The 933,934-nt window shown below is 44.7% G+C and overlaps 4 protein-coding genes and 1 long non-coding RNA gene across 13 annotated transcripts; 2 read left to right on the top strand and 3 right to left on the bottom strand.

Annotated features, from left to right (window-relative positions):
- Nucleotides 1-15,290: 15,290 nt before the first annotated feature.
- On the bottom strand, nucleotides 15,291-56,668 carry LOC126109694 (uncharacterized). The gene is made up of 4 exons (XM_049914750.1): nucleotides 56,634-56,668; nucleotides 40,596-40,726; nucleotides 17,449-17,570; nucleotides 15,291-15,487 (listed from the first exon to the last, which is right to left on the bottom strand). The coding sequence occupies exons 2-4, from the start codon at nucleotides 40,724-40,726 to the stop codon at nucleotides 15,399-15,401; spliced, it is 342 nt and encodes a 113-aa protein (XP_049770707.1). The 5' UTR covers nucleotides 56,634-56,668; the 3' UTR covers nucleotides 15,291-15,398.
- Nucleotides 56,669-56,904: 236 nt separating this feature from the next.
- Nucleotides 56,905-57,519, top strand: LOC126109696 (uncharacterized). Its single transcript, XR_007523712.1, has 2 exons — nucleotides 56,905-56,942; nucleotides 57,032-57,519. It is a non-coding gene; the product is annotated as an uncharacterized LOC126109696 (long non-coding RNA).
- A 1,104-nt stretch (nucleotides 57,520-58,623) lies between these two features.
- LOC126109693 (protein D3-like) lies at nucleotides 58,624-59,886 on the bottom strand. Its single transcript, XM_049914749.1, has one exon. The coding sequence runs from the start codon at nucleotides 59,832-59,834 to the stop codon at nucleotides 59,244-59,246; it is 591 nt and encodes a 196-aa protein (XP_049770706.1). The 5' UTR covers nucleotides 59,835-59,886; the 3' UTR covers nucleotides 58,624-59,243.
- A 284-nt stretch (nucleotides 59,887-60,170) lies between these two features.
- Nucleotides 60,171-237,281, top strand: LOC126109690 (protein disulfide-isomerase A5). Of its 2 annotated transcripts, none has more exons than XM_049914747.1 (10): nucleotides 60,171-60,296; nucleotides 83,474-83,709; nucleotides 130,152-130,356; nucleotides 150,498-150,724; nucleotides 160,598-160,766; nucleotides 163,062-163,166; nucleotides 165,071-165,377; nucleotides 177,137-177,339; nucleotides 187,432-187,645; nucleotides 237,222-237,281. In XM_049914747.1, exons 1-10 carry the CDS (start codon nucleotides 60,249-60,251, stop codon nucleotides 237,272-237,274), a joined length of 1,767 nt encoding a protein of 588 aa, XP_049770704.1. In that variant the 5' UTR covers nucleotides 60,171-60,248; the 3' UTR covers nucleotides 237,275-237,281. The 2 variants fall into 2 exon arrangements, with proteins under 2 accessions (XP_049770704.1, XP_049770703.1); XM_049914746.1 differs by lacking the exon at nucleotides 237,222-237,281 and adding an exon at nucleotides 192,963-200,044.
- Nucleotides 237,282-241,847: 4,566 nt separating this feature from the next.
- On the bottom strand, nucleotides 241,848-912,142 carry LOC126109689 (fasciclin-1). Of its 8 annotated transcripts, none has more exons than XM_049914739.1 (14): nucleotides 911,890-912,142; nucleotides 385,489-385,630; nucleotides 357,177-357,471; nucleotides 344,780-344,876; nucleotides 341,460-341,637; nucleotides 337,498-337,658; nucleotides 294,681-294,923; nucleotides 288,388-288,405; nucleotides 280,464-280,678; nucleotides 275,229-275,391; nucleotides 274,191-274,335; nucleotides 270,463-270,492; nucleotides 259,319-259,551; nucleotides 241,848-245,420 (listed from the first exon to the last, which is right to left on the bottom strand). In XM_049914739.1, the coding sequence occupies exons 1-13, from the start codon at nucleotides 912,013-912,015 to the stop codon at nucleotides 259,334-259,336; spliced, it is 2,031 nt and encodes a 676-aa protein (XP_049770696.1). In that variant the 5' UTR covers nucleotides 912,016-912,142; the 3' UTR covers nucleotides 241,848-245,420; nucleotides 259,319-259,333. The 8 variants fall into 8 exon arrangements, with proteins under 8 accessions (XP_049770696.1, XP_049770695.1, XP_049770697.1 ...); XM_049914738.1 differs by having other exon boundaries at nucleotides 241,848-245,407; XM_049914740.1 differs by having other exon boundaries at nucleotides 241,848-245,370.
- Between the last annotated feature and the right edge of the window lie 21,792 nt (nucleotides 912,143-933,934).

Here is a 933,934-nt window from a genome sequence, read left to right as displayed (position 1 = left end):
GAGCTAACACTTGTCCATGGCAACAAGCTATATAATGATAGTTTATTTCATTATTGTTTAATTAAACAGTGCTTTAGCATGTATTATGTAAGTTAATTTTATTGTTGTTTAATTAACCTGATTTTACTCTTGCATGTTTACCTTCGTAACATAAAAACAGCTATTGTTTGTGTACAAAGTATACCATGCACCTGCTCTTGTTATGAAAAACAGCACACCTGTTCGCAAGGACTTGCTAAAATCAGTCTTTTTTTAAGTCCACCATAGTGCATGGCTAATACCAGTTACTAGGGTGTCTTCTCTTTCCATTCAAGTATGAGACCACCATAGTGCATGGCTAATACCAGTTACTAGGGTGTCTTCTCTTTCCATTCAAGTATGGAGCATGAGGAAAATATTGTTTGTATGCCTCTGTGGGTGCAGTAATTACTCTGATTTTGTGCTCACAATCCCTATGTGAGCGATTCGTAGGTGATTGTAGTATATTCCTAGTCATCACTTAAAGCCGGTTCTTGAAACTGTTAGTAGACCTTCTCAGGAAAGTTCATATCTGTATTAAAGAATCTGCCTGTTCAGTTTCCTCAGCATCAAGGTAACACTATCCTATGGGTTAAACAAGCTTGTGACAGTTTGTACTGCCATTCTCTGCATACATTCAATATCATCTGTTAGTCCTATCTAGAATGGGTCCCACGCTCATGGGCAATATTCTAGAACCAATCACACGAGTGATTTTAGACTTATTGCACTTCCTAAGTAGTCTACCAATGAACTGAAATGTGCCATCTGCTATAACCACGACTTGAGCCTTTATGAAACTTCCTGGCAGATTTTCACTCTGCAGCGGAATGTGCACTGATATGAAACTTCCTGGCAGATTAAAACGGTGTGCCCGACCGAGACTCGAACTCGGGACGTTTGCCTTTCGCGGGCAAGTGCTCTACCATTCTCATTCTGGAAACATCCCCCAGGCTGTGGCTAAGCCATGTCTCCGCAATATCCTTTCTTTCAGGAGTGCTAGTTCTGCATGGTTCGTAGGAGAGCTTCTGTAAAGTTTGGAAGGTAGGAGACGAGGTACTGGCAGAAGTAAAGCTGCAAGTACCAGGCGTGAGTCATGCTTCGGTAGCTCAGATGGTAGAGCACTTGCCCACGAAAGGCAAAGGTCCCGAGTTAGTCTCGATCGGGCACACAGTTTTAATCTGCCAGGAAGTTTCATATCAGCGCAGCCGGCCGTGGTGGCCAAGCGGTTAAAGGCGCTACAGTCTGGAACCGCGCGGCCGCTACGGTCGCAGGTTCGAATCCTGCCTCGGGCATGGATGTGTGTGATGTCCTTAGGTTAGTTAGGTTTAATTAGTTCTAAGTTCTAGGGGACTGATGACCTTAGAAGTTAAGTCCCATAGTGCTCAGAGCCATTTGAACCATATCAGCGCACACTCCGCTGCAGAGTGAAAATCTCATTCTGGAGACTGAGCCTTTATGATCATTCCATTTTGTATCCCAGACAGTTTTACACAGGTATTTGAGTCAGCAGATTCAGATGACTCATTGATATTATAGTCATAGGATACTATGTTTTTTTCGTTTTGTGAAGTGCACAGTTTTACATTTCTTAGCATTAAAAGCAAGTTGCCAATCTCTGCACAAGTTTGAAACCTTATCAAGATCTGCCTGAACATTTATGCTGTTACTTTTGCATGGTATTTATAGATACTGCATCATCTGCAAAAGTCTGAGGTTAGTATTAATATTGTATGCAGTGGCATTAATATGAATCTTGATCAGCAAGGGTCCCAACTCACTTCCCTGTGGCACACCTAAAGTTACTTCAACATCTGACAACGACTCTCCATTCCAGGTAACAAGCTGTGTGCTCCCTATCAGAAGGTCCTCACTCCAGTCACGAATCTCACTTGATACCACGTATGATTGTACTTTTGACAGAAAGTGTACGTGTGGTATTGAGTCAAATGCTTTCAGGAAGTGAAGAAAAGCTGCACCTACCTCCCTGTCTTGATCCAAAGCTTTCAGTATGTCATGTGAGAAAAGTGAGAGTTCGGTTTCACAAGATTGATGTTTTCGGAATCCATGTTCGTGTGCATTGAGGTCATTCTGTTCAAGATACCTCATTTGTTTGAGCTCAGAATATATTCATCGATTCTACAACAAATCTATGTCAAGGATATTGGACGGTACTTTATGGATCACTACTTGTAGATGGGTGTGACCTTTGTCTTTTCTAAAAACTGGGCACAGTTTTTAGTTTGAGGGATCTACGTTAGACTGTAGTTAGAAGAGGGGTAACTTGGCCACATATTCAATACAGAATCTGACAGGATTCAGTCAGGCACTGGAACTTCATTCAATTCTAATGATTGCAGTTGTTTCTCAGTAATACTTTTTTTCATTCATCTTTTTGTGGTGCAAGGATTAAACTGAGGCAATTCTCCTGGGTTTTCCCTTGTAAATGAACATTTTAAATGGATTTAAGCATTTCAGCTTTGGCTTTATCTTCAGTTCCTGTCTCATTCACTAGGCTAACTAACTTCAGTGCCACTAACAGCCTTTACATATGACCAGAATTTCTTTGGATTTTGTGGAATGTTAACTGACAATAGTCTGCTACAGTAGTCACTGAAGGCATCACACATTGCTCTCCTGATAGCCAAGTGTATTTCATTCAGCATATCTACATCCCTGTTCTTTGTTTTACATCTGTTATACAGTAGTCTGTTTCTTTAGAAGTTTTAAAAACTTTGATCATAGTGTAATGGTACTTTGACTACCGCACCTCCGCCAATACAAAGATATAATTTACGATCGCGTATGCAGAAGAGTGCTGCGCCAGCGACCGATTTTTATATATATATATAGGGGGAAACATTCCACGTGGGAAAAATATATCTAAAAAGAAAGATGAGACTTACCAAACAAAAGCGCTGGCAGGTCGATAGACACACAAACATACACACAAAATTCTAGCTTTCGCAACCAACGGTTGCCTCGTCAGGAAAGAGGGAAAGACAAAAGGATTTGGGTTTTAAAGGAGAGGGTAAGGAGTCCTTCCAATCCCGGGAGCGGAAAGACTTACCTTAGGGGAAAAAAGGACAGGTATACACGCGCGCGCACGCACACACATATCCATCCGCATATACACAGACACAAGCTTGTGTCTGTGTATATGCGGATGGATGTGTGTGTGTGTGTGTGTGTGTGTGTGTGTGTGTGTGTGTGTGTGTGTGTGTGTGTGTGTGTGTGTGTGTGTGTGTGCGCGGGCGCGTGCGCGCGCGCCTGCGTGCGCGTATACCTGTCCTTTTTTTTCCCCTAAGGTAAGTATTTCCGCTCCCGGGATTGGAATGACTCCTTACCCTCTCCCTTAAAACCCAAATCCTTTTGTCTCCCTCTCCTTCCCTCTTTGCCGACAAGGCAACCGTTGGTTGCGAAAGCTAGAATTTTGTGTGTTTGTTTGTGTGTCTATCGACCTGCCAGCGCTTTTGTTTGGTAAGTCTCATCATCTTTCTTTTTAGATATATTTTTCCCACGTGGAATGTTTCCCTCAGACTTACCCAACAAAAATATTTTTCCCACGTGGAATGTTATATATATATATATATATATATATATATATATATATATATATAAACAAAGATGATGTGACTTACCAAATGAAAGTGCTGGCAGGTCGACAGACACAAACGAACACAAACATACACACAAAATTCAAGCTTTCGCAACAAACTGTTGCCTCATCAGGAAAGAGGGAAGGAGAGGGAAAGACGAAAGGATGTGGGTTTTAAGGGAGAGGGTAAGGAGTCATTCCAGTCCCGGGAGCGGAAAGACTTACCTTAGGGGGAAAAAAGGACGGGTACACACTCGCATACACACACAAATCCATCCACACATATACAGACACAAGCAGACATATTTAAATATGTCTGCTTGTGTCTGTTATGTGTGGATGGATATGTGTGTGTGTGTGCGCGAGTGTGTACCCGTCCTTTTTTCCCCCTAAGGTAAGTCTTTCCGCTCCCGGAACTGGAATGACTCCTTACCCTCTCCCTTAAAACCCACATCCTTCCGTCTTTCCCTCTGCTTCCCTCTTTCCTGATGAGGCAACAGTTTGTTGCGAAAGCTTGAATTTTGTGTGACTGAAACCACCAAAATTCAAAACCCAATCAGATTTTATATTTTCACGGCAGAACCCCGAGTAAAGGAAACGCTACAATAGCTGCTAAGGTTCAGTGACCGTGTCAGAATTATATTAGAACAAATAAGTCTTAGGTCAGCCCCTTACAGTGACTGTACGCCATGGAGGTTGCCTCCCGTTACGAGCTGCTCTACTGGATACATACCTATCCAGTGTGTGGTCAGCTATACTTTTAAACTTGGAGCCATAGTTCCTCTACATGCTCTTGACCTGTACTGAAAGTTTCAAGTTCCTGATTGAGATATAACACTGCTGATTTATTAAATCTAGTTTATTGAACCTATATATCATTCTGCTTGTTTTAGTTGTACTTGAGCAATCATTGTTGCCACAGCCATTTCATGTTAACTATACCAGTTTCGATGTGGACGTCCTCGAAGAAGTCAGGTCTATTTGTTGCCGTGAGATCCAGTATATTTCCATCATTAGTGTGGTTCCTAACCATCAGTTGTAAGTAGTTTTCAGAGAGGACATCTAGTGGTGTTACACAGAATGTCTTTTCATGTCCAACACTAAAAAAACTGTAATTTTCTGCAGTTAGACCCTGTCAGGTTGTCAAATACATGTGCCCGACTTGTTTCTGTAATAATGTTCGCCCCCTTAAGTTTTAGTCTACACGCACAGTCCTAGTCTTACATTTGTGCATTTCACTGTTTCTCAGAAAAGGAGTAATACTGGTAGTGACCACGGGTATTAATGATAAATATGTGGTGGTGGTGGTTACAACATGCTTTTGTTTTCTAAAAGTACAGGGTGCTTATAATCAAATTTGAACCAGTGTAAATAATAATCCTGACGAGGGCACTCGGTTACTCCATAACACATTAGGGGAAGAGTCAGCTGGTCATTACAAGAATGTGAGATCACCAGATTTGAACCAGTGTAATTTCTGTCTGCGAAGTTACCTGAAGGACAGAGTTTATCACTAGTTGACTGACACATCTCGGAAGCTGAGAGAAGCAACTGAGATGTTTTGGGCAGCAGAAGAGTAATATCTAAAGCAGTTCCAGACTGTCATGGATGCAGATGTTTGTCATACTGAGCAATGTTTGCAACGTGGTACGCAATTGAAAAGTGTTACTTTTTCTTGTGGAAACTAAAACGTTTCTTTCAATGGTTTGTTCAGTTTTTCTGTTCCACATGTTCCTACAAGTGTCTCCACGAAGTTGGGTTTTCTACCACGACACTTGAGCAGTGAAAGTTTAAGATCAACCGCCCTGTAATATACTTGTAAGTTGTGTTTCTGCTGAAAATGATTAATTTTTTAGTGAATGGTTATATGCATAGTTCATTAATTTTCAAATTGCCTGCAACAGTAGCTACGTACACTGATAATATAGCTGCACTAATATGCTTCATTAATTCTAGGTGGTGAGTTTTCCAATTAAGGATGTGCTCAATCTGCAGTCCTAAAACTGTACCTCTATAGCTTGGGGAGTTACGTAAGCATTGTCAAAATTCAGTGGTAATGCATCTGCCGTGAACCATCAGTTGTTTCTGGATACATTGTTAGGTGCCTTTTCTGAAAGGTGACTGATGATTTTTGTTTCTATTCTTGTTTTGCCTGGAAAGACAACAAAATCTGCTACAAGTAGATCATATATGTACTTCATAAATGACAGACACAATAGTTTTGGTGCACTCAAATTCTGTCTGGTTTTTGCTGCATGATCAACACCGAACTGACACACACTGCTCTCTGTTGTTAAGATAAGATTAAGAATTGAGTGCCTGCTGTGTTAGCTGTTCCATAGTGTGGAACTTCTGCTCAAGATACCGTGTTTCACACGGTCAAAAGCTTTAGCCTAGTCACAAAATTCTGCCAATGGTAATATCTTATTAATTGATACTAGTATATCATGGTCAGGTAAATATACAGGGTTGCCACAAGTTTGGAAGTCAGGGAATTTCAAACATGTCAGGGAAATTTGAATAAATAAATGAACGCTGTAAAGTCACACTTTCGTCTCAGTAGGTGAAATGGTTTGTTTACTGAGATGTCGTGCATTGCCACTGGCTGGGCACAGCTATGTGGGCTGCTTCCCTACTCCCTCATTCTTACTGCTTCTCCCTTCTCTACCACTCCCCTCAGCTTGCAATCTGTGCTGCCACCACTTCTTGCTGCTAGCCTAGCAGCTGCCAACGAGAGGCAGGGAGGCATTAGTAGTAATTCATTTGGATCGGATTCCCAGAGACTGTCGATGCAGTGCCCGATACAGTGGTCACGTGTGCACGATTTGTCAGAGTGAATGTGTGTGTGCTGTCATGTTCTGACAGAGGCTATTGCCAAAAAATTAGTTGAGAGTGTGATTGTCTTTTCTGTGTGCTGGTCTGTGGCTCAGCAGTCATCTTCACAGTGAGCTCTTACCTATCCTCATTAGTACTGATCCGCACAAGTTATCTGTTGCACGGATCGATCGCTGCAGTCTCATATCAGGAAGAAAAACCGCACAATACGTGTAAAAATAATATACGTAACAAAGTGGGTAGTAAGTGACAATAACGAACATAGTAGACCCAACATTTTATTGGCGCTCAGCTGTAGTGTTGGTTCATGCAAAACTTCCCAGCCTTCTACACTTCTTTCAAGAGGCCTACTTTTTTCTGCGATTATTTCCGAAATCTGTGAAGATATTTTACATTCATCTTGCAACCCCATCGAAATGCATATTTTTGTCATCAAACGTATTTTGTTTTATTGAAATAAAATATCAGTGTTCTTAATGAGACATAATATACCATTTGGCATGCTTTCTCTGTCTAAAAACAATTTATTGCAAAGGATTTTTGTTCACACATTTAGAAATACAGAAGTCTTCACATTTTTTGTCAACTGAAGTCTTTACTTATCCTTGAGATCTCAAAATTTGTCAGGGGAATATGCTAAAACTTGTCTGGAAATCGGGGAGTTTCACTTGAGGAAACTTCTGGCAACCATGATATTCCCTGCTCAGGTGACAGTCCTTTTAGAAGTCCATACTGCTACTGACTAATACATGTATATAAAGTACTGAAGCCTAACATTATGCGATTGATTGGTTATGGTGTGATACATTCCATGTACAGTCTTTCACCCTTATGTACGTGCATGTGAATGTCTTGTGTCCTGTCAGTCACTGCTTTGGAAGTTGATTACTTTGATGGTCTTACCGTGCCGTGTCAAGAGACAGTGAAGTGCGACTTCTCAATGTTCTGCAGTTGGGGAGAGTGTTCAAATCTGCCCAAGCTACCAAATGACATAAACCAGTTTTCAGTAACTCTTCTGTATTGTAACAGCAATATTTTTACAATTGCAAGCGATGCAGATTGCTTGTAAGTTGTAGCTTATATATAATAGAGGGAAACATTCCATGTGGGAAAAATATATCTAAAAACAAAGATGTTTGGCCCAAACTCTTTGCCTTTACAAATGTCTGCTTGTGTATGTGCAGATGGATATGTGTGTGTATGCGAGTGTATACCTGTCCTTTTTTCCCCCTAAGGTAAGTCTTTCCGCTCCCGGGATTGGAATGACTCTCCTTACCCTCTGCCTTAAAACCCACGTCCTTTCGTCTTTCCCTCTCCTTCCCTCTTTCCTGATGAAGCAATCGCTGGTTGCGAAAGCTTGAATATGTGTGTGTATGTTTGTGTTTGTTTGTGTGTCTATCAACCTGCCAGCGCTTTTGTTTGGTAAGTCTCATCATCTTTCTTTTTAGATATATTTTTCCCACGTGGAATATTTCCCTCTATTATATTCATATCATGAATTAGAACCCAACAATTACGTTTGTTATGTCACTGTTACATTTCGAAGTCTTCTCTGTCGTCTTATTTCCTCCTTCTGTTTCTAAAGGGATGTGTGTGTGTGTGTGTGTGTGTGTGTGTGTGTGTGTGTGTGTGTGTGTGTGTGTGTGTGTGTGTGTGCGCGCGCGCGAGTATATACCTGTCCTTTTTTCCCCCCTAAGGTAAGTCTTTCCGCTCCCGGGACTGGAATGACTCCTTACCCTCTCCCTTAAAACCCACATCCTTCCGTCTTTCCCTCTCCTTCCCTCTTTCTACATCTACATCTACATTTATACTCCGCAAGCCACCCAACGGTGTGTGGCGGAGGGCACTTGACGTGCCACTGTCATTACCTCCCTTTCCTGTTCCAGTCGCGTATGGTTCGCGGGAAGAACGACTGTCTGAAAGCCTCTGTGCGCGCTCTAATCTCTCTAATTTTACATTCGTGATCTCCTCGGGAGGTATAAGTAGGGGGAAGTAATATATTCGATACCTCATCCAGAAACGCACCCTCTCGAAACCTGGCGAGCAAGCTACACCGCGATGCAGAGCGCCTCTCTTGCAGAGTCTGCCACTTGAGTTTGCTAAACATCTCCATAACGCTATCACGGTTACCAAATAACCCTGTGACGAAACGCGCCGCTCTTCTTTGGATCTTCTCTATCTCCTCCGTCAACCCGATCTGGTACGGATCCCACACTGATGAGCAATACTCAAGTATAGGTCGAACGAGTGTTTTGTAAGCCACCTCCTTTGTTGATGGACTACATTTTCTAAGGACTCTCCCAATGAATCTCAACCTGGTACCCGCCTTACCAACAATTAATTTTATATGATCATTCCACTTCAAATCGTTCCGCACGCATACTCCCAGAAATTTTACAGAAGTAACTGCTACCAGTGTTTGTTCCGCAATCTTATAATCATACAATAAAGGATCCTTCTTTCTATGTATTCGCAATACATTACATTTGTCTATGTTAAGGGTCAGTTGCCACTCCCTGCACCAAGTGCCTATCCGCTGCAGATCTTCCTGCATTTCGCTACAATTTTCTAATGCTGCAACTTCTCTGTATACTACAGCATCATCCGCGAAAAGCCGCATGGAACTTCCGACACTATCTACTAGGTCATTTATATATATTGTGAAAAGCAATGGTCCCATAACACTCCCCTGTGGCACGCCAGAGGTTACTTTAATGTCTGTAGACGTCTCTCCGTTGATAACAACATGCTGTGTTCTGTTTGCTAAAAACTCTTCAATCCAGCCACACAGCTGGTCTGATATTCCGTAGGCTCTTACTTTGTTTATCAGGCGACAGTGCGGAACTGTATCGAACGCCTTCCGGAAGTCAAGAAAAATAGCATCTACCTGGGAGCCTGTATCTAATATTTTCTGGGTCTCATGAACAAATAAAGCGAGTTGGGTTTCACACGATCGCTGTTTCCGGAATCCATGTTGATTCCTACATAGTAGATTCTGAGTTTCCAAAAACGACATGACACTCGAGCAAAACACATGTTCTAAAATTCTACAACAGATCGACGTCAGAGATATAGGTCTATAGTTTTGCGCATCTGCTCGACGACCCTTCTTGAAGACTGGGACTACCTGTGCTCTTTTCCAATCATTTGGAACCTTCCGTTCCTCTAGAGACTTGCGGTACACGGCTGTTAGAAGGGGCGCAAGTTCTTTCGCGTACTCTTTGTAGACTCGAATTGGTATCCCGTCAGGTCCAGTGGACTTTCCTCTGTTGAGTGATTCCAGTTGCTTTTCTATTCCTTGGACACTTATTTCGATGTCAGCCATTTTTTTCGTTGGTGCGAGGATTTAGAGAAGGAACTGCAGTGCGGTCTTCCTCTGTGAAACAGCTTTGGAAAAAGGTGTTTAGTATTTCAGCTTTACGCGTGTCATCCTCTGTTTCAATGCCTTCATCATCCCGGAGTGTCTGGATGTGCTGTTTCGAGCCACTTACTGATTTAATGTAAGACCAGAACTTCCTAGGATTTTCTGTCAAGTCGGTACCTAGTATTTTACTTTTGAATTCACTGAACGCCTCACGCATAGCCCTCCTTACGCTAACTTTGACATCGTTTAGCTTCTGTTTGTCTGAGAGGTTTGGGCTGCGTTTAAACTTGGAGTGAAGCTCTCTTTGCTTTCGCAGTAGTTTCCTAACTTTGTTGTTGTACCACGGTGGGTTTTTCCCGTTCCTCACAGTTTTACTCGCCACGTACCTGTCTAAAACGCATTTTACGATTGCCTTGAACTTTTTCCATAAACACTCAACATTGTCAGTGTCGGAACAGAAATTTTCGTTTTGATCTGTTAGGTAGTCTGAAATCTGCCTTCTATTACTCTTGCTAAACAGATAAACCTTCCTCCCTTTTTTTATATTTCTATTAACTTCCATATACAGGGATGCTGCAACAGCCTTATGATCACTGATTCCCTGTTCTGCACTTACAGAGTCGAAAAGTTCGGGTCTGTTTGTTATCAGTAGGTCCAAGATGTTATCTCCACGAGTTGGTTCTCTGTTTAATTGCTCGAGGTAATTTTCGGATAGTGCACTCAGTATAATGTCACTCGATGCTCTGTCCCTACCACCCGCCCTAAACATCTGAGTGTCCCAGTCTATATCTGGTAAATTGAAATCTCCACCTAAGACCATAACATGCTGAGAAAATTTATGTGAAATGTATTCCAAATTTTCTCTCAGTTGTTCTGCCACTAATGCTGCTGAGTCGGGGGGTCGGTAAAAGGAGCCAATTATTAACCTAGCTCGGTTGTTGAGTGTAACCTCCACCCATAATAATTCACAGGAACTATCCACTTCTACTTCACTACAGGATAAACTACTACTAACAGCGACGAACACTCCACCACCGGTTGCATGCAATCTATTCTTTCTAAACACCGTCTGTGCCTTTGTAAACATTTCGGCAGAATTTATCTCTGGCTTCAGCCAGCTTTCTGTACCTATAACGATTTCAGCTTCGGTGCTTTCTATCAGCGCTTGAAGTTCCGGTACTTTACCAACGCAGCTTCGACAGTTTACAATTACAATACCGATTGCTGCTTGGTCCCCGCATGTCGTGACTTTGCCCCGCACCCGTTGAGGCTGTTGCCCTTTCTGCACTTGCCCAAGGCCATCTAACCTAAAAAACTGCCCAGCCCACACCACACAACCCCTGCTACCCGTGTAGCCGCTTGTTGCGTGTAGTGGACTCCTGACCTATCCAGCGGAACCCGAAACCCCACCACCCTATGGCGCAAGTCGAGGAATCTGCAGCCCACACGGTCGCAGAACCGTCTCAGCCTCTGATTCAGACCCTCCACTCGGCTCTGTACCAAAGGTCCGCAGTCAGTCCTGTCGACGATGCTGCAGATGGTGAGCTCTGCTTTCATCCCGCTAGCGAGACTGGCAGTCTTCATCAAATCAGATAGCTGCCGGAAGCCAGAGAGGATTTCCTCCGATCCATAGCGACACACATCATTGGTGCCGACATGAGCGACCACCTGCAGATGGGTGCACCCTGTACCCTTCATGGCATCTGGAAGGACCCTTTCCACATCTGGAATGACTCCCCCCGGTATGCACACGGAGTGCACTTTGGTTTTCTTCCCCTCCCTTGCTGCCATATCCCTAAGGGGCCCCATTACACGCCTCTTTCCTGATGAGGCAACAGTTTGTTGCAAAAACTTGAATTTTGTGTGTGTGTTTGTGTTCGTTTGTGTGTGTGTCGACCTGCCAGCACTTTCATTTGGTAAGTCACATCATCTTTGTTTTTAGGTATATTTTTCCTACGTGGAATGTTTCCACACACAGGGTTATTACAAATGATTGAAGCGATTTCACAGCTCTACAATAACTTTATTATTTGAGATATTTTCACAATGCTTTGCACACACATACAAAAACTCAAAAAGCTCTTTTAGGCATTCACAAATGTTCGATATGTGCCCCTTTAGTGATTCGGCAGACATCAAGCCGATAATCAAGTTCCTCTCACACTCGGCGCAGCATGTCCCCATCAATGAGTTCGAAAGCATTGTTGATGCGAGCTCGCAGTTCTGGCACGTTCCTTGGTAAAGGAGGTTTAAACACTGAATCTTTCACATCACTATGCGTGAAACTTGCCCGCACGCGTTCAACCGTTTCTTCGCTCACTGCAGACCGACCCGTGGATTTCTCCTTACAGAGGCATCCAGAAGCTTTAAACTGCGCATACCATCGCCGAATGGAGTTAGCAGTTGGTGGATCTTTGTTGAACTTCATCCTGAAGTGTCGTTGCACTGTTATGACTGACTGATGTGAGTGCATTTCAAGCACGACATACGCTTTCTCGGCTCCTGTCGCCATTTTGTCTCACTGTGCTCTCGAGCGCTCTAGCGGCAGAAACCTGAAGTGCGGCTTCAGTCAAACAAAACTTTGAGTTTTTCTACGTATCTGTAGTGTCTCGTGACCATATGTCAATGAATGGAGCTACAGCGAATTTATGAAATCGCTTCAATCATTTGTAATAGTTTAAGGGAGAGGGTAAGGAGTCATTCCAATCCCGGGAGCGGAAAGACTTACCTTTATATATATATATATGTCTGCTTGTGTCTGTATATGTGTGGATGGATATGTGTGTGTGTGTGCGAGTGTATACCCGTCCTTTTTTCCCCTTAAGGTAAGTCTTTCCGCTCCCGGGACTGGAATGACTCCTTACCCTCTCCCTTAAAACCCACATCCTTTCGTCTTTCCCTCTCCTTCCCTCTTTCCTGATGAGGCAACAGTTTGTTGCGAAAGCTTGAATTTTGTGTGTATGTTTGTGTTCGTTTGTGTGTCTGTCGACCTGCCAGCACTTTCATTTGGTAAGTCACATCGTCTTTGTTTTTAGGTATATATATATATATATATATAAAATCTGATGCCTGGATATTTGATAGCTGAGTCAGAATGACTGTTTACAAGTCTGATTTCCAACTGGTCAGTCATTTACACTCTTGCCAGTGCCTCCTTTTCTCCAAGCATTAAGTGAAAAAGTAAGTGAGCCTCCCCAACAGGGGCTAGACGCGCGATCACTGCTGTGCCTCGACATCTGGACCTGGTATCTTCTGCAGCCCATCTGCACATATGTTAAACTGAAGTTCCCAGTGGGATGTTCCACACTTAAACATTACCCAAACTATGTTTTCACTTTCCATGACTCTTGTCCATTGGCCTAAAAGGGTAAAGGTGTTACGTGAATCCTATGATGCGCCACAAGAGGCTTCTAGTTAGCCAAGTTGTATTGTGTAACCCAACTTCCTTAACTACTTACATAATAAAAATTTAAATAATAATTTGCTTTTCTTCATATCTGTCATTATTTCCAGTGTTAGAACGGAAAAAGAATTTTTTTCAATTTTCGGATTTTTCTCTCAATAAAATTTGCAATTTTCCTAATAATATATATCACCTATAATCTACACCGGTTGAATATGTTGAAAATGTTTACGTACATTACTTTATGACAGACAAAATGATTGAAGAACTACAGCAGTCTTACGGGATGGCCATTAGAAATCATACTGAGGATTTGTTGAAAATGAAGCAGGTAGTATGGGCTACCTTCTTCCACAGACAGTCAACTGTTGAGAAACCAGTGCACCACCTTTGCCCTCCTGGACGTGATTCATGCTGCTATTACCACAGTGTCCATTACTCATACAGCCATAAACACTCCATCCCAGCAGCAGTCACGGATATCAAGGAGCCTATATACAGAGACCTGGCAAATCCTGAATCACTGAAGAAGTGTCTGCATGGTCAGACAAAATCCCAATGAGTCCTTCAGTAATCTTACATGAACTCACTTACCAAAAAATGTTTTTGTTGGAATTAAGACACTAAAGTGGAGGGGGATCAGTGATACTGTTACTACTTTTAATGATGGCAACATTGGTAGGGTGAAAGTGCTACAGTACATGGGAATTAATCCTGGAGCAAACTGTATCAGAGAACTTGGACATATGGACAAGATTTGCATTGATAAAGCAGAGTAGGCAGCACGGTTGGCCACTAAGGAGTCCAGAAAGAAGAAAAAACTTTGAGAAAGATCAAGAGGATGATATACAGTATGGTGTAGGGTGCTTCTAAGTGACTAAAAATAAAAAATTGAGTTAGTCTTACGAAACTTTAGAAGCCATTCCTGAAAATTTATATTTTCTGTTGCATTTGTCCCTAAATCTCAGAAACCACTTTGAGTCGAGTATTCTAATTTTCACAGAGTAATAACATACATATACTGAGTCTACTGAACTAAAAAAAAGAACATAATGTTATGTATAATTAAAATTATTTAGGATAATATACAAAAAAGTACACAAAATTTTAACCACATAATTAAAAAAATTGTATTTCCAAAAGCAGTGGCTGAAATGCAAGTATTGAAGTTCAATAGACTCGGAACATACAGGTTAATACCTGTAAAAGTTTCATGTCAGTGGCCAGTGGTTCCTGAAATACAGGGAAGCAAAGTCACTAAATTTAATATTGTCAGGATAGGGCTTTCCAACTCAATTAAGGACCCTTAAGTCAGAATCCAATCTTATCTTTGAATGTAAATCTTAATCGAGTGATCTAGCTTATTTAGACAAGGAATACAGTTAACCCACTAAGGGCCAAAGTAGTGCTAATGCAAAAGTTCATTTGTAATTTTTTTTATATATAAAATGAGTTGCGCATATTTCGAATTTATTACAACATTCAGAGGACATCTGAAAAAAAAAAACAGTTTAGGCATTTTAATTAGGTAACTGACCATAATGTTGACCACTATGAATTTTCAAACATCCAGATAAATTTGTGTATTTTATTGCAGAAGTTTTCATTTTCTTTCCTAATTAGAACGTGATTCTTACACGAATTTTATATAGGGATTTGTTTCAAACTTCTGTTATCATACTACATTACTATTTAGCCATATCAGTTAGAATTCTAACTATATTTTTGATATTTACAATAAACTTGCGTTTACACAACTTTGGGGCCGCCGAGTGTATTTGTGAAACACAGCTGCTTCATTCTACCGTAATAATATATTGGTATTCCATTGTTGACCAGTTTATTAGTGTTAGCCTTTTTTGAAATATATTCATTCAGTTTGGTTACAGTTTGTGTGTGTACAGATGGAACATAACTCCAAACAAATATTCACGACCGGTAAGTCAGTTTTATTGAAGTTTTGCATTTTATTTACTTTTGCGTATTACAAATTGAAACTTACCACAGCTTTGCTGTAAATGAATGCAGACAATAGATACTGGGGTTTCTCCTTATTTAGGAATGCCTGATTATTACACAAAAGGCCTATCTACTGCAGAACTTATGGCCATACTGAATGAAGATGAAGAACTTGAGGTTGCAGATGGCATTGATTGAACTTACACTCCACCAGGTGTTGATCAGATCACAGATGAAGACAGGAAGAGGAAGCAACTGATATTGCTGGTACATTTGAATTCAACTGTACGGTCAAATCCCAGTGAACCTGCTAAAAAAGAAAATGAATTAGTGTGAATGTAACAAAAAGATAATGATCTGAACTGGAAGAAGTTTTAATGAACTTACACTTATTCACCAATAACAGAGGAGCTAACCAAGACAGAAGACATAAAGAATAGAGTACAGGGTCTATCACCTTTACTTTGACTCTGAAGTGTTTCCAGAAGTTACTGTAAACACAAATATGCACAAGATGATAATCACTATTCATTTCAAATAACTGTTCAATTGCTGAAGCAATTTATAGGAATAATGATTCTTTCAGGATATCACACATTACCTGCAGTGAAACTGCAAAAGATGAAGGCTAAGGATTACCAATTGTAAGAATTTGCTTGAGTTGTTGTAAATTCTTGTCAGTCAAACAAAACATCCATTTGTCTGATAATGGCAGACTGGGATAAAAACAAGTTTTCTGAAGCGAGACCAATCTCTGATATAGTCAATGAAAAATATCTTCAATTTGGAATATTTTCATATAATTTGTCTGTTGACGAGGAAATGGTCCATTATTTTTCGTCAGAGGAAAACCTGTCAGATTTAGCTTCAAAGTGTGGTGTTTATGCAGTTCAAATGGCTACTTGTGCAAATTCTTTCCTTATGGTGGGAAGATGGCAGGATGTGAAACATCTAAATTTTCTTTCAGTTATTGAAGACCCGTCTTGTCATTTTATATATTTTGATGATTTCTTTTCCTCTTGTTCTTTATTTTGCATTTTAAACCAAAAGGGATTTTTTGTCACTGGCACTATTTAGCAGAACTGCACTGCAAAGTGCCATTTGGAATCCACCTCGAGCGTGAAGAAAAAAGGCAAGGGTATGTTTGACTTTCTCTTTGACGATAAAGCTGATGTCGTGATGGTAAATTGGAATGACAGTTCAACTGTGACAGTACTTACCAACATCGGCACAATCCAGCCTTCAGCAGATGCAAAAAGGTACAGTTGGAAAGAAAAGTAAAGTATTTCTCTGCTCCAACTCGGGCTAATAGCTCAGTACGATCAACATATAGGTGGTGTCAATTTACATAATAATGCTATCGCCAATTATAGAATTTGAATAAGAGGTAAAAAATGGTGGTGGCATCTCTTCACCAACTTGATAGACAGTGTAATTGTGAATTCGTGGAAAATATACACTCTTGCAAATGAAGAAAATATGTCACAACTTGAATTTCGGTCATACTTACGTGTGACCCTAATGAAATCGGAAGTTACTGTAACTGAGATTGAAGGAAGCAGAGAAACTGCAACTCCTCAGGACACAGGAAAATGTGCTTAGAAATATCCCTCCAAATCCTCTTCCGAAAGAAATACGGTGTGATGATGTAGACCACATAATAATAGAGGAGGAAAATAAAGCAAGAAAATTATGTATGGTGTTTAAAGGCATAACAATTTATAAATGTAATGTGCATCTTCTTTCAAACATTTAAGACTCCCTACAGTTCCAAAGTTGCGTAAAAGCAACATTTTGCTGTACTTTATTTAGGACCTGTATATTTATGTCTATATTAGTGCACAATTAGATCAAATAAACATTATTTTCAAAACGATTGTTATTTTAATACTGGGTCTGTAATGGGTTTAATGTAATGTTATTTGCTCAAAATTTTTGTATATATTCTATCAGTCATTGCCACTTAAAACAAATTTAAAAATGGCTCGCAAATAAAATTTCTGCTCATAATGTCTAAGAGTGATAAAAGCAGTAGACACATATAGTGCTTCATTCAAAATAGTCTGGAACACAGGTATACAATAAACCCGTACTTGTTAGAACAGTAGGCTATACCGAGATGTCCAGTCTCCTTTTTTTACCCATGCGCAAGGGTTAGGGTTAGACTGTAGGTGATACTTTGAAATAGCTACATGCTTTACGCATTCCCATGCAAAAAATTCTTTTGAATTTATATCTTGTAAATTGTGCTCCATTATCTGTGAGGCTTACCTACATCTTTAAAATAATCTCTTAACCCTCTGGCAGGAGCACCTTCTGATTTCACGTGAGTTGGTGCACCATGGCGTTTACACCACAATTTCGTCTTCACGTTGTCATCATTTTTAGGCAAACTGAAATAAAACAGAATGTCATTGCATTAATTATTTATTTCGGAAAATCAGTCGACTCGATTAGAATAGGTTACATAAACATCTTCAGTCAGAACAAATTTCCATCTGCTGGTCATCAGCATCACAAGAGAAATACACAACGTTCTGACAAGAATGCTTCTTGCAGACATTGTTTCCGCAATTGTTGCATGATGTCTTCCTCCTGACAATTTTGTGTCGTCCACATATGTGACATATTCCAGGTTTAGGTTCGTCATGAATTGGAAATTTTTCAAGAAGTATTTGTATATCTTTTGAAGTTTCGTTAGTTTCGCTCTTCGCCCTAGGTGAGCGTTCATAATACTTGACAATAGGTTTTTTTAGAAAAGGCTGTTGTCTCTCTTCATTGTCTGGGTATTTGTGGCTAAAGATGACATTCAAATTTATTCCTGCAATATCAAGATGTTGACAGAATAGTGCCAGCAACCATCTCCTGGTTATTCTGGCTGTCGTATATGGTCCACAGTATCCACTTATCCCTCGGTTCTGTTATAGTCCAAATTTACAGCTGATTTCTCAGATTCCACATAAGTTTCATTTGTACCATGCATCGTAGACAGGAGATCACAGCTTTGTTTCTTTTAGTGACAGTTGAAGATAAACAGAAAACTTACTGAAAGCCATTGAGTGTCGATTTGCTTTCCGTAGTGTTACTAGCCTGAAATTCAGGTGGAACTTTGTGTTTTCTAAAGTGCCAATCGTGGTCACCTTTTTATCTAGTAGATTCTGAGCTAGACTATGACTGGTGTGATCGTTATCAGTTGTAACATTCCTGTTCGTGCTCTCTGTGAGAGTTACCAGTCTTTCGACAACATCTTCAGGTTTATTTGATTTTAGATATGGCCCAGCAAACTGTTTACCACAATACACTTCGAAATTGAGGATATAAAATGGTTTTGCATCACTAAGGGCATATATTTTCATACCGTACTTCACAGGCTTATTTGGAATGCACCGTACAAACCCACAATGGCCTCTAAAACCCTGCAGCATTTCATCAATCGTCACAAATTTGCTGACATTATAATGAGCTATACTGTTATTTACAAATTCTTGGTGAAACTCACGAAGAGGTGCCGGTTTATCTGTAGACCTTTGTTCAACTCTTGTTTCTATATTGTCAAATCTAATTGCTCTAAGAAGAAAACAGAAATGTTTATAACTGATAAGCGATCATAAGATAGTCATACCAGAACCATCAGATGCCTACAGTTCACTGCAGTTGGCATGATATCCTTTCTTTATGCCAATCAAACAATGTGCACTGAAAAGAGCATGAATTTCTTCTGCTGAAGTGTCTTTGCAATCACAAGATCTAGGATGGTTGGTATCACTACATTTTTTTTCCAATCCATCTTTTGGTATGAGGTACGATGTCTTTCTCATATTTATACTGATAAAATGCATCTAAAGGTGTAAGTGCATTTCTGGCTGTCCCTTTCGGGCCCGGTTAAGTTCTAATAATGTTTTTAGCACTTGTTTTCTCTGCAGTTAGAGGCTGACTAATCCAAAGAGTTTCACCATATTTTCTAATATAAAATCCGTAACATAGGTGCCACTGTTTCCTGAGTGTCATCTTCTTCCTGTGACTGTTCGGATTCACCACTGTCAGCTTCAATAATTTCCTCTTCCATATCAAAATTGTCTTCAGATTCATCACATGTCAACTCATCTTCTGAAATTTCTGCTACAATTCGTACGGTCTCTTCAGGAAATAAATATAGCATACCCATTAACACTAAACAAGAATAAATGATGAAAACGTGTGTAACAAATCGTAAGCGTATATTGTTGAACAAATACTTACACGACTAGGCACGTGGCGGCAATCGCACTTCAGAGGCAGAACTGAAATTAAGAATGCTGTTGCAACAGAACAGTGGCCAGGTCTGGTTTCAAACAGGGTTGCACACACTCCATCTATGATGAAGATTGCATACTAGATTCCATGGAAACCGACAACTAGCACCAGCCAGTGGACCCGCACAAAACTAACATTGTGGTGTGTATGCCACGGCGCGCCCACTGGAGGATTAAATATGTTGTTACTGCATCTGCATTGGCTTCTTTGATAGGATAGAGTTTTATGAACTTGACCTGTAGATAACTGTCCAAAAAAAATTAGCAGCAGTTAAATCGTGTAATTCTTCAGGTATTATTTATTATAACTTAACATTGTAGATAGCTGTTATAATCTTTAACGTTCTGGCATAATTAATAGGATTACAGTAGTTTTATTATTTTCCTACCTAAATTCTTAAACTAATAAAATTTAGTCAGGTGTCCAATGCATGTGGAAATACCAGTCTGTCTTTATTCCCTGCTTTCTTTTTAAGGCCAGAGTCATTATCTCATTATTGATATAATTTAAAAATTTGATATGATTAAAAAAATTAATCACATAAGTGACTCCAGGTCCCTCACAAGAAATCCCTTGAGTGCAAGGTCGTAAATTCATTCTTTAGTGAGGCTCATTTGAAAGTGTTGTGTTAACTATTATGACAGGAAAAAAATTAGCTGCTAATTATGCTCCTTGTGGATCAGGAAGGCGACAGAAAATGAGTGTCAAGGAGTTGCAGAGATCAACCTTCTATGGGACTTCTATGGGATGTATGCGTTAAACTTCACAAAATGGATGTTGTCGACATTCAAGAAATGTTCAAAACAAGCATCATGAAGACAGAATGGAAAAATGGCGCACCTCAGTAATCACAGAGGTTCACGCAATAAAGATTGAATGCAGTCTCTGTGGGAATTAAAAACTGTGCAAGACGTTCAAGGTATCCACTTTTTTTAAAAAAAAGCATATAGAGTAATATTGGTGTGATAGTGTGATGGCATGCAACTGAATGCGAAACAGTCTGTTGCGAAGCTTATAGTAAAACTGGCTATCCTTTAAGGCATAGCTGGAAGCAGGCACAGTAAAACATCCAGGGCTGAATTTGTATACTGGTTCCAGGTGATATAAACTGCAATGTCAAACTTTATTTCTGCTTGGAATTTTTGTAAAAACAAGGCACACCTCATTGTGTAGTTATGCAATAGCCTGCTTTCCACAAGGATGCTAATGCTTCATGGTCAGTATATATTATTATTATTATTATTATTATTATTGTTGATTCTCAAATCAACATGTGGAATTTTTGTACATTCGGAACTATAGCTAGCAACTCCTCTGTGCAGTTCATGCTTGTTAAAGCTTCTGCTGCGAAAGTGATAGTCTTATGTTCAACCTTCCACTCTCCTCAAAATAATTTCGAAGCAACACCATAGGTGATTCAATATAGACACATTCACTAATACTTCTTTAATGTTCTTAAAAGCTTCTGATGCCCCTTCTCCTCATATTCATTTAGGTCTCCATTTTAATAATAACGAAAGTTTAGGATCATTCATTACCTGGTCCTGCACATGTCAGTGACAAAATCCTGCTAGTCCAAGGAAAAAACATAATTGTTTCACATTCTGGACAACCATTCGTGGCTATTATCTTTTTCAGGATCTGACTTAATGCCATGTCTCCCTATCAGATGTCCTAAGAACCTTAGTTCCTTCCTGCTAAAATGAGATTTGGATAGTTTAATAGTAACAAGTTTTTCAGAGAATGACTGTGGAGTGTTTGTTAGTAGAGTACAAGCTCTTCCCGTGTTTTAGAAACGAATAAACTGTCATTTATGTAAACAATTAGTTCTTGTGATAATGCTTTCTCCAAGGCTTCGTCTAAGGTATGGATTAATACTGAACAGGCCGTGAGTCGTGCTTAGGTAGTTCAGTCGGTAGAGCACTTGCCCGTGACAGGCAAAGGTCCAGAGTTTGAGCCTTAGTTCGGCACACAGTTTTAATCTGCCAGAAAGTTTCACATCAGTGCACAATCTGCTGCAGAGTGAAAATTTCGTTCTGAATTCAAAGTAGCAGCAAGTGTTGTTGTTGCAGTCTTCAGTTCAGAGACTGGTTTGATGCAGCTCTCCATGCTACTCTATCGTGTGCAAGCTTCTTCATCTCCCAGTACCTACTGCAACCTACATCCTTCTATATCTGCTTAGTGTATTCACCTCTTGGTCTCCCTCTACGATTTTTACCCTCAACACTGCCCTCCAATACTAAATTGGTGATCCCTTGATGCATCAGAATATGCCCTACCAACCGATCCCTTCTTCTAGTGCCACAAATTTCTCTTCACTCCAATTCTATTCAATACCTCTTCATTAGTTAGGTGATCTACTTCTTCTGTAGCACCACATTTCGAAAAAAGCCTCTATTCTCTTCATGTCTAAACTATTTATCGTCCACATTTCACTTCCATACATGGCTACACTCCATACAAATACTTTCAAAAACGACTTCCTGGAAATGTCTTACAATTTCAAACCTGGTTCCTGAATCTCTGTCTTACCATTATATAATCTATCTGAAACCTTCCAGTATTTCCAGGCCTCTTCCATGTATACAACCTTCTTTCATGATTCTTGAAGCAGGTGTTAGGTATCCTTAAGTTATGCTCTGTACAAAATTCTACCAGGCAGCTTCCTCTTTCATTTCTTACCCGCATTCCATGTTCACCTACTACAGTTCCTTCTCTTCCTTTTCCTACTATTGAATTCCAGTCACCCATGACTATTAAATTTTCATCTCCCTTCAATATCTGAATAATTTCTTTTATCTCATCATAAATGTCATCAATCTCTCTGTAATCTACAGAGCTAGGTGGCATATAAAGTAGTACTACTGTGGTAGACGTGAGCTTCGTGTCTACCTCGGCCACAATAATGTGTTCATTATGCTGTTGGTAGTAGCTTACCCGCACTCCTATTTTTTATTCATTCTCAAACCTACTCCTGCATTACCTCTATTTGATTTTGCATTTATAACCCTGTATTCACCTGACCAGAAGTCTTGTTCCTCCTGCCACCGAACTTCACTAATTCCCACTATATCTAATTTTAATGTATCCATTTCCCTTTTTAAATTTTCTAACCTGCCTGCCCGATTAAGGGATCTGATATTCCACGCTCAGATCCGTAGAACGCCAGTTTTCTCCCTCCTGATAACAACGTCCTGCTGATAGTCCCCGCCCGGAGATCTGAATGGGGGACTATTTTACCTCCAGCATATTTACCCGAGAGGACGCCATCATCAGTTAACCGCACGGTAAAGCTGCATGCCCTCGGGAAAAATTACGGCTGTAGTTTCCCCTTGCTTTCAGCCATTCGCAGTGCCAGTACAGCAAGGCTGTTTTGGTTAGTGTTACAAGGCCAGATCAGTCAATCGTCCAGACTTCTGCCCCTGCAACTGCTGGAAAGGCTGCTGCCCTCGTCAGGAGCCACACATTTGTCTGGCCTCTCAACAGATACCCCTCCGTTGTGGCTGCACCTACGGTACGGCTATCTGTATCGCTGAGGCACGCAAGCCTCCTCACCAACGGCAAGGTCCGTGGTTCATGGGAGGGTAGCAGCAACTATGATGTGCAATTGTAGTTTATAAAAAGGACTAATAGAAGCCAGGATCAAGATAATGTGACACTCTTTACAGGAATTGTGCTAGATTTAAAATTCAGTAAAAAGGATGGAAAACTCTTTAACAAGATAAGGTAATTGAAAGAATTTTTTCTTTCCATTTCAGTATCTCGTGTTTCCGCCGCTGCCTCGATGCACCATCTATTAGACCAAAATTCAGTGTGCATGCTTGCTGTGAGAAAGTTCAGCCTCTTGTGACCTGGCTTCACAGTGCATTGCTTTCTGCCAATTGAGCTTTTCAGGTACGACACGATGTTCAGTCCTGTTTCACTTCGTGTCAGTTTTGTGCTAAGCTTTGAATAATTTGTTACAGGATTTATTTATTTATTTTTGGTGGTGATGGTGGTGGTGGGGGGGACTAACAATAATTTCAGATTGAATAGCTGGGCCTTTACCAGTATGTTTTTCAATCCATTTTAGGAAAATGAGGGATGGTTAGCTGCTCAAATTTCACATTACCCCTCGATGATCACATGCTGTCTGTGCTTTAATCGTGACCTCTGTACATGTGTTCCTACTAGCCCATCAGATAGTCTTGTCGTAAGTGGAATTTGTCAGTATTTTAGATGCCCAGAAATTTCTTTTGATGAGCTTTTTTTATTTCTGGGTATCACGGGAGTGTTCTATGCTATTTTATCAAAGAACGTCCTTTCAGCAGAGGAAAGAACAGCCATATACAGTTTAAAAACAGATGCTGACCTAATCATCCTCCTTGCAGACAAAGGCTCGACCACTGTCACAAAGAGTAGCAGCGACTGCTGGTCAAAAGGCTAATTGGCTGACTCCTCCACTTAATAAACCCTGCCAGAGTGAGCCCATCCCCTCTTAATAAACTGTGCCAGAGTGATTCCAAGAGTTAGTCCAACATAACCTCCAATCCGTGCTTAAAGCCTTAAGACCCTTCGTAGAACCTCTGCCCTGAAGCCATTTCCTTGCTCACCCGTACGGCAACCCAAAATTGACAGATCCGACATTCCTGGATGCCCTATTGTAAGTGGTTACTGTGTCCCCACTTAAAGGATTTCAGCCCTCACAGACCAATTCCTGCAACCATTTCCCCATAATCTGCCCTTTCACATCAAAGATAACTACCACTTCCTTCACTGACTCTCCACCACCCGTGCCGCTTTACCTCGTCGATCCCTTCTCGTCACTGTCGGTGCCGTATCCCCGTACGCCGATATCCCTCGTGCTCGCGATCTCCCTTCTACTGTTGCCGTCGTCCTCCAGTCTCCGAACCTACTATCTCATTTGTCATACAAATAACTAACTTTATCTTAACATATAATTACCTCTCCTTCGAAAGGAAGTTGTACAAAAAAATCCACGGCACAGGCACCCTTTCGGGTACCGCCGTATGCCGACCTGTTTACGGTCGAACTAGAGGAGACTTTCCCAGTCTCCCGAAACGCCAACCCCCTAGTCCGGTTCAGGTTCTCAGACGACACCGTCACGATTTAGACTCGGCACCGAGACGACTTGCCCGCATTCCTTCACGACCCGAATGCGTTCTCTCTAGTCTGCTTCATCCGGTCCTGCCCAATCCAATATGCCACCTTCTTGGATGTCGGCCTCCTCCATTCCGACGGCTCCATCCGTACCTCTGTCCACATTAAACACACCACGCGTCGACAGTACCTGCAGTTTGCCAGCTGCCGTCGTTCGTACACAAAAAAATGCCTCCCTTACAGCCTGGCCACCTGGGCACGGCATATCTGCAGTAACGAGAACTCTCTTCCCTAGTGTGTCGAAAGTCTCGACACAGCCTTCACGGATGGGCACTGTCCTCCAAACCTAGTCGCCAAACAGATTTCCCGTGCCATTTCCCTCCTTACCTCCGATCGCCCCACCGCCCCCTAGAGTTGGCTGCAAAGCACTGCCCCGTTCGTCGACCGATACTGTCCCCGATCGGAACGACCGAACCGCGTCCTCCGTCAGGGTTTCGATTACCTGTCGTCGTGCCCCGAAATGGCGGACTTCATGCCTGAGGTCCTTCGCATTCTCCTACAGTGGTTTTCTGTCACCCGTGCGACCTCTGTAACCTCCTCATCCACCCGCACCCTACGCCACTCTAAATCGTGACCCCTCTGCACGGAGATCGTATCCCTGGGGCAGACCGAGGTGCGAGACCTGCCCGATCCGCCCACCCGGCAGTCGTCAGTCCGGTCCCGTCACGGGCTCGTCCCACCTCGTCGGAGCCCGGCCGCCGGTGACGGCCGTGTCATACGCCGGCTCTGCTGCGACAGTTTCGCACAGCTTTTCGTATTAATGTGACTACCGGCCGGCTGCCCACCGGGACGAACTGTCACCACCGAATTACGGCCGAGAGCAAAGTAGACCACCCGGTCGCGCGACACGCGTCCGAACGCGACGGGCTCAGTTTCGGCAACTGCTTCAAATCCCGAGCAGTCCGGATCCTCCCCTCCACCGCCATCTTTTCTGAACTGTGCGTAGGGGAGTCATCCTCAAAACGCACTCTACGCTCCCAAAACTATCCCGGCCTCGGTGCACGGTAACCTACTGCCCCACGACAGTTGCCTCGCCTTCTGTCCTATCACTCTCATTCCCCACTGCCCTCTGCCAGTGCACCCCCATCCTTTCCCCTTCCTTGCTCCTCTCCCTGTTTCCCCCCCACATCCCACCTCCTGATGACACTGCTGCTGGTAGTCTCCAGTCCCTGCATGCCCTGCCAGACAGTGTTCTTTCTCCTGCCGTCTGTGCCCTGCTAACCCTCCCGCTTCCCCAGCCCACTCCAGATTGCTATTCAATGTGACAACTGCATTCCACTCGGAGCTTCCAGTGTTGGCCGTCTCTCTCTCTCTCTCTCTCTCTCTCTCTCTCTCTCTCTCTCTGTGTGTGTGTGTGTGTGTGTGTGTGTGTGTGTGTGAAAGCTGTAATGTGTAACAACCTTTTTGTTGAGCTGTCTGCAACTCACTATGTCATCTTCACGGTGCTTAGCAATCTGTCCTTTTCCTAATTACGTTATTTTATATGTGTCACGTTTGCTGCTTAGTGAAAAATTACTTATGATGAAAGCTGGGTGCTCCCATTCTTTTTTTTTTTTCAGTTGGAATGTTGTTCCGTGTGCTCACTTTTCATATCGATTATGTTTTCTTGCCTTACGGGAGTCTCTCAATTTGTATAGATTGCACCTGATGATGTAGCTAAAATGCTGCAAAATGGATTGTGTCCTTAAATAAAGGCCTTGCAGCCAAACCCGATCTTACGTTTTCAAAATGGCACCGTGCATCCACAAAGTCTTTCCGGGACGGCGAGCATCGCGTGTCTAACTTGCGGAACGGGTAAGGTCGGCAGAACGTTAGAACCTCACCTGCACGTCCGTGGATCTGCAATAGTAGTTGCGGGGTAGTAGTGTTGGCTGTGTGTTTTTGCTGTTTGTTGTCTTATTGTCTAGTTATTATGTAAGCTAAGATAGTGAGAATGCTTACTATTGGAGACAGCATTTTTAGTGAAAGGGTTTTCTGTGCAGGAGGAATTTTTCCATCTTTACGGTGTCCACATCGCGACACTGTACGTGATGTAAAACGCCAGTTCGAGCCGACAGGTTCAGTTTGTTATGCACCGCAAACTGGTAGGCGTACAATTCTAATGGAACAGAACCTCGACAACATTTTGGACGTCGTGTTGCGGACTTGGACAGAATTGATGAGGAGATTATTGCGAGAGGCTAAAGTCTCTTCTACGACAGCACAAAAGGCTATAACCAAAGATCTGGGGATGTAGCCTTTAAAATTACTGCTGTGCACAATTACATTGTGCTAATGGTTTCAGCAATATGTAAAGCGACCCTTTTTCACGGGTGTGTCTCGGTTTCACCTATCTGGTTACATTGATTCCCAAAATTAACTAATTTGGTCATAAAAAAATCCACATGCTTTAAGAGAAATGTCATAGCATGCAGAGAAAATTGCACTGTGGGTTGCCATAATGGGAGCACAGATCTTTTTCGGTACTACTGTCACTTCCGATGTCTGTTGTTCCCAGATGATTTATCCATTTATTGCCCTGCTGAATAATAATGAGATCAATCAATCATTTTTCTAACTAGACAGAGCAACTGTTCATACGACACACCAGTCCGTGTGACTTTTATATGAAAGCTTTGGAGACAGAGTAATTATGAAATGTCTCTGGATATTGCACTCACCCACGGAGGTAAGAATACCTGCGTGCACTCACCGGATCTCTCTCTGGCTAACTATTTCCTTTGAGGTGTGGCTAAAAATTTTGTGTATCAAAATAAAGCAACGATGACAGAAGACAGAGTACCGATTATGTGCATTCGGCTACACGTGAAACACTGGTAAAGGTGTTTGCAAATAAATGTAAAATGTTGAACTGTGCCTACAAGAAATAGGAAAGCATTTCCAGCACCTTCTTTGATGTTGGTGAGTACAGTATAACCAACTGTAATTAGTATAATTAGTAACTTCATTGTTTTAATTATAATAATGTCGAAACCCATGTCCCAACACAACTGCAGTCGCTAGCAGTGAATCCCAGCTCCTAGCTTACACAGTGACACGAACGAGCTGCCAACATCACGTGTCCCGCAAGACGAAACCTCAGAGTTCACTTCTGTGGAGAGACTTGGTGGACGTGTGTTAATAAAGGCTGTGGCTGTACTCACTTCAAAGTCTGCTGAAAAATTTTTTGTTTGAAATTATAAATGTGGAACTGGAAACTATGTGTTTACATACCTTAAAAAATGTTTGTTATAAAATGTGTTCCATTGTGAGTTAGTACCTCATGTCATTACGCTGATAAAATACAGCAAATTATACACAGGTTTGTCAATAATAAAAGCATTTACAGTTAAAGAGTACCTTTTGCACACGGGCAAGTTCACATGTGTAACGCTCACAGAGGCTTGTCAGTTCTTAAAACACACACTGTACAGTAAAATACACATTTGTACGTCTCCTTATGTTTGCGTGACACGTTACACTGATCGTAGATCCACCTTGTACGACTATACAGTGCAACTATTCGAGAGTGAGGCAAAGGTGCGCCGATCAGGCAGTACATTATGGCCGCCGACCTGCTGTCGACAGAGACCCGTCCGGGCAGCAGCAGCATCGCCTGTCAGTCAGACACACATACGGTACACGTAGTAATGTCGAGCGTGCTGTCCCTGTGTAGAATGGGGAAGGTGGACGATCTGTGTGACTTTGACTGAGGGCAGATTGCGACGACCCGATAGGTCGGCACCAAAGTTCGGGAACTGCACACGACTTGTCGGGTGTTTGAGCAGTGTGGCAAACCTGAGGTGAAACCACTTCCAGACATCCTGGGGATGAGCGGCCACCCCCTCGTTACGGGTGTGACGGTACAACGAGGCAGGTGGCGAACTGTGTCGGAACTAACGTCAGACAAATTATTATTCTGACTGGAAAAAAATATCTCGCGGTGTTCCACGAGGCCCGTACTAGGCCCGGCCCTGTTTCTTGTTTCTCGAGTATGCTCTGTTTGCAGAGAATACTTCTGTGGTAGTCGAAATTTTGGATTCGGAAAAAAAATCGCAAATTTTTGATCGGTATCATTAGTACCTTACAAATTTGGTTTCAGCTAAATAGGTTGAATCTAAACACACCTAAGACTCGCACGACACAATTCGAAACCAAACAGTCAAAATACGAGCAGATTAAGATTATTAATGCCCATGGACCTCAATACATTAGGCCTATATGGGAAAGTAAATTTAAATAAATTCAAAGGAAACAAGTTAATGCAGCTGAATTAGGTTCACTTACGAGAAAACTGAATGAGGCACTGACACTGAATTCCTATAGAACGCTCTGGAAATTTGAGCTGGATACAGCGTGTTACATATCCCAAGAAATGTCATTCTAGTGTAATTATTTATTTTAGTACTATTATTTGTTAGTGTAAAAATCATTGTAACAGTATTATAAACTTTTGACACGTCTCCTGCGTGCAAACCAAATGGATTGCAGGTGTATGTCACGAGACTAATACAGCACAGTTCCACTCTCTTGCAGGTGTTCCGTGGATAAGAGTTGTGAACTTTTCTATCTGTGTGGCTACGACTGCATTTTTACATCCTGGATACTGGTCCCTGTCTCAGGACTTTCCACATTTACTATCATAATACTAGGTAATTCCCTTTGAGTACCCAATTATTTGCCACAGATGTATTTATAGGTATTGATTACCTGTACCATTCTCGGTTGTGTTTGGTGCAAACACTTTGAGTGTGTGTTGCTCCTTCCCAGATTTTTTGTGAATGACTTTGATTGTTACCTTGGCTACTAACATAACTTAAAGACCAGTATTTTCTCTCGAATTTTTCTTGAAAATCATCCCAGGATCAAAAATCTTCTGAATGAGCTGTTCTTTATTCTGCTGTGCCCCTACCAAATAACCAAGTGCAAAATTGGTTTTCTATGATCATCCTAATTCTTATTTAATGATCTAGATACAAGTAATAAGTTTGCTATACTTCTACATCTGGTTTAAATTTTGGAAAATATTTAGATAAATTCATTTCACTTCTAAACTCAAGTCCGTGTACTACACATCACTTACACCAGTATTATTGACAGCTGCTTTCTTACTGTGTTCGTACTCGATATTTCCTAATTTTTTGCACAACTTTTGAATTTCCTCCTGATATTCTACCTTATTGCCCAAAGAATTAGTTGTAGCATTAGTGGATTCAGGTTCCTCATTTGCCTTCTGTTCAACCAACTCTTGTAGATATTCCTACAAACTAATCAAAGCCGTTGGAGCACTAATTAATTCGCCAAAATCTCTACTCTGTTCTAATGCCTCTACTCGGCCTCGGGTATCTGAGAATTGACTGAGTATATCTTCAAACTCCTGGGTGGATATCTCCTCTATGTGTTTCATCTTATCAACTATATATTTAACCTGTTGTCGAACCACCTTCCTAATACACATTGTTTTTCTATTTCAGTCTGTAACTTTCCTAAGATCATTTCTTTATTAGAAACTTTATATGTTTTCTCAGATACTCGATCTTGCTTCTGCTTGGCTTGTAATACCGTTGAACAACTCATCTAATTTCTCTCCACGGGTTTTTAATACTATTAGTCACCTCGTCTGTGGTGGATGTAATATTCCTAGGTAACGCTTCGAATTTCCCTAATGTTTTCTATGGATTTTAATACTATTTACTAATTCATATAATCCTTTAATTTCTCTGCTTGCTCCCTCGTGTGGGCCATTTATGCTTCCACCTTGCCTGTGGTAACAAATGTATAGTATGGCTAACAGTATGTTAAATTAATAACACTGAAATATTGTGACTGTTTTGACATTGACATACAAAATCAATAAAAGACTTCACTGACTGAATTTTGTAACTGCCAGCACGGGGCTTCTTAATTGGGTGCACAACAAGCTGCTGCACGGTGACGCAGACACGGGCCGCCGCGCGCTGCGTCGTCTGCCTCGGGGACCGCTGCTCGTCTGTCAGAGTCTTCTCGACACACGTGCTCGAGCACTAAAATATCTATCACTGTAAACCCCGCTGCTGTGGTCCACTATTATTAGTTTTTCAACTTTTGTTACTACTCAACACTTCCTCAGTTTTAACACTAAATAAATTTATTTCTTCTGAATTAATCAAATCAATTAGGGCAACACTATTACATCTGCCCACTTATATCTTCTCAGTTGTTGACTTGGCTCACTCTGGGCAACATTGTATCTTCTTGCATGTTCTCTTAAAATTTTCTAAATCATGAACATAGTCTCCCTTTTGCTCTCCTAATTCGTGCCCTGCACCGAGGCACGAAAATAAAGAGCAGCCCGGTGGTCAGTCGGTTGCAGTGGGATACACTTTTTCCTCGAGGCTCGTGCCTAAGCATTCCAGTTGTAGTGGTTAATAAAAAAAGAAAAGAGAGAAGAAAAGAAAAAGAAAAAAAAGGTTGAAAATGTGGGAAGAAATCGTAAGTGAAAATGTTTTTTTTTTAAAAATCGTTAATGACCGTCAAAAAGGGAAAGAAAGAAAGAAATGCAGATCGGACTTCGTATTACAGAAAAGCTATAGTTGGGGTGGTCCTTGTGGCGTTTTTGAGCAAAAGTTAAACCAATTTCCACTACAAAAATTATTGAAAAGAAACAGAGAATAACAAAATGTAACTGACAGGGGGAAGTGGCGTAGATAAGAGTTCATCCTTTACCAGGTTAACTTGTCTTCTTTCGTGCGGCGTCCAGGTCTTCAAAAATCTCCTTCATCTCGGCGTGAAAATTCTGCTCCGAAATCTTGCAATAGTCCACGAATCACTAATTTATACCAATTAAAATCATCGTGATACTGTATGCAATTTAATTTACTTTGCTACTTCCATCCTCCGAATTTCTTAACAACTTCCACAATATGTCTACACATTAAAATCAGATCAACACTAGCTAATAAGTTTTTTTAGCGTCTTCATCAGATCACGTCTGCCTTAAGCTTCGGCTATCAAGAGACAATCAAGAAACGGATAGAAAACAAAAAGGAGTTACAATTTTAGTATTTTCTCTGCCGTCGAGCGCTCATACCGCTGCGACGGGATATTTTTTATCTGAGGGAACGAGTGTAGCGCGGCGAAATTCAAAGTCCCGCTACACAGTCACCGTTCTGGATGTCGATTACTTTCGTGGTCCCACTGTGCGATGCGTGAGACAGTTGCAGATGACGTGATGTAAGCTGAGAAAAAATGGAGACAGAAAAAAGCACAGAAAATATGCCGCAACAGTGAGAATAATTCTTAAAAACATGCCATAACATACAATAAATAAGGTAACACGAAGCAGGCGAAAAGGAATACAAGCGTCTCAAAAATGAGATCGACAGGAAGTACAAAATAGCTAAGCAGGGAGGCTAGAGGACAAATGTAAGGATTTAGAGGCTTATCTCACTAGAGGTAAGATAGATACTGCCTACAGGGAAATTAAAGAGACCTTTGGAGATAAGAGAACCACTTGTATGAACATCAAGAGCTCAGATGGAAACCCAGTTCTAAGCAAAGAAGGGAAAGCAGAAAGGTGGAAGGAGTATATAGAGGGTCTATACAAGGGCGATGTAATTGAGGACAATATTATGGAAATGGAAGAGGATGTAGATGAAGATGAAATGGGAGATACGATACTCTGTAAAGAGTTTGACAGAGCACTGAAAGACCTGGGTCGAAACAAGGCCCCGGGAGTAGACAACATTCCATTGGAACTTCTGACGGCCTTGGGAGAGCCAGTCCTGACAAAACTCTACCATCTGGTGAGCAAGATGCATGAGACAGGTGAAATACCCTCAGACTTCAAGAAGAACATAATAATTCACATCCCAAAGAAAGCAGGTGTTGACAGATGTGAAAATTACCGAACTATCAGTTTAATAATTCACAGCTGCAAAATACTAACACGAATTCTTTACAGACGAATAGAAAAACTGGTAGAAGCCGACCTCTGCGAAGATCAGTTTGGATTCCGCAGATATGTTGGAAAACGTGAGGCAATACTGACCCTACAACTTATCTTAGAAAATAGATTAAGGAAAGGCAAACCTACGTTTCTAGCATTTGTAGACTTAGAGAAAGCTTTTGACAATGTTGACTGGAATACTCTCTTTCAAATTGTAAAGGTGGCAGGGGTAAAATACAGGGAGCGAAAGGCTATTTACAATTTGTACAGAAACCAGATGGCAGTTATAAGAGCCGAGGGGCATGAAATGGAAGCAGCGGTTGGGAAGGGAGTGAGACAGGGGTGTAGCCTCTCCCCGATGTTATTCAATCTATATATTGAGCAAGCTGTAAAGAAAACAAAATAACAGTTCGGAGTAGTTATTAAAGTCCATGGAGAAGAAATAAAAACATTGAGGTTTGCCGATGACATTGTAATTCTGTCAGAGACAGCAAAGGACTTGGAAGAGCAGTTGAACGGAATGGACAGTGTCTTGAAAGGAGGATATAAGATGAACATCAACAAAAGCAAAACGAGGATAATGGAATGTAGTCGAATTAAGTCGGGTGATGCTGAGGGAATTAGATTAGGAAATGAGACACTTAAAGTAGTAAAGGAGTTTTGCTATTTGGGGAGCAAAATAACTGATGATGGTCGAAGTAGAGAGGATATAAAATGTAGACTGGCAATGGCAAGGAAAGCGTTTCTGAAGAAGAGGAATTCGTTAACATAGAGTATAGATTTAAGTGTCAGGAAGTCATTTCTGAAAGTATTTGTATGGAGTGTAGCTATGTATGGAAGTGAAACATGGTCGATAAATAGTTTGGACAAGAAGAGAATAGAGGCTTTCGAAACGTGGTGCTACAGAAGAATGCTGAAGATTAGATGGGTAGATCACATAACTAATGAGGTACTGAATAGAATTGGGGAGAAGAGGAGTTTGTGGCACAACTTGACTAGAAGAAGGGATCGTTTGGTAGGACATGCTCTGAGGTATCAAGGGATCACAAACTTAGCATTGGAGGGCAGCACGGAGAGTAAAAATCGTAGAGGGAGACCAAGAGATGAATACACTAAGCAGCTTCAGAAGAATGTAGGTTGCAGTAGGTACTGGGAGGTGAAGAAGCTTGCACAGGATAGAGTAGCATGGAGAGCTGCATCAAACCAATCTCAGGACGGAAGACGACAACAACAACATGAAAGTATCCTTATAAAATTGTATTTCAAAAAATGAACAGTAAAATTGTAATATTGTGTTACTGTGTTAGTATAACTATGCTATTTTCTGCACGTTTTAGATTTAAATAAAACCCACTGATGACGGGGATATTCGTCGCCGATACTAGTTTGGGAAAATAAATAAGTAAACAAATAACGACGTGATTTGCATTGAGGTGGACTCTTGTTTCTGGTATTGCTGTTACTATGGCTCATGCTTAAAAGAATACTTGGCCACACACTGGATAGGTATGTAACCAGTAAAACCAGTTGTAATGGCACAGAACCTCCGTGGTATACAGTCACTTAAAGAAGCACAGACTACTGCGTAACAGATGTAAAATAAAGAATATGGATGTAGATAGAAGGCTGCCAAATGAAATGTATTTGGCTGTCGAGAGAGCAACGTGTGATGCCTTCGATAACTACTGTAGCAGAATATTGTCAAATGACATTCCACTAAATCCAAAGAACTTCTGGTCGTATTCAAAGGCTGTTAGTGTCCAGTCCCAAGCAAATGACACCGGAACTGGAATTGAAGACAGCAAAGCAAAAGCTGAAATGCTTAACTCTGTTTTCAAATGTTGTTTACAAAGGAAAACCCAGGAGAATTGCCCAAGTTTAATTCTCTTACCACGAAAAGATGAATGAGATAAGTTGTGTTGAGAAATAACTGCAATCGTTGGAACTGAATGAAGTTCCAGTGCCTGACTGAATGCCTGTCAGGTTCTGTGCTGAATGTATGGCTGAGTTACCACTCTTCTAAATGTAATCCATCGTAGATCCCTCTAACCAAAAACCGTGCCCAGTTCTTAGAAAAAGCGAAGGTCACATCCCTCTACAATAGTTTAGTAGAAGTGATCCAAAAAGTACCGTCCAATATCCTTGACATCAATTTGTTGTGGAATCTTAGAAGATATTCTGGGCTCAAACAAATGAGGTATCTCAAATAGATTGACCCCAATGCCAACCGACACGCATTCTGGAAACATGAGTCGTTTGAAACCCAACTCGCCACTTTCCTCACGTGACGTACTGAAAGCTTTGGATCGAGGCAGCCTGGCAGGTGCAGCTTTTCTCGATTTCCAAAAAGTATCCGACTCAATACTACCTGTACGCTTTTTGTCAAAAGTACTCTCATATGGAGTATCAAGTGAGATTCGTGATTGGAGTGAGAACTTTTTGGTAGGGAGGATACAGCACGTTATTTTGTGTGGTGTATCATTGTCAGACACAGAAGTAATTTCAGGTGTGCCCCGGGGAAGTAAGTAGTGACCCTTGCTGTTCGTGTTACCTATTAATGCCTTGCATACAATGTTAATAGTGACCTCAACACACAACCGCTCTCTCTCTCTCTCTCTCTCTCTCTCTCTCTCTCTCTCTGCTCATGAAGGATGTGGCCGAAAGCTGCACGTGAGTGTCTTTTAATCATGCCTGTCTGCAACTTGACGTGTCTTCTCTACGGTAAGTAGCAATCACTCTTTTCCTCCATTGCTGATATTCCTACCTGGAGTTTCCCTTGTTTAATAGCAACCTCAGACTTTTTGTGAATGATGCAGCTATCTATAATGGAAAAACTGCTCATGTCTGAAAGGAGCTGCATATTCAGTTAGATCTTGATAATACACTCCTGGAAATTGAAATAAGAACACCGTGAATTCATTGTCCCAGGAAGGGGAAACTTTATTGACACATTCCTGGGGTCAGATACATCACATGATCACACTGACAGAACCACAGGCACATAGACACAGGCAACAGAGCATGCACAATGTCGGCACTAGTACAGTGTATATCCACCTTTCGCAGCAATGCAGGCTGCTATTCTCCCATGGAGACGATCGTAGAGATGCTGGATGTAGTCCTGTGGAACGGCTTGCCATGCCATTTCCACCTGGCGCCTCAGTTGGACCAGCGTTCGTGCTGGACGTGCAGACCGCGTGAGACGACGCTTCATCCAGTCCCAAACATGCTCAATGGGGGACAGACCCGGAGATCTTGCTGGCCAGGGTAGTTGACTTACACCTTCTAGAGCACGTTGGGTGGCACGGGATACATGGGGACGTGCATTGTCCTGTTGGAACAGCAAGTTCCCTTGCCGGTCTGGGAATGGTAGAACGATGGGTTCGATGACGGTTTGGATGTACCGTGCACTATTCAGTGTCCCCTCGACGATCACCAGTGGTGTACGGCCAGTGTAGGAGATCGCTCCCCACACCATGATGCCGGGTGTTGGCCCTGTGTGCCTCGGTCGTATGCAGTCCTGATTGTGGCGCTCACCTGCACGGCGCCAAACACGCATACGACCATCATTGGCACCAAGGCAGAAGCGACTCTCATCGCTGAAGACGACACGTCTCCATTCGTCCCTCCATTCACGCCTGTCGCGACACCACTGGAGGCGGGCTGCACGATGTTGGGGCGTGAGCGGAAGACGGCCTAACGGTGTGCGGGACCGTAGCCCAGCTTAATGGAGACGGTTGCGAATGGTCCTCGCCGATACCCCAGGAGCAACAGTGTCCCTAATTTGCTGGGAAGTGGCGGTGCGGTCCCCTACGGCACTGCGTAGGATCCTACGGTCTTGGCGTGCATCCGTGCGTCGCTGCGGTCCGGTCCCAGGTCGACGGGCACGTGCACCTTCCGCCGACCACTGGCGACAACACCGATGTACTGTGGAGACCTCACGCCCCACGTGTTGAGCAATTCGGCGGTACGTCCACCCGGCCTCCCGCATGCCCACTATACGCCCTCGCTCAAAGTCACGTCCACGCTGTCGCGGCGTGCTACCAGTGTTAAAGACTGCGATGGAGCTCCGTGTGCCACGGCAAACTGGCTGACACTGACGGCGGCGGTGCACAAATGCTGCGCAGCTAGCGCCATTCGACGGCCAACACCGCGGTTCCTGGTGTGTCCGCTGTGCCGTGCGTGTGATCATTGCTTGTACAGCCCTCTCGCAGTGTCCGGAGCAAGTATGGTGGGTCCGACACACCGGTGTCAATGTGTTCTTTTTTCCATTTCCAGGAGTGTACTTCAATGTTGTGTAGAGATTGGCATCTTGCTCTAAATGTTCAGATACGTAAAATTTTGCAATTAACAAAACAAAAAAAAAAAAAACGTACTATGCTATGACTCTAATATCAATGAGTCATTGTTGGAACTGGCCAACTCGCATAAATACGTGGGTGTAACACTTCATAGGGATATGAAATGGAATGACAGCATAGACTCAATTGTGGGCGAAGCAGGTGGTAGATATTGGTTTATTTGTGGAATACTGGTTTCAGATTATTACTCGTGTGTTTGGATCCGCATCTGATAGAACTAACAGGGGACATTGAATGTATACAGAGAAATGCAGCACAAATGATCACAGGTTTGTTTGACCAGTGAGAAAGTGTTAAAGTAATGCTGAGGAAACTGAACTGGCAGATTCTTGAATATAGATGTAAACTATTCCGAAAAGGTCTGCTGCAAGAGTTTCAAGAACTCACATTGGGATGGTGAGGGTAAGATTAGAATAATTACTGCACTCACAGAGGCATTCAAAAAGTCGTTTTTCCTGTGCTCTGTACACGAACGAAACGGGAAGGAACCCTAATAACTGGTACAACGGGATGAACCCTCCGCTGTGCATTTCGTGGTGGTTTGCGGAGAACGGATGTAGATCTGGATATAGAAATTTTAAGTGCGTTTCCTGATATTACGATTTGACGAAAGGTTTTTTTTTTTTTGTTTTTGTGGAAAATTTGGAAGTGGGCCCTCGTATTAATTGCGAGTGACTTCAAAATTAAGGCAGATGCGGAGGAAATGTACTGCAACCATTTGCAGCTGTGCAATCCAGTCAGCCGAATGAAAGGAGAGACGGAAGCAAAACGTAACTCTGGGTAAATGACATTCGAGGCCCGCAGTCCTGCAGGTTTCACGCAGGGAGCCGACCCACCACTGCCGGGTTTTGTTCCTCGACCGTGTGCCTGCGGTCACTGTCTTTACTGTGAAAATTTCCTTCTCGAGGTATATATTGCCGAGAGGCGGCACTCTCTCTACTCGTCAGTCCTCGCACTTGGCAGTTACTACGAGACCTGGCAGTTAAATGCTGAACTGCACAGAGAATGTTTGATAGATGTGTGTGAAGTTGCCCAAAATATTTTGTTCGTGACTTTCAGAAAAGTCTCTACAAGTAGTACGAATCTCAATGAGTACAGTTATCAATTTGTGAAACGTACTGGTGAGAGCTCGTTCGGCAATAAAGCTGTGACTGACAGGGGATCTTACAATTATTTCACACTGGGAGGTGTGTGAAAGTTTTTAAATACTTTCCTCAGCTTTTTCTTTTAAGGAAAATAAGTAAATAATGGCTCTTAAAGTTGTCTTAAACCATCATTGTTAGCTGCAGGAAAAAAAATTAATACACCTGCAAAGATGACATCGATTTTGATCCTACGGTGACGAATGCCATCTCGGGGACTGTAGACGTACTGAGAGTGGTTTCAACATAGCCTGCCAACGTATAGTGTGGCATAGCTACCAGAAGGCCATCTGCGTCTATCCATTAATACGGAATGCTCACAGCCACAAGTCGAGCAAGCAGACGACCTTGCCACGGACACACATTTGTGCTTTCTTCAGCCGACTGAGTGAGTTTGAAGGGCCTTCTGAGTGGCCGGACAGTCCCTTCTGAGAACCGCCACACGAGTTGGACGTGCAACTACACCAGTTGTAGCAGTGGTCACGTGAACATTCCTACACGTGTAGACGATGTTTTGGATGTCCGGGCAACACAGCTACCCTTCAGGATTGTCACATTTAAGTGCAGCAGCGGAAGCACCTGTATTGCTGCCGGTGGAGGCTGCACCGTATACTAACTAGTACGCGTGTTTCGGTAGGGTTCGATGCCTGGTACTTCGCAACTACTTGTTCTATTGATATGTAAATGTAATGGTTTCGTGCAGCCCATATGCACTGTTGCAACAATAAATCTCGTGTGAACTGAGAATCTCTAAATGGATGTACTGTTTTTCGTTCGTCAGTGTATGTAGTTAAAAGAGAAATGGTGTCACGGAAATGAAACCCAGTTTGCTATTTTCTACAAAGTGCTTAGTGAGTTCTGTTGTATGTCTCCATCTCAACTCTGCAAACCACTGTGGAATGCACGGCAGTACAGGGCGAGGGAAGAATGGTTCGTTAACTCTTCGATTGACTGGTAAATGACCAATTGTATCAGTATTAATATACACACAGTAGTTTCTCTGATAAGTACGGATACCATTTTTATGTTTCTAAGTCAATAGGCTCGAGGTATCGGAGACTGAGTGAGTCACTGTACCGATGGCCTTTTAGGGCACTCGCTTTCGGAGCTGGCTTTGTGTTCAGCTGTGGATTTCCTCCTCTGGTGCTAGCAACATTACATCCAATTCACAGTAACTCTCCCTGCGTTACAAAGTATAAAATCAATATCGGGTTTTCTGTAAGCACATTTACAGCTAGTTTTGTTCTGCACTGTACACATAATCGAATAGATTGTCGTGAGTTTCCTTCCTAGCTACATCCAATTTTAATAATGATATGCTGTGAAATGTTACTTCTAATGAAGAATGAGCATTGTAGATAATAATATTTCATAAATTATCTCTAATATTATTATTTCAGTAGATAATAATTTTATTATTTCCTCTGGCAGTGCAGATGTAGGACTATTGCTGAAAGTTCACAACTTTTCGAAAACAGTTTATGCACACGCTCCAATGTAACAGGCACAGTATTTATTAATTCTGAGTTTGTTTTTATAATTAGAAGCATTGTACTTACATTAAATAATATTTATTTCAGCTCTATAAAAACGACTTCGTGGAGGCAGCATAGTTCGGTGGCATATGAAGTTCTGGCTGACAGTGCAATGAATTGCTGGGAAAAGGTTAGAGAACGGAGTGCTGAAGACTCAGTGTTTGGAGGAAGTTCTGATACAGAAGATGTAGCTAATGAAACACTGCTGCAGTAACTGATATGATAGTCTTGGTAACCCAGTGTCAAGAGGATCCACGGGTGAAACATAAAGTACAGATGAAGCACGTGGGATCGGCTCTTTGGCTGTGCTCGAAGAAGCATTTTGTGAAAGTCGTGAAACTGATTCTTATACTGAAGTTCCAGCAAATGTGGTTTTACTTGCGTGATCTAAAGTTGATTGTGGGCCACAGTCCTGTGGGAATGTTTTTCTCCGGAGACCGTATGTTTACTAACTGAAGCTGACATTGCTAATTTCTTGCCAATTTCTCAGCACATCTTCATTGTTATGAATATTTTCCACCCTATAACTTAGGGTTGACTTAGGAATGCATAATAAATTGACCAATCTTAATCATCACTATTCTCAAAGAACACTTACTGACATGTTTAAATCAAACACTGGAAAATCCAGGATGGAATGTAACAATACGAGAGAAGGAAAGTTGCTACTCACCATATAGCGGAGATGTTGAGCCGCGATAGGCACAATAAAAAGATGGCAGATGTATACGTGTGTGCAAGTTGCGCTTGTGTGTGTGTGTGTGTGTGTGTGTGGGTGGGTGTGTGTGCGCGCGCGCGCATGTATGTATGTGTGTCTACTGCTCACAAAGGCCTTAATGGCCGAAAGCTATGATTGTGTGAATCTTTTTATTGTGCCTATCGCGGCTGAGCATCTCCGCTATATGGTGAGTACCGACTCTCCTTCTCTCGTATTGTTACTGACATGTTTCAGTGTTATGCTGGTTAAAATATCATGTCACAAAGGTATCAACTGTGCGAGGTGTGACTGGTCTAATCTCACCTTGCTGCTCCCTGCAGGAGTGATACGTGCAGCGGTCGGGGAGACCATCCACGGCTGTCATGTTGCAGCGAGCCGCTGCTGCTGTCATTCGCGAGGACTGACGCGTTACGACTCGGCAGTTGGAGCTGCATCTGTCAGTCGGCAAAGGAAGCGTCGATGCAATTATCCACACTCACGGATATTCAAAAGTGTGTGCAAGATGGGTCCCGCAGTGTCTAACGGTGGATACAAATCGCACAGAAAAACATTTGTCTCGATCTGTTGCAAAGTACTGAAGCTGAGGGGAAGGGTATGTCGACACATTAACAAAACTCGAGACGCGCTTCCGGCGACTCGGGTAGCACATCAACCGAGGAGGTGTTTTGCTGCAACACAACAACTGTCAGCCCCACGCAAGTCAGAGGGCTGGGGAAAACGGGGTCGTACAGTGTTACCCCATCCACTCTACAGCCTGACCTATCCCCTCTCGGACTTCCACTTGTTTGGGCCATTAAAGGATGCCATTCCCGGAAGACATTTTGAGGACGATGAGGAGGTGAAGCTCTGGCCCCGCCAACAGGACGAGGATTGGTAACGTCGTGGCATGCACGCCCTAGTTTGGTGCTGGAGGAATGGCGTAGAATGGGATGGAGATTATGTGGAAAAATATAGTGTGTGGATAAAACACCATTCTTTCACATGTGTAATTCTCATTACGACCGATAAGGAATTGTTGAAGGAAAAAAACGCGATGCATTACTTTCTGAGTAACCCTCGTACGAGTGGGTACCCAAGAGAAATCGAACTAATTTTTTAACTTATTCATTCACATTTTAAGCACAAATCAGTCCCATTCAAAGTCCTCTCCACTTTCACTAATACGCATTTCTAACTTTTTATTCCATTTTTTAAAACATTTATATTTTGTGACACTTGACAGCGCCTATGTCGTTCTTAATTCACCACAGAAACATCAGCTAAACGCTTTCCATTCGTCTCTCGTTCCATTCCAGCAAACGAAACAATCAAAAAATCCCACTGGGCAAGGTCGGTTGAGTATGGGAAGGTGGGGGGGGGGGGCTGAGGAACAGCTTCGGTCAAGAACTGTCGTACAGACAGCGCTGTGTGAGCACAGGCGTTGTCGCGGAGGAAAAACCAGTTACCTGGCTGCCACAAATCAGGTCGCACACCGCTGCACAATCTTTAAATGGAATGGTGCTTTACTTTAACCTCGTACAGTTTTGCGATTACTTCATATTAGCGAAGTAGCTAAATTTAGGGCAAAAATCTTTTACTAGCCATAATTCCGTAACTAAACATTTGCGGACCTATGTTTATATGAACCTTTACTTTTAGCTTTAGAATAGCATATTAAAATATTTGCATATCTTCGTGAATCGCCTTGTATAAATGTCTTTATAATACTTGTGCAGATTTTTTCAGAGAGTTTTGCATTACAGATAACTGTGTCATTTGAGACAGCTCTGAAGTTGCCATTGATATTGCGTCCCACGTCATTAAGATACAACGTCAACAGCAGGTGTCCGTCACACTTCCCCGAATAAGCCCGGATTCACTTCTTGTTCAGTCGACGATTCTCCACCCTCGATAACATTCAGCGACCTCCCTACCAAGAAATGCTGAGTCCAGTAATAAATTTCGCTCGCTACGTCTGCTGCCCTGTACTGGTACGTATTGTCGTCGTGTCGCTGCCCCCAACCGTCACACGTGCGCACTCCGTACTCGGAGTTCCCTTCCGAGTTTCGCCCCCTACCGCAGCAGCCTCTCTGGCGAGGTGGCCAACAACCGCATCAGGCGGCTGTAACAGACTCACGTTCCTGTACTATTAGATCCTGCGCGCAACAGGATTTTCTGCATCTCTGAAGCTACAGTTTTTTCAGAATAGTTAGTCCAGATAAGAACCACTGAAGTGACGTCACCACCAGCGGGCAGGAAACGTAGAAATCGCATTGCGGCTGCGAGTTCCGCTGCTGTGGCGCTCACCACTGTCGGTAATCGAATAGACCAGAGGTTCAGGAACCGTGTGTGCGTAAAGTGACTGCTTCGGAATTCTGCATTGAAAACTGAGCCGTATTACTGTTGTTTGCGCGGGAATAATGGTGTAAAGAATCAGTTTAGTGACTATAGCGGATAAACCTGTCAAGTCGAAGTGGCCTTAAAATGCTCCAGAAAATATCGAGAACGAGTACACGAACATTTACACTGACGGAAAAAAATCGCAACAGCAAAAAATAATTAATGTAGGGTAACGAAACTTCGGGAATACGTTAGTCTGGGTAACGCATTCGAGTGATTGACGTCGTGAGCTCACGAGTTAATGTAAACGCGACGTAAGCCACTGCAAGTCTGAAATTGTTAGTTTTACAGGTGCCGGATGTGAGTCTGTGGGACGGAGTTCCGAGCCAGCTGCACCCGATCGGTCGATACGGGGACGGTCGGTGGTGTCTGTCGGTGGCGCTGGAGTTGTGGTCCGCGTGTGGCCGACTGGAGACAGACGTGGCGGTTCGACAGGCCGCGCCAACACGTCGACACTGTGGAGCACTCTGGCACGCCGGGTTACGACAGCGGTGGACGGGCGAGCGTCAACTTGTTGGAAAACAGCCCCTGGAATGGCAACGCGACGGCTCCAATCACGAGACTGGCAGTGAGGGTGGGTGCGACAACCGCAACGAGGCTGCCTCCCGTGTTCCACCGAGTCGCAGCGCACACCGCGACTCCAGTGTGCCTAGCGCTCAGGCAGGTCGGTTGCAGGCCCCGAACACAAACGTACGGCCGTCACTGGCACCGACGCAGAACCGACTTTCGTCAGAAAATACGACCGAAGTCCACCCTGGCCTCCAGTGGCCTCTCGCCTAGTACCACCCGAGTCGCAAATGGCGGTTGTTTGAGGTCACGGGAATGCACGCTATAGGGCGTCTGGCTCAGAGCTGTCGTCGAAGTAAACGATTTGTTACAGCTGGCTGTGTGCGGCTGATGGCATGGCAGCTGCTGCTCAAATTGTTGCTGTAGACGCGTTACGGCGACGTGGGCGTCCGGAGGCCGGCCTTCTCGCGGCCGCAGCCGTGTGCAGGGGCCGCACTGCCGCCGAGTCTTTCTGCAGCCCTGCTACACGACCTAGGTCGAACTCGGTGACGTGTCGATAATGGCGTCTCTGTCGCCTGAGGTAACTAACGCTCACGACCGTTACCTCGAGTATTTGAAACAAACCTGATTCCCGCCCTGATACTAGCATCACACTCATGTGACTGGCACAGAATTTGAATAGGCATCATCCTTCAGATGTAGAAACACGCCTGCCTTCTCGGTGTCGCGATTTCTTTTTTCTGTTAGCGTAGTTTCCAAGATTCTTCTAGGAAATTTGAATTGTAAACCTCTCCGTGATAGCCAGTGCTTGTCTCGTATTGTCTGCTATCGCAGTCTGTAGAGCATCCACGTAACGCCGTCGTGCCGACTAAACGGTTCGCTGAAGAAACGCACCGCTCTTCCTCGGTGTTGTCTACCTTTTCGATTAATCCGACCTGCTAAATCTCACATCAACGAACAATACTCGAGAATCGCTTGCGCTAATGTTTCGTAAACCATTTCTTTCCTGGATGGCTTACATTTCCTCGAGATTCTGCCAGCGAAACGTTGTCTGTCATCTACTTATCGTACAGCTAGTTTTACGTCCTCATTCCACTCTAGGCGGCCAACGGCCTCGCCGGTTGCCGTCAGATCGCCGAAGTTGAGCGCTGTCGGGCTGGGCTGGGCTGTGAGTGAGGAGCGCTCAGCCCTCGAGAGGCAGGCTGAGCAGCTGAAGTAGCGGCTCGGGTCTCGTGAACTGGCGTACGGCCGGCAGAGCGGCGTCCTGACCACCTGCATCCAGTGATGCCTGTGTGGGCTGAGGGTGACACGGCGAGCGGTCGGTACCGTTGGGACTCGGACGCCTGTTCAGTTTAGTTTATTGCACTTTAGGTCAGTGTGGTCCCTCCGGCCGTTCACACCTCAGGGTGCGCTGCCAGGCCTTCCTGTGGACAACGGCGTCGTGTAGCTTCCGACGTTCACCGCTAAATCATTTATACGGGGTGTCACAAAAAGGTACGGCCAGACTTTCGGGAAACATTCCTCACACACAAATAAAGAAAAGATGTTATGTGGACATGTGTCCGAAAACAGTTAATTTCAATGTTAGAGCTCATTTTAGTTTCATTCTTCCACCTACGCTCAATGGAGCACGTTATTGTGATTTCATACGGGATACTCTACCTGTGCTGCTAGAACGTGTGCCTTTACAAGTACGACACAATATGTGGTTCGTGCACGATGCAGCTCCTGCACATTTCAGTCCGAGTGTTCGTACGCTTCTCGACAATAGATTCGGTGACCGATGCATCGGTAGAGGCGGACCAATTCCGTGGCCTCCACGCTCTCCTGACCTCAACCCTCTTCACTTTCGTTTATGGCGGCATTTGAAAGCCTCAGTACCAAATGTAGAGACTCTTCGTGCTCGTGTATTGTGGACGGCTGTGATACAATACGCCATTCTCCAGGGCTGCATCAGCGCATCAGGGATTCCGTTTGACGGAGGGTGGATGCGTGTATCCTCGCTAACGGAGGACATTTTGAACATGCTGTGTGTTTCCATTCCGTGATTAATATGATTTGAAGAGAAGCAATAAAATGAGCTCTAACATGGTAAGCGTTTCCGGACACATGTCCACATAACATATTTTCTTTCTTTGTATGTGAGGAATGTTTCCTGAAAGTTTGGCCGTACCTTTTTGTAACACCCTGTATATGTGATGCAAACAGTCCTTACTGTGTAACACTCTCTTGGGGTACACCCTAAATTGCATCTGTCGATTTCGTTCCATTTAGAGTGATAAGTTCGCTTGTTTGATTGAGTTTTGTTTGGTCCGGTATGACTATATTATCCGCTTAGTCTAAGGACTAAAAGTGTTTAGTTTACGTATTACGCCTTTTTAAAAAAATTGCCAAATAGTATACAGTAGTAATCATCTCAGTTGTGGGACTGGATTCGCGATTTTCTGTCACAGAGATCACAGTTCGTAGCAACTGGCAGAATGTCGTCAGGTAAGACAGAAGTGATATCTGGCATTTCCATGAGGATGTGTTGAACCGCCATCACCTACAGAGGAGGCTGCGGTGTGACGTCGTGAAGAGCGAGCTGACCTCCCTGCTGTCGTCCCCAAGCGATTTTACACAATCTATTTGCTAAAAAGAATTGATTTCCATTTTGCTTGTACATTTATCTGTTATCTTCTTGGTGAAGTGTCCATCATTTCTTTAGCGCTCATAGTTATTGTGATATTTCACATACAAGTAACAGATTCCATAACGTTGCAATGAAAAATAATGGTTGCTATGAATTTGCGTTTGGTGGATATTAGACCATATGTTGCAAAGTATGAAATGTAGCTAACATTTTGAATTTTTCTTTAAACTTAGGAGAGACTCAAAATCTGCCTCTGGTCTCAAGAAAAGAAATTTAGTGTTTTTCACCCTAGGAAATTTTCACTAGCTGCTTATGAGTCCTAAAAAACTGCAGTACTGATTTGGAAAAATAAAATGAAAACTGTAGTTTCCGCTGTATGGCTATAGACAAAGTTCCATATGTTAAACAGACGGAAAAGTACTCAGTACTCTGCTCCTTACATGCTATCATTTGCCAAAATCTCGTTTCGATATCTCCAACAGTTAACGAAATATCATTTTATGAATATCTCATACCTGTGCGCAAGCGTTCGGAAGTAAACGTGCCACGTAAAATCCTTTTTCTCGAGACTGGAGGCATACCGGGTGGTTATAATTAAACATTCCCTATTTAACATGTTATAATACCGAAATTAATTACTGTACGGGTACCAAACTTGGTAGCATTAATGTCGAGGACATGGAGAAGAGAAATAATGTCGAATTAATTCAACTGAAACACTTTTGACGTGTTGCTGCGATCAGTCGTACCATTCCATACCGGTATCATTACTTCTACAAAAGGCTCTCGATATAGTGCCCACCAGTGTCCAGAAGAGTCTGAAAGCGCAGGACTGCATTCTGCACACCGGAACGAAGCAGGACCGTAGGTATGCTGGCTACGTCTCTCGATGTGCTGCACTTCAGATCAGCACATGTGTGATTGTTCCCCTGGTAAAGCCCGTCCCTCAGGTAGCGCCACAGCCAGAAATCAGAGGGAGTGAGATCAGGTGATCGTACCGGCCAAGCATCTGCAAACGATCGGCTGACAGTTTGATCGTTTCCAAATGTGTTTTGGAGAAGCAGGTGAACTTCACGGACGTCGGACCCCATCTTGCACGAAAACTGTTGAATTGAATGCTTCTCTCTCCTGTAGGGCGGGTATGACACGCTGGTCAACCGTATCGCAGTAACGCTGGTCAGTTACGCTGCACGTCTTTGATCCTCGAGCGCCAACTCGCTCAAAAAGGAATAGACCAATGATGGACATAGCCGTGAAGCCACACCGTATGGTGACACGTTCGTCATACTGAGGAACTTCGTGCACAGTCACTGGAGGTGAAGATACCTACACTCGGCAGTTCTGTGTGTTCGCCTCACCCGTCAGAGAATATAATGAGCTTCGTCTGTCCGTAGGATGGTCCGAGGCCAGTCCTCGTAAGATTCAGTCCTTGTGAGAAGGTGAAGAGGGACGTCAACACGTCGTTGTGCATCCTGTGGTGCAAGTTACTGTACCGTACGGATTTTGTACGAATACCGTTTGAGAATGGTTCGAAGTACATTCTGCGATAACAGAGCTTCACCAGTAGTACCCTGCTCCTCTTGCCCAGGCTCGTGTTGACACGCCAACAAATTCACTGCGCCTGTTCGAGTGTGTGTGACACTACGAACCACGATGACCGACTACGGCACCTGGTGGCCACGGCTGGAACTGGATCGAGGTGGAAGTCGTGCACCCCATACTCTGGACATTGTTGCTATCAAGTTTGGTACTGGTACGGCAATTAGTTTCTGTGTTGTAATGTGTGAAGTAGGGATAGTTTAATTATAACCACTGGGTATATTGACCCTCGTCCAAGTTTAAAGAAAAACTCAAAATGTTATCTACGTTTCATACACAGCAACACAAGGTCTAATACGCACCAAACGCAAATACGTAGCGACTCTGTTTTTCATTGCAACGTTTTCGAATACATTACTTATATGTGAAATATCACAGTAACGAAGACCACTAACGAAACGATGGGAACTTCACCTTTAAGCTGAAATATAAAACTACAAGTAACGTAAAAATCAATTTTTTTTACCGAAAAGATTTTGTAAGATCGCTTGAGAAACATAGCTGGCCGTGCGTCTCGATTCTGTGGGCGCAGCACGCTGCCGCGCATGGCCCACTCTGCGTGACGTCACGCTGAGCGCAGCGCCAGCGGCGATGGCGGGGGTCAGACGGCCTTCGCGCTTCCCGGTCTTCTCAGCGGCGCTCTTAGATTCTTTGCAGGTGATGCTGTCATTTTCCATGTTGTAAAGTGACCAGAAAATCAAAACCAATTGCATAATGATTTGGACAAGATATCCGTATGGCTCGAAAAGTGGCAGCTGACACTAAGTAATGAAAAACGTGAAGTTGTCCGTGTGAATAGTACTATAACCGATCCCCTAAATTTAGGCTACACTATAAATCACGCAAATCTAAAGCCTGTCAATTCAACTAAATTCTTAGGAGTTACAATCGTAACTTACTTTGGAACAATCGTATAGATAGTGTTATCGGGACAGCCGACCAAAGGCCGCACTTCATTGGCAGAGCACTTACAAAATGAAGCAGATCTACTGAAGAGATTGCCTACACTACGCTTGTCCGCCCTCTTCTGCGCAGTATGGGATTCGTGTCAGACAGGATTGATAGAAGATATCGAAGAAATCCAAAGAAGGGCGGCTCATTTTGTGTAACTGCGAGCTGCGGAAGAGTGAGTCACGAATCTAATAGACGAGGCGTGTTGGCAATCGTTAAAACGACTTTTTAGTTCCGGCGAGATCGTTTCAAGAAATTGCGATCACCAACTTTTTCCTCCGAACGCGAAATTTGTTGTCCACCCCAGACATAGGCAGAAATGACCGTCGTAATAAAATAAGGCTACCCGTTCACAGAACGACTGAAAAGGAATGCAACAGATAGGCGGTCTGCATCGGCAATTGGTTGCCACCTAGCCTGAAACGTTATTCCGAACACGACACAACTCTAAAACGCAGTTGCCGTGTGCGTGCTTAAAGTAGACGGGAGGTCCAAAGGTACCGACCGACCGCCGTGTCATCCTCAATCGTAAGCTAATTAGGCGATTTTCTTCCTTCGGTAATAATCACGGCTGAAATAGTCGCCTAGGATGTCACACTTGCAAACAATTATAATCGCGGCGGATGAAGTCGCGCAGACTAAACTGGGTGACGCACTAGCGACAAAAATCGGTGGCTTCTGCAGTTGTGTTGCAACCAGCCACGAGAGTTACCGTCCGTGATGACCTGTCATCAGAGATGAAATATTTAGCTGCAGTAGCATTATAGTAGTTCGACGTCGCAGGAGGCGTAACCGCCAACAAAAATGGTGGATTCATCCAATTATTATGAATCGTCCAAGTGAAGGAAACTTTGTGTTGTCATACAAGAAACTTAGGAGTTATCGGGAGAAATTCTTTGATTACTACCGCATGTCCGTAGCATCTTCCGACTTACTGCTCTCGAATATAGAAACTAACTTACAAAAGGAGGATACCAAATTAACTGACTTGATACGGAAGAAAAACTTGCAGTAACATTGAGGTGCGTTTTTTAACGAATGGACATGAACATACACTTAACATAACGTTAACACAAACTAGGTTACAAAGAAAGAATTTACAAGTACATGTCAGCTGCCTAATCGCCGGGCTATGTGGCCGAGCGGTTCTAGGCGCTTCAGTCCGGAACCGCGCTGCTACTACAGTCGCAGGTTCGAATCCTGCCTCGGGCATGGATGTGTGTGATGTCCTTAGGCTAGTTAGGTTAAGGTAGTTCTAAGTCTATGGGACTGCTGGCCTCAGACGTGAAGTCCCATAGTGCTTAGAGCCATTTGAACCATTTTGAGCTGTCTAATCGCTTGTAATATTCTTCAAATGACAAGATCGAGTCGTCATCCGACAGTCCAGTAACTGGTGAAAAATAAGTGAATGGGCTCTCAGGTGTGGTTGTAGATGTCAACGTACCTGACGGCTCTCTGCAGTCCTTCGGCTGCAAGATGTGAAAGTCTAGTTTATCGTCGGTAGTCATTTCTTTTAAGTAATGCAAAAGATATTCAAACACAACTAATCACTATCCTTTTCTGGTACGGCACAAGTTGAACTGTGTGTTAAAACTCTTATCAACTCAATTTCAAATAGGCCCTGAAGTTTCCTTTTATTTGCTCTAGCAGTGGACGGCTTAGCAGCAGTGTTAGGTGGCGGTGCACTGTATTAAAGGTGCTTTTCCGTTTTGTCATCTTCAAGAACACAGGCATCATTCGTATTTCCTGAGCTCCTGAAATTAAAAGAAACATTACTAGAAATCCTACATGCCACTTTGTACTGTGCAAATTGTGTGATGAGATAAGTAGATAGTAAGTCGGTACTGAGTAGGTAATTAACTACCATATTCATTAGAAATACATTTAAATGTTACAAAATTGCAGAAGAAAGCTTTTACTTACTGCCTCAATTCCATGGCTTCTTGCAGGAAAGACATCTGTCTATAGTAGATATGTTTTTTTTTTTGTTTTAGTCGTTGCGCTGCCACTATTTTTTTGTAATTCTTTCAGGCTGCGACTGTATGCATCACGCATATTTTTCCACCGTTTTTGTACTTCTTTCCTTGACGGGACGTAAAAATAATTATTCTTACACCTGCTAATGGAAATTAATTAATTTCCATCAACCTGATATTGTGTTTTATACTCTATTTATTTATAACAGGTGTCTTGGAATGGGATGCTCCATGAAGTCCCTGCACTTTGAGTTTTTACTAGGACGCTCAACTATTGCATCTATAATTGAAGACACATGCAGAGAAATTTGTAACTGCTTACAACCAATGCCAAGGAAAAAGGACTTATAAGAAATAGCTCTGAAATTTGAGAAAATCACAAATTTTCCTCACTGTATAGGTGCCATTGACAGTAAGTACGTGCGGTTGGTGAGGCCCTGAAATAGTGGAAGTGAATTTTTTTGTCATACACAGTATCATTCCGTAGCTCTTATGGCAGTTGCAGGTAGTAACTATTGCTTCTGACTCGTTGATATAGGCGGTTATGGACGCGATGGTGATTCAAATATTTTAAAACGAACTAACTTCCAAAGAGCACTTATATTGGAAGGTTACCTTTATCAGACGCCTAACCTTTGACTAATGAACCAAACAATGAAAATGTACCTTACGTATTTATAAGTGACGAATGTTTTGCTCTTGAAAAACTCTTGATGCGGCCTTTTGCAAGAAAATCACTCACATTCTCGAGGAGAGTGTTCAATTATAGGCTGAGTAGAGCAAGGTGTGTAGTAGAATGTTCGTTTGGCGTCCTTGCTTACAGATGGCGAATTTTCCACGGGGCCATATTGGCTGAAAGTATTATAAAAACCTGTTGCGTTCTGCATAACTTTGTGCGGAAGCATGATGGCTATCGGTTTGAAGATACTTTAACATGTTCTCTGGAATATATGGAAAACGTAGGACTATTGAGGATATCATTGTTGTCATAAGCTGTACTTAGTTGTATTAATAGTTTATACATTTCATGTTCACATTGTCGTGTTACACTATTTGGTTTAGCCAGCCGCAGTGGCCGTGCGGTTCTAGGCGTTGCAGTCCGGAATCGCGGGACTGCTACGGTCGCAGGTTCGAATCCTGCCTCGGGCATGGATGTGTGTGATGTCCTTAGGTTAGTTAGGTTTAAGTAGTTCTAAGTTCTAGGGGACTGATGACCTAAGATGTTAAGTCCCATAGTGCTCAGAGCCATTTGAACTATTTGGTTTATGACTTAAATACATAATGCTACGAATGTGCTCACAAGAATACCGTTCTTTCAAACAACCCTTTGTAGTTTCCCTTTCAACCTTTGAAATAACTTCTTCCATAAAACCTTAAGTTTTCGATTTTTTTTCAACTGTATCCTCATAACAGTTACTTTTTTACTTTAGGTAATTTGGATTGAGATATTAGTAAGAAATATTTGTACAAATTCAACTTTTTTCAAATATTGAAAACAGTCTGAAAAAACACCTAAAAACATTAAATTAAATAAGGCAAAGTTTCAACACAATTAGTTAAATTGTTTTTGCGCAACAAGTTTGTATGCAAGTCAAATTATTAGAGGGAGAAGGAAAAATAGAAATTACTTTTTTAATCTAGGCGAAAGTTACGCCGATTCTCATGAAACTTTGCGTGGACCTGTATACAAGTGTGTACGTGTATCATCTTGTTGTTGTGGTCTTCAGTCCTGAGACTGGTTTGATGCAGCTCTATCCTGTGCAAGCTTCTTCATCTCCCAGTACCTACTGCAACCTACATCCTTCTGAATCTGCTTAGTGTATTCATCTCTTGGTCTCCCTCTACGATTTTTAACCTCCACGCTGCCCTCCAATGCTAAATTTGTGATCCCTTGATGCCTCAGAACACGTCCTACCAACCGATCCCTTCTTCTTGTCAAGTTGTACCACAAACTCCTCTTCTTCCCAATTCTATTCAATACCTCCTCATCAGTTATGTAATCTACCCATCTAATCTTCATCATTCTTCTGTAGCACCACAGACAAAAGCTTCTATTCTCTTCTTGTCCAAACTATTTATCGTCCATGTTTCACTTCCATACATGGCTACGCTCCATACAAATACTTTCAGAAATGACTTCCTGACACTTAAATCTATACTCGATGTTAACAAATTTCTCTTCTTCAGAAACGGTTTCCTTGCCATTGCCAGTCTACAGTGTATCATCTTACGAACTGCATTTTGTGCATCCAGTGATAACGAGTTCCACTTCTCAGCCCCAACAACATCTGCACACACCTTCTTCCATGCTTCTGTTTTCAGCAGACGATCTTTATAATCTTGCGATTTTATGTTGTAGAGACGGGGATATTCCTCCAACTCAGTTCACTGTCCAAATGATCCATTGGAATGAGAAAACAGAAGTGTGTGCAGTATCCGTGTGGCTGCTGCGCGACTGGTGATAACAACAGTCTATAGTGCGGCAGGGATGCCGAAGATTATTGCCGCGACGAAAATAGGCCCGGGCCCATTCAGCTACGACAGTCCCGCACGGAAACTTAAGGGAGCGACAATTACAGCTCAATGTGGCACCTTCCGTTTGCACTGAGGAGTTCCATTTACGGCGCGACAAAAATCGTTGACCTTCCGTGGAGCAAATCGCCTAGTGTGGCATTTGGATGCGGATGTGGAGGGGCTTGTCAGTCGAGTAGCTCCCCGATTGGCCACACGAGGGCCGAGTGCAGCCCGCTTGCCGGCAGCGCTCGGCGGTCACCCAGCCCAGCTCGACAGCGCTAACTTCGGCGATGCGGAGGGACCCGGTTTTTGCCACTGCAGCAAGGCCGTTGGTGGCAAACTCGATGAGTGCTATTAAATCTCAGAGTTAACAGACAGCTTCGGCCAGATCAAATTGAGATATGCTAGGGGCGATAAAGTGCTGTCCACACTAGCGGCTCTGAAGCCTAAACATGCTCTGTCACAGAACAAGACCGTTTGTGGCCTCGATGGAACTTTAGCCACGTATTTTTGCTCCCACAGATGTTGATTTAACACAGACTATAGATGACCAGTGGACTCGTCTCCCCCTGGTTTTCAATTGACTCGCAGACTAACTGCCTGCTAACTCCGAAGTTGTGCGTTCAATTAATGACCCGACAATTAGAAATTTCAGGGAAAATCTTCAGCAGTTAGACTGGGATGATGTCTACAAGGAACCCGATGCTAATTTAAAATATAACTTATTTCATGATACGCTTGTAAGAGAATTTGAAAACTGTTTCCTCAAGAAAGTAGTTAAATCTAATTATAAGAAACCATGCAAAAAACCTTGGCTTACTAAACGAATAAAAATATCTTGTAACCACAAAGGCGAACTGTGTCTAACAACAAGAAAGGTTAATGACCCAGAAACAGCCAAATATTATAAAAACTACTGTGCTACATTAAGAAAGGTTATTAAAAAGTCCAGAAGCATGTGCATCATGTCTGAGATTAATACCTCTGATAACAAAATCAAAACAATTTGGAATATTATTACAAGGGAGACAGGGAAACCGAGAGTACAGGATAACGGCATTACCATCAGAGCGAATGGAAACTTGACAAACGACAAGCCGGAAGTCGATAACATTTTGAATAATCATTTTTTAAATGTTGTAGAGAAAATAGGATCTAAATGTTCATTAGAAGAAGCAAGGCAGTTAATGGAAGAGGCCTTACCCACACCATTTGAAATTCCACCCACCTCTCCTTCTGAAATTAGGAAGATAATAAACTCTATCAAGAATAAAAGCTCACATGGAATTGATGGCATTTCCAGCAAGACAATAAAAGCTTGTTCCCAAGAGATAAGTGGGATTCTTAGCCACATATGTAATAGCTCTCTCAAGCAGGGTATTTTCCCAGATAGACTGACGTATGCCATTGTTAAACCACTGCATAAAAAGGGGATACATCTGATGTCAACAACTACCACCCAATCTCTCTTCTGAGTGCCTTACCCAAATTCTTGAAAAAAGTAATGTATTGTAGAGTAGCTCCACACCTTTGAAAAATAAAGTTTTAACAAAATGTCAGTTTGGTTTCCAGAATGGAAAATGATATATATACTTTCACTAATGAAATATTAAATGCTCTGAGTAGTCAGAAGTCATCCGTTGGGATATTTTGTGATCTCTCAAAGGCTGTTGATTATGTAAATCATGGAATACTTCTAGATAAGCTCAAGTAGTATGGTATGAATGGGACAGCACTCAAATGGTTAAAATCATACCTAACTGGAAGAGTGCAGAAAGCTGAAATAAGCAGTTCACATAATAATGCAAAAAATTTGTGATTTCTCAAACTGGGAAACAATCAAGAATGAGGTGCCACAAGGTTTGGTCGTGGGTCCTCTGCTGTTCTTAATACATATTAATGACTTGCTATTCTATATTCACAAAGATGCAAAGCTGGCACTTTTTGCCGATGATACAAATGTATCTATCACACCCAACAGACAAGAATTAACTGGTGAAATTGTAAATGATGATTTTTTGAAAACCATTAAGTGGTTCTCTGCAAATGAGCTCTCATTAAAGTTTGACAAAACACAGTACATGCAGTTCCACACAGTAAATGGAATGACACCATTAATAAATATAGACTTCGATCAGAAATCGGTAGCTAAGGTAGAATATGCAAAATTCCTAGGTGTATGCATTGATGAGGGGTTGAACTGGAAAAAACACACTGAAGATCCACTGAAACGTTTGAGTTCAGCTACTTATGCTATTAGGGTCATTGCAAATTTTAGCGATATACATCTCAGTAAATTAGCTTACCACACTTATTTTCATTCTCTGCTTTCTTATGGCATCATATTCTGGGGTAATTCATCATTGAGTAAAAGAGTGTTCATTGCACTAAAGTGTGTAATCAGAATAATTGCTGGAGCCCATACAAGATCATCCTGCAGACACTTATTTAAAGAGCTAGGGATCTTCACTGTAGCCTCACTATATATATATATTCACTTATGAAATTTGTTATTAACAATACGAACGAATTCAAAAGTAATAGCAGTGTACATGGCTACAACACTAGGAGAACGGATGATCTTCACTACTCAATGTTAATTCTAACTTTGGCTCAGAAGGGGGTATATTATGCTGCCACAAAAGTCTTTGGTCATCTAACAGCGTCTGACAGATAGCCATATAGCATTTAAAAGGAAATTAGAAGAATTTCTTAATGGCAACTCCTTCTACTCATTAGATGAATTTTTGGGCATAGTAAGTGGGTAATTTCCCCAACCCCTACAAAAAATTGAAAATATTAAGTGTCATATAGTTTTGTCTAATTACATTTTGTGTAGACACATACATTTTGTATAAACACCGTTTATTAACCTGACACGTTCCACATCATTACGAAGTGTCGCATTCATGATGTATGGAAGAAATAGTAATCTAATCTACAAAAGGAGCAATCACCAGATATAATGTGGAATATATTAAATAATTAATCTGAAGTATTCAAGGAATTGAGCTATTTTGCCCTCTCAGTTTTGAGTTTAACTCATTTAAGTGCTGACTGTGAAAGATTTTTTTTTCTGAGTTATGTAAATCGTTAAAGCTTATAAACTGGTTATTAACATGTAATCATGCTTTTTACGTTAACATTTTATGTTAAATTTCAGCTAAACCTGCTGAAAACCAAAATCAGAAACCAACTGCAAACCAACACACTAAATGATGGGACACTTCTTGCCTCCGAATGTATTACGAGGATACAGAAAACGTCGCTTGTCTAACTTTTCAACCAATACATGAAATGTACCAGAAAATGACTTAGGGTACTCTGTATAAAACGAGAAGACAAGAATATGAAGAAGAAATGGACTATCAATTTGAATCAAAGGTACAAAATCTTGTTATATTTTTATTCTAGGTCTCTTGGAAATCAAGTTGTGTTGCCACTACGTGTAGTCTATAATATATCACGAATACAGTATTATTCAGAACATACGAGAATGTTTGTTTACTGTTATCAGTAATTTCATGAGAATGATGCGAGAACGCGCGCCCTGGTTATCACAACCATAATCATTACAACCAAAAACAAACTTCTACTGTTTCCGTGATATGGAGCTGATCGGCCAATTTACCATTAACACACTATAAATGTGATATGTCTTCGGCCAGTTACAGGATGTGAAAAGTAATGTAAACGAACACCGCAATATGAAATCGGAGTTTGCAAGTTGCTGCCCATGAACACGGAACACACGTAATGAAGTTTGAAAAAAGTTTTAGCTACCTAAAACTCACTAATGTAGACCTTTTACTACGCTTGTGCAGCAACAATGTCCTCTTTCAGACTGCGGTTTTTGTAGATAGTGTTACTTTCTGTGTTCCACAGCACTGGTCGTTGATGTACGCATCATACTTATGAAATTCATAGTTATCCCGTTTACGCAGTTCTACACTCCTGTCGATAACAAACAAGCATTCACATGTTCGCGCGCCGTCTTCCGAACTCAAGCGAAATAATGCGGAAAAACAATCCTTTAACCTCTCATTCCCTCCCCGCTGTGTTATTGGCCGTCCGAAACATGTTACCCTACAAGTAAACTTCATTGTCAACCTTGCTGTGTTGTGTTGCTTTTCGTTGTCCGCTATTTAAGTCTCACTATTTTTTTTCTTTTCTATTCACAGCATCTGTGCCAAAGGTGAAAATTCTTGTGAAACGTGAAAGAAAATATCGGGACCTCGTTGTAAGCAAGACACAGATGAGAAAACCGATCACTACGTTTCAAGTGAATAAAATAAAGCGTTTATAGCGGCGAAATAACGCATTTCAATAGTTGCATGCACAATACCAACTTTAGTAAAGTGTTTATCCAGCCACTTGAGATCCATAGCCACACAAATGAAGAATTTGACCGTTATTATACAGGAAGTAGGGCCTACCAGCACGCTGAAAACATGTGACCTTTTCACATTTGTAGAACAAACCATTCCCACAACGTTGGCACAGTTGCATAACGACAATGTTTTCTGAATTTGCATACTATTCTGCTCAGGAGTATAGAATCTAGTACGTCATAATGCAAAACCGACACCTGCTGCATTCCTGTCGTATGCGTTCTTCTTTGCAGTGGACACTGACTTGGCCTCAGGTCACACCACCTCAGCAAGGCATCTATTCAACAGGAATATTGCTCGGCTATGCCACAGTGTTGCTGCACAGCAGCAATGCTGATGGCCACACTTTTGCAATTAAACATTAAAAAAACATGACCCCTGTAAAATAAATATTTTTTAAAACTAATTTGTCGTATGCATCATACATACATAACCTCAACTCTGTGATTTAAATCACAGTGATTTGTTACATTGTCTGTTGTACTCAAATGAATAACAAGATCAGGGATGCCATTTAGCCAATCTGGATATCATTGTATTTGGTTATAGTCAATTATTTTATACTCTTAATTGATAATCTGCTAAGCTTAGCTACTCTGGTTGTAGCATTCGCAACTGCTATTAAATTAATAGTTGAATATAAATCTAATTATTTATGTTCATTTCTCTCTCTCTCTCTCTCTCTCTACCTCTACCTCTACCTCTACAAGCAGGCACTATGTGTGTGTGTATACATTCAAAATCATGTCCATTTTTCACTTACGTGGCAAATTTTCCATTCACAATATTACTTCCAAAGTATATACCTGTGTATTATAATCAAATAAACACAAAATTCATGTAATAAGTAATTACACTAATGTTTTATGTGGGAGACATACTAGGCAGCAGTGTGTATTAACTAAAAAGGAATGAAATTCTGAAGTGCAGCACAAACCATTTAGCATTGCCCATTTGGCTCTGGCGATCACATTGAAACAAACGCCTAAGTAAAGTGCATAGAAAAGGTCTAACTACTTTAAATTTATGTTGGTAAAAAGCAACGCAAATCCAAATTAAACATTTCTGTCTGTGGTGAAGTAAACTAACAGAGCAAAAGCTGACAAAATATTATTGGACAGAGGTTGGAATGTTTTTGTTTGAAATCTTTATCACTTGTTTATAAATATGGTTAAAGCATGGGCAGACACCAAGCAGAAAAGTTACACACACACACACACACACACACACACACACACACACTACAGTAACATCCTGAAAGTAAGTTTAGATACATATTAAACTCTTACACAACAGTAAAGCCAACCATACACCACTTCAAATTTTTTAAAGTAGTCTTTCATTGATGTAGACAGAAATTACATAAAAATAGAGACTGGAAATGAAGAAAGTTTGTTTTAATTTTTTCATTTAATATTGATATTCATAGAATGATTTTTTTTTAATCACCAGATCATAAAAAGGTACAAAAAGTAGTAAATTATTACTATGAGCAAAATAAAAATTATGTAGCACCATGTTACCCTATTAGTTAGGAAGTAATATTTAAAATACAACCACCATTATTAAATGGCACAAAAGCTCAATGTTTTATCAATACTATAAACAATATAATCCATAAAGGGCACATAAAATTGGCTAGTACTACCCTAGGCTTCAAGCTAACAGAAGAAAGAAAACATTTAACTATAACCGTAACATACTAAAGTATTAGACTTTAAAAACAATATATAACTGATGGATCTGTAAGAAGAAAGGAAAGCATAGGAACTGGCACAATAACGAAATACTTTGATTTCTGTATCTTCCACAGCGACATTTTTAGAAAAATTTGCGAAGTAATTATCTTACATGGCACAAAGTAAGCGTTAAATATCATTTAATCTGGAAATTAACATTCTATTCTGACCAACAACTAAAAAGAAATAATGAGATTCCAAGAATTAGACTAGCAAATGTCATGGATTTTTCGGTTAAGTAATTATTGTTGGAAGCGAGAAATTTAGCCGCTTAGCTGCCGTTGAATAACAGGTACATAATCATCATATTGTGCCTGATAATAATTTCCACCTACTGCTGGTTCTTCCATGTCATATTTTTGTACAAATTTGTGAATGGAAAATCGGGGTCTGCCGATACGAGAGGTTCTGCTTGTAGGTTCTTCGTCGAAATCGAGCTTTCCTGGTTGTTTGAACAAGAGAAATACATAGCGATGTAGACCAGTTCCACGAGGCGGCCCAGATCCAACATATTCTGCCAGTGTCTCCCCCTTGGCAATGTCGTTTCCAGGAATATTTACCACGAGCCAGTGAAGAAATTCCCGAAACTTTGGATCTTTTCTGCTCGGCGCATCTGGATCCGTCATCGCAAGAGTATAATAGGTATCTTTCTCTGCGTCCCACGTCACTGACGGCTGGTCTTTTACATCAGTAGGCGTCAACTGATTGCCGTTTTCTACAGCATGTTTTCCGTAGTGAACATTTAAAACCGATGATGGTTCTTGAGGAACAACATCCGGCACATAATCCAATGTGTCAGCAGAACACGAGACGCATAGAAATAGTGAAAATGCACCAAATACGACGCCCCTCATCTTCCCAGCTGTTGCTCAAAATTTACAACTCACAGAGTCACAGACTATACGAACGTGTACGTAAATTCAGGGTGGGCAAATCTGAAACAAAATACGAAGTAGTGTAATAATTTTTCCCTGAGATAAGAGTGTATGTATTTATTCTATTACATTTTGCCACGATACATATTTTCCTCATATTCTAAAAATTGATTAGAGGAGTCAAAACACTCGATACTTCAGTGTGATGTAGTTCTGACTATGTTGGCGAAAGTGTGTAATAAGTACTAAAACATGTCTTTGCCATAACGAGTGTTTTGAATAAGTTAGCGGCAACTGTTTACATACGTCACATCCGGTTGAAGTTGTCAAAGTAGAGTAGGCAATGTGTATATGACGCGTATCGTGAATTGAAAGTAAAGTAACTGTGCAATTATGAATCCAAATAGAAACGTCGTGTGTTTACTGTTGCTCTTTCTAGGAGTAAGTTTTATCCATATTTGGTTATTATAATATTAGTCCTGAAACTAGTTAACACCACGACCAGCCGGCTTTAAGAAGCATGATATACCAGGACCCCTGGCAACTTAATAAATATTCTTTGTTACGTAAGACTTTGAAATGAATTGCAAGCAGTGTTCAGTCGTTTGATAAAATGTATTCATACGGATTACTAGCTGATGGTTCTTATCCAAGAACCCTTCTGCCCACGTCCTCTAGTTATGTCAGGGGAAACCTTCTCATGAAAGGTGTGTGTGTTAATTAGTAACGCGTTGAATTGATGCAAAAATTTTTTTTGTTAAGAACTCCATCACATCGATGTTTTGTTACTCTAGAACGTTGCTTGCAACTTTTGAAGAGGGAAGGATATTTTAGCGTTCCGCGCATTCATTTCGCTACATCCGAACTATAAATAAAATGAGAACAATATTACCGAAAACAGTTATAGTGTCTTAGCAAATAATTCTTTTGCGCGTTTAAATAACGACAAAATACCTCCAGTTGCAGTGTGATTATTTATTCTTCCAGGGATCATCATACAGTGATACAGTATTTGCCATCATAATACTATGAAAATAAGTTTATCCAAAATACACGTACACACTGAATGTGTAAGTATGATTTATGAGGCTAGATAATGCGATTGGCTGTGGCCTCTGAGGGAATCATCGTATCATTTACCTGAAATAATTGAGAGAAACATTAGTCAGGATGCCCGAACAGAACAAACTCCATCGCCCTAAATTTGAGATCAGTGTCTTGATAACTGCACTTTCTCATTCAGTTTGTTCCTATTGTACAATATTGTTAGATATGCAAACAATTTCCAGATAACTTATAATATAAAATATAGATTTGCTCTTCGTTAGTGCACACACCCAGGACACTTGCTAGTGACTCCTGAACCATAAACATGCTGCTATACCCATTGCACAAATTCCAGTCAGTTTGGAAAACTGATTCCATGCCTGTGAACGTACAACTATGCTCCAAGGATGTGTTCGTGTCCTATCCTCAGTCCGCTTGAATAACTGAGTCAGCATCTCCCCATGATGAGTGAGATGTATTCAAGAGTAGCTTCACATATTTGTAACAATGAAGTACTAACAAAATGTCAGTTTGGTTTCCAGAAAGGTTTTTCAACAGAAAATGCCATATATGCTTTCACCAATCAAATTTTGAATGATCTGAATAACCGAACACCACCCATTGGGATTTTTTGTGATCTCTCAAAGGCTTTTGATTGTGTAAATCATGAAATTCTGCTAGACAAGCTCAAGTATTGTGGCATGAGTGGGACAGTGTGCAAATGGTTTAATTCGTACCTAACTGGAAGAGTGCAGAAAGTTGAAATAAGTTGTTCTCATAATATGCAAAGATCAGCACATTCCTCAAACTGGGGAAATATCAAGAATGGGGTTCCACAAGGGTCAGTCTTGGGTCCTTTGTTGTTCTTAATATATATTGATGACTTGCCATTCTATATTCATGAAGAGGCAAAGTTAGTTCTCTTTGCTGATGATACAAGTATAGTAATCACACCTGACAAACAAGAATTAACTGATGAAATTGTCAATACTGTCTTTCAGAAAATTACTAAGTGGTTCCTTGTAAACGGACTCTCACTGAATTTTGATAAGACACAGTACATACAGTTCCATACAGTGAATGGTATGACACCTTTAATAAATATAGACCTTAATCAGAAGCGTATAGCTAAGGTAGAATATTCCAAATTTTTAGGTGTGTCCATTGATGAGAGATTAAATTGGAAGAAACACTTTGATGATCTGCTGAAACGTTTGAGTTCGGCTACTTATGCAATAAGGGTCATTGCAAATTTTGGTGATAAACATCTTAGTAAATTAGCTTACTACGCCTATTTTCACTCGTTGCTTTCATACGGCATCATATTTTGGGGTAATTCATCACTGAGGAATAAAGTATTTATTGCACAAAAGCGTGTAATCAGAATAATAGCTGGAGTCCACCCAAGATCATCCTGCAGACATTTATTTAAGGATCTAGGGATATTCACACTAGCTTCTCAGTATATATACTCTCTTATGAAATTTGTTATTAACAACCAAACCCAATTCAAAAGTAATAGCAGTGTGCATAACTACAATACTAGGAGAAAGGATGATCTTCACTATTTAAGATTAAATCTAACTTTGGCACAGAAAGGGGTGAATTATACTGGCACTAAAGTCTTTGGTCACTTACCAAATAGTATCAAAAGTCTGACAGATAACCAACAAGTATTTAAGAAGAAATTAAAAGAATTTCTGAATGACAACTCCTTCTACTCCATAGAGGAATTTTTAGATATAAATTTAAAAAAATTAAAAAAATAAAAAATAAAAAAACACCAAAAATGAAAAAGTTGTTATATTAACTTAAGTATGTTGTTAAATTAACTTAATTATGTCATGTATTGAAAAATTTGACTCGTTCCACATCATTACGAAATATCGTATTCATGATCCATGGAACTAGTATTAATCTAATCTAATCAGGAGAATGACTGCAGTGTAGATATTGTCATGGGATATTTTTATAAAAGTGTTACAGTGTGATCATGTAATGTGTATTTTAATGTGACAGGGCACTATTGTTATCCAGTTTCACTATAACCACTAATCTGAGTCGTCTAAAGTTATCTATGGTTGTATAATATAAATTACTTATGGATAACATTTTAACTACTTCTTTAAACAGATATATTTTAATAATCTTTTTCATCTTGTTGGGCAATTCAGTATAAAGTTTTATTCCCTGATAGAAAGGGCGGTTTTGAATTTTTTCTGTTTCTCCACGGTAATCCCAAACTGGCTCTTGTTCTATAGCTATGTGTAGACCAATTAGTGAAACACTTAGGATTCTTTTCCCTGATATGCACAACAGATTCGTAGATGTGCTCACTTGGTGCAGTAAAGATGTACCGTTTTTAACAGTTCTTTATAGTAAGCCAGGCAACTTTTTCTAGTTGTTATTCTTACAGACCTTTTCTGCAGTTTAAAAGCGATCCCCATGTTTTGGGTCTTTGACAACTAGGAAAGAATCCAATAGCTGAGAACTGAGTGTATGTGAGAATAATATGTCACAACAAGACATTAGCTGTCACAAACTGATGATAGAACCCAAGAGAAAAATATCCTCATAACTTTCTTTTTGCCAGTATCTTATTGTGTCATTCCATGCTAATTGGCAATCAGGATTGATCCCTTAAAATTTTGTGTTTGTTACAGTCTTGTACAGTGTTGTAATTCTGTCAGAGACAGCAAAGGACTTGGAAGAGCAGTTGAACGGAATGGATGGTGTCTTGAAGGGAGGATATAAGATGAACATCAACAAAAGCAAAACGAGGATAATGGAATGTAGTCGAATTAAGTCGGGTGATGTTGAGGGTATTAGATTAGGAAATGAGACACTTAAAGTAGTAAAGGAGTTTTGCTATTTGGGGAGCAAAATAACTGATGATGGTCGAAGTAGAGAGGATATGAAATGTAGACTGGCAATGGCAAGGAAAGCATTTCTGAAGAAGAGAAATTTGTTAACATCGAGTATAGATTTAAGTGTCAGGAAGTCATTTCTGAAAGTATTTGTATGGAGTGTAGCCATGTATGGAAGTGAAACATGGACGATAAATAGTTTGGACAAGAAGAGAATAGAAGCTTTCGAAATGTGGTGCTACAGAAGAATGCTGAAGATTAGATGGGTAGATCGCATAACTAATGAGGAGGTACTGAATAGGATTGGGGAGAAGAGGAGTTTGTGGCACAACTTGACCAGAAGAAGGGATCGTTTGGTAGGGCATGTTCTGAGGCATCAAGGGATCACCAATTTAGTATTGGAGGGCAGCGTGGAGGGTAAAAATCGTAGGGGGAGACCAAGAGATGAATACACTAAGCAGATTCAGAAGGATGTAGGTTGCAGTAGGTACTGGGAGATGAAGAAGCTTGCACAGGATAGAGTAGCATGGAGAGCTGCATCAAACCAGTCTCAGGACTGAAGACCACAACAACAACAGTCTACAGATTTTCATGTGTACATAATGTGACAGAATTGTTATCCCTCTTAGTGCTAGAGCGCACACTGTTTGTTTTCTTCATTTTCAATGTTAATTTATTGCATACTGCATAACTGTAAACAGCCATAAGAGTTTCATTTGCTTCCTGTAATAGAGGTTATGGTATTTTATCAGTGAGTGTGATGCTGTTGCCATCACAAAAGAGAACTTCATTGCCATCACAAAAGAGAACTTCGTTGCCATCACAAAAGAGAACTTTTTTCCATGTCTTGTATTGTCTGTAAAGTCTTTGATTTATATGGAAAATAGAATTGGGTTAATGTTATATATAGACCCCCCCCCCCCCTTGCATTTTTTAGTGTGGCACAGCTGTAAACATTAGCCTACACTACTGGTCAATTTGTTACCACAATCTTCATTTGGCTTTCATATTTTTTGGGTTTTACCAGCTCTCGAACAAATGCCAACCCTTTAACCTTAACTAGATCTCGAGGTGTTGGGGAAGGGGGCTGTCCAATCTCGCACCTTAACTGTGAATTGAACCCAAATCACTACCTTGAGGAACACCTGTGTTATTCATGTCTGTCACTTGCTGTACTAGAAAAATTGTCTTCAGAAGATATGTGAACTAGCTCTCCCTTTTGCACCCTGCTTTCGAGGTAACATTGGAACCACTCATTTGCTATTCCTCGTAGCCTACATCTAATGGTAACTTGATTAGTAGTATCAGCATCATAAGCTGTAAACAAGGCTAAGAATATGCACGTAACAGTCATCCTTGCCATGAGCTTCAAGTATCATTGTTGTGAGCACTATAAATGCAGGTATTGTACTTCTCCTACTTAGTAAGCCAAACTGTACGTTATTAAGAATGTTGTATCTATTCGTGTAACTCATTAGTCTAGTGTTCGTGATTGATTCAATTGTCTTTAATTAGTAAGGATACCTTGGGTGTGCTTTAGGTACAGTACTCTAGGTAAATAACTGAACTAAAGGACTCATTTATTAATGGGGCTTGTACGCTTTTTGTGCATACCTTCAGAACAGAGACTGGAATGTTATCTATGTAGTGCACTCCTTATACTTTTTTTTATATGTGGGATAGTAACCAAAGACCTATATATTGGGTTAGTGCTTATGCAAAGAACTAAAAATTTTAGTGTGTGGAAGGACCTTCTAATACTGACAGTTACCCATCCATTTTCCTTAGCTGCTGCTGCTGCTGCTGCTGCTGCTGCTGATGATGATGAAATGGATACTTTCAGAAATGCCTCCTCAAGGCAGCAAATTCATTTTAAGTTTTAAATAGTAATGAAACAGTAAATTGTGTGAAATTACCATATTGAAAATTTAGCTGTTATCATCGTGGGGATAAGCAAACTTTAAATGTTGTGAATTCCGAAGACTGTACTTAAAATGTTGTGCTAAACTTGGATTATGTTATTAGTATAAGTATATGGAAAATTTATCTAATGCAGTTCACTCATCATTGAATCACATTAATGAAACTCTGCAGTGTCATACTTTGGGATAAGAAGCCTTTTGGTCACTAAGTTGGTAAGCAAGAAACCTGAGTTTTCTGAGAAAATCCTGGCATTTGGCTTTCATCTGGCCTTCTTAGGTGCCAATGTCTCAGGACTAAGAGGATGAGAACACAAATGACAGTGCTTTTTTTCAAAATACTGCACATACCAGTGTGTTTGTGATGTGTGCTTATTTCTTTGATGGAAATTTGGGGGTTACAGATGCATCAGATTCCACCTGTCTGCTTTGACCCGTGACGTCACCAATGTGGTGGAAGTGACCATTCTCAACATCCCCAGTATGGCACCAATGACGTCATTACATAAACATATAGATATAAAAACAACAAACACATGTCCCTCTAAAAATATAATCAAACTAACGGGATCAGTGTGGGAAACTGGGGGTTTTTGGTTGGGGACAAACTAAATATAAACATATAAAAGCACACACCACGATCCCATACCACACAAAACGACGACAGAAACACAACACAAAATTCCCACGTTCTGCTACACTCACAATGTCCGTAGGAATCGGCCACCTTCCTCTACCTACATAGCTCAACCGCAGTTGTCGATATCACAAAATAAAAAACGACAACACCCAAAAATTATAATCAGACGGCAACTATCGATACCATGAAACCAACACAAAAAAACAACAAAAGCTGGAATCCGACACTTCCCTTGACCTATATAGGTCAACTACAACCGATGATACCAAAACACACAGGGCTACGACAACTTGGAATTGGACACTTCACTCGGACCTATATAGGTCAACAACAGCTCACGATACCAAAACGCACCTACAACTACAAAAATTGGAATCGGATACTTCCCTTAAGTTACATAAATCAACCACAGGTGACAGTACCAAAGCGTCAAACACCTACACTTGTGATAAATAACACGAAACCGACAACACATGAAAAACCCCACAAAACATCAAAACAGACGAACAATAGACCCAAAAATAGACTACTTAACATGAAAACATTCCAGTGCTACATACTAGGTCAGCTACCCCAATCAGACTCAGCCACAGCCTCAAACCCAGCCCCCTCCCCTTTCCACACCCACACACAAACAAATAAACCACAACCAAAAAAAACTCCCAGCACACACACGAGCTACCAACCACAACCCCTCTCCTCCTCCTCCCCAATCTTCACCCCCCCCCCAAAGAAAAAAAACAAACGCAGCCAACAAATAAAAACCAGAAAATAAATGTAACTCAATCACACACTACAACTCAAAAACAACTGCAACAAAACGGATCCTCGGCAACATAATCATAAGGCAACCCACCCGACCCACCTAAATCCACAAACATTGCCAACAACCTGCACACCCCTGACCACATACAAAAACCCCCAGTTAACCATCCTTTGCCTATACATTTTACCAACAGCCCTAAAAAAAAAAAAAAAAAAAAAACCACGCGAGAAAAGAAATACTGCCCAGGGACGCTCTTCCGCCAGCAATAATCATCTATATGAGATTGCAGGTCGGAAGACTGTTTCTTCCCCTCCCTGCGACTGAGTTAACTGCCCTGAAAAAGCCGTCTATCGTATTAGTACATGCTGCAGTTTTGTAATTCTTGAACTGTAAACTATGATTTACAACTAAATGATCATAATCCCTCTTTCCCAACCCCTTACATGACAAAAAAGCATCTGACACTACCGTACGCTCCTCCTCTATATACACTTCAATTAACCCCACCAATTCTCTCTTCGTACGCCCCTCCAAAATCCTGAAAACACAATCTGCGTATCCACCTCCCGAAATTAAAAACCTGCCCACACCCATAAACCGACCAAAGACTTACCCCTCCCATATTTTCTCTTCCCAAACTGCGATTCATCTGTCTCGGCCACCACACCCGGCCCACCCAACTTACCCGTATACTTCACATATTCTGAACACACTTCCCTACAGAAAGAAAACTAATCTAAAATTGTCCTCTCACTCTCACCAGCCTCATGCACGGATGGGGGATCAATAACAAAAATAATAAGTCCTCAAAACAATTTCTCTCATGGCCAACCTGGATTTCTCGAACCAGGTATCGCGTCTAATGGAGCGCCACAGGTTATGCCTTCGGCACCACCACGTTTAACAGTCCCCGGTCCGAGACGCCGGAATTTTCACTGACCACATATTCTCTTTACGGGCACTGCATTTGACTATTTCAGGCAGCAGTCCAAACGTCTGCAAAAATTTTATGAGGGATATCACGTCCTCCCTCATCTCAGCACACAACCGTGAAATGTTAAATTCCATTCTCATATCCACATCTAACAAAAAAAGCCACAAAATAAACACCTTACTGCACGACAAACGGCAAACCGATAACACCAATTGACACTGCAATTACATAAACGAACAAACAAAAATTGATAACTTACTGAAACTAAATTCTGTTCTTCAATCACAGGCAATACAAATTACTTCATACTGCTACAGACAACGCTCAAAGGAATCCGGTACACCACGTAATATTCGGACTGTACATACACCACCACAGGACACCACCGACTGCGACGAGACGAAATCTACAAACACGACCGACTCGTTAACTAAACTCTGCGCCGTCATGACATCGCACACCTCGACACCCGTATGTCACGGGTCAAAGCCGACGGGTAGGATCAGACGCGTCTGTTGACCCGAAATTTGCATATTGTATTAAAAGTATGTGCATTGATCTCGGATTTGCCTTTGTGATGTTCTCACATTTTTTGTTATTTTATTATTTATTGAGATTTTCCCCTATACTAAGGTTTTTCTCCAAGATAACAAATACCCGGAAATTATTACATCTGTCACATAAAATATTAATTTATCTCCTTAGGATATCCGATCTTGCATATCTTCTTCCTGTGCACCAGATCTTCTTGTTGTTAACTGTACATTCTGGAGCCAGGTGGTCATAGGGCGTCCTCTTCTCTTCTTTCCCTCCGGTTCCCATTCCGGGATCATTTTTGGAATTCTGTCTTCCTCCATTCTTCTTACATGCCTGTACCCTTGTAACTTCCTTCTATCCACCACATCACGTATTCTTTCTCTTACTTCCGTTTTCTTTATTTTTTGTCGTTTCTCACTTTTCTCTTTCCTAGCAATTCTTGCTGAACTTCTCCAGAAGTCCATTTCTACTGCTTGCAGTTTTTCTTTCTTTCTTTCTTTCTTTCTTTCTTTCTTTCTTTCTTTCTTTCTTTCTTTCTTTCTTTTTTTTTTTTTTTTTTTTTCCCCTCCAGATTAGTAGTTCACGTCTTCACCCCATACATATCTATTATCTATAGTATCAATTTATACATGATGTCTTTGGTTCAGTTTATTATATTTCTGCCCCACAAGACGGAATCGAGCATCACCGTGACCTTCCTTCCACCGCTAATTCTTTTACAAATTTCTGCCTCTGATTTTCCCATCATCCTTTAAATGTATCCCAAATAACAGAAAGTATTGACCACCTTAATTTTCTTTCCCACTGTGTATGTCATCTGAATCATTAGTGAGGTATTCTGTTTTCTGGTAATTAATCTTCAATCCCCAGTTTCTGCATTCCATTGTGAATTGGTTACATATACAATTGGCATTCTCCCTGTCTTGTGTTGTCAGTACTTGATCCATCAGCAAATAGTAGGTGATGTAAATAAACTCCACCTTTAATTTCTAGCCCCATCTCATTGCGTTTACGAGACCGTGTCTTGAGACTAATGTCTGTATAGATTTTAAATAATGTTAATGACATGGGGCAGCCTTGTAACAGACTCTTGCTTGTTCTTAAATTTCTGTGAAAGTGTACTACCAATTTTCACTTGATATATGTTATCTTTATGTATTTCTTGTATTATTTTAATTGAAGGACCCTTTTTTTGCCATATGTAATGTTTTGTTTACAACATAATCAGATTTGTTGTTTCCTCAAACATCCACAGTATGTACCTGGTCTATCTCTCTGAGATCAGTTTGTAGCAGTATGCCGTATCCCTCTTCTGTCTGACCCCCTCTCCATTTCTGCGTATATAGTCACTGCACATCCTCAGTCGTTCCCACGATTCCTTCCCTCAGTAGATACTTTTGTAAAGGGAACTTCACAGCAAACATAAACATAGCCAAAGCCTTGCAGACAAACAAAAATTACGCGAAGCGAAATGTAGTGTGAAGAGAGCTATGCGAGAGGCGTTCAATGAATTCGAAAGTAGAGTTCTATGTACTGACTTGGCAGAAAATCCTAAGAAATTTTGGTCTTATGTCAAAGCGGTAGGTGGATCAAAACAAAATGTCCAGACACTCTGTGACCAAAATGGTACTGAAACAGAGGATGACAGACTAAAGGCCGAGATACTAAATGTCTTTTTCCAAAGTTGTTTCATAGAGGAAGATTGCACTGTAGTTCCTTTTCTAGATTGTCGCACAGATGACAAAATGGTAGATATCGAAATAGACGACAGAGGAATAGAGAAACAATTAAAATCGCTCAAAAGAGGAAAGGCCTCTGGACCTGATGGGATACCAGTTCAATTTTACACAGAGTACACGAAGGAACTTGCCCCCCTTCTTGCAGCGGTGTACCGTAGGTCTCTAGAAGAGCGTAGCGTTCCAAAGGATTGGAAAAGGGCACAGGTCATCCCCGTTTTCAAGAAGGGACGTCAAACAGATGTGCAGAACTATAGACCTATATCTCTAACGTCGATCAGTTGTAGAATTTTGGAACACGTATTGTGTTCGAGTATAATGAATTTTCTGGAGACTAGAAATCTACTCTGTAGGAATCAGCATGGGTTTCGAAAAAGACGGTCATGTGAAACCAAGCTCGCGCTATTCGTCCACGAGACTCAGAGGGCCATAGACATGGGTTCACAGGTAGATGCCGTGTTTCTTGACTTCCGCAAGGCGTTCGATACAGTTCCCCACAGTCGTTTAATGAACAAAGTAAGAGCATATGGACTATCAGACCAATTGTGTGATTGGATTGAGGAGTTCCTAGATAACAGGACGCAGCATGTTATTCTCAATGGAGAGAAGTCTTCCAAAGTAAGAGTAATTTCAGGTGTGCCGCAGGGGAGTGTCATAGGACCGTTGCTATTCACAATATACATAAATGACCTGGTGGATGACATCGGAAGTTCACTGAGGCTTTTTGCAGATGATGCTGTGGTGTATCGAGAGGTTGTAACAATGGAAAATTGTACTGAAATGCAGGAGGATCTGCAGCGAATTGACGCATGGTGCAGGGAATGGCAACTGAATCTCAATGTAGACAAGTGTAATGTGCTGCGAATGCACAGAAAGATAGATCCTTTATCATTTAGCTACAAAATAGCAGGTCAGCAACTGTAAGCAGTTAATACCATAAATTATCTGGGAGTACGCATTAGGAGTGATTTAAAATGGAATGATCATATAATGTTGATTGTCGGTAAAGCAGATGCCAGACTGAGATTCATTGGAAGAATCCTAAGGAAATGCAATCCGAAAACAAAGGAAGTAGGTTACAGTACGCTTGTTCGCCCACTGCTTGAATACTGCTCAGCAGTGTGGGATCCGTACCAGATAGGGTTGATACAAGACATAGAGAAGATCCAACGGAGAGCAGCGCGCTTCGTTACAGGATCATTTAGTAATCGCGAAAGCGTTACGGAGATGATAGATAAACTCCAGTGGAAGACTCTGCAGGAGAGACGCTCAGTAGCTCGGTACGGGCTTTTGTCAAAGTTTCGAGAACATACCTTCACCGAAGAGTCAAGCAGTATATTGCTCCCTCCTACGTATATCTCGCGAAGAGACCATGAGGATAAAATCAGAGAGATTAGAGCCCACACAGAGGCATACCGACAATCCTTCTTTCCACGAACAATACGAGACTGGAATAGAAGGGAGAACCGATAGAGGTACTGAAGGTACCCTCCGCCACACACCGTCAGGTGGCTTGCGGAGTATGGATGTAGATGTAGATGTAGATGTAGATGTAGATGTAGATTGTTCCAGTGATGATGTAATGTATTAAAATGTGCACTACGAGATTGTCTCATCTTGTTCAGATGTGCCTCCACAGAGATGTGTTTTCTTGTACTCCTATCAACACTTCTTAATGTCAGCTATCTCTCCAGCTGGTCTATGTTAGCCTTCTGTAGCACCACATCTCCTGGGCTTCCCTCTCGTTTTCGTACTGTCCGAGTTTCGCATCCGTATAGGGCGACGCTCTGAGGAGCACTTTCGTGATATGCATCGTTATTTCCAGACTAATATAACAACAAAAACAATCAATTAATGATAAAATCATTTAATTGGATAGATGAAAAATCTACTCGACGAGCAGCGGCAGAACTCGCGCGTAAGACTGTTGCGATTGGCGAGCTTTCGGAGCCAGTGGCTCCTTCTTCGGGCAGAAGTGTTGAAGGGGAAGGAAGAAGGGTGAAGGAAAAGGGGTAAATTTTGGGAAAGTCACCCAGAACTGCGGGTGAGGGGAGACTTACGGTACAAGATGAGAAGGAAAGATTGATTGTTGGCGACTGCATTGTTTATTCTTGCGAGTGAGTAACTTCTTTCTCATATTGAATGCAGTTTTGGCTGCTGTATTGCACTTACCATTTCTTTCTGCTTTCTGCCGTCCCTTGTGATCTTTCATCCCAAACAGGCAAATTTCTTTATCACTTCTAGTTCCTGTCTACCAGTTATTATTCTTACAGGTTTGTACTCTTCTTCAGCACTGCATGCAGTCACCTCGTCTTTCGCTCACGTATTCTCGTACCGTACTTATTGGGCCTGACAAAAATGCACTCACCAGTACAGAGGTGAGGAGTAGATTGAGTGAAACTGTAACACATACAATATTAGTTCACTTTATCACAATATAGGTATGCACACGTATTTAACTTTGAACTATCCATTTCCACAATGATGTTCAGAGTATTTAACACTGTCTCTGAATATTAAAGTATCACTCGATACGTGTGAATTCGCGAGACTCTTCACTCGAGGTGTGAGTGACGTAATGTTCTCGTTAAACTTCTGCCGAAGGCATTTACTACACTGCTGGGCTATCTGAGACGACACTGTGATCTCAATTGGTGGCTGTGAACTGGGGTGAGAATTCCTCTGCTCGGCTTTAGCTAGATCTCCGATCGTGTTAGCGTTGCGGAGCTCTGGGAGGCAACTGTTGCCCATTCGTCAGTGCAGCCTCCGATGACTAAACTCTGCTGTCATTTTGTTGTGAGTTGCCGAGCTCATTTTCTTCTCGGAATTATCGTTAAGACGATTGTCGATGCGTGTGATATTAGGCTTGAGGTTCGGTGCTGCTGACATTTTATAGCAGTATAGGAACCGTTGTGCATTTCCAGAAGTCATTTGGTATCTCCCTTGTTTTACAGATAGACCTAATCAGTTTCAGTATAACCATTATCGTGCCGCTACCAACATTCTCAGTTAGTTCTGCAGGAATTTCCTCAGTATCCATTATTTTGTTCTCCCGAAGACCTTTAGGAGCTTTCTCAAATTCTTCTTGCAGAATGTCATCTCCTTTGTCATCTTCATATACTTCCTTTCCTATTACATCCTCTGATAAAGGCATTCTGTCATGCAATTCCTAGTTTTATTCTTTCCTTCCCTTCACCGTGTCCTCACTGACAGTATTTTTCCCTCTTTGTCTTCTGCTGTATCTGAGATTGATGTTATCTGTTTGTTACAAAATTTATTTCTGATGTGCCGAGGATATCTATTTCCGGTCATTCCATTTCAAGTTTTAAGTCTTATAGTTTGCTGCACTGCAGCAGTCTTCTCACATTTCAGGTGATTATTTTAAAATTGGGATCATTTTCCTTCACTTCGTCTGTATCTTTTGTAGTACCCACCGAGAGCTCCGACTGGTGAATTATTTAATCTCTGGAAAATTTTACAAAATATACTAACACAGTTTACTGCCAATGTGTGGAATACGTGTGGATCCTTAATGTGCTAATTTCCCTTTGCCTTACACGTTCTATATAATTGGTTATCAATCGGTTCTTCTACTTTCGGAAATTGTTTCCCGTTCCCTGGGCAAGAGGATGTCCTGCCCAGCAAATGCCGGAGTGCGACTTATCTCCATCGTCCTTCAGTCCCTGTCTGCCTCAGCTGTCACACACAGTCGCGTTGCCCCCGTCTACCTCGGGGAGACGTAGATAAGGAATTTCCCTCCGTCCGCTCTAGGCCCTTAAAGGGTTTTCCTAGATCCCTCGAGTACTGTAGAGCAGTATCCGGTATAAATAAATAAAATATATTGCAACAATTTTGTGAAGAGTACAGACCAGCTACTCACCATGCAAAGGAGATGATGTGTCTCAGACAGGCACAACATAATGACTGCTATATATTTTAGCTTTTGGACTTTAATTCTGAATAGATTGGATAATTTCTAACATTATTCTTACCTACCCAACTATTACTATTATAGTAATGGAAATTTCTGGGTGGAACAATAAGTAAAATAAGGAAAAGGCAACCACCCACCTACAGCAAACTGATGTGTGGTGCATAAACCCATGTAACAGAAAACAGCCTCTTCTACTATCTGCTCTAACCCCACGGAACTACTTTTGTGTTGTGTATATGATGAGTACTTCATTCTGTTTCGTATGTCTGTGCTGCATCTATTATTATTATCATTATTACTTCTCGGTGTTACAAAAATTAAATATTATATCAGAATGGGCAGAATGTCAGTATTTGGTTCTTCACATCTGCCTCGCTCTTGTAGCTTGTGTGATTTCTGAGGTTAATCGTTTAAAAGAAAGTGATAAATAATGAGCAGGTGACGCTTTAAGTTTGATAAATGGCAGGATGTCACTTACAGTTCTGTTTTTGCCAATGTTCCTGTAATGTTGGTAGTGTTAGTGAAGCAGGAAACACTAGATTTATGGGACTGAAGGTAAATGGGAAAAAAATTGTCAAAGACACACATCTGTGAACTCCTGCAGAAGCTAAATGCAGCCAACTTTCCTCAGCGGTGGAGTACCCGTCAGTCGGCACCGTGCCACTGCTGTTGCGGTCTTCAGCTCCCTGCACCAGTTGCTTTGTCTCTGCTCATTCCCAGGTCCACAGATTCTGTTGTCAAGCTGTGGCATCCGTGTACAGTTTTTACCCCCCCCCCCCCCCCCCCCCCCCCACTTCCCTCCGTTACCAAGTTATCTACTACTACATACTTCAGGTTTGTCAACTCTCAGCCGAGTTGTATTGTAGAGCTCTTATCTACCTGCTTCGATTCGCTGCTCTTCGTAAGTTGTGCGATATACCCGTCTAGTCTCCGGCATTCTTCTGTAGCGCCTCATTTCGAAAGGTTCTCGGCTGTCCCATTTATTGTGCACATTTAGTTTTCGTACGAGGCTGCACTCTGGACGATTACTTTTGGAAAAGACTGCTTAACTCTTAAAGGAGTATTTGTTGTTAGTACATCTCTCTTTTTCAGGTTGTTTTGTTGCTTGTATTTTATATGGCAACAGATTAGTCCATTACAGACTACATTCTGAGGGCAGTGGCTGATAATTAAGATAGTAAAGGTTCTATCCATCCGGTATCTGTTTTGGTGGTTAAACCGTCACCACGTGGAAGGCCCCATTTTATGTAGCTATTTTTAATGGCAGCCATTGGTAATTTGTTGCAGTTGCATATGGCTGGCCACGAACGTAGGTTGCAACTTGCAGGTAGAAGGAGAACCGTACACATTCTGCATTCTGACATCGAAATTTACGTAGGCTTCGTACTGTCGAGTCGGGCAGACGGTTTCCTTTGGACACGACTGCAACATTATGTGATTGATTCGCAATAAGAAGCTTACGTGATGTTCTACCACTTAATGCAGAGCATTTACTGTCCTCCTTACACTTACAAGTTGTAACATAAACTCGCATGCCACTAAAAGAAATTATCACCCGTTGCCACTAAAAACGGCTATATAAAAGAGACCTTCCTCCCGACAGTGATAGTTTAACTGTCAAAGTGAATAATGGATGAAATAAACATTTTGGAAGTGGAGCAGAATAATATGTTTCCCCATTTTTCCAGTTTTAATATGAAACAGTAGTCCTAACAGAGTGCATGACAGATGGCACTGTTATATAGAATACAAGTGGTTGTAGTGTGAAAAGCTTTCCTGAGAAGGAGAATGTGCGACACGGAGGTCGTGCTCACTCCCTTCGTAACTACTGCATTCTCTTAACTACTGCATTCTTTTCACATCTTTCGATGCTTTGTAACTGCAGTCTGGTTACTATACAACTTGTGGACAACTTTTTGCTCGCAATATTTTATCTCCCCTACCTTCGGAATTTCCGAGTGTGTATTCCGGTCGAAGTTGTCAAAAGCATTCCTCTAAATCTAGAAATGCTATAAATGTGGTTTCCCTTTCTTCGGCATATCTTGTAAGAGAAGCTGTGGAGTCAGTATCGTACATTCTGACATTTCTTCAAAGTCCGGATTGATCTTTGCTGAGACTGTATTCTACCAGTCTTGTAACTTTTCTGTAAATAATTTGTGTCAGTATTTTGCAACTGTGACTTATTAAATTGACAGTTCAATGGCAAACATGTGCCAGCATACACCTACCTCGGAACTGGAATTCTTAAATTCTTCCCAAAGTGAGAGAATATCTGGTACATCTCCTGAGGGAATGTTCTCTGGTCCAGGAGTCTTGCTTTCACTTAGGACTTTGTGTCGAATTATATTGCATAGGTTAATACATTGGAAATTTCAGTTCAGGGACAAGGAATACTCATCACTCGGATGGAAGCAGTAGGAATCCCACACGTTGTCGACTTCGTGTAGATCTGTAAAAAGGCAATTCCAGCATCCCGAGACTGTCGTCGCAGTATGTCTGCTCGATTATTAAATTTGTTGTCGGCACCGCAAATGAAACTCCGGCATCTGTCTGCTAAATGGGAGACACATCCTCTCGTATTGTAAAAAAAAAAAAAAAAAAGACTGTCGCACTATGCGGTGCCCATTTTCGCTAAGCTTCAGCTAGAGTGCTGGCAGTCAGTGCCAAAGTGCAGTTTTACAAAGAGTTTTTTCTCGGATAAATCCTATTTTCTGTGGAATAAGTCCATTTCATTCTGTTCCTAATAATTTTAAGTCCACTCGATTATTCGTAATCGGCAGCCACTGCACGAAGATCTCGTCTAGACTTTTCCGTAGATTGCAGCCTTCCGATGTGCCCGTATACATTACTCTGATGTCAACCACAAGTTCTGTTATTCCGTCCTCACGGTCGTTCATCATCTCGGTCAATCTGCCGTATATTCTCTCGCCTGTGTGGGGGGTGGTCATTCATTTTTAATTATGATCTCGAAAAAACAAAGTTACGGAATCGATTTTTTTATTTGCAGGTAGACGTGTCGAGTCCCGGTAATTCTCGTGACACGGTATTGTAGTTCACCTCTAGAGGAGTCGGTGTACCGGTAGCGCGGAGTATCGTGCAATAATTCTTTTCCGGTTGCGGTGGAAATGCAGCTGCCGTGCCCGAATTGGCTGCAACTGCACGATACATGACCGCGTCAGCAGGCTACACTGTGTGTGCCAAACTACAAAATTAATTATATAATTTTATCTTTTTGAGATGACAATTAAAACTTGAGAAATACCCCTAATATGGATCTCCACCTTCCAGTTAATTTTTGTCGCAGTCATATTTATGTCTGCATTCCAGTTCGATCACTGACACATTTACACGTTTTCCAATCTTTCCCGTTAATCTCTGTCGTTCACCCTGCCTGCACTGGTGGGTACCCCATTAGAAGTCCTCGTCTCGAATCTGCTGACACGCACATTTCAAATGTAGAAACTCGATTTTCAGATCTCTTATTTAGCGTACCAGTAGTACTCTGGGCCTCGTTTCACTCTTTTACCTATTTAGTTTGCTGTCCACTTCATTGTACTCGTATGCCCTACATGATAAAAGTCATCGGCCAGTTTTGTTATTTTAGTTTTTGTATATGAAGTTGGTCTGTGGGTATTCTAAAATTGATTTGTTCACCTGCTCTAGAGAAAAACAGCAAAAAGACATAAGCAAAATAACGGGGTCCCAGTACGTTCCTCAGAGGTGTATTTCTTCTCTATTGACACACTCGAAAGTCTTCTCTAGAGCTGTCAAGAAGAGTTTTGACAGTGTAGAATTTCCTCGCCCGACTCTTCTATCGATTCCGAATCTCTCGCTTTCCTGACGAAAGCTATAACACTGTCGTCACATTTCTCTGTCGTCGAGGGTTCCGACTACAGATTGCGTCGGAAACTGACTTGCAGTCTGTGGATTTCAGGCAAAAGGGTAATCCGTACTCGTCGTTTCATTATATACTGTCGTATGCGGCCATCGGTTTGTATTCACATTTGGTGCCTGCTCGTTCCTTCAAAGCATTAAAAGCATTTTCTTTCTGCACTGTCAGTGGTAATATTGGTGAATACTTTTTAGATCGTAGAGACGAGACTATTTTGTTATAGTACCTTTTTTTTTCCAAAATAGAATACCGACACTGTTCCAGTACTGGAAAACAGTTTTCAGTAACAAAAGTGTAGCTATATATTTGCGTCTGCAGCAAGTCGTCAGGTTCAGAGTGTGGGTTGTGCCGGGGACCGAGTGACGGGAGTTCGTGTTCGAGGAAATTCGGTCATCGAGGCGGATGAAGGTGAGTGGAGGACGGCGAGGAGGATTTGCACTCGAAACGTGAAATTGATGTTTAAGTTTATTCCGTATCTCGATTTACAGAGCGACTTTCTCGACTGAGGTGCTTCCGAGCTGAAGTTGAGTCTTTGCAGAGATACAGTGACTGCTTATCGCCGGTCTGTCTGCGAACTGAAATCGTCGCACAATCTGAGATCGGCAGAGCCTCGCGTCTGTCTCGACCCCGGCCCGTAGCTCCGACTCCGATCGCCTCACTTCCACCAACTTCTCTACTGATCGACTTCTCTCTCTCTCTCTCTCTCTCTCTCTCTCTCTCTCTCTCTCTCTCTCTCTCTCTCTCTCTCTCTCCGCACACTAGGCCTACGAGTTTTGTTTTGATTTCTCCTCCGATCCTGCCCGTTCTCGATACGGTACGATGTCGGAGACATTCGCGTCACCTTATCGGCGAACTCGGTTAGTTATTCTTCAGAAATCTTTCGGTGTGTGAGTGGAGGGGATAGGAAGCCTCTCTCTCCCTGTACAACTACAGAGTACATCCTAAACCTCTCGTCGGTTATTCGCGACGTAGCTCAGTTCCCACCGTGAGCCCGTCTCTCTTTCTCTGTTATGGCATTTGCTCTGTCTTACAATTGTTCCCTATATGTTAACTGAGCACCTCACTTCACTTATCGATCCTTTACTGTCTCCAGACTTCACGTCATAAATGTTGTCGGGTAACTTATTTTTAAAAGCCGCCCACGCCTCTCTCTTGCACTCCCGTGGACTGATACTTGTGGCTTCTCCTGCCACACTCGTCCTTTGTCTTTACTTTAGCTAACTTTCACTACTTTTTACAGGACTTGTCTTTTAGCTATGGACGTGACACAGTCACAGACATTATTAATTAAAATGTTTTTTTGCTTATACGGACATAACACTACGTCTTTCAGAATATCGTCTGTCGTAGGGTACAACTTGTGCTGCAAATTTGAGATAACAGTGGAGTCCTATTATACAGCAATGTATGTAAATGTTGTCACAAAAAGTCCGTGCAACCACAACCGCAGACACTTTTTTAAAAATTTGACTTCGGCATCATCTTGTCGAACGTGCAGCACCAGTTGTATCTACCCAGCTGTTATTAAACAGCAGCGACAGCAACCAGGTTGTTACAAAAAGTCAAGATACGGTTTATTTTGTAGCATGTAATTTTTGTTAACACAATTGGAAATCAACAATCCTAAATCAATTTTATTAAAGTAATCACTTACGATCGCAAAATATTTTATTTGGAGTACCTGGTTTCAATCTTTGAGAATATATATATCAAATGCGCTTCATTCACTAGAGCGTATATATGCTCTAGTGAACGAAGCGCATTTGACGGATGATAGTGTGAAATGCGATAGTGGTAGGCCCTTATAAACAATAAAGTCATTTGAATTAATTTTGGATTTGGACTTAAGATTTAAAGCTTTTCTTGCTAACAACACAATTGTTGCATCAGAGAAACCGAATAGAGCCGAGTAGTTTTTGTGCCTTTGTGGAGAAAAGCTATGTTCACAGAGAAAATGCAAATAGCGTCAAAATATTCTTTCATTTCTTTTCTTCTGTTTATTGTTAGTGTCTGTAATTGTGAAAGTAATAAATAGTTTACAGTGAAGTTTAACTGTTTTTTCCTATATTAATAATTCTGTGAGATGGGCTACACCCAGAAACGTACAGGCCCAAAAGTTCCATCTCCATTTCATCTGATGAATTTTTTTCTGTTGCTTATCAGTTGTTTCACCTCTGGCAGTTGCTCAGGTATGTGATAAGTGCCAAGCAGCATTCGAATGTAAAGTCTACATTGAACTGTAGGTCTCCTTACAGCTCATTCCGAAGGCGAGAGGAAGGCGACGGTACGCCGTCCCGGTAATACTGCGCCCAGCACAGCAGCGCCTCGTTCGAATTGATTTTTGGGCTGGGGACAGTTTTACTTTTACCTTTATCGAAGCATATTGTCCACAGGTGCATTTCATTATATTTTTGTATCTGGAATGATTTTGTAAACCTCATTTGCCCATTATTTACGGAAAGTCTTTACAGCTGAAAATCTTTTGCTGTTTGCGTGAACACTGATGCTAAATAACTGCCTCTTATGTCTCTATCGGCATCTTAAATTTTTACGGTGCCGAACATTGTGATCGATTTCATCTAGTATACCTCCACGTTCGAAGCTAACATATTGAACTGTGTATTTATAATCTTCCACTCGCCAATTTTTGTTTCTCACTAGCTCCGTACCTAATTTTACTCCGCTCCCTATCGGTCTCGGTAACGGAGATATCGGTGCGTGTCGAGGACCGGGGTTAGATTCCCGGCAAGGCCGGGGAATTGTCTGTCTGTTTTTTGTCCGGTGGAAAGAGCGGGACGAGACGCACTCGGATTTGTGAGGCTGACTGAGGAGCTACTCGGGCGGTAAGTGGTGGCTCTGAGCTCGACAACAGTGACCCCGTGACCTCCCGTCCCCATCCTAATGACGCTCCGAGGCGGGGTTGCCATTAGGAGTTCTGACATATCGTATTTTGAGGGCAGATTCCCTCCTGTTATTGTTTGGTGAAATATAATCGATCTCATTTTCTGTTTTTCATTTGGGACCCCGTGTTAAATCCTGCGTTTATCAGCTCACTGTGAAATTTGCTTTTGTTTAGCACTTAATAGAAATCTTCTTCCAGTGTGTGGGCCCCTGCTACATAGTCTCGAATTTTCTCACGAAATATCGTACGTTTATTTTTAAAACATTCCGAGTCAATTTAACGGGTAGAATAGCAAACAGTGCTGTGTGTGAATACTTTAAATCCACTAAGTTGCGTTACAGTAGTTATTGCATTAACGAAATGTAAAATATTCTGCACAGTGGAGTGTAAGATACGTGTGAGCTGTAGCTGCAGTAAGAACCTACAGGTAATTGAGATATACGAGGTCTGTTCAAAAAAAATTCCAGAACTCTGGCCACAAAATTTTCCTGCACTCGCCTTTTACTTATTGTGCACGGTCTCCTTCGAAATACTCTCCTCCACAATCGACAGACTGCTCCCCGCAAGCAGTCTCGGTACGCCTCTTGCCGGGTTGTGCGAAATGCCGTCTACGAATTTTCTTTTATCTCGTCTGTTGTTGCAAATCCTCATCCTTTTAACGGGGTTTTCAACTTTCAAAATAAATAATAATAATAAAAAAAATTCCACAGGGGCCAGGTCTGGAGAGTATGGAAGATGAGGCAGCACATCGATTTCCTTTTTTGTGCAGTAGTCACACACCGACAGAGACGAATGTGCAAGTGCGTTATCACGATTCGAGAGCCACAAATTGTCTCGCCACATTTCGGGCAGTTTCCTTCTCACATTTTCGCGCGACACTTCCCGGTAGTACCGACTGTGAACAGTTAGTCCCTGCGTCACAAATTTGTGACGAACTGATCCTCCAAAGTCGAAGAAAACTATCGGCACGGCTTTGACGTCTGACCCGATCTGACGAGCTTCTTTCGGTCTCGGAGAACCTTTTCCGACCCGGTGTCCAGGTTGAACGTAGGTCTCGACATTGTAACCGTATACCCACGTCTCGTTGTCAATTACAGCTCTCTTAAGGAACACCTGGTTCTCATTTGCACGATCCAAAAGCCCTTCACAGATTGTGAAGAAAAGGTCTTTCTGGTCTCGACTCGTGAGGTGTGGGGTGAACTCGGTGGCAACACGGTGTATTCTGAGATGCTGTCTCAGGATTTCGTGACACGATCCAATTGAAATGTTACACACTTCTGCAATCTCTCGGGCAGTCAGTCTTCGGTCGGTACACGGAGAGTCGTCGACTTCCCCGACGTGAGCGTCGTCAGTAGACGTCGGAGGATGAGGAATGAGGATCGTCTTTAACTTCCGTCTGGCCATTTTTAAACCGTGTAAACCATTCGTAACACAGAGTATGGCTTAAGTACTTGTTACTGTAGGCTTCCTGCATCATGTGATGTGTCTCTGTACAGATTTTTTTAGTTTCACACAAAAGTTAATGGAGACGCGTTTCTCCTCCGACTCTGCCGTCTGGAAATTCGCGAACTGTGCGACACGACATTCTACTCGATACGGCGCTGAACGATAACTGACACACGTACAAGAATGAAACTTCCGGCAGTTACGCACTAAACACAGATGTGTGCAGGGATGCCTACACTCCGACACACTGTTGGCACGAAATTACGGATGTTCCAGAATTTTTTGAACAGACCTTGTACATTATTTGTGATGATTAAATGTATTCTGAATTGTTGTATGTACTCTTCAGTAAATGTAGCTAACATTCGTGTCACAATATAACATACATTGGCTTTGCCAACTCTCAACCAAATTATTGTATTTCAACCTAACCGAGACTTTGGACTATGCTAGAGACCAGTCTGTCACCTCAGACGGTGATTCCGAGAGACTGCTTCTTTGTACCTGACTTGTTCTTTGGCTTTGCCAACTCACAACCAAAAGTTAGAACAAAACCACCAATCAAAAGCAAAGAACAGAACGGTGTCAGTTTTAGCAGCAGAGAAACACTGCCGTGTCTGGCCCTTGCACTAGTTTGTACTTTAGCCCGATTTCTTTCCACAATCTGACTTTGTGCTCCGTATCTAACTGTCTCGTTTCTGACTATCTGTATCAGATCGTTTCTGATCTATGTCAGATTCTAAACTGTTTTCCTTCACCCAAAAAAGAAAAAAAGATCACACTCTGTTTCTTTGTAATGCCAAGAAATCTCTTGTACCTTCAGTGTATTGCAGTCATTCTAACCTGAGATCAAATTCTTACACAAATTTATTACTCCTAATTTATTTGTTCCATTATTTCTCAAAATTAATATATTGTGTAAAGGATGATTTATTTAGCTCTTTAGTGGATTTAAGAACCTAGAGATCAATATTGCAAATGTTTCTGGACCTTTACAGATTTTATCGTATTTAGATCAAAAATGTGTCGAAGCAAAATCGAATCGGCAGAAGGCTCCCCTGGTCGAGGAAGTTTCTGACGTCAAGGAGCTGAAGAAACTGCTGCGCACAAAGAACAACGTGCTGGTGTGCTTCGTGAGCTCGTTAAAGCGAGCTGTTCCGACCGTCAAGGTGTTCCGCGAGGCCGCGGGCGCCATCCGCGGGCAGGGCACGATGGTGCTGGTCGACTGTTCGGGGTGAGTAGTCGGTTTATTTTTTACTGTTTTCTGTGTACAGAATTATCAGTGAGCTAGTACTCTGAAACCACTGAACTGTATTACTAACACCCGACTTCAGTTCTGGCAGTGTTAACTGACTTTTCTGTAACACGTTGGAATTACTCGTGATCTTCTCCATAATTTTGTAAGAAAAATTGTTTTGTGTGAACCCATAGCTGACAAAGTATAACAGATCCACAGCCATGCTTTTTTATTTTTTCTTTCTTTATTTGTTTGCTACTTGTTTCATTACTGTAGCCCCATCCTCGAGTGCTCTCGTATAAAAATAAAATGTAAAGAGTGACTCTCACACGAGATAGAATTTTTTGGTGAATTACATTAATATTGCTATATACTATCATTAATTTATGTAATACATGGTAGGACACTAACACTTACAAACCACAAAATGTAATTAATGTTAGAAAACTGGTAAGGTGTTGTTAAAGGAGATAAAACTGCCAAAACAAAGTAATGGTAATAAATAATATGACGTAAATAAAATCCGTAGTTGACGTGGTGTTCAGAACAGAGATTATCCCACAGATATATACCCGATGTAACCGCATAAATCGTAGAGTGCATTTTATACCCGAGCTGAACACCGAGAATAAGACGGGGTGTCCGGGAAGTCGTGCGGTCGACACGGTACGAGGTGCAGCGGGCCGGTGTGTGCAGTAGTGAGAGTGAGATGTTCGTGCAGAGAAACTCTTCCAAATGTCGAAATGCACACAGTCGTCTATCGATTGCAAAACTGAAAAGATTAATTTTTGTCACAACTGGCGGACGTGTAACGTGACACGGGCTGTGGGGTGTGCCTCAACTGTTTGGTTAGCGAGGGGATTGCCGACGAAAGCTAGAGGTCAGAGCTCCACTCTATTTTTCGAGGTTTAAATTCCGGTACTCAGTTTCCCGACTTCACTACAGTCGATCGCCTCCGTTATTCCTTCCGGGAAGGTCGCCGATTGATACCCGATAAGAACTCGAGCTCCACCTCCGGTGACTTTTTACTGTGTGATGTTAAACTGTAAACTTCTTTTGAACTGGTGTAGAAATGCAGTACTTATCTCTGTAGAGCTTTGCAATAACAGCTTCAAAACGAAATGAGCTGTGCTCCCAAATTACATAATTCCACTCGAGGTGGAAATAAAATAGATTACTGTCACAGTCGGCAGTCGTGAGATATTCGGTGCTGCTGTCCGTACTATTTTACTCTGTGCTCGGCTCTCATCTTCTGCGACCTGCCTTCTGTAACGGAGCCTCGTCTGCCCTACATTACCTGTCTGGTTATTCCTTGATGCCCCAGCAAGAAAGGCTCCCGAAGAAGAAGAAGAAGGGTGATGATGATGATGATGATGATGACGATGATGGGACATCCTGGTGGTAGAAGGAGGTGTATGAGATGGCTGGAAGATGTGGAAGCCGACTTGAGAGCAGTGGTGCATGAGTGCTGAAGACTGGAAATCTGTGATTGAGGAGTCCGAGGTCCTCAGAGGACCCTTGGAGTCAGTCAGTCAGTAGATGTATCAGGAGACAGCCACAAATTCCTCTTTGCCCTGTCCGTCAGATCTTTTGTGTACATAGAGAATGAGCAGTCCTATCGTGTCTTCCGGGGGCAATCGTGACAGACGGTCACTGTCTCAGACGGTGTGCCGCGCCGTATTACTTGAGAAGTATTAGAGCCTCTCGCGTATCGGGTAACGTGTACTGTACGCTCGTGCCTCTCTTGACAGTCTGTAGTGGGGCACTGTGTTGTACACTTCCTGGAAATCTACCAATACGGAATCTACCTGTTGTCCGTCATCTGCAGTTTGTGGGATAACATTTGCGAAAAAGGACGAGTGGAATTGGAACTCCTCGCGTGTGCCGACCCTCTTCGTCTGCGAGTAGCATTTGCGACCTACGTCCTCAGTTATTTGCCGGATATAGTTCGGTCTCTGTTGTCCTCTACAGTGTTTGCTTCTACAGCTCCCTCTAGTATCGTCGAAGTCATTCCCCGGTGTCTCGACAGGTGTCCTGTCGTCCTGTCCCTTCTTCTTGTCGGTGTTTTCCACGTATTCCTTTCCTCTTTGATTCCGTGCAGAACCTGCTCGTTCCTTAACCTTATCTGTCCACCTAATACTCGACATTTGTCTGTAGTACACCTTCTCGAATGCTTCGATTCTCTTCTGTTCCGGTTTTCCCACAGCCCGTGTTTCACTACCCGTACAGTGCTCTGCTCCGAACGTACATTCTTACAAATTTCTTCCTCAAATTAAGTTCTGTGTTTGATACTAGTTCACTTCTCTCGGTCAGGAATGACCTTTTTTGCCAGTATTAGTCTGCTTTTGATGTCCTCCTTGCTCCGTCACTGGTTATTTTGCTGCATAGGTGGCAAAATTCCTTAACTTCGTCTGCTTCGTGACCCTCGACCCTGGTGTCAAGTTGCTCACTTTTCTCATTTCTGCGATGCACTTTCAATCCTTATTCCGTACTCGTTAGACTATTCGTTCTGTTCGGCAGATCGTGTAATTCTTCTTCGCTTTCACCCGGGATAGCAGTGTCGTCAGTGAATTGTATCATTGATTTCCTTTCACCTTGAATGTGAATTCCACTCCTGAACCTTTCTTTCATTACCACCATTGTTTCTTCGATGCACAGACTGAAGAGTAGGGGCAAAAGAGTACATCCCTGTCTCACACCCGTTTTAATCCGAGCACTTCATTCTCAGTCAGCCACTCTTATCAGCCCTCTTGGCTCTTGTGTATGTTGTATATTACCTGTCTCTCTCTGTAGCTTACGCCTATTTTCCTCAGAATTTCAAACATCTTGCACCATTTTACATTGTCGAACGTTTTTTCGGGTCGACAAATTGTACGAATGTATCTTGCGTCCTTTATCGACTGCAATGTCAAAATTTATTATTTGGTGCCTTTACATTTCTTAAAGCCAAACTGGCATCATCTAATGCCTCCTCAGTTTTTTTTCCATTCTTCTGTATATTATTCTTGTAGGCAACTTAGATGCACGAGCTGTTAAACTGATTGTGTGATAATTCTCGCACTTGTCAGCTCTTGCAGTCTTCAGAATTGTACGGATGGTATTTTTCCGAAAGTCAGATGGTATGCCGGCAGTTCGTACATTCTGCACACCGACGGGAATAGTTGTTTTGTTGCCACTTCCCCCAATCATTTTAGATATCCATTCTCCCTTATTTGATCTTAAGTCCTTCAAAGCTGTCTTAAGTCCTTCAAAGCTGTCTTAAGTTCTGATTCTAATACTGGATCCTCTCTCTAAAATGGACTCCTATTTCTTCTTCTACCACATCAGACAAATCTTCCCCCTCATAGAGGCCCTCAGTGTACTCTTTCCACCTATCTGCTCTCTCCTCTGCACATAACAGCGGTATACCTGTTGCACTTTTAATGTTACCACCCTCGCTTTTAATTTCACTGAAGGTTATTTTGACTTTTCTGTACACTGAATCGATCCTTCCCACAATCATTTCTTTTTAGATTTCTTCATATTTTTCATGCAGCCATTTTGTCTTCAGTTCCTTGCACTTACTATTTATTTAATTCCTCAGTGATTTGTATTTCTGTATTCCCAAATTTCCCTGAACATTTTTGTACTTCCATCTTTCATCGATCAGCTGAAGTACGGTTTGTTCGCAGTTACCTTCTTTGTACCTATGTTTCTCTTTCCGACTTCTGTGGTTGCCCTTTTTAGAGATGTTCACTCTTCTTCAACTGTCTTGCCTACTGAGTTATTCCTTACTGCTGTATCTATAGCCTTAGAGAACTTCAAGCATATCTCATCATACCTCAGTACTTCTGTATCCTATTTCTTTGCGTATTGCTTCTCCCTCGCTAATCTCTTAAACTCCATCCTACTCTTCAACACTACTACATTGTGATCTGTGTCAATATCTGCTCCTGGGTATGCCTTACAATCCGGGATCTGATTTCGGAATCTCTGCCTGACAAGTGATGTAATCTAACTGAGATCTTCCCGTAACACCCAGCCCGTTCCGAGGATACCTCCTCCTCTCGTGATTTTCCGACTAGTAGTGTGTTAAATAATTTCACGAGAGCACTTACCTGGATGCAGCACGCTGCAGAGAGTTGCTGTTAGTGAAAGAGGTGTCAGAACCGACAGCTTTACCTGTGACCGAGGCAAAAGCCATTCGGTCAGTAGTTACAGTGCAGACCGACTAGTGAATCGAAATTTTTAACAATTTCTCGTATTAACATTGCTCTGGCTTTCAGAAGGAGTCGACTGCAGGTTTGCCGAGAACGGAGTGTGTTACACTGGCGTACTGTGTGGTGCGGAGCAGTTGTGCAGTTTTTTGAGGGTGTGACTTGGAGGGACTGACTGACAATTGCAGTGCATAGAAAGATAGTGAGGTTACAGCTCCGATTCTTTTTGTTTGTGGCTGACGAACGAGAGCATCTGGGGAGACTGGCATTTAATAACGCGTTATTTCCCATCTCAGTTGTACGACAAATCTAAGATTGCCAGGTTCGGTCTGTACGAACATCTTCATATTTGTGATTGTCGTGAAGTGATCGGTTACATTAGAAGCTCTGGTGTACCGGTAGAAGTTCGTAAATGGTACCACACTGTACTTATCGAGTACAAATTCTTCGGTAGAGAGACACTGCGGGGTTATTCTTTTGTGCGTACCCTTCCGTTTTGTCGTCGTCAGCGAGTCGAGTCGTTTTGAGTGACTGTGTGTTGAGATGTTCAGAGTTCGGCGAGTGGCCTTACGCGAGTGCTGAAGTGTTTCAGGTCGGCTCGGGCTGCACGGCGGTTTGTTATACTTCACCTCGTGCACCAAACACTTAAAGAAGTTGCCGCCACACACTCTTTCGTATACCGTGAATGTCGCTTACTGAATATTTGGTCACTGTTAAGTATTATTAGTTAGGGTCCAGATAGTCTCTGCCCTGATCCGCGTGCCTTCTTCCTCCAGCTGACTTTGCCTCTTTACAGGTTGCATATAAAGCTGCTAAAAATTAACTTCTAGTTCTCAGTCACTCCACCACATAAATAAGAAGTGAGCTGCAATTCGCCTTCTTATATTATCTTCGAAATTACAGTTCAGTACACGATAGGTGAGGATGGGTACCAACTCGTATACTGCCTCTCTGTACTACAGACGTAACTGATCTGATACTCGACTTGATAATTAACAATTACAATACATTTATTATCTCTGACATTTTGCGTGCTTAGATTTTGTGTAGCTCATTCTTCTGCACCGCCCGCTCCGTGGAACTCCTATCTCCACCTCCGCAGGTACAGTCGTCTGACTGCTGCCCACTTCCGTGCAGTCACTGGATCGTCAGCTCTGGTATTGGCATCTACAATTTGAAACACCTCTCGACAGTGGGGTGGCCGCCACTTATCGACTACTCTGTCCCGGACATCTTTCCTCTGACACGTGTATTTAAGGATGTGATGCTTCTCGTGAAAGGAATGGGATTTATCACTGCAGTGTGAAATGTGAGATTAATGTAAACAATGAGCAAAATAGTGGAAATATGAAGAGAAGGTGAATGTTAATCAGTAATACAAATGAAAGCCGTCAATAAGGAGTTATTAAGAAGTAATATTTTGATTAAAAGTGGATCAAGTGAATTAAGTTAAGTCTCTTGTGAGTGATAAGAAATGTTAACTGTCACAGACTGTGTTCCAAAAAAATGTTCACAGTTTTCATGAGGAACAAAACGTACCACAGTGAAATTGGTATTGTCAGTCGAGACTGGAGTGAAGTGGAAGTGTTCGAGTTGAGGTGTCTGTCTGGTAAACAGTGACTTTGCGTACATATTTTAAATATTTTGAACATTGAATATTGACTCTTCTGATACTATAGCCCATTTGAATTTAAAGTAATAATAATCGAACTATATTTACATCGAAATAGGAACCGTGGACCTCGCTGTCGACGGAGTGGCTTGTGTGTCTCTGTGTACTGTACGTATGACCACAGTAGATGGGTATATGTTGAGAGGCCAGACAAACCTGTGGTTCCTGAAGAGGAGCAGTAGTTGCGTGGGCAACGGTCTAGATGATTGACTGATCTGGTCTTGTAAAATCAACCAAAACGGCCTCGCTATGTGGGTACTGCGAATCGCTGAAAGCGAGGGGAAACTACAGCTGTAATTTTTCCCGAGGACATGCAGCTCTACTGTATAGTTAAGTGATGATGGCGTCCTCTTGGGTAAAATATTCTAGAGTTAATAATTGTCCCTCATTTCGATCTCCAGGTGGGATACTTATGAGGATGTCATTATAAGGAAGAACAAACTGGCATTCTACAGATCGGAGTGTGGATGTTAGATCCATTAATCGGACATGTAGAGTAGAAATTTGAAAAGGAAATGGATCGGTTGAAGTTAGATACAGTAGGAACTAGTGAAGTTCGATGGCGGGAGGAACAGGACTTCTGGTCAGGCGAATACAGGTTTCTGAATACAAAATAGAGAGGATATAAAATGTAGACTGGTAATGGCAAGAAAAGCATTTCTGAGTATAAGAAATCTGTTAACATCAAATATAGACGTAAGCATAGTCAGTCTTTTCTGAAGATATTTGTCTGGGGTGTAGCCATGTATGGAAGAGAAACGTGTACAATAAACAGTTTACATGGGGGGGGGGGGGGGGGGCGGCAGAGCTTTCAAAATGTGTTGCTACAGAAGAATGCTGAAGATTAGATAGGTTGGTCATGTAACTGGTGAGGAGTTATGGAATGGAATTGGGATGACAAGGAATTTCTGGCACAACATGACCAAAAGAAGGGATTGGTTGGTAGGACACATTCAGAGACATCAAGAGATCGCCAATTTAGTATTGAAGGCTGAGTGTGGGTGGTAAAATCTGTAGAGGGAGACCAAGAGATGAATACAGTAAGCAGATTCAGAAAGATGTAGATTGCAGTAGTTACTTGGAGACAGAGACTCACATGGAGAGCTGCATGAAACCAGTCTCCAGACTGAAGACCACAACAACGAATTTGGAATTTCCAAAAACCGTTTTTGTTTATGACTTCTTTTTGACTGCCTGCTTGCGTAGCTCGGGGCATTAAAATGATACATTATATTTCTGCTCCAGTTATCTGGTAAACGTGTTAAAAGCGTTTGCTTTTTCCATCGTACTTGTGCAAATGGAAAACTGATTTCTCTTATTCTTTACAACTTCACATTTCTCGACATCACTGTTGCTTTCTCATGACAAACTTTCAACAGAAACAGAAAAAAGTTTGTTTTGTAGTTGTGGAAATTTTTCTTACTTTTGATACGCAGTAAGTCTTGTATTTCATGTTTCTGTTAGTAATGGAAGACTCGCCCTACTGTTCGAGAGATATGTTAAGTGACTGAACAACCTATGAAGTAGTTATACATTCTGAATATTGCTGCAATAATGTTTCTAAGTGACATTGTTTGTGTTCAACATTTTTGTCACTTAGGGGCTGTACATTTTTAACATAGCAATTTCCTTCCTACATTTATCACAGATTTTTGAACTGCTGACTATTTGCAGATAGAGTTCAGGCATCCGTGATGTTACATTTCTGAGCTTTCTCCTGTCTCTAACAAAGTGGTTTGTATCTGTAATCTTAGGGGCAGTGTGTCTGTTTCCATCATAGGAATAATGTGTGTTTCCATCTTGAGGGGCGGGGGACGCTCAAACACACTTAATGTTCAAGTGGAAAATCACCTGTTAAAAATTAGCCAGTAACTTTTACATTTTCATGATTGATTTAAATCACTTTATAGCTTCCAGTAACAGCTTGTTTTTGCTGAAGCACTAAATATTTGGCCAAAACAATAAGTAATCCTGAATACCAGTTCACAAGTAACTGATCTGCTACATACAACCCATGAGAATTGTAGCAATTAGCATGAGTACACAGTCAAATTGTGGAAATAGAGCTTCAGTATTTTTTTTACTAATGAAGAAGTTGATATCCCAGATGTATATTTTGGACTGGGATATACAACAATACTATCTACTCGTGGAAGAAATTTGCAAATTTTAAAATATGTACTTTTGAAAAAGTAAATTAACATTTTAAATGTTGTTTTGAAAAGAATTTTCATATATTAACCTACATATTATAAATGTACCATATGTAAGGGCATGAAAAATGTAAAATGGGCATGTAAAATAGTTTATATCCCAGGTCTGTAGCTCAATTGGGAAAGCTTCTAGAGCAATTCTAAAAACTGCCGGCCAGGGTGCCGAGCGGTTCTAGGCGCTACAGTCTGGAACCGCGCGACCGCTACGGTCGCAGGTTCGAATCCTGCCTCGGGCACGGATGTGTGTGATGTCCTTAGGTTAGTTAGGTTTAAGTAGTAGGGGACTGATGACCACAGCAGTTAAGTCCCATTGTGCTCAGAACCATTTGAACCATTTTTTTGAATTCTAAAAACTGCCATTCCCCGTTTGGTCCCATTTATGATAACTTTACAGCTCTGTAATTTAGAAACAAGTTGACATATCTCAGTAAAATTTCATAGTTTTCTGAGTCTTTACCAGTGCCAAATTTCAAGGAAATCTGAGATGGTGAGGTTTGGACCCAGTGTTGATTGGAGATGGAATAACCTGCTCACCTTTGTCCAGTATGTCTTCTGAAATACAGCAGTTTACAACCAGAAGTGTATTGGATACTAATTGCTCTTCGTAGCCTCACACATTTTGAAAGTTTGCAATTCTCCAACAGTTTAAACTGATAGCTGATGATGTTCTAAATCGTGGTTTCGCATAAGCTTCACATTTACTGAAGGTTAATATAAAACAAAAACGAAACAGTATGCAGCTCACTAATTTATTTGTGCTTTCTCATCAACGGTCAGTTTTGGAGTTTTGAATTATTAAGTTCCTCCTTGAGCCGGACTCAGGTCTCAGCATTTCCCTGTGTTAAAGCGGTCTCTTAATCATATGTAGAGGCACCTATTTGTGATAAAAAAAATTGCCTGATGTTGTCATTTTTAAAAAGCAATTTTGGGATATTTTTTTCTATGTCATTTTGTGTATAACTTTGCTAACTTTTATCATCACTTTCCAGTGATAAAAGCTAAAGAAAAAGCCATTGATATCATATTTGCAGTAAAACAATTTTTTATTTTTACATATATTCAAAAATCATGAAAATTTACACACCTGATAAAAACACATACATGAAAGCATAAATGTTTGAAAAATATCTACCCTGTTACTTTAATAACCAGCCTATGTACATAATCTACAAGTGAGCCTGAGAAAGACAGGGATACCTTGACTTCCATATTACTGGGCATATTACTGGGAGTCAGAACTGTTCTCCTGTTAGACATTATGTTACATTATATTGAAAATGACCTCTCACTATCAACATTACTGACTGGGATCTACAGAGCCTTCACTGCAGCTTCCACAAATGCCCATACTCTAATTTCAGGAATGAAGGATAGCAATCACATCAGCTTCTTTACAGTCTGTACAAGAAATAGCTACTAAATCCCTAAACAATGTGTACGAGTCAAGATATTCTGATGTTGAAAGTTCCTGCAGAATGGGAATTTGCTACATTAGCTGAGAGTTTTCAACACTATCTAAATCACTTTTTGTTAGCTTTTTTGGATTAAGCAGTTTACCGATAGAAGAAATGACAACCTTTCCTGTGTCACATTCCATTAAGGAATTCAGTTTTATCAGGATTTCTCTACCTTCAGATTGGAACAGGGATGTTAGATGTACTTTCATGTGCTTCAGCAGTTAATGAATTTTATCTGATTTTTTTCCTAGGGAAAATAAGGAAAAAAGTGCCTCCTCTAGTAATTTAAAACTGTTTGAAAAGTCATTAAGTTTATATTATAGAACATGAATTAACAGTATCTTGGAGCTCTCCAATGTTAGCAGCAAATTGCAACCTTTTGAGCGATACTTGACAATAAAAATAGCTAGGCACTGATTTTTATTTATTTATTTATTTATTTATTTACTGCATTAGAGATCAAGGCTTTAAAATGGTTCCCAGCAGCTCTCTCCTCTTCAACAGTTCCATTGGATTCTACTATATCATTGAGATATTCTCCAAAGTACATGGACACTTTCAAACGATGAGTTTCACCTGGTGATGACAGAAATAGGGAAAAGGTTTAGTTTCTGTGGATTCGCATTCATATTTCAGATTTAAGAATTGAATGGAAGCATACTTCCTGTTTCGGGTATTAATGAAGATGCAGCCACAGGGGGATCACAGCTCTTTTCCAGGTTCCAGTTACGAAGTACTGCCATTGACTTAAGGTTTCCATTTATCCATTGACTAATGCTGTTGCCGAAAACATCATAATATTTACTCTAGTTTGAATTTTCTTTTGGACTTCGCATATCGCTTAATCACCACTTGTGCTTATAAGTCCAAAAATTTCCTGACACATTTTCTGTCAATGATTTACTCTTCGTAATTTAAAGGATTCGTGCAACTTGCAGTAGATTTTGGATTTAAATCGTCGAATAATGGAAGGTGTGGTTCATTTTATACGAAGACATAATCCATCATTTCCTTGAAAAGTCATATCATTTATCTATACTCATAAAAATTTTATCCTAAATACATATATTTCTCCAATTGATTGCTGTAATGTAAAAGTTATTAGTGGCGAGGAATGTGGATTCACTTCTTTCATTTATTCTCTGATTCATCCGGCATTCATACTTGCACATATATGGAAATGGATTTTCAAACAAAATTCGAAAGTGAACAAGACCCATTAAATAACTACTAATTCTATGAATATTAACTTATTTTGACATTCAACAATAAATCAAGAACTCTTAACCTCTAATTATGACACTTTTCTGAAGTTGAACATCAATGTTTCCCCTCGCATTTGATGTGAGTCTCTTACAAAGCATATCTGTGTCGTCTATATCGTTTCTAACTCTCACGCCGACGTCAATTGTTTTTTGTGGGAAAGTTATCTTTGCGGCGTTAAGCGTTACTCGTGATTCACTACCTAAATGCATCGCTTCACTTCACACGTTTACACATCTAAGCGTGCAATTGAAATTATATATGAACATTCACTGGGAACCCTCTTTTGATTATGCAGCATCATTTTCGGGGAAATTTTTCTTTCTTCTTGAAGGTCATTCAGATCCTTTATAATTCTTGATGACATTAGCAATGCTAAAGTTCTATGTTTACCCAAACACAGGTGAAGCCTATCTCCACTATCTTCTTTACAGCACTCGATAGTTATAGTTATTCACTATTTCTACAATCTGTGTCACTGATTAGTTATTTCAGTTTAAAGTTTTCTAACACTAAACACACACAGTTTATTGTTATGTTTTTACGAGCGTTCATCTCTGTCAGTCGCAACACCATTCATCCCTATCTTCTAATCTTCATTAAATTTTTTCAAGTCGTTATGGGGAAATAACCCTTTAATTTTGTTAGATCCCGGGTATGCTAACAGATAAGCCCCAGGGTTCGGAATTTGTAGAATGACGTATGGGCCCAGTATATAACAACTCCCATTTCTTTATACTCTTCTTTATTAAGGATGATTTGGTATGTCTTTTGACTAGTACCTTCCCCTCCGATGTGGTACGCCTGTACCCTCTTGATTAATTTGTCATATTGTTGTTTTCTCTGATCAGCCTTTTGCGTCATATTTATGATGGCTTGTCTTATTTTTTTCTTTCCAAGGCATCTCAGTTTCCTGAGTTTTGGGCATACGTTCTGTCCAGAAGTTTTCTTCTTTTGCCTCGAACATCAGTTCGTGAGGTGTATAACCAGTGGAGGAGTGGGGGCATGTTCTTTTATATCTGCTCAAATTCTTCCACAGAATTTGCCCATGCAGTCTGCTTATTATGGCAATAGCTCCTCATAAAAGCGATTGAACTCCCTAAAAATTCTCTCAACCAAATTGCCTTGTGGATGGTAAAGTGATGTTAGTATGCGTTTCACACCCGACTTGAGACAAAGCCTGTTTCCATCGGAGTCCCGTGAATACATTGTCTGTTATTATCGCCTTAGGTATACCAACATGTGGAAGATAATCCCATGTCAATCTTATTACAATTACTTTGGCTGTAGCCGCCTTTATCACGTGTAGCTTTACGTATTTCGTACACACGTCAAGAAATGCCAACACATATCTAACACCTCCTCTTAAAGTAGGTAACGGTCCACACAGATCGCACGAAATTAATTCTTTTGGTTCTCGGACTAATATGGAGCATAATGGGTGCTTACTCCCTTTTGAATCCAGCTTTGCTTTTTGACAGATTATGCAGTTCTTCAAGACCTCGTGCACTCTGCGCTTTATGTTGGGAAAATAACAGTACACACTTATCTTGTCTGCACATTTTGCCACACCGAAATGTGCCTAGGTTAAATGGGTGAACTGTACGAGTTTCTCTATTTGCGCCTCAGGTATACATACACACCAACGGACTTTGTTTGGCCTTCCACAGCGGAAAAATAATACACCATTTACCAGCTTGTAATAATTTGTCATCTGATCCGAAGGTTGCTGTTGTAACCTTTGAATGACACTTCCCCATTGAGCATCTCTTTTCTGTAACTGTGCCATATGCGCACACAAATTGACGTAGTATGTCTTATATGGATTTTCCTGCAGCAGCAATACACCGAATTCTGAGTTGTCATTTACTTCAATCTCTGTAGTCAAACCCTGTGGTGACCTTGATAGAGTGTCAGCAATAATGTTTTGCTGTCCTGAGACATGCACGATTTTAAATTGGTATTGTTTCAGAGTGAGGGTCCATCTAGCCAGTCTGGGGTGTAACAGTTTACACATTCGTAAAAACGTTAATGATTGATGATCGCAATATACGACAGTCTTTGACCCGTATAGATAATAATTTTTTAAGTCCCCAGGTGACCGCAAGAGCCTCTAATTCTGTCGTCGTGTAAGTTCGTTCACAGTTGGACAAAACACGACTAGCATACGCAATAGGACAGAAGGTGAGTTGTCCATTTATCTTGCGTACTTGGAAAAGGCACGCTCCAATACCCACATTTGAAGAATCTGTTGACAAGTAAAATTCTTCTTGCATGTCCGGATGGTACAAAAGTGGTGCATTTACCAATTGCTTCTTTATCTCTTCTAATGCTTCTTGACACTCTAATGTCCAGAGCCAGGGCACATCCTTCTCCAACAGACTATTTAGAGCTGCTGCGTTCATCACCTGATTTGTTATGAATCTTCTAAAAAATGAGGCAAGGCCCATAAATCCTTTTAATTGCCTCCTATTCTTGGGTGTCGGAAACTTACTAATTGCAATTAGCTTCTCCTTGGTAGGTAAAATTCCCTTTGCGTCAATTATATGCCCCAGGAACTTGATTCTGTTTACTGCAAAATGGGATTTCTGTAGATTAGCAGTTATTCCTGTGGTTTTGAACACGCCCGACACTCGGTTCAGTAAAGTAATATGCTCCTCCCAAGTTTTTGATGCAATAAGCAAATCATCAACAAACACTGTTATCCTGCTTCTGAGTTCTGGGCCTAGTGCATAATCTAGTGCTGCTATAAAGATTCCAGCACTAATGTTGAGTCCGAAAAGAACTATGGTGACTTGGTAACTTCTTCCAGAATAAATGAAAGCTGTATACTTCCTTGATGACTCATCCAGCTTGACTTGCCAATAAGAGCTCTGCAAATCAATGCTCGTCAAATATTTGACATCCTGGAGCCGTTGTATAAGTTCGTCTATGTTTTACGGATGTGTTCTCACTGGAATTACGATTTTATTTATTTCTCTGGCTTCGAGTACCAGTCCGACAGTCCCATTTGCTTTTGGCACGACTAACAATGGGGAGCAGTATGGGCTTGTAGTGGGTTCGATCAAACCTCATTTCAACATGCGATCTATTTCCTTTTGAACTTGAGCCTTTAACTTCCAGGGAACAGGATAGAAAGTTCTACAATACGTTTCGTGCGGCTTAACTTAGAGATGGCGTATGTATCCCTTAATAACTCCTGGCCTTTCATGAAAAATGTTTTCATACTTTTCAAACACTAATTGACCGAAATCTTCTTTGACTTGGAACTCATTAATTACATGCTGTTTAGAATTTTGGGCCATCCTGATTATGTGCACACTGATCCCGCAATTATATTTTCTCGTAAGGCCTTTTTTTTCCAACAACTCCAACTCAATTTATTGTTTATTAACATTCAACCAAATTTTTCCTGTTTTGAAATGCATCCGCATTGACGTAGGCTGTCGACTCCGATAATGCAATCTACCACCAAATTTTTCACAACAAGGAATGTGCTTAATATTGCTACATTTCCGAATTCCACACCAAGTAGTGATTCCACCTTTACATTAGCCGATTGAGCCCCAACAGTGCTTATTATTCTGCAATTTTGAACTGGAAAAACTGGTACTCGTCTTATATTTCTGATCCTGTTGAACAGTGCCTCCTAAATAACATTTGTGGTTGCAGCTGTGTCTAAAACCGCCACTATAGGTACGGTCTCCATAATGACTTGCACTTCGGCTACTGCCACCTGTTCCTTATCCTCATCTTGTGGTTCTAAGTCCTCGATCAGTTCATCTGCCAGTAATCGTCCATCATTATACGTTAGCATGGGTACACACATCCTGTTGCCCCTCAACCAATTGTTGACCGCTCCTCCAGGGCACGAGTGGGTCCTTAAGAGTTTGTTGGATTTTGATTTGTCTGCTGGTTGGCATCATCCATCATTTCGGTAATTACCGGTTGATCCGGAGGTGTCCGTCCCCACTGATGGTGGCTATTTGAATTCATTCCTCCCGGTTGATTCCAATTTCTATTATTGTTATTATTCCAGGCTTGGGGTCTGAAATTTCTTTCGTTCCCCTACATGGTGGGGTTGTATCTTTTCCCATTCCTGTTGTTCCTTGAATATCCCCTCGCAAGACCATTGCCGGGATTACTATTGAGATTTTGAGGGGTTCCTCCATTATTTAACGATCTCTGTTCATTCCTTCTTAGTGTCGATTGATCACCATTGGTATGACCCATACTTCCACCGTGCCTATCATTTGGTGGAGGCTCTATCGCCCTGTATTGAAATCTGTCTTTCTGATTGTTCTCTTTGATAATATCTATATGGTCCAACGTCATGAGGAACAACTCCAAGTCTTTGTTGTTGCCGTATATCAATTGATTCCGGATGCTAGTTGGTAGTCTTGCCTTAAGTATGTTTATTATTTCTGGCAAGGGCATAGGTCTGTCCCAGTATCTCGTTTTATTTATATATTTTTTGAAATACCTTCTAAGGCTTCCTTTCGTAAAGGAGAAAGGCTCTGGGTACAGCACCTCCTGTCTTAGGCGTTCCTGTACCCCTTCTGACAAGAACTTTGCTAAAAACGCCTTCTCAAAATAGTCATATGTCGGGCAAACAGAAGTCGTGTGTGAGGCCCAGATCGCCCCCGAACCTTGTATATATCCTGTAACAAAACTGATCTTCTGCCACTCCGACCAATTTCTGGGTAGCACTCCTCTGAAACTTTGAATAAAAACCATTGGATGGACCCCCTTTTGTCAGGGTTAAAAATCTGGAATTGCCGATGCTTTATCATTTTTTCTTCGGCATGGCAAAGGCTTTCGTAATCTCCGGTAGATAAGAATTCGTGCGAACAACCAGCTTGTGGCAATTTAATGTTTGAATTACTTGCACAAGTCGGTATTGTGTGCGACTGGCTCTATAGTCGTTGCCAACTTCTGCTGCTGCCCTGTATTCATTTGTTCTGAGCTTTGTTGTGAAGCGCACATCGACTCTTCTATCGTTTGTTTCCAATGCTCAAAATCGGCACCTAACTGCTGTCAGACCTCCTCAAGTCCTTTCGCAAACAAATTCTTTTCCTGTTTGCCAGATAAATTCTGGAATGCTGCCTTAACATTTTGCTCAACGTTTTCACACATTAGCCTTTTGTTTTCTAATGTGATTTCGGATAATTTACCTGTTAGTACATTAATTTGGTGGTCCATAACGTCTTGATGCTCTGTCAGATGTTCAATGCTTTCCTTTAGATTAGTCTGTGTACGTGCCAATTCAGGAAGTTGCGCAGTTGCACATGCCATGGCGTCTTGCTTTTGTACTAATTGTGGAACCATTTCCACTTATTCCCGTACGGTATCTATCTTAATAGCCACATACTCCTTCATTTCGACATGTACGCGCTGAGTAGATTCCTCACATTGTGCTTTTACCAATTCTATTTGTGCAGTTAATTTTCGTTCCGTCTCTTCGGCCTGATCTTTGAGTTCCTCGGTCTTCGCCTGTATCCGCTGCTCTAAGTCAGAAAAACTGTCTTGTAACTGCTGCTTAATCTCAGTCTGGACTAATTTCATCTTGTGGTGTTTCCTTTTTATTTTATTATCTCTTCTTCTCATTAATTATTGAAACAACATCACTTTGACATGTAATTTTAATTTTCACCAAAAGCACATTCAACACAGCGGGAAAATACACGTCTTTCGTCTCAAGACAAGAGAGAGAGAGAGTCCTCCATTAGTTCTTAAAAACAAACAACTACGCTAAAGTAAAAAAAAAAGAACAAAATTATTTATAAAATCGGTCGCTGGCGCAGCGCTCTTCGGCGTGCGCGATCGTAAATTATAACTTTGCGGAAGTCAAAGTACCATTACAATGCCTCCTCTACTGACACGCTCCGCAAGCGAGCGTGGCAGTATAGAAAATTTACATAGATACATACATATATGAGAAAATAAGAAATTTACATATTACAAAAAAAATATTTCTGAGCACAATGCGCTTTGCATATCAGTCTTTGTATACAGTCTTTTTGGTGTGTATCTTCTTTAGGAGTCGTAACATTAATGTCTTTGAATTGCAGCGTAGTATCGTTGCTTAGCACAGCTTTTGAATTCAGTCCACATGATTCATGTTTACAATGGAATTCATTCTAACAATAAATGTTTCTATTATATTGCTCCAATGTCTTTAAACGTAGTATCGGATTCTGAGTGTGTGTGTACTGCCTGGATCTCTTACGTGTGACTTGAAGAAAATCCAAAGTTTGTTCAATGTGTCAACACGAAATTGTGATCTCCAGCAGTCGAATTCTGGTGGCGTCTACCGGGGTATAAATGGTCAATGAGGGCACAGGAAACACCTCACTGCCTACGACAGGTGATGAGCTTGTCTTTTACACCAACCTGAAGACCTGCCGGCTTCCACAACACCATACACTTCAAAGCATATTGACACTACGTAAATATTTCTTGACCAGTGTTCCATCACGTTGGTTTCTTCTTTGCATTTTCAGTTCCATTTATATGAATCATGTGCTACATGCACAAGTCCTTTGCAGTTCATTAACATCTCCTTAAAATACATCTCTCGATACAATAAGTACATGAATATACAAATATTTACAATTAATCATTACATGAGATACATTGTTGTCATATAGTATATATACAGAATTAAATGAAAAATATAGCATTTTTTTTTTTTTTACATTCAATATCATTGTGCTGACATGTGAATTACATTACATTCAGATTGAAATATACATTTTATTTGTTAGCTCATTCTTTTTCCGTTACACTTGCAACATTTGAAGATAATTGTGGCAACTCGCTAGAATATTCAACTTAAAATTCATCTTGCCTCATGGAATAAAATTTACACATATTTCAAGCTTCAAGACAGCCCTCTGTAGGAGGATAGGTTCATGGGATGGTTGCTGACTACTTCATAAATACTAGTAAAGTCATCTCCTACAGTGGACTACACAAAATAAAATATGATAAATAAAATACATGTTAACTTAATATAATGTAAAAGTTCCTATACCTAATACCGTTTCTAAGTGTGGTGTCCCCACTATTGCTGTTTCTAAGAGTGGTACCCCTCTATTACCGTTTCTAAGAGTGGTGCCCCTCTAAATATCTTAGGATCCTACAAGTATGTACATCAGTGTGGTAAGTGAATATATATATATATATATATCTAGTTCAAGTCAATCATGTTCCTATAAAGTTTGTGTAGTTCATCTCCTTCCTTTCATGAGTGTCAAGCAATATAAATAAATGTTTTACTTAATAAATAAATAAATAAATCTTCTTAGATAATTGCTGCTGCGTTCCATGCTGTATATCCATTCTGTATTTACCTTGTGGTACCTGTAAAATTCTATTCATAAATAAATATTTGTGTATGTCTCTCCATACTGTCAGATAATCACGAATTATATAATGTCAAATATTTCATCAACATGTATAAATTTTTCTAAGGAAGGGATGAGAGTATGAGCCACAACAGAGGACTGACGTTTTGTTTTCTCCTTATTCTCCTTTCTATTTAATGGTGCATCAGTTCAGTTCAGTAGATGAGCTTTAATTATGTCATTAGATGACTGCTAAATATGTTCTCTTAAATAATTCTTCCAGTATGAAGTGTCAAGCCTACATAACTCCAAAAATTTCATTACAAGTTCCCATTAGATTAGTGTTAAAGTGTTATAGATTTAAATCTTCTGGTATATTTCCAACAGTGGCTGCTGTAAATAATTCTTTCCACATAAATCTATACTTTCACCTTTAGTTATAAGAATATATAAGACACCACATAAGTTATTATCTCAGGCATACCAATCTTTCAATAAATAATAATCTTTCCACTACTTTCATTCTGTATTCCATGAGTACATGTGATATAGCGTTCAAATCTAGTTTCTCTCCTCTCAACATATTCTCAATTACTCATAACATTCTCACCTACCCATTATTCATTCTTCACAAAATAACATATACTTATTCCTCAGCATTATATATATATATATATATTTTCCTCTTATTCATTACCACTTACTTTTTACTTCAACAACAACAACAATAATAATTCCCTTTTCTCATCTTATATTCCATTTACCTCTCTCCATATTACTATTTATCCTCTTATTAGACTAAAATTACATTCACTCATCTCATTCAGTCACTCACATCACTCATATCAACATTACTATTATCACATGCCTCCTAAAGAAAATAATTCTGTTCAGTTCTCTGCCTCCTCTAATGTGTATATGCCTCGTCTAATGTGTATATGCCTCAATAGCAACTCCTCTTATAACCAAATATCTTATTAGCTATTGGATGGTTCACATTGCTTTCTAGACTTACCTGCATTCATTAGATTGTAAGTATCTGTATAACTTAAATGTAGGCTCATCATAACTGTATATCATATTCATTATCTTCTCCTCAGTAGCTAACATTTTACTGTATGTATTTTTTCAAATGTCTGTGTGGGTGTAGACCTCTAGGTTTGTGTGTTAATGGATATTCTAATGAATAACAGCCAGGGTGTGGAATATTTGCAATTCGGTATGGTCCAGAGTATAAGATCTGCCATTTCCTGTTTAAATGTTTCAGTTTTGTGGGTTTAGGATGTGGTCTTAGTAAAACTAACTCATCAACTTGAAATGTTTGTGCTTTCCTGACACCTCTGTCATATTTCTGCTTTCTCTCCTTAGCTTTGTCACATAATGTTGTGTAAGCTTGTCTTACCTTTTCTTCTAAACTAACATGATTTGTTGTTGCTGTAAATTTAGGTAGAGGGTCTGTCCATTCATTTCTTTCTGTTTTATCCATAATTAATTCAGTTGGTGTGTACCCAGTAGAAATGTGAGTTAAATTGTTCACTATTTGTTCAAATGGTGCTAGGTATTCTACCCATTTTGTGTGCTTCTCTGGTGTGTGTGTTCTCATAAACTGTCCAAATTCTCGAAATGTTCTTTCTACTGGGTTACCTGCTGCATGAAATCTTGAAATTAAAATATGTTTAACATTCTGTTCTTCAATAAATGTCTTCCATTTTAAACTGGTAAAATATGCTGCATTATCCGTGATCATAACTTCAGGTTTTCCTATTCTTACAAAATAATCTGTTAATAGACGTCTGGTAATAGCAGTGGTAGAAACTGAACGTAAAGCATATAATTTTAAATACTTTGTGAAAACATCTAACACAGCAAGGATGTATTTCATTCCGCCACGTGCTTGTGGATAGGGTCCTGCAATATCTAAAGAAATTAGCTGTAATGGCCTCTTAGGTATGATTGGGTGCAATTCATTCATGCTTGTGCGATTAGAATATTTGGCTTTCTGACATATGATGCATTTCCTAATATTACTCAATACTCTTTGCCTTAAATTTGGAAAATAGCAATATTGTATAATCTTATCTGTACATTTGGTTACACCATAGTGTCCCCAAGTTCTGTGTGTAAATAAAATAAAATCATCAACATGAGCTTCAGGTAAGCAAACACACCAATGCTGTGATTCAGGGTTTCGTCGGTGAAATAATACTTCTTTGTGTAACGTGTAATATTTTTCAAGATGTGGGTCTGCTCCTGCACGTAACTTATTCTTTATCTGGATCCACCTGGGATCATTGTCCTGCAATATGGCTAACTTCCTGCACATGTTTTTGTAGTAAGGTGCAAATGTACCATCATACATGAGTAAAATTTTGAAATCTGATGTTTGTTCTGTCACATCTGAAAATTCTTGTAGGCCTTGTGGCAAACGAGATAGAGCATCGGCTATAATGTTGGATTCTCCTTTTATATATATAATATCAAAATCATATCCTTGTAGTGATGCACACCAGCGTGCAAGACGTGGATGTAATAACTTGCATGATAGCAGGAAAGAAAGAGCTTGATGATCAGTATAAAGCTTAGTACGTTTTCCCCATAGAAAGTAGCGAAACTTGCGAAACGCCCATACTATGGCAAGTGTTTCGCGCTCGGTCACTGAATATGACTTTTCGCATTCAGTGAGAGTGCGGCTAGCAAAACTTATAGGTTTGATGACTGTTTGTTCATCTTCTACATGAATTTGGACTAAAAATGCTCCGAGCCCATAGGAACTTGCATCTGTTACTAGGCAAAAGTCTGACGTCATGTCAGGATGACATAACAACGGTGCATTAACTAAAGCATCCTTAATCGCTTCAAAATCTGTCTGACAGAACTCTGTCCATTTCCAAATATTATTTCTTTTGAGTAAAGATAGAAGATGTGGGCTGTTAAAGATAGAAGATGTGGGCTGTTAAGAAGGTGGTAGGGTACAAATTTCCTGAAGAATGAAGATAGACCAAGAAAGGCTTTGAGTTGTTTACGATTCTGTGGGGATGGAAAATTCTTTATTGCATCAATTTTTCTTGAGTCTGGATAAATGCCTTCAGTTGATATGATGTGACCAAGGAATTTGATTTCTCTCCTCCCTAATTTCGTCTTTGATAAATTGATAGTGACACCTGCGTCAGAAAATTTAGTCAGAAGTTGCTTCAAAAGATTTACATGTTCTTCCCAAGTAGTGGTGGCAATGACAATGTCGTCAACATAAACTGTGATTTGCGATAACAATTGTGGTCCAAGAACGGCATCTAAGGCTTCAATAAATACTCCAGCACTCACTCGTAGACCAAAGGGTAGAACACAAAATTGATAACTACGTCCCTCACATAGAAATGCAGTGTATTTACGACTATTTTTATGGAGGTTCACCTGCCAAAATGATGAGCGGAGGTCGATATCGGTTAAATACTGTACATTATAAAATTTTAAAAGTTGTTCTTCCAAATTAATAGGTCGTGTGTTGATTGGGATTATAACTTTGTTAATTTCTCGTGCATCCAGCACTAATCTTACACTACCATCCTCTTTATTAACTGCTAGGATTGGACTGCAATATGGTGAATGTGACCTTTCAATGATACCCCAAGCTTGCATTTTTTCAATTTCTTTCAAAACTGCGGGTTTCTTTGACCAAGGAATATTATAATATGTTCTACAGTATGTTTTGTGTGGTTTAACATCCATCTCATAAGTATAGCCTCTAATAATTCCAGGTTTCTCCACAAATACCTCAGCAAATTGCTGCAAAACTTCAAGTAATTCAAGTTGTTGTTCCTTAGTCAGATATTCAGATTCTGTGCATTTCTCATATAAATTATTAGGTTTAATTCCCTGATATACAGCTTCATTAAAAGTTAAATCACATATGTTTATTGCTGGTGGATACACAAAATGTAACTGTTCAAATTTACCTTGTTTACTGTTTAAGTTTTTACCCTGTGTTAACTCTATTGTCAGTTGTTGTTGGTTTACGGTTAAATGACATTTCCCTTTTCCTAAATCTATGATTGCTTGATATTCATTCAAAAAGTCAATTCCTAATATGCAATGCATAACTAATTTGTCTACTACTAGAAAACTGTAATTGAGTGGTATATTTGAAAACGTGAAGTTAATTAGCACTTGAAATTTCACATTCTTTGATTTGTTACCGGTGGCACTTATAATGTGACAATTCTGTACTGGCAATGTTTGTATGTTCATTATTTGTTTGAGTTCATTATATAAGGACATTGAAATTACACTTGCTGCTGCTCCTGTATCTAACATTACTTCCACTTCATAGCTACCAATCATAACTCGTGTTATAGCCTGAATAATCTTCTTTGTTTTACTGGTACTATTAAAATCTACATCCTGATATAATTCCTTTTCTATTTTCTTACTGTCATCATATCGGAAAAAACAAATCGTCGGTTCCGTTGCGCTCTGCTCCCTACTGACCGTAACTCGAGCGCTTAGCTCGGTCGTCGTTCGTTTTCCGACAAATTCGGTTGTTGCTGCGGGTTGGGTTCATTGCCCAACTCAATAATATTTACATTTCTGTCGCGCGTCACCCAAGTGTCAGCTGTTTGGTTGTTGACATTACCCCGCGTCGCATTGGGAGTTCCGTTAGGTACAAATTGAGGGTTGCTGTATTGCATGTGTCGTGGCGGTTGTCCATTGTGATTTCCCCATACATTATTTCGCCCATGACTGTAACTGGTGTTGTCATTACTGTTATTCCTGCAATACATGTTTGGATGTTGTTGGATGTTGTTTCTCTGAAAATATCCTGGATGGTACCTGTTATCCTCTCTTTGATCTCTATAATTTCGGTTCCTCCTTCTGTTGTTGTTATTTTGGATATAACTGTTATTGTTCTGATTGTAATTATTGTTCGGATAACCATTATAGTAATAATTACTGTTTCCTTGCCAATGCTGCGAGTTGTTTCTCCTAATATTGAATGGATTTGTCCCAGTGTAGTGTGAAGTGTTTCTTTGAGTGTTTTGTTGTGGTGTCGGAGGCGGATTCCAATAGCCTCTGTCATTTCTGTTGTGCGTACGCGAATTGCTTGGATGGATCGGATACAATTGATTGAAATTCCTGATCTCATCTCTGTAAACAACATCTATCTCATCAACATAACTGAAAAAATTCTTTATGTTGTCCTCGGACACTCCTATTAATTTATCACGGTAAGGAAATGGTAAGTGGCTTTTAAGTGTTCTAATTACATCTGGTAAATCTGCTGGTTTTGTCCAATATAATGTTTTGTCTAGGTAGCGTTCAAAATATTGTCGTAAAGTCTCTTTCTTCGGGTTGTAAATTTCTGGATTGTATACTTCTCGTTTTAAACTTTGCTGTTCTGTGATCGACCAGAATTCCTCAAGAAATGCTTGTTCAAACTGTTCAAATGTTAAACATCGCCTTTTAATTGCTGCTCCCCACTTAGCTGCTCTTCCACGTAACAAATTTGTAACATATCGAATTTTGTCGGCTTCTAACCAATGTCTCGGGAAAATACCATCAAAAGAGCGGATGAAAACAATCGGATGCACTTTGTCTTTCTCATCACATGAAAATGTCTGAAAGTATCCATGTCGTACTAATGTTTCATCAGCTACTCCCGATGGTATTATGGGTCCTGTATTTTGTGTCAAACTGTGCATAATATGTGGTGATGTCTGATAGTAATTTTGATCTTGTGGTAGCATTGAAAATGGTTCATTGGGATTTGTATCACTCATTGGTAATTCTACTTCCGGCTGTGTGCTGGGTCTAGCATTATTATGATTCTCATTTATGTTTTGGTTGTCTGTTATGGGTTTTGGTATCACTGACGAACTTGGTATTACATTCTCTTTAAGTTTATGTACCTCTTTCTGAATATTATCTGTTTCTCCCTTTACTTGTTCCTTTGTCTTATCTAAAATGATCTGTGTCATTGTCTCAAACTTCTCATCTAAATAATCATCACATAATTTGCATTCATGTACAAGTTTTTCTGCTAGAGTAGTGTCATTCTTTAAAGATGCTACATCTGCTCTGTCTTCAAGCTTTTCTAACTTTTCCTGTAAGGATTTCTGCTCCAATGTTACATCATTTAATCTGTCTGAAAGGTCTGTAATCGTCAGGTCTAAGTGTTCTTGGTTTATTTTTACAGAATTGTGTGACTGTCGTAATTCGTCAACTTGGGTACTGGTTTTCTGTTGTTCAAAAACTACTGTTAACAATTTCTCATTACATCGTTGTAAGTCAGTTTTTGTCTCGTCACTGAATTCCACAAATACCTTTTCTTGTCTCGTAACCTTGTCTGATAAGTCAGTAAATTTCCTTCCAAGACTACTGGTGGTTTCTGTCAAGTCGGCAATTTGTCTCGATTGTTTTTCAAAATTTTGTTTTATGTCCCGTGTCAGTTCATCGAATTTAGTGTCAAATTTCCCAATGTCACGTTTTAAATTGTCATTTTTCTCGTCTAAAGCGTCAAATCTTTTGTCTAAAGTGTCAAATTTTCTGTTTTGGTCACCAAGTAACTTCAGAATCTGGTTGAGCATGTCAGAGTCCTGTGTCTTAGTTTCGTCATTTTTTCGTGTCTGATTGATGTCTGGTTCTGAAGTTGACGTTGTCAATGTCACGTTTTGTCGCGTAGTACTCACTCTCCATTCGCCTGTATATCTGTTTAAATATAGGGGTTGTTGTCTTAATCGATCTGGTAAAATTATGTCTTGAACATCCTCCCTATTAAGTTCAATATTCATTTGACTGTCGGACATGTTTTGCAATGTGTCACTTTCACTAAGCTCGTCCGCGGAAACAATTTCTACGCGTCTAGCGTCCATCTTGCGATTTTCATAATTAATTGCAAATAAAATTTTCCAATGGTAAAAAAAATTTTTTTTAAATATGATATGTTGAAATCTGAAATTTCTCTTATGGAAATGGATATTTCTATATGATTTCTAATTAGAAATTGACTTATTAAATTGGCACTGAAATTTCCCTCGCACAAATAAATGACTGCGAATATGCTCTTCACTTATCATTTGCAATAATAGTAGTAAATCAATTTTAACTACAATTTGAAAAAAATAATTTCGAAATAAATGGATCGGAATAAAGGAAGTACAGATGGCTGCTTGAAACTGGAAAAAATGCAAATTGCTGTACTCACCATTTTTTCTTTGTCAGTCTTATGTTGCAAATGTAGCGTCAAATATACAGTTTTCAATCCAAAATTTTTCTTTCGCGTCCGTGCAAATTATTTTATGGAACGTTATTCTTTTCCATTTTTTTTTTACCAAATTAATTTCCTCAACATGAAAATGAAAATTAACACAAATTAATAACAGGAAAACAATATTGTTGTAAATTTCATGAACGTAACATTACAATTTAAATGAATGAGACTTAGTCCAAATTCATTTTCTGATGCTATTAAGTGGTTAAAATTAGATAAAATGTCCAAAATTTATAGTAACTGCACTTGTATCAAATCCGAAGATTGCACTTGTATCAAATCCGAAGATTGCACTTGTATCAAATCCGAAGATTGCACGTCCTGTCACTAGGACGCCAATTGTGGTGTTTCCTTTTTATTTTATTATCTCTTCTTCTCATTAATTATTGAAACAACATCACTTTGACATGTAATTTTAATTTTCACCAAAAGCACATTCAACACAGCGGGAAAATACACGTCTTTCGTCTCAAGACAAGAGAGAGAGAGTCCTCCATTAGTTCTTAAAAACAAACAACTACGCTAAAGTAAAAAAAAAGAACAAAATTATTTATAAAATCGGTCGCTGGCGCAGCGCTCTTCGGCGTGCGCGATCGTAAATTATAACTTTGCGGAAGTCAAAGTACCATTACAATCTCTTCTTGAGTTTGAGTGACTGTCACTAATTGTGCTTTAATATCGGTTTTCAGATTTTCCTGCCCTTCAATAACTGAGGCTAATTTCGTATTCAAATCATTTTGCCCTTCAGTAGTGTCGGTTTTCAAAGTATTCGTGCTCTCGGTTATCATCTGCATCTGTCTCACGATAATTACCAATGGATCTAATCCCTGCTACGTACTCGCTGTTACACCCGCAGCCGTGTCTACAGGGCGTTCTGTTGCGCTATCTGTAGCCATCGGTCCTACAACACATCTTACTGCTTCGTTATTATCAGTGCTAACAGCTGAAGGCTGATGCGTGCTGCTTTGCTCTGCTTGACTCATCCTAAACATTGCCCTAGTTATAACCATATAAATGTTCTACTGTCACTATATGTAACTTCCTTCACATGACAGTACTTCTGTGTCTAATTTCTTAATGTACACATACAGATAAATGCAACTGGGACAGGTCAATCAAAACACTTCCTATATCTAGCATGAACACAAATAATCAATGTTCAAATATCAAATAACACTAAATAAAAAAGCGTATACTTCAACTTCAACTGTACTAGCAAGCTTTAATAAAAAAATATAGATCTGGCCTTTTCCGCCCAGCGTGCTGTCTTTCGGCTTTATTTGTGGATCGAATTATATCGCCTATGAGTCTTTCCTCTCTTTTCCAAGCGTCAGTTAGGTTAGCTCGTCGTAGTTGACACGAAACAGAGAACAAAATTATTTTAGCAACATCCAAAAATGTGTCCTGTCACGGTCGCCATTTTAACATTTTAATGTTCGGATAATAAGTTGCCGTCTCTTTAATCTAAGAATAGATGATCAGTGCAGCTAGCCGCTATATCTATGTAATGTCTCGTCTGTATAGACATGTATCTGTTGTCTTTAAGATCCCTTCACCTTCACGCAAGTCTATACAGTAAAGTAAGGCCCACTCAGTTCTTGGCTGATCCGTGATAAGACAGGTGAAAAATGGAGGATTATAAGTATTATCTCTATTTTCATTTGCTCTCTCTCTTTCTCTCCTTTATCTATGTATAGTTTTTAATATAAGATTTCATTACGTGATATAGTGATAAAAAGAATCAGCGAAATAGAATCTCTGGTGGAGTCCTTCGTCGTGGTAATCAGTGGCTGGCTTGCTGTAAGAGATCTTTACATTTATTATTACTGTTAAACACTGCAGTCAGTCGGGACAATCAATTGTTTGGGCAATTTGTTCCTTTTACGAAAGATTGCGCATTCCAGATGTGTACGAAGCCTTTATGGACGATTTAACACGGACTCGGTGATTGCAGGCTCTCTTCGACACAGCTGAAACTTCCCCACTAATTACAGGGCCGACGTGATCAACAAATGATTCAGAAAAAATTCATTCGTTCACTCACTCCTGAACAAAAAAGTCACAAACCTTATTTATGGAGGAAATCGTGTATTAAATCCATCTCCATTACATGTCCAGATCTTCCGTGATTCCACGCCTTAATTATTTTCCTTTTACAGTCTCTTTCTCTTCAGAACAAACTGCTAGCAGCACAAATGTTAATTGGCTCACTTTAGTGAGAAGAAAAGCAGAATATTTATCTCTCAGAAACACATCAATCCCCCAACAGATACTCCAGAAGCTGTCCTCGTTACCACTCTAACAACCGTGGAGAACGCATATATGCATCTCTGTTATTTCAAAGAATAAACGCACTAGAAAATACTTTGGCGTTGACGAGCTGTCGCCGCATATATTACGAGAAAATCGGATCGGATAACTTTTCCAAAGTGAATGAATGTGGATGGTTTGATTGAAAATGATTAATTGGTGTGTGGTAGAGGGTATTTGCTGTGGGCACGGGGGACATTACGCGAGCCCCAGCCTCTTTTCCCTCTTGTGCTGCACGAGTATCATCTTGCTATTCTTTTTCCCCTCCCTGGGGAAGCACGACAGAGATGTTTTTGGAAATGTGTTCTCCATTTTGAGTAGCCGATATCAGAACAGTCTCTTCACTGTTTTCCGTTCCTTTTCTTTGTACGTTTCTGATCTCTTACGCTTCCTTTGCTTCGGCGTTCGGGGTTTCTCTTTTCCTTTCTTCCTCACTGTGTGCTCCTGAAGACCAGCCCACACGTATGGCGCATAACGGGTGACTGGGTAACGCATAATTTCCGGCCCTAGGTCGGCAGGTGACAGGTATGGAATGGGGGGGAGGGGGAGGGGGGAGGGGGGAGATTGCCTGTGCTGCCACCTCCCCACATTGCCAATTGGTCTATCTGTCAGGTGTTTCAGGAGGTGTGACCTGAGGTGTGAACAATCATTTGAGGTGGGTGCTCCGCCCTCTGAGGGGGGGCTCCCAGTCAGAAGAAGCGCACCGTCGGAGACGCAGGCAGTCGTGAGGGATTTTCTTGCAATGAGCCAGTCGTCTTCTTCACAGTCGACATCTACTTAATGTAGACGTAATGAGGGTAACTATACAAAGACCCTCCCAGCTGCACCACAGTTCCTCACGGTTTCACATACTGAAGACGGACAGTCCTTTGCTGTGTTAGATCTGTTTATGCAATAGCTGGCCCTGTGAAATCTTGCTCTCGTTTACACAGTGATACTCAGCTTTGTGTGACTGTCCGATTCTCGAGCACATCTGCTTGCAGCTTTGCTCCTCCACAGCTATCTTCTTTGCGTCGAGGCCCGTCGAACGCCGAATTCTTCTCGCGGTGTCATTTACACTATGTAGCTCGACGGTGTAATCGAGGAACAAATCCGAACGTCTCTGATCGGGGTGTCATTGCAGTCCGTCAGGTGACGAAAAAGAGAGATGCGGCCTTAGTGTCTACACACACACTCTTTCTCACTTTTCGTAGATTGGAGCTTTCATCCGAGATCAGAGCGGGCTACAAAGTTATCACAGTCCGACCGTACGTTCCGAACCCGATGTGCCGCCACCGGTGTCTTCATTATGACACACTCGAATGTCGTTTTTACACCTGGCCAAATGTGTAACTTGTCGCTCACGAGGACAACGGTCCGCCTCCTCCCCGTCGTATCGACTGCAATGGCGACCGTGCTACCACCTCTCGAGATTGTCCCGTATACCTCGACGAGCGGGCCGTCTGGGAGAACCGGGTGAAGGAAAAGGTGCCTTATCCGGTCGCTCGCAAGTTGTCAGATTTGTCAGAAACTCCGCGTTCTACCTTCCGGCACTTAAAGTACTGTTCTCGCTACGTTTCTCTCCACAAAGGACACGGCCGTGCAGGCAGGCGATCTCAAATTCGGCACTGCGGTTGTAAAATTGCCCAGTGTTACGGTAGTGTCCCCGTCTCCTCCGGCTGTGCGACGAGCCACCGAACTTTTGCCTCAGGGGGTGAAGTCACCTGCTACACGACTGGCAGGCCAGAAAGGACAGAAGGAATACTCGTAGATCCTCTCTGACGGTGTCGTCACGTGATACCCTCGCCCAGCCGATCTCCGTGGTGCCAGTGCGCACTTCCGACTGTTTCTTTTGCCCCGGACTCTGCAGACCGACAGACGAGGAATACTGACGCCTCTGTAGATCTCACGGAGCAGGGTGTTCCGACCACTGCGCCCTGTAGCAGTGAGTCTCCGAATTCTGGCACTCGGCAGCTGCCTTTATTTTTTCCCTTGCCCCCCTTTCGTTACGACTCTCCTCCGACTGAATGTTTGCAGTCTCCGATCCGACAGAGGACTTACGGCTGCTCTCGGAATCGTGCCATCCGCTCGTTCTCTGCCTCTGGGAAACAAAATTACGTCCTCACGACTGCATCGAGCTCTCCCTTTTCTTCCCTGTCCCCTCTGACCTTCTCCTCGAGGATGGCATGCCACTTCGTGGGGAAGTCGTGCTGCTCGTACGGCACGACGATCGTAGTCAGACCGTCTCCTCGACTACCTGGCTTTAATCTGTGGTAGTCCGCATTTTCCTTCTTCACTCGACCTTTTTCCTTTGGGCAACTCCCTCACCCTCTTCTGCTGCTTCGTGTCTTAAATGCGCACCGTCCCCGTCGGGATTCTCCCGGAACCTGCCCGAAATGTGCCCTCTCGGCCGAACTCCTCATTCGACGTAACCTCGTCTGCCTTAACGCTGGAGCACTGACGTTCCTTTAAGACTCCGTGCACATCTATTCCCATTTGGACTCTCCTTCTGCCCTGTCTAGATTGCCCACCGTCTCGAGTGGTCCGTTCTTTCCGATGCCTACTCGAGCGACCGTTTCCCGTGTACTACCCGTTTGCTGACACCTGACCCACCTACGTGCACACCCACATGGGAGCTTTCCGAGGCAGATCGGAGGCTCTATTCCTCCCTCGCGACCTCTGTCGAACGGCATTTCCACAGTCGCGATAAACGGATAGAATATCTTGCGAACGTTATCCTTACTGCCGCAGGAAGTTCCGTTTCTCGCACTTCCTCTTTACTGCACCGTGTCGCAGTCCCTCGACGGACCGAGGTGTGCCGCGACGCAATTTCTGCACGGAGACGTGCTCTCCGCGTGTTTGACCGTCATCCTGTGGTGGCAAACTGTGTTCGTCGTATACTGTCGCGTGCACAGTGTCGTCGCTTTCTTTGGAATAACAAAAAAGCTAGCCGGATTTCTTTTACTAGTTCTTTTAACAGTTGAACTCCCTCTTCTGTCACCCAGGCCGACCTCCGATAGCTCTCCGGAACCAATTTCAGGCCCGACAGTAGGAGGTGACGACAGAGTGGACCTCATTGCCTTCCCGCGTCGGAAACGAGTGGAGGAGGCCCGGGCGATACCTGCTCCCCCGGGCTGGGCAGTGTTAACATTCGGATATTGCAGAACCTGTCTGTCGCGGACGAGCATTTTCTCCTCCGTACGTAAAACCGCATCTGGGCAGGCGTCACGTTTGCCAGACGCCGGTGCGGAGCCACTATTGTACCTGTACCCGAGTGTGGTAAGCATGAGCACCTCCCCTCTGACTGCCAGCCCGCCTCTCTCGCCGACTGTGTTTGCAAGTTGACGGAACGTACGATTCGTGCCCAGCTCGTACGGTGGCTCGAGTCTCTCAATTTACCGACCGCTTCATGTTGCAGCTTTCGTGTGTGCCGTTCTACAGTTGACCGTCTTGTCACTTTGTCGACCCCTATTGAGCACAGTTTTCAGCGGAAATACCAGACTGTGGCCGTGTTTTCCAATTTGGAGAAAGCTTGTGACACCTGCTGGAGAACTGGTATCCTCTGTACTATCTACAGGTGGGGCATCAGAGGCCGCCTGCCCCGCTTCCTTCTGGAACTTTTAAAAGACGGGGTTTTCGAGGTACCTGTCAGTTCTGCCTTGTCGGAAACTTTCGTCTGGGATGACGGTGTGCCTCAGTGTTCCGCCTCGACGTCATCCTGCTTGCTGTCGCCGTTAACCGTATCGTGACCCGTGTCTCGACAAGTGTCCCTGACTCCCTTTTCGTTGACGATTTTGCGATCCGTTGCAGTTCGTCACGGACTCGTCTTCTCGAACGGTGTCCTCGGCGATGCCCCGATCGTCTTTTCTCGTGGCGTGTCGACAGTGGTTTTCAGTTTCCCCCGAACAGAGCTGTTTGTATGAATTTCTGGTGGCGCAATTAGGTTCTTCTGGCATCTTTACATCTCGGGCCCGTCGCTCTTCCGTTTGTCGAAACTACAAAATTCCTAGGGCTCGTGGTCGATAGGAAACTTTCTCGGTCCTGTCACGTATCTTACCTGGCCACCCACTGCACGGGGTCCCTCGATGTCCTTCACGCCCTCGGCCGTACTTCCTGGGGAGCAAATCGGGCCACCCCCTCCGTGTGTACCTGTCTGTCGGAAACTAAACTACGAGTGTTTCATTTACGCATCTGCACGACCGTCCCTCTTACGTCGTCTCGATACTTTCCACCGTCGTGGCGTCTGTTTTACCACAGGCACTTTTTACAATAGTACGGCTGAGAGTCCGTACGCAGAAGCTGCCGAACTACTGCTGTAATAGCACCACGACTTTCCCCTCGGCAGATACGTGTGCAGTTTGTCTGGCACGGCTGGCCACACGACTGGTGCCTCCTTTTTTGGTGTCTCCTTTGACCGCCCTGCGTGCTGCGTGCTTGTGACCGTCTCCGTGACATCCCAGTCTCCGTGGCACACCACCAATCTTTGAACTCGGCAGAGGGTGTCATTTTCCACCGGGTTCTTCTTCTCCAAACTGACGAGGAGCTCCGTGCAAACCTTTATCCCGGCCTTCGTGGGGGATACCCTCCCAGAGAAGGTCCAGGTGACGGTGTATCAGTGTGATGTAAAACCTTACATTCTACCACCGATGAGACGATTTAAATGCTTACGGTGCGGGCCGCGTCCCACCGCTGACCCGTGATCCCCTCTGCGGTGGCTGTGGATGCCCCCTCCACGTGGGGGGTGCCTGTGCTCCCCTGCCAGTGTGCGTAAACGGTGATGCTCGCCAGCGTGCCCAGTGTATGTGAAAGGACGACAGATTCGAGAGTACGAGACCTTACATTGACTTACCTACACCGAGGCTTGTCGAAAGTACGACCGGCTCCGTCCCGTGCCTGTAACTTCTACTTTTGCTTCAGTTACGTCCATTCCCCCTCCTGCCTCTTCCTCTTCCCAGCACCGCCCCATCGCCCCACACCTTTCCCCTCACCCTCCCTCCCCCACTCCCCTTCCGACTACCCACCAGTCCCCGTACCCACCCCTCCGGTTGCCGCTCCTCCTCCCCTGCCAGAGAAGCGCTCCCCTTCTTCGGCAGCTGCCGGTGCCGGATTTCCCTCCCGGGACTCCTCTTCCCGGCACCCCCCTGAAAGGCAATCTGCAGCACCGCGTCGGTCACGCGATCCACTGCCGGTGGGTGCCGAGATTGCCGGTGTAATTCTGTGCCCGACCTCGCTGCAGTCTGCCCTTCTCTCCCTTCACGAGAGAAGGAGCAGAAACACGAGAACGAGGGCAGTGCGCCTCCGGTACCCGCGAGGTGCCGCCTTCCCCTCCTCCGGCCAATGAATCGACATCTGACCCACCTGTATGGACATTACCCCGTCCTTATCGGTGACGGATGGCGACTGAGGAGCATGACCGGCTCCGGTCCGTTCGCCTCCCGTTTGGACTCCGGCTCGAGAATCCTCCGGTGGAATTGTAATGGTTATTTTTGTCACCTCCCGGAGTTGCAGTCCCTTCTTTCCTCCTACTCTGCTACTTGCATTGCTCTTCGGGAGACCCATTTTGTCAATCCTTACTCACCCACCCTTCGTGGGTTCCACACTTCCTGTCGAAACCGAATTGGCCCCTCGTGGGCTTCTGCCGGTGTTTGCACCTCGGTCCGTAAGGACATTGTTAGTAAACGGGTTCCCCTCCGTACCACTCGGGAAGCGATTGCTGTCGCGGTCCGTCTGGCCACTCCGATCGCAATCTGTAATCTCTACCTCCCACCTTACAGGCTGCCCACATCCCTTGCCCTAACCACCCTTCTTCGACAACTCCGTTCTGGCTTCTAAGGGACATTAATGCCCGTAACCCTCTTTGGGGTAGTCGTACAACTACTGCCCTGGGCTGGACAGTTGAAGCTGTTCTGACAGGGCTGGACCTCTGTCGACTAAACTCCGCCACTCCCCCATACTTTAGTATTCAGTGGGGTGTCCACGATAACTTATGTGATGGTGATCATTACCTGATTGTTTAGACCTTTCTTCAGTGTGTCTCACTCTGTAACCCTCCCAGGTGGCCTTCTCTAAAGGGGTTTGGGGTGCCTTCACCTCTGCTACCATCCCCCTGTACTATCACACGGCAGTATTGATGAGTCTACACAGACTTTGAATGCTGCCATTTTTTTCTGCAGCTGTTTCAGCCATCCCTTCTTCCTTGCCCTTGCCCCCCCCCCCCCCACCCCCTCCCCTGTCAGATGATGTTCCCTTGGTGGACAAATTGCCATAAAAGACCGCCACCGTGCTCTTCAACACTTCGAGCCGCACCCTTCTGCTGCTCTCCTTCTGGTCTTTAAACGATTCTGCACCCGGGTCCGTTACCGAATCGAATTTCACAAACAGATTTGTTGGGAACAATGTGTAGCTGCCATAGGACCACACATGCCCTCTTCACAAGTCTGGGCAAAACTCAGGCATTTCCGTGCGCGGTGTTGTCCTTACTCGTCCGGACTTTGTTGCAGAGCATTTCGCACGACACTTTGCCCGAGCCTCTGCATCGACTCAGTATCCTCCTCCTGAAAGAGCACTCTGAACTACTGCCTTTCTCTTTCGTTTCTCGCAGCTTGGAGCCTTATTATGCCCCATTTAACGAGTGGGAATTTGCCAGCGCCCTCGCCCTTTGTCCTGACATGGCTCCTGGACCGGATCTGATACGTAACCTTTTATCGGTGGCTAACCACCGTCGTATACTGACTGTTTTCACTGTCTGTGGAGTGAGGGGGTATTTCCTACTCAGTGGCAGGAAAGCATTGTTATTCTGGTGTCAAAGCCTGGGAAGCTACCTCTTCAGTTGGATAGCTACTGTCCAATTAGCCTTACCAACACCCTCTGTAAGCTCCTCAAACGCCTGGTGAGTCAGCGGTTGTTTTGGATCCTCGAATCCCGCGACCTTTCGTCATCGACTCGAGGTGGTTTGCGTCATGCTCGCTCTACAGTGGTTAACTTGGTCCACCTCGAGTCCGATATCCGGTCGGCTTTTGCCCGTCGGCAACAACTCGTTGCAGTCTTCTTTGACCTGCATAATGCCTACAATACCACTTGGCACCGCCACATCCTCGCCACCCTTCACAAATGGGACCTTCGTGGCACTCTGCTCGTTTTTTTCCGTAACTTTGTTTCTGGTCGCTCTTTCCGGGTCCGAGTCGGTTCCTCGTACAGCACTTCCCATTGGCAGGAAAATGGGGTTCCACAGGGTTCCGTGCTGAGTGTCCCTCTCTTTCTCGTAGCCATTAATGGAGTGGCGGCAGCTGCTGGGCAGAAGTGTCCCCTTCTTTGTATGCTGACGATTTTTGTATCTACGTCGCTTCCTCTGTCGTGGGCGGTGCAGAACGCCGTCTACAGGGGGCAAGCTACCGGGCGCAATCTTGGGCTCACTCCCACGGTTTTCAGTTTTCGGTGGCCGAGTCGTGTGTCGTGCATTTCTGCCGTCGCCGTACAGTCCATCCCCATTCTGATCTGTTCCTCGACAGCCGATCCCTTGACGTGGGGGACGTCCATCGTTTCTCGGGTCTGGTCTTCGATGCCGGTTTGACATGGCTCCCTCATCTTCGCCAGCTGAAGAAAACGTGCTGGTTACATCTGAGTGTCATGTCTATGCAATACCACATGGGGTGCAGACCTCTGTATTTTCTTGCGATTGTACAAAGTGCTGGTCCAGTCTTGTTTAGACTACGGGACTCCTGTCAACGGTTCACCTTTGACATTGCAGATACTAGTCTCCATCCACCATTGTGGGGTACGACTTGTGACCGGTGCCTTCCGGACTAGTCTCGTGATTAGCCTTCTTGCAGAGGCAGGGATTCAACCGCTGCAAGTTTTTCGCCAACAACAGCTGATATCTTACGTGCTCTACATTCGCTGTGCCCCAAAGCACCCTAATTATGGTGTCCTTTATCCAGACACGGAGATCAACCTCCCGTGGCGGAGGCCGTGATGTAGGCTTACCACGGCTGCCCGTATTCAGTCGCTCTTTTCTGAACTCCCTTTACCGCCTCTCTTCTCCACACGCACACGCACGCGCGTACCCCTCCGTGGTGCATCTCTCGGCCACAACTCTGTCTTGATCTCTCCATCAGTTCAAAGGATTCTGTCCCTCTGGAGGCCCTTCACCACCAATTCTACTGCCTCCTCAGTTCATTCCAGGGTTGAGAAGTGATGTATACTGATGGCTTCACGATTGCTGGTCACACTAGTTATGCTTACACCTATGCAAGACACACGGAACTTCATTCCTGGCCAGATGGCTGTAGTGTTTTTACTGCAGAAATGGTAGCCATCTGGGGCAGACTGGACCGTGTCCGCTTCTGCTCGGGACTGTCCTTCACTATCTGTAGTGAGTCCTCGAGCAGTTTGCAAGCTACGAGCCAGTGCTTCCGTCGTCACCCGTCGGTCATAGCTATCCGGAACTCCCTTTTTCTCCTCGATCGAGGTGGTCGCTCAGTGGTTTTCATTTGGACCCCGGGCCGTGTCGGGATCCCCGGTAACGAACTTGTCGATCGACTTACTAAATTGGCTACTAACAGGCCGTCTCCTGCTATTGGCATTCTGGAAATAGACCTTCGCTCGGCATTATGTCATCAGGTTTTGGGACTTTGGAATGCAGAATGGCACACTCTTTCTTAGCCAAACGAGCTCAGAACAATAAAGGATTCTACAACTGTGTGCCAGTCCTCCTCACTGGCCTCTCGTAAAGCCTCTGTCGTCCTTTGCCGGGTCCGCATCGGCCGCACTTGGCTGACTCGCGGTTACCTCCTCCGTCGTGAGGATCCCCCCCCCCCCCCCCCCCCCCCCCCCCCCCCCCCCCCCCCCCCCCCCGTGTCATTGTGGATCGGTGTTGACTGTTGTTCACCTTTTAGCTTTCCTGCCTCGCTACCCCTGGTGTTAGCTGACAGTGCCTCAGTGGATGATCTCGTTTTACGGTGGGACCTTCAACCTTATCGGTGGGTGGAGGGGTTGGCAGGCCATCTCGCTCCCCCCTTCGTCCCGATCGGACTGGCTTCGACTGGGCTCGGTGGTTCACCCCGCCCTCTGCCTTCCCGTTCGTTTCCTTATAGGGTCTGTTTTATCTCGAGTGTCTATCTTGTCTACCTGTGCTTATTCCTCCGTGCTCCTGTCATTTGTCCTTTTCTTTCCCTCTGCTCTTCTTCTGCCTTCTTCCTTCCTTCTCTGTCAATTGTTTGTAATTTTATGGCCGTTGTAGTTCCCTCTTATAGTGTAGTTTGGTCTCTTCTCCAATCCGACCGACCAAATTTGGTATCACCACTGGTCCTGCCTTCACGGGAACAGGCTTCGGGGAACTGAGCCTCTCCCAGCAGTTAGGACAACCTCTCGGCCCTCTTGCCGTGTGGAGATCGTTTTACCTAGGTTGTGTATTGGTCACTGTCTTTTTAGCCATAACCGTTTGTTAAGTGGTGCTCCTCCCATTTTGTGCTCATTGCCCTCAGCTTTTGACGTTTTGCTATTTCCTGACAGAATCCCTTCTTTTAACTACTTACGTTCTGATTATTGGCCATTTTAGCAAACGAGGGCAGTCGACCGCATTTACTTTTATCCGTTGTAGCAATATGGTGAAGAACATTTAATCTTTAGTTTGGGACCTTAATTTCTTTATGGTGTATTTTATGGACCTTTCTCCAAGTCCCTGTTTTTAGCTGTCTTTCTATTCGTCATTTGGGCTTCGTGTGTAGTCGTTTTTCTTTCTCTTCGTGTTCTATGGTTCTGCATATGACCTCAGTTATTTTTGCACCCTTGCACCCTAAAACAGAACAAATAAAAAATGAAGATACATTTTGCCTGCACAACGCAATGGTTCAAATCACTGAGCTGTACAGCCCACACAGTGCCAACCGAGTTTAATTCGTGTACATGTAGTAAGCCTTCTGAACCAAAAACCCAAATTGCTTTTATACACTTGCCCATATAATGGGCTTAATCTGAAGTTATAGGCATTACATTTTGGCAATCAATTTCAAATCTCTGAATTACACTCATAATTGTTCTTGAACATTTTGTGGCATTATCAATTGCAAACTTTCTTTCACACCCCCACCAAACAGCTTCTGAACTGTACAGTCACTACAACTAAGTATTTATATTAGGACTGTGAACATACACTGTCCTTTTCTGTCTCGTTTCATCACAAAGAATTGAAACTGTCATCTTTCACAGCTTCTTTTAACTTTTCTCCTCCTCTTTGATGATTTAAACTACAGAACCTTCCCACAGTCTTCCAGTTGAGGGCAAGTCTCCAGCATCTTGAAAATGTCAGTAGATCCCATATTAGAGTACTATTTAACACTTTTTAAGGAATTAAATTATTAATTTCATTGCCTTTGAAATGAATGAGGGATACAGCATGCATTACCTGAGCCTAAATATCATTGAACGAAAATAAGATCTTAACCACACCACGGGGTACTGAAATGTATTGGATTGTTCGATCATCATTTGTGCTGCTTGAATTGTGCCTGCAATTATATTTGTGTTCAATGGTTGCAGCTCACTAGTCTTCCTATCTTGCTATCTCTAATATCAAAATAATAATTAATGTACTGAGTACGAAAAGTGTATTCAGTTTGATTCCCATCTCCACATTAACATAGTAATTGATATTATGAAAAAATATGGATATTAGTTTGATTTTAGGGCTTCCAATTGCCAATATAGCGACCACGCAGCAATCGCGTGTCACAGTGGCCAACTCACGCACTTTTAAATAGAGGGTTGTCAACTTTGATACATTGTCCCATACTTTGTGCAGTTAATGTTAAGCTGATGTGTGGCAGTTAGTTAGGTTGAGGAGGTCCTATATTTCTACAATTTGAAATTCTTGCCGCACAAAAGTGGCCAGCAGAGGAAAGTTCGAATATTGCTGATTCACGAGGTCTCGGTCTCATTCTTGCTTTTACAGTAAGAGTAAGTTTTTAGTGCAGGATGGTGGGTTCTAAGAAAGTGTGGAGGTGTTATCTTCCCTCCCAGGTACATCTCATTATGTAAAACATCATCTGTCTACTTTTAATGAAACTAGGAAAATTGCTGCCCCGAAGCCCCACAGCCGAACTGTGCACCAATATAAGTTAAACTCAAAATTCTTCCCTTTCAAAAATGTGTAATGTTACACAATCCGGGTACTTATTTGTTCATCCACTCTCTCAACTTTGGACAAACAAATTTTTCCAGTGGAATATTAGTCTCAACAAAATCTCGAGTAGTCGATACAAATTCTTCTTTCTCAGTTTTTGTTTGTTTTGCCACTGCACTGATGTCAGTGAGAGTAACTCACCTTTTGACACCAGTTGTCATTGGTGCCTCTTACTTATTCTTTGTTTGGGAAGAACTGTTACTGATATGTTTTAGGCACATGTCCTTTTCCTGCCACTCAGTTAACACATTGCAGTATTTGCATATAGGTATCTTTATAATTTTTCCAAACACATAAATTCCTTCTGACGAAATTCTTTTTCTCAGGTGAAAGTTGTCACTAGCCTATTAACAAACTGCAGCACAAAAACGAATCACAAAGTGTAAGACTGAATGCTTCGACCAGTGTTGTTACAAGTCATTGCAAATGGATTACACAAATCACTACAAAACATTTTGCTGAAAAATATAATACATTTGTCGCTGCTAAAAACTGTTTGCACCTCTCTAGATGAATCTGCTCACTGTCGCTGATTTCAGTACAGTCATTTGATATACACTCCTGGAAATTGAAATAAGAACACCGTGAATTCATTGTCCCAGGAAGGGGAAACTTTATTGACACATTCCTGGGGTCAGATACATCACATGATCACACTGACAGAACCACAGGCACATAGACACAGGCAACAGAGCATGCACAATGTCGGCACTAGTACAGTGTATATCCACCTTTTGCAGCAATGCAGGCTGCTATTCTCCCATGGAGACGATCGTAGAGATGCTGGATGTAGTCCTGTGGAACGGCTTGCCATGCCATTTCCACCTGGCGCCTCAGTTGGACCAGCGTTCGTGCTGGACGTGCAGACCGCGTGAGACGACGCTTCATCCAGTCCCAAACATGCTCAATGGGGGACAGATCCGGAGATCTTGCTGGCCAGGGTAGTTGACTTAAACCTTCTAGAGCACGTTGGGTGGCATGGGATACATGCGGACGTGCATTGTCCTGTTGGAACAGCAAGTTCCCTTGCCGGTCTAGGAATGGTAGAACGATGGGTTCGATGACGGTCTGGATGTACCGTGCACTATTCAGTGTCCCCTCGACGATCACCAGTGGTGTACGGCCAGTGTAGGAGATCGCTCCCCACACCATGATGCCGGGTGTTGGCCCTGTGTGCCTCGGTCGTATGCAGTCCTGATTGTGGCGCTCACCTGCACGGCGCCAAACACGCATACGACCACCATTGGCACCAAGGCAGAAGCGACTCTCATCGCTGAAGACGACACGTCTCCGTTCGTCCCTCCATTCACGCCTGTCGCGACACCACTGGAGGCGGGCTGCACGATGTTGGGGCGTGAGCGGAAGACGGCCTAACGGTGTGCGGGACCGTAGCCCAGCTTCATGGAGACGGTTGCGAATGGTCCTCGCCTATACCCCAGGAGCATCAGTGTCCCTAATTTGCTGGGAAGTGGCGGTGCGGTCCCCTACGGCACTGCGTAGGATCCTATGGTCTTGGCGTGCATCCGTGCGTCGCTGCGGTCCGGTCCCAGGTCGACGGGCACGTGCACCTTCCGCCGACCACTGGCGACAACATCGATGTACTGTGGAGACCTCACGCCCCACGTGTTGAGCAATTCGGCGGTACGTCCACCCGGCCTCCCGCATGCCCACTATACGCCCTCGCTCAAAGTCCGTCAACTGCACGTACAGTTCACGTCCACGCTGTCGCGGCATGCTACCAGTGTTAAAGACTGCGATGGAGCTCCGTATGCCACGGCAAACTGGCTGACACTGACGGCGGCGGTGCACAAATGCTGCGCAGCTAGCGCCATTCGACGGCCAACACCGCGGTTCCTGGTGTGTCCGCTGTGCCGTGCGTGTGATCATTGCTTGTACAGCCCTCTCGCAGTGTCCGGAGCAAGTATGGTGGGTCTGACACACCGGTGTCAATGTGTGCTTTTTTCCATTTCCAGGAGTGTAGTTGGAAATTAATCAACTTCATGTACATCCTCCAATGGGTAAAGATGGGCTTGTAGTCATTCTTTCAATCGTAGACTCCGTTGGCTGGAATGTAGCGGAGCAGCAGCCAAACTGCTTGACACAATGTGATGCTGGGGGAGTTCCATTCACTGTAAGCACACACAGGCAGCTTCAAATTTTCATTCTGAATATCTGGTTGAAAACAAACATTTAAAAAGGAAATTAATTTTAGAAAATGATAATGAAAATTTTGAAATTGGGGTGTCCCATCTCTAACTTTTCCTCATTCATTAAGTAATCTCGCCAGTTGTAACAGTAACAACCAAACCGTTTATATATCTTCTGGCAATGTTGATTTTTATCTTACCGGAATACTCACTCACGCTCTGCTGTGGAATGCGGAACTGATAGCACTTGTTGTTGTTGTTGTGGTCTTCAGTCCTGAGACTGGTTTGATGCAGCTCTCCATGCTACTCTATCCTGTGCAAGCTTCTTCATCTCCCAGTACCTACTGCAACCTACATCCTTCTGAATCTGCTTAGTGTATTGATCTCTTGGTCTCCCTCTACGATTTTTACCCTCCACGCTGCCCTCCAATGCTAAATTTGTGATCCCTCGATGCCTCAGAACATGTCCTACCAACCGATCCCTTCTTCTAGTCAAGTTGTGCCACAAACTTCTCTTCTCCCCAATCCTACTCAATACCTCCTCATTAGTTACGTGATCTACCCACCTTATCTTCAGCATTCTTCTGTAGCACCACATTTCGAAAGCTTCTATTCTCTTCTTGTCCAAACTAGTTATCGTCCATGTCTCACTTCCATACATGGCTACACTCCATACAAATACTTTCAGAAACGACTTCCTGACACCTAAATCTATATTTGATGTTAACAAATTTCTCTTCTTGAGAAACGCTTTCCTTGCCATTGCCAGTCTACATTTTATATCCTCTCTACTTCGACCATCATCGGTTATTTTACTCCCTAAATAGCAAAACTCCTTTACTACTTTAAGTGTCTCATTTCCTAATCTAATTCCCTCAGCATCACCCGACTTAATTTGACTACATTCCATTATCCTCGTTTTGCTTTTGTTGATGTTCATCTTATATCCTCCTTTCAAGACACTGTCCATTCCGTTCAACTGCTCTTCCAAGTCCTTTGCTGTCTCTGACAGAATTACAATGTCATCGGCGAACCTCAAAGTTTTTACTTTTTCTCCATGAATTTTAATACCTACTCCGAATTTTTCTTTTGTTTCCTTTACTGCTTGCTCAATATACAGATTGAATAACATCGGGGAGAGGCTACAACCCTGTCTCACTCCTTTCCCAACCACTGCTTCCCTTTCATGCCCCTCGACTCTTATAACTGCCATCTGGTTTCTGTACAAATTGAAAATAGCCTTTCGCTCCCTGTATTTTACCCCTGCCACCTTCAGAATTTGAAAGAGAGTATTCCAGTCAACATTGTCAAAAGCTTTCTGTAAGTCAACAAATGCTAGAAACGTAGGTTTGCCTTTTCTTAATCTTTCTTCCAAGATAAGTCGTAAGGTCAGTATTGCCTCACGTGTTCCAACATTTCTACGGAATCCAAACTGATCTTCCCCGAGGTCGGCTTCTACCAGTTTTTCCATTCGTCTGTAAAGAATTCGCGTTAGTATTTTGCAGCTGTGACTTATTAAACTGATAGTTCGGTAACTTTCACATCTAACACCTGCTTTCTTTGGGATTGGAATTATTATATTCTTCTTAAAGTCTGAGGGTATTTCGCCTGTCTCATACATCGTGCTCACCAGATGGTAGAGTTTTGTCATGACTGGCTCTCCTGAGGCCATCAGTAGTTCTAATGGAATGTTGTCTACTCCCGGGGCCTTGTGATAGCACTTAAGTGCCATATAAATGCGCACAGTCGTTGGATGAGATTTGTGCAGTATGTAAAAGGTATACACTGTCCTTTAATTAGGCCAGTATTTAATACATTTAAAGTGTGGCATATCTCTTTTCCCTTCATATAGGGATTCAAATAAAAATTACCTGACAGTGTTGTTAATGTAGGTGCAACTTCTCTCTCCGTACGAGACGAGGCTGTTCTCGGAGATAATACAGATAAATGTTCTAGCAGAGGGTCATTAAATTTTGACCACATTTGAATTTCTTTATATCCACGAATTAAGAAGTTGCAGCATCTTTCCCTAACTTCCTTTATAGGATGAGGCACAACCGAAACGTCCTTTGACTTCATTGCTTCCAGCAGCTCTACACCAACATACATGCTAATGTCCATAAAACTGGTCTCGTCTGCAACCTCTACAGGATCTACAATAATTGTATCAAGAGGTTCTTTCTGAACGTAATTCTGTTTTGTGTAGGTTAACAAAATGTGTTTAGTAGATTTTTCCATTTGTTTAAATTTAGCACTGCAGCTTTTGAAGACTGAAAGTAAGCATTCATTATATTAAATTTGGGCAAAATCCACTTCATAAATTGGAAATACCATTTAATAAATGGCTCGGGGAGCAAGTTGAGGATCTCTTTCCACTTACTCAACTTTTCTGTTGCCCATTGAGCAACAAAAAATAAAATTAATGTAATGCCCACTGAGCAACAAAAAATAAAATTAATGTATCCGACTGCTTCAATATTCGTTCCAGAAAAGAAAGTAGTGAAAGCCAATGAGTCTGCATTGGATGTGGTATTTTATGTTCTTTAGAATGCATTCGTTTTTGAAATTGTGCTAGCTGACATTGCAACTTAGTTTTCAGAATTACGTACACCTGTTGCAAATTCCTCACTGTGACTAGGAAGTCTCTTGCCTCCATTATTAGCACAGAAGTGAATCGAATGACAAATGCCTCGTGTTCGTACATTTCCAAGAAGAAACTCTTTTAGTCGACTGGATACTGAATTGTGCTTCTCCACCGTAGCATTTGTGCCTTCCTTCTGAGCCAATTACGTTTTCTAATGGAAAAGTATATTGTACTAAGGCACGAGTGAGTTTCTCATACGAGTTAGCCCCAGGTGCCCCACTTACAGGCACTGTAATTATTTCAGTCAAACTGAAGAATTTGCTCAATATTTTGCTTTCCGTTCTCGCATAATAGCACGCAAAAATGCAAGCAGAACTGTCTGAAGCAATATTGTTACTTTCATCTGTCAAAATGGAGAATTTTACCCTGTGAGACTTGGAAATTTTATCATTTTTATGAAAAGATGCAATAGAATTTCTTATAATAGCCGCAATTTCACTCCTTTTCATAACAACGTTTTGTGTTATGTTAGGATGAGAAAACACACCTTTTAACACAGCTGTCAAGTGGTCAGTTGTATAAAAAGAATATCATGAGCAGCTAGGAACACAGTAATTTTAAGCTCGGGTTCACAGTTCGTTTGTCGGGCGTGATTTCTTTGGCATAGAAACACTTCACACACATCCCTCACTTCTTGACATTACACGTGCGTAATAAATGACACAAAATGTTAATGTTATATGTTCTTTGACAAGCGGTGCTACGTACCGAAGAACTGAGAATGATTGTTGAACAGCTCTCAGAATAGCTGCTGGTGTAATGAGAAATCATAAACCATGGGAAGCACCTAGCCAAAATCCATTGTTGGTTAAATACGTAAGTATTAAGCCAAACCATAGTGGACAGACAGCCTTACTGAGCGACGGGGTCGTTGTCAGGCTCGTGCGTCGAATGGCGTTCTTACGCTCAACTAAATAATGTAAGCAAAGTCCATTGTCTTGTGCGTAGTTCGTAATCTCTTGACTGTAACCTAATAATGTATGCAGAGTTGATTTGTTCTGCAATGGTTCTCACTCAGAAAGTGAGAATTTCAAAATTATCATATTTTCACTTATAATGCTCCACTTAGAATTGTATATCGTACGGGACTTGAAATACACCTAACAACCCTGGTACCGACGATCGTCTACAATTTCCGACGTGCAATACACATCAAAGAATGTGCCGGACATAGTTGATTGCTTTCCTTGTGCTAAAAGGGAAGTTTATCTAATATACGAGGAAGTGGTGTAGAATCGATTCGACTCGATGTTCGGATTTCATTGCCGTAAGTTGAATCGCATTTTCACAGTTAACTTCAAATGATGTGATTCTACACAATTTCTTTGATCATTTTGCGATTTTGCTTAAAGGTAATTAGTTTTGCATTTTGAGAAAAAATTGTAAAATTTTGTAAAAGTTTCTCGATTTCGCATTTTGGGAAAAGGGGATGCTTCTACTCGCGTGCCAGTTAAGAGCACTAAACGGAACAGTTGGCAATTTAATCGTGGAAGTACTCTCTCGACTGAATTACTCGAACGTTGACAAGTAATTTTAAAGAGGACAGAAAGAAGTCACCATTAAGTTTAAACATCCCGCACGATGTTCACTTTGATATAAGTGAAAATGGAATTTGAAATTGTTATTTTTAATCCGAGTAAGAAGCTCAGGAAGAGATTTTTCGGTGCAACCGATAACTTCCTCACAGGTTTCACCAATGGACAATACCGTCAAATCACGGCTGTGCACCGTAGTGACTGTTTTACTCCACAGCAAGTACATATGACCGTAACTCTCGAGGTTGTCTTCAGTCTGTAACACGTAACGGATGATAATTCTGCAAGAATGCCTGCCACACGTGTTTGCAGAAAGTCAGATAATCAGTAAAGCAGCCATAGACTGAAAGAACCAAAACGGAGAGCTCCAGGCTGTTCGCATGTTCGTCACTTAATACGAGCTCTCACAGTAGCAGTAATATAATGTTCGCTTCTGTGAATCACGTTTTGTTTCCTCTTGCGTGAGACAAATGTGGAGGCTCTGAAGGTGTAATTTGTTTATTTTGAAATGCAAATTCGTTTAGCAAGTTACCGAATTTTTTATCAGTAAGGGCACACTCGTCTAGTTGTGACGTCGCCCTACTGCCGTCGAGGATCGCAGAATCTGACCGAAGTATGCCGTCGGGAGGAGTTGGTGCTGTGTGCTATATTTTGCACTATATCCTAGAAGTTGTCTAATTTTAGTGCTGTGTATTTTCTGTTACTTCTTTTATTTTATCTATTTATTCTATTTTTTTTTTTTTTTTAATTTATGTGACCTCTCTGTACATCCTAACACGATAACAATCAGACCTCGATTCTTTTCTCGAACAAACTCTGACGCACCCTGTGAAACTCCACTATACAGAGCAGCAGTCCGATTACGTCTCAACTTGACCGTATTGTGGTTATCGACGAACAATTCAGCAGTTTCACCTCGCAAAATAATTTACGTTTGAAAATTACCACAGCACGTCTTTGTGAGTTCTGATGATGGATCCTGTAGGAGGAGATGACACACGTATACGTGCCTTAGACCACAGCACGATGAAAAACTGACACACCAGTGCCGTCTGTGTGTTGTCGCGCACCTAAACTCTTCAGTTCGGTCCCGTACGCCTTTCTCGGTTAGTAATTTTCACGAGAGTTAGTGCACTTCGAAGTAGGTTTCCTACAATTTTTCCACACGTTCGTCTGTCCAGAGAGCGCAGCAATTTTGTCCGTGTTAACCAGTTTCGGAAATGTGTCACAGGGAGGCCCGCAAGATGTGCCGCAAGCTGAAGGTGGACCCCGAGCCGGTGGTGCTGCGCCACTACAAGGACGGCGAGTTCCACAAGAACTATGACCGCCCGCTGACCGCGCAGTCCATCGTCAGCTTCATGCGGGACCCTGCCGGCGACGCGCCCTGGGAGGAGGACCCGGCGGCCGCCGACGTCGCGCACCTGCCCGATGCCGCGGTCGGTAACCGAGTAACGTTCAGTCACCGGTATACCTGATCCAAAATACGACGAGCTTGCTGCTAGAAAGTATAAAGTCTGACCTCAAACGATCGATGAAGCTGACACCTTTTCTGATACTCGTTTCACGAGAAACACACTGGTGTGCAAAACTTAAAGACAAAAGTAACTTCTGCATCACTGCCGAGTAACGTAGTTCGGTCAAACTCGGTCTGTCCGTAGAAAGAATTACTGCAATGTAACACAGATGACGACTGAAAGGAATATACGGTGAGACGAACAGAAATGACGCTCTTATTCGAGGGTAATAATTACTCTGAAATGACAGTGATTTATGATGGCCCGTAAGCATTATACGAGGCACAGTTTGGTTCTTAATAGGGTGAGTTATCGTCACAGACGACAGTGCGTGCTCTGCGACGGGCTTCCGCGGTGGGCGTGACCTCGGTAAGGAATTGTCGTGGTAGGGCATTCCGTTCCTCCGGCAGCAGTCGATAACTGTGGACGGTCGTACCCTACGCCGAGAAGTGGATATACGTACGGCACCCGTCAACGTCGTCGAACGCGATCGTTTTGCCATTCCGGGTGATACGGTGTGGGTAGGTGTAATGTTCCGCGGTGCACTGATCTCCAAATCTTTGAACACGTTACACTCACGGGTCGACATTATTGTGACACTGGACCCATTCCGCACGTGCGTTTGGCTCCGGCTTCATTTTTCTGGTCAACAGTGTGTCAGACAGTCCAGGTGGAGGGGCTCATTACACGAGAGAGGATATTCGGTAACGGGCTGCCCGGTGAGAATGTCTGGGAAGTGTCGGCAAGGTGTGTCGCGGGACATCCGTATGCCGATGACAGTTCGACACTTATCGGCCACTGGTGGAGTAACGGAACGCTCTACTGTGAGAACTTATTAGTGACCTTTTTTGGCCAGCACAGGAGCTCACGGTAGGACGTGCACTGTCGTCTGTGGTGATTTCGCACCACGTTAAAAACTGTGTCGTCCTCCCCCTCCTCCTCTCTTCGCCACCTCCCGCCCCCTTCAGTAAAAGTGTCATTTCTGTCCATCTCATTGTGTATTGCTTTCGGTTACCTACAGTACTGTAGTGTAACAGTTATATCTACCTACGGATGAAGTTTCGTCGAACTCTGACACTCGGCAGTGACACGTCGTGCAAATGTAACTTTCGTTCTTAAGTTTTTTTCCTTGTAGCGTGTATATAGTGGCTTTAAAGATAAAAAGATCTGCTCTCTGTGGATTGCAAAAAATGTATTCTAGTTCAAAGTTAATTATACCACCAGAATCACACATTAAGTGGCACCTTTTTCCACAGATATTCAGATTATAGGAAAGAATGTGGATGTCTGTTTCAACAGAAAGCAGTTGGCTGACTCAATCTTTACTATGACTTCACAAGAATGTTGTACCATCACTGCCACAAAATAGGTTATATTTCCAGCACAAATCTTGTGAAGCTGGTTTTTGCTTTACTTATGTGAAAGCTACACCAGTATCGGAGAAAAAAGTCGAAGTCAGCCCCGTGTAAGCGCAGTATTGTGCCCGAACTGGAAACCCAAAATCCTGTAAATGAATTTTTTCGCAATATCAACCTGCAATCTGGAAAGCAAATAGATGTGGTTCTTCCAACAGCATACACTACATTATAGTCTCCAAAAAAATAAAATATCCCTCTCTCTTTGCAGCCTTGAACTCCATTTTGATGCCTGTCTCTCCCCTCTCCTTTCCCCCTCCCCCCCCCCCCCCCCCCCCCAATCACAAAGTTTTAAATCATTGTTATAGTGCTAAAACGGCTATGTTTTTAGCAGCATGAGAAAAGAATTAACTTCCACACCCTTAATTCTTTTTATAAAATAAAAAGTTAATTTAATTGAATTTTTTGTCTGTTTGCTGATGACACATGCCTTATTCATGGAAAATACCCACAGATTGCAAATCCTCAGCAGAAAAACAGCTACACGTGAAAGTGTTAACCTGACAGGTGGTGGTGCGTTTGAGCCTGGCCTGTAGCTGACGGATCCCAGTCCCAAACATATTGCGTATTTTCCCTATTATTACGAGGTATTCGATGACTCCATACTGTTAGGATGTGCAGTGCTCATTTTTCATTTTGGTAATTATTATTATTAGCTTATGCTGCTATGTAAAATTTTGCAGGAGGCATTTCAAAATTATGTGATTAGTGAGCACACTTTCTTTTTCACAGCTTTATTTGGTTACTAACAACAACAGTTCACTTGTTAAAAATATTTGTTTGTTTATGCATTTTGGGCAAAGCCCAGCATCAGAACATCATTTGAAAGGACTTTATATATAGTACATTGTATACATACAAGTCAGATAAAAGAACTTACATTATGTATACTGTGTATTAAGTCCTTTTATGGGATGATATAGTTATGAGCCGAAACACGTAAACAATGGTTTTTAACATGTGAACTGTTGTTATTAGTTACCAAATAAACCTAAAAAAAAAGTTGTGCTCAGTATATTTTGAGTGTTAATTCACTCGAATGCGGTGTCTCACAATGATTTTTACAACAGTGGTTTCATACTTCTTTACCTGCTGTGCCCCCTTACATGCAGTGTAACAACACATGTGTTTAATATTCCACCTTTTAATTATTTGGGGGGGGGGGGGGAAACGTTTTTGTCCCAACAGCTGTACAATTTTATTTATTCTCTACTGGTTTTGGTATGGGCTAGTATCTTCCTAGGAGATACTGAAAGATACAAGACATGATACAAGTTTGTGATTTTCTACAGTTTTACACATGAAGGCAGGTGCAAAAAAAGTTGAAGCATCGGATACACATAATGCACATCAATTGGTCAAAAATACTTATATGCCAAATATAGCAACAAGTATGAAAAGTGACAAATTATCACAATAATTGTTTCATTGAATTTCTACTGTTGTAGTGTGGTAATATCAAACAGTGCAAAAGCTGGTATGGAATGTAGCAATAATACAGAAAGGATAGTTGTTACTCACCATATAGTGGAGATGCTGAGTTACAGGTAGCCACAACAAAAAGACTGTCGCACAATAAACAATGGCCGAAAGCTTATTGTGTGACAGTCTTTTTGTTTTGCCTATCAGCGACTCGGCATCTCCACTATTTAATGAAGTCTGGTAGTATGTACTCATAAACACTTAACCGTAACATCAAACAACCGTCACAAGCCCAGTCCGAACAGGATCCGTATGAGAAGATACTATTTCATCTATATGTAGTACACGTGCCAAAAACAGTCCAAAGATAAACTTATAATACTAAAAGAAGAAAATATTACACATTCATCAAAGGACATCAGGTTATAGTTGTGCGTTGCCACCATATCTACTGTTTTGTTTCTTTGATCACATATGAAATGGGTAAACATTTAAATTAAGATGCATCTATTAGTTGTGGTGACAAGGACACATTATACCCAAAAATTTGTGTCACTTTTGCATACAAAACTAAATAAACTCTCAATGTAATTACTTTTCACCATCAAACTGAAGGAACACACAGTAATCAAATACTACAAAAGTATTGTGTGTTTACTATGTTATTCAGCATTGTGCAAAAATAGTTTTAATTGTATTTGGAAGAACATTTATTCAAAAAAATGCCATTAAACTAACATAACTAGGTTGTGTGGACTGTAGTATATGAGAACACACAACTTTCATGAAAGTGGTATATAAATATCTTCTAGTGTGCTGGAGCATATTGTGATTATAACAAGTTTTACGTGTAATAGCAGTATTAGCAAATATCGTGTTTGTAAAATTTATGTACGTTGAACTCACATAAATTATTTAATTTCAGATTTTACAGTCAAACCATCCCCCCTCCTCCCGCTCCACGGCTCTATTCTCTCTGTCTCATCAAATTCTCTTTGTGACTTGGTAATCCAAGAAGTTTTTATATAAGAACATGTACTGTCCATGCAGCACTTTACTTGCTCACAAACCTAGACCTCGGCCAACCCATGGCACCGTTAGTGTTCTAGTAGGTGAGGCTTCATTTCAGGAAAACAAATACAGTAACTGAGGAATGATAGTCTAGTGCAATGCTATTGTTGATGCACACTGAGATTATTAGCCTAACCTAACATAGTCATCAGATGTATGAGATACAACTTCCTAATTATGTTTTGCTAATTTATGGAGAGAAGCATATACTTTCAGGTGTATGTGATGTTTGCCGTAGAAAATTATTAAGTATAGGAGTCCCGATTATCTGCACGCTATGGAACTAGGTGAAAGTATGTAATGTACTGCAATCTTAGTTATGTACATTGCTGTAAAAACTAGTCTCATTACTACTACTAACTACTTAGAGAGAGAACTTCCCAATTACTCTTTTGCTAATCAAAGGAGACATACATTTGCTTTCATGTGTATGTAGTTTTTGCTCAAATAGATTATCAAACATAGATGCACAAATACCCTGCGCACTATGGAACTAGTTTAAAAATACATTATGTGTTGCAATATAGTAGAAGCTGAATTTCATTACACTACTAATGACTTGATTAACTTTAGAAAGTGATGTACGAGAAATCGGTGTAACCTTTTACATAAATTGTACAGTTGTCAGTACTAGATAACATATTATATTTTTAATTCTCTTATTAGTTTTTAAAAATGCTAGTATTGCATTGTTAAATGCAGTTAAAAATTTTCAATTTAAAATGCCCTAATTAATTTCTGTAATTACTCATCAGAAGAAATAAACTGAAAATATAAATTGGTGTGTATACCACATTCATCTTAATGATACAACTTTTACAAAGGCCAGTTCCCAACATGTATACAGACATAGTACAGTACAATATCATTCAATAGATTTATAAACTATCCTTAGTACAGGTCAGTCATGTAAAGAGATACGTTCTAGGGAGGGTCCACATATAGTCAAGCATTCTTTATATTACCAGAAAAACCATCTTAGCCAATTTAGGTGGTCACGTTGAGTTGTAGAACATCTATGAATTTCTCCAGAAAACTTTTATTTTGTAACCCTTTCTGCTCATTTAAGATGACTTTTTGGTGTAAGTTGCAGGTGGAAAAATACTTCTGTTCCTTCTGACAGGTCCACGTAATTTCTTTTATTAAGTTTGTGCAGTTATCTTAAATTCCTATCGGGTCGACCTATAGGGTACTTTTATGCTCAGCGTGCTTAGAACAGAGATACTGGACTGCCGCACGTATTCTCGACTGCCTACCAGTTTGACCTGTGTAGAATTTTTCACATTGGTCACAAGCAATTCTGTACGCCCTGGCATCTCGAATTAGTGGTTTTCTATCTGACATGTTCTTTAATAAAGTATTAATATTGTTTTCTATCTGAAATACGATGGAAACATTAGCTCCCTTCAAGATTTAGCATATTTTATCTGAAATGTTTCCAGCGTATGGAAAATTGACACACGTCTTTTTCTTTGGCTGTAATTTTTGAAAGTGTAATTTCATCATTGTTTTTTGACTTTTTACTGAATAATCTCTCTACTAGAGTGGACCTACAATCTTTCCTTGTAGCCACATATTTCAGTGTGTAACTGTTCATCTGACATTGGTATTGTCAGTGCTCATCAGTCATTGAATGAAAGTATGCTTTGTTACTGCAGTGCACATCAGAGGAAAATGCTTTCATCAGTGAGTTTGGTACTGCTTCTCATAAGAAGTAATTTATTTTAAATTTCCTCTGTGCCTTGGTTTAAAGACATTAATTCTGTCTGTATTTGTCTATTTATTAGGCACATTTAGTGTTTATTTACTGTCTAAAATATATTTTTGCCATATTTAGTAGACAGGTACTGTAATGGCCGCGGCGTTCGGACGCGAGCCGAGTCGGTGACCCTCCGCTCGCAGCTGCAGGCGGTGTCGGCTTTGACGTCACCGAGGGAGGCCGGACGTGGAAGTGGGAGGGACATCCGGCACGTCCCACGTATTCCCCGGTCGGTCCACTACTGTGGCCGCCCGGGTACGATCCCCCACCCGGAGTCGAGCCGGAGGTCGTCCCGTGGTGTGGTGGGCAGTGAAATACTTTCCGAGGGGCCGATCGGACAGGTTTGGAGTACTGTCTGTGGCCGACAAAGTCCCCGAGCCAGGTACAGCCGCTTATCCCGTTCTGGAGGGAGGCTCTCGGCCCGCAAGATCTCGGCTTTGACGGGGGTTTGGTTTACTGGTAGATGAGAGTTCTGACATTAGGTGCACAGTACGGTACAGATGGTGGAAGTTCTGCCACCTCGTAGACTGCAGATTCCTAGACCGGCACCGTCGGGTGACGGGTTTCCGGGTCCTGCTTAGTAGGTCAGGAGACCACTACACAAAGGAAGTGGCTAGATGGGTAGTGAGGGCGGTATGGAGGGGACTGGGTGGTTTTTAAGTTAGAGGATTTCAGGAAACCACAGAATGGAATTCAGTCTAAAAGGGTGCACAAACACAGGAAAGTAGACCTAGCAACAGTTGGTATTGTAGTTGAAAATTGTTGTAATTATGTCAAGAAAGAACCGGAGCTCAAAGTGCTAATAGAAAGCAGTGAAGCTCAAATAGTTATAGGTACAGAGAGCTGGCTAAAGCTGGAAATAAGTTCAGCTGACATTTTTATGAAGGCCTTATCTGTGTTCGGGAAAGATAGATTAAATACAGTTGGTGGTAGAGTGTTGCCGTCAGAAATAGTTTACCTTGTAGTGAAATTGAAGTAGACGATTCCTACGATTTAGCACGGGTAGAGGCTGTTGACAACTACAGTATATTAATAATTGATTCCTTTTACCAAACCCCTGACTCAGATGATACAGTTGTGGAACACTTCAAAGAAAACTTGAGTCTTATTTCAAATAGATACCCCACTCCAACAATTGAAGTTGGAGGTGATTTCAATCTATCCTCAATATGTTGTCAAAAATACACGTTTAAAACTGGCCGTTTTATCCAAAATTTACTTGAATGCTTTCTCAGAAAAACATTTTGAACAATTCTATGTACCGACTTAACACAAAATCCTAGGAAGTTCTGGTCTTACGTTAAATCAGTAAGTGGATCGAAACAGCATATCCAGACACTCTGGGATGAAAATGACATTCAAACAGAGGATGACACGCGTAAAGCTGAAATACTAAACACCTTTTTCCAAAGCTGTTTCACAGAGGAAGACCGCACTGCAGTTCCTTCTCTAAATCGTCATACGAACAAAAAAATGGCTGACATCGAAATAAGTGTCCAAGGAATAGGAAAGCAACTGAAATCACTCAACAGAGGAAAGTCCACTGGACCTGACGGGATACCAATTTGATTCTACACGGAGTACGCGAAAGAACTTGCCCCCCTTCTAACAGCCGTGTACCGCAGGTCTCTAGAGGAACGGAAGGTTCCAAATGATTGGAAAAGAGCACTGGTAGTCCCAGTTTTCAAGAAGGGTCATCGAGCAGATGCGCAAAACTATAGGCCTATATCTCTGACGTCGATCTGTTGTAGAATTTTATAACATGATTATTGCTCGCGTATCGTGTCATTTCTAGAAACCCAGAATCTACTCTGTAGGAATCAACACGGATTCCGGAAACAGCGATCGTGTGAGACGAGACTCGCTTTATTTGTTTGTGAGACCCAGAAAATATTAGATACAGGCTCCCAGGTAGATGCCATTTTCCTCGACTTCCGGAAGGTGTTCGATACAGTTCCGCACTGTCGCCTGATAAACAAAGTAAGACCCTACGGAATATCAGACCAGCTGTGTGGCTGGATCAAAGAGGTTTTAGCAAACAGAACACAGCATGTTGTTCTCAATGGAGAGACATCTACAGACATTAAAGTAACCTCTGGCGTGCCACAGGGGAGTGTTATGGGACCATTGCTTTTTGCAATATATATAAATGACCTAGTAGATAGTGTCAGAAGTTCCATGTGGCTTTTCGCGGATGAAGCTGTGGTATACAGAGAAGTTTCAGCATTAGCAAATTGCAGCGAATTGCAGGAAGATCTGCAGTGGATAGGCACTCGGTGCAGGGAGTGGCAACTGACCCTTAACGCAGACAAATGTAATGTATTGCGAATACATAGAAAGAAGGATCCTTTATTGTACGATTATATGATAGGGGGAAAAACACTGGTAGCAGTTACTTCTGTAAAATATCTGGGAGTATGCGTGCGGAACGATTTGAAGTGGAATGATCATATAAAATTAATTGTTGGTAAGGCGGGTGCCAGGTTGAGATTCATTGGGAGAGTTCTTAGAAAATGTATTCCATTAACAAAGGAGGTGGCTTACAAAACAGTCGTTCGACCTATACTTGTGTATTGCTCATCAGTGTGGGATCCGCACCAGGTCGGGTTGACGGAAGGAGATAGAGAAGATCCAAAGAAGAGCGGAGCGTTTCGTCACAGGGTTATTTGGTAAGCGTGATAGCGTTACAGAGATGTTTAGCAAACTCCAGTGGCAGACTCTGCAAGAGAGGTGCTCTGCATCGCGGTGTAGCTTGCTGTCCAGGTTTCGAGAGGGTGCGTTTATGGATGAGGTATCGAATATATTGCTTCCCCCTACTTATACTTCCTGAGGAGATCACGAATGTAAAATTAGAGAAATTCGAGCACGCACGGAGGCTTTCTGGCAGTCATTCTTCCCGTGAACCGTACGTGACTGGAACAGGAAAGGGAGGTAATGACAGTGGCACGTAAAGTGCCCTCCGCCATACACCGTCGGGTGGCTTGCGGAGTATAAATGTAGATGAAGATGTAGTTCAGGAGTCCACTCAAAGTGTGAATGACTGCATACTGGACCTCTTAGCAATAAATAATCCTGAGCAAGTAGGGAGAATCGTGACAGATACATTGCTTAGTGACCCGAGGTTTTTGAAGTGAGACCAAATACCGTAACACCGAAACACACCAAAAATAAACAGAAAGTAAGTCTGTTTAATAAAATCAGATAAAAATTTGTCTGAAGAGTTCACTTGACACCTTTCTAAGAGACATTCTTAACTCCATCCAGGCCGACTGTGTAATCGAAGAGCAGATGTCGATTGTATTCGAAGGTAGTATTGACGGCAGTCTATATGCCAAATAAATTTATTAAGAGATGGTACTGATACCCCGTGCTATGCAAAACTGGTCAGAACATTGTTGCAGAAACAGTGAAGGAGCGTGTGAAATTTAAAACTACGCAAAATCCTTGAGATTGTGGAAGTTTTACAAAATTTCAAAATTTAGTGCAAACTTCAATGTGAATTGCTTTTAAAAGCTTCCACAATGAAACTCTATTAGAAAATCTGGCAGAAGACTAAAAAGATTCTGGTCGTACAAAGAGTACGTGAGTGGCAGGATGCACTCGATACCTTCACTGTGGAGTAGTGGTGGTGATGTCACTGATGACAGCGCCACTGAAGCAGGGTTACTAAGCACAGGTTTCCAAAATCCTTCACCAAAGAAGACAGAGTCAGTATTCCAGAATTCAAATCTAGAGCAACTGCCAGCCTTAGAGACATAGAACTAGATATCCTCAGGGTAGCAAAGCAGCTTAAATCACGTAACAAACACAAGGAGTCCGGTCCAGATTGTATACCCGACAGGTTCTTTCCGATACAGTTACTCCGTGCTTAGTAGTCGTATACAAACACTCGCTTGACAAAAGGCCCGCACCTAAAGACCGGAAAATTGCACGAGTCACACCAGTAACCGAGAAAGGATACACTGAGTTACAGGCTCTTATCACTATCTTCTATTTGCAGTAGGGTTTTGGAACATATGATGTGTTCAAACATTATGAATTACCTCAAAGGAAACAGATTTAGAAAATAGCATTCCTGTGAAACGCGACTAGCTCTTTATTATTTTGCAGTAACGAGAGCTATTGATGGGGGAATTCAGACTGATTCCATATTTTTAGATTTCCAGAAGACTTTTGACACTGTTCCTCACAAGTGACTTCTAATCAAATTGTGTGCGTATGGAGTATTACCTCAGTCGAGAGACTAGATTCACGTTTTCCTGGCAGAAAGGCCTCAGTTCATAGTAACTGATGTAATGTCAATCTAGTAAACCAAAAGTAACGTCTGACACTCCTCGTGGAAAGTGTTACAGGCCCTCTGCTGTTCCTGATGTACATGAATGACATAGAAGACAATCTGAACAGTCCTCACAGGTTTGCAGATGATCCTGTCATTTACTGTATTGTAAAGTCATCAGATGATAAAGACCAATTGCCTGTACACAACAAATTTCACTGAATGGTTGTCTTTCTTTTCTTTGGACACATTATCTTTCATATGTACTGGTGTTTCAACTGAAGACACAGGTGGAAAAATAGGCTAACACTCAAGTGTAAAAACTTAAGAGATAAGTATTGCTATAAGTTGCTGGGTATGGGAACTATCAAAATTGACATTGGTCTCACCCCTAAATATCACATTAGGATATTTAGGGATGAGACCAATGTCAATTCTGATAGTTCCCATACCCAGCAACAGATGGCAACACTTATTTGTAAGTTTTTGCATTTGAGGGTTAGCCCTTTTTTTCTGCACGTCTTCAGTTCTGTCATCTGTTTTCTTCTGAATCACACAAATTCCGAATCCTGCACACATTCTCCTTTTCTTTTACTAAACTGACAAAATTAACCTCCAATTAATCATCTCCGTCACAGATACTTATATACCTTCTTCCGTAATCAATCTTACATCTCCTCTCTGCCAGCCAATCGTTGCCAAAAATCCGTCCACAGTCAGAGTGTCAGGAATCGATACCACCACGTCAAAACGTTTGTGTAAAATCTTGCATCTAATGAGTGCCCGTACAGTAACAGTGCGACTTCTGTGCCCAGTTTCAGTAATGATATGCACATTATTGACAGGGCAAACGGGTACCTGTCCTATTTCATGAAGCTACTTTCGGATATCACTACCAGAATCTAAAATTGCTGTGATTTTCCGACCACGTACACCGAGTTCGGTCACCGGATTCGACACTTCGTCTACGTGTGTGTATCTTCTGTCAGTCATTCGGCACTAATATATTGAGTTTCGTGTTTAATTGTTTGTATTCTCCTGTTTGACCCACAAGACTGTGTGGGTCTCGAATCTGAAACTACTTCTAGTTTACCGGACATTGCACGTATCTCCGAGTGGTGAACGGTGCCGATCTCTTCTGTCGTCTACTGTCTGCCGGTTACACCTACTGAAACCGTTTCCTCTCCTCTCCCTCTTTCAAATTTGGTCACCATTATGCCAGTAATTTCTCCGCACGAGTCACTTTGTCACTGTCGATTGTCACGTTATTGGTCTCACAATTCACATTTGTAATTATATTGCCCGATTTCTTGGAAACTGTTGATTATGACGAGTCAAATTTTGCTCTGATCCCCTCAGCATTCATTCGAAATATATCATCAAAACCGTCAAACGTTCACAATGCTGACTGTTTATTTACTTTCCACAGCAAATACTTCATCAAAATTATAATCAAATTGCCATCACCAGTACGATCATCCCAATAGTGATTGCACCGCCAGTATTTTTGAAGAAAGTCACACACATTGACCCCTCCCTCTTGGCAAATAATTTCTCTATTATACTTCGTTGTTTCTAATGTGACCAGTATTTGCAGAGAAATGCTCTTTCAGAGTCTGCAAATGTAGTATACTCATTAGACACACGGTTTCGCCGTATGTCTTACACAGATTCGTTTGTATGTCTTACACACATTCATTTTTTTTCTGATTAATTTTGAATTTGTGCAAATACAACTTAAAATTGTTTTATGAAATCCACAGGATTTAAATTTTTATGTGGGTCAGATTCTTTAAACTGTCCTTAGCCGAGCACTCTGTTAACAAGGTTTTTACAACAACCTATAGCACAATTTTTTAGATTAACATTTCTATTTCTTGTCGGATAATGTTTGTACGTAATTCGGTACGGTGTATTCTTACATTCTTCATCGTGTCTTCCGGTGTCTATATTTTTGATTGTAGATAGGAACATTATTGTTGTATACCTGATACTACTTTAATGACTGATTTCTTATTTTCCTCACACACAGTTTGAGCTCGAACTGCTTCATTATTTGTAATAGCACTGCACAGTAAAGCTCGTTTTACTACTTCTGTCTGTGAGTTGACTTGTTTCTGTTTCTCAGTTACATCTGCTTCGATCTTTCAACACTGTGGTGTAACCTTGTGCGTGAACTCTGATTATTTCTCATTAAGTGATTTCCTACATTCCTGAGTAAAATTATTAAACCAACTCTGAAACTCATTACAAAAATTCACTTTCCTTTGCTCCAATATTTTGCCCTACTTTTTATTTTCTCGTTCAAATTTTTTTGTTCAGATTTCATCGACGATCGTAGTTTTTTTGTTGAAATCGATGTTTATTTTTTGTCAAAACTGCATCAGTACATCCGGTCTTCCTACATCTTCCACCCTATTGTTATCTGCTACTACCTCACGTGGTTCGACGTTTACATTTGAGGTCGAATTTTCACTTTCTGGGGAATCTACATTTTGCATTCTACCTCAGTTCTGATTCGTTAACAAGATCCGTATTACCACTGTTCTCATAAACACTATCCTCTCCGTCAGTTACGTTACCGTCCTCTGTGCAATTACACATTGTCTTTCTGTCGTATTCTACTCACGCAGATTATAATTAAAATGAGATTATTCGCAGCCTATTATTCTTTTCCTGTCCGACGGTGCCGGGAAGTTGAAGCACCACTAAAAATGTCTAATTTGACCACCGTATGTCGACACTGACAGTCGGGCTCCGGATGCGAAGGTTGTCGCAGAACGCGTCGTCTGTGTCGTCCGTCACCAAATGTAATGATCCTGTCGGTATTCTTCCAGACCCGGTTTATTAAGTCAGTCGCTCTTTACTTTTCCGACAAACTTCCCGTACAGCTACTCTCATTAAGTACCCTCCAATGTAGGAGAGATGAGTTTCACAGTCTTGAAGATTTACGCATTTTAGAGCCCATATTTACTAGACCTTTTCTTGTTCTGGTCTGTACTACCACCTCTAAAAGTTGATCAGGGTCTCTTACCTCAAACTGATACATTATTCTTCTCCATCGTACCTGAAAGTTTGCTACGCAATCACCGACTCACCCTGTATACGAGGTTTAATCCAGAAGTAAGGTTCCCAAAGAGCTCCAGCCGCACCGGAAGGTGCTAGTCGAAATCCGTCAAAACTGCTGTGCGCACCTATCCCCGACTTGCGATTCCGCTCGGCCGTGCTTCGCTGCACTGCTCGGTACTGGCCGGGCAGCTGTCCGCAGTGGAGGGAGGTGCCCACTGTTCATCACGTCGAGTGCGAGATTTGTTCCGTAATTCGGTTTTTGCACGTGAAAGTGACTCCACCGGTGGATATTCGTCCGTCAGAACAATTGTATGGCGAAGAGTGTACGTCTGTTTGACACGTCTGAAAACGGTGCAGGGAGTTTAGTGACAGCCGGAAGGTGGTCCACAATTGAGTACGGAGAAGAAGAACTTCATTTTTGGAGGCGCTTATCGAGGTGGTCCGACACGGAGTGCTTCGAAATGGGTGGATCGCTGTCTGCGAACTTGTCGTTAGGATTCCCGGAGTTCTTACAGTACGGGTGAAAGAAGTTTGACGGGAAAGTTGTTGCACTCGGTGGGTACTGCACGTGCTGACTGAAGAACGCTAGGAGAAATGTCTCTCTTCGAAAGTGTCGAGGAAATTAGGAAAGACTGTCGGACTCCACTGTAACGGGATACGGTACGTGGGTGTTTCGTTTCACTCCCGAATCGAAGGAAAAGTTCAGACGGTGGCGTCACTCGGGATCACCAGTTGCAGAGAAGTTCGGACGATCTCCTTCTTCTGGCAAAGTCGTGGCCACTGTGTTGTGGGACTGTAAGGGGATACGAGTGATATGATTACGTGCAACCCGAGACATCGACCGAATCGGACACTTACTGTGAAATACTACGAAAACGCGTGCGAGCTGCCCGGAACTGTCGGAGAGGACGACTGACAGAAGGTTTAATGCCAATTTGCGAAATGCCCGTCCTCACGTTTCCTGTCGACCCGGGAGCTTTGACAAATTTTGGTCGGACTGTCGTGCTCCGAGCACCTTACACTCTGGAGCTCGTGCTCTGTGATTATCACTCGTTCCCAAAGTAAAGGCGCACTCAAGTGACTAATTCGTTCGGAGCGACGATCGAGTCGGAGAAGTGGCGAAACACTTCCTTGGCGAGTTGGCAGCAGAGTTCTGTGACCTGGGGATACAGAAAATAGAGCATCGTCTACAAAAATGTGTAGGAAAACGTGTGAGTTAGGAAGAAAAAATAAGGCTCAGTTTCTTCTTTCCAGTGATGTAAATTTCTGAGAGAATAAACAGTGTTCTCTCTTTGTAAAAATGAGGGGAACGTTACTTCTGGATCGACCCTCGTAACTTACGTACAGTGACACGTTAACTTGAAAATAATTCATTTAGAGAATTCGAGTTTGCAGGAAATGGTGGGTTTTGTAATACACAGTGCACTTTGAAACTTCTTTCTCATAAAAATAGTACCTAAGTACTACAGAGTACAGAGTCAGAGCTCCTCAGTGCCCTCGAACATTGCCCCGACACAGCTCTCGGGCCAGACCGGATCCACAGTAAGATCGTTAAAAGTCTCTCATCTGACTACGAGCGACATCTCCTCGTCGTCTGTAACCGGATCTGGTGCGACGGCACCTTTCCGTCGCAATGGCGGAAGAGCCCCACCGTTACGGTGCTCGAACCCGGTAAGAACCCGCTCGACGCGGATAGCTGTCGGCCCGTCAGCCTCGCCAATGTTCTCTGTAAGCCGCCGGAATGTGCGGTGTGCCGGCAGTCGGGTCGGGTCCTCGAGTCACGTGGCCTACCGGCTCCACGTCGGGGCGGTTTCGGCCGGCGTCACTCTACCACCGATAATCTCGTCTCCCTCGAGTCTGCCGTCCGGACGGCCCGTTCCGGAAGCCGACATCTGGTTGCCGTCTTTTTCGATTTACTAAAAGCTTACGACACGACCCGGTAACGTACCGTCGCCACGTTATACGAGTGGGGTCCCCGAGGCCCACTCCCGATTTTTATCCAAAATTTCCTGTTACTTCGTACTTTCTGTGTCCGAGTTGGTGCCTTCCGTAGTTCCCCCCCCCCGTATCCAGGAGAATGGGGCCCCGCAGGGCTGTGTATTGGGTGTGTCTATTTTAGGTGGCCATTAACGGTCTGTCAGCAGCTGTAGAGTCGTCAGTCTCACCTTCACTGTATGCAGACGACTTCTGCAGTTCTTAGTGCTCCACCAGTACCGGTGTTGCTGAGCGGCGCCTACAGGGACCTGTCCACGAGGCGCAGTCCTGGGTCTAGCCCACAGTTTCCAGTTTTCAGCTGCGAAGTTGTGTGTCGTGCACTTCTGTGGGCTTTACCTTAGTGATGATCCACTCACTGTACTGGAGACACGTCGATTCTTAGGACTGATTTTTGACGCCCGATTGGCTCGGATTCCTCGCCTTTGTCAGCTTAAGCGGAAGTGATGGCAGCACCTCGGTGCCCTCCGCTGCCTGAGCGACACCGACTGGTGTGCAGATCTTCTCGCTGCCGCAGCTCTACAGAGCCCTCGTCCGATCCCGCCTCGACTGTGGGAGTGTGGTTTACGGTTTGGCAGCACCCTCTGCATTGTGTTTACTCGACCCGGTGCACCACTGTGGCGTTCGCGTAGCGACGGGAGCTTTTAGGACGAGTCCGGTGACCGGCGTCCGGGTGGAGGCCGGAGTTCCTCCGTTGCAGGTTAGGCGTGCACGACTGCCGGCAAGCTACGTCGCACACGTTTGTAGTTCTCCTGCTCATCTGAATTACCGTCTCTTTATTCCCACCCGTGACAGTTCATCTCCCGCACCGTCGGCCCAGATCGGGGCTTCCGATTGCAGTCGTATCCGATTCGTACTTTCCGAGCTGTAGTCCTTTCCTTTAGTACCTATACTCGAGGTCCGTTCGAGTACACCTCTGTCGTGTACACCTAGGCTGTGGTTTTGCCCGGACCTTTCGCGTGGCCCTGAGGACTCGGTTAACCCCGCGGCTCTCTGCTGCCACTTCCTCTCGATTCTCGACGGGTACCGAGGCCGTGAAGAAGTGGTTTACACGGACAGCTCGACGGCCGACACTTGCGTCGGCTTTGCGTATTTTCGTGGTGGACGTATCGAACGGCATTCTTTGCTCGGTGGCTGCAGTGTTTTCACTGCCGTGTCGGTGGCTGTATCTCGTGCGATCGAGCACACCTGTTCGTGCCCCGGGGGAGTCATTTCTTCCGCGTACCGACACCTCGGGTGGCCTACGGGCTATCGACCGGTGCTACCCTCGTCACTCTTCGGTAGTGACCGTCCGGGAGTCCGTCTGTGCCGTATAACGGTCCGGTGGTTCGGTGGCGTCCGTCTGGGCCCCGGGTCACGTCATGATCCCGGGCGACGAAGTTTCCGAACGGCTGGCCGAAAAGGCTACACGGAAACTGCTTACGGAGATCGGCTTCTGTACGACTGACCTGCGTTCGGTACTACGCCGCAAGGTTTTTCAGCTTCGGGAGACGGAATGCCGTAACCTCTTCACACACGACAAACTGCGTGCCGTTAAGGAGACTACAAATGTGTGGCAGTCCTCCGTGCGGGCCTCTCGGAAGGACTCCGCGGTTCCCTGTCGGCTCCGCATTGGCCACGTCTGGGTGACACGTGGCTGCCTCCTGCGCCGCGATGACCCACACCGGTGTCGGTGCGGCGTTCAGCCGACAGTGGCCCGTGTCTTGGTGAGCTGCTCTGTGACAGACTCTTCAGTTTCTGGACACTCTCTTCAGTTTCTGTACTTGACGCCATTAACGACACCTCGTTGAATAATTTAGCGTTACGTTTTATACGTGACAGTGGTTTTTATCGTTCTGTATAAGTTTTAGCACCTGTCCTTTGTCCTTCTGTGTTCTCCACTCGAATGGTTTTAGAGTGGTGGACGTTTTAATGTGTCGCGGACTGGGTGGCCTTTCCTTTTTATTCTCGTGGTCGGCCGGCCACGGTCGTCTGCTCTCTCTTGTTTTTACCCCTTCTACCTGATTCTTGCTTCTCTCTGTGGTTTTCTTTTCCTGTTTTGTCCACGGTAGTGCCGGTTGTCCTTCTGTCATTCTTCCGGTTCTTCCTTTCTCCTGTTAATGTGCTGTACGACTCCTTTCTTTTCTCCTTTCCCTCGTGTAATTATTTTATCGGGAACGAGAGACCGGTGACCTTGCAGTTTGGTCCCTTCCCCTCCCTCTTTTAAACCGACTAGGTGACCTAAGTTTGTTACCATTTCTTGATTGTACTGCTTATAAATTAAACCGAATTACTTCATTGTATAAGGTGTATATGTACTACTTAATTTTCTGTTTTTTATGTTATTATTATTGAAGATCTATTTACCTTGTATTTTACCATTTTGTTATTTCTAAATTACGCACATCTTTATATAGATTTCGTGCACGAAGCCACAACTACTGTGTAGTTGAGATTTGATGTGTGCTGCTCCGAATCGGTCTGTGGCAAGTATTCGATACGGGCACTGTGTCGTTTAGTTGGTTCGTTCGGTGAGTCGTTCGTTGTAGAGCTGTTAAGCTATATAGTTCTTAGGTCTTAATCTGTACTGAGTACTCGACATGTAAGGATCTAGAGTCACTTGTGGTTTTGCAGTTAAGCTGTAGAGTTGTTATTCTCGCACCCAGTAATCGATGCATAAACTTCTGTGCAGTTGCACTTCAGTCAGTATTTTTCAGTTGTCTTCTAGCTTTGAAAGAACAGAGTTAATATGTTAACTATCAGCACTGTCATTTGTGAAACGTTATTAGAGCACTTGTAGACTATTTAAGTTGCTGAAGACTATTTAAGTTGTGATTTAGGTTTGTGGATGAAAAATCTCTAATTGTTCAAGAAGATCCATCATTATTCCCTCGACTACAGTGTGTAGGACGCAGAGGTTGGTTTTTATGTCTGTAGCGGAATGTTTATTTTCTGTAAGATGGGTGGCAAACTTTGATCTATTTAAGTTGTTTAAATGGAGTGCGTCAGTGTGCTCTTTGTATCGTATTTGCCCTATGTAGTAGCAGGAGCAGCTATCACACCTTAATTTATGTAGGCCAGATTTTTGGAAGGGTGTGATGGCTCTCGGAGTATTGTGGACTATTTTGTTTTGTATTCTGTTGTTCATGTGAAAACTTATTTTAACATTGTGTGGTTCGAACAGCTTAGAGAGTTTGTACGACATGTTACTGAGAAAGGACATACAGACTTATTTGGTTTCTTCTGCTGCTGAGGGCTGGCTGGCTTGTTCATATTGTTTTATGGGATTTCATTTTGACATCAAGTGTATCAATTATGGTTGGATCATAAGTATTGTTTGATACTATTGTTTTTAAAATAGTTATTTCATTTATTTTTATAGTAGGTTCAGCTTGAATTTTGTTTATTTGGTTGAGTGCTGATTTAAATAATGCTAGCTTATGCTGATCTGACATGGTGGGTGTCCTATATATTTGAAATTTATGTTTATTGTTGTGGTGTACTATATTTAGGTCAAGAAAGTTGATTCCATGTTGAGTTTGATGTTGTACTGTAAACTGTATTTTTGGATGAACATTATTAAGTTATCAGCTAAGGTGTCAACATCAGTGGCTGTCTCATCATATATCGACTTAGTGTTTATAATAAATGAGTTTGTTCTTTACTATTTGGTCTGCTTTAAAGAATTTGATTTCTAAGTCATTGATGTACACGTCAGCAAGAAGGCTAACTGCCCATTGCTAGACCAACGTTTGAATACATTGTTGTCGAAGATAAAGTAATCGTGTGATAGCACTAACTCGAGCAACCCCGTTAGCTCATAGGTTTCTACGTTACTTAGCTTTTTAGGATGATTTAAGGTATTTTTTATTATTCGGAGCGTGTGTGTTATAGATACGTCGGTGGACGTGCCGACTATGTTGAAGCGTGCAAAGTTTACTGAATTGGGTACGGTGATGTCTCTGATGGTGTCGATCGATTAGTAAGTGTTCTCACACGAAAAAGAAGTACAAAAGAGAAATTATTTGCCGTGAGGGAGGGGTCGACGTGTGACTTTCTTCAAAAATACTGGAGGGCGCAATCGTTAGGGGGATGATAGTGTCGGTGATGACAATTTGATCGTAATTTTGATAAAGCATTTGCTGTGCAAAGTAAATAAACAGTTAACATTGTGAACATTTGATGGTTTCCGTGACTTATTATGAATGAATGCTGAGGGGATCAGAGTGAAATTTGACTCATCGTAATCAACAATTTCTAAGAAACCGGGCAAGATAATTACGAATATCAGTTGTGGGACCGATAACACGGCAATCACCAGCAACACAGTGACCCACGTGGAGGAATTACCGGCATAATGGTGACCAAATTTGAAACAGTGAGAGGAGAGAGAATAGTTTCGGTAGGCGTAACCGGCAGACAGTAGACGACGGAAAAGTTTGGGATCGTTCACCACTCAGAAATATGTGCAGTGCCCAGTAAACTAGTAGTAGTTTTGGACGAGACCCGCACAATCTAATGGGTCAAACAGTAGAATACAAACAATTAAACATGAAACTCAAGATATTAGTGCTGAACTACTGACAGAAGATACACATGTGTAGACAAAGTGTCGAATCTGGTGACTGAACTTAGTGTAAGTCAGAAAATGACAGCAATTTCAGATTCTGGTAGTGATACTGCAGTGATCTCCAAAAGTTTGTACGAACAGCTTCACGAAATAGGAGAGGTACCTATTTTCCCTGTCAGTAGTTTACAGCAGCTGGGCACGGGAGTTACGCCGTTACTGTACGGGCACTCATTAGGTGCAAGATTTTAAACAGACGTTTTGACGTGTCGGTTTTAATTCCTGACTCTTTGACTGTGGACTGGATTTTTGGCAACGATTGGCTGGCAGAAATAGAGGTAAGGTTGAGTACGGAAGATGATAATTTCGTTTTTGTAATTGGGACGATCGATATTTAAATATTAGTAGGTGACAGTTACTTTTCGAATACCCCTCGTGACAATATTTTGACGCACCTTTTATTCGAGCTGTTACGTCGCCTGCAGACTGCGAGAACTGTGCCGTGTCTCGCAGGCTCTCCAGAAGGTGCTGCAGCGCAGGGACGGCCCGCGGCAGGTGCTGGTGCTGTTCTACGCCCCCTGGTGCGGTTTCTGCAAGCAGCTGAAGCCGGACTACGCGGCGGCCGCGTCGGAGCTCAGGGGCGTCGCCACGCTGGCAGCCGTGGACGTCAACCGCCCGGAGAACGCGGTCCTCCGGCAGAAGTACAACATCACCGGCTTCCCCACTGTCATCTATTTCGAGTGAGTCGGTAACGCACGTCGCAATTCTCGGGACGCTCGCGTCCGTTTCTCCCCTGCCGCCCTCGTTTTTTCTCCTTTTGTAACTGTGCCATTACAGTGAGACGGTACGGCTGGCCGACGCTCACTTCTGAGAGAAAGAATATTTACCTCGTGTTGCTCAGGTGGCGAAGGTGACGTGTGATCGAAAATTCTGTCACATTATACGTTTCAGGGAGTCTTCAGTTTCAGCATTGCCTCTCGATCCTTCCCAAAAAGTACCGAAGAATCTAAAAATTGTACTGACCGAGGTAGGTGGTGCAGTGATTATCACACCGGAGGTACATTCGGGAGGGCGACAGTTCGAATTACGTTCTGCCTGTCCCGACTTAAGTTTTCCCCGAATTCCGTAAATTGCTTTAGGCAGGTGCCTAGTCAGTTACTCTGAAAGAGCACAGTCACTCGTCCTCGCATTTCCCCCTCTCGAAAATAAATGAAATTTAATTTACCTACCGGTCTCTCCCGACGTGAAATCTTCCTGCTGTGACACGTTAAACGTAAACACCACTCGCAGATTAGGACTCGGGCACGTTCCGACTGGCGGATTGCAGCTTACGGGGTGAGAGCGGTAGACGACTGTGGGATGTGTGGCGAGTGTGTCGCCAATCTCTCTGCCGGCAGACGAGTCCCGACAGTGGCGCGGCTTCTCTACTTGAGCAACTCCTCGTCTGACTTCACGAGGCCGAGTGGACTCCATTTGAGACTTTTGTACCTCCTAAAAGAATCTGTGGTGACACTGTGAAATGAACCCGAATTCTTTCACTCACCGGGCAATGACGCCAACTGTTCGGCTAGGTTACCGCATCTAAATATGCGACACCGTAAGTTTCCCCTTATGTGAAGTTTGATGTGGAGAGCTGTGTCAGGTAAACTGTTTGAGTAAATCCTAGTACTCTACACTCAGTGTGTCACCTGTTGCTCGATAGGGGCCCTCTTACCTCCTTCGTCCTGTAACGGTTTTGTTGTCTCTGTTAGATTTCTTTTCCGAAAGTCACAGCTTCTAATGTACTATTTTGATCATTAAAACTCAGTGTGCCTTTTGGGATTGCTACTGTGCACTGCAGTAATATTCTGAGTCATTAAGAAAACGTGATGCCACTGTATTTATTCTTCTGAGTAAAATAAGGAAAAACTGATCAATATAATGCAACCGATCCTGTGTGTGAGCCAGTCTAAACCCATAAATCACTGTGACAATTGTGGAGTACAGTTATAATACCTCGAGCACCACAGATATTAAATATTAATCTGCTAAAATTGCTTTCTCGTCTCTTAAGTCAAAACTAACATTTCCTAGACAAAATTGTACTATAAATCACTCAAATTAAATGAAAATAAACGTTCGCAATCGGTACGTGTTGACACTGCGGAGGTCGTCCGGTGACTTCTCCAAGATGTGTATGCGACTGTGACCGACTACTCTCCACCTGCCAGTTCGGGACACACTTCCTCCACAGTTCAGTTCGTCCGCCGGTATTTGTAATGGAGGTCTGATTGTTCTGTTAACTTTTGTGAGTCAGTGCTTAATAAATGATACTGTAATGATTAACACGTCATTACAGGTATTGTCAGATTAGTGTTTTAATCGATCGTACATTAAATATTAATGTGGACTGTTACACATCTCGGGGCCAAATCTGATACGGGACTCCTTCCGATCCGATTGGCTGTCACACGAGGGCAGAGGTTGCCTGCTGTCAGAGCTTTACCTCACTCCGGGTCCAGTCGGCGTGACGGTCTGCCGGGAGCTATAACCTGTCTCTTTACTGGCTCACGTGACTGCAGCAGCAGATACGTTACGTACAGTACGACACATAGTAAACTGCAATGTGGCCCGAGTGCCGCAACCTCGACGTACGAAACTCTTCCTTCCCTCTGGACTCTCGGAAAATGCTCGGAGCACTGGGGCCCTCGAGATGCTCGAGGACTCGCGGCTGCTTCCGTAGAACTCCTTACTCCCCCCTGATGTGACCCACTCTACCTCCCAAAATACACTAAAACAGCTGTCTGTGCTGTTTCACATAAAAGATAATGTTTATTTTTATTATCGATCTTTTGTCACCCTCGGTCCCGACGTAAGGTGTGCCGCTCTCATCTCTGGGTCTGAGTGACCTACCCTTTCCTTTCTAGCCTGTCCCTCTTTCTTCCCGGGGAAAGAAACTAATAGACCTCAAAGATGTGCTTTCAAATGTATGTGCCAACTTTACTGAGCACTTTGCCTCTTGTAGGTAAGTACTGGGCAGAAATTCTGCCTCAGTATTTAATTGTTTTCTTCTTCTTTTCTTGCGTTACAGCCTCTGTTTGTTTATTGTTTTCTTGTGTGAATTTTTCTTTCGATTTAATTAACCGTCTTCCTTCTACTACAACTACTGATTAGACATGCTTCACTCATTCTTTGACAATAAGCACTTTCTCACTGTCACAGTTTTGTTCCTGACACAACAGTTGTGTGATTACAATTGTAGTGAACCAATTATACAGTGATCAGTCATCTTTTGCTGACGTGTTACGAAACTGAATTTTAAAAGATTTTCCGATATAGTAACTGCTTCGTCAGTTCCGTGATTACCACAGTAGTACAAGTTTACGTGTCAGCCAGCTCCACATAAGATGAGGAGATTGAACATAAAAGAAATTATGTAGATAGTTAAAGAAGATGAAAATTTTATCGTGATGGGTGACTGGAATTTGATAGTAAGAGAAGGAAAAATAGTAGGTCAATATGGACTAGGAGAAAGGAATGCAAGAGGAAGCCGCCTGGTAGGATTTTGCACAGAGCATAATTTAATCATTGCTAGCGCTTAGTTTAAGAATCATCAAAGAAGGTTGTATACGTGCAAGAGACCTACAGACACCGGAAGGTTTCAGGATGATTATATAAAGATTAGATGGAGATTTAGGAACCAGATTTTAAATTGTAAGGCTTTTCCAGGAACAAATGTGGACTCTGACCACAATTTAGTGGTTATGAATTACAGATTAAAATTGAAGAAATTGGAAAAAAGTAGGAAATTAAGGAGATGGGACCTGGATAAGATAAAAGAACCAGAGGTTGTTGAGGGCTTCAGAGGGAGCATTAGATAACGGTTGACTAGAACCGGTGAAAGAAATACAGTAGAAGAGGAATGGGTACCTTTAGGAGATGAAATAATCAAGGCAGCAGTGGATCAAATAGGTAAAATCCTTGGATAACACAAGAGATATTGAATTTAATTGACGAAAGGAGAAAATTTAAAAATCCAGCAAATGAAACAGGCAGAAGGGAATGTAAACGTTTAAAAATAGAGATTGATAGGAAGTGCAAAATTGCTAAGCAGGAATGGCTAGAGGACAAAGGTAAGGCTTTAGAAGCATATTTCACTCTGGGAAAGATACATACTGCCTACAGGAAAATTAAAGAGGTCGTCGGGGAAAAGAGAAGCAGCCGTATGAACGTCAAGACCACAGACGGTAAACCAGTCCTAAGCAAAGGAGGGAAAGCTGAAAGGTAGGAGGAGTCTATACAAGGGAGATGAATGTGAAAGAAAAGGAAAGTGGACACAGATGAAGCATCATCATCATCATCATCATCATCATCATAATCATCATCATCATTTAAGACTGATTATGCCTTTCAGCGTTCAGTCTGGAGCATAGCCCCCCTTATACAGTTCCTCCATGATCCCCTATTCAGTGCTAACATTGGTGCCTCTTCTGATGTTAAACCTATAACTTCAAAATCATTCTTAACCGAATCCAGGTACCTTCTCCTCAGTCTGCCCCGACTCCTCCTACCATCTACTGCTGAATCCATGAGTCTCTTGGGTAACCTTGCTTCTCCCATGCGTGTAACATGACCCCACCATCTAAGCCTGTTCGCCCTGACTGCTACATCTATAGAGTTCATTTACAGTTTTTCTTTGATTTCCTCATTGTGCACACCCTCCTGCCATTGTTCCTATCTACTAGTACCTGCAATCATCCTAGCTACTTTCATATCCGTAACCTCAACCTTGTTGATAAGGTAACCTGAATCCACCCAGCTTTCGCTCCCATACAACAAAGTTGGTCGAAAGATTGAACGGTGCACAGATAACTTAGTCTTGGTACTGACTTCCTTCTTGCAGAAGAGAGTAGATCGTAGCTGAGCGCTCACTGCATTAGCTTTGCTACACCTTGCTTCCAGTTCTTTCACTATGTTGCCATCCTGTGAGAATATGCATCCTAAGTACTTGAAACCGTCCACCTGTTCTAACTTTGTTCCTCCTATTTGGCACTCAATCCGTTTATATTTCTTTCCCACTGACATTACTTTCGTTTTGGAGATGCTAATCTTCATACCATAGTCCTTACATTTCTGATCTAGCTCTGAAATATTACTTTGCAAACTTTCAATCGAATCTGCCATCACAACTAAGTCATCCGCATATGCAAGACTGCTTATTTTGTGTTCACATATCTTAATCTCACCCAGCCAGTCTATTGTTTTCAACATATGATCCGTAAATAATATGAACAACAGTGGAGACAGGTTGCAGCCTTGTCTTACCCCTGAAACTACTCTGAACCATGAACTCAATTTACCGTCAACTCTAACTGCTGCCTGACTATCCATGTAAAGACCTTTAATTGCTTGCAAAAGTTTGCCTCCTATTCCATAATCTTGTAGAACAGACAATAACTTCCTCCTAGGAACCCGGTCATATGCCTTTTCTAGATCTATAAAGCATAGATACAATTCCCTGTTCCACTCATAACACTTCTCCATTATTTGCCGCAAGCTAAAGATCTGGTCCTGACAACCTCTAAGAGGCCTAAACCCACACTGATTTTCATCCAATTGGTCCTCAACTAATACTCGCACTTTCCTTTCAACAATACCTGAGAAGATTTTACCCACAATGCTGATTAAAGAGATACCTCTGTAGTTGTTACAATCTTTTCTGTTTCCATTTTTAAAGATTGGTGTGATTACTGCTTTTGTCCAGTCTGATGGAACCTGTCCCGACTCCCAGGCCATTTCAATTATCCTGTGTAGCCATTTAAGACCTGACATTCCACTGTATTTGATGAGTTCCGACTTAATTTCATCCACCCCAGCCGCTTTATTGCACTGCAATCTATTGACCATTTTTTCCACTTCCTCAAATGTGATCCTATTTCCATAATCATTCCTATCCCATTCTACCTCGAAATCTGAAACATTACTGATCGCATTTTCACCTACATTGAGCAACTCTTCAAAATATTCCCTCCATCTGCCCAAGGCATCCACAGAATTCACCAGCAGTTTTCCTGACCTGTCCAAAATACTTGTCATTTCCTTCTTACCTCCCTTTCGAAGACTGCTAATTACATTCCAGCATAGATGAAGATGAGAAGAATTTGACAAAGCTCTGAAAGATGTAGGTCGAAACGAGGCCCCAGGAGTGGACGATATTTCACCATATCTACTGATAGCCTCGAGAGAACCAGCCACGACAAAACTCTTATTCGGTGTGCGCGATGTACGAGACAGGTGGAATAGCCTCGTACTTCAAGAAGAATGTAATAATTACAATTCCAAAGAAACCAGGTGCTGACAGGTGTGAAAATTACCAATCAATCAGTTCGATAAGTCACGGCCGCAAATACTAACACAAATTCTCTACAGAAGAATGAAAAAACTGGTAGAAGCCGACCTCGGGGAAATGCAGGAACATGTGAGGCAGTACTTACCCTACGACTTATGTCAGAAGATATGTTAAGGAAAGGTAAACGTATGTTCGTAGCATTTGTGGACTTGGAGAAAGCTTTGAAATTCTGAAGGTAGCACAGCTAAAATACGAGGAGCAAAAGACTATTTACAACTTGTACAGAAACCAAATGGCAGTTATACGAGTTTGAGGGGCATGAAAGAAAGGGAAGCAGTAGTTGAGAAGGGAATGAGACAGGATTGTAGCCTATCCCCAGTGTTATTCAATAAGTATACTGAAAAAGCAATAAAGGAAACAAAAGAAAAAATGGGATTAGGAATTAAAGTCCAGGGAGCAGAAATAAAAACTTTGAGGTTTGCCGACGTTATTGTAATTCTGTTAGAGACGGCAAAGTACTCGGAAGAGCAGTCGAATGGCACGGACAGTGTCTCGAAGGGCAGATGTAAGAAAAAATTTGACCGAAGCAAAACGAGGGTAATGGAATGTAGTGGAATAAAATCGGGTGATGCTAAGGGTATTAGACTAGGAAGTGAGACACTTAAAAGTAGTTGGTGTTTTTTGCTATTCGGGGAGCAGAGTAACTGGTAATGGCCGAAGTAGAGAGGATATAAAATGTAGACTGGCAATGGCAAGAAAATAGTTTCTAAAGAAGAGACATTTGTTAATATCAAATATAGATTTAAGTACTTGGAGGTCTTTTCTGAAGGTATTTGGCTGTAATGTAGCCACATGTGGAAGTGAAACGTGGACAATAAACAGTTTAGACAAAAAGAGAATTGAAGCTTTTGAAATGTGGTGCCACAGAAGAGTACTGAAGATTAAACGGGTCGATCGTGCAACTAATGAGAGGTACCGAATGGAATTGGGAAGAAGAGGAATTTGTCGGGGAGACGAGGAATTTGTGGCACACTAGGAGAATGGATCGGTCGATAGGACACTTTCCGAGACGTCGAGGGATCGTCAATTTAGTATTGGAAGGAAGTGTGGGAGGTAAAAACCGTAGAGAGACCGAGAGCCGAATATGGCAAATAGGTCGAGAAAGATATAGGTCCCAGTAGTTTTTCGGAGATGGGGAAGCTCGCACGAGCTAGAGGAGCACGGGGAGCTGCGGCTGCAACATACGACCACTCGATTTGCGTCGTGCAGGGACAGAAGTGGACACATCGCGCTACCTTCTGTTGCACTCGAGAACAAAATGAAATATAATTCTGTTCTCAGTTGAAATAAAATTTTGGTATCTTAATTACATTTCATAAATAGCAGTGCTGGGGCTAAAACGAACTGTACGAAAAGTTTTCGCACTGCATTTTTACCTCTTCAAACTCTTTAAAATCTTGTGCACTGTTTTACTTAACTGAATGTGGCCCAATAACTATGACAAATAACAAAAAGAAATACAATTTTCTATCAAGTGAAGATATCGGACTGTAAGATATGCAAAAGTCAATTTTTTTCACGTAATAGTCTTCTTAAAATTGTACGATAAGTATTTTATAGTGGCTGGAATGCAGCTCCCAGCTTAGGAAGCAGCAGTTGACGAGCATTACGGCCACAACGAAGCTGGGCTCAGCACGGAATGCAGAGAGCACTTCTGTAGTAGCAAAACGGTTAAGATTGAGCGTGTTCGTGTGACCCTACAAATACTGATGAATTTTCACACTATATGTACATCAATTGTAATTTCCTTAGTTCAGTATGGAGCAGCTATATGTTTGAAAATTAGTCGTATATTTAGTAAAAATTTAATTGTCTTCTATTGTACACTTCTCATTTAGACAGTGACTATTATCTCGCTCTCAGTAATCTACAGGTGTGGCACAGTTCTTGCTAAGTAAAAGGCAAATTTAATGTACACCACCGAGTGGTAACTGTGAAAGACAGCTGTCGACAAACTTCGGAACCGAGTGCAGTTACGCCAAAAATTTTGGCACAAGAGTATTTTATTAGGAACGACTAGACGTGGAAAAACAAAAAAATTACTTCTTGTCGACACTTACTGAGGTGTAGAAGTTTCCCAAAGAAAGTACCCACAAGGGGTTAGTGATTTGGTGTGCTGCTGAATAAATTAGAAACCTGTCTCTGGAAACGTTGTTCCTCGGCTTTTAGAAGGGTACGAGGTACTCATTTTATTGGGCACGATCAAAATTCCGTAAGTCGTCCTCGTGTGAGTGTATTCCCTCTTCACAAAAAATTGTATACGCGACAGTGCCGTGCTGTCGAGCAGAATCATTTACGATAACGTAGAGAGAGAAAAGTCCATCTATTCCATTCTTTATATAAACTCACTGGACAAAATGTTAGTCACCTCTTAAAAGGGCACACTACCCTCTCTTGAGTGCTACAGATTGCTGAGGACCACTATAATAATTATTTTGTGTTGCTCGATGGCTGGATGCTAGTCTTCCATTAGTATACTTTGTGAATTGCTCGCCCCTGACCTACCCCAGTTAACTGGTCAGGAAGGAGATCTACAGTTTAATGTGAAATCCGAACCGCACGTTATTTCTAGTAGACCTCCACACTGTCGAGAGGTGAATGCTAGGTTAAAAGGCAGAGTAAAAAACTCTGATCGTGATTCGGTTGTTTGAACTTTCCGTTTCTGAGCACACGCTTCACCACGGGGCTCGACTGTAGAACTGCTGCCGTCGGTCGTGTGGTGTTAAGTCGTGGCAAGCAAAGTGGTTCCGGTCGGTTGTGTAGAATAGGTACTGGAGACGTGACAGAATGACAGAAAGATGCTACGGTGTTTGGAAGTGGTCACGAGTGTACCTCGAATTGAGTTGTCCGATTTGTCGGTCTGTCGACACGGGAGTCCACGGGGATACACTCACAGCCACGTAATGCGGCATACTGGTGGCAGTTGTAAAAAGATCCAAACCGGAGACGACTGTCACACTCTGCCAGAGACAATTTGTTTCTGACTTGACAGAAATGGTTGTCGTTAGCGACCACAGGTCCGTCTCTGTCATTTCCGGAGTGAAGATTGCAAACGGAACTGCACGTGCAGACATTCGAAGTTCAGTACCTCACAAAAGGTCACGGTCCAGTGCCGTGTAAAACTTCACGTCTTCGGTGAGCCAAATTATACAGGAACGAGGCCGTTGCTGCACGGACATAGCGGTATGACTAAATGAGTCACAGTTTTGGCCCTTATCGAACGGTGCGAGGCATCAAACGCACCATCAGTTGGATGAGGCATTTAATCTTCAATGTGTGGAGTATATAATACTTGTGGGCGGTTTTTGTACCGCGGCTCAGACCCACTCGTTTGGGTTACCGGTTACTGTTAGCGTGAGCCCGGACATTCCTTACCAAATTGCAGTCACGGTGAAGGCTGAAGGTGGCACTGAACGGTATTACTGTATTGTCTTCCGTAGGTGAGTAATGTTTAGTCTGGCATGCATAAGATAAACGCTGCCATTTACATGTGTAACGGATTTGCACCTCGTTAGATGCTCAGTTTGAGAGCTCTCCGTTACTGAGCAATTGTTCCAGAACCTGGTGCAAGTTTCAGTTTGCCTATCCAACAGCGTCGAGGCGCAACACAAATTTGATTTTCAAAATTTTGCGTGTTTATCGACCAAATTGAGAAGGCTGCCATTATCTTACATTTAAAGTTTTAAACGATAAGATGAATATTACAGTTAGAAGCTGTGTGTCTGTCTCGAGGCTGAGTGAGGTGGCGCAGTGGTTAGCACACTGGACTCGTATTCGGGAGGACAACTGTTCAAACCCACGTGTGGCCGTCCCGATTTAGGTTTTCCGCGATTTCCCTAAATTGCTTCGGGCCAGTGCCGGGACGGTTCCTTTGAAAGGGCACGGCCGATTTCCTTCCCCGCCCTTCCCTAATCTGATGGAACCCGTGACCTAGCCGTTTGGTCCCCTCCCCCAAAGCCAACACATCTGTCTTGAGGCAGCGTAACTCACGGTGTGCTAATACCTACACTTTAATCGTGCAGCATTTGAGAATCAGACCACTTAGTCACTTCCGACAAAACATTTTTGACTGCTGGCTCACTCTCGTCACAAATTGACTAATAATTCTAGAAGTTGGAAATTTTGTGTGTGTCATTGCATTTCTTGTCGATTCATAGTAGCTTATTGCAATAATAGTGCAGCAGTGCTTCAGTCACATTGTTGCATCATTTTCGTTTTTCCACAGAAATGGAAGCCAGAAGATGGTGTACGAGGGAGAGAACAAGAAGGATGCACTTGTAAGGTTCATCCGGAACCCGGAGAAACCTCCAGAAAAGCCGAAGGAGATTCCCTGGGCCGAAACTGATACCTCTGTCACTCACCTCACCACCGAGACATTTGATTCTTTCCTCGAGGTTAGTGTTCTGTCAGATTAGCTCGTCTTGTATGTTGTCGTGTATCAAAATACACAGAAACACTTACAGCCCATTAATTCTCAATATAAGAGAGTGGTCGCAAACAATAATTGTTCTGTTTCCCAGTTAGAGGTGTTACTTTCTGATGTGTGTGTATCGGTCATTAATACTTAAAAGGTCATTTCAATAATTCTATCACTGTCCGTTTATGAGTTGGTAAGCAACGTATCAATAAGCTGACTACGCAATGATCAATATTTGTCATATCCCGACAGTAAATTGCTTCTCGCTTGCTTTAAGCATCGAGACGGTTACTATGCCGCTCATATAAGTCTTTGATAGTAATTATCAAGCTAAGTGAATTGAGGTTAATGTTACTGAATCACACACGCGACGATAATGCCCGATATCCAGCCGCGTATCATAAACTCCGCGCCGATATTTGAGAATTTGGGTGACATTTGTTTCCACCAAAGTCGGGCCGTGGTTACCTAGAATAATTTTTAAATCAACTGCGGGTTGTAAATTAACAATTCTATGCCCATTCAGGAAAGTTACGGCAGATCCGCACTCGACGACTACTTGATCGCGCACTCGAGCAACACGGAAGTTTTTGTTCTTACAAAGAGAAAACATATTGTGCATAATACAATGAGGTGATTTGCTATGTCAAAACATATTTATATCTATCTCATTAAAACTCATTATCTATTAAATGTTGTACATAATTGAATTCTTTTCTCTGTAAATAATCAGTAAAATTTAGAAATGAATGACATGCATTAAAAAAAAAATCTCAAGTTGATACGACATGACGGGTCACTACTGGTTTCGACCCCCCTACACTCACGTGACGTAAAGTAGATCTGACTGAATAGGACATACTTGTGTAATGTTACAAGGGATGGTGGTTTCATCGGCTAACATTGGATGTTACTCTATTATCACTGCATTCACTTGTACTACAGTAGGGGATTTTGTACTTTTATCTCCCGGTAGTATTTATTTTATTACTCGTTTCATTTTCGTGATACATCGCAATGGTTCTGTCGAGACTTGGATATTTTTGCTGCGAGTGTTCTTCCAGAAAAGAGGTCACTTATCTGAAAGCAATAAATCAGTTACGTTTTACTGTACTTGCACGAAACTAAAAGCCTTCACTGCACGTAAATGAGAATATATTGCATATTGAGCTACAGACGTAAAACCTTTTTTCCCTTGTTCCTCTGTGTATAAATGGCTATACAACCAAATTTTATAAATTTGAGAAATACAAACTGAAGACCAGAATGTATCTTGCACTCTGCAGTGGAATGTGCTCCGATTTGAAGCTTTCTGGGAGATTAAAACTGTGCACCAGACTGGAACTCGAACCCGGAAATTTTGCTTTTTTGTTTGCGAGTGCACTACCGACTGAGGTATCTCGGCAGAACTCGGTACCCGCCCTCGTAGCTCCATTTCTGACAGGACCTCTCCACTACTGTCCGCCAGCTCCACGTATCTCGTGGCACTAGTAAACCTGGAAAAACGGTACTGCAGAGAAATGGTTTAACCGCAGCCCGAGGAAAGGTAGGGCCGGAAGGGAAGCTGCGGGCCGTGCTCGGATAACTCGTCTGTTACGAGCGTTGCCCAGGAAAGGCGAAATTTTTGGTCCGAGTCCCAGTAAGAAGTTTTGTGAATCGAACTTTTAAGTAACCTCGTGTCGTGTGGCATCGAAACTTGTGAAGAGAGAGTGCAAAACACTGCCCGAGGCTCTCACACTCTGGAGTAGTCTGCGTCTGTCGAGCTTCCCGTTAACGTTTCAGACTCGTAGTGACGCGGCCCGTACTGTCGGAATGTGCGTTTCACGAGTTCTTGTACGATACTTCACAGTCTGCGGCGAGCAGAGTTGTGACTCGCGTCTTCTCGGCGTCGGCCGACGGAAATCGTAACTTCGGTGTGTCGTGTAATGTGGCAGAGTAATGTGCCCAGACTGCTAGGGTCTTCAGTATTTCATTAAGTGGCTAACGTTTTTCCCCAGTTTTTTAAACGGCAGAAAAAGCCCGGCAATTCTCGACGTGTGCACGTAGCGGCGTCTGCTCCTCGGAATATTTTTTCCTCGTTTGTGACTCGCCTCGTATTCTCCATTAGTTGTATATCACGTGTGTGTGAAGGTAAAACTAGTGGAATTAAAATGCGGTCGATCGTGTTCCATTTTTTCGTGTGTGGGATACGCTCTTGACGAGAAATGTATGTAACCGTACGAACTGAGACGGTGGGTGGGACAGTAAAAGTGAACGTTACGGTATTTTGCAGGAAGAGCCGTCTGTGTTGGTGATGTTCTACGCACCGTGGTGTGGGCACTGCAAGAAAATGAAGCCCGAGTACGAGAAAGCTGCCGAGACGCTGAAGGCGCACAAGGTAATACTGGAGGAAAGTATTTTTTTACTGCAGTCGGAGTGTGATTAAAACTTCCTCATAGTACCAGACGTGCTGTAGAATGTTGTTTGCATATGACACTGGTGGACATCAGCCCTGAGAGTTTTATGTGACACTTCTGTTGTAACTGTATGCTCAGTTTTTGTATACATGTGGTTCTTTTATTGACCTTTTGATGTTTTTCCGTGGTTACGTATGGTGCAGATTTATTTAAATTGAATTCTCGAAATGCCATTTAATATGCTAATAGAAGGTCCTTGGCGGAACATAAATAATGTGCGGGTAAAGGCAACAAGTAGGACACTCGGGTAGTGGAGGAGCTGCGTCCTCGCTAGGTATCAGAATGAGATGGAGATTTTGGACTAGTTGTCTTTCAGAGTCGTGTAGGTGCGTGCAACCGCACATGCACCCGTCCACCCTCCCCCTCCCTCACTAACCCGCCCACCCCGTCGTAGACGTAGAGAGAGAGGAATCCGGGTTTCTGCAGGGAGCAACTAAGTCGGTTTGTACACTGCGTGACAAAATGAAGCACCTGGAAGACGTGTCGGGATGTCAGTGTACCTCTGTACACGTATGCACAACGGCAGGCACTTAAATGATTATACTTGCAGGTAGGATTTATAAGGGGCACCGACAGTGTCAGATGTCGATCGATCACTGCGAAGGACACGGAGGTGCCGCTTACTTGTCTGACACAGTGTTATCGCCACGTGACATTTTGAAGTGATTTCATTGAGGGTCTGCTTTTTGCAACTGGTGGAATTGTGAAATATCCAGATTTGTGGGGCATTCGAATGGGACACTGGCCCAGTCTCGGGGAGTGCGAGGAAATGTCGGAGCGGACACAGTCGTCATCGAGGTTCCTGTCGACCGCGTCCGACCGCCACGAGTGGGGATTGCCTTACCGTGCTCCGGTCGCAACCCGTTCGGACGTGCACCTGCCGGTCGAAAGTGGACTCCTCACGACACGACACGAATACACTCTAGCGTTCATTCTGGAATGGAAATAAATGTGATTGCCGGTGGGGGGTGACAGACGAGGGGACTGGGGAGACCGGTCGACGATCCTTACATTCGTCAGTGTGTTTACAGAGTGGAGGCTTGCAGTACCGTATTGGGATACGAGATTTGCTACCCTCGTTACTAAAGGTACGACAGTGGGACGTATCGTAATTCTCTCATACTATTGGGCGTTCAGCTTCGACCGTGCGAGTCTCTCTCGTCTGCGGTACAGTATCTGTGACACTTCGCCTGTAACTTCCACCCGGATTTCGGCAATTCTGATCTGTCTACTCTTCGGAACTGGTCGAACGGTCCTACGATCCTCGGGTGGTGTGCTGCTTCGGGAAGGACCTGTGCCTACCCTTCTCGTCACACTGTCATCCCGAGCCCGTCACGCACTCTGCAGTCGTCGCACTACGTCCGACCGATTGTGCACCCTCCCTCTGTGACTCTCCCGTTCCGTCGTGCCGACAGTTTGACCTTTCTCGGAGGCAGAAAGGGGACAGTTAGCCGGACGCTCCGGTCCTCGAGCGGTGCCATCTCGGCATCTCTGCCTGAAAAGTTGCACTAATGTGACACACACCCGGTCACCATTGTTCACTCACACTGTTCCTCATATGTAGAGCTGACTTTTCTCTGTACTGAAAATAAGCTTGCTTAAGGATGAAATTGTAACGGACGTATCGCACGGGCACGGAAAGACTGGAGAATAAGATCGGTAGTGTTCCGCCGAGGCGTCGTGTCGCGGTGCTTTCCGTTTCCTTCACTGCAGTAGAGGTGTTCGCGTTATATAATTTTTTTCACCATTTTGTTACGTAACCGAGTCTGTGAGCCCACATACAGTACCTCACGGCGAGTCGTCGTCATCGTTTCTGCCGTTTCAGATTCCGGGAGTGCTGGCAGCTCTAGATGCCACGAAGGAACAGGCAATAGCGACGCGTTACGACGTCAGGGGCTACCCGACGCTCAAGTACTTCCGCGACGGTGCACTGGCGTATGACGTCGGGACACTGCGGGACGCCGACCGTCTGACGGAGTTCATGCGGGACCCGAAGGAACCTCCACCGCCGCCGCCCCCGGAGAAGCCGTGGAGTGAGGAGGAGGGTCAGGACGTGGTGCACCTAACGGAGGAGACCTTCAAGCCCTTCCTGCGCAAGAAGAAGCACGTCCTCGTCATGTTCTACGCACCCTGTGAGTATCCTCGTCTGCCCGTGGTGTCATGAGGAATCTGCCCGCCGTGGCGGCAGTGTCTGACACTCAGATTTGTCACAGCCATGTCAGGAAGCAGTGACAACATCCACATTTACGTCCTACGAGGCACCGTGCAGTGCACAGCAGAGAATACTTCCTACCGAATTCAGTTTTCTGCCTCGTTCGTTCACACATTGAGTGAGGGAGAAATGATTGCATATCTGCCCCAGTATGTGCCCTAATCTCTCTCGGCTCATTCTCGCGATTCTCGTGTGAGATATATAACGGTGAGCAGAATTGTCACGTCATCTCAGAATATGTATTCTCTAAATTTCATGATACCTGTTCCAACATTCTTCCGCAGATTTCCGTTTCAGTTCGCCAAGCATTTACGTTACACTTCCGGGTGGGCTGTACCGATCAGTTACGGTCCTAGCGGCACATCTCTGAATTCGTTCGATTTCTGTTGTCTGAGAGGCCAGCTGGTGTGGCAGTTCCACAGTGACGAAAGTACTTTTCGGATGATTATCTTCATCAGATGTTACAAGTAAATAAATTTGTCATTTATATCTTGCGCAGAAAAATGAAATCTCAGATATAAACAAGATAATGTATGTTTGAATACATTATTGGTTATATTTTTTATACAGGAACAGATTGTTGTTGTTGTTGTTGTTGTTGTTGTTGTCTCAGTAGTTGCTGTTGTCTTCAATCTGAAGACTGGTTTGATGCAGCTCTCGGCAGAACTCTGTTCTGTGCAAGCCTCTTCATCTCATAACTGCTTGCTGTATTCAAGCCTAAAGCTCCCTCTACAGGTTTTACACCCTACTTAACAAATTGGTGACTCATCAGTTCATCAGGCCGTGTCCAACAATCGTACAACGTTTTCTGGTGGGAGATACAATGACGGTGACGACGATACGATGACTGTTGAACAGTGGATCAGAACACAGAGAAAAGAGTGGGCTAATATGTCAATAAAAATAGTCAAGTTTTGAAAATGTAATGTAGCTGGATAAATAAACAATCTACTCTGCAAGTGGCAGCAGAACACACTCGTATAAAGGTACTGAAGTTTGCAAGCTTTGAGAGCTAATGGCTCCTCCTCCTGGCAAAAGGATTCGAGGTGAAGGAAGACGGGTGAAGGAAGAGAACTGGTGAGATTTAGAAAAAGAGGTAGAGTTCAAAAAAAAGAGACACAATGCAAGTGTTGAGAATGACCGAACTGGACAAGATTTGAATAATGGCAACTTAAAGGTGGAAGATACGGTGATTCGCAGGACAGATTACTGCCGAAACATTGTGCACAAGTTAATAAGAGCTGAAAACTAAGTGCTTTTAATGTTACAAGGTCGATAGGGGGGTAACGAAAAATAGTCAGGTTGGGAAATGAGATATACAGAAAACTAAAAGGGGGTGAAGAAAGTTGTGAGTAAATGCTGACACCAAAGAAATTAGCGTAAATTAAGGCTAGGTGGCTCGTGAGAACTGAGGACGTGTTCCCCCCGAGTACCGAGAAAATGACGTCGGGGGGAAGAACCCAGATGCTACGTGTGGTGAAACAGGCACGACATCATGTTGTAGTGCGTGCTCTGCAGCAGGATATTGTGTGTTGCCAGTGTACGCCAAGTGCCCCTCTCCATTCATCTCAATTCGTAACTCGGTGGTAGTCGTGCCAATGTACGAGGCCAAACAGTGTTTAGGTAACAGCTGGTATGTGACTTGTCGTTTCACACGTGGCTCTCCCTATGGTAGTACGTGTTTTGCCAGTTACAAGTCTACTATATGGGTGGTGGTAGGAGGGTGCACAGGACAAATCTCAGAGTGGGAACAGTGACACGGGTAGGAGCCACCCAGGGAATTGCAGAGATTGGGAGGGTGACAAAAAGCTATTTCGAAGTGTGGCGGACAAAATGTCAGACAGAATGGACCTCGTTTCAGGACACGATTTTTGGAAGTCAGTGCCTAGTCAGAGTAGCTGATTAATACATTTGAGACCAGAGTAATTCTGAGTGACAGGTGGTGTAGACCTTAGTTGTTTTTTTTGGACGGATCAGCAGTACCGGGATTAGATGTGACTGCCCAGAAAATCTGCTCCCAAACTACGCCGGTGGGGTAATTATGTCCAGCAAAGACTGAGGTGCGAATACTGGTGAGACGAAAGACTGCATTTCATTGGCAAAACACTTAGAAGAGGTAACAGATCTACTAGAGAGACTGCCTACACTGTGCTTGTCTGTCCTCTTTTGGGATACTGCTGCATCGTGTGGGATGTTTACCAAGTACGATTAGTGGAGTACATATAGAGAAAGTTCAAAGGAGGGCAGCACATTTTGTATTATCGAGAAATAGGGGAGAGTGTGTCACGTACGTGATACAGTATTTGGGGTGGACAGCATTAAAACGAAGGCAATATTTGCTGTGGTGAAATCTTCTCACCAAATATCAGTCACCAATTTTCTCCTCCGAATGCGAATATATTTTGTTAATGCCGACCTACGTAGGGAAAAACTATCGCCGTAATAAAATGAAGGAAATCGGACCTCACATAGGAAGACACCGGCATTCAATTTTGAACTATTGTGAAGGTGGTTCGACGAATCCTCTGTCAGGCACTTAACCGTGATTTGCGACGTAACCCTGCAGGTGTAGATGTTTTGCTGTAAAGAGTCTACATCTGGACAGATACTTTTGCCTCAAATGTCGAGGCCGTACGGGAGGGAATGTTGACTTGGAAAGGTAGTAAATATTATTGTTTGTTATTAAGAATAATGTGAACAGAAGTGTGTGTAGCTGACCTTCAGTGAGGATGAGCTAAATGTCGAGGAAAGTGGCACTGAATTCAGAATAGGACCGTGTGAAATTTAATTGGAAGAATGTATTTAGAGAGTCCAAGAATTTTACCTGGTAAAGATTTCCTCAGTGTATCTAAAACAAGGTAGGAGCTGATGGGACCCGGTCCCCAGAAAACCCCATCCGAGTGACCCGAGGAAAGGTTGACGTAGGAAAGAGCCATCCTGGTCTCTATGGCTGTGCCCCTGATTGGTTTGTATGTCTGCCCCTCAAAAGTAAAGTAGTTGTCGGTAAGTGTAAAGTTGATTAAGGTGAATGCCACAGGTGTGGAATCGGGTAGGTGCCGACTGAAAAAAATGTCGAGCGACGAACGGACCGCGTACGAGGGTGGTGTCGGTATAGAGGTAGGTGGTGTAAGTGGTGACGAGCGAGCTTTGTGGTGGGAGTGGAACCGACAAGTATTTCAGCTGATTTAAGTAGTGGTCGGTTTCTTTAATATAGGGAGGAAATCTTTGTACTGTGGGTTGCACGTGTTAATCGACTAAGGCAGATATGTTTGATGGGTTATTTGAAGCCAGCAAGTATGGGACGGCCTGGGTGACTGGGTTTGTGGATCGTGGAACCACACTTCGTATACCGGCTGTTACGTAAACACTGTTCGGCCTCTTACGTCAGCACGACAACTACCGAGTTATCAGTTAGGAGGAATGGGCGTGGGGGCGCGGCTTACACTGGCAGCACACAACATCCTGACGGAGAGCGTGCTCCGCAACACGACAGTCATGACCTCGGTGCCTGCTTCACCACATGTGGCATCTGTATTCATCCCCCGTACATCATTTTCTCAGTACTCTGGGGGAATATGTCTTCAGTTCTCACCCTGCCACCTAGTCTTAATTTACGTTAATTTCTTAGACCTCAATATTTATTCTCACAAGGGAACCTCCCCATCGCACCCCCCTCAGATTTAGTTATAAGTTGGCACAGTGGATAGGCCTTGAAAAACTGAACACAGATCAGTCGAGAGAACAGGAAGAAGTTGTGTGGAACTATGAAAAATTAAGCAAAATATACAAACTGAGTAGTCCATGTGCAAGATAGGCAACATCAAGGATAGTCTGATCGAAGGAGCGCCGTGGTCCCGTGGTTAGCGTGAGCAGCTGCGGAACGAGAGGTCCTCGGTTCGAGTCTTCCCTCGAGTGAAAAGTTTAATTCTTAATTTTCAGTCTATGTGACAAACTCTTATGTTTTCATCACTTTTTGGGAGTGATTATCACATCCACAAGAAAACCTAAATCGGGCAAGGTAGAAGAATCTTTTTACCCATTTGACAAGTGTACAAGTTAGGTGGGTCGACAACATATACCTGTCATGTGGAGCACATGCTGTCACCAGTGTCGTATAGAATGTATCAGACGTGCTTTCCTGTGGAGGAATCGGTTGACATATGACCTTGCGATCAAATGTTTTCGATTCCCAATGGAGAGGCACGTCCTTTTGTCTACTAATCGGTCGCACGCTTTTGCGGTGCGGTCGCAAAGCACGGACACTAAACTTATTACAGTGAACAGAGACGTCAATGAACGAATGGACAGATCATAACTTTGCGAAAATAAATAAAGTAAAATTTTCACTCGAGGAAAGACTTGAACCGAGGACCTCTCGTTCCGCAGCTGCTCACGCTAACCACGGGACCACGGCGCTCCTTCGCTCGTACTCTCCTTGATGTTGCCTATATTGCACATGGACTACTCAGTTTGTATATTTTGCTTATTTTTTCATAGTTCCACACAACTTCTTCCTGTTTTCTCGATCGATCTGTGTTCAGTTTTTCGAGGCCTATCCACTGTGCCAATTTATAACTAAATCTGAGGGGGGTGCGATGGGGAGGTTCCCTTGTCAGTAACTATTCCTTTCTTCACCCCGTTCTAGTTTCTGTATCTCCCATTTTCCGACCTGACTGTTTTTTGTTAACCCCCTACCACATTCGTGACATACAAAGCACGTAGCTTTCTACTCTTAATAACTCGTGCAAGATGTTTTGGTAGTAATCGCTGTCTAGCAAATTACCCCATCTTGCACCTTTAAGTTCCCATTTTTAAAATCTTGTCCAGTTCAGTCCCCAACAATCAGTATTTACTTCCCATCCCATCCATTATGTCTCCCCTTGTTTTGTGGCGAGTAAAATTTACTGATACCGTCTTACTCACAAGAGCCTGGCAACTAATTTAGTGGTCAGTCAAAAAGCGAAGGAAAACATACTGGCCTTAGTTTCCAGTCTACACAGCCACATTCTGGTCCAGCCCACTGAAAGAAAAGTTTCTATTCTCCTATTTCTTTGCAGGACCAGGGCTGTGATTTAAATAAAGGTATATAGTTTCAGTTAAAAATTATATTGCATAAAGTTTCTCACATAAAACACCAGGAAATTCACTATGTTCAATTGAAAACGAGTCTTTCTATTCTAAAAGCACATTTAGCAGTTCAGAGGCGACCTCTACGGTACATTCCTACGAGATGGTCTGTCGCCCTGACTAAAATTATTCAATGAAAGTTTGCAATAAATGTTCAAAATTAATGCTCGCCATAAAAGTGGAAATAAAGTCACCACTTGCCACGTAGAATTGTAATTCACACGGACGGCACACTGACAGTTGCTTTGGCGAATTTGAAGCAATCCGGGACAGTGTTACAGTCCTCGCAAGTTCACTATCCGTTTTTACCGCAAAATACGCCCTTTGTCACAGTTTGGCTCTGACATCATCCGAGGCAGAGCGCGATCTGATGTTTAACAGACGTGGATCGTAGAGTAGCTGAATCCGAAGTGAAGTCCTCTACTGCCTCTCGAGCTGTACTTATATAGGTGCCGGAGCAGATGACTGAGGGAACATCTGTTGTCTACAGCTATCTGCATACTGCAGCAGCATGCGAATGATCGCTATCTTGGGCACATAATCTTTAATAATAATATATTTACAAATTACTTCAGAAAGTTCTTAATTTTTATTTGTATTCAGTTAAGTTGTTCGAAATCACCAAAAAAGTATCAGCTCGCTAGAATGAAAACTTTGCCTTCTAGAATTTTTATAGTGGACTTAATGGTAGATCGTCACCTCTGAACCGTATCTTCACTAGCGCTTATGTCAGCAGTTGTTAATACTACAACTCTCAAATTTGATTAACTCTATCATTTACTATGTTTTATCGTCCACTTATTTGTGAGCTCTAACTGCACCTTCTGACCAAATTCTGGCTTTCTAGCTTCGTTATTTAGTGCCACTTATTTTTCTCTTAAAACTGCATTTTTATGTAAAGTGTTAAGTCTAGAACATAAAGACTTGATATTTGGAACATTATTACTCTGAACTATATTTAAACAAAGTTTTAAACATAAATTTTTATTTTTAATTTCATACTTAATTGCGGTGCAATAGTTGCTCGCTATGCGCAGACACGTTAAGGTGCTTGGCGCTACTAGCAGTGAACTGGGGTAAGTCCCGGCACACTCGCTCGCCTCCGTCTCACACACACGATACACTGCTCGCTTTGCTTCACCCTGACCCGTGGGTGCAGGTGTCTGTTTTGAATGCTATCTCTTTTCCTAAATCTCACCAGTTCTCTTCCTTCACCCGTCTTCCTCTCCCTTCAACCCTTGCCGAGAAGAAGGAGCCATTAGTTCTGAAAGCTTGCAAATTTTAGTACCTTTATACGCGTGCGTTTTCTTGCCGTCCTCTAAATTGTGTCGAGCATCCTCAAACTGTGCAAATACCAGTTTTTATAACAAGTGTGCCTCGTCCTCCTCTGAATATTCGTAGTTTTTCTTATGCACTACACGGTCATATTGCTGCAAACGTAAGTGAAATCTGAGAAGGATGACAAACTACGTGGCTCGACACCAGTTTCGTTACCACTTTCACTTGTTAAGCACATATTGTCATAATTGTATTCCTCATACATATTGTCTGCACAATAGAGTGTAAACGACACGCTCCACGTTCCACGGACTTACCTTGCAGAAATGCTAATATTTCATCTGCCCCTTCCGTCTCCTCTGTGAAGTTCCTCGGGTTCCTTTCCGACCGAGTGTCAACTTCGGCAACTGTTTTTGTAGATACAATGCACCGTTTGCTTCGTTTCGTCGACTGAGCAGTTTGACTACGCTGCACAGCTGTTGTCACAGTCAGATAGCTCCAGTCCTGTCCCCTGTCGACATTAACGACCGACATTGTGGCTGTGTGGTAGACAGTACGTGGGGCACCGAATGCTGACCTTTCGGGACCTCACACTCGAGGTATTCCTCGTGAGTCGATCTGGAGAAAGAAGCACTTTACGGCACTACTCGATCGAAAAAAGGAATCGGCCGATCGGACACACCTCGAGGCATCGAGGAGTCGTCATTTTGGAAATGGAAGGACGTGTGGGGTGTAAAAATTATAGAGACTCGAAGGCACAAATGCACTGAGAAGTTCCGAATGGGTGTAGGTTGCAGTAGTTAAGGCAACCTACATAAGACCATTTTTCAGACTGAAGGCCAAATTGCCGAGTACATATTTTTTTCTCCCGGAGGTAACACAAATGAAATGAGACTGAAGCTGCAAATTTGTGTGCTTACCAACTATATTCTGCCAGTATATATTTTGAAAGTGGTGCCCCACAGCTAGCATATATTTGAAAAAAAAGTCATATTCCAAAACTGCCGAGTGCTAGTGATGAAATAAATCGTTATTAAGTACTAGTTTCAGTCATCCGGTCGCACGGCATCCGATTGTGACTGCGTGACAGAAGCCTGTAATTTATAAGGATTTATTTCATCGGTAGTTCTGAAATATGACTTTGCTTCAGACATTCAGTTAGTGTCGGCCGGTTTGATCCCCCGCTGTCCGTCGCACGTCAGAGCGTCACAGAGTGTGGGGCCGTGTGAGAGCTGCAGCTTTCTCGCCTCCGGCAGAGTGTGGCGAAACGGCTGCAGTAGGCTGCTCGTGCTCCCTCACCACAACCGAGCTGATTGCGCGAGTTGAAAAGGGGGCGGGGGGAGGAGGGCGGGGGGGGGGGGGGGGGGGGGGGTGCACGCAGATAGAGATCAAAAACCAGTTGCACACTAATCCGATACCAAATAGTTCTGTAGTGGCCACTGTGATGATCACCAGCCACAGAGAAATAGGGAAGCTTTGTTTATCGAGGCACTGCTTCGGTCGTATGCAGTCTGAACTGTGTTTGCAGTGAAGTCGATTTAGTGTATTCTTCTTCTATCGAAGGAATTCTATCTTTTAATACGAGAACAGATGTTGACGAGCATGTCCGTAGTGTGTAAGGGTAATGAATATTCCTCGAGTTTCGACGTGTTTGCTATTCGGTCTGTCTGGCAAAGTAGTACCAGTAATAGATTAAGCACTTCGTTCAGAGGAGCAGACAGTTATAGGAAGGCCAGTCCGAGACAACTGACAGGAAAAAGAATAGAGCGTAATAATTAATTAAACCCCGTACAGCAGTTATACACTCTACTGTGGTGTTTGTTTGGATAGATAGGCTAATTTTCTGGAGCATAAAAAAGATAATATACCCTAGCCATAGCACAGACAATAAAAGTAAAAATTGGCTCAAAAATATCCCATAAAGTCCACGTAAATTGGAGCATTAAATGAGGGTTAGTCTGTCACCACATTAATGTTTAAATTGGTAACCTCTTGAGTAACTGTAAATTGTCGGTTCACCCTCGTGCAAAAGTGTCGCATAAAGCACACACGCACACTCGTGTAGTCTTTAATTTTTGTTAACTTGCTTTTGACACATAAATTATACATAAAGATTAATGAAGTAAACTGCAAACCACTGTCTACAAGCTGAGATCACTTTGAAAGGAACAGGGTATGAAAATCTTTTCTGGTAAAACAAAAATAATGGCATTTAGTGTTACGAAACATAAATCCACTACCTAAAAACTAATACCGACCTAATAATCCTACCTACTGACAAACGATCCACCACTGTTGTTTCGAGCCACAGGAATTACCTGACAAAATTACTCCACCGGCTGTCAGATTTGTCGATCTACAAACTCTGTCTCAGTGGCCCCATTCCAGAAATCCGACAGGATCTGCAGTCCTCGGGCCCGTGCCAGAAGCTCTCTCCAGAGTCTCTCTCCACTCCCCTATCACTCCCCTCAATCCTGCCTTCTACATGCTTACTTAAGTCCATAAATCCAACCACGCAGGATGCCTCATTACGGTCGGTTACTGTGCCTTTACCGAGAGAATCTCTACTCTCGTAGACCAGTACCTACATCCTATTACCTACAACCTTCCCTCCTATATAAGACACAGACCGTTACCGCCACCGACCCTCCACACTTCCCGTTCCTTTGCCGTACGGTGTCCTGCTCACGACTAGGGATGCCACATCACTTTACACCAACATCCCTAATGCTTGTGGCCTTGACACTATTGAACACTACCTTGACCGATGCCCAATAGATTACAAACCTACTACCTCCTTCCCGGTCACCACGACCGACTATATCCGCACCCACAGTTACTTTTCCCGTGAAGGCACTACCTACAAACAAACCCGAGGTACGGCAGTGGGCACCGACACGGCACCGTCTCGAGCCGGGCTATTTGTGGGCCGTCTAGTGGAACCCTTCCTAACGACCCAGAATCCCAAACCTCTCACCCAGTTCAGATTCGTCAGTGTCACCTACGCGATCTGGATCGAGGGTGAGGACACCCCGTACACATTCCTCCAGAACCTCGACACCTTCTCCCCATTCCTCGACCGAACGAGGCACCTTCCTCGACGTCGACATCCACCTCGCTGACAGCTACGTCAGTACCTCCGTCCGTATCGAACCTGCCGACCGAAAGCGAGACCTCCACTTCGACAGCTGCCACCCACTCCGTCTCTTCCGTACGGCCCAGCCACTCGTAGCTGCTGCATCTGCGGTGACGAGCAGCGAGCAGTCCCTCTGGAAATGTGTGGAGGTTCTCACTGAGGTCTTCACAGACCTACCTCGTACAAAACAGCTCTCCCGTGCCTTATCTCTTCGGTCACCCACTGCCTACCAAAGTCTAGCCGTCTGCCCACAGAGGAGTATTCCCCTCCCAAATCGGTACCACCCGGGCCCGGAGCAGCCGAATCCCATTCTCCGCCGGGGGTTTCGACTCTCTCTCTTCGTGCCTCGAAATGAGGAACGTCCCACCCGCTATCCTTCCCACCCCTCGCACAGTGTATTCTGCCACCCACCGAACTTACACGGTATCCTCCACGACAGTCCCTACTCGACCCTCGCTCCCTCGCTTCGCGGTCCGTATCCCTCCGACAGATCGAGATGCTAGACCTCTGCCGTATATTCTCCAGTCACCACCTACTCGCCCGTCCCGTCAGAGCCGGCGATAACTGTGAAACCGGTCACGCGATCTACGAGCCGAGCTGCGACCACTGTGCCGCGTTCTGTGCGGTCACGACAGCTGACGAGCTGCCGGTCCGCGCGAATGCCCACCGACAGACTGCGGCCGAGAAACAGCCTGACAGCTCGGTCGTCGAGCGCGCCGCCCGAAACGACGTTCTCTATTTCGGTGACCGCTTCACAGCTCGTACCGCCCGCATCCTTCCTGCCGACGGCAGCTTTTCGGAATTGCACGGGTGGGAACTCTCCCTGCAATATATCCTACATTCCCGTAACCCCTCTGGCCTCTATCTCTGTCAGGTCACTATCCTCGATCTACCTATCCCCTTTCCTGTTCCCCCTCTAGCACTACACAGTCTTCTGTTCCACCAGTGCACCCGAAGTCATTTTACTTCTCTCGTCCGTTGTCGTCCCCTCCTGCACGCGCGTCTGACCTCGCGACTGTTCCTGGCTGCCCGCCCTCTCCCCACTCCGTCTCTGTGTGCTCTTTACTGTCCCCTACCCTGCTATCCGTCCCCCTCCCCCTCCTCCCGCTTACCTTCACCACCCTGATTGCATCTCTAGTCGTGCGCAGTTGCTAGTAGGTAGGCAGAGGCAGTGGTCACGTGTGTGTGTGTGTGTGTGTGTGTGTGTGTGTGTGTGTGTGTGTGTGGGTGTATATTGTCTATTCAGGAGGAGGCCATTTGGTTGAAAGCGCTCTTGTTTAACAGTCTTATCACTGTGCTCGTCTGCGACTCATCGTCTTCACTGTATGCCGAGTAACAATCTATCCTTTTCATAATATTGTCATTATTCCATCCTGAATTTTCCATTATTTGAAAGATAAAACGTTGTCATTAATCACAAGATATTAAAACAAGTTTTACCTGTATTAGAAATCGCATAAGTTATCTAGAAGATAAAGATTCAGATTAAAAACCTTGTGCGCTACAGTCGCAGGTTCGAATCCCGCCTCGGGTGCGGATGTGTCTGATATCCTTACGTTAGCTAGGTTTACGTAGTTTAAGTTCTATGGGACTGATGACCTCAGAAGTTAAGTCCCATAGTGCTCAGAGCCATTTGAACCAAAAACCTTGTGTAATTCCAATGTATTTTTGGAACTGTAAACAGAACATTAATAGCTAAGGTGATGAAAATACTAAAATTATATTTCGTAAAACTGTAGCAGTTCCATTTCCTACTTCTGTTTACACGGCAGTTCGGCCTAAAAGGTGAACCGATAAAACGTCAGATTGGTGAATACAGAGAGAAATTGTAGGAGCAAATGAAAGAATTCTAAAACAGCAATTCTCAGTACAACCCGTGAAATATGTACAATGTAGAGAAATATGATGAAACTTTCTGACATACTGGAAGTGCATCGGTTTCTCAGTATACACCGTGTAAGTTCCGGTCGGGCAGAAAAACATTTACTCCGTTCCTCGGGTCTCGCTCTAGTCGACCGGCTTCTAGTCGGTCGGGGTCTACAGTTCGAGATTTTGGATACGACGAGTTCGAATTTCCTTCGAAATGCTGCTCGGACAGTCGAGAGTGACCGGTACGTGTGCATTTCTCCCGCATGCAGGGTGCGGCCACTGCAAGAGGGCGAAGCCGGAGTTCGTCCGGGCCGCAGCCCGGTTCCGCGACGACCCCAAGGTGGAGTTCGCAGCCGTCGACTGCACGAAGTTCGGGGCAGTGTGCGGCGCCTTTGAGGTGAAGGGCTACCCCACCGTCAAGTACTTCCACTACTTCAACAAGGAGACCAAGGACTACGGGGGCGAGCGGACGGTACGTCAAATTTTTCTTTCACGATATTCTCTCGTAATGTTAGAGTGGCCTACATGCAGAATAAGATAGTTGCCTCAGAACACACCATTTCACCTAGACCTCCTTAAAATCGTAATCACACACTCGAAACCACCGAGACATATTTTCCACTTTTTCCCTGTGTACCCTGATCGGCCAGAACGTGATGACCGCCTCCCTAATAGCCAGTACGTTCACCTTTTACAGAGATAAAAGCAGCAACTCACTGTGACGTGGAGGGTGTGAGACCTCAGTAGGTCACTGGAGGGAGTTGGCACAATACGAGTCACGTAATTCTCGTAAATTCCCAGGACGGGGGTGACGAGCTCTGACGCCACATTCGATTACGTCCCAGACGTGTTTGATCGGGTTCTGATCTGACGAGTTGGGGAGCCAGCGCACCGGTTGGGATTTGACACAGAGTTCTCGAACCGTTCTGTCACACTCTCGGCCTCGTGATGCGGGGAATTATTAGGAGTGTTCGGCACAGTGTGTTTTCGGACACACTTGTACTCTGCCCTGCATTAACGTCTGATGTTAGGTCTGGCACAGTTTGCTGCCTCTTCTGCTTTACCGGTCTGTCCGTCCTACGATTTCAGACGTGCGTAACGAGGTGTGGCAACCCTAACCCGTGACATCTGGATACGGTTTCAGTTTACGGGATCTCTGATGAGATGGACGTGCAGTGGTTTCACTTTGGTTTCGCCACGCGTCAAAGACATTCACCACAGCACTCGTCAAACACCTGACGAGTTGTGAAGTTTTTGAAATGCTCGTACCGAGCCTCCTAGCCGTCTCATTTTGCCCTCGGTTGAACTCGGACGGATCGTGCGCTTTCCCCATCCTATCCTACACGTGGACAACACGGCCAGTGATACTATGTACTAAAAATCGTTCAAAAGCCAACAGCGCACAAAATATTTTTTATTCGAGACTACTGGTTTCTACAGTGTTAGCTTTCATCTTCGACACTTTTTTTATTTTATTTTATTATTATTTTTTTTTTTTTAATAAAGCGTGTTCATTTTATGCTGAACCTCGTGCGCAAGATGTCAGTGGGTAAAACTCAGCACATTAGAAACGTTTGTCGTTGCTAAATGTGCCGAGTTTTCATCCACTTGACATCTTGCGCATGAGGTTCAGCATAAAATGAACATGTTTTACTACAAAAAAATCAAAAGACCTGAAGACGACTGTCGAAACCGGCTGACTTGAATAAAAAGTATTTCGTACAATCGTGGCTTTTGAATGGTTTTTAACAATTAAAACAGATCGCCCTTCAGTACTCTCGTAATGAGAAAATTCGATACCACACGCACTGTGCGTATGTGTGACCAGCAGTCATTCCTGTCCAGATGATGCTGCTGTCGCCTGGGCTGGTAGGTCTGTGGTCGTCACGTTCTGGCTCGTCGGCGTATAGGGTTGTACTACTGTCTCCTTTTTTTCTACAGAAAGAAATACAATGTCCGAGACTTTGTTGAGGCAAATTTAGCATCAGATTTCTATTTGAAACGTATTGAAATTTAGACACAAAAAAGATCATAGACACTAATTGCAAAGAGGCAAGAGGTAAAGAGCAGGCCGACACTTGGCCTAAGTTTCACAGCAGAATCGTAACAGAGATCAAAGATTTGATGCCCTCAAGTGGGATTCAGAATGTGAGAAAGCACTGCATGAATGAAAACATACCTTTCTGAAGTTAAAAAAATCTTCTAGAGAATGAGAAGATAAGTAGCAAAAACCTTCAGGCAAATCAAGATTTCATTTAAGAAAAGTTTCACATTACAACTTGAGGCACTTCTATAGGACTTCCACAGGAAAGATCCATGAAGTGATGGCCCAAAATTAGTGCTTCAGAAAACCAAATAAAAAAAAATTCCCTCTCACCAGTTAGGAAAACAGTTGAGGAATTGTTAACGTACTTCTCTGACACTCTCAACTGCTCTGAACACCGTTCTAAATTCTCTCGAGAAAATCTCACCTTCATTCACCGAGACACGAGAAAAAATCCAGAGACACATTTTTAGACTCGAAAACAATACAGCATCGGGAGGAGACAATATCATCGCAGTGTTAAGGAAGAAGCTCAGAGCGAATTCCCTCGAAGAAACCAGAAACGTCTCTGCAGAAGTCTGGCAGTCAGTTATCTTGCTGCCTAAATAAGAGAACTACTATTATTGTCTAATTTAATTCCTTCGGTATCATCTTATTTAATTCAGCTACATTACATTATGCTTAGTCCACTTTTGTTTGTGTTCATTTTATGACACTCTACATTCCATTCAACGTGTGTCCAAAATTTGTTTCCATCTCCAACAGAATTACGGTGTCATAATTGAACTTCAAAGTTTTTATCCCTTCGACTGCTGAAACAAGAGTGTGGTTCTTGTAAAAGTTACAGACAACCTTTCACTCTTCTATTTTATCCCTGCTACCTTCAGAATTTTGATTTCTCTGTATCTACAGTTGCTGTAAACGTAAGTATGGCTTCTTCATTCCATAATCTAAGATAAATTGTACGTCTGTATTGCATCCTGTGTTCCTACATATTTCCAGAATGCAAACTGACTTGCCGTGTGATTAGCTTCTACCAGTTTTTCCATTTGTCTGTAAATTATACGTGTCAGTGTCTCGGAACTGTGACTTATTAATCTGAGTAACTGCGTAATATTCAGAATGTAAAATTTACTGTCTATAAAAGTAGGTTGTTGTGGTAAGACATACATAGCACCATTAGAGATTTTTAGGGGGACGTGTGATGAGAGTTACATTTAGAAATTACCAAAAATGACTAACATCAATGTCAAATCCACCATTTCTGGTAACAACGTGCCGATTATCGATCGTTCCGACATTGCTTCGCACTCGGGTGTCTTTCGGGAGTAGGGTGGGACAGAGCCAACTTAAAAATGATCGAAAACAACAATGTATCCACATTCTTGAGGATTTTCTCACCGACTGGGTCTCTGCTGATGACATTTCACCACACTCTGACGGGGGAGGGGGGGGGGGGGGGGGGGGCAGTGGGTCGAGATGAGGACACGTAACTGGCCTACTGTCTGCCCTGTACAGTCAAGTTGTTCTTCATTCTATATTTTAATATAGTTTATGGCAGTATCTCTTTCCTTTCACAACTGTTGTGAGGGTCGATGAACCGTGGATTTAATTTCAAAGAATATTCTTAAACATTTATTTTATTTACTTGCGATTCATCAAGAACTTTAACACATTTAATCACACTATGCGAGTGTGGAAGTAGTTGCCAGGGAGTAACTGATGAAATCAAAATGAAATTGTTTTTAACAAATGGGAATTTTATTCCTAAAAGCCACTTTTTTTTAAGAAACAGATTTAAAATTATAAGCAGAAAGCACCCTTTAAATATCACATTACAATTTATTCAGAGGCAAAAAGAAACAAATTTTTGAGTGTGTGAGCTTTCGGACTGAGAACCTTGCCACTCCCTTTTGACACGGCCGTAGTCACGACCGCTCACAACAACCTCTGAAAGAGTACACTGGTGCAAATCTGCAACACACCAGATTACTTTAAACTAAAAGTTTTAACAACTCGCACAAGCGCACAAACTATTCACCCCGTAGGAGGGATGGAAATGGTACAAAACATTAAAATTAGAACATCAACTTGCCACCGAAGGTGCAACTCGATTTTAACTTCTAAGAAAAGTCTTACGGTGGAAGAGTGGCAACTTTATACACTAAAATGACCATTTAAATAAAAGCCCACGAAATGCAATCTTATATAAAATTATATAAGGTTGGCCAAACGAGTTAACATGATCTACAGTACACATATACCGCCTCTCAAGATGATAGGCAAGATAAGAACATATTTCAGGAATTAGGCCGTTACACTCCGAGCAATAAATTCGTTAACACACCGAATCCGTCAAACGTGACAGACAGAGCTACTAACATTCGGCAGATAGACAGACAGACACTAACTGCCTAACAAATGCGAACGAGGGACAGACGAGCGAGCTGGGGATGAGAGACTGACCAAAAATACAAGTAGAATTTAAAAAGTAAATGCAACAACATATCACCGGTCACTTAACTTCTAATAGACTGCGATTTCTGGAGAAGACCTGGCGCAGCACTCCCAAATCACTCTCCCAAACCGTCCGCTGCCGGCCGCTTCAGCGGTCGCAGGAAGGCGCGCGCCGATCTCCCGTCTTTCCCGGTCCGCACCGACCGACCGACTGCCCGCTGCTCCGTCCGCGACCGCTGCTACGTCGCGACGGCACTGCTGGTGCGTCTCCCACTCACTACCGGACACACGACGGCGGAAATACTGGCCCGGACCCGACCGTGCGGAGGAAACACGCCCACCGGCAGAACGACGTCCCTGCACCGGTAAAGGACCTAGCCGAGCTCCACGAGACGGTAACTGAAGGGGCCCAGAAGCGCTCGGAGAACCAGTTACACCACCAAGTCACTACCCCTCACTGTACGTAGCGGCCTACTGGACTGACGTGGTGACTTCACGTGCGCCGACACTCGAGACCGACAAGTCATCTCGTGTCTCAGTGCGCGACCGACCGACCGATCGATCCGACCACTGGGCGACCACTCGCCGAGTTCTCTTACTGGAGGAGTGGAAAGACTCTCATTTTGCCGGCTTTAAAGGTTGATCCGAACGACAAACGTACCGGCATTCTGACCGACAGACAGACAGACACTAACTGCCTCACAAATGTGGACGAGAGACAGACCCGGACTGACTCCAGACTCACCACTGGCGAGCTCGTAGCGCCCCTTAAATACACTCGAACAGGCAACCTTTCCCCTTTCCCACCAGAGGGAGACACCGAAGCTGCGATTGCCACAGCGGCGCCACCGCCAGAAATGGAGGGCGACTGCTTCACACTACGCACTGCGGCGCGCTCTTCGAAACGGCAATTTTTACCACGGGTCAGTCGACACGAGTAAACGACTTGCGAATGAAGCACTATTTAATCTTAACTTTTTAGATACGGGAGTTTCCAATCGGTCCACTAACTTTAATCAGAATTATTACTGGTAAAACTGCGGAATATCTCGTTCCGTCTCACTGTTACACGCTCCTTTCTACATACACAACTACTAGTGTACAGAAGTTAAGCATAATTGGCCAAAGTGGAAAATAGGAAGACAAATGCCAAGAAGTCAGTGTAAATAACCTTCAGTATTTCACCAGAACCTGGAATTTTATGGCCTGTGTAGGAAAAGAGTGTATCGAGCTCACACTATTCGGTGATAACGAAAAGCAGTGCACGGACCCAGTAACGTATAACTCGTGATCGCACTTAGATTGCGAACGGTGTGTAGTATTCGACACGGTGTAGTGTTCCCTTCTCCTCGTGGCTCTGCCGGGAAAAATATAAAATATAAAATCTGATTGGGTTTGGAATTTTGGTGGTTTCAGTTACGGATAAGGCGGACTTCGTATTATTGATTGAGATCGTGCTGTAATTTGACCGTGCCTGACAGACCGGGTCGGCAACACTACAAAAAGCGACTGTACGGAAATAGCATCAGAAACTAATTGAAATTTACCTTATAATCTTGTTAGATACGCAGTACTAATTACAATATAGTCTTCATGGCTGTCTTCCTAATTTCTCTTGTAGGACGACCCGTCTTTCACTTTTTTCCGTCTGTTGAAAACTTCTTCAAGTTGTCACTGTCATGATCAATTTACAAATTTGATGATAATCACCTCGAATCACTATTGAAACAACCTCGCTTTGTAATGTAATTTTAATTTCCACCCAAAAGCACATTCAACACATCGCCGAAAATACACGTCTTTCGTATGAAGACAAGAGAGAGAGTCACATCAATTAGTTGTTCAAAACAAAAAACCTACGCAAAAGTAAAAAGACGAACAAAATTATTTATAAAAATCGGGTGCTGGCGCAGCGCTCTTCTGCGTGCGCGATCGTAAATTATATCTTTGTATTGGCGGAGGCGCGGAAGTCAAAGTACCATTACAATGCCTCCTCTACTGACACGCTCCGCAAGCGAGCGTGGCAGTATAGAAAATTTACATAGATACATATATATATGAGAAAATAAGAAATTTACATATTACAAAAAATATTTCTGAGCACAATGCTCTTTGCATATCAGTCTTTGTATACAGTCTTTTTGGTGTGTATCTTCTTTTGGAGTCGTAATATGAATGTCTCTGAATTGCAGCGTATTATCGTTGCTCAGCACAGCGTTTGAATTCAGTTCACATGATTCATGTTTACAATGGAATTAATTCGAACAATAAATGTTTCTGTTATATTGCTCCAATGTCTTTAAACGTAGTATCGGATTCTGAGTGTGTGTGTGTACTGCCTGGATCTCTTGCGTGTGACATGAAGAAAATCCAAAGTTTGTTCAATGTGTCAACACGAAATTGTGATCTCCAGCAGTCGAATTTTGGTGGCGTCTACCGGGGTATAAATGGTCAATGAGGGCACAGGAAACACCTCACTGCCTACGACAGGTGATGAGCTTGTCTTTTACACCAACCTGAAGACCTGCCGGCTTCCACTACCTGCTGGCATCAGGTGCACATACGCCTGCCCAGACGGGCTCTGAACGAGGCGGCCCGGGGAACTTTCACCTCTGCTGTCACCGCCGAGTCTCCCCCACACGGTAACATCGATGTGACGGTCGAGCAGGTGACTAGCACAATTGTTTCTGCAGCAGAAAAAGCGATCCTTCGCTCTTTAGGGTGCCCGAGGTGTAAGGCAGTCCCTCGGTGATCGCCGGAAGTCACTGAAGCGATCACGGAGTGTCTGCGAGCTCTACGGTGACGTAAGTGGCACCCTTCCCTGGAGCACTTCGTAGCCTTTAAAACGGTTCCGTGCCTGCGTTCACTACCTTATCGAACGACGAAAGGAGGAGTGCTGGGAGAGATACGTCTCCACCATTGGGTGCCACATGTCACCTTCCCAAGTCTGGGCAAATATCAAACGTCTTTTCGGGTACCGGGCCCCAGTAGCTGTCCCCGGTGTTACTGTAAATGGTGAGTTATGTACTGACACAAACTCAATTCCTTCAGTCAAAACTTCCGGGTTGAGAGGCCGTGGTCGACGTGTAAAATTTCCACCTGACGTTTCGTCTCCATCTGCGGGAGACATCTTCTGAGGTCGTAGCCGGACGACCTCAGAAGATGTCTCCCGCAGATGGAGACGAAACGTCAGGTGGAAATTTTGTACGTCGACCACGGCCTCTCGGCCCGGAAGTTTTAACTGAAGACAACACCAGTCATGAAAGCCTACATTGTATGAACAAACTCAATTGCCGAGCACTTTGCTCGTGCCTCTGTGCATCGGAGAATTACCCCCGCAGTCTTTCGCACTCTCGTATGGCAGCTGGAAGGGAACGTCCTCTCAGTCACTACACACTGCAGTGAATCCTGTAATGTCCCGTTTACAGAGTGGGAGGTCCTCAGTGCCCTCGTACATTGCCCCGACACAGCTCCTGGGCCTGATCGCATCCACAGCCAGATTATTAAACATCTCTCATCTGACTACAAGCGACATCTTCTCGCCGTCTTCAACCGGATCTAGTGCGAAGGCGTCTTCCTGTCGCAATGACGAATGACGGGAGAGCACCATCGTTTCCGTTCTCAAACCCGGTAAAAACGTGCTCGATGTGGATATGTACCGGCCCATCGGCCTCACCAATGTTCAACGTATGGCTGCTGGAACGTACGGTATGTCGGTGATTGGGTCGGGTCCTGGAGTCACGTGGCTTACTGGCTTCATGTCAGGGCGACTTCTGCAAGGGTCACTCTACCACTGATAATCTTGTGTCCGTAGAGTCTGCCATCCAAACAGCCTTTCCCAGATGGTAACACCCGGTTGCCGTCTTTTTTGACTCGGGTAAAGCTTAAGACACGACTTGGCGACATCATATTGTTGCCACATTGTACGAGTGGGGTCTCCGGGGACCACTCCCGATTTTTATCCAAAACTTCCTGTCGTTTCGTAATTTCCGTGTCCGTGTTGGTGACTCCCGTAGTTCCATCCGTATCCAGGAGAATGGAGTCCTGCGGTGCTCTGTATTGAGGTGTATGCAGATGACTTCTGCAATTCGTACTGCTGCTCCAGTACTGTTGTTGCTGAGCGGCGCCACCAGGGAGCCGTCCACAAGGCTAGAGCCCACGGCTTCCAATTTTCAGCCGCAAAGTTGTGCGTCGTACCGTTCGTCCGGAACCCGCACGTTACCTTAATGACGATCCACTCACTGTAGTGGAGACGTATCAGTTCCTAGGACTGTTTTTGACGCTCGATTGATTTAGCTCCCTCATCTTCGTCATCTTCAGCAGAAGTACTGGCAGCACCTCGATGCCCTCCGTTGCCCGAGCAACACCGATTGGGGTGCAGATAGCTGTACGCTGCTGCAGCTCTACAGAGCCCTCGTCCGATCCCAAATTGACTACGGGAGTGTGGTTTATGGTTCGGCAGCGCCTTAAGCGTTGCATTTACTCGATCCTGTGCACCACTGTGGGGTTAGATTAACGACAGGAGCTTTTAGGACGAGTCTGGTAACCAGTGTACTGGTGGAGGCTTGTGTCCCGCCACTACTGATCGGACGTGCGCAACTGCTCGCCAGTTATGCAGCACACATTCATATTTACCCTGAGCATCCGAATTACTGTCTCATTTTCGTGCCCGTGGCATTCCATCTCCCGCATCGCGGCCCAGATCTGGGCTAACGATTGCAGGCCGCGGTCGTCCCTTCTCTCCGAACTGGAGTCCTTCCCTTTACCACTTCTACTTGCGGTCCATTGACGTACGCTTCCACAGTATACACCTCGTCCGCATCTTCGTCTGGACCTTTTGCACGGCCCTAGGGACACGTTAACCCTGCCACTCTCCGCTGTCACTTCCTCTCAATTCTTGACGTGTTCCGGGGCTCTGAAGTGGTTTACACTGATGGCTCCGTGGCTGACTGTCACGTAGGCTTCGCATATGTTCGTGGAGGACATACTGAGCAGCACACCTCGCCAGTCGGCTGCAGTGTTTTCACTCCAGAGCTGGCGGCCGTATCTCGTGCTCTCGAGTACGTCTGCTCGTACCCTGGCGTGTCATTTCTCCCGTGTACCGACTCGTCGAGCGGCCTACGAGCTATCGACCGGTGCTACTCTCGCCACCCTACGGTAGAGTCCGTTCGGGAGTCCGTCTGTGCCCTGGAACAGTCCCGCCGTTCTGTGGTGTCTGTGTGGACCGCAGGAAACGTCAGAATCCCCGGCAACGAACTTGCCGACAGGTTGGCCGAACGGGTGAGGCAGAAACCACTTCTGGAGATAGGCATCTCCGAAGCTGACCTGCGCTCTGTCTTACACTGCAGGGTTTACGGCTTCGTGAGACGGAATGGCATAACAGCACGCGCAACAAACTGCGTGTCATTAAGGTGACTACGAATGTGTGGAATTCTTCCGTGTAGGCCTCTCGCAGGGAATCGGTTGTCCTCTGCCGGCTCCGCATTGACCGTACGTGGCTAATGCACAGTTACCTACTCGATCGTGAGGACCCACCTCAGTGTCACTGTGGCTCCCAAATGACACCTCTTGCCGGACTGCCCACTTTTAGCCACTCTGCGACAGACTTTTAACTTTACGTTTTATCCGTGAGAGTGAGTTTTATACTTCTATGTAGGTTTTAACACGTGTCCTTTGTCCCTGTGTCCTCCACCCTAGTGCTTTTAGGGTGGAGGTTTTAATGTGTTGCAGAGTGGCTGGCTTTCCCTTTTTATTCTCGTGGTTGGCCAGCCACTGTAATCTGCTTTCACATTTTACTCTCTTCTGTTTCTAGCGTCTCTCTGTTGTTTTCTTGTCCTCTTTTGTTCCTCGTAGTGTCCGTTGCCTTCCCTTCGTTCTTCTCGTGGCTTTTCCTTTCTTTCAGTTTTGTGTTGTACGTTTCTTCCGTTTTATTCTCACACTTGCGGCACTGTTCTATTAGGAACGAGGGCCGACAATCTTGTAGTTCGGTCCCTTCTCCCACCTGTAAACCGACCGACCGGCTCGGTACGCCGCAGGTTTTAACCGGTGAGTCCCGTGTTGCAGGAGGAGTACTTCGTGCGGTTCATGCGCGACCCCCTGGGTGCCGGCGCAGATTCTCCGGCGGACGCCGGCGCTTCTGCGAGAGCGAAGGCGGTGGCGGAGGCGGAGGGGTGGTCCACGCTGCCGGGCGGCGACCGCGTCAGGCTGCTGACCGAGGCGGACTTCGACGCTGCCGTCGCCTCGCCTGCGCCCACACTCGTGCTGTTCTACGCCCCGTGTGAGTACGAATGGCTCTGCTAGCCAAAGCTCGGGTGCTTACTCCTCCTCCTCCTCCTCCTCCTCCTCCTCGTCGCCCCCCCCCCCCCCCCTCCTCCTTCATTTCCTATCACTGTTGCTGTTGCTGTTATCGGGCCAGAGACTCATTTGATGCAGTTCCCCGTGCTAGTCCGACTCGTGCGTAACCTGCTAACTGTAATCGGCATATTAGTAAATCGAATACAGCCTCAGAAAGATCAGCTGACAAAATTTTTGTGGACATAGTAAATGGTTTGTAGCCAATTTTCTGTCGCTAAACCTTGAAAAAATATACTATATGTAGGTCAGAACTTGTAAAAGGTCTGCTGCGGACAGGTGCCTAAATTCTGATGACGAGTATATAGAAGAAGTTGATAGCGTAAAATTCTCGGGATTACAGCTCGATAATAAATTTAACTGGGAGGCGTGTACCACAGGTGGACTGGGTTTTTGCTCTCAATTTCACCAACTAGGCGGAAGTGTGATGTCAGATGTAGACGACATAAAAATAAGAAACCTAGTGTACTGTGCTTACTTTATTCCACAATGTCGTACGGGATTATTTTCTTAGGAAACTCGTCGAGTCGAGCTAAACTTTTCTGAGCCCCAAAATGTGCAGTACGAATTATTTGTGGTGTGAACTCGAGAACATCCTGCAGAGGGCTCTATAAGGGACTGGGGGTACTAACTACTGCTTCTGAATATATTTATTCCTTAATGAAATTTAGCATTAAAAATATATCTTTTTTGTAAACTGACAGCTCAGCCCGTGGAATTGTTATTAAAAATAAGAACAACTCTCAGTAAGATTTAGAAAGTCATTTACTTCAGTTTAGAAAGATGTCCACTACTCGACAATACACGTTGTCGAAGAATCTCGTTTTCTGACGTGTTCCACACCCCAGAGGATCTCCTCACTGTGGATCGAGTGGAACAAAATGTACGTCTGATCTAATTGGGCCTCGATCCCCACCTACACACCCATATTTTTGACTCCTCGATGCCCCTGGGTGTATCCTACCACTGATCCCTTCTTTTAGACAGATAATGTCATAAATTTCTTAACTCGGATCAATAACTTGTCCTTAATTATCTGATCAATCTGTCTTATCTCCAGCATCCTTCTGCAGCACCACTTTCAGAAACTTCTGTTCCATTGTCTCTGTAGTGTTTATAGTCCGCTTAGATGTCCATACGAGGCTATACTCCAAACAAAAAGCACTTTCTAACTCGTAAACTTGTATTATTTAAGTGGCCTTTTCTCTAAGTGTTAGCGTCTTCTGTAGCTGAACTAGCGATTGTAATAAAGCGACAGAATTTTGCTCCTTACACATCTGCATCTCCAGGTACAACTGCACTCTGAAAACCAGTGTGAAGTACATGGCAGAGGGTATGTACCACATTAGTGGTTCTTCCTCCCTCTCCCACCCTCAGCCCCCAACCAGATACAGAGTATGGAAAGAATGACCAGTCGAGCACCTTTGTGCGCGCTGTGGTTAGTCTGATCTTGTCTTCGCAGTCCCTATGGGAGCGATGTGTATCAGGCGGAAAAATATCTCTAGATTCTGCATTTAATACAGGTACTGGAGTGTCTTCCTCTGAGTGTGTGCCACTTTCAGCATTTCTGTGATGTTCTCCCACGGTTCCGACAAACTTCTGGCCATTCTTTCTGCCCTTCTTTTTATCCAGGGCTAGCCGAGTTGAAAATACTGTTTATTTGCAAGTATGTGACATACAAAGACAGGTGGTACGTGAAATGACAGATACTGAAACGAAGGCTCTGCTGCATTCTACAAATGTTCAGCGCGTGCGACCACGGTCACCTGGTACACGTCCGATCGGTAATCCGGTACCGTCTGTACATTCGGTAGCACGATTCTGTCGGTGTCTGCCACAGCAGCAGTGATGCACCTCTGCAGTTCTCGCAGCCTTGTCGGCGTCGGGGGGGTACGTGAACTTTTTCCTTAACGTAACCCCATGGGAAGAAATCGCACGGCACGAGACCTGGCGACCTCGGCGGCCGTGGCGACTGCAACATTTTCGTCTCGTGTACACAGAACCTTTCACCATCTGCTTTGGCGAAGAAAAATAGGCTGTACACCTTTGTCTCAGATATTGCGCAGAAGAGACTCACTTTGTATTCCACAGTCTCAAACGGTAAAGATTCACACTTCCCAACACGTAGAAAGACAGCTCGCCACTGAATATCGTTGTCCCCACGTAGTTGTTATAGTCTTCTGTAACTTGCTGCATTCGGGTACCAAACTGCAGTCAGCAAGTGTAATCCTCTGGACTTAAGTATTGTAGCAGTTGCAAACTGTAGGGTTCGAAATGCAAATGCCCCTGCAAAACATTTCACAGTGTTTTCTGCAGAATGTCCCATTCACAGTTTTTACGAGTTGTTGATTTTTGTGGCCCGTGCGAGCACGTGCCGATCGCTTGTAACCAACAAACACTTTGCATATTCCGACACACTAAACTCTTCTTCTCCATTGCCACCATCTTGTAGAGTACAGTGACAAGCCTGCCATCTAGTGTGTGTGTGTGTGTGTGTGAGAGAGCCACGAGGCGGGCTTTTTAAAATGGCGAGTGTATCACTCATCTTTCCACATTTTATACTTGTCAATAAACAGTGCTTTGAAACTTGATCATTTAGACTGAGCCTGTATATTCAGTGTCTCCTGTCACTCGTATTTGGTACCGGTCTCTCACTCTCGAGCCGTGCTTTTGTGTCGCGACGACGATTGAGTCCAAATCCGAAACTGGTGGCGTTAGTGAAGTGACACACTTAGATTGAAAGCACATTTATTGCAGACACTGACATATATGCGGAATAGTACTGCTTTGTGGACAGTGTCTGCTGCTATTTGTACAGATGTCAAATATTCCAGTGTATGCAAACATTATGAACACGAGAAAAGTTGAGAACCTTTTAAAAATGATAAATACTAAATAACAGATATCTGCTACTGATCAGATTTGAACCGGCGACCTGCAGCACAGCAGCCAGTGACACTACGGCTACTTCTACCTACGTGCCTACTCTGCAAATCCCAGTTAAGTGCCTGGCAGAGGGATCGTAAAACCACCTTCCCAAAAATTCTCTATTATTCCACTATCGAACAGTGCACAGAAAAAACAAACACCTATATCTTCCCGTGTGAGCTATGATTTCCTTAGTTCTATTACGACGATCGTTTCTTCCTACGTAGGTTGGTGTCGACAAACTATTTTTGCATTCGGAGGAGAAAGCTAACCCTCTACTCCACATTGCCTGCAGCACAGCTCGCAGCAGTATTCTGAGGGAAGGTTTACGACTGTTTTGTAACCGGTCTCTTTTGCGGCAGACTTCATTCTTTCGGCATTCTGCGTTACCTACGGCTAAGACTGTGTGATCGTTCCATTCTGTACCCTCACAAATTGCTTTACACAGCCACTTGCACGAAGTCATCGAATCGATTTGTAACTCACTGATATTGTAGCCTTAAGTTGATACATTTGAGTGCGTAATTTTACATTTCTGCACTTTTAAAATAAGTTACCAGTCTTTGCACCACTTTTAAATCTTATCCAGATCTGATTGAATACTTCTGCAGCACTTCTCAGATGATAGTTCGTTATTGATTATTACGTCACCTGCAAAAAGTCTGAGGTTACTGTGAGGGGACTTCAAAATGCAAGCTATAAATCATAAGGGCAGGCCAAGTAACTTATGTCGAATGCCGTGTTACACATCAAAGTGACACAGACATCTGACACTGGTTTTCAGTGAAGTCACCGAGTCTCTCTAAACATCAGTCAGAACTTTCTGCCAACCATTTATTTTCAGCAGCTGCAGAATTCCACTCCTCGGTCACGGAGCTAATCGAGAATCTCTGCGCAAATGCATCGTCTGTGGAAAATCTCTTCGGCCTGGCGTGTTCTTCCTCGGTACCCGGACTCGGTCCTCTGCGGTCGATGTCGACGGCCTCCCTTCCGGACCGTCATCGGCCCCCATCTGCGCGACCTCTGTCAAATTGGTGACACCGTCGCACTACTTCTGGATGCAAAACTGCATTCAGTTGATACGCTGCCAGGATTTCACGGTGAATCTGCGTGCAATTTAGACGAGTTGCACGCAATAATTGTACTGTCCCGCATACTTCAACTCTGGAGTAAATTTTCAGTAGCTGTGCCGTTCTGCCCTCCTGCTGTGACGCACCTGTTACCCACACTACGTCACAACCGCGTCTGCAGGAAACTCAGAACGTGTACTGCCTCCTGACAGTGCACCACGCTTGTCGCGCAGTGGTCTGAGTGTGTGACTTATTTTCTGAAGTCCTCGCGTACTAGTACTGTCTGCCAGGTCGTCAATATACGACACGAAAACTGAGGGTTCCCTGAGTTTTGACTGCTCGGGCTTTCCTCACGTACTAATTTTTGTCAGTCTCCTCGGGTAATAAAGTCGACATTTGGCAATCTGTCTGGTCGCCCGCATCGCGAAAATGCCGCCGTGGCCGAGTCCGACCGAAAACCGACGTCGACACTGCGAGCCGTCGTCCCCCGTAGGCCTACGTGGTGTACGTGATGCGTGCGTCACCCTCCGCAGCTCCCGCTGCCGAGACTAGTTCGGAGGCGCAGCCACTATTGCGACACCGGTGTCGACGGTATATCGTTCTCGAAGATTGGAGAACGTTGTGTTTTGATGCGAGACAGATTGGGGAATGGTCCAAACTCTGTAGCCTGACAAATCTGCTTCTCTTAGTCTCCACTGTGCTCGAGCACAGCCTTCAAATGAGCCAGTTCCTGGATTGAAGTGCCAAACACCACAAATAAATCATATTACGTGCTTTTAGTCTGAAAACTTCAGCTTTTTTTAATGATGTACTCCCGAGAATGATATTACGGACTGAAAGTAAGTGGAAGTGTGCTAGCCGTTTTATTTGCATCTTAGAATATCAGAACTGCAAATAAAGATTTATTTATGTGCACGAATAGTTCTGTAGAATGCTTCTCCCAGTTCAATTTATTGTGCAATTTTGTGAGCGGCATCTGACATTGAATTTTTAAGGTAGTGATTAAATCTGAATATTTTTTCGTACCGTACTTGTGGTCGGTTGCTGCGGCAGAGCCACAAATTCGCATAAAATGGCAGTCACCGTTATCTCCTGTCGTTCCGCCTCTCGGACCCGGTCCAGTGGACTCACACTCTGCTTCCGTTGCCCGTAGGTCATTTTTACGCGTCGAGTGTCGCCCGTACCTCGGTGGACTAGAGGTTTAGCCGCCAGGTTTCTCTGACCGCAACTTTCTCCTTCCCGCAGGGTGCGGTCACTGTCGCAGCATGAAGGCGGACTACGCGCTGGCGGCAAAGCGCGCGCACGACGAGATGCTGGGCGCGACGGTGGCGGCGATCGACGCCTCGGCGGCGGCGACAGTGCGCGGCCGCTTCGACGTCCCGGGATTCCCTACGCTGAAGCTCTTCCGCTCGGGTTCCGTAATCGGGGACTACCGGGGTGCCAGAACCGCGGACGGGTTCGTGTCGTTCTTGAGGACCGCCGTACATGACGAGCTCTGAGCCGACTGAGAAGGGAGAGGAAAGACCCGAGCTCTGCAGAGATTTCTCTCGCGCGGTGCCGACGTCTGTCTGTCGGAGGTGTATTTATTGGCGTTGTCACTAATTTATTTGCACAATTCGATCTGTAACGGTAGTCTCACTTAGGTATAACGGGACTGTTCCTCAGGTACGGAGCTCTCCACTCTGCCAATCTTGTCATGTCAGAGTGTGAAGAGTCAGCTTTTGTTTCTTGATTTTAGGTGATGGGATTTGTAACAGTTGCACTTTGTATTATCTGTAACATTTTCCCACTTCTGTCTGCCCTCGTCAGTGTGGGTGTACATACTGAATGAATGTCTCACTCTTAGGTTTTCCTACTGCCACAAAGTGTCACCGTCCTTCTCACTGTAATAGATCTGACAATTTATTATTTTTATGTTCGAATTGCAAGCACAAGTTATTGATACCGTGTTCATTTATTATTCTCCCATTGCGCCTTTCTGAGGATTACACAGCTGTCATCTGGTGGACCTGTTTCAATTGGGAAGCACGGACAATTTGTATGTTTAGCTTTTATGCAATCTGGAACATCAACTTCCTGTCACGAAAGGCTTCTTTTCCAGTTGTATTTATACTAGATACTCTCTCTATAAAGTATATTTATAGAATACGTTTGTCCGCATGACCACCTTCTGCAGCAGCTGTTAAAATCCGTCATACAGGTTATCTGTCTGGAGTTGACTGCAACCTAATTAAAAAGAATTACACCAGACGTGTTTCGCTTTTATTTACGAAGCATCTTCCACTGTTATTGGTATTTCTCTAAATATTCTGTTCCTTCCCTCCTCGCTAGCAGCGGTCGGTGTCGAAAGCCTTCATTTCACATCTGCACTAGGCAGTTTTTGGCATTGTGCTGTATTTTCTGCACTGCCTTATTTACACTTCACTTTCTTAAAGTGCTTCTCATTCCGCACTGCCACTGTGGCGGTGAAGTGTAAATAATGCGGCACAGAAAATATTGTAGAATGCCAAAGACTGCCAAGTGCAAATGTGAAATGAAGTCTTTTGACACCGACCGCTGCTAGCAAGGAGGGTAGGAGCAGAATATTTAAAGAAACACCAATAACAGTGGAAGATGCTTTACAAATAAAAGCAAAATGCATCTGATGTAATTCTTTTTAATCAGATTGCAGTCAGCTCAAGGCGGATGACCTATTTATAAGAGATTTTCGTAGGAAGTACACGCCACGTGAATACGACTGGAAAAACAGCCTGTCACCGATTAAAGGTGGGGCCACAGATAATTCAAAATTTGCACATACAAATCATCCACATCCGATCGATATAAATCCACCTGGTGGTGGCAGTGTCCGTCATCACCGTCATCGTCGTCATCAGTCAGTTTACTTAATGCAGAATGTCAGGACCTTATTTCTCGTGTAACTGTATCTTTGACTAGACATCTTCTTCGCTTGTTATTCTTCTTTGTGGTATTCTACCTTCAATATTACCTTGCTATATGGTCTTTCAAAATTATTCCCTTCCTTCCTAAAATGTGTCCGAGGAGCACGAAGTAGCTTTAACTGGCACAGGAAGATACATTTCTTGTGATGCTAAATTCTTCTGTAACGAAAGCGTCGGTTTTCCTTTCTGTCTGCAGTATTCGTAACATCTTTCTCCGCCACCACATCTCGTGGCACCCCGCTCTAGCCTCCGCAGTCCCCGTCTCGCAGCCGTGCGAGAACGTGGGGAGCACCGCTGATTCCACTGAGCGCTGTCTTTTTCATTATGTTGTTACAAATAATAGCTTAGCTATCTGGCTGGTGTGAAAAACTTTTGTTGAACAATTATTTGCAAATGCCATTTGTATCAGAATTACTGAGTTACTTTGTGAGCTGTTTTGTACTTCTCTCAACTTCTATAATGAATTCTATCATTTTCTTATTGCATGCACTACTGTGAATGTTTGTTCCAGAAATCAGAAAGTGTTGGTCTTTCATAACTCACCCAGCTTTACAATTTTTATATTTCTGAATACGGTTCTTGTTCTCCAAATGTACTGAAAAAAAGTATTTTCTCTAAAATAGTATTTCTTCTTTGAGAGAAATATGTGTTCAGCCAGAAGTAGTAATCTGTAGAGCACCGAGTGGATTGCAAAATGCTTGCCTTTACACTCGACCAGTAAAGAATGTCATTTTCAGTGCTAACCGTGAAGAATTATGGGTTCCTCGAGATATTCGACTTCAGATTATATTACACTTGTGGTTAGAGATAGTCACGTATCAGATGTCGGGCACTATGGGGAAACACAATGTCTCTCAGCCTGTGACAATCTCTCTGCGAACTCACAAGGTTATTGAGCATTTTATGGGCATTCTGGCTTCTTGTTTCATATAACTGCTGTATTATATATTTACAGAATGCAGTTCAGTAGAAAATATATGGATCGTGTTTTCTTCCTGTAAAGGCACAGCATTTTAAATTAGCAAGTGTCGTCCAGGCAGAATCTTCCACAGAAGATAGGATACCTATGTCCTGCCTTTCCCCTATGCACGTAACAAAATCGTGCTATAGGAAGTGTGTACGTTGTTCAAATGAAACATCAGAAGTTGTTTTGTGTGTTCCGTATAAGCGGAGAGTGGATCTGCAATCGGCAGTGACATTAACAGTGCTGTATGTGTTAAGAGTATTATTTTGGTGTGTAATTTACATTTTACTTTTTAGTAGAACATTGGTGCTACCTATTCTGTATTGCTGATTAATTATATTATTATTCACTCTGTGCTAAAGGATAAGCGTCTGAGTATTAATTAACATGTGCATTATTATATTTCTGATACTCTCTTCTGTTGTTGTAGTGAAACACTGCAAGTTTGCATAATTTATATGTAGGCCTACACAAGGAGTTTGATACTTATATATTGTTGCTGAGCTTTCTCTTGGAACAATTTTTTATTGGTTCTGGGGAGAGGACGTAATTTTCAAGGTTGCATACATAAGAACATAAATTTAGTATGAAAATGGAATGTTTTCATATCTTTTTGTGAGTCAAATATTTCTCAGTATTTAAGAGAAGCTTGCAGCATATCACTTAAATGTGCCTAAAATCTGAATGTAATGAATATTCAAATAACTTACGGGACCTTTCAAGAGTGTGAAAGATGTTCCTCAGCTGCATTTTCAGTGGTTATTTGAATATGTCTAAAATTGTGTAAGCACACTGCACCTGCTTTGGAAATGCACAAAGAGTTATTTATAATCTTTTGAGTTATTTTAATAGTTAAATTTGTACTTTCACAATGTACATCCACACGGACACTCTGCTAATCACATTTAAGTGCCCGGCAGAGGGTTCATCGAACCACCTTCGAGATAATTCTCTATTATTCCAATCTTGAACAGCACACGGAAAAAAACAAACACCAGTATTTTTCTGTGTAAACTCTGGTTTCCCTTATTTTATGACGATGATCTTTTATCCCTGCGTAGGTCATATTTTCGCACAGTTACCAGATATCTTTCATCTTTTGTAGAGCTTAGTTATTTCTCAAATTTACTTTCAAGCATCTAATGTTGAAGTTGCTTTGATGTGATAACGGGTAAGGAGCTAAGTGCTCGTGTGGTGTTTGGCATTGATCGTGGCAGTGGAAACACTGTCAGGAAATAAAAACAGTATCAGAGGTGAGACTGAGTACTGTGAATGTAATTAGAAACTATATTTTTAAGTTTTTCCGTTGTAAGGGACCACAGTCATGTAGAACATTTTGAAAGAAACTTCTACTATTTGATTGTAAATTACTATTGATTTATTTCACATAAGCACGATTTTGGCTTTATAGCCGTTCTCGAGTGTAAGTTTAAATGTCACAAAATGTCCAACTCGGTCTTATAAACTGGTCGTGTCGCTCGTATCCCGTAATACGACGACACGATTGTGAGACCGGATACGAGCTATTTCGATGGCAATGTGTCATTTAGGTGTCTCGGACATTTTGTGACATTTCAGCTTGCCCTCTAGCACTGCTATAAAGCTGAAATCGTGATGTGTGAAATAAATTAATAGTAATTTACAGCCAGATAGTGGAAATTTCTTTCAAAAACATATTTGTGAATGCAGGGCACTTTTGGAAAGAAAATAGATATTGTGAAATTATTGAGTGATAGCTTAATAAATGACCAGTAAGGGCTGTTTAGGAAACTGAGACTAAATACGAATACTATTACAAATGATCAGGTTACTTTCCATTCGGAAAGCTGTCGCACTCCACGACTGTTATATTAACTTGTAGATTGCAGCGATCAGTCGTCCTTCTTAAATTTGATTGTGCAGATCTAGATTTCGGCTACAAGCTAACCATTCTCGATGCACTATTATTTTTGCTCAGTGCACGTAATGCCTGTCGGCCGGGCTTCATCCACAGATACAAATCAGTCCGATGCCAGGTCAGGGTATTTGACCTCAGTATGTGCCGTTCCTCTGGAGAAAGAGCACGTCGATTCCGACGAGACAGACCCGGTACAGACTGAAATACAGTCATTAATGTGAAATTCTGAAAGTAGAACGAGGGCGTGTGGTGACTGATAGATCTGCTTTGTACTTGGGAAAAGTGGGTGTGCTGCTTGAGGTTGTGAGTCATTTCTCTGTCTGAGTTTCACGAATGTTGAAGTGAGGTGTTTTTTGACACAGGTAATAAATGTCGGTGTCCCATCTCTAATGAGCTTGAAATTGGTGGCACAGCTGTACCTTCCTCCTTCAGTTTCCTCAGCATAACAGTGCCTCCGTACAGCTCGCCACATAATGACGACCCCCCCCCCCCCCCCCTCCTCCTCCTCCATTTTCCATTGGAGCTGATGCGTCTTCATATAAATCCTGTATCCAACAATGTCTGTCAGTAAATAATGTAGCGTGCAAAACACCGAGCGACTGCTTCGTGGTTGTGTTTTCTGAAGTGGAAGACCACGTGATAAACACTGAGCAATATAAAAATCCTGTATGGTATTCATTTGTTGCAAAACAACAAAAATAACAACTCTACACATATTTATGTGACATTTAGTACAAATCTGACTCGTATAAGATACTCTCGGTATTCTTGCTGTGTCGAACTAGAATAAGAGCTCACCTTTCGGTGTGAGTTTCAGTCGTCACCGACTGTCGACATACTGCGAGACGTGTCAGTGTCTGCGTTCCCATTCCATCGTTGCCGACCCGGCAAATTTCTCTGTAGTCTCCAGACACTGAAAGCTCGCTTCCGTGCAAAAGTAAAATGACAGACGACGTCCGAGTTATTCCCGATGTCGGACACCAGTCTCATAAGTGTAGAAGATATTTTATATCAAATCAAACATATTTCTAACACTGTGTTCGGCAACAGTCGATTTTTCTGAATTGGGAATTTTAATACGACATCGATGCTCGGACACTGTACGGGTCGAATGGCCGTTACAGTTCCTATAAATCTCGTTCGTTTTAAATATTTTTTAAGTGTGGTGCACAAATTTAAATATCTGTATAGTTATAACTAATTTTTGAATAATGAAATTGTTTGTTCTCAGTAAACTTAGACAAAAAGATCCAAAAATTTGCTGCAGCATTACGTAAAATTGTGCAAAATTCCCAAACCTAGATTATTTATGTAACTATTTAGCAAATGGTGAATTGATTCTTACGTGCACAATCGTATTAGTTAACTGTGTTTGTGCAGTAGGCAGACACTCTGTGCTCACGTGAACCACTAGAATGACTTTTGCTTCAGCTAGTCAGGTGCCAATTGCAGATGTTGAGTTTTGCTAACCTGCCTGATTTGTCCTCCACTGTTTCACTGATAATTATGACATAAACAAAACTGTAGCAGCCACATTCACTCAATTTTTAAGCAACTTCTAAAAATAATTGTGTTGCTGTACCATTTGTAGCAGCGCCATACAGTTTATATGCAAAACTCTGCAGGTTGTTGTAGTTTGAATTCTCCCTGTAATCGTTCTCAGAATTTTAGCTTATGTCATTGTATTAACTGTACTGTTTAATTGTGGACTCCAACTGCTCTTTTGTCGATCTCACGTTCACCGTCACGTACATAATTCAGTATCGGACAAGTATCGGAATCTCTTCTGTTCGGCTGACGTGCTGTGGCGCGTCTCCGAATGCTTCTCACTTGACCTGTAGAATATAGAGTGTGAAAGTTTTAAGAGGACCGATATCATTTTTGACGTAAGATGTGATTTTGATAGTAGTGTGTATAAAGTTAGATTAAAGCTGTCATATATTTTTCTAAAAGGAACTATCAAAATGTTATGAAACTAAACTGTTTTTATATTGTGTGCTACTGACATACATATTTATGTGTACAAGTATTGTAAGAACTAAATGGTAAAATCAGGGTAATTTTTGACGTATCTTTATGTGAACTATCTGTGTGAAGTGTCTGTGCTGTCACTGACAGAACTTTATATTCTTGTAGTAAGCTTTCTGTCCGCTTCTTCACGTGTGTCTATTATTTCGTACTGTGGATGTAAATGAAACAAAAATTACAAAAGGCATTTAATGTTGCTGTAGCCTTTGATAAGCACAGATTGTGTGTCATTGTTCAATGTTTGGTGTCTGTAACCTTGTCGGTGTGTTTTGATAAATAATATATCTATTTACAGACCTGTATTTTGTTTTTTACGAGTTCCGATAGCCGCACATTGCGGACGGGTCAAAATTGTCGAGATTGAGAGGTAGCGTTCGGACCCGTCCGTACCGACGGAACGGCGGCGGCTCTGCCGGTGGGATCTCACTTTCTAAATGTTTACCAGATTTTGTGTCTTATTAAATACTTGGTGGAAAAATAAATGAATAAACAAAGATTGTGAGCTTTCAAATTTTCTCTTGACACCCCCTCTGCTTTGCTCGAGTGTGTTCTAGATTCTGAAAGATACTGAATTCCATTAAAGTACAGGTTGTCTTTTATAATATTTTTTGCATCCAGTCTCTTCACTGGCTCTGTCTGACCCCGTAGCATTCTGGAAACATTCTTCGTGTAATTCTGAACTCGGAAGTAAATGAATCAGCTTGCTGACATATTTTGCATTTTTCTATCGAATAATATCTTACAGAATAGTTTTTTGGGGTAACTCGTCACTCGGAAAGAATGCGCCGATTGCACAGAAGCGAGCAGTAAGAATAATGTGGGGCATTCACACCCACGGACACTGTGTAGGTACGTCTTTAAGGGAATAGGCATTTTAACTGTGCTGTCACAGTATATTATTCACTTCTTTGTCACGAATAATCTAGCAGCAGCTCTTTTCACTAGGTTGTAGAATGTGTCAAACTATTTACAAGTTTACACCAATTTAAAATATGCTAAATCGTAATCATATAAGCATACATTTACAGACTTCTAGTTAGAGACAATCATTAGATTTCCTCCTGGTATACAATACTTTTTTTACAAATAACTTCTTAAATAATGTAATGCCACACTGTTCACTTATATCTGTCACTGTCACACACTGCAAACACTACATACACATTGTTTCATAACACTTCACACACACACACACACACACACGCCGCACACTGGTGATCTGTGGGCCATTTTCTGTACAGCAACCTCCCATTTGCTGCTATCCTGAAAAACTGAGTCGCCATCCCTCTATAATGAGTGAGATGTTGAACTCAGAAAGAGGAAGAGGTATTAGTATTGTGCTATCACAGCTTGGGGGTAAGTATTTCTAGAAAAGGAAAAAAAGAAGGATAAAAACATAGTGTGAACGTGTTATGTTGGATGTTTTATAATCATTATTATTATTATTATTTATTTGTATAACATTTTTTTTACCAAACCCCAACTCTGTTTTATCTAAGTAATCCTTCAATATAGAAAATGTATTGCATAACAGGTACTTTTTAGCTGCCTTTTTAAATAAGGGTATTTTTGCAATTTCTTTAATCTCTTTTGGTAATTTATTGCACATGTTTATTTCTTGGCAAAAAATGGTGTTTTGAGTTTTATGTTTATATTTTCTTGGTAAATGTAAGTTGAGTCAAACTCTTGTTCCACGGTCACGGACAGAACTGTTTGCGCAGTGATTAACAATGTTATTTTTGATGTGTGCAACTGACTGGTAAATGTATTCACACGGAGCAGTTAAAATCCCCAGTGTTTTGAACAGATCTTTACAATGAGCTCGTCTACTATTTTTGGTTATTATTCTTATGGCTCTTTTCTGGAGTTTGGAAATTGTGTTCGTGTTTTGTGCATTTGTTCCCCAAAACAGAATGCCGTAGCTGAGAATTGAGTGTACATATGTATAGTATGTAACTAAAAGACACTGTATGTTACACACTGATGATACGACTCTAAGTGCATAACATGCTGATGATATTCTGTTTGCAAGTACCTTTGTGTGTTCACAACACTTCAACTGAGAATCAATATTCATTCCTAGAAATTTTGCATATGTTACACAGTCTATAAAGGTGCCATCTACATTTAATTTATCAATGTCATTTCCCTCTTCAGACTAAAATTCATGGCATTAGTTTTCTTTATGTTCAATGTCACTATATTGCTTATTGACCAATAGTAAACTTCCTCGAGAGTTTCATTTGCTTTCTCTGCAATGAGTTCTCTCATTTTCTCAATGACTATAATATTGCTGCCATCAGCAAAGAGAATTTTTTCACCACGAGTGACACTACTGGGAAAGTTGTTGATGTATTTCAGGAATAGTATTAGTCCTAATATGCTACCGTGCAAAACCCCTACATTAATGTATTTTGGTCCTGATCAGTGTTTTACTGAATGTTTAGATCTATTTGAAGTATGTGTTATCTCTACTCTTTGTACCCTATCTGCTAGGTATGATCGAAACCAGTCATTAGCTACCACTCTTATTCCAAATACTTTTAATAGAATCTTGTGGTCGACTATATCATAGGCCTTAGAATGATCCAAAAATATGCCTGTGACACACACACCTTTATCGAGAGCATCGAGCACAATTTTTGTGAATTCTACTATGGCTGACTCTGTATTTTTATCACTTCAAGAAACCAAGCTGTGATTCACTTAAAAGATTGTATTTATTCAGAGAAGTCATTAATCTGTCTTTCGTAATTGCTTCTATTATTTTTGAGAATGGTGACAGCAGGGAAATGGACCGGTAATTTTCTATGTCTTTTGCATTACCTTTTTTAAGCAAAGGTACAACTCTCACTTTTTTAACTGCTCTGGAAACGTCCCTGATGTGAAGGATTTAATTACTATATTTGTTAAGGGGCCTTGTATAATCTCTATGCATTGTTTCAGTACACACATTGGTACTCCATCTAAGCTTTTTTTTTTTTAAAAAAAATACACTAGAGGGGAAAATGACCTTTCTTATGCAGCGTCACAGCCGTCAGTGGTTCCCAGAGCAGTTCAGTATGCAGCAACAACAATTGTTAATCATTTGGTCAATAACATAAAATTTCTGACATGTAGTAAAACAAATTCGAAACCTAATTGAAAAATAATTTCTCCTGGACAATGCCTTCTATTCCATTGACAATTTTCTACTTAAAAACTGGCAGCCGGGAAAGAATTTTAAGTGCAGTTGTACAAGCAGCACTAAAAGGATGTCTGTTCATTAATGTTAACACTAATTCTGTATAGATATCGTGGAAACTGACTCGCTCCACACAATTCTGATAAGAGACTCATTCATTTGATCTACAGAATGTATAACTTACTTGTTACAATGAAATAGGTTTGTCAAGGAGTTGAAATGCTTCTGCCTTTCTAAGCAGGTGGGTCCATTTCTTACATATGAGGTGCCTGTGTGGACGTCAAACACAGAAACGGATGATAAATTGTGTGAATGTTTTCTTCGTCACCCAGTTGCCAGGCACTCGACCTGAAGCTGTACGCTAATTTGACCGGATCGATGTTCCATTTGTAGTGCTCGAGCGTGAAGAGTGTACGGCAGAGGGCTAGCGTCAGCTCTCGGGCATCTCGACGTTTGCAGATGTTCCTGACGATCCCGTTACCTGCGAAAAAACCTGAAAACCTCGTGGCCTCCCCTTTTGGGTCACTTCTTTTGTTTTCTCATTCGGTGTCGTTCTCGGATATTTTTATGCCATTTTTATTTTCCCAGATCCTTTCGGGAGCCGACGGTCTTGCGTCAGTGGTGATGCCGGTCACAGTCGAATCACCGAAGTTAAGTGCTGTCAGTCCGGGCTAGCACTTCGACGGGCGACAGTCCGGTCTGTCGAGCAGTGTCGTCCGGTGGGGTGGACTCGGGCCTCGTGAGGCAAACTGAGGAGCTACTCGATCGAGAAGTAGTGGCTCTCCCGTAAACTGACGTATGACTGGGAGAGCGGTGCGCTGACCGCGTGCCTTCCGTACCCACGTCCAGGAACGCTTGGCTGAGGACGACACGGCGGCCGGTCGGTACTGTCGGCCTTCGTAGCCTGTTCCGGCAAAGATTTTTTAGATAATTTTAGGGAATGGTTTTAATACGAGACCCGCTCGAAAGAGAAAAGGGACTGATGACCCTGTAGTTTAGTCCCTTTCTCTCCAAACCGACCGACCAGGGTTTGCTACTTCTTTTGCAACAGCCATTCACCAAGTGTGATGCCTTGGCCCACAGATTCTAGTACGAGCTCGTACACTTGTTGGTGTACCCGTGGGGGAAAACACTACACTCGAACCGGAAATCGTTCGAAAGTCGTCGGTGACAGGTTTACAACCTGAGCCACGTATCACTGCCCACCGTCGGAAGCCTACTGAACCGTCCCCTCCACCCGAGCAACCGACTCCTCCCAAAAGTAAGGAAAAAGTCTTTCAAAAAGTGGTTCAGAGTCGAAGAAAGTGGCACTTAAACCTTCGGATCGGTGAGCTTTCTCCCTCTCATGTGGGGACTTCACTCTCGAGAATATGGATTTCCAGTTGCAGCAACCGGAGAGCAAGGTGCCGGCTAATATTGCCCCCGACTTCCCGAGTACGTCGCCACCTCCGAGGGAGAAAGACGAGGCCGACCGTCGCTAATCGACAACTCCCAGAAAGACTTCTGTATTGCTGTGGAATTTAAATGGGTACCGAACACATTTGGAAAAATTACAGCTCCTGCTCCAGGAGAAACCGTTCTGCATCTGCACCTGCTGACACACCTGTATTAAGGGGTTACCACCCCTACAGGAAGGACAATATTACTGGACACAGGGCTGAAGGTGGAGTGGCCATTTCCATCGATGACAGATGCCGCTCCTCTCCCGTTCCTCTTACCGAGGCCGTACAAGCAGTTGCCGTAAAAGTTCTAGCACTATTTAACATCACAGTGTGTTCTTTATATCTCCCACCTACTGATCCTTTGGATGCAGACACAGTGACGGAACTCCCGTGGTCGCTCCCACGGCCATTCCTCGTCGTGGAGGAATTCGGTGCACTCGACCTGCTCCGGAGTCGAATTATCGAGCGACTCGTCCGTTCTGAAAATATTTGTCTTTCGAACTCGGGTCAGACGACACACTTTTTCGTAGCTACAAGGTCTTTTTCAGCCATTACCTTTGTTCTTGCTCCCCAGATATTACAGACGTCAGTGGGAAGTGGCAAAAGCTTTACATTCTAGTGACCAGTTCCAAGTGTCGGTCCGTCTGCTGACTCGGACAGTGACCTACAGGAGACCACGAAGATGGACGATTCGAAGGGAAAATTGGTTGCAGTACAGTCGACTGTATTTTGAACGAGGGGATTGTGTACAGGGTGGTGGCCGGTATCGCTTGTGAGATCCGATGGGCTGCTGCAGAGTCCGTCCCCCAGTGAAGCGACCACCTCAGACGACGGCCTGTACGTCGGTGGAATGCAGACTGTCGCCTGACGATCGCAACTGGACAAATGGCTCGGTGGAATTTCAAACACTGTCAAACTACAGTAAACCGTTGTGCTTTCAGATCTGAGAGCAGCTGCAAGGCGAGTGGTAAAAGAACAGAAGAAATTTGTGTCTTCCATTAACCGGTCCACTTCCACCGCACAAGTTCGGGAATCCGTAAGGCAGATTTCGGGCAGGGGCAGTACACGTTCCCTTTTGGCATTGTCGAGAAATGGAGTCTCGGTGGATGTGCCTAAAGACGTGGCTCAGTTTTAGCTGAACACATTTCGGGAGTGCCCTAGAAATACAGCCGTGTGGAAGCACCGTTTCTTCTCGCATAAGGAGGAAGTCTACAACCTTCCGTTCTCCGTGCGGGAACTGAATGCTGCGAGACCTGACGAGATTCGTTGTGCCGTGCTCCGTCATCTGTGCTCTGAAGCGAAAGGACAGCTCCTCTCTCGTTTCGTCCACACCTGGCTCGACGGTCGGTACGTCACGAATCGGAAGGAGGCGGCGACATTAATTCCCTTACGGTAACCGAGCGAGGACCGTAGCACCCCTAACAGTTACCAGAGTGTAGCCCTTACCAGTTGTACGGGTAAGACTCCCGAATGCGTAGTCGACTTCCACCTCGTCCGGCCGTTCGGATACCGAGGTCACCCGAGCCGCTCCCAGTGCAGTTTCGGGCGCTACCGTTCCACCCTCAACAACTTAATTCTACTGGAAATGACAATACGGGAGCACCCCTTACGCCAAAACGATTCGGTTTGCGTGTTTTTTGATGTCAAAAAAGCGTACGACAGTACTCGGAGGTACGACGTCCTTCACCGACTTCACAAAGGTGGACGTCTGCCGTTTCTTATCCGGTGCTTTCTCGAGGACCCGCACTTTCGATATCGAGACGGCGATGCCTCGTCCGACTCCTGTGTTCGAGAGACTGGGGTCCCCGAAGGCAGTGTATCCAGTGTCACATTGTTGCCATTGCTGTCAATGGCAGTCAGGAGCCCCGTCGAGTACTCTTCGTTTGTGGATGACTTTGCAGTCTTCTTCTATTCCTGCAATGAGACAGCTACACCTGACCGTCAGTAGGACGGAAACCTGGGCCGAGACCTGGTTTTTGGTTATCACCGGAGAAGACTACACCTATCAGTTTTAACCGACCAGTGTTCAAAAAGGTGGATGATATTTTACATTTCCTGGAAATTGTACATGTTTTGGGTTTTTTATTTGATTCAAAATTAACTGGGATCCCACTCCTGAAAGACCTACAAACAGAGGGCTTCCAGTCGTCGAATATTTTGAAATGCCTTTGCGGAAAAGTGTGGGGAGCTGACGGGTCTCACGTGCTGCAGTCTTATAGGGTACTCGATCACATTTAAATTGTGGCAGTGTGGCCTAGCATCGGTCCGTATTTCCTACCTCGAGATGTCAGATGCCGTCCACCGTGAGGGCACTCGGGTATCGACTGGAGCCTTTCGGACCGGCCCAGTCGAGAGTGCGTCTGCAGATGTCGGTGATCCACCACTCTGGTTTTGGCGACATATCCTCTTAGCTCGACAGGCACTAAAATTCTCAGTGTCGCCTCAGTGGTCGGCGTATAGTGCTGAGGTCCTACCCGACATTAAACCTTTAAACAGCTGGTCAGGAATCGGCCCCGCGACTCAGCCATTCCGGGTGCGTGCTACTGTCTGTCTCGAGGATCTGGGTCTGTCGGACCTCCGGATACGCAGTCGGGGTCGGGATGCGTTGCCGCCCGGGTGTCTTCGGGGACCCGAAGCGATTTTAAGCTCGATGCGGTAGAGAGAACGTGTAATCCGGAGTACATTTTTACAACTTTGTTTTCTTTCATTTTTAGTATGTACCGTAGTTGTATCATTGTTTGTACAGATGAATCCCAGCAAGAGAATGTCCTCAGTTGTTCTGCTGTTTTCCTCGACAGGGTTTTCAAAGTGCACCTTACCGGAACAATTTACAAATTACGATGCGGAGTTACACGGCATTATCACGGCACCGGAGACGATTCGCAGATACCTCCGTATACGCAGTTTCTCGTATATTCCGCCTCGCACGGTGCACTGCGAGTGCTTCACCGAATGTAGACCAGTCGATTCGGCTCGCGCACGACTCCTTACTGTGGCTCCGACACGGTGGCGAGGAGGTCGTCTCATTTTCTGACGCGTATCACGCACCGGTGGGGGACCGAACAGTCGAAGGTGACAGAAAACGAACTGCGGTCACTCAAATTGGTCACACGTGCTTGGCGCACTTCGCGTAAGCCTCACTGCCGGAAGGAGGTTCTGCTTACCGGGCTGTGCCCCTTTAACACGTGGCTTCCTCCTCCCGTGAGAGGATCCACCACTCTGTGAGGTCCGTGGCGTGCCACTTTCAGTTCGGCACATTTTGGCAAAGTGTATCCTATATACCGATGTCGGGGCAGCCCTCAGTCCCGACGGAGATCTGTCCGCCGTCCTCGCCAATACTGGTTCTCACGATACGAGAGTGGTGAAATTATGTCGACTGTCGGACTTCGACGCAAAATTGGTGGGAAAGGGAGGCAGACTTCAGTGCATTATTATAAACTGCTCGACATGTGGGGACGACCTTCTTCCCCACCCGTGAAATTGGCACGCTGACTTTTCGTCAGGGTGCTAACGAGCTCGATGTCGAGGGCCTTTCACCTAAAATAATATCGTCGTCATCGACAACAACAACAGCCACCCACTCTGTTCCACCAGTGGTAAATCCTGTAATATCAAAGGCAGAACAACTAGCAAAACTGTGCATGTTGTCAATGACTAACTCGTAATGACATCGTACTGTTTTATGTCGGTGTGACTACCACTAAAGTGCACGACTGGACACGGCAGGGTAGTGCGCCTGTGGACAGCCGCCAGTCACCGCTCTACTAGGAGTGGAGTACCCGCTACTGCTGCTGCTGTGCCTCGTGGGGCATTTGATCTCCATAACCGTCACTAGTTCTGAACTCTCACATCTCGCTATTTAAAGATTTATTGTGTATCATTTATTTTCTTTATCAATTTTATTTTTTCGTGACAAAATACATTCGCATATTGCGGCGGTACGTCGACATCCACTATTTGCGACACACGGAAATTTTTGCCCGACTGAGACTCGAACCTGCATTTCCTGCTTATTGTGAGCAGTCACGTCGACCACTTCGGTTACCTGAGCAGACGTCCAGGATCTGTCGAAATTTCCGTACGTTACGTAGTCACGACCCTGAGGTTCACACAATTCGCGATCCCTGCATAGCGAGACAAATGCTATATTGTCATTTTTGCCTGTCGAGAGAAACAGCTGACGTTAGTGTACAGTTGCAGAATGCGAATCTATTTTGTGATGTTAACCACTGCCGTAATCGTGAATGACAGTGTCTGCCTACATATGTGGGTGAGGTATATTGTATTGTAAAGATACAGACACCGTATAAACGGAGACATTGTTACTGTCAGTGTTTTATTTTACTGTCACTGTCTTCTCCCTTGCCTCTTTCTCTTTATTCTGTCTCAGATCTTACTTGCAGTAATCTATCCTTAGTTCTCATTGTGCCCTTCTATCATCTTTGGACACAGTTTGTTTGTACTTTCTCCAGTGCCTCCCCTTCATCTGTGTCAATTACATCCTCACTACCCATGAGTCCGTCTTGTGCTGGAGTCGAGACTGAGCTGCTGTTTCTTCCCTCACTCCCCCACAATCTGAGAGCATTTTAGAGCCTAGTTTCATCAACTGTAAAGTTATAAAAGAGGAAAAAAAAGAAATCTTAACCACAACTTTCTATTATTGAGATAAAATTTTACATAAAAATAAACTACCATTTGTCATATAACTAAGACGTTGGGCAATATATGTAGGAGTGCAAACAAAATTTGCAACAGACTTGTTAAGTTTGAGTGTGTTCGTCAACAAAGTTACAAGTGGTCATCAAACTATTGAAATATAGTAAAGCATATGAAGAGTTAGGAAAGAAAAGTAATTGGTAAGAAGTGAGGCTTGTAAATGTAAATCCGTAGAAAATGTTACATAAAATTGCACTTTACATCTAATTCACATCTGTAAGAAAAAATTCTTCCAGCCTTTGTATGTTAAAAAGACAACATTATCATTCAACATTTTCAACAAAATAATTAAAAAAATTTTAACATTTACTAGAAATGTAACGAGACTGTAGCTACTTGTAAGACATATCCAATACCGGACATTTATTCACACGCTTAATATTTCTCACCACTTTTAATTTGTGATAAAATTGTAATCTTATGTCTTCAAGAATGAAGTATTCGTAATTAGTTTTCCACTTCACAGTGGAGTTGATGTCTGAAAAATCAGTTTCCAAATGTGAATTCAAAAGCTTACTTCTCGCAGATTATTCTGATGCTTCAAGTCATTTCTGATTCCCTGTGACACAGCTAACGGTATCCTTCCATTCGTCCCCAAATGCCGTGTCCTCAGAGGATGACACGTCAGATCTCTGATGCCATCCACCCAGCTTCTCCGCGATTTTCCTCTTCGCCCTTGACTCATTGTTCTGAGCATTTTACTCTACAGTAAGACTTCTGCTTTCATTACATGTTGTTGTTGTGGTCTTCAGTCCTGGGACTGGTTTGATGCAGCTCTCCATGCTACTCTATCCTGCGCAAGCTTCTTCATCTCCCAGTACTTACTGCAGCCTACATCCTCCTGAATCTGGTTAGTGTATTCATCTCTGTCTCCCTCTACAATTTTTACCCTCCACGCTGCCCTCCAGTACTAAATTGGTGATCCCTTGATGCCTCCGAACATGTCCTACCAACCGATCCCTTCTTCTAGTCAAGTTGTGCCACAAACTCCTCTTCTCCCCAATTCTATTCAATACCTCCTCATTAATTATGTAATCTACCCATCTAATCTTCAGCATTCGTCTGTAGCACCACATTTCGAAAGCTTCTATTCTCTTCTTGTCTAAACTATGTATCGACCATGTTTCACTTCCATACATGGCCACACTCCATACGAATACTTTCAGAAACGACTTCCTGACACTTAAATCAATACTCGATGTTAACAAATTTCTATTCTTCAGAAACACTTTCCTTGCCATTGCCAGACTACATTTTATATCCTCTCTACTAAGACCATCATCAGTTATTTTGCTCTCCAAATAGCAAAACTCCTTCACTACTTTAAGTGTCTCATTTCCTAATCTCATTCCCTCAGCATGACCCGACTTAATTTGACTACATTCCATTATCCTCATTTTGCTTTTGTAGATGTTCATCTTATACCCTCCTTTCGAGACACTGTCCATTCCATTCAACTACTCTTCCAAGTCCTTTGCTGTCTCTGACAGAATTACAATGTCATCGGCGAACCTCAAAGTTTTTATTTCTTCCCCATGGATTTTAATACCTACTCCGAACTTTTCTTTTGTTTCCTTTACTGCTTGCTCAATATACAGATTGAATAACATCAGGGAGAGGCTACAGCCCTGTCTCACTCCCTTCCTAACCACTGCTTCCCTTTCGTGTCCCTCGACTCTTACAACTGCCATCTGGTTTCTGTACAAATTGTAAATAGCCTTTCGCTCCCTGTATTTTACCCCTGCCACCTTTAGAATTTGAAAGAGAGTATTCCAGTCAACATTGTCAAAAGCTTTCTCTAAGTCTACAAATGCTAGAAATGTAGGTTTGGCTTTCCTTAATCTTTCTTCTAAGATAAATCGTAGGGTCAGTATTGCCACACGTGTTCCAACATTCCTACGGAATCCAAACTGATCTTCCCCGAGATCGGCTTCTACCAGTTTTTCCATTCGTCTGTAAAGAATTTGCGTTAGTATTTTGCAGCTGTGACTTATTAAACTGATAGTTCAGTAATTTTCACATCTGTCAACACCTGCTTTCTTTGGGATTGGAATTACTATATTCTTCTTGAAGTCTGAGGGAATTTCGCCTGTCTCATACATTTTGCTCACCAGATGGTAGAGTTTTGTCAGGACTGGCTCTCCCAAGGCTGTCAGTAGTTCTAATGGAATGTTGTCTACTCCCGGGGCCTTGTTTCAACCTGTGTCTTTCAGTGCTCTGTCAAACTCTTCACGCAGTATCGTATCCCCCATTTCATCTTCATCTACATCCTCTTCCATTTCCATAATATTGTCCTCAAGAACATTGCCCCTGTATAGACCCTCTATATACTCCTACCACCTTTCTGATTTTCTTTCTTTACTTAGAACTGGGTTCCCATCTGAGCTCTTGATATTCATACAAGTTGATCTCTTTTCTCCAAAGGTCTGTTTAATTTTTCTGTAGGCAGCATCTATCTTACCCCTAGTGACACGTGCCTTTACATCCTTGTACTTGTCCTCTAGCCATCCCTGCTTAGCCATTTTGCATTTCCTCATTTTGGAGACGTTTGTATTCCTTTTTGCCTGCTTCATTTACTGCATTTTTATATTTTCTCTTTTCATCAATTAAATTCAGTATCTCTTCTGTTACCCAAGGATTTCTACTAGCCCTCGTCTTTTTACCTACTTGATCCTCTGCTGCCTTCACTACTTCATCCCTCAAAGCTGCCCATTCTTCTTCTACTGTATTTCTTTCCTCCATCCCTGTCAGTTGTTCCCTTATGCTCTCCCTGAAACCCTGTACAACCTCTGGTTCTTTCAGTTTATCCAGGTCCCATCTCCTTAAATTCCCACCTTTTTGCAGTTTCTTCAGTTTTAATCTACAGTTCATAATCAATAGATTGTGATCAGAGTCCACATCTGCCCCTGGAAATGTCTTACAATTTAAAACCTGGTTTCTAAATCTCTGTCTTACCATTATATAATCTATCTGAAACCTGTCAGTATCTCCAGGGTTCTTCCATGTATACAACCTTCTTTCATGACTCTTGAACCAAGTGTTAGCTATGATTAAGTTATGCTCTGTGCAAAATTCTACCATGCAGCTTCCTCTTTCATTTCTTAGCCCCAATTCATATTCGCCTTCTACGTTTCCTTCACTTTTCTTTTCCTGCCGTCGAATTCCAGTCACCCATGACTATAAAGTTTGTGTCCTCCTTCACTACCTGAATAATTTCTTTTACCTCATCATACATTTCATCAATTTCTTCATCGTCTGCAGAGCTAGTTGACATAAAAACTTTTACTACTGTGTTAGGCGTTGGCTTCGTGTCTGTCTTGGCCACAATAATGCGTTCACTATGCTGTTTATAGTAGCTTACCCGCACTCCCATTTTCCTATTAATTATTAAAGCTACTCCTGCATTACCCCTTTTTGATTTTGTATTTATAACCTGACCAAAAGTCTTGTTCCTCCTGCCACCGAACTTCACTAATTCCCACTATATCTAACTTTAACCTATCCATTTCCCTTTTTAAATTTTCTAACCTACCTGCCCGATTAATGGATCTGACATTCCACGCTTCGATCCGTAGAACGCCAGTTTTCTTTCTCCTGATAACGACGTCCTCTTGAGTAGATCCTGCCCGGAGATCCGAATGGGACTATTTTACCTCCGGAATATTTTACCCAAGAGGACGCATCATCATTTAACCGTACAGTAAAGCTGCATGCCCTCGGGAAAAATTACGGCTGTAGTTTCCCCTCGCTTTCAGCCGTTCGCAGCACCAGCACAGCAAGGGCTGTTTTGGTTAGTGTTACAAGGCCAGCTCAGTCAATCATCCAGACTGTTGCCCCTGCAACTACTGAAAAGGCTGCTGCCCCTCTTCAGGAACCACACGTTTGTCTGGCCTCTCAACAGATACCCCTCCGTTGTGGTTGCACCTACGGTACGGCCATCTGTATCGCTGAGGCACACAAGCCTCCCCACCAACAGCAAGATCCATGGTTCCAGGGGGGTTTCATTACATATTCAGCATTAATTTCTACAATTTCTATTTTGGTTAGTACAGAAAGGTTTTTTTTTCTTTTAACAGTAAGCTTCTTTTTTGTTGCAGCAGTTTTTCTGAACACCAACTTCCTCAGCATTTTGATATAGCTAGAATTTTTGTGTCCTTTAAGTGTGGTGTCAGACCTTTCTTTTCACTTTCTTCTTGTATTTTTCCCAGCACAGTTTTAATCTATTCTTCACACCTGCTGTAAGTGTTGTGGCATCAGGTTGTCTCAAGTTGATGATTGAATACCCTTCAATTCTCTTTGAAGTTTTTGTGTGTTAGGTGCCCAGTTATCATTATATATTCTCCATAAAAACTGAAAAAAAGATATTACGTACCCTTTGAAATGTAGCAAGATGGATTAATTTGCACTCTCTGTATAACCACAGCCAGTATAAATACCTTTTTCTGCCTGTTCTCTTTTTTTTACGTACTCGGTAATTTACCACATATAATTGAAGTACAGTGTTTCTTTTCCAAGCCGTGTTTCACTAGTGTTTATTATTCAGAGTGTAAGTAGTTCATGTAGGAACATTATCTGTAAGAAAATATCAAAAATTTACAATCCAGGGAAACTTCGTGCATTTAAAAATCTGATCTCACTAACAATTGCTTATCTTGGGATTGTCATGTCATTTTTGAAAACCCCTCATTATCATTGTTTTAAAATTTGAGGACCGTATAAAGCTTACAATGTAATCTTCTAAAAAATATAGTGTTACTGTCTTGAACAAAGCCCTAATTTTTCTGTATCCATAAATGTATATTCTCACTTGAATAACGTATTAGTTATGAAAAATTTTGAAATATAAAATTTGAGTTACCAGTAATTTCTTAGCAGTCTTTGCTATTAACGCCCTTTGAAAAATGTATGGTCAATAGTTAAACAAAAACTTGATTTTCCAAAGTGTATAATGTAGTTCCTATTTTTCCAGACATTTATGTTGTAATTGAATATGCACGGTAATATCTTTAAAATGCAAAGTTACTTAAAAGTCTTCCTATGTCAGTTTTTAAATAGAGACTGTGGATTATGTTAAAGTTAGTCACGGTCGAGCCTTTGGTGCATTAGGTTTGTACAGTCAGCGATTTTTGAAGGCAGCGCACGATAAAACGGTCCCGTTTCATTGGCACTGAATAAATCTTTCGGGCCACAATTCACAATTAAGTTGGGCAATATTCTCTTCCATTCTGTTGCTACACTTTCGTGCACACACGCACACTTCCATCCACACGATGGTATGCCTAGCTTTGAAACTGTCCAGCCGTTCTGTGGATGCCTTAAACTCTGTAATTCCAAGATCTACAGTGACTTTCAGAGCCTCTCTCTGCAACACGGGCCCAGACAAATGTAAATTTTTCTACCCGCACACTTACGAACAATTCCCACGCTATTTCGTTAATTTCTTCATTTCCGGTCTCCTTCGCCTTTCTTTTCATCTGCCTGTTCCTTTCATCCATTCGTCCCGAATCTTATACTCGTTTCTTAAGTCTCATAAATTTGTGTTTTACCCCTTAGAAACGCAACATTATTTTGCGCAAAGAGGGTTTTGTCTTTCTCACTCGGCTCGATTACATTAATCTTTTCATAGTGTTAACGACTCGTACTGTTTGTTCGACATCGTGTCACTGTATCTCTTAAAATGCTACTAGTCAATTGAAACTGGCAGAAAATAATGACCTCGGCGGGTAAAACCATTGTTTAGCGGAACAATACCCACCTCTTTCACTGCGCACGTTGCAGCATAGTGTCAGTACATGCAGAGCAATGTTCTTGTACCGCCAGCGTGCGTCCGCAATGAGGAAACCGAGAAAGCTGGCGAACGGACCGTCTCCTTCGACGTAGTGTACTGACACCGAACCTAACTTATTCGTAGCGCAACACCACGCTGCGCTGGACCTCTTTTTCTCGGTTTTGCGCTGCTTAACAGAGGTGTTAAAAGTAATGTCCTTGTAGAGTCGTGAATAACTAATCAACATTAATACAAAAGTACTGTACAGGCTCTTTTCCACGTTATACAATGAATCATTAAGTACGTTCTAAGAGTTGCTTTCCATTTCTGTGTTAGGCACGATCCGCTTAGGCCTAATACAAAAAAATCGGCATATAAAAGTGCACAGAATGCGTCGGGACTGAAATACTTGCACGGTTTGGGCAGATTTCCGAATTATACACTTGCCGATTTGAGCAAGTTTTACTATACTGATGTATCGTCAGGAGTGCCCCGGAGAAGTGTGATACGGCAGCAGCCCGTGGCTGTTTGCTGGTGAGGCCGTGGTGTACGGTGATGACTCAGACAAAATGTCCGGCTGGTCTGATGAAAAATGTAAGTGAATATAGGAAAAACAAACGTTCAATGTTCGGGCACAGAATTAGTAGTTTCCTGCTCGACACAGTCGCATCAGTTAAATATCTGGGCATAACGTGGAACGAGCGTGAGGACTGAGAGAGAGAAGATGAGTAGTCGGTTTCGATTTATTGGGAGAATTTTAGGAATGTGTGTTTCGTCTGTAAAAGAGACCTCATATAGGATCTATTCTCGAGTACGGCTCGAATGTTTGGAATCCGTACCGAGTCGGATAAAAAAAAAAAAAAAAAAAAAGAATTGAAGCAACTCGGAGGTGAACTGCTACATTTGTTACCACCAGGTTCGGTCAACATGCAAGCATTAAGGAGACGACATGAGAATCCCTGGAGTGGAGGCGATGTTCTTTTCGAGAACGCTATTGACAAAGTTTGAGAACTTGCATTTAGTGGATAGCGGTCGCTCATTTGCCGAGGTCGAGTGGAGTGACCTCAAGTACAGTAACTGTAGTTAATTTACAACTCGTAAATGATTCCCTAAGCAGATGAAAAACATTTAGAACCGTCTGTTGTTAATTTAATTTAGAGTAAAAATTTAGAGCAAAATCCCAGATTTGTGTTATACACGGTTTCCCTAACTTGCCCAGTAACACGTTCATTAAAGAGCATGCAGAAGTGAATGGGAAAAGTTGCCTGTGTTTAATGCAAGCATTTGTGTGCAAATCTAGAGGCTCGTGTAAAGCTCTATTTAAGTTTTCTGGTGTTTCTCTTTTACCGTGTATCTAAGTTACTGATACCATTATATTCCTCGATATAAATGCAATAGGTAAGGACTGCAAACCGCAAAAAAAACCTCTGATATTCGTGGTCAGTTCACCAGGCATAACAAAAACTTACTTGTGACCCAAATCAATGCATCCTTGTGCCAAAACTGTAGTTTCTACATGGGAATTAAGCTATATCATAAATTCCTGAAAATATAAAAGCGAGATAAGAACCTTTTGAAAATCTTCAAAGTCATGTTAACAGCATCACTTTCACTGCATACTTACAAATTAAGTTTCCCAATCTCTTATGCTTACACTCCTTTGCAGACAATAGGATCATAACATCATTTCCCCTTTACATCTTATATTTATATATTATAAAATTATACAAGGGTGATTCACGAAGGTATGCAAATATTTTAATATGTTATTCTACAAGTACAACTAAAGAAAAAAGTTCATATAAACATAGGTCCGCAAATGCTAAGTTACGGCTAATATCAGATTTTGCCTGAAATTTAGCAACTTCGCTATTAGGAAGCCATCGCAAAACTGTACAAGGTTAAAGTGACGTACGATTTTCATTTATTTTACTGTTATTGGTCTGGTGAATTTAATAAAACGTGTCCCAGACATGTATCTGCAGTAGTTTTGCAGAACATCCAGAGAAACAAAGAAGTAATTTCGTAAAATTTTTAATTTATTAACTACTTAGTCCAGTTTGTTTTTTAAATTCCAGGCAATTGCAGAAAGTTTTCAACAGAAGTTGTAGAGAATTTAATTTTGGAAAAATGATGGTAATAACGTTAACGGAAACTGTTTGAATGTGTCAGATAATCTACTTTTATTAATACCGTAGCACACGTGAATTGAAGTTAAACCGAAAAGAAAAACAAGGCTCAGTGTTAAGGAAGTTGTACAGTTTCACAATACGTTCACAGTAAATGTTCACAAATGTCTCCACCGAGTTCGATGCATTTAGCTGCACTTGTACGAACAGATTTTGTTGCTCGTTTCAGCATCACAGGGTTGTTCTTAATTTCGTCTGTTGCATTCGTAATGCGGGCAAGTAATGTCTCGCGTGTGTATTGACTTTGCCCTCGTAAACTGTGTCTTTCACCCATCCCCATGCACAAAAATCCACTGGTTTTCAATAGGGCGATCTGGTTGGCCACAGATGTGTAGCACTACGACCATTCCATTTCGTGTTAATTTAAATGTGGAGGCGTGCCATCGTGTTGAAAATACATATGCATTCGTGTAGCAAGTGGAACATTTTTTGAGCAAGCGGCGCATTTTTTCTTGAAGGAATTGCAAGTACGCCCTGACAGTTAGACGTCGTGGGAAAATGGATGGTCCAATAAAGTGTGTGTTGATTATATCACACCACACATTGATACTAAATCACTGCTGGAAACTGCGTTGCACTGTTGCGTGTGGGTTTGCTTCAGACCGTACGAGCTCGTTATGTAAATTGAGCCCCATCAGTAAATAAAATGTACACTCCTGGAAATTGAAATAAGAACACCGTGAATTCATTGTCCCAGGAAGGGGAAACTTTATTGACACATTCCTGGGGTCAGATACATCACATGATCACACTGACAGAACCACAGGCACATAGACATAGGCAACAGAGCATGCACAATGTCGGCACTAGTACAGTGTATATCCACCTTTAGCAGCAATGCAGGCTGCTATTCTCCCATGGAGACGATAGTAGAGATGCTGGATGTAGTCCTGTGGAACAGCTTGCCATGCCATTTCCACCTGGCGCCTCAGTTGGACCAGCGTTCGTGCTGGACGTGCAGACCGCGTAGTTGACTTACACCTTCTAGAGCACGTTGGGTGGCACGGGATACATGCGGACGTGCATTGTCCTGTTGGAACAGCAAGTTCCCTTGCCGATCTAGGAATGGTAGAACGATGGGTTCGATGACGTTTTGGATGTACCGTGCACTATTCAGTGTCCCCTCGACGACCACCAGTGGTGTACGGCCAGTGTAGGAGATCGCTCCCCACACCATGATGCCGGGTGTTGGCCCTGTGTGCCTCGGTCGTATGCAGTCCTGATTGTGGCGCTCACCTGCACGGCGCCAAACACGCATACGACCATCATTGGCATCAAGGCAGAAGCGACTCTCATCGCTGAAGACGACACGTCTCCATTCGTCCCTCCATTCACGCCTGTCGCGACACCACTGGAGGCGGGCTGCACAATGTTGGGGCGTGAGCGGAAGACGGCCTAACGGTGTGCGGGACCGTAGCCCAGCATGATGGACACGGTTGCGAATGGTCCTCGCCGATACCCCAGGAGCAACAGTGTCCCTAATTTGCTGGGAAGTGGCGGTGCGGTCCCCTACGGCACTTCGTAGGATCCTACGGTCTTGGCGTGCATCCGTGCGTCGCTGCGGTCCGGTCCCAGGTCGACGGGCACGTGCACCTTCCGCCGACCACTGGCGACAACATCGATGTACTGTGAAGACCTCACGCCCCACGTGTTGAGCAATTCGGCGGTACGTCCACCCGGCCTCACGCATGCCCACTATACGCCCTCGCTCAAAGTCCGTCAACTGCACATACGGTTCACGTCCACGCTGTCGCGGCATGCTACCAGTGTTAAAGACTGCGATGGAGCTCCGTATGCCACGGCAAACTGGCTGACACTGACGGCGGCGGTGCACAAATGCTGCGCAGCTAGCGCCATTCGACGGCCAACACCGCGGTTCCTGGTGTGTCCGCTGTGCCGTGCGTGTGATCATTGCTTGTACAGCCCTCTCGCAGTGTCCGGAGCAAGTATGGTGGGTCTGACACACCGGTGTCAATGTGTTCTTTTTTCCATTTCCAGGAGTGTATTTGTGTAACTGCCGATTAGTATTCAACCAGCTGCACAACTCCAAGCGAAGGGCGGGATCTGCCAGTTGTAAATGATGCACTTTTTGTTTATGGTAAGGACACAGATTATTGTACTTCAGTGTACGCCATACCTTAGATTGTGAAATGCCTAATCGTTGAGAGGTACATGGTGTATTGGTACCAGGGCTACGTTGAACAGCATCAGTAGTGTCCTCATCATCGTCTTAACGTATGGAGCGTTCGTACTGGTAATTAGCGTTAGGTAGAGAACCTGTCTCCTGCAACTTTGAAAGGCATCCCTGTTTCATAAATAATCTACAAACTACAACATTTACTATGTCGTTTCACTTAAATACGCTGTTGTTATGTTCTTTCACTGAACAATATAGAAAACGAAGTTGTTTCAAGGATAGGAAACAACTGAAACAACTCACTAACGGTTGCATACAATGACATAAGTTTCTACTTTCTCAATGGAAAGTAAACAAATTTACTTGTATAATAATCTTTGCTTCTCTGGGTGTTCTGGAAAACTACTGCAAACACACGCTGGGACATGTTTTATTAGATTCAACAGACCAGTAACAACAAAATAAATGGAAATTGTGCTTTACTTTAACCTCGTACAGTTTTGCAATGGCTTCATATTAGTGAAGTTTCTAAATTTCAAGCAAAATCTGATATTAGCCGTAACTTAACATTTGTGAACGTTCGTTATATGAACTTTTTTCTTTGGTTTTACTTGCAGAATAACATATTAAGATATCTGCATATCTTCGTAACTCACCCTGTATAACCTATGTCTGTGAATGTTTGTGAGAGCACTGAGTAAAAATTTGAAGTAATTCGGTCAAGAACTTTCCAGGAATTTTGGCAATACACACAGAGGTGACAAAAGTCACGGGAACACGAATGTCCACGAACGATTGTGAGTAGTCTCGAAGCCGCCGAACAGACCGGAGGACCCAGTCTTTTCAAACAGAGACCAGACCTTTATAGAGCCGCCACCACCTTGCACAGTGCCTTGTTGACAACTGGAATCCACGGCTTCGTGAGATCTACGCTACACTCGAATCTGACCAGGCCATTAGGGTTACGAGCCCTGGAGAGGCACTGCAGCCGATGCCGTGCTGCCAGCAAAAGCTCACGCATCGGTCTTCTGCTGCGGTAGCCCATTAACACAAAATTTCACCGAATTGTCCTAACGGATACTTAGAGGCTTGTGTGCCTCAGCGATACAGATGGCTGTACCGTAGGTGCAACCACAACGGAAGTGTATCTGTTGAGAGGCCAGACAAACGTGTGGTTCCTGAAGAGGGGCAGCAGCCTTTTCAGTAGTTGCAGGGGCAACAGTCTGGATGACTGACTGATCTGGCCTTGTAACACTAACCAAAACGGCCTTGCTGTGCTGGTACTGCGAACGGCTGAAAGCAAGGGGAAACTACAGCCGTAATTTTTCCCGAGGGCATGCAGCTTTACTGTATGATTAAATGATCATGGCGTCCTCTTGGGTAAAATATTCCGAAGGTAAAATAGTCCCCCATTCGGATCTCCGGGCGGGGACTACTCAAGAGAATGTCGTTATCAGGAGAAAGAAAACTGGCGTTCTACGGATCGGAGCGTGGAATGTCAGATCCCTTAATCGGGCAGGTAGGTTAGAAAATTTAAAAACGGAAATGGATAGATTAAAGTTAGATATAGTGGGAATTAGTGAAGTTCGGTGGCAGGAGGAACAAGACTTCTGGTCAGGTGACTACAGGGTTATAAACACAAAATCAAATAGGGTTAATGCAGGAGTAGGTTTAATAATGAATAGGAAAATAGGAATGCGGGTAAGCTACTACAAACAGCACAGCGAACGCATTGTTGTGGCCAAGATAGATACGAAGCCCACACCTACTACAATAGTACAAGTTTATATGCCAACTAGCTCTGCAGATGACGAAGAAATTGAAGAAATGTATGATGAAATAAAAGAAATTATTCTGATAGTGAAGGGAGACCAAAATTTAATAGTCATGGGTGACTGGAATTTGAGTGTAGGAAAAAGGAGAGAAGGAAATGTAGTAGGTGAATATGGATTGGGGGTAAGAAATGAAAGAGGAAGCCGCCTGGTAGAATTTTGCACAGAGCATAACTTTATCATAGCTAACACTTGGTTTAAGAATCATGAAAGAAGGTTGTATACAGGGAAGAAGCCTGGAGATACTAAAAGGTACCAGATAGATTATATGATGGTAAGACAGAGATTTAGGAACCAGGTTTTAAATTGTAAGACATTTCCAGGGGTAGATGTGGACTCTGACCACAATCTATTGGTTATGACCTGCAGATTAAAACTGAAGAAACTGCAAAAAGGTGGGAATTAAGGAGATGGGACCTGGATAAACTGAAAGAACCAGAGGTTGTACAGGGTTTCAGGGAGAGCATAAGGGAACAACTGACAGGAATGGGGGAAAGAAATACAGTAGAAGAAAAATGGGCAGCTTTGAGGGATGAAGTAGTGAAGGCAGCAGAGGATCAAGTAGGTAAAAAGACGAGGGCTAGTAGAAATCCTTGGGTAACAGAAGAATTATTGAATTTAATTGATGAAAGGAGAAAATATAAAAATGCAATAAATGAAGCAGGCAAAAAGGAATACAAACGTCTCAAAAATGAGATCGACAGGAAGTGCAAAATGGCTAAGCAGGGATGGCTGGAGGACAAATGTAAGGATGTAGAGGCTTATCTCACTAGGACAGGAAAATTAGAGAGACCTTTGGAGATAAGAGAACCACTTGTATGAACATCAAGAGCTCAGATGGCAACCCAGTTCTAAGCAAAGAAGGGAAAGCAGAAAGGTGGAAGGAGTATATAGAGGGTCTACACAAGGGCGATGTACTTGAGGACAATATTATGGAAATGGGAGAGGATGTAGATGAAGATCAAATGGGAGATACGATACTGCGTGAAGAGTTTCACAGAGCACTGAAAGACCTGAGTCGGAACAAGGCCCCCGGAGTAGACAACATTCCATTGGAACTACTGACGGCCTTGGGAGACCCAGTCCTGTCAAAACTCTACCATCTGGTGAGCAAGATGTATGAAACAGGCGAAATACCCTCAGACTTCAAGAAGAATATAATAATTCCAATCCCAAAGAAAGCAGGTGTTGACAAATGTCAAAATTACCGAACTATCAGTTTAATAAGCAAGATACTAACACAAATTCTTTACAGACGAATGGAAAAACTAGTAGAAGCCGACCGCGGGGAAGATCAGTTTGGATTCCGTAGAAACACTGGAACACGTGAGGCAATACTGACCCTACGACTTATCTTAGAAGAAATATTAAGGAAAGGCAAACCTACGTTTCTAGCATTTGTAGACTTTAGAAAGCTTTTGACAATGTTGACTGGAATACTCTGTTTCAAATTCTAAAGGTGGCAGGGGTAAAATACAGGGAGCGAAAGGCTATTTACAATTTGTACAGAAACCATATGGCAGTTACAAGAATCGAGGGACATCAAAGGGAAGCAGTGGTTGGGAAGGGAGTGAGACAGGGTTGTAGCCTCTCCCCGATGTTATTCAATCTGTATATTGAGCAAGCAGTAAAGGAAACAAAAGAAAAATTCGGAGTAGGTATTAAAAGCCATGGAGAAGAAATAAAAACTTTGAGGTTTGCCGATGACATTGTAATTCTGTCAGAGACAGCAAAGGACTTGGAAGAGCAGTTGAATGGAATGGACAGTGTCTTGAAAGGAGGATATAAGATGAACATCAACATAAGCAAAATGAGGATAATGGAATGTAGTCGAATTAAATCGGGTGATGCTGAGGGAATTAGATTAGGAAATGAGACACGTAAAGTAGTAAAAGAGTTTTGCTATTTGGGGAGCAAAATAACTGATGATTGTCGAAGTAGAGAGGATATAAAATGTAGACTGGCAATGGCAAGGAAAGCGTTTCTGAAGAAGAGAAATTTGTTAACATCGAGTATAGATTTAAATGTCAGGAAGTCATTTCTGAAAGTATTTGTATGGAGTGTAGCAATGTATGGAAGTGAAACATGGACGATAAATAGTTTGGACAAGAAGAGAATAGAAGCTTTCGAAATGTGGTGCTACAGAAGAATGCTGAAGATTAGATGGGTAGACCACATAACTAATGAGGAAGTATTGAATAGGATTGGGGAGAAGAGGAGTTTGTGGCACAACTTGACCAGAAGAAGGGATCGGTTGGTAGGACATGATCTGAGACGTCAAGGGGTCATCAATTTAGTATTGGAGGGCAGCGTGGAGGGTAAAAATCGTAGAGGGAGACCAAGAGATGAATACACGAAGCAGATTCAGAAGGATGTAGGTTGCAGTAGGTACTGGGAGATGAAGAAGCTTGCACAGGATAGAGTAGCATGGAGAGCTGCATCAAACCAGTCTCAGGACTGAAGACAATAACAACTACTACTGTATACACAAGTGCCACTGATTTCAGTCATTAAGTGAAGGCCGTTGGCCACTGCGTTGTCTGTGGTGAGAGGTGACGCCTGAAATGTATTCACTGCGCGTTCTTGACACTGTGGATATTGGAATAATGATTCCCTAGTAACATCCAAAATGGAATTTCCCGTGCGTCTAACTCCAAATACATTCTGCGTTCAGAGAGTGTGGATTCTCATTGTGTGGCCATAATCGTGTCGAAATCTTTTTACACGAATCACCCTAGTACAAATGACAGCTTCACCAATGCACTGCCCTCGTGTTCATGATACTACCGCCATCTCTATATATGCAGATGGCTGTCCTGCGACTTTTGTCTTCCATTGTATATATTTATGTACCATGTCCGTCTGTATGTTTATTAGAATGTTATGTAGAAATTGGAAGTAAATCAGTCAAGAATTTTCCGAGATTTTCGATAATAATATGAAACTCTTCTTGTATTTATATGTTTGTGTGTGTTTATACGTAGTGTTTGTCTGTACAAACATTTATTAGACTATCGTGTAAAAATTTGAAATAAATTCGTTAACTGCTTTTTGAGATTTTTGATGACAGCGTTTCTTTATATAAATGTATACTCTGAGGTGACAAAAGTCGTAGGCTAGCGATATGCAATTATACAGATGGCAGCAGTATCGTACACAACGTATAAAATGGCAGTGCATTGGCGAAGCTGTCATTTGTACTGGAGTGAAAGTAGTGAAAAGGTTTCCGACGTGATTGTGGCCGCGCAACGAGAATTAGCAGACTTGGGGGAACTGGAGTTAGATGTATGGTACGAAATCACTGGGAAATTCAATATTCAGAAATCCACTGTGACCAGAGTGTGTGCCGAGAATACCAAATTTCAGGCATCAGTTCTCACTGCGGACAATGCAGTGACACAGCCTTCCGTTGATGACTGAGAGAGATGGCGTCTGCATAGAGTTGTCGGTACTAACAGACGAGCAACACTACGTAAAATAAGCGCGGAAAAATTTAGTGTTAACAGGCTGTAGCAGCAGATGACCAAATTGAGCGCCTTTGCTAACAGAATGACATCGCCTGCAGCGACCCTGGCACGATCGGACGAGTCCCAATTCCAGTCGCTGGGGGAGCTGAGGGTACGGTTCGAGTGTGGCGCAGGCTCCACGAGTTGTGAATGAGGCACTATGCGAGCTGGAGATTGCTCCGTAATGGTTTGGGCCGTGTTTCTAGGATTAGGTCCTCTTATCGGACTGAACCGATCGTCGACACGAAATGGTTACGTTTGGCTGCTTGGAGACCGTTTGCAGCCATTCCTGAACTTCGTGGTTCCAAACAACAATGGAATTTTTGTGGATAATAATGCGCCACGTCACAGGACTAAAAATGTTTGCGATCGGTTTGAAAACACTCTGGACAATTGGAGTGAATCGTTCAGTGACCGATACGAAAATCCCGTCGAACATTTGTGGGACGCAATCGAGAGGTCAGTTCGTGCGTAAAATCCTGCAGTGGCAACGTTTTTGCAATTGTGGACGGCTGTTGTAGTGGGACTTTGAATTTCGCCGCGCTACACTCGTTCCCTCAGATATAAATTATACCGTCGCAGCTGTACGAGCGCTCGACGGCAGAGAAAATATATAAGAAAATGAAGGTACTAAAATTGTAACTTTTTTATTTTTCTACCCGCTTTTGTCTTTGAGAGCGGAAGCTTAACTTACTTATTAGCTAGTCGTGGTCGGATTAAGACGAAAAAAACTCGTTGATGTGCAGACGTATTGTGGAAGTTGGTATGAAATTCGGAGGATGGAAGTAGCGACGTAAAATAAATTGCATTCAATACCGAGATTGTTTTGATTTGTATAAATTAGTGACGATTGCAAAATTTCGGAGCAGCTACGACTTTTCACGCGGAAGTGAAGCAGGAAATTTTTGGAGAACAAGTCCTGGAGGCCGCACGAGAGAAGACGTGATAACATGGTAAACAATGAACTCCTATTTACGCCATTTCCCCCTGTTAATCACATTTTGTTATTCTCTGTTCTCTTTCAAATAATTTTTGTAGTGGAAATTGGTTTGACTTTTGCTCAGAAACGCCCCAAGGACCACCCCAACAATAGCTTTTCCGAATCACGAAGTCCGACTTGCATTTCATTCTTTCCCTTTTTCACGGTCATTAACGATTTTAAAAACCCCTTTTTATTCACGATTTCTTCCCACATTTTCAACCTTTTCTTTTCTTCCCTTTTTCTTTTTTATTAACCACTACACCGTGGAGACAGCCCGGCTCAGGATTTCCGGCGACGTCGAGTTGCCGAACTGTGCCGGTCGGCAGGAAGTCCGAGGCGTCCTGTCACTTTTGTCACCTAATTATAGATATGTTATGAAAAGAAAAAAGTGGTCATTGTGAGTGAGAAACAGCACGAGAAAGTGGAAGAGAGGAGAAGCTTGACTCTTAAAAAGTACGAGTACCAATTCGTACTGGACCTCGTGCGATGGGATACTGTAATGAGAAAACGTGAAAGTAAAATAACGCTGACTAAACAGTGTGCTGACATAGCCAGCATATACGAGTCACTTGAAGCACCTGTTCTGTGCACTAAGTTGCTGAACTCTTTAACGTTTTCCCTCATGAAATCACTTTTTACCAGAAGTAATTGGCTTCTTCAAGATTCCACATTCTTGGTGAATTTCTTAAACATATTATTTAGTCTGAATTATTTTACTTTCGCATTTATTTATTCCAGATTATTTACTTTCGATAACTCCATTGCTGTGAACATAGCCAGGACTGGGTCAGGGGGAGGTCGTGCGATTCGGCAGTCCAATTTTATTGTTATGTTACAGATTGTTTGATGCAGTTTAAACATACTGGTAACACAATTCTGGAAAAATTCCAGATGTACATTATCCGTGATTTCCCTAACTTGCCCCTTTGCGCGTCTATTTACTGTCGGGCTATGCACGTAAATCTGGTTCACAGAACCCATTGGAATGGTTAGTTACATGTTCCGTAGATCATCTGAATGATTCTTTTATCAAAATGATGTGGAATTAGTCAGTTTACAGAATATGTACACATGATTAGTGTTCACAAATTAATGAAACATTATTTTTTTTGTCCTACTCGTGTAACTACACCTAAAAATGAGATTTCCATTTTGTTTTAGTGACTGTCATTTTTTAAGTAGAAATTCATCAATGGAGTAGGAGGAGTTGTCCAGGAAAAATAGTTTTAAGTTAGACTTAAAACTCGCTTTGCCACCTATCGTATATTTTATGTTATTGGGCAAATGATCAGAGATTTTTTTGCTATATATTGAACTCCTTTCTGAGTGACTGACAGCTTTAGTAATGGGTAATAGAGATCATTTTTCCTCGAGTGTTGTAGGTACGAACATCGCAACTCTTAAATTGTGATGGATTATTTCTGATGAATTTCATTAGCAAATAAATGTATTTTGAAGGCTTAGTTAAAATGTCCAAGTCCTTGAAGAGGTATCTATGTGAATTCTGTGGGTAAGCACTAGAAAAATGTAAATGCAATGAAAAATCTGTGAAAGAGCTAGAGAAAATAAAAAACAAATAGGTTACTGTTTGCCAGAGAGAATTCCTACTTTAATGGTAGCAGAAGCAGAAACTTGTTCTGAGCAAAAATATAAACTAACTGCATCTGATGTAGGTATTTTGCCACCTGACGAATGAAAGGTAACCGAACAAAAGTCTGATTCTGATGGAATCAAAGTGATCCTGGGCAATTGCCATATCCTTTTAATAAATGTGCTTAAGCCAGAATTGTTAGAAAGGGCATTTCAGATATTGACTTTTGAACAGTTCAACAGTTTGTAAAGAAACAAAGTAGAAAATCTGCCAAATGCTCCAACAACAAATCTGAAGAAAAAAGAGATTTCTTAGTGTGAAGGGGACACCAATGGCCCTTGTAGTCTGGTCCCTTCACTCCCAAAAACCGACCTTAGCGTGAAGTGACAGACCCGTCGTCTGGCCGTCACGTTCCTCCCGACGTGACCCGTTGGATTGCTTCTCGTAGGGCTGTGGTATGCGATAGAAACGGACAATGTTCCTACAGAACACAGTACGAAGAATGTGGCGAGAAATTTAATACAGACTCGGTATTCTTCATACTGCAAGTGGTTCACCTGTAAAGGTGCACTGACGATTATGAAATAATTCTTTGAGATGCTGTAACATATGGTGGAATTTTATTATCATATCTACTGTAGTTTTTCCCCCCGTGTGTTTTAAAGGGATGCCCTAGATTATTAATGTCTCTGTGAACAGAAGCAAATTATTTGAAGCTGCTTATTATTTCTACAATGTAACTTTCCAAAATGTCATAACTTGATGGCATGCTACATTTTGTTTTAGTTTCTCTCTTGAATTATTAATTGTCTTTTTATCAATATACTCCTCTTCATTCAAATAATGTTTTATGAAATTTGGCAGGAGATAAACAAAAGAGTAAAGGTAACAACTCTGAATAGTTGAGGCACTTAAATAGTTCACACACACACACACACACACACACACACACACACACACACAAAACTTGCACGTCTACTGCTCCACTGTCTCATCTGGCTACCTTGTACTGGCACTACAACTTGACTAGTGTGAGGGGGTAGAGTGGGTGAGGGGAGGAGAAATGAGGTGGGGAGCCGGGGGGGAGTGTCGGTGGAGGGTGGCACGTGGGCCGACAGTGTGGCTGGCATCTGTGAGCTCGTTCTAAGTGGGATGGGGGAGTTGTGCACGATGATGTGGGGGAGTGGGTCGAGAGGAACAGAGGGAAAGGGAGATTGCAGGGAAGACGGTGTGGTGCAGGGCGAGCGAAGTCAGTATCACGGAGCAGGCAGGAGGTAAGTGTGGGGCAGGGGGTTAGGAGAGGGTGAGGCCGGGAGGATCGAGTGACCGGGGGACGTACTCTGAAGACAACTCCGACCTTACGCGACGAGCTGGTGTCGGGAGTGGAGGGACATTTCGGACAGTACGGGCCACTCGTACGAGTGGACGGCCTGTCGCCTGCCTCGCCCGTGTAAAATGCCATGCGGAAATTGCGGCAGAGCTCGGCACGACCACTTTCGAGGCGGCCTCGTCGGTAACGAGATAGGATAAACCTGTGGTGGGACTGGAGGGGGAGGCACCGAGTGGTTTCATCGGACAGGTCCTGCACCTGGGTCTTCACAGAAAGTAGAGGTCACGAGTGGATGTGGGATAATAAGAATGGACCGGGACGTGTCGTAGATTGAACGGGTACTGGAATACCACTTCGGTAGGGGTGGGAAGTACCGTAAGATGCCTCTCATTTCTGCACACGACGACAAATCTTTGAAGCCCTGCGGAGTATAGTCGTAAGCTGTTCCGGACTGGGTGGTGGTGGGGTGCTTTTATGCTGCCAATTGCTAGGGGTGGGCAGATGATTAGTGATGCGAGTAGGAAATCTGTGTGTCAGCTCTCGTTTGGAGGGGGGGGGGGGGTTTGGGGTAGTGATGTGCGTGTGAACTCCAGAGTTCTGGGTGAGGGACTACTTGTTCCTGCAGGAGATCCACTGCACTCAATTTGTTTGACTGTGTAATGTGGTTTCACGAGGTCCTCTGTTCTTTGACTGTCATTCTTTCAGGAGATGGCACCTTGTGGGCCTGTCAGTTGTACAGTTGTGTCTCCGTTTTGTAAGGATCTCCTCGTGCAGCGTGTGATTCCAGTGCTGGAAGAATATGACTGTGGCGACCACTATTTTCGTGTGAGGTAGGGCAACACAACTCAGTTGCCAGGTGAGAGATCTTCTACAAGAAACTGTCAGTAATTATCGCACCGTCTCTCGGCAATCTCGAGATGTGTGGCTTTCCAGATCCTCTGACCGAAATCCGTGTGACTTCCGGTTACGGGGATATCTGAAAGATTGTGTCTGTCGGGGATGTATCCAGACTCTTTCCGATCTGAAGGACAGCATACAGTGAAATAACACTCCGATGACACTGGATACACTGCGAGCGACTGTCAATCGTGCTGTGTAACAGATGCAGCGTGTTGCCGAATCGGGAGACAGTATTCGACAGATGTTGTAACCGTATCGTAATAAATGTGCCAGAACCACCGTTATCCTGTACTCGATCATTCCTCTCCTTTCCCTTCACCCACATCACATCCCGACTGCTTACGGTACCATATTTTCACCCGGTGGCAGAAAGAGCAACTATTAATGCTTTTGCATACTTCGAGAGCACACTGATCGACGAACGTACTGAGAACGTTTCAGGGTCCCAGCAGTGCGTACAACCCGAACGACAGCACTCGGAACTCTGTCAATTTGTTTGTACCCACTCGGTATATCTTCTTAACAGTGAACGATGTGAGGAACTAAAGTCATTTATTTAATAAAAAATAATTACATAGAATAATACACTCACTATAAACGTACAGATATCGTGCATCGGTTTCACGCACGTGGAGAGCCACTTCGGGGGAGTATGCGAGTTTGCCGCACGGAACGGCCATTTCTGGGACTTTGCAGGAGGAAACACTACACGGATGTGGATATAAGTATCCTGCAGATGGGCGTCTTGCCCTAGGTACGTGCAGACTCATCGGGAATTGTTATATCGACAGTACTGAAATGTTAAAATGGGAGCTAACCTGATAATGATTTTGTCTGCTGAGCATTAACATAAATGATTAGTGCAAATTATTGAAATATCTACGGTACCGTAAACCTCGAGTGTGGCTCTGTGTCACCTGCACTTTCTTCCGAATAAATGTCTATCGACAGTTCGAATTCGCTCCACTACTTCTACTGATGTTCCTAAAAGTGACTGGATGTTGGAACACTGTGGAAGTACTTCGTGCTGGCTGGCCATACATTAAGTGGGATGATGTACAATTATTTCCACGCCACTGGACTGTAGCACCTCTTATACGATGCTCCGTTCCTACTGCTTTAAGACTCCGACAGCTGTCACCGGCGCAGCATCTCCCTCTGTTCTGCAGCAGTCATTTAATGCGGCTATCACTGAGATTCGATCCACGCTACAGTATTCTGCGAAAGGATTTCTCGAAACGCAGTCGGCGTCCTCGTGTCTGTGTACCGCAGTGCCCGTGTCAGTCGATTGACCTTCTGGCTAGTCGGCCGGCACGGAGATTGGTGTCGAGTCACGGTGGTGAATGGTTTGTCAAACAGAGGTGGCCAAAACTTGTCGATGCCCCGAAGAAGTCCGAGGCTCTCTTTCTCAGACTTGGAGAGTACTCCGGAAACATAAGCTATCACCTTTTCGGCACCTTTCTGAATTTTCACTAGTACTGCACCTATCCCAAAACTGCTAGTGTCAGTGTATAAGTCCTGTTTCGGCATTCGCTGCTAGGACTGGAGGTGGTGTGAGGACGAGGAAATATCTTTGTTGCACCTCATTCCAGGAAAATTTGGCACCTCCCTGCAGCATTTCTTGCAAGTGATGTGTCTCAGAACAGAATTCCTTTGTGAATCACCAGTATTACGTGCACATTCCGACAAAAACTACTCGCAACTAGAATTTGCCGAGGAGTCAGAATATCTGTCAGTGCTCTTATTTTCTCTGCATCAGTATGCACTCCATTGTTTTTCACTAGAAGCCACAAGATTTTTATTTCTGACTGCGAGTAGGCACTTCCTTAGACGCCTGCGGTTGTTGTGTGGCTTAAATGCTTTTCTAGTGTCATAAAAAAAATCAAGTGTGTCATCCAGACAGTAAAGACACAGCATCCATTTAAGCTTGAACTGCTACCCTGAAGAAACGTTATTACCGGCTAGTGTTCAACAGAAGATCCCAAAGAGAATGGCAATAGAAAATCACTTTAGAGTACGTCATCAATTCTGATGAAAACAGCACACCACTTCTGAGCTGTGGTTGCCTGACTGACATATCTGAAGATTACGGTGAAGATATCGAGAGAAGATACTGACTGGGTATAACACCATACACGGATGACACTACCCGACTAGCGTATCAAACAGATTTTCAAAGAATAGTGTCAATAGGCAATCATAACATAATACAATCTACCTTCTTAGTTGAGGAATCAGTAGAAACGATTAGCGGTGTTAAAATATATTGATGTACAGTTGTGATCTCTCAAGATCAATATTGTAAATCAATCCACAATATATAAGAAAACTTCTGAGTACACTACAATCTTTAGAGATGGATTCTCTAAACTAATGTATCTTCGTTGGGCCTATACTTTGGTAACAACAACTTCCTTCAGTAATGTAACACCACAGTTTTATTTAGGCCATTAGTGTTGAAAAGAGTATGCAACCTGTACGCGTACGTTATATGCAACAAAATCAATCTGACACCGACACATTGGATAAATAGTTTTTTTCTTTTCAGAAGATTTCCCGCTCCGCCTCAATTCAACACCCAAATAAAAACTCACAATCTTGTAATTCCAACTCGGCAAATCACAAATTACTGCCCTACTTATAACTTCCGCTCAAATAAATGCCAATATAGATACAAGTGGGACTCTCAGTGCATAGATGCACAAAATATTACGTACCCGAGTATTGCAATCTGTAAGTCATGTTTGCTTACAAAAAAAAAAAAAAAAAAAAAAAAAAAAAAAAAAAAAAAAAAAAAAAAAAAAAAAAAAAAAATCCTATATCAGTGCCCTGTATTTGAAGAGGATTAACATAAAAAGGTATTTCTTTAGATACTAAAAGAAATCGTTATTTCCATCAGAATGTTAAAGAAAATAATTAACGACACAAAACGCCTATTTGCGATCAGCTGATCTGATAGACTAATGTCTACTGTTTGCATATTGTATCGATGTGATAAAATATATCTTTCCTACCAGAGGCAGTTAACTTCTCTGACAGCTTAAACTTTATATCGTAACTGTCAAAATTCAATCTTATGCTTTTCTTTTCACTTTAGAGAAAAACGTTACTAAATATTTCTCTTCAGAAGTATTTGTATTATTATTTCTGCATTTAAAATGCTCAGAGACATTGACACAAGAATATAAGTAGTATTAACTAACTACACAATAAGTTCGTACACCAGTGGAACTTTGATTTTAGCCGGCCGGGTGGCCAAGCGGTTCTAGGTGCTACAGTCCAGAATCGCGCGACCACAGGTTCGAATCCTGCCTCAGGCATGGATGTGTGTGATGTCCTTAGGTTAGTTAGGTTTAAGTAATTCTAAGTTCTAGGGGACTGATGACCTTAGAAGTTAAGTCCCATAGTGCTCTGAGTGATTTGATTTTAACTTAACGATGAATGTTAATTTATTGTCCTTGAGGAATGTTACACAATATTTCAGTCTTTTATGTTTCAACAATTTCAGTTGTTATGTAATCTTTTGCTGGAAAAGATTTTTAAAAAATCCCCATTTTCGGTATTGAATAATAAATCAAAAATAAAGAAAAACAAATCACTAAGTTCCATCGCCACTTTTGTCCCTTTATGAAATACTGTACAAGACTCAAACCTCTTCAGGCGTTGGACATTCGCGGTTACTAATCCTTTTTAAAATATCTTTTTCCAGCAATGTAGAATAAGAACTGTTTTTAGTATGTCCGGTAATTGTTCACTTTACTTACTGTCCAATAGTAATGTCATCACTGTAAGTGCTCACAATTATTGAACTCACAATTGCTTATTTCAGTATGAAATGGGAAGAACAACTATTAAAATAGTATAAATTCTTTAGGTGAAATGACCAGGATTTAATCACACAGTCGTATACACTCTCCACAGGGGTTAGCAGTCACAACCACCAACAAATATACCATACATATACCGACTCCTATCATCAAAATAAATCAATATACGACTAGGCTTCACTTACGCTTGTCGTCATTTTCTCATCAATTGATAGGTTCGCGTATTTTACAATATAGAACTACTACCCCGAAGACAACAAAAATTCAACCAAAATCACCTTTGTCACTTTTCAACCCAAACAAAATTTATTTTGAAATTAACTTCAGATACTACACTGAACCTCTGTTTAACTTTCTAGGACAGCCCTTACTTTATAAACCATTTGGAAGCATCTTCACATTTCAATCAACGTAAGAACAATCTCCGACTGAGAATTATTCCCTTTTTTACAACGAACTTTATATGGTTGTTCACTCACCTTAAGTGAAAACAGACTTGTCTTCTTCAGAATTAAAGGAAAACATGAGCCTTACGTAAGTGATGACAAATTTCAAACTTTCCAATCAGGGTAGAATCCAATATTATCTCGGTAATTTTCCTTTCTTTACGTATCAATGTAAATATGTAAGTTAGATCATAAATTCTCCTACTGCAAGATATAATATTAATTAGGTGTCAAACGCCGAATTGGTGTCCTAACCATGAACAAATGACGAACTCTGTCTACTTCAGACATACTACTAAAATTCTTATTCTTTTACATCATTGTTGTTTTAAATGATTAACTCTTCTTTGGCCTTCTGTATTCTTTTTTCTTTAGACGCCAGGACGCTGTTGTACCGCGATCGGCAGCCAAGTCCACCACTTTGTCGTGCGCTCTATAACATATAACAGAATTCCTTTTAACAAATAAAATTTATATATTTATTATCCAACTACCTTGCGTATTTTGAGGCTACGTACATCTTGTGCTGATAAAAGATGAGCGAATTTTTCTCAGGGGCAGCACAAGCTATTGACCATCGTACATCGGTAGGTGGCTAGAGTGTTACGTAGTTCAAAAGCCATAACTTTGAACTCGTGGAGGCCATCAGGAATTATGAAGTCTTTTTTCTCAGCCACCTTCCTCAACTGTGAGTTGCCAGTAGCCTATCTACATGTCCATAGTTAAGAAATACTTTGCTCCTTTCAAACAGTCTAGGGTGTCAATCAGTGCTTGTCAATGGATAATCTTTCTTCATTATTCTGTTCAGTCGTCAGAGGTTGACAGAAAAACACTATGGGCCACTCTTCTTCTTCGAAAGGACTAAATCAGAGGATCAGTGACTCGGAAAGTTCAATGTCATCCTCTTGCAGAGTCTTCTTGACTCCTTCCCAAATTGTCCACCATTCACCTGGCGACATTTTATACGATCAATGACCGACTGGTACATAATCTCCATTGTCGAGAAGGTGTTTTATGAAGAGCCACATGGTATGTCCACTCCAAATCTGGAAGCACCTGGAAATTTATACAGAATAGCTATCACTCACCCACCTCGTTCCTCGGTGAGGCCAGGCTGTATTGGCAGTTCGGTAGTAGCTTCCTGTCTTGCATTGTCTTTATTGGTAACGAGGAACAATTCGTCCCTGACACTGAACTGCCCTTCCCGAACTGGTTTACCTACACCTACGCATATACCTTTAGGGACAAGTTTTGGCCACTCGTGTCAGTTATCGATCCAAAACTCTTCTCGACCACCTACAGTACATACAACCGTCCCCAGCAAGTAGATTTTCTGTGTAACGCAGAGTAGCTTTTTGTAATTGACAATAGCTTCACAGTTCAACTGAGCATTTCGATTGACGACTGGAATTCATCTTGTTGACGATGATGTAATTACGTCACTGATGGCAAACAACCCTGCAGAGCATTCTCTACTGTGTGTGCTCATTGGAATGGCTTCATCGATCTGGTGCTCTGATCTTCTACAGTCTATGACTGCTTGTTGTGCCTGCAAGAAGTCCCATCCGAGAGTATTATTATGACTATATTCTGTTAAGACAGCGAATTCAAAGGGCTGTCTTCTGTCACTGATAGTTCTTCTAGCAATGCAGATTCCTGTCAGGTGGACATAGTTCCCATTTGCAACTTTAAACACAATCACTTTTGCATAGTGGAACATTCCTTAGCTGAACACGGTAACATCTGACATTAAAGAAAAGGAAGCCCTCGATTCGACCGTCAGCAGCTCGTGGTCTCGCGGTCGCGTTTTCGCTTTCCGAGCACGGGGTCCCGGGTTCGATTCCTGGCGGGGTCAGGGATTTTCACCTGCCTCGAGATGACTCGGTGTTTGTGTTGTCCTCATCGTTACATCGTCATTTGTAAAAATGGCGAGATTGGACTGAGCAAAGATTTGGAATTTGTGCGGGTGCTGATAACTGCGCAGTTGAGCGCCCCACAACCCAAACGTCGTCACCGTCTAGTCGATCGTCACCCAGACGGGTCGGCCGTCGACGGTGGCTCTGACGAGATTTGCTGTCGTGTCGGTGACTGTCGTCCGAGGAGGATACGCGTCTGTAGCTGCCTCACGTCCAGAGGCGGTCGCCACACTCTGGTTTCCTGGAGTCGCCAGCTGAGTGAGCAACTGCTATCTCTTTGCAGTGATTGGGAACACCCACGGCGTGTCAGGGAGCGAACTCGTCCAGAATACGGTGACAGGCTTTGCACCGTAGATAAATTGTAACTGTCTGAAGTTGACCATTTTAAATGGACTCATAGTTGTCAAAAACTTTCCATCTTTTTCTGCAGTAGCATACGACCTGTCGAGGGCATCCACAACGGAAACAAGCTGGCGTGCTGGTCTTCGGTGGAGGACTCTGTTTACCTACGTCGGTCAGATGCTAGGATGTCATTTGACAGTTCTCTGTTCTTTGGTGGAGAACTCGGATTACCTATGTCGGTCAGATGCTAGGTTGTCATTTGACAGTTGTGGCATTAGTTCAAGTTGGCAGAGTCCATTCCCCCAGCAATGTTCGACTAGTAATGGAGATTAGTGCTAAAGATTGACACATCTACACCTCTCGCTTGACATTCTGTACCACCTCTCGAGGTATGGCACTGACGTTCACGGCTGCTATTCCTCGTGTCCGACAGTTCTGGCTGCCGTACGGTGCCGTATTTCTTCTCTCACAATCTGGCACACGAGAGAAGCGAACTTACGGTGGTCTTCCGCAACTGCCACCGGAACCACACACCGTCGTATTTCGTCAATTTACTGGCACTACTCCTCTGTTGTCCTGAATCCTTTACTAGAAGAGCTCAGTACGTGTCTCCTTTGACTCCTATCGAGTGTGACTCTCTGCAGTTTCTATCATATTTGGAGTCTCGATGTGGCGCAGGCTCTAAACGTGCCGTCTATCGACCGTGTCGTTTCTCCACGGTGTCAGGCCCTGTTCTCCAGTTGTTCTTTCACTATGTGGACGTGCTGCCAATTATTGCCTTCAGTTGGAATTGTCTCAGATCGAACCTCTCACTCGTCTTGTTTTTCCAAAGCACTGCAGGCTTTGCCGTTCGAGGAAAAGTACACGTTTGACAAACACGTCGCACCTTTCCACCTACTGTACTCAGTGACTCGCCGGAATTCTTTCGGCAGTTTCACTGGGTGGTGATGCGCGTATCCAGGAAACACTGACGTGCGGCCAACTTCTCGCCATCTCGGAACCCGTCGGCCTTCTGAATATATACACCTCAGAAACAATGTACTGCTCGAATTCTGCTTACCGTCCGTGTAGACGGTGACTTTTATATTGCCTAATTGGAGCCAGGGTGATGTAGATGTTTTGAAGTACCGGGCAGCATTGAAACCACAGTCAAGTGCAAGTCTGGAGGCAGAGTTGTCAGTGAAGTAAAACACGCAGAACTGAAAGCGTGTTTTGAACTGAATTGTCACCCGACCCTCTGAGCTTACAATAAATGTATATTTATTGCAGGACACATGAGAAACAGAAAACAGTCCTTGTAAGTTATTTCCTAACCATTTTGCTTATGTTCTAATGTCACTGATTATATACAACTGTATAAGGAAATTAAGTGTGGTAAGTACTCTTTGACACTAAAATTCCTTTTCCACCGGGTGGTCTTTGATTTTCTTTGGGAAGTTAGCACTATCGTGCAGGTGTTTAGGCAGACTACTTAGTAATCTGATATACAAGTAATGAAGTTATTTTTCGAGCACTGTCAGTTGGTCAGACATACTTTGTATACGGTTCTTCCATTGTTCGTTGCAGGTGGGTACACTGAGCTTCTAGGCGGTCTGTGCAGCTACTCGTACGAACACTGAATATTCCAGAATGCTAGTATTTATACACACATCAAATTTCCCATTATATATAAACAAGTGATAAATACTAAATAACTAATAACTGCCATCGGTCGGGTTTGAACGGGCAAACCACAGCACGCCGATCTGCGACGCTAACCCCTGTGCCACGTACCAACCGAGTCAGTGATTGTGAAGATTGTATCTTGTAACTATAGCACATATGTACAATCTTTTTTGATTGCGGAAGTTTGTATTAGAAGGAAAGTGCCTGCAGTCTCGTGCTCTAATAGTTATAAAGTTGTTGTTGAGTTAATTTTCGATTTATACAAGTCCTAAGTCCTAATTAACAAACCAAAGAGATTGCCATAAATGTTTGTTACAAGTCAAGCAATGCTATGTCCATGTGTCAAGTACATTAACCGCAACATACTGTCATTACATTAGAATACTAGCGTCAAATATCTTTGCCAGAAGTAGAATCAGTAATAAACACATAAGGTGGTTGTCGACAAAAGAATCATTATCACACTGTTAAGGTGGTTGTCGACAAAAGAATCATTATCACACTGTTTACGTTACTGGCAAATGTACACTATGTGATCAAACGTATCCGGACACCCGGCTGAAAATGACTTACAAGTTCGTGGCGCCCTCCGTCGGTAATGCAGCAATTCGATATGCCGTCGGCCCTCCCTTAGCCTCGATGACAGCTTCCACTCTCGCAGGCATACATTTCGTCAGGTGCTGGAAGGTTTTTAAGGGAATGGCAGCCCATTCTTCACGGAGTGCCACACTGAGGAGAGGTATCGATGTCGGTCGGTGAGGCCCCGCACGAAGTCGGCGTTCCAAAACGTCCCAAAGGTGTTCTATAGGATTCGGGTCAGGACTCTGTGCAGGCCAGTCCATTACAGGGATGTTATTGTCGTGTAACCACTCCGCAACAGGCCGTGCCTCACGAACAGGTGCTCGATCGTGTCGAAAGGTGCAATTGCCGTCCCCCGAATCATTCTTCGACAGTGGGCAGCAAGAAGGTGTTTAAAACACCATTGTAGGCCTGCACTGTGATAGTGCCGTGCAAAATAACGAGGGATGTGAGCCCCCCTCCATAAAAACACGACCACACCGTAACACCACCACCTCCGAATTCTACTGTTGGCACTACACACATTGGCAGGTGACGTTCACCTGGCATTCGCCACACGCACACCCTGCGATCGGATCACCACACCGTGTACCGGGATTCGTCACTCCGCACAACGTTTTTCCACTGTTCAATCGTACAATGGTTACATTCCTTACACCGAGCGAGGTGTAGTCTGGCATTTACTGGCATGACGCGTGGCTTACAAGCAGCCGCTCGACCGTGAAATCGAAGTTTTCTCACCTCCTACCTAACTGTCATAGTACTTGCAGTGGACCCTGATGCAGTTAGGAGTTCCTGTGTGAGGTCCGGATAGGTGCCTGCCGGTTACACGTTACGACCCTCTTCTACTGTCGGCAGCCTCTGTCAGTCGACAGACGAGGTCGGCCTGTACGCTTTTGGGCAGTATGTGACCCTTCACACTTCCACTCCACAATTACATTGGAAACGGTGGACTTAGGGATACCTAGGAGAGTGGAAATTTCACGTACAGACGTACAACACAAGCGACACCCAACCGCCTGACCACGTTCGAAGTTCGGGAGTTCCGCAGAGCACCCCGTTCTTCTCTCTCACAATGTCCGATGATTACTGAGGTCGCTGATATGGAGTACCTGGCAGTAGGTGGCAGCACAATGCACCTAATATGAAAAATGTATATTTTTGGGGGTGTCCGGATACTTTTGATCACATAATGTATGCAGGGAGAGATATCAGAAAGATTCGTGTGACTTTTTAAGAGTACAAATATTTATATTACGTATAGCACACAGATATGTCTACATTGAGATCGTTCGTCTAAGTTGGGGAGTATGTGGCGATACGTACCGCTTCAGGGGGATTGAGGCGTATCCTTATCTCTTTTCGATACTTGCAACAAAAGTAATTCGTGTAGTAAGAAAATAATACGTAAAATTTTTGTGCACATGACGAGGCATATTGGAGGGTGACACAAATTTTCCGCACGGGATGGCAGTTGCGGTGACTCGGCTGGACAAAATACCTTACACAGAATTGTTATATCGACAATTGGTACGTGTCAAAATGGGAGCTAAATGAACTTTCGGAATTGATATTGAACTCGTTTGTGGAAGCATTAATTACGGGGTTATTACAAATGATTGAAGCGATTTCACAGCTCTACAATAACTTTATTATTTGAGATATTTTCACAATGCTTTGCACACACATACAAAAACTCAAAAAGATTTTTTTAGGCATTTACAAATATTCGATATATGCCCCTTTAGTGATTCGGCAGACATCGAGCCGATAATCCAGTTCCTCCCACACTCGGCACAGCATGTCCACATCGATGAGTTCGAAAGCATCGTTGATGCGAGCTCGCAGTTCTGGCACGTTTCTTGGTAGAGGAGGTTTAAACACTGAATCTTTCACATAACCCCACAGAAAGAAATCGCGTGGGGTTAGGTCGGGAGAGCGTGGAGGCCGTGACATGAATTGCTGATCGTGATCTCCACCACGACCGATCCATCGGTTTTCCAATCTCCTGTTTAAGAAATGCCGAACATCGTGATGGAAGTGCGGTGGAGCACCATCCTGTTGAAAGATGAAGTCGGCGCTGTCGGTCTCCAGTTGTGGCATGAGCCAATTTTCCAGCATGTCCAGATACACGTGTCCTGTAACGTTTTTTTCGCAGAAGAAAAAGGGCCCGTAAACTTTAAACCGTGAGATTGCACAAAACACATTAACTTTTGGTGAATTGCAAATTTGCTGCACGAATGCGTGAGGATTCTCTACCGCCCAGATTCGCACATTGTGTCTGTTCACTTCACCATTAAGAAAAAATGTTGCTTCATCACTGAAAACAAGTTTCGCACTGAATGCATTCTCTTCCATGAGCTGTTGCAACCGCACCGAAAATTCAAAGCATTTGACTTTGTCATCGGGTGTCAGGGCTTGTAGCAGTTGTAAATGGTAAGGCTTCTGCTTCAGCCATTTCCGTAAGATTTTCCAAACCGTCGGCTGTGGTACGTTTAGCTCCCTGCTTGCTTTATTCGTCGACTTCCGCGGGCTACACGTGAAACTTGCCCGCACGCATTCAACCGTTTCTTCGCTCACTGCAGGTCGACCCGCTGATTTTCTCTTACAGAGGCATCCAGAAGCTTTAAACTGCGCATACCATCGCCAAATGGAGTTAGCAGTTGGTGGATCTTTGTTGAACTTCGTCCTGAAGTGTCATTGCACTGTTATGGCTGACTGATGTGAGTGCATATCAAGCACGACATATGCTTTCTCGGCTCCTGTCGCCATTTTGTCTCAGTGCGCTCTCGAGCGCTCTGGCGGCAGAAACCTGAAGTGCGGCTTCAGCCGAACAAAACTTTATGAGTTTTTCTACGTATCTCTAGTGTGTCGTGACCATATGTCAATGAATGGAGCTACAGTGAATTTATAAAATCGCTTCAATCATTTGTAATAGCCCTGTATATCTGATAAGTAGGGGATGTTAATAAAAAGTATAGGTAAATATAGTGTATATTAAGTATAGCGTAAATTCATTCCTAATATGTGGCTGCCAAGAGAGAATCTTGACAGACACCCAGTCCCAAAGTTCAACAAGGGTAAACTATTGTGTGGAGCAACAGCAACATAGCAAAAATGTTGTGACCTGCTGCCTAGAGTCTACAAAAGAGAAGATATGAAATAAACCAAAGATCTGTTTCGTGAAAGATGGAGGTAGATGTGAAGGAAAAATACTGAAACCTGAACAATTTTTCAATCTCCCTTATGTGCCTGTCGACTGGCCAGTGCAGCTCTACCCTGATTATTTGTATTCCACTGAGGGTTGACCGCTATCGTATTAACATTTTTACACTTACAAATTGCTTTCTTCAGTCCTCATATATTACTGTATTAGTACTAATGGGTACTGGAAACTCTTACCTCCACTACCATAGTTGCCTCGTCTCTTTTGAGATTTTCTTTCCTTTTTGTCTCTTTGTATCTAAAACATTGTTTCCTTTTTGCTTAAGTACTTCCAGTAAATTAATGTGCCTTACATAGATTATAGTATAATCCTATTTATTCACTGTATCCTGAACTTAAGTTGATCTGGGATACCTTCGTATTCTCAAATAAATTGTTATAACCTACGTTTCTGATTTCCTACACGAGACCTCCCTTCTCTTATGCAGTTTGCTCCATATTTTTACTTATCGTATAATTAGAGCACGATCTACAAATTTTGGAGTACTTGAGCAGCATTCCATTATAGTAATTGCTGTCTGATGCGCAGGGATCTGAAATCACTCTTTCTTTGACATACCTTGTGATCAATGTTTTGTCTAGTGAGCATACAACCGGAAAGAAGCATAAAATTTATCACAGTGCAAGTTTCACAAGAGCTCAGCCAGTGACGAGTGGGAAGTACGTGGGGATAGAAGGGTCGGGGAGAAGACCCTATCTGCCATAAACATTCCAAAGTCTGGCTTGTGTGTCAAGTTTCACTTTATTTTGGTCCATTAATTTTTAGTTTACACAGTTACAGGTAAAGTTACGTGACCTCAAACTAACCCTCAGCGAAACAGCACAGAGCCCACCGTCACGAGTGTCCGAGTTGGCAGATTAAAAACAGCTCGCATTTCAGTCTGTGGCTTCCATCACCGCAACAGCAGACATCTCTAGGTTACTGGAAAAAAATTAACAGCAGCAAACACTGACCTTACTGTGATCTTATGGTAAGTAGATACATTTGTCGTTGTCTTTCAATAAGCACAACCAAGCTTCGTGAGTACTGAGAGCAGATTTGAAAGCTTAATTACAATTACACTTTTATTGACTTGCACAAAAATGAGGTTCTCTGCCCCTGATACAGAAGAGCAACAGTTTTATGATACAATTTTTCCAAATTTTTATTGACAGTACAGTTTTTTAAAACTGCTAGTAATTAATCAATAATATGAAATAAATATTTCTAAATTTTGTGTCAGAGTTTCTAAGCTGTATTTGGGCATACAATTTGTACTTAATCAGAGCATACAATGAGATTCACAATCAGATCAGAAAACTAATCACTTTGGTGTACAATTATATGTCACACTAACATACATACACAAAGTCCATAAATAAAAACTCCATTATAATCCACTGGGAAACAATATTTATTTAAAGTAACCCACGAGATTTTTCGTAAACCTGACTCTAAAACTTATGAATACATTTTCTGAAGCTGAGCAAACATTTTTGAAGTATCCACATACTCATACTTCAGATGTTGCCTTCCACTTAACACCTGGAGCCATGTTGCTTGGCTATAATTATAGTGATGACAGTCCAGTTCTAATAGCTCTGTTCATTAACTGCCACCCTTATTGCTGACACATTTATCTCGGGCTTATATTTAAATTGTAATGATAATGTGTACAGGAACGGTATTACTAAAAATTAATTGAACCTTTTTATTTTTGAACGCAGCTTACTTACTCGCATTTGTTTAAATAGTTTCTCTCGAACACGTCGAGTACAATCTTGCTTACGGCATTATGTAAAATCCGAGTTTTAATAAATGAACTGTTTGACAAACAGAGTTAGAGAATCTTTACATTCTATACCACGAGAGTGCCTCAGAAATTCTTCTCAAAGAAACAGTCAGAAGGAGACGGAGACAGGTTACCATTTGCTCGCTCGCAAGTAGTCGCGACACACACGGCAGCAGTGTATCGCATCTTACTACCCACAACACAGAGCATTAGAGCGCACGACAGGCTCGGAGAATGCACACGGAGACTGACGTGCTAACGCACCGACATTCTACGCAGCAGCAGTAGCGCCGTAAACACCGAGCAAATTAAACTTTGGGACACAGTACGCATTTACAAATGTACATATACGCATTAGTTCAAAATATATTAATGTGGCTCCAGTGTTGAGATGTAATCCTTTTAAATGATACAGTTATTCACCCGTATCTGTTGTAATCGTGAAAGATAAAACTGTATATTTAACAATTGCAATTCACTTCCTTAAAATAAAGTATTTAGAGTGAGAGTACTTTGTTCTCAAAAATTATTTCTTCTTTCTAAACCTTTCACTATGCATTTTTAAAAGATTTACAATCTGTCAGGGATACAGACTTAACACATATTTTGGCAGATCAGTTTTCTGGTAGGTGAAAATTTCTTCGACTACTTGAGGAAACTTAGCTGTGTGCAGTTTAAAGTAAGTAATCACTAGCTAACCGGCACCTCGAAAGAAAAGGATGCCCGAGCTCGACGTTTGACGAGAAAGAAGTTTCCTGCCAGTACAGAATTGCAGACGGGGCAAATTGTTGCCGCGAGCTCTCGTGACGCGGCTCGAGGAAACCTCTCTTCCCGGTATCCTCCTGTATTGTTATTGGTCTCCAGGAGGATAAGAAAATGAGTTTAAAAACATTTTAGGGCATCCTGCCACTATGATATGTGCACATTCTACAGCAAAACCAGGCCCAAATCTGAAGCTTTCTATGGAAAACGTCTATTACATTCGCGCAGACTACTTCGGTCACCAGAAGCTGCCCGGCTACGTTCTGGCAGGACGCTCTTCCTACGGTCAGAATTTGACGCAATACCCTGCACGTGTTTACTAAATCTATTGCGATAGGGAAACGGTGTGGGTAACAGAGTGGTGTGGGTTAGTGCCGTGCCGTACGTGGAGTGTGTGCTAAGTTGAGGGTGTATTTATTTTCTTCTTATTGTCTCTAGAACAAAATCCAGATTTACGAGATGCACAAATATTGGCTATCACAATACTAACAAAAAGATTCTTTTTCTGCTATTAAAATGTGTTAATGTGTGAATCTCTCAGAACCCGATATTTTGAGCAAGGTGTATCCTGCACAAATATGTTACAGTTATTGCCTAAAATATTCTTTGCATTACATTTAATTCTGCAGCACTAACCCTTGTACTTTTGAGATATGAAAAAGTAATTCCCATCTGATTTATCATCTTTAGCATTACAAAGAGGCAACTATAGTAATCTTACTCACAGCTTTGACAATATCACTTTATTCTTGTCTACATAGCACTGTTTTCTTAGCCTACAATGATAAATAACCTCTGAGACAATAGACTTTATCTTCGAAATAAAATCTAAAGCATACTCTGAACACTTACACCTACAAATCAATTCAAATGACTCTTTGTCAGTTCTTTTTAGGAAATGCACACAAAATCAGTTCATAACTTTAAAACAAAGCCACACGTTTTCACTCAATTCAAAGGTTGCATATACGTATAGGTTTCCTTTACTGATTTTAGGAATCCAGTGGTAGATTTTACGCACTACGTGTCAGACCCGACTTCAAATAAATGGCGTTTCAACTGACCTTACACTGAAGTCTCTTAATGGACTAGATGTACACTGCAACAGAGCCTACTTCAGCATAAGATACCATTATTACACTTTTGAACACACACAGATTAAAAAAAGAAAATAACTCCACAAATAGGTTAGGTTACATCCCCAAACGGAATGCTCGTATGACTGAATATATCTAGTAAGGAATGTGGAATGGAATGCAGAATTGGAAAATATGTTACACCTATAAAATATTGAGGATTACCTAACAAGGAGATTAAAGGAATGACAAAAATTTGAGGTCGCATTAAGAGACGACGGGTCCTCTACTCGAGAGAGCAGCAGACCGGAACTGAGAGTGAACTTCTGTCGGCGTGTCACGCGGGATCGTCTCACAGTCACGACACGACAGGCTAACAGTAGACAGAAACTTTAAGGAGAACACAATACAGTTTACACAAGTCACACATTCAACTGAATTAGACACGTAATAGTCCACAGTGTGCCCGAGAAGCCGGAACGCAGTCCGTCAGTTCGGCACGTGCAGACGACTGCGTCCGCCCGTCTCTGTGGCGGCGGTCCCGTCCCGTCGCACCGACACGGTGACACCGTTCACTTCGCAGTTCTCGGGCAGTCTGCGTCTGGCACAGAGCCGGAAACGGGCGGCGTCTCTACTCTGGAACGAGGCGATCCCAGTTGGCACTACGCGGCCTCTGAAATATAGAACTGATTGTGTAGGGTATTACGGTAATGCATACCTCACATTAAAATAAAATGTTTAAGGCTGAGTCAAAGACTGAGTGGGCTGGTCAGGGTACAGAGTCAAAGAATTACATGATTGTTTTGAGATTTTTCTCATTACAGAGGCTTATCTCCAACACAATAATTTACTTGGAAATTACAATACAAACAATAAATGTTCTTAAACTATATTTTCAAAATATTCCTCCAGGTGTTTCGATCTTGTGTGTCCTCTTCCTCTGCACCCATTCTCCTTATTGTGTGCTGTAGATTTTGGAACCAGGTGGTCGTAGGTCACCCTCTTCTTCTTTTTCTCCGGTTCCCACTCCAGTATCAATTTTGATATTCTCGTTTTCTCCATTCGTCGTACATGCCCGTACCACTGTAATTTCTTCCTATCCGTTGCGTCATATATACTTTTGTTTATTTCCATTCTCCTTATTATTTTGGTGTTCCTTATCTTTTCTTTCCCGGAGATTCTTGCCGATCTTCTCCAAAAGTCCATCTCTAGAGCTTGTAATTTTTTAATGTGCATCGTGTTAATTGTCCAGGTCTCCGTTACATACAGAACCACACTCTCTAATATGGATTTGTATATTAATTTCAAAAAATTAGAAAATTAGAAAAAATTAGAAAATTAGAAAATTTTTTTTGAATAAATCTAGCATTATCTCAAAAACTAAAGCCAAACTGCATAAATGGTTGCCCCCATGAACCATGGACCTTGCCGTTGGTGGGGAGGCTTGCGTGCCTCAGCGATACAGATGGCCGTACCGTAGGTGCAACCACAACGGAGGGGTATCTGTTGAGAGGCCAGACAAACATGTGGTTCCTGAAGAGGGGCAGCAGCCTTTTCAGTAGTTGCAGGGGCAACAGTCTGGATGATTGACTGATCTGGCCTTGTAACATTAGCCAAAACGGCCTTGCTGTGCTGGTACTGCGAATGGCTGAAAGCAAGGGGAAACTACAGCCGTAATTCTTCCCGAGGACATGCAGCTCTACTGTGTGATTAAATGATGATGGCGTCCTCTTGGGTAAAATATTCCGGAGGTAAAATAGTCCCCCATTCGGATCTCCGGGCGGGGACTACTCAGGAGGACGTCGTTATCAGGAGAAAGAAAACTGGCGTTCTACGGATCGGAGCGTGGAATGTCAGATCCCTTAATCGGGCAGGTAGGTTAGAAAATTTAAAAATGGAAATGGATAGGTTAAAGTTAGATATAGTGGGAATTAGTGAAGTTCGGTGGCAGGAGGAACAAGACTTTTGGTCAGGTGATTACAGGGTTATAAATACAAAATCAAATAAGGGTAATGCAGGAGTAGGTTTAATAATGAATAAAAAAATAGGAGTGCGGGTTAGCTACTACAAACAGCATAGTGAACGCATTATTGTGGCCAAGATAGACACAAAGCCCATGCCTACTACAGTAGTTCAAGTTTATATGCCAACTACCTCTGCAGATGATGAAGAAATTGAAGAAATGTATGATGAAATAAAAGAAATTATTCTGATAGTGAAGGGAGACGAAAATTTAATAGTCATGGGTGACTGGAATTCGTCAGTAGGAAAAGGGAGAGAAGGAAACATAGTAGGTGAATATGGATTGGGGGGAAGGAATGAAAGAGGAAGCCGCCTTGTAGAATTTTGCACAGAGCATAACTTAATCATAGCCAACACTTGGTTCAAGAATCATAAAAGAAGGTTGTATACCTGGAAGAATCCTGGAGATACTAAAAGGTATCAGATAGATTATATAATGGTAAGACAGAGATTTAGGAACCAGGTTTTAAATTGTAAGACATTTCCAGGGGCAGATGTGGATTCTGACCACAATCTATTGGTTATGAACTGCAGATTGAAACTGAAGAAACTGCAAAAAGGTGGGAATTTAAGGAGATGGGACCTGGATAAACTGAAAGAACCAGAGGTTGTAGAGAGTTTCAGGGAGAGCATAAGGGAACAATTGACAGGAATGGGGGAAAGAAATACAGTAGAAGAAGAATGGGTAGCTCTGAGGGATGAAGTAGTGAAGGCAGCAGAGGATCAAGTAGGTAAAAAGACGAGGGCTAATAGAAATCCTTGGGTAACAGAAGAATTATTGAATTTAATTGATGAAAGGAGAAAATATAAAAACGCAGTAAATGAAGCAGGCAAAAAGGAATACAAACGTCTCAAAAATGATATCGACAGGAAGTGCAAAATGGCTAAGCAGGGATGGCTAGAGGACAAATGCAAGGATGTAGAGGCTTGTCTCATTAGGGGTAACATAGATACTGCCTACAGGAAAATTAAAGAGACCTTTGGAGAGAAGAGAACCACTTGTATGAATATCAAGAGCTCAGATGGCAACCCAGTTCTAAGCAAAGAAGGGAAGGCAGAAAGGTGGAAGGAGTATATAGAGGGTTTATACAAGGGCGATGTACTTGAGGACAATATTATGGAAATGGAAGAGGATGTAGATGAAGACGAAATGGGAGATAAGATACTGCGTGAAGAGTTTGACAGAGCACTGAAAGACCTGAGTCGAAACAAGGCCCCGGGAGTAGACAACATTCCATTTGAACTACTGATGGCCTCGGGAGAGCCAGTCATGACAAAACTCTACCATCTGGTGAGCACGATGTATGAGACAGGCGAAATACCCTCAGACTTAAAGCAGAATATAATAATTCCAATCCCAAAGAAAGCAGGTGTTGACAGATGTGAAAATTACCGAACTATCAGTTTAATAAGTCACAGCTGCAAAATACTAACGCGAATTCTTTATAGACGAATGGAAAAACTGGTAGAAGCCGACCTCGGGGAAGATCAGTTTGGATTCCGTAGAAATGTTGGAACACGTGAGGCAATACTGACCTTACGACTTATTTTAGAAGAAAGATTAAGAAAAGGCAAACCTACGTTTCTTGCATTTGTAGACTTAGAGAAAGCTTTTGACAACGTTAACTGGAATACTCTGTTTCAAATTCTGAAGGTGGCAGGGGTAAAATACAGGGAGCGAAAGGCTATTTACAGTTTGTACAGAAACCAGATGGCAGTTATAAGAGTCGAGGGGCATGAAAGGGAAGCAGTGGTTGGGAAAGGAGTAAGACAGGGTTGTAGCCTCTCCCCGATGTTATTCAATCTGTATATTGAGCAAGCAGTAAAGGAAACAAAAAAATTCGGAGTAGGTATTAATATTCATGGAGAAGAAGTAAAAACGTTGAGGTTCGCCGATGACATTGTAATTCTGTCAGAGACAGCAAAGGACTTGGAAGAGCAGTTGAATGGAATGGACAGTGTCTTGAAAGGAGGATATAAGATGAACATCAGCAAAAGCAAAACGAGGATAATGGAATGTAGTCGAATTAAGTAGGGTGATGCTGAGGGAATTAGATTAGGAAATGAGACACTTAAAGTAGTAAAGGAGTTTTGCTATTTAGGGAGTAAAATAACCGATGATGGTCGAAGTAGAGAGGATATAAAATGTAGACTGGCAATGGCAAGGAAAGCGTTTCTCAAGAAGAGGAATTTGTTAACATCGAGTATAGATTTAAGTGTCAGGAAGTCGTTTCTGAAAGTATTTGTATGGAGTCTAGCCATGTATGGAAGTGAAACATGGACGATAACTAGTTTGGATAAGAAGAGAATAGAAGCTTTCGAAATGTGGTGCTACAGAAGAATGCTGAAGATTAGATGGGTAGATCACGTAACTAATGAGGAGATATTGAATAGGATTGGGGAGAAGAGAAGTTTGTGGCACAACTTGACTAGAAGAAGGGATCGGTTGGTAGGACATGTTTTGAGGCATCAAGGGATCACAAATCTAGCATTGGAGGGCAGTGTGGAGGGTAAAAATTGTAGAGGGAGACCAAGAGATGAATACACTAAGCAGATTCAGAAGGATGTAGGTTGCAGTAGATACTGGGAGATGAAGAAGCTTGCACAGGATAGAGTAGCATGGAGAGCTGCATCAAACCAGTCTCAGGACTGCCGCCGCCGTTGGATAAGCAGCTGCAGCAGCAAGTCGTATACTCCTAGCTCACTCATTTGTTACATAGTTTAATTCTTAATTTCTTTGCGTGTTTTTGATACTTGCATTGTTTAATTCATAAATTTCGGGCGTATTATAGTATTTGAGAGTTGTAGCATTGCGTTTTAGTACTCGAATAGTGTTAAATCGCGTAGTCTCCTTCCGCCGCCGAGCAGTGTGTCAGCAGTGCACAAGTGACAGCATTACTGCATTTACTAGGCAATCTTGTAGTTTAATAACCGTTTCAATTTTGTGTCGTTTTGTTTGCGCTCTCTGTAGATTAGTTCAGACGTTCTTTGCACAACAGTTTTTAGCATGGATAGGAACTGCAACTGCTGTGTTCGGATGCAGGCTGAGTTGGCATCCCTTCGCTCCCAGCTTCAGGCAGTGTTGGCTTCGGTCACACAGCTTGAGGCTGTTGCCAATGGGCATCACTGTGGGGGTCCGGATGGGGGTTTGTCGGGGACGGCCAGCTCGTCCCACGCATCCCCCGATCGGACTACGACTGTGGTTGCCCGGGATACTGCCCGCATTGAGGCTGATCCCTCACCTGTGGTAGAGTGGGAGGTCATCTCAAGGTGTGGCAGGGGGCGAAAGACATTCCGGAGGGCTGAACGGAAGGCCTCTCCAGTTTGTCTGACGAACCGGTTTCAGGCTCTGTCTCAGGCTGATACTGATCTTCGGCCTGACATGGCTGCTTGTCCTGTTCCAGAGGTTGCCCCTCAGTCTGCAAGATCCGGGCAGTCGCAGAGGGTGGGCTTACTGGTAGTTGGGAGCTCCAACGTCAGGCGTGTAATGGGGCCCCTTAGGGATATGGCAGCAAGGGAGGGGAAGAAAACCAAAGTGCACTCCGTGTGCGTACCGGGGGGAGTCATTCCAGATGTGGAAAGGGTCCTTCCGGATGCCATGAAGGGTGCAGGGTGCACCCATCTGCAGGTGGTCGCTCATGTCGGCACCAATGATGTGTGTCGCTATGGATCGGAGGAAATCCTCTCTGGCTTCCGGCGGCTATCTGATTTGGTGAAGACTGCCAGTCTCGCTAGCGGGATGAAAGCAGAGCTCACCATCTGCAGCATCGTCGACAGGACTGACTGCGGACCTTTGGTACAGAGCCAAGTGGAGGGTCTGAATCAGAGGCTGAGACGGTTCTGCGACCGTGTGGGCTGCAGATTCCTCGACTTGCGCCATAGGGTGGTGGGGTTTCGGGTTCCGCTGGATAGGTCAGGAGTCCACTACACGCAACAAGCGGCTACACGGGTAGCAGGGGTTGTGTGGCGTGGGCTGGGCAGTTTTTTAGGTTAGATGGCCTCGGGCAAGTGCAGAAAGGGCAACAGCCTCAACGGGTGCGGGGCAAAGTCACGACATGCGGGGACCAAGCAGCAATCGGTACTGTAATTGTAAACTGTCGAAGCTGCGTTGGTAAAGTACCGGAACTTCAAGCGCTGATAGAAAGCACCGAAGCTGAAATCGTTATAGGTACAGAAAGCTGGCTGAAGCCAGAGATAAATTCTGCCGAAATTTTTACAAAGGCACAGACGGTGTTTAGAAAGGATAGATTGCATGCAACCGGTGGTGGAGTGTTCGTCGCTGTTAGTAGTAGTTTATCCTGTAGTGAAGTAGAAGTGGATAGTTCCTGTGAATTATTATGGGTGGAGGTTACACTCAACAACCGAGCTAGGTTAATAATTGGCTCCTTTTACCGACCCCCCGACTCAGCAGCATTAGTGGCAGAACAACTGAGAGAAAATTTGGAATACATTTCACATAAATTTTCTCAGCATGTTATGGTCTTAGGTGGAGATTTCAATTTACCAGATATAGACTGGGACACTCAGATGTTTAGGACGGGTGGTAGGGACAGAGCATCGAGTGACATTATACTGAGTGCACTATCCGAAAATTACCTCGAGCAATTAAACAGAGAACCGACTCGTGGAGATAACATCTTGGACCTACTGATAACAAACAGACCCGAACTTTTCGACTCTGTAAGTGCAGAACAGGGAATCAGTGATCATAAGGCCGTTGCAGCATCCCTGAATATGGAAGTTAATAGGAATATAAAAAAAGGGAGGAAGGTTTATCTGTTTAGCAAGAGTAATAGAAGGCAGATTTCAGACTACCTAACAGATCAAAACGAAAATTTCTGTTCCGACACTGACAATGTTGAGTGTTTATGGAAAAAGTTCAAGGCAATCGTAAAATGCGTTTTAGACAGGTACGAGCCGAGTAAAACTGTGAGGGATGGGAAAAACCCACCGTGGTACAACAACAAAGTTAGGAAACTACTGCGAAAGCAAAGAGAGCTTCACTCCAAGTTTAAACGCAGCCAAAACCTCTCAGACAAACAGAAGCTAAACGATGTCAAAGTTAGCGTAAGGAGGGCTATGCATGAAGCGTTCAGTGAATTCGAAAGTAAAATACTAGGTACTGACTTGACAGAAAATCCTAGGAAGTTCTGGTCTTACGTTAAATCAGTAAGTGGCTCGAAACATCATGTCCAGACACTCCGGGTTGATGATGGCATTGAAACAGAGGATGACAAGCGTAAAGCTGAAATACTAAACACCTTTTTCCAAAGCTGTTTCACAGAGGAAGACCGCACTGCAGTTCCTTCTCTAAATCCTCGCACCAACGAAAAAATGGCTGACATCGAAATAAGTGTCCAAGGAATAGGAAAGCAACTGGAATCACTCAACAGAGGAAAGTCCACTGGACCTGACGGGATACCAATTCGAGTCTACAAAGAGTACGCGAAAGAACTTGCGCCCCTTCTAACAGCCATGTACCGCAAGTCTCTAGAGGAACAGAAGGTTCCAAATGATTGGAAAAGAGCACAGGTAGTCCCAGTCTTCAAGAAGGGTCGTCGAGCAGATGCGCAAAACTATAGACCTATATCTCTGACATCGATCTGTTGTAGAATTTTAGAACATGTGTTTTGCTTGAGTATCATGTCGTTTTTGGAAACTCAGAATCTACTATGTAGGAATCAACATGGATTCCGGAAACAGCGATCGTGTGAAACCCAACTCGCTTTATTTGTTCATGAGACCCAGAAAATATTAGATACAGGCTCCCAGGTAGATGCTATTTTTCTTGACTTCCGGAAGGCGTTCGATACAGTTCCGCACTGTCGCCTGATAAACGAAGTAAGAGCCTACGGAATATCAGACCAGCTGTGTGGCTGGATTGAAGAGTTTTTAGCAAACAGAACACAGCATGTTGTTATCAACGGAGAGACGTCTACAGACATTAAATTAACCTTTGGCGTGCCACAGGGGAGTGTTATGGGACCATTGCTTTTCACAATATATATAAATGACCTAGTAGATAGTGTCGGAAGTTCCAAGCGGCTTTTCGCGGATGATGCTGTAGTATACAGAGAAGTTGCAGCATTAGAAAATTGTAGCGAAATGCAGGAAGATCTGCAGCGGATAGGCACTTGGTGCAGGGAGTGGCAACTGACCCTTAACATAGACAAATGTAATGTATTGCGAATACATAGAAAGAAGGATCCTTTATTGTATGATTATAAGATAGCGGAACAAACACTGGTAGCAGTTACTTCTGTAAAATTTCTGGGAGTATGCGTGCGGAACGATTTGAAGTGGAATGATCATATAAAATTAATTGTTGGTAAGGCGGGTACCAGGTTGAGATTCATTGGGAGAGTCCTTAGAAAATGTAGTCCATCAACAAAGGAGGTGGCTTACAAAACACTCGTTCGACCTATACTTGAGTATTGCTCATCAGTGTGGGATCCGTACCAGATCGGGTTGACGGAGGGGATAGAGAAGATCCAAAGGAGAGCGGCGCGTTTCGTCACAGGGTTATTTGGTAACTGCGATAGCGTTACGGAAATGTTTAACAAACTCAAGTGGCAGACTCTGCAAGAGAGGCGCTCTGCATCGCGGTGTAGCTTGCTCGCCAGGTTTCGAGAGGGTGCGTTTCTGGATGAGGTATCGAATATATTGCTTCCCCCTACTTATACCTCCCGAGGAGATCACGAATGTAAAATTAGAGAGATTAGAGCGCGCACAGAGGCTTTCAGACAGTCGTTCTTCCCGCGAACCATACGCGACTGGAACAGGAAAGGGAGATAATGACAGTGGCACGTAAAGTGCCCTCCGCCACACACCGTTGGGTGGCTTGCGGAGTATAAATGTAGATGTAGATGTAGATGTAGATTAATTTTTTAGTTCTGCTCATTACATTCCTGCTCCATAAGACTGAGTTAAGCATCCCAATGACCCTCCGTCTGCTACTAATTCTTTTATCGATTTCTGAAATGGATCCCAAATAACAGAAAGTGTTTATCTTTTTGATTTTCTTTCCTTCAATGTACAGCTCATCTGAATCATTATTCGAGTATTCTGTTTTTTGGTAATTACTCTTCAAACCCCAAGTTTTGTATGCTACTGCTAGTTGATTGCACATATAGTGAGCATCCTCCCCATCTTGTGCTACGACTACTTGATCGTCAGCAAACAATAAATGATGTAGGTAAACTCCATCTCTTATTTCTAATCCCATACTATATTTACGAGACCGTGTACTGAGGCTAATATCTATATAGATTTTAAATAATGATGGTGACATGGGACAGCCCTGTAAAAGGGTCTTTGCTTGTTCAAAATTAGATAACTGACCAAATTGTGACTGGAAATTTGGGATCGAGCCACATTTTCAACTGTCACAACATATTCGTTACTTTTCAGATTCAGCTTATCTGAATAGTTTGCACTGATATCATTTCACTGCATTTGATTTATTTCCTAAATTGAGGAAAATAATCAATTTTTGAAAATAAACATACAGGGTGTCCCACTCGAACCTCCCTGATTTTGAGGACCCAGGAGAGAAAAACCACAGTACCTATGACAATGAAAGATGCACCATGTTGTAGACCATCTCAAAGAATTTATATTCCCACATCAGAAGTGCCAAGTACCGTCGCCAGAGTGCAGCACGGTCGCACGGTCGACTCCACAGCAGTGTGCGCAAGCAACAGTGCGGTTTGCAGAAACAAAATTGCCGATTACTGTGCAAAGAAATTATTGTTGTGAGTATGAATGTGATCCACCTGATGTGAAAACATTTAAGGAATGATATAGGAAGTTTCTGGCAACAACAAGTGTTCTGAAACATTCTAGCGGTGCACATTACGGAGTTTCAGAAGAGACAATGGAGAACATCAGACAAACGTTTTTCAGAAGCCCACGTAAGTCACTTCGTCAAGCATCTAGGCAACTCGATGTACCTAGATCGACATTGTATCGTGTAGTTCACCAGTGTCTTACAAAGTGCAAATTCTGCAACATGTGACGCCCAACGACAAACCACGCTGATGACAAATTGCTGCGGATATGCTGCAGCGTATTGATATGGATGCCAGCTTCCTGGAAAGATGTTTACTCTCAGATGAGGCAACCTGTCATCTATCAGAAAGGGTTCGCAGGCATAATATTCGGATTTGGGGTTCACAAAATCCACACTATGTCACTGAACGTGTTCGTGATAGCCCTAAACTAAACGTCTGGTGCGGGCAAATGCAAGACGTCTTTGCAGAACAAACAGTGAGTGGGTCAGTGTATCCGGACACATCGGTTGACGACTGTTCACAAGTTCCCAGATAGGAAATTTCCCAATCGTCAGATCGGACGCGGAGGAGCCACTGCCCGGCCACCACGTTCACTCGACATTACGCCACTCCATTTCTTTGTGCGGAGATTCGTGAAAGACCGCATGCACGCAACCAAAGTTGACGATATTCCTGCATTGCGACATTGTATCACTAATGCGATTGCAACAATAACAGAGGAAATGTTCCAAACAACTTGGCAAGAAACTGAATATAGACTCGATATTCTTCGTACTACAAATGGTTCACATGTAGAGGTGTATTGTTAATAAATAAATAAATTCTTTGAGATGATCTACAATGTGGTGCACTTTCCATTGTCATATCTACTGTGCTTTTGTGTCCTGGGTCTTTGAAATCAGTGAGGTTTGAGTGGGACACCCTTTATTTGGATAGATAAAAAACGTACTCGCCGAGTTGCAGTAGAAGAACACACGTATAAAAAGTGTTAAACAGGGTAGGAAAAGACAGATTACTACTCACTGTAAAGAAGAAATGTTGAGTCGCGGAAAGGCATACTTAAAAGACACTTATGTAGAGCTTTCAGCCACAGCCTCCATCAGTAACACACACACACACACACACACACACACACACACACACACACACACACACCATTCACATACACAAGCACACCTCATAAGTATGGCTGCCAACTCCAGCATCTCAGGCTGGAATGCGACTATCACGTGGGATGCAAGCAGCAATCTGGAGGGGGCAGAGCAGGGGAAGAGGAACGGATAGTAGTGGTACAGGTGGGCAGAAAGACGACGACTGGTGGAGTGTGTGGGGATTAGAATGCCAAAAAATGCAGCATCGAGAGGTTGTGGGGTAACGGAGCAAAATGGAGAGGAGCGTGGTGACTGCATTGGCAGGAGGGGTGGGAGCCGAGAACCGGGAGAAGGTGACGGGACGGAGGCAGTTGAAACTGTCACGCGGAGGGCGTGGGGACAGTAGGTTACCGTAGGTCGAGGCCGGTACAGCTTCAGGTAACTCCCGTCTGCGCCGTTCAGAAAAGCTGGTGGCGGAGGGGAGGATCCGGGTGGTTCGGGTAGTGAAGCGGCCGCCGAAATCGAGCACATGTGCATTCGTGCCATGGGGCGGTCTACTTCGCTCTCGGCCACAGTCTGACGGCGGCTGTTCGTCCCGGCGGACGGTCGGTCGACAGTCGTACCGGTACCGAAAGCCGTGCGGTGGTCGCAGCGGAACTGCCATAGGGCAGACAGGCCGTCCTCTGATGGGGTAGGATAAGCTCGTGACGGGACCGGAATAAGAAGTGCGGGGCGGACGGATCGGGCAGGTGTCGCACGTGGGTCTCCCACAGGGATACGATTCTCGCGGCGAGAGGGTACGTCCGGAAGCGGCACGGAGACGGAGTACGACACCGTGAAAGTCGGGCGGGTGACAGGACGCCACTTTACGAGAGTTGGGAAGAATCTGGGGTAGGACGTCCCCCGTTTCGGGGTACGGCGACAAGTAACGGGAGCCCCGGCAGAGGGTGCGATTCGGTCGTCCCGGTCCGGGACGGTAGTGGGTGACGGAGGGGGCACTCCGCCGCGGCCGGTTCTCGGGGACAGTGCCCGTACGTGAAGGTCTAGGCGAGAACTTCGGCGTAGTAGGCGAGGGAGTTTTCGTCACCGCGATACGCAATCGCCGGGTGGCCTCGGTGTACGGGAAGGAGTTTTCGGTGCGATAGGGGAGGCGACTGTCGAAGTGTGGGTACTCTCGGCGGTCGGTGCTTTTAATGTGGAGACGGGAGGGAGGTGGCACACAGGAGTGAGGAGGACCAGGTGAAGTGGGTGTGCGGCTGTGAAGGAATGGAGGAACGGTGTCTCGGCCCTGAGTACAGACTGTGAAGATATCGTCAATGAACCTGAACCAGACAAGGGGTCAGGTTTTTTGGGAGGCTAGGAAGGCCGCCTCTAGATGGCCCGTAAACAGGTTGGCACAGGAAGGTGCCCAACTGTTTTAACCCCCTGTCTCCTACACATCTGCCCCATTCTCATCTCCCACCCTCTTTATGTCCTGCCCACACTGCTACCCCTTCTCTGCCCACTCCAAATTGCTGCTTCCGTTCCAAGTGACAGATGCATTCTGCCCAGAGATGTTGGAGTTAGCTGTCATGTGCATAGAGAGAGAGAGAGAGAGAGAGAGAGAGAGAGAGAGTGTGTGTGTGAGTGTGAGTGTGTTTATTTTTTTTTTCTCTCTCTCTTTTTCTGACAAAGTCTGTGGCCGAAAGTTAATGTGTAAGTGTCTAAAACTGTGCCTGTCTGCAACTTAATGTGTCATTCTTACAGTAAATATGCGCCTCTCTTTTCCGTACACTATTGATATTCCAATCTGGAGTTTCCACTGTTTAGATATATAAAACTTCAACAGAAGAGGAGGAGGATTGAAAGCAGACAAATTTTGGGCTTCAGTGCTAACCTCAACAAAAGGTACCAACTCTCTTGTGAGAAAAACTCCATAAAATGCACTGGTGCATTTCGGTGATCTGTGGCAGCAGTCTGATGACGTCACGACCCGACTGACACGCAGTTTTGCTTGCCAATCTCTTTTGATTCTGAAAAGCGTTACGAGATGAAACGTGCCTTACAGCACGGCCTAATGCCCGCGCGTCTAAACCTCAAATGTGGACACTGGCTGAGACAACCTACACTGTACGATTTAAGTATTATAACTGCATATATGCTCGACTATTTTTAAATATGTTGTCTTTTCCACGACTTTTGTGAAGGGAGTAAATACTGAAACGAGCTTACAATTCTCGATATCTATTCTACTCCCTTTCTTAAACGGCACGTACTCTAAACTGTACGAGAAGATACCTCGTGAAAGTGGTGCCTATATATCTTTCTGAATTTAGTATTTACTTAAAAAAAAATATCTCCAATTTATTCCCGATTTTTGGGACATTTTTTTGTTTAAACACAGGTCTCAATTTCTGTTATTTGAGTTAAAGTTAATCCCTTTTTTGTGAAAATACTGGAACTTATGTTTAGCTCTGTACTCACTCGTTCTTCATTTTCTTAGCTTTGCTGTTGGCACCAATTTTTGAGTAGTATAGTAGCCGTATCGGGAGGACGTGCTTTTATATTTTGCTTCAAACATTACAAACCTTGTGAGGATGTTTTCAGTTGAGAGTTAATTAATTTCCCTAATTTTCCGATTTCCCTTGAAGAATTTGGAGTCATTTCGAATTGACTAAATGCTCGCGATACCTACTGTCGCATATATGGCGAGGATTTTCCTTTCGAACTGACTGCATAGAATATTTAGTTACGTTTACAAAGTGATTCTTGAAGAGGCTTACAATCTATTTGGTGTCACGGTCTATTTGGTATTATCTTTAATTACTACATCATCTCGTTCACTGACAGACTTTTGCATTTCCCTTCTGATTTTGCTCCTGACTGTTTCGATTTTATTTTCAGATTTACTAATCTCTGACATTATAAGTGAGCTTTTTGACTATACCATTCTTCTTAATAAAGATTTATATATACTGTAATTTGAAAGCAGTTGCACATCTGTTCTTATCCTTCCATTTTGTATACGCACGTCTTTCTGCTATGTTATCATCTACTGCTTTTACACACAAATGGCACTGTACTTCACATTCACTGGAAGACATCCATTAAAGGTTGAAATGCATTAAATTTGTAATTTACGTTGCCTCGTACACCTAATTCCAGCTGACACTTTGCAGTTTCCTTCGAGGTAACAGTTGCGACTTGATAAATTTTATAATGGTTCCATTAGAGGAATCTTTACAGGGTTTGACGACGATACTTGTCGCAAACTAAAAGGGCTAATTCATCCCGCTTCAAATAAAATGGAAGATCATTAACATAAAGGTCTGCGATTAAAGCCTGCAGAACCTCTCTTCAGTTTCTTTCCGGGACGTCTCGATGTGAATTACTTCGACAGTCTGATGTAGCTTCCTGTATCTGGGTTCTTAAACGAGAACTAAAGTGAGCATACTCGAACACTGAATTTCAAAAAACTACACTCTTTGACTCAGATTTCATTAGTGACTCATTCAGATTCCTCAGAGGGGTCAAGCTGCTGATATTACAACGTTCAACAACTTTGTTACCCGTTCAGTGAAACAGCTGACTCAGCAAAGTGGCAAACTGAATCGAATAAGACAAAATGTAAGTGCCTTTTTTTTTTTTTTTTTTTTTTTTTTTTTTTTTGCCCACTACACTCTCTCGAGTCGTACGTACCTTGCCGAGTGCCCACTAGTGCAGCAACCACCGGACGGTGGCGAGCACGACGAGGTGAGCGGACGCGACGACCGCGAACGACGCGACCTGCTGGCCGGCTCCGTCCGGCCCGCCCACGACAATGTCGCCCTCTTTCATGAAGACGTAATCCATTACGTGTATGATGCCGTTCGTGCACTCCACGTCTGGCCGGAAGATGTGGATCCACTCGCCCTGCCACTCCACGTAGTAACCTGCAGGAAGCACAGAGTAAAGACACGGTGTGCACTCTCGTGACATCGTCTGAACATTTTGAGTTTAAATTCGCACCTGAAGGTATTTCACTTGTAATTATCATCTGTGAAAACAACAGAAAACAAATACGATTCCTGGAGTGAAATTTGACTGACTGTTTTTCTTACGGGTCGTAGGAGCAGCTTTTGTGACGGGGGAGGTCGGGTGGTAGGATACTCGGCCGTACTGAGCAATTTACTAGTGACAGTGACACTGAAGTATGTTTTCATTTGACATACTGTGGCAACGGCTCATCTCGACAAATTCTGTGAAATGCTGCTGCGTTTGCGGTGTCGGCTCCTTGTTTTGCTCTTTTTCCTTCTTCTGTGAACATTGTTTTTGATTTCTTAGCTTTTCAGCATATATATCTTTCTGAATTTAGTATTTACTTAAAAAAAAATATCTCCAATTTATTCCCGATTTTTGGGACATTTTTTTGTTTAAACACAGGTCTCAATTTCTGTTATTTGAGTTAAAGTTAATCCCTTTTTTGTGAAAATACTGGAACTTATGTTTAGCTCTGTACTCACTCGTTCTTCATTTTCTTAGCTTTGCTGTTGGCACCAATTTTTGAGTATATATTGATATATTAAGAATCAGCTGCATATGTCATCTGTATTGCATTAATTGTTTCTCTTGAGATTCTTTTTTCCAGTATTACAGTACAACGTGTTTCAGAGAACGACTGCGATCTTTTGCAGAATGCATATCACTTTAAGGTTGTTTTTTTTCCCTTTCTGTCAATTATTCCCCATCTTTTCACTGTGTTGCTATTTCCTTTTATAGGTCCACTTACAACCTGTTTCCTTTTCCTACCTGGCTAAGAATCCTTTCAGCCATAACATTTTTCCTCTGATGCTGCTTCACTCTGTTGTTCCTTCTCTTGTGCTGCTTCTTTGTAAATCCATCTTGAACTCGGCATCTTAATGACTGAGATCTGTTTGGTTATTCTGTTGTTATCAATTCCATACAAATGACCAAATTTCTTCTAGGTGTTTCTGCTATGCTTCCTATATTCCAAGAGCTTGGCAGTATTTTGATTCCAATTCTTATTTTCTACGAGTACATCACTAGTTCACGGAGCTTATATTTTAATCTCCTCAGGTAGTCGCACCTAGTGATACGTGGCTGGCGACCACGGGGCCCCGAGCTGAGTCCTGGCATTGCTTCCACTTACTTATGCCAGGCTCCTCACTTTTGTCTTTCCTATTTGGCCACCCTCGGCCAGCTCTTGTTCTTTTCCGACCCTGACGCTATTAGGTTTCGAGGGCTAGGGGTCTTTCATTTTCCAACCTATACTTCTCATGCAGCATCTGACCTGGAGCGGGCGGCTGCAAAAGGCGTCTGTATCCCAAGTTAGGGGCAGCCTCCAGAACTGCGGAAGGCAACGGAATACCACCACAGATTATCTTCCCTGCATAATGCAGTCTCCATTTTATGCTCAAAAAATGGCTTCCTCTCATGTTGAATCAGTGTCCGGAGGTAAAATAGTCCCCCATTCGGATCTTCCGGGGGGACAACTTGAAAGGAGGCAAAAAATCAAAACGAGAATTGGTACCTGGAATGTCAGAACTCTGCTACAAGCAGGAAAACTAGAAAACCTTAAAAGAGAGATGGAAAAGAATCATATGGACCTCGTAGGAGTTGCTGAGGTAAGATGGAATGGACATGGAGAGTTGCAGTCAGATGAATATGTATTCTACTACTCGGGAGGAGAAGTAAAAGGAATTAATGGAGTAGGAATGATTATGACAAAGGAATTGGCTAAATGTGTGGAATATGTAGACTATGCAAATGACCGGGTTATTGGTGTAAGACTGAAAGGAGCCCAAAAAGATTTACTGATTGTCCAGGTGTATATGCCAACTTCAGAACATGATGACCAAATTGTAGAGGAAACGTACAATGTAATAGAGAGAATAATGGACGAAAATAAAAAATGCTGCAAAATAGTAACGGGAGACTGGAACGACATTGTGAGAGAAGGGAAAGAGGGAAACATAGTAGGCAGTCATGGTCTTGGAAAGAGAAATGACAGAGGTGAATGGTTAATTGACTTCTGCAGGGAAAGGCAGCTGATAGCGGCAAACACACGGTTCGAGAACCATTAGAGGAGGCTCTACACTTGGAAACCACCAGGGGATAAATACAGAATCCAAATTGATTTTATACTGGTAGAAGAAAGATACAGGAATGGAATCGAGAAGGTGCACACATTACCAGGTGCAGAATGGTGAAGAAGTGGGATCTAGAGAAGATAAGGTCCAACAAAGAACAAATTACAGAAATGCTGTCTCGGGACTTTCTAAACACATTACGAGACAAAGAAGCACCAGATAATGCCAACGAGTACTGGAATATGCCGAAAGAAGGAATCATTAAAGCAGGACAGCAAAATCTAGGATATGTAAAAGGGAAAAGGTCAAAAAAACCATGGGTCATACAAGAAATGATTTCCAAGATGGAGGAGAGAAGAAAATTGAAAAACAAGAACACTGAAGATGCAAGAAAGATATACCGAAGGTTAAGTAATGAACTGCTAAGAGAAACAGAGCAGGCTAGGAAAAAATGGCTAAAAGAGGAATGTGATGAAATTGAAGAACTGGACAGGAAGGGACGATACGACTTACTATACAACAGAGTAAAGACTATGACATGGGAACAAAACAGAGCAGGAAGTGCTACTATGGAAATTTTGAGTAAAGACGAAGAGGTAGTGTGCAAAGATCGTGACGATGTCCTCCAGAGATGGGAAGAATATATTAAAGAGCTATATGACACAAATAGCAAACCAGAAACTCTGGAACTTGAATTACACAACAGTGTAAGTGATGAAGAGAAAGGACTGACCATCGTAATGGAAGAAGTAAAGTCTGCCATTGCTGCAATGAAAAATGGCAAAGCAGTAGGTACAGATACAATACCGGGAGAAATACTAAAATGCTTGAACCACAATGTAATAAGAGAAATATTGAGGTTATGTAATAAAATATATGACAGTCTTGAATGGCCTGAGGACTTTTTAACAACAGTAATGATTCCATTACCGAAAAAACAAGGAACCGAGAAATGCAGCGAGCACAGGACAGTCGGCCTCATTTCACATGCAGCCAAAGTGATGTTAAGAATAATTAATAAAAGACTTGAAAAAGTAATAGAGGAGAATCTCGGCGAGGAGCAGTTTGGCTTTAGACAGAATACGGGCACCAGAGATGCAATAGGGCTCCTACGAATCTTGGGAGAAAGGTTTATTGAAAAAGGAAGAGACCTATATATGTGCTTCATCGATTTAGAAAAGGCATTTGACAATGTGGTTTGGGACAAGCTGGCGACTATTATGAGGGGAAAGAGAGTGGACTGGAAAACCGGAAGACTTATAAACTCATTATACCTTAATCAAAAAGTTTCAGTTAAAGTGAGAGGAGAAAGTACAAACTGGATCAGACTAGGGAAAGGAGTAAGACAAGGATGCTGTTTATCACCTACTCTTTTCAACCTGTGCTTGGAAAATATGATTGACCAATGCTCATTAGATGACAAAGGAGTAGAAATTGGAGGAAGAAGAGTAGGGTGCTTGAGATTTGCTGATGACATGGTCCTTCTAGCCACAGGGGAAAAAGAATTACAGGATTTGGTGGACACCATTGCAACTAACGGAAAAAAATATGGAATGAAAATTAACACAAATAAAACAAAAGTATTGGCAATAGGAGGAAATAAGGAAATAAAAATTGTGCTGAATGGAGAAACACTAGAACAGGTGCAAAATTTTAAGTATCTTGGAAGCAGGATAAACACCGACTGGAAGTGCACCACAGAAATTAAAACAAGGATAGCAATGGCAAAAGAGGCGTTTTATAAGAAAAGGAGAATCTTCTGCAGCATTCTGGAGAGAGAACTCAGAAAGAGACTCATAAAAGTCTTGTATGGAGTGTTCTTCTATATGGACTATGAGGAAAAAAGACAGAGAAAGGCTGGAGGCTTTTGAGATCTGGACATGGTGGAAGATGGAAAGAATAAATTGGATGGACAGAGTAAAAAATGAAGAGGTGCTGAGAAGAGTGGGAGAGAAAAGACAGTTACTAGATGTAATAAAGAGAAGAAAAAGAAATTGGATTGGGCATATATTAAGAAAGAATGACGGACTGATAAAAACAGTTTTAGAAGGTTATGTAGAAGGGAAAAGGAAGCGAGGAAGGAAGAGATTCCAGATACTGGATGACATGATGTACGGTACAACATACAGCAGCCTTAAGAAGGAAGCAATGGATCGCAGAAAATGGAGAGGCAAAGGACCTGCTAATATAGCAGATAACTGATGATGATGATATTTTAATGCTAGCTAACCACTTGCACGAGAGTCACTGATGATTCGCAGTCCCCAAATATTTGACATTTTCCTTTTTAATTAAGTAATATTTCCCACTAAAAATTATGGAGATTTTTTTTAAGCTTTCAGTTAGTTCTATAGAGATTGTTAAAACTGCTTTGCTGCCTAGCACCTCCAGACTTTGCCTTGCACTACCACATTTGTTAAACTTCCTGAAAGTATAGCAGAATTGCCAGCAAATGCCAAGCAAATTACTTTGAAAACTTTGTTTTTTCTTGCCAGTATTACTGCTGATATTTTATGTTCTGATAATTTTCCATTTGCCCCTGATTATAGTGTAAGAGAATTGGAGATGAACTATCCCATTGTGTTACATCTATATTTACATCAAGAAGTTTTGGAACACTTCATTTAACTTTCTTTTCTTCTTCATTATTTTTTTAAGAGCCCTCAGGTAAGGTACAACAAAAACTCTGGCATTGTAGAACAACTCCAAACTAAAACAGGATCTCTTCATTGTAATAGAATAGATAACAATCAACATAGCTGTCAGTACATTCTTCAAAGATGTAAGAAAGGAAACTCCTTTCCTTTTTCCTAGATATCTCGCTCATTTTTATTTTTCTGAGGAAAGAGAAGAAATCACTTATTCGCATAGTTAGGTGGCTGTGAATTTACTTTTTCTTTCAAAATTCAAGAATGTTTTTTTTTTTTTTTTAACTGTAGTTTAGTTCTAAATAATTATTTTTCTCATGTGTTGTTAGCTGGTGCAAAGACACCTCTCCCATTATCCTGTTAAATTTCCAAGTGACATATTAAGAAAATATTTATATAAATAAATTTTAAAAATCTCTAGCGCCTAACCAAATTTTGCTTATTTGATTTTTATAGCAATTTTGATAAGGATATATTAATTTACATCTGGCACGTCGTACACCTCCATAAGTGAGTGGTCGGTTCCCCATAGTGCCGCAGGCTTTCCTCAGTGGGAGGTCTAGGCAGGGCTGCGTTCAGCCTCGTGGAGCTACTCGACTGAGTAGTTGTGGCTCCAGGTGACGAAAACTGGCAATAGCCAGGAGAGCAAGGTGTCGACCCAAGGCCCCCCCCCCCCCCCCCCCCCTTCCCCTTCCACATCCGTACTACGTTTGACGGTGCCACTGTCAGAGGACGACATGCAGATGGAGTTTACTTTTATGTTTACATTTACATTCAATATTAATAGCAGGCATTCTGTTATAAGTAGTAACTACTTACTTGAGAACTAATTACTTTAAAATCAATAACATTAAAAATTAAAGAGAGACAAAGGCACAAATACTTCTTATCAATATAATTTTCTAATGCCACGAAGGTACGACCACAGTGTCTCGTTTGCAGTACTTTGGTCCTGTTTTATCTTTTGTTTAAAGTGTAATAAAAAAAGTAGTTAAAAATAGGTCGTCGGGTTACTTCAGTGGATTCTGTAATGAAAAGTGTTCGTGTGTCGTAACCCTTTGTGTACAGTTACTTGTCGGCATTTATTTTCGGTAATTAGGATACAGTCGTACGAAACACTCTCGGACTTCTCGCACCGTCAGTTCGGGGTAAAACGTCGAGCTTTCGACAGTATTCACAGTCGACTTCATCGGGAGCAACTGACTGTCAAAATTGCTGTCGTGGTGGTGTTATGCACCTCAAAGACAGTTTCCGATCGGCCAGTAGTTACGTCACGCTGTCGCAGGCGGAGTCGGTGTCGGCCCCGGTGGCGCCACCCTTCCCGCCGTAATGGAAACGTTCCGACGAATATCTCTGGCTCTTCTCTGCACCGAAAGCTCACTTCCGTGTTCTGCCGAGATTATATCTGCTGTCACAGATGGAGAGTTTCTCACACGTTGTTCTTATTTCTACAGCCTGTTTAATTAGAGAGTCCCAAAATGTGGAAGACAGGGAAAAAGCTTTTGTTTTTTCAAATAGTATTTTACGATCGTTTGCGGATCTGTGCTCGGCAATCGCAGAGTTCTCCAATTCTCTATTTTTAATATGCCACCGGTGTTCTGCAAAGTGGTCGGAAATGCTGCAGACAGACTAGCCGATGTAACTCCTTCTGCACTCAAACGCGATGTCGCGAAGCCTGGGAATCCTGAGACCGAGACTGTCCTAAACAGACTGTAGCGTCTGCTTTATCTTCTCGGGCAATCGGAAAAAGCGTCCGATGCCTCGTCTTCCCGGGACTCCTCCTATTTTGCCAGATGTAGTGCCGTGAAAGGGGAGGAATGCGTTTGGTGGCTCGTCACCTGAAAGTCTGGCATTTTTACGTTTCCTTTACTCCGAGAGCCCGACTCGATATCGCGTGACTCGTAGCCGTCCTTTCCGAACACGTGCTTCGAATGATTAATTTCGGAATAGAAGTGGTCCTTGTCGGAAACAGTTTTCGTTCTGTGTGTCGACATATGTAAAGCTGCTCTCTTCTCGACACAGACGGTGAAAACTCTGGGCACCGAGACTTAAATCCGTGTGCGTCGGCTCGCGGTACACTGTGTGGCCGAGGTGTCGATTTTCGTCGTACCGGAACATCTGAAAATGGCAGCCTTTCTTCTTTCTCAGTCTTGACGGTTTACAGGATATGTGGGTGTGGGTGGTTTCATTGAACATTTTGACGACTGTGCGATAAATTAGGCTCCTCTCTGTTCATCTTCACCGACACATTTACGGTCTGGCCACAGGGGTCGAAGCTCTCGAGCACTTCCGGGATCGTACGAAAAGCATTCACTCAGATATCCAGTTCACTATCGAGAAAGAGAAAGAAGAAACGCTACCGTTTTTAGATGTCCCGATACGAAGAAAGTCGGGTCGGAAGGACGCCTCGGCCACTCGGTGTACCGCAAGCTGACGCACGCCGATTTACATCTCACTGCCCAGAGTTTTCTCCGTCCGGTCCAGAAGAGGACAGCTTTAAAGACCCTAGTACACAAAGCAGAAACCTTTCCTGACGAGGACCACTTCCATTCCAAAATTAAGTATCTGAAGCACGAATTCTGAGATAACGGCCACGGGTCGCGTGATATCGAGTCGACGTTATCTGAGAAAAGAAAGTGTGAAAATGCTAAACGTTTGCGCGATGAGCCACCGTCGCCATTCCTTCCCTTTTGCACCACTACATCTGGGAAAATACGGAAAGTCCTGGGAAGGCCAGATATCGGATGTATTTTCCGACCTCCTGAGAAGATAAAGCAGATGTTACGTCGTGTTTAGGACAGTCTCGGGCTCAGGATTCCCGGGATCGGTCAGTCCGTCTGCGCCGTTTCCGACCACTGTGCAGAACGTCGGTGACAAATTAAAAATCGAGAACTGGAGAACTCTGCAGTTGCCGCACAGCCTCACAAACCGTCATAAAATAGTGTCGGAAGAAACAAATGTTTTGTCCCGGGCTTCCGTATACTGTGATTGTATAACTGAAGAGGCCATATAAATAAGAATATGTGAGAAAACCTTCAATTGTAACAGCGGATATAATCTTAGGGGACCGAAAGTGAGCTGTCGATGCAGAGAAGATATGAGATATTTGTTGCGATGTTCACACTACGGCAGGATCAGTTGTGCCACTGGCATCAACACTGGTACTGTCTCGGGCAGCACGTTGTAACTACCGAGCGATTGGAAGATGTCTTTGGGCTATATGTGGCCACCACAGCAGATATTTTGACAGTCAGTTGTTGTCAACGAAGAGGACGGTGGTTATCATCCGAAGGTCGAGGTTTTACTCTGAACTGGTGAAGCGAGCAGTCCGAGAATAATTTACACTGCAGTGCCGTCACGAAAGACTTCGTTCTTAATTAGGATATAGCTTGGCAGTGAATTAGTCTTAAAAATTATCATTTAAATTGTCTCTGCGTGCAACTTCAGCACTCTGCAAATAAGCGGGGTCTTTTTTTGTTAAATCAGAGTATGTTACAAATTAAACAATATTTTAAGCACACAGTAACTCAAATTTCAAAATTATTTGCTTCACACCTTACTAGACACTGTGTCCCTTCAGGAGAAATGTCATTACTGTTGACACGTGTGCACAAGCATGCACCCCCCCACCGCCGCATAGTTTTCTAGTGATAATTTCAGACACCACAATGCGCCAACTCTTTAATGGACTGGCGAGTGTATTAATATTAATCACTGATTTTATGTAGAACAAAATGTGACTCTCCATCTCAATACACGATCGTAAGTGCGAGTGACCGACTGACCGGAGAGAGCTTTCAGTCCGTGCAGTGGGTACACTGCCCATTTGGCCAATCCTCGACCGGTGCGGCAAGTGAGCGTCGTCATGGCAATGTCACAGTGGCACGTGGCTGGTGTCGACAGACTCGGTACCTGACGAAATACTGTCAGGGAAGGTGTGCACAGATTTATACTCGTGTAGTTCTAGCCATTTGGGTGCATACTGTGAATTAAATCACTGAAATAGATCACGCATTATCTGCTCGTCTAAAATAAATTCTGTAAGAGTATATAAGATATATTCACAATTTTTTACCTGCTCAGTTCCTGTAATTTGTTCCAGTGGAGAACTCACTTACATATATTTAGACTACACTTCATAATCTAATACAGTGCTGTTTACAAAAACACACATACAACCACAGTACTGTAATGCGTGACATTGTGGAATGAAACAAAAAGCATTTTCTGGACATACCGTCAGCCTAATTGTGACAAGGAAGGGTTGCATGCACTGGGCTAAAGCTGAACAGAAGCACAAGTTCACAACACTTTCAATCTTTATTTGTATTTCTGTGTTCAATGAGGTGTATCAAACCAATTCGTACAATGTCCCGAATAAGAATCCCACGCAAATTCCACACCTGTCAGACATCTCCACAAAATACGCAAGTGACGACGAGGTGTGTGTAGAATAGTATTGTACAGTCGGTAGTTTAATGTCTTGCTGAAGCCTCTTCCAGGGGCCTGGCAATTTTTACACACGTATATATGATGAATAGGAAATAGGGGGGTAGCAGTACAGAACATTTGAAATAAAATATCCTATACAACACGGGTCCAGTTATTATCAGAGAGAAGTTCCCATTTCGCATGTTAGTACTAATCTTGCTGTGGCTTTTTTGTTTTTAATATACTGTCATTTACATTAAGAGGTTGTGACGAGGTGTTCAAATTTACATAATTCAAGTTTTCAGCTGCGATCTGTTTGACCGATTCTACCTATCGTTTAAACACGGCACACGTATTAACAGATGTCGAGTTTTCTGTGTACAGATTTTATAACGGAATTACAGCTGACGAAATAAAAAACTGGATCCAAAAGTCCCGATTCCACTTCACTTGGAAACCACTGGCAGGGCTCAGTATGTGAAAGTTTGTACTGATCCTTTAAGTTGAGCACAACAGTAAATTTTTTAGGACACGAAGATCTCCGAATTCCCTCTCGCGCGTGTGAACGGCACCGAGGTTTTGTCGGACTCCATTTCGGGGCTTTCCTTCACTCGAGCAATGTCTTCATCCCTTTCCGGAGCCCATTTCGTACCATTTTGCCACTAAGCTTTGTGCTGTAGACTTTGCTGGAGGCTCGGATAAAACACCTCCAGTCTCAAGCTGCCTCCCGGCACAAACAGTTCCGTGAACATTTCCCACGAATTGTGCTCCGCGTAACACTCGGCAATGGATAAGTGCCGTTTTATTGCGAGGACCATTTCGCATCACATTCGACCGGTCACAAAACACATCTGCTCCTCTCACCGATTCGGACATAACGAGACGACAAAGTACTCCGGACGGAGCACACGGGAGACGCACGCACTCGGACGTGTGACGGCAGCCATGCGGTGCGTCTTAATTGAGGTTACCGGCATTTTCCGTGATGGGCTGTTCTCCTGTTCACTGACGGGCATCAGTTCTGTGTCAGTCTTATAAACATTTCCTGGGAATGTGTATTTACTTTTACACGCACCTATCAGCAGCACGCAACACTGCTCAAATGTCGTGCACTTCATACAATTTCATTTTCTGACACCTGGGAATTTCTGACGGGTGTAACTCACCAGCAAACTAATCAAATAACAAAGAGGGTGCTCCAAATTTGCAGGGCAGTCACGGAAATGAAACACACTGGCATGCGACACAGGTACAGCAGAGGAAACTGACAGACGGTGCTCACACACGTGCATTAGGGTTAATGTAAGCCAAAAGCTGTGAAATCTTTACACCTGGAAGGAAAAGCTGTGAAATCTGTACACGTGAAAGATGGAGTGGCTCTTCCTTTCTTTAGGCAGTCAGAGAAGGAAGCGATGCAGAGGTGATTTCTCCGAGGGAAGATTTAAAGCAGTACAATAAGCACAAGACACGTCACACACAAACACTACGTCAAACGAGACAGATAAGGCAAATTCGAGTAGTTTCACACTCCACAACTACGACAGTGCAAAGCGGAGCTTTCTGGTGCTAAGTGACCCCCGGCAGTCGGATCTACGAGCGACAACGGCTGCGGGTGCACGTTTTCACACGAGGGGCAGACGCACACAGACAGGCAGCCGGCTTCTCGCCCACTCACCCGACGTGTATCGCGACTGGTTCTGCTTACCTACAAGCCGAAACAAATTCTCTGTCAACTCAGAACAGTCAGGAAACGGCAAAATACACTCACAGCAACATTTCTAGAACTAAAAATTTATATGATCACACATTTGCACTTAATGCTAGGATGTTACAGAGAGAACTGTCCAAGTCTCTGACTGAGAAGAGTACACAATACTGCCGGCAGCCGACCACCTGCGTTCGGTCAAATTATTTCTACGACGAGTTAACGAATTGTTACACAGTAAACGTGCTGCCATTCACTTCTGTGAATATTTATTTCCAGATGCATTTTGACAAGCTTTTTATATTTTTAGTGAAAATTATCTGACGTGTTATATGCACTGGCACACAGTGTTTATGTACGAGAACTTCTCTATTCGCGACTCTGGCAGTCTGGAGCTCTTGCGTTAGAGGTTTTTGCTGACGCGCTCCTAGTAGAGGCCGAGGATTATCGGCACTGTCGGACATCCCGAAAGGTGTCTGGCGTTCGGTTGGACACTACTTCAATTTTCGTACGTCTTATTGCGGAAAGCGTTACCCTCCGTTCTTATGTTTTATACAAAAATAAAAATTGCCAGTAAACTGAATTGTGCACTGACCTTTATTTCAAAAACCACCAAATTTCACATTTATTCCAATGCTGATTCATCTCATTATGTTTGTTTCATTCTTTCAGTACAGAGCATTTAGTTCTTCCAATAAATATCATTAATTTCACGACTTTTGTGCATTGTCCAATTCCAGAGGGGTGGGTGGGGTTGGAGGGTGTTTATAGGACAACTGTGGATAAGTATATGATAAACCTGAGGGTGCACACAATTGAAATGGGTCTTAAGGTTACTTTCCAATATCACACGTCAGACCTCAAGTGCAAAACACATACTTGATAAGCGGCTAGTGAAAATTTTAATCAAATCACTTCTTAATTATTATTGTGAGGAAAATCACATTCAAATTTTTCTGTAGCAATAGTAGGCACAGAATTACTTTCGCATTGCATTTCGTGCCGAGTACACCCTGATCTACCCGTAATGTCGAGCGCCGTATTTTTTCGATTCTCTAGTCCATTTTGTGCGCCACTTTGGTGAATTCTTGTCAACTGTCGCCCTTAAAAGTCGACACCCACTCTCGTGGTCTCTTTCAGAAAAAGTGAACTGCTTTGAAAGGTTTCTGAATCATTTGTCTTGTGCCTTTATCGTAGGTTTGCGCTGCCAGCGACATTGTACCCGTTGTTCTCATCCGCAGTACGACATTATGGAAAACTTCCACCAGCAACCGATAGCACTGTTTATACTGTACTTATTCTACCTCAATATTTCTTTGACAGACTTTGTACCAATATAATAATGAAGAAAATTCTGAGATTCATTAAGTCACACAGTCAAGTTATTCTTGTGCTATTGAGAGAGTTGAAACATGATAAAATTTGTATAAAAATGTTGCTTTTCTAATAGTGTTAATTTTTCTTTGGGAGGGGGGGGGGTTGTGGGGGGGGGGGGGGGAGGAGGAGGGGGTGGCAGGGCAGGGAAGGGCAGCTGAAAACTTTATGCTGGACCAGCACTTTAGCCTGCAACCTCACCATTTGTTGGCAATACAATACTTGTACCGACTGAGCTATCCGAGCACAACTCGTGACTCACCCCTCACTGAGTTACTTCCAACACGACCTCGTCTCATACCTTACCAATTTCACAGAAGTTCTCCACCGTACCTCGACGGACGAGGATTTCTCAGAAAAAAGTATATGTGAATACATGGGTAACCAGTCTAGGGGACTGTTTCCAGAATAAATATTTCCCTCTGTAGCAGTGTCTGTGACATTTAGAAACATCTCGAGGCAATTGAAGCTTCGAAGATGGATTCAGTGTCGCGTCAAATTGGCTCAGTTCGTAATGGCGTATCCTGTGCAAGGCTTACTTTTTGGTTCGTGGCTCGGTCCGGCACACACATCTAACCTGCCAGTAGTTTGAGAATGTGCAGACTTCAGTACGGAGTGAATCATCCTGGAAACAGACCCCTAGGCTATCACTAAGCCGTCACTCCGTAATATCCCATCTCCCAGGAGTGCTTGTCCAGCAAGCTATCTGCGAGGCCTGCTGTGAATTTTGGAAGATAGGAGACAGAGGGGGGAGGGGGGGGGGCTGCACAGCTCATTAGGTAAGAGCACTGCCCAAAACACCCCCGTCAGTCCAAAAAGTTTCGAGACTAGTTTAATAAAAAATATGGAAAGTGATTTTATTGCCTCAAATTTTCTACATAGCCTCCCACACTTGAGTACAATGCACAGAACATTCGTACAATCGTATCGAAATGCCAGAAAAGTCGTTCTTCGGGACTTTTAGTTAGTGCATCACAGTGGTTCTAAATAACAATGAAAACAATCAATTATTGATAAAATTATTTAATTAGATGGATAAAAAATTTACTCGCCAAGTGGCAGCAGAAGACACGCATAAAAGACTGTTGTGATTGGCAAGCTTTTGGTGCCAGTGGCTCCTTGTCAGAACGGTTGAAGGGGAAGGAGGAAGAGTGAAGGAAAAGGACTGTATAGGTCTAGGAAAAGGGGAGATTTTGAGAAAGTTACCCCGAACCACGGGTTAGGGGAGACTTACCGTACGGGACAACAGTCAGTCTTTTCTTCTCATCCCGTACGGTAAGTCTCTCCTAACCCGCGGTTCTGGGTAACTTTCTCAAAATCTCCCCTTTTCCTAGACCTATCCTGTCTTTTTCCTTCATCCTTCTTCCTTCTAGCTTCCCCTTCAACCCTTCTGCCTGAAGGAGGAGTTACTGGCTCCAGAAGCTTGCCAATCACAACAGTCTTTTATGCGCGTGTCCTGCTGCCACTCGGTGAGTAGATTTTTCATCTATCTAATTAAATAATTTTATCGTGCTGGCTCTAATGTCAGTTATGTCGTAATAGTGTCGACCCTTTGTGCGAATTTCAGTACTTTCTCATTTTTTGGCAGGTTCGTATCGATAACGCAGTTTCTCGTCACCTGTGACGATTTTATTCAGAAATAATTGTCCACACTGTGCATTTCGATCACATCGCAGAAGGTGTCCGCACGTCGGCGTCTGCGTTCGAAAGTCGAGGTGTGCTCGTGACGGACTTTGCTCGCACACATTTTTCTTTTTCAAAACATTCTCAAACACTCCATTTAGAGAAGCTGCGACTCCCGACGTGACGACACCGGCGCACTACGGTCGCACGTCGACTACTCGACACCGGCCGCTCGCAAGTCGGTGGCCGAATGGACGTCTGTCGTTTGCGGTATCGAGCTGGCACTGCAGTTACTGTGCCGGTGCGACCGGTAAGCCGGGAACAAAATTGGCCTCGGAACTTCGCGGACAGACGGCGTAGGCCAGGTACCGAGTACGAGACCCCGTCTTAACCTGACGGGAAGTGTCGAAACGCTTCACCGAAGAGGGAAATTTTCACTACAGAACACCGAAAAGATTACGAACGACGGAGGACTGTAGAAAAATGATGATTACAAAGTGAATGAGAAAGGGGGAATTAGTAACGGTACACTAAAAACACAGAGTAGTCACACGTGCACATCGAACCACAAGGAACGTCGAGGGGTGAAAGAGAAAATCGTACGCAGATACTGAGGATCTGTTACAGGAGTGAATGTCGGAAAAAGACACAGAGAATTTTAAGAAAAATGTTAGCCAGCTGAAAGAATCAGTTGTCCTTACTCTTTTCGGTCTCCCTAACCCTGAGCCTGAGGTGGTCCCGCATGGTGGGCAGCACGGACGAAGCGTTGGAGGCGAGCTTCTTGAGTGCAGCCATCGTGTACACCCGGTCTGAGATCACCAGGTGTCTCTCCAGGATCTGCTTCACCTGCAAATACCGGCCAAAATAAATACAAACGGGTGGGAACACACCTCACTACATTTCACAGTGCTGCCACATTAGTTCTGTTTTTAGTACTACAATATTTTTAAAAAGGATAGTAATTCTGAATTTACTATAACTTTTTATATTCACATCTTTTGCGTTTTTATTGAAAGGCGTAAAAATTTGTTTGCAGTTGTTACATATTTGTACATTTTTGTGGTACGAGTTCTTACCAGGTAATTTATTTCTGATTAGTACTGTGTCTTAAGACACAAACGGAAAAACAAACAGAAAAAAATTCATTCTTTTAAAAAAGGTTGTTTGAAACCCGAAGTGTTGACTAAATTCTGTTGTCGTACTATCGAGCCCAGGGTCACACAAACGGTGTCGCAATCAGTTCCGACTTCTCGGCGAGTCGTCGGGTGACACCGACGGAGGCAGTCCACAAACGGAAAACGGCCACCGGCCGTCACGAGTGTACGGCAGACTCCCGGTACAATTTTTCGTACCGGCCGTACCGTGTCCACTCGAGACGTACGAGCTGGTGACTGTGTTCTGTCAGTTTGTGTCGAGCTTAAAGAAAGCTGTCAAATGCCGAAAGAAGGTGCCGTCAGTGCTAACGGTGAACTGGCGACAAAATTGTGTACGTCGAAACACTGCGTAAGGGGGTTTACGTAATGCGACAAAGTTTGGCGAGTTTCCGCCAGTTGTGCCAGACAGAATAACACTGGAATCGTCTGCAGATATGCGAAAACGCGAGTCTCGAAATATTTTCTAGTGCGAATTGTGTTGCCGGGCGTACGTGTCCCGGCACGCCACTCTCGTACTCCTGTCGTATTCCTTCGCAGTCGAAAGATTAAATGTCGTGACGTGCCGCGTGGGACACGGGTACACACCTGGTAGGTAAATTCCTTCATGAAGAGTTTGCGGTGCGCTGACGGGTCGCGGACCTCCATCTTTTTCCAGGCCAAATCTCGGGGGACAAAATATGTGAACTTGGTGTGCTTCTCGTCCAGCATCTTGTTGAAGTCTGACATCTCACCGAGGTGGTACGTCTTACTGAAATACAGTTATCAGTTTTTTAAGACAACCTTACACCAGCTACGAATAAGATTTTAATAGTATGTAAACATTTTTAAATGAAAGGCGAGACTACAAATATAGCTCAATGTTCACTTCTGTTGTTCTAACTATCACACAAGTGTGCTATTTCACCACAAAAACACAATTTTTTTTACCAGCAGTATGCACGTTATTGTAGTTCGATAACACGTGAGTTGATGCCAGAAGCTGTGTTTTTGGGATGAAATGCACACGTAATAGTTAAAGTAACAGTGATGAACTGCCTGTCGACTTCTGTCTCGGATTCTTCGGCTGACGACTGTCTGACGATTTTTCTGACTTTTCGTCAGTACGAGGGGCCGGCTTCGTCGAAGCTTCACCCTCCGTTGTCAGTGGTGGAGTGCAGTCGAGCTCGTGGACTGTAGGTACCCGTATGCCGACACCTGAGGACTTTACCGCAGTCATTTCCGGTGCGGTTCTCCTCTCGCTACCTGCAACGGTCATTCACTGCAGCACAAAATTCCGGGATCCGTTCTCCCTGAGGTTTTCTTCTTTCTTCTCGAGGCTATTCTCACGTTTGTGTATTTCTATAGCTTCGCCGAACGAGTGGGCACGACAGTTCTTCTCTACAGCCAGAACTTCTGTCTCGGCAGATTTCACCAAGTGGTCGGCCTCACACGGTTTCTCCGCCTGCCCCCCACGTAGTGCCGCTTACGTTCTCCGATCCCTGTGTCTAGCTATCGTCCCGTCTTTCTGACACAAAGTCATCTGCACGTGCACGGTATGCAGTATAGTCCCGACATTGCGAGTAGGCCCTTTCTCTCCTGAGACTCTCTTCAATTTTCTGCGTCAGTTTATAAATAGTCTTTACGCCGTGTTTGTGCAAAACGCGATCGATGTCACTCGGGGAACGTACGGCACAGAGGCAGTACGCGACATTCCTTTTTCCGAGTGTTTGACTCTGTTACACTTCTTATACGACTAGTGGAGTACTCATTGCTCCTTATGTCGCATCTCGTGTCCGAGGTGCTACGACTGGACGGTCGGTCGACACTGGGGGCGTAAGCGGAACTGCGGGTTGGGGCAGGTGGAGAAACTGCGTGAGGGCGACCACTCGGTGAAATTTGCAGATGAAAGTTCTTGCTGTAGAGAAGAATTATCACGCATGTCTATTTAGCGAAGCTATAGAAATACGCAAACGTGAGAAAAGCTTTGACGAGAAAGAAGAAAGCCTCGAGGTGGACGGATCTCGAATTCCTGTGCTGTAGCGAACGACCACTGCAGACAGTGAGAGGAGAACCGCACCGGAAATGACTGCGGAAAAGCCCTCGGACGTGCGTGAGAGGTACGTACAGTTGCGACGGCGAACTCGACTCCGGTCCACCGCCGGCAACGGAGGGTGAAGCTTCGACGGTGTCGGCCACTCGTATCGGCAAAATATCAGAAAAATCGTCAGACTGAAGAACCCGAGGCAGGCAGTTTGCCAACAAGTGGCCGAGAAAGACTTAACAATTTTGTAAAGTAACAATACTTAAAATAATAGGTATCTTGCCACATTTAATATGGTGGAAAACGAGATGACAAGAGTAGGATACTATTCCAGATGATAAAAAAAAACATGGTAGTCTATGTGGATTTCGTAGTCACAGCTGGTGAAGAACATTAATCCATTTTCACATCTCTCATCTGTTTCCATTGTCTCTGAAATTTTGAGTTTCTCTTGTCAACAGAATGCCTCACATATATGGAAAGTACCCAATTAATTGAGCGTTTCTTATCTGAAGATTTGAACGGAGTGCACTGAAATGATAATTGACACACATAGAAGTACAGTTAATTTATGCTGTTGATAAAAATATTTGTGTGGGGAAACATGCAAACCTCAGTTAGTGATACAGCAAAGGAAACACTTATGGGAAACAGTGGACAAGATGATCTGGTTTGGAAAGGAATGTGCAGATGCCCTGGAAAGGAGGAAGGAAGCTAGGAGCAAGTGGCGTTAGGGGACAAATCTGGCACAGGACACAGTACAATTTGAGGAGGTCCGAAAGTCTACATGAGCAACTCTGAGAAGAGCAAAGAGGAAGTATACAAGGTGTTACAAAAAGGTACGGCCAAACTTTCAGGAAACATTCCTCACACACAAAGAAAGAATATATGTTATGTGGACATGTGTCCGGAAACGCTTACTTTCCATGTTAGAGCTCATTTTATTACTTCTCTTCAAATCACATTAATCGTGGAATGGAAACACACAGCAACAGAGCGTACCAGCGTGACTTCGAACACTTTGTTACAGGAAATGTTCAAAATGTCCTCCGTTAGCGAGGATACGTGCATTCACCCTCTGTCGCACGGAATCCCTGATGCACTGATGCAGCCCTGGAAAATTGCGTATTGTATCACAGCTGTCCACAATACGAGCACGAAGAGTCTCTACATTTGGTACCGGGGTTGCATAGACAAGAGTTTTCAAATGCCCCCATAAGTGAAAGTCAAGAGGGTTGAGGTCAGGAGAGCGTGGAGGCCACGGAATTGGTCCGCCTCTACCAATCCGTCGGTCACCGAATCTGTTGTCAAGAAGCGTACGAACACTTCGACTGAAATGTGCAGGAGCTCCATCGTGCACGAACCACATGTTGTGTCGTACTTGTAAAGGCACATGTTCTAGCAGCACAGGTAGAGTATCCCGTATGAAATCATGATAACGTGTTCCATTGAGCGTAGGTGGACGAAATTAAAATGAGCTCTAACATTGAAATTAAGCATTTCCGGACACATGTCCACATAACATCTTTTCTTTATTTGTGTGTGAGGAATGTTTCCTGAAAGTTTGGCCGTACCTTTTTGTAACACCCTGTATAAGGTATATCATCATTGCAGCAGAAACAGATTTCAGAGGACAAAAGACTGCGGAAATGTTTCTGAAGATGATGAACCTCTGCAAAGGGCACCAGGCTGAGCAGAAACTTGTTAAAGATTCCCACGATAAGATCCCGACAAATGATAGCGATATAGCTGAGAGGTGGAAAGAGTACTTTCGACAGCTGCTAAATTGTGATGAACCCGAACTGCAGTTTGATTTCCAGTACCCAATTACTGGGGAGAATAAGAGTCCAGGTGAAGATGGAATCTGGAATGATTCTGGCAGGAAGAGAGAAACTTGCAGAAAGAATACACTGACCGATACAGGCAATACGGATCAGCTCAGCTGTTTAAGGGAGTCTGGCTCGGCAGAGAAACTCGTCAATTTGATAAAGACCTGTCTGAGTGAAACACGTGCAAATGTGAAGATGGGAAATCGCATAACTGAGGAATTTGAAATTGTGACGGGACTCGGACAAAGAGACGATTCGCCTGCTATCCCGTTCAACTTTGCACTCACGAAGATCGTACGTGAGACCTTCCGAGAGAACGAAGGGATCGAAATCGAAGGAAAGAGACTGGCACACTTAGCCTATGCAGACGACATCTGTTTACTCTCTAGGTCTGAAGAGGAGTTAGAGCAAATGACCAGAGCACTAACGGAGGCTGATAGCAAATTTGGGCTAAATGTAAACAAAGCCGAGACAGAGTACCTCGTGATGTAGCCTGATCAAAGTCAGACTGCTGGTCGTCTACAAGTGGGACACCAGTCCTACAAAAGAGTGCACCAATTTAAATACCTAGGGGCACGTTCTGTCTGGCTGTGAGACACGAAGCATCCAGAAACAGGACTTCCGTAAGCTCCTAGTTTTTGAGAGAAAAGTGGTTCGGAAGATCTTCGGTCCAGTTCTGGACGAAGACACGGGGGAATGGAGGATAAGACACGACCGAGAGCTCGAGGAACTCTACCGGCAGCTGAACGTAGCGGGAACTGTCAGAGCCTATCAAATGCAGTAGGCCGGCCGTGTGGCCCGGATGGAAGATCACAGACGGCCTCGGAAGCTCCCGGATTTCACAGCTGCGGGAAAGAGACCCCAAAGGGAGACCCGAAAATCGTCGGAGGGATGGCCTCCGTGAAGATTTAAACCGAGCATAAATAGATATGGACGGATGGCGGACAGCAGTAATGGACAGAATACAATGGAGGAGGAAACTTGTAGCAGCTTTTTTATGTCTACAAGATTTATGAGTAATTAAGAATTAACTGACTATATGTGACTTTGTGCAGAATGAATAAGACTCATAACAACTTGTGTAGAAACACTATTCTGAAACCAAAAAATCCATATAGTTTCATTTGAAGAAACAAATTTGATATTGTATCTCTGTGGTTAAAGAATGTTACTGCAATTCAATGTTATCTGTTTCATGAGGTCATAGAGAGAGAGAGTGTGAGTGAGTGAGTGTGTGTGTGTGTGTGTGTGTGTGTGTGTGTGTGTGTGTGTGTGTGTATGTGTGTGTGCACGCACACGCACATGCGCACGCGCAAGTAAAGATACATATTAAAAAGGAAGTGGTAGACCGTGCAGCCTAATCGACCAAACAACCTTTGATTCTGCACCAAATGATTTACTGTGTATGTTCAAAAACAACAAAGGTTACAATTCTTGCAATAAATCACTGATTAACATCTAATAACATTGCACATAAATGGTATGCTGCTATTCGTGTATTTTTTCCAAGATATTCATTATTCTCCTTGCAACATGACACCTTTCTAATGTTTAGAAAGGATTTTGCAGAAGGAACTTTGTAAGCTTCACTGTGTGGAGAGTCAGGACCATACTAGGCAGTACATTGGCTAATTTTCATCCTACATATTGGATCCTTCTTACAAAGTACTCTCCTCTGGCTGCTGATGGAAAATTTTTCTTCATTTTCAATACTGTACTGAAGCATACGAGATATATGTGAGGTGTAGTCTTTTAACGAGAAGTACTACATTTCAAATATACAGGTTTATTACGTCAGCAACCGGGTTTCGGAAACGGGCCACGGCACGATTCCTTATATTTAGTACCGCAGACAATTCTTACACCTCTTACCGAGATTCGCTACGGTTGTCACTCCCCAAATTTCTATTCTTCACTAAGTCGAGAAATGCTACGCCGTACTATGCTTTTACCGTCTCACTAGCTACTTACTTCAGCATCGGGTCCGTCCGGAGCTTCTCCTTGACTGTCGTGTACGGGACACCCAGTATCTTGTTGATGATGTGCACCATACCGTTGGTGGCGGCTATGTTGGGCTGAACGATGGTGGCGTTGACACCGCCGCCCTCGACGGTGACCGTCTTGTTCCCCGCCGGGCCGTGCACGACGTTGAAGTAGAGGTTCTTACGGTCGGCCATCGTCGGAACCTGGAACAGCTGGGGTGAAGTGCCTGACCTCCGCCCTCTACTCTTACGACACCCAGACACCGACCTACACGGTACGTGCAGCGGAAGATGCCGGGAACGTCGGCCAGCTCGTGCCTCCGCCGCCGCGACCGTCCGCAGTATCGCGTCTCCCGTCACCGTACTCGGCAGCGCCTGCGGTGCCGCCGTGACGGGTGCGGAAGCATCAGTATCGCGGCGTCCCGTATACTGTTGGGTCTGTCGAGTGGGTACGTTTCCGCAATCCTGCGGCATTACTTCTACTGCCGAAGCTGCGGCCCGGTGGCGTACCTTTTCCCCTGTAACTCGGACTGTCTGTAGTGCCGACGGGTGACGTTTCTGGACCCGAGTTCGTATCCTCAATTTGTCGAGACACCTCTACTGCCCCTCGAAGTTTGTTACTGTATTTCTGGTACACCTTGTACAGTAATGACATTTAGTGAGTATTACAGTCACAAAGCTTTTGCAAGTGATGCAGTATTCTCACTGAATTTTTATTGGAGAGAGGGGAAATCAAAAATGGGATGGTATCCAGCCAGATTTTGACTAAAATATCAGCCTACTGCGAAGATTTGTAGCCACTTCTCAAAATAATCAAATTGCACTTTGTGAGCAACCAGGTAGTCAAAATGTGTGTCTACAAGGTATAATGAAAATGATTTATACTGAACTGGATAAACGAGAATAACTTGCAAAACAACATCACTGCTATCACCAAATAAATCGTATCTTCAAAGATAAATGTCAGGGACGTGAAAACAAGTGACAAATGTATAAATTTTACTAACTTTACACTGACCATTCAACTGAGTAAAATTGTCCAGACAACTGTAGGTCATCTTACACTGTCTTTCAGCTGCAGTCACAAAATGACACCCGATGTACGACAAATGCACAGAATTTGAAACCCTGTTACAAATTTATTTGAATTTTTAACAGTCAATTGCAAAGTACTAGGAATTTTTGATAGGGTAAGTTAATCATTTCTTCGAGGATCTTAACTTCACGGAGATGTCAGAAGCAGAAATTTGTGAATTAGTGGGAGGCGGTGGCCGGGGGCTGGGAGGAGCGATATATGTAAGAAAATGAGATTATTTAACAATTTATTTCTGTTTTCTATTTTATCAGCCTTTTGGATCACTGTTATGATCGGTATACCTGTTAGAAGAAAAGTTCATTCAAAAATTGAAATATGTTGCCTTAAGATCAGAATTTTTAATCCCATTGTTCCAGACGTGTCAACTACTTAACTGCAATCCTGTTTTTGTTGCGCAAACTTACTATCTTCACAAACCAATTTCATTACAGTATTTCTACAGTCGAGCTTCACTCGGTACTAGTAAAACGGGCTGTAGATAAGGTTTTAAAATTTGGCTAGTTGTGACGTTTCATCTTAAACTATTACCTCTGGCTAGTTCGACGAGTAACTGCGCTCGTTAACGTAACGGGGTGCAGCTGCTGCGAGTCGCATTAAATGCACTTCACATCTGTGGACTCGTCACCGACTGTCTGCCATTTTACGGCCCCAGTCCCTCGGTGGTGCATTTCTGACAGGTACTCGGGTAGTGAAGTCTGCTCTTATTGTCGGCGTGATCTACTAGCTATAGATGCAGAGAGATGATGAAGAGGTGTTGTGAAGAGGAATTAAAAATGTCTGAAAATGAGCTTACTAACTGATACAGCAAAAGCATTGCCGAGACCTGTAAATGAAAACGTAGCCGAGTTCGACGACGGTTTGAAGAAATTATATTAAAAATGCAGTGACGTCTGATGAAACGAGAATTGACAATTTCTCACCAAATACGTTCTGCAATTTTCAACCGACTGCACAAACTCCTCGGTGAAGTGTACGGCCGAATGTAAGTTGCACTCCGTTCGTTCGTTACGATAATTTCCGATTCGAGCAAGTAGACACACACGTACGAGTGAAGTGCACGGCAGGTGACGGAACAGAACGAGCTCTCGCTCTGCACTCGACACTGAGGCACAGTTGTTTTCTCATTCAAATGGACAGAAGGAAGGAACACGAGAAACCACCTGTGCTACTGCACGGACCTGAACCGCCACAGTCCGCACAGTGGGAGATTAGTTCTAGAAAGGGAAGGTTACGAGAAACGTCCCGTCGGTGTCGACTGTGGAGCCACTCGAGATTGAGCGGTAGCTCGTTCGGACTGACCTCGTTACCGAAAGAAACTGTGCCACCGCCCACTCGGGGGAACCGCAGAAGGTGCAAACTGGGAAGTTCAGACGGTGCGCTTCGGAAAACTCGCACCGTTCCGAACACGGAGAAATGTCCGAACGAAACTTTTAGGTGACGGTACGAAGTCACCTTCACAAATAACGAGGAATTATTTGCACACAAAATCCGGTGCCATTACGACAGACACGAACGAGCAGTCGTCCCGACTCTTCTTATTAGACGGCGGAAGTACGAACTGGCCGGGTGCTCCCGTGTAACGCGGAGAGGTGAGAACTGAGAAAAGCCACGTACGTCCCATTCTACAGAACAAATTCAAAAAAAGTAGCTAAGATAAAAGAGGTAGGAAAAAAAGTAGTTAAGTAAAGAGAAGTAGCAACAAACACACAGTATTAAAGTTCCAAAAATCGAAACATACCTGTCGGATCTACATGCATTCGGCAAGTCACAGGTGCAGCATGGAATGTAGGCAGTTTGTTCCAAAAGGCAACAACAGTGATGTGAAACAGAAAGAAAGTTATGCAATTTACTACGTCAGGCAACATCTACACGTCAAGTCGACAGAAGAAACAGTACACACAGCAGCCGCTACAGTTAGCGTCTACGACACGGCACAGGCCTCCGGCCCGGACGTCGACCGGCACAGTCGTGCGAACGAACCGGGAGACAGTATCCCGTCGTGTGCGGATGTCGTTCCCTGACCGGGAGCGAGTTTCGGTCCCTTTAATGCGGACACATTTAAATTAATTGCATTGGACGTCATTTACTTTCACGGTCGATACTGAAACTTAATTCGTCTTTCTGCTACTAGTGCCAGATGCGAATCCTCCAAAAATGAATTCAATTGTACCGTGTCTCGACACAAAGAGGCAGCCTTTCGGACCTACGAGGCACTCGGAGGCTGTACCGATTCACTGCCCGTGGCAGTGGAGGCGTGGACCACTTTCTCGCACCACGACCCACTGTGAGTCTACTGCGTGCCTAACGGTACGAAGCGTGGTCGAGTTTTATCACCTCGAAAAAATTGTTATGTAACTAACTGATTTCTTGTTTGTTTGCAGGAACGGGAAATTCTGGTGTCCTAGAAAAGCCAAACTGCAACAGTGGGGCCTACATAAAAATGAAAATGGCTCCCCCAGCATCACACTACGGTGTGGCACGTGCCCGGGTGCTGACGCAAACCTGCAAATAAACATAAAACTAGTTACTTAATGATAATTTCGGGAGGTGATAATTAAAACTGTATGACTATTCCCCGTAAATAGATTGAGGCTACTAACTTTTACACGCACAGTACCTTTTGTTGCTTTGTAGATATCGGTTATCTGATCGGATCGTCAGATAACGACTGGTGTGTGTGTGTACTGTGTTACTGTGTTAATCCAGTCTTACTATTGAAGACTGTCAAGTCCTACTATTTTGAAGTTCAAATGGCACAGTTCACTTTTAAAAAATAAATTTGATGTTAAAATGGACTGTAGAAACATACTGGGCACTTTTTGATGAGCCCTTAATGAGTATGTGCCAATGTGCAAAATTGTCAATATCTTTAACTCAAAAAGATAATTCACGTGAAATTTAGGTTCCTCAAATATGCAAAAAAAGTATGTCTTTATTTTTCCATCTTTACCAGTACCGTACCATTAGTTTGGATGTGGTCTATTCTTATACTGTCTCTGCAGAGAGAGTAGAGACTCTGTGGTTCTGGAAGCTAGGAGCAGTGTGGTCCATTCCTTCTAGACCTCAGCCACATGACCTCATCTCCCCACTCCCATCCCTCCATTCTCCACCCCCGTCCCTCCGCCTGTCGGTACTGTCCGGGCCGGTGCCTCTCCGCATGCCATTCCCGTACATTCACCATTCTAGGTACATTTCATTAACATTCCAACCACCACCACATTAAAAATCGAAACATAGCTTTGAGCAGCCACAATGAGTTTAGTTTGTAGTAGACATTTCTGTAATTCTTTTATTAAAGGTAAACATTTACTTCAAAACTACATAAAGATAGATGCAAACACTGTACTTCCTAGAATAACACAGAGAATACAGTCTGAGACAATTACACTTCCTTTTTGCCTTTAGAAAACTACTTCGACATCCACCCCCACCCCCCCGCACTGGGCAGAGACTTGTCCTCGACACCAATATCCGAGTCACCAGTCGAGGCGATGTGTCGAGCCTTACAGAAAAACACTACCGAGCAATTTCCCTCTGACTAGCTTCTCTGTTGTGCTTATAATATATTTACCGAAAGTCATCCTTCAAAAAGAGCTGTCACGTTTGTTTTAAAGGAGAAAAGAATCTCCTTATGTGATTGTGCCAGAGGAGGTAGCCCCGACAGTGTGAATTGTGAAATTTTACAATCGTCTGAACCAAACTAAGGAAATACTCAGACAGTGACTGAAAATACTGGGTAGAAAATGGATAATGATGTAAGTAAAGAAAACTACTTGACACACACACACACACACACACACACACACACACACAGTGTCAAGCAGTACACAATGTGTGGAATCAGCTTAGCGCTGTGCTCAGCTACTGACGTAGTTTTCTTTTCCGGGGCATTCACGAGCTGCAGCTGCATTCCCGCAGAGCTTCGGCTCTACCCTCCAAACAGTGTAGGCAACGAAATCTGGATTAAAAGCTAATTTAAGGAAGCTGTTAAACTGATATCAGGTACAGGAGTTCGTGCATTTCACGGTGTAAATCATAAAATTGTCCTGGGGGAGACAAAAATGGTATGGCATTAAAGGCATTGTATTTGCTTAGAGGAAGCCACACAGCATCACATTAGCAAATGACACAACAGGAAAAAGACTGAATTTGAAGTGGGGAAATATTAAATAAAGTGTCCTGCAGGGTCCTGCAAGGTACAATGCTACACCTCCTCCTGTTCTTCCCCTATATAAGTGATTTACCTGACACAATGCAGGAATCTTCTAAAATTCTGACGTTTCCTGATGACACAAGTACACTGGCTCTCGTGCGACAGTACCACGGTGCGATATTCGGACGGGACTGTGCTCGCCCACACGTGGCACGGTCGTCTACGGACCGTCTGCGCGGCGTCGAGGTACTCCCGCAGTGGGCAAAATCCCTGGACCTGTTCCCGAAGGTTCACGCACGGGATCGTCTCGGACGTCAACACTGTTCCGGTGCCGATATCTGGGATACTACGGCACCCTCCCCCGTGAAATTGGCGTTTGCACCCACAACGGAGGGGGGGGGGGGGGAATGTCGTACCGACAGGTGGGCTCGTACTGGCTAGTTCTTCGCAAATTTGACTCGATTTTGTAATTGCTGAAATAACACAATGTACCGCCTCGACCCACGAAGTTTCGTTCAGTTTTCTTCTCCCCTTCCGTTTGCTTCACTTTTTTGTCAGGCAGTGCAGACTGGTGGAGGGTGCACGAGAAAAACAGGACAAGGCATCTACTGGGAACAGAAATCGACTGAAACTCCAAATTTGAAATTTCTAACCGTGCAGCCCGTTAGTGAACCGAGGGGGCACTGGCACGTTAACCCGAAAGCTCAGTTCTGCCCGCTTCGCATTCTGAAACAGCTCTCGCCGGGACTGCCGGCACACGTTTTCTCGGCACTGTCGTATGGCACATCTTATGACTCGGTGCAGCAGTGTTAAATTTTTGCAGTGTACCAATATAAGACGGTAGAACTTCAGAGAACTTAATTACAGTGATTCTGTCACACCAACTGAAACATTCGGTATACTGTCTGCTGTAGAAATTTAAAACACCTTAATGTTCTCAGAACTCATTTTATCAAAATTCTAATCTCTCACCTTGACATCTCGTGCTGATAGGATACGTATGTAACATCTTAAGCTACGTAGATGACAAAATTCTAAAGGGTGTTTATAAATGAACATCAGGGTTTTAACACTTTATAATATTTATTATATTAAACTTACAGTTATATATGATATGTCAAATGAAAGAGCAACTCAGACAGTTTTACCAAGAACCTTGTAAATGTTCAATGTGAGCACCATTGATCACGTGGCACACATCAAGTCTATACCCGAGTTCTTCCCAAATGCTGATAAGTGTGTCTTCAGTGATTGTAGCAACAGCTGTTTCAATCCGGTTTCTTAATTTAGGGAGGTCTGCTGTTAGCAGAGGCACGTACACACGATTCTCGATGAAGCCCCAAAGGAAAAAATCGCGCGGCGTTAGGTCGGGTAAATGTGGAGTCCGTGCAAAGCGAGCCCTGTCATTGGACACCTTGCGGTCTATCCGATGCTCGGGTACAGTGAAGTCTAGCAGATCGTGGCAGAAACACTGCGCACTGCGCACACACACTGCTGCCAAACGTAACTGTTTGACTTGCTCTTTGATTTGACATATCATTTATAACTGTAAGTTTAATGTAATAAATATTATAAATCAATAAAAGCCCAATATTCATTTATAAACACCTTTGTATAACAGCAACATTGACACTGACAGTGGCTGCCTATTTCCGTGTAACCCATCAGAACTGTGTGTCACAATAGTGTGAGGTAGATTTCGTGTACTACTTATTGTTAACAACCACATATAGCTGCCAAAACAAATTCTTAAGTTTCCAAGTAGCTCTAAGTGTGTGCTTTACCAACTTTTTCCACTTTCCAAATCGCCAAAAAAATAATAATAATGTTGTATAGTGTGGGTTCTGAAGTCGTAATATTTCTATGTGTGACTAAAGGATTTGACTTACTCATTCGTCAGTAACCGATTTTAAATTTCATATTGTGTCCATCCCCAGACAAAGTCATACCGTTCACAAATGCTGGTGTTCGGTCACTCCTGATACGACTGTTGGCTGTATTTCTGTGTGTTGCTTTAGGAAGTACAGCTTTATCATTCACCACACTCACTACAATTATCCATTCATAAAAATGCTTATAACATGTGACAAAATTACAGTTTCTCTACATTACATTACATAAGAGTAATTTCATACTTCAAGTAACAACTAAGTCAGCAGTACAACAATTTCTAATTTTTTTGCAAATGTGAGCATATTCTTTGGATTTCTAATTGACAGATATAAATATTATTCAAACCTGAGTACATTTTACATTACTTTTTTTTACTTAGGTGTCAAAAATATTACAAATAATGTAGCATATTAATGTCATTCTACCACTGCACCAAAAGTGAAGAATTTTAGAGATACATAAGTTCTTTTCAAACTCACTTCACCCGGGTAGTCAGAATGGAAAATAATTAAACGCGCCAAGTCGAGCAGCTCCTATTTAAGCGCCAAGCTGCGCTACACTAATGCAGTGGAGCACAGATATTGTGGAAACAGTTTATTGCTATTGTATGCAGAAAGCGGATTTGAGTCGGTCTTTACAAGTCGGGACATAAAGGTGAGAGGTAGCTTTTAAGAAATGTAGAGGAAAAGTAGGTCATCTTAATTAGCACGTGTGAAATACGGGAAGGGTAGGTACGAGGTATGTGAAATAAACAGAAGATAGTATACATACCTGCACGAAACAATCCTTCTGAAAATTAAAGTTATGAAAAGTTTACTGTTAAGAATCAATGGTGAAATATATCTGGAGAACAGGAAATACATGGTAATAGAAAAAATAATCCCTTTTTGTTTTTTAAAAAACAATTTGCTAAAACAGCTCCAATATCATTCCAGGCAAAAGTGATGTGATCTCGTGTGTGTCTTTCAGTGTATCGTAGAACACTCCCCCAGACCCGGTCGAGTCTCGTCGCTGCAGTGCTACTGCCCACCAATGTTAATGCCTATCATTATTTTCCCAATTGTCATTATTATTAATTTTGTTTCCAGGTCACACGTCACTTAATTGACTGTTCATTTTGTTCTATTCATTGTTCGAAGACTATCAGAAATGCCGAGAATACACCTTCGTACGTGTCAACTGCAGTAACTGTAAACGAGTATGTCGAAGTCATTGATGATTTTAATGGTACTGCAGGCTTTAGACAATCGTTAATTTTCACAATAAGAAGATCCCGTTCTTGTCGTGTGATAATGTGGTCTATGTGTTAACACGAGATGCCACCAGTTTTTTCTCCAACCACGTGTGCTACTGCACGCACTGCTTCGTGTTCCGTTTCCTTTCCTTCTACTGCGTTTACTGGTGTGTGCCAGATGGCTCTGGCAGAAATATTAATCTCTCGCACGTGCCTACAATATAATGTTTCCCCACGTGGGGCTCGGTTTGATAATCAAAAATCACACACAGTTGCAGAAAGATTCGTTAGCGATAGACACAGACCACTCGTTACATAAAACGTGTGGTGAGAATGTCGGTAGGAAAGATCCTAAGAAGAAACATATAATTCGTCCAAATATTTGTGTGATTTCACACTAACACAAACCTATTTGAATATGTTCGTAACAAACAAATACGGGAAAGTGTACAATCTTAAATACCTATAACTGCCACTAACACAAACCCTGCATTAAATGCAATTTCAGTTATGAGGTTTCGCCACAATACCAATGTAGAAGGTAGCACAACGAATCTATGACTATTTCATTGTTCCATTCGTAAATCCTTACTCGAGACTAATCCCCCAAAGACAGCTCGACACATCCACGAACATTTAATTATTCTGCTCGTATCCTTAATTGAGACTAGCTTCCCGAGATGTTCGTAAAATAATTTATTTGGATAATCAAACTGTAGACGTTTATTATACCCATAAAAATCTACATACATTTTTAATTAACAACTGCAACGGGCACCCGCACGGTACCATCCCGTGCCAACCTATTCGTGGACCGTCTAGAGGAATTCTTCGTCATCACCCAGAATTCCGAATCCCTCACCCGGTTCAGATTCGCCGACAGCACCTTCGTGATCTGGATCGAGGGTGACGAGACCGTATCTACATTCCCCCAGAACTTCCAACACCTTCTCCCCATTCAGTTCACCAGGTGCTCCTCAAACTGACGAGCCCCATTCCTCGACACGGACCTCCACCTCAGAGACGGCAACACCGTTACCTCCGTACGTGTCGAAACCTACCGACAGCCGGCAATACCTCCACTCGGACAGTCGCCACCTGTCCCTTACCGAGAAGTCTCTCGCAGACAGCCTAGCCGCCGCACGTGTAGTGACGAGCGGTCCCTCTCGAAATCCACCGAGGGCCTTACCGGAGCTCCCGCAGACCAAATTTACCCTCCCGACCTCCCGGAGAAACGGATCTCCAGTGCGTTATCGCTCCAGTCGCCACCACCTACCGAAGTCCCACCCCTCCTCACTCGGTACCACCCGACCACATTTTCCGCCAGGATTGTGACACTCTCTAGTCGGGCCCCGAAGTGAAAAATCTCCTACCCTCTGTTCTTGCCGTCCCTCCCACACCGGTATTCCGCTGCCCACTGCACCTACACAATATCCTCGTCCGTACCTACAGGGCCCCCGTTCCCAACTCCTCGCCTCACGGCTCGTATCCCTGTAATAGATCTAGATGCGAGACCCGTCCCGTACGTCCTCTCGCCACCGGCTACTCCAGTTCGGTCCCGTCGTCACCTATCCCACCGGAGGCGGGGCTACTCGTGAAAGCGGTCACGTGATTTACGAGCCGAGTCGCTACCACTGTGCCGCATTCTACGTGGGCACGGCAACTGACGAGCTGTCTGTCCGCACGGAAGGCCACCTAGGAAATGTGGCCGAGAAACGGCCGGACCGCCCAGTTACCGAGAACGCTGCCCGACACGGTATTCTCGATTTTAATGACCGCTTCACAGCCTGTGCCGCCCGGACTCCTATCCACACCAGGTTTTCCCGATGGCACACGCGGGAATTCCTCCTGCAGTACGGCCTCCGTTCCGTAAACCTCCGTTAAGTCACTGTCCTTTTAGCCACCCGTCCCTATTTGACAGCCTCCTATTCCGCGAGCGGCCTCGCAGTCCCTTCCACTTCCCCGGCACCGAATCTCGTGACTGCACCTAGCTGCCGTATCCTCTCTTCTCCACCTCGTCCCCGTACGCTCCCACCCACGAGTAATAGTTTACCGTCCCCCACGTGTACCCGGCTCTCTCGCCCCGTCCTTCTCCTTACCCCGGCACCCCGATCCCTCCTCTCGCCGTGTGCCGTTCCTCGCGATCCGGTCCCGGCAGCCGGAGACGGCAGCCACGTGCGTGTGAGCTGCATTTGCACGTGTCGTCTGTCTCAAAAGCGTGCCTTCTGGCCAAAAGGCTTACGTATTTAGTACTCTTCTCGTCGTTCCCGTCTGCGACTCGACACCTCCGTCGTACGGTGAGTAGGAACTTATCCTTTTCGTAATACTGTCGTTATTCCGTCTCGGATTTTCGTTGTTATATTTATAATAATATGAAACCTCTTTTGCTATTAAAAAGGCAAGTACGGTAGGAATGTATGTAGTACAGCCTAGTGAACAAAAAATACGAAATAGATATACATTCTGCACGTGCAATACGTATAGAATTAACATTTTAAAAATCCTCAATTCTGATCATTCTGAGCGAGCCTCCCTATTTACGAGCAGGTAAGTCTCACACTTTTTTTCTGGACAGATGTTTGACACTGGTCACTGTCATCTTGAGCTTCAAATTGTTGCAAGGCAGCATCTAAAAGTGAAAATGCTTCAGAAGCAGCTGTTACGTTTTCACCTCCATTTTATAGACCACCGGTCGACGAGGTGCCGGCGGCGTCAGCTTTATCGGTAACGAGCTCGACGCTTCCGCCATCGTACCGCCCGCTGGTGGTCCGGCACCCCCGGATCTGTCCGTGCTTCCACTTCTCCTCCTTTGTCGCATTCGTGGCAAGTATTCTCTTTTAGCACACTGAGCAACTGGGACATATTATTCTGTTACGCACGAGAGAGTAACAGTTCAGTTGAGCAATTGTTCTTGTTGTTGTTGACCGAAGTTTGGATAGCTGACACCCTAATGTAATTTTTTTTTTAAACTGTGTAATATTAATATTTAAAAATAGTAACGCAGTTCTGATTCAGAATTGGCAAATTCGAGTGTGACGGTTTCATGGTCCTATTGTTTTTTTTCCTATTGTTTGTCAGCAATGTAAATTGTGCATCCAAAAATAGTTGTTTTAGGACAGTCTGAAATTTTAAAAATATCAACAAATAGGAAATAGAGTGTTAAGATGTAGCTCCCTGTAAAGAAAGGGGTTCACTGGAATTATTCATTTACGGTTTTCGTGAAGCATTTTCTGCGAAGAATTAAAATAACGTACCCGGCACGTGTCTCGTAATGATACATTTGATATTTTATATCTCACTATGTAAATAACTTTTTTTCAAATATTAATTCATATCAGTAACAAAGCACAGAGCTAAAACTAGTAAAAAGAAGAAAGACCGGATTTATATCCTGTCGACAACAAGGTCATTAGAAATTGAGTAACAGTGCATTGAGGAAGGAAATAATAATAATAACAATAATAATAATAATAATAATTGGCAGAGAAAATAATTAATATCCATAAGACAATCAACACGATTTAAAGTGTGAATCTGATATCATCGTTTGTTGTATTCAAATGTCAGAAACTTAACTATAGAACTCAAAAGTTCTACATTATTTTGGAAACACCCTTATCAAAATGCTAGTTTTAAATCAACTTATCTAATGTATTTGCTAAAATACAAAGACTATCTAGTCATTACCTCTCTTCACAGACACAATTCCCGATAAGGACAATAGACTGAGCTGAAAAAAGTGACGGGTCGCCTCCCAGTATCGCGGCCGACCTCCTTCCACCCGGCGTAGTGCGCCAACTTGACGCTGCAGATACTGGACGATTTGCAGGAAGTCCCCCGTAGCAGTATTGAGCCGTGCTGTCTCTATAGCCATCTACAATTGTGGATGTGTAGTAGTGCAGGATTTTGTGCACGAACTAACCTCTCGATTACGTTCCTCAAACGATCGACGGGTTTCGTTTCGGGTGATACGGGTGGCCGACTTCCCAAATGTCCTACGTACCGATAGAATTTCCAGTCAGTGACCGGACGGTAAGTTCAGTCGGACCAGAAGGTCCAGTCCGTTCCACACGGCTTCTGACATTACCGAGCCACCGACCGAGTGGCTCGTCGACCGCTCGGTCCGCGGATGTGCGCCGCACTCGATCCCTACTGTCGGCCCTTACCTGTGACTCGTCTGACGGGGCCGCCGTCTGGGGTCCGAGCGAGGCGGTTACGAGCCCGGGAGAGGTGCCGCAGGTGACGTCGTGCCACTGGCGGAGGCACTCTCGTCAGTCACCTGCCACCGGAGCCTGTCGGTGCCGAATTTTGCCGCACTGTCCTCCCGGGTACATTTGTCGTACATCTCGAGTCGATTTCTGCGGTCAATTCGCGTAGTGTCGCTCGTCTTTTAGCACTGACAAGTCTACACCGATGCTGCTGCTTGCAGGCATTAAATGGAGGCTTTCGGCCATTGTGTCGTTCGTGGTAATCCGTGAAATCTGGTATGCTTACTCTTGACACTGTAGATCTCAGCGTATTGAATTCCCTAATGATATCCGAAATGCACTCCCACCCGTAACAGCTCCTATTGCAATTCCGCATACGAAGTTTGTTAATTCCTGTTGCGCGGCCGTAATGGTGCCGGAAACCTTCTCACGCAAATCACCTGCATACAAATGACAGCTTTCCAATGTACCGTCCTTTTATGCCGGGTGTACAAAATACTACTGTCGTCTATATATGTGCGTATCACTACCCTCTGAATTTTTGACATCGCTGTACGAAAACACAAAATAGATAAATAGGACTGTTAACTTTTACAAATTGAATTAAACTCGATGAAATGAAATATCGGTAAAAGCGTGCTGAAACTGCATCGTAATGAATGTGTTGTGACACGTGAAAGTCTGTGATAGAACAGATTAGGCCCTAATTTTCATCTGTTCACAACATGTTCTTACAGTTTAGAACCACCAGTCCTTTCTTCGTAGCTATAAAATGAGAAAGTCATTGTGAAGAAAAAATCTCTGCCGTTATTTACTTTTGCGGCCATCTGTCGTACTGGAAGTTACACCGTTCGAAGTAAAGTACTGACCGGAAACTCTGTTTTGTCACTCGAGCCTTTCCCGACGGACCGGTTACAAATACGGTTCTCGGGTGAGACGTCTGATGTCGTCGTGAGAACTCCACAATATTTCGTCACACGACGGGCCGACATCCTCAGGTGTGGCAAATGCGCTGCCAAATGCCGTGTGTTTGCCGAACCCGAAGGTGTCGGTCGGTCGTAACGACAAATCGTTGCGGAGTTTTCACGGTGACATCTGACGCCTCACCCGAGAACCGTATTTACAGTCTGTTTTGTTGCAAATTTAACAAATTTCGGGACGGTATTCTTATTCGAGTGCAAATTTGCTCGATAAATCGACTGGTAAAGTCCTCTGCAATTTCCATCCGGTTAGAGTACCAAAGTGGCAAATATTTTTAAAATTGTGTAACTCTTTACATCCCAGTTTAACTCGCGGACAGAATTTTGGAATGTCAGTTTCCAGCAGGGTAGGTGACCAGACGGCAGACTAGCACCTTACTCGAATAAGAGCACCTTACTCGAATAAGACAGTTCACAACCGACAGCTCTCAAAGACTTCACCAATTTTTCGCTGTGAAATCAGTGGACATACTACAAAAATGTGACAGAGAAATAATTCTCATCTTACAATAAACAGATCACGAACTGTCAAACACTTTCTCCCTTCAAGTTCCCACAAAGACAGAAGTGATATTTAAGGCCAAAAAAGAGTGCCTAATACTTGCTAATTTTTGGAATCGAGGTGCAGCAAGCGGACAGTACCTGTTTGACATTCTGCTCCACGATGCTCTCTATGCTGAGCTTCTCGGCCACGATGTGCAGGTTGAGGATCTCTCGGAACTTCTTGCGGTCGGTGAGGAGGTTATTGGCCGTGGTCTCCGACCAGGCGGCGTTAGACGGCGCGAAGAGTGTGAGGTCCTTCATCTCGGTGATCTGGTCGACGAAGTCGCCGCCCGCGTCTAGTATCACCTGGTAGAACTTGTACAGGGGGCCGTCCTCCTTTTCCTACGGGACAGTCAGAAAGACGAAATGGCACACGTGAGGAGCGGTCCGGACAGCGTCGGCGCCCCGGGGCGGGGTCGTACGCGACTGCCGACAGCCGAGTTCTGTGACTGTGACCGGAGCTGAGCAGTTATTTAGCTTTCGCGGGACGGGAGTCGGGTTTACGAGACTGCCGGAAGGGAAAAGAGGAAAGGCGAGATAACGGTGTCGTGTCGACGGAGAGGACGTCGCAGATCGAGAGTCTGCGTAGGTGGACGGGGACGGGAGAGGAGCTGCTGCGAAGGAACGGTCCCGGTGTTCCTCCTTTACCGGTGCGGGCACACCGGGGAAACAGTTTCGGACAGACAGTTCTTCCCGATAACAGACCGAGTCTCTGAACTGCTGCGCTGCTGTACCTAGTGAGATAGAAAAGCACCGACTCTGCTCTCTGGCCCAGAGGACCGTGCCGTCCTCTGCCACGTGGCGTAGTACGAGGTCGGCACTCCGGTCTACGTTTCCCGGGCCTCCGATCTGCTACTTCTCGGTCGAGCAGCCCACCGACTAGCCTCGCGAGGCAGAGTAGACACCGCTCCGGCCCTTTCACTGGGAGAAAAAAATCTCTGACATTCTGGAAGTCGAATCCGGCTCCTCCGTACGGCAATCGATTGTGTCGACTATTCCGTTACTGAAGAGGACGTTTTAACACAGTATGTCTGAATTTATTTATATAGGCACCGGTTTGTGTCATCAGGTACGACAAAAATATATCGTTCTCTTTCAGGAAATGGAAGTATTGGTGAATAGCAATTTCTTTCTGTTCCATTTGGGTAATGAACTCGGGAAGAACATCTGTTCAAACGGCTCTGTGTGCGCCGTAATTAGTCCGATCTCACCTTCGCAGTGGCTTCGGGTCCGATACGTAGGGGACGGGGGGAATGCGAGCTGGCTTTCACGGCACAGTTAGAATCTGTCTTTCGGTGTCTCTGTCTTGTCCTCCAGTAGGTAAAGCAAACCTGTGTCCATTTGTGCTGCCTTTGTTCCCCAGTTAATCCTATTCGGTACGGGTCTCACAGGCCCGAGCAATATCCTAGGATGGCTCGCACGAGCATTTTGTAAGGTAAATCCTCTGTAGGCCATTTTGCCCAGAATCCTACAATAAACTGAAGTCTGCCACCTGCTTTACCTACAATTGAACTTAATCAATCGTTCCATTTCATATTGTATTCACTTGTTACACCCAGATTTATGTATGCGTTAACTGATTCCATTTATGACTCTCTGACATTGCAGTCGCACTATATTATACTGTTACATTTTGTGAAGTGCAAAATTTTACATTTCTGAACATTTAAAGCAAGTTGCAAATCTTTACACCTCTTCGAGATCTGACTGAATGTGTGTGCATATTTTTTCAGACAGTACTTTATTGCAGATAATTGATTGTCTACAAAAGTCTGGGATCTGTCAGGTCATTAACAGATGGTGAGGGGTCCCGACACACCAGAAGTTGAAACTTCCTGGCAGATTAAAACTGTGTGCCCGACCGAGACTCGAACTCGGGACCTTTACCTTTCGCGGGCAAGTGCTCTCGGTAGAGCACTTGCCCGCGAAAGGCAAAGGTCCCAAGTTCGAGTCTCGGTCGGGCACACAGTTTTAATCTGCCAGGAAGTTTCATATCAGCGCACACTCCGCTGCAGAGTGAAAATCTCATTCTGGAAACACCAGAAGTTACTTCTACGTTTCTCAAGCGACTCTCCACTCGAAATAACATTCCGCGTAAGGGTACGCACAGTGCTGTCGGATGAGAAACACCGCAAGGCGAGTAAGAGACTGGATGCAAAACCTGGCACATCAAATTGATCATCTAAGCTAGATAATAATTTAAATAACATTCTGAAGACTGAGCAAATGGCCAGACAGCAATGTAAACCAGTCCACCCACACGATTCTCTATTTCACTAATTTGGTGTTGTAGCAAATAGACTTTTGCTGGCAGATATGGGAAATTGGTTTATACGAAACAACGGGCCAGTGACTGGAGGAAATCCATTTGTTGTGATCCTCGAGTAAGGTAGTCACTGCAGCGTTCACCTACAGAACACAGAAAATGACAGCAGAGCCGCTGTGAGAGAATTTGAACACGAGGCCTCCCAGGCTCAAATTTAATGTATACTGTGGCATCTCATTCGTCGTGTAAGAAACAACTTGTTACACAATTTCTCTTGCTTTAAGTGGAGATAAATAATTACACATTTTCTGATATCCCAATTTTTGTCTTCCATTTACATATTGGAACTCCCATTACCGCAGTATCTTTGTAACCACATGTTCTTCCAAACACAATCTTGTTCTTTTCACGTCACATCAGTAACTGGGACTTCTAATGGTTGCAGTATGAAAATTTAAATTTTATGATATAGGTTTCAAACACAAAGTTTCATCTCACCTTCAGATCACACATAAATTTAACTTTCCATATCTGCCCGATTCTGCTTTCTGACAATATAACATTCTCACTTTGCTGTCAGTAGTCGGGTACAAGTATTTTGACAGTTTACAGCAACAAAGTTTGTAGCAGCTCTAGCGTTTGTTGCAATAAATAAATATGAGGACCTATCATGTTAGAAGAGGAGCCTATGAGGTTTAACACATACAGTACTACCATTAATTTCTAACCTAGTATACAGGGTGTTTCAGAAATGATAGTCAATAATTCACACATGGAAAGTACAGGCCAAAATTAGCCAAAAAGCTCCAATAAATGTGGGTCCGCCCGCATCTTGTGGTCGTGCGGTAGCGTTCTCGCTTCCCACGCTCGGGTTCCCGGGTTCGATTCCCGACGGGGTCAGGGATTTTCTCTGCCTCGTGATGGCTGGGTGTTGTGTGCTGTCCTTAGGTTAGTTAGGTTTAAGTAGTTCTAAGTTCTAGGGGACTGATGACCATAGATGTTAAGTCCCATAGTGCTCAGAGCCATTTGAACCAAACATGGGTCCACAAATCAACTGTTGCCAAGGTGTACCATTAATTTGAGTTGGGAACCAGCTGTACGTGCCCCCGGGTACTGCCGTATTTATGTCAGTTCTCGAGGTTTGGGATTGACTATCTGTTTGTTTATGCATGCGTAAATCCCCCCCACCTCCGCCTCCGCCACCCCCTGACTGTGCCATACCAGCCTCACAGTCGGTTACGGAAGTGAAGCACCGTGCACAGAGGTTACACCAATGAGGAATACGTCAATTTATGTACGGCAAAGTGAATGGCAGTGCCCTCGAAGCTGCACAATTGTATGAAGGAGTTTTTCTTCTCTGCAGACAGCCCGACAGGCACACATTTAGCCTGTTACGTCAGCACCTTAAATAAACTGGGAGTTTTGTACACCGTGTACGAGAAAGCTGATCCAGATCCGTAATTCCCAATGTTGAGGGAAGGGTGTTAGGCACTGTACACGAACGTTCGAGTAGTTTGACGAGGAGAATTGCTACCCGAGAGTGTGTTCTGAGTCGTAGCAGTGTGTGGCAGATTTTACATCGGTGAGTACTCTATCCGTATCATCTCCGGCGAGTGTGTGCCCTCGACAATGCAGACTTCCTTCCTAGAGAAAATTTATGCCAAAGGGTGCAACAACATTAGCTTTTAACTACTTTTGACCTGTACTTTCCATGTGTGAATTATTGGCCACAACTTCTGGAACATCCTGTATATTTGCCAAGATACGCACTCAGCGTGCTATTCAGTAACAAAAGTTAACTGTCTTGTTGCCATTTTGGTCACTGTAGGTTGAGAACTTTAACATCTGGATAAGGATTGGATTGAGAATTGCTCACTTCTTCAAAGGAGTTACCTCACCATTCATTCTAAATTATCTAGGAAAAGTTAAGAGCACTGTAGCTGGTTCGCTTTTCAAAACTCTTGTTTTACCTCACCTGGCATATCCTTTCGTGAAGTAAATGTTATCGTATTAGAGGAAGGCAAACTCGTACGAGATTAGCTGCCGAAGTCTGTTCTCGAGCTCAGTATCTGAACATTCAATTGCGCAGCAAATGTAATTTGCTGATAACGTCAGTTCCAGAGAGACAGAGTATTTCTGTAGTAATGGGTTACTACTCATTTGTTTTGGAAGTGGAGGTGGTGTAGCTATTGTATTCACACCCTCAGTATTTTGTTTAGTTTCTGTTAGGATTTTGGAGGAATATTTTAGATTACAGTTTTTAATCTTTTAAGATGCTTTACCAAGTCCGTACCTGCTGTCTTAATTTTGTTTTGCTCATACAAAAACATTTGTGGACCTTTTTAATTGTATCTCACTGCAAAAATTAAAATACTCTTTTACTAGTGAGCAAATCATTCCCAGGGTAAAGCCAGCATACGACAAGAAATGTGGATCGACTAACGACGAGCATCAAACAGACTGTCATAACGATACAGACTCGGTGATATTTGCATCTTAAAATCTGAGCAATGTTCTCTTGCTTGCAAAACTAACTTAGATCTGTTGTTAATGAGGTAAGTATCCCTTTGCTATCTACTTTTACATTTCATTTGTTACTTCCAGAACGTCGCACTTTCATATAATGCACTTCTTACTGTTACTTTTTCATTTACATAAGTTATTAAACTTAAAGTAGTGCATTTTGTACAGTTTCTCTATTAAGCAAACATATAAATTCAAATACTGAGTGCCATTCTACACACAACAATGGAAATCTCTCGAGAAACGTAGCATCTTAAGAAGCAAATATTTATTTACAAAAGCTTTTCTGCCTGCATATGTACAGCAATATTTGACTTCTTAACTGGGTACGCAACACGTGCAGTGTTAAAAAAAGATTTGACTGTAAATTATTTTATTAACTGACAGGACAAAGTATTCCAGTTTGAATTAGATGTAGAAAAAATATAAAAGAGACTCAGTGGTAATTTAGGGAGTTGTCTTTTTCTTAACAGTTTAAAACATTGTAAGTGAGGCCGGAGCTACGGCAGATGAGGCACCGGCTTAGAGACGTGACAGGTAAGAGAGCCACCAAACTACCTTCAAATTTAGTACTGTGCAAATAGCATCTGACACAAAGATAACATTTTGAGGCAGTCACAAGACGAGCTCAGCAGGCTGCAGATGCCAGACTTTGCCATTCGGTAGTGTGACGAGCTCTCTCTCTGCCCACTTCACGGAGGAGAGTTTGTCAATTTTCTCCGTTACGAATGTCGCACTAGAGCCGGAAGGAAATGACCGTATACAGAGGTTTCGAGTAACAGAAATGCACGGAACCTCGTAACCTGCCCGCGCTCTTACGGTACCGGCAAAGGCCGCGACAGAGACGGGGACTTAGCCCGTTTCCCACAGTACTAGTCTGTAGGTCGAGCACGCGGCAAACCAAACTGAGGAAAAGTGTGGAAACAGAATAAAGTTCAGGGAGAAGAAATACAAACTTTGAGGTCTGCCACTGACACTGTAACTCTGTCCGAGATGGCAAATTACTCGGAAGATCCGTCCGGTAGAGCAGACGGTGTCCGGAAAAGAGGTTATAAGATGAAATTGACAATAGTAAAATGAGGACAATGGGGTGAAGACGAAACAACTCGGGTGCTATTGTGGAAATTGGGAAACGAGACACTGGGAGTAGTACGCGGGTTTTGTTATGTGGGAAGCAAAATAAGTGGCAATAGCAGAAGTTGGGAAGATAGAAAATGCAGAATGGCAAGAGCAGAAAAGCATTTACGTTACAGAGAAATATGTTAATACTAAAAAGAAATGTATTTGTTGATAAGTCTTATCTGAAAGTATTTGTCTGGAATGTAGCCTCGAATGGAAGTGAGATGAGGGTGACAGACAGCACAGATGAGAAGAGAATAGAAGCTTTTCTAATGTGCTACTAATAAAGAGTGAGGGAGATTAGATGGACAGATCGGATAACTAATGAAGAGGAACAGAACCGAAAAGAAATTTACGGAGCAACCCGACTAAAAGAAGGAATCGGCCAGTGGGGCAGGTCTCGATGCGGCGAGGAATAGTTAATTCGGTAACTGAGGGAAGTGGAGGGATTGTAGAGCTGAAACTAGTCCCGAATACACTAATCGGATCCCGATTCGATCGAGGTCGTAGTAGTTACACGGAGGTCGAGAGATCTGCACAGTGTGGACTAGCGTCAAACTAGTCCACAGACTGAAGAGCACTGATAAAAACAAGCAGAATTGCCAGAAACAGTCGGTAACTGACTGACGGGACATCCCTCGAACCCGTTACGTAGTGTGCCGTACGGCAGTGGATCGGACTGGACCGAGACTGTCACCTCACAGTGTCGGCTTACAACAATACAAACGGTTTATTATAGTGGGTGCATCTAGACTGCATTAAATAGGGTCCAGATTCGACCGGACGGTGTTCTGTGCCAAAGCTGAAGAGAAAATGTGACACTTTTAAAAAAATATTTTTGCGGATGCTGTACTCGGTAGCCGGGGGACGTGTATCGGCTCACCGGACCTTCCACTCTCCGATTATTCTTTACGGACTACCGAAAAGGTCAGTACGACTCTCTCTGAAAAACAGTTAATTATCGTAGTCCTTTAGGAAGCCACAGCTCTCGAGATATTCGGACTCGGAAATTCGGAGGACAATTTTTCCACCTACCTTGGACAATACCCGAACGAGAAGTGCCGTCACTGGAACGGCATCGCACTCGAACTGGAATTACACTGTTTTTACTTGTGCTTTGAGTTTTTTAAACTCTATTATTTTTCTTTAAAAAAGTCAAGAATACGGTTTTTAAAATCCGTGTCGGAGGGTTTTGAAGAACCCTGTACTTCCTTGCCGGATCCGTACTCTTGGTATTAATTTCCTCGTCACCACGACCCTCTCCTTCACTCTCCGCCTGCCTTTATTTCCTTCAGCATCCTCCTAGGGTTTCCACTACTTCCCTCCTCCTCCTCCTCTGCTCACTCCACTCACAGTGCAACATTGTGAACGTGTCTGTAGCTGAACCAGTGGTGTAAAATCCCCGGGACAAATACCTGAGATAAATGCTCCGGCAAATGCCCAAAATTCATAAATACGAGTCTTTCGATTTGACGCCACTTCGATAACTTGCGTGTCGATGGGGATGAAATGGTGATAAGGACGACACGATACCCAGTCCCGGAGTGGAGAAAATCTCCGACCCGATCGGGAATCGAACCCAGGCCCTCGGGATTGACATTCTGTCGTGCTGACCGTTCGTCTACCGTTGATTATACATTGTAATTAATTCGGCAACTTTCATCCGTTCTTTTACACTTTTGTAACAGTATCTATTATTCTGTTGACAAAGGATTTACTGGGCTAGAATTTTACTACTCCACATAAATGTCGATACCATTAAGCGCAGCTGGGCAACTACTGAGGAAGCGACTGGTTGTCACTCTCTGTGCCCTTATCTGGTGAAAGCCTATTCTCCAGTGGCCGGTTGAGGATTTGTTCCGCTCCACAGCTCTGGAAACTTGGAATGACAGGGGGTGATATGAGGATATGAAAGGGAATAACAAAGGAAATGATTTAACTTCTTACAGCAACCAGTTTGTTGCCAATGTCTACTGTGTCAACTACTTTCATAATACACTGAAACTATTAATTCCGTCTGTATTTTTAAAATCTTAAATCTTTTAGCTATGCTGTAGGAATGCTCAATGATATTAATTAATATGCGAGATGACTCAATGATATTAATTAATATGCAAGATGGCAGATTCCTATCCATCTCACAAATCAAAATTCTTTATTCCAGCTGCCTGTGAACGATCACTCCCGTGCCACAAAACTGTATTTTCAGCACTCTGGACGTACTGTCATCAGTGAATTGCATATCAAAATGAAACAGATTTCAAAAAACAAACACAAAAAAATTAACAAGTATTTGTAGAAAAGTAAGCATGCAGTAACTCAAAATAGGGTGCATGCAAAATTATCACAGTAAGTAACTACAATAATTACTGGAAATTATTCAACTGCAACCATATAACCAGATAATGAAAAAAGACAACCACAAAAGTATGTATTACAGTAAAAGACAAAAATATCAAAATTACGCTTGCAGAAAAAAGATCAGTTTAAAAAAATTTTTTCATTAAAAAAATGTTCTGTGTAGAATTCACCAAAAGATAACAGTAATCAGTTATTTCTCAATAAATTTCATTAAACAACTTTATTCGTAGATTTACACGAGGTATAACACTTTATCAATATGTTGTTTTAGTTAAAAAATGTACTAACACATTCAGATAATTTCTCAAAATACACATTTAGGTCAATGCCTGCGAGTGACAGACAGTTGAGTGTCATATTAAAAATACAGCAGGCAGAGGGAGACAGATAAAAACTAATTAATAATGGGCCCAGAAGTCCACACTCTAGGGCCAGAAACAGTTTTAAATAACTCCCACTCACCTTTTTCTCTCCTGGATTTTCAAAAATCTAATTCATAGTAATTTTACAAATATTTTAAATTTTAGGTGACTTCAATGTAAAGACATAAAAATTTGCCACACAAAATGAAACAAAAGATTTTCCAAAACATTACTTACATAAAAAAGAATAATAATGAAAAAGACGCAGGTATCAATTTGTGTAGACACAAGAGTGTGTGTGAATTAAGCGATTGTACGAAGCTTTTTATTTTCAGCTAGCAGATTTCTGAAGCCAATAATAAGTGATCTGGTACCCACACTGTTGGCCGATTCGTATCCGATAACGTTTGAGAAGACAAAGATTTTTGTTTACGTGTACAAAACGAGACCCTCGGGAAAAAAATCTGATGCCAATTCAAGCAGAGTCAGGAGTTCTGGACCCTGTCATAACAAAAAAACTCAGTAATTTTCCTACTGGCAGTGGCTTCAGTGAGGTAAATGTACGAGCATTTCCTGCCCTGCGCGTCTGCTCAGACTCGTGAACCCAGTCAGCCAATACGTGTCAACATACCAGACACTTGTTGACTGATGCCACAATCGCCTCTGTTTACAACTATTACTAGCACTCCAGGCAATGAAATCTGCAGATCATTTACAGACACCAGCTACTAGAAGGATGACTCTCACTCACAATGACAACAAAGTGAGAGTATCACAAATTGTAAGAAAAATTGAATAGCAATAATCTACACATAAAATTTCGTGAGAAAAATTACACATGCAAGTAGATGTGGTGGCAGATAAACTGAAATATCTGATGGTGTTTTGCAGAATATGATGATAATGGCAAAAATAAAACACCTATTCAGTCATTAACTGGTATTCGGAATTTTTAGGGTGCCATCATTAGAGAACTGACAGTATAAGCTTCAAACGAAGTGAGAGTGTGACAAAAGAACAGTCGAGATCACTGACATGTCAGTGAGTGTGTAAAGACCCCCTCCCCCCTTCCCCCAGACTTCACGCTGGCCAGTTTACTGTAGTTTCTTGGCACGTTCCGCAATCAGTTTCCCAACAACACATTATAATGTGTAATGCGTCAGGAGATTTACAAATAAGACTCCGTTTCTTATGTGAAAACGTCGCTACTTGCAGCCCGCTACATAACTAGATTTACGTATCTAAATCTGCAATAAAATGTGATAAACGCAACCCAACTTCGTACAGGAAACTGATCGACAGGGTAGAAGCAGCTGTCGAGCAGAACTGATTTCAGTTTTTTAAAAAATATTTTCATTATCCACTTCTATATGTAATTCACAAGGGAGGTGGGCAAATATTTTTTTTGTCTGTTTACTTTCATCCTTTCCGTTCGAGAGCTATGTTAAGTTGTGGATAGTGGGTGCTGTTTTAGTTCTTAATGTTATTTTGCTTTTACGAATGCTGCCATTATTTTCACGAAAGACTCCGTATAAGAATTAATCTATTTTGAGGTCGGCGATGTGTGTCTAATTGTTTTAAACAGTGACCTACACGAGGTTCGAGAACAGGCACCAGACTATATTCCACTCTGCACGAGATCATCGTACACAAGTACGTAAGGTAAGGCAATTTTGTAATTCATTTCACCGGTGCCGTCGACACTGCCGTCGAGCGGAGGACAGACGAGATGAGCCGTGTTCGACTGCAGGTGCTCTACGTGTGGGACGCTCTCATTTCTGAAATCGCAGAGGGACCGCGCTTTTCGCGTTCTGCCGCACAGAGGGCGAGTGGGGTCGGAGCCGTCTCCTCGGTGTGGTCCTACCGAGCCAACTCTGCTCACCCCGTACCGAGGGGCACAGAGATTAGCACGAGCGTAGTAAGGGTGCACAAAGAACAGAAGAAAGAGTAGTAAAATTTAAATGGGATTTAAAGTTTTATTATCTGTCTGCCATTTGTCGAATTTATTAATTATCTGCAGGTGTTATGTTCATCTGCTTCCAAATGCTCTAATTCAGTATTTTTGTCACAGATAAATTCATAATTCCAGCATTTTCAAATACCTATCTGTGAGAAGGGTTAAATTAAAGCAAATCGAAACATATTAAATGAAACATTATTAACGACCAGTGGTGGAATGTCGATCAGAAACAAATAAGCTTCCACATTATTATCTGCAGCTCTTCACTGCCCATTTTAACGTCCTGCCTGGATTTTAACACACTGCGTCTTGATCTTGGCCTGCCCTGTAGTCTAGATGCCATTTTAGCGGATGACCCACGAGCAGCTGCTCGCGTTCTTCATTTTATCAACTTGACCGACCTCCCTCAGGACCTTTGATTATGCTGTTTTTTTTTTTTTTAATCCTATACCTGTCAGTCTCTTTTATCGTGTTTTCCCTTTTAGTTGCTGTTTTAAACTTGTGCCTGGCGGTGCATTCCTAACGTAGTCTGGGTGCTAATGACCATTGAAGTTTTGCGCCCGTACGTAGGGCAATGTTTACATCGTGACATACGGACTAGTTGTCTTCTTTCGAGAAGGAATGCCGTCTCTGATTTTGTCATTCTGCTCCCTACGTCCTCCTCGTTTCATTCGTCATACAGCCTTTGCTCCCGTGGCAGCAGAATTCAACTACTTTGTGGTCAACAGTTTTGGTTTCTAGTACTCGTCATCAGTATCACCTTTCGTTGGCTTGCTCTGATCCACAGTATGTGCACTCATTATACTGTTCGTCCCATTGGACGGGTCCTGTAATTCTTCTTTACTTTCACTGCAGATAGCAACGGCAACAGTGAAGATCACCAATTTCCTCGCAACTCGAATATTGAACCCACTTCTAAACGTTTTTGTCTTTGCTTCTTCAATGAGCAGGTCAAACAGTAAAGGACCCACCCGGCAGATGGTACAGGGTTGTTTACACCTGATAAAATGGGCTACCTATACCCCTGCCTTCGACTCCCCCTGGCGAACAGTAGGCGAACCTAGTCTCTCGTCAGACGTCAGTGCGTTCGGTTGCGGCACCTCGGGCGTCGTGTAAGTCGGCCGGACAGTGGACCGCCCTACTGCTCCCAAAATTACCAGAATTGTTTGAGGAACATTCCTTATGCACGAGCGGCCGTGTGGCCCCTGTATTTTCACTGACTTCAATCCTACTGAACACATTCGGGTCATCACTCGGTGAGATATCTGTAGCTCACGTGCAGCTCTGACCGATCTCCGTGTGCTGTGGGCACCGGCTGAACAGTCGTCGATCCGGGTGTCTCCAAAATGCTCTCAGTGACTCACAGTGGATCGACGCAGTTCTCAGAGTGAAATAGGGTGCTACGTGTTACGGGGCAAGTGTTTAATAGAATTAATCACGAGAGCAGAATACTGCACCGTGTTGACATAAAAAGGTAAATTTTAGGAACCGAGTTTTTCCTAAAATTTAGTTGTCGGAACACACAATTTAATATTTTCCTTTTTTAAAGTTAAATTTATGTATTATTTGCAACTATAACATGGCATTATTAAGGTATATCTTTCAAACAAATACTCGTTTTCAAAACCCTACTGGGCATACAACGTCAAGAACATCGACATTTACAATAATGTAACTTCTGCAGTGCTGTACAGTATTCCAGTCAGTCCTGCAGCTATTTCTGCTGAAATGCGACTATTATCAGTCTCCTTGTAATCCGAAAAGCCTGAAACTGGTTTGTGTTACAAAGCATTATGAACAGTAGTTTTCCCTGTCAGTTGACAGTGCATTTTGATATGGCTTCACAGGAGGAGATAAGAAATAGCTCAGGAAAAAACACGGTTTCTTCTCGGCTACTCATTTTTCTGTCACAGTAATTTGGATTCGTTTTTCTGTCGCCGATAGTGCTGAGCAGTCAGAATATAACTGACTGTCCGACATCAACTTCAGTTCAATTATTGTTAGAGGATTTATTACATAGTGAAAATGATTTTCCTTGCCGTTTTCCTTCCCGCCTTATTTTTTCAGGTTCGTGGGACAGTCTCAACCCGAGCCACTCGATCACGTAACGGCTAATTGTAAAGCGAGAGGGACATCTAAAGTATCGTGAGGAATTTTTATAGACGGCAAAATGAGTCGAACTCGAGGTAAGCTTTCCATTTATATACAAACATCTGACGCCTATTATTCGTTGCAAGATTATGGACTCGTAGTTCCTTTTAAATGGGGCAACAGTATTAACTGTGAGATGTAGCCATCAAGTCTTAATATCACATTCAAAATATTAATTATTTAGTTAGTGTTTTCCCTCTGTTTGCAGATGCACATTTTCAATCCCACACCCTGACACACCACTAGAGAGGACAAAACAAAACGGTACGGCACAACGATTAGATAGCGTATTGTGCAATAATTTGTTTTCGGCGACACCAGAAATGTTCCGGCCTTGTCGGAGGGGAGGGGGGGGGGGGGGGGGGGGGGGGGGGAAATAGAGCAGTATTTATTACCAAATAAAACTCAAAATTATTGAAAAATTGTGTTTATCAATTACCAAAAATATAGCAATGCTACCACTCTATAAAAGGCACCCACTACCAGTATACTCAGCTGAGTGATTTGTACTTATTACCCCAGAACGAGTTTTCACTCCGCAGTAGAGTGGGCACTGAAGTCCGGTAGGTAGGAGACGAGGTAAAGCTGTGAGGACTGGTCGCGAGTTGTGCTCGGGTAGCCCAATCGGTAGAGCACTCGTCTACCGAAGGCAAAGTTCCCGAGTTCGAGTCTCAGTCCGGCACACAGTTCCAATCTGCCAGGACCTCTGTACATATTATTTTTGTTTTCCGGCAGCTGACATTTGGATTTACGCGAGTATAAATTTCTAGAAGTTTCTGGCAGTGACCGGTATAATGAGAAGTCGGAGTGAATTGAAGGTACGTCACTACTGGATGCTTTTCAATTACTACAAGAATAGTGGATAAAGGTAAAATAGTTTTGAGATTTTGTGACAACCGGCCCCGTGAAGACTCGCTAATAGTCACTATCCATTCCGGCTTCCTCCAAAACGATACAGAACTAGTACGTTTACCTGTGCGGCAGGACACGGTGCGAGGTGGGGTGTCAGAAGGCGCTTCTCCCGTAACCGCGCACGCCCCCACATTTGGACCGCCACTAACCCTCGAGCGGGTGCTGGGAGTCCCAGTGTCTCGTACCGTTCCACTGTCTTTCCACAACTGCGTGCCGTTACCTATCGCTCTGCTGCGATTTCAGCTAACACAGTGATAAGTGGTGTCGTCGTACATCCGAGTGAGCAGTCGTCGTACGAGGTCGGTGAGAAAAGCTTAAAGATCTGTGCGAGGAAATGCCCCAGATTCCGACCTACCGGCACAGTCCCACGACGAGACGGTTGTCTACGAGGTGATGAAGCTGCACTGTTTAATGCTCCCAGTGAGTCATTCTGTTGGGCTAAACTTGTATGCAGTACCAGAGTCAGACAGTGAAAGTTAGTTTTATTAGTGTTTAATTAAATAGTGATTTAGCTCATATAATATAAGTTCATTTTGCCAGATCAGGAGGAGGAGGAGGAGCAGACTGGTGTTTAACGTCCCGTCGACAACGAGGCGCAAGCTCGGGTGAGGGAAGGATGGGGAAGGAAATCGGCCGTGCCCTTTCGAAGGAGCCATCCCGGCATTTGCCTGAAGCGATTTAGGGAAATCACGGAAAAACTAAATCGGGATGGCCGGAGACGGGATTGAACCGTCGTCCTCCCGAATGCGAGTCCAGTGTGCTAACCGCTGCGCCACCTCGCTCGGTCAAACTGAGATCGAACTGTGATTTTGCTGACACACATTTACCCAGGTAACATAAAGACAGGTATTCCTTACAGGTGTACAAATCTTGCCACGTGTCTGATCGTGTTACGAAAATTGGCACGACCGCTCGAGGGTGGACACTATAAATCGAAGCAATAACAGTGCTTTGGTATCGCAAATAAAATGTACAAAACTTATATCCGAGGAGAGTAGCACGGTAGTTATTGTGGCCTGCGTACGCCTGGAGAGCGCAGAGCGGTGGTGTAGGTGCGGGGCACGTGTGCTGACTGTCGGTACAATTTTCGTAGTCGACAGCCGAACACGCGAGAATATTCTCCGAGTTGTGGTGGGCAGTGTAATACCGTTAAACTGTACCTGCATAGACTACAGAATGTGGCACTGGGAAACACGGGAATTGTAAAGTCTACAAAACTGTAACTGCTTCGAAGAAGATTTGTGACGACCGGTTTCTGCTTCGACAGAAAACATTGCCTGGAGCCACACGGAACGTACGCCTCATTTGACCCCCAGTCGGCAGGAAAGTGCCTTCCGAACATCTCTGAAGCGACTGCCACTATTCAATTTTACAAATGAAAAAAAATCGATACTTACAAAACCCTATTTTTTCACACCATGCAGTCCGCAATACGACGTCACATGCAAAGCAAGGGAAGAAGTACATTAATTGACACTGAAAAACAGTGTAAATATAATAATATGCATCAAATAGTAACAATTAAGAAAAAATTAACTGAAATACACAGTTGCTGGAATGTGGTGTTCTAAAAAAAAATTGAGCATTTTATTTTCTTAATCATTGCAGAAATACTTACACAGGAAACATCTTTTTAAGGCAGACATTGATTCTCACCACACAGCACATTACAGCATAAGACAAATTTTTCTCGTATTTTACAAAACAAAGAAGCTGTTCTGAAAAGACTGTGAACATACACTTAAAAGAGAACAGAAATGTAAATTGATAAGCATGGATACTCGTTTGAAGAATATCTGTTTGACAGCAGTTAATTTACAGGGTAGACTATTTCAGATGAAAGTACACAGAAGAGACAAGGGCCATATACAGAGTGCAGCTTCACGAATAAGGATGCCAAACTTCCCTCTCTCTCTCTCATATTGGTGGTGTACTAAGTTATAAAGATTATTCTATACTGCTATCAACTTGGTGGTGTGATTATTTAAGTGTGAAGAAACTGCAATGAGCAGTGAATTTTAATATTCACACCATAACATGGAGTAAGAGACATTTCTTGGGGAAAATCCTTCAAAAGTGTCTAAAGCTAGATAAATGATCTGAATTACCAAAACTATGACAGTTCCTATAGAAGAAATAAACGAAATTCAGTTAAATTCTTTCTTAAATGTAATGTGGAGGGAGGGAGGTAAGGCTGAATGACAGAGTTAGTTACCCCGAGAGAAGCTACTGCTTTTCTAATTAGACAAAGGCTGTTTGCAGAGTGAAGCAAAGGGGGGGTCACAACTTGTTTGAACAATGTATGCCTATTGATAAACTGCACAAGGACTTTTAAATCACGTTAGTACACTAATTACTGCTGAAACGTAACAGTTATTACATCCAGTAGATACAAAATTTTCCTGGGCCCAGAGGGCACAACATTTTTTAATCACTGCCTGCTCATACACATGGGTGCACCTCAAAAACTAAGGAAACTGAGTGGTTGCTAATTTCCACTCAGAACTTACTCATTCTAAACTCTTATACAAAATTTTGTAGCCAGAAGTTTCATAGACATAAATTAAGAGAAATTAGGCACGGTTGTGCACATCTTCAATCAGAATGTACTTTTTGTGATTTGTTTCTTCTTAGCGAGTGAGCACGAGACAGAAATTGCACGAGACATTTTTGATTGAACAATTCTGGTATTAACTGAGTCTACAATGAGGGGAGAGAACAGCTGACAACAATTAAGAGAATTTAATCTGGTAGTAGCACAGTCATATATTCTGATAATCAGCATCGATTATCTAGCTTTAGTAAAAAGTTCTTAATGTTATTTAGAGTTTAGAATTATTACACTGCAACTTTTTGTTTTCAGCCCAATTGTCAATGTGTACGATTGTGTTCTTTTGCGCTAAAATGAAAGAAAATCAGTGACTGGTAATGATTCATTTTTGCAATAAGGGCATTATAGTTTTACACTTCCTTCAGTTTTTTTGAATGGCTGATGAGCATTATCTGCACTGAAAACATAAAGGGCTCTAAGAAATCCCCAGCTCTGGAAAAGGCATTATTAAAATGACAGAGTTAAAAATACATTATAAGCACTTTCTCAAATGAATCCTATGTATTTTTTTTAAATATTTCCCATGAACTGAAGACATTTACACTGTTTAAGAATACACAGAGGTGTACGAATACCATATTTACCTGACTACAAGCCCAAAGTTTTTCCATCTTACATTCACAGGTTGAGGTCATACTCGGATTTAACTTGACAATTTCAGAAAGGCAGTCAGGGAGTGGAGGTAACCGTGTGGCCAGAGGGGAACTCGGTGATGAGTGGCAACAAATTTCATCGTGCTCCCAACCATAATTTATTCCACATACCTCGTTTATGAACATCTACCACATTTGAACTGCAGTTCACACGAATCTGAACGTAGCAGAAACTGTCGACTTTACAATCGGACACGTGTTCGCCGACAATATTCATCTCTACAGAAGACACAATTAATTGTAACATAAATGTGTTCACGTGAGGTTCGACAATGGCGCTAAGTCGGTTTATGGACTCGGCAACAAATGACGAAGTTTATACGTAACCCGAAGTGGTCGGATTTCGAACAAATTGACACCGAGGAGCTGAAAGGATGAAATTACGATTATTCATTTTGCTTCACGGTGTAATAATGACGTATTGTAGTGATCGATAAGACGAAAATCACAGTCGAGAAACGTGGGTCTACAAATTTGCAGTGCACGTCTGGTTCGTAGAGACAATAACTTTAAGTTAATTGTCAGTCACGACAGAGAAGCCACAAATAACAATAGAGCGTGTAGAAAATCGGTGCCACAGAAGTGCACGTCCGTACACGGTGCCACAGGAAGAATAAATTGTAGATCACCACTTCTAAGCACCCAACTTTCAGGGGACCAAATCACGATAGATTTCGTGAACTGAAGCAGCAGGTCATTCAGTGTGTGAGAGAGATACACAAATGAGCCTTCCCAATTACTTGAGAAATTATCCGAATGACTCCACTGGAGATTTAGAGGAATTTTGCAATAGCATCCGTCACAGAATTCAAAGTACTGGTGTGTGTGATGATGAGGTTGGAAATTATGTGACAAAACAGAACACCACCAGCAACCTTTGATGAAAAACGGCTTGCTGTAACTGTGAAATATAATCTATCGCAGAAAATATAACTACTGTCTAGCATAAACAGTGTTAATTTCTTCCAGGCAAACGAAACTATGCGGTTCTAGCGACATTTTCACGGCTCAAACATTTACGACTTACGGTGCGCAGATCGAAGTGGCGAATGAAAATTTGTACGGAGGACGAGATTCGAACCTGCATCTCCTGCTCACCGGACAGATATTCCCCTCGAACTGTAAGAGGAATGCAGAGGCTCTCCGACCGTATCGGAATGACACTTCGACACCAAAATAAATGGGGGATACGGCCCAAAACCCAGGTGTGGGTGCGCCAATCAAACGAAATTATAAGGTTCCGGAGACATTTTCGAGCCCCAAACATCTGTGACGAATACCGAGCAGGCTGACGCGTGAGTGGGAATTTGGACTGAGGAGGGAGTCGTGATAGGGCAGTCTGTGCCGGAGTGGTCAGCACATCAGGGAGATGCTTCAGTCTATAGGAACACACTATTTTTAGGCAGATCTTCTGATACTTTATATCCAAAACCAGTTTGTAAACTTGATTACTCAAAATACATTAAGAATCAAAATTTCTGAAGGTGACTTTTAAAAATAGGACTCGAGAAAAAGATGTCATTTGGTACATACGTGTTTTAAGCAAGTATACAAGCAAAATACTTTTAAATATTAGTGACCGAATTGAGAAAATCTCACACAATCTAAAATACTGTGAGACTCTGTTACGTACGATAACTTCCGTTTAGAATAAATTAGTAGTTGTGAATCAAAACAAAACACACATGTTCATCTGCATTTTCATATAGTGTAAAAGTCTTTGTTTCACAATAAAAGTGCAAAAAAATTTGTGATAAAAATTCCTGTCGATTTCGTGACAGTTCTACCCGGTCTTTTCTAGGGATACGCAACTCCATCGTGTCTTCCGGGTCACAGATTACTATTATAAGTACTCGAGATATAACGACGACAAGTAAAAAGCGTAACAAACCGATGCCTTTAGAAGAAAAAGTAAATCGGGTCTGTATCACCGACTTCAAGTAATAGGAGGATTAACTCGCACAGCACTAGGGCACAGAAGTTTGGCTTAAACAATAAGCTGAAGTTGACATCATCTGGTGAAATAGATTACTTCTACGATATGTCAAGAATACGGTATTTCCTCTTCTCGTGAAATAAATATAAATCTGAGAGTAGCAGTTCACTAATTATATAAACTGATAGCTATTTTATTTCAAAATTTGATCTCGAATTTATTTACAGGACTGACCTCCTTATAACCTTAAAATAACTGATCGCCCAGATGAAACGACAGATGAAAATACCCGACCGTTAACAGTTTTATTCACCGATATCACATTTCCTGGCATTTGTCCACAGCAAATTGTTCCAAAAATTACACATTTCAGAGAGATCTCTTACATAGTGCATCAATTAAACTGTGTATTTTCAAAATACGTAAGTACAAATATGAAAACCACCAATTAAGTCACGGTACCTTTGCAATCGAGTAAATTGACACGGTGTCTGTTCACTTTACTTGCACTTCTAGTTGTATACTACAAGAACACCACATTCGAGATCTCTCCAAAACGTGCCGCTCCCCCCCCCCCCCCCCCTCCCGCCCTCTTATCTTTTTTGCAATGATTTGAAGTTAAAAAGTGTCAGACGACGTGCTGTCGCCAGATAACATTGTTTCCTCTATTCGGAGTTGATACGGATTGAAGACAGCTTCACCGTGTGACAAAAGGAAGTTTTGGTGATGACACCAGAATACCTTGAAAAACGTGAAGAGGCAAAAACATCGAGCAGGAGGAAGCTAGTGCTGAAACATGCTGGGTCAGTTGGCCACCAACTCTTAGCTACAGATCCTTGCAAGTGTGTCTTCGTGGTTATAGGTTCTCTCGTTGTAACCTCGGGATGGTGATAGTGAATTTTGTCTGTGCTGGCATTTCGAAGCCTTTGTTACTAAATAGCTTCAGTGTATAATGGAAAAGCAACTTCCCGTGCCAGCAAGAAATGTGGACATTACTAAGTTCCATTTCCTGCAGAGATTTGACAACCTACAATTTGCTGCTGTTACATTTAATAAGTTCGTTTTCCACATTTCGACTCCGAGTAGCTGTTTTCACATTACAGAGAGGGTGTCGACAGATCGGCTGATAATCCCTCGGAAGAGAACTTGCTACAAATAATAGTAGTTCCTTTGGAAGAATGTTTGACCGTGTTTGGCTTCGGAGCTGTTTCTTCTTTAACCGATCACATTTAATAGGTTTAAAACGACAGTTCAAATACCGCACTGCGTGCTGTATACAGTGTGTGGCTATTTGTACTTCTTCCATTATTTGTATTCCAGGATAATAATGTACTGCCAGTTTACTTCATTTTAGAGCAAAAGTCACCGATCGTATACCAGACCGGCCTCATACGAGTTGGCTCGATGGTGTAATCTGTGTCATTAGCTAGAAGGAGACAGGGCATACCAAACTACATTAAGTGGACTGCATCTATTTCCAGACAGATATACAGTATTTCATTTAGTTGCACAACATTTAATCATTGTACACTGAATCATAACATTATCTCATCTGAGATTACTAACAGGGCTGATTTGTGGTCCCCTACACCACCTCAGTACATCCGTTCTGTTTGGCATCCTTGTAAGCTAAAGTTGAGCCACTGCATGCTACATAGTTCACATAATATACTTCATAAAATAAATAAAAAGTTACACTTTACTTTAGCACACGAGTACGAAATACGTTTCAACAATATTGTGGAGGTACTCTGAAGTTTATTACGTGTAATACAAGAATTATTACAATATGATATCTTACTTCACACAGGTGCCCAGTCTAATGGAGAACACAAAAAATTACAGTCACGGCCATTTCATTACGTTAAACGAGTGTCGTTAAAAACTGTGACTGCCCGATCGATACCTGTGCTACGCCTCGCATGGCAGTGGCCCAAACGAAACTTGACTGGAACTGACAGGAAGAGACAGAAACTTGAGAGTTAGTGAGAAACACAGATGACGCATGCAGGGTGCCCGTGGCTACTTACAAAGCTCTACTGTGAAGTTCCAAAACCAAACTAAGCAACTCATTCTACTGTCTAAGGTCAGCAAATACGAGTCTCTACTCAGAACAGTGCAGCTGTACATTCTGTTCTGAGCAGAGGGATAATTGTTAGAGCATGCAGTCAGTAACCAAAGGTCCAGAATTCCCTCAGACATTGTGCTCAATGTAGCCAGCTACCCCTATTGTACGTATCAGCAAAATGATTACAAAATCCATGTGGAATATTCATTTCTTTTGAAGCAATGATCTACACAGTCATTTTCCTTTTTCTCACACATGTGCGCTCTCTCTCTAACACGCACAAACAAACCATCTTCATATGTTGTGCTCTCTGTAAATCCTGACTGTGCAAGTGAAATATGTTAAAATTACTTTGCCTTTTTTTCTCAATCACATGGACTTTGTCAATCACTGTTAACTTTATATCCAGTCAGTCCTTATTTACACATTCCACATATTAATCTGTGAAAATTGGTCTCTCTTTTTTAATTAAATTTCTTTCCTGTCAAGCAGCAAAAGCACTTTTTTTATTCAATTTCTAATTTCTTTTTATTCGTGCAAAGTTATTATGAAAGTTCACTCAGCTTCAAAAAGAAATGAATTTCCTGTGGGAAAAGTCATGTACAAAAGCCGTCTGCTGGAATCACTTAAAATAACTTTACTGGGCATCTGGTTCTAAAGAAAATATAAGGGAACAATGCAGTCACCTGTACCTTTTTATATCTGTATTACAAGATCAGTACACACATCTTAAATCAATATTTACTTTCTGGCCCAAGCTTTATAGATTATTAAAGCATCGAAAGACTTCAGAAATAAAGTTTGTGAAACATATGCAAATATAGTTGAAACACAAGAACAGAGTTTCGAGTAAACGTTCGCAACACAATGGATTTTGTAGCGGGGTACGGACAGTCGTGGGCTCGCATATCACTAGTTCGCTGCCCTCCCCGAATATCTAGACAGCATGCACAAGACTGTCTGCAGGCATTATTAGATTACAAACCTCTCTAAAAAATTAAGACTGTCACAACTAAGGTTATGGACCTCTGAGCTATCTCAGATAAACACTAGTTAATTCTGTTGTTAATTTCTACTACTGCAGCAAAAAGCAGCAAAATAAAAATAAAATAATAATGATAATATATACAAGTCATCCTGTAGGTGCCATATTAAACCCACACATCTGTACAAGGTCAAAAGATTGGTCCCTTAGCAGTCCAGTGAGATGGACACAGTGTGAGTTAAGCAGGTTACAGGTCACACAAGGTGCAAATTGGGTATCTACAGCTCCTTTGCAAAGGTCGAGTCCTTGCTATTGAAACTGTTACAACTTTAGTTGTAGACGATGCACAGAGCAGGGGGACTGCCAAAAACATCTGAGGTTTTCGTCACACTCGTGTAATTTCAGGATGAACCTTTTGATCTCTTTTTATTTTCTCGTAATAATAATCATAAAACGTTCCAAAATGTAGTTCCCGGTTTCAACCGACCCCTTGACAATGACCACCAGTTGGTCGTAACTGCATTTTGAAAAGTCTTAAGTGATTTTTTGTTAATAAGATAAAAGACAATAATTAGTCAGTCATTTATTCCCCACTGATAATATGTAATTTTTTACAGTGTTTCTCTCTGCAGCCAAGTGTGTGCCATTTTGATATTTCGTAGCAAATTAAAACTGTGACTCAAAATGGTAACCTCACCTTTCACAGCAAGTCATTCACTTACCGACAGAATTTTCTGGATGCGACTCACTTACGCAATTAGCACGTTCTTAAAGATTCTATTCTAAGAATTCTGAGAAACATGAAAGGAGAAATTTCATTTTCTAATTCCCCCTGAAAGATACTTACGACATATTTGTCTCGTATCCATAATCAGTTACCAATGTTGCACTATTTTCAGCACAGGAAATATACTTTTTGCTGCAGAAAATATGTTCTGGGGAAATTACCTACAGCAATGAGAAACTTCTAAGGATATTTCCGAGGACTTTTCTACGGTATCTTTTGCTTACTCCTGCTGAATGCTCTCCATTGAGATTACTGTATTAGAAAACTGCCTCACAGAAAATACGACCACACTACGAGACTGCGAACGAGCTATTTGCAATGGCATATTAATGCACAGTAATCTGAGCCTCTGACTCAGAACTGTGTCATTACAGTGTATCGAAACTCATCGAGGCTGTGGCAATTTAGTACAGGTGTACTATTCGTCACACAAACTCAGTCTGACACAGAAAAGAGTGATGAATTAAGAAATAAAAAATTTTGACCGCCTACCCACTGACGAAAAGAATTTAACCCACGTGTCTCTGTGACTTATGAAATCGTGTAAATGGTCGGAAGATGTATTGTTATATTGTGAAACTGTGTCGTTCCAGATCACAGTGCGAAGTCAGAAGTACGGTCAATGGAATGTGCAACTAATTAACACTGTCGAGGTCTCTGCCGCGAGGCAAATGTGTCCGAGCTCCTGCACGGCCTCGAGGAAAACCGCATCTCCACATCTGAGAACGTGTCGGGCAGTGGAAGGAACTAATGCTGATGTTTAGTCATGGGCATCACAGCTGACAGAATATATACAGTAAGTATAAAATGTTCTCTGATTTCTTGACACACAAAATTAGAATAAAAACTGCAACTTTTGACAATAAAAAAATCTCCACTGTCTTCATCACAAATGACCGACTACTGTCATTCTGCCAGAGATTATATTTTAATTCTAATGCAACATGCCGACAACTTCGGGAATATTTCGTACGAGAATGCTGTCACGAGATACTCGGTTGCCGTAATCGCTATGTCGAGATGTTTGCAGAACTTTCCCCGCTACTTTTGTGGCCGACTTTGTATACGGTGTCTTCTGGGAGTGTGTAAGAGCACAATGCTAACACTGTGTCCACCTGCTTTGGTGAAACTTGTGGTAGCAGAATGACACATTTCCAAATGGAAAAAATAAGGCACTAATACACCACGATGAATATAAACTGATAATCCACTAGGTCACGCCCACACGGTGGCCAGATGACACGGTGGTGAAATATCAGTGGAAGAATAGGAATTCGGACAGATGCTTGCCCAGAATTGAGCAGAATTATGTCGTGAAAAGCTGAAAACATACAGCCCCCGAGTAATACGAGAAGCCACATTTATTTTGTCTCCGTCTTCGTTCCTCCTCTATCTGCCGTCGGGCCGGGTTGGGACACTTCCACGTCTTTCCACCATTCTTTTCCTATAACTGTTTTGTTCCCATCCATATTCCTTCCTAAATTGATATTGACAGAGTCTATCCATCTTGCTTTCAGTCTCCCTCTTGCCCTCAAAGTTGATCAGCATCATTTGTTTCGGTACTCTTCCATTCTCTTTACATGGCATAACCAGTTCTTCTCATTCAGCTTTTCTACTCCAATTCTCTTCACATTATCTCTCTGTGTCTCTCCTCATTTTCGCTGACATACTCCTCTAGCATTTCCTTCCACTGGCTCAGATTCTCCACTCCTCTCTTCTCATTACTGCCCAGGTTTATAAAGCGTACACTGATACGTCTCGTGTGGCACCTCCCTGCCCAGACTAAGCATCTCACACACTGGTGAAACGCCTCGCTCTGCTGTACCCTGTGGCTTATTTCTGCCTCCTTCCTCATACTGCATTATTCCACTTCCTAAATATTTAAAATTGTCCTATGCTATAATATTAATTTGTTCTTTACCTTCTCTGTCTCATCTAGTTACCACCGTAAACCGTTTTTCTTCACACTGCATTTTGTCGCATATTTTTTTCATTTAAAATATTTATTGGTTCTTATACATCCCTACACCAGACCACAACAGCCCAATACAGGCGACAAGTAGCAGTAACTTCGTCTCCCTACCTCCGTTAACTTTTGCGTCGTTCACAATTCCACCCACCACTGTTGTAAATAATAACGGTGATACCAGTCTTTGTCATCTCGATCCTGGAATACTCCTAAACTGATCGGTTCTTCCAACTTGGGATCTGCGCACAGCTGAAGCTTTTGTCATACGGTGCTCAAAGAATTTCCGTTGTTCCGACTCCCTTCTCTCTGGCATTTCCCGTGCCTTTTCTTCGGGGACACTACGACACGCCTCCACTAAGTCGAAAGCCCACTGCTCACTGTCTAGAGGCTGCCTCTATATCGTGGGGTCTCGGACAGGTTTTAAGTTTTCTTCACCTGGAGACTAGGTGTTTGTTTTGTCTTAATCGTTATTTCATCTCACCACCACCATCACTGAAAAGCCATCAAACAGAAAGACCTGCACCAGTCACCTGAAAAACCCCACACTGGGTCTCCCGTACGATCGTTTCCTACTGAGTCAAAAAATCTATTTACCAAATCTTTTCCACATTCCTGATTCCTTTACATCAACTGTCTCATACTAAAGATTGGCTCCACTGTCGGTCCACAATGTCTACAGCAGTTTTATTCTTCTTCTAACTGACCTTCCACTCCCCCGCCCCACCCCGCCCAATCTGGTATCCTCTCCATTATTTCTGGTACTTGTGATACAATTTGATCTCCTGACAGTTATCACGTACGTTTCGGTCTCCCTTCTCGAACACTGCTATCTGCATTCTTCAGGCACACATTTCTGAGTCCATACACATTTTAGCAATCTATATAACCACTGTAGCCCAATAGCACCAGCTGCCTTTCCATTTCCATTCTTCTAACTGCTATGCCACTTCTAACCTTGTAATATTTTTCTCTTCTTCCAGGTCTAGCTCTAAGTCTCTCTGCCATACTTCTATTCCCTTTACATTGTTATTTTGCACATTTGTTCTGCCACAGATGCGCACAGACACCTATCTGAACTTACTTCATTTCTTTTCCACATTCAGTTCTCGGAATTATTATCTTAACTAACTTTCTGAACTTTTCTTGTATCTTCCGTTTTCCACAATTTATTTTCTCCCCCTTTTTGCTTTTATTCCTTCTTTTTCACTCATCCTCATTTTTGCCACAACTACTTAATGGTCTCTATAAAATACTTCTCCTGAGAGGGCAGTTACACCCATTAACTGTATACTGTTTCAATTTTCCACCAGAGAGTGGTTAACAACTGTCTTTGTCATTCTCTATCACTGACCAAATCGTTTTATCTTTTGATTACTTTCCTTCTTAAGTCATGTGTTGCCCATAATGAAACCATTTTCTTCAGAAAAATTGGATAATTTCTCTCCTTTCTCATTTTTTTCTCATATCCGTGCAGACCCATTCTCTCTTCCTTCTCTTGTCTTTCATTTCCTGCCTGTGCATTTAAGTCACCCATCACTATTGCTTCCACATCTGTAATTTCATCCTCTTATTTCTCTGGGAATTGCTCAGTGTTCCCTTATTTCCTTTCTGGGGAGTAAATACTCTGACGAAGCCCCCTATTCTATTACTCGTCCTCGACCACAGATAACAGTGACAGTGCACTGTGGCACGGAAGCAGTGAGGCCTCGGTAAGTCACTAGAGGGAGGTGGCGCTACGTAAGGCACCTAATTCCCGTAAATTCCGGGGAAGGGGGCAAAAACCTGTGACACACATTCAATTGCATCGCATACGTATCACACCAATGGAACTCACCACCGTGTTCCCCTAACCACTCCTTCACACTCCCGGCACATTATCTTGCCGAAAAATGTCAGTCGTTGCGAAACGTGATCGTAATGGAGGTCTGTACGCGGTCTGCAACCATTTTACAGTAGTTGTACTAAACTTAATTTTTGGGCATTCGCCCACCGTGTCAATAAAGTGAGCGTCCTCTTCTCTTCCGCTCGATTTTATGAAAGCCCTAACATTTTTGCACTCTCCTCCTCCATTAAGTCTACCAGCTCTTCGGCCTTCCCAAACGGGGTCGACACACTGACGGTGCCCACCTACGTCGCGTCGGTGACTAGTCTCCCACTTCTGACAGTTCCCGGCACCCTGCAAACTGTGCGTTACCTGCAGGTTACACCCTAATCTCTTCCGAGGTACCATTCTGTATACGGGCTACTGTTACGACGAGAAAGCCACTCCCTGCCAGCACGGGATTGGGCCACCCCCGTCACAGCAACCGACACCTTTTGTAGCCATTATTCCGGAGTATAGGCGCTACAAGTAATAGGACAGAAAGTCCATTTGAACGCTTTGCCACCACTGAGACTTTATCCTTTCTCACTTTCAAAAGTGTAGAACATTTTCCCCCATAACCCCGGCAAGTGGTCGTTACGGTGTGCTGCCGTCCGGAGCCGGAGCGACTCGGGTCTTTTTTAAAGGTGTCGTTAGTCCTCCCCTTCCTCCTTCCTCACAACTTGAGAGATGAGGGCCCGAGCACTGGCAGAGTCCTAGTGACGAGACCCTCGGGGACGGCCCCCCCACGAGGGAGGGGAAAATAAATGATCGGTAGTGGTCTTTTCGAAGGACGTACTCCGGGATTCACTGCAAATATTTTCGAGAAACAGCATTCGGCCTAAAGTGGCCGGGTGAGGACTTAAACGCCACTTCTCTGGAAAGCCGAAGGCCGTCAGTGAGTAGAGATTGAGTCGACAGCATTTCGAGGCTACGTTTTGCAGATTCGGCCGACAGTAACTTCGGCGAGACGGTACGGGTCGCGGTGATGTCGAACGTTCTGTACCTCGTCTCCCCATATAGAGGGAAGTCGTACGTAATCTACAATTTGTCTCGATAAAATCCGAATCTGTCTCAGCCGATTGGGGGCATGTATATTGACAGGTCACCCTGAACATCTGGTGGGGTATGTGCGATCTCTATTTGTGAAGCCGGAGGAGATGAAGGTTTCGAGCTTTCGTATGTCGGCTTATTTACAATAGTGAAATGGATGACAGTGATTGTGGGAGTTATTTAGTGTTCACGCGAATCGAACCGGACTAAATGAGTAACTGGTGGTAGTGGAACGTTTGCCACTATGTGCGAATAAGGTGATTAGAATTTTTTGTGTCAAACTGACATACTACGTCGACATCAACTGACACTCAAAAATAAGCCATCTGCCGATGCACTGGGAAAACTTTAAAGGTAACCTAATTTTAGCAATTTATTCTCTGACGGAAAAAAATGTCGACTTAAAATGAGTGACAGTACGAGACAGTCAGACTTCAAAGTTCAAGTGTTTACCGGATCCTCTTTTAAAATGGCGATCTACATAAAATGAGAACTGAGTATTTTACAAACGCATTGTACCTGCTGGTGGGTTACTGAAATTAGATTTGTTTTAAGGCAATGACAGAATACAAGCTTTTGAAATACTGAAGTGGACAGAAAGGATCTTTAAGACCCAACTCGATTAAAAGAAGACGGACATTAATAGCGTACATCCTGAGCTCTCGAAGATAAGTTAATGTGGCAATGGAGGGCAGCCGAGGCTCGAATCTGGAATGTGGTAACTGGGTTCAGATGCAATTGAGGTGCAGCAGTTATGCAGGTGTGAAAGATAGAAAATACGTAAACAGAAGAGGACACACGGCTCGGAGTGAGCTTCCGACGTGTCTGAGAAAGAAAGACGAGAAGGCCCACATCGAGTGTGCGTAGGCAGGTTTTACTTAAGAAAGTTGGACACAGACTTTTATTGTGAAAAATATTTAAAAAGTTGAAGGTCAAGAATAACTACCAGAAATGTGAAGGCAAACAAATGGGTCACAGAACAGACTGGAGTACAAGAAAAAATAAGAAGGCTAATGAAAATGAGCTGGCATGTGACGATAAGGATGATTAACGGAGGAAAAAAGCTTCCACGTTGTGTGACTGGTCTGTGATTGTGTGACAACATTCTAAAAATGAAAGGAAATGTATAATGATACAATGCACGCTTTCTCGGCGAATCTCGATGATAAAATCTTCTCGGGTTGACAGCCGAGTCAGTGTGTCGTTTTCCAACTGGAAATCTGACTCAGCTGTCAACCCGAGAAGATTTTATCAACAATAGTCAATGTTTGTAGAGTACTATATATGGGAAATCCAACAGACAAACATTACTTATTCACCCAATGGCAGCAGACTGACCTACAAGAACAAAAGCTCTCTTTCTGACAGTGTAAATTCCAGACTTCAGATCTTACTTGTTGCCGTCATTTTGAAATAGTATTCCATCAACTCACGGCCCTGTGTAACTTTTTTGTGTAGTCCTTTGACTACCCCTTTCCCTGTTGCTGACTGGATAAAAGTGCGTTCTGCTGTTGGCTTTTGTTTGTCTCTATCAATCTAATACTCCCAATTCACCCCCTCCCCCATATGACTAGACACGAATTCATTTAATCTTTATTTGGTTCCAGATTCATTTTTACCCATTTTACATACTCTCTGCTCAGAAATTCATACAAAGTCAACATCAGCTGGAAAGAAAATTGTGTAAGTCCATGCACCCATTTTCAATGGTGCACTGAAGTATCGCTATGTAGAATGGAGAGTCTTTAAGACTTTAACTAAAAACAATGGTATAAACTTGTTTGGCAGCATATGCTTCATGTTATTAAAAACAACGGGTGGAGTTATTCTGTGGACATTCTTGGAAATGGGCACAAATAACAATAATAATGATAACAATAATAATATGCTTATTATCGTACATGCACACAGGACTTTTGTAGTATGCATCTTAAAGACTACATACAACATAATGATACCAATAGAGTGCCACTGAAGATGGGCCTGTGGACTTATATCAGTCTGGCACAATAAAATGTTAAAAACAAATTCTATCCAGCTGATGTTAACATTTAGTCATAAAAAATAATGTTTCCCAGTTCATTCTTATACACACTGGCCAAGATACAGTGAGGACAGAGGCATCCGAATTCGCAGTGCTCGCTTGCTCCCTCACACACTTTCTCTCTCTCTCTCTCTCTCTCTCACACTCTCACTCTCTCTCGCAAACAAACAAAATGTGGGCAAGTACCAATTCATTTCTTTTATTGTATGCAGTGAATCTTCTCTAAGCTGGACTTCCATTTTTCATAGGCCAGGATGCTACAAAGAGCTACTTGTACTCAATAATCCCACTCCTTTGTGTCATACATGCACTTTAAGAAGACTTTTAGAGAGGCCGACAGGAATAGCTGGCAATGGCTGCCACGGAGTTAAGCTCACAGACGGCACTGTTTCGTGCATCTAGGTGACCGTTAACACTGCACGTCATTTTCACTTTCAAAGTTGTAGACAGTGTCGTCTGCTACCTAGTGTCGGTAGTGGCCACAATGTAATCCTTACTGATCAATTTTTGATTTTCACGGAGTCTGCTAGCACCGTCAGCCGCTCGGTAGTGTGTCTCGTTAGAATGTGAACTGTAGCTCTCGTGCTGCAGCGCATTAACAGTAAAGCTCCCGTCTCCTTTGGCTCGTTACTCTGCTACTTCGATCTGTTTGCACGACGTGACACCGCCGTCTTTACCTGTAATCACAAAAGTGCAGACTGTGGCACTCGTACTCCTCTCTGTCGCTGTCAGATAACTGATTCCGCCTGTACTGCACTCTGCACCCCCCCTCCACTTTCCGTGTGGAGCAAGTGATTGTCTCGGCTGACTGAAATGTGTCCACTGGTCACTATAGAGCCTGCCACCCCAGCTAAAGATCCTAAGAAGACACGTTTTAGCACATCCCACAGCTACTGCTCTTTGTTTCTTAGCATGTACCGATGTTTGAAAAAATGGCAATGGAAAATTCTCATTGGCTCAGTCTCTCTCGATCCATTGTGGACATGAGACATCAGCTGGCCAAGTAATTATCAATGAAATTTGCTAACAGCTGTATAATTGAGATGTTACTTTATCTTATTTTGACTACCAGTTTCAGCATTCCACTATGCCATCTTCAGGCCCCTGCATAATAAAAAGAGTATACCGGTAGCGTATATCGAGGTGTACAAAGCGAGCTTCACAGAAAGTGACGGGAGAACTTAAAGCCACAAAAACGAAAGCAGCACTGTTAGAACAAATCATTGTATACTTCCAGCACAATAGAATACAACATGTGTACATACCTGTTAGTCATTTAACATCACGGATTTGCAAGAGAATATTAAAAATTTGAACTAGACATTATAGAATCAGAAGCTCCCCGAATATAATTTATGAATTTCTTTTTTTCTACCCAAATATAAAAATCTTATACAATTGTTATAGGTCAAGAAACCCCTATTATATATGAGAACCTATTCTCATTTAAAGTAAAATGTCACTCTGTAATCTTTGAAGTACAATGATGCGCATATTTATGGTCTAGGTACTATGAAAATTACCGATGTAATTAGTTGCCGCGGGCATCAAAAATGCAAAACCCAATGCCAGACAACATATTAAGAGAAAAATGGAATGCACAGTGCATGCGAAGAATAGTCACAAATACCTTACCAGCCTACGTTATACAACAAATCTAAATTAAAAGATATGATTTGGTGTCCTTTATGTTGCTTAACAGGTTGGTACTAACGTGGTGAAACAATTTAACAAGGCTCTCAAATCTGACTGAACTAAGGGCAGTCATCAATGTTTTCAGCCGACAGTGTTGTACTATTTCCCTGAGACTATTAAACATTAACCTAAAAACCTATCTACAAAATGACGAACCCATCTAAACAGTACCAGACGCATAGCAATTTGGGTCACGATAGGTAATTCGTTTATGGTAGAAGCTAAAAAATAGGTGAGCGAGCAATTCCTAGAGAAATAAGAGGATGAAATTACAGATGTGGAAGCAATAGTGATGGGTGACTTAAATGCACAGGCAGGAAATGAAAGACACGAGAAGGAAGAGAGAATGGGTCTGCACGGATATGAGAAAAAGAATGAGAAAGGAGAGAAATTATCCAATTTTTCTGAAGAAAATGGTTTCATTATGGGCAACACAAATGCGCACAGACACCTATCTGAACTTACTTCATTTCTTTTCCACATTCAGTTCTCGGAATTATTATCTTAACTAACTTTCTGAACTTTTCTTGTATCTTCCGTTTTCCACAATTTATTTTCTCCCCCTTTTTGCTTTTATTCCTTCTTTTTCACTCATCCTCATTTTTGCCACAACTACTTAATGGTCTCTATAAAAAACTTCTCCTGAGAGGGCAGTTACACCCATTAACTGTATACTATTTCAATTTTCCACCAGAGAGTGGTTAACAACTGCCTTTGTCATTCTCTATCACTGACCAAATCGTTTTATCTTTTGATTACTTTCCTTCCTAAATCATGTGTTGCTACTCACCATACAGTGGAGATGCCGAGTCGTGATAGGCACAATAAAAAGACTCACACAACTGTAGCTTTCGGCCATTGAGGCCTTTGTCAGCAGTAGACACACACTCGTGCAAGCGCAACTTGCACACACGTCTGCAGTCTCAGAGAACTGAAACCACACTGCGAGCAGCAGCACCAGTCCACGATAGGAGTAGTGACTGGCGGGGAGGGATAGTATGGTGGGAGTGGCAGACAGTGAAGTGTCGCAGTTTAGATGGAGGGCAGGAGAGAAGGTGTGGAGGGGGGAGGGGCTAAGTAGCGGAAAGGAGAGAAATAAACATAACATCAAAGACGAAGCCCGCTAATAAGTAATGTACTTGCGCACCAAAGGGGCACCGATTCTGTCCAAAATAGAGTTTACTAGCTGGAATCGTATTATAAATGGCAGAATTTGTCTGTCTGGGTCTAGAAATGTAACCGGCTAAAAAGTGGTATGCTGACGAACACACCAAATCACACCATAAGGACCGGTAGAAAACTTCATTGTCCTAAGTATAAAAGTAACATACAAGATAACTAAAAAACCAAAAACTTTGTGGCGGACAGTGAAGTGTTGCAGTTTAGACGGAGGGTATACTAACATTCCTAATGCCCGTGACCTTACCGCTATCGAACACTACCTTTCCAGACGCCCTACGGATTCGAAACCGACAACCTCGTTCCTAGTCTCTGTGACCAACTGTATCCTCACCCACAATTACTTCTCCTTTGAAGGCATTACCTACAAACAAATCTGCAGTACGGCTATGGACACCCACGTGGCACCACCCTATGCTAACCTATTCGTGGGCCATCTAGAGGAACCCTTCCTAAAAACCCAGAATCCTAATCCCCTCACCTGGTTCAGATTCACTGATGACATCTTTGCTATCTGGATTGAAGATGAGGACACCTTCTTCACATTCCTCCAGAACCTCAACAACTTCTCCCCCATTTGCTTCACCTGGTCCTACTCAACCCAACAAGCCACCTTCCTAGATGTTGACCTCCACCTCAGAGATGGCTACATCAGTACCTCTGTCCATATCAGACCTACTAACCACCAGCAATACCTCCACTTTGACAGCTGCCACCAATTTCATACCGAGAAGTCCCTTCAGTACAGCCTAGCCACCCGCGGTCGTCACATCTGCAGTGACGAGCAGTCCCTCTCTAAATATACCGAGGGTCTCACTGAAGCCTTCACTGACCGTAATTGTCCTCGTACAAAAACAAATCTGCCGTGCCTTATCTTTCCAGTCTCCCACCACCTCCCAAAGTCTCACAGTCTGGCCACAGAGGAGCATTCTCCTCGTAACTCGGTACCGTCGGACTGGAGCAGCCGAATTACATTCTCCGTCAGGGTTTCGATTACCTCTCGTCGTACCCCGAAATGAGAAGTCATGCCCACTATCCTTCCCACCCCTCCTACTGTGGTATTCCGCCATCCACCGAACCTACACAATATACTCGCCCATCCTTACACGACCCCTGCTTCCGATCCTCGTGGCTCGTACACCTGTAATAGACCTAGATGCGAGACCTGTCTCGTGCATCCTCCCATCACCACCTACTCCAGTCCGGTCACTGACATCACAGATCCCATCAAAGGCAGGGCTACCTGTGAAACCGATCACTGTGCTGCATTCTACGTCGGCACGACAACCGACAAGCTGTGGCCAAAAAACGATCGGACCACCCTGTTGCCGAACACACTGCCAAACACAATACCCCTCATCGCAATGACTGCTTCACGGCCCGTACCGTACGGATCCTTCCCACCGACACCAGCTTTTCTGAATTGTGCAGGTGGGAACTTTCCCTGCAATACATCCTACGTTCCCGTAACCGTCCCGGCCTCGACCTTCGTTAGTCACTGTCCTCACCCATCCGGCCCCCTCCCCGTTCCCATTCCAGCAGTACGCAGCAGTCATTTCACCGCCACACCCAGTCTTTTAATTTATTTTTATTTCTCTCCTTTCCGCTACTTACCCCCTCCCCCCTCCACACCTTCTCTCCTGCCCTCCATCTAAACTGCGACAGTTCACTGTCTGCCACTCCCGCCATACTATCCCTCCCCGCCAGTCACTACTCCTATCGTGGACTGGTGCTGCTGCTCGCAGTGTGGTTTCAGTTCTCTGAGACTGCAGACGTGTGTGCAAGTTGCGCTTGCACGAGTGTGTGTCTACTGCTGACAAAGGCCTCAATGGCCGAAAGCTACAGTTGTGTGAGTCTTTTTATTGTGCCTATCACGACTCGGCGTCTCCAACGTATGGTGAGTAGCGACTTTCCTTCTCTCGTATTGTTACAGTCCGTCCTAGATTTTTCACGTGTTAATACTGTTGTCTTAGCTCCTAGTAAACTGGATTATGTGACAGCTGAGGAGTTAATGCTGTTCTTACTGGTCCTCCTCTAAATTTTTATGTATCAACAGTAGGTGTTACCATAGTCTGAGGATAGTCTGCTTTTTTCACAATTCAATTTCAGTAATAGTGGATCAATTTTGGGTTTCTTTTATTGCACGATTAGCACAAAAAATTTTGGTTTGCTTATAAATATTAGACTTTTCGGTCTGAGTCGAATAGGTTATTGCATTGGATTTTACATATATAGGTCAACATATCACGTCTTTTCAATTTGAAAACAGTTTGTCCTTCAGGTGATAGTCTTTGTCAGTGAGTGATGCGGGACTGTGTGTCGTATAAATGCTTGACGTATCTGAATTTTGATAGGACACGGTGGTTCTACGGTTTTAACTGTGGAAACCTAGCTTGCTGTCACTGTTTAGGCTTCCGTCATGCCTTTGAAGATGCATATTTGCTGATTCTAGGCATTATAGCAGTTTTACTGTGGCACAGCCGGCTCTGTGAGCGAGGTACGTAATTTGTTAGCTACTCGATATGTTACGTATTCCCCTTGGGCGTTCTCTGTCATTATAACTAAATTTCTGATATCATTTATCTTGAATAACCAATTATGAATTTGGCAAGATAGTGTCTACATATTATGTCATTTCTGGGACTGACTTTAGTAAATTTTGTATTGTTACTTTGGTGTTTTCGTTGGTTTATAGGTATTACTTATGTCCACCTATATTTGTATACCTCTGTATTAATGTAAGTTTTTATGTGTACGACCATTGTGTTTTCAACGATCTAAAGTTTTCTTCACCTGCAATTTTGTTGTCTACAATTCTTAGTATGAATATCCTTTCTACTTTACTGTAACACATTGATTTCTTTGGCTGTGGCATACAAGAAGTCAACTTACTGCGAGTACAGGATTAGCTCGTAGATCTCGCTTAACTCTGCAACTCTTCGTATCTCGCTTTATAGCAGTGTAATCTGTTGGTATGCAGCACATTTTCATTACTGACAAAGTTTTCAGTCTCTTTTTGTTATCTTGTACGTTACTTTTATACTTAGGACAATGAAGTTTTCTACTGGTCCTTACGGTGCGATTCGGTGTGTTCATCAGCATACTTTTTAGCCTGTTACATTTTTAGCCCCAAACAGACACTTTCTGCCATTTATAATACGATTCCAGCTAGTAAACTCTACTTTGTGCAGAATCGGTGCCCGTTCGGCACGCAAGTACGTTACTTATTTAGTGGGCTTCGTCTTTGATGTTAAGTTTGCCTCGCTCGCTCACCTGTCTTTCAGCTTTTTCCATACTCGTATTACCTATCGCGACCCAGCTTGCTCTGCATCTGGTACTGTTCAGGTGGGCTTATCATTCTGTAGATAGGTTGTTAGGGTAATGTTTAATAGTCTCAGGGAAATAGTACAACACTGTCGGCTGGAAACTTTGATGACTGCCCTTAGTTAAGTCAGATTTGAGAGCCTTGTTAAATTGTTTCACCACGGTAGTGCCAACCTGTTAAGCAACAGGACACCAAATAATATCTTTTAATTTCGATTTGGTGCATAACGCAGGCCGGAAAGATATTTGTGACTATTCTTCGCGTGCTCTGTACATTCCGTTTTTCTCTTAATATGTTGTCTGGCATTGGGTTTTGCGTCAAGTTGCATTTTTGATGCCCGTGAGAACCAATTATATCAGTAGTTGTCATAGTACCTAGGCCAAATATATGCACATTATTGTACTTTGATTACAGAGTGACATTTTACTTTAAATGAGAATAGTTACTCATATATACTAGGTGTTTTCTCACCTAAAGGGTGATTATAATTAAAGTTACACTTTCAAAATGCTGTAGAAATAACACCAAATTGCAATGGAATATTATCAGAGAAGGGAGAAAACTTACGGCAGAAGAAGAAAAAAACAGTGTGAAAAGTGATCAGTAGATGGTGCTGTAGGTGTCAGAATACATAAATGAAAACACCTGTTGTCGACAGTGCTCAGTCGAGGGAGGAAACGAATTGATTCGATCTGTGTCAGTGGAAGCAGTGGCCACAGCAGTGCGGGAGGAGACGAGTGGTGGTGTGCAAACTTGTAGTGCACGGAGAACTCACCTGAACATTGGACATACTCGTGAGCACGGTGCATAAAATCCTACAAAACATCATTCTTTACTATCCGTTCAAAATTACCCGTGTGCACGAGTTGCTTCTTGTTGACCTGCCAGCAAGAGAGACCCTCGCTTTAGAATTTCTTGCTCGAATTGAAGTGGACAGTGATCGGCCGTGGAAGATTTTGTGAACAGACGAGCCCGCTCCTCTCTGACAAGATATGTCAATACACAGAATTGTCAAATATGGGCAACAGAAAATCTACACGCAAATCGGCCAGTATCACTTCGTCCTGAAAAGGTCACTGTGTGGTGTAGGTTTACGGCACCATTTATCGTAGGGCCATATTTTTTCAGAGAGACAGCTTCCGGTCCCGTTACCCGAACCCTCACTGGTAAGCGCTACGAGTGTCGTTTGCGCGACCGCACCGTTCCGGCTCTCCGACAGTACGGGTGTGTGGACGGGATAATTTTTATGCGAGATGACGCCCTTCCGCACATTGAAAATCCAGTTAAGCAGCTGCTGAAACGCCTTTCTGGAAATGCTAGAATTATCGGCCACCATTTTCCTACAGCCCGGCCGTCCTGCTCACCTGATTTTAATCCGTGTGACTCCTGGCTGTGAGGCTATCTGAAAGATGTCGTGTTCAGTGTTACAATTGTGAACTTACGTGCACCGAAGGCACGCACTGCGCGACACATTCTGAACTTGACCACCGAAACACTTTGATCAGTTGTGGAACGTGCCGTTTCTCGATTTCAACTTTTTCAGAAAACGGTGTACAGCATATTGAACAGTCACACGGAAATTAATAATCCACTTTGATTTTGATTGATGCAGTTTTTGGCCTCAGGACAATTAAAAACTAATTTTTTCCATCCGATGTGGTGGATGGCCTTATGTAACACCTGTGCACCCCTGCACACTGAGTAGTACAGCTTGTTTAGTGTCAAATGCACACGTTAGGCATTGTTGAGAGGTTCACTTGTCATTTGTAGTCTACCACTGTTAAATTATGATGCTTACAGTGCCATCTATTGCCACATTTTGTGACTATTTATTTTTCTTCTGCCATACGTTTTCCCCCTTCTCCGATAATATTCCATTGCAGTTTGACGTTATTCTGAGCGGTGGTGTTATTTCTACAGCAGTTTGAAAGTTTAACTTTAATTATAATCATACAGTATAACAATTATATAGGATTTTTATATTCAAATAAAGAAAAAAATTGACAAGTTTTATTCGGGGGAGCTTCCGATTGTAACAGAGATTCGTTTTGTAGCTTTAGGTACTTTTATGATTACCAATTGCTTTCTGTAAAGCTTGCTTTGTGCACCTCGATATACACTAAAACCGTACTCTTATTACGCAAGGGGCCTGAAGATGGCCTAGTGGAATGCTGAAACTGGTAGTGAAAATAAAATAACATCTCAATTAGACAGCTGTTGGTGAATTTCGTTGATAGATTCATTGGCTCTTTTGAACAAAATACAATATTTTTATTTTCAACAATGTATACAACCAAATAATGTTAACTGCATTTTGAAGCTGCAGTGATGACACATGGGCAAATTTACTTTCTTCCAAATTAACTATTTTTTTTGGGGGGGGGGGGGGGGGTGACCATGCAATTAGAAAAATTGTGAAAGAGGCCCCTTGTCCCCATCCCCTCCTTGTATTGCTGACAGCCCTTACAAATGGTGAGAGACTTTATGCCCACAAACTCTGTGCATCAAAATTTTCAATGGCAAGGAGTCGCCTTCTGGAAGCCACCCTCCGCCAGATTTTACAGGGAGGAGGAAAAATGTCAGCTGGTGTTAAATTACGCACACCACCACAGAAGTTAACCGTTACTTTTCGACATATACAAAATATGTTATTACATTGTTGTAGAATGTTGCAAAAATAAACATCAACAGTAACAGTTATAAGGATATTAGTAATGAAAACTACATCAAGTAAAAACACGTCCATTATTAATTACAAAACTCCAAGCAATAACAGAACACCATGTATTATAGAAAGATGCTGAAAGAAACTAAGAAAACTATTTTACCTTGAATGACTTCAGAAGATAGTCAAGTTACCCAAATATGAAAAGAAAAAGTGAAAAGGAATCATTTAGTTGTTTGTGCATGAAATTGTTACAGTATTTGATGGTACTGTGGTGCTGGAATGGAGAGAAATTTCAGTACAAGTTGGTTTTGCACATTTCAGGTATGGGATTGCATGAGAAAGCTGTTCATTTCCATTGGTCCCAAAGCCACAAAAGGACACCAAATATGACTGATGTTCAGCTAACTCAAAACTCACAGTAAGTAATGCACAAAAAATGTGGTTGCTGCAGAGATAATTTTCCTGGTGTGACATCTTTTATATCTGTAATTCATAATCAATTAGTGTGACAAAGAAATCTACTGCATTTTGTTTCCGTTAGCTTCTAAATACCAAAGAGCACTGAACTGAAACGTTATCTCCACATGTTTGCAAAAAAGCAGCTCCTTATACCTGCTGAACTGAAATCTAAACTGCTTTTTTTTTACTTTCTTTTTCATACAATTTATATCAAGCAATCCCATTCCTGAACTGAAAAATATTGTCATGTATTGCATTCTGTTCTACAGGTTTTTTTTTATGTTATGCACTGATTAGGTTCTGAACAATTCGTGCACACATTAATTCAAATGAACTAGTCTTGTTGTGTGCATTTGAGAGGCATATAAAATAACAGAAAAATTGATTAAACTCAGGAATTCAACTAAAAACAGATATGAGCATTTTCATGCATTGTTTTCCTGTGAACAGTAAATTTCCAATTCCATTATCTGATCACAAATGTTAAAGCTGTAAAACAGAAATGCACACTGTATATTGTACATAAACAAGTGACCAAGTGATTTGGAAAATATTTTTAATGTGAATAGTCACTGTCTTTTGTTCTGTTAAGAGTAGTCTTTTCTTGTACAGGAATAGAAATAGCTCAAATTAAGACTTTGTTATTCTTAGCTGAGAAGGTGAATGCTGAAGCAAATGTGACAGCAGTATTGTATTTTATTGCAGAAATTGGCAACATAATAGAATATTTATGGCTGAAACTTTTCTCAAAATTCAACACAGGCATCCTCTCATTATGCACAATTCACACCCTGATTTCTGATGGATGACTTTAGCCTGTAACCTGATGTCGTGGAGAAGTATGAAGACCACAATGCAATCTTTGCTAGTGCTAATCAGTACTGTTGTAGCTAAGGGTTGACTCCTGGGTGTGCCTATGTATAGAAATTCTTGCAGAGAAATATTTAGATTCGTATCTCCTATAAAAATAAATAGTCTATCATGAGACTATATCCTGTTAGAACTACAGAGTTTTCCTGGCAAAGTTTGTCAACATACTAGGGAACTACACTCCTGGAAATGGAAAAAAGAACACATTGACACCGGTGTGTCAGACCCACCATTCTTGCTCCGGACACTGCGAGAGGGCTGTACAAGCAATGATCACACGCACGGCACAGCGGACACACCAGGAACCGCGGTGTTGGCCGTCGAATGGCGCTAGCTGCGCAGCATTTGTGCACCGCCGCCGTCAGTGTCAGCCAGTTTGCCATGGCGTACGGAGCTCCATCACAGTCTTTAACACTGGTAGCATGCCGCAACAGCGTGGACGTGAACCGTATGTGCAGTTGACGGACTTTGAGCGAGGGCGTATAGTGGGCATGCGGGAGGCCGGGTGGACGTACCGCCGAATTGCTCAACACGTGGGGTGTGAGGTCTCCACAGTACATCGATGTTGTCGCCAGTGGTCGGCGGAAGGTGCACGTGCCCGTCGATCTGGGACCGGACCGCAGCCACGCACGGATGCATGCCAAGACCGTAGGATCCTACGCAGTGCCGTAGGGGACCGCACCGCCACTTCCTAGCAAATTACGGACACTGTTGCTCCTGGGGTATCGGCGAGGACCATTCGCAACCGTCTCCATGAAGCTGGGCTACGGTCCCGCACACCGTTAGGCCGTCTTCCGCTCACGCCCCAACATCGTGCAGCCTGCCTCCAGTGGTGTCGCGACAGGCGTCAATGGAGGGACGAATGGAGACGTGTCGTCTTCAGCGATGAGAGTCGCTCCTGCCTTGGTGCCAATGATGGTCGTATGCGTGTTTGGCGCCGTGCAGGTGAGCGCCACAATCAGGACTGCATACGACCGAGGCACACAGGGCCAACACCCGGCATCATGGTGTGGGGAGCGATCTCCTACACTGGCCGTACACCACTGGTGATCGTCGAGGGGACACTGAATAGTGCACGGTACATCCAAACCGTCATCGAACCCATCGTTCTACCATTCCTAGACCGGCAAGGGAACTTGCTGTTCCAACAGGACAATGCACGTCCGCATGTATCCCGTGCCACCCAACGTGCTCTAGAAGGTGTAAGTCAACTACCCTGGCTAGCAAGATCTCCGGATCTGTCCCCCATTGAGCATGTTTGGGACTGGATGAAGCGTCGTCTCACGCGGTCTGCACGTCCAGCACGAACACTGGTCCAACTGAGGCGCCAGGTGGAAATGGCATGGCAAGCCGTTCCACAGGACTACATCCAGCATCTCTACGATCGTCTCCATGGGAGAATAGCAGCCTGCATTGCTGCGAAAGGTGGATATACACTGTACTAGTGCCGACATTGTGCATGCTCTGTTGCCTGTGTCTATGTGCCTGTGGTTCTGTCAGTGTGATCATGTGATGTATCTGACCCCAGGAATGTGTCAATTAAGTTTCCCCTTCCTGGGACAATGAATTCACGGTGTTCTTATTTCAATTTCCAGGAGTGTATATACACTATATGTTGAAAACAGCATATATTGTATGAGGGTGCCCTTTAAGTCACCAAATTCTATCATAAATATAACACGGTGGATTTAATCTTACGAGAGACTATATTTATAGGAGTTGGGAATCTAAATATTTCTCTGCTAAACTTTGGACTGTAGGTGTTATCTCAAGTTTGCACAATGATTTTAGTGCAGTGGCATTACTGGTGACCACCTTCAGCAGCTGTTAAGTGTAAAATGTAACATTTTATTTAAGTTCAATTACTGTTGTCAAGTGTATGTATTGCTATATCCCTACTGATAATGTGGGAGGCATAAGAGTGATGGGAAATATTAGTGAATGGTATCACATTCTACATCACACTGTGTGCTCTTATGTCTTTGTGATCTTCCCTCCATGTTTTATCCACAATGGAGTTGGGGAAAGAAAGGTCTGTACACAATTTGTACTGTCGGTGGGGTTCTCCCACTACGTACATCACGGAAGAAGCAAAAGCATTTTACAGTTCTTCAGTGCTTCACCCAAACTATGTTTTGAATTGGAGCTTTGGTGTGTTACACGGCCAGTGTTTTTAACACATTTGACTACACTGTGTATGCTGATTTCTGCAATTGTATAAGTTCACTAATGAATGTTTTGCACATAGTAAATTGTTGCTGCCAGTCAGAATTCTGCACTTTAAAAATGAAAATTTATGTTTAGGCAGTGTGTTTCACACTATATGTTTATGAACTAGCACGTATCTGCAACAGGGTGTTAATAATTTAACTATTACACCAGTTTTTGTGTTAGCTTAAGCTATTTTGTCAGTTTATGACACTTTGAGGGTACTGCTGTGTAAGGTAAGATGCACTTTGTTTCTTGCCATTACTAGCTTCAAACATTTTATTCATCACCAGACAGTTGCATTGCACTTACAGGACAAACAATTAATGCACTTACAGGACAAATAATTAACCAGCTGTCTAATGTTGTGAGTGTGGAAGCTTCCCAGTTAATTTCAGAAACTTGTGTTTCTTGTGGAGGGCAAGAATATGACACTCACACACATCTCACCATATTGCACACTTCTGTTAGCACAATTGCGGACATTTTGAGCTAAAATACATTGTGTGTCACAGTTTGTATTTGGACAATGTACAATGTAATCTCGCGTTTGGTATTAATGTTACAATGTGCAGTGGTTATTAGAAAATTTGAAGAAAAGAAACTCACATTCATTAAAGAAAAAACTCTAACTTCACAATTTTGACTGGCAACTTATCACAAACCGTTCATTATTGCTGGTTACAGATGGCAGTTATCAGCTGTCTTTTTGGGACTGAAAAATCCCAGTTGCGTACATTTTCTGGATGTAGCCACACTAATAGAAAAGGAGTGTGTCTATTTCCACAGTGTAATATAGCATCGTCGGCTTAGGAGATTGTGCGAGTGCACATAATGAGAGAATGCCACTGACCGCCTCCACAATTCCCCCCTCCCGCACTGGCTACTCACCTCCAGAAACTGCTTCACCGTATTGTCTACAACCATGAGTGGGCGCTGGATAAGGTGCACCACGCCATTCTTGACGGGGATGTTCGCCTTCACGATTTCGGCCAGGACGGCACCGGTCGCGTGGTTCGCGTCGCCGATAACTGTGTTACTTTTAACGTACGCTGCAGCATCGAAAGGAACATTGTGACATTTGACGATTAGATACTAAAAAAAAGAAGACATATAGTTTATTCCTATCAGACTAGGAAGTAATTGCTAGGTGTATCACACATCACCACTCTTCTGCACAGATACACAAAAATATACAGATGAACGATGGGACGGAGCTGAAGTAAAAAGTGATAAAACCTCAAAACAAACTACTTCCTATTAAAGAGAGAGCAATGTTTGTAGCAAATGTCTTTATTATACACCTCTTGTCAGTAAAATGGAATACATAGAAATTGTACAAGCTATAAAATGATGATAGTGATATAATTATTGCCTGTATCATTTCAATAAGATTTCTGAAAATATTTCAGTGACTGATAGAGGTTATAGAAAGTATTTGTTAATGCTGCACAAATTTTATACATAAGACATTGTACTCCATTGTGCTGTATTGTCTTGTGATTCAATACATGCGCTTAGTCAAAAGAGGTAGCAAAGAATCTATTGTTACCAGTATGATAGGTAATTAAAATTTCCATCACATTTTTGTTTGTTGCTGTGGCCAGTAATGGTTTGATGCATCTCTGTGGAGGTATCTTTGTCCGGCTACTACAACCTAGATCCATTTTAACCTGCTACCTGTACTCTAGCCATAAGCCCCTCCCCACCCACGCACTTACTTACTTCCGTTACCAAAGTGACAGTCTTTTTGAATCCTCAGGATCTGTCCCATCGACCAATATCTTCCTTTTGTCAGGATGTGCCATTTTAACTGTATTTTTTCTACAAAATAGCAAGTAATTGCTACACAAAGATCTTCAGGAGAAACTTCCTAAAATTTAAATTATATGTTAACAAATGTCTCTTTTTTTCCAAAGAAGTTTTACCTGGTATAACCCGTCTGCATTTTACATCCTCTCTACATCAGCTTTCGTCAGGTATTTTGCCATCCAAATAGTAAAACTCGTCTACTGCTTTTATAGTCTCATTTTCTACTCTAATTCCCTCAGCATCACCTTACTTGACTATACTCCATTAACCTCGTATCAGTTTCGCTAATGCTTATCTTTTAACTGTTTTCGAGACTCTGTCCATTTCAATCAACTGCCTTTGCTGTCTCTGACAGTACTCCAATGTCATCAGCAAACCTCCAAGTTTTTATTCTACTTCTTGAACTTTAATGCCTTTTCAAATTTTGTTCCTAAGGCAGAATAACAGGAGGTGCTACAACCCTGTCTCTCTCTCACTCACTCCCTCCCTCCCTCCCTTCTCAACTACTGCTTTCCTTCCATACCCTCTGCCTTAGATGACTGTAGTCTGGTTTCTGTACAACTTGTGAATAAGCTTTTGCTCTCTGCATTTTGTCCCTGCTACTTCCAGAATTTCAAATGTATCTCCAAACAGAGAGAGTAAAGTCAGCATTTCCTTGCATCTCAACATTTCTCCAGAATCCAAATTATTTTGTACAATTAATGTGCGTCAATATTCTGCAAACATGATTAATTAAATTGATACTTTAATCAGTTACAAAGATGAGAACAATGCACTGCAAGAAAGATGCTATGTGTATCACACACCCCATCCTACTGCTCGCCTGCACCAGGCGAGACGTGCGAGTTTTGTGCTGCTGTACAGATACGTGATTTAGAATGTAATAAAACTCAGTTTAGTTCAGGAAACTAGTTTAATACCTGTATTAGTGTGTTTTGCAAGCTTACTATTAAAGGTTTCACTTCTCTTTGCGTATTATTCCAGAAAACACGAAAGGAACATAAAGTAGGGTTACAATCGTATTCTTGAATACATTTTAGCACAGTAAAACTTATAGAATCTCATTTAATTGTTCTGTTCCGTTCCAGGAAGTTAAGAAAAGCGTATCCCTTTGTAGTTTAACTCTTATTTTGTGAAACACAGTGTAAATTTTAAGTTCTGGTATCTGGAAACTTTGCACATATGGTAGTATGCAGAGAACAAAAGGTTATTCACAAGTTGTACAGAAACGAATAGGCCTAATTTTTGTAAACGTGTTTTTCTTCTTTTATTCAGTAATCTAACTTACTGCCACTAAAGTAAGTTTGTTTACATACGATTGAGATTAGACCTAATCTTTCGTAAACGTGTTTCCTTGTTTTTCAGTAATTTAATTTGACTTATTCTCACTAAAGTAAGATTTTTACCATGAGAGAAAAGTGCCTGACGAGCCATAGAATTGTTAGCTCCAGGGTTTGGTGTGATGGCTGCAGTAGTTTTTTTTTTTTTTTTCCATTGGGGTAACTGTAGCGGCTTGGGAAATGGGGAAGTGAATCAGACTCATCAGTGATTCTGTAGGATATGCAGTAGAGATAGGAAAATAGTGGAACTGGAGGGGAAAATTGCTGCCCCTCAGGCATAGTTAGAGCAGGCTAGGGAAGATCTGAACAGGTTAAGGAGGGAGAAGGGTAAAGAGAGGTGGAAAGTGGTAACAGGAGGAACAGCTAAAGCGCCTAAACAAGTCTGCGTTTGCAATGCGAATGATGTCAGACATAGGAGATATAATGGAGTGGGTATAAGCAAAATATGCCAGCTTTTTATATTTATGTCATATGGTATCATATTTTGGGGTAACTCCGCAAACTGAGAAAAAAAAAGTTTTAGAGTACAGATGCGCATAATATGTAAATCCAAGAACATCATGTCGAAACCTATTCAAAGAATTGGGCATGTTAACCACAGCTTCTCAGTGTATTTGTTCCTTAATGAAGTTTGTTGTAAATTATAGATCTCTTTTTCCAACTAACTGCTTAGTACACAGTATCAATACTAGGAATGAGAACAATATACATAAAGATTTAAAATCACTTACTCTTGCCCAGAAAGGAGTCCAGTATTCAGCAACGCATATTTTCAATATTTTACCAGCAACCATTGAGAATTCAGTTTCAGGCAAGGAACAATTTAAACACAATTTAAAAGAATTTTTGGTGGCCACCTCCTATCCCATCCATGAATTTCTCAACAAGTGCAGTAGCCCATTTTAATGAAAATTTATTATATTTTAACTTTTGACTATACTTGGTTGTAACAACCAAGTAACTAGCTACTGTGTGAATGATGGATTTAATGAAAGCAGATGTAAGTATTAAACCTGTAAATATTAGAAGTTTAATTTTAATTCATGTATATAATGTTACTGTTTATTGACTGAGGATCATTAAAATTAATGACACTCAAGTTTTTCTAATTATATTTTTGTAATGTGTTTATCTGACATGTTCCACACCCAGGAGGATCCCCTCTTTTGTGGGTCTATTGATTTGATTAATTATTCATTCCAATCAACAGATACACAAAAATATACAGATGAAAGATGGACAGAGATAAAGTAAAAAGTGATAAAACCTCAAAGCAAACTACTGTACTCTATTTTCTTTATTAAGGACAGCTGAAGATGACAACTGGGTCGACAGCACGAATAAAAATGTTCTCTTCTGCTTTCGGTACAGCAAATAAGCTTTTCAAATCAAAACTTCCGGTTTGTCTGTAATGGAAAATTTACAATATAAGTGTATTAAGTAGTCTGACTTATGGGCTTTTGATGTGAAAACTGAGGGCTGATCAGTCAACTGAGGAGTGAACCACGTTGGAATAAATAGAAGAGACAGAGAAACAAGCAAATGCATCAGAGAGCTAACTGGAACAAAAACACAATTATGTCGGTCACTAAAAAGAAACAGATGTTCGGTGAGTGTACTGCGAGTCATCTGCTGTCCCCAACTGACACGAGGGCAGAAAAGATCAAAATGAGAGCCCAACTGTGTGTAGCCGATACTTACGCTTGTGGGCCTTGCCGTCAGACTCCATGGTGAAGGAGATGACGACGCGCAGCATGTCGGTGAACGCCAAGGTCTCGTACTCTTCGTCGAGTGGAGTAGCACTCGTGAATAGCACGTGGTTGGGAATAATGTGACCGTCGATCACCTTCTGGTCAATTTTTTCAGGCCGAGGAAGTGGCTGGAGAAATTAAAACGTACAATGTAAGGAGCATATCTACAGAGCTACTGGAAGTAGGGCTGTTCCATTATTGGGCCAATAAAGGTGCACAGAAAAAAAATCCCTTGGTGTAAAAGTTTGTATCAATTTTCCATAAGTTTTATAAACACAACAGATACACACAACACAGACTTTATTCATCAACAATTATTCTCCTTCACTCTTTACACTGGTCTGCCAATGCTGGGATAGCTTTTCGATTCTGCGACTTTATAAATTGAGGGTTTTTCAGGCAAAGAACTCACTGAGCCACTTTCAGAGCACATTTTCCTCTGGGAATGTTCTTGGATAGAGAAGTTAAAAAAAAATGGCTCAGAGCACTACGGGACTTAACATCGGAGGTCATCAGTCCCCTAGAACTTAGGTTTAAGTAGTTCTAACTAACTTAAGGACATCACACACATCCGTGTGCGAGGCAGGATTCGAACCTGCAACCGTAGCAGTTGCGTGGTACCGGGCTGAAATGCCGAGAACTGCTCGGCCGCCACGGCCAGCCGGATAGAGAGGGAAGACGTCAAAATCTGAGGGTGTGAGACCAGGTGAATAAGGTGGGTGCAGAATGACTTTCCAACTCCTGTATAGTGTTTTTCATCAGTCTAGCAGAATGCTGGGAGGCGTTATCACAGAGCAGCGTCGCTTCACGCAGTCTCCCCGGTTACTGTTCTCAGATTGTATTTGCAAAGATGTCTCAGTAGCTGTTAATAAATGTCACCATTGCCAGTTACACCTCAAGGAAGCAATTTGTAATAGACCACACCATTGCTGATCCACAAGATGCATAACGTAACCTTTCTCGGATATGTGCAGTTGCTGCTTTGTTTATGCTCGACCATTCCTTTCTTTCTCTTAGGGATTAGCATAAGGACACCATTTCTCATCACCAATAACGATAGGAATGGTCGGTGCTGTTCACTGAGCCAATTCATCACGATAGAGTAGACATGCACACATAGCAAGCTGCTGATTTTTTGTGGTTTTTGGCTTACAGCGTGATATACCTGTACACCCAATTTTTGAACCTTCCCCGCTGCACGCAAATGTTTGCCAGTTGTCGAGTACGCCGATGTGGTTCGGCGTGAATTAATGTGTCTAACCGATCTTCGTTAAACCCCGAAGGCCTTCCTGAATCTCGAGTCACCGACGCTAAAACGATCGTCCTCAAAATGAGAAAGCCATTTCCTTGCCGTGCTCTGTCCAATAGTATTATCCCCGTACACGGCGCAAATGTTTCCTGCTGCGTCTGCTGCTGTAACCCCTCGATTGAACTCTGACAGAAGATGTCAGAAATGTTCAGATATCTCCAATTGGCACTCCATTTTCTAGTGTCCTCAGCTACATTTGTTATCTCCAAATGACTACATGACAATATGTAAACTCAAATAACAACTGATAAATATATGCAGAGCACCATAACACCAGCATGCAAAACAAAAATGTTACAAGTTTTTTCACCAATCTAATAAGCCGTTATGTGTCACAATGATTAAATAAAAAGTGACTATTTGAGAAATACAGTAAAGTTAATTTCTCAGTGGAATATAAATAATAGACAGAGTAAAGGTAGCCACTTGCAACATAATTGAGATGCTGGTCAATCAACAATCTGATTACTGCAGACTACTGTAGGTGGTGTCTGATGCATTTGCTCCTGCATTGCAGACTTTATCCGGCAGATAGTGTAAGAATTATGAAGTTGACTCGGTATTACGAGCAAATTCCTCTTTCTTGTGAGGGTTTTTTCTCTCTCTCCCTCCTCCTACTTGAATGTCAGTAACAGTGATACCGTGATGCACCTTTTGGAAGACTATGGGAATGACAGCTAAGTGGCCAGTGAACTGTGTGTTGCGCTTACCTGCAAGCTTACTCGTGATGCCGGAAGTTCCCGTACTCTTGCAAGGTGACAAGTATTTGCATTCCGGTCTTGAAATGCTTATTAAATAGTGGAACTTTAATATTTGGAGAATTATGACAGGGCGGAATGGCTGTCTGGTACTAGCCTAGTACTGCTGTTACGTGGCATTTAGAGGAAGAAAGTAAGTTTTTTTTCTGCTTCTGAATGTTTCTGTCTGCAGCACTTGAAATCTTGCTCTGGAAGATAAGTACAGTTTTCCTTGTAATTTTACAGTATCTCCAGTCAGTCCTCCTTTCAATACAATTAACACAAGTACCTGCAGCTGTTTTACTTCTGGTGATGTTATGTGCAACAGTTTCTGACAAATGTTTTTGCAATTCGATGTGGTACTTAGAATCGGCTGCTTCATCAGAAGACATGAAAGTGTTTCACGATGTCATACTGAATGTGGATATAAAACTTGAAGGCACTTTACAAACCACTGGTTAGACTGAACCACATTCTAAAAGGATTTTTCTCCTCTCTGCAACTTTTCCTGATACTGTCTATGTTGCTTTTAGCATATTCATTTTGTTCAAAATATGCAAAATAAGTTTATTATTGTTTGTTGTCAAAATAGACAATAAAATCCTCCACCCAAAATTGTGTTGAAATGAGCTAACAATGATTCATTTTGTCTCTGCTTCAAAAGTATAGATTGGGAGGCAGATTTGATAGTGTTTATTTTAGATACATTACACAAACACTATACAAAATAACCATATTTCACCAATGTAAGGAAATATTACATAATATTACCTGAATTGGTTCCCCTAGACATTCACTGCCAGAGTAGAATAAATACTATAGGATGCTAGAACTGTACTTTATTAGTGGGTGAACTTTTTTATGATTTTGTTGGGAAATTGTGGAAAATGTATGTTCGTGAATGATGGAGGCCTTTCTGGAAGTTTGTATTGATATACGTGGCCTGAGCTGTCGGTTTGAACGGAATGAAGCAGTGCTAGCTAGAGTGAACAACTCTCCCATATTACGCCAATCTTTTCTTATCCCTCCAACTCCCTTACTTAGCAACTGTTTCTCCCATTTATTTTGGCAGTGGTAACTTACAAATATTAATTCCACAAAGTATTATTGACAGTTCCAATATCTGACCGACAAATCACGCAAAGTTTTCTTACAATAATTGCTACTACTGTTGACGCGTAGTCTGTTTACCACATTATTTGAAAGATGACAAAGGATACCAACCTTGAAACCCTCATCCACAGGAATGAAGAAAGTGTGCTTGCCCTCCAGCTTGAAATCGTTTTGCTTCTGATTCTGGAAGACTCGTTGCCTGAATGATCTGTAAGGAAATGAATACATTTGTACACAACACAAAGTAAAGGACCATACAATTATCAGCAACATTGCTGTGTCGGTGAAAGTAAGAAAAACTACTGTATTAGATTATCTGTCACACATCTCAACCACAATAACAAAAGAATAGATTGCTACTCATCACACAGAGATGTTGAGTGGCATATAGGAACATTGAGAAAAAGACTGCTAGATTTTATTTTAGCTATTGGTCTAAGTCCTTTGTCAGATATATACAAATGGAGGGAGAGAGAGAGACCATCATGTCTGGGCACTTGGGCCTGAGCAAAGGGGACTACATTGGCCATGTGTTTGAATATGTGAGAGTTTTGTCTGCATATGATGAAGTACTCAGTCCTAGAGCTAAAATAATATCAGGCAGTCTTTTATTAATGTGCCTGTCTTCCACTCAACACCTTACTCATTTTCTTCTGTTTCTTTACTTATTTCCTTTCAAATATAGTTGTGGGGTACAGTATTTCTGTTTAAACAGTTTCATAGTTGGCCGTGATGTGCTGTATATGGCACTATATGGAAATACTCAGCTGCTACTGAATATTCTATAATTGTAATTCATGCTTCTGTTGTACAGTGTTTGTGTATAATGGGTTTTAGTTGTGATAAACGTCCTACTAAATACCCTATAAACGTAATTCTCGTATACCCAGTAGTGTTTATGTATGGTGGTTTTGACATGTTAAAATGACATAATCAAGTCACTTTGTGTCCATTGACATTATATTTTTTTTAACATGCACAATCACTATTTAGATACATTTGAATTTGTCATAGTTGCACATCGAGTCAACTACGATAGTTTTACCTTTCGTCTCCACCCTGATCGCCGTTCTAGAGGCAGGAAACTTGGTCATGTTATTTGTGTGAAGCATCTTATAAGCAACAACTTTAGCTTGGAACTCTTCCATTTGGTCCGTGTTCGCGTAGAAAAACAATAATGTGGGAATTGTGAGTCTGCCTAGATGCAAACAATTTGTTATTTGTTTACTTACTTAGTCCCCAAACTAGTTTCAGCGACAAATATCACCGTCTTCAGTGGGTTCTTTACATCTAAACCATGGACAAAATAGCGTAGTTATTGTGTTTGTATAACAACTTTTTTTTTTTAAAATATAGTTTTCTGTGGACCATCATCAGAACAAACTCTGCTAACGGTATACTACGCGTTCCACATTGCTGGCAACGAGTTCTACAAAACGCTGGTGACTACTTTGAAGGTCAGTAACAGGTGCAAACATGTAACTCTTTTGTATCGGTTGGGAATAAATAGTTGCCACTATTTATGTTCCAACCCTCGTACTTTCAATACTGCCTTATTTATTGTACGTTATGGAATGTTTTTAGGGTTTGTTGTCACTATTTGTGGCATATTTTCTGTTGCCGTTTTTCTCAGCGTACACCATGTCATCTGCAACTGCGTGAGCGGCTGTTAAAACAAATACTAACTGGTTTAGATTAGATTAGTACTTACTGCATAGATCATGAATACGACACTTTGTAATTATGTGGAATGTGTCAGGTTAATAAAAGGTATCTATACAACATATTACATTATACAAAATATTACATGACAATTTTTTTTTTTGGGAGGGGGGGGGGGGGAGGGGGTTGGGGAAATTACCCACTTATTATATCCAAAAAATTCATCTAATGAGTAGAAGGAGTTGCCATTAAGAAATTCTTTTACATGCTATATGGCTATCTGTCAGACTTTTGATGCGATTAGGTAAGTGACCAAAGACTTTCGTGGCAGCATAATTTACCCCCTTCTGAGCCAAAGTTAGATTTAACTCTGAATAGTGAAGATCATCCTTTCTCCCAGTGTTGTAGCCATGTACACTGCTATTACTTTTGAATTCATTTGGATTGTTAATAACAAATTTCATAAGTGAATACATATATTGTGAGGTCACTGTGAAGATCTCTAGATCTTTAAATAAGTGTCTGCAGGATGATCTTGGATGAGCTCCAGCAGTTTTTCTGATTACACGCTTTTGTGCAATGAACACTCTGATCAATGATGAGTTACCCCAGAATATGATGCCATATGAAAGCAGAGAATGAAAATAGGCGTGGTAAGCTAATTTACTGAGATGTATACTGCCAAAATTTGCAATGACCCTAATAGCATAAGTAGCTGAACTCAATCGTTTCAGCAGATCCTCAGTGTGTTTTTTCCGGTTCAACCCCTTATCAATGCAGACACCTAGAAATTTTGAATATTCTACTTTAGCTACCGATTTGTGATCGAAGTCTATATTTATTATTGGTATCATTCCATTTACTGTGTTTTGTCAAAGTTTAATGAGAGCCCATTTGCAGAGAACCACTTAATGATTTTCTGAAAAGCATCATTTACAATTTCACCAGTTAATTCTTGTGTGTTGGGTGTGGTAGCTATACTTGTATCACCGGCAAAAAGTACCAGCTCTGAATCTTCGTGAATATAGAATGGCAAGTCACTAATATATATTAAGAACAGCAGAAGACCCAAGACCGAACCTTGCAGCACCCCATTCTTGATTGTTCCCCAGTTTTAGAAATCACCAGTTTTTTGCATATTATGTGAACTGCTTATTTCAACTTTCTGCACTCTTCCAGTTAGGTAAGATTCAAACCATTTGAGCGCTGACCCATTCATACCACAGTACTTGAGCTTATTTAGAAGTATTCCATGATTTACACAATCAAAAGCCTTTGAGAGATCACAAAAAATCCCAACGGGTGACTTCCGCTTACTCAGAGCATTTAATATTTCATTAGTGAAAGTATATATCGCATTTTCCGTTGAAAAACTCTTCTGGAAACTAAACTGACATTTTGTTAAAACTTTATTTTTACAAAGGTGTGAAGCTACTCTACAATACATTGCTTTTTCAAGAATTTTGAATTTTGGATAAGGCAGTCAGAAGAGAGATTGGGTGGTAGTTGTTGACATCAGACGTATCCCCTTTTTTATGCAATGGTTTAACAATGGCATACTTCAGTCTATCTGGGAAAATACCCTGCTTCAGAGAGCTATTACGTATATGGCTAAGAATCCCACTTATTTCTTGGGAACAAGCTTTTATTATCCTGCTGGAAATGCCATCAATTCCATGTGAGCTTTTATTCTTGAGAGAGTTTATCATCTTCCCAATTTCAGCAGGAGAGGTGGTTGGAATTTCAGTTGTATCAAATGGTGTGGGTAAGGCCTCTTCCATTAACTGCCTTGCTTTTTCTAATGAACATTTAGATTCTATTTCTCTACAACATTTAAAAACTGATTATTCAAAATGTTTTCGACTTCCGGCTTGTTGTTTATCAAGTTTCCATTCGCTTTGATGGTGATGCCGTCATCCTGTACTCTTGGTTGCCCTGTCTCCCTTGTAATAATATTCCAAATTGTCTTGATTTTGTTATCAGAGGTATTAATGTCTAAGATGATGCACATGCTTCTGGACTTTTTAATAACCTTTCTTAATGTAGCATAGTAGTTTTTATACTATTTGGCTGTTTCTGAGTCATTACTCTTTCTTGTTGTTAGATACAGTTCCCTTTTGTGATTACAAGATATTTTTATTCCTTTAGTAAAGCCAAGGTATTTTGCATTGTTTCTTATAATTACATTTAACTACTTTCTTGGGGCAACAGTTTTCAAATTCTCTTGCAAGTGTATCATGAAATAAGTTATATTTTAAATTACACCCCAGTCTAACTGCTGAAGATTTTCCCTGAAATTTCTAATTGTTGAGTCATTAATTGAATGCACAACTTTGGAGGGTAGTTTTGAATTACTGAATGGAGCTATGTCATATACTGTAACTAGCTGAGCATCATGAACAGAAAGCCCATTCTCAACAGGACAAGAATTTATGTTTTTAAATTTATCTTGGTCTATAAAAGTGTTATCTATCAATGTGCTGCTGTCCTTTACTACCCGAGTAGGAAAATTAATGACAGATGTCAAAGTGAAAGAACCGAGCAAGACTTCCAGGTCATTCTTCCTATTACACTCTTTCATTGAATCAACATTGAAGTCCCCACAAATAATAATTTACTTTCCTCTATCTGACAGATAGCACAACAAGGCATCCAAGTTTTCCAGGAATAAATGAAAGTTCCCTGAAGGGTACCTATATGCTGTTACAATTGTAAAGGAGCCCTCCATCAGTTTAAGTCGACAGGCACATGCTTCTATATGTTGCTCTAGACAAAACTCTTTTGTATCTAAGCTCTCTACACAGTGATAACTTTTGACAAATATGGCAACTCCTCCTCTCACCTTATTCTCTCTACTCATATGTGCAGCTAGTTTATAACCACTGATATTTACCTTTTCCATATCAGACAGAATGTGATGCTCAGACAGGCATAGTATATCTATTACATTATCAGATTCAATGTCATCTAAACAAACCAGGAGCTCATCTACTTTATTCTTCAATCCCAGAATATTTTGGTGAAAAATGGGAACATTATTTTTTACTTTACTTTTGTGATAATCTACTTTTTTCTTTAATCCACCAATATTGAAACATCTGTCAGAGTTTGGGGAATAAATACATAAAGAAATAACGAAGTGTTTTGCATCAAGGCGGAATCACAATTCCCAAATATGTTATATGATTCGTGTTATCTGAACACAAGTACTCAATTAGTTTTCTTTCCCATAGCTGTTTCTCTGAACAACTTTAACTGGCCACAATAGTCGGGACTCAACTCACCCACCCCCCCCCCCCCAAGCAGAAAACTGCTGTTATCAGAACTGCCTGTGTTATATGTTTGTAATATTATGAGATATCACCGAAGATACGAAATTAGTCACCTTTTTGTTTCCTTTGTCGCATCTACCACATTGCTGGTCAAAGTTAACTTATCGCAGATCCAACTTTATCAGCATTCTCCCCCCCCCCCCCCCCCCTTTATATAGGGACTTGACGTATATGATAGTTGTATTCCTAACAGCTATGACTGTGCTGAACTCATTACAACGAAATAGTGTTTACTTCAGAATTTAAGAACAACCTACAATGTTTTACCTGAAGTTGCCTGATTGTCAGAGTAGTTTGTGCGGAGCAGAGCAAGTGAGACCTTCCCCGACACAAGTTCCCAAGATCTCAACTGCATTGAAGTGGAAACGAGTGAGTGTTTTTACAATATTTATAAATACGAATTCTTCATAAAATTTACAATAATAGATACGGTAGAGTAAATATGGTAGATTCATGATAATACTCATACCGTGCATGTTATCAGTTTCTTCTGCACAATGATTTTATTATTTCTTTATCGACATGTGACGAGTTACATATAACTATTACGCCATTTTCAAGTTCGTAGATATTACATACAGCATCGTGAAGTTCTTTTCTCAGTTTTTTTGCTCTTGGAGTTTGTTTGAAACAATGTGTGGTGCTCGCTTTTTATTGTGGACTAACTCCAACATCAATTTTTTGGAAATTTGGGATAAGGTCTTATGGGACCAAACTGCTGAGGTCATCGGTCTCTAAGCTTACACTCTACTTAATCGAACTTAAACTAACTAACGCTAAGGACAACACACACAACCATGCCCGAGGGAGGACTCGAACCTCCGACGGGGGGAGCCGCGCGCACCGTGACATAGCGCCTAGACCGATCGGATACCACGCGCGGCTCACTCCATCATCACAAACAGTAAAACACTCAGTTTAAAACGGCACAATAGCCTATGTAAGTGACGAGTTAATAAAATTAGCAGAATGTATAGCATAACGCACAAAAGTAAATAATGAACACAAATCAAGAAATCACAATTAATACTTACCCGAACACCACAAGAAATTCATATTAGTATGGTATTAATATTTGGAAATTAATTTACAGTTTCATAACGTTGTATATAAAATGCCCTATATATGGTCCAGAAAAATGTAGACGCTCTTTATAGGTAATATCTTTGGAAAAAGGACAGATGATCGCAATTTTGCATGGTAGTGTAGTCTACTGTTTTCTGAGCAGATCTCGGCACGCATTTTTCAGCAGAAGACAGTGTAGCAATGAAGAAGTAAGATTGCGTTGCCCAAACAACAAAGCCGTACTGGAATACGAAAACATGATGGAGGTACAACTGCAATGGCGTAGTGTGTACGAAACTCAGGCACTAACAATTGCAACGTCTTATCGTATCTGGGATAAATCTGAAGTCGAGAGTACTGTTCAGGACGTGCGAAAGGGAAGGGAAGGTCCGGCCAAAAACATGGAGTCCAGCTTGCAGCGCTGCTCTGTGGCAACATTTTACTAGGTCACCTCAAAAATCTTTGAAAGCGGGGTAAGCCGACCCAGCACATGACGAATTCTGAAGACTGCAAAGTGGAAAGTGTACATTCCAAGATCGCTGCACGCTACGAACGAGGACGACCCGGATCGAACAGTGGAGTACTGCGAGTGGTTTGAAGGCACATTTTTGCGAGGATGGACGGTTATACGGTCTGCCGAGGCGGAATTCAAACTGAATTTTACAGTAAATCGGCACAACTGTGTGTAATGGGCTCCCGAAAATCCACACGTTAATGTGTGGTGTGGTCTGTCATCGCGCGCTTTGATTGGCCCATTCTTCTTTGGGGGTTCCGTAACTATTGAGGTATAGCTTCGTACACTGCAAACATCGACTTCACCTGCCAATCGAGAGGTGTTTGTAAATGAAAGATTATACCGACAACACGATGGCGCTCTGCCTCGCTACCAGAGAGATGTGAGAGCCTTACCTGCATGAAGGATAAATCGAATGCCCGCCGTGGCAGCTCAGCGGCACCGACGTTGTTTGGCTGCTAATGGGGGTCACTTTGAACCTTCCCCCTGTGCGAGAATTTATTTCTGGATACGCACACACCTCAGCTCTACAACCACATAAATATGCACTCATTTTTGCTACAAAACTGAACGGACTGTACAACAGTTAACTCTTTAATTTAAATGTAGCACCATCACTGGAAACATACATGCCTGAGTAATTCACTCCTTTCTGAAAAAGGGTCAAGGTTGTCTTTCGTTTCAATAAGGTTTCATAAAATATTATCCACTGTTGATCTATTACTTTAGAAATCAGTCCTCGCACAATCCGTAATTCCTTCGAGATACGTTTCTAGTCTCGATAAATAATGTTTGTTAGGCATTTTGTATATACAACGTCGAGTAATGATATCAACTGTATTTGTTGCTGGTAAAGGGATCTTCTCTTTCATATACAGGACGAATTATTTCACTCTTCCGGAATTTTCTCTTGTTTTCAAACACAGACAGTTCGCTTACGGATTTTCTCCAGCATACGTAGATTCCTTATTTTCAGGTATTTGAAGGTATTGAGTCACACGAAGTTGTACATTTTTTCCTTTACATTTAGAGAAAATCCAGGATTTCTAAAACTACTACAGAAAATATGGCAAGGAATGCAATAGAAACACGGGAAATAACTGAAACAATTATAAAGACCTTAACAGACAACGGAGATGGTATCTCGGAGGTGTCGATGTCGGTTGGCACTACTGGATAGATTTAAAAATGAAGACACGTCTACGAGAACGAACAACAGCTCCACTACAATGGATAAGACCGAAGCAAAACGATTGATGTTGTGCGGGCACGTATGCCGTCTGAGAATACACTGGCGGCCTGACATGAAGGAATGGCTTCCAACTAAAGAAGAAGAAGAAGAAGAAGAAGAAAGAGCTGTGTCAGAGAGGACTTTGTGGGTGGAATATTGCAGAGATAAGCGACTTTGGAAGCTATGATGCGAGAGAAACAACTATGTTGTATTACTTCGCAAGAGAGTCGTTTGCTTTTGTTCTAAAGCTCTTTCCATATTTGCTGGCTTTAGCGTGAAGAAAGTGCTGCGTAACGTTACATCCGCATTAAATAATGATGAAAAGCATGTTGTTTCTTGTGTCTTACCAACAGAATCGTGAAGAGTACAGCAGAAAATTTGACTGGTGGAAAAAGAACTAAGCAGCCAGTGAGAGTTTTTGGTGCGATTATTAAAATCTGGCAGGAAGGCTACTGTCACGCACCACACGGCCAACAAACGACAACGGACAGTTTCGTCGGCCGGAATGTGCTTAGTGTGCACGGGCGACGAAGCGTCTGGTGGGGGGGGGGGGGGGGTTCTGGACCCACCTCCACAGTGTGGACCCCGGGTCGGAGGTTCGGTTCGGCGATTTCTTGTGTCTAACAATATTGGCGCATTGAAAGGAATATGGAGACTGAGCTCTGGGCAATAGGTTCATCGTGAACGGCAATGTATATGGGTCCATACCAAACGGGACAGCAAAAACAAACGAAAAAAAGTAGTTGCTCGAGGAGAAATAAGTGAGCTGCTACATTCTAACTTTTTAATGGAGAAACAGCTCTCCTAAAAAAGGTGTCGTCCTTGGAAATTTTGGAGCCTGCACAATTCGAAGTCCTTAGCCTTCATTCTCAAAAAAATTATGAAACAGTCCGTATTCCAATTCAGTTTTAAGGTCAGACATTAATTTTCGTGCACCACATTGCTCGCTACTTTTTAAAAGAGAGATGGTCCACCTTCTTTTCCTGATGATCAGCTTTTTGCAATGAAATAAATGCTACCCATGAGACGACTGCTAAATCCCTTCTTTCTTCGTAATGTCGGCTGGTAGAACTGTTGTTCTAATACGTTGCTTTTTAACAATAACTGATATCTCTGCTCTAATTTTCGTAGTCCTGAACGTTAGACCCTCAGTCTTAGCAGTGCTGTAGCTTGTAATGGTACTTGAATTACGTAACCATTATGGTACCTCACCTGAACCTCTCGATACCAGTAATATTCTACTTCATTTCTGTTAACTACTTAACATATTTCTGAGACAACATTCAGATTTGATTTCATGTGTGATACATCGATATGTCTATATTGCAATGATATTATTCTTATGTGTATTATTTCTTTTGTCACTATGATCTTTGACGTACTTGTAACTCTGATTTTTGGGCACGTAAGCGATAGTTAGTTAGTTAGTTGTTGAGTTGCTAGAGTGTCGGACCTTGAGAAAGTCAAGTGTTGGACGACATGTTGGAAAGACGCGTATTATAGTTGGCTTATAAAATGCGAGGAAGATGTTTTCAAGTATGTTTTGTATTGTGACGTGACGTTTTGTGTGTTACGCGATATTGCAATAAAAGCAATTAAAAGGAAGTGTAACTTACATTCGGAGTGCTGATTACTTTTTTTACATCACTATTGTGCTAAGTTTGAAAGGTTTAATCTCCAATAATGGTTTGTGAAGCGCATCTACATAACTTTTGAATATAGCAGAATAAAACTTAGGCATCTTTGCATCCGAGCTTGGAATCATAATCACCTAGATTTTCAACGGTTGAGCCATGATTTTAGGAGACCAGCGTGCGAAACACAAAAAGATGAGTGCCTAGTTTTTTCATTATTACATGAGATGACTATTAACTGTGATCTAATGACACCTACCATTTAATGTGACTGTTGTTGCCCGAAACTGCAGTATTTAGCAGCGTGAGCAACACCGCAATCGTTATTAAATTCTGACCTTTGTTGTAGTAGGGTTGTTAGAAGCTGCAGTAGTGTTACTAATAAATAATACGTTCAGGACTACGGAAATGTTTCCTTCCACCGGACTTTCAAACGTACAACTGTCGACAGAATTGCTGCTAAACGCATTCGTTCCAACAGCGACACGAAATGGAACTGAAACGCCAAGCTAATATCGGGTAACTATGAAAACCGTCGGGGGACAATTGAAGGTTTAAATGAAATAGTCGGCGGTCACGTCTCCAGTGCAACGGCTACAACAGAAGTCTGTGGTTTCAAAAATAGCCTCCCAGACTTTGACTATCTTCTCTCTGTTTTTCAAAGCACGTTTTCGAAGAGTAAAAGGCATTTCAACTATCTTCAGAAAAAAAACAGTGATGTGGAGTTTTGCAGCTGTGTTGCGTCAGAAGGCCTAGCTTACGCGAAGGACTTAAGAAATGAAGCTAAATTGATCGACTTTTTAAATTCCATAAAACGCTCGACTAATCTGCTGCCTGAAGCTTCCACGAATTGAGATGAAATGAGGGACGAATGCGTTGGGAATCCATTGATGTCACAATACTAACAGGTGTACTTCCAGGTACCGGAAAATATTGTAACACAGCTGGAAATAAGACTTTCACATGTTGATAAACTCCTCTTACATAAATTAGGCGATGCTACCCAGTATTTCACTGTAGACAGTTTGGATTCCTTGTAGTGCGCCGGCCAATAGCTCGCTGTTATGTGTACAACTGGAGACTGTATTTTTCTTTCCAGCGTAAAGCATCATCTGAGTCTGTCAGTTTGGGAGGTGTTATAAGAAGAATGAAACGGACCGAATTCTTCCAGAAGTTTCTGAACTATTTTATGTAATTCCTGACATTTCTGCAACAAATGTTTCAGCTGAAAGGAGTTTTATTTTTTATTTTTTTTTGTCTGAAACGTGTAAAAACGTATCTGAAGAACAGTGTGGCCTAGGATGGCAGGCCGGCCGGAGTGGCCGAGCAGTTCTAGGCGCTTCAGTCTGGAACCGCGCGACCGCTACGGTTGCAGGTTCGAATCCTGCCTCGGGCATGGATGTGTGTGATGTCTTTAGGTTAGTTCTAAGTTCTAGGGGACTGATGACCAAAGATGTTGAGTCCCATAGTGCTCAGAGCCATTTGAACCATATTTTAGGATCGCAGCTCTTGCTTGTACCTCAGTTGAAAAGCCAGTACTTGAAAGCAGACACACATCGTATGATGATATATCGAAAGATTCGGGAAGAAGAATAACCACCGAGTTAGCTTGTTTTACGAGTAACAACGCTCAGACGCCCTATCTAAAATGCCATTATTAATTATTATTATTATTATTAGTAGTAGTAGTAGTAGTGGTGGTGGTGGTGGTGGTAGCGGCGGTAGCGGTCGTTAGGAACGGTAGGTATGTGTACATTAATTGGGAAGGGAAGGCGATTTTCCAGTGTTCAGGCCCATGAGCCGCCACTAATAGACGGTCTCGTAGAAAGTAATGTCTGCCACGGACTGCAAAGCACAGACGAGTCTGATGGCAGCTCTCCGTAAAATCATCACGGACGGAGATTTCAGGCGCCGCCGGACGGTTCCTGGATGGTCGGGAAACCTGCTGCTGGGAGCCGGAGACTCACACGACAGGCTGCCCCACCTTCTTTTACAGTCGTTACTGCTCAAACATACGACGCGTATTCGGAACTGAGGCTAGGCGCGCACGAAATACACCGACGGAACACAAATCGCAACACCACGAAGGTTTTGGAAGTTCGTAGACGTGTTTCTCCATCTGAAAGATGACGCCTATTCAGATTTCGTACGACAGTGGCGCCATTAGCGTCACTATGATGATGCAAATCAGGTTTGATTTGAATACACGCTTTAACGGTAGTGAGCGTGCGCGCGCGCGCTTAGTTGGTGTTGGTCGAGAATGCCTTGAAGACGATAGAGATACCATTACGAATACCGCACCGAGTTTGAATGATGTCGTGTAATGCAGCTACAAGGATCTGCGGTACTACAGAAGGACGTAGCCGCTGGCAGCAGTGGTCACCAGAATACCGGGTCCCGAGCGGCCACTGGCACAACCGAGAGGGAAGACCACCGTGTCCAGCGTACGGCTGCAGCAGCAGTCGGCACCACAGTGACACAACGAACCGTTACAAATCGGTTACTTCGAGGGCAGCTCCGAGCCATGCGTTCCACTCACCCCAAACCACCGACATTTCCGACTTCAGTGGTGTCACGCGAGGGCTCACTGGAGGCCCGCTATGCTTTCTGACGACGGCCATCACGGGCACAGACCCAGGTCACGAGGCGGCCAGCAACCTGTGCGCGTGCTGGACACACTGGATCTAAACCTGGAGCTATAGCCTAGGTTGCGATTTCGTACGACAGCAGGAGCAAGCTAGTGCTTATCCCACGCACCCTGACCGCAAATCTGTAACTCGGTGTGGGTGATGCGCCGTGTCGCGCTGCCACACGTGACCAGCATTTCGTGCGGTGGTTTCCAACAGGATAACGCTCGTCCGTATACCGATGTTGTAACCCAGCAAGCTCTACATGTTGCCTTGTCCCGCTGCATCACCAGATCTGTCTCCAGTCGAGCACATACGGGACTTCGTCGGACAGGTTTGGCATCCAACATTCTGGCGGGTGTTCTGCTTGTTAATACACCAGCATTTCACATTTGCAATGGTTTTTCTCGCGCTTACATTAACCTATGTAGTGAGAGACTCACCGGACGCGGTGCAGGCCCAGGTCGAGGTTCTCGGACTGGTTGAGGAACTGGAAGGCGTCCGGGTTGTAGAGCTGGCCGGACGTGGACCAGACGGGCTCGAGCACCGAGTCGACGACGTGCAGCACCTGCTTCTTGCCGTGCCGGTTCACCGCCTCGTAGTTGGAGCGCTCGGTGAGGACGCGCGCGTTGTTCACGAAGATGGTGTCGCGCCGGCGCGTGATCCACAGCGGCGGGTTGCCGTCCAGCTCGGACAGCACCTTGTGGCCCAGCTGGTCCAGCGAGTGCGCCAGGTTCGCTGCGGGCAGAGGGGCGCGTCAGCGCTCGCCAGGCCGAGTGGCTGCTTTCACTGCCAAAGGTTCGCCTCCACTGCGGATGGCGGAACGTCAGATACGTCACTAAAACAACACACCCACGTCTGCCCGAGATCCCGAGGCGAAAGCCTCGACACTTTTATCCGTCGGAGGGTACAACCACTGCTTAGCACTTTTTATTTATTCTTCGAAAACCACCCACCTTTACCGTACAAGATCCGTGAGCGACACCACTAATCCCGCGCCCGGGTTCAGGGATTTTCTCTGCCTCGCGATGACTGGATGTTGTCTGATGTCCTTAGGTTAGTTAGGTTTAAGTAGTTCTAAGTTCTAGGGGACTGATGACCATAGATGTTAAGTCCCATAGTGCTCATACCCATTTGAACCATTTTTTGACACCACTAATATACAAAATGAGAATGCTGACACATTTAACTAGCAGAAAGCAAAACCTCGTGCTGAATAATTCAAAGAATGTTTGGAGGATACAAAATTTTAGTGACTGGGGAGGAATCTCAAAGGGAGTTCCACACTGTTCAGTTTTGGATCCACCCCTACGCCTTCCACTTAACATTCGACAACCAGAATTGGCACTTTTTGCAGGCAATACTAGTGTTACAAATTCAATTAACAAGAAACCAACAGAACAGATTTTTAATGACGTTTTTCAAAGAATTAACTAGTTGTTCTCTGATACTGGATTATTTCCACATTTTGAGAAGACGCACTATATTTATTCCTGTACAACAAACACAGTCATACCAACAATTAATGTAGCACACGGATGGGAAGACAGTTGTGGAACAATTTTCTGGGGTAACTCGTCACTTGGAAAGAAAGTACTGACTGCACACAAGCGAGTAGTAGCAATTATATGTGGTGTTCAGCCGTAGTCGTAATGTGTTCAAGAAATTAGCCGTTTTAATTGCAAAGCCACAACACATATATTCGCTAACGTAACTCGTCATTAATAATGCATCGATGTTGAGAATAACAGTGACGTCCATACTCAAAACACTACAGTGTAAAATGATCTTTATTACCATTATCAGAGCAGTCAGTGGCTCAGAAAAAGAGTTCAGTAAGCAGCAACAAAAATCTTGGATCGTATATCCAATAACATAAAATGTATGATGGGCAGCAAAGGAAATTTTAAATGTAACCTAAAACCATTTGTCCCGGACAACTCCTCCTATTGCATAGAAGAATTTTTATTTAAACAGTGGTACATTATTTTTTACAAATATTTTTAAATGTAGTTCCACGAGTACGACTAAAAAATGTAAACAATAATCCTGTGGACACATAGTGTAAACTGCCTAGTTCCACACTTCCATAAAAGAATCGTTTAAATGACCTACGGAATATGTAACTAACTAATTGATAAATTTAACATTTAAGGACATTAGTACATCTTGTAGGATGTAGACTACATTGGTATAATTTGTCGAATTCCAGTATCATGGTCACTTACGAACAAATGCTAATTTTGAACCTCAAGAACACATTATAATGTTCTAACAAACGTGGCAATCTAAGCATCTTTATCCCGGTATTTGATAATTGTGGCTTCAGAGCTTGCATACATCTTCGCAGTTTGTTGAACACATTCACTAAGAGTTGATAATGTGGGATAACCTCATTGCTGCAAACTATCTTTTGGTGTCATGACCTCAGTTCTGAGCATTCCACACGAGAAGTTCTTCAGTAAAATCAGCAAATGGTTCTGAGCACTATGGGACTTAACTGCTGTGGTGATCACTCCCCTAGAACTTAGAAGTAGTTAAACCTAACTACTACAACAACTCACACTAATAACAGGCAGGAGTTGACTGGAAACAGAAGTTGCCTATTTGTGTCCTTTGTTGCCCTCGACGACGTGCAATTATTTCATACTTTCCACAACCCTAGTAGCCAACAGTGTCTCCCGCCTCCAGACTGAAGGAGTATGACATTCAACACAACTACTGCCGCACTGCAGGAAAATTGTACTCCTGCATAGGTCAGATGAAGATATCAAAAGGTGCTACTTTCCCAACCGCGCATTCAAGTCACCACGGGCTTCACAGTCTCTTGGGCGTTCTTCAAATTCTGGTGCTTCAGCGCCCAAAGACCATTTCTGAGGCCAATACTTTTGTTTTCAAACAAATCGTATATAATGATTCCCATAAAAAAATGGGGGGTAAATAACAGTAACTTACGATAGCAATATCGATTAACGGCGAAGTAGAAAGCGTTACTACCGGGACAGCGCTATATGGAATCAATGAATCGACAATCGCCATTGTTTTAACAGACTGCCCACGTCGCAAGAAGAAACGATATCACATGGAGATGCTAACTCAAACTTCTAATTTCTCATCTGGTTACAGATTGGAACGAACGACCTCTTATACGACTACATTTAAATATGGGAGTAACTGAAAAAGTCTGCCATAACACATTTATGATGTGTGGCGAAAGGGAGAATTAATGAAAGGTTAGTCTCGTAATACGAAAAAACTATATTTTGTTTACGTTGTTTAAAGGAGACTGGAGCGATTTAAGTTTTCTTTTCTTGTTTAGGGTAGCCATTGTTGAAGTACGCAGTGACTGTTGATGCTGTGGCCTTCAGCTCTGTCCTGTGCGTGACTACTGCAGCCTGCGTCAGTCTGTGTCTAGGCCCTGGTCTCCCTCTACAATGTTTAGCCACATATTTCCCTCCTATCATAGAATGACAGTTCCTTGATGCCTGAGAATGTGTCGCTTCAATCAGTTTCCAGTTTCGGCTACGTTGACAGTTTTAATGTAACATTGTCGCACAACAGCGATCTTATGAGAAAATTATTTAAAAGTAGTCGTGATCGCAGCCGATATTGACTTCCGACCGTTTTCGGTCTTTTAATTATGGCCCATCATCTGTATGATGCCCTATTCATTGAGAGCTCCAAGTTGTAGTGCAGTCAAGTTATTAATTTTCCTGTTATGTCTTTTTTTTCACATTCCCATGTGTAATTAATTTTGTCATCAATAATACTAAGTAAATTGAAAAAGAAAAAACAGGAGGGACATCATGCTGCTCGATACGAGGTGTAATTTATACATTTGAAACTTACAAGCATCTTTCATTCTATAAGCGACTCTAATTTCATGCTTCATACAGAGGTTACTGCTTTTCCATTGTACTTACAACATTGCTAGGCTGAGATTTCGTATTTAACATTGCTGCTGCATATTTTGGAATAACTCTAAAAGCCACACATTGTTTATTAAAAGCAAGTTTTGAAGCTAATTTCATTATATTCAAATGTATAAATTACCCCTCGCATTGAGCAACATTGCCCCCCCCCCCCTGTTTTTTTTCCAAATTAATTACACAAGGCAATGTGCAGAAAAAAGACATAACAGGAAAATTAATAAGTTGGCTGTACTACAACTTGGAGCTCCCAATGAATAGGCGCCATCGCCACCATACAGATGGAGCAAACTCTGATCAAGATGGCCCATAATGAAAAGGCCGACAACGGTCAGAAGATAACATCGGCTACGATCAAGACTGCTTTTAAATAATTTGTGCTACGTTGTGCCACAAAATTGTCTCCACAGTTTGACCCAGTACCATCTCATTTGTTATGTGATCAACCCATTTAGTCTTCAGCACTCTATTATAGCAATATATCTCAGTAGTTCCTGTTCTGTTCTTCTCTGGACTGCTTATAGTGCGCGTTTCACTTCCATACGATGCTACATTCCACAAAAACAGCATTAGAAAATACTCTATATACAGTCTGTAATTTAGGTCATGTTTGATTTGACCAACATCACTTATTTTTCTGTCTGAACAGCAAAAGTCATCTATTGCTTTTAGTGTGTCATTTCCTAATCTAATCCGCAGAGCATCGTCTGATTTAACTAGAATACATGCCACTGCCCTTGTTGATGCTGATCTTATCCTTAATTTCAATTATAAAGAAAGCAGGTGCTGATAGGTAAGAGTTTTACCGAACTATAAGTGTAATAAGTCATTCTATATTCCGACATAATTGTCAAAAGGAGTGCGACCAAAATCCAACCTAAATGTTTACTCGGCACTATGACAGTGAAGCCAGAGTCACAATACATAAATTTCTTCTTTAAAAAGAAGGGGTTACATTACTGGTTTCAACGACCTACATAGTCATTTTCAAATGTAAAACAGCAGTTGAATATTTCCCATTATTTACTGTACAACTGATGTTTTACATTTGAAAATGATGACACAGTTTGTTGAAACTAGTAAAGTAACCCCTACTTGTTACAGAAAATTTTTTATGTACTGTGACAATGGCTTCACTATCGTAGAGTCCAAAAGAACATTTAAATAATAAGCCATTGTTGTAAAATACTGACACAAATTATTTACAGAAGGTTGCGAATGCTAGGTGTTTTCTTTGATTTAACGAAGGCTTTTGACTGTGTTGACCACAAAATATTACTGCAGAAGTTGGACCATTATGGAGTAAGGGGAGTACCTTACAATTGGTTCGCCTCTTACTTTAAGAACAGAAAGCAGAAGGTAATTCTCCGCAATAGTGAGAGTGGTTGTTATGTTCAGTCCCAATGGGGCACTGTTGAGTGGGGCGTTCCCCAAGGGTCGGTGCTGGGGCTGCTGCTGCTGCTTATTTATATAAATGATATGCATTCTAGTATTACAGGTGATTCAATAATATTTCTGTTTGCTGATGACACCAGCTTGGTAGTGAAGGATCTTGTGTGTAATATTGAAACATTATCACATAATGTAGTTCATGAAATAAGTTCGTGGTTTGTGGAAAATAATTTGATGCTAAATCACAGTAAGACTCAGTTTTTACGGTTTCTAACTCACAATTCAACAAGAACCGATATTTGGATCAGACAGAATGGGCATATTATAAGCGAGATGGAACAGTTCAAGTTCCTAGGCATTCGGATAGATAGTAAGCTGTTGTGGAAATCCAATGTTCAGAAACTAAATGCTGCTTTATTTACCATTAGAACGGTATCTGAAATAAGTGACAGTTCAACACTAAAAGTAGTCTACTTCGCATATTTTCATACGCTTATGTCATATGGTATTATTTTTTGGGGTAATTCTTCTGATTCAAAAGGGTATTATTTGGCTCAAAAACGAGCTGTTCGAGGTGTAAGTTCGAGAACCTCTTGTCGACCCCTATTCAATAGTCTGGGAATTCTGACATTGCCCTCACAGTATATATTTTCTTTAATGTCATTTGTTGTTAGCAATATTAGCTTAGTCTCAAGAGTTAGCAGCTTTCAGTCAGAAATCAAAACTGCATTTGGAATACACTTCCTTGACTCTTGTGCAGAAACGAGTGCACTATTCTGCTGCATCCATTTTCAATAACCTACCACAAGAACACAAAAATCTTAGCAGTAGCCCAAACGCTTTTAAGTCTAAACTGAAGAGTTTCCTCATGGCTCACTGCTATTCTGTCGAGAAGCTCCTGGAAGAGCTGAAAAATTAAGCAAATTCCAGTGTTACATTGTTGATTTTCTTTATTGAAACTTACGACTTGTCACCTGAATATGTTTTTTTATATTTCATTTCATCTGTTTCTAATAATCGTGTTATAATTTCATGTATTGACTAGTTCCATGACCATGGAGAATTCTCCTTAATTTGCTCCCATGGAACTATAAATAAATAAATAAAAAGAGTTGAAAAACCAGCCGATTTTGGGGAAGATCAGATTGGATTCCGAAAAAAAGAATCTACAAGTCAATACTGACTCCACGATGTCTCACAATATAGTTTACAGAAAGGCAAACATGCCTTTATATCATCTGCTTTTCAAGACACTATCCATTCTACTTAACTGCTCTTCCAAGTCCTTTACTGTGTCTGATAGACTTGCAACGCTGTTGGCAAACCTGAAAGTTTTAATTTCTTCTCCCTGAAACTGAATTCATTTTCCAAATTTCTTGCACACTTGAGTATTGTGAGGGTAGGGTACAACACTGTCTTACTGTTTCCCTTCCAAGTTCTTCAACTGTGGTAAGTGTGCACCTCAGGTTTCTACTTGAGATATGTAAGACCTTTTACTCCAAAATTTCAATGTGTGTATTGCAGTCAACATCGGCAAAAGCTTTCTCTAAGTCTACAATTCCTATAAAGCCAGGTTTGCTTTTCTTTAAGCTATATTGTGAGACATGTCTTACAATCAGTATTGACTCACATCTTCCTAATTTTTCACCAAACTGACCTTCCCCGAACTGGCTTCTACCCATTTCCCACTCTTCTGTAAATAATTCATGTCCGTATTTTGTAACAATAACTTATTACACTGAATGTTTGGTAATATTCACACCTGTCAGCACCTGCTGTCTTTGAAGTCGGAATTATTACTTTGTTCCTGAAGTCTGAGGATATATACGTTGAGTAGTATACATATGGGGGTTTCTGGACAAAAAGAGAATATTTTTAAAAATTCCTTAATATAAAACAAGATTACACTTCTGTTGACTTCCCATTTGAAAATTTATCTGTATCCACAAATAACATTTTCACTGATTTACAATTTATTTATTCATTCAGTAACATGAATAATTTTCTGTAATGAAAAAAATAATTTTAGTGCAATGATATGGAAGAGTAGTTTTTATATTTATTATCTAAAAGTAATAAAACATTTGTACAACTTTTAGTTATAAAAAGTTCAACATTTGAAATGGAAGATATCCACCTCTGAATAACATATACAACATTTTTTTAATGAAGTTGTTCATGCTCATCTTGTCTTTATCTATATAAATTGAATTCTTTTAAAACCAAAACTTTTGAATTTTTTACTGAAAGTTCATTTATGTAATGAAAAAAGTTTCTATCTACGTTATAATTATGCATGGAAAAAGAATTTAACTTGTGAATCATATTTTCATTGTATTTGAACTAGATAGAATAGCTTTCAATAAAACTAAATGGATTTATATATTACTTTAAAAAAAAATTTTCGCTGAAAGGTGGATGGAGGGGAAATGTAGACTCCACCTTTATTAAGGAAAAAATTCGTTTCTTGCAATTTTGACATAAATTACAAAAATCTAACCTGATTATTTGTTGTTTTCTAACCTAATTTGAAAAAAGAAAGTGAGGTATGCCAAATGTAAACGAAATTAGGTTAATCAGTGTTATCTTGCTACAAGTTATTCCACTGAAACAGAAAATTCGGTAGTTTGTAGTTCAGAGAAAGAAATTGGAAAAAAATTTTCTTTTGGATGTTTCTGTGAAATGAAGTCTGGCTCAAATATAACAAGAACACAATTTTTTTACCTTCTTTTGGAAGTGTGCTATTATCATTAGTCCATCAAAGAACAGTAACTTCTTTCCCAAATTACATCCTTAAAAAATTCTACCAAATAATTGTAATGGATAAATTACTTCATTTTCTTTATAATTAAAGAAGAAAGACCTCCATCATTGCTGAAGACAGTTGATTTTTCATTTCCTTTCAATACCTCCAGTTGAGGGTGGGAGTTACATTAGAAAAGTAAGACTATCTTAATTATGAACATGCTTAAGGCTTTAAACCATGGATTATTATTTTCATCAATAATTATTTAAACTTTTTAAATGCTGTATGTCAGTTTAGATCTGAAGAAGACTCCATTTACATATATGTAATATAATTTAAAAAATGTATCTTTATAAGTGAAAATAAAATGATTTGTCCATTAAGCAAACAAGAAAAGGAAATTCATAAGTAACTAAAAATTATGAATCAGAATACATAAAAAATGGGATGAATGCTTTTCTGGGACATTTCTTTGTAGAGTATATCTGAAAGAAAGAAAAAAAAACCCATATCATGAAGAAATATCCATTATGGTTAATCTTCTATGCAACTTCTCAATTCACATAAGAAGTCATTGTTATCATCTATTTTCTTTAAATTTATAATGAAATGTATTAATTAAGTCATTTTATTAAAAATGTGTATCATTGTCTGCACAATTTGAATACATTCCACTGTATACAATTCCTACATGAACGATTAATTGTTTTACTTTGCTATATATATATATATATATATATATATATATATATATATATAGCAAAGTAAAACAATTAATCGTTCAGGTGTATATATATATATATACATACAATTTTTATAATCAAAACTAATTTCACTTTTTTTACCCCTTTACATTTTGTCTTTTCACTTCTGTATCACCAACTTTATAAGTATACATTTTTTGATATTAAACTGACATAGTGTTTGCACAGGTTTTCTTTTTCATACAACTACCTTGTTTACATGTGGAATTCCATAAATATTATCATTTCAATAATCTCTTTTTGTCAAATTCGTTTAGCATCGATTTCATATCTTCATAAAAAACACCTTCTGTTCTTAATTACAAATAAACTAATCTATGTCAATATTTTTGAGACATCACATTATGTCTAGAATACTCATTCCAATAAATAAATCAATATTATATATGTTTATCTTGCTACTGTTTTTCATATAAACAAACTGTGACTATATTTTCTAAAATACAGTAGTATGTTCATAATTTGATTTCAAAATATATTTTACATGTTGATCTAACTTTCTCAGTATTCTGTCTATTTATATTTAGTATTTTTCAAATACTGAAATATTCATTACCTTATAGAAATCATTTTCTAATTTTTCAGTTGTATTTTGACCAATCTAGGTGTAAAAAATATACTATTTTATGAATTTTCGTTAATTTTTAAACATTGTTCAAGATTTGTATAATAATAACGAAAAATAGGTTTATATTTAATGTTGTTGGTAATTTATGTCCTCCTCCTGGTAAATTCTTACATAAAACATGTATTTTTTTTTTGGAACTAAAATATTTTGGTTCTAACCACTCAAAATGTTTAATGGTAAAAATGAAGACATTGCCCAACCATTATAATTATTTGTATTTAAAAATGCTGTATAATTTGATGGTTTCTCGGTATTTATTATTTGATTTGGCGTATATTTTAATACTTTGAGAAATGCCACCTCAAATTCCTTCTTCAAGACACAAAAATCATGTCATAATCGTCCGATAAATCTAATTAAATTCTTGTGATTTTTAACAGAATTTCAAGATAAACCAAGTGCTGGAAAATACCAAAATATATTGAGTTCGTAAGATTTCATACATATATCTCTAAAATTTTTAAAATGAAATCTTTTCCGAACTAATTTTGCAAGAATATAACCTTTATCACAAATTTTTTTTATTAAGTCTCAAGTAGAAATTTTTTTAACCATTTTTGCTTGTAAGACCTTTTTTATTATTAATTCTAAAAACCTTTAAAATATGCTGCTATTTCCCTAAACTGTTCTTTAGTAAGATTAGAAGATAATTAATGAATACTTCAGGCCATATATTTAAACGTATCAAAAAAAAATGTTAAACCATCCTCAATCTTTTTACTGACAGAAATAAATTTTTGAAATGATGTTGTTGTGGTCTTCAGTCCTGAGACTGGTTTGATTCAGCTCTCCATGCTACTCTATCGTGTGCAAGCTTCATCAGCTCCTAGTACCTACTGCAACCTACATCCTTCTGAATCTGTTTAGTCTATTCATCTCTTGGTCTCCCTCTACGATTTTTACCCTCCACGCTGCCCTCCAATACTAAACTGGTGATCCCTCAATGTCTCAGAACATGTCCTACCAACCGGTCCCTTCTTCTAGCCAAGTTGTGCCACAAGCCCTCTTCTCCCCAATTCTGTGATCAACCCATCTAATCTTCTGTAGCACCACATTTCGAAAGCTTCTATTCTCTTCTTGTCCAAACTAGTTATCGTCCATGTTTCACTTCCATACATGGCTACACTCCATACAAATACTTTCAGAAACGACTTCCTGACAGTTAAATCTATACTCGATGTTAACAAATTTCTCTTCTTCAGAAACGCTTTCCTTGCCATTGCCAGTCTACATTTTATATCCTCTCTACTTCGACCATCATCAGTTATTTTGCTCCCCAAATAACAAAACTCCTCTACTACTGTAAGTGTCTCGTTTCCTAATCTAATTCCCTCAGCATCAGCCGATTTAATTCGACTACATTCCATTATCTTCGTTTTGCTTTTGTTGATGTTCATCTTATATGCTCCTTTCAAGACACTGTTCATTCCATTCAACTGCTCTTCCAAGTCCTTCGCTGTCTCTGACAGAATTACAGAATTACAATGTCATCGGCAAACCTCAAAGTTTTTATTTCTTCTCCCTGAATTTTTAATACCTACTCTGAACTTTTATTTTGTTTCCTTTACTGCTTGCTCAATATACAGATTGAATAACATCAGGGATAGGCTACAACCCTGTCTCACTCTCTTCCCAACCACTGCTTCCCTTTCATGCCCCTCGACTCTTATAACTGCCATCTGGCTTCTGTATAAATTGTAAATAGCCTTTCGCACCCTGTATTTTACCCCTGCCACCTTCAGAATCTGAAAGAGTATTGCTGTCAACATTATCAAAAGCTTTCTCTAAGTGTACAAATGATAGAAACGTAGGTTTGCCTTTCCTTAATCTTTCTTCTAAGATGAGTCGTAAGGTCAGTATTGCCTCACGTGTTCCACATTTCTACGAAATCCAAACTGATCTTCCCCGAGGTCGGCTTCTACCAGTTTTTCCATTCGTCTGTAAAGAATTCGTGTTAGTATTTTGCAGCTGTGACTTATTAAACTGATAGTTCGGTAATTTTCACATCTGTCAACACTTGCTTTCTTTGGGATTAGAATTATTATATTCTTCTTGAAGTCTGAGGGTATTTCGCCTGTCTCATACATCTTTCTCACCAGATGGTAAGAGTTTTGTCAGGACTGGCTCTCCCAAGGCCGTCAGTAGTTCTAATGGAATGTTGTCTACTCCTGGGGCCTTCTTCCGACTCAGGTCTTTCAGTGCTCTGTCAAACTCTTCACGCAGTATCGTATCTCCCATTTCATCTTCATCTACATCCTCTTCCATTTCCATAATATTGTCCTCAAGTACATCGCCCTTGAGTAGACCCTCTATATACTCCTTCCACCTTTCTGCTTTCCCTTCTTTGCTTAGAACTAGGTTTCCATCTGAGCTCTTGATGTTCATACAAGTGGTTCTCCTTTCTCCAAAGGTCTCTTTAATTTTCCTGTAGGCAGTATCTATCTTACCATAGTGAGATAAGCCTTTACATCCATACATTTGTCCTCTAGCCATCTTGCACTTCCTGTCAATATCATTTTTGAGACGTTTGTATTCCTTTTTGCCTGCTTCATTTACTGCATATTTATATTTTCTCCTTTCCTCAATTAAATTCAACATCTCTTCTGTTACCCAAGGATTTCTATTAGCCCTCGTCTTTTTCCCTACTTGATCCTCTGCTACCTTCACTATTTCATCTCTCAAAGCTACCCATTCGTGTTCTACTGTATTTCTTTCCCCCATTCTTGTCAATCGTTCTCTAATGCTCTCCCTGAAGCGCTCTATAACCTCTTGTTCTTTCAGTTTACCCATGTCCCATCTCCTTAAATTCCCACCTTCTTTTAGTTTTGATCTACAGTTCATAACCAACAGATTTTGGTCCCAGTCCACATCTGCCCCTGGAAATGTCTTACAGTTTAAAACCTGGTTCCTAAATCTCTGTCTTACCATTATATAATCTCTCTGAAAGCTTCCAGTATCTCCAGGCGTCTTCCATGTATGCAACCTTCTGTCATGATTCTTGAACCAAGTGTTAGCTATGATTAAGTTATGCTCTGTGCAAACGCTACCAGGCGGCTTCCTCTTTCATTTCTTACCCCCATTCCATATTCAACTACTACTTTTCTGTCTGTTCCTTTTCCTACTATCGAGTTCCAGTCACTCTTGACTGTTAAATTTTCGTCTCCCTTCACTATCTGAATAATTTCTCTTATCTCATCATACTTTTCCTCATCTGTGAAGCTAGTTGGCATATAAACTTGTACTATTGTAGTAGGCGTGAGCTTCATGTCTATCTTGGCCACAATAATGCATTCACTATGCTGTTTGTAGTAGCTTGCCTGTGCACCTACTTTTTTTTATTCATTATTAAACCTACTCCTGCATTACCCCTATTTGATTTTGTATTTATAACTCTGTATTCACCTGACCAAAAGTTTTGTTCCTCCTGCCACCGAACTTCACTAATTCCCACTATATCTAACTTTAACCTATCCATTTCCCTTTTTAAAGTTTCTAAACTATCTGCTCGATTAAGGGACCTGACATTCCACGCTCTGATCCGTAGAACGCCAGTTTTCTTTCTCCTGATAACAATATCCTTTGAAATAACATTAATATATTCTTACTCTACTGCTAATGAACGTTGTAATTTGTTAAATTATGAATATAAAGTGAAATAAAATTAGGGTTTTGATATGTAAAATTCAATCTTTGTGAGGACTTTCACAATATTTTCCTCTCAAATGATGACCATCTCTCTTACTCTTTTTTGCCAATAGTAAATCCTTTTTTCACAGATTTTTTTATCATCATTTGTATGTTTTGAATATATATTTATGCAGTTACTATACAGTTTGGTTTTAATATTTCAACAAATATTTTTGCTGCATCTTTAACTGGATTTGTAACAAGATTTTTATAGTCAGTATTATAATATTTACATAGCTAAATGAAAGTGGTGATTGTTTTTCAATATAACACTTTGACAAGTGTTAACATTTTTTAAAGTCATCCAAAACCTGGATAAATTACAAAAGATACTCATAATGAAATAGTTTAATTTTATTGATCATGTACAAGCTTATCAGTTTGTAGTTCTTTAAAATCGTTTTCGTTATTGCCTTATTTTTCCTGTGAATAAAAAACTTCTTAAACGTCTATCACTAGGATGAATTTGTGTTTGGGAATTATTTCCTTCCCAAATTAAAAGAAGAGTAACATGTTTCTCCTGTTTCTTTTTTGTATGGTAATGAGGTTATGCATAAACATTATTTGACCTTTTCTAATTCTGGAAACTCTGTTAATTAAACATGAAAATTAATTTTCTTTTTTTCCAAGAATTCATCTAATTCTAATCCCATTTGTTAAAATTTTCACACAGAAGAGTTATCATTTCCTCGATATAAAGGTGATTTCTTTATTCAATAAAATCACTTTTGAACTGCATTTTTTTTACATTAATTAAAAATAAAATTCTATAATTTCTTTTGGTGAATCGATATAAGAAGAAATTGAATTGTGTCTGTCAAAACTATTTATATAAAATAAAGGTCAATCAGATTTTTTTCCTTTGCATTTCTTTTAATAGTTCATTCATTGCTTTTTGACATTAATCTTCTAAATTAGTTGTTCTTAATAAAACTTCTTACTTGTTTTAAAATTAAATTCTTGTCTTTTGAAATAAGATTACAAATTCATATTTGATTTGATGGCTCTTAAATTTAGTGATTAGTACTACTTTAATCTCATTAAAAGATTCTTGTGGTTCAACAATATTATTAATTTCGTAAGTAATTATATTAGTTGTAAAAGGAAAAGCTTATCTATTCGATTAGTTGATTTTAAAAAGTCATTGTCTGAAACCAGATAATTTTTTCTGATAATTTGTTTAATTGCATGATGTATCTGTACTAGAAGCTTTTGAAAATTATCCCCATTATCGATGTTATTACTGTTATCCTCAGATCCATCGATTCAGTGTTGTTTATTAAGTTTGTAACATTTTTTTTCTAAATCTTTGATTTACAGATTTCATTGAGTTTCTTTGAAGATTTATTATTGAATTCGTTATTATTAATGTTGTGTAAAGAGCGATTATTTTTCTTTATTTAGAATAATTGAAAAATGATATAAAAGAACTTTTTATCATAGATCTCATTTCTTTCATTAGAATAGTCAATAAATTGCAGTTGAATAACCAATTTCATTACACTAATCTTCTAAATCAGCATAATTTAATCCATGTTTCCCTTTATACTAATTTCCTAGGTTTTGAAACAGCTCAGCTTTGGAGTATGTTTCCTTTTTATTTATATGGAAAACTTAAAACAATTATGATTGAGATATGCTTTAACATTTTAATTAAAAACTCAATCACTGATATATAAAGAGAAACATTTATTACATGAAAAGTTCGTTCACTGATGCAAATAAATTTTTTAATGGGGGTAATAACAAAACTAAAAGATCGTTTTACATTTGGGAATTTTTAAAAAATATTCTCTTTGGTCCAGAAACACAATACGTATGCTACTATCTTGCATGCTAGACTTGACATATGTAAAGCTAAAATGTACAGAGAGCAGACTTATCACTGCACTGTATCATGCATGTTAAATCTAAATAACGTGCTAGCCATGTGCTATGAGTGGACAGCAGTTTTGCATGTGTCAGTACTAACCTTCACAGGAGGTGTTGATGGTACAGTCACCAAATGTGTGCAGGTGCTTGAAAATGGTTTTTAAGACCGAAACCGCATGACGATACAAAGAAAATTTTCATTTCTGTGTGTCTGAAGACTCAATGACTAAGAGTTTTAAAACAGTATTGGCAACAATGGACGAAGGTCAAAATGAAAAAGGCAGAGGGATATGTGAGAAGAAGAAGAATTACATTACATCTGGCTAGTCTGCTTACAGCTATTAACATAACTAAGCCACAGTTGTGCGGCTGCTCTTTAGCATCTTTTCAGCCTGCTGGCTATATTGTCGACAAGTAAAAGGCCTCAGGGGAGGGGTGTGCAAGAGTACGGTGGGAAGTCGAGAAGTTTGCGGCAGGCAGTAAGAAGTGGTGAGCATATCACCTCACAGCCTACAGCGAGTGAGGAACCGTGACCAGCTGCCAATTCCTCACTACTTATTTCATGTGCAGGGCTAGGCCAGAAATGAAAGTGACGGAATTGTGAGCCCCGGGTGGCCGAATATTTAGATAAAAATTCATCCAGGAAGTGCAAGTATGACTCGAACATTGAGCATTTGGATATCATATTGTTCATGTACAAATTTTGATGAGTTTGCAAGTATCAAAATATATGATACAAATGAGTCATTGCATTGACTTAGAACACTGAATTTTTTTTTACACTGCCAACAGACTGTAGATACTACATTTGAACTTGATACTTCTTTTTCTCAGGGAAGTGTAGGAGTCTTCAGACACACTTAACATGACACTAAGATTGTAATATAATTACAAATGAATCATTGCAGGGTTTTTCGCTCTTTACTTGTAATGTTGAAACTTCCTTCTTGCCAAATTACATGACTCAAGGTGAATGCAGCAGTATATTTATTACAGTTTTGGCGCAAAGAGCGCATTTTTACAAAATTCTCAGATAAAATCTTATAATTCAAGTTTCGTCGTTTCTCCCACTCAAAAATTTATCCACGAACAAAACCATAATTTCCTTAAAAAATTCTTATTTATAAATAAGTTCTCCAAGCTTGTGTCCAAGAACACTTTCAATTATTTATTGCACAAGAATCCAACATTATACAAATATCATACATATGTCTTTTTCATGTATACCGCCACAGTGTGATTTGGTGATAGTCATCACTAGTTGCAAACATGGCGAGTTCAAGTGTGGAGAGAGCATTCTGTGTGTTGGAGGCAAAAACATTGGTTTCAATTTTCTATATGATGACGATTTTTTAAAAACGAATTAATAGAAAACCCCTAAATAAACTATTATCTGAAATGGAAGAAATTCAAAGAAAAAGTTGATATTTATATAAAATAAACAACTTGGAATGACATATATTAATATACAAACCCAATTCCTGGTTCTTCTTATATCGATTTACCAAAAGAAGTTAAGATAAAATACTGTATTTAATGAAAAAAACAGATCAAAAATGTAATCTTTATTCAATAGAAACAGTTTTATATCGAGTAGCTTGTGATTCAAAAAGATTTGCAAACATGAAAATATTGGATTAGAATTAGAAAAACATTTTGAAAATGATAAAATTAATTTTTCTTTTACATTCAATTGATACTCCAATATTTGATAATAAGTTAAATATTTCCATTAATGTTTACAATTATGACGAAAAATGTATTGTATATCTTCTTTCCCATATAACAAAATTAACATGTTTTGTTTATCTTTCAACTGAAGCACACAGTAATTCCTATTATTGTTGGATAAAAGATTTATTTGGCTTAATTAACTCACAAACAACGAATCAAAACTTAATGCTTGTGTTACACATAAAAACATTAGACAATCTCTAAAACTATTATAAAGAAGTAAAAAACAGATATGCCTGTTGTACCTTTTCAAATTTTCTGCAGATTGCCAATGTCTTTTCAAAGATGTTAACACGTCTCAAACAAACTATGAAAAACCTTGTACTAATAAATATCAAACACTTTTTAAAAAACCTAATATGTGTACTGGCAAAGATTCTGTAAAGAAAAAAAAAGGGTCACTGAAATGTTAAAAACAAGAATGTGGAATAATTGCTAAAATATATGATCGAAATGTACCAATGACAAATGAAGATAAAAATAAAGTTTAAAAACTCAAAAACTTGTTTTATTTCATAAAAATGTAAGAAATCATTGTCATTTTAACAGGAAAATATCGGAGAAGTACTCACAAAGATTGTAATCTTTATTTCCAAAGTCCTAAATTTATTCCAATTTGTATTCATACTTTAACAAATATGATGTTCATTTGTTTATTCAAAAATTTGTAATAGATCGAAAACATATTAATGTTGTTCCAAATAATGATCAAAAATATAGTTCTTTTAGTAGAGAGGTTGAAGATGGATAAAAATTAAGATTTTGGGATACATTTAAATCTATGACTTCAAGTATTTAAAAACTTGTCTCCTAATCTTACAAAGGAATAATTTGGCGTAACGGCAAAATATGTTAAAGATTAACAAAAATATGGATTCTGCGGAAAAATTGCCTAAAAAAGAAAGTTTTTATTCAAGGCATCATAAAGGAAATATTTCTGATGAAGATTATAACTGTGCATAAACAGTATGGGAAGAATTCAATACTAAAAATTTGGTGGTTACACATGATATATTATGTAACGTTTTGTTTTAATTTTAGAGATTGTAACAGTACTTTGACTACGGCACCTCTGCCAGAGCAAAGATGTGATTAACGATCGTGCATGCAGAAGAGCACTGCACCAGCGACAGATTTCCATAAATAATTTTTATCTTTTTTTTTACGTGCTTGTGTTAAGAACTAGTTCATTACTCTATTGTTATCTTGTCTTCATACGTTTAAGACGTGTATTTTTTGGTGCTGATGCTAAAGAATGATTTTAAGTGAAATTATAACTATATTATGAAACTAACACACAGCGTCTTCAAGTTATTTCAGTAGTGATTCGCAATGGTTATTGCCAAATTTATAAATTAATCCAGACAGTGAGAACTTCAAGAAATTTTCATCAGACGGAGAACAAGATGACCAGCAAATAATAAAAAAGGGCCATCCTACAAGAAAAATCAAGAAGTATTCTAGATGAAGCCACGAAGTCTATATTATAATAGATACTACGTTTCTGACAGAATTCTAAGGTAAATATAAACTTATTTCTGATGGTATTTCCTTACAGTCGCTTTTTGTAGTGTTGCCGACCCAGTCTGCCATTCACGGTCAAATTACAGCACTATCCCAATCAGTAATATGAAGTCCGAACTATCCATAACTTATTCCATTAAAATTCAAAACCCAATCACATTTTGTATTTTCACAGCAGAACCCTGAGGAAAGGAAACACTAAACAGACATGTATTAAATCTTATAAACTCGATGTATCTTGGTATTTTCTAGCACCTGGTGTATCTTGAGGTTTTATGTTCTAAATGACAAAAATTGAATTAGATTTATGAGACGATTATGATATGAATTTTATTTCTTGAAAAAAGAATTCGAGGTGGAATTTCTCAATGCATTAAAAGATATACTAAATCAAATTATTAATACTTTAACAAATATTAACCAGAAAACAATAAAATTATATAGCATATTTAGACACAAATGTTTTATATGTTTTGGCAGTGCCTCAATTTTTACCATTTAGCGATTTCAGATGGTTAGAACCAATATGTTTTCACTCTTAAAATAATACTCAATTCACAGGTCAATGATCCAAGCTGAACACTGTCTCCAAACCGATACAGAAATGACCTTAGCGAAACAAAGGGAGGGGAGGGGGGGAAGCTTCAAGCAATTTTCATAGAATACACCAATGTGTTCGACACGATCAGTAGATCCATTCTAATAAAGATACTGGAAACGGTCCAAGATATTACCTGTTGCCAATCATTACAGATCTTGTCACTAACGACTGGGTGGAACTACATTATGGTATAGTTAGGTCAAGCCTGATACGGCAAACAGTTAGAATGTTGCAAGGTGAGCCACTGACTCGTTACTCTTCATCTTAGGTGATACTATTGAGACAATAATATGCAAGAATGTAAATCTACTCTTGTATGCAGATGACATGGCATTAACATCAGTTTCTGAGAATCATCTACAGAAAACCTTCAACTAGTTAGTGTACTGGGCACGAAAAGACGATCTATCCTTGGATAAAGAGAAGGAAGATCTGGCACTTTCTACGTTGGAGAGACACCGCTAGTGTCAGTCACCAGTTTTACGTACCTAGGCGTAACCTTTCAGTCACAGGGAACACTATTCACACACCACATAAACTATAGAGCCAGCACCACAACGAGAGCCATAAATGATATGAAGTTGATAGGCAGACTCTCCCTGGAAACAGCGCTTTGACTGTTTGAACTTTGAGTTGAACCCGTTGCAATTTACAGATTGGAAAACATATGATTCACCTGAGGAAGACAGATCTCGAAAAATTAGGAAAACTGAAGGATGCCATGTCTGTCCAAATACACACTCTCGTGACTTGTGTATGAATTGGCCAGAGAGCCCTTCTTCACAGAAGAGATGTGACTGAAGCACTTACTATCAGTGACGACAGCCTACCAGGAGTTATTGTTGGAACTACATGACATGGAAGCATTTCTATGTTAGAGACGCCATGACAAACTGTGAATGGATGCAAGGAGGGTACAAAGTGACAAGAGCCTCTGTGCATGGATTTCACCACAAACTGTGCAGCACCCAGAGTTTTCATGAGCCCAGTACGAGCTGTATATGTGTAGTGTGAGAGACATCATGTGTTAATCTGTAAGTTGAGAACAGAATCGCTGGTGACATTCTGTAGAATAATTGTTGTGCTTTATGCACTAAATGGCCAGTTTGGCTGCAACAAATTTATTATTAATAAAGTATATTTTAATGATCCAAAAGAATTACACAGAGATTTATGATTAGCACCAGAAGCAGGAAATTAATTAAAAACAACATGAAATAATAAAGGAAAATGTGTTTAAGATTTCTATAATGTTAAACAATGTTTTAATCTTTGCTTAAAATTGATAGGATCTTATCATTTGAACAATCAGATTACCTTTTTCAACCAAAATGATTTTAATACAGAAAAGAGACCTAAAGCCAAAAAAGGTTTCTAACAATTCTCGAATAATTCAGTATTTGGTAAGACATATTAAAATAATAACAGTTCCAGAAAATACATAAAATCTATTTCTAAACCATATTATGAACATGCTACTGTATTTTCAGAAAATCTATGTGTAGTTCACAAGAAAAAAATTCAACAAACAAATTTACAGTGGAGGGAGTATTCTGGATATTCCGAAAATAAAAATCCACGATTTTCATTATTATGTTACAAAACCAAAACAGGGAGAAAATATTGATTTATATTATATGGAAACAGCTTCGTTTATTTGTGATGTAACAACTGTAGATTTTTTTATAAAGACATGAAAGTGATGAAAAAACGAATTTGACACAAGTGATTATTCAAAAGATAATATTTATGGAATTCCACAAGAAAGTTTTAGGGAAAATCAAAGATGCAAATGGTGGAAAAATTATGTTGGAGCATTTTACTTTATGATCGAAAATATATGCTTATGAAGTTGGTAATAAAGAAGAGAAAAAATCTACAGAACGTAAAAAGTGAAATTAGTTTCATTGATTAGATAATTGTTTAGATAATAATATAAAACAATACAGAAAAATGAAGTTAACTCGGTCATTTAAACAAGAATTTTGTACAGTTGAATGTAATAATATTGTTTTAATTTCTTGTTGTTATTGTGAATATTTTTTTAAATGTTCACCAACTTTTTCATTGAGATTTCGTTCTGAAAAACTAGGAAAACATTCTTCTACAGTTGTATTTGTAAAACAATTATTTTAATTTGGACTATCATAATATACAGCTTCTGAGTCGAGTATAATTCTAGCATAACCATTCTGATGCTAGAATATAATTATCAATCGTTAAGTTGTTTTTTGACAACCACTTGGTTCTATTATTGAACACTGAATCGGATTTGGTAAACATTTACCGTGTTTATCTTTTAATATTTTCAGGCTTTCTTATTTTTGGTTCATAAACTGTCTTGTATTTACATAATTTTTATTAGTATAAATGAGTAGATTATTTCAATTGATTGACAATTCATCTGTTCTGAAAAAAATAAAACTGTTGCAATAAACTTACAAAAATGTTTCACTGGGTGGTGTTTATCCAACGAAAAATAATAAATTACATACTAACAATAGAAATTCCTGTTGGACAATACAGTTTGAGTAAATTTGCAATCGAGAAAATGTAACGTGGACATAAAGGAGATTAAAATTTTAAACAGAGTTACTACTGAAAGTGACATTAAATTATTTGTAGATAAAGAAGATTCTACTGGCTACATTTTAGGCTTTAATAATCAAATTACGGAATCTAATGAAAAAGCAATAACTAATAATATTCTAAAGTTATTCCATTTGAAGTTATAAATATTAATTGTAATTTAGCTGATGGTGTGTTTGTTAAACATGATGATAACTTTCATAGAGAAACTATTATTATTTCGTCATTTAAACCAAATGCTGAATTTGGAGGACCGATAATTTATGGACCAAATTATCCCATAAATATTCTAATTTTTGATACTATTCAAAACTTATGAATTCCTATCATTGATAAAAATGATAATTTGATTGACTTCAGTGGTACTAGTGTAACAATAATTCAAAAATGAATTAATAAATTTTTTCCTTAATAAATCATGAGCAAAGTTGATGTTATTCACACAAATTTTTTCAGAATATTATGTTAAATCTCATTTTATCTAGAGTAGAACATCCATTGATTGCTTCAGCAACTCTCATTCAATTAACTTCATCTCTATAAAATGAATTAACTACGGAAGGAAATGTTCTTAACAATGATAATGTTAAACACAAACACAATGAAGTACTTTATACTTTAGAATTATATTACGATGTACTAATAATAATGATAGCAATATGCTTCCAAAAGAAGGTGAAATTGTTGTTAAATATGATCCAGAATATTCACTTGAACTAGAACAAGAAACACTGAAAAAATTCTTACATTCCGGTTTCTGTCTTTTTACTGCAAACTATTGAATTTGCTGGATTAAATGGAAAAATAAAGTTTGAACTACTAATTACTATAATTCTGTCGAATTTGTTATGCTTTACTTTATTTTTGGATAAATGTGGAAAACAATGAAAATAATCAGTTAAATGATTCTTCTTTATTTGATCATGTTAAATTGCAAAATATCTATGGAAGAAATAAAGTTTCTGTTCAAGAATTGTGGATTCCTTATCTCTGAACAACTTTTTAAAAATCTGAAAAGATCAAATAACAATGTAAATGTAAACCCATTCAATTTTATTGAAAATTATCCTATCTATGCCATGAATCTGACTTGAGGAATGAATATTTTAACTACTCTAAAAACAAAAATGACAGTATGTGCATTTTTTAATGAAATATACCAAATGATACAACTGCATATATAATTATGTATGGTAAAAAGAATTTAACTTAATAATTAACAATACAGATTTGAATTGAAAATCTTTAATTACATAATTGAATAAAAAGTTTCAGAAGGAAACACTTTTATAATATTTTCAGAAAGATAGAGAAGATAAAAACTGAAAAAAATCGATTTTCAAAAATTAGAACATTTGAGACATGTTTTAACTTTTTACAACCAAATTTGAAAATCTAACTTTTTTCTATAAAAATAAAAGCAAAACAAAATGAGCATGAATGTCAGCATTGAAAATCTAGTTACTAAGCAGTTATAATACTGGTTGTACAGAAGTGTTCACTAAATTATTGGAGTTTAAAAGCATGTCTTGCCAAAATTTCGGCTTTAGAAATATTTTAACTAAATATGGAGAAAAAGTTTTATTATTCTTAGATGACATACAAAATTACAATTGCAGATCGTAATATTTAGAATATGATAAATTAGAAAAAACTGTTGAATAATATTTATTTATCGAGGTAAAAAAACAAAATAAGGATAAATTAGTTCCTGTTATTGAATTCCAATAAAATTTTGTATTTTTTAACTTCAGTATTTAATAATAAATTTTAATCAAATGAGAATCATAGATAAATTTTTAAATGGGGATAAGGTACAAGACTAAAGTCGTGTTTTTAAGTCTCTGAAGATGGAAAAATATGCCCTTTGCGGCAGAATTGTCATAAATATACTACCATACACTAAGTACACAACAGGTTTCTGAACATCAAAAAATGTGATATAAATTGCTATGTCTTTTGATTGCACTGTTTTTTTTTTTTATATCGACAGGGCACCATAGATGTTACTGTATGACGTAAATTTCAACTTGATACGCCAACCAGTTGCTGAGAAACAGGGTTTTTTAACAGATGGAGGATGAAGCGATCCTCTAACGTTGAACTGAAGTACGAAACTCTAAAAACAGCGTTTCTGATGCGGGTCTGACGACGCATAAACCATTAATGTTAGCCTAACTGCCAAACCAAGGTTGGCGCAGCGGAAAAAGTACAAACGGTAACGGAGAGCTTAAGGGGATCGAAACGCTGTGAGGAAGCCACTTTTTTATAATCAATTTTTATGTTATTTACACAGCAAATAAACTGAAATAATGGTGAATATATTGCATTTTTTTATATTTGCACAGAAGTCGTCGAAAGGTACGCCAAAGGCAAATGTTTGATTAAAAAAATCCAAGAAAAGATTGTACGAGGGTAGTCCCAAAAGTAAGGTCTCCTATTTTTTTTATACGTACATAGACCCGTTTATTTCTACAATGGTTAACATCAGTTTACGGTTTGAACATTTAGCTATTTTTCGACACAATCACAATTTCTGTCGATGCATTTTTGTAGACGCTGTGGCAGTTTTTGTATGCCCATGCCGCCATGCTGTTCCGAAAGTTATGAACTACTTCTTTCACCTCCTCGTTGGAGCTGAATAGCTTTCCGGCCAAATGTTCTGTTAACCTAGGGAACAAGTGATAGTCACTGGGCGCCAAGTTTAGGGTGAAAGAAGAGGTTCATAACTTTCTGAACAGCATGGCAGTGAGCTGGTATGGCATGGGCATACGAAAACTGCCACAGCGTCTACAAAAATGAATCAACAGGAATGGTGATTATGTCCACAAATAGCTAAATGTTCAAGCTGTAAACCATTGTAGAAATAAACAGGTGTATGTACTTATAAAAAAAATAGGAGACCTTACTTTTGGGATTACCCTCGTACTTACAGCGTCCACAAGGACTTTGCAGCCCCCTCCCCACCCCGGCAGCCGCTCAAAAGGCTCGCAGTGCTAGTAAAATTGGTCCATCGGGTGAGAACACACCCCACATACCAGCTATCCCCGCCAGTTTTTGGCGCCGTGATGTGTAACGCTTATTTTGCTATGCGGTGAGCGAGAACCGTGCATGAATGTAAACCAAGTATGTTTTACTACAGGAACATTAATGCAATCATGTAATCGTTAAATTGCGTCGCTCGTAACGTGAGGAAATTGCCAAGACTATTACTGCTTCCCCTGAACGTGTAAGTCATCAACTGTAAAATAATGAAAGTATCTAATTTTGTACACAAAGTTGTCGTCTGGTCCTTTCAATCCCCTCCTGAAAATTCATACACTATCTCAAATTTTCCTTTTGCCTCTCCTTTTTCTAGCTTTTAAAAATATATTAATAAACACAATATACTGAGCATTATTTCGTAGCATTTGCAGCGTAAATAATGGGAAAACTCAAAATAAAAGAAATACCTATTGCGGACGGTCTCGACGCCACGACCCTCGGATTACCTCTCTGTGCTGTTTCCGCACCCTGCACAATACTTAGCTAATTTTAACGGCTGGTGTCTCTCGCGCCACATACGTTAATTTTGTTTTCTTTTTCTAAATGCCTGGCCACCTGGAGCTGACACTTGTACTACTTTGATCTCCAGCCAGGCCGTGCACGTACCACACATTTGGACGGTGAGGAGTAGGCGGGGTTCATTGTTAGCGCCACACCGTCGCTAACCAGAGAAAATACGGTCGTACGGAGTAACAGACAGGTTTTTCTGTAGGGGGGATGCAGCGAGTTGCGTTCGAGAGGGTGCCGTCGACTGATGTAGGAATAACGTCAGGCGTGCCCCAGGGAAGTGTGTTTGGGTCCTTCGGTGTTCACCTCTGTACTGATGACGTGACAGGCAGTATTCATAGAAACGTCAGACCTTTTGCAGATGATGCAGTTACCTACGATGAAGTATTGTGTGAAGAAAGCTGGACAAATAATCGAGCAGATCTTGAAAACATTTTGAGGTGATGGAAAGATTGGCAAAGTGCTCTAAATGTTCGGAGTATGCGAAAAAAGTGTAGTATCCTGTTACTACTACATCAACGTGTCACAATTGGAGCGGGCCAGTTCATTCACTACTGGCTATTAAAATAGCTACACCAAATGCAGATGATAAACGGGTATTCATTGGACAAATATATAATACTAGAACTGACATGTGATGACATTTTCACGCAGTTTGGGTGCATAGATCCTGAGAAATCGGTACCCAGAACAACCACCTCTCGCCGTAATAACGGCCTTGATACGCCTGGGCATTGAGTCAAACAGAGCTTGGATGGCGTGTACAGGTACAGCTGCCCATGCAGCTTCAACACGATACCACAGCTCATCAAGAGTAGTGACTGGCGTATTGCGACATGCCAATTGCTCGGCCACCATTGACCAGACGTTTTCAATTGGTGAGAGATCTGGAGAATGTGCCGGCCACGGCAGCAGTCGAACATTTTCTGTATCCAGAAAGGCCCGTACAGGACCTGCAACATGCGGTCGTGCATTATCCTGCTGAAATGTGGGGTTTCGCAGGGGTCGAATGAAGGGTAGAGCCATGGGTCGTAACACATCTGAAATGTAACGTCCACTGTTCAAAGTGGCGTCAATGCGAACAAGAGGTGACCGAGACGTGTAACCAATGGCACCTCATACCATCACGCCGGGTGATACGCCAGTATGGCGATGACGAATAAACGCTTCCAATGTGCGTTCACCGCGATGTCGCCAAACACGGATGCGACCATCATGATGCTGTAAACAGAACCTGGATTCATCCGAAAAAATGACGTTTTGCCATTCGTGCACCCAGGTTCGTCGTCGGGTACACCATCGCAGGCGTTCCTGTCTGTGATGCAGCGTCTAGGGTAACCGCAGCCACGGTCTCCGAGCTCATAGTCCGTGCTGCTGCAAACGTCGTCGAACTGTTCGTGCAGATGGTTGTCGTCCTGCAAACGTCCCCACCTGTCGACTGATGGATCCGTTACAGCCGTGCGGATAAGATGCCTGTCATCTCGACTGCTAGTTGGGATCCAGCACGGAGTTCCGTATTACCCTCCTGAACCCACCGATTGCACATTCTGCTAACAGTCACTGGATCTCGACAAATGCGAGCAGCAATGTCGCGACAGGCTACAATCCGACCTTTATCAAAGTCGGAAACGTGATGGTACGCATTTCTCCTCCTTAGACGAGGCATCACAACAACGTTTCACCAGGCAACGCCGGTCAACTACTGTTTGTGTATGAGAAATCGGTTGCAAACTTTGCTCATGTCAGCACGTTGTCGCCACGGGCGCCAACCTTGTGTGAATGCTCTGAAAAGCTAATAATTTGCGTATCACAGCATCTTCTTCCTGTCGATTAAATTTCGCGTCTGTAGCACGTCACCTTCGTGGTGTAGCAATTTTAACAGCCAGTAGTGTAGAAACAGTTACACCTAAGAATTCGTGTGGATCTCACACGGAACGACCGGGTCGCTGACCTCAGTACGAGCACATGTTGCCTGGAAACAGCTTACTGGTGACTCGTGCGACCCATCGAGCACCCAGCAATTCAGACTTAGGGGCCTGGCAGAGGGTTCTCGGAACCACCCTCACACTATTTCTCCGTCGTTCCACACTCTAACAGCACGTGGGAAACACGAACACTTACATCTTTCTGTACGAGCTCTGATTTATTTTATTACGGTCATTATTTCTTCCTACGTAGGTTGGCGAGAACAAAATATTTTCGAATTCAGGGGAGAAAGCTGGTGATTGAAATTTCGTGAAAATATCGGACTAACGAAAAATGCCTTTGTTTTAACGATGGTTTACCATATCCGTGGCACTCTGTCCTCTATTTCCCGAGAGCACAAAATGAGCTGCCCTTCTTTCCGAGTCCTCCGGCAGTCCTGTCTGGTAAGCAGTACTCCAGAAGAGGCGGCGGCCAGGCGTAATGGAAGCAGTCCCTTTAACACGAATGTTGTACGTTCTGCCAACAAATCGCAGTCTTTGGTTCTATTTCCCCACAACACTATCTATGTGATCGTTCCAATTTGAGATGTCCGCAACTCTAATTCCCCAGTCGGGTTGACAGCCTTTAAATTTGTAGTATAACCCAAACTTGACGGACTTCTTTTCGTACTCACGTACACACACTTTCCTTATTCAGAGACAACTGCCACATTTCTTATTATATCGATATCGTGTCTACGTCATTTTGGAACTGTTTTTCATATTCTGATGACTTTACTACACGGTAAAAGACAGCAACATCTGGAAACGATCTAACAGGGCTGCTCACATTGTGTCTTAAATTCTTTATGTAGATCAGGAACAGCAGAGGGCCTGTAAGAACACTTCCTTGGGGGAACGGTGGGCAGCACTTCCGTTTTACTGTAGAATTTTCCGCCGGTTACTGCGTACTGTGACCTTTCTGACGGGAAATGACGAATCCCGTCGGACAAGTGCAGCGGTAGTCCACAAGGAGGCACTTAATCGTAGAATATAGTGGACGGGTAGAAAGAAGAGCAGCGCGGACGGCCACAGGTTTGTTTCGCCCACGCGAAGGCGGCAGGGGAATACTGGAAAGCGTGGAACAGACCCCGACTGCCACGCCGAAGCCTGCGTAAGTGGGAGATGTGGTGACGCACAGCAGGCCGCTACGTATGGCGAAAGCGAGGTCAGGCCGGCGACGACGCAGCACTCGTTCTGCTAGCGCGAACGGAACGGGGAGAAGTCAATACGTGGGACGTCAACGCCATACTCCGGCGGAGGGAACTTCTGGTAACACCAACTGATCCCGCGAATAGCTCGCGGGAAGAACGAATGTCGGTAAGCTGCGGAAGAAATTGCGTTGGCCGCATCAGTCGTAACAAGAGTGAGGACGACAGGAAGGCAGAGAAGAAGAACGCCAGCGGCGGCCGCTGTTCTGGAGGCAGACCCCGCGCACTGGTCGTAAGAGCACGACCACTCGCCACTGTTTCCCGACGTCGAGGGCTGCGGTGCATACGATGCGGCGGGAATCGTGACGAGAAGCAAAACTTTGCCATTCCGAAGGTCAACATCCTACTGCACAGGATGCATCGTCCACAAAAATGACAGCAGATAAAGATGGGGGGGGGGGGGGGGCTGCTGCCGCCGCTAAAAGAAAAAAAAAAAGAAGCTGGCCACAAGGAATGATGTGAAAGAGGGTGAGGCTGCGGTGTACTCCCTCACGTTGTTGAGGATCTTATTGTGGAGGCTGAGGATGTGGTGCGCACGGAGCTGAGCTGCGGCCGTACTCACTCATGTGGTAGAGGATGATGTTCTCGTCGCCGTCGCGCGCCTTGTAGTTCTGGAAGGCGAGGTTGGTGGGCGCGAAGACGGTGACCTGGCGCAGCTGCAGCGTGCTGTTGGCCACCTCGTTGTGCTCCAGCCACGAGTAGAACTGCCGACACACACGTCACTCTCTTCACATTGGCGCAACTTGACGTTACGTGGCGGACGCAGAACTAAGATCTGCCATACAGTTTACAACGATTACATTCTATTGTATTTACGACACCAAAACTTGTCAAGTTAAGTTATAAAAACATTTAACAGTCACTATGAAGGTGTTAGGCAGCACAGTAAAAATGGGTCAGTAGTACCGTAAGTTCTTGTACTCACTGTTAAATTTCCCATTGTTGGGAGCAAGACATGCATTATGCTGTGGAACATCTGAGCACATATATTTCACTCCTCTCTGTATTAATGTTGAACGTCTGAAATCTCTGACTTCACTGTAGTACTGCTGGTGTTATTTTCGAAAAATCACAAATATTGCTAACAACAAAGGACATGCTTGTCAGAACAGCCGTGTGTTTCGTGAGGTTTCCACTGAACATACATTAGCATTCTGAAAATGGTTCTCACTGTAAGTTAGGGTTCTCCAAGGTGTGACCTTCTTCACGATCACCAAAGCACTTAGCAAGCTCCTAGTCGCTTGTGGATATTATTAAGAGGTCACACGATCGCTACGCTACTTCTGTTACATTGTAATAAAGGTAAGGTGACCTAAGGATGACGGTGACTGGTGGTGGAAATTGAAACGGCGGGTGTGGCGGCGTCCCAACCTCACTGCTCGGATGTAAGCTACAAAGCGCACAGGGTTTACCAGGAGGAGTGGCCAGTTGCCAGAGACACGACAGGAACGATCATTCGAAGCAAAAAAAAAAAAAAAAAACGCCCAGAAAACGTCGGCTCTGAAAGGCATACCTTAAGAGCTCTGAACACTTGGTTGCCTCCACTGCTGTGAAACACACTTCTTCCACTGAGAAAGTGCTCATAGCTCGTAACGTACGCATTTCAGAACCCACGTTCCCTGGACAAGATTTCCTTGTTTTCGTGCACGTAGCCTCCTCCCTAGATATGGAAATCAAAGAGCTTCCATTAGAAGACATGTCTCTCACAGTAGCGAAGACGAACAAGTGCTGACAGCTCTTAAGGTATGCGCTACAGAGCCTACATTCATTGGACTTTTTCCTCCGGGGAGCTGCCGTACAGTGCGCGAAGATAACGAGGTCCAACTGCGTCGCTGACAGGCCTAGAAGGGCTGTACGCACTAGCGGCACCGCCAAGAATCCAGTCCTTCCCTCTAACGCTACAAGGGACACGTTCTTTCGAACATAACCATTAGTTGACGCGCGCCATAGTAATACTTAGCCTCGCTGTCTGGGGCGTCACGTCACGTCACGCATTGCGCGGCCCCTGCCGCCGCAGGTTCCAGGCCTCCCGCGGCCATGTGTGTGCGGCGTGCTTAGCGTTAAGTTAGTTTACGATGACTTCAGCAGTTTGGCCCCTTAGGGACTCACACACATTTTAATACTTTTAGGCTGTGACGTCACACAGAGGCTACAGGCGGCAGGGCTGTCCTGTATCTGGCGGCCACGACACGAGGGCGACCTGTCTTGCATTCGACTGATGCCTTCTACTTTTTATAAAGAGTCTAGTATTACTCATACCTTATTCGACATATCGATCATATTTATCAGTTCGAACAGATTTACGAGTTCTCACTTGTAAACTTGTATGAGAACTGGATACAAAATGCAGAAAAACTATTTCCTTTAAAATAAGACGATTCCATTACGAGTTCGCAATTATTTACACTTTTGCTCCACAACCAGTCAACCCACGACTGTCAAAAAAACTGAATTCCAGTTTATAAAACAGCTTCAAACGAATGATTATTTTACAAACGACTTTACGTGTTAAATGTTTGACGTTAAGCCTGAGCGAAGAAAAGGTTCGAAATAATTTTTATAAAGTTTGCTGGAAGTCGCTACCTGCTTTCATTACGGACGAGTACAGTGCCGTTAATCTGCACTCCGCTTTAAGCGAAAGCTGCATTTTCCCGCATCGCCTGACCTGCGTGTCGTCTCTCGCAGCAAGTACATTCAGTGGGACACGTTGCTTCTGTGCAAACTGTGTCGCGAACATAGGCAGTAATGAACTGAAACTTCGTGCCTGATGCTCAAGTTTTACTGGAAGAACAGCAACATATACTGTGTGTGATGTTTTTTGTTGGGGACGCCAGCGAGAAAAAGTTTCGTAAAGGTTTAAAATTAGGTGTACAGTTAGTCAAATGTTGGCAAGTGGACTTGTCCTCAGTCATTGGATGAATACGGCCTGGGCGATTTCCGTGCTCCGAGTTGCGCTGCCTCAAGAGTGTGACTTCCTAACAGTAACATTTGTCTTACTCTGTCAAACTTCTAACGTAAGATTATAGAAATTCGTCATTTACTTTTGACAGCATTTAAAATTCGATCAACAAGTATGCAAAATATTGAAAGTAAACTTTTTGTTGCCCCTGAAAGGCTAGGCAACCTGCAACTAGGACGATGAAGTATGAGGGCCGTTAAATGGTACAGACTGGCATGGAGAACGGAAGTGACGACCTTCGCAAAATATTCCTGTAAACGGAAAAAAACCCTCACAGCAAGGATTTCTGTTACGAATGTTACGAATGTGCCACATTACAGCGTGAGGTCACATTTGCTGTCTCTTATGGAGACTGGATAACGTGTTCTGAAATCCGTCTCCAGAGTGCCTCACAGCCTTGTTATCACACAAACAACAAGGTATTGCTTAGCACAGTTTCTGTTGCGCATGCGTGTATGCGATCTCTCAGTGTCCATTATAATTGGTTCAAATGGCTCTGAGCACTATGGGACTCAACTTCTGAGGTCATCAGTCCCCTAGAACTTAGAACTACTTAAACCTAACCGACCTAAGGACATCACACACATCCGTGCCCGAGGCAGGATTCGAACCTGCGACCGTAGCGGTCGCGCGGTTCCAGACTGTAGCGTCTATAACCGCTCAGCCACCTCGGCCGGCCCATTATAATTATCCGGGCTGTTACACCGTGGTCGGTTGATGAATTCTGTGTCAATTCCCAACGTTTCGTCCCCGTCTGGCTCGCTACAGTAGCGAGCCAGTGGCTGTGTTGCACCTTCCATCGAGCTACAGACTCCCTTGAAGATGTCCTCCGCAGATGGGGACGAAACGTTGGGAATTGACACACAATTTATCAACCGACCACGGCATAACAGCTCGGATAATTATAATGGGCATGGCATTTCCGGCCGTGAGAGTTCAAATGTGTGTGAAATCTTATGGGACTCGACTGCTAAGGTCATCAGTCCCTAAGCTTAAACTCTACTTAACCTAAATTATCTTAAGGACAAAGACACACACCCATGTCCTAGGGAGGACTCGAACCTCCGCAGCCGCACAGTCCGTGACAGCAGCGCCCAAGACCGCTCGGCTAATCCCGCGGCGGGCCGTGAAAGTCTACATTTTAGATCTCTCAGTGTTTGTAAAATTTTGACACTGGTTTCACGGTTTCAAACAACGGAGACTTAGTCGGAAAAAAGAGTTAAGTTTACTGCGAAGTAAGTCCTCGAGCGGAACTAAGAATACACGCAAAAAAAAAAGAAAAAGTTTCGATATTTTTTCAAGTTAAACGTCTCAGCACATTGATTAATTTGTTTACTGCGGAATAGCGACTTAAATTTGGGATAAAAATGAGAAAACAGCTGTGTACATTTGTGAAGCTCCTGCAGAATCAATTAATTTTCACTCACGCAGGCAACAACCCCCGATGCACCTAAGTTGGTGGGTGGATACTCCGCACGCCACCCGATCGTGTGTGGCGGAGGGTACTTGAGGCACAAACAACATTTCGCCCCTTACTTCCTGCATTGGAGAACGGGGCGCAGGTACGACGACTGACCGCAAACATCCGTACCCACCCTGGTTTTCAGTCCTCGGCCGTTTCGGCGCGGAAGCAAGCTGTTGCAAGCCTGTCACTGGAACGTAGACTCTCCGAATGCGAATAGCAGAGCCTTGCGTGGTGCAGCACGCCTCTCTCGTAGCGTCTGTTGAGCACCTCCCGCCGTTCCTACTTGGATCTTGTTTACCTCTTATACTTTAATCGGTGAATTGCATTGTCTGCAGTGACTTGCCGCCCATAGTTCACTGTAATCGAACATTAGGCGATGTCTTGGCCTATTTATGAGCAACTCGTTAGTTTTATTTACGTCCGGCGTCAACTGTCTGTCCCTGCAGCGAGTCTGGAGTGCCCCCTGCAGTGACACACATTCTTCTCCCTCGGTTCTCGCCGATTTGGCGGCCGGTGGCTGCGCGCGGCGGCCGCCAGGCGGCAGCACTGCGCGCTTTCGCCCGCAGGCACTGGCAGCCAGAGTCCCGGGATCGATACCAGGCTGCGGCGGTGACCTACAAACGGCGCCGGGCCGAAACCCACACACAGCCTGCCGTACTCTACTGTACTGTGCTACACAGGCTACTGTACCCACCACACTTCCAAACGGCGCTGGAAACTGTACCACATGCCGAGTGACCACAATGGCCCGAAGAATGTTACACTTACAGAACGCGGTACTTTACACTGGTCGGAACACGTTCGACAAAAGCCAAACTGACATCGGGCGTGTTTCTAGGAAGCACAATAGGACCTCTATCTTCAAAGCGATTACAAAATTAGGTCAAATTTACAAAGGACTTGGAAGATAGCGCCCGCCATATTTTGTATGTGCTTCATTTTTTGGTCAGGCAGCGTAAGTTGAAATGGCTCTGAACGCTATGGGACTTAACATCTGAGGTCATCAGTCCTCTAGAACCTAAGGACATCACACACATCCATGCCCGAGGCAGGATTCGAACCTGCGACCGTAGCTGTCGTGCGGTTCCAGACCGAAGCGCCTAGAACCGCTCGGTCACAGCGGCCCGCAGCGTACATTGAGAATACTAAACGGTTTATCAGTTAGGATCTGCAGCACTGCAACGTTGTTCGACGACGGAAACTATAGATGTTGGGTGACCCTGAGGAGGTGCCCAACATTTCCAGGTAGTGTAATGAATCGACACTCTGATTACATGTGGATAAATGTAAGAAGGAATAGCTGACAGTATGCAGTTACGATATGCAAAGCTGAGAAGCAGCCGTCAGTAATCACACGGGAAATACAGAGACGGGTCCTGGTTTAGGCCTTTCAACTGGCACTTCCCCTCACAAAGAATGTTTTCCTGAAATAAAAACAACTGCAAATTAAAAAAAAAGCAGTTTAAGTGGTAGGTCATCAGACTGATATCTCGATCTCGGAAACGCCAATTCTATTGTTTTTTTCCGTATTGACTCAGAACGGCATGAAATAGTTCAGCTTTGCAACCGATGAAAACAATTTACTTTTCCTAGATCCAATATCTATCTATAACATTTCTTAAGAAGGCATCAGCTATAGGAAGTTTTTCTTTGATGTAACTATATTAGTTGACGAAAAGACTTCTTATGTCTTCATAAGTTTTGCAACAAATTTTCAAATCTGGTATGACGAATATAGGTTCTAGTGCCTACACGAATGACAACATCTTCATCTTCTTTCTGATATTTCTTTTTCACAATTTCAATTCCAGCAGACAACCAGAAGTAAGTACTTCAGAGGGTTTCAGAAATCTGACAAGCAAATCCCTAAATAAGGTACTTACGACGCTATGAAGTTTATGAACCACTGGCTCTTCTTTCTGAAGGAACACACTTGCTATGGTAAGTAGCGAAAGACTACTACGCAAAAAAAGATATAGTTTAGTAACTTGTTCATTTAGAATGTGGTCTACTACACTTAAGTGAGAGTTGTTTTAAGCGTCCCTATTGAAAAGTTTTACCAGACTTTTCCACTGCTCAGTTGTTCTTTTTATAGACTGGAGCAAAAAAGTCATCTTGTACAAACGTACTTCACTATTTTATGGGGTTCAGTGCCTTTTTTGGAAAAAGTAGTAAAGTTCCACTGCAAATTCTTAAGCATAATGATATCTTAGGCTTTTCGCAGAAACAAGTTTGTATTCGTATGCGTGGTTGAACTTTCTTCGAAAAAAGCAGCAGTCTTCTCTTAATGAACTGTTTCGTTTCCCGTGATTTACTCCTCTTTCATTTAAATTTACACATGTAAGTTATACCATGTATGGAAACATTTACGTTTATTCATTATTAGAAAATGTATACCTGTGTTATGGTTAAACCTGATTGGTAATTTACTTTATTTAAGTCTTTGTAAGTAAAATAATGTGATACACGACTGAATACCATTGCAACTGTTCGTGCCACAGCTGAGCTATAATTCTTTTTTCGTAAGCAATGCCACGCAGCTTCGCCAAAACACTACGCCATTACATTCACGTTTAGATGTATGAACAATTGTAATACGGTGTTGCTTATTTTGTTGTTTCACATGTGTAATCATTTTACAGTTCATCACACGCGTTTGTACATATATTTTAAGTGACTGTAAATGAAGGATGTGTTCATTGACTACTGTAAATGTTAGTCATAAGTATATGCCGAATTATTTTTTTTATGGAGGCAACGACATCTCGCTTGCTTTTAAGTATTGCACATATGTCTTTAACAGCGCAATTAGTTGTTTGAACAATTGTAATATTTTAAGTTTAATATTTGTGTAACTCGTCATACATGTCTGTAAAATTACTGTATGTAAATGGTAGACAGGTTGCCTTCTCGTAGTCGAGTACACGCAGTACCGGAAATGAGTTTGCACTTGTCTGTTGCTGACTGCATATGACGTAACCACATGTTTAGTGTATGCGGAGTAATGAAATACGAAGGCTTTTAAATGTGCTAAGACTTCTCCACAGATGTTTTAGTTCTCTTGTAGATTCCATATGACCATTTGTTTTTTCACCGCTACTGTTCAATTACACATTGAAGAAGCGATGACCGAAACGAAAGAGAGAGTCAAGAGTGGAATTAAAATTCAACGTGGTGGTGCATCAGTGATAAGATCTGCTGATGACATTGCTATCCTCAGTAAAAGTGAAGAAGAATTATACGATCTGGCGAATGTGTACACAAATGGCCAGAGCAAATCGAAGAAAGACGAAAGTAATGAGAAGTAGTAGAAATGACAACTAAACTAATGATCGCGAAGGAGAGGAAATTATAGAAGTAAAATAACTGATGACGGACGGAGAACAGAGGACATAAGAAGCAGACCAGCACTGGCAAAAACGGCATTCCTGGCCAAGACACGTCTCGTAGTATCAAACATAAGGCCTAATTCGGAGAAGAAATTTCTGAGAATGTACGTTTGCAGCGCAGCATTGCGCGGTATGGTAGTGAAACATGGAGTGTGGTAAAAACTGGAGCAGAAGAGACTCTAAGAATGTGAAATGTGCTACAGGCGAATGTTGAACATTCGGTGGACTGATAAGGTAAGGAGTGACGAGTTTCCCCGCAGAATGGGCGAGGAAAGCAGTATGAGGAAAACATTGACAAGAAGAAGGGACTGGATAAGATATCAGGGAATAACTTCCACGGTACTAGAGGGAGCTGTAGAGAAAAACAGTGATTGTAATACATCCAGCAAATAACTGAGGACGTAGGTAGCAAGTTTTGAGGTGAAGAAGAGGTTGGCACAGGAGAGCAACTCGTGGCGGGCCGCATCAAACCAATCAGAAGACTGAGGACCGAAAAAAAGAGGCATCTTTTATTATTTTGTTATTTCCAATTCGATCCCGATTCTCACTTATATTGCGTCCAATATTTTTATTTTCTCTCTCTGGGTCGCAGCAATGCTGCGCAACTTCTTCACGATGACACTCGAACCAATATCCTACCTACACGCGTTCCCACGCTACACCAATTTATAACTTCACGCAAAATTAATTTGTTACAGTCACTGAGACGCGCCTACACTCGTACGATGACTTCACAAGCGAAACAAAGGCTGTACGAGCACAGTATAATTGCGTGCGCTTCGGTCGGCTTCTCGTGAGTTTTCATCGTGGTACTTCGCGAGGACGCGGCGTCTATGAATCACTTGCAGTGCGGCGCGTCTTCCTCGGCCACCGCAACACGCGTTTAGCACGCGTCGCGAAGTGCAGCAGTGACGTGGTGGGGTACAGTGCGATACATCCGTTACGGGCTCGACGACTGTTTACGCATTACCAGTATCGCAGTATTAAAATCTGACGGTATTTTGTTACACAAGAAACCGGAGAAACGTTTTCACGTCAAAATAACTGGGCGACTTTCTTCTTTTTTCGAGGTGACGGTCAGAACTAAGGCTAGCCGTCGTACATTTTCGGCGCCGTATAACCTCGTTCATTCCTCCGAGTCACGACAGGAGCGGCTCCTTCCTTTGCGCCGCATCCGCCACGGCGCGCATTCCACGCTAAGGAGGGCCGCCCCGGGTATCGATCCGCGGACCTCGGCGCAGGGCGCCACGGCGGGACGTCGCCACTCTGCTCGAGCACGGCGCAGGGAAACAGAGGGGCCGTTCTGGACGGCGTTCTCCCACACAGCCGGCAGCTACGCGCCCGTTCATTAGAACACGACTCGCTGTCCCGAGGTTGGTTGGTTGGTTTGGGGAAGGAGACCAGACAGCGTGGTCATCGGTCTCATCGGATTAGGGAAGGATTGGGAAGGAAGTCGGCCGTGCCCTTTCAGAGGAACCATCCCGGCATTTGCCTGGAGTGATTTTAGGGAAATCACGGAAAACCTAAATCAGGATGGCCGGACGCGGGATTGAACCGTCGTCCTCCCGAATGCGAGTCCAGTGTCTAACCACTGCGCCACCCCGCTCGGTTGTCCCGAGGTGTTCTACGCGCTCCCGACATAAGACGATTAGCATTTCAGCGCAACTGCACGAAGGAGATGGATGTAGCCCCGTATATATTCTGCATATGTATATGCTCTAAGACCAGAACAAGTGACGCACCGCGAAGCCGTCATCCGAATGGAACTGAGTCCGGTAGGTGTGATGCACATGTACTGACAAACAAATTATCACGACTTCAAAAAAATTCCATCATATATTCGAGAAAAAGCGATTACAAATTGTGCAAGTCAGTGACGCTTTGGTTTACCTCTGGCCCGTATGCAAGCAGTTGTTTCGCTTAGCAGCGATTGATTGTCCTACTGAAGGACACCGTGCCAGATTCTGTCCAATCGGCTCGAGCTGCTTCGACAGCCCTGTCCGTAGTGCTGCAAACGTGCAGCAAACTGTGGCCGACAGAAACTTCGTTAAGGAGGAATGCAAGCAGCAGAAAGTGTCGCCGTGTGCGGGCGGCCGTTATCTTGCTCAAAGGTAAGTCTAGGATGGCTTCCCAAGAAGGGCATCAAAACGGGACGTGAAACACACCGGCCAGATACCGCTCGCTGTAAAGGTGCCGCGGATGGCAACCACACGGGTCGTGCCGTGTAGAGAAACGACGGTCCAGACCGTCACTCGTGTCCGTCGGGACGTATCGCGGGCGACAGTCAGGTTCGTATCTTTGCTGGTCATCAGCAATCAGTTCCAATATGGACGCAGCAGTGGAGCCTATTCTGCTGCAAGCCGGACACGTGCCTGGAGACGCCCCGGACACGGCTGAGAGACCAACGTGACCGTCGCCTGCCACGTCGCCCCACAACCAGGACTGGTGGTCTGTAGTGCCCTTTTCACTACACAGCAGGACGCGTTTGGTTGTCATCCGCGGCACCGTTACAGTACAGCGATATCCTGTGCCCTCTTTTGTTCCCCTTCGTGCAAGCCATCCCGGACTTACGCTGCAGGTAGGTAACACATCCCAATTCGCGCTTCTCCCTGTGAACGTTCGCACTTTTATGGACAGGGCCCCCCCTAGCAGCACGGCATTTTCACGATCTGACGCGTTGATTGGACTGAATTCGACCCGATATCCCTCCGGAGGTCATCCGACAGCTCTGCAGCCAATACCGAGGCCAGAGGTGGACCGACGCGTTATTGACTTGCTCAGTTTGTGAAGTTCTCTCTCTTGAACAGGTCATCCATTTTTTCTGAAATTGTAATCTACGTGTGCGGACAAACAAACGATTGCATCTTCCGATTTCCGCCCCATTCCGATAATTCCTCCGTAGCGCATTTTTGTTTGTCTTAGAGTGTATAAGGAAAGCAGCGGGTGTCTGATTCAGAAATGGCATTAGCATGTTGTTTGTTTACTGCCGCGTGATACAAGCCCAGGTAACCAAGAGGAACAGAATTTTACTACTGACATAGAGACTACACCCCGACGTAAGGTTCTGAGCAGCAACTAGTCAGCCTCTGAATGAATGCAGCCGAAAAACGGCCCCTGATCTGATGAGAAACTGGACTACAAGACAACAGGTCTCGTACGTACAGTTGAGAATGCTGTTTGCTACAGTAAGGGAACACTGCCGCAGGGTGAGTCGGTATCTGCTACACTATCGACGTCTCGCTTCCGACTGGCGCGCGGTGCGCTCTGACGGGTGGCACTCAGTTACTGTCGATGTCAGACTCTCAGAGTGACTGGTCAGCTAGCAGGCAGTGTCGTAAAGCCGTCCGGCGGATGAAGACTGCAAAGTGGTGGGGCGAGCAGGACGAGCTGCGGCCGCCTGGATTGGGCGGCAACCCGCAGCGCTCTGCTGCGCGGCTGGCGGCCGCGGGCGTCGTATAACGAGGAGAAACACACACCAGGACGTGTGGCAACCCTGCAGCGGCGGGACTACAGTTCACCGATGACTTCAGGAGGACGGTGCGCGATGCCGACGGTGGCACGTGCCTAGCGTCCCAGAGACACGCCGTCCTCTCGGCTGTGCAGGATCGTCCAACCACACCACACGCCTCGTGTGAGCTCGTTACCGGCAACACGAGTATCCACGCACGCGGAGGCTGCGACGACGGTCGGCACGGCTTACCGTGACCTGGCAGCGGGGAGGAGCGGACCGACAGCGGTGCTCCCAACGTGTCGGTGTGTCGGAGCCCCGAGGAAAGCTCAAGTCTCCAGACTGCAACCGTCGTTATCACACGGGCTCAACACCTACCGTGATGATGTGGGGGGGGCTGCCTTTCGCTTCTCAGCAACAGCCACATGTGGCTCATATACCCAGTAATTTGGACAGCAGGCGTTACACTACTGGGGAGTTAAAGGCGGTGGCTGTGCCTCACTTCCAACACAATAACGCAAATCCACACGTTTCCCGAATTGCCCTGGCCTACCTAGAGTGTTCCCCTTCCCACCCGCTCTCGCCAGTCACTGCTGCTGGTGAGCGCTGGCACACAGCTGAAGCGTCAATCAACGACATCTGAGCGTAGATCGACTCGATTCTCAGATCGATTACACCTGTTATTGCCACCAGACGTGCCGGATCCGTGTACTGAATTTGTGGCCTGTTCAGTCCCATCCCCGCCATACTGTACACGCACAAGAAAGTAACATTTCGTCACTTGCTATCCTTTGCAGTGTTGTAGTTTTAATGAGCAGCTACTATAAGATAGGCTCTGATCTGAACGGACGACGAATCGGCTACCGGATGTGTCTTAGCAGACACCAGTCTCTCTCTATGACACACCACACGCTATGCACGACTTATAGTCTTCCGCTATACGCATACGATTTCTGTTTGTATCACGTTTCCTCCAGCTGAAATAAAAATCGTAGTATTATGTCACTATAATTTCTCTGAGCAGAAACTGGAATGAGTCAATTCGTACAAATATCTGGTTATAACCAACCCCACAACATTGCTCAACTGCTTCTAACTGATACCAAATACGACAAATGCGGACATATTGAACGCGCACAAAGAATGGTAGCGCTAATGATCACGGGTTTCTTTGGCCCACAGGAGAAAGTCACTGAAACGATAAAAAAAACTGGCAGACGCTTCATGATGGATGTCAACTACCCCACGAAAGCCTGTTTACGAGCGCCGTTTGGAAAGTAAGGTCCGATCGGGCGCGAAATGGAAACCACAGTGAGAATCCGATAAAACTTTGCAGAGAAGAGTCGGGCAGTGCCTCTAGAGCGCCCGACGATCGCGTCCCGTCGCTCTTTCCAGTTCTGACCGCACAGTGAGCACACACAATACTGTCCGCCGCCAAGTACGAATCCCCGCTGAGAGAGATCGCCTGATGTCATGCAGCCCACACAACACAACTGTCATGCAGTTCCTTCTCGGCCGCACTGAAGATGCTCCTGCAGCGTTTTCGATGGGAAGTGTTTGATCACCCGTAACTGGATGCCCCTGAGTTTCATCTCTGAGCACACGAACCCCTGGCTATGACGACGACTTTTTGACACAGCTGACAAGCGTAGAGAACTGGCGGAAAGCAAAGGCGGCTGGTTTCTGTGACGAGAGTACTGGGAATGTGGTACAACGCTGGGACAAATTTGTAAGTCGGAGCGGCGACTTAATAGAGAAGTAGCTGGAAATAAGACATTTTTGATTCTCACAGTGGTTTCCATTTCGCGAGCGGTCGGACCGTACTTTCGGAATGGTCCTCGTACAAACTTTCAGCAACCGGCTCTGAATCACGGATCTAGGAATATACTGCAGCCTTCCCCACAGGGTGTCCCAGAAAGGATGGTCAGTTTTCGAGGATACGGCAGCAACGATCTTCCAAGCAGTAAACGTCGCCTCTAAACGCGTACTTTAAGTGGTACGACCACTTGTTCATCTTCGATATTGTCAAACACATATCTTCTTTTGAAAAAACGTGCATATCTGTTAAGATGTGTATTTTAGAGCCCACATTTCATAGACTTTCGTTCAAATCATCGTTCACGTCATAGGAAGGACATAACTGTGTTCAGGAAGGATAATTAAGAACATTTCGTGGTGGAGCGCTTACTGTTGTCAGAAGCAGTTTACATCATACTGAAATACAAGTGTTTACATAGTTCCCCTGAGTTACTAAGGATAGAGGTTACATTTCACTACCGAATTAAATTACTAATTGGTTCCTTTTACCAATCCCCGACTCAGCTGCTGAACAGTTCAAAGAAAACTTGATCATCATCTCAAATAGATACTCCACTCCTAAAATTATAGTTGGTGCTGACTTCAATCTACCCTCAGTATGTTGGTGATAATACGTGTTTAAATTCAGTGGTGGAGTAAACGTCCGAAATCGTACTGAATGTTTTCTCTGAAAATTATTTTAAACAACTAGTTCAGGAGCCCAATCCATGTGTGAATGGTTGCGAAAATGTATTTCACCTGTTGGCAACAAACAATCCTGAGCAAATAGCGAGCATCATGCAGGCAGGATACAGGGGTTAGTAACCCACGGTTGCTATAATGAGACCGAATATGTTAACATCCAAACCCAAGCAAAATAAATATATTTAAAAAGCAAATAAAAATTCACCTGATGCTTTTCTGAGACACAGTCTTCACTCCTTCCAGTCTGACTATGTACGCACAGGACACGGGAGGGTTTAAATTCAAAGAAACATTATCGAGAGGAATATATAGCAACTACATTAATAAGAGACGGCACACAAAACAGATCACAACACTGCTGCAGAAGCAATGAAGAAAGCATGCCAAATGTGAAAGAACGCGAAACCCCAAAGATTGGCGAAGTTTTACAGAAACTCCAAATTTAGCGCAAACTACAATGCGAGATGCTTTTAATAGTTTCCATGGCGAAACTTTTGAGTCGAAATCTGAGAGAAAACCCGCCGATGTTGTGGACGTACGTGCAGCAGAGCGGCGCCGGGACGCAGCCGGCGCCGCCACTGCGCATCGACAACGGCGGTGCTCTCGATCGCAGTGCCACTAAAACAGAGCTACCAAACAGTTTTCTGAAATTCCTTCACCGACGAGAACGAGGAGAATATTGCAGAATTACAATCAAGAACAGCTGCCAACGTGACTAACTTATAAGTAGATATACTCGATGTAGCGAAGGAGCCAATGGTTCAAATGGGACTTAATATCTGAGGTCATCAGTCCCCTAGAACTTAGAACTACTTAAACCTAACTAACCTAAGGACATCACACACCTCCGTGCCCGAGGCAGGATTCGAACCTGCGACCGTAGCGGTTGCGCGGTTCTGGACTGCGCGCCAAGAACCGCTCGGCCACACCGGCCGGGGAACCAGCGAAGACCGGTATACCAGTCACATTCCTTTCACAATATGCTGATATAATAGGTCTATACCTGGCAATCGTATACAACCGGTCGCTGGTAGAAAGAGCCGTACCCGGAGACTGGAAAGTTGCACAATTCACACCAGTACCCAAGAAAGGAAACAGGAGTAATCCGCTGTATTACAGACGCATATCATTAACGTCGATTTGCAGTGGGACTTTGGAACATATATTGTGTTCGTAACTTATGTATTACCTCGAAGAAAACGAATTATTGACAAACAGCCGACACGGGTTCAGAAAATATCGTTCTTGCGAAACACAAGTAGCTCTTTGTTCTCACGAAGTAATGAGCGCTATTTTTAGATTTCGGGAGGGCTTTTGACGCCTTTCCTCACAAGCTACTCCATATCAAATTGCGTGCCTACGGAGTAATGTCTAAGTTGTGCAACTGGATTCGCAATTTCCTGACACAAAGGTCAGAGTTCATGGTAACTGGCGGAAAGTGATCGAACAAAACGTAACACCTGCCGTTCCCCGACGAAATGTTACAGGCCCTGCGCTGTTCCTGATGTACACAGGCGATGTAGGAGACAACGTGTCCAGCCCTTTTAGACTGCTTGCAGACGGAACTATTATTTACCGCCTAGTAAAATCATCAGGTGATCGAAACCAATAGAAAAATGATCTAAACGAGATGTCTGTATGGTGTGAAAAGCGGCAACTGGTTGTAAACAATGAGAAGTGTGAAGTCGTCCAAACGACTACTAAAAGACATACGCTAAATTTAGTTTACACGATGACACGCACAAATCTAAACGCTGTGAATTCACGTAGACGAAAATCCCCAAATACTGACCATTCCTCTTCGGATGGCGCTGGGACCACGGAGAGGAGGCTGGCCTGAGTGCGCGCAGAGGCGCCTAGGCGGCGATTCTTCTGACGCTCCGTAGGCGTTTGAACGGGAAGCAACGCGGAGCGTCCCCTGCAGTCCCCGTCACGTGCTGCCACTGCACAGCGCCTCGCGGAGTAACCACGTGGGAGAAGAGCAGGTGTTTAGCAAAACAACAGCAACGCTACGGGGCTGCCTCCCCTCCAGAGGTACCGGCAGCTGCTGGCCGAGTGTCCCCCTGGAGCCTCCAGAGCTGGAATGCGCCAGACGGCGGATCAACAGGTGCAGACGGCAGGCGGCGGCTGTTCTGGGCCTCGCCCGTCCCCCAGCTCTTGGGGCCGGTCGGGGATCCATTTGCATTCGCACCACCGACAGCCGGCACCTGCACCTACCGCAGCCTCCCTGCCCACCCGACGCAAGTCAGCGTGCGAGGCTGACCTGCCTCGCGGAGGACTCGGCTTCTATTCCCGGTACTGCCAGCCACGTGTGAGGAGAAAAGTTCCAGCAACGGTCGAAACTTTTCACTGTGGTGCGAGTACCGCTGCCAGGTGGAGAAACAGATTGGTCGACTTTAGGAAGGGGACCAAACAGCGAGCTCGTCGGCCCCAAGGGGTTAGTGATCCCTTGATGCCTCACAACATGTCCTACCAACCGATCCCTTCTTCTAGTCAAGTTGTGCCACAAACTTCTCTTCTCCCCAATCCTATTCAATACTTCCTCATTAGTTATGTGATCTAACCATCTAATCTTCAGCATTCTTCTGTAGCACCACATTTCGAAAGCTTCTATTCTCTTCTTGTCCAAACTATTTATCGTCCATGTGTCACTTCCATACATGGCTACACTCCGTACAAATACTTTCAGAAACGACTTCCTGACACTTAAATCTATACTCGATGTTAACAAATTTCTCTTTTTCAGAAACGCTTTCCTTCCCATTGCCAGTCTACATTTTATATCCTCTCTACTTCGACCATCATCGGTTATTTTACTCCCTAAATAGCAAAACTCCTTTACTGCTTTAAGTGTCTCATTTCCTAATCTAATTCCCTCAGCATCATCCGACTTAATTCAACTACAATCCATTATCTTTGTTTTGTTGATGTTCATCTTATACCCTCCTTTCACGACACTGTCCATTCCGTGCAACTGCTCTTCCAGGTCCTTTCCTGTCTCTGACAGAATTAAAATGTCATCGGCGAACCTCAAACCGCGCGACCGCTACGGTCGCAGATTCGAATCCTGCCTCGGGCATGGATGTGTGTGATGTCCTTAGGTTAGTTAGGTTTAAGTAGTTGTAAGTTCTAGGGGACTGATAACTTCTGAGGTCAAGTCCCACAGCGCTCAGAGGCATTTGAACCAACTGAATTAAAGCCACAAGTGCCGGATGATCCTCATACTAACCTGTTTGAAAAAATAGGGTTTTGTACCCAGTGGAGAAAAATGCTGTTTATTGGAATACTGAATAAAACCAAGCTGCTTTCAGGAACTAAACGTGTTGCATTACTTACCTCTCGTATCCTAAAGATTCATTTGGGACGACACAGTAACAAGATGCCTAATAGAAAAGTTGTGCCAATTTGCAAGAGCGTGACAAGACCACTGTACGTATGCTGCGGGTGCTGACGCATCATCGCGTTTCTCTTTATTCGCATCGGGTTTATCCCCATGACGAACGAAGCACAGCACCAGTTAGTGGTTACGGCCGCGTGCAGACACCTCGTGGTCACCGCCCGCCTGCCTCCCTCCACTTTTCTGCACGTGTGACCGCAGACCGGGGCCGGCGACGCGCGACCGTAATGAAGGCAAGGCAAGGCAAGGCAAGGCAAGGCGGCGGCTCTGGTATTAACTTTTAACGAGTGTCGCAGGGCAAATGTTTGTGCCGCAATTAGGGGAACTAATTAAGCCCGTCTCGGGATGGACGGGGGAGAGGGTGGTGGTGGTGGTGGGCGGCCCTAAAAGGCGCCGGCCACGCCCCCTCGTGGCTCTGCTGGGGCTGGCGCTGAGCTCACTCTGCTGGCGCTGCAGCCACTCGCCGTACCTCGTACCTGTGTCAACTACTTCGTCGAATTTTGTTCTCACGCGCATTGCTGATCCAACGAATTACTCAAGCAGAGATGGTCCACAATGCGCAAACTTTTATAGCATTTGCAGATTACAGTACGGTGGACAGAAGGCACTGTCTTAAGATATGAAGGAAGTAGGGAAAATGCAGACAGAAAGACTGTCCACAGTAGGACGGAAATCACAGTACTGCTATAAGATTCAGAGGACATTGAAAGAAAGCAGTGGTTGAGACGGGAGTGGCACATGGATCTAACCTGTACACTGAGCGTGCAGTAAAGTAAGGCAAGGAGACATTTGGAAATGCAGCCAAACGTCATGGGGAGAGGGGGGAGGGGGGGTTGGAAGTTAAGACATTTGCGAATGACGCTTCATTTCTCTGAGAGTCGGCAAACGACTCGGAAGATCTCTTGAACAGGCTAAATAACGTCTCGAAAACAAAACTAAAACGAAATTAATGGAATTTAGCCAAATTAAAACGGGCGATGCCGACGGAATTACGAAAACTGAACACCTGCAACTACAGGACCACGGAATGCTTCCACTCAAAGGTAATCACGACACGCGTTACGTCTGCGAGACGAGACGATATCTCCGTGTCTCGTAGCACGCGGTCGGTCGCCGCAGCTGCACTCTCTCGTCCCTCTGAGAGCGATGTCCACGTTGCCAAAAGATGCGAAAATCAGACGGTCATAAAGCAAGATATGTAAGGCAGTGCCTTGTGGGCAGTAACATCCCTGAAATACAGTGGCCTGCCCTCAGTTCCGACCACAATGCAATGGACCAGCTTTGTGGTGAGCTGGGATGTCGGCTTCGCTCTAGACCGCAGGATCCAACATTAATACCTTTTCCGGTTTCGGCTCTCGAGGAAGAATGCGCTGCCGTTCCTCCACTGAAGATTCAGACACCTCACTGAAACTGCTCCCAGCACAGTTCAACAGGCGTTCGGATACTTCTGTTCGGGTGGTCTTTCTCTTCCGTTAACGCGGAGCCCCAGTCTGACGAACAAAACTGGAGAGTTGGTCGATCCAGGGTCTCTGAGTGTCACACTGCCGCTTCCAGTAAATGTGAGTCTCGATATGAGTTACCACTAACATATTTTCTATGGCGCGTACGACTGAGTCAGTAACTCTGCGCGGCTGCTCGCCTTCGCACAGCTGTGGACGGAATGCACTCGAGCTTGGAAGACCGTGTCTGGCAGACCGTCACCTGATGAAACGTCTATTCAGGTACACTGTATGCAGAGACAGCCGCAGACTGTGGCGATCGTCGGCATCCACAGCAACGTTAAGGCGGCGTCACATCCGAGTAGTCCCTATGGGACCAAACTGCTGAGGTCATCGCTCCCTAGGCTTATGCTAAGGACGACACTCACACACATATGCCCGAGGGAACACTTGAACCTCCGACGGGGGAAGCCGAGCGGACCGTGACAAGACGCCTCGGACCGCGCGCCTCGTGTAGATGACAGCGCGAGTGTGCTCTAACCGGGACGCATTTTCGAGTATTTCCGCCGATGCTCGGCTCGGGTCGGATTTTTTTTTTTTTTTTTTTTACATTTACTTGCGTGTCGTGAACATTTCTCTACAAGTGGCATCGCAGACTTTTGCAACAGAAATTTTAATACACCTACTTTACACGTCGTAGTAAACAAACAATGATCTAGAAGCGTAACTAGATGTAAATATCTGAATATCGTATAAACATAAAATGACGGAAAAGGGTTGCCCATTATATGAGCGCATTATCCCACGAACGCGGACACTATAGTTCTGACTACGTGCGAGGAGCGCTACTGTAGCGTCACGTGACAAGACGCCACGTGAGTTTAAGTGGGGACGTGAAGCAAACTCGGGGGCAAAAAACCACTGCCCACGTCTGGCATACAGAGTCAGCAGTAGCGGCCCCGCCGCAGTGCCCCGAGGTACATACCGGATGGCCGAGACTGCTAGGGGGGAAGCCGCGACGATGCGGACTCGGCAGTGATCACAGGAGTGCAGCGGTTTTTCTTTTTTCCCTCCCTCGACCTAACCCGCGCTGCAGGTCGTCCCAGTGACGTCACGAGTTGTCCTTTCTGTGGCAGCGCCCGCCCCCGCCTCCGCCACCTCTTACGGGGCTATTAGGGGCAGGGACTCGGTGCGGTTCGTTACGCCCTGTTCAGCGGCGCGAGCGCCAAAACCCCAGCCGGGACTTTGATCTCTGGCGCGCACTCTGGTAACTTTTGTAGCCTTCCTTCTGATATCTCTCTCCCTCTCTTTCTGTGTCTTCTCCTCCTGCTCTCATCCTTCAATCTGTGTCGTGGCAAGCCGCGCGGAAAACGACCCGGCAGAGAGAGCGAGTCGCGCCAGGACGGCCCGTAATCCCGGAATCCTTTCAGCTGCGGCCTTTAAGCCCGCAGCACTCTCCGCCACACTCCCCTCTAGAGTTCACACGGAACGTCTTCCTCTCGCTGCGGGAGGGCAGAAACGGCAACACACAGTCTTTATTTCGTTTCCGTCTCCGACTCGCTGTGCTTTTTAAGCTGCACGACATAAGCAGGTGAACGGAAAAAAACACGCGCATTTGATGTCCCCGGACAAGTGAGCAAAGCGGAAAAATGTGTGGGGAGAGCGAGAAGATATGAACAGTAAACGAGAAAGGAGTAAAACTTTGCATTCGGGTGGGACACAGGGACGCTAGATGTCGTTCAGTACGGGGGGTGTCCCTTTTTAGAGAGATCTGTTGCGGTGAACCCTCGCAGCTGCTCTGTTTATTCCGACGCTACGGAAGCATGGCTACAATAGTGGTATCTGCGCTGTGAGGTGCGGATGGGTGAGCTCTTCTCGAATTTGCCCACCGTTGTAAGCGCGGCCAACTTACCCGACGTTCAACTTACTGCCACCTCGCTGCTCCCCGGCACGGTGCGCCAGTGATGAAACGAACCCCCGGAACGCGCAATCTCAAGGACTGGAGTAGAACTGTCTCCCGTAATGAGTCCCGATTCGAACTGAGCCCCCACGGCTAGCAAGGAAGCGTCTGGAGGTGCCCCGGACAGCAGTGGGATATGTCGCAGACAATGGGGCGTCACGCTCTGACGCGCCATTTCTTTTCGTAGCAGGACCCACTTGGTTTTCATCCGCGGTAGCTTTGCGGCACAGCGGTGCGTCGACGACATTCTATGCCCCGTTTCGTTGCCCTCGAAAGGCAGGCAGCCAGCCTGGGCTTACATTTCAGCAAGATAAAGCCCGTCCTCAGATGACGACAGTTTCTACTGCTTGCCTTCGTGCTTACCAAACCCTACCTCGGTCTCCTTGACTGAGAGCATTTGGAGCGTTATGGGCGGGGCCCTCCAACCAGCTAGGGATGGGCGCAGCCCTGAATCCTCCTGCAGTCAGAAAAATGGTACCGAATCCTCCCAAGCCCGCAAGGGTCTGAAAAACGATGGGACAGAATCCTCCCGTAGCAGTCCTAAATGTTATGAATACTCCAAGCAGGTAAAGGATGTAAAGAAGACGTAAAAAATTTTCGCGTGCATTGTATGTTTAAAAGTTTTATCTATTGAGATAAAGTCCAGCCGGCAATGCGCCAGCGACTAAGTCACGCGCAAAGTGTGCATAAGTGAATCAATCTCTTTCACTTAAAACATGGGAGGGGTAGGGGAAGGAGATAACGAACATGGCAGAGATAATTATAGTATTGTCTATAATACAACATAAGTGTGTGAGTTTGGGAGGATTCGGTCCTGTTACCTGCTTACCTACTTGGTTTCGGGGCTGCATCCCTCGGGATATTGACGATGTAAAGTGGCAGTTGGACACAATTTGGCACTATATGCATCAGGAGGGCATCCAACGATCAGAGCCAGGCCGAGTAACTGCTTGCATAAGAGAAAGAAGCGGACCAGCACGTTACTGACTTGCTCAATTAGTGACGCTCTTTCTCTTGACTAAATCATCCAGTTTTTCTGAAATTGTAACCATTCGTTTGTCTACACAAGCATATCTCATCTACCGATTTCCGTTCCATTGTGATAATTGCTTCGTTGCGTGTCTTCTTTTTGTCTTAAGAGTGTATTTTTTGGCAGTGATCCGGTGAGCAGCGTAATACGCATTGTTTTTCGATTCGCCTGAAAAATTTGAGGTTTAGCACTTACAACGTTTCACTTTGCCACTCTTCATCTGTTCTTCCAACCGCATCAGTTTGTCGAACAAACGGTGCCGCGTGGCCCTGTAACATATCGGGAAGAGGCCAACGTTGCTCTTCCCACACGTACATTTCGTTGGCTACGTAGTGAAAGTTCCGCCTACGGCGCCGCAACCCACATTGCACGTGCGCGCGCAGGGCTGCAGGCGCTTAGGGGTCGCCTGTTTCGCGGTGAGGCGCCCACGCAGCAGCAGCAAATTTGCGCATGCTCCGCGTGACGTCACGCAGCGGCCAGTGACCGGCGACAGGGGAGCGTACGGCCTAAAAAGGTCACGCCACCCACCCGCGTGACCTTTTATCCCTAATTGGTCCTCCCAACTGAGTCTATGCAAATAATGGAGCGTTCGTTTCGAAACTGCGGAACAATCGCGGAGATGCTCAGATGCGCCAAGAGAGGCGTTCTTCGTCGAGCCGTGGTTTACGGTCGTAAGACCTCAAGCCTTACTCCCACCTATATCTACGACAAAGACCGCGAACGAAAAACTAGAGAGATGCGCTTACACGGAGGTTTACCAACCGGCATCTGCGTGTCCGCCTCAGTGCTCACTCGACATCTGACGCTGTCTCACGCGTGGTCAGGTCTGGTAACAACACTACCTACACCAGTGCCCTCCGGTGGCCGCTCCACCTGTCACAGAACTGAAGTTCTAACGATTTTACCGACAGTGTGAGCACGTGTATGAAGTTAGACTGACACCCAGCCGTGTCTCCTCCCGTTAGGCCGTGTTACAGGAAGCTCGCAGGCCTCACACAGCCCCCCCTCCTATGTTAGGAGTCGGAGGTACCGCGAGGAGCGGCAGTGGTGACGTGGGGTGGGGTGGGTGGACACTATCCGCCGGCAGCCGGTGGGCCGTTGTTCCGCGACTGAGCGCTGGGCTGCGGAGCAAGTGAACGCCTGACGCGGCGAGATCTGCTGGAGAAATGGCCTGGAAGGCTCCAGATAGCGGCTGCTGCAAAGGAGCGAGCGCCAGGCTCAGGTACGCTTCGACCTGCCGTTCCTACTGGCACGAAAGGAAAAAAAAATCGAATAAGTGTGAGTGGGACACGCCCACCGGGGGCTCCGTACACACAGTTTACCCATCCCTACAATGGAGAATCTCAGATGTTGTCAATATCGCTACTGACAAAATATCGATCGCGTGAATTCCGAGACTTTCGACAACGACAAAAATTTACTCGTACTCTCACACCTTGCTCCTTACCGAATTTTATGATTCCAGGTGCACGGGAGATACCCTGTTGGTTTTGATGATCGAGTTCACGAGTGTCCAAATGTATGGCGTAAATGGCCGTATCTTTTGGCAGCACGGACTTGAAAGCTTACGTTTTTCACACCGCCAAGGGACCATGTGATATAAATTTCAGTTTGATACCCATACTCGTTTCTGAGGAAAAAGGGGTCCGAACGGACAAACAGTCGTATACCAAACAGCAGGAAAAAAAGTTTTGTCGTATGATAAAAATAAAACTGGACAATTTTCGGATTTTCTTCTTTTATTGTACAAACCTCGTTTCTCGCCGAATATCATCATTCTAGGTCAACGGAAAGTGCCGCGTAGATTGTGACGAGTTAGTTTGTGTGTGACATGAATAGCCGTAGCTTTAGATTGCATTCACTTAGAAGTTTTGTACACCGCGAAGCGACTGTACATCTTGATACGTGAGTTGATGTTTAACTTGACACATCTACCAGAGACAGAGAAATACTATTCCACATCAATGCAAACAGATCGAGCGTCATTTCGTATTAAAACGGACATCATAGCACCATATGCCAAATCATGAAAAACGAAAGTTTCTGAAAATTAACTACAAATGTCAATGTTTACTTATCTTATTTGCAGGTTCTAACGGTCCAAGGCTTGTACGCAAGTAACGTCCATCTAATTCCATGTCTCTTTACAACAGAAAGTGATGTTAACGAAGACGAAGGGACGTATGGTTTCCAATCGCTTCAGTGAACATGTCAATACTGACAGGTGTAAAATTTGACAACAGCGGTTCGACTAGAGGAGTTACCGCAAATTACATTTAAAATCTTTAACACTGGTTGACACCAAGAAAAAGAATGGAAACATTACTACGCCAGGCTACACTGCAGCAGCGCTTCAACAAAGGGGGGCACAACTTCGTAGTAAAATATTGCTGACTATAACGGAAATGGAATACGTGAGAGCCTCAATCAAAGGAAGTTGGGTACAGGACGAAGAGAGCACACATCATAGGAGAACTTGGAGTCAAAAGTTTGAATGACGTGACTGAGGAATACAGGACCAGCTCAAGAAGACCACCACACAAGACAACGCAATACCAAAATTCATGTTGATTCACTCCGCGATGGGCTGGAAAAGGTGGCAAGATCAATAATTTCAACCAAGAGGGCGTAACAGGCAAATAATGAAGACGAAGACTTGTGAACAGATTTTCGTTCACATAAGCAATGTTCTTACATGCGTTAAATACATTCACAAGTACACAATACAACATTTGACATATTAAGAAGTGTAGCACGTCCAACGGATTTAACGTTACGGTCAACTGACGTACTTTGATAGATGAGACACGTAACTATACGGAAAATGCCACGAACCTTTACCTGCCCTCCCAGTGCTGTGAATATGTTCCAAGAAAACTTCACCACACCCGGGGTCCTCGGTGGTCTAGTGGTCAGAGGGTCTGAACGTTCCGGCGCCTCGGCTGGGGCTATTCGCCCCAGCCGGGCCGGGATTCTATCCCCGGCCGGCGCTGGAATTTTCAGATTTCTCTGCACTGGCCTCCACCTCGCCCCTGGCATGTGGAGCATGCCGGGAACCCCCGTGGGGTCCGTGCTTCGGATCCCACGTGGCGTTCACACGCAAACTACAAACCACAGCCTGATTATGCTGTCGCAAATAAGAGGTACATTTTACGGAATCAATGCAGGATACTTTTTCTTTAAATTCTCTGTGTGAAATTTAAATACTTATTATATCAAACATATATTTATTTCTCATCTTACAAGACGAAGATAAAATACCAACACTCGTTTTCTTACAGGTAGCACACAATTTTAAATAAATTATATCAGCTATTTCTCTTCTATTGCTATTAGTTTTCATTGTATTTTTTACAGCAAAACGTTGAAATGTGCGTGGTACACTGATTAAAGTATTTTAATCTCAAACCTGAAATGGAATATGCGATCTTATAAAGGTTCAGACAATATATTAAGTCGAGATCGCCACTAATTAGTATAAACCACCACATTACTGGTTCTGTCTTATTACCTGCCGTCTTTGGATGTGACAATAATCCACAAAAAGCTCCATCATAATTTATGAAGACTAGTTACATGCATATTAAATGTAATGGAAAATGGTACAATGTGTGTCGGTAGAATATGCATACATGTTGGTAAAAGACAATCGCTTTCCATGTCGTTTCAAGTTGTTTTGTAATATTCGTGCAAATTAAGAAATATATACCAGCAACCAGAAAATTAAGTCATGTAGTTTTCCTACCGTGTTGAGTTTCCACCACCTGGCTGCCTGATGTCTCTACTAGTCCCTTAGCTACTCGGGTGTCCGTAGTGCGGGGCTTCTCTGCCAGAGGTCTCTAGCAGCGCTGGCGAGCACGCCTCCTGGTGGTGACGCCCTGTATACGAGGAGTACGCCAAAACGCCGCGCACAAAACTGGGACCCTCTACTCCGGGGCTCATAACTCGAGTTGTACAGTCAAGCGTTTTCAGTAGGCCTTGTGCTAGGGGCCTTTTGTATACCCATCAAAAATGTCGTCTTACTGTAAACGTCCTGAAGCACAATGTCAAAGCTTGAATGTTCACACTTCTACCAGATTAGGCAAATAGTGGAGCAAATCGGTTCGTTCCTTTTTTTTTTAATGAGATGCGTCTACATTGCGCCTTAAATGGCTTATGGTGGCACCACGTAACTCGTGGGACGCGTTTTTCGCTGCCAGCAGCGGGTATCCAAATAACTGCAACAAATTTGAGCAATTTTAACGAGATATATTTGTAGATGTACCATCTTCCCGTTTTCAAAAATCTTTATCCGCCATCGAGAACCCCCCAGGAATATGGTTTTTCAGTACCAAACAATAGCCGCGAACTCCAACCCGACTGTGCACAGAAAAAAGCCTGAAATTTTTAAGGTGTATTCCTAAGATCCCGACTGCGAACAACACTAAAATTTTCTGGATTTCTTTATTCGTTTCCGAGAAACAGAGGTTCAAATTTACACTTCTAATGCGCACGTAAAATACGATGTGAGGCGAAAACGTAGTGTATAAGGTGACGTAATACGGAGAAATATGGTCTTTAGTGTCTCCGTTAGCATCAGAAGGGTTCTGGGAACCTCGTGTAGTACTGTAGAACACGCAAAATTTCTGTGCAGGTAAAAGAGAAATCTTCGGTCTAAAATTAGTTTAGCGCTATTTCAGTTTCACGTAGGTAAACTATCAAAACTATACTGACCCATGGTGATCTTCTCATAGGAGTGACATGGGCTGCTGTAGTAGGGAAAAATCAACTGGAGCTCAAAAAAGGCGAATAAGTTAAAAGGCTCCCGCTGAGAAGTGGGGTACGAGCTGCCTCATTGCGCCTTTCAAAATTCTGGCGTGTGGACGTACTCGAACTCTTTCTAACAAGCCCCTCCCTGCCAAAATCTGCCGTAACTGTAAGTTGATCACACCCAATAGCCCATCGCTGTAAGTCGCTCGTACCCATCCAATGCCAGTCGCCCACTCACACACACTCAGTCAGCCCAACTCATTGTCATTACCTCTTTGTGTCTCCTATGTCACAGACACAGTCTCTTTGTTCTGTAGTACTACTACTCAATATTTTTTTTTCTCTCTCTCTCTTTCTTTTTCTCTCTCTCTCACACACACACACACACACACACACACACACACACACACACACACACACACTGCCACTATCTCATTCATTCATTCCTTCATTCCATCCTGCTGCCTCTTCTCACTACCACTCTACTGTCACTGTTATTGTCATTGACTCGCTCTCTCATGCAGTTCCATTTTCTTCTTCCCTTATTCTTCTCCCACTGGCTCTCACCGACTGCCACTTTCTCCTCCTCTTCATTCCTCTCCCTAACTCTTTCGCTAGTACTGTTCTGTCACTGTCAGCTATGTTCCACCGCCAGTCTTTCTGTCGCACTGCTATTCTCTCCTACCCTTTGTTGTACCACGACCACTATCTTCCAGTATTTACTACCTTTTCGCCTCACTGCCTTCCGTCTCAGCATAAAAAAGCACAAGTATGTTCGCATGCGAAAATTTTTGGAGAAATTTGTAAGAGTACTGAGGAAGGCAGAATGAGGCGGCTGGTGACCCACTTTCCAGTCACACTTTTAAACAGCAGCATATTCGCCTTGTTTGTGCACTCTTTGGCTGGTCCTGTGTACAGGGATCGCCACGACCGCTGTTTCGAGTCAATTGCGCTACAGTAGATCTGTTTCTATGAGGGAAGCGAGGTCTGCTGCTCCTATGAGCACTGGCTTTTGAGTGAACGTGAACAATCGTCAGCAACAAAAAAACTTATACAGTTCCCAGAGTCTATTACGACAGGCAATTCAAATTGTGACTACTGCCGTAAGCAGCTTCAAACTGACCATTTAGAAGCAGGTAACCAATATTAGGTTGCAAAGTATCATTTTAAGAAGAGAGACCAAAGCTTCACTTAAACAGCAAAATTGTGGAACAACTTTAGTTCACAAAAACTAGCAGTAGACAAGCATTGCTATCACCTATTGCTAGGGACTCTAACGCGTAAATTTAGTAGTGTATATATCAAAGCCGATTCTTGACTACTGCTCATCGATCTGGGATCCTTACCAGTGAGGAATGATAGAAGAGACAGACAAGATCCAACAAAGAAAGAGGCGTTTCGTGTCGGTATCGTTTATTTGGCGCGAGAGAGACTCACAGAAGCAGTCTTTGGAACAAAAGTGATGTACGTCACTAAGACGTTAACTATCGGAAGTTCGGGAAGAATCTAATAAACTATACTACTTTCTCTCACATGCATCTCGCGAAATGACCACGACAAGAAAATCCTTGAAATTAGAGCTAATACAGAGGCTTACCTATAATCATTCTTCCTAAGCGCCATTCGCTCACGAAACAGGGAAGTTGACATCAGTTGCTGGTACCAAAACTACTCTCAGCCACACACCGTTCGGTGGCATGCGGAGTACGATGTAGATGACACATACTGCTGACTGCGTCCGAGGCGGACACGAATTGCATGCGGAGGGAGGAAAGGCGGCTACTGTCAAAATGTATTCGGTAATCCGTCTCACTTTACCGACTTGGCCGCCAAGAATAACAAGTTGGAGGGACACGGAAACTGTAGACTCTGCGCGAACAGGCGAGAGGAAGACTGGCTTCCGTGGGACACTCAGTCCTCAGCGTGGAAAACGCAACAGCCGTGTTTATTATCGAGACAGAACTTTCTATACTATGTCTGTAGTGATACTGCGGCATTCTCGTGGTGGAATCTTTTACTAAAGCACATTACTGCGAAAGCTCTATCCTCCTTAAAGATACCGAACGTGAAACGAACAGTATTGCCCGTTCAGGTACCTGATTCAAGGGTAAGCATTGTTTGATAATTAACAGCCCACACACGAATATCTCGACTACAGTATAAATGATGCAGAATCGTGTATTTATTACGGTATTTAAGTTCTGAACTATCAGAAAAATGTACATTATATTGTACTTAATACTTGCATGTCAGTAGCTTAGTCTAGCAGAGAAACGGATGCGAAATACGGAGGACTAAAGACGGAACCGTTCCGATTACATTTGCACGTGCTGATATGCTTTGATATGCGTATTTTATTTCTTCGTTGTAACGATACCGGTATATTAAAGACAAGTAAACGGATCAGGAAAGAACGTAGCTGCACCCATCCTGCTGAGTAATTTACAGATACGCCGCATTTGTCTGAGGGCTTCAAGCATCTTTAGAGAAATAAAAATCATCGACGCGTTTTTTTAATTTAACGTCACAATGTTAGACAACACCTTGATCAAGAATTTGCTCAAGTTGTTATGGCGCATCTCTGTGGTACAGGATATACTGTTTGACGGATCATAAACCTTAAGATGATGTACGTTAATCCGCACAATTCCTTCTTCCTGCTTAGCTCCCTGCAGCAGGAATCCTACGCAACTTCTGCCCGGCACACCACACAACCGCAGCATTCATTGCAGTACTTCAGCGCAAACCTCCGGAAACACGTTATGCAGTGTCACGCGAGTTGAGTCAGTCATTAAGTCGATTTAACGTTAGAATGAATTGAGGTACTTTGATAAATGAACGACGTAACTATACGCAAGATGCCACGACACCTCACACCAAGCCTTTACCTGCCCTCGCAGTGCTGCAAAGATGTCCCAAGAAAACCTCAGCACATACGTTTCAGTAATTTGAGTGGAAAGTTGTACCTTGCCAAACGTATCAAGAATATGACGGGCTATGTTAACACTACTATTACAACGTGGCCACTATCAGCTGCAATTTGTAAATTTCGAGGTGGGACTTGAGCAGACAAACATCGAGTCCTAGCTCTTGCCCGCCGGCCGGTGCAAGCCAGGTAAACAAGCGTTGGTAAACACACGCCTGCTGCCTAGGCCAGACTGCGTCACTCAGCCGGTGTCCCGTGTAAACACAGACGCGGGAAGCGCCACGACCACCGGCTCCAAGCCACACACGGCCGGGGTCCTCGGTGGTCTAGTGGTCAGAGGGTCTGAACGTTCCGGCGCCTCGGCTGGGGCTATTCGCCCCAGCCGGGCCGGGGTTCTATCCCCGGCCGGCGCTGGAATTTTCAGATTTCTCTGCACTGGCCTCCACCTCTCCCCTGGCATGTGGAGCATGCCGGGAACCCCCGTGGGGTCCGTGCTTCGGATCCCACGTGGTGTTCACACGCAAACTACAAACCACAGCCTGATTATGCTGTCGCAAATAAGAGGTACATTTTTACGAAGTCAATGCAGGATACTTTTCCTTTGAATTCGCTTTGTGCCGAAATTTAAATATATATATATATATATATACTCAGTATTATTATAACATAAAATACCATACAATTTTCTTGCAGTTAGCGCTCAATATTAAACAAATCTGTGTCAGCTATTTCCATTCCATATAATATTTGCTTATTATTACTAAGTTTTATTGCTAATTTTTCTAGCAAATTGTCGACATTTCAGTGCCAGTGCTTACATTGGTAATACATCTGAGAAAATATTTTAAGACCTATCCTAAAATGGAATATGCGAACTTATAAAGATTCCGACTATATATCAGGTCGAGATGACCCCTAGCGTAAACCACCACATTACTGGTTCTGTCTTATTACCTGCCATCTTTGGACGTGACAATCCAGAAACAGCTCCACCATGATCTATGAAGACTAGTTATGTGCATACTGAACATAACGGAAAATGGCACAATGTGTGCCGGTACTATATGCATACATGTTGGTAAAAGACACTCGCTTTCCATATCATTTCATGTTGTTCTCTAATATTCGTGTAAATTAAGAAAGAGATAACGGCAACCAGGAAATTGAGGCTTTCAGTTTTCGTACCGTGTTGAGTTTCCACCACCGGGCTGCTAGATGTCTCTACTAGTCCCTTAGCTACTCAGACGTCCGTAGTGCGGGGCCTCTCTGCCAGAGGTCTCTAGCAGCGCTGGCGAGTGGCGAGCACGCCTCCTGGTGGCAAAGCCCTGTGTACGAGGACTATTCCGAAGCGCCGCGCACAAAACCGGGATTTTTTTTTCCTTTCTTCTATCGGGGCTCATACCTTGAGTTGAGACGGCGAAACGGAGGTACGGTCCAGTTTTTTGAATAGCCTTTGGGCGAGGAACGATATCTGTACCCAACAGAAAGGTGATCTTACTGTAACTGTCCTGAAGTACAGGGTCAAACTTTGAATATTATACACTTCTTCCAGTTCAGATAAATAGTGGAGCAAATCGGTTGGTTCATATTGTACGAGATGTGGTCTAATATGCGCGTTAATGCATTTATGGAGGCACCATGTAGCTCATGGGAAGCAGCGGGTATCTCAACAACTAACTGCAACAAATTGCTCAAATTCTGTTGATATATTCTTCTAGATGTTCCATACTCCCATTTTCAAAAATCTTTATCCGCCATCGAGAAACACTCTACGAAAATGGTTTTTCAGTACCAAACAATAGCCGCGGACCCCATTTGCACAGCTAATGACTGAAATTTTTACTGTGAATTCATAAGATCCCGATCGCGAACAACATTGAAAATTTTCTTGATTTCTTTATTCATTTTCGAGCCTCACAGTTTCGAAGTTACTCCTCTTGCACGCACAAAGTACGCACGTAAAACCCATTGTGTGGCGAAAATACAGAGTATGATGGGACGTAATACGGAGAAATGTTCTCCGAAGTGTTTCCGTTGGCATCAGAAGGTTTCTGGGAACCCGTTGTAGTGGTACTGAAGCAGATGGAAAATTTCTCTGCTGGTAAAATCCGGTGTTAAGTGTGAAATTCGTTTTGCGATATTTCAGTTTCACATGAGTAAACTTTCAAGATTTTACTGACCCATCGAGTTCTTTTCATACGAGTGACACGAGGTGCTGTAGCAGGGAAAAAAGTGGAGTCAGCGGAAGAATGATTTCAAAGTTTAGCAAAAATTGAAAAGTTGTTTTAAATGTTCGGAAATGTGAAATTCTACACTTTGAAGAAGTGCAGGAACACAGTTCGGTATATCGGTGAGTCACCTTTGTAATCTTTCACCGAACACAAATACCTCGCTGTAACGATCCGAAATGAAATGTTCACACAGATGCAGTTGCAAAACTTTTGGAAGTTAAGAAGCAATAATGAAATGTATTAGAAGAATTTTAAGTGGCTACACGTTGCACCAAAGATAAAGAACTCTCTACCCGTTATTTATTTCAGTCGAAGCTTCAGTATGTTCTGTACATGCGGCATGTCCCAGACTTATGTTCGTTGGCAGAGTACTGGAAAATGCAGTCAGCTTAGAAAATGGATTGTTTTCAGAACACTCGCGTAACCCACGGAGGAATGCTGCTGAAGCGTGTGGATTCTGGGCAAAACCGGACAAATGTGCGACACCGAAGGCAACCGAAGAAGGGCATCACGAATGGCTAGAGGTTTGTTTGACCCACGGGAGAATACCACTAGGATGCCGAAACAAATCTACTGTAGACACAGACAGCAATTAACCCGCAACAGCCTACGTCCGTAGGTATACAAATACATACCGACAACTGCCAGTGAGTGTGAAGAGCGTGGCAGAGGGTGCTGTTTCTAATAACACACTTTCATTTAAACTGGTTATTGTATAACCTACCACTGTTGTGGGGACTGCGAAGACGAGGTCCCACCAATCACAGGTCGCACAGAGGAATGCGTGCAGTCATCCTTGCCCAAAACCGTAAGCGAATGGGGAGGGACGAATCCGCATTTAGTGTTTCAGTGGGAAGTGCCCTCAGCCACGGATTTCACTGTAGCGCGTATGCAGAAAACCTATGCGGCAGGCGACGAGATTCAACGGTGACTGCTGAATGGAAACTGCGGGACTAATTCGTGCGTGTTTTCACTGGATTCCAGTAACAGGTATGCGCCTGTGTATTCGCGAGGTGCTGTGTCGTGCTTACAGCTGATTAGGTTTCTTCAAGAAGTGTGAAGTGAGTGGTGGTGACCCACGCAGCCGGCCGGTGTGGCCGTGCGGTTCTAGGCGCTTCAGTCTGGAACCGCGTGACCGCTACGGTCGCAGGTTCGAATCCTGCCTCGGTCATGGATGTATGTGATGTCCTTAGGTTAGTTAGGTTTAATTCGTTCTAAGTTCTAGGGGACTGAAGTTAAGTCGCATAGTGCTGAGAGCCATTTGAGCCGTTTCACCCACGCACGCCGGGTGAACGTGCGTAACACAGCTGTGCGTATTCCAGAGCGGTACCTCTCGTAAATAATGGAGGCTGGCTGGCAGACATTAAAAGTGCATGCGCCATTTCGCCTCGTGGCAGAGCTGCGTTAACTAACTCCGCCGTGCTTCCGCCGTCAATAATAATGTGCGCCGTGTGTGTGTGTGTGTGTGTGTGTGTGTGTGTGTGTGTGTGTGGTTCTGGTCGTAATGCGCGAGAATTCGTGGATATGAAACTGCGACATATATCGCTAATAAATGCGAAAGCGCTGTCAAAGGCTCGGTCGGCTATTCAATAATAATCTCACAGTACGAGACGCGCGGATGTAAAAATCCCGCTAAAATTTTATGAAGCTTCTCTTTTTTGTCACGGGCGGACCGAAGTACCGGTAATTTCCTCGCATTTCTCTCTGCACGATAATCCCCTAAATATATATCGGCAACTGCCACTCAATGTGAAGAGCGTGGCAGAGGGTGTTTGTTGCTTCTCGTACCATACTTTTCCGCTTTCATTTAAACTCGCGACTGAAGCTCGGAAAAACTGGTTGTCTGTATACTTTGTGCAAGGAGCGTAATATAAAAAGAAATTACGAGCTCATTTCACGTGAAGTTGAAATATTGTTATTTATAAGTATTTCCTAGAGAGCGGTAACTGAATTTTCCGTTCATCGATCCATTACTTGCAAATATGTGCCGTGATGCCGTGGTGCATCTAAGTGGCCGACGGCCAAAAAGTGGAGCAGCCACCCATAGAACACCGTCGGGTGTCGGCCCGATTCTGTGCACGTACGCGCCGTGCAGTGTGTGTGTGTGTGTGTGCCGGTATGTAAATGATTGAGACTTTTACTTCTGTGTGACGGGCAGAACGGTCACCAGAATGGCTTAGCGTTGTCACCGGGACCGGTGGCAAATACAAGGGGCGAGAACAGCTACAGGTGTCGCGCGATCGCCGTGTAGGGCACTCGTGTGGGGCAGCGTTATCAGCACCTCACAGAGTTTGAAAGAGACTTCACTGTGTGTGTGTGTGTGTGTGTGTGTGTGTGTTTGTCGGTCGAGTGTAACCGCGACAAGGGAGGAGCGACGTAGTGCGCAGCTGCGCGTCACTTCGGAGGACAACGTTCCAGAGACTGGCAACAGCCGGAATAGGGAGTGGGCAGCAGCACGGAACAGGACAACACGCGTGGCTGCGTCTGGAGCAGTACCGTGTCGAGGAGGCACGGACTGCTGGTGAATCGCGTTGCATCGTGTTCGGTGACGAGTGGCGGTTCTGTGAACGCGTGGCAGCGGCCTGAGGGGGGCGGGGAGGGGGGGAGGAGGTGTACAGTCCGTGCAGTGGCGCTCCCAGCGTCACGACAGCTGGTGGTGGCCGAGCGAACTCTGACAGCGCAGCGGCGCGTCACTGACACGCTGGCTCCTCTCGTGCGACAGTACCGCGATGCCGTTTTCCAACAGCACACTGCTCGTCCACACATGGCGCGCGTGACTGTACGAGCTGTGTGGGTGGCGTCGCGGTGCTCCCGTGGTCGGCAGCATCGCCACCTCTGTCCACGGTGGAACAGGAGCAGCAGTAGCCGTGACATCGAGGACCAGAGGGAAGTGTGCGGTACTCGAACTCGGGACGCCTGCCATTCGCGGGCGAGTGCTGTACAGCCTGAGCAACCCGAGCACGACTCACGACCCGTCCTCGCAGCTTCGCTTCCCCCACTGCCTCCTCTCTTACCTTCCAAACTTCACAGAGTGCTACGAAACTTGCAGGTCTCGCACTCCCGGAAGAAAGGATACGGCGGGGCCCGGGGGATGTGCCGGTAAGTTTGTCGGTGCTGTCACTGCTGCTGGACGTGTCGCACTCTGCCCTCACTGGGCCGGCCTGCCTCAGCAGAGGGCAGAGGGCGTGCAGCGTAGGCTCCCGCTGTCACGTTCTTCCTGCATCTGAGCTGATTCCGTAATCGTTGAGACACCATCGCGCGCCCTCTCAACACGCCAAATCTTATTTCATTCGCTCCTGCCCTCGCGCCTGCTTACATCTACATACATACTCCCCAATCACCATACGGTGCGTGGCGGAGGGTACCTCGTACCACAACTAGCTGCTTCTCTCCCTGTTCCACTCCCAAACAGAACGAGCGAAAAATGACTGCCTATATGCCTCTGTACGAGCCCTAATCTCTCTTATCTAATCTTTGCGGTCTTTCCGCGAAATGTAAGTTGGCGGCAGTAAACACTCACCATCCAGGACAACGTACTGGGTTCTATTACTTAATAAGTCTTCGAGCCACTCACATATTTCGGAACCAATCCCATACGCTCGTACCTTAGTTAGGAGTCTGCAGTGGATCACCGAGTCAAACGCTTTCCGGAAGTCAAGGAATATGGCATCCGTCTGATACCTTTCATCCACGGTTCGCAAGATATCGTGCGAAAAAAGGGCGAGTTGCGTTTCGCAGGAGCGATGCTTTCTAAAGCCGTCCGGATGCATGGACAGCAACTTCTCTGTCTCAAGGAAATTCATCATATTCGAACTGAGAATATGTTCGAGAATCCCGCAGCAAACCGATGTTAAGGATATTGGTGTGTAATTTTCAGGATCCGTCCTTCTACCCTTCTTATATACAGGCGTCACCTGCGCTTTTTTCCAGTCGGTCGGTGGTGGTGTACTTGCCGCGCAGTGTAGGCAGGAGGGAAGTGTTAAATTTCGAGACTGAAAAGTGTTTTGCTGAGATGCTCGAAGAAGAGATATGACGAAGTCGTTATTTACTGTGTATTCCAAAAGTAAATCTTCAAATAAACGAACAATTTTTTTGCAATTTGCAACTCAGCCGGTGGCAGTGTTCCATCCTAACGTGGCAGCACGAGCGACACGGATGGCTTCGTGGAAGGGTGTTGCGGTCCTTTTAGTAGCGCGAAGGAAGCGGTTACGGTCAGTCGCTGTCAGACGATGGTAAGTCCAAAGTTCTGTGTCGAGATGCGGGTGTCAGGGAGGCGTGCGACGTGGAGGCTGGACGCGTGGGTGCGGGCGCAGCCGCGTCGCCCCGACAACTGCGCGGCGGTGGCTGCCTTTGACGGCCCAGGTCTGAGGGCTAAGGGCTAAGGGCCAGCCAGGGGGCCCGTTTTTAATCCCGCCTACACAGGGCGGCGCTGAATATTTCAGGCGCGCCGATTACCTGCCGAGCCAGAGTGGAGTGCAGGCGGCGTGGCTGCACTGGGAGGGGGGGGTGGGGGGGGAGGCCGCGCTGAGCTCTCGAGGGCTCCGCCCGGCCCCAAAGCCAGGCGTCCTGCCTGGCAAACACCGGGCGTTATACACACAGGGGCTCGTTTCTTTTGTACTAAGGAATTTATATGTTCTGCCTGTGGGATAAACACTTATCCTCATGTGCAATTAACCGGAACAAACTTTTAATTACTTGTTCTGCCTTGAATGGACATCGTTCGTACTTTTTTTTTTGCGGTATGCGGAATTTGAATACGGGGGACGAAAAGGTATTTACAGTTTGTACAGGAACCAGACGATATTTATAAGAGTCAAAGGGCATAAAAGAACACCAGTAATTAAGAAGGGAGTGAGACAGGGTTGTAGGCTGTAGAAGGTGTTATTCAATTTGTGCATTGAGCAAGCGCTAAAGAAAACGAAAGAAAAATGTGGAGTAGGAATTAAAGTTGAGCGACAACAAATACAAACTTTGACGTTTGCTGATGATATCGTAGGTCTGTCGGAGACTGTAAGGGAGTTGGAAGAGCAGTTGGCTAGAAGGAATGGCGCTGTTGCAGCGGAAAAAGGAATCTTGGTATACGTGTCCCCCTGGTGAGCGGGAAGCAAGAGTCCAGACAGGCGGGGAGTGAGTGGCGCAGCTCTGCTGCACAGTGACGTCACTGACGTCGTAACAGCACTGTGCGACAACTACACCGCACTGGAGGAGACGAGATCACTGTTTAACGACCCGCCGACAACGAGGTCATTAGAGACGGAGCGCAAGCTCGGGTGAGGGAAGGATGGGGAACGAAATCGGCCGTGCCCTTTCAAGGGAACCATCCCGGCATTTGCCTGAAGCGATTTAGGGAAATCACGGAAAACCTAAATCAGGATGGCCGGAGACGGAATTGAACCGTCGTCCTCCCGAATGCGAGTCCAGTGTGCAGGAGACGAGATTACTGTTTAACGACCCGCCGACAACGAGGTCATTAGAGACGGAGCTCAAGCCGGATTAAGGGAAGGATTGGGAACGGAATCGGCCGTGCCCTTCGAAAGGAGCATCCCGGCATTCGCCTGAAACGATTTACGGAAATCACGGAAAACTTGAATTAGGATGGCTGGAGATGGGTCTGAATCGACGTCCTCCCGAATGCGAGTCCACAGTGCCGACCAATGGGCCACCTCGCTCGATAAAATGGCTCTGAGCACTGTGCGACTCAACTTCTGAGGTCATCACTCCCCTACAACTTAGAACTACTTAAACCTAACTAACCTAAGGAAATCACACACATCCATGCCCGAGGCAGGATTCGAACCTGCGACCGTAGCAGTCGCCCGGTTCCGGATTGTAGCGTCTAGAACCACACGGCCACACCGGCCGGCCCTCGCTCAACAGGCCGCGGTGCAGTGTGAGGTGCTGACAGGCTCAGAAAACGGGGCTGATTTCACTCGTCGCCAGAGCTCGATAAAATGAAAATCAAAACACCCGCAGCCGCCTCTTTGGCATTTAATTCATTAACACAACCAGTTCCCATGTTTCATCACACCGTTTCAGGGCTATCGACAACGTAAATCGGCTGCACTCGAAACAGGAGCCGATAGTAAATATTTGATGTGGACAGATCTCCGGCTTACGGGACACTATTACTCCGTTCATCACCCGACAAGTCTGTCGGTTATGAGCGGAGTAATAGTGGCTTGTAAGACGGAGATCTGTCGACACCAGCTATTTAATTTTGGCTCCCGTTACGACCGCACATCAGATTGAAGTCGTCCCAGGTTACGCTGCTCGAGGGGCCTGACGATGGTATAATGCAACGCCGAAACTGGTAGCGTGAATAAATTAAATGCAAAAGAGGACGCTCCCCGTACTTTAATTTTCACCTCATATCTAACAGCCGAAGCTCACCTACAACGAGGACAGACATGCAAAGACAGCTCGATAACGTCATCGCTGCGAGCCGACCAGCGCAAGTGCCAGGCAGGACTTGTGGAGCACACACTCTGTTCCGTTTTATTCGGTAGGCAGCAGTAGTCAGACAGTGTGTAACATTCCTGCGGTGGCTTCAACTGACGCCGGTGCCGTCTACTTCGCTGCCACTGATGTGACGGTGTCAGGGCCTTCGACCAGCATGCCGCTGCGGGTGAGTGGAGGGTGAACCGCGAGCCGCCGGCTGTAGGCACACTCTCGCTACCCTGCTGCACGCTGTACCGCCAGTCGGCGCCCCCCTCCCCGCTGGGCGAACAACGCCTGCTGACCGCCGTGTCGGCATCCCGCACGACGCCGTTCAGGCTGGAGGCAGAGAACGCCAAGCAGAGGCCCTCCCCCGAACCCGCCAGCCGGTCAACGCGGAGGCTGTTTCCATTGCACGAATCCTCAGAATAAACGTATTTACAGGCGGCGCTACATCGCTGACGCCACTGCGCGTACCACCTGACCGCAGTGCCACGTCCCGACCTCGGCATCCTGCACCTACAGAGAGCACGGCTTCCTGCGCCCTCACCGGGTACTGGGAAACAGCGTACGACGCGAATATCGACGAGAATAAGACGAGCGGAAGTAGTCGAATTAAACCGAGCAATGCCGGGGGAATTGCTTAGCTGATCAGACACTGGAAGAAAATGACAAGCTTTCCTATTTGGGGCAGCAAAATAACTGACGATGGCTCAAGTAGAGAGGATATAAATATCACAACGAGAAGACAAGCATTTCTGAGGAAGAGAACCCTTTTAACATCGAATTTAGATTTAAGTCTTAGAAAGATTTCTCTGACGGTATTCATACGGAATGTAGCCCCGTACGGGAGTGAAATGCTAACGATGACCAGTTCATATAAGATGATGATGATGATGATTTGTGTGAAATCTTATGGGACTTAACTGCTAAGATCATCAGTCCCTAAGTTTACACACTACTTAACCTAAATTATCCTAAGGACACACACACACACACACACACACACACACACACACACACACACACACACACACACACGCACATGCCCAAGGGAGGACTTGAACTTCCGCTGGCACCAGCCGCACAGTCCATGACTGCAGCGCCCCAGACCGCTCGGCTAACCCCGCGCGGCCAAGATGATGATGATGATGGTTTGTGGGGCATTCAAGATCGAGGTCATCAGTTCCCCATCTTTCCAGTTCCAATCTCGCCACTTTCCGAATGATGATGATGAGATGATCACAATACAAACACCCTGCCCACGGGCAGAGAAAATCTCCAACCCGTCCGGGAATCGAACCTCGGACCCCATTATCCAGAGGCAGCCAAATAAGAAGAGAATAGAAGCATTTTAGATGTGGTAACACGAGAGACTGGTGAAGATTAAGCGGATAGCCTAGCAACTAATGAAAAGTAGCTGAATCGAACTAGTGAAAACAGGAGTTTCAGGAACAACTTGACTTAAAGGAGGGATATCTTGATAGGAAACGTCCTGAGGCATCAAGGAACAGTCAGTTTGGTAACGGCAGGGAATATGTGTGTGTGTGTGTGTGTGTGTGTGTGTGAGAGAGAGGCAGGGGGGGGGGGGGTTGACTGGAGTGTAGCAGACCACAGCGCTTGATGCCAGTAAGCAGGTCCGGGAGGGCTGCGGTAGTTTGCAGAGGCGAAGAGACTTGCACAGCACAGCACAGCACAGCGCAGGCAGCGTGGGCAGGCGTCCAGGCCAGTCTCCGGACTCGAGACCGCAACGACAGAGAGCGGTAGTGGTGTCTCCACAAGAGACGGGTCAACTTTCTGACACTCTATGCTCAGATGAATACGCCAATATTTTTGTCGTGTAATCTTCCATCTATTTGACATCACAAGGTCCACTTTGCATTTGCACGTTAACAGCTCCACCTGAAATAGCGGCTTCGAAAACGGCCATCACGGTGGTAATGTGGGCAGCTATCTGGTTCTACTGGACTCAGGATTTCTGTTTCTCCAGCTGTTTTTGTTTTGGAAGAGTGGTTCAGTATCAACTTTTATTTCTTTTATACTACACGTCCTTACGACAGACTTGACATGTCTCACGCGTAACAAGATGTTCTAGGGTGGTACAGAATCAATTCTCTCACTTTGCTTACGACGCGCTCAACAATTTTAGTATCGATTTTATCGCTAATCTAGTTGTTTGCTACTGTTAGGTAGCGTGGCTCACAATTGGTGCTAAGCTGCCGCTGCAGCTCAGTTACTTCTTTTCAGTGTTTCCAGAATCGCAGCACAGATGGAATGTCCAGAATCGCAGCACAGATGCAGTGCGTCAGACACAGGAAGTAGAGCGTTTCAAATTATTCCTCGTGCAAACAAGAGGCTTCAGACGACACATTTTGATCCAAAAGGGGCGGGTGTGTATCGACTAGTCCGGACGTTGTCCGTAACCCACGAGTGCATATCTGAATAGAATTGCTTAAGAGTGCAACGACCAATTGTGAGTGTAGCAAAATCGGCACGTGGAATGACGTGGTATGATATCGCCCTCCACCTGAAGATGTAGCATGGACTGCTAGGCACACTTTGAGAGGGAAAACTGTCTACCACACTTCGGACAGAATAATTTTGGGCACTGGGCCATGTCATTGTAACTACTGAAACAGCTAAAGTGCCGACGTTTCCACCGACTTGCTGCGGTCGTCTTCAGAGCAGTTCACCCCGTCCTGAAGAGGACCACAGCAAGTCGGTCTAAAGGTCGGCAATTTAGCTGTTTTAGCAGTTACGATGATACGGCTCAGTATCCAAAACGATTTTCTCCAAAAAGATTTTCTCCAAAAAGATTTTCTCCAAAAAGATTTTCTCCAAAAAGATTTTCTCCAAAAAGATTTTCTTTTCTCCAAAACTACGCCGTCTGTGGAGTCTCACGAATTTACTTTTACCACATAAAAGAGGAGTTTGATACCTCAAATCTTGTAGCTAATGTACCAGAAAACGTAAAGGATAACTATAGTCAATAGACACCACAGCAGTCACGAGCTGAGGCCTCTATACTCCCTAGGGAAGGATGCTGAAGCCCGATAGGTCTATGATCGCTTGGCCCAGTAACGAAAGTGTGGAGGAAGATGACCCAAGAGTAGCCAGGGAGAACGGGAGGAATCTGTGCTGCACAGAGTACTCCGACTCAACAACATACTATTGAACTAGTCTGCAGCGGACAGAGGTCCAAGGTTATGACGTGTGATCGTAGTACAACTACTAGAATAAGCAGCATAACTTTCGGTTGGAGCAGTATTTCCTGAAGGAAAATGAAGGTTGCGGTAGTAAATAAGAGGTTCTACAGTAACACAATTATGTTCTCTGTTATTGTAGCAGCAGCAGCAGCAGCAGCAGCACATGCTGCCGTAGCAGAACTAATAGCAATAGTTATAAAGTTAAGTGTAAAATTAGTACAGATATTTGAAATAACGAAAACCTAATGTTATTTTTGTGCTACAGTAAAGGAAGACCCGAGTGTTGGTGGAGAGAGATGCTATAGGTGAACTGCTCTGTGGTTGTAAGTAAATGCACACACAGTCACAGAGGTCCTCTGTGGGCTGTAGTTATCGTATGGCACTGACAATTTGTAGATATGGGAAAGCGGCAATGCGGAAACGATGTACGCTGGGAAAAAAATTTTAGTTCCAATTTTGGCCATCAGGTGCAAATCTGGCGCCGTACTGGATCTCGTCGACGTGTCCGGTGCTCATACTGAACAACTGTGTAAGCGACGGGTAATAATAAAAGCAACTTTATGCCTTTTCCACTTGTTTCACCTTTTCTGCCGACATCTTGTTCCTATTCCATTCCATATACGGAAACATTTCTACGCGTCTTTCTTGCATTCAGAGCGCCAGATTTGCACGTAGTGGGCAAATTGGAACTAATTTTTTATCCAGCATAAGTTGGTACCGCATTACGACATTAGAATATCTGCAGAGTTTCGCTGCCACACTATCATTATAGCCCAACACTGGACCTGTGTGAGCAGCCGCACTTTAATTATAGCCCCAGCGGTTCATGTAGAGTAACACATAGGTAGGCATCTGGATGTTGTTACAGTTGTAGCAGTAGAAAGAAATGAAGGTAAGAAAAAATAATATTACAGACACAGTAAACATGCCGTTCACAACAGGAGAATAAAATTTAAGGTAAAAAAGGAAAAAGAAATACACTACTGGCCATTAAAATTCCTACACCAAGAAGAAAAGCAGATGATAAACGGGCATTCATTGGACAAATAAACTATAGTAGAACTGACATGTGATTACATTTTCAAGCAATTTGGGTGCATAGATCCTGAGAAATCAGTACCCAGAACAACCACCTCTCGCCGTAATAACGGCCTTGATACGCCTGGGCATTGAGTCAAACAGAGCTTGGATGGCGTGTACAGGTACAGCTGCCCATGCAGCTTCAACACGATACCACAGTTCATCAAGAGTAGCGACTGGCGTATTGTGACGAGCCAGTTGCTCGGCCACCATTGACCAGACGTCTTGATTGGTGAGAGATTTGGAGAATGTGCTGGCGAGGGCAGCGGTCGAACATTTTCTGTATCCAGAAAGGCCGGTACAGGACCTGCAACATCCGGTCGTGCATTATCCTGCTGAAATGTAGGGTTTCGCAGGGATCGAATGAAGGGTAGAGCCACGGGTCGTAAGACATCTGAAATGTAACGTCCTCTGTTCAAAGTGCCGTCAGTGCGAACAAGAGGTAACCGAGACGTGTAACCAGTGGCACCCCATACCATCACGCCGGGTGATAACGCCAGTATGGCGATGACGAATACACGCTTCCAATGTGCGTTCACCGCGATATCGCCAAACACGGATGCGACCATCATGATGCTGTAAATAGAACCTGGATTCACCCGAAAAAATGGCGTTTTGCCATTCGTGCACCCAGGTTCGTCATCGAGTACACCATCTTAGGCACCCCTGTCTGTGATGCAGCGTCAATGGTAACCGCAGCCGTATTCTCCGAGCAGATAGTCCGTGCTCCTGCAAACGTCGTCGAACTGTTGGTGCAGATGGTTGTCGTCTTGCAAACGTCTCCATCTGTTGATTCAGGGATCGAGACGTGGCTGCACGATCCGTTACAGTCGTGCGGATAATATGCCTGTCATCTCGACTGCTAGTGATACGAGGCCGTCGGGATCCAGCACGGCGTTCCGTATTAGCCTCCTGAACCCACCGATTCCATATTCTGCTAACAGTCATTGGATCTCGACCAACGCGAGCAGCAATGTCGCGATACGATAAACCGCAGTCGCGATAGGCTACAATCCGACCTTTATCAAAGTCGGAAACGAGATGGTACGCATTTGTCAGACGAGGCATCACAACAACGTTTCACCAGGCAACGCCGGTCAACTGCTGTTTGTGTATGAGAAATCGGTTGGAAACTTTCCAGATGTCAGCACGTTGTAGGTGTCGCCACCGGCGCCAGCCTTGTGTGAATGCTCTGAAAAGCTAATCATTTGCATATCACAGCATCTTCTTCCTGTCGGTTAAATTTCGCGTCTGTAGCACGTCATCTTCGTGGTGTAGCAATTGTAATGGCCAGTAGTGCAGAGTGTCGTGAAAATTCACGTACATGTAATTCTGTATGTTGCATTGTTGTCATGAAGAAAGTGGATTATGAGGACGAGTAAAATGAAGCTACTCGCGGAGGGAGCGGCAGAGAGTGGAGGGACCGTGTACTGTGGGCGACCCGCGGCTGGCCAGCGGAGGCGGTGTGCGGCGGACGCGGCGGTCGGCTTCCCTTCTGGAGGCCAGGCCAGTCCAGCGCAGCCAGCCAGCCAGCCTGCCAGCCTGCCTGCCTGCCTGCCGGGTCGATATCCAATTCCGCTGCCGGCGATGAGGAGCGTGAAAGGCGCGCCCGTCGCCCGCCGTCTGGCTTTAATTTTGCGAGTATTTAAATCCGCAGCCGCCGCGAGGAGACTGCGCCGTCAGCCAGCCGGGGCGGGGCGGAGCGCCCGCTGCCTCGACTGGCTGGGACTGACTGACTGGCTGGTCGATCGCTGCCGCGTGTGGCTGTCCCACATACGCCGGAGACTGTGGCCTAGCAGCAAGCTGCTCGCGAACGAGTGCTCGGGAACACTGTCCTCCATCTGAGGCGCCGCAAGATTCAGTGAAACTGTTTGCCGCTCTGACTTTTCAGCTCCTCTTACTGCACCCCTGAACAGCCCTGCGACGTACAGATTCCCTTAGGCAGTGGGCCTGACACGAGACACTCACTTCCGAGTGGTGCGACAAAGAGCGCGCGAAGAATGCTTCTGGGTCGGTACTGTCCACTGCATCTGGTGAGCAAGTTTCTCGCTGTGTCGTCCCAACCAGACACACCCAGGGCAAGAGCACCACAGGCACAAAGACGCGAGCTGGTGGCAGTGCCACAGAGAGTCGCCACCAGCGCGAGTTCCAACCAGCGCCACGGGCGGCGCTGAGGATGAAGATGTCGACTTCGTCTCGGCCACATGCCGGCCGAGCACAATCCGCCAATCTAACTTCAATAGTGGGTTACGGATCGGGAGTCTGGGCGCACAGGCTCACAAGGGCAGTGAGAAGAGTACAAAGGAACACGCGGTTACGATCTGTGGGGGCTTACAGAACATCCCCAGGAAGTGCCCTATTAGTGATAATGGGGCTCTGTCCTCTAGACATTAAAACACGGGAACAAGCAGCATGGTACTGGGTCAAGAAAGGGAACGACATGAAAATAGAGAACATACTGGGAGCTTTGGCTAGGGACAAGGGAGAGATACGGAGAAGGGGTGAGGAATCTTGCGAAATGGATGAATCTGGCACAAGAACCTTCGGATTCTTACCAAATGTTAAAAGTAAGGCACGAGGTATTTCGAACCAACCCGGGGTCTAATACATTTTCTCACTGGTCGTGTGCCCTACCCGACATATCTATGTCGGTTTGGGAAAACGGCTACACCTGCGTGTGACTGTGGCGCATCGGAGGGTACTCTCGACCATGTGGTTTACGAGTGCCCCGTTTCCGATGATGTAGCAGCTACATTACGACAGCAGCTACGAAACAACGACACGTACGACTTGCTGAGACACGAGGAGAGTTTCCAAACCTTGAATAATCTGGCTAACGAGGTATCGCGAAAGGTTCCGACAGCATACTTGAGGGACATTCGTCATCAACAGCAAACTACCGAACGTGCCCCAGTACCCTAATCGTGCACCGCCTGTGCGTGGACCCGCAGGGCCAGGGGAAGTGGCGTACAGTAACCTCACAACAGTGACGTAGGTCAGTTAGTAGTTAGTAGGATTTAGAAATAGGAACCGGAATAGGAGCCTGCAGGGACTAGTAATTTTGGCCTGCCTAGTGTCAGGGGCACGCTCATCGGGGTTAGCTCGGTGGGCTAGGCATTGCAGTAGGTTTATACCTAGGCTGCACACCTGTGACGCTGCAGGCAGTTGAGATTAGGTATAAGTAGGTATTAGTGTGTACAGCTTAACACAGAGCTTAAGTCTGCCCATTAACCTGTACTGTCTGTAGTTCACAAGTAAAAATTCAATTAGCAGCAAATAACAACATTGTAACACTTAGGACCCACTAATCATTAAGGTGGTGGCTTACATTTGTATGATTATAATGCATTGTGAATAAAGATTATTATTTTTTTTTTATCCGCCAATGACTCGGAAGGTAGATCAGCTCTCGCCCGCATGGATATACATCATCGTCCAGGGTTGACTTAAACAGGGGACGTCGTTTAGTAAACTCTTAGAAGTGAACAGACAGTAGTTGTAATTGGATTTGCTATGTGCTTTGAAGTTTACCTACGATTACTTACACTTAGGCAATGAGGTCCCTTTAAGATGTATTACATGCAGCGTTGCAGACTTCACTATTTGACAAGTCACGAAGATAAGCGACTGGTAACTGACTCTCAACTTAAATAAATGTAAAGCACTGCGGAAGATATCCTTTAACATTCTAAAATACCTAGCAGTATCAACTGAGAATGACCCACGTACCAACAGGTGTATCAGAAACTGGCACGAGGCTGAGATTCAATCCGGACAATCTTCAGGAAACGTAGTTCACCCAAGGAAGAAGTGAGATCGAAACACTTGTTCGACCAATATCTGAATACTGCTGGTCAGTCTCGCATCCGAACCAGGTTGGATCGATAGAGGAAACAGAAGAGATCCAAAGGAGGGCAGCGCATTTCGTTACGGGTTCATTTAGTAAGCGCGGAAGCTTTACGGAAATGCTCAGTTAACTCCAGTGGCAGACGCCGCATCACGGTACTGCCTGCTGTTAAAATTTCTAGAGCACTGGCTCCTAGAAGACTTCCCTCGTACGAACATCTCGCGGAAAGATCGGCAAGATAACATTAGACAGATCCAGAGCCCACGAGGAGGCTTACCAGCAGTCTTTCTTCCCGCGAACTATGTGCCACTGGAACAGGAAGACGGAGAAGCCACAGTGGTAGAGGAAGTACTCGCCGCCACACACCGCAACGTGCCTTGCGGGATGTAGATGTAGTAGCACGATGCTGAGGACAATGCTGCACCTTAGATGGGCAGGTCGGGTAATTAATGAAGAGGTACGTCATCGAGTTGAGGAGGAAAGAGCTTTAGGGCGAAATATTACGCCCACCTGGCTGCCTTGAGCCACAACGTGAAAAAATTGCGAATTCGGTTTAAGGCGATCGGTGTTTTCGGAATCCATGCCTCTCGCCGTGGGGGACGTCATTCCGTTAGAGATGTGTGTGTGTTGTTCGTTTTAACGCACTTGACGGCCTACGTGGAACGAACTGCACGGGCGCAGTGGCGGCTCGCGGGTATACATTGTGGGTGTTGACAAATTTTTAAAATCAGATAAATATCAGATTCCGAAGAAGGAAGAACCGTTTTTATGGAACTTTGTTGTTCTGTATATAATTAATTACAATTTATGGCAAGAACGAAATAATGTTTAAGCTTCCCCTACTGTTAGTTTCATATTTTTGACTAAGTAGGAGTTTTCGTGTTTTTTTAAATTTTTTTGGACAGATGTACAAAATCATGTATTACCTAACGAATTAACTACTGGGCTGAAAATCAGACATTCTTACGCTGCACCCACATAACAACTTACGCTTATTATTGATTTCTCTGTTAAATGTTCGCTTGTAGACACGCTTATTTGATTTAGCCAGTTTCTCGGAAAGCGGATCTGGTCTGGAGTGCCCTAGTTCCTTTGCGGCTAACTTTTCCTGGTAATTCTCTTTTCTGTTGCCGCTTAATGCAGATTCAAGAGAGTTCATGTTGACACCTCCCACGGGAAAGCCGATTCCTGCACAGTAGACAACCAATTCGAAACACAAACTGCCGTTTGCGGAAATGATTACCTTCAAGTCGTACTATCTACCAACAAGGCGACTTCACTAGAATGCAAATGAGACACCGAGAGCCAAAAGGGCCAGAAGAACACTGTCTTCGACCCCCTCCCCTCCATATTCAATCGAATATCACAGAAATCAGTCACATATTTTTTATTCCAGTCTTTGATCAGAATATGAATTCTTAGACGATGACCGGTTTCAGTCCGTAATGACCATCCTCAGATCTTTTTTACGCCATGTCCGAAAGTGATAAGGCCGTAATGGGATCGCCAGTTGCAATAATGACTGTGTGGACGACGCGGCCTATTCTACACCTTATTTTAGATCTATATGACGACGCTATGCTGATTATATTTGTATGTTTTGACGTTGCCATTATGGTCTTATCACTTTAGGACATGGTGTAAAAAAGATCTGAGGATGGTCATTACAGACTGAAACCGGTCATCGCCTAAGGAATTCATATTGTGATCAAAGACTGGAATAAAAAATATTTGACAGTATTGGATCACTGTTTGTATACACAACCATGTCGCAGTCGGTGAGAGAAATTAGTGACTCAGCTTTTGCTGAATATTCAGATACACGTAAAATGTGGGCCCGCAGTACAAGTAAACCTGACGCACCGTAACATCAACAGACGCCAGAAGCACGAATAAATTCTGTAGACACACAATCGACGATGATATGCTTCATGGTTCTCAGCGCCTCTAATGGATTACTCTGTTATAATATCCGAAACTTATATCTCATTCAGAATCCCACAAAAGAGGTTTTTATGTCAGTATAATTATAACGTATACTGATGTCCCATCTAATTTTAGTATATAGAGTGTAAACTCGCATATCTGTGCAGCGTGCTACCGCCTAGTGGGATTTATGCCAAGCGAATGTAGATAGGAGTTGCTGCAAATGTGCCACCACCTAGTGCCACTGACATGAACTAGTAGTTGAGCTGTAACAGCTAGCAGTGCACACTGTCAGCCGTGCACATCCCTACATATCAGACTCGTAAGGCAATTCCGTCACGCATGCGCAGCTGCTGCTTAGGATGTGCACAAGTGAAAGTGTGCTCACGACCCTGATGCCAAGTTTCGCAGAGTCTAGTGGAGCAATATGTAGCACAGCGCGGAAGGTTTAGTTCCGTGTATGTCAGACTACCGCATGTACGTTACGTTTAACAGCATTCAAAGACAAATAACCATTATATGCGCAAGGTGCCAGAAGTCAGGGTGTTCACGTGCTCTCGGGCTCTCACTTTGTCGCGCTCGAAAAGCCGGCAGCGGCAGCGGCAGCGGCCTCGTGCAGCGGAACAGGTGGGTGGCGGCCGCACCGAGCGGCTCGCCTCTGCGGCCGCAGGGCTGCCAACGTGACGGCGCCAGCCACCTGCCACTGCCGGCACTGGCCCGGGACTCCCCGCGCTGTCGCTTCCGTAGGCAGTTCTGCGGCGACATCCAACTGTGGCCGTAACGGACACCGCTCCACACAGAAGTGTACGCGCAACAGCAAACGAAAATCGTCTCTCATCTGAAAGCTAGTGGAGCGTGCGCCAACGACATTCTGTAACTACATCTCCATACGTCCTGTGCAAGCCACCGTACGGTGCATTTTGCAGGGTACCTTGTTCCACTGCTGTTTATTACCTTATCCGTGCCACTCGCAGATGGAGCGATGCAAGAAACGACTGTTCAAATGGCTCTGAGCACTATGGGACTTAACATATGAGGTTATCAGTCCCCTAGAACTTAGAACTACTTAAACCTAACTAACCTAAGGACATCACACACATCCACGCCCGAGGCAGGATTCGAACCTGCAACATAGCAGCAGAAGGACATCACACACATCCGTGCCTGAGGCTCTCTCACTGGCGCTTGCTCAAATTAAAAATCAAACTTCTATATTAACACATACAAAATACTAAAAAAAAAAAAATGGCGAAATCAGATGTCTTTCCGGGAGCCAGAGTAAAAAGTTGGACGGGTTCCACAAGTAATGTTAGGAACACAATTTAGAAACCACGTAACGTTTATGCACGAATAACATTTCATAATAACTTCCATTACGAATAATACTACTCACTAAAAGAATGCTTGATATTATTCGTGTAAGACGATAGCCAAATCATAAACCATATCTCAACACGTGCGGAAACCCTCGGTTCGGTACAAGAAGGGATTCGTGTCATCAACAGGCACACGCGCATTCATCCCAAAACAAACACACACACACACACACACACACACACACACATTATATATATATAAAAATTTGACTTATTGTAGCGTAAGAATCGATTTGTACACCACATTAGAAACACGTTGCGCCAAAGAAAAGTTAGCGTTACTGATTAAACACGGGGTCGTAAATCACGTAGAATATCTCCATCTCGGAAGTACGAGGAATACCGAAGTATTTACGACAAAAACAAATTTTCATACGATTCCAAATTCGAGTTAAACAAGCAGCTCGAATGAAGAATAACGCTGAGATGAAGGTCTGCTCTAATTCAAATAACCGGCTGCAATTAACGATTTTAGGCCGGTGTAGCAGTTCCTTTGGCTCTTCAGTGTGGAATGGGGTGGAAAAATATAGCATGTATATGAAATAAACATGGTGATAGGAACACAAACTTACGATACCAACAGATGTGTCAATCGTAAAATACGGTGGTAAGTTTAAAAAATACGGTTTCTGTACACTGAAGTGGCTCTGTTTCAAGGATAATAGATTACAGCCTACTTGGACCGTGATTTCATTCTCAAAACTCTCTGAGGATGTGGAGCTCAGCTAAATAAGATTTTCGAGATATTTATAGGGGGTTGACGCGGTGGGGAAGGGGGGGGGGGGTTGGGAGGGAGAGAGAGAATAATACCGCCTTACGGTAAGCACCCTCTGCCACACACTGCTTGCGCGTCGCCGACGTGAGAGGAGCAGAGGAGGCAGGCGGGGGGTGCTGCAACCGTGTGACGTCAGCAGCGGCGGCCGGAAGCGAGCGATGCGAGCCGTCAATGGCGGCTTTGTGCCGACCACTGGAGAGGATGGCGGCGCGCGCCGTGTCGCAACAGCCGGCCGGCTGGAGCTGGAGCTGGAGCAGCCCGGCCGCCAGCGCCTTTATAAAAGGCCGCATCGTCGCGCTGCTCATTCGAGCCTCGTCACTTGTTACAGGCTAAACAGTGGCAACTCAGAAACTGACAGGGCAGTGTCTCTAACGCGAGCGTTCAAAGAAGCAGTGCTATTGTAAATGGAATGACAATTCCTCCATAAATAACGCGCAAGCCGCGGGCCGCCCTGAACCACTACTCGTCTCCTCTGTTTCCTCGCAAACAGAGCGACGGAAAAGTGAGACCGTGTATACGCCTCCATATGACCTCTAATGCCTCGTGTCTTCGTGGTGGTCACACGAAACGTATGTTGAGGGCAGCAGAGTCTTTCTGCAGTCAGTTTCAAACGCCGGTTCTGTAACCTTTATCACTACTCTTCCACAAAAAGACAGTCTTCTTCCCACCAGGGATCTCCATTTCAGTTCCAGAAGCATCTCCACAATGCCGCTAACACTACCGCTAACAGCTTTAGCAGCCCGCCTCTGAATTGCTTCGATATCTTCCTTCAGTCATATCTGGTTCGGATCCCGAATGCTTGAGCAGTACTCAAGAATAGGTCCTATGTGCCGACACTTTTACAGGTGAATTCTCTCACTAAACCGAAGAGTACCGTGTACCGTTCACCTTGCGCACTACAATTCTCACATGTTCGCTCGTATCGTCTTGCAACGTTACGCCCAGATATTTAAATGATGTGACTGTGACAAGCAGGGCTCTACTGATACTGTATCCGAAAATTACGAGTCGCTTTCTCCTACTCATTCGCACTAACGTACATTTTTCTACATTTAGAGCCACCTGTCATCAATCAAGCGGACTAGAAGTTCTGTCCAAGTCACCTCGTATCCTCCTAAAGTCACTCAAGTTCGACACCTTACCGTACACTACAGCGTCATCGGGTAAATAAACGCAGGTTGCCGCCAAATCATTTACGTGTACAGAGAACAGCAGCGGTCCCGTCACGCTTCCCTGGGCTCTTCTGACGAACACTCGCCGTCGGGGACAACGTGCTGGCTTCTGTTACTTAAGAAGTCTTCGAGGCACTCATATATCGGGGAACTTATTCCATATACTTGTACACCGTTTAACAGCCTGCAATGCGGCATCGTGTGAAATGTTTTCCGGAAATCTAGAAATATGGAATCCGCCTGTTAGCCCTTCATCCATAGTTCTCAGTATATCGTGTGAGAAAAGGGCAAGCTGTGTTTCGCAAGAGCGATGCCTTCCACAACCGTGCTTATTCGTGGTCACAAGCTTTTCGGTCTCCAGGAAATTTATTCTGGGGAAATGTTCAACAGCGCTGCAGCAAACCGATGGTGACGACGCTGGTGTGTAATTTTTAACCTTCTCACGCAGACGAGTCGCCTGCGCTTTTCTCCAGTCGCCCGGGACGTCCCGCTGGGCGAGGTATTAGCGATACGTGCAAGCCAGGTAAGGGGTCGGTGCCGTCGAGTACCCTTCCTAAAATGGAACTGCGATTCTATCCGAACCTGGTGATTTATCTGCTTTCAAATATGTCGCTACGTATTTCATACGGGAGTGTGTGCGACAGTTAAACGACGGTATGTTTGTACGATTGTCCTGTGTGAACAATTTCCTAGACGGAAAATTTAAAACCTTGCCTTTCCTTTCGGTATCTCCTTCTGCCACACCAGATTCGTCAACGACTGACTGCATAGAAGCCTTAGACTCGCTTAGCAATTTTACGCCGGCCGAAGTGGCCGTGCGGTTAAAGGCGCTGCAGTCTGGAACCGCAAGACCGCTACGGTCGCAGGTTCGAATCCTGCCTCGGGCATGGATGTTTGTGATGTCCTTAGGTTAGTGAGGTTTAACTAGTTCTAAGTTCTAGGGGACTGATGACCTCAGCAGTTGAGTCCCATAGTGCTCAGAGCCGTTTTGAGCAATTTTACGTAATACCAACATTTTCTCGGCAACATCTTCTGTTGTTGTTGGGGTTGTTTTTTGGGGGAGGAGACCAGACGGGAAGGTCTTATCGGATTAGGAAAGGACGGGGAAGGAAGTCGGCCGTGCCCTTTCGAAGGAACCGACCCGGCATTTGCCTGGAGCGAATTAGGGAAATCACGGAAAACTTTAATCGGGATGGCCGGACGCGGGATTGAACCGTCGTCCTCCCGAATGCGAGTCCAGTGTGCTATCCACTGCGCCACCTCGTTCGGTGGAAACATCTCTTGCTTCGGTATTACGGTGATAGTTTCTGTATGCTTCGCGCATCGATGTTTCTACAGCTGCACGAATATCTACGAAGCTTTGCTTGCCGTCATTTGTGTGTTCCCTTTTGAACCGGCAGTGCAACAGCTTTTGCTTCCTGAGCATTTTCCGAATTTCGTTGTTAAACCACGGCGCATCTTTTCCGTCCTCAATCCAATTACTCGGCAGATAGTTCAGGTGAACGTCTTCGTGCGATGTTTCGTGGTGTTCGTTTCGTCGTCACTCAGTTTCGGTGAAACAAACGTTTGTGGCCGGTTTGCAGAGTATTTGTCGTGGTCTTGCGTCCTTCGGCGGTGGATTTCGTGAAGGTCAACCAGAGCCTAATGTTAACCCGACACCATCGAGACAGTACGGCACGCCATGGAAGGGGACGGGCGAGAGGCTGAGCCGCGGTTCAGGTGGCGTCGCGTGGCCACGGGGGACCGGAAAGGCGTACGGCGCTCCGCCCAGCACTAGAGGCAATTTCGGTAGTGACCTACAACGAAGCAAACAAACTGACCACCGCCTATGTTTTTTCTGTACACTTTTCAAAATATGCTCTGTGTTCTGCTGATCGCTGTGGTACATGTATGTCTCGCTGTACGCGATGGTTGTCTTCCGCCGAATCACCGCGCGTACCGAATTCCCGTAAATTAAGAGTCATTTTATGTGTAAAATATGGGGTTAGGTTCTCGTTTTCTTAGTATTATTACCGAAACATCACCATCTTAATAAAACGCATTTTAACGCAAAATTTACAGACTTAAAAATATAACACAAAGACACACTAACAAAGTAAAACTTCATTAAATTTCCAGTGTGCTATTATAGCAACTGCTCAGTGCCCTGCGGTTTTGAGAATTGTAGATTTTCGTTTCCAATCCCCTGCAGCATTTCTTGCGAAAGGAACCGTACGTCATTCCTTGGGAGCCTTAAATTTAAGCGCTCTTTTTTCTTCAATGGAAATGAACACGCGGCTCGGCATTCTTTTCCAGAACAAGCTCATCGACGTCGGATACGCGCTTCGCAGAGTAGCCTTTGTCACCCACAGTTCTCCGTAGGCCGCAGCTGCCTCCCTCGTCACTCTAATGTCGTGAAAGATCGGAGCCATCTAAGGAGTCCGAGGTGGGCGAGAACGGTCCTCTTCTTTCGTTAAGTCGGCATGCGCTGTCGGTTGTTGCACGAAGTACAACGGCTTAGCACCTTCCCCATTCTTTCCATTGCGTCCGAGCGAGATTTGATCACAAGTCGATTGAACAGTGAGCAGTTTTTCATACGATTCCGCATCGTTACGAAATGTTCTCACGGTGGATTGAAGAATTCTCAACGTATACTGAATGTCAATGTACGCTGACCTTTCTCATACCGATACAAACTTCTCTCTTTGTTTCTAAGAAATACGACCTTCCCCTTCCACCTGACATTTTAAATTCAGCTCTACTCATATGAACCGACGATTCACGTCTGGACTTACGCGACACAAGATCTGCGCGTTAAGCTGCGCTGACGCATTACTGCTACCGTGGACTGTTAACACATGGCAGCACTTCATTAAAAACAAAATCGCGTATACAGGAAAACGCGGATAACGAATCCGCGCACACGGAGCTCTGCCAGTATGTACCACGATAACGGAAACAAAACCAGTTCACAATCGAACTGTGACGTCACACTATAAGACCCTTTGCTTGCGCCAAAGATGAAGCTTTACTGAAAACTAACAGAAGAGACGAACGTAGATTTGCTGCATCTAAAGAAAACAATTTTTCTGACGCACATCAGACTTGAAATTTCCCTCCCCGCGTATCGTACGACGGAACTGCGTGGAGCTGCCATCACACTGCGCTGCACCACGCGATGCGAAATGCATGCAGGTGCCGGTGCCGGTGCCGGTGGCGTCTCTGTGTGCGAAGCAGTGAGGTCACTCTGGCTGGCCACGCCCCCGCGTCCCTTCTGCGTAGGTTCGCGCGTCGCATCGCACATCGTGCTACGCCAGGCTATCGAACACTGACGTAGGGTCTGCTCACACGAAACTTTAGCTGTGGAAAATATCTCCTCCCTACACGTTCCACGTATTTGATCAGAGTGCAAAAATAGGCTCGTGTTTAGTGATTACAAAAAAATTCTCAAGTTTCGCCTGAGGAAATGCGAAATCCGTATGCAACAACCTAACAAGAGGCCGCATTTGTGTATATTCGCACTTTCCGGAAACTACACAGCAGTCATCCGAGTTGCAGAGCCTTTTCAACTGTGTTGAAACAGCACCTCAGCGTCAACCGAAACGGGGGATCCTGCCTGCAACCCAGGCATAAGTGGCTTAATCACAGATGTCTGATATCTGAAAAGATCTGTAGAACCATATAGTTTCATCTAATATCAGATTAATTACAGCGGGCCCAGAGATGCTAATGTAGTCATTCTTTATACATCAGTGAGACTGGAAGCAGTCGTAATACCTGCTAGAATTGCAACTACTTCCAGTCACTGTAGTTTGCAGCCTACGGATAGAAAATGGTACTGCAGTCATAGGCGATCTGCGTTTGATAACGACCAGGATTTTGGTTCAAATGGCTCTGAGCACTATGGGACTCAACATCTTAGCTCATAAGTCCCCTAGAACTTAGAGCTACTTAAACATAACTAACCTAAGGACATGACACACATCCATGCCCGAGGCAGGATTCCAACCTGCGACCGTAGCAGTCCTGCGGTTCCGGACTGCAGCGCCAAAACCGCTAGACCACCGCGGCCGGCAGCAGAATTTTATAGTTCTTAACATTTAAAGAGCGAGACGGCAGTCTTTGTACTGTTTTCAGTTCGAATCGAGATCTGTCTAGATATTTGTGTAGGAGCAGCGAATAATTGTTATTCGTGACAAGAACGATGAAAGTCGGGGGCAATCTTTTCTTCTGATCGTTATGGAGATTTTGTGGAAGGAATATCTGCACGAGAGTGCCAATTTTAAACATTTTTTTTTTTTACGATACAAGCGACGGCGCCGCCTTGTAGGTCTCTGCGTTACCGGGAATGCGGTCAGAGGGAGCGGCGGCCGCTGATAGGATCTGCCCGGGGAATTACTACGGCCGCATAAGCCGGGCCGGCCCCTCGCGTGTAGGCAGCCCACACGCCACGGCGGTTCCGCGGGTCAGTATAGCCGGCAGGCGCCCGCACGCCACGCTCCGCAGCGCACGAAACGGCGGCGGACAAACCCGGCGGGCTTATCGGCAGTTTCCACACCGCGGGATCCGAAGGCGGGCCGCTATCGCGCAGAGCGCATCGCCCGGCGCTCGCACCGAAAAGCGAAAGCGCGCACTAACTCCCGCAGCACATTCGGCCTCGCAGTACGAGGTACAATCGCCGTACTCTACGTTGTTCCATCAGCACGAAATTTAGCCTGTGTGCAGAACAGTTAATTTACGTATCGTTGCGCGTGACGTGGCTTCTCGAGGATCAAACGAGGGCGCTATGAGTAATTACAGCAGTGGAACTGGAAACACACTGTGGCGATTCGAAGCGGCGATGGTAAATTAGACTTCACAATGACCTGCGCGTCCGAAACGAAAGTGCACAATTTCACTGTTTTAGGGCGTCGAAACTTAGCTACTTCTACGAATTATTTTCATACATCGAAGAGATTTTTTTGCATATAATTCTGATAAAAGAAGAGAGAGAGAGAGAGAGAGAGAAAGCAACGAAAACATTAGGACTAAACAACTTGAGAGGATCAAAGACGGACTGCACTGGTAGACCCGGCGCGTTAACCGACTGATTTGTAAAGAATATCGATCAAACGGCCTCGACAGAGCTGTAAATGCAGCAGTAAGGGTACTTGCATTCAAAGAAGTGCAGTAATGAGGCAGCCGTGCATAATGAGATACTGCCCCTCAATGACAAAAATATGGTTCAAATGGCTCTGAGCACTATGGGACTTAACTTCAGAGGTCAGCAGTCCCCTAGAACTTAGAACTACTTAAACCTCACTAACCTAAGGACATCACACACATCCATGCCCGAGGCAGGATTCGAACCTGCGACCGTAGCAGCAGCGCGGTTACGGACTGAAGCGCCTAGAACAGCTCCGCCACAACAGCCGGCAAAGTATAGGGGAAATTCCGCATTTTCGGCCGGTAATAGCTACCAGCAAAGAAAGGTGTTGCATTACTTATTGAAGGCTCTCGTGTATGATTTGGAAAACCTCAATATTCACTATTATATTTCTCTGAGAGATCGCTTTAGCATAATCAATGCAAACTTCAGTGCTTACACTACTATTTATTGGCCGCATTTCGTTCTTTTGTACGCTGGTGACTCTCGACATCGAGAGACTGGAGCTGAGCGATATGCATTTCTGGTGCCGTAGGTGAAATATTCCAAGCAATTACGTCTGGCCCTGTATACTTCAGTTTCACCGCGGAGGCGATAGCGATTCTATACACATTCAAATCTGGTCGTGATATGGGACTCCAGAACTTGATGAGAGTATGAGACTCAAAAAGCGTGCTGCAATCTATTGAAAATCCAAAGTGGAAGAATAAAGTGAACATTCAAACACCGTACAGGAGGTCATTCTAAATAAATGGAGAGTTATGTGTACTGGACTACAGCGACAAGTTCGACCATCTTGTGGAGGCAGCCAGAGTTTCTGGCCGTGTAATCAACGCCAGTCTGCCATTCCCAGACTCCGAGTTATGGATGAGGAAGAATGTGCAGAGGATTGGCGCCTTTCTCTTATGAAGGTCAAGACTAAGCTGCGATCCTACCAGTAACGACACAGGTTCCGAAAACTTCAGGCGAGCAGCAGGCTGGTAACCACATTGGTAGGAATGTGTGTCAACCATGGTGCAGCTCCTTGCCACTTGCGTCGTGTAGGCATTAAGGGTAATACGGTCTGCGACTGTCAGAACAAAGAAGAAGCAGATATCAACCACGTGCTGTTTTCCTGCAGTTTCTTCGAATTGCAGCAAAAACTGCTTACTGGAAAACGTTGTAACATGAAAGTGTCGCTTCCAACAAGTGCTTGTGCTTGCTTACGTCCAAGCGGTCGACAACGACCTCGGTGCGGCCTGACAAGGTCGCCTGGACACAGGCTGAGCCGCACAACACACGTGCTACGCGGGTAGTGCTCGGCATAGGGCAGGTTTCCAGAAATGTGGCAATGCAAAAACTCAGCTAGGGCCACAGCGGCAACAGAGAACGCCCAACTTGCTACTGTAAGAAAACATTTAGTTGAACTTGTTATCCTCATTGCTCAGCTCATAAGAAGATGTGCACTTTGTAAAAACAAAGCTGTCATATAGTGCGCCAAATGTAACGTGTATTTGCATGACGAATTCTTTGCACAGTTTCAAGCATTATTACATTATGATTACGTGTTTATAACTTTTAATAATGAAGCTTGATTATCGAATGATAAGCTTAAAATATGTTTCACTTTGATCTTTCATCTTCCATGGTAGTATAGGACCCTATCTGCCCTAGGGATCATTGTTGGTCCAGTGTAAAAACCTCCCATCAGAACTGACAACTACAAATTACTGTTACGATTATCTGTGGTCACTAATAAGAGATTTGTGTGAAAATCGTACTACTCCGTAACAAAGGAGGTTCTGGTCATATATCGGATAAACACTCTAATCTGTGGCTGTAGGCTTCTCTCGAGTTTTCTTTTTAATATTCTACTTTCTGCTCAATTGGTATGTCAAGATTTATAAGTACTAAACATATATGGAAATTGAATAATAATTTAAAACATTGTTCAAACTATTTGTATTGTGATTTCCCTGTACACATAGCTTTATATTTGTACCGAGTTGTAGACAGTAGGAATCACTGACTCTAAGCCAATTAAAGAAGTTATAGTGTGTATACTTGTCACAGGTCTGGAGCAGGGTCTGATAAAAACACCTGTTAAAACTAAATGAAATCTTTGCTTCTATACGTCATTGTAAAGAGTAAACAAAAAATGAAATAAAATACAAATACGCTCTTGTAAAATGCGATACAAACTTTGAAGATACATTTGTAAGTTAAAATGCAGCCCGAGAGTTAATTTCATTCGTGTGGCAGGTGGAGTGTTGTGAGTCTTTTTGAATCAGCCTGCAGATTAGGAGAGGAAGACTTTTCAGTCGGCAGAAAAATCGGCGGCGTTCCTTAAACCACTTCGGGCACTGCGGTTAACAACAGACAGGGGTGAGACTTGCAGGCACGGCCGCAGCATCTGGAGACGCACCGTACTGTGACAACGTGCAGCATCGACTACAGGGATGAAAGGGTAACGCACATTCTCATTACGCGAAGTAAAGTAAACTGGTGGCAGTGGTGGCGGGAGGGGGGGGGAGAGGGGGGGGAGGGCAGGGCTGCCCATCTTCACAAGCCACGTTTAATGTGGAAGACGCAGCGAGGGGTTTCAGCCGCCTCACGATGTGGCAGCACGGTAAGAGACTCTCGAAGAGGTTGGCATGTTGTCTGCGAAGTAGAAAACATAAAGAAGGAACGTTCAAGAAAGCCTGTAAAGATCAAAAGTGATTTCTCCGAAAGTAAAAACACGTTTACTTTCAAAAATATTAACTCGAACACCGGAATAAGATTACTGGTAAATTACGTTTGCGTTTCTTTAACTTATCTTCCAAGATAAATCGTAGTGTCAGTAATACCTCCAGTGTTCCTACATTTCCCAGAAACCCAAACTGATTCCCGAAATCGGCTTTTACCAGTTTGTCCGTTATTCTGTAAAAATCCCATTCAGTTTTTTTTTTTTTTTACAACCATGCAACCATGACTCATTGAACTGATGGTTCGGTAATATTGACACTTGTCTGGAACTGCTTTCTTTGGAAACGCCATTACTACTTTCTTATTGAAGTCGAGGATATTTCGCCTGTTTCACACTTCTTGCACAGTTCTGTCACGACTTGCTCTCCCGAGGATCTCGAAAGTTCTCAGGAAGCGTCGCCTCCCAGAAGGGAGGTCCAGTTGGTTTCCTTCCTGTGAACTTCTTCCACAGCTCAGCTTTCCCTTCTTCGTTTAGTGTTTGCTTGTCATCTGCGCCCGTAAATCCTCACAGCTACTTCTCTTTTCTCCAAAGGTCCCTCAATTACCCCCCCCCCCCCCCCCCCCCGCCCCCGTCGTGCACGATGTCACAGCCTCGCATTTATCGTGCGTCCATTCCTGGTCTGCCATTTTGCACTTACTGTCAGTCTCGTATTTAGTAGTCTGCATTATCTTTTACGTACTTCAGTTACCGCACTTTTTACATTTTCTCCTTTCCTCAAGTACACCTATAAGGCGTTACCTCGTAACGATCGGTTCCTTTGCGTATGCGATCACCGTCTTACTAGCCCCCCCCCCCCCACCCCCTAAAAACCGGAAGCGGAGAACCGTCTAGAGAGTGAGTGAGGATACATAAAGGGCTGCATCATCTACGGATCACTTCTGTTCTACGTAGTTACCCACCCCCCCACCCCGCCGCCCCCCTGTCTGATACTTTATAGTAAACAGTATTGTAGCAAAATTGTAACTCTCGATGTTTAATTCCGATTTCATTCGAAAAATTTTGATTTGTAGCATGAAACAGAGGGGAGAACAAAACAGATTTATCATACAGCGAGTTCCTCAACAAAAAGTTAAAAAAAGCACAACGAAACTCGCTTGAATACTTAATCGAACTCTTATAAAACATATTTCTGTTAGTCATACACAACTTTCGGACTTATCAGTTGTAATAGGCAGCTCTTGAGCTTGATCGTGATGAAGAACGTTCTATTGAGCACAAATTAATAGTAATTATGCACATACATTATGTTTGTCCATGTAAAGTGTAATTACATCAAAACTAATTGCTTTGTCTGCATAAAAGCACAGAAGTTACAGTTTGACTAATAAATATTGGTTATAAAATACACTTTTTTGTTCCGTAAGGATATAAGATACCCAGTGAGCTAACACTGAATGATGTGCGGCTCTACTTATGTGCAGAACAACAGAAAAAAAGAGAGAATTCTTCGGGTTGGGGTTTCTCCGTCACACAGCCGTTTGTGTTTCTTTCTCTACTACGTCATTTATGTAGTGTACCGGGACTACGGGACCACAGGTCTGGCAGAGCGCAACTCTGTTTCAAACAGATTACGGTATCGTAAGACAGATTTCGAGACCAAATTTTAAACTGCAAAGCAGTTCCGGGTGCAGTGTGTAATGTGACCACAATTTGTCGCTTGTTAAAAGTCGAGGTACGCTACGTACACGTGGCGCGGGAAAGACCTCAGCTGATCAAAGCTGCCAGCTGAAACTGCCTTGTTCTACGCTTTCTAATGAAACATTCCACAGTCTCCAGATCTGTTCCTAGTATGCGACCTCCGTTCGTGGTCCATAAAGCAAATTCTTCCAATGGGTAAATCACGCTCTGTGCGAAAGTCTGCCGGGCGGCTTCGCCACCCATTGCTTCCGCCCAGCCGAGGTCCTCCCATTGTGCTCCCTGTATATTATGGTATGTACGTGGTTTGAAATGCAGTAGTTACTACAGTTATAATATATTACCGTCGCTCTTGTCCGCCCCGGTAGACCGAATGCGACAGAATGTCAATCCTAAGGGCCCGGGTTCGATTCCCGGCTGGGTCGGAGATTTTCTCCGCTCAGGGACTGGGTGTTGCGTTGTCCTAATCATCATCATTTCATCCCCATCGACGCGCAAGTCGCCGAAGTGGCGTCAAATCGAAAGACCAGCACCAGGCGAACGGTCTACCCGACGGGAGGCCCTAGTCACAAGACATTTACATTTACCGTCGCTGTTAACGTAAAATTAAACATTTGTGGAGCCTTCGACTCGTAGCTGACGTGACCGGAAATTAATCGGTCTAGAGAAGGACGGAACAGCGGAAGCTGTCCACGTTGCTCCAGCTCAGTACTCTGTTGCTTTTCATTTTTTAAACTTGCTGCGATTTAAAAATAACCCCGCCCCCACCTTTTTACTAAGAAACTCGTATTCTTACAATATGAAATTATACATGTGTAGAATCTCAAACTTATTTGATATTCCGTATTTTTAAGGAGGTTTAACAATATTGCAGCTTTACATACTAACAGACTTGAAACATTAACGAAACGGAAAATCTTGAAAGTAACGATTGAAGCTTCCCCATGGACCATGCCGTTGGTGGGGAGGCTTACGTGCCTCAGCGATACAGATGGCCCTACCGTAGGTGCAACCACAACGGAGGGGTATCTGTTGAGAGGCCAGACAAACGTGTGGTTCCTGAAGAGGGGCAGCAGCCTTTTCAGTAGTTGCGAGGGCAACAGCCTGGATAATTGACTGTCCTGGCCTTGCAACATTAACCAAAACGGCCTTGCTGTGCTGGTACTGCGAACGGCTGAAACCAAAGGGGAAACTACGGCCGTAATTTTTCCCGAGGGCATGCAGCTTTACTGTATGGTTAAATGATGATGGCGTCCTCTTGTGTAAAATATTTCGGAGGTAAAATAGTCCCCCATTCGGATCTCCAGGCGGGTTTACTCAGGAGGACGTTGTTATCAGGAAGAAGAAAACTGGCGTTCTACGGATCGGAGCGTGGAACGTCAGATCCCTTAACCGGGTAGGTAGATTAGAAAATTTAAAAAGGGAAATGGATAGGTTAAAGTTAGATATAGTGGGAATTAGTGAAGTTCGGTGGCAGGAGGAACAAGACTTTTGGTCAGCTGAACACAGGGTTATAAACACAAAGTCAAATAGCGATAGTGCAGGAGTAGGTTTAATAATGAATAAAAAAAATAGGAGTTCGGTTAAGCTGCTACAAACAGCATAGTGAACGCATTATTGTGGCCAAGATAGAAACGAAGCCCACGCCTACTACAGTAGTACAAGTTTATATGCCAACTAGCTCTGCAGATGATGAAGAAATTGAAGAAATGTATGATGAGATAAAAGAAATTATTCAGGTAGTGAAGGGAAACGATAATTTAATAGTCATGGGTGACGAATTCGAGAGTAGGAAAATGGAGAGAAGGAAACATAGTAGGTGAATATGGATTGGGGCTAAGAAATGAAAGAGGAAGCCGCCTGGTAGAGTTTTGCACAGAGCATAACTTAATCATAGCTAACACTTGGTTCAAGAATCACGAAAGAAAGTTGTATACATGGAAGAATCCTGGAGATACTAGAAGGTATCAGATAGATTATATAATGGTAAGACAGTGATTTAGGAACCAGGTTTTAAATTGTAAGACATTTCCAGCGGCAGATGTGGACTCTGACCACAATCTATTGGTTATGAACTGTAGATTAAAGCTGAAAAAACTGCAAAAAGGTGGGAATTTAAGGAGATGGGACCTGGATAAACTGAAAGAACCAGAGGTTGTACAGAGTTTCAGGGAGAGCATAAGGGAACAATTGACAGGAATGGGGGAAGGAAGTACAGTAGAAGAAGAATGGGTAGCTCTGAGGGATGAAGTAGTGAAGGCAGCAGAGGATCAAGTAGGTAAAAAGACGAGGGCTAATAGAAATCCCTGGGTAACAGAAGAAATATTGAATTTAATTGATGAAAGGAGAAAATGTAAAAATGCAGTAAATGAAGCAGGCAAAAAGGAATACACGCGTCTCAAAAATGAGATCGACAGGAAGTGCAAAATGGCTAAGCAGAGATGGCTAGAGGACAAATCTAAGGATGTAGAGGCTTATCTCACGAGGGGTAAGATAGATACTGCCGACAGGAAAATTAAAGAGCCCTTTGGAGATAAGAGAACCACTTATATGAACATCAGGAGCTCAGATGGGAACCCAGTTGTAAGCAAAGAAGGGAAAGCAGAAAGGTGGAAGGAGTATATAGAGGGTCTATACAAGGGCGATATACTTGAGGACAATATTATGGAAATGGAAGAGGATGTAGATGAAGATGAAATGGGAGATACGATACTGCGTGAAGAGTTTGACAGAGCACTGAAAGACCTGAGTCGAAACAAGGCTCCGGGAGTAGACAACATTCCATTAGAACTACTGACGGCCTTGGGAGAGCCAGTCCTGACAAAAACCTACCATCTGGTGAGAAAGATGTATGAGACAGGCGAAATACCCTCAGACTTCAAGAAGAATATAATAATTCCAATCCCAAAGAAAGCAGGTGTTGACAGATGTGAAAATTACCGAACTATATCAGTTTAATAAGTCACAGCTGCAAAATACTAACGCAAATTCTTTACAGACGAATGGAAAAACTGGTAGAAGCCGACCTCGGGGAAGATCAGTTTGGATTCCGTAGAAATGTTGGAACACGTGAGGCAATACTGACCTTACGACTCATCTTAGAAGAAAGATTAAGGAAAGGCAAACCTACGTTTCTATCATTTGTAGACTTAGAGAAAGCTTTTGACAATGTTGACTGGAATACTCTCTTTCAAATTCTAAAGGTGGCAGGGGTAAAATACAGGGAGCGAAAGACTATTTACAATTTGTACAGAAACCAGATGGCAGTTATAAGAGACGAGGGGCATGAAAGGGAAGCAGTGGTTGGGAAGGGAGTGAGACAGGGTAGTAGTCTCTCCCCGATGTTATTCAATCTGTATATTTAGCAAACAGTAAAGGAAACAAAAGAAAAATTCGGAGTAGGTATTAAAATCCATGGAGAAGAAATAAAAACTTTGAGGTTCGCCGATGACATTGTAATTCTATCAGAGACAGCAAAGGACATGGAAGAGCAGTTGAACGGAAAGGACAGTGTCTTGAAAGGATGATGTAAGATGGACAGCAACAAAAGCAAAACGAGAATAATGGAATGTGGTCGAAATAAGTCGGGTGATGCTCAGGGAATTAGATTAGGAAATGAAACACTTAAAGTAGTAAAGGAGTTTTGCTATTTGGGGAGCAAAATAACTGATGATGGTCGAAGAAGAGAAGATATAAAATGTAGACTAGCAATGACAAGGAAAGCGTTTCTGAAGAAGAGAAATTTGTTAACATCGAGTATAGATTTAAGTGTCAGGAAGTCGTTTCTGAAAGTATTTGTGTGGAGTGTGGCCATATATGGAAGTGAAACATGGACGATAAATAGTTTGGACAAGAAGAGATTAGAAACTCTCGAAATGTGGTGCTACAGAAGAATGCTGAAGATTAGATGGGTAGATCACATAACTAATGAGGTATTGAACAGAATTGGGGAGAAGAGGAGTCTGTGGCACAACTTGACAAAAAGAAGGGACCGGTTAGTAGGACATGTTCTGAGGCATCAAGGGATCACAAATTTAGCATTGGAGGGCAGCGTGGAGGGTAAAAATCTTAGAGGGAGACCAAGAGATGGATACACTAAGCAGATTCAGAAGGATGTGGGTTGCAGTAAATACTGGGAGATGATAAAGCTTGCACAGGATAGGGTAGCATGGAGAGCTGCATCAAACCAGTCTCCGGACTGAAGACCACAACAACAACAACGATTAAAGTATAGAAGACAGGAATTCAAGACGACAGAGAACAGGTTATGACATAACTTTACGACATATTACAAATTCACAATTTTTTTAGAATAACAATATTCTTGCATTTAAGAGGGAGAAATAAAAGATAAGGGGGACTGCGTGTGAGATCGCTCTCTAAGTTTTCATATATTTTTAGGTTTCAGATACATATTTTAACGGTTTTTGTGATAATATTTACTATATAAGTGACGTATTAGTGGTTTCTTCATTCACCTCTGCCTTTCTTGTGTTGTGACCTGATATTTGTGAGTGTTTCGTATCGAGCGACTTAACCTCTTGCCTGTGTTTGCATTCCGCGCTGACCAGTTGCAGCTGTAGCGGCGCATCGAAAGCTAAGTACTAATTAATTGTTTGTGTATAGTGGTTTATTTAGGAACTTTAGTAGTCTTCAACCGGTGTTCTTGGTGTTTTCTGGTGAAATAATTTCAGAAGAACCTTTTGGGAACTGTTTACAGCTTCGTTACTGTGTCATTAGACGTTTGATTCTCTTTCTGTATTAGTCTTTTGTTATATTCACATTTGTTGTTTATTAATACTGTTAATAATAGTAGTACTTCCCTTCTAGAGTAAGTTTGTGATTATTGTAGTCAGGTTTTTAACATCTTCTTATTGTAGTAGCGGAACTTAGAAAAAGCAAAATTTTACCAGGAGTGAGAAGTGTGGGCTTTGCCGTAGGTTCGTGAGTAGTGGATTGCGGCGTGAGACTTGTTCGAAGTATTTTCACTGGGGGGAATGCAGTGGGGAAGCCAGTGGGCATTCTGGTGAGATCCTCTCCTGGAACTGCAGGTTATGTAGCAAGAGTAAATTGATAGAGGAGCAGGAGCGTAAGATCTGTGCCCTTCAGGTGCAGTTGAAAAACGCACAGGAGGAGCTAGATAGGATGAGGAAGGAGAGGGGGGTTGGGGAATGGGAGCTGGCTGTTGGCAAGAGATCTGCTGGGAGAAGAAGATTTTCAGATAGTTTTACTATTGGTGTTTACAATAGATATGACCAACTGTCAGAGTCTAGTGGAGAGGAATCTCTAGTAGCTGTAGTAGGAAGTATGCAGCAGACCTCAGCAGTTACGGTGGCTAGAAGAGTTACAAAGTCAAAGAGGAAGAAGAAGGTTCTGCTGTTAGGTAGTTCTCATGGCAGAGGTGTAGGCCAGCAGTTGCAGGAAGTGCTGGGGAGTGAGTACCAGGTCACCAGCATTGTGAAGCCTAATGCAGGGTTGGCTCAGGTGACTGTTAACATAGGGGGGTTATGTAGGGATTTTACTAAAGAGGATCAGGTAGTGATTGTGGGTGGGGCTGGTAATAGTATTGATAGGGATGGGGAGTATAACATAGATGATGACCTGGAAAAGATAGCCACTCAGACTGGCAACACGAATGTGCATTTCGTGGAACTGTTTCAGCGTCACGATCGGCCTCATCTTAATACAGCCGTCAGGCGTAATAACGTGAGACTTGGGGGTGCGCTGATGACAGAAAGCACGGGTCACATTTCAGTGGTGTCGGTGGAGTCTATCAGCAGGACGGGTTTCACTAGACACGGCCTGCACCTCAACAGGTATGGGAAGGGGAGGTTGGTAAAGCTTATAGGTGACAGCATAGGTGGGGGTGGTGGGATCACTCATGGGAAAATTCCTGCAGTAGTGGGTGTTAGAGCTGCACCTTTTTTAGATTGAAGTCAGCTGATAGGTATTCCTGCTTAAGGGAAGTCTCTCTAACAAGGGAATCACTTTTGACAAAGCTTAGGTATCCGAGTAATGAGTGAATTAGTATATTTCATCAAAATATACAAGGTATTAGAGATAAAGTTAGTGAACTGCTTATAGATGTTGACTCTGAAATTATTGGTATATCTGAACACTTCTTAAATAAGGAGATAATTCAGAGGCTTCCTTTACCAGGATACAGGTTGGCTGGCTGCTTTTCGAGGAGCTCTTTGCGGTGTGGGGGAGTAGCCATGTATGTGAAAAACGGCATCCCATTTGAGTCAATTGATGTTTCAAAGTAGTGCACTGAAAAGGTGTTTGAGTGATGTTCAGGTGTGGTTAAATTTAACGGAGCTAAACTTGTAACTGTTGTTATTTATAGATCCCCAGACTCCGATTTCACAACATTTTTGCTAAAGCTAGAGGAGGTTCTTGGTTCACTTTATAGGTAATACAAAAAGTTAGTTATATGTGGTGACTTCAATATTAATTGTATAAGTGATTGTGCAAGGAAGAGGATGCTGGTAGACCTATTTAATTCATATAATCTTATGCAAACCGTATTCTTTCCAACGAGAGTGCAAGGGAACAGTAGAACAACCATAGACAACATTTTTGTTCATTCCTCATTACTACAAGGGCATTCTGTTAGCAAAAAGGTGAATGGCCTTTCAGATCATGATGCGTAAATTTTAACTTTAAAAGATTTTTATGCTGCAACACGTGTTAAATATAGTCATCAGCTGTTCAGGAAAGCTGATCCAGTTGCTGTAGAGACCTTTGTAAACCTTATAAAGGAACAAGAGTGGTAAGATGTTTATAGCGCTGATACAGTAGACGATAAATATAATGCTTTTCTCAAGACTTTTCTCATGCTCTTTGAAAGTTGCTTTCCGTTAGAACGTTTAAAACAGGGTACTAGCACAAACAGGCAGCCTGGGTGGCTGACTAGAAGGATTAGAATATCTTGTAGAACAAAGTGGCAATTATATCAAAACATTAGAAACAGTCAAAATCTAAATGCAGCAGCCCATTACAAACAGTATTGTAAGGTGCTTAAAAATGTTATTAGGAAGGCAAAAAGTATGTGGTATGCAGATAGAATAGTTAAGTCTCAGGATAAAATTAAAACCGTATGGTCAGTGGTAAATGAAGTGGCTGGTCTGCAGAGACAGGTCGAGGATATAGAATGAGTGCGTAGTGGGAATGTCCGTGTTACTGATAAGTCGCATATACACTCCTGGAAATGGAAAAAAGAACACATTGACACCGGTGTGTCAGACCCACCATACTTGCTCCGGACACTGCGAGAGGGCTGTTCAAGCAATGATCACACGCACGGCACAGCGGACACACCAGGAACCGCGGTGTTGGCCGTCGAATGGCGCTAGCTGCGCAGCATTTGTGCACCGCCGCCGTCAGTGTCAGCCAGTTTGCCGTGGCATACGGAGCTCCATCGCAGTCTTTAACACTGGTAGCATGCCGCGACAGCGTGGACGTGAACCGTATGTGCAGTTGACGGACTTTGAGTGAGGGCGTATAGTGGGCATGCGGGAGGCCGGGTGGACGTACCGCCGAATTGCTCAACACGTGGGGCGTGAGGTCTCCACAGTACATCGATGTTGTCGCCAGTGGTCGGCGGAAGGTGCACGTGCCCGTCGACCTGGGACCGGACCGCAGCCACGCACGGATGCACGCCAAGACCGTAGGATCCTACGCAGTGCCGTAGGGGACCGCACCGCCACTTCCCAGCAAATTAGGGACACTGTTGCTCCTGGGGTATCGGCGAGTACCATTCGCAACCGTCTCCATGAAGCTGGGCTACGGTCCCGCACACCGTTAGGCCGTCTTCCGCTCACGCCCCAACATCGTGCAGCCCGCCTGCAGTGGTGTCGCGACAGGCGTGAATGGAGGGACGAATGGAGACGTGTCGTCTTCAGCGATGAGAGTCGCTTCTGCCTTGGTGCCAATGATGGTCGTATGCGCGTTTGGCGCCGTGCAGGTGAGCGCCACAATCAGGACTGCATACGACCGAGGCACACAGGGCCAACACCCGGCATCATGGTGTGGGGAGCGATCTCCTACACTGGCCGTACACCACTGGTGATCGTCGAGGGGACACTGAATAGTGCACGGTACATCCAAACCGTCATCGAACCCATCGTTCTACCATTCCTAGACCGGCAAGGGAACTTGTTGTTCCAACAGGACAATGCACGTCCGCATGTATCCCGTGCCACCCAACGTGCTCTAGAAGGTGTAAGTCAACTACCCTGGCCAGCAAGATCTCCGGATCTGTCCCCCATTGAGCATGTTTGGGACTGGATGAAGCGTCGTCTCACGCGGTCTGCACGTCCAGCACGAACGCTGGTCCAACTGAGGCGCCAGGTGGAAATGGCATGGCAAGCCGTTCCACAGGACTACATCCAGCATCTCTACGATCGTCTCCATGGGAGAATAGCAGCCAGCATTGCTTGCGAAAGGTGGATATACACTGTACTAGTGCCGACATTGTGCATGCTCTGTTGCCTGTGTCTATGTGCCTGTGGTTCTGTCAGTGTGATCATGTGATGTATCTGACCCCAGGAATGTGTCAATAAAGTTTCCCCTTCCTGGGACAATGAATTCACGGTGTTCTTATTTCAATTTCCAGGAGTGTATGTACAGTATTTAATAATCACTTTCTGAATATAGCAGGTGAACTAAATAGAAACCTAGTCCCAACAGGGAATCATATAGCGCTCTTAGAAAAAAGTGTTCCGTGACTGTTACCTGAAATGCTCCTCCATGATACTGACAAGAGGGAGATTGAGTTAATAATTAAATTACTAAAGACCAAGAACTCTCATGGATATGACGGGGTATCTAGCAGAATACTGAAGTATTGTTCTATGTATGTTAGCCCAGTTCTCAGCCATATCTGTAACTTTTCCTTTAGGAGTGGTCAGTTTCCTGACTGATTAAAGTACTCGGTAGTGAAGCCACTTTATGAAAAGGGAGACATTGATAATGCTGATAATTTTAGACCTATTTCTACGCCATCGGTGTTTGCTAAAGTTATCGAGAAGGTTGTATATACAAGGTTACTGGAGCATTTAAATTTACATAATTTGCTGTCAAATGTTCAGTTTGGTTTTAGAAATGGTTTAAAAACTGAAAATGCTATATTCTCTTTTCTCTGTGAGGTTTTGGACGGATTAAATAAAAGGTTGCGAACGCTAGGTGTTTTCTTTGATTTAACGAAGGCTTTTGACTGTGTTGACCACAAAATATTACTGCAGAAGTTGGACCATTATGGAGTAAGGGGAGTAGCTTACAATTGGTTCGCCTCTTACTTTAAGAACAGAAAGCAGAGGGTAATTCTCCGCAATATTGAGAGTGGTAGTGATGTTCAGTCCCAATGGGGCACTGTTAAGTGGGGCGTTCCCCAAGGGTCGGTGCTGGGGCCACTGCTGTTTCTTATTTATATAAATGATATGCCTTCTAGTATTACAGGTGATTCAAAAATATTTCTGTTTGCTGATGACACCAGCTTGATAGTGAAGGATCTTGTGTGTAATATTGAAACAGTAACATATAATGTAGTTCATGAAATAAGTTCGTGGCTTGTGGAAAATAATTTGATGCTAAATCACAGTTAAGACTCAGTTTTTACAGTTTCTAACTCACAATTCAACAAGAACCGATATTTTGATCAGACAGAATGGGCATATTATAAGCGAGACGGAACAGTTCAAATTCCTAGGCGTTCGGATAGATAGTAAGCTGTTGTGGAAAGCCCATGTCCAGGATCTTGTTCAGAAGCTAAATGCTGCTTTATTTACCATTAGAACAGTATCTGAAATAAGTGACACTTCAACACGAAAAGTAGTCTACTTCGCATATTTTCATACGCTTATGTCGTATGGTATTTTTTTGGGGTAATTCTTCTGATTCAAAAAGGGTATTTTTGGCTCAAAAACGGGCTGTTCGAGCTATATGTGGTGTAAGTTCGAGAACCTCTTGTCGACCCCTATTCAAAAATCTAGGAATTATGACATTGCCCTCACAGTATATATTTTCGTTAATGTCGTTTGTTGTTAGCAATATTAGCCTATTCCCAAGAGTTAGCAGCTTTCACTCAGTTAATACTAGACAGAAATCAAATCTGCATATAGAATGCAGATCCTTGACTCTTGTGCAGAAAGGAGTGCAGTATTCTGCTGCATCCATTTTCAATAAGCTACCACAAGAACTCAAAAATCTTAGCAGTAGCCCAAACTCTTTTAAGTCTAAACTGAAGAGTTTCCTCATGGCTCACTCCTTCTATTCTGTCGAGGAGCTCCTGGAAGAGCTAAAAAATTAAGCAAATTCCAGTGTTACATTGTTGATTATCTTCATTTAAACTTACGACTTGTCACCTGAATATGTTTTTTTTTATATTTCATTTTATCTGTTTCTAATATCGTGTTATAATTTCATGTATTGACTCGTTCCATGACCATGGAGACTTCTCCTTAATTTGGTCCCACGGAACAATAAATAAATTAAAAAAATGAAGTACATAGATTTGTATTAGAGAGCCGGCCATTGTGACCGAGCGGTTCTAGGCGCTTCAGTCTGGAACCGCGTGACCGCTACGGTCGCAGGTTCGAATTCTGCCTCGGGCATGGATGTCCTTAGGTTAGTTAGGTTTAAGTAGTTCTAAGTTCTAGGGGACTGATGACCTCAGATGTTGAGTCTCATAGTGGTCAGAGCCAATTTTTTTGTATTAGAGATTCCACCGCTTAGCTATCTCGGTCGTGACGGCTCGGAAAATAATCGAGTCTGCCACATCCGAGGTAGAGTACAAAATATATCTTTAATAGTATGTGTGTACAGACGTGTATTTGTATCACTCTTGTATTCAATACGTTGTAGGTGATGTGTGCTTAATACAGGGCATAATCGGTACATTATTTGCGCTTCCTTATTTCTGTGTGTTTGTGTTGTCTGCAAGGCAAAAATTTATCTAAGCTTAGTTAGCAATTATATCATTTTCATTACAGCTGTTACTTTGCCTAAGCTTAGTAGAGAATTATTTATGTTACACAAGACGTTTCTACGTATACGAAAATATTGTTGCGCGTTACGCTTAGGTCACTCGTAGCAGCGAAGTGAGAGGATTTGCGTCCAATCAGTCGGGATTTTGGGACGCCTGTCGGCGGGGGTTGCCGAATGAGGGGCGACGGCGACGGCGCGCGCCCGCCTGACCTTTGGTCTGACCCGCGCTGACAACCCGAGGTCTGTACAGACTGGGTCTGCCAGCTACACTCAGTACCTGTCCGAGCTAACGGGGTAGCCGGGATTCTGTCGGACAATCCTTCTGCGAGCTCCAACGTCAGTCAGAGAGAAACGCTTTGCGGCTCTGAGGCCGACACGTGGCGCACAAACCGATAGAGAGCGCTGGAGGCGCCAAACGTCGGTAGTGAGGCAGACGTCCGCTCTGTGTCCACGGAGGGAGGGACAGGAACCGCTGCACACACTGTGGTCGGGCGAGAATTTCGGGCGCTTCTCTCTCTACGCGACACGCCAGTTGATTCTGCGTCGGTTACACACCTCGTGTCAGCGACTGCAACAGTGTCTGTAGAGCGCAGAAAATTTTGTGCTACAGACATATTTCGTCTGACTTTCGCCTTCACCGTGTTCGTATTGAGGGAAACTGAGAAACATCTGCAGCACTATTACGGAAGTCCGTAGCGGAAGGTGTCAGGACCAGATGAGATACCTGTAAGATTCTATAAAGATTATGCGGAAGAATTTGCTCCCCTTCGAGCAGTAATTTATCGTAGATCGCTTGAGCGACGACTGGAAAAAAGCGCAGCTCATTCCCGTTTTTAAGGGGAGAAACCAAATTACGAGGTTCAAAAAAATCGATTTTTATTGCATTAATCGTTAGCTTAACTATCCAAGAATACGCTGTCAAAATCTCAAAGCGAAATTCGTATTCCTTTAGATTTTATGACCATCTGGTTTTAAAAAGAGAATGTATAGGCCACGACCAGAAGAGAGTGGGGACTCGACTCCGAAACATTCGAAAAACTAAAAAGCTTGGTGGAAAAGGCGAACTCACAGAGTCATTAGTGACAAAGCACAGCACTTATTACGGACTAGCGATTCGAAGACACACAGTGTGCAAAACATGAAAAAAGCAATTACGGCGACATACTATCATATGACTACCACAGATCAAAGTCGTCGACAGAGGGGGAAGACAGCTGGTGCGAGCGGCAGAAACGAACAGCCCTTGGAATGGAACATGAACCGCAGCCTACTCCGTTGCACCCCGACGTACACAAGGAAATTCTTCCAATATATGAAGACTTATCAAGGAATGAATTACTGGGGAGATGTTTAGGTGGACACACACAAAATGCGAATGAAAGTTTTAATTCCACTATTTGGCGATTAGTACCTGAACACGTGCACTCCCGACCGAAACTCGTTGAATGGGCATCGTATTTAGCAGCGCGGTTATTCACTGAAGGAAATTCATCCCTTCCGATGGTCATGAACGAGGCACGCAAAGCTTCAATTATGACGAAGAAATGGACAACCAGCGCGTAAGCCGACAGAACAGACGTAGTTCAATGGAATCGAAGGAAGATCGGAAAGCTGGGTACGCATTGCTGCAAGCGCAAAACGAAGCCTATGAGGAAGAGGAAGGATTACTATATGTGGTGCTGGAATCGCTGATTAATCGAAAAGCACTTTACATTATTGTTAACTTCCTTGAATTTCTAGTTTCCGAGAATTTATTTTTCAAGCGCATATACTCGAAATGACTTTTTTCACATTTTTGTGCAGTCTAACCCAAAAAGTATAGAAACTATCATTATGAAAATGAACCAACTTGTCAGATGACAATGATTTTAAGGCTATTTTTCTTTGCATAATTAGAGAAAAATCGTGAAAATCAAAGTAAATTGTTCAAACGACTGCAAAATTTTTAGTTTTCATTATTTTCACCTTTATTGAGGTTCATATTCTTACAAAATAAGTTATTAATGTATAAGCAAAACCTTTTTGATTTCAGATGAAAACCGGAATGGCTACATTGCACGCAATTGGAGAACTATACTCACAACCTTCAGCGGACATCACAGCATAACTTTGTTATTTTTGTCTGAAATCATTCAAAAAAATTCATAGAAACTGTTCGAAATATGAATTAAATTATGTAAAAATTTCATTAAATTCTAATTAATTCTTCCCTCCCAAAAGAATCCCAAAACATCAGTGTGAAACAGCCTTCTGACGTGGTTTCCCCCCTTAAGAAAAACCCTAAGACAGATCCACACAATTATAGACCTACATCGTTGACCTCAATCTGTTCTAGAATTATGGAACACGTTTTATGCTCAAGAATTATGACGCTTCTGGAAAATGAACATCTCGTCTATAAAGATCGACACGGGTTGGGCAAACAGAGATCCTGCGAAACTCGGCTCGCTCTGTTCCTCCAAGAGATCCACAGCGCAGTGGATGCCGTGTTCCGTGATTTCAGCAACGCATCTGACACCGCCCCGCATTGCCGTTTAATGGAAAGAAAAAATACGAGCTTAGCAGTACCGGTGCAGACTTGCGATTGGATTAAAGACTTTCTTGCAGACAAAACTCAACTCTTGGCTCTTAACCGAACAAAATCGTCAGATGTAAAGGTAATACCCGCAGTACCACAGGGAAGTGTGGCAGGACTGTTTACAATATATGTAAATGATCTAGTAGAAAGCGTCGCACGCTCTTTAAGGCTAGTCGGAGACGATGCAGGTGTCTACACCAAAGCAGGAGCGCCAGAAGACAGTAAGAATGGGCAGGCAGAACAACCTGCAGAGGACTGACGAATGGTGCAGACTCCGGCATTTGACCCTGAACGTAAATAAATGTAACGTACTGCGCGTGCACAGGGAAAGAAATCCACCAGCGTGCAGCTGCACTATTGACGACAGACAGCTGCAGACAGCGTCTGCCGTAAAATATCTAGGCGTAACTGTCCAGGTCGACCTTAAGTTAAATGACCACATAAAACAGACAGTGGGAAAAGCAGACACCGGACTCAGATTCATCGGAAGAATCTTAAGGAAATGTAACTCGTCCACGAAAGAAGTGGCTTATAAGGCGCTTGAACGCCCCATTCTTGAGTACTGTTCGTCTGTCTGGGATCCGTAACTGATAGTAAGTAATGTTGGAGGAGACAGAGAAGATCCGAGGAAGAACGGCGCGTTTGGTCACGGGATCGTTTAGCTGGCGAGAGACGCGCTACGGAGACGGTGAACAAACTCCACTGGCAGGCGTTGCAAGAGAGGCGTTGCGCATCACGGGGACGGTTACTACTGGTACTTCGGGACAGCACTTTCCAGGAGTCGGACAACAAACATCTCGCCTATTGACCACGAGGAGAAAATTCGAGGAATTAGAGCAAATACAGAGCCTTACCGACAACCACTGTCCCCACGCGCTATTCGCGAGTGGAACAGGGTTGGAGGGATCACATCGTGCTACCGAAGTACCCTCCGCCACACACTATTGGGTGTACTTACGGAGTATCGTGTGCATGTCTGTGTACGTGTGCCCTCCTAACAAACATCTGCGAGGGGACCAGTAACTCGTACGCTATTGCGGCACACCAACTAACTTTTATTGAACGCTGCACTACAGTTTAAAATGACACAGATACACGATACGCAGTTGCCAAAGCCCGATAGGGGCGTTCCACAAATCGTTCAACTTGTGGACGATACGAGTCGACCAGCTGGTCACGGAGCCGTTGGAGAACAGCTGTCCTGTCCTGTCCTGTCCCGGTCACCACCAGCGACGCCTGCCGGCACCGCCTCAGTACTGCTGTGTTCGGTCCCTACGCCGCCAGAATCCGCCCGCAGTTTGGACGTTCGGCCCAGGAGAACCGCACTGCGACGCGCACCTCAGCTCTGGAGTACGCCTCCAGCGGCCGGCCGCGCTGTGACGCACCACAAGTGTTCCTGCGCACAGCTCACAGCGTGGACTCCCTCGCGAGGACGAGTCACCCCCCACGCCAGGCACCTGCTCTTCCGCTGAGAGAGGTGGACAGCCGTAGCTGCTGCAAGCGTCTGACCGGCACTAAGTGATGTGTCTACCAAGTTTCCTCGAAATCGATCCATTTGTTTAGGAGGAGATGTGGAACACACTCATACATACATCCAAACATACATACACACATACATACGTACAGCTGTTTTATGATATGGATGGATATTAAAGCATGCACCTAGGTTATGTGTGTCCGAATGTCCGTGACAGTATTCTGTAAAAATACTAAGTAAATCGGTCAAGTATATTTCCAGATTTTAAATAACAACGTTAAACAATGACTTGCCTTTATATAGTAGAATTCACTGCTTCGTTTGTGTGTAATTTTGTATTGTTTTAACGGTGTTTTTCAGTGAAGGCAACGAAATGGGACGCCTGACTATTAGTTGACGTGGATTTGTTGCTCGCACATTTATCGATAGCCGCAGCAGTGGAATTTTTCCAGGTCAGGTCGCAACTTATCCAGAGCCGCCACTTCCTCCGCTGCAAGTAGGCTCCAGAAATAGGAAAGCCACACACCGCGTTATATTTTCATTAATAAACAATTACACTCAGTTTTTTTTTTTGCGAGATCAACCTTACGCGTGCTGAGACTGAAAAGAATGAGGTAAACACTCTTGAAATTAGGAAATTATCACGGCAACTAAGTGTTGAGTGTTGTTAATTGCTCACTCTTCTTCCAAAGATCATTTCGTGCGAAAATAAATTGAAAAAATGCAACATTTAGCTTTAGTTCGATTTTCAGAAATGAATGTAAGTGTAAATAAAGCAAATGCAGCGGAAGAAAAAGTCCAGAAAGGCAAAAACTACCGTCTATAAGTGAGACGATGTCTTTAAACGTCAAAATCTGCTAAGAGAGAGGGAAGAAACAGTGTTTTGGAGAATACGTGGAATAGGCAGATATACCGCAAGTGTAGTGCGCAACAGCTTTATGAACAACAGTGCTGTTGGTAACCTAAAACAAAAATGTACGAACATGGTTGTCCAATTCGCAAAATAAGCACAGAAGATGCTCTGTAAATAAAAGGGAAACGCGTCTGCTGTAAAACTCTCTTTAATTACATTGCAGTAAGCGTAACACGGAGAAACCAATTATAAGTGATTCCAAGACTAGCTGCGGAATATGGGCACGCAAATGTTTCTCATCAAACAAATAATTATTATCTATTATGAGGAGGCGTGAAAAAGAAGGATATACAAGACGTTCAAACATCTGAAGTGGGCTCATAAAGAAATAATAATATGTAGTTAGGTATTAGGCTTCCAACCCGCTCCACCAGGAATGTTATTTTCGTTGGAAACCACTTCGTGGAACGCTTGCCGGTATAATTTTCAGCCGCGCGGGATTAGCCGAGCGGTCTGTGGCGCTGCAGTCATGGACTGTGCGACTGGTCCCGGCGGAAGTTCGAGTCCTCACTCAGGCATGGGTGTATGTGTTTGTCCTCAGGATAATTTAGGTTAAGTAGTGTGTAAGCTTAGGGACTGATGACCTTAGCAGTTAAGCCCCATTAGATTTCACACACTTTTTTTTAAATAATTTTTTCCACTGCATGTTTAAGAAAGACAACAGCCTTTCAGCATTGACATTACGACTTGGTGCTGGAAAGTGACGTAACTCCTTGTACAGTTCTTACTTACGCTGTGATTTGAAATATGCTGTCCAGCGTCGGGCGAGCATTGAGAGGGGGTGGGGGTGGGGGTGGGGGGGCCGCACCGCAAACTCTCTGCAGTACTGCTCGCTCGCTCGCTCTGCGCGTACAGTGTCTGCCGCACACCGCGTCTGGCGCTCCGCTCGTTCCGCCAACGAGGGAACACGCGGCACGCAGACACCCCGGACAGCACTGGCTGGTACACGTCTTCACGGCGCGTCCCTCTCTTCCTGCTTACACTCCTCACCGCGAGCGGTTTCGCGGCGTTAGCTGAGAACGCGCCTCAGTTGTGCTGGGAAGCCGGACAAGAGGGGGGGGGGGGGGGGGCGGTCCCCTGCTGTGCTGCTGCCTTTGCCCGGACGCCGCCGTCGGAAGCCCGGCGTGTCCGGCTGAAGCCGCAGTCCCGCCTAATGCAGCTGTGACGGATGAACTGAGCGAGAGCAGCGCGCGCGCACACACAGCGCGTAACAGGGTGTCTTCCGCGTCGATTCGCAGAGTTAATCCAGAAACGGGTTACCCCCCTGTCTGCTGCTGCTGCGGTCTCCAGCGAAGACGCGAGCTCAGAGTGGCAGTACAGCTGCCGCGTCACCGTCTGCACAATCTCGGCAGTTCTGACATAGACACGTTGCGGTTTGGTTCATGGGAGGATGTTTCAACTTGTGTCTACAAGCTGGTCTCATTTTGTAACAATTTATTTGCGTATTGTTTTAGCGCCCCTTCCCTTTCTCCTCGAACATATCATCTGATGACGACTTGGTGAGAAGCACAAGCCGACAAAGACGTCACTTGTCTGATTGGCGCTCAAATGTATAATGTAAAAGAAAAAAAAGGGAAAAAAAATATTTCCCTTTGCATACGAAGAGCCATATTTGCTGCTTTGTAGACCCACGGGCATGAGTTGTAGACATGTGTCATAAGCTTGAAAATGAATCAAACGCCTAGTTCCCTGTGGCAGCAGCATGGGTGTCAAGGGAAAGAGGAGACAGCTACTGGAACACCTTCTCTCTCTCTCTCTCTCTCTCTCTCTCTCTCTCTCTCTCTCTCTCTGTGTGTGTGTGTGTGTGTGTGTGTGTGTGTGTGTGTGTGTGTGCGCGCGCGCGCCCGCCCCCGCTAACGACCCCGCCGCGTAACCCCGCCGGCTGTGGGGGCGGGACCGCGCCCCTTTTTTTTCCGCGGCAGTCAGAGAGCAACGACCCAGGCGGCGGGTCGCGTCAAAGCGCAGAGCGGGCCACGCTACACTACACTGCACTACATAACGTGTGGACCCCCCTCCCCCACAGACACACAGTGCGATTTGCCGGCTGCGCGGGCACATTACGCCGCGCACAAAGGCAGGCCACACACACACACACACTTCACGCGCCACCTGTCTCTCACCTGGCCGCTCGCTCACCGCACTCCTGCCTCCCTGTCGCCGTGGCGTCTCGGCAGCTGTCAGTCTTGCCACTCTAACAGCGCCTGTCCCAGAGTTCGTTCCACGCCGGACCCCAAATACTCCATCAGTACTCTGGTATTGGTCGCGCCGGCGTCTCGTAGGTGATTTTTGTTCAGGGATGCGTCGCTCCTGGGCCGCAACCCTTCGAACAAATCCAGGTCTCCCATTCGCCTTTCCCAGTACTCATTTCAAGTGGCCATCCAACAACCGACCGCTTTCTGTAGTCCGATTACAACAACTCCATAGCTGACACTTCAGCCGTTCCAGCTGGTTTCCTCCAATCAGAGCGCTCGACATCACGCTCGAACCGTTCGCAGACTGTCGCAGCAATTGGTCTAATTCCTTGTACGGTATTATTTCTTGATGTTTATAAAAGACATCATATTTACACTTTCTCTACTTCACGATTGCAATTTCGGCGTTAGGCCATTATCAAGTGAAGATGTTATGGCTATTGGGCCATGAGAACCTAAAATGAGCTAACAAATTGATATTGCAGCTCATTTTCGGTCGACATGGCCTAATAGCCGTAACATCTTCACTTGAGAATGGCCTAGCGCCGAAATTGCAATCGTGAAGTAAAGAAAGTGTTGCAGTCACTGACGTAAATATGTCTTTCATGAAGTTCTAGATGACTGTGAATCCTAGGTATAAAAAGCTTTCTCGATATGTTTGGATATCGAATTGTGAGTATTGGTGGCACTTTTAAATAGTATTTCATCAGACATGATAATCATAGCAAAAACTACAAGCACACACAACGTTGCTACTGAATTATACAAGTTCCCTATACAGCGCCAACCAACCACCACTACTGAACACTCGCCGCGCGGGGCAGCTGCGGGATCTCGGGCGCCCCATCACAGTTCGCGCGGCTTACATCGAAATTATGGAAGGCGGTTTTGTGAATTTTTCTGCACAATTTTTCTTTCGTAACTTGAAACAAACTCAAGTCATCATCAACTGTCCTCACATACTGCAAATAATTCGCGCCGCGCCGATGTTCTGGCTGTAGAGAACTATCACACCCGCTTGTTCAGAGAAGGTATAAAAATAAACAAATACGGGAATAGCTTCAACAAGAAAGGGAAAGCCTCAAGGTAAACGGATCCTGGCTTCCAAAAAAATGGTTCAAATGGCTCTGAGCACTATGCGACTTAACTTCTGAGATCATCAGTCGCCTAGAACTTAGAACTACTTAAACCTAACTAACCTAAGGACATCACACACATCCATGCCCGAGGCAGGATTCGAACCTGCGACCGTAGCGGTCGCTCGGCTCCAGACTGTAGCGCCTAGAACCGCACGGCCACTCCGGCCGGCTCCTGGCTTCCCGTCCTGCAGGTAGCGAGAGGAGAACCGCACCGGAAGTGACCGCGGAGCAGCCCTGGGACGTTGGTGCGCCAGGCCGCGTACTCGGCTGCAGTTCACCACCGGCAATGGAGGCTGGAGCTCTGACAATGCCAGCCACTCGTGCTGCCGAAACGTCAGCAAACTCGTTAGAGGAGCGTAGGCCGAAGAACCCGCGACAGAAGGCAACAGGCACTTTCTCAACAAGTGGTCACGAAAGCCTTAACTATTTTGTAAACAGTCAAATGTTTGTAATTTACTTCTTCCATCAAATATACCTTAATTTCGCATAATACTGAGTCGCATTAACATGTTGCGCTTTTTAAAGTGATAAGCACTGCAATTCGTACGTCTACATATATTCCAGAGAACTGTTTGACATTCTTACGCATTTTGTACTGCGCATTATTTACATCGTACGTGAAACGTAAACGATGGAGTGTCCTAGAACAGACTTCGTGTCGCTTTGTTGCAGCTTTCGGTAGCAGCACAGGTCCAAGGGGAGCAGCAATAAAACTTGCTGCTACATTAAAACCGTGTGCCGGAACGATACTCGAACCTGGGACCACAGCCCTTCGCTGGCAAGTGCTGGAGCGCCTCAGCTGCCCAGACGCGACTCAGAGCTTAGCTTCCGCCAGTGACTCACCTCCACTGAATGTGGAGCCGAGGTACTGGCGGAACTGCAACTGCAGCCTCTTACGTATCTCTCAATACAGCGTATCCAATTGCTCCATATTCCGAGGGCCCGTAGTTACGTGATCGACATGGAAGATATGCGGTTGGTTGGATCTCACAGAGATGAGATGAATGCCACGAACCGTGACACTATCGCCTACTTACACGGCGGGTGTAAACAAACTCTGACGGTCAGAAAGTTCTGCCGCGCGGTGCGCGCGTGTTGGCAGACACTGCAGGTCAGCAGACGGCAGGGCGCCGGGTTTACACAGGGCGCAGGGCCCACACGTGTCGGCGGAAGGGCGGGAAGGGTCGGGACCGGAAGGGTTGGTCGGTGGCGGAGGGTGGTGTGCGCGCAGCTGGAAAATCCGCCGCCGGCGGCCAAAGTGGCGATCCAATTTTCCTAATGGAAATTCACGGCCCTATCTGGCCAATCGCGAGCAGTTGTCCTCCCTCCCTCCCTCTTTACACCTCCCCAGGCGGCCGCCCTCTCGCAACTGCAGTTAACTCGCCCCGGCTGGCGAGGCGCGCCTCATGCATAATGCGCAACACTCCCGTACTGTCGCCAGAACAACTTGTCCGCGTTTAACGACGTACTCTTCCCACTGAGCGAAAGGCTAAGTTAGACACAGAAACACGCAGAAGTGCGTATATTCGCAAATAAAACTTAAAAGATTCGTGTCAATATCATACTGACAGACGACCGAAAGGAGAAACGCATAAACGACTGTAATATTTTTGGTTTTACAGCCATCATATGCGCCTACAACAAGCTCTTCTTAGGAGCAGTTGAGAAGACAGCAGTGGGAAGAGGACGTAATGTGGTGTGAGGTACCGATAACAGGTGGTTTGTTCGGCACGGGTATAGGGAGAATCAAACCTGCGCCTGGCCACCCTGATTTAGGTTCTCCGTGATTTCTCTGATTCTAAATGTCGAGATCGTTGCTTCAAAACGGCACGGCCGATTCCCTTTCCCAACCTTCCCTAACCGAGCACGTGTTCCGTCTCTAATGACGTCGTTATCGATGGTACGTTAAACAATCTCCTCCTACTGCTGCTGAAAGTCCTTTGCTGTTTCCCACAGAGAGGCAATGTCACTGGCAAACCTCAAAGTATATTTACTTCTTCACGCTGAACCTTAACTCCTACTCCAAATTTTTCTTTGGTTTCCTTCACAGCTTGCTCATTGTACAGGCTGAGCAACATCGGGCACAGGCTAGAACCCTGCCTCACTCCCTTCTCACCCGCTGCTTCCCCTCTTGAGCCCGGCACCGTCACAATTGCCCTCTGGGTTCTGTACACGTTGTGAATAAGCTCCGTGTATTTCAGCCCTGCTACCTTCAGAATTTAACAGAGTTCCAGTCAAAATTCTGTAAAGCCATCTCTAAGTTACGTAAGCTATGAAGGTATGCTCGCGTTTTTAACCCATTTTCTAAGGCAAGTCACAGGGTCAATATTGCATCGCGTATCTCTAAATTTCTCCGAAATCCAAACTGATCTTCCATGAGGTTGCCAAGTTTTTCTATTCTTCTGTAAAAAAACTCGTCTCAGTATTTTGCAACCGTGAATAATTAAGGGATGGTAGGCTAATATTCACACCGTCAGTACATTTCTAATTGGAATTATTACATTCTTCTTGAATGTCCGAGGATATTTCGCCTGTCTCATACATCTCACATACAAGATGGAAGAGGTCGTGGCTACTCCTCCCAAGGATGTCAATAGTTGTGACGGAATGTCGCCTACTGCAAGTGGCTCGATCGGACTTGGATCTTTCAGTGCTCTCTCAAATTATTCTCGCAGTATCGTACCTACTTCATCTTCGTGTAGTTCCTCTTCCCTTTCTATTGAAGTTCACTTCTCTCGATTTTCCAATTCGCTGTTACAGGCTGGGTTAACTAGAGTGGGCACAGAAGCGTTTAGGCACATAACTCTTGCCGCGCTGCATACGTGAATGGAACGGGAAGAAGCGCTAATAACTGGTACAATGGGACGAAGAAGGCAGGGCTAGGAAGGGCTGGAACGCAGGAACTGGAGAGAGCGCTGACTGAAGACGACAGGTACTGCACGTCGTATACCCTAGACCTCTGTGTGTACAGTACTAGGGGTGCTTAAGGAGGGCGGATTAACTGAACGACTGCATCTGAATTTATTTTATCTGCAAATGTTGCTAAAAGATGGACGCACACGGTTCCTGTAAGGAGGGCTACACGACAACTGGAGAGGCGGTTTACTCCGCCAGCAAGAGTTCCTAGTAGGTGCAGAGTGTATTTGAGCACGCGATCTGTAACAACCGAAGCGTCCAGTGCAGCTGTCAAACGTATAAATTAAAAAGGGGGGGGCGAGAGAGTTGAGCTCTGTGATTTAGGATCTCTTGTGGTGGACAGGGCAGGGCTAGGTGGAAGGTGGACAACCTCGTCTCGCACAGCACTGCCGGAAACCGCTCCGGGAGGCCAGACAAGTGGCGGCAGGGATCACCACCGAGCGCCTGGCACACTCACCGTGTACTGTGCCTCAACAATTTCAGCAGTTTTTTGTCGTTTACCAGTCTTGATAATGAAGATTTCGGCACTGGAACATAGGAGGTCTTTTGATTAATTACGTAGAAAAAAAGGAAAATGTAATCTTACATTTAAGATTTTATTCATTTTTTTCTGCAATACCGTGCTGAGCACGCATATTATTTTCTAATATACGATCACAATAATGGGTCAAACAGATCGCCAAACTGCAATGGTGTCGCTTATGTGTCGTGTCGGAAAAACCGTTACTGCGTCTTGTCAGTGACGAGGGCTTGGGAGAATTAACTTATATCTCTGGCATCATCTTGTGAAGAGAGGTGAACGTCCCGAGAGCAATAAAACTCTTTCTAACTGTGTCGATCTCGACTTTTCCAACACCGGAGGCGGCGAAATAACGAGACGTTACAAACGCTTCTTCGAGCGAGATTGCGCCCCCAACTACGTCGTCCCAGCCAAGCATCAGACAGGCATAACTACAGTCGTACAGGAACAACTGTAACGATTGTAATTAAAGTTCCCGAGGCGGAAACACAACCCTCAGTTGAGGACAAGGCTGGCGGACGTAGCAAAACAGGGTGTTCATAGGCCCGTAGAGGCTGCCTTCAGAGAAGATATGTTTGGGTTCCTGAGAAACGTAGCAACAAGTGAGGCTTATCTTACAAGATGGGCTGGAGAAAGACAAATATACGTTTATAGAATTTTTAGATTTACAGAACGATTGTGACAATGTTGACTGTAACACACGCTTGGGAATTCCGGAGGCTGCAGGGATAAAGCCGAGTGAACCAAACGTATTTGGAAACCGGACAGCGTTATAAGATTCGAAGGGCACGAAAGGAAAGCAGTCGTTGAGAACGGAGCGACACAGTTTACATATTGCCATTTGCAGACTGTAGATGGAGCAGTGGAGCCAGAGAATGCAGTTCCAAGTGCAGAAATCGGAACATTTCCGACATATTTCGTGTTTGAATTGAGTAGAGGGGTGAGACCAGCAGAGGCAGTCGGAAACATTTGCGCAGTGCACGGGGACGACGCCACAGGGCAGACAGCGTGGCGAGGGAGTGGTTTCCTTGTTTTTTTACGGCGTTACTCGATCCCTACACTGAGCAAGCACTGAAGGAAACTGAATACAAATTTGGAAAGGCAATTAACGTTCAAGGAGACGAAATAAAAACTGAGTTTCGTGGATGACAATGTAACTCTGGCAGACGTGGCGAAAGACTTGAAACAGCAGCTGAACAGAGTGGATACTGTATTGGAAAAAGGTTAAACAATTGGGTCGCTGCAGAAGTTCATAGTGCTTTCCATAAAAAACAACAGTATCAGAAATTGGGTCCGCCCTGATGCAAAACACCTTGTTATTTGTTTGTTTATTTATTTTCCCCAACTAGTCTCGGCGGTGAATATCACCATCATCAGTGGGCTTTTTTTAAATATAAAACATGCAGAAAATAGCACAGTTATACAAACACAGTTTCTATAATTATGCTATTTTCTGCATGATGGTGACATCTGTAGCGGAAACCCGTTTGGGAAAATAAATAAGTAAACAAATAACAAGGTGCTTTGCATCAAGGCGGACTCAATTTCTGATGTTATTGTTTTTCTATGTAAACGCGGACCAAAAGGAAGAATTCCAAGATAAAGTTATTGTGTTTTGCATAATTTTAACGGAAAGTACAGATACACGTAACAGAGACTTTATTCATCAAGAACATATTCTCCTTCACTATTTACAACAGTCTGCCAACGTTGGGGTAACTTTTCGGTTCCGCAACTGTGAAAGTCACGTGGTTCTGAGGTGAAGAACTCGTCGAGCCACGTCCGGAGCGCAGTCTCATCAGGAAAGGAAGTTCCTCGGAGGTTGCTCGATAGAGAGCAGAAAAGATGAAAATGTGAGGGCGCAAGACGAGGCGAATAAGGTGGGGGCGGAATGAGGTCTCAAGCCAACTCCTGTGCAGCGCTTTTCGTCAGCGCAGCAGAATGCGGGCGGGGGCTGTCGTGCAGCAGCACCGCCTCACGCTGCCTCCCTGGTGGCTGTTCTCGGACTGCGTCTGCGAGACGCCTCCGTTGCCGACAGTAAACGCACGCAGTGACGGTCATACCTCCGGGAAGCAATTCGTACTACCACACGCCATCGCTGTACGTAGCGTCATCTTTCGTGGATGCGCGCAGGCCTGTTATTACGGGATGTTGCTGCTCTATTTGGCTTCAACCATTCCTCTCCTTTCATTACGTCAGCATAGGCAGGATTTCTCGTCACCAACGAGCACACAGGATAGGAATGATGCGTGCTGTCCAGCAGCGCGAAGGTGGAATGGTCACAGTTCGTCACACCTGCCAGTTCTCGAGTGCACAAACTGGGATTGTTGTGGATTAATGACTTTAAGCGATACGTATAAACACTGGACGTGGAGAGTCACTAACGTCAAAACCATCCTCCTCAAAACAAGGAAACCACTCCCTCGCCACGCTGTCTGCCCTGTGGCGTCGTCCCCGTGCACTGCGCACATGTTTCCGACTGCCTCTGCTGGTCTCACCCCGCTACTCAATTCAAACACGAAATGTGTCGGAAATGTTCCGATTTCTGCACTTGGAACTGCATTCTCTGGCTCCACTGATCCATCTACTGTCTGCAAATGGCAATATGTAAACTCGTAGCAACCGGGATACCAAACTGCGAAACGTAAACGCTACAAACTGATACACTAACCTAATACGATGAACGTCAACCAAATGTAGTCGAATTAAACGGGGACCTGGTGGGCTGCAGGTGAGGTGAATAAACAGAAGGACTGGCACCGCGTTTCACTGGAACCCGTCTCTGCGCCAACAGTTCGTACTTCAGCTAAACTTGTGACATTATCACAGACGTACCGACTGTGACCGGCTTATGCTACTGAGAGTAACGTAGTGTACGTGCTGATGTTTATGGTACAGTCCCGAAGTCACGCCAAAACCTCTAGTAACGCGTGATTAATCAAAACGAACGCAACAAATTACTGGCTAACTAGAGACAGCGAGTGACTGTCAATGTGACTGCCTCATTCTCGAGGAGCTCGTCGTGTGTGTCGGCTGTTGTGTACGGCACGGGCCGGCGCACACAGACGGATTCGCAGTAGCCGACTCACTCGGGCGTCGGTCTCTCCTGCCAGACCACGCCGCGGCTCCGGGGACTCGCCGAATTGTTTGCGGCGGACCTGCGGTGTCTGCAGAGCACCCCAGCCACCACCCGTCAACCAATCGCACCCCAGCTGTGGGGTGGAGACGCTCGCCCGGCAGCCAATGAGGAGCGAGGACCGCGACCCCGGAGCCCGCTACTGGCCGATCGTCGATTACTCGATCAGGGGAACCCCCCGGACTAGGGGACGCGGAGCGCGTCGGCGGCAGACGGAGACGCCGCCGCTTTCTCTCTCCTCCGTCACGCCTCTGCCCAGTTTCGACCTTTGCGGATGTCTCTTAACTTTCGTGGTCGAGTTCCGACAGGTGAGGACCGGTTGAACGTTGTGGGGCGGCGGGGACGATTACAGTAATAGTTCGCCGTCTTTTTTACGAGAGCCTGGAAATTATTTTTGTGCTCAGCCAGAAAGCGATGGAGAACATACTGACCGTAGTTCCCAGCCTACAAGTCCACATTCTTGTCCACCCTACTAAAAGAAATATTTCTATTCTCTATTTGCCTAAAGGAATCAGGACTATGATTACAAATGAAGATTTAGTGTTTGAATTAACACATATATTTCGTAAAGTTTCACACGCACAATAATGTGAAACTCATTATGTTGATATCGACAGTAAATGAATCTATCCTAAACAGCACTTCGACCAGTTCAGAGGCGACCTCTACGGTAAGTTCCTACCAAATTGTCTTTCGCCCTCACTACTAATACTCAAATTAAATGTTCGCCATAAAAGTGGAAAATAACTGTCACCACTTGCCAAGCGGATTTGTAAATACCACGGACAGCACACTAACAGTTACTTTGGCGAAAAGCTAAGCCATCCGGGACGGTGTACAGCCCTCGCGAGTTCACTATCAACTTACTGAAAGTCAGAGTTTTGCAACACCCCGCCTCTCACGTCATCCGAGGAAACGCGCAATGCGGCGTTTGACAGACGCGGATCTCACAGTGGCCGGGTGCGAAGTGGAGGCTCGACTCGCCCCTCGGGCTGTGTGTGTGTGTGTGTGGCGCAACGGACGGCCAAGGGAACACCTGCTACCATCTACCTTACGTACACGGCAGAAGCCTCTAAACGGCCGCTTTCTAGGACACACACTCTTTAATAACCAAGTTATGAATTAATTTAGAATAATCTTAATTTTTACATGCATTTAGACGGCCGGAGTGGCCGAGCGGTTCTAGACGTTTCACTCTGGAACCGCACGACCGCTACGGTCGCAGGTTCGGATCCTGCCTCGGGCATGGATGTGTGTGATGTCCTTAGGTTGGTTAGGCTTAAGTAGTTGTAAGTTCTAGGGGACTGATGAACTCAGATGTTAAGTCCCATAGTGCTCAGAGCCATTTGAACATGCATGTAGGTAAGTTGGTTGAAATCACAGAAAAATTTTTAGCTCGCTTGCTCGGTTATTAACATTACGGTTCTAAAATTTGCCACAGCTCTATTATTTAATAGGTTTCATCATGTGCTGTAACCAAAATTTCCTAGTATTAAAATTACAGACACTTAATCTACTACAAAAGGGGACGTTTCAGTTCCAAATTTAGTTTTCATTAAATCAGACGAAAACTATTAGGGGCAGCTTAATGTGGGCACGTAGTTATTTTTAGGTTCAACTGAAGCATCATACAAATTTTTACATTTCTAGGTCTAATATTCAGCGCCTTCAATTTTTCTTCTTCCCACAATGCTTATTTTATCATCTTGAGACTTGCACCACTTAATTTTAACATATATTTGCACATTAAGACCAATTTCTGGCTTTCTAGCTTTATTGTTTAGCACCACTTTTTTTTGCTTAAAACGAGGTAGGCCTACTTTGGAAAACTATTAGTTTAGTCACTGTAACACTTGACACTTAAAACATTATTACATTAAAGTATATGTTGACAAAGTTTGAATAAAGAATTTATGGTGAGGAGTCGCTTCTAGCAGTGAACACTCGCTCGCCCCTGTATCTCTCAAACGACACAGCGCTCGTCTCGCCACAACGTCTCCCCTTGAAGGAGAGTTTCGTTCACTTTGCAGTTGGCACCACGATCGTGTTCATACAACACGACTACCTGTGCAACGTTTTTATAACAGTTTACCGACTTGTGCGTAGCATAAGATGAAAGTAGAATGGTTGATAGCGTCTGGTATACTTGCTGCCCCGACTGTTCGAAGATTCTTGGAAAAAATGTGATTCGTCGCTGTTACAGTACCCAAGTACTTTTATGTAAACGTTTTCAGTAGGTCACGTCTGGCAGAGCTCAAATATCGAAGAAAAGGCATTTTTGAACGCAGAATGAGATTTTCACTCTGCAAAGGAATGTGCGCTGCTATGAACCATCCTGGCAGATTAAAACCGTCTTCCAGACCGAGACTCGAACTCGAGACCTTTGTTTTTCGCGGGAAAGTGCTCTACGGACTGAGCTACCGTCCCCACAGCTTCAATTCCGGCAGTAGCTCGTCTCCTAACGCCCAAACTTCACAAAAGTTCTCCTGCGAAACTTGCAAAAGTAGCATTCTTCGAAGGACGGATATTGTGGGGACGTTTCCAGAGGTGCTGGTCTTGCAAGATTCGCAGGAGAACTTCCGTGAAGTTTGGAAACGTACGAGATGAGGTCTGGCGGAAGTAAAGCTGTGAGGACGGGTCGTGAATTGTGCTCTCGAAAAGGAAAGGTTCCGAATTCGAGTCTCCGTCCTGAACTCACTCAATGTACGAGGAATTTGCATTTTTGAATGCTTAACATCAAAGCTGCTGTTTATTTACCGGCCGAGTAATTTGGGGCTTGGTCTGTTTTAGGAAGGCACGTATTTAAGATATGGTTAGGGCGGACGCCGCAACGCAGAGGTGGCCACCAGGTGTGCCTGACGGGTCGGCCACCCCGCCTCGTGTACTGACCTGCCTCCACAGCCTGTGCGTGGCAGACGGAGAGGCACTGCCACCTACACGACCCAAAGTCCATCCTTCCCGACCAAACACACCGCCCCCCCCCCCCCCCCCCTGCAACTTGCACTGCACTGGCGTGTCGCACTGCATGTGCCTGGTTCAACAGAAGGTCCACAGGTGACAACCGCCGTCTGTCTACCTGGGACACCGGCACTCACTCACTCCCTCCTCAGAGCCCCACCTCACACTGCGCCGCACAACACGGCCAACAAATGGCGAATGGTTTTAATTGTTGCCTACGTTGAAAGAGAAGATCTAAATCTGCGCAATAGCCACTACAGGTACCACCCGTTTAAAAATATATTTAACCTATCGCAACAGCGTATAAACAGAAAAGGAACAATCGGACGCGAGAGAACTACGATCGACGCAAGAAAATGAACCACATGTGCTAGGTACAGAAAGGGCAAGACGTACAAACGAGACGCCTTCACTCATTACTCTGAGGAAAGTAGGCGTCAGGTAGAAAATCTGTCTCACCATTGAGACTACTCTTGCTGTTTTTTTTTCGGATTTCTACATTTCCAGCTATCCCGACAAATGTAGAGCAGGGTCCTTTTGCGCATACCATTCTCAGTGCTCCCTGTAACCTGGCCGCTTTGGCCACAGAGCCATCAAATTTGCGATATGCACTTGACGACTTATGTTCCACACGATGTTGTAGGCTGCTGTTAACTTCAACATCACGTGTAACCTTAGGATGTCTGAAACATTTCTCTATTAGCCCTTGAAATGTCGTTGAATAGGTTTTACTCTGTTTGCACTAGTTCTGTTTCCCGGGTGAGTGTGCGTTTGCATGCTCTTTATTCTTTTGTTTCTTCAACATATTGCACAGCTGCATACCATGATTAACGAAAATAAAACGGCTTTTGCAATTCGCTTTAAAATACTGACTTCCTCACGTATTTCACTCTGAACCTAATGTCAACGACAGACGCGGTGACCCGCTGACCTGCACGACACCAGCTGTTGCTGATGGTGATAACTGTACGTCCAGGGTCTCTCACAATCTAAAATGTTTGTTTGTCACTTTCCTTAGTGGCAAGGTCTAGGTAACTAACGAAGTTCCCTTCGCGATGCTGCTCATTGTTTGAGAAAATGCATTAACCTCTTTGAAGGCAGTGTCTATCACTGTACTGACTTAGCTCCTAATGAGTCCAGTATAGACTTTATCGGTTACATTCTTCATTATATTGCATTCTGTTCAATTGCATAGTTGACGAAAATGTGCAGACTTGCAGTAGCAACGTCTAACGACCGTAAGCCACATTCATACGTTGTGGCTATTATAACACAGTACAGCAGTAGACGTGAATCCGCCAGCACCGTGACCTACATGACACCACATTTTAAAAATGTGCGATAATGCTAAGATCATTTTCTGTGTACTTTTTGACCTTGCCTCTATGGGTTAGTTAAACTCAAGAGCCAAAGAAACTGGTACACCTGCTTAATATCGCGTAGGGCCCCGCGAGCACGCAGAAGTCGCGCAACACGACCTGCAATGGACTCGACAAATGTCTGAAACACTCCTGGACGGAACTGACACCTTTAATCCAGCAGCACAGTCCATAAATTCGTAACAATACGAGGGCAGGGAGATCTCTTCTGAACAGCACGTTGCAAGGCATCCCAGATATGCTCAGTAATGTTCATGTCTTGTTCCTGCAGCCACTCTGTAGCAATTCTGGAGGTGTGGAGTGTCGCATTGTCCTGCTGGAATTGCCCAAGTCCATGGGAATGCACAACGGACACGAATGGATGCACGTGATCAGAGAGAATGCTTATGTATGAGACACGTGTCAGACTCGTATCTAGACGTATCAGGCGCCCCATATCATTAAAAAAAAAAAAACCACGTCACACACCATTACAGAGCCTCCACCAGCTTGAACAGTCCCCCGGTGATACGCAGGGTCAATGCATTCATGAGGTTGTCTCCATACCAGTGAACTTCCACCCACTCGATACAATTTGAAACGAGACTCATCCGACCAGGCCACATGTTTCCATTCACAGGCGACGCGTAAACCTTAGTGTAGTGTAGTGCAGTCATCGAGGGTACACGAGTGGGCCTTCGGCTCCGAAAGCCCATATCGATAATTTTTCGCTGAATGGTTCGCATGCTGACGTTTGTTGATGGCCGAGCATTGAAATCTGCAGCAATTTGCGGACGGCTTGCACTTCTCTCACGCTGAACGATTTTCTTCAGTCGTCTTTGGTCCCGTTCTTGCAAGATCTTTCTCTGGCCGCTACAATGTCTGAGATTTGTTTTTTTTAACGGATTCCTGATATTCACGGTACATTCGTGAAAGGATCGTACGGGAAAATCGCCACTTCATCACTACCTCAGAGATGTTGTGTTCCATCACTCGTGCGCGCACTGTAAGAGCACGTTCAGACTCAGTCAACTCTTGATAAGCTGCCACTGTAGCAGCAGTAACCTGTGTAACAACTGCGCCACACACTTCTTGTCTTATACAGGCGTCGCCGACCGCAGCGCCGTATTCTGCTTGTCTACGTATCTCTGTATTTCAATACGCACGCCTACACCGCTTTCTTTGGCGCTTCAGTGTAAACTATGTAATGTTTTAAAACAGGCACGGCTCGTCAAATTATGTTTTCCACACGCACGAAAACAATACTTTTCATTTGGCACATGTTATTGTTTTATGATGTAGGATGTCCTCTAGTTGTTTTCGTGTTCCCACGTTTTGCTGCAGGTCTGGAGATAGTCATTGCTGCCCGAAACTGTTCGTATGGTGACGGAAATAAAATAAACTTATTCTACGTTAAGGTTGGTTTTAGGAAAGGTAAAGCCATCAGAGAGCCAATTCTGACGTTTGGCTTGATACTGGATGCAAGACTTAAGCAAAAATAAGACACCTTCATAGGATCCGCCCACCTGGAAAAAGCATTCCACAATGTAAAATGGTCCGAGACGTTTAAAATTCACGCAGAAATAGGACTAAGCTATATGGAAAAACGGATAATATACAATATGTATTAAGAAAAAGAAGAAACATAAGAATGAAATACCGAGAACGAAGTGTCAGGTAAAGAATGGCTCTAAAATGCAAACCTTAAAAGCTACGGGCAGTCGTTCATGAGAGGAGACGCGATGCACAGCAGGGGTGGGGGGTGGGGGTGGGGGTGAACAAGTGATCGCACCGCCTAGTGCGTGACAGCGGTTACTCGACTTTCTCGCTCCGAACTATCGTGGCTGACACGAATGTTGACCCTGCATAAGACAAGACCCTGCATAAGATAAGGTGTTACCAATTTGATCTACCCACACCCGAGTTCGCCACTAGTCCGGCAATCAATACATACTTAACACGTGTCGTTTACGGCTCCATACGCAATGGCAGCGAGAGATGGCCTACAGAGTGTTGTGGCAGCTGTCGCCACGCCACCGCGCGCGCTCCGCTGGGTCCGCCACACCACACGTCACACCCCTAGCGACGTCCAGTGGAAACTTGCCATTCCATTACCTGTGCAACGCTACCTGTGGGGCAGTATCGACACGTGCTGCCACAACGTACTGTTTGGCAACCATACTGTAATACACGTTAGCCTCATACGCAGGTGGGCGGTGACATCCTTGTCAATCCTCTCGCCATGTTGCACTGGGTTTGAAGCTTACAAGCGCAAGATGTGCACTCATTTAATCATTTAACTCGTATGCAGGTATAAATGTAATCGACATTTTCCACTTTTATTGTATTATTATTATTATTATTATTATTATTGAAGGAAAGGCAAACCTACGTTTCTAGCATTTGTACACTTCGAGAAAGCTTTTGACAATGTTGACTGGAATACTCTCTTTCAAATTCTGAAGGTGGCAGTGGTAAAATACAGGGAGCGAAAGGCTATTTACAATTTGTACAGCAAGCAGTCATAAGAGTCGTGGGATATGAAAGAGAAGCAATGGTTGGGAAGGGAGTGAGACAGGGTTGTAGCCACTCCCCTATGTTATTCAATCTGTATATTGAGCAAGCAGTAAAGGAAACAAAAGAAAAATTCGGAGTAGGTATTAAAATCCATGGAGAAGAAATAAAAGCTTTGAGGTTCGCCGATGACATTGTAATTCTGTCAGAGACAGCAAAGGACTTGGAAGAGCAGTTGAACGGAATGGATAGTGTCTTGAAAGGAGAATATAAGATGAACATCAACAAAAGCAAAACGAGAATAATGGAGTGTACTCGAATTAAGTCGGGTGATGCTGAGGGAATTAGATTAGGAAATGAGACACTTAAAGTAGTAAAGGAGTTTTGCTATTTGGGGAGCAAAATAACTGATGATGGTCGAACTAGAGAGGATATAAAATGTAGACTGGCAATGGCAAAGAAAGCGTTTCTGAAGAGAAATTTGTTAACATCGAGTATATATTTAAGTGCCAGGAACTCGTTAATGAAAGTATTTGTATGGAACTGAAACGTGGACGATAAATAATTTAGGCAAGAAGAGAATAGAAGCTTTCGAAATGTGGTGCTACAGAAGAATGCTGAAGATTAGATGGGTAGATCACATAACTAATGAGGTACTGAATAGAATTGGGGAGAAAAGGACCTTGTGGCACAACTTGACTAGAAGAAGTGGTCGGTTGGTAGGACATCTTCTGAGGCATCAAGGGATCACAAATTTAGCATTGGAGGGCAGCATGGGGGGTAAAAACCGTAGAGTGAGACCAAGTTGAATACACTAAGCAGATTCAGAAGGATGTAGGCTGCAGTAGGTACTGGGAGATGAAGAAGCTTGCACAGGATAGACTAGCTTGGAGAGCGGCATCAAACCAGTCTGAGGACCACAACAACAACATTATAATTATTATTATTATTATTATTATTTCTTTACTTTCTCAGACGTTAAGTCTGGTTAAAAATGGAAAGTGACGCGGACCTTGATCAAGCGTGACTTCCTTTTAACTGTACGGTATATGTTATATTGCATTTAGGAACTTTCGGGTAATTGAACACGTATCAATAATTACGGATTTCTGTAGTTGTATATATAAGTTTGGATGTAGCTGTATTGCGTTGATGTACTGGTGGATAATGTGTGGTATGACTCCTGTAGTGGATAGTATAATTGGTATAATGTCAACTTTATCCTGGTGCCACATGTCCTTGACTTCCTCAGCCAGTTTTTTCTCCTGTTTTCTTCTGTATATTTGTTGTATTGGGTATGGATATTTCGATTAGTTGTGTTAATTTCTTCTTTTTATTGGTGAGTATGATGTCAGGTTTGTTATGTGGTGTTGTTTTATCTGTTATAATGGTTCTGTTCTAGTATAATTTGTATTCATCATTCTCCAGTACATTTTGTGGTGCATACTTGTATGTGGGAACGTGTTGTTTTATAAGTTTATGTTGTAAGGCAAGCTGTTGATGTATTATTTGTGTTACATTGTCATGTCTTCTGGGGTATTCTGTATTTGCTAGTATTGTACATCCACTTGTGATGTATCTACTGTTTCTATTTATTGTTTGCAAAGTTTGCATTTATCTGTTGTGGAGTTGGGATCTTTAATAATATGCTTGCTGTAATATCTGGTGTTTATTGTTTGATCCTGTATTGCAATCACGAATCCTTCCGTCTCACTGTATATATTGCCTTTTCTTAGCCATGTGTTGGATGGGTCTTGATCGATGTGTAGCTGTGTTAGATGATACGGGTGCTTGCCATGTAGTGTTTTCTTTTTGCAATTTACTTTCTTCGTATCTGTTGATGTTATGTGATCTAAAGGGTTGTAGAAGTGGTTATGAAATTGCAATGGTGTAGCTGATGTATTTATATGAGTGATTGCTTTGTGTATTTTGCTAGTTTCTGCTCGTTCTAGATAGAATTTTCTTAAATTGTCTACCTGTCCATAATGTAGGTTTTTTATGTCGATGAATCCCCTTCCTCCTTCCTTTCTGCTTAATGTGAATCTTTCTGTTGCTGGATGTATTCTATATTTGTGGCATTGTGAACGTGTAAGTGTATTGCGTGCTTCTGGGTCTGTGTTACTCCATTTCACTACTCCAAATGAGTAGGTCAATATTGGTATAGCATAAGTATTTATAGTTTTTGTCTTGTTTCTTGCTGTCAATTCTGTTTTCAGTATTTTTGTTAGTCTTTGTCTATATTTTTCTTTTAGTTCTTCTTTAATATTTGTATTTATTCCTATTTTTTGTCTGTATCCTAGATATTTATAGGCATCTGTTTTTTTCCATCGCTTCTATGGAGTCACTGTGGTTATTCAATATGTAATCTTCTTGTTTAGTGTGTTTTCCCTTGACTATGCTATTTTTCTTACATTTGTCTGTTCCAAAAGCCATATTTATATCATTGCTGAATACTTCTGTTATCTTTAGTAATTGGTTGAGTTGTTCATCGGTTGCTGCCAGTAGCTTTAGATCATCCATGTATAGCAAATGTGTGATTTTGTGTGAGTATGTTCCAGTAATATTATATCCATAATTTGTATTATTTAGCACGTTGAATAGTCGGTTCAGAGCAAGGCAGAACCAGAAAGGACTTAATGAGTCTCCTTGTTATATTCCACGCTTAATCTGTATTGGTTGTGATGTGATATTATTTGAATTTGTTTGGATATTAAGTGTGGTTTTCCAATTTTTCATTACTATGTTTAGGAACTGTATCAATTTAGGATCTACTTTGTATATTTCCAATATTTGTAGTAACCATGAGTGAGGTACACTATCAAAAGCTTTTTGATAATCAATGAATGCGTAGTGTAGCGACCTTTGTTTAGTTTTAGCTTGATATGTCACCTCTGCATCTATTATCAGTTGCTCTTTACATCCTCGTGCTCCTTTGCAACAGCCTTTTTGTTCTTCATTTATAATTTTGTTCTGTGTTGTATGTGTCATTAATTTCTGTGTAATGACTGAAGTTCATATTTTGTATATTCTTGGTAGGCATGTTATGGGGCGATATTTTGCTGGGTTTGCTGTGTCTGCTTGATCTTTAGGTTTCAGATAAGTTATTCCATGTGTACGTGTATCAGGGAATGTGTATGGGTCTGCAATGTAACTGTTAAATAATGTAGTTAGATGTGAATGTGTTGAGGTGAACTTCTTTAGCCAGAAATTTGCTATTTTATCATTTCCGGGGGCTTTCCAATTGTGCGTAGAATAAAGTGCTCGGGTGACTTCATGTTGCAAAATTATCACTTCAGGCATTTGTGTTATCATCTTGTATGTGTCTGTTTCTGCTTGTATCCACCGTGCATGCCTGTTATGTTGTACCGGGTTTGACCATATGTTGCTCCAGAAGTGTTCCATGTCTGTTGTGTTTGGTGGATTGTCTATTTTAATGTGTTTGTTATCTATTGTCTGGTAAAATCTCTTTTGGTTTGTGTTGAATGTTTGGTTTTGTTTCCCTCTATTTTCACTTTTTTTGTATCTTCTAAGTCGTTTGGCCAATGCTTGTAATTTCTGCTTCTTTTCATCTAATTGCTCTATTGCTTCTTCTTGTGAGATTTTTACCTAACCTTTTTCGTTTTTTTTCTGATATTTCATTTCTTATACATTGTGTTAGCTGTCCGATGTCTTTTCTCAGTTTTTCTATTCTGATCTGTAGCCTGTGTTGCCATGCTGGTTTTGTGGGTTTCTTCTGTGTGTTGGTTGGTTCTGATCTCTGCCTAGTGTGTATATTTAGTGTAGTGAGTGCTCCTACATAAACCAGTAGTTGTAACTCTTCCATAGTTTCATTTATTTTGTTGTGTATGATTGTGTTGATAGTTGTTGTTGTTGTTGTTTCGACTTGTGGGTTATTTGGTGGTCTACGCAAGAATGGTCTAATGTCTGTATTTGTGTCTTTGTATTCTATATATGTCAGCTGAAATTTTTCTTCTATATCTAACATGTGTGTCACTTCGTGTTCTATTTGTGCTTGTTCTGGTGCCTGTCTTAAGATGTAGTTTTCCTCTGATTGTTTAATTGATGCGTGTTGTTCTTTGTTTGTTTGCTGTGGGATGTTTGAGTCCATTACTGTATTTTCTTCTTCTTCTGATTGCACATTATTTTGTTCTAGTATTTGTTGTACTTGTTGTTTGATGTTTTCTAATTCTGACTGGGGTATCCTGTTATTTTTGATTATTACACGGTTCTGATCAGCTAGTAGTTGTTCTGTTATTATTATTATTATTAATAATATTATTAAGGTTTATGTTAGGCTATTTTTTTCTACGGTCGCTGAACTGCTAGTGTAAAGCATCCAAAGGACTTTAACGTGTTTCACTATTTCGGAAGGCACTGCTTTTATTTTGTGGAGGAAGAGGCTTACGCATGCTTAGACCATATCTGTAGTACGGTGAAATCCCCTGTATTATCATTTCAAACACATTAACTGCATTAAAAGATTTTATTTTTCTATTCTGGAAAGTTAGAACTTTTTTCATTTTTTCAGTTTTTGTCTTTTCTCAGTTTGCTTACTAACACTGCATTTTTTCTTCTTCTTGATAGTTTTCGTTCTGAAGAAAGTGTGTGTCGTTATGAAACACATTACAGCGAAGTTCTGAAAAAAGATAACGTTTTATAAAATAGGCAACATAGACCGCAACCTTTGCAATATTTTCAGATGACCACCTGTTGTTCACAATCAGAAAAAGAGCCCTCAATCACTTTTTCAACATGAAACTTCCTGGCAGATTAAAACTGTGTGCCGGACCGAGACTCGAACTCGGGACCTTTGCCTTTCGCGGCAAAGGTCCCGAGTTCGAGTCTCGGTCCGGCACACAGTTTTAATCTGCCAGGAAGTTTCATATCAGCGCACACTCCGCTGCAGAGTGAAAATCTCATTCTGGACTTTTTCAACATGTTTTAATTTTAGTAACTCAGCAGTACCTCAAGAAAGGCGATATTGTAAGCCAGCAGTCACTAATTTCTATGTTCATAATTTGTAAGTGTTGGCATAACCACGCATTGTCGCACTTTGTTTTCACAGTTCACGTTTTCTCTAGTAGTAATACCTTCATTATTTTCTAATATATTATCTTCTGTTTCTTTGCGATAGCTTCATTTTTGTGCCCGAATATTTCAGTATTAGACTCATTACTACGGCGGAAATCAGCACCGAAGGTTCGTAGGTTCAGAGTTGGAACAGCATCACTCTCAATTTGCGTTTCGGTGGAATATTCAACAGTTCACTTTTCAAATCTCTTTCATAATCGGAAGCAGTAAAATGTATTGAGGATAGACGAGTTTTTCCAATTGAAAACGAATTTGCAAGTTTACAAGCATTTGCAGATTTTCTTTTCGTCCCACTGTTTGTAGGACGCGCAGCAATCCATTATTTTTCACTTACAAACTCGGTCTGAAAGATCTCTGAATACATTCATAGTTATGGCGCAACTCTGTACTCAATCGCCAGTGATGAGTAAAAAATTCACACTGCCATAAGTATCCCCATCTTCAAAACTTCCTTGGAGATTAAAACTGTGTGCCGGACCGAGACTCGAACTCGGGACGTTTGCCTTTCGTGGGCAAGTATTCTACCAACTGAGCTACCCGATCACGACTCACGCTCAGTCCTCACAGCTTTAATTCCGCCAGTACCTCGTCTCCTACCTTGCAAACTTCGCAGAAGCTCTCCTGCGAACCTTGCAGAACTAGCAGTCCTGGAAGAAAGGATATCGGGGAGACATGGCTTAGCCACAGCCTGGGGGATGTTTCTAGAATGAAATTTTCACTCCCCGCTGCAGAGTGAAAATTTCATTCTAGTAACCCCATCTTCGTTCGTTAACACAATGAGCACACAATACGGTATCGGCAATTGGGAGCAACTGAGCGCCTGTGGGTTCACTGTGACGTCAGCAGCGCAGGTTGCTGCTTTCTGTGCACACACCCCAGGATCCACACCGGGTACTCTACTATACGTGCTAGTCGGCAGCCCACGTTCCTACGTAACAACTGACATTTACAACCGGCAGTGTAGCACGTGCACACGACAGTCACACGTATCTTAAGACTGAACCCGTCACATTTGGTTCCGCGGTCCGGTACTTCACCACCGCCACGCCTCCTCCCCCTGCACGCGTGTCTGTGACAAGACGCCGGCCGGCCTGAGGCTGCGGCTGCGGCCGTGGGCGTGTGACGTCAGCGGCGTGTCTGTCACAACACGAGGCGGGCGGCACGTGGGGCCGGCCTTAATCCCGGGCACGGCACGCACAAAGCCGGCGCAGCACGGCCACGGGCGGACGCGGGCCATTAGATTACAGCCCCGGGGTCAGCTCCCCTCCCGCTCCCCCTCCCCCCAGCACTGTACAATGCGCTACGCGACACGGCCGGCCGCGCACGCCGGGGTTTTTATCCGCCTGATTAGCATCACACACGGCCCGGAGGGTAAACACAGCAGCAGCAGCAGAGGAGGTGGAGGAGGAGGAGGATGAAAGGGCAAGTAGCGGCTGTAACACGGCGCTCACAACACGGGGGCGGCGGCGCACGCTCTGGCGTCACGGCCACCGGTTCTGCCGCCGTCCGCGCAGTCGGAAGAGGACAGTAGCTGCCAATACGGAATTCCCACAAGCGCGGAAGACGCCACCAACTCCGGCGTTTCGTACCGACTTCGTATTGGCAACCCTTCAGACGGAACACACGCCCTCACTCACACGCTGAAGTGACTAAAGCTCGGGATAACGATATAAATATGGAGCTAGTATCGCACACACAAGGAATAAACGGCAGTGCATTGGCGTAGCTCTGATTTGTTCTCAAGCGATTCATTTCCGATGCGATCACCATCGCACGACGGGAATTAACGAACTTTGAACGCGGAATAGTACTTGGAGTCAGACGAATGGGAGATCACATTTCCGAGGTCGTTGGGGGATTCACCATTCCGAGATCCACTGTGTGAAGAGCGTGCCGAGAATACGAAATTTCAGGCACTTGCTCTCGCAGGCGGCCTTCACTTAACGACCGATAGCAGCGGCGTTTGCGTAGAGCTACGGCAGCAGACGGCCGACGCAAGTGCCTCCGCTAACGGCGCGACGTCGCCTGCAGCACCTGTCCTGGGTTCGTGACCGTATGGGTTGCAGTCTAGACGACTGAAAAACCGCGGCCTGGTCAGATGAGTCACCGACGCAAGTTGTCAACTAGGCACTGTGCAGGCTGGTGGTCGTTCCATAATGGTGGGGGCTGTGTTTAGTTGGAATGGACTCGGTCATCTCGACCAACCTAACGTATTACTGACCCGAAATGATTATGTTCGGCTACTTGGAGACCATTTGCAGTCATTCACAGATTGCATGTTCCGGAACAACTACATTATAGAAGGCCATAGAGGCAGGAAGGCTCAGTATTCCTGCAGGGGACTTCCAACGACTGGTTGGGTCCACGTCGTGTCGAGTCGCTGCTGCTGTTGGCGGGGCAGGAAGAGGTCCTGCGCCACATTAGCAGCTGCAGCACCACTTTAGTCGCCTCTGTGTACAGCCGGCAGTCTTCCACGAACGCGTTGCTTCACGACCGTTCTGCGCAGTAGCTGTTGCTTCAGTTATGACAGTCGACACACGCGGAGGGAAATCTCTAAACCTTTGCGTAGTGCAGTCATCGAGGGTCCACGACTGGGCCTTTGGCGCCGAAAACCCATATCGATAATTTCTCGCTGAATAGTTCGCACGATGACACTTGTTGACGGCCCTGCACTGAAATCTGCAGCAGTTTGCGGAAGGGTTATACTTCTATCACGTTGAGCGATTCTCTTCAGTCGTTGCTGGTCCCGTTCTTGCAGGATCTCTTTCCGGCCACAGCGACGTCGGAGGTTTCATGTTTTACCGGATTCCTGACATTCACGGTACATTCGTGAAATGGTCGTAAGGGAAAATCCGCACTTCATCGCTACCTCGGAGATGTTCTGTCCCATCACTCGTGCGCCCACAATAAGACCACGTTCAAACTCGGCCAAATCTCGATAACCTGCCATTGGCGCAGCAGTAACCGATCTGACAAATGTGGTTATACAGGCGTTGCCGACCGCGGCGCCGTATTCTGCCTGTCTACGTATCTCTGTATTTGAATATGCATGCCTACACCACTTTCTTTTGCTCTTCAGTGTATATTATGAAATGTCTTAAAACAGGTACGGCTAGTCATATTATGAGCGCATGTTTTCCACATGTACTATGCTCTGTGCATAGTGCAAGTAGTTGATAAAAGCGAGTAGAAATGTGTAAAGGGAATTAAGATTCAACTGTGAGTAATAAAGAACTTTAAGGTCCGCTGCTGACATCGTAGTTCAGTAAAAGGCAGCAAAACAATCTGGAAGATCAGCTGAACGGAATGAATAGTGTCTCGGAAAGAAGTCGTGACAATAATATCAACGAACGTAAAACGTCGCTTATGGATTGGAGTCGAATTAAATCGGGCGATGCTGAGGAAATAGATAAGAAATTAGACACCGAAAGCAGCAAATGCCTCTCGACACACCGGCACTAAACTGACGATGGCAGAAGTAAAGAAGACAGAAAATGCTGAGTGACAACAAGAAAGCTTTCCTGCAAGAGACGAATTTGTAGACGTCAGACGTAAATAAATTTATTAGCAAGTATTTTCGGCAAGTAAATTGAAGGGCTGCGTATTTGTTATAGATTTACATTTACAACATTTTTTTAAGTAATATGGCCGGCCAGTGTGGCCGAGCGGTTCTAGGCGCTTCAGTCTGGAACCGCACGACCGCTACGGTCGCAGGTTAGAATGCTGCCTCGGGCATGGATGTGTGTGATGTACTTAGGTTGCTTAGGTTTAAGTAGTTCTTAGGGGACTGATGACCTGAGAAGTTAAGTCCCATAGTGCTCAGAGCTATTTGAACCATTTTTTAAGTAATATGAAAACACTGCATGCAGCTACTCACATTAGTGGCATGAAGTGCAGATAGCAATGTAGCAATTTTTATGTCGTAAGTATATGTGGAATTTCGATTGACGGTCAAGTAGTGCAGACATTGGTAAGTAATTTCGTGATACGAGTACGCAGTTTCTTGACAAGTGTAACGTCATTTCATGATAGGTGCACCTACGTCAATAACAACGATGTTCCATGAGACTGCATGCCGACGTGTCGTGTTGCCCCTCAACATGTGTGGTCGCAGTGGATTAAGAAAAAAACATCACGAAATTACTTCCTATGGGTGATTTGTTTACAGTGTTCTCATATACGCAAGTCCTACGAAAACTTACAGCAGTTCTGAGAAGCAGAGAGTAGAAGTTTTTGAGATGTGATGCTACTAGAAGAATGCTGAAGACTACATGTGGAGATAGCGTAGCTAGTGAGGTGGTTTGTACTGATTCGGCCTGTGAAGGAGAATCATGTGTGGCACAACTTGACTGAAGGGAGCCGGAAGCTGAGGAGACACGTTCTGAACTACCAAGAGGAACATCTCCTCCCCTGAAGGGGAACCACACGCTGTGTGTGACGGGTGGAGGCTGTGACGGAGCAACGACGCCGTGTCACAGTGTGGCTCTGGCCGTGGGCCGGGCACGGACGGCCGAAGCGGTGTAAGGCGGCGACTCCGGGTTCAGCTCCCGGTCCAGCAGAGATTTTCAGTTTCGTCATTGCCTTATACAGCTCTCGGTTGTTCGTATTTGCAACTGCGTACACATTCTGTGTAAATATTACAGAGACAGACCGAGGTACGACTACAGCAAAGTGGTCCAGTTCGGCGTAGGACGAAGAACGTCTGCCGATTTCAGTACCGGGGTGCGGACACGGGTACAGGGCGCTGGCGCTAGGGGGGCCGAGTGCACAGGTGTCGCGAGTTGCGGCTGGGCAGCTCACAGCTCAGGTTCCGGTCTGTCGCGCAGCCTGGACTCCGCCGCACGCTTCCAGTTCCGCCGGAAGTACCGGAGAGAGACAGGCTGCCTCCGGGTGCGACACGGTGCGCGCGCACTGCGTAAAACCCTAACACACAAGTCTGCCCACTCACCATCTGTGGCGGCACCCACCAGCGCTGGAGCCAGCAGCCTCCAGAACAGCGCAGCTCACCTGGAACAGAGAGGAGAACACCGTCAATTTCACAAGCACACGTCACCATAACACGCCTACACACGTAGTCCGCAGGTCACCGCGCAGCGTACAGCCGAGGTCGCTTTGAACCCCTCTACTACCGATTTCCTGTCCTGTTCCATTTGCACGCGGCTGCCTACGTGCCTCTGTACTTGCCGTAATCTCACTCTCTCGACCTGCTCTCACGTGACGCATACGAGGGCGGCAACCTAACTGACGCCACAGCCCTCTGAGTTGCCTCACACTGCCCAACGGGATTTCGCGAGGAGTACTGAACGCCCTTCTTCCGAGGGTTCCGGCAGAAAGTCAGCCACATCGTTCTGTTACGATCCCAGCAGCGCGCCTGTGAATTCGTTCGACGTCACCTGCGATGCGTACTCCCTAGTAAGGGCCACAAACACTGCAGACTTTGACACTTGCCTCGTCTCGCGCAGACGGAGCCACTTCTGGTGAAAGTTTTGTGTGTACGGTAGCGGCTGAAGTAACGTTCCTGCCACTGTTACAGTTGCCTCCTTCTGCGTCTACTACTGTATTTCGTTATCCGGGTTTTATCAAAAAGAATCATCCGATTTTTAAAAAAAACATCGTAACTATTATGTTGTTTGAGATACGTGCGTGAACAAGGTACTGTGGGTAAGAGCTAACTCACGAGTTTTACGTGGTTCCCGCTAGGTAGTACCAGTGTGCGCCCACTGCAGTTGTGGTAAAAATGGTGTCGGACAACAGAAAGCGTTTTGTGTTCTACATTTTACGCCCTGTTCGGCGTCACTTTCGTACTAGGTAGGGTGTGGACCCTGCTACAGCACAAAGCATTAGACGATGGCACGGACAGTTCCGAGAGACAGGCTAGTGGTGCGAAGGCAGATCGCCGGTCCGTCCCTCACTGCCCGACACGCACCCGCCACAGTTTCACAAGGAGTGCGCGGAAGTCCGGTCGCCGTGCGGCTCGGCAACTCGGCGTGCCCCCCATGTCCGTCTGGCGTTTGTTGCGTCGACGTTTACACGTCCGACGATACAAAATTCTGCTACTGCAAGCTCTTCGTGAAAGTGACAAACAACAACGTGTGGAGTGCTGTAATTTCGTCCTTGGAAAGATGACGCTTGGTGTTTAGTGACCAGGAAACATTCCATTTGAATGGAAAGGCGAACCGTGATAATGAGAGGATATAGGGTACGGAAGAAGCACATGAAGTTGTACAACATGAGAGGTACCCACAAACTGTAATGTGTTTTTGTGCAGTTTCACGGGAAGAAGTGTAATGCTCCATTTTACTTTGCCGAGAACACTGTTACAGGAAGCACATATCTCGATATGGTTGAGAGCTTTCTCTTCCCACAGTTGGAGACTCATTCGAACGACTTCATTTACCAACAGGATGGGACACCGCCACACTGGCATCTGTAAGTACGGGAATTTTTAAATCAAAGGATTACTTAAAGATGGATCGGTCGCAATGGACGAAATGATCCGGCCTTACATTACTGGCCTCCAAGGTCACCTGATGTGTGTGTTTTACTGACACTTTGTCTCCTCTCTCTTCCTCTCCCTCCCACTGCCTGTGTTTCCTCTCTCTGTCTCTCTGCTACTCTCCCTCGGCACAAAAACAAAAGCGCGGACACGATAGTGTGCCAAAATTTTTGGTCACTAAGGCGGAATGAGGGTTGAAGCAGCTGTTGCCCACTGTTCTGTCAGACTCCTTTAAACAGGAACAAACTCGCCTTTCTTGTGTTCCGACAGGAGCATCTTTCAGCTAGCTGCTTTTTTTCTCTGCTGCAGCGGAGTATGCTGCTTGCATAAACTAAATTCTACAGGTCAGTAAGGTTTTGGCAGTTTATTAATATACTTCGTTACATTTATATATTTGGGGACACATAAACAACAAGTAAGTGTGCATAACAGAGGGTTAGCGTAAGGTTATGACGAAAACGCTTATTTGGAAACTTTGCCCATCGATGACAATTCATATTTGATTAGAAATATTTTGCTGAAATTGCACCCTTTGTAGTTTTACATATTTCTGGGTAGTTTTTTGGGAATGTTAAGGTTCTTTTTAGACGATTTCTTCGTTACTGCAGTATGCAGTACAGGCATATCTAATAGGTGTGACAGACCGATTCTATAAAGGGAGACAGCGCACCATAAAGTATTACGGCTGAAGAAATGGTGACTAAAAATACTTTGGGACGCCACAAGTCTTGCGATAACCCTACCCACGTAGTTTACGTTATTTATAAGCACACCTACGACGTCTCATACCGGATAATATGTGCATATTTTACGTGTACAATTACGGTAACTTTGAACCTCTCAGATCTCGGTGACAGATACGGATACGTGAAAAAGTTTGAAACTTCTGCGAGAATATGACCTTCAGGAAACAGTATATACTATAAGTTTCGACAATATGAAATGGACAGGAATGACAGGCGTGGCCGTCCCCACAGCTGGTACTTTTCGTACCACCTTAGGAACCGCTACAAGGACAAATGGTGCTTTTAGAAGCTGCCTAAGGTTCATCCTAGACAACATCCACTGCAGAAGAAACAACCCATTTCCTCAATGTGCCTGGCAGCAGGAAGTGCGTAATGTTTGAATTTTGACCCTGCACTGCAGAATACCACAGTACATTCGTTCTTCAGACGGGTACACAAACCGTCGTTAGGCGAAAGGCTATCCAAAACGATTAACGACTCACTTCTTCGATCAGTGGAACTCGACATACCCGCTGAAAAATCGGATTTTTTCGCGCCTCTTTCTGGAACACATTACAACAGTGCACTCCGCTGAACATCACTTGTTTCACAGACATTCACTTTATTTGAGAGATATGCTTACAACAACGGGTTCTGGAAACAGCCGGCCGGTGTGGTCGAGCGGTCCTAGGCGCTACAGTCTGGAACCGCGCGACCGCTACGGCCGCAGGTTCGAATCCAGCCTCGGGCATGGATTTGTATGATGTCCTTAGGTTAGTTAGGTTTAAGTAGTTCTGTTGTAGGAGACTGATGACCTCAGAAGTTAAGTCGCATAGTGCTCAGAGCCATTTGAACCATTCTGGAAACAACTAAGTTCTGAAAGGACCAGGCCTCTCCTTTCTGGGAAGGAATGAAAAGGAGTGAAGAAGTAAAACAAAATTACAAGAACTGGGGTTACTGCGGGCCGTACGCCCCTGCTATACGCAGTTTTATTTGCAGATGCACAGCTTCTTCCAAACAAATATAAGATGAGGACTCGTTGCAGCAAGTGACGGCTCAGTCCCAGTGCTCCTGCAGTTCGTTACGGTAGTTTCAGCGAGTAACTTGACAGTGCCTCTGATGCTCCCTGCTGAATATTTTAAGATATACACTGCGAACACTAGAGATGCCGGCGTCGGCTTACACGCTAGGGCGCGCCTAGAGCTCCTACTTCCGGCGTTGGAAGCTGATAGCGGCTGTGCGTGTGCGTGGCTGGACAGGTTTGGGACGCAACAGCCGGCAGACGGGCTGGCAGGGGCAGGTAGCTCCACAGGTGCGGCGGGGCCGCGCATTCAGGGCTCAGGTTACAACAAAAGCCGGCTGGGGGGCAGGAAGGGTAGGGAAGGGGGACAAGGAGAAGAGGAGAGAAGTTTCCGGCGCTCTGCAGCCTGGCTCTCCCACACAGACGTCCGGCCACCACTTCAGTCCCTGTGTCACAATCCTACGGTATTTAAGTCTACTCTTTGGTCAAGTGGCGGAGCGAAAGTGAAACGCTAGAAATTGCAAATGGGTCAATCCATTAAAAATCACCCAATACGAATAAAATTTGTTGCTCAACATTTTTGATTTTCTTGATTTTTTTTATCATGAGTTCCCTATAGGCAGGCATTCACAAAACACTGTTTTAAAAATTTTTGTAAGTCATAGTTTTTTTCTGGCAGCTGCTTCTACAATGGCGGTTGGGCAAATTTTAGTGGAAATCGACGTCTGCGGAAAGTTTAATTGCCAAGTTATTTTAAAAGATATCAGAATAATTCAAAAACCAGTGTGCTCAGCATGAAATGAACTTCAGGCATAATTTTTTAAAATTTTTCTATCATGTAAGAGAGTCACTCAAACTCTTTCTCTAAGGACTCTGAAAAAAATGATCAATCTTCACTTTTTAAGGCCTTCAACTTTCATGAAGGAAGAGACACTCACTAATAATATGTTATCTCTGTGTTCTGTACTTACATAACTACCTGCACTAAAAGTTGCAGTCCTGAGAATGCACCCCTGTTTTTTCTAGAGCTTTTTAAAAATGGGCAAAACCTTTCTAACGTCAGTTTTCGCAGGTCAATGTCTAAAAAGGGACTGAATGAAAACAAGTGAAAATTTTACAGAAGGTTCTTTATTTTCATGGGAATATCTGAAAAAAAAAATTATGGCTGAGACTCAACTACATTGAGAGAAACAGAGCAGCAAATTTCAGTAAAAACGCTACCCCTCTACATGCTCGTGCAGTGCCAAGTTAGCAAACAAGAGCTTGAAATTATTACAGTTGACGTTGGGCAAATGATGTTTAAATCATTACATACAATAAATGATCAAGTATTTCTACTTTTAAATAACAATGGGCAGAGATAACAATGGGTAAGAGTTCTAATTCTTAAAATTAACGGTACATTTGTTGTACTACACTTGCGTACAGTATACACGTAATGTTTCTCCATGTACACAGATTTAAAACTTCAGTTGTAACTACTTGCCAGCTGCAATTTTCATTAGGGAGTTAAACAAACACGATATTTCATTGCATAGTTTATCAGTTACGTTGTGTGTTCTACCAGACACTTTGTGAATTCCATTGGAGTTACTTTTCATATTACTTTCTTTGCAGGACCCAAGACAATAAACAAGTGAATAAGAGTTTTGTAAGTGTAGATCTGAAGTCTCCCATCTTCAACTGTTTTCAAGAATAGTAGATTTTTCAAGTATTGAAATGAGTTGTTTTGTGGGTGAACTAATAAGTGAACAGTGCCATAAACAACACTACAAGAAGAAAGTGCATCAAGAATTAATAAGAGTGAGTGACTTGCCAGCTGAAGAACAATGTTCGTTAAAATTAAGAATTTCGAAAGAAATTTCTAATATTTGTTATTACCACAAAGATAAATATTTAGACAAATACAACCACATTTTTGGTAAAAAGTGTTGTGACCCATTTGGTACTCATAAAAAGCCAGTTAAAAATGGTTTGTGTAAAATACTAGTTGAACACCTAAACAAAAAAAATGTGGATATTAACCTAATATCTGGACAAGCTCTATGCTCAACTTGCGCATCAAGAATATTTGTAAATAAACCAGCTGAAAAAGTGGCAATTAGTGTTGAGAATTATCCTGAATTTCTTCCTGGGCCTTTTGAATTGGTTGAGGATGATCGTTTGCATCAAGTAGAATCAATCTGTGAAACTTTGTAGTTATCTCCTTAACGTAAAATAACAAAGCTCAACAAAGACCAGCGACTATCAGTTTTACAAAGAACAACTGATAAAATTAAAAGTGCTGTCAAGTGAAAATTGGAAGAATCTTTCCATAATGACTTAGATGCTCAGAATGGAAATAGTACAGAAAATGTACAATGTGAGTATGATATACATTACTAAAATGAAAGAAAAATTCAAAGTTTCCAGTAAAGATGACAAAATTAAGATAATTAGCCTCTTGCCAAGATCATGGTCAAAGAAAAAAATTAATCGAGGAATTTGGTGCATTTGAATACATGGTGAAGTTAACTAGGCGGCTAGTTATGGATCAAGGTATCTTACCACATCTTTCGAAAAGACAAGCTGCCAACAAAATAAGTGAAGTTGTTATTAATAGTGTTAAAGAATTTTACGAGGATGATGACAATAGTCGCATGTGTCCTGGTAAAAAGGAATGTGTTTCAACTGTGATTGACAATGTTAAGGTGCAGAAGCAGAAAAGGTTAATTCTTCTCTCGCTGAATGAGCTCTACAGCCTCTATAAACAAAAATACCCAGATAACAAAATTCGCTGCTCTATGTTTTGTGTTCTACGACCAAAGTGGTGTGTTCTTCCGGGTTCATCAGGAACTCATACTATATGCGTTTGCAAGCATCATCAAAACACAAAGCTTATGATGGAAGGAGCAAAGCTTAATGCAAATTATAAAGACCTGATAGCTTTCATGGTATGTCATATTGATAATGAAAAATGTATGCTTGACAAATGTGCAGGATGTCCTGGAGCAGATACCCTACTTGATATCTTAAAAAAGAACTTGACATCTTGCCTGATGAAGTAGTTTTCAAGCAATGGGTACAAACTGATAGAGTTGAGCTTATTACACAGGTAATGCCCAGTGAGGAATTTTTACAGTCTCTTGTCGATAAGCTGATGCTTTTAAAATCCCATCACTTTATCTCAAAAGCTCAAGCTCAATATTTTAAGGAAACGAAAGAAAACCTGAAAGAAACCCACTGTTTAGTGGTTGGTGATTTTGCAGAAAACTGTACATTTACAGTACAGGATGAAATTGAAAGTTTTCACTGGACTAATGCACAAGCGACACTGCATCCGTTTGCCATCTACTTTAAAAAAGAAGACAACGTGTGTTGCGAATCTATTTGTGTAATTAGTGACCACCTAGAACATAATACCACGACTATGTATGCATTTCAACACCAACTCATTAGAGAAATTAAGAATATCGTACGTAATGTTGAAAATAAAATCTACTTTAGTGATGGCGCAAGCAGCCAGTACAAAAATAAGAAAAACTTCATTAATATCTGCCAACACAAAAATGATTTTGGTTTACCAGCAGATTTGATTGTTGTTTATCATGGAAAGGAACAAGAAGCTATCACAGATATGTTCCCATAAGTGACAATCAAATAAGATGTTTTGTTACTTCCAAAGGCTCCAACTTTGATGATCATCAAACTTCAATACTTTTTACAAATGTATCATCTTTTACAAATAATGATTTTGTTGTTTGTATGTATGATGAGAAGTGGTGGCTTGGAAAAATTGAAGAGAAAAGTGAAGATAACGATGATGTTTTAGTGCATTTCTTTCACCCTTCTGGTCCAAGAACTGCCTTTCAACTTTCCAAAAATGAGACTGCAAATAAAATAGTACGAAATCTGACTCCACTGGAACTCACAACAGTGTCTGGTAGAACACACAACATAACTGATAAACTATGCAATGAAATATCGTGTTTGTTTAACTCCCTAATGAAAATTGCAGCTGGCAAGTAGTTACAACTGAAGTTTTAAATCTGTATACATGGAGAAACATTATTACGTGTATACTGTACGCAAGTGCAGTACAACAAATGTACCGTTAATTTTAAGAATTAGAATTCTTACCAATTGTTATCTCTGCCCATTGTTATTTAAAAGTAGAAATACTTGATCATTTATTGTATGTAATGATTTAAACACCATTTGAACAATGTCAACTGTAATAATTTCAAGCTCTTGTTTGCTAACTTGGCACTGCACGAGCATGTAGAGGGGTAGCGTTTTTACTGAAATTTGCTGCTCTATTACTCTCAATGTAGTTGAGTCTCAGTCATAATTTTTTTGTCAGATATTCCCATGAGAATAAAGAACCTTCTGTAAAATTTTCACTTGTTTTCATTGGAAGGGTTTTGGCCATTTTTGAAAAGCTCTAGAAAAAACAGGGGATGCATTCTCAGGCCTGCAACTTTTACTGCAGATAGTTATGTAAGTACACAACACAGAGATAACATATTATTAGTGAGTCTCTCTTCCTTCATGAAAATTGAAGGCCATAAAAAGTGAAGATTGATAAATTTTTTCAGAGTCTTTACAGAAAGAGTTTGAGTGACTCTCTTGCATGATAGAAAAATTTACAAAAATTATGCCTGAAGTTCATTTCATGCTGAGCACACTGGTTTTTGAATTATTCTGATATCTTTTAAAATAACTTGGCAATTAAACTTTCCGCAAACGTCGATTTCGACTAAAATTTGCCCAACCGCCATTGTAGAAGCAGCTGCCAGAAAAAAACTATGACTTACAAAAATTTTTAAAACAGTGTTTTGTGAATGCCTGCGTATAGGGAACTCATGATAAAAAAAAATAAAGAAAATAAATAATGTTGAGCAACATCGCCTGGGTGATTTGAAATGGATTGACCCAAATAGAATTTTTGTGCTAATTTTTATATCGAAACGAGGGGGGAGAAATGGGGAAATAGGCAATAAAAGTGACCACTGTGAAGTATATTTTCTCAATAATAATAATAATAATAATAATAACAGTAATAATAGGTTTAAAGAAATAGGGGTATCGAAGATGAATTAGAGGTTTGACAGAAAACTGAAATATTTCACGAACAACTGTTTCTGGCTATGAAAATGAAGTGCCAAAAAGTTGATCTGTTCAAGCCCTAGCTACTGTATGTGTAAATAGACTGGTTTGGTACGTAACTGTGAAAATGGTTTTCTTCGAATCGACTACTAAATCTGCAAAATTTCGGAAACAGGAACGCAAGGAGAACAAATGGCTCTGAGCACTAAGGGACTTAACAAATGGTTCAAATGGCTCTGAGCACTATGGGACCTAACTGCTGAGGTCATCAGTCCCCTACAACTTAGAACTACTTAAACCTAACGAACCTAAGGACATCACACACATCCATGACCGAGGCGACCGTAGGAGTCTCGCGGTTCCGGACTGAAGCGCCTAGAACCGCTCGGCCACCGCGGCCGGCCAAGCAGAACAATTCGTGCTTTCTGAACAGAACCAGAAAATTTCCAAAAAAGAAAAAAAAACTCTGTTTACTGAAATGAAATGATGAAAAGTAAGAAATAAAATAGTTAAGAGAAACATTTAACGCGTGTTTGAGCTTAAATTTGCACGTCAAAACCTCAGTTGCTGATCACGATTTCCAGTATAATTCAAAGGCGCATAAAACGTTTCTCTCTCTACTTTCTCTGTTTTAGACGTCTGACCGCTTTTTCCCGAACTTTTAATCTCTTTGTAAGCTTATTCATTCGCGTGACTGCATGGCGCGAACCGTGACCTAGCGACAGCCTCGCGAGTAACAGCCGCCTCTGCCGCGCCCACCACTCAAAGTAACGGCAGCGTCCAGACCTGCAGAGGGCAGCCCCCTTTCTGCCTCTTCTGCTGGTATTTCGGCCGCGTGTCTCCCGGCCGTCAGCGAAGTTAGACAATAGCAGCCGAAAAATTTTGCAGAAGGTTCTGAATTTGAGCGGCAGAATGACCAAAATGTATTGAACTACTGACTACGCCGCCATAATGTAAATGTGGATGGTCAACGTAATCTTTCCCCGCCGGTATTTCGTGAATTACCGCGTTGTTGTGCCCACGTATTACTTACGCTTTGATTTACTTAGCCTCTGATGTCACAGAGAGATAAAAAATAAACAGGAGACGCCGCGAGTGGCGGTGAAGCGTGGCCGCCGAGGCAGGAACAGGGCGACCGTGTACCAGCCGCAGGGCGCAGCTGGGACACACACGCTGTCATAAAGTAAGGTACCTGCGTACGCGCAATCAGTTGGAAATGTCTGCTATGCGAGGTGAAATGGAGGCATTTACAGGGCGTCCAGTCCTAGATTTCAAAATTAATTATCTCGAAAGCTAATATCAATAGACGACTGCAAGGAAGGGCAAGTTTATTGTGAAAGCTGTGAGAAATTCATACAGAAGTTTCGAAATACTTGGAAGCCTGCTAACAAATGACATTGTACACAGCGATCAGTTTCACCGCTGAGACGCGAATGGAGGTTGGCGTACCGAAGGTGCACCAAACAGCGTGATTCTCCGGTTCTGGAATACCGCAAGTCAGAACACTGTACTAGGGCAACAAGGCGAAGTTTTCAAACGCGGTTTGACGTTGCAAAAGGACCCGATGCCAGAAACGTTCGCAAGCTGTTCGTCAAATTCAAACGGACCGCCAGCGTGGCTGATAATGTAGGCGGGAATGTTGGTCCCAGGCAAACAGTAGTTACTCCTGAAAATGTCGCCAAGGGTTGTGGAATTATTCACCAGAACCCGAGGAAATCCGTCATGGAAATTACATCAGAGACTGTTTTGGAGCGTTCCACCACGGAGGAATACTGAGAAAGAGCCTACACACGTTTCCATTCAAAATCCGAAGCCACTACACCACACCAGTATGAGGTGCGCGACTTTGCGGACCAGAGTCACAGAGTAATTGATAATGCACGGTTTGATAATGGCCTCATCTGCTTCAGAGACGAAGCGCGCTTCCACCTGAATGGAGTCGTGAATAAACAAAAATGGAGATTTTGGGGTTCCGAAAATCCTCACGTGTGCGAAGCGGAGCCACTGCCTTCTCCCAAAGTTACTGTCTGGTCTGCCGTACACAGCAGAGTCAGTACTGGTCCCTTTTTAAGCGACAAATGATCACCACTGAACGCGACACTGCAGTTCTGGAACAAGTTGTCGCCGCACAGCGTTTGAGTACCGACCAAGCACAAGTGGTTCGTACAAGATGGGGGCCAGACCACATCACACCGAACAGCTGTTTCGCTTTCTCGACGAATACCTTGTGAACAGAGCTATAGCGCTGGATTACTGCAAAATACTGACGCACGGATGGAGTGGCCCCCATATTCGGCCCCAAATGACTGCTTGTGACTAGCTGTTGCGGTTACATTGAAAGACACTGTCCCACCATGCTGGACGACCTGTGTGGCGTATGGATCCACCACCGCTGAGACAATACAGGGTGTGAGGGCGAGCTTCGCTCTTCCTTTGCTCTACCTCCGTACTACGAGTAGCGGACATTTCGAAGGGACTGCGATGTGACTGCAGAGGCCGCCTGCACAGGGCGAGTCTGATTACGCACACCGCAGAATGTACGAATTGCATAGCGTACAGCGCCATTTGTTAGCAGCTTTTTGGACTATTTAGAAATTTCTGCAACTTTTGTACAAAGCCGGCCGCGGTGGCCGAGCGGTTCTAGGCGCTACAGTCTGGAACCGCGCGACCGCTACGGTCGCAGGTTCGAATCCTGCCTCGGACATGGATGTGTGTGATGTCCTTAGGTTAGTTAGGTTTAAGTAGTTCTAAGTTGTAGGGGACTGCTGACCTCAGAAGTTAACTCCCATAGTGCTCAGAGCCATTTGAACCATTTTTCGTTTTTTTGTACAAAATACTTACTGCGTTCACCACGAACATATCTTTTGTTGCACTCGGCTGTGAATCTTAGTTTTCGACATATTTAACTTCGAAATCGGAGTTTCCTTCGCTGGACACCCTGTTGAACGAGTGGGAAATACAATGATTACGAAAAGAACAGCTCATTATTTGTATGATTTCGAAGCTGATTCAGATCGCCTGATTAACTGTTATGTCATTAGATAGGATCCATAACATACTTTCCCCATTTGAGTTCTGCGATGTGATTTTCAGCAACTTTTTGTCGAAGTATTCGCTTTTAGTACGAGGTGCATTCAAGTTCTAAGGCCTCCGATATTTTTTTCTCCGGACTGGAAAGAGATAGAAACATGCGCATTGTTTTAAAATGAGGCCGCGTTCATTGTCAATACGTCCCAGAGATGGCAGCACCGTACGGCATATGGAATTTTACCGCCAGCGGCGAGAATGAGAACTGTTTTAAATACTTAAAATGGCGACGTTTTCCTTACTTGAACAGTGTGCAATCATTCGTTTTCTGAATTTGCGTGGTGTGAAACCAATTGAAATTCATCGACAGTTGAAGGAGACATGTGGTGATGGAGTTATGGATGTGTCGAAAGTGCGTTCGTGGCTGCGACAGATTGATGAAGGCAGAACATCCTGTGACGACAAACCGAAACAACCTCGGGCTCGCACAAGCCGGTCTGACGACACGATCGAGAAAGTGGAGAGAATTGCTTTGGGGGATCGCCGAATGACTGTTGAGCAGATCGCCTCCAGAGTTGGCATTTCTGTGGGTTCTGTGCACACAATCCTGCATGACGACCTGAAAATGCGAAAAGTGTCATCCAGGTGTGTGCCACGAATGCTGGCGGACGACCACACGGCTGCCCGTGTGGCACGTTGCCAAGCAATGTTGACGCGCAACGACAGCATGAATGGGACTTTCTTTTCGTCGGTTGTGACAATGGATGAGACGTGGATGCCATTTTTCAATCCAGAAACAAAGCGCCAGTCAGCTCAATGGAAGCACACAGATTCACTGCCATCAAAAAAATTTCGGGTAACCGCCAGTGCTGGAAAAATGATGGTGTCCATGTTCTGCGACAGCGAGGCCGTAATCCTTACCTATTGCGTTCCAAAGGGCACTACAGTAACAGGTGCATCCTACGAAAATGTTTTGAAGAACAAATTCCTTCCTGCACTGCAACAAAAACGTCCGGGAAGGGCTGCGCGTGTGCTGTTTCACCAAGACAACGCACCCGCACATCGAGCTGACGTTACGCAACAGTTTCTTCGTGATAACAACTTTGAAGTGATTCCTCATGCTCCCTACTCACCTGACCTGGCTCCTAGTGACTTTTGGCTTTCTCCAACAATGAAAGACACTCTCCGTGGCCGCACATTCACCAGCCGTGCTGCTATTGCCTCAGCGATTTTCCAGTGGTCAAAACAGACTCCTAAGGAAGCCTTCGCCGCTGCCATGGAATCGTGGCGTCAGCGTTGTGAAAAATGCGTACGTCTGCAGGGCGATTACGTCGAGAAATAATGCCAGTTTCATCGATTTCGGGTGAGTAGTTAATTAGAAAAAAAATCGGAGGCCTTAGAACTTGAATGCACCTCGTACATACATGCGTTGGTAGGAACATGTGTCGTCGACTCGTTTAGTTTCAATTAGCACTGTTCGTTTACAAAACAATTGTATAACTGGATAAAAAGTATACCAATTATAGTCTATATTATAGCGTTGGAAACCTGTAACAACTCTGTCTGTCACACTGTCAACTTCTTGTATTAGTTTTTTCCTGTCTTCTAGTTGCTACATTATTGTTTACCATAACGACACCTAATTACTTCAGAATTGCTGCAGTTCACAACAGGAAACGGAAATGAGAATGTAAACAAAGTGTTTATCCAGTCTATTGTTTATATGCAGAAATTCCTTCTGCACTAAAAATAATGCACTCTTATTTGAAGCAGGAATCAAGGCAGGAATACTTGGGATAACTTAGTTAGAAAAAATGTAATCAACACTGTTTATCTGAATCGTTTAACTTAATTTTTCATCAAAACGACGAATACATATTTGACGTATTTTATTTCGTGTATTTCAATTGCAACTACCGCATGATAACATTTTCTGTAATTTTGAACCACTTGTGTGATTGTAAGTAACGAATCTACTATATGTAGCAATGTTGCAACGGTCAGCGAATGTACAGACTGAAGAGCCAAACCATTACGAGGTCTGCCCGCAGCGAGATTCAATGCCGCCCGGTGGCGTTGTGGGCACGTTACGGGTTAAGGTGAGGCAAACGCGTGCCACCTCATCGCCCACAAACCACCTGTCCGTAGTCTGCGGGCACTGCGTGAGCTGTGCGGAACGCGTGTGGCAGCGGGTGGCGCCTCCAGATAGCCGACCAGGGCCGATGCGTCCCTAGGGTGGACCGTCACGCTACTAAGCAGCTGCTCGCAATGTTTAGCCTCACGAGTGTGTGAGGCCGGCGAGGAGGCTGGCACAGTGTGAGATTCTGAGCTGCGCAGACCGAGTTAACATCGAGTCGAGAAATGAGCGGCACTCAGGGTTCTGAGTACAACCGAATCACTTTTTGACCTTCCACGTTGATGGAGAACTGTGACGTGCTCTCGCCGTCATCAGTTAAGAAATGTACGGAAGAACCAACTGCGGTGGACCAACGGAAAGAAGTTAAGTTCCGGTCAATACACCTTTCTTTTTTAACAATCTGAGATATACCCGTCACACTTCAACAGCTTTTATTTCGGCTAATTTGTTCCAGATTAATATTCGTAAAGACTTGTACTTTGACTGATTAACTTATTTATTATTTGGACACCTCTTACCTCCAGCACGACGGTTACACCGAACAGTGCCACACAAATCTATCGGCCGGAGACGCCCAGGTAACCGGGACAAATGTGGACTGAAGCCGTAGGCCCTAATCCCTGAAATGATGATGCGTACCTAATTTCATTCCCGCAGCATCGCCCGATTTAATTCGACTATATTCCATCACGCTTGTTTTACTTCTGCTGATGTTCACTTCATAAGCTCCGTTCAAGTAGCAACGGAAGACTTATTTATAAATACTACTGCGGTATACGTACTTACGCGTTTGTTTCCATGAACGTGTCCGCAGCTCGCGGTCGCGTTCTCGCTTCTCGAGCACTGGGTCCCGGGTTCGATTCCCGGCGGGGCCATGTATTTCCACTGCCTCGAGATGACTGGGTGTTTGTGTTGTCCTCATCATTTCATCGTCATTCATGCAAGTGGCAAGATTGGACTGAGAAAAGATGGGGAATTTGTACGGCCGCTGATAACCGCGTAGTTGAGCGCCCCACAATACAAACATGATGATGATGATCATCATCATCACCACCACCACCACCATCATCATCCGTGAACGTTTCCGCTAAAGTTCCGCCAATACACGTGGGTGAATGGGGGCTCATCACGGCGACTGGGGACGAGTATTTGCATCCCCGAAACACGTCCATGAAAATGACTGGAAGGCAACTAGAGGCTCCAGATGCTTCCCCTACATCACGCCCTGCGACGCAGCTACGCGAGACTGCGGCGACCACAGGCGCGAGCAGTCGTCATTGCGTCCGGTACACGGCTGGCTGTGCACGGCACAGCCGGCTCGGCACCTCACCTGTCACTGCCGGCCTCTGCGCTCCGGCCGTTGTCTTGCATTCTACCGAGTTCAATACGCCAAGCGCAAGCGGAAAGAACTACAAGTAGCTGTGCTTGCCTGCAAACAATAATACAGTCGACAAACAGAGAGCAGCTGCAGTGAGTGTGAGTGTGTGTGTGTGTGTGTGTGTGTGAGAGACAGAGAGAGAGAGAGAGAGAGAGAGAGAGAGAGAGAGAGAGACCATTCAGTCTGAAGACTGGTCTCATGGCGCCTTCTAGTGTAACATCACTACTGGTATCACGTCTTCCCTACTCTCCAAACATAGCAATCCAAGGATGTTCTTCCGATATCAATGTTTATCTTGTTCCATTTTAGCACTTTTTTAATACATGTTCCTTGTCTCTGTGTGCTGCTGCTACCACACAGATAGCAAAATCCTGCGTCCTCTTGAAGATATTGCTGCGCAAGTTTGACAGTGAGCCATCCATCACGAGTCTTCCTCTCTCCCCCGCCCACCCACGGCTACTCACACACCACTGGGTCAATTTCCTTCTCATTAATGTGCGTATTACGCCAAGCAGCCAGCTCAAGTTGAGTTCCGCATCACTTTCAGCTGACACTGATATGTCGTCAGCAACGGTTGTCACGGGTTTTGTAAAAGGGATGTGTGTCTACATAAACCTATCCGTCAAATAAACTTCGTTGCAAAGTACGTGGCTGTGTTCTTAGTTACTTCTGTGTTCCATAGATAATTTTGCACGGCAAATCGTATCGATGTTGAACCAATCATTTTTCATTAAAATCGCAAATTAATTCGTAAATATGGGTGCATGCCGAGCATTTATAAGCTTTTATTTGTAACTGTACATATGCGAGTCAGTACTCCAAGCCACCACCTCTTACACACTACAATAGTACGACTACGGGATGGGAGCAGTTGTCGAGGAGGAACTTTTTCCAATTTGTTTTCAAAGTTTCTCTGTCACACACGTTATTTCACGGAGAACTCATCTGTGTACCCCTCTCAGTGCTACAACACAACCTTACTGTGGAGCAATCACTCTCATTTCATGTTCTCGTAATTACGTCCGTCACTGTCCCTTTCGGCCAGAATGCAGACATCGCAGTAACGTTTACGTTCGTTACGGTGTCGCCCAACTCTGACCGAGTGAATTCGAACGTGCGCAGACCGTTCGTGCCAGTGTGGTGGTTGGCTCTGCAACCAAGCTAGCCGAAATGTTCGCTGTTTCAAGTGCCTCCTCATCCTCGGCGATTTATAACGCAAACAGGGAAAGCCGTAAACTCCAACCACCAAGTGACAAGGCTGAAAAAAATGTCTGTCGAGAGATCCTGATGAACGGTCACTGAAGAGGATTGTGACGAAAAATATGAGGACATCAGCTGCGAAAACCACTACAGAAATGGATGTCGCACTTCGCAAATCCTGTCCACCAACGCAACAGGGAGGCATCTCCAGAAGCAGGGAATTGCAGGGCCAGCCGGAATTGAAAAGCCACTCAGCGATGCAAACACCAGTACAGGAAAACGTGGTGGCGAAGGCATAAAACCTGGACTATGCACAATGGATAAACGTCATTTCTTGTTTAACACTGCTGCCGGCTGGAGTGAAATATGGCGAGGGTTCGGTCAGGCACTGCACGGCCCCCGCGGTCACCCTGCGAGGTCGCATTACTGCCAAGGATTACGTGACCATTTCTGGCTGATCAGGTTACAGTGTTTGCCCTCGGCCCAGTGGTGATGCTGCATGCCAAGACGACAGGGCCCCCTGGCCGCACAGCTGGTTCTGCGTGCCGCCCCCCCTGGACACCTCAGTCACCAGGTCTCCGTGTTGCTCAGCCTTTGCGGTCTACTTTGGAGAGAAGGGTGACTGATCGGTGCCCACCGCTAACATTGTTAGCTGAACAACATTCCCTCGAGAAGCACACACGATCTGTATTTATCCATTCCAAAACGACTGGAAGCTGTTTCGAATGGCTACGGTTTTCCTACACAGGGATTACGCTTCTTAATGTGTTTATGGCGTCGACGTATTGTTGTTCACTCTTCGTAAGCTTCATGCCTACGGCATTAAAATACGGATGTTATTGTAGCTTCTGGATGAAAACAGTTGCACTCTTTGTACCGGCTCGGGGCTGTGCATTTGTCACCGAAACGAGTTTATACAGACAGGTGAGTCCTCACCGTGGGACGCCGGGACACCCTAGCTCTGTACTCGGTCGAGTTTAATGACGCGCGGACAGGACACACACACACACACACACACACACACACACACACACACACACAAGAGAGAGAGAGAGAGAGAGAGAGAGAGAGAGAGAGGGAGAGAGCGCACACTCTGTCACTCTGAATGCCAACTTCCGGTGGAACGGCGCGCGATGGCAGGCCTCGATAAATCGACCTGGAGGGAAGGAGGGGGAGGCGGACAGGGTGTGTTCATTTGGGCTGCAGAGTAACCTTCCGAAAAAAAGGTGTGTGTGTGTGTGTGTGTGTGTGTGTGTGTGTGTGTGTGTGTGTGACGAGCAGACGGCCGCAGGCTATAAATCATCCCCACGTCCCCCTCCCCCTCCTCCTCCCAGCCAGACGGGAGGTGACGTCAGCCGCCACTGTGCGGCGCTCTGCTGTTTCGTCCGGCGTGACCCCGGCCGTCCAAATTACCCTCCTCCCTCCCTCCAGACAGCAGCTTATACGGAGCGGGGGCGGCCGGCGCTTAAAAGGATAGGCGAGGAGAGGACTGCCGACTAATGCCGGCCTACGCTACGCAGCGGACACGTGGCGCCTCGCCGGCGAACGCGACACGTGTGTGCGGCGGACTGGAGCCGCCAGCGCCGCTGCCACTCCACCAACAACTACCTACTGCGTGGGGCAGCCACTACGTATTTCACAAGGGAAATAAATAAATAAATGAAAATTATCTTGGACGCCAACATATTATATTCCAGAAATAGTAATGAGCAACACTTAATTTAATAAATAAAAGATGATAATTCACTTTTTATATTGATTGTCGAGCTCCGTGGATGTAGATTACATTATTTTAAGAAACACAACAACCAGTCATTTTCTTTGTGAATCTCTGTTCATGCCAATACGTGTTTCGGGCTTTCACCCATCTTCTATTCGCGTAATGCATAACGATGTGCTAAATGGTGATTGATATATATATTACACCAACTGCTCATTCGTGAAAGCTCAAAAGACGCATTAGCATAAATAATATTAGTCTCCGAGAAAGAAACGACGCACCACGAAGCAGATATGCAAAATTGTTCACAAGTTGGTATTCGCACAGGAGGCCTATCGACGGAAAACGCAGAATTGTGAACTTCGGCGGCCGATGGATGCTTGTGTGACGCTGCAGCGCAATTTCGCCGCAGAACTGGCAAGATGTCGATACCAGGGCATAAATTCTTCCGTGCACTAAGTTGGACAGTAACTACGCCTCGCCGAATGGCGCGTTAACTGTATACCCAGATGTCAGCATGTGTAGCCGTGCTGTAAGAAGTCGGTTCAACTAATCGGCGTCCGCCCCCGGTAACTGACGTTGGCAGCGATGTGGGGTACATTCGGTCTCGAATCCCAGTGACTGGAGTAGAATTGTCTCGAATGACGAGTCCCGCTTCGAAGTTAAGTCAGCCCCCACGAGAAGCGAGGACGTGTCTCGAGATGGCCCGGACACTGGAGGGATACAAGACTGACTGCCGCCCGCCACACGCCCCGACAACCAGCACTGATGACCTGGGATGTCATTTCTCTCTGTAGAGGGACCCCTTTGGTTGCCATACGTGGTACCCTTACAGCGGTATTTCGACGATATTCTATGCCCCGTTCTCTTGTCCTGCCGTCTGGGCTTACGTGCCAGCAAGATAACGCCCGCCCGCACACGGCGACACTTTCTACGGCTCGTCTTCGTCCTCACTAAACCCTGCCCTGCCATCAGGTTCACCGGATCTGTCCCCGATTGAGAACGTTTGGAGCATTTCGGGCAGCGCCCTCCAACCAGCTCGGGATTTTCACGATCTGACGCGCCATTTGGAACAGAATTTGACACTATATTCTTCAGGAGGACATCCAACAACTGCGAATAATTGCTTGCATAATAATCAGAGGTGGACCAACGCGCTACTGACTTGCTCAATTTGTAAAGCTCTTTCTCTTGAAATAATCACTCAATTTCCTGAAACTGTGATCATTTCTTTGTTAGTAACGTACGTGACATCTACAGATTTCCATCCCATTGTGACAGTTGATTCCTAGTGCGACTTTTTTGTATCCTGAAGTGTGTGTCGTGTCGTTCCGTTCCTACCTTAATTTTTTATTGTAGTTGATTCAGCAAAATTTAGAAATTATGTCAACACGTACATTTCCAAGTGAAGATTTACCGAACCACAGATTGTATGGAAATTAATTGCGTATATTTGGAACTACGTTTTCTTCTTTATGGAGAAGGAGACAGCGAACACCAAGTTCGCTTCCTGAACTGCTTTATCATGGATTCGACGAGAAACAAGGCCACAGGCGCCATTGTAGTACTCAGGAAGGATTCACATGATGGTAAGAGGACGGACATAAAGTACATTATACAAAGATGATCAAACGAGGAAACGTAACTCGACGAAGATAACATTTGATGCAAGATCTAATCGTTTAGTTCATGTTTTGGGGCTACTGTATCAGTGACACGTCTGGACCTCTGGAGAGCTGCGAGCGCTATTACGGCGCTTCCGAGACTCGGGGATTCAGTCGGCGGATTATCGACGAGGGCTGGTAAGGCGGACAGCCCGGATGCGGTGCTCAGGCGGTTTCCGGCATCAGACTGGGTGAACGCCGGGGTGGCACCCACGTCTCGCCTCACACAGACGCAACACAAACATTTCGAAATCGTTGGCACACTTTCAACTGAGGTAACACCAGACAGAGGTGGATGGGATACACAAATACCGTACTGCAGAAAGAGGAGTGTGAGGGGGGTGGAGGGCGTAGGGGGAGGGTATTTCGCCACCCTCTACCACTAAGACTCACGAATCCAAACATTAACACGTCGACCACATGATTGTGTGTCATAAATGCCAGGGGAAGGAAGAGAAGAAGGGACTAGAGAAGAATGAGCGTATCTTTTGATACTCAAATCTTATGAAGCTCAGTCTCACTAGCAATTACTGATAAAATATTTAACGAGGGGCAACATAAGAGATGAAGTGGGGAAAATAACTACGCAACATATACTGATAAGCGACAAGAATGAAAAATGCATCACAGCGATATCTGATGGAAACAATAGCAATATTTCAAAACGACTTGAACGACGGATCTCCACTTACTCAGCCCCCCCCCCCCCCCCCCCCCAACATGATTGGAAAAGAGTAATGCTGAGGAATTAACTCTGTTGGTTGTGTCCTGAAACAAGAAGAGCCCTGCCGCCTGTCGGGTCGTACCCTACCTCACTTGACCAACGCGCTTCTCCGTCACTCACAAGGAGGGGTCCCCAGCGGTGGGGTCGACATCTTGAAACCATTTATATGGTGACATATAGGTTAAGATTCCTGGTGTCATACACTGCAGCCTTGCGCTCTGGTGGGGCCCTCGTTTGCAACAAAGTAATAATAATAATAATAATAATAATAATAATAATAATAATAATAATAATAAGGCCCGAGAAAAGAATAGGCCTCCGGTATGTTCTGCCAGTCGTAAAAGGCGACGAAAAGAACAAACCACTAATAGGGCTAACCCCCCTTTTAGTGTGATTACTTGGTTCAGGACAGAACTAAAGAAGTACGGACAAGCGCCGTCATGGTCGGGGACGACGCTTGAACCCTATGCCCGCCCACAATGGTAACGACACTGCTAGCCAACTGGAAAATGATTTAAATCCAAATAGAGGTGTTTTGCAGGATATGCTTCCTGCAACCACCCTAGAAGGAAAACAACGACAGAGGATGAGATGGTCAGATGAAGTTAACAGACACCTCATGTTCTGTTATTACCAAGCAACAAACCTAGGAACCAACACAACTGGACACAGATCACAAGTATACACAACATTTATTACCAGATACCCAGAATTAAAAATTTTTAACAGAACAACGACTAGCTGATCGGATCCGTGTAATAATAAAAAATAACAGGATACCCCAGTCAGAATTAGAAGACATCAAACAACGAGTACAACGAATACTGGAACAAAATAATGTGCAATCACAAGAAAATACAGTAATGGACTCAAACATCCCAGAGCAAACAAACAAAGACCAACACGCATCAATTAAACAATCAGAGGAAAACGAAATCTTAAGACAGCCACCAGAACAAGCACAAATAGAACACGAAGTGACACACATGTTAGATATAGAAGAGAAATTTCAGCTGACATATATAGAATACAGAGACTAAATACAGACATCAGACCATTCTTGCATAGACCGCCAAATAACCCACAAGTCGAAACAACAATAAAAACTATCAACACAATCATACACAACAAAATAAATGAAAATACAACTATGGAAGAGTTACAACTACTGATTTATATAGGAGCACTCACTACACTAAATATACACACTAGGCAGAGATCAGAACCAAGCAACACACAGAAGAAACCCACAAAACCAGCATGGCAACACAGGCTAGAGATCAGAATAGAAAAACTGAGAAGAGACATCGGACAGCTAACACAATTTATAAGAAATGAAATATCAGACAAAAAACGAAAAAGGTTACGTAAAATCTCACAACAAGAAGCGATAGAGCAGTTAGATCAAATGAAGCAGAAATTACAAGCATTGGCCAAACGACTTAGAAGATACAAAAAAAGTGAAAATAGAAGGAAACAAAACCAAACATTCAACACCAACCAAAAGAGATTTTACCAAACAATAGATAACACACACATTAAAATAGACAATCCACCAAACATAACCGACATGGAACACTTCTGGAGCAACATATGGTCAAACCCGGTACAACATAACAGGCATGCACGGTGGATACAAGCAGAAACAGACACATACAAGATGATACCACAAATGCCTAAAGTGATAATTTTGCAACATGAAGTCACCCGAGCAATTAACTCTACGCACAATTGGAAAACCCCTGGAAATGATAAAATAGCAAATTTCTGGATAAAGAAGTTCATCTCAACACATTCACATCTAACTAAATTATTTAACAGTTACATTGCAGACCCATACACATTCCCTGATACACGTACACATGGAATAACTTATCTGAAACCTAAAGATCAAGCAGACACAGCAAACCCAGCTAAATATCGCCCCATAACATGCCTACCAACAATATACAAAATATTAACTTCAGTCATTACACAGAAATTAATGACACATACAACACAGAACAAAATTATAAATGAAGAACAAAAAGGCTGTTGCAAAGGAGCACGAGGATGTAAAGAGCAACTGATAATAGATGCAGAGGTGACATATCAAGCTAAAACTAAACAAAGGTCGCTACACTACGCATACATTGATTACCAAAAAGCTTTTGATAGTGTACCCCACTCATGGTTACTACAAATATTGGAAATATACAAAGTAGATCCTAAATTGATACAGTTCCTAAACATAATAATGAAAAATTGGAAAACCACACTTAATATCCACACAAATTCAAATAATATCACATCACAGCCAATACAGATTAAGCGTGGAATATACCAAGGAGACTCATTAAGTCCTTTCTGGTTCTGCCTTGCTCTGAACCCACTATCCAACATGCTAAATAATACAAATTATGGATATAATATTACTGGAACATACCAACACAAAATCACACATTTGCTATACATGGTTGATCTAAAACTACTGGCAGCAACAACTCAACCAATTACTAAAGATAGCAGAAGTATTCAGCAATGATATAAATATGGCTTTTGGAACAGACAAATGTAAGAAAAATAGCATAGTCAAGGGAAAACACACTAAACAAGAAGATTACATATTGGATAACCACAGCGACTGCATAGAAGCGATGGAAAAAACAGATGCCTATAAATATCTAGGATACAAACAAAAAATAGGAATAGATAATACGAATATTAAAGAAGAACTAAAAGAAAAATATAGACAAATACTAACAAAAATACTGAAAACAGAATTGACAGCAAGAAACAAGACAAAAGCTATAAATACTTATGCTATAACAATATTGACCTACTCATTTGGAGTAGTGAAATGGAGTAACACAGACCTAGAAGCACTCAATACATTTACACGATCACAATGCCACAAATATAGAATACATCCAGCAACAGAAAGATTCACATTAAGCAAAAAGGAAGGAGGAAGGGGATTTATCGACATAAAAAACCTACATTATGGACAGGTAGACAATTTAAGAAAATTCTTTCTAGAACGAGCAGAAACTAGCAAAATACACAAAGCAATCACTCATATAAATACATCGGCTACACCACTGCAATTTCATAACCACTTCTACAACCCTTTAGATCACATAACATCAACAGATACAAAGAAAGTAAATTGGAAAAAGAAAACACTACATGGCAAGCACCCGTATCATCTAACACAGCCACACATCGATCAAGACGCATCCAACACATGGCTAAGAAAAGGCAATATATACAGTGAGACGGAAGGATTCATGATTGCAATACATGATCAAACAATAAACACCAGATATTACAGCAAGCATATTATTAAAGATCCCAATACCACAACAGATAAATGCAGACTTTGCAAACAACAAATAGAAACAGTAGATCACATAACAAGCGGATGTACTATACTAGCAAATACAGAATACCCCAGAAGACATGACAATGTAGCAAAAATAATACATCAACATTTGCCATACAACATAAACTAATATAACAACACGTTCCCACGTACAAGTATGCACCAAAAAATGTAATGGAGAATGATGAATACAGATTATACTGGAACAGAACCATTAAAACAGATAAAACACCACCACATAACAAAAATGGCTCTGAGCACTATGGGACTTAACATCTGACACCACATAACAAACCTGACATCATAGTTACCAATAACAAATCAACACAACTAATCGAAATATCCATACCCAAGACAACAAATATACAGAAGAAAACAGGAGAAAAAACTGGCTGAGGAAGTCAAGGACATGTAGCATCAGGATAAAATTGACATTACACCAATTACACTATCAACTACATGAGTCATACCACACAATATCCACCAGTACATCAACGCAATACAGCTACACCCAAACTTATATATACAACTACAGAAATCTGTAATTATTGATACATGTTCAGTTAGCCGAAAGTTCCTAAATGCAATGTAACATGTACCGTACAGTTAAAAGGAAGTCACGCTTGATCAAGGTCCGCGTCACTTTCCATTTTTAACCAGACCTAAGGTCTGAGAAAGGAAAGAAGATAATAATAATAATAATAATAATAATAATAATAATAATAATTCGGAATTTCACGTGATATTCTACAGCTTAATAAACAGTCACATCAATCAGATTGTTGACATAGGCTAAGGGTTATAGTGCGGTCTTTACACGAGAAAGGTTCGGGTTTGAACCTGATATGTGCGTTGAAATTTTTAATTTTTATCAAAATGACATTCATCGTTATTTTCGTTCAGTTAACCGGTTTAAAGTATCTTTCTATTTGTATTCCTTTGTCACGTCATTCTAATCAGGAAATTAATTGTTTCAATTGCTCTAATTTTCTCGTTCTCTCATTCTCTCTCCACTTGGAATCTTCGTACATGTGAATTTAACTACAGTTATTTATTCATTACGATTTAATTTCTTCCCTTTTATAATCTTACATATTCGTCGACGTTATTGCAGTCATTATTTTCGTTCCTCGTTTTGCCGGAATTTCAGTTTACTTATAATCTCTTCCTTCGTTTCGACCTTCGCTATTTTGCAAATAATGGAATAAAAATTTATGCTTTAAATGTTTATATAACTACGATCCAAAAATGTACACCTTGTAACGAAAAATACATTTTGACTCCATTAAACACTTAGTGCGAACGCAGTATTTTGTTTTTTGTTTTTAAACGATAAATCGGCATTTTCAAGTGTTTAAATATTATAATAGATAAATGAAAACAATGAAGTTCATATGCACAAAGTTTCCAGATGGAAAAACAACCACAGGAAGAAGAAATGAGAGCAACTGAAACAATTAACACGCTGATTAAAATGACGTGACAAAGGAACAGAAACAAAAAATTAAATGTAAACCAGTTAATTGAATAAAAACAACGATGAAAGTCTTTCGATAAAGATTAAAAACGAAAAAATTCCACAAAGCTGACGGGATTAGAATGCACGACCTTTCTCGTGTGGAGACCGCGCGGTAACCCTTACTCTACGGCAACAATCCGAATGACGTTACTGTTTTTTAAGCTGTAGAATATGACGCGAAATTCAGAATTGCTTTTCGTCAGTTACTCGCAAACGAGGGCCCACCAGTGTGAACGGCTGCAGGGTGCAGGGTGCGGCACCTCAACCCGCGTCAACCCTACAGTTGGCTTCATAAAACCGGCCCCGCCTTTGGCAGCCTCTCCTTGTTGGTCCAGCTCGCTAACACGCACTTAGTCCGAAAGAATTAGGGGAGCAGGTGTACCAGTATGCGGGTGGTTAAACGTATCTGGATAAGGGCTGTACCTGTGGTGTTGTTGCCTGGCTCGAGGTGTTCGCTTTCAAAGTAGGCAACAATTAAAATCGTTCGCCATTGTGCCAAAAGGCGTCGTCAGTAGTTAAGATATCATCTCCATTTGTACAACATGATTGTGGACACAGGGTCGATGGGGACACAGTTTAGCATCAGTACTTCGCCTATGAACTATCGTTGACGAAGCCGTTTGGCACAATTGTTTTATTAATCTCCATTGCAGAATGTAGTTTCAGATTTCTTACTTCTGATGAAGGTATATTTAAATATACTGAAACCTTGGTCAAGAATTTTAATAAATCTTTATCCTGTAACTGTTTTGGCTGTTATCATTTACCGTGACGAATTTCAAAAGTTGCTGATTCAGCCACATTTAAAATCTTGACACATTGTTAATGTTGTGGGTAGATCAAACCAAAGAGTGCGATTCACTGGCAGAACACTCAGAAGGTGCAACATGTCTACTAAGAGAGTCTGCTCACACCGCGCTTGTCCGCCCCATTCCGGAGTACTGTAGTTCGTTGTGGGGTCCGCATCACGTGGGGCTGAAAAAGTTCAAAGAAGGGCGGCTCGTTTTGTAATATCGCGAAACAGGGGAGACAGTGCCGAGATATGATACCTGAATTGGAGTAGCAATCAGTAAAAGAAAGGCGAATGTCGTTTGCGGAAACATTCTGTTGGCAGGGAGAAATGACCATCGCGATAAAATAAAAGAAATCAGGGCTTGCACAGAAAAATTTAAGGGCTCGTTTTTCCCGTGTGCTGTTGGAGAGTGGAACGGTAGAGAGACAGCTGGAAGGTGTGTCAGTGAACCGTCTGCCAGGCACTTTATTGTGAACAGCAGAGTGATGACGTAGACGTAGAGGTGGAACGGCAGCAAGTGACGGCATACCCGAGACAAAGGCAGTGGCCAGGTGCGGTTACGTCGTCGAGCGACGGGTGGCGGCCAGCCGCGCGTCAGCAGACTGAGCTGAGCCCCAGCCGGTCGGTCAGACAGCAGCGCCTCTCACCCCAAATGAGCACCGAGTCAACGGCCGCCCAGCTGTGCAGTTCTGCGGCAGTCTGCCGCAGAGAGGCCTTCACCAAGTGCGTGGCAGGGGGAACCTGGCGAGGTGCCGCACAGTTCGGCGATTCTTCTCATTCAGGGGACGCACACAGTGTGAGAAGCGTGACTGCAGAAACGTGCCGTCATCTGTCTCAGCTCGCTTTCGAAATCCCTGCTGGGACGACACAGGTCCCATCTTCCTCACCTCTGTGACGACCTTTCGTGGCCGGCCGGTGCGGCCGAGCGGTTCTAGGCGCTTCAGTCTGGAACCGCGCGACCGCTACGGTCGCAGGTTCGAATCCTGCCTCGGGCATGGATGTGTGTGATGTCCTTAGGTTAGTTAGATTTAATTGGTTCTAAGTTGTAGGCGACTGATGACCTCAGACGTTAAGACCCATAGTGCTCAGAGGCATTTGATCTTTCGTAGGTTAGACAAACCGGTGACCATTTGTGGAGAGTTCTTTCTATTACTATTTCCAGTTGGGCCTATTTGGCGCCGGTCCCAGGCACTCCAGCAATATTCTAAGATGTGACGAATTAGACCGATAACATACGCTTCACCTGAGGCTGAGCCTACAGTGGGTAGACAGTGATGTCGAAACACCAGAAACACAACGCTTTACACTGCCTGATACGGCGGCATATGGAAAACCGCTCGCGAGCTTCAAGTTGCCTTACAATGGATAAATACAGGTCCTACTCAGGAGGACGTCGTTATCAGGAGAAAGAAAACTGGCGTTCTACGGATCGGAGCGTGGAATGTCAGATCACTTAATCGGGCAGGTTGGTTAGAAAATTTAAAAAGGGAAATGGATAGGTTAAAGTTAGATATAGTGGGAATTAGTGAAGTTCGGTGGCAGGAGGAACAAGACTTCTGGTCAGGCGAATACAGGGTTATAAATACAAAGTCAAATAGGGGTAATGCAGGAGTAGGTTTAATAATGAATAGGAAAATAGGAATGCGGGTAAGCTACTACAAACAGCATAGTGAACGCATTATTGTGGCCAAGATAGATACGAAGCCCACACCTACTACAGTAGTACAAGTTTATATGCCAACTAGCTCTGCAGATGACGAAGAAATTGAAGAAATGTATGATGAAATAAAAGAAATTATTCAGATAGTGAAGGGAGACGAAAATTTAATAGTCATGGGTGACTGGAATTCGAGTGTAGGAAAAGGGAGAGAAGGAAACGTAGTAGGTGAATATGGATTGGGGCTAAGAAATGAAAGAGGAAGCCGCCTGGTAGAATTTTGCACAGAGCACAACTTAATCATAGCTAACACTTGGTTTAAGAATCACGATAGAAGGTTGTATACATGGAAGAACCCTGGAGATACTAAAAGGTATCAGATAGATTATATAATGGTAAGACAGAGATTTAGGAACCAGGTTTTAAATTGTAAGACATTTCCAGGGGCAGATGTGGACTCTGACCACACTCTATTGGTTATGACCTGTAGATTAAAACTGAAGAAACTGCAAAAAGGTGGGAATTTAAGGAGATGGGACCTGGATAAACTGACTAAACCAGAGGTTGTACAGAGTTTCAGGGAGAGCATAACGGAACAATTGACAGGAATGGGGGAAAGAAATACAGTAGAAGAAGAATGGGTAGCTTTGAGTGATGAAGTAGTGAAGGCAGCAGAGGATCAAGTAGGTAAAAAGACGAGGGCTAGTAGAAATCCTTGGGTAACAGAAGAAATATTGAATTTAATTGATGAAAGGGGAAAATATAAAAATGCAGTAAATGAAGAAGGCAAAAAGGAATACAAACGTCTCAAAAATGAGATCGACAGGAAGTGCAAAATGGCTAAGCAGGGATGGCTAGAGGACAAATGTAAGGATGTAGAGGCTTATCTCAGTAGGGGTAAGATAGATACTGCCTACAGGAAAATTAAAGAGACCTTTGGAGATAAGAGAACCACTTGCATGAACATCAAGAGCTCAGATGGAAACCCAGTTCTAAGCAAAGAAGGGAAAGCAGAAAGGTGGAAGGAGTATATAGAGGGTCTATATAAGGGCGATATACTTGAGGACAATATTATGGAAATGGAAGAGGATGTAGATGAAGATGAAATGGGAGATACGATACTGCGTGAAAGACCTGAGTCGAAACAAGGCCCCCGGAGTAGACAACATTCCATTGGAACTACTGACGGCCTTGGGAGAGCCAGTCCTGACAAAACTCTACCATCTGGTGAGCAAGATGTATGAAACAGGCGAGATACCCTCAGACTTGAGGAAGAATATAATTATTCCAATCCCAAAGAAAGCGGGTGTTGACAGATGTGAAAATTACCGAACAATCAGTTTAATAAGCCACAGCTGCAAAATACTAACACGAATTCTTTACAGACGAATGGAAAAACTAGTAGGAGCCGACCTCGGGGAAGATCAGTTTGGATTCCGTAGAAATATTGGAACACGTGAGGCAATACTGACCTTACGACTTATCTTAGAAGAAAGATTAAGAAAAGGCAAACCTACGTTTCTAGCATTTGTAGACTTGGAGAAGGCTTTTGACAATGTTGACTGGAATACTGTCTTTCAAATTCTAAAGGTGGCAGGGGTAAAATACAGGGAGCGAATGGCTATTTACAATTTGTACAGAAAGCAGACGGCAGTTATAAGAGTCGAGGGACATGAAAGAGAAGCAGTGGTTGGGAAGGGAGTAAGACAGGGTTGTAGCCTCTCCCCGATGTTATTCAATCTGTATACTGAGCAAGCAGTAAAGGAAACAAAAGAAAAATTCGGAGTAGGTATTAAAATCCATGGAGAAGAAGTAAAAACTTTGAGGTTCGCCGATGACATTGTAATTCTGTCAGAGACAGCAAAGGACTTGGAAGAGCAGCTGAACGGAATGGATGGTGTCTTGAAAGGAGGATATAAGATGAACATCAACAAAAGCAAAACGAGGATAATGGAATTTAGTCGAATTAAGTCAGGTGATGTTGAGGGTATTAGATTAGGAAATGAGACACTTAAAGTAGTAAAGGAGTTTTGCTATTTGGGGAGCAAAATAACTGATGATGGTCGAAGTAGAGTGGATATAAAATGTAGACTGGCAATGGCAAGGAAAGCGTTTCTGAAGAAGAGAAATTTGTTAACATCGAGTATAGATTTAAGAGTCAGGAAGTCATTTCTGAAAGTATTTGTATGGAGTGTAGCCATGTATGGAAGTGAAACATGGACGGTAAATAGTTTGGACAAGAAGAGAATAGAAGCTTTCGAAATGTGGTGCTACAGAAGAATGCTGAAGATTAGATGGATAGATCACATAACTAATGAGGAAGTATTGAATAGGATTGGAGAGAAGAGAAGTTTGTGGCACAACTTGACCAGAAGAAGGGATCGGTTGGTAGGACATGTTCTGAGGCATCAAGGGATCACCAATTTAGTATTGGAGGGCAGCGTGGAGGGTAAAAATCGTAGGGTGAGACCAAGAGATGAGTACACTAAGCAGATTCAGAAGGATGTAGGTTGCAGTAGGTACTGGGAGATGAAGAAACTTGCACAGGATAGAGTAGCATGGAGAGCTGCATCAAACCAGTCTCAGGACTGAAGACCACAACAACAACAACAGGTCCTGTATGGTTTGCAAGGGAATCTCATTCCATTCTTCCTCGAAAACAGTGGCAGTACAAAGTAGCCCATACAGGCTCAGTAATACTGGGTTGTGATGATGGTGCTAAGCCAAGGGAGATACCACAATTCAACCCTCGTCCTCACAAAACCAGTCATCGATGATTCGTGCTGTGTGGACAGGGACCGTGCCGTCTTCCAACACAACAACACCACCGGAGACAAACACTGCGCAATCTCATGTTCAGCCAAAATGGTCAGACCGCAGCCTGAAGGTTTTTACCCGGCATCTGTAGTCGTGTTCAAGCGCGCATTTCTCGCCGTTTCTCCATATCCCTGTACGTCGTCGCATCGTTTGCTATCCTTACAAACTGTTACACCCCACGTCTTTGAACTGACTGATTTCCACTGTGACTCATTCATTTCGTAGTCACACCATACTACTGTTCTGCGTTTTGTTCGTTGGTTGGTTTTGGGCTTTGATGGGGGCTAACCATCGAGGTCATCAGTCCCCAGTTCCAAAAAGACGTACTTGTAAAAGGCCTATACAGTAAAAGCGTAACCTCTGCACCCAGAGGGAAGGAATACCAAGGGGTACAGAGCTAAAATGAACACCGGAGTAACACAAAATAGAGGACACTTAAAAGGAGCAGAGCAAATAGTTGACTAGAGTAAAACAGACAACAGTGGTGGATGGATCAGTTAAAAGGTCAACCACTGTATTACAAACGAAGAACCTCCACCTGGCAAGCGTTGATTGAGGTACCAACACAACTTGTTACCATAAAAGACACTATTTTGGTAACCACGTCACAATTAAAAGTCACCGGAGAGGGTGTAGCCTGAGAAATCGTGCGAGAGCGCCCACACTAGAGCGAGTGATAAAACCCAGCTGCACGGATAAAACGTAAAACTGAGTCAGCTATAGAGGCATCTTCACCTTGAATTAAAGGAAGTGCAGCTGGTAAATTCAAGGACCGCCGCAAGGGGGCTAAAAGGGGGCAGTCCATCAGAAGACGGACCACTGTCAGCCCTCCACCACAGTGACACTCGGGCGGGTTCTCACGGCGGAGGAGACAGCTGTGGGTCAACCGCGTGTGTCCAATTCGGAGACGGCAGAGAACAACTGAGTCCCTACGCGTGCCCCTCAAGGACGAGTTCCATGCGACCGTAGACGACCTGACCGTGCGGAGCTTATTTGGCGTGTTCGAGACAGACCGTTCAGAGCTCCAGACATCACGAACCTTGCGCTGTAGGGCTGACCGGAGGTCTGTTTCCACGAGACCGAGCTCCAGGGGTGGCGGTGGCCTGCTTGGCCAACCGATCGACACGTTTGTTTGCTGGAATGCCGATGTGGCCCGCGGTCCACACAAACGTCGCTGAACGACCACACTCGGCGAGAGCAAAAACAGCATCTCGAATGCCGCGCACCAAAGGGTCCCGAGAAAAACACCAGTCGAGTGCTCGCAATCCACTCAGGGAGTCACTGCATATGACAAATGACTCCCCAGGGCAGGAGGAAAGGTGAGCGAGTGCACGATAAAGAGCAACCAGCTCCGCAGTGGAAACACTGCTCCCACAAGGCAGGGAATGCTGCTCAACGTAGTCGTCGTGGATGAAAGCAAACCCAGTGCGTCCGTCGACCACAGAACCATCGGTGCAGACTACATCTGCATCGCGAAACGAGGCAAGGAGAGCCAGGAATTGTTGACGAAGACCGGCAGGTGGAACGGAGGACTTGGAGTCACAGGACAAATCCAAGCAATGCCGCAAACGAGGGAGGGACCAAGGAGGGGTAGAAGGATGGAGGAAGGGGGAAAGGACTCGAGTGACGTGAGAAGGGAACGAACGCGTACCACGATCGGGAGACGCGACCTAGGCCGCCGTCGTGGGGAGGGGAGTGCAGGAGATGGAAAAAGGAGCCTGCAGTTTGGGTGGTCGGGCGACGCACGGACGCGGGCGATGTATGACGCAAGCAACTGTTGTCGGCGGAGTAGTAGGGGAGGGATTCCAGCTCCTACAAGAAGGCTAGTCACCGGACTAGTGCGGAAGGCACCTGTCGCAAGTCTGACGCCACAATGGAGAATCGGGTCGTGGATCTGTAACGTCGAAGGTGCTGCCGAGTCGTACAGCACACTCCCGTAGTCGAGACGGGACTGGACTAAGGCCTTATAGAGCTGTAGGAGGGTTGTTCGTGCAGCCCCCCAAACGGTGTGGCTGAGGCAGCGAAGGATGTTGAGGTGCCGCCGGCACCGTGGTTTAAGCTCGTGAAGATGAGGTGTCCAAGTGAGCTGAGCATCAAACAGCATGCCGAGGAAGCGATGCGTCTCCTCAGTACGAAGGACTTCATTGGCAAGGTAGAGCTCTGGATGGAGGTGGACCGTTCGACGACGACAGAAATGCATCACTCGAGGCTGAGAACTGAAAACCACGGTTGGATGCACAAAACTGTGCCTCACGGACAGCTCCCCGCAGCCGCCGTTCAGCGACACTGATGCTTGGGGAACTGTAACAAAGGCAAAAGCCATCGGCGATGAGCCCACCGCAGCCGCAAGACCATTAATCGCCACCAAAAGGAGGGGAACACTGAGAACTGAACGCTGCGGGACACCGTTCTCCTGAATATGAGAAGAGCTAAAATAAGTGCGAACTCTAACCCGAAAGGAGCGATTGGAGAGAAAATTCCATAGAAAAATTCGTGCAGCGTAGCGAGGACATGATGGCGCCAGGTGGTATCGCACGCCCTCCGGAGATCAAAGAAAACAACAGCAGCCAGGTGTTCTCGCCGAGTAAAAGCTGTACGAATAGCCGACTGTAGCGAGACTAAATCATCGATCGATGAGCGGCCCTGACGGAAGCCCCCCTGCTGCTAGGCCCCGAGCTCCGCGGATCCACACGAGCCGCCGACTCACCATCCGTTCCAGGAGTTTGCACATAACGTTGGTAAGGCTGCTAGGCGTGGAGGGTAAAAATCGTAGAGGGAGACCAAGAGATGAATACACTAAGCAGATTCAGAAGGATGTCGGTTGCAGTAGGTACTGGGAGATGAAGCAGCTTGCACAGGATAGAGTAGCATGGAGAGCTGCATCAAACCAGTCTCCGGACTGAAGACCACAACAACAACAACAACAACAAGGCTGATAGGGCGATAGCTATCAACCACCAGCGGATCTGCAGCGGGTTTCAGCACCGGGACGGCAACGCTATCCTGCCAACGTGTTGGGAAAACGCCCTCCGCCCAGATGCGGTTAAACAGGGCGAGTAATGCACCCTGACAGTGCGCCGACAGTTGGCGAAGAAACTGGTCGTGAATTCGGTCTGGATCTGGAGAGGTATCGGGACAAGCTGTAAGGGCACTTTGGAACTCCCATTCACTAAACGGGGCGTTGTATCGTTCCCAACGGTGCGTGAGAAATAACAACTGCTCTTTAATGGCGCGGAATTCTGCGCTGTAGCCTGCTGTCGCGGAAATAAGAGCGAAGTACTCTGCCAGATGTTTGGCGATGGCGATTGGGTCAGTAAAAAGTGTACCCAGAGGAGAAAGGGAAGGGACAGACGCATGAGGGCGTCTGCGTTTTGTCAAATGCACAATTTTATATTTATGAAGGTTTATGTCACACCGCCAAATTTTGTACGACTGTGAAACAATCTTTTTAACAAGTAACTATGTCTGCACAGGTTCCTCTGAGACAGTACTTCATTACAGAAAACTGTAGAGTCTGGTCTTTTAAAAGAAGAGTAGAGATGTGGTTCATGGTGGCGAAGATGAACATGTAACTCCTCGGGCATGCATTTTAGAGTCCACGTTTACTGCACTTTTTTCTCTTGTTCTGGTCCGTACTACCACCTCTGAAAGCTGCCATGTAGCGGCACATGTATTCCACTGTCTGTCAGAAGTATCAAAACAGTTTTCGCCTGCAACTTTCGACTCGTTCGTTTCCGGTACAGAGACCCTTAACCTGAAGTTGATACATTCATCCTTCTCCATCATCTTATAAAGTTTGTAAGATCATCACGGATAGCCCTCTTTACACATACGAGGGTCATTGAATAATTGGAGAGACAAATTGGTCTGGAGAAAAAAGCAGTTATTTTTTCAAAACAATTTTTCTACTTTTCAACATAATGCCCTTGGACATTTATGCACTTGTTCCCACGATCTACAAGCTTTTTTATTCCGGCTGCAATGAACTCTCGTGACTGGCTTCACCTAGTTTAAAAGCAAATCCGAGTGCTATTGGCTGTTCATTGTACGCTGCTCTTCGAGATAATCAGAATAAACTGGACCTTCAGCATCCCAAAACAACGTCAACCTGACTTTTCCTGCTGATGCTTAGGTTTTGAATTTTTTCTTGATACGCGAGTCTGTCTGCTTCCGCTCCATGCTTTGTCTTTTTGATTTTGGGTCATAATAGTGAAACCATGTTTGATCACAAGTTAAAATTTTGTACAGGAAGTGTTCAGCTTTTCTTTCATAACGTTCCTTTAGCTCTGTGCACACTCTCAACCTTGTTTCCTTGTGTACCCGCGTCAACTCCTTTGGGACCCATCTTGCACATGTTTTGCGGCACTTCAGCTTGTTACAGATAATGTTATGAACTGTACCAGTACTGACTTGAGCCTTATCAACTATTACTCTCACAGTCACACGGCGGTCGGCACGAATAATGTCATCAATTCGACTTCCGAGTGAGGGAGTTGAAACTGCAACTGGTCGGCGAGAACGGTGTTCGTCAGTCACTGAGTCCCGATTCATACAACCTTCGCGATAAACGTCAGGCATTCTACAGTATATATTCACTGGTTTCTCGCGTTCAGGAAGTAAGAAACGAATAACCGAACGTTATTCGAGTAATGTGGACGTTTCAAGCGGACTCGCCACCTTGAAATGTATTTTTGAGGGTATTAACGAAACAATGTTGATACAGCAGCTGATCAGGGCTCATCTCAATGACGCCAATTAAAACCCATAAAAGTACCAAACTTGCCCTACTAAAAGTTTTTCCCCAGATCATTTTGTCTCTTTTATTACTGAATGGCCCTCGTACATGCGAGTATACAGGCGCCGGCGCGTATAGCTTGAATGCTCTGCAGCGCCGTTGAGTAACGTTTCTTGACACGGGTTCCTATTGAGAATATTATGTACTCACTCCCCTGTACAACGGTAATTTCCGAACATCCTGTTTATCGAAAACTGCAACGGAAGCAGAAGGAAATCCGTGGACCTCACCACTTTACATGACCCTCGTCAGATTCAAACCTCTTCATTCTTCGTTGACGTCAGAAAACAATGTCCTGCTTTTTACTTTCCACATATCAGGTGAACCATTGACGGACCTTTCTCCTAATTCCGTAATGTTCCAGTGTGCTTAAGGTACTGCAGGTTCCACACAATCAAATGCTGCTGTCGAATACCTACTGTGCGCATCCTACGGTTTAGCCATGCTAGTGGCTCATTCACGGTCTGTACAAAACGACGCAAACTGCGTGTATCCGTACAGCTGTGGCCAGTTGTGTGCCGTGGCGGGGGCAGCGACGCGACGTTATGATGGGGGCGGGCAGCTACCCATGACGTCACGGGCAGATAGCCATCGCGGCTCCCGGGGGCAGCCGGCGCCACTCTGATCGCCGTAATTCTGAAAAATGGCCTGATTAACGGCGGAATGAAGATGCTATCGCAAGAGTCGAAACAAGTTGTGTGTGTGTGTGTGTGTGTGTGTGTGATGGGGGCGCGGCCTGTCCTAGGGGAGAGACGGCCAGACGATAGACAGGCAGGCAGATAGATAGCTGATAGGCGGCACGACATGGGGCCGCGGGGGAAGCCGCTACCAACACACACACACACACACACAGAGGCTACTGGCGTTCAGAAAAAGACAACATGAAGTAAGGGCTGGAAAACAGTTTAAATGGTAGCACAGCGCGAGTCAAACCAGCCAACAGAAGCGTCACAGAGACGTGGTTCGCCTCCTGTCTGCGGCCACGTTGTGAGAACCGGCCGTGTCAGGCTCACCGAGGGATCACTACGTATTGTCACCTTCGCAGTGAAACGTAACAACTGGCCGCTTCAAAGTGAAGCAGAGCATGATGTGAAAAATTGCTTTAAGGGTGACGCAGTACAGGATAGGAGAGGATTCTGAACACTTCTCAAGAATAACAGATCTGCATACAAAATGAGAACTGGAACCAACACAGCGTATAAGGAAGAACGGGGATAGGCTGAGAAGACTTTGAGGGAACAAGAAAGTAAACTCTTCAGGTGAACAGGTACAGTCCCTGTCCTGAAGTGGACACGAGGAGAAAGTAAAGCTGCCATCGATGGGGAGGTCGGCCTGCCACTGTGGATGCTGCAGATCGTCACTTGACCCAACCACTTATACGAGGAGCAGCAGAGGCTGTGGCGCAATTCGACGCCTGTCACATCAACAAACACTGCACGGATGAGAGAAGTCCGAAGAAACAGGTAAAAATCGTACGAGTGACCGCAGATCGAACCTGGAACCTTTGGGTACATAGTGTGGCACTCCATTACGGACTGTAACATACCGAAACACACACGATTACTTTTAAAAGAAACCACTGTAAGAAAAATACGAAGCAATAAGTAAGAGATGTGATCCTAATGCCGATCGAGGGTCAAACTCTGGATCTTTCCACGTGCAGTCTGACATTTACCAAATAAGGAGATATTTTAGCTTTTGCAATATGGAAAATAATGTAGATAATAAAATTTCGGAAGTCATTAATATTGCTAGTTGACAGGTTAATGTAAGCATGAAATAAGCCATTAGAAATGTCAAATGTTGGCATATTAATAACCGATGTAACTGCCAGAACGTTAAATTCGAGCATGCAGACGTGCACACATTATGTTACACAGGTGCCCGAGGACGCCAGTTTGTGGGACGGAGTTCCGTGTCCGTTGCACTCAGTTGGTTAATACAGGGGCGGTTAATACCGGTCGTCGATGATGCTGCAGTTGTCGTCCATGGGCGCTCCACATGCTCTCGATTGGAAACAGATCTGGTGGCGCAGCAGGCAAAGGTAACATATTGTAGCGGCACACTACCATTTAGGATAGGGAAAGTTTAGTTTTGTGCGATATTCGGAGCACGAGTTACAGCCAGGTGCAGGCCGGATTGCAGAAACTTATGCATACCGGCAGTTGCGTAGGCAAATAGAGACCGCAGGGGCATAGAACTGCTGGAGAGGCCACACACAGCAGTTTTGTGGCGCAAGTCGCAGGCAGAAGATGGCCACTGGCCAATCTAAGTGTTACACGTACATGACGTCAGCCGGCGCACTTCCCAAAACAGAGGTGCACAGCTGAGTATAAATAGGTGCCGTTTTCTAACGAGATTCATTTAAGTGTGGCAGCTCTCGTGGTTGGCAGGTATGTCAGACACAGCAACAGATGGGGCAACAGCGTCCCAGTCCACGGCGGGTCGTCGGTTCGACCCTCCGAGGCTGATGCGGGGTCCGCAGCCAGCCAAAAGGGACCACCCTTCGGCCCGCTACCGCGGGCAGTCGTCTCAGCTCCCGACACACACCGGAGACTTCCAAGGTGAGGGCCGCAAACTCTGACGCCAGATCACGGGCGGACGTTGCCGCTGCATTCTCAGCTACGCCAGTAGGGAAGAAGCGGCAGAGGGACCATCCTATGGCTCCCGGCGGAGCAGTGTGGCTCACACCGAGCAGTGCTGAGGAGGCTGCTGGTGCAGCCATCCTGAAGTAATCGGAACTCTGCAGCTGGCGTACAAGGCCGGCACGACACAGCGCTGCACCGCACGGGCCGCTGGGGTGCTTCCTCAGCATTGCGGGGCCTGTGACGCCGACCGAGGTGAACGGAGCACTGTAGTGGAAGCAAATAAATCATTTGGAAAGTTCTCGCCGAGTTTTAATACGGCACCTCCTGGCACCCACACCACTACATTTGCTGTCTTCAAGCCACATTTGGCGTCTGATACCACAACAATATCTATATTCTATGTAGAGCATGTTGGGTTAAAACAGCAATACGTGGATGTGTGTTATCGTGTTGTAAGACACCCCGTCGACTGCTGCATGTGTATGGCCGCTCAACAGGTCAGATCGCCAGACTGACGTAGAATTTGGAAGTCAGGGTGTGTGGGACAAGCACGGTAGTGTTCCTGCTGTCACACAAAGTCACACACTGGACCGTAACTCCAGGTGAACATCCAGTGTGTGTAGTACGCAGGCCCTCCTAACCGACACAAGGCCATTGCTGGCATTGAGGCAGAACCAACTTTCATCATAAAAAACAACACACCTCCACCCTGCCCTCCAACGAGCTCTCGCTTGATGTGACCGAAGTCACAAGTGGTTGTGGTTTGGGATCAGTGGAATGCACGCTACTCCGTGGCTCGTAGCTGTCCTCGAAGTAATAGATCCGTAACAGTTCGTTGCATCACTGTGCCTCCAAAAATGGCTCTGAGCACTATGGGACTTAACTTCTGAGGTCATCAGTCCCCTTGAACTAACAACTACTTAAACCTAACTAACCTAGGGACAGCACACACATCCATGCCCGAGGCAGGATTCGAACCTGCGACCGTGGTCCAGACTGTAGCGCCTAGAACCGCTCGGCGAATCCGGGCGGCACTGTGGCTACTACAATTGCTGCTCAAGCTGATGCAGTACGATGCACCAGAGCCATACGTCGAACACGATGTTCTTCCCTCTCGGTAGTGACACGTGAGCGTCTGGGGCCCGGTCTTTTTGCGACCGCACATTCTCCCGACCACTGCTGCCAGCTACCGTGTACAGTGGCTACAGTCCTAGAAAGTCTTTCGGCAGTATCGCAGTAGCCCCATTACACGAGCTCGTGAGAACTCTGTGAGCTGTTCTTAATGACTCCTTTGTCGCGTTAAAGGCGTTCTTGACCAACATCGTCTCATCACGTCCAATCTGACAGGTAACGGACCCTCACGACAGTGACGGCGTGTATTTAAAGCAAACCTGATCTGCATCCGCATATTGGTGCTACTAGCACCACTCTTATTTGACTGGCGCTAAATTTGAATAAACGTCACCTTTCAGATGTAGAAATACGTCTACCAGCTTTCTTTTATGTGACACAACTAATTCTAGGTGTTGTGGTTTTTTTCTGTATGAGAAATTCACTTTTATATGAGAAACTCACTTTTATATGAATTTTATTCTGTCATTTACGAACAAATTGAAGAGTCCAGCTTTTTTTACTAATTAATTTCGACTTCTAACACTATGGAAGCATTTGTCAATATTGCTTGTCACGAAAACAGCAACTATGGCGCAATTAAATTATGAACACGTTGGCCTCTTTGCGCATCGCCATTAATGTTTGATACCTGAGCGTCAAATTATCGTAGACAACAAACAGCTGCTCTCTCCGCGGTGCCCTGCAATTACTGTTAACAGCAATAAACAATAGATAACGCAATTACGCTAACAGCAACAAACAAACAGAACGCGGAACGCTGCTATTAGCGTAATTGGCACGTACAGCAACCAGATCTGTGGGTCATGTTTTCTGATCTCGCTGATGACACTGCATACTGGTTATTCAGTGCTTTGTTAAAACACTGACTGCTCGAAAACAGCAATTAGTCTATCAAGTAGGGTACCAACACTTCATTACATACGCCCAATACAGTCTGACATATTCACATGTTTCAATGTTGTCTTAAAATTTGGTATCGCTAAAACAATAGCAGTTCAGAAACTGGCCAAATACGGCGAGTGTTTAAGAAAACTGTATATCGTGTAACAATGGACATAACACCTGAAGATTTTGGGAGTGTGATTTTTTTCGGAAAGGTCTATCTCGCCAACAACACCTCTACTCGATTCTTTCACCTTTTGAAGTCAATCGCCTCCAGAAAGTGACTGCTACCAATTGATCTGCAAAATTTTGTCGTCGTCGTCATGATTTAGTCAGCGACGAATGATCCGGTTGTTGCTGCAATTAAAAATATCGATGGGTGTCAACACGTGAGGTTTGATTTCACTCCCTCTTATCCTGCTAGCCCGTTACTTTTCTGTCAGGGAGTGTACATTCGTATACTCGGCGACACCATACCCTAGTGCAATCTGAATTGATCGGTTGGTTTTGAAACTCCAGCAGTAGTTACGTCTGCAGACAAAATTACTAGATATGAAGTCCACCTGTTATGCAAACAAAAGCCCAAACATATTTTCAGCACCTTTCTGGCATCACAATTTTGTCTGTTGTTTAAATTACACAATTTTGCTACATTTCTGGGCTGTATGCGACCCTCTGTACATTATCGGATACTGGTAGCTTATAATTAACTGTAAATAATCGCAAAATGAAGTTGCGAAATATTTTGGCACAACGAAATCGCGTTTGTAGGTAAAGTGATTCGTTAACTATCCAACCAAGCTCACAGTATCATTATGTAATTGCACAAGACAGGTTACCAATATCCAGTGATGTATAGTGATCCCACGTAACACAATAATGTAGCAAAATTAAGGTAATGACAACAGGGAAAAATTGTTTAGGACTAATTTCGTAAGAATAATTGGTCCTTAGAATACATTCACGTTTTACAGTACTGAAGAAATGGTACCCACTGATGATGACACAGAGGCGTTGAAATTTGTTTGGGTTTAAATGAAGAAAAAACGGCTGCTTGCGTAACATGGGACCCTTAAATCCAGTAACTATGTTAAACGTGTGGCTGACGTAGTAGTAGTAGAGGGCTTCGAACGCCACTTCGTTTGAATCGGTTGTCTGTCGTTTGTCGGAAGTGTAATAGTTTAGTGGTTTTCTTCATTATGAAGTAATTGGGAAGACAGCTGGGCGAGATGACATAGTCACAGAGTTTTGAAAGCGTCTATGTTGAGCCACATTCTAACACACTGCGACAGCAGAGCTCCAAGTGGACAGAAAGCTACACTTCTCAATACGATGTCGCATTGCTTGTATTGATTTGTAACACAACTTCTAGAATAAGCAGCGTATGTAGCGCCTTAAGAATCAACGCGAACTGGAAAATGACAATGCTTCTCTCTCTTCAGTTTCCGAAGTACCGTGGGAGGTATGAAACCGTACAGTACACGGAAGCTTATTTACGATTCTCCTGCAACGTACAAATACCCCGGTGAAAAAAGTTGTCTCTAAAAAATAAAAAAAATTGACCTTTTGTACAAACACGCCGCATGTATCTACTCAAAACGTGAGGTTTTCGTCACTACGTGCACAGTTAAATATGCAGTTGTGGAAAGCACTAGACTTGTACGGAATGCAGTAACCGTATTTTTTAACGTATCAAATAAGCCACCGCAACTGTAGCTGGAAGAAAACCACACTGGCGCGATGATGAAACGCCAAAAGCAATAAAACTTTTTTCCCTACAGTGAAGAAATCAATTCCGCAATTGTTGCCACGTCTGAGCCAGAACGGCAAAATCTTAAACTCATTCGTTTTTGAAGCAAACGCAATTACTATTAAAAAACATTAGTTTATTAGAAAGTGGAGCGAAGGATGTTTACACCGCTAGACTCCATGCAAAATTGTTACGTGTCACGGAATGAGTGTATCATAATAAGGACAGGGGAAAAAAAGCACTCCGTCTTTAGGTCACGAGAGGCCTACCGGGACCATCCGACCGCCGTGTCATCCTCAACGGCGGATGCGGATAGGAGGGGCGTGGGGTCAGCACACCGCTCTCCCGGTCGTTATGACGGTATTGTTGACCGAAGCCGCTACTGTTCGGTCGAGTAGTTCCTCAATTGGCATCACGAGGTTGAGTGCGCCCCGAAAAATGGCAACAGTGCATGGCAGCTTGGATGGTCACCCATCCAAGTGCCGACCACGCCCGACAGCGCTTAACTTCGGTGACCTCGCGGGAACCGGTGAAGGACAAGCAATAACAGAAATAAATGCCTCTCCTCCGTGAAATATGGGTTTATATTCTCTTGCTTTCACCGGAGTAAGTCCCAATTACACATGTATTCGAAAGTTTTTCTTCACGTATAAGTTGTTGCCGATGTCGCTGAAACAGTGAGATACGGCTGTTTTTATTTCACGATGATTCTTATCTTCTGATAATTAACTAATGCCTGGAACGCAAAAATATACTAGCTATTTCGTTAATTAGCTGGAGGAGTGTTAGAGTTGGGCAGGAGCAGACTTAGCGTGGCCCCTGACGGGGTGAGGTCTGTAGGGCAGAGGGGGCGGGCAGCGCAGCCGTGGCGGCTGTGGGTGGAGGCGTGGGACTGGCGTCGCACTGCGAGGCCCAGAGGCGAGACACCAGCAGGCGAGCGACAGTCCGGACTTGTGCTACGAGAAGGGACAACAAACGCTACCCTGGCACTCCGCCAGCTTCAGGTGAAACACTGTGTGAAGAAACAGGAATTACATGTGGTCTTTATAGGCCTACAGAAGACACAGCGCAGGCTGCCACGGTAGGAAAAAATTGAGATGTTCGAGAGAGAAGCTAGTATCATGTAAGTACGAGGTATTTACTAAAATGCAAGTACAAGTTTAGGACGCAGTGTAGGCATGACGAACCAGCAGCCAGGCCCTACCTCTACCGTTACGTTATGGACGCCGCGACGGAAGGAAGCCGCGACCTAGCCCCGCACGGCTGGCGAAGTTGTTTAGTGCAGCGCCAGCAGGCATGGTGTGGAGTGCAGTCTGGAGGGCTGGAGGCTGAAAACCAGCAGAAGGGAGGAGACTGGAGTACTCGTGCCTGGGAAGCGCGGCCGTAATGGATGGGCACAGATCGGTCTAATACGTCGCTTCAGCTGAGGCAAGTAATGGAAGTTCGGATTCCCAAGTAGGCTTCGAAATGTAAGCTGAGAGGAGGAGTTGTAAAAGGACGTCTGGAATCTTCCGCCACAAAAATACAAGGAGAAGGCGCATAAGGCAGTTCCAAGTCCAGAGTTATTGTACGAACCAGAAACCACCAGGGCAACGACTAGGAGCCAGCGCGATAGGCCGGGTGAAGCTGAGATGGAGTTGTTGAGGTGGCTGTTTGGAGTCACCAGAATGGCCACGGCTCCAAACGACGTAACACGGGGATCCGTGAAAGTTCCTGAAGCGCCCAAGACGCTCCAGGAGAAAAGACTCCAGTGGCATCGGCGCATCTTGGGCAGAGGGGGACCAGACTCACGCTGCAAGCAGAGTGGTGGGGGGCGGCAGCGCGATGCTCCAGGGAAACGGGAAGGTCTGGAAACACGTGGCCGGACTGCACTCCGAGAGGACGAGAGCGAGAAACAAGTGACGGTGGGCGTCACGCGCGACCGGGAAAAGTGATGATGATGATGTTTGGTTTGTGGGGCGCTCAACTGCGTGGTTATCAGCGCCCGTACAATTACCCAATCTTTGCTCAGTCCGATTTCGCCACTTTCCTGGATGATGATGAAATGATGAGGACAACACAAACACCCAGTCATCTCGAGGCAGGTGAAAATCCCTGACCCCGCCGGGAATCGAACCCGGGACCCCGTGCTCGGGAAGCGAGAACGCTACCGCGAGACCACGAGCGGCGGACGCCGGGAAAAGTGGACGGAACTTGACAGAAACGTCGAGGCTGCGGAAGGCACAGAGAGACGAGTAACTAGCCAGTAGTTTGTTTCGTAAAACAACATTTGCAGTTGCCAGTACCGGATTCTTCATCTTTCTCTATCATACTATCAGTAACTAAACACCGAAAACTGAAATTCCGATTTTTAATATTATTACTAAAAGGAGGCCAATGAAACATGTGTACCTCGAAGCGTACTTTGCTGTAGAGTTGCATATAAAAATTCGCGTGTGCGAAGCCGTTAAGAAAGATGGATGGAAGTAGGCACACACACATGATGAAAGATTTTCTCTGCCCCGCGCAGTGTGACCAACTTCTGCCCCATGTAAAGATAAGGTGCTATGACAGAAATGGCACATGAAAGTAACATTTCGCGAAACCGCATTCTACAGATGTACGTTTACTGTTAGGACGCGCATACGTGGCAGCTAGAATGTCGGAACTGCTAGGCTGCTGATAATGTCGGCAGTGGAAAACAAAACAGCGCAGTAACGAAGCTTTTGGAGTCAAATCAGATTGTACATAACGTTGTTTACTGGAGTCGTTTGCTTGGTTACTTTTTGGAGCTAGCGTTTTGGTCATGTTCCGCCGTTACCAAAAATTTTTCCCCCCCCCATGAACCACAGACCTTGCCGTTGGTGGGGAGGCTTGCGTGCCTCAGCGATACAGATGGCCGTACCGTAGGTGCAACCACAACGGAGGGGTATCTGTTGAGAGGCCAGACAAACATGTGGTTCCTGAAGAGGGGCAGCAGCCTTTTCAGTAGTTGCAGGGGCAACAGTCTGGATGATTGACTGATCTGGCCTTGTAACATTAACCAAAACGGCCTTGCTGTGCTGGTACTGCGAACGGCTGAAGGCAGGGGGAAACTAAAGCCGTAATTTTTCCCGAGGACATGCAGCTCTACTGTATGATTAAATGATGATGGCGTCCTCTTGGGTAAAATATTCCGGAGGTAAAATAGTCCCCCATTCGGCTCTCCGGGCGGGGACTACTCAGGACGACGTCGTTATCAGGAGAAAGAAAACTGGCGTTCTACGGATCGGAGCGTGGAATGTCAGATCCCTTAATCGGGCAGGTAGGTTAGAAAATTTAAAAAGGGAAATGGATAGGTTAAAGTTAGATATAGTGGGAATTAGTGAAGTTCGGTGGCAGAAGGAACAAGACTTTTGGTCAGGTGATTACAGGGTTATAAATACAAAAGCAAATAGGGGTAATGCAGGAGTAGGTTTAATAATGAATAAAAAAATAGGAGTGCGGGTTAGCTACTACAAACAGCATAGTGAACGCATTATTGTGGCCAAGATAGACACAAAGCCCACGCCTACTACAGTACTACAAGTTTATATGCCAACTAGCTCTGCAGATGATGAAGAAATTGATGAAATGTATGACGAGATAAAAGAAATTATTCAGGTAGTGAAGGGAGACGAAAATTTAATAGTCATGGGTGACTGGAATTCGTCAGTAGGAAAAGGGAGAGAAGGAAACATAGTAGGTGAATATGGATTGGGGGGGAAGGAATGAAAGAGGAAGCCGCCTTGTAGAATTTTGCACAGAGCATAACTTAATCATAGCCAACACTTGGTTCAAGAATCATAAAAGAAGGTTGTATACATGGAAGAATCCTGGAGATACTAAAAGGTATCAGATAGATTATATAATGGTAAGACAGAGATTTAGGAACCAGGTTTTAAATTTTAAGACATTTCCTGGGGCAGATGTGGATTCTGACCACAATCTATTGGTTATGAACTGCAGATTGAAACTGAAGAAACTGCAAAAAGGTGGGAATTTAAGGAGATGGGACCTGGATAAACTGAAAGAACCAGAGGTTGTAGAGAGTTTCAGGGAGAGCATAAGGGAACGATTGACAGGAATTCTTCTTCTACTAGAAGAAGAATGGGTAGCTCTGAGGGATGAAGTAGTGAAGGCAGCAGAGGATCAAGTAGGTAAAAAGATGAGGGCTAATAGAAATCCTTGGGTAACAGAAGAAATATTGAATTTAATTGATGAAAGGAGATAATATAAAAATGCAGTAAATGAAGCAGGCAAAAAGGAATACAAACGTCTCAAAAATGATATCGACAGGAAGTGCAAAATGGCTAAGCAGGGATGGCTAGAGGACAAATGTAAGGATGTAGAGGCTTGTCTCACTAGGGGTAAGATAGATACTGCCTACAGGAAAATTAAAGAGACCTTTGGAGAGAAGAGAACCACTTGTATGAATATCAAGAGCTCAGATGGCAACCCAGTTCTAAGCAAAGAAGGGAAGGCAGAAAGGTGGAAGGAGTATATAGAGGGTTTATACAAGGGCGATGTACTTGAGGACAATATTATGGAAATGGAAGAGGATGTAGATGAAGACGAAATGGGAGATAAGATACTGCGTGAAGAGTTTGACAGAGCACTGAAAGACCTGAGTCGAAACAAGGCCCCGGGAGTAGACAACATTCCATTTGAACTACTGATGGCCTCGGGAGAGCCAGTCATGACAAAACTCTACCATCTGGTGAGCACGATTTATGAGACAGACGAAATACCCTCAGACTTCAAGAAGAATATAATAATTCCAATCCCAAAGAAAGCAGGTGTTGACAGATGTGAAAATTACCGAACTATCAGTTTAATAAGTCACAGCTGCAAAATACTAACGCGAATTCTTTACAGACGAATGGAAAAACTGGTAGAAGCCGACCTAGGGGAAGATCAGTTTGGATTCCGTAGAAATGTTGGAACACGTGAGGCAATACTGACCTTACGACTTATCTTAGAAGAAAGATTAAGAAAAGGCAAACCTACGTTTCTAGCATTTGTAGACTTAGAGAAAGCTTTTGACAATGTTGACTGGAATAATCTCTTTCAAATTCTGAAGGTGGCAGGGGTAAAATACAGGGAGCGAAAGGCTATTTACAATTTGTACAGAAACCAGATGGCAGTTATAAGAGTCGAGGGGCATGAAAGGGAAGCAGTGGTTGGGAAAGGAGTAAGACAGGGTTGTAGCCTCTCCCCGATGTTATTCAATCTGTATATTGAGCAAGCAGTAAAGGAAACAAAAGAAAAATTCGGAGTAGGTATTAAAATTCATGGAGAAGGAGTAAAAACTTTGAGGTTCGGCAATGACATTTTAATTCTGTCAGAGACAGCAAAGGACTTGGAAGAGCAGTTGAACGGAATGGACAGTGTCTTGAAAGGAGGATATAAGATGAACATCAACAAAAGCAAAACGAGGATAATGGAATGTAGTCAAATTAATTCGGGTGATGCTGAGGGAATTAGATTAGGAAATGAGACACTTAAAGTAGTAAAGGAGTTTTGCTATTTAGGGAGTAAAATAACCGATGATGGTCGAAGTAGAGAGGATATAAAATGTAGACTGGCAATGGCAAGGAAAGCGTTTCTCAAGAAGAGGAATTTGTTAACATCGAGTATAGATTTAAGAGTCAGGAAGTCGTTTCTGAAAGTATTTGTATGGAGTGTAGCCATGTATGGAAGTGAAACATGGACGATAACTAGTTTGGATAAGAAGAGAATAGAAGCTTTCGAAATGTGGTGCTACAGAAGAATGCTGAAGATTAGATGGGTAGATCACGTAACTAATGAGGAGATATTGAATAGGATTGGGGAGAAGAGAAGTTTGTGGCACAACTTGACTAGAAGAAGGGATCGGTCTGTAGGACATGTTTTGAGGCATCAAGGGATCACAAATTTAGCATTGGAGGGCAGTGTGGAGGGTAAAAATCGTAGAGGGAGACCAAGAGATGAATACACTAAGCAGATTCAGAAGGATGTAGGTTGCAGTAGATACTGGGAGATGAAGAAGCTTGCACAGGATAGAGAAGCATGGAGAGCTGCATCAAACCAGTCTCAGGACTGAAGACCACAACAACAACAACCAAAAATTTTTAAGCAAGTTCCTAATTTCAGTTCTTGGTTTTCAACAGCTAAGACTTCTCTCATTGCACGGAAACTTTTCTTAGGCTATGCCTCGAAGAAGAACGCTAAGCAGTCGCATTGAAAGACAAAGAGCTAGAGACAGAGAATTCTTGCGTAGACAATAATATTGATACCGATAATGATAACTGTATTGTTTTTTTGAAAGATACATGTAGACGTGCAGTGAACGTAATTCCAAACTACAGAAAATAAACAAAAAAAACCTGACATACATAACTGCAGTTTGATGAATTTCTAATGGAGATTTGGCAATTAAAACCATTTCGCATCTGAGGTTACTTTACGTGATGCAAAGTCGTTCACATTGTGTTTTCCTAATGGAGAAAGTTGTTTTCCGCCATTAACATAAAATTTGTTTCCAGCGCATTTTATCAAAGACTCACTTCAAATGACTGAACTCTTAAAGAGAAATCAAAGAATTATTTCAATGATATTTATAGTTACGACGTAGCATTTGCTACAATGAATGCTGAAGTCGAATTTCAGAAACGCTTTTGCGTGGAGTGTATCACTTTAAATAAGGTACAGACTTTTTTTGTCACAGATCAGTCCAATGACTTCGATGTATCGTCGTCCACCTGGTAATAACATTGACATAGTCGGTCTAATTTCGACGACACGCGTTAGTAGTTTTATTTACTTCACTGAGAGCAATAAACGTTATCAAATGGTTCAAATGGCTCTGAGCACTATGGGACTTAACATCTGTGGTCATCAGTCCCCTAGAACTTGGAGCTACTTAAAACTAACTAACCTAAGTACATCGCACACATCCATGCCCGAGGCAGGATTCGAAGCTGCGACCGTAGCGGTCACGCGGTTCCAGACTGAAGCGCCTAGAACCGCTCGGCCACACCGGCTGGCTTAAACGTTATCGCTATCTATAGAAGGCAACGTTCGGACTGACTGAGTGACTGACTCATTTACTCACCTCACTCACTGATTGCTCATCGCCCAGTGCAAACCGCCAAGGACAGAAACTTTACATTTGTAGAGGACTCGGATCTTACGTCGTAGGCGTCGTTTAAGAAGGGATATTTCGAAATTACACCCTTAAGGTGTGATAAAATTTTTTTGAAAATACGTCGCTGTTAAGGCAATTTTGAATGTAAGACGGTGTAAATTGGTATTTTATTTCTTGCTCAGAATTGAAGAGCGTGATTTAGCATTTTTGGAAATTTAACTCGTTAAGGGGTGAAATAGTCGGTGAATGTTTTTGGAAAATAAATCATTATTAAAGCCGTATTAAAGTATTTTTAAAGCGACTTCTATGAAAACTGGTTACATAAAAGAAAATACTTGTTTCAGTGTTTTGGGAAATTCAACCATTAAGGGGGTGAAATAGAGATGAAATGTTTTATGAAAATACTTCATTATGAAAGAATTTTTAAAGCTAAATCTATAAACTTTTATTTGGCTTCTCGGTTTTGAACAAATGGAATATGTTCAGGTTTTTTTGGTACGAAAATATTTAGTTACATCAAAAAAATGTAAAGCTAAATCTATGAAAGCTGGTCATTGACTTTTAAAGAAATATGTGTTAGAGGATGAAAGTTTTTATGGGAATATCATCACATGGACGCAAAAAGGCAGGACTAATGAAGACGTCGGACTACAACTACCAAATCCTGTTTTTGGTCGCATTTAGTTTGGAAAAAAACCGAGCATGCGTGGCCTTAGTTAGTGTAAAGTAAACAAGGCAGCTGGCGTCCAGTGCGAGCAGCGGCAGGTGTCTTTGAAGTGTGGAGGAGGTCACCGAGGGGGCGTAGACAGACACTCGGTCTGCCAATTTTCCTTCCACCAGGAACAATAATCGGAACCTGCCAGCCTCAGAACGGGCCACCGCTGCTTTCCGGCCCACTGCGTGTCGCTTTAGAGGAACACGGAGTGGCGTACACGTTCCCTGGAGCAGAGGGGGTCATGTTCTGGCGCCGGAAATGGACGCCTCTGGAAGAAGATTGTGCGCCGAATCAGGTTTTGCCTGAAAACAGAGAGGAAGAGGAGCGGCAGGAAAATCAAATAAAGCGCGCGCTTCGTGTGCGCCGCGGGCAAACCGTGCCAGGGCAGGGCCAACCTCTGGGGAGAAACGAGGCCGCGTGTGTGTGTGAGAAACTTGGAGCGCTCGCTCGCTGCAAACTTGCGGGCGAGATAACTTACCCAGCGCCGCCGCAAGAATGTAAGTTACAGCTACTGTGTGTAGCTGCGCTGCGTGCCTACCCGCCTACAGCCTATTACAGGACCAGGTAGGGTGGGTGGGTGGGTGGGTGGGTGGGTGGGTGGGTGGGGTTGTCTTGTGCTCCAACTATTGCGACACACATTGCAAGGAGAGTAGACTCGATTAACTCTCGCTCAAAGTTGTACAGCTGGGTCTGCTACACGTTATTCTCTACACCTGGGACTACGCGAAATGCCGGCTGTTCCGAACAGATGTCCGATTTTGCAGGTGCGTATCTCCTACACGGACGAAGGCGGAAACTTGGGGTGAATTTTAACGTCTAGAAGTTTGCCTCGGCATCAGCCGGTTCGTCACCCCGGTGCAGCGACTCACTCGCCCGTTGACTGCGCGACGTGTGCCCAGAAATACAAAAAGTTTCCACAACGTGTGCAGCTCAGTTCGCGCTGTCTGGCTTCCATAAAGGAGGAATGTCCTCTCCTCACAATGGTGTTAAAGTACTGACAACGTCGCTCCGCGGTGCTGAACAAGGCAAGCTGATTTTTCACACTCGACCTAAGACGTAAATACGAGAGCGGAAAATGATTTACGAATTTCGGTTATCGTCTTCCGGAAGTTCGCTGTACATAAACGTAGTGCGTGAGTCTGCGTGTTTCAAGTACGAAGCACTACTGATGTTAGTGTAGCTGGGAGTCAGCTACGATTCACCGTCATTCGGAGTATTCGCGTTCAATTTCTGCTATTCCTTGAAATTCTTTTTTCCCCTCGGTGGTAGGACTGAACGTATGGACAACTGGGGAGTTGCCTGAGTGAAAAGTAGCAGTTGCGAACCCGACAACGGTGGGCCGATCTATCTGACGGCAGAGTATGACACGGTGGTCGGTCGGCACCTCGTGTTCTCCTAGACGTCATGGGGTTGACGTGACGTCCGCGGTTTCGTGCGCTGTGCGGCTTTGGATGTTTCTGTTAAATGTATAAACGAATACGGAAAATAAGATACCGCCACAGAGTCTGTCACGGGACGGATTTTGGTTCGCTTTCGTTACTGCGCAGTTTCGCCCGTGAAATCATTTTCAAACGAGTGTGCAGTGTGAGCCATCAAAATGGTCCTAAATGGGTTGTCTGTGAAGCGCTTAACCAGTCGTGATGGTACATTGCTGGTCGTGGCCGCACTAAATAGTTGAACACACGACAGCTCGTGCTTGTCGAGCGGCAACTGCGCCTCTACACTGCCCAGCGGGCTCCCAACACTCCCAGCTGGTGTACACTACACTACACTACACTACACTACACTACCACTTTTCCAGTAACTCTGGCCCTGAGCGTTATGTTGTGTAAGAGTTCGACTTTGACGCCTTCCCGTATACGATTTCCTTACAGCAGAATCTCGTCTATATGCACTAGGCGGGACCGTAGGTTAGCCAGTTTCTCGAAAAATCGGAGTAATGCGCAAAGACACAAGATAATCAGAATGACATGTTGAACGCCATAAAAAAACCCACGTTGAATTTATTTAAAAGGCACAAATTATACAGTTTTTACATGACTTTTGTCGAGTTTTGTACACAGAAACAATCTGACTACCCAGTCTATTTTTGCAGCCGCATTAGTGCTTCTTTATGAGCAACGCTACGACGCAGGCCTTTCGCCACATTTGGATGTAGTTCAGCCACCGTTGTGTCCGCCTGGCGTTCCAAACAAGCAGTTGAAAATTGGTTCAAATGGCTCTGAGCACTGTGGGTCTTAACATCTGAGGTCATCAGTGCCCTAGACTTAGAACTACATAAACCTAACCAACCTAAGGACATCACACACATCCATGTCCGAGGCAGGATTCGAACCTGCGAGCGTAGCAGTCCCGCGGCTCCGGACTGAAGCGCCTAGAACCGCTCGGCCACACCGGCCGGCAAACAAGCAGTTATTTGGTCCTAGCCCGCCGCTGCGTCTCCGTATGTCATGATATCTTAACAATAAGCGGCGATTTCCACACATCATGCACAATCACTATCTGCAGACAAACGAGCATTCTGAAAGAAATTGGTTTATTGTCCGAATTTGATACCGTTGACATTGCGACACCAAATTCAGCAGCAATTCTTTCCCCAAACAATTCTCCTTTACTTATGCTGTCCAGTGCAGAGCACTGTATCCAACCTTTTTACCCGCGAAACTTGCTGGCCCCGACGTCATTTTAGCCTCGCCAGATGAACGTGGACGTGCTGACTGACACCGTACCACGATCCGCGTCTGGCAGCTGACTCTATTTAATTTTAACGATTGTCGCCTTCGGTCGCAGCCGCAGTTATTTTCGGAGTATCGAATGCCGTGCGGCCACTGTTCTCAGGTAAACGACGCCCGACAACGAGGGGGCCGGAGTGATGAGGGCGTGGCGGTGGCGGGGTGAACGACCGCCCACCCTGCTGCATTCTGAAGCACCCAGCGGTGTCTGGAAAGATACCGACAACCCGCTGTAAACTAAGAGCCTCCAATGGCGAAACACTGCACCAGATTACATTAAAGCGCAGCCCGTAGTGCGACAACTGCCCTAGCGCCGACACACTGGTACACATCCTAATCTACACACACCGGATCCAAATACGGAACTCGAATAGAAAGAAAAATCTCGTAAGGTTTATTAGGATTACAGAGACTACAGCAAAACAAATATGTACTTTTGGCAGACTCGAATTTTTTCTCTGAAATTGAGAACAGCAGCTAAGGTTAGATTATAGTCCAGTTCGCATACTTTGCAAAGAAGGCATAAAATGTGAGTATAGACGAGTAGGTAAAAATATATAATGGAAGAGCAGCCGAGCTGTTCTAGGCGCTTGAGTCTGGAACCGCGCGACCGCTGCGGTCGCAGGTTCGAATCCTGCCTCGGGCATGGATGTGTGTGGTGTCCTTAGGTTGGTTAGGTTTAAGTAGTTCTAAATTCTAGGGAACTGATGACCTCAGAAGTTAAGTCCCATAATGCTCAGAGCCATTTGCACATTTGGAAGAGCAGCAAAATCTTCGGAGGAGTCCATAATACAAAACATTTCTTCCAAATTTTTCACTTAATTTACCGTTAAGAAGTGATAATTTTTAATTTGTGCCTGTCATTTAAGACAGATGCCAAGAGGAGAGAAATTCTTTTAAATAATTTGGCACCAAAAACTCTGTTTTTGAAAAGTTTAGGAGTTTCACGAGACCACTAATTTCGACACAATTTAAAAAATTTTCCAGAAGTGCTTGATTTTTTTGTCTTGAAGAATTTAGGTAGTTTGTAAAGGTAAAAGGATTCTTTCAATTTATATTTGAAAAATGAAGTATTTAATATTCTCGTTTACGGTTCGCGAGAAGGATATTAAGAGCACCGAAGCCAGGCCGAGAAGGTACAAAATACTTGAGGGCGCAGGCAAGGGCTGAAGCGAACGCTGAAGTGCCGACGCTCCGGAGAGCTGAACGAAATGAATCGAAACGTCGCGCGATGGATTCCCGACCACTTACGACTTGCCTCAGCTCCGGCAGTGTTCGTTAATGCAAACTCCCGCGGCTGGGAGTCGGCGATGAACTGCGAATGCCCTGACAACGGGCTGGGTGCGTGACGTCAGAGATCGGAGGAGTTCGTGGCGCCCTGCAGCGCCATCCCTGGTAAGCGGCTGCCGTGTTCAGACGGTGTCCGGACATTTGCCACGATTTTACCTGCTCCGAAGGGTCGGGTCCCTTGTCTCCCTCCCCCCCCCCCCACCTCATCTTCCTCCTCCTCCTCACCTGCCCGCCCAGTTTGCTTTCGGCCGTTCAGTGTGGCCGAGCGGTTCTAGGCGCTTCAGTCTGGAACCGCGCGACCGCTACGGTCGCAGGTTCGAATCCTGCCTCGGGCATGGTTGTGTGTGATGTCCTTAGGTTAGTTAGGTTTAAGTAGTTCTAAGTTCTAGGGGACTGATGACCTCAGCAGTTGAGTCCCATAGTGCTCAGAGCCATTAGTTTGAAGTTCCTAACGTGGCCATCAGTATGGAAGTTACTACAACGAACAAGGGCAGGCCTCCTGCTCATTACAAAGGTTACGCGTATCTGAAACAGAGGGAATCTAAAGGTGGTGTTGTTACGTGGATGTGCTTACGCCGAAAAGCGCATCATTGCAAGGGAAAGCTGCTTTCGAGGAACGGAGAAGTGTTGAACGTATTAGAACATCTCTGTGGACCACCTGACGATGCGGCTCTGAAAGTGAGAAAGCAAGGGGAAAGAGCGAAGAGAAGGTCCCGGGAAGAAACTACACAGTTATCGGAGATGTACGAGGATGAAATGGGAGATCTACATAATAAAGTTTATGACTTTGTTACAGTGATGCCTAATTCAGAATCTATGAAGAGAACCGTGCGTCGTCGGTGGAGTCAAGAGCGGGTGAACCAACAAGAGCCTCAGAACTCTTATGAAATTGATCTTCGTGAAGATCTATTAAAAATGGGAGATGGCAGTAGTTTTCTTTTGGAAGACGGTATATTAGAGGTGAGAATAATGATTTTCAGTGGAAGCAAAGGAAAAGGAAGTTTAAAAACATGTTCCCATTTTTTTATGGATGGAACATTTAAAGAGATGCAGCAAGCAGTTTGCACAAATCTACACCATACACGTAGACTTAGGAGGCCCGATTAAAGAAACAAACATTCTTCCTACTGTATTTGCACTGCTCTTTAACAAGATGAAAGCCACATATGTTGTTCTGTTTAGTCTGATAAAACAGGCAGTCTCTGAGCGGTGTCCTAAACAAGTAAAGGTGGACTTCGAGGCAGCTGCGATATCGGCCATTCGTCAAGTTTTTCCCACAACTGAAATAAATTGATTCTATTTCCATATGAAGAAGAATATATGGAGAAGAATTCGAATTCTCGGTCTAACTGAGGAGTACCGCTAGAACGAGGATTTACACCTCAGCATGTGTGCAGCGCTGGCAGTTGTAAAACCGGAGGACGTAAGCAATGGATGGATTGAGATTCATGCAGAAGCTCCTGATAACGGAAGGTTCTATCAATTTTTGACCACTTTATGGATAACTGGCTAGAGAATGAGGATATCGCAATAGAAATGTGGGACTGTTACGGAAAAAGGCACCGAACGACGAATGCTGTTGAAGGGTGACACAACAAAATAAATAGTATTATTGGAAACCCTCACCCTAGAATCAACTATTTGGTGGAGTGCTTGAAAAAGGGAGCTCACAAACTGCATGCACATAAAATTGGAAATGAATCTTGGAGGTAAGAAGAGGAAGAAGTAGTACGTGAAGCTGGACGACAGGATAGAGAGAATCGCAAAGAATTATGAAGAGACAGGCAACATTAGGCCTTGCTTGAAAGCCATTGCCCATATTCAGAAACTGGACTAAAATACGTTAAAAATAATGTATTAAAAATTATGAAGCGCAGATTACTGAGATAAAATGATCAAAACATTGAAGCAGCATTATCGGAGCCAATATTAAGTTGTAATTATAAATAGAATGTAGATTAGTTCAGCGTATTTAGGCTGATTTTACACACGAAGAATGGTAAATGGTCATTTATCATTTTGACGGTCCAAAGCCTGTGCAAAGTGTGATGCGAATCAGTCCTTAATTTAAAAATTAAAAAGTGTTTCAAGCCACACAGAAGTACCCTTATTGTTGTCACGTTAACATAACTTTTTTCTACCTTCCAATATTATGACCATACTGTTGAATAATTGTGAGTTCTAAAATAGTTTGCTGAAGCTTCAGAATCTCAACTATCACCTAAAATATCATGGTTTGTTAAACTGATAGTATATGCTTTTGTAAAAGAAAATGGGAACTGAACCTTTGAATTGCACCTAAAATTGACAACCCAAAACTGATCTGATGCTAAGGTTGACAATTTTGGCACCTCCAATATTTTTTATTTACGTTTTGCTGCAAACATTTATAGTAGATAACATTCAGATATAGTCCTTTAAAAATTAAAATTTCTTACTAAATTGTTGATTATCTTTCAATAGGTCAGTAAAAGCAGGGAGATTACTACTGAAAATTAATTGTTACTAAAGAACACCAGAATCAGATGTATTAGACCTACTTTTCTTATACATTAGAGACTTTTTGAAAAGATAATTGATCATTTCCTCTGTCTCTGACAGTGTAATTTCAGTTGCTTTGCAACACCAGGGATATCTACTTCTAAATTATGTTTGCAGCTGTTCTCATTTCGAATTCTGGAATATTTACTTCGTCTTCTTTGGTGAAGGACTTTCGAAAAAATGCATTTACTAACTCCACTTTAGTGGCACTGTCATCGGTAACATTACCGTCGCTGTCGCGCAGTAAAGGTACTTACTGAACCTTTCCGCTCGTTTACTTAACATGGGACCAGTATCTCTATGGATTTTCCGCCACATTTCTAGAGCGAGTTTCGTTGTGGAAACTATTAAATGTATCTCGCATTGAATTCCGCACCAAATTTCGAGCCTCAGTAAAACTTCACCAATCTTGGAAATTTTGCGTTCGTCTAAATTATACGTGCCTTTTGCGGTGCTCCTGCAACAGCTTTCTGTCCTGTTTTGTGTACCAAACACCTCGAGTGCTGTTGATACTACACTCCTGGAAATGGAAAAAAGAACACATTGACACCGGTGTGTCAGACCCACCATACTTGCTCCGGACACTGCGAGAGGGCTGTACAAGCAATGATCACACGCACGGCACAGCGGACACACCAGGAACCACGGTGTTGGCCGTCGAATGGCGCTAGCTGCGCAGCATTTGTGCACCGCCGCCGTCAGTGTCAGCCAGTTTGCCGTGGCATACGGAGCTCCATCGCAGTCTTTAACACTGGTAGCATGCCGCGACAGCGTGGACGTGAACCGTATGTGCAGTTGACGGACTTTGAGCGAGGGCGTATAGTGGGCATGCGGGAGGCCGGGTGGACGTACCGCCGAATTGCTCAACACGTGGGGCGTGAGGTCTCCACAGTACATCGATGTGGTCGCCAGTGGTCGGCGGAAGGTGCACGTGCCCGTCGACCTGGGACCGGACCGCAGCGACGCACGGATGCACGCCAAGACCGTAGGATCCTACGCAGTGCCGTAGGGGACCGCACCGCCACTTCCCAGCAAATTAGGGACACTGTTGCTCCTGGGGTATCGGCGAGGACCATTCGCAACCGTCTCTATGAAGCTGGGCTACGGTCCCGCACACCGTTAGGCCGTCTTCCGCTCACGCCCCAACATCGTGCAGCCCGCCTCCAGTGGTGTCGCGACAGGCGTGAATGGAGGGACGAATGGAGACGTGTCGTCTTCAGCGATGAGAGTCGCTTCTGCCTTGGTGCCAATGATGGTCGTATGCGTGTTTGGCGCCGTGCAGGTGAGCGCCACAATCAGGACTGCATACGACCGAGGCACACAGGGCCAACACCCGGCATCATGGTGTGGGGAGCGATCTCCTACACTGGCCGTACACCACTGGTGATCGTCGAGGGGACACTGAATAGTGCACGGTACATCCAAACCGTCATCGAACCCATCGTTCTACCATTCCTAGACCGACAAGGGAACTTGCTGTTCCAACAGGACAATGCACGCCCGCATGTATCCCGTGCCACCCAACGTGCTCTAGAAGGTGTAAGTCAACTACCCTGGCCAGCAAGATCACCGGATCTGTCCCCCCATTGAGCATGTTTGGGACTGGATGAAGCGTCGTCTCACGCGGTCTGCACGTCCAGCACGAACGCTGGTCCAACTGAGGCGCCAGGTGGAAATGGCATGGCAAGCCGTTCCACAGGACTACATCCAGCATCTCTACGATCGTCTCCATGGGAGAATAGCAGCCTGCATTGCTCCGAAAGGTGGATATACACTGTACTAGTGCCGACATTGTGCATGCTCTGTTGCCTGTGTCTATGTGCCTGTGGTTCTGTCAGTGTGATCATGTGATGTATCTGACCCCAGGAATGTGTCAATAAAGTTTCCCCTTCCTGGGACAATGAATTCACGGTGTTCTTATTTTAATTTCCAGGAGTGTATTTCTTTGAACTTAAGCCACATATGGTATTCATTTACATAGTTTGGAAGTATTGGAGGCTCTCTCTTAGAAAGATGTCACCCGAATTTTTAGTTGCTTTTATAAATAGATATATTTCGCGTTTAGTTTTGGTGAATTGCTTTGTTACGGAAGTGAGCCTCGCTACGACTGCGTGTTCACTAATCCCTGTATCCGTCGTGATGCTCAGGATTATTTGTGTCTAAGAGGTCAAGTGTGTTTTCGTAACCATTTACAATTTGAGTGGCCTCGTCAACTAATTATTAAAAATAATTTTTAAAAATTATTACGGAAGTTGTTTTGTATTTACAATAGGGTATATGAAAATATATTTTTGTCAACATGCGGAAGGTAGATTGAAGTAACTGCCAACTATAATTGTACGAGTAGGGTACCTATTTATGATGAGACTCGAGTTTTCTTTGAACTGTTCAGCAACTGTTTCATCTGAGACACGGGGTCGGTAAAAGGAGGCAGTTATTAATTTATTCCGGTTGTCGAATATAACCTCTGCCCATACTAAGCCACAGGAATTATCTGCTTCAAAGTCGATTGTGAGCTTACATTAATTTTTCGTAAGTTGTCCTACTTGTTTCTGTTGTAGTGCAGGTAATTACAATTACGGCTTTTCCCTCCAGAATCTAAGATGCTTTCCCTGTGACCCTGTAAATACCCGAGCTAAACAATGAAGAACAACAACGTACGTTACAAGCGTAGCATTCTGTATTACTTCATTTCCTTTTTTCTAACATTTTAAAATTGGAAGTCGACTTTAAATGACAACTCAATCATAGATGTTCTTATCTCTATTTAGTGAACGTGTTTTCTGTTATGTTTTGAACATTGCCCCGCTACACTTTATTAACTACTGTTTTTAGAAATTAATATGGAGTACGTCGTTCTTCTTTTCAAACATTCACATACCCATTTATTCTTTCCCTATTGTCTTTTGGGTATGCAGTTGTAGTAGTTAAAGTAGGCACAAATGCAGTGATAAAAAAGAAATGACTAGCGTACATTCGCATTCTCGTTACATCGTTCCTTTCCTGTTACTCCCATGCCGATGGACTGTTTCTATCACAATCAGTAAGCGTGAAAGGAAGCCACCGTACAGACAGAGGAGTCTATATTTATACTTCGCAGATCTAATTACATACTGACATAATCGTCGGTATTGCTTTCGTTTCCCAAAAGTTATAAATGTTTCGATTTCGGAAAAGAATCTGTGTATTTGGCCAAGGTGTCGAAGAAGAAGGTCGCTTACGTAGAGGTTGTATCGAGTGAGATGTGGAGGCGGCGGTTTGAAGGGCGTCCCTTACCTGAGGGATCGCTACTGAGCCACCTGGCGAAGGGGCGGGTGTGTGGCAAATGTCCGGCCTCAGGCTGCACTCGGTTGCGTGTTGGACATCTGCGTTCTTGTATTTCTCCGCTACGGGCGTACTTTCGTCAGGGGCGGAGTAAGACGTTAAACGGTCACAGACTAGAAACGTCAGCTTGCGTTACCATAAATGTTAGACATGCAATTAAATCAAGTAGAGGTAAAGTTTCCAAACTAGTAACCGAAGGATGTAATGCAGAATCAACGCGAAAAGTAGCCACGGCAGCCGCGGTTTGTCCAGCTTCTCGGCCTGCCTTCAGCGCTCTTAACATCCTTCTCGCGAAACCGTAAACTAAAACATTAAATACTTCACCGGCAGTTTGGAGGGCAGGAGACGAGGTACTGGCGGAATTAAAGCTGTGAGGAAGGGGCCACGAGTTGTGCTTAGGTAGCTCAGTCGGTGGAGCACTTGCCCGCGAACGCAAACGTCCCTAGTTCGACTCCCGTTCTGGCACACAGTTTTAATCTACCAGGAAGTTCCAAGGTTTGACCAGCCTGCGCTTCACCACGACTCTATGCAAAATCGATACGGCCGCGCCGCGACACACTGATGGATCACGCAGCGTATCAGTAGTGTCAGCAATATCAACATTCATATTTGCAGTCAGTCCAGTAGACGCTTTGCTACGCAACTCGGCGCTGTCGCTGTTACCCATTCACCGAGATACCTCGACGCCACATACATCATTTGGCATCCCGCTATTTACAAGACTGTTTTACATGCAGAGACTGGCTGCAACATGGATGTTGATGCTGCGAACATTACCGATGTGCTACACGGTACACCACTGTTTCGTGGCGGCCGTATTGATTTCGCACTGACTGATGTTGACGTAAAAGATGGTCAAGCGTGCGTTACTGTAGCTGTTTCTCGTGTTGATCCTGCATTACGTTCATAGGCTACTATTTTAGAAAATTTCCCTGCGGGTGATTGAACTGCATGTGAAAAAATTTATTGTAATGCAAGCAGAAGTTTCTGCAAGTACTCATATATCAGGAATATTTTTCACTGATAAACCTATGTGTGTGCATACTCGTCGCATATCTAAATTATTTAAAGATGAAAGTGCTTGTTTTTACACAAATACTTCGCAGCCCACCGTACAGAGCGTGCCAGAGTGTCCCCCGTATCAGAATGAGCCATTACCTTATCTCGCAAATAGTGAGGGAAAAACGACTATCTACAGTAATCCGCAGCAGCCCTAATTTCTCACACCTTACCTTCGTGGTCCGTAAAGTCATGTACACGGTGACAATTATAAAAGTATATGAAATAAAACCGTCGTAACTTCTGCTCACTTCTTATAGGACCATACTGCTGAGGTCATCGCACGTCCCCGAGAGAGGGACTCGAAATTCCGACGGGCCGGAGGGGGAGGGGGAGGGAGGGGAGGGGGAGGGGAGGGGGCAGCGTTAACCATGGCAAGGCGCCCAGACCGTGCGGCTACCTCGCGCGGCATAACTTGTGAACGGTTTGCTTTAGGACGTACAAAATGCACGATTGGCCGAGGGGCACGATGGGAATTAGTACGCGCTCTGTGGTATGGTTTAGTGGCAAAGCCAACTTTCATTCCGATGGGTTCGTCCATAAGCAAAACTGGCGCATTTGGGGGACAGAGGATCCGCATTTCGCGATTGAGAAATCTGTTCACCCTCAACGGGTGACTGACTGGTGTGCAGTGCCCAGTCACGGAATAACCGGTGCGATATTCCTCGGTGGCACGGTGACTGCCGAACGGTACGTGAAGGTTTCGGAAGATGATTTCATCCCCGTTATCGAAGGTGAACCTGATTTCGACAAGACCTGGTCCATCCAAGACGGAGCTCCACCCCATCGAAGCAGGAAGAGCACTTTGGGGGCCGCACTCTGGCTCTGGGCTACCCAGAGGCCACTGGAGGGGGGCCTCGATTGGCCGCCATATTCTCCCGATCTGAACACATGCGACTCCTTTTTGTGGGGCTGTGTTAGAGACGAGGTGTTCAGTTGAACACCAAAACCATTGCTCAGCTGAAAACAGCCATTCAGGTCATCGACAGCATCGATGTTCCGACACTTTGGCGGAATTTCGCTATTCGCGTGCGCCACATCATCCGCAATTGTGGCAGGCATATCGAACATGTCGTAACCTAAATCCGAATACCTTAGGTGACGTTTAAATGTCGACTTAAGTGTGCGCACACCGTGGTTTGCAACTAATTTGTGTGTTTTTTTTTCATATAGTTCAATAATTGTCACCCAGTACGTTGGCGGCAGTAGAACCGGTCTGTAGTCAGCTTGAAATGCTGGTTCTCTAAATTTTCTCAACAGTGAACCTCGAAAAGAACGTCGCCTTCCCTCCAGGGATTCCCATCCGAGTTCCCGAAGAATCTCCGTAACACTTGCCTTTTGTTCAAACCTACAGGTTAAAAACCTAGCAGCCTGCCTCTTCGAAGCCTTCCTTCAAACCGACCAAGCAAAACCGAAAAATAGGTCGCACCCTCGCCCTACGTGCGGTCTCCTTTACAGGTGAACCACTGTCTCCTCCAATTCCCAGGCAACACTGGTCGTCTGCCTTCGCTACAGTGATCCTCAGCTGCTTGTTCCACCTCACCTCATACCGCTCTGCAACGAAAGGCTCGGCTGTGTCGACGAGCACACTGCTAATACCGTACCCAAGCTCTCATCATGGGTCCCGTAATACACGAGTACATGGTGATTTTAATATGTTATTCTGCAAGTAAAACTAAAGAAAAAAGTTCATTTAAACATAGGTCCGCAAATCTTTACAAAGGAGTTAAGGCTATGAAAGATTTTGCCTGAAATTTAGTAGGTTCGCAAATATGAAGCCATCGCAATACTGAACGAGGTTAAAGTAAAGCACGAGTTCCATTTATTTTGTTGTTATTGGTCTGGTAAATCTAATAAAACATGTCCCAGACGTGTATCTGCAGTAGTTTTCAGGAACATCCAGAGAAGCAAAAATTATTACACAAGTAAATCTGAGAATGCACAAACGTATATGTCATTGTTGGCAACAGTTAGTGAGTTGTTTCAGTGGTTTCCTAATCTTGAAATAAGTTAGTTTTCTGTATTGTTCAGTGAAAGGAGATAACAACAACACTGTATTTAGGTGAGACCACATAATAACTGTTGGAGTTTGTAGATAATTTATGAAATAGGGATGCCTTTAAAGTTCACTTCAGAGGAATATCCCGATATGGTGTTTATTTATGGCAAATGTGATGGAAATGCTACGGCTGCAGTTGACGAATATCGTGTACGTTATCCAGCTCGGAGGATACCGAATGCACGAACCATTAGCGGAATATTTCGAATGTTATGGGAGACAGGTTCTCTACCTAGTGTTCATAATCAAAACGAGCGCTCGACACATGAAGACGATGAGGATATTCTGGAGGCTGTTGAACGTAGCCCGTGTACCAGCGTACGACGTGTCTCTCAACGGTTAGGCTTTTCACAATGTAAGGCATGGCGTACACTGAAGTACAGTAGTCTGTGTCCTTACAATAAACAAAAAGTGCATCATTTACATCTGGGAGATCGTGCCCTTAGCTTCGAGTTGTGCAACTCGTTAAATAATAATCGGCAGTTACACAAATCCATTTCATTTACTGATGAGGCACAGTTTAATCGAGATCGTATAAACAATTTACATAAGGAGCACGTATGATCTGAAGCAAACCCACACGCAACAGTGTAACACAATTTGCAGCAGCCCCACTTGCTGAAAATGCCCCACTTGCTGAAAAATGTTCCACTTGCTACGCGATTGCAAATTTCACCAACGCCGTTACTACAAATTTAAATGAACATTTTCCCCAGAAATCGAATGGTCTTGGTGCTACACGTCTGTGGCCACCCAGATCGCCCAATTGGACAGCATTGGACTTTTGTCTATGGGGATGGATGAAAGACACAGTTTATGAGTAAACACGTGAGGCATTACTTGATCGCATTATGAATGCAGTAGACGAAATTAAGAACATCCCTGTGAAGCTCAAACGAGCAACAAAATCTGTTCATAGAAGTGCAGCTAAATGAATTGAACTCGCTACAGACATTTTTGAACATTTATCGTGAATGTATTGTGAAATTGTATGCACACTGTACAAATTCCTTAACAATGAGCTCTGTTTTTTTCGGTTTAACTCGAATTCACGCGTGCTACAGTATTAATAAAAGCGGGTAATCTGAGACATTCAAACAGTTTCAGTTCACGTTATTACCATCACTTTTGCCGCGCGGGATTAGCCGAGCGGTGTAAGGCGCTGCAGTCATGGACTGTGCCGCTGGTCGACACCTCAGGCATGGGTGTGTGTGTTTGGCCTTAGGATAATTTAGGTTAAGTAGTGTGTAAGCTTAGGGGCTGATGACCTTAGCAGTTAAGTCTCATAAGGTTTCACAATCATTTTGAACCATCATTTTTGCAAAATTAAATTCTGTACAACCTCTGTTGCGCAATTGTCTGGAATTTAAAAAACAAATTGTGCCATGTAGTTAATAAATTAAAAATTTTACCACATTCCTACTTTGCTTCTCTGGATGTTCTGAAAAACTACTGCAGACGCACGTCTGGGACATGCTTTATTAGACTCACCAGACCAATAACAGAATAAATGGAAATCGTGCTTTACTTTAACCTCGTACAGTTTTGCGACAGTTTCTTATAAGCGAAGTTGCTAAATTTCAGGCAAAATCTTTTATTAGCCGTAACTCCGTAACTAAGCATTTGCGGACCTATGTTTGTATGAACTTTTTTCTTTAGTTTTAGCTGAAGAATAACATATTAAAATATTTGCATACCTTCGTGACTCACCCTGGATACGAAACTTAAGTTCGTCGGTGGTATGAGTGTGTAAAATATTACATTATGTAAGACGTGCAGCGTCAGGCAAGAACCGGACAACGCTCCATCGAGAACCTGTAGGAGTTGACAGATGTAGCAAATGGCTTTTTCCGTAAACATTTGGAAGTGACGTCATCCGTGTCGCCGAGGGACAGACAACAGCGCAGACTGCCGCTACGTTTGATTTTCGCTCAGCGTCAGCCGCCGGCCACTGCACGAGTCGCCGGCTGGCTTCCTGCAGGTCTGTCCTACGTATGGCGACTGCAGCGCAGCCGCACGCAGCCTGCGGCGCGAGCACGGCGCGAGCGCTGGCCACACGACGGCAGCACGACATCACGACCGCGCACATTCGTACACCGGCATGTCGAAAACATTCGAACGAAGAAATGCGAAATCGCTATACAATATCGAAACAGGAGAACAAACACACATCGGTACGAATCGGACGATACTCAAAGGTCAACTGTTCCGTGCTGAACCGACACCAACAGAACTGGTTCGTTTGCGAAGCGATTCCAACAAAATATTGGGTCGTTCCTTTTCCTTACACTGAACACATCGCGCCCATTGCTCTAGGGCAGGTGTGGGCAAATAGCGGCCTGCCGAGACAGTCAAAATTGTTATGTAACAATTTATACCTTTTCCGAGATGCAAAGTTGACTAATGTACGAAAGCATTTTAAAAGGTGCGACCCTCCGCTTCCACAAAACTATTGCCCATCCGCGCTCTAGGGGATCGAACAACAGTTAACGCCGAATGGTATACGAAAATTTGTTTGCCACAACTATTCGACGAAATCAGGAGAGACAACCAGAAACGTCACATCGTTCTTCGTCGTGACAGCGTCTGCTGCCGTGTAGCGCGTCCAACAATCGACTGCTGGAGTCGGCCTTCCCTCCCCTCCCGCCGACCACTACCGCCGTGCTTCTGCCACTGCTAGCTGCAACGGCTTCGCTGCAGCAAGGGAAACCGCGATCCGTTTACGCTGAGCCTTTCTTATTTCTCGGTCAATCTGCTGTCGCGTTTGTGAATTTCTATGGATTTCCCGAACAAGTGGGCGTGGCAGCTGCGGTCGCTCCCACCGGGCAGGTTCCCCCCGTCACAGACGACTTCTCCAAACCTCAGAACGTGCAGCTTCGTTTATCTCTGGTGATCATGGTATCGATGCAATGTCTAACTGGACATAATCACCTGGTTTATCGCCTTACGATTTTTTTTGTCGTATTACGCAAAAAAAATGGATGGTTACCGGTTTTCATCACAAGAAGTTATTGAATACTTCCAGAAACACGTTTTGAGAATCCAGTATGAAAATGGGGTGCACGCAAAACTTTAAATTTTAACCATCTCGCTTCTGTCTGACGCATATGGTACAAACGATTTTCGTTTTCTTCCAGTTGAGTGAGTGAAGAAAATTCGCTGATTGTAGCGTACACTTTACAGCACATATGAGCAACTTCTGGTGGCGCCCGGGCCTGATGTAGCACGTTTAATCTGGCGGGCCACTCCGTCGCGTGACGCCACACCAGCGAATTTAAGGCGTGAAGTCGAAACGACAGGAAGCGTGATGTTAACGTTTGTGGGGCAGAGCACCGGTATGAATGGCACCCAACTCCTGAAACGCCACCCCAACAAATTATCTCTCGAAACGCGCGTTTTCGGAAGTAGGCGTACATTCATTTTAAGTTCACCCTACCTTCAGACTCTCTCATTTATTTACCCGTCGCGTGCATTATTTTTTTACTCACGACGTTTGACAACACCTTTCTTAAAAACTCTAGTTGTGAAGTTCTGCACCGCCTCGCTCACTCTCCCACGAATGTCTGCCCGCGGCCCGCCGTTGTTCAGCCGTGCTTTACACCGTATGCTTTCAGTGCGTCACTTTCGTATCTGCCAGTTTCCAATAGCTGCCACCATTTGACTGAAGAAACCTCTTCAACGCAGTCTCAGCCTGTCTTCGAAGACAATTTTTTCTGTGTTTCTAGTAATTTTGGACTGAAGTGTGTTTAGAAGAAGCTGTTATATGCTAACGTACATTACACTACTAGCTAACTCATTGTTTATTTCACGATAACAATACAGTGGTACGTATTTTTTTCTATGTGGCACCGAGACTACGTTGCTATAGTCTGTGACACTAAAGGGAAAGCCATTCCATAACTTTTAGGTGTCTAATATCGAGTTTCCATAACGTTCAACGTATTTGAGTTATTTTCCAACACACGTAGTATTCGTTTTCAACCGGTTCTAAAGTTATGCTGCGGATCGCACCATTTTTAAATTCTATTGTCGCAAAACAGTGCCCGCTGACAACTAATACAAACTTCTCATTCATAAAAACTAATATCCGAAACGAGGAGCTCAAAACCGAGCAATCTGAAAGATAAAAAAACGCGCAGTTGGAAGCCCGCGCAGGCCCCTTAACTGCGCGGCTGGCGGGCGTGTGGGTGACTGGCAGGCCGCGGCCGACCTCGCCGGTGGGCGGCGCCGCCCAGCCCCCTGCTAATGGGCGGCGGTAATTGCGGCCACGCCCGCAGACGCCAATTAGGCCATCGCGTCTCGCCTGGCGCGGCGTTCAGGGCGCCGCGACGCCGTGACGTCATCGCCGCCGACGTCATCGCTACCGATAAGCCTGGCCGGCAGGTCTGCCACGACATGGGAAACAAATAAAAAGAATCAGAAAGGAGCGGCTAACGTCAGCGCGGTCTGCCGTGGTGGTCAGTGTGCAGGCTGCCCAGCTCCCCAAAGTGGCAACACGGAGACCACCTGCAAGCGGTGAAATACAGGGTTATTACAAATGATTGAAGCGATTTCACAGCTCTACAATAACTTTATTATTTGAGATATTTTCACAATGCTTTGCACACACATACAAAAACTCAAATGTTCGATATGTGCCCCTTTAGTGATTCGGCAGACATCAAGCCGATAATCGAGTTCCTCCCACACTCGGCGCTGCATGTCCCCATCGATGAGTTCGAAAGCATCGTTGATGCGAGCTCGCATTTCTGGCACGTTTCTTGGTAGAGGAGGTTTAAACACTGAATCTTTCACATAACCCTACAGGAAGAAATCGCATGGGGTAAGTCGGGAGTGCGTGGAGGCCATGACATGAATTGCTGATCATGATCTCCACCACGACCGATCCATCGGTTTTCCAATCTCCTGTTTAAGAAATGCGGAACATCATGAGGGAAGTGCGGTGGAGCACCATCCTGTTGAAAGATGAAGTCGGCGCTGTCGGTCTCCAGTTGTGACATGAGCCAATTTTCCAGCATGTCCAGATACACGTGTTCAACCGTTTCTTCGCTCACTGCAGGCCGACCCGTTGATTTCCCCTTACAGAGGCATCCAGAAGCTTTAAACTGCCCATACAATCGCCGAATGGAGTTAGCAGTTGGTGGAGCTTTGTTGAACTTCGTCCTGAAGTGTCGTTGCACTGTTATGACTGACTGATGTGAGTGCATTTCAAGCACGACATACGCTTTCTCGGCTCCTGTCGCCATTTTGTTTCACTGCGCTCTCGAGCGCTCTGGCGGCAGAAACCTGAAGTGCGGCTTCAGCCGAACAAAACTTTATGAGTTTTTCTACGTATCTGTAGTGTGTCGTGACCATATGTCAATGAATGGAGCTACAGTGAATTTATGAAATCGCTTCAATCATTTGTAATAGCCCTGTAATTTGTCAAACTTCTATAGTCCACCAGATCATTTGGGAAACTGAACCGTAGTTTTGGTACACTGCATAAATAACGTAAATCCCACCGGTATTACTGGCAGGGGAAGAAACACAAATGAATGTGTAAGAGAGCAACTGGGAGCCGACCACTTCTCTTCCTGTTCATTCTGTCTGTCTGTTTTGCATATGATTAACCCACATATCTTTCAGTATTAGTCAACTGTGTATTTTATATCCTTGCAGAATATAAATTGCACTTTGTAAATAATAAAAATTTTTAGATCGCGTAACTTATGCGCTTCTACATAACCAAAGCAACTACTTTTTACATGCACAAACATAAAATATACGTAATTATTATTATTATTGTTATTTTGTACTGAATGCAACCTCCTCCATCATGATGAAAGGCACGAGTTTCCTGTTTTGCGGTTCTTTGTTTTTTCATCTTTTTTGTTGAGAAAACTGCGTTTTCTAGCGCTGTATGATAAATCTGTACTGTTTTCTTTGCTTATTCTACAACATCGCTCTGTTTCACGTTACAAATCAACAATTTTCCAAATAAAATCTGAATTAAGCACTAAGAGTTTCAGTTTTGCTGTAAATACCGTTTAGTTTTAAATAGCAGATAGGACTATTACTATCTAGAACAAAAATGTTCCCTAAGTTATGCCGCCCTTCATATATTCTCACTCATTTTGTAGCCGGATGACCGTTTCCAATTTTCAGGGGAATCTAATAAAATATTGGTAAAGAAAGCGACTGTTACGGGGTGACGCCTGATACGTATGCAACCCACCTACCGCACAGGTAACGTGCGCAAGACCTTAACCGACGAAAGCTAGCAGGAAAACGACCGTACGAATACGCATCTGTAAGGCGGACAATCTTAGCGACAGGGATGAATGTTTTCAACTATGGGCCGCCTGGAATCCGGCAATGACTGCCATTAAATCAAAACTGGGAAAACAAGAACTTGCGATTCACGGTTCGATGCAGCGCAACGCTGAGATTTAGTTCAGGTTTTAACCAGACGAACGTGCGGCAGCAAAGTGACTGCCCGCAGCGCACGCACGGGAGACTTTTCTGAGGCTCCCGGCGGGGGGCAACGCGAGTGCTGCTTTCTTCCAACTGCGAGCGTCTTCCCTGCTCCTGGCCTGACGAATATCGATGCCGTCCGCCGATTTTCATCAGTCGCGTCCTGCAGTTGAGACTGCAGCAGCTACCACCACCTGCAGACGTCGAGCAGTTGCATCGACGAAATACTGTGGTAATTCCATTCCACAGTACGATCCGGCGGCAAACCCGATAAGTATATTTGCAATACATCTATGATTTTTTAACGAAGAGCGGCAAAAAAAAAATCATCAGATAAAGTTAAACATTGTCTGGAGGAATTTGCATAGGACCGTTCTACCATCCAAGGCCAATGGATAGTTGTACAAGATAGTCCACGAAAAATTGCAACCCGAGAAAAATTGTACAACACTGACCACAGCGCAACTCTTACTTGTCAAACATGTGGTGTCGTTGAATTGTGAATTCATAGTTCCACCTGTAGAACCGCGTCTCAAATCTGGTCTTACATCCGAAGGATACTTGTGATCGAAGGTCGCGCAACCCCGAAATACACTCACATAATGGAAATGACAAGGCCGCAAAAGCTGCGGTACACACGATCCAGAAGCAACGCAGCAATGAAGATGACGGCGATTTACATAATTCTCTGTCGATCACCCGGTTTGAACGATTATTACTCTTACATACAAGTACAGCACGAACAATACGATTCCGTAAGAACATTGGCAGAATAATGGCACCAGGATAACGAAGAAGAAGGGAAAAAGAGTGCCATGCATTTAAAGAAACGGCGATATGTCTTTTGTACAGCCCGCCAAAAGTATTTATCAGTAAAGCTCTCATTTTCTGTACAATCACTGTCTAAAAGACAGCAAAAGCAAAAGTCGTTGAAGAACTAATACCGTGTAATAGAGAACTATGGCCAGCAGGTTCACGACAGTCACAAATGGGGTACTATTTGGCAGAAACGTAACGTTTGCTTCAGTCAGTCAATATATGTTAATACGTGCGGTACTCACAGAGACATATTTCGCATAACAGAAGTTACTGAGTTGTCAACAAAGTGAAAATATGGAGTTTGACTAAAATGACTGGAACACGATGTGCGGACGAATGAAGAAACATTCGAGTTAATCTGATGTTATTTTTTTCACATATGGACTTGTAGTCCGAGGTGATAGGTTACAATACAGCATCACCGGTCTGTTGCGGTCTAACTGTGTTGGTGAGCCAGTAAATTTCCACTGTGCAGTGACTGCGTCACTGCAATTCACTTTGGAGGTGTGGCGGTGGGACTTGTAGTCCCGTACCACCCTCTGACGGTGATAGTACTACATGAGTCAGGCAGAATTTATTGCCTAACATGGGCAGGTGCAGGTGTGGCGGTGGGACTTGTAATCTGATGTACTGGAGTAGTGCATTTAACGTGCATAAAAACAAGTCCAACTGCGAGTAATACTTGTTTCTCGTTGAACAGAGATGGTTCATCTCCAATTATCAAAAGTGGATTTAAAATTAGTTGCCGAAAATTAGATTTTGATTTTATGAAAAGATGTCTAAAATCATCACTAAGTACAACGTTACATATCAGGGTCTTCGAAAAGCGTGTCAGACATTATTATCGCAGCCCATCGTACTTTTACTGAATGCTGGACTACAAACTGACACACACATGAGACTATAATCGTCACGTCCCTGTGAACAATTGCCGGAGCGTTCTGCCTATGGTTCGGTTCCTCCTCGATGTTATAATTCCGCTCCTCGGTGACGGCGCCGCTCGATAACTGATGTGTCAACGGTCTCATCATGGATGGGAAACCTGCCGTTTTTCCTCTCGACTGGCTGGTCGTTACCCTCTGTGGTCGACTTCCGTCACCTTCCTCCCCGATCATCACCACATACGTCGACGCAGCTCTGATCAAACTGTCGACACCATTTCACTACGGTTGGACGCGACACGTAATTAGGTCCACACGTCGCCAGAATTTCACGGTGAATCTATGTTCAATTTGGATGTTTTGCCACAAAGAATCGCACTGCCCCGTGGCTATAGTATTCAGTCCTCTGCAGGGAGGATGCCGGAGTGCAGTCCCATCGCCCTACTGCTATTTTGTCTCATCCCATCTGGTAAAATGTGTTTGTCTTCAAGCAAGCATATACAATTAATAATTTCCCGCTTAGGTCAGTATTTGTTCCTTCTTTAATGAAAAAAAAAGGCGCTTGGCCCAAATTAAACAGCATTTTAAGAAGCACGTAGCAACCTGCCAACCCGATGAAGATTGCACTGCGGCACAACGTTTACAAGGAGCCACAAACGGATTCCTGGAGTTGAGACCCCAGTTCTAGAATCGATATTGGAGTGTTTATCTGACTTGCCAGAGGCCGTGTCAAAAGTCTGCTTACGCGAAAAAAAAAAAAAGTGGCCAAATGCGAGACGACTCGCCCATTGAATGTTTCGAACAAACTTAGTTATGTACACAGACTGTTCGTTCATCCCGAGAATCGGGAATCTTCAATATTTTCACACGTGTCATCGCCACTAACAAGATGTCGATCCTGAGGATTGCAAGACTTTCGACAATGTTTTAATTTTAAGTTCAAATTTGTGTAATTCCGTACTTGTTATTGCAATTTCACATTTATTTTACCAATTCTGGAGTTACATTAACATGCTAAGCTAATTAGCAATACCAATAACTTACACCTTTTTTTTAAAAATAGTTCTCATTAACGTATAACTCAGTTGTATCGAAGCTTAAACATCAGTGAAAAAGTGACAAAAAATATTTTTCATACGATGTAACTACACGTCAACAAGTTCCGGATTTCTTCCTTCACTTGCAGTTGCTAAATTTCCTCATTCCTCAACGGGAAGTACCGTGTAGGTTGTAATGAGTGAGTTAGCCAGTATCAAAATATGTGACATAAAAAGCCGTCTCTCTTGATTGCATTGACCTGAAAGCTTACGTTTTAGACCGGCATGGGACCGCTGGCCTTCATATGTGACAAACCTTTGAAGCTTTCTCCGTTTACCCGGCCGGCCGAGCGGTTCTAGGCGCTACAGTCTGGAACCGGGCGACTGCTGCGGTCGCAGGTTCGAATCCTGCCTCGGGCATGGATGTGTGTGATGTCCTTAGGTTAGTTAGGTTTAAGTAGTTCTACGTCTAGGGGACTGAGAACCTCAGAAGTTAAGTCCCATACTGCTCAGAGCCATTTGAACCATTTTGAACCGTTTACCCATTGTGAAGGAAAAAAAAGGTCTTAACATATGGACGGACGGACGGACGGACGGACAACAAAGTGAAGCTTAAAGGTTTCTGTTTCTACTGACTGCGGTACGGAACCGGAACAACAGGTTGACGTGTCCCATGAAGGTTCAAAATGGCTCTGAGCACTATCGGACTAAACTTCTATGGTCATCAGTCCCCTAGAGCTTAGAACTACTTAACCCTAACTAACTTGAGGACATCACACAACAGCCAGTCATCACAAAGCAGAGAAAATCCCTGACCCCGCCGGGAATCGAACCCGGGAACCCGGGCGCGGGAAGCGAGAACGCTACCGCACGACGACGAGCTGCGGACGAGTGCCGTGATGGACGAACACTGTGTACCATTTACGCCTGTATTCAGTGAGCTACCTCTGGTGTGCAGCGGGGAATATTTGTGATCCTACTCCATTCACGAATGACGTGTCGAAAGACATTTGTTGATGAACTTTCGTATCAGTTCTAATTACTTAAATTTCGTATTTGTGGTCATTTCGCGAACGCGTGTATGGCGAACTGATGTGCTGTGTGACGCTTCCCGAAACGTTTGCTGTCCGAAGCGCAGCACTAAGTCTCTTCGATAAGCACGACGTAGCGTCTGGCACTGCCCTGGATCTTGTTGAGCACGTCCGCAATGCCGACTCGACGATCCCGCGACGAAACGCGCCGCTCTTCGTTGGAGATTCACTTGTATTAATCGTATTTGATGGAAGTTCGCAGACTTGTGAACAATACCCAAGAATCGGTCGGACAAGAGTTTTGCTTGGCTCCTCTTTCGTGGAAGAATTTTCATTTCCTTAAAAATTTTCTCATAAAATCACAGCCGAGCATAGTACTATTTGTTTCACACGGTGATTGCTCTTTAGGTCGGCCCGGACGGTTAAGCCCCACGTATTCTACGGTAGCTGCTGCTCCGAGTGGTGTGCCGCCAATAGTATAATCCATAACGAGTGGATTTGAAGCCCTACTTAGTATGCAGAGCAGAATGCGTCAGAGTTATTTGCGGTCAAGGTCAGGTCGGCAGCCGCTTATCGACCCAGTGCAGGTGTTCGTTCCTGACCCGTGGCGTTGCAGCCTTCCTGCAGACAAAGGCGGCGTCCAGACTGCAACGCTATTCTCTACACGACACAACACGTACTGTAGTGTAACACTCCAGAAAATACGCTTAAGCGCCATGTGTCGACTTCTGTCTGCACGGAAGTCCTGAATGTAGTCGCAAATCTGGTAAGCCGGTAATTTCTTTTTTCCACTAACCGACAGAACGCCGAGAAACACCGAAGTCAAGGAAGCTGTTCGTCTTTGCCCAGGAGTGTGTGTGTTTTTTGGACGATCAGGGCGAACTGTCTTTGGCAAATACTCTCTTTACGAAGTGGACGTTCGTTTTTACAGGGGAGATGTTTGCTCTCGAGAAACGCCATAGTGCGTCGTCACAGAACACGGTGCACAACTGTACGTCAGGCTGACGTCAGCGATGTAGGCCTGCAGTTACGAGAGATTGTTCCGCAGCCTTTCTTGGAAACAGAAATTACCTGTGCTTTTTATTCCATAGCTAGGCACCCTTCTCTGCTTCATTGATAACGAACTAGAAAGGAAGCAAGTGCCTCCGCATAGTTCCCGCAGAATGTTACGGGTACCTCACCTGGTCCAGCAGTCACTGCAGTACTGAGCCGTTTTAGTTGCTTTTCTATTACGCGATCACTTACCTCTGTGTCCGCAATTTCAGCATTCTTGCGACGATTTAGAACGGGAACAGTATTACGAACCTGCACGGTGCGACAATTTAGGAACCTCAGTTCAGTACTTCGGCCTTGTCTCTGCGAGAGTGACCGAACAGATGACTTCTATCCGCTGACTGGCTTTGCGCGGGACGAAAACGTCTCAGCGCTTTTAGTCAGATCGTTTGTCAAAATTTTATTCTCGGACGGGCGGCTCCGCAGCTGCGAATCCTGTTTGGACGCGGCGTCTCCTGGACGAACAACCGTCACATCAAACGGCGCGTCACTGTAATATATCAGCCCGGTAAATCTGCATGACGACCAGCCGGCATAACTTCTCGCCGCGGACGAGCACCGTAAAGAGGGATGTCGAGGAACCGGTCTGGCTACAATGGGGGTGGCACACGTCACGTGATCTCTCAATCTGTGAGCGAGGGGAGGCCCAGGGCGGCGCCCCGACCACAGGGGGGCCGCGATGAGAGCTGGCCAAAGGGCGGCCACGTCGCACAGCGCCACTGACGGCCACCTCACCATCCTTCCTGCTTCCACGCACTGAACTGGCACCCGGCTCCCGTATCCAGCTCTTAGCCTACCGTAAGCTGATTTCCAGTTCCGCTACTAGCTCGTCCCGTGAACACTCCAGCGCCGATGCCGGAAATGCGGCTCTGGCTGCCAGATTTCTGGTTCGACACCCGGTTTTCGGCTCCGTGAAAACACCCAGCAATACTTGCACCGTAACTGTGTTTTTAAGATGTACACGAGTGTGCACGAAGCGATTGTGTGTTGAACGGCCTGTCAAGGAAGTTGTCAATTTTCTTCCTTTCACTCGCCCAGAAACACATTTGTTTTGTTTTATAAAATAAGAAAGACGTACACGAAGGTTGAATTCGCAAAATCTAACTGCTCGGTAACAACGAACCGTATATCTCACTCAGCAGGCTAATTAGTGAACTAAGTATACGTTCCTTCACTTTTGGAGCCGAAGGCTGTCCTACGTAATGAGTGGCCGCTGTCAAAAATACTCCCTATTGCTCCCATTCCCGGCGCAACCTTTACTTCTGTTGAGTACTGGCACATTTCGGTAGCGTTCGTGATATTATATTAAAAAAAAGCGTAAGGAAATGACGTACAGTTCACGTATCCGTCGACTGTCAGACATCGCGTGTAATGGCTTCCTAAAACGTATTTCAGTATCCAAATTCGCAAGTGTGTAGGACCATTCGATGTACGTTGAAAGATGACTAAATGGATGTCGCCGCAGCTGAACCCAAAGTAATGCAAAAGGAAACTTTAAACGGAATGTCACGGATGGAGACAATTTTGACAAGAGGCGGGCAAGATGGCTAATATTCAGTTAAGTTACTAACAACAACAACAACAACAACACAGAAATATAAGTTGCAATTTTGGCGGTCGAAGGAACAAGCTGGCTTCAGATATGGACATGGCGTTTGTAAGTCGTCGAACTAAGTCAGTGAAGGGACCAGTAGCTGTGAGCGATCCACACGTTTTGAGAAGCCGCTGGGCCCTGGACCCCACCAGGACACTGCGCGGCCCGCAACTGGCGGAGAGGTCACGTACGGACATGGCGCCCGTCGCCGACAATCCTCAGCAGCAGTGCAAGTTAGCGGAACGCTCCGAAACACACACATTTTGCAGGGCACACGCGATCAGTGGAACGACAGAGGCGATTCTGGAAGTGATGAAAATGAGGAGGAGGTGGAGAGGACATGTAGCGAGCCGCGAGGGTTACAGGCGGATCGCTCACGTTCTCTACTGGATTGAAAGTGGGGGCGTGACGTCAGCAGAGACGCAGCGGGACAGCGCAGCGCCTGGCAGTTCTGCAGCCAGCAGTGCGCCACAAACGGTCAGGCCGCAGGGTGTTCAGAGGGAGGGTCTGACGACGTACACAGACAGCATTACTCTGTTTGCAGTTATGAGGACACCGCGGATAAAACTCCGCCAGCGAAAGGTAATCCACAGCTTTTACACGACCCAGACGCCAGCTGTAAAATTTTAAGTAGATGAAAAGGAAGCAATGGTCGAGAAGTCAGTGACACGAGATTGTATTCTATGCCCAACGTTATTCACTCTACATCGAGCAAGCAGTAAATGAAACCAAAGACAGATTTGGAATTTGAAGAAAAAAAAATCAGTGAGGGAAAATAATAACTTCGACATCAGCGAATGACATTGTAATTATGTCAGAAACCGTTATCGAGTTAGGGGAGCAGTTGAACGGAATGGATATTGCCTTGGAAAGTAATTATAAGGCGAATATCAACAAAAGTAAAAAAAAAGAATAATGGAATGTGATCAAAGTGAATCGTGAGAGGCCGAGGAATTACGTTAAATAATCAGACATACAAATAGCACACGACTTTTGATGCTTGGGCAGCACAATAACTCACAATGGGAGAAGTGAAGGGAATATAAAATGCAAACAGGTAATAGCAAGAAAAGCATTTCTCAAAACGAGTACTATGTAACACAGAATATGAAATTAATGCTAGGAAAAGTTCTCTGTACGTATTTGTCCGGAGTGTAACCTCGTAGGAAAGTGAAAAGCGGACCACCAACAATTCAGACTTCTACATCATAACTCTGCGACTTTTCGGCAGAGGGTTCACAGAATAACCTTCAGACTATTCGCCCTATGTCGCGATGTTACAAATCAAGCTGCCCTTCTTTTCATTTTTTCGATGACCTCCGTCGATCCTGTCTGACGCGGAACCCACATCGCGCAGCTGTTCTCCAACAGAGGACGGACAGGCGTAGTGTAAGTAGCAGTCTCTTCAGTAGGCCTCTTACATTCTCTTAGTGTTCTGCCAATACATCACAGTCTTTAGTTTGCTTCCCTCCCCCCCCCCCCCCCCCAACATTGTCAAAGTGATCGCTAAGTATTTAAATTTGTGAGATTTATCGAGTAACTGCAATTTAGCAAAGAATGGTTTATTACTCACGCGGGTGACTTCACACTTTTCATATTTAAAGTCACTTGCCATTTTTCGTACCATACAGATATCTTCTCTAAATCAGTTTTCAATTGGTTTTCATATTTTGATAACTTTATGGTAAATGGCAGCATCATCTGCAAACAGTCTAAGAGGGCAGCTCACATCGTCGGCCGTAGAGTTGTAACACCATAGCACCTGTAGCATTTTCTTGGGAAGTCCCAGACAACACTTCTGTTTCCTAGGTGACTTCCCGTAAGCTACTGCAGACTGCGTCGTTTCTGACGCAAAATCACGAACCCAGTCGCGCCACTGAGACGATACTCTGCAGGCAACCAATTTTATTAGAAATCCCATGCAATGAATGCTGTCAAAAGACTTCTTGAAATCTACAAATATGGAATCAATTCGAGATTCCCTGTCAGTACCACTCACTGCTACGCATCAGTAAAGAACTACTTGCGTTTCACGAAAACTGTATTTTCTGAATTCCTGTCGGTTACACACTGAAGAGCCAAAGAAACTGGTACAGCTGCCTGATATCGTGTAGGACCCCGGCGAGCACGCGGAAGTGCCGCAACACGACGTGGCATGGACTCGGTTAATGTCTAAAGTAGTGCTGGAGGGAACTGACACCACGAATCCTGCAGGGCTGTGCATAAATCAGTAAAAGTACGAGATGGTGGAGATCTCTCCTGAACAGCACGTTGCAAGGCATCCCAGATACGCTCAATAATGTTCGTGTCTGTGGAGTTTGGTAGCCAGTGGAAGTCTTTAAACTCTGTAGCAATTCTGGACGTGTGGGGTGTTGCAGTGTCCCGGTGGAATTACCCGAGTCCGTCGGAATGCACAATGGACATGAATGGATGCAGGTGGTTAGACAGAATGCTTACGTACGTGTCACCTGTCAGAGTAGTATCTACATGTACCAGGGGTCCCGTATCACCCCAACTGCACACGCCCCACACCACTACACAGCCTCCACCCGCTTGAACAGTCCCCTGTTGACATGCGGGGCCCACGGATAAATGAGGTTGTCTCGATACCCGTGTACGTCCATCCACTCGATATATTTTGAGACGAGAATCGTCCGACAAGGCAACATGTTTCCTGTCAACAACAGCCCAATGTCGGTGTTGACAGGCCTAGGCAAGGCGTAGTGTCGTGGAGTCATCAACGGTGCACGACTGAGCTGGGGGGGGGGGGGGGGTAAACCCATATCGGTGGTTTCGTTGAATGGTTCGCATGCTGAGTCTTGCTGATGGCCCAGCACTGCAATCTGCAGCTATATGCGGAACAGTTGGACTTCTGTCACGTCGGACGATTCTCTTCGCTCGTCGTTGGTCCCATTACTGCAGGATCTTTTTCCGGCTGCAGCGATGTCAGAGATTTGATGCTTCACCGGATTCTTGATATTCACGGTACACTCGTGAAATGGTCGTACGAGAGAATCCCCACTTCATCATCACTACCTCAGAGATGCTGTGTGCCAATGCTCTTACGCCGAATATAACACCACGTTCAGACTCACTTAAATCCCGATAACCTGCCACTGCAGCATCAGTAAGCGATCTAACAACTTTGCCAGACACTTGTCGTCTCATATAGGCGTTGCCGACCGCAGTGCCGTATTCTGCCTCTTTACGTATATCTGCATTTGAATGCGCATGGCTATGCCAGTTTCTTTGCTGCTTCAGTGTATATCAATAGAGCGGTTTCTTTGTGGTGTTTCAGCATGGTGGAGCACAGTATATGTTCGTGCAACCTGCTACAAATCTATTTCGATCACATGTACGCGTATCTGCGACACCTTGTGACAGTTGCTTCGCACGTAATGGCAGTTGTGGGGACGGTGGACAGTCGTGTTCGGTTCATTGGTAGAATTTTGGGAAGACGTGGTTCATCTGTAAAGGAGACTGCTTATAAAACACTAATACGACCTATTCTTGAGTACTGCTTGAGCGTTTGGGATCCCTATCAGGTCGGATTGAGGGTGGACATACAAGCAATTCAGAGGCGGGCTGCTAGATTTGTTACTGGTAGTTTGATCATCACGCGAGTGTTACGGAAACGCTTCAGGAACTCGGGTGGGAGTCTCTAGAGGAAAGGAGGCGTTCTTTTCGTGAATCGCTACTGAGTAAATTTAGAGAACCAGCATTTGAGGCTGACTGCAGTACAATTCTACTGCCGGCAACTTGTATTTCGCGGAAAGACCACAAAGATAAGATAAGAGAGATTAGGGCTCGTACAGAGGCATAAAGGCAGTCATTTTTCTCTCGTTGTGCTTGGGAGTGGAACAGGGAGAGAAGATGCTAGTTGTGGTACGAGGTACCCTCCGCCACGCGCCGTATGGTGGATTGCGGGGTATGTATGTAGATGTAGCTAGGAACGGGAAATGTCGGCGGTCGGCTACTGGGAGTAATGCCGCCCCGCCGCCCCCACCCCACCTCCAGGGGCCACGAGCCCCGTGTTACACACCAGGCGGTCACGGAGCTGTCGCTATTACTGCTGACGCCTGACGGCCCGGCATACATAACGGTCGCGGTCTAGCTGGCACAGGTCCGGCCTAGTGTACCGGCTCGCCACATCACGCGACGCAACGCGACGCGACACGAGACAAGCCCCCGGCGGCCGCCCTGCGCTGAATCTGCCGCCAGCCAGCGGCGCGCCCGTGTAATTGCCACTAAACGCCGGGCGAGACTAATTGTCGCGGCGGGGGTTCCCCCCTCAGAGCGGGCGCCCCGCCGCGCGCCCTGTAAACAGACAGGGCCGCCAACCCCTCCCCACTGCTGCCATCTGGCGGCGTGATTGGCCCGATGAGCGGCCCCGCCGGCACAGGCAATCAAAACTGGCGCCTCCTCTCACGCCCTGCGCTCCCGTCCCCAGACATCGACGCCCGAGGTCGGCGGCAAATGTTTCCACGGGCGCGCTCGAAACCTGTGATGCCACCGCTTCCGAGATGGCGTCTATTACAAAGTAATCAGCGGGAGACTAAACGTAGTTGTGCGGATCTGAGGTCAACACCACACAGAAACGTTAGCGAAGAGAGAAGGCACGTGGCCAAAATGTTGCATAAGAAAATTTTATTTTTATTTGCTTCACCTGATTAGATTACGGGCTTCAGGCCCTCTGTTACACCGGACCAGCAACTACACAAATAGCATTGTGTACATCAGAATTAGTTAAAAGAACAGAATAACTTGAATAACGTAGTGATGAAATAATAGTAAATATAATTAACATGATATCAGAACGTAGTTTTCCACGGCAGGTGTCATAGTGATTAAAATTCTTCTGCCGCGTCATTGCTAAAAACTAACAACAACAGTAAACTAAAACCGACGCTTCGGCCCAATTGCAACGGCCCTCTTCAGGGCAGGACTGGTTTTGCATGGGTACAGGTGCTTCTATTACTACCAATGTCTAACGTCACTGTTGTAAAATTTTAATCATATTAGAGGGCCAATTACAAGTTTTACAACAGTGACATAGTCTGTAATAAATAGAAGCACTTATCCCCATGCAAAACCAGTCGTGCCCTGATGAAGGCCGTTGCAATTTGGCCGAAACGTCGGTTTTAGTTTATTATTGTCGTTAGTTTTTAGCAATGACGCGGCATAATACCGAGAAGAATTTTAATCACTATAATTAACATGATCTGAGACTGTATTTCAATTATCTACTGTTTGGAACAATGTTACTAACGATGCTACTAGTATTGCCAATTCACAATAATAATGTAAACGCGAAATAACACCGTCTGTTACGCTTTTACGGCTAAACCGCTGAAGCGATTTTGATGAAATTCGGTATGGAGAGAGCTTTAACGCTGATAACACTGGCTGCTTTAGAAAAGGTGTGCAGTAAAGGTACTTATTGATTTGAAGAATATAACGCGAAATATGGAACAATAGTTACTCTTCGAAAAAGCAATTTACTGTTTGATTTTCAAACTGTGTTATATTACTGAAAATACTTTTGTTTGTTTGATATGTTCTGCATAACACGACCCAACTTGATGGCTGCAATGCTCACTTAGCCCTCAATCTGTTTAACGCATAGTTACGCGCTACTATCCAGTCACACGCTCCCCGCATTTAAACCGCTGAGCGTAGCTTCTGAGACATGTGAAGACTTTCAATGGCGGCGTCATTTAAACGCTGTACGACAGACACACACACCGTCTATTTATATGCGGGGCGTGGGAGGGTTTTGGCGCGGCTGCGAGGGTGACAGGAATACACGTGAGGGCAGCTGACGTCATCGAACACACAAATATTATGAATTTTGGGCTACACGCAACTACAAATTATTTATTTTCTTTCTTCGTCAATTTAACGATATTTGATAATTTAGGAAAGTCTGCGTTTTGGTTAAGTACAATCGCCGTTAACGGTCATAAGATAACTGCTACAGGTCAACAGCTCGTGGTCTTGTGGTAAGCACTGCCGAACCACGTTCACAGGATGCTGGGTTCGATTCTCTGCCGGATCAGATGTTCTCCAGTCGGAACTGGGAGAGTGTGCTGTCCTCGTCATCATTTTATCATTATCCACACGCATATTAACGACGGGGTGTCAAATAAAAAGACCTGAACCAAATGTTTGAACATCCCAGCAGGATGTCTCCACTTGCAAGTCAGCTGGTATGCGCGCTTGTCAAGGGGTGCGTCTGCAAGTTTTCCTTGCCCGTGCAAACGCGGCTTTTGTCTTATTCGAAAAATGAGACAATATTCCCTAGGGCCAAGGGAATTATGCTTATATGGCGTGTCTCCCGAAATTTGTAACCGGATACGGATTTCTTAATAGCAAACACACAGCACGTCATCTTGGACGGGGAGCTATCCATACAAGTAGAAGTGCCTTTATTGATACTCAATGGTTTGGGATCCTAGGTGTTCATGTTATATATCAGTAACCTGGAAGACAATATTAACAGCGACCTCAGACTTTTCACATAGGACGAAATGTTGTCGAGCACTTTCTTAAAACAGACGCACAAATGATCAGCCAGAACATGACGAGATTTCAAAAAATGGTTCAAATGGCTCTGAGCACAATGGGACTTTACATCTGTGGTCATCACTCCCCTAGAACTTAGAAGTACTTAAACCTAACTAACATCCATGCCCGAGGCAGGATTCGAACCTGCGACCGTAGCGGTCACGCGGTTCCAGACCGAAGCGTCTAGAACCGCACGGCCACACCGGCCGGCAGACGAGATTTCAAATTCGTGCCATAATTCTGCACATCAGAAACCGAAAATACGTAGTTGCGTATAACTAAGACATCAACTAGTCACAACTGGAATCGGCAGCTCTTACAGAAACCTGCGTCTAACAGTCTGTAGTTGGAACGATGGCAGAGGCTCACGCGTGGGTAAGGCAGCGGCAGATGTGGGTTCATCGGTAAGATACTAGGATAACGCAGTCAGTCCACATACGTGACTGCCAAGAGACTTCTGTGACCAATCCTAGAATACTGATCAAGCATGTGCAACTCATACTTAATGGGACTAACAGGTGATGTTCAACCTATATAAACAATGGTCACAGGTCTTGTTTGAGCGTTACAAAGATGACGGAAAACTGAAGTGGGGATGGTGTGAATACAGACGCCACGAATCATGCGAAAGACTGCTACAGAGAAGCCAGACAGTGGATGGTTGGAGCTGAGCAACATGAAGTTCACCGGGTGAAGACCATCATGTAGAGTACATCTTCGGCTGGTACACAGACTGTGCTGGAGCACCTAGGACACAGATTGAGAACAGTATCATACTTACGGAATTACGATACTGAACTCTTGATGACAGCTGAAACACGAGTGCTTTTAAAGAGAGGTAGCGCGAGGCTGTGACGCGACGCTGGGTTCTTTGTGACCGCATCGTCGTCGTCATTCTGCTGGTCTCTGAGGTGACAGAAGTCGCGGGACACCTCCTGGTATCGTGTCGGGTGGTGGAGCAAGTCGTTGGAAGTGCCCTGCAGAAACTCTCAGCCAAGCTGACTGTGCACCCGCAGTCTAATGGTCAGGAACATTGTTCAGACCGATCGCGAACAACTGTTGCCTGGTAACATGGCACAATGCCATCCATAAAGATTCCATCGTTGTTTGGGAACAAGACGTCCACGGATGGCTCGAAGTGGTCTCCAAAAAGCCGAACATAACCATTTCCCGCCAATGGTCTGTTCAGTTGGACCAGAGGATCCAGTAAACACAGCCCACACCATTATGGAGCCACCACCAGCTTGCGCACCGCCTTGTTGACAGCCTCGGTCCGTGACTTCGAGGGGTCAGCGCCACTTTGCAATCGTACCATCAGCGCTTCCCGACATGAACCAGGACTCCTCTGACGAGGCCACGGTTTTCCAGTCGTGCAGCCCAGGAGGGGCGCTGCAGGCGACGTCGTACATTTGTCATACGTCCCAGATTGATCTCTGCGGCTGTTTCACGCAGTGCTGTTCGTCTATTAGCGCTGACGACTCGAAGCAAACGGTGCTGCTCTCGGTTGTTAAGTGGACGCCGTCGGCCACTGCGTCGTCCGTGGTGAGAGGCAGCGCCTGGAGTCTGGTACCCTCGGCCCACTCTTGACACTGTGCATCTACGAGTAGTGTGTTCCCTAACCATTTTCGAAATGAATGTCCCACGCGTCTAGCTCCAACCGCCATTCCGCGTTCGAAGCCTCAATTCCCGCCGTGCGGCCGCAGTCGCGTCCGAAACCTTCTCACACGAATCACCTGAGTACAGGTCACAGCTCCGCCAGTGCACCGCCATTTTATGCCCTTTGACTAGGCTGCCAACTGCTGTGTCAGTTGCACACAACGTTCTTCTGTAGAGAGAGAGAGAGAGAGAGAGAGAGAGAGAGAGAGAGAGAGAGAGAGAGAGAGAGAGACTAACGGATGTACTAGTCTCGCTCCCTTTGCTTTCCTGCCGCAGTCTCCTCTGATGAATGGACATGCTGCCTCGGCATACTGGATCGTAACGTGTGGAGGGCCTGACCCTCTTGCGATGCACCAGTTCGCTTCCTGTTCCGTCTCTTGTCTCTGGCACGACTGTATTTTGTCTGCAGCACAGTTAATGAATTTTAATAAAAAATATTTCCTACCACTTATTATTCTGTGCCGCAACACTGTTTACAAAGTTTCGAGAACCTGTACCGAGTGAGAAACCTAGGAATATTCTCCAGCCGCCAATATACTGCTCACATAGGATTGCAAAGGGGACTCTAGTATAATTATTTAAACCGCACAAGAGAGGCGTTTAAGCAGTCTCGTTGTTGCCGTGGCCCTGACGTGTGGTAGAAAGGAAAACACAACCTGACGGTGGTTGCAGTGCAGGGATGCGGACGCAGAACTAATGTACCAGGGTGGCGAGGGTCCGGCACGGCGCGCTTTGTGTTCAACGCGTTGTGGCGCCGGCAGAGTGTTGCGCGGGCAGCAGCCGGTGCTGGGGCACCGTTCTTAACTGCGGGCCTAATTAGTCGCACTTACTGACAGAACGGGCCGTCGACCGCATGGCAAATTTCGCAACGCGGAAGGTGGAGAGGAGCGACTACGGCTAGAAACAAAGGTATGACATGGAACCATAATTACACTCACTGAGCTCACACAAATACGGTGACTAACTAACCTGAACTCCTCTATTTTCATAGACACGGAAAATATATCAAAGGTAGTCCTTCAAAGGTAGTCCTTTGCCTATAGCTTGCTGCTGTGTCAGTCTCCGGTAGTAAAATTACGAACAAAGGATGAAAGTAACATATTAGTCAAGTAGGGAAAAAATTGAAATTTTTGGAAATTTGTGATCGGTTCCCTTGGGACCAAACTGCCGAGGTCATCGGTCCACACTACTTATCTAACTTTCACTTACGTTAAGGACAAAACACACACTCTCTCTCTTTCTCACTCTCTCTCTCACTCTCTCTCTCTCTCTCTCTCTCTCTCTCTCTCTCTCTCTCTCTCTCTCTCTCTCTCTAACCTCCGACGGGGTCAGTCGCGCGAACCGTGGCGATGCGCCTCAGACCGCACGCCTACCCCGCGCGGCGGAAAAAATTTGAATTGAGTCAGCATGAAACGAGTGTGATCTGAACCAGACGTGGCCTGCCAGAAGCGACTGCAGAGGTGGCGGTTACCACTGGAACGACCGGTTTACGGTTGATTATATCTCTTTTCCGTGCCACTTTAACCTGACTGATGAAAACGCTCAAAATAATCGGTTTCTGAAATAATCGATTTTCTGTTTTTCATTCCTATTATTTTATGTAATAAACGTAGAAATCGAACAAAAACTGAGAAACTTCAAGTGTCTCACTTTCAAGATACACACAGTCAAAATAATTAAATAGGCAAATGAAAGAGAACCGTTCATTGCGTTTCTCGAGAAGCGATAAGTCGTTGATTGACTAACTTTTTTTAAACTCTGTTCACGAATAACGATGCAGTCGTGGATCACAGCACTCTCTGGGCATTACGAACAGTCAGTGCTGGAGGGTGGAAACTGAGACGGAAGAACTCAATTTTTTTGTTTTAATTTGTCCATTTTCAAGGGTTACAAGCACATAAAGACATGCTACGTATACACAGGCAGCAGTTCGGCTATTTTGTATTTTTATTGTACACTATGACTTATTTGTTGTTAAGTTTTTAGTTTATTGCTGTTACCATAATTTCCTTCCTCTTTTATTATTTGATAGAAATGGCACACAAATCTTCAACCTTTTAAAGCAACTAAGCACTGTACTTCATTGCTACGTGTGGTAGAAGTATTAGCAGACTAGGGTTGGCGTCATTCTGCAACACAGCGGGTGTCCGACAAGGTGAGCGAGGAAGTGGCTACCGTACAGCCGGGGTGGGCAGCGAGTCTCGCACGCAGACGTACCTCAGGCGACAGGGACGCCACTGTCCCAGGAGTGCTGTGCCGGCTCTTACGCCGTGTGTCTGCTCGTCGTTCCCGTCGGCATTATTATTAAAACAGCACTGATCGCTTTTCCCATCTTCTACAATAACCCAACATTTCAAAACCAATGCAAATTTTACGAATAAAAATTACTCCCTTTTAAAAAAAGATTTATTTAAAAACGAAAATCAGTCCCACTGTGGCTGATATTTCGGTTTATTTACTTGCTTATTAGCAAAAAAGTAAGAAATACCTGTTGCAACCTGGGCCAACTAAATAACGAAAAATACCGTTTATTCAGAAAAAAAGTACGTGTACCGGTTTTAAGCGTTCGGTTTTTCGCCATCCCTAGGGCGAGACGGAGGAGGCATTCCGCACACAGGGGTGTCGTATAAAAACTCGGCACACACTGTTGGTCCACGACGTTTCGGAACGTCCCCGCATCTCCTTGACTTTTAACGAACACAGAATACGAGATTGCTGAGAGTCAGAAGAGGTTTGCCACTGGATTCACGACTGCCTTGCGGATACAGCCCAGAACGTCACTATTAAAGGAACAGAATCGACAGATGTCATTTCCGGAGTCCTCGAATGGAGTGTTGCGAGGCGGCTGCTGCGCTGCGAGCTGCACGAGGCGTCTGAGGACGAGTTGAAAATTCCCCTCTGTATGCAAAGAATGACAGTGCTGGAAAAAAAAAATCTTACGTTACTTGATTTTCAAACAGCTGACCAAAACTGAACGTACACAGTTTTCTGTTTACTTATTCTGATCGTCAGTAAACTGACACACAATATTTTTAGCACAACGCAAGCTGACTTTCAAAAATCCCTACAAAAGAATGGCCCTGACTAACAATAACCTATACCTTTCATGAATCACTTACCTCACAAAAATCTTCATTACTCGAACTACTGCAATACAGCGAGCGCCAATACTGCCAGCTAAATAAAAGATTCTAACTACTGAAGGCCCTAACTACTGATAGGCATAGTTAGCAAATGACTGCTGGCGGCTCACCTCCAACTGCGTAACGCTACGAGCTGTTGACATCCAACTGCCCAACACTACACAAGCGAATATTCCAACAATGCCAACCGGCCACAGACTGCACACAGCACAGCCAGCGATTTTCATACAGAGCGCTACGTGGCGTTACCAACATACTACACTACTTACGGAGTGTGTAGCGACGTAACGACACGAGGCCGTGGGGCAACTTCGAGAGGAGGGGCTGCAGGAGGTGGATGACTGTGCAGGTACCAGCGGTGAAATTACTGCATACAAATAGGCTAATAGATCCGCAACCATTACATTGCACTACTGAAGTGGAACCACCGTAACGTAGCTATGAGAAACCATCCGGAGCGACTTAAGGTGCACTGCCTATAAATAAAGCAAACTGAAGGAAAAGCTGAACGCTGATCCGATCGCTGTAAGTATGCGGATAAACAGTCAACCACTAGGGAACGCCTTCCAGTGTTACCATTTTCGAGGTTTCATGTACGAGGATCATTCAAGAAGTAATGAACACATTTCTTTTCTGAAAGCTGGTTTGTTTTATTGCGACTTCCAATACACTATATTATTGCCCAGTCTCTTTGCTACAAAACTCTATTTCTCATCACAATCCCGCCTGAGTGGCAGGGCCCGCACGCCCGCACGGTACCACCCTACCGGTCGACGCCGGGGCCGGCGTGTCGCTGCATGAGTAACCTCCCCATCGTCGACCTACTGCTTCCCGGGGAGTGGATCCTCCCTTAGCCAGAACAGATGCAAGTCGGAAGGTGCCACATCCGTGCCGTAGGGTGGACGAGGAAGAGCAGTCCGACGAAGCCTCGTCAGCTGCTCCCGGGTGCACAGCCTCGTGTCGGGCCTTGGCGCTGTCACGGAGGAGAAGGAGGAGCTGGTCGGCACTTTTGTGGCGACCGACAGTGCCGGACCCACGGCTGTGGCGGCAGGCGGGACAGGTGACAGGCGCCTCGGCCAACGACCCATCGCGCTTTTGTTCACTGCCAGGTCTCCGTAGCGCCTACGGACATCTGCGATGCTCTCGTTTTCCGCCAAAACTAGCTCAATCGCAGCATCTCCGTTACGCACGCCGTACCGAAGACTACGAATAGCGCCGCTACCTGCCGCAGCTTCGTGTAACAGTAGAGGCTCGAGCGGGAATGTTCCACAACCTCCGACAAGAGATTCAGCATTTTCTCGGCCGAAATTGGCCGGACAAAAGGTGTTGCATTATTTATTGAACATCCCTCACAATTATCAACCAAAATTAAAAGTTTGAAAAAGCTTTGATACCCTACTCATTAACCCGTATAATCCTATTTCAGAGGTTAAACACAGGAAGGCAAGTACTAATGTCGGAAACACTGTGTGGCCTGAGACAGCCCACCTCGTGCCGCAGAAATCAGCCAGACAGACTTTGTTGAGTCGGTAGCTGAGAATGAGAGCACTTCGCTACTGCCAAGAAACTTCCCACATTTCGAAACATTTGGAAACTTTTTGTCGCTCACAGTTGCACAAAATAACGAAATCACCAAAAATGACGTTTTAATTTATTACTTCGTTACTAGTACTACAACTACTAGCTCTATTTACTGCTCAGTTTTCACACAGCACCCAGTTACACTCTGCGACGAAACGTAAACGAAGCACCAAAAAACTCTTGTCACAATGTGACGGAAATCGGCAGATCTGACAGAGAACTATATGATTTTGATTTCAGAAAATATTCACGATTTATTGAAGAGAAAGAACTTCATAAATTGACCAAACCAATAACGCGTTGGTGTACGTGTGGCTCTTATGCAAGCAGTTGTTTGGTACTGTTGTGTCGGCAGATTAGCCAACACAACGCACTAATTTAGAGAGGAGGCCGAAATGCACGCGTCAACTCACGCAGGCTTGCTTAGGTCTGAAACAGGATACGTAATGAATGCTATAAAGGAAAGTACGTAGCTGCTGGAATACTTAACTTTAATCCATCATTTGTATACAGCATTCTTGATTATACAAGTGAGACTCTCTCCAGAAATTGTTAATGGCGCATTGCTAGGTCGTAGCCATGGACTTAGCTGAAGGCGATTCTAATTATCTCTCGGCAAATGAGAGAAAGGCTTCGTCAGTGTAGTCGCTAGAAAAGTCGTCCGTACAACTGGGCCGAGTGCTCGTACGTCTCTCTAGACCTGCCGTGTGGTGGCGCTCGGTCTGCGATCACTGACAGTGGCGATACGCGGGTCCGACATGTACTAATGGACCGCGGCCGATTTAAAGCTACCACCTAGCAAGTGTGGCGTCTGGCGGTGACACCACAGGCACGGCTTTGATTAACAGAGTTGTCGGACATCCTCCCGATGGATTTCGTGCCCTGTCCCATGCAACTGCGGCGTAAGATCGTGGAAATCCCGAGCTGGTTGGAGGGCTCTGGCCGCGGTGCTCCGCACGTGCTCAGTTGATCCGGCGACCTTGGTGTCCGAAGTACGGCTTGGCGAGCACGAAGGCAAGCTGCAGAAAATCTCACCACGTGCGGACGGGCAATGTCCAGCCCAGACGTAAGCCCAGGATGCCTTCAAATGAAGGACAACAAGAGGCATCGTAGAATATCTTCGAGGTACCGTTGTGCTTTAAAAATGCCACGGATGACAACTAGAGGGTCCCGCTACGAAATGAAATAACCGGAACAGCAACTCAGAGCATCACTCAGTTCTGGGAGTGTGTGGCAGGCGGCGCTGAGCACCGTACCGCACTGCCCGGAAACGTCTCCAGGCGCGTCTTCGGACTGCAACCTCACTGACTACAATAGACTGCATTATCTGGAGACGCGAGTCCTGCCCCGGGTGACAACGACGTGTCTCCAAACACCGAGGACAGCGATGGGATACCGACGTGGCTGCCGCCCACCATGACTCACGGTGTGGGGTGACATTTCTTTTCACAGTGGGGTCCCTTTGGTTGCCATCCGCTGCGCTTTTACGACACGACGATATTCTACGTCCCATTATGTTGCCCTCGATGGCAACTCACCCTGCGCTTACGTTTAACGAACACAATGCCCACCCGCACACGACGAGAGTTTCTGCTGGTATTGTTCGGACTTTCCGGCCGCTGCCTCGGCCAGCCAGGTAGCCGGATCTTTCCCCAATTGTGAACGCTTGGGGCATTACGGGTAGTGCCCCCCGCGCAGCTCTGGATTTTGACGAACTGACGCGCCAATGGGACGCAATTTGGCACCGTATCCCTCATGAGGACATCCAACAACTCTGTGAATTATGTTAAGGCGAGTAACTGCTTACATAAGGTCCCGGGTGGATCAACGTGTTATTCACTTGCTCAATTTTTGAAGCTATCTTGAATACGATACCTTTTTTTTCTGAAACTGTTATATATTTGTCTGCACAAGTACTTCACATCTAGCGATTTCCGACCTGATAATTGCTTCGTGGTGCGTCTTTTTTCTTGTCTTAGAATGTATACCACTGAATATACGTGCAAAATTAAGTAACTGAACGACATATAGTTGAGGACGTTTTATACATCGCACTACGACAGAATCCGGGATGGGAGGACGGGAGACGGCCTACAAAGCTTCGTTGGGGAATCACAGATACATCACTTGCTGCCAATCGATAGGAACGGTGACCTACAAACGGCATTCCAGGTCGAGGCGCACAGCCGCCAGGCGATGCACAAGTTGCTGGGAAGGCGCTTGTAAGGGACGGTGTCGAAAGCGATTTTGCGGCAGTATTGTCTGGAGAAGTTCGGGCGCCTCTATTTGACACCATTTCGGCGACCCGCGCTCGGATGGAAATGAAATGATGACAGTTACACAGACACGCACTCCCCGAGCAAAGGAAGTCTCCGGCCCGGTGGGAATCAGAACCAGGGACCCCGCGGTGTAGAGGCAGCGGCCGTAACCGCCAGCGCGCGTGCTGAGGACAATACGGGAGCAGAGCGCTCTGTGGGTGGCAGCCGTCACTTCGTGTAAACAAAGGGGCTGCTGCTTTCGATTACGGCCGTACTGACTGTACCACCTCACGGAAAGGTGCTTCTCAGTAACTAGTAGTAGTTCCATCGCGATACACGTCAGGTTATAGCGCACACACGCACAAACGGCCAGTTCTCTCTCTTTGTGGTAATCCGCGCCTCGCCTACACCGCTGCCCGCACGGCTTTGAGCCTGCACTGAGTGGAGCTAGCTCTCTCTCTCTCTCTCTCTCTCTCTCTCTCTCTCTCTCTCTGGCTTCAATTGAAGCAAGGCCGAACCAATTACGCCCCAGGCCGGCCGGCAGCGGCACAGCGCTCCGCACGACACCTCGCCAGTACCACAGCACCACACAGCACCACACCACCACCACAGCACCACACTGTACCACTGCGCTGTCCGCCTCTTCCGCCGCCAGCCACCACGTCACGTCACGTCACGTCACGGCACTTTACCGCCCGTTTCGTTTCCTGTCTGCTTCCGCCGCAGCCAGCGGCTGCTCTCTATGGCGACAGCAACCTGCTCCACGTCGTACATGTGGGACGCTTTGCGAGAGCGGCTCGTCACTTCGGAAAATAAAACTATAATTCCTCGTTAGTCCGGCGGCAGGCGCACATCTGCAGCGGCGGTGCCTGCACGGCCGGTTCGAGAACGTTCCGCAGCACAAGCGGCATAGTTTACCATTCGACGCACGCCGTCCCTCATACGTTAGAGCCTTGTCCTTTTCTCCTGGTAACACTTTTAAAACTAAATCCACACGAGTACTACATACCTATTTCTCTGTAACAGAAAGACATTACTCAATCAAATTCCAGTGGTAAATACTAAAAGAAGAAACGATACGTTTTCACTTAACGTAATTCCAGAGATATTTTTTTACTAAAACTAGAGAAAATGTCAAGTATTTTATTCTCCTAGCTGGAAAATAAATGTGCTAGCTACATAACTCAGTCAGAAGAACGAAAAATAATAAAGCGTAACTTTTGTAGTTTAATAACGGATTATTTTACTATTCTAATTTACAAATCATTTCCCTTGTCATGTGAAGAACTGTGCAAAAACTGAAAAGGCATTATTTAATTTTTTTGTCGACGTGTTAATAACGTCACTATCAAACCGCTGAAGTTGTATATTCTACTTTAAGAAATCCCAGCACTAAGTGGTTGCCTTTTAAATAATGTGTCACGAAAGTACTTGAAAATTGATAAACATGCTAAACATTTTCATTTATTCAATCGAAAAGGAAAATACAATTCTGACAGTCATTCGACTGACATATATTCTATTAGTAACTTGTCTAGTAGCTGTAATTCTTCAGTAAATACACTGACAAATTTTGCTTCGGATAAAGCATTACGCTCAAATTCTTATAGTCTTCGCCTTTTTTCCCCAAAATACGATCTTAACCTAATGACTTCCACATTTCGCTTTCAGTGACAACAGTCGAGACTTCACGACAGTTAAGATACGAGGACGAGCTGAAAAGTAACGCTTCCGAGTCTTTTAACTGAAAACCCTTACAGCTTTTTAAGTAAAGTAAACTTTATTAACATTCTACGTCTTTACTCTTCGTGTTTACTTATTTATTTTCCTACACAGTCACCCCGGCTGCTAACACAGTTCTCCCGACGGGAGACCAGTTCGACGCAGTCACTGCAGAATGTCTGACTTTGTCGAGGGAGCCGAAAGTCTCCTCTGGTTGTACCGCCTCATCAGTATGACAGGGGAGCCCAGGAACGTGCGCATCAAGTTCTGGGAACAGATGACACTCGGTCGGGGCCAAGTCGAGGCGGTGTGGTCGACGATCGATGGCAGCGAACCCGATGCGTAGGATTATTGCGGGTGCCGCAGCGCTCGTGTGTGTGTGTGTGTGTGTGTGTGTGTGTGTGTGTGTGTGTGTGTGTGTGTGTGTGTGTGTGCTTCTGCATTGTCATGCTGAAGAAGAGGCTGTCCGACGTGCGGACGAACGTTTACTGCGGTTACAAACATGAGTGACAGCCACCGTCAATACGTACACACAGGATGAAAGTACCATGCACCATGTATGTCGTCGAACTATTGCCGAGGAACGTCTCGTGTGGCAAATGCCCTATCACATGTAACTATGGGCTATGAGGAGTAAGAATAAGTAACTCATTGTACGTCTCGGTTGGTTCAAATGGCTCTGAGCACTATGGGACTCAACTGCTGAGGTTATAAGTCCCCTAGACCTTAGAACTACTTAAACCTAACTAAACTAAGGACATCACACACATCCATGCCCGAGGCAGGATTCGAACCTGCGACCGTAGCAGTCGGGCGGCTCCGGACTGAGCGCGCAGGATATTCTCTTCCACGACGTTATTTTCGTTACCGCGTGAACGCTCAACCGTTTCTGTTCGGTTTGCCATGTTCCATTATTAAAGATACGAGCTCCTGTCTCCTGGATGGAATGAGTGGGTGTTGCATCGGAGGACCACAAGAAACGTTGTACTGACCGGGACGGTACCTGCCTAAGGCAGCAAGTGCGACCGCTACTTTCCAGAGGTCATGTGTGTAGAACAACATAGATCGTAAAACTAATATTTGACTTGACTAGCAAAATCGTCTCAGGCCTTAAGATGCAAACACGGCGGCAAGAAACGATTAACCGACATTCGGGTTTCGCTTTGCGAAACTTGTGTCGCGCGTAAGAGCAGTTGCAACGGCGCCCACACAGCTTTATGTTCGGCGCGGGTTCCCCGAATCGCTTGGCAGGAATGCGAATACCGGGCTGGTTCCTCTAACTCAGTTTCTCTCCGTACTCCCCCCACCCCCCTCATGTTTAACGACTGCTCGAGAATTAATTTGATCACAAAGATTTTCAGACGTGAACACTGACCGTCTAGTCATTAGTGCGGCATCCAGCGCCCCGTAAATATTCACAACAAGCGCGTGTCGGGAAATGACTTCGTAGGGCCAGAGTCACTCCACAATATCTGTATTTGAGGACATACGATAACTGCTGATTGAAATCTGACGGAAAGCACAGCTGTGTCGGCCAGAGCTGCGTGCACAGAGCAACTACGTACGGTGCTGCACGGTACACGGAGTCGCCTCCTCGTCACACCGACCTCGCAGTACGGCGCCTGCAGACTGGTTGTACTGCACCGAGGCTACACACGTGTGTCAAGAGATAATGCTGCTGCACGCTTCCCGTGCAGAAGAGGGGGCGCAGGTGCTACGAGAGCCAGCTGTGAATACTTACAGCTGGTCTGACCTCTTCTCAGTCGTCATTACCAAACGGCGGAGCGCACGGACTGTTCTTCCTTGCGTCATCACTGTTAGCGCGTAGGCAGCATCCGACACGTCTGTTGTCTGCAACTACATTCCGGCAACAGAAGGATGGCAACATCCTCAGGGACGCGTTGTGACAAACAGCTAGCTCATCACTGCGGCAGTACGTGACAACGCGAAACATACACCGCACAGTACTCGCAAAACGTCCTCAGACAGTCGCTTCAGTACACAGTGGTGTATCTCTCATCTGCCCGCCTCCCCGTGCCTGTCGGCGACGCAGGCGTATATTCTCGTATTTCAACGGTCACAGAGGTGGTGAACACCGTCCCGCGATAGACTGCCCCAGGAATCTCGCACCTTTTATTGCAATTCGAGAATGGTTGGTTGCAGGTTGTATGTCCCACAGGTGTTCAGGTTGCGAGTGATCTGGTGCTCTTGCTGGCTAGCGCAGTGCTTGCACACCACGAAGAGAGCGCTGCGTCCCAGCAGCCGTATGCAGGCGTGCATTGTCCTGTTGGAAAAGCACATCGCCCTCGTGTCGAAGAATTGGCAGTAGCGTGGGCGTAACAGCCTGTGCCGTGTACTTATTTACGCTGCGGAAACAGCAGATGTGACGGCGAGCTGCAACTGGTGGACCCCCACACTGTGCAGGCGCTACACGTGCCGGGGTTTCGCCGGTCGGCCAGCGCTGCTCGCACAACGCGTAGATCCTGACGTGCGTGCGTGTGTGCTGCGCGGGCGTCGAGGCCCTGGCAGACAGTGCCGGAAGCTGCGACACGCCACCGATACACCAACGTGTGCGCGTCGATACGCCCCTGCGACTTCCCGCCAGCCGCACAACGCGACCACGTTCAGATGGCTCGAGGCGTACGCGCTCGCCGGTGCGGCATCGTTCCAGCCCAGAATGCATACTGCCCACCTCTAAACTGACGCTGCCTACAGACTCAAAAAAGGGCGTCTTGAGCGCCATCTGATCGCCGGCTACCGTGACGGACGAATCGCCGACGCTACAGCCCACCAGTACGCACATGTTATACCACGATGCCGCCCAACACGGTCCTTAACAGCGTTGCATTCTTTCCCCGGCGCTGTATATTGCTTAAGGCCGAATGTCTCTTCAATTTTTCTATGCAAGCACAGACATTATTACACGCTACAACAAGCAAAATATGATTACCTTCTAAGCATAAATCAAATAGCCATTGGGACCACTAATCACGATTAAGTTTTAGCGATAATTGACAGTGACGTTCGAAGGTCCAGAAAAGCCAACGTGTTTAGTAATACCGCTCACGAAAAGGTTATTTCATTTCTCTGACATAATCTGTGGAGTCACTTGCTTAAGGGGGTGGACGAGTGGAGTATCTGCACCTCGCGTTCGAGCCAATAGTCGACCGACTTCTTGGAAAACGTGTGCGCGGCAGAGCAGTTGAACGCGCTAGACGCCGCCTCCCTGTTCTGTGTACACACGACAACAATGCCAGCTGCCGAGTTAGCGGCACGTAATGCACACTAGCTGCGAGGGACGCGCCAAAGTACTGTGACAAAAATACTTTTTGTTTGCAAATCATTTTACTGTTTCCCACAATTTTCTCACTAAAATATACACACTTCTGCACGTTTTCGAAGCAGTTCTTGAAAGTACTCTGCTGTACGCCGCTCAATAATAAATGTTCTGGAAAGATTGGGCATGTTCTTTTGAGCTGATGAAAATCGCTGTGCACCCATATTTTGTTTGACGTAGGGGGACAGAGAGAGATCGTTTTGCGATGAATGACGCTAGCGCTGGCAGTGAACTGTTGTAAGCGCTGAGTGACACCTGCCATTGTCACTTCGTTTACGATTCTTCGACCTGATTTCATCCCTGACTCGTCGCAAAGAAACTGCATACCGTTCAATAGTAAATGTTTTCCGGCCTTATAAGCCAATGGTCGGGACATGTCCAGCGTAATTAATGGAACGAGCAATAATTCTGTTGGATGCAGAAGACAACTGACTGCTGCTCAGTTTCTGATTCGTACGAATACAGCCGGCTTTTGTGTCCTGTTGCAATGTTGTACACTCCTGGAAATGGAAAAAAGAACACATTGACACCGGAGTGTCAGACCAACCATACTTGCTCCGGACACTGCGAGAGGGCTGTACAAGCAATGATCACACGCACGGCACAGCGGACACACCAGGAACCGCAGTGTTGGCCGTCGAATGGCGCTAGCTGCGCAGCATTTGTGCACCGCCGCCGTCAGTGTCAGCCACTTTGCCGTGGCATACGGAGCTCCATCGCAGTCTTTAACACTGGTAGCATGCCGCGACAGCGTGGACGTGAACCGTATGTGCAGTTGACGGACTTTGAGCGAGGGCGTATAGTGGGCATGTGGGAGGCCGGGTGGACGTACCGCCGAATTGCTCAACACGTGGGGCGTGAGGTCTCCACAGTACATCGATGTTGTCGCCAGTGGTCGGCGGAAGGTGCACGTGCCCGTCGACCTGGGACCGGACCGCAGCGACGCACGGATGCACGCCAAGACCGTAGGATCCTACGCAGTGCCGTAGGGGACCGCACCGCCACTTCCCAGCAAATTAGGGACACTGTTGCTCCTGGGGTATCGGCGAGGACCATTCGCAACCGTCTCCATGAAGCTGGGCTACGGTCCCGCACACCGTTAGGCCGTCTTCCGCTCACGCCCCAACATCGTGCAGCCCGCCTCCAGTGGTGTCGCGACAGGCGTCAATGGAGGGACGAATGGAGACGTGTCGTCTTCAGCGATGAGAGTCGCTCCTGCCTTGGTGCCAATGATGGTCGTATGCGTGTTTGGCGCCGTGCAGGTGAGCGCCACAATCAGGACTGCATACGACCGAGGCACACAGGGCCAACACCCGGCATCATGGTGTGGGGAGCGATCTCCTACACTGGCCGTACACCACTGGTGATCGTCGAGGGGACACTGAATAGTGCACGGTACATCCAAACCGTCATCGAACCCATCGTTCTACCATTGCTAGACCGGCAAGGGAACTTGCTGTTCCAACAGGACAATGCACGTCCGCATGTATCCCGTGCCACCCAACGTGCTCTAGAAGGTGTAAGTCAACTACCCTGGCCAGCAAGATCTCCGGATCTGTCCCCCATTGAGCATGTTTGGGACTGGATGAAGCGTCGTCTCACGCGGTCTGCACGTCCAGCACGAACGCTGGTCCAACTGAGGCGCCAGGTGGAAATGGCATGGCAAGCCGTTCCACAGGACTATATCCAGCATCTCTACGATCGTCTCCATGGGAGAATAGCAGCCTGCATTGCTGCGAAAGGTGGATATACACTGTACTAGTGCCGACATTGTGCATGCTCTGTTGCCTGTGTCTATGTGCCTGTGGTTCTGTCAGTGTGATCATGTGATGTATCTGACCCCAGGAATGTGTCAATAAAGTTTCCCCTTCCTGGGACAATGAATTCACGGTGTTCTTATTTCAATTTCCAGGAGTGTATTTGGATTTTTTCCATTTCCTCACAAGAGCTTTCTACAGCACTTCCCTACACCGGTAAACACGAGCCTGGTTTTCAGGTTCAGAGAAATGTTCGTACAAAATGGAATGTACTGCAGTATTCGGTATGCCGAAGGATGCGTTTATCTGACCGTAAGTGACTTTGTTGGCGCCCTTCTGAGACGTTCTGCTGTTTCTGATGCACTCGTCCCGCCTCTTACTGACATCTCGTCACATGACGAAGACGATGAAGTTAAAGCACTTAGCTCATAAGGAGCGGCAACAGCGAGACAGTGGCAGCAGTTCCCTCCGCCGCGCACCGCTCCGCTGGTTGTAGAGTTTAGATGTAGACGCTGATACGTTCCCCGCTAAAGGTCACCTTCCGCATAGGGCACTGCGACGGCACCTCCTTACCTGCAAGCAAAAAGAAAACTTCGTCTCACAACATATCTAGGGATAGATGACAAAAGCCTGTTACAATTTACAATCTGATCTTGCACGAAAAGATGAAGTACTAATGGCCTAGAGAAAGAAGGAGAAGAGTTGAAAACAAACAGGTCGCCAGGTCCAAATGGAATCCCAATTGGTTTTACAAAGAGTACGGCATTGGCCACTTAGCTAGCTTGCATTTATCGCGATTCTTTCGCCCAGTGCAAAGTCCCAAGCGACTGGAAATAAGCGCAGGTGAATCCAGTATATGAGAACGTTAAGAGAACGGACCCTCAAAATGACAGACTGGTATCATTACTGTCGGTTTGCCGCAAAATCCCTGAACATGTTCTTAGTCCACTATAATAAATTTCCTTGAGGCCGAAAAGCTTATGTCCACGCATCGGCACAGTTTTAGAAGGCATCGTTCGTGTCAGACTCGGCTTGCCCTTCCCTCACTTCATATACTTCGAACTACGAATGAAGGCCAACAGGCAGAGTCCACATTTTCACATTTCTGGGAAGCATTTGACTTGCTTCCCCGCTGCAGACTACTGACGAAGGTATGAGCGTATGGTTTAGATTCCCAGATATGTGACCAGCTCTGACACTTCTTACGTAGCACAAGCCAGTACGTTGTCCTCGACGGCGAGTACCGTCAGGAGTAGTAAGACCGCTATTATTCTCTATACACACAAATCATTAGGCGGACAAGATGGCCTGAGTAACTGAGGGAGAATACAAGACAACATATTTTCCAGTTGGTCTGATGAATCGAGTATTGATTTAAGTGTTAGAAAGTCGTTTCTGAAAGTATTTGTACGGAGTGTATCCATGTGTGGAAGTGAAACGTGGACGATTAATAGCTTCGACAAGAATAGAATAGGAGCTTTCGAAATGTGGTGCTACAGAAGAATGCTGAAGATTAGATGTGTAGGTCACATTACTAATGAGGAGGTGTTGAATAGGATTGGGGAGAAGAGGAGTTTGTGGCACAACTTGACAAAAAGAAGGCATCGATTGGCAGGACATGTTCTGAGGCACCAAGGGACCACCAATTTAGTATTGGAGGGCAGCGTGGAGGGTAAAAATCGTAGAGGGAGACCAAGAGATGAATACACTAAGCAGATTCAGAAGGATGTAGGATGCAGTCAGTAGGTACTGAGAGATGAAGAAGCTTGCACAAGATAGAGTAACATGGAGAGCTGCATCAAACCAGTCTCAGGACTGAAGACCACAACAACAACAACAACAACAAGTGATGCATGGTATGTTAAAGCGGATGAGAAGGAAAACTGAACGCCTATTGTTCGGATACAGTATTCCTAGTGTCTTGCTTGAGACAGCCACGTCGTTTAACTATCTGCCGGTAACATTACAAAGCGGTATGAAATGGAACGAGCCTGACAGGTTTCTGGTAGGGAAGACGAATGGTCGACTTCGGTTTATTGGAAGAATTTTTCAAATTTGTGTTTCATCTGCAAAGAAGAACGTAGACAGGACGCTACTACGACCTGTTCTAGAGTACCGTACTTCTCGGGTACGACTGTACTGGGCACCACACACTGAAGTTTGAATAGTTTGCCGGCTGGAGTGGCCGAGCGGTTCTAGGCGCTACAGTCTGGAACCGCGCGACTGCTACGGTCACAGGTTCGAATCCTGCCTCGGGCATGGATGTGTGTGGTGTCCTTAGGTGTAGTTATGTTTAAGTAGTTGTAAGTTCTAGGGGACTGATGACCACAGATGTAAAGTCCCATAGTGCTCAGAGCCATTTGAACCATTTTTGAGTAGTTTGGCTCGAGCCCCGACGTGCTGTGGCACGAAAATATATATACTTATTACACTCAGCTTAATTGAGTGGCCCAGAGATGTGGCTGGCCTCAATCTTTCGCTACGTTTTTCGTCATAGGGTGCCACCTCACACCTGTCGTAAACTCAGTTTTTAAGCTGAAATAAAATGTAAAAGGACAATGCAGGCAGGTATTGAGGTGAAACATAAAATACTGAGTCACTAACGTTGATTTATAATTTGAACAAGTAGTTTATTTCTATTTTTCAATATATTCACTAAACACTCAATATGCAGTCTGAGGGGCTTTCACGTAAGGGCGGCCTTTAACGACTGATGCTACAACACTTCACCGTAAAATTCGTATGTCGCGCTCACGGCACTCGACAGCCTGTTCACAGTTAAAGTCCAATTTTTTTTGTATCTACCACAGTTTTTTCACAAATAATGTTCTTGTGGCGTGATTTTGCTATTCCGGATTTTTGATACTAAACATAAATAAACAAATAAAAATTACATACTTTATTACTCATCTACCTCTTTAAACTTTATAATGCTGCCACTAGTTTCGTCTCTTTACATTTATTTATTACCAAAAACACAGTTTCCTCAGTCGAATGCCATATTTCGACCTCTCATTCAAAACTGGTACACATTAAGCTAAATCGGCTACGATTGCTCGATGCAGCTCTACTAGCCGCATCCGTAAACGCTTTGTTCTCCGGCGTTGGCGCAAAAATCTGAACAGAAATCACCTTTCAGATGTAGAAAGAGTCTACCGACTTTCGTTTATGTTGCACCACTCCCGTTTGTTGTTTACGGTTCTTTTTTTTTCATTAGTGTATTTACTTGCTTTCTTTTTTACTTTTTGTATATTTTTTTTCTTTTTACGTATATAAGGTAAGTGTTCCGTCAGGCGAAATAAATTTCTGTGGATTGCGCCATTTAAGCCTTGTCCATCACATTAATATGTTAGCAATATTATCACAATGTAGTAGTAGTACTAATTCAAAATTTAACAATAGAAAGTGGTCGTCTTGTATTTTTTATCTTCATTGATTTGCTCTCACGGTATTAGGATAGTATTCGTGGAATTACAACACTACTACCTCGGATTTATAAATCTTGTCACGCGTTTAGGAGGCATACTCAGATAATTCATTTCTACACCTCTTCACTATATTTACGAAACGTAACATTATAGAACGCTGAATCTGTCTTCCTGAGTTGTTATTCAAACGACCTTTCTTTCGTTTATGAATACTGCGCTACACTTGCTGAAATATCGCGAAATCTGGCGTCCTTACCCTACACAACACATTCCGACGAAATTTGCGCTGCTGTGCAGATCTTTTCAGTGAAATACAGACACAGACATAAATGGGGGCAGGGAAAACAAAAGAAGCGCAACTATCCAGTGACGAGCCGCCGGAGGAAAATATCGACGAAGAACGTCCCAAGTTGTCGGCGAAGTTGGTGTTCGGCCATACTGAGTTATTTGTGCTTCCGCATCGTTACGGAAGATCACAGCACCACTGGAAAACGTCCAAAAGGTGGACTCGTCTCCTGTAGGAAGGACCTGAATGCCCGGCGCTCATTAAAACGTGACGGCCGGTTCGCTCCTTTCTCCCATCCTCAGTATGCCAGCCTCCTCTCCAGCTGTTGCAAAGCCACCTAGTCTCCACTCACACTTCACGTCACACTGCACACTCTTGTCAAAACTCTTGCTTCTTCCTAATTTCATACAAATTAGTTGCGTCATACAGCCAATACGAGGGCGACAGGGAAACATTTTAAAGACCAAACAAAAATTAGTTTCAAAAAATTTTAATGATTTCACTGGTTTTCAAAATATTCTCCTTTAACATCAATACTTTTTCTGTTCGACGAAAACTGTCCTTAAAGCCATGATATCACTCTTCCTGTGTCACTTCACAAACCAAGTTTTTTTAACGTTCCACTTCTTCATCTGATGACTGAAAAGTGATTCCATTTATCTTTAATTTCCTAAACTTAAAAGAAATCGCAAACTGCTAGGTCAGGGCAGTTTTTATAGTGGGGGGGGGGGGGGGGGGGCCCTTGACGCTGACTCTTCTTAGTGCTTATACATGTTCAACTCTTAGTTTTGCGCTATGCGACAATCGGCACTCGTAATGGAAGTTTTTCCCTGAAATTTTCCTAAAATTTGCCGTAAACAAACATTTGTGTAAAAATCGGCAGCAGCGTAATGCTATAGTAACAATATTGCCTGTTTTAGGAAGATTCTAACAACCATCTTCTTACCTGCACAGCGAATTTATTGGGCTCTTCTGGACTCAGCCTCTGATCAAAAGATCCACAGAGACGAACAACTTTTCTTTTCGGGATCTTAACGATAAATCCAAGATTTATCACCGGTGCTGCGATTCCAAAGCAAATTTTAAGTGCCACTTTAGAGCTTTTCTGCACCAGTCAAAGCCTTGCTTTTGATCGAGAGTCGGTTTATAAGAAGTCCACCGACACAAAGTTCTCTCATGTCTGCCTGTTGACGTTAAATGTTTTGCATTTGGGCCATAGCAATGGGCGCCCTTCGCAAAATTCATCACTGTGAAAAAAATCGATGTCTTTTGAATTGCTGTACCGATTATAAATTGTTGCTTTAGATGGGACTACTTCTCCAAATGCATTTCTAAGGTGCTATTCACACCTTTTAGGCGTTAGTTACGATTTAAAATCGTAAAAAACGGTAAATCGAAATTTTGTCTAGTGACATTCATTTTTTAATGCGCATAAAATCTTGAAATAATGATAATTAAAATATTACAGCAAATCGAATAAACTACACGGCATTCAAGTGGCAAAACATAAGGAAGGAGCTCTCGAATATAAACAAATTTCATTTGTTTTTAGAACCATGGTGTTCTAAAAACGTTCAGTATGTCCCTCGTATTTACGAACATACACGTTTAATGGTTTGTGTTGTTACAGTCAAGGATTTTCTTACGAGTGGAATGTAGCGCTGTTAATACGCTCACATGGTGTAAGAATAACAACTGCTCCGTCCCCGTTTATTGGATCTCACATCTGTTGCCAGTACCTATTCTGTACGGCTGTGCCCTGCTACCTAGGTTGCATTTGTGTGTCGCCCAGCACAAAGTCCCAAGCAACTGCGAAAAGTGCGCACGACTCCTGTGTATAAGAAGGGTAAAGGAACGGACGCGCAAAATTACAGTCCAATATCCGTAACGTCGATTTGCTGCGGAATTTTTTATCATATTCTCAGTTCGAATACAGTGAATTTCATTGAGACGGAAAAGCTTTTGTCCACTGATAAGCAGGAAGCGTCACTCGAGCGAAGCTCAGCTCGCCGTCTTGAATCATCATAGACTGCAAACCGTGGATGAAGGGCGACAGATGCACTCAATAGAATCTGAAGCCATTTTTACTAATTTTCGACTGTGACTGTCTCAAGAAATATGTAAAGCTTTTTTTTTTTGTAAATTACCGCTACCAGTCACAGACTTTGTCAACTATTGTATTACTTATTTGTGTGTGTTTGAAATGTTATGGGACTTAACTGCTAAGGTCATCAGTCCCTAAGCTTACACACTACTTAACCTAAATTATCCTAAGGACAAACACACACCACCAATGCCCGAGGCAGGACTCGAACCCCCGCCGGGATCAGCCGCACACAGTCCACGACTGCAGCGCCTTAGACCGCGTATTACTTATTTATTTAGCGACATGTTTCGAGGGTTAAACCTCATCTTCAGGCTAAATGGCATTACAAAAACAACTTTACAATAAGGTCATACAGATATTACATAGTCTTTTCGTAAATTGTGTGGTCCTAGATTTTTCGGAAAGCATTTGACACGGTGGATCGGTGCAGACTTAACAAACGTATGAGCATATGGAATGAATTCCAGCTCTGTGAGTGGCTCCGAGACTTCTTTAAGTAGCAGAACGCAGTGCGTTGTCCACGATGGCGAGTGTTCGTGAAAGAGAAGAGAGTTGTCAGGAGTGCCGCAGGGAGCGCTGTTGTCCTCTGTACACACAAATGATTTGGCGTCAGGGCGGGCAACAATCTGTGGCTGTTTGCTGAGGGTGCCGTGGTGTAGTGACTGTAGGAAGATGCAAGAGGAGTCACACAAAGTTTGTAGTTGGTGTGAGGAATGGCAGCTAGCTCTGCAGGTGCAAAAATGTATGTTATGCGGATTAGTAGCAAGAAGAAACCTGTAATGTTCGGATACAGTATTACTAGTGTCCAAGTGTCAAGTCGTCAAGTGTCAATATCTGGCCGTAAGGTTGGAAAGCGACATGAGGCGGAACGGGCATGTGGAAACTGTGGCACGGAAGGCAGCTGGTCGGCTTCGATTTATTGGGTGAATTTTACGAAAATGTGGTTCGTCTGTAAAGGAGACCGCGGAAGAGACGGTAATGCGACCTATTATTAAGAACTGTTGGAGTGTTTGGGATCCGTACCAGATGGGACTGAAGGGAAACATCGAAAATTCAGAGGCGGGCTGCTAGGTTTGTTACCGGCAGGTTCTACCAACACGTAAGTGTTACGGATCTGCTTCGGGAACTCAAGTGGGACACACTGTTGGGAAGGCGATGTTCTTTTCGTGAAACGCTATTGAGGAAATTTAGAGAAACAGCATTTGAAGCTGACTACTGAGCGACTATACTGCCGCCAACGCAAATTTTACGTGAAGACCATGAAGATACGACACGAGAGCTTAGGGCTCATACGGAGCCATATAGAGGGTGGTCCATTGATAGTGACCGGGCCAAATATCTCACGAAACAAGCATCAAACGAAAAAACTACAAAGAACGAAAATCGTCTAGCTTGAAGGGGGAAACCAGATGGCGCTATGGTTGGCCCGCTAGATGGCACAGCCATAGGTCAAACGGACATAAACTGCGTTTTTTGAAATAGGAACTCCCATTTTTTATTACGTGTTCGTGTAGTATGAATGCTTTAGTTGGACCACTTTTTTCGCTTTGTGATAGATGGCGCTGTAATAGTCACAAACGTATAAGTACGTAGCATCACGTAACATTCCGCCAGTGCGGTCGGTATTTGCTTTGTGATACATTACCCGTGTTGAAATGGACCGTTTACCAATTGCGGAAAAGGTCGATATCGTGTTGACGTATGGCTATTGTGATCAAAATGCCTAACGGGCGTGTGCTATGTAATCTGCCCGGTATCCTGGACGACATCATCCAAGTGTCCGGACCGTTCGCCGGATAGTTACGTTATTTAAGGAAGCATGAAGTGTTCAGCCGCATGTGAAACGTCAACCACGACCTGCAACAAATGATGATGCGCAAGTAGGTGTTTTAGCTGCTGTCGCGGCTAATCCGCTCATCAGTAGCAGACAAATTCCGCGAGAATCGGGAATCTCAAAAACGTCGGTGTTGAGAATGCTACATCAACATCGATTGCACCCGTATCATGTTTCCATGCACCAGGAATTGCTTGGCGACGACTTTGAACGTCGTGTACAGTTCTGCCACTAGGCACAAGAGAAATTACGGGACGATGACAGGTTTTTTTTGCACGCGTTCTATTTAGTGACGAAGCGTCATTCACCAACAGCGATAACGTAAACCGGCACAATATGCACTATTCGGCAACGGAAAATCCACGATGGCTGCGACATGTGGAACATGAGCGACGTTGGCGGGTTAATGTATGGTGGGTGCTGCATTATCGGAATAAGGATCATTATTTTATCGATGGCAATCTGAATGGTGCAATGTATGCCGATTTCCTACGTAATGTTCTACCGCCGTTACCACAAAATGTTTCACTTGCATGACAGAAAGGCGGTGTACTTCCAACACGATGGATGTCTGGCACATAGTTCGCGTGCGGTTGAAGCGGTATCGAATAACACATTTCATGACAGGTGGATTTGTCGTCGAAGCACCATACCGTGGCCCGCACGTTCACCGGAGCTGACGTCCCCGGATTTCTTTCTGTGGGGAAAGTTGTAGGATATTTGCTATCGTGATCCACCGACAACGACTGACAACATGCGTCAGCGCATTGTCAATGCATTTGCGAACATTACGGAAGGCGAACTACTCGCTGTTGAATGTCGTTACACGTATTGCCAAATGCATTGAGGTTGACGGACATCATTTTCAGCATTTATTGCATTAATGTGGTATTTACAGGTAATCATTCTGTAACAGCATGCGTTTTGAGAAATGCAAAGTTCACAAAGGTACATGTATCACATTGGAACAACCGAAATAAAATGTTCAAACGAACCTACGTTCTGTATTTTAATTTAAAAAACCTACCTGTTACCAACTGTTCGTCTAAAATTGTGAGCCATATTTTTGTGACTATTAGAGTGCCATCTATCACAAAGGGAAAAAAGTGGTCCAACTAAAACATTCGTATTTCCTTACGTACTACACGAATATGTAATAAAAAATGGAGGTTCCTATTTTAAAAAACGTGGTTGATATCCATTTGACCTATGGCAGCGCCATCTGGTTCCCCCCTTCAAGGTAGACAAGTTTCGTTGTTTGCAGTCTTTTCGTTTGACGCTTATTTCGTGAGATATTTGGCCCGGTCACGATCAATGGACCGCCCTGTATTCAGTCGTGTTTGCTCACAGTATTTGCGAGTGAACCAGGAAATGTAATGACCAGTAGTGGTACAGAGCACACTTCGCCACGCAGACACGTAGCGAGACGAGTTGGACGTCACTCGTCGCCCTCCGCCGCAGACACAGTACACGGGCGGGCTGCTGCGCCCGCCCTGCTCCTCGTCTCCCAGCCGGCGCCTCCGCCTCCGCCTGTGCCGACGTACCAGCACCTGTCGCGATTTTCTAAACATGCACCAGGACGGCTTTGGGTCCATAAGCAGGTATTCCACCGTACTTGACGCGCAACACGCGTATTATTTACACTTCTCTTCAGCCTCTATACTACTGCTGAAGGAGTTTAATGTTGGTGGCAAACCACAAAACATACACTGCTGGAATCATCGTATCACCAAAAAACAAGTGTATTTCTTCGTCTGACTTTACTGTACGTATATTCAAAACCGAACTAAATGGCCACATCTAAAGGTAATACGCGCAGTACCACAGGGAACTGTGACAGGACCGTTGCTGTTCACAATACACATAAATGATCGAGAAGAAAGCGTGGGATACTCTTTGAGGCTCTTCACAGATGATGCAGTTGGCTGTACAAAAGTAGCAATGCCAGGAGATAAAAAGAATTCGCAGAGTGATCTCCAGAGAATTGATGAATGGTGCAGACTCTGGCAGTTGACCCTGAACGTAAATAAATGTAACATATTGCGCAAACATAGGGAAAAAAATCGGCTAATGTAGAGCTACACTATTGATGACAAACAGCTGGGGACAACGTCTGACGTAATAGGAGAAACCATCCAGACCGACAGTAAGTGGAGTGACCATACAAAATATATAGTGGAAAAAGCAGACACAGGACTCAGATTCATCGTAAGAATCTTACGGAAATGTAACTGATCCACGAAAGAAGTGGCTTATAAGGCGCTTGTTCGCCCGATTCTTGAGTATTGTTCATCTATCTGGGATCACTATCAGGCAAGACTGATAGACGAGATACAGAAGATCCAACGGAGAGCGGCGCGTTTCGTCACGGGATCGTTTAGCCGGCGAGAGAGCGTTACGGAGATGCGAAACAAATTCCACTGGTAGACGTCACAAGAGAGGCTTTTTGCATCATTTAGAGAGTTACTATTGAAATTTGGGGAGAGCATCTTTCAAGACGAGTCGGACAATATATTACTCCCCCTCCCCCCCCCACCCCCCCCCCCCCACACACACACACACAATCAGGGATCAGATAGTGGTAACGAAAGTACCCTCCGCCACACACCATTAGGTGCCTTTCGGAGTGTGCTGTACATGAAGCTGTCGACTCAGAGATTTTACACCTCCTTCCACATCATCTATCCACCGTTTTCCTCGCGTTCCTCTCTGTCTTCTTGCGGTTGACGTCCATTCAGAAATCTTTTTAGTCATTCTTCGAGTACCCATCCTGAGGACATCCAAGCCGGGTTATTCTTCCATTTTTTTTATAATTCTTACGGTGTCGGCAGCTTGTATGAGGCGGTCCAGGTCAGTATTTGTCCTACATCTCCAGAAATAATTATTGTCCTGAACTGCCCACACATCTTGCGCAGCAATCTGCGTTCATCTACCTTTAGCTGCCGCTCATCAACAATCGTTAGCGTCCGTGTTTCGCATCCGTAGGTCACAACCGGCCTGATCATGCTCATTTACAGCCGCATCTTCTGCTACCTTTTTAATAACCTAGGGGCCAGCAATTTCTTGAACGTATTATCACTTAAGACGCGCAGTTTTATTTCAGTTGTTTTCGAGTTACTGTTGTTAAAAAGAAGTACACAAATGACCTTCAAACGCATCACAAACTGCCAACTCAGCCCTAATCGGTCAGGTTTTCTAGTATGTTGCTCATGGCATTCCCTCCTGCCAATGTACAAATATTTGCGACTTCACGAATTATTTCGCACATTCGACCTTTTTTTTGCCTTTATTTACTGGCCTTATTGCGCCACCAGCTTAGTCGAGCACTTACGAAATGTAAAATTGAATTTTGTGAAAATTTTACTCATAATTTTTGTGAATTTGAACAACATGAAATAAAAAATTACGTCGTCGTAGCCGACTATGCTGGTGGCGCAATAGGCGAACCAATAAGGTCGAATATCGCGAATATTACGTGTAGTCGGAGGCAGCGCCACGACCGACACACTGGTACCGGAAATCCTCACTGGTGAGGGATGAGTGAGCTGCGTTACGAGGTCACTTTTGTGTGGTTTTTTTCTGAATGAGTCCAAACCCTGGCCTCCATTGAAAACTTAAGGGGCTCCGGAACGCCCTATACTTGCAATGTTAAAATAACGCTTATAAATTACATCTTTCCTCACAAAGTATTTGAGGTACGAAGTTGAACTCTTTACAGATTATTTATTGGAATATGGGCTACAACTTAACACAGGGATTTTACAAAATTTTAGTTCAGTTATTAAAGATGATTTTTTTTTCAATTGTAATGAAAATTCACAACACTTTTTTGCAATTTTTTATTTATATATTCAAAAATATACAGTTTTTTTTGGAAAAAGGCTGTGTTAAATTATGCAGAAGATATGTGTAACATTTACTGAAAGTTTGAAACAAATATGTTTGGAAGATCCTTAGAAAACATGTAATTAGTATGAGAAAATAAAAGTTTTGGGAATCGAGCGACAAAGATTGGATTAACTTTTTAGTGCATTCCAGGTCCATAGGATGGATTATCTTCATCCTCTGCAAACTCCTCCTCCAGCTTCCTCTTGTTCCTCCTCCTGTTTACTCTTGCTTGTATTTCTAGACTCTTTACAGCCCTGTCTGCAGCCCGAAGGCGTTCCTTGTGTAAAGCAAGCATCGCTCGTACCGTGTTAGAACCTATCTTCATTCCCATATTTCTAAATACCTTGCACCTTACAATGTTGCCATCATTGAAAGTCGCAACAGCATCATACACACCAAAGTGAAGTGTTTCTATTCCAACAAATACAGTCTTGGGGATTCTCGACCATATAACACTATTTACACTTTCATTGGGGTTTTGAGTTTTTCCGTGAATACACTTTTTAAACAGTGTAGGTGCTGCTAAGTCTCTGAAAATAGGTTTTATCACCTCCATTATTGCATCTCACATCACTAAAACGTACCTGATGAACACGGACGTTAATAATAACACAATTTGACAGCAGTTTAACAGCGCCACAGTGGGTCACGCCTATGTAGAACACATTTTTAAATTTTTTTTAAATATAGTTGTAGTCTTCGGAATTGAATAAATTATATATCTAATAAAAGGTAATAGTCTGCAGATTCAGAAAACGCAAAAAAGTAAAAATTGAACTTTCATGATTTTGAGCCTTTCCGGAGCCCCCTTAACCCAGCGCAAAATTTAGCTACATTACATTTCCTACAAAAAGATAGTGCTCATTTTTTTTCTGCCTGAGTAATAGTTTGCCCATAGCGAGTCAGAGAATATGAAACTATCGCGTGTGCTTTATGAAGGCGGACAATAACACTGCGGGTTGCATAAAACTACAGCGGTAGGGGAACATGACGGGCGGACGCTGTACGTCACCAGGGCGCCCTTTCATGATTAACGACGCCCTCGCCGAGCTCAGGGTTTCCAGGCAGCCGACGTTTTCCACAGGCTTACGTTCACGTGGCTGGCTGTCCGGTACTGCACACTACACCACGTTCCACTCCCACGCACAGCAGACGGGTCACGTGCTGCGCCGGCCAGCGCTGTTCTGCTGTATACCGCTACACCGACACCGGCAACGGCATTTTCAAATTACTCGCCTCAACGAATAAACGCAATGAAAATGCTCTGACAGCAACGAGCCGTATCTGATGGAAACGTCACAACGGGCTCTCCAAACCCCTGCGTTCCGATAAACCTGCTTCTCAGAACGGCTCCTGGTCGGTCACGTGAACAGTCCAATAAATCGAAAATTCGGAAACTGCGAGTTCTGCCGCCGGCTCGCAGCTCCCACGACCGATATTCCACCGCAGTTTCAATCCTAACTGGGCTGTAACGCGACTGCCTGCTTTTTGAAACTTTGGGTAACGTTGCCGAAGCGACCGTCTGTGCTCGGGTGTCGGACTGTCTGAGAAGTCACGCATTCGCTTTATTTAACCGAAGAGAAGCAACTTCATATTAATTAGATGAAATGGCACGTATAAAGTCTGAAATGTTTTGGATCGAAGCGCATCCGTTCCATCCTACTCGCAGGGTCGGAGAGCAATTTTGTGACCGGAGTATGTGTACACAGCACAGGAATGGGTATAAAAAAAGTACAGGGTATTCCACAAAGGAGTTTACACTGTTTGAACTTTAATAACTGAGGCGGGTTTGATGATAACGTGAGGAAATCGAGTAATACTTTTTCGTTCAGCTGCGTCAGCGATTCATCGAACGTAAACCAGAATGTGTCTTGGCCTAGCTGAAGCTATACAACAGGTCGCCGCCATCGGCCGCTGTGTTTCTTTAAGTAACTTAAAGACACGATGCGGTACGCAGGCGAAGGTACGATTCTGTTACAACAGTGCCGAACCAGCTGCGTACAGCTTCCGTCACCTGTATACGTGCTCTCTCTCCTGGTCTTTTACGTAGTAGCACTCTGGATGTTACGTCCATTACATCTGCCATACGGTGATGAACACCTAAGGGGCGCATTTTATGTTCACTGTAGAGTATGCTTTGTGAGGTAGAAGAGCGTTTTTAAATTCCATGTCTGTAATTTGGGTTTTACATTTTCCATTGCATATTATGAAGGTCGACTCATAAGTAAAAGTTTTGTGACTGCGACAGACATGTAATATAATAAATCAGAATCACCCCTGACTGTAAAGTTTGGCATTACGGTTGTTGTTGCAGCACCTGCAGTGCTCCTCTCCGGTCTTTATTGTAAAATACAGTACCACACAGGAGCCGCTGACCCAACTGCCGGGAAAATTGCTGAACCTTTTCTGGACACAAATCTCACAGGGCGCAAAACGAAACGATCGTCCCGCATTGCTTGCACGGGTTGTTCGGCCGCCTGTTGCGCGAGTCTCTCTGTTAGCCTCTGTTCCGGTGACTTTGGCGTCTTCGTGATGAAGGCTGGCTGCAGTGACTGCGACAGTACAGGGACGCAATCGACGAGAGCAGGTCTCCGACGCGGCCGGTAATCGAACCTGGGGACCCCACAAACTAGAAGCAGAGACGCTAAAAAGAACCAGTAGGCCACAAGCGGCAGGCGCAAATTTAAGGGGGGGGGGGAGGGGGGGCCGCAAATTTGAGGACCCCGGGCAGCTGTCGCGGTGTCGTGCGTTGTTGAGCTGTGGTAGAGGAGGAAGGGGTCATTGGCGGGGGAGGAAGTGGGCAGAGAGAGAGAGAGAGACAGAGAGAGAGAGAGAGAGAGAGAGAGAGAGTTGGCCAACAGGCACGCGCGTGCCCGCAGCAGACGGCAGTGACAAAAACCGCAGCTCCAGTGCGGCCTGCTCGAGCAAAAACAGCGCCGCGTTGCTCCGTGCGGTATCGCACGCGCCGCTGTAACCAGACGCAGGCCACGTTTTGCTGCCTCCTGATGATGGGTCGGCACGCTACGAAACGCAGCCACTACCGACGTCTCCCTCAGCGCGCCACCCGCACGACAGACTCCAGCTCTCGCACTGTGCACCCAGGACGAAACACTACGGCACGCGCCACTCGTCCCTCTGCACTTACTTAAGCCCCGTACTGGGGGCGGACTGGCAGCGCCAAAGTCGGCGGTCGTCATCCATTCCATCTCGTATGTTTCAATGCTAGTACAAAATATTTTTAAAGGTCTCGCGTACTTTGTTCCCACATCCTGTGGTGTGTGTGTGTGTGTGTGTGTGTGTGTGTGTGTGTGTGTGTGTGTGTGTGTTTTGTGAAGTGAAATGAAATTAAGTAACTAAGACTGAAAGTTAGGGTAGAGGCAGTGAGGAACAATAAGGTACTCTGCATCATGTTCCACTCTGCCAAGAAACTTTGGCATGTCAACCAATGGCCATTTCTTACACCGATCTGGAGACGCAGTTACTTTTCCTTTTTATAGGGTTTTTTGATAGGTACCTTTAGTGTACCTCCATCTTTCAATTATTTATTGCACAAGAACTAAACGTTGTACAGGTGTCATACATGTTGCATTTTGAACTGTGAAACTTTTTTTTTTTTTTTTTTTTTTTTTTTTTTTTTTTTTTTTTTTTTTTTACAAACATACGATATGCGAACCATGAGTGACCCAGCAGACGTCAATACGGTAATCGAATTCTTGCCATAGCCGTCCCAGCATGGCATCGTCGACTGTGGCAGTGTCGCTTCCCGTATTCTCTCCCGGAGTTCTGATCTTTAATGTGTCCCCACAGAAAAAAAGTCACACCGAGTGAGATCTGGCGATCAAGGAGGCCATTTCATGAAACAGCTGTCCGCTTCTCCAGCACGCCACGTTTGCGATTAGCGCTGACTAGCGGCGAATTACCGAACTACACTGTGGCGGTAAACATGAAGAAAAACTTTCAGGGTTTCTCTTGTAAGTGACATATGTGTGATATCTGTACAATGTTCGGTTCTTGTGCAATAAAAAATCTAAAGTGTTCCCGGACTTTATGTACACGCTGCGTATCGTTCTTAAGTTCTACACACATGATTTGATTCACCTTGACCACTTGTCACTCCAAACTAATACATTGTAACAATATTTGTATAAAGAAATATTATAAACATTGTGTCACACAGATAGTTCGTAATAAATAAAGTACACGTTTGACCATAAGTAAATGAGCTAGAATTATTGTGCGAGTGCGCTCGTGATAAATGACACGGGAGCGTCGTTGAATGTGGCTCCGTGCAACTGTGTGGCCGTGCTTCTCACAAGCGTCCTTTGGCACTCTCTCGCAAAATTGGGTTCAGCTAACACACGTGACTGACCACTTCTTAAATTACCATCATTCTGTATTAACAGTTGTAATTAATATTTAATTAAAGTTTGTGGGAAAATAGTAAACTTTTCATTAAATAGATATAAAAGTAGGACAAAAAGTGTAGTTATGTTTCATTGGTTTAGTTTGTAATCGCGGAAGATACGATGTTGCATACTGAAAAGATGTAACGAATTTAACAAATTGAGAAATAAGAGAGATACAGTTGAGTGGCTCTCAGGGATGATAGCTACCGTGCAGTGCAATTATCTGCATACCGCTTGTTGAAATTGCAGAAAGCGTTTAAAAGTTGTCAATTCAGAGGGTCACTGTGAAAATATTTACTGACTGCCAAGCGTCAACTTCTGTAGTTTTAAGGACACTGAAAATATTGTTGAGTCCCTGGATCGCCTCACTTTGGTCTAATACTCTATTGTGTGTTGTTATAGACTCTCGGGCAGTTGTGAGAGGCTGTCTTTCAGCCCGCCTGGCACCGTCCCCTGCGCAGGCGCCGCGCCGCCGGCAGCCGCCCACACCCGCAGCTTCGGTGTTTCTCGCCCCATTACTCCCTGCCTGCGCCCTCAGCCCTCTGCCCGGCTGGTCCCGCTGCCGCCCCGCCTCACCTCACACCAGTACTGGGCGGCAGGTGAGCTCCGCTCAGCACGCGTAACGTTACCAGGCCTCGCCTTGCGACTGACGGACTGGTTACAAAAATCGACGAATAAATTCGTGAAAATCGTCGTTTCACGATTGCCGAACTTTCGTAACATTTTCCCCAAATTTCAAGGAGTTTGATGCTCGAAACTGCGGCGAAAAGCACCGTTACTACAATTTTTGTGCTACTCGTGCTTCCAATATCAAGTCGCAAGAGGCAGATTTCTACAGGGACGGTACTGAAAAGCTTCTGTCATGGTGCGATAAACGCCTGAATTTGTTGACTATGTAGGAAAATAGCTTAAGGGCGCAGGTTTTAAATGTATATAATAATACTTTGTTTTTCTATACTGTTAATTTTTTACGAGAGCGAGTCAAATGAAAACCTTAAATATTTTTTTTAAATATTACTTATTGTGCAGAAGTCGTACAAAGCTGTATAAGTTTTCAACATAATCTCCCCCACGCCCAATGCAAGTCCTCCAGCGCTTACAAAGTGCACGAATTCGTTTAGAAAAAAATTCTTTTGGTAGTCCGCGCAACCACTCGTGCACCGCGTGGTGTACCTCTTCGTCAGAACGGAACTTCTTTCCTCCCATTGCGTCTTTGATTGGCTCACACATATGGAAATCACTTTGGTGATGAGGAATGGCGCCATTCCTTACTCGCTCTCTTCGTTTCCGGTTGGTGGAAGTGAACGCAGGTTTCGTCCACACTAACAATTCTTGCAAGGAAACAATCACCTTCTCGTTGAAAGCGCCGAAGTAGTTCTTCACAAGCATCAACACGTCGTTCTCTCATTGCAGGAGTCAGCTGCCGTCGCATCCATCGTCCAGACACTTTGTGAAACTGGAGCACGTCATCCACAATGTGGTGTGCTGACCCACGACTAATCTGTAAACACGCTGCAATGGCATTCAGTGTGACTCGGCAGGTTTCCTTCACTACGGCTTCAGCTGCTCCAACGTTCTGTGGACTCACAACCCGGTGCGCCTGACCAGGACGAGGAGCATCTTCCACTGAAGTCACGCCATTTGCCAACTTCCCACTCCATTCGTACACTTGCTGCTGTGACAAACATGCATCACCGTACTCAACCCTCATCCCTTGATGAATTTCAATAGGTTTCACACCTTCACTACGCAAAAACCGAAAAACGGAACGCTGTTCTTCCCTGGTGCAAGTCGCAAGTGGGGCGGCAGTATTTATACTGATACTGCGACGGTATGTGTGCATCTGCCCTATGCTGCCACCTACAGGCCATTCTGCACGCTGTTTGTAGCACGCTTACCAACTTACAGGATAACGGCGCGAAATTTCGATTTCTTATTACAAATTTAAGGTTTTCATTTGACTCACCCTCGTGTTTCAAACGTCTGTTATTATGTGGACAGCCCTCGTACCTTTCCACCTCACTGCAGAGTGCCCACTTCTGATATCGTTTTCCCCGGTGTTTTAGCAGGGAATGAGGCATTCCATGTGAGTGCACTCGCCGAATTTTCATAAATATTTCGATGAGAAGTCACTCTCTCCCCTCTTTCTCATAAATATTTTGTTTGAAATGAATGTTCTTGTTCCAATATTTCGCAACCGTTGCGAGACCCCAGAGGTTAACAGCCTCAGCGGACGTCGACGGAGGTAGAATGTTTATGGTGACTGGTTCTTAGAAAGGGCACCTTTGAAGTTGAACGCAAGTGGCGCGCGAGCCGCTCCTTAGCTGACGTTGCCGGACTGTCCCACGGTCGCGAAGGCGCCGACAGGGCACCCCTTAGTCGGGACGGGTTTCCAGCAGGACAATGTCCACTTTACCCGCATCGGCGCCTGACGAAAGCTGCGCTGGGGGCGACGGACTGAAGGGACGCGTCTACACACTGGGGTTGTAAACAGGCCATTGTGGACTGCGCTACGCCTAATAAAAATTTACAAGTTTTCGTCCTCGCCGAAAACTGCAAATGGGTCGCTGACCCACTTCCATCTGCCGCCTCGGTGGTAAAGGCAACGCTGGCGTCTGTGAAACGTTTAGAGATAGAAATCTTTATTACACCAAATAGCTAGGACTAACTTGCTCCAAGGCACAGGTAATCGAGATAAAGATCTGTAAGATTGTATCTGTTCGCTTGCTGCCGTGAGAAGCGACGCGACTTCGGGGGAAAACATCTGCTCCCACCGCGAATCTTAAAAATGCCTGTAATTGGCAGTTTCTTTCTTTCTCTTTTTTTTCCAGAGGCGCAGGTCTTTTAACTCTTGCGCCGGTTCGTCGTGAGATTGTGCTGGCGTGTATGAGGGGAAATTTAGCGCCTCCAAAGCTCTGTGGTTGGCTGAAGTCGAAGTAGAAGGCGTTGTCGTTCGTACACTGTGCCGAGAAACGGGAATTGTTTCTATCTGGTGAGCTGCGAGGCTCCGCGGCTCTGTAATTCGGTCAGGAAGCAATGTCTGCTCGAAGCTCTTCCAGGTGTGGTCGGTACTTGGGACCCGTCCTAAGACTGACTCAACTCGCGACAAGTTAGACTGGGGAGCCTGTGGTGAAGTTCTGTACCGACAGTGTGACTTCAAACGTCTTGGGCTACTCGTTTGCCGAGGGCACACTTATTCGATTTGGTTCACCAGTCTCTACGTTTGGCATCCTTGTGCGCTCTTCCGTATAAGTCAGCCCAGTTGGCCCTCGGTACGACCAGCGAACGGATGTGTCACACACTGAAATCTTCCGTCGTTTCAGGGCTCAGGGAGTAAACTGCGATCCGATCGCCAGAGTTTTCGTTTCCTTGGTGGGCGCGATCGACTGACAGGTGGCGCCTTCCGTCTCGCCACTGCCGCACACGATTCGCCAGCTGCGAGTTGCATCGCTGCAGGAAGCGAGCAGGGTAAAGTACTGCTGCTCCGGCCTTGTCTAGGCGTGCAAACTCCAATCGCCGCTTGCTCTCAGCTCCACCCACACAGCCTAAGGTGGACTGAACCAGTCAAAGTCTGCTCAGCGTCACATTAATGCCGAGAGCGTTATCCACATTTTTAGGGCCAGTGTGTTTGACTTACCTTTGCCACCCAGGATCCTTGTCCATTGTGTTCTTAAACCACCTGTTAGTTGTTTTAAGATATTCGAAAATAATCTGTTTAGGTTTAATTAGACCTGTATCTGTTTCTTTTGTCTTTTGTGTGTTTGGAAATATAAATGTTGCCAGTAAACTAAATCATGTTTGCCTTCTCAATTGAATCATCAGTTTAATATAGTAACACCAAGTGTTAATTTTCATTGCATACAAAATTGACAGGTAGCCTTCCATTGCCAGGATCTCTTATTTCTTATCGTCAAGTTTCATGGTGTTGACAATAAGGAAGCAACTTTGAATTACCATCTGTGCGAAGGTCGTACGAATCTCAAAACGTGTCTGTGTTGTTTCCCACTTTTTGTATGCCGACGCTCTAAAACACGATACGACAGTGGATTTAATCATTCTTAACTTGTCTGCACAATCTACATGAGGATGATATTCTCGTGAGCAGCGACAAATCATATTACGAGACAGACAGAGAACTCAGCCGCCACCCACGAAATATCTCCGCCATTTGCTACGAGGTGGTGGTTCTGTGAGCGTAGGTTCTGCTATGCGATATTCGTACAGGGACCATTTGAAGGGCGTCGCCGGGGCGTGACGAAATAATCAGGTGATCAATACCGGCGGTACCCATTAGAATAGCTATTTCTGTTTGCATAAAATTTTGTGTAAGCACAGCACAGCACGGCACAGCACAGCCCAGCACAGCCCAGCACGGCCCCCGCACGCAGTCGTCGTCAGTTTACGGTGAGCAGCGCGGCAGCAGCCGCTCCTTAAAAAATCCGCGCTCTGCGGCCGAAGGCGTGGGGGGGGGGGAAAAGCGGACGGGACGCCCGCTCCGCGCAGCGAATTCCAACCAAAATTACAGCGCCACGAAATATGTGGCTAACGCGGCATTCCGCGTAGAGGAATTTATTAAAATGCACACGCGGATTCTTTTGGGGGACAGTTGTGTGGGACGACGGAATCTCATTACCCGTTAGCCGAGCGCAGCCAAAACGCGAGCTCCCGTGAGGTACGAGTGTCTCCAGCGAACATACATTCCTTTGCCGCAACTTGTCCACACACAAAAGTACGAGAGAGTAATGGGTATCGGAGTGTTCCACTAGGATGCTGATCGGGCTTCATTCGCGGCGTAAACGCAGACTCCGTTACGCGCGAGCTGAGCGCCGGCGAAGGAGGGAGCTGGAGCTGGTGGGTGGCGCGCCGGTGTGTCAGCCCAGCTGGACGAGTCGGGGGCGTTCGCCCACAGGGCTGTGCAAACACTCCAGGCCGGGACTCCACTGGGTGACACCACTCCACCGGCTAAACATCTCAACTGTCATTCTGCAATGTAGTGTAACGTGGGGTTATTCGTAAGAATGACCTGTGTACCACTCGAAACGTTTATGCTGTCGAAAGACGGTCGTGTCTTTTAAAAACATTTTATGTAGTGTGGAAAACGCACTGTGAGTGACCCGATCTGCGATGTGTCCAGAAACTGAGTAACGTCTTATGTCAAAGCGGTAGGAGGATCAAAACAAAATGTCCAGACACTCTGTGACCAAAATGGTACTGAAACAGAGGATGACAGACTACAGGCCGAAATACTAAATGTCTTTTTCCAAATCTGTTTCACAGAGGAACACTGCACTGCAGTTCCTTCTCTAGATTGTCGCGCAGATGAAAAAAATGTTAGATATCGAAATACATGACAGAGGAAAGAGGAAAGGACACTGGACCTGATGGGATACCAGTTCGACTTTACAGAGAGTACGCGAAGGAACTTGCCCCCTTTCTAGCAGCGGTGTGCCGTACGTCTCTAGAAGAGCGTAGCGTTCCAAAGTATTGGAAAAGGGCACAGGTCATCCCCGTTTTCAAGAAGGGACGTCGAACAGATGTGCAGAACTACAGACCTGTATGTCTAACGTCGATCAGTTGTAGAATTTTGGAACACGTATCATGTTAGAGTATAATGACTTTTCTGGAGACTACAAATCTACTCTGTAGGAATCAGCATGGGTTTCGAAAAAGACGGTCGTGTGAAACCCAGCTCCCGCTATTCGTTCACGAGACTCAGAGGGCCATAGACACGGGTTCCCAGGTAGATGCCGTGTTTCTTGACTTCCGCAAGGCGTTCGATACAGTTCCCCACAGTCGTTTAATGAACAGAGTAAGACAATATGGACTATCAGACCAATTGTGTGCTTGGATTGAAGAGTTCCTAGATAACATAACGCAGCATGTCATTCTCAATGGACAGAAGTCTTCCGAAGTAAGAGTGATTTCAGGTGTGCCACAGGAGAGCGTCGTAGGACCGTTACTATTCACAATATACATAAATGACCTTGTGGATGACATCGGAAGTTCACTGAGGCGTTTTTGCAGATGATGCTGTGGTGTATCGAGAGGTTGTAACAATGGAAAATTGTACCGAAATGCAGGAGGATCTGCAGCGAATTGACGCCTGGTGCAGGGAATGGCAATTGAATCTCAATGTATACAAGTGTAATGTGCTGCGAATACATAGAAAGATAGATCGCTTATCATTTAGCTACAAAATAGCAGGTCAGCAACTGGAAGCAGTTAATTCCATAAATTATCTGGGAGTACGCATTAGGAGTGATTTAAAATGGAATGATCATATAAGATTGATCGTCGGCAAAGCAGATGCCAGACTGAGATTGATTGGAAGAATCCTAAGGAAATGCAATCCGAAAACAAAGGAAGTAGGTTACAGTACGCTTGTTCGCCCACTGCTTGAATACTGCTCAGCAGTGTGGGATCCGTACCAGATAGGGGTGATGCTAGAGAGAGAGAAGATCCAACGGAGAGCAGCGCGCTTCGTTACAGGATCATTTAGTAATCGCGAAAGCGTTACGGAGATGATAGATAAACTCCAGTGAAAGACTCTGCAGGAGAGATGCTCAGTAGCTCGGTACGGGCTTTTGTCGAAGTTTCGAGAACATACGTTCACCGAAGAGTCAAGCAGTATATTGCCCCCTCCTACGTATATCTCGCGAAGAGACCACGACGATAAAATCAGAGAGATTAGAGCTCACACAGAAGCATACCGACAATCCTACTTTCCACGAACAATACGAGACTGGAATAGAAGTGAGAACCGATAGAGGTACCGTCCGCCACACACCGTCAGGTGGCTTGCGGACTATGGATGTAGATGTAGAACGCAGCAGGGGCGAAGCGCCGGTCGTCAACATTTACGGCTTTGTGACGTCCCTTCGAGGTGTCACGAACACCCTAGAGAAAACAGATCATACCGCAGCGTAAACACTCAACGCGGATGGAGAGACTACAGATCTGAGATCGTGAACCGAGTTCGGAGGAGCAGCGGCAGGAGATCAGCGTTCAACGTCCCGTTGACAGCGACATTAGAGAGGGAGAACACAACTCGCATTGCGGAAGGCTTCTGACAGTGTACCACACAAGCGGCTCGTAGTAAAATTGCGTGCTTATGGAATATCGTCTCAGTTATGTGACTGGATTTGTGATTTCCTGTCAGAGAGGTTACAGTTCGTAGTAACTGGCGAAAGTCACCGAGTAAAACTAATTTGTGACGTTTCCCAAGGTACTGCTGTAGGCTCTTTGCTTTTCCTTATCTATATAAACGATTTGGGAGGCAATCTGAGCAGCCGTCTTCGGTTGTTTGCAGATGACGCAGTCGTTTATCGACTGATTAGGTCATCATCAGAAGTTGAAACGAAACTGCAAAACGATTTAGAAAAAATGTCTGAATCGTGCCAAAATTGGCAGTTGACCTTAAATAACGAAAAGTGTGAGGTCATCCACATGAGTGCTAAAAGGAACTCGTTAAACTTCGGTCACACGATAAATCAGTCTAATCTAAAAGCCGTAAATTCAACTAAATACCTAGGTATTACAATTACGAACAATTTAAATTGGAAGGAACACACAGAAAATGTTGTGGGGAAGGCTAACCAAAGACTGCGTTTCATTGGCAGGACACTCAGAAAATGTAACAGATCTACTAAGGAGACTGCCTACACTACGCTTGTCCGCCCTCTTTTGGAATACTGCTGGGCGGTGTCCGATCTTTACCAGGTGTGACTGACGGAGTACATCGAAAAAGTTCAAAGAAGGGCAGCACGGTTTGTATTACCGCGAAATATGGGAGTGTCACAGAAATCATACAGGATTTGGGGTGCACGTCATTAAAAGAAAGGCGTTTTTCGATGCGACGAAATCTTCTCAGGAAAGTCCAATCACCAACTATGTCCTCCAAATGCGAAAATATTTTATTGACACCGACCTACATAGGGAGGAACGATCACCACGACAAAATAAGGGAAATCAGAGCTCGTAAGGAAAGATGTAGGTGTTCATTCTTTCCGCGCGCTGTACGGGATTGGAATAATAGAGAGTCGTAAAGGTAGTTCGATGAACCCTCTGCCAGGCACTGAAATGTGATTTGCAGAGTATCCATGCAGATGTAGAGTACGAAATGGCTCAAATGGCTCTGAGCACTATGGGACTTAACATCTATGGGCATCAGTCCCCTAGAACTTAGAACTACTTAAACCTAACTAACCTAAGGACAGCACACAACACCCAGCCATCACGAGTACGAAATCGGCCGTGCCCTCTCGAAGGAACCATCCCGGCATGTGCCGTAAGCGATTGACTGAAATCACGGAAAACCTAAATCAGGATAATCGCATACGGGTCCTGTGTGCTAGCCAAGTTGAGTTCAGTGTCGTCAGACAAACTGAACGGTGTATTTGAAGTTACGAATTATTCATAATTGGCTCTGTCTTCACAATGGACGTAAATTGCTGAAAGCATACAGCAGATTATAGTTGAAGACGTGTTGGTGGTGAGCAGCTCGAGGTAGTGAGCCTCACTCTCTTACACGATCACCCAGCCAGGAGACGAAGCCAAGAGGAATGAGGTGGCCCACGTTAGTGGTATGGAGTATGCCGACCAGGAGAACAAAAGAAAAAGAAGACCGTACTGAAAGAGGGCCGCATGACAGACAGATCCGCCACGTAGTGTTCCCTACTACACACACACACAGACACACACCTGCCCCTCTCACTCCGGACACGGGAGTCCGGCTCAAGTAACTCTGCCTCCTCTCTGCCGCTCAGGGCTCGCCAGATCGCAGCGTTGTTGAAAAATAAATAGAATTTTCAAGTCAAAGTTTTTCTTTGCACGATTTTCGATGATCATAAACATCTAATGCAACAACCGAGCCTCTAATTGCTCTGTTCTGCTGTGGGTAATCGCCTTCAGAAAGGCCCCGTCTGCTAACAGGTGGAGCGCACAGCATCGTGGCGGCCATGCTGACGCCAGCGACGGATCTCGCGAATGCGATCCACCTGTGTGTGCCAAAGTCCCGCTCCTAGCGACACAGAAGCGGATTCGGCTGGCTCGCAGCTGGTCGGCAGTGCGGAGTGCAGGGCGCGTCCCAGCTGCCGGCCTCCGCCCGCCCGCACCACTCCCGCCGTCTCCTTCCCCCTCAGTGGTGAACCTGCCTGCTGGTGACCACACACGCCGTTATTGCTGTCGTTGCATACGTCTACCCCTGTCCGGCTACAATGGTCCACTCACTCACACCGTCACCAATTACTTCTTTACAATTTTACCTCTCGTCACTGTTTCTTTCAGCTTATACTCGTGCACTTTGTTCTTATTAAATCGCCCGTTACATATTCTTCCCTTTCTCATATCAGTTTTTATCACATTTTTTCCAAGAATTCGCAGCTCCTTGTTGCCATTGTTCTCACCTACACTGACGCAGTGTCCACACAGTCATTATGTGTTAATACTTTGAACTGAAAACATGGACGCGTCACTGGAATTGACTCCAAAGCAGAAACCTGCTACTCTTGCTCGGGCTTCAGTTGGTCTCGCCCCAAGAGAGGCATCCTGTCAGACAGGTGTTTCACAGTCTAGAATTTCCAAGTCACTAAAGAAATACAAGGAGACAGGGAATGTTGATAGTGCTAAAGGAAGAGACAGAAAAAGTACGACTGCCGTCAAACGAAACAGAATATTGGAAACATTCTCTTCCGCGGATCGTCGTCTGTCATCAACTCAAGCGAAGCGAGGCTCGGAAGAAATTTCCGACGTATCCTACGAGGTTTCGGGATAGCGGCCGCATCATCTTCACTCCTTCCCACAAAATTTCGGCTCGCAAACGTCCAGCCAGCTTCAGGTGACTGACTGCTGGCTTACAGTGTCTGCTTTTAGCAGCAATTGGAGCGGAGCGTCCTCTATCGAAATGCGCGTCCTCTCGGAATAGTGTTGCATCTCTGGCCCGCACGCACATGCGTGAAGACGCAACAACGTGTCCGCTCTTTGTCGGGACGCGCTCGCGGCGCTAAAGATAAACGTCACACGTGTCATTATGAATAAAATGTTTCTTCTCAGAAGAAATTAGAGAGAACACCGGGTCACAAGCTTTACCCAGTTGGAACCCATCACGATTTATAAGATGATCTGCTAGACGTAACTGAATAGATTTTTTTAATGGCTCAGTGCGGAAAGGATCTCGCGGGGACAAGAATTTTGTGAGAATAATCCGTAGAGCGTCCCCTGGTAATACAGTACCAGCTACCGCCGATTTACTGGGCTCGCAAAGGCGTGTGTAGCGCCTATGTTCAACGCACCTTTCACGTACTGTGCGTATCGTCTGACCTCTGCAAGCTTTGCCACACTGGAGAGGAACTTTTAAAATTCCGGTTTTCGCAATTCCACATCGCCCTTTACCGAACCGGAAAGAGCGCTAATCTTCGCCGGTGGCCAGAAGATTACTTTAACTTGGCGTTTGCTCGCGATCTTGCCTACTTTACACGAAAGGTTGTCGACGTGTGGAAGAAACGTTTGTCTCACTTCACGTAGACAATGCGGTGTCTCTGAAGTGGCTGACATATCCGTCACCTCTGGACAGCACGGCCGGCTCGCTTCTCCAGCGCACGCGCACGCACGCGCACACACACACACACGCGCACGCGCACGCACGCACACACACACACACACTTGTCCAGCTGCCAAGCGCAGCGCCAGACGCCGCTACAGGTGGGAAAGGGGAGCGGGAGACCGTAGCAGCCGAACTCCGCACAATTCTGCAGCAAGTTTAGCAAGGCGATTAACAAGTTAAGAGTACAATACGGAGGCGGAGCCGCCTGCGCCCGTCTGGGCGAAACGGTGGAAGTGGATCAGGCGTGAAGGCTGTGAGAGACGGGAACACGGCAGAGCAGACAGAATTCCAGAAGCAGGGGCGGGGCCACGCCAGGAGATGAGGAATTCCTGGGTAGGCTCGGCCGGAGGCAGCGCTAAAGGCAGGCAAAGGCAGCTCAAAGCCGGGAGAATCCCCCCACCCCCAGGCAGGGGCGGACTGCCGCGCCGGGAATTTCCCGCAGGACTTTGGAACTCGGAGAGAGATGTAGGGGGGTGCGGCGGCGGCAGCAGAGGAACGCCACCCCAATCTGTGCCCTGCGCTGCCATTAAACACAGGAGCCAGCCACCAGAACAGAAACCGAGCGTCCCGGGCCCAGCTGTTTGTCCCCGGACACTACAGGCCAGTACGGCACGGCACGGCACGGCACGGCACGGCACGGCACGGCACGGCAGCGCCTCGCCTCACGCAGGGGCGCCTCGCCTCACCGTACGGCGCTCGGCAGGGTGCGCCTGGCGGCTGGCTGTACGTCACTTGGCAGCTGTCCGACACACAGCTCCTACACAGCAGGCTGAGTCGTCCGTCACCATCTCTGAGCATTCGCCACTGTTTGCCTTCTTGCCGGCCGCGGTGGTTTCGCGGTTCTAGGCGCTCAGTCCGGAGCCGCGTGACTGCTACGGTCGCAGGTTCGAATCCTGCCGCGGGCATGGATGTGTGTGATGTCCTTAGGTTAGCTAGGTTTAAGTAGTTCTAAGTTCTAGGGGACTGATGACCTAAGATGTTAAGTCCCATAATGCCCAGAGCCATTTGAACCATTTTGCCTTCTTAGCGGTTAACGTATTCACGCAACTTCTTACGATATTTCTAACAAAGTATCTCGTGTGTACCAAGTGTACAGAACACTGTAATGCGTGTAGATATATTTAGGACGCCCTTTTCATCCAACAGAAAAACTGAAATGTAATGTAACACGGCTGAACATATGTAGGCTCAGAACTTGCGTGCTTGTTGACCGACATGAAATAACCACACCGGACTGGACCCTAAAATGCCACAAAAACACATTCTGTTTAGAGTACCTATCGCTATAGTTATAATTTTTCTCTAGTGTCTTTTTCGAAAATGATATTTATACTGGAGTAACACCCTCTATGGGACAGCCATTTTTAAAAAACATTTATTCCTTTCTTCAGAATTTTCTTCACGTAATTTTTCAGTTGTCTTTTCTTTTACGTGTTAAGCAAATAGTTTAGACAAGTTTTTAGCAAACTTCCGGCTAACAGCACATTAGCTAGACAGAAATCATTATTCACACATGCTGATGCAGACAGCGAGTAGGATCTTGACTCACTATCAACGTCCAATATTAATAAGCCACAACAGTGGCACTAACGCAAATTTAATCTTGTGAATTAAGCACCTAAGATCCGCTACTGACAGCGTCAATCTAACCATAGCGAGAACTGAAAGGTCATATCACTCTGAAGCTTCTAGAATTCCAACATGCACGAACTCAACCCTAGAAAATATGTTTCTTGTTGTTGTGGTCTTCAGTCCCGAGACTGGTTTGATGCAGCTCTCCATGCTGCTCTATCCTGTGAGCTGCCCCATCTCCCAGTGCGTACTGCAGCCTACATCCTTCTGAATCTGCTTGGTGTATTCATCTCTTGCTCTCCCTCTACGATTTTTACCCTCCACCGTGCCCTCCAGTACTAAATAGGTGATTCCTTGATGCCTTAGAACATGTCCTACCAACCGATTCCTTCTTCCAGTCAACTTGTGCCACAAACTTCTTTTCTCGCCAATCCTACTCAATACTTCCTCATGTGATCTACCCATCTAATCGTCAGCATTCTTCTGTAGCACCACATTTCGAAAGCTTTAATACGTTTATGTACACTTCTTATTCAAAAATTTGTTCAAAAATGGTTCAAATGGCTCTGAGCACTATGGGACTTAACATCTAAGGTCATCAGTCCCCTACAACTTAGAACTACTTAAACCTAACTAACCTAAGGACATCACACACATCCGTGCCCGAGCCAGGATTGGAACCTGCGACCATAGCAGCAGCGCGTTTCCGGGCTGAAGCGCCTAGTACAGCTCGGCCACAGCGCTCGGCTGCCATTTTTACAACGGCTAGTGCAGTTCACAGCTGAGCAATCATCCACATTTACGTCGAATTCTTCGGTATATGTAACTAGTAATCTCCACACGCTTCATGACACACATGTAAACAAGTACCCTATCGACATGTGGAATAATCGGGTCTACTGGCGGATGTTTGTGTCGCTCTGGCACAATATTTCGGCCACGTAACTCGTTGCCTTCTTCAGGTGCTACCTGTTACGTGGCCGAAATATTGTGCCACAGCGACACAAACATCCGGCAGTAGACCCGATTATTCCACATGTCAAGATCTCGCCGGGAAAGCCTGAGGAGTTGCAAGTACCCTATTGTTTGAGGAATACATTGCGGAGAGTTGAGTTGAGCACAGGTTAGGGAGGAGTCTGCGTACGACACGTCACGTCGCGTCACTACTGGCCACGTGCTTCGGATCGCCTGGACCGGTTTCCGGCTTCCAGCGCCAGTGGACGTTTCTCCGGCCTGGAGACGACTTTGTGGCAGCTGCACGGAGATGGAATGTGTCCACATTTCCACGGAACCTACGGCACTTCACGCACAGTAGTGACTGGGAACAAGGTGTTTCCGAACTGGGACGCTCCGGCCGGTCAGCTGCTACGGCGCGTCAGTTTGCGGGCAGACTGGAGAACGGCTGCGCCGTGGCGCGCGGCTTCCTCCCAGAGCTGAGCACTGCAGCTCTCCTCTGACTGCCGAGTGCAGCGTTCCGCGTCGTCAGCGCTGTCCAGGTGGAGCTCGCCGGGACCACGAGAGGGAAGCCTCCAGGATACTGTGGACTACATGGAAAGAGTAAGTCCAAAACTAGACCACTAAAAATGCCATACTTTTAGGCAATTCTACCTATGTTTGTATTCCAATTGAAGTGGGAAAACATTCTGCAAATGCAAAAGAAACAGATACTACGATTTCATCAGTTTACGCTGAAGTAGTGGCACAGATGTTCAGTCGATGCTACGAGTCAGTAATATCGTTACCGTCACGCAGAAGTGCGAAACAATAACCGCATCGCATTAGGCGAAAACATATGGGACTTACAAGAGGCCCTGTCGACGGTGAAGCAGTATTCTTTCAAGAAAATTGTTTGCCGATGAACGTTGGCAGCAAATTTTTACTCACTTGTCACAAAAGAGGACAGGAGGAGTCAGAATACCGCTGTCTGCCAGCGAAAAGTGAAAACCAAGTTCATTGATCTGTGAATCATTCTTTGCGGACCGCACGTTCGAGAGTCCGAGCAAGCAGTCTGGACACTCGTCTGTACTTCACGGTGATCTTACAAGTGCTTTCCAGAAAACAATCAATATTCCAACTGTCTAAGCTTTGTTATCGAACAAAAAGTAAAAAACATACGATCGTTTTTCTGCAGCTGTTAAATCCAAGGTGCCTGGATGGAACCCTGCGTCCCTCGCAACGAGTTTCGGAACTCGTGTCGTCCTGTCAGCAACAACTTTGTGTCCTGAAACAGAGAGTCCGCGTTGCAGTTGTCTTTTACGGACACAACTTCAGCGGTACGGACTCGTTCCTGTCTGTAAGGCAAATAAAGACATTCGCTGCGACATAAGAATGTCTTCTGCTCCAGCACATTTTCCTCTCGAAATGCCCGATTATATTTGGTTGCTTATTCAGGACACCTCGCATGAAAATGAAAAGCTTCGAGACTTATAGGGCTGTCTTGTGGCCCACTGACTGGATAACGAGCATATTGCAAGATATATGTGGAACTGCGCCATCCCACTAACAACCGAATGGAACCGAATAATAAACAAACCAGAATGAAAAATGTTATCAAAGTACAAAAAAAGGACATAATTACGGATGTACAAGAAGGAAACTAACTTTCGGGCTTTTCTGGCCCCTTAAAAGGCATTGAAATCAAAACATCTCGACACATTCGCGCTTGCTTACTTGTTAGTATTAATGACTGTGTCACGTAATATAGTGCATCGTGTAAAGTAAAGTAACATGACACATACCATGTCGTAAAACATGACACACCGTATCATTACAGTTTAGGATGCATGCGTCCCCCCTCTGGGACACTTCCTACTGCAGGTCCATCCCATTCGCTAGAAGCGCATACGTAAATTTATGTCTGTTCTTACATCCTTCACCATACATGTAAGAAGCGGTGGGTCTGCAGGAAAAATGCTCCCCTTGGGGAAAAAAATCACAGTCCCTCCAACACAATAATCAAAAAATTGTTTTCCCCCAGGAACAAATCCAACCATAGAAATTTTATCCCACGCAGATAAACGTCTTGCTCCGTGACACCTATGCTCTTCAGCCATGTCACACATATTGCTTACTATGCTTGCAAATCACCTGGATTTTGGCACAGTATCAGGGACTTTAATGTAGAAATCGTAGGATGCAGGTGTGCCAACAGCTCGCAGCTAAGAGAGCTCACTGAGCTGCGGAAGTAGGCTTAACTCGTAAACACTGCAAATATGTTGAGATGCCTTGATGTAAATGCTTTTGAAGCTGCCAGATAAGTCTGGAACCTTATTCCCTTCTTTTACATCCCAAACTCCGCCCACGACATATTCACCTTTTTTCTGCTATGATACGAGCTTTTTTGATTCTGGTTCCCGAATTTTGCGTTATCACGATATTGACGATAGCTTGGCAACCGATGTAGATTTTCCTTGACTCGGACGACAACTGATCCGAACCATGTTGTCTGTATAGTGGGTACGGATAAAGCTTCCACAAAACAACAGGGCGCCCTTCAATTACATGTATTTTTCTATCTCCTTACAAAATTTGCACACATTCGCAAAAGCCTCAAACACAGGACATGCGCGCTTCAAAAACCACAAAGAAAACCTCTTTTTTTTTGCACGTAAAATTAGAGAGACGCTAGATTTCTGAAATCGATTCGTCAGTTTTGTCGTAAGAATGCATTTTTAATTTATGTGATACACATGAAACCGTTTTTCCTCATTCAGCGAAGAACGAATTTTTGCGTGCTACATTTAGCTCCTCTTTCAACCACCGTATGTAATGAATGAAGATTATTCGATTAAAAATTTTCGTTTTGATTTTATCCATGCCGAGTTTGCACAGATTCGTACAAGGACAAAGTACACAAGCGGCGTGGTTCAAAAACCTCCCAGCTGTGTCTTTCGGTATAGAATCCGAACGGCACACGTACAAATGGGGCCGTTGGCTGAGCATTAATTTCAGTCCAATCAAAACCTTTTGCTAAAGGAATTGATGGATTCGCACAACTATCGTGGTCGGCTGCTCTGGTTCGTCGTTCAAACCTTGCTGAAGATCCTGCGACGCAGCTACAGTGAGACAGACGTTGGAACTGGTATACTGATGGCCCCTGGTCCGGGCTAAGCTACGAACTTTGTACCCAATGCGCGTAACTCGAGTAGGACGCGAGCACCACGACACCCGCAAACGCTGATCCTGCGCGCGACCTCTTCGGACATACTTGTTAGAGCGCTTCCGAGCTGTAATAATACTGCTCCACCCAGCACTATCCCTACCTTTTTATTTCCTCCTGGCGCAATTAGTCTTTATTGGTATAGATTTTCATTCCGTAAGTTTCTGCTTTAGCGTCAGTAGTATCCACCGGTTGCTAGGAGGATCATATCGTCTGCACACCTCAAACACTGCCGTCTTCAACCTCCAGTTTTTACCGCAACCTCATCTAGAGGGCAGTGCTGAATCATATTTTCTAAGTATAGACTGAAAAGGATACGAGTCAGGCAGAGGCCCTGTCTTACTTCTCTCCTTAATTTCATCCAATTTGTACTTTCCCCCTTTACTTTCACCGACGCTCTTGATGTAAATATAGCGAGTTTATAAAGTCGTCTAGTTTCCCAGGCCACTGTCTTTTCCCTCATTACAATTGCAAGCTTATCCTAAGCCGAAACTCTGATACATTCGTACGCATCGGAAGCTAAGCAGCTGTCGACTGTTCGAGTGTTGTAACCCGAACGGAAAAGAAACAGAAGTGGTTCATTCGCGAATCGCTTCCGAAGGAAGTGCCCGCTTACTGCTGCTTCAGGGAGTGGGGCGACGGTCGGCGGCCTGTGGCAGAGGACGGGGCAGCTCGTGTGACACAGGCCGCGCGAGAAGTCGCCACAGGCGGCCGAGAGCGGCTGCCCGTTCTCTACTGGCAGGCAGAAACCCCCAAGTAACGTCTCGCCGCCAGAATTCGCCTGATTTAACGCCTAACGACCTCTTTTTGTTGTCTTATGTAAAATAAAAATGGATCGATATAAATTTTCATCAGATTAAGAAGCTGTGTCTTGAAAGGAGGGTATCAGATGAACATCAACAAAAGCAAAACGAGGATAATGGAATGTAGTCGAATTAAGTCGGGTGATGCTGAGGGAACTAGATTAGGAAATGAGACACTTAAAGTAGTAAAAGAGTTTTGCTATTTGGGGAGCAAAATAACTGATCATGGTCGAAGTAGAGAAGATATAAAATGTAGACTAGCAATGACAAGGAAAGCGTTTCTGAAGAAGAGGAATTTGTCGTTTCTGAAAATATTTGTATGGAGTGTAGCCATGTATGGAATTGAAACATGGACGGTAAATAGTTTGGACAAGAAGAGAATAGAAGCTTTCGAAATGTGGTGCTACAGAAGAATGCTGAAGATTAGATGGGTAGATCACATAACTAATGAAGTGGTATTGAATAGAATTGGGGAGGAGTTTGTGGCACAACTTGACCAGAAGAAGGGATCGGTTGGTAAGACATGTTCTGAGGCATCAGGGGATCATAAATTTAGCATTAGAGGGCAGCGTGGAGGGTAAAAATCGTAGAGGGAGACCAAGGGATGAATACACTAAGCAGATGTAGAAGGATGTAGGTTGCAGTAGGTACTGGGAGATGAAGAAGCTTGCGCAGGATAGAGTAGCATGGAGAGGGGCATAAAACCAGTCTCAGGACTGAAGACCACAACAAGAAGCTATTGAATGTATCCAAAACTAATGTACGAGGGGCGGTCAACCAGTTATTCAAGTTTTGTTTTCTCAAAGACAGTGCGTTTTATTCAGTATTCCAGTACATAATATTATTGCCCACTCTTTTGGGTACAGAACCACATTCCGTGCAGTGCAAGCACCTTGCAGCGCTCTGCTGGCAGCTTCCGCGCGCCCTCGAGGTGCCACTGCGCTGATCGACGCGAGACGGCGACGCCTCGCTGCGTCAGTAGCCTCCCCGTCTTCCACGTACTGCTTGCCACGGAGAGCATCCTTCACTGGGCCAAACGGATGGAAGCGTCCTGTGTAGGCGGTGAGGTACCCAGAGGGCACACAACCGGTGGTCGAGTGTGTGTCGGCAGTACCAACAGAGGCGTCCAGCTGTGCCGCGGCGTGTTTCTTTGGGATTCGTCGATCAACTGGCGTGAGAGTGTCCGCACGTTCCAACACTGCAAAGTCAGAGCTGTGTGGAGCCGGGCGGCACGCAGGGGATCGGACAGGTCTTGCTGCGACGACAGGGGCCTCGTCCGACCACTAGCAGTGCTTTATTTCACTGCGAAGTGTCCGCAGACGTTCTGCAAGCGCCTATGAAGATCTGCGCTGCTTTGGTTTTCCGCCCACGAACATCATGCTTCGAAAGCAAGCAGAAGTGTATGAATTTTAAACGCTAATATTTGGAGAAACATTAATAGGATTCGGAAAAAAAACCTTTTGTTTCACTGTTCTTGTCAAAACTTTAAAAACACAACCGTGGCTTGCGCGTCTTCGGTTCCGCAGTCAGGCAGCTACCCACTTCGGCGTCGCCGTTCCCTGGCCTCCAGCGCCGCATATGGCGGAGCGGACGCACGATTTCACAGCGGATGGACGGACGGCTGGCCCGACCCGTCCCGCACAACTGAGCACTGTCTCCTCCAGGGGTGGACGGCCTGGAGAACCAGTCAACTGGAGCGACGTGCATGGAGGACAGGCGCTGGGTGTGCACCGGTCCGTGAAGCGACACAGAGTTAGAGAGAGAGAGAGAGAGAGAGAGAGAGAGAGAGAGAGAGAGAGAGACACGTGGACGGATTTCCCCGGATATAACAAAAACGCACACAGTATTCCGCGCCTGGCCGGAAATAGACCCCCGGGCAGGGCAATGAATAATTCAGCCGTCCAGAGCGGGGCGGCTAACTGGAGCGTTAATACCCGGCGGCGGCCACAGTGTCACGCGAGCAGAAAGGGCGCCGCCGGCTATCGATCGCGGGACTCCTGGCAGCCGGGACACTCGTACAACAGGACGGCACGAGAACTGCAGAGAGGAAGAAAAGCAACGCCTAGACGGAAAGAAAATCACTACTCAAACTGTACACTTGTACGGGATATTACAAGGTTACTCAGTCCGTGCTGACGAAGAGCTACTTTTCACGGAGAAACTTCTCTGTATCGGCATGAAGTCGGTGTTAAATGAGCCGGCACCTAAGGTCAGAGGTCAGGAGTAGCGACAAGTGGACTGCTGCCTGCACGCGGAGACGCCAAAGCGCCCCGCTATCCGTGGCGATAGTAAATTGCTTTCACGTCTGTTTGTTTCCGACGAAAATGCACATGTACACATTTCTATGGTGTGTAAGGTTGTCAAGAATACCTTCACTATAATATGTACGTACAGACTTTATTTTTCTATTTTTTGAAATGGATCAAATTTCGACTGAACAGTTTGAAACTGGTGCGGCCATTTCTCGAAACAACCACTGAATAAATGAAGTACTTTGTATTGTCGATTACCAAGAAGAGAAACAAAAGAAACGAGGAGTAATACAAACCAGATTGTCGACAACCGTAGCACCAACGTTGGCGACGACGTAGAAGACGAAGTGAGGGATTTCTGCTGCCTCTGCAACACAATAATGGACGACGGACGACGCAAGGAGCAGAATTGCGCAAGTGAAGACGGCAAGGTCTGGCCAAGAGAAGTTCTTAATCTGAGGCTCAAGTTTTCGATAACGAACTGATGTAAATCATGGACTGGGAAAAACCGGGAAAGAGCGGAACCGACGCATTTGAGCTGCCGTGTTGCACGCCGATGCCGAAGATCGGCTTGTAAGAAGTGAGGAAGTTCTCCGCAGAGTGGACAGGGATGAGAACACGCCGAAAGCACTGACAGGAAGAAGGGACAGCGTGGCAGGGTACGTGTTAAGACGGCGGGAATCGACTGGAACGCTACCAGAGGGAGACGTAGAGGGGAAGATAGAGGTACATCCCACAAACAATCGAGGCGAGGAAGTCGGCACAAGAGATGAATTCGTGGCGGCCCGCATGAAACCAGCGGGGACGCTCATGATTCAAAAACAAAATAAAAATACACAAATAAATAAATCGCTCGCTCGCATGTCTCCACAGCTTCGTACCGCTCTCAGTTTGGTACGTGTACCCTTCCCAAAACATCCCTTTTTTTATTGATTTTCTCAACATTCAAGTCTTAACACGTTTAAAGTGTCTATTTCCTACGGAAACAACGCAAGTCAAAAGCAAGTTGTTGGTGGTAGTCCGGGCCGGAGTTTGTGCACAACTGTCCGGCACAACGCTTTGAACACCGCAAGTGGCGACACAGCGGGAACTGCAGCAGATGCCCCCCCCCCCTCCCCCGCCCCCTACACACACACACACACACACACACACACACACACACACACACACACACACAGAGAGAGAGAGAGAGAGAGAGAGAGAGAGAGAGAGAGAGAGAGAGACAGCCGTGTCACCGGAGTCTGGGGAGGAGACGTCTCTCTGTCAAATGACAGATCTGGACGGCAGTGTACGTCTTTTGGAGCCGGTGATTTAACGTACGATACGATGCGAAATGAATTAGATTTAGATGTTTTAGAAATGTGTTATCAATTCTGCTCTGAGATCTCAGGCGAGGAACTTTTTTTGCAGTCTTAAACAATATGCCTCACACGCACGAAACATATGCACTTTTAGCAAAGTTACGTACACGAGATACTCTCTTCCACTAACTGGGACAATAGGCAGCAAGTCCAGTGCATCCTCCAGTAACATTCCTAACAACGTTCACGTCGCATACAAATATCGACTGGGAAAGGCAGTCACCTTCGTTACTCTAAATATCGTCAAACATAATGATAAACATGCCTTCAGAAATTTCAAGGCTGCCAACTAAAAGAAATCTTAATTCAGACAACTCATCATGCCTTCGCAAGTCGCAAAATGTAGCAACGGACCAATCAGTAATGTACTAACCATTCGAGATCTACATCAACGTGACTACTCCGCTATTCACAATGAAGTGCCTGGTAGAGACTTCAATGAACCACCTTCAAGCTGTCTCTCTACCGTTCCACTCTCGGATGGCGCGCGGGAAAAACGAGCACTTACATTTTTCTGTGCGAGTTCTGATTTATTTCATCGTCATGATCATTTCTCCCTATATAGCTGGGTGCCAACAGAATGTTTTCGCAATCGGAGGAGGAAACTGGTGGTTGAAATTTCATGAAAAGATCTCGTCAGAAAGAGGAACGCCTTTGTTTTAATGATTGCCGCTCCAATTCACATATCATGTCTGTGGCACTATGTCCCCTATTCGCGATAATACTAAACGAGCTGCCCTTCTTTGTACTTTTTCGATGGCATTCGTCACTCCGCCTGATGCGGATCCCACACCGCACAGAAATACTCCAGAGTAGGGCGGACAAGCGTGGTGTAACCAGTCTCTTTAGTGGACCTGTTGCAGCTTCTAAGTGTTCCGCCAATGAATCGCAGTCTTTGGTTTGCTCCAGCGACAGCATTATCAATGTGATCCTTCCAGTTTAGGTTATTTGTACTGAATCTCGGACCCGCTACATGGGAAAACCATCGGACCAGTAAGTTTAGGTAGCCGGTATGAGCCTTCACCGGTGACAATCTTTCCAACTGAAATTAATTAAAGTATTGAAATATATTCGCAAATCGGAAATGCGGCAACCACGAAAGCTATACAATGTACTGCAGAAGAGCGAAAGTTCGCGCTGTACTGGAACTCGAACCAGGACCTCCCGCTTTACTCGAGCCGCCTCCTTAGTCGCTCGGATGTCGCAGCAGGCTTGACGGACAGCTCACTATGTTCCAGTCAGTGAGTGAGTGCTTCCCGTACTGCTCACACAACTACGCGATTCCCGCACATGGAGAGACTTATTTAGTTTGCTCCTGAGGTTGGCTCGGTTTTGGCACGAAATTCATTAGGGCAGTGTGTGTATTTAGCAGTGTCTGTAAAGATTTTTGCATGCGTGTCCGAATGAGCCCAGCATCGAACGTTAAAGATACTGCACTAACGCAGAGTGAAATAAGAAAGAAAAAATAATAACGCGGAAACTGGCATGGATATTGGGTGAACGGAATGTTTCGGTAACATTCGCCAGAACCAGTTGCGTCATCACAGGAAAGTTACTACACGAAATTCCGACTTGTGACCGACACAATCAGGCATTTTCAGCTGAGCTGCACATGTTCCCACCATTTTACAGTCCTGTACATTGTGAAGGAATAACACTTCCTTTCATATAACCGAAAGAAATAGATCTCAAAATACTCCATCGACACAGAGGAGATGCATGCTTTCTGTATGTAAGCTAGTGTAGGAAAAGTGAATAAATTCGAGGGAGGGAATATTCGCGCCGTGCTTAGAAACAAGAAGAGAGGAATTCTCAGGCTCGATTACTTGTTATCTAGAAGAACGGTAATAACCGAGAACGCCTGATTTGAGTTCTCGTGTCGGGACGTCCGCCAGAGGTTACTGAGACGAGTGCTGCCGCGTGTGATCGGCACGCAGCTGTTGCGGAAATGGCCAGTAAATTCAGTTCGCTGGCAAAACCCTATCGGCAAAATTTACGGAAGCGGCATCTGCGATTCTAGCGCCGCCAAGAGCCCTCCCGCGAACAGGAGAGGGAGAGGGAAAGAGAGAGAGAGAGAGAGAGAGAGAGAGAGAGAGAGAGAGAGAGAGAGAAGTGAGTGCTCGTACCGAAGCGTGTGGACGGCCGTGCTTGCCTCGCTGCGTCTGCGAGTGGAAGTGGAAAGGGAGTGACGCACAGCGGTACGAGGCACACTCCGCTACGCACCGTGCCGTGGCTGTGCGTGTGGGCCAGCCGCCGCCCGCCAGCCAGCAAGCACTGGGGGCGGTCACTCGGTGGCGGATGGAAAAAGGAGTGCCGGTGTGCGGGTGCAGGTGTGGAGAGCGCAGGTGGCGCCGCCGTCGAACAGAACGACCTCCGGCCGGCTCCATCACCCCTGCTGCCTGGTGGTTCCTCGGAATGGGAAGAAACGACAGGTTAAAATCGATACCGGTATTTTAGTTCTAAAAACCGGCATTTTTCGGTATTTGTTTGACCCCGACTATAACCGGTGTTTTCTACCTTTTACTAATAAACGAGTAAGAAAAGCTTAGTACCGATTGGCGAAAGCAGCAGTCCTACAGTTTTTCGTTTTTAAATAAATATGTTAAAAAAGCAGTAATTTTGATCCGGAGAATATGCATTGGTTTGAAATATTACGTTAGTACAGAAAACGGAAAAAGCGATCGGCGCTATTTTAATGTTGTTGTTGTTGTGGTCTTCAGTCCTGAGACTGGTTTGATGCAGCTCTCCATGCTACTCTACCCTGTGCTAGCTTCTTCATCTCCCAGTACCTACTGCAACCTACATCCTTCTGAATCTCCTTAGTGTATTCATCTCTTGGTCACCCCCTACGATTTTTACCCTCCACGCTGCCCTCCAATACTAAATTGGTGATCCCTTGATGCCTCAGAACATGTCCTACCAACCGATCCCTTCTTCTTGTCAAGTTGTGCCACAAACTTCTCTTCTCCCCAATTCTATTCAATACTTCCTCATTAGTTATGTGATCTACCCATCTAATCTTCAGCATTCTTCTGTAGCACCACATTTCGAAAGCTTCTATTCTCTTCTTGTCCAAACTATTTACCGTCCATGTTTCACTTCCATACATGGCTACACTCCATACAAATACTTTCAGAAATGACTTCCTGACACTTAAATCTATACTCGATGTTAACAAATTTCTCTTCTTCAGAAACGCTTTCCTTGCCATTGCCAGTCTACATTTTATATCCTCTCTACTTCGACCATCATCAGTTATTTTGCTCCCCAAGTAGCAAAACTCCTTTATACTGCTTTAAGTGTCTCATTTCCTAATGTAATACCCTCAACCTCACCCGACTTAATTCGACTACATTCCATTATCCTCGTTTTGCTTTTGTTGATGTTCATCTTATATCGTCCCTTCAAGACACCATCCATTCCGTTCAACTGCTCTTCCAAGTCCTTTGCTGTCTCTGACAGAATTACAATGTCATCGGCGAACCTCAAAGTTTTTATTTCTTCTCCATGGATTTTAATACCTACTCCGAATTTTTCTTTTGTTTCCTTTACTGCTTGCTCAATATACAGATTGAATAACATCGGGGAGAGCCTACAACCCTGTCTTACTCCCTTCCCAACCGCTGCTTCCCTTTCATGCCCCTCGACTCTTATAACTGCCATCTGGTTTCTGTACAAATTGTAAATAGCCTTTCGCTCCCTGTATTTTACCCCTGCCACCTTTAGAATTTGAAAGACAGTATTCCAGTCAACATTGTCAAAAGCTTTCTCTAAGTCTACAAATGCTAGAAACGTAGGTTTGCCTTTCCTTAATCTTTCTTCTAAGATAAGTCGTAAGGTCAGTATTGCCTCACGTGTTCCAGTATTTCTACGGAATCCAAACTGATCTTCCCCGAGGTCGGTTTCTACTAGTTTTTCCATTCGTCTGTAAAGAATTCGTGTTAGTATTTTGCAGCTGTGGCTTATTAAACTGATTGTTCGGTAATTTTCACATCTATCAACACCTGCTTTCTTTGGGATTGGAATTATTATATTCTTCTTGAAGTCTGAGGGTATTTCACCTGTTTCATACATCTTGCTCACCAGATGGTAGAGTTTTGTCAGGACTGGCTCTCCCAAGGCTGTCAGTAGTTCTAACGGAATGTTGTCTACTCCCGGGGCCTTGCTTTGACACAGGTCTTTCAGTGCTCTGTCAAACTCTTCACGCAGTATCGTATCTCCCATTTCATCTTCATCTACATCCTCTTCCATTTCCATAATATTGTCCTCAAGTACATCGCCCTTGTATAGACCCTCTATATACTCCTTCCACCTTTCTGCTTTCCCTTCTTTGCTTAGAACTGGTTTTCCATCTGAGCTCTTGATGTTCATACAAGTGGTTCTCTTATCTCCAAAGGTCTCTTTAATTTTCCTGTAGGCAGTATCTATCTTATCCCTAGTGAGATAAGCCTCTACATCCTTACATTTGTCCTCTAGCCATCCCTGCTTAGCCATTTTGCACTTCCTGTCGATCTCATTTTTGAGACGTTTGTATTCCTTTTTGCCTGCTTCATTTACTGCATTTTTATATTTTCTCCTTTCATCAATTAAATTCAATATTTCTTCTGTTATCCAAGGATTTCTATTAGCCCTCGTCTTTTTACCTACTTGATCCTCTGCTGCCTTCACTACTTCATCCCTCAAAGCTACCCATTCCTCTTCTACTGTATTTCTTTCCCCCATTCCTGTCAATTGTTCCCTTATGCTCTCCCTGAAACTCTCTACAACCTCTGGTTCTTTCAGTTTATCCAGGTCCCATCTCTTTAAATTCCCACCTATTTGCAGTTTCTTCAGTTTTAATCTACAGTTCATAACTAATAGATTGTGGTCAGAGTCCACATCTGCCCCTGGAAATGTCTTACAATTTAAAACCTGGTTCCTAAATCTCTGTCTTACCATTATATAATCTATCTGATACCTTTTAGTATCTCCAGGGTTCTTCCATGTATACAACCTTCTATCATGATTCTTAAACCAAGTGTCAGCTATTATTAAGTTGTGCTCTGGGCAAAATTCTACCAGGCGGCTTCCTCTTTCATTTCTTAGCCCCAATCCATATTCACCTGCTACGTTTCCTTCGCTCCCTTTTCCTACACTCGAATTCGAGTCACCCATGACCATTAAATTTTCGGTTCCCTTCACTATCTGAATAATTTCTTTTATTTCATCATACATTTCTTCAATTTCTTCGTCATCTGCAGAGCTAGTTGGCATATAAACTTGTACTGCTGTAGTAGGTGTGGGCTTCGTATCTATCTTGGCCACAATAATGCGTTCACTATGCTGTTTGTAGTAGCTTACCCGCATTCCTATTTTCCTATTCATTATTAAACCTACTCCTGCATTACCCCTATTTGACTTTGTGTTTATAACCCTGTAGTCACCTGACCAGAAGTCTTGTTCCTCCTGCCACCGAGCTTCACTAATTCCCACTATATCTAACTTTAACCTACCCATTTCCCTTTTTAAATTTTCTAACCTACCTGCCCGATTAAGGGATCTGACATTCCACGCTCCGATCCGTAGAACGCCAGTTTTCTTTCTCCTGATAACGACATCCTCTTGAGTAGTCCCCGCCCGGAGATCCGAATGGGGGACTATTTTACCTCCGGAATATTTTACCCAAGAGGACGCCATCATCATTTAATCATACAGTAAAGCTGCATGCCCTCGGGAAAAATTACGGCCGTAGTTTCCCCTTGCTTTCAGCCGTTCGCAGTACTAGCACAGCAAGGACGTTTTGGTTATTGTTACAAGGCCAGATCAGTCAATCATCCAGACTGTTGCCCCTGCAACTACTGAAAAGGCTGCTGCCCCTCTTCAGGAACCACACGTTTGTCTGGCCTCTCAACAGATACCCCTCCGTTGTGGTTGCACCTACGGTACGGCTATCTGTATCGCTGAGGCACGCAAGCCTCCCCACCAACGGCAAGGTCCATGGTTCATTTTTTTTATTTTAATTTATTTTATTTAATTTATTTTAATAACAGTGCCGAAACGAGCAGCCAACTCGTGAAATAACAACTGGTGAAACATTGCCCAGACAACGATGTCCCTGCTGCCTGAGGCACGCGTGGTCCGTACGGCGTCTTCTCGCCGTCCCCTCCGGGCATCCGCTGTACTGCAGAATCGCGGCTACACTGTGTGGAAATATTTTCACGAAGTGGCGTAGCAAAGAAGTGCAGTGCTTCATTTGCTTTACAAGGTTAAAGATTTCTGTACCATTTCTGTGACATAATAAGAGAGGAAGGAAATTATGTCAACAGTAATGGATTAAAAACTTCAAACAGTTCATTCAGAGTAGTCAGTGAAAAGAGGAAGTAGCTCTTCTGCAGCCTGTGACTACGTATCTGGAAAACGGCTGGCAGAGCTCTTCAGTCCCTGTTTTCACCCTTCGGCACTGACTGCTTGTAATGCGCAATCAGTGCTACGGTCCCCGACTGCAATACGGTTCTTCAGCAGAGTTTCAAACCATCAGAATAAGTAGTAGTGTGCTTATGATTTTCTGCAGTATTCAGAACTGAATTGCCGCAGTACAAGCAGTGATCTAGTGTTTCCTAAGTGCTACGGTGCTGGCTGCGCTACGAAAGCCGTGGCAGAACGCTACTTAAGTGTAGCGACCGCCTAGAGCTGGACAGATTACTTTTTTCCGTATTTCATTTAATATTTTGGTTGTATGTATGTCGAAGCTGAGAGAGTGAACTTTTTCAACCGTCGTTCCATTTCTACAGGTAATAACAGGAATAAAAAACCGAAAATGGGTTATTTCAGGAACCTGTTGTTTTGAGCGGTCTTCACAGTCAGGTGAAAGTGCTGCAGGAGACGATATAACCGAGAAGCAGCTGTTTCGTTCAGCAACGGCCGTCGTCCCTGGTGCCGCCTGCCGCTCTCAGGGCCGGACCCGGTGGGTGGGTGCGTGGGTGGGTGGGCGGCGGCGCCGGGCGCGCATCCATTATCGGGGAGGACACGGCAGCCGGCGGCGACTCGACGGACGAGACGAGCTGCACGGGCGGACAATGGCTGCTGCCGATACGTGTCGGGCCGCCGTTCGCGCCTCACCCGTGGAGCCGCCTGCGAACCGCGCGCCCCACACCGTCTTGTGACCGTAGAAAATTTTAATTTATATTCTTGCTTTTGTGACCAGGCTCCATAGGCAAACAGCCAGCCGACATTAAGAAATAGTCCACCAGGACGTAGGGGCAAGATAAGCAGCGGAGGCTGCCAACTATGGCTTGTTCATCAAATAACTTAGTGTCTGACTTCCTGCCAGAGGAAGCCGCACGAATCAAACTTGCCCAATGGAAGACGCAAACACCAGGGCGATAATACAGCAAGAGAGAGTGTCAGTCACGTGCGGAAAAGGCTCCTGTGGAACCAAATTAAGTTGCGTGCAGCGAGAAACGAGAGTGTCGTGTGGAACCGAAGCCATTCTTGCGCAAGCCGACCAATTACAAACGAGAGTGTCCTGTGGAACCATAGGCATTCTTCAGAATGAGATTTACACTCTGCAGCTGTGAGTACCGGGCGTGAGTCGTGCTTCGGTAGCTCAGATGGTAGAGCACTTGCCCGCGAAAGGCAAAGCTCCCGAGTTCGAGTCTCGGTCGGGCACACAGTTTTAATCTGCCAGGAAGTTTCATAGGCATTCTTGTGCAATCTGATCACTTAGAAATGAAAGGGTCGTGTGAAACAAATCAACTCGTGTGCACCCAAGTACATGAGAAACGAAATAAAAGGCCAGGCAGCGGAATAGGTAGGAGCAGAGGTTCAGATGCAGATTCGGAGCCAGTGACGGCAGTTCGGAGATTCCGCAGCGAGACGCCAGCGGGGCCGAGTAGTCCCGTAGCAGCCGATAAAGACTCCAACTACTAGAAGACGGTGATAGACTCTGGTGGACACTCAGGAACCTTCAGTCTGGACACGCGGGACCGCTACGGTCGCAGGTTCGAATCCTGCCTCGGGCATGGATGTGTGTAATGTCCTTAGGTTAGTTAGGTTTAAGTAGCTCTAAGTTCTAGGGGACTGATGACCTCAGCTGTTAAGTCCCATAGTGCTCAGAGCCATTTGAACACTCAGGAACTGCAGGTCGAGTAGGATTTTTAGAGTTTCATTGGAATAGTGTTGAACAGAGGCTGTCAGTCTTTGTCTCAATTACTTACAGAGACTTCAGTGCTAACCAAGAACAAGTGATTGCTTTCTACTTGTTTCTCATATGTACCGGCAATTGGCTTTGAAGTAGCAAGTCCGAATAAATACACTGAATCTTACTAAGAGTTTATGGTCCAACACCTCACATTAGTATATGCGAGAAGAAACTTGATAGAAAGTAACCAATCTTTCCTGCCTATTGCAATTCTGTAACCTATTTTCAGGAAAGTTACTTGCTTCAAACCAAGGAGATTCTCTCCCTCTCATCTCCGATATAAAGGTTTTTTTTTTTTAAAAAAAAATTCTTTATTCCATAAAACATATAATTATACAAAGTAGCCCACTGCCTTACATGATTAGTGGGCCGAAAGTACCTATACATTTATATAGGTTGCAGCTATTCTACGTGTGATTAGTAACCAGTTAATGGCAAACTATGTGAATACTACAATGGGCAAATTAAGTGTTAAGTATGTTAAATGAGTACCAATTAGTAACCTAACTAATTAACTGTAAACTAGTCACTATGCCTGCAGCTTACAAATGTGTCAGCTGGAAATATAAACCTACTGTAGGCCTTGCTCATTGAGCTAACCCCAATGAGCGTGCCCCTGACACTAGGCAGGCCATGGAGTTAGTCGCTGCAGGTTCCTAAGGTTAGTATCTATATCTAGGTCCTACAACTAACTTATCCTAAGGTCAAGTTGAGTGCGTTTGTCTAGTCCGTGAGATTTCACCCCACTCCCCCTATCCCGAGTCGCGGCGGATTCCAGACTACGAGGTCGGCCTTTCCGCGCCCAGGCGGTTTGGGAATAGGGTGCTTGACGTTACCGGTATTTAATTGGGTCTCGGATGAATGCTAATTTGGTTCTCGCAGGTAGTCCTTTAAGACTTTCTGTGATACCGCGTTAGCCAGGTTGTTAATAGTCTGAAACGTGTCTTGTTGTCTCAGCAGTCTGTACGTGTCTGTATGAGGTAGTTGGTCTCGTAGGTCTGAGGCCACATCATTGAAAAGGGGGCACTCGTAGACTACATGGTCAGGAGTACCCTCCGGAGCACCACAGTCACACGCAGGTGTCGCCTTTATCCCAAATCGACATAGGTATGTCGAGTAGGGTCCATGTCCAGTGAGAAAGTGAATCAGTCCCCTAGTTGGTTCGAAATATGGCATTTTCATTCTTTCCCTAACATCTGGTAATAACTCATAAGTTCTACGCCCTGTTTCCTCACCTTCCCATGACTGTTGCCACAGCTGATCCCCTCTTAGCCTAATCTCAATTTTGTTTTCTGTTCTGCTTCCTAAAATTTCCTCTATTTTCTGCAAGTTCCCCTTTTTTGCCCAGTACCACGCGGCTTGCTCACGAATTTTAATATCTAATGGGCAGAGCCCCATTATTACTAACAGGGCTCCTCCCGGTGTGGTCCTGTATGCCCCCATAGATCTCATGATCATATTCCTCTGCACTCTTCTCACTGTCATGGCGGGCACCACCCTCGTGAGCCTGTGTGCCCAGATTCCCGAACCGTAACCCACTATGGAGGTGAGTATACTATTATGATATAATTTGATGAGGTGAGGTGGAAGATGGAAACGTTTATGTCCGATGGAGATGAGGTTATTGAGTACTTGTAAGGCTCTTTGGGTTACAGTTTCAATGTGCCTTCCAAATGACCACCTTTCATCAATGATGATGCCTAAGTATCGGGTCTCACGTCGCCTGAGGACTGGTGAGCCCTCTATTCTGACTGTTGGATTGCGAACAAGTTGTCCCTTGAGGAGGAGATATGTGGATTTGGCTGGTGAAATCGTCATTTTTGTGTTCCGGCACCAAAGTTGCAGTGTCTCTATTGTTCGTTCGATCTTAGGCTCTAAGTCTTCTCGGCTCCGGCCGCCGACCAGTAGGAGGAGGTCGTCCGCGTAGGCTATCACCTCTAGCACTTCATCACTTTGCTGTAATTTGTCTAGTAATGGTTCCATGTGGATGTCCCAAAACAGGGGACCTAGCACGGAGCCCTGGGGACATCCCTTTGAGATTGTTTTCCTAACCCTTGTGCTAGGAGATGACAGCCACACCTCCCGATCCTCACAATAGCTCCTCAGACACCCATATAGCGGCCCTGGACACTCCTTCTCCCGTAAACAGGAGAAGAGCGAAGGCCACCACAGGTTGTCGAAGGCGCCACTTATGTCCACCATGATGCCGACAACGTACTTGTACGGGGTAGAGCCACAGACCTCGGCCGCCAGGGCAATTGCATCGGATGCCGATCGCCCAGGCCTAAAGCCGAACTGCCTGCTGCTCATCCCGCACAGCACTCGGTGTGCAGCCAGTCTGTTAGCTAGCAGTCTCTCTAGAACCTTCCCAAGCAGATCAAGCAGGCAGATTGGTCGGTAGGATTTTGTTTCTACCGGGTCTTTATCCGCTCCTTTCTTTATGATTACTACGTTTGCCCTCTTCCAAATTCTGGGGAACTTTTGCTGTCTGAGACACTCATTGTATAGATGAGTCAGAGGGGCTACTATCTGGGGGGCCAGAAACTGCACCACCTCCGCCACAATGCCGTCTGGCCCGGGAGCTTTCCCTATCTTCAGGGATTTTATGTGGGCAGCTACCTCCTCTTCAGAGAAGGGGTAGACTGCCGTATCGTTTCCATATTCATTGCTGTTATAATTCTCTCGCAGCTGCTGTTGTTCTATTGTCTCTCCATCCGCTGTGTCGTCAGGCAGCAGGGACTGGAGAAGGACCTCAGCAGTTTCCTGCCAAGACTCCGTCATCCCGTCCCCCCGGTTGACGGTTGAGAGCTCCATCGGAGAGCGGATTTTTTCCCGGACAAGCTTATAGGGAACTCCCCAGGGGTCTAGAGTGAGTTGGTTTAGAACAAATTGTTCCCAACTTTTAGTTCTTACTTCACGTAAATGCTTGTGAAAAGTGTCTTTCGCTTCCCGGTATAGCTGCAGCCATCGCTGTCTTTCCAGCCAGACGACACTGCGCTGGTAGTGCCTCCTGAGCCTTCTAACAGACCGGCGCATCTCCTCCAGTTCAGCTGACCATGGTGACTGAGAGGCCGCCACGGCCTTTCTCCTAGTAGGTACACCAGCCTTAACCGCTCGAGTTAATGCTGTCATCAGTTCCTCAGCTCTGTTGTCAACGTCAATGTCCATGTGTCCCTCACCTTCTGGTAATGCAGGAATGTCGCATTCCCTAGCAAGTTTCTCCCAGTCGGCTCTTTTATAGTTATATTGCACCTCCCACCCCATGGCCCAGCGGCTCTCCTCGTCTCCCACTCTAAAAGTGATTAGATTGTGGTCACTTGTGGTGGCGTTTTGTACCACTTCCCACTGGTGTATTAAATGCGCGGTATTTGGCGTAGCCAAGGTCACGTCAATGTTAGTGCCTTGGCCTCCTCCCGCCACGTAGGTCGGAGGGTTGCCAGGCATGTTTAACACCACCAGCTGCAAGGCCATAATGGCCTCTTCTGCCTTTTCTCCATTTGGGTCCCTGGTGCCACTGTACCATAGGGGGGATTTTGCGTTTATGTCCGCAGTTATAATCACTTTTCGCCCCCGCAACGCCGTGACAACTGTGGTGAGATGTGCTAGATGTCTTTCAATGTCATCACCATATAAAGGTTGACAACTAAGACATTGTCGTTAACGTCCCGATTGCGCTACGCAGTTCGCAGTTACTTGATTCTGGTACGGCGAGCGACAACGGCCGCGGCGCTCACTAGGCAACGGCCTCACCCTCTGAGCTAGCCGGCCGCCGCCGCCCCTCCAGCTTGACGGAACTCCTCCCGCACACCTCGGCTCCACGCACTGTGGTGACGCCTCAGCCGCAGGCTGGCGGGCAATCACCAGACTCCCTCCCGGCGCGGCGCGCAGTTTTAATCTGCTACGGAACCCCCAGACTAGCGGAGCGCACACCCCACGTTCTTACATTCGCTGACAGAAGTTCTCACCGATAACATTGTTGTCGGGTCTGCAGCCGGATCACACAGAATCACTTCGAAGATGGCGCCTCGGATCGACCGCCGGCACCTCGTGTGGAGATGGACAGCACGACCTGGCTGCAGACAAGACGAGAATGGCATCGCCTGATACTGCGTGGAACGTTTTACGTGGCCACAAGAGGAGTCTTGTGCACGGCCGCGAAAGGCGAAGGTCCCGAGTTCTAGTCTCGGTCCAGCACTCAGTTTTGATTTGCCAGGAAGTTTCGAGAGTTATTACCCGAAGCACGTGAATAATAATAGAGCGCATGGGGTGAAAATGAGAACATCTAGAACTATACGTATCTTTATACTGAAGAAATACGGTGAGAGCGAGACTTCTAGGCGGACGCTACACTTTCGTACTGCAACAAGCACCGTGGCAATTTCGAAACACTAGATCACTGCTTATACTGCGGCAATTCAGTTCTGAAAGCAGATGTACAACTACAGGCATACTGCGCAAAGCCTGGCATGGAAGAGAATACTTTTCATTGTTCGACTTCTAAATATTTCTGCCCGCTCCATTCGCGTATGGAGTGCACGAAGTACGGCAGCTTAGATTCCTCACGCGGAATATAATTCGTCTGCTGGCGTTGTTTTGTGCTCCCGAACACAGTACTACCTATGGGGCTGTAGTAGTAGTAGCTGTAAGGCGGCGCGCTGGTTTTAAATTGAGCTCGGTTCTCGAATACTGACTTTTCCAGTTCGGTGGACGGCATTGGCGGGTAGCTTTACCCGCGACCTACAGAACTTCCTGACCGTCTGTGTAACTCACACGCACCGTATCGAACTCCTGTAAATACTTGAATGACGCACGGGAAGGCAGTCTGCGTGGCGCCACCCGTGGGAGGTGTGTGGCCTTCCAAAACTGGGTTAAAACCGCCAGGAGAGCCTCCGACTCCCGGAAATCTTCAGATTTTTTCTGAAGTGCTCCTGAGGCTCAGAGGAACCTGAGTGGGGCGGGGACCGTAATGTCCCAACCCGTGCCCCCACCCTCAGTAGCCCCCTTAGATGGGCTGAAGCTAACACGGGAAGGGCAGTCCGTGCGTGACGTTAAAAGGTAGCCCTTAACTGGGTGCAATCCTCGCTGAACCGCACTGGCCCACCGCGAGGTGGGTAAGACATGGTCGGCCATGATCCCCCAGCACGTGTGGAGGCCCTCCGGCGAACTTAACTCGGGTTTGAGTGCCGCACCGTCTCGATGATGTCAAACTCCACAACATAAGACCCGGGCCATACCATCATTTTCACCACATCATCATTTTCATAACACCTCCGGACTGTGGAACGGTGACGGTTGTCGTTGTCTCAAGGAAGGACGTTAAACTCCCGTGAAGGTAGGACGTTAAACGCCCCCAACCCAAAGCGAAAGCAAAGGGTGCGTGGCACAGGGGGGAGCTGTGACAGAGGGACTGAACATCTGTCCCTCTTTCTTCTCTCTCTCTCTCTTTTTTTTCCGCAGGGCACAGACCAGCGGGTGCTCTGCATGCCGGCGTGGGACCTCGGCGTGAGTCGGCAAGGGTGCTTCGCCGCGCCCCTGGGTAACCGGGGCGTGTTCTGCCAAACCCAGGGGGTGGTGACACCGCCTGGGCCAGGTCAGCTGGGTCCAGACCGCCGAACGACCGGGTGACCGGCCCGCCACCTGAGTAGGAGCGGGTCCTCGGCCTTCAGGTGGGAAGCTCGGGCAAGCAGGCGGCGAAGGGCGAGGAGTGCGTCCGCTTCTCCAGAGTGCGGGGTGCACTTGCCGGTGAGCGCTGGCAGAAATCGTCGGTGACGAGGCCACTGAAGGGGACCAGTACACTGGCAACGGTGTGCTCAACCCCGCAGCTCAGGACTGCTCTTGACCTAGGGGCGAGGTTGGTGGGCGAGCTGCAGTTCTTTAGTCCCCCCCCCCCCCTCCTCCCATGCCAGAGGAGCCGGTCCGGGGTTAGCGACCTGAGTGCGGCCATAAGGGCTTCGATGCCAGCTGATCCCTCGCCACAGGACGGCCTGGCTCAGACGACGGAGGAGACAGACACATGAGAATTACCCAGTTTTTAGACCAAAACGTCAAAAACGGTAAAATCAGTCTAAAAATGAGCTGGCGGCATGGGCGATCGCCAATGCTAAGCTAGAAGGGAGGATTGAAGAACTAGAGAAAGAAAAGGAACGACTTAGGAAACAACCAGGAAAGACATGGGCCGGCGTTGCAGCACACGCTGCACCAAAGGCCCAAACAACAAAAGAAACTATTGCAAAGGTCTCTAAACGACCGGACACCGCAGTCTTCTTAAGACCATTACCCGCCCAGGACATTAAAAAGGTACAAGAAGTGTTTGCCACCACCTTAAACTCCGTAAGACAAAAGATTAAGATTAACAAAGTAAAAGTAACTAAAAACGTAGTTATTGTAGATGTAGCCTCGGAAGACGACAAAAACAAGCTCTTAGGAAACCAAAAATTGTGCAAGTCAGTTAAATGTGTACCCCCTCGTAAGCGAAATCCACTTGTCATCCTGTATGACGTTCCAAAATCAATGACGGACGAGGACCTATGCGAGACCCTATACCAACAAAACCTCGAGGATTCAGATATAAGCATGGAAACATTCTTAAAAGATTTTAAACTCAGATTTAAGACGGGACCTAGGGACAGAGATGTAGTTCATCATGTTGCTGAAGTTACAGGGGGATTATGGAGGAAACTGACAGCTATGGGCAGGGTGCACATAGGTTTTCATGCCATAAACGTCAAGGACTACCTGATCGTGCCCCGTTGCCACAATTGTGGGGACATTGACCACATTCATAAATACTGCAGTAGGAAGCCAGCTTGCTCCAAGTGCGGAGAGGAAGACCATGTAAGGAAGGACTGTAGGAAATCCACTGTATGCATACCATGTACACGAAGGGGCAAAAGGACCTGCGGCACAACCGGGAGGAACTGCCCAACATACAAACTACTGGAACAACGCCTCATCTCTAGAACAGATTATGGCTGAAGGCAACAACAAAACCTGATCAACCAAGAAAAGAAAATCTCCAAGCAAGAAGAGAAGGGATGCGGAAAGAGCAGAGAAATTCAAAGAATTTTTGAAATCTCTTCAGGAGACCAAGAAAGAGGGAAAGACAATCATGGTTGACTCAAGCATCCAAAGTGAACCAGAAATAGAAGAATACAAGGCTGACCCAGGCAATTAGACAGAGCCCAAGACTCTGGTTCATCTGAGTGTCAACTCAACACTCAACCCGGAGGCAGAAAGCTTCGTCACAAAGCAAGAAAAAACAAGACCGCAACAGACAATCACGGTTGACCTATGCATACAGACGGAGCCAGAAGAGGAAACAGATGACAATCTGCAACCGGCAGAGAGTAATAGCATTCTTCCGGTTCAACAAGGATCTCTTCAAACTGTTGTACAGGACAACACAATCACGAGCACAGTGCAGCTGCAAGTAATTCCGAGAGCTCCAGACCCGGATCCTAGAAGGATCTGCCCGAACTTGGAGCTCGCTACGCAGCTTTCACGCTTGGAGCAGCCGGCTTTCGTCACCACGGCGCTCAGGCACGTCGTACGTATAGGGCACAAATGGAGGCTGTGGACAGGATGCAGCTAAAGTCAGTGAATCAATCTTCCCACAGATTTCGGAGCCCTGCGTGACTTGCTCAGAAGGGTTTACGAGAGAAGAGGAGAGGAATTCAACATGCAAGAGATCTACGTACAATCTGTCCTTGCAAATGGCCGAATTGCTTCAGATTACGACAAACCATGGCCTGATTGCAATTTCCACACTTACTTCCCATAACATCTGAAATTGTAATAGGACAAATAAACACTCATAGCAGTCGGCTGGTCATGCAGGAGGTTCGGAGGTTAGCGGAGGAGAGGAGACTGGATGTAGTCTGTCTGCAGGAGCCATACTCCCGGGCGGGGCAGATCTCCTTCATGTCTACCACTTGGCAAACAATTTCTACCGGAGAAGAGCAGAAGGCAGTCCTAATAGTCACAAACAAGGCCCTACGGGCCACCACACTATCACAGCTATCCAACAGTCACTGTAATGTAGTAGAACTACAAACACCAGTAGGATTAATACACCTTGTTAACATGTACTTCCAATATGGAAGAAATTTTGAAGATTTCTCGGACCACCTTGCGAGAGCCATCACGGCGGTGCGCGGGCGTAGGGTTATTGTCACGGCAGACATCAATGCCAAGTCCCCCGTGTGGTACAGCGGCAGAAGGTATGCGAATGGTGAGAAGGCTGAAGAACTGATCGTGGCTTCCCAACTTGTAGTGGCAAACAAACCTGGAAATCCCCCCGCCTACAGAGGAGGCGGAGGACACAGATGTCACCCTGGCAACCGCTGACGCCATCAGCATCATTGGACGTCGGAAGGTTATCGTTCACGCCACTACAAGTGATCACAACTTAATTACCTTCTGCCTCAGAGAGGAAGGGTGCCGCTGGGACCTAGGATGGGAAACCCAACTCAACTATAATAAAACAGATTGGGGCTGTCTGGCTCGGGAGTGTGACATTCCGCCATTGCCGGAAGGTGAGCTGGACATAGGCAGGTACGCCGAAGAGCTGGTGGGATCAATAGTGAGCGCGGTCGAGGCCGCTGTCCGCTGTGCCGACCAGGAGGACAACAGCCGTGGCGGCTGCCGACCTCGAACGTATGCGTCAGTCTGTGAGGCGGGCGAGGAGGTGCTACCAGCGGAGTGCCGTCTGGCAAGAAAAGCAGTTTTGGCTGCAGCAGTACAGAGAGGAAAAAGAAATATTCCAAAAGGAATTAAAGGAAGTAAGAATGAAAAGTTGGGAGAGATGTGTGCTGAGCCAGCTAGCCACTGATCCTTGGGGAACACCGTACAAACTGGTCAGGGAAGAAAATCAGGTCCCCTGCGGTCCTCTCGACAATCAGAGACGGAGGCAGAATGACAGAGTCGTGGCAGGAAACCGCTGAAGTTCTCCTCCGCACTCTGCTGCCGGATGACGAGGAAAATGAGGAGAATGAACTCCAACAACACATTCGCAGGGAGGATCTAAATGAATACACCGACAACACCACGGTGTACCCCTTTTCAGAAGAAGAAGTGGCTGCACAAATCAAATCATTAAAAAAGGGCAAAGCACCGGGGCCAGAGGGGCATAGTTGCGGAGGTGGTGCAGTTCCTTGCCCCTCAGCTAATAGCGTCTCTCGCGGGATTGTTCAACGAATGTCTCAGAACTGGGAAATTCCCTAAAATCTGGAAAAGGGAAGCATAAGGACCCCACAGAACCCAATCTTACAGGCCAATCTGCCTCCTAGACATCCTAGGAAAGCTGCTGGAGAAGCTGTTGGCTGGCAGACTGACAGCGCACAGGATACTGCGCGGGATGAGCGACAGGCAGTTCGGCTTTAGGCCGGGGCGATCGGCGTCTGACGCAGTCGCCCTGGCAGCTGATGTCTGCAGCTCAGCCCCGCACAAGTATGTGGTGGGCATCATGGTGGGCATCAGTGGCGCCTTCGACAACCTGTGGTGGCCCTCGCTCTTCTCCCGCTTGCGTGAGAAGGAGTGCCCAGGGCCCCTCTATGGCTGTCTGAGGAGCTATTGCATGGACAGGGAGGTATGGCTATCGTCGCCTAGCGGAAGAACAAGTAAAACCATCACGAACGGATGCCCCCAGGGATCGGTTCTGAGGCCACTCTTTTGGGATACAGACATAGAACGCCTCCTAGTGATGACGTGCTAGACGTGATAGCCTACGCTGACGATCTCCTCCTGCTGGTAGGCGGCCGCAGCCGAGAGGAACTCGAGCCTAAGGTAGAGCAAGCAATGATAGTGCTTCAGGAATGGTGCCAAGAGGCAAAAATGAAAATAGCACCAAACAAATCCACATATCTGTTAATGAAAGGGAGTCTAGTCAGAAATCCAACTGTCAGAATTGAAGGAACTCCAGTTCTTCGGCGTCCCGAGGCCAGATACCTGGGAGTCACAATAGACGAAAAATGGAACTATAACACACCCACATAGAAAACATAACGCAGCAAGCACTAGAAGTTCTCAACAATCTCATCAGTATAGGCCATAGAAGATTCCACCTACCTCCCGACTTGATCAAACTGTACCACAACAGTATCCTAACGTCCTTAGTAGGATATGCCAGCGGGGTTTGGGCGCACAGGCTTAGGAGAGGGTGGCGCCCGCAGTGACCGTGAGAAGGGTGCAGCGGAACATGCTGTTGCGTTCTGTCGGGGCATACCGAACAACACCTGGGGGGGTCTTACTCATAATAATAGGATTATGTCCACTAGACATAAAAATTAGAGAACAGGGAGCGTGGTACTGGGTCCCCAAAGGAAAGATAGATAAGACCAGGGAAATCATGGGGGTACAGTTGGGGATAAATATGCAATAAAGAGAAGGGGCGAGGAGTTGTGGCAACAGCAATGGGAAATCGAGGAAACGGAAAGAAGGGTTCTCCAGCTGTTACCAAATATCAGGAAAAGGCTTCAAATGAGCCACTTTGAGCCGAGCACAGGTCTGCTGCACTTTCTTACAGGTCACGGGCCGTATCCGACATATTTATGTCGATTTGGAAAACGGGCAACACCAGCGTGCGACTGTGGTGCTCCGGATGGAACACCCGAACATGTCGTCTATGACTGCACGTTATATGACGATGTGGCGCTCGAACTCAGAAACCAATTACCAAGCAGAGACACATACACACTACTACGACGTGCCGAGACCTTCAATGTCCTGAACAATTTGGCAAACGAAATATCCAAAAAGATCTTGAGGGATTTTATTAGAAACCAACACGGTTAGAGACCAAAAGATAACCCGATGAAGATACGGGTACTCACCTGCAATTGCCGCCGATCGCGGTACTGGCCGGCTGTTTCACGACCGGAATCGGCCGCGCTGCTGGACCAGGAGAGCAGGTGTACCATTCCCGGACTTGACTTGTGCACTAGATTCCTCAGGAAGTAGTTACGCTAGAATAATGTAAAATTAGAACAGTAACATTGCTAACACAGGTAGGGACTGCAGCGACTTTGAAGCAGTTGGCCAGCCCAGTGCCAGGGGCGCGCTCACTGGGATTAGCTGAGTGAGCAGGCCTTCACAGTAGGCTTGTGTATCATCTGGCACACCTGTAACGCTGCAGGGCAGTCAGTCTCAGAATAACCGGCGTAGTCAAGTAGTTAGATTAACCCTGTCTATACCAAGTGCCATTAATAAATTAGTATAAGCTTATTGTTAAGTATAATAAGTGGACCCACTAATTATATAAGGTGGTGGGTTAGTGTGTATAATACAATGTTTGTTGTTTACGAATCATCTGTATCACAATACTTGTTTTTTTCAATCGTGTTATAATGTTGTGTTGTATGAATAAAGATTCGAAATTTTACGTTGTTGGGGAAATACACAATCGACAGAGACTCTGTGCAAGATGCCACCCTCACCATTTCACCATCAGCGCTGGGTCGCTCGATACACGCATGCCAGTGGCAGGGGTCACCTACCTCGCCACGCTGGCCGACTACGCAGTTCCAGAGAGATGCCTCCACACATGAGGACGGTGGCCCACCCCGCTATCGTGGGGATTTTTCCACGTTTCTCGGTGAGACGTTGGCTAACAAGTGCCCTGTGGCGACAAGTGGGGTACTGTTTCGAGGTACAAACGGTGCCCACATTTAACTGTACCGACATACACAGAGATGTTTCAGATCCTGTGTACAGTGTTGGACAAATAAAGTTTCAAGCCTTAGCAGCTAGAGAAACAAATGTTTAAGGCCGCACTTAACTAACGTGCTCTACCAATAAACCCAAATCTGACATAAGCGCTGCCTACGACTGCATCCATCTCGTCGTCGGTTTCACACCCGGCCGTGGTGCCCGTGCGGTTCTAGGCGCTACAGTCCGGAACCGCGCTGATGCTACGGTCGCAGGTTCGAATCCTGCCTCTGGCATGGATGTGTGTGATGTCCTTAGGTTAGTTAGGTTTAAGTAGTTCTAAGACGAGGGGACTAATGACCTCAGATGGTGTCCGATACTGTTTAGAGCCATTTGAACCATTTTGGTTTCATATCTCTACAAACTATGTATAGTCACCAAAGCGCTGACTAGCTTCCTGGCGGAAAAGTCATTGACTGAATGGAAAATAACTTCATTAATCCAATACTACGCGTTTCGACATCTGCCATCATCAGACATCCTGGAACCTGAAGCAACGACTGGACATGTTGTAGTGGTAACAAGCATGGGAAACGACCACAACGTGTAGCTATTATATGCAGAGGTTAGTTGAAGTTTCGGCGTATCTCATGATGGCAAATGTCTAAATGTCGGGTACTACTGGATTGACGAAGTTACTTTCCATTCAGTCAATGACTTTTCCCCCAGCGACCTATTCAACATTTTGCTGACTACACACATTTTGCAACGTGTTCGCACAATTGCTTGGTAATTATATCACGCCTATATAGATTTTTCTCTACAAATCGTATATCCAGGCGTCTGTAAAAATTGACCGAATCCAACTCAACTCTTAGTCATGAGATACAGTATTGTTTCCTTTTTTCTAAAGAATACAATTTTATACTAGAAGCTAGCTCTCAGTCTTTGCACTACTGTGAAATCTTCAACATCTCGTTGCACATCTCTGCAGCTTTTATCAGACGACAGAGACAGCTCCACACCTGGCAGGGGTCCGGCGTTACTGTTAATACTGCCTGCAACGCCGTTAATGTACGACGACACGAACAACAAGGGTCCCGACTCACTTCCCTACCGCTAAATTACATCACTGTAAGATACACAGTTCAGGAGATATGACGTCATAAACACTGCCATACGTGAAAAGGTAGCGGCTGCTTAAAACGGCGCACAAATTGCCCAGCCTGTATTCACCAAGAGTTTCATAATGAGAGCACTGGCCACTTCCGACGAACTTTAAGTACAGTTTCAAGGTTTTTCTGATCTTGCACTCGCTTACATGTTTAATGTCAGATATTTAATGCATTAACTCACTTGTCGAGTAATCAGAAGTTTGAAGATATTTTATGAATGGGAGTTGGAGTGTTGGAAGACTCGCAGGGTTGGCCGGTGGTCAGTATTTCGAGAAAGGGCACCTGGGGGTGTGCAGCCGCGGTGCGGCTCGTGGGGCGGCGCCTATTGATCCGGCGGCGCCCGGCGCCCGGCGCCCGGTGTCTGGTACCGCCAGCCGCCTGGCCGGCGCCGGACACGCAAACAGGGGCGGCGGCGGCGGCGGCGCCGCGGGGGCGGCGGCGGCGGAGGAGGCCGTCGATACCAGGGGGGACCCGCGGCGCGGCGCCACCCCCGACCCCAAGCGGCCTCGTCCTGTGTGGGCGGCAGGCGCCGCCCCTCACGTCTAAACGAGGGGGCTTGCCGCCCACCACTCGCACCCGGGAGGCCGCCAGTTCGAGGCCGCGACAGGACATCCTGATTTAGCTTCGCGGCCGTTTGCCTAAATTGCGTAAGCCAAATGCCGCGACGGACCGATTCGAAAGAAAACAGCGCATTTCCTTCCCCGTCGCGCCTTTCGCCTTCTGCAACTCTCGGAAATCCTGAAAGTGGCTGTCAGTGCGTGGCTCTCGAGTACCGCGCCGCCACGCACCAGTAACTTCTCCAGCGCTCTGCCTGTCGCACTGACGTGGCGCCGCCTTCCGTACGTCTAATCTCAGAGGACAACATTGAGACATGTCGAGAGACACTATTTATACGCCGCCCGTCCGAAACATTCCGATACTGATTTCATTTCGGGTGTACGTGGCAGCTTGAACTGACAACCGCAATCAGTGTGTGTGCATTGGACCGTCACTTGTCACCAGGAAGTGATCAGCGGTGGGGGTACGGCCGCGGTGTCACAAATCGCTACCGAGCGGCGATTCTGAATCGAGTGTTGGAGACATCCAACGGTATGTTGTCAGTCGAAGGGTGCCCGAAGTTTGTCCCGCACACCTTGCCTCGCAACAAAAGCGACGCCTGCCGCAATTGGTTGAAAATGCCAAACACGGACAATTCTTTTCTGTAGAAAACGCTTTAAGCACCTTTAGACCCCCTCTTGCATCGGACCTCGATTTCATTCACACCACAGTTACCTAACAATTTTAACATCACAAATAGTAATGAAACTATGAAACTTTCTGGCAGATTAAAACTGTGTGCCCGACCGAGATTCGAACTCGGGACCTTTGCCTTTCGCGGGCAAGTGCTCTACCATCTGAGCTACCGAAGCACGACTCACGCCCGGTACTCACAGCTTTACTTCTGCCAGTACCTCGTCTCCTACCTTCGACACTTTACAGAAGCTCGCCTGCGAACCTTGCAGAACTAGCACTCCTGAAAGAAAGGATATTGCGGAGACATGGCTTAGCCACAGCCTGGGGAATGTTTCCAGAATGAGATTTTCACTCTGCAGCGGAGTGTGCGCTGATATGAAACTTCCTGGCAGATTAAAACTGTGTGCCCGACCGAGACTCGAACTCGGGACCTTTTAATCTGCCAGGAAGTTTCATATCAGCGCACACTCCGCTGCAGAGTGAAAATCTCATTCTGGAAACATCCCCCAGGCTGTGGCTAAGCCATGTCTCCACAATATCCTTTCTTTCAGGAGTGCTAGTTCTGCAAGGTTCGCAGGCGAGCTTCTGTAAAGTGTCGAAGGTAGGAGACGAGATACTGGCAGAAGTAAAGCTGTGAGCACCGGACGTGAGTCGTGCTTCGGTAGCTCAGATGGTAGAGCACTTGCCCGCGAAAGGCAAAGGTCCCGAGTTCGAGTCTCGGTCGGGCACACAGTTTTAATCTGCCAGGAAGTTTCATAGCAGCGCACACTCCGCTGCAGAGTGAAAATCTCATTCTAGTAATGAAACTAGTTTAGTGCCCGCTGCTTCGCTCGTGTAGACTGTATGCCCTGCAGAGACTTTTGTTTCATTTGTTTTTCTTTAGCCGAATTTTTATTTTGTTCACAAAATGCATCACCTTCAAAGCTATTCACGCTAATTAAGGCCATACAAGCATGGTATTATCGGAATGTACTTCTGACCAAAAAGCGATTCTGGTAGATGGAGTCAACAGATTCTGTTAATCGTGCCTTTTGCGTTCTTGTGAAGATATTTTCATAGCAACCTTCATCCCCTTTGTTCAAATGGCTCTCAGCACTATGCGACTTAACTTCTGAGGTCATCAGTCGCCTAGAACTTAGAACTACTTAAACCTAACTAACCTAAGGTCATCACACACATCCATGCCCGAGGCAGGATTCGAACATGCGACCGCAGCGGTCGCTCGGCTCCAGACTGAAGCGCCTAGAACCGCATGGCCACTCCGGCCGGCATCCCCTTTGTATTTAACTGTGAAATCAAGTATCAATTTTCATACATTTTATCTTTAAAATTTTTTAATGTAACGAAATATTTTCTTACAGCTTTTCACCTCCTATTACACTGCCTTAGGGGTTAATTTCCAGAAACACTGAAACACGTATTTTTTATTTCTAACCGAGAAATCAAGTATCGATTTTCACAGACTTAGCTACAAAAATACTTTAGCAGCTCTTCAATAATGATGGGATTTCAAAAAAGCTTTCACCCGCCATTTCAGCCCCATTGGGTTTAATGTCCAAAAATGCTGAAACACGTATTTATTTATTTCTGACCGAGAAACTAAATACTCATTTTGGGTAACTATAGCTTCAAAATTGCCTCAATAGGGACATTTTTCAAAACAACCCTTCGTCTCCTATCCCCCCCCCCCCCCTAGGGTTGGAATTTCGAAAAGTTCCTTCTTAAACGACACCTACAGCACAGATCCACGCCACCTCCAAATTTCAAGTTTCTATCCTGAATGGTTTGGGCTAGAGAGAGAGAGAGAGTGAGTAGAACAAAGAATGATATGAATGTATGTATGTAGAGGCAATGTGGATAAACAGTACCGACCAGAAATCAATAAAACCAGTAGCAGCAGCAGCGGTACCTTTACCGCTGGTGTCCGCAGCTCGTGCAGCAGTAGTTGCCATCGCTACCCCTCGTTCACAGGGTCCCGGCTTCCATTGCCGGGCGAGATCGGGGCTCATATTCACTCGTGGACTGCCTGTTTGTGGCGCCTTCCTTGTTTCCTGTGATTTTCATCACAAAGACGCGCAACTCACCAAAATGGACTCATACGAAATGGCTTTCAAAAAGCGGTCTCCCGAACAATAATGCCATAGCATCACTTATTTTTTTGCGCTACCACCACTGCTACTGTTGCTGCTGCTGCTGCCGCTGCCGCCGCCACTAGTAATAACAACAACAATAATAATAATGGTGGTGGTGATAGTGGCAGATAAAGTAGGGACAGGTGCAAAAAAACTTGTATTTTCTAATGTAGTGAGTCCTCAGCACGGCCAATGAAGGTGAAATGCATCAGCTAAGAGCACCTAGAGATGGAGGTCTGGTTGCTAAGAACGGCATAATGAAGTAAAGAGAGGGTACGAGGACACGGCAAAACATTGTTCCTTCATCGGATGTATCATTAACTGTATTCTGAAGATGGAGGGGTTACTGAGTTCTGTGATATAATGGGGGAGGTCATTCCAGAGTCTGGTTCCCGCTACAGAAAGTGACACCCGGCACATCGACTCGGAGAGAAACGATTTTGGGGATGCAACAGAAACACTGTGGCTGCGCACTGCGGCTAGCCATTAGTGGGGCCACAGACGCAGTCTGCCGACTCAGTGACGTGGAGCTGATGCAGCTGGACAGTCGACATGCAGGTGTTAACTACGTAAGTGGCTCTATCACTTCCAACGACCGTTTCAACGCCGTATGTTCCTCTGTAGATAATGACGGTAGTGGTGGTGGGTTAGCTGACCAAGTTGCCGCTCGTTACCAAGACACTATGAGACACACAGAGGCGACACGATAATGGTTCATAACGAATGCGGTGCGGAAACGACATCGGCCAACTAGACGTAATGTGAGTAAAAACTACTGCGCAATCGTGCTGCTGATAAACGGTGTAGGAATCCTGTTCAAACGGAACTTCATAAGCATTTCACAGTTTCTTTCAATATCCGACCACACTGTATGAAAATAATGTGTAATTACTGTGTTCATGTGAAGATAAATATAGCTAGCGTGTCCACGTCGCTTAAACGCCAATATATTTTTCATTAATTTCCGGATTACCTGGATTTTCGATCATCTGGACGACCTGTGGGCCAACCTAATCCGGGAAACGAGGTTCCATCACGAGGTCAAAGCTGCCTGTTTACGAGAACGGAACAGGCAGACGGGGTGGGCGACGCCACGTGGCCGGCAGGTGTGCCGGCGGCGCGTCCGCTCACCAGTTCATCCACTGGCCGGCAGTCGCCGAGTAGCGCCGATTTGCGAGAGGGCACCAAACAGGGACGTAGTCCGTCTCAGCGGATTAGGAAAGGCCGTGCCTATTCAAAGGAAACGTCCCGGCATTTGCTTGGAGCGATGTTAGGGAAATCTCGGAAAACCTAAATGTGGATGGCCGGACGCAGGATTGAACCGCCGTCCTCCCGAATGCGAGTCCAGGGTGCCGACCACTGCGCCACCTTGCTCGGTAACACCGGTGGTCCCAGAGTCGACTCCACCCTTCCCTTGCTATAATACGACTGTGGTTTGATTATGTTGCTATTCACAATATACATAAATGACCTTGTGGATGACATCGGAAGTTCACAGAGGCTTTTTGCAGATGACGCTGTGGTGTATCGAGAGGTTGTAACAATGGAAAATTGTACTGAAATGCAGGAGGATCTGCAGCGAATTGACGCATGGTGCAGGGAATGGAAATTGAATCTCAATGTAGACAAGTGTAATGTGCTGCGAATACACAGAAAGATAGATCCTTTATCATTTAGCTACAAAATAGCAGGTCAGCAACTGGAAGCAGTTAATTCCATAAATTATCTGGGAGTACGCATTAGGAGTGATTTAAAATGGAATGATCATATAATGTTGATTGTCGGTAAAGCAGATGCCACACTGACATTCATTGGAAGAATCCTAAGGAAATGCAATCCGAAAACAAAGGAAGTAGGTTACAGTACGCTTGTTCGCCCACAGCTTGAATACTGCTCAGCAGTGTGGGATCCGTACCAGATAGGCTTGATAGAGGGAGAGAGAAGATCCAACGGAGAGCAGGGCGCTTCGTTACAGGATCATTTAGTAATCGCGAAAGCGTTACGGGGATGATAGATAAACTGCAGTGGAAGACTCTGCAGGAGAGACGCTCAGTAGCTCGGTACGGGCTTTTGTTGAAGTTTCGAGAACATACCTTCACCGAGGAGTCAAGCAGTATATTGCTCCCTCCTACGTACATCTCGCGAAGAGACCGTGAGGATAAAATCAGAGAGATTAGAGCCCACACACAAGCATACCGACAATCATTCTTTCCACGAACAATACGAGACTGGAATAGAAGGGAGAACCGATAGAGGTACCCTCCGCCACACACCGTCAGGTGGCTTGCGGAGTGTAGATGTAGACGTCTGATGAACTTCCAAGTGACAGTGAAGCATTTTTGTTGCGGCTTCATGGTGGGTAAGCTCGATTGTTCCAATGATCGTATAAAGAATTGTAATAATGTACAGCGTACAGTTCGCTGCTGACAGCCATCAGAATTGGTCACTGTGTCGATTACGACTGAAAATGGAGAAATGCGAGTTTCGTGCTGTCACTAAACATTTTCAGTTGAAGGGTTGGACTACTGCACAGATGGGAAACAGACCTGGATGAAGTTCCGTGACGGAAGACAATTTACCTTTGCATTTCCACGTGGTCGGACAAGCACTGAAGAAGCGCTCTCCGGCCGTGCAGTACAAGTCACCGCAAAAGAAACCACTGACAAAGTCCATGATGTGGTAACGCAAGACCGCCGAATAAAAATTCGTGAGGTTGCTGAGACTGTAGTCGCCTCAGTTGAAGTTGGTAAATTAGCCTGCACGGAGAACCGGCCACGAAGAAGCTGCGTGCGAGGTGGGTGCTGCGATTGTTCACAGTCGACAACCCAATGGCTGGCGACGTTCAACCGCAATCCGCAAGAGTTTTTGCATCGATTTGTGACTGCAGATGGAACATGGGTCCATCAAGTACACACCAGAGTGAAGAAGCATTTTGTCAGCTTATAAGGTGAAGGCCACTGTTGTTTTGGGGGACTCCCAAGGAATAATCCTCATAGAATACGTGCGAAAAGGCAGAACCACAATTAGACCCTCTTACGATTCATTGTTGGATCTTTTGAAACTTGCATCGACTGAGAAAAGACCAAGGTTGGCGCTCTACTTCACCAGGTCAACGCATCATCCCACACATCAGCGATAACAATGGCGAAAAAGCGTGAATTTGGCTTTGAAGTGGTTGCTCATCCACCGTATTCACCAGACTTTGCCCCAAGCCACATCCTCCTGTCCTCTAATTAGAAACTTTGGCTTGTTTGGGAAACATTTTCATCAAATGGGGAAGCGATAGTTACACTTAATGAGTGTTTTGGAAAGTCTGACAGAACCTGTTTTTCATTTTTTTTTTTTTTTTTAAGTTGGAGGATCGCTGGACAAGTGTACACTTGTCAGAGGAGACTATGTCGAGATGTAAGGTGAGCTGCTTACGAAAGAAATATTTTTTTCTTCCAAAGTCCGCGCCACTAGTCCAAAAACAAACGTATGTTAGCGCAAATTTTCAGACACAAAAAGGACAGTGGTACTGAACACGTGGAATAGTCAGTTGCACTTGAAGCATCATAATATTTTGTCAAACTGATTGCCTATACGGTTAGGGGAGCGACACACCGCCTGCCCACTTTATTCTGCTTTATCTAACACTAGTATTTCCACCGTTAACTACGTTATGATCTATGTCTTTGAAATCGGTTTCAGCCTTCAGCACTGTTTCACTTTCCTATGGAAACTTGTACATGCAATGAACGAGCAGTATACAGGTAAGATGTAGCCGGCAAGGTTATTAGAGAGCACTACGCGGACCAGAGTCGTCCGCAGCAGCCTTCGACCGTGTGGTACTTTAAATATTGGCGATATTCTCTGAATGGCAATAACTTGACTAACAACGTTGGTTACACCTAAGATGGATTAGTGTAACAATTATTCTTCAAGCGTCCAAATAATCTTTATGTAATAGCACAAAGTTCCAATGCAGTTTATACATCAAATCATTTGAAGATGAGGCTATAATCCGTGAAACAGGTAGTGTCGTCAATTAAACCCAAGTCTGACCACGTATCCAGCAGTGTTTTCACTCATCAAAACCTGTGTCAAACGCGTTTTCTTTCGGGAACCATTCGGAATAGGGCATGCACACTTATGAAGTTTTTTTCTCCAAACGAGCGTTCCTGTCACACTCGTCAACATTGACCATTCCTCCAACAACATCGTGCGGACATTACAAGTGCAAGACGCCAGCTTAGAAACATTTTCCTATCGCAAATTTTGATGTTCGGACAGTCAACTAATGTATCTGAGTACTCGAAAAATGCTCAAGACCGAAATTGTGCGACAGTACACGAAATACAAACTGATATTTGCAAGTGCTACGGGACCATTAAAAAAAAAAGAGTTACTGCGAATCCAGGTGCTAATAAAATCATCAAATTACTTTGATGTTGTTCAGATTTGTCGTTTACAGTCACAGGGAAGTAGTGACAGCTCTTTACATAGTGTCCACGTGAAAAATAGCACTGAACTTTTTGATGGTTTTCAGAATTAGCTGTACGACATCTGACTTTCCCAACTCACAGGTAATCCACCCTGTCTGAATACTGGACGAGTTTGAGTCTCAGTCGTATGGTAACAGTTACGTGCCTTGTACACAATGCGTCAAAGTCTGCGTGTTCTGCTGGTGAGCCGCGCCTGGTACGGCGGTCAGGTTACTCGGCGTCCAGCGTGATGTTCCAGGGTGGGGACAAGGTCGGTTCGAGGGGTAAGGCGATCGACACGTTTCTTCAGAGCGCCGCGTTCTACGAAGTTCTCGGAAAGTGACGTGTTCCCATCAGCGGCTGACGTGTGCTGAATACGGGGTTCCCAGAAGCGCGGAAGACGGTGCAAGCGGCCCGGTCAGCGTTTCGGTCGGACTCCATAGAGGCGTCATCAGGAGAGAGACGACAGGCCCGCTTTGTCTCGCTCCGACACCCGACAGGCCATTAATATCGCCGCCAGACTGCGCTGTCACCGCGTCGCCCACTCCTGCGACGTCTTCCTGTCCACGACGACGCTCCCGGGAGGGTTTTTGTAGAGCATCAGTCAGACTGCAAGCGGGGAGTGTCGTGTAGGCAGAAGCCTTTCAGCTGACCAGCTCGGCGTCTGCATGTCACCTCCTCGTGTTTTGTTACTCACTTACTTACTTGACAAAATTTCTGTTCGGCTCTGTAGTCTTTTTTTTCCCTACTGGGTACGGTACGCAGTACATCCCTGGCACGCAGCCTTTACGCTGAGTTCCCCAGTACGCGTGTACAATACTGCCACCTACACTGACACACCTACTCTGGAAGTGAGGTTGGGAATATGTGACGTGATTATTTTCTGTACCATACATCACATTCGCGGTAAACGGTTATAATGTGGAACGTGTTACAGAAGAAAAACGTAGAACAGAATTCCCAAAAAAATTATGTCTGTGGCGATATGCTGATCATTTACAGTTTTTTGCTGTAAAAGTGACTATTTGTAGTCAACAGTTCCGCAGTAGCAGAAAGGGATTTGTTAAGCGCAAACATCTTTAATGTGAATTTGAAAACCCTTCTGCCGTCTGCACTTATTTTAATTTTCATGGCTAGATCTGCGAGAGTTTTGTAGCTGCACATTTCTCCTCTCCTGTGTCAAAGTTAGATTCATTAAACGGTGATCAACATCGATTTTTTCTTCGACTGTAATAGTTGTGAATGTCCCAGTTGCTCTGAAAATCATTTGGATTGTTGCTAACAAATTACGTACGTGAATCATTGTAATGTCGGGTCACAATATTCACGGCTGCTTAAAGAGATGCCTGCAAAATCTACGTTTCTGAACCACCACTTTTGCCTAAATGAGTAGTTACTCCAGAATGTTGTCCCGTAAGACGTCAATGAATCAAAATGTGCAAAAAATGTGTTAACTTATCGCCTTTTATATGCGTAATGTTCCCAATTATTTTTACAGCAAAAGTCGCGTAAAATACTGGTTACCTTCAACACAATAGCAGTGTGTGAACGCAAATGCTGAAGAAAGAAATGGTGGTAAAAACCCGAAAAGCAGAAAAAATTGTTGACACAAAAGGCAAAGTTGACAAGTGAAGAAATGCAGAGACGAAAGTTTTGTAAGCCACTTAAGCACTTCGTTTCTATCTTCATTGGAGACACGAAAATACAAATTGGGTACTGAGTGAGAGGCCAGTTTTAATGCAGTCAGACGGAACGGAGCTGAGTGTACGTCAAACGACAGCCAAACAGTGACTTAAGACTGAAAGCGAGCGAGTGAACCAAACGTAGCACGCAAGACGAAGAAATGACACACCACCTGACTGCAAATAATACACTGCCAGACTCTCAAATGGTTCAAATGGCTCTGAGCACTATGGGACTTAACTGCTATGGTCATCAGTCCCCTAGAACTTAGAACTACTTAAACCTAACTAACCTAAGGACATCACACACATCCATGCCCGAGGCAGGATTCGAACCTGCGACCGTAGCAGCAGTGCGGTTCCAGACTGTAGCGCCTTTAACCGCTCGGCCACTCCGGCCGGCCCAGACTCTCAGTCTGCGATTGTTAAGGGTTCCGATACTGAGAAGTTAACGTATGCACTGTGAAGGTGCTGTAATTACGAGAGAGAAAAGTTCACTTGGTGTTTTTGCTTTCTTTCGCTCTGTACGTGTATCTTTACTGGTCTAGACTAATTTTTGCATGTTGTACAGTATGAAATGTAACTCGTATTATTTATATCGCTGCACGAATCTCTTATTAATTGAGTACGCAAAAGTTGGGATGCTTCTGATAAATGCGCTGCGCAATACAAACGTAATGCAGAGCAGTGTGGTGTGAACCGCTGCGTGGCAGCGATATCGGCAGTGGCTGTCGAACAGCGGCAGGCGGTGCGTGGCACGGGGGCCGGTCGTGTGCTAGACACGAACACGCGTGTGGAAATGTTAGACCGTGTGAGTCTGCGAGCTTCGTTGAGATCTGTAAACAGCAGTGACAAGGTACACGCGAATGGGCGGTGATTGCCGTTGTGAGAATCGAACTGGTGGCACCCAAATGAATTGTACAAACTAATGTACCTTAACAAACTTATCTTGTCTGCAACTTAATGACCTGCCACGTGCGATAAAACAGTAACTGCCGCCGTGGAAATTTTTGAACTGTTCACTACGTGTGACCCTGTTGTCGCCATAACTGCGAATTCGCTGAGGTGATTGGTGAAAACGGATGGAGTGTAGCTTCGCGATCGGCGAGCGGAGGTGAATTTTATTCTTTTTAAAACTTTGTACGGGACGTTGATAAGGAATCGTGAGTGTAACAGGCGTTACTGTAGCGCACATATGAAACCGCGGTCTCTCTCTCTCTCTCTCTCTCTCTCTCTCTCTCTCTCTCTCTCTCTCACACACACACACACACAAGCTCCAACGCCAAGCGGGCCAGGGCAAAGGGCTAACAACCTCGAACTAAGAACGCACGCATTCGTGCAGCAACATGAGGTCATGCATTGTCTTGCTGAAAAATGGTTCTGGGGTGCTGCGTATGCCCGCAGCCGTGCGGTAGCGTTCTCGCTTCCCACGCCTGGGTTCCCGGGTTCGATTCCCGGCGGGGTCAGGGATTTTCTCTGCCTCGTGATGGCTGGGTGTTGTGTGCTGTCCTTAGGTTAGTTAGGTTTAAGTAGTTCTAAGTTCTAGGGGACTGATGACCTCCGATGTTAAGTCCCATAGTGCTCAGAGCCATTTGAACCATTTGGTGCTGCGTAGTAAGGCTATGGCCGCGGGTCGCAGGATGTCATTGACGGAGGTCACAGTGGCCAAAGTGCCCTGGACACGCACCAACTGTGATCTGCGGTCGTACGCACAAGCAGTCCACTCCGTATGGCCTTCAGTTAGCGCTGTACGTCTTGTGCGAATGCACTCACTGTGATGCCGCTCCCCCAAAATGCGGCCATCATTTCAGACAAACAGGACCGGGATTCGTCCGGAAACAATACCTGATGCCATTCCTGTGCCCAGTGACGTCGTCCATTGCCGTCTAGCATGTTTCTGCAGATTAGTCAAAGGTAAGCGGAGAAGACGACGAGGCGACGTAACCAGTGCCGTAACGAACGTGGACGGACTCCCGCCCCTGTCACACAGTTGCGCCATGTGGTGTCCATCTTCCCAGGGGGCGGGGAGTCTGTCGTGCGACCTGACCCACCTCGTCGGGTTCTGCGGCCTTCCGTGAACTATTCGGCACACACCCGTTGAACTGCAGAAACGCTTCGTCCCACACTAGCAGCAATTTCTCGGATCGACGCATCACATTCTCTCGTGCAAACAAATCGCTCTGAGCACTATGGAACATCTGGGGTCCTCAGTCCCCTACATTGAGAACTACTCAAACCTGAATAACCTAAGGACATCACACAGATCCGTGCCCGAGCCAGGATTCGAACCTGCGATCTTAGCAGCCGCGTGGTTCCGAACTGAAGCGCCTAGGACCGCTCGCATAATGGTTGACTTAACATACGAAAGTACGTGAGGCTTTTATTAGATGATGCATAAACAAACACCGCATGTGAGTATGACAGTATCATTTAATTCGTGAAACGTAGTTTGTGGTCTGACAGCAGCTTACTTTACTCTAAAAATGGTGAAAATTAATGCAATAATTTCAGTCGACTCATATTCTAGTACTGGAGAGTTCAATGCTCTTTAAACACTTGCCGAGTCGATCTAAGAAAGGGAGTAACAACGTTTCTGGTGGCACTGTGCTGGAGTTTTCAGTAAAGGAAACGTCCTGACCACCGCCCTACTATCCGTGTAAGCCTGTGCAGGCGACAGAGCAATGACTGCTGGTCAGACGCACGCAGCGCGCTGTCCGAGTACAGAATGCGGGGGCGCGGCATTTGTCCGAGTCTCACGCAGGGTTGGCTCTGTGTGTGTCTGAACACACGCAGGGCGCCCACACACTCCTAACGACGGGCCTCCGCAGCTTTACAACAGTGCACGTACCAACATTAACACCGCGACATCGGCAGCTGCGGCTGAAATGGCCACGTGACCATCGGCACTCGACGTCGGCGCAGCGGCAGGGCGTTGCACGGTCTGATCAATGCCGGCACTTTCACCACCGTGTCCGTGCGAGGGCGCGAGTCCGTCGTGTTGCAGGGGAACAGCTCCTCGGCACCTGCACTGCGGAACGCGGACAAATTGGCGGCGGCTCCGTTATGCTCTGCCGAACACTCACGTTGGCATCCCTGCATCCAGTGCAGCTCTTGCAAGGCGAGGAGTATCGTACACTGGTTGCAGACCAGGGACACCCCTTCATGACGATCTTGTTTCCTGATGGCGGCGGCATTTTTCGGCAAGGTAATGCGCCGTGTGACAAGGGCAGCGGCGTGACGGGGTGGTTCGAGGAACACAGTGGCGAGTTGCAGTTGACGTGCTGGCCCCACAACTCGCCAGATCTGAACCCCATCTAACACACCTGGCTGAACGCGGCGCAGAGCCAGCTAGTCGCGACCCGTCCCCGCAATCTACGGGAATTCTGCGACCTGTCTGCGCAGGCGTGGTGCGCCAGCCGCCTCCAGTCACCCGCCGAGGCCACGTTGCTTCCGCGCCACGACGCGTCGCTACTATCCGTGCCGAAGCTGAAAATACCGGCTACTAAGTATGTGGCCACAATATTCTGGCAGATCAGTCAATTAACAGTGCCTTTTGTACACTTGCACAAAGAATAGCTCCAAAATTCGCTACGGAATAAGTTTAAAATTTTATAGTATTTCGCTTGCACGAGTGAAACACATTACTTTTAAATCAGTATTTGGGTCATCGCGAATGTCTCCCTCCCATTCCAGTCTCGTATTGTTTGTGGAAAAAGATTGTCGGTATGCCTCTGTGTGGGCTCTAATCTATCTGATTTTATACTCACGGTATCTTCGCGAGATATACGTAGGAGGGAGCAATATACTGCTTGACTCTTCGGTGAAGGTATGTTCTCGAAACTTCAACAAAAGCCCGTACCGAGCTACTGAGCGTCTCTCCTGCAGAGTCTTCCACTGGAGTTTATCTATCATCTCCGTAGCGCTTTCGCGATTACTTAATGATCCTGTAACGAAGCGCGCTGCTCTCCGTTGGATCTCTATCTCTTCCATCAACCCTATCTGGTACGGATCACACACTGGTGAGCAATATTCAAGCAGTGGGGGAACAAGCTTACTGTAACCTACTTCCTTTGTTTTCGCATTGCATTTGCTTAGGATTCTTCCAATGAACGTCTGTGTGGCATCTGCTTTCCCAACGACCAACTTTATATGATCATTCCATTTTAAATCTCTCCTAATGCGTACTCCCAGATAATTTATGGTATTAACTGCTTCCAGTTGCTGACCTACTATATTGTAGCTAAATGATATGCGATCTTTCTTTCTATGTATTCGCAGCACATTACACTTGTCTACATTGAGATTCAGTTTCCATTCCCTGCACCAGGCGTCAATTCGCTACAGATCCTCCTGCATTTCAGTACAATTTTCCATTGTTACAACCTCTCGATATACCACAGCATAATCCGCAAACAGCCTCAGTGAACTTCCGATGTTACCCACAAGGTCATATATATATATATATATATATATATACTGAACAGCAACGGTCCTACGACACTCCCCTGCGGCACACCTGAAATCACTCCTACTTCGGAAGACTTCTCTCCATTGAGAATGACATGCGTTATCTAGGAACTCTTCAATCCAACCACACAATTGGTCTGATAGTCCATATTCTCTTACTTTGATCATTAAACGACTGTGGGGAACTGTATCGAACGCCTTGCGGAAGTCAAGAAACACGGCATCTACCTGTGAACCCGTGTCTATGGCCCTCTGAGTCTCGTGGACGAATAGCGCGAGCTGGGTTTCACACGATCGGCTTTTTCGAAACCCATGCTGATTCCTACAGAGCAGATTTCTAGTCTCCAGAAAAGTCATTATACTGGAACATAACACGTGTTCCAAAATTCTACAACTGATCGACGTTAGAGATACAGGTCTATAGTTCTGCACATCTGTTCGACGTCCCTTCTTGAAAACGGGGATGACCTGTGCCCTTTTCCAATCCTTTGGAACGCTACGCTCTTCTAGAGACTTACGGTACACCGCTGCAAGAATGGGGGCAAGTTCCTTCGCGTACTCTGTGTAAAATCGAACTGGTATCCCATCAGGTCCAGCGGCCTTTCCTCTTTCCTCTGTCATCTATTTCGATATCTACCATTTTGTCATCTGTGGGACAATCTAGACAGGGAACTACAGTGCAGTCTTCCTCTGTGAAACAGAGGCCTCAATATTAGAGAGTTGTAATCGCCAGATGTCAAGTATCCAAGTGTCACTTGTAGCTTTATTTGAGGTAGGACTGCATCTTTAGTGTGAGTATCGAAGTTTATTAAAAAGTTCGAGTCACAGCTGTACAAGCACCGCTACGGCGACACTTTTGCTGCACGCGGCGCCCCCGCACACGTGGACGGACAAACGCCCCACTCTCCAGCCCTCCCCCTCCCCCTCCCCCACCCTCTGTCCCGTGTCACCCGACTTCCGGGCCGGAAGCCGGCAGTCGACGTCGCGCGACTATCGACCCGTGTCGCGCGTCAGGTGAGTCGCCAGGGGGAATCCCCGCAGGTAGGCAGCAGGGGGGATAAAGCAACAAATTAGCTTATAGCCGCTCTGACAGACGGTCTGTCTCAACCGGGGGCGGCGGCAAAAACCCCTCCACTCTACTGCCGAAACGTACGTGGCGTCAATGCGGCACGAGCTTATTTAGGCCCTGCTGCGCCTACGTCGACATTGCACTCCGCGGCTCCCTTTCGCAACCGGTAAGTATCTGGAACTAAAGTTTTTCACCATCATGAAAACATTTTACTAGTACGTCAACTGCAGCTTCGGAACTCTGATCATAATAGCGACACTATAAAGGGTGGGTATAAGACGCACCCCATCCAGTAGCGCTGCCCTCCATAGTAAACAATGAGTCACAGCATACCTGAATCCACTTAAAGTCTTACTGACTTGTTTACCTCACAAAAAGACGGAAGAACGGATTTTCTGGGTAAGACTGCCCATTTAAGTATTTCTCCGTCGGGTACGAACATACCCGGTGCCAAACTATCTCATTTGTGGTTGTAATAAGCAATAAAACTGAGTATGTTCCATACTGAGACTCCAATGACTTGTGCTCGCACGTGTGTCCGTCGAGAGCCAGGATCCCGGGCCCCACAGTTTCAAATACCGGCTCCATGGCCATTGTTCGGTCTTCACAGCTGAGCTCTTTGCCCTCTACCAGGCTGTTCTTTACATCCGCCGCCACCGACATTCTGCTTATGTCATCTGCTCCGACTCCCTGAGCGCCATCCAGAGCCTCAGTGATCCGTACCCGGTTCACTCTTTGGTGCACCGGATCCGACGCTCTCTTCAGCAGCTGGTGGACGACGGTTCTCCGGTTAGCTTTCTGTGGGTTCCTGGCCACGTCGGTATCCCTGGGAACGAAGCTGCAGATGCCGCGGCCAAGGCTGCGGTCCTCCAGCCTCGGACAGCTTCTCGTTGTGTGCCTTCATCTGATTTCAGCAGCGTCATTTGTCAGCGCATATTATCGCTGTGGCATGCCGATTGGGCTGCACTTACTGAAAACAAGCTTCGGGCCTCGAAACCTCTCCCCACGGCTCGGACGACCTCTTCACACCCTTCTCGGCGGGAGGAGGTCGTTTTGGCCCGGTTACGGATTGGACACTGCCGGTTCAGCCATCGCCATCTGCTGACGGCTGCGCCGGCGCCGTTCTGCACGTGTGGGCAATTGCTGACGGTCCGCCACATTTTAACGTCCCGTACGGATTTTAATACACTGCGCATCGATCTTGGCCTGCCATGTACTCTCGATGAGATTTTAGCGGATGACCCAGGAGCACCTGCTCGCGTTCTTCGTTTTATCCGCTTGAAAAACCTGTCTAAGGACATTTGATTATGCTATTTTCTTTTAATCCCTTGCCTGTTAATGTGCCTTTTATAGTGTGGTCCTTTTTAGTTGCTGTTTTAACATTGTGTCTCGCAGTGCATTGATAACTTAGTGTGGGCGCTAATGACCACTGTAGTTGTGCGCCCTAAAACCACAAAAAAAGTCTCCTCCTGCCTAGTTTGCCGCTGCTTGTCACCAGTTCCTCCCTGTGTCAACCTTTTCATCTCAGATATACAACTACAACCAGTGTTTTATTCCAATCTCCGCCTTCCCCTACAGTTTCTACCCTCTACAGCTCCCTCGACTACCGCGGAAGTTAATCCCTGATCTCTTAACAGATATCCTACCATCCCTTCCCTTCTTCTTGTCAATGGTACCCACACACTTCTTACCTCATCGATTCTCCCTAAAACCTCAGTTCTTATGAGATTGCTTCATTTCCAGGATCCCCTTGTAACACCACATCTCTAAAGCTCAGATTCCCTTCTCTTACGGTTTTCGCAAAGTCTATGATTCGCTGCCATTCTGTGCTTTGCTCCTCGTGTAAATTGTGAGAAATTTCTTTATCGAATTAGGCCAATGTTTGATACCAATAGACTGCTTTTGAGGAGGGATGCTTTTTTTTCTGCCTGTCCTAGGCTACTTCTCATGGCCCCCTATCTAACACTTTCATAGGTTATTTTGCTTCCAATAATTCATTCACTGTGCCTACTTTTGCCAATTAGCTCATCTACCGCACAAAAATATTTCCTGGTTCATGCTAAAGAATATAATAATGTAGAGAAGGATCCACCGAAGCAAACATTATATAAAATAAAGTAATAATAACAATTATATATAACTTTTGTAGGTCAAATTTGTGTAACGATATTTATTACTCAAAACATGTTTGTCATTGATCTATCTGATCGAAAGTACTCACTCATAACGCCGCAAATATGCCGAAACCTTCATGGCAAATCGAAAAACTGAATTATCTACATAATAGGCGGACCCGAATTCCCGCGATTTAAAGTAATAGTTACTGTATTACCGCGCAGCTGAGCGCATTGACCGTTTGGTTACGACCGGTGACTGAGGACGCGAGAGGAAGCTGGAAACCGCACACAGCTGGGCTGCAGCCTCACACAAGACGATGCCGCAGCCTTAGGTCTCGCATAACTGCAGCTGTCTGGAGCTCACGAGTTCAGGCCGCGTGCATAATCGGCTTAAATGAGTAAGTACTCGCACAGAACGGAAAACGCATCCTGTTGTGAACCATAGCGGCGCGAGGCAAGCAAACTCGTTCACACAAAACCGCCGAAAAAAGTTTTAAGCCCGTGGTCTAGGGGTAGCGTCTTTGATTCATAATCAAAACGTTTTCGGTCTCGGGTTCGATCCCCGCCACTGCCTAAATTTTGATAAATAATCAGCATTGGCGGCCGAAGAATTCCGGCATAAGAAGTCAGCCTCATTCTGCCAACGGCCTTGTCAAATAGGGCGGAGGAGCGGATAGAGGTTCAGGGCACTCTCTTGTCCTAGGGGTGGGAAATTGCCCCTAAAGGCGGAAGAATCAGCAATGATCAACGACATGAGGATGCAGAAGGCAATGGAAACCACTGCATTAAAGACACGTAACGTGTATCCACAGGACATGTGACCTGTAATTGAAGAAGTGTCATGATGATCTCTCCATTGGCAAAAGATTCCGGAATAGTCCCCCATTCGGATCTCCGGCAGGGGACTGCCAAGGGGGAGGTTACCATGAGAAAAAGATTGAATAATCAACGAAAGGATAACGTTCTACGAGTCGGGGCGTGGAATGTCAGAAGCTTGAACGTGGTAGGAAATCTAGAAAATCTGCAAAGGGAAATGCAAAGGCTCAATCTACATATGGTAGGGGTCAGTGAAGTGGAAGGAAGACAAGGATTTCTGGTCAGATGAGTATCGGGTAATATCAACAGCAGCAGAAAATGATATAACAGTTGTAGGATTCGTTACGAATAGGAAGGTAGGGCAGAGGGTGTGTTACTGTGAACAGTTCAGTGACCGGGTTGTTCTAATCAGAATCGACAGCAGACCAACACCGACAACCACAGTTCAGGTATACATGCCGACGTCGCAAGATGAAGATTAACAGATAGAGAAAGTGTATGAGGATATTGAAAGGGTAATGCAGTATGTAAAGGGGGACGAAAATCTAATAGTCATGGGCGACTGGAATGCAGTTGTAGGGGAAGGAGTAGAAGAAAAGGTTACAGGAGAATATGGGCTTGGGACAAGGAATGAAAGAGGATAAAGTCTAATTGAGTTCTGTAACAAGTTTCAGCTAGTAATAGCGAATACCCTGTTCAAGAATCACAAGAGGAGGTGGTATACTTGGAAAAGGCCGGGAGATACGGGAAAATTTCAATTAGATTACATCATGGTCAGACAGAGATTCCGAAATCAGATACTGGATTATAAGGCGTACCCAGGAGCAGATATAGACTCAGATCACAATATAGTAGTGATGAAGAGTAGGCTGAAGTTCAAGACATTAGTCAGGAAGAATCTATACGCAAAGAAGTGGGATACGGAAGTACTAAGGAATGACGAGATACGTTTGAAGTTCTCTAACGCTATAGATAGAGCAATAAGGAATAGGGCAGTAGGCAGTACAGTTGAAGAGGAATGGACGTCTCTAAAAACGGCCATCACAGAAGTGGGGAAGGAAGACATAGGTACAAAGAAGGTAGCTGCGAAGAAACCATGGGTAACAGAAGAAATACTTCAGTTGATTGATGAAAGGAGGAAGTACAAACATGTTCCGGGAAAATTAGGAATACAGAAATACAAGTCGCTGAGGAATGAAATAAATAGGAAGTGCAGGGAAGCTAAGACGAAATGGCTGCAGGAAAAATGAGAAGACATCGAAAAAGATATGATTGTCGGAAGGACAGACTCAGCATACAGAAAAGTCAAAACAACCTTTGGTGACATCAAAAGCAAGGTGGTAACATTAAGAGTGCGACGGGAATTCCACTGTTAAATGCAGAGGAGAGAGCAGATAGGTGGAAAGAATACATTGAAAGTCTCTATGAGGGTGAAGATTTGTCTGATGTGATAGAAGAAGAAACAGGAGTCGATTTAGAAGAGATAGGGGATCCTGTATTAGAATCGGAATTTAAAAGAGCTTTGGAGGACTTACGGTCAAATAAGGCAGAAGGGATAGATAACGTTCCATCAGAATTTCTAAAATCATTGGGGGAAGTTTCAACAAAACGACTATTCACGTTGGTGTGTAGAATATATGAGTCTGGCGATATACCATCTGACTTTCGGAAAAGCATCATCCACACAATTCCGAAGACGGCAAGAGCTGACAAGTGCGAGAATTCACGCACAATCAGCTTAACAGCTCATGCATCGAAGCTGATTACAAGAATAATACACAGAAGAATGAAAAGAAAATTGAGAATGCGCTAGGTGACCATCAGTTTGGCTTTAGGAAAAGTAATGGGACGAGAGAGGGAATTCTGACGTTACGGCTAATAATGGAAGCAAGGCTAAAGAAAAATCAAAACACTTTCATAGGATTTGTCGACCTGGAAAAAGCGTTCGACAATATAAAATGGTGCAAGCTGTTCGAGATTCTGAAAGAAGTAGGGGTAAGCTATAGGGAGAGACGGGTCATATACAATATGTACAACAACCAAGAGGGAATAATAAGAGTGGACGATCAAGAACGAAGTGCTCGTATTAAGAAGGGTGTAAGACAAGGCTGTAGCCTTTCGCCCCTACTCTTCTGTCTGTACATCGAGGAAGCAATGATGGAAATAAAAGAAAGATTCAGGAGTGGAATTAAAATACAAGGTGAAAGGATATCAATGATACGATTCGCTGATGACATTGCTATCCTGAGTGAAAGGGAAAAGAATTAAATGATCTGCTGAACGGAATGAACAGTCTAATGAGTACACAGTATGGTTTGAGAGTAAATCGGAGAAAGACGAAGGTAATGAGAAGTAGTAGAAATGAGAACAGCGAGAAGCTTAACATCAGGATTGATGGTCACGAAGTCAATGAAGTTAAGGAATTCTGCTACCTAGGCAGTAAAATAACCGATGACGGACGGAGGAAGGAGGACATCAAAAGCAGACTCGATATAGCAAAAAAGGCATTTCTGGCCAAGAGAAGTCTACTAATATCAAATACCGGCCTTAATTTGAGGATGAAATTTCTAAGGATGTACGTCTGGAGTACAGCATTGTATGGTAGTGAAACATGGACTGTGGGAAAACCGGAACAGAAGAGCATCGAAGCATTTGAGATGTGGTGCTATAGACGAATGTTGAAAATTAGGTGGACTGATAAGGTAAGGAATGAGGAGGTTCTACGCAGAATCGGAGAGGAAAGGAATATGTGGAAAACACTGATCAGGAGAAGGGACAGGATGATAGGACATATGCTAAGACATGAGGGAATGACTTCCGTGGTACTAGAGGGAGCTGTAGAGGGCAAAAACTGTAGAGGAAGACAGAGATTGGAATACGTCAAGCAAATAATAGAGGACGTAGGTTGCAAGTGCTACTCTGAGATGAAGAGGTTAGCACAGGAAAGGAAGTCGTGGCGGGCCGCATCAAACCAGTCAGTAGACTGATGACAAAAAAAAGTTCTAGGGGAGTGATGACCTCAGATGTTAAGTCCCATAGTGCTCAGAGGCATTTAAACCTGCCGAAGATATGGGCTGGAAATGGGACGACTTTGACAAAGGGCAGATTATTATTATTATTATTACGCAGAGCTTGTGAACGACTTTATCGAAAACGGCGAAGCTGGTCGAATGTTGGCGTGCTACTATCGCGACCATCTAGAGGTGGAAGGACAATGAAAGCAGCACTGGGCGCTAAGTGGTCAGACGTCCAGGACTCTTCACAGAACGCGAGGCCCGTAGACTTGTCTGCCCTGTAGAGTAGGGTAGACGCTGGCCTGTGGCATCTCTGCCAAAGAGCACAATGGTAGTGAACGCACTAGTGTCTCGGAGCACATTGTTCATCGTGCAGTGTTGAACGTGGAGCTGGGCGGCAGGCCACCCCTGCGCGTTCACATGCTGACCGAACGACAACGTCAGTTACGATTACAGTGTGCACAGTACCATCGGGGTTCGACCGTCGCTTAATGGAGACGTGTCGCCTCTTCGGGTGGTTCACATTTTTGCTACACCAGTTCGCTGGTCGTCTCTAGAGACGCCCTCACCGAGACTTTTTTTTTGTGGTTTTAGGGCGCACAACTTCAATGGTCATTAGCGCCCTGACTACTCTAAGAATGCACCGCGAGGCACAAGTGGACAACAACAACTAAAAGGGAAAACACGATAAAAGACAGACTGACAGGCATAGGATTAAAAAACAGCATCATCAAATGTCCTGAGGTTTGTCAAATTGATAAAATGAAGAACACGAGCAACTGTTCGTGGGTCATCCGCTAAAATGGCATCGAAAGTACTTGGCAGGTTAAGATCTAGACGCAGTGTGTTAAAATATGGACAGGACATTAAAATGTGTCGAACCGTCAGCAAGTGCCCACATGGGCAGAACGGCGCTGGCGCAGCCGTCAGCAGATGGCGATGGCTGAACCGGCAGTGTCCAATTCTTAACCGGGCCAAAACTACCTCCTCCCGCCGAGAAGGGCGTGAGGAGGACGTCCAAGCCACGGGAAGAGGTTTTAAGGCCCGAAGCTTGTTGTCTGTAAGTGCAGCCCAATCGGCATGCCACAGCGACACAATGCGCCGACAAATGACCCTGCTAAAATCGGACGAAGGGACACAACAAGAAGCTGTCCGAGGCTGGAGGACCGCAGCCTTGGCCACGGCATCTGCAGCTTCGTTCCCAGGGATACCGACATGGCCAGGAACCCACATAAAGCTCCTCACCGAGACGAACGGCGGCTCTTGAAACGCGCAGCGAACCACGGACGCAGGCTGCTGCCGGCAGAATTACGCCGAGGGAGACATCCTCCTGCGCTCGCGTGGGACGTGTGGCACAAATCGGAGACACGCCGACTGCTGCGAACCGCCTGCATCGCTTCACGCTTGATGTCATCTCGTCCGTTTGTGGGAGCCAGAACCGTGCTACAATGGTTTGAGGAGCGTTACCGTGCAACTCGCGCTGACGTCTCGGCGACCAAATTCGCCTGATGCAAATCCTACGGAACCCGTGTGGGTCGCTATCGGCCGCCATCACGGCGTACGCAAATCAGCGACCCCGTATTTACGCGAAGTACACGACCTGTACGTAGACATCTAATGGCAGATACCTCCACAAACTTACCAATAAGCTGTGGGATCCCCGATACGTAGAGGCAGTGACGTATCTCGTTCCATAGGCGTACAAACAAGCTATTAAGCAGGTGGTGATCACGTTTTGGCTGAGCAGTGTGGACTAGCGAGGGGGGAAGCCGTCGCGCTGTAGACGTGGTGCCCGCAGTGAGACCGCTCTCCCACACTCACCTGCTGGCAGCGGGCGGTGGGGCAGCGTTGGCAGGCAGCGAGCGCGCCTTTCGCCGTCGTCTTACCTGCAAACGGGAGAAAACCAGTGTCAGTCCGCAGTTCATATCTCGTATCCGTAATGCGTTTCTTATGCTAACCCCAGACAGCGAAATTAATACACATTACAAAATCAGTTACCCTAGCTCAGTTTCTTGACCAGTGGGAATTGAACATTCTGAGACGCACAGTGTCAAGAGCGTGCCGAGAACACCACATTTAAGGCGGTCAGCACGAATTACGGCAGGCCGCTAGGACAGCTTCAGAAACCCACCGCCGGCCTGAGGGTATGTCTTGCATATGGCAGCACCAGTATGTTTCTGCCTCCATTTCCACTGCAGCTGTTTTGTTTTGGATACTCTCTTACCAAAGGCGCCACATTCAGAGACGACCATTATAATAGCAGCAGCTCACTTGTTTACAGATAATCCAGTATACGCAACAGACGGAACAGAACAAATTTCTGTCCCTGTCCCTGTGTCCCCATTCCTTGCGTTATCGGGTGTTCATTTCGTCTTCTATGTTCTACATGAGCCATGATACCCTCTGGTTCCTAGACAAAATTTTACCATACATACATACATACATACATACAAATTAAGAAGTTCTTTAACATTAAATGAATTCAAATCCTTGACCACGGTTTCGGCATTTCTAAATATACCTTCATCAGATGCAAAAATACACTAAAATCAGATCCTGCAGTGGAGATACATAAAACAATCGTGGCAAAGGCGTCGTCAGTAGTTAAAATATCACCCCCATTTGTACAGCATAATTATGAAGAGGAGGTCGAAGCAAACACGGCGTATCATCAGTACTTAGCCTGTTCGCCTATCATCATTAACCGTGAAGATTTTTAACAGTTGCTGCTTCAGCCATGTTTAAAATTTTGATTAAATGTATTCGCAATTGCGAATACGGCCAACCATGACCTGCGGATTGGAATAACGACGGTGAAAACTTGTGCAGCACCGAGACTCGAACCCGGCTTTGCCGCTCATCGCGAGCGGTGGCCTCACCATTTGGATACGCGGTCAGACCCAAACCACAACATGCCGTTAACCGTGTGGCTGCAGCCACTAGTCGTACATCCATTACGTATATTCCCGTACAAGAGAGGACAATATACTTGAACGTGCTTGCCCGGTATCGGGGATAAATGCGATACTGGAGTGCCTGTCTTGTCCAGAAGTACGGTCCAAAGTTCCTCTGGACGACATGTGGAAGTTTGTGTCTGACAGTGAGGTGGCGAGGCGACCAGTCGCGATAACCGGGAAATGGGGTTCGAGTCCCGGTGCGGCACAAGTTTTCACTGTCGTCGTTCGAATCCACAGCTGGTCGTTGGCCGTATTCGCAATTGCAAATACATTTCACGTATTTCGTAACGGCTCTAGTCGCCGCATGCATGTCCAAAGGAACTTTGCATCGTATTCAGAGTACGTGTTTGGCGATTAAGTAAAACACTGATATCGAATGTAAGTTTGTCCTACAACATGTTCAAAAATGGCTCTGAGCACTATACGACTTAACTTCTGAGGTCATCAGTCGCCTAGAACTTAGAACTAATTAAACCTAACTAACCTAAGGACATCACACACATCCATGCCCGAGGCAGGATTCGAACCTGCGACCGTAGCAGTCTTGGGGTTCCGGACTGAAGCGCCTAGAACCGAACGGCCACAACGGTCGGCCTACAACATGTTCATTACTGGTCACACTATGTGGTTTGAACACAATTGTACACACCAAGTCAGATGTAGCTCAGAAATATACGCAGACGCAACAAAGGTTCAGAAGACTGAACGTTAATGACACGTTCCAAAGGAACAGAACAAGAAAATGAGTCGCACGGAGATGTCTCCGGATAGACTCCAGACGTTTCCGACAAGTATTCGCAGAGCGCCAACCACGACGAAGAAGCGTGGAGACTGGAGACGCGGCGCTGCGCGCTGCACCTGCGAGGCGTTCACAGTGCCCTCTCCCCCTCCACCGTCGTGCTGAGTCCCCGACGCGCTGACCTGTCCCTACACAGTGCCGTGCACCGCTCCCAAAGCTACTTCAGAACAGAAACGTACGGTGACTGAAGAAAACTTGACGAGCCGAAATCGGTGAAGAAGCGTTTTACTGGCTGACCGGTTTCGCAGAGTTACGATGTTATCGTCGGATCTTATGCAAGCGTAAGCTCCAATGACGATATAACAGCTCTGTCGAAAAGGGTCGTCCGGTAAAACGCTTCTTCGCCGATTTCGGCTCGTGAAGTTTTCTTCAGTTACCGTACAGTGTAGATCGCCTCCACACTTGCTATGAGGAATGCACTACACAGCAACGTTCCTGTTCTCTGTTGTGACATCTCGTCGGCCCAGTTCTCCTGCAAACAACATTTCTATTACGACGAGTTCCAGTTTTACCCAAATGAAAGGTATGAAGACATCGGTGCAGCGACCATCTCTCATCAATGTCGGCATGGACGTCAAACATGGGAACTGAAACTGTTGCTGCCAAGCCCTTACTGATTTTAATATCCCATCAGACGTTAAATGGTTCCGAAATTCGCGCGCACCTAATCCCTATTCTTCTCGGCTGCATTTCAATACCGTATCAGAGAACAATGAAGAGGTTGTACGTAGCTTTGGATGAGCACCTCAGCTGGGCAGAAAATACTGCCTCCTTACCTCTGTTCCCTCTAGAAGTGTCGTAAGACGCCTCAACAGCATCTGAAAAACAAACTTACGCTTTCACTCGCTCCGGAAAACATCCACTATTGCGATGTGGTCCTACAGCGCACGATCAATGGGAAGTGTACTCGGTTGGAACCAACCACGAGTGCTTCCGCACATTAGATGTGCGACATCCCTGTCTACTTGAGCGCGCCGGCGCCTCGCACGGCCAGTTTCTACGGTCGCTGCGGCCAGACAAGTCACGTGAGTGCCGTGGCCGCTCTCTCTCTCTCTCTCTGAATAGGCAGCTACATTTCGATGTCTACGTCGACTTACTTGTAATTCATGTTACTTCGTTGAACTTGTCATAACATATGTAAGCTTTTTCTTTTTGCAGCACTGTAATTTCTGAATGTTGAATTCTAAACTAGATATGAGACGCTAAAATACGCTGGCTGGTTGGTGGGACTGACCCCTCACGCTGTGTGTCGTTGACTATCGACACTCACACTAGGAGCGGTGCCCGATGGTTCGTGAGGAACACGTTTCGTCGCACTGACGGACGCACTCCTGAAGTCGCATTTGGGCACCAGGAAAGAAGTGCCACGTCATCATCTCCGCTGAAACAATCTATGCACTACAACGTAACCTGACGTGATCGAAATTGCTCATTTTGAGAAGGCCGAAGGAGCGACTTGTTTTACTTCCTAATAACAGGTAACAGCCAAGATCGCATAAATATTTCTTTACTTTAAACTACCGTTGTCATGTTATGGTCGTGAGAAATCTTTTTATTTTACTTTGGAGATCACGGTATGTTGTCGTGTGGATAAAAATCAGTACGTTATAAACGGTTTGTCATAATTAAAATATTTAAAAACATGAAGCGCTTTGTGGAAATGGCCACGTCCATGTTTGTATCGCTCCAGATGCTTCTTACGTCACAGGGACAGAGCAGGACATCTGTTTACGTATATGGAGATGGTATGTGTTCTTTCGGTCATGTCCGTAAGAACATATACCATCTTCATATAGTTAAGGCTGACCGGCCATTGACCTTCGTCTTCCGTGCTGGATGCACACGTATTGCCCGAACTCTTACAGAATCTTACAGATTGTCTGCCACGACTAAGAGTGTACTGGGCAGGGTGAACCACGAAAGTAATGTGTGGAATGCCGGTCTCACGGAAAGCGTGCAAGCGATAAATCCCTGCAGTCGCTCTATCCTCTGTGCCTTCGGTGGTTCAGATGGATAGAGCGTCTGCCATGTGAGCAGCAGATCCCGGTTTCGAGTCCCGGTTGGGGCACACATTTTCAACTGCCCCCTTTGATGTACATCGACGCCTGTCGACACCGTACGGTCTCGATGTAATTATCATTTCTGTTGACATAAGCTGGACAGATTCTAAACACCGATGACAACCTGAAATGACTGAGCCGAGTTTGATCTTTTGATCTGAGAAAGAGTTTCAGTTACTGTGCTGCTGCGCTGGTGCGCGAGAGGGGCCCCCCATTAGCATTGCAGGCTGGAGGATAGGGGTCCGGCCACAGCGCGAGAGACCGCATCGGGCAGGGCGCGGGTCGGAGTGCAGCGGCGCAAGAGAACAGCTGCGGCTCCAGGCGACGCGCGCCCTGTACCTGCCGCAGCGGCACTCCATCACGTGTCACCTCGTACACGCACCACATCGGGCTACCAACTAGATAATCTTCCTGCACATTCTTTGTTTAATGTCTCCTTGAGAAGGCACTGCTGTGTGCGACATTTTATTGGAGTACGAGAAGGTGGGCCGTCTGCTCCCGCGATGCTCAAGACGGTGGCCAGCTGCGTGTGGTACGAGACGAGAATAGGGTGGGGGGCGGGGGTGAGACGAGCGAGAACAGCCCGCAGTGCAGGAGGAGCGCCGTTATCACACAGGGGGAGAGAGGGGCCACCGGTAATTAGTCGGGGGCGGCAGGCCTGTCGGGGGCAGAATCCGCCTCCAGCTGACGCGATAAGGCCCGCGGGCGGCAGGGGCGGCGCCGTTTGATGTGGCGGGCGTACGGCGCCGGCCCGCCTCGCCTGCCCGCCAGCCCAGCCCTCACTCCGGGCGACGGCAGGTGACGCCCTTCAGGCGCTCGCCGCTCACTAAGCCCTCCCGCCGCACTGCCACAGTGATTCGTCACTTCAAATCATTGGTTCCTAGTAATGCAGTGTTCAGTGTTCGCTCTTTACAGCACCTCGAGCATCGGTCAGCACCCACTACAGAAACGTACGGCTTATGATGAGCTGCTCCGCCGCTGTACCCTCGTTCTCTTCGACAGGCTCCGCACAGTCACTGTGAGCCAGCTGGACCGCTGCCGCCACCTTGCAGTTCAGTTCACAGGAGGTTCCCCTCTGATGACCCCGCGACGCTCGACGGTCCCCGCCCGCCACTGCGTGAGGGCTGCCTCTGCCTCGTCTCCAGCAGGTGAGCAACACTCGACGCCCTGACGGGTTTGTTACCCCGCTGACATCCAGAGAGTTTCCAAGTCACTCACCTCCCGTCGCCGAGCCGCTGTGCTCTTCGCTGCTTCTCTACTGACCGCGCAGTTTGACTGGCTCTGACCACTATGGGACCTAACTTCTGAGGTCATCAGTCCCCTCGTCTTAGAACTAATTAAACCTAACTAACCTAACGACATCACACACATCCATGCCCGAGGCACGATTCGAACCTGCGACCGCAGCGGTCGCGCGGTTCCAGACTGTAGCGCCTAGAACCGCACAGTGTCCTCATCGCCTCCTTTTTATACTCGCGCGTCCACATCTCGTCACATCTGGCGACCAATTCCGCTGTACCTCACAGTGTCCACATACTTTTGGTCAGTTGGTCTGACCGCTTAAAGGAGTTCCTTCTTTCAATGAAACACTCTAAACAGACTGTTTACAAAGCTACTGTTTTAACAGTAGCAAAGGACAAATCCTGCAACAACAGCGGAGTTCTTAAGTGTGTTCTGTGGGAAAGAGGTTGCCAAGTTCAGAAACTGACAGAGAGAGTATATGTGCGTGTGTGTGTGTGTGTGTGTGTGTGTGTGTGTGTGTGTGTGTGTGTGTCTGCGCGCGCGCTCGTGACGCACAGTGTAGCTGGCATGTTCCATTTCACAGCTGAAGCCTGGGCAGGAAAGTATATCTCATATCGTCTGACTTGTACCGCGTATTTCACTACAGCCAATAACTGACCAAATGCAGAAGTCCAATGTGAACACCCTGCCAATATGCAGAAAAAAAAGTCGTACCATGTGGTCAGCACACAAAATGTCAAAACGAAACAGGGGCAGAAAATCCAGCAAAAGACATAGTGTCCGTTACTGCGATACATGCAAGGAAAATAAAGAACACGAGTCACATCGAAAATCATGTATCAGTCCAGTGGCAACCCGCTGAGCAATATGGCCCAAAAGTTGGTTCGTTAGAAACAGGGTGAGGAACGGACCAAACAGCGAGGTCATCGGCCCCTTGTTCCCAGTAAAACAATTACACAACGGAAAGAAGAAAGGAGAGATACAGCACAATAGCAAGAGAAAGGAAGAACCACAAGAACGGCAACCGACACTATTATGGACAAAAACAGGAAAAAAACCACAGAGAGAAACAAGAAACAGGCAGAATGGGTGAAAACAAGAGACAACATGACCGTGGCTGGCCGACCACTACAATAAAAAGAAAAAGCCAGAAAGCCAGCCACTCTGCGACATATTAAAATATCCATCCTAAAAGCATTAGACTGGAGAACACAAAGGGACAAAGGAAATGGGCTAAAACCCACCGCCGCGCATAAAAAGTAAAACTAAATTAGCCGATGAGGCGTTGTCAGATAAAATAATTGGCAACGAGTCCAGTAACTGAAGGGTCCGTCGCAGGGCAGCCACAGAAGAATAGCAGCAGCTCAGCAAGACACGGGCCACCGTCAGCCGGGCGCCGCCCCGACACAGAGGCGGGTCTTGCCGGTGCAGCAGGCAGCCGTGGGTCTCCACCCGAGTGTGGCCGGCAGAGAACCACACAGTCCCTGCCAGAGGCCCGCATGGAGGACTGCCACACATTCGTACTCTCCTCAATGGCATGCGTGCTCACGTTATGCCATTTCGCCTCTCAAAGCAACAAAACCTTGTGGCGTAGTACTGAACGCAGGTCAGTTGCAGACAAGCCGATTTCCATAAGCGGTTTCATCATAGCCCGTCGGCAAGTTCGTTGCCTGGGATTCCGACGCAACCTGGCGTCCGGACAAACACTACTGAACGACCGGACCGTTCCAGGGCATAGATGGACTCCTGGTGGCCCAAAAGTAACCTTCCTTTCCCTTCTTCCGTGTATTTAGAAAGTAGTGGAGCCCTGCTGCTGTGTTGTTCCCACTTCCAGCTTTATCCTCTCTACTGCGCAACTGGTAGAGTTAGGAGCTTCCCGCAACACACACAAGCGCACTGTTTATTGATAATTTTGCTTCCTCCTTTGCCTCTTCCGAAATAAATTTAACGTCTTCCGTATACCCAAGAGAAAGTGTCCCGACTGGTTCAGTGAGTCACCGTAGCCCATGACAAGCCGCTAAGTGTACAAACTTGAAATTTGGTGTCCATCTCAATACTGTAGGCATCGTTTGAGGCGGTGGTCTTCGAAATATCTGTCCTAAAGGAGTGAAATGGGCGATGAAAGTTTTTTTTTGAAAATATGTCGCTAGTTAGCGTAATTTTGAAGCTACGACTGGTGCTTCGTTTCTCGGTCATAAATAAAAAAAAATTACTTGTTTCAGCATTTTTCGAAATCCAACCCTTAAGCGTGTGAAATACTGGGTGAAAGTGTTTTTTTAGACAGTAAATCATGATTAAAGAACTACTGAAGCATTTTTAACGCTAAATATATGACAATTCGTATTTGGCTTCTCAGTCCGAAATTAAAAAAAATACGTGTTTCACTGTATTTCGCAAAGAAAGCCTTTTTCGAGTCATCAATCTTCTGAGTGGTTTGATGCAGCCCGCCACAAATTCCTCTCCTGTGTCAAACTTTTCATCTCTGAGTCACGCGTACTACCAGCGTCCACAATTGAACTCCTACGGGGGTGAAATGCGGCATGAAAAATCTTACGAAAGTATTTCATTAGGGAAGCACTTTTAAAGGTAAACCTACGTAAATTTGTATTTGACTTCTCGGTTAGAAATTTAAAAAACACGTATTAAGAGATGAAAGTCTATAGGGAAATACCACCACAAGAACTCAAAAAGCAGGACTAACAAAAACCTCCGACTCCAACTAACAGAATAGCTTTGTGTTCCGAACTACATTCGGAAAAGGGCATACTTCTGTGGCCTTAACTAGGGTGAAATTTTAGTAGGGGTTGCAAGTTCTGAACCAAATCAGAGTAAAGCTATGTAACAGTCACCACGACAAATCGGCTTTGTCAGAACAGCGTAGATAAAGGAACGGCTGTTCAACAGTATTAATTTCTAGTAGGGCTAATATGAACCAACTTTTGTTCTAATAATTATGCAATAGATAGCACGTTTACATGTTATACCATGTACAACAAAATCCGACTGAGATTAAAAAAAACACGTGTGCTGCCCATAAGCACCGTACGACTAAGCTAGGTCCCGTGCGTTCATTATGAAGAACTTTAGCCGCATCTGCTGCGCAGAAACACTAACTGCCGTGCCACGCTGTGTAGCGAGCACAGCATAGGGGCAACGCTCAGAGTGTTGAACAGACCAGGTGGACGTACAGTCGCGCAGCACTGCGATCCCAGACACACACACACACACACACACACACACGCACACACACACACAGGGGGCGCCACGTTATTTTGTGCGAAGCCCAGATTCAGAGGAGCGAGGCGGGAAGGGGGGCAGGCAGACTGCTGTTCCCGTGACTCGTGGGGGCGGCGGAGGCGGACTTGTTGCTCCAGGGGTGGCTGCGGCCCTTAAAGGGCGAGGGGGCTCCCCTAAGGGTCGCAGAGCGGCGTATTTCATGGCGAAGGGCAGCACAGAGGCGGCGCACAACTCCGCCGTCTAACGAGGCTTGTTTAGGCTCCTCGTGCCACGACAGCAGCTGTCTATAAAATCAAAACACGGAGCCCGTAATACTGCCACCGCGTGTCAACTCTTCGTGATCGTATACAATAAATAATCTGGCCCTCTAGCAGCAAAAATCAGGCACCACACGACAGTAATAAAATTTCAAACATTCTACACAGCCAAACGCATTGCGTAACTCAAAGCTGATCTGGTGGGGGGAAAACAGAATCTTACGTGACGTAGCACCCTCAATATTCAAAAGATTTTTTAAAAAATCATCTCACTTCTGAATTTTTTGATGCGGTCCGCCACGAATTCCACTCCTAGGCCACCCTTTTCATCCCGGAGTAGCACTTACAACATACGTCCTGAGTTACTTGTTGGATGTATTCCAACCTCTTCCTCCGGTCTTTACCCGCTGCACCTCACCTCTTGTACGACAGAGATTATTCTCTGATGTCTTAAGAGATGTACTATCATCCTGCCCCTCATTTTTGACACTATTTTCAAAAATGTTTCTTCCCTCGCCGAGCCGGCAGAGAACCCCTTCATTTCTTATCAGCCCACCTAATTTGCAAGCTCCTTCTGTAGCACCTCACCTCCGTTTTTCATCTGTTCCGGTTTCCCACACCCCGTGATTCACTGCCGTACAATGCGGTGCTGCAAATGTACATTTTCAGAAGTTTTTTTTCTCAAATGAAGACCTATGTTTGATCCCAGCACACTTCTCTTGGCCAGGAACGTCCTCTTTACCTCTGCTAGTCTGCTTTTTATCCCCTCCTTGCTCAATCTGCCACGCTTCGCTTGGCTCCCAACGTACGAGGGGTCCTTCAGTAAGTAACGCAATACATTTTCTGAAAGCAGGCTGATTTTATTTAGAATTCCAATACACCATTTTATTCCACACTCTTTTGGTCACGAAAACCTATTTTTGCAATATAATCTCCGTTCAATGCGTTGGCCTGACACTATCTTACTGGGTGGTCTGTGTGTGCCCCGCATAGACCATTATTCTACTGGTCGACGTCAGAGCCAACGTGCCGCTGAATCAATAACGTGCACGCCATCCAAGTACCGCTTGCCACGGAGTGCCACCTGCACTGGGCCACACACACGGAAGTCGCAAGGTGCGGCGTCAGAGCTGTAGGGTGGACGAGGAAGAACAGTCCGGTGGAGTTCTGTGAGCACCTCTCGCGTGCATAGACTCCTGCCAGGCCTCGTGTTCTGACGGAGAACCAGAACTTTGTTTGCATTTTTCTGGCGTCCAACAAGCTGGTGTCGTTTCTTCAATTTCCTGAGGGTGGTGCAGTACACTCGAGACTCAATCGTCCCACCACGGAGGGGGCCATCAAACAGAATAACCCGTTTAGAGTCCGAGAAGCCGTTCGCCATGGCTTCACCGGCTGACGGTGCGGCTTTGAACGTCGTCTTCGGAGGAGAGGCGGTTGGCGCCTGCCCATGCATTGCCGTTTGTTCCAGGTTCAAAGTGATGAACTCATGTTCGACAAAAAATTGTCTCGATCAGCCTCGCAACGCACAAGCAATTCCGCACAGGCGGAGGTCCTCCGTTAGTCTTCACAGTCTTCTGTTAGGCGGCGAGGAACCCAGCCGCCGCCCCCCCCCCCTCTCTCTCTCTCTCTTTCTCTCTCTCTCTCTCTCTCTCTCTCTCTCTCTCTCTCTCTCTCTCTCTCTCTCTCTCTCACACACACACACACACACACACACACGTGGTGTCGGCACTACGAACAGCGAGGTGTCCTCGAATGAGAGTGTCCCCACGTTGCAATATTGCAGGAGTCAGAGCCGTGTGTCGCCGATCGGCAGGCGTGGACACGGGACAGGTTTGAGAGACCTTGTTGCTATGACTACAGACACATCGCCCAACTCCGAAGACATTCTGCAAGCGCCTATGAACATCTTCGAGGCTCTGGTTTTCCCCCGAAAAGAAACTCAGAGACAGCTCTGTGCTTCGAACGCATCTCCGTTGCAGACATTTTGAAGAAAGGCTGAAAACAAAGACATTATCTGCCAGAGGGCATTGGTTTATATCAACGGGGATAGTAGAAAATTTGTGCCGAACCGGGGTGTAAATGAGTGCCCAATGGCAGGTAATGTGTTTAATTTCTTTGTATATTGAGCCATAGTAGCTGCAGGATCAAAATTCGGTTATGGCCGAAAGAACAGATACCAGATAACATTCGCTTTTGTACGCATAGCGCCGACACCTATGGGAACTTCGTGAAACTGCAGGAACACTGCACGATGTCGCGCAGTTTTTCGATCGAAACAGGCCGAGAAAAGAAATTGCTTACATCACTTCTTGCACGCCCGTCGTACAAGAATTCGTTCACTCTACTTTGTGGTCTCCAATTCTGATGTTAAACTTTTTGCTATTGCGATTTCTGCTACTCCTCATTACTGCCGTTTGTCTTCAGTTTGCTTCCAAGCACTAGTGACTCCATTCAACAAGTCCCGTAATTCTTCAGTTTCATTGACTACAGTAGTGCGATCAGTGAGTCCTGTCACCGACATTCTTCCACGCTGGACTGTAGTCGGACTCTTCCTCAGCTCAACGGCACCCGTGATCGGAGCCCTCCTCCCTGACTATTCGGCTGTCGTCGTACCCTCCCAGTCCCTGTGCAGGAGGCGCGGAGAATCGGCAAAGTCTGGAAGCTGCTGCAGCAGCAGGAGCAGCGCTGGGGAGCCGTTAGGAACGTCGGCGCGCGACTGCCCGCGCGGGGCGGCCGGCGAGTCCGTAGCGCACGCCAGAGACGCCTGCGTTACCTGCGGCTGCTGCTCGGCCGAAGTCCCGACGCCGTTACAACGCAGAGAACTCACCGTGGTGCTCCACGCCGCTACAGTCTGACAGTTTGAGGCAGGCGAGTTGTGCAGAAACGGGGAGTCCGTCGCGCTCTGCCACCCCCAGGGAACTCTGGAGCGGCTGCGGTGTCAGTCGGAAGGCGGCGTGTGGCAGCAGCAAACCGGAGCAGAGGTACCCGTAGACAGCTCTGACAAGCTGGCACTCCCGTGTTTGAAAGCTCTCGCAAAATCTCAGCAGTCCCCCTCCAGGAGCGTATGCGTTATAATGGCCGCAATCTTACGGATCTCGGAAAAGAACTCTCTTCTTTCTTGCGACACGTTAATCGAATGTGACTTACTACTTGCTTTCGACACAAGAAGTTGTAAATACCTTTCCTTCACTTTCGTCTGAGTTACTTCAAAATTTTCTCTTTTCCTTGTCACTGTCGTGACTGTTACCTGTCTTTCCCTATCGGTACAGAAACTCCGCATCCACAAGTCTTTTACGCGCATCCGCCACTTTAGTCTTGACGGTAAGCAGGTACACCTGAGCTCCGACACTGCTCTCGCAACCGGCCTTAATTTTCGTCTGTTGACGTTAGTCTGATAATTTACATTCCACAAATAAAGAACGCAGAGTCCGGTCACGACCGCATTTTAACGTGAGATATTCTTACATCTTGCTGTCGTAACTATCGAAACGGATTTTGCGAAATAATCTGTGCAGCAATTATTCTCAGACAATGGGAAGCTTTGTGCAGTCCTGTAAGATGTTCCCATTCGATCTTACACACTGACAAGTGTCCACCTTACAGAACATCTATAAAATATGTGTTAATCCAACAATACTGTTTAAATCACGCTGATGTGCTACACCACAGTCGCACCAACCATCCTTCAGCTTCTTCCTCCCAGCAGGGATAACACTTTCTCCGACTGTCACAATAAAGATGTAAATCACTATTTTCCTGCAGCTTCTTCGAAGCGAATCAAAACAATTTACTACAAAATCTTGTTTTAACTTGTAGGAAGTCGTTATCCTTTATATTGCGTCACGAACTTACTTAAATATTCAAAGTCCTTTTTTATTTTATATTGGAAAGTAATGTTTGTGTGACATTTGCTGTACTACGTAAACAGCCTCATGTCCACATTTGGATCCCAATCTCTGTAGAATTCTTTTTCCTGTTTTGTCTATCACCTGTAGGTAATGTACCTTTATTGACACTGTAAAAAAATTTTACGTCTTTCTTCAAAGTACTTATGTTTTGATTGTGTTACACAGCCTCCATAAATAGTAGAAATGGTGGTGTGTCACACTTTATTCTGCTATCCAATTTGTTCTTTATTGTGCGACCGGTTTCCATCAAAGACCACGATCCAGCACAGATTTCTGTTAACAGCAAATGTTATGTACATACAGACATTAAAAATAAATAAATAAATAACGTTTATATAAGGCACACGTGGTCTAGAGGTAGCCTCTGACTAGCAACATTAGGTCCTCGGTCCCGCATTCGAAATTAGCCACTTCTTAAATTTTGAATAAAAATCATCAGCAATGGCTGCCGAAGACTTCCGGCATAGGAAGTCACCCTCGTGCTGCCAACGGCCTTGTCAAAGAGAGGGAGGAGCGGACAGTGGTTCAGTATACACTTGTCCTTCGGGTGGGAAACTGCTCCTAAAGGTGGAAGAATCAGCAATGATCACAAATGGCATGAGGATGCAGAAGGCAGTGGAAACCACTGTATTAACGATGCATAACGTTCATCTACAGGACGTGTAGCCTCTAACTGAAAAAGTATGATGATGATCTCTCCATTGGCAAAAAATTCCAGGCTAGTCTCCCATTCGGATCTCCGGGAGGAAACAGCCAAGGGAGAGGTGACCTTGAGAGAAAGATTGAGTAACCTAGGAAAAGATAACGTCCTACGAGGTGCAAGGGGGAGGGGGGCGTGGAATGTCAGAAGTTTGAATGTCGTAGGAAAGCTAGAAAATATAAAAACTAAATTCTATGGCTTAATCTGCATACAGTGGGCGTCTGTGACGACAAATGGAAATAAGAGAAAGATTACTGGTCACACGAGTACAGGGCAATATCGACAGCAGCAGAAAATGGAATAACAGGAGCAGGATTCGTCATGAATATAAAGGTAGCACAGAGAGTAGGTTACTGTGAACGGTTCAGTGATAGCGTTCTCATCAGAATAGACACCAAGCTAACACCGAGAACGATAGTTCAGGTATAAATGCCGGCTTAAGAAGCAGAAGACGAAAGGACGGTAACTATATATGAGGATTTTAACGTAATTCAGTACGTACACGGGAAGGAAAATCTAACAGTCATGCGATATTGGAATGCTGTTGTAGCTAAGTGAGTAGAGGAAAGGGTTACGTTAGAATATGGGCTTAAGTAATAGGAACGAGAGAGGAGAAAGACTAATTCAGTTCTGCAAGAAATGACAGTAATAGCGAATCCTCTGGTCACGAACCCCGAGAACAGGTGGTCGACTTTGAAAATGCCGGGAAATACGAGAAGATTTCACATACATTACATCCTGGTCAGGCAGCGATACCGAAATCAGATACTGGATTGCAAGCATACCCGTGAGCAGATATAGATTCAAATCGTAATTTAGTAACTATGAAGAGTTGGCTGAAGTTGAAGAGATTAGTCAGGAAGAATCACTATGCGCACAGGTACAAAGGAATGAAGAGATACGCTTCAAGTTCTCTGTGGCTACAGATACTGGCAAAAGCAATAGCTCAGTAGGCAGTTCAGTTGAAGAGGAATAGGCACCTCTAAAAATGGCAGTCACAGGAAACTGTAGGTACAAGGAAGAACACAGCAAAGGAACCATGGACAACAAATGGAATACTTCAGTTGATCAACGAAACAATGAAGCATAAAAATGTTAAGGGAAATTCAAGCACACAGAAATAAAAGTCTCTTAGTAACGAAATAAATACCAAGTGCAGGAAATCTAAGGCAAAATGATAGCATGAAAAATGTAAAGAAATCGAAAGGAACCGATTATCAGAAGGACGGACTCAGCACAAAGGAAAGTCGAGGCAACATTCGGTGAAATTAAAAGCAAGGCCGGTAACATTAAGAGTGCGACGGGAATTCCACAGTTAAATTGTAGAGGAGATAGCGGACAGGTGGAAAGAGTACGCCGAGGGCTTCTATGAAGAAGAAGCCTTGTCTGTCTGATGAAGTGACAGAAGAAGAAACAGAAGTCGACAGAGAAGAGGTAGGGGATCCGGTATTAGAATCAGAATTTAAAAGAGCATCGGAAGACTTAAGATGAAATAAGGCAGAAGGGACGGATAAAATTCCATCGGAATTTCTAAAATCATGGGGCAAGTGGCAGCAAAACTATTATTCACGTCGGCGTGCAGAATGTATGAGACTGGCGATGTACCACCGACTTTCGGAAAAACATCACTCACACAGTTCGGAAGATTGCAAGAGTCGACAAGTTCAAGAATTACTGCGCAGTCAGCTCAACAGATCATGCATCCAAGTTGCTGACAAGAATAATACACAGAATAATGGAAAAGAAAATTGAGGGTGTGCTAGATGACGATCAGTTTGGCTTTGGGAAACGTAAAGGCACCAGAGAGGCAATTCTGACGTTGCGGTTGATAATGGAAGCGAAACTAAAGAAAAATCGAGACATGTTCACAGGATTTGCCGACCTCGAAAAAGCGTTCGACAATGTAGAATGGTGCAAGATGTCCGAAATTCTGAGAATAATAGGGGTAAGCTCTAGGGAAAAACGGGTAATGTTAAAAATGTAGAACAACCAAGAGGGAACACAATGAGAGTCAGAGATCAAGAACGAAGTGCTCGGATTAAAATGGGCGTAAGACAGGGATGATGAAACTGTTCAATATGTATATCGAAGAAAGAACGGAAATAAAACATAGTTTCAAGAGTAGGATTAAAATTCAAGGAGAAGAACATCAATGATGAAATTCGGTGATGGCTGCTATTGTTAGTGGTAGTGAAGAAGAATTACAGCATGTGTTCAACGGAATGAACAGTCGGGTGAGGGCAGAATGTGCACTAACAGTCAGTCGAAAAAAGACGAAGGTGATGAGAAGCAGCCGATATGAGAACAGTGAGAAACTTATCAGAACTGGTGACCACCAAGTAGACGAAGTTAAGGAATTCCGCTGTCTAGGCAGCAAAATAACAAACAACAGACGGAGCAGGGAGGACGTGAAATGCAGACTAGCAATGGCAGAAAGGGCATTCCTGGCCAACAGAAGTCTACTAGTATCAAATCAAACTAAGGCCTTAATTTGAGGAAGAAATTTCTAAGAATTTACTATGGGAACACGGCATTGAATGATAGTGAAACATGGACTGTGGGAAAACCGTAACAGAGGAAAAACTAAAACATTCGAGTTGTGCTACTACTGACGAACGTTGAAAATTTGGTGGCCTCAGAAGGTAAGGAATGAGGAGGTTCTGCGCAGAATCGGAGAGGAAAGGAATATGTGGAAAACACTGACAAGGAGAAGGGACAGGATGATAGGACATCTGTTAAGACATCAAGACATCCGGGAATGACTTCCATGGTCCTAGAGGAAGCTACAGAAGGTAAAAATTGTAGAGGAAGACAGAAGTTTGGAATGCGTCCAGCAAATAACAGAGGACGCTGGTTGCAAGTCCTACTTTGAGATGAAGAGGCTGGCGCAGGCGAGGAGTTCGTAGCGGAACGCAGAAGATTGATCGATCAAAGAGTTTAGTCGTCCATCTACCTACGCATGACTAAACATTATTTATAAACATTTTGTTGTTGACGGTTTTTCTTTGATTTGTTCAAATTTCGGGCTTGCAGTCGGTCGTCGTTCAATACTTCGCACGATATTTCAACTGGGCACCTGCCACTCATCTTCAGGTGAGCCGTCGCAGACTGGCGAAAACGTCCTCCGTTCCGCAATATACAGCGTAGTGTAACTATTCTGCGCATGCGTCGAAAACTTGATAGATGAACCACACTGCCCGCCGGCAACGCCCTCGCTGGTGGAATAGCGGAACTCAGTCGCCCTCTGCGTTGCTGTTTGCCACGGCCGTCGACGAACTCTGTCGTCTTCGATTTGAGCAAATCGTGGAGATGATGGGATTCCATGCACTGTCCAGCTGGTAGCCGCTGTCACGGTTTAACAGATTTTCCGCCAGTCGTATTTGTACGGATTCTTTAATAATGGAGTCTCGAATTGTTTGAACAGTCAATTCGCCGGGAAAATTTTAAAATTTCTTTGATTTGTTTATGTAACTCTAGCTGTTAGTAAAACCTCTGTGATGCGTAGTCGTCTTTGACGGAAACCGGCCGCACAGTAAATAAAAAACTCAACAACAGCTTAATATGTTGTATGGTGCCATTTCCACTACCAGTATTTGCACTAAGCTACTGGCAGTATTCTTCAGTGAACCCAACCTAAATAAAATAAACACACATTCACTGATTTTATACCGAATATTGTTGGTGTCCTTTATGACACACAAAAAGGTGCGCGAGCACAGAGCGAAGATTACAATGGGTGGAGCACCTTCCAGACCACATTGTTAAGTCTTGTGGCAGCTTTGCCTAGCTGCCTAAGTGACCTGTCACGTCAATGACTAAGGCGTAAGGTCGCTGCTTGCACGACAAAAGCAGCATGTACCTGTGACTGCGAAGGTTGCCATGTTTAGGCTTTGTCGCACTAGACCACTCTTTTACCGTTCCCAGGGCACTGTCAAGTGAAGCAAACGTATTGAGATTCTGTTCTAGATGCGTTAACAGTATTAACGTAAAGCAGTAATAATTCTTCTTATAAACCGCGTGTAACGCAACACACGAAATTCCTAGTGATGACGCCGCCCTCTCGGCTTTGAGACACACGGCGGCACTTCCTGAGGATGTCCGCAGAAACAGCGGCGCGCACACACAGCGGCGCGCGCTTTTACTCCGCACAGCAGCGAGCCTATTACCGGCGATGTATCGGTCTTTTACTGGCGGAGTAGCCGGCCTATTACTGCCGATATACCGGGCTTTCACCCGCAGAGTAGCCGCCGATACAACCCTCTAGCTGCAGCTAGTAGCAGACTGCGTTATCGCATCACATACGGTGAAAGCCCGGCAGTTGAGGGGCGGCCTGCCAGAGGCGTGGCCAGAGCGGGTCCACGTGGCCGCCCCTGGGGACGTCGTTAGGCTGCCCGCCTAGCGCCGCAGCTGTGCGGGCGGCCTGCCTACCCTCGTGGCAGGCGTCGTCTTTCACGGCGATACACACTACTCGCGTATACAGGGTAATTTAACTGGAGACAAGTAAATATCTGGAAAACGACGCATTGTGCGAAAAAAAAAGAATCTAGGTAGAAAGCTATTTCCAGTAAAGGGGACCTATCTGTCCTAGAACTGGTCAACGCCTAACCACTGCTGCGTGGTCGGGGTCACTTTGTATTTTCAAATGGGAATCCCCCATTTTAATCGCATATCCGAATTCTACACCAAAAAATAGTACAGTTGACTGAAGCTATTGTTTTTCATCAGTGGAAGATGGCAAAGGAATCGACAAATATCACGTGTGCTTGTTTTTTGCAATTCCGACGCCCTTCATTCTACATATCATTTACCATGTAAATGTAAACCCTTATTTCCTAACGGTTGATATTTATGTTCGAAATTTAGTTTAGTGTTGCAGGTTTGATTCTACAATACAATAAAGCTAGCCGTTTCACTGCCTGGTTGAAAACTACGTTTAGCGTCGTGCAGGAGCAACGACGTCGATGTAACAGTTTCCTGTTCCCATCGGGATGCTTTATACTGGTGAATCCCCGTGCCTCTCACCACTGCGGTGCTCGATTTCGTTGAGAATCCACGGCAGGTGCGGCTGTCACTATAGCTTCACGGACATCGCACCTCATTACAGTGGTTGTGGTTTGTATTCCACCGGTAGCCGCGTTGTGGTTAGCGGGAGAGTTCGACGGTCGGATGGAGACACACACCGAAATCAGTCACCCTGATGGCGGGGTTCGGCGGCGATTACCGAACTCGAGCTCCCCGATGGTTCGGGGGGTTCACCACAATCAACATCTTAGGGATCAGGAAATTACGTTAGCACAGAAGTAGCTTGTATGCTGTAAATGTCAACGTCTATCCGTGTTATTTGCACTGTACAATCACATTTGGTACGCTCAAGTAAAGTCTCAACTTCAATAACAACCGTTAGAACGCAAAGGTTTACATCGTAAACGAAATGAAGAAACAAATGTGTCGTAGGTTCTTAACTGCAAAAACAGGGCCGGACGATGTGGCCTAGCGGTTCTAGGCGCTTCAGTCCGGAACTGCGCGACCGCTACGGTCGCAGGTTCGAATCCTGCCTTGGGCGTCGATGTGAGTTAGATTTAAGTAGTTCTAAGTTCTAGGGGACTGATGACCTCAGAAGTCAAGTCCCATAGTGCTCAGAGGCATTTGACCATTTTTTTGCAAAATCAGGCACACTTGGTATTTGTCTTTACAGTGCAATCTGCCACGAACCTAAAACAAGGGTTTGAGCAAACTGCAGTTACTTTTTGGAGTAGAAACTGAATACGCAATAAATGTGGACGGTTCCCATTCGAAAACACAGAGCTGAGGAGAGGTGTTTAGGCCGCCAGTTGTCAGACAGACACCAATATTAATTTTACTAATATTAACTTTTTACGTGTTTTCCAGATAGATGTCTGAAGTTAAAAAAACAAACACACTATATGGAAGGTGACTTCTGTCTGATAATGATACAAATTTTTCAGGAATGACCCCGAGAATGATAAACGTATCAATTTCAGATAAGCTAAAAGCGAGAATCGTTCTGATACATCTGAGGGCGGAATACATGTACCATACTGTTGAGTACTTAGGTTAAGACATCGAGATAACAAGTCAATCGATCCAATGCATGTGGCGTGTGCTCGGCTCACGTGGGCAATCCTCGTGTACAACGACTGTGCTGTAGTAGGTTCCGGTCTTGAGTTTACAAGTTGGATCAGCCGCAACCCAGTGGAGTCTTACCGGATGACATGATTTTCCTTTGAGGGCAAGCAAAGGGAAGTAGCAGAGAAGCGGAATGGTTGAGGATGACGAAATATCTGCATAGGAGACATTCGGCTCACACCTCGTTTCAGACACATTCCAACTATGACGCGGAACAGGGCAGCTACCACCAAAGTACAACGACCGACGAAGAAGACACACTGCTTGCTGGAGTGGATGAGGCGCCTTGCCATCGGCACGTGAAGTGAATGTTTCACAGGATACTCTGTGGCGAGTACTACGGGAAGTACAGCTGCTGCCCTGCCATCCACAGACGGTGCTCGCTATGACTCGTACCTACGTCGCACCTCGAGTCGTGTTCACTCAATGGTTGTTGCAGCGTCACTCTTTCCTGCGAATATGCTTTTGACGGATCAAGCCTGTTTCACCAAAGACGGAATGCTTAATAGTCGTGAGAATCCCAGCGCTACAGCTGTGAAGAGTCATTGGCACAGATTCTCAATGTGCGAGCAACCATAGTCAATGATTACGAACTCTGTCCGTTTCTCATTCCTCCCCCACTTAAACGTGCACAGCATCTATCAGAGACGTGGTACGCAGGTTCCTGGCACTTGTCCCACTTACAGGTTCCAGCGTGATTGGAACCGCGCTTCACTGTGGACTGAGGTTTCGCGAACACCTGGACCAGTGGATGGGCTGAGGAGTTCCCGTGTTCACATGATCTCACCCCACCTGATTTCTTCTTGTGGGGCCATCGGAAAGGTCGGTGTACGAAACACCTGCCGAGACCAAAGACCATCTCCAGCCAAGAATTCTCTCTGCTTGTGACGCTGTTCAAACGACACCGCGGATATTACACTGAAACGCCAAAGGAACGTAAAGGCATGCGTACTTCATTACACATATGTAAACAGGCAGAATATGGCGCTGCGGTCGGAAACGCCTATACAAGACAACAAGTGGCTGGCGCATTTGTTAGATAGGTTACTGCTGCTACAATGGCAGGTTATCGAGATTTGAGTGAGTTTGAACGTGGTGCTATAGTCGGCGTACGAGCGATGGGATACAGCATCCTCGAGGAGGCGATGAAGTGCGGATTTTCCCGTACGACCGTTTCACGAGTGTAACGTGAATATCAGAAATTCGGTAAAACATCAAATCTCCGACATCGCTGCGGCCGGAAAAAGATCCTGCAAGAACGGGACCAACGACGACTGAAGAGCATCATTCAACGTGGCAGAAGTGTAACCCTTCCGTAAATTGATTTCAATGCTGGGCCATTAACAGGTGTCAGCGTGCGAACCATTTAACGAAACATCATCGATATGGGCTTTCGCAGCCGAAGGCCCACTCGTGTACCCTTGAGGACTGCACAACACAAAGCTTTACGCCTCGCCTGGGCCCGTCAACACCGACATTGGACTGTTGACGACTGGAAACATGTTTCCTGGTCGGACGAGTCTCGTTTCAATTTGTATCGAGCGGATGTACGGGTATGGAGACAATCTCACGTATCCGTGGACCCTGCATGTCAGCAGGGGACTGTTCAAGCTGCTGCAGGTCTGTAATGGTAGGAAATTTGTGGTAAGGTCTTACGGGACCAAACTGCTGAGTTCATCGGTCGCTAGGTCTGTAATGGAGTGACGCGTGTGCAGTCGCGGTCATATGGAACCCGTGGTACATCTACATACAACACGTACGTAAGCGTCCTGTCTGATCACCTGCTACCATTCATGGTCATTGTGCATTACGACGGACTTGGGCAATTCTAGCAGAACTATACGATACCCCACACGTCCAGAATTGCAACATAGTGGCTCCAGGAACCCTCTTCCGAGTGTAAACACTTGCGCTCTCCACCAAACTCCCGAGACATGAACACTGTTGAGATTATCTGGGGTGCCTTGCAACGTGCTGTTCAGAAGAGATCTCCACCGCCTCGTACTCTTACGGATTTACGGACAGCCCTGCAGGATTCGAGGTGTCAATTCCCTCCAGCATTTCTCCAGACATTACTCGAGTCCATGCCACGTCGTGTTGCGGCACTTCTGCGTGTTCGCGGGGGCCCTACACGATATTAGGTAGGTGTACCAGTTTCTTTGGCTCTTCGGTGTAGAACGGGCACAACAGAACTTTGTGCGATGATGCCATGCCTGCACTGACGATGGGGGACGCCACTTTGAAATGCAGCACTTTGTGAAACTTGCGCAGGTAAATGGAATTCATTATTACTCCGGATTTTCGGTCTCTCTGACATCAGGCTAAGTGGGCTGTTAGTAATCCATCAACAGGAGAAATTACCCGAGGGTTTTGTGGAGTATTCAGTGGGAATCCTGCACGTGATGATCAGGATCCGAAAGTTGGGGCTGTCAGTTTGAGCGCTGCGCGGAACTTGATAGGTCTTCGCTCCTACCTTCCGACTCTGTCGTTTGCGGACCTGGGGTCTCGTACCTCAAACTGATACATATACATTCCAGCACAATCGCTTGAAGATTCTATCATGACTTGGGAATCACCTTCCATGTGGCGGTTTTAATGGACTGATGGGAGCAGAAAGAGAAAACTGAGGATGTGTTAGGTGACGATAAATTTGCCTTTACGATTGGTAAATGCCCCATAGAGGCAGTTGTATCTTTGCGTATGATAGCGGAAATAAGACTTAAGAACAATCGAGACATAATCATAGGATATATCTACTTAGAAAAGGCGTCCGACAGACGAAAATGGGGAAAGACAGCCGATATACTCGGGAAGAGAGGTGTACGGGCCCAAGCTCTAGGGAAAGACAGATAATGTAGAATACATACAACAAACAAGGGAGAATACTAAGAATGGAAGACGAGGAACGAAGTGCTCTGATTAGATGGGGTGTGAGACAGTGATGCAGTCATTCGCCCTCGTATTCAGTCTCTAAATGACGCAAACAAAGACAGAAAAAACGTTCAGGAATGCAAGTTGGAGGGACGTCAGTTATGATTCTCCATCCTGAGGAGTTGTGGGAGCTGTCGACTGGAAAGAACAGTCTAACGAGTGAACAATGATCTCTAACAAGGGGAACTTACATTCCGCCAATATTCGATTTTCTTCATTCTTCTGCTCTAGGAACAAAAGAGGAGGTTGTTAACGTCTGCAATGCTATATGAAGCAAGTCGTTGTTTAACGTTGTTAGCAAAAATCTCGAAAAGGTCTTGACTGATTTACTTCGAATTTTTATAGAATACTGTAACAAACATTCAAATGGATACAGAGTACATATTTCCTAAAAAAACAATGCCGTAGTTTTCCATGGAAATCAACTGCGTGGCAGATAACACTGTAGACTGTTACGCTGTGAAACTATGCGGTTTCATATTCTTTTTCGTATTTAGTTTCAACAGAAAATAAAGTTGCATTTGTGGTTTATGATTAGAATACTATTACGCAATCTGAATAGTCCGAGATTTTAAAATCGTCCCCATTCGCGGATTAAAAATGTGGAAAGTACTGTCGCTGAAGCTACTATGCTCACAGAGTCAGCAGTTGGAGAGGTGTCTCATACCCCGAATGACCCCAACAGGTTTACGAGTTCATCTTAAGTACTTCAGTTCTCAATAAAGGTTTCGTTCGCAATAACAGTAAGCAAAACGTAATGTCAGAGACAGTGGGTAAGAGGACACACACACACACACACACACACACACACACACACACACACACACACAGAGAGAGAGAGAGAGAGAGAGAGAGAGAGAGAGAGAGAGAGGGGGAGCATGAAGGGAATATGGACAGAGAGAGGAGAGGAGAGGAGAGGAGAGAGAGAGAGAGAGAGAGAGAGAGAGAAGGGGAGCATGAAGGGAATATGGACAGAGAGAGTGTTACTACAGATATTTAGCGAGGTTTTGGCAGGTTCGAATTAGCTACTGGAGAGAAGTGCTGGAGGTAAAAGTTGTAGAGGGAGACCAAGGCTTGAACATGTTATGCAAGTCAAATACACCTAGATGTAATTTGCAGTAGCTATCGAGAGACGAAGACGGTTGTACCCGATAGACTAGTGTGCACAGCTGCATCAAATCAATCTTTGGACTGAAGATTACAAGAACAAAGAAAAACCTACACTTTTAAAATCAAACGACGGACCACTAAGGACTTATGAAAGTTGGTCAGAAATTCATGTTCATGCAGGTATCGACGGGAAAATGCAAAATTGCAATCTTTAGCGACCGATGTGTGACGTCGCAGCGCAATTCCACTGTGCACCTCGCAATGATAGTAAACACGGAACATGTCGATACCAGGTGTGTGCTCTGCTGGGCATCAATACGCCTAGCTGACAGCCGCCTGAACAATATACGCAGTTGTCAGCATTTTAGAGCGGACGTAAAGTTGGGCTCAAAGAAGCAATGAAATCTCCACCCTCACACGGCGAGACTTTCTACTGCTTTTCTTCCTGCTTGCCAAACCCTGCCTTGGCCAGAAAGGTCGCAGGACATCTCGCAGATTGAGAACATCTGGAATATTGTGGGCAGAGCCCTCCAACTAGCTCGAGACTTTGAAAATAGGGCAGAATTTGGCACGCTGTCCCTCAGGAACGTATCCAACAAATCTTTCGATCTATGCCAAGCCGGATAACTGCTTGCGTAAGGGCCAGAGGTGGTCCGACGCGCTATTGAGTTCCTAAATTTGCGAAGCTCTTTCTCGTGAATAAATTATCCATTTTTCCGAAATTGCAGTCATTTGTTTGCCTTTACATGTACATCAACTTTTACTGATTTCCCTAGTATTCCGATAAGTTTTCGTGGTGCGTCGTCTCTCTCTCTCTCTCTCTCTCTCTCTCTCTCTCTCTCTCTCTCTCTCTCTCTCTCTCTGTGTGTGTGTGTGTGTGTGTGTGTGTGTGTGTGTGTGTGTGTGTGTGTGTAAATATTTAACTACTTTTGCTGTAAAAGAAAATGTCGAGAAAACAGGGTAATGCCAGCTAGTTAATGATAATGACTGAAAGAGTTTTTATCGCGCTGTCCTCAACCAACGATTTGCCGCGTGAATGGAGACAGAACTGCTGCGTGCTCTGGGAGGCACGGCGCGTTGCCGAGGGCTGTGAAGCGTTGGGCTGCAAAACAGACAACTCGTGGACAGCTGCGCCAGCCCACCAGGTCGGCAGGGCTGCCTGGCGTGACGTCACCCAGCAGCGGGCCGCCGCCTCTGGGACCGACTGGAAGACTGCAGAACCCAACCGGCCGCCCGCAACGCTGTGTGACTGTCTGTCTGTCTGTCTCCGGGGACCCAACACAGGATGTTCTGTTATACAGCCGCGTGTACTGCCGGCGCTGCAGAAACAGCCGTTGCGTCGCTTAAACGGTCCCTAGGCGGTCAATAATACTGCACAACCACACCGCGCAATATAATTGACGTTCTCCCTAGGCCGCCCAGTGATAGTGTGGTTCGGAATTCTGGACGATAAAGACACTGCACTGGTAATTCTTCAACTTCGTTGAAACAGAAAAAAAGTTGGACGAAAAATTGGATCGAGGAGCGTCAAAGATCACTCGCAAAAACTTGTTCAGAGAATTGAAGTTCAGCGAAAAGAAAAAAAAAAACAAAACATCATAACTTTTTGTGTGTTGATAGTCCAAAATCTGATACGCGACTAGAAATGCTCGCCAACATAGACAGACATCCCCGTACATACACACTTGTCGTCCCCCGCCCTTGGAATATGGAGTGCGGTGTTTTTATTCATTACAAAATTCTTATACACCTCCAGCGTCGATTTCCGATGATTGCACTATGAATCTCGTATAGCGAAATTTACCACTACGAGGCTGACAACGGCGAGACGGTATTGTGCCTTTAGCAACTGCTGTAAAATCGGTCGTTGTTTTGAATATTGAAGTAAAGTATGTGTAAAAAATGTTAAGTGGATAACCATCAGTTGTCTGGTATGTAAGAGTTTTGATGTCAAGTTAAAATTTACGTACTTTGGCAACATAAGTCTAAAAACTGACCAACTCATTCACACTCACAATGTTTATGTTGAGAGTATTGTAACCGTCTTCCTTCCCCCGCGGTAAAATTATGCTGATGCCCATGCACGCTTGAACAAAAACCAAAATACTAAAACTAGAGACGTAATTCTATCAAGTCAGCGTTTATCTATTATGATACGAACCCATGCTACCTGCAATTCTTTAGAACACTTTAAATCGAGTAGTGCAGTTTCACCTTCAGTTTGTCCAGAGCGCACGATTCACAGCCATGCAACGATGTTCTCCGCACGTACATTCTCAGACATTTCTTCTTACGCTTGCAAACTTACTTTCTGGTAGGAGTGTCCTCTTTGCTCGTGCTAGTCTACTATTTCTGTCCGTCACACCTAATTTTCCGTCCTAGGTGGAAAAATTGTTTCATTTCGTGTACTTTGACTAGTTACGTCGGCAGTGCACCTCTGCAGATATTCAACAGGTTCATCTTTCTTCTATTTACTCGGAGTACACTGTCCGCATCTTGTACCATCAGGCAGTTCATTCCGTTGCTCGGCTCGTGTAATTCTTCTTCACTTCCACCGAAGATACGAACGTCAAAAGACATTTTAATCATTGCTGTACTTTACGTTTTTCTTTTTATTTCGGTCACTGCTTCCGCGACATACAACAGCGGAGGAGGACTACACCGCTGCTTCTCAACTCCTTACTCGTTTCTCAGCCACTCATGCCAAAAGTTTCGACACCAACATCGACAAGCGATGTACCAGTGTACTCGTCTTTTCAGAACCAGTCGGTTGACTTTAAACGAAACGTAACACTCTACTTCGAAGAGCCGTACTTACTTCGGTATCTGGAATGATACAACATTTACGAGTAGTAAGCAGAGTTGGATTCCCTCTGATTACAGTCATTTACAGAACACCTACACCCACATCTACGTGTACAGAGAGTACATCTTCCGCCAGCTGCTGTGCACTGCCTGGCACAAGCTGCAATACATTAACACATTACTAGACCGCTGTCCCGCAACCCAGTTCGAGTCCGAAGTTGCGTATTTAACCGCGACCAGGTGCACAAGAATTTCATTTCCAATATTTCTGTTAGTTACTGAGTTAATTTGAAAATTTAAAATGCTGTCATAGTCTACTTATTAACAAGTACAACCTTATGGTAACCGCTTAACACAATAAGACATATTAGAACTAGAAACTGTGTGTGTGTGTGTGTGTGTGTGTGTGTGTGTGGGGAAGGGGGGCGGGGGGGGGGGGGGTCAGCGTAACGAACGGTGCGCAAATACCGGGAATTTACTTATCGAATATTTGAGAATGACAGTACTTAAGAACTTCCAACAAATATTTCCTGAACGTTTTCCTCGCTGACACGCTAAAAGAAAAAAGCATTTAACTCTTTTGCAAAGTAATCAAACGTTTCAAACTTATTCATACATGGAAATTCGATTCTTTAAACAATCGGGGCTTTATTGGTTCTTTCCTATCCCATTCAGGTACTCAGTGGGGCGAAAGTGACTTGTGCCTGTAAGGGGTCTAAACTCTTTGTCCTTCACGTCACGATCTCTAGCGAATATATCATACGTTAATAGCGGGATGGTCGCTCAGTACTTCTCGAAGACATGTCCTCTAAATTTTGTTCAACACGGTTTCGCGAGAGCCGTATCATCTTCCTTTTAGGTACTCACATTTAAGTTTCACGATCATTTCTCTTACAGTTTCAAATGGGTTACATCGACCTATTAATACTTTTGAATGAGATACACCGACCTGTTACGCTTTAGAACGGCTAACACCGACCTGTGACGACCCGAAGAGCGCGTATCTGGATTTGTCTGGATTTGTCTGGATTTGTCCGACGCTTGCTGTCGCGGTAATGACTCCAACCACTGGACCAACACGCTAGAATTGTACACGGTATGGTTTCTACTGTATTTTCTTTTCAGGATTACTGCCCATCACTGGAACCCTACGACCAATGTTCGTCTGATCTTCCCCAGTACTTCTATTACGGATGTCGCTTCCCAGCAGTAAACCTAAGTAGTTATACAGCGAGACGTACTCCAGATGTAGGGCCGCTAGTCTTGGAATCGGATACTACAGGCTGCTTTCTCTTTCTTACACACGTAGTCTTGCACTTACGCGCGTTCAAAAACAGCTATCATGCAGTACGCCTCGAAAGAAATTTCGTTCAAACATTTCCGCGTCTGATAACGATCGCCAAACCGCAATAGCTTCGTCCGCCAAAGGGTCACTGTCAACAGCCTGACAGTGGTGCTGATCCTTTAGGCGTACTGAGGACGCTGCGTGGCTGCGGCTCATCAAGATTCCTTAGGAGGCACTCGACGTCGCTTTGTGTGGCCCCTACACTTCCCGTGGACAGAGACAGCGTGTGGCGATTGCCCTTACTGCTACCAAAAAGGACAAAAGAAACAGGGCGAACGAAATGAAACTATTACAGAAAATCCGATTACAGATTCGATATGCTGACGAGATGACGAGTTTATTTGTACCGAGCACGAAGCTATTAACTGTTTAATTAAAAAGCTCGCTAATTAAATCAATCAGTTTGAGTATCAAAAGTAATTTTCTCTCGGTGACAGGCAGAGCCGACGTCACACCTCCCACGCGGACTGTCGGCTGGAGGGGTCTACACATTTCCTCCACCCACCGTTCACTTAATATTGTAACCACTCGAGAAGTGGAATCTTCTTACAGTTGGAGGCTTCAGTTTCAAACCCGCCTAAAGGGCTCGCTGGCACAGCAAATGTCTACGAGTTCACTCGGAGAACTGATGTCCGAACGGGCCCAGTAACCCAAACTTCAAACGGTCGGTCCGCTGCAGCAGTCTGAGGCCGAAGTTGTTATGCCACGCAGCACCTCTTCGCCTACCGCACCTGCTAAAAGCACGCAGCCGCTGGAACTTGTGTGAGGGCCTCCAACGTGGAAGGTGGCGCCGTGTCAGGGGGCGGCTGCCTCGCACTGGACGACAGTCGGGCAACATGAAGGACGGCTGGCAGCCGCTACCTTACCGTCACGGCGAATGCGTCGACCACATTCGGCACTGGGCGTCTGTCACCAGTAAGGAAGCGAGCTTCAGCGTGCCGTCTGCGTTTCTGCTGGCGTGTGTCAATCTCCGTCGCTTGGTGTTCTCACTTTCGAGGATCAATTCTTGCCGTGATTTCTCGCTCACTCTCCACTCTTCATTGCTTTTATTGAACGTCTTGGAGTGTCGCTCAGGTGCAATATCTCGAGTATAGCAGGAAGGCAGGTTGTCAAACCGTTGGCAACTCTAACTAGGCAAGTTCTTTCTTTTGGTTTGCATCAAATTTTTACGTTAAACTTCACTGAAGGCCTTTCCTTACCGTAGCTTTCCCCTTTTATTAATTACTACCTGACAAACATGGCACTATCGGTGGGGGAGGGGGGGTATTAGTTTCATTTCGACATATTCGTGGAAACTCCTTCGAAATTATGAGACAGTCGTACAAAGAGTAGTGGATAATGCACAAATCTGTAAGTGCAGCTGCTTCGCGTGTGTTAAACGCGATTTTGTGAACGTCTCTACGGCGACGCCACTTCATAGCTCTACCGACGGCTACCGGTTTCGCCTGCAGCCGCTTGGGTTTCGCAGCTCAAAGCTGTGTAAACGGCTGCCAGCCGTCAGGCATTTCCGTAAGTCGACACTGGGCACGGACCTTATCCCACGCACTTGAACCGCGTGAGTCTAAGAGACACATCTACATGTACGTGCGGAGGTACGGGAAGCCCCGAACACACGGTCCTATTCTGCGGGAAATACCGACAACACAGGAACACAACAGGAATACAACACTTACTTACAAACTGAACGACGCATATACGATGCAATCGGAACACCAGAAGTATGGGACGAACTAAACGTACTGGCAGAAAAAATCTCAGACGAATGCCATAAAGAGTACAGGCGCGAGAAACCGTACAGACGGCAAACCTAGATGCAGCATCTACATAGACGCCATAGTGTGGAGGATGAACACCGAAACAGAGAGGAGACCGACAGAAATGCATTAGTCTAAACATAATGTACAGATATTACAATAGATTACACGTAACTAAAGCTCAACATGAATAGATGTCAACAGTGTCGGCGCACCGTCGCAATTGCCACACGAAAACAAGGCACTTTAAACATGTTAATAGCGTAATTATCTTAGTAACAGCTTTAGTAATTAGCATAGGAATTAGATTTGTATCGATCTTCTTAGTTAAAGGTAAGCAAAGGATTGGAGACTGTGGATCAATGGCTTGACGACTAATTCCAAGGCTTTCACCCTCAGTTCCCCAGGGTGGAGGGACTAAACTTCTTCCTTTCCTATCTTCTTTCCTCTTCTTCATTCTAAACCATATTTTTTTTATTTCTTTTTCAAAATGTAACCTTAATGTAAATTTTTGTTAAACGGTTTGAGAAAGCTGCCATAAACAAAAGAAAAGAAAGATAAATAGCAAACAAAGATAACCAAGTAAAAGGAAACAAAATAAAAGAGACAAAAACAAAACATGATTAAGTGTGACCCGCCTCCACGTGGCGGGACACGGGCAGCGGTGCGATCGGATGCGGGAACTGGTGTGGAGGTTCAGCCGTATCAGCGCCCACATACCGAGCGCAGCGGCTAAGTAGTCAATAAACACCCATCTTAAGCAATTAGGTTCAAAATGGTTCAAATGGCTCTGAGCACTATGGGACTTAACATCTATGGTCACCAGTCCCCTAGACCTTAGAACTACTTAAACCTAACTAACCTAAGGACATCACACCCATCCATGCCCGAGGCAGGATTCGAACCTGCGACCGTAGCGGTCACGCGGTTCCAGACTGAAGCGCCTAGAACCGGCAGCAATAAGGTGGTGGGTCGTAAAATCAGGGCGTAAAGTTAAGAAAAAAAGTCTGTTACTACTAAAAAATAAATACTCGTATGAATGTTTTATCATTTTTTTCACGTATCTCAGTGTTTATGACGTCTCACCTCCTGAACTATGAGAGGTAGGTGGTTGTTACCGCTACTGCGGTTGTTGCCTGACAGTAGGGGACACTTGTACAGAGTTTGGTTGAAATCGATCCACTGGTTTAGAACCAGATGTGGAAAACATAGACGCACACGCACAAACACAGACCGATGTTTACAGTATGTGTGGACATCAACGAGTAGCGGCCCAGGGACAGAGGGTGCACGGGTGACAGACCCTCTCCCCGTTTAGTAGGCACAAGCTGATAGGCTGTCGTCGGCTCTTTTGATCTCAGTCGCCACTCACTGTAACACTCCGCTACGACCGACTCATAGAAACTCCGGCCGCTTCGTTTGGTGCCGTGAAGTGCAGCGTATTTGCGCGGGAACAAAGGGAATCTGGGCAACAAACCGCGCAGTGGTAGAAGCACTCGAAGCAAGTGTGACACCGCCGTTACTGTTCAAAATATACACAAATCATGTCGTGCACGACGTCGCAATGTTCCCGAGAATTTCGCAGACGATGCTGTTTTCTAAAGCAGCAAGAACGCGCAGCTGACCCAGATCGCAAACGTGTAACTTACTGCGCACGAATATCAGAAGAGATCCGCTGCTATTCCATTACACTATTGCAGAAAAATTGATGGAAATAGTGTCTGCCGTAAAATATCTAGGAATAACTTTCCACAGCGACCTTAACTGGAATGACCATGTAAAACAAATAGTAGGAAAAGCAGATGCCAGACACATTTATTAGAAGAATCTTAAGGATATGTAACTCATCCACGAAGGAAGTGGCTTACAAAGGCGTTATTCGACCGATACTTGAGTATTGTTCATCAATATGCGACCGTTATGAGGCTGTATTAACACAAGATGGAGGAGACCCAACCAACAGCGCCGCGTTCCGCCACGGGGTCGTTTACTCGGTGCGAGACCGTCACGGGGATGGTCAACAAACTCGAATGGCAGGCGCTGCAATAGGCGCCTCCCGCGTCACGGAAATGTTTACTATTGAAATCCCGATAGCTCACGTTGCAACACGAGTCAGTCATTAATTCCTCCCAGGTAAGTCGCCGCAAATGACTTTCACGACAAAATCAAAATTTAAATGTAATACGAAAGTAAATTTTGGAGTCATAATTCAGACAACAGCGATCTCCTTTCGTAATTTAACAATAAATGGTCACGCCGTATCCCGACAAGTGCTTATTTATCTGGCAACGGTACCAGTTATAGAAAGACCGTCTTGAGACTAGTACATAACTTTGAAATTCGCAAAGTAGGCGAAATAAACACAGCTATTCGCCTTATAAAGTATTACGTAAGCAAGAATCGTTACAAAGTACAGTAAGTACATACCGAGTGGTGACATGCGGAGCTACGAGCTGCTAGGTGGCAGCACGCAGATGCTACCAGTGATAAACGGAGAACATGCAAAAATGGTTCAAATGGCTCTGAGCACTATCGGACTCAACGTCTGAGGTCATCAGTCCCCTAGAACTTAGAACTAGTTAAACCTAACTAACCTAGGGACATCACACACATCCATGCCCGATGCAGGATTCGAACCTGCGACCGTAGCGGTCGCGCGGTTCCAGACTGAAGCGCCCAGAACCGCTCGGCCACCGCGGCCGGCGGAGAACATCCGCACACCGTTGCACGTCCGGTTGGTAGGGCAACCGACGAACAGTAAGATCTACAAACAGCGACCGTACAGTTACGCAATCCTCATACTGTATATGCAGACATAACACAGAGTTGGATATAGTCCCCAAAATCATTTAAAATATTGAGAAGCACCTTAAAAACTTACAAGGTCGTGAGTAGCGGCTACAACATAATGAGGCTGCCCTCTGCGTGCATTACATTGAACTACTAGATTATGTGTGTCTTCCCAAATAATGTTGTATAGGCGATACAAACAGCCAAGCAAAGATATGTGGAGCAGGACGCGGCTGGCTACCTACAGTACATTCTTTGGAAAGATACACGCGGTGTACTAGTTCTATCTAGTGCACGCAGAGGGCAATCTAATTATAATCTGTCCGCTACTAACGGCCTATTAAGTATTTAAGAGCCTCCTCAGTGTCTTAAATATACGCTGTTAGGAATGTAAGCGCAGATATTGTGATCATTCAGACCTCAGTATGTGCTTCTTCAGTGTGTTGTTTTGTCTCTGTAACAGTCTTACCGCAAACATCTCACAATCCTTACGACGTGATGTTTCCTGACTGGTCGTAATTGCAGCACTAAGTAGAACACGGCTGCCACTATAGACTAACTGTTTTGCATCCACACTTCAACACCTGATGTGCTGCCCGCGGGGAAATAAGCATTAACAGCTTGCTCTTTCCACTTATACTCGCAGGTACTAACCAATCTAAAAACATACTACTACTCCTTATAGTTACAATTATTAGTCTGCACGTGAAGTAAACGCTGATGTGACGTTCTTGACTGCACTGTGTTTAGTAATCAATAGAAACAGCTGCTTTTATACCCGTAGCACCGGGTATATTTGTAGACTATATGGAGCACTGTGTTATGTTTGCATACGCATCATGCGATGTTTGTAAGAACAGCCGCTATTTGTGAATCTTCCTGCTCACTGGTTGCTGTACAAGTGGAACTCTGGGTGGAGCCTTCTCTCTGCAACTGCCGGCACCTGCGCATTTAAAAGGCCCTGCCGCAGTGGTATCACCGGTTCCCGGCAGATCAGCGAAGAGAAGCGCTGTTGGACTAGCCTGGCACTCGGACGGGTGAGCATCCGGTCTGCGGAGCGCTGCCGGCAAGCGGGCTGCGCTCCGCCCTTGTGAGGCAAACTGAGGAGCCACTCGATCGAGAAGTGGCGGCTGCGGTCTCGTAAACCGACGTACGGCCGGCAGAGCGGTGTGCTGGCCACACGGCCCTCCATATCAGCATCCAATGACGCCTGTGGGCTTAGGATGACACGGCGGCCGGTCCGTACTGTTGGGCCTCCGTGGCCTGTTCGGGCGGAGTTTAGATTTTAGCACCGACATATTGGGTCCATGTGTCACTGCTGAGTGCATGCACACTTTATTTTGTGACTATCTTGCTTACAAGTTGCTTTGTAAGGTGAATACCTGTAGTGTATTTCACCTACGCTGTTAATTCTAGAGGTACGTACTGGTTTCAAGATGTTCTTCCTATGACAAGCCGACTACCACGAAAATAAACATCCGCTGAGAACGATTTTGTTACATTAGGGAAGTTTATCGATAATCGCCGTTCCTCTGCCCCATTCGCGAACGGAACAGGCGAGGAGGCAAAAAGATATTGTTGCCAGACGTAACCCAGTCACACATCAGAAGGTGGTTTATGAAATATAGGGACGGATGTACAAACGATAATTAGGCCCCCTGCATTCTTACTCTGAAGCGAGCGACCGGAGATTACGGTTGCTTTGCACCAGAACAGTCACACAGTCTCGCCGAACATCCCGCGCAGTTTTGTCGCCGGAGTCTGTGGCGCAGTTAATTGTGCGTCCCGCTGGGGAGCGGAGTGTTGTGTCCGGACAGGGCAACAGAGGGGTGGGGTGGGGGTGGGGGTGGATTGCCGAGGGGTGCGTGGGGTCAGTTCCGGCGGGGCGGCCACACCTGCCGCTGTTTTGCTTCCATTACGTCGCAAATTACCGCCGCCGCAACCCCCGGCGTGGGCTCCGCCGCCCCCGCGGTAATACATTCCGCTCCCCTCACACACGAGCGCGCGGGGGCGGGCCGCCCGTGTTTCTCTTTAATACCGCATTACTGCTCTTTTATCTTTTTCTAACACGCAGATGGCATTCCCAGAACAATGGAACGAACGCGAGGCAGAAACGCGCGGTCCGCCTGGGGGGAGCGAAAGTGAAATTCGAGTTTTCAAACGCACGACGCGCACCCCCTCTCCCCCGGCTACGGTAGGGAGGAAGGGGAAGGGGAAAGTAATAAGCGTGTTTTATGGCGATCGCGCGCACGCGCGGAAATGAAACAAGGAACTCTTTATGTGAGCTTGCGGCCCGACAGCAGACGGTTTCGGTTTGCGCCCGCCTCAGCTGCGCCTGATTAACGCAGCGCGGCGGCCACGCGCCGTACGCCGTTACTGGCCGCGAGTTCCCTCACCAACTTCACGCCGCACGTCTGGCGTGTCCAGACGCTTGCCAACATTATGCACGCTTGTACCTTTGTTGTTATTGTTGTGTCTTCACTCCAAAGACTCGTTTGGTGCACTTCTCCATCCTGCTCTGCCCTATGCAAGCCTCTTCCTTTTCAATGTGCTTACTGCATTCATCCACTGGTGTGTGTACAGTTTTCACCGCTCACACATTCCCCATCACGAAACTGACGATTTCTTGATGCAAGAGTACTTGTCCAATCAATCAACCCCTTGTTTTACTTAAGCTGTGCAATAAATTCGTTCCTCCGCATTTCCATTGAATGGTTCCTGATTAATTACGCTATCTATGCATCTAGTCTTCACAATCCCTCTGAAGGACCACCTTTCAAAGGCATCTGTCGCTGATCTGTGTGTACTGCTTCACTTCCGTGTAAGGCTACACTCCAGATAAGTACACCTATTGTTTTAAATTACTGAAAAACTGAAAACCCGCCTCGATTGCGAAAAAAGCACCTAGTGTTAAGCGTTAACCCAGGTTTCGACGTAGACAACTACACCTTCTTCAGAACAACAATAAAACCCACAAGTCCCTAAGAAGACCTTTGTCAATGATTAAAAGAACACCATAGCTATACATTTATAAACGGAAAAGAAAAGGAAAACACAAACAGTACATGTGTACAAAGTCAAAACCACTACTTAATAGTGTACGCTGCACCTCACACCGGCCTATGTATCGAATACAGGCCGGTGTGAGGTGCAGCGTACACTATTAAGTAGTGGTTTTGACTTTGTACACATGTACTGTTTGTGTTTTCCTTTTCTTTTCCGTTTATAAATGTATAGCTATGGTGTTCTTTTAATCATTGACAAAGGTCTTCTTAGGGACTTGTGGGTTTTATTGTTGTTCTGAAGAAGGTGTAGTTATCTACGTCGAAACCTGGGTTAACACTTAACACTAGGTGCTTTTTTCGCAATCGAGGCGGGTTTTTAGTTTTTTAATATATTAACCAACGATTGCTGACGCGCTGCGATGTTGAAGGTTCTTACATCTGTTGTGTCGCTGGTGGAGATGGCCAATATACACAACTAGGCATCTACCGAAATGTAACATACTAATGATCTCATTCACACTGCGTACACTTACTACGACTTCATTCCATTACCCTTCTTGTTTTTCTTTTGTTGACGTTCGTTTTATATCCTCCTTTCAAGAATGTCCATTCTGTTCGACAGTTCTTCCAGCTTTTTTACTGTCTTTGACAGAATTACTATCTCATCAGCAAACCTCAAAGTTATCTCCCCTGCCTTAACTCTAATTTCGTTTCCAAATTTCTCCTCGGTTTCCTCCTCCGCTTGCTCACAGTACAGGCTGAGCAACATAGCTAAATGGCAACAACGCCCTCACACTGCCTTCTCAGCAGTGGCTTCCTATTCGTGTCTTTCGGCTCATATACACAGCAACTCCGGAAAGTACATTAAATGCGACGTCCCACACTGAGACCATTGCGCTTCGAGACGGTACCACTCTGAGAAGAGAGTACATACTCGTTCCAGGTTTGCTGTAGATACAGTTCTGCCGCGGTACGGATAACAGGGGCACCACACAGCGTGCGACTGAAATGGCGCGGCAACTGCAGGCATACTCCAAAGCTGAAGTACACTGTACTGTAGTGCACTGTACGATTCTTCTGGGCCACATTCGCCGCGAAATGCTGGCGGTACACGGAAGCGATCGTCCAGCCGTAGTGAAACGGTGCCAGCAGATTGATCGGGGCCAGCACGGACGTCGATATCCAGACGATCGACGGAGACGACTCGCAGCAGTCGCCGACTCTGCCCAGCACACGGTCGCCCTCAGAAGGCAGTACTCACTCTGCCGCCCGATATCGTCCGCTGAACCCGAAATTGTGATCACGATATGTTCCGCCACCACTGCCGCCTACAAACAAAGACGCACGGTTTGTCACTGTGAAGAACAAGAGGTGTGCAAATTAAGCGGAAAGGCATTGTTCTCAGCGCACGACAATGCAGCACTCCGCACGACACACGCTCTGCTTCTACAATATCGATGGCAGGTTCCGAAGTATACGGCATACAGTCCCCCATCTTCCACCGTGCCGCTCGAACCTTCTCACCAAGCTGAAAGAGCATTTGGGGGAAGGAGAGATTTTCCAGCGATGAGGTTCTCGAATGGTTCCGTGAGCAAAGAAGGAATAAACTCGAGGAACTTACTGGACGACTGCTACAACGATGCGATCGTACTATACGGAGACTTGGTGAATCTGTTGAAAAATGGTGCCACGTGTCTCCGTCACGTTCAACTGCGGTGCAGCATTCAATGAAACTTGTATGGTATGCCGCAATAATGTGCAAATCATTCTTTCGAGTTCCCTCCAAAGTCCAGTTTCGTTTCTTGTCAAATAGTAAATAACCTTTCGCTCCCTGTATTTTACGTCAGCTACCTTGAGAATTTCACATAGTGTATTCCAATGAACATTGTCCAAAGCGTCCTTAAAGTGTACAAGTGGTTTAAAAGTAGGTCTCCCTTTCTTCAGCCTACCTCGTAAGATGACTCGTACGGTCAACGTAGCTTTTCAGTGTGTCGACTGGAGTACACTCTTAGAAAGTCTGAAGCTAGTAGGGGTACAACACAGGGAGCGAAAGGTCTCTCGTAACTTGACAATAAACCAGATTGCACTTATAAGAGTTGAAGGACATAAGAGAGAAAAAGTGGTTGAGAAGGGAGTGAGGTAGGGTTGTAGTCTATTACTGATGATGTCCAGCCTGCAGATCAAACAAGCACGGAGAGATATAAAACTCTGAACATAGCTGCTAAGGTTCAGTGACCGTGTCAGAATTATATTAGAACAAATAAGCCCTCGGTCACAAATATTAAGTCAAAATTGACCAGGTTTCGACGCTACTATGAGCGTCGTCTTCAGTATTAGACTAACTGCTCTAAAACATAGTAAGTATATAATACATTAATAAAATTAAAGTTTGTACTGACTGGAAAAATATGCAGTACTTACAAGTCACATATTAAAAAAAAGATCTGCATCTTTTTTCAGTCACTACAAACATGAATTTTATTAATGTATTATATATTTGATATGTTTTAGAACAGTCTAATTCTGAAGACGACGCTCCTAGTAGCATCGAAACCTGGTCAATTTTGACTTAATATTTGTGACCGAGGGCTTATTTGTTCTAATATAAAGCACGGAGAGATTTGTAAACACAGTAACGGCTAGAGGAGAAGAAATAAAAGCCTTAATGTTTGCCGATGACACTGTAATTCTGTGAGAGACGGCAAAGAACTTGGAATATGAGTTGAATGGAATTCATAGTGTCTTGAAAAGTACACCAGCAGAAGGAACACTAGGGTAATGGAACGCAGTCGAAATAAATCATGTGGTGCTTATAGAAAGAGACTGCAAAGCGATACTTTAATCGCAGAAGAACGCTGTCGTTTGCTCAGCAAAATAACAGACGATGGTCGAACTAGAGGAGGGTGGTCGTTAGTGTTTGACGTCCCGTCGACAAAGAGATCCTTAGAAACGGAGCATAAGCTCGGATTAGGGAAGGAAAGCGGTCGTGCTCTTCCGAAGGCGCCATCCCGGAAGTTGACTTAAGCGATTTAGGGAGGTCACGGAAAACCTAAATCAGGATGGCTGGACGCGTGTTCGAACCGTCGTTCTTCCGAACGCGAGTCAAGTGTGTTAACTACTGTGCTATCCAGCTAGGTGTTTAACTAGGGACTATATAAAACGCAGACTGGCAACAGCAAGAAAAGCGTTTACGAAGAAGAGTGATTTGTTAACACCTAATATAATTCAGAAGTTAGGTCACTTCTGGAGATATTTGCCTCGTACGGTCAGAACCTTGGTACTACGCTACAGGGCTGAAGATTAGACCGATTGATGATACAAGTTGAGACTTCCCTGTATAGAACAGCATCACCCACGAAAGGCCTCATGGAGCTTACGACGTAAACCAGAGAGAGAAAATAGTCCATCGGAATTTCTGAAATCATTGGAGGAAGTGAACGACTGTTGACATTGGTGTGTAGCATGTATGAGTCTGGACTTTCGGAAGAACATCATGCACACAATTACAGGATCTGTTGAGTGGAATCAATATGGATTGGGAGTAAATCGAAGATTGATGAAAATAACGAGAAGTAATAGGAATGTGAACGGCGAGAAATTTAACATCACATCAGGACTGAAGATGACGAAGTTAAGGATTTCTCTACAGAGGCAGCAAAATAGCCCAATATGGAAGATGGGACAAGATGATAGGACATTTGTTAACACATCGGGGAATAACTTCCTTGTTACTAGAGGTAGAGGATAAAAACTGTAGAGGAAGACAGACATTGGAGTACATCCGGCACATAACTGAGAGTGAAGGGTAAAAGGGCTACTCTGAGATGAAGAGGTTGGCACAGGAGAGGAATTCGTGGCGGGCCACGTCCAACGAGACAGAAGACTGAAGGGCAGGGGAACGGCTTGTGTGCGACATCGGAATGATGTGGTCGCTATGGCTTTTAACGGTCCACAAATGCAGTGTGGGTCGAAAGTCATTCAGGCTGTCCGGCTGTTGGTCTTGTCAAGCGTGTGTACACTGTGGAAACTACGTATTCGCCCTTCAGTGGCGCAAGGGGGAAGAATTATGATAACAAGGCACTTCCATTATGCGAAATGTTGCGCTATGAGCACTTCACGTCGTAGCATGCTGGGTTTGGACAGAAATATGAGGAAAAAAAACACGAGCCGTTATCATGCCTAATATGACGTAGGAAGCCTGTTGGCGTTCTAAACAATTCCCAGTCGCCTCGGAATGAATAAATACAGTTCGTATATCGTTTTCTGGGGAATCTTATAATATTCTTCCTGCAAAATAGTGCGAAACTGAGGTAACGGTTATGTAGGTGCATGGCGATCACACACTCTCTTTTGGAAAGTAGATCACAAAGTCTGTAATAATAGTGAGATCTGCTGAATGCGGTGGACAGGGCAGTTGTAGATCACAAAGTCTGCAATAATAGTGAGATCTGCTGAATGCGGTGGACAGGGCAGTTGCGACAAATTGGCGTCGTGCTCGCAATAGCAGTGGTGGACGATGGAAGTCGTGCGAACAGGGAGGCTGCCGTCTTGCAGCACTGCATCACAACTGGGTAACAAACAGCGCATCACGGGAAGCATTTGTTCAGATAAAGTGGTCCACATGATCCTTCGCAATAGTGTGACTCTGCAAAGTAACCATGGGGTCCATGGAATACCGCAATATGGCTGTCCAAGTCATACCGGACCCCCGTCATGTTTCGCTCTTGGGACGTAAACTTGTCCAAAAGGTAGAAACTAGGAACGAGACTCATCCGACCAAATAGCATTCTTCCAGAGTCCAGCTTTCACGGCTTTGGCATCAGGTTTTCCTATTGGAAACATTCGAATCACTGATGAGTGGAATTCCAGCTGGCCATGCAGTTCCCGGCTTATGGAGACCCCCATACCACCACCCCACACGAGCAATATCAATTTGCCCACGTTCGAACACTTGGGCCCGACAAAATACACTCGCGACTGCTCGGAACACTCCGCTGGCAGAGACTGACACAGAGACGCACAGAGGACGCTGGACAGGTGGCAGGCGTGCTCAGACGGAGCAGCGCAGCCCGCAGGCTTTTCTGGCGCCTGCGTTTCTGTTCCAGCACGCGCTTGTCGCGGCGGTGTTTCGGCATGTTTGCCCAATGGCTGTATATCGTGACAGGAAAATGTTTAGCTCTTAGCCAAAAAACACCTTACTCACGATTCTTGTGAATCTATTGGCCGTAACTGTCAGATAGCACTGTTTCTTCAGCCACGTGTGCACTTCTGGATTCTTTACATTCATTAATCTTTCAATATCCAATGTTCACATAATGTGGAGTTTTGTAGACAAATTACCTCGATGAATGGTACAACAGAACAGACACTTGTTCAAAACCAGCTTCACACGGTTTCAGCGGTTCCAACTGGCCTACTTCCTTTGTCCGTCACCATACTTCTGCTACACATGTATCTAGGTATGAAGGGGGCGTGGGCGTCAAGTTGGATGCGGTTGGCAGGGGCCGCTCTGGCCCACATGGTTGTACGGAAACTGAGCGCGGAGATACCAGCGCCGACACAGAAATCGACGCGTTCGGGAGGACGACGGCTCAAACCCGCGTCCGGCCCATCCTGATTTAGCTTTTCCGTCATTTCCTTAAATCGCGTCATGCAAGCGGCGGGAAGGTTGCTTTGAAAGAGCACGGCCGGCTTCCCCATCCTTTCCAAATCCGATGGCTCAAATGGCTCTGAGCACTATGGGACTCAACTGCTGAGGTCATTAGTCCCCTAGAACTTAGAACTAGTTAAACCTATCTAACCTAAGGACATCACAAACATCCATGCCCGAGGCAGGATTCGAACCTGCGACCGTAGCGGTCTTGCGGTTCCAGACTGCAGCGCCTTTAACCGCACGGCCACTTCGGCCGGCCCAAATCCGATGGGACAGAATATTTCGCTGTTTGGTCTCCCCCCCCCCCCCCAAACCACCCAACCAACCATCGATGCAGTTTACCGCCAGTGTTCGTGGTGACCGCCTGGCCACCAGGTCGGGCCCCACCTGCAGTCCGAGGGAACGCTGCTGAGCTGGCAGGCAGATGACCGCCCACGCAAGTGCCCTGCTGCCGGGAGGACGTCGCGAGTGCCACCAGTGCTCAGCATGAGCTTCTGCTGTCTGTCTGCCCTGTTACATACGCATATAGTACTGTCTCTACTTTGTTTTAACGTTTACATCCCGATTTTCCTTCTTTTATGACACATACTCTGCCGTAATATGAAAACTGATTATCCACTGTCACCTTATAAAAAGTTTTTGTTTGTTTTCTTATTTTATGATGCATACATAGTCTGTCGTTTCAAAATATTCCTTGCCCAATGAAGAATTTTACAACGCTCGGGTATCTTCCAATCGGCAATAATGAAAGTAGTGAGTAGAATTATAATAGAGTACTTTTTGTGTTTTTAAATCACATATAACAGATACGCAACGTAGTTCTAGGACGGGGACGAGAAGCTATGTATAGCATATGTCACCTATAATATGTACGTGCGTGATCCCGGACTTTTAGTTAATACGACAACGGATTTGATGTATGCTACAGGTAGCATATGGTGATCCACGGGTGTGGACGAGATTTTATTTTACATTTACACTAGGTGACAAACCTAGCATTGCCGAGGTATTCATTCTGTCGATTTTCTACTATAAGCGAAACCAAAATATGAACTGTGTTTGTAGTGGATTATCGTAAATTATCATTTTCACGTATTCGTGAAAACACCCCCGAAATCATGAAACAGTCGTACAAAGAAATAAGCACAACGTACAACTGTATATGTAGCCTGCAGTAGCCACGTTAAGAAACATGATCCCCGGACAGCTTCTGTACGCTGAGCGCAGCTGTAACGTCTCTGCGGCAACGCCCCTCCACACCTCTATACACGGCTGCTGTTCTCGCCTGCAGCTGTCTGCGCTTAGGAGCTGGAGGCTGTCGAAGGCGCTGCCAGCTGACGTGTCAGGGACTTCCTCAAGTTGATTCGACTGTAGGAGTGTCTTAGTAAATGTATTAAAACCTCATGCATAATGGGGCACTTTTTCTCGTATCTCAGTGTTCATGACGTCATAACTACTGACCTGTGATAGCTAGGTGCTTCTTTATCTCGACAGCGAGTGTTACTGATCCTATTAGAGTTTCTGAAGATACCGTCATAAATAAATTTCGCTATTGTGTCCGACAAAGAAGAAAATAATTATCACGAGTTTAGGTCGTAAAAATATTGGGATTACAGTTGTTGTTGGAGTACCTCCAGTCCGTGGTGGGGTGTGCCACCTCACCCCCCCTCCCCCGACACAGCTGGCGCCACCCCCACAAGCACTGGCAGCCACGATTCCAGAACCCAACAGCTCCACCCTTCCTCTCTCCCTCCCTCTCCCTCCCAGAGGCACCCTCGCAACTGCCACCGAAAAGGGAAACAGGAGCCACAGACAACACTGCGGTTTACTGGCATGTCGGTAGTTTGCCTAACGTGAAATCTTTCTTCCCTCCTCCTCAACATTACACAGGCAAACGAAAAAGTATTTGTCCACTACTTTTTGCTGGCTAATAGTTCAAACCTCGTGTTTTGTCGGGGGTGGAGTCTCTATCTCACTTGCTCTTTTCTCTTTTATCACGTACATTTTTGTCACAGTTTTTAGCGAGAAACGTAATTGGAATGAAAAGTACGTTCTCAATATGAACAAAGATACATCCCAAGGGCCTGTAGCACGCCCTCCCCGTCCATCACTCTCGTGTCTTCATACAAGCACCCACCATCTTCCTCATTGCCGAAAATCAGGGTGAGCGTTCACAATGGCAAGCTTGATCTTCAAATAGCCTAATTTCTTGAACTTCCCAAACTGTGGCGGATTGTGCGCTGGTTTGAGACTTCTTTGACACACTCGAGCCTGGGATCACTGCCTTTGTCATGCAGTTCTCTCGCCACCTGAGCTGCCCGAGCACGACTCACGGCGCGCTCTCACAGCCCAACTCACGCCAGATCCTCCCTCCAGTATTTCAAACTTCATCACACGTTCTCCGCTTTATAGCTTCCTCCGTCGCAAGAGAACCTGCTCGATCCACATCAGATCTCTTTTTAATGCCACAAGAACATCGGTTATCACATTAATCGTATCATTTAATTCTGTAGTTGATACAATGGCAGATATAGCCAACAATAACTCTGGCGGACTCCGCAAACAAAGGGGGGTGCAACGTGCCATTTCGATGTGAGTTGCGGGCCAGGTAATATGTACACACAGTTCGCGTTTACACAGCTAATATGCGCCATACAATATTCGCAAAAAAAAGTATTTCTACATGTTTCTACGATGGCGAGATGAGATGTATTAAAATAACTAGCTAAGCGCCCACTGCTACGCTCTCCTACACTGTATAGTCTGCACAGATTTTTTGTTTCCCTTTCATTGAATTTTTATGCTGTTCACAAATGAGCATGGACCATGGACCCTGCCGTTGGTGGGTAGGCTTGCGTGCCTCAGCGATACATATAGCCGTACCGTAGATGCAACCACAACGGAGGGGTATCTGTTGAGCGGCCAGACAAACATGTGGTTCCTGAAGAGGGGCAGCAGCCTTTTCAGTAGTTGCAGGGGCAAGAGTCTGGATGATTGACTGATCTGGCCTTGTAACACTAACCAAAACGGCCTTGCTGTTATAGGTACTGCGGACGGCTGAAAGCAAGGGGGAAACTACAGCCGTAATTTTTCCCGAGGCCATGCAGCTCTACTGTATGGTTAAATGATGATGGCGTCCTCTTGGGTAAAATATTCCGGAGGTAAAATAGTCCCCCATTCGGATCTCCGGGCAGTGACTACTCGAGAGGACGTCGTTAACAGGAGAAATAAAACTGGCATTGTACGGATCGGAGTGTGGAATGTCAGATCCCTTAATCGGGCAGATAGGTTAGAAAATTTAAAAAGGGAAACGGATTGGTTAAAGTTAGATATAGTGGGAATTAGTGAAGTTCGGTGGCAGGAGGAACAAGACTTTTGGTCAGGTGAAAACAGGGTTATAAATACAAAATCAAATAGGGATAATGCAGGAGTAGGTTTAATAATGAATAAAAAATAGGAGTGCGGGTAACCTACTGACAGAAATGGGTGAAAGAAGTACAGTAGAAGAAGGGATGAAGGAGTGAAGGCAGCAGAGGATCAAGTACGCAAAAAGACGAGGGCTAGTAGAAATCCTTGGGTAACAGAAGAAATATTTAATTTAATTAATGAAAGGATAAAATACAAAAATGCAGTAAATGAAGTAAGCAAAAAGGAATACAAACGTCTAAAAATGAGATCGACAGGAAGTGCAAAATGGCTAAGCAGGGATGGCTAGAGAACAAATGTAAGGATGTAGAGGCTTATCTCACTAGGGGGTAAGATAGTTACTGCCTACAGGAAAATTAGAGAGACCTTTGCAGAGAAGAGAACCACTTGTATAAATATCAAGAGCTCAGATGGAAACCCAGTTCTGAGCAAAGAAGGGAAAGCAGAAAGGTGGAAGGAGTATATAGAGGGTCTATACAAGGGCGATGTACTTGAGGACAATATTATGGAAATGGAAGAGGATGTAGATGAAGATGAAATGCAAGATACGATACTGCGTGAAGAGTTTGACAGAGCACTGAAAGACCTAAGCCGAAACAAGGCCCCGGGAGTAGACAACATTCCATTAGAACTACTGACGGCCTTGGGAGAGCCAGGCCTGACAAAACTCTGCCATCTGGTGAGCAAGATGTATGAGACAGGCGAAATTCCCTCAGACTTCAAGAAGAATATAATAATTCCAATCCCAAAGAAAGCAGGTGTTGACAGGTGTGAAAATTACCGAACTATCAGTTTAATAAGTCACAGCTGCAAAATACTAACGCGAATTCTTCACAGACGAATGGAAAAACTGGTAGAAGCTGACCTCGGGGAAGATCACTTTCGATTCCGTATAAATACTGGAACGCGTGAAGCAATACTGACCCTACGACTTATCTTAGAAGAAAGATTAAGGAAAGGCAAACCTACGTTTCTGGCATTTGTAGACTTAGAGAAAGCTTTTGACAATGTTGACTGGAATACTCTCTTTCAAATTCTAAAGGTGGCAGTGGTAAAATAAAGGGAGCGAAAAGCTATTTGCAATTTGTACAGGAACCAGATGGCAGTTATAAGAGTCGAGGGGCATGAAAGGGAAGCAGTGGTTGGGAAGGGAGTGAGACAGGGTTGTAGCCTATCCCCGATGCTATTCAATCTGTATATTGAGCAGGCAGTAAAGGAAACAAAAGAAAAGTTCGGAGTAGGTATTAAAATCCATGGAGAAGAAATAAAAACTTTGAGGTTCGCCAATGACATTGTAATTTTGTCAGAGACAGCAAAGGACTTGGAAGAGCAGTTGAACGGAATGGACAGTGTCTTGAACGGAGGGTGTAAGATGAACATCAACAAAAGCAAAACGATGATGATGGAATGTAGTTGAATTAAGTCGGGTGATGCTGAGGGAATTAGATTAGGAAACGAGACACTTAAAGTAGTAAAGGAGTTTTGTTATTTGGGGAGCAAAGTAACTGATGATGGTCGAAGTAGAGAGGATATAAAATGTAGACTGGCAATGGCAGGGAAAGCCTTTTCACGCTAATTACGTCCATCAAAGCTCGGTCCACTCCGAACGTACCTCTATCCAATAAACGATTCTGGTAGCTGGCGTCCACGATTTCTTAACAAAGACTTTTGCGTTCTTTTGGTATTTCCATAGAAACTTTGATCCCCGAATACAGATTTCTTTATATCTAACAGGGAAGTGAAATACTAATTTTCATATATTGAGCTTTAAAAAATTTTTAGCACTACGAGAATAAAAATTTTCATTCCTCGTTTTACCCCCTTTTTGTTGTTGTTGTGGTCTTCAGTCCTGAGACTGGTTTGATGCAGCTCTCCATGCTACTCTATCCTGTGCAAGCTTCTTCATCTCCCAGTACCTACTGCAACATACATCCTTCTGAATCTGCTTAGTGTATTCATCTCTTGGTCTCCCTCTACGATTTTTACCCTCCACACTGCCCTCCAATGTTAAATTTGTGATCCCTTGATGCCTCAAAACATGTCCTACCAACCGATCCCTTCTTCTAGTCAAGTTGTGCCACAAACTTCTCTTCTCCCCAATCCTATTCAATACCTCCTCATTAGTTACGTGATCTACCCACCTTATCTTCCGCATTCTTCTGTAGCACCACATTTCGAAAGCTTCTATTCTCTTCTTGTCCAAACCAGTTATCGTCCATGTTTCACTTCCATACATGGCTACACTCCATACAAATACTTTCAGAAACGACTTCCTGACACTTAAATCTATACTCGATGTTAACAAATTCCTCTTCTTGAGAAACGCTTTCCTTGCCATTGCCAGTCTACATTTTATATCCTCTCTACTTCGACCATCATCGGTTATTTTACTCCCTAAATAGCAAAACTCCTTTACTACTTTAAGTGTCTCATTTCCTAATCTAATTCCCTCAGCATCACCCGACTTAATTTGACTACATCCATTATCCTCGTTTTGCTTTTGTTGATGTTCATTTTACATCCTCCTTTCAAGACACTGTCCATTCCGTTCAACTGCTCTTCCAAGTCCTTTGCTGTCTCTGACAGAATTACAATGTCATCGGCGAACCTCAAAGTTTTTACTTCTTCTCCATGAATTTTAATACCTACTCCGAATTTTTCTTTTGTTTCCTTTACTGCTTGCTCAATATACAGATTGAATAACATCGGGGAGAGGCTACAACCCTGTCTTACTCCTTTCCCAACCACTGCTTCCCTTTCATGCCCCTCGACTCTTATAATTGCCATATGGTATCTGTACAAACTGTAAATAGCCTTTCGCTCCCTGTATTTTACCCCTGCCACCTTCAGAATTTGAAAGAGAGTATTCCAGTTAGCATTGTCAAAAGCTTTCTCTAAGTCTACAAATGCTAGAAACGTAGGTTTGCCTTTTCTTAATCTTTCTTCTAAGATAAGTCGTAAGGTCAGTAGTGCCTCACGTGTTCCAACATTTCTACGGAATCTAAACTGATCTCCCCGAGGTCGGCTTCTACCAGTTTTTCCATTCGTCTGTGAATAATTCGCGTTAGTATTTTGCAGCTGTGACTTATTAAACTGATAGTTCGGTAATTTTCACATCTGTCAACACCTGCTTTCTTTGGGATTGGAATTATTATATTCTTCTTGAAGTCTGAGGGTATTTCGCCTGTCTCATACATCGTGCTCACCAGATGGTAGAGTTTTGTCATGACTGGCTCCCCCGAGGCCATCAGTAGTTCAAATGGAATGTTGTCTACTCCCGGGGCCTCGTTTCGACTCAGGTCTTTCAGTGCTCTGTCAAACTCTTCACGCAGTATCTTATCTCCCATTTCGTCTTCATCTACATCCTCTTCCATTTCCATAATATTGTCCTCAAGTACATCGCCCTTGTATAAACCCTCTATATACTCCTTCCACCTTTCTGCCTTCCCTTCTTTGCTTAGAACTGGGTTGCCATCTGAGCTCTTGATATTCATACAAGTGGTTCTCTTCTCTCCAAAGGTCTCTTTAATTTTCCTGTAGGCAGTATCTATCTTACCCCTAGTGAGACAAGCCTCTACATCCTTACATTTGTCCTCTAGCCATCCCTACTTAGCCATTTTGCACTTCCTGTCGATATCATTTTTGAGACGTTTGTATTCCTTTTTGCCTGCTTCATTTACTGCATTTTTATATTTTCTCCTTTCATCAATTAAATTAAATATTTCTTCCGTTACCCAAGGATTTCTACTAGCCCTCGTCTTTTTGCCTACTTGATCCTCTGCTGCCTTCACTACTTCATCCCTCAAAGCTACCCATTCTTCTTCTACTGTATTTCTTTCCCCCATTCCTGTCAATTGTTCCCTAATGCTCTCCCTGAAACTCTCTACAACCTCTGGTTCTTTCAGTTTATCCAGGTCCCATCTCCTTAAATTCCCACCTTTTTGCAGTTTCTTCAGTTTCAATCTGCAGTTCATAACCAATAGATTGTGGTCAGAATCCACATCTGCCCCAGGAAATGTCTTACAATTTAAAACCTGGCTCCTAAATCTCTGTCTTGCCATTATATAATCTATCTGATACCTTTTAGTATCTCCAGGATTCTTCCAGGTATACAACCTTCTTTTATGATTCTTGAACCAAGTGTTGGCTATGATTAAGTTATGGTCTGTGCAAAATTCTACAAGGCGGCTTCCTCTTTCATTCCTTCCCCCCAATCCATATTCACCTACTATGTTTCCTTCTCTCCCTTTTCCTACTGACGAATTCCAGTCACCCATGACTATTAAATTTTCGTCTCCCTTCACTACCTGAATAATTTCTTTTATCTCGTCATACATTTCATCTATTTCTTCATCATCTGCAGAGGTAGTTGGCATATAAACTTGTACTACTGTAGTAGGCATGGACTTTGTGTCTATCTTGGCCACAATAATGCGTTCACTATGCTGTTTGTAGTAGCTAACCCGCACTCCTATTTTTTTTATTCATTATTAAACCTACTCCTGCATTACCCCTATTTGATTTTGTATTTATAACCCTGTAATCACCTGACCAAAAGTCTTGTTCCTCCTGCCACCGAACTTCACTAATTCCCACTATATCTAACTTTAACCTATCCATATCCCTTTTTAAATTTTCTAACCTACCTGCCCGATTAAGGTATCTGACATTCCACGCTCCGATCCGTACAATGCCAGTTTTCTATCTCCTGATAACGACGTCCTCCTGACTAGTCCCCGCCCGGAGATCCGAATGGGGGACTATTTTACCTCCGGAATATTTTACCCAAGAGGACGCCATCATCATTTAATCGTACAGTAGAGCTGCATGTCCCCGGGAAAAATTACGGCTGTAGTTTCCCCTTGCTTTCAGCCGTTCGCAGTACCACAACAGCAAGGCCGTTTTGGTTAATGTTACAAGGCCAGATCGGTCAATCATCCAGAATGTTGCTCCTGCAACTACTGAAAAGGCTGCTGCCCCTCTTCAGGAACCACATGTTTGTCTGGCCTCTCAACAGATACCCCTCCGTTGTGGTTGCACCTACGGTACGGCCATCTGTATCGCTGAGGCACGCAAGCCTCCCCACCAACGGCAAGGTCCCCCTTAGGGGTTGAATATCCAAAAACACTCAAATGCGATTTTTTTTTTACTTGTGACCGAGAAGTTAAATAAAAATGTTCATAAATGTAACTCCCTGAAATACTTTATTTATTCTTTAACAATGATTTGTTTTTTAAAAAAGTTACTCATTATGTCATCTCTACGGGGCTTAAATTTCCCAAAATCGTGAAACACGTATTTATTTTTAACAGAGGAACCGAACGTGAACTTTCGTACGGTTAGCTTCAAAACTGTCTTAATAGCGACATATTTTTAAAACCTTTCATCCCCTATTTCACTAGTTTAGGAGTGGAATGTGCAATAATCCCTTCTTAAACGACACCCTCTCCAAATTTCACGTTTCCATCCTTGGCGGCTTCCGCTGGGCACTCTCGAGTCAGTGAGTCAGGACGTTGCCTTTTATACACAGGGTGTTTCACATTCCATGTTACACACTACTAGAGGTTGCACAGGGGACTTAATGCATAAAGTCTTACATAAGAACCCATGTCTCCATGTTACAAGGGAAACAAGAGCTTCTCAACCGCGCGTCAGATGTTTCTTACGCACTTCGCCTTTTATGGTAGGCTACCCACATTTACGAATGGCACGGTGACGTGATGTCCTCTGTTTCCATCTGCCCTGCTCTGATGCCTCCTGGTGATTCGTCAGTTGACACTGCTGAGACTATTACTGCAGTAACAGTATGCCTGAGTACACTTTCACAAAGTACATCGGAATCTCGTTACTTTACGGAGAAGAGAACAGGTCAGCGTCTGAGCCACGAGTACGTTCCAAATCGTGAGGCTCCACCTCATTTCATGTTCGCCAGAGTAGAACAACGGCTGCGAGAGAGTGGGCAATTCACAAGCGATAGAGCAAATTGGTGGTGCTCCAAGAAGGCGGCGCGCTGTCGTATTGGGAGAGGAATCAAGCTGGAGAGAACCCACCCACGAATACTCGGAGCAGTTAACGTGATTTACGTGTGTCTCACTTTCCTGTCTGGCGTCTCCTGCACGAACAGCAACTCCACCCATATTACCCTCAGAAGACACAGCCATGCAAGCGGCGGATTTTGTGACATGTCCATTTCTGTACTTGGTTTTTACATTGTTGTGTGGATTCTCCTCAGTTTTCGAGGCGAATTTTTTCACACGCGAAGCGCATTTCAATAGGGAAGGTATTTTGAGCGCTCGAAATAGCCATATGTGGGATCAAGAAAACCACAAAACCACGTGTACACTCATATTTCAGCACACCTTCGACATCAATGTCTGGGCGGTTGTATATAAAGGTCGTCTTATTGGGACCTTCATCCTTCCTCCCCACCTAACAGGTGTCAGGCACGTAATATTCCTGCAAAAAGTGCTGGCGGAGTTTTCAGAAGCTGTGCCATTGCACATACGGCACAAATTGTGGTTTCAGCATGATGGCGACAGCGTATTTTGCAGTTCGCGTCAGAAACAATCTGAAGGCAGACTACAGGGACAGTCCACAGCTCGTGGTCTACTGGATTGCGTTGCTGCTTCTGGATCACAGACTCCCGGGTTTGAGTCCCGGTCGGGTCGGGGATTTTCTCCACCCGACGGCCCTCAACATTTCATTATCATTCGGGAAAATGGCGAGACTGGACAGTGCAAGGACTGGGAATTTGTACGGGCGCTGATAACCAGGTTTTTGAGTGCCCCACAAGCCGAAAGTCATCGTCGTCATCATCATCATCATCATCAGCAGCAGCAGCAGCAGCAGCAGCAGCAGCGGCATCATCATCATCATCATCATCATCATCATCATCTATGGGGGCAGGTGGATCAGTCGATGTGGAGCACAAGCTTGGCCACCAAGATCCCCAGATTTAACCCCTTTGGACTTTTGGTTTTGGAACCACATGAGTCTTTCTTAACCCTGCTGTTCTGTTCGGGTCTATATGACCCGAAACGAATATGAACGTTATTTTACATTATGTAAATACCAATATATATTTATGAAACTTTGTGACTTTGTCTGAAAATGGATGAGCAGCATGTGTTTTAAAAGGTTTTAAAAAAGTTTAAGAAGTTTGGGCTTCAACTGTAATAGTTGCATATGTAATGTTCGGGTCATAATGACCCGACACAAATATGTTTAGTGTAACTCGTATTTATTTCTAAAATCTGGAAATGGCGAAAATTATTTTTGTTGTGTTGTGTGGGAATAGTGACTGCATCATTCCAACTTACTCTCAACAATCACCTAAAGCTCCATGCGTTCACAACAATGGGCTTGTTTGTTGCTTTCCCCAGGAAATAATAATTGGCAGTTCTCAATAATTGGAATGCTTTGTTTCTGCCCAGTTTGACTTGTGACACCATGGCGATGAGACCATTGAATGATCGTGAGTTGGAAGAAATAGTAAATGCCTCACCAGATGAAGGATCACTTTCTGAGTTTGAAGATCACATCAGCAATGCATCTGAAAGCGAGTGTTCCGATGACAGTTACGACAGTCCACAGCCCATACAAAATAGTGTAGAGACTTTTCTTTCTAAAAATGGGAATATAGAATGGCAGTTGCATCCACCAGCACAACATGGTCGCCTACCAGCTTCGAACATCATCAAGAGTACCCCAGGAGTTACCAGGTATGCAGTCAGCAGAATATCTGATGTAAAATGTTCATTTGAAGCAGTATTTCACACAGCGCTTCAAAATGAAATAATAGAGATGACAAATATTGAAGGGCAGCGAGTTTATGGTGAACAGTGGACAGATATTGATGGTTCTGTTTTCCATGCATACTTAGGACTCTTACTCCTAGCGGGTGTATATCGATCTCATGGGGAGTCTACAAAAAGTTTGTGGGATAAAGATACTGGGCGAAACATATTTCGAGCAACCATGTGTCATGAAACATTCTGTAAGATATCACGTGTCCTGCGATTTGACAAGAAATCTACTAGAGAGGAAAGACGACGTACTGACAAACTTGCCGCAATTCGTAGTATTTGGGAGAAGTGGGTAGAGGTCCTTCCTAAACTGTATAATCCAGGAGAAAATGTTACTGTTGACGAGCAGTTAGTAGCATTTAGAGGTCGCTGTCCATTCAAGCAGTATATCCCAAGTAAACCGGCAAAATATGGGATCAAAATATGGACCATGTGTGACAGCAAAACTTCATACGTACTGAAAGCCCAAATTTATACAGGAAAGGTGAGTGGAGCGGCACCAGAAAGAAATCAGGGAATGAGGGTGGTATCTGATCTCACTTCTGAGTTACGTGGTCAGAATATCACGTGTGACAACTTTTTTACGTCGTACAATTTGGGGCAGCTGCTTCTGAAAAGGAAATTGACTATGTTGGGAACTATACGGAAAAATAAGCCGGAGCTTCCACACAAAATGACCAACAAGGAGGTACACAGCTCTTCATTTTACTTCACAAATGACACTACTGTGGTTAATTATATTCCTAAGAGACACAAGAATGTTGTACTTATGAGCACTCTCCACCATGATGCGGAAATCAGTGACAGGGCTGATAAGAAGCCAAAAATGATTTTGGACTATAATTCAACCAAAGGTGCTGTAGACACGCTTGATCAGTTATTAGGTACATATACATGCAAACGAAAAAGTAATAGGTGGCCAATGATAGTTTTCTACAATATTCTTGATGTTTCTGCTTATAATGCATACGTTTTGTGGATTTCGGTTGACCCTAATTGGAATGCAAGCAAATTGACTAGAAGGAGAATATTCTTGGAGGAACTTGGAAAGTCACTGATAAAAGAACATATTGCATCAAGAACGCATTTCCCAAGAACAGAAGATTCTTTGAGAATGGTCACAAGCATCCAAAACCCGAATGATGTGGGTGGTGTGTCAGAATCGGTAACAACAAGAAAATCTACAAAACGTGCACGCTGTAAGTTCTGTCCATCAAGTAATGACAATAAAACAAACATGGTGTGTGGAAAATGTAGTAAACATATTTGCAAGAAACATGTAACCTACTTGTGTCCACAGTGCAAGCAGTAAGAAAAGAACTGTAGTATTTTATAAGATGATTGTATTGAAAATTCTGTTGTTTCAAATTTATGTGAATACTTGTGCCTAAACTACAATCAGTAAGAAGAGAGGATTCTAAAGTTGTAGTGCTTTCTATGTTGGAATGTAATAAAAAAACTGTAGTGTGTTCTGTACTGTAGTGTGCTCTAAGATGAATATCTGTAATGACAACTGTCTGTTGTTAGAAAATGTCAATACTTACGTCTAAACTGTCAACAATAAGAATAGAAGTATGGAAAAACTGTAGTGCTTTCTAAGTTGAATGCCTGTAATGGAAACTGTCTGTTGTTTCAAATTTATGTGCATATTTAAATGAAAAATATCCCTCAATAAAGTTGTATGCATTGTTATTATTATTATTATTACCATTATTATTATTATTATTATTATTATTATTATTACTAACAAGGTACTGGAATAGAACAACAATGTCGATAGCTAAAACTGTACCAAAATTTATGTTTCTAAAGCATTTTGATATGTCGGGTCATATTGACCCGAACAGTATATATGTCAAGTAAAAGTGAACAGAACAGCAGGGTTAAGAGACCGCTTTCCAGTAGGAGGAAGATATGGTTGCAGAGATGATGTCTGCGGCAGAAGTGATTTAGCATACACGACGCATGTTGGACAGAGTTCGTGCGAACTTACTGCACAGATAAACTATTGTAAGACCACTGTAAAGAGGAGTTAGATCTGCACAACTTGTTTTACTCGTAACATGGAAACGAACTGTTTCCGATCGTGGGTTCCTATGTGAAACTTTATCTACTGTCTCCTCTGCTACCTCTAGAAGTGTGTAACATGAATTGTGAAACAGCCAGTATACAGTGTGATGGCGCAAGCTGTCTCCAGCACTCCGATCGACAAAGAGGCTGCGAGATGATCGATAGCAGGCACCGGGGCAAGCGAGCTATCAGGAGATGCCGAAGACAAACTGGCAAGAGACGCGCCGCCAACTCCCCCTCTCCACCGCCCAGCACTCAGGTCGCCGGCGCGGACCACAGGGCCAGTGAGTCACCGAGTCGAGTCAACGGTCGCACCCCAGTGGGACTCGCACTTACCTCTGCTTCTGGCTCAGAGTCAGTCAGTACCTGCCGACCAGAGTAGTGTACATGGGTTCAAATGGCCCTGAGCACTATGGGACTTAACATCTGAGGTCATCAGTCCCTTACAACATAGAACTACTTAAACCTAACTAACCTAAGGACATCACACACGTCCATGCCCGAGGCAGGATTCGAAACTGCGACCGTAGCGGTCGCGCGGTTCCAGACTGAAGCGCCTAGAACCGCTCGGCCACAACGGCAGAGTAGTGTACATAGCCGGACGTGTACTTCACCAGCAGTGAGACTAGCGTGGACTATTACGGAAGAGATAAGTAATTTTCTGTTCTGATAAATAATGAACCCCGTTAATATACGAGTGCAGTTGTGTTACAGTTAGAGGATACCGGCCGCCAACAGCATCGTCTCTTTGCTGCCCATGGTGCAAGCCTACAGCGACAACGAGGCGACACAAGAGATAGTGTTGAAAATTTTACTGCAGTCAGATTTTTTTTTCATTTATAGCGGAAAGAACCTGATTCACGTTAGGATTAAATATTTGTTTTAGCATTAGTGGAAGACACCGAAGTAGAAACGACTACTACAGTACCCTTACAACAACTAGGCATCTGATGCCTAATTAAGAAGAGATAAGGAGAAGAGAAATCAGCTACTGCCCTCCACTACCTAGGTTATTTAGGCATTGTGTGGTGCATTTAACACTTATAGATGTAACAGCAGACGTTAAATCTGACTGAGAAGAATAATTATGTACGTTGAGCAACTGAATGAAGTGTCGGAAACAGCATCCACTTGGCTCAACGATAAGAGAACTACGTCTGCCTACAGCTTGGGCGGACAGAATTACGTGGGAGGGGTGAACTTGTACGCGGCACTCGTAGCGCCTGCTGCAGACTGGGACGTACTGGCCGACGTCTGGCGTCCAGTTCCGGGAGCACGAGTGTGGTGGGTCGCGAGCCATTCCGAGTACTGTGCTGGCTAGTGTTAAGGCCCACGATCGGGTCTACGTACTGCTACCATTTTGGAACACCGATATCCCGCGTGTAATGCTGTGCTAACGTCCTGAGAACGTACGTGACCGGCATTGCGAGAGACTCGTGACAAATTTGAGCTGAAACGAGGCCGAATCGCGTCGCAGTCGTCCTTTCATTACCTTCGTCATATTGGAGTACCGTGGGCAGTCTTCGCTTCCACTGGGTGCCGATTCCGGATTGGTAACCCGTAGATACGAGTCAATATCCGATAGACTAGAAAACCACAGTACTAAATATCCATATGAACAATTAATCGCCGGCCGAAGTGGGCGTGCGGTTCTAGGCGCTGCAGTCTGGAACCGCGAGACCGCTACGGTCGTAGGTTCGAATCCTGCCTCGGGCACGGATGTGTGTGATGTCCTTAGGTTACTTAGGTTTAACTAGTTCTAAGTTCTAGGGGACTAATGACCTCAGAAGTTGAGTCCCGTAGTGCTCAGAGCCATTTGAACAATTAATCGGAAAAGAAAATTCTAATTTGATATACCGGTGCAAAAAAAATTTAGGTTTAGAATTCAGATTATAACGTATGATTGCACGTGTTATTAACAGTGAGGAGTGGGTGTTTTGGCCGGCTGGAGTGGCCGTGCGGTTCTAGGCGCTACAGTCTGGAGCCGAGCGACCGCTACGGTCGCAAGTTCGAATCATGCCTCGGCCATGGATGTGTGTGATGTCCTTAGGTTAGTTAGGTTTAATTAGTTCTAAGTTCTAGGCGACTGATGATCTCAGAAGTTAAGTCGCATAGTGCTCAGAGCCATTTGAACCATTTGGGTGTTTTGAATAAAAAAATGTTGAGGAAAATCAAACTTTAATATACATTATTTTAATAATACTGTTGTAAGACTGATGAAACCTTCTTTCTCCGCAGTATAAAATAGCGCACAATCTTTGCAAATGAGAAATAAAATAGCTACATTTAGTTTTTGTCATTTTTCTCCTCCTGAAAGTACCGCAGCATCTGCCATGGTTCCTCGCATACAAGTTGAAAAGGCAGCTGACAAAGTCGAAGCAGGTGTTGGACTAGCAGTGGGAGTCAGAGGACTGCTTCCTGTAGCAACACAATGGGATTTTGGTTTCGGTTCCTTCTTCCTCAACGAGACCGTAGCCGTCCGCCCCTGCGGATGCTGGGACTTGGATGAGCTTTTAAGTTTGTCGTGCTATCAGAGCAGCTTTGAGTACCTTCCCGCAACAAATGCACATTTATTATAGTTTGATTTAAAATGTTTCCACAGATCGCTTTTGAGACGCCTCTATAGTCTTCACGCTGCGAAATCACTGATATAAACATACAACAATCAGCGAACAGCAAAAACAGGAAAGACTGCAAGAATTACATTTCAAACATTTCTTCCAGCCTTACTTTCGAGTGAGACGAGGTTACGAAAATACGCAACTCCAACTACTCAATATTTCTTTTAACAACTTCAAAGTAAAATACCTAAGTACGTACCTATAGTGTTAATATGTCAATATTAAAAGGAAAGTAAATTTGAATTTTGTCTTTTAAATCACCACAAAATATCGATGTTACCGACATACCGTCTGGAAAAAGATCGATTAAAATACGTGTATTTTAAAACCATACATGGATATTTGGACATGTCGTTGTCAGATATTGCAAACGTAGTGCTGACGCCAACACAGCACGGACAGCACCGTCACGTTAGAGGGGGCGAGTCTGCTTTCTGGCGGCAGGGAAGACGTGTGGGCGAGTGGCCACGGACGGACTTCCGTTAGAGGGCCTCCCACGACGGTCGTTTTAAACGGAAATCTGCCGGGAGGTGCCATCACGCAGCTGCCGTGTCGGTCGTGTTCTGGCGTGCTGACGAGAGACAACGCTTCTGAAATGAACAGCCCGCGGTCTTAGTGAAGCTCTTAAGTACTTGAGAGTGAGATATAAAAACCGTACCGAAACCCGTAAGGTACACCTCCAGTTAGCGGCATACTCATACGATAACTAGTCGAACCCTAATCATTTTAATTACCCCGAAATTATGCCGCGAATCTACATGAATTATTAATCAAATTCTCGAACAAAACTTTAATATAAGTATCCTCTTCTGCAACAATTCTTGTATCAGAAATAGCAAGTGTTAATTGTCATTCATGTTTCGTCCCCTACATTTCTCATACAAACCAGACATAACAACTAGTTTTGCATATTTTGCAGGGCTAGCATCTGTGGACGAATAGAAGTTGCGGGGAAACGTAGCAGCCACAGTGTCAAGGTATTGTTTCCAGAATGATTCATTGTGCTGCACAACTGCTTGTGTGTGTGTGTGTGTGTGTGTGTGTGTGTGTGTGTGTGTGTGTGTGTCCGCCGGCTGCACGCATCGGCGGCTGATGCGTCACTTCCGACTGGCCCCAACAGCCCCACCTCACCTCACGTCGCTTCGCTTCAGTTGGTCGCAGCACGCACGGCGTGTGCAGCGTGCAGCTTGTACGTAACGGTGCGCGCCGCTCTGACGCGGCTTCACACAGTCGGGGGGGACACGCTGCACTGCTCACTTCGTTGTCGCTGAGTTTTCATTCACGTCGCGTGTACACAGGGGCTTAACACCCGTCCGTGCCGAGGACATTAGAGGCTATATCTAGAAAAATGTCTGAATGTGGAAGGGGTCGTAAACTGGCTGCGTATTTACCAGAGTAACCGCTGCATAGAGTAATAGTAGACGGCTTGAAGATTACAGTGCCGCACGATCTAATCACTTGAGGAGGGGGGGGGGGTACTGGCAACACCACGACTATTCACGTTGACGTGCAAAATCTATGAGACTGGCGATACACCTTCAGGCGTTCGGAAAAACATTATCCACACAATTCCGAAGATTCCAAGAGCCTACAAGTGCGAGAATTATCGGACAATCACCTGAGCACCTTATGCATCCGAGATGCTGAAAACAATTACATACAGACGAATGGAAAAGAAAATTGAGGATGTGTCACATGACGATCAGACCAGCTTTGCGAATGGTAAACACACCGGAGAGGCAGTTGAGACGTTGCAAGGCTGAGGAAAAAGGGGTCGCGAGGTTCTGCGGAGAATCAGCGAGGAAAGGGATATAAGCACTGACGAAGAGAAAGAACTGGATGATAGGATATACAACAAGACATAGGGGAGCTGTAGAGGAAGAAAGAGATCGGAACACATCCAACAAATAACTAACGACGCCTGTTCCAAGTGCTACTCTGAGACGAAGAAGTTGGCTCAGGAGAGGAATTCGTGGCGGATCGCATCACAAGTCGTATCAGACGCACAGCCTCGGAAGCTACTATTTTGCCCAGTGCATTGGCAGTGCGAAAGCTTTCTCCACAGTGCTCTGTACCTCGTGGGCCAACGTAGCCAACCTCCCAGTTGAAAGAGTTGTCACGCACGCTTTGCGGTCAAAGGACACTTATTAGGGGACACTAACATAGGGTGTGACCGCCCTCCGGCTTTATGGCGGCTGTAACTGTGCTCTGGACACTTTCACAGGGGTATACGAATGTATGAGGGGGAACGGCAGCCCTTTCTTCCTCAAGAGCCGAAACCAAGGAAGCTAGCGGTGTGAGACGCTATGGTCTGTAGCTCACTCACCCCAGGTGTCTTCCACAGGGTTCGGGAAGGGACTGGGCAGGCCAGTCTAGTCCAAGCACACTACTGTCCACAGGTCACTGTCTCTGCTCCATGACAGGGCGGACTGTCCCGCTAACACAAACACTCACCGTCTTCGGACATTCCTCTACAGAATGTACTACCGACTACTGCGGAATGTGAATGTGTGCACGTCGCTCAGCATTCACCGCTTTCTTAAGCTCAGTAAGGGGACCACGGCTTGCCTACGAAAAACAAGCACCACCCCCTCCGCACTTCACTGCTGGCACTGCACTTCTCCGGGTATTCGCTGACTGCAAACCCTTCCACTGGCTTGGCGCACAGTACAGCTCGGTCCACCACACCAGATCCCTCCAGTCAGTTTCCAGCCATCCACTGCCACCCAGCACTGACTACAGAAAGGCGTGGCCCACGAGGAGCTGCTCAGCTCTTTCGGACTCCCTGCGCCTGCTGTCTCAACTGCTAGTTGCACTTTGGAACTCACGACTGATTCCTTGCGAGCTCTTCACAACCACCGGTCCCTGTCTGCCAGTACGTCATGACTGCCTGATCTCGGGTGAGTCGTAGTTCTTCCTTCAAGTTTCTACTTCACAATCACATCACGAACAGTCGACCTGAGCGGCATTAGAAAAAGGCTTCAACGTCCCTGGTGGGTTTGTTATTCAGGTGACTGTGATAGTCCACGTTTGAGCTCTCCTGGCCCACCCATTCTGCTGTCACTGCTTTCTGCCGACAACACAACACTCCCTTCTCCTCCTTCTATACTGGCGAATCCGCCTCATCTAGTCGCGTATTACACATAACACGGGAATCTGATCACAATGTCTAACTTGGCTTTCATATCGACTGGAAGCTCGGTTGGTCCTACCATACGAAATATATACTGAAAAAAACTAAAAAGGCGATTTACATTACATTAATATTACACATTCAGTTACTAGTGTACTGATCCCAATATTTAAGGGGAAAGGTGATGTGCAGGACTGCACTAACTATGGAGGTATTAAAGTGATGGCACACAATGAAAATTTGGGAAAGAGTTATAGAAACAAGATTACGCAAGGAGACTGTGGTGTGTGAAGAACAGTTTGGGTTCATGCCTGGAAGAGGAACGACTGATGCAATACATGCTTTAAGGCGGATAGTGGAGAGAAACGCGGAGCTACAAGCCGATCTGCATATGGCTTTCATTCATTTGAAGAAAGCATATGACAGAGTCCCAAGGGACGAAATATGGAGAAGCATGGGAGAGCAGTGCGTGCCAGAGAAGTATGTGAGGTTAGTGAAGGAAATGTACAGAGGAGCAATGACACAGGTGAGAAGTAGTGTGGGCATGACAAAGGGGTTTCCAGTAAAAGTAGGGTCACATCAAGGGTCTGCGCTTAGTCCATACCTCTTTGACCTGATTATGGATGTGCTGGTGAAAGATGTGAAGAAGGTAGCGCCGTGGAATATGATGTTTGCGGATGATGTGGTTCTTTGTGAGCAGAGCATCGACAGGGTTGAGGAAAGCTGGAGGATTGGAGGAAGGCACTAGAAGAAAGAGGGATGAAAATTAGCGGGACAAAGTCTGAATATTTAGCACTGAAGGATGTGCAGATGAGGTCTTGCAAGACTCCGGACGATGAGCTGAAATCGGTCTGCAAATTTAAATACCTGGGGTCGTACATACAGAGGGACGGAGGACTGGAAAGCGAGATACAACACCGAATAAATTGCGGTTAGAACAACTGGAGGAAAATGAGTGGAGTGTTTTGTGTGACAAGAAGGTGAACACTGGGTTGAAAGGGAAAGTGTACAAGGCGGTGGTAAGGCCTGCTATGATATACGGGGCAGAGACATGGCCAATCACAGTAGCGCAGGAAAGGAACATGGAAGTGGCGAAATGAGGATGCTGAGGTGGATGTGTGGGGTAACAAGGAAGGACAGGATTAGAAATGAATTTGTTAGAGGAGCTGTGAAAGTGGGACCCATGGGGAAAAAGATACAAGAGAGCAGACTAAGGTGGTACGGACACTTACCGAGAAAAGGGGAAGAGTATATCGGAAACAGAGTTGAAGATATAAAGATTGAAGGAGCGAGAAGAAGAGGAAGACAGAAGATGGGGGTGGAAGGATAAGATATGCGGGACCTAAGGGGATAAGGGTGGAAGCAGGAAGAGGCAATGGATAGAGTACTATGGAGGAGAAGGATCGAGAAGAGCAACGCCGACCTTACGTGACGTGGGACAAGGCGACGATAAAGAAGAAGAAAGATTCAGTTACGGAAGGTTGGTGGGATGCCGGCCCAGTACCATATATCAGCATATATCGTAAGCCAATCCGGCCTCATATGGACTCCGGTTGCCATTGCCACGGTTCGCCCACTGATTCTGCCAGACAAATTCTTGACAGATGCCAGTAGAAAGCGTCCAGGTGCTGTTTGGACGCCCTGTGGTCAACACCAACGAATACTCTTCTTGTCGAAGCTAATGAGCCTCCACTCCAAATCTGACAATAGAGGTCGCTGGAAATATCTATTCAGACGCGCAAAACGTGCAGAGGGCCCGAGTATTCGAGGATTCGGTACTGGCCAGAAACCGCTTCACTAATAGATACTGTTTTATGAACAAAATTCCATCTGTAGAAATATGTTGTATGATATTTCACCAGTGTGTGCCCTGGTTACAACAGTTTCGCACCACCGCTCTTTCAAGGTAGATTACAGGAATAATAATAATTATTATTATTATTATGTAGTATTCTGCCTAGCGGCAGGTCAGTGTCTTTCTGATGCCAGTATTCCCTGTCTTCAGCTTCTTCCTTCAGCCTGCTGTCCCTCTTTCCATCTTTCATGTCATCCAAAAGTTGAGTTGTTGTTCTTCCTCGCCCTACATGTCTGTGTCAGATCCAACTATGGCCCACGTCTCTGTTCCGTACAGTGCAATGCTCCAGATGTAGTACATCACCAGTTTCTTCCTTAATTCCAAGCTTAACTTGCTGCTCAGCTGATTCCTCTTTTTATTTAATGCAGTCTTGGCCATATCGATTCTTGCTGGAATTTCACTGGTGCACTGGAAATCCTTTGTGACTAAATTTCCCAGGTACTTGAGCTGTTTCACATCCTCCAATTCTGGTGCACTGGGCACCCTTTGTGACTAAATTTCCCAAGTACTTGAGCTGTTTCACATCCTCCAGTTCTCGATTGTCTATGGTTATGCACAAAGGTTTCTCCCTTTTTGAAATACGCATCACGTCTGATTTTTCGATGTTGATTTCCATGCCTTATTTCCTTCCAGTTTCCACCAACTGGTTCGCCATGTCTTGCAGTTGTCTTTGATTTTTAGCAAGCACTACCAGGTCATCTGCATACGTAACGGTATTGATGAGGCGTCCCCCCATCCTGAAGTCTCCGCATCCTTTCAAAGCTTCTCTCGCCACCTGTTACCCATACAGGTTGAACAGACTCGGCCATAGACAACACACTTGTCCGACGTCTCTTCCAACTTCCACGCTGCTTGTTTCTCCATAGTTCAGCCGTACCTTTACTCTTTGTCCCCTGGTACAAGATGAGAATTAGTCTCTGGTCTCTCCAGTTTATTCCTATCTCCTTAAGGATGTTCATCAATTTTATCCAGTTGACTGTGTCAAAGGCCTTCTGTCAGTCTATAGAAACAAACACAAACTACTTCGTTGACAGCCAAAACTCTCTCCGACAATATTCTCACCACGTCTTTTCCCTTCCTAGATCCAAAACTGCTCGTCCCCTCTAACTACTTCAGTTTTGTTTTCCAGCCGTCTGTTGAGTACACTTGCAATAATCTTCGCTACGTGTCAGATTAAGCTGATTGTTCTGAAATAACTACATTTCTTGGCTTGCTCTTTTTTCTCAAGAGCAACCACTGTGACATCCAAAAGCAACGTGTTTACCTCGAATACATCGGATTTGCACATTCCCACGCAAACACCATACACGTGACCTAGGCTGGGCACGCGCTTATTAAGGACGTTTTATTAAGTGGATGGGAACACTCGCAAAAGCCTGTTCACAGATTTGTAACGTAATTCAGGTATCGTCGGCAGCGCATTTCATGACGAACAGATTCGCCATAGTGGTAAATAGCAGATCACTGCGGAAGCCTTCGGTTCTTACACCGGAGCTCACTAATATACTAGCCGGACTATCGTAAAAGATAGGTCATTAATATTCAATATACACGAAATTATTTGTTGCTGGAAGGTAAACAAGTTGTTTCGCACCATATCTCCAGAATTTACACGCAATACGAGTTTCGTATATCTCTCCATTCTTCAGGAGTTATTTTATTTGATTTTCTACAGAACGGGCCCTTCTCCCAGTACCTGCCTCTTCGACGTCGGGCGATTATTGAACGGAGGTACCGTACTACGATCGTCCAGAGATTTCCCAGTAGGGAGGACGCAACCTGTTTACCTCGCATCGACGTAAGAAGTAGCTTTAGGCGTACAGCAGAAAGATGTTGGCAAAACTGCTGGTCATGTTGTACGTGTCATACAGAGTGTTCCGAAAGTATTTGTTCAAATTAGTACAGGGGGTAAGAAAATATGAAAAACATTTTTGGACAAGGAACATACGGTCTGCTTAATGTTAGGGAAGATTTTGTTTGAGGTGTTGACATGAGCTGTTGCGTCGGTGACGCTCACTGGAAATGTGTACCGACTTTCAAAACTGCTCTCTGTACGGATGGTTTGGCTCTGAGGTCGGCTAGTAAATATGCATTCACAAGCATCACCGCCTTGTGACAGCAACGCTGGTTCCCCTGTAGACACATCTACTCAGTCGCAATCATTGTAGACACCCCTATTCGGTCCGACCTGCGACAACAACAGTAAACACGGAGCAGCTTACGTAGGCCGAGATGGCTGACATGCATCTGGTAGGCGAGTGTGTGAATGCAACTGGGCGTACTGCAGTTGGGGAGTATCGACAGCGCTTTCCCAGCCGCAGGTTCCGCAGCGGCTGCTACGTGCAACAGACACTTTCAGTGGAAATATGCACGGTACAGGCAGAAATACAACGGTGCGAACTCCCGAAATGGGAGAAGAGATCCTTCGACACGTCGAAGACATTCCATATACAAGTAATCGACGTACTGTTCACTTCCTTGGCGTCAGACATGGCCTCGAGTCGAAGGTGTTACGCGATCAGGAGCTTCACCCTGGTTTTTACACCGTACTGTCCTGCCTGCATCCTTTATTTCCGGCCGAGGTCCTATACAGCGACGAAGTTTTGTTTACACGTGATGGCTGTTTCAGCAATCACAATTCGCATGTTTCGGCACATGTGAATCCACGAGGTGCTCTGCCTCGTGCTGATGAATGGGGTTTCAGTACTGATGTGTGGGCCCATGTTTTCGGTTATAAGGTAATTGGAACATACATTCTTTGACTCTGCCTCAGCGGACAGAGATATCGCACCTCGGTGGAACGTGTGTCGCCAGAACTGCTGGAGGACGTACTTCCGGCCCATGTCAGCACTGCTGTGAGGGAGTCCACTGCTGTAGTCGGCGCGCTGGACCGCCTCCTGTGGGAATCACACCTGGCGTCAGAAATCGCCGCCAGGAGCCGTACGTTCCGTAACTACATGTATTTTTTTTCATAATGTGGGGCCACAGTCATAATATATTTCTTTAAAGTCAGTACCGCCGTTATACTTTTTTATTTGCAGTGTTACATTTACACGATGATGATTTCGGCTATACGCTGCCATTATCAAGTATTTTAATGTCATACAGTGCCTAAGATGGCATACTGTCGTACTTTAAATACGACAGTATGCCATCTTAGGCACTGTAAAAACACTTGATAATGACATCTTAAAGCCGAAATCATGACCGGGTAAATGTAACACTGCAAATAAGAAAGTCTAACGGCGGTACTGACTTTAAGGAAAGGTAACTACGTGTGTTTTGATGTTCTCTACTTCCTGCATTAAACTGATCGAACAGTTTAGGAACACGCTGTGTATTAATGAGTTGGGCGACCATATTAACAGTAATCTCCGACTTTTCGCCAATGATGCAGTTATCTCAAAAAAGCTTCAAAATATTTCGCCTCATTTTAATTAGATTTCAAAGTGGTGCTTATGTTGCTTGATTGAAGTGATCAGAAACATGAAAAGTGTGCTCTTCACAAAACGGAAAAAATCGTAATACCCCGCGCGTACATCAGTAAGTTAAAATTGGAAATGAATCAAACGTTGCACATAGCTGGGTGTAACCATTTGCACAGATATGAGTCTGTAGGATCACATACTGTCAATCTCAGGTAAAGCAGGTCACGGACTTCGGAACGTTCGCGGAGTACTGCAAAAGTTCAAACACTCTAGAAAGGAGATTCCAGCATTCTTAGAATATTGGTCAAGTGTGTGAAACGCATGCCACATAGGTCGAGCTAGCATACTGAACGTTTACAACTGAGGGCATCGCGAATGGTCACAGGTACATTTCAAGGAAGAGAGGTATGTTCCACTGTGAGACGGCTATTGTCTCTCGGGAACCTACTTACTACAAAGTTTAGACAACCAGTAATGAGTGACGAATTTGGGACTCCACGTAGAATCAGCATAATTACGGCGGCCACAGACGCCTTTCAGCAATCATTCTGCTGTACTACTGATAGGAGCAGTACTGCCAGCCGGAGAAATGGGATTTACAAACAGTGAGTGGCAAACAAACACTCGTGGAAAACAGCCGTAAATCATTGGGGCGGCTGCCACGGCATTTGTTGACGCTGAGTAAGAGCGCGAGCCACGTTACAGCGGAAGCCGGAAGGTGTACGGCTCTGACTATACCGGTAAACAGACCGTCCCCCCTGGGTCCGGCAATCACTGCTCTGTTACTACGTTCCGGAAACGTTCAGGACTGGGGTTAAAATTCAGGGTGAAGGGGCTACAGTGACAAGACGGCATTAGCAGTGAAAGCGAGGAAGGATTGAAGAGTCTAATGAGAACACAGTGTGGATTGAGAGGAAATCGAAGAAAGACTAAAGTAATGAGGAGTAGCAGAAATGAGACTGGCACCAAAGATATCGAAATGTCGAATCACACTGTAAAGAATGTGGAGCAAGTGTGCTACTTCAACAAATGAAAGACACAGACTGCACAGGCCGAGGCAAAACGAGAGTACTGGTGCCAAACACTGGCTTTCACTTGAGGGCCAAGTTTCCGAGAACCACTGTACACACGTGAACCGTGGACCGTGCGGCAACTGGGAAACGACTGAGATGTGGTGAGAGCTAGGTGAAGAGATAAATGAGGAACTTGTCAGAATCGGAGAGGATAGAAGTACGTGAAAAGTTTGACAAGAAGGTGCAGCATGGTAGCACACGTCTTAAGACAACGGGAATAACTAGAGGGAATTGTAGAGGGTAAAAGCTGTGAGGAAGACAGTTCAGAATACAGAAGAGAAATATTGTTTGTAAAAATATTGGGCACAGCAGCGATCGCAATGAACTAGTAATACAATAGTACACAGCTCGGACTCGACCGCATAAAACACTTTTATTCGTAAGTGATGACTTATGAATAAATGTGCACTTTTATGCGATCAAGTATGAGCTATACTTTTTTTGTTATTACTTATCCAACAAGTTACTGACCACTTGGGGTGCAGGGGGGGGGGGGGGGGGGGGAGGAGAGTATCTGGAGTTCCGCCGGCCTGTAACCTGTGGCTTTTTTCACAACAGTCTGGCGAGGTGCAGAAAATGGCGACTCACTTCCATGCCGGTGCTGTGTTCAGAGATTTTTACTGCAGTGCGCTGTATCAACCTGGCGGGCATTACTCACATGTAGATCACATACTGGCTCACACCAAATGGCTCTGAGCACTATGGGACTTAACATCTGAGGTCATCAGTCCCCGAGAACTTAGAACTACTTAAACCTAACTAACCTAAGGACAGCACACACACATACATGCCCGAGGCAGGACTCGAACATGCGACCGTAGCGGTCGCGCGGTTCCACACTGCAGCGCCTAGAACCGCACGGCCACACCGGCCGGCTGGCTCACATCAAAGTCTGCTTAGCCTAAGAGCAGCGACCGACAGAGAGCGCTACTCACCGCCGAATATCAAGCGCTGGAGAAACTCTGGAGCACATCGTCCATCTTACCTGGAAACCAAAAGAAAAGCCTGTCATTGGCGCTCTTCGCGTGTATCACAAACCAAAAATGAGGACGCTGAAGTCAGTAACCTCAGATTCAATCGCTACAGTCCCGGACTGCCGCCTGGTGAGACGAGAAGGCGAGCTCAGTGAGTGTGTCGGGTTGCCTCAGGACTTGGTGTTGTGGGTACACGGTGGCCCCAAGGGAAGCAGCACGTTCTCATTTGACTACAGTGACACTTTTCGCACATTTGCACCAATACTAGATACTGGCAACTACTCTGCAGATACTGGCAACTACTCTGCAGACACTGCCACTACTGGAAAGCCAATATTTGTTATCCTGGCCAACTGTGTCCGGTAACTGCGGCTACTCGCTTTGTTTCCAGGCGCTAACGATTGAGCCACTTACAAATTGTAAAGATGAAACTTCAAATCCGATTTCGCAGCGCTATGCATTGACGCACGAGGGGTCTGGAACGGCGACCGTCAGATCGCTGCACGTTTGGTTGCAGAGTTGGGCGAAATCGTAAATTTCCGGGCGTTCAAACTGTCATTTGAGGTCACTTATTTTTTACACTGATCACAGAACCCGTCTCGCACCGTTATTCTATCCACGCGGCTGTTGTCTTTGTGTCTGGAACACGGGTGTGGCTGTCTCTTCCGCGGCGTACCGTAGTAACGCTGTGAACACGACACATCTCCTCCACTGCGTGCAGTGGCCAGCGTTACGTACTGAACTGAATGGCACACTGTGTGTGTGTGTGTGAGCGATTAGATGACGAGGTTGGCGCGGGCACATCTATTGTAGACCTTAGCCGGATGACCAACTGAAAATATACTGCTTCTCCTGCGCCAGCCTCTACAACTCGCAACACGTTGTTCACGATGTGGAGAAATCACCACATGTGGTAGGCAGTGTCGTAGGGCCGTTACCATTTACAGAACCTTCTGCACACGATGTAATCATTAGTACAATAATAATATTTAGTTAGTTTAAATAACTGCGAGAAAACACGGTAGAATACACTAGAAAAGTCTGCAATACATACAAGAATTAGTAAACAGAACATACAGGTTGGTTAAAAACACCCGTAAGAAGTGCTATCTTGAAATAAAGACTACAACATTACACCACAATGGTATCAGATCTTTATATGCCTGTGAATGCTTATCGATCAAGTACAGGGATCTTGTAAAGATAATGTCTATTTTTAATTTTGATTCTCCTAGAAAGTATCATCAACTCTTGCTCGTGTGTAACAACGTTGACTAATACGATGGTTACAATTTATGATTTCAAAGGTCGATCGAGTGAAAACTAAAAAATGGCAGGAGTACTCGCAGTAGGAGACACAACTAACATTTACACCAGGTAAGGTATGGAGATTGGCGGTCGGTAGCGTAAGTGCAGACATGTTGGAGGCAAGAGCGAGGCAGGATGGAACGCTTAATCTTAACAAAGATAGCAAAAAACTGTCATAAGAAATTACGTGGCAAATGGTTGTGTGAAAGACGTAAATCGATAACCAAATCCGAAGACAATCTGCATGTTGTTCAGCATACTTTCAACACAGCCCTTCAAACTTAACGAGACAAGTTGCTGGGGCAACGGGGTTGTCACGTCACACGGTAATGACACCGTTAAAAAGTGAGCTATTTTTTCGACCTTGGAGGCCACACTACACGCAACAATTCTTCGATGAGGAGAATGGAAATTTGCGAGGTTACACGGGGTTGCGGAGCTAACTACCCCGATGTTTACGACAACATCCTGCGGTGTGATGAAGCGGTATTTGACGTCGGAGGTTTTGTGAACCATCACAGTTCTCACTGGTGGTCAAATTTTGATCCAAATGTAACGCCTGGTAAAAAAGAAAAAGTGCAAGCAAGACGGAAGGTAACCGTCTGGTGTGGGATGACGTCAGTCAGAGTCATTGGCCCACCTGTGCTACGCGACGCCATGAATACTGCAAGATACTTGGAGATGCAGCCAACGTACGTACGGGCTGTGATTCAAGAATGAGAAACTGGAAGGGAAGTGATGTTCGTGCAAGATGCAGTTCAGTCCCACTAAGCAACTCCGGTGAGAAAATAGGCTGATGACAATTTCCCTGTCACACCGATTGGCCGCCGGCGACCGACAGAATTGGCTGCATGCAGCCCTCATCTGACCCCATGCGACTTCTTCGTTTGGGGTTGACCTAACAAACAAGTTTACAAGTTAAAAGAAATGGGTAATAACAGTGTTGAAGAAAATATCCGTGAAGTGTTTGCAAGTGTTCCAGTTGAGATGCTAAGCAAAGCCGTGGATTTTGTTTCTGAAAGATTCAATAATGTGTTCAGTGGAAATAAAAGTACGATGAGTTGTTTACTTTTTCAAATATTCGTTGTTGTAAATAGGTACTGACTTCAGGACCACTCTATATAAGCTCGAGAGAACAGAGAAACTTAAAAGACGAATTATTGACGGTATAATATTCCAAAACACACATGTTTCGAATATTAGAAGTAATGATGAGAATTAGACTTGTATTGAATGAATGAGAACAGGATAAACGCAACAAATGTGGATATTGTCTTGAGAACATACACTCTGGGAAATTGAAATAAGAACACCGTGAATTCATTGTCCCTGGAAGGGGAAACTTTATTGACACATTCCTGGGGTCAGATACATCACATGATCACACTGACAGAACCACAGGCACATAGACACAGGCAACAGAGCGTGCACAATGTCGGCACTAGTACAGTGTATATCCACCTTTCGCAGCAATGCAGGCTGCTATTCTCCCATGGAGACGATCGTAGAGATGCTGGATGTAGTCCTGTGGAACGGCTTGCCATGCCATTTCCACCTGGCGCCTCAGTTGGACCAGCGTTCGTGCTGGACGTGCAGACCGCGTGAGACGACGCTTCATCCAGTCCCAAACACGCTCAATGGGGACAGATCCGGAGATCTTGCTGGCCAGGGTAGTTGACTTACACCTTCTAGAGCACGTTGGGTGGCACGGGATATATGCGGACGTGCATTGTCCTGTTGGAACAGCAAGTTCCCTTGCCGATCTAGGAATGGTAGAACGATGGGTTCGATGACGGTTTGGATGTACCGTGCACTATTCAGTGTCCCCTCGACGATCACCAGTGGTGTACGGCCAGTGTAGGAGATCGCTCCCCACACCATGATGCCGGGTGTTGGCCCTGTGTGCCTCGGTCGTATGCAGTCCTGATTGTGGCGCTCACCTGCACGGCGCCAAACACGCATACGACCATCATTGGCACCGAGGCGGAAGCGACTCTCATCGCTGAAGACGACACGGCTCCAACGTCCCTCCATTCACGCCTGTCGCGACACCACTGGAGGCGGGCTGCACGATGTTGGGGCGTGAGCGGAAGACGGCCTAACGGTGTGCGGGACCGTAGCCCAGCTTCATGGAGACGGTTGCGAATGGTCCTCGCCGATACCCCAGGAGCAACAGTGTCCCTAATTTGCCGGGAAGTGGCGGTGCGGTCCCCTACGGCACTGCGTAGGATCCTACGGTCTTGGCGTGCATCCGTGCGTCGCTGCGGTCCGGTCCCAGGTCGACGGGCACGTGTACCTTCCGCCGACCCCTGGCGACAACATCGATGTACTGTGGAGACCTCACGCCCCACGTGTTGAGCAATTCGGCGGTACGTCCACCCGGCCTCCCGCATGCACACTATACGCCCTCGCTCAAAGTCCGTCAACTGCACATACGGTTCACGTCCACGCTGTCGCGGCATGCTACCAGTGTTAAAGACTGCGATGGAGCTCCGTATGCCACGGCAAACTGGCTGACACTGACGGCGGCGGTGCACAAATGCTGCACAGCTAGCGCCATTCGACGGCCAACACCGCGGTTCCTGGTGTGTCCGCTGTGCCGTGCGTGTGATCATTGCTTGTACAGCCCTCTCGCAGTGTCCGGAGCAAGTATGGTGGGTGTGACACACCGGTGTCAATGTGTTCTTTTTTCCATTTCCAGGAGTGTATAAACATGAATGTCAACAATAAATGCAAGGTTAATGGAAGCACACGAATTAAATGAGGTGGTAGTGATAAATTTGGGAGAAAAAATTATGGAATACCTTGATTAAAATGGGGGCCCGACCGAAAGGACACTTTTTAGGCCTCAAGGTTTTGTCAGTTTGATGACGAAAGGAAGGGGGGGGGGGGGCGGAGTACAGTGAGCAGGTAGGAGTGGATCAAGGTCGCAGTAGTCGTGCAGAGGATAGAGCAGCGTGGAGAGCTGCATCAAGCACTGAACATTAACTACAACAACAGCAGCAGCAGCAGGAGCAAGACTTAACGAGAAGCTTCCTCCTGTGCGCACCATTCGATGGTTCGGGGAATGCCGGAAATTGTAGTGTTACGATAAGTACCGTAAGCGACATAAAAGTATTTAGATACAAGCTGTTTGGAAAGTCAGGTTGGTTGGTTTGGGGAAGGAGACCAGACAGCGTGGTCATCGGTATCATCGGATTAGGGAAGGACTGGGAAGGAAGTCGGCCGTGCCCTTTCAGAGGAACCATCCCGGCATTTGCCTGGAGTGATTTAGGGAAATCACGGAAAACCTAAATCAGGATGGCCGTACGCGGGATTGAACCGTCGTCCTCCCGAACGCGAGTCCAGTGTCTAACCACTGCGCCACCCCGCTCGGTTTGGAAAGTCAGCTCAAGTGTTGACCGCACTAGCTGGCTGCTGACACTACGCGTGAAAGCGTTTCTTGCCTGCCGTGCAGTGCCATCTTCAGCAGTTGAGACGCCGCTGCAAGCAGGCCGGACCGCCAGTACGAACAGAGCGGTTTTCGTGCGTCGCCGGCCCCTGGAGACGAACCCGAGCCCGGGTGCGCGCGGGCGGCCGCAGCTGCAGCGGCTAATTAGAGGAGAGCGGCTCCCCCAGGGGTCAACTCGCGCCAACGAGGCTGATGAAGCGGGGCCGGGGCTGCTCTGTAGACCCTGCGTGCCTCAGCGAAGCCGCCGCCGGAAGCGCTCGCGCCTCCAGGGAGGCACGAATTAGAAGTGTACGCTTTTGGCGAGGACATCCTGCGTTTGTCAGGCGCCGAGCGACTTGCATGACCGGGTGAGTGGGACGGACGATGCCACGAAGAGAGATTATGAGAGGAATATCGACAAAAGTACAACACAGCAGAGTAAATGAAGTCGAATTAAATGAGACAATGCTGAAAGCATTTGGGTAAGGGAATAATAAACAAGAAAGAAAACAAAATAATAGATCGCATTTCCTATTTGTGCAGCGAAACTGACTGATTATGACTGAAGTAGAGAGGATACAATGAGGTGACATAAGACATGAGACGGTGTCGGACCTCCTTTGGCCCGGACTAGGGCAGCAGCTCAACTTGCCATGGACTCAACAACTCGTTAGAAGTCACCTCCAGAAATATTGGATGATGCTGCCCCTATGAAGTCGTTTGCGTACGGACTGACATCTCGATTATGTCCCATAAATTTCGATGGGGTTCGTGTGGGCCAACTCGGTTGCCAAATCATGCGCTCGAATTGTCCAGAATGATCTTCAAACCGATCGCAAACAACTGTGCGCTATGACATGGAACATTGTCATCCGTAAGAAGTCCACAGTTGAATGGCTGCAAACAGTTTCCAAGTAGCCAAGCATAACTGACTGACTTTCTTTCTTTCTTTCTTTCCCTTACGCCATAGTCCCGCAGAGATCGCACGGTCGGCGTGGTTAGAACGGATTTGGCAAAGTTAATTTTAGGGGTGGCCAGATGTTCTTCCTGCCACCACCCACCACCCTCTACCCCCCCCCCCCCCCCCCCCAGGTAGGGAATCAGTGTACCCCAGCTGTCTGCATCGAGAGTATAACGTGAAATACTGCGAACGTGTTTCACAATGTCTGCGACGCGTGTAACTGAGGCGGAACGTGGGGACCAGCCCGGTATTCACCTAGCGGGATGTGGAAAACCGCCTAAAAACCACATCCAGGCTCGCCAGCACACCTGCCCTCGTCGTTAATCCGCCGGGCGGATTCGACCCGTGGCCGGCGCGCCTACCCGAGTCCAGGAAGGAGCGCGTTAGCGCTCTCGGCTACCCTGGCGGGTTCAACCAGCCGAGCGAAGCTATTTTCCGTCAATGATGGTGTCAGTTGGACCACGTAGCCAGTCAACACCATGTAAACACAGCCTGCACAGAGGCTTATATCTTGCGCCCATGGCTTCTTGGGGTCTGCATCACACTCTAAGCCTACCATGAGCGGAAGTCGGGGCTCATTTGACCGGCCCACCGTTCTTCACTCCTCTAGGTGAAGAGCCCAGCCGCACTATACAAACGGGTACGTTCGTCGAACGACCCACATTGATTTCTGCGGTTTATTTCGAGGCATGTTGTCTGTCTGTTAACACTGACAACTGTACGCAAATGCTGCTGCTCTCGGTCATTAAGTAAAGACCGTCAGCCACTAACGATTTCCGAAATGGAATGTCCCATTCGTCTAGTTACAACTGCCCGTTCAAAGTCTGCTGTTACCCGTCGAGCGGGCAGAATCATGACGGCATCTCCACATGTCGGCTCAGCCTTTGCCCCTTGTGTACACGATGCTACCGCCATCTGTATACGTCATATCGCTATCCCACGAGTTTTGACACGTGAACGTACATCGCGCGGACGCAATAGCAAGAAAGGCAGTTCGGAAGAACATAGGTTTAATAAAATATAATATAAATGTCTTAGGAACCTTTCCTTCAAGGTGGCTCTCTGCAATGTGGTTTGTACGGAAGTGAAACGTTCGCACAAGAATCTTCTGAAATCTAGTGCTGCAGTAGAATGCACAAGATCAGATGGTAGACCGAGTAATTAATGAAATGGAACTGAACTGAATTGAGAAGAAAAGAAATTAATGGCACAACTTGACACAAAGAGAGAGTCGCTTCATAAAGTACATCCCGATCCGTGAGGAAATCGTGAATTTGATAACTGAGGGGTGTGTGTGTGTGTGTGTGTGTGTGTGTGTGTGTGTGTGTGTGTGTGTGTGTGTAGGGGGGAGTAAAACTGTAGAAAATTAGGAACTGACTCCAAATAATGAAATATATGAAATCATCCACATGAGTGCTAAAAGGAATCCGTTAAACTTCAGTTACACGATAAATCAATCCATTCTAAAGGTCCTAAAGTCTACTAAATACCTAGGAATTACAATTACGAACAACTTACATTGGAAGGAACACGCAGGAAATGTTGTGGGGAAGGCTAACCAAAGACTGCGTTTTACTCACATGACACTCTCCGCAATATCCTTTCTTTCAGGAGTGCTAGTTCTGCAAGGTTCGCAGGAGAGCTTCTGTAAAGTCAACAAATAAGGTTACGAATGGGTGGGGGGAGGTTGGGAGGGGGGGAGGGCGACGGATGGGGGTATTCATACCATACCGTAGCAATATACCTAACTGATTCCAGCTACTGGCAGAACTGTCTAGTATAACTGTTAACAGAGTAATTTACATGCAATACCTGAATGGAACGGACAAATTTATTCTAAAAACATCAACAATGTGTAACGCGAACTCTTGTAAAATATACTACACAGAGTAAAAATTTAGAGAGCCTACAATTACGTCAAAGCACCGCAAATTACCCTTTAACAAGCCTAGAGTCTAAATTCTCACAAAATTGATGAATGCCTTAAATTAAATACTCGATAGTATTATTTCAGCTTCCATGCGCCTGTATTATAGATTATCACTGTATGTTCACGTTGCGAAACCCACTAATTTCAGTAAATTCGTGAGCGATTGCAGTAAGCAAAGCAATTGTATACACAACTACACTGATCGTAACTACTTCGTAAAAACATGAAAATATGGCTATTATTTACTTACAGTCATATTTTTCGAGAGATGTAAAAACTCGCCTACAACGGGACATTAATAAATCTCGTTAATGTATAAAACACTCGTGCCAAGGCTTAAAATACCGATTACGTTAGGTTTCCATCTTGTGCTCGCTGCCAATGTCGGAACAACAGGTTTGTTTTTCACAACAAACCAAAGATGGTTACATACAGGTACATCGATATCCAAAGATACTACGTTTGCTAAATAAATTTGAAATAGCTGAACGTAATTTCTCAACAGCAGGAAGAAGTAGCTGATGAGGAATACTATTTGAGGGGAAGTATTTTACAGCTGCGGGAGTTATCAAGAAAAATTAATTACACTAATTTGGTTATTGCCGGCCGGTGTGGCCGTGCGGTTCTAAGCGCGTCAGTTTGGAACCGCGTAACCGCTACGGTCGCAGGTTCGAATCCTGCCTCGGGCATGGATGTGTGTGATGTCCTTAGGTTAGTTAGGTTTAATTAGTTCTAAGTTCTAGGGGACTGATGATCTCAGTAGTTAAGTCCCATAGTGCTCAGAACCATTTGAACCAATTTGGTTATTCAATTCACATTTAGAGTCGTAGGAAATTGTATCACACGTAAAATATTATTTACAAATAACTGCTAAATATTACTATAAAGCATATCTCGAAACAATAATCGGCGAAGGTTGCACCTACGTTGCGGGGAACACTTTTTGGTGTGTGGCGGAGGGTACTATGAAGGCCTCTCCATCAAAAAATTATTTGCTGTGTTCTATTTGCGAGAAACTCTCGAATTCAGTCCCAACAGTGGGTGGACATTCCGCACGCTCTTATTTCGTTCATTATAGGACAGTGTGGAACTGCATCGACACCTTCCGGATATCAACGAACACTCCAGCAACCTGGACACCGTTATCTGTTGCCTTGCGAGTCTCGTGGACGAGTAGGAAAAGCTGGAGAACGTAATTTGAGGAATCCATGTTGACACCCACATAGGAATGTCGTAATACGTGAACACAAAAGCTGTTTATCATCTGGAGGATCGAATTTAGAAGCGACTGCAATGCGTACTATGTGATCTTGTTACACAGTGACACCGAGTACTTACAGGGAACCTATATGACAGCCGGCCGCGGTGGCCGTGCGGTTCTAGGCGCTGCAGTCCGGAACCGCGGGACTGCTACGGTCGCAGGTTCGAATCCTGCCTCGGGCACGGATGTGTGTGATGTCCTTAGGTTAGTTAGGTTTAAGTAGTTCTAAGTTCTAGGGGAGTGATGACCTAAGATGTTAAGTCCCATAGTGCTCAGAGCCATTTAAACCATTTGAACCTATATGACAAGTAGATAGACGCCGATATATGGTAATTTACCGGTAGATCTAATTTCCGACAACTCAGTTGTTTATTTTTGACAGTACAATACTTTAGTGAAACTACATGAAGAATTTTTTGATCATGTGAACTCAGTTACGGGATAAAACTGTTTTCCGCGCGATAATAATTCACAGAGAAGGAGAAAGAAATCTATGTTCTATCAGCGAATCATGGTAAGGGCCTAGCTACAATCATGTCCGATATCCAGTCGGACTATAAAGTCACAAATTACAAAACCTGGAGCCCCTTTACAAGTGCTGGAAAACTGTGAAACTGCAGTAAAAGGTGGTGTGAACTGTGTCGTAATCGGAGGAGATAACAATGTGTATAAAAACGCCAGTAGCCTTGCTGTAAAAGCACTGAAAGAATCACTAGGAAAAATTTCACAAGCGAAAGTGTGTGTGTGAGTGTGTGTGTGTGTGTGTGTGTGTGTGTGTGTGTGTGTGTGTGTGTGGCCACACTTTTCGTCCAGCGACCCTGATTTAGTTTTTCCGCAGTTTTCCTAATTATTTCAGGCGAATGCCGGGATGGTTTCCACTAACAGGCGGTGGCCGACTACATCTCCCACCCTTGTCATACTAGACCTGTAAGTATGAATTATTTTATTTCTGTGACACGATGATACAGTCATTACTCTTTTGTCAGTGATGAAAGGAAAAGTAAAGCAGGCATACTCCAGTTACTTTCATTCCGTAATGTCATATGGGGTCATTCTCTGTGGTAACCTCATGACACCAAGCTAAAGCGTTCAACACGAATTATATGTTGTGTGACATCAAGAATGTGCTACAGAGACGTGTTTAAGGAACTCAGTATACTAATTAATGCTTACCAAAATATTTATTCCGCAATTAAATTTGTCGTAAATAATAATCCCTCTTACACGCCAACAGCTGAGTTGACGATACCAATACCAGGAATAAGAACATACTTCGTAAAGACGGAGTCACCCTGTTCCATCCAGTGATGAGTTCGCTGTTGAGGTGTTGAGGCACATTTATTTCCAGTACGTTACCAGCAACTACAGAAAAGTCTACTTTGATACTAATACAGCTCTATATAGGAGGATGCTGAGAGATTTAATGGTGGCCAACGTCTGCTCCATCAGCTAACAGAACAAACTAACATATTTATTATTCGCCATATCACACAACGTGAATGTCAAGCAACTCCTTGCTTCGTTAAGTTACGGCTTCAGCCACCAAAGCGATGATACTGGACTACAGTACCCAGTCGAGAGCACATGCATTATAGCACTTTTACTACAATTTCTAATCAGTGCGTATAAGACAACGGTGCAACATTTGTCTTTCACGCGTCAATTATTACCATATCCCGTGAGATCTACTGATAGAATATTAGCATATGACTTCATTTGTAAATATGTAGGCTACTAGATGGCGCTATTGAGATGAGTCATAACTATTGTTTTAGAATGTTACTGTAAAAACGACGAGAGCCCAGAAATCGGCCGAATACTGTGTTAGCACCAAGCGCTTAGGGACACTGTTGTTTTGCCGCTTCGCTACATATTGTCGTTGACGCGCTTAGTGTTATCTTTGGTTGCGTGCGGTGCCTCTCCCCCCCCCCCAGCACCCCCACCACTACCCTTTTTGAGCCGAAGCCGAGGACATAAGACAGATGGTTTCGATCTGTCCTGGACATCGGATGAGAACCCGCCGCTGTGGATGTTCCGAACCAAGGTTCTAACGCATCTACGAGGGTCGTTCAATAAGTAATGCCCCACACTATTTTCAAAATCCATGAATATACACAGACAAACGTCCTCGTTGGTGGTTCACATTTGATGTTTGCTCTACGCGCCGGTGAAGTTTCGAACCGTTCTCGCAGATGGCGGAGCGGTAGTACAGCGTCAAAATGGCGTCTACATACGACTCACGTTACAAGCAGCGTGCTGTTATTGACTTCTTGTGTGCAGAAAAATCGTGGTGAACATCCATAAACATTTGTGTGCAGTGTATGGCGAAGCTGCAGTTAGTAGGAGTACAGTTGGGCGATGGGTAAAAAAAGTTACAGCCTCAGGAAATGCAGCTACAGAGCTCCAGGATCAGCTACGCACATCTTAGACATCATTCCCTCATCAAGCCTACAGTCCAGACCTGGCAGCCTCTGACTTCCATCTCTCTGGCCCGCTTAAAGGTTGTCTACGGGGAAGATGGCGAGAGTTTCAGTCATACTGTGAAAATATGGCTGCGCCTACAGTACAAGAGCTTTTACCAGCAATGAATACATGCTCTTCCATAACGTTGGCGTAAGGCCACAGAACCTGATGGAAACTATGTAGAAAAATGGATAAAGCATGTTGATGTACATTGTCAACAAATTCTGACTCTTTAACAATAAATATATTCTGAGAAAAAAATGGGGCATTACTTATTGAACGATCCTCGTATTTGGACACACTCAAATTTCCAGGAGGGGGATTTGTTGTGCAGAGACGCGCTCTACTCAGCGAAATGTAGAATGCAAGCGGTACATTCTCACAGTTGTCAACGGTGGGCTCCTTAATTGAGGACTGTGTTTCTGGCGGGTCAACTGCCCGCAGCTTGTGGAACTGGAACGGCAAGGGTGTTCCGACGACGGTTCGTTTCTAGACTCCTCGTGTCGTGGCTTGGGCAGGTGATCCAGACCGTACCGCAGCCGGCGCCATTACGGGCTCTGCGGTCAGCGCTGGTGGAGCTGGGGACGTGGTGCGTGAATGGGTAGGAAATGGGTCTGAAGGCTGAACATTTAGCCTGGTGCTTCTTTCGTGAAACTCATCTATAATTCTGAACCACGTGAGTGGCCAGAGAGTGTTATATTAGTCTTTTCATTTAAAGAAGTACTTGTTGTTTCTATTACTCATATGTGACAGGCCCCATGATGATGTCTTGGTGGTGTCAACGCTGATTGGACTTCCACACGCTACTTATATCGTTTAGTGTTATTTTAAGCTGTTTCCCTTTAAGCTATTAACTACGAGGGGGTGGTATAAGGTCACGGAGAATTCCGCGGAATTTGACCGAAGCTCCAAAACAGGTCCATGTCGTCATAAGGAAATGCTCAAAAATTTCGACCGAGAAAATGCTAAATCCGTATAATACAAGTGTACTGTAAATGATTCATTCATTTTCAAAGTTCTATATTCTCCAAAGCGTTATGTGTACAAATATTGTTGTTGCATAAACAGAACCGTAACTTCACAGAGCTTGCATTGTGATCACCAGGTGGAGTTGAGTGCAGTGCCTCGACAAACTGGCTACAAAGCGGGAGAGAAGTTTTTGTGTGTCGCCATACGGGACGTGTTTATCTGTTACAACAGCGCAGCGTGCGTTATGGAGAAGAACCGTCAAGTAAACAGAGTATCGTGCGTTCGTATCGACAATTTAGGGACACTGGCTACGTGTGTACGCATAGCAGCCGTGGAGAAAATGAGAGGAAGTTTCGTACGCAACGATCCGCACGAACCACGATCTAGAAATAACGCAGCAAACTGGGCGAGAGGTTTCGCGACGGCGACTACATTTCCGGTCGTGCAGTAATTGACACCGGAAAGCTACGGTCGGCGCGTTCATTTTTACATCGCAATGCGGGACGCACTTGAGGATGCACATTTCGCCTCCAACTTGGTGCCGAGCTACGAGGCAACCTTCCAGTTATCTGCCACAGCGTGAGAGTCCGGGCACCGAACATCTTCACGAAATTGTGCCGCACGGACGAGACTCGCCAAGACTTTTTCTGTGCAGTGTCACAGAAGAAGGCGTGCGGGCCGTTTCTGTTGTTTGAGAAGACTGTGACAGGCACCCCTTACCTTGATACGTTGCAGTTATGGTTGTTTCCACGACTGACTGCTGATCCCCAGAATTTCAGCTTGCATCAAGACGGAACCATCCCCCTCCCCCACTGGAGCCTCGGTGTTCGTCGCCACTAGAGCATCGCCGGATTGCGCGCAGTGGTGAAGATGATGTGGCCTCTGATCCCTCGCCCCCCCCCCCCCCCCCCAGGTACCTTGACCATACAGCTTGTGGCTTATTGCTTTGGGTGCTCACGTACCTCTGCGGCGAAGAACACGGGAACATCACACAAAAAGAATCAGCGCCGCTGTGAAGACCACTGACAGGATGTTGCTGCAGTCATACAGAAAGAGCTGTGGTCTGGGTACGTCAAAAACTTGCTCTAGGGACGTTTCAACAGCTTCGTGAGGCAATGAAAATCTATTTCCACAAAAAAAATCTTTGTAGAGCGGAAAACGTGAACTCGGTGATTTCACTGCTCTAATCATATTTGTGCCTGTAAAAAAGGGCGAGTGAAAAGTCCTTGGACGCTTTCATAAGTTGGAAGATTAAAGGGAAAATTGAAATATTATGAGAACATAGGTTTGATGTGGGCTAGCAACTTTTGGAGTGAATGTCATTCATGGCCGCCATCTCGAAATCCGCCATTTTGGATTCAAATCCTTTTTTTTTTAAATGGGAAGGGAGGTGTATGACACATCAGATAACACTCGCTTGAGCTCTGGAATTGAGTGGTGTAATTTGTTTTTGTCTATCTTGTACAGTTTAGAAGTTATTAATGTTCAAAGTTACCTTGATACCGACTCATGTCTCTTTGTTCCAGGTGATCTAAAATGGGTCTAACACGTGAACAGAAGATCGAAATCATCCTTGTGTCAGGGGAACGCAGCTACGGAACAATAGCAGCTGACTGCAACAGGCGGCACCCAGGCAGAGAACCGGTATCGCACAGCACGGTGGCTCACGTGATCACCAAATTCCGGGAGACGGGCTCTGTTCACGATGGGGGACGTACTGGGCGAACAAGGACTGCCACCAATGAGGAAACTGCAACTATGGTTGTTGCGTCGTTTGTGAAAAGTCCTAAACGAAGTACCCGTCATGCGGCCCTAGCATGTGGATAGTGAGAGCATCCGTGACACCTGGAGGAACGCACACGACACGCCTGCGACCAAATTGCAGGAGACACTCTCCTCTCTGTGCAGTCAGAGTGGTTGCGGCGACTACCACGGGATGCACAACACGTAGAACATGTGTTCCCAACTTTGAATATTAATAACCTCTAAACTGTACAAGATAGACAAAAAGAAATTACACCACCAAATTCCAGATCTCAAGCGAGTGTTATTTGATGTGTCATACACCCCTCTTCCCATAAAAAAAAGACTTGAATTCAAAATGGCGGATTTCAACATGGCGGCCATGAATGACATTCACTCCAAAAGCTGCTAGCCCACATCAAAGCTATGTTCCCATCATCACATTTCAGTTTTCCCTTTAATCTTCCAACTTATGAAGGTGTCCAAGGACTTTTGACTCGCCCTGTTTCGGAAAATATCGAGCTTCAGAAAGGAATGAATAATTTATAGTGGGTCCGTACAACGAACAGGAAACGAAACTCCGGTGTATTCGTATGCGCCGGAAACCAAGCAGTCGTCCACCAACCGTTTCGGTGCTCTAAGATGAACCACGATCAAGAAAAGCGGTTGGTTCGTGAAGCACTTCCAAGGAAACATCATTTGTTCCTTACACATGCCGCGGCTGTTGATTTGGAGGATCAATGAACAGTTAATACTCATTGATATATAACAATTTATTTGCGACATGGCATCGATGAAATCGGTAAAAAAAATGACTAATCACTATGGGACTTAACATCTGAGGTCATCAGTGCTCTAGACTTAGAACTACCTAACCCCAACTAACCTAAGGACATCACACACATCCATTCCCGAGACAGGATTCGAACGTGCGACCGTAGAAGCCACGTGGTTCCGGACTGATGCGCCTAGAACCGCTCGGCCACAGCGGCCGGCAAAATCGATCAAACAACAAAAAACTTGGCACAATTCTGCATGGCGAGAATGGCAGCTGCGTGAAACGACACGTCAGTGTGACGGAGGAAAACATCGACTTAACGTTTTTGAATGAACAAACACCATTTGACTGTATTATTGTTTATTTAATTACGACCCAGGTTTCTGGCTTTTATGGCATTTTTCAAGTGATTGCTAAAAGCAAAAATAGCATACAGTAAGACTACGTAAAATTTGAAAAGATGTAAAATGCCTTAAACAACGAATGTAAATTAGGGTATGATTTTTGTGTATAATTACGTATACTTTATGCAATTTTTGTTTTTAGTAATTACTTGAAAATGGCATAAAAGGCCGGAACCTGGGTTGTAATTAAACAAATTACAATACAGTCAAATGGCGGTGTGTTCATTCAAAAAGTTTTGTGCGACTGTTGCTCAGCAATACAAGAAACTGTTTATCAACGCTTCGCTGACCGTACTCTCCTGCTTTATCAGCTAACGAGTTGTTCTTGCTCCCTTATAATAAAGAAAGAAATTGTGGAAATAGGTTTTGACTGCCTCACGAAGCTGTTGTATTATCCCAAAACCATGTTTTGTAGTACCAAGACCGCGGCGGGAAACCTTTTTCAGGAACCGATTTGGACGGTTGTAAAACAGCAAAAACGGTGTTATAAGTAAATATTTTGAAACAGTTGGTACCACAAATTTTTTTTATTTGAGAGCCGTCATGTGTAAAAGACGCGTGCCGTACTAAGCGCGAAAGTGGCTTTCAACGCACCTTGGTTGATATCTGCAGAGATGCTTTTTCACGTGTTTCGCGAGGCGTCGATATTCGAGGCGGCGACATTCGAGGCGGCGACAGAATGTCGAGTCCGCCATACGGGGCTTTCTTTTGAAAGCAGGCGGAGGAAGTCGTGAACAGCGCAGTGGGACCTGTCAAAAGACAGGTGGCTGCGTGGGTGGGTAGAGGCGGAGGCGGAGCTGCGATTTGTCCAGCGGCCGTCAGGCGGTCTGCAGTTTTAATTAGGACGGCCACACGGACGGAGAGGACACAGAGGCGACACGGCGGAATAACAAGAGGCACACCGTAATTACTGGACACGTCCTGCGTGGCGCCTGGCTCTGCCAGATACTCCACCTACTGCGAGAGAGAAAGGAAAACAATGAAGTCAGAGAATCAGTACAAAGTACAGAAGAACAATGTCCTGACACAGGTAAAGAGAGACACAAAGAGAGAGAAAGCAGAGAAACAGAGAGAGAAAAATGTGCTAGGAGAGTAAGGGAGAAACAAAGGAGAAGCGATTTATTGTGCAAATCACTGAGAATAATGAAAACACAATATATGACAGATAAATTGAGAAATAGTGAGAGAGACATGTGGAAAGGAAGAAGGAAAGACAGGGAAAAAGTAGGTAGATGGGGAATGACGAAGAGAATGCAATATGTACAACAAGAAACAATAGGGAACAACGAGAGTGGAAGACCGACACCGAAGGTGGACTGGAAGGACGTAAACAACACGGTGGGGTGGAGTCCCACCCGGGTAGTACACGTACTACGGAGCAGGCGACCGCTCCTATATGTGAGCTAGGAGGACACGCTGGCTGGGAATACGACCTGCGCTACCCTCAGACAGATACGGCGGGAGGCTGGCCTTCCACACACCTTGAGCGGAGGGTCGAGAAGAGCGTGACGCCGGCTCGCAGTATTTCTCCGCTACTGCTGAATCCTCTGCACACCGAGGAAGCAATGATGCGAAGAACAGAAAGAGTTCAGGGGTCGAATTCGAGTTGAGCGTGATAGGGTGAGGAGTACCAGAAGTGAGGGCAGCGATAAACTTCCCAGTAGCACCAAACTGGGGAACACGTAATAAGATATAAATCGGCAGCAGAAACGTCTTCCGTTAGCTATTCTCATAAAGGTATCTGTGTGGGAGCAATGAACGATTGCGCCAAGTTCCTGGTAGTTTTATGGGGTGTAACGTCGAGTAACTTGATATCTTATTTCATAGCCTTGTATCCTTCTCTGGTATTAATTAGGCGATCGCCTAGGAGCGAGGGAACTTCGGAAGGCTCGCTTGTTCAGGTGTGCCCTTCAAGCCGATCAGAATCGGCTCTGATGCTTTAACGTCCAGAGATCTTGCTCTTGAAGCTATCCGGACTTCCACAGTGATTAAGACAGACAAAAAAACGGATGTGCCTTTCGCTTACTGCAACGTCACTGCGAGTGTCCGATAAAGGCAACGGGAGACCAAGTGCAGTAATAATATCGTGGTGGAGTGCCACCTGGTCGTGACACACGAGATCATAAGTTTATGCCGTGACTAAAAACTGATTAATGCGTGGAAGGCACGCGAGCGACGCTCTTTTTCTGTGAGTTTTAATAGTCATTATTTCCATAATTGTTTGTCCTCCTTTCTGGTAAATTTTAATTGAAATATGCTTTCGCTCTGGAAAATACGGATTAGACAGAGGAACAGGAAATTTTCTGTGATCACGCGGATGTTAGTTTTATAAAAAAATGGCTCTGAGCACTATGGGACTTAACATCTGTGGTCATCAGTCCCCTAGAACTTAGAACTACTTAAACCTAACTAGTCTAAGGACATCACACACATCCATGCCCGAGGCAGGATTCGAACCTGCGACCGTAGCAGTCGCGCGGTTCCGGACTGAGCGCCTAGAACCGCTAGACCACCGCGACCGGCTGCTAGTTTTATATTACATCTTCAAACGTTAATGGGAGACCATCGACCGTAAAGTAAAAACTGCAAAGTGGATACTATTAAAACTGTGCCGGACCGAGACTCGAACTCGGGACCTTTGCCTTTCGCGGGCAAGTGCTCTACCATCTGAGCTACCCAAGCACGACTCACGATCCGTCCTCACAATTTTACTTCCGCTAGTACCTGGTCTCCTACCTTCCAAATTTCACAGAAGTTCTCCTGCGAAACTACTGGAAGCCTGGGAGATGTTTCCAGAATGAAATTTTCACTCTGCAGCGGAGTGTGCGCTGATATTGAAACTTCCTGGCAGGTTAAAGGTAGGAGACGAGGTACTGGCGCAAGTAAAATTGTCAGACAATTTTAATCTGCCAGGAAGTTTCAAAATCAGCGCAGACTCCGCTGCACAGTGAAAATTTCATTCTGTAAGTGCATACTACTCCACAAAATGAACTTTGCTACCCATTTGCGCATAGCTAGTAACTTTGTAAAATTTCGTTCTACATATAACGAGAAGACGATAAACCGATTTCGCAGAAATACGTTTTAGTCAGGCAGTGTCTTAGGTATAGTTCCGTAAACATACAATCACGGGAAACTTCATTGCATACATCGGAAAACTTGAGCTGCAAAACTTACGGAAATGGAAAGAGCTATTGAAGTGTGGTTTTCACAGTATGGGCTGGTAGTTATGAGCTCGTACTGTTAGCTTACGAAGTGTATTTTTTGTGCAAATATACACTTTGAAAATTGAACAATGCCTACAGGCATTAACAGGCTAAAAGAAGAGCAAATTAAAATTTCAGTGGTGTTTTTTGCAGAGCTCTGGTGCGAGTCGTTTACCAGGTACTGGATTTTGGCAAGTTTCCACACCGACACTTGTTTGTGCCATTCAGCCTTCGTAGTTGCTAGGCACGACGTTGTTACGATTGCTCACAGTGTGCTTGTGCGTTCCTTGACTGCATCGCAAGTTGCCGGTCACTTTGTGTGTGAGGATCCAAGCAGTAGGTGGTAGGGGAACGATGGGATTGAGTAGCGCAGAAAATGCCGACCAGCTCACGGTGTATGGAGAGTGTAGGAAAATGCAGTTTCTACGCTGTGTGCGGCAAGATATCCCAATAGACATCAACCATCTCCGCAGTCATTAATCAATCTCTTCAACCAGATACGTGGAAGTGATAGAATAACACCTAGACGACGTAACAGAAGGAAAGAAGTGACGACAGAAGAGAGAAGAAAGTAATGTTGCTGCTGCTGCTGCTGTTGCAGTTGATGCGTGCGTCAGCTGCCGCGCGAAACTCCCTCGAGTCAGGCAAGTGTCCTAAGCTCTGGCCATCGACACAGGTTCCATTCGTATCACATCTCTCTCCATCAGGCGCTGCGTGGAAACGTTTATGAGAATCGTGTTGACGTCTGTGCGTGGGCATTAAGAGAGGATACTGCAGATGTATCGCGTATCTTGTTTAGTGACGAGACTACACCACATTTATCAGTCACGGCCAGATACACCGCCGAAACATACACTATCTGTTTGTTGACAATACCGATTGGCTTCGTCAAGTGGAACGCCAGCGTCCACGGAGTGTAAACGTGTGCTGTGGGGCGGAACACTGAACGCACACAAGTATCACAACCTCCTAACAGACCACCTTCCACGGATGCTAGAAGGGGTTCCTCTGCAGACTAGGAGGAACCTGTGGTACCAGCTTGATGGCTGTCCAGCCCATATTGCACCAAGTACTTCAGCACGTCTTCACGAACTGTTTGCAGGTCGTTGGAGCACCTTGTACCTTGCCCGGCCCGTTCCCCGAATTTGGCGCCTGTAGACCTCCTCCTGTGTATGAAGCTGAAAGACGCTGCCTACAAGGCGACGACCTGTGACCGCAGCCTGCTCGGACACCTCTGCTGAAACGCCAGCACGTGTGCAGCAGTCGCTCCATACCAGGCTGGAAGGGCGTACTGCCAGTGGTAGTTTTGAACACGACCTGACCAGTGTCTGCACTTGTGTTGTTCTGCCACAGCTACTGCACAAGACCGCAGAGCCACGCCATATAAATACTAAGACACTGCTCTCTTTCTGTACTCAACATCTCATCCATGGCCATACAAATGAAGAATTATGGAGGGATGCTGACTCAGCTTTTCCTATGGGTAATGGATGAACCGGATGAGGTAACATTGTTGTAAACGGACTGGTTTTGTATTCAGGAAGGTGGTGGCTCCTATTTTCATCACGGCCGTCCTTATTATTTATGTTTTCCGTGGTTTTCTAAATTACTTCTTGTAAATGCCGGGATGGTTCCCAGTATAAGGCCACGGCCGACCACATGCTTGTCAAGTACGTGAATGTATGTATGTATGTACGTATGTCCAATGACATGAATGAAACCACTGGCACCGCTGCCAACACCAACTCCGCCGCCGCCGCCGCTGCCGCCGGTGTACTCAGTACGGCGGCTCGCGCCTTCTGGCCGTGCGTCCGCCGCAGCGTGCCGGAACTGGCTGATGGCCGACGCAATTGGGCGCAACATCCGTCCCTCCCCCCCACCCCCCTCCAACCCCAACGCTACGTCAGCTGAGGACACCTGTCGGAGCCACTGGTCCGTGCCGCCGGTCACTCCAGCAGCCCCGCTCTCTAGAAAGGCGACTCACAAAACCCAGCTGTGGCAGCCGCTGCTGCTTTCTCTGCGTCACTGTGGGTATGTGGAGGAGGAGGGGGGGGGGGGGGGGAGGGTGGCTCCGGACACACCTTAAGCCGTCGGCACACGGACCGTGCTGTCGAACGTTAACGTTGAGTGTGCCAAGTTCAACGTGCTGCTGAACGCTCAGGCACGATGCGACTTGTGCATACGGTACGTGGGCACCAACGTGGTATACGCGATCGCAACGCACTCCAGCGGCAGTTTGACGGGTGTTTGTAGTTCGTAAATCACACTGTTTACTCAACGGGCGCGCGTAAAATTCCCACGTTAGCTCTATTAAAACGCACATTTCTTCCATCGTCCAGGAAAAGGAAAGTACCGTGTCCAACCAATAAGGGCACAGACTTATAAAAGTTCCATTACAAACAGTGCGGTACAAATTTGGAATACTTCTCCGCATAAGATAAACATTATTTCATCATTCCCACATTTTAGTAAAACCCCAAGGTCAGTCTTACTCGATCACTGTTCCTACCCAGTAGCAGAATCTTTGCAACATGTGAATTACGGAGCGTAAAAGAAAAAGGAGCAAATTACCTTTATACAAGTAGCGCAAGCTGTCCTGTAGATTAAGCCAATCCAACAAAGTCACGCCTCAAAAAAAGGTGAACTTATATTTACATAACATCAAATATTACAGCATATAATTATATTAAACTAATCATAATGTGTGAGAACTAAATAAAAACGCGAATTTTAAGAAAAAAAATGTTTAGGACTAAGAGGACGCGAATCACCGTCCTACCAATAATTCGTCTCTAGGCAAAGACGTTACTCATTACGCTAAACCAGCAACAGGCAACTACTCCTTAAAGATATTGTGTTACCCCTTGCTAAAAACGTTAATCGCTGATAATGATGTTATTAATTGGAATTTAATTATAACAAATTGCACGAAGAACAATGCGTTTTGGGTGGATCTTCAGTGTGTCGCTAACTTCTAATAGCCTACTCTCATAATACTCTCATTACAATAATTCTTTTGCCTTGAATACGATGTTTCTCATTATTTTATTGGAACGAATCACACTGCTAACAACGGGTTTTCCAGTGATTCTCAGTTTACTGGTGCTCAGAAACGGCATACATACGTGTAGACTTGTAACGAATGCCAATATGGCGCCTCACAACTCTGTACTGGAAGGAGACGGCGTGCGTGTGACGTAGGTGGCGTTGTGCCACCTCACTGGTCAACGCTCAGACGCACGCTCAGAATATCCGAGATGCCAGATATTGCTCTCCACGTCCGGAAAGACTCCCGAGCGTGCTATTCCACGCTGTGACGTCAGAAACTGGGCACGCTCAACGTTCGGATGCACGGTCCGTGTGCCGATGGCTGCTTGGGAGCCGCCGCCGCCGCCCCACTGGTACATGACGCAAAATGTCTTCAGCACTAACTACTCTTTACGACTGGCTCTTAGTTCCTGTCGTGCACGCGCTCAGAGGTTTTAAACAGAATATGTTAAAAGTGCTTTCGTGGATAACACAACTTCGGGATTGCGTTTCAGTCGTTTTTCTGGTCTCAAATCGGTATGCACGTGACAGCATGCGCTACCTAAAATGTTCCAAAACGCCACGAATAAAAACGGAATTTTCCGTTGCTCATACCTCGGGTTGGGAATGTTGGGTCAGATGTTTTGGGTAGCTGATGGGCTAGAGACCATCTGAAGGATCAGAAGGACAGTCTTAGTGTCACTATCCTATACTACAGGGCCGAAGTATGAATCACGCTTTCCCCTGCTCACGCAAATGAAACGAATTGCTGGTTTCTTTTTGCGCTTGGTGCGGCCTGCGGCGGGCCTGATGGGACTTAGGGAGCCACCGTTACTTCACGGGCGAGTCCTCAGAAAGCCCCACGAAGAGGCCTTCTTTGTATTATATTTTCACAGTCACCAGCGGACCAAAACCCAGCCGCCGATTCAGAGACGGCTATGCGTAGCAAATGGCCATAACTTCTACGGTATATTCCTACGACTCGGATATCCATTTCCGAAATACAGCGGATATCCATTTCCGAAATACAGAAGTTCGAAGTTACCTTACTTGTACGCGTAAAAATACGGCCTGAGGCGAAAAAGTCATTTATAAACTAACGGACAACTACGGTGTAAAGTAATTATCGTATGGGAAGCCGACGTTCTAGTACTGCACCTTTTTTTCCGCGTAAAATCATGTCTGAGATGTAAAATTAGTTTTGCAATTATCTCAATTTCACATAAGTGAACTACCTACATTTTACTGACCTACACATTTCTTTTCTTATTAATTGCATGTCCTGCCCCACCAGGGAACCCGCGAAAAATGCTACTGGAGCACCAAAAAAAGACGAATATTCTCCTGCTTAGAAGACTGTAAAGTGAGGTGCCAACTGCCTCATTCAAATTCCTCAGCACCTTTAACGATGTTCCCAAAAATTTTGGCATGCGAACATATTCCCGCTTTTTTATGCTTAGAGAGAAGAAGATAGTGGCAATGAGAAAGAGATGGTAAAGTAATAAATACTGGAAGACAGTAGACAGTGGTTGTGTTATGGAAAGAGCGAAGAATACAATGGCAGTTTGACAGAAAGCGACGGACACAGTGGCAGTGGAGCACAGTTGAGAGTGTTAAAACAGTGCAAGGGAAAGAGTGAAGAAGTCAGCGCCAGTGGGAGAGGAAATAGAGAGAAAGAGGAAGTGGATGAGAGCAAGTGCTAATGAGGGAGACAATACATGACAGTGACAACAAGGAAGAGAGAGATAGTGACAGGGAGAAGAGACAGTAGCAATAGGAAGGAAAGAATGAGATAGCAGCAGTGGGACAGCGCGAGAAGAATGCAGCAGGAGGACAGAACGAAACAGACTGTGGCTGTAACACAGGAGACAATGACAGACAGAGACACAAAGAGAGAACGACAACGAGTTGTGCTGAATCACGGAGTGAGGAAGGGCAACTGGGAGCGAAGAACTAGTTGGTGTGAGCGAGATACATTTAAGGCAGCTTGTGACTGAGGAAAGTACAATGAGGCAGCAGATACCCTACTTTTCAGTCAGAGTATTTTAACTGAGAAGCGAAACATATTACGTGAGATGGCTGCTTTCGTAATCCAGACTGACGAAACGGATCTTCGCTCTTTATCTTCCTTCCGATAATGCTGAGCTCATATTCTGCCGTATTTGGTCGGCTCCGAATCTTTCATTCTCGCAACGTTCAGAGGGTTTTTAAAGTTGGGCGGGCTCATAGGAAATCTGAACGACAGAAAAAGCCGTTACAGTGAAAGTAAACACGGCATCCACATTCACATACGTAAAATAAATTATCATTTGAAGGAGCCGACTTATGAATGAAATTACTGTGATTGCTTTACAGGTTACACTATAATCAGAATGATTAGTACACCCGCAAATAACACTACTTGGCAACTTTGATCGAAGCACTCGTACCAGAAAGTGATGTTTGGGGCAACTGAAACGGCAGACGTTGGCTACAAGTGTGTGACGTCACGACAACTCCCACGGAATCTGCGTCGCGTCTGCCCTTGACGGCAGGAACGAGCCAACTACACGCAGGCTCCCATACAAGTGAAGAGCCGGTAGTGCCTTTCAGACCGGTTTTTCGCGATGTGTAAGCCACACAGTGAGAATGCTGCGACAGTCGACACACACTTACACACTCGTCTGAAACGATACTTAGCTTCAGAATGCTGTAACACTACGAAGTTAGGCTTTTTAGACTTTTGCGCTTATTGGAGATCCTGAATTTGCCTTTACGTAAATTTTAGGATTTCTTTTGGGGTAATACATTCTCATCTTCTTCATTACTCCCTGCCTCTCTCTCTCTCTCAAATTATTACAAAAAACACCAGAAGCATTTACTACAAATGTCCCGCGACATACAACAGCCTCAACTGTTAACGACACAATTCACTTGACACTGTTGTTATCGTCTAGTTCACACCTCAGTTTCATCACGACTACTTTGTAACCTATTCTGTGTTAAAATTACCTCTAACAATCAGGTTCGTAATAATTCATTTCTTCATAAATATAGTGCAGTGCCTCACAAAAAATCGAAGCAACCACGAGGGGAGGGAAGAACCAAATGAGACTTTACGTGCTGACAGGGTATGCGATGTCATTGCAGTGGTAACGAAACGCAGGGTTTAAGACTTTCTCCGCTCAGGGACTAGGCGTTGTCGTTGGGTTTCTGTCATAACTGACATTACATTAGTGAGATGGCTGTATGCGCAGGTCCCAAAACCCAATACATTGAAAAAAGAAATCCAATGTATTTCCAAAAAGAAATACCAAGAAAATTCGCGGATACGTCTTTCCAGCGTGTTGACATCCCCGATTATAAAGCTGAGACTACAGACAGTACAGGCATCGGCACAGTATAGCGGCTACTGAAAAGACGCTAGTCGCCCCCCCCCCCCCCCACCAGTAATCAGCGCGCTCTGTAAAACCACAGCGATCGATCTACGGAAAAGTTTCGACAATTTCCTACGCGTCATATTCAGTCTTCGTCTGAAGATGACGAGTAGGAGACTTGTCGGAACGTTGTCGCAGAGTCGGCCAGTGTGGCCGAGCGGTTCTAGGCGCTTTAGTGTGGGACCGCGCAACCGCTACGGTCGCAGGTTCGAATCCTGCCTCGGACAGGGATGTGTGTGATGTCCTTAGGTTAGTTAGGTTTAAGTAGTACTAAGTTATAGGGGACCGATGACCTCAGATGTTAAGTCCCATAGTGCTCAGAGCCATTTGAACCATTTTCGTTGTCGCACAACGACGCCTTGACTCGACTGATAACCTGAAAAAAATTCCGCATGTCACTGTTTGCCTGAAGATGACGAGTAGGAAACTCGTCGAAGCGCTACCGCAGAACGACGGCTGATAGCCCAAGAAAATTTCAACGACGCTCTTGACGCCCCTTATTTTGGAACACAGTGTATAAGATCGTCCCTGTGACGGACGCAGCAGTCAGATACCATTTCGCAGCGGCCGGGGCATGCATCCCACGGCCGGTCACGTTTTGACAACTGACGCAGTTCCAACTCCGCGACCGTTTCAGTAACTGGGACCGAGCATTCGTGTACTGTATAATGTGCGGCCTGCTGGGGAGGGAGGGAGGGAGGGAGGGAGGGAGGGAGGGAGGGAGGGAGGGAGGGTGGGAGGGAGGGAGGGAGGGAGGCCCCGTCCAGAGGAGCCTCCCAGGCGGCTGCCGGCCGGGACCCGGACACACGCACACACACGCACGCACGCGCGTCCGCCGTGACGTCACGCGACAGCTGATGCGTCGCTTGTGCCAGACGGCAGACGACGAGGTCCGCAGCACCAGGCCTGGGGACACAACACCCGTTCGGAGACGTCCGCCTCGAGGCCGAGGTGCCCGCCCGCCCCGCACCTCTGCTGACAGCCCCACTACGTAAAGGATACCCTCACGTTTAGCACTTCTAAACAATACTATACTCTCACTTCTCCAATGTTAAAGCACCATCACACCATCGACATTTATGTCAGTATTTTCGTCTGGAAATTCGATTTCAAAAAGCCAACACGTCGAAGAACGATTAAGCATTTGTTCCTGTTTTGGTACTTTAACTGTAAAAAAGGAAAAGAAAACGTAGGTTCTCGAATTGTTGAGAAAAAAGGACGACATACGCCATACGATGTCTCTTGCGGCTTATGAGAAATTATTAATGATTTCACGGGAAACAACAGATGCAGAAAACATGGTAATCGTATGAGAAAATGAAATTTCTGGCAACAGGGAGGTCGTCTGACTGGCGTGTATCTGCAAACACCAGCAACCCAACTGTCATGAAAACCTACAAGGTAATTGCATCTCATGGACGCACATGCAAATAAATGCAAGGTAGCCGCTTGTTTTCTGCCATACGCGCTTCTTTTATCTATGAAGCGTCTTCAGTGTTCTGTAATATACTTTTCAATGCATTTTTTAGCAGTTACATCTATGTTACCATGTTATGTTTTCTCGTTTTTTACGCTTCCATTTCAGGTTAGAAAAAACTTTTGCAGCACAAGTATTATGAGGTTAAATTATCGTTTGGTGCCACTCACGATTTCCAGCGACGCTGGTCCTTGCGTGTGGTCCTGCAGCCACAACTTTTTACAACACTTCACTTGCACATGTGTGACCGTTTCCAGTGTGTAGTGTAATATTCGTGTCCTGTTCCATGTCGCATGGTTCATGTCCATGTTTTATCATTTGTTCAGCAAACGTAGAAGCTGGAAATATCAAAATCACCCATTCTACGTTTGGTCAGTACCTCATTAAAAAAAAAACGCCTGAGATTACAGGAAAACTTTCACATCCAAAGAGCCCTTGAAATGAAAACCGAAGTAATTAGAGACCAAATCTACATAAGCAATAACTCACTGACTATTTTAGCCCTTTAAACAATATCGAATTCAAAAGGAAACATAACCTCAGTAAACAATTAATGAAATGCCCTGCCCGTCCCCATACGGGAGAGAGAGCGCGCGTGCGCACACACACACACACACACACACACACACACACACACACACACACACACACACTCTACTTCTTTCACTTGCACCTTCGTCCCGCAGAAACAGTTTTCGCAAGGTCGGCGTGATTACAACGGATTTGGCCAGGTCAGTCAAAGGGGTGGTCACATGCCCTCCCTGCCGCCCCGCCATACCCCCTCCCCCCCCCCCCCCCCCCAGGTTGGCCGGCACACTGGCTCACGTCTTTAATCCGCCAGGCGGATTCGATCCAGGGCCAGTGCGCCTACCCGAGACCACACAAGCGGGCCAGCACCATTCGAAATTGTGACACTTCTGATAACTTCAGCGTACTTGTGGTGCAAAAGTAGTACCTAAGCGAAAAAAAACGTGAGAAAATTTAACATACTTGTAACTACTACAAAATGGATTTACACACACACACACACACACACACACACACACACACACACACACACACACACACACACACACACAGAGATATATATATATTACAGGCCACTGTAAAAGAAGCGAATTCGTATCACAAAAAATAAACTGCCTTAGATTTAGTTGCAAAGAAGAACCTTATCCCCACGAAGTTTGAAGCAACTAAAGAATGATGGGAAACTGAAAAAATTACTATAATCTGTCCTGCAATTATGATTTTAGTTAATTAAAGAGAAGAAAAGAAACAATTTCTTTTGTGGTTTGTAGTTATACCTGAGTACTGAGGTTGCATATACTATTTTCTATTGATTCCTAGAGAAACGTCTATTTCATTCAAATTAATTTATTTTTCCTGTATTCCACGTCTATTTCTATTAGTCAAAATTCACTCGCCACGTTGAAACGTTTCCACAGAATTCTGGCTGTTTCACTCTGTTAGAAAAGATAAGCTACTTATATTCTACCAAACACAAAGGCAGTTTGATACGTCAGTCACTGGTATTAATTTGGATGTTTTACTGGACTGCATTCAACAGATGGCAGCAGATTTTAAACGATCTCCTTTTTGTCTACATTTCTCCTCCCTGGCAAGCACACACGAAATTCAGGGCAGTAAGATTCCTCTCACCACTTTGTAGGTTCTGGATAATATGTCGTCTGTACAGAATGGATGATGTCAGTTTGTTCATTGTCATTTTCGTAGCTACTTTGTTCAAATTTGTTTCTTATTTGCATACGTTGTCAACGAGTAAAGGCAGGTATCTAGTACTTGGATCTGACTTTTCCGACGGCTTCTGCTTTTGTTTGACAGTTTGTAGCATCACGTGGAATGCGTACCGTCTGCATCTACTTCGACATCTCCCCACACTGACTGACGAGCTGCTAACTCGTGAATCTGGATGTCACATTGAGCTCGTTATGTTAAAAAAAATGGCTCTGAGCACTATGAGACTTAACTTCTCAGGTCATCAGTCCCCTAGAACTTGGAACTACTTAAACCTAACCAACCTAAGGACATCACACACATCCATGCCCGAGGCAGGATTCGAACCTGAGACTGTAGCGGTCGCGCGGTTCCAGACTGTAGCGCCTAGAACCCTTTGCCACTCCGGCCGGCCGTTATCTTACATACGTGCAGCTTTGTGTCTTGTAGATTTTGGAGGACGGTTTATCATTTTATCTGAAGTCATTTTGAACAAAAAAAAGAAAACAAAGCGTTTTATCCAGCTCATAATCACATGCGACATGAATGCGCTTATCATCGTTACTGAGCAACCAAAGGATGGATTGGACATAACCTTCACTTCCAATAAATTTCAGAAATTACGTAATCCTTAGTGTCTGCATCAGCGTACAGCTTTTTGTAAAATTGAATTTTTATGTGTACAGGAGGTTTACTGCTTACGTGTGGACCATAACCGCCTAGGCAAGGCGTCAGTTGAAAAGTTATACGGAGGGCGTTGCTGAAAGATCCATTTGCAATTGAGTAGGGAGCGCGGTCTGTTGACATTACACAGAAGCTATGTAGAGGGCTGGAGGAACAGATGGCTGAGGGTGGGATACGGGAGACGAAACGCAGCCGCCACCTCGCGGTTGCGCTGCTGGTGTGTGTGTGTGTGTGTGTGTGTGTGTGTGTGTGTGTGTGTGTGTGTGTCAGTCGATACTGGGAGCTGGTGTGTGGTGTGGTGTGTGTTCGGCTGTGGTCTGAGGCTGAAGGCCCAGATGGGCAGAGGTCGCCTCACGTTGCTGCCCTGCAGACCCCAGCAAACACGGCGCCACGCCAGTTAGCCAAGTTACCCGGCCGGCCCCGTCCACCGGGGCAACACACGCTGCGGTCCCCACACGGCACAAAACTGCGCCTGCCGCCCTCTCCTGTGTTCCAAGTTTGCACACGTCTACTGCTACCAGATACAAACACCACATCAGTCAGCTAACCACAAAGTGCAGAGAGAAAACATGCCTAAGACATTTGCGTCCGAAACGAAGTAATACACGACTTCCTCAAGGCGTCAATTAAGTTCTTACAAACAAAATAGGAGCGTCCAGCGTACCGTCAGATCAGCCGTGTCAGAGGACTGAAGAGTTCCCTGAAAAGTGGAGACAGCACACCATTCGTAAAAGACCCGAATTTTCAGACGTAAATATAAATTGAGGAGTAGCCGGAGGGAGTGTTGTAGAAAAATTATATCGCCTGGGGCGTAACATCGGAACCTCCGTGAGTGTGTGTGTGGATGACGTCGTTGTACACAGAGGAGCTGCAACGCTACAAAACTGTGTGGAAGTGCACACAGTCGATTTATGGTGCACTGACTCGCAGTTTATCCTAAATAAAACACCCAGGCGGAAAGATTAGCCATTGTATCATTATACGATTCCGGAACAATCACCGGAAACAGTCGCATCGATTAAATAAATGTATTAGTGGCCATTAATATGGGCAGTGGCGACCTGTCGCTTTCATGATGGCTTGAACTCCACTTTCAGTGGTGTGTGTGGGGGAATTCAAGCCTGTTGTTCCTCAAGAGCCGAAACCAGAGGAGGTAGTGACACTGGGTGCTGGGGTGTGGAGTACAGTCCAAGTTGTCACTCATCCGAAAGGAGTTCCACCGGATCGAAGTCAGGATTCTGGGCAGTTCAGTCCATTTGAGAAATTTAACTGCCTCGAAACCACTGCCTCAGAGACACTGCTCAATGACGGGGTGTATCATCATACTGATACACTCATCGTGTGCGAAGTGTTCCTCTACTGTACACACTACGCAAAGCTATAAAGTGTGCACGTGTGTTCGTAATCGGAAGCAGAGGACCACATCCTGAACGCGAACCACATCGCCATACAGTACGACCACCTCATCTGTACTTCACGCCTATACACGCCCTATACATGGTCGATGATACCGTTCTCTAGGCAGTCAGCAGTCTGAAGGCCTTCCATTTTTTTTACAGTTAAGTACTGAAAGACTTAAGCCGAAACAAGGTCCCTCGAGCAGGATACATTACATCAGAATTTTTGCGATACTCGGGAGAGGGGGTGATAACGAAAGTATTCCGCGTTGTGCACAACGGATATGTGAAGCAGACGAAATACAGTCGAGTTTCGCAAAAATACAACAACTGCACTTCGATGGAAGGCAGCTGTACATACGTGTGAATACTAACTATCGGTCTAACAAGTCATTCTTGACAATAGTGACACTAATAGTTCGCAGAAAAAAAATGGTAAGAGCCGACCTAGGAGAGAATCAGCTTTGAAATGCAGGAACACGCTACGCATCACCGACCCTACGCGACTTATCTCACAGGGTGAACTCCCCGTCACCCCCCCCCCCCTCAGATTTTGTGGTAAGATGACCCAGTCAAAAACGAACGCAGATTTCGCATGAAAACAGGAATGAGGTGTACCGAACTGTCAAAAGAGAAGCGAAACAGGAACTGCGAACGGTCCAAGCTCAGGCGCAACACGTGCAACGCCGAGCGACTCGCGAGAGCCTCGGCGCCGTGCCTGCGTGGCCACGGTGTTGGGCTGCAGAGCTGAAACGTCCCTCGTGGCCCATCTTGTTTCCAGAAAATTATAAACTTCCCGTCTGGTTATTGACGTCTCTGTTCTTGGCACTTGGCAACTGGCAACTATCACACTATATACTGGTTACTGCGTATGACTCATGTGATAAGAATACATTGCCGTCGCAAGTAAATGCGATCCGTAGTGAGAGAAAGGGAGATGCCGCATAGACCGAAGTATGTTACAGCGAAGGAACTGAAGAGTCAGAACTAACAAAACGGAACGCAAGGGCGATAACATGTGGTACTTGTGCATAAGAAATGCGATGTATGTACGTCGGGAGGTCCCTTCCTTACGCCTCGCTGTTGCACACAGACGTTACGCTAGCAGACAGACACAAATTCGAATTCAGCGAACATGCACGTCAAAGACCGGACGAATTATGTAAATATATACTGAGTGATCAAAAAGTCAGTATAAATTTGAAAACTTAATAAACCACGGAATAATGTAGATAGAGAGGTAAAAATTGACACACATCCTTAGAATGACATGGGGTTTTATTAGAACCACCCCATATTGCTAGACGCGTGAAAGATCTTTCGCGCGTCGTGTGGTGATGATCGTGTGCTCAGCCGCCATTTCGTCATGCTTGGCCTCCCAGGTCCCCAGACCTCAGTCCGTGCGATTATTGGCTTTGGGTTTACCTGAAGTCGCAAGTGTATCGTGATCGACCGACATCTCTAGGGATGCTGAAAGACAACATCCGGCGCCAATGCCTCACCATAATTCCGGACATGCTTTATAGTGCTGTTCACAACATTATTCCTCGACTACAGCTATTGTTGAGGAATGATGGTGGACATATTGAGCATTTCCTGTAAAGATCATCATCTTTGCTTTTACTTTGTCATGCTAATTATTGCTATTCTGATCAGATGAAGCGTCATCTGTCGGACATTTTTTGAACTTCTGTATTTTTTGGTTCTAATAAAACGCCGTGTCATTCCAAGCATGTGTGTCAATTTGTACCTCTCTATCTACATTATTCCGTGATTTATTCAGTTTTCAAATTTATACTTCCTTTTTTCGTGCTTGATCTGTGTTCAGTTTCTTACGGACAACCCACTCGGCCGTCTTACCACTAAATCTGACAGGGGTGGAGCTGCGATCGGGAGATACCCTTGTTAGAAGACAGGTTGAGCAAGGGGAAAGCTACCTTCATAGCGCATCTACGTTTACAGAAAGCGCTTCACAATGTCCTAAACACTTCGCAATTATGAAGGTAGCAGGAGAAAAATACAGGGAGCGAAAGGTTCTGCGGGTGCCAGACTGCAATTCACCCGTAACACGGAAGGGGAGCAGTGCTTCACGAGGGTGTGAGACAGGGGTCTAGCGTATCCCTGATGTTATACCATGTCTGCCTTGACAAACCGGTGGAGAATTTTCGAAAGTGAGTTATCAGGGAGAAGAAATGAGGGACTTCCCAGTTTGTCGACGACACTCTAGTCGTGTCGGAGGCGGTGGAGGTCTTCGAGGAGCAGCTCGATGGAATGCAGAGTGTCTCGAGATGACGACGTAAGAAGAACACCGAGAGACGTAAAACTGAGGGAACAGGGTTTAAATGAATTAAATCAGGAAATGGCATGAGAATTAAATTGCGAAACGAGACACCAAAATCAGTAGATGAGTTCTGCTACTTGCACATGAGAGTATACCGAGCTCAGAAGTCCGTAACAAGAGCAAGCCTGGAACTTGACCCTCCTCAAAGAACCGTTTGGCGTGTTCTGAAAAGTCGCCTATAAGTTGCAGTTACTGCAGCAGTTGCGTCCCGGAAACGGTACGAATTTTGCACCGAGCGAGGGTTTCAACCGCGTCCTGTCATCCTTATTTAGATTTCCTCTGGTTTCCCTAAATCGCTTCAGGAAAATGCCGGGATGGTTCCTTTCAAAGGGAAGGCCGACTTCCTTCGCCATCCTTTCCTCATCCTTTGGGACAGAGCCTTGCTGCGGCCCGCACGGGTGCTGCTGCTGCCAGGGTGGCACCGTTCAGCTGGTATAGTTACGGTTCTCGTCTTCTTCTTGTGTTCGTCGGCGGCACTCCGTTTGCAAGCGTTGTCTGTCCGATAGTGGCAGCAGCGGCGGTTATTGATATCTAGTAACGGTGGCACTATCTTGTTGTCGTGTTTCTGTGTCCTGCGAGTCGGAGTTCGGTTGGGGACGGACGAGCAGCACGTGTGCACTGCCCGATGGAGGGGCTGCAGTCGCGAGGGGCGCAACCTCGTTGTCAACCGAACCCAAACTGAGTGGGCCTCAATTCAAGGAGTGCTGCTCGCGTGTTGCTGCTCGCAGTGTCGCCGAGGCGAAGAGCATCGAGTGCAGCGTCTTTCGAAGGCGAACCTAATCAGCCTTCCACCACTTCCTATCATTAATTGTTGCATTCTATATGTTATTATTTGTGAAGTTCAACCAGTGGTACTTTTTCCTGCCTAGTGGCCACTAATGCCCTGGTGCTTAGTGTACTTTTCCTCGCCTTGCCGCTGTTGTCTGGTAAGCCGAGTAGTTCGACAGCTTCCTTCATTTGTGCGCTATGTGGTGTATTTTTTTTTTTTGCCTTCTCTGGTAGTACTCTTCCTTTCTGGTTCCAGATGCTCTAAACACCGGAGTCCGAAGACGTAGTGCTGAATGCCGGTTCCGGCTTGGGTGTGTTATTCCATCGTTGGATTGGTCATCGGACGTTAGGTAGATTCCGCAAATGATTATTGGTCACGCGTTTAAACTGCCACTAGTCTGGGCTACCATCTCGTGAAGTGGACGTAACTCTTGGCTGCCTGTCTCATCGCTTGCGAAGTTTTGAGGGACTTTTCCAGGTCGATCATTGGAGTAACGTCTGCACCCCCCCCCCTTCCCCCTTGGTTTGGTCAGATTTGATGATTTTTTTAAAATTAATAACTCGTTCTTAAGGATTGCTATTCAGGCCTTTACCCGTGAAACACTTATGAAATTATTGCTATTGGGGCCTTCAGCCGAGAAATAGTTTTGAATTTGTTATTAAGAACTTCAGCCGTGGAACACTTCTTAATTTGTTGTCACCTTTTATTTGTAGTTGTTTCCCAATAAAATGTACGTGATTCAAAAACAAAGTAACCAACGGTAATTGATCACGGCCCCGTCCACAATCGCAACCCATTCCTGCCTTCCTGAGGGACTGATGACCTCGTTGTTGGGTCCCCTCACACAAATCAAGCAATCAACCGACCACAGGAAAGTGACTGGCGATGCCCGAATTATAGACGGTAAAAGAATCCAGACTGTCTATAGCTACGAAAACATTTTGGAAATGAGAAATTTGTTGAAATGTAACAGAAATTCAAGTGTTGGTCTTTGATCAGTTTATGTCGTTCACGTTCTCCTTGGAGTATGCAGTACCGCAATAAGTGGTACGAGTAGGTGGCTCGGTTAAACAGGAGCTGTGTCGCAGCTGGGGAGCTGTGAACGGCAGAACCTACTTTTGTAGGGCAGAATATTCGCTGCAGTGTCCGCTTTAGGCCAGGGTCAGCCTCACCGCTGGGTATATACTGCAGTGGTCCTGTGTTGGGGTGGTGTGTGGTTGGCGACTCCACTCACTCACTCTCTCTCTCTCTCTCTCTCTCTCTCTCTCTCTCTCTCTCTCTCTCTCTCTCTCTCTGTGTGTGTGTGTGTGTGTGTGTGTGTGTGTGTGTGTGTGTGTCGTGCAGTGCCGGTCAATACTGGGCCACAACGGCGGCTTCCTGCGAGTTGGCAGCACTCTGCCAGCACTGCTGCAGCGGCACGGGGCTCCCGTCTGGAGTCCAGGGCGGCGGACTGGAGCTCCGGGCGCGTTGTTAGCAGAGTTCCAGTCGCCGCGGAGTTTAGCGGCCCCCTACCTCCCAACTCCCCCCCCCCCCCCCCTCTATCCCCTCCAACCACACCCACCAATCGCTGCAGCAATTATAAACGACTGCTCCAGGGATCTCTCTCTCTCTCTCTCTCTCTCTCTCTCTCTCTCTCTCTGTCTTCAGTGCCGCCATTGTCGTCATCCCGCAGCTCTGGAGAGAGGAGTTTGGCGGTGCTGCGACTGGAGAAAGCAAGGGTTCTGCGTCCCCAGCCCGCGAGCTATATACCGTCACGTACACACAAAACTAGCGAGTCGTTAACAACACAGGATCCTTTAGACTTTTACACGTTATTATGGACTCTACACTGCGTAACGAAAAGAACGCCTAGTGTCTACAGTACTGGAAGTGTACGCGACGAAACGCCATCTCCACAGTGAGGGCTAATCGGAACAGGTGTACCACAGCGATGGATAGTCCGTCTTACCTCCGTTATACCGTACTGGTTCGAATAAAAGCCGCACTTTTTTTTCCAAAAATTCGTCCATAAAAATTTAGGGTGTGGCTTTCTGGCCGACGCTACAAATGCCGGTACATCTTCGCACTACAGAAACTAACGGCTGTAGTCTGTAAGAGTGCTAATGGAGCAACAACCTTGCAATTTATCGTCCCATATGAGTTGCAATTGTCTGGAAGATGTAAACTGTACAGTGCTTGTACTGTGCGTGGAACGGCGGAAAATGGAGACACAAAGTACAGAACAAAAGCAAGCGCGGCTAAATAGTAATGAAGCATGTTAAGTGGTTCTTTTGTCGGCTTTTGGTGGAGCGACACAATTACAAATGGAAAACACAGTATTGGTTATGTTGCACAGGATTAATTTATTCTGGTTAATCAGTTTTCAGCTTACAAGGCCACCATCACTACGCAATTTCTTTGCCGACGATAGTGGGTTAAAGACTGCTGAAGTCCCTGTGAACCGAAAACTGATTAAAATGTATAAATTAATCCTCTGGAACATAAGGAAAATAATTAAACGTAAATGGATAACCTAGAAAAGCTGGGCGTAATGTTATTTTGCACAGGGCAGCTGCAGCCTTCAGTATGCCCTCAACAAAAAGTTACGCTGACGAAGATCTATATATGTGACGCAAGCTGAAGACGGGTGGAAAGCACTGAAACGAGCGATCGCATAAAGTAAAGAGGAGCGGCCGGCCGATTACAGGGACCGGCCTGGGCCAGGCTACGCCGTGTGCTGGAGCCGCGCAGAGTTCCAGCGCATCTCTCCAGGTCACAGCGAGAGGGCGGCAGCGGTGGGCCGCGTGGGTGGCCAACTCGCCGAGGAGACGGCGCTTCTCCGTCACCTGACATCATGTACGGTGGATGCAAGGCTCGGCCAGATATAAAACCGCCAGGAATAGACGAACAGCCACGTAGAAGGGGGAAAAAATACCACCGGGCGACGAATGGTGCAGTCATGCTAGCGTAACTTGTAGGCGGTGTTTTACAAAATGTGTAACACTATGCTGCCTGTGATAACAGCATAGCGTTATGCACTTTGTAAAATTCCTACATGCTGTCGACCAGCGCCTAAACAAGATGTGCAGTTGTATGCAGTGGTTGGCACAGCGGTAAGAGTACATAACGGTAATCAGAGGGTTGTGGACTCCAGTCCCGTTGCACAAAGTAATTTTTACTCCCAAACATTTACGTTACTTACACTGCAGATAAACCGAAACACTGCTCAATATACTTTATGTAGGGTCCTGCCCACCCGTCTCGTGTACGGTGCCTAAAGTATGTTCTCGGAATGCTATACAACAGTTCAAGCAAATAACATTAGTAGTTTTTATTTCAATGAAGCAGACTGACAATACCTAACTTGTATTTACAACGGTGTCGCGTCGATGGGCGACATGCAACGTAAATCAGAGTGCTTTCTATGGGCGTGTTGATGCAAGTTTGACACACAGTTCGTGGACCAGTCACATCTGTTCTCGCAGCTGCCTCTTCCAGGCCGTGCCGATACTCCACTAGCGTGCGGTCGGCGCTCGCGTTCACCCCTTCCAGAGGCCGCTCCAGGTGCGCCGTCGTCCTGGTCCCCGGGCCGCCTCACCGCCTCCTCTCGTCTTGCGTTCTTCTTCTTCTTCCTCTTCATCTTCTTCTCCGTTGCGGAGCGTGTATACTTTGTTTATTAATACTTTCATAAAAAGCGTGCAAGGGAAAGGCAAACCGAAATGTGGGATAGCAAATAAATTTCCAACAAAGGTTTTGTAACTCGTACACGAGAGCTTCGTACATAAAAATTGAATATTTTATCATTTCACATTTAACGGGTTATTCATAGTGAAAACGGGGAGGTGATTTTCTAGGCATCTTGCACACGTTGTAAACGCTGCAATTTCACAATTAAGAACGCCTGAATACAACAGGCACCGTGCCGACTTCTGTCAAGGGTAGTAAACGCTTCAAACGTTCTGTGCTTGGAACGTTTCCTGTTTCATGTGAAAACTTTTAAAACTTTCAAAATAAAACAAACGTCATTAAAATTCTACTTCTTTATTGTTGGCATCTACATCTTACAGCCCTTTGCCGCTGCAGGGCTCCAAATTGTACTTTGTAACTCGGCGGTCTGTGACGTAACTCTGTCGGCGCGAGTTTCGAATTCGAGGGGCCGCTCCACACGTGGGGCGCCGCGGCGCCTGCAGCAGCCCGACGCCTCGCTGCCGCCGCTCCTCCTCCGCGCAATTCCAACTTCGCTCCATCCGATTTTCATCTGTTTCCACACCTTAAAAGAACAGCCTCAACGACTTGACTTTCAATCTGATGAAGTACTTCAACCGCAGCTGACGTGGTTGCTCTTTCAACAAAGTGAGAGACTCTACAGTAATTGTATCGACAAACTGGTCTCTCGTTGGGAGAAATGTATTTCATCCCAGGATGACAATATTGAGAAATAAATACACTCCGAGAGAAAAAAAAAAAACAAGAAAAATAACGCACCACGAAGGGTTTATCCAAATGCGACGGAAATCGGAAACTAATCATTACAGTTTCACAAAAATTGGATGGTTTACTCAACTGAAGGAGTTTCACAAATTGACGAAGGCAATAAAGCGTTGGTCCACTTCTAGCCCTTATGCAAGCAGTTACTCGGCTCCGTACTGACAGACACACTTCTGGCATCTCCTCCTGAGAGATATCGTGCCAAATTCTGTTGCATTGGTGCGTTACTTCGTCAAAATCCCGAGCTGGTCGCAGGGCCCGGGAAGAGAGCCGGCAACCCTGCTCGCCAAGGTACGGCTTGGCAAGCAGTAGAAAGTCCCGGGAATTACCTTGCTCAAAACAGAGCCCAGGACGGCTTGCCATGAAGGGCTACAAAACGGGGGGTAGAATATCGTCCAAGTACCGTGAAAGCACATTCACAAGGATGTAGGTCGCAGTAATTATCCCAAGCTGTAAAGGCTTGCACAGATTACAGTAGCATGTAGAGCTGCATCAAACCATTCTTGGGACAAAAGACCACAACAGCAAAACCTCTGTGTTACAAGGATGCCGCAAATAAAGACCAAAGGGATGGAATGGCACCCCACACGACCGCTTCTGGGCGTCGTATGGCGGACGGCTGCCTGGTGGCTGTCCCCCGTGAACCGTGGACCTTGCCGTTGGTGGGGAGGCTTACGTGCACCAGCGATACAGACAGCCGCACCGTAGGTGCAACCACAACCGAGGGGTATCTGTTGAGACGCCAGGCAAATGTGTGGTTCCCGAAGAGGGGCAGCAGCCTTTTCAGTAGTTGCAGGGGCAACAGTCTGCGTGAATGACTGATATGACCTCGTTACGTCAACCGAAACAACGTAGTTATGCTGGTACTGCGAACTGGACACTACAGCCGTAAATTTTCCCGAGAGCATGTACGTCCATTCTATCGTTAAACGATGGGTCCTCGCGAGTAAAATATTCCGAAGGTAAAATAGTCCCCCATTCGGATCTCCGGGCGGGGACAAGAGGATCTTGTCATAAGGAGAAACAAAACTGGCGTTCTACGGATCGGAGAGTGGAATGCTACATCCCTTAATCAGGCAGCTATGCTGGAAAATTTAAAGAAGGATATGGACAGGTTGAAGTTAGACGTAGTGGGAATTAGTGAAGTTCGGCGGCAGGAGGAACAAGACATCTGGTCGGATGAATATGGGCTTATAAACACAAAATCAAATAGGAGTGCAGTCCGTTTAATAATGATCCAGAAAATAGGAATGTGGGTATCCTGCTATGAACAGCATGGTGAACGCGTTAACGTAGCCACGATAGATACAAAGCCCACGTCTGCCACTGTAGTACAAGTATACATGCCAACAAGCTCCGCCGATGAACACATTGAAGAAGTTTATGATGAGATTAAAAAAATTATCCAGGTAGCTAAAGGAGACGAAAATTTAATTGTGATGCGGATCTAGGTAAAGGAAGAGAAGGTGAGTATGAACTGGGAGAAAGGAATGCAAAAGGAAGCCACATGGTAGAATTTTCCTCAGACCATAATCATCGCTAACACTTGGTTTAAATAACATAAAAAAGTTAGTATACGCAGGGAAGAGACGTCGAGAACCGAAATGTTTCAGATTAGTTATATAACTGTTAGATAGAGATTTAGGAACCAGATTTTAAACTGGAAGACATTTTCAGATGTGGACTCTGACCACAATTTATTGCTTATGAACTGTACATTAAAAACTAAAGAAATTGCAAAAGGGTAGGAAAATAAGGAGAGGGGACCTGAATAAGTTGAAAGAACCAGGGGTTTCTGAGAGTTTCAGAGGGAGCTTTAGGTAACAGTTGACTAGAACAGAGGAAAGGTATACAGTAGAGGATGAAAGGGTACCTTCAAGAGGTGGAATAGAAAAGTTAAGAGACGTTCAAACAGGTAAGAAGACAAGGTCTAGTACAAATCCTTGGGTAACCCAAGAGATGATAATTTAACTGACTAAGGGAGAAATCATGAACTACAGGAAACAAGGCAGGCGAAAAGGAATGTTATTGTTGTCTTCAGTCCTGAGACTGGTTTGATGCAGCTCTCCATGCTACTCTATCCTGTGCAAGCTTCTTCATCTCCCAGTACTTACTGCAACCTACATCCTTCTGAATCTGCTTAGTGTATTCATCTCTTGGTCTCCCTCTACGATTTTTACCCTCCACGCTGCCCTCCAATGTTAAATTTGTGATCCCTTGATACAAACGTTTAAAAATTGAGATGGACAGGAAGCGCAAAATGGCTAAGCAGGGGCGCACAGAGAATACATGTAAACATTTAGGAGCATTTTTCACTATGCCGCACACAGGGAAATTAAAGAGATCTTTGAGGAAAAGAGATGCAGCTGTATGAATGTCAAAAGGTCAGGTGAAAATCCAGTCCCAAGCAAAGAAGGGAAAGGTGAAAGGAGTATGAAGAAGATCTATACAAGGAAAATGAAAGCAATATTATAGGAAGGGATGCGGAATATGAGATGGGAGGTATGATACTGAGAGAATGTGACAGTGCTCTCAAAGGTCTAACTCGAAACAAGACCCCGGGAATAGACGATATTCCGTCATACCTACTGATAGCCTTGCGAGAGCAACCACGACAAAACATTTCTATCTAGTGTGCAAGATATATGACATAGGCGTGACACATTCAGACTTCGAGAAGAATGTAATAATTCCAATTTGAAAGAAAGCAGTTGCCGACAGGTGTGAAAACTACCGAACTATCAGTTTAATAAGGCATAGTTGCAAAATTCTAATACTAATTCTTTACAAAATAATGGAAAAACTGATAGAAGTCGACCTTGGGGAAGATTAGTTTGGATTCCAGAGAAGTGTAGAACACGCGAGGCAATACTTACCTTAGAAGACAGGTTAAGGAAAGACAAACTTACATTTATAGCATTTGTAGACATAGAGAAAGGTTTTGACCATGCTGACTGGAATACGCTTGGTGAAAATCTAAAGGTAGCAAGGATAAAATACAGGGAGCGAAAGCCTGTTTACAACCAGATGGCAGCTGTAGGAGTCGAGGGGCACGAAAGGGAAGCAGTGGTTGAGAAGGGAGTGACCGAGGGTTGCGGCCTATCGCCGATGTCATTCATTCTGTACTTTGAGCAGACAGCAAAGTAAACCCAAGAAAAATTGGAAAGCGTATTAAAGTTCGGGGAAAAGAAACAAAAACCTTGAGGTTTGCTGATAACATTGTAATTCCGTCAGAGACAGCAAAGGACTCGGAAGAGCAGTTGAACGGAGTGGACAGTGTCTTGAAAGGGGGATGTAAGATGAAGATGAACAAAAGCAAAACAAGGAATGAAATGTAGGTAAATTAAATCGGGTGGTATTGAGAGAATTAGACTAGGAAATGAGTCCCTTGAAATAGTAGATGAGTTATGATATTAGGGCAGCAAAATAACTGGTGACGGCCGAAGTAGAGAGGATATAAAATGGAGACTGGCAATGGCGAGAAAAGCGTTTCTGACGAAGAGAAATTTATTAATAGATTTAAGTGTGAGGTAGTCTTTTGTGGAAGTATTTGTGTGGGGCGTAGCCATTTATGGAGGTGAAACAATGACTATAAACAGTTTAGACAAGAACGAAATAGAAGATTTTGATATGTGGCGTTACAGAAGAATGCTGAAGATCTGATGACTAAATCACGTAACTAATGACGAGGTACTGAATACAACTGGCGAGAAAAGAAATTCGGGACACAACTTGGCTAGAAGAAGGGATCGGTTAATGGCACACTTTCTGGGACATCGAGGATCAACATTTGAGTACTGGAGGGAAGCATGGGGGATAAAACTCGTAGAGGGAGACCAAGAGATGAATACAGTAAGGAGATTCATAAGGACGTGGGTTGCAGTAGTTATTCGGATGTGATGAAGCTCACACGGGATAGAGTAGCATGGAGAGCTGCAACAAACCAGTCTTCGGACTGAAGACCACAGCAATAACCGCTGTGTTGTAAAGGTGTGGCGGGTGACAACCAAAGGAGTCCTGCCATGTAGTGAAATGGCGGTCCAGACCACCACTACTGGTTGTCGGGCGACACTCAGGCTGGTATCCCACAGCTGTCTGGGGCGTCTCGAGACATGTCTTTGCTGCTCATCGGGCCTGAGTTCGAAGCAGGAATCATCACTCAAGATTATTCTGCTCCAGTCAAAGAGATTCCAAAGCGAAGACGTCCCCTGACACTGGTGGTGCACCGGCCTGACTGCCGTACGACCCGACAACCAGGAGTGCTGGCCTGTGGGGCGCCTCTTATTTTGATAGGAGGGCCGCTTTGCTTGTCATCCCCGGCACCCTTAAAATACAGGCGTACGTCGACGATATCCTACGCCTCTTCACGGCAGGCCATCCTTGGCTTACATTTCAGCAAAACAACGGCCGCCACGGCGAGACTTTCTAATGCTTGTCTTCGTGCTTCTCACACACTACCTCGGCCATAAGGTGGCTGGATCACTCCGCAACTGAACAAGTCTGTAGCACTGTGGGCAGGGACCTCTGACTAGCTCGGGATTTTGACCATTTAACGCGGCAATCGGACAGAATTTGGCACGATATCTCTCAGGAGGACATCCAACAAGTCCATCAGTCAGTGCCAAGCCGAGTAACCGCTTGCATAATGGACAGAGGTGGACCAACACTTTGCTGAATTTGTGAAGATCTTTCTCTCGACTAAATTACTCAATTTTTCTGAAATTGTAATCATTTGTGTGTCTTGCACAGGTTGTCCAGTACTGGAATAGCCACTTAGCAACGAGCGAAATGGGGTTTACTCCTAACTGTACCGGGTGGTAGATTAATCATACGCAGATAATGTTTCCGAAACATACCGAATCTGATCTTTATCGTAGTGGCATACCGATAAGCGCACCTGCCTAGAATGCTGGAGACACGACGTTCGAATCCCGGCGCTGACAGAAATTTTGATTCATTTCTTCAGCCTTCATCATTATAGTAGATAGAGGCGAGACTATATCTCCCAGGAACATGAATTGTACGTGATTAATACATCACCTACGTCTGAGGAACAGGCAGGGTTAATCCTATTTCGTTCATTTGTTTGTCTGTATACGCACATCATATCTACCGATTTCCGTCCCATTAGAATAATGCCCTCGCGGTGCGTCTTTTCTTTTGTCTTAGAGTGTACGCAGACATGAAGAACACATACGCAGATGTTTGTTTTACTTAAAAAGCTTTAAGGATTTTCACACCAAAAATTCGGAGACGTACTTTTTGCGAAGCTGTCGTACATAGTTTTAAAGTTTCTGTAGAAAATCAAACTTGATTTACATTCATAAAAAGTTCTCTGTCATCGCGCAGTTTGGCAGTTTCCACCTGCTCGAAGGTGAAAAATGAAACTAGCGGAAGGCGAAGTAAATTTGTGGTAGGATCTTATGGGACCAAACTGCTTAGGCTTACACACCACTTAACCTAACTTTAAATTTCACTGTGGACGACACACACAGCCATGCCCGAGGGAGGGCGGGGCGAGTCGCGCGGACCGTGGCAAGACGCCTGAGACCGCGCGGAAAGCCAAGTGCTGTGCGCTTCAGTTACAACCTGTTCTGGGAAATTTACCAGCACAGCCGTTGTGGACGCTCTATGTACTATCCTTTTTTGAATTTTTTTTTCCAATCCCAAATTTTCGTCTGTGTCTCCTTTTCATACCGTATCTGAAGATATTAATAAATACTCCGTGCAACATGCTGGTCATTATTTCCGTTCACTTGCTGAGTCGGTAACGAAGAAGTTGAAAATAACGGAACTTCCCTAGTGACTCGACTGCGCGACCACGGAATTGCCACTCCGCACTCTCTCCTCTGGCTGGGAACTCTGCCTCCCTCCACGAGCCGGCCACCAGACTGCTTTTTATTGCTCAGTTTTTTTTTTTCTTTCACTCTAAAGGTTGTTTCTCGTAGTTTCAGGGCTTACTGAGATCCTTGGGAGAGTCAGCCACGACAGCAGGTGTGCGACATGTACGAAGAAGGCGGGATATCCTCAGACATTCGAGGACGATGTAACAATTGCCAATTCCAAAGAAGGCAAGTGCTGACAGGTGTGAACATTACCGTAGTTTCAGTTTAATAAGTCACGGTTGTAAAATACCGACCAGAATTATTTACACACGAATCGATAAAATTGGTAGAAGCGCAGATCGGCGAAGAGCAGTTTGGATTCCACAGAGGTGTGTCAACACAAGAGGCAATTCTGATTCTACGAACTACCTCACAAGTTACGTTAAAGAAATGTAACCGTACGGTTATAGAATTTGTACAGTTAGACAAAGCTTTTGACGTTGTTGACTGGAATACACTCTTTGCAATTCTGAACGTAGCACGAATAAAATTCACGGAGCGAAAGGTTATTTACAACATGTGCAGGAACCAGATGGCAGTTGTAAGACTCGAGACGCATGAAAGGGAAGTAGTGGTTGAGTAGGGAGGGAAATAGGGTTGTAGGCTGTCTCAGATATTATTCAATCGGTACATTGGTCATGTAATATAGCAAATCGGAGTCAATGTTGGAAAAGGCGGTAAAAATGAAGAAGAAATGAAGACATTGAGGTCTGCCCATGATAGTGTAAGTCTGGCAGACAGCGAATTTAGAATAGAATGGATAATGCCTCGAAAAGGGGACACAAAATGAACAACAACAACAAAAGTAAAACAGGGTAATAGAATATAGTTCAAGTAAATCAGGCAGTGCTGACGTAACTAGGTTAGGAAATGAGACATTGAAAGTAGTATACCAGTTTTGCTGTTTGGGCTTTAACTGATGGTGGCCAAAGTTGGGAGGACATAAATAGTGTTTCTGAAAAAGAGAAATTTGTTCAACACCGAATTTAATTTACATTAAAATGTTTGCAAGTTTCTTTCTGAATGTAGCCTATTTGTACGGAGTGTAGCCTTGTACGGTAGGGAAACATGGTTGTTAAGTACTTTACGCAGGAACAGAGCACAAGCTTTAGAATCGTGGCGCTACAGGACAATCAGGAGCTACTGGGTTAAAAAGTTCTCAATTGACCTGAAAAAGATACCTGGACGAACACTTCCAACTACCGATTACGGCGATGTTATACTGCAAGAACTTCCTCAGGAAAGTTCTGAGCGCCTTGAACTGGTTACGAACGGACGTCTTCGACTCTCTGATCACATTTCACCATCATGTGTAGCTGCGTGCAGACAAGGGCAGAGATTTGCACACTCTCTGAGTTCTCCACTGCCTTATGTGCCCCGTGTCTTTCCTCGACGTTGACGCTCTTGTCTGAACAACGTGACAGAAACACCCGCTCCCAATAGAGCAAAATCTCTTCTGTCCCATTCCATCGTTCAAGCCACTTTCTCAAAGACTTTCTCGATAGCGGGAACTCTACTCTGGAATAACCTCCCTCGTTGCATTATAGAACCGAATAACAGCTCCAACTTCGTAAGACAGGTAATGACACGTCTGCTAAAGCAACAATAATGATTACCACTGTTCCTCTACGCACTCGTTATCCTTGCACATCGTTCTTTGTAACCAGATCTCACTCTTTTTCACAGTAGTTTTAGCTGACGCAGTCTCCTCAAATTTCCTTTCCCCGGAACTCGTCACATCACAAAACATCTATCTCGTACACCTATAACTCTGCCTCGTGATGACTGGCTGTTGTGTGATGTCCTTAGGGTAGTTAGGTTGAAGTAGTTCTAAATTCTAGGGGACTGGTGACCATAGATTTTAAGTCCCATAGTGCTCAGAGCCAGTTTTTGCACCTATAAATTGTTTTTTATATATCTCGCTGTTATTATTATTTATCATCACCATCACCACCAATGGTAGCAGTAGCAGCACCACAAGTAATGCCAGTTTTAATTTTGTTAGTTCATACTCAGAATCACTTACACTGTCTATATAGACACTCAAATCATTTCGATACTGTTTGTAATGTTGCAATAGTTATTTCATAGGTAAATATGATCTACATAAAAAACTGTCCAGGCACTAGTGGCGCCCGCCCACCGAGGGTCCAGTACAGACTTGATTACGTACAGAGAGACTTCACCCATTCTCGGAATCGAGAACCCCGACCATTTTTCCCCATTATCAAGACTGATACTGGCAAGATAACGGTCACAGGAACTTCGATACTTTCTAGAATGTTTTTATTTCAGTAACACAAATGTGGCATAAACTTACGTAGCAGGCAGGCGACCTTTGCAGAACTACTGTAGCAAAACTATTGTAGCAATCAGGCTGACTAGGTGCCGATGGTAAAAGTGAAGTCTGCGGATGTCTGTCTGACTTGCAACTTGAAATCTCCTATCTACCTGCAGTAATCGCTCCTGCATATCTGTTGATGGATAGATTCCAAAACGCGTCATGAGAGCAAAAGAGTCATCCCTTGGCTGATGTTTGACTTTTACCATCGCGACCCAGTCAGCTTCACTGCGTATTTACTGATTGTTTTAATTTCAAGTTTGACGTCGGATAACAAATGACAAAAGAAATTTGTTCGTGTGATACAATTACAAATTGACAGTTCTCCGACTTTTATTTGTCTGTGAAACCTTGCTTCTTGCCAAATTTCGTAACTGTACATCAACGGGAAGTACCCTATACGTTCTGATCAGTGAGTTTGTGAATATTACAATATGTGACGTGAATGGCGGTATCTCTTGATTGCATTGACCTAGAAACTCCAATTTTCTTATACAGCAAAGGGACCATAGACCTTAGTATGTGACACATTTCAACTTGAAACTTCTACGCCTTCCTGAGAAAAAGGACTCGTCACAGAGAGACAGACAGAATAACAAGCCTGTAACGCTTCCGTTTTCAGCGACTGAGGCACGGAACCCTCCCTAACCACGAACAGACTTGCAGACAACGAAGTTGTACAAAAAGCTACGATGTTTCACGACTGTGAGAACGGGATCTAGATATTCAGTCGCCGGTAGGACGCCTTCCGCATTACCGTAGTTCTGTCGAAGACCACGCTCTCAAGAAATTGCTTGTTTCGAACTAATAAGTGACATATTGTCCCATCAGTATCAGATTACGGTTCAAAATGCTTCAAATGGCTCTGAGCACTATGGGACTTAACTGCTGAGGTCATCAGTCCCCTAGAACTTAGAGCTACTTAAAGGTAACTAACTTAAGGACATCACACACATCCATGCCCGAGGCAGGATTCGAACCTGCGACCGTAGCGGTCGCTCGGTTCCAAACTGTAGCGCCTAGAACCCCTCGGCCACTCCGGCCGGCTCTCTGCCTGAGTATGATGTGATGTAACTAAAATCTTCCTGTATGTCCAGGCCGTTTCCAAGTATACCACCTCCTCTTGTGGTTTTCTCTCTATTGATAGCTGAAATTCAATCCAGAACTACATTAGTCTTCCTCCTCTCATTCCTTGTCCCAATCCCATATTCTCAGTAACCCTTTCTTCTACTTCTTCCCGTACAACCGCATTCCAATCCGCCATGACTATTACATTTTCATCTACCGACGCACTGAATTACCCGTTCAATATCGTCTCTCTCTCTCTCTCTCTCTCTCTCTCTCTCGCTCTCTCTCTCCCCCTCTCCCTCACCCCCCACCCCCCCATAATCGGCTTACGACGTCGGTAATTACATGTGAATCATCACTGTCGGAGTTGGTTTGCTGTCGATTCTGATGAGAATAACCTAGTTACTGAACTGTCTTCCCTATCTTCCTATTCATCACGAATCCTACCCCCATTATTACATTTTCGGCTGTTGTTGATATTACCCTATACTTGTCTGACCAGAAATCCTTGTCTCATTTACATTTCTCTTCAGTGACGCCCAGTATTTCTAGATTGAGCCATAGCATTTCCCTTTTCATATTTGCTAGTTTCCCTATCACGTTCAAGCTCGTGGCATTCGACGCCCTAACAAGTAGAACGTTATCCTTTCGTTAGTTATTCATGCTTTTTCTCATGGTCACCTCCCTCTTGGCAGTCCTCTCCCGGGGTTTAGGACATGGGACTAGTTCAAATCTTTTGTCAATGGAGATATCATCTTGACACGAATTACAGGCCACATGTCCTGTGCATACACATTATCTGTCTTTCATGCACTGGTTTCCATTGCCTTCTGCATCCTCACTGCACTCATTGCTGATTCTTCCGGTTTCTCACATCTGGTGCAAGAGAGTGCCTTGAATGTCTGTCTGTTCCTCCGCCCTCTTCGATAAGGCCGTTGGCAGTACGAGGGTGACTTCTTATGCCAGAAGTCTTCGGCCGCCATTGCTGACGATTTTGATTCATAATTTAATGAGTGGCGGGGATCTAATGCGAGACCGAGATCGTTTCGACTGATAATCAAAGACGCTAAAGGTAGACAACGGGTGGTGGTACTGGAGGAAAAGAGCTGATGAAGTGAAGTGAGCTCTTGCCATTACTCGCGTTAACAAAGCCGAGGCGGGTCGGCCGGCAGTTTTGGTCCGCGGACGCAGCCCCGCGGGGCGACTGGCGCCAGCAGCCGGCAGCCAGCACTGGCGCCGGCACCCCGGCTGGCGCCAGCGCATTGATCGCGCCACTCTGACCCCGATCCGCAGTCGCGCCACCTTGCGGGCAAGCACACACAGACACACACACACACCAGGGAGGGGGGGGGGGGTGTAGGAATGCGACGGGCAGGGCAAGTCTTCACGAGGCCGCGGCGTCCTACATCGACACGTCATGTACTCTGGTCAAGCACTGCCACAGAAGTGCACGGTAGAGGGTACTTACCACTGTACCAGTTATTAGCGATTATTCCCATTGCACACGAATATTAAGCGCGAAGACAATCACTACTTAAATTCTTCTGTGCGGGCTGCGATTAGTGCAAGGAACTGATACGGAGAAGGCTGTAGTACCTGTCTCTGTCAATACTGGTTCCTTGAACGTCCTAAACGTGCTCCTGTCTTGAAGACTTTGCCAGTCCAGTTCTCCCAATATCTGTGTGGCGTCGTGCTGCGTGCCACATTAACCCGTCACAATTTGTGCTGCCCTTCTCTGTACACACGATATGTGAGAAAAGTAATGAAGCTGATTTTTTATCTACCAAAGTTTCTTTTTTTTCCAAACAACAGTACTGCCCCCTTCGGCAGCTGTACACCAGCGGAGTCGTCGTTCCTAGTCTTGGAAGGAGCGCTGGAAGGCTTCGAATGGTAAAGCTTTTAACAACTCGGTCACATGTTCTCCACAGTCCCAAAGTGACGTCCTTTAAAGATTTTTTCAAATTCGGAAAAGGGAAAAAGTCACAAGGACTCGGATCAGGTGAACAGGGGGCTGTGGAAAAACAAGAATGCCTTTTGAGGTCCAGAGTTTCGGCCGTGTGACACAGGGCGTCGTCGTGATACAGCGTCGACTCGTCTGCAGTGTGCGTTGTGACCAGGTTCGCCCCCTTCCTCAGCCTTTCGAGGACATCTTCGTACAACGCTTGGTCGACAGTTTGAGACTGTCCTGCAGGAACAAATTATTTACCCACGATACGTCTACTGTGAGAAAAGCAAATAAGCGTTGTCTTGATCTCTGAGTTACTCATTCGAGCTTTTTTCGGTCGAGGAGATGTCCCAGTGTGCCGCTGCTCGCTCTGCCGCTCTGCCCCAGGATCGTACTCAGAGGTACAGGACTTGTCACGTGGGGCTGGGCGAGTCAGGCATTCCTGGTGAATGGTAGCCCCATCGAGATGATCAACGCACGCGTTTCTTCGACAGCCCGTCTGCTCTGTTGTGAGGTTCTTCAGCACCGCTTCCCCATGCGCAAAATTTCGGTGAAAATTTGATGTACAGTTAAAGTGTAAGTTTAACAGGTCACACATCATCCTTATTGTTTAGATGTCGGTCTGATCTGACAATAGTACGCACATATTTGACATTTCCGTAGGTTTTTCAAACTGCAGGTCTCGCTGAGCGTGGCATATGTTCAGCGTGTCCTCGGTTTTCCACAAACGATTTGTGGCAGTAAAAAGATTATGCTCTTGCTAATGTATATTCGCCATCGGCCAGTTTCAACTTTTCAAGGGTCCCGTTCGCGGAGTCCCGAAGTTTAACACAAAACATGATGGCATAACGTGGCTTTAAATTCCGCTCCGCTGTTCCATTTCGTAACGTACAAGAACACAACTTCGCCGACGGCGCTCTCAAAAACCACTCGATTGCTGCACGGAGCTGGAACTCGGCCCCAGCGCCCGGCAGGGATGGACACGCACCGACGCCACATCGCTCGCCGTCTTGTGCGTCTCGTCAGTTTCCTCCCGCACCTCGCGCGCGGTATGCCCGGTACTCCTACAGACACTTGAGACTAGTGGCTCGCACGAGTGTTTTGTAGCCACTCGCACTTCTGCACCGGCTCCATTTTTCTCAGCATGCGACCAGTGAACCGTAGTATGCTCCCTCAGCTCAGCTATGTGATCGACTTCACATCCCCACAAGTTATACACCAAAGCATTTGTGCCAACTGACCCGTTGAAACCTGCTGCAAGTGGCGCGCAGCGAAATTTAACAACTGGTCGTCTGACACTACAGAGCTCTACATGCTGGAGTCCCAACGCACTCTGAGGGGGAAGCGCGTCGCTCGCACATCGGCACAGTGAATGGAGCCCAGCTGAGGTCAGGGCAGCAGTTGTGCCCGCTGCCGCTGCTACGCCGGTCAGGGGGAAGGCCCGTGGCGGTGACATCCGTCTAAAATAAGAGGGAAGTGCATCAGCTAAAAAAGAAGAAGAAGGGAAGTAATAACATGGAGAAGTGCCTGTCCAAGGTCGTTCATCTGTGAAACTCCACATTACTGAAGCCCCACTTCCTGAGGTTGGCTTTGCACCTTGACAGCCCAACTCGCAGTCTGTTCACAGTCTTCCAGGGCACGTGTGACAGGTGTGAACCTTCGGCTATTTCCTACTCGACCGTTACGCGATTGTCTTCAGCTAGGGAGTCTCGCCAAAGCTCCTCTCTGCGAGTTCTGGGAGATGAACGAATTGCCACAGTTTTCTGTAGGAAGCTTTTTCCTGACTTCAGTCTTGGCTGTTGAGCATCATGTCCGAACAAAGGATGTCTAGGGTCGATTTCTTGTTATTCCTTCTCTACTTCTGTTGCAGCTTGCCTTCGAATGCGTGGCGGTCCTATACCCATAATTTGGTACAGCTTATGGACTAACATAAAAACGTACGTTACATTTGGCCAATGTATGAATAATGACTCTACTGTAATAAATATTACGGCCATGAAACAAACAAATTTAGATTGGTGGCATGTTCAACCCCGTGGTACTCACTGCAAAAAGATTATCCGATGTCATATTTGACACCAGAGGTACTAGTAAGGGTACGACAACAGCTGATCCAAGAAACCGCAACAATGGGTACAAAAATAAGTCGGAATCATCACTGTGTTTCCGTTAAAGTTACAGTCACGAAACAAACAAATAACTTAAGCCGGGGTCACTTTGACCCCAGGGATACTCAGGTGCAAATACCATGAATAACTTTTAATGTGTTGTAAACTAAAGAGAGAGAGAGAGAGAGAGAAAACGAAACACCATTGGGTACAACTGACTCGGAGGAAGAAAATCGTATATCTTGAGAATAGCAAGTGAGCTATACATTTCCAAGGTGCTTATGTCGTACTGACCAGAACAGATAATTAGGAAGCCGGACCTTTACCGAATGCAGTTCTTTCACGGCTGAAGGCCTCCAAAGAAGAAATCTTAAAAAATCAATAAGATAAAAATCCGATTACGAAACCAATAAAACAATTAGAAAAACATCACCGAAAAGTGTCGCAACACTTATAGTGACCGGCAGACCCATAACACGTACACATATCCAGCACGAGTTGCAACAGCATCGACAGATGAGAAGGCCAACACGCTTACGCCGTACCACGTTTTCGGTGCATCCGGCTGGCAGCGGTCCGATACCAGGAGCCACATTACTTCATCCCGACCGTTACCACGAGCTGCCCCGTCCCACTGCGTTTTAACTGCTTCGTTGAAACTTTAGGTCCGCACTCCGTTGACACATCAAGAGTAGAAAGTACGACCACACAGCCACTCGTGTTTTGGCAAACACGGCCCTGTAAGAACCACACGAATTAGCAAGCACTGCTTGCTACAAGTCACTGTGCGCCTTTTCGCAGACAGTATCAGCTCGTCTAAGACAAGTGTTGACGTGCTCGCCGTACATGTCTGTCAGACGGCAGCGTCTCTTCGGCGACTTGTGCGGGTTCCTTAACCGTCAGACAAAGACTGTATAAAGGATTTGACAGGTGCCAGCACAACTCGCTCTCCCAGGGCTCCGCACAAACTTAATTACGCGTGGAAACAGACAGTTCATCCACCGCAGCAACCCGAAATCTAGATGACTTTTGCCTGTTTTATCGGCAGCGGCCGCGGTGGCCGTGCGGTTCTGGCGTTACAGTGCGGAACCGCGGGACTGCTACTGTCGCAGGTTCGAATCCTGCCTCGGGCATGGGTGTGTGTGATGTCCTTAGGTTAGTTAGGTTTAAGTAGTTCTAAGTTCTAGGGGACTTATGACCTCAGATGTTGAGTCCCATAGTGCTCAGAGCCATTTGAACCATTTTTTATCGGCATCCATACATGCAAGATATCGGTTCCGGCAATTCCAAAGCTTTCGAGAATCTTATAGTTTCAAGTTTCAAATCGGATAACAAATGACGAAAGATATACTTTTTTGGTGTGATATAATTACAACTCAACAATTTTCCGACTTTTCTCCTCTACCTGTCCTGTGAAACCTTGCTCCGCGCCAAATTTCATGATTCTGCGTCAATATTTTGACGTGTGAGTTTGCGAGTGTACGTGGAATGCACTCCTGCACTGAGGTGACCGAAGTCGTGGCATAGCGATATGCACATAGACCCATGACACAAGGCGCACTGCCGGAGGTACAATCTCTACTCAACTGACTTCTTTGAAAAGGTTTCTGACACGATTATGGCCGCACGAGTGAAATTAAGAGCGGAACAGTAGCTGGAGCTACAGGCATGGGACATTCCGTTTCGGAAATCATTAGCAACTTCAGTATCCAGTGTCAAGAGTGTGGCGAGAATACCAGAGACCAGGCACCGCCTCTCACCGCGGACAAGGCAGCGGCCGACGGCGTCCACGTAACGACCGAGAGCAGCACAGTTGTCAGTGCTAACAGACAAATCAGATTACGAAATGTTACGTAAACAGTGATCTTCCTCTCGTATTGAACGTAGAGTGAGCAAAATTTGATCAAGTTCGGAATGCAATTATAAAATGGTTCAAATGGCTCTGAACACTGTGGGACTTAACATCTGAGGTCACCAGTCCCCTAGAACTTACAACTACTTAAACCTAACTAACCTAAGGACATCACACACATCCATGCCCGACGCAGGATTCGAACCTGCGACCGTACCGGTCACGCGGTTCCGGACTGAAGTGCCTAGAACCGCTCGGCCACAGCGGCCGGCATTCCAATTATAGATTTGTTTGAATTACAAACAAACAAACGGACCGTCTTATATAAGTTGCGTAACTTCCCACACTGTTTCCTTAACTAATGTGAGGACTGCCTTTGTATTAAATATATTGAAAGAAAAATTTATTTTTTGTGTGCAAGTCATTTCATTTGTTTCTAAAAATTCTCGCCTTTAAAATTTCTACACTTCTACTTAGTTCTCCACTTTGACGTCTATGGCGCAAAGACACGGTTTTGCAAGGAATCAGCAGCTCAGCAGACTGTCCGAACGTTCTTCGTGTGGCGTAAGAGAAGCGTGGGAAGCCAGCCGTTACGCGACAAGTCAGGTGAATACGGGCAGATGAGTCGTCAGTTTCCGTGTTTGTCGCCGTTAAATGACGAGCTGCTTGGCGTGCTGGGAGACCTGCAACTGTCATGATGAAGAACGGTGCGCCAAGTATCCGGCTGCTGTTTCCGATTTCATCGGCGACTCGGAGCAGAACGGTTGCCGTACACCGACCGGCATTGACTGTCCGCCGACCCCCTGAAGCAACCTGCGCCGTTTGCTGTTTGCTGTTCTGCCCGCTGCTGACACCGGAAAGCACTCACCACGGCCGTCTCCGCAGGGAAGGCTGCCCTAAAGCGACGAGTCGTGTCTTTTAGCTGAGAAGCTATTAAAAAAAAAAAAAACTTGGCCGTTCTAGACGCGTCGATGGGGTGCAATATAATTCAAGTCCTGACCAGAATACCGAAGTAATCGAATGTTACTTCCACTAGATTGTCAATTTTCTATAAAAAAAATATCCTGCACTAAGTCAGTAGTATTATACAGTTCTCAGCATAAAAGCAAGAAACACTACAAAATCTGTACTAATCCATTCTTACTTACAGTAACGCTTTGGTAATCTGTTTAAGATTTTCAACAGGACCCTAAACTGAAAATGAAACAGGATGTTTTATACATGGGAAGCTCAATCCTATGGTTTGCAAATCAGCACTCTGGACTTGGAAAGTTCTCCTTTACGACTGCACAGCACGCGACGCAGAATTACTGCCCTTTGAACAAAAGTTCGACTTTGCACAGAAAAAGTTCTGAAACTTCCGTAAAATCCATCTACGATTGTTCTAGCTCAAGTGAAGTATCTCTCTTCTCATTCGCCGAATCCCAAAGTAGCCAATCACCTTTCGATTATGACCCACACAATCTGGTATTCTCCTGCTTCGGACCAATCTAGTTCCAGTATCGCTTTAAACGAATTTACCATGTAACATATTTCAGAAAAACAGATAAAACAAATCATCCTCACCTTTCTACCGGTGCACAGTTCTCATTCTCTCCTCCCCCCCCCCCCCCCCTCTTTCGTGTATGTGAACCACATCAGAGCCGCACAAAAGACTTCCTTTCCCATACGGACTTCGTTATTCACAATTGCAGCGACTCACACTTCAACCACACGCCACATTTATTCTCTCACTCACTCAGACAAAGAAATAAATACGTAATTCTGCGTAAATAATCATATCACAAAAAATACATTAACATGTCATGAAATGACTCATCAATGTTCTCAATTCTGGAAGTAAATTTGTTGTTGTTGTTGTTGTTGTTGTTATGGTCTTCAGTCCAGATACTGGTTTGATGCAGCTGTCCATGCTACTCTATCCTGTGCAAGCTTCTTCATCTCCCAGTACTTACTGCAACCTACATCCTTCTGAATCTGCGTAGTGTATTCATGTCTTGACCCCCTCTACGATTTTTGCCCACCACGTTGCCCTCCAATATTAAATTGGTGATCCCTTGGTGCCTCAGAACATGTCCTGCCAACCGATCCCTTCTTCTAGTCAAGTTGTGTCACAAATTTCTCTTCTCCCCAATTCAGTATCTCCTCATTATTTACGTATCTACCCATCTGATCTTCAACATTCTTCTGTAGCACCACATTTCGAAAGTTTCGTATTCTCTTCTTGTCTAAACTATTTACCGTCCATGTTACACTTCCATACATGGCTACACTCCATACAAATACTTTCAGAAAAGACTTCCTGACACTTAAATCTATACTCGATGTTAACAAATTTCTCTTCTTCAGACACGCTTTTCTTGCCATTACCAGTCTACATTTTATATCCTCTCTACTAAGACCATCATGAGTTACTGTGCTCCCCAAATAAACTCATCTACTATTTAAGTGTCTCATTTCCTAATCTTATTCCCTCAGAATTACCTGTTTTGATTCGACTACAGTCCGTTATCCTCGTTTTGATTTTGTTGATGTTCATCTTATATACTCAAGTAAATTTATATATCTCAAAAGTTAGTTCATATAACAAGCTGAAAATCATGCTGTCCGTAATTACTCTTATCGCGAAAGGCTCTCTCGTTTGGTGGATTACAAAGCTATGCCTTAATGAATGTCATATTCGCTCTCAGTTCAGCTACTCACTCGCCACTCCTTGTCAGCTTGAGACGGCGGCTGAGTCAACGCGCGAACATGTGTGACGCTGAAGCCGTGACTCACTCCGTCTACCGAGTGTGAGCTGCCGACTGAATGAATGGTCGCGACATGTGCTGTGCAACCAAAGGCTCGCCGCTTTCTTGGAAGTGCTTCGGGAGCGAACCACTTCAGCTGTTTCCCGTGCGTACTGGAACACCCAACCAGTTGACTGCTACTATTATTTCCCGCCCACATGAATTCGTCTCTTGTTGCGATACTGTATACGAATCCTGAATTTCCTCGATTGAATTCTTTCGCATTTCCATACAACATTTGGCAATATCCTGCTTTTGAACTAGTGTGTAAGCGTGAGGAATTCATCGGGAACAGATCGTTTCCACCGCTAAACCTTCATGCAGCTTCTACTTTCTTCTCGTCTAAACTATTTATCGTCCATGTTCATGCAGAACCCAATTTACTGCATCGATGGTTTTCGGAACAACTGATTTTGGTCGACCTTCAATACATTCAGTGCTGACGGCATCACGACCTCGACGAAATTCAGGAAACCAATCTTCTTTTCTGGAGGTGCGTGATTACCAAAACGTCGAACGAAGCCATTCGACGTATTTTTGTCCTTTTACTACAAAATTTGACTGATTAAGACCGCTTAGAACCAAATACTCAGATGCAATCGTTTCCTTCTTATCTCGTCGAAACTACTTCAGGCGTTGGCTGATTGCCTCCCTCTGTTCATTGGACACTGCTCTCCTAGGCTACAGTTTTTGTTTTTGGACAGAAAACTTTACAGCACTAACGAGCAGCCTGAAATTTTCACTGTCTTGCAAGGAGTCTTTTGTGACGTCAAGTTTTCTCAAGGCCCTTCTTGTCTCTTCCAGCCATCATGTAGTGACTTTTTATTAGGAAACGAAATAAAAATTTATTTCCTTACTCTATCGTCATTCATTCTCTAAATGTGACTGTAAAACGTTAATCTTCTCTTTCTCATTCTGTTTATGGTTGTTTCAAAATGGTTCAAATGGCTCTGAGCACTATGGGACTTAATATCTGAGGTGATCAGTCCCCTAGACTTAGAACTACTTAAACCGAACTAACCTAGGGACGTCACACACACCCACGCCCGAGGCAGGATTCGAATCTGCGACCGTAGCAGCATCGCCGTTCCGGACTGAAGCGCCTAGAACCTCTCGGCCACAACGGCCGGCTATGTTTGTTTCTATGTTTCTGTATAGATCTTCAATTCTTCTCTTCGTGCAACCGTTATTTTGTTCTTTTGTGGTACTAAAATTTTTCTAAATATTTTCTCTTCTTCCTTTTCAATTTTTCTTGTTCTTCTTTATTCAGTGTTACGCATTCATATCCCCATAGTGCCTCCGGTTGAATTACTGTTGTGTAGTATTTAATTTTTGCCTGGATCAGTGTATCAGTTTGGACTGAGTTTGTATGCTAATTCCATTTTATTCGATTTTTCTTTACTTGTGGTATTGCCTAACCCATTTGATTGTATCCATTCTCTCAAATAAATTTATTCTTTTGATGTTTCCGTGTGGTGTTTTGTACCTATTTTTCTCTGTTGTGTTTATGTTCAGTGTATTCCATTTTCCTCTACGATACTTGCAATCCGACTTTAGCTGCAATTTCGTGAAATGTTTCTATTATTATCTTTGCAACTGTTTTGTCCTCAGAAATGACTGTAGAATCATCAACAATACGAAGGCATTGTGCCTCAAATCTTCCTCTTCCTTGTCCTATGAGTAGATGTTTTTCTATTGTAGTTCTTTATGCCACTCCCATATGACCTTGACTATGAGCAGAGTGAAGAGAATCGGCGAGAGCCCATGTTAATTCTGAAGGGTTCAGAAATTTCTCCTTGGAATTTAACTTTGAACCTGTATTTGAGAATGCTCGTTCAACTAATTGTCTGCTTGTTTTGTCATTGTGTAAGAAGGCAGATTAAATAAAGGTCAATTTCACACATTATATGACAGTTTTTATACATCGTAACGGGAAGGATGGATACGTCACCTAACATACTTCGGCGAAAATGAACAGATTTGCCTGTAAAAATGAACAGTATGCAATGCAAAGGGATGACACTCAATCGACGGTATTAACACACCGAAAATATATCCTGCATGTCAATGAGCAAGAGGTGAGACAAGCTGCTGGAGGAAAAGTTTCGTTTGGGAAACAAATGTGAGGGGGCGACATTCTGGGCGCATCACGGGCAGAGAGAGCACAATGGAAAGCTCTTAAAAGCGACCGGCAGCGAGAAACAACGGACGGCCCAGGTGATTCTTCCAGTAGGGCGAGTAGCAGGCCACCGGAGTAGTATGGAAAGAATCTTTATAAAACTGCACTGCGGAATTTCCAGACGGACATGAGCAAACCAGTGGCACAGTCGATCACGTGAACTGCACGTGGTATGCTCGTGATGTACGCGTGTAACTTTTAGGTGTCTGGAGTGGGCACAAAATGACAGATTGGCTGACACGAACTAGGAAGGAGTAAAGTGCCGAAATTTCGATGCAGTTTAATGGTAGGCCCTTTTGCGAATGGCAGAGTGTTTCCACAAAATAAAGGGAATGCTGATATTAGTTGGAAAAAGCCATCACGTGGAGCACGAAAGGTGGGGGACAGTTTTGCTATGAGAGAGACAAGACCGAAAATTTTGGGGACTCTCCTTTGTACGATGCAAAGGGGGAATTTTGTGTGACCACTGCGCACACTGCGGCCGACATTCTGCTAGACGTTAGTTGTAGCATTGTTGAGCTCCAACAGCAGAGAAACGAACCCGCCACATACTTAATAGTTCCTGCGAGAACCGAGGAGACATTGTAGTATGCTTGCTGCTCCAGCCATGCGCATGCATATCGCCATAGTTCAAGACTAGGGACGAGTACATGTTTTCTCGCCTAACGAGAAACATAGGAGAGTTTCTGATGACAGGATCAGCAAAGGTTTTGGTTAGCTTTTATAGGAATTTCAGAGGATGAGAGCAGACATGCAGCTGACAGTTCATCGCAGCTAAGGTAAATACCACGAGCAGAGGCGTTAACTTGTTGGTTCACCAGCTTGCGTCCACTGTGGACTCGAGCAATCTTTAGTAATCTTTTGTGCAGCTTGTCACGAAAAACTAACCATCCTCTGTAGACTTGATTGTCATCCTACATAGTACCGAACTTAGAACTGGAATCGGATGATTTGTTGTAACATTGGCCAACTTCACTACGTAGTAGTAAGAATAATTTTGTAAAGAAACGTCTGGAAAGAAATTTGATATTGTTGTGTTTAGAGTTTTTCGATTACTCGGGACGAAGTGTGTTATGTTAACAACTATCCTAACATTGTAACATTACAACCTATGTAAATTCGCGTACTTCCCTGACGAAAAATCTGCATTAAAACCAATTTGTGCACAGCTTAAACACCGTTAAATAGAATTTTGTAGTCACGGGAAAGAGAGATACACCTGTGTAACTGTTGGTTGCCGTGCCGCCCTTCTCTTGCAGCGGATGGATTATGGCTTGTTTCCAGTGTTTCTGGTATTCTTTTTTGCTTCCAGCTATCTTTAATAACCTCACAAATGGTTGCAACTGGCAGCTGCCCGCCCAGTTTCCAAATCTCAGCTAATATCCCATCTTCACGTGACGCTGTGTAGTTATCCAGCTGGACAATGTATTGTTCAGTTTGATGTAGTGACGGTGGTTCTCAAGGTGGAATTTCCTTTTGAGGCTCTCTGAAAATTAGCCGTTGTGCTGGTCCCTCGCAGTTTACAAGATTTTTGTAATATTTTGCCAGTAACTCACTGTTGTCTTTGTCGTTGGTAATCAGTTTGCCTGTTGAATCTTTGAAGTATAGGCTCATCAGCTTGTAACCTGTTATTTCTTCTCTGTAAACTAGTGTTGTTCTGTCTCGAATCTGCATCTATTTACTCTAAGCATTTTCTGTCATATTTCCATTAATCTGTTCTAATAATTTTTAATGTCGGTTTTCAGATCTCGGTGAACGTATTCCAGTTTTTCGCTTTTTTGCAGGAGCTCCATTTTTCCAAGCTGTTAGTCTATGGTCTGTTGCTTCATCACACATCTATTTCCTTCTTATTGGTTGTTCTAGTTGTTTCACCGTTTCTATCACTACTTCTCTGATCTTATCCGAATTTCCCATCTTCTTTTTGTGAACTGTTTACTGATTCGTTTCTGTTGTGCCAAAAATTTTGCATTGGTTCCATTGACTTTTTTTTGGTGTTTAATATTTTAAGTTGAAATCTGGTTTTGATTTTTCTTAAAAACAGTCCGAATCTATACCTAGTCTTCTTGTGATCCGTATGTTCATGACTTCATTATTTATTTATTTATTTATTTATTTAAAAAATGGTTCAAATGGCCCTGAGCACAATGGGACTTAACATCTGTCATCAGTCCCCTAGAACCTAGAACTACTTAAACCTAACTAACCGAAGGACATCACACACATGCATGCCCGAGGCAGGATTCGAACCTGCAACGTAGCGGTCGCACGGTTCCAGACTGAAGCGCCTAGAAACGCTCGGGCACCCCGGCCGGCTTATTTATTTATTTTTGTGGTTATTGCCACATGATCCAGTTGATATGAGCCTTTCTTCTTGGTGATTTTCTGAAAAAACGTTGACATTAGATTTAATTCGAATTGCCTGCAGAATTTGTTTTTCTTCATTGTTACTGGTGGGTTTGTGTGTGGAAAAATTTCCTACTATTGCCTTGTATTTCTCTTCCCAGTCGATCTGTGAGTTGAAGTCACCTACGAGTAGTTTTATGTGGTGTTTTGGTATTTTTGATGTATCATTTTCTAGTGTTTCCGAAATTGTTCGATTTTTCCTGGATTTTTTCCGTTGTCATTGTTCGTAGACGCATGTGCATTTGTGATTGTAGAGCCTTTGTTTGCTTATTTAAACGACAACAGTGATATTCGATCTGACGGGGACGTAAACTTGTTATGGATTCTCTTCATAAGTCCTGCAGCCCTCTGATTCAAAGGAGTTCTCGTCTCCGTATGTGGTTTGCTGACGTGCTAGTGTATGTTACGTCTGTTTAATGAATTTGTCAACTGTTTAAGTTCGACGTATTATTGTGGAGTTAGACATTTAAGGAAAACCGCTAAAAGTAATGCAACGAAAATGTTCGTGTGAAAGTTCCAATATTTTAATTATATCTTTTCGCCATACACTCACTGTTGGCAAACTACTCGTTCAGTTTCTGAGCTGTCGTTGTTCGAACATTAAAAAATAAGCACTTATAAAATAATAGTACCACTAACTGGTAGTTTATAAAAATTTAAAAGGTGACCCCTGTACTATATTAGCCTTTCGCTAGCAACAAGACTGATTCTGTAAATTCTCGCTTTTACAAATATTGTTGGTTACGCAGTTTCACTGCTGTCACAAAAGATACCGCCAGCTGTAAGGTTTTAATTTACTGCGCGTAAAATTCCGTGGTCAGATGTATAAGTGGCATTACCACGAGTTCTGAAATCCAAAATGTCGTTCAGTGTGTACTGTCCGAGTAATGTAACTACAATAACGTTATCTTCCTGAAAGACGGGTGGTTCAGGTTCGAGAACCGGGCAGTTAAAACTCGTTACTAGTGAGGGATGTGAGGGGTGAGGAAGTCAAACGCTTACCGCCAGGTGGGGTGGTGGGGTCGGCTGTGCCATTCTGTGTGTGTGGCCTCTGCTTACCTGAAACAAGACAGAATTACGTAAATACCCAGCTGTTTGAATGGTAACTTGACACATTTATTATGCAGCGTCATTTAAGTTGCATTATAATGTTTATTAGTTCTATTTGATCTCCAATTATTTATTATACTTACATTTGTTTTATGTTCTAAATTGTTATTTTACGTTTTACATTCGTGGTATTTTTGCTTTTTAGTTTACCGTTTCACTTACGTGTATTCTGTTAACTGCAAGTAACAATTAACTCATTATTACGATAGAAAATAATTACAATAATGATAATATGCAAGGAAATGCTTAAAACATACCATTTTTTCATACCACGCACATAAAATGAATGAAATTTCTCCTTGTAATTTACTCAACGGAGAAGCCAGTATAAAACAAAGCGGGATTTAAAATTGTAACGGGTTATCCTCTAAACATCTTGGTTTGTATCAGGTATATTTCAGTACATTGGTAAGCGTTGGCGAAGAGAACAGTAAACGTAGCTTGATTGTATTGATTGACACCATAATCATTGAACAGAAATAGACGTTAAAGTCTTCTCACAAAGTTGTTCCAACATCGAAACCTGTGTATGTACCACGGCTGTGGCTGTGCCGACGAGCCTTTCGGAATTTTCGGATCTTCCTTGTCCTCGGGTACGAGGACAACCACCCGCCTTTTCATAGTTTTAAAAGAAAGTAATGGTGAGTTTTGACTGAGAATTGGAGTATCTCTCATTGAAGCCGAAATGTCCTCGTGACAAGAAACGTCTGATTATGTGAAAAGATATTAGAAAGATGTTTTCTTTCCCTGTGAGAGGGAAATATCTGTATTACTGCTAGGTTTTTGCGCCACCTCCTGGTCAGTATGAAAGAACCGTTTAAAGCATCGTATCTGGGGGCAAGGAACCTGCTCCTCTGGTGATGCGAAAGGACACTGCAGGTGCGGCTATGGGGCGAGCACTACTTCTCATGTTCGAAGAACTTTGTGAAAAGACTTCCAGATCTACTTCTGTTCAGTGATTATAGTGTCAATTTCCTCTTGAAGAGAAACGACACAATCAAGCTGCAGTCACTAGTAGATGATAAATTCTGTATGCCAAGGCTTACCAACGTGCTGAAACGTGCCTGATACAAATCAGTGTCCAGAATGAGATTTTCACTCTGCAGCGGAGTGTGCACTGATATGAAACTTCGTGGCAGATTAAAACTGTGTGCCCGACCGAGACTCGAACTCGGGACCTTTGCCTTTCGCGGGCAAGTGCTCTACCATCTGAGCTACCGAAGCACGACTCACGCCAGGTACTCATAGCTCTACTTCTGCCAGTATCTCGTCTCCTACCTTCCAAACTTTACAGAAGCTCGCCTGCGAACCTTGCAGAACTAGCACTCCTGAAAGAAAGGATATTGCGGAGACATGGCTTAGCCACAGCCAGGCTGTGGTTCGCAGGAGAGCTTCTGTAAAGTTTGGAAGGTAGGAGACGAGATACTGGCAGAAGTAGAGCTGTGAGTACCGGGCGTGAGTCGTGCTTGGGTAGCTCAGATGGTAGAGCACTTGCCCGCGAAAGGCAAAGGTCCCGAGTTCGAGTCTCGGTCGGGCACACAGTTTTAATCTGCCAGGAAGTTACAAATCAGTGTATTTAGAGGATTGTGCCGTGGCGGCGGTATTCCCGATCGATTCTCGACCGTCGGGTCTCCGAGTGGTGTATGTTTCTCCGTCGCTGGCCGGGCCTGGCGTGACGTCACTCGCTGCTCCCCGGGTCGGTGGCTGGAGTCGCCGCCCGACTACCAGCCTTCCCTGCCCCTGCCTGACTGCGCCTCGCTGAGGCCTGGGTGACGACACTCGTGCCGGATCGTCTTTCTCGCGGCGATTTCCCTGGACCGCGCCTCGGCAGGAGCTTGTGGCTGTGCTGCCCCCGGATACAGTTTACAGGGGAGTACTTTTCCGTCCTCGGAAGTTTGGTGTCGTCGTGTGTTTCAGCGCGCTATGCCTGAGAAGATTATCTTCGTTGTTATGATTGCGTCGGAAACGTGGGCAAACGCCAGTGTACGTGTTTCTCGGCTTTCTGTGGGGTGATGTACCTTACTTACGGTGTTTTTCATGGCGTTCTATTGTGCCGCTGCAGAACTTTGTTTAACTTTTGGATCCTGTGGCCTGTAATTTCCTTGTGCCAAGATCCGGGGTTTTGAGGGATAATTGATTACATTATGTTTCGGAATTTATGGGATTCTGTGTGTTTGTCTGGGGTTGCGGCTGGTCCCAGCGGAGGTTCGAGTCCTCCCTCGAGCATGGGTGTGTCTGTTTGTCCTTAAGATAATTTAGGTTAAGCAGTGTGTAAGCTTAGGGACTGATGACCTTAGAAGTTAAGTCCCATAAGATTTCACACACATTTGAACATTTTTTTTGTCTGGGGTTTTTGCTGGCCTATGCGCGTACGATTTCCTGTTTCCTCGCCCGGAGGTCGTACGTAAAGTTTAAGGTGAGTGAATTTTGGTAGTTCCCGTCCAGTGCTTTTTTTTCTTTTTTTTTTCCACCCTGCCTGTCCTATCTCCCTGGCTTAAGGTTTGCTCCTCTGTGCCCGTGCGCGAGTGTGTATACGGTGATCGTTTCCCGACTTCTTTACCGTTTGAAACTTCCTAGCAGATTCTTGCCGACTTCTCTGCATAGACTGCCGAATCTGTAATTTGGTTTATGCCATGTTATAGTTGCTTCAAGTCGGTTCGCACACTGCCCTTGGTAATTACATCTGCTCACCTATGAGATTGAATAATGTTTTGAACTATTGTAAGCTGGCGGTTGTCGCCGTGTGTGTTAAATTTTAACTTATATTTGAGATCTGGTGTAATCGTATTTTGTTAACTGAGCTAATTTTATCTTGCCTACTGCTGCGATGTCAGAAAAAAATTTTAACAATCATAATCTTCCCTGTGAAGCCATATTTGTGGAGACTTCTTATTTAAATTCCATTGTCTTCGCAGCTTGCCCTTTCCTACTGTATCAGAAGTGTTTGTTGTTTTGACTAATCGCAGCTGCTTGCCTTAAAGAACTAAAGCTGATTTGAAAGATTGAGAATTGGTGTCACCATTCACTCCAATAAAGCCACCCTGTTAAAACAAAAATTTTGCTGCTACCATTTGTTTCCCCCTTGTTCCCCTACCACGGCTCCAGGATCACCCATTACAATTTTACAAATCCTGCTGAATTCGATGTTGTGTTAACGTTATATTTTAAGCATTTCCTTACTTATTATTATTATTATTATTATTATTATTATTATTGTAATTTTTTCTACCATAATAACGAGTTGTTATTTTCAGTTACTGGAAGACACGTATGTGAAACGGTACTCTATGAAGCAAGCACACCATGAATGTAGAACGTAGATATAACAATTCAGAACATGAAACAAATATAAGTAAAAAAAATAATTATAATACTAATGAGTGCTTAGATATTTTAATTAGGTATGTTGAAAAAGCTGTGACAGCACACTGTGTACAGCTTATTTTCCGAAAATGGTATTTCAGAAACCATCTTTGTTACACAGGGACGTACTTGCTTTGGAAGCTTCTTCAGTTTACGTTGTATCAAAAGTTTTCATTTCTCAAAACGGCGGTGGGATATTCTTCAAAATTCCAAATTACTACAAAAGTTGATTATACGACTTTCAAGGACATTAATTACAAATCACTTTTAAACGAAAACATACAGGGAATATCTTCGAATGTAAACCTAAAATTCCACATTAAATTACCTTTCGGGGTGTCTTTTACCTCTTAAAACTGAAACAAGAAAACACCTGCCTTGCACTATTTCGCCTACTCTACAAACTTGACACGTTTACTGACATTCTGGAATGTCGCCTTGTGAGTGAGTTTCAACCAAATGTGTGCTCATATGGAGTTCAACATGCTGCACTGAAGCGCCACAGAAACTGGTGTAGGCAAGCCTATTCAAATACAGAGATACATGAACTGACGGAATACGGAGCTGCGGTTGGCAACGCCTATATAGGACAAGTGGCTGCCGCAGTTGTTAGATCGCTTACTGCTGCTACACTGGAAGTTATCAAGATTTATGTGAGTTCGAACGTGGTGTCACAGTCGGCGCACCAGCGATGGGACACAGTATCTCCGAGGTAGCGATAAAGTTTAGATTTTCCCATACGACCATTTCACGAGTGTACCGTGAACCCATGAACCGTGGACCTTGCCGTTGGTGGGGAGGCTTGCGTGCCTCAACGACACAGATAGACGCACCGTAGGTGCAACCACAACGGAGGGGTATCTGTTGAGAGGCCAGACAAACGTGTGGTTCCTGAAGAGGGGCAGTAGCCTTTTCAGTAGTTGCAGGGGCAACAGTCTGGATGATTGACTGATCTGGCCTTGTAACAATAACCAAAACGGCCTTCCTGTGCTGGTACTGCCAACGGCTGAAAGCAAGGGGAAACTACAGCTGTAATTTTTCCCGAGGGCATTCAGCTTTGCTGTATGGTTAAATGATGATGGCGTCCTCTTGGGTAAAACATTCCGGAGGTAAAATAGTCCCATTCGGATCTCCGGGCTGGGACTACTCAAGAGGACGTCGTTATCAGGAGAAAGAAAACTGGCGTTCTACGGATCGGAGGGTGGAATGTCAGATTCATTAATCGGGCAGGTAGGTTAGAAAATTTAAAAAGGGAAATGGATAGGTTAAAGTTATATATAGTAGGAATTAGTGAAGTTCGGTGGCAGGAGGAACAAGACTTTTGCTCAGGTGAAAACAGGGTTATAAATACAAAATCAAATAGGGGTAATGCAGGAGTAGTTTTAATAACGAATAAAAAAAACTGGAGTGCGGGTAACAAACAACAAAGTGAACGCATTATTGTAGCCAAGATAGACACGAAGCCCACGTCTACTACAGTAGTACAAGTTTATATGCCAACTAGCTCTGCAGACGATGAAGAAATGTATGATGAGATAAAAGAAATTATTCAGGTAGTGAAGGGAGACGAAAAATTAATAGTCATGGGTGACTGGAATTCGACAGTAGGAAAAGGAAGAGAAGGAAAGGTAGTAGGTGAATATGGATTGGAGCTAAGAAATGGAAGCCGCCTGGTAGAATTTTGCACAGAGCATAACTTAATCATAGCTAACACTTGGTTCGAGAATCATGAAAGAAGGTTGTACACATGGAAGAACTTTGGAGATACTGACAGGTTTCAGATAGATTATATAATGGTAAGACAGAGATTTAGGAACCAGGTTTTAAACTGTAAGACATTTCCAGGGGCAGATGTGGACTCTGACCACAATCTGTTGATCATGAACTGTAGATTAAAACTGAAGAAACTGCAAAAAGGTGGGAATTTAAGAAGATGGGACCTGGATAAACTGACTAAACCAGAGGTTGTACAGAGTTTCAGGGAGACCATAAGGGAACAATTGACAGGAATGGGGGAAAGAAATACAGTAGAAGAAGAATGGGTAGATTTGAGGGATGAAATAGTGAAGGCTGCAGAGGATCAAGTAGGTAAAAAGACGAGGGCTAGTAGAAATCCTTGGGTAACAGAAGATGTACCGAATTTAATTGATGAAAGAAGAAAATATAAAAATGCAGTAAGTGAAGCAGGCAAAAAGGAATACAAACGTCTCAAAAATGAGATCGACAGGAAGTGCAAAATGGCTAAGCAGGGATGGCTAGAGGAGAAATGTAAGGATGTAGAGGCTTATCTCACGAGGGGTAAGATAGATACTGCCTACAGGACAATTAAAGAGACCTTTGGAGAAAAGAGAACCACTTGTATGAACATCAAGAGCTCAGATGTAAACCCAGTTCTAAGCAAAGAAGGGAAAGCAGAAAGGTGGAAGGAGTATATAGAGGGTCTATACGAGGGCGATGTACTTGAGGACAATATTATGAAAATGGAAGAGGATGTAGATGAAGATGAAATGGGAGATACGATACTGCGTGAAGAGTTTGACAGAGCACTGAAAGACCTGAGTCGAAACAAGGCCCCGGGAGTAGACAACATTCCATTAGAACTACTGACGGCCTTGGGAGAGCCAGTCCTGACAAAACTCTATCATCTGGTGAGCAAGATGTACGAGACAGGCGAAATTCCCTCAGACGTCAAGAAGAATATAATAATTCCAATCCCAAAGAAAGCATGTGCTGACAGATGTGAAAATTACGGGACAATCAGTTTAATAAGTCACAGCTGCAAAATACTAACGCGAATTCTTTACAGACAAATGGAAAAACTGGTAGAAGCCGACCTCGGGGAAGATCAGTTTGGATTCCGTAGAAATGTAGGAACACGTGAAGCAATACTGACCCTATAACTTATCTTAGAAAATGGATTAAGGAAAGGCAAACCTACGTTTCTAGCATTTGTAGACTTAGAGAAAGCTTTTGACAATATTGATTGGAATACTCTCTTTCAAATTCTGCAGGTGGCAGCGGTAAAATACAGGGAGCGAAAGGCTATTTACCATTTGTACAGAAACCAGATGGCAGTTATAAGAGTCGAGGGGCACGAAAGGGAAGGAGTGGTTGGGAAGGGAGTGAGACAGGGTTGTAGCCTCTCCCCGATGTTAATCTGTATATTGAGCAAGCAGTAAAGGAAACAAAAGAAAAGTTCGGAATGGGTATTAATCTATGGAGAAGAAATAAAAACTTTGAGGTTCGCCAATGTCATTGTAATTCTGTCAGAGACAGGAAAGGACTTGGAAGAGCAGTTGAACGGAATGGGCAGTGTCTTGAAGGGAGGATATAAGATGAACATCAACAAAAGCAAAACGAGGATAATGGAATGTAGTCGAATTAAGTCTGGTGATGCTGAGGGAATTAGATTAGGAAACGAGACACTTAAAGTAGTAAAGGAGTTTTGCTATTTTGGGAGCAAAATAACTGATGATGGTCGAAGAAGAGAGGATACAAAAGGTAAACTGGCAATGGCAAGAAAAGCGTTTCTGAAGAAGAGAAATTTGTTAACATCGAGTATAGATTTAAGTGTCAGGAAGTCGGTTCTGAAAGTATTTGTATGGAGTGTAGCCATGTATGGAAGTGAAACATGGATGATAAATAGTTTAGACAAGAAGAGAATAGAAGCTTTCGAAATGTGGTGCTACAGAAGAATGCTGAAGATTAGATGGGTAGATCATATAACTAATGGGGAGGTATTGAATAGAATTGGGGAGAAGAGGAGTTTGTGGCACAACTTGACGAGAAGAAGGGACCGGTTGGTAGGACATGTTCTGAGGCATCAAGGGTTCACAAATTTAGCATTGGAGGGCAGTGTGGAGGGTAAAAGTCATAGAGGGCGACCAAGAGATGAATACACTATGCAGATTTAGAAGGATGTAAGCTGCAGTAGGTACTGGGACATGAAGTTTGCACAGGATAGAGTAGCATGGAGAGCTGCATCAAACCTGTCTCAGGACTGAAGACCACCGCAACAACAACAACAACCGTGAATATCAGAAATGCGGTAAAACATCAAATCTCGGAAATCGCTGCGGCCGGAAAAAGAACGGGACCAACGACGACTGAACAGAATAGTTCAACGTGACAAGTGGAACCCTTCCACAAATTGCTGCAGATTTCAATGCTGGGCCATCAACGAAACATCATCGATATGGGCTTTCGGAGCCGATGGCCCACTCGTGTATCCTTGTGACCGCGCGACACAGAGCTTTACGCCTCGCCTGGGCCCTTGCGGATGGACGTGTGGGGCGTGTGATATGGGACCCCTGATACGTCTGGATACGACTGTGACACGCACGTAAGCATCCTGTTTGATCACCTGCATCCATTCACATCGACTGTGCATTCCGACTGACTTGAATTCCAACAGGACAGTGCGACACCCCACACGTCCAGAATTGCTGCGGAGTGGCTCCAGGATTGTGTCAGAGATGAGCCCCCATCTTCGGGATGTTGTTCAAATCGCGCGTCAGACTGGCGTCCGTTGTATCGTCAAAGGCCTCGCCGTTGACGTGTGTTTATGTACTTTGTCGATTGATAACACCAAGCATCGTCAACTGCGACTATGCTTTTTTTTTTCAGAAAAGAACTGTCTGTGTGTTTTGTTTTTGTGTCTAGTCGCGGTAGGTCCGTACGCGCTTTGTTTTTGTTCCGGAGTCACAGCGTGCTGGGCCATAACTGGGCACACTCTTCTCTCTTCATGAGAACATTCACGAGACAGTACATTCCGGAAGTGCCTCTGCAAAACTGTAACAACAGCCGCGTCGACGGGTGTTGTAACGGGTGGGGGAGCGGCGTACTCGGTAGGGGGCCCCGTCTTTGACGCCCGACAAATGGCGGGCCTCCAAGAGCGGGCAATCCTGGCGGCAGGTCAGATAGTGGGACGCTCTGGAGACGCGGCGGGAAAATCCCGACCGTCTGAAGCGACAGCACAGGGCAGCCGAGGTGGCCGGACTAGCTCAATAAAGGACACGGGGAATAAGGGAACGTCTGGACAAAAACTGAACCCGATCAGTCGCAGAGGAGCCACTCACGTGGTTTTAAATACCAAGAATTAGACGATTGCGTGAGTCAAGATGCACGCGCCCCCGTTACGATATTTCATTTAATAGTTACTACATGTTAAATGTTTAGGCATAAAATGATCTTTTAAAAGTTAACAAGTCACCAACGCTTTAAGAAATTCAGACAAACTTGGTGTCAGTGAATAGGGTTCAGTGAAGCACTATCGAACTGTTCAAATAGATTTTGTGTGGATACTTCGTATGTCAAATTACAGGTTCGGATATAAATTCCGTGCATGAAAAAGCAAATTTGCGAAATAAAGCGTGTGGCAGTAAAAGTGCCAGCAGCATTAGTAAACAGAGGTAGTTTTGAACTAATGACTAATTACAAAATTTTTCGTTTTTAAAATTCAGTCTTGATCACACCAAGTACGCTACAAGAACGTGACTAATTAGTTTTTTGAAAGATATAACCGCCACTGGACTGTACAAGAGGTTTTATTCCATATACTAGATTTCATTCTTACGGCATTTTCCAGTTTCACACTTATCAAAAATCATTAGACTTGAGTATGATCAAGTCACCGTCAAAAGTCTAGTGATTTTTTTAAATGCTTGTAACATTTGAAAATAGCCTATGGCCGAAATCTATATTGTGGAATTAAACCTGTAATACAGTCAAATGAGGGCTCCATTTTTTCGAAAAGTTTTATGTGACCGTGGCTGCACACAAAAGTGAAATCATGTAATTATTTTAATTGTTTAGTTTTAATACTGATATAAGGACGCAAACTAGGGCCTATACAAGCAAAGACACAATTTTGTGTAACACCATGAACGGTACACCAAAAATGAGAGCAGCATTGTAAAGCGGATGAAACATACGTCCAAATTCGTGCATAATATTTCTATATACTTTATCTGAGTCACGTTCAGTGCGAGCTTCTTTTTAAGTACCCGCGGCAGTTTTCCCGCGACTGCACGCGCTGATCTCCAGAGGTCGTGTGTGCGGCTGGAAGTCGCCTCGTGTCTGGAACCGAGATATTTTCTAAGAATTCCGCCGGGACTTGCAAAGTTTCTCCTGTGACGACCGCGGGGAACTGTGAAATAATTTCAGCTTCTTCGTACTTACTATTGGAAGAGATTCACGTCGCGTAAACGGATGGTTCGAACGTGTATACAGGGTGAGGCAGCTAAGTAGTAACACTTCTTTTATCTCCCCAACCGTAATAGAAATACATCACATTTCATGTTTGTGCTATTTTTTATTACAGAGATGTGAGGCCATCTTCGTTTTTTTTAAAAAATGGAACCCTATGTTAAATTTTAGCGTAACATGATGGCCTTAAGAAGATGGCTTCAAATATGTGTATATGATAATATTTAGGCAAATAGTTCTTGAGACAGATATATTCCCTTATCGTGTACGTCCTTCGAAGCGGCGTTGTCCAATGCGACCTTTCCTGTTGACCACTGGGGAACTTAACAGGGAAGGCGCTGTTTTCCTGCTTCTCCATAACGCCGTAAGGTAGCTGGAGAGAAGGGTATAAATTCGCTGCTGGGGTAATGAGACATCGCATTTCCGTCACAGTTTCTTGGAGCAGACGTGTACACCAACGAAGAAAACTTAGATATACTTCAATAAAGCGATACGGAGAGCTGTATCCTGATAGTGTGCGTCCTACGCGCCAGCTTCCTGCACGTATCTACAAGGAACTATTTGAATCGGGGTCACGGAACGCCATACAGAGGACAAGGCGGAAAACTGCAACTGGCGAGCTACAGGGAGAGGGCGTCCTAGCGTTGGCGCATAACGACCCCACTGTTTCGTCGCGACGTATCGCCTCGGACTGTGGTACAAGTCAGAGAAGTGTTCTACGCACAGATAAGGCACAGATTTCACCCGTTTCACCTCTCACTACATCAGGCACTCTACGGTGTGGATTTCGAACGGCGCCAGGAATTTTGCCGGTTTGCTGTGCAGCGCCCACAAGATGAGCCAACGTTTTTTGAATGGGTCCTTTTTACTGATGAAGCGACTTTCACCTACCACGGTAACATGAATTTGCATAATATGCATTACTGGTCAATAGAGAACCCTCGTCGGCTTCGACAGGTACAGCATCAGCAACAGTGGAGTATTAGGAACGTTCTGCCCATTTTGCTGGAAGAGGTACCACTGACTACGCGTCAGTGCGTGTGGTTCCAACACGACGGCTGCCCTGCTCACTCTTCCCGTGTGGCTGCAGAGCTGTTAAATGAAAAAGTTCCCGGATTGTCGGATAGGACGACGTGCTGAAGTGAAGTGGCCAGCCCCGTCTCCTGATTTGACCCCTCTTGATTTTTTTTCTGTGGGGAGCAATCAAACAATGTGTATGCTCAAATACCAACTACGCCAGACGATATGAAGCAACGTATCATCGAAGCGTGTGCTGATATCTCACGTGACACCCTCGCAGCCGTTCCCAAATCATTCGAACGTTGACTACAAATTGCAATGCAACAGAGGGAAGCATTTTGAGAAAATGCTTCAGTAAAATTTTGTATCATGTACAGTATGTATTTTGCATCTTTGTCTCTATTTGCTTCGTATTGTGATCAATAGTAAATATTTTCAAATAAAAAACAAATACGAACGAAATAATTGTGACCAATAAGGGCCTTCACATTAACATTTGTATTTCTATTACTTGTGAAACGACATTCCGTCTTTTTTTGTTTTGGGGGGGGGGGGGGAATAAATTCAACTTGTGAGCATTATTTCAACGCAAATTCCTGTCCGCAATTTTAATGCACTTGACACTGCCTTCGTTTAGGGCTAAATGGGACAAATTTGTTGGCTCGCCCCAGGATACTGACGAAACCAATATTTTGAATTCCGACCACGCATTGGGAAGCCCTATGAAGAGCGTTTTTCTTCCTTTATTTAACTTTTTATTGCTGCTGAAACGCGTCGAGTGCGAGAGTGGAAGCAACAGTTAATAACTTCACCACCTCTTAGTTAAGGAAACAGCAAGAAGAACAAAACATACCAAAACAAGTTTCTGTGCCCTCTGCCCTCTGCTCCTCCTCGAACGCCGCAACACTTGCTTTAGAGATGTCGCGATTTGTGACAGGACAACGTAGATACAAGATGGCCGCCGCGTCCATTACTCTAACAGTGGCTGCCCACAGCTGGTTCGTCTAATGGTTCACCTGTTCAAATGTGTGTGACATCTTATGGGACTTAACTGCTAAGGTCATCAGTCCCTAAGCTTACACACTACTTAGCCTAAATTATTCTAAGGACAAACACACACAGCCATGCCCGAGGGAGGACTCGAACCTCCACCAGGATCAGCCGCACAGTCCGTGGCTGCAGCGCCCTAGACCGCTCGGCTGATCCCGCGCGGCGGTACACCTGTTGTTTACAGTTGTTAAGACACCAGTAACAAACATCAGTCTCGCAACTTTTCCGGCGTATTTCATGTATTTTAGAGGCTGCAGACTCGTTTGCCTTACATAAATCCGACCTTTTCCCCGCTATGCAGTGCGATGTAATTTCCCGCACTGTACTGCAATTTCATTCGGTCGCACACCAGCCAACTTATTGCTATGTAACAGAAAATTGTGGGCCTGTCTCCTCAATACAATGTAAAGAGAAAAGATAATACACGCACAATCAGGTACAGCGGGAATTTTGTTCAGGCATTCTTATTATAAAAATATTCCAAGTCAGTTCCGCTGCGTTAGATGAGTATGTGCCAAGCAAGATCGTAAGAGATGGAAAAGAGCCACCGTGGTACAACAACCGAGTTAGAAAACTGCTGCGGAAGCAAAGGGAACTTCACAGCAAACATAAACATAGCCAAAGCCTTGCAGACAAACAAAAATTACGCGAAGCGAAATGTAGTGTGAGGAGGGCTATGCGAGAGGCGTTCAATAAATTCGAAAGTAAAGTTCTATGTACTGACTTGGCAGAAAATCCTAAGAAATGTTGGTCTTATGTCAAAGCGGTAGGTGGAGCAAAACAAAATGTCCAGACACTCTGTGACCAAAATGGTACTGAAACAGAGGATGACAGACTAAAGGCCGAAATACTACATGTCTTTTTCCAAAGTTGTTTCACAGAGGAAGATTGCACTGTAGTTCCTTCTCTAGATTGTCGCACAAATGACAAAATGGTAGATATCGAAATAGACGACAGAGGGATAGAGAAACAATTAAAATCGCTCAAAAGAGGAAAGGCCTCTGGACCTGATGGGATACCAGTTCAATTTTACACAGAGTACGCGAAGGAACTTGCCCCCCTTCTTGCCGCGGTGTACCGTAGGTCTCTAGAAGAGCGTAGCGTTCCAAAGGATTGGAAAAGGGCACAGGTCATCCCCGTTTTCAAGAAGGGACGTCGAACAGATGTGCAGAACTATAGACCTATATCTCCAACGTCGATCAGTTGTAGAATTTTGGAACACGTATTGTGTTCGAGTATAATGACTTTTCTGGAGACGAGAAATCTACTCTGTAGGAATCAGCATGGGTTTCGAAAAAGACGGTCATGTGAAACCCAGCTCGCGCTATTCGTCCACGAGACTCACAGGGCCATAGACACGGGTTCACAGGTAGATGCCGTGTTTCTTGACTTCCGCAAGGCGTTCGATACAGTTCCCCACAGTCGTTTAATGAACAAAGTAAGAGCATATGGACTATCAGACCAATTGTGTGATTGGATTGAAGAGTTCCTAGATAACAGGACGCAGCATGTTATTCTCAATGGAGAGAAGTCTTCCGAAGTAAGAGTGATTTCAGGTGTGCCGCAGGGGAGTGTCATAGGACCGTTGCTATTCACAATATACATAAATGACCTGGTGGATGACATCGGAAGTTCACTGAGGCTTTTAGCAGATGATGCTGTGATGTATCGAGAGGTTGTAACAATGGAAAATTGTACTGAAATGCAGGAGGATCTGCAGCGAATTGACGCATGGTGCAGGGAATGGCAATTGAATCTCAATGTAGACAAGTGTAATGTGCTGCGAATACACAGAAAGATAGATCCTTTATCATTTAGCTACAAAATAGCAGGTCAGCAACTGGAAGCAGTTAATACCATAAATTATCTGGGAGTACGCATTAGGAGTGATTTAAAATGGAATGATCATATAAAGTTGATTGTCGGTAAAGCAGATGCCAGACTGAGATTCATTGGAAGAATCCTAAGGAAATGCAATCCGAAAACAAAGGAAGTAGGTTACAGTACGCTTGTTCACCCACTGCTTGAATACTGCTCAGCAGTGTGGGATCCGTACCAGATAGGGTTGATGCTAGAGAGAGAGAAGATCCAACGGAGAGCAGCGCGCTTCGTTACAGGATCATTTAGTAATCGCGAAAGCGTTACGGAGATGATAGATAAACTCCAGTGGAAGACTCTGCAGGAGAGACGCTCAGTAGCTCGGTACGGGCTGTTGTCAAAGTTTCGAGAACATACCTTCACCGAAGAGTCAAGCAGTATATTGCTACCTCCTACGTATATCTCGCGAAGAGACCGTGAGTATAAAATCAGAGAGATTAGAGCCCACACAGAGGCATACCGACAATCCTTCTTTCCACGAACAATACGAGACTGGAATAGAAGGGAGAACCGATAGAGGTACTGAAGATCCCCTCCGCCACACACCGTCAGGTGGCTTGCGGAGTATGGATGTAGATGTAGATGTAGATACCCCTTTTAATGTGTCCTGTCAGCGAGCAAATAAAGATATATCTTGGCAACATAAGTTTAACCGATTTACGGGAGGTATTACTCTGTGTGTGTGTGTGTGTGTGTGTGTGTGTGTGTGTGTGTGAGAGAGAGAGAGAGAGAGAGAGAGAGAGAGAGAGAGAGAGAGAGGGAGAGGGAGAGGGAGAACTCTTGAGTCGAGATGGCCGCTGATGCCCCCAAACACACAGGTTTTACTGCATGCTCAAAAGGAATTCTGTTTTACGAGTTCTAAATTTTCGTGTTTCTTTTAACTTTGCTTTTGACTACTGTAAATGTCTTTCAGAAGTAACAGAAAATGTTTTTTGGAAGTGTTAGTATAGTCCAATTCGAATACATATTCCACATAACATGTGTTCAGTTGTTGTTGTTGGTTACAGAGATACAGCTGTCTGAATGTGACCAAACAGGTATTCAGAGACGGTGTTAATCAAAGGCAAACGATTAAGTTCAAAATTGATTTCCATAGATTCCACAACTCACTTCAGTGCAATTTCCAGTTCTCCTGACAGCAGCAGCCCGTGTAGCTTTTTGTTTTCTTTCTGAGGTCGCCTTAGCGTTCTTCTACGAGAGCAGCTCTTTCAGTAATCCAGACGATCAGTTCGTAGACTTTGGCTTTCAGCCAGCTCTACAGGCAAAAATCGTAAGCGTTACAACGTCCGGGGACGTTTGGGTCACGACATGTGGCCATTTCCGGCGATCCATCTCCCACGGAATGGCAGGGGACCCGTTATGCTGCCACAGGAACCTCTTCCAGTAATGCTGGAAACTCGTTTCGAAGAAAGCCTCAGTGAAGAGGCCGTCTAACACAACAGCCCAAATCCACTCACTGTCGCACCGCGCCAAACCACACATTTACAGGGAAGAGCTGTCGAAACATGTGTCTGCGCGCAGGTTTCAGTCGCACCAGCGAGTGTTCCAGCTACCGTCACGAGTGAAAGTCGATTAAGCAGTAAACAGTGTGTCAGTGGGATTTCTAGGTAATTTCGAACTACCCAGCAACAAAATTCCAAACTTTTATTTCCATCTTTTTTCCGATGATGCTGAATCCTCTGTTAATGATAAGGATAGAGGCTGTGCATAGGTAGTGTCCGCCGTATGCTTGTATGTGGAACACTGAGACGTGCAGAAATTCTGCGTGCGGTTTTTGAAGACTGCGTTCTACGAACTGATTAATTTCATGCATGCACGCTGTTCACTTGCACGTTCGTATGGGACATGACCGCCAGGCAGTGCAGCAGCTGAGTGGGAAGAGCACTAAACACTCTCGACCCTAGTGCTGTGGTCTTAGCAAATCGTACCGGCATACTCGGCATTTGCAGCGACGTACGGCGCGAAATATGAGCAATAAGCAATAAATCTAGACGACGACTATTGTTTAAAAATTATATGAACTGGAGCACAAACTGCAGTTAAAAACAATAATGAGAACCGGAAAGTCTACCCATAGTGACTGGAGTACCAGCACGCGAAAGGAAAACATTTCTCAGTAACAAAAGAAAACTGGAACGATGTTATATGGAATACGTGATTCTAATTAGTCTATACGGCTACCTCCTAAAAGCCCAGTATCAAAGATGGCAAAGCCCATTTTTCCTCGATTTTCTGATATCTATGTTTGCTAATAGTACTTTCCCTGCTGAATCGGATGGTAGCCTCACTGAGAATAAAAAACCGACGGGTGTTGTTTCAAAAGCGGTCAACTCCACCACTTGCCAATCACAACACAGGACTCTGTACGCTGCAGTCATCTAGTTCTCTTCAGTTACCGCCAGTGTCCGTGTTAGCGCTGTTTATTATTGAGCTGTAGTTCAATTTCGATTATTGCCTTTAGTTACGGCTGTCTCTGTGTTAACGATGTCTGTTACCGTGTTTTTGTTCAATTTCGATTTTTTTTTTCTTGGGAAGTGCAGGCGCTTCAGATTCGTCGTCAACAAAAGTCCGCTAGGGAGCCAGCTTGTAACTCAGACGTCACCAGGCTTTTCGCTGTTTAAGAAGGAAAGAAAATCCCTGGGGGTGACGACTCCCTCCCCAATACCTCTCAGGTGTGCCGTGAACTCCAAAAAGATTGCAGATGTAAAAAACACTGTAAGTGACGTTTTGGTGAAAAATGGCACGAAAGCAAGCGACTGCAGTGGCGTCGCAACATCACTGACAAAGTTTATGTGATCGCTCTAAGCTTGATACCAGTCCCTGCCAATTCTAATTGTATATTACAGCACTGAGGATGGTCACTAAGTGACCGAAAATCGATATTGCTTACAATAAAACAACAAAATACGGCCAATGCTGATTTTCCTTCAAATTCTATCCACTATTTGGTCGTGGTGCACATAACACGCCATGGAGTCGCCAATCAATAAAGACACTTCTGGTGCGGAAGAGGAAGAAGAATGTCAGAAAATGGAAGAAGACGATTTAGTGCTCAGGTCATGTGCTTCCTTCAGTACCGTTACTTTGTTGATTCTGAAGTGTGTGTAGCGCTTCTCTTTTTTATTCAAGAGCAATCGACGCTAAAATGCAGGTATTTTTATTTATTTATTTTACTTTTAGTTAATAAACGTTATAATTTGATCGTTCAGTAATTTTTTTCGTTCAAACCGTTCACCATTTCTGTTCAAATGGCTCCGAGCACTATGGGACTTGACATCTGAGGTCATCAGTCCCCTAGAACTACTTAAACCTAAGTACCCTAAGACATCACACACATCCGTGCCCGAGGCAGGATTCGAACTGCGACCGTAGCGGTCGCGCGGTCCCGGACTGAAGGGCCTAGAATCGCTCGGCCACACCGGCCGGCCGCACCCTTTCTGTGTTGTATATCTATTTCGTATTAAGTCCCACCGGGGCCATCCTTAAAACACAAGCGTATAAGGCATGAATTGTTAAACATTCTTTAAAAAAATTATAGTGGAAACGAATCTATGTAGTACGTCGAGATACACTGTAGTTTACTTTCAAAAGCGGACAAATCCATTAGTTACTATCAAAGCCGGCCAAGTTCACCTTTTAACTCATTTCTACTACTTTCTACTCTTTTCTACTTACCTGCTGAAAGTGTCATCCCTTCTGTCTCTAAGCTGGTCGTAGGTTGTGTTCCAACGATGAACAGCATAGAGACAGAAGTGATGGCACTTTCTGCAGGACCTGACCATCATTTTGCAGGACAATGCTCAAGCACGTACAGCGCAAGCTGTTACTGATTTGTTTGGCTGATGGGGCTGCTAAGTGCTATACCACCTACTGCACCCCCTCGTGAGGTCAACTTGAAATCTAACACTTGACGGCATTCGCTTCAGAACTGGTACAAATTCGTCGGGCAATAGACCGTGCCGCTCGAACTGTCAACACAACTGGCTCTACTAAGAGTATATTACGACTTCCATATCGCTGGCGACGGGTTATACACAATGCTGGTGACTATTTCGAAGGTCAGTAAAACTTTGAAACACTTATCTATTTTGTGCGATCTGTAAATAAGTAGTTGCCACTATTAAAGTTCCAACCCTCGTATATTTTGCTACTGCGCTTTTCCGTTTTCTGCCTCTTCTCGCTTATTATTCCTGCTGAAACTCCCTGTATCAACACTCCCGACTTACGTACTTGCAGATCTGATTACGAGAGTGGCCTAAACGAGATAATGAACAACATCCATGAGACTATCCGGACGGCTCCATTGACATGAGTCAACATGCTACTAAATATCCGTGTCCGACTTCTCTTTCAACTGCGAATTTCTCACTGCCCCGGCTATCCGTGATGGAACCAGCAGATGACGTACATATCGCGTCTTGCGACGGCCTATGTCGCATCTAGATCGGCACACTGCTAACCTCAGTGAAGTGCATGGCAGAGGGTGCTGTACCAGTTCCTTCCCATTTCTGTTCACGTACGGAGTGCTTGAAGAATGACTGGTTAGATGCCTGTGTGAGGGCTGAGCTTGATCTCGTCTTCTGTTCGCATCTGAGGCGACAGCACAGAGACTAATAAGCGCTGAAGTCGTCCAGGGAGAACGCTTTGTCCGGCCCCGAGTGCCGCCGTTCAGCCCCTGACGCCATTACGATGCGGCGGAGCGCTCCAGAGGCTAATTATTGTCGCAGATGGAGGAGTGCGACGAACACGTAGGCAGCAGCAGTGCGGCCGGCCGGTACAGGGCAGCGCCGGAAGTCACGCTGTGGGCAGGTGCGCAGCTGGCCGCGTGGCGTGACTCCCGCAGCGGCCGCCTGGCAGCTCTGATGATGATGATGTTTGGTTTGTGGGGCGCTCAACTGCGTGGTTATCAGCGCCCGTACAATTACCCAATCTTTGCTCAGTCCAATTTTCGCCACTTTCCTGGATGATGATGAAATGATGAGAACAACACAAACACCCAGTCATCTCGAGGCAGGTGAAAATCCCTGACCCCGCCGGGAATCGAACCCGGGACCCCGTGCTCGGGAAGCGAGAACGCTACCGCGAGACCACGAGCGGCGGACTATACATTACGAATCTGACAGTTCCTCCTCAGGATGTCCCTGACCGAGGGGAAGTGACATTGTGACAACAGTGAGGCAAACCGAACAATCCATCACGTTTTAAACATGTAAACAGGGCCGTGGTGTCGGGTAGTAGCATATGACGCGTCAAGTAACTACGAAATAACGTCTAGGTCTACGTACACACTCCACAAGCCATAGTACAGTATGAACGTGGCGGAGGCCACGCTGTACCACTACCAATCATTAACTACCCTGTTTCACTCGCTAATAGACTGTCCGTACGCCTCCGTACGAAACCTAATCCCTTGCATCTTATCTTCACGGTTCTTTCGCGGAATGTATCTCGGCGGTAAAAGAATCTTTCTGCAGTCAGCTTCAAAAGCCGGTTCTCTAAGTTTTAGCAATATTGTTTCTCGAAAGGAACGTCGCCTTCCCTCCACGGATTCCCGTCTGAGTTCCCGAAACAATTTTGTCTTGTTCGCTTCTGCCGGTAACATATCTAGTAGCCGGCCTCCGAATTGATTCGATGTCCTCCATTAATCCGATCTGGTGGGGTTCCCAAGCAATCCAGCAGTACTCTGGAATGAGTCGGGCGACTGTTCCACATCTGCCTCCTCAACAGATGAGATAGCTTCCATACTATTCTCCCAATAAACCGAAATCTACCATTTGCCTTACGTGCTCGTTGCATTTCATATCGCCTAGATATTTAATCGACACGACTGTCAAGCGTAACTCCAGTACTACTGTACTGGAGCGTTACGGGATTGTTTTTCCTGGACATCTTCATTAGGTTGCATTTTCGAAGATTTACGGTGAATTTCCCCCATCACACCAAATGGAAATTCTGTACAAGTCACGTTGTATCCTCTTACACGGTCACCCGATGTCGCCACTGTCCCTCACACTACGGTGTCATCATTAAGATTAATCGACTAAGTGATCCATGCACGTGAAATCAAGCAAATGGCACAGTGAATTTTACTCTCGTTTCACATCGCGCGCGCTTTCTGCGACGGCATGACACACTGCGTAGGTCCGTGGTGCGGAGGAGGCTTCAACTGTTTGCGGGGGGTGGGGTGGGGGGCACACGCAGTGCTGGTGGGACATGGAACTGGGTGGGGGAGGGGAAGACAGACAGGGCCAGCCACTGTCGGGGGGAGGGCGGGGGGGGGGGGGCAGGCTGCCCAGCACAGGTGGTGTGCCTGCGACCCTGGCTGCCACCCATCCAGACCAGTCCAGGCAGCAGTGTGGAGTGACAGGCGCACAGCGCTGTGCATCGGGGCGAAGCAGCGTCCACCACGACGAGGCCATGATTCGGATTTTGAATTCTGTAGAGCCACTTGGCTCTGCCCGGCAGACTTCACACAGCGCCTGCGGGTTCAAGAAAATGGGGACTCGAGACGTGTCTAATGTGAACGTTTGTCTGTGCTGTTTCTCTCTAAGTCCCGCGTAACGGTTAATTTTGGGCTTTTCTGAGATTTCAGAAGCTCTTGCCCTAACCCTTGTATGAGCTGGTGGGGCGATTTCCGAGATTTTTCGTAAAATAATTCACGTACCCTTCATGAATGTGTACACATCTGTGATGTGCGCAATTTCGACCGTTATCACTCCTGCTTACGAACAATTCTCATGGCTACCTGGCGATAAGCTTAGAGATTGTCGTACCCGGTGTGGTCTTCTCAGTCATTCCACTGCTTCCCATTTATCCTCAACCCTCACGCTACTGTCTGAACAAAAAACACGGCAGAAACACTCGTTCTCAACGAAGTAAAAATCTTCTCACTACACACTACCGCCAGGATCTCTCTTATTATTTTCTGTATCAGGAATACAAATTTGCGACAATCTTCCTCAAGAGATTAGGGAAATTGAAATCCTTTCAGTCTTCAGGAGACAGCTACTGGCCCACAACAGCTACATCTACATCTACATTTATACTCCGCAAGCCACTCAACGGTGTGTGGCGGAGGGCACTTTATGTGCCACTGTCATTCCCTCCCTTTCCTGTTCCAGTCGCGTATGGTTCGCGGGAAGAATGACTGCCGGAAAGCCTCCGTGCGCGCTCGAATCTCTCTAATTTTACATTCGTGATCTCCAAGGGAGATACCTCATCCAGATACCTCATCCAGAAACGCACCCTCTCGAAACCTGGACAGCAAGCTACACCGCGATGCAGAGCGCCTCTCTTGCAGAGTCTGCCACTTGAGTTTGCCGAACATCTCCGTAACGCTATCACGCTTACCAAACAACCCTGTGACGAAACGCGCCGCTCTTCTTTGTATCTTCTCTATCTCCTCTGTGAACCCGACCTAGTACGGATCCTACACTGATGAGCAATACTCAAGTATCGGTCGAACGAGTCTTTTCCAAGCGACCTCCCTTTTTGATGGACTACATTTTCTAAGGACTCTCCCAATGAATCTCAACCTGGCACCCGCCTTACCAACAATTTTATATGATCATTCCACTTCAAATCGTTCCGTACGCATACTCCCAGATATTTTACAGAAGTAACTGCTACCAGTGTTTGTTCCGCTATCATACAATAAAGGATGCTTCTTTCCATGCATTCGCAACACATTACATTTGTCTATGTTAAAGGTCAGTTGCCACTCCCTGGACCAAGTCCCTATCCGCTGCAGATCTTCCTGCATTTCGCTACAATTTTCTAATGCTGCAACATCTCTGTATACTACAGCATCATCCGCGAAAAGCCGCGCGGAACTTCCGACACTACCTACTAGGTCATTTATATATAGTGTGAAAAGGAATGGTCCCATAACACTCCCCAGTGGCACGCCAGAGCTACCTCTGCTTGCAGCTCGCCCCATCGGCAAACCCACCCCCCACACCCCTTCTCTACAGTGTTCTCTATTGAAATTCTCTTCTTTCTTAGCAGCCATTGTCTCTTTCATTTCAATGCTCTCGTCTTTGATTATCCCTTCCACTACTTATAATACGAAAGAACGCTTCTAAAGTGCTAATCTAATCAATATGATTCTCAATACCTCCATTATTTTATTATTACAATGACTGTTTCAAAATACTTTTAAAACTATTTCAGCTGTGTATCGATTCAGGGGGAGACCATTTTGAATAAAGATACTGATTGTGTGAAAATAGTCCATGACTATTATTTTTCATAAACACAGTCCTAACGGAACTGCAACACACCGTGTATTTGTAGAGGATAGCGTAAGCATTGTCATATGAAGTGTGTCGTCCTAAGGCAATCCACCAATTATATGATGCTTTACACAAGCATACACAAAGTTTTATAGACAAAAAATAGTATCTATTAAGGTCGTCTTACAGTTGGTTCAGTAGCTGTCGTTCGTGCGTGCTTGGGACGTATCTGCTAGCACGCGAATTGATCCGGAAAGCTCTGTTCTGGAAGCACTGTAGGGTTAAGAGGGTCGAGTGTGGCGGCACAGACCACGCCCCCCAGCCATACGTGATGACTGAAGCACGAGCCGACGCCACGGGTGTTAATCTGCACTGTGCCGTCACTCGTTCACCCTAGAAGACAGCGCAGTCTTTGTTGGTTGTCTCAGCTGCACGCCTGCGACGTGTGACGCGCCTGTCAGCTTCTGTGCCCTTTTTTCTACACGACTGAGTCACGCCAGGGCAGGTCTCGTCAAGGACGGAGATTGTCGCTGAAACAATCCGTTTTCGGTTATATCGGTTCTCTTACAATGGCAGTTTAGGTGGAAATGAAACCGGTTTCTGAAATTAACTATTATAGGTTTCTTATTCTTGTTGTTTCCAATAGTAAACATAGAAATCGGAACGAAGATTGAAAATGTTCGACTGCCTCAGTTTCAAAGTACAGAGAATCAACATATTAAATCAAATAGGCAAATAAAAGAAAACTTCGTCCACCGTTCGCCCCTTTGCTCAAAAAGTGACAAGTTCTTGAATATCACAAAAAAATCACCAATATTCTCCTACTGATTCTAATTTTTTGAAACTCTACTCAAAAATCATGTCGTAATTGACGACCATACCGGTACGTTTCTGAGTATCACGAAACGGTGAAAACTGAAGTTGAGAAGAACTTTATTTTTAATGTTAATGTGTGCGTTGTTAAGGGCCAGAAGCAAATAAAGTGCTGTTATCCAAACACGGGCACGAGATCACCTACTTTCTATTTTTATCGTACACTACAAATTAATGTTAAGCTCTAAGTTTTCTCCTCATATGATATCGCAAGTCTGCTGTGCTCCTCCCGTTTGTAATCTTTTAAAGCAAACGGAGCTCTGCACCTCACTGACGTCACACCTCGTAAAATACTTGCGGACCTGGGACGGTGTCGCTGTGTAACCAACTGGTGTCCGATGGCGACAACGGGATACCACCGCACAGACCAGCTGGGGCGAGTCTTGTGCACTTCACTTCACGCACACCATCCAAGAGGCGACGCCACACGGTGACACGTACAGTACTGCCTGAGCAACGCTCTATGTACTTCCGTGGCATGCCTTGCTTGCTCGTTTCAGTCGCTATTGTTATTAAAAAATGGCTGATCGCTTTTCCCATGTTCTGTTATAAAGCGATATTTAAAAGCAATGAAAATTTGTCGAATAAAAATTAGTTGTTACCTAGAAATGTTTTATTTAAAATAAAATTTTTTAGCGCTGTTGCTGTGGCTAATGGATTTTCGGCTTTTTACCCAGTTACTAGTAAAAACAAATTGCACCCGTTATAACCGAGGCCAAATATACAGGGTGTTACAAAAAGGTACGGCCAAAATTTCAGTAAACATTCCTCATACACAAAGAAAATATGTTATGTGGACATGTGTCCGGAAACGCTTACTTTCCATGTTAGAGCTCATTTTATTGCTTCTCTTCAAATCACATTAATCACGGAATGGAAACACACAGCAACAGAACGTACCAGCGTGACTTCAAACACTTTGTTACAGGCAATGTTCGGAATGTCCTCCGTTAGCGAGGATACATGCATCCACCCTCCGTCGCATGGAATCGCTGGCGCACCCATGGAGAATGGCGTATTGTATCACAGCCGTCCACAATGCGAGCACGAAGAGTCTCTACATTTGGTACCGGGGTTGCGTAGACAAGAGCTTTCAAATGCCCCCATAAATGAAAGTCAAGAGGGTTGAGGTCAGGAGAGCGTGGAGGCCACGGAATTGGTCCGCCTCTACCGATCCGTCGGTCACCGAATCTGTTGTTGAGAAGTGTACGAACACTTCGACTGAAATGTGCAGGAGCTCCATCGTGCATGAACCACATGTTGTGTCGTACTTGTAAAGGCACATGTTCTAGCAGCACAGGTAGAGTATCCCGTATGAAATCGTAATAACGTGCTGCATTGAGCGTAGGTGGAAGAACATGGGGCCCAATCGAGACATCACCAACAATGCCTGCCCAAACGTTCACAGAAAATCTGTGTTGATGACGTGATTGCACAATTGCGTGCGGATTCTCGTCAGCCCACACATGTCGACTCTGAAAATTTATAATTTGATCACGTTTGAGTACATACTGACGAAACTGAAATGAGCTCTAACATGGAAATTAAGCGTTTCCGGACACATGTCCACATAACATCTTTTCTTTATTTGTGTGTGAGGAATGTTTCCTGAAAGTTTTGCCGTACCTTTTTGTAACACCCTGTATACCGAAAAATGCCGGTCATTCAGAAATACGGGTATCGGTTATAAGTGGTCTGTTTCCCCAGCTGTGGGCGTGGTACGCCAGCCGTGAGTTGTCGGTCGACAAGAGTTGAGCAGGCCGTGCGTGGCAGCAGCAGCAGCAGCGGCGGCGCCTTGCGGCTGCACGTGGGCGGCACGTGGGCGGCACTCTGGTAAGCGAAGAAGCTGCACCGACAGAGGGTGGGCTTACTGGTAGTTGGGAGCTCCAACGTCAGGCGCGTAATGGGGCCCCTTAGGGATATGGCAGCAAGGGAGGGGAAGAAAACCAAAGTGCACTCCGTGTGCATACCGGGGGGAGTCATTCCAGATGTGGAAAGGGTCCTTCCGGATGCCATGAAGGGTACAGGGTGCACCCATCTGCAGGTGGTCGCTCATGTCGGCACCAATGATGTGTGTCGCTATGGATCGGAGGAAATCCTCTCTGGCTTCCGGCGGCTATCTGATTTGGTGAAGACTGCCAGTCTCGCTAGCGGGATGAAAGCAGAGCTCACCATCTGCAGCATCGTCGACAGGACTGACTGCGGACCTTTGGTACAGAGCCGTGTGGAGGGTCTGAATCAGAGGTTGAGACGGTTCTGCGACCATGTGGGCTGCAGATTCCTCGACTTGCGCCATAGGGTGGTGGGGTTTCGGGTTCCGCTGGATAGGTCAGGAGTCCACTACACGCAACAAGCGGCTACACGGGTAGCAGGGGTTGTGTGGCGTGGGCTGGGCGGTTTTTTAGGTTAGATGGCCTCGGGCAAGTGCAGAAAGGGCAACAGCCTCAACGGGTGCGGGGCAAAGTCAGGACATGCGGGGACCAAGCAGCAATCGGTATTGTAATTGTAAACTGTCGAAGCTGCGTTGGTAAAGTACCGGAACTTCAAGCGCTGATAGAAAGCACCGAAGCTGAAATCGTTATAGGTACAGAAAGCTGGCTGAAGCCAGAGATAAATTCTGCCGAAATTTTTACAAAGGCACAGACGGTGTTTAGAAAGGATAGATTGCATGCAACTGGTGGCGGAGTGTTCGTCGCTGTTAGTAGTAGTTTATCCTGTAGTGAAGTAGAAGTGGATAGTTCCTGTGAATTATTATGGGTGGAGGTTACACTCAACAACCGAGCAAGGTTAATAATTGGCTCCTTTTACCGACCCCCCGACTCAGCAGCATTAGTGGCAGAACAACTGAGAGAAAATTTGGAATACATTTCACATAAATTTTCTCAGCATGTTATGGTCTTAGGTGGAGATTTCAATTTACCAGATATAGACTGGGACACTCAGATGTTTAGGACGGGTGGTAGGGACAGAGCATCGAGTGACATTATACTGAGTGCACTATCCGAAAATTACCTCGAGCAATTAAACAGAGAACCGACTCGTGGAGATAACATCTTGGACCTACTGATAACAAACAGACCCGAACTTTTCGACTCTGTAAGTGCAGAACAGGGAATCAGTGATCATAAGGCCGTTGCAGCATCCCTGAATATGGAAGTTAATAGGAATATAAAAAAAGGGAGGAAGGTTTATCTGTTTAGCAAGAGTAATAGAAGGCAGATTTCAGACTACCTAACAGATCAAAACGAAAATTTCTGTTCCGACACTGACAATGTTGAGTGTTTATGGAAAAAGTTCAAGGCAACCGTTAAATGCGTTTTAGACAGGTACGTGCCGAGCAAAACTGTGAGGGACGGGAAAAACCCACCGTGGTACAACAACAAAGTTAGGAAACTACTGCGAAAGCAAAGAGAGCTTCACTCCAAGTTTAAACGCAGCCAAAACCTCTCAGACAAACAGAAGCTAAACGATGTCAAAGTTAGCGTAAGGAGGGCTATGCGTGAAGCGTTCAGTGAATTCGAAAGTAAAATACTAGGTACCGACTTGACAGAAAATCCTAGGAAGTTCTGGTCTTACGTTAAATCAGTAAGTGGCTCGAAACATCATGTCCAGACACTCTGGGATGATGATGGCATTGAAACAGAGGATGACAAGCGTAAAGCTGAAATACTAAACACCTTTTTCCAAAGCTGTTTCACAGAGGAAGACCGCACTGCAGTTCCTTCTCTAAATCCTCGCACCAACGAAAAAATGGCTGACATCGAAATAAGTGTCCAAGGAATAGAAAAGCAACTGGAATCACTCAACAGAGGAAAGTCCACTGGACCTGACGGGATACCAATTCGATTCTACACAGAGTACGCGAAAGAACTTGCCCCCCTTCTAACAGCCGTGTACCGCAAGTCTCTAGAGGAACAGAAGGTTCCAAATGATTGGAAAAGAGCACAGGTAGTCCCAGTCTTCAAGAAGGGTCGTCGAGCAGATGCGCAAAACTATAGACCTATCTCTCTGACGTCGATCTGTTGTAGAATTTTAGAACATGTCTTTTGCTCGAGTATCATGTCGTTTTTGGAAACTCAGAATCTACTATGTAGGAATCAACATGGATTCCGGAAACAGCGATCGTGTGAAACCCAACTCGCATTATTTGTTCATGAAACCCAGAAAATATTAGATACAGGCTCCCAGGTAGATGCCATTTTCCTTGACTTCCGGAAGGCGTTCGATACAGTTCCGCACTGTCGTCTGATAAACAAAGTAAGAGCCTACGGAATATCAGACCAGCTGTGTGGCTGGATTGAAGAGTTTTTAGCAAACAGAACACAGCATGTTGTTCTCAATGGAGAGACATCTACAGACGTTAAAGTAACCTCTGGCGTGCCACAGGGGAGTGTTATGGGACCATTGCTTTTCACAATATATATAAATGACCTAGTAGATAGTGTCGGAAGTTCCATGCGGCTTTTCGCGGATGATGCTGTAGTATACAGAGAAGTTGCAGCATTAGAAAATTGTAGCGAAATGCAGGAAGATCTGCAGCGGATAGGCACTTGGTGCAGGGAGTGGCAACTGAACCTTAACATAGACAAATGTAATGTATTGCGAATACATAGAAAGAAGGATCCTTTATTGTATGATTATATGATAGCGGAACAAACACTGGTAGCAGTTACTTCTGTAAAATATCTGGGAGTATGCGTGCGGAACGATTTGAAGTGGAATGATCATATAAAATTAATTGTTGGTAAGGCGGGTACCAGGTTGAGATTCATTGGGAGAGTCCTTAGAAAATGTAGTCCATCAACAAAGGAGGTGGCTTACAAAACACTCGTTCGACCTATACTTGAGTATTGCTCATCAGTGTGGGATCCGTACCAGATCGGGTTGACGGAGGAGATAGAGAAGATCCAAAGAAGAGCGGCGCGTTTCGTCACAGGGTTATTTGGTAACCGTGATAGCGTTACGGAGATGTTTAACAAACTCAAGTGGCAGACTCTGCAAGAGAGGCGCTCTGCATCGCGGTGTAGCTTGCTCGCCAGGTTTCGAGAGAGTGCGTTTCTGGATGAGGTATCGAATATATTGCTTCCCCCTACTTATACCTCCCGAGGAGATCACGAATGTAAAATTAGAGAGATTAGAGCGCGCACAGAGGCTTTCAGACAGTCGTTCTTCCCGCGAACCATACGCGACTGGAACAGGAAAGGGAGATAATGACAGTGGCACGTAAAGTGCCCTCCGCCACACACCGTTGGGTGGCTTGCGGAGTATAAATGTAGAATGTAGATGTAGATGTAGACAGGGACCAGGGCGTTGTTTAGTGGCACACTTAGTTTCTTCAACTTGTCGACGAAATGTCAAGACAGTCTAACATGTGTATGTGTTGGTGCGAAGCAGAACCGACACGTGATCCCCTAAACTGTCCGATGGTCTGGCAGAAGAGCTTACGGAATATCGGACCAGATTTTTTATTGGAAACACAACTTCGCTACAGGTACAACAGGCGCAACTCAGCACATCCCTCTAAATGTAAAAAAAAATAGACAGAGGTAAAGGTAATTTGCAGAGTTTTTGAAAAAAAACGACATTTTCTCAATGGAGTGAGTGATTGATTATTTTGTAAACTTCTTGTTTATTTGTAGACGCAATCACATTCTTATGACATAGTCATAACCGGGTTCGGCTGTACAATGACCATCTTCAGATTCTAAATTTTCTTTTGTGTTGTCTTAGAATCTGAAGATGGTCATTGTATGCCCGAAACCGGTTATCACTGCTTCATAAGAATGTGACTGCGACCACAAATACACAAAAAATGTTTACAATTTGCAGAGTGGTGCAGGAGAGTGTTTGCAGGGCCGCTATTGTTTACAGCACGTGTTAATGATGCTGCGGGCAGCGCTGGAGGCCCGGCGAGGCTATCCGCGTTGTCTGCAGGGAGGCAGCGACGCCGGAAGGCCGTACCGACCTGCCGAGGGCAGGAGACTGGAAGCTGAACCCGGACGTAAAAGTGCGCACAAACAGGCGAAGAGGTGCGCTATTGTACGAACATGGTACTGGTGGCAAATAGCTGGAAACAGCAACCACCCTAAAGATCCAGCAGTAAAATCTGGAGCGACCGTAAGCGGAATGACTACGTGAGGCTAGCTCTGCGAAAACCAGACTGACGGGCTGAGATTTGGTGGGACACTTTTAACGAAATGTACTTTATACGTGGAAGACGAAACTTATAAAACAACTGTTCGACTGATTCTTGAGTATTGTTAGTCAATTTGGGATTCTTACCGGGTAGAACTACTCATAGGGGTAGGGGTAGGGGAAGAGAGAGAGAGAGGGAGAGAGAGGGGGGAGAGAAGAGAAGAGAAGAGAAGAGAGAGAGAGAGAGAGAGAGAGAGAGAGAGAGAGAGAGAGAGAGAGAGAGTGGTACGTGTTTCGTCACGGGGTCGTTGAGACGGCGCGAGAGCGTTAACGTGCGTGCACATTCGGCCATCGAAGGCCAACAAACAGCAGCCAGCCGCTTCGTTGGTCGAGATCCGCTGAGTGTGTGGGGGAGGCAGAAAGGAGTCACCGAAGCGGCCTCAGTTGCGGTTCAGACTGCTGGCGGCAACATCAAAGCGTTGGCGGTCGGTTGGTGTTGGCATCCCTCTCCTAGCGTGGACGCCGGGTCGGTACGTTTTGCAACCGGTTTCGCTCTCTAATTTCACGACAGTGTCACCAGAAACCCTGAATTTACAGTTTCAAGCACAGTAGTTGTCTGTTAGATCAGTGAAATATACTGAGTGCAACTTGTGGCTGTCCTGAAAAAGTAAATGCCGACAGCAGGCTGTTTCCCCTGCAGACAATACCTGCTGTCGCTGAAGGTCTCTATCCATTGTGTTTAAAATAGTGGAGTGTATAGTCGGATATGGAGGGAGCATTACAGCTGACAAAATGTTATCGTGGACGGCAATGCTTATGGGCCCCTTCGAACTGCAATTATAAAACCAAATTGAAAAGATTACACGTTCGGAGTGAAATAAGTAAGCTATTAGAAAGTGAGACGTATGACGTCGAAAGGAAAACGGTCTCTCCATTTAGATCTTTTCGCTGTGGACCATAAACAGACCAAACTGGAAGTGAGGATTTACGTTTCTCCTGCACAGCTCTGCTACAAGAAGTGTAACGTTTCCAAATTTTAAGGCCTGCACATTCTACAATAATTCAGAATCTGTAGCTTTCATTAGCTACACAAATTATGAAATAGCCCCTACTCCGACTCAGTTGTAACGTCAGACAGTTTTATCCCATCACACTTCTCCCTGACGTTTAAAAGGGAGGTCGCCCGCCTCCGTCGTTTCTCCTTCGCCTAATGATGATTATCAGCTCGTTGCTGTAAAATGCAACGGCTGCTGAATACCTTCCTTCCCTCACAATATAGGCCGGTCAAATTGTAATTAAAACGCTGCTTTATGGCAACAACAAAACGGTGACAACGTCGGCAAGTTATCACAACCAACTGCGATTCCGCACGTCCGAATCCCCTGGCCGCCAGCCCTTCTGTGGACGAGAAGCCAAATGCCGATGTACTGCAGACCAACGTTCGGCCGAACCCGTGGTCTGTTGCCCGTTTGCCTGGTGCCTGCTCGCCTTCACTCGCACGCCCAGCAGACTCCGGTGGCAGGCGCTACAGGAGAGGCGTCGCGCACCACGCAAACGTTTACTGCTGAAACCGCGGCAGCGCGTGTTGCGGCGAGAGTCAGCCGACATCCGAGTCCCCGTCCCCGACCTCCCATACGTGTCGCAAAACAATCACGACCAGAAACTTAAACAGTTCCCACACAGCGAGCAGGTTGAATACAATACCTCTTCCCACGCGCCGTTAGTGAATGAGACAACGAAGTCTGTGACACCGCAAGCACTGCTCCGCCAGACACCTCGAAGTAGCTTACTGGTAGATAAGTTTTGAATGACGCAGGTAGGTCTTAACGACAAGTCACTATTATCGTTTTCCGGTAACCGATGCAGCCGTACAACCTCATCCTGTTCAGACAAAGCAGCAGCCTTGATTAACAGATTCCAGTATTGTACAGTCGACCGCACCACACCCCGTGTGTAGCTTTCGACGCTGCGCCGGCTCTCTCTCTCTGCCCGTACGCTTCGATCTCCAGTGCGGCGCACGGATTTTCCTCGTCGCCAGCCGGAAGTATTATTCTCTTAGCAGCGGGAAAGTGTTCCTATCGGAGCACAAAAAGGCGAATATGTTCCTGTTTATTTAAAAGACTGTCTTAAAATGGGTTATAACCTGTCTCATTCTGCTGTAGTATACAGAGAAGTTGCATTAGAAAATTGCAGCGAAATGCAGGAAGATCTGCAGCGGATAGGCACTTGGTGCAGGGAATGGCAACTGACCCTTAACATAGACAAATGTAACGTGTTGCGAATACAAAGAAACAAGGATGCTTTATTGTATGATTATATGATAGCGGAACAAACACTGGTTGCAGTTACTTCTGTAAAATATCTGGGACTACGCGTACGGAACGATTTGAAGTGGAATGATCATATAAAATTAATTGTTGGTAAGGCGGGTGCCAGGTTGAGATTCATTGGGAGAGTCCTTAGAAAATGTAGTCCATCAACAAAGGAGGTGGCTTACAAAACACTCGTTCGACCTACACTTGAGTATTGATCATCAGTGTGGGATCCGTACCAGGTCGGGTTGACGGAGGAGACAGAGAAGATCCAAAGAAGAGCGGCGCGTTTCGTCACAGGGTTATTTGGTAAGCGTCATAGCGTTACGGAGATGTTTAGCAAACTCAAGTGGCAGACTCTTCAAGAGAGGCGCTCTGCATCGCGGTGTAGCTTGCTGCCCCCCTACTTATACCTCCCGAGGAGATCACGAATGTAAAATTAGAGAGATTCGAGCGCGCACGGAGGCTTTCCGGCACTCGTTCTTCCCGCGAACCATACGCGAGTGGAACAGGAAAGGGAGGTAATGACAGTGGCACATAAAGTGCCCTCCGCCACACACCGTTGGGTGGCTTTCGAAGTATAAATGTAGATGTAGATCTTCCTCAGCAGCTTTGAAATCTTTCCAAAACTTCTGGCTTGCTAACGTATTTCAGTTTTTTTTTTTTTTTTTTTTTTTTTTTTTTACACGCAAATCACCTCGAAGTTCCACAAGCTCCCCTAACTGTAACTCACTCACACCAGCCAGTCCACCGCTGTCAAGACGCTGACACCTATTGACTCGCAGTTGTCCTTCCTCATTCAGCGCCACTCACTCATTATCCTGATCTCTTTGTCTCTGTCAGTGTCTCCTGTGTCACGGCCACAGTGCCCTTCGTTCTGTCCCACTGCTACAGTCTCCTCCCACTGTCCTGTTTCCCCTTGCTCTCTCCTACTGCTACTCTCTCATTCCTTACTTGCTACTGCTGCTCTCTCTCTTCTCCCTGTTCCCCTGTTGTCACTCAATGGCTCTCACCCACTCCCATTTTCTCCTCCTCTTTATTCATCTCCCAATGGCATTGTCTCTGTTACCCTTTTCCTAACACTGTGTTTCACTGCCACTGTGTCCCTCTCTTCCTCTCGACTGCCGCTGTCTCCTTTGCTCCTTCTACGACACAACCTCTGTCTCCTATCTTCCAATATTTACTACCTTTCCATCTCTTTCCCACTCCACTGTTTCCTACTGTCTCAGCATAAAAAAGTGTGAATATGTTCTGATGCAAATTTCTGTGAAAATTTTCAGAGCTGCTGAGGAAGGCAGAATGAAGGAGCTGGTATCCCATGTCATAGTCTTTTAAATAATCGGGAACATATTCGAATTTTTTGTGCTCCGACAGGAGCTTTTTTCCGCTGGTTCCCTTCTTTTCACTGCCGTTGCGGTGCACCAAAGTCGTATGAGAAGAAATGTATAGGTCAGTAAAATTAGATAGTTTATTGGTTATCACTGTTACCATTCAACCGCGATTCTTATAGGGAGACTGAAATTAATACCGTTAAGAGAATAGCGATGAAAAACGGTTACAGAATAGATATGGTTAAACAACTGTTACGGAAAAGTAATAAGCGCAAAAAGAAAAAACCTGATGGAGAGAAAGTGAAAATTATCACGATGTCATACTACGGAACAGTCTTACAAAAGATAGAAAATATTTTTAGGCCATACGATGTTAAAATAGCTTTTCAGACTAATAACCTAGTGAGGTATAGCCTTAAGCACGATATTGGCGAGAAGAGAAATAAGTTTGAAAGATCGGGAGTTTATAAGATTCAGTGCAGAACTTGTGACGCAAAATATATAGGGCAGACAGGAAGATCATTCGCGATCCGGTATAAAGAACATAAAGATGCGTTCAGGTTAGGAAATTATGACAAATCAGCTGTTGCGAACCATATATATGAAACAGGCCATCCCCTTAATAGCATAGAAGACAACGGAGAAATATTGCATGTAGAAGAGAGAGGGAGGAAACTTGATTTACTAGAGGAATTCGAGATAGCTATCCACGAAAAGAAACAAAGCAATATTCTAAATGCACAAGATAATTTTAAAGAAATGAGGTTTTTTAGCGGGTTTTTAGAATTATTTTAGGGTAGGTATGCGACTTCAAACTTGTAGCATGTCACTGACGGAGCTGCGAGAGGCTAACGATGGCAGACCAATGCAATAAGGAAATCAGGCGCCCAACAGCACAGCGTTACCGTCCAGCACACGGCTGTAACCACGCCACAACACCTAGGCACGTCAGTCCACAACAGCTCCCGAGCCGGCGCAGTGCGACAGCATATCTGGTAGCTATCGACTTGTGTCAACAACTTCAATGTAAGACGAGGGCCCACAGTCCAATATACTTTTAATTCTGTTTTACTCTATGGACTTCCCAACTATTTGTGATGGTATTTTGTCTTTTTAGTCCGTTTAATTTCATGACATAGACTTTACAACCTGATGATGAGAGCATTGTCTCTTGAAACGCGTTGTTAAAATACACTACTGGCCATTAAAATTGCTACACCACGAAGATGACGTGCTACAGACGCGAAATTTAACCGACAGGAAGAAGATGCTGTGATACGCAAATGATTAGCTTTTCAGAGCATTCACACAAGGTTGGCGCCGGTGGCGACACCTACTACGTACTGAAATGAGGAAAGTTTCCAACCGATTTCTCATACACAAACAGCAGTTGACCGGCGTTGCCTGGTGAAACGTTGATGTGATGTCTCGTGTAAGGAGGAGAAATGCGTACCATCACGTTTCCGACTTTGATAAAGGTCGGATTGTAGCCTATCGCGATTACGATTTATCGTTTCATGACATTGTTGCTCGCGTTGGTCTAGATCCAATGACTGTTAGCAGAATATGGAATCAGTGGGTTCAGGAGGGTAGTACGGAACGCCGTTCTGGATCCCAACTGCCTCGTATCACTAGCAGTCGAGATGACAGGCACCTTATCCGCATGGCTGTAACGGATCGAGTAGCCACGTCTCGATCCCTGAGTCAACAGATGGGGACGTTTGCCAGACAATAACCATCTGCACGAACAGTTCGACGACGTTTGCAGCAGCATGGAGTATCAGCTGGGAGACCATGGTTGCGGTTGCTCTTGACGCTGCAGACAGACAGGAGCGCCTGCGATGGTGTACTCGACGACGAACCCGGGTGCACGAATGGCAAAACGTCATTTTTTCGGATGAATCCAGGTTCCGTTTACAGCATCATGATGGTCGCATCCGTATTTGGCGACATCGCGGTGAACGCACATTGGAAGCGTGTATTCGTCATCGCCACACTGGTGTATCACCCGGCGTGATGGTATGGGGTGCCATTGGGTACACGTCTCGGTCGCCTCTTGTTCGCATTGACGGCACTTTGAACAGTGGACGTTACATTTCAGATGTGTTACGACCCGTCGCTCTACCCTCCATTCGATCGCTTCGAAACCTTACATTTCAGCAGGATAATGCACGACGGCATGTTTCAGCTCCTGTACGGGCCTTCCTTGATACAGAAAGTGTTCGACTGCTGCCCTGGCCAGCACATTCTGCAGATCTCTCACCAACTGAAAACGTCTGGTAAATGGTGGCCGAGCAACTGGCTCGTCGCAATACACCAGTCACTACTACTGTGGTATCGTGTTGAAGCTGCACGGGCAGCTGTACCTGTACACGCCATCCAAGCTCTGTCTGACTCAATGCCCAGGTGTATCAAGGCCGTTATTACGGCCAGAGGTTGTTGTTCTGGGTACTGATTTCTCAGGATCTATGCACCCAAATTTCGTGAAAATGTAATCACATGTCAGTTCTAGTATAATATATTTGTCTAATGAATACCGGTTTATCATCTGCATTTCTTCTTGGTGTAGCAATTTTAATGGCCAGTAGTGTATATGTATAAGAATCGCGGTTGAATGCTAACAGTGATAACCAGTATAACGACAACTGCTACGTCGACTGCATAATGGATTATATTAAAAAAAGACAGTTCACTTATGTGAAATTGAAATAACGCAAACCTAAATTTGCACTTCAGTCCGAATTACACGCGAAAAAATTTGCTTCAGTACTACAACATGTGCTTCCCAGATGATCACGGAGCCACTGTCCGTGCTACGGCACTTTATAAACTACATTTTGCCTTACACCAGATTTTACGTGTAGGAGTAGGATAACTTTGAACTTCTGTATCTCGGAAACGGATACAGAAAATTTTCGAAAGTTGCTTGAGATCGGGAAAAATTACAGCTACCCTCTCGGAATCTGTGGTTGCGTTTTAGTACCAAAAGCAAGTTTTTTGGCGTGTTTCTCGATAATGGGTTAATATTTTTGAAAACGGGGAGAGCGCTCTTTTAGATAAATGCCTACACACTATGCCGCTAAAATTTGCTGCCGTTATTTATTATTTAAATCTCGCCTTGTATCGAATTTTACATGTGGAAGTAGGGTAACTTCGAACTTCTGTATCTGGGAAAGGGACGAAGAAAATTTTCAACGTTGTTACAGGTCGGGGTTTTAGAAGTATACTGCAAAAATTTCAGCCGTTGTTGTGCTTAGCCGTCTCCGAATCATCGGCTGATTGACTCACCGGTGACGGCGAAAATATAGTAAAAAAAATGTTTTTGTGGGGTTTTCCGAGGAGCCGCCCATGAGCTAATGATGTGTCCATGAGCCTCTTCAAGTCCACAACTGACTTCCTGCATTTGCAGAAGCAGGATGGAGCGTGTAATATTCATATTTCGAGCATGTACTGTAGGGTAGCGCCTGTAAGAAGAGCGTTCTGTTTGAGACGGTTCCTAGCGCAAGGGCTGTACTTCTGTTACCAGTAAAACCCGAGGTATGAGGCGCGGAAGACTCCCGTTTTTTTGTGCGGCGTCTCGCAACATGTTACATAGCGCATGCAGTCGCATGCATGCGAATTCGCGGAGAGGCCGCTGACAATCTTCCCAATACGGGTCATCTATTTCCACGTTCCAAGCAGGTGGTTTTGCTCGGCGCAATGGCCCGGCGCTCTGCTAGATGTTTTTCACCAGGAAGGATCCAGGTGACTGCTGCAGTACTATCAGTGTCTTCCGTGGTCTGTGCTCTAGAGATGGCAGTAAAGTCCCCCACCCCCACCCCTGTGAAGCAGACACAGTGAGATCCGTTTTGACTGTGAGTACTACGGGACAACATCTGAGGTCATCAGTCCCCTAGAACTTAGAACTACTTAAACCTAACTAACCTAAGGACATCACACACACCCATGCCCGAGGCAGGATTCGAACCTGCGACCGTAGCGGTCGCGCGGTTCCAGACTGTATCGCCTAGAACCGGTCGGCAACCCCGGTCGGCGATCCGTGTTGGTTTTCTGCGAACGGCTGGTACGGGTAGTTTGGTGGTGAGTGAGAGCACTGGGCTGGTTGTGGCTTGGGAGGTGGTGGAACCCGCCACCTCTACAGTTGTACGCAGCCACACCGTGGTCTCACACTCGGGTAACAAAACTCGTGCTGTGCCGCCTAATATCGTGTCGGGGCCCTTCTGCTCGGCGGTGAGCGGCAACTGGACGTGCTATGGACTCGACAAGTCGCTGGAAGTCCGCTGCAGAAACACTGAGCCGTGCTGCTGCCTCTGCAGCCGTCCACGATTGCGACAGCGCTGCCCGTGCAGGGCTCTGTGCACGAACTGACTTCTCAGTTACGAGCCGTGAATGTTGGACGGGATTCGCGTCGGATGACGTCAGTGCCCAAATTATTAGCTCGGATTGTCCAGTATGTTCTTCAAACCAGTCGCAAACAATTGTGTCATGGTGTCATGGCGCACTGTCATCCATAAAAACTTATGTCCACGATCGACTGCAAATCTCCAAGTATCCGAACATAACCATTTCCACTCAGTGGTCGATTCAGTTGGACCAGAGCACCCAGTTCACTCCGTGTAAACACAACCACTATGGAGCCGCCAGCGGCCCGCACAGTGCCTCGTCGACACCTCGAGTCCACGGACTAGTGGGTGTGCGCCACACTCGCCCCCTACCACCGGCCCTCACCAGCTGATATCTGGACGCATCTGAGCAGGCCACGGTTTCCACCCGTCTGGGGTCCAGACGCCAGCAACGCCAGGTTTCACCGCACTGTCGTAACTTCTGCGCCACCGGCCACTCTGCACGGACAGCGCTGCTCTCCGTCCCTAACTGAAGGCCGTCGGCCACTGCGTTGCGTTGTCCGCGGTGGGAGGCGACGCCTGTGAAATTCCGTACCTTTGGCACACTGTTGACACCGTGTACCTCGGAATATTGAATTTCCCAACCATTTCAGAAGTGAAAAGTCCCACGCGTCTAGCTACAATTACCGTTCTGCGTAAAATTTGGTTAATTCCCGTCGTGAGGCCAAAATCACGCCGAAAACTTTTTCACACGAATCATCTGAGTGCATATGACAGCTCCGAAAATGCACTGTCCTGTTCCTTGTGTACGCGATTCTGCCGCCATGTGTACACGGCCACTGCCACCTCCCCTTCTCTCTTCGTTTCGTTCGCTGATCTTTCCTCTTCTTTCTTCCTGCTTCGTACCGCGGCTATATCTCAGGGGTTTCAATGCAGAAGTGTAGTGAGAAGGGGGGCACGTGTGTGTGGCGGTTGGCGACATCCTAGTGCTGTGGGGGAGCGTCACTCGTGTCTCTGGTTTGAGAAGACTGACGACTGAGGTACGAACATTTCTCAAAAGAAAAACAGGTACGTGCTCTCTCTTCTTCTAAAACTATAAATAGTAGCATAGATCGTTTCAATAATTGCATCACTGTCCGTTTATGAGTTGCCAAGGACCGTATCAACAAGCTGACTATGCAATGATTAACATTTGTCGTATCCCGACAGTAAATCGCTTCTCGCTTGCTTTAAGCATCAAGACGATTACTATGCCGCTCATATAAGTCTTTCATAGTTATTATCAAGCAAATGTCCGTAAACTGCGGTTACTGAATCACACACGCGACGATAACGCCCGATATCCAACCGCCTATCTTATACTCCGCGCCGATATTTGAGAATTCGCGCGCGATTCGTTTGCACCGAAGCTCGGCCGTGGTTCCCTAGAATAATTTTCAAACCAACTCCGGGTTGTAATTAACAATTCTATGCCCGTTCCTGAAAGTTACAGCAGAACCGAACTCTACGACTACTGGATCGTGTACTCGACCAGCAGGGAAATTTTTTTTCTTACAAAGAGAAAACATATTGTGCGTAATGCAACAAGGTTATTTGCTCATCTCTCTCATTAAAACTCATTACCAATTAAATGTTATACTTAATTAAATTCCTTACTCTGTAAATAATCAATAAAATTTAGAAATCAATGACATATATAAAAAATCTCAAGTTGATATGACGTCATGGCTCGCAACTGGTTTCGACTCCCCTACACTCACGTGACACGAAGTAGATCCGATTATCTAGGACATACTCATGTAATGTTACAGCGCACCGCTATGCCGTGACTTTGGCCACCTCAGTGTGTAACCGAGCTGCACGTGGACTCATGCGCCTGGCGACCGCTGAAGCCAAGCCGATCCCCCCCCCCCTTCTCCTCCCTCCCTCCCACCCCAACTCATCCAATTAGACAGCCGCCTCAGCCGGATAGAGCAGACCGCCGACAGCGCGTACCGCCGGGACACCAGAGCACGAAACGGCACAGCATAGGGACACAGTGAGGGGCAGTGTTTTACGCCGCGGACAGTTGCCAGCCGTGCTCCAAGTGCGGCGTGTGTGTTCAATTCTGCCGTACCCTCCTGCAGTATGGGCGGGGGGGGGGGGGGGGGGGGGTCCTGGCCACGTTCATTATGTAGTGACAACGCCGTTTCTCGGGCGTCCAGATATACTGAAGCGACTCTCGGGCCATCAGTAGTTCTGTAAGTGTTGTCAGACGTCATCTGGCAAGGCGATTTCGCGGGGTCAACAAGTGAGACACTCAAAGGAAAGCGGGTGCCGCATTTTCGTCAGCTACAGCTCGCAACAAACAATAGAAAACAGCGATTTAAAAAGAAATGGGGTCGGTAAGGGTTGCCACATGAACGACTTCGCGCATGTTAATTTACTGCCTTGAATCAGAACCACAGGCCGGGAAGAATTAATAAAACTATTCTCGAATGACCTGTACCACGTACGAGAAATTATTAATGGTTACACGATAAAAAGGTAGGGTACACGTGGTCTAGGGGTAGCGTCTTTGATTCATAATCAAAACTTCTTCGGTCCCGGGTTCGATCCACGACACTGCCTAAATTTTTATAAATAATCAGCATTGGCGGCCGAAGACTTCCGGCATAAGAAGTCAGCCTCATTCTGCCAACGGCCTTGTCAAAGAGGGCGGAGGAGCGGATAGAGGTTCAGGGCACTCTCTTGTCCTAGGGGTGGGAAATTGCCCCTAAAGGCGGAAGAATCAGCAATGATCAACGATATGAGGATGCAGAAGGCAATGGAAACCACTGCATTAAAGACACGTAACGTGTATCCACAGAACATGTCGCCTGTAATTGAAGAAGTGTCATGATCATCTCTCCATTGGCAAAAGATTCCGTAATAGTCCCCCATTTGGATCTCCGGGAGGGGACTGCCAAGGGGTAGGTTACCACCAGAAAAAGATTGAATAATCTACGAAAGGATAACGTTACCATGAGAAAAAGATTGAATAATCTACGAAAGGATAACGTTCTACGAGTCGGGGCGTGGAATGTCAGAAGCTTGAACGTGGTAGGGAAACTAGAAAATCTGAAAAGGGAAATGCAAAGGCTCAATCTACATATACTAGGGGTCAGTGAAGTGAAGTGGAAGGAAGACAAGGATTTCTGGTCAGATGAGTATCGGGTAATATCATCAGCAGCAGAAAATGGTATAACAGGTGTAGGATTCGTTACGAATAGGAAGGTAGGGCAGAGGGTGTGTTACTGTGAACAGTTCAGTGACCGGGTTCTTCTAATCAGAATCGACAGCAGACCAACACCGACAACGATAGTTCAGGTATACATGCCGACGTCGCAAGCTGAAGATGAACACATAGAGAGTATATGAGGATATTGAAAGGATAATGCAGTATGTAAAGGGGGACGAAAATCTAATAGTCATGGGCGAATGGAATGCAGTTGTAGGGGAAGGAGTAGAAGAAAAAGTTACAGGAGAATACGGGCTTGGGACAAGGAATGAAAGAGGATAAAGTCTAACTGAGTTCTGTAACAAGTTTCAGCTAGTAATAGCGAATACCCTGTTCAAGAATCACAAGAGGAGGAGGTATACTTGGAAAAGGCCGGGAGATACGCGAAGATTTCAATTAGATTACATCATGGTCAGACAGAGATTCCGAAATCAGATACTGGATTGTAAGGCGTAGCCAGGAGCAGACATAGACTCAGATCACAATATAGTAGTGATGAAGAGTAGGCTGAAGTTCAAGACATTAGTCAGGAAGAATCAATACGCAAAGAAGTGGGATACGGAAGTACTAAGGAATGACGAGATATGTTTGAAGTTCTCTAACGCTATAGATACAGCAATAAGGAATAGCGCAGTAGGCAGTACAGTTGAAGAGGAATGGACATCTCTAAAAAGGGCCAAGTTGGGAAGGAAAACATAGGTACAAAGAAGGTATCTGCGAAGAAACCATGGGTAACAGAAGAAATACTTCAGTTGGTTGATGAAAGGAGGAAGTACAAACATGTTCCGGGAAAATCAGGAATACAGAAATACAAGTCGCTGAGGAATGAAATAAAAAGGAAGTGCAGGGAAGCTAAGACGAAATGGCTGCAGGAAAAATGTGAAGGCATCGAAAAAGATATGATTGTCGGAAGGACAGACTCAGCATACAGGAAAGTCAAAACAACCTTTGGTGACATTAAAAGCAACGGTGGTAACATTAAGAGCGCAACGGGAATTCCACTGTTAAATGCAGAGGAGAGAGCAGATAGGTGGAAAGAATACATTGAAAGCCTCTATGAGGGTGAAGATTTGTCTGATGTGATAGAAGAAGAAACAGGAGTCGATTTAGAAGAGATAGGGGATCCAGTATTAGAATCGGAATTTAAAAGAGCTTTGGAGGACTTACGGTCAAATAAGGCAGAAGGGATAGATAACATTCCATCAGAATTTCTAAAATCATCGGGGGAAATGGCAACAAAACGACTTTCACGTTGGTGTGTAGAATATATGAGTCTGGCAATATACCATCTGCCTTTCGGAAAAGCATCATCCACACAATTCCGAAGACGGCAAGAGCTGACAAGTGCGAGAATTATCGCACAATCAGCTTAACAGCTCATGCATCGAAGTTGCTTACAAGAATAATATACAGAAGAATGGAAAAGAAAATTGAGAATGCGCTACGTGACGATCAGTTTGGCTTTAGGAAAAGTAAAGGGACAAGAGAGGCAGTTCTGACGTTACGGCTAATAATGGAAGCAAGGCTAAAGAAAAATCAAAACACTTTCATAGGATTTGTCGACCTGGAAAAAGCGTTCGACAATATAAAATGTTGCAAGCTGTTCGAGATACTGAAAAATGTAGGGGTAAGCTATAGGGAGAGACGGGTCATATACAATATGTACAACAACCAAGAGGGAATAATAAGAGTGGACGATCAAGAACGAAGTGCTCGTATTAAGAAGGGTGTAAGACAAGGCTGTAGCCTTTCGCCCCTATTCTTCAATCTGTACATCGAGGAAGCAACGATGGAAATAAAAGAAAGGTTCAGGAGTGGAATTAAAATACAAGGTGAAAGGATATCAATGATACGATTCGCTGATGACATTGCTATCCTGAGTGAAAGGGAAAAGAATTAAATGATCTGCTGAACGGAATGAACAGTCTAATGAGTACACAGTATGGTTTGAGAGTAAATCGGAGAAAGACGAAGGTAATGAGAAGTAGTAGAAATGAGAACAGCGAGAAACTTAACATCAGGATTGATGGTCACGAAGTCAATGAAGTTAAGGAATTCTGCTACCTGGGCAGTAAAATAGCCAATGACGGACGGAGCAAGGAGGACATCAAAAGCAGACTCGCTATGGCAAAAAAGGCATTTCTGGCCAAGAGAAGTCTACTAATATCAAATACCGGCCTTAATTTGAGGAAGAAATATCTGAGGATGTACGTCTGGAGTACAGCATTGTATGGTAGTGAAACGTGGACTGTGGGAAAAGCGGAAGAGAAGAGAATCGAAGCATTTGAGATGTGGTGCTATAGAGGAATGTTGAAAATTAGGTGGACTGATAAGGTAAGGAATGAGGAGGTTCTACGCAGAATCGGAGAGGAAAGGAATATGTGGAAAACACTGGTAAGGAGAAGGGACAGGATGATAGGACATCTGCTAAGACATGAGGGAATGACTTCCATGGTACTAGAGGGAGTTGTAGAGGGCAAAAACTGTAGAGGAAGACAGAGATTGGAATACGTCAAGCAAATAATTGAGGACGTAGGTTGCAAGTGCTACTCTGAGATGAAGAGGTTAGCACAGGAAAGGAATTCGTGGCGGGCCGCATCAAACCAGTCAGTAGACTGATGACAAAAAAAAAAGATACAAAGCAGAGAAGCAAAATACGTTGATGAGAGAGGCAGTCGCAGTAGCCGTTAGCAGTTTTGGCGACAAAAGGTCATTCAAATACTTGAAGTTTAGTGCTATAATATCAGCAAACACAATTAGCAAAGTTCTTATGCAAACGTGGAGGGATGTATCCAGTGACTGCATATATCTGACCTAATTTTTGAAGGAGACACGTTTTTCCACCCTGCTGTGCAATTTGACGAGAAAATATTATGTTTTCAAAATGATAAAGAAAGCAATGGCGTTGTGAATCCCTTCACTGACCGCCCAAACACGTACATACAGTGACTACCGCTGCATTGGCCTATTAAAACAGTTTTCTGTTAGAAAACTACATAAAAAATTGAATCTGGTGGATGTTGCGCTCAAACACAGAAGAGAAACATAAAGGGTGCAAACTAATGCTGTCTGACAAACACCCACTGTTAATAAACTATTTGTGAAATAAAAAATTAAGTTCTCATCATATACCGCTGCTGAATATTGTCAAGCCGTCAATACTCGACGTCACTCGGTCACTACGAACTGAGCATGTTGACAAGGGACATGAGGGCTGCTCGTCAGTATTTCTCGTGTTGACAGCAAGTCGACACGTTGACGGTCTGACACAGCTGCTGGACGTGTGAGGGTCCCGTCAGAGTAGGCGACGTCCACCCCGGCGCAGGCCGGCATACGGTGCCTGGCGGAGGGTACTCCTGTCCTGCGCCACTCGCGCACCTGGCGACGGAGCTGCGACAGTCTGGACGCCTGTACCTGCCCGTGCTGACCCCTCTGACCCCCACTTGGTGATCGGTGTGAGGCACGGGGGGCGGCTGCAGCTGCAGCGCGGCGGCCGTGCCGCAGGGTTGCTCCCACACCGCTCCCGAAATTTATCCAGCAGTCTGGCGAGAACTGCGCCGCGAGAAACCGTAAGCAACGTTGGGCGACAGTTTAAAGTGCTGCCGATGAAGTTATCGCTGGAGACGAAGTACAAGCTAGGATCGGGACAAGTCTTCAGCGATTTAGGGAAACGTCGGAAAAACCTAAGTCTCGAGGGTCGTACGGGGTTTTGAACCGCCGTCCACTGCCACACTAAGACTATACTAAGACTACACTACACTGCACGGCTCCACACTATACTCCAGCCAAATTCTCTCTACCAGGTGATTCAAAAAGGAAGTTCAGGTTTCAGTTGTTTATTACAGGCGAACTACAAGGGATAGAAACACGTTGCGCGTCTCAAATGGTTCAAATGGCTCTGAGCACTATGGGACTTAACTTCTGAGGTCATCAGTCCCCTAGAACTTAGAACTACTTAAGCCTAACTAACCTGAGGACATCACACACACACCCATGCCCGAGGCAGCAGCGCGTCCCCTTTACAGACGCAACGCCCTTTCGCGGAACCCTTCCGACTACTCTACGCGGCCGAACCGTCTCATATCGCACCTCAGTATTGCCTGTAATTACTGATACACTGACGATGTGGCCTACTGAAGATTTTCATCACTAAAGATGTAACTAAATGCCAACGGTTTTTGTTTTTCCACCTCTTACACCCACGCGTTATCTTGCGAAAATTTCATCCACGCGTATCCGCATATACTTACGACCGTCCAACGACGGTACTTTGCCATACGCGGCGAACAACGCGTCGGCCTGCTGATTGTCTCTGATGAGCGATTTATTTATTTATTTTTAACGCCATAGGTCCCATTACGGTTTCTAGCGGTGCACTCGATGTTGCTCTGGTTTCTTTGGAACACCAGCCGTCCAGTACAACAACGCAGTCTCTTCCGCTTGTAGAACAGTCAGCGAGCGACTGGCATACGAGGTGCAACAATAAAGTAATGAGACTCATTATCTTTGCAAGATTTGGCAACCCTGCAGGCTTGCGTAGGCACAATATCTTTGACCTCGGTCTATAAGCTGCTTCTGGTCCAGGCGGCACATCGATGCAACTGCTCAGTCGTGGGTTGTGCTGTAATCTCTCGTCACGGAATTGGAACCGCATAATACTGCGCAACGTTATGCTACTTCTTTTTGCGTTAAATTGGGTGAAAACGCGATGACAACTTATGATAAGCTTCAGAAGGCTTTTGGAGAGGAGGTTATTTCAAGAGCTCAAGTTTTTCGTTGGCATAAAATGTTTAATGAAGGGAGAACGAATGTTGAACATGAAGACTGCAGTGGACGACCATCAACCTCACAGACGGATGGCAACTTCGCCAGGGTGTTTGAACTCGTACCATCTGCTCGAAAATGATCCGTGAAAGTGATTGCAAAAGAACTGAACACCAGTCGAAAAACGGTTCGTCTAATAACAACTGAAGATCTTGGTATGAGAAAGATTTGTGCAAAAATGGTCCCCAAAAATCTCACACCACAAGAGCGAGGAAGACAGAAAAATGTGGCAGCCGATCTGTTAGAGCAAACGGAAATCAATCCAAGATTATTGAGCCGTGTTATCACTGGTGATCGAACTTGCTTTTTTCAGTACGATCCAGAGACAAAACGCCAAAATTCGCAATGGTGCTCAAACGGATCACCCACACCAAAAAAAGCTCGCATGTCAAAGTCAAAAGTGAAATGCAAGCTTGTGTGCTTCTTTGATTTCAAGGGAATTGTTCATAAAGAGTGGGTGCCTCCTGGACAAACAGTTAACCAATATTACTATGCAGATAATTGGATTCTGCATCATCATAATGCGCCATCCCATACTGCTCCGTTGGTTGGTGGGTTGTTTTGGGGGAAGAGACCAAACTACGAGGTCATCGGTCTCATAGGATTAGGGAAGGACGGGGAAGGAATTCGGCCGTGCCCTTTCAAAGGAACCATCTCGGCATTTGCCTGGACTGATTTAGGGAAACCACGGAAAACCTAAATCAGCATGGCCGGACGCGGGATTGAACCGTCGTCCTCCCGAATGCGAGTCCAGTGTGCTAACCACTGCGCCACCTCGCTCGGTGCTCCGTTGGTACAGCAATTTTTAACCTCAAAACAAATTCCAGTACTACCACAGCCACCTCATTCACTAGATACCGCTCCGTGCAACTTTTTTCTATTTCGAAGAGTCAAAACGGTGGTCAAGGGACACCATTTTCAAACAACAAAAGATGTCCAAAAAGCTGTGACGAGAGTCTTGGAGACGTTACCATCAATGGCAGAAGCGCTGGAAAAAGTGTGTACAATCAGAAGGGAAGTACTTTGAAGGAGAAAACACTAAACTTGACTAAAAGGGTAAGCAACATTTCTTTTCACATCAGTTCCATTACTTTAGTGTCGCACCTCATATATGTGGACGCATTTTGTACGGCCGTATCTTGCTTACCAGGGGGAGGCCCTCGATAGAGCTCACAGTGTCAGGTAATCGTCACGATACGTAACTGAGAACTGAGCAGTTTTCGTCATCATATATATGGTCCGCAAACGCACACTTTCGTAGAAAGCCAGGAAAGAAGGCGCTACGACTGCCACGAAGCAAACACTGTTCAACGCAGTGGAAGGAACAGAATGGTTAGTAAGATAATCAGTAAGCTACAATAACAGAGTAGGCAAACCAGTTTCTCGAATGGCTTGGATTAGTAAAGAATTAAAATTTTTAGCCTCGTAGCACGGAAAGAATTTCAGGCAATACTACTGGGAATTAACCAGGGTCGAAAGACAGCCTACCGCGCAGGTTTCAAAACTGCGACGTGCCTCTGGAGAAGCAGCGGGCATCGCACAACCGCGCGCGTGCAACAACGACATACGTGTCGTAAGTCGCGATCAGCTTTCAGCACAGATTTTTCAGGCGATGTTGTTCTATACGTGGTACGCATTGAAATTAATTAGCGAAAAACAACTATTTTGAAATGTAAACCAAGTTCGTTTCCCGGGATTCCATTATTAGATACTCCTGTCGCCATAAGGGTAGTTCCTTCAATCTTTATATGGCAAGTACCATCCACGTAATTGTTCGAAGGAAAGTGCGAACTTGCAACAAACTGAGACAAAAAGGCATTGTACAGTAACCAGCATTACAGTTTTAACTCCTTAGTGACTGAAGCTGCCTGAGAAATTTATTTGGCTGCCTAGTTACTTCGCCTCATTAATTATTAACCTTCCTAGTGCCACCAGTTCCAATACGGAAAAAAATACAGAGAACGAAAGTGCAGAATAGGTGTGAGAGGTTCTATTCTCTGCAGCCGGGTGACCTGGCCGCCACAGCTGACGCGCTTCCGCTCACCAGCGTTAACTTAACAGCGGGCACATAAGCGGCGGCCGTAGCGGTTTCTTTCCTCGATTACTAGCAAATTATGCGATTGCGGACCACATATTTGATGAAAAGTGCTCGGTTCTCACTTACCTGTCGATCCTGTCAATTTTGAGTCGATTCCGCTTCACGAGTTTTAGAAGTAGTTGTGCCCAAAACGGGGCGAGGAGGGAGCCTGGAGGCAGGCGAGTACCGAGACAAAGTACTTCGGAATCTTTCATTTTAGGCTCTGCAGAAGCGACGCCCCAGATGCGAGCAGAATCCAACTTCAGAGTGGCTGTGCCATCAGGAATTACGATGCGGCGACTACAGCCGCTATGAAACACATGAAATGTACTCGCTGTAGCGAATATGGACAACCACCAGCTGTGGAGTGGGATGACGACAGTGAAAATTTGTGCGTCACCGGGTCTCTAACCCGCGTTTCCCGCTTAACGCAAGCTTATCCCTCGGACATGTATGCATATCCGAAGCGACACTGCATCGTAATTCGAAATACCATAAGCACTGCGACATCTTGTTTATCCGCCCACAACGTGCAAGCGACTTTCAAGTGTGTCCCCTGTAGGGGAATACACGGGGTGGGGCAAATGAAAGCGACCCGGACGTGTGGATGGATTGGACGTGAATTTGTGCCAGCATTAAGGGACGAGGAAGACACCGACAGTTGCTTCCCAACAGGATAGAGCGACTGCCCGTATAGCCGGCCGTCTTCACGGCTGACAGAGTTGCTAGCAGAGGTCACAGTCTGGTCGCAGCCGTAGCTGGCCACCCACGTCACTCGATCTGTCAGTGGGCGATTACTTTGCGTGGGGTATCGCAATAAGCTTCATAGACCTGAAGAACTGGAACAGGACACTTTGGATGAGACTGCAGCAATTCCAACAGTCCGATCCGCCTTCAGCAGCTTGCTGACCAGGGCCCGAAACTGCCAGGAGATGAATGGTGCTCACTTTCAACAGGCAGGTCAGTACTGTATTTCCTTTCGTCTGTTGTGATCCTGGGCCACTTATTTGCCGCACCCTGTACGTAATTAATGCGCGACTGCAGGCTTCAGATACGTGTTTGAATGCGTCTGGTCGTACGTCGCGCTCAGGTAGCCTAACGATAAGGCGACCGCTTGCGATAAGCGGAGAGTCCCAGTTCGAGCCCCTGTCTGGCGCAAATTTTCACTGTTGTCATTCCGCCGTGCAGCTCACTGTTGTTGATACTCGCGACTGCGAATACATTTCATGTACGAACACAATCGGTTGGCCGTAGTTGAAGCTTTCGCCTTGTCAATAGTCGCAGCTATGGGACCTGCCCAGCCGCGTCTGCGGTTTGCGAGACGCGTGCGGGTGAGGCAGACGATGCTTCACCGAGAGCTCTGTTTTTTTTTCTGAGAATCCGTGCCGCTTCTCTGAAAGAAGCGTGCTTTCTCTCAGCAAGGTAACGTTCTCGCTTAGACTAGGCCCTGCTACTCACCAGGTCGAGAGTGCTACCACAGGAGCACGCGCCCGCCATCTCGCTTCTCGCTTACCTGTAAAAGCAAACAACACGGTCAGGGTCGCATCGAGCAGGGAAATTACCACACACACACACACACACACACACACACACACACACACACACACACACACACACACACACACGAGAGAGAGAGAGAGAGAGAGAGAGAGAGAGAGAATGAGGCGCAATGGGTGAAGTGACTCCAAAAGTGGAAAAAAATGATTATTAACCTTTTTGCGGGAAAGCCATTGCTAACATTGCGTCAAGTGCCAGGAAAATTCATTGTGAAACCAGCTGCAGACGCACATTCGTCGCGTTTGCAGGTCTCTTGCACGTGAATAGGTGGACAACTTTGTTGCAAACATGCGAAGCAATTATCGATGCTGCGGGTGGCTGGACGTACCATTAACTGCATTTTTCTTTTGTTCGTACATGACATTTGTGTATGTTTCAGTTTGTTGTCAAATACATTTTTCTACGATCTTACTCGAGAGACTGTAACATACACCGTTGAGCCAAAACACTATGACCACCCCACCTGTTTAATAGCGTGTTGCTCCACTTTCCGCAAACGGTACGACAGAGATTCTCCTTAGTATTGACTCCACAAATCTTCGACAGGATTCCAGAAGTACGTGGCGCGAGATGTCTACGCACACGTCGAGCAGTTCCCGCAAATTACGGTGCGGTGGTTAACGGGCACGCAGCTGGCTGTTGCCGACGGCTACAGATGAGGCGCATCTGCTGGCCAAGACCTCAAACGGAGTTCGCTCTAATGAAGCCCAAACCACTGCAGCATAGTTCTGATCGAGCAAGGTGGACAGTTACGCTGCTGGAAGATGTCGTCGCCGTAGGGGGAGACTTCAGACATGAAGCGTTGCAGGTGGTCACGAAGTTGACTGCCGTCATGGCGCGTTCGATTACCACCAGAGACACCACGGAAGGCCAGCTCAGTGTATCCCAACTATTTTCAGCCGTAATGGCTATGTTTATGAACGGTGATTCTGTGGGATAATTATTTATTTCAAGTTTCTGCGACTAGTCACTTTTTTATTTTATGCTTAATCTAACATAATGCAACGCGTTTCGAACGTGTTCTGTTGATCTTCAAGCGTTTAGACATACATACATACATACATACATACATACATACATACATAGAGAAGTTACTTAAAAATAAACAGTCTTAAACTAGATTAATCTAGAATACTTTGTCCATTGTTTTTTACTGTAGCTTCTGGTGTGGCATTTGGGGGGGAAGGAGGGGGGCAGTGTATATCTAGAAATCAGTGATGTCTTCTGCTGGTTTTCTTCCTTGCTGTTGACTATGTATATCACAGCTTGTATCGGATGCAGATAGATTTGACATTACATCAACAGCTCCACCATTACACCAGTGATGCAAGTGAAGCAGCAAGATGAAGAAATTGTAAGTGATCGTCTGTCATATAAATGCCTTTCGTAACACATAACTGATGGAAACCTATCTTCATCCGATACAGGCTGTCATACACATAGTCAACAACAAAGAAGAAAACCAGCAGAATTCATCACTGGTTTCGATTTCTCGATATACACTGTCCCCTCCTACCCCGCAAATGCCACACCAGAAGCTACAGTAAAAAACAATGGAGAAAGTGTTCTAGATTAATCTAGTTTAAGACTATTTTTAAGTAACATTTCTCTATGTATGTATGTATGTATGCATGTATGTATGTATGTATGTATGAAGGCTCGAAGATGAACAGAACATGTTCGAAACGCGTTGCATTATGTTAGATTAAGCATAAAATAAAAAGTGGCTGGCAGCAGAAACTTGAAACAACGAATAATCAGTGTATCTCACAGCATAATCCTGCGCTCACCGGCCTGCATTTGTGGCGTGGTGCACGGTTCGTGCAGCGATCGACCAGGTGTAACAAGAAGTGCGACCCATTGGACAGGCGACACGTTTCTGTCCACGTACGGTGGAAACTCAGTGACGCTGCGCCCACTGCAGTCGTAACTGACTACGTCACAGGAACACGTAGGGGTCGTGTGACGTGCAGCTCCACGTTCGACAGCGGCCTTTGAACAGTCTGATCCGAAACACTCTCGCGCCTGCACCAGCACTGTACTCGGTCGCTGCGTACCCTGCATTGTACAGTGGGCGGCTCTCCAACCTCCACATTTTGTGAAATTAGAATTATATATTAATACTTCAGCTGCTGACGGGCGTTCATATATATATATATATATATATATATATATATATATATATATATATATCAACGGGGACAGGTGAAAATGTGTGCTCCGACCGGGACTCGAGCCCGGGATCCCCTGCTCACATGGCAGACGCTCTAGCCATCTGAGCCACCGAGGGCACAGAGGATAGTGCGACTGCAGGGACATATCTCGCTCACGCCTCACACGCGAGACCCACATGCTCACCTTATGTGTCCACGCACTACATTCTTGGTGTCCCTGCTCAACACACTGATACAAGTACACATCCACATTTTGTGGTGAGGCGTGGTCTCCCAGTACCGTACGGCCTACTCGTCACTTCACTGCCCTCCCACCACTTTGCACAGGGGCTCACGACAGCGGTACGCCAACGGGCGACCAGCTCCGCCGTTTCAGAGATTCTCGTTTCCAGATGCAGCGCCACAATAATGCATCCATTGACAAAACAGCTTACATCAGTGAATTTCCGCATTTGCGTCCCGTATCTTCGCTACAACAACTGCCCATTCGTCTCTCCTGCGCCTACAGTCTTCCCGTGCCCGCAACACCACTCAGAGGCACCCAACACTTTCCACTGTTTAACATGTTCCAGCCATATTTGAGCAGGTGTTTGTATGAAGAGCAACGTCTTGTGTGACGTCATTCTGATCCAGTTCATCATCCGGACGATTGGAAGAAGAGAGTTTCCTGTGGAGCACTGGAGCCCAGTCTACCTCTGCAGCAGTGGAGGCTGCACTTGCAGCAAATTTCCCAGGAGTGAAGGTGTCCAGCCTCAGTGCTGTACGGAACCTCATCACCAGGTTTAGAAAGACCGGAAGCGTTCGTAACGTTCCAAAATCGGGCAGGCCATCCACAGTCACATCCGATGGTGGCGCAGGTGCGTGACACGATGCTGCAAAGTCCAAACAAATAGGTTGGACGACCAACTCGGCAGGCCCGCGTGTGCTCGGGTTCCGCTCACAAGATTGTCCGCAAGTCAGTGTCCACGTACCCGTACAAAATGTCGGTCGTGCATCAACTGACAGACACCGATGGCCCGGCGCGTTGAACTTTTGAAACTGGTTTCTGTCCTTCCTGCAGGACAATGGTGATGTGATTCTTGACACAACGTTTTTCACGGCTGACGCACGGTTTCACCTCTCCGGTTACGTGAATAGGCAGAACAGTCGTGTGTGGACTACGGAGAATCCGCACGAATTTAAGGTGTCGCCACTGCATAATCAAAAGGTTGGTGTTTGGTGCGCCGTGACTCGTAAATGCATCATTGGGCCGATCTTCTTTCAGGAAACCATAAATGCAGAACGGTACTGCACTTGCATTCTGGAACCCTTCCTAGGTGAAGTGAAAGACGACAAAATTGAGAATGCCTGATTGCAACAGGAGCGAGCGACTGCACATACCGCCCACAAGGCGGTGAACTTCTTAAAGGAAGTCTTCGCCCGCGTCAGCCGATCTGGTTGCACCGGGTTACTTCCTACTGGGTACGTCGAAGGGAGAGGCGTATGAAGGCAGTCCGCACACCGCACAACAACTTCAGAGCTGCACTGGCACGTCGCAACCGGAACATCACTCCCGATATGTTCTGCACGTCATCTCCGAGAACATCCAGAAACGTGTGCAACTGTGTCTTCAAGTTCAAAGGGATCACTTCGAGCATCTCTTATAAATTCCATGATTATAATACGGCAAGTTATGAATTGCATAGTTACTTGTCACCAACTGCGACATAATCTCGTACACAAACAGTGATCCAATACTGTCAAATATTTGTTATTCCAGTTTCTGATCACAATATCAATTCTTTAGACGACGAGCGGTTTCAGACCGTAACGACCATCTTCAGATCTTTTTTACACCATGTCCTAAAGTGATAAGGCTACAATGTCATCGTCACATGGATCTAAAATAAGGTGTAGAATAGGCCACATCGTCCACATAGTGATTATATCCAGTTGCAATAATCACTATGTGGACGATGTGGCCTATTCTACACCTTATTTTAGATCCATGTGACGATGACATTGTAGCCTTATCACTTTAGGACATGGTGTAAAAAAGATCTGAAGATTGTCGTTACGGTCTGAAACCGCTCGTCGTCTATAGAATTGTGATCAGAGACTGGAATAAAAAACATTTACTCGTATGTTAACCGGGGCATTGAAACGACGGAGAAGCTCCGTCCCCGCCGCAGCCGCAGTGGTCCACAACCGCACGACGACTACCGCAGTCCACTTCACTTCACCCCTCCGCCGCCCCACACCGAACCACTCTTTCAGGGTTATTGTGCGGTTCGGCCACCGGTGGAACGTCTCACCCCAGACGAGTGTAACCGGAAATGTTTGCGTAGTAGAGTAATGGTGGTGTACGCGTAAGTGAAGAACTTGTTTGCGCAGCAGTCGCCGACGTAGTGTAGCTGAGGCGGAAGCAGGCCGCATTCGCCGAGGCAGATGGAGAACCGCCTAAAAGCCGTCCGCAGACTGGCCGGCTCACCGGACCTCGACACAAGTCCGCCGGGCGGATTCGTGCCCCGGGGACCGGGCGCTCCTTCCCAAACGGGAAAGCCGTGCGCCAGACCGCTCGGCTAACCTGGCTGGCGGCAGAGTTACTTACTGAACACCCTGTATTAGGGATAGATGAACCGTCGTAAGCGCTAGTTATTAGCTGAGACGAGACGTGAGTTCCCGCACATTGCCGTACACTGCGGTAAGTGGCAGAGCGAGGGAAACTTCGGCCACTGACTCACCCCGGCAGTGGGGGGTCGACATCGCCACAGGCGATCATGATTCACATCAGGTATTCTCGAGCGGCCGGTACAGCCAGTAGAGTTAAACTCTCGTTCTGCCTCGCTGCCTGTGGCACACGCTATCACATCAGGAAACGCAGCAAATTTCGGAATCGTCGTTGACCTTTTAAGGCACGGTAGCAGCTGCGCTTAGCTGCGTGTGTTCCCACGTCGTGTTCCAGCACCGGAGCCCGGATGAGGCTGCCTGTCAAAAAGAGCGAAGGGAGCCGCCCGTGACTGACCTCACTGTGCCTGCCCCGTGTCGCGGCGGGATACGGGGAGCACACGACTGTCACCACTCGATGTAACTCCACTGTCTGGACATGTCGCTTCAGCCACGGGAATGCGTGGGAACCTTCCAGTCGGTTTCTCCAGGAGTTTGCGGAACTGCCGATGCACGCGCCGGGCAGTCCGCTCGCCATTCATTCAGAGAGTTAACTCCCTGGGTTATGGTGTGGCGGAGTCACTCGAGAGAGCGTTGCAGGAGTCCAGCGTCGCCCAGAGCAGGCCGGGATTTTGACTGTTGCGGCTTTCGGTTGGACATTACACATATCTATGCCCGAGACAGGATTCGAACCTGCGGTAGGGCGGTTCCAGACTGAAGCGCCTAGAACCGCTCGGCCACACCGGCCGGCAAATTTTTAATTAGTAAAAAATCTTCGGCAGGACGGAGAGTACCACGACCACTGGTTTCACATATTATTTTTCTTAATTTCGACGAGAAAAGAAGTCAGTAATTAAGACTAATGGGAGTTTTGAAAAGCTTAAATTACTCCAAATTGTCGTCAATTTAAAATCACACGCAAAAATTGCAGTGAACAAGAAAACGTCACAACCTAGGAAATTCCACGTAAGTGAAGAAAGTCATGGGACAGCAATAGGCGACAGTATGGCGTACACGAGGCGTAAAAGGGGCAGCGCGCTGGCGGAGATGTCATCTGTACACAGCTGATTCATAAGGAAAGACTTCCGACGTCATTATGTCCGCACAACGGGAATTAAGCCGAATGGTCCTGGAAGTTCGAGGCATAGCACATTCCATTTCCGAAAGCGTCAGGAAATTCAGTATTCCGAGATGCACAGTGTCAAGGCCGTGATGAGAGTACGACATTTCAGGCATTACTTCTCACCACGGGCAAAGCAGTGGCGGACCCCCTTCACCAAACGACCGACACCAGCGGCGTTTCCGTAGAGAGTTGTCAGTGCTGACAGAGAAGGAGCACTGTGTGCAGGGCTGTGGGACGTGTCCGTTACGTCAGTGTGGCGAAATTTGGCACTAAACGGCTGTGGCAGCAGACGGCCGACGCGAGTGCCTCTGCCGACACAGCGGCATCGCCTGCAGCGCCTCTACCGGGCTCGTGACGACCTGTGTTGCTGTTTAGACCACCGGAAAACCGTGGCCTGGTCCCGATTTCAGCTCATAAGAGTCGAGTATGGTGCAGAACTCACGAAGCCGTGGACCTAAGGTGTCAACAAGGCGCTGTCCAAGCTGGTGGTGGGTCCATAATGGCGTGGCCTGTGTTTACATGGAACGAGCTGGGACCTCTGGTCCAATGGAGCCTATCACTGACTAAAGGCTGTGTTCGGCTACCTGGAGACCATCTGCAGTCACTCATGGACTTCATGTTCGCGAACAGTGATGTAACATGACATCCTCCGTGTCACTGGGCCACCGGTTTTAAGAACATTCTAGGCAATTCGAGCGAATGACACAGGCACGCGTAACGCCAAACATGAATCCCGTCGAGCATTTATGGGGGGATAATAGAGAGGTCAGTTCGTGCGCAAAAATCCTGCACCAGGAACACTTTAGAATTGTGGACGACTATACGGGCAACGTGACTCATTGTTTCTGCTGGGGACTTCCAATGACTGGCTGAGTCCGCGCCGAGTAGAGCTGCAGGACTACGCCGAGGAAAAGGAGGGCCGACACGATATCCCGTGACTTTTGTCACCTCAGTTCGCCGCTTTATCTCCGAGGATGTCTCCCGCAGTCGGAGACCAGACGTCGGGAGAGAGTTTTACACTTGGACCACGGCCTATCAGCCCGTAAGTTTTAAGTGAAGAGAATAGTAAATGCACATTGGCAATCTTGTAAAAATACTGTAAATAATTTTAATGGGTGGGGGTCGGAAAGAGAGTACGTCGTCGCGGTGTTCCCTAGCACCGACACAAATTCGACTACGAGTCTCTTGCGGCCTGTAAAACAACGACACAGCACAGCTCGCTCTGCTACACTGCTAGACAGCACACAAATTCTTGGCGTGCCTTCGTCGTATCTGCGAGTAGAGCCCGTGGCTCCGGAGAACTCTCTCTCTCTCTCTCTGCACAACTGTTCCAACCGCCCCCGCCCCTCTCCAACCCCTGCGTGTTTCCCCTGTTTGTTGCCGTTTTCCGTGAGGAGTTGGCCGGCCTTTCCGCCGCGCCGGTGTTACCCCCTCCCCACCCGCCCTATGTCCTTCCCCCTCTCTCCCCGCCCTTCCCCTTTCCATCCCGCCGAGTAGCAGACATACCATCAGATCCGATTACGCGCTAGCGGAAACAGATTACGCGATGCGCGGCTTTTATCATAATGGAGGCCCGCTACACTCTCCACAAGCAGTGATAACAAGCACCAGAACACAATAACCCCCCCCCCCAAAAAACAAATGGCAGGTCTTATTAGGAAGGCGCGGCTATCCATTCGGCAAACTCGGACCACCGGCCGCCGAGTGCTCTTCTGCGGCGTATGCCCGACATAATCCTACGTGCCGCAGCAGCGTGCACCGGCGATATTTACTCTCGGAAAGAAATGACCACTCGAAGAGTCATCCGGACGTTTATTTATTAAATTTCACGTTTCATGCAGCACACCCGTACAGTGGCACAACTTGGAAACTATTCAAACGTAGGAGAACACGGCAGGTGATATAACCCGATTTGTCAGAAATTCCCTGAGTGGGAGAGGAGTCAAAAGAAGGCGACACGTGTCTCCGCCTACCCGTAGATACCGGACCGTCTCTAAATAACGTTTAGGTGCCTTTCAGCGGGCAGAAAGGTCAGCCTGTAAGTAGGCTGCTTAGGTTTTTATATTCGTAACGGCACGTAGCGCTGTGCTGTGTGCAGTCTGTGGCTGGGTGGCATTGTTGGAATATTCGCTATTGTATCGTTGGGCAGTTGGATGTGAACAGCGCGTAGCGTTGCACAGTTGGAGGTGAGCCGCCAGCAGTGGTGGATGTGGGGAAGTGAGATGGCGGATTTTTGAGAGCGGATGATCTGGACGTGTGTCCATCAGAAACAGTAAATTTGTAAGAATGGATGTCATGAACTGCTATATATATTATGACTTTTGAACACTATTAAGGTAAATACATTGTTTGTTCTCTATCAAAATCTTTCATTTGCTAACTACGCCTATCAGTAGTTAGTGCCTTCAGTAGTTAGAATCTTTTATTCAGCGGGCAGTATTGGCGCTCGCTCTATTGCAGTAGTTCGAATAATGAAGATTTTTGTGAGGTAAGTGATTCATGAAAGGTATAGGTTATTGTTAGTCAGGGCGATTCTTTTGTAGGGATTATTGAAAGCCAGACTGCGTTGCGCTAAAGATATTGTGTGTCAGTTTAGTGATGATCAGAATAAGTGGCTGGCTCTGAGCACTATGGGACTTAACATCTGTGGTCATCAGTCCCCTAGAACTTAGAACTACTTAAACCTAACTAACCTAAGGACATCACACACATCCATGCCCGAGGCAGGATTCGAACCTGCGACCGTAGCAGTCGCGCGGTTCCGGACTGAGCGCCTAGAACCGCTAGACCACCGCGGCCGGCGCATGACAATCGCTACCATCCTTATCCTCTGCGTTCCCATGAAGGCCACCGTGAACGTCTGTTGTGGTGTGGACACGAGGCAGCCCTGTACTGCGTTCCGGGACGATGTGTTGCTGCATGCAGCCCTTCCATTTCGGGACACGTGTTCATTCGACCTTCTTTCCTCCATTTCCAGTCAGTAGCGCGTCAGTCAGTGCAGAGTGAGTGAGTGAGTGAGTGAGTGAGTGAGTGTGTGTGTGTGTGTGTGTGTGTGTGTGTGTGTGTGTATCCACGTATAACGGGACCACTTTTCCGAAAAATGACGCTTGGAAGTGATTATGGATCAAGATACACTACAGGAATTTAACCGAAAACAATTTTAAATAATTTTCTTTTTCTTTGTTTCTAATTCATTCACCAGACATACAATTAGTAGACGAATAAGGACAATCTTATTTCAATACACACTCGAAAATATTCGTGTAGTAATCTTTAGCGGACAGAGGTAGTCCGGCCGCTGTCGCCGAGCGGTTCTAGGCGCTTCAGTCCGAAACCGCGATGCTGCTACGGTCGCAGGTTCGAATCCTGCCTCGGGCGTGGATGTGTGTCATGTCCTTAGCTTAGTTAGGTTTAAGTAGTTGTAAGTCTAGCGGACTGATGACCTCAGATGTTAAGTCTCATAGTGCTTAGAGCCATTTGAAGCATTTTGAACAGAGGTAAATAAATGAATAACAAAAGTATAATGTGGTTTCGAACACAGGGAACGAAAGCGTGAATCCGTGACGCTTGCCACTACGCCGACGCTCCGATCAGACCTTTTACTGTCTAAGAGGCACATAAATTAGCTCGGAAAACTTTTTCTCACAAACGGGACAGTTTATTTTGTTCGTTAATTTGACTCCTATTCCGCTGACTTAAGTTTCTGCCCCCCCCCCCTCCCCCCGATTCGTGGACATAAGCTTCGTGTAATCAATAAAATTTATTATATTCGAACTGAGAATATGTTCAAGGATTCTCTATCAGGAGTCTCGGTAAGGATTCAACTTCTCCAGTCTCCTCGCGTTGGTCATTTCGCGGGACGTACGTGCAAGTTGCAAAGTACGGACTCTGAACACTAAACCTCTCTTGTCTTTCCGGTAGAGGAGTTACTTCTGCATGCCCGTAACGGTGTAGCGCTTAATAAACCAACCGAATACGAAATGGGCTGCTCTTCTTTGCATCTTCCATAGATAACGTGGGTTCTGTAGACTGTGTTTTGTAAGCTACGTCCTTCCTGGGTGTACCACCAAAGCATCTGCGTTCCCTGCGAGTACTTTGTTATTTAGTCGTTTTCATTTACTCGTGCGCCTACTACGTGCTATTCTGTGGGTGTAAGTAACTACATCCAGGAATGATTTCGTAATCGTGCAAAGATGTAATAACTAGTATTTCCGTCAACTGAAGTGCAATACGGTAAACTAGTTTATGTTCACAGTCAGGTAAAACCCCTGCTAGAAGCGACGACCTTCTGAGCTGTGCCTAGTGACACAGCCGGTCTGAGATTCGGTGTGCACGTATTTCGTTCCTAAGCCTGCGCTGCGGGACTGTGTCGATCGCGTTCCTGAAGTCGAGGGCGACGGCACCGGGCAGCCACTGTGTCTCAGATCCCTGCTGCGTCGCGTGTGAGTGGGACGGTTTGGCGCCGACAGTGGGCTGGGCGGCCTACCAGCACAGCCTGCACAACGCGCCGGCGCACTTTGACCGCAGACGGCTAACCGGCCGTAGCAGGCTCGGCCACCATATCTCCCGAGACTTCCCGGGCCGTGCCGTGCCGTGCCTGGACAATGGCAGAGGTTAAGATAAGGTGTAAGAGCGAGGATGAGGGCTGAGGGTTCTCGCAGTGGTCGGCTGCAGGTAACTTAACACACAGCCGGCTCTCATCTCCCGAACGCGGCCGGCGGAGACAGAGGCCCGAGGCCCACGAGAAAGGCAAGCCGCGGCCCCTAAGTCGCTTGCACACTCGGCAGACAAACTACGTTTCTGCACCTCTTACACTGCTGCCCATTACAATTGCCACACCAAGAAGAAATACAGATGATAAACGGGTATTCATTGGACAAATATAGTATACTAGAACTGACATGTGATTACATTTTCTCGCAATCTGGGTGCAAAGATCCTGAGAAATCAGTACCCAGAACAACAACCTCTGGCCGTAATAACGGCCTTGACACGCCTTGGCATTGAGTCAAACAGAGCTTCGATGGCGTGTACAGTTACAGCTGCCACAGTTCATCAAGAGTAGTAACTGGCGTATTGTGACGAGCCAGTTGCTCGGCCACCATTTACCAGACGTTTTCAATTGGTGAGACATCTGGAGAATCTGCTGGCCAGAGTAGCAGTCGAACATTTTCTGTATCCAGAAAGGCCCGTACAGGACCTGCAACATGCGGTCGTGCATTATCCTGCTGAAATGTAGGGTTTGGCAGGGATCGAACGAAAGGTAGAACCACGGGTCGTAACACATCTGAAATCTAACTTCCACTTTTCAAAGTGCCCTCAATGCGAACAAGAGGTGACCGAGACGTGTAACCAATGGCACCCGATAGCATCACGCCGGGTGATACACCAGTATGGCGATGACGAATACACGCTTCCAATGTGCGTCCACCGCGATGTCGCCAAACACGGATGCGACCATCATGATGCTGTAAACACAACGTGGATTCATCCGAAAAAGTGACGTTTTGCCATTCGTGCACTCAGGTTCGTAGCTGAGTACACCATCGCAGGCGCTCCTGTCTGTGATGCAGCGTCAAGGGTAACCGCAGCCATAGTCTCCAAGCTAATAGTCCGTGCTCCTGCAAACGTCGTCGAACTGTTCGTGCAGATGGTTGTTGTCTTGCAAACGTCCCCATCTGTTGACTCGGGGATAGAGACGTGGCTGCACGATCCGTTACAGCCGTGCGGATAAGATGCCTGTCATCTCGACTGCTAGTGATACGAGGCCGTCGGGATCCAGCACGGCGTTCCGTATTACCCTCCTGAACCCACCGATTCCATATTCTGCTAACAGTCATTCGGTCTCGACCAACGCGAGCAGCAATGTCGCGATACGATAAACCGCAATCGCGACAGGCTACAATCCAACCTTTATCAAAGTCGGAAACGTGATGGTACGCATTCCCCCCCCCCCCCCCCCCCCCCTTACACGAGGTATCACAATAACGTTTCACCAGGCAACCCCGGTCAACTGCTGTCTGTGTATGAGAAATCGGTTGGAAACTTTCCTCATGTCAGCACGCTGTAGGTGTCGCCACCGGCGCCAACCTTGTGTGAATGCTCTGAAAAGCTAATCATTTGCATATCACAGCATCTTCTTCCTGTCGGTTACATTTCGCGTCTGTAGCACGTCATCTTCGTGGTGTAGCAATTTTAATGGCCAACAGAGTAACTATTATGTAGGTGTGTAGGTAAAAGCGAGAACTGCATCTTGTAGTGGAATCCGGCATTGTGGACTCTTACTGTTGTTAATCGTACAACGATCGGAAGTCCATAGGTGTACCTATAATTTGTTACGGCTGTACTGGGGTGCAACAAAATCTAAATATTGCCAAAATAATTATCACTTGAATAAGGCACGACTACTTGTATGAAATGAGGACTGTTAAGCAGAAGAAAGTAAACGCTACAAAAAGCTGTTATACTATTTATATCGGTTTATATCGGCTATTGGTCTAAGGCGCTGCAGTCATGGACTGTGTGGCTGGTCCCAGCGGAGGTTCGAGTCCTCCCTCGGGAAAGGGTGCGTGTGTGTGTTTGTCCTTAGGATAATTTAGCTTAAGTAGTGTGTAAGCTTAGGGACTGATGACCTCAGCAGGTAAGTCCCATAAGATTTCACTCACATTTGAACATTTCTTAAATTTTGTTGTTGTACTGTTAATCAGTACGACTTCATAATAGCAGAAGATGCAGTTCTGGCTAGTACGCACACGACCAGCTGCGAGCCAACAGGTCCAGAAACGTATTTTCCGTGCTGAGCCGAGCGACCGGGCGACTCACGCGCCGCGGCCTGTCTTCTCGTGGGCCTCGCTGACGTCATCTGCGAGGGGGCGTGTCGCTGCAGCCGCACCCCTGACGCTACATTTTTTGAAATTCAATGCAGCAGAAGCATTTTTTTATACACCTCGTTTTCTTACTTCTCAAGATATGCGCCTTTAAAATTTATGCGGTTTTGCGTGCCATGGAACCAATTATGGGAACACTTTTTTCGCCACTCTGCCAAAAACGTGATCCTTGAAGGACAAGACAGCGACTCGAAGTGACGAAAGTCACTATTTGCGCACTTTTTGTTTGACGCGAAACAGAAAGGAGTTACGCGGCAAATGGCGTGAATGAGCGGAACCTGAGCCGCTCGCACTCCCTGTTTTTCTCCGTCAAACAACGAGCTGTCCGCGGCCCCTGCACCACGTCGTGCAGAGCGGCGCGGCTCGCCTCCGGCCGCCTCGGCTGCCGTCGTCGACGAGTTGTGGGGAGCCACTTGCTACGTGTCGTTCGTTCAGCATCAGCTGTCCTTCGGCACTACGGAGCAGCTACAGTGACGTGTCCAGAGCGACGAGAGAAACGAGCCGTCATTGTCGTAAGAGGGGCTCTGCGACATCGAAGAACTTTTGCTCTCGGAACAACCACACACTCGAATGCTGCTTACTTTCCGGCTCGTACGAATATACAGGGCTACTCCAAAATGAGGAACAGATTTCAAACATTTATTGCTTCCAAACCACGAAAGATGGAAGCACAATTCCAACGTTTGCGTAAAGAGACAATTTCAGATTTTTATGCATTCAATGTGAGCACCGACAGACATCAAAACGGTGGCTCATTTCCTGCCACACACGAAGCAGCTCCCCACCCGTTATCGAATTCACAGCTTCAACAACGCGATGTCGCAGACTGTCAGGCATCGGGGGGGGGGATTAAAAAAGCGCTCTTTCACGTAACCCCTACAGATAAAAGTCACAAGGTGTGAGGTGTGAAGACCTGGGAGGCCACCGGCGATGGAGTTCTGCTCCCCCCCCCTGTCCCAATCAGACATCCTGGAATGGTGTCCCTGAGGTAACGTCGGACGTGCTTACAGAATTTCTGGCGCAGATTACACTGTGAAAGCTTCGCAGTCTGAAGCGTATCAGAGCTTAGCTCCAGGCCGAGGGGCCTAACTAACGTAAATAAGCACAAATGGTGCACTGTTCGGTCGTATTTTAAGCCAAGAGATGTTCTGTTCTGCGACTCAACTCTGAATTAGGTCAAAAACATTAATACCAATAGCACCAGTAGCTACAAATTCTAAGACCAGAGAATATCCACAGGGGTTGAAGAAATAGAATACGAAAACACAGCTAGGAATGTGTGCTGGTACACAAATGCAGGTGGTAACCAGGCCTTCAGGTGGCTCTGGTGTGTTTCATCACCAACTGCACCATCTCGATGTCCTCAGTCGCGGTCAGAACGGCGTTCTGTGTATTTGTGAGTGCGTCGTGTCAGAGCCAGGAGAATGCGAAGGCGGGCAAATTGGCGCTCGTGTGGTGGATGGTTCCGTAGCCGAGGCAGCCCCAGGTGTTTGGCGTTTCAGGAGGCACCGCAACGAAGATCTGTACAGCGCGCGGGGAAAGAGGAAGAGAACCGTCCGTGGGCGACAGCGATCGTGACAAGCGGTAGTTGAAGAGGGCCGTGGCGAAAAGTGAGAGGACAGGTGCTGCAAAAGGCACTGCGGAAGTGAGGACGCTGTCAGCACCAAACAGAACACGAAGGGAGCCCCGTAATCGGGGAACGGCAGGGCAGGATGGAATTTCGGGACCACTCGTCGGTGATGCCCGTCACAGGCCGAAGCCGTATGGCCTGGACTATGGTGCAATGGAAGAGAGCCATTTCGTCGGATGACTCTTGTTGCTCACCGTTCCCAACATCTGGCCGCGTGTACTTGCCAAGAGACAAACAGGCGGGGGTTCGCTGACGATCTGGACAGTCGTGTCGTGCTATTCCGTGGGCCCACGGATGCCGTGCACTGCAGCAATATGCCGCGGATTATGTGACGAATCTGGCTGATCAGGTCGGTGGGAATGCGAACAAAGCTTGTTTCCCGGTACTGATGCTGCGTTCCGAAGCGAGTGGCCCCCTGTTCACGCAGCTCGCATCGTGCAGGACTCCTTTCGCGATGGCGAACTGTTGCGTCCCATCCCCCGTGGCCACCACAGTCGACGTATTTCAATATTGTTGGGCGTTTGCGGTCTACTTTGAAGAGAAGGGTGCGTCAGCACGGTCCGCTTCCAGCGTGGTTACCTGAAGTTACCACTGTTCTGCAGGAAGAGCGATGTTGAAGATCCCCGTATTTACCCGTCCTGTCTGCAAGCTGTTTTGAATGCCGACGGGTTCCCCTACACCGTTATCACGCACGGTAACGTGTTGAGTTTTTGGCGTTTCTGTACATTTTTCCACGCCTTGTACGTCAGTTTCAACCTTGTTGGCAAGAGATGTCAGCATAGAACGAGATACACAGTGAAGCTGGGGTCAGAAGCCCATTCCAAATCACCTTAACACGTAGCCACCATGCAAAACGTACTCGAGGTGAACCCCACACATAACCTTCATTACTTCCCTTAGTGCCAATACTTTGATAGTTACCGCAGAATACTGTCCTATTTAATATCAGTGAATGTATAACATATTATGGCTTTTCCATTTCCATGTATTAACAGCTGGCAACTACTCCGTACCGAAACTAACAGAACCTAAATGTTTTAGCACATCTACTACCTTCGTTTTTAAGCTTTTTATCACTGGCACACCCTTCTACTTGAGGAATTACTACCTTTTTTCACACTGTGTTAATAGGAGGCGATGTATTTTTGACGGTACATAAATGTACTGAATATGCCTGTATTTCGTGTTTAAAGCAAGTACTTTTGGGCAAAATCAGTTAATAACTTTAACATAGGCATCGTTTTCTGTATTTATATTACCTTACAGAGTCTTGTAGTGGGCGGTCTGTGATCGTAGGTGCTGAAATTTTACACGATCACTTTATTTGCCAAGATAGCATTTTTTGTAGAACGATGAGTAGCTTCGGCAAATTTGAGTTTTTTTTTTTTTTTTCAAATCACACTACTACAAGCAGTGACGTCACAACGACTACTGTAGACAGACACTTTTTCTTAATAATGTCACCGATAGTAATGGTAAAGGTAGACAATTCGTCTTAAGTGATACGTGTGTTACTCATATTAAGGACAATTACCATCACTGTGAGTGACATTATTGTCGATTCAGCCAAAATATCCACGTTTCATGATCGTTGAAGCGCTGCTGCTTGTCCTAGAGTGATTTGAAAATGGCAACTGAAGTTAGAAAGAACTGCGACCTTGGCAGATAAGGTGTTCGTATAAGAAACTTCCTGGCAGATTAAAACTGTGTGCCGGACCGAGACTCGAACTGGGGACCTTTGCCTTTCGCCGGCAAGGTTCGCAGGAGAGCTTCTGTAAAGTTTGGAAGGTAGGAGACGACGTACAGGGAGAAGTAAAGCTGTGAGGACGGGGCGTGAGTCGTGCTCGGGTAGCTCAGATGGTATAGCACTTGCCCGCGAAAGGCAAAGGTCCCGAGTTCGAGTCTCGGTCCGGCACACAGTTTTAATCTGCCAGGAAGTTTCATAACAGCGCCCACTCCGCTGCCGAGTGAAAATGTCATTCTGTTCGTGTAAGACTTGAACATTATGTAGGTGCTCGTTTGCTCGACTTGACACCAATGATGGCTACACGCGCAGAAACGAGAAAATCTGCCCGTAGTTCATGTGAAACGAGAGACTGTTGCCGTGAGGACAGCACTGAACTGGCGCTCTCTGTCTCACGTGTGGCACGGAACCACGTGCTGGCGCCTCTACATCTACATCATTACTCTGCAATTCACATTTAAGTGCTTGGCAGAGGGTTCATCGAACCACAATCATACTATCTCCCTACCATTCCACTCCCGAACAACGCGCTGGAAAAACGAACACTTAAGCCTTTCTGTTCGAGCTCTGATTTCTCTTATTTTATTTTGATCATCATTCCTACCTATGTAGGTTGGGATCAACAAAATATTTTCGCATTCTGAAGAGAAAGTTAGTGACTGAAATTTTGTAAATAGATCTCGCCGCGACGAAAAACGTTTTCGCTTTAATGATTACCATCCCAACTCGCGTATCATATCTGCCACACTCTCTCCCCTATTACGTGATAATACAAAACTAGCTGCCCATTTTTTTGCACCCTTTCGATGTCTTCCGTCAATCCCACCTGGTAAGGATCCCACACCGCGCAGCAATATTCTAACAGAGGACGAACGAGTGTAGTGTAAGCTGTCTCTTTAGTGGACTTGTTGCATCTTCTAAGTGTCCTGCCAATGAAACGCAACCTTTGGCTGGCCTTCCCCACAATATTATTTATGTTGTCTTTCCAACTGAAGTTGTTCGTAATTTTAACACCCAGGTACTTAGTTGAATTGACAGCCTCGAGAATTGTACTATTTATCGAGTAATCGAGATCCAACGGATTTCTTTTGGAACTCGTGTGGATCACCTCACACTTTTCGTTATCTAGCGTCAACTGCCACCTGCCACACCATACAGCAATCTTTTCTAAATCGCTTTGCAACTGATACTGGTCTTCGGATGACCTTACTAGACGGTAAACTACAGCATCATCTGCGAAGAACCTAAGAGAACTGCTCAGATTGTGACCCAGGTCATTTATATAGATCAGGAACAGCAGAGGTCCCAGGACGCTTCCCTGGGGAACACCTGATATCACTTCAGTTTTACTCGACGATTTGCCGTCTATTACTACGAACTGCAACCTTTCTGACAGGAAATCACGAATCCAGTCGGACAACTGAGACGATACCCCACAGGCCCGCAGCTCGATTAGAAGTCGCTTGTGAGGAACGGTGTCAAAAGCTTTCCGGAAATCTAGAAATACGGAATCAACTTGAGATCCCCTGTCGATAGCAGCCATTACTTCGTGCGAATAAAGATCTAGCTGCGTTCCACAAGAACGACGTTTTCTGAAACCGTGCTGATTACGTATCAATAGATCGTTCCCTTCGAGGTGATTCATAATGTTTGAATACAGTATATGCTCCGAAACCCTACTGCAAACCGACGTCAATGATATAGGTCTGTAGTTCGATGGATTACTCCTACTACCCTTCTTAAACACTGGTGCGACCTGCGCAATTTTCCAATCTGTAGGTACAGATTTATCGGTGAGCGAGCGGTTGTATATGATTGCTAAGTAGGAAGCTATTGTATCAGCGTAATCTGAAAGGAACCTAATCGGTATACAATCTGGACCTGAGGACTTGCCCGTATCCATCGATTTGAGTTGGTTCGCAACCCCTAAGGTATCTACCTCTAAGAAACTCATGCTAGCAGCTGTTCTTGTTTCCAATTCTGGAATATTCCATTTGTCTTCCCTGGTGAAGGAATTTCGGAAAACCGCGTTCAACAACTCCGCTTTAGCGGCACAGTCGTCGGTAACAGTACCATCGGCACTGCGCAGCGAAGGTATTGACTGCGTCTTGCCGCTTGTGTACTTTACATACGACCTCCTCGGAAAGCAGCAGGCGGGGCCGTGCTGTGCTTATATAAGTTCAGCGCTGCTGGCGCTGTCGGACCCTTCGCAGCCTGACCGGGCTCGCAGTGCAGCGGGGGACAGCGGGGCAGAGGTGACACGAGTCACCTCCACCCTCCCTCACCCGCCTTCTCGTTTTCCCGGTGGCAGAGAGGAAAACAGACCACCGCGGACTTTGTTTTTCCTACTGCGGCCGTTCCATTAAGGTCACTCGTACAGTATCTGGAGCAAGAAATCGACTCTAAAAATACTCATACCGTCATCCGATACGGACAAGGAAAGGCACTGCTTGCGCTCAAAGTCGCGATACCCTGCGCACGGATGCTGATACGTCAGCAAGTAGCTCGCGCGCGCGCTAAGTGGCAGCTGTGTAGACTGGAGCTGCTGAGTGTCCACTCCGCCTGCCCCGCCACGCCACCGGAAGCACCCGCGGCTCGCCACGAAACACTGGAGAGGCAGAGGCAGTGTGTGCGCGCGCGCGCGCGCACACACACACACACACACACACACACACACACACACACTCGGGTGGCGGGTTTCTTCACACCCTGCACTGGATCTCTCTCACAAAATAAGACAGCGTCGCCCAGTACACGATCGGCAACTTGTAACGCTGATTCAGTCGAACTCCCGTCAGTGAAACTACTTCAGACGTTTCAAACGGCTCTGAGCACTATGGGACTTAACTTCTGAGGTCGTCAGTCCCCTAGAACTTAGAACTACTTAAACCTGACTAACCTAAGGACATCAAACACATCCATGCCCGAGGCAGAATTCGAACCTACGACCGTAGCGGTCGCGCGGTTCCAGACTGTAGCGCCTAGAACCGCTCGGCCACACCGGCCGGCACTTCAGACGTCTGATCACTTTGCAAATGAATCAGTTTGTTACATTACCGACCACGCCATTTTAAGATCAGCTGGTTTGTCACGTACTTCAGTTTTTATAAAGACAGATGTGCTGGACTCAGTGTCGTACAATGATGTAATTCGCTAAGTGGCAGCTGTGTAGACTGGAGCTGCTGAGTGTCCACTCCGCCTGCCCCGCCACGTCACGCCACCGGAAGCACCCGCGGCTCGCCACGCCCGCCACGAAACACTGGAGAGGCAGAGGCAGTGCGCAGGCGTGCCCCCGGGGCAAAACGCGTCAACACTACACGACATGCAGATAATACTAACGCAGGTAACGCATATCGTTATAATCTACGTAAATATCTGGACAGTGTCTTGCACTGACTCTTTACTGCAGCTGTGCCATTCTCTCTGCAGAGGCAACTTCACCCCCCCCTCCCTCAAATGCGAGTGCTGTCGCCTTTCAGACAGACTATCTCCGCAGCATTTCCTGCCCAGTTTTCTTACGCCAGAATACAAAATAAGTTCACTCATCTCGTGTTCTTATACTGGAATTATTTCCCGTTTATTAATTGAGAATTATTTCTGCGTGTTATGCCAGCTTTTGTGTGAAATACGTTCTAGTAAACAATGCCTCAGAAGTGTTTAAGTGATAAGTGTGACGGAGTCGGTGACCTGTGTAGTGTTGGCGGGAAAAGGACTGGATGTGATTGACGAACGTGAGTCCTCCCTGCTGCCTGTCATTGACAGCGTACTGTGAAGCCGTGTAACCGTGCTGTTCTCAGTTTGGTGGTCAATCAAAGAATGAAAGAATGACCTCCCTTCTGTAGTACTGGTCCGCTACCCAAATCTCTTCCATTCAGGAACTGCTGCATTCCATAGAGCCACATGTACACATCCACAGTGTAGCTTCCAATATGTTGTTGAATATGTATGCTGCAATGCGACTGATCATGGTCCAGTCATGCCCTGCACTGCTTGACTTACGTTGAAATGTATGACGTACTTCTCTCGTAAAGGGGTGCACTTTCAGCGTCTGGGTCTCCTGAGATGTTGGGAGAGCGGTCGTATTTGATACCCTTCATGCTGTGGACTACACACCGACAAGTGTTACACTTGCGACAGGCTCTTCAGTGTCGTAAGCAAGCCTTTTTACATAACAGCTGAACCTTTTTACATAACAGCTCACTGGACAACTACAAATCAGTAGTCACTTAATAAACTGAAAATAAATACCAGTACATAAATACGCAGCATTTCCTGTTCAGTTTTCTTATGCCAGAATACAAAATTAGAGCACTGACGCTGCAAGGTTAAAGAAAAATGATAACAGATTCGTAGGATTTGTCCATCTGAAAAAAAGCGTTCGACAATGTAAAATGGTGCAAGACGTATCAAATTCTGAGAAAAATGGGGATCATCTATAGGGAGAGATGGGTAATATACAATATGTACAACACACAAGAAGGAAAAATAAGAGTGGACGACCGAGAACCAAGTGCTCGAATTAAAAACGGTCTAACATAGGGATGCAGTATTTCGCTCCCTAATGCTCAATGTGCACATACAAGAAGGAATGCTGGAAATAAAAGGGAGGTTTAGGAGTGGAATTACGGTTCAAGGTGGAAGGATATCAATGGTACGATTAGCTGATGACACTGCTAGCCTGAGTGAAAGTGAAGATCAATTACACGATCTGCTGAATCCAATGAAGAGTCTAATGAGTACAGAGTACGGATTGAGAGTAAATCGAAGAAAGGAATGAGAAGTAGCAGAAATGAGAATAGCGAGAAATTTAACATCAGCACTGATGGACACGAAGTAGATGAAATTAAGATATTCTGCTAGCTAGGCAGCTAAATAACCAAGACGGACGGAGTAAGGAGGACATCAATAGCAGAGTAGAATGACAAACGGGCATTCATGGCCAAGAGAAGTCTACAAGTACCAAACATAGGCCTTAATTCGAGGAAGATGTTTCTGAGAATGTTCGTCTCAAGTACGGCGTTGTATGGTAGTGAAACGATCTGTGACAAAACCGGAACAGAGCGGAATCGAGCCATTTGAGCTGTGGTGCTACAGAGAAATGTTGAAAATTAGGTGGACTGATAAGGTAAGGAATGAGGACGGACGTTCTGCGCAGAATCGGAGAGGAAAGGAGTATGTTTTCCACAAGGAGAAGGGACAGGATGATTGGACATCTCTTAAGGTATCAGGGAATGACTTCCATTGTACTACAGGGAGTTGTAGAGGGCAGAAACACTGTAGAGGAACACGTAGATTGGAATACATCCAGTAAATAATTGGAGTAGGTTGCAAGTGCTGCTCTGAGATGAAGAGGTTGGCCGAGGAGAGGAATTCGTGGCGCACCGCTTCAAACCAGTCTCTTTATATATATATATATATATATATATATATATATATATATATATATTCACAAACTGATCACCAGGTAAAACATTAAGTTTAATGTGTTTTAAAGGACCGTTCTGTGTTTCGAAGTAGAAAAATCAATGAGATTAGTATATACCTAGGCCCTGACGCATGACAGATGTCACTCTAATACCGGGTGATCAAAAAGTCAGTATAAATTTGAAAACGTAATAAACCACGGAATAATGTAGATAGAGAGGTAAAAATTGACACGCATGCTTGGAAGGACATTGGGTTTTATTAGAACCAAAAAAAACAAAGGTCACAAAATGTCCGACTGATGGCGATGGACAGCAAAACTGCTACCGTGACGGGTGAGAGGTACGCCGATATGTTACAGAATCGCATCATCCCCAGCCTGGCTGATAAACACCTGCTGGAACGTACGATGTTTATGCACGATGGCGCTCCACCCCATATTGCTAGACGCGTGAAAGATCTCTTCCGCGCGTCGTTTGTTGATGATCGAGTGCTCAGCCGCCACTTTCGTCATGCTTGGCCTCCCAGGTCCCCAGACCTCAGTCCGTACGATTATTGGCTTTGGGGTTACCTGAAGTCGCACGTGTATCGTGATCGACCGACATCTCTATGGATGCTGAAAGACAACATCCCACGCCAATGCCTCACCATAACTCCGGACATGCTGTACAGTGCTGTTCACAACATTATTCCTCGATTACAGCTACTGTTCAGGAATGATGGTGGACATATTGAGCATTTCCTGTAAAGAACATCATCTTTGCTTTGTCTTACTTTTTTATGCTAATTATTGCTATTCTGATCAGATAAAGTGCCATCTGTCGGACATTTTTTGAACTTTTGTATTTTTTTGGTTCAGTTGATTTATTCAGTTTTTAAATTTATACTGACTTTTTGATCACTCGGTATATTGTAATATCTCGTTATTCTCCCGCCTCGGCATAGGAAAAGTAGAGATCGATATGATGACAAAGGTATTTATCGCCCTCTGCACGTTCAGCTGTCTCCCTCTTTGCGGAAACGCCAAAGAGAAAAACTAGTTCTGCCCGGTGCGCGTTATTACCAAGGTGCTATTACGGCTTATTCCGCCATCAGACCTGTATCAATAACCCGTAAACCTGGTTCTTCTGGTACCACTAATCACGCGTGAATGCCGTATGGCACGAATTGTTGTCCGTAAGCCTCTGTATTGGCTCTAATTTATCTACCTTTCTCTCCGTGGTCATTTCGCGAGATGGAGGAAATGATATACAGGGTTATTACAAATGATTGAAGCGATTTCACAGCTCTACAATAACTTTACTATTTGAGATATTTTCACAATGCTTTGCACACACATACAAAAACTCAAAAGCTTTTTTAGCCATTCACAAATGTTCGATATGTGCCCCTTTAGTGATTCGGCAGACATCAAGCCGATAATCAAGTTCCTCCCATACTCGGCGCAGCATGTCCCCATCAATGAGTTCGAAAACATCGTTGATGCGAGCTCGCAGTTCTGGCACATTTCGTGGTAGAGGAGGTTTAAACACTGAATCTTTCACATAACTCCACAGAAAGAAATCGCATGGGGTTAAGTCGGGAGAGCGTGGAGGCCATGACATGAATTGCTGATCATGATCTCCGCCACGACCGATCCATCGGTTTTCCAATCTACTGTTTAAGAAATGCCGAACATCATGATGGAAGTGCGGTGGAGCACCATCCTGTTGAAAGATGAAGTGGGCGCTGTCGGTCTCCAGTTGTGGCATGAGCCAATTTTCCAGCATGTCCACATACACGTGTCCTGTAACGTTTTGTTCGCAGAAGAAAAAGGGGCCGTAAACTTTAAACCGTGAGATTGCACAAAACACGTTAACTTTTGGTGAATTGCGAATTTGCTGCACGAATGCGTGAGGATTCTCTATCGCCCAGATTCGCCCATTGTGTCTGTTCACTTCACCATTAAGAAAAAATGTTGCTTCATCACTGAAAACAAGTTTCGCACTGAACACATCCTCTTCCATGAGCTGTTGCAACCGCGCCGAAAATTCAAAGCGTTTGACTTTGTCATCGGGTGTCAGGGCTTGTAGCAATTGTAAACGGTAAGGCTTCTGTTTTAGCCTTTTCCGTAAGATTTTCCAAACCGTCAGCTGTGGTACGTTTAGCTCCCTGCTTGCTTTATTTGTCGACTTCCGCGGGCTACGCGTGAAACTTGCCCGCACGCGTTCAACCGTTTCTTCGTTCACTGCAGGCCGACCCGTTGATTTCCCCTTACAGAGGCATCCAGAAGCTTTGAACTGCGCATACCATCGCCGAATGGAGTTAGCAGTTGGTGGATCTTTGTTGAACTTTGTCCTGAAGTGTCGTTGCACTGTTATGACTGACTGATGTGAGTGCATTTCAAGCACGACATACGCTTTCTCGGCTCCTGTCGCCATTTTGTCTCACTGCGCTCTCGAGCGCTCTGGCGGCAGAAACCTGATGTGCGGTTTCAGCCGAACAAAACTTTATGAGTTTTTCTACGTATCTGTAGTGTGTCGTGACCATATGTCAATGAATGGAGCTACAGTGAATTTATGAAATCGCTTCAATCATTTGTAATAGCCCTGTATTGTCCGACTCTTACTTGACAGCGTTTTCTCGAAATGTCAACAGTGAATCCATCCGCGATGCACACCGACTCCCTTGTAACGCCTGCCAGCCCAGTTTGGCGCCTCCGTAACGTCATGGCGCCGGCCCCACGGACCCGTGACGAAACTCGCCGCTCTTCGTTGGATCTTCTCTATCTCCATCTGCCCTATGACGAGATCCCAGATAGATGAACGGTACTCAAGAATCGGGCGGAACGAGCGCCTTACAAGCCACTTCTTTCGTGGATGAGCTACATTTCCTTTACATTCTGCCGAAAGAATCTGAGTCTGGTATCTCCTTTTCCTACTATGTGTTTTACGTAGTCATTCCACCGCTCTGTATAGTTACTCCGCGATATCGTACTGTAGATTATTTTTCCTGTAATTTGTCACCAATAGCGTACCTGTACAGTAGTGAATTTCTTTTTCTAAGTACGCGCAATATGTTAGATTTCTTTACGCTCAGACTCAACTGCCCGAGCCTGCACCATTCGTCAATTCTGTGCAGGTCACTCTACAGATCGATACGCCTCCTGGCGTTGCTGCTTTCTCACAGACAACCGCATCATCTGCGAACAGTCTCGAAGAGCTACCAACGCCTTCTACCAGATCATTTTACACACACTGTAACGGTCCTGTCGCACTTCCTTCGGGAACTCCGGAAATTGGTTTTACGTATGTCGATTTCATTCCGTTAAGAGCGACGTGTCGAGTTCCATCTGCAGGGAAGTCTTGAATCCAGTCGCAAATCTGCTCCGATTCTGGTTAAGCTGGTATTTTCTTCCACTAAACGGCGGTGCGGGACGGCGTCAAACGGCTGCCTGGAGTCGAGGAAGACGACGGCACCAGCCAGGGCGCCGCGCCGTTGTCCACTGCGCTGTGCATCTCACGGAGGAACAGAGCGAGCTCAGTTGCGCAGGATCTGTGTTTGCGGAATCCATGCTGGAGCATGAAATATCGTACTGACACATGCCCATAACTGCGACCATCTATTTTTACAATCTTTGTTGAAAACGGGAATGACCTCCGCTTTTTTCCAGTCGCTAGGTACCCTGCGCTGCTCCAGCGGTCTACTATAAGCTGCTGGCAGAAAGGGAACAAGTTGTTTCGCATAATGAAGCGACCTGTAAGTGACTACATTGGAGTTCGGCCATCTATTCGGGCGATTATTATGATCGTGTGCCAAAAAATAACGAGCATACACTGATGGTGCTGCAGAAAGAGTAAGTAAAAGTATTAAAGGTAAAGGGCACCATATACTTAATGTTTTTTTCGGTCCAGAGCAAAGATCTACGGCATTATCAGAGCTTGTAAACGGGGTTAATACAGGAATTACTGAAATGGTCATGGAGCGTACAGTATTGAGAACGAGAAAATATACGTGAACCTTCGGCTTTCGCTAAGTTGCAGCGAACAATGCGTCAATTTTCTGACAAGCGCCAGTGTCTTTTAACGTTTGTAGCTGCCAAACTGTCACATCTATTTTTTTTAAATAAAATCTTTTGTAGTTTTTTCGGCGCCAATCGGAGACTTCGTAGCGTAACGATGCAACATGCGTGGGACTTTATGAAACGTTGGCAAGATAACGGCGCAGAAAATCACAATCAACTGTTAGGTGCATTTTTTATTTTTTTTTAAATTTCTTTTATAATTAAGAGAGAAAAGTTTAGAAGAAGGGTACAACCGACACCCCCGGGATAACAAGGCCGCCCAGCAGTGTTAGTGACGTCACACTAAGCGGCCCACAGCCGACGCAGCAGTCCACGGACTCCTCCGTACAGACGCGCCTGATGCTAACCATCTTCTGTCCGTCATACAGAAAGGAGCCAACTATAATTCGAACCAAACACCAAATTATATACATTCTTGTAAACAGCATAAAGGTTCATAACGAAATACCGATTACATATACGGGCAGGAATAGGTTCTAGAACTCCTCTGAAAAGTGTTTATCTTCAGTACCAGAATGAACATAAAATTGTCAGCTTTTCTCAATAGAAAAGCACTTTGTTAGTAACAGACAGCAATAATGAGACTTGCAGTTGGTGATTTCTACGTGGAAAAGGAAATAAGCTGTAGACAGATTGAAAATGGTAAGTAAAGAGAGCCTCAGCCTTTTGCTCACATTCTTACATGTAATGCACTTGGTTGTTTTTCATTTCCTTACCTTTCATAACATTTTTAATATTGTTTCAACAAGTGTATCTTCAATAGCAGAGTGAACTTCAAATTGTCAGGCTTTTCTTAAAGGAAACAGCAGTCCCTTAGTATCACAGTGCAAGGCAGAATCTTGTGTTCAGTGATGTCTATGTTAAAAGAGAATATTTGATATCTATCTTTTGTTTCCATTCTTTATTACTGTGGATACACTCTTAAAAATTCTTGAAAAGAGCTGTCACCATGAACATATGAGTAAATTCACAATAGTCATGTGTTTTATGAGATAAAGCGAACTCTTGTTACCTTCTTGTAAACGAAAGTTGTGAGGGTTTTGCTATGTATGACAGTGTTTAAGATAATTTACTTTCAGTGTAATAGCTTGAAAATGTTAAGTCCTGCTGTCAGTTGGCATTTGTCACCACCTGTATGCGAGTTTTAAAGCTAAATAGTGTTCTGACAATTATAAAATAGTGGCAAAGTTCCTCAATCGATTAAACTTATTCCTGCCCGTATATGTAATCGGTATTTCGTTATGAACCTTTATGCTGTTTACAAGAATATATATAATTCGGTCTTTGGTTCGAATTATAGTTGGCTCCTTTCTGTATGACGGACAGAAGATCGTTAGCATCAGGCGCGTCTGTACGGAGGTGTCCGTGGACTGCTGTGGCGTCGGCTGTGGGCCGCTTAGTGTGACGTCACTAACACTGCTGGGCGGCCTTGTTATCCCGGGGGTGTCGGTACAACCCACTGGATGTAGGGAAACAGAGTGGAATGTGGCCCATGCGCAGTTGTCACGCGTTGGTGGTGGCTGTGGCCGGAAGGGGAGGGGGAGGCTGTGAGACAGAGGGTGAGAGGTCAGGGCTTAACGTCCCGTCGACGACAGCGTCGCTAGGGATCGGTTAGCCGGCGCCACCGTAGCCCGTGGGAGTACAATCACGGGGGAGCTGGGTAGGGCACTCGACGTAATTGGCTGCTTGGACAGGGGACCGGCGGTCCGGCACCTGACTGTGTGTAATTAGCGAGCACCGTAAACAACAACAACAGCAGCAGCAGCAGCAGCAGCAGCCGCTATGAATGACGTACGGCTGGGGTGGGGGGAGGAAAGGGGGGGGGGGGCGCTTAACGCGCCTCTCCTCGTATCAGCGACGGCCAGCACCGGCTGACGTGGACCAGCACACCGCGCACTCTACCACCTTACTGTACCGTAGCTGTGCTGTGCTGTGCTCCATACAGCCGCCCAGCGTCCAGCCTTTGACAGCACCTTGTTCTGCTATAGCCCAAAGCTTGTTTGTGCTACTGTCTACAAATTTACAAAATTCGTCAAGACTTCCAACTCTTACAGTACACAAACAGAAATAAGAACACTTCAGAAACTGTGCCTTCAACATCAACAGGAAGGACATCAGAAACCATCACGACAGTATTTTGGATTTTATGAGCAGAACATCCAACCCTAGGTAAGGTTTAGATATATCACCAAAATTACAGTTCGTGTTATCTGCACAAAGAGCGAATCTTTTTTTCTTTCAAGTTGTTATTTTTCAAACACTCGCTCAAAAATTTAGCCACCATTTCTCAAGTTTGTGCAGACAAAGATTTGAGATAAATATTTTAACTCGAATCCCCTCAGTCGGATTAAATCTACGGAATATTTCTACGTCCCTACAGTTCGAGACATTCGTCATTATTGAAATGAAATTAGCTTTCTGCAAGTGAGATTCTAGTTCAGAAACGGCAAAAGAAGTCAAAACATCTAATGTAGGTGCCTCGCTGCGGCCACAAGTAAATTTTGGTTCAACAGTATACTGGGAAAGTTCAGCATTACAGCCTATTGATCTGAAAGACTGGTTGTGGTGGACGGTTTGGCAAGCGAACGCGCGTTTAACAGCTGCTAATTTCATATCTTGTCACCAAAACTTTAATTTTTTTTAAAAAAAAATTAGTCAGTATGGTGCTACAGGAAGCTATTGCAGGCACACTTCTTTAACGTTTTCCAATGTTGACATTCTGTGGTAGATCAGTTCGCACTCCCCCCCCCCCCCCTCACCCACGGGTTATACTAAAAGTAGATGCATATTCCTTTAGTAGGTCAGTATTAACAGCCAGCCGGTGTGGCCGAGCGGTTCTAGGCGCTTCAGTCCGGAACCGCGCTGCTGCTACGGTCGCAGGCCCGAATCCTGCCTGAGGCATAGACGTGTGTGATGTCCTTAGGTTAGTTAGGTTTAAGTAGGGGACTAATGACCTCAGATATTAACTCCCATAGTGCTCAGAGGCATTTCAACCATTTTCAGTGTTAACGACACACTACTTCTTCGGCAGTGGCTTATTATTAATGTCAAGGGTTATTGCTCCGGTTGTTCATAAATGTTCACTGATGCAGAAAACAATATCGACTTCTACCAAAGCCATAACAGTAATGAATTTGACTCGCACTCTAACATATGCGTTTACCGTATTCACCATCGTTGGCCGCCTTCACAACAAACACCGACGACTGCGATTTGTTAGCAGACAGAGCAGGCCGGTACAGTTCCGCTGTCGACAGCAATTCTGCTTTTCCAAGCGAAGTCTCCACACGGTTTCGGGTGTGTGTACATATTGTAGACCCGTAATACGAACAGCGCTTTCCTTTGTCATTTGTTAGCATGTATAAATTTTTCTTCGAACTGATGCAAAAAAAGGCCAGTCAACGGCGGTTTATGCCGATCAGTCATTGCCAGAAAACAGACAGACCTAAAAAAAAAAAAAAAAAGGTAACGTCAGTCTAATCGACCTACCGCCCCAGTTACGTAAAACAAAACCGATACAACTACAGCAAAGGTTCATCACACTGCAAATATTAGCCAAATAGTGTGAACGTAGCAATACGCGCAACTCGCAAAGGGACGGCTCCTGCTGGTCGTCTACCCATTCCGTTCAGATTCGCTGCACAGTGTATGCAGGGCCTGCCCAGAAACTGAACTCACAGGAGTGGGAGATCCAGACTGCAAACCGTTTAGAAAAAAAACAGAACTTCTGCCACGGGTAAGGGCGAGGGAAGCGTCATTCATGTTGGCGTAGCTCTGAAGAACGCGTGGCGCACGGCAAAGCGTTCACAACGGTAATCCGACGAGTCTCCAGGGGGAATTTTTTTTATTCATTCTCAACTTCTTAGTTACTTACACTGCAAATAAAACGGAATATGCTCAGTATGTTCTATTTATTAATATTTTCATAAAAGGCATGCAACGGAAAGGCAAAGCAGAGAAATCGGTTTCCGAGAAAGGACCGTACTTTGAGCGTCCACGATAACTCTGCAGAGACCTCTCGACCAGTGGAGTGTAATTACAAACGCACAGCACTTCGTACCCTGTTAGTTTCTTTTGGCCTTCGAGCAGTCCTCAACCAGCTAACGCAATCCTGCGGTGCCTATTTTTTTATCTTTTGATACACAATTTCATCAAAATGCTTCGAAACTGCTCTTATCTGCTCGAGGAAGGAAAAGAACTCGCATTCCGAGAATGCTGCGTCAAAATACATTGCACTGTACGTCACCAGCTATCCTCGCCAACAGCGCTAAGCTTGGTTTGCTGCCAAACAGCGATAAGAGATAACCTTCTATGCATGTAAACTGAGTTTCTTATCGTACATAAACTTTAAAACAATCACATAATGGTAAGACAGCGGCGTTTGCAAACGTGCGCAAGACGCCGAGAAAATTACTGTTTGCCCTGCTTTTACGATGAATATCGCCGCGCCACATGTAAATCATCAACTTTATTATTAAAAAAAATAATTTTATGTACGAAGTTCTCGTGAACGCCTGTCACACATTTCATGGAAATTTATTTGCAAATCCGAAAGTTTCTTTCGCCTTTCCTTCTCATGCCTTTTAGGAAAATATTAATGAAAAACAATACACCCAGCATTATTTCGGTTTCGTTTGGAGTGTAAGAAACATGTAAGAGCTAAAATAAGGAAATGTTTCGGCACAGGGACTGCACGGGTCGGACCCCACGACCCTCACAGGACCGTCCCGTACTGTTCCCGCTGCGCCAGCCCAGACGCTGCCTGGAAACTACACTGACATGAGCGGCTCGCGCTTCGCCCCGGCCCGCGATTTTTTGTCTCTAAACGCTCCATCACCTGAAGCTTCCACGCCTGGCTCTTCCACTCCTGACAGACACTTGCACGCACCACAAATCGGGACGAAATCGGTGGTGGTGAGAAGGCGCCGTCACCTCAGCGGAAATCTCGAGAATTTCTTGACGGAATTACTTCCAAGATTTACACAGTACTCTAAAAAATGTACGGACGGACATAGGCGATGTACACACACACACACACACACACACACACACACACACACACACACACACACACAAGCGCGCGCTATGTAGCTTAGCGCACGTTGCTCTGCAGAGGCACTTTTTGTTTTTATTTAATCGAATTTTGATGTTGTTCACAAAGAGTAACACCCTCTAAACTATTCACGCTAACTGAGGCCATAAAAGCATTGTCTTCTCCAATTGAAAATGAGACCAAAAAGCGGTTATGCTAGCTGGAGTCGGAGGTCTTTGTTAATCAAGCCTTTTGAGCTCTTGTGGTGATATTTACATAAAAACTTTCATCCCTCAACATATATTTCTTTAGAATACTAGTTTTCATATAACTTTCTTTAAATATGTTGTACTATGACGACATATTCTCTTAAAGATTTTCATCCTCCATTTCATCATCTTAGGGGTTGAATTTTCAAAAACACTGGAACATGATATTTGAAAAATTTGTAATTGACAACTTAAATACCTATTTTCGCAGATGTATCTTTAAAAATGTTTTAGCATTTCTTTAATAACGATTTATGTTCAAATAAACTTTCTCCCACTATTTCCCTCAAGTGGTTGAATTTCTTGGACCGAGAAACGAAATAATACCAATTTTCGTAGTTCTACCTTCAAAACTGCGTTAATAACCTCTCGTCTCCTCCTTCGCCACCTTACGGTTAGGATTTCGACGAAGCCGTTTCTGAACCATATCTACAGTACGAGGTCGACACCCTCTCCTAATTTCCAGTTCCTGCCTTTAGCGATTTGTGCTGGGTGATGATACGTCATGAGTCAGTCAGCTCCTGTTTCACCTCCTTAGGGGTTGAAATTCCAAAAAAAGTGCACAAGTAATTCTTTACTCCTAACCACGAAGTCAAATTCAAAATTTGGTACATTTACCTATAAAATGTCTTCCTAATGGCATATGTTCACAAAACATTTCATCATACCGTATACTATTTCAGACCCTTTGGGCTGAATTTCCAAAACCACTGAAACAGGTATTTTTTATTTGTTGCTGAAAAGTCAATTTTCATAGATGTTGCTTTAAAGTGCTTTAGTAGTTTTTAATAATGATTTATTTAAACAATAAACATTCAGCCGCTATTTCACTCGCACAGGGGATGTTGCATTAAAAACGCTTTAGTAGTTTTTAATACTGATTTATTTAAGCAAAAAATAAGCCACTATTGCAGCCACCCCCCTCCCACAGGGGTTAAATTTCCAAAAACGCTGACACGCAGGTCTTGTGGTTATTTGTGGCCCAGAAATGAAATGCCAGTTTTCGTAATTCTAGTTTTAAAACTGCTTGAGCAGCGACGTATTTTCAAAAAACCATTCATCCCCTAATTCATGCCTTTGGGGTGGAATTTCAAAAAAATCGCTTGTTATACGACGCCTACAGTATAAAATCAAGACCTCCTGCGAATTGGAAGTTTCTGCCCTCAGCGGTTTGGGTTGGGCTATGACGAGTCATTGAGTCAGGGTATTTCCCTTCATATACGGAGATGTAAAGGAGAAACGTTATCAGCCAAATTCTCTAGAAGTCGGCTGATTTATTCAGAGTTTTACACCATACTCTAACAAACGTCCCGACGGGCAAAGGCTGCACTATATATGATTTAACTGACATTTTTATACGATGGTCTAAGAAACATTCAGACAGGCAAGTGCTATACATTTTTTTAAACAACCATGTACAGATTTTCTACTAAAAGAGCTTGCAAGAAAGAAAATGCTGTGCTGTGAAATCGTGCAGTTTCGTTCCTTTTTCCCTGGCAGTCAGCTTCGACTAGGTATCAGGGTACGTAAACCATTAAACAAATTGTTTCTTCCACATACGATTTTGAATACACGACGGTGTGGTGGTCTGTTTTCTACGTCGCAGTCAGATTTAACAAATAAGAGGAGTGCTGTATTTATTGCTTTCGAGATGTGGTTAGAAAACTACTACGGAATCAAATTTACACGAAACTTTGCATTCCTACCCGTTCACAGATTGAAACTGTGAGAAATACCTTCACTGAGGCTACTACCAGCTGGATGGAGGGGGGGAGGGGGGGGGGAAGAGTAGGAGATTAGGGCATACATACAAAATTACGTACGTATTTAGCAAATGCGGAGCATTGCCGGGCTCGACAGCAGTGTATGAAAGCATTAAAGGAGAAGACTGTGGCCCGTCAGCCAGTGCATTAGGCACGGAACTCCTAAGCGAGAAGGGACTTCCTACGAACAGCCCAGCAACGAGGAGTCTGCTTTGTGCGCGAACACGTCACTGCACTGCAGCGCCTGCCCGCTGTTCCCTCGTAAAGTTTTACCGACTCTCAAACAGCGCGCGTTTAATGAGTCGCAGCGCAGTACTCACACACAGCCGAGAGTGTTAACAAAATACGGAAAACAGTTGCTACTAAGAAATACTGTATAATGGAGGGAACGCACGCCCAACGCTGCTTCCCACTCGCTGTTAAACGACCTGTGCGGCGGCTGAGAGGTTTTCCGGGGAACGGCCCCACTTCCCCCACCACGAGCTGTGTTCGCTCTCCAGTTTACTTACAGACGACTCAACTAATATTGCAAAGACAGAGGTGACGGCTACGGTGGTGTGGCCGTTAATGTGTGTTAAAAACACGAAATCTGCATCCATCCTAACTTCCAGTTTAATAACGCATATATTACACGTACCGAAACTGACAAAATTGGCTACTGTGTCGAACTGTACTCTTCCCTCCCCCCCCCCCCCCCTAAAATCTTGGCTGTCGTGACAGACTGATCTGCAGCGTAGCCCGATGTCTAGGATAGCTTGGAGGCGTCACATTTTGTGAGTTAGCGAAGACAACCATCGTCAATGCCAAATAAATGTTGTAGTAACAGAGTGACCTGTAGCGTCTTATTTAACGCAATTTGCAATATTAACGCATCTTTTGTCACAAAAACTAAAATGCAGGGTAAAGTCTGATTTATCAAACTGTGAGCAAGTCTGTGGCGAATAGTTGCTTTTACATTATTTACATACATCGTATATAAACTGGGAAAAGTACAAGGGGGGGGGGGGGGGAGGTTTCCACTAAGTAACTTTCATCGTTAAAATTTATGAATAGAACTTCCAGAGGGCTAGTACCACACTCAACCGCTTTTGTCAACTTGCTCAAATTATTTAATACTGGAACTTCCTTCGCACATAACCACATCCAGAACCAAAGATGTCAATACAAAACCATTTATTGCAAATACTGCTCTTCCGGCAACACAGAAAAACGAAAATGACAAATCACTCTGCTCACCTGAAACGGCTGTCTCCTTGTGGCGTATTCATTCGCGTCCGCTGCTGTGGCTGACTGCATGTTATTGTACAACGCTTAGAGATTTGTAAACTATCACTTATAAACACTCAACTCTATTCCTGACGACCACCACCACCATGCAACAGGAACAAGATGGCGACCAAAACAAAGCTTGGATCGACTTCACTATCAATGTATCGATCTTGTTGCCTTGTAACCAGTGTTGCCAATTTAGCGACTTTGTCGCTGGAAATGGCGACTTTTGCCTTCGTCTGAGCGAAAAAAAAACTTTTTAGCGACAAAAATTATTTAGCGACTTATTTGGCGACTTTTGGAGTACTGACGACTTTTGAAGTACAAATCAAAACTATTTTGGGTCAGTATTTTTATTAACAAAACTAAGATTCTAACTATAGAATGGGTACTACACTGACTTTGTTCTAGATTTACTACGTTTATTAAGTTCTTCTTAGCACATCATGTAGCACTGTTCAGCATTTAGTAAATCTGAATGTGGGAATTGCCTACAGAGTAAGAAAACCTTGACTGTAGAACAGTTCATTATTCATTACCCACTAGCCTGGTATCGTCGATAGCGTATCGATAATTCTTCAACTTTTGAACTCCCTTTATTTTTCGGATTGACAAAAAACATACGTAACATTAAGTATAATAACATACATTTCTGTCCAGCAACCTCTAATTTTTCGAAATGTTAACTCGCAGTCAAATTATTACCACATGCACAGTGGTAACGCAAGAACAATTCGGTGGGGGTATCTCAGACATTATTACTTCTTAAACAATGAACAATAGGACTGATATCGAGTTACCGAGTGAGTAGATTGTTTCATGACCTCTAGTTAGCCTGAGTTTTAATGTATTTTCAGTGACTATAAATTGGTGAAAGTTATATCGTGGTGGCTTACATAATGGATTTACGGCAGAAGAAGAAGCAGTACACTCAAAAATATCGGGATGCGTGGGAAGCAGAACCTGAATTCAATGGGTGGCTGAAACCAGTCGTTGGAGACTTATCCAAGGCAAGATGTCAAGTATGTACAACAGAGTTTTATGCTAAATTGTGTGATATTAGAAAGCATTCGAAAACTATCAAGCATAAACAAAAAATTGATTAAAAAAAACACAAACCACCTTACCTGTGAAAATTGTTCCGAAAGCTACAGTTAGAATAGCAAGCAGAGCGGAAGGGGCCCTTTCTTCACTTATTGCTGAACATTGTCCTATTTTAGCTGTAGATCATTTGGGAATACTGTGCAAGAAGGTGTTTTCCGGTGATGAGGGCGCTAAAAACATGCAACTACATCGTACAACGTGCACTAACATTATAACTGAAGTTTTGGCTCCATATTTTACACAATCATTGGTTGAAGATATAGGTAACCAAAAATACAGTGTACTAATAGATGTATCAATATCTAAAATGCTAGGTATCGTTATATGGTACTATAGTGTAAACAACCAAACCCTTAGATCAGCATTTCTCAACCTCTCTCTAGTAGAAACTGCAGATGCAAGAAATCTGGTTGCTGTTCTTGTGAATTCTTTGAAAGATCTCAAACTTCCAATCGCTAATATGGTAGGAATTGGCACAGATAATGCTTCTGCAATGGTTGGAATAAACAATGGGCTTTTCGAACAACTCAAGAGATAATATGGTTTGAAGCATTTGGTATTGATCCGTTGCATTTGTCACTCTTCAGCTTGCAGTTTCGCACGCCTCAGTGAATACCATACCTAGAAATATAGAGTTTCTTGTACGGGAAACCTACAATTGGTTCTCCATTTCACCCAAAAGATAAGAGGAATATAAAAATGTTTATGACACAATAAATTGTTGAAAACAGGCACTAAAATTTTTGAAGGTGTGTGCAACACGTTGGCTTTCAATTTAACTAGCAATGGGAAGAATTCTGGAGCAGTGGGAAGAACTAAAGCTACATTTCTCACTTGGCATGGTTCAAGACAATCGTTACACTGCCGATCTTTTGTACAAGATGTATTATTACGACTCAAATCATCTCTACATGTTTTACCTTAAACATGCTTTAAAAGACGTACAAATAGCAATAAAAGCTTTTGAAGGAGAAGACAGTGACCCCACTAAATTACTAGATACACTTGTATTTCTCATGCAGTCACTCGGACAAAATATACTTTTTCCAACTGTTGATTTGTTGACAACACGAGTTGCAAGCGAATGTATGTACGCAAATCCGAACCTTAGCTTTATGTTTGAACAGAAATTGTCTGAATCAAGTTTGTCTGAAGAAAATAAAGTTTATTTGAAGAAGTGATGCATTCAGTTTAGTCTGAAACTCATAAAAGAAATGCAACAAAGACTGCCAAGTAACGTTACGATCCTGAAAAAAATGTCAATGCTGAATGTTGAAGAAACATTAAAAGTGAATAAAAATAATGCTGTAGCGGATGTAGCTAAAGAATTGGGTTGTAGTGGCGATTTCGTAGACGGTATTCTGCAAGAATGGCATAATATCAACTTCATTAGGTGGAATAACACTACTAACACTGTTCGATTTTGGAGTGAGGTTTTGTAGTATCAAAATGCCGCGGGGGAGAGTCCTTTTTCTTTGATTTCACAGCTAGCAATGACTGTTCTATGCCTACCGCATTCAAATGCAGAAGTGGAAAGAATATTCAGTTCTATGAACATTATAAAAACTAAACAACGTAACAGATCATCGTTAAAGACAATTAATGCTTTGATCATATCGAGAGACCAGCTGAAGAAACAAAATAAAGATTGTGCATCTTTTGACATAGAGTCAGACGTATTGGAGCTTATTGGAACGAACAAAAGTTACTCTTTTGTAACAAAACCAGTCGAACTGCAACATCATCTTTTGAGCGCGTTCAACCCTTTACATCAACTACATTTCTGTCAGAGCATGAAACAGAAGAGCTATTCGATCTTCTGAGCGACGACGATGAATAGCTCACATACCGGTATGTATATATTTTGTAACCTAATTTGCGTTCTTGCTTTCTTTTGTTACAAATATAGTTGTATTTTTCTAGTATATTTGACTACTGTGATTGAGACAACAATTTATGTGTTGCGTCAATTATGATAACGTGTTTAATTAAACGTTGGCGTATTTTATAAGTATGCTGTTGCAAGCGATGCGTCATTTAATTAAGACAATATAGTAATTACGTATGAGACAATTTTTATTAATTTTTTATTACTCCCCTCCCCCCTATTGGCTTATCGTACCATTCACAGCACGAAATTTTCAGTACACCCCTAGGAAAATCAGTTTTAGCGACTTTTGATATTGAATCTAGCGACTCGGTTTTTTTAGAGTTGGCAACACTGCTTGTAACGCCTTCTACACACTTTGGCGTAGCATCTTTAATGTTTGTAGACCATGTATAGTACAACAAGAGAGAGTTTAACTGATGTCAGTGATTAAAACATAAAAATACTCTAATAATGTAATAAATGAACAAAAAGATCAATCCATACTGTTGATCGTTACGCACTTTTTTTATTATTATTATATATGGACGATAACTAGTTTGGACAAGAAGAGAATAGAAGCTTTCGAAATGTGGCGCTACAGAAGAATGCTGAAGATTAGATGGGTAGATCACATAACTAATGAGGAGGTACTGAATAGGATTGGGGAGAAGAGAAATTTGTGGCACAACTTGACTAGAAGAAGGGATCGGTTGGTAGGACATGTTCTGAGGCATCAAGGGATCACCAATTTAGTATTGGGGGGCAGCGTGGATGGTAAAAATCGTAGAGGGAGACCAAGATATGAATACACTAATCAGATTCAGACGGATGTAGGTTGCAGTAGGTACTGGGAGATGATGAAGCTTTCACAGGATAGAGTAGCGTGGAGAGCTGCATCAAACCAGTCTCAGGACTGAAGCCCACAACAACAACATACGACTTTGGTAGAACATACAGTAAAGAAAGGCAAGCATATGTTTCAAGCATTTCAACATTATTTTGGAAAACGTAAGAGCAATGCTGTGCTGATGCTTATTTCAGGTGTTGCTATTAAAATATCACAGATCACTTTTCTTACGTTTTATTATAACCTAATATTTTAAAGCTTTAGAAATTTTAAGAATAAACACTACTCGTCTTTTAAAACGTCCTATTTCTGTTATAAGCGAGAGCAAAGAAGTAGCGAAAAATTCCGGTTGTCCGGAACTAAGGCATCGGTACGGGTTTTTTCCCTTCCGCAGCCCGCACTGCACACGGCTGCCAAGCCGCCGCTGTCGCTGTCCCGAGCTGCAGCGTAAACATCGCTGCTGCGACCTTGACGACTACCTGTGCGTGACGTCACGGGCGCGGCTTCCCGCCATTGGCCGGCGCGCGGCCGCAACATAACGGCCGTGGAACGCCCGCCGCGGCTTCTGCGCCGCCCGACACCTTACCCTCTGCAGCACAGCCGGTCACCTCCGTACACCAGTCTACCGTTCTGCCTCTGCATCTGTTGCTACGGTAACGTTGCACCCACAGTGGCTGCACCAACTGCGTCCCGCGTATTCCTCCCTATTTTCTGTCCACGACCTAAGCTCAAATGGACGCAGCCCACAGTTTCCGAGACACACACAAACAAGTAAGTTCTGAAAATGATTCTGCCTTTAACAAACAGTTTTTTATTTCCTCATCCGTACATGTTTCGGCCAAGTGTCACCAGCATCAGCGGATTCCCTCATTTCTTAGGTCCCGTGCATCAGTCGGTAAAAGCGAAACCCTTACACGTCGTACTGCTCACTGTACAACGCGAAGGGCAGGGGGCCGAACACACTGCCCTGCGGCACACCCCAACTGACTCCTAGTTCTGTCGACGACAGGCACCTTTCCCTTGTTACCGGCGCTCGGGATGTCCCTGTCTTTCACGTCGGCTGCCAGTCACTGTTTATTTTCGTGCACAACGAGTTTCGAAGGCTTATACTTCCATCATCAGGTGGTTTCACATGTGTTAGTACGAGTTAAATTCAAGGTGAAAGGGTCTGAATGATACGTGTCGCTGACGATTTTGCAATCCTGAGTGAAAGTGAAGAAGAAGTGCATGATGTGCTTAATGGAATGAACAGTCTAATAAGCAAGAATACGGACTGAGATAAATAAAAGAAAGACGAAAGTAATGGCAAGTAGCAGAAATGAAAACAGAAGGAAGCTTTCCATCAAGACTGACGTCACGAAGTAGTAGGCAGAAAAATAACCAAATAACGGACGGAGAAAGGAGGGCATCAAAAGCAGAGTAGCACGGGCAAAAACGGCATTCCACTTTCTAGTAGTATCAAACATAGACCTCAGTTTGAAGAAGATATTTTTTAGAATGTGCGTTTGGAGCACAGCGTAGTACCGTAGGCGGACATGGACTGTGGGAAAACTGGAACAGGAAAGAATCGAAGCACTTGAGGTGTGATGCTGCAGACGAAAGATGAAAATTTTTGGATTGATAAGGTAAGGAATGAGGTCGGATCTTCTGCGCAGAATCCGAGAGGAAAGGAATATGTGGAAAACGCTGACAAGGAGAAGGGACAGGATAATAGGACATCTGTTAAGACAGGAGGGAATGACTTCCATGGTACTAGAGGTAGCTGTAGAGGGTAAAAACTGTAGAGGAAGACGTCAAGCAAATAATTGAGGACGCAGGTTGCAAGTGCTGCTCTGAGATGAAGAGGTTAGCACAGGAGAGGAATTCGTGGAAGGGCCGCATCAGACCAGTCAGTAGACTGATGGGAAAAAAACCTACGAGTTGTGTGTGAGTGTGTTGTGTTGCGATTTCGGGGTAACTTATGCCACTGTCTCCAGTAGTCACAGGCTCCGTTCTCTGTCACAGCACATCACATGTAGACTGTCACATTTTGTAAACAAAGATGGTGTCCGGAAATATGACAGTTTACATGTGATGCGTTACAACAGAGAAGGGAGCCCGTGAGCACTGGAGACAGTGTCACAAGTTAAAATCGCAACATAACACACTCACACACACACACACACACACACACGCACACACACATGTCCCGATAATACATTTGAAAGATGATGGTGGTTTAAACCTCCGAAACGCGTTGTGGATATAAATGAACAGTGACTGGTAACAGAAATTTGTTTCCTTATTTATTTATTCACACGGCAAGTTCCGTAGGACCAAATTGAGAAGCAAATCTCCAAGCTCATGGAACGTGTCAGTACATGAAATTACAACATGAAAGTAATAACAGATAAAAATAAATGTTCATGAACCCGAAAAAAAGTCAGTCCATAAGTTTAAGTAAATGCTATCAGCAATACAATAAGAACCAGCTTAATTTTTCAAGGACCTCCTCGACAGAATAGAAGGAGTGACCCATGAGGCGCGACTGCTACGGTCGCAGGTTCGAATCCTGCCTGGGGCATGGATGTTTGTGATGACCTTAGGTTAGTTAGGTTTAAGTAGTTCTAAGTTCTAGGGGACTGGTGACCACAGATGTTAAGTCCCATAGTGCTCAGAGCCATTTGAACCATTTGACCCATGAGGAAACTCTTCAGTTTCGATTTGAAAGCGCGTGGATTACTGCTAACATTTTTGAATTCAACTGGCAGCTTATTGAAAATGGACGCAGCAGTATACTGCACACCTTTTTGCACAAGAGTTAAGGAAGTCCGATCCAAATGCAGGTTTGATTTCTGCCGAGTATTAACCGAGTGAAAGCTGCTTATTCTTGGGAATAAATCAATATTGGTAGCAAGAAACGATAATAAGGAATATACATATTGAGAGGCCAACGTCAATATACCCAGACTCGTGAACAGAGGTCGACAAGAGGTTATTGCCCGAACCGTCCGTTTCTGAGCCAAAAATATCCTTGTAGAATGGGAAGAGTTACCCCAAAATATGATACCATACGACATACGCGAATGAAAATAACCAAAGTAGACTAATTTTCGTGTCGAAGTATCACTCACTTCTGATACCGTTCGAATAGTAAAAATGGCAGTATTAAGTCTTTGAACAATATCCTGAAAGTGCACTGTCCACGACAGCTTACTATCTATCTGAACACCTAGGAATTTGACTGTTCAGTTTCACTAATCATATGCCCGTTCTGTGAAATTAAAACGTTAAGTTTTGTCGAATTGTGTGTTAGAAACTGCAAAAACTGGGTCACACTGTGATTTAACGTTAGTTTATTATCTACAAGCCATGAACTTAGGTCATGTACTGCACTATTTGAAACCGAGCCAATGTTGCACACAACATCCTTTACTACCAAACTAGTGTCATCAGCAAACAGAAATATTTTAGAGTAACCCGTAACACATTTATACAAATAAGGAACAGGAGCGGCCCCAACACTGATCCCTGGGGCACCCCCCTCCCCCACTTGACAGTACCCCACTCAGATCCCACATCACAGCCAACATTGTGAATAATGACCTTTTGCTGCCTGTTGCTAAAGTAAGATGTAAACCAATTGTGAGCTACTCCCCGTATTCCGTAATGGTCCAACTTCTGGAGCAATATTTTGTGATCAACACAATCAAATGCCTTAGTTAAATCAAAAAATACGCCAAGCGTTCGAAACTTTTGCTTAGCCCATCCAGTACCTCACAGAGAAAAAGAGAATATAGCATTTTCAGTTGTTAAACGACTTCTAAGCCGAACAGTACATTTGATAGCAAATCGTATGATATAAAATGATCAATTATCCTTACATACACAGCCTTTTCAATAACTTTTGCAAACACCGATGGCATAGAAAGAGGTCCCTTTTTGTAAAGCGGCTTTACTACTGAGTACTTTAATCGCTCAGGAAACTGACCATTCCTAAAGGAAAAATTACAAATATGGCTAAATACAGGGCTAACATGTGCAGCACAGTACTTTAATATTCTGCTAGACACTCCGTCATAACCATGAGAGTCCTTAGTCTTCAATGATTTAATTATTGACTCAATCTCCCTCTTGTCTCTATCACACAGGAGTATTACAGACATCAATCTCGGAAAGGCATTTGCTAAGAAAGTTATATTATTTCTTGTAGAAAGTAAATTTTTATTTGATTCACGATCAATGCTCAGAAAATGATTGTTAAATACTGCACATATATCTGATTTATCAGTAACTGACTTTACTGCGAACTGACTTTATATAGTCGACCTTGTGCTGCTGACCAGACACTTCCTTCACAACTGACCATATTCTTTGATACAATAACAGTCATGGTAAAGCATAACGTCAAATGTTCTCATTTAAACTAAATAAATGATCTGCTTTTATGAATATCATGACGATTCTTTCTAACGTCGCTGCTCCCTATGTGTTACGCAGTGTTTATGGCTACACTGCAGAGAAACAGCTTCCTAAAAGAGTTCCTCACACTTAAATCTATACCGATGTTAACAAATTTCTCTTCTACAGGAGCGCTTTTCTTGGCATTGGAAGTCTATATTTATATCCTCTGTACTTCGGCCATCGCCAGTTATTTTTCTGCCCTAACAGCAAAACTCATCTACCATTTTAAGTGTCTCATTTCCTAATGTACTTGCCTCAGCATGACCTGAATTAATTTCATTATCTTTGTTTAATTGGTGCTGATGTTCATCTCATATCCTCATTTCAAGACACAGTCCATTCCGTTCAACTGCTCTTCCAAGTCCTTGCTGTCCCTGAGAGAATTACTACGTTATCGGTAAACCTCAAAGTTTTTATTTCGTATCCCTGAACTTTAATTCCTTCTCCAAATCTTTCTTTTGTTTCACTTACTGCTTGCTCAGTGTACAGACTGAATAACGTCGGCGATAGGCCAGAACCCGGTCTCAGTTTCTTCTCAATCACTGCTGCCCTTTGAGGCTCCTCTTACAACAGCAACCTGCTTTCTGTAAAAGTTGTAAACAGCATTTCGATCTCTGTATTTCACCCCCGCTACTCTGAATGGACAGTGTCTTGAAAGGAGGATATAACATAAACGCCAACAAAAGCGAAACGAGGACAATGGAATGTAGTCGAATTGAATCAAGTGATGGTGAGGGAATTAGATTAGGAAGCGAGACACTGAAAGTAGTAGATGAGTTTTGCTTTCTGGGAAGGAAAATAACTGATGATGGCCAAAGTAGAGAAGATATAAAACTTGTAAGTAGGCTGTTTAGGTTTTTATGTTGGTAACGCCACGTAGCGCTCTATATGAAAATCACTGACTGTGCTGTGTGAAATCTGTGGCTGGTTTGCATTGTTGGAATATTTGGTATTTTCGTTTTGGGCAATTGGATGTGAACAGCGCGTAGCGTTGCGCAGTTGGTGGTGAGCCGCCAGCAGTGGGGGATGTGGGGAGACAGATGGCGGAGTTTTGAGAGAGGACGATCTGGAAGTGTGTCCATCAGAAACAGTACATTTGTAATACTGTATATCATGAACTGATCATATATATATGTACACTCCTGGAAATGGAAAAAAGAACACATTGACACCGGTGTGTCAGACCCACCATACTTGCTCCGGACACTGCGAGAGGGCTGTACAAGCAATGATCACACGCACGGCACAGCGGACACACCAGGAACCGCGGTGTTGGCCGTCGAATGGCGCTAGCTGCGCAGCATTTGTGCACCGCCGCCGTCAGTGTCAGCCAGTTTGCCGTGGCATACGGAGCTCCATCGCAGTCTTTAACACTGGTAGCATGCCGCGACAGCGTGGACGTGAACCGTATGTGCAGTTGACGGACTTTGAGCGAGGGCGTATAGTGGGCATGCGGGAGGCCGGGTGGACGTACCGCCGAATTGCTCAACACGTGGGGCGTGAGGTCTCCACAGTACATCGATGTTGTCGCCAGTGGTCGGCGGAAGGTGCACGTGCCCGTCGACCTGGGACCGGACCGTAGCGACGCACGGATGCACGCCAAGACCGTAGGATCCTACGCAGTGCCGTAGGGGACCGCACCGCCACTTCCCAGCAAATTAGGGACACTGTTGCTCCTGGGGTATCGGCGAGGACCATTCGCAACCGTCTCCATGAAGCTGGGCTACGGTCCCGCATACCGTTAGGCCGTCTTCCGCTCACGCCCCAACATCGCGCAGCCCGCCTCCAGTGGTGTCGCGACAGGCGTGAATGGAGGGACGAATGGAGACGTGTCGTCTTCAGCGATGAGAGTCGCTTCTGCCTTGGTGCCAATAATGGTCGTATGCGTGTTTGGCGCCGTGCAGGTGAGCGCCACAATCAGGACTGCATACGACCGAGGCACACAGGGCCAACACCCGGCATCATGGTGTGGGGAGCGATCTCCTACACTGGCCGTACACCACTGGTGATCGTCGAGGGGACACTGAATAGTGCACGGTACATCAAAACCGTCATCGAACCCATCGTTCTACCATTCCTAGACCGGCAAGGGAACTTGCTGTTCCAACAGGACAATGCACGTCCGCATGTATCCCGTGCCACCCAACGTGCTCTAGAAGGTGTAAGTCAACTACCCTGGCCAGCAAGATCTCCGGATCTGTCTCCCATTGAGCATGTTTGGGACTGGATGAAGCGTCGTCTCACGCGGTCTGCACGTCCAGCACGAACGCTGGTCCAACTGAGGCGCCAGGTGGAAATGGCATGGCAAGCCGTTCCACAGGACTACATCCAGCATCTCTACGATCGTCTCCATGGGAGAATAGCAGCCTGCATTGCTGCGAAAGGTGGATATACACTGTACTAGTGCCGACATTGTGCATGCTCTGTTGCCTGTGTCTATGTGCCTGTGGTTCTGTCAGTGTGATCATGTGATGTATCTGACCGTAGGAATGTGTCAATAAAGTTTCCCCTTCCTGGGACAATGAATTCACGGTGTTCTTATTTCAATTTCCAGGAGTGTATATGATGATTTTTGAATATTATTAAGGTAAATACATTGTTCGTTCTCTATCAAAATCTTTCACTTGCTAACTATGCCTATCAGTAGTTAGTGCCGTCAGTAGTTAGAACCTTTTATTTAGCTAGCAGTTTTGGCGCACGCTGTATTGGAGTAGTTCGAGTAACGAAGATTTTTGTGAGGTAAGTAATTCATGAAAGGTATAGGTTATTGTTACTCAAGGCCATTCTTTTATAGGGATTATTGAAAGTCAGATTGCGTTGCGCTAAAAAAAAATATTGTGTGTCAGTTTAGTGATGATCAGAATAAGTAAACAGAGAAATGTCTGAGTACGTTCAGTTTTGATCAGCTGGTTGAAAATCAAATAACGTAAGAGGTTTATCAACACAGTAATTCATTAATTTTTCCAAGGGGATGTTTCATTCGTACACTGGCTATGGCAAGGAAAGAGTTTCTTAAGAAGAGAATTTATTAACATCGAATATACAGGGTGTTACAAAAAGGTACGGAGGTAGGAAAATATAAACTTCTCATGGGGAAGACCTAGAACGACGAGGACACGTGCAATGGACGAGGCAATTCTTCGTGCAGTTGACGACAACCCTAATGTCAGCGTCAGAGAAGTTGCTGCTGTACAAGGTAACGTTGACCTCGTCACTGTATGGAGAGTGCTACGGGAGAACCAGTTGTTTCCGTACCGACAGCGTGTGCAGGCACTATCAGCAGCTGATTGGCCACCACGGGTACACTTCTGCGAATGGTTCATCCGACAATGTGTCAATCCTCATTTCAGTGCAAATGACCTCTTTACGGATGAGGCTTCATTCCAACGTGATCAAATTGTCAATTTTCACAATCAACATGTGTGGGCTGACGCGAATCCGCACGCAATTGTGCAATCACGTCATCAACACAGATTTTCGTTGAACGTTTGGGCAGGCATTGTTCGTGATGTCTCGATTCGGCCCCACGTTCTTCCACCTACGCTCAATGGAGCACGTTATCACGATTTCATACGGGATACTCTACCTGTGCTGCTAGAACATGTGCCTTTACAAGTACGACACAACATGTGGTTCGTGCACGATGGAGCTGCTGCACATTTCAGTCGAAGTGTTCGTACGCTTCTTAACAACAGATTCGGTGACCGATGGATTGGTAGAGGCGGACCCATTCCGTGGCCTCCATGCTCTCCTGACCTCCACCCTCTTGACTTTCATTTATGGGGGCATTTGAAAGCTCTTGTCTACGCAGCCCCGGTACCAAATGTACAGACTCTTCGTGCTCGTATTGTGGACGGCTGCTCGTACTGTGGACGGCTGTGATGCAATACGCCATTCTCGAGGAGTGCGCCAGCGATTCCGTGCGACGGAGGGTGGATGCATGTATCCTCGCTAACGGAGGACATTTTGAACATTTCCTGTAACAAAGTGTTTGAGGTCACGCTGGTACGTTCTGTTGCTGTGCGTTTCCATTCCGTGATTAATGTGATTTGAAGAGAAGCAATAAAATGAGCTCTAACATGGAAAGAGACATGTCCACATAATATATTTTCTTTCTTTGTGTGTGAGGAATGTTTCCTGAAAGTTTGGCCGTACCTTTTTGTAACACCGTGTAGATTTGAGTGAGAGGAAGTCCTTTCTCAAAGTATTTGTATGGAGTGTAGGTATGTATGGAAGTGAAACATGGACGATAAACAATTTAGAGAAGATAAGAATACAAGCTTTCGAAGTGGTGGTACAGAAGAATGCTGAAGATTAGATAGGTAAATCACGTAACTAATGGGGAGGCGAGAAGAGGAATTTGTGGCACAATTTGACTAGAAGAAGGGGTTGGTAGGACACGTTCCGGGACATCAAGGGATCACCAATTTAGTATTCATTGTAGAGGGAGACCAGGAGATAAATACACCAAACAGATTCAGAAGGATGTAGGCTGTAGTAGGTACTGGGAGATGAAGAGGCCTGCACGGGATAGAGTATCACGGAGAGCTGCATCAAATCAGTCTCTGGACTGAATACCGCAAGAACACCACCCTCAGAGTTTGAAAGAGAGTATTCAAGTGAGAAGTGAGCGGTCTTATATGTCTGCATGAGGCGGACTTTATTTAGGGACGGGGCCCTGTATGAGGCTGGCGCTGTGCCGGAATTTCGGCAGACGTTAACACTGGCTCCAGGTGTTAGTCTGAAGGAGCAGACAGTATTTAGTGGATGGGAGTGGTGTGGGTGGAGACAGTAACCGCTGCCGCCTGTCAGAACACCTGCAGCCCGGCTCGCACCTGCCCCGCTCCCCCGCCGTCATTACGGGAACAGCCCGCCTGCCAGCTTTTGACTCTCATTCAGCGCTGCGCTCCATTCACCCCCTGAGCGCAGCGCCTGACAGCCCGCCATTGTTCCGTCCTGTTCTGTTCTGTTCTGTTCCGCCCGCTTCCTTCCTTCCTTCCTCCCGGCAGCGGTAAGCGAGGCTGCGCTGATTGGAAGTACAGCCGCGGCTGCAGAATTACTCTTCGCCGTGTCCGGAGATCGATCCCGTGTCTTCGCGGCATCGGTGGCGACCGATCCAGGCTCTGGCCCGCACTCCGCACCCCACACCCACACTCCTCAAACTACTGAAGGGTGCACGGTGGACGGTACGTCCAGTACCACCACCATCCCTCCCCTCGCACTTGTATCCAGTGCTAAACTGACGATTCCCCGATGCCTCAGGATGTCACAGGAATCGATCCCGCCATTTTTCTCTCATTTTGATGCAGTACACGCGAGGAATTACTCATCCTACCATTTTTCTTAAAGAAAGGCAAACCTGCATTAATGGCATCTTTACACGTAAGAAGAAGACCGTACCAACTCCCCTCCCCGATTTGATACAGACTAACAGGATGTGTAGGGAACGACCGCCAAAATGTTGTGTCTAGACTAGAGAGCCTAGACACTACGAGAGGAAGCCGAAAGGCACGCGCTTAAACTCACGCAGGCTGGCGTGAGGTCTGAAACAGGATACGTAATGAATGCTATAAAGAAAAGTACGTAGCTTCTGGAATACTTTAATCCACATTTGTAGAACATCGCTCTTGATGATACATTAATAGAATCTCAATATCAAATGAATACGGCGCCTTGCTAGGTCGTAGCAAATGTAGCTGAAGGCTATGCTAACTATCGTCTCGGCAAATGAGAGCGTAATTGTCAGTGAACCGTTCCTTGCAAAGTCGGCTGTACAACTGGGGCGAGTGCTAGGATCTGTCTCTCTAGACCTGCCGTGTGGCGGCGCTCGGTCTGCCATCACTGACAGTGGCGACACGCGGGTCCGTCGTATACTAGCGCACCGCGGCCGATTTAAAAGCTACCGCCTAGCAAGTGTGGTGTCTGGCGGTGACACCACACAAAATACACTGCCAGAATTTAAAAAAAAAGTACACGGAAAGATTTTGATCCGATGACGGCATATGCCACCTGGGGATACTAGACGCACTAATAATGGTCTCAAGTCGTCCGCCAACAGGGAGCGTAGTGGTTGCCAGGGCGCCACCTTTACTGGGAATGCACACAGCTAGAAGGTCTGTGCGGTGCCAACGTGCGAAGCAAGCAGGCAACCGGCCTCGTGCTTACTGCAGCGCACTGAGCCACTCGGAATGGGGCAAATTGTGGCCTCCCGAGTTGTGGGAAAATTCTTTCGGAGAACTGCCACACAAGCAGGAGGCGCTGCGGCAGCTGTGCGACGATGCTGGTGTCAGCGGTCACGTCGGCTCTAGACGAGCTTCTGCACGCCCACGAGGCACAGACGTCGGCTAGGGTCGTCATGTTGTAAGGGCAGCGGCGTCCAGGTAAGAGGGCCTGCGAGCCCACACGCGTCGACGCGAACCTATTAGCGGTGGGACTGCGGGCACGCGCACCTCCAGTCCCAGCCACGCCACGGCGTCAGTGTGCACGGCTCGACTGGTGCCGGCAGGGGATCACTCACAAGACGGGAAGGTGCAGAGTGTGACCTCCAGCGATGGAGGCAGACCCCGGCTGCGCGGCAGTGGCGGTCGTTCGCGCTCACAACGTGGACCTGGCGGGTGCTTCGCAGCGCGCGTTCATCCGACACCGCAGGCCTTATGTTCTGGGCTCGTTTACGGAGGGGGAGGGGGGGACGCAGACCAGCGATCGCTGAGGACAAAATGCCGTTAGACCCGCTCTCTTTCCGTCCTTGCAAACAAAGTGATGAGTTCTTCCAACAGGATAACGCTGGCGCGCACACACCCAGTCTCTGCGAGGCGTGCAGCAACTTCTCTGCCCAGCACGATCTCCGTATTTGTGTTCAGTCGAGCACGTGTGGGGTACGACGGGAAGAGCGGTGACTCGTGCGATACCTCAGCGGACAACCCTCGCGGGACTGAGTGAACAGGCCAACCAGCGGCTCCCAGGACAGCCTTACTCCCCTTCTGTACGATGGACCGGATGCCGGAGTCAGCGCGTCTGCATTTCCGCTTGTAGAGGCTGCACCACGTACTAACGTGGGTCGATACCTGGTTCCTCAGAACCGTTTCTACTTTTGATTTATAAATGTTATCATTTCATATACTCCATACGCACTGTTGCAATAACAAACCTTGAATGAATCGGAAACCTGCAAAAGGATGTACTATTCCTTTTATCGAAACTCGCCGCCGATACTTTGTTTTCATTCGCACGACATTCTGGAACATATTTACTATGACTGTGCAAATTATTGGCATTTATTATTTCATTCATTTACCAATTTATTCTGAGAAAATGTTTGCAAGAGATCACTGGCTCATTGGGACCAAGTGTAAAAACAAAAAAAAAAAAACAAAAAAAAAATACGATGAGTAGATAGCGTTACGATAACATCCTCAAAGTCCGGCAAACTAACAACATCTTTACACACACACAACTAAAAAACTTCTCCATCACCTCGGTTCCCAGAGTTCCGGAACCTTTACAGGAAACTGGAACACAGATCAAAATCATTTCCGCCCTATTTATTGCTCATGAAAACCACACATTGCCTGTCATACCGGTGTGCGGACATTTGCCATGATTTTACCTGCTCCGAAGGGCTGAGTCCCTTGCCTCCCTCCCCCCCCCCCTCCTCCTCCTCCTCCTCCTCGTCGCTTACTGAGCCTTTCCGCTGGTTATTTTTCTAAATCGTTTTGCAGTTTGTTTTGATCTTCTGATGACTTTATAAGTCGATAAACGACAGCGTCATCTGCAAACAACCGAAGACAGCTGCTCAGATTGCCTACTAAATCGTTTATACAGATAAGGAACAGCAGAGGGCCTATAACACTGCCTTTGGGAACGCCAGAAAGCACTTCCGTTTTGCTCACTGACTTCCCGTCAGTTACTACGAACTGTGACCTCTCTGACACGAAATCACAAATCCAGTCACATAACTGGGACGATATACCATAAGCACGCAATTTCACTACGAGCCACTTGTGTGGTAAAGTGTCAAAAGCATTCCGGAAATCCAGAAATACGGAATCGATCTGAAATCGCTTGTCAATAGCACTCAACACTTCATGTGAATAAATACCTAGTTGTGTTTCACAGGAACGATGTTTTCTAAACCCGTGTTGAAAGTGTGTGAATAGACCGTTTCCTTCCAGGTAATTCATAATGTTCTAACACAGCGAACAATTGTGTATGATTGTTAAGTATGGAGCTAATGCATCTGCATACTCCCAAAGGAACCTAATTGGTGTACAGTCTGGACCAGAAGACTTGCTTTGATTTGAGTTGCTTCAGTACTCCGAGGATATTTACTTCTACGTTACTCATGTTGGCAGCTGTTCTCTATTCGAATTCTGGAATATTTACTTCGTCTTCTTTTGTGAAGGCATTTCGGAAGGCTGTGTTTAGTAAATCTGCTTTGGCAGCACGGTCTTCGATAGTATCTCCATTGTTATCGCGCAGAGAAGGCATTGATTGTTTCTTGACGCTAACATACTTCACACACGACCAGAATCTCTTTGGGTTTTCTGACAGGTTTCGAGACAAAGTTTCGTTGTGGAAACTGTTACAGGCGTCTCGCATTTAACTCCGCGCTAAGTTTCGAGCTTCTGTAAAGGATGGCCAATCTTGAGGATTTTGCGTTTGTTTACATTTTGGCGTGTTTGTTTCGTTGTTTTTGGAACAGTTCAAAATGGTTGAAATGGCTCTGAGGACTATGCGACTTAACTTCTGAGGTCATCAGTCGTCTAGAACTTAGAACTAATTAAACGTACTAACCTAAGGACATTACACACATCCATCCCCGAGGCAGGATTCGAACCTGCGACCGTAGCGGTCGCGCGGTTCCAGACTGAAGCGCCTAGAGCAGCACGGCCACTCCGGCCGCCTTTTGCAACAGTCTTCTAATTGCTACCATAGACAGCTTTTAGTCGAAAAAATAGTTGAGTAATACTCCAAGCGACAAGTAAAACTGCTGGCCGCTGTGGCCGAGCGGTTCTAGGCGCTTCAGTCTGGAACCGCGCTGCTGCTACGGTCGCAGGTTCGAATCCTGCCTCGGGCACGGATGTGTGTGATGTCCTTAGATTAGTTACGTTTAAGCAGTTCTAAGTCCAGAGGACTGACTACCTCAGATGCTAAGTCCCATAGTGGTCAGAGCCATTTGAACCAGGTGAAGTAAAACTACAGCCGACTTACGCGACCGTTTCCATTCGGCTGCTCTCACACATTGGTTGCAGTCAAAAGAATGAATGAGTAATCCGATCAATTGGACGATTGTTTTCGTTCAGTTGCTTCCAGAGACTGGCCGAATAATTCAACCGTTACGGAAAAGTGTAACCGAATGCGTCGATTGCTTTGGAGTAACCGAGTGAATCGGTTGTTTCCGTTCGGTCATAGCCACCACTAGCGCCGATAGTTCGCCAGTGACGTCATGCGCTCAGCAGCGGATACGTGCACACTGGTGCCTGGTAGCTGGTGGCTGGTAGCTGGTGCTTGGTAGCTGCGCGGCGCGGCCTTAATGGCCGGCTGTCCCCAATATGGGCCGCCGCTTCCTCTGTCGCCGCCCGCAGTCGGCGACGCGCGGCACGCAGCACCACCTGCCGGACAGGCTGCAGCGCTGACCGGCAAACTCGTCAGCCACATCAGACGAACACTGACGGTACGACGAATAAAGTGTCTTTCGAGGCCCCAATAGACAGCTATATGCTCATTGTGAATGGGGTAATTTCGCTGAGGTCTATCCCTTCCAACTCTCCCGTCAACACTCGTCTTGTTTCGTCTGTCCCCTCTCGTCCATCCACTGTGCGTCCAAACCATCTGAGCACACCTTTCTCAATACTCGACACCTCATTTGTTTCATTCCACAACTCCTCCTAAAATTAACTTAGTAAACATTATTCACAGTTTTACGTCTTCGTTAAAATATAGGTACGTAACAACGATATTATATATTAATAAAAGTATTGTATATTAAAAAAAAGTATGCATAAAACTGATTCATAACAAAGACTGACTGATGTCGTTAACTTTAGGAACGGTTCCATGTCCTCATCAATAAGACGCCTTCTCGCGAGACGAAACGATTGTTGGCACGAATATGTAGAACCGAATAAGAAAAGAACAGGAAACACTAATTTTTGCGACTGTGAGTCATGAATGCGGTTCTGAGTGTTAAAAGCTAGCTTTTACAGTTTTTGAGAACATTTCTCGTGGACAACACTGGTCTGGCTAAAAGTACTTTTCAGAATAGACAAAACGGTCTCGACCGCAAAAACATTTATTTTGATGGTAACCGATTTCGGTCAGGTTTTGAACACCTTCAGACCCTCACATCACGATGGTAGCCTTAGAAAAGGTAGAGGCACCAGAGAGGTAATTCTGACGTTCCCGTTGACGATGGAAGCAATACTAAAGGAAAATCAAGACACATTCATAGGAGTTGTCGACCTGGAAAAAGCAAGGTGTTCGAGATTCTGATAAAAATAGGAGTATGCTATAGGGGCAGACGGGTAATATACAAATGTGCAATTGTATTCACCTATTTCGACAACCTCCTAACAAATGATCAGGCTAGTAAGTACTACATTTAAATCTTTTATGTTATTATATTATACTTGCTGACATGTTCCACACCCACGAGAAAGATCTCCTTTTTTGAGTCTATGGAACGAAAACTGAATCTAATCTAATCTGATCTAATGAAGAGGGAATAATAAGAGTGGACGATCAAGAACAAAGTGCTCGGATTAAAAAGGGTGTAAGACAAGGCTGTAGCCTTTCGCCCCTACTGTTCAGTCTCTACATCGAAGAAGCAATGATGCAAGTAAAAGAAAGGGTCAGGAGTGGAATTAAAATTCAAGGTGAAAGGGTATGAATGATACGATTCGCTTACGACATTGCTATCCTGACTAAAAGTGAAGAAGAATTAGATGTTCTGCAGAACGGAATGAACGATCTAATGAGTACAAAATATGGAATGAGAGTAACTCGAAGAAAGACAGAAGTAATGAGAAGTAGCAGAAATCAGAACAGCGAGAAACTTATCAACATTGATGGTCTCGAAGTAGTTGAAGTTAAGGAATTCTGCTACCTAGGCACTAAACTAACCAATGACGGAAGGAGCAAGGAGGACATCAGAAGCAGACTTGAACTCGCAAAAACTACATCCCTGGCCAAGAGAAGTCTACTAATATCAAATATCGACCTCAATTTGAGGAATAAATTTCTGAGAATGTACGTTTGGAGTACGGTATTGTTTGGTAGTGAAACATGGACTCTGGGAAAATCGGAACAGGAGAGAATCGAAGCATTTGAGATGTGGTGCTACAGACGTATGTTGAAAATTAGGTGGACTGATAAGGTAAGGAATGGGGAGGTTCTGCGCAGAATCGGAGAGGAAAGGAATATGTGGAAAACACTGATAAGGAGAAGGGACAGGATGATAGGACATCTGTTAAGACATGAGGGAATGACTTCCAAGGTACTAGAGAGAGCTGTAGAGAGCAGAAACTGCAAAGGAAGACAGAGATTGGAATACATCCAGCAGATAATTGAGGACGTACGCTGCAAATGCTACTCTGAGATGAAGAGGTTAGCAAAGGAGAGGAATTCGTGGCGGGCCGCATCGAAGCAGTCAGAAGACTGATGACCAAAAAAAAGGTCGTGGCGGTGTGACATTAGTGGAGTTACAACACGCCACACCACCGCCTACCACTGAGGATGGTCAAACAGTGACCGAAACATTACAATCAAAATAAATGTCTTTGTGGTCGCAACTCTGTCTCCATTTCTAAAGGAAGATCTCGTCTCTTCAGAGCAGTCGCCTGAAGATAAAGACACAACAGGTAACCGTGTAAAAATAGAAAGTAGGAAACCTGTCGTATCTTCGCTTACCTTCAAGTGTTATTACAAAGCTTTGTCACTCACGTCGTATGTTTCACTTATTTCGGATTCGGAGTTCTTGTCAAATCGCGTTTCAAATGACTCCATGCTGCGCTGAGGTGAAAAGGTCGTGTGATAGCAATATGCACGCATACAGACGGCGGCAGTGTGGTGTACACAAGCTGCAAAACGGCAGTGCACTGGCGGAGGTCTCGTTTGTATTCGGGTGACTCGTGTGAAGAGCTTTCCGACGTGATGAATGGCCCTACGGCGGGAATTAACAGGCTCCGAACGCGGAGTCGTAATTGGAGATAGGCAAATGGGACATTTGCACTTCGGAAATCGTCAGGGAATTCAATACTCCGAGGTCCACAGTCTCACAAGTGTGCCGAAAACACCAAATTTTAGGACAACGCAGTGACTTCATGACCGACAGCAACGGCGTTTGCATAGAGTCGACAGTGCTAACAGACAAGCAACAGCGCGCGAAGTAGTTGCGGAAATCAATGTGGGACCTACGACGAACGAATCCGTTAAGACAGTGCGGCGAACTTTGGCATTAATGGGCTGTGGCAGCAGGCGACCGACTCCAGTGCCTCTGCTAACAGCACGGCGTCGCCTGCAGCGTGACCGTATCGATTGGACCCCACACGACTCCAGAACCGTGGCCTGGTTAGGCGAGTCCAGATTTGAGCCGGCGAGAGCTGATGGCAGGGTTCGAGTGTGGAGCACACCCCACGAGGCTGCATCACGTTGTGGGCTGCGTTTGCATTGATCACTGACTGAAAATAATTATGTTCAGGCCTTTCACAGGTACCCATCGAGTTGACGTTCGCAAACAACGATCGAATTTTTATGGATGACGTTGCTCCATGTCACGTGGCCACAGAACATTCCAGACAATTTGAGTAAAAGGTTTGAGCACTGACCTCGCCCGACACGAAGCCCATCGAACATTTAAGGGACAGAATGGAGGGCTCAATTCGTGTAGAAAATCCTCCACCGGCAATACTTTCGCAATTACGGGCGGCTGCACATGCAGAGTTTCCGCAGGGGACTCCCAGACACGCGCAGGATTAGCCGAGCGGTCTGAGGCGCTGCAGTCATGGACTGTGCGGCTGGTCCCGGCGGAGGTTCGAGTCCTCCCTCGGGGATGGGTGTGTGTGTGTTTGTCCTTAGGATAATTTAGGTTAAATAGTGTGTAAGCTGGGGGACTGATGACCTTAGAAGTTAAGTCCCGTAAGATTTCACACACATTTGACCATTTGGGACTCCCAGCGACTCTTTTAGTCGAGTTGCTTCACCACGCCGCACCAAAGCAGGTGCTTCTATATCTACATCTGCATGGATACTCTGCAAATCACATTTAAATGCCTGGCATAGAACCACCTTCACGATTCTCTATTATCCCAATCGCGTATACCACGCGGAAAACCTGTATCTTTCCGTAAGAGCTCTGATTTCCCTTATTTTATCGTGGTGATCGTTCCTCCATATGTAGGCCGGTGTCAACAAAATATTTTAGCATTCGCAGGAGAAAGTTGGTGATTGGAATTTCGTGAGAAGATTCCGTCGCAACGAAAAACGCCTTTCTTTGAATGATGTCCAGCCCAAACCCTGTACCATTTCTGTGACTCTCTCTCCCATATTTCGCAATAATACAAAATGTGCTGCCTATCTTTGAACTTTATCGATATACTCCGTCAGTCCTGTCTGGTAAGGACTCCACACCGCGCAGAAGTATTTCAAAAGAGGGCGGACAAGCGTAGTGTAGGCAGCCTCCTTAGTAGGTCTGTTGCGTTTTCCAAGTGTCCTGTAATAAAACGCAGTGTTTGGGTTACCCTTCCCCACAACATTTTCTGTGTGCTCCTTCCAATTTAAGTTGTTCGTAATCGTAATACCTAGGCATTTAGTTGAATTTACGGCTTTCAGATTAGACTGATTTATCGTATAACCGAAGTTTAACGAGTTCCTTTTAGCACTCATGTGGATGACCTCACACTTTTCGTTATTTAAGGTCAACTGCCAATTTTGGCACGATTCAGACATTTTTTCTAAATCATTTTGCAGTTTGGTTTCAACTTCGGATGACTTAATCAGTCGATAAACGACAGCGTCATCTGCAAACAACCGAAAACGGCTGCTCAGATTGCCTCCCAAATCGTTTATATAGATAAGGAAAAGCAAAGGGCCTACAGCAGTACCTTGGGTAACGCCAGCAATCACTTCTGTTTTACTCGGTGACTTTCGCCAGTTACTACGAACTGTGACCTGTCTGACAGGAAATCACAAATCCAGTCACATAACTGAGACGATATTCCATAAGCACGCAATTTCACTTGTGTGGTACAGTGTCAAAAGCCTTCCGGAAATCCAGAAATACGGAATCGATCTGAAATCGCTTGTCAATAGCAGTCAGCACTTCATGTGAATAAAGAGCTAGTTGTATTTTACAGGAACGATGTTTTCTAAACCCTTGACTTTTGTCATATCAGTTAATTAAAACATAATTACTTTCTGTCACCCTGTCTGAGCTGTTTTCCACACTTCAGAAGAAACTATTCCAGGCCGTTAAACGCAACAGATATTCCTTCACGTGCTTCACTTTGCTTCTACTTTGTCGCGTTAAAAATTATCTCAGGCGCTTTACTTCGAAAGCGTAACCCACAACCCTCTTTCGCAGACATCGTCACCAACAGCAAAAGAAGCGCCGGTGGAGGCGAATCCACGTTCTCCACCACCTTACAATGCTGCTTCTGTGCGCGGGACACGAAGTTTCGAACGCCCTGCACTTCCTGCAAGGGCCGCTCTAAGGGCGCCAAAGGGACTGGTGCGGCTCGCGAGCCGCCCTTTGCCCACCACCGGGCTGGAGGCTGGAGCTGCGTCATGGCGTGGCTGACCACCGCCAGCTGGCAAACGGCAGCAAACCACAAGAGTGTCAGCGACTCGGCAGCACGAGGCAGCGGCGGGAGGGCACAACGCACGCAGCACGGAGAAAAGCTGTGGCTCGTGTTTGTTTTGTTCGTACCTCCCCTTTTCCGCTAACACGCTTCTTGCTTGACAAACGCTCTCCAGCTATTGCTGCCAGTCCCCCCTCCCCCCCCCCCTCCCCAACCGCTCATCAGGCCTTTATACGGCGTTTCACGCATCTTCGTGGTACCAGACGCCTGCCGTGATGCAACTTGTTTAGGCCCCGCCGACCTTTTTGTACTTGGATCCCTACGTCCGGCTGATTTTGGTTCATTGACGTACTGCTGTTCAGCGGTTTATTGGTTTGGTATGGTAAAGAATGCTGGGTTCCATGTTCCGGGCTACTGAGTCCTTATGAAAGTTACGTGAGTACAGTTTTCTCTATTTCACATGTTTTCAAAAGATTTTTTTTTTCGATTTCTTGATGTTAGAGCATATTTTATAGAGTCTCTTACTCTTCCATGTTTCACTGTTATACGGATGTCATCTGAAGATAGGTCTTCAGTGCTGCGAAACTTGTGATCTAGAACCTAAACACATTACCCTTAGATCGTGCAACAGCTCTACTAAAAGACAATGACTATACTACGATTGTCCGTCCTCTTCCGCAGTATTGCTGCACGAAATGGGATCCATACCACAATGAACATCGAAAAAGTTCAAAGACGGGCATCTCGTTTTGTATTATCGCGGAATAGGGGAGCGAGTTTCACGGACGTGATAGTGAGTTGGGGTGGCAATCACTAAAAGAATGACGCTTTTCGCCGCAGCGAGATCTTGCCACGGATTTTCGGTCTCCTACGTTCTCCTGCGAATGCGAAAATATTGTGTTGCCTCCCCCCAACATACGGAGAAATGATCGTAATAAAATAAGAAATCAGCGCTCGCGCAGAAAAGAAACGTCCGTCTTTCCCTCGCACTATTCGAGAGAGCAACGGCACTTAAGTGCGAACTGCAGAGTAACCGTGTCGGTGTGGACAACAGGTTACAGCTGAAGTGCGTTCCGAAACAAGACGAATAATAGTGGCGATACAGAAACAGTGAGTACAAAGCAAAAACCAGGATCTAACACACACGGACACACAAAAATGGCTCGGAGAACTATGGGACTTAACTTCTGAGGTCATCAGTCCCCTACATCTTGGAACTACCTAAACCTAACTAACCTGCGGACATCACGCACACCCATACCCGGGGCAGGATTCGAACCTGTGACCGTAGCGGTCGCGCGGTTCCAGACTGTAGCGCCTAGAACCGCTGCCCCCCCCCCCACACACGTGTGTGTGTGTGTGTGTGTGTGTGTGTGTGTGTGTGTGTGTGTGTTAGATCCTGGTTTTTGCTTTGTACTCAAGTATATATATATTACAACTGTGTGCAAAAAGGATTATATATGTTAACTACGACTTCTCACAATATGTGTTATGAAAATTTCAGATACTAAAACAAAGGCTATTAAAGTAAAAGTGAAAATCCTTTCAACACTAAAATGGCATTTAGTAGTAAAATAATAGATCTCGTAACAGCGCACTTCACGTGGGAACCTGTATTTCGCAGTTTGCTAACAAAACAAACAGAAAGCACAATTCGTGTTGTAATATTAGAAAGAGACTTTGCTAAAAAAGTTTAGAAACGAAATACTGATAACATTTCCGCGTGTCACATCAAAGACTACTGGTACGTAATAGCGAACGTGCCAGAATAAAAATGGCAGAGATAACATTTTTAGTGGCAGTTGCAGATTGTCTACTACAAAAATCTGGTTGTCAGTCTCTATATATGAAAGGAAGTTTCCTGACTGATTCATCAATCGCCAAGCCCAGGGCCAGAAACCTCAGATTCGGGAAGGGTGTTGATCTTATATTGTAAGCATCGTTTACGAACGGATTTTTCGAAATTCCACCCCTAAGAGTGAAACAGAGGATGGAAGTTTCTATGGGAATATCAGCACAAGAACTCAAGAGGCGAGATTAACAGATAGCTCCCACTCCAGCTGCGAGAATCGCTTTCTGGTCGGAAGTGCTTCTACGGGCTTAATTAGCGTGAAAAGTCTGGAAGGTGTTGCAATGTGTGAACGAAATCATAGAAAGCTAATTAACAGTCACCACTACAGATCAGCTTTGTCAGAACTGCACAGTAAAAAAAAACGACTCCCTGGGACATTAATTTTTCAGGAGGTCTAATATATGTTTACGAAAATATTTTCATTGTTGTCACTACACGAACGCAAGCGAAGCAAGGGACGCTAAGCTAGTATTCCATATTATTACTAACCGAATTCTGAAATTTAAAATGCCGTCACAATCTGCTCATTAAGAATCTAACCTTATGTTAAAAGTTTAAAACAACTTGAGGAGCGAAGATCAAAAATATCGAAACTACGGTATATTCGTCCAATGTTTGAGAACAAGAGCACTTAGGAACTTCCAAAACACTTTGAACATACTTTCAAATCTTGTCTCGACCTTTTCTCGCTTACGTGCTTAAAGTCAAATATTTAACACGTTGTCTCATTCGTTAAGTAATCACAATTTTGAAGCTGTTTCGTATATGGGAGTTTCATTCTTTAAACAATTGGGGGTTTACTGGTTATTAGTACAACTGTAATACAAATACGTTTGAACGTACGAAAATGCAACATTCTCGAAAAAACTGTGAGACAAAAAGGAATTGGTCCAGGTTTTCTTTTTCTTCGACTTGCCATATAACGCTGGTAAGTTCCTTATGCAATTATTGAGTGTTATTTGACACAGGGTCCACTGCTCGTACTTCTCTGTATATGATCGACCTCAAATCCACCAACGAGGTTCAGAATGTTGTTCTGGCATATTTTGCGAGTATTTTAATATAAGCTAACCGTGATCTCCGGTGCCTCGTTAGAGATCAATGACATGAATACGATTTATTCGGCTTAGCACCCGGGTTACCGTCGTTTCTGTCAAAATTTCACCACAACAGTGAAATAGCCTGTAATGGGGGATCTCCAACACTCTACACACAAAACACAGAGGAAGGTAACAACGCTGGTCTGCAAATGCACTCCCGGGGGTGGTGTTACAGGGTCGTTATTGTTTGCGGCATACATAGGTCATCTAGTGGATAGCGCGGAAAACTCCATGAGGAAATTTGGTGGTAAGTTCCTATGGGACCAAACTGCTGAAATTATCGGTCCCTAGGCTTACACACTACTCAATCTAACTTGAAATAACTTTCGCTAAGGACAACACACACACACACACACACACACACACACACACACACACACACACATGACCGAGGGAGGACTCGAACCTTCGGGGGGCAGGGGGTGACGGGGGGGGAGGGAGGGGAGCCGCGCGAACCGTGGAAGGCGCCTCAAACCGCGTGGCTACCCCGCGCTGCTCCATGAGGACAGATGGTTCGTAAATAGCAACAAAAGTAAATACCAGGTTGAGATTCACTGGGAGAATCTTAAACAAAAATGTATTCATCCACGAAAAAATGTGGTTTACAAAACACTGGCACGACTGATTCGTGGCTCTTGTTAACCAGCCTGCGACCTTTGCCACGTACGGTTAATGAAAGGGATGGAGAAGGTCGAATGAAGAGCGGGCCTTTACCTCGCGTAGTGTCCTGGTGTGAGCAAAAGCCTCACCGAGATGTTCAACGAGCTGCAGTGGCAGGCACTACAAGAGAGGCGTTGTGCATCACAGGGGGGTAGGGGGGTGGGGGAGAGGGGGTCGGCCGTTGAGAGGGAGAGAGAGAGAGAGAGAGGGAGAGAGGGTGGCGTCAGCGTCGCGCTCAAGGAACGTCCCGCGAGCGATGTTGACAATGACTAGTCCGTTTGGTTGAAGTGATACTCAACTTCATTTTTTCTAAACATCTATGTTAGGCGGCGATGCATGAACTCTACAACCATTAATGAGACAAAAAGTAGACAAATCTCTTTTACACAAGACAAATATCTTATTATTAAACTATTACATATACTTTTACGATTTCTTCGGCTCTCTGACTTCATAAAGTGAATCTGTGTAACAGCTGGTTCACATTGAAAAGATTTTAAAAATATTTTCTGTGTAGAGTTTACGTCATTTAACCGTTCTTTCAGTGCAAACGATAGTAAAGTACGTAACTGAATCAGAATGCTTAAATACGGGAGCTTTTCGTTTTGTTCACGACCTTTTTACGCGCCATTTTGTTTTGATCCCAATTAAATCGTTACATCCGTAGAAATTCCAGTCACATTCATTTTACGACGTCTGATATTACTTCCGGATTATGTTTTGCGAAGCGAATACTTCTGCTCTTATCGCGGACAATTACAAAAAATTACGAAATTACTCAACTGTGGGCCGTAGCTGTTTTCAGAGATTAAGTGAACGGAAGCAATAGCACTATTAATTGTTGATGACTTTTATGGAAACAGATTACAGTAAATTAAAGACAAATAACTTCATCTCTTGGCCGCAGTTCTTCTTATAAAGTTTCCGCCAAAGAAAGAATTTTCAGCATGCGATTTACGTAAATTAAAGTTGGACGATTGTTAGATTTAAGCTCTAAACTCAATTTTAATTCAATTTGGAGTAGGTCGTTACGAGATCATGTTACAGGAACAGTGGGGATTCGTGTTGCTCTTTCGTGCCACACACGTCTCCGGAAATGAGCGCAACGAAAAACTCGGACTAGCGGGAGTGGTTCAAGCCACGCGTCATTCGCACTGGCACCACACGCACCCTCCGCCACACACCGTCGGCTGGCTTAAATGGGGACAAGGAAACAACGGTACGCGCGTGATCTGTAACGAGCTACTGGAGATGACGTAACAAAATACGCGAAAAACTCGGACGGGCGATTTCGAGTCCAGTTTGCACAATCTATGGACAGTTCGTCTTCGCGAATACAGTGAGTAATGCAAGGTGTTTGTATGTTAATAGTATTCAGTATGCGGCTCTCCAGACGCAGTCTTATGTAACTGTGCTATTTTTCACAGAGTTATGTGCCACGGCTTAGACGACAGGTAAGATGTAACAGCAAAGCAGACGACCGGCTGCAGTAAGCAAAAATTTCAAGTGGGGAGCACTGAGGATGGCAGTGAAAGTGCTCGAAACGCTCGGTGGAGGTTTAATAACACGTGTTTTGGTTTACTTCGTGTAATATTCAGTCACAGTTTCCATTAGACTGTACTAGTTGCTCGAAATAAGTATACGATTACTAGGGATGTGAAAACGAGGTTTGGGTAAGCGGAAAGCAGGACAACAGCAGAATACAAGTAGCGGAGTGAGTGGGGGGGGGGGGGGGGCGACACAGAAAGGAGAGTATTTGTAAGAGGAAATTAATGAAAACAGACATTACCTCTTTCATTCTGGTCACGTCTTGCTTCCACCTACCTGTTTCCGTTACCTTTCTCGTTTCTAGCATACAACTGCAATTCGTCTACACCTTCAGCCATACTGTGCAAAACACTGTGCAGTGCACGACAGAGGGTGCTTCGCACTGTTCCATTTACTATGGCTACTTTGCGTAAGGAGCGATGCCTGTGTGCTCCTGTAATTAGTCTAAGCTTGTCCCTGCTGTCCCCACGGGGAGGAAAGGCACTTTACTGCTATATTCCTCACTGAACACCACTTCTTAGTACTTCGGAGGTAGCCTTTATCCAGGTGGCTGTTGCCCATCAGTTACGTGTCTGCCAGCATTGGTGAACAACTTTTACAGTCCATCACATTTTTTGAATATCAGGCGATAATGCATAGTATATCAGACGGGAATATCGCGTAAAATACCAGTATTGGGAAACGCGAATGGGCGACCTGGATTTGTTGAAAGCGTTCTGGAAAAGAGCGGTGCATTTGCGAAGGATACGACGTAGAAGCCTGCCAACTCTAGAATACTGTTCCAGTGTTTGGGATCCTCATCAAAAAGGCGTGGAAGCACGAATCGAATGGATTGGGAGACGTGATCGTAGGACCGTAACAGGGAGGTACGGTCCGTATGAAAGTGTATAAGTATGAGTCAGTCAGAAGGTGGTCTTTCATCCACAAAGCGTTTTTTGCACGGCTGTCAATGGTAAGCATGTAAAAGATCCTTTCTATCCGATGACGGCAGTTAACCTTCGGAGCGTAAAGTGGACGAAGTAAGACTTTCTGACTGACGCACAATTACGTTCAAAAATGGCTCTGAGCACTATGGGACTCAACATCTTAGGTCATAAGTCCCCTAGAACTTAGAACTACTTAAACCTAACTAACCTAAGGACATCACACACACCCATGCCCGAGGCAGGATTCGAACCTGCGACCGTAGCAGTCCCGCGGTTCCGGACGGCAGCGCCAGAACCGCTAGACCACCGCGGCCGGCGCACAACTACGTACTTTTTTTTTTTTTTGTTAATAGTCGCAGTCCTCACAACACTGTCCAGAGTAGAAATAATCGATTAACCGGCACACAAACACGAAAGTGTGACAGACATGTTGAGGGAACTTAAACGAAACGGCGTGCTTGCGAGCACCTCTCGGTGGCTGGCTTTCGAAACTTTATTCCAGAGGGGCCGCACCGCGAGCGTGGCGCCTCCGCGGCTTATCTCCCGCACGGATCGTCAAAATAAGATAAGAAGACCGTTTCTTCCTCTCTCCGTCATGCACCGTCAGGCGCATTCATTCATTTCGTGAACGGTTCAAGACGTCGAAATGCGGTTTCCGGCAAATGATACCACGCAGATGGGGCTGTAATTTTGACTTTTGTCTAATCCTCTTAATTCTTCCACCAGCCAAGCTATTGAAGGAAATATAGCTTCTGCTAAATGGAAACATACACTTTTTTCATACCGATCGAGAGCTTATGAAAATACGAGTGGAGTGATGTAACCTCCATCAATGTCGGCGCGGAAACTTTTCGCTGAAGTGTCCGAAAAACGGAAGGCGTGACGGTTTGCGCGGTCCACTTCCCTCCCCAGCTGCTACAGTGCTACAGCCCTACAACTCGACATTACGGCAACTTTCATCGCAGAGAATTGCCCGATACACAGCTCCAGCCGCTTCGGAAAACCTAAGTTTTCAAGTAACAGTGTCCAGCAGCAGCGGTCCTAGCACAGTGCCTTGGGGCGCACCAGGAGTTGCTTTAGGCGTGGGTGGAGACGCCAGCAACTCAGTCACTCGCTATCGGAGTGCTCGTTTTCGAAACAGTTCACTTTGCTGCAGTCTCACACTATCTGAACACCAAATTCCGGTTTGGGCCACCCGTGTCCATTATCGTATCAACCGATTGATTTCTTGAGTGGTTGCAGTGAACTCCGCCTTACTGTCTGCAACCGAGGCACACAATTCTTATCGAAATACTTTGTGATTATGTCGGATAGTTAGTTGTTCAGAAAACAACAACTACAGTACTTTAGTACCTGGATATTATCTCCATCCAGGATAAAGTCATACGTTCCACTTGTCTGACACAATAATCGTGGTGTTCCTAAAAAAAGTGCAGAAAAAACCAACGTTGTAAAAACAGAACGCGTGGAACTCTGACGTTATGCCGTGAGGTGAAGACGCTGCAGCGTTGGATAATACAGTTTGTCATAAGAGGCCTACTTCGGCGTTGTTGACGTCTCCAGGTTATGTCAGGTGGTCTCGATATCCACGTGGCGTCGATGTCTCCGTTGCTGTCACAATACTGGGCACGTTTGCTCCTCCGGTGTTAGTGGAGCTACGGTAGGTGTTAAATTTTTGCTGGAGCAGTTATTTGTGAAGTCATCGAATTACGAAAGTTGATTTCGTAATGAGGTTACTCGACAGCTGTGTTGACAGTTGGGTCAGAAGATATGTTACATGGAACACACGCTTTTTTCATACCATTCTAAACCTATGTCAGTGGTATACAGCAAATGTTTCACTCCTACAATTGCTCCACCAACATTAATGGAGCAGACTTGTAGAGTACTGTGACAGCAACTGAGACATCGATGCCATATGGATATGGAAACCACCTGATACAACCTAAAGATGACAATCTTCATCTGGAACAGGGCAACTCAAAAATACCTGCCTGTAACAGCGCGGACACGAAAACTGCGTCTGGATTGAGGATTTCTTGGTACGGAGGACACAACAAGTTAGTTTGGATGAAGAGCGGTCGACAGATGTAGAAGTATCAAAAGTCGAGCCTCAAGGCAGTCTGTTGGGACCCCTGTTATACATGCTGTACGTTGATGGCGTTGCGAACAATACTAATAGCAACGTCGGCGTTTACGCAGATGATGTGTCTGTCTCTAATGGAATACTTCTAGAAAAGAAGCTACGCAACTATCCACGCATCTCTGAATGAGATTGTGAAAGTGATGCCAAACAGCTTCAAATGTTCAGCAATCTAAAATTGTCCATTTCACAAAACTCAAACTGCGTAGTACCTTATGACTATACCACCAGCGAGTCTCAGTTGGAATCGGCCAGTTCACACAAATACCTGGGTGTAACACTTTGTGGAGATACGAAACGCAACAATCGTATAGGTTCGGTTATAGGTACAGGTACACCTTCACTGGTAGAGTACTGGGGACATACAGTCTGCAAATAGCGTTCCTTACAAAGCACTGGTGCGACCCGTAATAGAATATTGCTCAAGTGTGTCGAACGCGTACCAAGTTAGACTTCCAGGAAATAGCAAACGCCGGCCGGGGTGGCCGTGCGGTTCTAGGCGCTACAGTCTGGAACCGCGTGACCGCTACGGTCGCAGGTTCGAATCCTGCGTAGGGCATGGATGTGTGTGATGTCCTTAGGTTAGTTAGGTTTAAGTAGTTCTAAGTTCTAGGGGACTGATGATCTTAGAAGTTGAGTCCCATAGTGCTCAGTGCCATTTGAACCAAATAGCAAACGTATAAGTTGATAGGTGGAAGTTATGGTGATGTATTTGGAAAACGTGATAATAAAGTTCGTCTTACGATGGTAATGCAAACTTCGGAAAGACTTCATCACGAGGGCTTCAGTTGGTTATCAGAGAGCCTCCAGTAAGAAGTGAACACGTCAAAAATGTTGCGGATTTGTGAATGTTGCTGATTTTTATTGTACTGTATATTTTGCACATTTCGCTTTCCCTGTGGTATCCCATTCATGTGACTGACCCGAGTCTGACAAGCACTGCCACTATGGCTGCCATGAAATGAGAAGAAGGCGACATGTTGGATTAACCTGCGCCAGCCGGTGTGGCCGAGCGGCTCTAGGCGCTTCAGTCTGGAACCGCGTGACCGCTACGGTCGCAGGTTCGAATCCTGCCTCGGGCATGGATGTGTGTGATGTCCTTAGGTTAGTTAGGTTTAAGTAGTTCTAAGTTCTAGGGGACTTATGACCACAGATGTTGAGTCCCATAGTGCTCAGAGCCATTTGAACCATTTGATTAACCTGCCGCAGAGGGTCTCGGGCATAACCTGACGTAGCAGACCACTGAAGGGGAGACGTGTATGTGTGTATCGGGTGAGGGCACTCAACCTTGACGTCATGATCGCCCTTACGAAAATTACCAGGAACGAATGTCGTTAAAAAGGCGTACAGTCTTAGCAGTGTTAGAAAACAAGAGGGAATAAGTTTTACATTACTACATTCACTCTTTCCCCACCTCCCGCATGGTCGCCCACACCATCAAACATCCTTGAAGAAAGTCGAACTACGGTCAAATGTTCTGATACTGTCAATTAATACCCAAGGAATACAATAGAAAAGGCAATGTAACTACACAGGAATATGTAGCTGTCTCATTTTTCTTAAAAAAATAATTAAAAGTCCCACGTAATTCGTTCGAATGTCAGCTAAAACAGAGGCCAATTTGAAAATTCTGAACGCCTGGCATTGGAAGTAATGTTATATATACGCACACATGGTTGCACTCTTGGATAATAAAAATGGTTCAAATGGCTCTGAGCACTATGGAACTTAACAGCTGTGGTCATCAGTCGCCTAGAACTTAGAACTGCTTAAACCTAACTAATCTAAGGACATCACACACATCCATGCCCGAGGCAGGATTCGAACCTGCGACCGTAGCAGTCGCGCGGTTCCAGACTGCGCGCCTAGAACCGCGAGACCACCGCGAGCGGCTCTTGGATAATAAAACTGAGATCCTACAGCGGTTCTCAAAATGGATTCATTACTTAGAACCTACTTACAAAGTTTCAGTACCGATATTACTTGAAGAATCTAGGTACACATCACAGATCCCTAAATATCACATCACCTGTTTAGCGGAATACTGAGAAGTAGCGTGACAGAAGACTGTCAAGAAAAATGAATATCCAGGTTGAAGATGGGAAGTGTTATATGTGTTGGATGAACTCTGGGAAAATGCGATGCGTTAGTGAAAGAAAATGCGTGCAAGATGTTAGTGCGAGCAATTCTAGAGTAGTGTTCCAGTGATGGAGTTCGTATCCAGTAGTTGTCACAGCAAACACGGGACGAATTCAGAGGCGCGGTTACAAGGCCGCAGGGTAGCTGTATAGCCAATACGGAGGTGTGGCAGAGGTGATCGGAGAACGTTACTGGAAGTAAGACCATCTCGCGGAACGCCGTTGGTTAAATTTAGAGAAGTTGTATTCGAAGGAGACCGCGCGGACATTATGCTGGCAGCTTCGCGTATGTCGGTCCGCCTACGGACCTCAGTGGTCAGCGTGTCTGGCTAGCATTCGGAGGCTGGCTCTGAGCACTATGGGACTTAACATCTATGGTCATCAGTCCCCTAGAACTTAGAACTACTTAAACCTAACTAACCTCACACAACACCCAGTCATCACGAGGCAGAGAAAATCCCTGACCCCGCCGGGAATCGAACCCGGGAACCCGGGCGTGAGAAGCGAGAACGCTACCGCACGACCTCGAGCTGCGGACTAGCATTCGGAGGTTTCGAGTTCAATTCCCGGCACTGCCAGGGACATTTTTGTTGGCGGGAAGGCGGGAAAGGGGTGCGCTCAGCGCTCAGCGACAACGACCGGGAGAGCCGCATCCAGATGACGCCACTGGCACAGGATGGCACGGCGGTCGGTCGATCCCGGTTGGCCCATTTGGAGCAGAACGCGAAACTTTGCTCCGCTTCGTATACCTCGCGTAGGAAGCGTGAGAAAAAGATGAGACGTTAAGGTGTGCACAGAGACGTACGGTAGTCATTTTCCTCGCCGTACATACGTATGGAGTCAGAACGAAAATCGATGTTAATAGTGACATAAGATGTATCGTCCGCCATGCACTGTGCTGTGGTTCGCGGAGTATACATGTAGGTCGATCTCGTGCGGTCAGTGAAGGCATACGATTACACTGATTACAGCGCACACAGAGACGCTGCCGGCTGCTGCAGAAGCGGGAGCGCGCCAGAGCGTGGCCGGCCGTGTTTACCTGTGAGAGGTCCGGGTCGTCGCGTATCTTGTACTCGAGCGACTTCTCGCCCTTGGCGCTGGCTCTGTCAGCGGCCAGCGTCAGCAGCAGCAGCAGCAGCACCGCGGTCAGCCCAGGGCCCTCCATCGCCGGCGCGCACTCTCTCTCTCCCTACCTGGCTACCCCTCGGCACTCGCCTCTCCTCACCTAACCCTATCCGCTGCTCTGTGACTTGCTCGCGCGCCCACACACCTTCGCCGGCCGCCGTCCGCTGCAGACTGGACTCGTCTCTGCGCTCCGCGGCTTGGCGGCCTCTCGAGGTCGCGCTAGTGCGCGCGGCCGCCGCCAGAGGCGCTGCGCTCCGCTCCCCGCACGGCTGCCAACGTTCCGCTACTTTTTCTTTTTTTTTTCCCTCACCGGAGCGATTGTTGACGGGCAATTTCTTGGCGGGACACGGCACACTCGTACAGGTGTAGTAAAACAAAGGGCAGCAGCGCCAACGGCAAAATTTAACGCTAGATTCCGCCTTCAAATGTTTTGCGCGTCAACGTGCCGAATCTGTTGTCCGATTTAAATCGGTTGGAAACCGACGTTAGTAAGCAGGATTTGCGACGTCGCGTCGTAGGGACGAGTACGGCCTTCTGCGATTTCCGCAGCGTTAGAAAATCTCTGTAGATTTTCCGTGTCCCACGAAAGTGAAATTCTCGTGTGATTATTTTAGGATAACCAGAGTTCCAAAATCGCAATATGGGACTCAAATTACATCTTCAAATGAATCGACTATTGTGGAAACTTCGTTTAATACTCTCTCGGTACAGTAGATTTATGTTTATACTACAACTGCATTCATCATAGCGTTTATTTGGTATGACTCACACTAAAAATACATCAAATTACCGTGCTTTACTAATCGAACAAATACTGTATTCTTTTAATGTTATCACGTGTATACAAATGTTCAAAACAATTTCTCGCTTTGCTGTTCCAGCTTCAGAAACGGAAGTTCGGGTTTAATTTCCTCAGTAAATATACACTTTCTTTTTGGCATTTCTGTGGAAACCTGCCAATATATCACATCAAGAAACAAACGTAACTTGTGACTGTAACGGTCCAGAACCAAACATATGTACGCGGTGACCTGAAGCAATATGCTGGTGATGGTCAAAGCAGTGAGGATATGAAATGCAGAGTGGCTGTAGGAATACGAGGAATTAGTGAACATTCAATATAAACTTAAAAGTTAGGAAGTATTTCCTGAAGGTATTACTCAGGAAGTGAAACCTGAATGGTGAGCATTTCAGACAAGATGAGAATACAACCTTTCGAAATGTGATGCTATGGAAGAATGCTGAAGATTAGATGGGTAGACCGAGTTTTGGAGAGGAGGGCGAAGCTACAAACTGCAGGGACAGACAGAGGACCGAAGACAGTAAGAGCTGTGTGCAGGCTGCAGTAGAGAGACGAAGAGCCTGACGTGGACAGCTGCGTCACACCAGTCTTCAGGACACCAAAAACAACAAGAACAAAATTTTTTCTGTAAGTCTGCAGACTTTCACGGGCGTTTTCATTCAAGGCAAAATCTTGTATATGTTTACATGGCCATCTTCCGCAGCAGCTGTTGCTGTTGCCGTTGTGGTCTTCAGTCCAGAGACTGGTTTGATCCAGCTCTCCATGCTACTCTATCGCGTACAAGCTTCCTCATCTCCCAATACCTACTGCAACCTACATCCATCTGAATCTACTTAGTGTATTCATCTCTTGGTCTCCCTCTACGATTTTTACCCTCCACGCTCCCCTCCAATAATAAATTGGTGATCCCTTGATGCCTCAGAACATGTCCTACCAGTGGATCCCTTCCTCTAGTCAAGTTGTGCCACAAATGTCTCTTCTCCCCAATTCTATTCAATACCTCCTCATTAGTTATGTGATCTACCCATCTAATCTTCAGCATTCTTCTGTAGCACCACATTTCGAAAGCTTCTATTCTCTTCTTGTGCAAACTATTTAACGTCCATGTTTCACTTCCATACATGGCTACACTCCATACTAATACTTTCAGAAACGACTTACTAACACATAAATCAGTACTCGATATTAACCAATTCCTCTTCTTCAGAAACGCTTTCCTTGCCATATCATCTATACTTCGACCAACATCAGTTATTATGCTCCCCAAATAGCAAAAATCATTTTCTACTTTTAGCGTCTCATTTCCTAATAAAATTGGCGGCCTCTCGTTTTGCTTTTGTTGATGTTCATGTTATATCTTCCTTTCAAGACACTGTCCATTCCGTTCAACAGCTCTTCCAGGTCCTTTGCTGTCTCTGACAGAATTACAATACCATCGGTGAACCTCAAAGTTTTTATTTCTTCTCCATGGATTTAAAAACCTACTCCAAATTTTTCTTTTGTTTCCTTTTTGCTCAATATACAAATTGAATAACATTGGGGATGGGCTACAACTCCGTCTCACTCACTTCCCAACCAATGCTTCCCTTTCATGTCCCTCGACTCTTATAACTGCCATCTGCTTTCTCTACAAATTGTAAATAGCCTTTCACTCCCTGTATTTTACCCCTGCCACCTTCAGAAATTGAAAGAGAGTATTCCAGTCTACATTGTCAAAAGCTTTCTCAGAGTCTACAAATGCTAGAAACGTACGTTTGCCTGTCCTTAATCTATTTTCAAAGATAAGTCGTAGGGTCAGTATTGCCACACGTTTTCCAACATGTCTATGGAATCCTAACTGATCTTCCCCGAGGTCGGCTTCTACCTGTTTTTCCATTCGTCTGTAAAGAATTCGCGTTATTATTTTGCAGCTGTAACGTATTAAACTTATAGTTTGGTAATTCCCACATCTGTCAACACCTGATTCCTTCGGGATTGGAATCATTATATTCTTCTTGAAGTCTGAGAGAATTTCGCCTGTCTCATACATTTTGCTCACCAGATGGTAGAGTTTTGTCAGGACTAGCTCTCCCAAGGCTGTCAGTAGTTCTAATGGAATGTTGTCTACTCCCGGGGTCTTGTTTCGACTCAGGTCTTTCAGTGCTCTGTCAAACTCTTCACGCAGTATCGTATCTCCCATTTCATCTTCACCTACATCCTCTTCCATTTCCATAATATTGTCCTCAAGTACATCGCCCTTGTATAGACCCTCTATATACTCCTTCCACCACCTTTCAGCCTTCTCTTCTTTGCTTAGAACTGGATTTCCATCTGAGCTCTTGATATTCATGTAAGTGTTTCTCTTTTCTCCAAAGGTCTCTTTAATTTTCCTGTAGCCAGTATCTATCTTACTCCTAGTGATATACGCCTCTACATCCTTACATTTGTCCTCTAGCCATCCCTGCTTAGCCATTTTGCACTTTCTGTCGATCTCATTTTCGAGATGTTTGTATTCCTTTTTGCCTGCTTCATTTACTGCATTTTTGTATTTTCTCCTTTCATCAATTACATTCAGTACATCTTCTGTTACCCAAGGATTTCTACTAGCCCTCGTCTTTTTACCTACTTGATCCTCTGCAGCCGTCATTATTTCATCCCTCAAATCTACCCATTCTTCTTCTACTGTATTTCTTTCCCCATTACTGTCAATCGTTCCCTAATGACTCTACAACCTCTGGTTCTTTCAGTTTATCCAGGTCCCATCTCCTTAAATTCCCATCTTTTTGCAGTAACTTCAGTTTTAATCTACAGTTCATAACCAATAGATTGTAGCCAGAGTCCACATCTGCCCTGGAAATATCTTACAATTTAAAACCTGGTTCCTAAATCTTTGTCTTACCATTGTATAATCTATCTGAAACCGTCCAGTATCTACAGGCCTCTTCCATGTTTACAACCTTCTTTCATGATTCTTGAACCAAGTGTTATGCTCTGTGCAAAATTCTACCAGGCGGCTCCCTCTTTCATTCCTTGCCCCCATTCCATATTCACCTACTGCGTTTCCTTCTCTTCCCTTTTCCTACTACCGAATTCCAGTCACCCATGACTATTTCATTTTCGTCTCCATTGACTATCTGAATAATTTCTTTTATCTCATCATACATTTCATCAATCTCTTCGTCATCTGCGGAGCTAGTTGGTATACAAACTTGTACTACAGTGGTAGGCGTTCGCTTCGTGCCTATCTTGGCCACAATAACTCGTTCACTGTGCTGTTTGTAGTAGCTTATCCGCACTCCACTTTTTTATTCATTATTAAACCTACTCCTGCATTACCCCTATTTGATTTTGTATTTATAACCCCGTATTCGCCTGACCGAAAGTCTTGTTCCTCCTGCCACCGAACTTCACTAATTCCCACTATATCTAATTTTAACCCATCCATTTCCTTTTTTAAATTTTCTAGCCTACCAGCCAGATTAAAGGATCTGACAGTCCACGGTCCGACCCGTAGAACGCGTTTTCTTTCTCCTGATAACGACGTCCTCCTGAGTAGTCCTCGCCCGGAGATCCGAATGGGGGACTATTTTACCTCCGGAATATTTTACCCAAGAGGACGCCATCATCATTTAACCATACAGTAAAGCTGCATACCCTCAGGAAAAATTACGACTGTAGTTTCCCCTTACTTTCAGCTGTTCGCAGTACCAGCACAGCGAGGCCGTTTTGGTTAGTGTTACAAGGCCAGCTCAGTCAATCATCCAGACTGTTGCCCCTGCAACTACTGAAAAGGCTGCTGCCCCTCTTCAGGAACCACACGTTTGTCTGGCCTCTCAACAGATACCCCTCCGTTGTGGTTGCACCTGCGGCACGGCTATCTGTATCGCTGAGGCACGCAAGCCTCCCCACCAACGGCAGGTTCCATGGTTCATTGGTTCATGAGGGGGGTGTAGCCATGTATAGATGTGAAACACACACATGGACGATAAACAGTTTAGACAAGAAGAGAATAGAAGCATTTAAAAAGTATTGCTAGAGAAGATGCTGAAGATTAGATGTGTAGATCACGTGACACAGATGTGTTGTCTAATTCGAATTGTAATTCGTTTTGATCATTTGATGAATTTATAAGACGGTAAATGACAGCATCAACTACAAAAATCTAAGAAGGCTGTTTAAATTGTCTCCTAAATAGCTTATGTAGACCAGGTGCAGCAGACGGCCTATAAAACTTGCTTGGGAAACGCCAGACAATACTTCTTCGATGACTTTCCGTCAAGTTCTGCGAACTGTGACCTTTGTGACAGGAAATCACGAACCCAGTCGGACAACTGAGACGATAGTCCATAGGTAAGCAGTTTGATTAGAAGCCGCTTTTGAGCACGCTTGCAGATCAAATAATATTGTACGTAAATGTATTACTATACAGGTTAAAAAACTTTTCTGCCCGTGCTAAAAAAAAGAACAGAGTAGCTCAGAAAATTTTGGGGAACAACGACATGAAGTATGGTTCTGCCAAAAAGCAATCCCTGATGGGGGAGCTATACAGACCACAACTCAATGTTGCGGAAGTTTTGAATAATACCGCTTTGTTCTCCGACGTTGTTAGCAAGCTTGGACATCGTATATATATACAGTGGTAGAGAAAATGAAAAACCCACAGAGATAAGATTGCAAACTTAAAAGCTAGATAAACGTCTAGACAGCCACAAATTACACCCAGTCTAACGAGAAACATCAGTTCTATCCAAGATTGATAAACCTCGCCGACACTGTACTGCTTACAAAAATACTAACTGCAATAAGCTTATGATGGAGAAAGCAATAGTAAATGATAAAATCTTGTAGGGTGACGTTCCTCTTCAGTTTCTTCTGCTCGGGTCGCGGCCTGTTGAGCAGCAGCATCAACATCAGGCACTCGTGTAGCAGCGACTTAGGAACTGTACGTACTGAAGAAGCTTCTTTATTTCGTAGGTGACCCTTTGCTTGAGACACATCTGTGTAACACAAAGTTAAGTATTGTAATCTAAAACTCATTAATACGATTTGTTTGAATCTTGTCTAGCGATCTGAGAACGCAGGTTTTCTCGACGCCCCATATATTCGACGACTAGGCAGGGTTTAACACTTGCGAGCACTATCGAAGCGCACTGTGAGGTTCACTTGTAAAACGGAGTTTTCCCCGCTTATGCTGAAGAAGTGGGGCTGTTTGGGTAAAATGAATAACGCAGTGCTGAACACACTGTCTCTATGTGCCTACCTTCATTAGTGTTCCATTCCCTAAAGAACACGACGAAGGCCCATCCACAATGGTCCGTTTGTAGACGGGTCTTCAGAACGATGTATCGTGATTAATTACAAGGACGAGGAAACAGCTTGTCACTCTCATAGATTACGATTCGTTTGTAGGCTTGCTGATCACATTGTCAGATTGTACGTAAGGATGGTATACAGACCACGTTTTTCGGTCAGGGCAAAAGAGTAGACATTCTCCGACGCGAAGCTATGACGCTGCTCGCCTGCACACTCTGGGAGTCTGAGAGAGAAATACAACTCGTGACGTCACACCAGCCGCTTTGCCCGCTCGGCTCCGTCTTGGACCCACGGGAAATCTGTACGCCAATGAACAGCTACCTGTTGAAGGTCTTACCTTTTTCCTGTGTTATAGAGAGCTCGCATGCAATTAAACGCGCAGTTGAAAATTATTGAACTCGTGTGAAATACTTGCTCGCTCCCCACCGCAGACGGCTGCTGGCTCTCGTAAGACCTGCGGCGCCACGTGCTGTCCGCCGCTCCGCGGCCCACTGGATACCGGCACGGCAGCTCCGCGTGTTCGGTCAGAGGGTTAGCACCCCGTTTGTAATAAAAAAACTGAGCTAATCGATCAACAAAGAACTTACACGGATGTCTTACGACGTCCGCCCCGAGCAGATGCAACGAACAAAAGCGAACAAAATGAGATTAAAAAAAAAAAAAACTGGCCAGCGCTGCTGCCTCTCGATCACGGGGTCCCGCGTTCGATTCCCGGCCGGGTCGCGAATTTTTTCCGCCCGGGGACTGGGTGTCTGTGTGGCCCTCATCATCTCGTGATCACTCGGGCACGAGGTTAAAACAAAGTGCGGAACCTGCGGCAGCGCACGGGCGCCACCCGACGGATGCGACATTTCCAGCAGGAAAGTTCGTGTGCCGGCCGAAGTGGCCGTGCGGTTAAAGGCGCTGCAGTCTGGAACCGCAAGACCGCTACGGTCGCAGGTTCGAATCCTGCCTCGGGCATGGATGTTTGTGATGTCCTTAGGATAGTTAGGTTTAACTAGTTCTAAGTTCTAGGGGACTAATGACCTCGGCAGTTGAGTCCCATAGTGCTCAGAGCCATTTGAACCTTTTTTTTTTTTTTTTGAAAGTTCGTGAAGCTGTTGAGATTTCCGAGAACAAATGTAACGTAAATAGAAATTACGTCTTCGTGCCTTTCCTCCAAGACGCAAGTAAAGAGGAAGCCACGACGCGCGAACCCAGTAGTCACCTCCGTGGGACGACTACAGTATTTAGACTAAGATTCCTCCTCTGTTGCTGTGCCTGTTTCGTTTACTATCCAATGACGATGGCCCACCGACAGAAATCGAGAAAAAGGTCACCGAATAACACCGTATTTTTTTTTTCGGAACAAGCGCTGAACGCTTCTCTTTCGTCAGTGAACGCGACACTGGTTTGCGACAGTGATCAGCTAACCGTGGATACCACAAGATCCGTTAGAAGATCTCAGCAGAGCCGTCGAAACGTCGATAGCGTGGGAGCAATCCACTGGAGAACAACTTGAAGCAGCCTGACGAGCTACAAGTTTTTGATCGATATTTCTCGTAATTAGAGACAAGAAGGAGCGATCTGTAACTGCTTTGAAGAAAAATTAATAACTAAGAATGCGTTCAGTGCAATTTTTTCGTACGACTGGTTTCAATAGTTAAGACTGCCGTCTTCTGATCTTTAAAAAAAATTGTTGTTTTACGTCGTGTTCCATTACAATTGTATCAGGCATGCCACATTGATATTGTAGTGGATAGTAGCAGGTTATCCACTGCCGCAGGTAACGATCTTATCGCGCGGACTGTCATGCTACACGTGCAGGGTCGGCTTACACACTGGGCCTCCTCGCTTCCCCCACTCCATATCCCCCAGGAACCGCAGGGAATGCATCGAGGTGTCACGCAGGAAGTTGTGCTACGTATGTTGGAGGTGACGTCGTCGAGTGTCACAAAAATGGCGGGACCGACGAGGATCCACCTTCATCTTTCATAACTGGGACAGCTACGTCACAGGGGCTACTCTGCAGCCCAACAGCACAGGGAGACCATCTGTCTATTTGTTAATAACAGTATTACGTTAACTCACGTCTCCTGAGTTTTGTTTCTTAATAACAACTTTAGGTGATACGAGCAGATGTCACACCCAGACAGAGACGCAAGTACTCTCGTTTTTTTGCATAGTTCCATATTTTTCGTAGTTTCCCCAGTTTTAAGTATTTTCAACTATTTTCGTATTTTATAACTGGAGGCACTCTGGAGCGTAGGGAGATGTGGTGTCTATTTGTTTACAACAAAATTCGTGACTCTTGATCCATTTGTTAATAACAATATTACGTGGCACCACCAGAGCCCTCGCCTAGGCAGGTAAGTAACCTCTCAGTTTTTAGTATTTTTCTCAATTTCACGTGCCGGCCGATCTGACCGAGCGGCTCTAGGCGCTTCAGTCTGGAACCGCGCGACCGCTACGGTCGCAGGTTCGAATCCTGCCTCGGGCATGGGTGTTGTGTGATGTCCTTAGGTTATTTAGGTTTAAGTAGTTCTAAGTTCTAGGGGACTGATGACCTCAGATGTTAAGTCCCATAGTGCTCAGATCCATTTTTTTCAATTTGACGTACTTTTACCTGACTTTCCACAATTTTATGTATGTTGTCCAATAAAAGTAAGACTGTCCGCGACGCCTTGACGCCCTCAGACAGCCACAGTCCGGAGTTGGACGCCAGTGAGACTGCGGCACGCACACCCCCCGTCTTTTACAACTGGGAGCCACTGGAGCCGGCCGGCAGACGGAGAGGCCGCCTGTTAAAGAAGAAGTTACGGCACTTGAGGCGTGCCAGGCAGCAGCAGAGGCCTCACCCGCACAGCTACACGAGGGCTCTCAGTTCTGCGTATGATCCACAATTCTGCGAGCTGCGCCCAGCTACACTAGTTACGTGTAAACTCACTGTTCTCATTTCTGCTACTTGTCATTACTTTCATCTCTCTTCGATTTACCCTCTGTCCATATTCTGTACTCATTAGATTGTTTATTCTATTCAGCAGATTATGTAATTCTTTTTCACTTTCACTCAGGATAGAAGTGTCATCAGGGAATCGTATCTTAGATATTCTTTCATCTTTAATTTTAATTCCACTCCTGAACCTTTCTTTTTTTTCATCATTGCTTCTTCCATGTACAGACTGAACATTACGGGCATTGTCCACTCTTATTATTCCCTGTTGGTTCTTGTAAATGTTTTATATTACCCGTTTCTCCCTACAGCTTGCCCCTATTTTTCTCAGAATTTCGAATATTTGGCATAATTCCAATTGGCAAACGCTTTTTCCACGTCGACAAATCCCCTGAACGTGTCTTGATTTTTCTCGCGTCTTTATCTTTTCTAAAGCCAAACTGATCGTTATCTAGCACATCCTCAACTTTCTCTCCCATTCTTTTGTAGATTATTCTTGTCATCAACTTGCATGAACTGTTAAGCTGATTGCGTGATAAATTCTCACACTTGTCAGTGTCGTATACTAACCACGGAAAAATTCGAGCACGGTATGTAATTTCGAGTGACCCATAGAGCTCCAAAGAGACGCTGCACAGTCAGCTCTCTTCTGTTTTTGCTACGAAAACTTATCTGCGCACTAATAATGCGTGTACATCAAACGTGAGCCGGACTGGTGCAACAGGCCCGTATTCTCCCCCCCTCCTTCCCCCCTTACACGTGAACCATACCACGAGGCACGCCAAGAAAAAAAAAAAAATCTGCGACCAAATGTAAATCTAGCAACAAGTCGACAGTGGGCTGAGTCTGCCAGACATGTAACTCTAGCAATGTTACGTCACTATAAGACTCATAAACAGATACGGAAATAATCATATACATCGCCACACGCAAACGAGACACATAAATGGTCGCAGTGCAGCACAAAAAAAAGAAATCTTCCTACATAAAAAGGCATAGATTCGCAGAGGTCACGATAGTATAACATGTGACCCTAGACCGAGCACCATCTATCGATAAACCCATTCTCCAAATCCAATTAGCAACGTGATTGAAAAATGGGAGCAACGCACGCATACAATGATAGGTGGAAAATCGCATCGCACGTACGTGATAACAGTGCACTCGGCGCCGCATTTAGTTTGTGTCTGTGTCGACGCAGGGCCGCGACTCCGGCAGAAGCCTCTGTGCGCCTGCAGACAGACCTGGTGATCAGACTTCCGCCGTGCGACACAACCCCCGCGTGCTCTCCAGTCGCGAGGAAGAGCCACCACGCCAAGTCCGAGTAACCGCGGTAAGAGCCATCTGCAAACTGAGAGATGGGTCGAATCGCCTACCTGTGGGATAGTCTGACGGTTACCGACAAGCGCGAACGCCGCCGCCAGATACCTAGCGCCGCCTCTCCAGACGAGTGTTCCAGCGACCGCTGGAAACAAGCAGCATCCGTGGATAGCTGACTTGCTGCCGGTATCAGAGGGCGACTCTGCGGCGGCTGGCAGTGCTGACAGGGTGCGCCACCTGCAGAAGACCCGCCCGTAACAGCCAGGGGAACGCGGCTTCCGGAACGCTTTCGGCACTGCGCCGCACACGCCGCATGTAGTGAAATTGCATGCTTATGGAATATCGTCTGTTACGTGACTGGATTCGTGATTTCCTCTCAGGGAGGTAACAGTTCAGAGTAAGTGACGCAAAGTCATCGAGCGAAACAGAAGCTATTTCTTGTCTTCCCCAGTGTAGTGTTACATGCCCGCTGCCGTTCCTTATCTATACAGGGTGAGGCAGCTAAGTCATAACACCCCATGTAACTCCCCAACCGCAACAGATACAAAGATGCCGTTTGGACAGTGAATTTCAGGGACAGGGACTACTCGAATACATCACATTTCATGTTTGTGCTATTTTTTATTACAGAGACGTGAGGCCATCTTCGTTTTTTTTTTTTTTAATGGAACCCTATGTTAAATTTTAGCGTAACAGGATGGGTTTAAGAAGATGGTTTCAAATATGTGTATATCACAATATTTAGGCAAATAGTTCTTGAGACACAGATGTGTTCTCGTATCGTGTACGTCCTTAGAAGCGGCGTTGTCCAATGCGACCTTTCCTGTTGACCACTGGGGGCAGTTAACAGGGAAGGCGCTGTTTTCCTGCTTCTCGATAACGCCGTAATGTAGCTGGAGAGAAGGGTATAAATTTGCTGCTGGGGTAGTGAGACATCGCATTTCCGTCACAGTTTCCTGGAGCAGACATGTGCACCAACGAAGAAAAGTTAGATACGGTTCTAGTGTATGGTGAAAGCAGAAGAAATACTGTTAGAGCAATAAAGCGACATGGAGACCTGTATCCTGATGGTGTGCGTCCTACGCGCCAGCTTCCTGCACGTATCTACAAGGAACTACCTGAATCGGGATCGTGGAACGCCATACAGAGGACAAGGCGGAAAACTGCAACTGGCGAGCTACAGGGAGAGGGCGTGCTAGCGCTGGCGCATAACGGCCCCACTGTTTCGTCGCGACGTATCGCCTCGGACTGTGGTACAAGTCGGAGAAGTGTTCTACGCATAGGTAAGGCACAGATTTCACCCGTTTCACCTCTCATTACATCAGGCACTCTACGGTGTGGATTTCGAGCGGCGCCAGGAATTTTGCCGGTTTGCTCTGCAGCGCCTACAAGATGATCCACCGTTTTTTCAGCCGGTGCTTTTTATTGATGAAGCCACCTTCACCAATCACGGTAACGTGAATCTGCGTAATATGCATTACTGGTCAATAGAGAACCCTCATTGGCCTCGACAGGTACAGCATCAGCAACAGTGGAGTGTTAACGTGTGGCGCGGCATCGTCGGAAATGTCATTGCGGGGCCGTACGCCGTTCCTGGTATACTAAATGGCAATAACTGTGCACAGTTCCTGCGAGACGTTCTGCCCACTTTGCTGGGAGAGGCACCACTGACTACGCCTCAGTGCATGTGGTTCCAACACGACGGCTGCCCTGCTCACTCTGCCCGTGTGGCTGCAGAGCTGTTAAATGGAAAGTCGGATAGGACGACGTGCTGAAGTGAAGTGGCCAGTCCGGTCTCCTGATTTGACCCCTCTTGATTTTTTTTTTTCCTGTGAGGAGCAGTCAAACATGAAGTGTATGCTCAAATACCAACTACACCAGACCATATGAAGCAACGTATCATCGAAGCGTGCACAGATACATCACGTGACACCCCCGCAGCCGTTCACAAATCATTCCAACGGCGACTACAAATGTGCATTGCAGCAGAGGTGAAGTATTCGAGCAAATGCTGCTGTAAAGTTTTGTATCATGTACAGTATGTATTTTGCATCTTTGTGTGTATTTGCTTCGTATTGTGATCAATATTAAATATTTTCAAATAAAAAACAAATACATACGAAATAATTGTGACCAATGAGGGCCTCCTCATCTACATTTGTATTTATACTACTTAAAATGTATTAAAATCTTGTAGTATTTTAATACTGTATGTTGTCTACTATTTTGGTATCACAGTTGTCAAATACACTCCTGGAAATGGAAAAAAGAACACATTGACACCGGTGTGTCAGACCCACCATACTTGCTCCGGACACTGCGAGAGGGCTGTACAAGCAATGATCACATGCACGGCACAGCGGACACACCAGGAACCGCGGTGTTGGCCGTCGAATGGCGCTAGCTGCGCAGCATTTGTGCACCGCCGCCGTCAGTGTCAGCTAGTGTGCCGTGGCAGACGGAGCTCCATCGCAGTCTTTAACACTGGTAGCATGCCGCGACAGCGTGGACGTGAACCGTATGTGCAGTTGACGGACTTTGAGCGAGGGCGTATAGTGGGCATGCGGGAGGCCGGGTGGACGTACCGCCGAATTGCTCAACACGTGGGGCGTGAGGTCTCCACAGTACATCGATGTTGTCGCCAGTGGTCGGCGGAAGGTGCACGTGCCCGTCGACCTGGGACCGGACCGCAGCGACGCACGGGTGCACGCCAAGACCGTAGGATCCTACGCAGTGCCGTAGGGGACCGCACCGCCACTTCCCAGCAAATTAGGGACACTGTTGCTCCTGGGGTATCGGCGAGGACCATTCGCAACCGTCTCCATGAAGCTGGGCTACGGTCCCGCACACCGTTAGGCCGTCTCCCGCTCACGCCCCAACATCGTGCAGCCCGCCTCCAGTGGTGTCGCGACAGGCGTGAATGGAGGGACGAATGGAGACGTGTCGTCTTCAGCGATGAGAGTCGCTTCTGCCTTGGTGCCAATGATGGTCGTATGCGTGTTTGGCGCCGTGCAGGTGAGCGCCACAATCAGGACTGCATACGACCGAGGCACACAGGGCCAACACCCGGCATCATGGTGTGGGGAGCGATCTCCTACACTGGCCGTACACCACTGGTGATCGTCGAGGGGACACTGAATAGTGCACGGTACATCCAAACCGTCATCGAACCCATCGTTCTACCATTCCTAGACCGGCAAGGGAACTTGCTGTTCCAACAGGACAATGCACGTCCGCATGTATCCCGTGCCACCCAACGTGCTCTAGAAGGTGTAAGTCAACTACCCTGGCCACCAAGATCTCCGGATCTGTCCCCCATTGAGCATGTTTGGGACTGGATGAAGCGTCGTCTCACGCGGTCTGCACGTCCAGCACGAACGCTGGTCCAACTGAGGCGCCAGGTGGAAATGGCATGCAAGCCGTTCCACAGGACTACATCCAGCATCTCTACGATCGTCTCCATGGGAGAATAGCAGCCTGCATTGCTGCGAAAGGTGGATATACACTGTACTAGTGCCGACATTGTGCATGCTCTGTTGCCTGTGTCTATGTGCCTGTGGTTCTGTCAGTGTGATCATGTGATGTATCTGACCCCAGGAATGCGTCAATAAAGTTTCCCCTTCCTGGGACAATGAATTCACGGTGTTCTTATTTCAATTTCCAGGAGTGTAACTGAATAATATTTGCGTGGAATCATCAGTTAATTTTTGCGCAAAATATTGCAGTATGTGTTACTATTGTCAGGTAAATGGTCGTGTTTGTGTAAGGACGAACTCGCAACGTTTACCATGTACTCTACACAACGGGAAAGGTCGCATTGCACGACGCCGCTTCGAAGGACTGTACGATACGGGAACATATCTGTGTCGTAAAAAGTATTCGCCTAAACATTGTGATATACATATATTTCAGACTGTCTTTTTAAGCCCATCGTGTTACGCTAAAATATAACATAGGGTTCCATTAAAAAAACAAAAACAAAGATGGCCTCATATCTCTGTAATAAAAAATAGCACAAACATGAAATATGATGTATTCGAGTAGCCCCTGTCCCTGCAATTCACTGTGCAAACGGCATCTTTGTATCTATTGCGGTTGGGGAGATACAAGGGGTGTTATGACTTAGCTGCCTCACCCTGTATAAACGTTTTGGAGACAATCTGACCAGCCGCCTTAGGTTGTTTCCAGATGATGTTGCCGTTAGTAGTAGGACAAAGGCAGCGTCGCCCAAAACGTTGCGTTGTTGCCATATTTTTGCAAGGTGACGGATCCAAGATGGTGGTGATAGGTGTGGCAATGTCGCAATCACGTCATGGCGGGAAGTTTAAATTTTGGCAGGAAAACAGATCAGTTGAGTTACCTTCAGTAACCTAAGACAACGGAGGGAAAATTTTGGCTGGAAAAATGGTCAATTGCGCTACCTCCACCAACCTAAGTCGTCCAACCGCCACCTCTTCCCTGGAACTGATAGGAAAAAGACTCGTTCTATGTCCAGCTGCTATAAAGGAAGGTGTGTACTTTATTTATTTTCAGTAAGAAGTTGGAACAATTTATTTAAGGATGTATTTCCCATAGTTTATTTATTACACTGATACAAAACACTCGCCCTGACGTGCTTGGGATCACAATACATAGCCTACAGACCTGCAAACAGCTCGTAAATTACCGAAATAATGCTCTACACTGATGAAGAGACACAAAAACAATGGTACATTGTGAAAATAATGCTTGTAAAAAGCTATGCAAACACTCTCACTACTTATAAACTGTTAAAATAATGCACTGCACAGCCTGCAGACATGTCCACAAAATAACGCAGTACACTGATGCACAGACGCGTTCGTACAGGTGAGAAGAGTATTGGGGCGCAGCGCTTTCAACCACCTGTTTTCAAGGTCGTCCAGGCACCCTCTTCCACTTACGAAACACATGCACATAGATCGTTGTATATACGAAATGTCTTAGGATTTTTAGTAGTTTAGCGAATAAGACAGGTAAATATTCTCATAAAAAATATTTATTTACTTTTGAATATATATTTACACACAGAAAACAACTCATTCCTTACTCTTGTTAGGTGTAGTTTTAATGATGTCCAATTTAATTTTTAACTTATAACTAAAATCCACATCTATTTCTTTCTCCAGCCAGTAATTTGTAAATACAAAGAAGGTATATTCTCGAATTCTAATACATATCTAATTCTCTTCCTGTAAAATACTTGTTTTTTGGCTTTAACTATTAGCTCAGTCTCTTCCCACAGTTCTTCTAGGCGAGAGCATTCGGGGATTTTAATTTTTCCTCGTGTCTCCTCCATGATGCTACTGTTAAAGCGTTCCACGTCTTCCTATGTGTATGTCAGCAACTCTTCTGCTCCACATTTTTGCGGGATTTATGTATAGAACTTTAAGTATACTACTTTTGCAAATGAGTACCCTTTAAATGTAGTCATTCCATCAGTTTTAAACTCGGAAAATGGCTGTACTGTTGCTGGGTGGACAACATCCAACTCGCCACACGTACATAGAATATAATCATCCTTTTTAAGCTGATCCAAATGGGAACAGAGCTCAATAAACACAGTTTTCGTGTCGCCCTTAATATAGCAAACGTTCTCGATTCCACTGATTTCGGCCAGTACTCCAACATGTGACCAGTTTCCACCGCTGTATGTTGGCAGCAGCCGAATCGTTCTGCAGTCAGCTTCCAATGTCGGTTCTCCAAATTTTCTCAACAGTGTTCCTGGAAAATAACCTTGTCTTGACTCTAGAGAATCTCCGTAAAACGTGTGTATGATTGGAACCTACCGCTGACAAGCCTAGCCTCTGAATTGCTTCCATAGTTTCCTTTAATTTGATGTGCTGCGGATCCAAAACATTCGAGCAACACTCAAGAATGGGTCGCACTAGTGTCGTACATGCTGTCTCCTTCAGAAATGGACCAAACTTCCTGAAAATTCTTCCAATAAGCCGAAGTCGACTATCCATCTTCCCAACAAAAATTGGTTCAAATGGCTGTGAGCACTGTGAGACTTAACATCTGAGGTCATCAGTCCCCTAGAACTTAGAACTAGTTAAACCTAACTAACCTAAGGACATCACACACATCCATGCCCGAGGCAGGATTCGAACCTGCGACCGTAGCGGTCTCGCGGTTCCAAACTGCAGCGCCCAGAACGTCACGGCCAGCTGTGTGAGCAGCCTGCCCGGCTGACCAGGCCCACGCCCACCCCGCAGTACAGCCTCTTGTCCCCAGTGGAGCGCCGTGCTCCCCCTGTCCACACAGGCCGAGTCGTCCAGGAAGACGAGCGTCGACTGCCGCGTGTCGCGGGGCGTATCTCAATGAAGTCCAGTCTCTGTGGTCTACGTTGGAGATGAGGCTGCGTGGTCCTTATCCAGCCGTGGCATCATCGCTTTAACTTGTCACAACTTCCTATGAACAATGCTGTGAGATTTCCTTGAAAACCTTGTAAGGTGGCTATAATTTCGCACCTTACAAGCACTCACCTACATACTTTTCCGTGATTTAGGTATCATTTGATAGGTTGTATACCGTACATATGAATATTTAAAGAAGGCTGACATTGTCACGTACACCTTGTAAATAGTTGTTAACGCTTATTGCACGAAAGGTGACGGAGTGTCTTTATTATCAGAATGGCGTAATGAACGATTGCCTATACCAGTAGAGGTTGGAAGGCCAGTGGAAATGAAACGGCAGGAGTAACTCAGGCCCTGGACGGGACAGCCGGCACAGGTGTGGTGGTCCTGCTTCACACAGGAAGTATCCCAAGGCGGACGGTGTGGGCACCTGAGCGCGCAGCCACGGTACAGTACAGCGGCGGCCGGCCGGTGGTGGAGCGGGGCCGGCGGGACAGCCGCATGCACAGTGCTCCGGAAACTCCCAGTATCTTGGACGCAGCAGAGAGGAACGGAAGCGTTACCTCGGAAATCCAGGCTGGGCTATTTCCGAGGATTTTAGCTCTGAGAAGTGTATCATTGTGTGAGTATAGGAATTCCCTCGCAAACTTTCCGCGCTGGACGACAAAAGACTGAAATATGGTCGGTCGGCGTTTGGAAGAATCTGTAGAGAGGGAGAATATTCCGTGGTTTCGAGAATACGATTCGCCTTCTGCAGTTACGGCGGAGGGAAGCCGAACTCTGCTGGGAAGCCAGCGGCGGAGAGAAGAGGTCTTCCGTTTTGGGCTCCCCAGTTCGACAGTCGCTCAGTATCAGTTTCTGTCGGTACAGACGGACTGGCTGTGTTTGCTCCCAGGAGATTTTGTAGTTACAACGGTTATGCACTGTACTTTTGTGAACTTATACAATTAGGGAGTCGTCGGTTAGGGAGTCGTCGTTGAGTACGCAGCGTTCAGTGATTGAGAGGCACTTCTTCCGCCTATACTCACGCTGAGACATTACCTGAACTCCGTCCTTGTGAGTGGGAGTTCGCGTTTCTCGTTTGTAGAACACAGAGAGGAGAACACAGTATTCGATTATACTAGTAAGAGGACCGCCTTCAGCCGTCCTACTCTTTGAAAGAGTTTATTTTGTGGCTGGAGTTATTCCATAGTCGCAGACGTGTACGAGAACCGTCACTTTGACGCACCGGACGCAGTACATACGGTGATATCGCAAATTTCTTCGGATTATTAGGGCTATAAAGCTAAACAGCTGTGATCACGTTAGTTTATTTCCACTGAGGTTGCACACCACTGTAGATCATCTTTGAAAGTAGTGCCTTCTAGTGTTTCGTACGTAGATGTCAGTCATCTCGCCTCATTTATATCAGATCGCGTAGCCGTAAAAAGGGGAAGATATGGGCAATTGATCACTGATATTAGGAGATTCATTTGTGTCTCTTTACGTCCATTGGACATTGATATACAAACATTTGTAATGTATAAAGGGGTTTTAATGTACAATAAATGTACAAGCAAAAACAGCATTTATCATTTTATAGTTACTAGTTCCCTTAATCATTCATTTACGTTTATGTTGTAATTTATCTGTTAAAAAGTAAGAAGGAGGAGATATCACCATCAGAGATCCTAAGTTCTGCTTCATGGGGTAGTCAGACAGGGCCAAATCTTCATTGTCGCATTTTCCGTCAAGCACATCACATTCATTTTACACCCGGCTAGAGTGGCATCTAAGAACCTTACAGGATCTTTATTTATCGAATCACTTCAAGATGTTTAAATAAGTGCACAGCCGAAGCTTTTTCTACTAGAACATTTAAACATTATGCACTTCTTATTAGTCCTAGTCAATTCACACAAACTCAATCTCCCTTATTGTAGCCAGCTTCGGTGAAATTAAACTTGGGAGAACTGTTGTTAGCAACTGCTTCAAATGCACTTCAAATAATAAAGACTGAAGTTAATTACACTCTTTTAGAAAATTCAGATAGGTATCCAGTAGACACCCTTACAAAAAATACGACTCAAAATCTCCAGATACATTTTAAAACATTTCACAACCTTTTTTTCTGACTGCACAGTTCCAGTTCGTGGTAGAGACTTTATGCAGACTGAGTCTATACAAAGCAAATTTACAATTCATTACTTCATGTTTTATTTCTCAAAACCCGGCACAGCAGCTGTCTGAAACTGCCGCCCACCTCCCTCGTCCCTGAGGCCGTCGACCACGAGGCGAACGCTTCCAGCCTCTGCAACGGCAGACTGGCCTCGCCGAGCACCGCCGCTGTCGCCGACTCCTTCTGCGTCGTTCGCAAAACACAAACAAAAACCATAGCACGTAGTTCACCGGTAAAGAAAAACTTATTAGCTAAAATATTCACAATCTTCACGAACCATAAATCGTCGACCCTTTACATAATGGGCCGTTTGTAAAGATAAATGTAAACTACTTGCCTTGCTGGAGACAAACCCACTACCTGGGACAGGCCGGTGTGACGTTCCCGTACGATCCCACACGGCCGAGAGAACAGCATTTCTATCCTCTCGGGCGCTAGTCGCGCGGAATCGTTTACATCGTGCATGACACTGCGGAACCGATCGATTCCATTATTCGCATAGCAGTCGCAGCATTTCGACCAATGCCAGCATCAACAGTGCGGACTCATAAACCGTAGTCTCCACAGGGAGTGGTCTCGCAGCTGCCGAATTCTGGCATCAGGTCGCACGCACCTGTCCTCTATACAGAAAGAATAACGCCAGCGTGTCACAAGCAACCGACATTCAAATGCGACATTGTGAATGAAGAATCCGCTCCGTAATCTTCCCACATACAGGGTGTTATACATATCTCGAAAACAACATATTGTATCAAAAATATTTACAGTTAAAATTCTTTCGTCTCTGAGGGGGACATCGAATGACACCAAACTTAACCCCCCTGTCTGAGGATGGGGCGGAGGGGGAAACTTTGACATTTTAAATGTTAACCCCCACTTCTATTGCAGATTTGGATTCTACGGAAAAAATACGCAAGTTTTGTCTGAATATTTTGTTTTTCGTTACGCAACAGATGGCACTGTAATCGGAAAATTGAAGATGGATAGAAAATCGTGTGTTTCAAAATGCTATCCAATTACACTTGAATTACCCTCCCACCTCCTCAGTGCGAGGGTGGGCCAGACAATTATTTCATACCTTTGAGTGGTGCCGCGCTGCCTGTCTCACGGTTTGCTATACGGCCGCAGCTGCGCGTTGAGTAGTCCCCTTCTCGTTTTGTCGCAGGAATACGGCGTTGGGAACGGGGTTTCTGATTAAAAGTTATGAAATAATTGCCTGTTCTACCCTCGTAGCGTGCGAGTGGTGTGCTAATTCAAGTGTCAGTGGACAGCATTTTGAAGCTTACAGGTGACATCTATAGCCAAAGGAAGAAAATGTTTCAGATAAGATTGATGTATTTTTCTCGTAGAATCCGAATCTGCAATAAAAAAGGGGATTCCTATTTAATATTCCAAAGCTGCACCCCCTCCTCCCCCAAACACACACACACACACACACACACACACACACACACACACACACACACACACACACACACACACACGCACACAAAGTAGTGGGGTGGGCGATTGAGTTTATTATCGTTTAATGTCCTCCTCCGAGACGAACAAATTGTAACTGTAAATTGTTTGGATCCCATGTGTCGTTTACGAGATATTGCAATTATCAAACACCCCGCATACAGAAGTAGCGCGGAGACATGGCGCTGAGTAGGCGTTTGTTTCCGGCTGTGCGTCTGGCGTCGTCCTCAGTGTCTGTGGCGTCACACACACATCGTGAACTGTGTGTCGCACAATCATATAATCTTGTAGGTACATTCAGTGCCCTATGTCGATACCGTCTGGAAAACTTGTTGCGAATGGATGTAGCAGCAGCAGCAGCGAAGTAATAAATTCAAACATTATGCCTGGCGCATCAGTTTCTCACGCAGCTCATTGTTTATGACGTCATTCCTCCTGCACTATGGGTTGTAAAATGATATAATTTTTCACGTACGTTCAGTTGTAGGTGTGCGTTGCGTACTACGTATGAAACGTGTCGCGAATGCAGTCAGTAGTAAAGAAGCAATAATCTATAACGTCATGGTTCACGGAGTACTTTTACTGCATGAACGGGGGAAGAGTAGAACCGATAAAAATTTTTCCTTTCGTCATTTTGTAGGAGTTGTGAGCGAGAAAGAAATTCGTAAAAGTGTGAAATTACCTTTGTATGGGTACAGTTTTCTGCAAGTCGCTACGTGCTGTCATTCTCAAATACTGGATCTGGGTGAAAGAAGCACGAGCATTCGAGCGCAGCGGGCTACGCTTGCATGCGTGCGCGTGCGCGCGTGCGTGCGTGCGTGCGTGGGCGCGCGCGCGCGCGCGCGCGCGTGCGTGTGTGTGTGTGTGTGTGTGTGTGTGTGTGTGTGTGTGTGTGTGTGTGTGTGTGTGTGTGTGTTTTTCTTATCTCCTCTTCCTAAACCACTAGACCGGTTTTTACCAAATTTCGAACACATACGAGGTGCAACAATAAACTAATGAGTATGATTTTCTTTGCAAGATGTAGCAATCCTGCAAGCTTGCATAGGCACAATATCTTTGACCTCTGTCTATAAGCTGCTTCTACTCCAAGCTGCACATCGATGCAACTGCTCAGTCGTGAGTTGTGCTGTAATAAGTTAAGGCGTGTTTGTGTCTCTCGTCACGGAAATGGAACCGCATAATATTGCGCATCGGTATGCCATTTCTTTTTGCGTTAAATTGGGTGAAAACGCGACAAAAACTTACGGTAAGCTTCAGAAGGCTTTCGGAGAGGAGATTATGTCAAGAGCTCAAGTTTTTCGTTTTCATAAAATGTTTAGTGAAGGCAGAACTTATGTTGAAGATGAAGACCGCAGTGGACAACCTCACAGACGGATGTCAACTTGGCCAGGGTGCGTGAACTCGAACGATCTGATCGAAGACAAACAGTTAACCAATATTACCACAAAGAAATTTTGGAAATACTTCGTAAAAGAATTCTTCGTGTCTGTGCCAACATTGCTAATAGTTGGATTCTGCATCACGATAATGCGCCACCCCATACTGCTCTGTCAGTACAGCAATTTTTAATCTCGAAACAAATTTCAGTACTACCACGGCCACCTTATTCACCAG

This window comes from Schistocerca cancellata, chromosome 12 (genome assembly GCF_023864275.1).
Source record: "Schistocerca cancellata isolate TAMUIC-IGC-003103 chromosome 12, iqSchCanc2.1, whole genome shotgun sequence".
Lineage (NCBI taxonomy): Eukaryota > Metazoa > Arthropoda > Insecta > Orthoptera > Acrididae > Schistocerca > Schistocerca cancellata.
Note: the sequence above shows the minus strand (reverse complement) of the source record. Positions and strands in the feature narration are given on the sequence as shown.

What these genes read in the sequence shown, in the direction of transcription:
- LOC126109694 (XM_049914750.1), bottom strand. Translation starts at nt 40,726, where the DNA reads ATGCAGCTCCAACTGCCGAGTCGTAACGCGTCAGTCCTCGCGAATGAC. An exon ending in CTCCTGCAGGGAGCAGCAAG is followed by an intron (nt 17,571 to 40,595) that starts GTGAGATTAGAC and finishes GTTTTATTTCAG; the next exon opens with TTTGCCTAAAAATGATGACA. An exon ending in AGATTATTTTAAAGATGTAG is followed by an intron (nt 15,488 to 17,448) that starts GTAAGCCTCACA and finishes TTTCTTTTTTAG; the next exon opens with CAGGTTCACTGGGATTTGAC.
- LOC126109690 (XM_049914746.1), top strand. Translation starts at nt 60,249, where the DNA reads ATGAATCCAAATAGAAACGTCGTGTGTTTACTGTTGCTCTTTCTAGGA. An exon ending in ACTACGGGGGCGAGCGGACG is followed by an intron (nt 177,340 to 187,431) that starts GTACGTCAAATT and finishes CCCGTGTTGCAG; the next exon opens with GAGGAGTACTTCGTGCGGTT. An exon ending in CGTGCTGTTCTACGCCCCGT is followed by an intron (nt 187,646 to 192,962) that starts GTGAGTACGAAT and finishes TCCTTCCCGCAG; the next exon opens with GGTGCGGTCACTGTCGCAGC.
- LOC126109689 (XM_049914739.1), bottom strand. Translation starts at nt 912,015, where the DNA reads ATGGAGGGCCCTGGGCTGACCGCGGTGCTGCTGCTGCTGCTGCTGACG. An exon ending in ACGACCCGGACCTCTCACAG is followed by an intron (nt 385,631 to 911,889) that starts GTAAACACGGCC and finishes GTGTGTCGGCAG; the next exon opens with TTCTACTCGTGGCTGGAGCA. An exon ending in GGTTAGGGAGACCGAAAAGA is followed by an intron (nt 270,493 to 274,190) that starts GTAAGGACAACT and finishes TTCGGCTTGTAG; the next exon opens with GTAAGCAGAACCAGTCGCGA.
- LOC126109693 (XM_049914749.1), bottom strand. Translation starts at nt 59,834, where the DNA reads ATGAGGGGCGTCGTATTTGGTGCATTTTCACTATTTCTATGCGTCTCG.